Source organism: Mesoplodon bidens, assembly GCF_964165515.1.
Source record: "Mesoplodon bidens genome assembly, contig: HAP1_SCAFFOLD_109, whole genome shotgun sequence".
NCBI lineage: Eukaryota > Metazoa > Chordata > Mammalia > Artiodactyla > Ziphiidae > Mesoplodon > Mesoplodon bidens.
The window spans coordinates 91115-1244547 of NW_027671631.1; the positions used below are offsets into that span (position 1 = coordinate 91115).

The 1153433-nt window shown below is 43.6% G+C and overlaps 1 long non-coding RNA gene across 1 annotated transcript; it reads left to right on the top strand.

Moving 5' to 3' along the window:
- The first annotated feature begins 168848 nt into the window (after positions 1 to 168848).
- LOC308610479 lies at positions 168849 to 777376 on the top strand. The gene is made up of 3 exons (XR_014014559.1): positions 168849 to 168918; positions 524511 to 524584; positions 777312 to 777376. It is a non-coding gene; the product is annotated as an uncharacterized lncRNA (long non-coding RNA).
- Positions 777377 to 1153433: the final 376057 nt, after the last annotated feature.

The window sequence follows — 1153433 nt, forward strand, 5'->3', positions numbered from 1 at the left end:
GACAAGGGCATGGAGCAATGTGATGAGAGCGTTCATGGAACACTGTGATGACAATGACATGGAGCATTGTGATGCCAAGTGTCATGGATCTTTGTGATGACAAAGGTCATGGAGCATTTTGATTACAAGGGCTTTGTGCATTGTGATGAGAAGGGCTGGGAGCATTGTGATTGACAGGTTCATGGAGCAATTTGATGAAAATTGTCCTGAAGCATTTTGATGACAGGGGTTATGGAACATTGTGATGTAAGGGGTCATCAAACATTGTGATGATAAGTGCATGTAGCATTGTGATGACAGGAGTCATGGAACATTGTGATGACATGGGTGAGGGAGCATTGTGACGAATAGTGATGGAACACTGTGATATCATTTGTGAGACAGCATTTTGTTGAGAAGTGCATGGAGCATTTTGATGACAAGTTTTATGGAGCAATGTGATGATAAGATTGTGGAGCACTCTGATGACAAGTGCATGGTGCATTGTGATGACATGTGTCTTGGAGCATTATCCTGACCAGCACAAGGAGCACTGTGATGACAAGAGTAATGAAGCATTGTGCTTAGAAAGGCATAGAGCATTGTGATGACAAGGGTCAAAGAGCATTGTAATGAAAAGTTCATGGAGCATTGTGGTTACAAAGGTCACAGAGTCTGTTGATGACGAGGGCATGGACCATTGTGATGACAAAGGTCCTGAACCATTGTGATGACTGGAGTCACGAAGCATTGTGATGAAAGGGGTCATGGAGCATTGTGATAACAAGGACATGGAGCATTGTGATGACAAGGGCATGGAGCATTGGTCTAATAATTTTCATGGATTATTGCGATGACAGTTGGAATGGCACATTGTGATGACAAGGGCATGGAGCATTGTGATGACTAGGTCATGTAGTATTGTGAAGACAGGTGTCAGGGAGCATTGTAATGACATATGTAATGGCCCATTGTGATGACAGTGGCATGGGGCATTGTGATGCCAAGTGTCATGGAGGATTCTTATGACAAAGGTAATGGAGCACTGTGATGAGAATGGCTTGGAGCATTGTGATGACAAGGGTCAGGGAGCATTGTGCTGACAAGTGCATGGAGAATTGTGATGACAGGTGTTATGGAGCATTCTGATGACAAGCTTGTGGAGTAATTTGATGACAATGGCATGGAGCATTGTGATCAAAACAGCATGGGGCATTGTGATGAAAAAGGCATGGAGCCTTTTCGTGACAGGGTTCAAGGAGCATTCTGACGACAAGTGTCAGGGAGCATTGTGATGACATGTGTATTGAGAATTGTGAAGGCAAAGGTCATGGAGCATTGTGATGAAAAGGGCATGGAGTATTGTGATGACAGGCATCATGGAGCGTTGTGATGACAAGTGTTATGGAACATTGTGATCACAAGGGTTTGGAGCATTGTGATGACAGAGGTCATGGATCATTTTGATTTCAAGGCGCATGGAACATTGTGATGACTAGGACATGAAACAAGGTGATCCCACTGTTCATGGATGATTGTGATGACAATGGTAATGGAGTATTGTGATGACAAGCGCACAGAGCATTGTAATGACAAGGTCATGTAGCATTTTGCTGACAAAGTCTTGGAGCATTGTGATGACAAGCATCACGGAGCATTGTGAATATATGGGTCATGGATCATTGGAATGACAAGGGCATTGATCATTGTGATGACAAGGGTCATGGAGCATAGGGCTGAAAATGTTCATGGATTATTGTGATGAGAGGGGTCTTGGAGCATTGTGATGTCTAGGGAAAGAACATTGTGATGAAAAGAGTCTCGGAACATTGTGTTGTCAGGTGTTTTGGAGATTTGTGATGATAATGCTCATGGAGCATTGTGATGATATTGGTCATGGAGCATTGTGATGAGAATGTCATGGAGCATTGGGCTGAAAATATTCATGGAGTATTGTGAAGACAGTGGTCATGGAGCATTGTGATGAGAAGTACATGGAGACTTGTGATGACAAGTCTCATGGAGCATTCTGATGAAATGGGGCATGGAGCATTGTGATTACAGGGGTCTTGGAGCATTGTGTTAACAAGGGCTTGGAGCATTGTGAGGAAAAGGCCATGGAGCACTCTGCTGACAGGCGTCATGGAGCTTTGTGATGACAAGGACATGGAACATTGTGATTAAAGGGGTCTTGGAGCATTGTGATGAAAAAGGCATGGAGCCTTTCCATGAGAGGGTTCAAGGAGCATATAGACAACAAGTGTCAGGGAACACTGTGACGACTAGTGTATTGAGCATTGTGATGAGAAGACCATGGATAATCGTGATGATGAGCGTCAGGGCTGTTGTGTTGATAAGTGTTATGGAACATTGTGATCACAAGGGTTTTGAGCATTATGATGACAGAGGTCATTGAGCATTTTGATTTCATTGTGATGACAATAGCCTGAAGCATTATCATGATGGGCATGGTGCATTGTGATGACAGGGTTCATGGAGCATTGAGATAAATAGGGGCTGGGAGCATTGTGATTACAGGGGTTTTGGAGCATTGTGATGAAAAGGGCATGGAGCATTGTGATTACCAGGGTCTTGGAGCATTGTGATGGCAAGGGTCATGGAGCCTTGTGATGACAAGGCAGTGGATCATTGTGAAGGCAGGGGTCATGGGGCATTGTTATGACAGAGGTAATGGATCATTGTGATGAGAAGGGTCATGGAGCCTTGTGATGACAAGGCCATGGAACATCGTGATGGCAGAGGTCATGGAGCATTGTCATGACAGGGGTAATGGAGCATTGTGATGGCAAGGGCATGGAGCATTGTGATGAGAAGGGCATCTAGCATTGTGATGACAAGTGTCATGGAGCTTTGTGATGACAAAGGCATGGAGCATTTTGATGACAAGGGTGTGGTGCATTGTGATGAGAAAGGCAGGGAGCATTTTGATGACAGGGTCATGCAACAATTTGATGAAATATCTAATGGAACATTTTGATGACAGGGGTTATAGAACATTGTGATGTCAGGGGTCATGGAGCTTTGGGATAAGAAGGGTCATGGAGCATTTTGATGACAGGAGTTATGGATCATTGTGATGTCAGGTGTAATGGAACATTGTGATGATAACGGCATGTAGCATTGTGATGACAAGGATCATGGAACATTGTGATTAGAGGTGTGAGGGAGTATTGTGATGACTAGTGGTGTAACATTGTGATATCTCTGGTGAGAGAGCATTTGGATGAGAAGTGCATGGAGGAATGTGATTACAAGGTTTATGGAGCTTAGCGATGGCAATGTCATGGACCGTTGTGATGAAAAGTGCATGGCACATTGTGATGACAAGAGTCATGTAGCATTGTTCTGACAAAGGCATGGAGCATTGTGATGACAAGGGTCACGGAGTATTGTGATGAAAAATTCATGGAGCATTGTGGTTACAAAGGTCACAGAGCCTTGTGATGATGCGGGCATGGACCATTGTGATGACAAACGTTATGAAGCATTGTGACGGATGGAGTCACGGAGCATTGTGATGACAGGGGTCCTGGAGCTTTGTGATGACAAGGGCATGGAGCATTGTGATGACAGGGGCATGGAGCATTGGTCTGACAAGTTTCAGAGATTATTGTGATGACAGTGGACAGGCTGCATTGTGATTGCAAGGGCATGGAGCACTGTGATGAGAAGGTCTTGGAGTACTGTAAAGAGAGATGTCAGGGAGCATTCTGATGACATATGTCATGGTCCATTGCGCTGACAATGGCAGGGAGAATTGTGATGCCAAATGTAATGGAGGATTGTAATGACAAATATAATGGAGCATTGTGATGACTAGGGCTTGGAGCATTATGATGACAAGGGCCATTGAGAATTTTCATGACAAGGTCGTGAAGCATTGTGATGACAATGTCCTGGAGCATTGTGATGAGAAAACCATGGAGCCTTGTGATGACAAACCTCATGGAGCATACTGATGAAAAAGGGCATGGGCCACTGTGATTACAGGGGTCTTGGATCATTGTGATGACAAGGGCATGGAGCATTGTGAGGAGAAGGCCAAGGAGCATTCTAATGACATGCGTCCTTGAGCTTTGTGATGACAAGGTCATGGAGCACTGTGATTACAGGGGTCTTGGAGCATTGTAATGAAAACGGCATGGATCATTGTGATGAGAAAGGCATGGAGCCTTGTCATGACAGGGTTCAAGGAGCATTCTGACGACAAGTGTCAGGGCGCATTGTGATGCCATGTGTATTGTGAGTTGTGATGACAAAGTCATGGAGCATTGTGATGAAAAGGGCATGGAGTATTGTGATGACAGGTTCATGGAACAATTTGATGAAAAGGGTCATGGAACATTTTGATGACAGGGGTTATGGAACACTGTGATGTCAGGGGTCATGGAGCATTTTGATGAATGTTCATGGAGCATTTTGATGACAGGGGTTATGGAACATTGTGATGACAGGGGTCATCGAATATTGTGATGATAAGTGCATGTAGAATTGTGATGACAGGAGTCATGGAACATTGTGATGACTGGGGTGAGGGAGTATTATGACGAATAGTGATGTAACATTGTGATATCAGTGGTGAGAGAGCATTTTGATGAGAAGTACATGTAACATTGTGAAGTCAAAGATTATGGAGCATGGTGATGACAAGATTGTGGAGAACAGTGATGACAAGTGCATGGCACATTGTGATGACATGGGTAATGGAGCATTGTTCTGACAAAGGCAAAGAGCATTGTGATGACAAGCGCATGGCACATTGTGATGACATGGGTAATGGAGCATTGTTCTGAGAAAGGCATGGAGCATTGTGATGACAAGGGTCATGGAGCATTGTGATGAAAAGTTCATGGAGTATTGTGGTCACAAATGTCACAGAGCCTTGTGATGATGCGGGCTTGGACCACTGTGATGACTAACGTTATGAAGCATTGTGATGAATGGTGTCACGGAGCATTGTAATGACAGGGGTCATGGAGCATTGTGATGACTAGGGAATCGAGCAATGTGATGACAAGAGTCCCGGATCATTGTGTTGTCACGTGTCATGGAGTGTTGTGATGCCAGTTATCATGGTGCATTGTGATGATATTGGTCATGGATCATTGTGATGAGAATGTCATGGAGCAATGGTCTGATAATATTCATGGAGTATTGTGATGACAGGGGTCATGGAGCATTGTGATGACAGAGGTCATGGAGCATTTTTATTTCATTGTGATGACAATAGCCTGAAGCATTATGATGATGTGCTTGATGCATTGTGATGACAGGGTTCATGGTGCATTGAGATGAACAGGGGCATGGAGCATTGTGATGACAGTGGTCTTGGAGGATTCTGATGACAAGAGCATGGAGCATTTTTATGAGAAGTCCATGGAACATTCTGATGACATGTGTCATGGAGCTTTGTGATGACAAGGGCATGGAGCATTGTGATTACAGGGGTCTTGGAGCACTGTGATGTCAAGTGTCATGGAGCATTGTGATGACAAGGCCATGGAACAGACTGATGGCATGGGACATGGAGCATTCTTATGACAGGTGTAATGGAGCATTGTGATGAGAAGGGCATGGAGCATTGTGATTACAAGTTTTATGAAGCATTGCCATGACAAATTTGTGGACCGTTGTGATGAAAAGTGCGTGGCACATTGTATTGACAAGGGTCATGGAGCATTTTTCTGACAAAGGCATGGTGCATTGTGATGACAAGTGTCACGGAGCATTGTGATGAAAAGTTCATGGAGCATTGTGGTTACAAAGGTCACAGAGCCTTGTGATGATGCGGGCATGGACCACTGTGATGACAAATGTTATGAATCATTGTGATGCCTGGAGTCACGGAACATTGTGATGAAAGGGGTCATGGAGCATTGTGATGACAAGGGCATGGAACATTGTGATGTCAGGGGCATCGATCATTGGTCTGACAAGTTTCAAAGATTATTGTGATGACAGTGGACATGGTGCATTGTGATGACAAGGGCATGGATCATTGTGATGAGTAGGTCATGGATTATTGTGAAGACAGGTGTCAGGGAGCATTGTGATGACATATGTCATGGTCCATTGCGATGACAATGCGAGGGAGCATTGTGATGCGAAATGTAATGGAGGATTGTGATGACTAGGGCTTGGAGCATTATGATGACAAGAGAAATTGAGAATTTTCATGACAAGGTCCTGAAGCATTGTGATGACAAGGTCCTGGATCATTGTGATGAGGAAACCATGGAGCCTTGTGATGACAAGTCTCATGGAGCATACTGATGAAAAGGGGCATGGAGCATTCTGATTACAGGGGTCTTGGAACACTGTGATAACAAGGGCATTGAGCATTTTGATGACAAGGGCATAGAGAATTGCTCTTATAAGTTTAATGGATTATTGCGATGACAGTTGAAATGGCACATTGTAATGACAAGGGCATGGAGCATTTTGATGTCCAGGTCATGCAGTAATGTGAAGACATGTGTCAGGGAGCATTGTGATGACATATGTAATGGCACATTGTGATGACAATGGCATAGGGCATTGTGATGCCAAGTGTCATGGAGGATTCTGATGACAAATGTAATGGAGCATTGTGATGACTATGGCTTGGAGCATTGTGATGACAAGGGTCAGGGAAGATTGTGCTGACAAGTGCATGGAGCATTGTGATGAGAAGGCCATGGAAACTTCTGATGACATGCGTCATGGAGCTATGTTATGACAAGGGCATGGAGCATTTTGATGACAGGTGTCTTGGAGCATTGTGCTGACAAGGGTCATTGTGCCTTGTGATGACAACGTCGTGGAACATCGTGATGTCAGTGGTCATGGAGCATTGTTATGACAGGGTAAAGGAGCATTGTGATGGCAAAGTCATGGAGCATTGTGATGAGAAGACCATGTAACATTCTGATGACATGTGTCATGGAGCTTTGTGATGACAACGTCATGGACCAATGTGATGAGAGAATTCATGGAGCATTGTGATATCAATGACATGGAGCACTGTGATTCCAAGTGTCATGCATTATTGTGATGACAAAGGTCATGGAGCAATTTGATGACAAAGGCCTTGTGCATTGTCATGAGTAGGGCAAAGAGCATTGTGATGACAGGGTCATGGTGCAATTGGATGAAAAGGGTCATGGAACATTTTGATGACAGGGGTTATGGAAAATTTTGATGTCAGGGCTCATGGAGCATAATGATGAAAAGTGTCATGGAGCATTTTGATGACAGGGATTATGAAACATTGTGATGTCTGGGATCATCAAACATTGTGATGATAAGTGAATGTAGCACTGTGATGACAGGAGTCATGGAACATTATGATGACAGGGGTGAGGGAGTATTGTGACGAATAGTGATGTATCATTGTGATATCAGTGGTGAGAGAGCATTTTGATGAGAAGTGCATGGAGCATTGTGATGACAAATTTTATGGAGCATTGTGATGACAAGATTGTGGAGCACTGTGATGGGAAGCTCATGGTGCATTGTGATGACATAAGTCATGGAGCATTGTCCTGACAAGCACATGGAGAATTGTGATGCCAAGGGTCATGGACGATTCTGATGACAAAGGTTATGGAGCATTGTGATGACAATGGCTTGGAGCATTGTGATGACAAGGGTCAGGGAGCATTGTGCAGACAAGTGCATGGGGAATTGTGATGACAAGGGTTATGGAGGATTCTGATGACAAGATTGTGGAGTATTTTAATGACAATGGCATAGAGCATTGTGATGCAAACGGCATGGGGCATTGTGATGAAAATGGCATGGAGCCTTTTCGTGACAGGTTTCAAGGAGCATTCTGACGACAAGTGTCAGGGAGCACTGTGATGACAAGTGTATTGAGAATTGTGATGACAAAGGTCATGGAGCATTGTGATGAAAAGGGCATGGAATAATGTGATGACAGGCATCATGGAGCATTGTGATGACAAGATTTATGGAACATTTTTATCTCAAGGGTTTGGAGCACTGTGATGACAGGGGTCATGGATCATTTTTATTTCTAAGAGCATGGAGCATTGTGATGACAAGGACATGAAGCAATGTGATCCCAAGGTTCATGGAGGATTGTGATGACAATGGTAATGGAGTATTGTGATGATAAGCACATAGAGCATTGTAATGAAAAGGTCATGTAGCATTTTGCTGACAAAGGCATGGAACATTGTGATGATAGGTGTCAAGGAGCACTGTGCTGACAAGGGTCCCGGAGCATTGTGAGTACAGGGTTCATGGAGCATTGGGATGACAAGGGCATGGATGTTTGTGATGACAAGTGTCATGGAGCATTGGGCTGAAAAAGTTCATGGAGTATTGTGATAACATGGGGCATGGAGCATTGTGATGACAGAGGTCATGGAGAATATTGATTTCATTCTGCTGACAATAGCCAGAAGCATTATGATGATGGGCATGATGCATTGTGATGACAGGGTTCATGGAGCATTGGGATGAATAGGGGCATGCAGCATTGTGATTACAGGTGTCTTGGGGCATTGTGATGACAAGGGCATGGAGCATTTTGATGAGAAGGCCATGGAACATTCTGATGACATGTGTCATGGAGCTTTGTGATGACAAGAGCTTGGAGCATTGTGATAACAGTGGTCTTGGAGCATTGTGAGGAGAAGGGCATGGTTCATTGTGATGAAAAAGGCATGGACCCTTTTCATGACAGGTACAAGGAGCATACAGACAACAAGTGTCAGGGAGCATTTTGATGAGAAGTGTATTGAGCATTGTGATGACAAAGGTCATGGAGCATTGTGTTGAGAAGACCATGGATACTTGTGATGATGAGCGTCATGGGGTGTTGTGATGATAAGTGTTATGGAATATTGTGATCACAAGGGTTTGGAGCATTGTTATGAGAGGGGTCATGGAGCATTTTGATTTCATTGTGATGACAGTAGCATGAAGCATTATGATGATGGGCATGGTGCATTGTGATGACAGGGTTCATGGAGCATTGAGATGAAAAGGGGCATGGAGCATTGTGATTACAGGGGTAATCTTGGAGCATTGTGATGACAAGGGCATGGGGCATCGTGAATGAGAAGGCCATGGAGCATTCTGATGATATGCGTCATGAAGCTTTGTGATGACAAGGGCATGTAGCATTGTGATTACAGGGGTAATGGAGCATTGTGATGACAAGGGCATGGAACATTTGTCTGAAATGTTTCATGGATTATTGTGATGAGAGGGGGCAAGGAGCATAGTGATGACAAGGTCACAGAACACAGTGATACATGGGTCGTGGAGGATTGTAATGACAAGGGCATGGAGCACTGTGAGAAGAATGGCATCGAGCATAGTGATGAAAAGCATCATGGTGACTGTAATGACAAGGGCATGTAAAATGTGATGAGAGGGTTCATGGAGCATTATGATAACAATGGCATGGAGCATTGTGATGCAAAGGGTCATGGAGCTTTGTGATGACAAAGGTCAGGGAGCACTTTGATGACAAGGCTGTGGTGCATTCTGTTGTGAAGGGCAGGGAGCATTGTGATGACAGGGTCATGGAGCAATTTGATGAAAAATGTCATGGAACATTTTGATGACAGTGGTTATGGAACATTGTGATTTCAGGGGTCATGGAACATTTTCATGACAGGGGTTATGGACCACTGTGATGAGAGGGGAGTGGGTGTATTGCGATGACTAGAGAGGGAACATATTGATATCAGTGGTGAGAGAGCATTCTGATAATAAGTGCATGGAGCATTGTGATGACAATGTTTATGGAGCATTGTGATGAAAATGTTGTGGAGCATTGTGATGTCAAGCACATGGCACATTGTGATGACATGGGACAGGGAGCATTGCACTGACAAGCACATGGAACATTGTGATGACAAGGGTCATGGCGCATTGAGTTGACAAAGAGACGGAGCATTGTGATGACAAGTGTCACGGAGCATTGTGATGAAAAGTTCATGGAGCATTGTGGTGACAATGTTCACAGAGCCTTGTGATGATGAGGGCATGGATCATTGTGATGACAGAGGTCATGAAGCCTTGTGATGAATGGAGTCACGGAGCATTGTGATGACTGGGGTCATGGAGCATTGTGATGACAAGGGAAAGGAGCATTGTGATGACAAAGTCATGGAGTATTGTGAAGACATGTGTCACGGAGCATTGTGATGATATAATTCATGGTCCATTGTGATGACAATGGCATGGAGCATTGTGATGCCAAGTGTTATGGAGGATTGGGATGACAAAGGTAATGGAGCATTGTGATGACAAGGGTTTGGAGCACTGTGATGATAAGGGTCATGGAGCATTGTGATGACAAGGGCAAGGAGCTTTGTGATGACAATGGCCATTGAGAATTTTGATGAAAAGGTCGTGAAGCATTGTGATGACAAAGGCATGGAGCTTGGTATGACAGGGTTCATGGTGCATTGAAATGACAAGTGCATGGAGAATTGTGATGACAAGAGCATGTAACATTTTGATGTGAACTGTCATGGAGCATTGTGATGACAAGGACGTGAGAATTGTGATGACAATGGACATGAGGATTGTGATTACCAGGGCATGGAACACTGTGATGGCAAGACCGTGGAGCACTGTGATGAGAAGACCATGGATAACTGTGGTGATGAGCATCATGGAGCACTGTAATGACAAGGGACATGAAGAATTTTGATGACAGGTGTCATGGAGCATTGTGATGACAGGGGTCATGGAGCATTTTGAGGACAAGGGCGTGGAGCATTGAGATGAGAAGACCATGCATAATTGTGATGACGAGTGTCATGGAGCACTGTAATGACAAGGGGTATGGAGCATTGTGATGACAGGGGTAATGGAGCATTGTGATGACAAGTGTCATGGAGCATTCTGATGACAAGCTTGTGGAGTATAGTGATTACAATGGCATGGAGCATTGTGATGAAAAGGGCATGGAGCATTGTGATGAAAAAGACATGGAGCCTTTTCATGACAGGTTTAAAGGAGCATTCTGACGACAAGTGTCAGGGAGCAGTGTGATTACAAGTGTATTGAGAACTGTGATGACAAAGTTCATGGAGCATTGTGACGACAAGGACATGAAGTATTGTGATGACAGGCATCATGGAGCGTTTTGATGACAACTGTTATGGAACATTGTGATTACAAGTGTTTGGAGCATTGTGATAACAGAGGTCATGGATCATTTTGATTTAAAGGAGCATGGAGCATTTTGATGACAGGGGTCATGGAGCATTGTGATATCAGGGGTCATGGAGCATTTTGATGAAAAGGGTCATGGAGAATTTTGATGACAGGGGTTATGGGACATTGTGATGTCAGGGGTTATCGAACATTTTGATGATAAGTGCATGTAGCATTGTGATGACAGGAGTCATGGAACATTGGGATGAGAGGGGTGAAGGAATATTGTGATGAATAGTGATGTAACATTGTGATATCAGTGCTGAGAGAGCATTTTCAGGAGAAGTGCATGGAGCATTGTGATGACAAGGTTTATGGAGATTTGTGATGACAAGTAGGTGGAGCACTCTGATGACAAGCACATGGTGCATTGTGATAATATGTGCCATGGACCATTGTGCTGACAAGCACATGGAGCACTGTGATGACAACAGTCATGGAGCATTGTGCTGAGAAAGTCATAGAGCATTGTGATGACAATGGACAAAGAGCACTGTGATGAAAAGTTCATGGAGCATTGTGGTTAAAAAGGTCACAGAGACTGTTGATGATGAGGGTATGAACAATTGTGATGACAAAGGTCATGAAGCATTGTGATGACTGGAGTCATGGAGCATTGTGATGACAGGGGTCATGGAGCATTGTGATAAAAAGGGCATGGAGCATTGTGAAGACAATGGCATGGAGCATTGGACTAATAAGTTTAATGGATTATTGCAGTGACAGTTGGATTGGTGAATTGTGATGAAAAGGGCATGGAGCATTGTGATGACCAGGTCATGCAGTACTGTGAACATAAGTGTCAGGGAGCATTATGATGACATATGTAATGGCCCATTGTGATGACAATGACATGGAGCCTTGTGATGCCAAGTGTCATGGAGGATTCTGATGACAAAGGTAATGGAGCATTGTGATGACAATGGCTTGGAGGATTGTGATGACAAGGGGAAGGGAGCATTGTGCTGGCAAGTGCATGGAGAATTGTGATGACAAGGGTCATGGGACATTGTGATGACAAGCTTGTGGGGTATTTTGATGACAATGGAATGGAGCATTGTGATGAAAACGGAATGGGGCCTTGTGATGAAATAGGCATGGAGTCTTTTCGTGACAGGGTTCAAGGAGCATACTGACTACAAGTGTCAGGGACCATTGTGATGACAAGTGTATTGAGAATTGTGATGACAAAGGTCATGGAGCATTGTGATGAAAAGGGCATGGAGTATTGTGATGACAGGCATCATGGAGCGTTGTGATGACAAGTGTTATGGAACATGGTGATCACAAGGGTTTGGAGCATTGTGATGAGAGAGGTCATGGATCATTTTGATTTCAAGGAGCATGGAGCATTGTGATGACAAGGGCATGAAGCAATGTGATCCCAAGGTTCATGGAGGATTGTTATGACAATGGTAATGGAGTATTGTGTTGACAAGCGCATAGAGCATTGTAATGACAAGGTCATGTAGCATTTTGCTGACAAAGGCATGGAGCATTGTGATGACAGGTGTCAAGGAGCACTGTGATGACAAGCGTCAGAGAGCATTGTGAATACAGAGGTCATGGAGCATTGGGATGACTAGGGCATTGATCATTTTGATGACAATGGTCATGGAGTTTGGGCTGAATATATGCATGGAGTATTGTGATGAGAGGGTTCATGGAGCATTGTGATGACTACGTAATGGGGCATTGTGATGACAAGAGTCCCGGATCATTGTGTTGTCAGGTGTCATGGAGTGTTGTGATGACAGTGGTCATGGAGCATTGTGATGATATTGGTCATGGAGCATTGCGATGAGAAAGTCATGGAGCATTGGGCTGAAAATATTCATGGAGTATTGTGATGACAGGGGTCATGGAGCACTGTGATGACAAGGGCATGGAGCTTTGTGATGACATGGTCATGGATACTTCTGATGACAAGGGTCATGGAGCATTCTGATGACAAGCTTGTGTAGTATTGTGCTGACACAGCATGTAACACTGTGATAAGAAGTGTCATGGAACATAGTGATGCCAAGAACTTGGAGAATTGTGATGACCAGGGCATGGAGCATTGTGATGTCAAGACCGTAGAACATTGTGATGAGAAGACCATGGATAATTGTGATGAAGAGCGTCATGGAGCACTGTAATGACAAGGGTTATGGAGCATTGTGATGTCAGGGGACATTGAGCATTTTAATGAAAAGTGTCATGGAGCATTTTGATGACAGGGCTTATGTAACATTGTGATGTCATAGGTCATCGAACATTGTGATGATAAGTGCATGTAGCATTGTGATGACAGGAGTCATGGAACATTGTGATGACAGGGGTGAGGGAGTATTGTGATGAATAGTGATGTAACATTGTGATATCATTTGTGAGAGCGCATATTGATGAGAAGTGAATGGAGCATTTTGATGACAAGGTTAATGGAGCATTGTGATGACAAGATTGTGGAGCTCTGTGATGACAAGCGCATGGTGCATTGTGATGACATGTGTGATGTAGCATTGTGCTGACAAGCACATGGAACATTGTCATGACAACGGTCACGGAGCATTATGCTGAGAAAGGCATACAGTATTGTGATGACAAGGGTCAAAGAGCATTGTGATGAAAATTTCATGGAGCACTGAGGTTAAAAAGGTCACAGAGACTGTTGATGACGAGGGCATGGGCCACTGTGATGACAAAGGTCATGAATCAGTGAGATGACTGGAGTCACGGAGCATTGTGATGACATGGGTCATGGAGCATTGTGATAACAAGGGCATGGAGCATTGTGATGACAAGTGCACGGAGCATTGGTCTAATAATTTTCATGGATTATTGCAATAACAGATGGAATGGTGCATTTTCTTGACAAGGGCATGGAGCATTGTGAAGACCAGGTCATGCAGTATTGTGAAGACAGGTGTCAGGGAGCAATGTGATGACATATGTAATGGCCCATTGTGATGACAATGGCATTCAGTATTGTGATGCCAAGTGTCATGGAGGATTCTGATTGCAAAGGTAAAGGTGCATTGTGATGACAATGGCTTGGATCATGGTGATGACAACGGTCAGGGAGCATTGTGCTGACAAGTGCATGTAGAATTGTGATGACAAAGGTCATGGAGCATTCTGATGACAAGCTTGTGGAGTATTTTGATGACAATGGCATAGAGCATTGTGATGAAAACGGCATGGGGCATTGTGATGAAAAAGGCATGGAGCCTTTTCGTGACAGGGTTCAAGGAGCATTCTGACGACAAGAGTCAGGGAGCATTGTGATGACAAGTGTATTGAGAATTGTGATGACAAAGTTCATGGAGAATTGTGATGAAAAGGACATGGAGTATTGTGATGACAGGCATCATGGAGCGTTGTGATGACAAGTGCTATGGAACATTGTGATCACAAGGGTTTGGAGCATTTTGATGACAGAGGTCATGGACCATTTTGATTTCAAGGAGCATGGAGGATTGTGATGACAAGGACATGAATCAATGTGATCCCAAGGTTCATGGAGGATTGTGATGACAATGGTAATGGAGTATTGTGATGACAAGTGCACAGAGCATTGTAATGACAAGGTCATGTAGCATTTTGCTGACAAAGGCATGGAGCATTGTGATGACAGGTGTTATGGAGCACTGTGATGACAAGCGTCACGGAGCATTGTGAATAAAGGGGTCATGGAGCATTGGGATGACAAGGGCATGGATCATTGTGATGACATGTGTCATGGAGCATTGGGATGGAAATGTTCATGGAGTATTGATGTGGCAAGGGACATGGAGCGTTGTGATGATAGGGGTCATGGAAAATTGTGATGAGAAGGTCATAGAGCATTGGGCTGAAAATGTTCATGGAGTATTGTGATGACCGGTGTCATGGAGCATTGTGATGACAAGGTACTGGAGCATTGTGATGCCACGGGTCATGGTTCTTTGTGATGACAAAGTCATGGAGCATTTTGATGACAAGGCCGTTGTGCATTGTGATGAGAAGGGCAGGGAGCATTGTGATGACAGTGTCATGGAGCAATTTGATGAAAATGGTATGGAACATTTTGATGACAGTGGTAATGGAACACTGTGATATCAGGGGTCATGGAACATTTTCATGACAGGGGTTATGGACCATTGTGATGACAGGGGAGTGGGTGTATTGTGATGACTAGTGAGGGAACATATTGATATCAGTGGTGAGAGAGCATTTTGATAAGACGTGCAAGGAGCATTGTGATAACAAGGTTTATGGAGCATTGTGATGACATGGGTCATGGAGCACTGCACTGACAAGCATATGGAACACTGTGATGACAAGGGTCATGGAGCATTGAGTTTACAAAGGATGGAGCATTGTGGTAACAAGTGTCACGGAGCATTGTGATGAAAAGTTCATGGAGCATTGTGGTGACAAAGATCACAAAGCCTTGTGATGATGAGGGCATGGATCATTGTGATGACACAGTTCATGAAGCCTTGTGATGACTGGAGTCACGGAGCATTGTGAGAACTGGGGTCATGGAGCATTGTGATGACAAGGTTATGGAGCATTGTTATGACAGGGGCATGGAGCATTGGCGTGACAAGTTTCACGGATAATTGTGTTGACATTTGGCATGGCACATTGTGATGACAAGGTTATGCAGTATTGTGAAGACAGGTGTCAGGGAGCATTGTGATGACATATTTCATGTTCCATTGTTATGACAATGGCATGGAGCATTGTGATGTCAAGTGTTTTGGAGGATTGTGATGACAAAGGTAATGGAGCATTGTGATGAAAGGGCTTGGAGCATTGTGATGACGAGGGTCAAAGAGCATTGTGATGAAAATTTCATGGAGCATTGAGGTTAAAAATGTCACAGAGACTGTTGATGACGAGGGCATGGGCCATTGTGATGACAAAGGTCATGAAGCATTGTGATGACTGGAGTCACGGAGCATTGTGATAACAAGGGCATGGAGCATTGTGAGGACAAGGGCATGGAACATTGGTCTAATAAGTTTCATGGACTATTGCAATGACCGTTGGAATGGCACATTGTGATGACAAGGGCATGGACCATTGTGAAGACCAGGTCATGCAGTATTGTGAAGACTGGTGTCAGGGAGCATTGTGGTGACATATGTAATGGCCCATTGTGATGACAATGGCTTGGAGCATTGTTATGCCAAGTGTCATGGAGGATTCTGATGACAAAGTTAATGGAGCATTGTGATGACAATGGCTTGGAACATTGTTATGACAAGGGCATGGAGCATTGTGATGAAAAGGGCATGGAAAGTGGTCTAATAAGTTTCATGGATTATTGCAAAGCCAGTTGGAATGGCACATTGTGATGACAAGGGCATGGAGCATTGTGAGGACCAGGTCATGCAGTATTCTGAAGACTGGTGTCAGGGAGCATTGTGATGACATATGTAATGGCCCATTGTGATGAAAATGGCATGGAGCATTGTGATGCCAAGTGTCATGGAGGATTCTGATGACAAAGTTAATGGGGCATTGTGATGACAATGGCTTGGAGCATTGTGATGACAAGGGTCAGGGAGCATTGTGCTGGCAAGTGCATGGAGAATTGTGAAGACACGGGTCATGGAGCATTTGGATGACAAGCTTGTGGAGTATTTTGATGACAAAAGCATGGATTATTTTGATGAAAATGGCATGGGGCATTATGATGAAAATGGCATGGAGACTTTTCGTGACAGGGTTCAAGGAGCATTCTGACGAAACGAGTCAGGGAGCATTGTGATGACAAGTGTATTGAGAATTGTGATGACAAAGTTCATGGAATATTGTGATGACAAGGGTCATGGAGCACAGAGTTGACAAAGGGATGGAGCATTGTGGTAACAAGTGTCACGGAGGATTTTGATGAAAGGTTCATGGAGAATTCTGGTGACAATGTTCAGAGAGCCTTGTGATGATGAGGGCATGGATCATTGTGATGACACAGGTCATGAAGCCTTGTGATGATAGGAGTCACGGAGCACTGTGAGAACTGGGGTCATGGAGCATTGTGATGACAGGGGCATGGAGCATTGGTCTGACAAGTTTCATGGATAATTGTGTTGACAGGGGGCATGGCACATTGTGATGACAAGTTCATGCAGTATTGTGAAGACAGGTTTCAGGGAGCATTGTGATGACATATTTCATGTTCCATTGTTATGACAATGGCATGGAGCATTGTGATGTCAAGTGTTATGGAGGATTGTGATGACAAAGGTAAAGGAGCATTGTGATGACAAGGGCTTGGAGCATTGTGATGACAAGGGTCATGGAGCATTGTGATGACAACGGCCATTGAGAATTTTTATGAAATGTTCGTGAAGCATTGTGATGACAAAGGCATGGAGCTTGCTATGACAGTGGTCATGGGGCATTGCGATGACATGTGCATGGAGAATTGTGATGACAAAAGCATGGAACATTGTGATGAGAACTCTTATGGAGCATTGTGATGACAAGGACTTGGAGAATTGTGATGACAAGAGACATGGAGCATTGTGATGACCAGGGCATGGTGCACTGTGATGGCAAGAACGTGGAGCGTTGTGATGAGAAGACCATGGATAATTGTGATGACGAGCGTCATGGAGCACTGTAATGACAAGGGGTATGGAGCATTGTCATGTCAGGGGACATGGAGCATTTTGATGAAAAGTGTCATGGAGGATTTGGATGACAGGGGTTATAGAACATTGTGATGTAATAGGTCATCGAACATTGTGATGATAAGTGCATGTAGCATGGAGATGAGAGGAGTCATGGAACACTGTGATGACAGGGGTGAGGGAGTATTGTAATGAATAGTGATGTAACATTGTGATATCAGTGGTGAGAGAGCATATTGATGAGAAGTGCATGGAGCATTGTGATGACAATGTTAATGGGGCATTGTGATGACAAGATTGTGGAGCACTGTGATGACAAGCGGATGGTGCATTGTGATGACGTGTCATGGAGCATTGTGCTGACAAGCGCATGGAGCATTTTGATGACAACGGTCATGGAGCATTGTGCTGAGAAAGGCAGAGAGTATTGTGATGACAAGGGTCAAAGAGCATTGTGATGAAAATTCCATGGAGCATTGAGGTTAAAAAGGTCACAGAGACTGTTGATGACGAGGGCATGGACCATTGTGATGACAAAGCTCATGAAGCATTGTGATGACTGGACTCACGGAGCATTGTGATGATATGGGTCATGGAGCATTGTGAAAACAAGGGCATGGAACATGGTGCAGACCAGGTCATGCAGTATTGTGACGACTGGTGTCAGGGAGCATTGTGATGACATATGTAATGGCCCATTGTGATGACAATGGCATGGAGCATTTTGCTGACAAAGGCATGGAGCATTGTGATCACAGGTGTCATGGATCTCTGTGATGACAAGTGTCACGGAGCATTGTGAATAAAGGGGTCATCGAGCATTGGGATGACAAAGGCATGGATCATTGTGATGACAAGGGTCATGGAGCATTGGGATGAAAATGTTTATGGAGTATTGTGATGACAAGGGACAAGGAGCGTTGTGATGGCAGGGGTCATGGAGCATTGTAGTGACAGGGGTCATGGAGCATTGTGATGAGAAGGTCATGGAGACCTGGATTGAAAATATTAATGTAGTATTGTGATGACCGGTGTCATGCAGCATTGTGATGACAAGGGCATGGTGCATAGGGATGAGAAAGCCATGGAGCCTTGTCATCACAGGGTTCAAGGAGCATACTGACGACAAGTGTCAGGGAGCATTGTGATGACAAGGGTATTGAGCATTGTGGTGCCAAAAGTCATGGAGCATTGTGATGGGAAGACCATGGATAATTGTGATGACGCGGGTCATGGGGCGTTGTGATGAAAAGTGTTATGGAACATTTTGATCACCAGGATTTGGAGCATGGTGATTACAGAGGTCATGGAGCTTTATGATTTCATTGTGATGACAATAGCATGAAGCATTATGATGGTGGGCATGGTGCATTGTGATGACAGGGTTTATGGAGCATTGAGTTGACAACGGGATGGAGCATTGTGGTAACAAGTGTCACGGAGCAATGTGATGAAAATTTCTTGGTGCATTGTGGTGACAAATTTCACAGATCCTTCTGATGATGAGGGCATGGATCATTGTGATCACACTAGTCATGAAGGCTTGTGATGACGGGAGTCACGGTGCATTGTGAGAACTTGGGTCATGGAGCATTGTGATGACAAGGGCATGGAGCATTGGTCTGACAATTTTCATGGATAATTGTGTTGACAGTGGGCATGGCACATTGTGATGACAAGGTTATGCAGTATTTTGAAGACAGGTGTCAGGGAGCATTGTGATGACATATTTCATGTTCAATTGTGATGACAATGGCATGGAGCATTGTGATGTCAAGTGTTTTGGAGGATTGTGATGACAAAGGTAATGGAGCATTGTGATGACAAGTGCTTGGAGCATTGTGATGACAAGGGTCATGGAGCATTTTGATGACAACAACCATTGAGAATTTTGATGAACAGGTCGGGAAGCATTGTGATGACAAGGGCATTGAGCTTGCAATGACAGGGGTCATGGGGCATTGCGATGACATGTGCATGGAGAATTGTGATGACAAAAGCATGTAACATTGTGATGAGAACTGTCATGGAGCATTGTAATGACAAGGACGTGGAGAATTGTGATGAGAAGGGACATGGAGTGTTGTGATGACCAGGGCATGGAGCCTTTTGATGGCAAGACCGTGGAGCATTGTGATGAGAAGACCATGGATAATTGTGATGACGAGCGTCATGGAGCACTGTAATGAAAAGCGCTATGGAGCATTGTGATGTCAGGGGTCATGGAGCATTTTGATGAAAAGGGTCATGGAGCATTTTGATGACAGGGGTTATGGAACATTGTGATGTCATAGGTCATCGAACATTTTGATGATAAGTGCATGTAGCATGGTGATGACAGGAGTCATGGAACACTGTGATGACAGGGGTGAGGGTGTATTGTAATGAATAGTGATGTAACATTTTGATATCAGTGGTGAGAGAGCATATTGATGAGAAGTGCATGGAGCATTGTGATGACAATGTTAATGGAGCATTGTGATGAGAAGATTGTGGAGCACTGTGATGACAAGTGCATGGTGCATTGTGATGACGTGTCATGGAGCGTTGTGCTGACAAGCGCATGGAACATTGTGATGGCAACGGCCATGGAGCATTGTGCTGAGAAAAGCAGAGAGTATTGTGATGACAAGGGTCAAAGAGCATTGTGATGAAAATTTCATGGGGCATTGAGGTTAAAATGGTCACAGAGACTGTTGATGAAGGGGGCATGGATCATTGTGATGACAAAGGTCATGGAGCATTTTTATGACAAGCTTGTGGAGTATTTTGATGACAATGGCATGGAGCTTTGTGATGAAAATGGCATGCGGCATTGTGATGAAAAAGGCATGGAACCTTTTCGTGACAGGGTTCAAGCAGCATTCTGACGACAAGTGTCAAGGAGCATTTTGATGACAAGTGTATTGAGAATTGTGATGACAAAGGTCATGGAGCATTGTGATGAAAAGTGCATGGAGTATTGTGATGACATGCATCATGGAGCGCTGTGATGACAAGTGTTATGGAACATTGTGATCACAAGTGTTTGGAGCATTGTGATGACAGATGTCATGGATCATTTTGATTTCAAGGAGCATGGAGATCTGTGATGACAAGGGCATGAAACAATGTGATCCCACTGTTCATGGAGGATTGTGATGACAATGGTAAAGGAGTATTGTGATGACAAGTGCATTGAGCCTTGTAATGACAAGGTCATGTAGCATTTTGCTGACAAAGGCATGGAGCATTGTGATGACAGGTGTCATGGAACTCTGTGATGTCAAGCGTCACGGCGCATTGTGAATACAGGGTTCATGGAGCATTGGGATGACAAGGGTCATGGAGCATTGGGATGAAAATATTCATGGAGTATTGTGATGACAAGGGATATGGAGCGTTGTGATGACAGGGGTCATGGAGCATTGTGATGAGAAGGTCATGGAGCATTGGGCTGAAAATATTCATGGAGTATTGTGATGACAGGTGTCATGGAGCATTGAGATGACAATGAACTTGAGCATTGTGATGAGAAGACCATGGAGCCTTGTGATGATATGTCTCATGGAACATTCTGATGAAAAGGGGCATGGAGCACTGTGATTACAGGGGACTTGGAACATTGTTATGACAAGGGCATGGAGCTTTGTGAGGAGGCCATGGAGTATTCTGATGACATGGGTCATGGAACTTTGTGATGACAAGTGCATGGAGCACTGCGATTACAGGGGTCTTGGAGAATTGTGATGAAAAGGGCATGGAACCTTGTCATGATAGGGTTCAAGGAGCATACTGACGACAAGTGTCAAGGAGCATTGTGATGACAAGTGTATAGAGCATTGTGATGACAAGGGTTATGGAGCATAGTGATGAGAAAACCATGGATAATTGTGATGATGAGCGTCATGGGGTGTTGTGACGATAAGTGTTATGGAACATTGTGATCAAAAGAGTTTGGAGCATTGTGATGACAGATGTCATCGATCATTTTGATTTCATTTTGATGACAATAGCCTGAAGCATTATGATGATGGGCATGGTACATTGTGTTGACAGGGTTCATGGAGCATTGAGATGAAAAGGGTCTTGGAGCATTGTGATGAGAAGGGCAAGGAGCGTTGTGATGACAAGTGCATGGAACATTCTGATGGCATGCGTCATGGATCATTGTGATGACAAGGGCATGGATTATTTTGATTACAGGTGTCTTGGAGCACTGAGATGACAAGTGTCATGGACCCTTGTGAATGACAAGGCCGTGGAACACTGTGATGGCAGGAGTCATGGAGCATTGTTATGAGAGGGGTAATGGAGCATTGTGATATGAAGGACATGGAGCATTGTTCTGAAATGTTTCATGGATTATTGTGATGAGAGTGGGCATGGAGCATTGTGATGACAAGGGCACGGAACACTGTGATACATGAGTCAATGAGGTTTGTAATGACAAGTACATGGAGGTTTCTGGTGACAATGACATGGAGCATTGTGATGCCAAGGGTGATCGAGCATTGTGATGACAAAGGTCATGGAGCATTTTGATGACAATGGTGTGGTGCATTGTGATGAGAAGGGCAGGGAGTATTTTGGTGACAATGTTATGCAGGAATTTGATGAAATGTGTAATGGAACATTTTGAAGACAGGGTTTATAGAACATTGTGATTTCAGGGGTCATGGAGCTTTGGGATGAAAAGGATCATGGAGCATTTTGATGACAGGGGTTATGGAACATTGTGATGTCAGGGGTCATGGATCATTGTGATTATAAGGGGATGTAGCATTGTGATGACAGGGGTCATGGATTATTGTGATTACAGGGGTGAGGGAGTATTGTGACGACTAGTGATGTAACACTGTGATATCTCTTGTGAGAGAACATTTTGATGAGAAATGCATGGAGCATTGTGATTACAAGGTTTATGGAGCATTGCAAAGAAATGTTTGTGGACCGTTTTGAGGATAAGCGCGTGGCACATTGTGATGACAAGGGACATGGAATATTTTTCTGCCAAAGGCATGGAGCATTGTGATGACAATGGTCATGGATCATTGTGATGAAAAGTTCATGGAGCATTGTGGTTCCAAATGTCACAGAGCCTTGTGATGATGCGGGCATGGACCATTGTGATGGCAAACATTATGTAGCATTGTGATGACTGGAGTCACGGAGCATTGTGATGACAGGGGTCATGGAGCATTGTGATGACTAGGGCATGGAGCATTGTGATGACAGGGGCATGAAACATTGGTCTAAACAGTTTCATAGATTATTGTGATGACAGTGGGCATGGTGCATTGTGATGACAAGGTCATGGAGCATTGTGATGAGAAGGTCATGGAATATTGTGAAGACAGCTTTCAGGGAGCACTGTGATGACATATGTCATGGTCCATTGCAATGACATTGGCAGTGAGCATTGTGATACCAAATGTAATGGAGGATTGTGATGACAAATATAATGGAGCATTGTGATGACTAGGGCTTGCAGCATTATGATGAGAATGGCCATTGAGAATTTTCATGACAAGGGCATGAAGCATTGTGATGACAAGGTCCTGGAGCATTGTGATGAGAAAATCATGGAGCCTTGTAATGACAAGTCTCATGGAGCATACTGATGTAAAGGGGCATGGAACACTGTGATTACAGGGGTCTTGGAGCATTGTGATGAGAAGGGTCATGGAGCCTTGTTATGACAAGTCCATGGAACATCGTGATGGCAGGGGTCAAGGAGCATAGTAATGACAGGGGAAATGGAGCATTGTGATGGCAAGGGCATGGATCATTGTGATGAGAAGGCCATGGAGCATTCTGATGACATGCGTCATGGAGCTTTGTGATGACAAGGGCATGGAGCAGTGTGATTACACGGGTCTTGGAGCATTGTGATAAAAAGGGAATGGATCATTGTGATGAAAACGGTATGGAGCCTTGTCATGACAGGGTTCAAGGAACATACAGACAACAAGTGTCAGGGAGCATTTTGATGACAAGTGTATTGAGCATTGTGATGACAAAGGTCATGGAGCATTGTGATGAGAAGACCATGGATAATTGTGATGACGAGCGTCATGGGCATTGTGAGGACAAGTTTTATAGAATATTGGGATCACATGGGTTTGGAGCATTGTTATGACAGAGGTCATGGAGCATTTTGATTTCATTGTGATGACAATAGCATGAAGCATTATGATGATGTGCATGGTGCAATTTGATGAGAGGGTTCATGGTTCCTTGGGATGAAAAAGGGCATGGAGCACTGTGATTACAGGGGTCTTGGAGCATTGTTCTGACAAGGGCATGGAGCATTGTGATGAGAAGGGTCATGAAGCCTTGTGATGACAAGTCCATGGAACATCGTGATGTCAGGGGTCATGGAGCATTGTGAGGAGAAGGGATGGAGCATTCTGATGACATGCGTCATGGAGCTTTGTGATGACACGGGCATGGAGCAATGTGATGAGAGCTTTCATGGAGCATTGTGATGACAAAGACATGGAGCATTGTGTTGACAAGGTCATGGAGCATTGGTTTAATTAGTTTCATGGATTATTGCGATGACAGTTGGAATGGCACATTGTGATGAAAACGGCTTGGAGCATTGTGATGACCAGGTCATGCAGTATTGTGAATACAGGTGTCAGGGAGCATTGTGATGACATATGTAATGGACCATTGTGATGACAATGGCATGGGACATTGTGATGCCAAGTGTAATGGAGGATTCTGATGGCAAAGGTAATGGAGCATAGTGATGACAATGGCTTGGGGCACTGTGATGACAAGGGTCAGGGAGCATTGTGCTGGCAAGTGCACGGAGAATTGTGATGAAAAGGGTCATGGAGCATTGTGCTGAGAAAGGCATAGAACATTTTGATGACAAGTGTCAAAGAGCATTGTGATGGAAAGTTCAAGGAGCATTATGGTTAAAAAGGTCACAAAGACTGTTGATGATGAGGGCATGGACAATTTTGATGACAAAGTTCATGAAGCACTGTGATGAGTGGAGTAACGGAGCATTGTGATGACAGGGTTCATGGAGCATTGTGATGACTAGGGAATTGAGCACTGTGGTGACAAGAGTCCCGGATCATTGTGTTTTCAGCTGTCATGGAGTTTTGTGATGACAGATGTAATGGAGCATTGTGATGATATTGGTCATGGAGCATTGTGATGAGAAAGTCATGGAGCATTGTGCTGAAAATATTCATGGAGTATTGTGATGACAGGGGTCAAGGAGCACTCTGATGACAAGGGAACGGAGCATGCTGATGACAAGATCTTGGAGCCTTGTGATGAGAAGACCATGAAGACTTGTGATGAGAAGTCTCATGGAGAATTCTGATGAAAAGGGGCATGGAGCATTGTGATTTCATGGGTCTTGGAGATTAGTGATGACAAGGGCATGGAGCATTGTGATTACAAGGGTCTTGGAGCATTGTGATGAGAAGTGTCATCGAGCCTTCTGTTGACAAGGCCATGGAGCATTTTGATGGCAGGTGTCAAGGAGCATTGTTATTACAGGTGTAATGGAACATTGTGATGAAAAGGGCATGGATCATTGTGATTACAAGGTTTATGGAGCACTGTGATGACAAATTTGTGGACCGTTGTAATGAAAAGCGTGTTGCACATTGTGATGACAAGGGACATGGAGCATTTTTCTGACAAAGGCATGGAGCATTGTGCTGAGAAATGCATAGAGCATTGTGATGACAAGGGTCATAGAGCATTGTGATGAAAAGTTCATGGAGCACTGTGGTTAAAAAGGTCACAGAGACTGTTGATGATGAGGGCATGGTCCATTGTGATGACAAAGGTCATGAAGCATTGTGATGACTGGAGTCATGGAGCATTGTGACGATAGGTGTCATGGAGCATTGTGATAAGAAGGGCATGGAGCATTGTGATGACAAGGGCATGGAGCATTGGTCTAATAAGTTTCATGGATTATAGCGATGACATTTGGAAAGGCGCATTGTGATCACAAGGGCATGAAGCATTGTGATGACCAGGGCATGCATTATTGTGAAGGCAGTTGTCAGGGAGCATTTTGATGACATATGTAATGGCCCGATGACAACAATGGCATGGAGCATTGTGATGCCAAGTGTCACGGAGGATTCTGATGACAATGGTAATGGAGAATTGTGATGACAATGGATTGGAGCATTGTGATGACAAGGGTCAGGGAGCATTGTGCTGACAAGTGCATGGAGAATTGTGATGACAAATCTCATGCAGCATTCTGATGACAAGCTTGTGGAGTATTTTGATGACAATGGCATGTAGCATTGTGATGCCAAGTGTCATGGAGGATTCTGATGACAAGTTAATGGAGCATTGTGATGACAATACCTTGGAGCATTGTGGTGACAATGGTCAGGGAGCATTGTGCCCACAAGTGCATGGAGAATTGTGATGACAAGCGTCATGGAGCATTCTGATGACAAGCTGGTGGAGTATTTTGATGACAATGGCATGGAGCATTGTGATGAAAACGGCATGGGGCATTGTGATGAAAAAGGCATGGAGCCTTTTCGTTACAGGTTTCAAGGAGCATTCTGATGACAAGTGTCAGGGAGCATTGTGATGACAAGTGTATTGAGAATTGTGATGACAATGGTCATGGAGCATTGTGATGAAAAGGGCATGGAGTACTGTGATGACAAGCATCATGGAGCATTGTGATGACAAGTTTTATGGAACACTGTGATCACAAGGCTTTGGAGCATTGTGATGACAGAGGTCATTGATCATTTTGATTTCAAGGAGCATGGAGCATTGTGATGACAAGGGCATGAAGCAATGTGATCCAAAGGTTCATGGAGGATTTTGATGACAATGGAAATGGAGTATTGTAATGACAAGCGCATAGAGCATTGTAATGACAACGTCATGTAGCATTTTGCTGACAAAGGCATGGAGCATTGTGATGACATGTGTCATGGATCACTGTGATGAGAAGCGTCACGGAGCATTGCAAATACAGGGGTCCTGGACCATTGGGTTGACAAGGGCATGGATCAGTGTGATGACAAGTTTCCTGGAGCACTGGGCTGAAAATGTTCATGGAGTGATTTGATGACAGGGGTTATGGAGCATTGTGATGAGTAGGAAATGGAGCATTGTGATGACAAGAGTCCCGGATCATTGTCTTGTCAGGTGTCATGGAGTGTTGTGATGACAGTGGTCATGGAGCATTGTGATGATATTGGCCATGGAGCATTGTGATGAGTAGGTCGTGGAGCATTGGGCTGAAAATGTTCATGGATTATTGTGATGACAGGTATCATGGAGCATTGTGATGACAAGGGAATGGAGCATGGTGATGACAAGTTCCTGGAGCACTGTGATGTGAAGACCATGAAGACTTGTGATGACAAGTCTCATGGAGCATTCTGATGAAAAGGGGCATGGAGCATTGTGATTACAGGGGTCTAGGAACATTGTGATGACTAGGGCATGGAGCATTGTGATGAGAAGGCCATGGAGCATTCTGATGACATGCGTCATGGAGCTTTGTGATGACAAGGGCATGGAGCATTGTGATTACAGGGATCTTGGAGCATTGTGATGAAAAGGGTATGGATCATTGTGATGAAAATGGCATGGAGCCTTGTCATGACAGGGTTCAAGGAGCATACTGATGACAAGTGTCAGGGGGCATTGTGATGACAAGTGTATTGAGCATTGTGATGACAAATATCATGGAGCATTGTGATGAGAAGACCATGGATAATTGTGATGAGGAGCATCATGGGGTGTTGTGATGATAAGTGTTTTGGAACATTGTGATAACAAGGGTTTGGAGCCTTATGATGACAGAGGCCATGGAGAATATTGATTTCATTGTGATGACAATAGCCTGAAGCATTATGATGATGGGCATGGTGCATTGTGATGACAGGGTTCATGGAGCATTGAGATGAAAAGGGGCATAGAGCATTGTGATTACATGGGTCTTGGAGCATTGTGATGACAAGGGCATGGAGCATTGTGAGGAGTATCCCAAGGAGCATTGTAATTACATGTGTCATTGAGCTTTTTAATGACAATGGCATGGAGCATTGTGATGAAAAGGGCATGGAGTATTGTGATGAAAAAGGCATGGAGCCTTTTCGTGACAGGGTTCAAGGAACATTCTGACGACAAGTGTCAGGGAGCATTGTGAAGACAAGTGTATTGAGAATTGTGATGACAAAGTTCATGGAGCATTGTGATGAAAAGGGCATGGAGTATTGTGATGACAGGCATCATGGAGCGTTGTGATGACAAGTGTTATGGAACTCTGTGATCACAAGTCTTTGGAGCATTGTGATGACAGAGGTCATGGATCATTTTGATTTCAAGGAGCATGGAGCATTGTGATGACAAGGGCATGAAGCAATGTGATCCCAAGGCTCACGGAGGATTGTGATGACAATGGAAATGGAGTTTTGTGATGACAAGCGTATAGAGCATTGTAATGACAAGGTCATGTAGCATTTTGTTGACAAAGGCATGGAGCATTGTGATGACATGTGTCATGGAGCACAGTGATGACAAGCGTCACAGAGCATTGTGAATACATGGGTCATGGATCATTGGGATGACAAGGACATGTATCATTGTGATGACAAGTTTCCTGGAGCACTGGGCTGAAAATGTTCATGGAGTGTTGTGATGACTGCGTTCATGGAGCATTGTGATGACTAGGGAATGGAGCATTGTGATGACAAGAGTACCGGATCATTGTGTTTTCAGGTGTCATGGAGTGTTGTGATGACTGTGGTCATGGAGCATTGTGATGATATTGGCCATGGAGCATTGTGATGAGTAGGTCGTGGAGTATTGGGCTGAAAATATTCATGGAGCATTGTGATGACAAGGGAATGGAGCATGGTGATGACAAGTTCCTGGAACATTGTGATATAAAGACCATGGAGACTTGTGATGACAACTCTCATGGAGCATTCTGATGAAAAGGGGCATGGAACATTGTAATTACAGGGGTCTTGGAACATTGTGATGACTAGGGCATGGAGCATTGTGATGAGAAGGCCATGGAGCATTCTGATTACATGCGTCATGGAGCATTGTGATGACAAGGGCATGGAGCATTGTGATTACAATGGCATGGAGCATTGGTCTAATAATTTTCATGGATTATAGCGATGACATTTGGAAAGGCACATTGTGATCACAAGGGCATGGAGCATTGTGATGACAGAGGTCATGGATCATTTTGATTTCAAGGAGCATGGATCACTGTGATGACAAGGGCATGAAGCAATGTGATCCCAAGGTTCATGGAGGATTGTGATGAAAACAGTATTGGAGTATTGTGATGACAAGTGCATAGAGCATTGTAATGACAAGGTCATGTAGCATTATGCTGACAAAGGCATGGAGCATTGTGATGACAGGGTTGAGGGAGTATTTTGACAAATATTGATGTAGCATTGTGATATCAGTTGTGAGAGAGCATTTTGATGAGAAGTGCATGGAGAATTGTGATGACAAGTTTTATGGAGCATTGTGAGGACAAGATTGTGGAGCACTGTGATGACAAGTGAATGGTGCATTGTGATTACATGTGTCATGGAGCACTGTGCTGACAAGCGCCTGGAGCATTGTGATGACAATGGTCTTGGAGCATTGGGTTGAGAAAGGCATAGACCATTTTGATGACAAGGGTCAAAGAGCATTGTGATGAAACGTTCATGGAGCATTGTGGTTAAAATGGTCACAGAGACTGTTGATGACGAGGACATGGATCATTGTGATGACAAATGTCATGAAGCATTGTGATGACTGGAGTCACGGAGCATTGTGATGACAGGGGTCATGGAGCATTGTGATATCAAGGGCATGGAACATTGTCTAGTAAGTTTCATGGATTATTGCGATGACAGTTTGAATGATGCATTGTGATGACAGGGTCCTGGAACATTGTGATGAGAAAATCATGGAGCCTTGTGATGGCAATTCTTATGGAGCATAGTGATGAAAAGGGGCATGGAGCATTGTGATTACAGGGGTCTTGGCACATTGTAAGGACAAGGTCATGCATCATTTTGAGGAGAAAACCAAGGAGCATTCTGATGGCATGCGTCATTGAGCGATGTGATGACAAGGGCATGGAGCATTGTGATTACAGGGGTCTTGTAGCATTGTGATGAAAAAGGCATGGATCATTTTGATGAAAAAGGAATGGATACTTGTCATGACAGGGTTCAAGGAGCATACGGACAACAAGTGTCAGGGTACAATTTGATGACAAGTGTATTGAGCAGTATGATGACAAAGTTCATGGAGCATTGTGATGAGAAGACCATGGATAACTGTTATGACGATCGTCATGGGGCATTGTGATGACAAGTGTTATGGAATATTGTAATCACTAGGGTTTGGAGCATTGTTATGACAGAGATCATGGAGCATTTTGATTTCATTGTGATGACAACAGCATGAAGCATTACGATGATGAGCATGGTGCATTGTGATGACAGGGTTTATGGAGCATTGAGAGGAAAAGGGGCATGGATCATTGTGATTACAAGGGTCTGGGAGCTTTGTGATAACATGGGCATGGAGCATTGTGATGAGAAAGCCATGGAACATTTTGATGACATGCGTCATGGAGCTTTGTGATGACAAGGGCATGGACCATTGTGATTACAGGGGTCTTCAGCACTGTGATGACAAGTGTCATGGAACCTTGTGATGACTAGGCCATGGAACATTGTGATGGCACGGGTCATGGTGCATTGTTATGACAGAGGGAATGGAGCATTGTGATGAGAAGGGCATGGAACATTGGTCTGGAATGTTTCATGGATTTTTGTGATGAGAAGGGCATCGAGCATTGTGATGACAAGTGTCATGGAGCTTTGTGATTACAATGGCATTGAGCAATGTTATGAAAGGATTAATGGAGCTTTGTGATCACAATGACATGGAGCATTGTGATGCCAAGTGTCATAGAGCTTTGTGATGACAAGTCATGGAGCATTTTGATGACAAGGGCACGTTGCATTGTGATGAGAAAGGCAGGGAGCATTTTGATGACCGGGTCATGCAGCAATTTGATAAAAGTGTAATGGAACATTTTGATGGCCGGTGTTATAGATTATTGTGATGTCAGGGGTCATGGAGCTTTGGGATGAAAAGGGTCATGGAGCATTTTGATGACAGGGTTTATGGAACATTGTGATGTCAGTGGTCATGGATCATTGTGAGGATAAGGGGATGTAGCATTGTGATGACAGGTGTCATGGAATATTGTGATTAGAGGGGTGATGGTGTATTGTGATGACTAGTGATGGAACACTGTGATATCTCTGGTGATAGAGCATTTTGATGAGAAGTGCATGGAGCATTGTGATTACAAGGTTTACGGAGAATTTCAATGACAAGATTGTGGATTGTTGTGAAGAAATGTGCGTGGCACATTGTGATGACAATTGTCATGGAGCATTGTTCTGACAAAAACATGGAGCATTGTGATGACAAGGGTCACATAGAATTGTGATGAAATGTTCATGGAGCATTGTGGTTACAAAGGTCACAGAGCATTGTGATGATGCGGGCATGGACCATTGTGATGATAAACGTTATGAAGCATTGTGATGATTGGAGTCACGGAGCATTGTGATGACAGGGTTCATGGAGCATTGTGATGACAGGGGCATGGAGCATTGTGATGACAGGCGCATGGAGCATTGGTCTGAAAAGTTTCGTAGATTATTGTGATGACAGTGGGCATGGTGCATTGTGATGACAAGGGCATGGAGCATTGTGATGAGAAGGTCATGGAGTATTGTGAAGACAGGTGTCAGGGAGCATTGTGATGTCATATGTCATGGTCCATAGCGATAACAATGGCATGGAGAATTGTGATGCCAAATGTAATGGAGGAATATGATGTCAAATATAATGGAGCATTGTGATGACTGGGACTTGGAGCATTATGATGACAAGGGCCATTGAAAATTTTCATGACATCCTCGTGAAACATTGTGATGACAAGATCCTGGAGCACTGTGATGGGTAAACCATGGAGCCTTGTAATGACAAGTCACATGGAGCATACTGATGAAAAGGGGCATAGAGCGTTGTGATTACAGGGGTCTTGGAACATTTTGATAAAAAAGGGCATGGATCATTGTGATGGAAAAGGCATGGGTCCTTGTCATGACAGGGTTCAAGGAGCATACAGACAACAAGTGTCAGGGAGCATTTTAAAGACATGTATATTGAGCATTGTGATGACAAATGTCATGGAGCATTGTGATGAGAAGATCATGGATAATTGTGATGATGAACAACATGGGGCATGGTTATGACAAGTGTTATGGAATATTGTGATCACAAGGGTTTGGAGCATTGTTATGACAGAGGTCATGGATCATTTTGATTTCAAGGAGCATGGAGCATTGTGATGACAAGGGTATGAAGCAATGTGATCCCAAGTTTCATGGAGGATTGTGATGACAATAGTAATGGAGTATTGGGATGACAAGCACATAGAGCATTGTAATGACAATGTCATGTAGCATTTTGTTGACAAAGGCATGGATCATTGTGATAAAAAAGGCCTGGAGCCTTGTAATGACAGGGTTCAATGAGCATACAGACAACAAATGTCAGGGTGCATCTTGATGACAAGTGATTTGAGCATTGTCATGACAAGGTCCTGGAGCATTTTGATGAGAAATCCATGGAGACTTGTGATGAAAAATCTCATGGAGCATACTGATGACAAGGGAATGGATCATTGTGAGGAGATTGCCAAGGAGCATTCTAATGAAATGTGTCATTGAGCTTTGTGATGAGAAGTGCTTGGAGCATTGTGATTACAGGGGTCTTGGAGCATTGTGATGAAAATGGCATGGATCATTGTGATGAAAAAGGCATGGAGCATTGTGATTAGAGGGGTCTTGGAGCATTCTGATGAGAAGGGTCATGGAGCCTTGTGATGACAAGTGCATGGAACATCGTGATGGCATGTGTCATGGAGCACTGTTATGAAAGGGGTAATGGAGCATTGTGATGGCAAGGGCATGGAGCATTGTGATGAGAAGGCCATGGAGCATTCTGATGACATGTGTCATGGAGCTTTGTGATGACAAGGGCATGGAGCCATGTGATGAGTGCGTTCATGGAGCACTGTGATGACAATGACATGGAGCATTGTGATGCCAAGGGTCATGGATCTTTGTGATGACAAAAGTCATGGAGCATTTTGATGACAAGGGTGTTGTGCATTGTGATGAGAAGGGCAGGTAACATTGTGATGACAGGGTCATGGAGCAATTTGATGCAAAGGGTCATGGAACATTTTGATTATAGTGGTTATGGAATATTGTGATGTCTGGGTCATGGAGCATTTTGATGAAAAGAGTCATGGAGCATTTTTATGACAGGGGTTATGGCACACTGTGATGTCAGGGGTCATAGAACATTGTGATGATATGTGCATGTAGCATTAAGATGACAGGAGTCATGGAACATTATGATGACAGGGGTGAGGGAGTATTGTGACGAATAGTGATGTAACATTGTGATATCAGTGGTGAGAGAGCATTTTGATGAGAAGTGCATGGAGCATTGTGATGACAAGTTTTATGGGGCATTGTGATGACAAGATTTTGGAGCACTGTGATGACAAGCACATGGTGCACTGTGATGACATGTGTCATGGAGCAATGTGCTGACAAGCGCATGGAGCATCGTGATGACAAGGGTCATGGAGCATTGTGCAGAGAAAGGCATAGAGCATTGTGATGACAAGGGTCAGATTGCATTGTGATGAAAAGTTCATGGAGCACTGTGGTTAAAAATGTCACAGAGACTGTTGATGACGAGGGCATGGACCATTGTGATGACAAAGGTCATGAAGCATTGTGATGACTGGAATCACGGAGCATTGTGATGACAGGGGCCATGGAGCATTGTGAAAACAAGGGCATGGATCATTGTGATGATAAGGACATGGAACATTGTTCTAATAAGTTTCATGGATTATTGTGATGACCGTTGGAATGGCGCATTGAGATGACAAGGGAATGGAGCAGTGTGATGACCAGGTCATGCAGTATTGTGAAGAGAGGTGTCAGGGAGCATTGTGATGACATATGTAAAGGCCCATTGTGATGACAATGGCATGGATCATTGTGATGCCAAGTGTCATGGAGGATTCTGATGACAAAGGTAATGGAGCATTGTGATGACAATGGCTTGTAGCATTGTGATGACAAGGGTCAGGGGGCATTGTGCTGACAATTGCATGGAAAATTATGATGACAGCGTTCAAGGAGCATTCTGATGACAAGCTTCTGGAGTATTTTGATGACAATGGCATGGAGCATTGTGATGAAAAAGACATTGAGCCATTTTGTGACAGGGTTCAAATAGCATTCAGATGAAATATGTCAGAAAGCATTGTGATAACAAGTGTATTGAGAATTGTGATGACAAATGTCATGGAGCATTGTGATGAAAAGGGCATGGAGTGTTGCGATGACAAGTGTTATGGAACCTTGTGATCACAGGGTTTGGAGCATTGTCATGACAGAGGTCATGGATCATTTTGATTTCAAGGAGCATGGAGCATTGTGATAACAAGGGCATGAAGCAATGTGATCCCAAGGTTCATGGATGATTGTGATGACAATGGTAATGGAGTATTGTGATGACAAGCGCATAGAGCATTGTTATTACAAGGTCATATAGAATTTTGCTGACAAAGTCCTGGAGCATTGTGATGACACGTGTCATGGAGCACTGTGATGACAAGTGTCACGGAGCATTATGAATACATTGGTCATGTAGCATTGGGATGACAAGGGCATGTATCACTGTGATGACAAGTGTCATGGAGCACTGGGCTGAAAATGTTCATGGAGTATTTTAATGACAGGGGACATGGAGCATTGTGAAGACAGAGGTCATGGAGAATTATAATTTCATTGTGCTAACAATAGCCTGAAGCATTATGATGATGGGCATGATGCATTGTGCTGACAGGGTTCATGGAGCATTTAGATGAAAAGGGGCATGAAGCATTGTGATTACAGGGGTCTTCGAGCATTGTGATGACAAGGGCATCGAGCATTTTGATGAGAAGGCCATGGAGCATTCTGATGACATGTGTCATGGAGATTTGTGATAACAAGTGCATGGAGCACTGTGATTAGAGGGTTCTTGCAGCATTGTGATGAGAAGTGTTATCGAGCCTTGTGATGGCAAGGCCAAGGAACATTGTGATGGCAGCTGTCATGGAGCATTGTTATGACAGGGGTCATGGTGCATTTTGATTTCATTGTGATGACAATAGCATGAAGCATTATGATGATGGGCATGGTGCATTGTGATGACAGGGTTCATGGATCATTGAGATGAAAAGGGGCATGAAGCATTGTTTTTACAGGGGTCTTGGAGCATTGTGATGACAGGGGCATAGAGCATTGTGATAAGAAAATCATGGAGCCCTGTAATGACAAGTCTCATGGAGCATACTGATGAAAAGGGGCAAGGAGCATTTTGATTACAGGGGTCTTGGCACATTGTGAGGACAAGGGCATGGATAATTTTGAGTAGAAGGCCAAGTAGCATTCTGAAGATATGAGTCATTGAGCTTTGTGAAGACAAGGGCATGGAGCATTGTGATTACAGGGGTCTTGGTGCATTGTGATGAAAATGGCATGGATCATTGTGATGAAAAAGGCATGGAGCCTTGTCATGACAGTGTTAAAGGAGCATACAGACAACAAGTATTAGGGAACATTTTGATGACAAGTGTATTGACCATTATGATGACAAAGTTCATGGAGCATTGTGATGAGAAGACCAAGGATAACTGTGATGACGAGCGTCATGGGGCATTGTGATGACAAGTGTTATGGAATATTGTGATCACAAGGGTTTGGAGCATTGTTATAACAGGGGTCATGGAGCATTTTGATTTCATTGTGATGACAATACCACGAAGCATTATGATGAAGGGCACGATGCATTGTGATGACAGGTATCATGGAGCATTGAGATGAAAAGTGGCATGGAGCATTGTGATTACAGGGCTCTTGGAGCATTGTGATTAGTAGGTCATGGAGCATTTTGAAGAGAAGGCCATGGAACCTTCTGATGACATGTGTCATGGAGCATTGAGATGAAAAGGGGCATGGAGCATTGTGTTTACAGGAGTCTAGGAACATTGTGATGACAAGGGCATGGAGCATTGTGATGAGAAAGCCATGGAATATTGTGATGAAATGCGTCATGGAGCTTTGTGATGACAAGGACATGGAGCATTGTGATTACAGGCGTCTTCAGCATTGTGATGACAAGTGTCATGGAATCTTGTGATGACTAGGCCGTGGAACATTGTAATGGCAGGGGTCATGGTGCATTGTTATGACAGAGGTAATGGAGCATTGTGATGAGAAGGGCATGGATCATTGGTCTGAAAAGTTTCATGGATTATTGTAATGAGAGGGGGCAAGGAGCATTGTGATGACAAGGGTACGGAACACTATGATACATGGATCATGCAGGATTGTAATGAAAATGGCATGGAGTATTGTGATGAGAAGGGCATCGAGCATTGTGATGACAAATGTCATGGAGCTTTGTGATGACAAGGGCATTGAGCAATGTTATGAAAGCGTTCATGGAGCACTGTGATGACAAAGACATGGAGCATTGCGATGCCAAGGGTCATGGAGCTTTGTGATGACAAGTCATGGAGCATTTTGATGACAAGGGCATGGTGCATTGTGATGAGAATGGCAGAGAGCATTTTGATGTACGGGTCATGCAGCAATTTGATAAAAAGTGTAATGGAACATTTTGATGGCAGTGGTTATAGAACATTGTGATGTCAGGGGTCATGGAGATTTGGGATGAAAAGGGTCATGGAGCATTTTGATGACAGGGGTTATGGAACATTGTGATGTCAAGGGTCATGGAACAATGTGATGATAAGGGATGTAGCATTGTGATGACAGGTGTCATGGAATATTGTGATTAGAGGGGTGATAGAGTATTGTGATGATTAGTGATGGAACACTGTGGTATCTCAGGTGAGAGAGCATTTTGATGAGAAGTGCATGGAGCATTGTGATTACAAGGTTTATGGAGCATTGCAATGAATAGGTTGTGGACTGTTGTGATGATATGCGCGTGGCACATTGTGATGACAATGGTCATGGAGCATTGTTCTGATAAAGACATGGAGCATTGTGATGACAAGGGCATGAATCAATGTGATCCCAATGTTCATGGAGGATTGTTATGACAATAGTAATGGAGTATTGTGATGACAAGCACATAGAGCATTGTAATGACAAGTTCATGTAGCATTTTGCTGACAAAGGCATGGAGCATTGTGATGACAGGTGCCATGGAGCACTGCGATGACAAGCGTCATGGAGCATTGTGAATACAGGGTTCTTGGAGCATTGGGATGACAAGGGCATTGATCATTGTGATGACAAGTGTCATGGAGCATTGGGCTGAAAATGTTCAAGGAGTATTGTGATGACAGAGGTCATGGCGAATTTTTATTTCATTGTGCTGACAATAGCTGGAAGCATTATGATGATGGGCATGATGCATTGTGATGACAGGGTTCATGGAGCATTGAGATGAAAAAGGGAATGGAGCATTGTGATTACAGTGGTCTTGGAGCATTGTGATGACAAGGGCATGGAGCATATTGATGAGAAGGCCATGGAACATTCTGATGACCTGTGTCATGGAGATTTGTGATGACAAGGGCATGGAGCATTGTGATTACAGGTGTCTTGGAGCTTTGTGATGACAAGTGTCATGGAGCCTTGTGATAACAAGGCTGTGGAACATTGTGATGGCAGGTGTCATGGAGCATTTTTTTGACAGGGATAATGGAGCATTGTGATGAGAAGGTCATGGAGCATTGTGATTATATGGTTTTTGGAGCATTGCGATGACAAATTTGTGGTCCATTGTGATGAAAAGCGCGTGGAACATTGTGATTACAAGTGTCATTGAACATTTTTCTGACAAAGGCATGGAGCATTGTGATGACAAGCGTCATGGAGCATTGTGATGAAAAGTTCATGGAGCATTGTGGTTACAAAGGTAAAAAGCCTTGTGATGACGTGGGCATGGACCATTGTGATGACAAATGTTATGAAGCATTGTGATGACTGGAGTCACATAGCATTGTGATGACAGGGGTCATTGAGCATTGTGATGACAAGGTCATGGAGCGTTTTGATGAGAAGGGCATGGAGCAATGTGATGAGAGAGTTCATGGAGCATTTTGATAACAATGACATGAAGCATGGTGTTGCCAAGGGTCATGGTTCTTTGTGATGACAAAGGTCATGGAGCAATTTGATGACAAATGTGTGGTGCATTGTGATGAGAAGTGCAGGGTGCGATTGATGACAGGGTCAGGCAGCAATTTGATGAAAAGTGTAATGGATCATTTTGATGACAGCGGTTATAGAACATTGTGATGCCAGGGGTCATGGAGCTTTGGGATGAAAAGGGTCATGGAGCATTTTGATGACAGGGGTTATGGAACATTGTGATTTCAGGGGTCATGGAACATTGTGATGATAAGCGGATGTAGCATTGTGAGGACAGGGCTCATGGAACATTGTGATTACAGGGGTGAGGTAGTATTGTTATGACAAGTGATGGAACATTATGATATCACTTGTGAGAGAGCATTTAGATGAGAAGTGCATGGAGCATTGTGATTACAAGGTTTTTGGAGCATAGCGATGACAAGGTTGTGGAATGTTGTGATGAAAATCGCGTGGCACATTGTGATGACAAGGGTCATGCAGCATTGTTCTGACAAAGGCATAGAGCATTGTGATGACAAGAGTCACGGAGCATTTTGATGACAAGTTCATGAAGAATTGTGGTTACAAAGGTCACAGAGCCTTGTGATGACGAGGGCAAGGACCACTGTGATGACATACGTTATGAAGCATTGTGATGACTGGAGTCATGGAGCATTGTGATGACAGGGGTCATGGAGCATTGTGATGATAAGGCCATGGAGCACTGTGATGAGAGAGGCATGGAGCACTGGTCTGACAAGTTTCATAGGTTATTGTGATGACAGTGGGCATGGTGCATTGTGATGACCAGGGCATGGAGCATTGTGATGAGAAGGTCATGGAGTATTGTGAAGACCGGTGTCAGGGAGCATTGTGATGACTTATGTAATGGTCCATTGCGATGACAATGGCATGGAAAATTGTGATGAGGAAACCATGGAGCCTTGTGATGACAAGTCTCATGGAGCATACTGATGAAAAGGGGCATGGAGCATTGTGATTACAGGGGCCTTGGAACATTGTGATGAAATGGGCATGGATCATTATGATTACAGGGGTCTTGGAACATTGTGATGAAAAGGGCATGGATCATTGTGATGAAAAAGGCATGGAGCCTTGTCATGACAGGGTTCAAGGAGCATACAGACAACAAGTGTCAGGGAGCATTTTGATGACAAGTGTATTGAGCATTGTGATGACAATGGTCATGGAGCATTGTGATGAGAAGACCATGGATAATTGTGATGACGAGCGTCATGGGGTGTTCTGATGATAAGTGTCATGGAACATTGTGATCACAAGGGCTCCGAGCATTATGATGACAGAGGTCATGGAGCATTTTGATTTCATTGTGATGACAATAGCCTGGAGCATTATGATGATGGGCATGGTGCATTGTGATGACATGTTTCATGGAGCATTGACATGAAAAGGGGCATGGAATATTATGATTACAGGAGTCTTGGAGCATTGTGATGACAAGGACATGGAGCATTGTGATGTGAAGGCCATGGAACATTCTGATGACATGCGTCATTGAGCTTTGTGATGCCAAGGGCATGGAGCATTGTGATTACAGGGGTCTTGAGCATTGTGATGACAAGTGTCATGGAGACTTGTGATGACAAGGCCGTGGAACATTTTGATGGCAGGGTCATGGAGCATTGTTATGACAGGGGTAATGGAGCATTTTGATCAGAAGGGCATGGAGCATTGGTCTGAAATATTTCATGGATTATTGTGATGAGAGTGGGCATGGAGCATTGTGATGACAAGGTCACGGAACACTGTGATACATGGGTCATGGGTCATGGAGCTTTGCAATGACAATTCATGGAGCATTGTGATGACAATGGCATGGAGCATTGTGATGATTGGGGCATGGAGCATTGGTCTGACAAGTTTCATAGATTATTGTGATGACAGTGGACATGGTGCATTGTGATGACAAGGAAATGGAGCACTGTGATTACAGGGTTCTTGGCACATTGTGATGAAAAGGGCATGGATCATTGTGATGAAAATAGCATGGAGCCTTTTATGACAGGGTTCAAGTAGCATACTGATGAGAAGTGTCAGGGAGCATTGTGATGACAAGTCAGTTGAGCATTGTGATGACAAAGGTCATGGAGCATTGTGATGAGAAAACCATGGATAATTGTGATGATGAGCGTCATGTGGTGTTGTGATGATACGTGTTATGGAACACTGTGATCACAAGGGGTAGGAGCATTATGATGACAGAGGTCATGGAGCATTTTGATTTCACTGTGATGACAATAGCCTGAAGCATTATGATGATGGGCATCGTGCATTGTGATGACAGGGTTCATGGAGCATTGAGATAAAATGGGGCACAGTGCATTGTGAATACAGGTGTCATGGAGCACTGGGTTGACAAGGTCATGCATCATTGTGATGAGAAGGGTCATGGAGCATGGGCTGAAAATGTTCATGGAGTATTGTGATGACAGTGGTCATGGAGTATTGTGATGACAAGGGAATGGAGCACTGTGATGACAACGTCCTGGAGCACTGTGATGTGAAGACCATGGAACCTTGTGATGACTAGTCTCATGCAGCATTCTGATGAAAAGTCGTAGGGAACATTGTGATTACAGGGGTCTTGGAGCATTGAGATGACAAGGGCATGGAACATTATGATGAGAAGGCCATGGAGCATTCTGATGAAATGCGTCATGGAGCTTTGTGATGACAATTGCAAGGAGCATTGTGATCACAGGGGTCTTGGAGCATTGTGATGAAAAGAGCATGGATCATTGTGATGAAAAAGGCATGGAGCCTTGTCATGAAAGAGTTCAAGGTGCATACTAATGGCAATAGTCAGGGAGCATTGTGATGACAAGTGTATTGAGCATTGTGATGAAAAAAATCATGGTGCATTGTGATGAGAAGACCATGGATTATTGTGATAACCAGCGTCTTGCGGCATTGTGATGACAAGAGTTATGGAACATTGTGATCACAAGGGTTTTTATCCTTTTGATTACAGAGGTCATGGAGCATTTTGATTTCATTGTGATGACAATAGCATGAAGCATTATGATGATGGGCATGGTGCATTGTGATGACAGCGTTCATGGAGCATTGTGATGAAAAGTGGCATGGAGTATTGTTCTGACAAGTTTCATGGATTATTGTGATAAGAGTGGGCATGGCACATTGTGACGACAAGGGCATGGAGCACTGTGATGACAAGGTCCTGGATTATTGTGAAGAAAGGTGTCAGGGAGCATTGTGATGAAATATATCATGTTCCAGTTTGATGACAATATCATGGAGCATTGTGATGCCAAGTGTCATGGAGGATTGTTGTGACAAAGTAAAGGAGCATTGTGCTGAAAAGGGCATGGAGCATTGTGATATCAAGGGCCATTGATAATTTTAATGTCCAGTTCATGAAACATTGTGATGACAAGGGCATGGAGCTTCCTATGACAGGGGTCATGGAGCATCGCAATGACAATTTCACAGAGTATTGTGATGACAAGAGCATATAACATTGTGATGTGAAGTGTCATGGAGCATTGCAATGAAAAGGACGTGGAGAATTGTGAGGACAAGGGACATTGGGCTTTGAGATGACAAGGCATGGAGCATGGTGATGGCAAAACCGTGGAGCATTGTGATGAGAAGACCTTGGGTAATTGTGATGTCGAGCATCATGGAGCACTGTAAGGACAAGGGGCATGAAGCATTGTGATGAGAGGTGTCAGGGAACATTGTGATGAGAGGGTTCATGGAGCATTGTGATGACAAGGGCATGAAGCTATGTGATGACAAGTGCATGGAGCATTCTGATGACAAGTGCATGGAGCATTGCAATGACAAGTGCATGGAAAATTGTGATGACAAGAGCATTTAACATTGTGATGAGAAATGTCATGTAGCACTGTGATGACAAGGACGTGGAGAATTCTGATGACAAGGGACATGGAGCATTGTGATAACCAGGGCATGGAGCATTGTGATGACAGGGGTCATGGAGCATGATTATGACAAGGGTCATGGGGCATTCTGACAAAAGATATCACTTATGAAGGGAATGTAAACATGGCTACATATAAACTGAATTAGGGAAGAGAACAGATTCTCAGATTTAGAAAACACTCTTATGCTTGCTTAAGGGGAAAGAGAGGGGGGGAGATGCACAAAACAAAAGTTTGATATTAGCACAGGAACCGTTTCATAATCCAAAAACAGAAGAGACAAGCCCTACTCCTTCCTCAGTGAACGGAACTCAACATCCCTATTCCCCACAGAGAAATATATCTGACTAGTAAGAATTTTAAAACCTATGTATTGATATGTCTCCATAAGGGAACCAAGTGTGTCTAGAACAACATAAGCATGGCAGTGAGAATCAGCTGAATCCCACTATACAAATGAATTTCAAAACAAAACATAAAAACAGTAAAATTCTTACACAATTCCTTCAGGGGTTCTGATGAAACCTGGAATGACTCTATCTACCATGACAGCTGGATGTGGCATAAGGCTGCTCACTTGGGGCTGAGAGGACTGGTGAGATTGGGTTTAAAAATGCAGACCCTTTAAAGAAATAATGCCTGCCACCCATTCCATGGTTCCCAACTCTCCAGGTAGAAAGGAATATAACTACATTTATAACATGTATGGGAACGTAGAGAATGGAAACACTCTGATGGTGAAAGGTTTCTAAAACTCTACTATTTTTTCTCTCCTTGTGCTCCAGTTTGACATTCCACCTGCTTTACTATCAATCTCCCAACTTGGAGAGCCAGCCCCTATAACATCCTGATTCGCACAGTGGGCAAATTGCACAGAGGATATAAGGGAAGAGAGAGAACCAATGAGAGAGTAGCTGTAGGCATTTGGACGTCCACATGTCACTCTAATTTCCCGTCACGAAGAGGAATTAACCCAAGTCTCAGCCTGCCACCCCCAGAACAAGTATAGGTCCTGAAGCAAAATTGTGGCTTTGCGGTTGGCTCACAAAAACGCGAGTTAATAAATGGAGCTCAGGGCCACAGCAATTCACTAACCAGCAGACATATAAAGGAATACTCTCTTCCAAAAATCTGTTGAGGTAAAGCCACGAGGCAGAATTGAAAATGAGGCAGAATGGCATGAAACAGAATTCAAGAGGTACATTGGAATCACCTTTAAACACAGGAAAAGCATCACAACTTGGAAAATTATGGAAATGGCCATAAAGAGCATATGGGTTTTCACGTGAATATATTCAGGAGAAGATGCATACACCCTTTATGGCCAAGCAAGCAAGCGAGCAATGCAAATCTGCACTACAAAGAAGTATCACTTCCCACCATTCAAAAGGGACATCCACAAAATGTGTAAAAACCAGAAAGGCAAGACAGGCCCTGGAGAACAGGGAGCCTTGTTATGCTGATGGGTGGGATGTAAATAGCCAACAGCCACTCTGGAGGAGTGCACTGTGTTCCATAAAACAAGTAAATAACAGAGCTACAGAACCATTGGCGCTTTCAGTCTAGGGAATATACCTTGGGAAAAATGAAAAACAATAAGACACAGCCACCCCAAAATTTAGGGCTGCACTGCTTACAAGAACCTCAACTTGTATACACCTTAAATTTCACAGGAAAGATAAAAATCGTTTAAAAATTTGTGGTACTTATGTCCGATGGATTATCCCTCAGCCATGAAATCAATGTCATAAGACCAGTAGCAGCAAAATGAGTGGATTCAGGTACGATGATACTAAGTGAAATAAGTCACAGAGAAAATGAAACTTATCATAATATATCACTTATGAAGATCCTGTAAACATGGCTACACATGAACTGTGTTAGGAAAGAGAACAGAGTCTCATATTTAGAAAACACTCTTATGCCTGCTTAAGGGGGAAGGAGAGGTGGGGTGATGCATAAAACCAGAGTTTGATATTAGTACAGGTACCGTTAAAAAAACCAACTACGGAATAGACAAGACCTACACTTTCCTCAGTGAAAGGGATGCAACATCCCATATTCTGCACAGAGGATTATATCTTACTAGTAAGAATATTAAAACCTATGCATTGATATGTCTCCATAAGCGAATCAAGTGTGTCTTGACTGGCATAAACATGGCAGTGAGAATCAGCTCAAACCCACTATAAAAAGGAATTTCATAAACAAACCCAAAAACAGGGAAATTCTTTAAAATTCCTTCTAGGGCTCTGATGAAACCTGGAATGACACTGTCTAAAACGACAGGTGTATGTGTTGTAAGGCTGGACACTTGGGACTGAGAGGATTGGGGAGATTGGGTGAGCAAATGCAGACCCTTTAAGGCAATAATGCATGGCACCCATCCATGGGTCCCAACTCTCCATGTTGAAGGGAATATTACTAGAGATATAACATGCACAGGAAACCTAGAGAATGCACACACTGTGTATACGAAAGTTTTCAAAACCTCAACTAATAATCCCTTTCCTGGTGCACCGGTATGAGTTTCCAACTGCTTTACTATAAATCTCCAGGCTCGGGGAGAAAGGCCCTTTAACCCCTGGTTCGCACAGGTTGCCAATTTGGCAGAGGATGGAAGGGAAGAGGGAGAGCCAATGAGAGAGTAGCTGTTAGGCATTTGGACGGGCACATGTCACTCTAATTTCCAGGCAGGAAGAAGAATTAACCAAAGTCTCAGCCACCCGCCGGGAACCAGTATAGGTCCTGAATCAAAATTTTGGGCTTGCGTTCAGCTCACAAAAAAGGAGTTGAAAAATGGAGCTCAGGGGCACAGCAATTCACAAACTGGTAGAGTAATAAAGGAGAAAAATCGTCCAAATATCTGTTGAGGGAAGGCAGCGAGGCGAACTCGAAAGCGAGGCATAATACCAGAAAACAGATTTCAAGTGGTACTTTGGAATCGCCTTTAAAGCACAGGAAGAGGGGCAGGATTTCGACAATGATGCACTTGGGAAAAATGGCGTATGCGTTTTCTCCTGAATATATTCAGGAGAAAACGCATATGACCTTTTTTGCCAAGCAAGCAAGCGGGCAACACAAATCTTCACTACAAAGAAGTATCACTTCCTACCGTTCAAAAGGGCATCGACATATTGTGTAAAAACCAGAAAGGCAAGACAGGCCCTGGAGAACAGGGAGCCATGTTATGCTGATGGGAGGGATGTAAATTGCCAACTGCCTCACTGGAGGAGTGCATTGTGTTCCCTAAAACAAGTAAACATCAGAGCTACAGAGCCAAAGGCACTTCCAGTCTAGGGAATATATCTTGGGAAAACTGAAAATCAGTAAGAAAGAGAAACCCATAAAGTGAGAGCTACACTTCTTACAAGAACCTCAACTTGGGTACACATAAAATAAACCAGGAAGTATAAAAATGGTTCAAAAAATTGTGGTACTTACGTACGATGGAATATCCCACAGCCATGAAATCAATGTCATAAGACCAGTAGCAGCAAAATGATTGGATTCAGGTTGATGATTCTAAGAGAATTAAGTCACACAGAAAAAGAAACTTATCAAAAGATATCACTTATGAAGATCCCGTAAACATGGCTACACTTGAACTGAGCTAGGGAAGAGAACAGTGTCTCACATTTAGAAAACACTCTTATACCTGTTTAAGGGGGAAGGAGAGGTGGGGTGATGCATAAAATCAGAGTTTGATATAAGCACAGGTACCATTCCAAAAACCAACTATGGAATAGACAAGACCTACACCTTCCTCAGTGAAAGGGACTCAAAACCCCTTATTTCACGCAGAAGAATATATCTGACTAGTAAGAATCTTAAAACCTATGTGTTGATATGTCTCCGTAAGGGAATCAAGTGTGTCTAGACTGGCAAAAACATGGCAGCGAGAATCAGCTCAAAGCCAATAAAAAAAAGGAATTTCAAGAACAAATCAAAAAAACAGGGTAATTCTTTAGAATTCCTTCATGGTCTCTGATGAAACCTGGAATTACCCTCTCTACAATGACAGCTGGATGTGGCATAAGGCTGGACACTTGGGACTGAGAGGATAGGTGAGATTGGGTGAGCAAATGCAGACTCTTTGAAGCAATAATCCATGGCACCCATTCCATGTGTCCCAACTCTCCAGGTTGAAGGGAATATTACTACAGCTATAACATGTACGGGAAACCTAGAGAATGGACACACTGTGAATACGAAAGGATTCTAAAACTCAACGAAGAGTCCCTCTCCTGGTGCACCGGTTTGACTTTCCAACTGCTTTACTATCAATCTCACAACTTGGAGATACAGCCCCTTTAACCTCCTGTTCGCAGAGGTTGCCAATTTGGCAGAGGGTGAAAGGGAAGAGGGAGAACCAATGAGAGAGTAGCTGTTAGGCATTTGGACGGGCACATGTCACTCTAAATTCCCAGCAGGAAGAAGTATTAAACAAAGTCTCAGCCACCCACCGGGAAACAGTATAGATCCTGAACCAAAATTTTTGACTTGTGTTCAGCTCACAAAAAACGAGTTGAACAATGGAGCTCAGGGGCACAGCAATTCACAAACTGTCAGAGTAATTAAGGACAACTATCGTCCAAAAATCTGTTGAGGGAAGGCAACGAGGTGGACTTGAAAGAGAGGCAGAATAGCAGGAAACAGATTTCATGAGGTACGTTGAATGTGCCTTTAAATCACAGGATGAGGGGCACAACTTCGACAATGATGCACTTGCCCAAAAAGGGCGTATGCATTTTCTCCTGAATATATTCAGGAGAAAACGCATACACCCTTTTTGGCCAAGCATGCAAGCGGACAATTCAAATCTGCACTACAAAGAAGTATCACTTCACCCCACTCAAAAGGGATATCCACAAAATATGTAAAAAACAGAAAGGCAAGACAGGCACTGGAGAACAGGGAGGCTTTTTATGCTGATGGGCGGGATGTAAGTTGCCAACTGCCTCTCTGGAGGAGTGCATTGTGTTCCCTAAAACAAGTAAACAACAGAGCTACAGAGCCCAGGGCGCTTCCAATCTAGGGAATATACCTTGGGAAAACTGAAAATGAATAAGACAGGGACACCCCCAAATTTAGGGCTGGAATGCTTAAAAGAACCTCAACTTGGGTACACCTTAAATATCCCAGGAAATATAAAAATGGTTCAAAAAATTGTGGTACTAACGTACGATGGAATATCCCTCAGCCATGAAATCAATGTCATAAGACCAGTAGCAGCAAAATGAGTGGATTCAGGTACGATGATTCTAAGTGAAATAAGTCACACAGAAAAAGAAACTTATCATAAGATATCACTTATAAAGATCCTGTAAACATGGCTACACATGACCTGAGTTAGGAAAGAGAACAGAGTCTCACATTTAGAAAAAAACTCTTATGCCTGCTTAAGGGGGATGGCGAGGTGGGGTGATGCATAATACCAGAGTTTGATATGAGCTCAGGTACCGTTCCAAAAACCAACTATGGAATAGACAAGACCTACACATTCTTCAGTGAAAGGGACTCAAAACCCATATTTCCCGCAGAGGAATAGATCTGACTAGTAAGAATCTTAAAACCTATGTATTGATATGTCTGTGTAAGGGAATCAAGTGTGTCTAGAGTGGCGTTAACCGGGCAGCGAGAATCAGCTCAAACCAACTATAAAAAGGAATTTCAAAAACAAAACATATATACAGGGAAATTCTTTACAACGTCTTCAGGGTCTCTGATGAATCCTGGAATGACCCTATCTACAATGACAGCTGGATGTGGCATAAGGCTGGACACTTGGGACTGAGAGGATTGGTGAGATTGGGTGAACAAATGCAGACCCTTTAAATCAATAATGCATGGCACCCATTCCATGGGTCCCAACTCTCCAGGTTGAAGAGAATATTACTACAGCTATAACATGTACGGGAAACCTAGAGAATGGACACACTGTGAATATGAAAGGATTCTAAAACTCTACGAATAGTCCCTCTCCTGGTGCTCCAGTTTGACGTTCCAACTGCTTTACTATCAATCTCCCAAATTGGAGAGACAGCTCCTTTAACCTCCTGGTTCCCACAGGTTGCCAATTTGGCAGAGGATGTTAGGGAAGAGGGAGAACCAATGAGAGAGTAGCTGTTAGGCATTTGGATTGGCACATGTCACTCTAATTTCCAGGCAGGAAGAAGAATTAACCAAAGTTTCAGCCATTCACAGGGAACCAGTATAGGTCCGGAAGCAAAACTTTGGACTTGCGTTCAGCTCACAAAAAACGAGTTGAAAAATGGAGCTCAGGGGCACAGGAATTCACCAACTAGCAGAGTAATAAAGGACAACTATCGTCCAAAAATCTGTTGAGGGAAGGCAACGAGGCGGACTTGAAAGCGAGGAAGAATAGCAGGAAACATATTTCAAGAGGTACGTCGGAATCGCCTGTAAAGCACAGGAAGAGGGGCACAACTTCGACAATGATGCACTTGACCAAAAAGGGCGTATGCATTTTCTCCTGAATATATTCAGGAGAAAACGCATATGCCCTTTTTGGCCAAGCAAGCAAGCAGGGAATGCAAATCTGCACCACAAAGAAGTATATTTTCCCACTGGTCAAAAGGGACATCCATAAAATGTGTAAAAACCAGAAAGGCAAGATAGGCCCTGGAGAACAGGGAGCCCTGTTATGCTGATGGGCGGGATGTAAATTGACAGCTGCCTCACTGGTGGAGTGCATTGTGTTCCCTAAAACAAGTAAACAACAGAGCTACCCAGCCAAGGGCACTTCCAGTCTAGAGAATATACCTTGGGAAAATTGTAAATCAATAAGACAGAGCCACCCCCAAATTTAGGGCTGCACTGCTTACAAGAACCTCAACTTGGGTACACCTTAAATATCCCAGGAAATATAAAAATGGTTCAAAAAATTGAGGTACTTATGTACAATGGAATATCCCTCAGCCATGAAATCACTGTCATAAGACCAGTAGCAGCAAAATGAGTGGATTCAGGTACGATGATTCTAAGTGAAATAAGTCACACAGAAAGAGAAACTTATCATAAGATATCATTTAGAAGATCCTGTAAACATGACTACACTTGAACTGAGTTAGGAAAGAGAACAGTGTCTCACATTTAGAAAACACTCTTATGCCTGCTTAAGGGGAAAGGAGAGGTGGGGTGATGCATAAAACCAGAGTTTGGTATAAGCACAGTTATCGTTCCAAAAACCAACTATGGAATAGACAAGACCTACACATACCTTAGAGAAAGGGACTCAAAACCCCATATTTCTCGCCGAGGAATATATCTGACTAGTAAGTATCTTAAAACCTATGTACTGATATGTCTGGGTAAGCAAAATAAGTGTGTCTAGACTGGCATAAACATGGCAGCGTGAATCAGCTCAAACCTACTATAAAATGAATTTCAAAAACAAAACAAAAAAACAGGCACTTTCTTTGCAATTCCTTCAGGGTCTCTGATGAAACCTGGAATGACCCTAAGTACAATGACAGCTGGATTTGGCATAAGGCTGGACACTTGGGACTGAGAGGATTGGTGAGATTGGGTGAGCAAATGCAGACCCTTTAAAGCAATAATGCATGGCACCCATTCCATAGATCCCAACTCTCCAGGTTGAAGGGAATATTAATACAGCTATAACATGTACGGGAAAACTAGAGAATGAACACACTGTGAATACGAAAGGTTTCTAAAACTCAACGAATAGTCCCTCTCCTGGTGCTCCGCGTTGAATTTCCAACTGCTTTACTATCAATCTCCCAACTTGGAGAGACAGCCCCTTTAACCTCCTGGTTCCCATAGGTTGCCAATTTGGCAGAGGATGGAAGGGAAGAGGGAGAACCAATGAGAGAGTCGCTGTTAGGCATGTGGACGGGCCAATGTCACTCTAATTTCCCGGGAGGAAAAAGAATTAACCAAAGTCTCAGCCACCCACCGGTAAAAAGTATAGGTCCTGAAGCAAAATTTTGGACTTGTGTTCAGCTCACAAAAAACGAGTTGAAAAATGGAGCTCAGGGGCACAGCAATTCACAAACTGGCAGAGTAATAAAGGACAACTATTGTCCAAAAATCTATTGAGGGAAGGCAATGATGCGGACTTGAAAGAAGGCAGAGTAGCAGGAAACGGATTTAAAGAGGTACATAGAAATCGCCTGTAAAGAACAGGAAGAGGGGAACAACTTCGACAATGATGCACTTGGCCAAATAAGGCGTATGCGTTTTATCCTGAATATATTCAAGAGAAAACACATACGCCGTTTTTGGCCTAGCAAGCAAGTGGGCAATTCACATCTGCACTAAAAAGAAGTATCTCTTCCCAACAGTTAAAAGGGACATCCAAAAAATGTGTAAAATCCAGAAAGGCAAGACAGGCCCTGGAGAACTGGGAGACTTGTTATGCTGAAGGGTGGGAGGTAAATTGCCAACTGTCCCTCTGGAGGAGTGCATTGTGTTCCCAAAAACAAGTAAACAACAGAGCTACAAAGCAAAGTCACTTCCAGTCTAGGGAATATACCTTGGTAAAACTGAAAATCAATAGGACAGAGCCACCCCCAAATTTAGGGCGGCACTGCTTACAGGAACCTCAACTTGCGTACACCTTAAATATCCCAGGAAATATAAAAATGGTTCAAAAAATTGTGGTACTTACGTATGATGGAATATCCCAAAGGCATGATAACAATGTCATAAGACCAGTGGCAGCAAAGTGAGTGGATTCAGGTACGATGATTTTAAGTGAAATAAGTCACACAGAAAAAAAAATTATCATAAGTTATCACTTTTGAAGTTCCTGTAAACATGGCTACACATGAAATGAGTTAGGAAAGAGAACAGAGTCTCACATTTAGAAAACACTCTTATGCCTGCTTATGGGGGAAGGAGTGCTTGGGGGATGCATAAAACCAGAGTTTGATATAAGCACATGTACCTTTCCAAAAACCAACTATGCATTAGAAAAGACCTACACCTCCCTCAGTGAAAGGGACTCAAAATCCCATATTACCCGCAGAGGAATATATCTGACTTGTAAGAATCCTAAAACCGATGTATTGATATGTCTCCGTAAGGGAATCAAGTGTGTCTAGACTGGGATAAACATGGCAGCGAGAATCAGCTCAAACCCACTAAAAAAAGGAATTTCAAAAACAAAACAAAAAAACAGGGAAATTCTGTTCAATTCCTTCAGGGTCTCTGATGAAACATGCAATGACTCTATCTACAATGACAGCTGGATGTGGCATAAGGCTGGACACTTGGGACTGAGAGGATTGGTGAGATTGGGTGTGCAAATGCAGACCCTTTAAAGCAATAATGCATGGCACCCATTCCATGGGTCCCAAATCTCCAGATTGAAGGGAATATTACTACAGCTATAACATGTACGGAAAACGTAGAGAATGGACACACTGTAAATACGAAAGGTTTCTAAAACTCAACGAATAGTCCCTCTCCTGGTGCTCCACTTTGACATTCCAACTGATTTACTATCAATCAGCCAAATGGAGAGACTGCCCCTTTAACCTCCTGGTACGCACAGGTTGCCAATTTGGCAGAGGATGAAAGGGAAGAGGGAGAACCAATGAGAGATTAGATGTTAGGCCTTTGGACGGGCACATCTCACTCTAATTTCCCGGCAGGAAGAAGAATTAACCAAAGTCTCAGCCACACACCGGGAACCAGTATAGGTCCTGAACCAAAATTTTGGACTTGCGTTCAGCTCACGAAAAACGAGTTAAAACATGGAGCTCAGGGGCACAGCAATTCACAAACTGGCAGAGTGATAAAGGAAAACTATCGTCAAAAAATCTATTGAGGGAAGGCAACGAGGCGGACTTGAAAGCAAGGCAGAATAGCAGGAAAAAGATTTCAAGAGGTACGTTGGAATCGCCTGTAAAGCACAAGAAGAGGGGCACAACTTCGACAATGATGCACTTGGCCAAAACGGGCTTATACGTTTTCTCCTGAATATATTCAGGAGAAAACACATAAGCCCGTTTTGGCTAAGCAAGCATGCGGGCAATGCAAATCTGCACTACAAAGAAGTATCACTTCCCACCGGTCAAAAGGGACATCCACAAAATGGGTAAAATCCCGAAAGGCAAGACAGGCACTGGAGAACAGGGAGCCTTTTTATGCTGATGGGCGGGATGTAAACTGCCAACTGCCTCTCTGGAGGAGTGCATTGTGTTCCCTAAAACAAGTAAACAACACAGGTACAGAGCCAAGAGCACTTCTAGTCTAGGGAATATACCATGGGAAAACTGAAAATCAATAAGATAGAGCCACCCCCATATTTAGGGCTGCACTGCTTACAAGAACCTCAACTTGGGTACACCTTAAATATCCCAGGAAATATAAAAATGGTTTAAAAATTTGTCGTACTGACGTACGATGGAATATCCCTCAGCCATGAAATCAATGTCGTAAGACCAGTAGCAGCAATATGAGTGGATTCAGGTACAATGATTCTAAGTGAAATAAGTCACACAGGAAAAGAAACTTATCATAAGATATCACTTATGAAGATCCTATAAACATGGCTACACATGAACTGAGTTAGGAAAGAGAACAGAGTCTCACATGTAGAAAACACTCTTATACCTGCTTAAGCGGGAAGGAGAGGTGGAGTGTTGCATAAAACCAGAGTTTGATATAAGCAGAGGTACCGGTACAAAAACCAACTATGGAATAGACGAAACCTACACCTTCCTCAGTGAAAGGGACTCAAAACCCCATATTTCCCACAGAGGAATATATCTGACTAGTAAGAATCTTAAAACCTATGTATTGATATGTCTCCGTAAGGGAAACAAGTGTGTCTAGACTGGCAAAAACATGGCAGCGAGAATCAGCTCAAACCCACTATTAAAAGTAATTTCAAAATCAAAACAAAAAAAAACAGGGAAATTCTTTACAATTCCTTCAGGGTCTCTGATGAAACCTGGAAAGACCCTATCTACAATGACAGCTGGATGTGGCATAAGGCTGGACACATGGGACTGAGAGGATTGGTGAGCAAATGCAGACCCATAATGCAATAATGCATGGGCCCCATTCCATGGGTCCCAACTCTCCAGGTTGAAGGGAATATTACTACAGCTATAACATGTATGGGAAACCTAGAGAATGGACCCACTGTGAATACGAAAGGTTTCTAAAACTCAACGAATAGTCCCTCTCCTTGTACTCCAGTTTAACTTTCCAACTGCTTTACTATCAATCTCCCAACATGGAGAGACAGCCCCTTTAACCTCCTGGTTCACACAGGTGGCCAATTTGGCAGAGGATTAAAGGGAAGAGGGAGAAGCAATGAGAGAGTAGCTGTTAGGCATTTGGACGGGCACAAGTCACTCCTATTTCCCGGGAGTAAGAAGAATTAAACAAAGTCTCCGCCTCCACCGGGAACCAGTATAAGTCCTGAAACAAAATTTTGTACTTGCGTTCAGCTCACAAAAAACGAGTTGAAAAATGGAGCTAAGGGGCACAGCAATTCACAAAGTAGCAGAGTAATAAAGGACAACTATCATCCAAAAATCTGTTGAGGGAAGGCAACGAGGCGGACTTGAATGCGAGGCAAAATAGCAGGAAACACATTTCAAGAGGTACATAGGAATCGCCTGTAAAGCACAGGAAGAGGGGCACAACTTCGACAATAATGCACTTGGCCAAAAAGGGCGTATGCATTTTCTGCTGAATATATTCAGGAGAAAACGCATACGCCCTTTTTGGCCAAGCAAGCAAGCGGGCAATGCAAATCTGCCCTACAAAGAAGTATCTCTTCCCACTGGTCAAAAGGGACATACACAAAATGTGTAAAAAACAGAAAGGCAAGACAGGCCCTGGGGAACAGGGGGCCTTGTTATGCTGATGGGCAGGATGTAAATTGCCAACTGCCTCTCTGGAGGAGTGCATTGTGTTCCCTAAAAGAAGTAAACAAAAGAGATACAGAGGCATGAGCACTTCCAGTCTAGGGACTATAACTTGGGAAAACAGAAAATCAATAAGACAGAGCCACCCCAAAATTTCGGGCTGCACTGCTTACAAGAACGTCAACTTGGGCACCCCTTAAATATCCCAGGAAATATAAAAATGGTTCAAAAAATTGTGGTACTTATGTAAAATGGAATATCCCTCAGCCATGAAATCAATGCAATAAGACCAGTAGCTGGAAAATGAGTGGATTCATGTACGATGATTGTAAGTGAAATAAGTCACACAGAAAATGAAACTTATCATAAGATATCACTTAGAAGATCCTGTAAACATGACTACACTTGAACTGAGTTAGGAAAGGGAACAGAGTCTCACATTTAGTAAACAATCTTATGCCTGCCTAAGGGGGAAGGAGAGGTGGGTTGATGCATAGAACCAGAGTTTGATATAAGCACAGGTATCGTTCCAAAAACAAACTATGGAATAGAGAAGACCTACACCTTCCTCAGTGAAAGGGACTCAAAACCCCATATTTCCTCCAGAGGAATATATCTGACTAGTAAGGATCTTAAAACCTATGTACTGATATGTCTTGGTAACGTAATTATGTGTGACTAGACTGGCATAATCATGGCAGTGAAAATCAGCTCAAACCCACTATAAAATGAATTTCACAAACAAAAAAAAACAGGGAAATTCTTTACAATTGCTTCAGGGTCTCTGACGAAATCTGGAATGACCATATCTACAATGACAGCTGGATGTGGCATAAGGCTGGACACTTGGGACTGAGAGGATTGGTGAGATTTGGTGAGAAAATGCAGTCGCTTTAAAGCGGTAATGCCTGGCCCCCATTCCATGGGTCCCAACTTTCCAGGTTGAGGGGAATATTACTACAGATATAACATATACGGGAAACCTAGAGAATGAACACACTCTGAATACGAAAGTTTTCTAAAACACAAGGAATCGTCCCGCTCCTGGTGCTCCACTTTGAATTTCCAACTGCTTTACTATCAATCTCCCAACATGGAGAGACAGCCCCTTTAACATCCTGGTTCCCATACGTTTCCAATTTGGCAGAGGATGGAAGGGAAGAGGGAGAGCCAATGAGAGAGTAGCTGTTAGGCATTTGGACGGGCACATGTGACTCTAATTTCCCGGCAGGAAGAAGAATTAACCAAAGTGTCAGCGATTCACCGGGAACCAGTATAGGACATGAAGCAAAATTTTGTACTTGCGTTCAGCTCACCAAAAACGAGTTGAGAAATGGAGCTCATGGGCAAAGCAATTCACAAACTGGCAGAGTAATAAAGGACAACTATCGTCCCAAAATCTGTTGATGGAAGGCAATGATGCGGACGTGAAAGGGAAGCATAATAGCAGGACACTGATTTTAAGAGGTACGTTGGAATTGCCTTTAAAGCACAGGAAGAGGGTCACAACTTCAGCAATGATGCACTTGGCCAAAAAGGGCGTGTGTGTTTTCTCTTGAATATATTCAGGAGAAAACACATAGCCCTTTTTGGCCAAGCAAGCATGCGGGCAATGCAAATCTGCACTACAAAGAAGTATCACTTCCCACCGATCAAAAGGGAAATCCACAAAATGTGTAAAAACCAGAAAGGCAAGACAGGCCCTGGAGAAAACGGAGCCTTGTTATGCTGAAGGGCGGTATGTAAACTGCCAATGGCCTCACTGGAGGAGTGAACTGTGTTCCCTAAAACAATTAAACAACAGAGCTACAGAGCCAAGGGCACATCCAGTCTAGGGAATATACCTTGGGAAAACTGAAAATCAAGAAGACAGAGCCACCCCCAAATTTAGGGCTGCACTGCTTACAAGAACCTCAACTTGGGTACTCCTTAAATATCCCAGGGATATAAAAATTATTCAAAAAACTGTGGTACTTATGTATGATGAAATATCCTTCAGCCTTGAAGTCAATGTCATAAGACCAGCAGCAGCAAAATGAGTGGATTCAGGTACGATGATTCTAAGTGAAATAAGTCACACAGAAAAAGAAACTTATCATAAGATATCACTTATGAAGATCCTGTAAACATGGCTACACAGGAACTGAGTTAGGAAAGAGAAGAGTGTCTCACATTTAGAAAACACTGTTATGCCTGCTTAAGGGGAAAGGAGAGGTGGGGTGATGCATAAAATCAGAGTTTGATATAAGCACAGGTACCGGTCCAAAAACCAACTATGGAATAGACAAGACCTACACGTTCCTCAGTGAAAGGAACACAAAACCCTATATTTCCCGCAGAGGAATATATCTGACTAGTAAGAATCTTAAAACCTATGTATTGATATGTCTCCGTAAGGGAATCAAGTGTGTCTAGACTGGCATAAACATGGCAGCGAGAATCAGCGCAAACCCACTATAAAAGGGAATTTAACAAACAAAACAAAAAAAAACACGGAAATCCTTTACAATTCCTTCAGGTTCTCTGATGAAACCTGGAATGACCCTATCTACAATGACAGCTGGATATGTCATAAGGCTGGACACATGGGACTGAGAGGAGTGGTGAGATTGGGTGAGCACATGCAATCGCTTTAAAGCAATAATGCATGGCCCCCATTCCATGGGTCCCAACTCTCCAGGTTGAAGGGAATATTACTACAGCTATAACATATACGGGAAACATAGAGAATGGACACAGAGTGAATACGAAAGGTTTCTAAAACACAACACATTGTACCTCTCCTGGTGCTCCTGTTTGACTTTCCAACGACTTTACTATCAATCTCCAAACTTGGAGAGACATCCCCTTTAACCTCCTGGTTCGCAGAGGGTGACAATTTGGCAGAGGATGGAAGGGAAGAGGGAGAACCAATGAGAGAGTTGCTGTTAGGCATTTGGACGGTCATATGTCACTCTAATTTCCCGGCAGGAAGAAGAATTAACCAAAGTCTCAGCCACCCACTGCGAACCAGTAGAGTTCCTGAACCAAAATTTTGGACTTGCGTTCAGCTCACAAAAAACGAGTTGAAAAATGGAGCTCAGGGGCACAGCAATTCACAAACTTGCAGAGTAATAAAGGACAACTATTGTCCAAAAATCTGTTGAGGGAAGGTAACGAGGCGGACTTCAAAGTGAGGCAGAATAACAGGAAACAGATTATAAGAGGTACCTTGGAATCGACCTTAAAGCCAAGGAAGCGGGGCAAAACATCGACAATGATGCGCTTTGCCAAAATGGACGTATGCGTTTTCTCCTGAATATATTCAGCAGAAAACGCATACGCCCTTTTTGGCCAAGCAAGCAAGCGGGCAATGCAAATCTGCACTACAAAGAAGTATCACTTCCCACTGGTCAAAAGGGACATCCACAAAATGTGTAAATACCTGAAAGGCAAGACAGGCCCTGGAGAACAGGGAGCCTCGTTATGCTGTTGGGCGTGATGTAAATTGCCAACTGCCTGTCTGGAGGAGTGCATTGTGTTCCCTAAAACAAGTAAACAAAAGAACTACAGAGCCAAGGGTGCTTCCAGTCTAAGGAATATACCTTTGGAAAACTGAAAATCAATAACACAGAGCCAACCCAAAATTTAGGGCTGCACTGCTTACAAGAACCTCAACTTGGGTACACCTGAAATATCCCAGGAAATATAAAAATGGATCAAAAAATTGTGGTACTTCCGTACGATGGAATATCCCTCAGCCATGAAATCAATGTCATAAGACCAGTAGCAGCAAAGTGAGTGGGTTCAGGTACGATGATTCTAAGTGAAATAAGTCACACAAAAAAAGAAACTTATCATAACATAACACTTATGAAGATGTTGTAAACATGGCTACACTTGATCTAATTTATGAAAGATAACAGAGTCTCACATTTAGAAAGCACTCTTATGCCTGCTTAAGGGGGAAGGAGAGGTGGGGTGATGCATAAAACCAGAGAATGATATAAGCCCTGGTACCGTTCAAAAACCAATTATGGAATAGACAAGACCTACACCTTCTTCAGTGAAAGGGACTCAAAACCGCATATTTCCCGCAGAGGAATATATCTGACTAGTAAGAATCTTAAAACCTATGTATTGATATCTTTCCATAAGCGAATCAAGTGTGTCTAGACTGGCATAAGCATGGCAGCGAGAATCAGCTCAAACCCAGTAAAAAAGGGATTTCAAAAAAAACAAAAAAAACAGGGAAATTCTTTACAATTCCTTCACCGTCTCTGATGAAACCTGGAATGACCCTATCTGTAATGGCAGTGGGATGTGGCATAAGGCTTGACACTTGGGACTGACAGGATTGGTGAGATTGGGTGAGCAAATGCAGACCCTTTAAAGCAATAATGCATGGCACCCATCCATGATTCCCAACTCTCCTGTTTGATGGAAATATTAATACATCTCTAACATGTACGGGAAACATAGAGAATGGACACACTGTGAATATGAAAGCTTTCTAAATCTCAATGAATTGTCCTTCTCCTGGTGCTCCGTTTTAACTTTCCAAATGCTTTAATAAAAATCTCCCAACTTGCAGAGAGAGCCCCTTTAACCTCCTGGTTCGCACATGTTGGCAATTTGGCAGAGAATGAAAGGGAAGAGGGAGAACCAATGAGAGAGTAGCTGTTAGGCATTTGGACGGCCACATGTCACTCTACTTTCCTGTAAGGAAGATGAATTAACCAAAGTCTCAGCCACCCACTGGGAACCAGTATAATTTCTGAACCAAAATTTTGGACTTGAGGTCAGCTCACAAAAAATGAGTTGAAACATGGAGCTCAGGGGGACAGCAATTCACCAACTGGCAGAGTAATAAAAGACAACTATAGTCCAAAAATCTTTTGAGAAAGGGCATCGAGTCAGACTTGAAAGCGAGGCAGAATAGTAGGAAACAGATTTCAAGAGGTACATTGGAATCGCCTTTAAAGGACAGGAAGAGGGGCACAACTTCGACAATAATGCACTTGGCACAAAAGTGCGTATGTGTTTTCTCCTGAATATATTCAGGAGAAAACGCATACGACATTTTTGGCCAAGCAAGCAAGCAGGCAATGCAAATCAGCACTACAAATAAGTATTACTTCCCACTGGTCAAAGGGGACATCCAAAAATGTGTAAAAACCAGGAAGGCACGGCAGGCCCTGGAGAACAGGGTGCCTTTTTATGCTGATGGGCGGGATGTAAATTGCCAACTGCCCCACTGGAGAAGTGCACTGTGTTCCCTAAAACAAGTAAAGAACAGAGCTACATAGACAAGGGCACTTCCAGTCTAGGGAATATACCTTGGGAAAACTGAAAATCAATAAGACAGAGCCACCCCCAAATTTAGGGCTGCACTGCTTACAAGAACCTCAACTTGGGTACACCTTAAATATCCCAGGAAATATAAAAATGGTTCAAGAAATCGTGGTACTTACGTACGATGGAATATCCCTCAGCCATGAAAACAATGTCATAAGACGAGTAGCATCAAAATGAGTGGATTCAGGTACGATGATTCTAAGTGAAATAAGTCACACAGAAAAAGAAACTTATCATAAGATATCACTTATGAAGATCCTGTAAACATGGGTACACATGAACTTAGTTAGGAAAGAGAACAGAGTCTCACATTTAGAAAACACTCCTATGCCTGCTTAAGGGGGAAGGAGAAGTGGGGTGATGCATAAAACCACAGTTTGATATAAGCAAAGAACCGTTCCAAAAACCAGCTATGGAATAGACATGGCCTACACATTCCTCAGTGAAAGGGACTCAAAACCCCATATGTCCCGCAGAGGAATATATCTGATTAGTAAGAATCTTAAAACCTATGTATTGATATGTCTCCATAAGGGAACATGTGTGTCTAGACTGGCATAAACATGGCACCGAGATTCAGCTCAAAACTACTATAAAAAGTATTTCAAAATCAAAACAAAAAAAACAGGGAAATTCCTTACAATTCCTTCAGGGTCTCTGATGAAATCTGGAATGACCCTATCTACAATGACAGCTGGATGTGGAATAAGGCTGGAGACAATGGACTGAGAGGATGGGTGAGATTGGGTAAGCAAATGCAGACCCTTTAAAGCAATAATGCATGCCACCCATTCCATGGGTCCCAACTGTCCACGTTGAAGGGAATATTACTACAGCTATAACATTTACAGGAATCCTATCAAATGGACACACTGTGAATAAGAAAGGTTTCTAAAACTCAACGAAAAGTCCCTCTCCTCGTGCCACTGTTTGACTTTCCAACTGATTTACTATCAATCTCCCAACTTGGAGAGACAGCGCCTTTTACATCCTGGTTCGCACTGGTTGTCAGTTTGGCAGAGGACAAAAGGGAAAAGGGAGAACCAATGAGAGAGTAGCTGTTAGGCATTTGGACGGGCACATGTCACTCTAATTTCCTGGCATGAAGAAGAATTAACGAAAGTCTCAGCTTCCTGCCAGGATCGAGTATAAGTCCTGAACCAAATTTGTGGATTTGCGGTCAGCTCACAAAAAAAGCGAGTTGAAAAACTGAGCTCAGGGTCACAGCAATGCCCAAACTTCCAGAGTAATAAAGGACAACTATCATCCAAAATATGTTGAGGGAAGGCAATAATGTGGACGTGAAAGTGAAGCAGAATAGCAGGAAACAGATTCCAAGAGGTACATTGGAATTGCCTTTAAAACACAGGAAGAGGGGCACTACTTCAACAATGATGCACTTGGCCCAAAGGGCATATGCGTTTTCTCCTGAATATATTCAAGAAAAAATGCATATGCCCTTTTTGGTCAAGCAATCAAGCAAGTGGTTAATGCAAATCTGCACTACAAGAACAACCACATCCCACTTGTCAAAAGGGACATCCGAAAAATGTGTAAAAACCAGAAAGGCATGACAGGCCCTGGAGAACAGGGAGCCTTGTTAGGCTAATGGGCAGGATGTAAATCGCCAACTGCCTCTCTGGAGGAGTGCATTGTGTTTCCTAAAATATTAAACCACAGAGCTACAGAGCCAAGGGCAGTTCCAGTCTAGGGAATATACCTTGGGAAAACTGAAAATCAGTAAGACAGAGCCACCCCCAAATTTAGGGCTGCACTGCTTACAAGAACCTCAACTTGGGTACACCTTAAATGTCCCAGGAAATATAAAAATAATTCAAAAAATTGTGGTACTTACTTACGATAGTATATCCCTTAGCCATGAAATCAATGTCATAAGGCCAGTAACAGAAAAATGAGTGGATTCAGGAACGATGATTCTAAGTGAAATAAGTCACAAAGAAACAGAAACTTATCATAGGATATCACTTATGAAGGTCCTGTAACCATGGCTACACAGGAACTGAGTTAGGAATGATAACAGAGTAACGAATATTATCATAAGATATCACTCATATGGTGAATGTACACATCGCTACACATCAACTGAATTACAAACACAACAGAGTCACACATTTAGAAAACAATCTTCTACCTGCTTAAGGGGAAAGGCGAGGTGGGGTGATGCATAAAACAACAGTTTTAAATTAGCACAGATACCGTTACATAAACCAAGTATGCAATAGAAAACACCTACTCCCGGCACAATGAACTGGACTCAACACCCCCTATTCATTGCAGACGAATATATCTGACTCTAATTATTTTAAAACACTTGTATTCTCATGTCTCCATAAAGGAATCATATGTGTGTATAATGGCATGAACACAGCACTGAAATTCAGCTAAACCCCCTTATAAAAATAAGTTTCAAAAGCAAAATGCAAAAACAGCAAAACAGAGAGAAATCTTAAAAATTACGTTCAGGGCCTGTGATCCCACCTGGATTGAACACATTTTCACCCACAGCTGGATGAGACATAAGACTGGACACTTGGGGCTGACAAGATTCCTGAGGTTGTGTGAGCAAAAGAACACCACTTAGAGCAATACCGTGTGCTACCCATTCTAGTGGTCCCAACTCTCCTGGTTTAAGGGAATCTTCCTACAGTTAAAACATTCATGGGAAATCCAGTGGATGGTACACTGTGTAATTGGGAAAGTTTTCTAAAAGGTACCTCATTTTTCCTTTTGTCGTGCTCGGCTTCGCCATTCCATCTGCATTACTAAAAATCTCCCCACTTGGAGTGTCAGCGCCTTTACGCTCCTGTTATGCACAGTTTGCAAATTGTGCAGAGGATGAACAGGAAGAGGGGAAACAAATGAGAGATTAGCTGTAGGTGTTTGGATGGGCACATATCACCCTAGTTTCCCATCAGGAAGAAGAATTAACCAAAGGCTCAGCCTGAAGCCCTAGAACCAGACTAGGGCCTAAAGCCATCATGCGGTATTTAAGACAGCTCACAAATAGGCGAGTTGAAAAATGGAAATCAGGGGCACAGCAATTCACAAACTTGCAGAGTTATAAAGCACAACTATCATCCAGAAATATATTGAGGTAAGGCCGTGAAGTGGATTTGAATGCAAGGCAGAATTGAAGGAAACAGATTTCAAGAGGTACATTGGAGTCATCTTTAAAGCACATGAAAAGCGACAGAACTTCAACAATGTTGCCCTTGGCCGAAAAGGGAGTATGTGTATTTTCTTGAATATATTCGTGAAAAAATGCATACACCCTTTTTGGCCAAGCAAGCCATCAGGCATTGCAAATCCACACTACATAGAAGTGTACCTTACCTCCAGTCAAAAGGGCCATCCACAAATAGTGTAAAAACCACAAATGCAGGACAGGCCATGGAGAAAAGGGAGCCTGGTTACACCGATGGACAGGATGTAAATTGCCAACAGCCTCTCTGGAGAACTGTATGTTGTTTTCTAAAACAGAGCTACAGAGCATAGCACACTTCAACTCATGGGCGTGTATTTTGGGAAAACTAAAAATCCACAACACACAGCCTGCCCAAAATTTAGGGCTGCTCTGTTTATAAGAACCTCGATTTCAGTACACTTTAAATATCCCAGGAAAGGAAAAAAAATGGATATAGATGTTGTGGTACTTATATACAATGGAATGTCACTCAGACATAAAATCAATGTCATAAGGCCAATAGCAGCATAATGAGTGGCTTTAGGTACAATGATGCTAAGTGAAATGAGCCACAAAGAAAAAGAAACATATTGTAATATATCACTTATAGAGGGAATGTAAACATGGCTACACATGAACTGAATTTCAAAAGAGAACAGAGTTACACGTTTAGAAAACACACTTATGCCTCCTTAAGGGGAAAGGTGACGTGGGGTGATGTGTAAAAGCAGAGTTTGAAATTAGCACAGATCCCATTCCATATAACAAATATGTAATAGACAAGACCTACTCCTGTCTCAATGAACTGGACACCAAACACCCTATTCACTGAAGAGGAATATATCTGACTGATAATAATCTTGAAACCTATGTATTTATATGTCTCCATAATGGAATCAAGTGTATGTAGATTGGCATAAACACAGATCAATGGAACAGGACAGAAAGCCCAGAGATAAACGTACATACCTATGGCTATCTCATCTATGACAAAGGAGCTAAGGATATACAATGGAGAAAAGACAGTCTCTTCAGTAATTGGTGCTGGGAAAACTGGACCCCTACACATAAAAGAATGAAATTAGAACACTCCATAACACCATACACAAAAATAAACTCTAAATGGTTTAGAGATCTAAATATAAGACCAGACACTATAAAATTGTTAGAGGAAACCATAGGCAGAAAACACTATGACAGAAATCACAGCAAGATCCTTTTTGACTCACCTCCTAGAGAAATGGAAATAAAAACAGAAATCAACAAATGGGACCTAATGAAACTTAAAAGCTTTTACACAGTATGGGAAAACATAAACAAGATACAAAAACAACGCTCAGAATGGGAGAAAATATTTTCAAATGAAGCAATTGAGAAAGGATTAATCCCCAAACTTTACAAGCACCTCATGTAGCTCAATATCACAAAAACAAACGACCCAATCCAAAAACGGGCAGAAGACCTAAATAGACATTTCTCCAAAGAAGATATACAGATTACCAAGAAACACATGAAAGGATGCTGAACATCACTAATCATTAGAGAAATGCAAGTCAAAACTACCATGAGGTATCACCACACAGCAGTCAGAGTGGCAATCATCAAAAAAATCTACAAAACAATAAATGCTGGAGAGGGCTTTATTGGAGAAAAGGAAACACACTTGCACTGTGGGTGGGAATATAAATTGATATGGGCACTAGGGAGAACAGTACGGAGGTTCCTTTAAATAACTAACAATAGACGTACCATACGACACAACAATCCAACTACTGGGCATTTGCCTTGCAAAAACCATAATTTTAAAAGAGTTATGTACAAAAATATTCATTGCAGCTCTATTTACAATAGCCAGGACATGGAAGCAACCTAAGTGTCCATCGACAGATGAATGGATAAAGAAGATATGGCACATATATACAATGGGATATTACTCAGCCATAAAAAGAAGCAAAACTGAGTTATTTGTACTGAGGTGGATGGAATTAGAATCTGTCCTACACAGTGAAGTAAGTCAGAAAAGGAAAAACAAATACTCTATGTTAACAGAGATATACGGAACCTAATGAAGAAAAAAAAAAGATTTTGAATAACCTAGTGGCAGGACCGGGTTAAGGACACAGACATAGAGAAAGGACTTGAGGACACCGGAAGGAGGATGGGTAAGCTGGGACGAAGTGAGAGAGTGGCATGGACATAAATACATTACCAAATGTAACACCGATATCTACTGGGAAGCAGCCACATAGAACAGGGAGATCAGCTCGGTGCTTTGTGACCACATAAAGGGGTGGGATATGGGGTGTGGGAGGGAGATACAAGAGGGAGGGGATCTGTTGATATTTGTATATGTATAGCTGATTCACTTTTTTATACAGCAGAAACGAACACTCCATTGTAAAGCAATTATACTCCAATAAACGTGTAAAAGGAAAAAAAAAAGAAAGCACAGGGATAAACCTACACACCTATGGTCAACTAATCTATGACAAAGGAGGCAAGACTATACAATGGAGATAAGACAGTCTCTTCAATCATTGGTGCTGGGAAATATGGACAGCTACATGTAAAAGAATGAAATTAGAACACTCCCCAACACCATGCATAAAAATATATTCAAAATTGATTAGAGACCTTAATGTAAGATGGGGCAGTATAAAACTCTTAGAGGAAAACTTACGAAGGATACTCTGATGTAAATCACAGCAAGATCTTTTTTGCTCCACTTCCTATAGTAATGAAATAAAAAAGAAAACTAAACAGATGGGACCTAATGAAATGTAAAAGCTTTTTCAAAGCAAAGGAAACTACGAACAAGACAAAAAGACAACCCTCAGAATGGCAGAAAATATTTCCAAACGAATAAATGGACAAATGATTAATCTCCAATATATATATAAACAGCTCATGCAGCTCAATATTAATGAAACAAACAACCCAATACAAAAATGGAAGAAGATGTAAATAGACATTTCTTCCAAGAAGACATAAAATGGCCAGTACGCACATGAAAATCTGCTCAACATCACTACTTATTAGAGAAATGGAAATGGAAACTACAATGAGGTATCACGTCACACCTGTTAGAATGGGCATCATCAGAAAATCTACAAACAACAAATGCTGGAGAGGGTGTGGAGTAAAGGAACCTTCTTCCACTATTGTTGGGAATGTAAATCGATATAGTCTCTATGGAGAACAGTATGGATGTTCCTTAAAAAACTAAAAATAGAATTACCATATAATCCAGCAATCCCACTACTGGGCATATACCCAGAGTAAACCATAAATCAAAAAGACACATTCACCACAATGTTCATTGCAGCACTATTTACAATAGCCAGGTAATGAAATCAACCTAAGTGCCCACAGACAAATGAATGGATAAAGATGTGGTACATATATACAATGGAATATTACTCAGCCACACAGAGGAATGAAATTGGGTCATCTGTAGAGACCTTGATGGATCTAGAGACTCTCATACAGAGTGAAGTAAGTCAGAAAGAGAAAAAAACAATATTGTATGTTAATGCATATATGTGGAACCTAGAAAAATGGTACAGATGAACCAGTTTGCAGGGCAGAGATAGAGACACAGATGTAGAGAACAAACATATGGACACCAACGGGGTAATGCCATGTGAGGGTGGTGGTGGGATGAATTGGGAGACTGGATTCATATGTGCACAATTATATGTATAAAATAGATATCCAATAAGAACCTGCTGTATAAAATAAATAAATAAATTGAAAAAATAAAATAAAAATAAATAAATAAAATTTAATAAAATAAACCAAAAAAGTTTTTCCCTTCACATAGACGTCTTTATATTAATGCATTATTTCCACGTTTATATCCCCAAATTAAAAAAAACAGAGGAATAAATAAAATCTACCTTGAACCAAAAAGAAGAAAAAGAAAAAAATAAAAGAGAACCCACCAGTTATACAGAGGAAAATCGTATCAGGGCACTTGCTCCAGTGGTAAAAAATTCTTAAGTTGATCAGAGGTGGGAAATCATCTCCCATGCAGTGAGCAGCGCTCCCCCCCAACAAGGAGCATCCTCATTGCAAAGCTGGGGGACTGTGTCGAGGCATCTGTGACTAAATGTGAGCTGAGCCCCAGTCCTGCTGCAGCTGAACTCTCCACCCTTTCCAGGTAAAACAGCTGAATATGTACAAGCACTTGCAAGTCTAGAGGAAGGGCTGTGGAGCCACACCAGGCGACAGCACGCAGGGTGACTTGGTGCCTGCAGGCCAGCCAGGAGGGTCCTGGCCCCAGATGCTCTTCTGGAAGCTTTCCATTTTCCTGCCTGAGATACCCCTCCTGCCACGGCCCCCACTGCTTTTTTACTTCCTCACCTCTGCCTGGGGAGAAATTCCAGCGGCAGGTATGGGTGACACATCCTCTTCTTTAGCAGGTGGCAGCCTGGCAACTCCTGCAGAAAGTCCAGCAGAGCCCCACTCACACAGGGCCACCCACAAAGCCACGGCCCCTCACTCCCTCCCACCACCCCAGCCCCGACACTGCTGACGGGGCAGAGAATATGGCGTCAGACACAGCTACAGTGGCTCTTGCTGACTGGAGAGGTGTTTATAAAGACCGCAACCCAGGCATGCCTGGGGAGGGCTGGCAGGCAATGTCAGGCTGCCCAAATCAGCCAATCCTCACCCCTCAGGGGCTCACAGTTGCAGAAAATGAACCTTGCTAAACGGGCCTGGCCCAAGGAACAGTTGTGGGCTCTTGAGAGTCAGGATAGAAAGGGGCTGCAGCTGCAGCTTGTTTTCTTATCATTTTATCTGGTCCATGAGTGGAAAACAACTTCAAGAAGACCCTATCCTAATGAGAGGAACCAAGGAGTCAGTGAGTTGAGTGATGGTGGGTGGAGACAGAGGCTTGGTGCCGTGGCTGCAGTGGAAGTGTCTGAAAGACCAGGCAGAGAGAGGCTGCACAGAGTGATAGTCAGGGTCACAGACCAATCAGAGTTGCTGTTTGTTAGTTCAAGTCCTGCTCTGAGGTGTTCTGTGTCAGCTGTGAGTGACAGGTGAGCTGGGGGTTCTCTGCAAGGTGGGCTATGTGCACAGTTTCTGTGTGTCCAGCCCTGCTCGGGTACCTGCCCAGGGGAGCTCTGTATCCTGGGAAGGGCCTGACTATGAGAGCCCCATGGGCTGCTGGGTAGCTGCACAGGTGAGCTCCATACCGTGGGAGGGACTTGACAACAAGAGCTCCGTGGGCTGTGGGGTGGGGGTGCAGCCCAGGTGAGCTCCATATCCTGGGATTGGCCTGACCACAAGAGCCCCATGGGTTGCTGGAAACCTGGTAAAGGATATCAGGACAGTCAGTGAAGCCACCGAGGATATACATCCAGTAGCTCCTATTTCCTACACCCTGCTGGTCATTCTACCATCCACCAGGCCATGGCATTCTGTATTAGACTTCAATGATGCCTTCTTCTGTATTCCATTCATCTCAGAGTCACAAGAATTTTTGGCTTGTGAGTGGCAGGACACAACATGCAACCAAAGCAATAATGCTGGGCCGTCCTGCCCCAATGGTTCAAAAATCCCCACACCATCATTGGGGAAATGTCCTCTAAAGACCTAAAAGTTCTACCTCTGTAAAAGGGAACCCTCCTTCAATATGCAGAGGACATTCTGATCGCCAGGCCTACTAAAGACGCCTCTGAACTACCTAGCCAATAAATGATAGAAGATGTCCAAGAAAAAGGCTCAAATATCCCAGGCTAAGGTGACATGCCTGGGCTTCATTCTCACAGATATTCGGAGAAACGCATCCCAGGATAGGGAAGAAGCCATTTGCAGCCTTACCTCTTCTAAAACTAGAAGACAGCTTAGGGGTTCCTGGGGAGGCCAAGGTTTTCTGCATCTGGATCCCTAACTACAGTCTAATACCTGGGCCTCTACATGAAACACTGACACGAAAAGATGATGATCCTTTTGAATAGAATCCAGAAGCAGCCTCTCAAGAATGGAAAGAGCAGTCAATTCAGACCCTTGCCCAGGAACTCCCTAATTTAGCTAAACTTTTGACCTTTACATACCCGGCCAAAGGTTAATCGCCCTTGGAGCCTTAGTGCAAAATCTGGGACCACTTGAAATGGAGCAACACAAGAATGCCCTTCAGGTATGATAAACTCTGGTCACCAACGGCTTTGCCCACCGACTCATCAGGCCAGGATACTGGGGTATCTAAAAAGCTGGAAATCAGCAGCCCGCAAGGCCAGCTCCCTCCTAAGGGAAAAGGACCCCACGTGGTGATCCTAACCACCCATCATGCCCTGAAGTTGCAGGGGTCGCTCTGTGGACACACTGACCTCGAGTGAGGAGGCCCTCCATCTCCAACCTCCAGAGAGACAAACGGGGTCAACGGGCCCCCAAGATGACTCGTGTGACCATCACTTGACCTGGAGTTTCTCTCAAAAAACAACAAGACTGGGCCTCCCTGGTGGCGCAGTGGTTGAGAGTCCGCCTGCTGATGCAGGGGATACGGGTTCGTGCCCCGGTCTGGGAGGATCCCATATGCCGCGGAGCGGCTGGGCACGTGAGCCATGGCCGCTGGGACTGCGCATCCGGAGCCTGTGCTCCGCAACGAGAGAGGCCACAACAGTGAGAGGCCCGCATACCGCAAAAAAAAAAAAAAAAAAAAAATAGAAAGAAAACAACAAGACTGTGCCCCGAAAGAGCAGACTACTGCTTGCAGGACTTACTGCACCCTGAGGGGAGCTAATAAGCTTGGAGGGGGAAATGTATAACACGCTTTCAACATAGAAAACGCTACAGACACCGTGGTGATTGTAGCCAATATGACCGGCTGGACTGCTGGCTACTTCTAAAGGCCGTTAACTCAGTGGACGTCATGGTCCTGGATCACAACTGACCCTGGACTGTCTGGGAGTTGTGCGGGCAGGGCTCTGACACATGGTGCTGTTTGTACATTAATTCAGGGACCTAATTAAAGAAAGCACAGACTACTGGTCAGAACATCTAGGCTGGCAAAAACCGTCAGCCTAAGATCGCCGAACAAATGTGGGGTGGGGTGAAACCTGCCACTGCAGCATCTCTGTGTATCTCCTTTCTGGAACTTAAAGGTCATTAGAATCTATAACACTTCCAATGCTGGTGCTCAGGCGGACGAGAAGTGAGGCAGGAGGCCTTGGGACAATCAACCTCACGTGGAGGCTGGTGGGGAGACGTTTTGACCCTCCCCCCATGTATCAGGGCTCACACCACAGAATGAAGCAGTTACAAAAGAGGGATCTGGACCCTCAACACCCCAAAAATGAGGAACGGAACAAAAAGCAGAGGAGGTGTTCATCTCCGGCAACGTTCATTAAAAATTCCTGGCAGATAAAAAGAGAATCTGGGCAATAAAATGAAGACTAAGCTGTTTTTCTATTGTGCTTTGTCTAATTTCTCGTACTCCTAGGGCTCCGCATGCAGAGGTCCCACACCCGTCATTTCAGATCCGATTTCCTAGTGCAGAATGGCTGGGTCGACACCTCAGCTAGCGGGGTCCCATGCAGACTCTGTGACATAGAGCCTGAGCTGCAGCCAACCCAGCCCTCGAGAGCTCCATCTCCTCCCTCCCACTGATGCTGCTGGGATCCCTACACAGCAGCCCAGCCCACAGCCCGTGGGGGAGTGCACGCTCTCACCTCTCCATTCTGTTTTCAAAATAATGTTTCCTTTGCTTCTGAACCAAACTCAGTCTTGATCTGTTGGCTCCAATGACACTGGGCAAGGGGAATCCTGTTAGGGTCCACTCTGGAGGATCAGTAACAGAAATTGAGAACATTGTAACTTCAATGAACAGGTGTGTGAGCCAAACTGTAGTTAACATAGAGCAGTGTATAATGCTCGGGTAAAATAAGATGTTTTTAAGACTTACATTTGATATTTCCATCACTTTACTGTAAGCAAGTTCAGTGAAGACGTCTGTCTTATTTGTCAGGTCAACATTAGAGAAATGAAGTGATTTATTTCCATGGATGTACATCGAATACTCTTGGCTGAAGCTTCAATCGTGTTTTGAATGCTTTTCCATTGAAAATGATACCTCTCTTTCAGCTCCCCCATTTCTGAGAAGTATAAAATCTTATAATTTATTATTACCAAAGGGGAAAGGTAGGAGAAGGGATAAATTAACAGTTTGGGATTAACAGATACACACTGCTATGTATAAAATAGATCATCAACAAGGAACTACTGTATAGCACAGGGAACTACACTGAATATTTTGCAATAACCTATAAGGGAAAATAATCTGAAAAAGAATCGATATTTTTATTGACATCATCTAACAATGACAGATAAAATGTAACCTAAGCAAGGCCGATGGTGAGCGCTTCTGACCCTGAAGATTTCAATCATCTAAAGTTTGGGCTATGCCTATTTCCCAAGGCTCCTAATGGACATACGTGTAGCCGTAGCTTAAAAATTCCCCAGTTTGGGGTTCGGGGAGGCACTGATTTGGAAAAATCCCTGGTGTTCTCCTTATATGCACGGGACCCTTCCTACAGCTAAAACATGCCTGTCACACCTAGAGGATGGTACACCGTTTGATCGGAAAGAGTTTGGAAAAGGCACCTCATCTCCTCATCGCCTGGTGCTCGGGTTCACCCCTTCAGCATCTTTCCTAACAATTTCCTCACTTGGGGATATCAGCACCGTCAACATCCTGTTGCACACAGTTTGGAATTTGTCTAGAGGATGAAGCGGAAGGATGAGAAAAATTTAGAGACAAGTCTTAGGTGTTCAGACAGGCACATGCCACTCTAATTTCCAATCCGGAAGACAAATTCATCAAAGGCTAGAATTGCCCACGGAAACAGAATAGGGCTAGAGGAAATCCCGCTGTTTTGTGTCCAGTTTCCAAAAACACAAGTTGAAAAATGGAACTTAGGTCACTAAAATTCATGAAACTGCAGAGTTGAAATTATCTATCTTCGAAAAATGTCTTGAGGTAAGACACAGAAAAAGACTTGTAAGCAAGGGAGAGTGGCAGGAAACATATTTGAAGAGGTAGAAAGGACTCCCCATTAAAGCACAAGAAAAGGGGCTGAACATAGTTGGCCCAAAAGTGTGTATGCATTTTTTCTGAATATATTCAAGTAAAGGCCATACACACTTTTGATCCAACCAAACAGGTGGGCACTGGAAATCAATACTACAAAATATATCACTTCACATCAGTCAGAAGGGCCATCCACATAAAGTGTAAACACCAGAAATGCAGGACAGTGCGAGGAGAAAAGGGAACCCTGTGAGGCTGATAGTGGAAATGTAATTTGCCAACGGCCACTCTGGAGAAGTGTATTGTGTTTGCTAAAACATCTAAAACATGAGCTACAGAGCATAGGGCACTTGCACTCAAGGGCGTATACCCTGGGAAATACAAAAATCGACAGAAAACTGGCACCCCAACGTTTACCACCTCTCTGTTAAAAAGGGCCTCCACTTGGATATAACCTAAATGTCCCTGGAAGGATAAAATGGATAAAAGAGATGGGGTACTTATGTAGAGTGGAATATTACTCATCCAGAAATCAATGAAATAAGGCCAGTTGGAACAACTCTGGAGGAGTTACATACGATCATTCTAAGTGACATATGTCAGAAAAAAAAGACACATATCATAAGATGTCACTTAAAGGTGGAATCAAAAATGGCTACACATGAAATAAACTACAAAACAGAAACATAGTCAAATATGTAGAAAATAGACATAAGGCTGCTAAATGGGAAAGGTGGGGAATGGTGAGGTATTATCCAGGAGGTTGAAATTAGCAAAGTTACCATTCCAAGTATCAAATTGAATAACTGACAAGGCCTACACAGTACCTCAAAGAACTGAACTCAGCTCACTCAAGTAACTGGAAAATAATACATATGTCTGATAAGCATCTGAAAAAGAATTTATTGTTGTCTCACAGTACATGAATCAAGTGGATGTGCAGCAGCAAAAAACAGAGCTTGGAAAATCAGCTGTAACCAATATAAAAATAAATTTAAAAAATATTTATAAAAACAGTGAGACAGACAAAAATTCTTACAACTTTTGTTGAAGGGCTATGATGTAACATGGATTGAACACATGTAGACCCACAGCAGGATGATATATAAGGCTGGAAGCTATGCACGCTAAGAGATGTTAGAGAGGCTGGGTGAGGAAATGCAGACCTTTTAAATACTGCCTTGTACCCATTCCATGGGTCCCAAATCTGCAGGTTCAAGGGAATATTCTGACAGCGAAAACATGCCTGGGAAACCGAGATGAATGAACACCGTGTGCTCAGGAAAGGTGTCTAAAATGCACCTCATTTTTGATCTGGTGCTGGGGTTCGCCATTCCAGCCACATTACTAACAATCTCCCCACTTGGAGAATCAGCACCTTTAACCTCCTGTGTCACACACTTTGCAATTAGTGCAGAGGATAAATGGGAAGATGGGGAACCAATGAGAGATTAGCTGTAGGGGTTTTGACAGGCACATGTCACTCAAATTTCCCATTAGGAAGAAGAATTAAACAAAGGCTCTGCCTGCCTCCTCAGAACCAGAATAGGACCGGAAGCAATCCAATGGTTTGGCGGCCAGCTCACAAAAAAAGCGAGTTGCAAAATAGACCTCAGGAGCAGACAATTCAAAGACCTGCAAAGATACAAATGATAACCAACGTTCAAAAATATATTCAGGTAAGGCAACGAAGAGGACCTGAATGAGAGGCAGAATTGCAGGAAACAGATTTCAAAAGGTAGATTGTACTCACATTTAAAGCATATGAAAAGCAGCAGAATTTCTAAAATGATGCAGTTGGGCAAAAGGGTGTATGTGTTTTTTCGTGAATATCTTCAGGAAAATAAAACACATACAGAGTTTTTGGCCAACCAAGCAAGTGGGAAATGCAAATGTGCACAACAAAGAAGTCTCAATTTCCACTGCTCACAAAGGCCATCCAAAAAATGTGTACAAACCAGAAATGCAGGAGAGGCCATGGAGAACAGGGAGCCTAGTCACACTGATGGGTGGGGTATAAATATCCAAGAGCCACTCTGAAGAAGTGTATGCTGTTTCCTAAAACATCAAAAATACAAAACCTTTGAGCAAAGGTGTTTTCAATTCATGGGCATATAACTTGGGAAGACTAAATATCAACAAGACACAGGCACCCCATAGTTTAGGGCTGCTCTGCATACAAGAACCTCAACTTCAGTACACCTAAATTATCCCAGGAAAAAGAGAAATGCCTAAAGAACTTGTGGTAATTTTGTACAACAGAATATCACTCAGACGTGAAATCAATGTCATACGGCCAGTAGCAGCATAATGAGTGGATTTAGGTATGATGATTCTAAGTGAAATTAGTCACACAGATAAAAGAATCTTATCATAAGATATCTCTTACAAAGGGAATGTCAACATCACAACACATGAAATGAATTCAGAAAGAGAACAGAGACTCACATTTAGAAAACACTCTTATGCCTCCTTAACGGGAAAGGAGAGGTGGGGTGATGCATAAAACCAGAGTTTGATATTAGCACAGGTACCATTCCATAAACCAAATACAGAATAGACAAAACCTACACCTACCTCAGTGAACGGGACTCAAAACGCCTATTCCCCGCAGAGGAATATATCTGACTGGTAAGAATCTTAAAAAACTATGTATTGATATGTCTCTGTAAGGGAATCAAGTGTGTCTAGAACGGCATAAACACGTCAGTGAAAATCAGCTCAAACCCATTATAAAAATGAATTTCAAAAACAAAACAAAAAAACAGCGAAATTCTTACACAATTCCTTCAGGGGTTCTGATGAAACCTGGAATGACCCTATCTGCAAAGACGGCTGGATGAGACATAAGGCTGGACACTTGGGACTGAGAGGACTGGTGAGATTGGGATAGAAAATGCAGACCCTTTAAAGTAGTAATGCATGCCACCATAACATGGGTCCCAAATCTCCAACTAGGAGGGAATATCACTACAGTTATAACATGTATGAGAAACCTAGAGAATGGACACCCTTTGATGGCGAAAGGTTTCTAAAAGTCTACTAATTTTTCCTCTCCTTGTGCTCCAGTTTGGTATTCCAACTGCCTTACTATCAATCTCCCAACTTAGTAGAGTCAGCTCCTATAACCTCCTGGTTTGCACAGTTTGCTAATTGTGCAGAGGATGAAAGGGAAGAGGGAGAACCAATCAGAGAGTAGATGTAGGCATTTGGACGGACACATGCCACTCTAAATTCCCGTCAGGAAGAAGAATTAACCAAAGCCTCAGCCACCCGCGGGGAACAGTATAGCCACCCCTGGAAGCAGTACAGGTCCTGAAGCAAAATTGTGTATTTGCGGTCAGCTCCAAAAAATGGGATTTGAAAATTGGAGCTCAGGGGCACAGCAATTCACAACCCTGAGAGTTTTAAAGGACTACTCTCTTACAAAAATCTGTTGAGGGAAGGCAACAAAGCGGACTTGAAAATGAGGCAGAACTGCACAAAACATATTTCAAGAGCTAAATTGGAATCACATTTAAAGCACAGGAAAAGCATCACAACTTCAACAATGATGCACTTGGCCAAAAACGGCGCATGCCTTTTCTCCTGAATGTATTCAGGAGAAAACACATACGAACTTTTTGGCCAATCAAGCAAGCTTGCAATGCAAATCCACACTACAAACAATTGTCACTTCCCACCAGTCAAAAGGGACATCCGAAAATCTGTAAAAACCAGAAAGGCAAGAGAGAGATGAGAAGGGCATGAAGAAATGTTATCCCAAGGGTCATGTAGGATTGTGATGACAAGCGAATGGAGCATTGTGATGACAAGATTATGTAGCATATTGCTGACAAAGGCATGGAGCATTGTGATGACAAGTTTCATGGAGCACTGTGATGACAAGCATCACGGAGCATTGTGATTACAGGGGTCAAGGAGAATTGGGATGACAAGGGCATGGAGCATTTTGATGACAAAGGTCCCAGATCATTGTGTTGTCAGGGTTCATGGAGCGTTGTGATGACAGTGGTCATGGAGCATTGTGATGACAGTGGTCATGGAGCATTATGATGAGAAGGTCATGGAACATTGGGCTGAAAATGTTCATGGAGCATTGTGATGACAGGGGTCATGGAGCATTGTGATGACAAGCTACTGGAGCATTGTGATGAGAAGACCATGGAGCCTTGTGATGACAAGTCTCATGGAGCATTCTGATGAAAAGTGGCAAGGATCATTGTGATTGCAGGGGACTTGGAGCATTGTGATGAAAAGGGCAAGGAGCATTGGGATGAGAAGACCATCGAGCGTTCTAATGACATGCATCATGGAGCTTTGTGATGACAAGGGCATGGAGCATTGTGGTTAAAAAGGTCACAGAGACTGCTGATGACGAGGTCATGGACCACTGTGATGACAAAGGTCATGAAGCATTGTGATGAGTGTAGTCACGGAGCATTGTGATGACAGGGGTCATGGAGCATTTTGATAACAAGGGCATGGAGCATTGTGATGACAAGGGCATGGAGCATTACTTTAAATTGTTTCATGGATTATTGTGATTCCCCAGTGTCGTGAAGCATTGTGATGACAAGGTCCTGGAGCATTGGGATGAGAAAACCATGAAGCCTTGTGATGCCAAATCTCATGGAGCATACTGATGAAAAGGGTCATGGACCACTGTGATTACAGGGGTCTTGGGACATTTTGATGACAAGGGCATGGAGCATTGTGATGACCTGGTCATGCAGTATTGTGAAGAGAGGTGTCAGGGAGCATTGCGATGACATATGTAATGGCCCATTGTGATGACAATGGCATGAAGCATTGTGATGCCAAGTTTCATGGAGGATTCTGATGACAAAGGTAATGGAGCATTGTGATGACAATGACTTAGAGAATTGTGATGACTAGGGTCAGGGCGCATTGTGCTGACAAGTGCATTGAGAATTGTGATGACAAGTGTCATGGAGCATTCTAATGATAAGCTTGTGGAGAATTTTGATGACAATGCAATGGAGCATTGTGATGAAAATGGCATGGGGCATTGTGATGAAAAAGGAATGGAGACTTTTTGTGACAGGTTTCAAGAAGCATTCTGACGACAAGTGTCAGGGAGCATTGTGATGACAAGTGTATTGAGAATTGTGATGACAGGCATCATGGAGCGTTGTGATGACAAGTGTTATGGAACTTTCTGATCAGAGGGTTTGGAGCATTGTGATGACAAGTGTCAGGGAGCATTGTGATAACCATTGTATTGAGCATTGTGATGACAAAATCATGGAGCATTGTGATGAGAAGACCATGGATAATTGTGATGATGAGCGTCATGGGGTGTTGTAATGATAAGTGTTATGGAATATTGTGATAAAAAGGGTTTGGAGCATTATGATTACAGAGGTCATGGAGAATATTGATTTCATTGTGATGACAATAGCCTGAAGCATTATGATGATGGACATGGTGCACTGTGATGACAGGGTTCATGGAGCATTGAGATGAAAAGGGGCATGGGGCATTGTGATTGCAAGGGTCTTGGAGCATTGTGATGACAAGGACATGGAGCATTTTCATGAGAAGGCCTTGGAACATTCTGATGACAAGTGTCATGGAACCTTGTGATGACTAGGCCGTGGAACACTGTGATGGCAGGGGTCATGGTGCATTGTTATGACAGGCGTAATGGAGCATTATGATGAGAAGGGCATGGAACATTGGTCTGAAATGTTTCATGTATTATTGTGATGAGAGTGGGCATGGAGCATTGTGATGACAAGGGCACGGAACACTGTGATACATGGATCATGCAGGATTGTAATGACAAGGGCATGGAGCGTTGTGATAAGAAGGGCATCGAGCATTGTGATGACAAGTGTCATGGAGCTTTGTGATTACAAGGGCATGAGCAATGTGATGAGAGGGTTCATGGAGCCTTGTGATGACAAGTCATGGAGCATTTTGATGAAAAGGGCATGGTGCATTGTGATGAGAAGGGCAGGGAGCCTTTTGATGACAGGGTCATGCAGCAATTTGATAAAAAGTGTAATGGAACATTTTGATGGCAGGGGTTATAGAACATTGTGCTGTCAGGAGTCTTGGAGCTTTGGGATGAAAAGGGTCATGGACCATTTTGCTAACAGGTGTTATGGAACATTTTGATGTCAGGGGTCATGGAACATTGTGCTGATAAGGGGATGTAGCATTGTGATGACAGGGTCATGGAACATTGTGATTACAGGGGTGAGGGAGTATTGTGATGACTAGTGATGGAACATTGTGATATCTCTGGTGAGAGAGCATTTTGATGAGAAGTGCATGGACCATTGTGATTACAAGGCTTATGGGGCATATCAATGACAACTTTGTGGACCGCTGAGATGAAATGCGTGTGACAGTTGTGATGACAATGGTCATGGAGCATTGTTCTGACAAAGACATGGTGCATTGTGATGACAAGGGTCACAGAAAATTGTGATGAAAAGTTCATGGAGCATTATCGTTACAAAGGTCACAGAGCCTTGTGATGACGCGGCCATGGACCATTGTGATGACAAACGTTAGGAAGCATTGTGATGACTGGAGTCACGGAGCATTGTGATGACAGGGGTCATGGAGCATTGTGATGACAAGGGCAAGGAACATTGTGATGACAGGGGCATGGAGCATTGGTCTAAGAAGTTTCATAGTTTATTGTGATGAGTGTGGGCATGGTGCATTGTGATGACAAGGGCACGGAGCATGGTGATTAGAAGGTCATGGAGTATTGTGAAGACAGGTGTCAGGGAACACTGTGATGACATATGTCATGGTCCATTGCGATGATAATGGCATGGAGCACTGTGATGCCAAATGTAATGGAGGATTGTGATGACAAATATAATGGAACATTGTGAGGACTAGGGCTTGGAGCATTATGATGACAAGGGCCATTGAGAATTTTCATGACAAGGTCATGAATCATTGTGATGACGAGGTCCTGAAGCATTGTGATGAGAAAACCATGGAGCCTTGTGATGACAAGTCTCATGGAGCATACTGATGAAAAGGGGCATGGAGCATTGTGATTACAGGGGTCGTGGAACATTGTGAGGACAAGGGCATCGAGCACTGTGAGGAGAAGGCCAAGGAGCATTCTAATGACATGCATCATTGAGCTTTGTGATGACAAGGATATGGAACATTGAGATTACAGTGGTCTTGGAGCATTGTGATGAAAAGGGCATGGATCACCTTGATGAAAAAGGCATGGAGCCTTGTCATGACAGGGTTCAAGGAGCATACAGACAAGAAGTGTCAGGGAGCATTTTGATGACAAGTGTATTGAGCATTGTGATGACACGGTCCTGGAGCATTGTGATAAGAAAACCATGGAGCCTTGTGATGACAAATCTTATGGAGCATACTGATGAAAAGGCGCATGGACCATAGGGATTACAGGGTTTTGGAACTTTGTGATTACAAGGTCATGGAGCATTGTGATGAAAAGTGCATGGAGTATTGTGATGACATGTGTCATGGAGCGTTGTGATGACAAGTGTTAAGAAACATTGTAATTAAAAGGGTTTGGAGCATTGTGATGATAGAGGTCATGGGTCATTTTGATTTCAAGGAGCATGGAGCATTGTGATGACAAGGGCATGAAGCAATGTGATCCCAAGGCTCACGGAGGATTGTGATGACAATGGAAATGGAGTATTGTGATGACAAACACATAGAGCATTGTAATGAAAAGGTCATGTAGCATTTTGCTGACAAAGGCATGGAGCATTGTGAGGACATGTGTCATGGAGCACTGTGATGACAAGCGTCACGGAGCATTGTGAATACAGGGGTCATCGAGCATTGGGATGACAAGGGCATGGATCATTGTGATGACAAGTTTCCTGGAGCACTGGGCTGAAAATGTTCATGGAGTGTTGTGATGACAGGCGTCATGGAGCCTTCTGATTATATTTGCCATGGAGCATTGTGATGAGTAGGTCGTGGAGCAATGGGCTGAAAATGTTCATGGATTATTGTGATGACAGGGATCATGGAACATTGTGATGACAAGGGAATAGCGCATGGTGATGACAAGGTCCTGGAGCATTGTGATGTGAAGGCCATGGAGACTTATGATGACAAGTCTCATGGAGCATTCTGATGAAAAGGGGCATGGAGCATTGTGATTACAGGGGTCTTGGAGCACTGTGATGACTAGGGCATGGAGCATTGTGATGAAAAGGCCATGGAGCATTCTGATGACATGTGTCATGGAGCTTTGTGATGAAAAGGGCATGGATCATTGTGATGAAAAAGGTATGGAGCCTTGTCATGACAAGGTACTAGGAGCATACTGATGTCAAGTGTCAGGGAGCATTGTGATAACAAGTGTACTGAGCATTGTGATGACAAAGATCATGGAGCATTGTGATGAGAAGACCATGGATAATTGTGATGATGAGCGTCATGTTGTGTTGTGATGATAAGTGTTATGGAACTTTGTGATAACAAGGGTTTGGAGCATTATGATTACAGAGGTCATGGACAATACTGATTTCATTGTGATGAGAATAGCCTGAAGCATTATGATGATGGGCATGGTGCACTGTGATGACAGGGTTCATGGAGCATTGAGATGAAAAGTGGCATGTGGCATTGTGATTACAAGGGTCTTGGGGCATTGTGATGACAAGGGCATGGAGCATTTTGATGAGAAGGCCATGGAACATTCTGATGATAAGTGTCATGGAACCTTGTGATGACTAGGCCGTGGATCATTGTGATGGCAGGGGTCATGGTGCATTGTTATGACAAGCATAATGGAGCATTATGATGAGAAGGGCATGGAACATTGGTCTGAAATGTTTCATGTATTATTGTGATGAGAGTGGGCATGGAGCATTGTGATTACAAGGGCACGGAACACTGTGATACATGGGTCATGCAGGATTGTAATGACAAGGGCATGGAGCATTGTGATGAGAAGGGCATCGAGCATAGTGATGACAAGTGTCATGGAGCTTTGTTATGACAAGGGCATGGAGCAATGTGATGAGAGGGTTCATGGACCATTGTGATCACAGTGGTGAGGGAGTATTGTGATGACTAGTTATGGAACATTGTGATATCTCTGGTGAGAGAGAATTTTGATGAGAAGTGCATGGACCATTGTGAATACAAGGTTTATGGAGCATTTCAATGACAAGGCTGTGGACCGTTGTGATGAAATGCACGTGGCACTTTGTGATGATAATGGTCATGGAGCATTGTTCTGACAAAAACATGGTGCATTGTGATGACAAGTGTCAAAGAGAATTGAGATGAAAAGTTCATGGAGCATTGTGGTTACAAAGGTCACAGAGCCTTGTGATGACACGGGCATGGACCACTGTGATGACAAACTTTATGAAGCATTGTCATGACCGGAGTCATGGAGCATTGTGATGACAGGGGTCATGGAGCATTGTGATGACAAAGGCATGGAGCATTGTGGTGACAGGGGTATGGAGCATTGGTCTGACAAGTTTCATAGATTATTGTGATGACAGTGGACATGGTGCATTGTGATGACATAGGCACGGAACATGGTGATGAGAAAGTCATGGAGTATTGTGAAGAGAGGTTTCAGGGAACACTGTGATGATATATGTCATGGTCCATTGCGATGACAATGGCATGGAGCATTGTGATGCAAAATGTAATGGAGGATTGTGATGACAAATATAATGGAACATTGTGATGACTAGGGCTTGGAGCATTATGATGACAAGGGCCATTGAGAATTTTCATGACAAGGTCATGAAGCATTGTGATGACAAGGTCCTGGAGCATTGTGATGATAAAACCATGGAGCCTTGTGATGACAAGTCTCATGGAGCATACTGATGAAAAGGGGCATGGAGCATTGTGATTACAGGGATCGTGGAATATTGTGAGGACAAGGGCATGGAGCACTGTGAGGAGAAGGCCAAGGAGCATTCTAATGACATGTGTCATTGAGCTTTGTGATGACAAGGGCATGGAGCATTGGTCTAATAATTTTCATGGATTATAGCGATGACATTTGGAAAGGCGCATTGTGATGACAAGGGCATGGAACATTGTTATGACCAGGTCATGCAGTATTGTGAAGACAGGTGTCAGGGAGCATTGTCATGACATATGTAATGGCCCATTGTGATGACAATGGCATGGAGCATTGTGATGCCAATTGTCATGGAGGATTCTGATGACAAAGGTAATTGAGCACTGTGATGACAATGGCTGGGAGCATTGTGATGACAAGAGTCAGGGAGCATTGTGCTGACAAGTGCATGGATAATTGTGATGATAAGGGTCATGGAGCATTCTGATGACAAGCTTGTGGTGTGTTTTGATGACAATGGCATGGAGCATTGTGATGAAAACGGCATGGGGCATTGTGATGAAAAAAGCATGGGGCATTCTGGTGAAAAAGGCATGGAGCCTTTCCGTGACAGGGTTCAAGGAGCATTCTGACGACAAGTGTCAGGGAGCATTGTGATGACAAGTGTATTGAGAATTGTGTTGACAATGGCCATGGAGCATTGTGATGAAAAGGGCATGGAATATTGTGATGACAGGCAGCATGGAGCGTTGCGATGACAAGTGTTATGGAATATTGTGATCACAAGTGTTTGGAGAATTGTGATGACAGAGGACATGGATCATTTTGATTTCAATGAGCATGAAGTATTGTGATGACAAGGGCATGCAGCAATGTGATACCCAGGTCCATGGAGGATTGTGATGAAAATAGTAATGGAGTATTGTGATGACAAGTGAACAGAGCATTGTAATGACAAGGTCATGTAACATTTTGCTGACAAAGACATGGAGCATTGTGATGACAGGTGTCATGGAGCACTGTGATGACAAGCGTCACAGAGCATTGTGAATACTGGCGTCATGGAGCATTGGGATGTCAAGTGCATGGATCATTGTGATGACAAGGGTCGTGGAGCACTGGGCTGAAAATGTTCATGGAGTGTTGTGATGATAGGGGTCATGGAGCATTGTGATGACTAGGGAATGGAGCATTGTGATGACAAGAGCCCCAGATCATTTTGTTGTCAGGTGTCATGGAGTGTTGTGATGACAGTGGCCATGCAGCATTGTGATGATATTGGCCATGGAGCATTGTGATGAGTAGGTGGTGGAACATTGCGCTGAAAATGTTCATGAATTATTGTGATGACAGGGGTCATGGAGCATTGTGATGACAATGGCTTGGAGCATTGTGACGACAAGTGTATTGAGCATTGTGATGACAAAAATCATGGTGCATTGTGATGAGAAGACCATGGATTATTGTGATGACCAGCGTCATGGGGCATTGTGATGACAAGTGTTATGGAACATTGTGATCACAAGTGCTCCGAGCATTATGATGACAGAGGTCATGGAGCATTTTGATTTCATTGTGATGACAATAGCCTGAAGCATTATGATGATGGGCATGGTGCATTGTGATGACAGGGTTCATGGAGCATTGAGATAAAAAGGGACATGGAGTATTGTGATTACAGGGGTCTTGGAGCACTGTGATGACAAGAGCATGGAGCATTGTGATGTGAAGGTCATGGAATATTCGGATGACATGCGTCATTGAGCTTTGTGATGCCAAGGGCATGGAGCATTGTGATTACAGGGGTCTTGTGCATTGTGATGACAAGTGTCATGGAGCTTTGTGATGACAAGGCCGTGGAACATTTTGATGGCATGGTCATGGAGCATTGTTATGACAGGGGTAATGGAGCATTTTGATCAGAAGGGCATGGAGCATTGGTCTGAAATATTTCATGGATTATTGTGATGAGAGTGTGCATGGAGCATTGTGATGACAAGGTCATGGAACACTGTGATACATGGGTCATTGGTCATGGAGCTTTGCGATGACAATTCATGGAGCATTGTGATGACAAGGGCATGGAGCATTGTGATGATAGGGGCATGGAGCATTGGTCTGACAAGTTTCATATATTATTGTGATGACAGTGGACATGGTGCATTGTGAGGACAAGGAAATGGAGCATTGTGATTACAGGGGTCTTGGCACATTGTGATGAAAAGGGCATGGATCACTGTGATGAAAATAGCATGGAGCCTTGTCATGACAGGGTTCAAGTAGCATACTGATGACAAGTTTCAGGGAGCATTGTGATGACAAGTCTACTGAGCATTGTGATGACAAAGGTCATGGAGCATTGTGATGAGAAAACCTTGGATAATTTTGATGATGAGCGTCATGTGGTGTTGTGATGATAAGTGTTATGGAACATTGTGATCACAAGGGTTCGGAGCATTATGATGACAGAGGTCATGGAGCATTTTGATTTCACTGTGATGACATTAGCCTGAAGCATTATGATGATGGGCATCGTGCATTGTGATGACAGGGTTCATGGAGCATTGAGATGTAACGGGGCACGGTGCATTGTGAATAGAGGTGTCACGGAGCATTGGGATGACAAGGGCATGCATCATTTTGATGAGAAGGGTCATGGAGCATGGGCTGAAAATGTTCATGGAGTATTGTGATGACAGGGGTCATGGAGTATTTTGATGACAAGGGAATGGAGCACTATGATGACAACGTCTTGGAGCACTGTGATGTGAAGACCATACAACCTTGTGATGACTAGTCTCATGCAGCATTCTGATGAAAAGGCGTAGGGAACATTGTGATTACAGGGGTCTTGGAGCATTGAGATGACAAGGGCATGGAACATTATGATGAGAAGGCCATGGAGCATTCTGATGACATGCGTCATGGAGCTTTGTGATGACAATTGCAAGGAGCATTGTGATCACAGGGGTCTTGGAGCATTGTGATGAAAAGAGCATGGATCATTGTGATGAAAAAGGCATGGAGCCTTGTCATGAAATAGTTCAAGGTGCATACTAATGGCAATAGTCAGGGAGCATTTTGAGGATAAGTGTATTGAGCATTGTGATGACAAAAATCATGGTGCATTGTGATGAGAAGACCATGGATAACTGTGATGACCAGCGTCATGCGGCATTGTGATGACAAGTGTTATGGAACATTGTGATCACAAGGGTTTTTAGCCTTGTGATGACAGAGGTCATGGAGCATTTATTGATTTCATTGTGATGACAATAGCATGAAGCATTATGATGATGGGCTTGGTGCACTGTGATGGCAGCGTTCATGGAGCATTGTGATGAAAAGTGGCATGGAGCATTGTTCTGACAAGTTTCATGGATTATTGTGATAAGAGTGGGCATGCCACATTGTGACGACAAGGGCATGGAACACTGTGATGACAAGGTCCTGGATTATTGTGAAGAAAGGTGTCAGGGAGCATTGTGATGAAATATATCATGTTCCAGTTTGATGACAATATCATGGAGCATTTTGATGCCAAGTGTCATGGAGGATTGTTGTGACAAAGTAAAGGAGAATTGTGATGACAAGGGCATGGAGCATTGTGATATCAAGGGCCATTGATAATTTTAATGTCCAGGTCGTGAAACATTGTGATGACAAGGGCATGGAGCTTCCTATGACAGAGGTCATGGAGCATCGCGATTACATGTACATGGATTATTGTGATGACAAGAGCATATAACATTGTGATGTGAAGTGCCATGGAGCATTGCAATGACAAGGACGTGGAGAATTGTGAGGACAAGGGACACTGAGCTTTGAGATGACAAGGCATGGAGCATGGTGATGGCAAAACCGTGGAACATTGTGATGAGAAGACCTTGGGTAATTGTGATGTCGAGCATCATAGATCACTGTAAGGACAAGGGACATGAAGCATTGTGATGACAGGTGTCAGGGAGCATTGTGATGAGAGGGGTCATGGAGCATTGTGATGACAAGGGCATGAAGCATTGTGATGACAAGTGCATGGAACATTGTGATGGGAAGTGCATGGAGCATTGCAATGACAAGTGCATGGAGAATTGTGATGACGAGAGCATGTAACATTGTGATGAGATGTGTCATGTAGCATTGTGATGACAAGGACGTGGAGAATTCTGATGACAAGGGATATGGAGCATTGTGATAACCAGGGCATGGAGCATTGTGATGACAGGGGTCATGGAGCATGATTATGACAAGGGTCATGGGGCATTCTGACAAAAGATATCACTTATGAAGGGAATGTAAACATGGCTACATATGAACTGAATTAGGGAAGAGAAGATATTCTCACATTTAGAAAACACTCTTATGCTTGCTTAACGGGAAAGAGAGGTGGGGAGATGCACAAAACAAAAGTTTGATATTAGCACAGGAACCGTTCCATAATCCAAAAACAGAAGAGACAAGCCCTACTCCTTCCTCAGTGAACGGAACTCAACATCCCTATTCCCCGCAGAGAAATATATCTGACTAGTAAGAATTTTAAAACCTATGTATTGATATGTCTCCGTAAGGGAACCAAGTGTGTCTAGAATGACATAAACATGGCACTGAGAATCAGATCAAACCCACTATAAAAATGAATTTCAAAACAAAACACAAAAACAGTAAAATTCTTACACAATTCCTTCAGGGGTTCTGATGAAACCTGGAATGACCCTATGTACAATGACAGCTGGATGTGGCATAAGGCTGGTCACTTGGGACTGAGAGGACTGGTGAGATTGGGTGAAAAAATGCAGACCCTTTAAAGAAATAATGCCTGCCACCCATTCCATGGTTCCCAACTCTCCAGGTAGAAAGGAATATAACTACAGTTATAACATGTATGGGAACGTAGAGAATGGAAACACTCTGATGGTGAAAGGTTTCTAAAACTCTACGATTTTTTCTCTCCTTGTGCTCCACTTTGACATTCCAACTGCTTTACTATCAATCTCCCAACTTAGAGAGCCAGACCCTATAACATCCTGATTCACACAGTGGGCAAATTGTGCAGAGGATATAAGGGAAGAGAGAGAACCAACGAGAGAATAGCTGTAGGCATTTGGACGGCCACATGTCACTCTAATTTCCCATCACGAAGAGGAATTAACCAAAGTCTCAGCCTGCCACCCCCAGAACAAGTATAGGTCCTGAAGCAAAATTGTGGATTTGCGGTCAGCTCACAAAAACACGAGTTGAAAAATGGAGCTCAGGGCCACAGCAATTCACTAACCAGCAGACTTATAAAGGAATACTCTCTTCCAAAAGTCTGTTGAGGGAAAGCCACGAGGCAGAATTGAAAAAGAGGCAGAATGGCATGAAACAGAATTCAAGAGGTACATTGGAATCACCTTTAAACACAGGAAAAGCATCACAACTTCGAAAATTATGGAAATGGCCATAAAGAGCATATGGGTTTTCACGTGAATATATTCAGGAGAAGATGCATACGCCATTTTTGGCCAAGCAAGCAAGCGGGCAATGCAAATCTGCACTACAAAGAAGTATCACTTCCCAACATTCAAAAGGGACATCCACAAAATGTGTAAAAACCAGAAAGGCAAGACAGGCCCTGGAGAACAGGGAGCCTTGTTATGCTGATGGGTGGGATGTAAATTGCCAACTGCCTCTCTGGAGGAGTGCATTGTGTTCCCTAAAACAAGTAAACAACAGAGCTACAGAGCCAAGGGCGCTTGCAGTCTAGGGAATATACCTTGGGAAAACTGAAAAAAAACAATAAGACACAGCCACCCCAAAATTTAGGGCTGCACTGCTTACAAGAACCTCAACTTGTATACACCTTAAATTTCTCAGGAAAGATAAAAATCGTTTAAAAATTTGTGGTACTTATCTCCGATGGATTATCCCTCAACCATGAAATCAATGTCATAAGACCAGTAGCAGCAAAATGAGTGGATTCAGGTAATATGATTCTAAGTGAAGTAATTCACACAGAAAATGAAACTTATCATAATATATCACTTATGAAAATCCTGTAAACATGGCTACACATGAACTGAGTTAGGAAAGAGAACAGAGTCTCATATTTAGAAAACACTCTTATGCCTGCTTAAGGGGGAAGGAGAGGTGGGGTGATGCATAAAACCAGAGTTTGATATTAGTACAGGTACCGTTACAAAAACCAACTATGGAATAGACAAGACCTACACTTTCCTCAATGAAAGGGACGCAACATCCCATATTCTGCGCAGAGTATTATATCTTACTAGTAAGAATATTAAAACCTATGCATTGATATGTCTCCGTAAGCGAATCAAGTGTGTCTTGACTGGCATAAACATGGCAGCGAGAATCAGCTCAAACCCACTATAAAAAGGAATTTCAAAAACAAAACCAAAAACAGGAAAATTCTTTAAAATTCCTTCAGGGTCTCTGATGAAACCTGGAATAACCCTGTCTACAATGACAGCTGGATGTGGCATAAGGCTGGACAGTTGGGACTGAGAGGATTGGTGAGTTTGGGTGAGCAAATGCAGACCCTTTAAAGCAATAATGCATGGCTCCCATTCCATGGGTCCAAACTCTCCAGGTTGAAGGGAATATTACTATACCTGTAACATGTACAGGAAACCTAGAGAATGGAAACACTGTGAATATGAAAGTTTTCTTAAACTCAATGAATAGTCCCTCTCCTGGAGCTCCAGTGTGACTTTCCTACTGCTCTACTATCAATCTCCCAACTTGGAGAGACAGCCCCTTGAACCTCCTGGTTCTCACAGGTTGCCAATTTGGCAGAGCATGAAAGGGAAGAGGGAGAACCAATGAGAGAGTAGCTGTTAGGAATTTGGACGGGCACATGTCACTCTAGTTTTCCGTTAGGAAGAAGAATTAACCAAAGTGTCAGCCACCCACCGGGAACCAGTATAGGTCCTGAACCAAAATTTTGGACTTGTGTTCAGCTCACAGAAAACGAGTTGAATAATGGACCTCAGGGGCACAGCAATTCACAAACTGCCAGAGTAATAAAGGAAAACTATCGTCCAAAAATCTGTTGAGCGAAGTCAAAGACGTGGACTTGAAAGAGAGTCAAAGTAGCAGGAAACAGATTCCATGACGTATGTTGGAACAGCCTTTAAAGCACAGGACGAGGGGCACAACTTCAACAATGATGCACTTGGCCAAAATGGGCGTAAGCGTTTTCTCCTGAATATATTCAGGAGAAAACGCATACGCCCTTTTTCACGAAGGAAGCAAGACGGCAATGCAAATCTGCACTACAAAGTAGTATCACTTCCCCCCAATCAAAAGGGATATCCACAAAATGTGTAAAAACCAGAAAGGCAAACAGGCCCTGGAGAACAGGGAACTTTGTTATGCTGATGGGCGCGATGTAAATTGCCAACTGCCTCTGTGGAGGAGTGCATTGTGTTCCCTAAAATAAGTAAACAACAGAGCTACAGAGCCAAGGGTGCTTCCAGTCTAGGGAATATACCTTGGGTAAAGTGAAAATCAATAAGCCAGAGTCACCCAAAAATTTTGGGCTGCACTGCTTACAATAACATCAACTTGGGTACACCTTAAATATCCCAGGAAATATAAAAATGGTTCAAAATATTGTGGTTGTTATGTACGATGGAATATGCCTCAGCCATGAAATCAATTTCATAAGACCAGTTGCAGCAAAATGACTGGATTCAGGTACGATGATTCTAAGTGAACTAAGTCACACAGAAAAAGAAACTTATCATAAGATATCACTTATGAAGATCCTGTAAACATGGCTACACTTGAACAGAGTGAGGAAAGAGAAAAGAGCCTCACATATAGAAAACACACTTATGCCTGCTTAAGGGGGATGGAGAGGTGGGGTGATGCATAAAAACCAAAGTTTGATATAAGCACAGGTACCTTTCCAAAAACCAAATATGGAATGACAAGACCTACTCCTTCCTCAGTGATAGGGACTCAAAACCCCATATTTCCCACAGAGGAATATATCTGACTAGTAAGAATCTTAAAACTTATGTATTGATATGTCTCCGCAAGGGAAACAAGTGTGTGTAGACTGGCATAAACATGGCAGCGTGAATCAGCTCAACCCACTATAAAAAGAATTTCAAAAACAAAGCAAAAAAACAGGGAAATTCTTTACAATTCCTTCAGGGTCTCTGATGAAACCAGGTATGACCCTGTCTACAATGACAGCTGGATGTGGAATAATGCTGGACACTTGGGACTGAGAGGATTGGTGAGACTGGGTGAGCAAATGAAGACCCTTTAAAGCAATAATGCATGGCACCCATTCCATGCGTCCCAACTCTGCAGGTTAAAGGGAATATTACTACAGCGATAACATGTACGGGAAACATAGAGAATGGACACACTGCGAATACGAAAGGTTTCTAAAACTCAACGAATAGACCTCTCCTGGTGTTACGGTTTGACTTTCCAACTGTTTTACTATCATTCTCCCAACTTGGAGAGACAGACCCTTTAACCTCCTGTTCCAACACGTTGCCAATTATGCAGATGGTGAAAGGAAAGTGGGAGAACCAATGAGAGAGTAGCTGTTAGGCATTTGGACGGGCACATGTCACTCTAATTTCCAGGCAGGCAGAAGAATTAACCAAAATCTCAGCCACCCACCGGGAACCAGGATAGATCCTGAACCAAAATTTTGGACTTGCGTTCAACTCAAAAAAAACGAGTTGAAAAATGGAGCTCAGATGCACCGCAATTCACAAACTGGCAGAGTAATAAAGGACAACTGTTGTCCAAAAATCAGTTGAGGGAAGTCAACGAGGCGGACGTGAAAGCGAGGCAGAATAGCAGGAAACAGATTTCAAGAGGTACGTTGGAATCGCCTGCAAAGCATAGGAAGAGGGGCACAACATCGACACTGATGCACTTGGACAAAAATGGTGTATGCGTTTTCTCCTAAATATATTCAGGAGAAAACACATACGCCCTTTTTGGACAAGCAAGCAAGCGGGCAATGCAAATCTGCACTATAAAGAAGTATCAGTTCACACCAGTCAAAAGGGACATCCACAAAATGGGTTAAAACTAGAAATGCAAGACAGGCCCTGGAGAACAGGGAGCATTGTTTTTCTGATGGGCGGGATGTAAATTGCCAATGGACTCTCAGGAGGAGTGCATTGTGTTCCCTAAAACAAGTAAACAACAGAGCTACAGAGCCAAGGGCGCTTCCACTCTAGGGAATATACCTTGGGATAACTGTATATCAATAAGACAGGCCAACCCCAAAATTTAGGGTTCCAGTGCTTACAAGAACCACAACTTGCTACACCTTAAATATCCCAGGAAATATACAAATGGTTCAAAAAATTGTGGTACTTACATACGATGGAATATCCCTCAGCCATGAAATCAATGTCGTAAGACCAGTAGCACCAAAATGACTGGATACAGGTACTATGTTTCAAAGTGAAATAAGTCACTCAGAAAAATAAACTTATCATAAGATAGCACTTATGAAGATCCTGTAAATATGGCTACACATGAACTGAGTTAGGAAAGAGAACAGAGTCTCACATTTAGAAAACACTCTTATGCCTGCTTAAGGGGGATGGAGAGGTGGGGTGATGCATACAACCAGAATTTGATATAAACACCGGTACCGTTCCAAAAACCAGCTATGGAATAGACAAGACCTACAGCTTCCTCAGTGAAAGGGACTCAAAACCCCATATTTCTGACAGAGGAATATATCTGACTAGTAAGAATCTTAAAACCTATGTATTGATATGTCTGTGTTAGGGATTCAAGTGTGTCTAGAGTGGCATAAACCTGGCAGCAAGAATCAGCTCAAACACACTATAAAAAGCAATATCGAAAGCTATTCAAAAAAACAGGGAAATTCTTTACAATTCCTTCAGTGTCCCTGATGAAACCTGGAATAAACCTATCTACAATGACAGCTGGAAGTGGCATAAGGCTGGACACTTGGGACTGAGAGGATTGGTGAGATTGGGTGAGCAAATGCAGACCCCTTAGCACAATAATTCATGGCACCCATTCCATGGGTCCCAACTCTCCAGCTTGAAGGGAATATTACTACAGCTATAACATGTACCGGAAACCTAGAGAATGGACACACTCTGAATACGAAAGCTTTCTAAAACGCAACAAATAGTCCCTCCCCTGGTGCTCCAGCTTGAAATTCCAACTGCTTTACTATCAACCTCCCAACTTGGAGATACAGCCCATTTAACCTCCTGGTTCCCACAGGTTGCCAATTTGGCAGAGGATGGAAGGGAAGAGGGAGAACTAATGAGAGAGTAGCTGTTAGGCATTTGGACGGGCACATGTGACTCTAAATTCCCGGTCTGAAGAAAAATTAACAAGAGTCTCAGCCACACACCAGGAACCAGTATAGGTCCTGAACGAAAAATTTGGACTTGTGTTCAGCTCACAAAAAACTAGTTGAAAAATGGAGCTCAAGGGCACAGCTATTCACAAACTAACAGATTAATAAAGGACAACTATCGTCCAAAAATCTGTTGAGGGAAGGCAAAGAGGCAGAATTGAAAGCGAGGCAGAATAGCAGAAAACAGATATCAAGAGGTACGTAGGAATCACTTGTAAAGCACAGGAAGCGGGGCACAACTTCGATAATGATGCACTTGGACAAAAAGAGCGTCTGCGTTTTCACCTGAATATATTCAGGAGAAAACGCAGACGCCCTTTTTGGCCAAGCAAGCAAGCAGGCAATTCAAATCTGCACTACAAAGAAGTATCACTTCCCACCAGTCAAATGGGACATCCACAAAATATGTAAAAACCAGAAAGGCAAGACAGGCCCTGGATAACAGGGAGCCTTGTTATGCTGATGGATGGGATGTAAAATGCCAACTGCCTCACTGGACGAGTGCATTGCATTCCCTAAAACAAGTAAACAACAGAGCTACAGAGCCAAGGGCACTTCCAGTCTAGGGAATATACGTTGGGGAAACTGAAAATCAATAAGACAGAGCCGCCCCCATATTTAGGGCTGCACTGCTTACAAGAACCTCAACTTGGGTACACCTTAAATATCCAAGGAAATATAAAAATGGTTCAAAAATTGTGGTACTTACGTACGATGGAATATCCCTCAGCCGTGAAATCAATGTCATAAGACCAGTAGCAGCAAAGTGAGTGCATTCAGGTACGATGATTCTAAGTGAAATAAGTCAAACAGAAAAACAAACTTATCATAAGATATCACTATGAAGATCCTGTAAACATGGCTACACATGAACTGAGTTAGGAAAGAGAACAGAGTCTCACATTTAGAAAACACACTTATGCCTGCTTAAGGGGGAAGGAGAGGTGGGTTGATGCATAAATCCAGAGTTTGATATAAGCACAGGAACCCTTCCAAAAACCAACTATAGAATAGACAAGACTTACACCTTCCTCAGTGAAAGGGACACAAAACCCCATATTTCCGGCAGAAGAATACATCTGACTAGTAAGAATCTTAAAACCTATGTATTGATATATCCCCGTAAGGGAATCAAGTGTGTCTAGACTGGCATAAACATGGCAGCGAGAATCAGCTCAAACCCGCTATAAACAGGAATTTCAAAACCAAAACAAAAAACAGGGAAATTCTTTACATTTCCTTCAGGGTCTCTGAGGAAACCTGGAATGACCCTATGTACAATGACAGCTGGATATGGCATAAGCCTGGACACTTGCGACTGAGAGGATTGGTGAGATTGGGTGAGCAAATGCAGACCCTTTAAAGCAATAATGCATGGAACACATTCCATGGGTCCGAACTCTCCAGGTTGAAGGGAACATTACTACAGTCTTAAAATGTACGGTAATCCTAGAGAATGGACACAATGTGAATACGAAAGGTTTCTAAAACTCAACGAATAGTCCCTCTCCTGGTGCTCCGGTTTGAGTTTCCAACTGCGTTACTATCAATCTCCCAGCTTGGAGAGACAGCCCCTTTAACCTCCTGGTTCCCACAGGTTGCCAATTTGGCAGAGGATGGTATGGAAGAGGGAGAACCAATGAGAGAGTAGTTGTTAGGCATTTGGACGGGCTCATGTCACTCTAATTTCCTGGCAGGAAGAAGAATTAACCAAAGTCTCAGCCACCCACCGGGAACCAGTAGAGGTCCTGAACCAAAATTTTGGACTTGTGTTCAGCTCACAATAAACGAGTTGAACCATGGAGCTCATGGGCACAGCAATTCACAAACTGGCAGATTAATAAAGGACAACTATTGTCCAAAAATCTGTTTAGGCAAGGCAACGAGGCGGACTTGAAAGCGAGGCCGAATAGCAGGAAACTGATTTCAAGAGGTACTTAGGAATCGCCTGTAAAGCACAGGAAGAGGGGAACAACATCGACAGTGATGCACTTGGCCAAAAAGTGCGTATGCATTTCTCCTGAATATATTCAGGAGAAAACGCATACGTCCTTTTTGGCAAGCAAGCAAGCGGGCAATGTAAACCTGCTCTACAAAGAAGTATCTCTTCCCACCAGTCAAAAGGGACATCCACAAAATGTGTAAAAACCAGAAAGGCAAGACAGGCCCTGGAGAACAGGGATCCTTGTTATGTTAATGGGCGGGATTTAAATTGCCAAGTTGCTCCCTGGAGAGGTGCATTGTGTACCCTAAAACAAGTAAATAACAGAGCTCCAGAGCCAAGGGCACTTGCAGTCTAGGGAATATACCTTGGGAAAACTGAAAATCAATAGGACAGAGCCACCCCCAAATTTAGGGTTGCACTGCTTACAAAACCTCAACTTGGGTACACCTTAAATAACCCAGGGAATACAAAAATGGTTAAAAAAATTGTGGTACTTACGTACGATGGAATATTCCTCAGCCATGAAATCAATGTCATAAGACCAGTAGCAGCAAAATGAGTGGATTCAGGTACGATGATTCTAAGTGAAATAAGTCACACAGAAAATGTAACTTATCATAAGATATCACTTATGAAGTTCCTGTAAACATGGCTACACATGAACAAAGTTAGGAAAGAGAACAGTGTCTCACATTTAGAAAACACTCTTATGCCTGCTTAAGAGGGAAGGAAAAGTGGGGTGATGCATAAAACCAGAGTTTGATATAAGTACAGTTACTCTTCCAAAAACCAACTATGGAACAGACAAGACCTACACCTTCCTCAGTGAAAGGGACTCAAAACACCATATTTCCCGCAGAGTTATATATCAGACTAGTAAAGATCTTAAAACATATGTACTGATATGTCTGGGTAAGGGACTTAAGTGTGTCTAGACTGGGATAACCATGGCAGCAAGAATCAGCCCAAACCAACTATAAAAATGAATTTCAAAAACAAAACAAGACACAGGGAAATTATTTACAATTCCTTCAGGGTCTCTGAAGAAACCTGGAATTACCATATCTAAAATGACAGTTGGATGTGGCATAAGGCTGGACACTTGGGAATGAGAGGATTGGTTAGATTAGGGGAGCAAATGCAGACCCTTTAAAGCAATAATGCCTGGCACCCATTCCATGGGTCCCAACTCTCCAGGTTGGAGGGAATACTACTACAGCTATAACATGTATGGGAAACCTAAAGAATGGACACAATGTGAATACGAATGGTTTCTAAACTCAATGATTAGTCCCTCTCCTGGTGCTGTGGTTTGACTTTCCAACTGCTTTACTATAAATCTCCCAACTTGGAGAGACAGGCCCTTTAACCTCCTGGTTCCCACAGGTGGCCAATTTGGCAGAGGATGGAAGGGAAGAGGGAGAACCAATGAGAGAGTAGCTGTTAGACATTTGGACGGGCATATTTCACTCTAATTTCCCGGAAGGAAGAATAATTAAACAAAATCTCAGCCACCCACCGGGAACCAGTATAGGTCCTGAACAAAAATTTTGGACTTGCGTTCAGCTCACAAAAAAACGAGTAGAATAATGGAGCTCAGTGTCACAGCTATTCACAAACTGGCAGAGTAATAAAAGACAACTATCGTCCAAAAATATGTTTAGGTAAGGCAACGAGGCAGACTTGAAAGCGAGGCAGAATAGCAGGAAACAGATATCAAGAGGTACGTAGGAATCACTTGTAAAGCACAGGAAGCGGGGCACAACTTCGACAATTATGCAGTTGCCCAAAAAGTGCATATGCATTTTCTCCTGAGTATATTCTGGAGAAAACGCATACGCACTTTTTGGCCAAGCATGAAATTGGGCAATGCAAATCTGCACTACAAAGAAGTATCTCTTCGCACCGGTGAAAAGGGACATCCACAAAATGTGTAAAAACCAGAAAGGCAAGACACGCCCTGGAGAAGAGGGAGCCCTTTTATGCTGATGGTCGGGATGTAAATTGCTAACTGCCTCACTGGAGTAGTGCATTGCGTTCACTAATACAAATAATCAACAGTGCTACCGAGCCAAGGGCACTTCCAGGCTAGGGGATATAGCTTGGGAAAACTGAAAATCAATAAGACAGAGCCACCCCCAAATTTAGGGTTGCACTGCTTACAAGAACCTCAAATTGGGTACACCTTAAATATCCCAGGTAATATAAAAATGGTTCAAAAAATTGTGGTACTTACGAACGATGGAATATCCCTCAGGAATGAAATCAATGTCATAAGACCAGTAGCAGCAGTGCGAGTGGATTCAGTTACGATGATTCTAAGCGAAATAAGTCCCACAGAAAAAGAAACTTATCGTAAGATGTCACTTATGAAGATCCTGTAAACATGGCTACACATGAACTGAGTTAGGAATGAAAACAGTCTCACATTTAGAAAACCCTCTTATGCCTGCCTAAGGGGGAAGGAGAGGTAGGGTGATGCATAAAACCAGAGTTTGATATAAGCACAGGTACCGTTCCAAAAACCAACTATGCAATAGACAAGACCTACACCTTCCTCAGTGAAAGGGACTCAAAACACCTATTTCCCGCAGAGGAATATATCTGACTAGTAAGAATCTTAAAACCTTTGTAATGATATATATCCGTAAGGGAATCAAGTGTGTCTAGACTGGCATAAACATGGCAGCGAGAATCAGCTCAAACCCACTATAAACAGGAATTTCACAAACAAAACAAAAAAAAACAGGGAAATTCTTTACAATTCCTTCAGGGTCTCTGATGGAACCTGGAATGACCCTATCTACAATGACAGCTGGATGTGGCATAAGGCTGGACAGTTGGGACTGAGAGGATTGGTGAGATAGGGTGAGCAAATACAGTCGCTTTAAAGCAATAATGCATGGCCCCCATTCCATTGGTCCCAAGTCTCTAGGTTGAAGGGAATATTACTACAGCTATAACATGTACGGAAAACCTAGAGAATGGACACACTGTGAATACGAAAGGTTTCTAAAACTCAACGAATAGTCCCTCTTGTGGTGCTCAAGTTTGACATTCCAACTGCTTTACTATCAATCTCCCAACTTGGAGAGAAATCCCCTTTAACCTCTTGGTTCACACAGCTTGCCAACTTGGCAGATGATGGAAGGGAAGAGGGAGAAACAGTGAGAGAGTAGCTGTTAGGCATTTGGACGGGCACAGGTCTCTCTAATTTCCCAGCAGGAAGAAGAATAGACCAAAGTCTCAGCCACCCACCGGGAACCAGTATAGGTCCTGAACCAAATTTTGGACTTGCGTTCAGCTCACAAAAAACGAGTTGAATCATGGAGCTCAGGGGCACAGCAATTCACAAACTGGCAGAGTAATACAGGACAACTATCATCCAAAAATCTGTTGAGGGAAGTCAACGTGGCCGACTTGAAAGCGAGGAAGAATAGCAGGAAACACATTTCAAGAGGTGCGTTGGATTTGCCTGTAAAGCACAGGAAGAGGGGCACAATTTCGACAATGATGCACTTGGCCAAAAAGGGCGTATGCGTTTTCTCCTGAATATATTCAGGAGAAAACGCATACGCCCTTTTTGGCCCAGCAAGCAAGCGGGCAATGCAAATCTGCACTACAAAGTAGTATCACTTCCCAGTGGTAAAAAGGGACATCCACAAAATGTGTAAAAACCAGAAAGGCAAAACAGGCAGTGGAGAAGAGGGAGCCTTGTTATGCTGAGGGGCGGGATGTAAATTGCCAACTGCCTCTCTGGAGGTGTGCATTGCGTTCTCTAATACAAGTAAACAACAGAGCTACAGAGCCAAGGGCACTTCCAGTCTAGGGAATATACCTTGGGAAAACTGAAAATCAATAAGACAGAGCCACCCCCAAATTTAGGGCTGCACTGCTTACAAGATCCTCACCTTGGGTACATCTTAAATATACCAGGAAATATAAAAATGGTTCAAAAATTGTGGTACTTACGTACGATGGAATATCCTTTAGCCATGAAATCAATGTCATAAGAAGAGTAGCAGCAAAGTGAGTGGATTCATGTACGATGATTCTAAGTAAAATAAGCCACAAAGAAAAAGAAACGTATCATAAGATATCACTTATGAAGATCCTGTAAACATGGCTACACATGAACTGAGTTAGGAAAGAGAAAAGACTCTCACATTTACAAAACTCTCTTATGCCTGCTTAAGGGGGAAGGAGAGGTGGGGTGATGCATAAAACCAGAGTTTGATATAAGCACAGGTACCGTTCCATAACCAACTATGCAATAGACAAGACCTACACCTTCCTCAGTGACAGGGACTCCAAACCCCATCTTTTCCGCAGGGGAATATATCTGACTAGTAAGAATCTTAAAACCTATGTATTGATATATCTCCATAAGGGAATCAAGTGTGTCTACACTGGCATAAACATGGCAGCGAGAATCAGCTCAAACCCAATATAAACAGGAATTTCACAAACAAAACAAAAAAACAGGGAAATTCTTTACAATTCCTTCAGGTTCTCTGATGGAACCTGGAATGACCCTATCTACAATGACAGCTGGATGTGGCATAAGGCTGGACACTTGGGACTGAGAGGATTGGTGAGATTGGGTGAGCAATTGCAGTCGCTTTAAAGCAATAATGCATGGCCCCCATTCCATGGGTCCCAAATCTCCAGGTTAAAGTAATATTACTACAGCTATAACATGTACGGGAAACCTAGAGAATGGACACACTGTGAATACGAAAGTTTTCTAAAACTCAACGTATATTCCCACTCGTGGTGCTCCGGTTTGACATTCCAACTACTTTACTATCAATCTCCCAAATTGGAGAGACAGCCCCTTTAACCTCCTCATTCGCACAGGTTGCCAATTTGGCAGAGGATGGAAGGGAAGAGGGAGATCCAATGAGACATTAGCTGTTAGGCATTTGGACGGGCACATGTCTCTCTAATTTCCCAGCAGGAAGAAGAATTAAACAAAGTCTCAGCCACCCACCGGGAACCAGTATAGATCCTGAACCAAATATTTGGACTTGCATTCAGCTCACAAAAAACGAGTTGAAAAATGGATCTCAGGGGCACAGCAATTCACAAACTGGCAGAGTAATAGAGGACAACTATCGTCCAAAAATCTGTTGAGGAAAGTCAACGAGGCCGACTTGAAAGAGAGGCAGAATAGCACTAAACACATTTCAAGAGGTGCGTTGGATTCGCCTGTAAAGCACAGGAAGAGGGGCACACCTTCGACAATGATGCACTTGGCCAAAAAGGGCGTATGTGTTTTCTCCTGAATATATTCAGGAAAAAACGCATACGCCGTTTTTGGCCAAGCAAGCAAGCAGGCAATGCAAATCTGCACTATAAAGAAGTATCACTTCCCACCAGTCAAAAGGGATATCCACAAAATGTGTAAAAACCAGAAATGCAAGACAGGCCCTGGAGAACAGGGAGCCTTGTTATGCTGATGGGCGAGATGTAAACTGGCAACTGCCTCACTGGAGGTGTGCATTGTGTTCCCTAAAACAAGGAAACATCAGAGCTACAGAGCCAAGGGCTCTTCCAGTCTAGGGAATATACCTTGGGGAAACTGAAAATCAATAAGACAGAGCCACCCCCAAATTTAGGGCTGCACTGCTTACAAGAACCTCAACTTGGGTACACCTTAAATATCACAGGACATATATAATATGGTTCAAATATTGTGGTACTTACGTACGATGGAATATCCCTCAGCCATGAAATCAATGTCATAAGACCAGTAGCAGCAAAGTGAGTGGATTCAGGTACGATGATTCTAAGTGAAATAAGTCACACAGGAAAAGAAACTTATCATAATATATCACTTATGAAGATCCTCTAAACATGGCTACACATGAACTGAGTTAGCAAAGGGAACAGAGTCTCACATTCAGAAAACTCTCTTATGCCTGCTTAACGGGGAAGGAGAGGTGGGGTGAGGCATAAAACCAGAGTTTGATATAAGCACAGGTACCGTTCCAAAAACCAACTATGGAATAGACAAGACCTACACCTTCCCCACTGAAAGGGACTCAAAACCCCATATTTCCCACAGAGGAATATATCTGACTAGTAAGAATCTTAAAACCTATGTAATGATATATCTCCTTAAGGGAATCAAGTGTGTCTAGACTGGCATAAACATGGCAGCGAGAATCAGCTCAAACCCACTATAAACAGGAATTTCAAAAACAAAACAAAAAAACAGGGAAATTCTTTACAATTCCTTCAGGGTCTCTGATGGAACCTGGAATGACCCTATCTACAATGACAGCTGGATGTGGCATAAGGCTGGACACTTGGGACTCAGAGGACTGGTGAGATAGGGGGAACAAATACAGTCGCTTTAAAGCAATAATGCATGGCCCCCAATCCATGGGTCCCAAGTCTCCAGGTTGATGGGAATGTTACTACAGCTATAACATGTACGGGAAACCTAGAGAATGGACACACTGTGAATACGAAATGTTTCTAAAACTCAACGAATAGTCCCTCTCGTGGTGCTCCAGTTTGACATTCCAACTGCTTTACTATCAATCTCCCAACTTGGAGAGTCAGACTCTTTAACCTCCTGGTTCGCACGGGTTGCCAACTTGGCAGAGGATGGAAGGGAAGAGGGAGAACCAGTGAGAGAGTAGCTGTTAGACATTTGGACGGGCACATGTCTCTCTAATTTCCCAGCAGGAAGAAGAATTAAACAAAGTCCCAGCCACCCACCGGGAACCAGTATAGGTCCTGAACCAAATTTATGGACTTGCATTCAGCTCATAAAAAACGAGTTGAAACATGGAGCTCAGGGGCACAGCAATTAACAAACTGGCAGAGTAACACAAGACAACTATAGTCCAAAAATCTGTTGAGGGAAGTCATCGAGGCCGACTTGAAAGTTGGGCAGAATAGCAGGAAACACATTTCAAGAGGTGCGTTGGATTCGCCTGTAAAGCACAGGAAGAGGGGCACAACTTCAACAGTGATGCACTTGGCCAAAAAGGGCGTATGTTTTTGCTCCTGAATATATTCAGGAGAAAACGCATATGCTCTTTTTGGCCAAGCAAGCAAGCGGGCAATGCAAATCTGCACTACAAAGTAGTATCACTTCCCACCGGTCAAAAGGGACATCCACAAAATGTGTAAAAACCAGAAAGGCAAAACAGGCCATGAAGAACCGGGAGCATTGTTATGCTGAGGGGCGGGATGTAAATTGCCAACTGCCTCACTGGAGGAGTGCATTGAGTTCCCTAAGAAAAGTAAACAACAGAGCTACAGAGCCAAGGGCACTTCCAGTCTAGGGAATATACCTTGGGAAAACTGAAAATCAATAAGACAGAGCCACCCCCAAATTTAGGGCTGCACTGCTTACAAGATCCTCAACTTGGGTACACCTTAAATATACCAGGAAATATAAAAATGGTTCAAAAATTGTGGTACTTACGTACGATGGAATATCCTTTAGCCATGAAATCAATGTCATAAGAAGAGTAGCAGCAAAGTGAGTGGATTCAGGTACGATGATTCTAAGTAAAATAAGCCACAAAGAAAAAGAAACGTATCATAAGATATCACTTATGAAGATCCTGTAAACATGGCTACACATGAACTGAGTTAGGAAAGAGAAAAGACTCTCACATTTACAAAACTCTCTTATGCCTGCTTAAGGGGGAAGGAGAGGTGGGGTGATGCATAAAACCAGAGTTTGATATAAGCACAGGTACCGTTCCATAACCAACTATGCAATAGACAAGACCTACACCTTCCTCAGTGACAGGGACTCCAAACCCCATCTTTTCCGCAGGGGAATATATCTGACTAGTAAGAATCTTAAAACCTATGTATTGATATATCTCCATAAGGGAATCAAGTGTGTCTACACTGGCATAAACATGGCAGCGAGAATCAGCTCAAACCCAACATAAACAGGAATTTCACAAACAAAAGAAAAAAACAGGGAAATTCTTTACAATTCCTTCAGGTTCTCTGATGGATCCTGGAATGACCCTATCTACAATGACAGCTGGATGTGGCATAAGGCTGGACACTTGGGACTGAGAGGATTGGTGAGATTGGTTGAGCAATTGCAGTCGCTTTAAAGCAATAATGCATGGCCCCCATTCCATGGGTCCCAAATCTCCAGGTTAAAGTAATATTACTACAGCTATAACATGTACGGGAAACCTAGAGAATGGACACACTGTGAATACGAAAGTTTTCTAAAACTCAACGTATATTCCCACTCGTGTTGCTCCGGTTTGACATTCCAACTACTTTACTATCAATCTCCCAACTTGGAGAGACAGCCCCTTTAACCTCCTCATTCGCACAGGTTGCCAATTTGGCAGAGGATGGAAGGGAAGAGGGAGATCCAATGAGACATTAGCTGTTAGGCATTTGGACGGGCACATGTCTCTCTAATTTCCCAGCAGGAAGAAGAATTAAACAAAGTCTCAGCCACCCACTGGGAACCAGTATAGGTCCTGAACCAAATATTTGGACTTGCATTCAGCTCACAAAAAACGAGTTGAAAAATGGATCTCAGGGGCACAGCAATTCACAAACTGGCAGAGTAATAGAGGACAACTATCGTCCAAAAATCTGTTGAGGGAAGTCAACGAGGCCGACTTGAAAGAGAGGCAGAATAGCACTAAACACATTTCAAGAGGTGCGTTGGATTCGCCTGTAAAGCACAGGAAGAGGGGCACAACTTCGACAATGATGCACTTGGCCAAAAAGGGCGTATGTGTTTTCTCCTGAATATATTCAGGAAAAAACGCATACGCCCTTTTTGGCCAAGCAAGCAAGCGGGCAATGCAAATCTGCACTATAAAGAAGTATCACTTCCCACCAGTCAAAAGGGATATCCACAAAATGTGTAAAAACCAGAAATGCAAGACAGGCCCTGGAGAAGAGGGAGCCTTGTTATGCTGATGGGCGAGATGTAAACTGGCAACTGCCTCACTGGAGGTGTGCATTGAGTTCCCTAAAACAAGGAAACATCAGAGCTACAGAGCCAAGGGCTCTTCCAGTCTAGGGAATATACCTTGGGGAAACTGAAAATCAATAAGACAGAGCCACCCCCAAATTTAGGGCTGCACTGCTTACAAGAACCTCAACTTGGGTACACCTTAAACATCACAGGAAATATATAATATGGTTCAAATATTGTGGTACTTACGTACGATGGAATATCCCTCAGCCATGAAATCAATGTCATAAGACCAGTAGCAGCAAAGTGAGTGGATACACGTACGATGATTCTAAGTGAAATAAGTCACACAGGAAAAGAAACTTATCATAATATATCACTTATGAAGATCCTCTAAACATGGCTACACATGAACTGAGTTAGCAAAGGGAACAGAGTCTCACATTCAGAAAACTCTCTTATGCCTGCTTAACGGGGAAGGAGAGGTGGGGTGAGGCATAAAACCAGAGTTTGATATAAGCACAGGTACCGTTCCAAAAACCAACTATGGAATAGACAAGACCTACACCTTCCCCACTGAAAGGGACTCAAAACCCCATATTTCCCGCAGAGGAATATATCTGACTAGTAAGAATCTTAAAACCTATGTAATGATATATCTCCGTAAGGGAATCAAGTGTGTCTAGACTGGCATAAACATGGCAGCGAGAATCATCTCAAACAAACTATAAACAGGAATTTCAAAAACAAAACAAAAAAACAGGGAAATTCTTTACAATTCCTTCACGGTCTCTGATGGAACCTGGAATGACCCTATCTACAATGACAGCTGGATGTGGCATAAGGCTGGACACTTGGGACTCAGAGGATTGGTGAGATAGGGGGAACAAATACATTCGCTTTAAAGCAATAATGCATGGCCCCCAATCCATGGGTCCCAAGTCTCCAGGTTGATGGGAATATTACTACAGCTATAACATGTACGGGAAGCCTAGAGAATGGACACACTGTGAATACGAAATGTTTCTAAAACTCAACGAATAGTCCCTCTCGTGGTGCTCCAGTTTGACATTCCAACTGCTTTACTATCAATCTCCCAACTTGGAGAGTCAGACCCTTTAACCTCCTGGTTCGCACAGGTTGCCAACTTGGCAGAGGATGGAAGGGAAGAGGGAGAACCTGTGACAGAGTAGCTGTTAGACATTTGGACGGGCACATGTCTCTCTAATTTCCCAGCAGGAAAAAGAATTAAACAAAGTTCCAGCCACCCACCGGGAACCAGTATAGGTCCTGAACCAAATTTATGGACTTGCATTCAGCTCATAAAAAACGAGTTGAAACATGGAGCTCAGGGGCACAGCAATTCACAAACTGGCAGAGTAATACAGGACAACTATAGTCCAAAAATCTGTTGAGGGAAGTCATCGAGGCCGACTTGAAAGTTGGGCAGAATAGCAGGAAACACATTTCAAGAGGTGCGTTGGATTCGCCTGTAAAGCACAGGAAGAGGGGCACAACTTCAACAGTGATGCACTTGGCCAAAAAGGGCGTATGTTTTTGCTCCTGAATATATTCAGGAGAAAACGCATATGCTCTTTTTGGCCAAGCAAGCAAGCGGGCAATGCAAATCTGCACTACAAAGTAGTATCACTTCCCACCGGTCAAAAGGGACATCCACAAAATGTGTAAAAACCAGAAAGGCAAAACAGGCCATGAAGAACCGGGAGCATTGTTATGCTGAGGGGCGGGATGTAAATTGCCAACTGCCTCACTGGAGGAGTGCATTGAGTTCCCTAAGAAAAGTAAACAACAGAGCTACAGAGCCAAGGGCACTTCCAGTCTAGGGAATATACCTTGGGAAAACTGAAAATCAATAAGTCAGAGCCACCCCCAAATATAGGGCTGCACTGCTTAGAAGAACCTCAACTTGGGTACAGCTTAAATATCCCAGGAAATATAAAAATGGTTCAAAAATTGTGGTACTTACGTACGATGGAATATCCCTCAGCCATGAAATCAATGTCATAAGACCAGTAGCAGCAAAGTGAGTGGATTCAGGTTTGATGATTCTAAGGGAAATAACTCACACAGAAAAAGAAACTTATCATAAGATATCACTTATGAAGATAATGTAAACATGGCTACACATGAACTGAGTTAGGAAAGAGAACAGAGTCTCACATTTAGAAAACACTCTTATGCCTGCTTAAGGGGGAAGGAGAGGTGGGGTGATGCATAAAACCAGAGTTTGATATAAGCACATGTACCGTCCCAAAAAAAACCATGGAATAGACAAGACCTACACCTTCCTCAGTGAAAGGGACTCAAAAGCCCATATTTCCCGCACAGGAATACATCTGACTAGTAAGAATCTTAATACCTATGTATTGATATGTCTCCATAAGGGAATCAAGTTTGTCTAGACTGGCATAAACATGGCAGCAAGAATCAGCCCAAACCCACTATAAACAGGAATTTCAAAAACAAAACAAAAAACAGGGAAATTCTTTACAATTACTTCAGGGTCTCTGACGAAACCTGGAATGACCCTATCTACATTGACAGCTTGAAGTGGCTTAAGGCTAGACACTTGGGACTGAGAGAATTGGTGAGATTGGATGAGCAAATGCAGACCCTTTAAAGCAATAATGCATGGCACCCATTCCATGGGTCCCACCTCTCCAGGTTGAAGGGAATATTAATACAGCTATAACATGTACGGGAAACCTAAAGAATGGACACACTGTGAATACGAAATGTTTCTAAAACTCAACGAATAGTCCCACTCCTGGTTCTCCGATTTGACTTTCCAACTGCTTTACTATCAATCTCCCAACTTGGAGAGACAGCCCCTTTAACCTCCTGGTTCCCACAGGTTGTCAATTTGGCAGAGGATGGAAGGGAAGAGGGAGAACCAATGAGAGAGTTGTTGTTAGGCATTTGGAAGTGCACATGTCACTCTAATTTCCCGGCAGGAAGAAGAATTAACCAAAGTCTCAGGCACCAACCAGGAAACAGTATAGTTCCTGAACTAAAATTTTGGACTTGCATTCAGCTCACAAATAATGAGTTGAAACATGGAGCGCAGGTGCACAGCAATTCACATACAGGCAGAGTAATAAAGGACAACTATTGTCCAAAAATCTTTTGCGGGAAGGCAACAAGGTGGACTTGAAAGCGAGGCAGAATAGCAGGAAACAGCTTTCAAGAGGTACGTTGGAATTGACTGTAAAGCACAGGAAGAGGGGCACAACTTCAACAGTGATGCACATGGCCAAAAAGGGCGTATATATTTTCTAGTGAATATATTCAGGAGAAAACGCGTACGCCATTTTTGGCCAAGCAAGCAAGCGGGCAATGCAAATCTGCACTACAAGAAGTATCTCTTCCCACTGGTCAAAAGGGACATCCATAAAATTTGTAAAAACCAGAAAGGCAAGACAGGCCCTGGAGAACAGGGTGCCTTGTTATGCTGATGGGTGGGATGTATGTTGCCAACTGCCTAACTGGAGTAGTGCATTTTGTTCCCTAAAACAAGTAAACAACAGAACTACAGAGCAAAGGGCACTTCCAGTCTAGGGAATATACCTTGGGAAAACTGAAAATCAATAAGACAGAGCCACCCCCAAATTTAGGGCTGCAATGCTTACAAAAACCTCAACTTGCATACACCTTAAATATCCCAGGATATATAAAAATGTTCAAAAAATTGTGGTACTTACCTAGGATGGAATATCCCTCGGCCATGAAATCAATGTCATAAGACCAGTAGCAGCAAAGTGAGTCGATTAAGGTACGATGATTCTAAGTGAAATAAGTCACACAGAAAAAGAAACTTATCATAAGATATCACTTATGAAGATCCTGTAAACATGGCTACACATGAACTGAGTTAGGAAAGAGAACAGAGTCTCACATTTAGAAAACACTCTTATGCCTGCTTAAGGGGGAAGGAGAGGTTGGGTGATGCATAAAACCAGAGTTTGATATAAGCACAGGTACCGTTCCAAAAACCAACTATGGAATAGACAAGACCTACACGTTCTTCAGTGAAAGGGACTCAAAATCCCATATTTCCCGCAGAGGAATATATCTGACTAGTAAAAATCTTAAAACCTATGTATTGATATGTCTCCGTAAGGGAATCAAGTGTGTCTAGACTGGCATAATCATGGCAGTGAGAATCAGCTGAAACCCACTATAAAGAGGAATTTCAAAACAAAAGAAAAAAACAGGGAAATCCTTTACAATTCTTTCAGGGTCCCTGATAAAACCTGGAATGACCCTATCTACAATGACAGCTGGATGTGGCATAATGCTGGACACTTGGGACTGAGAGGATTGGTGAGATTGGGTGAGCAAATGCAGTCGCTTTAAAGCAATAATGCATGGCCCCCATTCCATGGGTCCCAACTCTCCAGGTTGAATGGAATATTACTATAGCTATAATATGTACGGGAAACCTAGAGAATGGACACACTGTGAATATGAAATTTTTCTAAAACTCAATGAACAGTCCCTCTCGTGGTGCTCCAGTTTGACATTCCATCTGCTTTACTATCAATCTCCCAACTTGGAGAGACAGCCCCTTTAACCTCCTGGTTCGCACAGGTTGCCAATTTGGCAGAGGATGGAAGGAAAGAGGGAGAACCAATGAGAGAGTAGCTGTTAGGCATTTGGATGGGCACATGTCACTCTAATTTTCCGACAGGAAGAAGAATTAACCAAAGTCTCAGCCACCCAGCGGAAACCAGTATAGGTCCTGAACCAAATTTTTGGGCTTGCGTTCAGCTCACAAAAAACGAGTTGATAAATGGAGCTCAGGGTCACAGTAATTCAGAAACTGGCATAGTAATAAAGGACAACTATCGTCCAAAAATCTGTTGAGGGAAGGCAACGAGGCCGACTTGAAATCGAGGCAGAATAGCAGGAAACAGATTTCAAGAGGTGCGCTTGAATCGAATGTAAAGCACAGGAAGAGGTGCACATCTTCACCAATGATGCACTTGGCCAAAAAGGGCGTATGCGTTTTCTCCTGAATATATTCAGGCGAAAACGCATACGCCCTTTTTGGCCAAGCAATCAAGCGGGCAATGCAAATATGCAATACAAAGAAGTATCACTTCCCACCGGTCAAAAGGGACATCCACAAAATGTGTAAAAACCAGAAATGCAAGACAGGACCTGGAGAACAGGTAGCCTTTTTATGCTGACGGGCAGGATGTAAATTGCCAACTGGCTCACTGGAGGAGTTCATTGTGTTCCCTAAAACAAGTAAACAACAGAATAACAGAGCCAAGGGCACTTCCATTCTAGGGAATATACCTTGGGAAAATTGAAAATGTATAAGACAGAGCCACCCCCATATTTAGGGCTGCACTGCTTCAAGAACCTCAACTTGGGTACACCTTAGATATTCCAGGAAATATAAAAATGGATCAAAAAATTGTGGTACTTACGTAAGATGGAATATCCCTCAGCTATGAAATCAATGTCATAAGACCAGTAGCAGCAAAGTGAGTGGATTCAGGTACGATGATTCTAAGTGAAATAAGTCACACAGGAAAAGAAACTTATCATAAGATAGCAATTATGGAGATCCTGTAAACATGACTACACTTGAACTGAGTTAGGAAAGAGAACAGCGTCTCACATGTAGAAAACCCTCTTATGCCTGCTTAAGGGGGAAGGAGACATGGGGTGACACATAAAAATAGAGTTTGATATAAGCACAGGTTCCGTTCCAAAAACCATCTATGGAATAGACAAGACCTACACCTTCCGCAGTGAAAGGGACTCAAAACCCCGTATTTCCCACAGAGGAATATATCTGACTACAAAGAACCTTAAAACCTATGTATTGATATGTCTGCATAAGGGAATCAAGTGTGTCTTGACTGGCAAAAACATGGCAGCGAGAATCAGCTCAAACCCACTATAAACAGGAATTTCAAAAACAAAACAAAAAAAACAGGTAAATTCTTTAAAATTCCTTCAGGGTCTCTGATGGAACCTGGAATGACCCTATCTACAATGACAGCTGGATGTGGCATAAGGCTGGACCCTTGGGACTGAGAGGATTGTTGAGATTGGGTGAACAAATGCAGTCGCTTTAAAGCAATAAAACATGGCCCCCATGTCATGGGTCTCAACACTCCAGCTTGAAGGGAATATTACTAAAGCTATAACATGTACGGGAAACCTAGAGAATGGACACACTGTGAATACAAAAGGTTTCTAAAACTCAAAGAATAATTCCTCTCGTGGTGCTCCAGTTTGACATTCCAACTGCTTTACTATCAATCTCCCAAGTTGGAGAGATAGCCCCTTTAACATCCTGGTTCGCATATGTTGTCAATTTGGCAGAGTACGAACGGGAAAAGTGAGAACCAATGAGAGAGTAGCTGTAAGGCATTTGGACAGGCACATGTCACTCTTATTTCCCGGCATGAAGAAGAATTAATCAAAGTCTCATCTTCCTCCCAGGAACGAGTATAAGTCCTGAACCAAAATTGTGGATTTGCGGTCCGCTCACAAAGAAGCGAGTTGAAAACCGGATCTCAGGGTCACAGCAATTCCCAAACTGCCAGATTTATAAAGGACAACTATCGTCCAAAAATATGTTGAGGGAAGGCAATGATGCGGACGTGTAAGCGAAGCAGAATAGCAGGAAACAGATTACAAGAGGTACATTGGAATTGCCTTTAAAGCACAGGAAGAGGGGCACTACTTCAACAATGATGCACTTGGCCCAAAGGGCATAGGCGTCTTCTCCTGAATATATTCAAGAAAAAACGCATATGCCCTTTTTGGTCAAGCAAGCAAGCGGGTAATGCAAATCTGCCCTACAAGAACGACCACATCCCACTTGTCAAAAGGGACATCCGAAAAATATGTAAAAACCAGAAAGGCAAGACAGGCCCTGGAGAACAGGGAGCCTTGTTAGGCTAATGGGCAGGATGTAAATTGCCAACTGCCTCTCTGGAGGAGTGCATTGTGTTCCCTAAAAAATATACCACAGAGCTACAGAGCCAAGGGCAGTTCCAGTCTAGGGAATATACCTTGGGAAACTGAAAATCAGTAAGTCAGAGACACCCCAAAATTTAGGGCTGCACTGCTTACAAGAACCTCAACTTGGGTACACCTTAAATATTTCAGCAAATATAAAAATGGTTCAAAAAATTGTGGTACTTACGTACGATTGAATATCCCTTAGACATGAAATCAATATCATAAGGCCAGTAACAGAAAAATGAGTGGATTCAGGTACGATGATTCTAAGTGAAATTAGTCACACAGAAAAAGAAACTTATCATAAGATATCACTTATGAAGTTCCTGAAACCATGGCTACACATGAACTGAGTTAGGAAAGATAACAGAGTAACGAATATTATCATAAGATATCACTCATATGGTAAATGTACACATCGCTACACATGAATAGAATTACAAACACAACAGAGTCACACATTTAGAAAACAAACTTCTGCCTGCTTAAGGGGAAAGGCGAGGTGGGGTGATGCATAAAACCACAGTTTTAAATTAGCACAGATACTGTTACATTAACCAAGTATGCAATAGACAACACCTACTCCCGGCACAATGAACTGGACTCGACACCCCCTATTCATTTCAGAGGAATATATCTGACTCTAAGTATTTTAAAACACATGCATTCTCATGTCACCATAAAGGAATCATATGTGTGTATAATGGCATGAACACAGCACTGAAATTCAGCTAAACCACCTTATAAAAATAAGTTTCAAAAGCAAAATTCAAAAACAGCGAAACAGAGAGAAATCTTAAAATTACGTTCAGGGCCTGTGATCCAACCTGGATTGACCACCTTTACACCCACAGCTGGATGAGACATATGACTGGACACTTGGGGCTGACAAGTTTCCTCAGGTTGTGTGAGCAAAAGAACACCACTTAGAGCAATACCGTGTGCTACCCATTCTAGTGGTCCCAAATCTCCTGGTTTAAGGGAATCTTCCTACAGTTAAAACATGCATGGGAATCCCAGTGGATGGTACACTGTGTAATTGTGAAAGTTTTCTAAAAGGTACCTCATTTTTCCTTTCATCGTGCTCGGCTTCGCCATTCCATCTGCATTACTAAAAATCTCCTCACTTGGAGTGTCAGCGCCTTTACCCTCCTGTTATGCACAGTTTGCAAATTGTGCAGAGGATGAACAGGAAGAGGGGAAACAAATGAGAGATTAGCTGTAGGTGTTTGGATGGGCACATATCACCCTAGTTTCCCATCAGGAAGAAGAATTAACCAAAGGTTCAGCCTGAAGCCCCGGAACCAGACTAGGGCCTAAAGCCATCCTGCGGTATTGCAGCCAGCTCACAAATAGGCGAGTTGAAAAATGGAAATCAGGGGCACAGCAATTCACAAACTTGCAGAGTTATAAAGGACAACTATCATCCAGAAATATATTGAGGTAAGGCCGTGAAGAGGATTTGAATGCAAGGCAGAATTGAAGGAAACAGATTTCAAGAGGTACATTGGAGTCATCTTTAAAGCACATGAAAAGCGACAGAACTTCAACAATGTTGCCCTTGGCCGAAAAGGGAGTATGTGTATTTTCTTGAATATATTCGTGAAAAAATGCATACACCCTTTTTGGCCAAGCAAGCCATCAGGCATTGCAAATCCACACTACATAGAAGTGTACCTTACCTCCAGTCAAAAGGGCCATCCACAAATAGTGTAAAAACCACAAATGCAGGACAGACCATAGAGAAAAGGGAACCTGGTTACACCGTTTGACAGGATGTAAATTGCCAACAGCCTCTCTGAAGAACTGTATGTTGTTTTCTAAAACAGAGCTACATAGCATAGCACACTTCCACTCATGGGCGTGTATTTTGGGAAAACTAAAAATCCACAACACACAGCCAGCCCAAAGTTTAGGGCTGCTCTGTTTACAAGAACCTCGACTTCAGTACACTTTAAATATCCCAGGAAAGGAAAAAAAAATGGATATAGATGTTGTGGTACTTATATAAAATGGAATGTCACTCACATAAAATCAATGTCATAAGGCCAATAACAGCATAATGAGTGGCTTTAGGTACGATGATGCTAAGTGAAATGAGCCACAAAGAAAAATAAACATATTGTAATATATCACTTATAGAGGGAATGTAAACATGGCTACACATGAACTGAATTTCAAAAGAGAACAGAGTTACACATTTAGAAAACACACTTATGCCTCCTTAAGTGGAAAGGTGACGTGGGGTGATGTGTAAAAGCAGAGTTTGAAATTAGCACAGATCCCATTCCATATACCAAATATGTAATAGAAAAGATCTACTCCTTTCTGAATGAACTGGACACCAAACACCCTATTCACTGAAGATGAATATATCTGACTGGTAATAATCTTGAAACCTATGTATTTATATGTTTCCATAATGGAATCAAGTGTATGTAGATTGACATAAACACAGATCAATGGAACAGGACATAAAGCCCAGAGATAAACGTACATACCTATGGCTATCTCATCTATGACAAATGAGCTAAGGATATACAACGGAGGAAAGACAGTCTCTTCAGTAATTGCTGCTGTGAAAAGTGGACGCCTACACATAAAAGAATGAAATTAGAACACTCCATAACACCATACACAAAAATAAACTCTAAATGGATTAGAGATCTAAATATAAGACCAGACACGATAAAACTGTTAGAGGAAACCATAGGCAGAACACTCTATGACATAAATCACAGCAAGATCCTTTTTGACTCACCTCCTAGAGAAATGGAAATAAAAACAGAAATCAACAAATGGGACCTAATGAAACTTAAAAGCTTTTACACAGTATAGGAAAACTTAAACAAGATACAAAAACAACCCTCAGAATTGAAGAAAATATTTTCAAATGAAGCAATTGACAAAGGATTAATCCCCATACTTTACAAGCACCTCATGTAGCTCAATATCACAAAAACAAAGAACCCAATCCAAAAACGGGCAGAAAACCTAAATAGACATTTCTCCAAAGAAGATATACAGATTACAAAGAAACACATGAAAGGATGCTGAACATCACTAATCATTAGAGAAATTCAAATCAGAACTACCGTGAGGTATCACCTCACAGCAGTCAGAGTGGCAATCATCAAAAAAATCTACAAAACAATAAATGCTGGAGAGGGCTTTATTGGAGAAAAGGCAACACACTTGCACTGTGGGTGGGAATGTAAATTGATATGGGCACTAGGGAGAACAGTACAGAGGTTCCTCTAAATAACTAACAATAGAGGTACCATACAACAAAACAATCCAACTACTGGGTATTTGCCTTGTGAAAACCGTAATTCAAAAAGAGTTATGTAGAAAAAATGTTCATTGCATCTCTATTTACAATAGCCAGGACACAGAGACAACCTAAGTGTCCATCGACAGAAAAATGGATAAAGAAGATCTGGCACATATATACAATGAAATATTACTCAGCCATAAAAAGAAGCAAAACTGAGTTATTTGTACTGAGGTGGATGGACTTAGAATCTGTCCTACACAGTGAAGTAAGTCAGAAAGGGAAAAACAAATACTGTATGTTAACAGAGATATATGGAATCTAATGAAGAAATAAAAAAGATTTTGAAGAACCTAGTGGCAGGACAGGATTAAGGACACATACGTAGAGAAAGGACTTGAGGACACCGGAAGGGGGATGGGTAAGCTGGGACGAAGTGAGAGAGTGGCATGGACATAAATACATTACCAAATGTAACACAGATAGCTACTGGGAAGCAGCCACATAGAACAGGGAGATCAGCTCGGTGCTTTGTGACCACATAAAGGGGTGGGATATGGAGTGTGGGAGGGAGATGCACGAGGGAGGGGATCTGGTGATATTTGTATATGTATAGCTGATTCACTTTGTTGTACAGCAGAAACTAACACTCCATTGTAAAACAATTATACTCCAATAAACGTGTAAAAGGAAAAAAAAACAGAATGTCCAGGGATAAACCTACACACCTATGGTCAACTAATCTATGACAAATGAGGCAAGACTATACAATGGAGATAAAACAGTCTCTTCAATCATTGTTGATGGGAAATATGGACAGCTACATGTAAAAGAATGAAATTAGAACACTCCCCAACACCATACATAAAAATATATTCAAAATGGATTAGAGACATTAATGTAAGATGGGACAGTATAAAACTCTGAGAGGAAAACTTACGAAGGATACTCTGACGTAAATCACAGCAAGATCTTTTTTGATCCACCTCCTATAGTAATGAAATAAAAAAGAAAACTAAACAGATGGGACCTAATGAAATGTAAAAGCTTTTTTCAAAGCAAAGGAAACTGCAAAAAAGACAAAAAGACAACCCTCAGAATGGCAGAAAATATTTGCAAACGAATCAATGGACAAATAATTAATCTCCAATATATATATAAACAGCTCATGCAGCTCAATATTAATGAAACAAACAAACCAATACAAAAATGGAAGAAGATCTAAATAGACATTTCTTCCAAGAAGACAAAGAGATGGCCAGTACACACATGAAAATCTGTTCAACATCACTAATTATTAGAGAAATGGAAATGGAATCTACAATGAGGTATCACGTCACACCTGTTAGAATGGGCATAATCAGAAAATCTACAAACAACAAATGCTGGAGAGGGTGTGGAGAAAAGGAACCTTCTTCCACTATTTTTGGGAATGTAAATCGATATAGTCTCTATGGAGAACAGTATGGAGGTTCCTTAAAAAACTAAAAATAGAATTACCATATAATCCAGCAATCCCACTACTGAGCATATACCCAGAGAAAACCATAAATCAAAAAGACACATTCACCACAATGTTCATTGCAGCACTATTTACAATAGCCAGGTAATGAAATCAACCTAACTGCCCACAGACAAATGAATGGATAAAGATGTGGTACATATATACAATGGAATATTACTCAGCCACACATAGGAATGAAATTGGGTCATCTGTAGAGACCTTGATGGATCTAGAGACTCTCATACAGAGTGAAATAAGTCAGAAAGAGAAAAAACCAATATTGTGTGTTAATGCATATATGTGGAACCTAGAAAAATGGTACAGATGAACCAGTTTGCAGGGCAGAGATAGAGACACAGATGTAGAGAACAAACATATGGACACCAAGGTGGTAATGCCATGTGAGGGTGGTGGTGGGATGAATTGGGAGACTGGGATTCATATGTGCACACTTATATGTATAAAATAGATATGCAATAAGAACCGGCTGTATAAAAAAAATAAATAAATTGAAAAAAAATTAAAAATAAATAAATAAAATTTAATAAAATAAACCAAAAATAGTTTTTCCCTTCACATAGACGTCTTTATATTAATGCATTATTTCCATGTTTATATCTCCAAATTAAAAAAAAGAAGAAATAAAATCTACCTTGAACCAGAAAGAAAAAAAAAAAAAAAAAAAAAAAAAAAAAAAAAAAAAAAAACAGAACCCACCAGTTATACAGAGGAAAACCTTATCAGGGCACTTGCTCAAGTGGTAAAAAATTCTTAATTTGGTCAGAGGTGGGAAATCATCTCCCATGCAGTGAGCAGCACTCCCCCCCAACAAGGAGCATCCTCATTGCAAAGCTGGGGGTCTGTGTCGAGGTGTCTGTGAGTAAATGTGAGCTGAGCCCCAGTCCTGCAGCAGCTGAACTCTTCCCACCCTTTCCAGGTAAAACACATGAATATGTACAAGCACTTGCAAGCCTAGAGGAAGGGCTGTGGAGCCACACCAGTGACAGCACGCAGGCTGACTTGGTGCCTGCAGGCCAGCCAGGAAGGTCCTGGCCCCAGATGCTCTTCTGGAAGCTTTCCATTTCCCTGCCTGAGATACCCCTCCTGCCACGGCCCACACTGCTTTTTTACTTCCTCACCTCTGCCTGGGGAGAAATTCCAGCGGCAGGTATGGGTGACACATCCTCTTCTTTAAAAGGTGGCAGCCTGGCAACTCCTGCAGAAAGTCCAGCAGAGCCCCACTCACACTGGGCCACCCACAAAGCCACAGCCCCACACTCCCTCCCACCACCCCAGACCCGACACTGCTGACAGGGCAGAGAATATGGCGTCAGTCACAGCTACAGGGGCTCTTGCTGACTGGAGAGGTGTTTATATTGACCTCAACACAGGCACACCTGGGGAGGGCTGGCAGGCAGTGTCAGGCTGCCCAAATCAGCAAATCCTCACCTCTCAGGGGCTCACAGTTGCAGAAAATGAACCTTGCTAAACGGGCCAGGCCCAAGGAAAAGGTGTGGGCTCTTGAGAGTCAGGATAGACAAGGGGCTGCAGCTGCGGCTTGTTTTCTTATCATTTTATCTGGTCCATGAGTGGAAAACAACTTCAAGAAGACCCTCTCCTAATGAGAGGAACCCAGGAGTCAGGGAGAGGAGTGATGGTGGTTGGAGACAGACGCCTGGTGCCGTTGCTGCAGTGGAAGTGTCTGGAAGACCAGGCAGAGAGAGGCTGCACAGAGAGATAGCCAGGGTCACAGACCTGTCAGAGCTGCTGTTTGTTAGTTCAAGTCCTGCTCTGAGGTGTTCTGTGTCAGCTGTGAGTGACAGGTGAGCTGGGGGTTCTCTGCAAGGTGGGCTATGTGCACAGTTCCTGTGTGTCCAGCCCTGCTCGGGTACCTGCCCAGGGGAGCTCTGTATCCTGGTAAGGGCCTGACTATGAGAGCCCCATGGGCTGCTGGGTAGCTGCACAGGTGAGCTCCATACCCTGGGAGGGACTTGATCATGAGAGCCCCGTGGGCTGTGGGGTGGGGGTGCAGCCCAGGTGAGCTCCATAACCTGGGATTGGCCTGACCACGAGAGCCCCATGGGCTGCTGGAGACCTGGTAAAGCATATCAGGACAGTCAGTGAAGCCACCGAGGATATACATCCAGTAGCTCCTATTTCCTACACACTGCAGGTCATTCTACCATCCACCAGGCCATGGCATTCTGTATTAGACTTCAATGATGCCTTCTTCTGTATTCCATTCATCTCAGAGTCACAAGAATTTTTGGCTTGTGAGTGGCAGGACACAACATGAAACCAATGCAATAATGCTGGGCCGTCCTTCCCCAATGGTTCAAAAATCCCCACACCATCATTGGGGAAATGTCCTCTAAAGACCTAAAAGTTCTACCTCTGTGAAAGGGAACCCTCCTTCAATATGCAGAGGACATTCTGATCACCAGGCCTACTAAAGACACCTCTGAACGACCTAGCCAATAAAGGATAGAAGGTGTCCAAGAAAAAGGCTCAAATATCCCAGGCTAAGGTGACATGCCTGGGCTTCATTCTCACAGATATTCGGAGAAACGCATCCCAGGATAGGGAAGAAGCCATTTGCAGCCTTACCTCTTCTAAAACTAGAAGACAGCTTAGGGGTTCCTGGGGAGGACAAAGTTTTCTGCATCTGGATCCCTAACTACAGTCTAATATCTGGGCCTCTACATGAAACACTGACACGAAATGATGATGATCCTTTTGAATAGAATCCAGAAGCAGCCTCTCAAGAATGGAAAGAGCAGTCAATTAAGACCCTTGCCCAGGAACTCCCTAATTTAGCTAAACCTTTGACCTTTACATACCCGGTCAAAGGTTAATCAACCTTGGAGCCTTAGTGCAAAAACTGGGACCACTTGAAATGGAGCAACACAAGAATGCCCTTCAGGTATGATAAACTATGGTCACCAAGGTCTTTGCCCACCGACTCATCAGGCCAGTATACTGGGGTATCTAAAAAGCTGGAAATCAGCAGCCCGCAAGGCCAGCTCCCTCCTAAGGGAAAAGGACCCCACGTGGTGATCCTAACCACCCATCATGCCCTGAAGTTGCAGGAGTCGCTCTGTGGACACACTCACATCGAGTGAGGAGGCCCTCCAACTCCAACCTCCAGAGAGACAAACGGGGGCAACGGGACCCAAGATGACTTGTGTGACCATCACTTGACCTGGAGTTTCTCTCAGAAAACAACAAGACTGTGCCCCGAAAGAGCAGACTACTGCTTGTAGGACTTACTGCACCCAGAGGGGAGCTAATAAGCTGGGAGGGGAAACATATATCATGCTTTCACCATAGAAAACCCTACAGACACCGTGGTGATTGTAACCAATATGACCGGCTGGACTGCTGGCTACTTCTAAAGGCCGTTGTCTCAGTGGACGTCATGGTCCTGGACCACCACTGACCGTGGACTGTCTGGGAGTTGTGCGGGCAGGGCTCTGACACATGGTGCTGTTTGTACATTAATTCAGGGACCTAATTAAAGAAAGCACAGACTACTGGTCAGAGCATCTAGGCTGACAAAAAACGTCAGCCTAAGATTGCCGAACAAATGTGGGGTGGGGTGAAAGCTGCCACTGCAGCATCTCTGCGCATCTCCTTCCTGGAACTTAAAGGTCATTAGAATCTATAACACTTCCAGGGCTCGTGCTCAGGCAGACGAGAAGTGAGGAAGGAGGCCTTGGGACAATCAACCTCACCTGGAGGCTGGTGGGGAGACGTTCTGACCCTCCCCCCATGTATCAGGGCTCACACCACAGCATGAAGCAGTTACAAAACAGGGGTCTGCACCATCAACACCCCAAAAATGAGGAACATAACAAAAAGCAGAGGAGGTGTTCATCTCCGGCAACGTTCATTAAAAATTCCTGGGAGATATAAAGAGAATCTGGGCAATAAAATAAAGTCTAAGCTGTTTTTCCATTGTGCTTTGTCTAATTTTACGTGCTCCTAGGGCTCCGCATGCAGAGGTCCCACACCCGGCATTTCAGATCCGATTTCCTAGTGCAGAATGGCTGGGTCGACACCTCAGCTAGCGGGGTCCCATGCAGACTCCGTGACATAGAGCCTGAGCTGCAGCCAACCCAGCCTTCGAGAGCTCCATGCCCTCCCTCCCACTGACGCTGCCTTGATCCCTACATAGCAGCCCAGCCCACAGCCCGTGGGGGAGTGCACACTCTCAACTCTCCATTCTGTTTTCAAAATAATGTTTACTTTGCTTCTGAACCAAACTCAGTCTTGATCTTTTGGCTCCAATGACACTGGGCACGGGGACTCCCGTTGGGGTCCACTCTGGAGGATCAGTAACAGAAATTGAGAACATTGTAACTTCAATGAACAGGTGTGAGAGCCAAACTATAGTTAACATAGAGCAGTGTATAATGCTCGGGTAAAATAGATGTTTTTAAGACTTACATTTGATATTTCCATCACTTTACTGTAAGCAAGTTCAGTGAACACGTCTGTCTTATTTGTCAGGTCCTCATTAGAGAAATGAAGTGATTTATTTCCATGGATGTACATCGAATACTCTTGGCTGAAGCTTCAATCGTGTTTTGAATGCTTTTCCATTGAAAATGATACCTCTCTTTCAGTTCCCCCATTTCTGAGAAGTATAAAATCTTATAATTTATTATTACCAAAGCGGGAAGGTAGGAGAAGGGATAAATTAACAGTTTGGGATTAACACATACACACTGCTATGTATAAAATAGATCATCAACAAGGAACTACTGTATAGCACAGGGAACTACACTGAATATTTTGCAATAACCTATAAGGGGAAATAATCTGAAAAAGAATATATATATTTATTGACATCATCTATCAATGACAGATAAAATGTAACCTAAGCAAGGCCGATGGTGAGCGCTTCTGACCCTGAAGATTTCAATCATCTAAAGTTTGGGCTCTGCCTATTTCCCAAGGCCCTTAATGGACATACGTGCAGCCGTAGCTTAAAAATTCCCCAGTTTGGGGTTCGGGGAGGCACTGATTTGGAAAAATCCCTGGTGTTCTCCTTATATGCACGGGACCCTTCCTACAGCTAAAACATGCTTGCCACACCTAGAGGATGGTACACCGTTTGATCGGAAAGAATTTGGAAAAGGCACCTCATCTCCTCATTGCTTGGCGCTCGGGGTCACCCCTCCAGCATCTTTCCTAACAATCTCCTCACTTGGGGATATCAGCACCGTCAACATCCTATTGCACACTGTTTGGAATTTGTCTAGAGGATGAAGCGGAAGGATGAGAAAAATTTAGAGACAAGTCTTAGGTGATCAGACAGGCACATGCCACTCTAATTTCCAATCCAGAAGACAAATTCATCAAAGGCTAGAATTGCCCACGGAAACAGAATAGGGCTAGAGGAAATCCCGCTGTTTTGTGTCCAGTTTCCAAAAACACAAGTTGAAAAATGGAACTCAGGGTCACTAAAATTCATGAAACTGCAGAGTTGAAATTATCTATCGTCGAAAAATGTCTTGAGGTAAGCCACAGAAAAAGACTTGTAAGCAAGGGAGAGTGGCAGGAAACATATTTGAAGAGGTAGAAAGGACTCCCCATTAAAGCACAAGAAAAGGGGCTGAACATCGCCAATGATGCAGTTGGCCCAAAAGGGCGTATGCAATTTTTCTGAATATATTCAAGTAAAGGCCATACACACTTTTGATCCAACCAAACAGGTGGGCACTGGAAATCAATACTACAAAATGTATCACTTCACATCAGTCAGAAGGGCCATCCACATAAAGTGTAAAGACCAGAAATGCAGGACACGGCGAGGAGAAAAGGGAACCCTGTGAGGCTGATAGTGGAAATGGAATTTGCCAACAGCCACTCTGGAGAAGTGTATTGTGTTTGCTAAAACATCTTAAAAATGAGCTACAGAGCATAGGGCACTTGCACTCATGGGCGTATACCTTGGGAAAAACAAAAATCAACAGGAAACAGGCACCCCAACGTTTACCACCTGTCTGTTAAAAAGGGCCTCCACTTGGATATAACCTAAATGTCCCTGGAAGGATAAAATGGATAAAAGACATGGGGTACTTATGTAGAGTGGAATATTACTCATCCAGAAATCAATGAAATAAGGCCAGTTGGAACAACTCTGGAGGAGTTACATACGATCATTCTAAGTGACATATGTCAGAAAAAAAAAAGACACATATCATAAGATGTCACTTAAAGGTGGAATCAAAAATGGCTACACATGAAATAAACTACAAAACAGAAACATAGTCAAATATGTAGAAAATAGACATAAGGCTGCTAAATGGGAAAGGTGGGGAATGGTGAGGTATTATCCAGGAGGTTGAAATTAGCAAAGTTACCATTCCAAGTATCAAATTGAATAACTGAAAAGGCCTACACAGTACCTCAAAGAACTGAACTCAGCTCACTCAAGTAATTGGAAAATAATACATATGACTGGTAAGCATCTGAAAAAAAAATTATTGTTGTCTCACAGTACATGAATCAAGTGGATGTACAGCAGCAAAAAACAGAGCTTTGAAAATCAGCTGTAACCAATATAAAATAAATTTAAAAAATATTTATAAAAACAGTGAGACAGACAAAAATTCTTACAACTTTTGTTGAAGGGCTATGATGTAACATAGATTGAACACATGTAGACCCACAGCAGGATGATATATAAGGCTGGAAGCTATGCACACTAAGAGATGTTAGAGAGGCTGGGTGAGGAAATGCAGACCTTTTAAATACTGCCTGGTCCCCATTCCATGGGTCCCAAATCTGCAGGTTCAAGGGAATATTCTGACAGCGAAAATATGCCTGGGAAACCGAGATGAATGTACACCGTGTGCTCAGGAAAGGTGTCTAAAATGCACCTCATTTTTGATCTCCTGGTGCTGGGGTTCGCCATTCCAGCCACATTACTAACAATCTCCCCACATGGAGAATCAGCACCTTTAACCTCCTGTGTCACACAGTTTGCAATTTGTGCAGAGGATAAATGGGAAGATGGGGAACCAATGAGAGATTAGCTGTAGGGGTTTTGACAGGCACATGTCACTCGAATTTCCCATTAGGAAGAAGAATTAAACAGAGGCTCAGCCTGCCTCCTCAGAACCAGAATAGGACCGGAAGCAATCCAATGGTTTGGCGGCCAGCTCACAAAAAGCGAGTTGCAAAATGGAGCTCAGGAGCAGACAATTCAAAGACCTGCAAAGATATAAATGATAACCAACGTCCAAAAATATATTCAGGTAAGGCAACGAAGAGGATCTGAATGAGAGGCAGAATTGCAGGAAACAGATTTCAAAAGGTAGATTGTACTCACATTTAAAGCATATGAAAAGCAGCAGAATTTCTAAAATGATGCAGTTGGGCAAAAGGGTGTATGTGTTTTTTCGTGAATATCTTCAGGAAAATAAAACACATACAGAGTTTTTGGCCAACCAAGCAAGCGGGAAATGCAAATGTGCACAACAAAGAAGTCTCAATTTCCACTGCTCACAAAGGCCATCCAAAAAATGTGTACAGACCAGAAATGCAGGAGAGGCCATGGAGAACAGGGAGCCTAGTCACACTGATGGGTGGGGTATAAATATCCAAGAGCCACTCTGAAGAAGTGTATGCTGTTTCCTAAAACATCAAAAATACAAGGCCCCCGAGCAAAGGGGTTTTCAATTCATGGGCATATAACTTGGGAAGACTAAATATCAACAAGACACAGGCACCCCATAGTTTAAGGCTGCTCTGCATACAAGAACCTCAACTTCGGTACACCTAAAATATCCCAGGAAAAAGAGAAATGCCTAAAGAACTTGTGGTAATTTTGTACAACATAATATCACTCAGACGTGAAATCAATGTATATAAGGCCAGTAGCAGCATAATGAGTGGATTTAGGTATGATGATTCTAAGTGAAATTAGTCACACAGATAAAAGAATCTTATCATAAGATATCACTTACAAAGGGAATGTCAACATCACAGCACATGAAATGAATTAAGAAAGAGAACAGAGACTCACATTTAGAAAACACTCTTATGCCTCCTTAAGGGGAAAGCAGAGGTGGGGTGATGCATAAAACGAGAGTTTGATATTAGAACAGGTACCATTCCATAAACCAAATACAGAAGAGACAAGATCTACACCTACCTCAGTGAACGGGACTCAAAACGACTATTCCTCGCACAGGAATATATCTGACTAGTAAGAATCTTAAAAACCTATGTATTGATATGTCTCCGTATGGGAATCAAGTGTGTCTACACCGTCATAAACATGTCAGTGAAAATCAGCTCAAACCCATTATAAAACTGAATTTCAAATACAAAACAAAAAAACAGCGAAATTCTTACACAATTCCTTCAGGGGTTCTGATGAAACCTGGAATGACCCTATCTGCAAAGACAGCTGGATGAGACATAAGGCTGGACACTTGGGACTGAGAGGACTGGTGAGATTGGGAGAGAAAATGCAGACCCTTTACAGTACTAATGCATGCCACCATACCATGGGTCCCAAATCTCCAAGTAGAAGGGAATATCACTACAGATATAACATGTATGAGAAACCTAGAGAAAGGACACCCTGTGATGGCAAAAGTTTTCTAAAAGTCTCCAAATTTTTCCTCTCCTTGTGCTCCAGTTTGGCATTCCAACTGCCTTACTATCAATCTCCCAAGTTAGGAGAGTCAGCTCCTATAACCTCCTGGTTCGCACAGTTTGCTAATTGTGCAGAGGAGGAAAGGGAAGAGGGAGAACCAATCAGAGAGTAGATGTAGGCATTTGGACGGACACATGCCACTCTAAATTCCCGTCAGGAAGAAGAATTACCAAAGCCTCAGCCACCCGCAGGGAACAGTATAGCCACCCCTGGAAGCAGTACAGGTCCTGAAGCAAAATTGTGTATTTGCGGTCAGCTCCCAATAATGGGATTTGAAAATTGGTGCTCAGGGGCACAGCAATTCACAACCCTGAGAGTTTTAAAGGACTACTCTCTTCCAAAAATCTGTTGAGGGAAGGCAACGAAGCGGACTTGAAAATGAGGTAGAATTGCACAAAACATATTTCAAGAGGTAAATTGGAATCACCTTTAAAGCCAGGAAAGGCATCACAACTTCGACAATGATGCACTTGGCCAAAAATGGCGTATGCCTTTTCTCCTGAATGTATTCAGGAGAAAACGCATACGACCTTTTTGGCCAATCAAGCAAGCACACAGTGCAAATCCACACTACAAAGAATTGTCACTTCCCACCGGTCAAAAGGGACATCCGATAATCTGTAAAAACCAGAAAGGCAAGAGAGAGATGAGAAGGGCATGAAGAAATGTTATCCCAAGGGTCATGGAGGATTGTGAGGACAAGCGAATGGAGCATTGTGATGACAAGATTATGTAGCATATTGCTGACAAAGGCATGGAGCATTGTGATGACAAGTTTCATGGAGCACTGTGATGACAAGCGTCACGGAGCATTATGATTACAGGGGTCATGGAGAATTGGGATGACAAGGGCATGGAGCATTTTGATGACAAAGGTCCCGGATCATTGTGTTGTCAGAATTCATGGAGCGTTGTGATGACAGTGGTCATGGAGCATTGTGATTACAGGGGTCATGGAGCATTGTGATGAGAAGGTCAAGGAACATTGGGCTGAAAATGTTCATGGAGTATTGTGATGACAGGGGTCATGGAGCACTGTGATGACAAGCTACTGGAGCATTGTGATGAGAAGACCATGGAGCCTTGTGATGACAAGTCTCATGGAGCAATCTGATGAAAAGGGGCATGGAGCTTTGTGATTACAGGGGACTTGGAACATTGTGATGAAAAGGGTAAGGAGCATTGGGATGAGAAGACCATCGAGCGTTCTGATGACATGCATCATGGAGCTTTGTGATGAAAAGGGCATGGAGCATTGTGATTACAGGGGCTTTGGAGCACTGTGAGGAAAATGGCATGGAACATTGTGATGAAAAAGGAATGGAGCCTTGTCATGACAGGGTTCAAGGAGCATAAAGATGACAAGTGTCAGGGAGCATTGTGATGACAAGGGTATTGAGCATTATGATGAAAAATTTCATGGAGCATTGTGATGAGAAGACCATGGATAATTGTGATGATGAGCCTCATGGGGCGTTGTGATGCTAAGTGTTATGGAACATTTTGATCACAAGGATTTGGAGCATTGTGATGACAGAGGTCATGGAGCATTTTGATTTCACTCTGATGAAAATAGCATGAAGCATTATGATGATGGGCAAGGTGCATTGTGATGACAGGGTTCATGGAGCATTGAGATGAAAAGGGGCATGGAGCATTCGGATGACATGCATCATGGAGCTTTGTGATGACAAGGGCATGGAGCATGGTGAATGAGAAGGCCAAGGAGCATTCTGATGACATATTTCATGGAGCTTTGTGATGACAAGGGCATGGAGCATTGTGATTACAGGTGTCGTGGAACATTGTGATGAGAAGGGTCATGGAGACTTGTGATGACAAGGACAAGGAACATCGTGATGGGAGGGGTCATGGAGCATTGTAATGACAGGGGTAATGGAGCATGGTGATGACAAGGGCATGGAGCATTGTGATGACAAGGTCATAGATTATTGTGAAGACATGTGTCATGGAGCATTATGATGACATATTTCATGGTCCACTGTGAAGACAATGGCATGGAGCATTGAGATGACAAATGTTATGGAGGATTGTGATGACAAAGGTAATGGAGCATTGTGATGACAAGGAATTGGAGCACTGTGATGACAAGGGTCAAGGAGCATTGTGATGACAAGTGCATGGATCATTGTGTTGACAATGTCCATTGAGAATTTTGATGAAAAGGTCGTGAAGAATTGTGATGACAAAGGCATGTAGATTGCTATGACAGGGGTCATGGGGCACTGCGATGACAATTGCATGGAGAATTGTGATGACAAGAGCAGGTAACATTGTGATGAGAACTGTCATGGAGCATTGCGATGACAAGGATGTGGAGAATTGTGATGACAAGAGCATGTAACATTGTGATGAGAACTGTCATGGAGCATTGTGATGACAAGGACTTGGAGAATTGTGATGACAAGGGACATGAAAATTGTGATTACCAGGGCATGGAGCATTGTGATGCCAAGACCGTGGAGCACAGAGATGAGAAGACCATGGATAATGGTGGTGACAAGAATCATGGAGCACTGTAATGACAAAGGGCATGGAGCATTGTGATGACAGGTGTCATGGAACATTGTGATGACAGTGGTGATAGATATTTGGGATGACAAAGGTCATGGAGCATTCTGATGACAAGCTTGTGGAGTACTGTGATGACAAAGCATGTAACCCTGTGATGAGAAGTGTCATGGAGCACAGTGATGCCAAGAACGTGGAGAATTTTGATGACAGGGAACATGGAGCATTGTGATGACCAGTGCATGGAGCATTGTGATGGCAAGACCGTGGAGCATTGTGATGAGAAGACCATGGATAATTGTGATGAGGAGCGTCATGGAGCACTGTAATGACAAGTGGTATGGAGCACTGTGATGACAGGGGTCATGGAGAATTGTGATGACAAGGGTCATGGAGCATTCTTATGACAAGTGTGTGGAGTATAGTGATGACAATGGCAAGGAGCATTGTGATGAAAAGGGCATTGAGCATTGTGATGAAAAAGGCATGGAGCCTGTTCATGAAAGGGTTCAAGGAGCATTCTGACGACAAGTGTCAGGGAGCATTGTGATGACAAGTGTATTGAGAACTGTGATGAAAAAGATGATGGAGCATTGTGACGACAAGGGCATGCAGTATTGTGATGACAGGCGTCATGGAGCATTGTGATGACAAGTGTTATGTAAAATTGTGATCACAAGGATTTGGAGCATTGTGATGACAGAGGTCATGGAACTTTTTGATTTCAAGGAGCATGGAGCATTGTGATGACAGGGGTCATGGAGCACTGTGATGTCAGTGGTCATGGAGCATTTTGATGAAAAGGGTCATGGAGCATTTTGATGACAGGTGTTATGGAACATTGTGATGTCAGGGGTCATCGAACATTGTGATGATAAGTGCATGTAGCATTCTGATGACAGGAGTCATGGAACATTGTGATGACAGGGTTGAGGGAGTATTGTGATGAATAGTGATGTAACATTGTGATATCAGTTGTGGGAGAGCATTTTGGTGAGAAGTGCATGGAGCATTGTAAAGACAAGGTTTATGGAGACTTGTGATGACAACATTGTGGAACACTGTGATGAGAAGCGCATGGCACATTGTGATGACAAGGGTCACGGAGCATTGTGATGAAATGTTCATGGAGCATTGTGGTAACAAAGGTAACAGAGCCTTGTGATGATGCGGGCATGGACCATTGTGATGACAAATGTTATGAAGCATTGTGATGACTGGAGTCACGGAGCATTGTGATGACAGGGGTCATGGAGCATTGTGATGACAAGGGCATGGAGCACTGTGCTGAGAATGGCATAGAGCATTGTGATGACAAGTGTCAAAGAGCATTGTGATGAAAAGTTCATGGAGCATTGTGATTAAAAAGGTCACAGAGACTCTCGAGGGCATGGACCATTGTTATGACAAAGGTCATGTAGCATTGTGATGACAGGGTCATGGAATATTGTGATTACAGGGGTGAGGGAGTATTGTGATGACTAGTTATGGAACATTGTGATATCGCTGGTGAGAGAGTATTTTGATGAGAAGTGCATGGAGCATTGAGATTACACGGTTTATGGAGCATTTCAATGACAAGGTTGTGGACCGTTGTGATGAAATGCGTGTGGCACTTTGTGATAACAATGGTCATGGAGCATTGTTCTGACAATGTCATGGTGCATTGTGATGACAAGGGTCCCAGAATATTGTGATGAAAAGTTCATGGAGCATTGTGGTTACAAAGGTCACAGAGCCTTATGATGACGCGGGCATGGACCATTGTGATAACAATCTTTATGAAGCATTGTGATGACTGGAGTCACGGAGCATTGTGATGACAGGGGTCATGGAGCATTGTGATGACAAGGGCATGGAGCATTGTGATGACAGGGGCATGGAGCATTGGTCTGACAAGTTTCATAAATTATTGTGATGAGTGTGGGCATGGTGCATTGTGATGACAAGGGCACGGAGCATGGTGATGAGAAGGTCATGGAGTATTGTGAAGACAGGTGTCAGGGAACACTGTGATGACATATGTCATGGTCCATTGCAATGACAATGGCATGGAGCATTGTGATGCCAAATGTAATGGAGGATTGTGAGGACAAATATAATGGAGCATTGTGATGACTAGGGCTTGGAGCATTATGATGACAAGGGCCATTGAGTATTTTCATGACAAGGTCATGAAGCATTGTGATGACAAAGTCCTGGAGCACTGTGATGAGAAAACCATGGAGCCTTGTGATGACAAGTCTCATGGAGCACACTGATGAAAAGGAGCATGGAGCATTGTGATTACACGGGTCGTGGAACCTTGTGAGGACAAGGGCATGGAGAACTGTGAGGAGAAGGCCAAGGAGCATCCTAATGACTTGCGTCATTGAGCATTGTGATGACAAGGGCTTGGAATATTGTGATTACAGTGGTCTTAGAGCATTGTGATGAAAAGGGCATGGATCACCTTGATGAAAAAGGCATGGAGCCTTGTCATTACAGGGTTCAAGGAGCATACAAACAACAAGTGTCAGGAGGCATTTTGATGACAAGTGTATTGAGCATTGTGATGACAAGGTCCTGGAGCATTGTGATGAGAAAACCATGGAGCCTTGTGATGACAAAACTCATAGAGCATACTGATGAAAGGAGCATGGAAAACTGGGATTACAGGGGTTTGGAACATTGTGATTACAAGGTCATGGAGCATTGTGATGAAAGGTCATGGAGTATTGTGATGACATGCGTCATGGAGCATTGTGATGACAAGTGTTATGGAACATTGTGATTAGAAGGGTTTGGAGCATTGTGATGATAGAGGTCAGGAATCATTTTGATTTCAAGGAGCATGGAGCATTGTGATGACAAGGGCTTGAAGCAATGTGATCCCAAGGCTCACGGAGGATTGTGATGACAATGGAAATGGAGTATTGTGATGACAAGCGCATAGAGCATTGTAATGAAAAGGTCATGTAGCATTTTGCTGACAAAGGCATGGAGCATTGTGAGGACATGTGTCATGAAGCACTGTGATAACAAGCGTCACGGAGCATTGTGAATGCATTGGCCATGGAGCATTGGGATGACAAGGGCATGGATCATTGTGATGACAAGTTTCCTGGAGCACTGGGCTGAAAATGTTCATGGAGTGTTGTGATGACAGGGGTCATGGAGCCTTGTGATGATATTGGCCATGGAGCATTGTGATGAGTAGGTCGTGGAGCAATGGGCTGAAAATGTTCATGGATTATTGTGATGACAGTGATCATGGAACAGTGGGATGACAAGGGAATGGAGCATAGTTATGACAAGGTCTTGGAGCATTGTGATGTGAAGACCACGGAGACTTGTGATGACAAGTTTCATGGAGCATTCTGATGAAAAGGGGCATGGAGCATTGTGATTACAGGGGTCTTGGAGCATTGTGATGACTAGGGCATGGAGCATTGTGATAAGAAGACCATGGAGCATTGTGATGACATGCGTCATGGAGCTTTGTGATGACAAGGGCATGGAGCATTGTGATTACAGGGGTCTTGGAGCATTGTGATGACGAGGGCATGGAGCATTGTGATGAGAAGGCCATGGAGCATTCTGATGCATGCGTCATGGAGGTTTATGATGACAAGGGCATGGAGCATTGTGATTACAGGGATCTTGGAGCATTGTGATGAAAAGGGCATGGATCATTGTGATGAAAAAAGGCATGGAGCCTTGTCATGACAGGGTTCAAGGAGCATACTGATGACAAGTGTCAGGGAGCATTGTGATAACAAGTGTATTGAGCATTGTGATGACAAAGATCATGGAGCATTGTGATGAGAAGACCATGGATAATTGTGATGATGAGCGTCATGGGGTGTTGTGATGATAAGTGTCATGGAACATTGTGATAACAAGGGTTTGGAGCATTATGATTACAGAGGTCATGGAGAATATTGATTTCATTGAGATGACAATAGCCTGAAGCATTATGATGACGGGCATGGTGCACTGTGATGACAGGGTTCATGGAGCATTGAGATGAAAAGTGGCATGGGGCATTGTGATTACAAGGGTCTTGGAGCATTGTGATGCAAGGGCATGGAGCATTTTGATGAGAAGTCCATGGAACTTTCTTATGACAAGGGTCATGGAACCTTGTGATGACTAGGAAGTGGAACATTGTGATGGCAGGGGTCATGGTGCATTGTTATGACAGGCGTAATGAAGCATTATGATGAGAAGGGCATGGAACATTGGTCTGAAATGTTTCATGTATTATTGTGATGAGAGTGGGCATGGAGCACTGTGATGACAAGGGCACGGAACACTGTGATACATGGGTCATGCAGGATTGTAATGACAAGGGCATGGAGCATTGTGATGAGAAGGGCATCGAGCATTGTGATGACGAGTGTCATGGAGCATTGTGATGACAAGGGCATGGAGCAATGTGATGAGAGGGTTCATGGAGCATTGTGATTACAATGACTTGGTGCATTGTGATGCCAAGGGACATGGAGGTTTTTGATGACAAATCATGGAGCATTTTGATGACAAGGGCATGGTGCATTGTGATGAGAAGGGCAGGGAGCCTTTTGATGACCAGGTCATTCAGCAATTTGATAAAAAGTGTAATGGAACATTTTGATGGCAGTGGTTATAGAACATTGTGATGTCAGGAGTCTTGGAGCTTTGGGATGAAAAGGGTCATGGACCATTTTGCTGACAGGTGTTATGGAACATTGTGATGTCAGGGGTCATGGAACATTGTGATGATAAGGGGAGGTAGCATTGTGATGACAGGGCCATGGAACATTGTGATTACAGGGGTGAGGGAGTATTGTGATGACTAGTGATGGAACTTTTTGATATCTCTGGTGAGAGAGCATTTTGATGAGAAGTGTATGGAGCATTGTGATTACAAAGTTTATGGAGCATTTCAATGACAAAGTTGTGGAGCGTTGTGATGAAATGCGCGTAGCACTTTGTGATGACAATGGTCATGGAGCATTGTTCTGACAAAGACATGGTGCATTATGATGACAAGTGTCACAGAGAATTGTGATGAAAAGTTCATGGAGCATTGTGGTTACAAAGGTCACAGAGCCTTGGAATGACGCGGGCATGGACCACTGTGATGACAAACGTTATGAAGCATTGTGATGACTGGAGTCACGGAGCATTGTGATGACAGGGGTCATGGAGCATTGTGATGACAAGGGCATGGAGCATTGTGATGACAGGGGCATGGAGCATTGGTCTGACAAGTTTCATATACTATTTTGATGAGTGTGGGCATGGTGCATTGTGATGACGAGGGCACGGAGCATGGTGATGAGAAGGTCATGGAGTATTGTGAAGACAGGTGTCAGGGAACACTGTGATGACATATGTCATGGTCCATTGCGATGACAATGGCATGGAGCACTGTGATGCCAAATGTAATGGAGGATTGTGATGACAAATATAATGGAGCATTGTGATGACTAGGGCTTGGAGCATTATGATGACAAGGTCCATTGAGAATTTTCATGACAAGGTCATGAAGCATTGTGATGACAAGGTCCTGGAGCATTGTGATGAGAAAACCATGGAGCCTTGTGATGACAAGTCTCATGGAGCATACTGATGAAAAGGGGCATGGATCATTGTGATTACAGGGGTCGTGGAACATTGTGAGGACAAGGGCATGGAGCACTGTGAGGAGAAGGCCAAGGAGCATTCTAATGACATGCATCATTGAGCTTTGTGATGACAAGGATATGGAACATTGTGATTACAGTGGTCTTGGAGCATTGTGATGAAAAGGGCATGGATCACCTTGATGAAAAAGGCATGGAGCGTTGTCATGACAGGTTTCAAGGAGCATACAGACAACAAGTGTCAGGGAGCATTTTGATGACAAGTGTATTGAGCATTGTGATGACAAGGTCCTGGAGCATTGTGATGAGAAAACTATGGAGCCTTGTGATGACATATCTCATGGAGCATACTGATGAAAAGGGACATGGACCATTGGGATTACAGGGGTTTGGAACATTGTGATTACAATGTCTTGGAGCATTGTGATGAAAAGGGCATGGAGTATTGTGATGACATGCGTCATGGAGCATTGTGATGACAAGTGTTACGGAATATTGTGATTACAAGGGTTTGGAGCATTGTGATGACAGAGGTCATGGATCATTTTGATTTCAAGGAGCATGGAGCATTGTGATGACAAGGGCATGAAACAATGTGATCCCAAGGCTCACGGAGGATTGTGATGACAATGGAAATGGCGTATTGTGATGACAAGCGCATAGAGCATTGTAATGAAAAGGTCATGTAGCATTTTGCTGACAAAGGCATGGAGCATTTTGAGGACATGTGTCATGGAGCACTATTATGACAAGCGTCACGGAGCATTGTGAATGCAGGTGTCATGGAGCATTGGGATGACAAGGGCATGGATCATTGTGATGACAAGTTTCCTGGCGCACTGGGCTGAAAATGTTCATGGAGTGTTGTGATGACAGGGGACGTGGAGCCTTTTGATGATATTGGCCATGGAGCATTGTGATGAGTAGGTCGTGGAGCAATGGGCTGAAAATGTTCATGGATTATTGTGATGACAGGGATCATGGAACATTGGGATGACAAGGGAATGGAGCATGGTGATGACAAGGTCCTGGAGCATTGTGATGTGAAGACCATGGAGACTTGTGATGACACGTCTCATGGAGCATTGTGATGAAAAGGGGCATGGAGCATTGTGATTACAGGGGTCTTGGAGCATTGTGATGACAAGGGCATGGAGCATTTTGATGAGAAGGCCATGGAGCATTCTGATGACATGTGTCATGGAGCTTTGTCATGACAAGGGCATGGAGCATTGTGATTACAGGGATCTTGGAGCATTATGATGAATAGGGCATGGATCATTGTGATGACAAAGGCATGGAGCCTTGTCGTGACAGGGTTCAAGGAGCATACTGATGACAAGTGTCAGGGAGCATTGTGATAACAAGTTTATTGAGCATTGTGATGACAAAGATCATGGAGCATTGTGATGAGAAGACCATGGATAATTGTGATGATGAGCGTCATGGGATGTTGTGATGATAAGTGTTATGGAACATTGTGATAACAAGGGTTTGGAGCATTATGATTACAGAGGTCATGGAGAATATTGATTTCATTGTGATGACAATAGCCTGAAGCATTATGATGATGGGCATGGTGCACTGTGATGACAGGGTTTTTGGAGCATTGAGATGAAAAGGGGCATGGGGCATTGTGATTACAAGGGTCTTGGAGCATTGTGATGGCAAGGGCATGGAGCATTTTGATGAGAAGGCCATGGAACATTCTGATGACAAGTGTCATGGAACCTTGTGATGACTAGGCCATGGAACATTGTGATGGTAGGGGTCATGGTGCATTTTTATGACAGGCATAATGGAGCATTATGATGAGAAGGGCATGGAACATTGGTCTGAAATGTTTCATGTATTTTTGTGATGACAGGGGTCATGGAACATTGTGATGACAAGGAAATGTAGCATTGTGATTAGAAGACCATCGAGACTTGTGATGACAAGTCTCATGGAGCATTCTGATGAAAAGGGGCATGGAGCATTGTGATTACAGGTGTCTTGGAACACTGTTATGACAAGGGCTTGGAGCATTGTGAAGAAAAGGCCATGGAGCATTCTGATGACAAGCGTCATGGAGCATTGTGATAAAAAGTGTATGGAGCATTGTGATGAAAAGGGCATGCAGCATTGGTCTAATATGTTTCATGGATTATTGAGATGACAGTTGGAATGGCGCATTGTGATGACAAGAATCCCGGATCACTGTGTTGTCAGGGGTCATGGAGTGTTGTGATGACAGTGTTCCTGGACCATTGTGATGATACTGTTCATGGAGCATTGTGATGAGAAGGTCGTGGAGCATTGGGCTGAAAATATTCATGGAGTATTGTGATGACAGGGGTCATGGAACATTGTGATGACAAGTAAATGTAGCATTGTGATTAGAAGACCATGGATACTTGTGATGAGAAGTCTCATGGAGCATTCTGATGAAAAGTGGCATGGAGCATTGTGATTACAGGTGTCTTGGATCATTGTTATAACAAGGGCTTGGAGCATTGTGAAGAAAAGGCCATGGAGCATTCTGATGACAAGCGTCATGGAGCATTGTGATGACAAGGGCATGGAACATTGGTCTAATAAGTTTCACGGATTATTGCGATGACAGTTGGTTTGGCACATTGTGATGAAAAGGGCATGGAGCATTGTGATCACCAGGCCATGCCATATTGTGAAGACAGGTGTCAGGGAGCACTGTGATGACATATGTAATGACCCATTGTGATGACAATGGCATGGAGAATTGTGATGACAAGGTTTATGCAGCATTGTGATGACAAGATTGTGGAGCACTGTGATGACAAGCACATGGTGCATTGAGATGACATATGTCATGGAGCATTGTGCTGACAAGCGCATGGAGAATTGTGATGACAAGGGTCATGGAGCATTGTGCTGAGAAAGGCATAGAGCATTGTGATGACATGGGTCAAAGAGCATTATGATTTAAAGTTCATGGAGCATTGTGGTTAAAAAGGTTACAGAGACTGTTGATGACGAGGGCCTGTACCATTCTGATGACAAAGGTCATGAACCATTGTGATGACTGGAGTCACGGAGCATTGTGAAGACAGGGGACATGGAGCATTGTTATGACAGAGGTTATGGAGAATTTTGATTTCATCTTACTGACAATAGCCGGAAGCATGATGATGATGGGCATGATGCATTGTGATGACATGGTTCATGGAGCACTGAGATGAAAAGGGACATGTTGCATTGTGATTACAGGGGTCTTGGAGCATTGTTAGGACAAGGGCATTGAGCATTTTGATGAGAAGTCCATGGAATATTCTGAGGACATGTGTCATGGAGCTTTGTGATGACAAGGGCATGGAGCATTGTGATGACAGGAGTCAACGAACATTGTGATGACAGGGGTGAGGGAGCATTGTGACGAATAGTGATGTAACACTGTGATATCAGTGGTGAGACAGCATTTAGTTGAGAAGAGCATGGAGCATTTTCATGACAAGGTTTATGGAGCATTGTGATGACAAGATTGTGGAGCACTGTGATGACAAGAGCATGGTGCATTGTGATGACATGTGTCTTGGAGCATTATCCTGAACAGCACATGGAGCATTGTGATGACAAGCGTAATGGAGCATTGTGCTTAGAAAGGCCTAGAGCATTGTGATGACAAGGGTCAAAAAGCATTGTGATGAAAAGTTCATGGAGCATTGTGCTTAAAATGGTCACAGAGACTGTTGATGATGAGGGCATGGACCATTGTGATGACAAAGGTCATGGAGCATTGTGATTACTGGAGTCACGGAGCATTGTGATGACTGGGGTCATGGAGTATTTTGATAACAATGGCATGGAGCATTGTGATAACAAGGGCATGTAACTTTGGTCTAAAATGTGTCATGGATTATTGCGATGACATTTGGAATGGCGCATTGTGTTTACAAGGGCATGGAGCATTGTGATGAACAGGTCATGCGTTATTGTGAAGACAGGTGTCAGGGAGCATTGTAATGACATATGTAATAACCCATTGTGATGACAATGGCATGGATCACTGTGATGCCAACTCTCATGGAGGATTCTGATGACAAAGGTAATGGAGCATTGTGATGACAATGGCTTGGAGCATTGTGATGACAAGGGTCAGGGAGCATTCTGATGACAAGCTTGTGCAGTATTTTGATGACAATGGCATGGAGCATTGTGATGAAAACGGCATGGGACATTGTGATGAAAAAGGCATGAAGCCTTTTCGTGACATGGTTCAAGGAGCATTCTGACAAGTATCAGGGAGCATTGTGATGACAAGTGTATTGAGAATTGTGATGACAAAGGTCATGGAGCATTGTGATGAAAAGGGCATGGAGTATTGTGATGACAGGCATCATGGATCGTTGTGATGACAAGTGTTATGGAACATTGTGATCACAAGGGTTTGGAGCATTGTGATGACACAGGTCATGGATCATTTTGATTTCAAGGAGACTGGAGCATTGTGATGTCTAGGACATGAAACCATGTGATCCCACGGTTCATGGAGGATTGTGATGACAATGGTAATGGAATATTGTGATGACAAGCGCATAGAGCATTATAATGACAAGGTCATGTAGCATTTTGCTGACAAAGGCATGGAGCATTGTGATGACAGGGGTCATGGAGCACTGTAATGACAAGCATCACGGAGCATTGTGATTACAGGGTTCATGGATCATTGGGATGACAAGGGCATGGATCATTGTGATGACAAGGGTCATGGAATATAGGGCTGAAAATGTTCATGGAGTATTGTGATGAGAGGGGTCATGGAGCATTGTGATGTCTAGGGAAATGAACACTGTGATGACAAGACTCTCGGATCATTGTGTTGTCAGGTGTCATGGAGCATTGTGATGATATTGGTCATGGAGCACTGTGATGAGAAAGTTATGGAACATTGGGATGAAAATGTTCATGGAGTATTGTGAAGACAGGGGTCATGGAGAATTGTGATGACAAGGGAATGGAGCATAGTGATGACAATGTACTGGAGCATTGTGATGAGAAGAACATGGAGACTTGTGATGACAAGTCTCATGGAGCATTCTGATGAAAAGGGGCATGGAGCATTGTGATTACAGGGGTCTTGGAGCATGGTGAAAACAAGGGCTTGGAGCATTGTGAGGAAAAGGCCATGGAGCACTCTGCAGACAGGCGTCATGGAGCTTTGTGATGACAAGGGCATGGAACATTGTGATTAAACGGGTCTTGGAGCTTTGTGCTGAAAAGGGCATGTATCATTGTGATGAAAAAGGCATGGAGCCTTTCCATGAAAGGGTTCAAGGAGCATACAGACAACAAGTGTAGGTAACATAGTGATGGCAAGTGTATTGAGCACTGTGATGAAAAATTTCATGGAGCATTGTGATGAGAAGACCATGGATAATCGTGATGATGAGCGTCAGTGGTGTTGTGATGATAAGTGTTATGGAACATTGTGATCACAAGAGTTTGGAGCATTATGATGGCAGAGGTCATTGAGCATTTTGATTTCATTGTGATGACAACAGCCTGAAGCATTATGATGATCGGCATGGTGCATTGTGATGACAGGGTTCATGGAGCATTGAGATGAAAAGGGGAATGGAGCATTGTGATTACAGAGTTCTTGGAGCATTGTGATGACAAGGGCAAGGAGCATTGTGATGAGAAGGCCATGGAACATTCTGATGACATGCGTCATGGAGCTTTGTGATGACAAGGGCATGGAGCATTTTGATGACAGGGGCTTGGAGCATTGTTCTGACATGTTTCATAGATTATTGTGATGACAGTGGGCATGGTGCATTGTGATGACAAGCGCATGGAGCACTGTGATGAGAAGGTCATGGAGCATTGTGAAGACAGGTGTCAGGGAGCATTGTGATGATATATGTCATGGTCCATTGCGATGACAATGACATGGAGCATTGTGATGCCAAATATAATGGAGGATTGTGATGACAAATATAATGGAGCATTGTAATGACTAGGGCTTGGAGCATTATGATGACAAGGGCCATTGAGAATTTTCATGACAAGGTCGTGAAGCATTGTGATGACAAGGTCCTGGAGCATTGCGATGAGAAAACCATGGAGCCTTGTGATGACAAGTCTCATGGAGCATACTGATGACAAGGGGCATGGAACATTGTGATTACAGGGGTCTTGGAGCATTGTGATGACATGTGTATGGATCATTGTGATGAGAAAGCCACTGAATATTCTGATGACATGTGTCATGGAACTTTGTGATGACTAGGCCGTGGAACACTGTGATGGCAGGGGACATGGTGCATTGTTATGACAGAAGTAATGGAGCATTCTGATGAGAACGGCATGGAACATTGGTCTGAAATGTTTCATGGATTATTGTAATGATAGTGGGCATGGAGCATTGTGATGAAAAGGGTACGGAACACTATGATACATGAGTCATGCAGGATTGTAATGACAAGGGCATGGAGCATTGTGAAGAGAAGGGCATTGAGCATTGTGATGACAAGTTTCATGGAGCTTTTTGATGACAAGGGAATTGAGCAATGTTACGAGAGGGTTCATGGAGCATTTTGATGACAATGACATGGAGCATTGTGATGTCATGGGTCATGGAATTTTGTGATGTAAAGTCATGGAGCATTTTGATGACAAGGGCATGGTGCATTGTGATGAGAAGGGGAGGGAGCATTTTGATGACCGTGTCATGCAGCAATTTGATGAAAAGTGTAATGGAACATTGTGATGTCAGTGGTCTTGGAGCTTTGGGATGATATGTGTCATGGAGTATTTTGATGACCGGGGTTATGGAACATTGTGATGTCAGGGGTCATGGAACATTGTGATGATATGGGGATGTAGCAGTGTGATGACAGGGTCATGGAACATTGTGATTAAAGGGGTGAGGGAGTATTGTGATGACTAGTGATGGACACTGTGATATCTCTCGTGAGAGAGCATTATGATGAGAAGTGCATAGAGCATTGTGATTAAAAAGTTTATGGAGCATTGCAATGACAAGGTTGTGGACGATTGTGTTGAAATGCGCGTGACACATTGTGATGACAATGGTCATGGAGCATTGTTCTGACAAAGACATGGAGCATTGTGATGACAAGGGTCACAGAGCATTGTGATGAAAAGTTCATGGAACATTGTGGTTACAAAGGTCACAGAGCCTTGTGATGACGCAGGCATGGACCATTGTGATGACAAACGTTATGAAGCACTGTGATGACTGGAGTCACGGAGCAATGTGATGATAGGGTTCAAGGAGCATTATGATGACAAGGGGATGGAGCACTGTGATGACAGGGTCATGGAGCATTTGTCTGAGAAGTTTGATAGATTATTGTGATGACAGTGGGCATGGTGCATTGTGATGACAAGGGCATGGAGCATTGTGATGACAAGGGCATCGAATACTGTGAAGACTGGTGTCAGGGAGCATTGTGATGACATATGTCATGGTCCATTGTGATGACAATGGAATGGAGAAATGTGATGCCAAATGTAATGGAGGATTGTGATGACAAATATAATGGAACATTGTGATGACTAGGGCTTGGAGCATTATGATGACAAGGGCCATTGAAAATTTTCATGACAAGGTCGTGAAGCATTGTGATGACAAGGTCCTGGAGCATTGTGATGAGAAAACCATGGAGCCTTGTGATGACAAGTCTCATGGAGCATACTGATGAAAAGGGGCATGGAGCACTGTGATTACAGGGCTCTTGCAACATTGTGATGACAAGGGCATGGAGCATTGTGAGGAGAAGACCAAGGAGCGTACTAATGGCAAGTGTCATTGAGCTTTGTGATGACAAGCGCATGGATCACTGTGATCACATGTGTCTTGGAGCATTGTGATGAAAAGGGCATGGATCATTGTGACGAAAAAGGCATGGAGCCTTGTCAAGAAATGTTTCAAGGAGCATACAGACAAAAAGCGTCAGGGAGCATTTTGATGACAAGTGTATTGAGCATTGTGATGACAAAGGTCATGGAGCATTGTCATGAGAAGACCATGGATAATTGTGATGACGAGCATCATGGGACATTGTGATGACAAGTGTTACACTATATTGTGATCACTAGGGTTTGGAGCATTGTTATGACAGAGGTCAGGGAGCATTTTGATTTCATTGTGATGACAATAGCATGAAGCATTTTGATGAAGGGCATGGTGCATTGTGATGACAGGGTTCATGGCTCATTGAGATGAAAAGGGGCATGGAGCATTGTGATTACCGGGGTCTTGGAGCATTGTGATGAGAAGGGTCATGGAGCCTTGTGATGACAAGGCCATGGACCATCGTGATGGCAGGGTTCATGGAGCATTGTTATGAAAGTGGTAATTGAGCATTGTGATGGCAAGGGCGTGGAACATTGTGATGAGTAGGCCATGGAGCATTCTGATGACATGTGTCATGGAGATTTGTGATGACAAGGGTATGGAGCAATGTGATGAGAGCATTCATGGAGCATCGTGATGACAAAGACATGGAGCATTGTGAATCCAAGTGTCATGGATCTTTTTGATGAAAAATTTCATGGAGCATTTTGATGACAAGGGTGTTGTGCATTGTGCTGAGAAGGGCAGGGAGCATTGTGATGAGAGGGTCATGGAGCAATTTGATGAAAACGGTCATGGAACATTTTGATGGCAGGGGTTATGCAATATTGTGATGTCAGGGGTCATGGAACATTTTGATGAAACGGGTCATGGAGCATTTTGATGACAGGGTTTATGGAACATTGTGATGTCAGGGGTCATCAAACATTGTGATGATAATGCATGTAGCATTGTGATGACAGGAGTCATGACACATTGTGATGACAGGGGTGAGGGAGCATTGTGATGAAAAGGGCATGGATCATTGTGATGATAAAGGCATGGAGCCTTCTCATGACAGGGTACAATGAGCATACAGACAACAAGTGTCAGGGAGCATTTTGATGACAAGTGTATTGAGCATTGTGATGACAAAGATCAAGGAGCATTGTGATGAGAAGACCATGGTTAATTGTCATGACGAGAGTCATGGGACATTGTGATGACAAGTGTTATGGAATATTGTGATCACAAGGGTTTGGAGCATTGTTATGACAGAGGTCATGGAGCATTTTGATTTCATTGTGATGACAATAGCATGAAGCATTATGATGATGGGCATGGTGCATTGTGATGACAGGGTTCATGGATCATTGAGATAAAAAGGGGCATGGAGCATTGTTATTACAGGGATCTTGGAACATTGTGATGAGAAGGGTCATGGAGCTTGTGATGAAAAGGCCATGGAACACCGTGATGGCAGGAGTCATGGAGCATTATTATGAAAGGGGTAATGGAGCATTGTGATGGCAAGGGTGAGGTTCATTGTGAGGAGAAGGCCATGGAGCATTCTGATGACATGTGTCATGGAGCTTTGTGATGACAAGGGCATGGAGCAATGTGATGAGAGCGTTCATGGAGCATCGTGATGACAATGACATGGAGCACTGTGATCCCAAGCGTCATGGATCTTTGTGATGACAAAGGTCATGGAGCATTTTGATGACAAGTGTGTTGTGCATTGTGATGAGAAGGGCAGGGAGCATTTTGATGACAGTGTCATGGAGCAAATTGATGAAAAGGATCATGGAGCATTTTGATGACAGGGGTGATGGAACATTGTGTTGTCAGGGGTCATCGAATATTGTGATGATAATGCATGTAGCATGTTGATGACAGGAGTTATGGAACATTGTGATGCCAGGGGTGAGGGAGTATTGTGACGAATAGTGATGTAACATTGTGATATCAATGGTGAGAGAGCAATTTGATGAGATGTGCATGGAGCATTGTAATGACAAGTTTTATGGAGCATTGTGATGACAAGTTTGTGGAGCACTCTGATTACAAGCGAATGGTGCATTGTGATGACATGTGTCGTGGAGCATTGTTCTGACAAGCGCATGGAGCATTGTGATGACAAGTGGCATGGAGCATTGTGATGAGAAAAGCATAGAGCATTGTGATGACAAGGGTCAAAGAGCATTGTGATGAAAAGTTCATGGAGCATTGTGGTTAAAAAGGTCACAGAGACTGTGGAAGAAGAGGGCATGGACCATTGTGATGACAAAGTTCATGAAGCATTGTGATGACTGGAGTCACGGAGCATTGTGATGACAGTGGTCATGGGGCATTGTGATAACAAGGGCATGGAGCATTGTGATGACAAGGGCATGGAATATTAGTCTAATATGTTTCATGGATTATTGTGATGACAGTTGGAATGGTGCATTGTGATCACAAGGGTATGGAGCATTGTGATGACCAGGTCATGCAGTATTGTGAAGACAGGTGTCATGGAGGATTCTGATGACAAAGGTAATGGAGCACTGTGATGAAAATGGCTTGGAGCATTGTGATGACAAGGGTCAGGGAGAATGGTGCTGACAAGTGCATGCAGAATTGTGATGACAAGTGTCATGACAGGGGTCATGGAGCATTTTTCTTACAAAGGCATGTAGCATTGTGATGACAAGGGTCACGGAGCATTGTGATGAAAAGATCATGGAGCATTGTCGTTACAAAGGTCACAGAGCCTTGTGATGACGCGGGCATCGACCACTGTGATGACAAATGTTATGAAGCATTGTGATGCCTGGAGTCACGGAACATTGGGATGACAGGTGTCATGGAGCATTGTGATGACAAGGGCATGGAGCATTGTGATGAGAAGGTCATGGAGTATTGTGAAGATAGGTGTCAGGGAGCATTGTGATGACATATGTCATGGTCCATTGCGATGACAATGGCAGGGAGTATTGTGATGCCAAATGTAATGGAGGATTGTGATGACAAATATAATGGAGCATTGTGATGACTAGGGCTTGGAGCATTATGATGACAAGGTCCATTGAGAATTTTCATGGCAAGGTCGTGAAGCATTGTGATGACAAGGTCCTGGAGCATTGTGATGAGAAAACCATGGAGCCTTGTGATGACAAATCTCATGGAGCATACTGATGAAATGGGGCATGGAGCATTGTGATTACAGGGGTCTTGGAGCACTGTGATGACAAGGGCATGGAGCATTTTGAAGAGAAGGCCATGGAACATTCTGATGACATGTGTCATGGAGCTTTGTGATGACAAGGGCATGGAGCATTGTGATTAAAGGGGTCTTGGAGCATTGTGATGACAAGTGTCTTGGAGCCTTGTGATGACAAGGTCGTGGAACATTGTGATGGCAGGGGTCATGGATCATTGTTATGATAGGGGTCATGGAGCATTGTGATGAGAAGGGAAAGGAGCATTGTGATTTCAAGGTTTATGGAGCATTGCAATGACAAATTTGTGGACCGTAGTGATGAAAAGTGCGTGGCACACTGTGATGACAAGGGTCATGGAGCATTTTTCTGACAAAGGTATGGAGCATTGTGATGACAAGTGTCACGGAGCATTGTGATAAATAGATCATGGAGCATTGTGGTTACAAAGGTCACAGAGCCTTGGGATGATGCGGGCATGGACCATTGTGATGACAAATGTTATGAAGCATTGTGATGCCTGGAGTCACGGAGCATTGTGATGACATGGGTCATGGAGCACTGTGATGACAAGGGCATGGAGCATTGTGATGACAGGGGCATGGAACATTTTGATGAGAAGTTCATGGAATATTTTGAAGAAAGATGTCAGGGAGCATTGTGATGACATATGTCATGGTCCATTGCGATGACAATGGCCGGGAGTGTTGTGATGCCAAATGTAATGGAGGACTGTGATGACAAATATAATGCAGCATTGTGATGACTAAGGCTTGGAGCATTATGATGACAAGGGCCATTGAGTATTTTCATGACAAGGTCATGAAGCATTGTAATGACAAGGTCCTGGAGCATTGTGATGAGAAAACCATGGAGCCTTGTGATGACAAATCTCATGGAGCATACTGAAGAAAAGGAACATGGACCATTGTGATTATAGGGGTCTTAGAACATTGTGATGACATGGGCATGGAGCATTGTGAGGAGAAGGCCAAGGAGCATTCTAATGAGATGCGTCATTGAGCTTTGTGATGACAAGGGCATGGAGCATTGTGATTACAGTGGTCTTAGAACATTGTGATGACATGGGCATGGAGCATTGTGAGGAGAAGGCCAAGGAGCATTCTAATGACATGCGTCATTGAGCTTTGTGATGACAAGGGCATGGAGCATTGTGATTACAGGGGTCTTGGAGCCTTGTGATGAAAAAGGCATGGATCACTGTGATGATAAAGCATGGAGCCTTCTCATGACAGGGTACAATGAGCATACAGACAACAAGTGTCAGGGAGCATTTTGATGACAAGTGTATTGAGCATTGTGATGACAAAGATCAAGGAGCATTGTGATGAGAAGACCATGGTTAATGTCATGACGAGAGTCATGGGACATTGTGATGACAAGTGTTATGGAATATTGTGATCACAAGGGTTTGGAGCATTGTTATGACAGAGGTCATGGAGCATTTTGATTTCATTGTGATGACAATAGCATGAAGCATTATGATGATGGGCATGGTGCATTGTGATGACAGGGTTCATGGATCATTGAGATGAACAGGGGCATGGAGCATTGTGATTACAGGGGTCTTGGAGCATTGTGATGAGAAGGGTCATGGAGCCTTGTGATGACAAGGCCATGGAACATCGTGATGGCAGTAGTCATGGAGCATTGTCATGACAGGTGTAATGGAGCATTGTGATGGCAAGGCCATGGTGCATTGTGAGGAGAAGGCCATGGAGCATTCTGATGACATGTGTCATGGAGCTTTGTGATGACAAGGGCATGGAGCAATGTGATGAGAGCGTTCATGGAGCATCGTGATGACAATGATATGGAGCACTGTGATCCCAAGCGTCATGGATCTTTGTGATGATAAAGGTCATGGAGCATTTTGATGACAAGTGTGTTGTGCATTGTGATGAGAAGTGCAGGGAGCATTTTGATGAGAGGGTCATGGAGCAATTTAATGAAAAGGGTCAAGGATCATTTGGATGACAGGGGTGATGGAACATTGTGTTGTCAGGGGTTTTCGAATATTGTGATGATAATGCATGTAGCATGTTGATGACAGGAGTTATAGAACATTGTGATGCCAGGGGTGAGGGAGTATTGTGACGAATAGTGATGTAACATTGTGATATCAAGGGTGAGAGAGCATTTTGATGAGAAGTGCGTGGAGCATTGTGATGACAAGGTTTATGGAGCATTGTGATGACAAGATTGTGGAGCACTCTGATGACAAGCGAATGGTGCATTGTGATGACATGTGTCGTGGAGCATTGTTCTGACAAGCGCATGGAGCATTGTGATGACAAATGTCATGGAGCATTGTGCTGAGAAAGGCATAGAGCATTGTGATGACAAGGGTCAAAGAGCATTGTGATGAAAAGTTCATGGAGCATTGTGGTTAAAAAGGTCACAGAGACTGTTGATGACGAGGGCATGGACCATTGTGATGACAAAGGTCATTAAGCATTTTGATGAGTGGAGTCACGGAGCATTGTGATGACAGTGGTCATGGAGCAATGTGATAACAAAGGCATGGAGCATTGTGATGACAAGGGCATGGAACATTGGTCTAATAAGTTTCATGGATTATTGTGATGACAGTTGGAATGGTGCATTGTGATGACAAGGTTATGGAGCATTGTGATGACCAGGTCATGCTGTATTGTGAAGACAGTTGTCATGGAGGATTCTGATGACAAAGGTAATGGAGCATTGTGATGACAATGGCTTGGAGCATTGTGATGACAAGGGTCAGGGAGCATGGTGTTGACAAGTGCATGCAGAATTGTGATGACATGTGTCATGACAGGCGTCATGGAGCATTTTTCTTACAAAGGCATGTAGCATTGTGATGACAAGGGTCACGGAGCATTGTGATGAAAAGATAATGGAGCATTGTCGTTACAGTGGTCACAGAGCCTTGTGATGACACGGGCATCGACAACTGTGATGACAAATGTTATGAAGCATTGTGATGCCTGGAGTCACGGAACATTGGGATGAGAGGTGTCATGGAGCATTGTGATGACAACGGCATGGAGCATTGTGATGAGAAGGTCATGGAGTATTGTGAAGATAGGTGTCAGGGAGCATTGTGATGACATATGTCATGGTCCATTGCGATGACAACGGCTGGGAGCATTGTGATGCCATATGTAATGGAGGATTGTGATGACAAATATAATGGAACATTGTGATGACTAGGGCTTGGAGTATTATGATGACAAGGGCCATTGAGCATTTTCATGGCAAGGTCGTGAAGCATTGTGATGACAAGGTCCTGGAGCATTGTGATGCGTAAACCATGGAGCCTTGTGATGACATATCTCATGGAGCATACTGATGAAATGGGGCATGGAGCATTGTGATTACAGGGGTCTTGGAGCACTGTGATGACAAGGCATGGAGCATTTTGAAGAGAAAGCCATGGAACATTCTGATTACATGTGTCATGGAGCTTTGTGATGACAAGGGCATGGAGCATTGTGATTACAGGGGTCTTGGAGCATTGTGATGACAAGTGTCTTGGAGCCTTTTGATGACAAGGTCGTGGAACATTGTGATGGCAGGGTTCATGGATCATTGTTATGATAGGGGTAATGGAGCACTGTGATGAGAAGGGAAAGGAGCATTGTGATTTCAAGGTTTATGGAGCATTGCGATGACAAATTTGTGGACCGTTGTGATGAAAATCGCGTGGCACATTGTGATGACAAGTGTCATGGAGCATTTTTCTGACAAAGGCATGGAGCATTGTGATGACAAGGGTCACAGAGCATTGTGATGAATAGTTCATGGAGCATTCTGGTTACAATGGCCACAGAGCCTTGGGATGACGTGGGCATGGACCACTGTGATGACAAATGTTATGAAGCATTGTGATGCCTGGAGTCACGGAGCATTGTGATGACAGGGATCAGGGAGCACTGTGATGACAAGGGCATGGAGCATTGTAATGACAGGGTCATGGAGCATTTTGATGAGAAGTTCATGGAGTATTTTGAAGAAAGGTGTCAGGGAGCATTGTGATGACATATGTCATGGTCCATTGCGATGACAATGGCAGGGAGCATTGTGATGCCAAATGTAATGGAGGATTGTGTTGACAAATATAATGGAGCATTGTGATGACTAGGGCTTGGAGCATTATGATGACAAGGGCCATTGAGAATTTTCATGACAAGTCATGAAGCATTGTGATGAAAAGGTCCTGGAGCATTGTGATGAGAAAAACATGGAGCCTTGTGATGACAAATCTCATGGAGCATACTGAAGAAAAGGGGCATGGACCATTGTGATTACAGGAGTCTTAGAACATTGTGATGACATGAGCATGGAGCATTGTGAGGAGAAGGCCAAGGAGCATTCTAATGACATGCGTCATTGAGCTTTGTGATGGCAAGGGCATGGAGCATTGTGATTATAGGGGTCTTGGAGCACTGTGATGAAAAGGGCATGGATCATTGTGATGAAAAAGGCATGGAGCCTTCTCATAACAGGGTACAATGAGCATACAGAGAACAAGTGTCAGGGAGCATTTTGATGACAAGTGTATTGAGCATTGTGATGAGAAGACCATGGATAATTGTGATGATGAGAGTCATGGGACATTGTGATGACAAGTGTTATGGAATATTGTGATCACAAGGGTTTGGAGCATTGTTATGACAGAGGTCATGGAGCATTTTGATTTCATTGTGATGACAATAGCAAGAAGCATTATGGTGATGGGCATGGTGCATTGTGATGACAGGGTTCATGGATCATTGAGATGAAAAGGGGCATGGAGCTTTGTGATTACAGGGGTCTTGGAGCATTGTGATGAGAAGGGTCATGGAGCCTTGTGATGACAAGGCCATGGAACATTGTGATGGCAGGAGTCATGGAGCATTGTTATGACAGGGGTAATGGAGCATTGTGATGGCAAGGGCGTGGTGCATTGTGAGGAGAAGGCCATAGAGCATTCTGAGGACATGTGTCATGGAGCTTTGTGATGACAAGGGCATGGAGTAATGTGATGAGAGCGTTCATGGAGCATCGTGATGACAATGACATGGAGCACTGTGATCCCAAGCGTCATGGATCTTTGTGATGACAAAGGTCATGGAGCATTTTGATGAAAAGTGTGTTGTGCATTGTGATGAGAAGGACAGGGAGCATTTTGATGACAGGGTCACGGAGCAAATTGATGAAAAGGACCATGGAGCATTTTGATGACAGGGGTGATGGAACATTGTGTTGTCAGGGGTCATCGAATATTGTGATGATAATGCATGTAGCATGTTGATGACAGGAGTTATGGAACATTGTGATGCCAGGGGTGAGGGAGTATTGTGACGAATAGGGATGTAACATTGTGATATCAATGGTGAGAGAGCATTTTGATGAGAAGTGCATGGAGCATTGTGATGACAATGTTTATGGAGCTTTGTGATGACAAGATTGTGGAGCACTCTGATGACAAGCGAATGTTGCATTGTGATGACATGTGTCGTGGAGAATTGTTCTGACAAGCGCATGGAGCATTGTGATCACAAGTTTCATGGAGAATTGTGCTGAGAAAGGCATAGAGCATTGTGATGACAAGGGTCAAATAGCATTGTGATGAAATGTTCATGGAGCATTGTGGTTAAAAAGGTCACAGAGACTGTTGATGACGAGGGCATGGACCATTGTGATGACAAAGGTCATGAAGCATTGTGATGACTGGAGTCACGGAGCATTGTGATGACAGTGGTCATGGAGCAATGTGATAACAAAGGCATGGAGCATTGTGATGACAAGGGCATGGAGCATTGGTCTAATATGTTTCATGGATTATTGTGATGACAGTTGGAATGGTGCATTGTGATCACAAGGGTATGGAGCATTGTGATGACCAGGTCATGCAGTATTGTGAAGACAGGTGTCATGGAGGATTCTGATGACAAAGGTAATGGAGCACTGTGATGAAAATGGCTTGGAGCATTGTGATGACAAGGGTCAGGGAGAATGGTGCTGACAAGTGCATGCAGAATTGTGATGACAAGTGTCATGACAGGGGTCATGGAGCATTTTTCTTACAAAGGCATGTAGCATTGTGATGACAAGGGTCACGGAGCATTGTGATGAAAAGATCATGGAGCATTGTCGTTACAAAGGTCACAGAGCCTTGTGATGACGCGGGCATCGACCACTGTGATGACAAATGTTATGAAGCATTGTGATGCCTGGAGTCACGGAACATTGGGATGACAGGTGTCATGGAGCATTGTGATGACAAGGGCATGGAGCATTGTGATGAGAAGGTCATGGAGTATTGTGAAGATAGGTGTCAGGGAGCATTGTGATGACATATGTCATGGTCCATTGCGATGACAATGGCAGGGAGTATTGTGATGCCAAATGTAATGGAGGATTGTGATGACAAATATAATGGAGCATTGTGATGACTAGGGCTTGGAGCATTATGATGACAAGGTCCATTGAGAATTTTCATGGCAAGGTCGTGAAGCATTGTGATGACAAGGTCCTGGAGCATTGTGATGAGAAAACCATGGAGCCTTGTGATGACAAATCTCATGGAGCATACTGATGAAATGGGGCATGGAGCATTGTGATTACAGGGGTCTTGGAGCACTGTGATGACAAGGGCATGGAGCATTTTGAAGAGAAGGCCATGGAACATTCTGATGACATGTGTCATGGAGCTTTGTGATGACAAGGGCATGGAGCATTGTGATTAAAGGGGTCTTGGAGCATTGTGATGACAAGTGTCTTGGAGCCTTGTGATGACAAGGTCGTGGAACATTGTGATGGCAGGGGTCATGGATCATTGTTATGATAGGGGTCATGGAGCATTGTGATGAGAAGGGAAAGGAGCATTGTGATTTCAAGGTTTATGGAGCATTGCAATGACAAATTTGTGGACCGTAGTGATGAAAAGTGCGTGGCACACTGTGATGACAAGGGTCATGGAGCATTTTTCTGACAAAGGTATGGAGCATTGTGATGACAAGTGTCACGGAGCATTGTGATAAATAGATCATGGAGCATTGTGGTTACAAAGGTCACAGAGCCTTGGGATGATGCGGGCATGGACCATTGTGATGACAAATGTTATGAAGCATTGTGATGCCTGGAGTCACGGAGCATTGTGATGACATGGGTCATGGAGCACTGTGATGACAAGGGCATGGAGCATTGTGATGACAGGGGCATGGAACATTTTGATGAGAAGTTCATGGAATATTTTGAAGAAAGATGTCAGGGAGCATTGTGATGACATATGTCATGGTCCATTGCGATGACAATGGCCGGGAGCGTTGTGATGCCAAATGTAATGGAGGACTGTGATGACAAATATAATGCAGCATTGTGATGACTAAGGCTTGGAGCATTATGATGACAAGGGCCATTGAGTATTTTCATGACAAGGTCATGAAGCATTGTAATGACAAGGTCCTGGAGCATTGTGATGAGAAAACCATGGAGCCTTGTGATGACAAATCTCATGGAGCATACTGAAGAAAAGGAACATGGACCATTGTGATTATAGGGGTCTTAGAACATTGTGATGACATGGGCATGGAGCATTGTGAGGAGAAGGCCAAGGAGCATTCTAATGAGATGCGTCATTGAGCTTTGTGATGACAAGGGCATGGAGCATTGTGATTACAGTGGTCTTAGAACATTGTGATGACATGGGCATGGAGCATTGTGAGGAGAAGGCCAAGGAGCATTCTAATGACATGCGTCATTGAGCTTTGTGATGACAAGGGCATGGAGCATTGTGATTACAGGGGTCTTGGAGCCTTGTGATGAAAAAGGCATGGATCACTGTGATGATAAAGCATGGAGCCTTCTCATGACAGGGTACAATGAGCATACAGACAACAAGTGTCAGGGAGCATTTTGATGACAAGTGTATTGAGCATTGTGATGACAAAGATCAAGGAGCATTGTGATGAGAAGACCATGGTTAATGTCATGACGAGAGTCATGGGACATTGTGATGACAAGTGTTATGGAATATTGTGATCACAAGGGTTTGGAGCATTGTTATGACAGAGGTCATGGAGCATTTTGATTTCATTGTGATGACAATAGCATGAAGCATTATGATGATGGGCATGGTGCATTGTGATGACAGGGTTCATGGATCATTGAGATGAACAGGGGCATGGAGCATTGTGATTACAGGGGTCTTGGAGCATTGTGATGAGAAGGGTCATGGAGCCTTGTGATGACAAGGCCATGGAACATCGTGATGGCAGTAGTCATGGAGCATTGTCATGACAGGTGTAATGGAGCATTGTGATGGCAAGGCCATGGTGCATTGTGAGGAGAAGGCCATGGAGCATTCTGATGACATGTGTCATGGAGCTTTGTGATGACAAGGGCATGGAGCAATGTGATGAGAGCGTTCATGGAGCATCGTGATGACAATGATATGGAGCACTGTGATCCCAAGCGTCATGGATCTTTGTGATGATAAAGGTCATGGAGCATTTTGATGACAAGTGTGTTGTGCATTGTGATGAGAAGTGCAGGGAGCATTTTGATGAGAGGGTCATGGAGCAATTTAATGAAAAGGGTCAAGGATCATTTGGATGACAGGGGTGATGGAACATTGTGTTGTCAGGGGTTTTCGAATATTGTGATGATAATGCATGTAGCATGTTGATGACAGGAGTTATAGAACATTGTGATGCCAGGGGTGAGGGAGTATTGTGACGAATAGTGATGTAACATTGTGATATCAAGGGTGAGAGAGCATTTTGATGAGAAGTGCGTGGAGCATTGTGATGACAAGGTTTATGGAGCATTGTGATGACAAGATTGTGGAGCACTCTGATGACAAGCGAATGGTGCATTGTGATGACATGTGTCGTGGAGCATTGTTCTGACAAGCGCATGGAGCATTGTGATGACAAATGTCATGGAGCATTGTGCTGAGAAAGGCATAGAGCATTGTGATGACAAGGGTCAAAGAGCATTGTGATGAAAAGTTCATGGAGCATTGTGGTTAAAAAGGTCACAGAGACTGTTGATGACGAGGGCATGGACCATTGTGATGACAAAGGTCATTAAGCATTTTGATGAGTGGAGTCACGGAGCATTGTGATGACAGTGGTCATGGAGCAATGTGATAACAAAGGCATGGAGCATTGTGATGACAAGGGCATGGAACATTGGTCTAATAAGTTTCATGGATTATTGTGATGACAGTTGGAATGGTGCATTGTGATGACAAGGTTATGGAGCATTGTGATGACCAGGTCATGCTGTATTGTGAAGACAGTTGTCATGGAGGATTCTGATGACAAAGGTAATGGAGCATTGTGATGACAATGGCTTGGAGCATTGTGATGACAAGGGTCAGGGAGCATGGTGTTGACAAGTGCATGCAGAATTGTGATGACATGTGTCATGACAGGCGTCATGGAGCATTTTTCTTACAAAGGCATGTAGCATTGTGATGACAAGGGTCACGGAGCATTGTGATGAAAAGATAATGGAGCATTGTCGTTACAGTGGTCACAGAGCCTTGTGATGACACGGGCATCGACAACTGTGATGACAAATGTTATGAAGCATTGTGATGCCTGGAGTCACGGAACATTGGGATGAGAGGTGTCATGGAGCATTGTGATGACAACGGCATGGAGCATTGTGATGAGAAGGTCATGGAGTATTGTGAAGATAGGTGTCAGGGAGCATTGTGATGACATATGTCATGGTCCATTGCGATGACAACGGCTGGGAGCATTGTGATGCCATATGTAATGGAGGATTGTGATGACAAATATAATGGAACATTGTGATGACTAGGGCTTGGAGTATTATGATGACAAGGGCCATTGAGCATTTTCATGGCAAGGTCGTGAAGCATTGTGATGACAAGGTCCTGGAGCATTGTGATGCGTAAACCATGGAGCCTTGTGATGACATATCTCATGGAGCATACTGATGAAATGGGGCATGGAGCATTGTGATTACAGGGGTCTTGGAGCACTGTGATGACAAGGCATGGAGCATTTTGAAGAGAAAGCCATGGAACATTCTGATTACATGTGTCATGGAGCTTTGTGATGACAAGGGCATGGAGCATTGTGATTACAGGGGTCTTGGAGCATTGTGATGACAAGTGTCTTGGAGCCTTTTGATGACAAGGTCGTGGAACATTGTGATGGCAGGGTTCATGGATCATTGTTATGATAGGGGTAATGGAGCACTGTGATGAGAAGGGAAAGGAGCATTGTGATTTCAAGGTTTATGGAGCATTGCGATGACAAATTTGTGGACCGTTGTGATGAAAATCGCGTGGCACATTGTGATGACAAGTGTCATGGAGCATTGTGCTGAGAAAGGCATAGAGTATTGTGATGACAAGGGTCAAAGAGTATTGTGATGAAAATTTCACGGAGCATTGAGGTTAAAAATGTCACAGAGACTGTTGATGATGAGGGCATGGACCATTGTGATGACAAAGGTCATGAAGCATTGTGATGACTGGACTCACGGAGCATTGTGATGACATGGGTCATGGAGCATTGTGATAACAAGGGCATGGAGCATAGTGATGACAAGGGCATGGAGCATTGGTCTAATAAGTTTCATGGATTATTGCAATGACATTTGGAATGGCGCATTGTGATGACAAGGGCATGGAGCATTGTGAAGACCAGGTCATGCAATATTGTGAAGACTGGTGTCAGGGAGCATTGTGATGACATATGTAATGGCCCATTGTGATGACAATGGCATGGAGCATTGTGATGCCAAGTATCATGGAGGATTCTGATGACAAATGTAATGGAGCATTGTGATGACAATGGCTTGGAGCATTGTGATGACAAGGGTCAGGGAGCATTGTGCTGACAAGTGCATGGAGAATTGTGATGACAAAGGTCATGGAGCATTCTGATGACAAGCTAGTGGAGTATTTTGATGACAATGGCATGGAGCATTGTGATGAAAACGGCATGGGACACTGTGATGAAAAATGCATGGATCCTTTTCGTGACAGGTTGCCAGGAGCATTCTGACGACAAGAGTCAGGGAGCCTTGTGATGACAAGTGTATTGAGAATTGTGATGACAAAGGTCATGGAGCAATGTGATGAAAAGGCCATGGAATATTGTGATGACAGGCATTATGGAGAATTGTGATGACAAGTGTTATGGAACATTTTGACCACAAGTGTTTGGAGCATTGTGATGACAGAGGTGGTGAATCATTTTGATTTCAAGGAGCATGGAGCATTGTGATGACAAGGGCATGAAACAATGTGATCCCAAGGTTCATGGAGGATTGTGATGACAATGGTAATGGAGTATTGTGATGACAAGTGCATAGAGCATTTTAATGACAATGTCATGTAGCATTTTGCTGACAATGGCATGGAGAATTGTGATGACAGGGGTCATGGAGCATTGTAATGACAGGGGTCATTGAGAATGGTGATGAGAAGTTCATGGAGCATTGGGCTGAAAATGTTCATGGAGTATTTTGATGACAGGTGTAATGGAGCATTGTGATGACAAGGTACTGGAGCATTGTGATGAGAAGACCATGGAGCCTTGAGATGATATGTCTCATGGAACATTCTGATGAAAAGGGGCATGGAGCCTTTTGATTACAGGGGTTGTGGAGCACTGTGATGACAAGGGCATGGAGCATTGGGATGAGAAGGCCATGGAGCGTTGTCATCAAAGGGCTCAAGGAGCATACTTAGGACAAGTGTCAGGGAGCTTTGTGATAACAAGGGTATTGAGCATTGTGGTGACAAAAGTCATGGAGCATTGTGATGAGAAGACCATGGATAATTGTGATGAGGAGAGTCATGGGGCGCTGTGATGATAAGTGTTATGGAATATTTAGATCACAAGGATTTGGAGCATTGTGATGAGAGAGGACATGGAGCATTATGATTTCATTGTGATGACAATAGCATGAAGAATTATGATGGTGGCCATGTTGCATTGTGAAGACAGGGCTCATGGAGCATTGAGATGAAAAGGGGCATGGATCATTGTGATTACAGGGGTCTTGGGGCATTGTGATGACAGGTGTAATGGAGCATTGTGATGGCAAGGGCATGGAGCACTGTGATGAGAAGGCCATGGATCATACTGATGACATGCATCATGGAGCTTTGTGACGACAAGGGCTTGGATCAATGTGATGAGAGTGATCATGAAGCACTGTGATGACAATGAAATGGAGCATTGTGATGATAAGGGTCATGGATCTTTATGATGACAAAGTCATGGAGCATTTTGATGACAAGTGCGTTTTGCATTGTGATGAGAAGGGCAGGGAGCATTGTGATGACAGGGTCATGGAGCAATTTGATGAAAAGGGTCATGGAACATTTTGAAGACAGGGTTTATGGAATATTGTGATGTCAGGGGTCATGGAGCTTTTTCATGACAGGTGTTATGGACCAGTGTGATGACAGGGGAGTGGGTATATTGTGATGACTAGTGAGGGAACATTTTGATATCAGTGGTGAGAGAGTATTTTGATAAGACGTGCAAGGAGCATTGTGATGACAAGGTTTATGGAGCATACTGATGACATGGGTCATGGAGCACTGCACTGACAAGCACATGGAACATTGTGATGACAAGGGTCATGGAGCATTGAGTTGACAAAGGGATGGAACATTGTGGTAACAAGTGTCACGGAGCATTGTGATGAAAAGTTCATGGAGCATTGTGGTGACAATGTTCACAGAGCCTTGTGATGATGTGGGCATGGATCATTGTGATGACACAGGTCATGAAGCCTTGTGATGACTGGAGTCACGGAGCATTGTGAGAACTGGTGTCATGGAGCATTGTGATGACAAGGGCATGGAGCATTGTGATGACAGTGGCATGGAGCACTGGTTTGACATGTTTCATGGATAATTGTGTTGACATTGGGCATGGCACATTGTGATGACAATGTCATGGAGTATTGTGAAGACAGGTGTCAGGGAGCATTGTGATGAAATATTTCATGTTCCATTGTGATGACAATGGCATGGAGCATTGTGATGCCAAGTGTTTTGGAGGATTGTGATGACAAAGGTAATTGGGCATTGTGATGACAAGGGCTTGGAGAATTGTGATGACAAGTGTCATGGAGCATTTTGATGACAACGGCCATTGAGAATTTTGATGAAAATGTCATGAAGCATTGTGAAGACAGAGGCATGGAGCTTGCTATGACAGGGGTCATGGGGCATTGCGATGATATGTGCATGGAGAATTTTGATGGCAAAAACATGTAACATTGTGAAGACAACTGTCATGGAGCATTGTGAAGACAATGACGTGAGGAATGTGATGACAAGGGACTTGGAGCATTGTGATGACCAGGGCATGGAGCATTGTGATGACAAGATTGTGGAGCACTGTGATGACAAGCGCATGGTGCATTGTGATGACGTGTCATGGATCTTTGGGCTGACAAGTGCATGGTGCATTGTGATGACAACGGTCATGGAGCATTGTGCTGAGAAAGGCATAGAGCATTGTGATGACAAGTGCCAAAGTGCATTGTGATGAAAATTTCATGGAGCATTGAGGTTAAAAATGTCACAGAGACTGTTGATGATGAGGACATGGAACATTTTGATGACAAAGGTCATGAAGAATTGTGATGACTGGAGTAACGGAGCATTTTGATAACAAGGCCATGAGCATTGTGATTACAAGGGCATGGATCATTGGTCTTATAAGTTTCATGGATTATTGCAATGTAAGTTGGAATGGCGCATTTTGTTGACAAGGGCATGGAGCATTGTGAAGACCACGTCATGCTGTATTGTGAAGACAGGTGTCAGGGAGCATTGTGATGACATATGTAAAGGCCCAATGTGATGACAATGGCATGGAGCATTGTGATGCCAAGTGTCATGGAGGATTCTGATGACAAAGGTAATGAAGCTTTGTGATGACAATGGCTTTGAGCATTGTGATGACAAGGGTCAGGGAGCATTGTGCTGGCAAGTGCAAGGAGAATTGTGATGACATGGGTCATGGAGCATTTCGATGACAAAATTGTGGAGTATTTTGATGACAATGGCATGGAGCATTGTGATGAAAATGGCATGGGGCTTTGTGATGAAAACAGCATGGAGCCTTTTAGTGACAGGGTTCAAGGAGCATTCTGAGGACAAGTGTCAGGGAGCATTGTGATGACAAGTGTTATGGAACATTGTGATCACAAATTTTGGAGCATTGTGATGACAGAGTCATGGATCATTTTGATTTCAAGGAGCATGGAGCATTGTTATGACAATGGCATGAAGCAATATGATTCCAAGGTTCATGGAGGATTGTGATGACAATGGTAATGCAGTTTTGTGATGACAAGCGCATAGAGCATTGTAATGACAATGTCATGTAGCATTTTGCTGACAAAGGCATGGAGCATTGTGATGACAGGTGTCATGGATCACTTTGGTGACATGCGTCACTGAGCATTGTGAATACAGGGGTCATAGAGCATTGGGATGACAAGGGCATTGATCATTGTGATGATAAGCGTCATGGAGCATTGGGCTTAAAATGTTCATGTAGTATAGTGATGACAGGGATCATGGAGCATTGTGATGAGTAGGGAATTGAGCATTGTGATGACAAGAGTCCCGTATCACTGTGTTGTTAGCGGTCATGGTGTGTTGTGCTGACAGTGGTCATGGAGCATTGTGATGATATTTGTCATGGAGCATTGTGATGAGAAGGTCATGGAGCATTGGGCTGAAAATGTTCATGGAGTATTGTGATTACAGGGGTCATGGAACATTGTGATGACAAGGAAATGTAGCATTGTGAATAGAAGTCCATGGAGACTTGTGATGACAAGTCTCATGGAACATTCTGATGAAAAGGGGCATGGGGCATTGTGATTACAGGAGTCTTGGAACATTGTTATGACAAGGGCATGGAGCATTGTGAGGAGGCCATGGAGTATTCTGAGGACATGCGTCATGGAGCTTTGTGATGACAAGTGCATGGAGCACTGCGATTACAGGTGTCTTGGAGAATTGTGATGAAAAGGGCATGGAGCCTTGTCGTGATATGGTTCAAGGAGCATACTGATGACAAGTGTCAGGGAGCATTGTGATGACAAGTGTATAGAGCATTGTGATGACAAGGGTTATGGAGCATAGTGATGAGAAGATCATGGATAATTGTGATGATGGGCGTCATGGGGTGTTGTGATGATAAGGGTTATGGAACATTGTGATCAAAAGAGTTTGGAGCATTGTGATGACAGAGGTCATCGAGCATTTTGATTTCATTGTGATGACAATAGCCTGAAGCATTATGATGATGGGCATGGTGCATTGTGTTGAAAGGGATCATGGAGCATTGAGATGAAAAGGGGCATGGAGCATTGTGATTACAAGGGTCTTGGAGCATTGTGATGAGAAGGGCAAGGAGCATTGTTCTGAAATGTTTCATGGATTATTGTGATGAGAGTGGGCATGGAGCATTGTGATGACAAGGGCACGGAACACTGTGATACATGAGTCAATGAGGTTTGTAATGACAAGGACATGGAGCATTGTGATGAGAAGGGCATCGAGCATTGTGATGACAAGTGTCATGGAGCTTTGTGATGACAATGACATGGAGCATTGTGATGCCAAGGGTCATGGAGTTTTGTGATGACAAAGGTCATGGAGCATTTTGATGACAAGTGTGTGGTGCATTGTGATGAGAAAGGCAGGGAGTATTTTTGTGACAAGGTTATTCAGGAATTTGATGAAAAGTGTAATGGAATATTTTGAAGACAGGGGTTATAGAACATTGTGATGTCAGGGTTCTTGGAGCTTTGGGATGAAAAGGATCATGGAGCATTTTGATGACAGGGGTCATGGAATATTGTGATTACAGGGTGAGGGAGTATTGTGACGACTAGTGATGTAACACTGTGATATCTCTTGTGAGAGAGCATTTTGATGAGAAATGCATGGAGCATTGTGATTACAAGGTTTATGGAGCATTGCAATGAAAATTTGTGGACCGTTGTGAGGAAAAGCGCGCGGCACATTGTGATGACAAGGGACATTGAATATTTTTCTGCCAAAGGCATGGAGCATTGTGATGACAATAGTCATGGAGCATTGTGATGAAAAGTTCATGGAGCATTGTGGTTCCAAATGTCACAGAGCCTCGTGATGATGCGGGCATGGACCATTGTGACGGCAAACGTTATGCAGCATTTTGATGACTGGAGTCACGGAGCATAGTGATGACAGGGGTCATGGAGCACTGTGATGACTAGGGCATGGAGCATTGTGATGACAGGGGCATGAAACATTGGTCTGACCAGTTTCATAGAGTATTGTGATGAGAGTGTGCATGGTGCATTGTGATGACAAGGGCATGGTGCATTGTGATGAGAAGGTCATGGAGTATTGTGAAGACAGCTGTCAGGGAGCACTGTGATGACATATGTCATGGTCCATTGTGATGACATTGGCAGGGAGCATTGTGATGCCAAATGTAATGGAGGATTGTGATGACAAATAAAATGGAGCATTGTGATGACTAGGGCTTGCAGCATTATGATGAGAATGGCCACTGAGAATTTTTATGACAAGGGCATGAAGCATTGTGATGACAAGCTCCTGGAGCATTGTGATGAGAAAATCATGGAGCCTCGTAATGACAAGTCTCATGGAGCATACTGATGAAAAGGGGCATGGAGCACTGTGATTACAGGGGTCTTGGAGCATTGTGATGAGAAGTGTCATGGAGCCTTGTTATGACAAGTCCATGGAACATCGTGATGGCAGGGGTTAAGGAGCTTTGTAATGACAGGGGTAATGGAGCATTGTGATGGCAAGGTCATGGATCATTGTGATGAGAAGGCCATGGAGCATTCTGATGACATGTGTCATGGAGCTTTGTGATGACAAGGGCATGGAGCAGTGTGATTACAGGGGTCTTGGAGCATTGTGATGAAAAGGGAATGGATCATTGTGATGAAAAAGGTATGGAGCCTTGTCATGACAGGGTTCAAGGAGCATACAGACAACAAGTGTCAGGGAGCATTTTGATGACAAGTGTATTGAGCATTGTGATGACAAAGGTCATGGAGCATTGTGATGAGAAGACCATGGATAATTGTGATGACGAGCGTCATGGGCATTGTGAGGACAAGTTTTATGGAATATTGGGATCACATGGGTTTGGAGCATTGTTATGACAGCGGTCATGGAGCATTTTGATTTCATTTTGATGACAATAGCATGAAGCATTACGATGATGGGCATGGTGCAATTTGATGAGAGGGTTCATGGATCCTTGGGATGAAAAGGGGCATGGAACACTGTGATTACAGGGGTCTTGGAGCATTGTAATGACAAGGGCATGGAGCATTGTGATGAGAAGGCCATGGAGCATTCTGATGACATGAGTCATGGAGCTTTCTGATAACAAGGGCATGGAGCATTTTGATTACAGGGGTATTGGAGCATTATCATGCAAACGACATGGATCATTGTGATGAAAAAGTCATGGAGACTTGTCATGACAGGGTTCAAAGAGCATACTGACGACAAGTGTCAGGGAGCATTTTGATGACAAGTGTATTGAGCATTGTGATGACAAAAGTCATGGAGCATTGTGATGAGAAGGGTCATTGAGCCTTGTGATGACAAGTCCATGGAACATCGTAATGGCAGGGGTCATGGAGCATTGTGAGGAGAAGGGATGGAGCATTCTGATGACATGCGTCATGGAGCTTTGTGATGACACGGGCATGGAGCAATGTGATGAGAGCTTTCATGGAGCATTGTGAAGACAAAGACATGGAGCATTGTGATGCCAAGGGTCATGGAACTTTGTGTTGAAAAGGACATGGAGCATTTTGATAACAATGGCGATGTGCATTCTGATGAGAAGGGCAGGGAGCATTGTGATGACAGTGTCATGGAGCAATTTGATGCAAAGGGTCATGGAAAATTTTGATGACAGGGGTTATGGAACATTGTGATGTCAGGGGTCACGGATCAATTTGATGAAAATGGTCATGGAGCATTTTGATGACAGGGGTTATGGAACATTGTGATGTCAGGGGTCATCGAACATTGTGATAATAATTGCAAGTAGCATTGTAATGACAGGAGTCATGGAACATTGTGATGACAGGGGTGAGGGAGTATTGTGATGAATAGTGATGTAACATTGTGATATCAGTGGTGAGAGAGCATTTTGATGAGAAGTACATGGAGCCTTGTGATGACAAGGTTTATGGAGCATTGTGATGACAAGTTTGTGGAGCGCTGTGAAAACACGCGCATGGCGCATGGTGATGACATGTGTCATGGAGCATTGTGATGAGAAGACCATGGACAATTTTAGATGGCGGGCGTCATGGGGCACTGTGATGACAAGTGTTATGGAATATTGTGATCACAAGGGTTTGGATCATGGTTATGTCAGAGGTCATGGAGCATTTTGATGTCATTGTGATGACAATAGCATGAAGCATTATGATGATGGGTATGGTACATTGTGATGAGAGGGTTCATGGTTTATTGAGATGAAAAGGGACATGGAGTATTGTGATTTTAGAGGTCTTGGAGCATTGTGATGAGAAGGGTCATGGAGCCTTGTGATGAAAAGGCCTTGGAACATTGTGATGTCAGGGGTCATGGAGCATTGTGATGACGGTGTAATGGAACATTGTGATGGCAAGGGCAACGAGCATTGTGATGAGAAGGCCATGGAACTTTCTGATGATATGCATCATGGAGCTTTTTGATGACAAGTGCATGGAGCAATGTGATGAGAGCGTTTATGGATCTTTGTGATGACAAAGTCATGGAGCACTTTGATGACAAGGGCGTTGTGCATTTTGATGAGAAGTGCAGGGAGCATTGTGATGACAAGTGCATGAAGCAATGTGGTCCCAAGATTCTTGGAGGATTGTGATGACACTGGAAATTCAGTGTTGTGATGACAAGCACATAGAGCATTGTAATGACAAGGTCATGAGGCATTTTGTTGACGAAGGCATGGATCATTGTGATGATAGGTGTCATGGAGCACTGTGATGACAAGCGTCACGGAGCATTGTGAATACAGGGGTCATGGAGCATTGGGATGACAAGGTCATGGAGCACTGGGCTGAAAATTTTCATGGAGTATTGTGATGACTGGAGTCATGGAGCATTGTGATGACAGAGGTCATGGAGAATTTTGATTTAATTGTGCTGACAATAGCTGGAAGCATTATGATGATGGGCATGATGCATTTTGATGACAGGGTTCATGGAGCATTGAGATTTAAGGGGCATGGAGCATTGTGATTACAGGGGTCTTGGAGCATTGTGATGACAAGGGCATGGAGCCTTTTGATGAGAAGGCCATGGGACAATCTGGTGACATGTGTCATGCAGCTTTTTGATGACAAGGGCATGGAGCATTGTGATTACCAGGGTCTTGGATCATTGTGATGGCAAGGGTCATGGAGTCTTGTGATGACAAGGCCGTGAAACATTGTGATGGCAGGGGTCATGGAGCATTGTTATGACAGAGTTAATGGAGCATTGTGATGAGAAGGGTCATGGAGCCTTGTGATGACAAGGCCATGGAACATCGTGATGGCAGGGATCATGGAGCATTGTCATGACAGGGGTAATGGAGCAATGTGATGGCAAGGGCATGGAGCATTGTGATGAGAAGGGCATCGAGCATTGTGATGACAAGTGTCATGGAGCTTTGTGATGAAAAAGGCATGGAGAAATGTGATGAGAGAGTTCATGGAGAATTGTGATGACAGGAGTCATGGAGCAATGTGATGACAGAGGTCATGGAGAATTTTGATTTAATTGTGCTGACAATAGCTGGAAGCATTATGAAGATGGGCATGATGCATTTTGATGACAGGGTTCATGGAGCATTGAGATTAAAAGGGGCATGGAGCATTGTGATTACAGGGGTCTTGGAACATTGCGATGACATGTGTCATGGAGCCTTGTGATGACAAGGCCGTGGAACATTGTGATGGCAGGGGGCATGGAGCATTGTTATGACAGGGATAATGGAGCATTTTGATGAGAAGGGTATGGAGCATTGTGATTCCAAAATTTATTGAGCATTGCGATGACAAATTTGTGGACCGTTGTGTCGAAAACTGCGTGACACACTGTGATGACAAGGGTCATGGAGCATTTTTCTGGGAAAGGCATGGAGCATTGTGATGACAAGGGTCACGGAGCATTGTGATGAAAAGTTCATGGAGCATTGTGGTTACAAAGGTCACAGAGCCTTGTGATGATGCGGGCATGGACCATTGGGATGACAAATGTTATGAAGCTTTGTGATAACTGGAGTCACGGAGCATTGTGATGACAGGGGTCATGTAGCATTGTGATGAAAAGGGCGTGGAGCACTGTGATGAGAGCGGCATGGAGCATTAGTCTGACAAATTTCATAGATTATTGTGATGACAGTGGACATGGTGCATTGTGATGACAAGGGCATGGAGCGTTGTTATGAGAAGGTCATGGAGTATTGTGAAGACAGGTGTCAGGGAGCATTGTGATGACATATGTCATGATCCATTGCGATGACAATGGCAGGGAGCATTGTGATGCAAATGTAATGGAGGATTTTGATGATAAATATAATGGAGCATTGGGATGACAATGGCTTGGAGCATTGTGATGCCAAGGGTCAGGGAGCATTGTGCTGACAAGGGCATGGAGAATTGTGATGACAAGGGTCATGGAGCTTTCTGATGGCAAGCTTGTGGAGTATTTTGATAACAATAGCATGCAGCATTGTGATGAAAACGGCATGGCACATTGTGATGAAAAACCCATGGAGCCTTTTCGTGACAGGTTTCAAGGAGCATTCTGACGACAATTGTCAGGGAGCATTTTGATGACAAGTGTATGGAGAATTGTGATGACAAAGGTCATGGAGCATTGTGATGAAAAGGGCATGCAGTATTGTGATGACAGGCATCATGGAGTTTTGTGATGACAAGTGTAATGGAACATTGTGATCACAAGGGTTTAGAGCATTGCGATGACAGAAGTCATGGATCATTTTGATTTCAAGGAGCATGGAGCATTGTGATGACAAGGGCATGAAGCAATGTGATCCCAAGGTTCATGGAGGATTGTGATGACAATGGTAATGGAGTATTGTGATGACAAGCGCATAGAGCATTGCAATGACAATATCATGTAGCATTTTGCTGACAAAGGCATGGAGCATTGTGACGACAGGTGTCATGGAGCACTGTGATGACAAGCGTCACAGAGCATTGTGAATACAGGTGTCATGGAGCATTGGGATGACAAGGGCATGGATCATTGTAATGACAAATGTCATGGAGCATTGGGCTGAAAATGTTCATGGAGTTTTTTGATGACAGGGGTCATGGAGCACTGTGATGACAGAGGTCATGGAGAATTTTGATTTCATTGTGCTGACAATAGCCGGAAGGATTATTATGATGGGCATGATGCATTGTGATGACATGGTCCATGGAGCATAGAGATGAAAAGGGGCATGGAGCATTGTGATTACAGGGGTCTTGGAGCATTGTGATGACAAGGGCATGGAGCATTGTGATGAGAAGGCCATGGAGCATTCTGATGACATTAGTCTGGGAGCTTTGTGATGACAAGGGCATCGAGCATTTTGATTACAGGGGTCTTGGAGCATTATCATGCAAACGGCCTGGATCATTGTGATGAAAAAGGCATGGAGCCTTGTCATGACAGTGTTCAAGGAGCACACTGACGACAAGTGTCAGGGAGCATTGTGATGACAAGTGTATTGAGCATTGTGATGACAAATGTGATGGAGCATTGTGATGAGAAGACCATGGATAATTGTGATGATGAGCGTCATGGGGTGTTGTGATGATAAGTGTTATGGAACATTGTGATCACAAGGTTTTGGAGCACTGTGATGACAGAGGTCATGGAGCATTTTGATGTTATTGTGATGACAATAGCCTGAAGCATTATGATGATGGGCATAGTGCACTGTGATGACAGGGCTCATGGAGCATTGAGATGAAATGGGGCATGGAGCATTATGATTACAAGGGTCTTGGAGCATTGTGATGACAAGGGCATGGAGCATTGTGATGAGAAGGCCATGGAACATTCTGATTACATGCATCATGGAGCTTTGTGATGACAAGTGCATGGATCATGGTGATTAAAGGGGTCTTGGAGCATTGTGATGACAATTGTCATGGAGCCTTGTGATGACAAGGCCGTGGAACATTGTGAAGGCAGGGTTCATGGAGCATTGTTACGACAGGTGTAATGGAGCAATGTGATGAGAAGGGCATGGAGCACTGGTCTGAAATATTTCATGGATTATTGTGATGAGAGTGGGCATGGAGCATTGTGATGACAAGGGCACTGAACACTGTGATACATGGGTCATGGAGGATTGTAATGACAAGGGCATGGAGCATTGTGATTAGAAGGACATCGAGCATTGTGATGAAAAGTGTCATGGAGCTTTGTGATGACAAGGGCATGGAGCAATGTGGTGAGAGGGTTCATGGAGCATTGTGATGACAATGACATGGATCATTGTGATGCAAAGTGTCATGGAGCTTTGTGATGACAAAGGTCATGGAGCATTTTGATGACAAGGGTGTGGTGCATTGTGATGAGTAGTGCAGGGAGCATTTTGATGACAGGGTCATGCAGCAATTTGATGAAAAGTGTAATGGAATATTGTGATGACTGTGGTTATAGAACATTGTGATGTCAGGGGTCATGGAGCTTTGGGATGAATATGGTCATCGAGCATTTTGATGACAGGGGTTATGGAATATTTTGATGTCAATGGTCATGGAACATTGTGATGATAAAGGGATGTAGCACTGTGATGACAGGAGTCATGGAATATTGTGTTTACAGGCGTGAGGGAGTATTCTGTTGACTATTGATGGAACACTGTGATATCTCTGGTGAGAGAGCATTTTGATGAGAAGTGCATGGAGCATTGTGATTACAGGGTTTATGGAGCATTGCAATGACAAGGTTGTGGAATGTTGTGATGAAAATCGTTTGGCACATTGTGATGACAAGGGTCATGGGGCATTGTTCTGACAAAGACAAGGAGCATTGTGATGACAAGGGTCACGGAGCATTGTGATGAAAAGTTCATGGAGCATTGTGGTTACAAAGGTCACAGAGCCTTGCGATGACGCGGGTATGGACCATTTTGATGACAAACGTTATGAATCATTGTGATGACTGGAGTCACGGAGCATTGTGATGACAGGGGTCATGGAGCATTCTGATGACAAGGGCATGGAGCATTGTGATGACAGGAGCATGGAGCAATTGTCTGACAAGTTTCATAGATTATTGTGATGACATTGGACATGGTACATTGTGGTGACAAGCATATGGAGCATTGTGATGAGAAGGTCATGGAGTATTGTGAAGACAGGTGTCAGGGAGCATTGTGATGATATATGTCATGCTCCATTATGATGACAATGGCAGGGAGCATTGTGATGCCAAATGTAATGGAGGATTGTGATGACAAATATAATGGAGCATTGTGATGACTAGGGCATGATGAATTGTGATGACATGGTCCATGGAGCACTGAGATGAAAAGGGGCATGGAGCATTGTGATTACAGGGTACTTGGAGCATTGTGATGACAAGGGCATGGAGCATTTTGGTAAGAATTCTATGGAATATTCTGATGACATGTGTCATGGAGCTTTGTGATGACTAGTGCTTGGAGCATTATGATGACAAGGGCCATTGAGAATTTTCATGACAAGGTCGTGAAGCATTGGGATGACAAGGTCCTGGAGCATTGTGATGACAAAACCATGGAGCCTTGTGATGACAAGTCTCATGGAGCATACTGATGAAAAGGGGCATGGAGCATTGTGATTACAGGGGTATGGGAACATTGTGGTCACAAGGGCAAGGAGCATTGTGAGGAGAAGACCAAGGAGCATTCTCATGACATGCGTCATTGAGCTTTGTGATGACAAGGGCATGGAGCATTGTGACTACAGGGGTCTTGGAGAACTGTGATGACAAGCGTCATGGAGTATTGTGAATACAGGGGTCATGGATCATTGAGATGACAAGGGCATGGATCATTGTGATGACAAGGGTCATGGAGCATTGGCCTGAAAATGTTCAAGGATTATTGTGATGAGAGGGGTCATGGAGAATTGTGATGACTAGGGAATGGAGCATTGTGATGACAAGAGTCTCGGATCATTGTGTTGTCAGGTGTCATGGAGTTTTCTGATGACAGTGGTCATGGAGCATTGTGATGATATTGGTCATTGAGCATTGTGATGAGAAGGTCATGGAGCATTGGGCTGAAAATATTCATGGAGTATTGTGAAGGCAGGGGTCATGGAGCATTGGGATAAGAAGGGTCATGGAGCATTTTGATGACAGGGGTTATGGATCATTGTGATGCCAGGTGTAATGGAACATTGTGATAATAAGGGCATGTAGCATTGTGATGACAAGGATCATGGAACATTGTGATTAGAGGGGTGAGGGAGTATTGTGATGACTAGTGATGGAACATTGTGATATCTGTGGTGAGAGAGCATTTGGATGAGAAGTGCATGGAGCATTGTGATTACAAGGTTTACGGAGCATAGCGATGACAAGGTTTTGGACCGTTTTGATGAAAAGTGCGTGGCACTTTGTGATGACAAGGGTCATGGAGCATTGTTCTGGCAAAGGCATGGAGCATTGTGATGACAAGGGTCATGGAGCATTGTGATGAAAAGTTCATGTAGCATTGTGGTTACAAAGGTCACAGAGCCTTGTTATGATGCAGGCATGGACCATTGTGATGAGCAATGTTATGAAGCACTGTGATGACTGGAGTCAAGGAGCACTGTGATGACAGGGGTCATGGAGCATTGTGATGACAAGGGCTTTGGGCACTGTGATGAGAGGGGCATGGAGCATAGGTCTGACAAGTTTCATAGATTATTGTGATGACAGTGGACATGGTGCATTGTGATGACAAGGGCATGGAGCGCTGTGATGAGAAGCTCATGGATTATTGTGAAGACAGGTGTCAGGGAGCATTGTGATGACATATGTCATGATCCATTGCGGTGACAATGGCAGGGAGCATTGTGACGCCAAATGTAATGAAGCATTGTGATGACTAGGGCTTGGAGCATTATCATGACTAGGGCCATTGAGAATTTTCAGGACAAGGTCGTTAAGCATTGTGATGACAATATCCTGGAGCATTGTGATGATAAAACCATGGAGCCTTGTGATGACAAGTCTCATGGAGCATACTGATGAAAAGGGGCATGAAGCATTGTGATGACAGGTGTTATGGAACATTGTGATGTCATAGGTCATCGAATATTGTGATGATAAGTACATGTAGCATTGTGATGACAGGAGTCATGTAACATTGTGATGACAGGGGTGAGGGAGCATTGTGACGAATAGTGATGTAACATTGTGATATCAATGGTGAGAGAGCATTTTGTTGAGAAGTGCATGGAGCATTGTGATGACAAGGTTAATGGAGCATTGTGATGACAAGATTGTGGAGCAATGTGATGACAAGCGCATGGTGCATTTTGATGACATTTGTCTTGGACCATTGTCCTAACTAGCACATGGAGGATTGTGATGACAAGGGTCTTGGAGCATTGTGCTTAGAAAGGCACAGAGCATAGTGATGACAAGGGTGAAAGAGCATTGTGATGAAAAGTTCATGGAGCATTGTGGTTAAAAAGGTCACAGAGACTGTTGATGACGAGGGCATAGAACATTGTGATGACAAACGTCCTGAACCATTGTGATGACTGGAGTCACGGAGCATTGTGATGATAGGGTTCATGGAGCATTGTGATGACAAGGGCATGGAGCATTGGTCTAATAAGTTTCATGAATTATTGCGATGACAGTTTGAATGGCACATTGTGATGACAAGGGCATGGAGCATTGTCATGAACAGGTCATGCATTATTGTGAAGACAGGTGTCAGTGAGCACTGTGATGACATATGTAATGGCCCATTGTGATGACAATGGCATGGAGCATTGTGATGCCTATGTCATGGAGGATTCTGATGACAAAGGTAATGGAACATTGTGATGACAATGGCTTGGAGCATTGTGATGACAAGTGTCTGGAAGCATTGTGCTGGCAAGTGCATGGATAATTGTGAAGACACGGGTCATGAAGCCTTTGGATGACAATCTTGTGGAGTATTTTGATGACAAAGGCATGGATTATTGTGATGAAAATGGCATGGGGCATTATGATGAAAACGGCATGGAGCCTTTTCGTGACAGGGTTCAAGGAACATTCTGACGATGAGTGTCAGGAATCATTGTGATGACAAGTGTATTGAGAATTGTGATGACAAAGGTCATGGAGCATTGTGATGAAAAGGGCATGGAGTACTGTGGTGACAGGCATCATGGAGCGTTGTGATGACAAGTGTTATGGAACATTGTGATCAAAAGTGTTTGGAGCAATGTGATGACAGAGGTCAGGGATCATTTTTATTTCAGGGGCATGGATCACTGTGATGACTAGGACATGACTCAATGTGATCCCAAGGTTCATGGAGGATTGTGATGACAATGGTAATGGAGTATTGTGATGACAAGAGAATAGAGCATTGTAATGACAAGTTCATGTAGCATTTGCTGACAAAGCCATGGAGCATTGTGATGACAGGTGTCATGGAGCACTGTGATGACAAGCGTCACGGATCATTGTGAATACAGGGGTCATGGAACATTGAGATGACAAGGGCATGGATCATTGTGATGAAATGGGTCATGGAGCCTTGGGCTGAAAATGTTCAAGGAATATTGTGATGAGAGGGGTCATGGAGCATTGTGATGACTAGGGAATGGAGCATTGTGATGACAAGAGTCTCGGATCATTGTGTTGTCATGTGTCATGGAGTTTTGTGATGACAGTGCTCATGGAGCATTGTGATGATATTGGTCATTGAGCATTGTGATGAGAAGGTCATGGAGCATTGGGCTGAAAATGTCCATGGAGTATTGTGAAGGCAGGGGTCATGGAGCATTGTGATGAAAAGGGAATGGAACATAGTGATGACAAGGTCCTGGAGCATTGTGATGAGAAGAACATGGAGACTTGTGATGACAAGTCTCATGGAGCATTCTGATGAAAAGGGGCATGGAGCATTGTGATTACAGGGCTCTTGGAGCATTGTGATAACAAGGGATTGGAGCATTGTGAGGAAAATGCCATGGAGCACACTGCTGATATTCTTCATGGAGATTTGTGATGACAAGCTCATGGAGCATTTTGATTAAAGGGGTCATGGAGCATTGTGATGAAAAAGGCATGGAGCCTTGTCATGACAGGGTTCAAGGAGCATACAGACAACAAGTGTCAGGGAGCATTGTGTGACAAGTGTAATGAGCCTTTTGATGACAAATTTTATGGAGCATTGTGATGAGAAGACCATGGATATTTGTGATGATGAGCGCCAGGGGGTGATGTGATGATAAGTGTTATGGAAGATTGTGATCACAAGGGTTTGGAGCATTATGATGACAGAGGTCATGGAGCATTTTGATTTCATTGTGATGACAATAGTATGAAGCATTATGATGATGGGCATGGTGCATTGTGATGACAGGGTTCATGGAACATTGAGATGAAAAGGGGCATGGAGCATTGTAATTACAGGGGTCTTGGAGCATTGTGATGACAAGGGCATGGAGCATTGTGATGAAAAGTCCATGGAACATTCTGATGACATCCGTCATGGAGCTTTGTGATGCCAATGGCATGGAGCATTGTGATTACCAGGGACTTGGATCATTGTGATGGCAAGGGTCATGGAGTCTTGTGATGACAAGGCCGTGAAATATTGTGATGGCAGGGGTCATGGAGCATTGTTATGACAGAGGTAATGGAGCATTGTGATGAGGAGGGTCATGGAGCCTTGTGATGACAAGGCCATGGAACATCGTGATGGCAGGGGTCATGAGGCACTGTCATGAGTGGGGTAATGGAGCATTGTGATGGCAAGGGCATGGGGCATTTTGATGAGAAGTGCATCAAGCATTGTGATGACAACTGTCCTGGAGCATTGTGATGACAAAGGCATGGAGAAATGTGATGAGAGGGTTCATGGAGAATTGTGATGACAATGACATGGAGCATTGTGCTGCAAAGTATCATGGAGCTTTTTGATGAGAAAGGTCATTGAACATTTTTATGACAAGGGCGTTGTGCATTGTGATGAGAAAGGCAGGGAGCATTTTGATGACAGGGTCATGCAGCAATTTGATGAAAAGTGTAATGGAACATGTTGATGACAGGGGTTATAGAACATTGTGATGTCAATGATCATGGAGCTTTGGGATGAAATGGGTCATGGAGCATTTTGATGACAGGGGTTATGGAACATGGTGATGTCAGGGGTCATGGAACATTGTGATGATAAGGGCATGTAGCATTGTGATGACAGGGGTCATGGAATATTGTGATTAGAGGGGTGAGGGAGTATTGTGATGACTAGTGAAGGAACATTGTGATATCTCTGGTGAGAGAGCATTTGGATGAGAAGTGCATGGAGCATTGTGATGACAAGGTTTATGGAGCATTGTGATGACAAGATTGTGGAGCACTGTGATGACAATCGCATGGTGCATATTGATGACATGTGTCGCGGAGCATTGTGCTGACCAGCACATGGAGCATTGTGATGTAAAGGGTCATGGAGCATTGTGCTGAGAAAGTCATAGAGCATTGTGATGACAAGGGTCAAAGAGCATTATGATGAAAATTTCATGGAGCATTGTTGTTTAAAAGGTCACAGAGGGCTTCCCTGGTGGCGCAGTGGTTTAGAGTCCGCCTGCCGATGCAGGGGACACGGGTTCGTGCCCCGGTCTGGGAAGATCCCACATGCCGCGGAGCGGCTGGGCCCGTGAGCCATGGCCGTTGGGCCTGCGCGACCGGAGCCTATGCTCCGCAACGGGAAAGGCCACAACAGTGAGAGGCCCACATACCGCAAAAAAAAAAAAAAAAGGTCACATAGACTGTTGATGATGAGGGCATGGACCATTGTGATGAGAAAATTCATGAAGCATTGTGATGACTGGATTCACGGAGCACTGTGATGACAGGGTTCATGGAGCATTGTGATAACTACGCATGTAGCATTGTGATGACAAGGGCATGGAGTATTCTAATAAGTTTCATGGATTATTGCGAAGACAGTTGGAATGGCGCATTGTGATCACAAGGGCATGGAGCTTTGTGATGACCAGGTCATGCAGTATTTTGAAGACAGGTGTCAGGGAGCATTGTGATGACATTTGTAATGGCCCATTGTGATGACAATGGCATGGAGCATTATGATGCCAAGTTGCATGGAGGATTCTGATGACAAAGGTAATGGAGCATTGTGATGACAATGGCTTGGGGCATTGTGATGACAAGGGTCAGGGAGCATTGTGCTGACAAGTGCATGGAGAATTGTGATGACAAGGGTCATGGAGCATTCTGATGACATGCTTGTGAATTATAGTGATGACAATGGCATGGAGCATTGTGATGAAAACGGCATGGGACATTGTGAAGAAAAAGGCATGGAGCCTTTTCATGACAGGGTTCAAGGAGCATTCTGACAAAAAGTGTCAGGGAGCATTGTGATGACAAGGGCATGGAGTATTGTGATGACAGGCATCATAGAGCGTTGTGATGACAAGTGTTGTGGAACATTGTAATCACAAGTGTTTGGAGCATTGTGATGACAGAGGTCATGGATCATTTTGATTTCAAGGAGCATGGAGCATTGTGATGACAAGGACATGAAGCAATGAGAACCCAATGTTCATGGAGGATTGTGATGACAATGGTAATGGAGTATTGTGATGACAAGCGCAAAGAGCATAGTAATGACCATGTCATGTAGCATTTTGCTGACAAAGGCATGGAGCATTGTGATGACAGGTGTCTTTGAGCATCGTGATGACAAGTGTCATGGAGCCTTGTGATGACAAGGCCGTGGAACATTGTGATGGCAGGGGTCATGGAGCAGTTTTAAGAGAGGGGTAATGGAGCATTTCGATGAGAAAGGCATGGATAATTTTGATGACGAGCATAATGGGGAACTGTGATGACATGTGTAATGGAATATATTGATCACAACGGTTTTGAGCATTGTTATTACAGAGGTCATGGAGCATTTTGATTTCATTGTGATGACAATATTATGAATCATTATGATGATGTGCATGCTGCATTGTGATGACAGGTTTCATGGGTCATTGAGATGAAAATGGACATGGACCATGGTGATTACAAGGTTATTGGAGCATTGTGAGGAGAAGGGTAATGGAGCCTTGTGATGACAAGTCCATGGAACAACGTGATGGCAGGGATCATGGAACATTGTTATGACAGGTGTCATGGAGATTTGTGATGACAAGGGCATGGAGCAATGTGATGAGAGCGTTCATGGAGCATTGTGATGACAATGACATGGAGCACTGTGATGCCAAGGGTCATGGAGCATCTTGATGACAAGGGCATTGTGCAATGTGATGAGAAGGGCAGGGAACATTGTGATGACAGGGTCATGGAGCAATTTGATGAAAAGTGTCATGGAGCATCTTGATGATAGGGTTTATGAAACATTGTGATGTCAGGGGTCATCGAACATTGTGATGATAAGTGCATGTAGCATTGTGATGACAGGAGTCATGGAACATTGTGATGATGAGTGCGGGAGTATTGTGACGAATAGTGATGTAACATTGTGATATCAGTTGTGAGAGAGCATTTTGATGAGAAGTCATGGAACATTGTGATGACAATGTATACGGAGCATTGTGATGACATGTGTCACGGAGCACTGTCCTGACAAGCACATGGAGCACTGTGATGACAAGGGTCATGGAGCATTGTTCTGAGAAAGGCATAGAACATTGTGATGACAAAGGTCAAAGAGCATTGTGATGAAAAGTTTATAGAGCATTGTGGTTAAATATTCACAGAGACTGTTGATGACGAGGGCATGGACCATTGTGATGAAAAAGGTCATTAAACATTGTGATGATTGGAGTCACGGAGCATTGTGATGACAGGGGTCATAGAGCATTGTGATAACAAGGGGATGAAGCATTGTGATGACAAGGGCATGAAGCAATGTGATCCCACGATTCATGGAGTATTGTGATGAGAAGGGCATAGAGCATTGTAATGACAAAGTCATGTAGCATTTTGCTAACAAAGCCATGGAGCATTGTGATGACAGGTGTCATGGAGCACTGTAATGACAATCGTCACAGAGCATTGTGAATACAGGTGCCATGGAGCATTGGGATGACAAGCTCATGGATCTTTGTGATGACAAGGGTTATGGAGCATTGGGCTGAATACGTTCATGGAATATTGTGATGATAAAGGTCATGGAGCATTGTGTAGAGAGAGGTCATGGAGAATTTTGATTTCATTGGGCTCACAATACCCTGAAGCATTATGATGATGGGCATGATGCATTGTGATGACAGGGTTCATGGAGCCTTGAGATGAAAAGGGGCATGGAACATTGTGATCACAAGTTTTTGGAGCATTATGATGACAGAGGTCATGGATCATGTTGATTTCAAGGAGCATGGAGCATTGTGATGACAAGGGCATGAAGCAATGTGATCCCAAGGTTCATGGAGTTTTGTGATGACAATGGTAATGGAGTATTGTGATGACAAGCACATAGAGCACTGTAATGACAAGGTCAATGTGATCCCAAGGTTCATGGAGTTTTGTGATGAAAAGGGTCATGGAGTCTTGTGATGACAAGGCCATGGAACATCGTGATGACAGTGGTCATGTAGCATTTTTATGACGGGGTCATGGAGCATTGTGATGGCAAGGGCATGTAGCATTGTGATGAGAAGGCCATGGAGCATTCTGATGACATGTGTCATGGAGATTTGTGATGACAAGGTCATGGAGCAATGTGATGAGAGCGTTCATGGAGCATCATGATGACAATGACATGGAGGTTTGTGATGCCAAGCGTCATGGATGTTTGTGATGACAAAGGTCATGGAGCATTTTGATGACAAGGTCGTTGTGCATTGTGATGAGAAGGGCAGGGAGCATTGTGATGACAGGGTCATGGAGCAATTTGATGAAAATGGTCATGGAACATTTTGATGACTGGGTTTGTGGAACTTTGTCATGTCAGGGGTCATGGAGCATGTTTTGATGAAAAGGGTCATGGAATAGTTTGATGACAGGAGTCATGGAACATTGTGATGACAGGGATGAGGGTGTATTGTGACGAATAGTGATGTAACACTGTGATATCAGTGGTGAGAGAGCATTTTGATATGAAGTGCATGGAGCATTGTGATGACAAGGTTCATGGAGCATTGTGATGACAAGATTGTGGAGCACTGTGATGATAAGCGAATGGTGCATTGTGATGACATGTGTCGTGGAGCATTGTGCTGACAAGCCCATGGAGCATTGTTATGACAAGGGTCATGGAGCATTGTGCTGAGAAAGGCATAGAGCATTGTGATGACAGGGGTCAAAGAGCATTGTGATGAAAAGTTCATGGAGCATTGTGGTTAAAAACGACACAGAGACTGTTGATGATGAGGGCATGGACCATTGTGATGACAAAGGTCATGAAGCATTGTGATGACTGCAGTCACGGAGCATTGTGATGACAGGGGTCATGAAGCATTGTGATAACAAGTGTATGGAGCATTGTGATGACAAGGGCATGGAGCATTGGTCTAATAAGTTTCATGGATTATTGCGATGACAGTTGGAATGGCGCATTGTGATGACAACGGCATGGAGCATTGTGATGACCAGATCAGTCAGTATTGTAAAGACAGCTGTCCTGGAGCATTGTGATGACATATGTAATGGCCCATTGTCATGACAATGGCATCTAGCATTGTGATGCCAAGTGTCATGGAGGATTCTGATGATAAATGTAATGGAGCATTGTGATGACAATGGCTTGGGGCATTGTGATGACAAGGGTCAGGGAGCATTGTGCTGGCAAGTGCATGGAGAATTGTGATGACAAGGGTCATGGAGCATTCTGATGACAAGCTTGTGGTGTATTTTGATGACAATGGCATGGAGCATTTTGATGAAAGCGGCATGGGGCATTGTGATGTAAAAGGCATGTAGCCTTTTCGTGACAGGGTTCAAGGAGCATTCTGACGACAAGAGTCAGTGAGCACTGTGATGACAAGTGTATTGAGAATTGTGATGACAAATGTCATGGAGCATTGCGATGAAAAGGGCATTGAGCTTTGTGATGACATGTGTTATGGAACATTGTGATCACAAGGGTTTGGAGCATTGTGATGACAGAGGTCATGGATCATTTTGATTTCATGGAGCATGGAGCATTGTGATGACAAGGGCATGAAGCAATGTGATCCCACGATTCATGGAGTATTGTGATGACAAGGGCATTGAGCATTGTAATGACAAAGTCATGTAGCATTTTGCTAACTAAGCCATGGAGCATTGTGAATACAGGTGCCATGGAGCATTGGGATGACAAGCTCATGGATCTTTGTGATGACAAGGGTTATGGAGCATTGGGCTGAATATGTTCATGGAATATTGTGATGATAAAGGTCATGGAGCATTGTGTAGAGAGAGGTCATGGAGAATTTTGATTTCATTGTGCTCACAATACCCTGAAGCATTATGATGATGGGCATGATGCATTGTGATGACAGGGTTCATGGAGCCTTGAGATGAAAAGTGGCATGGAGCATTGTGATTACAGGGGTCTTGGAGCATTGTGAGGATAAGGGCATGGAACATTTTGATGAGAAAGCCATGGAACATTCTGATGACATGTGTCATGGAGCTTTGTGATGACAAGGGCAGCGAGCAATGTGATTAGAGTGGTCTTGAGCATAGTTGTGACAAGTGTCATGGAGCCTTGTGGTGACAAGACAGTGTAACATTGGGATGGCAGGTTTCATGGAGCATTGTTATGACAGGTGTAATGGAGCACTGTGATAACAAGTGTCACAGAGCATTGTGAATACAGAGGTCATGGAGCATTGGGATGACTAGGGCACGGATCATTTTGATGACAAGGGTCATGGAGTTTGGGCTGAATATATTCATGGAGTATTGTGATGACGGGGGTCATGGAGCATTGTGATGACTCGGTAATGGGGCATTGTGATGACAAGTGTCCCGGATCATTGTGTTGTCAGGTGTCATGGAGTGTTGTGATGACAGTGGTCATGGAGCATTGTGATGATATTGGTCATGGAGCATTGCAATGAGAATGTCATGGAGCATTGGGCTGATAATATTCATGCAGTATTGTGATGACAGGGGTCATGGAGCATTGTGATGACAAGGGCATGGAGCTTTGTGATGACAGGGGCATGGATAATTGTGATGACAAGGGTCATGGAGCATTTTTTTTTTTTTTTTTTTTGGTACGCGGGCCTCTCACTGTTGTGGCCTCTCCCCTTGCAGAGCACAGGCTCCGGATGCGCAGGCTCAGTGGCCATGGCTCACGGGCCCAGCTGCTCCACGGCATATGGGATCCTCCCGGACCGGGGCACGAACCCGCATCCCCTGCATCGGCAGGCGGACTCCCAACCACTGCGCCACCAGGGAGGCCCTAAAGAGAAGGCTTTTTTTTGTTTGTTTTTTGGGGGTTTTTTTGGTCGCCTCACAGCATGCAGGATCCTACTTCCCCGACCAGGGATCGAACCCAGGCCCCCTGCAGTGGAAGCGCAGAGCCCTAACCACTGGACCACCAGGGAATTCCCCATGGAGCATTTTGATGACAAGTTTGTGGAGTATTGTGCTGACAAAGCATGTAACACTGTGATGAGAAGTGTCATGGAACATAGTGATGCCAAGAACTTGGAGAATTGTGATGACCAGGGCATGGAGCATTGTGATGGCAAGACCGTGGAGCATTGTGATGAGAAGGCCATGTATAATTGTGATGAAGAGTGTCATGGAGCACTGTAATGACAAGGGGTATGGAGCCTTGTGATGTCAGGGGACATGGAGCATTTTGATGAAAAGTGTCATGGAGCATTTTGATGACAGGGCTTATGGAACATTGTGATGTCATAGGTCATCGAACATTGTGATGATAAGTGCATGTAGCATTGTGATGACAGGGGTCATGTAATATTGCAATGACAGGGTTGAGGGAGTATTGTGACAAATATTGATGTAGCATGGTGATATCAGTGGTGACAGTGCATTTTGATGAGAAGTTCATGGAGAATTGTGATGACAAGTTTTATGGAGCATTGTGATGACAAGATTGTGGAACACTGTGATGACAAGCGCATGGTGCTTTGTGATTACATGTGTCATGGAGCACTGTGCTGACAAGAGCCTGGAGAATTGTGATGACAAGGGTCTTGGAGCATAGGGCTGAGAAAGGCATAGAGCATTTTGATGACAAGTGTCAAAGAGCATTGTGATGAAAAGTTCATGGAGCATTGTGGTTAAAAAGGTCACAGAGACTGTTGATGACGAGGACATGGACCATTGTGATGACAAAGGTTATGAAGCATTGTGATGACTAGAGTCACGGAGCATTGTGATGACAGGGGTCATGGAGCATTGTATTAACAAGGGCATGGAACATTGTCTAATAAGTTTCATGGATTATTGCGATGACAGTTTGAATGACGCATTGTGATGACAAGGGCCTGGAGCATTGTGATGACCAGATCATGCAATATTGTGAAGAGAGTTGTCAGGGAGCAATGTGATGACATATGTAATGGCCCATTTTGATGACAACAGCATGAATCATTATGATGATGGGCATGGTGCATTGTGATGACAGGGTTCATGGGTCATTGAGATGAAAATGGGCATGTAGCATTGTGACTACAGGGGCCTTAGAGCTTGTGATGAGAAGGGTCATGGAGCCTTGTGATGACAAGGCCATAGAACAACATGATGGCAGGTATCAAGAAACATTGTTATGACAGGTGTAATGGAGCATTCTGATGGCAAGGGCATGGAACATTGTGATGATATGGCCATGTAGCATTCTGATGACATGTGTCATGGAGCTTTGTGATGACAAGGGCATGGAGGAATGTGATGAGAGGTTTCATGGAGCATTGTGATGACAATGACATAGAGCATTGTGATGCCAAGGGTCATGGAGCTGTGTGATGACAACTCATGGATCATTTTGATGACAAGGGCATGGTGCATTGTGATGAGAAGGGCAGGGAGCATTTTGATGACCGAGTCATGCAGCAATTTGATATAAACTGTAATGGAACATTTTGATGGCATGGGTTATAGAATATTGTGACGTCAGGGGTCATGGAGCTTTGGGATGAAAAGGGTCATGGAGCATTTTGATGACAGTGGTTATGGAATAGAGTGATGTCAGGGGTCATGGAACATTGTGATGTTAAGGGGATGTAGCATTGTGATGACAGGGTCATGGAACATTGTGATTACAGGGGTGAGGGAGTATTGTGATGACTAGTGATGGAACATTGTGATATCTCTGTTAAGAGAGCATTTTGATGAGAAGTGCATGGACCATTGTGATTACAATGTATATGGAGCACTGCAATAACAAGGTTGTGGACCGTTGTGATGAAATATGCGTGGCACATTTTGATGACAATGGTCATGGAGCATTGTTCTGACAAAGACATGGAACATTGTGATGAGAAGGGTCACAGAGAATTGTGATGAAATGTTCATGGAGCATTGTGGTTACAAAGGTCACAGAGCCTTGTGATGATGCGGGCATGGACCATTGTGATGACAAACGTTATGAAGCATTGTGATGATTGGAGTCACGGAGCATTGTGATGACAGGGTTCATGGATCATTCTGATGACAAGGGCATGGAGCATTGTGATGACAGGTGCATGGAGCATTGGTCTGACAAGTTTCATAGATTACTGTGATGACAGTGTGCATGGTGCATTGTGATGTTAATGGCATGGAGCATTGTGATGAGAAGGTCATGGAGTATTGTGAAGACAGGTGTCAGGGAGCATTGTGATGACATATGGCATGGTCCATTGCGATGACAATGGCATGGATAATTTGATTCCAAATGTAATGGAGGATTGTGATGACTGGGGCTTGGAGCATTATGATGACAAGGGCCATTGAAAATTTTCATGACATGGTCGTGAAGCATTGTGATGAAAAGGTCCTGCAGCCCTGTGATGACAAAACCATGGAGCCTAGTGAAGACAAGTCTCATGGAGCATACTGATGAAAAGGGGCATGGAGCATTGAGAATACAGTGGTCTTGCAACATTGTGATGACAAGGGCATGGATCATTGTGAGGAGAAGACCAAGGAGCATTCTGATGGCATGCATCATTGAGCTTTGTGATGACAAGGGCATGGAGCATTGTGATGACAAGGGTCATGGAGCATTGTGATGACAACGGCCATTGAGAATTTTGGATGAAAATGTTGTGAAGCATTGTGATGACAAAGGCATGGAGCTTGCTATGTTATTGGTCATGTGGCATTGCGATGACATGTGCATGGAGAATTGTGATGACAAAAGCATGTAACATTGTGATGAGAACTGTCATGGAGCGTTGTGATGACAAGCACATGGAGAATTGTGATGACAAGGGGCATGGAGCATTCTGATGACAAGCTTGTGGAGTATTGTGCTGACAAAGCATGTAACACTGTGATGAGAAGTGTCATGGAACATAGTGATGCCAAGGACGTGGAGAATTGTGATGACAGGGAACATGGAGCATTGTGATGACCAGGGCATGGAGCATTGTGATGGCAACACCGTGGAGCCTTGTGATGAGAAGATCATGGATAATTGTGAAGACGAGCGTCATGGAGCACTGTAATGACAAGGGGTATGGAGCATTGTGATGTCAGGGGACATGGAGCCTTTTGATGAAAAGGGTCATGGAGCATTTTGATGACATGGCTTATGGAACATTGTGATGTCATAGGTCATCGAACATTGTGATGATAAGTGCATATAGCACTGTGATGACAGGAGTCATGGAACATTGTGATGACAGGGGTGACGGAGCATTGTGACGAATAGTGATGTAACATTGTGATATCAGTGGTGAGAGAGCATTTTGTTGAGAAGTGCATGGAACATTGTGATGACAAGGTTTATGGAGCATTGTGATGACAAATTGTGGAGCACTGTGATGACAATTGCATGGTGTATTGTGATGACATATGTCTTGGAGTACTGTCCTGACCAGCACATGGAGCATTGTGATGACATGGGTCGTGGAGCTTCCTGCTTCGAAAGGCATAGAGCATTGAGATGACAAGGGTCAAAGAGAATTGTGATGAAATGTTCATGGAGCATTGTGGTTAAAAAGGTCACAGAGACTGTGGATGACGAGAACATGGACCATTGTGATGACAAAGGTCCTGAACCATTGTGATGACTGGAGTCATGGAGCATTGTGAATACAGGGGTCAAGGAGCATTGGGATGACAAGGGCATGGATGATTGTGATGACAAGTGTCATGGAGCATTTGGCTGAAAATGTTCATGGAGTATTGTGATGACAGGGGTCATTGAGAATTGTGATGAGAGAGGTCATGGAAAATTTTGATTTCATTTTGCTGACAATAGCCGGAAGCATTATGATGATGGGCATGATGCATTGAGATGACAGGGTTCATGGAGCATTGACATGAAAAAGGGCATGGAGCACTGTGATTACAGGAGTCTTGGAGCATTGTGATGAAAAGGGCATGGAGCATTTTGATGGGAAGGCCATGGAACATTCTGATGACATGTGTCATGGAGCTTTGTGATGACAAGGGCATGGAGCAGTGTGATTACAGGGGTCTTGGAGCATTGTGATGACAAGTGTCATAGAGCCTTGTGATAACAAGGAAGTGAAACATTGTGATGGCAACGTTCACGGAGCATTGTTATGACAGGGGTAATGGAGCATTGCGATGAGAAGGACATGGAGCATTGTGATTACAAGGTTTATGGAGCATTGCCATGACAAATTTGTGGACTGTTGTGATGAAAAGCGGTGGCACATTGTGATGACAAGTGTCATGGAGCATTTTTCTGACAAAGGCATGGAGCATTGTGATAACAAGTGTCACGGAGCATTGTGAAGGAAATTTCATGGAGCTTTGTGGTTACAATGGTCACAGAGCCTTGTGATGATGCGGGCATGGATCATTGTGATGAGAAATGTTATGAAGCATTGTGATGCCTGGAGTCACGGAGCATTGTGATGACATGGGTCATGGAGCACTGTGATGCCAAGGGCATGGAGCATTGTGATGTCGGGGGCATGGAGCATTCGTCTGAATACCTTCAGAGATTATTGTGATGACAGTGGACATGGTGCATTGTGCTGACAAGGGCATGGATCATTGTGATGTGAATGTCATGGATTATTGTGAAGACAGGTGTCAGGGAGCATTGTGATGTCATATGTCATGGTCCATTGCGATGACAATGGCATGGAGCATTGTGATGACAAATGAAATGGAGGATTCTGATGACAAATATAATGGAGCATTGTGATGACTAGGGCTTGGAGCATTATGATGACAAGGGTTATTGAGAATTGTCATGACAAGGTACAGAAGCATTGTGATGACAAGGTCCTGTAGCATTGTGATGAAAAAACCATGGAGCCTTGGGATGAAAAATCTCATGGAGCATACCGATGAAAAGGGGCATGGAGCATTGTGATTACAGGGGTCTTAGAGCACTGTGATGAAAAGGGCATGGAGCATTTGGATGAGAATGCCATGTAACATTCTGATGACATGTGTCATGGAGCTTTGTGATGACAAGGGCATGGAGCATTGTGATTACAGGAATCTTGGAGCATTGTGATGACAAGTGTCATGGAGTATTGTGATGACAAGGCCGTGGAAAACTGTGATGGCAGGGGTCATGGAGCATTGTTATGAGAGGGGTAATGGAGCATTGTGATGGGAAGGGTCATGGAGCATTTTCATGACGGCGTTATGGAACATTGTGATGTAAGGTGTCATCGAACATTGTGATGATAAGTGCATGTACCATTGTGATGACAGTAGTCATGGACCATTATGATGACAGGGGTGAGGGAGTATTGTGACAAATAGTGATGTAACACTGTGATATCAGTGGTGAGAGAGCATTTTGATGAGAAGTGCATGAAGCATTGTGATGACAAGGTTTATGGAGCATTGTGATGACAAGATTGTGGAGCACTGTGATGACAAGTGCATGGTGCATTCTGATGACATGTGTCATGGAGGACTGTGCTGACAAGCGCATGGAGCATTGTGATAACAGGGGTCATGGAGCATTGTGATAACAAGGGTATGGAGCATTGTGATGAAAAGAGCATGGAGCATTGGTCTAATAAGTTTCATGGATTATTGCTAAGACAGTTGGAATGGTGCATTGTGATGACAAGGGCATGGATGATTATGATAACCAGGTCATGCAGTATTGTGAAGACAGGTGTCAGGGAGCATTGTGATGACATATGTAATGGCCCATTGTGATGACAATGGCATGGAGCATTGTGATGCCAAGTGATATGGAGGATTCTGATGACAAAGGTAATGGAGCATAGTGATGACAAAGGCATGCAGCATTTTGATGAGAAGACCATGGAACATTCTGATGACATGTGTCATGGAGCTTTGTGATGACAAGGGCGTGGAGCATTGTGATTAAAAGGGTCTTGGAGCATTGTGATGACAAGTGTCATGGAGTCTTGTGATGACAAAGCCGTGGAAAATTGTGATGGCAGGGGTCATGTAGCATTGTTATGAGAGGGTTAATGAAGCATTGTGATGAGAAGGGCAAGTAGCATTGTGATGAAAAGTTTTCTGGAGCATTGTGATGACATATTTGTAGACAGTTGAGATGAAAAGATCGTGGCACATTGTGATGACAAGGGTCATGGAGCATTTTTCTGACAATGGCATGGAGCATTGTGATGACAAGGGTCACGGAGCATTGTGAGGATAAGTTCTTGGAGCATTGTGGTTACAAAGGTCACAGAGCCTTGTGATGATGCGGGAAGGTAACATTGTGATGACAAATATTATAAAGCACTGTGATGACTGGAGTCACGGAGCATTGTGATGACAGGGGTCATGGAGCATTGTGATGACAAGAGCATGGAGCACTGGGATGACAAGGGCATGGGGCATTGTGATGAGAAGTTCATGGAGTATTTTGAAGAAAGGTGTCAGGGAGCATTGTAAAGACATATGTCATGGTCCTTTGCGATGAAAATGGCAGGGAGTATTGTGATGCAACATGTAATGGAGGATTGTGATGACTAGGGCTTGGAACATTATGATGACAAGGGCCATTGAGAATTTTCATGACAGTGTCGTGAAGCATTGTGATGACAAGTTCCTGGAGCATTGTGATAAGAAAACCATGGAGTTTTGTGATGACAAATCTCATGGAGCATAATGATGAAAAGGGGCATGGACCACTGTGATTACCGGGGTCTTGGAACATTGTGATAACAAGGGCATGGAGCAATGTGAGAAGAAGGCCAATGTACATTCTAATGACATGCGTCATTGAGCTTTGTAATGAAAAGGGCATGGAGCATTGTGATTACAGAGGTCTTGGAGCATTTTGATGAAAGGGCATGGATCATTGTGATGAGAAAGTCATGGAGCCTTGTCATGACAGTGTTCAAGGAGCATAAAGACAACAAGTGTGAGGGAGCATTTTGATGTCAAGTGTATTGAGCATTGTGATGACAAAGGTCATGGAGCATTGTGATGAGAAAACCATGGATAATTGTGATGACGAGTGTCAAGGGGCATTGTCCTGACCACTGTTATGGAATATTGTGATCACAAGGGTTTGCAGCATTTTTATGACAGAGTTCATGGAGAATTTTGATTTCATTGTGATGACAACAGCATGAAGCACTATGATGATGGTCATGGTGTATTGTGATGACAGGGTTCATGGATCATTGAGATGAAAAGGGGCATGGAGAACTGTGATTACAGGGGTCTTGGAAAATTGTGATGAGAAGTGTCATGGAGCCTTGTGATGACAAGGCGAAGGAACATCGTGATGGCAGGGGTCATTGAGCATTGTTATGACAGGTGTAATGGAGCATTTTGATGGCAATGGCATGGAGCATTGTCATGAGAAAGCCATGGAGCATTCTGATGACATGTGTCATGGAGCTTTGTGATGACAAGGGCATGAAGCAATGTGATGGGAGTGTTCATGGATCACTGTGATGACAATGACAAGGAGCATTGTGATGCCAAAGGTCATGGATATTTGTGATGACAAAAGTCATGGAGCATTTTCATGACAAGGGCGTTGTTCATTGTGATGAGAAGGGAAGGGAGCATTGTGATGACAGTATCATGGAGCAATTTGAAAAAAAGAGTCATGGAATATTTTGATGACGGGGTTATGGAACATTGTGATGTCAGGGGTCATCGAACATTGTGATGATAATTGCATGGACCAATGTGATGACAGGAGTCATGGAACATGATGATGACAGGGGTGAGGGAGTACTGTGACGAATAGTGATGTTACATTTTGATATCAGTGGTGAGAGAACATTTTGATGAGAAGTGCATGGAGCATTGAGATGACAAGGTTTATGGAGCATTGTGATGACAAGATTGTGGAGCACTGGGATGACAAGCGCATGGTGCACTGTGATGACATGTGTCATGGAGCATGGTGCAGAGAAAGGCATAGAGCATTGTGATGACAAAGGTCAAAGAGCCTTGTGATGAAAAGTTCATGGAGCATTGTGGTCAAAATTGTCAGAGAGACTGTTGATGACGAGGGCATGGACAATTGTGATGACGAAGTTCATGAAGCATTGTGATGACTGGAGTCATGGAGAATTGTGATGACAGGGGTCATGGAGCATTGTGATAACAAGGGCATGGAGCACTGTGATGACAAGGGCATGGAGCATTGGTCTAATAAGTTTCATGGATTATTGCGATGACAGTTGGAACGGCACATTGTGATGAAAAGGGCATGGAACATTGGTCTCAAAAGTTTCATGGATTATTGCGATGACAGTTGGAATGGCGCATTGTGATGACAAGTGCATGGAGCATTGTGATAACGAGGTCATGCAGTAGTGTGAAGACAGGTGTCAGGGAGCACTGTGATGACATATGTCATGGTCCATTGCGATGACAATGTCAGGGATCATGGTGATGCCAAATGTAATGGAGGATTGTGATGACAAATATAATGGAGCATTGTGATGACTAGGGCTTTGAGCATTATGATGACAAGGGCCATTGAGAATTTTCATGACAAGATCGTGAAGCATTGTGATGAAAAAATATGGAGCATTGTGATGAGAAAACCATGGAGCCTTGTGATGACAGATCTCATGGAGCAAACTGATGAAAAGGGGCATGGAGCATTGTCATTACAGGGGTGTTGGAGCACAGTGAAGACAAGGGCATGGAGCATTTTGATGAGAAGGCCCAGGAACATTCTGATGACATGTGTCATGGAGCTTTGTGATGACAAGGGCATGGAGCATTGCGATTACAGGGGTCTTGGAGAATTGTGATGACAAGTGTAATGGAGTCTTGTAATGACGAGGCCGTGGAACTTTGTGATGGCCAGGGTGATGGTGCTTTGTGATGACCAGGTCATGCAGTATTGTGAAGACAGTTGTCAGGTGTCATTGTGATGACATATGTAATGGTCCATTGTGATGAGAATGGCAAGGAGCATTGGGATGCCAAGTGTCATGGAGAAATCTGATGACAAAGGTAATGGAGCATTTTGATGACCATGGCTCTGGGCATTGTGATGACAAGGGTCATGGAGCATTCTGATGACAAGCTTGTGGTGTATTTTGATGACAACGGCATGGAGCATTGTGATGGAAACGGCATGGGGCATTGTGATGAAAAAGGCATGGAGACTTTTCGTGACAGGTTTCAAGGAGCATTGTGACGACAAGTGTCAGGGAGCATTGTGATGACAAGTGTATTGAGGATTGTGATGACAAAGGTCATGGAGCATTCTGATGAAAATGACATGGAGTATTGTGATGACAGGCATCTTGGAGCGTTGTGATGACAAGTGTTATGGAACTTTGTGATCACAAGGGTTTGGGGCATTGTGATGACAGAGGTCATGGATCATTTTGATTTCAAGAAGCATGGAGCATTGCGAAGACAAGGGCATGAAGCAATGTGATCCCAAGGTTCATGGAGGATAGTGATGACAATGGTAATTGAGTATTGTGATGACAAGCGCATAGAGCATTGTAATGTCAAGGTCATGTAGCATTTTGCTGACAAAGGCATGGAGCATTGTCATGACAGGTGTCATGGAGCACTGTGCTGACAAGCGTCCTGGAGCATTGTGAATACAGGGGTCATGGAGCATTGGGATGACAAGGGCATGTATGATTGTGATGACAAGTGTCATGGAGCATTGGGCTGAAAAAGTTCATGGAGTATTGTGATAACAGGGGTCTTGGAGCATTGTGATGACAGAGGTCATGGAGAATTTTGATTTCATTGTGCTGACAATAGCCAGAAGCATTATGATGATGGGCATGATGCATTGTGATGACAGGGTTCATGGAGCATTGAGATGAATAAGGGCATGGAGCATTGTGATTACAGGGGTCTTGGGGCATTGTGATGACAAGGGCATGGAGCATTTTGATGAGAAGGCCATGGAACATACTGATAACATGTGTCATGGAGCTTTGTGATGACAAGGGCATGGAGCATTGTGATTACAGGGGTCTTGGTACATTGTGATGACAAGTGTCATGGAGCCTTGTGATGACAAGGCCGTGGAACATTGTGATGGCAAAGGTCATGTAGCATTGTTATGACAGGTGTAATGGAGTTTTGTGATGACATGGGCATGGAGCATTGTGATTACAAGGGTCTTGGAGCACTGTGATGAAAAGGGCATGGATCATTGTGATGAAAAAAGCATGGAGCCTTGTCATGACAGGTTTCAAGAAGCATACAGACAACAAGTGTCAGGGAGCATTTTGCCGACAAGTGTATTGAGCATTGTGATGACAAAGGTCATGGAGCATTGTGATGAGAAGACCATGGATAATTGTGATGACGAGTGTCATGGGGCATTGTGATGACAAGTGTTATGGAATATTTTGTTCACAAGGGTTTGGAGAATTGTTATGACAGAGGTCATAGAGCATTGTGAATTCATTGTGATGACAATAGCATGAAGCATTATGATGATGGGCATGGTGCATTTTGATGACAGGGTTCATGGATCATTGAGATGAAAAGGGGCATGGAGCATTGTGATTAGAGGGGTCTTGGAGCATTGTGATGAGAAGGGTCATGGATCCTTGTGATGACAAGACCATGGAACATCGTGATGGCTGTGGTCATGGAGCATTGTTTTGACAGGGGTAATGGAGCATTGTGATGGCAAGGACATGGAGAATTGTGATGAGAAGGCCATGGAGCTTTCTGATGACATTTGTCATGGAGCGTTGTGATGACAATGGCATGGAGCTTTCTGATGCCAAGCGTCATTGATCTTTTTGATGGCAATGGTCATGGAGCATTTTGATGGCAAGTGCGTTGTGCACTGTGATGTGAAGGGAAGGAAGCATTTTGATGACAGGGTCATGGAGCAATTTGATGAAAAGTGTCATGGAACACTTTGATGACAGGGGTTGGGGAACATTGTGATGTCAGTGGTCATAGAATATTGTGATGATAATGCATGAAGCATTGTGATGACAGGAGTCATGGTACATTGTGATGACAGGGGTGAGGGAGTATTGTGACGAATAGTGATGTAACATTGTGATATCAGTTGTGAGAGAGCATTTTGAAGAGAAGTGCAGGGAGCTTTGTGATGACAAGTTTTATGGGGCATTGTGATGAAAAGACTTTGGAGCACTGTGATGACAAGCTCTTGGTGCATTGTGATGACATGTGTCGTGGAGCATTGTGCTGACAAGCACATGGAGCATTGTGATGACAAGGGTCATGGAGCATTGTGCTGAGAAAGGCATAGAGCATTGTGATGACAAGGGTCCAAGAGAATTGTGATGAAAAGTTCATGGAGCATTGTGGTTAAAATGTCACAGAGACTGTTGATGATGAGAGCATGGACCATTGTGATGACAAAGGTCATGAAGCATTGTGATAACTGGAGTCACGGAGCATTGTCATGACAGGTGTCATGGAGCATTGTGATAACAAGGGCATGGAGCATTGTGATGACAAGGGCATGGAGCATTGTGATGACCAGGTCATGCAGTATTGTGAAGAGAGGTGTCAGGGAGCATTGTAATGACATACGTAATGGCCCATTGTGATGACAATGGCATGGAGCATTGTGATGCCAAGTGTCATGGAGAATTCTGATGACAAAGGTAATGGAGCATTCTGATGATAATGGCTTGGTGCATTGTGATGACAATGGTCAGGGAGCATTGTGCTGACAAGTGCATGGAGAATTGTGATGACAACGGTCATGGAGCATTCTGATGACAAGCTTTTGGAGTATTTTGATGACAATGGCATGGAGCATTGTGATGAAAATGGCATGGGACATTGTGATGAAAAAGGAATGGAGCATTTTCGTGACAGTGTTCAAGGAGCATTCTGACGACAAGTGTCAGGGAGCATTGTGATAACAAGTGTATTGATAATTGTGATGACAAATTTCATGGAGCATTGTGATGAAAAGGGCATGGAGTATTGTGATGATAGGCATCATGGAGCGATTTAATGACAAGAGTTTTGGAACTTTGTGATCACATGGGTTTGGAGCATTGTGATGACAGATGTCATGGATCATTTTGATTTCAAGGAGCATGGAACATTGTGATGAAAAGGGCATGAAGCAATGTGATCCCACGGTTCATGGAGGATTGTGATGACAATTGTAATGGAGTATTGTGATGACAAGGACATAGAGCCTTGTAATGACAAGTTCATGTAGCATTTTGCTGACAAAGCCATGGAGCATTGTGATGACATGTGTCATGGAGCACTGTGATGACAAGCGTCACGGAGCATTGTGAATACAGGGATCATGGAGCATTGCGATGACAAGGTCATGGATGATTGTGATGACAAGTGTCATGGAGCATTGGGCTGAAAATATTCATGGAGTATTGTGATGATAGGGGTCATGGAGCATTGTGATGAGAGAGGTCATGGAGAATTTTGATTTCATTGTGCTTACAATAGCCTGAAGCATTATGATCATGAGCATGATGCATTTTGATGACAGGGTTCATGGAGCATTGAGATGAAGAGGGGCATGGAGCACTGTGATTACAGTGGTCTTGGTTCATAGTGATGAAAAGTGTCATGGAGCCTTGTGATGACAAGCCTGTGGAACATTGTGATGGCAGGTGTCATGGAGCATTGATATGACAGGGCTAATGGAGCATTGTGATGAGCAGGGCATGGAGCATGTGACTACAAGGTTTATGGAGCATTTTTCTGACAAAATCATGGAGCATTGTGATGACAAGAGTCACGGAGCATTGTGATGGAAATTTCATGGAGCACTGTGGTTACAAAGGTCACAGAGCCTTGTCATGACGCGGACATGGACCATTGTGATGACAACACTTATGAACCATTGTGATGCCTGGAGTCACGGTGAATTGTGATGACAGGGGTCATGGAGCATTGTGATGACAAGGGCATGGATCATTGTGATGTCAGGGGATGGAACATTGGTATGTCAAGTTTCATAGATTATTGTGATGACAGTTGGCTTGGTGCATTGTGATGACAAGGGCATGGATCATTGTGATGATAAGGTCATGGAGTATTGTGAAGACAGGTGTCAGGGAGCATTGTGATAAAATATGTCATGGTCCATTGCGATGACAATGTCAGGGAGCACGGTTATGCCAAATGTAATGGAGGATTGTGATGACAAATATAATGGAGCATTGTGATGACTAGGGCTTGGAGCATTATGATGACAAGGGCCATTGAGAATTTTCATGACAAGGTCGTGAAGCATTGTGATGACAAAATGCTTCAGCATTGTGATGAGAAACCCATGTAGCCTTGTGATGAACAATCTCATGCAGCATACTGATGAAAAGGTGCTTGGAGCATTTTCATTACAGTGGTGTTGGAGCACGGTGATGACAAGGGCATGGAGCATTTTGATGAGAAGGCCATGGAACATTCTGATGACATGTGTCATGGAGCTTTGTGATGACAAGTTCATGAAGCATTGTGAATACTGGGGTCTTGGAGCATTGTGATTAAAAGTGTCATGGAGTCTTGTGATGACAAGACCGTGGAACATTGTGATGGCAGGGGTTATGGAGCATTGTGATGACAAGGTCATGCAGTATTGTGAAGACAGGTGTCAGGGAGCATTGCGATGACATATGTAATGGCCCATTGTGATGACAATTGCAAGGAGCATTATGATGCCAAGAGTCATGGAGGATTCTGATGACAAAGGAAATGGAGCATTGTGTTGACAGGGGTCAGGGAGCATTGTGCTGACAAGTGCATGGAGAATAGTGATGACAAGGGTCATGGAGCATTCTGATGACAAGCTTGTAGAGTATTTTGATGACAATGGCATTGAGCATTGTGATGAAAACGGAATGGGACATTGTGATGAAAAAGGCATGGGGCATTGTGATGATAAACGCATGGAGCCTTTTCGTGACAGGGTTCAATGAGCATTCTGACGACAAGTGTCAGGGAGCATTGTGAGGACAAGTGTATTGAGAATTGTGATGAAAAAGGTCATGGAGCATTGTGATGAAAATGGCATGGAGTATTGTGCTGACTTTCAGCATGTAGCGTTGTGATGACAAGTGTTTTGCAACATTGTGATCACAAGTGTTTGGAGAATTGTGATGACAGAGATCATGGATCACTTTGATTTCAAGGAGCATGGAGCATTCTGATGACAAGAGCATGAAGCAATGTGATCCCAAGGTTCATGGAGGATTGTGATGAGATTTGTAATGGAGTATTGTGATGAAAATCACATAGATCACTGTAATAAGAAAGTCATGTAGCATTTTGCTGACAAAGCCATGGAGCATTGTGATGACAGGTATCATGGAGCACTGTGATGACAAGCGTCACGGAGCATTGTGTATACATGGGTCATGGAGCATTGAGATGACAAGGGCATGGATCATTGTAATGGCAAAGGTCATGCAGCATTGGGCTGAAAATATTCGTGGAGTATTGTGATGACAGGGGTCATGGAGCATTGTGATGAGAGAGGTCATGGAGAATTTTGATTTCATTGCGCTGACAGTAGCCGGAATCATTATAATGATGGGCATGATGCATTGTGATGACAGGGTTCATGGAGCATTGAGATGAAAAGTGGCATGGAGCATTGTGATTACAGGGGTCTTGGAGCATTTTGATGAGAAGGGTCATGGAGCCTGGTGATGACAAGACCATGGGACATTGTGATGCCAGGGGTCATGGAGCATTGTTATGACAGGGTTCACGGAGCATTGTGATGGACATTTCACGGAGCATTGTGGTTACTAAGTCACAGAGCCTTGTGATGACGCTGGCTTAGACAATTGTGTTGACAAATGTTATGAAGCATTGTGATGCCTGGAGTCACGGAGCATTGTGATGACAGTGGTCATGGAGCATTGTGAGAAGAACGGCATGGAGCATTGTGATGACAAGGGCATGGAGCATTGTGATTACAGGGGTCTTCGAGCATTGTGATGACAAGTGTCATGGAGTCTTGTGATGACAAGTCCGTCGAACATTGTGATGGCAGGTGTCATGGAGCATTGTTATGACAGGGTTATGGAGCATTGTTATGAGAAGTGCAGGGAGCATTGTGATTACAATGTTTATGGAATATTGCGATGACAAATTTGTGGACCTTAGTGATGAAAAGTATGTGGCACATTGTGAAGACAAGGGACATGGAGCATTTTTCTGACAAAGGCATGTAGCATTGTGATGACAAGGGTCACGGAGCATTGTGATGAAAAGTTCATGGAGCATTGTGGTTACAAAGGTCACAGAGCCTGGTGATGACACGGGCATGTACCACTGTGATGACAAATGTTATGAAGCATTGTGATGAATGGAGTCACGGAGCATTGTGATGACAGTGGTCATGGAGCATTGTGATGACAAGGACATGGAGCATTGGGATGACAAGGGCATGGAGCATTGTGATGAGAAGTTCATGGAGTATTTTGAAGAAAGGTGTCAGGGAGCATTGTGATGACATATGTAATAGTCCATTGCGATGACAATGGCTGGGAGTATTGTGATGCCAAATGTAATGGAGGATTGTGATGACAAATATAATGGAGAATTGTGATAACTACGGCTTGGAGCATTATGATGACAAGGGCCATTGAGAATTTTCATGACAATGTCGTGAAGCATTTTGATGACAAGTTCCTGGAGCATTGTGATACAAAACCATGGAGCCTTGTGATGACAAATCTCATGGAGCATACTGATGAAAAGGGGCATGGTCAACTGTGATTACCGGGGTCTGGGAACATTGTGATGACGAGGGCATGGATCAATGTCAGGAGAAGGCCAAGGAGCATTCTAATGACATGCGTCATTGAGATTTGTGATGACAAGGACATGGAGCATTGTGATTACACGGGTCTTGGAGCATTGTGATGAATAGGGCATGGATCATTGTGATGAGAAAGGCATGGAGCCTTGTCATGACAGGGTTCAAGGAGCATACAGACAACAAGGGTGAGGGAGCATTTTGATGACAAGTGTATTGAGCACTGTGATGACAAATGTCATAGAGCATTTTGATGAAAAGACCATGGATAATTGTCATGACGAGTGTCAATGGACATTGTGATGACAAGTGTTATGGAATATTGTGATCACATGGGTTTGCAGCATTTTTATGACAGAGTTCATGGAGCATTTTGATTTCATTGTGATGACAATAGCATGAAGCACTATGATGATGGGCATGGTGCATTTTGATGACAGGGTTCATGGAACATTGAGATGAAAAGGGGCATGGAGCACTGTGATTACAGGGGTCTTGGAGCATTGTGATGAGAAGTGTCATGGAGCCTTGTGATGACAAGCCCCAGGAACATCGTGATGGCAGGGTTCATGGAGCATTGTTATGAGAGTGGTAATGGAGCACTGTGATGAATAGTGCAAGGACCATTGTGATTACAAAGTTTATGGAGCATTGCAATGACAAATTTTTGGACCGTTTTGATGAAAAGTGTGTGGCACATTGTGATGACAAGGGTCATGGAGCATTCTTATCACAAAGGCATGGAGCATTGTGATGACAAGTGTCACGGAACACTGTGATGAAAAGTTCATGGAACATTGTGGTTACAAAGGTCACAGAGCCTTGTGATGACGCGGGCATGGAACATTGTGATGACAAATTTGTGAAGCATTGTGATGACTGGAGTCACGGAGCATTGTGATGACAGGGGTCATGGAGAATTGTAATGATAACGACATGGAGCATTGTGATGACAGGGGCATGGAGCATTGTGATGAGAATTTCATAGATTATTTTGAAGAAACGTGCCATGGAGCATTGTGATGACATATGTCATAGGCCATTGCGATGACAATGGCAGGGAGCATTGTGATGCCAAATGTAATGGAGGATTGTGATGAAAAATATAATGGAGCATTGTGATGACTAGGGCCTGGAGCATTATGATGAGAAGGGCCATTGAGAATTTCAATGAAAAAGTCATGCAGCATTGTGATGACAAGGTCGTGGATCATTGTGATAAGAAAACCATAGAGCCTTTTGATGACAAATCTCATGGAGCATACTGATGAACAGGGGCATGGACCACTGTGATTACAGGGGTCTTGGAACATTGTGATAACAAGGGCATGGAAAACTGTGAGTAGAAGTTTAAGGAACATTCTAATGATATGCGTCATAGAGCTTTGTGATGACAAGGTCATGGAGCATTGTGATTACAGGGGTCTTGGAGCATTGTGAAGAAAAGGACATGGATCATTGTGATGAAAAAGGCATGGAGCCTTGTCATGAGAGGTTTCAAGGAGCATACAGACAACAAGTGACATGGGGCATTTTGGTGACATGTGTATTGACATTGTGATGACAATGATCATGGAGCATACTGATGAAAATGGGCATGGAGCATTGTGATTACAGGCGTCTTGGAGCACTGTGATGACAAGGCATGGAGCATTTAGATGAGAAGGCCATGGAACATTCTGATGACATGTGTCATGGAACTTTGTGATGACAAGGGCATGGAGCATTGTGATTACAGGGGTCTTGGAGCATTGTGATGACAAGTGTCTTGGAACCTTGTGATGACAATGCCGTGGAACATTGTGATGGCAGGGGTCATGGATCATTGTTATGATGGGTTAATGGAGCATTGTGATGAGAAGGGAAAGGAGCATTGTGTTTTCAATGTTTATGGACCATTGCGATGACAAATTTGTGGACCATTGTGATAAAAAGCGTGTGGCACATTTTGATGACAAGGGTCATGGAGCATTTTTCTGACAAAGGCATGGAGCATTGTGATGACAGGGTCAAGGAGCATTGTGATGAAAAGTTCATGGAGCATTGTGGTTACAATAGTCACAGATTTTTGTGATGATGCGGGCATGGACCATTGTGATGACAAATGTTATGAAACATTGTGATGACTTGGGTCACGGAGCAATGTGATGGCAGTGGTCATGGAGCATTCTGATAACAAGGGCATGGAGCATTGTGATGATAGGGGCATGGAGCATTGTGATGAGAAGTTCATGGAGTATTCTGAAAAAAGGGGTCAGGGAACATTGTGATGACATATGTCATGGTCCATTGCGATGACAATGGCAGGGAGCATTGTGATGCCAAATGTAACTGAGCGTTGTGAAGACAAATATAATGGAGCATTGTTATGACTAGGGCTTGGAGCATTATGATGACAAGGGCCATTGAGAATTTTCATAACAAAGTCATAAAGCATTGTGATGAAAGGGTCCTGAGCATTGTGATAAGAAAACCATGGAGCCTTGTGATGACAAATCTCATGGAGCATAGTGATGAAAAGGGGTAGGGACGACTGTGATTACAGGCGTCTTGGAACATTGTGATGACAAGGTCATGGAGCATTGTGAGGAGAAGGCCAAGGAGCATTCTAATGATATGTGTCATAGAACATTGTGATTACAAGGGCATGGAGCATTGTGATTACAGTGGTCTTGGAGCATTGTGATAAAAAAGGCATGGATCATTGTGATGAAAAAGGCATGGAGCCTTGTCATGACAGGGTTCAAGGAACATACAGACAACACCTGACAGGGAGCACTTTGATGACAAGTGTATTGAGCATTGTGATGGCAAAGGTCATGGAGCATTGTGATGAGCAGACCATGGATAATTGTGATGACGAGTGTCATGGGGCATTGTGATGACAAGTGTTATGGAATATTGTGATCACAAGGGTTTGGAACATTTTTATGACAGAGTTCATGGAGCATTTTGATTTCTTTGTGATGACAATAGCATGAAGCATTATGATGACGGGAATGTTGCATTGTGATGACAGGGTCATGGATCATTTAGATGAAAAGGGGCATGGAGCAATGTGATTACAGTTGTCTTGGAGAATGTGATGAGAAGGGTCATGGAGCCTTGTGATGAAAAGGCCAAGGAACATCGTGATGGCAGTGGTCATGGAGCATAGTTATGACAGGGGTAATGGAGCATTGTGATGTCAAGGGCATGGAGCATTGTGATGAGAAGGCCACGGAGCATTCTGATGACATGTGTCATGGAGGTTTGTGATGACAAGGGAATGGAACAATATGAGGAGAGCGTTCATGGAGCATTGTGATGAAAATGACATGGAGCATTGTGATGCCAAGGGTCATGGATCTTTGAGATGACAAAGGTCATGGAGCATTTTTATGACAGGGCATTGTGCATTGTGATGAGAATGGCAGGGAGCATTGTGATGACAGGGTTATGGAGCAATTTGATAAAAAGTGTCATGGAACATTTTGATGAGAGGTGTTAGGGTACATTGAGATATCAGCGGTCATGGAGTATTTTGATGAAAAGGGTCATGGAGCATTTTGATGACAGGTGTTAAGGAACATTGTGATGTCAGGGGTCATCGAACATTGTGATGATATGTGCATGTACCATTGTGATGACAGGAGTCATGGAACATTATGATGATAGGGGTGAGCGAGTATTGTGACGAATAGTGATTTAACAATGTGATATCAGTGGAGAGAGAGCATTTTGATGAGAAGTGCATGGTGCTGACAAAGGCATAGAGCATTGTGATGACAGGTGTCATGGAGCACTGTGATGACAAGCATCACGGAGCATTGTGAATACAGGGGTCATGGAGCATTGGGATGACAAGGGCATGGATCATTGTGATGACAAGGGTCATGGAGCATTGGGCTGAAAATGTTCATGGAGTATTGTGATGACAGGGGTCATGGAGCATTGGGATGACAGAGGTCATGGAGCATTGTGTTGAGAAGACCATGGATAATTGTGATAATGAGAGTCATGGGGCATTGTGATGACAAGAGTTATGGAATATTGTGATCACAAGGGTTTGGAGCATTGTTATGACAGAGGTCATGGAGCATTTTGATTTCATTTTGATGATAGTAGCATGAAGCATTAAGATGATGTGCATGGTGCATTGTGATGACAGGGTTCATGGTTCATTGAGATGAAAAGGGGCATGGAGCATTGTGATTACAGGGGTCTTGGAGCACTGTGATGAGATCGGTCATGGAGCCTTGTGATGAGAAGACCATGGAACATTGTGATGACGGGTGTCATGGAGCATTGTTATGAGAGGTGTAATGGAGCATTGTGATGAGAAGGCCATGGAACATTGTGATTACAAGGTTTAGGGAGCATTGTGTTGAATAATTTGTGGACCGTTGGGATGACAAGTGTCATGAAAGGGTCATAGAGAATTTTTCTTACAAATGCATGGAGCATTGTGATGACAAGGGTCACGGAGCATTGTGATGAAATGTTCATGGAGCATTGTGGTTACAAAGGTCCCAGAGCCTTATGATGACGCGGGCATTGACCATTGTGATTACAAATGTTATGAAGCATTGTGATGCCTGGAGTCACAGAACATTGTGATGACATGGGCATGGAGCATTGTGATGAGAAGGTCGTGGAATATTGTGAAGACATGTGTCAGGAAGTATTGTGATGACATATGTCATGGTCCATTGTGATGACAATGGCAGGGAGCATTGTGATGACAAATGTAATGTAGGATTGTGATGACAAATATAAAGAAGCATAGTGATGACTAGGACTTGGAGCATTATGATGACAGGGGCCATTGAGTATTTTTATGACAAGTAATGTAGCATTGTGATGACAAGTTCCTGGAGCATTGTGATGAGAATACCATGGAGCCTTGTGATGACAAATCTCATGGAGCATACTGAAGAAAAGGGACATGGACCATTGTGATTACAGGGGTCTTGGAACTTTGTGATGACATGGGCATGGAGCATTGTGAGGTGAGGGCCAAGGAGCATTCTAATGACATATGTCATTGAGCTTTGGGATGACAAGGGCATGGAGCATTGTGATTACAGGGGTCTTGGAACATGGTGATGAAAAGGACATGGATCATTGTGATGAAAATGGCATGGAGTCTTGTAATGACAGGTTTCAAGGATCATACAGACAATAAGTGTCAGGGAGAATTTTGATGACAAGTGTATAGAGCAATGTGATGACAAAGGTCATGGAGCATTGTGATGAGAAGACCATGGATAATTGTGATAATGAGAGTCATGGGGCATTGTGATGACAAGAGTTATGGAATATTGTGATCACAAGGGTTTGGAGCTTTGTTATGACAGAGGTCATGGAGAATTTTGATTTCATTTTGATGACAATAGCATGAAGCATTATGATGATGGGCATGGTGCATTGTGATGACAGGGTTCATGGTTCATTGATATGAAAAGGGGCATGGAGCATTGTGATTACAGGGGTCTTGGAGCATTGTGATGAGAACGGTCATGGAGCCTTGTGATGAGAAGACCATGGAATTTCGTGATGGCAGGTGTCATGGAGCACTGTGATGGCAAGGGCGTGGTGCATTGTGATGAGAAGGCCATGGAGCATTCTGATGACATGTGTCATGGAGCTTTGTAATGACAAGGGCATGGAGCAATGTGATGAGAGCGTTCATGGAGCATCGTGATGACAATGACATGGAGCATTGTGATGCCAAGTGTCATGGATTTTTGTGATGACAAATGTCATGGAGCATTTTGATGACAAGGGTGTTGTGCATTGTGATGAGAAGGGCAGGGAACATTTTGATGACAGGGTCATGGAGCAATTTGATGAAAAGCGTCATGGAGCATTTTGATGACAGGGGTCATGGAACATTGTGATGTCAGGGGTCATCGAATATTGTGATGAAAATGCATGTAGCATGGTGAAGATAGGAGTCATGGAACATTGCGAGGCCAGGGGAGAGGGTGTATTGTGACGAACTGTGATGTAATATTGTGATATCAGTTTTGAGAGAGCATTTTGATGATAATTGCATGGAGCATTTTGATGACAAGTTTTATGGAGCATTGTGATGACAAGATTTTGGAGCACTGTGATGACAAGCTAATGGTGCATTGTGATGACATGAGTCATGGAGCATTGTGCTGAAAAGCGCATGGAGCATTGTGATGACAAGGGTCAAAGAGCATTGTGATGAAACGTTCATGGAGCATTGTGGTTAAAAAGGTCACAGAGACTGTTGATGACGAGCGCATGGACCATTGTGATGACAAAGTTCATGAAGCATTGTGATGAGTGGAGTCACGTGGCATTGTGATGACTGTGGTCATGGAGCATTGTGATAACAAGGGCATGGAGCATTGTGATGACAAGGGCATGGAGCATTGGTCTAATAAGTTTCATGGATTATTGCGATGACATTTGGAATGGCGCATTGTGATGACAAGGGCATGGAGCTTTGTGATGAGAAGACCATGGATAATTGTGATAACGAGAGTTATGGGGCATTGTGATGACAATAGTTATGGAATATTGTGATCACAAGGGTTTGGAGCATTGTTATGACAGAGGTCATGGAGCATTTGGTTTTCATTTTGATGACAATAGCATGAAGCATTATGATGATGGGCATGGTGCAATGTGATGACAGGGTTCATGGATCATTGAGATGAAAAGGGGCATGGAGCATTGTGATTACAGGGGTCCTCAGCATTGTGATGAGAACGGTCATGGAGCCTTTTGATGACAAGACCATGGAACATCGTGATGGCAGGTGTCATGGGGTATTTTTATGACAGGTGTAATGGAGCATTGTGATGGCAAGGGCGTGGTGCATTGTGCTGACAAGGCTATGGAGCATTCTGATGACGTGCAATGGAGCTTTGTAATCACAAGGGCATGGAGCAATGTGATGAGAGCATTCATGGAGCATCGTGATGACAATGACATGGAGCATTGTGATGCCAAGTGTCATGGATCATTGTGATGACAAATGTCATGGAGCATTTTGATGACAAGGGTGTTGTGCATTGTGATGAGAAGTGCAGGGAGCATTTTGATGACAGGTTCATGGAGCAATTTTATGAAAAGCGTCATGGAGCATTTTGATGACAGTGGTCATGGAACATTGTGATGTCAGGGGTCATCGAACATTGTGATGAAAATGCATGTAGCATGGTGAAGACAGGAGTCATGGAACATTGTGATGCCAGGTGTGAGGGAGTATTGTGACGAATTGTGATGTAACATTGTGATATCAGTGTTGAGAGAGCATTTTGATGATAATTGCATGGAGCACTGTGATGACAAGGTTTATGGAGCATTGTGATGACAAGCTAATGGTGCATTGTGATGACATGTGTCATGGAGCATTGTGCTGAAAAGCGCATGGAGCATTGTGATGACAAGGGTCAAAGAGCATTGTGCTGAATAGTTCATGGAGCATTGTGGTTAAAAAGGTCACAGAGACTGTTGATGACGAAGGCATGGACCATTGTGATGACAAGGGCATGGAGCATTGATCTAATAAGTTTCATGGATTATTGCGATGACATTTGGAATGGCGCATTGTGATGACAAGCGCCTGGTGCATCTTGATGATATTTGTCATGGAGCATTGTGCTGACAAGCGCATGGAGCATTGTGAGGACAAGGATCAAAGGGCATTGTGCTGAAAAGTTCATGGAGCATTGTGGTTAAAAAGATCACAGAGACTGTTGATGACGAGGGCATGGACCATTGTGATGACAAAGGTCATGAAGAATTGTGATGACTGGAGTCACGTAGCATTGTGATGACAGGGTTCATAGAGCATTGTGATGAAAGGGCATGAAGCATTGGTCTAATAAGTTTCATGGATTATTGCGATGACAGTTGGAATGGCGCATTGTGATGGCAATGGCATGGAGCATTGTGATGACCAGGTCATGCAGTATTGTGAAGACAGGTGTCAGGGAGCATTGTGATGACATATGTAATGGCCCATTGTGATGACAATGGCATGGAGCATTGTGATGCCAAGTGTCATGGAGGATTCTGATGACAAAGGTAATGGAGCATTGTGATGACTATGGCTTGGAGCATTGTGATGACAAGCGTCAGGGAGCATTGTGCTGACAAGTGCATGGAGAATTGTGATGACACGGGTCATGGAGCATTTGGATGACAAACTTGTGGAGTATTTTGATGACAATGGCATGGAGCATTGTGATGAAAATGGCATGGGACATTGTGATTAAATAGGCATGGAGCATTTCCTGACAGTGTTCAAGGAGCATTCTGACGACAAGTGTCAGGGAGCATTGTAATGACAAGTGTATGGAGAATTGTGATGACAAATTTCAAGGAGCATTTTGATGAAAAGGGCATGGAGTATTGTGATGACAGGCATCATGGAGCGTTCTGATGACAAAGGATATTGAACTTTGTGATCACAAGTGTTTGGAGCATTGTGATGACAGAGGTCATGGATCATTTTGATTTCAGGAGCATGGAACATTATGATGACAAGAGCATGAAGCAATCTGATCCCAAGGTTCATGGAGGATTGTGATGACAAGAGTAAGGGAGTATTGTGATGAAATGCGCATAGAGCATTGTAATGACAAGGTCATATAGCATTTTGCTGACAAAGGCATGGAGCATTGTGATGACAGGTGTCATGGAGCACTGTGATGACAAGCATCACGGAGCATTGTGAATACAGGGGTCATGGAGCATTGGATGACAAGGGCATGGATCATTGTGATGACAAGGGTAATGGAGCATTGGGCTGAAAATGTTCATGGAGTATTGTGATGACAAGGGCATGGAGCATTGTGATGAGAAGGTCATGGAATATTGTGAAGACATGTGTCAGGGAGCATTGTGATGACATATGTCATGGTCCATTGTGATTACAATGGCAGGGAGCATTGTGATGAGAAATGTAATGGAGAATTGTGATGACAAATATAATGGAGCATTGTGATGACTAGGGATTGGAGCATTATGATGACAAGGGTCATTGAGAATTTTCATGACAAGGTCGTGAAGCATTGTGATGACAAGGTCCTGGAGCATTGTGATGAGAAAACCATGGAGCCTTGTGATGACAAATCTCATGGAGCATACTGATGAAAATGGGCATGGAGCATTGTGATTACAGGGGTCTTGGAGCACTGTGATGACAAGGCATAGATCATTTTGATGAGAAGGCCATGGGACATTTTGATGACATGTGTCATGGAGCTTTGTGATGACAATGGCATGGAGCATTGTGATTACAGGGGTCTTGGAGCATTGTGATGACAAGTGTCTTGGAGCCTTGTGATGACAATGCCATGGAACATTGTGATGGCAGAGGTCATGGATCATTGTTATGATGGGTTAATGGAGCATTGTGATTAGAAGGGAAAGGAGCATTGTGTTTTCAATGTTTATGGAGCATTGTGATGACAAAATTGTGGACCGTTTTGATAAAAAGCGTGTGGCACATTGTGCTGACAAGGGTCATGGAGCATTTTTCTGACAAAGGCATGGAGCATTGTGATGACAAGGGTCACGGAGCATTGTGATGAAAGTTCATGGAACACTGTGGTTACAAAGGTCGTCACAGATTCTTGTGATGATGCGGGCATGGACCATTGTGATGACAAATGTTATGAAGCATTGAGATGACTGGCGTCACGGAGCATTGTGATGACAGGGGTCATGGAGCATTGTGATGACAAGGGCATGGAGCATTGTGATGATAGGGGCATGGAGCATTGTGATGAGAAGTTCATGGAGTATTTTGAAGAAAGGTCTCAGGGAGCATTGTGATGACATACGTCATGGCCCATTGCGATGACAAAGACAGGGAGCATTGTGATGCCAAATGTAATGTAGGATTGTGATGACAAACATAATGAAGCATTGTGATGACTAGGGCTTGGAGCATTATGATGAAAAGGGCCATTGAGAATTTTTATGACAAGTCATGTAGCATTGTGATGACAAGTTCCTGGAGCATTGTGATGAGAATACCATGAAGCCTTGTGATGGCAAATCTCATGGAGCATACTGAAGAAAAGGGACATGGACCATTGTGATTACAGGGGTCTTGGAACTTTGTGATGACATGGGCATGGAGCATTGTGAGGTGAAGGCCAAGGAGCCTTCTAATGACATACGTCATTGAGCTTTGTGACGACAAGGGCATGGAGCATTGTGATTACAGGGGTCTTGGAACATTGTGATGAAATGGACATGGATCATTGTGATGAAAATGGCATGGAGCCTTGTAATGACAGGTTTCAAGGAACATACAGACAATAATTTTCAGGGAGCATTTTGATGACAAGCGTATTGAGCATTATGATGACAAAGGTCATAGAGCATTTTGATGAGAAGACCATTTATAATTGTGATAACGAGAGTCATGGGGCATTGTGATGACAAGAGTTATGAAATATTGTGATCACAAGGGTTTGGAGCATTGTTATGACAGAGGTCACGCAGCATTTTGATTTCATTGTAATGACAATAGCATGAAGCATTATGATGATGGGCATGGTGCATTGTGATGACAGGGTTCATGGATCATTGAGATGAAAAGGGGCATGGAGCATTGTGATTACAGGGGTCTTGGAGCATTGTGATGAGAACGGTCATGGAGCCTTGTGATGAGAAGACCATGGAACATCGTGATGGCAGGTGTCATGGAGCATTTTTTTGACAGGTGTAATGGAGCATTGTGATGGCAAGGGCGTGGTGCATTGTGATGACAAGGCCATGGAGCATTCTGATGACGTGCAATGGAGCTTTGTATTGACAAGGGCATGGAGCAATGTGATGGGAGCGTTCATGGTGCATCGTGATGACAATGACATGGAGCATTGCGATGCAATGTGTCATGGATCTTTGTGATGACAAATGTCATGGAGCATTTTGATGACAAGGGTGTTGTGCATTGTGATGACAAGGACCTGGAGCATGTTGATTACAGGGTCATGGAGCAATATGATGAAAAGTGTCATGGAGCATTTTGATGACAGGGGTGATGGAACATTGTGATGTCAGGGGTCATCGAACATTGTGACGAAAATGCATGTAGCATGGTGAAGACAGGAGTCATGGAATATTGCGATGCCAGGGGTGAGTGAGTATTGTGACGAACTGTGATGTAACATGGTGATATCAGTGTTGAGAGAGCCTTTTGATGATAATTGCATGGAGCATTGTGATGACAAGGTTTATGGAGCATTGTGATGACAAGATTTTGGAGCACTATGATGACAAGCTAATGGTGCATTGTGATGACATGTGTCATGGAGCATTGTGCCGAAAAGCGCATGGAGAATTGTGAGGAAAAGGGTCAAAGAGCATTGTGATGAAAAGTTCATGGAGCATTGTGGTTAAAAAGGTCACAGAGACCGTTGATGACGAGGGCATGGACCATTGTGATGACAAAGTTCATGAAGAATTGTGATGCCTGGAGTCAAGGAGCATTGTGATGACAGTGTTCATGGAGCATTGTGATAACAAGGGCATGGAGCATTGTGATGACAAGGGCATGGAGCATTGGTCTAATAAGTTTCATGGATTATTGCAATGACATTTGGAATGGCGCATTGTGATGACAAGGGCATGGAGCATTGTGATGAGAAGACCATGGATAATTGTGATAACGAGAGTCATGGGGCATTGTGATGACAAGAGTTATGGAATATTGTGATCACAAGGGTTTGGAGCATTGTTATGACAGAGGTCATGGAGAATTTTGATTTCATTTTGATGACAATAGCATGAAGCATTATGATGATGGGCATGGTGCAATGTGATGACAGGGTTCATGGATCATTGAGATGAAAAGGGGCATGGAGCATTGTGATTACAGGGGTCTTGGAGCATTATGATGAGAACGGTCATGGAGCCTTGTGATGACAAGACCATGGAAAATCGTGATGGCAGGTGTCATGCGGCATTTTTATGACAGGTGTAATGGAGCATTGTGATGGCAAGGGCGTGGTGCATTGTGAGTAGAAGGTCATGGAGCATTCTGATGACATGTGTCATGGAGCTTTGTAATGACAAGGGCATGGAGCAATGTGATGAGAGTGTTCATGGAGCATCGTGATGACAATGACATGGAGCATTGTGATGCCAAGTGTCATGGATCTTTGTGATGACAAATGTCATGGAGCATTTTGATGACAAGGGTGTTGTGCATTGTGATGAGAAGGGCAGGGAGCATTTTGATGACAGGGTCATGGAGCAATTTGATGAAAAGCGTCATGGAGCATTTTGATGACAGGGGTGATGGAACATTGTGATGTCAGGGGTCATCGAACATTGTGATGAAGATGCATGTAGCATGGTGAAGACAGGAGACATGGAACATTGTGATGCCAGGTGTGAGGGAGTATTGTGACGAATTGTGATGTAACATTGTGATATCAGTGTTTAGAGAGCATTTTGATGATAATTGCATGGAGCACTCTGATGATAAGTTTTATGGAGCATTGTGATGACAAGATTTTGGAGCACTGTGATGACAAGCTAATGGTGCATTGTGATGACATGTGTCATGGAGCATTGTGCTGAAAAGCGCATGGAGCATTGTGATGACAAGGTTCAATGAGCATTGTGATGAAAATTTCATGGAGCATTGTGGTTAAAAAGGTCACAGTGACTGTTGATGACGAGGGCATGGACCATTGTGATGACAAAGTTCATGAAGCATTGTGATGACTGGAGTCACGGAGCATTGTGATGACAGTGGTCATGGAGCATTGTGATAACAAGGGCATGGAGCATTGTGATTACAAGGGCATGGAGCATTGGTCTAATAAGTTTCATGGATTATTGCGATGACATTTGGAATGGCTCATTGTGATGACAAGCGCATGGTGCATCTTGATGACATGTGTCATGGAGCATTGTGCTGACAAGCACATGGAGCATTCTGATGACAAGGGTCATGGAGCATTGTGCTGAGAAAGGCATAGAACATTGTGATGACAAGGGTCAAAGGGCATTGTGCTGAAAAGTTCATGGAGCATTGTGGTTAAAAAGATCACAGAGACTGTTGATGACGAGGGCATGGACCATTGTGATGACAAAGGTCATGAAGAATTGTGATGACTGGAGTCACGTAGCATTGTGATGACAGGGTTCATAGAGCATTGTGATGAAAGGGCATGAAGCATTGGTCTAATAAGTTTCACGGATTATTGCGATGACACTTGGAATGGCGCATTGTGATGGCAATGGCATGGAGCATTGTGATGACCAGGTCATGCAGTATTGTGAAGACAGGTGTCAGGGAGCATTGTGATGACATATGTAATGGCCCATTGTGATGACAATGGCATGGAGCATTGTGATGCCAAGTGTCATGGAGGATTCTGATGACAAAGGTAATGGAGCATTGCGATGACAATGGCTTGGAGCATTGTGATGACAAGGGTCAGGGAGCATTGTGCTGACAAGTGCATGGAGAATTCTGATGACAACGGTCATGGACCATTCTGAGGACAAGCTTGTGGAGTGTTTTGATGACAATTGCATGGAGCATTGTGATGAAAATGGCATGGGACATTGTGATGAAAATGTCATGGAGCCTTTTTGTGACAGTGTTCAAGGAGCATTCTGACGACAAGTGTCAGGGAGCATTGTAATGACAAGTGTATTGAGAATTGTGATGACAAAGTTCAAGGAGCATTTTGATGAAAAGGGCATGGAGTATTGTGATGACAAGAGCATGAAGCAATCTGATCCCAAGGATCATGGAGGATTCTGATGACAATAGTAATGGAGTATTGTGATGAAAAGCTCATAGAGCATTGTAATGACAAAGTCTTGTAGCATTTTGCTGACAAAGGCATGGAGCATTGTGATGACTGGTGTCATGGAGCACTGTGATGACAAGCATCACGGAGCATTGTGAATACAGCGATCATGGAGCATTGGGATGACAAGGGCATGGATCATTTTGATGACAAGGCTCATGGAGCATTGGGCTGAAAATGTTCATGGAGTATTGTGATGACAGGGGTCATGGAGCATTGTGATGACAGAGGTCATGGAGAATTTTGATTTCACTGTGGTGACAATAGCCGGAAGCATTATGATGATGGGCATGATGCATTGTGATGACAGGGTTCATGGAGCATTGAGATGAAAAGTGTCATGGAGCATTGTGATTACAGGGGTCTTGGAGCATTGTGATGACAAGAGTCATGGAGACTTGTGATGATAAGGCCGTGGAACATTGTGATGGCGGGTGTCATGGAGCATTGTTATGAGAGGGGTAATGGAGCATTGTGATGAGAAGGGCATGGAACATTGTGATTACAAGGTTTATGGAGCATTGTGATGAATAATTTGTGGACCGTTGTGATGACAAGTGTCATGCAAGGGTCATAGAGAATTTTTCTTACAAAAGCATGGAGCATTGTGATGACAAGGGTCACGGAGCATTGTGATGAAATGTTCATGGAGCATTGTGGTTACAAAGGTCACAGAGCCTTATGATGACACGGGCATCGACCACTGTGATGACAAATGTTATGAAGCATTTTGATGCCTGGATTCACGGAACACTGTGATGACAGGGGTCATGGAGCATTGTGATGACAAGGGCATGGAGCATTGTTATGAGAAGGTCGTGTAATATTGTGAAGACATGTGTCAGGGAGCATTGTGATGACATATGTCATGGTCCATTGTGATGACAATGGCAGGGAACATTGTGATGACAAATGTAATGGAGGATTGTGATGACAAATATAATGGAGCATTGTGATGACTAGGGATTGGAGCATTATGATGACAAGGGCCATTGAGAATTTTCATGACAAGGTCGTGAAGCATTGTGATGACAAGGTCCTGGCGCATTGTGATGAGAAAACCATGGAGCCTTGTGATGACAAACCTCATGGAGCATACTGATGAAAAGGGGCATGGAGCATTGTGATTACAGGGGTCTTGGAGCACTGTGATGACAAGGCATGGATCATTTTGATGAGAAGGACATGGAACATTCTGATGACATATGTCATGGAGCTTTGTGATGACAAGGGCATGGAGCATTGTGATTACAGGGGTCTTGGAGCATTGTGATGACAAGTGTCTTGGAGCCTTGTGATGACAATGCCGTGGAACACTGTGATGGCAGAGGTCATGGATCATTGTTATGATGGGTTAATGGAGCATTGTGATGAGAAGGGTATGGAGCATTGTGATGACAAGTTTTATGGAGCATTGTGATGACAAGATTTTGGAGCACTGTGATGACAAGCTAATGGTGCATTGTGATGATATGTGTCATGGTGCATTGTGCTGAAAAGCGCATGGAGAATTGTGATGACAAGGTTCAAAGAGCATTGTGATGAAAAGTTCATGGAGCATTGTGTTTAAAAAGGTCACAGAGACCGTTGATGAAGAGGGCATGGACCATTGTGATGACAAAGTTCATGAAGCAATGTGATGCCTGGAGTCACGGAGCATTGTGATGATAGTGGTCATGGGGCATTGTGATAACAAGGTCATGGAGCATTGTGATGACATGGGCATGGAGCATTGAGATGAAAAGCGTCATGGAGCATTTTGATGACAGGGGTCATGGAACATTGTGATGTCGGGGGTCATCGAACATTGTGATGACAATGCATGTAGCATGGTGAAGACAGGAGTCATGGAACATTGTGATGCCAGGTGTGAGGGAGTATTGTGACGAATTGTGATGTAACATTGTGATATCAGTTTTGAGAGAGCATTTTGATGATAATTGCATGGAGCACTGTGATGACAAGGTTTATGGAGCATTGTGATGACAAGATTATGGAGCACTGTGATGACAAGCTAATGGTGCATTGTGATGACATGTGTCATGGAGCATTGTGCTGAAAAGCGCATGGAGCATTGTAATGTCAAGGGTCAAAGAGCATTGTGATGAAAAGTTCATGGAGCATTGTGGTTAAAAAGGTCACAGAGACTGTTGATGACGAGGGCATGGACCATTGTGATGACAAAGTTCATGAAGCATTGTGATGACTGGAGTCAGGGAGCATTGTGATGACAGTGGTCATGGAGCATTGTGATAACAAGGGCATGGAGCATGTGATGAAAAGGGCATGGAGCATTGGTCTAATAAGTTTCATGGATTATTGCGATGACATTTGGAATGGTGCATTGTGATGACAAGGGCATGGAGCATTGTGATGAGAAGACCATGGATAATTGTGATAACGAGAGTCATGGGGCATTGTGATGACAAGATTTTATGGAATATTGTGATCACAAGGGTTTGGAGCATTGTTATGACAGAGGTCATGGAGCATTTTGATTTCATTTTGATGACAATAGCATGAAACATTATGATGATGGGCATGGTGAAATGTGATGACAGGGTACATGGATCATTGAGATGAAAAGGGGCATGGAGCATTGTGATTACAGGGGTCTTGGAGCATTGTGATGAGAACGGTCATGGAGCCTTGTGATGACAAGACCATGGAACATCGTGATGGCAGGTGTCATGGGGCATTTTCATGACAAGTGTAATGGAGCATTGTGATGGCAAGGGCGTGGTGCATTGTGATGACAAGGCCATGGAGCATTCTGATGACATGTGTCATGGAGCTTTGTAATGACAAGGGCATGGAGCAATGTGATGAGGGTGTTCATGGAGCATCATGATGACAATGACATGGAGCATTGTGATGCCAAGTCTCATGGATCTTTGTGATGACAAATGTCATGGAGCATTTTGATGACAAGGGTGTTGTGCATTGTGATGAGAAGGGCAGGGAGCATTTTGATGACAGGGTCATGGAGCAATTTGATGAAAAGCGTCATGGAGCATTTTGATGACAGGGGTGATGGAACATTGTGATGTCAGGGGTCATCGAACATTGTGATGAAAATGCATGTAGCATGGTGAAGACAGGAGTCATGGAACATTGTGATGCCATGTGTGAGGGAGTATTGGGACGAATTGTGATGTAACATTGTGATATCAGTGTTGAGAGAGCATTTTGATGATAATTGCATGGAGCACTGTGATGACAAGGTTTATGGAGCATTGTGATGACAAGATTTTGGAGCACTGTGATGACAAGCTAATGGTGCAATGTGATGACATGTGTCATGGAGCATTGTGCTGAAAAGCGCATGGAGCATTGTGATGACAAGGGTCAAAGAGCATTGTGATGAAATGTTCATGGAGCATTGTGGTTAAAAATGTAACAGAGACTGTTGATGATGAGAGCATGGAGCATTGTGATGACTGGTGTCATGGAGCACTGTGATGACAAGCATCACGGATCATTGTGAATACATGGGTCATGGAGCATTGGGATGACAAGGGCATGGATCATTATGATGACAAGGGTCATGGAGCATTGGGCTGAAAATGTTCTTGGAGTATTGTGATGACAGGCGTCATGGAGCATTGTGATGACAGAGGTCATGGAGAATTTTGATTTCATTGTGGTGACAAAAGCCGAAAGCATCATGATGATGGGTATGATGCATTGTGATGACAGGGTTCATGGAGCATTGAGATGAAAAGGGGCATGGAGCATTGTGATTACAGGGGTCTTTGAGCATTGTGATGACAAGTGTCATGGAGACTTATGATGATAAGGCTGTGGAACATTGTGATGGCGGGTGTCATGGAGCATTGTTATGAGTGGGGTAATGTAGCATTGTGATGAGAAGGGCATGGAACATTGTGATTACAAGGTTTATGGAGCATTGCGATAAATAATTTGTGGACCATTGGGATGACAAGGGTCTTGCAAGGGTCATAGATAATTTTTCTTACAAAGTCATGGAGCATTGTGATGACAAGGGTCACGGTGCATTGTGATGAAATGTTCATGGAGCATTGTGGTTACAAAGGTCACAGAGCCTTATGATGACACGGGCATCGACCACTGTGATGACAAATGTTATGAAGCATTGTGATGCCTGGAGTCACGGAACATTGTGATGACAGGGGTCATGGAGCATTGTGATGACAAGGGCATGGAGCATTGTGATGAGAATGTCATGGAATATTATGAAGACGTGTCAGGGAGCATTGTGATGACATATGTCATGGTCCATTGTGATGACAATGGCAGGGAGCATTGTGATGAGAAATGTAATGGAGAATTGTGATGACAAATATAATGGAGCATTGTGATGACTAGGGATTGGAGCACTATGATGACAAGGGCCATTGAGAATTTTCATGACAAGGTCGTGAAGCATTGTGATGACAAAGTCCTGGAGAATTGTGATGAGAAAACCATGGAACCTTTTGATAACAAACCTCATGGAGCATACTGATGAAAAGGGGCATGGAGCATTTTGATTACAGGGGTCTTGGAGCACTGTGATGACAAGGCATGGATCATTTTGATTAGAAGGCCATGGAACATTCTGATGACATGTGTCATGGAGCTTTCTGATGACAAGGGCATGGAGCATTGTGATTACAGGGGTCTTGGAGCATTGTGATGACAAGTGTCCTGGAGCCTTGTGATGACAATGCCGTGGAACATTGTGATGGCAGAGGTCATGGATCATTGTTATGATGGGTTAATGGATCATTGTGATGAGAAGGTAAAGGAGCATTGTGTTTTCAATGTTTATGGAGCATTGTGATGACAAATTTGTGGACCGTTGTGATAAAAAGTGCGTGGCACATTGTGATGACAAGGGTCATGGAGCATTTTTCTGACAAAGGCATGGAGCATTGTGATGACAAGGGTCACGGAGCATTGTGATGAAAAGTTCATGGAGCACTGTGGTTACAACGGGCGTCACAGATTCTTGTGATGATGCGGGCATGGACCATTGTGATGACAAATGTTATGAAGTATTGTGATGACTGGAGTCACGGAGCAATGTGATGACAGGGGTCATGGAGCATTGTGATGACAAGGGCATGGAGCATTGTGATGATAGGGGCATGGAGCATTGTGATGAGAAGTTCATGGAGTATTTTGAAGAAAGTTGTCAAGGAGCATTGTGATGACATATGCCATGGTCCATTGCGATGACAATGACAGGGAGTATTGTGATGCCAAATGTAATGTAGCATTGTGATGACAAACATAATGAAGCATTGTGATGACTAGGGCTTGGAGCATTATGATGAAAAGGGCCATTGAGAATTTTTATGACAAGTCATGTAGCATTGTGATGACAAGTTCCTGGAGCATTGTGATGAGAATACCATGGAGCCTTGTGATGACAAATCTCATGGAGCATACTGAAGAAAAGGGACATGGACCATTGTGATTACAGGGGTCTTGGAACTTTGTGATGATATGGGCATAGAGCATTGTGCAGTGAAGGCCAAGGAGCATTCTAATGACATAGGTCATTGAGCTTTGTGATGACAAGGGAATGGAGCATTGTGATTACAGGGGTCTTGGAACATTGTGATGAAAAGGACATGGATCATTGTGATGAAAATGGCATGGAGACTTGTAATGACAGGTTTCAAGGATCATACAGACAATAAGTGTCAGGGAGCATTTTGATGACAAGTGTATTGAGCATTGTGATGACAAAGTTCATGGAGCATTGTGATGAGAAGACCATGGATAATTGTGATAACGAGAGTCATGGGGCATTGTGATGACAAGAGTTATGAAATATTGTGATCACAAGGATTTGGAGCATTGTTATGACAGAGGTCATGGAGCATTTTGATTTCATTTTGATGACAATAGCATGAAGCATTATGATGATGGGCATGGTGCATTGTGATGACAGGGTTCATGGATCATTGAGATGAAAAGGGGCATGGAGCATTGTGATTACAGGGGTCTTGGAGCATTGTGATGAGAATGGTCACGGAGCCTTGTGATGAGAAGACCTTGGAACATCGTGATGGCGGGTGTCATGGAGCATTTTTTTTGACAGGTGTAATGGAGCATTGTGAAGGCAAGGGCGTGGTGCATTGTGATGAGAAGGCCATGGAGCATTCTGATGACATGTGTCATGGAGCTTTGTAATGACAAGGGCATGGAGCAATGTGATGAGAGCGTTCATGGAGCATCGTGATGACAATGACATGGAGCATTCTGATGCCAAGTGTCATGGATCTTTGTGATGACAAATGTCATGGAGCATTTTGATGACAAGGGTGTTGTGCATTGTGATGACAAGGGCCTGGAGCATTTTGATGTGAGGGTCATGGAGCAATTTGATGAAAAGTGTCATGGAGCATTTTGATGACAGGGGTCATGGAACATTGTGATGTCAGGGGTCATCGAACATTGTGATGAAAATGCATGTAGCATGGTGAAGACAGGAGTCATGGAACATTGCGATGCCAGGTGTGAGGGAGTATTGTGACGAACTGTGACGTAACATTGTGATATCAGTGTTGAGAGAGCATTTTGATGATAATTGCATGGAGCACTGTGATGACAAGGTTTATGGAGCATTGTGATGACAAGATTTTGGAGCACTGTGATGACAAGCTAATGGTGCAATGTGATGACATGTGTCATGGAGCATTGTGCTGAGAAAGCATAGAGCACTGTGATGACAAGGGTCAAAGAGCATTGTGCTGAAAAGTTCATGGAGCATTGTGGTTAAAAAGGTCACAGAGACTGTTGATGACAAGGGCATGGACCATTGTGATGACAAAGTTCATGAAGCATTGTGATGACTGGAATCACGGAGGATTGTGATGACAGTGGTCATGGAGCATTGTGATAACAAGGGCATGGAGCATTGTGATGACAAGGGCATGGACCATAGTCTAAAAAGTTTCATGGATTATTGTGATGACATTTGGAATGGCGCATTGTGATGACAAGCACATGGTGCATCTTGATGACATGTGTCATTTTGCTGACAAGTGAATGGAGCATTGTGATGACAAGGGTCATGGAGCATTGTGCTGAGAAAGGCATAGAGCATTGTGATGACAAGGGTCAAAGGGCATTGTGCTGAAAAGTTCATGGAGCATTGTGGTTAAAATGATCACAGAGACTGTTGATGACGAGGGCATGGACCATTGTGATGACAAAGGTCATGAAGAATTGTGATGACTGGAGACACGTAGCATTGTGATGACAGGGTTCATAGAGCATTGTGATGAATGGGCATGAAGCATTGGTCTAATAAGTTCCATGAATTATTGCGATGATAGTTGGAATGGCGCATTGTGATGGCAATGGCATGGAGCATTGTGATGACCTGGTCATGCAGTATTGTGAAGACAGGTGTCAGGGAGCATTGTGATGACATATGTAATGGCCCATTGTGATGATAATGGCATGGAGCATTGTGATGCCAAGTGTCATGGAGGATTCTGATGACAAAGGTAATGGAGAATTGCGATGGCAATGGCTTGGAGCATTGTGATGACAAGGGTCAGGGAGCATTGTGCTGACAAGTGCATGGAGAATTGTGATGACAACGGTCATGGAGCATTCTGATGACAAGCTTGTGGAGTATTTTGATGACAATGGCATGGAGCATTGTGATGAAAATGGCATGGGGCATTGTGATGAAAAAGGCATGGAGCCTTTTTGTGACAGTGTTCAAGGAGCATTCAGACGACAAGTGTCAGGGAGCATTGTAATGACAAGTGTATTCAGAATTGTGATGACAAAGTTCAAGGAGCATTTTGATGAAAAGGGCATGGAGTATTGTGATGAAAGGCATCATGGAGCGTTGGGATGACAAAGGTTATTGAACTTTGTGATCACAAGGGTTTGGAGCATTGTGATGAGAGAGGTCATGGATCATTTTGATTTCAGGAGCATGGAGCATTGTGATGACAAGAGCATGAAGCAATCTGATCCCAAGGTTCATGGAGGATTGTGATGACAATAGTAATGGAGTATTGTGAGGAAAAGCACATAGAGCATTGTAATGACAAGGTCATGTAGCATTTTGCTGACAAAGGCATGGAGCATTGTGATGACTGGTGTCATGGAGCACTGTGATGACAAGCATCACGGAGCATTGTGAATACATGGGTCATGGAGCATAGGGATGACAAGGGCATGGATCATTGTGATGACAAGGGTCATGGAGCATTGGGATGAAAAGGGGCATGTAGCATTGTGATTACAGGGGTCTTGGAGCATTGTGATGACAAGTGTCATGGAGACTTGTGATGATAAGGCCGTGGAACATTGTGATGGTGGGTGTCATGGAGCATTGTTATGAGAGGGGTAATGGAGCATTGTGATGAGAAGGGCATGGAACATTGTGATTACAAGGTTTATGTAGCATTGCGATGAATAATTTGTGGACCGTTGGGATGACAAGGGTCATGCAAGGGTCATAGAGAATTTTTCTTACAAAGGCATGGAGCATTGTGATGACAAGGGTCACGGAGCATTGTGATGAAATGTTCATGGAGCATTGTGGTTACAAAGGTCACAGAGCCTTATGATGACGCGGGCATCGACCACTGTGATGACAAATGTTATGAAGCATTGTGATGCCTGGAGTCACGGAACATTGTGATGACAGGGGTCATGGAGCATTGTGATGACAAGGGCATGGAGCATTGTGATGAGAAGGTCATGGAATATTGTGAAGACATGTGTCAGGGAGCATTGTGATGACATATGTCATGGTCCTTTGAGATGCCAATGGCAGGGAGCATTGTGATGACAAATGTAATGGAGGATTGTGATGACAAATATAATGGAGCATTGTGATGACTAGGGATTGGAGCATTATGATGACAAGGGCCATTGAGAATTTTCATGACAAGGTCATGAAGCATTGTGATGAAAAGGTCCTGGAGCATTGTGATGAGAAAACCATGGAGCCTTGTGATGACAAACCTCATGGAGCATACTGATGAAAAGGGGCATGGAGCATTGTGATTACAGGGGTCTTGGAGCACTGTGATGACAAGGCATGGATCATTTTGATGAGAAGGACATGGAACATTCTGATGACATGTGTCATGGAGTTTTGTGATAACAAGGGCATGGAGCATTGTGATTACAGGGGTCTTGGAGCATTGTGATGACAAGTGTCTTGGAGACTTGTGATGACAATGCCGTGGAACATTGTGATGGCAGAGGTCATGGATCATTGTTATGATGGGTTAATGGAGCATTGTGATGAGAAAGGAAAGGAGCATTGTGTTTTCAATGTTTATGGAGCATTGTGATGGCAAATTTGTGGACCTTTGTGATAAAAAGCGCGTGGCACATTGTGATGACAAGGGTCATGGAGCATTTTTCTGACAAAGGCATGGAGCATTGTGATGACAAGGGTCACGGAGCATTGTGATGAAAAGTTCATGGAGCACTGTGGTTACAACGGTCGTCACAGATTCTTGTGATGATGCCGGCATGGACCATTGTGATGACAAATGTTATGAAGCATTGTGATGACTGGAGTCACGGAGCAATGTGATGACAGGGGTCATGGAACATTGTGATGACAAGGGCATGCAGCATTGTGATGATAGGGGCATGGAGCATTGTGATGAGAAGTTCATGGAGTATTTTGAAGAAAGGTGTCAGGGAGCATTGTGATGACATATGTCATGGTCCATTGCGATGACAATGACAGGGAGCATTGTGATGCCAAATGTAATGTAGGATTGTGATGCCAAACATAATGAAGCATTGTGATGACTAGGGCTTGGAACATTATGATGAAAAGGGCCATTGAGAATTTTTATGACAAGTCATGTAGCATTGTGATGACAAGTTCCTGTAGCATTGTGATGAGAATACCATGGAGCCTTGTGATGACAAATCTCATGGAGCATACTGAAGAAAAGGGACATGGACCATTGTTATTACAGGGGTCTTGGAACTTTGTGATGACATGGGCATGGAGCATTGTGAGGTGAAGGCCAAGGAGCATTCTAATGACATACGTCATTGAGCTTTATGATGACAAGGGCATGGAGCATTGTGATGACAATGGTCATGGAGCATTGGGCTGAAAATGTTCTTGGAGTATTGTGATGACAGGGGTCATGGAGCATTGTGATGACAGAGGTCATGGAGAATTTTGATTTCATTTTGGTGACAATAGCCGGAAGCATTATGATGATGGGCATGATGCATTGTGATGACAGGGTTCATGGAGCATTGAGATGAAAAGGGGCATGGAGCACTGTGATTACAGGGGTCTTGGAGCATTGTGATGACAAGTGTCTTGGAGCCTTGTGATGACAATGCCGTGGTACATTGTGATGGCAGAGATCATGGATCATTGTTATGATGGTTTAATGGAGCATTGTGATGAGAAGGGAAAGGATCATTGTGTTTTCAATGTTTATGGAGCATTGTGATGGCAAATTTGTGGACCTTTGTGATAAAAAGCGCGTGGCACATTGTGATGACAAGGGTCATGGAGCATTTTTCTGACAAAGGCATGGAGCATTGTGATGACAAGGGTCACGGAGCATTGTGATGAAAACTTCATGGAGCACTGTGGTTACAACGGTCGTCACAGATTCTTGTGATGATGCGGGCATGGACCATTGTGATGACAAATGTTATGAAGCATTGTGATGACTGGAGTCACGGAGCAATGTGATGACAGGGGTCATGGAACATTGTGATGACAAGGGCATGCAGCATTGTGATGATAGGGGCATGGAGCATTGTGATGAGAAGTTCATGGATTATTTTGAAGAAAGGTGTCAGGGAGCATTGTGATGACATATGTCATGGTCCATTGCGATGACAATGACAGGGAGCATTGTGATGCCAAATGTAATGTAGGATTGTGATGCCAAACATAATGAAGCATTGTGATGACTAGGGCTTGGAGCATTATGATGAAAAGGGCCATTGAGAATTTTTATGACAACTCATGTAGCATTGTGATGACAAGTTCCTGTAGCATTGTGATGAGAATACCATGGAGCCTTGTGATGACAAATCTCATGGAGCATACTGAAGAAAAGGGACATGGACCATTGTTATTACAGGGCTCTTGGAACTTTGTGATGACATGGGCATGGAGCATTGTGAGGTGAAGGCCAAGGAGCATTCTAATGACATACGTCATTGAGCTTTATGATGACAAGGGCATGGAGCATTGTGATGACAATGGTCATGGAGCATTGGGCTGAAAATGTTCATGGAGTATTGTGATGACAGGGGTCATGGAGCATTGTGATGACAGAGGTCATGGAGAATTTTGATTTCATTTTGGTGACAATAGCCGGAAGCATTATGATGATGGGCATGATGCATTGTGATGACAGGGTTCATGGAGCATTGAGATGAAAAGGGGCATGGAGCACTGTGATTACAGGGGTATTGGAGCATTGTGATGACAAGTGTCTTGGAGCCTTGTGATGACAATGCCGTGGTACATTGTGATGGCAGAGGTCATGGATCATTGTTATGATGGGTTAATGGAGCATTGTGATGAGAAGGGAAAGGATCATTGTGTTTTCAATGTTTATGGAGCATTGTGATGGCAAATTTGTGGACCGTTGTGATAAAAAGCGCGTGGCACATTGTGATGGCAAGTGTAATGGAGCATTTTTCTGACAAAGGCATGGAGCATTGTGATGACAAGGGTCACAGAGCATTGTGATGAAAAGTTCATGGAGCACTGTGGTTACAACGGTCGTCACAGATTCTTGTGATGATGCGGGCATGGACCATTGTGATGACAAATGTTATGAAGCATTGTGATGACTGGAGTCACGGAGCAATGTGATGACAGGGGTCATGGAGCATTGTGATGACAAGGGCATAGAGCATTGTGATGATAGGGGCATGAAGCATTGTGATGAGAAGTTCATGGAGTATTTTGAAGAAAGGTGTCAGGGAGCATTGTGATGACATATGTCATGGTCCATTGCGATGACAATGACAGGGAGCATTGTGATGCCAAATGTAATGTAGGATTGTGATGACAAACATAATGAAGCATTTTGATGACTAGGGCTTGGAGCATTATGATGAAAAGGGCCATTGAGAATTTTTATGACAAGTCATGTAGCATTGTGATGACAAGTTCCTGGAGCATTGTGCTGAGAATACCATGGAGCCTTGTGATGACAAATCTCATGGAGAATACTGAAGAAAACGGACATGGATCATTGTGATTACAAGGGTCTTGGAACTTTGTGATGACATGGGCATGGAGCATTGTGAGGTGAAGGCCAAGGAGCATTCTAATGACATACGTCATTGAGCTTTGTGATGCCAAGGGAATGGAGCATTGTGATTACAGGGGTCTTTGAACATTGTGATGAAAAGGACATGGATCATTGTGATGAAAATGGCATGGAGCCTTGTAATGACAGTTTTCAAGGATCATACAGACAATAAGTGTCACGGAGCATTTTGATGACAAGTGTATTGAGCCTTGTGATGACAAAGTTCATAGAGCATTGTGATGAGACGACCATGGATAATTGTGATAACGAGAGTCATGGGGCATTGTGATGACAAGAGTTATGAAATATTGTGATCAAAAGGGTTTGTAGCATTGTTATGACAGAGGTCATGGAGCATTTTGATTTCATTTTGTTGACAATAGCATGAAGCATTATGATGATGGGCATGGTGCATTGTGATGTTAGGGTTCATGGATCATAGAGATGAAAAGGGGCATGGAGTATTGTGATTACAGGGGTCTTGGAACATTGTGATGAGAACGGTCATGGAGCCTTGTGATGAGAAGACCATAGATCATCGTGATGGCAGTTGTCATGGAGCATTTTTTTGACAGGTGTAATGGAGCACTGTGATGGCAAGGGCGTGGTGCATTGTGATGAGAAGGCCATGGAGCATTCTGATGACATGTGTCATGGAGTTTTGTAATGACAAGGACATGGAGCAATGTGATGAGAGCGTTCATGGAGCATCGTGATGACAATGACATGGAGCATTGTGATGCCAAGTGTCATGGATCTTTGTGATGACAAATGTCATGGAGCATTTTGATGACAAGGGTTTTTTGCATTGTGATGACAAGGGCCTAGAGCATTTTGATGACAGGGTCATGGAGCAATTTGATGAAAAGCGTCATGGAGCATTTTGATGACAGGGGTCATGGAACATTGTGATGTCAGGGGTCATCGAATATTGTGATGAAAATGCACGTAGCATGGTGAAGACAGGAGTCATGGAACATTGCGATGCCAGGTGTGAGGGAGTATTGTGACGAATTGTGATGTAACATTGTGATATCAGAGTTGAGAGAGCATTTTGATGATAATTGCATGGAGCACTGTGATGACAAGGTTTATGGAGCATTGTGATGACAAGATTTTGGAGCACTGTGATGACAAGCTTATGGTGCACTGTGATGACATAAGTCATGGAGCATTGTGCTGAAAAGCGCATGGAGCATTGTGATGACAAGGGTCAAAGGGCATTGTGATGACAAGTTCATGGAGCATTGTGGTTAAAAAGGTCACAGAGACTGTTGATGACGAGGGCATGGACCATTGTGATGACAAAGTTCATGAAGCATTGTGATGACTGGAGTCACGGAGCATTGTGATGACAGTGGTCATGGAGCATTGTGATAACAAGGGCATGGAGCATTGTGATGACAAGGGCATGGAGCATTGGTCTAATAAGTTTCATGGATTATTGCGATGACATTTGGAATGGCGCTTTGTGATGACAAGCAAATGGTGCATCTTGATGACATGTGTCATGGAGCATTTTGCTGACAAGCACATGGAGCATTCTGATGACAAGGGTTATGGAGAACTGTGCTGAGGAAGGCATAGAGCATTGTGATGACAAGGGTCAAAGGGCATTGTGCTGACAAGTTCATGGAGCATTCTGGTTAAAAAGATCACAGAGACTGTTGATGACGAGGGCATGGACCATTGTGATGACAAAGGTCATGAAGAATTGTGATGACTCTAGTCACGTAGCATTGTGATGACAGGGTTCATAGAGCATTGTGAAGAAAGGGCATGAAGCATTTGTCTAATAAGTTTCATGGATTATTGCGATGACACTTGGAATGGCGCATTGTGATGGCAATGGCATGGAGCATTGTGATGACCAGTTCATGCAGTATTGTGAAGGCAGGTGTCAGGGAGCATTGTGATGACATATGTAATGGCCCATTGTGATGACAATGGCATGGAGCATTGTGATGCCAAGTGTCATGGAGGAATCTAATGACGAAGGTAATGGAGCATTGTGATGACAATGGCTTGGAGCATTGTGATGACAAGGGTCAGGGAGCATTGTGCTGACAAGTGCATGGAGAATTCTGATGAAAACGGTCATGGTGCATTCTGATGACAATCTTGTGGAGTATTTTGATGACAATGGCATGGAGCATTGTGATGAAAATGGCATGGGACTTTGTGATGAAAAAGTCATGGAGCCTTTTCGTGACAGTGTTCAAGGAGCATTCTGACGACAAGTGTCAGGGAGCATTGTAATGACAAGTGTATTGAGAATTGTGATGACAAAGTTCAAGGAGCATTTTGATGAAAAGGGCATGGAGTATTGTGATGACAGGCATCATGGAGCGTTGTGATGACAAAGGTTATTGAACTTTGTGATCACAAGGGTTTGGAGAATTGTGATGACAGAGGTCATGGATCATTTTGATTTCAGGAGCATGGAGCATTGTGATGACAAGAGCATGAAGCAATCTGATCCCTAGGTTCATGAAGGATTGTGATGACAATAGTAATGGAGTGTTGTGAAGAAAAGCGCATAGAGCATTGTAATGACAAGGTCATGTAGCATTTTGCTGACAAAGGCATGGAGCATTGTGATGACTGGTGTCATGGAGCACTGTGATGACAAGCATCACGAAGCATTGTGAATACATGGGTCATGGAGCATTGGGATGACAAGGGCATGGATCATTGTGATGACAAGGGTCATGGAGCATTGGGATGAAAAGGGTCATGGAGCATTGTGATTACAGGGGTCTTGGAGCATTGTGATGACAAGTGTCATGGAGACTTGTGATGATAAGGCCGTGGAACATTGTGATGGCGGGTGTCATGGAGCATTGTTATGAGAGGGGTAATGGAGCATTGTGTTGAGAAGGGCATGGAACATTGTGATTACAAGGTTTATGGAGCATTGCGATGAATAATTTGTGGACCGTTGGGATGACAAGGGTCATGCAAGGGTCATAGAGAATTTTTCTTACAAAGGCATGGAGCATTGTGATGACAAGGGTCACGGAGCATTGTGATGAAATGTTCATGGAGCATTGTGGTTACAAAGGTCACAGAGCCTTATGATGACGCGGGCATCGACCACTGTGATGACAAATGTTATGAAGCATTGTGATGCCTGGAGTCACGGAACATTGTGATGACAGGGGTCATGGAGCATTGTGATGACAAGGGCATGGAGCATTGTGATGAGAAGGTCATGGAATATTGTGAAGACATGTGTCAGGGAGCATTGTGATGACATATGTCATGGTCCTTTGTGATGACAATGGCAGGGAGCATTGTGATGACAAATGTAATGGAGGATTGTGATGACAAATATAATGGAGCATTGTGATGACTAGGGATTGGAGCATTATGATGACAAGGGCCATTGAGAATTTTCATGACAAGGTCGTGAAGCATTATGATGACAAGGTCCTGGAGCATTGTGATGAGAAAACCATGGAGCCTTGTGATGAAAAACCTCATGGAGCATACTGATGTAAAGGGGCATGGAGCATTGTGATTACAGGGGTCTTGGAGCACTGTGATGACAAGGCATGGATCATTTTGATGAGAAGGACATGGAACATTCTGATGACATGTGTCATGGAGTTTTGTGATAACAAGGGCATGGAGCATTGTGATTACATGGGTCTTGGAGCATTGTGATGACAAGTGTCTTGGAGACTTGTGATGACAATGCCGTGGAACATTGTGATGGCAGAGAACATGGATCATTGTTATGATGGGTTAATGGAGCATTGTGATGAGAAAGGAAAGGATCATTGTGTTTTCAATGTTTATGGAGCATTGTGATGACAAATTTGTGGACCGTTGTGATAAAAAGCGTGTGGCACATTGTGATGACAAGGGTCATGGAGCATTTTTCTGACAAAGGCATGGAGCATTGTGATGACAAGGGTCACGGAGCATTGTGATGAAAATTTCATGGAGCTCTGTGGTTACAACGGTCGTCACAGATTCTTGTGATGATGCGGGCATGGACCATTGTGATGACAAATGTTATGAAGCATTGTGATGACTGGAGTCACGGAGCAATGTGATGACAGGGGTCATGGAACATTGTGATGACAAGGGCATGCAGCATTGTGATGATAGGGGCATGGAGCATTGTGATGAGAAGTTCATGGAGTATTTTGAAGAAAGGTGTCAGGGAGCATTGTGATGACATATATCATGGTCCATTGCGATGACAATGACAGGGAGCATTGTGATGCCAAATGTAATGTAGCATTGTGATGACAAACATAATGAAGCATTGTGATTACTAGGGATTGGAGCATTATGATGAAAAGGGCCATTGAGAATTTTTATGACAAGTCATGTAGCATTGTGATGACAAGTTCCTGTAGCATTGTGATGAGAATACCATGGAGCCTTGTGATGACAAATCTCATGGAGCATACTGAAGAAAAGGGACATGGACCATTGTGATTACAGGGGTCTTGGAACTTTGTGATGACATGGGCATGGAGCATTGTGAGGTGAATGCCAAGGAGCATTCTAATGACATACGTCATTGAGCTTTATGATGACAAGGGCATGGAGCATTGTGATGACAATGGTCATGGAGCATTGGGCTGAAAATGTTCATGGAGTATTGTGATGACAGGGGTCATGGAGCATTGTGATGACAGAGGTCATGGAGAATTTTGATTTCATTTTGGTGACAATAGCCGGAAGCATTATGATGATGGGCATGATGCATTGTGATGACAGGGTTCATGGAGCATTGAGATGAATAGGGGCATGGAGCACTGTGATTACAGGGGTCTTGGAGCATTGTGATGACAAGTGTCTTGGAGCCTTGTGATGACAATGCCGTGGTACATTGTGATGGCAGAGGTCATGGATCATTGTTATGATGGGTTAATGGAGCATTGTGATGAGAAGGGAAAGGATCATTGTGTTTTCAATGTTTATGGAGCATTGTGATGGCAAATTTGTGGACCGTTGTGATAAAAAGCGCATGGCACATTGTGATGACAAGGGTCATGGAGCATTTTTCTGACAAAGGCATGGAGCATTGTGATGACAAGGGTCACGGTGCATTGTGATGAAAAGTTCATGGAGCACTGTGGTTACAACGGTCGTCACAGATTCTTGTGATGATGCGGGCATGGACCATTGTGATGACAAATGTTATGAAGCATTGTGATGACTGGAGTCACGGAGCAATGTGATGACAGGGGTCATGGAGCATTGTGATGACAAGGGCATGCAGCATTGTGATGATAGGGGCATGGAGCATTGTGATGAGAAGTTCATGGAGTATTTTGAAGAAAGGTGTCAGGGAGCATTGTGATGACATATGTCATGGTCCATTGCGATGACAATGACAGGGAGCATTGTGATGCCAAATGTAATGTAGGATTGTGATGCCAAACATAATGAAGCATTGTGATGACTAGGGCTTGGAGCATTATGATGAAAAGGGCCATTGAGAATTTTTATGACAAGTCATGTAGCATTGTGATGACAAGTTCCTGTAGCATTGTGATGAGAATACCATGGAGCCTTGTGATGACAAATCTCATGGAGCATACTGAAGAAAAGGGACATGGACCATTGTTATTACAGGGCTCTTGGAACTTTGTGATGACATGGGCATGGAGCATTGTGAGGTGAAGGCCAAGGAGCATTCTAATGACATACGTCATTGAGCTTTATGATGACAAGGGCATGGAGCATTGTGATGACAATGGTCATGGAGCATTGGGCTGAAAATGTTCATGGAGTATTGTGATGACAGGGGTCATGGAGCATTGTGATGACAGAGGTCATGGAGAATTTTGATTTCATTTTGGTGACAATAGCCGGAAGCATTATGATGATGGGCATGATGCATTGTGATGACAGGGTTCATGGAGCATTGAGATGAAAAGGGGCATGGAGCACTGTGATTACAGGGGTCTTGGAGCATTGTGATGACAAGTGTCTTGGAGCCTTGTGATGACAATGCCGTGGTTCATTTTGATGGCAGAGGTCATGGATCATTGTTATGGTGGGTTAATGGAGCATTGTGATGAGAAGGGAAAGGATCATTGTGTTTTCAATGTTTATGGAGCATTGTGATGGCAAATTTGTGTACCGTTGTGATAAAAAGCGCGTGGCACATTGTGATGGCAAGTGTAATGGAGCATTTTTCTGACAAAGGCATGGAGCATTGTGATGACAAGTGTCACAGAGCATTGTGATGAAAAGTTCATGGAGCACTGTGGTTACAACGGTCGTCACAGATTCTTGTGATGATGCGGGCATGGACCATTGTGATGACAAATGTTATGAAGCATTGTGATGACTGGAGTCACGGAGCAATGTGATGACAGTCGTCATGGAGCATTGTGATGACAAGGGCATGGAGCATTGTGATGATAGGGGCATGGAGCATTGTGATGAGAAGTTCATGGAGTATTTTGAAGAAAGGTGTCAGGGAGCATTGTGATGACATATGTCATGGTCCATTGCGATGACAATGACAGGGAGCATTGTGATGCCAAATGTAATGTAGGATTGTGATGACAAACATAATGAAGCACTGTGATGACTAGGGCTTGGAGCATTATGATGAAAAGGGCCATTGAGAATTTTTATGACAAGTCATATAGCATTGTGATGACAAGTTCCTGGAGCATTGTGCTGAGAATACCATGGAGCCTTGTGATGACAAATCTCATGGAGCATACTGAAGAAAACGGACATGGATCATTGTGATTACAAGGGTCTTGGAACTTTGTGATGACTTGGGCATGGAATATTGTGAGGTGAAGGCCAAGGAGCATTCTAATGACATACGTCATTGAGCTTTGTGATGACAAGGGAATGGAGCATTTTGATTACAGGGGTCTTGGAACATTGTGATGAAAAGGACATGGATCATTGTGATGAAAATGGCATGGAGCCTTGTAATGACAGGTTTCAAGGATCATACAGACAATAAGTGTCACGGAGCATTTTGATGACAAGTGTATTGAGCATTGTGATGACAAAGCTCATAGAGCATTGTGATGAGACGACCATGGATAATTGTGATAACGAGAGTCATGGGGCATTGTGATGACAAGAGTTATGAAATATTGTGATCAGAAGGGTTTGTAGCATTGTTATGACAGAGGTCATGGAGCATTTTGATTTCATTTTGTTGACAATAGCATGAAGCATTATGATGATGGGCATGGTGCATTGTGATGATAGGGTTCATGGATCATAGAGATGAAAAGGGGCATGGAGTATTGTGATTACAGGGGTCTTGGAACATTGTGATGAGAACGGTCATGGAGCCTTGTGATGAGAAGACCATGGATCATCGTGATGGCAGTTGTCATGGAGCATTTTTTTGACAGGTGTAATGGAGCATTGTGATGGCAAGGGCGTTGTGCATTGTGATGAGAAGGCCATGGAGCATTCTGATGACATGTGTCATGGAGTTTTGTAATGACAAGGACATGGAGCAATGTGATGAGAGCGTTCATGGAGCATCGTGATGACAATGACATGGAGCATTGTGATGCAAAGTGTCATGGATCTTTGTGATGACAAATGTCATGGAGCATTTTGATGACAAGTGTGTTGTGCATTGTGATGACAAGGGCCTAGAGAATTTTGATGACAGGGTCATGGAGCAATTTGATGAAAAGCGTCATGGAGCATTTTGATGACAGTGGTCATGGAACATTGTGATGTCAGGGGTCATCGAACATTGTGATGAAAATGCACGTAGCATGGTGAAGACAGGAGTCATAGAACATTGCGATGCCAGGTGTGAGGGAGTATTGTGACGAATTGTGATGTAACATTGTGATATCAGTGTTGAGAGAGCATTTTGATGATAATTGCATGGAGCACTGTGATGACAAGGTTTATGGAGCATTGTGATGACAAGATTTTGGAGCACTGTGATGACAAGCTAATGGTGCATTGTGATGACATAAGTCATGGAGCATTGTGCTGAAAAGCGCATGGAGCATTGTGATGACAAGGGTCAAAGAGCATTGTGATGACAAGTTCATGGAGCATTGTGGTTAAAAAGGTCACAGAGACTGTTGATGACGAGGGCATGGACCATTGTGATGACAAAGTTCATGAAGCATTGTGATGACTGGAGTCACGGAGCATTGTGATGACAGTGGTCATGGAGCATTGTGATAACAAGGGCATGGAGCATTGTGATGACAAGGGCATGGAGCATTGGTCTAATAAGTTTCATGGATTATTGCGATGACATTTGGAATGGCGCTTTGTGATGACCAGCAAATGGTGCATCTTGATGACATGTGTCATGGAGCATTTTGCTGACAAGCACATGGAGCATTCTGATGACAAGGGTCAAAGGGCATTGTGCTGACAAGTTCATGGAGCATTGTGGTTAAAAAGATCACAGAGACTGTTGATGACGAGGGCATGGACCATTGTGATGACAAAGGTCATGAAGAATTGTGATGACTCTAGTCACGTAGCATTGTGATGACAGGGTTCATAGAGCATTGTGAAGAAAGGGCATGAAGCATTTGTCTAATAAGTTTCATGGTTTATTGCGATGACACTTGGAATGGCGCATTGTGATGGCAATGGCATGGAGCATTGTGATGACCAGGTCATGCAGTATTGTGAAGGCAGGTGTCAGGGAGCCTTGTGATGACATATGTAATGGCCCATTGTGATGACAATGGCATGGAGCATTGTGATGCCAACTGTCATGGAGGATTCTAATGACGAAGGTAATGGAGCATTGTGATGACAATGGCTTGGAGCATTGTGATAACAAGGGTCAGGGAGCATTGTGCTGACAAGTGCATGGAGAATTGTGATGACAACGGTCATGGAGCATTCTGATGACAATCTTGTGGAGTATTTTGATGACAATGGCATGGAGCATTGTGATGAAAATGGCATGGGACTTTGTGATGAAAAAGTCATGGAGCCTTTTCGTGACAGTGTTCAAGGAGCATTCTGACGACAAGTGTCAGGGAGCATTGTAATGACAAGTGTATTGAGAATTGTGATGACAAAGTTCAAGGAGCATTTTGATGAAAAGGGCATGGAGTATTGTGATGACAGGCATCATGGAGCGTTGTGATGACAAATGTTATTGAACTTTGTGATCACAAGGGTTTGGAGCATTGTGATGACAGAGGTCATGGATCATTTTGATTTCAGGAGCATGGAGCATTGTGATGACAAGAGCATGAAGCAATCTGATCCCAAGGTTCATGGAGGATTGTGATGACAATAGTAATGGAGTGTTGTGATGAAAAGCGCATAGAGCATTGTAATGAAAAGGTCATGTAGCATTTTGCTGACAAAGGCATGGAGCATTGTGATGACTGGTGTCATGGAGCACTGTGATGACAAGCATCACGGAGTATTGTGAATACATGGGTCATGGAGCATTGGGATGACAAGGGCATGGATCATTGTGATGACAAGGGTCATGGAGCATTGGGATGAAAAGGGGCATGGAGCATTGTGATTACAGGGGTCTTGGAGCATTGTGATGACAAGTGTCATGGAGACTTGTGATGATAAGGCCGTGGAACATTGTGATGGCGGGTGTCATGGAGCATTGTTATGAGAGGTGTAATGGAGCATTGTGATGAGAAGGGCATGGAACATTGTGATTACAAGGTTTATGGAGCATTGCGATGAATAATTTGTGGACCGTTGGGATGACAAGGGTCATGCAAGGGTCATAGAGAATTTTTCTTACAAAGGCATGGAGCATTGTGATGACAAGGGTCACGGAGCATTGTGATGAAATGTTCATGGAGCATTGTGGTTACAAAGGTCACAGAGCCTTATGATGACGCGGGCATCGACCACTGTGATGACAAATGTTATGAAGCATTGTGATGCCTGGAGTCACGGAACATTGTGATGACAGGGGTCATGGAGCATTGTGATGACAAGGGCATGGAGCATTGTGATGAGAAGGTCATGGCATATTGTGAAGACATGTGTCAGGGAGCATTGTGATGACATATGTCATGGTCCTTTGTGATGACAATGGCAGGGAGCATTGTGATGACAAATGTAATGGAGGATTGTGATGACAAATATAATGGAGCATTGTGATGACTAGGGATTGAAGCATTATGATGACAAGGGCCATTGAGAATTTTCATGACAAGGTCGTGAAGCATTGTGATGACAAGGTCCTGGAGCATTGTGATGAGAAAACCATGGAGCCTTGTGATGAAAAACCTCATGGAGCATACTGATGTAAAGGGGCATGGAGCATTGTGATTACAGGGGTCTTGGAGCACTGTGATGACAAGGCATGGATCATTTTGATGAGAAGGACATGGAACATTCTGATGACATGTGTCATGGAGTTTTGTGATAACAAGGGCATGGAGCATTGTGATTACAGGGGTCTTGGAGCATTGTGATGACAAGTGTCTTGGAGACTTGTGATGACAATGCCGTGGAACATTGTGATGGCAGAGGTCATGGATCATTGTTATGATGGGTTAATGGAGCATTGTGATGAGAAAGGAAAGGAGCATTGCGTTTTCAATGTTTATGGAGCATTGTGATGACAAATTTGTGTACCGTTGTGATAAAAAGCGCGTGGCACATTGTGATGACAAGGGTCATGGAGCATTTTTCTGACAAAGGCATGGAGCATTGTGATGACAAGGGTCACGGAGCATTGTGATGAAAAGTTCATGGAGCACTGTGGTTACAACGGTCGTCACAGATTCTTGTGATGATGCGGGCATGGACCATTGTGATGACAAATGTTATGAAGCATTGTGATGACTGGAGTCACGGAGCAATGTGATGACAGGGGTCATGGAGCATTGTGATGACAAGGGCATGCAGCATTGTGATGATAGGGGCATGGAGGATTGTGATGAGAAGTTCATGGAGTATTTTGAAGAAAGGTGTCAGGGAGCATTGTGATGACATATGTCATGGTCCATTGCGATGACAATGACAGGGAGCATTGTGATGCCAAATGTAATGTAGGATTGTGATGCCAAACATAATGAAGCATTGTGATGACTAGGGCTTGGAGCATTATGATGAAAAGGGCCATTGAGAATTTTTATGACAAGTCATGTAGCATTGTGATGACAAGTTCCTGTAGCATTGTGATGAGAATACCATGGAGCCTTGTGATGACAAATCTCATGGAGCATACTGAAGAAAAGGGACATGGACCATTGTTATTACAGGGGTCTTGGAACTTTGTGATGACATGGGCATGGAGCATTGTGAGGTGAAGGCCAAGGAGCATTCTAATGACATACGTCATTGAGCTTTATGATGACAAGGGCATGGAGCATTGTGATGACAATGGTGATGGAGCATTGGGCTGAAAATGTTCATGGAGAATTGTGATGACAGGGGTCATGGAGCATTGTGATGACAGAGGTCATGGAGAATTTTGATTTCATTTTGGTGACAATAGCCGGAAGCATTATGATGATGGGCATGATGCATTGTGATGACAGGGTTCATGGAGCATTGAGATGAAAAGGGGCATGGAGCATTGTGATTACAGGGGTCTTGGAGCATTGTGATGACAAGTGTCTTGGAGCCTTGTGATGACAATGCCGTGGTACATTGTGATGGCAGAGGTCATGGATCATTGTTATGATGGGTTAATGGAGCATTGTGATGAGAAGGGAAAGGATCATTGTGTTTTCAATGTTTATGGAGCATTGTGATGGCAAATTTGTGGACCTTTGTGATAAAAAGCGCGTGGCACATTGTGATGAAAAGGGTCATGGAGCATTTTTCTGACAAAGGCATGGAGCATTGTGATGACAAGGGTCACAGAGCATTGTGATGAAAAGTTCATGGAGCACTGTGGTTACAACGGTCGTCACAGATTCTTGTGATGATGCGGGCATGGACCATTGTGATGACAAATGTTATGAAGCATTGTTATGACTGGAGTCACGGAGCAATGTGATGACAGGGGTCATGGAGCATTGTGATGACAAGGGCATGGAGCATTGTGATGATAGGGGCATGGAGCATTGTGATGAGAAGTTCATGGAGTATTTTGAAGAAAGGTGTCAGGGAGCATTGTGATGACATATGTCATGGTCCATTGCGATGACAATGACAGGGAGCATTGTGATGCCAAATGTAATGTAGGATTGTGATGACAAACATAATGAAGCATTGTGATGACTAGGGCTTGGAGCATTATGATGAAAAGGGCCATTGAGAATTTTTATGACAAGTCATGTAGCATTGTGATGACAAGTTCCTGGAGCATTGTGCTGAGAATACCATGGAGCCTTGTGATGACAAATCTCATGGAGCATACTGAAGAAAACGGACATGGACCGTTGTGATTACAAGGGTCTTGGAACTTTGTGATGACATGGGCATGGAGCATTGTGAGGTGAAGGCCAAGGAGCATTCTAATGACATACATCATTGAGCTTTGTGATGACAAGGGAATGGAGCATTGTGATTACAGGGGTCTTGGAACATTGTGATGAAAAGGACATGGATCATTGTGATGAAAATGGCATGGAGCCTTGTAATGACAGGTTTCAAGGATCATACAGACAATAAGTGTCACGGAGCATTTTGATGACAAGTGTATTGAGCATTGTGATGACAAAGTTCATAGAGCATTTTGATGAGACGACCATGGATAATTGTGATAACGAGAGTCATGGGGCATTGTGATTACAAGAGTTATGAAATATTGTGATCACAAGGGTTTGTAGCATTGTTATGACAGAGGTCATGGAGCATTTTGATTTCATTTTGTTGACAATAGCATGAAGCATTATGATGATGGGCATGGTGCATTGTGATGATAGGGTTCATGGATCATAGAGATGAAAAGGGGCATGGATTATTGTGATTACAGGGGTCTTGGAGCATTGTGATGAGAACGGTCATGGAGCCTTGTGATGAGAAGACCATGGATCATCGTGATGGCAGTTGTCATGGAGCATTTTTTTGACAGGTGTAATGGAGCATTGTGATGGCAAGGGCGTGGTGCATTGTGATGAGAAGGCCATGGAGCATTCTGATGACATGTGTCATGGAGTTTTGTAATGACAAGGACATGGAGCAATGTGATGAGAGCATTCATGGAGCATCGTGATGACAATGACATGGAGCATTGTGATGCCAAGTGTCATGGATCTTTGTCATGACAAATGTCATGGAGCATTTTGATGACAAGGGTGTTGTGCATTGTGATGACAAGGGCCTAGAGCATTTTGATGACAGGGTCATGGAGCAATTTGATGAAAAGCGTCATGGAGCATTTTGATGACAGGGGTCATGGAACATTGTGATGTCAGGGGTCATCGAACATTGTGATGAAAATGCACGTAGCATGGTGAAGACAGGAGTCATGGAACATTGCGATGCCAGGTGTGAGGGAGTATTGTGACGAATTGTGATGTAACATTGTGATATCAGTGTTGAGAGAGCATTTTGATGATAATTGCATGGAGCACTGTGATGACAAGGTTTATGGAGCATTGTGATGACAAGATTTTGGAGCACTGTGATGACAAGCTAATGGTGCATTGTGATGACATAAGTCATGGAGCATTGTGCTGAAAAGCGCATGGAGCATTGTGATGACAAGGGTCAAAGAGCATTGTGATGACAAGTTCATGGAGCATTGTGGTTAAAAAGGTCACAGAGACTGTTGATGACGAGGGCATGGAGCATTGTGATGACAAAGTTCATGAAGCATTGTGATGACTGGAGTCACGGAGCATTGTGATGACAGTGGTCATGGAGCATTGTGAAAACAAGGGCATGGAGCATTGTGATGACAAGGGCATGGAGCATTGGTCTAATAAGTTTCATGGATTATTGCGATGACATTTGGAATGGCGCTTTGTGATGACCAGCAAATGGTGCATCTTGATGACATGTGTCATGGAGCATTTTGCTGACAAGCACATGGAGCATTCTGATGACAAGGGTCATGGAGCATTGTGCTGAGAAAGGCATAGAGCATTGTGATGACAAGGGTCAAAGGGCATTGTGCTGAAAAGTTCATGGAGCATTGTGGTTAAAAAGTTCACAGAGACTGTTGATGACGAGGGCATGGACCATTGTGATGACAAAGGTCATGAAGAATTGTGATGACTCTAGTCACGTAGCATTGTGATTACAGAGTTCATAGAGCATTGTGAAGAAAGGGCATGAAGCATTTGTCTAATAAGTTTCATGGATAATTGCGATGACACTTGGAATGGCGCATTGTGATGGCAATGGCATGGAGCATTGTGATGACCAGGTCATGCAGTATTGTGAAGGCAGGTGTCAGGGAGCATTGTGATGACATATGTAATGGCCCATTGTGATGACAATGGCATGGAGCATTGTGATGCCAAATGTCATGGAGGATTCTAATGACGAAGGTAATGGAGCATTGTGATGACAATGGCTTGGAGCATTGTGATGACAAGGGTCAGGGAGCATTGTGCTGACAAGTGCATGGAGAATTGTGATGACAACGGTCATGGAGCATTCTGATGACAATCTTGTGGCGTATTTTGATGACAATGGCATGGAGCATTGTGATGAAAATGGCATGGGACTTTGTGATGAAAAAGTCATGGAGCCTTTTCGTGACAGTGTTCAAGGAGCATTCTGACGACAAGTGTCAGGGAGCATTGTAATGACAAGTGTTATGAGAAATGTGATGACAAAGTTCAAGGAGCATTTTGATGAAAAGGGCATGGAGTATTGTGATGACAGGCATCATGGAGCGTTGTGATGACAAAGGTTATTGAACTTTGTGATCACAAGTGTTTGGAGCATTGTGATGACAGAGGTCATGGATCATTTTGATTTCAGGAGCATGGAGCATTGTGATGAAAAGAGCATGAAGCAATCTGATCCCAAGGTTCATGGAGGATTGTGATGACAATAGTAATGGAGTGTTGTGATGAAAAGCGCATAGAGCATTGTAATGACAAGGTCATGTAGCATTTTGCTGACAAAGGCATGGAGCATTGTGATGACTGGTTTTATGGAGCACTGTGATGACAAGCATCACGGAGCATTGTGAATACATGGGTCATGGAGCATTGGGATGACAAGGGCATGGATCATTGTGATGACAAGGGTCATGGAGCATTGGGATGAAAAGGGGCATGGAGCATTGTGATTACAGGGGTCTTGGAGCATTGTGATGACAAGTGTCATGGAGACTTGTGATGATAAGGCCGTGGAACATTGTGATGGCGGGTGTCATGGAACATTGTTATGAGAGGGGTAATGGAGCATTGTGATGAGAAGGGCATGGAACATTGTGATTACAAGGTTTATGGAGCATTGCGATGAATAATTTGTGGACCGTTGGGATGACAAGGGTCATGCAAGGGTCATAGAGAATTTTTCTTACAAAGGCATGGAGCATTGTGATGACAAAGGTCACGGAGCATTGTGATGTAATGTTCATGGAGCATTGTGATTACAAAGGTCACAGAGCCTTATGATGACGCGGGCATCGACCACTGTGATTACCAATGTTATGAAGCATTGTGATGCCTGGAGTCACAGAACATTGTGATTACAGAGGTCATGGAGAATTTTGATTTCATTGTGGTGACAATCGCCGGAAGCATTATGATGATTGGCAAGATGCATTGTGATGACAGGGTTCATGGAGAATTGAGATGAAAAGGGGCATGGAGCATTGTGATTACAGGGGTCCTGGAGCATTGTGATGACAAGTGTCATGGAGACTTGTGATGATAAGGCCGTGGAACATTGTGATGGTGGGTGTCATGGAGCATTGTTATGAGAGGGGCAATGGAGCATTTTGATGAAAAGGGCATGAAACATTGTGATTACAAGGTTTATGGAGCATTGCTATGAATAATTTGTGGACCGTTGGGATGACAATGGTCATGCAAGGGTCATAGAGAATTTTTCTTACAAAGGCATGGAGCATTGTGATGACAAGGGCATGGAGCATTGTGATGAGAAGGTCATGGAATATTGTGAAGACATGTGTCAGGGAGCATTGTGATGACATATGTCATGGTCCATTGTGATGACAATGGCAGGGAGCATTGTGATGACAAATGTAATGGAGGATTGTGATGACAAATATAAAGGAGCACTGTGATGACTAGGGATTGGAGCATTATGATGACAAGGGCCATTGAGAATCTTCATGACAAGGTCGTGAAGCATTGTGATGACAAGGTCCTGGAGCATTGTGATGAGAAAACCATGGAGCCTTGTGACGAAAAACCTCCTGGAGCATACTGATGAAAAGGGGCGTGGTGCATTATGATTACAGGGGTCTTGGAGCACTGTGATGACAAGGCATGGATCATTTTGATGAGAAGGACATGGAACATTCTGATGACATGTGTCATGGAGTTTTGTGACGACAAGGGCATGGAGCATTTTGATTACAGGGGTCTTGGAGCATTGTGATGACAAGTGTCTTGGAGCCTTGTGATGACAATGCCATGGAACATTGTGATGGCAGAGGTCATGGATCATTGTTATGATGGGTTAATGGAGCATTGTGATGAGAACGGTAAGGAGCATTGTGATTTTAATGTTTATGGAGCATTGTGATGACAAATTTGTGGACCGTTGTGATAAAAAACGCGTGGCACATTGTGATGACAAGGGTCATGGAGCATTTTTCTGACAAAGGCATGGAGCATTGTGATGACAAGGGTCACGGAGCATTGTGATGAAAATGGCATGGAATATTGTGATGACAGGCATTATGGAGAATTGTGATGACAAGTGTTATGGAACATTGTGACCACAAGTGTTTGGAGCATTGTGATGACAGAGGTGATGGATCATTTTGATTTCAAGGATCATGGAGCATTGTGATGACATGGGCATGAAACAATGTGATTCCAAGGTTCATGGAGGATTGTGATGACAATGGTAATGGAGTATTGTGATGACAAGTGCATAGAGCATTGTAATGACAATGTCATGTAGCATTTTGCTGACAATGGCATGGAGCATTGTGATTACAGGTGTCATGGAGCCCTGTGATGACATGCGTCACGGAGCATTATGAATACAGGGGTCATGGAGCATTGGGATGACAAGGGCATGGATCATTGTGATGACAAGGGTCATGTAGCATTGGGATGAAAATGTTCATGGAATATTGTGATGACAAGGGACATGGAGTGTTGGGATGACAGGTGTCATGGAGCATTGTAATGACAGGGGTCATGGAGCATGGTGATGAGAAGTTCATGGAACATTGGGCTGAAAATGTTCATGGAGTATTGTGATGACTGGTGTAATGGAGCATTGTGATGACAAGGTACGGGAGCATTGTGATGAGAAGACCATGGAGCTTTGTGATGATATGTCTCATGGAGCATTCTGATTAAAAGGGGCATGGAGCACTGTGATGACAAGGGCATGGAGCATTGGGATGAGAAGGCCATGGAGCCTTGTCATCCCAGGGCTCAAGGAGCATACTTAGGACACGTGTCAGGGAGCTTTGTGATAACAAGGGTATTGAGCATTGTGGTGACAAAAGTCATGGAGCATTGTGATGAGAAGACCATGCATAATTGTGATGACGAGCGTCATGGGGCGTTGTGATGATAAGTGTTATGGAACATTTAGATCACAAGGATTTGGAGCATTGTGATGAGAGAGGACATGGAGCATTATGATTTCATTGTGATGACAATAGCATGAAGCATTATGATGGTGGGCATGGTGCATTGTGAAGACAGGGCTCATGGAGCATTGAGATGAAAAGGGGCATGGATCATTGTGTTTACAGGGGTCTTGGGGCATTGTGATGACAGGTGTAATGGAGCATTGTGATGGCAAGGGCATGGAGCACTGTGATGAGAAGGCCAAGGATCATTCTGATTACATGCGTCATGGAGCTTTGTCACGACAAGGGCATGCATCAATGTGATGAGAGTGATCATGGAGCACTGTGATGACAATGACATGGAGCATTGTGATGACAAGGGTCATGGATCTTTCGGATGACAATGTCATGGAGCATTTTTATGACAAGGGTGTTGTGCATTGTGATGAGAAGGGCAGGGAGCATTGTGATGACAGGGTCATGGAGCAATTTGATGAAAAGGGTCATGGAACATTTTGATGACAGGGTTTATGGAATATCGTGATGTCAGGGGTCATGGAACTTTTTCATGACAGGTGTTATGGACCATTGTGATGACAGGGGAGAGGGTGTATTGTGATGACTAGTGAGGGAACATTTTGATATCAGTGGTGAGAGAGCATTTTGATAAGACGTGCAAGGAGCATTGTGATGACAAGGTTTCTGGAGCATTGTGATGACATGGGTCACGTAGCACTGCACTGACAAGCACATGGAACATTGTGATGACAAAGGTCATGGAGCATTGAGTTGACAAAGGGATGGAGCATTGTGGTAACAACTGTCACGGAGCATTGTGATAAAAAGTTCATGGAGCATTGTGGTGACAATGTTCACAGAGCCTTGCGATTATGAGGGCATGGATCACTGTGATGACACAGGTCATGAAGCCTTGTGATGACTGGAGTCACGGAGCATTGTGAGAACTGGTGTCATGGAGCATTGTGATGACAAGGGCATGGAGCATTGTGATGACAGTGGCATGGAGCATTGGTTTGACAAGTTTCATGGATACTTGTGTTGACATTGGGCATGGCACATTGTGATGAAAATGTCATGGAGTATTGTGAAGACAGGTGTCAGGGAGCATTGTGATGACATATTTCATGTTCCATTGTGATGACAATGGCATGGAGCATTGTGATGCCAAGTGTTTTGGAGGATTGTGATGACAAAGGTAATTGGGCATTGTGATGACAAGGGCTTGGAAAATTGTGATGACAAGTGTCATGGAGCATTTTGATGACAACGGCCATTGAGAATTTTGATGAAAAGGTCGTGAAGCATTGTGATGACAGAGGCATGGAGCTTGCTATGACAGGGGTCATGGGGCATTGCGATGATATGTGCATGGAGAATTTTGATGGCAAAACATGTAACATTGTGAAGAGAACTGTCATGGAGCATTGTGAAGACAAGGACGTGAGAAATGTGATGACAAGGGAGATGGAGCATTGTGATGACCAGGGCATGGAGCATTGTGATGGCAAGACCGTGGAGCCTTGTGATGAGAAGACCATGGATAATTGAGATGACGAGCGTCATGGAGCACTGTAATGACAAGGGCTATGGAGCACTGTGATGTCAGGGGACATGGAGCATTTTGATGAAAAGCGTCATGGATCATTTTGATGACGGGTTATGGAACATTGTGATGTCATATGTCATCAAACACTGTGATGATAAGTGCATGTAGCATTGTGATGACAGGAGTCATGGAACATTGTGATGACAGAGGTGAGGGAGTATTGAGATGAACAGTGATGTAACATTGTGATATCAGTGGTGAGAGAGCATATTGATGAGAAGTGCATGGAGCATTGTGATGACAAGATTGTGGAGCACTGTGATGACAAGCGCATGGTGCATTGTGATGACGTGTCATGGATCATTGGGCTGACAAGTGCATGGAGCATTGTGATGACAACGGTCATGGAGCATTGTGCTGAGAAAGGCATAGAGCATTGTGATGACAAGGGCCAAAGTGCATTGTGATGAAAATTTCATGGAGAATTGAGGTTAAAAATGTCACAGAGACTGTTGATGATGAGGGCATTCAACATTTTGATGACAAAGTTCATGAAGAATTGTGATGACTGGAGTAACGGAGCATTTTGATAACAAGGCCATGAGCATTGTGATTACAAGGGCATGGATCATTGGTCTTATAAGTTTCATGGATTATTGCAATGTAAGTTGGAATGGCGCATTTTGATGACAAGGCATGGAGCATTGTGAAGACCATGTCATGCTGTATTGTGAAGACAGGTGTCAGGGAGCATTGTGATGACATATGTAATGGCCCATTGTGATGACAATGGCATGGAACATTGTGATGCCAAGTGTCATGGAGGATTTTGATGACACAGGTAATGAAGCTTTGTGATGGCAATGGCTTGGAGCATTGTGATGACAAGGGTCAGGGAGCATTGTGCTGGCAAGTGCATGGAGAATTGTGATGACACGGGTCATGGAGCATTTTGATGACAAAATTGTGGAGTATTTTGATGACAATGGCATGGAGCATTGTGATGAAAATGGCATGGGGCTTTGTGATGAAAAATGCATGGAGCCTTTTAGTGACAGGGTTCAAGGAGCATTCTGAGGACAAGAGTCAGGGAGCATTGTGATGACAAGTGTTATGGAACATTGTGATCACAAATTTTGGAGCATTGTGATGACAGAGTCATGGATCATTTTGATTTCAAGGAGCATGGAGCATTGTGATGACAATGGCATGAAGCAATATGATTCCAAGGTTCATGGAGGATAGTGATGACAATGGTAATGCAGTTTTGTGATGACAAGCGCATAGAACATTGTAATGACAAGGTCATGTAGCATTTTGCTGACAAAGGCATGGAGCATTGTGATGACAGGTGTCATGGATCACTTTGGTGACATGCGTCACTGAGCATTGTAAATACAGGTTTCATGGAGCATTGGGATGACAAGGGCATTGATCATGGTGATGATAAGCGTCATGGAGCATTGGGCTTAAAATGTTCATGTAGAATAGTGATGACAGGGATCATGGAGCATTGTGATGAGTAGGGAATTGAGCATTGTGATGACAAGAGTCCTGTATCACTGTGTTGTCAGCCGTCATGGTGTGTTGTGATGACAATGGTCATGGAGCATTGTGATGATATTGGTCATGGAGCATTGTGATGAGAAGGTCATGGAGCATTGGGCTGAAAATATTCATGGAGTATTGTGATTACAGGGGTCATGGAACATTGTGATGACAAGGAAATGTAGCATTGTGAATAGAAGACCATGGAGACTTGTGATGACAAGTCTCATGGAGCATTCTGATGAAAAGGGGCATGGGGCATTGTGATTACAGGAGTCTTGGAACATTGTTATGACAAGGGCATGGAGCATTGTGAGGAGGCCATGGAGTATTCTGATGACAAGCGTCATGGAGCTTTGTGATGACAAGTGCATGGAGCACTGCGATTACAGGTGTCTTGGAGAATTGTGATGAAAAGGGCATGGTGCCTTGTCATGATAGGGTTCAAGGAGCATACTGACGACAAGTGTCAGGGAGCATTGTATGACAAGTGTATAGAGCATTGTGATGACAAGGGTTATGGAGCATAGTGATGAGAAGATCATGGATAATTGTGATGATGGGCGTCATGGGGTGTTGTGATGATAAGGGTTATGGAACATTGTGATCAAAAGTGTTTGGAGCATTGTGATGACAGAGGTCATCGAGCATTTTGATTTCATTGTGATGACAATAGCCTGAAGCATTATGATGATGGGCATGGTGCATTGTGTTGAAAGGGTTCATGGAGCATTGAGATGAAAAGGGGCATGGAGCATTGTGATTACAAGGGACTTGGAGCATTGTGATGAGAAGGGCAAGGAGCATTGGTCTGAAATGTGTCATGGATTATTGTGATGAGAGTGTGCATGGAGCATTGTGATGACAAGGGCACAGAACACTGTGATACATGAGTCAATGAGGTTTGTAATGACAAGGACATGGAGCATTGTGATGAGAAGGGCATCGAGCATTGTGATGACAAGTGTCATGGAGCTTTGTGATGACAATGACATGGAGCATTGTGATGCCAAGGGTCATGGAGCTTTGTGATGACAAAGGTCATGGAGCATTTTGATGACAATGGTGTGGTGCATTGGGATGAGAAGGGCAGGGAGTATTTTGGTGACAAGGTTATGCAGGAATTTGATGAAAAGTGTAATGGAACATTTTGCAGACAGGGGTTATAGATCATTGTGATGTCAGGGGTCATGGAGCTTTGGGATGAAAATGATCATGGAGCATTTTGATGACAGGGGTTATGGAGCATTGTGATGTCAGGGGTCATGGAACATTGTGATTATAAGGGGATGTAGAATTGTGATGACTGGGGTCATGGAATATTGTGATTACAGGGTGAGGGAATATTGTGACGACTAGTGATGTAACACTGTGATATCTCTTGTGAGAGAGCATTTTGATGAGAAATGCATGGAGCATTGTGATTACAAGGTTTATGGAGCATTGCAATGAAAATTTGTGGACCGTTGTGAGGAAAAGTGCGCGGCACATTTTGATGACAAGGGACATTGAATATTTTTCTGCCAAAGGCATGGAGCATTGTGATGACAATGCTCATGGAGCATTGTGATGAAAAGTTCATGGAGCATTGTGGTTCCAAATGTCACAGAGCCTTGTGATGATGCGGGCATGGACCATTGTGATGGCAAACGTTATGCAGCATTGTGATGACTGGAGTCACGGAGCATTGTGATGACAGGGGTCATGGAGCATTGTGATGACTAGGGCATGGAGCATTGTGATGACAGGGGCATGAAACATTGGTCTGACCAGTTTCATAGAGTATTGTGATGAGAGTGGGCATGGTGCATTGTGATGACAAGGGGATGGAGCATTGTGATGAGAAGGTCATGGAGTATTGTGAAGACAGGTGTCAGGGAGCACTGTGATGACATATGTCATGGTTCATTGTGATGACATTGGCAGGGAGCATCGTGATGCCAAATGTAATGGAGGATTGTGATGACAAATATAATGGAGCATTGTGATGACTAGGGCTTGCAGGATTATGATGAGAATGGCCATTGAGAATTTTTATGACAAGGGCTTGAAGCATTGTGATGACAAGCTCCTGGAGCATTGTGATGAGAAAATCTTGGAGCCTCGTAATGACAATCTCATGGAGCATACTGATGAAAAGGGGCATGGAGCACTGTGATTACAGGGGTTTTGGAGCATTGTGATAAGAAGTGTCATGGAGCCTTGTTATGACAAGTCCATGGAACATCGTGATGGCAGGGGTTAAGGAGCACTGTAGTGACAGGGGTAATTGAGCATTGTGATGGCAAGGTCATGGATCATTGTGATGAGAAGGCCATGGAGCATTCTGATGACATGCGTCATGGAGCTTTGTGATGACAAGGGCATGGAGCAGTGTGATTACAGGGGTCTTGGAGCATTGTGATGAAAAGGGAATGGAACATTGTGATGAAAACGGTATGGAGCCTTGTCATGACAGGGTTCAAGGAGCATACAGACAACAAGTGTCAGGGAGCATTTTGATGACAAGTGTATTGAGCATTGTGATGACAAATGTCATGGAGCATTGTGATGAGAAGACCATGGATAATTGTGATGACGAGCGTCATGGGCATTGTGAGGACAAGTTTTATGGAATATTGGGATCACATGGGTTTGGAGCATTGTTATGACAGCGGACATGGAGCATTTTGATTTCACTGTGATGACAATAGCATGAAGCATTATGATGATGGGCATGCTGCAATTTGATGAGAGGGTTCATGGTTCCTTGGGATGAAAGAGGCATGGAACACTGTGATTACAGGGGTCTTGGAGCATTGTGATGTCAAGGGCATGGAGCATTGTGATGAGAAGGCCATGGAGCATTCTGATGATATGAGTCATGGAGCTTTGTGATAACAAGGGCATGGAGCATTTTGATTACAGGGGTACTGGAGCATTATCATGCAAACGACATGGATCATTGTGATGAAAAAGTCATGGAGACTTGTCATGACAGGGTTCAAAGAGCATACTGACGACAAGTGTCACGAGCATTTTGATGACATGTGTATTGAGCATTGTGATGACAAAAGTCATGGAGCATTGTGATGAGAAGTGTCATGGAGCCTTGTGATGACAAGTCCATGGAACATCGTAATGGCAGGGGTCATGGAGCATTGTGAGGAGAAGGGGTGGAGCATTCTGATGACATGCGTCATGGAGCTTTGTGATGACACGGGCATGGAGCAATGTGATGAGAGCTTTCATGGAGCATTGTGATGACAAAGACATGGAGAATTGTTATGCCAAGTGTCATGAATCTTTGTGTTGAAAAGGACATGGAGCATTTTGATAACAAGGGTGATGTGCATTCTGATGAGAAGGGCAGGGAGCATTGTGATGACAGGGTCATGGAGCAATTTGATGCACATGGTAATGGAACATTTTGATGACAGGGGTAATGGAACATTGTGATCTCAGGGGTCATGGATCAATTTGATGAAAATGGTCATGGAGCATTTTGATGACAGGGGTTATGGAACATTGTGATGTCAGGGGTCATCGAACATTGTGATAATAATTGCAAGTAGCATTGTGATGACAGGAGTCATGGAACATTGTTATGACAGGGGTGAGGGAGTATTGTGATGAATAGTGATGTAACATTGTGATATCAGTGGTGAGAGAGCATTTTGATGAGAAGTGCATGGAGCTTTGTGATGACAAGGTTTATGGAGCATTGTGATGACAAGTTTGTGGAGCGCTGTGAAGACACGCGCATGGCGCATGGTGATGACATATGTCATGGAGCATTGTGATGAGAAGACCATGGATAATTGTGATGACGGGCGTCATGGTGCATTGTGATGACAAGTGTTATGGAATATTGTGATCACAAGGGTTTGGATCATGGTTATGACAGAGGTCATGGAGCATTTTGATGTCATTGTGATGACAATAGCATGAAGCATTATGATGATGGGTATGGTACGTTGTGATGAGAGGGTTCATGGTTTATTGAGATGAAAAGGGACATGAAGTATTGTGATTTTAGAGGTCTTGGAGCATTGTGATGAGAAGGGTCATGGAGCATTGTGATGAAAAGGCTTTGGAACATCGTGATGTCAGGGGTCATGGAGCATTGTGATGACGGGGTTAATGGAACATTGTGATGGCATGGGCAAGGAGCATTGTGATGAGAAGGCCATGGAACTTTCTGATGATATGTCTCATGGAGCTTTTTGATGACAAGGGCATGGAGCAATGTGATGAGAGCGTTTATGGATCTTTGTGATGACAAAGTCATGGAGAACTTTGATGACAAGGGCGTTGTGCATTTTGATGAGAAGAGCAGGGAGCATTGTGATGACAAGTGCATGAAGCAATGTGATCCCAAGATTCTTGGAGGATTGTGATGACAATGGAAATGCAGTGTTGTGATGACAAGCACATAGAGCATTGTAATGACAAGGTCATGAGGCATTTTGTTGACAAAGGCATGGAGCATTGTGATGATAGGTGTCATGGAGCACTGTGATGACAAGCGTCACGGAGCATTGTGAATACAGGGGTCATGGAGCATTGGGATGATATGTTCATGGATCATTGTGATGACAAGCGTCATGGAGAACTGGGCTGAAAATTTTCATGGAGTATTGTGATGACAGGAGTCATGGACAATTGTGATGACAGAGGTCATGGAGAATTTTGATTTAATTGTGCTGACAATAGCTGGAAGCATTATGATGATGGGCATGATGCATTTTGATGACAGGGTTCATGGAGCATTGAGATTAAAAGGGGCATGGAGCATTGTGATTACAGGGGTCTTGGAGCATTGTGATGACAAGGGAAAGGAGCCTTTTGATGAGAAGGCCATGGGACATTCTGGTGACATGTGTCATGGAGCTTTGTGATGACAAGGGCATGGAGCATTGTGATTACAGCGGTCTTGGAGAATTGTGATGACAAGTGTCATGGAGCCTTATGATGACAAGGCCGTGGAACATTGTGATGGCAGGGGTCATGGAGCATTGTTATGACAGGGATAATGGAGCATTTTGATGAGAATGGTATGGAGCATTTTGATTCCAAAGTTTATTGAGCATTGCGATGACAAATTTGTGGACCGTTGTGACGAAAATTGCGTGACACACTGTGATGACAAGGGTCATGGAGCATTTTTCTGGCAAAGGCATGGAGCATTGTGATGACAAGGGTCACGGAGCATTGTGATGAAAAGTTCATGGAGCATTGTGGTTACAAAGGTCACAGAGTCTTGTGATGATGCGGGCATGGAACATTGTGATGACAAATGTTATGAAGCATTGTGATAACTGGAGTCACGGAGCATTGTGATGACAGGGGTAATGTAGCATTGTGATGAAAAGGGCTTGGAGAACTGTGATGAGAGTGGCATGGAGAATTGGTCTGACAAATTTCATAGATTATTGTGATGACAGTGGTCATGGTGCATTGTGATGACAAGGGCATGGAGCGTTGTGATGAGAAGGTCATGGAGTATTGTGAAGACAGGTGTCACGGAGCATTGTGATGACATATGTCATGGTCCATTGCGATGACAATGGCAGGGAGCATTGTGATGCCAAATGTAATGGAGGATTGTGATGATAAATATAATGGAGCATTGTGATGACAATGGCTTGGAGCATTATGATGACAAGGGTCAGGGAGCATTGTGCTGACAAGTGCATGGAGAATTGTGATGACAATGGTCACGGAGCTTTCTGATGACAAGCTTGTGGAGTATTTTGATAACAATAGCATGCAACATTCTGATGAAAACGGCATGGGGCATTGTGATGAAAAACCCATGGAGCCTTTTAGTGACAGGATTCAAGGAGCGTTCTGACGACAATTGTCAGGGAGCATTTTGATGACAAGTGTTTTGAGAATTGTGATGACAAAGGTCATGAAGCATTGTGATGAAAATGGAATGGAGCAATGTGATGACAGGCATCATGGAGTGTTGTGATGACAAGTGTTATGGAACATTGTGATCACAAGGGTTTAGAGCATTGCGATGACAGAAGTCATGGATCATTTTGATTTCAAGGAGCATGGAGCATTGTGATGACAAGGGCATGAAACAATGTGATCCCAAGGTTCATGGAGGATTGTGATGACAATGGTAATGGAGTATTGTGATGACAAGCGCATAGAGCATTGCAATGACAATATCATGTAGCATTTTGCTGACAAAGGCATGGAGCATTGTGACAACAGGTGTCCTGGAACACTGTGATGACAAGCGTCACAGAGCATTATGAATACAGGTGCCATGGAGCATTGGGATGACAAGGGCATGGATCATTTTAATGACAAATGTCATGGAGCATTGGGCTGAAAATGTTCATGGAGTTTTGTGATGACAGGGGTCTTGGAGCACTGTGATGACAGAGGTCATGGAGAATTTTGATTTCATTGTGCTGACAATAGCCGGAAGGTTTATTATGATGGGCATGATGCATTGTGATGACATGGTCCATGGAGCATAGAGATGAAAAGGGGCATGGGGCATTGTGATTACAGGGGTCTTGGAGCATTGTGATGACAAGTGTCATGGAGACTTGTGATGATAAGACCGTGGAACATTGTGATGGCGGGTGTCATGGAGCATTGTTATGAGAGGGGTAATGCAGCACTGTGATGAGAAGGGCATGGAACATTGTGATTACAATGTTTATGGAGCATTGCGATGAATAATTTGTGGACCGTTGGGATGACAAGGGTCATGCAAGGGTCAGAGAATTTTTCTTACAAAGGCATGGAGCATTGTGATGAAAAGGGTCATGGAGCATTGTGATGAAATGTTCATGGAGCATTGTGGTTACAAATGTCACAGAGCCTTATGATGACGCGGGCATCAACCACTGTGATGACAAATGTTATGAATCATTGTAATGCCTGGAGTCACGGAACATTGTGATGACAGTGGTCATGGAGCATTGTGATAACAAGGGCATGTAGCATTGTGATGAGAAGGTCATGGAATATTGTGAAGACGTGTCAGGGAGGATTGTGATGACATATGTCATGGTCCATTGTGATGACAATGGCAGGGAGCATTGCGATGACAAATGTAATGGAGGATTGTGATGACAAATATAATGGAGCATTGTGATGACTAGGGATTGGAGCATTATGATGACAAGGGCCATTGAGAATTTTCATGACAAGGTCGTGAAGCATTGTGAGGACAAGGTCCTGGAGCATTGTAATGAGAAAACCATGGAGCCTTTTGATGACATATCTCATGGAGCATACTGATGAAAATGGGCATGGAGCATAGTGAATACAGGGGCCTTGGAGCACTGTGATGACAAGGCATGGAGAATTTTGATGAGAAGGCCATGGAACATTTTGATGACATGTGTCATGGAGCTTTGTGATGACAAGGGCATGGAGCATTGTGATTACAGGGGTCTTGGAGCATTGTGATGACAAGTGTCTTGGAGCCTTGTGATGACAATGCCGTGGAACATTGTGATGGCAGGGGTCATGGATCATTGTTATGATGGGTTAATGGAGCATTGTGATGAGAAGGGAAAGGAGCATTGTGTTTTCAATGTTTATGGAGCATTGTGATGAGAAATTTGTGGACCGTTGTGATAAAAAGCGTGTGGCACATTTTGATGACAAGTGTCTTGGAGCATTTTTCTGACAAAGGCATGGAGCATTGTGATGACAAGGGTCACGGAGCATTGTGATGAAAAGTTCATGGAGCATTGTGGTTACAAAGGTCACAGAGCCTTGTGATGACGCGGGCATGTACCACTGTGATGACAAATGTTAGGAAGCATTGTGATGAATGGAGTCACGGAGCATTGTGATGACAGGGGTCATGGAGCATTGTGATGACAAGGGCATGGAGCATTGTGATGAGATGTTCATGGAGTATTTTGAAGAAAGGTGTCAGGGAGCATTGTGATGACATATGTCATAGTCAATTGTGATGACAATGGCAGGGAGTATTGTGATGCCCAATGTAATGGAGGATTGTGATGACAAATATAATGGAGCATTGTGATAACTAGGGCTTGGACCATTGTGATGAAAAGAGCCATTGAGAATTTTCATGACAATGTCGTGAAGCATTGTGATGACAAGTTCCTGGAGCATTGTGATAAGAAAACCATGGAGCCTTGTGATGACAAATCTCATGGAGCATACCGAAGAAAAGGGGCATGGACCACTGTGATTACCGAGGTCTGGGAACCTTGTGAAGACAAGGGCATGGATCAATGTCAGGAGAAGGCCAAGAACATTCTAATGACATGCGTCATTGAGCTTTGTGATGACAAGGACATGGAGCATTGTGATTACAGGTGTCTTGTAGCATTGTGATGAAAAGGGCATGGATCATTGTGATGAGAAAGGCATGGAGACTTGTCATGACAGGGTTCAAGGAGCATACAGACAACAAGGGTGAGGGAGCATTTTGATGACAAGTGTATTGAGCACTGTGATGACAAACGTCATGGAGCATTTTGATGAGAAGACCATGGATAATTGTCATGACGCTTGTCAATGGGCATTGTGATGACAAGTGCTATGGAATATTGTGATCACTAGGGTTTGCAGCATTGTTATGACAGAGTTCATGGAGCATTTTGATTTCATTGTGATGACAATAGCATGAAGCACTATGATGATGGGCATGGTGCATTGTGATGACAGGGTTCATGGAACTTTGAGATGAAAAGGGGCATGGAGCATTGTGATTACAGTGTTCTTGGAGCATTGTGATGAGAAGTGTCATGGTGCCCTGTGATGAAAAGCCCCAGAAACATCGTGATGGCATGGTTAATGGAGCATTGTTATAAGAGTGGTAATGGAGCATTGTGATGAGATGTGCAAGGAGCATTGTGATTACAAGTTTTATGGAGCATTGCAATGACAAATTTGCGGACCGTTTTGATGAAAAGTGTGTGGCACATTGTGATGACAAGGGTCATGAAGCATTCTTATGACAAACGCATGGAGCATTGTGATGACAAGTGTCACGGAACACTGTGATGAAAAGTTCATGGAGCATTGTGGTTACAAAGGTCACAAAGCCTTGTGATGACGCGTGCATGGAACATTGTGATGACAAATTTAGTGAAGCATTGTGATGACTGGAGTCACGGAGCATTGTGATGACAGGGGTCATGGAGAATTGTGATGACAACGGCATGGAGCATTGTGATGACAGGGGCATGGAGCATTGTGATGAGAAGTTCATGGAGTATTTTGAAGAAAGGTGTCAGGGAGCATTGTGATGACATATGTCATGGTCCATTGCGATGACAATGGCAGGGAGCATTGTGATGCCAAATGTAATGGAGGATTGTGAGGACAAATATAATGGAGCATTGTGATGACTAGGGCTTGGAGCATTATGATGTGAAGGGCCATTGAAAATTTTCATAACAAGGTCATGAATCATTGTGATGACAATGTCCTGGAGCATTGTGATAAGAAAACCATGGAGCCTTGTGATGACAAATCTCATGGAGCATACTGATGAAAAGGGGAAGAGACCACTGTGGTTACAGGGGTCTTGGAACATTGTGATGACAAGGTCATGGAGCATTGTGAGGAGAAGTCCAAGGAGCATTCTAATGATATGCGTCATAGAACATTGTGATGACAAGGGCATGGAGCATTGTGATTACAGTGATATTGGAGCATTGTGATGAAAAAGGCATGGATCATTGTGATGAAAAATGCATGGAACCTTGTCATGACAGGGTTCAAGGAGCATACAGACAACAAGTGACAGGGAGCATTTTGATGACAAGTGTATTGAGCATTGTGATGGCAAAGGTCATGGAGCATTGTGATGAGCAGACCATGGATAATTGTGATGACGAGTGTCAAGGGGCATTGTGATGACAAGTGTTATGGAATATTGTGATCACAAGGGTTTGGAACATTGTTATGACAGAGTTCATGGAGCATTTTGATTTCTTTGTGATGACAAGAGCATGAAGCATTATGATGACGGGAATGTTGCATTGTGATGACAGGGTTCATGGATCATTGAGATGAAAAGGGGCACGGAGCATTGTGATTACAGTTGTCTTGGAGCATGTGATGAGAAGGGTCATGGAGCCTTGTGATGAAAAGGCCAAGGAACATCGTGATGGCAGTGGTCATGGAGCATTATTATGACATGGGTAATGGAGCATTGTGATGTCAAGGGCATGGAGCATTGTGATGAGAAGGCCATGGAGCATTGTGATGCCAAGGGTCATGGATATTTGTGATGACAAGGTCATGGAGCATTTTGATGACAAGGGCGTTGTGAATTGTGATGAGAAGGGCAGGGAGCATTGTGATGACAGGGTCATGGAGCAATTTGATGAGAAGTGTCATGGAACATTTTGATGAGAGGTGTTATGGAACATTGTGATATCAGGTGTCATGTAGCATTTTGATGAAAAGTGTCATGGAGCATTTTGATGACAGTTGTTATGGAACATTGTGATGTCTGGGGTCATCGAACATTGTGATGATAAGTGCATGTACCATTGTGATGACAGGAGTCATGGAACATTATGATGACAGGGGTGAGGGATTATTGTGACGAACAGTGATGTAACACTGTGATATCAGTGGTGAGAGAGCATTTTGATGAGAAATGCATGGAGCATTGTGATGACAATGTTTATGGAGCATTGTGATGACAAGATTGTGGAGCACTGTAATGACAAGCGCATGGTGCATCTTGATGACATGTGTCATAGAGCATTGTGCTGACAAGCGCATGGAGCATTGTGATGACAAGGGTCATGGAGCATTGTGCTGAGAAAGGCATAGAGCATTGTGATGAAAAGGGTAAAAGGGCATTGTGCTGAAAAGTTCATGGAGCATTGTGGTTAAAAAGTTCACAGAGACTGTTGATGACGAGCGCATGGACCATAGTGATGACAAAGGTCATGAAGATTTGTGATGACTGGAGTCACGTAGCATTGTGAGGATAGGGATCTTAGAGCATTGTGATGAAAGGGCATGAAGCATTGTTCTAATAATTTTCGTGGATTATTGCGATGACAGTTGGAATGGCGCATTGTGATGGCAATGGCATGGAGCATTGTGATGACCAGGTCATGTAGTATTGTGAAGACAGGTGTCAGGGAGCATTGTTATGACATATGTAATGGCCCATTGTGATGACAATGGCATGGAACATTGTGATGCCAAGTGTCATGGAGGATTCTGATGACAAAGGTAATGGAGCATTGCGATGACAATGGCTTGGAGCATTGTGATGCCAAGTGTCATGGAGGATTCTGAGGACAAAGGTAATGGAGCATTGTGATGACAATGGCATGGAGCATTGTGATGAAAATGGCATGGGGCATTGTGATGAAAAACCCATGGAGCCTTTTCCTGACAGTGTTCAAGGAGCATTCAGACGACAAGTGTCAGGGAGCATTGTAATGACAAGTGTATTGAGAATTGTGATGACAAAGTTCATGGAGCATTTTCATGAAAAGGGCATGGAGTATTGTGATGACAGGCATCATGGAGCGTTGTGATGAGAAAGGTTATTGAACTTTGTGATCACAAGAGTTTGGAGCATTGTGATGACATAGGTCATGGATCATTTTGATTTCAGGAGCATGGAGCATTGTGATGACAAGAGCATGAAGCAATGTGATCCCAAAGTTCATGCAGGATTGTGATGACAATAGTAATGGAGCATTGTGATGAAAAGCGCATAGAGCATTTTAATGACAAGGTCATGTAGCATTTTGCTGACAAAGGCATGGGACATTGTGATGACAGGTGTCATGGAGCACTGTGATGACAAGCATCACGGAGCATTGTGAATACATGGGTCATGGAGCATTGGGATGACAAGGGCATGGATCACTGTGATGACAAGGGTCATGGAGCATTGGGATGAAAATGTTCATGGAGTATTGTGAAGACAGGGGTCATGGAGCATTGTGATGACAGAGGTCATGGAGAATTTTGATTTCATTGTGGTGAAAATAGCCGGAAGCATTATGATGATGGGCATGATGCATTGTCATGACAGGGTTCATGGAGCATTGAGATGAAAAGGGGCATGGAGCATTGTGATTACAGGGGTCTTGGAGCATTGTGATGACAAGTGTCATGGAGAATTGTGATGATAAGGCCGTGGAACACTGTGAAGACGGGTGTCATGGAGCATTGTTATGAGAGGTGTAATGGAGCACTGTGATGAGAAGGGCATGGAACATTGTTATTAGAAAGTTTATGGAGCATTGAAATGAATAATTTGTGGACCGTTGGGATGACAAGGGTCATGCAAGAGTCAGAGAATTTTTCTTAAAAGGCATGGAGCATTGTGATGACAAGGGTCACGGAGCATTGTGATGAAATATTCATGGAGCATTGTGGTTACAAAGGTCACAGAGCCTTATGATGACGTGGGCATCGACCACAGTGATGACAAATGTTATGAATCATTGTGATGCCTGGAGTCACGGAACATTGTGATGACAGGGGTCATGGAGCATTGTGATGACAAGGGCATGGCACATTGTAATGAGAAGGTCATGGAATATTGTGAAGACATGTCAGGGAGCATTGTGATGACATATGTCATGGTCCATTGTGATGACAATGGCAGGGAGCATTGTGATGACAAATGTAATGGAGGATTGTGATGACAAATATAATGGAGCATTGTGATGACTAGGGATTGGAGCATTATGATGACAAGGGCCATTGAGAATTTTCATGACAAGGTCATGAAGCATTGTGAGGACAATGTCCTGGAGTATTGTGATGAGAAAACGATGGAGCCTTGTGATGACAAATCTCATGGAGCATACTGATGAAAATGGGCATGGAGCATTGTGATTACAGGGGTCTTGGAGCACTGTGATGACAAGGCATGGAGCATTTTGATTAGAAGGCCATGGAACATTCTGATGACATGTGTCATGGAGCCTTGTGATGACAAGGGCATGGAGCATTGTGATTACAGGGGTCTTGGAACATTGTGATGACAAGTGTCTTGGAGCCTTGTGATGACAATGCCGTGGAACATTGTGATGGCAGGGGTCATGGATCATTGTTATGATGGGTTAATGGAGCATTGTGATGAGAAGGGAAAGGAGCATTGTGTTTTCAATGTTTTTTTTTTTTTTTGATCTTCATTGCTTTATTGAGTACCTAAAAATTACAGATATTAGTTATAGGCCATTAAATAAATAGGTACTTTGTATGATATATTTGTTTGAATATAGTTGGGATACATATTTTCTTTTTTTTTTTCTTTTTAATTTTTTTAATTAGTTTCTGCTTTATAACAAAGTGAATCAGTCATACATATACATCTGTTCCCACTTCCCTTCCCTCATGCATCTCCCTCCCTCCCACCCTCCCCATCCCACCCCTCCAGGCGGTCACAGAGCATCGAGCTGATCTCCCTGTGCTCTGTGGCTGCTTCCCACTATCTATCTACCTTACGTTTGGTAGTGTATATATGTCCATGCCTCTCTTTCGCTTTGTCAAAGCTTACCCTTCCCCCTCCCCATATCCTCAAGTCCATTCTCAAGTAGGTCTGTGTCTTTATTCCCCTTTTGCCCCTAGGTCCTTCATGACTTTTTTTTTTTTTTTAAATTCCGTATATATGTGTTAGCATACGGTATTTGTCTTTCTCTTTCTGACTTACTTCACTCTGTATGACAGACTCTAGGTCTATCCACCTCATTACAAATAGCTCAGTTTCGTTTCTTTTTATGGCTGAGTAATATTCCATTGGATATATGTGCCACATCTTCTTTATCCATTCATCCGATGATGGACACTTAGGTTGTTTCCAGCTCCGGGCTATTGTGAATAGAGCTGCAATGAACATTTTGGTACATGTCTCTTTTGGAATTATGGTTTTCTCAGGGTATATGCCTAGTAGTGGGATTGCTGGGTCATATGGTAGTTCTATATTTAGTTTTTTAAGTTTAAGTTTAAGGAGCATTGTGATGACAAATTTGTGGACCGTTGTGATAAAAAGCGTGTGGCACATTTTGATGACAAGTGTCTTGGAGCATTTTTCTGACAAAGGCATGTAGCATTGTGATGACAAGGGTCACGGAGCATTGTGATGAAAAGTTCATGGAGCATTGTGGTTACAAAGGTCACAGAGCCTTGTGATGACGCGGGCATGTACCACTGTGATGACAAATGTTAGGAAGCATTGTGATGAATGGAGTCACGGAGCATTGTGATGACAGGGGTCATGGAGCATTGTGATGACAAGGGCATGGAGCATTGTGATGACAAGGGCATGGAGCATTGTGATGAGATGTTCATGGAGTATTTTGAAGAAATATGTCAGGGAGCATTGTGATGACATATGTCATGTTCCATTGCGATGACAATGGCAGGGAGTATTGTGATGCCCAATGTAATGGAGGATTGTGATGACAAATATAATGGAGCATTGTGATAACTAGGGCTTGGACCATTATGATGAAAAGAGCCATTGAGAAGTTTCATGACAATGTCGTGAAGCATTGTGATGACAAGTTCCTGGAGCATTGTGATAAGAAAACCATGGAGCCTTGTGATGACAAATCTCATGGAGCATACTGAAGAAAAGGGGCATGGACCACTCTGATTACCGGGGTCTGGGAACATTGTGATGACAAGGGCATGGATCAATGTCAGGAGAAGGCCAAGGAACATTCTAATGACATGCGTCATTGAGCTTTGTGATGACAAGGACATGGAGCTTTGTGATTAAGGGGTCTTGGAGCATTGTGATGAAAAGGGCATGGATCATTGTGATGAGAAAGGCATGGAGACTTGTCATGACAGGGTTCAAGGAGCATACAGACAACAAGGGTGAGGGAGCATTTTGATGACAAGTGTATTGAGCACTGTGATGACAAAGGTCATGGAGCATTTTGATGAGAAGATCATGGATAATTGTCATGACGAGTGTCAATGGGCATTGTGATGACAAGTGTTATGGAATATTGTGATCACAAGGGTTTGCAGCATTGTTATGACAGAGTTCATGGAGCATTTTGATTTCATTGTGATGACAATAGCATGAAGCACTATGATGATGGGCATGGTGCATTGTGATGACAGGGTTAATGGTACATTGAGATGAAAAGGGGCATGGAGCATTGTGATTACAGGGTTCTTGGAGCATTGTGATGAGAAGTGTCATGGAGCCTTGTGATGACAAGCCCCAGAAACATCGTGATGGCATGGTTAATGGAGCATTTTTATGAGAGTGGTAATGGAGCATTGTGATGAGAAGTGCAAGGAGCATTGTGATTACATGGTTTATGGAGCATTGCAATGACAAATTTGCGGACCGTACTGATGAAAAATGTGTGGCACATTGTGATGACAAGGGTCATGGAGCATTCTTATGACAAAGGCATGGAGCATTGTGACGACAAGTGTCACAGAACACTGTGATAAAAAGTTCATGGAGCATTGTGGTTACAAAGGTCACAGAGCCTTGTGATGACGCAGGCATGGAACATTGTGATGACAAATTTAGTGAAGCATTGTGATGACTGGAGTCATGGAGCATTGTGATGACAGGGGTCATGGAGAATTGTGATGACAACGGCATGGAGCATTGTGATGACAGGGGCATGGAGCATTGTGATGAGAAGTTCATGGAGTATTTTGAAGAAAGGTGTCATGGAGCATTGTGATGACATATGTCATAGTTCATTGTGATGACAATGGCAGGGAGCATTGTGATGCCAAATGTAATGGAGGATTGTGATGAAAAATATAATGGAGCATTGTGATGACTAGGGCTTGGAGCATTATGATGAGCAGGGCCATTGAGAATTTTCATGACAAAGTCATGCAGCATTGTGATGACAAGGTCGTGGAGCATTGTGATAAGAAAACCATGGAGCCTTGTGATGACAAATCTCATGGAGCATACTGATGAAAAGGGGCATGGACCACTGTGATTACAGGGGTCTTGGAACATTGTGATAACAAGGGCATGGAACACTGTGAGTAGAAGTTTAAGGAACAATCTAATGATATGCGTCATAGAGCTTTGTGATGACAAGGTCATGGAGCATTGTGATTACAGGGGTCTTGGAGCATTGTGAAGAAAAGGACATGGATCATTGTGATGAAAAAAGCATGGAGCCTTGTCATGAGAGGTTTCAAGGAGCATACAGACAACAAGTGTCATGGGGCATTTTGATGACATGTGTATTGTTCATTGTGATGACAAAGTTCATGGAGCATTTTGATGAGACGACCATGGATAATTTTGATGACGTGTGTCATGTGGCATTGTGATGACAAGTGTTATGGAATATTGTGATCACAAGGGTTTGGAGCATTGTTATGACAGAGTTCATGGAGCATTTTGATTTCATTGTGATGACAATAGCATGAAGCATTATGATGATGGGCATGGTGCATTGTGATGACAGGGTTCATGGATCATTGAGATGCAAAGGGGCATGGAGCATTGTGATTACAGGGGCATGCAGCATTGGTCTGACAAGTTTCATGGATTATTGTGATGACAGTGGACCTGGTGCATTGTGATAACAAGGGCATGGATCAGTGGGATGTGAAGGTCATGGAGTATTGTGAAGACAGGTGTCAGGGAGCATTTTGATGACATATATCATGGTCCCTTGCAAGGACAAGGGCATGGAGCTTTGAGATGACAAATGAAATGGAGGATTGTGATGACAAATATAATGGAGCATTCTGATCACTAGGGCTTGGTGCATTATGATGACAAGGGCCATTGAGAATTTTCATGACAAGGTCGTGAAGCACTGTGATGACAAGGGCATGGAGCATTGTGATGAGAAGGCCATGGAACATTCTGGTGACATGTGTCATGGAGCTTTGTGATGACAACGGCATGGAGTATTGTGATTACAGTGGTATTTGAGCATTGTGATGACAAGAGTCATGGAGTCTTGTTATGACAAGGCCGTGGAACATTGTGATGGCAGGTGTCATGGAGCATTGTTAAGAGAGGGGTAATGGAGCATTGTGATGAGAAGGGCAAGGATCATTGTGATTAAAAGGTTTATGGAGCATTGCGATGACAAATTTGTGGACAGTTGTGATGAAAAGTGTGTGGCACTTTGTGATGAATAGGGTCATGGAGCATTTTTCTGACAAAGGCATGGAACATTGTGATGAAAAGGGTCACGGAGCATTGTGATGAGAGCTTCGTGGAGTATTGTGGTTACAAAGGTCACGGAGCCTTGTGATGACACGGGCATGGACCATTGTGATGACAAACGTTATGAAGCATTGTGATGACCGGAGTCAAGGAACATTGTGCTGACAGGGTCATGGAGCATTGTGATGACAAGGGCATGGAACATTGTGATGACAAGGGCATGGAGCATTTTGATGAGAAGTTCATGGAGTATTTTGAAGAAAGGTGTCAGGGAGCATTGTGATGACATATGTCATGGTCCTTTGCGATGACAATGGCAGGGAGCATTGTGATGCCAAATGTAATGGAGGATTGTGAGGACAAATATAATGGAGCATTGTGATGACTAGGGCTTGGAGCATTATGATGTGAAGGGCCATTGAAAATTTTCATAACAATGTCATGAATCATTGTGATGACAATGTCCTGGAGCATTGTGATAAGAAAACCATGGAGCCTTGTGATGACAAATCTCATGGAGCATACTGATGAAAAGGGGAAGGGACCCCTGTGGTTACAGGGGTCTTGGAACATTGTGATGACAAGGTCATGGAGCATTGTGAGGAGAAGTCCAAGGAGCATTCTAATGATATGCGTCATAGAACATTGTGATGACAAGGGCATGGAGCATTGTGATTACAGTGATATTGGAGCATTATGATGAAAAAGGCATGGATCATTGTGATGAAAAAAGCATGGAGCCTTGTCATGACAGGGTTCAAGGAGCATACAGACAACAAGTGACAGGGAGCATTTTGATGACAAGTGTATTGAGCATTGTGATGGCAAAGGTCATGGAGCATTGTGATGAGCAGACCATGGATAATTGTGATGACGAGTGTCAAGGGGCATTGTGATGACAAGTGTTATGGAATATTGTGATCACAAGGGCTTGGAACATTGGTATGACAGAGTTCATGGAGCATTTTGATTTCTTTGTGATGACAAGAGCATGAAGCATTATGATGATGGTAATGTTGCATTGTGATGACAGGGTTCATGGATCATTGAGATGAAAAGGGGCACGGAGCATTGTGATTACAGTTGTCTTGGAGCATGTGATGAGAAGGGTCATGGAGCCTTGTGATGAAAAGGCCAAGGAACATCGTGATGGCAGTGGTCATGGAGCATTATTATGACATGGGTAATGGAGCATTGTGATGTCAAGGGCATGGAGCATTGTGATGAGAAGGCCATGGAGCACTGTGATGCCAAGGCTCATGGATCATTGTGATGACAAGGTCATGGAGCATTTTGATGACAAGGGCGTTGTGCATTGTGATGAGAAGGGCAGGGAGCATTGTGATGACAGGGTCATGGAGCAATTCGATGAGAAGTGTCATGGAACATTTTGATGAGAGGTGTTATGGAACATTGTGATATCAGGTGTCATGTAGCATTTTGATGAAAAGTGTCATGGAGCATTTTGATGACAGTTGTTATGGAACATTGTGATGTCAGGGGTCATCGAACATTGTGATGATAAGTGCATGTACCATTGTGATTACAGGAGTCATGGAACATTATGATGACAGGGGTGAGGGATTATTGTGATGAACAGTGATGTAACACTGTGATATCAGTGGTGAGAGAGCATTTTGTTGAGAAATTCATGGAGCATTGTGATGACAAGGTTTATGGAGCATTGTGATGACAAGATTGTGGAGCACTGTAATGACAAGCGCATGGTGCATCTTGATGACATGTGTCATAGAGCATTGCGCTGACAAGCGCATGGAGCATTGTGATGACAAGGGTCATGGAGCATTGTGCTGAGAAAGGCATAGAGCATTGTGATGAAAAGGGTAAAAGGGCATTGTGCTGAAAAGTTCATGGAGCATTGTGGTTAAAAAGTTCACAGAGACTGTTGATGACGAGCGCATGGACCATAGTGATGACAAAGGTCATGAAGATTTGTGATGACTGGAGTCACGTAGCATTGTGAGGATAGGGATCTTAGAGCATTGTGATGAAAGGGCATGAAGCATTGTTCTAATAATTTTCGTGGATTATTGCGATGACAGTTGGAATGGCGCATTGTGATGGCAATGGCATGGAGCATTGTGATGACCAGGTCATGCAGTATTGTGAAGACAGGTGTCAGGGAGCATTGTGATGACATATGTAATGGCCCATTGTGATGACAATGGCATGGAGCATTGTGATGCCAAGTGTCATGGAGGATTCTGATGACAAAGGTAATGGAGCATTGTGATGACAATGGCATGGAACATTGTGATGAAAATGGCATGGGGCATTGTGATGAAAAAGGCATGGAGCCTTTTCGTGACAGTGTTCAAGGAGCATTCAGACAGCAAGTGTCAGGGAGCATTGTAATGACAAGTGTATTGAGAATTGTGATGACAAAGTTCATGGAGCATTTTCATGAAAAGGGCATGGAGTATTGTGATGACAGGCATCATGGAGCGTTGTGATGAGAAAGGTTATTGAACTTTGTGATCACAAGAGTTTGGAGCATTGTGATGACATAGGTCATGGATCATTTTGATTTCAGGAGCATGGAGCATTGTGATGACAAGAGCATGAAGCAATGTGATCCCAAAGTTCATGCAGGATTGTGATGACAATAGTAATGGAGCATTGTGATGAAAAGCGCATAGAGCATTGTAATGACAAGGTCATGTAGCATTTTGGTGACAAAGGCATGGGACATTGTGATGACAGGTGTCATGGATCTCTGTGATGACAAGCCTCACGGAGCATTGTGAATACATGGGTCATGGAGCATTGGGATGACAAGGGCATGGATCACTGTGATGACATGGGTCATGGAGCATTGGGATGAAAATGTTCATGGAGTATTGTGAAGACAGGGGTCATGGAGCATTGTGATGACAGAGGTCATGGAGAATTTTGATTTCATTGTGGTGAAAATAGCCGGAAGCATTATGATGATGGGCATGATGCATTGTCATGACAGGGTTCATGGAGCATTGAGATGAAAAGGGGCATGGAACATTGTGATTACCGGGGTCTTGGTGCAATGTGATGACAAGTGTCATGGAGAATTGTGATGATAAGGCCGTGGAACATTGTGAAGGCGGGTGTCATGGAGCATTGTTATGAGAGGTGTAATGGAGCACTGTGATGAGAAGGGCATGGAACATTGTTATTACAATGTTTATGGAGCATTGCGAAAAATAATTTATGGACCGTTGGGATGACAAGGGTGATGCAAGGGTCAGAGAATTTTTCTTAAAAGGCATGGAGCTTTGTGATGACAAGGGTCACGGAGCATTGTGATGAAATATTCATGGAGCATTGTGGTTACAAAGGTCACAGAGCCTTATGATGACGTGGGCATCTACCACAGTGATGACAAATGTTATGAATCATTGTTATGCATGGAGTCACGGAACATTGTGATGACAGGCGTCATGGAGCATTGTGATGACAAGGGCTTGGCGCATTGTAATGAGAAGGTCATGGAATATTGTGAAGACATGTCTGGGAGCATTGTGATAACATATGTCATGGTCCATTGTGATGACAATGGCAGGGAGCATTGCGATGACAAATGTAATGGAGGATTGTGATGACAAATATAATGGAGCATTGTGATGACTAGGGATTGGAGCATTATGATGACAAGGGCCATTGAGAACTTTCATGACAAGGTCGTGAAGCATTGTGAGGACAATGTCCTGGAGCATTGTGATGAGAAAACATTGGAGCCTTGTGATGACAAATCTCATGGAGCATACTGATGAAAATGGGCATGGAGCATTGTGATTACAGGCGTCTTGGAGCACTGTGATGACAAGGCATGGATCATTTTGATGAGAAGGCCATGGAACATTCTGATGACATGTGTCATGGAGCTTTGTGATGACAATGCCGTGGAACATTGTGATGGCAGGGGTCATGGATCATTGTTATGATGGGTTAATGGAGCATTGTGATGAGAAGGGAAAGGAGCATTTTGTTTTCAATGTTTATGGAGCATTGTGATGACAAATTTGTGGACCGTTGTGATAAAAAGCGTGTGGCACATTTTGATGACAAGGGTCATGGAGCATTTTTCTGACAAAGGCATGGAGCATTGTGATGACAGGGTCACGGAGCATTGTGATGAAAAGTTCATGGAGCATTGTGGTTACAATGGTTACAGATTTTTGTGATGATGCGGGCATGGACCATTGTGATGACAAATGTTATGAAACATTGTGATGACTTGGGTAAAGGAGCAATGTGATGACAGTGGTCATGGAGCATTGTGATAACAAGGGCATGGAGCATTGTGATGATAGGGGCATGGAGCATTGTGATGACAGGTGTCATGGAGCACTGTGATGACAACCATCACGGAGCATTGTGAATACAGGGGTCATGGAGCATTGGGATGACAAGGGCATGGATCATTGTGATGACAAGGGTCATGGAGCATTGGGCTGAAAATGTTCAAGGAGTATTGTGATGACAGGGGTCATGGAGCATTGGGATGACAGAGGTCATGGAGAATTTTGATTTCATTGTGGTGACAATAGCCGGAAGCATTATGATGATGGGCATGATGCATTGTGATAACAGGGTTCATGGATCATTGATATAAAAAGTGGCATGGAGCATTGTGATTACAGGGGTCATGGTGCATTGGTATGACAGAGGTCATGGAGAATTTTGATTTCATTGTGGGGACAATAGCCGGAAGCATTATGATGATGGGCATGATGCATTGTGATGACAGGGTTCATGGAACATTGAGATGATAAGGGGCATGGAGCATTGTGATTACAGGGGTCTTGGAGCATTGTGATGACAAGTGTCATGGAGACTTGTGATGATAAGGCCGTGGAACATTGTGATGGCGGGTCATGGAGCATTGTTATGAGAGTGGTAATGGAGCATTGTGAATAAAAGGGCATGAAACATTGTGATTACAAGGTTTATTGAGCATTGCGATGAATAATTTGTGGACCGTTGGGATGACAAGGGTCATGCAAGGGTCATAGAGAATTTTTCTTACAAAGGCATGGAGCATTGTGATGACAAGGGTCACGGAGCATTGTGATGAAATGCTCATGGAGCATTGTGGTTACAAAGGTCACAGAGCCTTATGATGACGCGGGCATCGACCACTGTGATGAAAAATGTTATGAAGCATTGTGATGCCTGGAGTCACGGAACATTGTGATGACAGGGGTCATGGAGCATTTTGATGACAAGGGCATGGAGCATTGTGATGAAAAGGTCATGGAATATTGTGAAGACATGTGTCAGGGAGCATTGTGATGACATATGTCATGGTCCATTGTGATGACAATGGCAGGGAGCATTGTGATGACAAATGTAATGGAGGATTATGATGACAAATATAATGGAGCATTGTGATGACTAGGGATTGGAGCATTATGATGACAAGGGCCATTGAGAATTTTCATGACAAGGTCGTGAGACATTGTGATGAAAATGTCCTGAAGCATTGTGATGAAAAAACCTTGGAGCCTTGTGATGACAAACCTCTTGGAGCATACTGATGAAAAGGGGCATGGAGCATTTGGATTACAGGGGTCTTGGAGCACTGTGAAGACAAGGCATGGATCATTTTGATGAGAAGGCCATGGAACATTCTGATGACATGTGTCATGGAGCTTTGTGATGACAAGGGCTTGGAGCATTGTGATTACAGGGGTCTTGGAGCATTGTGATGACAAGTGTCTTAGAGCCTTGTGATGACAATGCCGTGGAACATGGTGATGGCAGAGGTCATGGATCACTGTTATGATGGGTTAATGGAGCATTGTGATGAGAAGGGAAAGGAGTATTGTGATTTCAATGTTTATGGAGCATTGTGATGACAAATTTGTGGACCGTTGTGATAAAAAGCACGTGGCACATTGTGATGACAAGGGTCATGGAGCATTTTTCTGACAAAGGCATGGAGCATTGTGATGACAGGGGTCACGGAGCATTGTGATGAAAAGTTCATGGAGCACTGTGGTTACAACGGTCGTCACAGATTCTTGTGATGATGCGGGCATGGACCATTGTGATGACAAATGTTATGAAGCATTGAGATGACTGGAGTCACGGAGCAATGTGATGACAGCGGTCATGGAGCATTGTGATGACAAGGGCATGGAGCATTGTGATGATAGGGGCATGGAGCATTGTGATGAGAAGTTCATGGAGTATTTTGAAGAAAGGTGTCAGGGAGCATTGTGATGACATATGTCATGGTCCATTGCGATGACAATGACAGGGAGCATTGTGATGCCAAATGTAATGTAGGATTGTGATGACAAACATAATGAAGCATTGTGATGACTAGGGCTTGGAGCATTATGATGAAAAGGGCCATTGAGAATTTTTATGAGAAGTCATGTAGCATTGTGATGACAAGTTCCTGGAGCATTGTCATGAGAATAACATGGAGCCCTGTGATGACAAATCTCATGGAGCATACTGAAGAAAAGGGACATGGACCATTGTGATTACAGGGTTCTTGGAAATTTGTGATGACATGGGCATGGAGCATTGTGAGGTGAAGGCCAAAGAGCGTTCTAATGACATACGTCATTGAGCTTTGTGATGACAAGTGCATGGAGCATTGTGATTACAGGGGTCTTGGAACATTGTGATGAAAAGGACATGGAACATTGTGATGAAAATGGCATGGAGCCTTGTAATGACAGTTTTCAAAGATCATACAGACAATAAGTGTCAGGGAGCAGTTTGATAACAAGTGTATTGAGCATTGTGATGACAAAGGTCATGGAGCATTGTGATGAGAAAGCCATGGTTAATTGTGATAACGAGAGTCATGGGGCATTGTGATGACAAGAGTTATGAAATATTGTGATCACAAGGGTTTGGAGCACTGTTATGACAGAGGTCATGGAGCATTTTGATTTCATTTTGATGACAATAGCATGAAGCATTATGTTGATGGGCATGGTGCAATGTGATGACAGGGTTCATGGATCATTGAGATGAAAAGGGGCATGGAGCATTGTGATTACATTGGTCTTGGAGCATTGTGATGAGAACGGTCATGGAGCCTTGAGATGAGAAGACCATTGAACATCGTGATGGCAGGTGTCATGGAGCATTTTTATGACAGGTGTAATGGAGCATTGTGATGGCAAGGGCGTGGTGCATTGTGATGAGAAAGCCATTGAGCATTCTGATGACATGTGTCATGGAACTTTGTAATGACAAGGGCATGGAGCAATGTGATGAGAGTGTTCATGGAGCATCGTAATGACAATGACTTGGAGCATTTTGATGCCAAGTGTCATGGATCTTTGTGATGCCAAATATCATGGAGCATTTTGAAGACAAGGGTGATGTGCATTGTGATGACAAAGGCCTGGAGCATTTTGATGACAGGGTCATGGAGCAATTTGATGAAAAGCGTCATGGAGCATTTTGATGACAGTGGTGATGGAACATTGTGATGTCAGGGGTCATCGAACATTGTGATGAAAATGCATGTAGCATGTTGAAGACAGGAGTCATGGAACATTGCGATGACAGGTGTGAGGGAGTATTGTGACGAATTGTGATGTAACATACTGATATCAGTGTTGAGAGAGCATTTTGATGATAATTGCATGTAGCGCTGTGATGACAAGGTTTATGGAGCATTGTGATGACAGGATTTTGGAGCAATGTGATGACAAGCTAATGGTGCATTGTGATAACATGTGTCGTTGAGCATTGTGCTGAAAAGCGCATGGAGCATTGTGATGACAAGGGTGAAAGAGCATTGTGATGAAAAATTCATGGAGAATTGTGGTTAAAAAGGTCACAGAGACAGTTGATGACAAGGGCATGGACCATTGTGATGACAAAGTTCATGAAGCATTGTGATGACTGGAGTCACGGAGCATTGTGATGACAGTGGTCATGGAGCATTGTGATAACAAGGGCATGGATTATTGTGATGACAAGTGTCATGGAGCATTGGGCTGCATATGTTCATGGAGTATTGTGATGACAGGGGTCATGGAGCATTGTGATGGCAGAGGTCATGGAGAATTTTGATTTCATTGTAGTGACAGTAGCCGGAAGCATTATGATGATGGGCATGATGCATTGTGATAACAGGGTTCATGGAGCATTGATATGAAAAGGGGCATGGAGCATTGTGATTACAGGGGTCTTGGAGCATTGTGATGACAAGTGTCATGGAGACTTGTGATGATAACTCCGTGGAACATTGTGATGGCGGGTGTCATGGAGCATTGTTATGAGAGGGGTAATGGAGCATTGTGATGACAAGGGCATGGAGCATTGTGATGATAGGGGCATGGAGCATTGTGATGAGAAGTTCATGGAGTATTTTGAAGAAAGGTGTCAGGGAGCATTGTGATGACATATGTCATGGTCCATTGCGATGACAATGACAGGGAGCATTGATATGCCAAATGTAATGTAGGATTGTGATGACAAACATAATGAAGCATTGTGATGACTAGGGCTTGGAGCATTATGATGAAAAGGGCCATTGAGAATTTTTATGACAAGTCATGTAGCATTGTGATGACAAGTTCCTGGAGCATTGTGATGAGAATACCATGGAGCCTTGTGATGACAAATCTCATGGAGCATACTGAAGAAAAGGGACATGGACCATTGTGATTACAGGGGTCTTGGAACTATGTGATGACATGGGCATGGAGCATTGTGAGGTGAAGGCCAAGGAGCATTCTAATGACATACATCATTGAGCTTTGTGATGACAAGGGAATGGAGCATTGTGATTACAGGGGTCTTGGAACATTGTGATGAAAAGGACATGGATCATTGTTATGAACATGGCATGTAGCCTTGTAATGACAGGTTTCAAGGATCATACAGACAATAAGTGTCAGGGAGCATTTTGATAACAAGTGTATTGAGCATTGTGATGACAAAGGTCATGGAGCATTGTGATGAGAAGACCATGGATAATTGTGATAACGAGAGTCATGGGGAATTGTGATGACAAGAGTTATGAAATATTGTGACCACAAGGATTTGGAGCATTGTTATGACAGAGGTCATGGAGCATTTTGATTTCATATTGATGACAATAGCATGAAGCATTATGATGATGGGCATGGTGCATTGTGATGACAGGTTCATGGATCATAGAGAAGAAAAGGGGTATGGAGCATTGTGATTACAGTGGTCTTGAAGCATTGTGATGAGAACGGTCATGGAGCCTTGTGATAAGAAGACCATGGAACATCGTGATGGCAGGTGTCATGGAGCATTTTTTTGACACGTGTAATGGAGCATTGTGATGGCAAGGGCGTGGTGCATTGTGATGAGAAGGCCATGGAGCATTCTGATGACATGTGTCATGGAGCTTTGTAATGACAAGGGCAAGGAGCAATGTGATGAGAGTGTTCATGGAGCATCATGAAGACAATGACATGGAGCATTGTGATGCCGAGTGTCATGGATCTTTGTGATGACAAATGTCATGGAGCATTTTGATGACAAGGGTGTTGTGCATTGTGATGACAAGGGCCTAGAGCATTTTGATGACAGGGTCATGGAGCAGTTTGATGAAAATTGTCATGGAGCATTTTGATGACAGGGGTAATGGAACATTGTGATGTCAGGGGTCATCGAACATTGTGAAGAAAATGCATGTAGCATGGTTAAGACAGGAGTCATGGAACATTGCGATGCCAGGTTTGAGGGAGTATTGTGACGAATTGTGATGTAAGATTGTGATATCAGTGTTGAGAGAGCATTTTGATGATAATTGCATGGAGCATTGTGATGACAAGGTTTATGGAGCATTGTGATGACAAGATTTTGGAGCACTGTGATGACAAGCTAATGGTGCATTGTGATGACATGTGTCATGGAGCACTGTGCTGAAAAGCGCATGGAGCATTGTGATGACAAGGGTCAAAGAGCATTGTGATGAAAAGTTCATGGAGCATTGTCGTTAAAAAGGTCACAGAGACCGTTGAAGACGAGGGCATGGACCATTGTGATGACAAATTTCATGAAGAATTGTGATGCCTGGAGTCACGGAGCATTGTGATGACAGTGGTCATGGGGCACTGTGATAACACGGGCATGGAGCATTGTGATGACAAGGGCATGGAGCATTGGTCTAATAATTTTCATGGATTATTGCAATGACATTTGGAATGGTGCATTGTGATGACAAGGGCATGGAGCATTGTGATGAGAAGACCATGGATAATTGTGATAACGAGAGTCATTGGGCACTGTGATGACAAGAGTTATGGAATATTGTGATCACAAGGGTTTGGAGCATTGTTATGACAGAGGTCATGGAGTATTTTGATTTCATTTTGATGACAATAGCATGAAGCATTATGATGATGGGCATGGTGCAATGTGATGACAGGGTTCATGGATAATTGAGATGAAAAGGGGCATGGAGCATTGTGATTACAGGGGTCTGGGAGCATTGTGTTGAGAACGGTCATGGAGCCTTGTGATGACAAGACCATGGAACATCGTGATGGCAGGTGTCATGGGGCATTATTATGACAGGTGTAATGGAGCCTTGTGATGGCAAGAGCGTGGTGCATTGTGAGGAGTAGGCCATGGAGCATTCTGATGACATGTGTCATGGAGCTTTGTAGTGACAAGGGCATGGAGCAATGTGATGAGAGTGTTCATGGAGCATCGTGATGACAATGACATGGAGCATTGTGATGCCAAGTGTCATGGATCTTTGTGATGACAAATGTCATGGAGCATTTTGATGACAAGTTTGTTGTGCATTGTGATGAGAAGGGACGGGAGCATTTTGATGACAGGGTCATGGAGAAATTTGATGAAAAGCGTCATGGAGCACTTTGATGACAGGGGTTATGGAACATTGTGATGTCAGGGGTCATCGAACATTGTGATGAAAATGCATGTAGAATGGTGAAGACAGGAGTCATGGAACATTGCGATGCCAGGTGTGTGGGAGTATTGTGACGAATTGTGCTGTAACATTGTGATATCAGTGTTGAGAGAGCATTTTGATGATAACTGGATGGAGCACTGTGATGACAAGTTTTATGGAGCATTGTGAAGACAAGATTTTGGAGCACTGTGATGACAAGCTAATGGTGCATTGTGATGACATGTGTCATGGAGCATTGTTCTGAAAAGCGCATTGAGCATTGTGATGACAAGGAGCAAAGAGCATTGTGATGAAAACTTCATGGAGCATTGTGGTTAAAAAGGTCACAGAGACTGTTGATGACGAGGGCATGGACCATTGTGATGACAAAGTTCATGAAGCATTGTGATGACTGGAGTCACGGAGCATTGTGATGACAGTGGTCATGGAGCATTGTGATAACAAGGACATGGATCATTGTGATGACAAGGGTCATGGAGCACTGGGCTGAATATGTTCATGGAGTATTGTGATGACAGGGGTTATGGAGCATTGTGATGACAGAGGTCATGGAGAATTTTGATTTCATTGTGGTACAGTAGCCGGAAGCATTATGATGATGGGCATGATGCATTGTGATGTCAAGGTTCATGGAGCATTGAGATGAAAAGGGGCATGGAGCATTGTGATTACAGAGGTCTTGGAGCATTGTGATGACAAGTGTCATGGAGACTTGTGATGATAAGTCCGTGGAACATTGTGATAGCGGGTGTCATGGAGCATTGTTGTAGAGGGGTAATGGAGCATTTTGATGAGAAGGGCATGAAACATTGTGATTACAAGGTTTATGGAGCATTGTGATGAATAATTTGTGGACCGTTGGGATGACATGGGTCATGCAAGGGTCATAGAGAATTTTTCTTACAAAGTCATGGAGCATTTTGATGACAAGGGTCACGGAGCATTGTGATGAAAAGTTCATGGAGCACTGTGGTTACAACGGTCGTCACAGATTCTTGAGATGATGCGGGCATGGACCATTGTGATGACAAATGTTAGGAAGCATTGTGATGACTGGAGTCAGAGAGCAATTTGATGACAGGGGTCATGGAGCATTGTGATGACAAGGGCATGGAGCATTGTGATGATAGCGGCATGGAGCATTGTGATGAGAAGTTCATGGAGTATTTTGAAGAAAGGTGTCAGGGAGCATTGTGATGACATATGTCATGGTCCATTGCGATGAGAATGACAGGGAGCATTGTGACGCCAAATGTAATGTAGGATTGTGATGACAAACATAATGAAGCATTGTGATGACTAGGGCTTTGAGCATTATGATGAAAAGGGCCATTGAGAATTTTAATGACAAGTCATGTAGCATTGTGATGACAAGTTCCTGGAGCATTGTGATGAGAATACCATGGAGCCTTGGGATGACAAATCTCATGGAGCATACTGAAGAAAAGGGACATGGACAATTGTGATTGCAGGGGTCTTGGAACTTTGTGATGACATGGGCATGGAGCATTGTGAGGTGAAGGCCAAGGAGCATTCTAATGGCATACGTCATTGAGCTTTGTGATGACAAGGGCATGGAGCATTGTGATTACAGGGTTCTTGGAGCATTGTGATGAAAAGGACCTGGATCATTGTGATGAAAATGGCATGGAGCCTTGTAATGACAGGTTTCAAGGATCATACAGACAATAAGTGTCAGGGAGCATTTTGATGACAAGTGTAGTGAGCATTGTGATGACAAAGGTCATGGAGCATTGTGATGAGAAGACCATGGATAATTGTGATAACGAGAGTCATGGGGCATTGTGATGACAAGAGTTATGAAATATTGTGATCACAAGGGTTTGGAGCATTGTTATGACAGAGGTCATGGAGCATTTTGATTTCATTTTGATGACAATAGCATGTAGCATTATGATGATGGGCATGGTGCATTGTGATGACAAGGTTCATGGATCATTGAGATGAAAAGGGGAATGGAGCATAGTGATTACAGGGGTCTTGGAGCATTGTGATGAGAACGGTCATGGAGCCTTGTGATGAGAAGACCATGGAACATCGTGATGGCAGGTGTCATGGAGCATTTTTATGACAGGTGTAATGGAGCATTGTGATGGCAAGGGCGTGGTGAATTGTGATGAGAAGGCCATGGAGCATTCGGATGACATGTGTCATTGGGCTTTGTAATGACAAGGGCATGGAGCAATGTGATGAGAGCGTTCGTGGAGCATCGTGATGACAATGACATGGAGCATTGTGATGCCAAGTGTCATGGATCTTTGTGATGACAAATGTTATGGAGCATTTTGATGACAAGGGTGTTGTGAATTGTGATGACAAGGGCCTGGAGCATTTTGATGACAGGTTCATGGAGCAATTTGATGAAAAGCGTCATGGAGCATTTTGATGACAGGGGTGATGGAACATTGTGATGTCAGGGGTCATCGAACATTGTGATGAAAATGCACGTAGCATGGTGAAGACAGGAGTCATGGAAAATTGCGATGCCAGGGGTGAGGGAGTATTGTGACGAATTGTGATGTTACATTGTGATATCAGTGTTGAGAGAGCATTTTGATAATAATTGCATGGAGCATTTTGATGACAAGGTTTATGGAGCATTGTGATGACAAGATTTTGGAGCACTGTGATGACAAGCTAATGGTGCAATGTGATGACATGTGTCATGGAGCATTGTGCTGAAAAGCGCATGGAGCATTGTGATGACAAGTGTCAAAGAGCATTGTGATGAAAAGTTCATGGAGCATTGTGGTTAAAAAGGTCACAGAGAGCGTTGATGACGAGGGCATGGACCACTGTGATGACAAAGTTCATGAAGCATTGTGATGCCTGGAGTCATGGGGCATTGTGATGACAGTGGTCATGCGGCATTGTGATAACAAGGGCATGGAGCATTGTGATTACAAGGGCATGGAGCATTAGTCTAATATTTTTCATGGATTATTGCAATGACATTAGGAATGGCACATTGTGATGAGAAGCCCGTTGATAATTGTGATAACGAGAGTCATGGGCATTGTGATGACAAGAGTTATGGAATATTGTGATCACAAGGGTTTGGAGCATTGTTATGACAGAGGTCATGGAGCATTTTGATTTCATTTTGATGACAATAGCATGAAGCATTATGATGATGGCATGGTGCAATATGATGACAGGTTTCATGGATCATTGAGATCAAAAGGGGCATGGAGCATTGTGATTACAGGGTTCTTGGAGCATTGTGATGAGAACGGTCATGGAGCCTTGTGATGACAAGACCATGGAACATCTTGATGGCAGGTGTCATGGAGCATTTGTATGACAGGTGGAATGGAGCATTGTGATGGCAAGGGCGTGGTGCATTGTTTTGAGAAGGCCATGGAGCATTCTGATGACATGTGTCAAGGTGCTTTGTAATGACAAGGGCATGGAGCAATATGATGAGTGTGTGCATGGAGCATCATGATGACATTGACATGGAGCATTGTGATGCCAAGTGTCATGGATCTTTGTGATGAGAAATGTCATGGAGCACTTTGACGACAAGGGTGTTGTGCATTGTGATGACAAAGGCCTGGAGCGTTTTGATGACAGGGTCATGGAGCGATTTGATGAAAAGCGTCATGGAGCATTTTGATGACAGGGGTGATGGAACATTGTGATGTCATCGGTCATCGAACATTGTGATGAAAATGCATGTAGCATGGAGAAGACAGGAGTCATGGATCATTGAGATGCCAGGGGTGAGGGAGTATTGTGACGAATTTTGATGTAACATTGTGATATCAGTGTTGAGAGAGCTTTTTGATGATAATTGCATGGAGCATTTTGATGACAAGGTTTATGGAGCATTGTGATGACAAGAATTTGGAGCACTGTGATGACAAGCTAATGGTGCATTGTGATGACATGTGTCATGGAGCATTGTGCTGAAAAGCGCATGGAGCATTGTGATGACAAGGGTCAAAGAGCATTGTGATGAAAACTTCATGGAGCATTGTGGTTAAAATGGTCACAGAGACCGTTGATGACAAGGGCATGGACCATTGTGATGACAAAGTTCATGAAGCATTTTGATGCCTGGAGTCATGGAGCATTGTGATGACAGTGGTCATGTGGCATTCTGATAACAAGGGCATGGAGCATTGTGATGACAAGGGCATGTAGCATTGGTCTAATAAGTTTCAAGGATTATTGAGATGACATTTTGAATGGCGCATTGTGATGACAAGGGCATGGAGCATTGTGATGAGGAGACCATGGATAATTGTGATAACGAGAGTCATGGGGCATTGTGATGACAAGAGTTATGGAATATTGTGATCACAAGGGTTTGGAGCATTGTTATGACAGAGGTCATGGAGCATTTTGATTTCATTTTGATGACAATAGCATGAACCATTATGATGATGGGCATGGTGCAATGTGATGACAGTGTTCATGGATCATTGAGATGAAATGGGGCATGGAGTATTGTGATTACAGTGGTCATGGAGCATTGTGATGAGAACGGTCATGGAGCCTTGTGATGACAAGACCATGGAACATCGTGATGGAAGATGTCATGGGGCATTATTATGACAGGTGTAATGCAGCATTGTGATGGCAAGGGCGTGGTGCATTGTGAGTAGAAGGCCAGGGAGCATTCTGATGACATGTGTCATGGAGCTTTGTAATGACAAGGGCATGGAGCAATGTGATGAGAGCGTTCATGGAGCATCGTGATGACAATGACATGGAGCACTGTGATGCCAAGTGTCATGGATCTTTGTGATGAAAAATGTCATGGAGCATTTTGATGACAAGTGTGTTGTGCATTGTGATGAGAAGGGCAGACAGCATTTTGATGACAGGGGTCATGGAACATTGTGATGTCAGGGGTCATCGAACATTGTGATGAAAATGCATGTAGCATGGTGAAGACAGGAGTCATGGAACATCGCGATGCCAGGTGTGAGGGAGTATTGTGACGAATTGTGATGGAACATTGTGATATCAGTGTTGAGAGAGCATTTTGATGATAATTGCATGGAGCACTGTGATGACAAGGTTTATGGAGCATTGTGATGACAAGATTTTGCAGCACTGTGATGACAAGATAATGGTGCATTGTGATGACATGTGTCATGGAGCATTGTTCTGAAAAGCGCATGGAGCATTGTGATGACAAGGGTCAAAGAGCATTGTGATGAAAAGTTCATGGAGCATTGTGCTTAAAAATGTCACAGAGACTGTTGATGACGAGGGCATGGACCATTGTGATGACAAAGTTCATGAAGCAATGTGATGACTGGAGTCACGGAGCATTGTGATGACAGTGGTCATGGAGCATTGTGATAACAAGGGCATGGATCATTGTGATGACAAGGGTCAGGGAGCATTGGGCTGAATATGTAAATGGAGTATTGTGATGACAGGGGTCATGGAGCATTGTGATGACAGAAGTCATGGAGAATTTTGATTTCATTGTGGTGACAGTAGCCGGAAGCATTATGATGATTGGCATGATGCATTGTGATGACAGGGTTCATGGAGCATTGAGATGTAACGGGGCATGGAGCATTATGATTACAGGGGTCTTGGAGCATTGTGATGACAAGTGTCAGGGAGACTTGTGATGATAAGTCCGTGGAACATTGTGATGGCGGGTGTCATGGAGCATTGTTATGAGAGGGGTAATGGAGCATTGTGATTAGAAGGGCATGAAACATTGTGATTACAAGGTTTATGGAGCATTGCGATGAATAATTTGTGGACCGTTGGGATGACAAGGGTCATACAAGGGTCATAGAGAATTTTTCTTACAAAGGCATGGAGCATTGTGATGACAAGGGTCCCGGAGCATTGTGATGAAATGTTCATGGAGCATTGTGGTTACAAAGGTCACAGAGCCTTATGATGACACGGCATCGACCACTGTGATGACAAATGTTATGAAGCATTGTGATGCCTGGAGTCACGGAACATTGTGATGACAGGGGTCATGGAGCATTGTGATGACAAGGGCATGGAGCATTGTGATGAGAAGGTCATGGAATATTGTGAAGACATGTGTCAGGGAGCATTGTGATGACATATGTCATGGTCCATTGTGATGACAATGGCAGGGAGCATTGTGATGACTAATGTAATGGAGGATTGTGAAGACAAATATAATGGAGCATTGTGATGACTAGGGATTGGAGCATTATGATGACAAGGCCCATTGAGAGTTTTCAGGACAATGTCGTGAAGCATTGTGATGACAAGGTGCTGGAGCATTGTGATGACAAACCTCATGGAGCATACTGATGAAAAGGGGCATGGAGCATTGGGATTACAGGGGTCTTGGAGCAATGTGATGACAAGGCATGGATCATTTTGATGAGAAGAACATGGAACATTCCGATGACATGTGTCATGGAGCTTTGTGATGACAAGGGCATGGAGCATTGTGATTACAGGGGTCTTGGAGCATTGTGATGACAAGTGTCTTGGAGCCTTGTGATGACAATGCCGTGGAACATTGTGATGGCAGGGGTCATGCATCATTGTTATGATGGGTTAATGGAGCATTGTGATGAGAAGGAAAAGGAGCATTGTGATTTTAATGTTTATGGAGCATTGTGATGACAAATTTGTGGACCGTTGTGATAAAAAGCGTGTGGCACATTGTGATGACAAAGGTCATGGAGCATTTTTCTGACAAAGGCATGGAGCATTGTGATGACAAGGGTCATGGAGCATTGTGATGAAAAGTTCATGGAGCACTGTGGTAACAACCGTCGTCACAGATTCTTGTGATGATGCGGGCATGGACCATTGTGATGACAAATGTTATGAAGCATTGTGATGACTGGAGTCACGGAGCAATGTGATGACAGGGTCATGGAGCATTGTGATGACAAGGTCATGGAGCATTGTGATGATAGGGGCATGGAGCATTGTGATGAGAAGTTCATGGAGTATTTTGAAGAAAGGTGTCAGGGAGCATTGTGATGACATACGTCACGGTCCAGTGCGATGACAATGACAGGGAGCATTGTGATGCCAAATGTAATGTAGGATTGTGATGACAAATATAATGAAGCATTGTGATGACTAGGGCTTGGAGCATTATGGTGAAAAGGGCCATTGCGTATTTTTATGACAAGTCATGTAGCATTGTGATGACAAGTTCCTGGAGCATTGTGCTGAGAATACCATGGAGCCTTGTGATGACAAATCTCATGGAGCATACTGAAGAAAAGGTACATGGACCATTGTGATTACAGGGGTCTTGGAACTTTGTGATGACATGGGCATGGAGCATTGTGAGGTGAAGGCCAAGGAGCATTCTAATGACATATGTCATTGATCTTTGTGATGACAAGGGCATGGAGCATTGTGATTACAGGGGTCTTGGAACATTGTGAAGAAAATGACCTGGATCATTGTGATGAAAATGGCATGGAGCCTTGTAATGACAGGTTTCACGATCATACAGACAATAAGTGTCAGGGAGCATTTTGATGACAAGTGTATTGAGCATTGTGATGACAAATGTCATGGAGAATTGTCATGAGAAGACCATGGAAAATTGTGATAACGAGAGTCATGGGGCATTGTGATGACAAGAGTTATGAAATATTGTGATCACAAGGGTTTGGAGCATTGTTATGACAGAGGTCATGGAGCATTTTGATTTCATTTTGATGACAATAGCATGAAGCATTATGATGATGGGCATGGTGCATTGTGATGACAGCGTTCATGGATCATTGAGATGAAAAGGAGCATGGAGCATAGTGATTACAGGGGTCTTGGAGCATTGTGATGAGAACGGTCATGGAGCCTTGTGATGAGAAGACCATGGAACATCGTGATGGCAGGTGTCATGGAGCATTTTTATGACAGGTGTAATGGAGCATTGTGATGGCAAGGGCGTGGTGCATTGTGATGAGAAGGCCATGGAGCATGCTGATGACATGTGTCATGGAGCTTTGAAATGACAAGGGCATGGAGCAATGGGATGAGAGCGTTCATGGAGCAACGTGATGACAATGACATGGAGCATTGTGATGCCAAGTGTCATGGATCTTTGTGATGACAAATGTCATGGAGCATTTTGATGACAAGTGTGTTGTGCATTGTGATGACAAGGGCCTGGAGCATTTTGATGACAGGGTCATGGAGCATTTTGATGAAAAGCGTCATGGAGCATTTTGATGACAGGGGTCATGGAACATTGTGATGTCAGGGGTCATCGAACATTGTGATGAAAATGCATGTAGCATGGTGAAGACAGGAGTCATGGAACATTGCGATGCCAGGGGTGAGGGAGTATTGTGACGAATTGTGATGTAACATTGTGATATCAGTGTTGAGAGAGTATTTTGATGATAATTGCATGGAGCATTGTGATGAAAAGGTTTATGGAGCATTGTGATGACAAGATTTTGGAGCTCTGTGATGACAAGCTAATGGTGCATTGTGATGACATGAGTCATGGACCATTGTGCTGAAAAGCGCATGGAGCGTTGTGATGACAAGGGTCAAAGAGCACTGTGATGAAAAGTTCATGGAGCATTGTGGTTAAAAAGGTCACAGGGACCGTTGATGACGAGGGCATGGACCATTGTGATGACAAAGTTCATGAAGCATTGTGATGCCTGGAGTCACGGAGAATTGTGATGACAGTGGTCATGGGGCATTGTGATAACAAGGACATGGAGCATTGTGATGACAAGGGCATGGAGCATTGGTCTAATAAGTTTCATGGATTATTGCGATGACATTTGGAATGGCGCATTGTGATGACAAGCACATGGTGCATCTTGATGACATGTGTCATGGAGCATTGTGATGACAAGGGTCACGGAGCATTGTGCTGAGAAAGGCATAGAGCACTGTGATGACAAGGGTCAAAGGGCATTGTGCTGAAAAGTTCATGGAGCATTGTGGTTAAAAAGATCACAGAGACTGTTGATGACGAGGGCATGGACCATTGTGATGACAAAGGTCATGAAGGATTGTGATGACTGGAGTCACATAGCATTGTGATGACAGGGTTCATAGAGAATTGTGATGAAAGGGCATGAAGCATTGGTCTAATAAGTTTCATGGATTATTGTGATGACAGTTGGAATGGCGCATTGTGATGACAATGGCATGGAGCATTGTGATGACCAGGTCATGCAGTATTGTGAAGACAGGTGTCAGGGAGCACTGTGATGACATATGTAATGGCCCATTGTGATGACAATAGCATGGAGCATTGTGATGCCAAGTGTCATGGAGGATTCTGATGACAAAGGTAATGGAGCATTGCGATGACAATGGCTTGGAGCATTGTGATGACAAGGGTCAGGGAGCATTTTGCTGACAAAGGCATGGAGCATTGTGTTGACTGGTGTCATGGAGCACTGTGATGACAAGCATCACGGAGCATTGTGAATACAGGGGTCATTGAGCATTGGGATGACAAGGGCATGCGTCATTGTGATGACAAGGGTCATGGAGCATTGGGCTGAAAATGTTCATGAAGTATTGTGATGACAGGGGTCATCGAGCTTTGTGATGACAGAGGTCATGGAGAATTTTGATTTCATTCTGGTGACAATAGCCGGAAGCATTATGATGATGGGCATGATGCATTGTGTTGACAGGGTTCATGGAGCATTGAGATGAAAACGGGCATGGAGCATTGTGATTACAGGGGTCTTGGGGCATTGTGATGACCAGTGTCATGGAGACTTGTGATGATAAGGCCGTGGAACATTGTGATGGCGGGTGTCATGGAGCATTGTTATGATAGGGGTAATGGAGCATTGTGATGAGAAGGGCATGGAACATTGTGATTACAAGGTTTATGGAGCATTGCGATGAATAAATTGTGGACCGTTGGGATGACAAGGGTCATGCAAGGGTCATAGAGAATTTTTCTTACAAAGGCATGGAGCATTGTGATGACAAGTGTCACGGAACATTGTGATGAAATGTTCATGGAGCATTGTGGTTACAAAGGTCACAGAGCCTTATGATGACGCGGGCATCGACCACTGTGATGACAAATGTTATGAAGCATTGTGATGCCTGCAGTCACGGAACATTGTAATGACAGGGGTCATGGAGCACTGTGATGACAAGGGCATTGAGCATTGTGATGAGAAGGTCATGGAATATTGTGAAGACATGTGTCAGGGAGAATTGTGATGACATATGTCATGATCCATTGTGATGACAATGACAGGGAGCATTGTGATGACAAATGTAATGGAGGTTTGTGATGACAAATATAATGGAGCATTGTGATGACTAGGGATTGGAGCATTATGATGACAAGGGCCATTTTGAATTTTCATGACACGGTCGTGAAGCATTGTGATGACAAGGTCCTGGAGCATTGTGATGAGAAAACCATGGAGCCTTGTGATGACAAACCTCATGGAGCATACTGATGAAAAGAGGCATGGAACATTGTGATTACACGGGTCTTGGGGCACTGTGATGACAAGGCATGGATCATTTTGATGAGAAGGACATGGAACATTCTGATGACATGTGTCATGGAGCTTTGTGATGAAAATGGCATGGAGCATTGTGATTACAGGTGTCTTGGAGCATTGTGTTGCCAAGTGTCTTGGAGCCTTTTGATGAAAATGCCATGGAATATTGTGATGGCAGGGGTCATGGATCATTGTTATGATGGGCTAATGGAGCATTGTGATGAGAAGGGAAAGAAGCATTGTGATTTCAATGTTTATGGAGCATTGTGATGACAAATTTGTGGACCGTTGTGATAAAAAGTGCATGGCACATTGTGATGACAAGTGTCATGGAGCATTTTTCTGACAAAGGCATTGAGCATTGTGATCACAACGGTCACGGAGCATTGTGATGATAAGTTCATGGAGCACTGTGGTTACAACGGTCGTCACAGTCTTTTGATGATGCGGGCATGGACCATTGTGATGACAAATGTTATGAAGCATTGTGATGACTCGAGTCACGGAGCAATGTGATGACAGGGGTCATGGAGCATTGTGATGACAAGGACATGGAGCATTGTGATTATAGGTGCATGGAGCATTGTGATGAGAAGTTCATGGAGTATTTTGAAGAAAGTTGTCAGGGAGCATTGTGATTTCATATGTCATGGTCCATTGCGATGACAATGGCAGGGAGCATTGTGATGCCAAATGTAATGTAGGATTGTTATGACAAATATAATGAAGCATTGTGATGACTAGGGCTTGGAGCATTATGATGAAAAGGGCCATTGAGAATTTTTATGACATGTCATGTAGAATTGTGATGACAAGTTCCTATAGCATTGTGATGAGAATACCATGGAGCCTTGTGATGACAATTCTCATGGAGCATACTGAAGAAAAGGGACATGGACCATTGTTATTACAGGGGTCTTGGAACTTTTTGATGACATGGGCATGGAGCATTGTGAGGTGAAGGCCAAGGAGCATTCTAATGACATACGTCACTGAGCTTTGTGATGACAAGGGAATTGAGCATTGTGATTACAGGGGTCTTGGAACATTTTGATGAAAAGGACCTGGATCATTGTGATGAAAATGGCATGGAGCCTTGTAATGACAGGTTTCAAGGATCATACAAACAATAAGTGTCAGGGAGCATTTTGATGACAAGTGTATTGAGCATTGTGATGACAAAGGTCATGGAGCATTGCGATGAGAAGACCATGGATAATTGTGATAACGAGAGTCATGGGGAATTTTGATGACAAGAGTTATGGAATATTGTGATCACAAGGGTTTGGAGCATTGTTATGACAGAGGTCATGGAGCATTTTGATTTCATTGTGATGACAATAGCCTGAAGCATTATGATGATTGGCATTGTGCATTGTGATGACAGGGTTCATGGATCATTGATATGAAAGGGGCATGGAGCATTGTGATTACAGGGGTCTTGGAGCCTTGTGATGAGAACGGTCATGGAGCCTTGTGATGACAATACCATGGAACATGGTGATGGCAGGTGTCATGGAGCATTTTTATGACAGGTGTAATGGATCATTGTGATGGCAAGGGTGTGGTGCATTGTGATGAGGTGGCCATGGAGCATTCTGATGACATGTGTCATGGAGCTTTGTAATGACCAGGACATGAAGCAATGTGATGAGAGTGTTCATGGAGCATCGTGATGACAATGACATGGAGCATTGTGATGCCAAGTGTCATGGATCTTTGTGATGACAAATGTCATGGAGCATTTTGATGACAAGGGTGTTGTGCATTGTGTTGAGCAGGGCCTGGAGCATTTTGATGACAGGGTCATGGAGCAGTTTGATGAAAAGCGTCATGGAGCATTTTGATGACAGCGGTGATGGAACATTGTGATGCCAGGGGTCATCGAACATTGTGATGAAAATGCATGTAGCATGGTGAAGACAGGAGTCATGGAACATTGCGATGCCAGGAGTGAGGGAGTATTGTGACAAATTGTGATGTAATATTGTGATATCAGTGTTGAGAGAGCATTTTGATGATAACTGCATGGAGGATTGTGATGACAAGTTTTATGGAGCATTGTGATGACAACGTTTTGGAGGACTGTGATGACAAGCTAATGGTGCATTGTGATGACATGTGTCATGGAGCATTGTGCTGAAAAGCACATGGAGCATTGTGATGACAAGTGTCAAAGAGCATTGTGATGACAAGTATCTTGGAGAATTGTGATGACAATGCCATGGAACATTGTGATGGCAGGGGTCATGGAATCATTGTTATGATGGGGTAATGGAGCATTGTGATGAGAAGGGAAAGGAGCATTGTGATTTCAATGTTTATGGAGCATTGTGATGACAAATTTTTGGACCGTTGTGATTAAAAGCGCATGGCACATTGTGATGACAAGGGTCATGGACCATTTTTCTGACAAAGGCATGGAGCATTGCGATGACTAGTGTCACGGAGCATTGTGATGAAAATTTCATGGAGCATTGTGGTTACAACGGTCACAGATCCTTGTGATGATGTGGGCATGGACCATTGTGATGACAAATGTTATGAAGCATTGTGATGACTGGAGTCACGGAGCAATGTGATGACACGGGTCATGGAGCATTGTGATGACAAGGGCATGGAGCATTGTGATGAAAATTTCATGGAGTATTTTGAAGAAAGGTGTCAGGGAGCATTGTGATGACATATGTCATGGTCCATTGCGATGACAATGGCAGGGAGCATTGAGATGCCAAATGTAATGTAGGATTGTGATGACCAATATAATGAAGCATTGTGATGACTAGGGCTTGGAGCATTATGATGAAAAGGGCCATTGAGAATTTTTATGACAGGTCATGAAGCATTGTGTTGACAAGTTCCTGGAGCATTGTGATGAGAAAACCATGGAGCCTTGTGATGACAAATCTCATGGAGCATACTGAAGCAAAGGGACATGGACCATTGTGATTACAGTGGTCTTGGAACTTTGAGATGACATGGGCATGGAGCATTGTGAGGAGAATGCCAAGGAACATTCTAATGACATACGTCATTGAGCTTCGTGATGACAAGGGCATGGAGCATTGTGATTACAGGTGTCTTGGAGCATTGTGATGATAAGTGCATGGTTCATTGTGATGAAAAAGACATGGAGCCTTGTCATGACAGGTTTCAAGGATCATACAGACAACAAGTGTCAAGGAGCATTTTGATGACAAGTGTATTGAGCATTGTGATGACAAAGGTCATGGAGCATTGTGATGAGAAGCCCATGGATAACTGTGATGACGAGAGTCATGGGGCATTGTGATGACAAGAGTTATGGAATATTGTGATCACAATGGTTTAGAGCAGTGTTATGACAGAGGTCATGGAACATTTTGATTTCATTGTGAAGACAATAGCATGAAGCATTATGATGATGGGCATGGTGCATTTTGATGACAGGTTTCATGGAGCATTGAGATGAAAAGGGGCATGGAGCATTGTGATTACAATGGTCTTGGAGCATTTTGATGACAAGGGCATGGAGCATCTTGAATGAGAAGGCCATGGAGCATTCTGATGACATGCGTCATGGAGCTTTGTGATGACAAGGGCATGGAACATTGTGCTTACAGGGGTCTTTGAGCATTGTGATGACAAGGGTCATAGATCCTTGTGATGACAAAGCTTTGGAACATTGTGATGGCAGGATTCATGGAGCATTTTTATGACAGGGGTAATGGAGCATTGTGATGACAAGGGCATGGAGCATTGGTGTGAAATATTTCATGGATTATTGTGATGAGAGGGGGCAAGGAGCATTTTGATGACAAGGGCACGGAACACTGTGATACTTGGGTCGTGGAGGATTGAAATGAGAAGCCCATGGAGCACTGTGAGAAGAATGGCATCGAACATAGTGATGAAAAGCATCATGGAGCCTGTAATGACAAGGGCATGTAACAATGTGATGAGAGGGTTCATGGAACATTATGATGACAATGGCATAGGGCATTGTGATTCAAAGTGTCATGGAGCTTTTTGATGACAAATGTCAGGGAGCATTTTGATGACAAGTCTGTGGTGCATTCTCTTGTGAAGTGAAGGGAGCATTGTGATGACAGGGTCATGGAGAAATTTGATGAGAAATGTAATGGAACTTTACGATGACAGGTGTTAGGGAACATTGTGATATCAGGGGTCATGGAACATTTTCATGACAGGGTTTCTGGAACACTGTGATGATAGGGGTGTGGGTATATTGTGATGAGTAGTGAGGGAACATTTTGATATCAGTGGTGAGAGAGCATTTTGATAAGAAGTGCATGAAGCATTGTGATGACAAGGTTTGTGGAACATTGTGATGACAATGTTGTGGAGCATTGTGATGTCAAGCACATGGCGCATTGTGATGGCATGGTTCAGGGAGCACTGCGCTGACAAGCACATGGAACATTGTGATGACAACGGTCATGGAGCATTGTGCTGAGAAAGGCATAGAGCATTGTGATGACAATGATCAAAGAGCATTTTGATGAAATATCATGGAGCATTGTGGTTAAAAAGGTCACAGAGATTGTTGATGACGAGGGCATGGACAATTGTGATGACAAATGTCATGAAGCATTGTGATAACTGGAGTCACGGAGCATTGTGATGACAGGGGTAATGGAGCATTCTGATAAAAAGGGCATGGAGCATTGTGAATACAAAGGCATGGAGCATTGGTCTAATAAGTTTAATGTATTATTGCAATGACAGTTGGATTGGTGCATTGTGATGAAAAGGCATGGAGCATTGTGATGACCAGTTCATGCAGTATTGTGAAGACAGGTGTCAGGGAGCATTGTGATGACATATGTAATGGCCCATTGTGATGACAATGGCATGGAGCATTGTGATGCCAAGTGTCATGGAGGATTGTGATGACAAAGGTAATGGAGCATTGTGATGACAATGCCTTGGAGGATTATGGTGACAAGGGTAAGGGAGCATTGTGCTGGCAAGTGCATGGAGCATTGTGATGACAATCTTGTGGAGTATTTTGATGACAAGTGCATAGAGAATTGTAATGAGAACGTCATGTAGCATTTTGCTGACAAACGCATGGAGCATTGTGATGACAGTTGTCACCGAGCACTGTGAAGACAAGCGTCACGGAGCATTGTGATACAGGTGTCATGGAGCATTGGGATGACACGTGCATGTATCATTGTGATGACAAGGGTCATGGAGCATTGGGATGAAAATGTTCATGGAGTATTGTGATGACAAGGGACATGGAGCGCTGTGATGACAGGGTCATGGAGCATTGTAATGACAGGGGTCATGGAGCATTGTGATGAGAAGCTCATGGAGCATTTGGCTGAAAATGTTCATGGAGTATTGTGATAACTGGTGTCATGGAGCATTGTGATGACAAGGTACTGGAGCATTGTGATGAGAAGACCATGGAGCCTTTTGATGATATGTCTCATGGAACATTCTGATGAAAAGGGGCCTGGAGCATTGTGATTACAGGGGTTGTGGAGCACTGTGTTGACAAGTGCATAGATCATTGGGATGAGAGGCATCATGAAGCCTTGTGATGACTGGAGTCACGGAGCATGGTGAGAACTATGGTCATGGATCATTGTGATGACAAGGGCATGGAGCATTGTAATGACAGGTGCATGGAGTATTTTGAAGTCAGGTGTCAGGGAGCATTGTGATGACATATTTCATGTTTCATTGTGATGACAATGGCATGGAGCATTGTGATGCCAAGTGTTTTGGAGGATTGTGATAACAAAGGTAATGGAGCATTGTGATGACAAGGGCTTGGAGCATTGTGATGACAAGGTTCAAGGAGCATTTTGATGACAACGGCCATTGAGAATTTTGATGAAAAGGTCGTGAAGCATTGTGATGACACAGGCATGGAGCTTGCTATGACAGGGGTCATGGGACACTGCGATGAATTGTGCATGGAGAATTGTGATGACAAAAGCAGGTAACATTGTGATGAGGACTGTAATGGAGCACTGTGATGACAAGGACCTGGAGAATTGTGATGACAAGGGACATGGAGCATTGTGATGACCAGGGCATGGAGCATTGTGATGGCAAGACCGTGGAGCATTGTGATGAGAAGACCATGGATAATTGTGATGATGAGCGTCATGGAGCACTGTAATGACAAGGGCTAAGCAGCACTGTGATGTCAGGGGACATGGAGAATTTTGATGAAAAGGATCATGGAGCATTTTGATGACAGGTGTTATGGAACATTGTGATGTCATAGGTCATCGAACATTGTGATGATAAGTGCATGTAGCATTGTGAAGACAGGAGTCATGGAACATTTTGATGACAGGGGTGAGGGAGTATTGTAATGAATAGTGATGTAACATTGTGATATCAGTGGTGAGAGAGCATATTGATGAGAAGTGCATGCAGCATTGTGATGACAAGGTTAATGGAGCATTGTGATGACAAGATTGTGGAGCACTGTGATGACAAGCGCATGGTGCATTGTGATGACAACGGTCATGGAGCATTGTGCTGAGAAAGGCATAGAGTATTTTGATGGCAAGGGTCAAAGAGCATTGTGATGAAAATTTCATGGAGCATTGATGTTAAAAAGATCACAGAGACTGTTGATGATTAGGGCATGGACCATTGTGATGACAAAGGTCATGAAGCATTGTGATGAGTGGACTCACGGAGCATTGTTATGACATGGGTCATGGAGCATTGTGATGACAAGGGCATGGAACATTGGTCTAATAAGTTTCATGGATTATTGAAATGACAGTTGGAATGGCGCATTGTGATGACAAGTTCATGGAGCATTGTGAAGACCAGGTCATGCAGTATTGTGAAAACAGGTGTCAGGGAGCATTGTGATGACATATATAATGGCCCATTATGATGACAATGGAATGGAGCATTGTGATGCCAAGTGTCATGGAGGATTCTGATGACAAAGGTAATGGAGCATTGTGATGACAATGGCTTGGAGCATTGTGATGACAAGTGTCAGGGAGCATTGTGATGGCAAGTGAATGGAGAATTGTGATGAAAAGGACCATGGAGCATTCTGACGACAAGCTTGTGGAGTATTTTGATGACAATGGCATGGATTATTGTGATGAAAATGGCATTGGGCATTGTGATGGAAATGGCATGGAGCCTTTTCGTGACAGGGTTCAAGGAGCATTCTGACGACAAGAGTGAGGGAGCATTGTGATGACAAGTGTGTTGAGAATTGTGATGACAAAGGTCATGGAACATTGTGATGAAAAGGGCATGGAGTATAGTAATGACAGGCATCATGGAGCGTTGTGATGACAAGTGTTATGGAACAATGTGATCACAAGGTTTTGGAGCATTGCGATGACAGAGGTCATGGATCATTTTGATTTCTGGGAGCAAGGAGCATTGTGATGACAAAGGAATGAAGCAATGTGATCCCAAGGTTCATGGAGGATTGTGATGACAATGGTAATGGAGTATTGTGATGAGAAGGTCATAAAGCATTGCAATGACCAGGTCATGTAGCATTTGGCTGACAAAGACATGGAGCATTGTGATGACAGGTGTCATGGAGCACTGTCATGACAAGTTTCACCGAGCATTGTGAATACAGAGTTTATGGAGCATTGGGATGACTAGGGCATGGATCATTTTGATGACAAGGTTCATGGAGTTTGGGCTGAATATATTCATGGAGTATTGTGATGAAAGTGGTCATGGAGCATTGTGATGACTAGGTAGTGGGGCATTGTGATGACAAGAGTCCCGGATCATTGTGTTGTCAGGTGTCATGGAGTGTTGTGATGACAGTGGTCATGGAGCATTGTGATCATATTGGTCATGGAGCATTGCGATGAGAAAGTCATGGAGCATTGGGCTGAAAATGTTCATGGAGTACTGTGATGACACGGGTCATGGAATATTGTGATGACAAGGAAATGTAGCACTGTGAATAGAAGACCACGGAGACTTGTGATGACATGTCTCCTGTAGCATTCTGATGAAAAGGGGCATGGAGCATTGTGATTACAGGAGTCTTGGAGCATTGTGATGACAAGGGCATGGAGCTTTGTGATGACAGGGGCATGGGTAATTGTGATGACAAGGGTCATGGAGCATTCTGATGACAAGTTTGTGGAGTATTTTGCTGACAAATCATGTAACACTGTGATGAGAAGTGTTATGGAACATAGTGATGCCAAGAACTTGGAGAACTGTGATGACCAGGGAATGGAGCATTGTGATGGCAAGACCGTGGAGCATTGTGATGAGAAGGCCATGGATAATTGTGATGAAGAGCGTCATGGAGCACTGTAATGACAAGGGCTATGGAGCATTGTAATGTCAGGGGACATGGAGCATTTTGATGACAAGGGTCATAGAGCATTGTGATGAGAAGTTCATGGAGCATTGGGCTGAAAATGTTCATGGAGTATTGTGATGACAGGGGTCATGGAACCTTGTGATGACAAGGAAATGTAGCACTGTGAATAGAAGACCACGGAGACTTGTGATGACAAGTCTCCTGTAGCATTCTGATGAAAAGGGGCATGGAGCATTGTGATTACAGGAGTGTTGGAGCATTGCTATGACAAGGGCATGGATCATTGTGAGGAGAAGGCCATGGAGCATTCTGATGACATGGGTCATGGAGCTTTATGATGACAAGTGCATGGAGCACTGTGATTACAGGGATCTTGAAGAATTGTGATGAAAAGGGCATGGAGCCTTGTCATGACAGGTTTCAAGGAGTATACTGATGACAAGTGTCAGGGAGCATTGTGATGATAAGTGTATTGAGCATTGTGATGACAAGGGTTATGGAGCATATTGATAAGAAGACGATGGATAATTGTGATGATGAGCGTCACGGGGTGTTGTGATGATAAGTGTTATAGATCATTGTGATGACAGAGGTCATGGAGCATTTTGACTTCATTGTGATGACAATAGCCTGAAGCATTATGATGTTGGGCATGGTGAATTGTGGTGACAGGTTACATGGAGCATTGAGATGAAAAGGGGCATGGAGGATTGTGATTACAAGGGTCTTGGAGCATTGTGATGACAAGGGCAAGGAGCATTGTGATGACAAGGGCATGGAACATTCTGATGACATGCGTCATGGAACTTTGTGATTAAAAGGGCATGGAGAATTTTGATTACATGGGTCTTGGAGCATTGTGATGACAAGTGTCATGGAGCCTTGTGAATGACAAAGCCTTGGAACACTGTGATGGCAGGGGTCATGGAGCATTTTTATGACAGGGGTAATGGAGCATTGTGATGAGAAGGACATGGAGCATTGTTCTGAAATATTTCATGGATTATTGTGATGAGAGTGGGCATGGAGCATTGTGATGACAAGGGCACGGAACACTGTGATACATGAGTCAAGGAGGATTCTAATGACAATGTCATGGAGCACTGTGATGAGAAGGGCATCGAGCATTGTGATGACAAGTGTCATAGAGCTTTGTGATGACAATGACATGGAACATTTTATGCCAAGGGTCATGGAGCTCTGTGATGACAAATGTCATGGAGCATTTTGATGACAAGGGTGTGGTGCATTGTGATGAGAAGGCCAGGGAGTATTTTGGTGACAAGGTTATGCAGGAATTTGATGAAAATTGTAATTGAACATTTAGATGACACGGGTTATAGAACTTTGTGATGTCAGGTGTCATGGAGCTTTGGGAAGAAAAGGATCATGCAGCATTTTGATGACAGGTGTTATGGAACATTGTGACATCAGGGGTCATGGAACATTGTGATTATAAGGGGATGTAGAATTGTGATGACAGGGGTCATGGAATATTGTGATTACAGGGGTGAGGGAGTATTGTGACGACTAGTGATGGAACATTTTGATATCTCTGGTGAGAGAGCATGTTGATGAGAAATACATGGAGCATTGTGATTACAAGGTTTATGGAGCATTGCAATGAAAAGTTTGTGGACCGTTGTGAGGAAAAGTGTGTGGCACTTTGTGATGACAAGTGTCATGGAATATTTTTCTGCCAAAGGCATGGAGCACTGAGATGACAATGGTCATGGGGCATTGTGATGAAAAGTTCATGGAGCATGGTGGTTACAAAGGTCAGAGAGCCTTGTGATGACGCGGGCATGGACCACTGTGATGACAAACGTTATGTAGCATTGTGATGACTGGAGTCACGGAGCTTTGTGATGACAGTGGGCATGGTGCATTGTGATGACAAGGGCATGGAGCATTGTGATGAGAAGGTCATGGAGTATTGTGAAGACAGGTGTCATTGAGCACTGTGATGACATATGTCATGGTCCATTGCAATGACAAAGGCAGGGAGCATTGTGATGCCAAATGTAATGGAGGATTCTAATTACAAATATAATGGAGCATTGTGATGACTAGGACTTTGAGCATTATGATGAGAATGGCCATTGAGAATTTTCATGACAAGGGCAAGATGCATTGTGATGACAAGGTCCTGGAGCATTGTGATGAGAAAATCATGGAGCCTTGTGATGACAAGTCTCATGGAGCATACTGATGAAGAGGGGCATGGAGCACTGTGATTACAGGGGTCTTGGAGCATTGTGATGAGAAGGGTCATGGAGCCTTGTTATGACAAGGCCATGGAACATCGTGAAGGCAGGGTTCATGGAGCATTGTAATGACAGGTGTAATGGAGCATTGTAATGGCATGGGCATGGATCATTGTGATGAGAAGGCCATGGAGCATTCTGATGACATGCGTCATGGAGTTTGTGATGACAAGGGCATGGAGCATTGTGATTACAGGGTCTTGGAGCACTGTGATGAAAAAGGAATGGATCATTTTGATGAAAACGGTATGGAGCCTTGTCATGACTGGGTTCATGGAGCATACAGACAACAAGTGTCAAGGAGCATTTTGATGACAAGTGTATTGAGCATTGTGATGACAAAGGTCATGGAGCATTGTGATGAGAAGTCATTGGATAATTGTGATGACGAGCGTCATGGGGCATTGTGAGGACAAGATTTATGGAATATTGGGATCACAAGGGTTTGGAGCATTGTTATGACAGAGGTCATGAGGCATTTTGATTTCATTGTGATGACAATATCATGAAGCATTATGATGATGGGCATGGTGCAATTTGATGAGTGTGTTCATGGATCCTTGGGATGAAAAGGAGCACGGAGCATTGTAATAACAGGGGTCTTGGAGCACTGTGATGAGAAGGGTCATGGAGCCTTGTTATGACAAGTCCATGGAAAATCGTGAAGGCAGGGTTCATGGAGCATTGTGAGGAGAAGTGATGGAGCATTCTGATGACATGCGTCATTGAGCTTTCTGATGACACGGGCATGGAGCAATGTGATGAGAGCTTTCATGGAGCATTGTGATGACAATGACATGGAGCATTGTGATGCCAAGAGTCATGGATCTTTGTGTTGACAAACGTCATGGAGCATTTTGATGACAAGGGCTTTGTGCAATGTGATGAGAAGGGCAGGGAGCATTGTGATGACAGGGTCATGGAGCAATTTGATGAAAAGGGTCACGGAACATTTTGATGACAGTGGTTATGGAACATTGTGATGTCAGGGGTCATGGATCAATTTGATGAAAAGGGTCATGGAGCATTTTGATGACAGGGGTTATGGAACATTGTGATGTCAGGTGTCATCGAACATTGTGATAATAATTGCATGTAGCATTGTGATGACAGGAGTCATGGAACATTGTGTTGAGGGGTGAGGGAGTAATGTGATGAACAGTGATGTAACATTGTGATATCAGTGTTGAGAGAGCATTTATATGAGACGTGCATGGAACTTTGTGATGACAAGTTTTATGGAGCATTGTGATGACAAGATTGTTGAGCACTGTGTTGACAAGCAGATGGCACATTGTGATGACTTGTGTCATGGAGCATTGTGCTGACCAGCGCATGGAGCATTGTGATGAAAAGGGTCATGGAACACTGTACTGAGAAACGCATAGAGCATTGTGATGACAAGGGTCAAAGAGCATTGTGATGAAAAGTTCATGGAGCATTGTGGTTAAAAAGTCAGAGACTGTTGATGACAAGGGCATGGGCCATTGTGATGACAAAGGACATGAAGCATTGTGATGACTGGAGTCAAGGAGCATTGTGACGACAGGGTTCATGAAGCATTGTGATGACAAGGGCATGGAGCATTGTGATGACCAGGTCATGCAGTATTGTGAAGACAGGTGTTAGAGTGCATTGTGATGACATATGTAATGGCCCATTGTGATGACAATGGCATGGAGCATTGTGATGCCAAGTGTCATGGAGGATTCTGATGACAAAGGTAATGGAGCATTGTGATGACAATGGCTTGGAGCATTGTGATGACAAGGGTCAGGGAGCATTGTGCTGACAAGTGCATCGAGAATTGTGATGAAAAGGACCATGGAGCATTCTGACGACAAGCTTGTGGAGTATTTTGATGACAATGGCATGGAGCACTGTGATGAAAATGGCATGTGGCATTGTGATGAAAAAGGCATTGAAACTTTACATGACAGGCTTCATGGAGCATTCTTACAACAATTTTCAGGGAGCATTGTGATGACAATTGTATTGAGAATTGTGATGAAAAATGTCATGGAGCATTGTGATGAAAAGGGCATGGAGTATTGTGATGAGAGGCATCATGGAGCGTTGTGATGACAAGTGTTAGGGAACATTGTGATCACAAGGTTTTGGAGCATTGTGATGACAGAGGTCATGGATCATTTTGATTTCAAGGAGCATGGAGCATTGTGATGACAAGGGCATGAAGCAATGTGATCCCAAGTTTCATGGAGGATTGTGATGACAATGGTAATGGAGCATTGTGATGACAAGCGAATAGAGCATTGTAATGACAAGGTCATGTAGCATTTTTTTGACAAAGGCATGGAGCATCGTGATGACAGGTGTCATGGAGCACTGTGATAACAAGCGTCACAGAGCATTGTGAATACTGAGGTCATGGAGTATTGGGATGACAAGGGCATGGATCATTGTGATGTTAAGTGTCATGGAGCATTGGGCTGAAAATGTTCATGGAGTATTGTGATGACAGGCGTCATGAAGCATTGTGATGACACGGTTCATGGAGCATTGAGATGAAAATGGCAATGGAGAATTGTGATTACAGGGGTCTGGGAGCATTGTGATAACAAGGGCATGGAGCATTCTGATGAGAAGTCCATGGAACATTCTGATGACATATGTCATGGAGTTTGTGATGATAAGGGCATGGAGCATTGTGATTACAGGGGTCTTGGAGCATTGTGATGACAAGTGTCTTGGAGCCTTGTGATGACAAGGCCGCGGAACATTGTGATGGCAGGGGTCACTGAACATTGTTATGACAGGTGTAATGGAGCATTGTGATGAGAAGGGCCTGGAGCATTGTGATTACAAGTTTTATGGAGCATTGCAATGACCAATTTGTGGACCGTTGTGATGAAAAGCGCGTGGCACCTTGTGATTACAAGGATCATGGATCATTTTTCTGACAAAGGCATGGAGCATTGTGATGACAAGGGTCACGGAGCATTGTGATGAAAAATTCATAGAACATTGTGGTTACAAAGGTAAAAGAGCCTTTTGATGACGTGGCCATGGACCATTGTGATGACAAACGTTATGAAGCATTTTGATGACTGGAGTCACGGAGCATTGTGATGACAGGGGACATGGAGCATTGTGATGACAAGGAAATGGAGCATGGTGATGACAAGGTACTGGAGAATTGTGATGAGAAGACCTTGGAGACTTGAAATGACCAGTCTCATGGAGAATTCTGATGAAAAGGGGAATGGAGCATTGTGATTACAGGTGTCTTGGAGCATTGTGATGACAAGGGCATGGAGCATTGTGAGAAGAAGGCCATAGAGCATTCTGATGTCATGTATCTTGGAGCTTTGTGATGAAAAGGCATGGAGCATTTGGATTACAGGGGTCTTGGAGCATTGTGATGAAAAGGGCATGAATCATTGTGATGAAAAATGCATGGAGCCTTGTCATAACAGGGTTCAAGGAGCACACAGACAACAAGCGTCAAGGAGCATTTTGATGACAAGTGTATTGAGCATTGTGATGACAAAGGTCATGAAGCATTGTGATGAGAAGACCATGGATAATTGTGATGACGAGCGTCATGGGGCATTTTGAGGACAAGTGTTATGGAATACTGAGATCACAAGGGTTTGGAGCATTGTTATGACAGAGGTCAGGGAGCATTTTGATTTCATTGTGATGAAAAAAGCATGACGCATTATGATGATGGGCATGGTGCATTGTGATGACAGGGTTCATGGATCGTTGAGATGAAAAGGCGCATGGAGCATTGTGATTACAGAGGTCTTGGAACATTGTGATGAGAAGGGTCATGGAGCCTTGTGATGAAAAATCCATGGAACATCGTGATGGCAGGTGTCATGGAGCATTGTGATGAGAAGGCCATGGGGCATTCTGATGACATGTGTCATGGAGCGTTTTGATGACAAGGGCATGGAGCAATGTGATGAGAGCGTTCATGGAGCATTGTGATGACAACGACATGGATCACTGTGATGCCAAGCGTCATGGATCTTTCTGATGACAAATGTCATGGAACATTTTGATGACACGGCCGTTGTGCATTGTGATGAGAAGGGCAGGGAGCATTGTGATGAGAGGGTCATGGAGCAATTTGATGAAAAGTGTCATGGAACATTTTGATGACAGGTGTTATGGAACATTGTGATGTCAGGGGTCACGAACATTTTGATGATAATTGCATGTAGCATTGTGATGACAGGAGTCATGGAACATTGTGATGACATGGGTGAGGGAGTATTGTGATGAATATTGATGTAACATTGTGATATCAGTGGTGAGAGAGCATTTTGATGAGAAGTGCATGGAGCATTGTGATGACAAGGTTTATGGAGCATTGTGATTACAAGTTTGTGGGGCACTGTGAAGACAAGCACATGGCGCATTGTGATGACATGTGTCATGGAGCATTGTGATGAGAAGACCATAGATAATTGTGATGACGGGCGTCATGGGGCATTGTGATGACACGTGTTATGGAATATTGTGATCACAAGGGTTTGGATCATGGTTATGCCCGAGGTCATGGAGCATTTTGGTTTCATTGTGATGACAATAGCATGAAGCATTATGATGATGGGCATGGTGCACTGTGATGAGAGGGTTCATGGATTATTGAGAAGAAAAGGGACATGGAGTATTGTGATTATAGAGGTCTTGGAGCATTGTGATGAGAAGGGTCATGGAGCCTTGTGATGACAAGACCATGGAACATTGTGATGTCAGTGGTCATGAAGCATTGTGATGACAGGGATAATGAAGCATTTTGATGACAAGGGTCAAAGAGCATTGTGATGAAAATTTCATGGAGCTTTGATGTTAAAACGGTCACAGAGACTGTTGAAGATGAGGGCATGGACCATTTTGATGACAAAGGTCATGAAGCATTGTGATGACTGGACTCACGGAGCTTTGTGATGACATGGGTCATGGAGCATTGTGATAACAAGGGCATGGAGCATTGTGATGACAGAGATCATGGATCATTTTGATTTCAAGGAGCATGGAGCATTGTGATGACAAGGGCATGAAACAATGTGATTCCAAGATTCATGGAGGATTGTGATGACAATGGCAATGGAGTATTGTGATGACAAGTGCATAGAGCATTGTAATGACAACGTCATGTAGCATTTTGCTGACAAAGGCATGGAGCATTGTGATGACAGGTGTCATGGAGCACTGTGAAGACAAGCGTCACGGAGCATTGTGAATACAGGGGTCTTGGAGCATTGGGATGACAAGGGCATGGATCATTGTGATGACAAGTGTCATGGAGCATTGGGATGAAAATGTTAATGGAGTATTGTAATGACCAGGGACATGGAGCGTTGTGATGACAGGGGTCATGGAGCATTGTAATGACAGGGTTCATGGAGCATTGTGATGAGAATTTCAGGGAGCATTGGGCTGAAAATGTTCATGGAATATTGTGATGACTGGTGTCATGGAGCATTGTGATGACAAGGTACTGGAGCATTGTGATGAGAAGACCATGGATCCTTGTGATGATATGTATTATGGAACATTCTGATGAAAAGGGGCATGGAGCATTGTGATTACAGGGGTCGTTCAGCACTGTGATGACAAGGGCATAAAGCATTTGGATGAGAAGGCCATGGAACTTTGTCATCACAGGGTTCAAGGAGCATACTGACGACAAGTGTCAGGGAGCATTGTGATGACAAGGGTATTGAGCATTGTGGTGACAAAAGTCATGGAGCATTGTGATGAGAAGACCATGGATAATTGTGATGACGAGCGTAATGAGGCGTTGTGATGATAAGTGTTATGGAACATTGTGATCCCAAGGATTTGGAGCACTGTGATGAGAGAGATCATGGAGCATTATGATTTCATTGTGATGACAAGAGCATGAAGCATTATGATGGTGGGCATGGTGCATTGTGATGACAGGGTTCATGGAACATTGTCATGACAGGTGTAATAGAGCATTGTGATGGCTAGGGTAGAGAGCACTGTGATGAGAAGCCATGGAGCATTCTGATAACATGCGTCATGGAGCTTTTTGACGACAAGGTCATGGAGCAATGTCATGAGAGTGATCATGGAGCATTGTGATTAAAATGACATGGAGCATTGTGATGCCAAGAGTGATGGATAATTGTGATGACAAAGGTCATGGAGCATTTTGATGACAAGGGCGTTGTGCATTGTGATGAGAAAGGCAGGGATCATTGTGATGACAGGGTCATGGAGGAATTTGATGAAAAGTGTCATGGAACATTTTGATGAGAGGGGTTATGGAACATTGTGATGTCAGGGGTCATGGAGCATATTGATGAAAAGTGTCATGGAGAATTTTGATGACAGGGGTTATGGAACATTGTGATGTCAGGGGTCATCGAACATTGTGATAATAAGTGCTTGTAGCATTGTGATGACAGGAGTCATGGAACATTGAGGTGACAGGGGTGAGGGAGTATTTTGATGAAAAGTGATGTAACGTTGTGATATCAGTGGTGATAGAGCCTTTTGATGAGAAGTGCATGGAGCATTGTGAAGACAGTGTTTATGGGACATTGTGATGACAAGATTGTGCAGGACAGTGATGACAAGCGCATGGCTAATTGTGATGACATGTCTCATGGAGCATTGTGCTGACATGCTATTGGAGCCTTGTGATGACAAGGGTCAGGGAACAATGTGTTGAGAAGCGCATAGAGCATTGTGATGACAAGGGTCAAAGAGTATTGTTATGAAAAGTTCATGAGCATTGTGGATAAAAAGGTCACAGAGAGTGTTGATGACGAGGGCATGGACCATTGTGATGACAAAAGTCATGAAGCATTGTGATGACTGGACACACGGAGCATTGTGATGACAGGGGTCATGGAGCACTGTGATAACAAGGGCATGGAGCACTGTGATGAGAAGGGCATGGAACATTGGTCTAATAGGTTTCATATGGAGCATTCTAATGCCAAGCTTGTGGAGTATTGAGCTGACAAAACATGTAACACTGTGATGAGAAGTGTCATGTAACATAGTGATGCTAAGGAAGTAGAGAATTGTGATGACAGGGAACATGGAGCATTGTGATGACAAGGGGATGGAGCATTCTGATGACAAGCTTGTGGAGTATTTTGATGACAATGGCATGGAGCATTGTGATGAAAACGGCATGGGGCATTGTGATGGAAAAGCCATGGAGCCTTTTCGTGACAGGATTCAAGGAGCATACTGACGACAATTGTCAGGGAGCATTGTGATGACAAGTGTATTGAGAATTGTGATGACAAAGGTCATGGAGCATTGTGATGAAAATGACATGGAGTATTGTGATGACAGGCATCATGGAGCGTTGTGATGACAAGTGATATGGAACATTGTGATCACAAGTGTTTAGAGCATTGTGATGACAGAGGTCATGGATCATTTTGATTTCAAGGAACATGGAGCATTATGATGACAAGGGCATTAAGCAATGTGATGGCAGGGACATGGAAGATTGGTCTGCCAAATTTCAGAGATTACTGTGATGAAAGTGGATATGGTGCATTGTGATGACAAGGGCACGGATCATTGTGAAGAGAATGTCATGGATTATGGAGAAACAGGTGTCAGGGAGCATTGTGATGACATATGTCATGGTCCATTGTGATGACAATGGCAAGGAGTACTGTGATGCCAAATTTAACGGAGGATTGTGATGACAAATATAATGGAGCATTGTGATGACTAGGGCTTGGAGCATTATGATGACAAGGGCCATTGAGAATTTTCATGACAAGGTCGTGAAGCATTGTGATGAAAAGGTCCTGGAACATTGTGATGAGAAAATCATGGAGCCTTGTGATGACAGTTCTCATGGAGCATAGTGATGAAAAGGGGCATGGAGCATTGTGATTACAGGGGTCTTGGCACATTGTGAGGACAAGGGCATGGATCATTGTGAGGAGAAGGACAAGAAGCATTCTGATGACATGGGTCATTTAGCTTTGTGATGACAAGGGCATGGAGCATTGTGATGAGAAGACCATGGATAATGGTGATGACGAGCATCATGGGGCATTGTGATGGCAAGTGTTATGGAATATTGTGATCACAAGGGTTTGGAGCATTGTTATGACAGAGGTCATGGAGCATTTTGATTTCATTGTGATGACAATAGCATGAAGCATTATGATGATGGGCATGGTGCATTGTGATGACAGGGTTCATGGAGCATTGAGATGAAAAGTGGCATGGAGCATTGTGTTTACAGGGGCCTTGGAGCATTCTGATGACAAGCGCATGCAGCATTGTGATGAGAAAGCCATGGAACATTCTGATGACATGCCTCATGGAGCTTTGTGATGACAAGGGCATGGAGCATTGTGATTACAGGGGTCTTGGAGCATTGTGATGGAAAGTGCATGGATCATTTTGATGAAAAAGGAATGGAGACTTGTCATGACAGGGTTCAAGGAGCATACAGACAACAAGTGTCAGGGAACATTTTGATGACAAATGTATTGAGCATTATGATGACAAAGTTCATGGTGCATTGTGATGAGAAGACCATGGATAACAGTGATGACGACCGTCATGGGGCATTGTGATGGCAAGTGTTATGGAATATTGTGATCACAAGGGTTTGGAGCATTGTTATGACAGAAGTCATGGAGCATTTTGATTTCATTGTGATGACAATAGCATGAAGCATTATGATGATGGGCATGGTGCATTGTAATGACAGGATTCATGGAGCATTGAGATGAAAAGGGGCATGGGGCATTGTGTTTACAGGGGTCTTGGAGCATTCTGATGACAAAGGCATGGAGCATTGTGATGAGAAAGCCATGGAACATTCTGATGACATGCCTCATGGAGCTTTGTGATGACAAGGGCATGGAGCATTGTGATTACAGGTGTCTTCAGCATTGTGATGACAAGTGTCATGCAACCTTGTGATGACTAGGCCGTGGAAAATTGTGATGGCAGGGGTCATGGTGCCTTGTTATGACAGAGGTAATGGAGCATTGTGATGAGAAGGGCATGGAATATTGGTCTGAAATGTTTCATGGATTATTGTGATGAGAGTGGGCATGGAGCATTGTCATGACAAGGGTACGGAACACTATGATACATGGGTCATGCAGGATTGTAATGAAAATGGCATGGAGCATTGTGATGAGATGGGCATCGAGCATTGTGATGACAAGTGTCATGGAGCTTTGTGATGACAAGGGCATGGAGCAATGTGATGAGAGGGTTCATGGAGCATTGTGACGACAATGACATGGAGCATTGGGGTGACAAGGGTCATGGAGCTTTGTGATGACAACTCATGGAGCATTTTGATGACAAGGGCATGGTGCATTGTGATGAGAAGGGCATGGAGCATTTTGATGAGAAAGTCATGGAATATTGTGAAGACAGGTGTCAGGGAGCGTTTTGATGACAAGAGTCCCGGATCATTTTGATGTCAGGGTTCATGGAGCATTGTTATGACAGTGGTCATGGAGCATAGTGATGACAGGGGTCATGGAGCATTGTGATGAGAAGGTCATGGAGCATTGGGCTGAAAACATTCATGAAGTATTGTGATGTCAGGGGTCATGGAGCATTGTGATGACAAGGTACTGGAGCATTGTGATGTGAAGACGATGGAGCCTTTTGATGACAAGTCTCATGGAGCATTCTTATGAAAAGGGGCATGGAACATTGTGATTACAGGGGTCTGGGAGCACTGTGATGACAAGGTCATGGAGCATTGTGATTACAGGTGTCTTGGAGCACTGTGATGAACAGGGCATGGATCATTGTGATGAAAAAGTCATGGAGCCTTGTCATGACAGGGTTCAAGGAGCATACTGATGACAAGTGTCAGGGAGCATTGTGATGACAAGGGTATTGAGCATGGTGATGACAATGGTCATGGAGCATTGTGATGAGAAGTCCATGGCTAATTGTGATAACCAGCGTCATGGGGCGTTGTGCTGACAAGTGTTATGGAACATTGTGATCACAAGGGTTTGGAGCATTGTTATGATAGAGGTCATGGAGAATTTTGATTTCATTGTGATGACAATAGCATGAAGCATTATGATGATGGGCATGGGGCATTGTGATGACAGGGTTCATGGAGCATTGAGATGAAAAGGGGCATGGAGCATTTGATTACAGGGGTCGTGGAGCCTTGTGATGACAAGGCCGTGGAACATTGTGATGGCAGGGATCATGGAGCATTGTTATGACAGGGGTAATGGAGCATTGTGATGACAAGGGCACGGAACACAGTAATACATGTGTCAAGGAGGAATGAAATGACACGGTCATGGAGCATTGGTCTGAAAAGTTTCATGGATTATTGTGACGAGAGTAGGCATGGAACATTGTTATGACTAGGGCACGGAACACAGTGATACATGTGTCATGGAGGACTGCAATGACAATGGCATGGAGCATTGTGATTAGAAGGGCATCGAGCATTGTGATGACAAGCGTCATGGAGTTCTGTGATGACAATGGCATGGAGCAATGTGATTCCAAGGGTCATGGAGCTTTGAGATGACATAGGCCATGGAGCATTTTAATGGCAAGGGCGTGGTGCATTGTGATGAGAAGGGCAGGGAGCATTGTGATGACAGGGTCATGGAGCAATTGGATGAAAAGCGTCATGTAACATTTTGATGACAGTGTTTATGGAACATTGTGATATCAGGGGTCATGGAGCATTGTGATAAAAGGGTCATGGATCATTTTGATGACAGGGCTTATGGAACATTGTGATGTCATAGGTCATCGAACATTGTGATGATAAGTGCATGTAGCATGGTGATGACAGGAGTCATGGAACATTGTGATGACAGGGGTGAGGGAGTAATGTAATGAATAGTGATGTAACATTGTGATATCAGTGGTGAGAGAGCATATTAATGAGAAGTGCATGGAGCATTGTGATGACAATGTTAATGGAGCATTGTGATGAGAAGATTGTGGAGCACTGTGATGACAAGCACATGGTGCATTGTGATGACGTGTCATGGATCATTGTGCTGACAAGCGCATGGAGCATTGTGATGACAACGGTCTGGAGCATTGTGCTGAGAATGGCATAGAACATTGTGATGAAAAGGGCATGGAGCATTGGTCTAATAAGTTTCATGGATTATTGCAATGACAGTTGGAATGGCGCATTGTGATGACAAGGGCATGGAGCATTGTGAAGGCAAGGTCTTGCAGTATTGTGAAGACTGGTGTCAGGGAGCATTGTGATGACATATGTAATGGCTCATTGTGATGACAATGGCATGGAGCATTGTGATGCCAAGTGTCATGGATGATTCTGATGACAAAGGTAATGGAGCATTGTGATGACAAGGGTCAGGGAGCATTGTGCTGGCAAGTGCATGGAGAATTGTGATGCACACGTCATGGAGCATTTGGATGACAAGCTTGTGGAGTATTTTGATGACAATGGCTTGGATTATTGTGAGGAAATGGCATGGGACATTGTGATGAAAACAGCATGGAGCCTTTCCTTGACAGGCTTCAATGATCATTCTGACGACAAGAGCCAGGGAGCATTGTGATGACAAGTGTATTGAGAATTGTGATGACAAAGTTCATGGAACATTGTGATGAAAAGGACATACAGTATTGTGATGACAGGCATCATGGAGCGTTGTGATGACAAGTGTTATGGAACATTGTGATCACAAGGGTTTGGAGCATTGCGATGACAGAGGTCATGGATCATTTTGATTTCAAGGAGCATGGAGCATTGTGATGACAAGGGCATGAAGCAATGTGATCCCAAGGTTCATGGAGGATTGTGATGATAATGGTAATGGAGTATTGTGATGACAAGCACATAGAGCATTGTAATGACAAGGTCATGTAGCATTTTGCTGACAAAGGTATGGAGCATTGTGATGACAGGTGTCATGGCGCACTGTGATGACAAGTGTCACAGATCATTGTGAATACAGAGGTCATGGAGCATTGGGATGACTAGGGCACGGATCATTTTGATGACAAGGATCATGGAGTTTGGGCTGAATAGATTCATGGAGTATTGTGATGACATGGGTCATGGAGCATTGTGATGACTAGGTAATGGGGCATTGTGATGACAAGGGTCCCGGATCATTGTGTTGTCAGGTGTCATGGAGTGTTGTGATGACAGTGGTCATGGAGCATGGTGATGATATTGGTCATGGAGCATTGCGATGAGAAAGTCATGGAGCATTGGGCTGAAAATGTTCATGGAGTATTGTGCTGACACGTGTCATGGAGCATTCAGATGACAAGTTTGTGGAGTACTGTGCTGACAAAGCATGTAACACTGTGGTGAGAAGTGTCATGGAACATAGTGATGCCAAGAACTTGGAGTATTGTGATGACCAGGGCATGGAGCATTGTGATGGCAAGACCGTGGAGCATTGTGATGAGAAGGCCATGGATAATTGTGATGAAGAGTGTCATGGAGCACTGTAATGACATGGGTTATGGAGCATTGTGATGTCAGGGGACATGGAGCATTTTGATGAAAAGGGTCATGGAGCATTTTGTTGACAGGTCTTATGGAACATTGTGATGTCATAGGTCATCGAACATTGTGATGATAAGTGCATGTAGCATTGTGATGACAGGAGTCATGGAACATTGTGATGACAGGGGTGGGGGAGTATTGTGATAAATAGTGATGTAACTTTGTGATATCAGAGGTGAGAGAGCATATTGATGAGAAGTGCATGGAGCCCTGTGATGACAAGGTTAATGGAGCATTGTGATGACCAGATTGTGGAGCACTGTGATGACAAGCGCATGGTGCACTGTGATGACATGTGTCATGGAGCATTGTGCTGACAAGCGCATGGAGCATTGTGATGACAACGGTCATGGAGCATTGTGCTGAGAAAGGCATAGAGTATTGTGATGACAAGGGTCAAAGAGTATTGTGATGAAAATTTCATGGAGCATTGAGGTTAAAAAGGTCACAGAGACTGTTGATGATGAGGGCATGGACCATTGTGATGACAAAGGTCATGAAGCATTGTGATGACTGGACTCACGGAGCATTGTGATGACATGGGTCATGGAGCATTGTGATAACAAGGGCATGGAGCATAGTGATGACAAGGGCATGGAGCATTGGTCTAATAAGTTTCATGGATTATTGCAATGACATTTGGAATGGCGCATTGTGATGACAAGGGCATGGAGCATTGTGAAGACCAGGTCATGCAATATTGTGAAGACTGGTGTCAGGGAGCATTGTGATGACATATGTAATGGCCCATTGTGATGACAATGGCATGGAGCATTGTGATGCCAAGTATCATGGAGGATTCTGATGACAAATGTAATGGAGCACTGTGATGGCAATGGCTTGGAGCATTGTGATGACATGCGTCATGGAGCTTTGTGACGACAAGGGCATGAAGCAATGTGATGAGAGCGATCATGGATCATTGTGATGACAGTGACATGGAGCATTGTGATGCCAAGGGTCATGGTTCTTCGTGATGACAAAATCATGGAGCATTTTGATGACAAGGGCGTTGTGCATTGTGATGAGAAGGGCAGGGAGCATTGTGATGACAGGATCATGGAGCAATTTGATGAAAATGGTCAAGGAACATTTTGATGACAGGGGTTATGGAACATTTTGATGTCAGGGGTCATGGAACATTTTCATGACAGTGGTTATGGACCATTGTGATGACAGGGGACTGGGGGTATTGTGGTGACTAGAGAGGGAACATTTTGATATCAGTGCTGAGAGAGCATTTTGATAAGACGTGCAGGAGCATTGTGATGACAAGTTTTATGGAGCATTGTGATGACATGGGTCATGGAGCACTGTGCTGACAAGCGCATGGAACATTGTGATGACAAGGGTCATGGAGCATTGAGTTGACAAAGGGACGGAGCATTGTGATAACAAGTGTCACGGAGCATTGTGATGAATAGATCATGGAGCAATGTGGTGACCAAATTCACAGAGCCTTGTGATGATGAGGGCATGCATCATTGTGATGACACAAGTCATGAAGCCTTGTGATGACTTGAGTCACGGAGCATTGTGAGAACTGGTGTCATGGAGCATTGTGATGACAAGGGCATGCAGCATTGTGATGACAGGGGCATGGAGCATTGGTCTCACAAGTTTCATGGATAATTGTGTTGACTGTGGGCATGGCACATTGTGATGACAAGGGCATGGATTATTGTGAAGACAGGTGTCAGGGAGCATTGTGATGACATATTTCATGTACCATTGTGATGACAATGGTATGGAGCATTGTGATGTCAAGTGATTTGGAGGATTGTGATGACAAAGGTAATGGAGCATTGTGATGACAAGGGCTTGGAGCATTGTGATTACAAGGTTCATGGAGCATTGTGATGACAACGGCCATTGAGAATTTTGATGAAAAGATCGTGAAGCATTGTGGTGACACAGGAATGGAGCTTGCTATGACAGGGTTCATGGGGTATTGCGATGACATGTGCATGGAGAATTGTGATGACAAAAGACATGGAGCACGGTGATGAGAACTGTCATGGAGCATTGTGATGACAAGGACGTGGAGAATAGTGATGACAACGGACATGGAGCACTGTGATGACCAAAGCATGGAGCATTGTGATGGCAAGACCGTGGAGCATTGTGATGAGAAGACCATGGAAAATTGTGATGACGAGCGTCATGGAGCACTGTAATGACAAGGGCTATGGAGCATTGTGATGTCATGGGACATGGAGCATTTTGATGAAAAGGGTAATGGAGCATTTTGATGACATGGCTTATGGAACATTGTGATGTCATAGGTCATCGAACATTGTGATGATAAGTGCATGTAGCATTGTGATGACAGGAGTCATTGAACATTGTGATGATAGGGGTGAGGGACTATTGTGATGAATAGTGATGTAACAATGTGATATCAGTGGTGAGAGAGCATATTGATGAGAAGTGCATGGAGCATTGTGATGACAAGGTAAATGGAGCATTGTGATGACAAGATTGTGGAGCACTGTGATGACAAGCACATGGTGCATTGTGATGACATGTGTCATGGAGCATTGTGCTGACAAGCGCATGGAGCATTGTGATGACAACCGTCAAGGAACATTGTGCTGAGAAAGGCATAGAGTATTGTGATGACAAGGGTCAAAGAGCATTGTGATGAAAATTTCATGGAGCATTGAGGTTAAAAATGTCACAGAGACTGTTGATGACGAGGGCATGGACCATTGTGATGACAAAGGTCATGAAGAATTGTGATGACTGGAGTCACGGAGCATTGTGATAACAAGGGCATGGAGCATTGTGTTGACAAGGGCAGGGAACACTGGTCTAATAAGTTTCATGGATTATTGCAATGACAGTTGGAATAGCGCATTGTGATGACAAGTGCATGGAGCATTGTGAAGACCAGGTCATGCAGTATTGTGAAGACTGGAGTCAGGGAGCATTGTGATGACATATATAATGGCCCATTGTGATGACAATGGCATGGAGCATTGTGATGCCAAGTGTCATGGAGGATTCTGATGACAAAGGTAATGGAGCATTGTGATGACAATGGCTTGGAGCATTGTGATGACAAGGGTCAGGGAGCATTGTGCTGGCAAGTGCATGGAGAATTGTGATGACACGGGTCATGGAGCATTTGGATGACAGGCTTGTGGAGTATTTTGATGACAATGGCATGGAGCATTGTGATGAAAATGGCATGGGGCACAGTGATGATAAAGGCATGGAGCCTTTTTGTGTCAGGGTTCAAGGAGCATTCTGACGACAAGAGTCAGAGAGCCTTGTGATGACAAGTGTATTGACAATTGTGATGACAAGGGTCATGGGACATTTTGATGAAAAGGGCATGGAGTACTGTGATGACAGGCATCATGGAGCGTTGTGATGACAAGTGTTATGAAACATTGTGACCACAACGATTTGGAGCACTGTGATGACAGAGGTCATGGATCATTTTGATTTCAAGGAGCATGGAGCATTTTGATGACAAGGGCATGAAACAATGTGATCCCAAGGTTCATGGAGGATTGTGATGACAGTGGTAATGGAGTATTGTGATGACAAGTTGTTTGAGCATTGTAATGAGAAGGCCATGTAGCATTTTGCTGACAAAGGCATGGAACATTGTGGTGACAGGTGTCATGGAGCATTCGGATGACAAGGGCATGGATCATTGTGATGACAAGGGTCATGGAGCATTGGGATGAAAATGTTCATGGAGTATCGTGATGACAAGGGACATGGAGCATTGAGTTGAAAAAGGGACGGAGCATTGTGATAAAAAGTGTCACGGAGCATTGTGATGAAAATTTCATGGAGCATTGTGGTGACAAAGTTCACAGAGCCTTGTGATGATGAGGGCATGGATAATTGTGATGACACAGGTCATGACGCCTTGTGATGACTGGAGTCACGGAGCATTGTGAGAACTGGGGTCATGGAGCATTGTGATGACAAGGGTCATGGAGCATTGAGTTGACAAAGGGACGGAGCATTGTGATAACAAGTGTCACGGAGCATTGTGATGAAAAGTTCATGGAGCATTGTGGTGACAAAGTTCACAGAGCCTTGTGATGATGAGGGCATGGATAATTGTGATGACACAGGTCATGACGCCTTGTGATGACTGGAGTCACAGAGCATTGTGCGAACTGGGGTATTGGAGCATTGTGATAACAAGGGCATGGAGCATTGTGATGACAGGGTCATGGAGCATTGGTCTGACAAGTTTCATGGATAATTGTGTTGACAGTGGGCATGGCACATTGTGATGACAAGGTCATGGAGTATTGTGAAGACAGGTGTCAGGGAGCATTGTGATGACATATTTCATGTTACATTGTGATGACAATGGCATGGAGCATTGTGATGCCAAGTGTTTTGGAGGATTGTGATGACAAAGTTAATGGAGCATTGTGATGACAAGGGCTTGGATCATTGTGATGACAAGGGTCATGGAGCATTTTGATGACAACGGCCATTGAGAATTTTGACGAAAAGTCATGAAGCATTGTGATGACAGAGGCATGGAGCTTGCTATGACAGGGGTCATGGGGCATTGCGATGACATGTGCATGGAGAATCGTGATGACAAAAGCATGTAAAATTGTGATGAGAACTGTCATTGAGCATTGTGATGACATGGACGTGGAGAATTCTGATGACAAGGGACATGGAGCATTGTGATGACCAGGGCATGGAGCATTGTGATGGCAAGACCGTGGAGCATTGTGATGAGAAGGCCATGGATAATTGTGATGACGAGCGTCAAGGAGCACAGTAATGACAAGGGCTATGGAGCATTGTGATGTCAGGGGACATGGAGCATTTTGATGAAAAGTGTCATGGAGCATTTTGATGACAGGGCTTATGGAACATTGTGATGTCATAGGTCATCGAACATTGTGATGATAAGTGCATGTAGCATTGTGATGACAGGAGTCATGGAACATTGTGATGACAGGGGTGAGGGAGTAATGTAATGAATAGTGATGTAACATTGTGATATCAGTGGTGAGAGAGCATATTGATGAGAAGTGCATGGAGCATTGTGATGACAGTGTTAATGGAGCATTGTGATGAGAAGATTGTGGAGCACTGTGATGACAAGCGCATGGTGCATTGTGATGACGTGTCATGGATCATTGTGCTGACAAGCGCATGGAGAATTGTGATGACAACGGTCTGGAAAATTGTGCTGAGAATGGCATAGAACATTGTGATGAAAAGGGCATGGAGCATTGGTCTAATAAGTTTCATGGATTATTGCAATGACAGTTGGAATGGCGCATTGTGATGACAAGGGCATGGAGCATTGTGAAGACCAGGTCATGCAATATTGTGAAGACTGGTGTCAGGGAGCATTGTGATGACATATATAATGGCCCATTGTGATGACAATGGCATGGAGCATTGTGATGCCAAGTGTCATGGAGGATTCTGATTACAAAGGTAATGGAGCATTGTGATGACAATGGCTTGGAGCATTGTGATGACAAGGGTCAGGGAGCATTGTTCTGGCAAGTGCATGGAGAATTGTGATGCACACGTCATGGAGCATTTGGATGACAAGCTTGTGGAGTATTTTGATGACAATGGCATGGATTATTGTGAGGAAATGGCATGGGGCATTGTGATGAAAACAGCATGGAGCCTTTCCTTGACAGGGTTCAATGATCATTCTGACGACAAGAGCCAGGGAGCATTGTGATGACAAGTGTATTGAGAATTGTGATGACAAAGTTCATGGAACATTGTGATGAAAAGGACATACAGTATTGTGATGACAGGCATCATGGAGCGTTGTGATGACAAGTGTTATGGAACATTGTGATCAAAAGGATTTGGAGCATTGCGATGACAGAGGTCATGGATCATTTTGATTTCAAGGAGCATGGAGCCATGTGATGACAAGGGCATGAAGCAATGTGATCCCAAGGTTCATGGAGGATTGTGATGATAATGGTAATGGAGTATTGTGATGACAAGCGCATAGAGCATTGTAATGACAAGGTCATGTAGCATTTTGCTGACAAATGTATGGAGCATTGTGATGACAGGTGTCATGGTGCACTGTGATGACAAGTGTCACAGAGCATTGTGAATACAGCGGTCATGGAGCATTGGGATGACTAGGGCACGGAACATTTTGATGACAAGGATCATGGAGTTTGGGCTGAATATATTCATGGAGTATTGTGATGACATGGGTCATGGAGCATTGTGATGGCTAGGTAATGGGGCATTTTGATGACAAGAGTCCCGGATCATTGTGTTGTCAGGTGTCATGGAGTGTTGTGATGACAGTGGTCATGGAGCATTGTGATGATATTGGTCATGGAGCATTGCGATGAGAAAGTCATGGAGCATTGGGCCGAAAATGTTCATGGAGTATTGTGATGACACGTGTCACGTAGCATTCAGATGACAACTTTGTGGAGTACTGTGCTGACAAAGCATGTAACACTGTGATGAGAAGTTTCATGGAACATAGTGATGCCAAGAACTTGGAGTATTGTGATGACCAGGGCATGGAACATTGTGATGGCAAGACCGTGGAGCATTGTGATGAGAAGGCCATGGATAATTGTGATGAAGAGTGTCATGGAGCACTGTAATGACAAGGGTTATGGAGCATTGTGATGTCAGGGGACATGGAGCATTTTGATGAAAAGGGTCATGGAGCAATTTGTTGACAGGTCTTATGGAACATTGTGATGTCATAGGTCATCGAACATTGTGATGATAAGTGCATGTAGCATTGTGATGACAGGAGTCATGGAACATTGTGATGACAGGGGTGGGGGAGTATTGTGATAAATAGTGATGTAACTTTGTGATATCAGTGGTGAGAGAGCATATTGATGAGAAGTGCATGGAACCCTGTGATGACAAGGTTAATGGAGCATTGTGATGACCAGATTGTGGAGCACTGTGATGACAAGCGCATGGTGCACTGTGATGACATGTGTCATGGAGCATTGTGCTGACAAGCGCATGGAGCATTGTGATGACAACGGTCATGGAGCATTGTGCTGAGAAAGGCATAGAGTATTGTGATGACAAGGGTCAAAGAGTATTGTGATGAAAATTTCATGGAGCATTGAGGTTAAAAAGGTCACAGAGACTGTTGATGATGAGGGCATGGACCATTGTGATGACAAAGGTCATGAAGCATTGTGATGACTGGACTCACGGAGCATTGTGATGACATGGGTCATGGAGCATTGTGATAACAAGGGCATGGAGCATAGTGATGACAAGGGCATGGAGCATTGGTCTAATAAGTTTCATGGATTATTGCAATGACATTTGGAATGGTGCATTGTGATGACAAGGGCATGGAGCATTGTGAAGACCAGGTCATGCAATATTGTGAAGACTGGTGTCAGGGAGCATTGTGATGACATATGTAATGGCCCATTGTGATGACAATGGCATGGAGCATTGTGATGCCAAGTATCATGGAGGATTCTGATGACAAATGTAATGGAGCATTGTGATGGCAATGGCTTGGAGCATTGTGATGACATGCGTCATGGAGCTTTGTGACGACAAGGGCATGAAGCAATGTGATGAGAGCGATCATGGATCATTGTGATGACAATGACATGGAGCATTGTGATGCCAAGGGTCATGGTTGTTCGTGATGACAAAATCATGGAGCATTTTGATGACAAGGGCGTTGTGCATTGTGATGAGAAGGGCAGGGAGCATTGTGATGACAGGGTCATGGAGCAATTTGATGAAAATGGTCAAGGAACATTTTGATGACAGGGGTTATGGAACATTTTGATGTCAGGGGTCATGGAACATTTTCATGACAGGGGTTATGGACCATTGTGATGACAGGGGAGTGGGGGTATTGTGGTGACTAGAGAGGGAACATTTTGATATCAGTGCTGAGAGAGCATTTTGATAAGACGTGCAAGGAGCATTGTGATGACAAGTTTTATGGAGCATTGTGATGACATGGGTCATGGAGCACTGTGCTGACAAGCGCATGGAACATTGTGATGACAAGGGTCATGGAGCATTGAGTTGACAAAGGGACGGAGCATTGTGATAACAAGTGTCACGGAGCATTGTGATGAATAGTTCATGGAGAAATGTGGTGACAAAATTCACAGAGCCTTGTGATGATGAGGGCATGCATCATTGTGATGACACAGGTCATGAAGCCTTGTGATGACTTGAGTCACGGAGCATTGTGAGAACTGGTGTCATGGAGCGTTGTGATGACAAGGGCATGCAGCATTGTGATGACAGGGGCATGGAGCATTGGTCTCACAAGTTTCATGGATAATTGTGTTGACTGTGGGCATGGCACATTGTGATGACTAGGGCATGGAATATTGTGAAGACAGGTGTCAGGGAGCATTGTGATGACATATTTCATGTACCATTGTGATGACAATGGTATGGAGCATTGTGATGTCAAGTGATTTGGAAGATTGTGATGACAAAGGTAATGGAGCATTGTGATGACAGGGCTTGGAACATTCTGATTACAAGGTTCATGGAGCATTGTGATGACAACGGCCATTGAGAATTTTGATGAAAAGATCGTGAAGCATTGTGGTGACACAGGAAAGGAGCTTGCTATGACAGGGGTCATGGGGTATTGCGATGACATGTGCATGGAGAATTGTGATGACAAAAGACATGGAACACTGTGATGAGAACTGTCATGGAGCATTGTGATGACAAGGACGTGGAGAATAGTGATGACAACGGACATGGAGCACTGTGATGACCAAAGCATGGAGCATTGTGATGGCAAGACTGTGGAGCATTGTGATGAGAAGACCATGGAAAATTTTGATGACGAGCGTCATGGAGCACTGTAATGACAAGGGCTATGGAGCATTGTGATGTCATGGGACATGGAGCATTTTGGTGAAAAGGGTAATGGAGCATTTTGATGACATGGCTTATGGAACATTGTGATGTCATAGGTCATCGAACATTGTGATGATAAGTGCATGTAGCATTGTGATGACAGGAGTCATTGAACATTGTGATGATAGGGGTGAGGGACTATTGTGATGAATAGTGATGTAACAATGTGATATCAGTGGTGAGAGAGCATACTGATGAGAAGTGCATGGAGCATTGTGATGACAAGATAAATGGAGCATTGTGATGACAAGATTGTGGAGCACTGTGATGACAAACACATGGTGCATTGTGATGACATGTGTCATGGAGCATTGTGCTGACAAGCGCATGGAGCATTGTGATGACAACCGTCAAGGAACATTGTTCTGAGAAAGGCATAGAGTATTGTGATGACAAGGGTCAAAGAGCATTGTGATGAAAATTTCATGGAGCATTGAGGTTAAAAATGTCACAGAGACTGTTGATGACGAGGGCATGGACCATTGTGATGACAAAGGTCATGAAGAATTGTGATGACTGGAGTCACGGAGCATTGTGATAACAAGGGCATGGAGCATTGTGATGACAAGGGCAGGGAACACTGGTCTAATAAGTTTCATGGATTATTGCAATGACAGTTGGAATAGCGCATTGTGATGACAAGTGCATGGAGCATTGTGAAGACCAGGTCATGCAGTATTGTGAAGACTGGAGTCAGGGAGCATTGTGATGACATATATAATGGCCCATTGTGATGACAATGGCATGGAGCATTGTGATGCCAAGTGTCATGGAGGATTCTGATGACAAAGGTAATGGAGCATTGTGATGACAATGGCTTGGAGCATTGTGATGACAAGGGTCAGGGAGCATTGTGCTGGCAAGTGCATGGAGAATTGTGATGACACGGGTCATGGAGCATTTGGATGACAGGCTTGTGGAGTATTTTGATGACAATGGCATGGAGCATTGTGATGAAAATGGCATGGGGCACAGTGATGATAAAGGCATGGAGCCTTTTTGTGTCAGGGTTCAAGGAGCATTTTGACGACAAGAGTCAGGGAGCATTGTGATGACAAGTGTATTGACAATTGTGATGACAAAGGTCATGGGACATTTTGATGAAAAGGGCATGGAGTACTGTGATGACAGGCATCATGGAGCGTTGTGATGACAAGTGTTATGAAACATTGTGACCACAACGATTTGGAGCAGTGTGATGACAGAGGTCATGGATCATTTTGATTTCAAGGAGCATGGAGCATTTTGATGACAAGGGCATGAAACAATGTGATCCCAAGGTTCATGGAGGATTGTGATGACAGTGGTAATGGAGTACTGTGATGACAAGTACTTTGAGCATTGTAATGAGAAGGCCATGTAGCATTTTGCTGACAAAGTCATGGAACATTGTGGTGACAGGTGTCATGGAGCATTCGGATGACAAGGGCATGGATAATTGTGATGACAAGGGTCATGGAGCATTGGGATGAAAATGTTCATGGAGAATCGTGATGACAAGGGACATGGAGCATTGAGTTGACAAAGGGACGGAGAATTGTGATAACAAGTGTCCCGGAGCATTGTGATGAAAATTTCATGGAGCATTGTGGTGACAAAGTTCACAGAGCCTTGTGATGATGAGGGCATGGACAATTGTGATGACACAGGTCATGACACCTTGTGATGACTGGAGTCACGGAGCATTGTGAGAACTGGGGTCATGGAGCATTGTGATGACAAGGGTCATGGAGCATTGAGTTGACAAAGGGACGGAGCATTGCGATAACAAGTGTCACGGAGCATTGTGATGAAAAGTTCATGGAGCATTGTGGTGACAAAGTTCACAGAGTCTTGTGATGATGAGGGCATGGATAATTGTGATGACACAGGTCATGACGCCTTGTGATGACTGGAGTTACGGAGCATTGTGAGAACTGGGGTCATGGATCATTGTGATGACAAGGGTCATGGAGCATTGAGTTGACAATGTTACGGAGCATTGTGATAACAAGTGTCACGGAGCATTGTGATGAAAAGTTCATGGAGCATTGTGGAGACAAAGTTCACAGAGCCTTGTGATGATGAGGGCATGGATAATTGTGATGACACTGGTCATGACGCCTTGTGATGACTGGAGTCACGGAGCATTGTGCGAACTGGGGTATTGGACCATTGTGATGACAAGGGCATGGAGCATTGTGATGACAGGGTCATGGAGCATTGGTCTGACAAGTTTCATGGATAATTGTGTTGACAGTGGGCATGGCACATTGTGATGACAAGGTAATGGAGTATTGTGAAGACAAGTGTCAGGGAGCATTGTGATGACATATTTCATGTTCCATTGTGATGTCAATGGCATGGAGCATTGTGATGCCAAGTGTTTTGGAGGATTGTGATGACAAAGGTAATGGAGCATTGTGATGACAAGGGCTTGGATCATTGTGATGACAAGGGTCATGGAGCATTTTGATGACAACGGGCATTGAGAATTTTGACGAAAATGTCATGAAGCATTGTGATGACAGAGGCATGGAGCTTGCTATGACAGGGGTCATGGGGCATTGCGATGACATGTGCATGGAGAATCGTGATGACAAAAGCATGTAAAATTGTGATGAGAACTGTCATTGAGCATTGTGATGACATGGACGTGGAGAATTCTGATGACAAGGGACATGGAGCATTGTGATGACCAGGGCATGGAGCATTGTGATGCCAAGACCGTGGAGCATTGTGATGAGAAGGCCATGGATAATTGTGATGACGAGCGTCAAGGAGCACAGTAATGACAAGGGATATGGAGCATTGTGATGTCAGGGGACATGGAGCATTTTGATGAAAAGTGTCATGGAGCATTTTGATGACAGGGCTTATGGAACATTGTGATGTCATAGGTCATCGAACATTGTGATGATAAGTGCATGTAGCATGGTGATGACAGGAGTCATGGAACATTGTGATGACAGGGGTGAGGGAGTAATGTAATGAATAGTGATGTAACATTGTGATATCAGTGGTGAGAGAGCATATTGATGAGAAGTGCATGGAGCATTGTGATGACAGTGTTAATGGAGCATTGTGATGAGAAGATTGTGGAGCACTGTGATAACAAGCGCATGGTGCATTGTGAAGACGTGTCATGGATCATTGTGCTGACAAGCGCATGGAGCATTGTGATGACAACGGTCTGGAGCATTGTGCTGAGAATGGCATAGAACATTGTGATGAAAAGGGCATGGAGCATTGGTCTAATAAGTTTCATGGATTATTGCAATGACAGTTGGAATGGCGCATTGTGATGACAAGGGCATGGAGCATTGTGAAGGCAAGGTCTTGCAGTATTGTGAAGACTGGTGTCAGGGAGCATTGTGATGACATATGTAATGGCTCATTGTGATGACAATGGCATGGAGCATTGTGATGCCAAGTGTCATGGAGGATTCTGATGACAAAGGTAATGGAGCATTGTGATGACAATGGCTTGGAGCATTGTGATGACAAGGGTCAGGGAGCATTGTGCTGGCAAGTGCATGGAGAATTGTGATGCACACGTCATGGAGCATTTGGATGACAAGCTTGTGGAGTATTTTGATGACAATGGCATGGATTATTGTGAGGAAATGGCATGGGGCATTGTGATGAAAACAGCATGGAGCCTTTCCTTGACAGGCTTCAATGATCATTCTGACGACAAGAGCCAGGGAGCATTGTGATGACAAGTGTATTGAGAATTGTGATGACAAAGTTCATGGAACATTGTGATGAAAAGGACATACAGAATTGTGATGACAGGCATCATGGAGCGTTGTGATGACAAGTGTTATGGAACATTGTGATCACAAGGGTTTGGAGCATTGCGATGACAGAGGTCATGGATCATTTTGATTTCAAGGAGCATGGAGCATTGTGATGACAAGGGCATGAAGCAATTTGATCCCAAGTTTCAAGGAGGATTGTGGTGATAATGGTAATGGAGTATTGTGATGACAAGCGCATAGAGCATTGTAATGACAAGGTCATGTAGCATTTTGCTGACAAATGTATGGAGCATTGTGATGACAGGTGTCATGGCGCACTGTGATGACAAGTGTCACAGAGCATTGTGAATACAGAGGTCATGGAGCATTGGGATGACTAGGGCACGGATCATTTTGATGACAAGGATCATGGAGTTTGGGCTGAATAGATTCATGGAGTATTGTGATGACATGGGTCATGGAGCATTGTGATGACTAGGTAATGGGGCATTGTGATGACAAGAGTCCCGGATCATTGTGTTGTCAGGTGTCATGGAGTGTTGTGATGACAGTGGTCATGGAGCATTGTGATGATATTGGTCATGGAGCATTGCAATGAGAAAGTCATGGAGCATTGGGCTGAAAATGATCATGGAGTATTGTGATGACACGTGTCATGGAGGATTCAGATGACAAGTTTGTGGAGTACTGTGCTGACAAAGCATGTAACACTGTGATGAGAAGTGTCATGGAACATAGTGATGCCAAGGACTTGGAGTATTGTGATGACCAGGGCATCGAGCATTGTGATGGAAGACCGTGGAGCATTGTGATGAGAAGGCCATGGATAATTGTGATGAAGAGTGTCATGGAGCACTGTAATGACAAGGGTTATGGAGCATTGTGATGTCAGGGGACATGGAGCATTTTGATGAAAAGTGTCATGGAGCATTTTGTTGACAGGTGTTATGGAACATTGTGATGTCATAGGTCATCGAACATTGTGATGATAAGTGCATGTAGCATTGTGATGACAGGAGTCATGGAACATTGTGATGACAGGGGTGGGGGAGTATTGTGATAAATAGTGATGTAACTTTGTGATGTCAGTGGTGAGAGAGCATATTGATGAGAAGTGCATGGAGCCCTGTGATGACAAGGTTATTGGAGCATTGTGATGACCAGATTGTGGAGCACTGTGATGACAATTGCATGGTGCACTGTGATGACATGTGTCATGGAGCATTGTGCTGACAAGCGCATGGAGCATTGTGATGACAACGGTCATGGAGCATTGTGCTGAGAAAGGCATAGAGTATTGTGATGACAAGGGTCAAAGGGTATTATGATGAAAATTTCATGGAGAATTGAGGTTAAAAAGGTCACAGAGACTGTTGATGATGAGGATATGGACCATTGTGATGACAAAGGTCATGAAGCATTGTGATGACTGGACTCACGGAGCATTGTGATGACGTGGGTCATGGAGCATTGTGATAACAAGGGCATGGAGCATAGTGATGACAAGGGCATGGAGCATTGGTCTAATAAGTTTCATGGATTATGGCAATGACATTTGGAATGGCGCATTGTGATGACAAGGGCATGGAGCATTGTGAAGACCAGGTCATGCAATATTGTGAAGACTGGTGTCAGGGAACATGGTGATGACATATGTAATGGCCCATTGTGATGACAATGGCATGGAGCATTGTGATGCCAAGTATCATGGAGGATTCTGATGACAAATGTAATGGAGCACTGTGATGGCAATGGCTTGGAGCATTGTGATGACATGCGTCATGGAGCTTTGTGACGACAAGGGCATGAAGCAATGTGATGAGAGCGATCATGGATCATTGTGATGACAATGACATGGAGCATTGTGATGCCAAGGGTCATGGTTCTTCGTGATGACAAAATCATGGAGCATTTTGATGACAAGGGCGTTGTGCATTGTGATGAGAAGGGCAGGGAGCATTGTGATGACAGGGTCATGGAGCAATTTGATGAAAATTGTCAAGGAACATTTTGATGACAGGGGTTATGGAACATTTTGATATCAGGGGTCATGGAACATTTTCATGACAGGGGTTATGGACCATTGTGATGACAGGGGAGTGGGGGTATTGTGGTGACTAGAGAGGGAACATTATGATATCAGTGCTGAGAGAGCATTTTGATAAGACGTGCAAAGAGCATTGTGATGACAAGTTTTATGGAGCATTGTGATGACATGGATCATGGAGCACTGTGCTGAGAAGCGCATGGCACATTGTGATGACAAGGGTCATGGAGCATTGAGTTGACAAAGGGACGCAGCATTGTGTTAAGAAGTGTCACGGAGCATTGTGATGAAAAGTTCATGGAGCATTGTGGTGACAAAGTTCACAGAGCCTTGTGATGATGAGGGCATGGATAATTGTGATGACACAGGTCATGACGCCTTGTGATGACTGGAGTCACGGAGCATTGTGCGAACTGGGGTATTGGAGCATTGTGATGACAAGGGCATGGAGCATTGTGATGACAGGGTCATGGAGCATTGGTCTGACAAGTTTCATGGATAATTGTGTTGACAGTGGGCATGGCACATTGTGATGACAAAGTCATGGAATATTGTGAAGACAGGTGTCAGGGAGCATTGTGATGACATATTTCATGTACCATTGTGATGACAATGGTATGGAGCATTGTGATGTCAGGTGATTTGGAGGATTGTGATGACAAAGGTAATGGAGCATTGTGATGACAAGGGCTTGGAGCATTGTGATTACAAGGTTCATGGAGCATTGTGATGACAACGGCCATTGAGAATTTTGATGAAAAGATCGTGAAGCATTGTGGTGACACAGGAATGGAGCTTGCTATGACAGGGGTCATGGGGTATTGCGATGACATGTGCATGGAGAATTGTGATGACAAAAGACATGGAGCACTGTGATGAGAACTGTCATGGAGCATTGTGATGACAAGGACGTGGAGAATAGTGATGACAACGGACATGGAGCACTGTGATGACCAAAGCATGGAGCATTGTGATGGCAAGACCGTGGAGCATTGTGTTGAGAAGACCATGGATAATTGTGATGACGAGCGTCATGGAACACTGTAATGACAAGGGCTATGGAGCATTGTGATTTCATGGGACATGGAGCATTTTGATGAAAAGGGTAATGGAGCATTTTGATGACATGGCTTATGGAACATTGTGATGTCATAGGTCATCGAACATTGTGATGATAAGTGCATATAGCATTGTGATGACAGGAGTCATTGAACATTGTGATGATCGGGGTGAGGGTGTATTGTGATGAATAGTGATGTAACATTGTGATATCAGTGGTGAGAGAGCATATTGATGAGAAGTGCATGGAGCATTGTGATGACAAGGTAAATGGAGCATTGTGATGACAAGATTGTGGAGCACTGTGATGACAAGCACATGGTGCATTGTGATGACATGTGTCATGGAGCATTGTGCTGACAAGCGCATGGAGCCTTGTGATGACAACGGTCAAGGAACATTGTGCTGAGAAAGGCATAGAGTATTGTGATGACAAGGGTCAAAGAGCATTGTGATGAAAATTTCATGGAGCATTGAGGTTAAAAATGTCACAGAGACTGTTGATGACAAGGGCTTGGACCATTGTGATGACAAAGGTCATGAAGAATTGTGATGACTGGAGTCACGGAGCATTGTGATAACAAGGGCATGGAGCATTGTGAAGACAAGGGCAGGGAACATTGGTCTAATAAGTTTCATGGATTATTGCAATGACAGTTGGAATAGCACATTGTGATGACAAGTGCATGGAGCATTGTGAAGACCAGGTCATGCAGTATTGTGAAGACTGGTGTCAGGGAGCATTGTGATGACATATATAATGGCCCATTGTGATGACAATGGCATGGAGCATTGTGATGCCAAGTGTTATGGAGGATTCTGATGACAAAGGTAATGGAGCATTGTGATGACAATGGCTTGGAGCATTGTGATGACAAGGGTCAGGGAGCATTGTGCTGGCAAGTGCATGGAGAATTGTGATGACACGGGTCATGGAGCATTTGGATGACAAGCTTGTGGAGTATTTTGATGACCATGGCATGGAGCATTGTGATGAAAATGGCATGGGACATTGTGATGATAAAGGCATGGAGCCTTTTTGTGCCAGGGTTCAAGTAGCATTCTGACGACAAGAGTCAGGGAGCATTGTGATGACAAGTGTATTGACAATTGTGATGACAAAGGTCATGGAACATTTTGATGAAAAGGGCATGGAGTACTTTGATGACAGGCATCATGGAGCGTTGTGATGACAAGTGTTATGAAACATTGTGACCACAACGATTTGGAGCACTGTGATGACAGAGGTCATGGATCATTTTGATTTCAAGGAGCATGGAGCATTGTGATGACAAGGGCATGAAACAATGTGATCCCAAGGTTCATGGAGGATTGTGATGACAGTGGTAATGGAGTATTGTGATGACAAGTTCTTTGAGCATTGTAATGAGAAGGCCATGTAGCATTTTGCTGACAAAGGCATGGAACATTGTGGTGACAGGTGTCATGGAGCATTCGGATGACAAGGGCATGGATCATTGTGATGACAAGGGTCATGGAGCATTGGGATGAAAATGTTCATGGAGTATCGTGATGACAAGGGACATGGAGCATTGAGTTGACAAAGGGACGGAGCATTGTGATAACAAGTGTCACGGAGCATTGTGACGAAAATTTCATGGAGCATTGTGGTGACAAAGTTCACAGAGCCTTGTGATGATGAGGGCATGGATAATTGTGATGACACAGGTCATGACGCCTTGTGATGACTGGAGTCACGGAGCATTGTGAGAACTGGGGTCATGGAGCATTGTGATGACAAGGGCATGCAGCATTGTGATGACAGGGGCATGGAGCATTGGTCTCACAAGTTTCATGGATAATTGTGTTGAATGTGGGCATGGCACATTGTGATGACAAGGGCATGGAATATTGTGAAGACAGGTGTCAGGGAGCATTGTGATGACATATTTCATGTGCCATTGTGATGACAATGGTATGGAGCATTGTGATGTCAAGTGATTTGGAGGATTGTGATGACAAAGGTAATGGAGCATTGTGATGACAAGGGCTTGGAGCATTGTGATTACAAGGTTCATGGAGCATTGTGATGACAACGGCCATTGAGAATTTTGATGAAAAGATCGTGAAGCATTGTGGTGACACAGGAATGGAGCTTGATATGACAGGGGTCATGGGGTAATGCGATGACATGTGCATGGAGAATTGTGATGACAAAAGACATGGAGCACGGTGATGAGAACTGTCATGGAGCATTGTGATGAAAAGGACGTGGAGAATAGTGATGACAACGGACATGGAGCACTGTGATGACGAAAGCATGGAGCATTGTGATGGCAAGACCGTGGAGCATTGTGATGAGAAGACCATGGATAATTGTGATGACGAGCATCATGGAGCACTGTAATGACAAGGGCTATGGAGCATTGTGATGTCATGGGACATGGAGCATTTTGATGAAAAGGGTAATGGAGCATTTTGATGACATGGCTTATGGAACATTGTGATGTCATAGGTCATCGAACATTGTGATGATAAGTGCATGTAGCATTGTGATGACAGGAGTCATTGAACATTGTGATGATAGGGGTGAGGGAGTATTGTGATGAATAGTGATGTAACATTGTGATATCAGTGGTGAGAGAGCATATTGATGAGAAGTGCATGGAGCATTGTGATGACAAGGTAAATGGAGCATTGTGATGACAAGATTGTGGAGCACTGTGATGACAAGCACATGGTGCATGGTGATGACATGTGTCATGGAGCATTGTGCTGACAAGCGCATGGAGCATTGTGATGACAACGGTCAAGGAACATTGTGCTGAGAAAGGCATAGAGTATTGTGATGACAAGGGTCAAAGAGCATTGTGATGAAAATTTCATGGAGCATTGAGGTTAAAAATGTCACAGAGACTGTTGATGACGAGGGCATGGACCATTGTGATGACAAAGGTCATAGAGAATTGTGATGACTGGAGTCACGGAGCATTGTGATAACAAGGGCATGGAACATTGTGATGACAAGGGCAGGGAACATTGGTCTAATAAGTTTCATGGATTATTGCAATGACAGTTGGAATAGCGCATTGTGATGACAAGTGCATGGAGCATTGTGAAGACAGGTGTCAGGGAGCATTGTGATGACATATTTCATGTTCCATTGTGATGACAATGGCATGGAGCATTGTGATGCCAAGTGTTTTGGAGGATTGTGATGACAAAGGTAATGGAGCATTGTGATGACAAGGGCTTGGATCATTGTGATGACACGGGTCATGGAGCATTTTGATGACAACGGCCATTGAGAATTTTGACGAAAATGTCATGAAGCATTGTGATGACAGAGACATGGAGCTTGCTATGACAGGGGTCATGGGGCATTGCGATGACATGTGCATGGAGAATCGTGATGACAAAAGCATGTAAAATTGTGATGAGAACTGTCATTGAGCATTGTGATGACATGGACGTGGAGAATTCTGATGACAAGGGACATGGAGCATTGTGATGACCAGGGCATGGAGCATTGTGATGGCAAGACCGTGGAGCATTGTGATGAGAAGGCCATGGATAATTGTGATGACGAGCGTCAAGGAGCACAGTAATGACAAGGGCTATGGAGCATTGTGATGTTAGGGGACATGGAGCATTTTGATGAAAAGTGTCATGGAGCATTTTGATGACAGGGCTTATGGAACATTGTGATGTCATAGGTCATCGAACATTGTGATGATAAGTGCATGTAGCATGGTGATGACAGGAGTCATGGAACATTGTGATGACAGGGGTGAGGGAGTAATGTAATGAATAGTGATGTAACATTGTGATATCAGTGGTGAGAGAGCATATTGATGAGAAGTGCATGGAGCATTGTGATGACAGTGTTAATGGAGCATTGTGATGAGAAGATTGTGGAGCACTGTGATGACAAGCGCATGGTGCATTGTGATGACGTGTCATGGATCATTGTGCTGACAAGCGCATGGAGCATTGTGATGACAACGGTCTGGAGCATTGTGCTGAGAATGGCATAGAACATTGTGATGAAAAGGGCATGGAGCATTGGTCTAATAAGTTTCATGGATTATTGCAATGACAGTTGGAATGGCGCATTGTGATGACAAGGGCATGGAGCATTGTGAAGGCAAGGTCTTGCAGTATTGTGAAGACTGGTGTCAGGGAGCATTGTGATGACATATGTAATGGCTCATTGTGATGACAATGGCATGGAGCATTGTGATGCCAAGTGTCATGGAGGATTCTGATGACAAAGTAATGGAGCATTGTGATGACAATGGCTTGGAGCATTGTGATGACAAGGGTCAGAGAGCATTGTGCTGGCAAGTGCATGGAGAATTGTGATGCACACGTCATGGAGCATTTGGATGACAAGCTTGTGGAGTATTTTGATGACAATGGCATGGATTATTGTGAGGAAATGGCATGGGGCATTGTGATGAAAACAGCATGGAGCCTTTCCTTGACAGGGTTCAATGATCATTCTGACGACAAGAGCCAGGGAGCATTGTGATGACAAGTGTATTGAGAATTGTGATGACAAAGTTCATGGAACATTGTGATGAAAAGGACATACAGTATTGTGATGACAGGCATCATGGAGCGTTGTGATGACAAGTGTTATGGAACATTGTGATCACAAGGGTTTGGAGCATTGCGATGACAGAGGTCATGGATCATTTTGATTTCAAGGAGTATGGAGCATTGTGAGGACAAGGGCATGAAGCAATGTGATCCCAAGGTTCATGGAGGATTGTGATGATAATGGTAATGGAGTATTGTGATGACAAGTGCATAGAGCATTGTAATGACAAGGGCATGTAGCATTTTGCTGACAAAGGTATGGAGCATTGTGATGACAGGTGTCATGGCGCACTGTGATGACAAGTGTCACAGAGCATTGTGAATACAGAGGTCATGGAGCATTGGGATGACTAGGGCACGGATCATTTTGATGACAAGGATCATGGAGTTTTGGCTGAATAGATTCATGGAGTATTGTGATGACATGGGTCATGGAGCATTGTGATGACTAGGTAATGGGGCATTGTGATGACAAGAGTCCCGGATCATTGTGTTGTCAGGTGTCATGGAGTGTTGTGATGACAGGGGTCATGGAGCATTGTGATGATATTGGTCATGGAGCATTGCGATGAGAAAGTCATGGAGCATTGGGCTGAAAATGTTCATGGGGTATTGTGATGACACATGTCATGGAGCATTCAGATGACAAGTTTGTGGAGTACTGTGCTGACAAAGCATGTAACACTGTGATGAGAAGTGTCATGGAACATAGTGATGCCAAGAACTTGGAGTATTGTGATGACCAGGGCATGGAGCATTGTGATGGCAAGACCGTGGAGCATTGTGATGAGAAGGCCATGGATAATTGTGATGAAGAGTGTCATGGAGCACTGTAATGACAAGGATTATGGAGCATTGTGATGTCAGGGGACATGGAGCATTTTGATGAAAAGGGTCATGGAGCATTTTGTTGACAGGTCTTATGGAACATTGTGATGTCATAGGTCATCGAACATTGTGATGATAAGTGCATGTAGCATTGTGATGACAGGAGTCATGGAACATTGTGATGACAGGGGTGGGGGAGTATTGTGATAAATAGTGATGTAACTTTGTGATATCAGTGGTGAGAGAGCATATTGATGAGAAGTGCATGGAGCCCTGTGATGACAAGGTTAATGGAGCATTGTGATGACCAGATTGTGGAGCACTGTGATGACAAGCGCATGGTGCACTGTGATGACATGTGTCATGGAGCATTGTGCTGACAAGCGCATGGAGCATTGTGATGACAACGGTCATGGAGCATTGTGCTGAGAAAGGCATAGAGTATTGTGATGACAAGGGTCAAAGAGTATTGTGATGAAAATTTCATGGAGCATTGAGGTTAAAAAGGTCACAGAGACTGTTGATGATGAGGGCATGGACCATTGTGATGACAAAGGTCATGAAGCATTGTGATGACTGGACTCACGGAGCATTGTGATGACATGGGTCATGGAGCATTGTGATAACAAGGGCATGGAGCATAGTGATGACAAGGGCATGGAGCAATGGTCTAATAAGTTTCATGGATTATTGCAATGACATTTGGAATGGCGCATTGTGATGACAAGGGCATGGAGCATTGTGAAGACCAGGTCATGCAATATTGTGAAGACTGGTGTCAGGGAGCATTGTGATGACATATGTAATGGCCCATTGTGATGACAATGGCATGGAGCATTGTGATGCCAAGTATCATGGAGGATTCTGATGACAAATGTAATGGAGCATTGTGATGGCAATGGCTTGGAGCATTGTGATGACATGCGTCATGGAGCTTTGTGACGACAAGGGCATGAAGCAATGTGATGAGAGCGATCATGGATCATTGTGATGACAATGACATGGAGCATTGTGATGCCAAGGGTCATGGTTCTTCGTGATGACAAAATCATGGAGCATTTTGATGACAAGGGCGTTGTGCATTGTGATGAGAAGGGCAGGGAGAATTGTGATGACAGGGTCATGGAGCAATTTGATAAAAATGGTCAAGGAACATTTTGATGACAGGGGTTATGGAACATTTTGATGAAAAGGGCATGGAGTACTGTGATGACAGGCATCATGGAGGGTTGTGATGACAAGTGTTATGAAACATTGTGACCACAACGATTTGGAGCACTGTGATGACAGAGGTCATGGATCATTTTGATTTCAAGGAGCATGGAGCATTGTGATGACAAGGGCATGAAACAATGTGATCCCAAGGTTCATGGAGGATTGTGATGATAATGGTAATGGAGTATTGTGATGACAAGTTCTTTGAGCATTGTAATGAGAAGGCCATGTAGCATTTTGCTGACAAAGGCATGGAACATTGTGGTGACAGGTGTCATGGAGCATTGGGATGACAAGGGCATGGATCATTGTGATGACAAGGGTCATGGAGCATTGGGATGAAAATGTTCATGGAGTATCGTGATGACAAGGGACATGGAGCATTGAGTTGACAATGGGACGGAGCATTGTGATAACAAGTGTCACGGAGCATTGTGATGAAAATTTCATGGAGCATTGTGGTGACAAAGTTCACAGAGCCTTGTGATGATGAGGGCATGGGTAATTGTGATGACACAGGTCATGACGCCTTGTGATGACTGGAGTCACGGAGCATTGTGAGAACTGGGGTCATGGAGCATTGTGATGACAAGGGTCATGGAGCATTGAGTTGACAAAGGGACGGAGCATTGTGATAACAAGTGTCACGGAGCATTGTGATGAAAAGTTCATGGAGCATTGTGGTGACAAAGTTCACAGAGCCTTGTGATGATGAGGGCATGGATAATTGTGATGACACAGGTCATGACGCCTTGTGATGACTGGAGTCACGGAGCATTGTGAGAACTGGGGTATTGGAGCATTGTGATGACAAGGGTCATGGAGCATTGAGTTGACAAAGGGACGGAGCATTGTGATAACAAGTGTCACGGAGCATTGTGATGAAAAGTTCATGGAGCATTGTGGTGACAAAGTTCACAGAGCCTTGTGATGATGAGGGCATGGATAATTGTGATGACACAGGTCATGACGCCTTGTGATGACTGGAGTCACGGAGCATTGTGCGAACTGGGGTATTGGAGCATTGTGATGACAAGGGCATGGAGCATTGTGATGACAGGGTCATGGAGCATTGGTCTGACAAGTTTCATGGATAATTGTGTTGACAGTGGGCATGGCACATTGTGATGACAAAGTCATGGCTTATTGTGAAGACAGGTGTCAGGGAGCATTGTGATGACATATTTCATGTTCCATTGTGATGACAATGGCGTGATGCATTGTGATGCCAAGTGTTTTGGAGGATTGTGATGACAAAGGTAATGGAGCACTGTGATGACAAGGGCTTGGATCATTGTGATGACAAGGGTCATGGAGCATTTTGATGAATAAGGCCATTGAGAATTTTGACGAAAAGGTCATGAAGCATTGTGATGACAGAGGCATGGAGCTTGCTATGACAGGGGTCATGGGGCATTGCGATGACATGTGCATGGAGAATCGTGATGACAAAAGCATGTAAAATTGTGATGAGAACTGTCATTGAGCATTGTGATGACATGGACGTGGAGATTTCTGATGACAAGGGACATGGAGCATTGTGATGACCAGGGCATGGAGCATTGTGATGGCAAGACCGTGGAGCATTGTGATGAGAAGGCCATGGATAATTGTGATGACGAGCGTCAAGGAGCACAGTAATGACAAGGGCTATGGAGCATTTTGATGAAAAGTGTCATGGAGCATTTTGATGACAGGGCTTATGGAACATTGTGATGTCATAGGTCATCGAACATTGTGATGATAAGTGCATGTAACATGGTGATGACAGGAGTCATGGAACATTGTGATGACAGGGGTGAGGGAGTAATGTAATGAATAGTGATGTAACATTGTGATATCAGTGGTGAGAGAGCATATTAATGAGAAGTGCATGGAGCATTGTGATGACAGTGTTAATGGAGCATTGTGATGAGAAGATTGTGGAGCACTGTGATGACAAGCGCATGGTGCATTGTGATGACGTGTCATGGATCATTGTGCTGACAAGCGCATGGAGCATTGTGATGACAACGGTCTGGAACATTGTGCTGAGAATGGCATAGAACATTGTGATGAAAAGGGCATGGAGCATTGGTCTAATAAGTTTCATGGATTATTGCAATGACAGTTGGAATGGTGCATTGTGATGACAAGGGCATGGAGCATTGTGAAGGCAAGGTCTTGCAGTATTGTGAAGACTGGTGTCAGGGAGCATTGTGATGACATATGTAATGGCTCATTGTGATGACAATGGCATGGAGCATTGTGATGCCAAGTGTCATGGAGGATTCTGATGACAAAGGTAATGGAGCATTGTGATGACAATGGCTTGGAGCATTGTGATGACAAGGGTCAGAGAGCATTGTGCTGGCAAGTGCATGGAGAATTGTGATGCACACGTCATGGAGCATTTGGATGACAAGCTTGTGGAGTATTTTGATGACAATGGCATGGATTATTGTGAGGAAATGGCATGGGGCATTGTGATGAAAACAGCATGGAGCCTTTCCTTGACAGGGTTCAATGATCATTCTGACGACAAGAGCCAGGGAGCATTGTGATGACAAGTGTATTGAGAATTGTGATGACAAAGTTCATGGAACATTGTGATGAAAAGGACATACAGTATTGTGATGACAGGCATCATGGAGCGTTGTGATGACAAGTGTTATGGAACATTGTGATCACAAGGGTTTGGAGCATTGCGATGACAGAGGTCATGGATCATTTTGATTTCAAGGAGCATGGAGCATTTTGATGACAAGGGCATGAAGCAATGTGATCCCAAGGTTCATGGAGGATTGTGATGATAATGGTAATGGAGTATTGTGATGACAAGCGCATAGAGCATTGTAATGACAAGGTCATGTAGCATTTTGCTGACAAAGGTATGGAGCATTGTGATGACAGGTGTCATGGCGCACTGTGATGACAAGTGTCACAGAGCATTGTGAATACAGAGGTCATGGAGCATTGGGATTACTAGGGCACGGATCATTTTGATGACAAGGATCATGGAGTTTGGGCTGAATAGATTCATGGAGTATTGTGATGACATGGGTCATGGAGCATTGTGATGACTAGGTAATTGGGCATTGTGATGACAAGAGTCCCGGATCATTGTGTTGTCAGGTGTCATGGAATGTTGTGATGACAGGGGTCATGGAGCATTGTGATGATATTGGTCATGGAGCATTGCGATGAGAAAGTCATGGAGCATTGGGCTGAAAATGTTCATGGGGTATTGTGATGACACGTGTCATGGAGCATACAGATGACAAGTTTGTGGAGTACTGTGCTGACAAAGCATGTAACACTGTGATGAGAAGTGTCATGGAACATAGTGATGCCAAGAACTTGGAGTATTGTGATGACCAGGGCATGGAGCATTGTGATGGCAAGACCGTGGAGCATTGTGATGAGAAGGCCATGGATAATTGTGATGAAGAGTGTCATGGAGCACTGTAATGACAAGGGTTATGGAGCATTGTGATGTCAGGGGACATGGAGCATTTTGATGAAAAGGGTCATGGAGCATTTTGTTGACAGGTCTTATGGAACATTGTGATGTCATAGGTTATCGAACATTGTGATGATAAGTGCTTGTAGCATTGTGATGACAGGAGTCATGGAACATTGTGATGACAGGGGTGGGGGAGTATTGTGATAAATAGTGATGTAACTTTGTGATATCAGTGGTGAGAGAGCATATTGATGAGAAGTGCATGGAGCCCTGTGATGACAAGGTTAATGGAGCATTGTGATGACCAGATTGTGGAGCACTGTGATGACAAGCGCATGGTGCACTGTGATGACATGTGTCATGGAGCATTGTGCTGACAAGCGCATGGAGCATTGTGATGACAACGGTCATGGAGCATTGTGCTGAGAAAGGCATAGAGTATTGTGATGACAAGGGTCAAAGAGTATTGTGATGAAAATTTCATGGAGCATTGAGGTTAAAAAGGTCACAGAGACTGTTGATGATGAGGGCATGGACCATTGTGATGACAAAGGTCATGAAGCATTGTGATGACTGGACTCACGGAGCATTGTGATGACATGGGTCATGGAGCATTGTGATAACAAGGGCATGGAGCATAGTGATGACAACGGCATGGAGCATTGGTCTAATAAGTTTCATGGATTATTGCAATGACATTTGGAATGGCGCATTGTGATGACAAGGGCATGGAGCATTGTGAAGACCAGGTCATGCAATATTGTGAAGACTGGTGTCAGGGAGCATTGTGATGACATATGTAATGGCCCATTGTGATGACAATGGCATGGAGCATTGTGATGCCAAGTATCATGGAGGATTCTGATGACAAATGTAAGGGGGCATTGTGATGGCAATGGCTTGGAGCATTGTGATGACATGCGTCATGGAGCTTTGTGACGACAAGGGCATGAAGCAATGTGATGAGAGCGATCATGGATCATTGTGATGACAATGACATGGAGCATTGTGATGCCAAGGGTCATGGTTCTTCGTGATGACAAAATCATGGAGCATTTTGATGACAAGGGCGTTGTGCATTGTGATGAGAAGGGCAGGGAGCATTGTGATGACAGGGTCATGGAGCAATTTGATGAAAATGGTCAAGGAACATTTTGATGACAGGGGTTATGGAACATTTTGATGAAAAGGGCATGGAGAACTGTGATGACAGGCATCATGGAGCGTTGCGATGACAAGTGTTATGAAACATTGTGACCACAACGATTTGGAGCACTGTGATGACAGAGGTCATGGATCATTTTGATTTCAAGGAGCATGGAGCATTGTGATGACAAGGGCATGAAACAATGTGATCCCAAGGTTCATGGAGGATTGTGATGACAGTGGTAATGGAGTATTGTGATGACAAGTTCTTTGAGCATTGTAATGAGAAGGCCATGTAGCATTTTGCTGACAAAGGCATGGAACATTGTGGTGACAGGTGTCATGGAGCATTCGGATGACAAGGGCATGGATCATTGTGATGACAAGGGTCATGGAGCATTGGGATGAAAATGTTCATGGAGTATCGTGATGACAAGGGACATGGAGCATTGAGTTGACAAAGGGACGGAGCATTGTGATAACAAGTGTCACGGAGCATTGTGATGAAAATTTCATGGAGCATTGTGGTGACAATGTTCACAGAGCCTTGTGATGATGAGGGCATGGATAATTGTGATGACACAGGTCATGACGCCTTGTGATGACTGGAGTCACGGAGCATTGTGAGAACTGGGGTCATGGAGCATTGTGATGACAAGGGTCATGGAACATTGAGTTGACAAAGGGATGGAGCATTGTGATAACAAGTGTCACGGAGCATTGTGATGAAAAGTTCATGGAGCATTGTGGTGACAAAGTTCACAGAGCCTTGTGATGATGAGGGCATGGATAATTGTGATGACACAGGTCATGACGCCTTGTGATGACTGGAGTCACGGAGCATTGTGAGAACTGGGGTCATGGAGCATTGTGATGACAAGGGTCATGGAGCATTGAGTTGACAAAGGGACGGAGCATTGTGATAACAAGTGTCACGGAGCATTGTGATGAAAAGTTCATGGAGCATTGTGGTGACAAAGTTCACAGAGCCTTGTGATGATGAGGGCATGGATAATTGTGATGACACAGGTCATGACGCCTTGTGATGACTGGAGTCACGGAGCATTGTGCGAACTGGGGTATTGGAGCATTGTGATGACAAGGGCATGGAGCATTGTGATGACAGGGTCATGGAGCATTGGTCTGACAAGTTTCATGGATAATTGTGTTGACAGTGGGCATGGCACATTGTGATGACAAAGTCATGGAGTATTGTGAAGACAGGTGTCAGGGAGCATTGTGATGACATATTTCATGTTCCATTGTGATGACAATGGCATGGAGCATTGTGATGCCAAGTGTTTTGGAGGATTGTGATGACAAAGGTAATGGAGCATTGTGATGACAAGGGCTTGGATCATTGTGATGACAAGGGTCATGGAGCTTTTTGATGACAACGGCCATTGAGAATTTTGACGAAAAGGTCATGAAGCATTGTGATGACAGTGGCATGGAGCTTGCTATGACAGGGGTCATGGGGCATTGCGATGACATGTGCATGGAGAATCGTGATGACAAAAGCATGTAAAATTGTGATGAGAACTGTCATTGAGCATTGTGATGACATGGACGTGGAGAATTCTGATGACAAGGGACATGGAGCATTGTGATGACCAGGGCATGGAGCATTGTGATGGCAAGACCGTGGAGCATTGTGATGAGAAGGCCATGGATAATTGTGATGACGAGCGTCAAGGAGCACAGTAATGACAAGGGCTATGGAGCATTTTGATGAAAAGTGTCATGGAGCATTTTGATGACAGGGCTTATGGAACATTGTGATGTCATAGGTCATCGAACATTGTGATGATAAGTGCATGTAGCATGGTGATGACAGGAGTCATGGAACATTGTGATGACAGGGGTGAGGGAGTAATGTAATGAATAGTGATGTAACATTGTGATATCAGTGGTGAGAGAGCATATTGATGAGAAGTGCATGGAGCATTGTGATGACAGTGTTAATGGAGCATTGTGATGAGAAGATTGTGGAGCACTGTGATGACAAGCGCATGGTGCATTGTGATGACGTGTCATGGATCATTGTGCTGACAGCGCATGGAGCATTGTGATGACAACGGTCTGGAGCATTGTGCTGAGAATGGCATAGAACATTGTGATGAAAAGGGCATGGAGCATTGGTCTAATAAGTTTCATGGATTATTGCAATGACAGTTGGAATGGTGCATTTTGATGACAAGGGCATGGAGCATTGTGAAGGCAAGGTCTTGCAGTATTGTGAAGACTGGTGTCAGGGAGCATTGTGATGACATATGTAATGGCTCATTGTGATGACAATGGCATGGAGCATTGTGATGCCAAGTGTCATGGAGGATTCTGATGACAAAGGTAATGGAGCATTGTGATGACAATGGCTTGGAGCATTGTGATGACAAGGGTCAGAGAGCATTGTGCTGGCAAGTGCATGGAGAATTGTGATGCACACGTCATGGAGCATTTGGATGACAAGCTTGTGGAGTATTTTGATGACAATGGCATGGATTATTGTGAGGAAATGGCATGGGGCATTGTGATGAAAACAGCATGGAGCCTTTCCTTGACAGGGTTCAATGATCATTCTGACGACAAGAGCCAGGGAGCATTGTGATGACAAGTGTATTGAGAATTGTGATGACAAAGTTCATGGAACATTGTGATGAAAAGGACATACAGTATTGTGATGACAGGCATCATGGAGCGTTGTGATGACAAGTGTTATGGAACATTGTGATCACAAGGGTTTGGAGCATTGCGATGACAGAGGTCATGGATCATTTTGATTTCAAGGAGCATGGAGCATTGTGATGACAAGGGCATGAAGCAATGTGATCCCAAGGTTCATGGAGGATTGTGATGATAATGGTAATGGAGTATTGTGATGACAAGCGCATAGAGCATTGTAATGACAAGGTCATGTAGCATTTTGCTGACAAAGGTATGGAGCATTGTGATGACAGGTGTCATGGCGCACTGTGATGACAAGTGTCACAGAGCATTGTGAATACAGAGGTCATGGAGCATTGGGATGACTAGGGCACGGATCATTTTGATGACAAGGATCATGGAGTTTGGGCTGAATAGATTCATGGAGTATTGTGATGACATGGGTCATGGAGCATTTTGATGACTAGGTAATGGGGCATTGTGATGACAAGAGTCCCGGATCATTGTGTTGTCAGGTGTCATGGAGTGTTGTGATGACAGGGGTCATGGAGCATTGTGATGATATTGGTCATGGAGCATTGCGATGAGAAAGTCATGGAGCATTGGGCTGAAAATGTTCATGGGGTATTGTGATGACACGTGTCATGGAGCATTCAGATGACAAGTTTGTGGAGTACTCTGCTGACAAAGCATGTAACACTGTAATGAGAAGTGTCATGGAACATAGTGATGCCAAGAACTTGGAGTATTGTGATGACCAGGGCATGGAGCATTGTGATGGCAAGACCGTGGAGCATTGTGATGAGAAGGCCATGGATAATTGTGATGAAGAGTGTCATGGAGCACTGTAATGACAAGGGTTATGGAGCATTGTGATGTCAGGGGACATGGAGCATTTTGATGAAAAGGGTCATGGAGCATTTTGTTGACAGGTCTTATGGAACATTGTGATGTCATAGGTTATCGAACATTGTGATGATAAGTGCTTGTAGCATTGTGATGACAGGAGTCATGGAACATTGTGATGACAGGGGTGGGGGAGTATTGTGATAAATAGTGATGTAACTTTGTGATATCAGTGGTGAGAGAGCATATTGATGAGAAGTGCATGGAGCCCTGTGATGACAAGGTTAATGGAGCATTGTGATGACCAGATTGTGGAGCACTGTGATGACAAGCGCATGGTGCACTGTGATGACATGTGTCATGGAGCATTGTGCTGACAAGCGCATGGAGCATTGTGATGACAACGGTCATGGAGCATTGTGCTGAGAAAGGCATAGAGTATTGTGATGACAAGGGTCAAAGAGTATTGTGATGAAAATTTCATGGAGCATTGAGGTTAAAAAGGTCACAGAGACTGTTGATGATGAGGGCATGGACCATTGTGATGACAAAGGTCATGAAGCATTGTGATGACTGGACTCACGGAGCATTGTGATGACATGGGTCATGGAGCATTGTGATAACAAGGGCATGGAGCATAGTGATGACAACGGCATGGAGCATTGGTCTAATAAGTTTCATGGATTATTGCAATGACATTTGGAATGGCGCATTGTGATGACAAGGGCATGGAGCATTGTGAAGACCAGGTCATGCAATATTGTGAAGACTGGTGTCAGGGAGCATTGTGATGACATATGTAATGGCCCATTGTGATGACAATGGCATGGAGCATTGTGATGCCAAGTATCATGGAGGATTCTGATGACAAATGTAAGGGGGCATTGTGATGGCAATGGCTTGGAGCATTGTGATGACATGCGTCATGGAGCTTAGTGACGACAAGGGCATGAAGCAATGTGATGAGAGCGATCATGGATCATTGTGATGACAATGACATGGAGCATTGTGATGCCAAGGGTCATGGTTCTTCGTGATGACAAAATCATGGAGCATTTTGATGACAAGGGCGTTGTGCATTGTGATGAGAAGGGCAGGGAGCATTGTGATGACAGGGTCATGGAGCAATTTGATGAAAATGGTCAAGGAACATTTTGATGACAGGGGTTATGGAACATTTTGATGAAAAGGGCATGGAGAACTGTGATGACAGGCATCATGGAGCGTTGCGATGACAAGTGTTATGAAACATTGTGACCACAACGATTTGGAGCACTGTGATGACAGAGGTCATGGATCATTTTGATTTCAAGGAGCATGGAGCATTGTGATGACAAGGGCATGAAACAACGTGATCCCAAGGTTCATGGAGGATTGTGATGACAGTGGTAATGGAGTATTGTGATGACAAGTTCTTTGAGCATTGTAATGAGAAGGCCATGTAGCATTTTGCTGACAAATGCATGGAACATTGTGGTGACAGGTGTCATGGAGCATTCGGATGACAAGGGCATGGATCATTGTGATGACAAGGGTCATGGAGCATTGGGATGAAAATGATCATGGAGTATCGTGATGACAAGGGACATGGAGCATTGAGTTGACAAAGGGACGGAGCATTGTGATAACAAGTGTCACGGAGCATTGTGATGAAAATTTCATGGAGCATTGTGGTGACAAAGTTCACAGAGCCTTGTGATGATGAGGGCATGGATAATTGTGATGACACAGGTCATGACGCCTTGTGATGACTGGAGTCACGGAGCATTGTGAGAACTGGGGTCATGGAGCATTGTGATGACAAGGGTCATGGAGCATTGAGTTGACAAAGGGACGGAACATTGTGATAACAAGTGTCACGGAGCATTGTGATGAAAAGATCATGGAGCATTGTGGTGACAAAGTTCACAGAGCCTTGTGATGATGAGGGCATGGATAATTGTGATGACACAGGTCATGACGCCTTGTGATGACTGGAGTCACGGAGCATTGTGAGAACTGGTGTCATGGAGCATTGTGATGACAAGGGTCATGGAGCATTGAGTTGACAAAGGGACGGAGCATTGTGATAACAAGTGTCACGGAGCATTGTGATGAAAAGTTCATGGAGCATTGTGGTGACAAAGTTCACAGAGCCTTGTGATGATGAGGGCATGGATAATTGTGATGACACAGGTCATGACGCCTTGTGATGACTGGAGTCACGGAGCATTGTGCGAACTGGGGTATTGGAGCATTGTGATGACAAGGGCATGGAGCATTGTGATGACAGGGTCATGGAGCATTGGTCTGACAAGATTCATGGATAATTGTGTTGACAGTGGGCATGGCACATTGTAATGACAAAGTCATGGAGTATTGTGAAGACAGGTGTCAGGGAGCATTGTGATGACATATTTCATGTTCCATTGTGATGACAATGGCATGGAGCATTGTGATGCCAAGTGTTTTGGAGGATTGTGATGACAAAGGTAATGGAGCATTGTGATGACAAGGGCTTGGATCATTGTGATGACAAGGGTCATGGAGCTTTTTGATGACAACGGCCATTGAGAATTTTGACGAAAATGTCATGAAGCATTGTGATGACAGAGGCATGGAGCTTGCTATGACAGGGGACATGGGGCATTGCGATGACATGTGCATGGAGAATCGTGATGACAAAAGCATGTAAAATTGTGATGAGAACTGTCATTGAGCATTGTGATGACATGGACGTGGAGAATTCTGATGACAAGGGACATGGAGCATTGTGATGACCAGGGCATGGAGCATTGTGATGGCAAGACCGTGGAGCATTGTGATGAGAAGGCCATGGATAATTGTGATGACGAGCGTCAAGGAGCACAGTAATGACAAGGGCTATGGAGCATTTTGATGAAAAGTGTCATGGAGCATTTTGATGACAGGGCTTATGGAACATTGTGATGTCATAGGTCATCGAACATTGTGATGATAAGTGCATGTAGCATGGTGATGACAGGAGTCATGGAACATTGTGATGACAGGGTTGAGGGAGTAATGTAATGAATAGTGATGTAACATTGTGATATCAGTGGTGAGAGAGCATATTGATGAGAAGTGCATGGAGCATTGTGATGACAGTGTTAATGGAGCATTGTGATGAGAAGATTGTGGAGCACTGTGATGACAAGCGCATGGTGCATTGTGATGACGTGTCATGGATCATTGTGCTGACAAGCGCATGGAGCATTGTGATGACAACGGTCTGGAGCATTGTGCTGAGAATGGCATAGAACATTGTGATGAAAAGGGCATGGAGCATTGGTCTAATAAGTTTCATGGATTATTGCAATGACAGTTGGAATGGCGCATTGTGATGACAAGGGCATGGAGCATTGTGAAGGCAAGGTCTTGCAGTATTGTGAAGACTGGTGTCAGGGAGCATTGTGATGACATCTGTAATGGCTCATTGTGATGACAATGGCATGGAGCATTGTGATGCCAAGTGTCATGGAGGATTCTGATGACAAAGGTAATGGAGCATTGTGATGACAATGGCTTGGAGCATTGTGATGACAAGGGTCAGAGAGCATTGTGCTGGCAAGTGCATGGAGAATTGTGATGCACACGTCATGGAGCATTTGGATGACAAGCTTGTGGAGTATTTTGATGACAATGGCATGGATTATTGTGAGGAAATGGCATGGAGCATTGTGATGAAAACAGCATGGAGCCTTTCCTTGACAGGGTTCAATGATCATTCTGACGACAAGAGCCAGGGAGCATTGTGATGACAAGTGTATTGAGAATTGTGATGACAAAGTTCATGGAACATTGTGATGAAAAGGACATACAGTATTGTGATGACAGGCATCATGGAGCGTTGTGATGACAAGTGTTATGGAACATTGTGATCACAAGGGTTTGGAGCATTGCGATAACAGAGGTCATGGATCATTTTGATTTCAAGGAGCATGGAGCATTGTGATGACAAGGGCATGAAGCAATGTGATCCCAAGGTTCATGGAGGATTGTGATGATAATGGTAATGGAGTATTGTGATGACAAGCGCATAGAGCATTGTAATGACAAGGTCATGTAGCATTTTGCTGACAATGGTATGGAGCATTGTGATGACAGGTGTCATGGCGCACTGTGATGACAAGTGTCACAGAGCATTGTGAATACAGAGGTCATGGAGCATTGGGATGACTAGGGCACAGATCATTTTGATGACAAGGATCATGGAGTTTGGGCTGAATAGATTCATGGAGTATTGTGATGACATGGGTCATGGAGCATTGTGATGACTAGGTAATGGGGCATTGTGATGACAAGAGTCCCGGATCATTGTGTTGTCAGGTGTCATGGAGTGTTGTGATGACAGTGGTCATGGAGCATTGTGATGATATTGGTCATGGAGCATTGCGATGAGAAAATCATGGAGCATTGGGCTGAAAATGTTCATGGAGTATTGTGATGACACGTGTCATGGAGCATTCAGATGACAAGTTTGTGGAGTACTGTGCTGACAAAGCATGTAACACTGTGATGAGAAGTGTCATGGAACATAGTGATGCCAAGAACTTGGAGTATTGTGATGACCAGGGCATGGAGCATTGTGATGGCAAGACCGTTGAGCATTGTGATGAGAAGGCCATGGATAATTGTGATGAAGAGTGTCATGGAGCACTGTAATGACAAGGTTTATGGAGCATTGTGATGTCAGGGGACATGGAGCATTTTGATGAAAAGGGTCATGGAGCATTTTGTTGACAGGTCTTATGGAACATTGTGATGTCATAGGTCATCGAACATTGTGATGATAAGTGCATGTAGCATTGTGATGACAGGAGTCATGGAACATTGTGATGACAGGGGTGGGGGAGTATTGTGATAAATAGTGATGTAACTTTGTGATATCAGTGGTGAGAGAGCATATTGATGAGAAGTGCATGGAGCCCTGTGATGACAAGGTTAATGGAGCATTGTGTTGACCAGATTGTGGAGCACTGTGATGACAATCGCATGGTGCACTGTGATGACATGTGTCATGGAGCATTGTGCTGACAAGCGCATGAAGCATTGTGATGACAACGGTCATGGAGCATTGTGCTGAGAAACGCATAGAGTATTGTGATGACAAGGGTCAAAGTGTATTGTGATGAAAATTTCATGGAGCATTGAGGTTAAAAAGGTCACAGAGACTGTTGATGATGAGGGCATGGACCATTGTGATGACAAAGGTCATGAAGCATTGTGATGACTGGACTCACGGAGCATTGTGATGACATGGGTCATGGAGCATTGTGATAACAAGGGCATGGAGCATAGTGATGACAAGGGCATGGAGCATTGGTCTAATAAGTTTCATGGATTATTGCAATGACATTTGGAATGGCGCATTGTGATGACAAGGGCATGGAGCATTGTGAAGACCAGGTCATGCAATATTGTGAAGACTGGTGTCAGGGAACATTGTGATGACATATGTAATGGCCCATTGTGATGACAATGGCATGGAGCATTGTGATGCCAAGTATCATGGAGGATTCTGATGACAGATGTAATGGAGCACTGTGATGGCAATGGCTTGGAGCATTGTGATGACATGCGTCATGTAGCTTTGTGACGACAAGGGCATGAAGCAATGTGATGAGAGCGATCATGGATCATTGTGATGACAATGACATGGAGCATTGTGATGCCAAGGGTCATGGTTCTTCGTGATGACAAAATCATGGAGGATTTTGATGACAAGGGTGTTGTGCATTGTGATGAGAAGGGCAGGGAGCATTGTGATGAGAGGGTCATGGAGCAATTTGATGAAAATGGTCAAGGAACATTTTGATGACAGGGGTTATGGAACATTTTGATGTCAGGGCTCATGGAACATTTTCATGACAGGGGTTATGGACCATTGTGATGACAGGGGAGTGGGGGTATTGTGGTGACTAGAGAGGGAACATTTTGATATCAGTGCTGAGAGAGCATTTTGATAAGACGTGCAAGGAGCATTGTGATGACAAGTTTTATGGAGCATTGTGATGACATGGGTCATGGAGCACTGTGCTGACAAGCGCATGGAACATTGTGATGACAAGGGTCATGGAGCATTGAGTTGACAAAGGGACGGAGCATTGTGATAACAAGTGTCACGGAGCATTGTGATGAATAGTTCATGGAGCAATGTGGTGATAAAAATTCACAGAGCCTTGTGATGATGAGGGCATGCATCACTGTGATGACACAGGTCATGAAGCCTTGTGATGACTTGAGTCACGGAGCATTGTGAGAACTGGTGTCATGGAGCATTGTGATGACAAGGGCATGCAGCATTGTGATGACAGGGGCATGGAGCATTGGTCTCACAAGTTTCATGGATAACTGTGTTGACTGTGGGCATGGCACATTGTGATGACAAGGGCATGGAATATTGTGAAGACAGGTGTCAGGGAGCATTGTGATGACATATTTCATGTACCATTGTGATGACAATGGTATGGAGCATTGTGATGTCAAGTGATTTAGAGGATTGTGATGACAAAGGTAATGGAGCATTGTGATGACAAGGGCTTGGAGCATTGTGATTACAAGGTTCATGGAGCATTGTGATGACAACGGCCATTGAGAATTTTGATGAAAAGATCGTGAAGCATTGTGGTGACACAGGAATGGAGCTTGCTATGACAGGGGTCATGGGGTATTGCGATGACATGTGCATGGAGAATTGTGATGACAAAAGACATGGAGCACTGTGATGAGAACTGTCATGGAGCATTGTGAAGAAAAGGACGTGGAGAATAGTGATGAAAACGGACATGGAGCACTGTGATGACCAAAGCATGGAGCACTGTGATGGCAAGACCGTGGAGCATTGTGATGAGAAGACCATGGATAATTGTGATGACGAGCGTCATGAAGCACTGTAATGACAAGGGCTATGGAGCATTGCGATGTCATGGGACATGGAGCATTTTGATGAAAAGGGTAATGGAGCATTTTGATGACATGGCTTATGGAACATTGTGATGTCATAGGTCATCGAACATTTTGATGATAAGTGCATGTAGCATTGTGATGACAGGAGTCATTGAACATTGTGATGATAGGGGTGAGGGAGTATTGTGATGAATAGTGATGTAACATTGTGATATCAGTGGTGAGAGAGCATATTGATGAGAAGTTCATGGAGCATTGTGATGACAAGGTAAATGGAGCATTGTGATGACAAGATTGTGGAGCACTGTGATGACAAGCACATGGTGCATTGTGATGACATGTGTCATGGAGCATTGTGCTGACAAGCGCATGGAGCATTGTGATGACAACGGTCAAGGAACATTGTGCTGAGAAAGGCATAGAGTATTGTGATGACAAGGGTCAAAGAGCATTGTGATGAAAATTTCATGGAGCATTGAGGTTAAAAATGTCACAGAGACTGTTGATGACGAGGGCATGGACCATTGTGATGACAAAGGTCATAAAGAATTGTGATGACTGGAGTCACGGAGCATTGTGATAACAAGGGCATGGAGCATTGTGATGACAAGGGCAGGGAACATTGATCTAATAAGTTTCATGGATTATTGCAATGACAGTTGGAATAGCGCATTGTGATGACAAGTGCATGGAGCATTGTGAAGACCAGGTCATGCAGTATTGTGAAGACTGGTGTCAGGGAGCATTGTGATGACATATATAATGGCCCATTGTGATGACAATGGCATGGAGCATTGTGATGCCAAGTGTCATGGAGGATTCTGATGACAAAGGTAATGGAGCATTGTGATGACAATGGCTTGGAGAATTGTGATGACAAGGGTCAGGGAGCATTGTGCTGGCAAGTGCATGGAGAAATGTGATGACACGGGTCATGGAGCATTTGGATGACAAGCTTGTGGAGTATTTTGATGACAATGGCATGGAGCATTGTGATGAAAATGGCATGGGGCATTGTGATGATAAAGGCATGGAGCCTTTTTGTGCCAGGGTTCAAGGAGCATTCTGACGACAAGAGTCAGGGAGCATTGTGATGACAAGTGTATTGACAATTGTGATGACAAAGGTCATGGAACATTTTGATGAAAAGGGCATGGAGTACTGTGATGACAGGCATCATGGAGCATTGTGATGACAAGTGTTATGAAACATTGTGACCACAAGGATTTGGAGCACTGTGATGACAGAGGTCATGGATCATTTTGATTTCAAGGAGCATGGAGCATTGTGATGACAAGGGCATGAAACAATGTGATCCCAAGGTTCATGGAGGATTGTGATGACAGTGGTAATGGAGTATCGTGATGACAAGGGACATGGAGCATTGAGTTGACAAAGGGACGGAGCATTGTGATAAGAAGTGTCACGGAGCATTGTGATGAAAATTTCATGGAGCATTGTGGTTCCAAAGTTCACAGAGCCTTGTGATGATGAGGGCATGGATAATTGTGATGACACAGGTCATGACGCCTTGTGATGACTGGAGTCACGGAGCATTGTGAGAACTGGGGTCATGGAGCATTGTGATGACAAGGGACATGGAGCATTGAGTTGACAAAGGGACGGAGCATTGTGATAACAAGTGTCACGGAGCATTGTGATGAAAAGTTCATGGAGCATTGTGGTGACAAAGTTCACAGAGCCTTGTGATGATGAGGGCATGGATAATTGTGATGACACAGGTCATGACGCCTTGTGATGACTGGAGTCACAGAGCATTGTGCGAACTGGGGTATTGGAGCATTGTGATGACAAGGGCATGGAGCATTGTGATGACAGGGTCATGGAGCATTGGTCTGACAAGTTTCATGGATAATTGTGTTGACAGTGGGCATGGCACATTGTGATGACAAGGTCATGGAGTATTGTGAAGACAGGTGTCAAGGAGCATTGTGATGACATATTTCATGTTCCATTGTGATGTCAATGGCATGGAGCATTGTGATGCCAAGTGTTTTGGAGGATTGTGATGACAAAGGTAATGGAGCATTGTGATGACAAGGGCTTGGATCATTGTGATGACAAGGGTCATGGAGCATTTTGATGACAACGGCCATTGAGAATTTTGACGATAATATCATGAAGCATTGTGATGACAGAGGCATGGAGCTTGCTATGACAGGGGTCATGGGGCATTGCGATGACATGTGCATGGAGAATCGTGATGACAAAAGCATGTAAAATTGTGATGAGAACTGTCATTGAGCATTGTGATGACATGGACGTGGAGAATTCTGATGACAAGGGACATGGAGCATTGTGATGACCAGGGCATGGAGCATTGTGATGGCAAGACCATGGAGCATTGTGATGAGAAGGCCATGGATAAATGTGATGACGAGCGTCAAGGAGCACAGTAATGACAAGGGCTATGGAGCATTGTGATGTCAGGGGACATGGAGCATTTTGATGAAAAGTGTCATGGAGCATTTTGATGACAGGGCTTATGGAACATTGTGATGTCATAGGTCATCGAACATTTTGATGATAAGTGCATGTAGCATGGTGATGACAGGAGTCATGGAACATTGTGATGACAGGGGTGAGGGAGTAATGTAATGAATAGTGATGTAATATTGTGATACCAGTGGTGAGAGAGCATATTGATGAGAAGTGCATGGAGCATTGTGATGACAGTGCTAATGGAGCATTGTGATGAGAAGATTGTGGAGTACTGTGATGACAAGCGCATGGTGCATTGTGATGACGTGTCATGGATCATTGTGCTGACAAGCGCATGGAGCATTGTGATGACAACGGTCTGGAGCATTGTGCTGAGAATGGCATAGAACATTGTGATGAAAAGGGCATGGAGCATTGGTCTAATAAGTTTCATGGATTATTGCAATGACAGTTGGAATGGCGCATTGTGATGACAAGGGCATGGAGCATTGTGAAGGCAAGGTCTTGCAGTATTGTGAAGACTGGTGTCAGGGAGCATTGTGATGACATATGTAATGGCTCATTGTGATGACAATGACATGGAGCATTGTGATGCCAAGTGTCATGGAGGATTCTGATGACAAAGGTAATGGAGCATTGTGATGAAAATGGCTTGGAGCATTGTGATGACAAGGGTCAGGGAGCATTGTGCTGGCAAGTGCATGGAGAATTGTGATGCACACGTCATGGAGCATTTGGGTGACAAGCTTGTGGAGTATTTTGATGACAATGGCATGGATTTTTGTGAGGAAATGGCATGGGGCATTGTGATGAAAACAGCATTGAGCCTTTCGTTGACAGGGTTCAATGATCATTCTGACGACATGAGCCAGGGAGCATTGTGATGACAAGTGTATTGAGAATTGTGATGACAAAGTTCATGGAACATTGTGATGAAAAGGACATACAATATTGTGATGACAGGCATCATGGAGCGTTGTGATGACAAGTGTTATGGAACATTGTGATCAAAGGGTTTGGAGCATTGCGATGACAGAGGTCATGGATCATTTTGATTTCAAGGAGCATGGAGCATTGTGATGACAAGGGCATGAAGCAATGTGATCCCAAGGTTCATGGAGGATTGTGATGATAATGGTAATGGAGTATTGTGATGACAAGCGCATAGAGCATTGTAATGACAAGGTCATGTAGCATTTTGCTGACAAAGGTATGGAGCATTGTGATGACAGGTGTCATGGCGCACTGTGATGACAAGTGTCACAGAGCATTGTGAATACAGAGGTCATGGAGCATTGGGATGACTAGGGCACAGATCATTTTGATGACATGGATCATGGAGTTTGGGCTGAATATATTCATGGAGTATTGTGATGACATGGGTCATGGAGCATTGTGATGACTAGGTAATGGGGCATTGTGATGACAAGAGTCCCGGATCATTGTGTTGTCAGGTTTCATGGAGTGTTGTGATGACAGTGGTCATGGAGCATTGTGATGATATTGGTCATGGAGCATTGCGATGAGAATGTCATGGAGAATTGTGCTGTAAATGTTCATGGTGTATTGTGATGACACGTGTCATGGAGCATTCAGATGACAAGTTTGTGGAGTACTGTGCTGACAAAGCATGTAACACTGTGATGAGAAGTGTCATGGAACATAGTGATGCCAAGAACTTGGAGTATTGTGATGACCAGGGCATGGAGCATTGTGATGGCAAGACCGTGGAGCATTGTGATGAGAAGGCCATGGATAATTGTGATGAAGAGTGTCATGGAGCACTGTAATGACAAGGGTTATGGAGCATTGTGATGTCAGGGGACATGGAGCATTTTGATGAAAAGGGTCATGGAGCATTTTGTTGACAGGTCTTATGGAACATTGTGATGTCATAGGTCATCGAACATTGTGATGATAAGTGCATGTAGCATTGTGATGACAGGAGTCATGGAACATTGTGATGACAGGGGTGGGGGAGTATTGTGATAAATAGTGATGTAACTTTGTGATATCAGTGGTGAGAGAGCATATTGATGAGAAGTGCATGGAGCCCTGTGATGACAAGGTTAATGGAGCATTGTGATGACCAGATTGTGGAGCACTGTGATGACAAGCGCATGGTGCACTGTGATGACATGTGTCATGGAGCATTGTGCTGACAAGCGCATGGAGCATTGTGATGACAACGGTCATGGAGCATTGTGCTGAGAAAGGCATAGAGTATTGTGATGACAAGGGTCAAAGTGTATTGTGATGAAAATTTCATGGAGCATTGAGCTTAAAAAGGTCACAGAGACTGTTGATGATGAGGGCATGGACCATTGTGATGACAAAGGTCATGAAGCATTGTGATGACTGGACTCACGGAGCATTGTGATGACATGGGTCATGGAGCATTGTGATAACAAGGGCATGGAGCATAGTGATGACAAGGGCATGGAGCATCGGTCTAATAAGTTTCATGTATTATTGAAATGACATTTGGAATGGCGCATTGTGATGACAAGGGCATGGAGCATTGTGAAGACCAGGTCATGCAATATTGTGAAGACTGGTGTCAGGGAACGTTGTGATGACATATGTAATGTCCCATTCTGATGACAATGGCATGGAGCATTGTAATGCCAAGTATCATGGAGGATTCTGATGACAAATGTAATGGAGCATTGTGATGGCAATGGCTTGGAGCATTGTGATGACATGCGTCATGGAGGTTTGTGACGACAAGGGCATGAAGCAATGTGATGAGAGCGATCATGGATCATTGTGATGACAATGACATGGAGCATTGTGATGCCAAGGGTCATGGTTCTTCGTGATGACAAAATCATGGAGCATTTTGATGACAAGGGCGTTGTGCATTGTGATGAGAAGGGCAGGGAGCATTGTGATGACAGGGTCATGGAACAATTTGATGAAAATGGTCAAGGAACATTTTGATGACAGGGGTTATGGAACATTTTGATGTCAGGGGTCATGGAACATTTTCATGACAGGGGTTATGGACCATTGTGATCACAGGGGAGTGGGAGTATTGTGGTGATGAGAGATCGAACATTTTGATATCAGTGCTGAGAGAGCATTTTGATAAGACGTGCAAGGAGCATTGTGATGACAAGTTTTATGGAGCATTGTGATGACATGGGTCATGGAGCACTGTGCTGACAAGCGCATGGAACTTTGTGATGACAAGGGTCATGGAGCATTGAGTTGACAAAGGGACGGAGCATTGTGATAACAAGTGTCACGGAGCATTGTGATGAATAGTTCATGGAGCAATGTGGTGACAGAATTCACAGAGCCTTGTGATGATGAGGGCATGCATCACTGTGATGACACAGGTCATGAAGCCTTGTGATGACTTGAGTCACGGAGCATTGTGAGAACTGGTGTCATGGAGCATTGTGATGACAAGGGCATGCAGCATTGTGATGACAGGGGCATGGAGCATTGGTCTCACAAGTTTCATGGATAACTGTGTTGACTGTGGGCATGGCACATTGTGATGACAAGGGCATGGAATATTGTGAAGACAGGTGTCAGGGAGCATTGTGATGACATATTTCATGTACCATTGTGATGACAATGGTATGGAGCATTGTGATGTCAAGTGATTTGGAGGATTGTGATGACAAAGGTAATGGAGCATTGTGATGACAAGGGCTTGGAGCATTGTGATTACAAGGTTCATGGAGCATTGTGATGACAACGGCCATTGAGAATTTTGATGAAAAGATCGTGAAGCATTGTGGTGACACAGGAATGGAGCTTGCTATGACAGGGGTCATGGGGTATTGCGATGACTTGTGCATGGAGAATTGTGATGACAAAAGACATGGAGCACTGTGATGAGAACTGTCATGGAGCATTGTGATGACAAGGACGTGGAGAATAGTGATGACAGTGGACATGCAGCACTGTGATGACCAAAGCATGGAGCACTGTGATGGCAAGACCGTGGAGCATTGTGATGAGAAGACCATGGATAATTGTGATGACGAGCGTCATGGAGCACTGTAATGACAAGGGCTATGGAGCATTGTGATGTCATGGGACATGGAGCATTTTGATGAAAAGGGTAATGGAGCATTTTGATGACATGGCTTATGGAACATGGTGATGTCATAAGTTATCGAACATTGTGATGATAAGTGCATGTAGCATTGCGATGACAGGAGTCATTGAACATTGTGATGATGGGGGTGAGTGTGTATTGTGATGAATAGTGATGTAACATTGTGATATCAGTGGTGAGAGAGCATATTGATGAGAAGTGCATGGAACATTGTGATGACAAGGTAAATGGAGCATTGTGATGACAAGATTGTGGAGCACTGTGATGACAAGCACATGGTGCATTGTGTTGACATGTGTCATGGAGCATTGTGCTGACAAGCGCATGGAGCAATGTGATGACAACGGTCAAGGAACATTGTGCTGAGAAAGGCATAGAGTATTGTGATGACAAGGGTCAAAGAGCATTGTGATGAAAATTTCATGGAGCATTGAGGTTAAAAATGTCACAGAGACTGTTGATGACGAGGGCATGGACCACTGTGATGACAAAGGTCATGAAGAATTGTGATGACTGGAGTCACGGAGCATTGTGATAACAAGGGCATGGAGCATTGTGATGACAAGGGCAGGGAACATTGGTCTAATAAGTTTAATGGATTCTTGCAATGACAGTTGGAATAGCGCATTGTGATGACAAGGGCATGGAGCATTGTGAAGACCAGGTCATGCAGTATTGTGAAGACTGGTGTCAGGGAGAATTGTGATGACATATATAATGGCCCATTGTGATGACAATGGCATGGAGCATTGTGATGCCAAGTGTCATGGAGGATTCTGATGACAAAGGTAATGGAGCATTGTGATGACAATGGTTTGGAGCATTGTGATGACAAGGGTCAGGGAGCATTGTGCTGGCAAGTGCATGGAGAATTGTGATGACACGGGTCATGGAGCATTTGGATGACAAGCTTGTGGAGTATTTTGATGACAATGGCATGGAGCATTGTGATGAAAATGGCATGGGGCACTGTGATGATAAAGGCATGGAGCCTTTTTGTGCCAGGGTTCAAGGAGCATTCTGACGACAAGAGTCAGGGAGCATTGTGATGACAAGTGTATTGACAATTGTGATGACAAAGGTCATGGAACATTTTGATGAAAAGGGCATGGAGTACTGTGATGACAGGCATCATGGAGCGTTGTGATGACAAGTGTTATGAAACATTGTGACCTCAACGATTTGGAGCACTGTGATGACAGATGTCATGGATCATTTTGATTTCAAGGAGCATGGAGCATTGTGATGACAAGGGCATGAAACAATGTGATCCCAAGGTTCATGGAGGATTGTGATGACAGTGGTAATGGGGTATTTTGATGACAAGTTCTTTGAGCCTTGTAATGAGAAGGCCATGTAGCATTTTGCTGACAAAGGCATGGAACATTGTGGTGACAGGTGTCATGGAGCATTCGGATGACAAGGGCATGGATCATTGTGATGACAAGGGTCATGGAGCATTGGGATGAAAATGTTCATGGAGTATCGTGATGACAAGGGACATGGAGCATTGAGTTGACAAAGGGACGGAGCATTGTGATAACAAGTGTCACGGAGCATTGTGATGAAAATTTCATGGAGCATTGTGGTGACAAAGTTCACAGAGCCTTGTGATGATGAGGGCATGGATAATTGTGATGACACAGGTCATGACGCCTTGTGATGACTGGAGTCAAGGAGCATTGTGAGAACTGGGGTCATGGAGCATTGTGATGACAAGGGTCATGGAGCATTGAGTTGACAAAGGGACGGAGCATTGTGATAACAAGTGTCACGGAGCATTGTGATGAAAAGTTCATGGAGCATTGTGGTGACAAAGTTCACAGAGCCTTGTGATGATGAGGGCATGGATAATTGTGATGACACATGTCATGACGCCCTGTGATGACCGGAGTCACGGAGCATTGTGCGAACTGGGGTATTGGAGCATTGTGATGACAAGGGCATGGAGCATTGTGATGACAGGGTCATGGAGCATTGGTCTGACAAGTTTCATGGATAATTGTGTTGACAGTGGGCATGGCACATTGTGATGACAAAGTCATGGAGTATTGTGAAGACAGGTGTCAGGGAGCATTGTGATGACATATTTCATGTTCCATTGTGATGACAATGGCATGGAGCATTGTGATGCCAAGTGTTTTGGAGGATTGTGATGACAAAGGTAATGGAGCATTGTGATGACAAGGGCTTGGATCATTGTGATGACAAGGGTCAAGGAGCATTTTGATGACAACGGCCATTGAGAATTTTGACGAAAAGGTCATGAAGCATTGTGATGACAGAGGCATGGAGCTTGCTATGACAGGGGTCATGGGGCATTGCGATGACATGTGCATGGAGAATCGTGATGACAAAAGCATGTAAAATTGTGATGAGAATTGTCATTGAGCATTGTGATGACATGGACGTGGAGAATTCTGATGACAAAGGACATGGAGCATTGTGATGACCAGGGCACGGAGCATTGTGATGGCAAGACCGTGGTGCATTGTGATGAGAAGGCCATGGGTGATTGTGATGACGAGCGTCAAGGAGCACAGTAATGACAAAGGCTATGGAGCATTGTGATGTCATGGGACATGGAGAATTTTGATGAAAAGTGTCATGGAGCATTTTGATGACAGGGCTTATGGAACATTGTGATGTCATAGATCATCGAACATTGTGATGATAATTGCATGTAGCATGGTGATGACAGGAGTCATGGCACATTGTGATGACAGGGGTGAGGGAGTAATGTAATGAATAGTGATGTAACATTGTGATATCAGTGGTGAGAGAGCATATTGATGAGAAGTGCATGGAGCATTGTGATGACAATGTTAATGGAGAATTGTGATGAGAAGATTGTGGAGCACTGTGATGACAAGCGCATGGTGCATTGTGATGACGTTTCATGGATCATTGTGCTGACAATGGCATGGAGCATTGTGATGCAAAGTGTCATGGAGGATTCTGATGACAAAGGTAATGGAGCATTGTGATGACAATGGCTTGGAGCATTGTGATGACAAGGGTCAGGGAGCATTGTGCTGGCAAGTGCATGGAAAATTGTGATGCACACGTCATGGAGCATTTGGATAACAAGCTTGTGGAGTATTTTGATGACAATGGCATGGATTATTGTGAGGAAATGGCAGGGGGCATTGTGATGAAAACAGCATGGAGCCTTTTCTTGACAGGGTTCAATGATCATTCTGACGACAAGAGCCAGGGAGCATTGTGATGACAAGTGTATTGAGAATTGTGATGACAAAGTTCATGGAACATTGTGATGACAAGGACATACAGTATTGTGATGACAGGCATCATGGAGCGTTGTGATGACAAGTGTTATGGAACATTGTGATCACAAGGGTTTGGAGCATTGCGATGACAGAGGTCATGGATCATTTTGATTTCAAGGAGCATGGAGCATTGTGATGACAAGGGCATGAAGCAATGTGATCCCAAGGTTCATGGAGGATTGTGATGATAATGGTAATGGAGTATTGTGATGACAAGCGCATAGAGCATTGTAATGACAAAGTCATGTAGCATTTTGCTGACAAAGGTATGGAGCATTGTGATGACAGGTGTCATGGCGCACTGTGATGACAAGTGTCACAGAGCATTGTGAATACAGAGGTCATGGAGCATTGGGATGACTAGGGCACAGATCATTTTGATGGCAAGGATCATGGAGTTTGGGCTGAATATATTCATGGAGTATTGTGATGACATGGGTCATGGAGCACTGTGATGACTAGGTAATGGGGCATTGTGATGACAAGAGTCCCGGATCATTGTGTTGTCAGGTGTCATGGAGTGTTGTGATGACAGTGGTCATGGAGCATTGTGATGATATTGGTCATGGAGCATTGCGATGAGAAAGTCATGGAGCATTGGGCTGAAAATGTTCATGGAGTATTGTGATGACACGTGTCATGGAGCATTCAGATGACAAGTTTGTGGAGTATTGTGCTGACAAAGCATGTAACACTGTGATGAGAAGTGTCATGGAACATAGTGATGCCAAGAACTTGGAGTATTGTGATGACCAGGGCATGGAGCATTGTGATGGCAAGACCGTGGAGCATTGTGATGAGAAGGCCATGGATAATTGTGATGAAGAGTGTCATGGAGCACTGTAATGACAAGGGTTATGGAGCATTGTGATGTCAGGGGACATGGAGCATTTTGATGAAAAGGGTCATGGAGCATTTTGTTGACAGGTGTTATGGAACATTGTGATGTCATAGGTCATCGAACATTGTGATGATAAGTGCATGTAGCATTGTGATGACAGGAGTCATGGAACATTGTGATGACAGGGGTGGGGGAGTATTGTGATAAATAGTGATGTAACTTTGTGATATCAGTGGTGAGAGAGCATATTGATGAGAAGTGCATGGAGCCCTGTGATGACAAGGTTAATGGAGCATTGTGATGACCAGATTGTGGAGCACTGTGATGACAAGCGCATGGTGCATTGTGATGACGTTTCATGGATCATTGTGCTGACAATGGCATGGAGCATTGTGATGCAAAGTGTCATGGAGGATTCTGATGACAAAGGTAATGGAGCATTGTGATGACAATGGCTTGGAGCATTGTGATGACAAGGGTCAGGGAGCATTGTGCTGGCAAGTGCATGGAAAATTGTGATGCACACGTCATGGAGCATTTGGATAACAAGCTTGTGGAGTATTTTGATGACAATGGCATGGATTATTGTGAGGAAATGGCAGGGGGCATTGTGATGAAAACAGCATGGAGCCTTTTCTTGACAGGGTTCAATGATCATTCTGACGACAAGAGCCAGGGAGCATTGTGATGACAAGTGTATTGAGAATTGTGATGACAAAGTTCATGGAACATTGTGATGACAAGGACATACAGTATTGTGATGACAGGCATCATGGAGCGTTGTGATGACAAGTGTTATGGAACATTGTGATCACAAGGGTTTGGAGCATTGCGATGACAGAGGTCATGGATCATTTTGATTTCAAGGAGCATGGAGCATTGTGATGACAAGGGCATGAAGCAATGTGATCCCAAGGTTCATGGAGGATTGTGATGATAATGGTAATGGAGTATTGTGATGACAAGCGCATAGAGCATTGTAATGACAAGGTCATGTAGCATTTTGCTGACAAAGGTATGGAGCATTGTGATGACAGGTGTCATGGCGCACTGTGATGACAAGTGTCACAGAGCATTGTGAATACAGAGGTCATGGAGCATTGGGATGACTAGGGCACAGATCATTTTGATGGCAAGGATCATGGAGTTTGGGCTGAATATATTCATGGAGTATTGTGATGACATGGGTCATGGAGCACTGTGATGACTAGGTAATGGGGCATTGTGATGACAAGAGTCCCGGATCATTGTGTTGTCAGGTGTCATGGAGTGTTGTGATGACAGGGGTCATGGAGCATTGTGATGATATTGGTCATGGAGCATTGCGATGAGAAAGTCATGGAGCATTGGGCTGAAAATGTTCATGGAGTATTGTGATGACACGTGTCATGGAGCATTCAGATGACAAGTTTGTGGTGTATTGTGCTGACAAAGCATGTAACACTGTGATGAGAAGTGTCATGGAACATAGTGATGCCAAGAACTTGGAGTATTGTGATGACCAGGGCATGGAGCATTGTGATGGCAAGACCGTGGAGCATTGTGATGAGAAGGCCATGGATAATTGTGATGAAGAGTGTCATGGAGCACTGTAATGACAAGGGTTATGGAGCATTGTGATGTCAGGGGACATGGAGCATTTTGATGAAAAGGGTCATGGAGCATTTTGTTGACAGGTGTTATGGAACATTGTGATGTCATAGGTCATCGAACATTGTGATGATAAGTGCATGTAGCATTGTGATGACAGGAGTCATGGAACATTGTGATGACAGGGGTGGGGGAGTATTGTGATAAATAGTGATGTAACTTTGTGATATCAGTGGTGAGAGAGCATATTGATGAGAAGTGCATGGAGCCCTGTGATGACAAGGTTAATGGAGCATTGTGATGACCAGATATTGGAGCACTGTGATGACAAGCGCATGGTGCACTGTGATGACATGTGTCATGGAGCATTGTGCTGGCAAGCGCATGGAGCGTTGTGATGACAACGGTTATGGAGCATTGTGCTGAGAAAGGCATAGAGTATTGTGATGACAAGGGTCAAAGAGTACTGTGATGAAAATTTCATGGAGCATTGAGGTTAAAAAGGTCACAGAGACTGTTGATGATGAGGGCATGGACCACTGTGATGACAAAGGTCATGAAGCATTGTGATGACTGGACTCACGGAGCATTGTGATGACATGGGTCATGGAGCATTGTGATAACAAGGGCATGGAGCATAGTGATGACAAGGGCATGGATCATTGGTCTAATAAGTTTCATGGATTATTGCAATGACATTTGGAATGGCGCATTGTGATGACAAGGGCATGGAGCATTGTGAAGCCCAGGTCATGCAATATTGTGAAGACTGGTGTCAGGGAGCATTGTGATGACATATGTAATGGCCCATTGTGATGACAATGGCATGGAGCATTGAGATGCCAAGTATCATGGAGGATTCTGATGACAAAGGTAATGGAGCATTGTGATGACAATGGCTTGGAGCATTGTGATGACAAGGGTCAGGGAGCATTGTGCTGACAAGTGCATGGAGAATTGTGATGACAAAGGTCATGGAGCATTCTGATGACATGCTAATGGAGTATTTTGATGACGATGGCATGGAGCATTGTGATGAAAACTGCATGGGGCATTGTGATGAAAAATGCATGGAGCCTTTTTGTGACAGGGTTCAAGGAGCATTCTGACGACAAGAGTCAGGGAGCATTGTGATGACAAGTGTATTGAGAATTGTGATGACAAAGGTCATGGAGCATTGTGATGAAAATGGCATGGAATATTGTGATGACAGGCATTATGGAGAATTGTGATGACAAGTGCATAGAGCATTTTAATGGCAATGTCATGTAGCATTTTGCTGACAATGGCATGGAGCATTGTGATGACAGGGTTCATGGAGCATTGTAATGACAGGGTTCATGGAGCATGGTGATGAGAAGTTCATGGAGCATTGGGCTGAAAATGTTCATGGAGTATTGTGATGACAGGTGTAATGGAGCATTGTGATGACAAGGTACTGGAGCCTTGTGATGAGAAGACCATGGAGCCTTGTGATGATATGTCTCATGGAACATTCTGATGAAAAGGGTCATGGAGCCTTGTGATTACAGGGGTTGTGGAGCACTGTGATGACAAGGGCATGGAGCATTGGAATGAGAAGGCCATGGAGCCTTGTCATCAAAGGGCTCAGGGAGCATACTTAGGACAAGTGTCAGGGATAACAAGTGTATTGAGCATTGTGGTGACAAAAGTCATGGAGCATTGTGATGAGAAGACCATGGATAATTGTGATGAGGAGCGTCATGAGGCGTTGTGATGATAAGTGTTATGGAACATTTAGATCACAAGGATTTGGAGCATTGTGATGAGAGAGGACATGGAGCATTATGATTTCATTGTGATGACAATAGCATGAAGCATTATGATGGTGTGCATGGTGCATTGTGAAGACAGGGCTCATGGAGCATTGAGATGAAAAGGGGCATGGATCATTGTGATTACAGGGGTCTTGGGGCATTGTGATGACAGGTGTAATGGAGCATTGTGATAGCAAGGGCATGGAGCACTGTGATGAGAAGGCCATGGATCATACTGATGACATGCATCATGGAGCTTTGTGACGACAACGGCATGGATCAATGTGATGAGAGTGATCATGGAGCACTGTGATGACAATGAAATGGAACATTGTGATGACAAGGGTCATGGATTTTTGTGATGACAAATTCATGGAGCATTTTGATGACAAGGGCGTTGTACATTGTGATGAGAAGGCCAGGGAGCATTGTGATGACAGGGTCATGGAGCAATTTGATGAAAAGTGTTATGGAACATTTTGATGACAGGGCTTATGGAATATTGTGATGTCAGGGGTCATGGAGCTTTTTAATGACAGGTGTTATGGAACATTGTGATGACAGGGGAGTGGGTATATTGTGATGACTAGTGAGGGAACATTTTGATATCAGTGGTGAGAGAGCATTTGGATAAGACGTGCAAGGAGCATTGTGATGACAAGGTTTATGGAGCATTGTGATGACATGGGTCATGGAGCACTGCACTGACAAGCGCATGGAACATTGTGATGACAAGGGTCATGGAGCATTGAGTTGACAAATGGATGGAGCGTTGTGGTAACAAGTGTCACGGAGCATTGTGATGAAAAGTTCATGGAGCATTTTGGTGACAATGTTCACAGAGCCTTGTGATGATGAGGGCATGGATCATTGTGATGACACAGGTCATGAATCTTTGTGATGACTGGAGTCACGGAGCATTGTGAGAACTGGTTTCATGGAGCATTGTGATGAGAAGGGCATGGAGCATTGTGATGACAGTGGCATGGAGAACTGGTTTGACAAGTTTCATGGATAATTGTGTTGACATTGGGCATGGCACATTGTGATGACAATGTCATGGAGTATTGTGAAGACAGTTGTCAGGGAGCATTGTGATGACATATTTCATGTTCCATTGTGATGACAATGGCATGGAGCATTGTGATGCCAAGTGTTTTGGAGGATTGTGATGACAATGGTAATTGGGCATTGTGATGACAAGGGCTTGGAGCATTGTGATGACAAGTGTCATGGAGCATTTTGATGACAACGGCCATTGAGAATTTTGATGAAAAGGTCGTGAAGCATTGTGATGACAGAGGCATGGAGCTTGCTATGACAGGGTTCATGGGGCATTGCGATGATATGTGCATGGAGTATTTTGATGGCAAATACATGTAACATTGTGAAGACAACTGTCATGGAGCATTGTGAAGAAAAGGACGTGAGAAATGTGATCACAAGGGACATGGAGCATTGTGATGACCAGGGCATGGAGCATTGTGATGGCAAGACCGTGGAGCATTGTGATGAGAAGACCATGGATAATTGAGATGACGAGCGTCATGGAGCACTGTAATGACAAGGGCTATGGAGCATTGTGATGTCAGGGGACATGGAGCATTTTGATGAAAAGGGTCATGGATCATTTTGATGACAGGGGTTATGGAACATTGTGATGTCATAGGCCATCGAACACTGTGATGATAAGTGCATGTAGCATTGTGATGACAGGAGTCATGAAACATTGTGATGACAGGGGTGAGGGAGTTTTGAGATGAACAGTGATGTAACATTGTGATATCAGTGGTGAGAGAGCATATTGATGAGAAGTGCATGGAGCATTGTGATGACAAGATTGTGGAGCACTGTGATGACAAGCGCATGGTGCATGTGATGACGTGTCATGGATCTTTGGGCTGACAAGTGCATGGTGCATTGTGATGACAACGGTCATGGAGCATTGTGCTGAGAAAGGCATAGAGCATTGTGATGACAAGTGCCAAAGAGCATTGTGATGAAAATTTCATGGAGCATTGAGGTTAAAAATGTCACAGAGACTGTTGATGATGAGGACATGGAACATTTTGATGACAAAGGTCATGAAGAATTGTGATGACTGGAGTAACGGAACATTTTGATAACAAGGCCATGAGCATTGTGATTACAAGGGCATGGATCATTGGTCTTATAATTTTCATGGATTATTGCAATGTAAGTTGGAATGGCGCATTTTGATGACAAGGGCATGGAGCATTGTGAAGACCACGTCATGCTGTATTGTGAAGACAGGTGTCAGGGAGCATTGTGATGACATATGTAATGGCCCATTGTGATGACAATGGCATGGAGCATTGTGATGCCAAGTGTCATGGAGGATTCTGATGACAAAGGTAATGAAGCTTTGTGATGACAATGGCTTGGAGCATTGTGATGACAAGGGTCAGGGAGCATTGTGCTGGCAAGTGCATGGAGAATTGTGATGACATGGGTCATGGAGCATTTTGATGACAAAATTGTGGAGTATTTTGATGACAATGGCATGGAGCATTGTGATGAAAATGGCATGGGGCTTTGTGATGAAAAATGCATGGAGCCTTTTAGTGACAGGGTTCAAGGAGCATTCTGAGGACAAGTGTCAGGGAGCATTGTGATGACATGTGTTATGGAACATTGTGATCACAAATTTTGGAGCATTGTGATGACAGAGTCATGGATCATTTTGATTTCAAGGAGCATGGAGCATTGTGATGACAATGGCATGAAGCAATATGATTCCAAGGTTCATGGAGGATTGTGATGACAATGGTAATGCAGTTTTGTGATGACAAGCGCATAGAGCATTGTAATGACAAGGTCATGTAGCATTTTGCTGACAAAGGCATGGAGCATTGTGATGACAGGTGTCATGGATCACTTTGGTGACATGCATCACTGAGCATTGTGAATACAGGGGTCATGGAGCATTGGGATGACAAGGGCATTGATCATTGTGATGATAAGCGTCATGGAGCATTGGGCTTAAAATGTTCATGTAGTATAGTGATGATAGGGATCATGGAGCATTGTGATGAGTAGGGAATTGAGCATTGTTATGACAAGAGTCGCGTATCACTGTGTTGTCAGCGGTCATGGTGTGTTGTGATGACAGTGGTCATGGAGCATTGTGATGATATTGGTCATGGAGCATTGTGATGAGAAGGTCATGGAGCATTGGGCTGAAAATGTTCATGGAGTATTGTGATTACAGGGGTCATGGAACATTGTGATGACAAGGAAATGTAGCATTGTGAATAGAAGACCATGGAGAATTGTGATGACATGTCTCATGGAGCATTCAGATGAAAAGGGGCATGGGGCATTGTGATTACAGGAGTCTTGGAACATTGTTATGACAAGGGCATGGAGCATTGTGAGGAGGCCATGGAGTATTCTGATGACATGCGTCATGGAGCTCTGTGATGACAAGTGCATGGAGCACTGCGATTACAGGTGTCTTGGAGAATTGTGATGAAAAGGGCATGGAGCCTTGTCATGATAGGTTTCAAGGAGCATACTGATGACAAGTGTCAGGGAGCATTGTGATGACAAGTGTATAGAGCATTGTGATGACAAGGGTTATGGAGCATAGTGATGAGAAGATCATGGATAATTGTGATGATGGGCGTCATGGGGTGTTGTGATGATAAGGGTTATGGAACTTTGTGATCAAAAGAGTTTGGAGCATTGTGATGACAGAGGTCATCGAGCATTTTGATTTCATTGTGATGACAATAGCCTGAAGCATTATGATGATGGGCATGGTGCATTGTGTTGAAAGGGTTCATGGAGCATTGAGATGAAAAGGGGCATGGAGCATTGTGATTACAAGGGTCTTGGTGCATTGTGATGAGAAGGGCAAGGAGTATTGTTCTGAAATGTTTCATGGATTATTGTGATGAGAGTGGGCATGGAGCATTGTGATGAGAAGGGCACGGAACACTGTGATACATGAGTCAATGAGGTTTGTAATGACAAGGACATGGAGCATTGTGATGAGAAGGGCATCAAGCATTGTGATGACAAGTGTCATGGAGCTTTGTGATGACAATGACATGGAGCATTGTGATGCCAATGGTCATGGAGTTTTGTGATGACAAAGGTCATGGAGCATTTTGATGACAAGGGTGTGGTGCATTGTGATGAGAAGGGCAGGGAGTATTTTTGTGACAAGGTTATGCAGGAATTTGATGAAAAGTGTAATGGGACATTTTGAAGACAGGGGTTATAGAACATTGTGATGTCAGGGGTCATGGAGCTTTGGGATGAAAAGCATCATGGAGCATTTTGATGACAGGGGTCATGGAACATTGTGAATATAAGGGGATGTAGAATTGTGATGACAGGGTTCATGGTATATTGTGATTACAGGGGTGAGGGAGTATTGTGACGACTAGTGATGTAACACTGTGATATCTCTTGTGAGAGAGCATTTTGATGAGAAATGCATGGAGCATTGTGATTACAAGGTTTATGGAGCATTGCAATGAAAATATGTGGACCGTTGTGAGGAAAAGCGTGCGGCACATTGTGATGACAAGGGACACTGAATATTTTTCTGCCAAAGGCATGGAGCATTGTGATGACAATGGTCATGGAGCATTGTGATGAAAAGTTCATGGAGCATTGTGGTTCCAAATGTCACAGAGCCTTGTGATGATGCGGGCATGGACCATTGTGATGGCAAACGTTATGCAGCATTTTGATGACTGGATTCACGGAGCATTGTGATGACAGGGGTCATGGAGCACTGTGATGACTAGGGCATGGAGCATTGTGATGACAGGGGCATGAAACATTGGTCTGACCAGTTTCATAGAGTATTGTGATGAGAGTGGGCATGGTGCATTGTGATGACAAGGGCATGGAGCATTGTGATGAGAAGGTCATGGAGTATTGTGAAGACAGCTGTCAGGGAGCACTGTGATGACATATGTCATGGTCCATTGTGATGACATTGGCAGGGAGCATTGTGATGCCAAATATAATGGAGCATTGTGATGACTAGGGCTTGCAGCATTATGATGAGAATGGCCATTGAGAATTTTTATGACAAGGGCATGAAGCAATGTGATGACAAGCTCCTGGAGCATTGTGATGAGAAAATCATGGAGCCTCGTAATGACAAGTCTCATGGAGCATACTGATGAAAAGGGGCATGGAGCACTGTGATTACAGGGGTCTTGGAGCATTGTGATGAGAAGTGTCATGGAGCCTTGTTATGACAAGTCCATGGAACATCATGATGGCAGGGGTTAAGGAGCTTTGTAATGACAGGGGTAATGGAGCATTGTGATGGCAAGGTCATGGATCATTGTGATGAGAATGCCATGGAGCATTCTGATGACATGCGTCATGGAGCTTTGGATGACAAGGGCATGGAGCAGTGTGATTACAGGGGTCTTGGAGCATTGTGATGAAAAGGGAGTGGATCATTGTGATGAAAACGGTATGGAGCCTTGTCATGACAGGGTTTAAGGAGCATACAGACAACAAGTGTCTGGGAGCATTTTGATGAAAAGTGTATTGAGCATTGTGATGACAAAGGTCATGGAGCATTGTGATGAGAAGACCATGGATAATTGTGATGACGAGCGTCATGGGCATTGTGAGGACAAGTTTTATGGAATATTGGGATCACCTGGGTTTGGAGCAATGTTATGACAGCGGTCATGGAGCATTTTGATTTCATTGTGATGACAATAGCATGAAGCATTATGATGATGGGCATGGTGCAATTTGATGAGAGGGTTCATGGATCCGTGGGATGAAAAGGGGCATGGAACACTGTGATTACAGGGGTCTTGGAGCATTGTGATGACAAGGGCATGGAGCATTGTGATGAGAAGGCCATGGAGCATTCTGATGACATGAGTCATGGAGCTTTCTGATAACAAGGGCATGGAGCATTTTGATTACAGGGGTATTGGAGCATTATCATGCAAACGACATGGATCATTGTGATGAAAAACTCATGGAGACTTGTCATGACAGGGTTCAAAGAGCATACTGACGACAAGTGTCAGGGAGCATTTTGATGACAACTGTATTGAGCATTGTGATGACAAAAGTCATGGAGCATTGTGATGAGAAGTGTCATTGAGCATTGTGATGACAAGTCCATGGAACATCGTAATGGCAGGGGTCATGGAGCATTGTGAGGAGAAGGGATGGAGCATTCTGATGACATGCGTTATGGAGCTTTGTGATGACACGGGCATGGAGCAATGTGATGAGAGCTTTCATGGAGCATTGTGATGACAATGACATGGAGCATTGTGATGCCAAGGGTCATGGAACTTTGTGTTGAAATGGACATGGGGCATTTTGATAACAAGGGCGATGTGCATTCTGATGAGAAGGGCAGGGAGCATTGTGATGACAGTGTCATGGAGCAATTTGATGCAAAGGGTCATGGAACATTTTGATGACAGGGGTTATGGAACACTGTGATGTCAGGGGTCACGGATCAATTTGATGAAAATTGTCATGGAGCATTTTGATGACAGGGGTTATGGAACATTGTGATGTCAGGGGTCATCGAACATTGTGATAATAATTGCAAGTAGCATTGTGATGACAGGAGTCATGGAACATTGTGATGACAGGGGTGAGGGAGTATTGTGATGAATAGTGATGTAACATTGTGATATCAGTGGTGAGAGAGCATTTTGATGAGAAGTGCATGGAGCCTTGTGATGACAAGGTTTATGGAGCATTGTGATGACAAATTTGTGGAGCGCTGTGAAAACACGCGCATGGCGCATGGTGATGACTTGTGTCATGGAGCATTGTGATGAGAAGACCATGGATAATTGTGATGACGGGCGTCATGGGGCATTGTGATGACAAGTGTTATGGAATATTGTGATCACAAGGGTTTGGATCATGGTTATGACAGAGGTCATGGAGCATTTTGATGTCATTGTGATGACAATAGCATGAAGCATTATGATGATGGGTATGGTACATTGTGATGAGTGGGTTCATGGTTTATTTAGATGAAAAGGGACATGGAGTATTGTGATTTTAGAGGTCTTGGAGCATTGTGATGAGAAGGGTCATGGAGCCTTGTGATGAAAAGGCCTTGGAACATCCTGATGTCAGGGGTCATGGAGCATTGTGATGACGGGGTAATGGAACATTGTGATGGCAAGGGCAAGGAGCATTGTGATGAGAAGGCCATGGAACTTTCTGATGATATGCATCATGGAGCTTTGTGATGACAAGTGCATGGAGCAATGTGATGAGAGCGTTTATGGATCTTTGTGATGACAAAGTCATGGAGCACTTTGATGACAAGGGCGTTGTGCATTTTGATGAGAAGAGGAGGGAGCATTGTGATGACAAGTGCATGAAGCAATGTGATCCCAAGATTCTTGGAGGATTGTGATGACAAGCACATAGAGCATTGTAATGACATGGTCATGAGGCATTTTGTTGACAAAGGCATGGAGCATTGTGATGATAGGTGTCATGGAGCACTGTGATGACAAGCGTCACGGAGCATTGTGAATAAAGGGGTCATGGAGCATTGGGATGATATGGTCATGGATCATTGTGATGACAAGCGTCATGGAGCACTGGGCTGAAAATTTTCATGGAGTATTGTGATGACAGGAGTCATGGAGCATTGTGATTACAGAGGTCATGGAGAATTTTGATTTAATTGTGCTGACAATAGCTGGAAGCATTATGATGATGGGCATGATGCATTTTGATGACAGGGTTCATGGAGCATTGAGATTAAAGGGGCATGGAGCATTGTGATTACAGGGGTCTTGGAGCATTGTGAGGACAAGGGCATGGAGCCTTTTGATGAGAAGGCCATGGGACATTCTGGTGACATGTGTCATGCAGCTTTGTGATGACAAGGGCATGGAGTATTGTGATGAAAAGGGCATGGAACATTCTGATGACATGCGTCAAGGAGCTTTGTGATGCCAAGGGCATGGAGCATTGTAATTACAAGGGTCTTGGATCATTGTGATGGCACAGGTCATGGAGTCTTGTGATGACAAGGCCTTGAAACATTGTGATGGCAGGGGTCATGGAGCATTGTTATGACAGAGTTAATGGAGCATTGTGATGAGAAGGGTCATGGAGCCTTGTGATTACAAGGCCATGGAACATCGTGATGGCAGGGGTCATGGAGCATTGTCATGACAGGGGTAATGGAGCATTGTGATGGCAAGGGCATGGAGCATTGTGATGAGAAGGGCATCGAGCATTGTGATGACAAGTGTCATGGAGCTTTGTGATGACAAAGGCATGGAGAAATGTGATGAGAGAGTTCATGGAGAATTGTGAGGACAGGTGACATGGAGCACTGTGATGACAAGCCTCACAGAGCATTGTGAATACAGGTGTCATGGAGCATTGGGATGACAAGGGCATGGATCATTGTAATGACAAATGTCATGGAGCATTGGGCTGAAAATGTTCATGGAGTTTTGTGATGACAGGGGTCATGGAGCACTGGGATGACAGAGGTCATGGAGAATTTTGATTTAATTGTGCTGACAATAGCTGGAAGCATTATGATGATGGGCATGATGCATTTTGATGACAGGGTTCATGGAGCATTGAGATTAAAAGGGGCATGGAGCATTGTGATTACAGGGGTCTTGGAGCATTGTGATGACAAGTGTCATGGAGCCTTGTGATGACAAGGCCGTGGAACATTGTAATGGCAGGGGGCATGGAGCATTGTTATGACAGGGATAATGGAGCATTTTGATGAGAAGGGTATGGAGCATTGTGATTCCAAAGTTTATTGAGCATTGCGATGACAAATTTGTGGACCGTTGTGACGAAAAGTGCGTGACACACTGTGATGACAAGGGTCATGGAGCATTTTTCTGGCAACGGCATGGAGCATTGTGATGACAAGGGTCACGGAGCATTGTGATGAAAAGTTCATGGAGCATTGTGGTTACAAATGTCACAGAGCCTTGTGATGATGCGGGCATGGACCACTGGGATGACAAATGTTATCAAGCATTGTGATAAATGGAGTCACGGAGCATTGTGATGACAGGGGTCATGTAGCATTGTGATGAAAAGGGCTTGGAGCACTGTGATGAGAGCGGCATCGAGCATTGGTCTGACAAATTTCATAGATTATTGTGATTACAGTGGACATGGTGCATTGTGATGACAAGGGCATGGAGCGTTGTTATGAGAAGGTCATGGATTATTGTGAAGACAGGTGTCAGGGAGCATTGTGATGACATATGTCATGATCCATTGCGATGACAATGGCAGGGAGCATTGTGATGCCAAATGTAATGGAGGATTTTGATGATAAATATAATGGAGCATTGTGCTGACAAGGGCATGGAGAATTGTGATGACAAGGGTCATGGAGCTTTCTGATGGCAAGCTTGTGGAGTATTTTGATAACAATAGCATGCAGCATTGTGATGAAAACGGCATGGGGCATTGTGATGAAAACCCATGTAGCCTTTTCGTGACAGGTTTCAAGGAGCATTCTGACGACAATTGTCCGGGAGCATTTTGATGACAAGTGTATGGAGAATTGTGATGACAAAGGTCATGGAGCATTGTGATGAAAAGGGCATGGAGTATTGTGATGACAGGCATCATGGAGTGTTGTGATGACAAGTGTTATGGAACATTGTGATCACAAGGGTTTAGAGCATTGCGATGACAGAGGTCATGGATCATTTTGATTTCAAGGAGCATGGAGCATTGTGATGACAAGGGCATGAAGCAATGTGATCCCAATGTTCATGGAGGATTGTGATGACAATGGTAATGGAGTATTGTGATGACAAGCGCATAGAGCATTGCAATGACAATATCATGTAGCATTTTGCTGACAAAGGTATGGAGCATTGTGACGACAGGTGTCATGGAGCACTGGGATGACAAGCGTCACAGAGCATTGTGAATACAGGTGTCATGGAGCATTGGGATGACAAGGGCATGGATCATTGTTATGACAAATGTCATGGAGCAATGGGCTGAAAATGTTCATGGAGTTTTGTGATGACAGGGGTCATGGAGCACTGTGATGACAGAGGTCATGGAGAATTTTGATTTCATTCTGCTGACAATAGCCGGAAGGATTATTATGATGGGCATGATGCATTGTGATGACATGGTCCATGGAGCATAGAGATGAAAATGGCTATGGAGCATTGTGATTACAGGGGTCTTGGAGCATTGTGATGACAAGGGCATGGAGCATTGTGATGAGAAGGCCATGGAGCATTCTGATGACATTAGTCTGGGAGCTTTGTGATGACAAGGGCATCGAGCATTTTGATTACAGGGGTCTTGGAGCATTATCATGCAAACGGCCTGGATCATTGTGATGAAAAAGGCATGGAGCCTTGTCATGACAGGGTTCAAGGAGCACACTGACGACAAGTGTCAGGGAGCATTGTGATGACAAGTGTATTGAGCATTGTGATGACAAATGTGATGGAGCTTTGTGAAGAGAAGACCATGGATAATTGTGATGATGAGCGTCATGGGGTGTTGTGATGATAAGTGTTATGGAACATTGTGATCACATGGTTTTGGAGCACTGTGATGACAGAGGTCATGGAGCATTTTGATGTTATTGTGATGACAATAGCCTGAAGCATTATGATGATGGGCATAGTGCACTGTGATGACAGGGTTCATGGAGCATTGAGATGAAATGGGGCATGGAGCATTATGATTACAAGGGTCTTGGATCATTGTGATGACAAGGGCATGGAGCATTGTGATGAGAAGGCCATGGAACATTCTGATTTCATGCATCATGGAGCTTTGTGATGACAAGCGCATGGATCATGGTGATTAAAGGGGTCTTGGAGCATTGTGATGACAATTGTCATGGAGCCTTGTGATGACAAGGCTGTGGAACATTGTGAAGGCAGGGTTCATGGAGCATTGTTACGACAGGTGTAATGGAGCAATGTGATGAGAAGGGCATGGAGCACTGGTCTGAAATATTTCATGGATTATTGTGATGAGAGTGGGCATGGAGCATTGTGATGACAAGGGCACTGAACACTGTGATACATGGGTCATGGAGGATTGTAATGACAAGGGCATGGAGCATTGTGATGACAATGACATGGATCATTGTGATGCAAAGTGTCATGGAGCTTTGTGATGACAAAGGTCATGGAGCATTTTGATGACAAGTGTGTGGTGCATTGTGATGAGTAGGGCAGGGAGCATTTTGATGACAGGGTCATGCAGCAATTTGATGAAAAGTGTAATGGAATATTGTGATGACTGTGGTTATAGAACATTGTGATGTCAGGGGTCATGGAGCTTTGGGATGAATATGGTCATGGAGCATTTTGATGACAGGGGTTATGGAATATTTTGATGTCAATGGTCATGGAACATTGTGATGATAAAGGGATGTAGCACTGTGATGACAGGAGTCATGGATTATTGTGTTTACAGGCGTGAGGGAGTATTCTGATGACTATTGATGGAACACTGTGATATCTCTGGTGAGAGAGCATTTTGATGAGAAGTGCATGGAGCATTGTGATTACAGGGTTTATGGAGCATTGCAATGACAAGGTTGTGGAATGTTGTGATGAAAATCGTTTGGCACATTGTGATGACAAGGGTCATGGGGCATTGTTCTGACAAAGACATGGAGCATTGTGATGACAAGGGTCACGGAGCATTGTGATGAAAAGTTCATGGAGCATTGTGGTTACAAAGGTCACAGAGCCTTGCGATGACGCGGGTATGGACCATTTTGATGACAAACGTTATGAATCATTGTGATGACTGGAGTCACGGAGCATTGTGATGACAGGGGTCATGGAGCATTGTGATGACAAGGGCATGGAGCATTGTGATGACAGGAGCATGGAGCATTGGTCTGACAAGTTTCATAGATTATTGTGATGACAGTGGACATGGTACATTGTGGTGACAAGCACATGGAGCATTGTGATGAGAAGGTCATGGAGTATTGTGAAGACAGGTGTCAGGGAGCATTGTGATGATATATGTCATGGTCCATTACGATGACAATGGCAGGGAGCATTGTGATGCCAAATGTAATGGAGGATTGTGATGACAAATATAATGGAGCATTGTGATGACTAGGGCATGATGAATTGTGATGACATGGTCCATGGAGCACTGAGATGAAAAGGGGCATGGAGCATTGTGATTACAGGGTACTTGGAGCATTGTGATGACAAGGGCATGGATCATTTTGATAAGAATTCCATGGAATATTCTGATGACATGTGTCATGGAGCTTTGTGATGACTAGGGCTTGGAGCATTATGATGGCAAGGGCCATTGAGAATTTTCATGACAAGGTCGTGAAGCATTGGGATGACAAGGTCCTGGAGCATTGTGATGACAAAACCATGGAGCCTTGTGATGAGAAGTCTCATGGAGCATACTGATGAAAAGGGGCATGGAGCATTGTGATTACAAGGGTCTAGGAATACTGTGATGACAAGGGCAAGGAGCATTGTGAGGAGAAGACCAAGGAGCATTCTCATGACATGCGTCATTGAGCTTTGTGATGACAAGGGCATGGAGCATTGTGACTACAGGGGTCTTGGAGAACTGTGATGACAAGCGTCACGGATTATTGTGAATACAGGGGTCATGGATCATTGAGATGACAAGGGCATGGATCATTGTGATGACAAGGGTCATGGAGCATTGGCCTGAAAATGTTCAAGGATTATTGTGATGAGAGGGGTCATGGAGAATTGTGATGACTAGGGAATGGAGCATTGTGATGACAAGAGTCTCGGATCATTGTGTTGTCAGGTGTCATGGAGTTTTCTGATGACAGTGGTCATGGAGCATTGTGATGATATTGGTCATTGAGCATTGTGATGAGAAGGTCATGGAGCATTGGGCTGAAAATGTTCATGGAGTATTGTGAAGGCAGGGGTCATGGAGCATTGTGATGACAAGGGAATGGAGCATAGTGATGACAAGATTCTGGAGCATTGTGATGAGAAGAACATGGAGATTTGTGATGACAAGTCTCATGGAGCATTCTGATGAAAAGGTGCATGGAGCATTGTGATTACAGGGCTCTTGGAGCATTGTGATAACAAGGGCTTGCAGCATTGTGAGGAAAATGCCCTGGAGCACTCTGCTGACATGCGTCATGGAGCTTTGTGATGACAAGGGCATGGAGCATTTTGATTAAAGGGGTCTTGGAGCATTGTGATGAAAAAGGCATGTATCATTGTGATGAAAAAGGCATGGAGCCTTTTCATGACAGGGTTCAAGCAGCATACAGACAACAAGTGTCAGGGAGCATTGTGATGACAAGTGTATTGAGCATTGTGATGACAAATTTCATGGAGCATTGTGATGAGAAGACCATGGATATTTGTGATGATGAGCGTCAGGGTGTGATGTGATGATAAGTGTTATGGAAGATTGTGATCACAAGGGTTTGGAGCATTATGATGACAGAGGTCATGGAGCATTTTTATTTCATTGTGAAGACAATAGCATGAAGCATTAAGATGATGGCAAGGTGCATTGAGATGACAGGGTTCATGGAGCATTGAGATGAAAAGGGGCATGGAGCATTGTAATTACAGGGGTCTTGGAGCATTGTAATGACAAGGGCATGGAGCATTGTGATGAAAAGGGCATGGAACATTCTGATGACATGCGTCAAGGAGCTTTGTGATGCCAAGGGCATGGAGCATTGTGATTGCCAGGGTCTTGGATCATTGTGATGGCAAGGGTCATGGAGTCTTGTGATGACAAGGCCGTGAAACATTGTGATGGCAGGGGTCATGGAGCATTGTTATGACAGAGTTAATGGAGCATTGTGATGAGAAGGGTCATGGAGCCTTGTGATCACAAGGCCATGGATCATCGTGATGGCAGGGGTCATGGAGCATTGTCATGACAGGGGTAATGGAGCATTGTGATGGCAAGGGCATGGAGCATTGTGATGAGAAGGGCATCGAGCATTGTGATGACAAGTGTCATGGAGCTTTGTGATGACAAAGGCATGGAGAAATGTGATGAGAGAGTTCATGGAGAATTGTGATGACAGGAGTCATGGAGCATTGTGATGACAGAGGTCATGGAGAATTTTGATTTAATTGTGCTGACAATAGCTGGAAGTAATATGATGATGGGCATGATGCATTTAGATGACATGGTTCATGGAGCATTGAGATTAAAAGGGGCATGGAGCATTGTGATTACAGGGGTCTTGGAGCATTGTGATGACAAGTGTCATGGAGCCTTGTGATGACAAGGCCGTGGAACATTGTGATGGCAGGGGGCATGGAGCATTGTTATGACAGGGATAATGGAGCATTTTGATGAGAAGGTTATGGAGCATTGTGATTCCAAAGTTTATTGAGCATTGCGGTGACAAATTTGTCGACCATTGTGACGAAAAGTGCGTGACACACTGTGATGACAAGGGTCATGGAGCATTTTTCTGGCAAAGGCATGGAGCATTGTGATGACAAGGGTCACGGAGCATTGTGATGAAAAGTTCATGGAGCATTGTGGTTACAAAGGTCACAGAGCCTTGAGATGATGCGGGCATGGACCACTGTGATGACAAATGTTATGAAGCATTGTGATAAAGGGAGTCACGGAGCATTGTGATGACAGGGGTCATGTAGCATTGTGATGAAAAGGGCTTGGAGCACTGTGATGAGAGTGGCATGGAGCATTGGTCTGACAAATTTCATAGATTATTGTGATGACAGTGGACATGGTGCATTGTGATGACAAGGGCATGGAGCGTTGTTATGAGAAGGTCATGGAGTATTGTGAAAACAGGTGTCAGGGAGCACTGTGATGACATATGTCATGATCCATTGCGATGACAATGGCAGGGAGCATTGTGATGCCAAATGTAATGGAGGATTTTGATGATAAATATAATGGAGCATTCTGATGACAATGGCTTGGAGCATTCTGATGACAAGGGTCAGGGAGCATTGTGCTGACAAGTGCATGGAGAATTGTGATGACAAGGGTCATGGAGCTTTCTGATGACAAGCTTGTGGAGTATTTTGATAACAATAGCATGCAGCATTGTGATGAAAACGGCAAGGGGCATTGTGATGAAAAACCCATGGAGCCTTTTCGTGACAGGTTTCAAGGAGCATTCTGACGACAATTGTCAGGGAGCATTTTGATGACAAGTGTACGGAGAATTGTGATGACAAAGGTCATGGAGCTTTGTGATGAAAAGGCATGGAGTATTGTGATGACAGGCATCATGGAGTGTTGTGATGACAAGTGTTATGGAACATTGTGATCACAAGGGTTTAGAGCATTGCGATGACTGAGGTCATGGATCATTTTGATTTCAAGGAGCATGGAGCATTGTGATGACAAGGGAATGAAGCAATGTGATCCCAATGTTCATGGAGGATTTTGATGACAATGGCAAAGGAGTATTGTGATGACAAGCGCATAGAGCATTGCAATGACAATATCATGTAGCATTTTGCTGACAAAGGCATGGAGCATTGTGACGACAGGTGTCATGGAGCACTGTGATGACAAGCGTCACAGAGCATTGTGAATACAGGTGTCATGGAGCATTGGGATGACAAGGGCATGGATCATTGTAATGACAAATGTCATGGAGCAATGGGCTGAAAATGTTCATGGAGTTTTGTGATGACAGGGGTCATGGAGCACTGTGATGACAGAGGTCATGGAGAATTTTGATTTCATTGTGCTGACAATAGCCGGAAGGATTATTATGATGGGCATGATGCATTGGGATGACATGGTCCATGGAGCATAGAGATGAAAATGGGCATGGAGCATTGTGATTACAGGGGTCTTGGAGCATTGTGATGACAAGGGCATGGAGCATTGTGATGAGAAGGCCATGGAGCATTCTGATGACATTAGTCTGGGAGCTTTGTGATGACAAGGGCATCGAGCATTTTGATTACAGGGATCTTGGAGCATTATCATGCAAACGGCCTGGATCATTGTGATGAAAAAGGCATGGAGCCTTGTCATGACAGGGTTCAAGGAGCACACTGACGACAAGTGTCAGGGAGCATTGTGATGACAAGTGTATTGAGCATTGTGATGACAAATGTGATGGAGCATTGTGATGAGAAGACCATGGATAATTGTGATGATGAGCGTCATGGGGTGTTGTGATGATAAGTGTTATGGAACATTGTGATCACAAGGTTTTGGAGCACTGTGATGACAGAAGTCATGGAGCATTTTGATGTTATTGTGATGACAATAGCCTGAAGCATTATGATGATGGGCATAGTGCACTGTGATGACAGGGTTCATGGAGCATTGAGATGAAATGGGGCATGGAGCATTATGATTACAAGGGTCTTGGAGCATTGTGATGACAAGGGCATGGAGCATTGTGATGAGAAGGCCATGGAACATTCTGATTACATGCATCATGGAGCTTTGTGATGACAAGCGCATGGATCATGGTGATTAAAGGGGTCTTGGAGCATTGTGATGACAATTGTCATGGATCCTTGTGATGACAAGGCCGTGGAACATTGTGAAGGCAGGGTTCATGGAGCATTGTTACGACAGGTGTAATGGAGCAATGTGATGAGAAGGGCATGGAGCACTGGTCTGAAATATTTCATGGATTATTGTGATGAGAGTGGGCATGGAACATTGTGATGACAAGGGCACTGAACACTGTGATACATGGGTCATGGAGGATTGTAATGACAAGGGCATGGAGCATTGTGATTAGAAGGACATCTAGCATTGTGATGAAAAGTGTCATGGAGCTTTGTGATGACAAGGGCATGGAGCAATGTGATGAGAGGGTTCATGGAGCATTGTGATGACAATGACATGGATCATTGTGATGAAATGTGTCATGGAGCTTTGTGATGACAAAGGTCATGGAGCATTTTGATGACAAGGGTGTGGTGCATTGTGATGAGTAGGGCAGGGAGCATTTTGATGACAGGGTCATGCAGCAATTTGATGTAAAGTGTAATGGAGTATTGTGATGACTGTGGTTATAGAACATTGTGATGTCAGGGGTCATGGAGCTTTGGGATGAATATGGTCATGGAGCATTTTGATGACAGGGGTTATGGAATATTTTGATGTCAATGGTCATGGAACATTGTGATGATAAAGGGATGTAGCACTGTGATGACAGGAGTCATGGAATATTGTGTTTACAGGCGTGAGGGAGTATTTTGATGAATAGTGATGGAACACTGTGATATCTCTGGTGAGAGAGAATTTTGATGAGAAGTGCGTGGAGCACTGTGATTACAGGGTTTATGGAGCATTGCAATGACAAGGTTGTGGAATGTTTTGATGAAAATCGTTTGGCACATTGTGATGACAAGGGTCATGGGGCATTGTTCTGACAAAGACATGGAGCATTGTGATGAAAAGGGTCACGGAACATTGTGATGAAAAGTTCATGGAGCTCTGTGGTTACAAAGGTCACAGAGCCTTGCGATGACGCGGGTATGGACCATTTTGATGACAAACGTTATGAATCATTGTGATGACTGGAGTCACGGAGCATTGTTATGACAGGGGTCATGGAGCATTGTGATGACAGGAGCATGGAGCATTGGTCTGACAAGTTACACAGATTATTGTGATGACAGAGGACATGGTACATTGTGGTGACAAGCACATGGAGCATTGTGATGAGGAGGTCATGGAGTATTGTGAAGACAGGTGTCAGGGAGCATTGTGATGATATATGTCATGGTCCATTACGATGACAATGGCAGGGAGCATTGTGATGCCAAATGTAATGGAGGATTGTGATGACAAATATAATGGAGCATTGTGATGACTAGGGCATGATGAATTGTGATGACATGGTCCATGGAGCACTGAGATGAAAAGGGGCATGGAGCATTGTGATTACAGGGTACTTGGAGCATTGTGATGACAAGGGCGTGGAGCATTTTGATAAGAAATCCATGGAATATTCTGATGACATGTGTCATGGAGCTTTGTGATGACTAGGGCTTGAAGCATTATGATGACAAGGGCCATTGAGAATTTTCATGACAAGGTCGTGAAGCATTGGGATGACAAGGTCCTGGAGCATTGTGATGACAAAACCATGGAGCCTTGTGATGAGAAGTCTCATGGAGCATACTGATGAAAAGGGGCATGGAGCATTGTGATTACAGGGGTCTTGGAACATTGTGATGACAAAGGCAAGGAGCATTGTGAGGAGAAGACCAAGGAGCATTCTCATGACATGCGTCATTGAGCTTTGTGATGACAAGGGCATGGAGCATTGTGACTACAGGGGTCTTGGAGAACTGTGATGACAAGCGTCACGGAGCATTGGGAATACAGGGTTCATGGATCATTGAGATGACAAGGGCATGGATCATTGTGATGACAAGGGTCATGGAGCATTGGCCTGAAAATGTTCAAGGATTATTGTGATGGGAGGGGTAATGGAGCATTGTGATGGCAAGGGCATGGAGCATTGTGATGAGAAGGGCATCGAGCATTGTGATGACAAGTGTCATGGAGCTTTGTGATGACAAAGGCATGGAGAAATGTGATGAGAGGGTTCATGGAGAATTGTGATGGCAATGACATGGAGCATTGTGATGCCAAGTATCATGTAGCTTTGTGATGACAAAGGTCATGGAACATTGTTATGAAAAGGGCGTGGTGCATTGTGATGAGAAAAGCAGGGAGCATTTTGATGACAGGGTCATGCAGCAATTTGATGAAAAGTGTAATGGAATATTTTGATGACAGTGGTTATAGAACATTGTGATGTCAGGGGTCATGGAGCTTTGGGATGAAAAGTGTCATGGAGCATTTTGATGACAGGGATTATGGAACATTGTGATGTCAGGGGTCATGGAACATTGTGATGATAAGGGCATGTAGCATTGTGATGACAGGGTTCATGGAACATTGTGATTAGAGGGGTGAGGGAGTATTGTGATGACTAGTGATGGAACATTGTGATATCTCTGGTGAGAGAGCATTTGGATGAGAAGTGCATGGAGCATTGTGATTACAAGGTTTACGGAGCATAGCGATGACAATGTTTTGGACCGTAGTGATGAAAAGTGCGTGGCACTTTGTGATGACAAGGGTCATGGAGCACTGTGATGACAGAGGTCATGGAGAATTTTGATTTCATTGTGCTGACAATAGCCGGAAGGATTATTATGATGGGCATGATGCATTGTGATGACATGGTCCATGGAGCATAGAGATGAAAATGGGTATGGAGCATTGTGATTACAGGGGTCTTGGAGCATTGTGATGACAAGGGCATGGAGCATTGTGATGAGAAGGCCATGGAGCATTCTGATGACATTAGTCTGGGAGCTTTGTGATGACAAGGACATCGAGCATTTTGATTACAGGGGTCTTGGAGCATTATCATGCAAACGGCCTGGATCATTGTGATGAAAAAGGCATGGAGCCTTGTCATGACAGGGTTCAAGGAGCACACTGACGACAAGTGTCAGGGAGCATTGTGATGACAAGTGTATTGAGCATTGTGATGACAAATGTGATGGAGCATTGTGATGAGAAGACCATGGATAATTGTGATGATGAGCGTCATGGGGTGTTGTGATGATAAGTGTTATGGAACATTGTGATCACAAGGTTTTGGAGCACTGTGATGACAGAGGTCATGGAGCATTTTGATGTTATTGTGATGACAATAGCCTGAAGCATTATGATGATGGGCATAGTGCACTGTGATGACAGGGTTCATGGAGCATTGAGATGAAATGGGGCATGGAGCATTATGATTACAAGGGTCTTGGATCATTGTGATGACAAGGGCATGGAGCATTGTGATGAGAAGGCCATGGAACATTCTGATTACATGCATCATGGAGCTTTGTGATGACAAGTGCATGGATCATGGTGATTACAGGGGTCTTGGAGCATTGTGATGACAATTGTCATGGAGCCTTGTGATGACAAGGCCGTGGAACATTGTGAAGGCAGGGTTCATGGAGCATTGTTACGACAGGTGTAATGGAGCAATGTGATGAGAAGGGCATGGAGCACTGGTCTGAAATATTTCATGGATTATTGTGATGAGAGTGGGCATGGAGCATTGTGATGACAAGGGCACTGAACACTGTGATACATGGGTCATGGAGGATTGTAATGACAAGGGCATGGAGCATTGTGATTAGAAGGACATCGAGCATTGTGATGAAAAGTGTCATGGAGCTTTGTGATGACAAGGGCATGGCGCAATGTGATGAGAGGGTTCATGGAGCATTGTGATGACAATGACATGGATCATTGTGATGCAAAGTGTCATGGAGCTTTGTGATGACAAAGGTCATGGAGCATTTTGATGACAAGTGTGTGGTGCATTGTGATGAGTAGGGCAGGGAGCATTTTGATGACAGGGTCATGCAGCAATTTGATGAAAAGTGTAATGGAATATTGTGATGACTGTGGTTATAGAACATTGTGATGTCAGGGGTCATGGAGCTTTGGGATGAATATGGTCATGGAGCATTTTGATGACAGGGGTTATGGAATATTTTGATGTCAATGGTCATGGAACATTGTGATGATAAAGGGATGTAGCACTGTGATGACAGGAGTCATGGAATATTGTGTTTACAGGCGTGAGGGAGTATTCTGATGACTATTGATGGAACACTGTGATATCTCTGGTGAGAGAGCATTTTGATGAGAAGTGCATGGAGCATTGTGATTACAGGGTTTATGGAGCATTGCAATGACAAGGTTGTGGAATGTTGTGATGAAAATCGTTTGGCACATTGTGATGACAAGGGTCATGGGGCATTGTTCTGACAAAGACATGGAGCATTGTGATGACAAGGGTCACGGAGCATTGTGATGAAAAGTTCATGGAGCACTGTGGTTACAAAGGTCACAGAGCCTTGCGATGACGCGGGTATGGACCATTTTGATGACAAACGTTATGAATCATTGTGATGACTGGAGTCACGGAGCATTGTGATGACAGGGGTCATGGAGCATTGTGATGACAAGGGCATGGAGCATTGTGATGACAGGAGCATGGAGCATTGGTCTGACAAGTTTCATAGATTATTGTGATGACAGTGGACATGGTACATTGTGGTGACAAGCACATGGAGCATTGTGATGAGAAGGTCATGGAGTATTGTGAAGACAGGTGTCAGGGAGCATTGTGATGATATATGTCATGGTCCATTACGATGACAATGGCAGGGAGCATTGTGATGCCAAATGTAATGGAGGATTGTGATGACAAATATAATGGAGCATTGTGATGACTAGGGCATGATGAATTGTGATGACATGGTCCATGGAGCACTGAGATGAAAAGGGGCATGGAGCATTGTGATTACAGGGTACTTGGAGCATTGTGATGACAAGGGCATGGAGCATTTTGATAAGAAATCCATGGAATATTCTGATGACATGTGTCATGGAGCTTTGTGATGACTAGGGCTTGGAGCATTATGATGACAAGGGCCATTGAGAATTTTCATGACAAGGTCGTGAAGCATTGGGATGACAAGGTCCTGGAGCATTGCGATGGCAAAACCATGGAGCCTTGTGATGAGAAGTCTCATGGAGCATACTGATGAAAAGGGGCATGGAGCACTGTGATTACAGGGGTCTTGGAACATTGTGATGACAAAGGCAAGGAACATTGGAAGGAGAAGACCAAGGAGCATTCTCATGACATGCGTCATTGAGCTTTGTGATGACAAGGGCATGGAGCATTGTGACTACAGGGGTCTTGGAGAACTGTGATGACAAGCGTCACGGAGCATTGTGAATACAGGGTTCATGGATCATTGAGATGACAAGGGCATGGGTCATTGTGATGACAAGGGTCATGGAGCATTGGCCTGAAAATGTTCAAGGATTATTGTGATGAGAGGGGTAATGGAGCATTGTGATGGCAAGGGCATGGAGCATTTTGATGAGAAGGGCATCGAGCATTGTGATGACAAGTGTCATGGAGCTTTGTGATGACAAAGGCATGGAGAAATGTGATGAGAGGGTTCATGGAGAATTGTGATGGCAATGACATGGAGCATTGTGATGCCAAGTATCATGTAGCTTTGTGATGACAAAGGTCATGGAACATTGTTATGACAAGGGCGTGGTGCATTGTGATGAGAAAGGCAGGGAGCATTTTGATGACAGGGTCATGCAGCAATTTGATGAAAAGTGTAATGGAATATTTTGATGACAGGGGTTATAGAACATTGTGATGTCAGGGGTCATGGAGCTTTGGGATGAAAAGGGTCATGGAGCATTTTGATGACAGGGATTATGGAACATTGTGATGTCAGGGGTCATGGAACATTGTGATGATAAGGGCATGTAGCATTGTGATGACAGGGTTCAAGGAACATTGTGATTAGAGGGGTGAGGGAGTATTGTGATGACTAGTGATGGAACATTGTGATATCTCTGGTGAGAGAGCATTTGGATGAGAAGTGCATGGAGCATTGTGATTACAAGGTTTACGGAGCATAGCGATGACAATGTTTTGGACCGTAGTGATGAAAAGTGCGTGGCACTTTGTGATGACAAGGGTCATGGAGCACTGTGATGACAGAGGTCATGGAGAATTTTGATTTCATTGTGCTGACAATAGCCGGAAGGATTATTATGATGGGCATGATGCATTGTGATGACATGGTCCATGGAGCATAGAGATGAAAATGGGTATGGAGCATTGTGATTACAGGGGTCTTGGAGCATTGTGATGACAAGGGCATGGAGCATTGTGATGAGAAGGCCATGGAGCATTCTGATGACATTAGTCTGGGAGCTTTGTGATGACATGGGCATCGAGCATTTTGATTACAGGGGTCTTGGAGCATTATCATGCAAACGGCCTGGATCATTGTGATGAAAAAGGCATGGAGCCTTGTCATGACAGGGTTCAAGGAGCACACTGACGACAAGTGTCAGGGAGCATTGTGATGACAAGTGTATTGAGCATTGTGATGACAAATGTGATGGAGCATTGTGATGAGAAGACCATGTATAATTGTGATGATGAGCGTCATGGGGTGTTGTGATGATAAGTGTTATGGAACATTGTGATCACAAGGTTTTGGAGCACTGTGATGACAGAGGTCATGGAGCATTTTGATGTTATTGTGATGACAATAGCCTGAAGCATTATGATGATGGGCATAGTGCACTGTGATGACAGGGTTCATGGAGCATTGAGATGAAATGGGGCATGGAGCATTATGATTACAAGGGTCTTGGATCATTGTGCTGACAAGGGCATGGAGCATTGTGATGAGAAGGCCATGGAACATTCTGATTACATGCATCATGGAGCTTTGTGATGACAAGTGCATGGATCATGGTGATTAAAGGGGTCTTGGAGCATTGTGATGACAATTGTCATGGAGCCTTGTGATGACAAGGCCGTGGAACATTGTGAAGGCAGGGTTCATGGAGCATTGTTACGACAGGTGTAATGGAGCAATGTGATGAGAAGGGCATGGAGCACTGGTCTGAAATATTTCATGGATTATTGTGATGAGAGTGGGCATGGAGCATTGTGATGACAAGGGCACTGAACACTGTGATACATGGGTCATGGAGGATTGTAATGACAAGGGCATGGAGCATTGTGATTAGAAGGACATCGAGCATTGTGATGAAAAGTGTCATGGAGCTTTGTGATGACAAGGGCATGGCGCAATGTGATGAGAGGGTTCATGGAGCATTGTGATGACAATGACATGGATCATTGTGATGCAAAGTGTCATGGAGCTTTGTGATGACAAAGGTCATGGAGCATTTTGATGACAAGTGTGTGGTGCATTGTGATGAGTAGGGCAGGGAGCATTTTGATGACAGGGTCATGCAGCAATTTGATGAAAAGTGTAATGGAATATTGTGATGACTGTGGTTATAGAACATTGTGATGTCAGGGGTCATGGAGCTTTGGGATGAATATGGTCATGGAGCATTTTGATGACAGGGGTTATGGAATATTTTGATGTCAATGGTCATGGAACATTGTGATGATAAAGGGATGTAGCACTGTGATGACAGGAGTCATGGAATATTGTGTTTACAGGCGTGAGGGAGTATTCTGATGACTATTGATGGAACACTGTGATATCTCTGGTGAGAGAGCATTTTGATGAGAAGTGCATGGAGCATTGTGATTACAGGGTTTATGGAGCATTGCAATGACAAGGTTGTGGAATGTTGTGATGAAAATCGTTTGGCACATTGTGATGACAAGGGTCATGGGGCATTGTTCTGACAAAGACATGGAGCATTGTGATGACAAGGGTCACGGAGCATTGTGATGAAAAGTTCATGGAGCATTGTGGTTACAAAGGTCACAGAGCCTTGCGATGACGCAGGTATGGACCATTTTGATGACAAACGTTATGAATCATTGTGATGACTGGAGTCACGGAGCATTGTGATGACAGGGGTCATGGAGCATTGTGAAGACAAGGGCATGGAGCATTGTGATGACAGGAGCATGGAGCATTGGTCTGACAAGTTTCATAGATTATTGTGATGACAGTGGACATGGTACATTGTGGTGACAAGCACATGGAGCATTGTGATGAGAAGGTCATGGAGTATTGTGAAGACAGGTGTCAGGGAGCATTGTGATGATATATGTCATGGTCCATTACGATGACAATGGCAGGGAGCATTGTGATGCCAAATGTAATGGAGGATTGTGATGACAAATATAATGGAGCATTGTGATGACTAGGGCATGATGAATTGTGATGACATGGTCCATGGAGCACTGAGATGAAAAGGGGCATGGAGCATTGTGATTACAGGGTACTTGGAGCATTGTGATGACAAGGGCATGGAGCATTTTGATAAGAAATCCATGGAATATTCTGATGACATGTGTCATGGAGCTTTGTGATGACTAGGGCTTGGAGCATTATGATGACAAGGGCCATTGAGAATTTTCATGACAAGGTCGTGAAGCATTGGGATGACAAGGTCCTGGAGCATTGTGATGACAAAACCATGGAGCCTTGTGATGAGAAGTCTCATGGAGCATACTGATGAAAAGGGGCATGGAGCACTGTGATTACAGGGGTCTTGGAACATTGTGATGACAAAGGCAAGGAGCATTGTGAGGAGAAGACCAAGGAGCATTCTCATGACATGCGTCATTGAGCTTTGTGATGACAAGGGCATGGAGCATTGTGACTACAGGGGTCTTGGAGAACTGTGATGACAAGCGTCACGGAGCATTGTGAATACAGGGTTCATGGATCATTGAGATGACAAGGGCATGGATCATTGTGATGACAAGGGTCATGGAGCATTGGCCTGAAAATGTTCAAGGATTATTGTGATGAGAGGGGTAATGGAGCATTGTGATGGCAAGGGCATGGAGCATTGTGATGAGAAGGGCATCGAGCATTGTGATGACAAGTGTCATGGAGCTTTGTGATGACAAAGGCATGGAGAAATGTGATGAGAGGGTTCATGGAGAATTGTGATGGCAATGACATGGAGCATTGTGATGCCAAGTATCATGTAGCTTTGTGATGACAAAGGTCATGGAACATTGTTATGACAAGGGCGTGGTGCATTGTGATGAGAAAAGCAGGGAGCATTTTGATGACAGGGTCATGCAGCAATTTGATGAAAAGTGTAATGGAATATTTTGATGACAGGGGTTATAGAACATTGTGATGTCAGGGGTCATGGAGCTTTGGGATGAAAAGGGTCATGGAGCATTTTGATGACAGGGATTATGGAACATTGTGATGTCAGGGGTCATGGAACATTGTGATGATAAGGGCATGTAGCATTGTGATGACAGGGTTCATGGAACATTGTGATTAGAGGGGTGAGGGAGTATTGTGATGACTAGTGATGGAACATTGTGATATCTCTGGTGAGAGAGCATTTGGATGAGAAGTGCATGGAGCATTGTGATTACAAGGTTTACGGAGCATAGCGATGACAATGTTTTGGACCGTAGTGATGAAAAGTGCGTGGCACTTTGTGATGACAAGGGTCATGGAGCACTGTGATGACAGAGGTCATGGAGAATTTTGATTTCATTGTGCTGACAATAGCCGGAAGGATTATTATGATGGGCATGATGCATTGTGATGACATGGTCCATGGAGAATAGAGATGAAAATGGGTATGGAGCATTGTGATTACAGGGGTCTTGGAGCATTGTGATGACAAGGGCATGGAGCATTGTGATGAGAAGGCCATGGAGCATTCTGATGACATTAGTCTGGGAGCTTTGTGATGACATGGGCATCGAGCATTTTGATTACAGGGGTCTTGGAGCATTATCATGCAAACGGCCTGGATCATTGTGATGAAAAAGGCATGGAGCCTTGTCATGACAGGGTTCAAGGAGCACACTGACGACAAGTGTCAGGGAGCATTGTGATGACAAGTGTATTGAGCATTGTGATGACAAATGTGATGGAGCATTGTGATGAGAAGACCATGGATAATTGTGATGATGAGCGTCATGGGGTGTTGTGATGATAAGTGTTATGGAACATTGTGATCACAAGGTTTTGGAGCACTGTGATGACAGAGGTCATGGAGCATTTTGATGTTATTGTGATGACAATAGCCTGAAGCATTATGATGATGGGCATAGTGCACTGTGATGACAGGGTTCATGGAGCATTGAGATGAAATGGGGCATGGAGCATTATGATTACAAGGGTCTTGGATCATTGTGATGACAAGGGCATGGAGCATTGTGATGAGAAGGCCATGGAACATTCTGATTACATGCATCATGGAGCTTTGTGATGACAAGTGCATGGATCATGGTGATTAAAGGGGTCTTGGAGCATTGTGATGACAATTGTCATGGAGCCTTGTGATGACAAGGCCGTGGAACATTGTGAAGGCAGTGTTCATGGAGCATTGTTACGACAGGTGTAATGGAGCAATGTGATGAGAAGGGCATGGAGCACTGGTCTGAAATATTTCATGGATTATTGTGATGAGAGTGGGCATGGAGCATTGTGATGACAAGGGCACTGAACACTGTGATACATGGGTCATGGAGGATTGTAATGACAAGGGCATGGAGCATTGTGATTAGAAGGACATCGAGCATTGTGATGAAAAGTGTCATGGAGCTTTGTGATGACAAGGGCATGGCGCATTGTGATGACAGGAGCATGGAGCATTGGTCTGACAAGTTTCATAGATTATTGTGATGACAGTGGACATGGTACATTGTGGTGACAAGCACATGGAGCATTGTGATGAGAAGGTCATGGAGTATTGTGAAGACAGGTGTCAGGGAGCATTGTGATGATATATGTCATGGTCCATTACGATGACAATGGCAGGGAGCATTGTGATGCCAAATGTAATGGAGGATTGTGATGACAAATATAATGGAGCATTGTGATGACTAGGGCATGATGAATTGTGATGACATGGTCCATGGAGCACTGAGATGAAAAGGGGCATGGAGCATTGTGATTACAGGGTACTTGGAGCATTGTGATGACAAGGGCATGGAGCATTTTGATAAGAAATCCATGGAATATTCTGATGACATGTGTCATGGAGCTTTGTGATGACTAGGGCTTGGAGCATTATGATGACAAGGGCCATTGAGAATTTTCATGACAAGGTCGTGAAGCATTGGGATGACAAGGTCCTGGAGCATTGTGATGGCAAAACCATGGAGCCTTGTGATGAGAAGTCTCATGGAGCATACTGATGAAAAGGGGCATGGAGCACTGTGATTACAGGGGTCTTGGAACATTGTGATGACAAAGGCAAGGAGCATTGTGAGGAGAAGACCAAGGAGCATTCTCATGACATGCGTCATTGAGCTTTGTGATGACAAGGGCATGGAGCATTGTGACTACAGGGGTCTTGGAGAACTGTGATGACAAGCGTCACGGAGCATTGTGAATACAGGGTTCATGGATCATTGAGATGACAAGGGCATGGATCATTGTGATGACAAGGGTCATGGAGCATTGGCCTGAAAATGTTCAAGGATTATTGTGATGAGAGGGGTAATGGAGCATTGTGATGGCAAGGGCATGGAGCATTGTGATGAGAAGGGCTTCGAGCATTGTGATGACAAGTGTCATGGAGCTTTGTGATGACAAAGGCATGGAGAAATGTGATGAGAGGGTTCATGGAGAATTGTGATGGCAATGACATGGAGCATTGTGATGCCAAGTATCATGTAGCTTTGTGATGACAAAGGTCATGGAACATTGTTATGACAAGGGCGTGGTGCATTGTGATGAGAAAGGCAGGGAGCATTTTGATGACAGGGTCATGCAGCAATTTGATGAAAAGTGTAATGGAATATTTTGATGACAGGGGTTATAGAACATTGTGATGTCAGGGGTCATGGAGCTTTGGGATGAAAAGTGTCATGGAGCATTTTGATGACAGGGATTATGGAACATTGTGATGTCAGGGGTCATGGAACATTGTGATGATAAGGGCATGTAGCATTGTGATGACAGGGTTCATGGAACATTGTGATTAGAGGGGTGAGGGAGTATTGTGATGACTAGTAATGGAACATTGTGATATCTCTGGTGAGAGAGCATTTGGATGAGAAGTGCATGGAGCATTGTGATTACAAGGTTTACGGAGCATAGCGATGACAATGTTTTGGACCGTTGTGATGAAAAGTGCGTGGCACTTTGTGATGACAAGGGTCATGGAGCACTGTGATGACAGAGGTCATGGAGAATTTTGATTTCATTGTGCTGACAATAGCCGGAAGGATTATTATGATGGGCATGATGCATTGTGATGACATGGTCCATGGAGCATAGAGATGAAAATGGGTATGGAGCATTGTGATTACAGGGGTCTTGGAGCATTGTGATGACAAGGGCATGGAGCATTGTGATGAGAAGGCCATGGAGCATTCTGATGACATTAGTCTGGGAGCTTTGTGATGACAAGGGCATCGAGCATTTTGATTACAGGGGTCTTGGAGCATTATCATGCAAACGGCCTGGATCATTGTGATGAAAAAGGCATGGAGCCTTGTCATGACAGGGTTCAAGGAGCACACTGACGACAAGTGTCAGGGAGCATTGTGATGACAAGTGTATTGAGCATTGTGATGACAAATGTGATGGAGCATTGTGATGAGAAGACCATGGATAATTGTGATGATGAGCGTCATGGGGTGTTGTGATGATAAGTGTTATGGAACATTGTGATCACAAGGTTTTGGAGCACTGTGATGACAGAGGTCATGGAGCATTTTGATGTTATTGTGATGACAATAGCCTGAAGCATTATGATGATGGGCATAGTGCACTGTGATGACAGGGTTCATGGAGCATTGAGATGAAATGGGGCATGGAGCATTATGATTACAAGGGTCTTGGAGCATTGTGATGACAAGGGCATGGAGCATTGTGATGAGAAGGCCATGGAACATTCTGATTACATGCATCATGGAGCTTTGTGATGACAAGTGCATGGATCATGGTGATTAAAGGGGTCTTGGAGCATTGTGATGACAATTGTCATGGAGCCTTGTGATGACAAGGCCGTGGAACATTGTGAAGGCAGGGTTCATGGAGCATTGTTACGACAGGTGTAATGGAGCAATGTGATGAGAAGGGCATGGAGCACTGGTCTGAAATATTTCATGGATTATTGTGATGAGAGTGGGCATGGAGCATTGTGATGACAAGGGCACTGAACACTGTGATACATGGGTCATGGAGGATTGTAATGACAAGGGCATGGAGCATTGTGATTAGAAGGACATCGAGCATTGTGATGAAAAGTGTCATGGAGCTTTGTGATGACAAGGGCATGGCGCAATGTGATGAGAGGGTTCATGGAGCATTGTGATGACAATGACATGGATCATTGTGATGCAAAGTGTCATGGAGCTTTGTGATGACAAAGGTCATGGAGCATTTTGATGACAAGTGTGTGGTGCATTGTGATGAGTAGGGCAGGGAGCATTTTGATGACAGGGTCATGCAGCAATTTGATGAAAAGTGTAATGGAATATTGTGATGACTGTGGTTATAGAACATTGTGATGTCAGGGGTCATGGAGCTTTGGGATGAATATGGTCATGGAGCATTTTGATGACAGGGGTTATGGAATATTTTGATGTCAATGGTCATGGAACATTGTGATGATAAAGGGATGTAGCACTGTGATGACAGGAGTCATGGAATATTGTGTTTACAGGCGTGAGGGAGTATTCTGATGACTATTGATGGAACACTGTGATATCTCTGGTGAGAGAGCATTTTGATGAGAAGTGCATGGAGCATTGTGATTACAGGGTTTATGGAGCATTGCAATGACAAGGTTGTGGAATGTTGTGATGAAAATCGTTTGGCACATTGTGATGACAAGGGTCATGGGGCATTGTTCTGACAAAGACATGGAGCATTGTGATGACAAGGGTCACGGAGCATTGTGATGAAAAGTTCATGGAGCATTGTGGTTACAAAGGTCACAGAGCCTTGCGATGACGCGGGTATGGACCATTTTGATGACAAACGTTATGAATCATTGTGATGACTGGAGTCACGGAGCATTGTGATGACAGGGGTCATGGAGCATTGTGATGACAAGGGCATGGAGCATTGTGATGACAGGAGCATGGAGCATTGGTCTGACAAGTTTCATAGATTATTGTGATGACAGTGGACATGGTACATTGTGGTGACAAGCACATGGAGCATTGTGATGAGAAGGTCATGGAGTATTGTGAAGACAGGTGTCAGGGAGCATTGTGATGATATATGTCATGGTCCATTACGATGACAATGGCAGGGAGCATTGTGATGCCAAATGTAATGGAGGATTGTGATGACAAATATAATGGAGCATTGTGATGACTAGGGCATGATGAATTGTGATGACATGGTCCATGGAGCACTGAGATGAAAAGGGGCATGGAGCATTGTGATTACAGGGTACTTGGAGCATTGTGATGACAAGGGCATGGAGCATTTTGATAAGAAATCCATGGAATATTCTGATGACATGTGTCATGGAGCTTTGTGATGACTAGGGCTTGGAGCATTATGATGACAAGGGCCATTGAGAATTTTCATGACAAGGTCGTGAAGCATTGGGATGACAAGGTCCTGGAGCATTGTGATGACAAAACCATGGAGCCTTGTGATGAGAAGTCTCATGGAGCATACTGATGAAAAGGGGCATGGAGCATTGTGATTACAGGGGTCTTGGAACATTGTGATGACAAAGGCAAGGAGCATTGTGAGGAGAAGACCAAGGAGCATTCTCATGACATGCGTCATTGAGCTTTGTGATGACAAGGGCATGGAGCATTGTGACTACAGGGGTCTTGGAGAACTGTGATGACAAGCGTCACGGAGCATTGTGAATACAGGGTTCATGGATCATTGAGATGACAAGGGCATGGATCATTGTGATGACAAGGGTCATGGAGCATTGGCCTGAAAATGTTCAAGGATTATTGTGATGAGAGGGGTAATGGAGCACTGTGATGGCAAGGGCATGGAGCATTGTGATGAGAAGGGCATCGAGCATTGTGATGACAAGTGTCATGGAGCTTTGTGATGACAAAGGCATGGAGAAACGTGATGAGAGTGTTCATGGAGAATTGTGATGGCAATGACATGGAGCATTGTGATGCCAAGTATCATGGAGCTTTGTGATGACAAAGGTCATCGAACATTTTTATGACAAGGGCGTGGTGCATTGTGATGAGAAAGGCAGGGAGCATTTTGATGACAGGGTCATGCAGCAATTTGATGAAAAGTGTAATGGAATATTTTGATGACAGGGGTTATAGAACATTGTGATGTCAGGGGTCATGGAGCTTTGGGATGAAAAGGGTCATGGAGCATTTTGATGACAGGGATTATGGAACATTGTGATGTCAGGGGTCATGGAACATTGTGATGATAAGGGCATGTAGCATTGTGATGACAGGGTGCATGGAACATTGTGATTAGAGGGGTGAGGGAGTATTGTGATGACTAGTGATGGAACATTGTGATATCTCTGGTGAGAGAGCATTTGGATGAGAAGTGCATGGAGCATTGTGATTACAGGGTTTACGGAGCATAGCGATGACAATGTTTTGGAACGTTGTGATGAAAAGTGCGTGGCACTTTGTGATGACAAGGGTCATGGAGCACTGTGATGACAGAGGTCATGGAGAATTTTGATTTCATTGTGCTGACAATAGCCGGAAGGATTATTATGATGGGCATGATGCATTGTGATGACATGGTCCATGGAGCATAGAGATGAAAATGGGTATGGAGCATTGTGATTACAGGGGTCTTGGAGCATTGTGATGACAAGGGCATGGAGCATTGTGATGAGAAGGCCATGGAGCATTCTGATGACATTAGTCTGGGAGCTTTGTGATGACAAGGGCATCGAGCATTTTGATTACAGGGGTCTTGGAGCATTATCATGCAAACGGCCTGGATCATTGTGATGAAAAAGGCATGGAGCCTTGTCATGACAGGGTTCAAGGAGCACACTGACGACAAGTGTCAGGGAGCATTGTGATGACAAGTGTATTGAGCACTGTGATGACAAATGTGATGGAGCATTGTGATGAGAAGACCATGGATAATTGTGATGATGAGCGTCATGGGGTGTTGTGATGATAAGTGTTATGGAACATTGTGATCACAAGGTTTTGGAGCACTGTGATGACAGAGGTCATGGAGCATTTTGATGTTATTGTGATGACAATAGCCTGAAGCATTATGATGATGGGCATAGTGCACTGTGATGACAGGGTTCATGGAGCATTGAGATGAAATGGGGCATGGAGCATTATGATTACAAGGGTCTTGGAGCATTGTGATGACAAGGGCATGGAGCATTGTGATGAGAAGGCCATGGAACATTCTGATTACATGCATCATGGAGCTTTGTGATGACAAGTGCATGGATCATGGTGATTAAAGGGGTCTTGGAGCATTGTGATGACAATTGTCATGGAGCCTTGTGATGACAAGGCCGTGGAACATTGTGAAGGCAGGGTTCATGGAGCATTGTTACGACAGGTGTAATGGAGCAATGTGATGAGAAGGGCATGGAGCACTGGTCTGAAATATTTCATGGATTATTGTGATGAGAGTGGGCATGGAGCATTGTGATGACAAGGGCACTGAACACTGTGATACATGGGTCATGGAGGATTGTAATGACAAGGGCATGGAGCATTGTGATTAGAAGGACATCGAGCATTGTGATGAAAAGTGTCATGGAGCTTTGTGATGACAAGGGCATGGCGCAATGTGATGAGAGGGTTCATGGAGCATTGTGATGACAATGACATGGATCATTGTGATGCAAAGTGTCATGGAGCTTTGTGATGACAAAGGTCATGGAGCATTTTGATGACAAGTGTGTGGTGCATTGTGATGAGTAGGGCAGGGAGCATTTTGATGACAGGGTCATGCAGCAATTTGATGAAAAGTGTAATGGAATATTGTGATGACTGTGGTTATAGAACATTGTGATGTCAGGGGTCATGGAGCTTTGGGATGAATATGGTCATGGAGCATTTTGATGACAGGGGTTATGGAATATTTTGATGTCAATGGTCATGGAACATTGTGATGATAAAGGGATGTAGCACTGTGATGACAGGAGTCATGGAATATTGTGTTTACAGGCGTGAGGGAGTATTCTGATGACTATTGATGGAACACTGTGATATCTCTGGTGAGAGAGCATTTTGATGAGAAGTGCATGGAGCATTGTGATTACAGGGTTTATGGAGCATTGCAATGACAAGGTTGTGGAATGTTGTGATGAAAATCGTTTGGCACATTGTGATGACAAGGGTCATGGGGCATTGTTCTGACAAAGACATGGAGCATTGTGATGACAAGGGTCACGGAGCATTGTGATGAAAAGTTCATGGAGCATTGTGGTTACAAAGGTCACAGAGCCTTGCGATGACGCGGGTATGGACCATTTTGATGACAAACGTTATGAATCATTGTGATGACTGGAGTCACGGAGCATTGTGATGACAGGGGTCATGGAGCATTGTGATGACAAGGGCATGGAGCATTGTGATGACAGGAGCATGGAGCATTGGTCTGACAAGTTTCATAGATTATTGTGATGACAGTGGACATGGTACATTGTGGTGACAAGCACATGGAGCATTGTGATGAGAAGGTCATGGAGTATTGTGAAGACAGGTGTCAGGGAGCATTGTGATGATATATGTCATGGTCCATTACGATGACAATGGCAGGGAGCATTGTGATGCCAAATGTAATGGAGGATTGTGATGACAAATATAATGGAGCATTGTGATGACTAGGGCATGATGAATTGTGATGACATGGTCCATGGAGCACTGAGATGAAAAGGGGCATGGAGCATTGTGATTACAGGGTACTTGGAGCATTGTGATGACAAGGGCATGGAGCATTTTGATAAGAAATCCATGGAATATTCTGATGACATGTGTCATGGAGCTTTGTGATGACTAGGGCTTGGAGCATTATGATGACAAGGGCCATTGAGAATTTTCATGACAAGGTCGTGAAGCATTGGGATGACAAGGTCCTGGAGCATTGTGATGACAAAACCATGGAGCCTTGTGATGAGAAGTCTCATGGAGCATACTGATGAAAAGGGGCATGGAGCATTGTGATTACAGGGGTCTTGGAACATTGTGATGACAAAGGCAAGGAGCATTGTGAGGAGAAGACCAAGGAGCATTCTCATGACATGCGTCATTGAGCTTTGTGATGACAAGGGCATGGAGCATTGTGACTACAGGGGTCTTGGAGAACTGTGATGACAAGCGTCACGGAGCATTGTGAATACAGGGTTCATGGATCATTGAGATGACAAGGGCATGGATCATTGTGATGACAAGGGTCATGGAGCATTGGCCTGAAAATGTTCAAGGATTATTGTGATGAGAGGGGTAATGGAGCACTGTGATGGCAAGGGCATGGAGCATTGTGATGAGAAGGGCATCGAGCATTGTGATGACAAGTGTCATGGAGCTTTGTGATGACAAAGGCATGGAGAAACGTGATGAGAGTGTTCATGGAGAATTGTGATGGCAATGACATGGAGCATTGTGATGCCAAGTATCATGGAGCTTTGTGATGACAAAGGTCATCGAACATTTTTATGACAAGGGCGTGGTGCATTGTGATGAGAAAGGCAGGGAGCATTTTGATGACAGGGTCATGCAGCAATTTGATGAAAAGTGTAATGGAATATTTTGATGACAGGGGTTATAGAACATTGTGATGTCAGGGGTCATGGAGCTTTGGGATGAAAAGGGTCATGGAGCATTTTGATGACAGGGATTATGGAACATTGTGATGTCAGGGGTCATGGAACATTGTGATGATAAGGGCATGTAGCATTGTGATGACAGGGTGCATGGAACATTGTGATTAGAGGGGTGAGGGAGTATTGTGATGACTAGTGATGGAACATTGTGATATCTCTGGTGAGAGAGCATTTGGATGAGAAGTGCATGGAGCATTGTGATTACAGGGTTTACGGAGCATAGCGATGACAATGTTTTGGAACGTTGTGATGAAAAGTGCGTGGCACTTTGTGATGACAAGGGTCATGGAGCACTGTGATGACAGAGGTCATGGAGAATTTTGATTTCATTGTGCTGACAATAGCCGGAAGGATTATTATGATGGGCATGATGCATTGTGATGACATGGTCCATGGAGCATAGAGATGAAAATGGGTATGGAGCATTGTGATTACAGGGGTCTTGGAGCATTGTGATGACAAGGGCATGGAGCATTGTGATGAGAAGGCCATGGAGCATTCTGATGACATTAGTCTGGGAGCTTTGTGATGACAAGGGCATCGAGCATTTTGATTACAGGGGTCTTGGAGCATTATCATGCAAACGGCCTGGATCATTGTGATGAAAAAGGCATGGAGCCTTGTCATGACAGGGTTCAAGGAGCACACTGACGACAAGTGTCAGGGAGCATTGTGATGACAAGTGTATTGAGCACTGTGATGACAAATGTGATGGAGCATTGTGATGAGAAGACCATGGATAATTGTGATGATGAGCGTCATGGGGTGTTGTGATGATAAGTGTTATGGAACATTGTGATCACAAGGTTTTGGAGCACTGTGATGACAGAGGTCATGGAGCATTTTGATGTTATTGTGATGACAATAGCCTGAAGCATTATGATGATGGGCATAGTGCACTGTGATGACAGGGTTCATGGAGCATTGAGATGAAATGGGGCATGGAGCATTATGATTACAAGGGTCTTGGAGCATTGTGATGACAAGGGCATGGAGCATTGTGATGAGAAGGCCATGGAACATTCTGATTACATGCATCATGGAGCTTTGTGATGACAAGTGCATGGATCATGGTGATTAAAGGGGTCTTGGAGCATTGTGATGACAATTGTCATGGAGCCTTGTGATGACAAGGCCGTGGAACATTGTGAAGGCAGGGTTCATGGAGCATTGTTACGACAGGTGTAATGGAGCAATGTGATGAGAAGGGCATGGAGCACTGGTCTGAAATATTTCATGGATTATTGTGATGAGAGTGGGCATGGAGCATTGTGATGACAAGGGCACTGAACACTGTGATACATGGGTCATGGAGGATTGTAATGACAAGGGCATGGAGCATTGTGATTAGAAGGACATCGAGCATTGTGATGAAAAGTGTCATGGAGCTTTGTGATGACAAGGGCATGGCGCAATGTGATGAGAGGGTTCATGGAGCATTGTGATGACAATGACATGGATCATTGTGATGCAAAGTGTCATGGAGCTTTGTGATGACAAAGGTCATGGAGCATTTTGATGACAAGTGTGTGGTGCATTGTGATGAGTAGGGCAGGGAGCATTTTGATGACAGGGTCATGCAGCAATTTGATGAAAAGTGTAATGGAATATTGTGATGACTGTGGTTATAGAACATTGTGATGTCAGGGGTCATGGAGCTTTGGGATGAATATGGTCATGGAGCATTTTGATGACAGGGGTTATGGAATATTTTGATGTCAATGGTCATGGAACATTGTGATGATAAAGGGATGTAGCACTGTGATGACAGGAGTCATGGAATATTGTGTTTACAGGCGTGAGGGAGTATTCTGATGACTATTGATGGAACACTGTGATATCTCTGGTGAGAGAGCATTTTGATGAGAAGTGCATGGAGCATTGTGATTACAGGGTTTATGGAGCATTGCAATGACAAGGTTGTGGAATGTTGTGATGAAAATCGTTTGGCACATTGTGATGACAAGGGTCATGGGGCATTGTTCTGACAAAGACATGGAGCATTGTGATGACAAGGGTCACGGAGCATTGTGATGAAAAGTTCATGGAGCATTGTGGTTACAAAGGTCACAGAGCCTTGCGATGACGCGGGTATGGACCATTTTGATGACAAACGTTATGAATCATTGTGATGACTGGAGTCACGGAGCATTGTGATGACAGGGGTCATGGAGCATTGTGATGACAAGGGCATGGAGCATTGTGATGACAGGAGCATGGAGCATTGGTCTGACAAGTTTCATAGATTATTGTGATGACAGTGGACATGGTACATTGTGGTGACAAGCACATGGAGCATTGTGATGAGAAGGTCATGGAGTATTGTGAAGACAGGTGTCAGGGAGCATTGTGATGATATATGTCATGGTCCATTACGATGACAATGGCAGGGAGCATTGTGATGCCAAATGTAATGGAGGATTGTGATGACAAATATAATGGAGCATTGTGATGACTAGGGCATGATGAATTGTGATGACATGGTCCATGGAGCACTGAGATGAAAAGGGGCATGGAGCATTGTGATTACAGGGTACTTGGAGCATTGTGATGACAAGGGCATGGAGCATTTTGATAAGAAATCCATGGAATATTCTGATGACATGTGTCATGGAGCTTTGTGATGACTAGGGCTTGGAGCATTATGATGGCAAGGGCCATTGAGAATTTTCATGACAAGGTCGTGAAGCATTGGGATGACAAGGTCCTGGAGCATTGTGATGACAAAACCATGGAGCCTTGTGATGAGAAGTCTCATGGAGCATACTGATGAAAAGGGGCATGGAGCATTGTGATTACAGGGGTCTTGGAACATTGTGATGACAAAGGCAAGGAGCATTGTGAGGAGAAGACCAAGGAGCATTCTCATGACATGCGTCATTGAGCTTTGTGATGACAAGGGCATGGAGCATTGTGACTACAGGGGTCTTGGAGAACTGTGATGACAAGCGTCACGGAGCATTGTGAATACAGGGTTCATGGATCATTGAGATGACAAGGGCATGGATCATTGTGATGACAAGGGTCATGGAGCATTGGCCTGAAAATGTTCAAGGATTATTGTGATGAGAGGGGTAATGGAGCACTGTGATGGCAAGGGCATGGAGCATTGTGATGAGAAGGGCATCGAGCATTGTGATGACAAGTGTCATGGAGCTTTGTGATGACAAAGGCATGGAGAAACGTGATGAGAGTGTTCATGGAGAATTGTGATGGCAATGACATGGAGCATTGTGATGCCAAGTATCATGGAGCTTTGTGATGACAAAGGTCATCGAACATTTTTATGACAAGGGCGTGGTGCATTGTGATGAGAAAGGCAGGGAGCATTTTGATGACAGGGTCATGCAGCAATTTGATGAAAAGTGTAATGGAATATTTTGATGACAGGGGTTATAGAACATTGTGATGTCAGGGGTCATGGAGCTTTGGGATGAAAAGGGTCATGGAGCATTTTGATGACAGGGATTATGGAACATTGTGATGTCAGGGGTCATGGAACATTGTGATGATAAGGGCATGTAGCATTGTGATGACAGGGTGCATGGAACATTGTGATTAGAGGGGTGAGGGAGTATTGTGATGACTAGTGATGGAACATTGTGATATCTCTGGTGAGAGAGCATTTGGATGAGAAGTGCATGGAGCATTGTGATTACAGGGTTTACGGAGCATAGCGATGACAATGTTTTGGAACGTTGTGATGAAAAGTGCGTGGCACTTTGTGATGACAAGGGTCATGGAGCACTGTGATGACAGAGGTCATGGAGAATTTTGATTTCATTGTGCTGACAATAGCCGGAAGGATTATTATGATGGGCATGATGCATTGTGATGACATGGTCCATGGAGCATAGAGATGAAAATGGGTATGGAGCATTGTGATTACAGGGGTCTTGGAGCATTGTGATGACAAGGGCATGGAGCATTGTGATGAGAAGGCCATGGAGCATTCTGATGACATTAGTCTGGGAGCTTTGTGATGACAAGGGCATCGAGCATTTTGATTACAGGGGTCTTGGAGCATTATCATGCAAACGGCCTGGATCATTGTGATGAAAAAGGCATGGAGCCTTGTCATGACAGGGTTCAAGGAGCACACTGACGACAAGTGTCAGGGAGCATTGTGATGACAAGTGTATTGAGCACTGTGATGACAAATGTGATGGAGCATTGTGATGAGAAGACCATGGATAATTGTGATGATGAGCGTCATGGGGTGTTGTGATGATAAGTGTTATGGAACATTGTGATCACAAGGTTTTGGAGCACTGTGATGACAGAGGTCATGGAGCATTTTGATGTTATTGTGATGACAATAGCCTGAAGCATTATGATGATGGGCATAGTGCACTGTGATGACAGGGTTCATGGAGCATTGAGATGAAATGGGGCATGGAGCATTATGATTACAAGGGTCTTGGAGCATTGTGATTACAAGGGCATGGAGCATTGTGATGAGAAGGCCATGGAACATTCTGATTACATGCATCATGGAGCTTTGTGATGACAAGTGCATGGATCATGGTGATTAAAGGGGTCTTGGAGCATTGTGATGACAATTGTCATGGAGCCTTGTGATGACAAGGCCGTGGAACATTGTGAAGGCAGGGTTCATGGAGCATTGTTACGACAGGTGTAATGGAGCAATGTGATGAGAAGGGCATGGAGCACTGGTCTGAAATATTTCATGGATTATTGTGATGAGAGTGGGCATGGAGCATTGTGATGACAAGGGCACTGAACACTGTGATACATGGGTCATGGAGGATTGTAATGACAAGGGCATGGAGCATTGTGATTAGAAGGACATCGAGCATTGTGATGAAAAGTGTCATGGAGCTTTGTGATGACAAGGGCATGGCGCAATGTGATGAGAGGGTTCATGGAGCATTGTGATGACAATGACATGGATCATTGTGATGCAAAGTGTCATGGAGCTTTGTGATGACAAAGGTCATGGAGCATTTTGATGACAAGTGTGTGGTGCATTGTGATGAGTAGGGCAGGGAGCATTTTGATGACAGGGTCATGCAGCAATTTGATGAAAAGTGTAATGGAATATTGTGATGACTGTGGTTATAGAACATTGTGATGTCAGGGGTCATGGAGCTTTGGGATGAATATGGTCATGGAGCATTTTGATGACAGGGGTTATGGAATATTTTGATGTCAATGGTCATGGAACATTGTGATGATAAAGGGATGTAGCACTGTGATGACAGGAGTCATGGAATATTGTGTTTACAGGCGTGAGGGAGTATTCTGATGACTATTGATGGAACACTGTGATATCTCTGGTGAGAGAGCATTTTGATGAGAAGTGCATGGAGCATTGTGATTACAGGGTTTATGGAGCATTGCAATGACAAGGTTGTGGAATGTTGTGATGAAAATCGTTTGGCACATTGTGATGACAAGGGTCATGGGGCATTGTTCTGACAAAGACATGGAGCATTGTGATGACAAGGGTCACGGAGCATTGTGATGAAAAGTTCATGGAGCATTGTGGTTACAAAGGTCACAGAGCCTTGCGATGACGCGGGTATGGACCATTTTGATGACAAACGTTATGAATCATTGTGATGACTGGAGTCACGGAGCATTGTGATGACAGGGGTCATGGAGCATTGTGATGACAAGGGCATGGAGCATTGTGATGACAGGAGCATGGAGCATTGGTCTGACAAGTTTCATAGATTATTGTGATGACAGTGGACATGGTACATTGTGGTGACAAGCACATGGAGCATTGTGATGAGAAGGTCATGGAGTATTGTGAAGACAGGTGTCAGGGAGCATTGTGATGATATATGTCATGGTCCATTACGATGACAATGGCAGGGAGCATTGTGATGCCAAATGTAATGGAGGATTGTGATGACAAATATAATGGAGCATTGTGATGACTAGGGCATGATGAATTGTGATGACATGGTCCATGGAGCACTGAGATGAAAAGGGGCATGGAGCATTGTGATTACAGGGTACTTGGAGCATTGTGATGACAAGGGCATGGAGCATTTTGATAAGAAATCCATGGAATATTCTGATGACATGTGTCATGGAGCTTTGTGATGACTAGGGCTTGGAGCATTATGATGGCAAGGGCCATTGAGAATTTTCATGACAAGGTCGTGAAGCATTGGGATGACAAGGTCCTGGAGCATTGTGATGACAAAACCATGGAGCCTTGTGATGAGAAGTCTCATGGAGCATACTGATGAAAAGGGGCATGGAGCACTGTGATTACAGGGGTCTTGGAACATTGTGATGACAAAGGCAAGGAGCATTGTGAGGAGAAGACCAAGGAGCATTCTCATGACATGCGTCATTGAGCTTTGTGATGACAAGGGCATGGAGCATTGTGACTACAGGGGTCTTGGAGAACTGTGATGACAAGCGTCACGGAGCATTGTGAATACAGGGTTCATGGATCATTGAGATGACAAGGGCATGGATCATTGTGATGACAAGGGTCATGGAGCATTGGCCTGAAAATGTTCAAGGATTATTGTGATGAGAGGGGTAATGGAGCATTGTGATGGCAAGGGCATGGAGCATTGTGATGAGAAGGGCATCGAGCATTGTGATGACAAGTGTCATGGAGCTTTGTGATGACAAAGGCATGGAGAAATGTGATGAGAGGGTTCATGGAGAATTGTGATGGCAATGACATGGAGCATTGTGATGCCAAGTATCATGTAGCTTTGTGATGACAAAGGTCATGGAACATTGTTATGACAAGGGCGTGATGCATTGTGATGAGAAAGGCAGGGAGCATTTTGATGACAGGGTCATGCAGCAATTTGATGAAAAGTGTAATGGAATATTTTGATGACAGGGGTTATAGAACATTGTGATGTCAGGGGTCATGGAGCTTTGGGATGAAAAGGGTCATGGAGCATTTTGATGACAGGGATTATGGAACATTGTGATGTCAGGGGTCATGGAACATTGTGATGATAAGGGCATGTAGCATTGTGATGACAGGGTTCATGGAACATTGTGATTAGAGGGGTGAGGGAGTATTGTGATGACTAGTGATGGAACATTGTGATATCTCTGGTGAGAGAGCATTTGGATGAGAAGTGCATGGAGCATTGTGATTACAAGGTTTACGGAGCATAGCGATGACAATGTTTTGGACCGTTGTGATGAAAAGTGCGTGGCACTTTGTGATGACAAGGGTCATGGAGCACTGTGATGACAGAGGTCATGGAGAATTTTGATTTCATTGTGCTGAAAATAGCCGGAAGGATTATTATGATGGGCATGATGCATTGTGATGACATGGTCCATGGAGCATAGAGATGAAAATGGGTATGGAGCATTGTGATTACAGGGGTCTTGGAGCATTGTGATGACAAGGGCATGGAGCATTGTGATGAGAAGGCCATGGAACATTCTGATTACATGCATCATGGAGCTTTGTGATGACAAGTGCATGGATCATGGTGATTAAAGGGGTCTTGGAGCATTGTGATGACAATTGTCATGGAGCCTTGTGATGACAAGGCCGTGGAACATTGTGAAGGCAGGGTTCATGGAGCATTGTTACGACAGGTGTAATGGAGCAATGTGATGAGAAGGGCATGGAGCACTGGTCTGAAATATTTCATGGATTATTGTGATGAGATTGGGCATGGAGCATTGTGATGACAAGGGCACTGAACACTGTGATACATGGGTCATGGAGGATTGTAATGACAAGGGCATGGAGCATTGTGATTAGAAGGACATCGAGCATTGTGATGAAAAGTGTCATGGAGCTTTGTGATGACAAGGGCATGGCGCAATGTGATGAGAGGGTTCATGGAGCATTGTGATGACAATGACATGGATCATTGTGATGCAAAGTGTCATGGAGCTTTGTGATGACAAAGGTCATGGAGCATTTTGATGACAAGTGTGTGGTGCATTGTGATGAGTAGGGCAGGGAGCATTTTGATGACAGGGTCATGCAGCAATTTGATGAAAAGTGTAATGGAATATTGTGATGACTGTGGTTATAGAACATTGTGATGTCAGGGGTCATGGAGCTTTGGGATGAATATGGTCATGGAGCATTTTGATGACAGGGGTTATGGAATATTTTGATGTCAATGGTCATGGAACATTGTGATGATAAAGGGATGTAGCACTGTGATGACAGGAGTCATGGAATATTGTGTTTACAGGCGTGAGGGAGTATTCTGATGACTATTGATGGAACACTGTGATATCTCTGGTGAGAGAGCATTTTGATGAGAAGTGCATGGAGCATTGTGATTACAGGGTTTATGGAGCATTGCAATGACAAGGTTGTGGAATGTTGTGATGAAAATCGTTTGGCACATTGTGATGACAAGGGTCATGGGGCATTGTTCTGACAAAGACATGGAGCATTGTGATGACAAGGGTCACGGAGCATTGTGATGAAAAGTTCATGGAGCATTGTGGTTACAAAGGTCACAGAGCCTTGCGATGACGCGGGTATGGACCATTTTGATGACAAACGTTATGAATCATTGTGATGACTGGAGTCACGGAGCATTGTGATGACAGGGGTCATGGAGCATTGTGATGACAAGGGCATGGAGCATTGTGATGACAGGAGCATGGAGCATTGGTCTGACAAGTTTCATAGACTATTGTAATGACAGTGGACATGGTACATTGTGGTGACAAGCACATGGAGCATTGTGATGAGAAGGTCATGGAGTATTGTGAAGACAGGTGTCAGGGAGCATTGTGATGATATATGTCATGGTCCATTACGATGACAATGGCAGGGAGCATTGTGATGCCAAATGTAATGGAGGATTGTGATGACAAATATAATGGAGCATTGTGATGACTAGGGCATGATGAATTGTGATGACATGGTCCATGGAGCACTGAGATGAAAAGGGGCATGGAGCATTGTGATTACAGGGTACTTGGAGCATTGTGATGACAAGGGCATGGAGCATTTTGATAAGAAATCCATGGAATATTCTGATGACATGTGTCATGGAGCTTTGTGATGACTAGGGCTTGGAGCATTATGATGACAAGGGCCATTGAGAATTTTCATGACAAGGTCGTGAAGCATTGGGATGACAAGGTCCTGGAGCATTGTGATGGCAAAACCATGGAGCCTTGTGATGAGAAGTCTCATGGAGCATACTGATGAAAAGGGGCATGGAGCACTGTGATTACAGGGGTCTTGGAACATTGTGATGACAAAGGCAAGGAGCATTGTGAGGAGAAGACCAAGGAGCATTCTCATGACATGCGTCATTGAGCTTTGTGATGACAAGGGCATGGAGCATTGTGACTACAGGGGTCTTGGAGAACTGTGATGACAAGCGTCACGGAGCATTGTGAATACAGGGTTCATGGATCATTGAGATGACAAGGGCATGGATCATTGTGATGACAAGGGTCATGGAGCATTGGCCTGAAAATGTTCAAGGATTATTGTGATGAGAGGGGTAATGGAGCATTGTGATGGCAAGGGCATGGAGCATTGTGATGAGAAGGGCTTCGAGCATTGTGATGACAAGTGTCATGGAGCTTTGTGATGACAAAGGCATGGAGAAATGTGATGAGAGGGTTCATGGAGAATTGTGATGGCAATGACATGGAGCATTGTGATGCCAAGTATCATGTAGCTTTGTGATGACAAAGGTCATGGAACATTGTTATGACAAGGGCGTGGTGCATTGTGATGAGAAAGGCAGGGAGCATTTTGATGACAGGGTCATGCAGCAATTTGATGAAAAGTGTAATGGAATATTTTGATGACAGGGGTTATAGAACATTGTGATGTCAGGGGTCATGGAGCTTTGGGATGAAAAGTGTCATGGAGCATTTTGATGACAGGGATTATGGAACATTGTGATGTCAGGGGTCATGGAACATTGTGATGATAAGGGCATGTAGCATTGTGATGACAGGGTTCATGGAACATTGTGATTAGAGGGGTGAGGGAGTATTGTGATGACTAGTAATGGAACATTGTGATATCTCTGGTGAGAGAGCATTTGGATGAGAAGTGCATGGAGCATTGTGATTACAAGGTTTACGGAGCATAGCGATGACAATGTTTTGGACCGTTGTGATGAAAAGTGCGTGGCACTTTGTGATGACAAGGGTCATGGAGCACTGTGATGACAGAGGTCATGGAGAATTTTGATTTCATTGTGCTGACAATAGCCGGAAGGATTATTATGATGGGCATGATGCATTGTGATGACATGGTCCATGGAGCATAGAGATGAAAATGGGTATGGAGCATTGTGATTACAGGGGTCTTGGAGCATTGTGATGACAAGGGCATGGAGCATTGTGATGAGAAGGCCATGGAGCATTCTGATGACATTAGTCTGGGAGCTTTGTGATGACAAGGGCATCGAGCATTTTGATTACAGGGGTCTTGGAGCATTATCATGCAAACGGCCTGGATCATTGTGATGAAAAAGGCATGGAGCCTTGTCATGACAGGGTTCAAGGAGCACACTGACGACAAGTGTCAGGGAGCATTGTGATGACAAGTGTATTGAGCATTGTGATGACAAATGTGATGGAGCATTGTGATGAGAAGACCATGGATAATTGTGATGATGAGCGTCATGGGGTGTTGTGATGATAAGTGTTATGGAACATTGTGATCACAAGGTTTTGGAGCACTGTGATGACAGAGGTCATGGAGCATTTTGATGTTATTGTGATGACAATAGCCTGAAGCATTATGATGATGGGCATAGTGCACTGTGATGACAGGGTTCATGGAGCATTGATATGAAATGGGGCATGGAGCATTATGATTACAAGGGTCTTGGAGCATTGTGATGACAAGGGCATGGAGCATTGTGATGAGAAGGCCATGGAACATTCTGATTACATGCTTCATGGAGCTTTGTGATGACAAGTGCATGGATCATGGTGATTAAAGGGGTCTTGGAGCATTGTGATGACAATTGTCATGGAGCCTTGTGATGACAAGGCCGTGGAACATTGTGAAGGCAGGGTTCATGGAGCATTGTTACGACAGGTGTAATGGAGCAATGTGATGAGAAGGGCATGGAGCACTGGTCTGAAATATTTCATGGATTATTGTGATGAGAGTGGGCATGGAGCATTGTGATGACAAGGGCACTGAACACTGTGATACATGGGTCATGGAGGATTGTAATGACAAGGGCATGGAGCATTGTGATTAGAAGGACATCGAGCATTGTGATGAAAAGTGTCATGGAGCTTTGTGATGACAAGGGCATGGCGCAATGTGATGAGAGGGTTCATGGAGCATTGTGATGACAATGACATGGATCATTGTGATGCAAAGTGTCATGGAGCTTTGTGATGACAAAGGTCATGGAGCATTTTGATGACAAGTGTGTGGTGCATTGTGATGAGTAGGGCAGGGAGCATTTTGATGACAGGGTCCTGCAGCAATTTGATGAAAAGTGTAATGGAATATTGTGATGACTGTGGTTATAGAACATTGTGATGTCAGGGGTCATGGAGCTTTGGGATGAATATGGTCATGGAGCATTTTGATGACAGGGGTTATGGAATATTTTGATGTCAATGGTCATGGAACATTGTGATGATAAAGGGATGTAGCACTGTGATGACAGGAGTCATGGATTATTGTGTTTACAGGCGTGAGGGAGTATTCTGATGACTATTGATGGAACACTGTGATATCTCTGGTGAGAGAGCATTTTGATGAGAAGTGCATGGAGCATTGTGATTACAGGGTTTATGGAGCATTGCAATGACAAGGTTGTGGAATGTTGTGATGAAAATCGTTTGGCACATTGTGATGACAAGGGTCATGGGGCATTGTTCTGACAAAGACATGGAGCATTGTGATGACAAGGGTCACGGAGCATTGTGATGAAAAGTTCATGGAGCATTGTGGTTACAAAGGTCACAGAGCCTTGCGATGACGCGGGTATGGACCATTTTGATGACAAACGTTATGAATCATTGTGATGACTGGAGTCACGGAGCATTGTGATGACAGGGGTCATGGAGCATTGTGATGACAAGGGCATGGAGCATTGTGATGACAGGAGCATGGAGCATTGGTCTGACAAGTTTCATAGACTATTGTGATGACAGTGGACATGGTACATTGTGGTGACAAGCACATGGAGCATTGTGATGAGAAGGTCATGGAGTATTGTGAAGACAGGTGTCAGGGAGCATTGTGATGATATATGTCATGGTCCATTACGATGACAATGGCAGGGAGCATTGTGATGCCAAATGTAATGGAGGATTGTGATGACAAATATAATGGAGCATTGTGATGACTAGGGCATGATGAATTGTGATGACATGGTCCATGGAGCACTGAGATGAAAAGGGGCATGGAGCATTGTGATTACAGGGTACTTGGAGCATTGTGATGACAAGGGCATGGAGCATTTTGATAAGAAATCCATGGAATATTCTGATGACATGTGTCATGGAGCTTTGTGATGACTAGGGCTTGGAGCATTATGATGACAAGGGCCATTGAGAATTTTCATGACAAGGTCGTGAAGCATTGGGATGACAAGGTCCTGGAGCATTGTGATGGCAAAACCATGGAGCCTTGTGATGAGAAGTCTCATGGAGCATACTGATGAAAAGGGGCATGGAGCACTGTGATTACAGGGGTCTTGGAACATTGTGATGACAAAGGCAAGGAGCATTGTGAGGAGAAGACCAAGGAGCATTCTCATGACATGCGTCATTGAGCTTTGTGATGACAAGGGCATGGAGCATTGTGACTACAGGGGTCTTGGAGAACTGTGATGACAAGCGTCACGGAGCATTGTGAATACAGGGTTCATGGATCATTGAGATGACAAGGGCATGGATCATTGTGATGACAAGGGTCATGGAGCATTGGCCTGAAAATGTTCAAGGATTATTGTGATGAGAGGGGTAATGGAGCATTGTGATGGCAAGGGCATGGAGCATTGTGATGAGAAGGGCTTCGAGCATTGTGATGACAAGTGTCATGGAGCTTTGTGATGACAAAGGCATGGAGAAATGTGATGAGAGGGTTCATGGAGAATTGTGATGGCAATGACATGGAGCATTGTGATGCCAAGTATCATGTAGCTTTGTGATGACAAAGGTCATGGAACATTGTTATGACAAGGGCGTGGTGCATTGTGATGAGAAAGGCAGGGAGCATTTTGATGACAGGGTCATGCAGCAATTTGATGAAAAGTGTAATGGAATATTTTGATGACAGGGGTTATAGAACATTGTGATGTCAGGGGTCATGGAGCTTTGGGATGAAAAGTGTCATGGAGCATTTTGATGACAGGGATTATGGAACATTGTGATGTCAGGGGTCATGGAACATTGTGATGATAAGGGCATGTAGCATTGTGATGACAGGGTTCATGGAACATTGTGATTAGAGGGGTGAGGGAGTATTGTGATGACTAGTAATGGAACATTGTGATATCTCTGGTGAGAGAGCATTTGGATGAGAAGTGCATGGAGCATTGTGATTACAAGGTTTACGGAGCATAGCGATGACAATGTTTTGGACCGTTGTGATGAAAAGTGCGTGGCACTTTGTGATGACAAGGGTCATGGAGCACTGTGATGACAGAGGTCATGGAGAATTTTGATTTCATTGTGCTGACAATAGCCGGAAGGATTATTATGATGGGCATGATGCATTGTGATGACATGGTCCATGGAGCATAGAGATGAAAATGGGTATGGAGCATTGTGATTACAGGGGTCTTGGAGCATTGTGATGACAAGGGCATGGAGCATTGTGATGAGAAGGCCATGGAGCATTCTGATGACATTAGTCTGGCAGCTTTGTGATGACAAGGGCATCGAGCATTTTGATTACAGGGGTCTTGGAGCATTATCATGCAAACGGCCTGGATCATTGTGATGAAAAAGGCATGGAGCCTTGTCATGACAGGGTTCAAGGAGCACACTGACGACAAGTGTCAGGGAGCATTGTGATGACAAGTGTATTGAGCATTGTGATGACAAATGTGATGGAGCATTGTGATGAGAAGACCATGGATAATTGTGATGATGAGCGTCATGGGGTGTTGTGATGATAAGTGTTATGGAACATTGTGATCACAAGGTTTTGGAGCACTGTGATGACAGAGGTCATGGAGCATTTTGATGTTATTGTGATGACAATAGCCTGAAGCATTATGATGATGGGCATAGTGAACTGTGATGACAGGGTTCATGGAGCATTGAGATGAAATGGGGCATGGAGCATTATGATTACAAGGGTCTTGGAGCATTGTGATGACAAGGGCATGGAGCATTGTGATGAGAAGGCCATGGAACATTCTGATTACATGCTTCATGGAGCTTTGTGATGACAAGTGCATGGATCATGGTGATTAAAGGGGTCTTGGAGCATTGTGATGACAATTGTCATGGAGCCTTGTGATGACAAGGCCGTGGAACATTGTGAAGGCAGGGTTCATGGAGCATTGTTACGACAGGTGTAATGGAGCAATGTGATGAGAAGGGCATGGAGCACTGGTCTGAAATATTTCATGGATTATTGTGATGAGAGTGGGCATGGAGCATTGTGATGACAAGGGCACTGAACACTGTGATACATGGGTCATGGAGGATTGTAATGACAAGGGCATGGAGCATTGTGATTAGAAGGACATCGAGCATTGTGATGAAAAGTGTCATGGAGCTTTGTGATGACAAGGGCATGGCGCAATGTGATGAGAGGGTTCATGGAGCATTGTGATGACAATGACATGGATCATTGTGATGCAAAGTGTCATGGAGCTTTGTGATGACAAAGGTCATGGAGCATTTTGATGACAAGTGTGTGGTGCATTGTGATGAGTAGGGCAGGGAGCATTTTGATGACAGGGTCATGCAGCAATTTGATGAAAAGTGTAATGGAATATTGTGATGACTGTGGTTATAGAACATTGTGATGTCAGGGGTCATGGAGCTTTGGGATGAATATGGTCATGGAGCATTTTGATGACAGGGGTTATGGAATATTTTGATGTCAATGGTCATGGAACATTGTGATGATAAAGGGATGTAGCACTGTGATGACAGGAGTCATGGATTATTGTGTTTACAGGCGTGAGGGAGTATTCTGATGACTATTGATGGAACACTGTGATATCTCTGGTGAGAGAGCATTTTGATGAGAAGTGCATGGAGCATTGTGATTACAGGGTTTATGGAGCATTGCAATGACAAGGTTGTGGAATGTTGTGATGAAAATCGTTTGGCACATTGTGATGACAAGGGTCATGGGGCATTGTTCTGACAAAGACATGGAGCATTGTGATGACAAGGGTCACGGAGCATTGTGATGAAAAGTTCATGGAGCATTGTGGTTACAAAGGTCACAGAGCCTTGCGATGACGCGGGTATGGACCATTTTGATGACAAACGTTATGAATCATTGTGATGACTGGAGTCACGGAGCATTGTGATGACAGGGGTCATGGAGCATTGTGATGACAAGGGCATGGAGCATTGTGATGACAGGAGCATGGAGCATTGGTCTGACAAGTTTCATAGACTATTGTGATGACAGTGGACATGGTACATTGTGGTGACAAGCACATGGAGCATTGTGATGAGAAGGTCATGGAGTATTGTGAAGACAGGTGTCAGGGAGCATTGTGATGATATATGTCATGGTCCATTACGATGACAATGGCAGGGAGCATTGTGATGCCAAATGTAATGGAGGATTGTGATGACAAATATAATGGAGCATTGTGATGACTAGGGCATGATGAATTGTGATGACATGGTCCATGGAGCACTGAGATGAAAAGGGGCATGGAGCATTGTGATTACAGGGTACTTGGAGCATTGTGATGACAAGGGCATGGAGCATTTTGATAAGAAATCCATGGAATATTCTGATGACATGTGTCATGGAGCTTTGTGATGACTAGGGCTTGGAGCATTATGATGACAAGGGCCATTGAGAATTTTCATGACAAGGTCGTGAAGCATTGGGATGACAAGGTCCTGGAGCATTGTGATGACAAAACCATGGAGCCTTGTGATGAGAAGTCTCATGGAGCATACTGATGAAAAGGGGCATGGAGCACTGTGATTACAGGGGTCTTGGAACATTGTGATGACAAAGGCAAGGAGCATTGTGAGGAGAAGACCAAGGAGCATTCTCATGACATGCGTCATTGAGCTTTGTGATGACAAGGGCATGGAGCATTGTGACTACAGGGGTCTTGGAGAACTGTGATGACAAGCGTCACGGAGCATTGTGAATACAGGGTTCATGGATCATTGAGATGACAAGGGCATGGATCATTGTGATGACAAGGGTCATGGAGCATTGGCCTGAAAATGTTCAAGGATTATTGTGATGAGAGGGGTAATGGAGCATTGTGATGGCAAGGGCATGGAGCATTGTGATGAGAAGGGCATCGAGCATTGTGATGACAAGTGTCATGGAGCTTTGTGATGACAAAGGCATGGAGAAATGTGATGAGAGGGTTCATGGAGAATTGTGATGGCAATGACATGGAGCATTGTGATGCCAAGTATCATGTAGCTTTGTGATGACAAAGGTCATGGAACATTGTTATGACAAGGGCGTGGTGCATTGTGATGAGAAAGGCAGGGAGCATTTTGATGACAGGGTCATGCAGCAATTTGATAAAAAGTGTAATGGAATATTTTGATGACAGGGGTTATAGAACATTGTGATGTCAGGGGTCATGGAGCTTTGGGATGAAAAGTGTCATGGAGCATTTTGATGACAGGGATTATGGAACATTGTGATGTCAGGGGTCATGGAACATTGTGATGATAAGGGCATGTAGCATTGTGATGACAGGGTTCATGGAACATTGTGATTAGAGGGGTGAGGGAGTATTGTGATGACTAGTGATGGAACATTGTGATATCTCTGGTGAGAGAGCATTTGGATGAGAAGTGCATGGAGCATTGTGATTACAAGGTTTACGGAGCATAGCGATGACAATGTTTTGGACCGTTGTGATGAAAAGTGCGTGGCACTTTGTGATGACAAGGGTCATGGAGCACTGTGATGACAGAGGTCATGGAGAATTTTGATTTCATTGTGCTGACAATAGCCGGAAGGATTATTATGATGGGCATGATGCATTGTGATGACATGGTCCATGGAGCATAGAGATGAAAATGGGTATGGAGCATTGTGATTACAGGGGTCTTGGAGCATTGTGATGACAAGGGCATGGAGCATTGTGATGAGAAGGCCATGGAGCATTCTGATGACATTAGTCTGGGAGCTTTGTGATGACAAGGGCATCGAGCATTTTGATTACAGGGGTCTTGGAGCATTATCATGCAAACGGCCTGGATCATTGTGATGAAAAAGGCATGGAGCCTTGTCATGACAGGGTTCAAGGAGCACACTGACGACAAGTGTCAGGGAGCATTGTGATGACAAGTGTATTGAGCACTGTGATGACAAATGTGATGGAGCATTGTGATGAGAAGACCATGGATAATTGTGATGATGAGCGTCATGGGGTGTTGTGATGATAAGTGTTATGGAACATTGTGATCACAAGGTTTTGGAGCACTGTGATGACAGAGGTCATGGAGCATTTTGATGTTATTGTGATGACAATAGCCTGAAGCATTATGATGATGGGCATAGTGCACTGTGATGACAGGGTTCATGGAGCATTGAGATGAAATGGGGCATGGAGCATTATGATTACAAGGGTCTTGGAGCATTGTGATGACAAGGGCATGGAGCATTGTGATGAGAAGGCCATGGAACATTCTGATTACATGCATCATGGAGCTTTGTGATGACAAGTGCATGGATCATGGTGATTAAAGGGGTCTTGGAGCATTGTGATGACAATTGTCATGGAGCCTTGTGATGACAAGGCCGTGGAACATTGTGAAGGCAGGGTTCATGGAGCATTGTTACGACAGGTGTAATGGAGCAATGTGATGAGAAGGGCATGGAGCACTGGTCTGAAATATTTCATGGATTATTGTGATGAGAGTGGGCATGGAGCATTGTGATGACAAGGGCACTGAACACTGTGATACATGGGTCATGGAGGATTGTAATGACAAGGGCATGGAGCATTGTGATTAGAAGGACATCGAGCATTGTGATGAAAAGTGTCATGGAGCTTTGTGATGACAAGGGCATGGCGCAATGTGATGAGAGGGTTCATGGAGCATTGTGATGACAATGACATGGATCATTGTGATGCAAAGTGTCATGGAGCTATGTGATGACAAAGGTCATGGAGCATTTTGATGACAAGTGTGTGGTGCATTGTGATGAGTAGGGCAGGGAGCATTTTGATGACAGGGTCATGCAGCAATTTGATGAAAAGTGTAATGGAATATTGTGATGACTGTGGTTATAGAACATTGTGATGTCAGGGGTCATGGAGCTTTGGGATGAATATGGTCATGGAGCATTTTGATGACAGGGGTTATGGAATATTTTGATGTCAATGGTCATGGAACATTGTGATGATAAAGGGATGTAGCACTGTGATGACAGGAGTCATGGAATATTGTGTTTACAGGCGTGAGGGAGTATTCTGATGACTATTGATGGAACACTGTGATATCTCTGGTGAGAGAGCATTTTGATGAGAAGTGCATGGAGCATTGTGATTACAGGGTTTATGGAGCATTGCAATGACAAGGTTGTGGAATGTTGTGATGAAAATCGTTTGGCACATTGTGATGACAAGGGTCATGGGGCATTGTTCTGACAAAGACATGGAGCATTGTGATGACAAGGGTCACGGAGCATTGTGATGAAAAGTTCATGGAGCATTGTGGTTACAAAGGTCACAGAGCCTTGTGATGACGCGGGTATGGACCATTTTGATGACAAACGTTATGAATCATTGTGATGACTGGAGTCACGGAGCATTGTGATGACAGGGGTCATGGAGCATTGTGATGACAAGGGCATGGAGCATTGTGATGACAGGAGCATGGAGCATTGGTCTGACAAGTTTCATAGATTATTGTGATGACAGTGGACATGGTACATTGTGGTGACAAGCACATGGAGCATTGTGATGAGAAGGTCATGGAGTATTGTGAAGACAGGTGTCAGGGAGCATTGTGATGATATATGTCATGGTCCATTACGATGACAATGGCAGGGAGCATTGTGATGCCAAATGTAATGGAGGATTGTGATGACAAATATAATGGAGCATTGTGATGACTAGGGCATGATGAATTGTGATGACATGGTCCATGGAGCACTGAGATGAAAAGGGGCATGGAGCATTGTGATTACAGGGTACTTGGAGCATTGTGATGACAAGGGCATGGAGCATTTTGATAAGAAATCCATGGAATATTCTGATGACATGTGTCATGGAGCTTTGTGATGACTAGGGCTTGGAGCATTATGATGACAAGGGCCATTGAGAATTTTCATGACAAGGTCGTGAAGCATTGGGATGACAAGGTCCTGGAGCATTGTGATGACAAAACCATGGAGCCTTGTGATGAGAAGTCTCATGGAGCATACTGATGAAAAGGGGCATGGAGCACTGTGATTACAGGGGTTTTGGAACATTGTGATGACAAAGGCAAGGAGCATTGTGAGGAGAAGACCAAGGAGCATTCTCATGACATGCGTCATTGAGCTTTGTGATGACAAGGGCATGGAGCATTGTGACTACAGGGGTCTTGGAGAACTGTGATGACAAGCGTCACGGAGCATTGTGAATACAGGGTTCATGGATCATTGAGATGACAAGGGCCTGGATCATTGTGATGACAAGGGTCATGGAGCATTGGCCTGAAAATGTTCAAGGATTATTGTGATGAGAGGGGTAATGGAGCATTGTGATGGCAAGGGCATGGAGCATTGTGATGAGAAGGGCATCGAGCATTGTGATGACAAGTGTCATGGAGCTTTGTGATGACAAAGGCATGGAGAAATGTGATGAGAGGGTTCATGGAGAATTGTGATGGCAATGACATGGAGCATTGTGATGCCAAGTATCATGTAGCTTTGTGATGACAAAGGTCATGGAACATTGTTATGACAAGGACGTGATGCATTGTGATGAGAAAGGCAGGGAGCATTTTGATGACAGGGTCATGCAGCAATTTGATGAAAAGTGTAATGGAATATTTTGATGACAGGGGTTATAGAACATTGTGATGTCAGGGGTCATGGAGCTTTGGGATGAAAAGGGTCATGGAGCATTTTGATGACAGGGATTATGGAACATTGTGATGTCAGGGGTCATGGAACATTGTGATTAGAGGGGTGAGGGAGTATTGTGATGACTAGTGATGGAACATTGTGATATCTCTGGTGAGAGAGCATTTGGATGAGAAGTGCATGGAGCATTGTGATTACAAGGTTTACGGAGCATAGCGATGACAATGTTTTGGACCGTTGTGATGAAAAGTGCGTGGCACTTTGTGATGACAAGGGTCATGGAGCACTGTGATGACAGAGGTCATGGAGAATTTTGATTTCATTGTGCTGACAATAGCCGGAAGGATTATTATGATGGGCATGATGCATTGTGATGACATGGTCCATGGAGCATAGAGATGAAAATGGGTATGGAGCATTGTGATTACAGGGGTCTTGGAGGATTGTGATGACAAGGGCATGGAGCATTGTGATGAGAAGGCCATGGAGCATTCTGATGACATTAGTCTTGCAGCTTTGTGATGACAAGGGCATCGAGCATTTTGATTACAGGGGTCTTGGAGCATTATCATGCAAACGGCCTGGATCATTGTGATGAAAAAGGCATGGAGCCTTGTCATGACAGGGTTCAAGGAGCACACTGACGACAAGTGTCAGGGAGCATTGTGATGACAAGTGTATTGAGCATTGTGATGACAAATGTGATGGAGCATTGTGATGAGAAGACCATGGATAATTGTGATGATGAGCGTCATGGGGTGTTGTGATGATAAGTGTTATGGAACATTGTGATCACAAGGTTTTGGAGCACTGTGATGACAGAGGTCATGGAGCATTTTGATGTTATTGTGATGACAATAGCCTGAAGCATTATGATGATGGGCATAGTGCACTGTGATGACAGGGTTCATGGAGCATTGAGATGAAATGGGGCATGGAGCATTATGATTACAAGGGTCTTGGAGCATTGTGATGACAAGGGCATGGAGCATTGTGATGAGAAGGCCATGGAACATTCTGATTACATGCATCATGGAGCTTTGTGATGACAAGTGCATGGATCATGGTGATTAAAGGGGTCTTGGAGCATTGTGATGACAATTGTCATGGAGCCTTGTGATGACAAGGCCGTGGAACATTGTGAAGGCAGGGTTCATGGAGCATTGTTACGACAGGTGTAATGGAGCAATGTGATGAGAAGGGCATGGAGCACTGGTCTGAAATATTTCATGGATTATTGTGATGAGAGTGGGCATGGAGCATTGTGATGACAAGGGCACTGAACACTGTGATACATGGGTCATGGAGGATTGTAATGACAAGGGCATGGAGCATTGTGATTAGAAGGACATCGAGCATTGTGATGAAAAGTGTCATGGAGCTTTGTGATGACAAGGGCATGGCGCAATGTGATGAGAGGGTTCATGGAGCATTGTGATGACAATGACATGGATCATTGTGATGCAAAGTGTCATGGAGCTTTGTGATGACAAAGGTCATGGAGCATTTTGATGACAAGTGTGTGGTGCATTGTGATGAGTAGGGCAGGGAGCATTTTGATGACAGGGTCATGCAGCAATTTGATGAAAAGTGTAATGGAATATTGTGATGACTGTGGTTATAGAACATTGTGATGTCAGGGGTCATGGAGCTTTGGGATGAATATGGTCATGGAGCATTTTGATGACAGGGGTTATGGAATATTTTGATGTCAATGGTCATGGAACATTGTGATGATAAAGGGATGTAGCACTGTGATGACAGGAGTCATGGAATATTGTGTTTACAGGCGTGAGGGAGTATTCTGATGACTATTGATGGAACACTGTGATATCTCTGGTGAGAGAGCATTTTGATGAGAAGTGCATGGAGCATTGTGATTACAGGGTTTATGGAGCATTGCAATGACAAGGTTGTGGAATGTTGTGATGAAAATCGTTTGGCACATTGTGATGACAAGGGTCATGGGGCATTGTTCTGACAAAGACATGGAGCATTGTGATGACAAGGGTCACGGAGCATTGTGATGAAAAGTTCATGGAGCATTGTGGTTACAAAGGTCACAGAGCCTTGTGATGACGCGGGTATGGACCATTTTGATGACAAACGTTATGAATCATTGTGATGACTGGAGTCACGGAGCATTGTGATGACAGGGGTCATGGAGCATTGTGATGACAAGGGCATGGAGCATTGTGATGACAGGAGCATGGAGCATTGGTCTGACAAGTTTCATAGATTATTGTGATGACAGTGGACATGGTACATTGTGGTGACAAGCACATGGAGCATTGTGATGAGAAGGTCATGGAGTATTGTGAAGACAGGTGTCAGGGAGCATTGTGATGATATATGTCATGGTCCATTACGATGACAATGGCAGGGAGCATTGTGATGCCAAATGTAATGGAGGATTGTGATGACAAATATAATGGAGCATTGTGATGACTAGGGCATGATGAATTGTGATGACATGGTCCATGGAGCACTGAGATGAAAAGGGGCATGGAGCATTGTGATTACAGGGTACTTGGAGCATTGTGATGACAAGGGCATGGAGCATTTTGATAAGAAATCCATGGAATATTCTGATGACATGTGTCATGGAGCTTTGTGATGACTAGGGCTTGGAGCATTATGATGACAAGGGCCATTGAGAATTTTCATGACAAGGTCGTGAAGCATTGGGACGACAAGGTCCTGGAGCATTGTGATGACAAAACCATGGAGCCTTGTGATGAGAAGTCTCATGGAGCATACTGATGAAAAGGGGCATGGAGCATTGTGATTACAGGGGTCTTGGAACATTGTGATGACAAAGGCAAGGAGCATTGTGAGGAGAAGACCAAGGAGCATTCTCATGACATGCGTCATTGAGCTTTGTGATGACAAGGGCATGGAGCATTGTGACTACAGGGGTCTTGGAGAACTGTGATGACAAGCGTCACGGAGCATTGTGAATACAGGGTTCATGGATCATTGAGATGACAAGGGCATGGATCATTGTGATGACAAGGGTCATGGAGCATTGGCCTGAAAATGTTCAAGGATTATTGTGATGAGAGGGGTAATGGAGCATTGTGATGGCAAGGGCATGGAGCATTGTGATGAGAAGGGCATCGAGCATTGTGATGACAAGTGTCATGGAGCTTTGTGATGACAAAGGCATGGAGAAATGTGATGAGAGGGTTCATGGAGAATTGTGATGGCAATGACATGGAGCATTGTGATGCCAAGTATCATGTAGCTTTGTGATGACAAAGGTCATGGAACATTTTTATGACAAGCGCGTGGTGCATTGTGATGAGAAAGGCAGGGAGCATTTTGATGACAGGGTCATGCAGCAATTTGATGAAAGTGTAATGGAATATTTTGATGACAGGGGTTATAGAACATTGTGATGTCAGGGGTCATGGAGCTTTGGGATGAAAAGGGTCATGGAGCATTTTGATGACAGGGATTATGGAACATTGTGATGTCAGGGGTCATGGAACATTGTGATGATAAGGGCATGTAGCATTGTGATGACAGGGTTCATGGAACATTGTGATTAGAGGGTTGAGGGAGTATTGTGATGACTAGTGATGGAACATTGTGATATCTCTGGTGAGAGAGCATTTGGATGAGAAGTGCAAGGAGCATTGTGATTACAAGGTTTACGGAGCATAGCGATGACAATGTTTTGGACCGTTGTGATGAAAAGCGCGTGGCACTTTGTGATGACAAGGGTCATGGAGCATTGTTCTGACAAAGCCATGGAGCATTGTGATGACAAGGGTCACGGAGCATTGTGATGAAAAGTTCATGGATCATTGTGGTTACAAATGTCACAGAGCATTTTGATGATGTGGGCATGGACCATTGTGATGACAAATATTATGAAGCATTGTGACGACTTGAGTCACGGAGCATTGTGATGACAGGGTTCCTGGAGCTTTGTGATGACAAGGGCATGGAGCATTGTGATGACAAGGGCTTGGAGCATTGCTCTGACAAGTTTCATAGATTATTGTGATGACACTGGTCATGCAGCATTGTGATGACAAGGGCATGGAACATTGTGATGAGAAGGTCATGGAGTATTGTAAAGACAGGTGTCAGGGAGCCTTGCGATGACATATGTCATGCTCCACTGAGATGACAATGGCAGGGAGCATTGTGATGCCAAATGTAATGGAGGATTGTGACGACAAATATAATGGAGCTTTGTGATGACTAGGGCTTGGAGCATTATGATGACAAGGGCCACTGAGAATTTTCATGACAAGTCTTGAAGCATTGTGATGACATATCTCATGGAACATACTGATGAAAAGGGGCATGGACAATTGTGATTACAGGGGTCTTGGAACATTGTGATGACAAGTGCATGGAGCATTGTGAGGAGAAGCCCAAGGGGCATTCTAATGACATGATTCATTGAGCTTTGTGGTGACAGTGGCATGGAGCATTGTGATTACAGGGGTCTTGGAGCATTGTGATGAAAAGGGCATGGATCATTTTGATGAAAAAGGCATGGAGCCTTGTCATGACAGGGTTCAAGGAGCATACAGATAACAAGTGTCTGGGAGCATTTTGATGACAAGTGTATTGAGCATTGTGATGACAAAGGTCATGGAGCATTGTGATGAGAAGACAATGGATAATGGTGATGATGAGCATCATGGGGCATTGTGATGACAAGTGTAATGGAATATTGTGATCACAAGTGTTTGGAACATTGTTATGACAGAGTTCATGTTGCATTTTGATTTCATTGTGTTGACAATAGCATGAAGCATTATGATGATGGGCATGGTGCATTGTGATGACAGGGTTCATGGAACATTGAGATGAAAAGGGGCATGGAGCATTGTGATTACAGGGGTCTTGGAGCATTGTGATGAGAAGGGTCATGGAGCCTTGGGAAGACAAGGACATGGAGCATTCTGATGACATGTGTCATGGAGCACTGTGATGACAAGAGCATGGAGTTATGTGACGAGAGCTTTCATGCAGCATCGTGATGACAATGACATGGAGCACTGTGATGCCAAGGGTCATGGATCTTTGTGATGACAAATTTAATGGAGCATTTTGATGACAAGGGCGTTGTGCAATGTGATGAGAAGGGCAGGGATCATTTTGATGACAGGTTTATGGGGCAATTTGATGAAAAGGGTCATGGAACATTTTGATGACAGGTGTTATAGAACATTGTGATGTCATGGGTCATGGAGCATTTTGATGAAATGGGTCATGGAGCATTTTGATGACGGGTTATGGAACATTTTGATGCCAGGTGTCATCGAACATTGTGATGATAATGCATGTAGCATTGTGATGACAGGAGTCATGGAACATTGTGATGACAGATGTGAGGGAGTATTGTGACGAACAGTGATGTAACATTGTGATATCTGTGCTGAGAGAGCATTTTGATGAGAAGTGCATGGAACTTTGTGATCACAAGTTTTATAGAGCATTGTGATGACAAGATTGTGGAGCACTGTGATGACAATCTCATGGTGCATTGTGATGACATGTGTCACGGAGCATTGTGCTGACAAGCACATGGAGCATTGTGATGAAAAGGGTCATGGAGCACTGTGCTGAGAAAGGCATAGAGCATTGTGATGACAAGGGTTAAAGAGCATTATGATGAAAATTTCATGGAGCATTGTTGTTAAAAGTTCACAGAGACAGTTGATGATGAGGGCATGGATCATTTTGATGACAAAAGTCATGAAGCATTGTGATGACTGGAGTCACGGAGCATTGTGATGACAGGGGTCATGGATCATTGTGATAATTAGGGCATGTAGCATTCTGATGACAAGGGCATGAAGCATTCTAATAAGTTTCATGGATTATTGTGATGACAGTTGGAAAGGCGCATTGTGATCACAAGGGCATGGAGCATTGTGATGACCAGGTCATGCAGTATTGTGAAGACAGGTGTCAGGGAGCATTGTGATGACATTTGTAATGGCCCATTGTGATGACAATGGCATGGAGCATTGTGATGCCAAGTGTCATGGAGGATTCTGATGACAAAGGTAATGGAGCATTGTGATGACAATGGCTTGGGGCACTGTGGCGACAATGGTCAGGGAGCATTTTGCTGAAAAGTGCATGGAGAATTGTGATGACAAGGGTCAAGGAGCATTCTGATGACAAGCTTGTGGAGTATTTTGATGACAATGGCGTGGAGCATTGTGATGAAAACAGCATGGGGCATTGTGATGAAAAAGGCATGGAGCATTTTCGTGACAGGGTTTAAGGAGCATTCTGATGACAAGTGTCAGGGAGCATTGCAATGACAAGTGTATTGATAATTGTGATGACAAAGGTCATGGAGCATTGTGATGAAAAGAACATGGAGTATTGTGATGACAGGCATCATGGATCGTTGTGATGACAAGTGTTATGGAACACTGTGATCACAAGGGTTTGGAGCATTGTGATGACAGAGGTCATGGATCATTTTGATTTCAAGGAGCATGAAGCATTGTGATGACAAGGGCATGACACAATGTGATCCCAAGATTCATGGAGGATTGTGATGACAATGGTAATGGAGTATTGTGATGACAAGTGCAAAGAACATAGTAATGATAAGGTCATGTAGCATTTTGCTGACAAAGGCATGGAACATTGTGATGACAGGTGTCTTGCAACACTGTGAGGACAAGTGTCAGGGAGCCTTGTGATGACAAGGCCGTGGAACAATGTGATGGCAGGGGTCATGGAGCATTGTGATGACAGGGGTAATGGAGCATTGTGATGAGAAGGGCATGGAATATTCTGATGACATGTGTCATGCAGCTTTGTGAAGACAAGGGCATGGAGCATTTTGATTACTGTTGTCTTGGAGCATTGTGATGACAAGTGTCATGGAGCCTTGTGATGACAAGGCCCTGGAACATTGTGATGGCAGGGGTCATGGAGCATTGTTATGACAGGGGTAATGGAGCATTGTGATGAGAAGGGTATGGAGCATTGTGATTCCAATGTTTATGGAGCATTGCGATGACAAATTTGTGGACCGTTGTGATGAAAAGTGCGTGGCACATTGTGATGACAAGGGTCATGGAGCATTTTTCTGGCAAAGGCATGGAGCATTGTGATGACAAGGGTCACGGAGCATTGTGATGAAAAGTTCATGGAGCATTGTGGTTACAAAGGTCACAGAGCCTTGTTATGATGCAGGCATGGTCCATTGTGATGACAAATGTTATGAAGCACTGTGATGACTGGAGTCACGGAGCACTGTGATGACAGGGGTCATGGAGCATTGTGATGACAAGGGCTTGGAGCACTGTGATGAGAGGGGCATGGAGCATTTGTCTGACAAGTTTCATAGATTATTGTGATGACAGTGGACATGGTGCATTGTGATGACAAGGGCATGGAGCGTTGTGATGAGAATGTCATGGATTATTGTGAAGACAGGTGTCAGGGAGCATTGTGATGACATATGTCATGATCCATTGCGGTGACAATGGCAGGGAGCATTGTGATGCCAAATGTAATGAAGCATTGTGATGACTAGGGCTTGGAGCATTATCATGACTAGGGCCATTGAGAATTTTCAGGACAAGGTCGTGAAGCATTGTGATGACAATTTCCTGGAGCATTTGATGATAAAACCATGGAGCCTTGTGATGACAAGTCTCATGGAGCATACTGATGAAAAGGGGCATGGAGCATTGTGATGACAGGTGTTATGGAACATTGTGGTGTCATAGGTCATAGAACATTGTGATGATAAGTGCATGTAGCATTGTGATGACTGGAGTCATGGGACATTGTGATGACAGGGGTGAGGGAGCATTGTGACGAATAGTGATGTAACATTGTGATATCAGTGGTGAGAGAGCATTTTGTTGAGAAGTGCATGGAGCATTGTGATGACAAGGTTAATGGAGCATTGTGATGACAAGATTGTGGAGCAATGTGATGACAAGCGCATGGTGCATTTTGATGACATTTGTCTTGGACCATTGTCCTAACTAGCACATGGAGGATTGTGATGACAATGGTCTTGGAGCATTGTGCTTAGAAAGGCACAGAGCATTGTGATGACAAGGGTGAAAGAGCATTGTGATGAAAAGTTCATGGAGCATTGTGGTTAAAAAGGTCACAGAGACTGTTGATGACGAGGGCATAGAACATTGTGATGACAAACGTCCTGAACCATTGTGATGACTGGAGTCACGGGGCATTGTGATGATAGGGTTCATGGAGCATTGTGATGACAAGGGCATGGAGCATTGGTCTAATAAGTTTCATGGATTATTACGATGACAGTTTGAATGGCACATTGTGATGACAAGGGCATGGAGCATTGTGATGACCAGGTCATGCATTATTGTGAAGACAGATGTCAGTGAGCACTGTGATGACATATGTAATGGCCCTTTGTGATGACAATGGCATGGAGCATTGTAATGCCTAGTGTCATGGAGGATTCTGATGACAAAGGTAATGGAACATTGTGATGACAATGGCTTGGAGCATTGTGATGACAAGGGTCAGGGAGCATTGTGCTGGTAAGTGCATGGATAATTGTGAAGACACGGGTCATGAAGCATTTGGATGACAAGCTTGTGGAGTATTTTGATGACAAAGGCATGGATTATTGTGATGATAATGGCATGGGGCATTATGAAAACGGCATGGAGCCTATTTGTGACAGGGTTCAAGGAGCATTCTGACGATGAGTGTCAGGAATCATTGTGATGACAAGTGTATTGAGAATTGTGATGACAAAGGTCATGGAGCATTGTGATGAAAAGGGCATGGAGTACTGTGGTGACAGGCATCATGGAGCGTTGTGATGACAAGTGTTATGGAACATTGTGATCACAAGTGTTTGGAGCATTGTGATGACAGAGGTCATGGATCATTTTTATTTCAAGGGGCATGGAGAATTGTGATGACTAGGACATGCCTCAATGTGATCCCAAGGTTCATGGAGGATTGTGATGACAATGGTAATGGAGTATTTTGATGACAAGCGCATAGAGCATTGTAATGACATGGTCATGTAGCATTTGCTGACAAAACCATGGAGCATTGTGATGACAGGTGTCATGGAGCACTGTGATGACAAGCATCACGGATCATTGTGAATACAGGGGTCATGGATCATTGAGATGACAAGGGCATGGATCATTGTGATGAAATGGGTCATGGAGCCTTGGGCTGAAAATGTTCAAGGAATATTGTGATGAGAGGGGTCATGGAGCATTGTGATGACTAGGGAATGGAGCATTGTGATGACAAGTGTCTCGGATCATTGTGTTGTCAGGTGTCATGGAGTTTTGTGATGACAGTGGTCATGGAGCATTGTGATGATATTGGTCATTGAGCATTGTGATGAGAAGGTCATGGAGCATTGGGCTGAAAATGTTCATGGAGTATTGTGAAGGCAGGGGTCATGGAGCATTGTGATGAAAACGGAATGGAGCATAGTGATGACAAGGTCCTGGAGCATTGTGATGAGAAGAACATGGAGACTTGTGATGACAAGTCTCATGGAGCATTCTGATGAAAAGGGGCATGGAGCATTGTTAGTACAGGGCTCTTGGAGCATTGTGATAACAAGGGCTTGGAGCATTGTGAGGAAAATGCCATGGAGCACACTGCTGATATTCTTCATGGAGTTTTGTGATGACAAGCTCATGGAGCATTTTGATTAAAGGGGTCATGGAGCATTGTGATGAAAAAGGCATGGAGCCTTGTCATGACAGGGTTCAAGGAGCATACAGACAACAAGTGTCAGGGAGCATTGTGTGACAAGTGTATTGAGCCTTGTGATGACAAATTTCATGGAACATTGTGATGAGAAGACCATGGATATTTGTGATGATGAGCGTCAGGGGGTGATGTGATGATAAGTGTTATGGAAGATTGTGATCACAAGGGTTTGGAGCATTATGATGACAGAGGTCATGGAGCATTTTGATTTCATTGTGATGACAATAGCATTAAGCATTATGATGATGGGCATGCTGCATTGTGATGACAGGGTTCATGGAACATTGAGATGAAAAGGGGCATGGAGCATTGTAATTACAGGGGTCTTGGAGCATTGTGATGACAAGGGCATGGAGCATTGTGATGAAAAGGCCATGGAACATACTGATGACATGCGTCATGGAGCTTTGTGATGCCAATGGCATGGAGCATTGTGATTACCAGGGACTTGGATCATTGTGATGGCAAGGGTCATGGAGTCTTGTGATGACAAGGCCGTGAAATATTGTGATGGCAGGGGTCATGGAGCATTGTTATGACAGAGGTAATGGAGCATTGTGATGAGGAGGGTCATGGAGCCTTGTGATGACAAGGCCATGGAACATCGTGATGGCAGGGTTCATGGAGCATTGTCATGACAGGGGTAATGGAGCATTGTGATGGCAAGGGCATGGGGCATTTTGATGAGAAGGGCATCGAGCATTGTGATGACTACTGTCCTGGAGCATTGTGATGACAAAGGCTTGGAGAAATGTGATGAGAGGGTTCATGGAGAATTGTGATGACAATGACATGGAGCATTGTGCTGCAAAGTATCATGGAGCTTTTTGATGACAAATGTCATGGAACATTTTTAGGACAAGGGCGTTGTGCATTGTGATGAGAAAGGCAGGGAGCATTTTGATGACAGGGTCATGCAGCAATTTGATGAAAAGTGTAATGGAACATGTTGATGACAGGGGTTATAGAACATTGTGATGTCAATGATCATGGAGTTTTGGGATGAAATGGGTCATGGAGCATTTTGATGACAGGGGTTATGGAACATGGTGATGTCAGGGGTCATGGAACATTGTGATGATAAGGGCATGTAGCATTGTGATGACAGGGGTCATGGAATATTGTGATTAGAGGGGTGAGGGAGTATTGTGATGACTAGTGAAGGAACATTGTGATATCTCTGGTGAGAGAGCATTTGGATGAGAAGTGCATGGAGCATTGTGATGACAAGGTTTATGGAGCATTGTGATGACAAGATTGTGGAGCACTGTGATGACAATCACATTGTGCATATTGATGACATGTGTGGCGGAGCATTGTGCTGACAAGCGCATGGAGCATTGTGATGAAAAGGGTCATGGAGCACTGTGCTGAGAAAGGCATAGAGCATTGTGATGACAAGGGTCAAAGAGCATTATGATGAAAATTTCATGGAGCATTGTTGTTAAAAAGGTCACAGAGACTGTTGATGATGAGGGCATGGACCATTGTGATGAGAAAAGTCATGAAGCATTGTGATGACTGGAGTCACGGAGCACTGTGATGACATGGGTCATGGAGCATTGTGATAACTATGGCATGTAGCATTGTGATGACAATTGTATGGAGTATTCTAATAAGTTTCATGGATTATTGCGATGACAGTTGGAATGGCGCATTGTGATCACAAGGGCATGGAGCATTGAGATGACCAGGTCATGCAGTATTTTGAAGACAGGTGTCAGGGAGCATTGTGATGACATTTGTAATGGCCCATTGTGATGACAATGGCATGGAGCATTGTGATGCCAAGTTGCATGGAGGATTCTGATGACAAAGGTAATGGAGCATTGTGATGACAATGGCTTGGGGCATTGTGATGACAAGGGTCAGGGAGCATTGTGCTGACAAGTGCATGGAGAATTGTGATGACAAGGGTCATGGAGCATTCTGATGACAAGCTTGTGAATTATAGTGATGACAATGGCATGGAGCATTGTGATGAAAACGGCATGGGACATTGTGAAGAAAAGGGCATGGAGCCTTTTCGTGACAGGGTTCAAGGAGCATTCTGACAACAAGTGTCAGGGAGCATTGTGATGACAAGGGCATGGAGTATTGTGATGACAGGCATCATGGAGCGTTGTGATGACAAGTGTTTGGAACATTGTAATCACAAGGGTTTGGAGCATTGTGATGACAGAGGTCATGGATCATTTTGATTTCAAGGAGCATGGAGCATTGTGATGACAAGGACATGAAGCAATGAGAACCCAATGTTCATGGAGGATTGTGATGACAATGGTAAAGGAGTATTGTGATGACAAGCGCAAAGAGCATAGTAATGACAATGTCATGTAGCATTTTGCTGACAAAGGCATGGAGCATTGTGATGACAGGTGTCTTTGAGCATCGTGATGACAAGTGTCATGGAGCCTTGTGATCACAAGGCCGTGGAACATTGTGATGGAAGGGGTCATGGAGCATTTTTAAGAGAGGGGTAATGGAACATTTCGATGAGAAAGGCATGGATAATTTTGATGACGAGCGTAATGGGGCACTGCGATGACAAGTGTAATGGAATATTTTGATCACAACAGTTTTGAGCATTGTTATTACAGAGGTCATGGAGCATTTTGATTTCATTGTGATGACAATATTATGAATCATTATGATGATGTGCATGCTGCATTGTGATGACAGGTTTCATGGGTCATTGAGATGAAAATGGGCATGGAGCATTGTGATTAAAGGTTATTGGAGCATTGTGAGGAGAAGGGTAATGGAGCCTTGTGATGACAAGTCCATGGAACAACGTGATGGCAGGGATCATGGAACATTGTTATGACAGGTGTCATGGAGCTTTGTGATGACAAGGGCATGGAGCAATGTGATGAGAGCGTTCATGGAGCATTGTGATGACAATGACATGGAGCACTGTGATGCCAAGGGTCATGGAGCATCTTGATGACAAGGGCATTGTGCAATGTGATGAGAAGGGCAGGGAACATTGTGATGACAGGGTCATGGAGCAATTTGATGAAAAGTGTCATAGAGCATCTTGATGATAGGTTTTATGGAACATTGTGATGTCAGGGGTCATCGAACATTGTGATGATAAGTGCATGTAGCATTGTGATGACAGGAGTCATGGAACATTGTGATGATGAGTGCGGGAGTATTGTGATGAATAGTCATGTAACATTGTGATATCAGTGGTGAGAGAGCATTTTGATGAGAAGTCATGGAACATTGTGATGACAATGTTTATGGAGCATTGTGATGACATGTGTCACGGAGCACTGTCCTGACAAGCACATGGAGCACTGTGATGACAAGGGTCATGGAGCATTGTTCTGAGAAAGGCATAGAGCATTGTGATGACAAAGGTCAAAGAGCATTGTGATGAAAAGTTTATAGAGCATTGTGGTCAAATATTCACAGAGACTGTTGATGACGAGGGCATGGACCATTGTGATGAAAAAGGTCATTAAACATTGTGATGATTGGAGTCACGGAGCATTGTGATGACAGGGGTCATAGAGCATTGTGATAACAAGGGCATGAAGCATTGTGATGACAAGGGCATGGACCATTGGTCTAATAAGTTTCATGGATTATTGTGATGACCTTTGGAATGGCGCATTGTGATGACAAGGTCATGGAGCATAGTGATGACCAGGTCATGCAGTATTGTGAAGACAGTTGTCAGGGAGCATTGAAATGACTTATGTAATGGCCCATTGTGATGACAATGGCATGGTGCATTGTGATGCCAAGTGTCATGGAGGATTCTGATAACAAATGTAATGGAGCATTGTGATGACAATAGCTTGGAGCTTTGTGATGACAAGGATCATGGAGCATTGTGCTGACAAGTGCATGGAGAATTGTGATAACAAGGGTCAGGGAGGATTGTGATGACAATATTGTAGAGTATTTTGATGACAATGGCATAGAGCATTGTGATGAAAAATGCATGGGACATTGTGATGAAAAAGGCATGGAGCCTTTTCGTGACAGTGTTCAAGGAGCATTCTGACGACAAGTGTCAGGGAGCATTGTGATGACATGTGTATTGAGAATTGTGATGACAAAAGTCATGGAGCATAGTGATGGAAAGGGCATGGAGTACTGTGATGACAGGCATCAGGGATCATTGTGATGACAAGTGTTATGGAACATTGTTATCACAAGTGTTTGGAGCATTCTGATGAGAGAGGTCATGGATCATTTTGATTTGAAAGAGCATGGAGCATTGTGTTGACAAGGACATGAAGCAATGTGATTCCCAAGTTCATGGAGGATTGTGATGACAATGGTAATGGAGTATTGTGATGACAAGCTCATAGAGCATTGTAATGACAAGGTCATGTAGCATTTTGCTGACAAAGGCATGGAGCATTGTGATGACAGGTGTCATGGAGTACTGTGATGACAAGCGTCATGGAGCATTGTGAATACAGGGGTCATGGAGCATTGGGATGACAAGTGCATGGATGATTGTGATAACAAGGGTCATGGAGCATTGGGCTGAAAATGTTCATGGAGTATTGTGATAACAGGGGTCATGGAGCATTGTGATGACAGAGGTCTTTGAGAATTTTGATTTCATTGTGCTGAGAATAGCCTGAAGCATTATGATAGTGGGCATGATGCATTGTATTGACAGGGTTCATGGAACATTGAGATGAATAGGGGCATGAAGCATTGTGATAGCAGGGGTCTTGGAGCATTGTGATGACAAGGGCATGGAGCATTTTGATGAGAAGGCCATGGAACATACTGATGACATTTGTCATGGAGTTTTATGATGACAGGAGCATGGAGCATTGTGATTAGAGTGGTCTTGGAGCATTGTGATGAAACGGGCATGGCTCATTGTGATGAAAAAGGCTTGGAGGCTTGTCATGCCGGGGTTCAAGGAGCATACAGACAGCAAGTGTTAGGGGGTATTTTGATGACAAGTGTATTGAGCATTGTGATGACAAAAGTATGGAGCATTGTGATGAGAAGACCAAGGATAATTGTGTTGACGAGCGTCATGGGGCACTGTGATGAAAAGTGTTATGGAATATTGTGATAGCAAGGGTTTGGAGCATTGTTATGACAGAGGTCATGGAGCATTTTGATTTCATTCTGATGACAATAGCATGAAGCATTATGATGATGGGCATGGTGCATTGTGATGACAGGTTTCATGGATCAGTGAGATGAAATGGGACATGGAGCTCTGTGATTACAGGGGTCTTGGAGCATTGTGATGAGAAGGGTCATGGATCCTTGTGATGAAAAGGCCATGGAACATCGTGATGGCTGTGGTCATGGAGCATTGTTATGACAGGGGTAATGGAGCATTGTGATGGCAAGGGCATGGAGCATTGTGATTAGAAGGCCATGGAGCATTCTGATGACATGTGTGATGGAGCTTTGTGATGACAATGGCATGGAGCTTTCTGATGCCAAGCGTCATTGATCTTTGTGATGGCAATGTTCATGGAGCATTTGATGCAAGGGCGTTGTGCACTGTGATGAGAAGGGAAGGAAGCATTTTGATGACAGGGTCAAGGAGCAATTTGATGAAAAGGGTCATGGAACATTTTGATGACAGGGGTTGGGGGACATTGTGATGTCAGGGGTCATCGAACATTGTGATGAAAATGCATGTAGCATGGTGATGAAAGGAGTCATGGAACATTGCGATGCCAGGTGTGAGGGAGTACTGTGACGAATTGTGATGTAACATTGTGATATCAGTGTTGAGAGAGCATTTTGATGATAATTGCATGGAGCATTGTGATGACAAGGTTTTGGAGCACTGTGATGACAAGCTAATGGTGCATTGTGATGACATGTGTCATGGAGCATTGTGCTGAAAAGCGCATGGAGCATTGTAATGAGAAGGGTCAAAGAGCATTGTGATGAAAAGTTCATGGAGCATTGTGGTTAAAGAGGTCACAGAGACTGTTGATGACGAGGGCATGGACCATTGTGATGACAAAGTTCATGAAGCATTGTGATGACTGGAGTCACGGAGCATTGTGATGACAGTGGTCATGGAGCATTAAGATAACAAGGGCATGGAGCATTGTGATGACAAGGGCATGGAGCATTGGTCTAATAAGTTTCATGGATTATTGCGATGACATTTGGAATGGCGCATTGTGATGACAAGCGCATGGTGCATCTTGATGACATGTGTCATGGAGCATTGTGCTGACAAGCACATGGAGCATTCTGATGACAAGGGTCATGGAGCATTGTGCTGAGAAAGGCATAGAGCATTGTGATGACAATGGTCAAAGGGCATTGTGCTGAAAAGTTCATGGAGCATTGTGGTTAAAAAGATCACAGAGACTGTTGATGACGAGGGCATGGACCATTGGAATGACAAAGGTCATGAAGAATTGTGATGACTGGAGTCACGTAGCACTGTGATGACAGGGTTCATAGAGCATTGTGATGAAAGGGCATGAAGCATTGGTCTAATAAATTTCATGGATTATTGCGATGACACTTGGAATGGCACATTGTGATGACAAGGGCATGGAGCATTGTGATGAGGAAAACATGGAGCCTTGTGATGGCAAATCTCATGGACCATACTGATGAAAAGAGGCATGGAGCATTTTCATTAGAGGGGTCTTGGAGCACTGTGATGACAAGGGCATGGAGCATTTTGATGAGAAGGCCATGGAACATTCTGATAACATGTGTCATGGAGCTTTGTCATGACAAAGACATCGAGCATTGTGATTACAGGGGTCTTGGAGCATTGTGATGACAAGTGTCATGGAGCCTTGTGATGATAAGGCCGTGGAACATTGTGATGGCAGGTGTCATGGAGCATTGTTATGAGAGGGTAATGGAGCATTGTGATGAGAAGGGCAAGGTGCATTGTGATTAGAAGTTTTATGGAGCACTGCGATGACAAATTTGTGGACCGTTGTGATGAAATGCACATGGCATATTGTGATGACAAGGGTCATGGTGCATTTTTCTGACAAAGGCATGGAGCATTGTGATGACAAGACTCACGGAGCATTGTGATGACAAGTTCATGAAGCATTGTGGTTACAAATGTCACAGAGCCTTGTGATGACGCGGGCATGGAACACTGTGATGAAAAATGTTATGAAGCATTTTGATGACAGGTGTCATGGAGCATTGTGATGACAGAGGCATGGGACATTGTCATTAGAAGTTCATGGTGTATTTTGAAGAAAGTTGTCATGGAGCATTGTGATGACATATGTCATGGTCCATTGCGATGACAATGGCAGGGAGCATTGTGATGCCAAATGTAATGGAGAATTGTGATGACAAATATAATGGAGCATTGTGATGACTAGGGCTTGGAGCATTATGATGAGAAGGGCCATTGAGAATTTTCATGACAAGGTCATGAAGCATTGTGATGACAATTTCCTGGAGCATTGTGATGAGAAAACCATGGAGCCTTGTGATGAAAATTTCTTATGGAGCATACTAATGAAAAGGGGCATGGACCATTGTGATTACAGGGGTCTTGGAACATTGTGATGACAAGGGCAAGGAGCATTGTGAGGAGAAGTTTAAGGAGCATTCTAATGACATGCGTCATTGAATTTTGTGATTACAAGGGCAAGGAGCATTGTGAGGAGAAGGCTAAGGAGCATTCTAATGACATGCATCATTGAGCTTTGTGATGACAATGGCGTGGAGCATTGTGATTGCAGGGGTCTTGGAGCATTGTGATGACAAAGTCATGGAACATTTTGATGAGAAAGCCATGGAACATTCTGATTACATGTGTCATGGAGCCTTGTGATGACAAGGTCAGCATGCATTTTGATTACAGTGGTCTTGGAGCATGGAGATGACAAATGTCATGGAGCCTTGTGATGACAAGACTGTGGAACATTGTAATGGCAGGGGTCATGGAGCATAGTTATGACAGGGGTAATGGAGCATTGTGATGAGAAAGGCATGGAGCATTGTGATTAAAATGTTTATGGAACATAGCCATGATAAATTTATGGACCGTTTTGATGAAAACACGTGCCACATTGTGATTACAAGGGTCATGGAGTATTTTTCTGACAAAGGCATGGAGCATTGTGATGACAAGGGTCACGGAGCATTGTGATTGAAATTACATGGAGCATTGTGGTTACAAATGTAACAGAGCCTTCTGATGATGCGGGCATGGACCACTGTGATGACAACTGTTATGAAGCATTGTGATGCCTGGATTCACGGAGCATTGTGATGACAGGGGTCATGGAGCATTGTGATGACAAGGGCATGGATCATTGTGATGTCAGGGGCATGGAATATTGGTATGTCAAGTTTCATAGATTATTGTGATGACATTTGGCATGGTACATTGTGATGACAAGGGCATGGATCATTGTGATGATAAGGTCATGGAGTATTGTGAAGACAGTTGTCAGGGAGCATTGTGATGACATATGTCTTGGTCCACTGTGATGAAAATGTCAGGGAGCACGGTAATGCCAAATGTAATGGAGGATTGTGATGACAAATATAATGGAGCATTGTGATAACTAGGGCTTGGAGCATTATGATGACAAGGGACATTGAGAATTTTCATGACAAGGTCGTGAAGCATTGTGATGACAATATCCTGGAGCATTGTGATGAGAGACCCATGGAGACTTGTGATGACAAATCTCATGGAGCATACTGATGAAAAGGGGCATGGAGCATTTTCATTACAGGGGTGTTGGAGCACTGTGATGACAAGGGCATGGAGCATTTTGATGAGAATGCTATGGAATATTCTGATGACATGTGTCATGGAGCTTTGTGATGACAAGGGCATGGAGCATTTTGAATACTGTGGTCTTGGAGCATTGTGATTACAAGTGTCATGGAGTCTTGTGATGACAAGGCCGTGGAACATTGTGATGGCAGGGGTCATGGAGCATTGTGATGACAAGGGCATGCAGTATTGTGAAGACAGGTGTCAGGGAGCATTGTGGTGACTTATGTAATGGCCCATTGTGATGACAATGGCATGGAGCATTGTGATATCAAGTGTCATGGAGGATTCTTATGACAAAGGTCATGGAGCATTTTGATGACAATGGCTTGAGGCATTGTGATGACAAGGGTCAAGGAGCTTTGTGCTGACAAGTGCATGGAGAATTGTGATGAAAAGGGTCATGGAGCATTCTGATGACAAGCTTGTGGAGTACTTTGATGACGTTTGCATGGAGAATTGTGATGAAAATGGCAAGGGGCATTGTGATGAAAAAGGCATGGAGCCTTTTCGTGACAGGGTTCAAGGAGCATTCTGACGACAAGTGTCAGGGAGCATTCTTATGACAAGTGTATTGAGAATTGTGATGACAAAGATCAGGAGCCTTCTGTTGAAAAGTGCATGGAGTATTGTGATGATAGGAATCATGGAGCGATTTGATGACAAGAGTTATGGAACATTGTGATCACAAGGTTTTGGAGCTTTGTGATGACAGAGGTCATGGATCATTTTAATTTCAAGGAGCATGGTACATTGTGATGAAAAGGGCATGAAGCAATGTGATCCCACGGTTCATGAAGGATTGTGATGACAATGGTAATGGAGTATTGTGATGACAAGGGCATAGAGCATTGTAATGACAAGGTCATGTAGCATTTTGCTGACAAAGCCATGGAGCAATGTGATGACAGGTGTCATGGAGCACTGTGATGACAAGCGTCACGGAGCATTGTGAATACAAGGGTCATGGAGCATTGTGATGACAAGGGTCATGGAGCATTGGGCTGAAAATATTCATAGGGTATAGTGATGATAGGTGTCATGGAGCATTGTGATGAGAGAGGTCATGGAGTATTTTGATTTCATTGTGCTGGCAATAGCCTGAAGCATTAGCATGATTGGCATAATGCATTGTGATGACAGGGTTCATGGAGCATAGAGATGAAAAGGGTTATTGAGCATTGTGATTACAGGAGTCTTGGAGCATTTTGATGAAAAGGGCATGGAATATTTTGATGAGAAAGCGATGGAACATTCTGATGACATGTGTCATGGTGCTTTGTGATGACAAGGGCAAGGAGAAATGTGATGAGAGTGTTCATGTAACATCGTGAAGAAAATGACATGGAGCTTTGTGATGCCAAGAGTCATGGATCTTTGTGATGACGAAGGTCATGGAGCATTTTGATGAGAAGTGTGTTATTCATTGTGATGAGAAGGGCCGGGCGCATTGTGATGACATGGTCATGGAGCAATTTGATTAAAAGGGTCATTGAACATTTTGATGACTGGGGTTATGGAACATTGTGATGTCAGGGGTCATGGAGAATTTTGATGAAAACGGTCATGGAGCATTTTGATGACAGTGGTTTTGGAACATTGTGATGTCAGGGGTCATCAAACATTGTGATGATAATGCATGTAGCATTGTGAGAACAGGAGTCATGGAACATTGTGACGACAGGGGTGAGGGAGTATTGTGACGATTAGAGATGTAACATTGTTATATCAGTGGTGAGAGAGCCTTTTGATGAGAAGTGCATGGAGCATTGTTATGACAAGGTTTATGGAGCATTTTGATGACAAGATTGTGGAGCACTCTGATGACAAGCACATGGTGCATTGTGATGACATGTGTCATGGAGCATTGTGCTGACAAGCGCATGGAGCATTGTGATGACAAGGGTCATGGAGCATTGTGCTGAAAAAGGCATAGAGCATTGTGGTGCCAAGGGTCAAAGAGCATTATGATGAAAAGTTCATGGAGCATTGTGGTTAAAAAGGTCACAGAGACTGTTGATGATGAGGCTATGGACCACTGTGATGACAAAGGTCATGAAGCATTGTGATGACTGGAGTCACGGAGCATTGTGATGACAGAGGTCATGGAGCACTGTGATAACAAGAGCATGGAGCATTGTGATGTCAAGGGCATGGAGCATTGGTCTAAAAAGTTTCATGGATTATTGCGATGACAGTTGGAATGGCGCATTGTGATGACAAGGGCATGGAGCATTGTGATGACCAGGTTATGCAGTATTGTGAAGACAGTTGTCAGGGAGCATTGTGATGACATATGTAATGGCCCATTTTGATGACAATGGCATGGAGCATTGTGATGCCAAGTGTCATGGAGGATTCTGATGACAAAGGAAATGGAGCATTTTGATGTCAGAGGTCAGGGAGCATTGTGCTGACAAGTGCATGGAGAATTGTGATGACAAGGGTCATGGAGCATTCTGATGATAAGCTTGTAGAGTATTTTGATGACAATGGCATTGAGCATTGTGATGAAAACGGCATGAGACATTGTGATGAAAAATGCATGGGGCATTGTGATGAAAAATGCATGGAGCCTTTTCGTGACAGTGTTCAAGGAGCATTCTGACGACAAGTGTCAGGGAGCATTGGGATGACAAGTGTATTGAGAATTTTGATGACAAAGGTCATGGAGCATTGGAATGAAAAGGGCATGGAGTATTGTGCTGACATGCAGCATGGAGCGTTGTGATGACAATGTTTTGGATCATTGTGATCACAAGTGTTTGGAGAATTGTGATGACAGGGGTCATGGATCATTTTGATTTCAAGGAGCATGGAACATTCTGATGACAAGAGCATGAAGAAATGTGATCCCAAGATTCATGGAGGATTGTGATGAGAATGGTAATGGAGTATTGTGAAGAATAGCGCATAGAGCACTGTAATGAGAAGGTCATGTAGCTTTTTGCTGACAAATTCATGGAGCATTGTGATGACAAGCATCACGGAGCATTGTAAATACAGGGGTCATGGAGCATTTGGATGACAAAGGCATGGATCTTTGTGATGACAAAGGTCATGGAGCATTGGGCTGAAAATATTCATGGAGTATTGTGATGAGAGAGGTCAGGGAGAATTTTGATTTCATTGCACTGACAATAGACGAAGCATTATAACGATGGGCATGATGCATTGTGATGACAGGGTTCATGGAGCATTGAGATGAAAAGGGGCATGGAGCACTGTGATTACAAGGGTCTGGGAGCACTCTGATGACAAGGGCATGGAGCATTTTCATGAGAAGTCCAGGGAACATTCTGATGACATGTGTCATGGAGATTTGTGATAACAAGGGCATGGAGCATTTTGATTACAGGAGTCTTGGAACATTGTGATGACAAGGGTCATGGAGCCTTGGGATGACAAGACCGTGGAACATTGTGATTGAAGGGTCATGGAGCATTGTTATGACAGGGGTAATGGAGCATTGTGATAAGAAGGGCATGGAGCATTGTGATGAAAAATCCATGGAGACTTGTGATGACAAATCTCATGGAGCATACTGATGAAATTGGTCAAGGACCACTGTGATTACAGTTGTCTTGGGACATTGTGATGACAAAGCCATGGAGCCTTGTGAGGAGAATGCCAAGGAGCATTCTAAAACATGCATCATTGAGCTTTGTGATAACAAGGGCATGGAGCACTGTGATTACAAAGGTCTTGGAGCAGTGTGATGAAAAGGGCATGGATCATTGTGAAGAAAAAGGCATGGAACCTTGTCATGACAGGGTTCAAGGAGCATACAGACAACAAGTGTCAGGGAGCATTTTGATGACAAGTGTATTGAACATTGGGATGACAAAGGTCATGCAGCATTGTGATGAGAAGTCCATGGATAATTGTGATGACGAGTATCATGGGGCATTGTGATGAGTAGTGTTATGGAATACTGTGATCACAAGGGCTTGGAGCATTATTATGAGAGAGGTCATGGAGCATTTTGATTTCATTGTGATGACAATAGCATGAAGCATTATGTTGATGGGCAGGTTCATTGTGATGACAGGGTTCATGGATAATTGAGATGAAAAGGGGCATGGAGCATTGTGATTACAGGGGACTTGGAGCACTGTGATGAGAAGGGTCATGGAGCCTTGTGATGACAAGGGCATGGAACATCGTGATGTCAGGGTTCATGGAACATTGTTATGAAAGGGGTAATGGAGCATTGTGATGGCAAGGGCAAGGAGCATTGTGATGAGAAGGCCATGGAGCATTCTGATGACATGTGTCATGGAGCTTTGTGATGACAAGGGCATGGAGCAATGTGATGAGAGCGTTCATGGAGCATTTTGATGACAATGACATGCAGCATTGTGATGCCAAGGGTCATGGATCTTTGTGATGACAAAGGTCATGGAGCATTTTAATGACAAGGGCGTTGTGCATTGTGATGGGAAGGGCAAGGAGCATTGTGATGACAGGGTCATGGAACAATTGGATGAAAAGTGTCATGGAACACTTTGATGACAGGTGTTATGGAACATTGTGATGTCAGGGTTCATGGAGCATTTTGATGAAAAGGGTCATGCAGCACATTGATGACAGGGGTTATGGAACATTGTGATGTCAGGGGTCATCAAACATTGTGATAATATGTGCATGTAGCATTGTGATGACAGGAGTCATGGAACATTGTGATGACAGGGTTGAGGGAAAATTGTGACAAATAGTGATGTAGCATTGTGATATCAGTCGTGAGAGAGCATTTTGATGAGTAGTGCATGGAGAATTGTGATGACAAGTTCTATGGAGCATTGTGATGACAAGATTGTGGAGCACGGTGATGACAAGCGCATGGTGCATTGTGATGACAAGGGTCTTGGAGCATTGGGCTGAGAAAGGCATAGAGTATTTTGATGACAAGGGTCAAAGAGCATTGTGATGAAAAGTTCATGGAGCATTGTGGTTAAAAAGGTCACAGAGACTGTTGATGACGAGGACATGGACCATTGTGATGACAAAGGTCATGAAGCATTGTTATGACTGGAGTCACGAAGCATTGTGATGACAGGGGTCATGGAGCATTGTGATAACAAGGGCATGGAACATTGTCTAATAAGTTTCATGGATTTTTGCGATGACAGTTTGAATGACGCATTGTGATGACAAGGACATGGAGCATTTTGATGACCAGGTCATGCAGTATTGTGAAGAGAGTTGTCAGGGAGCATTGTGATGACATATGTAATGGCCCATTGTGATGACAATAGCATGGTCCATTGTGATGCCAAGTGTCATGGAGGATTCTGATGACAAAGTTAATGTAGCATTGTCATGACAATGGCTAGGAGCTTTGTGATGACAAGGGTCAGGGTGCATTGTGCTGATATGTGCATGGAGATTTGTGATGACAAGGGTCTTGGAAACTTCTGATGAAAAGCTTGTGGAGTATTTTGATGGCAATGGCATGGAGCATTGTTATGAAAACGGCATGGGGCATTGTGATGAAAAAGGCATGGAGCCTTTTTGTGACAAGTTTCAAGGAGCATTCTGACGACAAGTGTCAGGGAGCATTGTGATGACAAGTGTATTGAGAATTGTGATGACAAAGTCATGGAGCATTGCGATGAAAAGGGCATGGAGTATTGTGATGACAGGCATCATGAGGCGTTGTGATGACAAGTGTTATGGAACACTGTGATCACAAGGGATTGGAGCATTGTGATGACAGAGGTCATGGATCATTTTGATTTCAAGGAGCATGGAGCATTGTGATGACAAGGGCATGAATCACTGTGATCCCAAAGTTCATGGAGGATTGTGATGACAATTGTAATGGAGTATTTTGATGACAAGCACATAGAGCATTGTAATGACAACGTCATATAGCATTTTGCTGACAAAGGCATTGAATATTGTGATGACAGGTGTCACGGAGCACTGTGATGACAAGCGTCATGGAGCATTGTGAATATAGGGGTCATGGAGCATAGGGATGAGAAGGGCATGGAGCAATGTGATTACAGGTGTCTTAAGCATTGTGTAGACAAGTGTCATGTAGCCTTGTGATGACAAGGCCGTTGAACATTGTGATGGCAGGGGTCATGGAGCATTGGGCTGAAAATGTTCATGGAGTATTGTGAAGACAGGGGTCATGGAGCATTGAGATGTCAAGGGAATGGAGATTTGGGATGACAAGAGTCCCTGATCATTGTGTTGTCAGGTGTCATGGACTGTTGTGATGACTGTGGTCATGGAGAATAGTGATGATATTGGTCATGGAGCATTGTGATGATAAGGTCATGGAGCATTTGGCTGAAAATATTCATGGAGTATTGAGATGACAGTGGTCATGGAGCATTGCTATGACAAGGGAATGAAACATGGTGATGACAAGGTCCTGGAGCATTGTGATGAGAAGACCATGGAGACTTTTGATGAGAAATCTCATGGAGAATTTGGTTGAAAAGGGGCATGGAGCATTGTGATTGCAGCGGTTTTGGAGCATTCTGATGTCAAGGGCATGGATCATGGTGATGAGAAGGCCATGGAGCATTCTGATGACATGCGTCATGCAGCTTTGTGATGACAAGGGCATGGAGCATTGAGATTACAGGGGTCTTGATCATTGTGATGACAAGTGTCATGGAGCCTTTTGATGACAAGGCCGTGTAACATTGTGATGGCAGGGGTCATGGAGCATTGTTATGACAGGGTTAATGGAGCATTTTGATGAGAAGGGCATTGAGCATTGCTCTGAAATATTTCATGGAGTATTGTGATGAGAGTGGGCATTGAGCATTGTGACAATGAGGGCACAGAACAGTGTGATACATGGGTCATGGGTCATGGAGCTTTGTGATGACAAGTCATGGAGCATTGTCATGATAGGGGCATGGATCATTGTGAAGAGAAGGTCATGGAATATGGAGAAGACAGGTGTCAGGGTGCATTGTGATGACATATGTCATGGTCCATTGCGATGACAATGGCAGGGAGTATTGTGATGCCAAATTTAATGGAGGATTGTGATGACAAATATATTGGAGCATTGTGATGACTAGGGCTTGTAGCATTATGATGACAAGGGCCATTGAGAATTTTCATGACAAGGTCGTGAAGCATTTTGCTGAAAAGGTCCTGGAACATTGTGATGAGAAAGTCATGGAGCCTTGTTATGACAATTCTCATGGAGCATAGTGATGAAAAGGGGCATGGAGCATTGTGATTACAGGGGTCTTGGCACATTGTGAGGACAAGGGCATGGATCATTGTGAGGAGAAGGCCAAGGAGCATTCTGATGACATGCGTCATTGAGTTTTGTGATGACAAGAGCATGGAGCATTGTGATTACAGGGGTCTTGGAGCATTGTGATGAAAAGGGCATGGATCATTGTGATGAAAAAGGAATGGAGACTTGTCATGACAGGGTTCAAGGAGCATACAGACAACAAGTGTCAGGGAACATTTTGATGACAAATGTATTGAGCATTATGATGACAAAGTTCATGGAGCATTGTGATGAGAAGACCATGGATAACGGTGATGACGACCGTCATGGGGCATTGTGATGGCAAGTGTTATGGAATATTGTGATAACAAGGGTTTGGAGCATTGTTATGAGAGAGGACATGGAGCATTTTGATTTCATTTTGATGATAATAGCATGAAGCATTATGATGATGGGCATGGTGCATTGTGATGACAGGGTTCATGGAGCAGTGAGATGAAAAGGGACATGAAGCATTGCGTTTACAGGGGTCTTGGAGCATTCTGATGACAAGAGCATGGAGCATTGTGATGAGAAAGCCATGGAACATTCTGATGACATACGTCATGTAGCTTTGTGATGACAAGGGCATGGAGCATTGTGATTACAGGGGTCTTCAGCATTGTGATGACAAGTGTCATGGAAACTTGTGATGACTAGGCCGTGGAAAATTGTGATGGCAGGGGTCATGGTGCATTGTTATGACAGAGGTAACGGAGCATTGTGATGAGAAGGGCGTGGAACTTTGGTCTGAAATGTTTCCTGGATTATTGTTATGAGAGTGGGCATGGAGCATTATGATGACAAGGGTACGGAACAGTATGATACATGGGTCATGCAGCATTGTAATGAAAAGGGCATGGAGCATTGTGATGAGAAGGGCATCGAGCATTGTGATGACAAGTGTCATGGAGCTTTGTGATGACAAGGGCATGGAGCAATATGATTAGAGGGTTCATGGAGCATTGTGATGACAATGACATGGAGCATTGTGATGCCAAGGGTCATGGAGCTTTGTGATGACAACTCATGGAGCATTTTGATGACAAGGGCATGGTGCATTGTGATGAGAAGGGCAGGGAGCATTTTGATGACCGAGTCATGCAGAAATTTGATAAAAACTGTAATGGAACCTTTTGATGGCAGGGGTTATAGAACATTTTGACGTCAGGGTTCATGGAGCTTTGGGATGAAAAAGGTCATGGAGCATTTTGATGACAGGGCTTATGGAATAGAGTGATGTCAGGGGTCATGGAACATTGTGATGATAAGGGGATGTAGCATTGTGATGACAGGGTCATGGAACATTGTGATTACAGGGGTGAGGGTGTATTGTGATGACTAGTGATGGAACATTGTGATATCTCTGTTAAGTGAGCATTTTGAAGAGAAGTGCATGGACCATTGTGATTACAAGGTTTATGAAGCACTGCAATGACACGGTTGTTGCCGGTTGTGATGAAATGTGCATGGTACACTGTGTTGACAATGGTCATGGAACATTGTTTTGACAAAGACATGGAGCATTGTGATGACAAGTGTCACAGAGAATTGTGATGAAATGTTCATGGAGCATTGTGGTTACAAAGGTCACAGAGCCTTGTGATGATGCGGGCATGGACCATTGTGATGACAAACGTTATGAAGCATTGTGATCATTGGAGTCACGGAGCATTGTGATGACAGGGTTCATGGAGCATTATGATGACAAGGGCATGGAGCATTGTGATGACAGGGGCATGGTGCATGGGTCTGACAAGTTTCATAGATTACTGTGATAACAGTGTGCATGCTGCATTGTGATGACAACGGTATGAAGCATTTTGAGGAGAAGGTCATGGAGTATTGTGAAGACAGGTGTCAGGGAACATTGTGATGACATATGTCATGGTCCACTGCCATGGCAATGGCATGGATAATTGTGATTCCAAATGTAATGGAGGATTGTGATGACAAATATAATGGAGCATTGTGATGACTTGGGCTTGGAACATTATGATGACAAGGGCCATTGAAAATTTTCATGACATGGTCGTGAAGCATTGTGATGACAAGGTCCTGGAGCATTGTGATGAGGAAACCATGGAGCCTTGTGATGACAAGTCTCATGGAGCATACTGATGAAAAGGGACATGGAAGATTGTGAATACAGGGGTCTTGGAACACTGTGATGACAAGGCATGGATAATTGTGGGGAGAAGACCAAGGAGCATTCTGATGGCATGCGTCATTGAGCTCTGTGATGACAAGGGCATGGAGCATTGTGATGGCAAGAGTCATGGAGCATTGTGATGACAACGGCAATTGAGAATTTTGATGGAAAGGTCGTGAAGCATTGTGATGACAAAGGCATGGAGCTTGCTATGACAGGGGTCATGGGGCATTGCGATGACATGTGCATGGAGAATTGTGATGACAAAAGCATGTAACATTGTGATGAGAACTGTCATGGAGCACTGTAATGACAAGCACGTGGAGAATTGTGATGACAAGGGGCATGGAGCATGCTGATTACAAGCTAGTGGAGTATTGTGCTGAAAAAGCATGTAACACTGTGATGAGAAGTGTCATGGAACATAGTGATGCCAAGGACGTGGAGAATTGTGATGACACGGAACATGGAGCATTGTGATGACAAGGGAATTGAGCATTGTGATGGCAACACCGTGGAGCATTGTGATGATAAGACCATGGCTAACTGTGATGACGAGCGTCATGGAGCACTGTAATGACAAGGGCTATGGAGCATTGTGATGTCAGGGGACATGGAGCCTTTTGATGAAAAGGGTCATGGAGCATTTTAATGACATGGCTTATGGAACATTGTGTTGTCATAGGTCACGGAACATTGTGATGATAAGTGCATGTAGCACTGTGATGACAGGAGTCATGGAACATTGTGATAAGAGGGATGAAGGATTATTGTGATGAATAGTGATGGAACATTGTGATATCAATGGTGAGAGAGCATATTGATGAGAAGTTCATGGAGCATTGCGATGACAAGGTTAATGGAGCATTGTGAGGACAATATTGTGGAGCACTGTGATGACAAACGCATGGTGCATTGTGATGAAATGTGTCATGGTGCATTGTGCTGACAAGCACATGGAGCATTATGATGACAACGGTCATGGAGCATTGTGCTGACAAAGGCATAGAGCATTGTGATGACAAGTGTCAAAGAGCATTGTGATGAAAATTTCATGGAGCACTGAGGTTAAAACTGTCACAGAGACTGTTGATGACGAGGGCATGGATCACTGTGTTGACAAAGGTCATGAAGCATTGTGATGACTGGAGTCAATGAGCATTGTGATGACATGGGTCATGGAGCATTGTGATAACAAGGGCATGGAGCATTGTGATGACAAGGGCATGGAACATTGGTCTAATAAGTTTCATGGATTATTTCAATGAAAGTTGGAATGGCGCATTGTGATGACAAGGGCATGGAGCATCTTGATGACCAGGTCATGCAGTATTGTGAAGAAAGGTGTCAGGGAGCATTGTCATGACATATGTAATGGCCAATTGTGAAGACAATGGCATGGAGCATTGTGATGCCAAGTGTCATGGAGGATTATGATGACAAAGGTAATGGAGCATTGTGATGACAATGGCTTGGAGCATTGTGGTGAGAAGGGTCAGGGAACATTGTGCTGGCAATTGCATGGAGAATTGTGATGACAAGGGTCATGGATCATTTTGATGACAAGCTGGTGGAGTATTTTGATGACAATGGCATGGAGCATTGTGATGAAAACGGTATGGGGCATTGTGATGAAAATTGCATGTAGCCTTTTTGTGATAGGGTTCAAGGAGCATTCTGACGACAAGAGACAGGAGCATTGTGATGGCAAGTGTCATGGAGCATTGGGCTGAAAATGTTCATGGAGTATTTTGATGATAGGGGTCATGGAGCATTGTGATAACTTGGGAATGTTTCATTGTGATGACAAGAATCCCGCATCACTGTGTTGTCAGGAGTCATGGTGTGTTGTGATGACAGGGGTCCTGGACCATTGTGATGATACTGTTCATGGAACATTGTGATGAGAAGGTCATGGAGCACTGGGCTGAAAATATTCATGGAGTATTTTGATGACAGGGGTCATGGAACATTGTGATGACAAGGAAATGTATCATTGTGATTAGAAGACCATGGAGACTTGTGATGACAAGTCTCATGGAGCATTCTGATGAAAAGGGGCATGGAGCATTGTGATTACAGGTGTCTTGGAGCATTGTTACGACAAGGGCTTGGAGCTTTGTGAAGAGAAGGCCATGGAGCATTCTGATGACATGCATCATGGAGCATTGTGATGACAAGGTCTTGGAGCATTGGTCTAATAAGTTTCACGTATTATTGCAATGACAGTTGGAATGGCACATTGTGATGAAAAGGGCATGCAGCATTGGTCTAATATGTTTCATGGATTATTGTGATGACAGTTGGAATGGTGCATTGTGATGACAAGGGCATGGAGCATTGTGATGACCAGGTCATGCCATATTGTGAAGACAAGTGTCAGGGAGCATTGTGATGACATATTTAATGGCCCATTGTGCTGACAATGGCATGGAGCATTGTGATGACAAGGTTTATGGAGCACTGTGATGACAAGATTGTGGAGCATTGTGCTGACAAGCGCATGGAGAATTATGATGACAAGGGTCATGGAGCATTGTGTTGAGAAAGGCATAGAGCATTGTGATGACATGAGTCAAAGAGCCTTATGATGAAAAGTTCATGGAGCATTGTGGTTAAAAAGGTTACAGAGACTGTTAATGACGAGGGCCTGGACCATAGTGATGACAAAGGTCATGAACCATTGTGATGACTGGAGTCACGGAGCATTGTCATGACAGGGGTCATGGAGCATTGTGATGACAGGGGTCATGGAGCATTGTGATGACAAGGACATGAAGTACTGGTCTAATAACTTTCTTGGATTATTGCAACGACAGTTGGAATGCCGCATTGTGATGAAAAGGGCATCGAGCATTGTGATAACCAGGTCATGCAGTATTGTGATGACAAGTGTCAGGGAACATTGTGATTACATATGTAATGGCCCATTGTGATGACAATGGCATGGAGCATACTGATGAAAAGGGGCATGGAGCATTGTCATTACAGGGGTGTTGGAGCACGGTGATGACAAGGGCATGGAGCATTTTGATGAGAAGGCCATGGAACATTCTGATGGCATGTGTCATGGAGCTTTGTGATGACAAGTGCATGGAGCATTGTGAATACTTGGGTCTTGGAGCATTGTGATTACAAGTGTCATTGAGTCTTGTGATGACAAGGCCGTGGAACATTGTGATGGCAGGGGTCATGGAGCATTGTGATGAGAAGGTCATGCAGTATTGTGAAGACAAGTGTCAGGGAACACTGTGATGACATATGTAGTGGCCCATTGTGATGACAATGGCATGGAGCATTGTGATATCAACTGTCATGGAGGATTCTGATGACAAAGGTAATGGAGCATTGTGATGACAATGGCTTGGGGCATTGTAATGACAAAGGTCAGTGAGCTTTGTGGTGACAAGTGCATGGAGCATTGTGATGACAAGAGTCATGGAGCAATGGGCTGAAAATGTTCATAGAGTATTGTGATGACAGGGTCATGGAACATTGTGATTACAGGGTTGAAGGAGTATTGGGATGACTAGTGATGGAACATTGTGATATCTCTGGTGATAGAGCATTTTGATGAGAAGTGCATGGAGCATTGTGATTACAGGGTTTATGGAGCATAGTGAAGACAAGGTTGTTGATCATTGTGATGAAAAACACGTGGCACATTGTGATGACAAGGGTCATGGAGCATTGTTCTGACACAGGCATGGAGCATTGTGGTTACAAAGGTCTCAGAGCCTTGTGATGACGTGGACATGGACCGTTCTGATGACAAACGTTATGAAGCATTGTGATGACTGGAGTCATGGTGCATTGTGATGACAGGGGTCATGGAGCATTGTGATAACAAGGGCATGGAGCATTGGTCTGACAATTTTCATAGATTATTGTGATGACAGTGGACATGGTGCATTTTGATGACAAGGGCATGGATCATTGTGATGAGAAAGTCATGGAGTATTGTGAAGACAGGTGTCAGGGAGCATTGTGATGACAGATGTCATGGTCCATTGCGATGACAATGGCAAGGACCATTGTGATGCCAAATGTTATGGAGGATTGTGATGAGAAATATAATGGAGCATTGTGATTACTAGGGCTTGGAGCATTATGATGACAAGAGAAATTGAGAATTTTCATGACAAGGTCGGGAAGCAATGTGATGGCAAGTTCCTGGAGCATTGTGATGAGAAAACCATGGGCCCTTGTGATGACAAGTCTCATGGAGCATACTGATGAAAAGGGGCTTGGAGCATTCTGATAGCAGGGGTCTTGGAACATTGTGATAAGAAGGGCATGGAGCATTGTGATGACAAGTGCAGGGAGCATTGGTCTAATAAGTATCATGGATTATTGTGACGACAGTTGGAATGGCACACTGTAATGACAAGGGCATGGAGCATTGTGATGTACAGGTCATGCAGTATTGTGAAGACAGCTGTCAGGGATCATTGTGATGACATATGTAATGGCCCATTGTGATGTCACTGGCATGTAGCATTGTGATGCCAAATGTCATGGAGGATTCTGATGACAAAGGTAATGGAGCATTGTGATGACAATGTCTTGGAGCATTGTGATGACAAGGGTCAGGGAGCATTGTGCTGACAAGTGTTTGGAGAATTGTGAGTACCAAGTTCATGGAGCATTCGGATGACAAGCCTGTGGAGTATTTTGATGACAATGGCATGGAACATTGTGATGAAAATGACATGGGGCATTGTGATGAAAAATGCATGGAGCCATTTCGTGACAGGTTTCAAGGAGCATTCTGAAGACAAGTGTCAGGGAGCATTGTGATAACAAGTGTATTGAGAATTCTGTTGACAAAGGTCATGGAACATTGTGATGAAAAGGGCATGGAGTATTGTGATGACAGGCATCATGGAACGTTGTTATGACAAGTGTTATGGAACATTGTGATCACAAGGTTTTGGAGCATTTTGATGACAGAGGTCATGGATCATTTTGATTTCAAGGAGCATGGAATATTGTGATGACAAGGGCATGAAGCAATGTGATCCCAAGGTTCATGGAGGATTGTGATGAAAATGGTAATAGAGTATTTTGATGACAATCACACAGAGCTTTGTAATGAAAAGGTCATATAGCATTTTGCTGACAAAGGCATGGAGCTTTGTGATCACAGCTGTCATGGAGCTCTGTGATGACAAGCGACAAGGAGCAATGTGAATACAGGGGTCATGGATCATTGGGATGACAAGGACATGGACCATTGTGATGACAAGTGTCATGGAGAATTGGGCTGAAAATGTTCATGGAGTATTGTGATGACAGGGGTCATGGAGCATTGTGATGCCTAGGGAATGGAGCATTGTGATGACAAGAGTCCTGGATCATTGTGTTGTCAGGTGTCATGGAGTGTTGTGATGACAGAGGTCATGGAGCATTGTGATGATATTGGTCATGGAGCATTGTGATGAGAATGTCATGAGCATTCGGCTGAAACTGTTCATGGATTATTGTGATGACAGGTGTCATGGAGCACTGTGATGACAAGGGAATAGAGCATGGTGATGACAAGGTCCTGGAGCATTGTGATGAGATGATCATGGAGAATTGTGATGACAAGTCTCATGGAGCATTCTGATGAAATGGGGCATGGAGCATTGTGATTACAGGGGTCTTGGAGCATTGTGATGAAAAGGGTCATGGAGCCTTGTTATGACAAGGCCATGGAGCATTCTGATGACATGCGTCATGGAGCTTTGTGATGACAAGGGCATGGAGCATTGTGATTACAGGGTTCTTGGAGCATTGTGATGAAAAGGACATGGATCATTGTGATGAAAAAGGCATGGAGCCTTGTCATGACAGGGTTCAAGGAGCATACTGAGGACAAGTGTCAGCGAGCATTGTTTTGACAAGTTTATTGAGCATTGTGATGACAAAGATCATGGAGCATTGTGATGAGAAGACCATGGATAATTGTGATGATGAGCGTCATGGGGTGTTGTGATGATAAGAGTTATGGAATATTGTGATCACAAGGTTTTGGAGCATTATGATGACAGAGGTCATGGAGAATTTTGATTTCATTTTAATGATAATAGCCTGAAGAATTATGATGATGTGCATGGTGCATTGTGATGACAGGTTTCATGGAGCATTGAGATGAAAAAGGACAAGGACCATTGTGATTACAAGGGTCTTGGAGAATTTTGATGACAAGGGCATGGAGCATTGTGATGAGAAGTCCATGGAACCTTCTGATGGCATGTGTCATGGAGCTTTGTTATGACAAAGTCAATGAGCTTTTTGATGACAGGTGTCTTGGAGCATTGTTCTGACAAGGGACATTGATCATTGTGATGACAAGGCCGTGGAATATTGTGATGGCAGGGGTCATGGAGCTTTGTTATGACAGAGGTAATGGAGCATTGTGATGAGAAGTTCATTGAGCATTGGTCTGAAATATTTCATGGAATATTGTGATGAGAGTGGGCATGGAGCATTGTGATGAAAAGGGCACGGAACACTGTGATCCATGTGTAATGGAGGATTGTAATGACAAGGGCATGGAGCAATGTGATGAGAGGTTTCATTGAGCATTGTGATGAGAATGACATGGAGCATTGTGAGGAGAAGGCCATGGAGCATTCTGATGACATGCATCATGGAGCTTTGTGATGACAAGGGCATGGAGCATTGTGGTTACAGGGGTCTTGAAGCATTGTGATGAAAAGGGCATGGATCATTGTGATGAAAAAGGCATGGAGCCTTGTCATGACAGTGCTCAAGGAGCATACTGACGACAAGAGTCAGGGAGCATTGTGATGACAAGTGTATTGAGCATTGTGATGACAAAGATCATGGAGCATGGTGATGAGAGGACCATGGATAATTGTGATGATGATCGTCATGGGGTGTTGTGATGATAAGTGTTATGGAACATTGTGATCACAAGGTTTTGGTGGATTATGAAGACAGAGGTCATGGAGAATTTTGATTTCACTGTAATGACGATAGCCTGAAGCATTATGATGATGGGCATGGTGCATTGTGATGACTGGGTTCATGGAGCATTGAGATGGAAAAGGGCATGGAGCATTGTGATTACAGGGGTCTTGGAGTATTGTGATGACAAGCACATAGAGCATTGTAATTAGAAGGTCATGTAGAATTTTGCTGACAAAGGGCTGGAGAATTGTGAAGACAGGTGTCATGGAGCTCTGTGATGACAAGTGTCATGGAGCATTGTGAATACAGGTGTCATGAAGCATTGTGATGACAAGGGCATGAATCATTGTGATGACAATGGTCATGGAGTATTGGACTGAAAATGTTCATGGAGTATTGTGATGACAAGTGCATGGACCATTGTGATTACAAAGTTTATGGAGCATTGCAATGACAAGGTTGTGTACCATTGTGCTAAAATGTGCGTGGCATATTGTGATGACAATGGTCATGGAGCATTGTTCTGACAAAGACATGGATCATTGTGATGACAAGGGTCACAGAGAATTGTGATGAAAATTTCATGGAGCATTGTGGTTACAAAGGTCACAGAGCCTTGTGATGACGCGGGCATGGACCATTGTGATAACAAACGTTATGAAGCATTGTGAGGCCTGGAGTCATTGAGCATTGTGATGACAGGGGTCATGGAGCATTGTGATGACAAGGGCATGGATCATTGTGATGACAGGGGTATGGAGCATTGGTCTGACAAGTTTCATAGATTATTGTGATGAGAGTGGGCATGGTGCATTGTGATGACAAGGGCATGGAGCATTGTGAAGAGAAGGTCATGGAGTATTGTGAAGACAGGTGTCAGGGAGCATTGTGATGAAATATTTCATGGTCCATTGCGATGACAATGGCATGGATCATTGTGATGCCAAATGTAATGGAGGATTGTGATGACAAATAAATGGAGCATTGTGATGATTAGGGCTTGGAGCATTATGATGACAAGGGCCACTGACAATTGTGTGGACCGTTGTGATGAAAAGCGTGATGCACATTGTGATGACAATGATCATGGAGCATTGTTTTGACAAAGACATGGAGCACTGTGATGACAAGTGTCATGGAGCCTTGTGATGACAAGGCCGTGGAACATTGTGATGGCAGAGGTCATGGAGCTTTGTTATGACAGGCTTAATGGAGCATTGTGATGAGAAGAGAATGGAGCATTGTGATTACAAGGTTTATGGAGCATTGCGATGACAAATTTATGGACCGTTGTGATGAATTGCACATAGCACATTGTGACGAAAAGGGTCATGGAGCATTTTTGTGACAAAGGCATGGATCATTATGATGACAAGGGTCAAAGAACATTGTGATGAAAATTTCATGGAGCATTGTGGTTACAAGGGTCTCAGTGCCTTGTGATGACGCGGGCATGGACCAGTGTGATGACAAACCTTATGAAGCATTGTGAAGACTGGAGTCACAGAGCATTGTGATGACAGGGGTCATGGAGCCTTGTGATGACAATGGCATGTAGAATTGTGATGACAGGGGCATGGAGCATTGGTCTCACAAGTTTCATAGATTATTGTGATGACAGTGGACATGGTGCATTGTGAAGACAAGGGCATGGACCATTGTGAAGAGAAGGGCATGGATTATTGTGAAGACAGGTGTCAAGGAGCATTGTGATGACATATGTCATTGTCCATTGAAATGACAATGGCAGGGAGCACTGTGATGCCAAAAGTAATGGAGGATTGTGATGACAAATATGATGGAGCATTGTGATGACTAGGGCTTGGACCATTATGATGACAAGGGTCATTGAGAATGTTCATGACAAGGTCGTGAAGCATTGTGATGACAATGTCTTCGAGCATTGTGATGAAAAAACCATGGAGCCTTGTGATGACAAGTCTCATGGAGCATTATGATGAAAAGGGGCATGGAGCATTGTGATAACAGGATTCTTGGTACATTGTGATATCAAGGGCATGGAGCATTGTGAGGATAAGGCTAGGGAGCATTCTGATGACATGCGTCATTGAGCTTTGTGATGACAAGGGCATGGAGCATTGTGATTACAATGGTCTTGGAGCACTGTGATGAAAAGGGCATGGATCATTGTGATGAAAAAGGCATGGAGCCTTGTCATGACAGGTTTCAAGGAGCATACAGACTACAAGTGTCAGGGAACATTTTGATGACTAGTGTATTGAACTTTGTGATGACAAAGGTCATGGAGCATTGTGATGAGAAGACCATGGATAACTGTGATGAGGAGCGTCATGGGGCATTATGATGACAAGTGTTATGGAATATTGTGATCACAAGGTTTTGGAACATTGTTATGACAGAGGTCATGGCGCATTTTGATTTCATTGTAATGACAATAGCATGAAGCATTATGATGATGGGCATGTTGCATTGTGATGACACGGTTCATTGATCATTGAGATGAAAAGGGGCCTGGACTATTGTGATCAGAGGGGTCTAGGAGCATTGTGATGAGAAGGGTAATGGAGCCTTGTGATGACAAGGCCATGGAACATCGTGATCGCAGGTGTCATGGAGCATTGTTATGAAAGGGGTAATGGAGCATTGTGATGGCAAGGATATGGAGCACTGTGATGAGAAGGCCATGGAGCATTCTGTTGACATGTGTCATGGAGCTTTGTGATGACAAGAGCATGGAGCAATGTGATGAGAGCGTTCAAGGAGCAGTGTGATGACAATGATATGGAGCATTTGATGCCAAGGGTCATGGACCTTTGTGATTGCAAATGTCATGGAGCATTTTGATGGGAAGGTTGTGGTGCATTGTGATGAGAAGGGCAGAGAGCATTGTCATGACAGGGTCACGGAGCAATTTGATGTAAAAAGTCATGGAAAATTTTGATGACAGGTGTTATGGAATATTGTGATGTCATGGGTCATGGAGCATTTTGATGATAAGGGTCATGGAGCATTTTGATGACAGGGGTTATGGAACATTGTAATGTCAGGGGTCATCGAACATTGTGATGATAAGTGCGTGTACCATTGTGATGACAGGAGTCATGGAACATTGTGATGACAGGGGTGTGGGAGTATTGTGATGAATAGTGATGTAACATTGTGATATGAGTGGTGAGAGAGCATCTTGATGAGAAGTGCATGGAGCATTGTGATGACAAGTTTTATGGAGCATTGTGATGACAAGATTGTGGAGCACTGTGATGACAAGCGCATGGAGCATTGTGATGACAAGTGTTATGGAGCATTGTGCTGAGAAAGCCATAGAGCATTGTGATGACAAGGGTCAAAGAGCATTGTGATGAAAATTTCATGGAGCATTGTGGTTAAATAGGTAACAGAGGCTGTTGATGACGAGGGAATGGACCATTGTGATGACAAAGGTCATGAAGCATTGTAATGACTGGAGTCACTGAGCATTGTGATGACAGGGTTCATGGAGCATTGTGATAACAAGGGCATGGAACATTGTTATGACAAGGGCATGGAGCATTTGTGTAATAAGTTTCATGGATTTTTGTGATGACAGTTGGAATGGCGCAATGTGATAACAAGGGCATGGAGCATTGTGATGACAGGGTTTTTGGAGCATTGTGATGAAAAGGGCATGGATCATTGTGATGAAAAAGGCATGGAGCCTTGTCATGACAGGGTTCAAGTTGCATACTGACGACAAGTGTCAGGGAGCATTGTGATGACAAGTGTCTTGAGCATTGTGATGACAAATCATGGAGCACTATGATGAGAAGATCATGGATAATTGTGATGGTGATCGTCATGGGGCATTGTGATGACAAGTGTTATGGAATATTCTGATCACAAGGGTTTGGAGCATTGTTATGACAGAGGTCATGGAGCATTTTTATTTCATTGTGATGACAATGGCATGAAGCATTATGATGATGGGCATGGTGCATTGTGATGACAGTGTTCATGGATCATTGAGATGAAAAGGGGCATGGAGCATTGTGATTACAGGGGTCTTGGAGCATTGTGATGAGAAGGGTCATGGAGCCTTGTGATGACAAGTCCATGGAACATCGTGATGGCAGGGATCATGGAGCATTGTTATGACATGGGTAATGGATCATTGTGATGGCAAGGGCATGGAACATTGTAATGAGAAGGCCATAGAGCACTCTGATGACATGTGTCATGTTGCTTTGTGATGACAAGGGCATGGAGCAATGTGATGAGAGTGTTCATGGAGCATTGCGATGACAATGACATGGAGCATTGTTATGCCAAGTGTCATGTATCTTTGTGATGACAAAGGTCATGGAGCATTTTTATGTCAAAGGCGTTGTGCATTGTGATCACAAGGGCAGGGAGTATTATGATGACAGTGTCATGGAGCAATTTGATGAAAACCGTCATGGAACATTTTGATGACAGGGGTTATCGAATATTGTGATGTCCGGTGTCATGGAGCATTTTCATGAAAAGGGTCCTGGAGCATTTTGATGACAAGTGTCATGGAGCTTTGTGATGAAAAGTGCAAGGAGCAATGTGATGAGAGCGTTCATGGAGCATTGTGATGACAATGACATGGAGCACTGTGATGCCAAGGGTCATGGTACTTTGTGATGACAAAGGTTATGGAGCATTTTGATGACAAGTGCGTTGTGTATTGTGATGAAAAGGGCAGGGAGCATTTTGATGACCGGGTCATGCAGCAATTTGATGAAAATTGTAATGGAACATTTTGATGACAGGGGTTATAGAACATTGTGATGTCAGGGGTCATGGAGACTTGGGATGAAATGGGTCATGGAGCATTTTGATTACAGGGGTTATGGAATATTGTGATGTCAGGGGTCATGGAACATTGTGATGATAATGGGATGTAGCATTGAGATGACAGGGCTCATGGAACATTGTGATTACAGGGGTGAGGGAGTATTCTGAAGACTAGTGACGGAACATTATGATATCTCTTGTGAGAGAGCATTTAGATGAGAAGTGCATGGAGCACTGTGATTACAAGGTTTTTGGAGCATAGCAATGACAAGGTTGTGGAACGTTGTGATGAAAATCGCGTGGCACATTGTGATGACATTGGACATGGAGCATTGTTCTGACAAAGGCCTGGAGCATTGTGATGACAAGGGTCACGGAGCATTGTGATGAAATGTTCATGGATTATTGTGGTTACAAAGGTCGCAAAGCCTTGTGATGATGCGGGCATGGACCATTGTGATGACAAACGTTATGAAGCATTGTGATGACTGGACTCACGGAGCTTTGTGATGACTGGGGTCATGGAGCATTTTGATTACAAGGGCATGGAGCATTGTGATGACAGGGGCATGGAACATTGGTCTGACAAGTTTCATAGATTATTGTGATGACATAGGGCATGGTGCATTGTGATGAAAAGGGCATGGAGTATGGTGATGAGAATGTCATACAGTATTGTGAAGACTGGTGTCAGGGAACATTGTGTTGACATATGTCATGGTCCATTGCGATTACAATGGTATAGAGCATTGTGATGCCAAATGTAATGGATGATTGAGATGGCAAATATAATGGAGCATTATGATTACTAGGGCTTGGAGCATTATGATGACAATGGCCGTTGAGAATTTTTATGACAAGGTCGTGAAGCATTGTGATGACAAGGTCCTAGAGCATTGTTATAAGAAAACCATGGATCCTTGTGATGTCATGTCTCATGGAGCATACTGATGAAAAGGGGCATGGAGTATTGTGATTACAGGGGTCTTGGAACATTGTGATGACAAGGGCATGGAGCATTGTGAGGAGAAGACCAAGGAGCATTCTGTTGGCATGCATCATTGAGCTTTGTGATGACAAGTGCATGGAGTATTGTGATTAAATGGGTCTTGGAGCATTGTGATGAAAAGGGCATGGATCATTGTGATGAAAAAGGCATGGAGCCTTGTCATGACAGGGTTCAAGTTGCATACTGACGACAAGTGTCAGGGAGCATTGTGATGACAAGTGTCTTGAGCATTGTGATGACAAATCATGGAGCACTATGATGAGAAGATCATGGATAATTGTGATGGTGATCGTCATGGGGCATTGTGATGACAAGTGTTATGAAATATTTTTATCACAAGGGTTTGGAGCATTGTTGTGACAGAGGTCATGGAGCATTTTGATTTAATTGTGATGACAATAGCCTGAAGCATTATGATGATGGGCATGGTGCATTGTGATGACAGGGTTCATGGATCATTTAGATGAAAAGGGGCATGGAGCATTGTGATAACATATGTCTTGGAGAATTGTGATGAGAAGGGTCATGGAGCCTTGTGATGACAAGGCCATGGAACATCGTGATGGCAGGGGTCATGGAGCTTTCTTATGACAGGTGTAATGGAGCACTGTGATGAGAAGGCCATGGAGCATTCTGATGACATGTGTCATGGAGCATTGTGATGACAATTGTCATGGAGCACTGTGCTGAGAAAGGCATACAGTATTGTGAAGAAAAGTGTCAAAGAGCATTGTGATGAAAATTTCATGGAGTATTGTGCTTAAAAATGTCACAGCGACAGTTGATGACTACGGCATGGACCATTGTGATGACAAAGTTCATGAAGCATTTTGATGACTGGAGTCAAGGAGCATTGTGATTACAGGTGTCATGGAGCACTGTTATGACAAGGGTCACGGAGCATTGTGAATACAGGAGTCATGGAGCATTGGGATGAGAAGGGCATGGATCATTGTGATGACAATTCTCCTGGAGCACTGGGCTGAAAATGTTCATGGAGTATTGTGATAACAGGGGTCAAGGAGCATTGAGCTGACTATTGAATGGAACTGTGATGACAAGAGTCCCGGATCATTGTTTTGTCAGTTGTCATGGAGTGTTGTGATGACAGTAGTCATGGAGCATTGTGATGATGTTGGCCATGGAACATGGTGATGAGTAGTTCGTGGAGCACTGGACTGAAAATGTTCATGGATTATTGTGATGACAGTGGTCATGGAGCACTGTGATGACAAGGGAATGGAGCATGGTGATGACAAGGACCTGGAGCACTGTGATGTGAAGACCATGGAAACTTGTGATGACAATCTCATGGAGCATTCTGATGAAAAGGGGCATGGAGCATTGTGATTACAGGGGTCTTGGATCATTGTGATGACTATGGCATGGAGAATTGTGATGAGAAGGCCATGGAGCATTCTGATAACATGTGTCATGGAGTTTTGTGATGACAAGCGTATGGAGCATTGTGATTACAGGGATCCTGGAGAATTGTGATGAAAAGGGCATGGATCATTGTCATGAAAAAGGCATGGAGCCTTGTCATGACAGGGTTCAAGAAGCATAATGACGACAAGTGTCAGGGAGCACTGTGATGACAAGTGTACTGAGCATTGTGATGACAAAGATCATGGAACATTGTGATGAGAAGACCATGGATAATTGTGATGATGAGCGTCATGGGGTGTCATGATGATAAGTGTTATGGAACATTGTGATAACAAGGTTTTGGAGCATTATGATGACAGAGGTCATGGAGAATATTGATTTAATTGTGATGACAAGAGCGTGAAGCATTATGATGATGTGCATGGTGCATTGTGATGACAGGGTTCATGGAGCATGCAGATGAAAAGGTGCATGGAGCACTGTGATTACAAGGGTCTTGGAGCATTGTGAGGACAAGGGCATGGAGAATTGTGATGTGAAGGCCATGGAACATTCTGATGACATGCGTCATGGAGCTTTGTGATGACAAGGGCATGAAGCAGTGAGATTACAGGGGTCTTGAGCATGGTGATGACAAGTGTCATGGAGCCTTGTGATAACAAGGCCGTGTAATATTGTGATGGCAGGGGTGATGGAGCATTGTTATGACAGGGGTAATGGAGCATTTTGATGAAAAGGGCATGGAGCATTGGTCTGAAATATGTCATGGATTATTGTGATGAGAGTGGGCATGGAGCATTGTGATGACGAGGGCACGGAACACTGTGATACATGGGTCATGGGACATGGAGCTTTGTGATGACAAGTCATGGAGCATTGTGATGACAAGGGCATAGATCATTGTGAAAAGAAGGTCATGGAGTATTGAGAAGACAGGTGTCAGGGAGCATTCTGATGACATATGTCACGGTCCATTGTGATGACAATGGCAGGGAGTATTGTGATGCCTAATTTAATGGAGGATTGTGATGACAAATATAATGGAGCATTGTGATGACTAGGGCTTGGAGCATTATGATGACAAGGGCCACTGAGAATTTTCATGACAAGGTCGTGAAGCATTATGATGAAAATTTCCTGGAGCATTGTGATGAGAAAATCAAGGAGCCTTGTGATGACAAGTCTCATGGAGCACACTGAAGAAAAGGGGCATAGAGCATTGTGATTATAGGGGTCTTGACACATTGTGAGGACAAGAGCATGGATCACTGTGAGGAGAAGGCCAAGGAGCATCCTGATGACATGTGTCATTGAGCTTTGTGATGACAAGGGCATGGAGCATTGTGATTACAAGGGTCTTGGAGCATTGTGATGAAAAGGGCATGGAGCCTTGTGATGAAAAGGGCATGGAGCCTTGTCATAACAGGATTCAAGGAGCATACAGACAACAAGTGTCAGGGAACATTTTGGTGACAAGTGTATTGAGCATTATGATGACAAAGTTCATGGAGCATTGTGATGAGAAGACCATGGATAACTCTGATGACGAGCGTCATGGGGCATTGTGATGACAAGTGTTATCGAATACTGTGATCACAAGGGTTTGGAGCATTGTTATGACAGAGGTCATGGAGCATTTTGATTTCATTGTGATGACAATAGCATGAAGCATTATGATGATGGGTATAGTGCATTGTGATGACAGGGTTCATGGAGCATTGAGATGAAAAGGAGCATGGAGCACTGTGTTTACAGTGGTCTTGGAGCATTGTGATGACAAGGGCATGGAGCATTGTGATGAGAAAGGCATGTAACATTCTGATGACATGCGTCATGGAGCTTTGTGATGACAAGAGCATGGAGCATTGTGATTACAGGGGTCTTCAGCATTGTGATGAAAAGTGTCATGGAACCTTGTGATGACTAGGCCGTGGAACATTGTGATGGCAGGGGTCATGGTGCATTGTTATGACAGAGGTAATGGAGCATTGTGATGAGAAGGGCATGGAACATTGGTCTGAAATGTTTCATGGATTATTGTGATGAGAGTGGGCATGGAGCATTGTGATGACAAGGGTACGGAACACTATGATACATGGGTCATGCAGGATTGTAATGGAAATGGCATGGAGCATTGTGATGAGAAGGGCATCGAGCATTGTGCTGAGAAGTGTCTTGGAGCTTTGTGATGACAAGGGCATGAAGCAATGTGATGACAGGTTTCATGGAGCACTGTGGTGACAATGACATGGAGCATTGTGATGCCAAGGGTCATGGTGCATTGTGATGAGTAGGGCAGGGAGCATTTTGATGACCGTGTCATGCAGCAATTTGATTAAAAGTGTAATGGAACATTTTGATGGCAGGCGTTATAGAACATTGTGATGTCAGGGGTCATGGAGCTTTGGGATGAAATGGGTCATGGAGCATTTTGATGACAGGGGTTATGGAACATTGTGAGGTCAGGGGTCATGGAACATTTTGATGATAAAGGGTTGTAGCACTGTGATGACAGGGTCATGGAACATTGTGATTACAGGGGTGAGGGGGTATTGTGATGACTAGTGATGGAACATTGTGATATCTCTGTTGAGAGAGCATTTTGATGAGAAGTGCAAGGACCAGTGTGATTACAAGGTTTATGGAGCACTGCAATGACAAGGTTGTGGATCTTTGTGATGAAATGCACGTGGCACATGGTGATGACAATGGTCATGGAGCATTGTTTTGACAAAGACATGGAGCATTCTGATGACAAGGGTCACAGAGAATTGTCATGAAAAGTTAATGGAGCATTGTAGTTATAAAGGTCACACAGCCTTGTGATGATGTGGGCATGGACCATTGTGATGACAAACGTTATGAAGCATTGTGATGAGTGGAGTCACGGAGCATTGTGATGACAGGGTTCATGGAGTATTGTGATGACAAGGGCATGGAGCATTGTGATGACAGGGGCATGGAGCATTGGTCTGACAAGTTTCATAGATTATTCTGATGACATTGGGCATGGTGCATTGTGATAACAAGGGCCTTGAGAATTGTGATGAGAAGGTCATGGATTATTGTGAACACAGGTGTCAGGGAGCATTGTGATGACATATGTCATGGTCCATTGCGATGACAATGGCAGGGATAACTGTGATGCCAAATGTAATGGAGGATTGTGAGGACAAATATAATGGAGCATTGTGATGACTGGGGTTTGGAGCATTATGATGACAAGGGCCACTGAAAATTTTCATGACATGGTCGGGAAGCATTGTGATGACAAGTTCCTGGATCATTGTGATAAGGAAACCATGGAACCTTGTGTTGACAATCTCATGGAGAATACTGATGAAAAGGGGCATGGAACATTGTGATTACATGGGTCTTGGAACACTGTGATGACAAGGGCATGGATCATAGTGAGGAGAATACCAAGGAGCATTCTGATGGCATGTGTCATTGAGATTTGTGAAGACAAGTGCATGGAGTATTGTGATTACATGTTTCTTGGAGCATTGTGATGAAAAAGGCATGGATCATTGTGATGAGAAGACCATGGATAATTGTGATGACGAGCGTCATGGGGCATTGTGATGACAAGTGTTATGGAATATTGTGATCACAAGTGTTTGGAGCATTGTTATGACAGAGGTCATGGATCATTATGATTTCAAGGAGCATGGAGCATTGTGATGACAAGGGCATGAAGCAATGTGATCCCAAAGTTCATGGAGGATTGTGATGACAATAGTAATGGAGTATTGTGATGACAATCACATAGAGCACTCTAATGAAAAGGTCATGCAGCATTTTGCTGACAAAGGCATGGAGCATTGTGATGACAGGTGTCATGGAGCACTGTGATGACAAGTGTCACAGAGAATTGTGAATACAGGGGTCATGGAGCATTGGGATGACAAGGGCATGACTCATTGTGATGACAAAGGTCATGGAGCATTGGGCTGAAAATGTTCATGGACTATTGTGATGACAGGGGTCATGGACAATTGTGATGTCTAGGGAATGGAGCATTGTAATGACAAGAGTCCCGGTTCATTGTGTTGTCAGGTTTCAGGAAGTGTTGTGATGACAGTGGTCATGGAGAATATTGATTTCATTGTGATGATAATAGCGTGAAGCATTATGATGATGGGCATGGTGCATTGTGTTGACAGGGTTCATGGAGCATTGAAATGAAAAGTGCAATGGAGCATTGTGATTACAAGGATAAAGGAGCATAGCAATGACAAACCTGTGGTCCGTTGTGATGAAAAGCACGCGGCACATTGTGATGACAAGGGTCCTGGAGCATTTTTATGACAAAGGCATGGAGCATTGTGATGAGAAGGGTCACGGAGCATTGTGATGAAAATTTCATGGAGCTTTGTGGTTACAAAGGTCAGAGAACTTTGTGATGACGCGGGCATGGAACACTGTGATGACAAACTTTATGAAGAAATTGTGATGACTGGAGTCACGGAGCTTTGTGATGATAGCGGTCATGGAGCACTGTGAAGACAAGGGCATGGTGCATTGTGATGACAGGGGCATGGAGCATTGTTCTGACAAGTTTCATAGATTATTGTGATGACAGTGGGCATGGTTCATAGTGATGACAAGGGCATGGAGCATTGTGATGAGAAGGTCATGGAGTGTTGTTTAGACAGGTGTCAGGGAGCACTGTTATGACATATGTCATGATCCATTGCGATGACAATGGAATGGAGCATTGTGATGCCAAATGTAATGGAGGATTGTGATGACAAATATAATGGAGCATTGAGATGACTAGGGCTTGGAGCATTATGATGACAAAGGCAATTGAGAATTTTCATGACAAGTTCGTGCAGCATTGTGATGTCAGTGTCCTGGAGCATTGTGATGAGAAAACCATGGAGTCTTGTGATGACAAGTCTCATGGAGCATACTGATGAAAAGGTGCATGGAGCATTTTCATTATAGGGGTCTTGGAACATTGTGATGACAAGGGCATGGGACATTGTGAGGAGAAGGCCAAGGAGCATACTGATGGCATGCGTCATTGAGTTTGTGATGACAAGGGTATGGAGCATGGTGATTACAGGAGTCTTGGATCACTGTGATGAAAAGGGCATGGATCATTGTGATGAAAAAGGCATGGAGCCTTGTCATGACATGGTTCTAGCAGCATACAGACAACATGTGTCAGGGAGCATTTTGATGACAAGTGTACTGAGCATTGTGATGACAAAGGTCATGGAGCATTGTGATGAGAAGACCATGGATAATTGTGATGAGGAGCGTCATGGGCATTGTGATGACAAGTGTTATGGAATATTGTGATCGCAAGGGTTTGGAGCATTGTTATAACAGAGGTCATGGAGCATTTTGCTTTCATAGTGATGACAATAGCATGAAGCATTATGATGATGGGCATGGTGCATTGTGATGACAGGGTTCATGGATCATTGAGATGAAAAGTTGCATGGAGCATTGTGATTACAGGGGTCTTGGAGCATTGTGATGTTAAGCATCATGGAGCCTTGTGATGAAAGGGCCATGGAACATCGTGATGGCAGGGGTCTTGGAGCATAGTTATGACAGGGGTAATGGAGCATTGTAATAGCAAGGGCATGGAGCATTGTGATGAGAAAGCCATGGATCATTCTGATGACATGTGTCATGGAGCTTTGTGATGACAAGGACAAAGCAATGTGATGAGAGCTGTCATGGAGCTTTGTGATGCCAAGGGTCATGGATCTTTGTGATGACAAAGGTCATGGAGAATTTTGATGACAAGGGCGTTGTGCACTGTGATGAGAAGGGCAGGGAGTATTGTGATGACAGGGTCATGGAGCAATTAGATGAAAAGGGTCTTGGAACATTTTGATGACAGTGATTATAGAACATTTTGATGTCAGGGGTCATGGATCATTTTGATGAAAATGGTCATGGAGCATTTTAATGACAGGGTTTATGGAATATTGTGTTGTCAAGGCTCATTGAACATTGTGATGATAAGTGCATGTAGCATTGTGATGAGAGGTGTCATGGAACATTGTGATGACAGGGGTGAGGGTGTATTGTGATGAATAGTGATGTAACACTGTGATATCAGTGGTGAGAGAGCATTTTAATGAGAAGTGCATGGAGCATTGTTATGACAAGTTTTATGGGGCATTGTGATGACAAGATTGTGGAGCACTGTGATGACAAGTGCATGGTGCATTGTGATGACATGTGTAATGGAGCATTGTGCTGACAAAGGCATGGAGCATTGTGATGACAAGGGTCAAAGAGCAATGTGATGAAAGTTTCATGGAGCATAGTGGTTAAAATGTCGCAGAGACTGTTGATGAAGAAGGCATGGTCCATTGTGATGACAAATGTCATGAAGCATTGTGATGACTGGAGTCACGGAGCATTGTGATGACAGCGGTCATGGAGTATTGTGATGACAAGGGCTTTGAGATTTGTGATGACAGGGGCATGGAGCTTCGGTGTGACAAGTTTCATAGATTATTGTGATGACAGTGGACATGTTGCATTGTGATGTCAACGGCATGAAGCATAGTGATAAGAGGGTCATAGATTACTGTGAAGACAGTTGTCAGGGAGCATTGTGATGACATTTGTCATGGTCCATTGCGATGACAATGGCATGGAGCACTGTGATGCCAAATGTAATGGAGGATTGTGATGACCAATATAATGGAGCACTGTGATGACTAGGGCTTGGAGCATTATGATGAAAAGGGCCATTTTGAATTTTAATGACAAGGTCGTGAAGCATTTTGATGACAAGCTCCTGGAGCACTGTGATGAGAAATCCATGGAGCCTTATAATGACAAGGCTCATGGAGCATACTGATGAAAAGGGGTATGAAGCATTGTGATTACAGGGGTCTTGGATCATTGTGATGAAAAGGGTATGGCACATTGTGAGGAGAAGGCCAAGGAGCATTCTGATGACATGTGTCATTGACCTGTGTGATGACAAGGGCATGGAGCATTGTAATTAGGGTGGTCTTGGAGCATTGTGATGACAAGGGCATGGAGCATTGTGATGAGAATGCCATGGAGCATTCTAATGACATGCGTTATGGAGCTTTGTGATGGCAAGAGCAAGGAGCATTGTGATTACAGTGGTCCTGGAGCATTGTGATGAATAGGGCCTGGATCATTGTGATGAAAAACGCATGGATAATTGTCATGAAAGTGTTCAAGGAGCATATTGATGGCAATAGTCAGGGAGCATTGTGATCTCAAGTGTATTGAGAATTGTGGTGACAAATGTCATGTGGCATTGTGATGAGAAGACCTTGGGTTATTGTGATGACGAGCATCATGGAGCACTGTAATGACAAGGGGCGTGAAGTATTGTGATGACAAGGGTCAGGGAGCATTGTGATGACAGGGGTCATGGAGCATTGTGATGAGAAGGGCATGGAGAATTGTGATGACAAGTGTAATGAGCATTGTGATAACAAGGCCATTTAGAATTTTGATGACAACGCCGTGTAGCATTGTGATGACAAACACTTGGATCTTGCTATGACCGGGGTCATGGAGCATTGCAATGACAAGTGCATGGAGAATTGTGATGACAACTGCATGTACCACTGTGATGAGAAGTGTCATGTAGCATTGTGATGACAAGGACTTGGTGAATTGTGATGACAAGGGACATGGAGCATTGTGATAACTAGGGCGTGGAGCATTGTGATGACAGGTGTCATGGAGCATTATTATGACAAGGGCCATGGTGCATTCTGACATAAGATATCACTTATGATGGGAATGAATACATGGCTACATATGAACTGAATTAGGAAAGAGAATAGGGTCTCAGATTTAGAAAAAATAAACTCTTATGCTTCCTTAAGGGGAAATGAGAGGTGGGGAGATGAACAAAACCAGAGTTTGATATTAGCTCAGGTACCGTCCATAATCCAAATACAGAAGAGACAAGCCATACTCCTTAGTCAGTGAACGGAACTAAAACCCATATTCCCCACAGAGAAATATATCAGACTAGTAAGAATTTTAAAACCTATGTATTGATATGTCTTGGTAAGGGAAAGATGTGTGTCTAGAACGACATATTCACGGCAGTGAGAATCAGCTCAAACCCACTATAAAAATGAATTTCAAAACAAAACAAAATAACAGGGAAATTCTTACACAATACCTTCAGGGTTTCTGATGAAACCAGGAATGACCCTATCTACAACGACAGCTGGATGTGGCATAAGGCTGGTCACTTGGGACTGAGAGTATGGGTGAGATTGGGTGAGAAAATGCAGACCCTTTAAAACAATAATGCCTGCCATCCATTCCATGGTTTCCAACTTTACAGGTAGAAGGGAATATCACTAGAGTTATAACCTGTATGGGGAACCTAGAGAATGGACACCCTCTGATGGTGAAAGGTTTCTAAAACTCTACAAATTCTTTGGCTCCTTGTGCTCCAGTTTGACATTCCAACTGCTTTACTATCAATCTCCCAAGTTGGAGAGTCAGCCCCTATAACCTCCTGTTTTGCACAGTTGGCAAATTGCACAGAGGATATAAGAGAAGAGGGAGAAACAATGGGAGAGGAGCTGTAGGCATTTCGATGGACACATGGCACTCAAATTTCCCGTCATGAAGAATAATTAACCAACCTCTCAGCCTGTCACACCCCGGAAACAGTATAGGTCCTGAAGCAAAACTGTGGATTTGAGGTCAGCTCACAAAAATGCGAGTTGTAAAATAGAGCTCACGGGCACAACAATTCACTAACTTGCAGAGTTATAAAGGACTACTGACTTCCAAAAATCTGTTGAGAGAAAGCCACGAGGAGGCACTGAAAACGAGGCAGAATTGCATGAAACAGATTTCAAGAAGTACAATGGAATCGACTTTAAACACAGGAAAAGCATCACTACTTCGACAATTGTGGAATTGGCCATAAAGGGCGTATGTGTTTTCTCCTGAATATATTCAGGAGAAAACGCATACACCCTTTTTGGCCAAGCAAGCAAGCGGGCAATGCATATCTGCACTACAAACAAGTATCACTTCCCATCAGTCAAAAGGGACATCACCAAAATGGGTAAAAACCAGAAAGGCAAGACAGGCCCTGGAGAACTGGGAGCCTTTTTATGCTGATGGGCGGGATGTAAATTGACAACTGCCTCTCTGGAGGAGTGCATTGTGTTCCCTAAAACAAGTAAACAACAGAGCTACAGAGTCAAGGACACTTCCAGTCTAGGGAATATACCTTGGGAAAACTTAAAATCAATAAGACAAAGCAACCCCAAAATTTAGGACTGCACTGCTAACAAGAACCTCAACTTGGGTACACATTGAATATCCCAGGAAAGACAAAAATGTTTCAGGAAACATTGGTACTTACGTAAGATGGAATATCACTCAGCCATGAAATCAATGTCATGAGGCCAGTAGCAGAAAAATGAGTGGATTCAGGTACGATGATTCTAAGTTAAATAAGTCACACAGAAAAAGAAACTTATCATAACATATCACTTATGAAGGTCCTGTCAGCAAAGGTAAACATGAACTGAGTTACGAAAGATAACAGAGTAACAATCTTATCATAAGATATAACTCATAGTGGGAATGTACACTGGCTACACATGAACTGAATTACAAACACAACAGAGTCACACATTTAGAAAACAAGCTTCTGCCTGCTTAAGGGGAAGGGCGAGGTCTGGTGATGCATCAAACCACAGTTTTAAATTAGCACAGATACCTTTACATAAACTATGTATGTATTAGACAACACCTACTCCCAGCACAATGAACTGGACTCAACACCCCCTATTCATTGCTGAGGAATATGTCTGACTCTAAGTATCTTAAAACATATGTATTCTCATGTCTATATAAAGGAATTATGTGTGTGTATAATGTCATGAACACAGCACTGAAATTCAGTTAAACCCACTTATAAAAATAAATTTCAAAAGCAAAATGCAAAAACAGAGAGAAAGTCTTAAAACTTACATTCAGGGCCTGTGATAAAACCTAGATTCACCACCTTTACACCCACAGTTGGATGAGACATAAGACTGGACACTTGGGGCTGACAAGATTGCTGAGGTTGTGTGAGCAAAAGAACACCACTTAGAGCAATACTGTGTGCTACCCATTCTAGTGGTCCCAACTCTCCAGGTTTAAGGGAATCTTCCTACAGTTAAAACATGCATGGGAAACCCAGTGGATAGTACACAGTGTAATCGGGAAAGTTTTCTAAAAGGTACCTCATTTTTCCTTTCGTCGTGCTCAGCTTCACCATTCCATCTGCATTATTAAAAATCTCCCCACTTGGAGTGTCAGCGCCTTTACCCTCCTGTTATGCACAGTTTGTAAATTGTGCAGAGGATGAACAGGAAGAAGGGAAATAAATGAGAGATTAGCTGCAGGTGTTTGGATGGGCACATGTCACTCTAGTTTCCCATCAGGAAGAAGAATTAACCAAAGGCTCAGCCTGAAGGCCTGGAACCAGACTAAGGCCTAAAGCCATCCAGCGGTATTGCAAGCAGCTCACAAATAGGCGAGTTGAAAAATGGAAATCAGGGGCACAGCAATTCACAAACTTGCAGAGTTATAAAGGACAACTATCATCCAGAAATATATTGAGGTAAGGCAGTGAAGAGGATTTGAATGCAATGCAGAATTGAAGGAAGCAGATTTCAAGAAGTAGAATGGAGTCGTCTTTAAAGCACATGAAAAGCGACAGAACTACAACAATGTTGCCCTTGGCCGAAAAGGGAGTATGTGTATTTTCTTGATTATATTCGGGAAAAAATGCATACGCCCTTTTTGGCCAAGCAAGGCATCAGGCATTGCAAATCCACACTACATAGAAGTGTCCCTTAAGTTCCGTCAAAAGGGCCATCCGAAAATAGTGTAAAAACCACAAATGCAGGACAGTCCATGGAGAAAAGGGAGCCTGGTTACACTGATGTACAGGATGAAAACTGCCAACAGCCTCTCTGGAGAACTGTATGTTGTTTTCTAAAACAGAGCTACAGAGCATAGCACACTTCCACTCATGGGCGTGTATTTTGGGAAAACTAATAATCCACAACACACAGCCAGCCCAAAGTTTAGGGCTGCCCTGTTTACAAGAACCTCAACTTCGGTTCACTTTATATATCCCAGGAAAGGAAAAAAAAATGGATATAGTTGTTGTGGTACTTATATACAATGGAATGTCACTCAGACATAAAATCAATGTCATAAGGCCAATAGCAGCATAATGAGTGGCTTTAGGTACGATGATGCTAAGTGAAATGAGCCACAAAGAAAAAGAGACTTATTGTAATATATCAATTATAGAGGGAATGTAAACATGGCTACACATGAACTGAATTTCAAAAGAGAACAGAGTTACACGTTCAGAAAACACACTTATGCCTCCTTAAGGGGAAAGGTGACATGGGGTGATGTGTAAAATCAGAGTTTGAAATTAGCACAGATCCCATTCCATATACCAAATATGTAATAGACAAGACCTACTCCTTTCTCAATGAACTGGACACAAAACACCCTATTCACTGAAGAGGAATATATCTGACAGGTAATAACCTTGAAACCTATGTATTTATATGGCTCCATAATGGAATCAAGTGTATGTAGATTGGCATAAACACAGATCAATGGAACAGGACAGAAAGCCCAGAGATAAACGTACATACCTATGGCTATCTCATCTATGACAAAGGAGCTAAGGGTATACAATGGAGAAAAGACAGTCTCTTCAGTAATTGGTGCTGGGAAAACTGGACCCCTACACATAAAAGAATGAAATTAGAACACTCCATAACACCATACACAAAAATAAACTCTAAGTTGATTAGAGATCTAAATATAAGACCAGACACTATAAAACACTTAGAGGAAACCATAGGTAGAACACTCTATGATATAAATCAAAGCAAGATCCTTTTTGACCCACCTCCTAGAGAAATGGAAATAAAAACAGAAATCAACAAATGGGACCTAATGAAACTTAAAAGCTTTTACACAGTACAAGAAAACATAATCAAGATGCAAAAACAACCCTCAGAAAGGGAGAAAATATTTTCAAATAAAGCAATTGACAAAGGATTAATCTCCAAATTTTACAAGCACCTCATGTAGCTCAATATCACAAAAACAAACAACCCAATCCAAAAACGGGCAGAAGACCTAATAGACATTTCTCCAAAGAAGATATACAGATTACCAAGAAACACATGAAAGGATGCTGAACATCACTTATCATTAGAGAAATGCAAATCAAAACTACCGTGAGGTATCACCTCACAGCAGTCAGAGTGGCAATTATCAAAATAATCTACAAAACAATAAATGCTGGAGAGGCCTTTATTGGAGAAAAGGGAACACACTTGCACTGTGGGTGGGAATATAAATTGATATGGGCACTAGGGAGAACAGTACAAAGGTTCCTTTAAATAACTAACAATAGAAGTACCATACGACACAACAATCCAAGTACTGGGCATTTGCCTTGCGAAAACCATAATTCAAAAAGAGTTATGTACAAAAATATTCATTGCAGCTCTATTTGCAATAGCCAGGACATGGAAGCAACCTAAGTGTCGATTGACAGATGAATGGATAAAGAAGATCTGGCACATATATACAATGAGATATTACTCAGCCATAAAAAGAAGCAAAACTGAGTTATTTGTACTGAGGTGGATGGACTTAGAATCTGTCCTACACAGTGAAGTAAGTCAGAAAGGGAAAAAAAATACTGTATGTTAACAGAGATATATGGAATCTAAAGAAGAAAAAAAAAAGATTCTGAAGAACCTAGTGGCAGGACAGTATTAAGGACACAGATATAGAGAAAGGACTTGAGAACACCAGAAGCGGGATGGGTAAGCTGGGACGAAGCGAGAGAGTGGCACGGACATAAATACATTACCAAACGTAACACTGATAGCTACTGGGAAGCAGCCACATAGAACAGGGAGATTAGCTCGGTGCTTTGTGACCACATAAAGGGGTGGGATATGGAGTGTGGGAGGGAGATGCAAGAGGGAGGGGATCTGTTGATATTTGAATATGTATAGCTGATTCACTTTTTTATACAGCAGAAACGAACACTCCATTGTAAAGCAATTATACTCCAATAAACGTGTAAAAGGAAAAAAAAAGAAAGCACAAGGATAAAAACACACACCTATGGTCAACTAATCTATGACAAAGGAGGCAACACTATACAATGGAGATAAGACAGTCTCTTCAATCATTGGCACTGGGAAATATGGACAGCTATATGTAAAATAATGAAATTAGAACACTCCCCAACACCATACATAAAAATATATTCAAAATGGATTAGAGACCTGAATGTAAGACCGGACAGTATAAAACTCTGAGAGGAAAACTTACGAAGGATACTCTGACGTAAATCACAGCAAGATCTTTTCTGATCCACCTCCTATAGTAATGAAATAAAAAAGAAAACTAAACAGATGGGACCTAATGAAACTTAAAAGCTTTTGCAAAGCAAAGGAAACTACAAACAAGATGAAAAGACAACCCTCAGAATGGCAGAAAATATTTGCAAATGAATCAATGGACAAATGATTAATCTCCAATATATATAAACAGCTCATGCAGCTCAATATTAATAAAACAAACAACACAATACAAATATGGAATATCTAAATAGACATTTCTTCCAAGAAGACATAGAGATCGCCAGTACGCACATGAAAATCTGCTCAACATCACTAATTATTAGAGAAATGGAAATCGAAACAACAATGAGGTATCACGTCACACCTGTTAGAATGGGCATCATCAGAAAATCTACAAACAACAAATGCTGGAGAGGGTGTGGAGAAAAGGAACATACTTCCACTATTGTTGGGAATGTAATTTGATACAGTCTCTATGGAGAACAGTATGGAGGTTCCTTAAAAAACTAAAAATAGAATTACCATATAATCCAGCAATCCCACTACTGGGCATATACCCAGAGAAAACCTTAAATCAAAAAGACACATTCACCACAATGTTCATTGCAGCACTATTTACAATAGACAGGTAATGAAAGCAACCTAAGTGCCCACAGACAGACGAATGGATAAAGATGTGGTACATATATACAACGGAATAATACTCAGCCATACATAGGAATGAAATTGGGTCATTTGTAGAGACCTTGATGGATCTAGAGACTGTCATACAGAGTGAAGTAAGTCAGAAAGAGAAAAACAAATATTGTATATTAATGCATATATGTGGAACCTAGAAAAATGGTACAGATGAACTGGTTTGCAGGGCAGAGATAGAGACACAGATGTAGAGAACAAACATATGGACACCAAGGGGGGAACGCCAGGTGAGGGTGGTGTTGGGATGAATTGGGAGACTGGGATTCACATGTGCACACTTATATGTATAAAATAGATATCCAATAAGATCCTGCTGTATAAAAGAAATAAATTAAAAAAATAAATAAATAAATAAAATTTAGTAAAATAAAACAGAAAAAATGTTTTTCCCTTCACATAGACGTCTTTATATTAATGCTTTATTTCCATGTTTATATCTCCAAATTAAAAAAAAAAAGAGAAATAAATAAAATCTACCTTGAACCAAAAAGAAATAATAAAAAAAAAAAAAAACAGAACCCACCAGTTATAAAGAGGAAAATCATATCAGGGCACTTGCTCCAGTGGTAAAAAATTCTTAAGTTGGTCAGAGGTGGGAAATCATCTTCCATGCAGTCAGCAGCGCTCCCCCCCCCCACAAGGAGCATCCTCATTGCAAAGCTGGGGGACTGTGTCGAGGCGTCTGTGAGTAAATGTGAGCTGAGCCCCAGTCCTGCTACAGCTGAACTCTTCCCACCCTTTCCAGGTAAAAAACCTGAATATGTACAAGCACTTGCCAGCCTAGAGGAAGGGCTGTGGAGCCACACCAGCGACAGCACGCAGGCTGACTTGGTGCCTGCAGGCCACCCAAGAGGGTCCTGGCCCCAGATGCTCTTCTGGAAGTTTTCCATTTCCCTGCCTGAGATACCCATCCTGCCACGGCCCCTACTGCTTTTTTACTTCCTCACCTCTGCCTCGGGAGAAATTTCAGCGGCAGGTATGGGTGACACATCCTCTTCTTTAGCAGGTGGCAGCCTGGCAACTCCTGCAGAAAGTCCAGCAGAGCCCCACTCACACTGGGCCACCCACAAAGCCACGGCACCTCACTCCCTCCCACCACCCCATCCCCGACACTGCTGACGGGGCAGAGAATATGGCGTCAGGCACAGCTACAGGGGCTCTTGCTGACTGGAGAGGTGTTTATATTGACCTCAACCCAGGCACACCTGGGGGGGAGCTGGCAGGCAGTGTCAGGCTGCCCAAATCAGCCAATCCTCACCCCTCAGGGCCTCACATTTGCAAAAAATGAAACTTCCTAAACGGACCAGGCCTAAGGAACAGGTGTGGGCTCTTGAGAGTCAGGCTAGAAAAGGGGCTGCAGCTGCGGCTTGTTTTCTTATCATTTTATCTTGTCCATGAGTGGGAGACAACTTCAAGAAGACCCTATCCTAATGAGAGGAACCCAGGAGTCAGGGAGAGGAGTGATGGTGGGTGGAGACAGAGGCCTGGTGCCCTGGCTGCAGTGGAAGTGTCTGGAAGACCAGGCAGAGAGAGGCTGCACAGAGTGATAGCCAGGGTAACAGACCTGTCAGAGCTGATGTTTGTTAGTTCCATTCCTGCTCTGAGGTGTTCTGTGTCAGCTGTGAGCGACAGGTGAGGTGGGTGTTCTCTTCAAGTTGGGCTATGTGCACCGTTCCTGTGTGTCAAGCCCTGCTGGGGTACCTGGCCAGGGGAGTTCTGTATCCTGTGAAGGGCCTGACTATGAGAGCCCCATGGGCTGCTGGGTAGCTGCACAGGTGAGCTCCATACCCTGGGAGGGACTTGACCACGAGAGCCCCGTGGGCTGTGGGGTGGGGGGTGCAGCCCAGGTGAGCTCCATATCATGGGATTGGCCTAACCATGAGAGCCCCATGGGCTGCTGGAGAACTGGTAAAATATATCAGGAGAGTCAGTGAAGCCACCGAGGATATACATCGAGTAGCTCCTATTTCCCAAACCCTGCTGCTCATTCAACCATCCGCCAGGCCATGGCATTCAGTATTAGACTTCAATGATGCCTTCTTCTGTATTCCATTCATCTCAGAGTCACAAGAATTTTTGGCTTGTGAGTGGCAGGACACAACATGAAACAAAATCAATAATGCTGGGCCGTCCTGCCCCAATGGTTCAAAAATCCCCACACCATCATTGGGGAAATGTCCTCTAAAGACCTAAAAGTTCTACCTCTGTAAAAGGGAACCCTCCTTCAATATGCAGATGACATTCTGATCACCAGGCCTACTAAAGACGCCTCTGAACTACCTAGCCAAGAAAGGATAGAAGGTGTCCAAGAAAAAGGCTCAAATATCCCAGGCTAAGGTGACATGCCTGGGCTTCATTCTCACAGATATTCGGAGAAACGCATCCCAGGATAGCGAAGAAGCCATTTGCAGCCTTACCTCTTCTAAAATTAGAAGACAGCTTAGGGGTTCCTGGGGAGGCCAAAGTTTTCTGCATCTGGATCCCTAACTACAGTCTAATACCTGGGCCTCTACATGAAACACTGACACGAAAAGATGATGATCCTTTTGAATAGAATCCAGAAGCAGCCTTTCAAGAATGGAAAGAGCAGTAAATTCAGATCCTTGCCCAGGAACTCGCTAATTTAGCGAAAACCTTTGACCTTTACATACCCGGCCAAAGGGTAATCGCCCTTGGAGCCTTAGTGCAAAAACTGGGACCACTTGAAATGGAGTAACACAAGAATGCCCTTCATGTATGATAAACTATAGTCACCAAGGGCTTTGCCCACAGACTCATCAGGCCAGGATACTGGGGTATCTAAAAAGCTGGAAATCAGCAGCACGCAAGGCCAGCTCCCTCCTAAGGGAAAAGGAGCCCACGTGGTGATCCTAACCACCCATCATGCCCTGAAGTTTCAGGGGTCGCTCTGTGGACACACTCACTTCGAGTGAGGAGGCCCTCCAACTCCAATCTCCAGAGAGACAAACGGGGGCAACGGGCCCCCAAGATGACTCATGTGACCATCACTTGACCTGGAGTTTCTCTCAGAAAACAACAAGACTGTGCCCCGAAAGAGCAGACTACTGCTTGCAGGACTTACTGCACCCACAGGGGAGCTAATAAGCTTAGCGGGGAAAACTTATATCACGCTTTCACCATAGAAAACCCTACGGACACCGCAGTGATGGTGCCAATATGACTGGCTGGACTGCTGGCTACTTCTACAGGCCGTTGACTCAGTGGACGTCATGGTCCTGGATCACCACTGACCCTGGACTGTCTGGGAGTTGCGCGGGCAGGGCTCTGACACATGGTGCTGTTTGTAGATTAATTCAGGTACCTAATTAAAGAAAGCACAGACTACTGGTCAGAGCATCTAGGCTGGCAAAAACCGTCAGCCTACGGTCACCGAACAAATGTGGGGTGGGGTGAAACCTGCCACCTCAGCATCTCTGCACATCTCTTTCCTGGACCCTTAAAGGTCATTAGAATCTATAACACTTCCAATGCTGGTGCTCAGGTGGACGAGAAGTGAGGCAGGAGGCCTTGGGACAATCAACCTCACCTGGAGGCTGGTGGGGAGACGTTTTGCCCCTCCCCCCAGGTATCAGGGCTCCCACCACAGCATGAAGCAGTTACAAAAGAGGGGTCTGCACCCTCAACACCCCAAGAATGAGGAACGGAAGAAAAAGCAGAAGAGGTGTTCGTCTCTGGCAAAGTTCATTAAAAATTCCTGGGAGATAAAAAGAGAATCTGGGCAATAAAATAAAGTCTAACCTGTTTTTCCTTTGTGCTTTGTCTAATTTCTCGTGCTCCTAGGGTTCCGCATGCAGAGGTCCCACACCCGGCACTTCAGACCTGATTTCCTAGTGCAGAATGGCTGGGACGATACCTCAGCTAGCGGGGTCCCATGCAGACTCCGCGGCATAGAGCCTGAGCTGCAGCCAACCCAACCCTCGAGAGCTCCATCCCCTCCCTCCCACTGACGCTGCCAAGATCCCTACACAGCAGCCCAGCCCACAGCCTGTGGGGGAGTGCTCGCTCACACCTCTCCATTCTGTTTTCAAAATAATGTTTCCTTTGCTTCTGAAACAAACTCAGTCTTGATCTGTTGGCTCTAATGATACTGTGCATGGGGACTCTGGTTGGGGTCCACTCTGGAGGATCAGTAACAGAAATTGAGAACATTGTAACTTCAATGAACAGATGTGTGAGCCAAACTGTAGTTAACATAGAGCAGTGTATAATTCTCTGGTAAAAGAAGATGTTTCTAAGTCTTATATTTGATATTTCCATCACTTTCCTATAAGCAAGTTCAGTGAAGATGTCTCTCTTATTTGTCAGGTCAACATTAGAGAAATGAAGTGATTTATTTCCATGGATGTACACCGAATACTCTTGGCTGAAGCTTCAATCTTGTTTTGAATGTTTTTCCATTGAAAATGATACCACTCTTTCAGCTCCCCCATTTCTGAGAAGTATAAAATCTTATAATTTATTATTACCAAAGGGGAAAGGTAGGAGAAGGGATAAATTAACAGTTTGGGATTAACACATACACACTGATATGTATAAAATAGATCATCAACAAGGAACTACTGTATAGCACAGGGAACTACACTGAATATTTTGCAATAACCTATAAGGGGAAATAATCTGAAAAAGAATCGATATTTTTATTGACATCATCTATCAATGACAGATAAAATGTAACCTAAGCAAGGCCGATGGTGAACACTTCTGACCCTGAAGATTTCAATCATCTAAAGTTTGGGCTGTGCCTATTTCACACAGCCCTTAACGGACATACGTGTAGCCATAGCTTAAAAATTCCCCAGTTTGCGGTTCGGGGAGGCACTGATTTGGAATAATCCCTGGTGTTCTCCTTACATGCACGAGACCCTTCCTACAGCTAAAACATGCCTGTCACACCTAGAGGATGGTACACCATTTGATCGGAAAGAGTTTGTAAAAGGCACCTCATCTCCTCATCGCCTGGTGCTCGGGTTCACCCCTCCAGCATCTTTCTTAACAATCTCCTCACTTGGGGATATCAGCACCGTCAACATCATGTTGCACACAGTTTGGAATTTGTCCAGAGAATGAAGCGGAAGGATGAGAAAAATTTAGAGACAAGTCTTAGGTGTTCGGACAGGCACATGCCACTCTCATTTCCAATCCGGAAGACAAATTCATCAAAGACTAGAATTGCCCACGGAAACAGAATAGGGCTAGAGGAAATCCCGCTGTTTTGTGTCCAGTTTCCAAAAACACAAGTTGAAAAATGGAACTCAGGGTCACTGAAATTCATGAAACTGCAGAGATGAAAATATCTATTGTCGAAAAACGACTTGATGTAAGTCAAAGAAAAGGACTTGTAAGCAAGGGAGAGAGGCAGGAAACAGATCTGAAGAGGTAGAATGGACTCCCCATTAAAGCACAAGAAAAGGGGCTGAACATCGCCAATTATGCAGTTGGCCCAAAAGGGCGTATGCATTTTTTCTGAATATATTCAAGTAAAGGCCATACACACTTTTGATCCAACCAAACAGGTGGGCACTGGAAATCAATACTACAAAATGTATCACTTCACATCTGTCAGAAGGGCCATCCACATAAAGTGTAAACACCAGAAATGCAGGACAGGGCGAGGAGAAAAGGGAGCCCTGTGAGGCTGATAGTGGAAATGTAATTTGCCAACGGCCACTCTGGAGAAGTGTATTGTGTTTGCTAAAACATCTAAAATATGAGCTACAGAGCATAGGGCACTTGCACTTATGGGCGTATACCTTGGGAAAAACAAAAATGGACAGAAAACAGGCACCCATCTTTTACCACCTCTGTGTTAAAATGGGCCTCCACTTGGATATAACCTAAATGTCCCTGGAAGGATAAAATGGATAAAAGAGATAGGGTACTTATGTAGAGTGGACTATTACTCATCCAGAAATCAATGAAGTAAGGCCAGTTGTAACAACTCTGCAGGAGTTACATACGATCATTCTACGTGACATATGTCAGAAAGAAAAAAACACATATCATAAGATGTCACTTAAAGGTGGAATCACAAATGGCTACACATGAAATAAACTACAAAACAGAAACATAGTCAAATATGTAGAAAATAGACATAAGGCTGCTAAATGGGAAAGGTGGGGAATGGTGAGGTATTATCCAGGATGTTGAAATTAGCAAAGATACCATTCCAAGTACCAAATTGAATAACTGACAAGGCCTACACGGTACCTCAAAGAACTGCACTCAGCCCACTCAAGTCACTAGACAATAATACATATGACTCATAAGCATCTGAAAAAGAATTTATTGTTGTCTCACAGTACATGAATCAAGTGGATGTACAGCATCAAAAAACAGAGCTTTGAAAATCAGCTGTAACCAATATAAAAATAAATTTAAAAATATTTATAAAAAAAGTGAGACAGACAAAAATTCTTACAACTTTTGTTGAAGGGGTACGATGTAACATGGATTGAACACATGTAGACAAACAGCAGGATAATATATAAGGCTGGAAGCTATGCATGCTAAGAGATGTTAGAGAGGCTAGTTGAGGAAATGCAGACCTTTTAAAGTAGTACTGCCTTGTACCCATTCCATGGGTCCCAAATCTGCAGGTTCAAGGGAATCTTCTGACAGCGAAAACATGCCTGGGAAACCGAGATGAATATACACCGTGTGCTCAGGAAAGATGTCTAAAATGCACCTCATTTTTGATCTCCTGGTGCTGGGGTTTGCCATTCCAGCCACATTACTAACAATCTTCCCACTTGGAGAATCAGCACTTTTAACCTCCTGTTTCACACAGTTTGCAATTTGTGCAGAGGATAAATGAGAAGAGGAGGAACCAATGAGAGATTAGCTGTAGGAGTTTTGACAGGCACATGTAACTCTAATTTCCCATTAGGAAGAAGAATTAACCAAAGGCTCAGCCTGCCTTCCCAGAATCAGAATAGGGCCGGAAGCAATCCAATGGTTTGGCGGCCAGCTCACAAAAAATGTGAGTTGCAAAATGGAGCTCAGGAGCAGACAATTCAAAGACCTGCAAAGATATAAATGATAACCAACGTCCAAAAATATATTCAGGTAAGGCAACGAAGAGGATCTGAATGAGAGGCAGAATTGCAGGAAACAGATTTCAAAAGGTAGATTGTACTCACATTTAAAGCATATGAAAAGCAGCAGAATTTCTAAAATGACGCAGTAGAGCAAAAGAGTGTATGCGTTTTTATCGTGAATATCTTCAGGAAAAAAACACATACAGAGTTTTTGGTCAACCAAGCAAGAGAGAAATGCAAATCTGCACAACAAAGAAGTCTCAATTTCCACTGCTCAGAAAGGCCATCCAAAAAATGTGTACAAACCAGAAATGCAGCAGAGGCCATGGAAAACAGGGAGACTAGTCACACTGATGGGTGGGGTATAAATACCCAGGAGCCACTCTGAAGAAGTGTATGCTGTTTCCTAAAACATCTAAAATACAAAGACCCTGAGCAAAGGGGACTTCAACTCATGGGCATATAACTTGGGAAGACTAAATATCAACAAGACACAGGCAACCCCAAAGTTTCGGGCTGCTCTGCATAAAACAACCTCAACTTAGGTACACTTAAAATATCCCAGGAAAAAGAGAAATGCATAAAGAACTTGTGGTAATTTGTACAACGGAATATCACTCAAACAGGAAATCAATGTCATAAGGCCAGTAGCAGCATAATGAGTGGATTTAGGTATGATGATTCTAAGGGAAATTAGTCACACAGAAAAAGAATCTTATCATAAGATATCACTTACAGAGGGAATGTCAACATCACAACACATGAACTGAATTAGGAAAGTGAGCAGCGTCTCACATTTAGAAAACACTCTTATGCCTGCTTAATGGGAAAGGAGAGGTGGGGTGATGCATAAAACCAGAGTTTGATATTAGCACAGGTACCATTCCATAAACCAAATACAGAATAAAGAAGACCTACGCCTTCCTCAGTGAACGGGGCTCAAAACCCCTATTCCCCACAGAGGAATATATCTGATTAGTAAGAATCTTAAAACCTTTGTATTGATATGCCTCTGTAAGGGAATCAAGTGTGTCTAGACCGGCATAAACACGTCAGTGAAAATCAGCTCAACCCCATTATAAAAATGAATTTCAAAAAAAACCAAAAAAAACAGCGAAATTCTTACACAATTCCTTCAGGGGTTCTGATGAAACCTGGAATGACCCTACCTGCAAATACATCTGGATGAGACATAAGGTTGGACACTTGGGACTGAGAGGACTGGTGAGATTGGGAGAGAAAATTCAGACCCTTTAAAGTAGTAATGCATGCCACCATTCCATTGGTCCTAAATCTCCAGGTAGATCACTACTGTTATAACATGTATGGGAAACCTAGAGAATGGACACCCTGTGATGGCGAAAGTTTTCTGAAAGTCTCCTAATTTTTCCTCTCCTTGTGCTGCAGTTTGGCATTCCAACTGCTTTACTATCAATCTCCCAACTTAGAAGAGTCAGCCCCTAAAACCTCCTGGTTCGCACAGTTTGCTAATTGTGCAGAGGATGAAAGGGGATAGGGAGAACCAAGGAGAGGGTAGTTGTTAGGCATTTGGACAGGCACATATCACTCTAATTTCTCGTCAGGAAGAAGAATTAACCAAAGCTTCAGCCACCCACAGGGAACCAGAATAGCCACCCCTGGAACCAGTATAGGTCCTGAAGCAAAATTGTGGATTTGTGGTCAGCTCCCAAAAATGGGATTTGAAAATTGGAGCTCAGGGGCAAAGCAATTCACAAACCTGCAGAGTTATAAAGGACTACTCTCTTCCAAAAATCTGTTGAGGGAAGGCAACGAAGCAGACTTGAAAATGAGGCAGATTTGCACAAAACGTATTTCAAGAGGTAAATTGGAATCGCCTTTAAAGCACAAGAAAAGCATCACAACTTCGACAATGATGCACTTGGCCAAAAACAGTGTATGCCTTTTCTCCTGAGGAGAAAAGGCATAGGCCCTTTTTGGCCAATCAAGCAACCGTGCAATGCAAATCCACTCTACAAAGAATTGTCACTTCCGACCCGTCAAAAAGGACATCCGAATATCTGTAAAAACCAGAAAGGCAAGAGAGATATGACAAGGGCTTGAAGCAATGTGATCCCATGGGTCATGGAGGATTGTGATGACAAGCGCATTGAGCATTGTGATGACAAGATTATGTAGCATATTGTTGACAAAGGCATGAAGCATTGTGATGACAAGGTTCATGGACCACTGTGATGACAAGCGTCATGGAGCATTGTGATTACAGGGTTCATGGAGCATTGGGATGACAAGAGCATGGAGCACTTTGATGGCAAGAGTCCCGGATCACTGTGTTGTCAGGGTTCATGGAGCATTGTGATGACAGTGGTCATGGAGCATTTTCATGAGAACGTCATGGAGCATTGGGCTGAAAATGTTCATGGAGTATTGTGATGACAGGGGTCATGGAGCATTGTGACGAAAAGGTACTGGAGCATTGTGATGAGAAGACCATGGAGCCTTGTGATGACAAGTCTCATGGAGCATTCTGATGAAAAGGGGCATAGAGCATTGTGATGACAAGGGCATGGAGCATTGTGATGAAAAGGGTCATTGAGAATTTTGAGGACAAGTTCATGAAGCATTGTGATGACAAGCACATGGAGCTTGCTATGACCGGGGTCATGGAGCATTGCGATGACAAGTGCATAGAGAATTGTGATGACAAAGCATTGAACACGGTGATGAGAAGTGTCATGGTGCATAGTGATGCCAAGGACGTGGAGAATTGTGATGACAAGGGTCATGGAGCATTGTGATGACCAGTGCATGGAGCATTGTGATGGCAAGACCGTGGAGCATTGTGGTGAGAAGACCATGGATAATTGTGATGACAAGCGTCATGGAGCACTGTAATGACAAGGGGAATGGAGCATTGTGATGACAGTGGCCATGGAGCATTGTGATGACAAGGGTCATAGAGAATTTTGATGACAGGGGCGTGGAGCATTTTGATGAGAAGACCATGGATAATTGTGATGACGAGCATCATGGAGCACAGTAATCAAAAGGGGTATGGAGCATTGTGATGACAATGGCTTGGAGCATTGTGATCACAAGGGTCAGGGAGCATTGTGCTGAAAAGTGCATGGAGAATTGTGATGAAACGGGTCATGGAGCATTCTGATGACAAGCTTGTGGTGTACTGTGATGACAATGACATGGAGCATTGTGATGAAAAGGGCATGGAGCATTGTGATGAAAAAGGCATGGAGCCTTTTCATGACAGGATTCAAGGAGCATTCTGACAAGTGTCAGGGAGCATTGTGATGACAAGTGTATTGAGAATTGTGATGACAAATATCATGGAGCATTTTGATGAGAAGGGCATGGAGTATTGTGATGACAGGCATCATGGAGCGTTGTGATGACAAGTGTTATGGAACAATGTGATCACAAGTGTTTGGAGCATTGTGATGACAGAAGTCATGGATTATTTTTTTTTTTCAAGGAGCATGGAGCATTGTGATGACAAGGACATGAAGCAATGTGATCCCAAGTTTCATGGAGGATTGTTATGACAATGGTAAGGTAGTATTGTGATGACAAGCAAATGGAGAATTGTGATGAAAAGGTCATGAAGCATTTTGCTGACAGAGGCATGGAGCATTGTGATGATAAGGGTCATGGAGCACTGTGATGACAAGCGTCACGGATCATTGTGATTAGAGGGGTCAAGGAGCATTGGGATGACAAGGGCATGGATCATTGTGATGACAAGTATCATGGAACATTGGGCTGAAAATGTTCATAGAGCATTGTGATGACAAGGGAATGGAGCACTGTGATGACAACTGTCCCGGATCATTGTGTTGTCAGGGGTCATGGACCATTGTGATGACAGTGCTAATGGAGCATTGTGATGATATGGATCATGAAGCATTGTGCTGAGAAGTTCCTGGAGAATTGGGCTGAAATTGTTCCGGAAGTATTGTGTGGACAGGGTTCATGGAGCATTGAGATGACAAGGGAATGGAGCACTGTGACGAAAAGGTCTTCGAGCATTGTGATGAGAAGACCATGGAGCCTTGTAATGACAAGTCTCATGGAGCATTCTGATGAAAAGGGGCAAGGATTATTGTGATTACAGGGGTCTTGGAGCATTGTGATCACAAGGGCATGGAGCATTGTGATTACAGGGGTCTTGGAGCATTGTGATGAAATTGGCATGGATCATTGTTATGAAAATGGGATGGAGCCTTGTCATGACAGGTTTCAAGGAGCATACTGATGACAAGTGTCAGGGAGCATTGTGATGACAAGTGTATAGAGCATTGTGATGACAAACGTCATGGAGCATTGTGATGAGAAGAACATGGATAATTGTGATGATGAGCGTCATGGGGCGTTGGGATGATAAGTGTTATGGAACATTTTGATCACAAGGATTTGGAGCATTGTGATGAGAGAGATCATCGAATATTTTGATTTCATTGTGATGACAATAGCCTGAAGGATTATGATGATGGGCATGGTGCATTTTGATGACAGGGTTCATGGAGCATTGAGATGAAAAGGGGCATGTAGCATTGTGATTACAGGGGTCCTGAAGCATTGTGATGACAATGGCATGGAGCATTGTGATGAGAATTCCATGGAAACTTCTGATGACATGCTTCATGGAGCTTTGTGATGACAAGGAGATGGAGCATTGTGATTATATGGGTCTTGAAGCATTGTGATGACAAGGGTCATGGAGCCTTGTGATGACAAGGCCGTGGAACACTGTGATGGCAGGGGTCATGGAGCATTTTTATGACAGGTGTAATGAAGCATTGTGATGAGAAGGGAATGGAGCATTGGTCTGAAATGTTTCATGGATTATTGTGATGAGAGTGAGCGTGGAGCATTGTGATGACAAGAACCCGGAACACTGTGATACATGGGTCATGGAGGATTGTAATGACAAGTGCATGGAGCATTTTTATTAGTATGGGATCGAGCATTGTGATGACAAGCGTCATGGAGTTTTGTGATGAGAAGGGCATGGAACAATGTGATGAGAGGGTCCATGGAGCTTTGTGATGACAATGGCATGGAGAATTGAGATGCCAAGTGTCATGGAGCTTTGTGATGACAAAGGACATGGAGCATTTTGATGACAAGGGCATGGTGCATTGTGATGAGAAGGGAAGGGAGCATTGTGATGACAGGGTCATGGAGCAATTTGATGAAAAGGGTCATGGAATATTTTGATGACAGGGTTATGGAACATTGTGATGTCAGGGGTCATGGAGTTTTGTGATGACAAGGGCATGGAGCTTTGTGATGAGAAGGGCATGGAGCAATGTCATGAGAGGTTTCACGGAGCATTGTAATGACAATGACATTGAGCACTGTGATGCCAAGGGTCATGGAGATATGTGATGACAAGGGTCAAGGAGCATTTTGAAGACAAGTGCGTGGTGCTTTGTGATGATAAGTGCAGGGAGCATTTTGATGCCAGGGTCACGGAGCAATATGATGAAATGTGTAATGGAATATTTTGCTGACAGGTGTTATAGATCATTGAGATGTCAGGGGTCCTGGAGCTTTGGGATGAAAACGGTCATGGAGCATTTTGATGACAGGGGTCAAGGAACTTTGTGATGATAAGGGTATGTAGCATTGTGAAGACAGGGGTCATGGAACATTGTGATTACAGGGGTGAGGGAGTATTGTGATGACTAGTGATGGAACATTGTGATATCAGTGGTGAGAGAGCATTCTGATGAGAAGTGCATGGAGCATTGTGATTACAAGGTTTATGGAGCATTGTGATGACAATGTTGTGGACCTTTGTGATGAAAACCGTGTGGCACATTGTGATGACAAGGGTCATGGAGCATTGTTTTGACAAAGGCATGGAGTATTGTGCTGACAAGGGTCACGGAGCATTGTGATGCAAAGTTCATGGAGCATTGTGGTTACAAAGTCACAGAGCCTTGTGATGACACAGGCATGGAACATTGTGATGACAAATGTTATGAAGCATTCTGATGACTGGAGTCATGGAGCATTGTGATGACAAGGGTCATGGAGCATTGTGATGACAAGGTCATGGAGCATTGTGCTGACAAGCACATGGAGCATTGTGATGACAAGGGTCATGGAGCACTGTGCTGAGAAAGGCATAGAGCATTCTGATGACAAGGGTCAAAGAGCATTGTGATGAAAAGTTCACGGAGCATTGTGGTTAAAAACGTAACAGAGACTGTTGATGATGACGGCATGGACCATTGTGATGACAAAGGTCATGAAACACTGTGGTGATTGGAGTCACGGTGCATTGTGATGACAGGGGTCATGGAGCATTGTGATAACAAGGGCATGGATCATTGTGATGACAAGTGTATGAAGCATTGGGCTGAAAATATTAATGGAATATTGTGATGACAGAGTTCATGGAGCATTGTGATGACAAGGGAATGGATAATTGTGATGACAAGGTCCTGGAGCATTGTGATGAGAAGTCCATGGAGCCTTGTGATGACAAGTCTCATGGAGAATTCTGATGAAAAGGGACATGGTGCATTGGGATTACAGGGGTCTTGAAACATTCTAATGACAAGGGCATGGAGCATTGTGAGGAGAAGCCAAAGGAGCATTCTGATGACATGTGTCATTGAGCTTAGTGATGTGAAGGGCATGGAGCATTGTGATTACAGGGGTCTTGGAGAATTGTGATGAAAGGGGCATATATCATTGTGATGAAAATGGCAAGGAGCCTTGTCATGTCAGGGATCAAGGAGCATACAGACAACAAGTGTCAGGGAGCATTTTGATGACAAGTGTATTGAGCATTGTGATGAAAATGGTCATCGAGCATTGTGATGAGAAGACGATGGGTAATTGTGATGACGAGCCTCATGGGGCTTTGTGAGGACAAGTGTTATGGAATATTGTGATCACAAGGGTTTGGAGCATTGTTATGACAGAGGTCATGGAGAAATTTGATTTCATTGTGATGACAATAGCATGAAGCATTATGATGATGGGCATGGTGCATTGTGATGACAGGTTCATGGATCATTGAGATGAAAAGGGGCATGGAGCATTGTGATTACAGGGGTCTTGGAGCATTGTGATGAGAAGGGTCATGGAGCCTTGTGATGGAAGGGCCATGGAACATCGTGATGGCCGGGGTCATGGAGCATTTTTATGACAGGTGAAATGGAGCATTGTGATGGCAAGGGCATGGAGCATTGTGATGAGAAGGCCATGGATAACTGTCATGACAAGCGTCATGGGGCGTTGTGATGATAAGTGTTATGGAACATTTTGATCACAAGGATTTGGAGCATTGTGATGACAGAGGTCATGGAGCATTTTGATTTCATTGTGATGATAGTAGCATGAAGCATTCTGATGATGGGCATGGTGCATTTTGATGACAGGGTTCATGGAACATTGAGATGAAAAGGGGCATGGAGCAGTGTGATTACAAGAGTCTTGGAGCATTGTGATGCCAAGGGCATGGAGCATCGTGAATGAGAATGCCATGGAGCATTCTGATGAGAAAGGTAATGGAGCATTGTGATGACAATGGCTTGGGGCATTGTGATGAGAAGGGTGAGTGAGCATTGTGCTGACAACTGCATGGAGAATTTTGATGACAAGGTTCATGGAGCACTCTGATGACAAGCTTGTGGAGTATTTTGATGACAAAGGCATGGAGCATTGTGATGAAAATGGCATGGGGCATTGTGTTGAAAAAGGCATGGAGCCTGTTCGTGACAGGGTTCAAGGAGCATTTTGACGACAAGTGTCAGGGAGCATTTTGATGACAAGTGTATTGAGAATTGTGATGACAAAGGTCATGGAGCATTGTGATGACAAGGGCATAGAACATTGTAATCACAAGGTCATGTAGCATTTGGCTGACAAAGGCATGGAGCATTGTGATGACAGGTGTCATGGAGCACAGTGATGACAAGCGTCATGGAGCACTGTGAATACAGCGGTCATGGAGCTTTGGGATGACAAGGGCATGGAGCATTGTGAGGAGAAGACCAAGGAGCATTCTAATGATATGCGTCATTGAGTTTTGTGATGACAAGGGCATGGATAATTATGATTACAGGGGTCTTAGAGCATTGTGATGAAAAAGGCATGGAACATTGTAATGAAAAAGGCATGGAACCTTGTCATGACAGGGTTCAAGGAGCATACAGACAACAAGAGTCAGGGAGCATTTTGATGACAAGTGTATTGAGCATTGTGATGACAAAGGTCATGGAGCATTGTGATGAGAAGACCATGGATAATTGTGATGACGAGCATCATGGGGAATTGTGATGACAAGAGTTATGGAATATTGTGATTACAAGGGTTTGGAACATTATGATGACAGGGTTCATGGATCATTTAGATGAAAAGGGGCATGGAGCATTGTGATAACATGGGTTTTGGAGCATTGTGATCAGAAGGGACATGGGGCCTTGTGATGACAAGACCATGGAACATCGTAATGGCAGGGGTCATGGAGCATTCTTATGACAGGTGTAATGGGGCACTGTGTTGAGAAGGCCATGGAGCATTCTGATGACATGTGTCATGGAGCTTTGTGATGAGAAGTGCATGGAGCAATGTGATGAGAGCATTCATGGAGCACTGTGATGACAATGACATGGAGCCTTGTGATGCCAAGGGTCATGGTTCTTTGTGATGACAAATGTCATGGAGCATTTTGATGACAAAGGCGTTGTGCATTGTGATGAGAAGGGCAGGGAGCATTGTGATGACTAGGTCATGGAGCAATTTGTTGAAAAGTGTCATGGAACATTTTGATGACAGTGGTTATGGATCATTGTGATGTCTGGGGTCATGGAGCATTTTGATGAAAATGGTTTTGGAGCATTTTGATGACAGTGGTTATGGAACATTGTGATGTCATGGGTCATCGAACATTGTGATGATAAGTGCATGTACCATTGTGATGACAAGAGTCACGGAACATTGTGACGACAGTGGTAAGGGAGTATTGTGATGAATAGTGATGTAACATTGTGATATGAGTGGTGAGAGATCATTTTGATGAGAAGTGCACTGAGAATTGTGATGACAATGTGTATGGAGCATTGTGATGACAAGATATTGGAGCACTGTGATGACAAGCTCATGGCACATTATGATGACATGTGTTATGGAGCATTGTGCTGACAAACGCAGGGACCATTGTGATGACATGGGTCATGGATCATTGTGTTGAGAAAGGCATAGAGCATTGTGATGACAAGGGTGAAGCAGCATTGTGATGAAAAGTTCATGGAGCATTGTGGTTAAAATCGTCACAGAGACTGTTGATGACGAAGGCATGGACGACTGTGATGACAAAGGTCATGAAGCATTGTGATGACAGGAGTCACGGAGCATTGTGGTGACAGGGTTCATGGAGCATTGTGATAACAAAGGCATGGAGCATTCTGATGACAAGGTCATGGAGCATTGTGATGACAAGTGCATGGAGCATTGTGATGAGAAAGTCATGGAGTATTTTATTGTGAAGAGAGGTGTCAGGGAGCATTGTGATGACAAATGTAATGGAGGATTGTCATGAGAAATATAATGGAGCATTTTGATGACTAGGGCTTGAAGCATTATGATGACAAAGGCCATTGAGTATTTTCATGACAAGGTCGTGAAGCATTTTGATGACAAGGTCCTGGAGCATTGTGATGAGAAAACCATGGAGCATTGTGATGGCAGGTGTCATGGAGCACTGTGATGACAAGCGTCACGGAGCATTGTGATTAAAGGGGTCTTGGAACATTGTGATGACAAGGGCATGGAGCATTTTGAGGAGAAGGCCAAGCAGCATTCTAATGATATGTGTCATTGAGCTTTGTGATGACAAGGGCATGGAGAATTATGATTACAGGGGTCTTAGAGCATTGTGATGAAAATGGCATGGATCATTGTGATGAAAAAGGCATGGAGCCTTGTCATGACAGGGTTCAAGGAGCATACAGACAGCAAGTGTCAGGGAGCATTTTGATGACAAGTGTATTGAGCACTGTGATGAAAAAGGTCATGATCATTGTGATGAGAAGACCATGGATAACTGTGATGACAATCATCATGTGGTATTTTGATGACAAGAGTTATGGAATATTGTGATCACAAGGTTTTGGAACTTTGTGATGACTGGGTTCATGGATCATTTAGATGAAAAGGGGCATGGAGCATTGTGATAGCATGGGTCTTGGAGCACTGTGATGAGAAGGGTCATGGGGCCTTGTGATGACAAGGCCATGGAACATCGTGATGACAAGGGTCATGGAGCATTCTTATGACAGGTGTAATGGAGCACTGTGATGAGAAGGCCATGGAGCATTCTGATGACATGTGTCATGGATCTTTGTGATGACAAGTGCATGGAGCATTGTGATGACTGGAGTCACGGAGCATTGTGATGACAGGGGTCATGGAGCATTGTGATAACAAGGGCATGGAGCATTGTGATGATAAGGGCATGGAACACTGTCTAATAAGTTTCATGGATTATTGCGATGACAGTATGAATGACGCATTGTGATGACAAGGGCATGGAGCATTGTGATGAACAGGTCATGCAGTATTGTGAAGAGAGATGTCAGGGAGGATTGTGATGACATATGTAATGGCCCATTGTGATGACAGTGGCATGGAGCATTGTGATGCCAAGTGTCATGGAGAATTCTGATGGCAAATGTAATGTAGCATTATCATGACAATTTCTTTGAGCATTGTGATGACAAGGGTCAGGGGGCATTGTGCTGACATGTGCATGGAGATTTGTGATAACAAGGGTCATGGACATTCTGACGAAAAACTTGTGGAGTATTTTGATGACAATGGCATGGAGCATTTTGATGAAAACGGCATGGGGCATTGTGATGAAAAAGGCATGGAGTCTTTTTGTGACAGGGTTCAAGGAGCATTCTGACGACAAGTGTCAGGGAGCACTGTGATGACAAGTGTATTGAGAACTGTGATGACAATGGTCATGGAGCATTGTGATGAAAAGGGCATGGTGTATTGTGATGACAGGCATCATGGAGCGTTGTGATGACAATTGTAATGGAGTATTTTGATGACAAGATCATAGAGCATTGTAATTAGAAGGTCATATAGCATTTTACTGACAAAGGCATGGAACCTTGTGATGACAGGTGTCACGGAGCACTGTGATGACAAGCGTCTTGGAGCATTGTGAATACAGGGGTCATGGAGCATTGGGATGACAAGGGCATGGAGCATTGCAATTACAGGTGTCTTAAGCATTGTGATGACAAGTGTCATGTAAACTTCTGATGACAAGGCCGTTGAACTCTGTGATGGCAGGGCTCATGGAGTATTGGGCTGAAAATGATCATGGAGTATTGTGAAGACAGGGGTCATGGAGCATTGTGATGTCAAGGGAATGAAGCTTTGGGACGACAAGTGTCCCTGATCATTGTGTTGTCATGTGTCATGGACTGTTGTGATGACTGAGGTCATGGAGAATAGTGATGATATTGGTCATGGAGCATTGTGATGATAAGGTCATGGAGCATTTGGCTGCAAATATTCATGGAGTATTGTGATGACAGTGGTCATGGAGCATTGCGATGACAAGGGAATGAAGCATGGTGATGACAAGGTCCTGGAGCATTGTGATGAGAATACCATGGAGACTTTCGATGAGAAATCTCATGGAGCATTCAGTTGAAAAGGGGCATGGAGCATTGTGATTACAGCGGTTTTGGAGCATTGTGATTACAAGGGCATGGATCATGGTGATGAGAAGGCCATGGAGCATTCTGATGACATGCGTCATGCAGCTTTGTGATGACAAGGGCATGGAGCATTGCGATTACAGGGGTCTTGGAGCATTGTGATGAAAAGAGCATGGATCATTGTGATGAAAAAGGCATGGAGCCTTGTCATGACAGGGTTCAAGGAGCATACTGACGAGTAGTGTCAGGGAGCATTGTGATGACAAGTGTATTGAGCATTGTGATGACAAAGGTCATGGAGCATTGTGATGAGAAAACCATGGATAATGGTGATGATGAGCATCATGGGGTGTTGTGATGATAAGTGTTATGGAACATTGTGATCACAAGTGTTCGGAGCATTATGATGACAGAGGTCATGGAGCATTTTGATTTCATTGTGATGACAATAGCATGAAGCATTATGATATTGGGCATGATACATTGTGATGACAGTGTTCATGGAGCATTGAGATGAAAAGGGGCAAGGAGTATTGTGATTACAGGGGTCTTGGAGCATTGTGATGACAAGGGCATTGAGCATTGTTATGTGAAGTCTATGGAACATTCTGATGACATGCGTCATTGAGGTTTGTGATGACAAGGGCATGGAGCATTGAGATTACAGGGGTGTTGATCATTGAGATGACAAGTGTCATGGAGCCTTGTGATGACAAGGCCGTGTAACATTGTGATGGCAGGGGTCATGGAGCATTGTTATGACAGGGGTAATGGAGCATTTTGATGAGAAGGGCATGGAGCATTGCTCTGAAATATTTTATGAATTATTGTGATGAGAGTGGGCATGGAACATTGTGATGATGAGGGCACAGAACAGTGAGTTACATGGGTCATTGGTCATGGAGCTTTGTGATGACAAGTCATGGAGCATTGTCATGACAAGGGCATGGATCATTGTGAAGAGAACGTCATGGTGTATGGAGAAGACAGTTGTCAGGGAGCATTGTGATGACATATGTCATGGTCCATTGCGATGACAATGGCAGGGAGTATTGTGATGCCAAATTTAATGGAGGATTGTGATGATAAATATAATGGAGCATTGTGATGACTACGGTTTGGAGCATTATGATGACAAGGGCCATTGAGAATTTTCATGACAATGTCGTGAAGTATTGTGATGACATGGTCCTGGAATATTGTGATGAGAAAATCATGGAGCCTTGTGCTGACAAGTCTCATGGAGCATAGTGATGAAAAGGGGCAAGGAGCATTGTGATTACAGGGGTCTTGGCACATTGTGAGGACAAGGGCATGGATCATTGTGAGGAGAAGGCCAAGGAGCATTCTGATGACATGCGTCATTGAGCTTTGTGATGACAAGGGCATGGAGCATTGTGATTACAGGGGTCTTGGAGCATTGTGATGAAAAGGGCATGGATCATTGTGATGAAAAATGATTGGAGACTTGTCATGACAGGGTTCAAGGAGCATACAGACAGCAAGTGTCAGGGAACATTTTGATGACAAATGTATTGAGCATAATGATGACAAAGTTCATTGAGCAATATGATGAGAAGTCCATGGATAACGGTGATGACGAGCATCATGGGGCATTGTGATGGCAAGTGTTATGGAATATTGTTATCACAAGGGTTTGGAGCATTGTTATGACAGAGGTCATGGAGCATTTTGATTTCATTGTGATGACAATCGCATGAAGCATTATGATGATCTGCATGGTGCATTGTGATGACAAGGGCATGAAGCAATGCGATCCCAAGGTTCATGGAGGATTGTGATGACAATGGTAATGGAGTATTTTGATGACAAGCACAAAGAGAATAGTAATGACAAGGTCATGTAGCATTTTGCTGACAAAGGCATGGAGCATTGTGATGACAGGTGTCTTGGAGTATTGTGATGACAAGTGTCATGGAGCCTTGTGATGACACGGCCGTGGGACATTGTGATGGCGGGGTAATTGAGCATTGTGATCAGAAGGGCATGGATAAATGTGATGATGAGCGTCATGGGGCACTGTGATGACAAGTGTTTTGGAATATTGTTATCACAACGATTTGGAGCATTGTTATGACAGAGGTCATGGAGCATTTTGATTTCATTGTGATGACAATAGCATGAAGCATTATGATGATCTGCATGGTGCATTGTGATGACAGGGTTCATGTGTCATTGAGATGAAATGGGCATGGAGCATTGTGATTACAGGGGTCTTGGAGCATTGTGATGAGAAGTGTCATGGAGCCTTGTGATGACAAGACCATGGAACAACGTGATGGCAGGGATCATGGAACATTGTTATTACAGGTGTAATGGAGCATTGTGATGGCAAGGGTCATGGAGCATTGTGCTGAGAAAGGCATAGAGCATAGTGATGACAAAGGCCAAAGAGCATTGTGATGAAAAGTTCATGGAGCATTTTGGTTAAAAAGTCACAGAGACTGTTGATGATGAGAGCATGGAAGATTGTGATGACAAAGGTCATTAAACATTGTGATGATTGCAGTCAGGGAGCACTGTGATGACAGGGGTCATGGAGCATTGTGATAACAAGGGCATGGAGCATTGTTATGACAAGGTCATGGAGCATTGGTCTAAAAATTTCATGGATTATTGTGATGACAGTTGGAATGGCGCATTGTGATGACAAGGACATGGAGAATTGTGAAGACCAGGTCATGCAGTATTGTGAAGACAGGTGTCAGGGAGCATTGTGATGACATATGTAATGGCCCATTTTGATGACAATGGCATGGAGCATTGTGATGCCAAGTGTCATGGAGGATTCTGATGACAAAGGTAATGGAGCATTGTGATGACAATGGCTTGGATCATTGTGATGACAAGGGTCAGGGAGCATTGTGCTGACGAGTGCATAGAGAATTGTGATGACTAGGATCATGGAGGATTCTGATGACAAGTTTGTGAAGTATTTTGATGACAATGGCATAGAGCATTGTGATGAAAACGGCATGGGGCATTGTGATGAAAAAGGCATGGAGCCTTTTCGTGACAGGGTTCACGCAGCATTGTGACAAGTGTCAGGGAGCATTGTGATGACAAGTGTATTGAGAATTGTGATGACAAATGTGATGGAGCATTGTGATGAAAAGGGCATCGAGTATTGTGATGACAAGGGTAAAACAGCATTGAGATGAAAAGTTCATGGAGCATTGTGGTTAAAAAGATCACAGAGACTGTTGATGACGAGGGCATGGACCATTGTGATGACAAAGGTTATGAAGCATTGTGATGACTGGAGTCACGGAGCATTGTGATGACAGGGGTCATGGATCATTGTGACGACAAGTGCATAGAGCATTGTGATGTCCAGGTCATGCAGTATTGTGAAGACAGGTGTCAGGGAGCATTGTGATGACATATGTAATGCCCCATTGTGATGACAATGGCATGGAGCATTGTGATGCCAAGTGTCATGGAGGATTCTGATGACAAAGGTAATGGAGCATAGTGATGACAATGGCTTGGGGCATTGTGATGACAAGGGTCTGGGAGCATATTGCTGAGAAGTGCATGGAGAATTGTGATGACAAAGGTCATGGAGCATTCTGATGACAAGCTTGTGGAGTATTTTGATGAAAATGGCATGGAGCATTGTGATGAAAACGGCATGCGGTGTTGTGAGGAAATAGGCATGGAGCCTTTTCGTGACAGGGTTCAAGGAGCATTCTGACGACAAGTGTCAGGGAACATTGTGATGACAAGTGTATTGAGAACTGTGATGACAAAGTTCATGGAGCATTGTGATGAAAAGGGCATGGAGTATAGTGATGACAGACATCATGGAGCATTGTAATGACAAGTGTTATGGAACAATGTAATCACAATGGTGTGGAGCACTGTGATGACAGAGGTCATGGATCATTTTGATTTCAAGGAGCATGGAGCATTGTGATGACAAGGGCATGAAGCAATGTTATTCCAATGTCCATGGAGGAGTGTGATGACAATGGTAATGGAGTATTTTGATGACAAGCACAAAGAGAATAGTAATGACAAGGTCATGTAGCATTTTGCTGACAAAGGCATGGAGCACTGTGATGTCAGGTGTCTTGGAGCATTGTGATGACAAGTGTCATGGAGCCTTGTGATGACACGGCCGTGGGACATTGTGATGGCAGGGGTAATTGAGCATTGTGATCAGAAGGGCATGGATAAATGTGATGATGAGCGTCATGGGGCACTGTGATGACAAGTGTTTTGGAATATTGTTATCACAACGATTTGGAGCATTGTTATGACAGAGGTCATGGAGCATTTTGATTTCATTGTGATGACAATAGCATGAAGCATTATGATGATCTGCATGGTGCATTGTGATGACAGGGTTCATGTGTCATTGAGATGAAATGGGCATGGAGCATTGTGATTACAGGGGTCTTGGAGCATTGTGATGAGAAGTGTCATGGAGCATTGTGATGACAAGACCATGGAACAACGTGATGGCAGGGATCATGGAACATTGCTATTACAGGTGTAATGGAGCATTGTGATGGCAAGGGCATGGAACATTGTGATGAGAAGGCCATGGAGCATTCTGATGACATGTGTCATGGAGCTTTGTGATGACAAGGGCATGGAGCAATGTGATGAGAGCGTTCTTGGAGCATTGTGATGACAATGGCATGGAGCTCTGTGATGCCAAGGGTCACGGGTCTTTGTGATGACAAAGGTCATGGAGCATTTTGATGACAAGTGTGTTGTTCATTGTGATGATAAGGACAGGGAGCATTGTGATGACAGAGTCATGGAGCAATTGGATGAAAAGGGTCATGGAGCAACTTGATGACAGGGGTATGGAACACTGTGATGTCAGGGGTCATCGAACATTGTATTGATAAGTGCATGTAGCATTGTGATGACAGGAGTCATGGAAAATTGTGATGACTGGTGAGGGAGTATTGTGACGAATAGTGATGTAACATTGTGATATCAGTGGTGAGAGAGCCTTTTGATGAGAAATGCATGGAGCATTGTGATGACAAGGTTTATGGAGCATTGTGATGACAAGATTGTGGAGCACTGTGATGACAAGCGCCCGGTGCATTGTGATGACATGTGTAATGGAGCATTGTGATGACAAGGGTCATGGAGCATTGTGCTGAGAAAGGCATAGAGCATTGTGATGACAAAGGCCAAAGAGCATTTTGATGAAAAGTTCATGGAGCATTTTGGTTAAAAAGTCACAGAGACTGTTGATGACGAGGGCATGGAAGATTGTGATTACAATGGTCATTAAACATTGTGATGATTGCAGTCAGGGAGCACTGTGATGACAGGGGTCATGGAGCTTTGTGATAACAAGGGCATGGAGCATTGTGATGACAAGGTCATGGAGCATTGGTCTAAAAAGTTTCATGGATTATTGTGATGACAGTTGGAATGGCGCATTGTGATGACAAGGACATGGAGAATTGTGATGACCAGGTCATGCAGTATTGTGAAGACAGGTGTCAGGGAGCATTGTGATGACATATGTAATGGCCCATTTTGATGACAATGGCATGGAGCATTGTGATGCCAAGTGTCATGGAGGATTCTGATGACAAAGGTAATGGAGCTTTGTGATGACAATGGCTTGGATCATTGTGATGACAAGGGTCAGGGAGCATTGTGCTGACAAGTGCATAGAGAATTGTGATGACTAGGGTCATGGAGGATTCTGATGACAAGTTTGTGGAGTATTTTGATGACAATGGCATAGAGCATTTTGATGAAAACGGCATGGGGCATTGTGATGAAAAAGGCATGGAGCCTTTTTTTGACAGGGTTCAAGGAGCATTCTGACGACAAGTGTCAGGGAACATTTTGATGACAAGTGTATTGAGAATTGTGATGACAAAGTTCATGGAGCATTGTGATGAAAAGGGCATGGAGTATTGTGATAACAGGCATCATGGAGCGTTGTGATGACAAGTGTTATTGAACATTGTGATCACAAGCATTTGGAGCATTGTGATGACAGAGGTCATGGATCATTCTGATTTCAAGGAGCATGGAGCATTGTGATGACAAGGGAATGAAGCAATGTGATCCCAAGGTTCATGGAGGATTGTGATGACAATGGTAATGGAGTATTGTGATGACAAGCGCATAGAAAATTGTAATGACAACGTCATGTAGCATTTTGCTGACAAAGGCATGGAGCATTGTGATGACAGGTGTCATGGAGCACTGTGAGGACAAGCGTCACGGAGCATTGTGAATACAGGTGTCATGGAGCATTGGGATGACAAGGGCATGGATGATTGTGATGACAAGTGTCATGGAACATAGGGCTGAGAATGTTCATGGATTATTGTGATAACAGGGGTCATGGAGAATTGTGATGACAGAGGTCATGGAGCATTGTGATTTCATTGTGATGACAATAGCATGAAGCATTATGATGATGGGCATGGTGCATTGTGATGACAGGGTTCATGGATCAGTGAGATGAAAAGGGGCATGGAGCATTGTCATTACAAAGGTCTTGGAGCATTCTGATGACATGTGTCATGGAGCTTTGTGATGACAAGGGCATGGAGCAATGTATTGAGATCGTTCATGGACCACTGTGATGACAATGACATGGAGCATTGTGATGTCAAGGGTCATGGATCTTTGTGATGACAAATGTCAAGGAGCATTTTGATGACAAGTGCATTGTGCATTGTGATGAGTAGGGCAGGGACCACTGTGAAGGTAGGGGTCAGGGAGCATTTTTATGACAGGGGTAATGGAACATTGTGATGACAAGGGCATGGAGCATTTTGATGAGAAGGCCATGGAACATTCTGATCACATGTGTCATGGAGCTTTGTGATGACAAGGGCATGGAGCATTGTGATTACAGGGGTCTTGGAACATTGTGATGACAAGCGACATGGAGCCTTGTGATGACAAGGCCGTGGAACATTGTGATGGCAAGGGTCATGGAGCAATGTTATGACAGGTGTAATGGAGCAATACGATGAGAAGGGCATGGAGCATTGTGATTACAAGGTTTATGGAGCATTGCCCTGACAAATTTGTGGACCATTGTGATGAAAAGCGCGTGGCACATTGTGATGACAATGGTCATGGAGCATTTTTCTGACAAAGGCATGGAGCATTGTGATGACAAGAATCAAGGAGCATTGTGATGAAAAGTTCATGGAGCATTGTGGTTACAAAGGTCACAGAGACTGTTGATGACGAGGGCATGGACCAATGTGATGACAAAGGTTATGAAGCATTGTGATGACTGGAGTCATGGAGCATTGTGACGACAAGTGCTTAGAGCATTGTGATGACCAGGTCATGCAGTATAGTGAAGACAGGTGTCAGGGAGCATTGTGATGACATATGTAATGGCCCATTGTGATGAAAATGGCATTGAGCATTGTGATGCCATGTGTCATGGAGGATTCTGATGACAAAGGTAATGGAGCATTGTGATGGCAATGGCTTGGAGCATGTGATGACAAGGGTCAGGGAGCATTGTGCTGACCAGTGCATGGAGAATTGTGATGACAGTGGTCATGGAACATTCTGATGACAAGCTTGTGGAGTATTTTGATGACAATGGCATGGAGCATTGTGATGAAAATGGCATGGGACATTGTGATGAAAAAGGCATGGAGCATTTTTGTGACAGGTTTCAAGGAGCATTCTGACGACAAGTGTCAGGGAGCATTGTGATGACAAGTGTATTGAGAATTGTGATGACAAATATCATGGAGCATTGTGATGAAAAGGGCATGGAGTATTGAGATGACAGGCATCATGGAACGTTGTTATGACAAGTGTTATGGAACTTTGTGATTACAAGCATTGGGAGCATTGTGATGACAGAGGTCATGGATCATTTTGATTTCAAGGAGCATGGAGCATTTTGATGACAAGGGGATGAAGTAATGTGATAACAACGTTCATGGAGGATTGTGATGACAATGGTAATGGAGTATTGTGATGACAAGCACATAGAGCATTGCAATGACAAGGTCATGTAGCATTTTGCTGACAAAGGCATTTGGCATTGTGATGACAGGTGTCATGGAGCACTGTGATGACAAGCGTCATGGAGCATTGTGAATAGAGAGGTCCTGGAGCATTGTGATGACAAGTGCATGGAGCATTGTGATGACAGGCGCACGGATCATTGGTCTGAAAAGTTTCATAGATTATTGGGATGTCAGTGGACATGCTGCATTGTGATGACAAGGGCATAGAGGATTGTGATGAGAAGGTCATGGAGTATTGAGAAGACCGGTGTCAGGGAGCATTGTGATGCCATATGTCATGGTCCATTGCGATGACAATGGCAGGGATCTTTGTGATGCCAAATGTAATGGAGGATTGTGATGCCAAATATAATGGAGCATTGTGATGACAAGGGCCATTGAGAATTTTCATGACAAGGTCATGAAGCATTGTGATGACAAGGTTCTGGAGCTTTGTGATGAGAAAACCATGGAGCCTTGTGATGACAAATCTCATGGAGCATACTGATGAAATGGGGCATGGAGCATTGTGATTACAGGGGTCTTGGAGCACGGTGATCACAAGGGCATGGAGCATTTTGATGAGAAGGCCATGGAACATTCTGATGACATGTGTCATGGAGCTTTGTGATGACAAGTGCATGGAGCATTGTGATTACAGGGGTCTTGGAGCCTAGTGATGACAAGTGTCATGGAGCCTTGTGATGACAAGACCGTGTAAAATTGTGATGGCAGGGTTTATTGAGCATTGTTATGACAGGGGTAATGGAGCATTGTGATGAGAAGGGCATGGAGCATTGTGATTAAAAGGTTTATGGAGCATTGCCATGACAAATTTGTGGACCGTTGTGAATGAAAACACGTGGCACATTGTGATGACAAAGGTCATGGAGCATTTTTCTGAAAAAGGCATGGAGTGTTGTGATGACAAGGGTCACGGAGCATCGTAATGGAAATTTCATCGAGCATTGTGGTTACAAAGGTCACAGAGCCTTGTGATGACGCAGGCATGGACCATTGTTATTACAAATGTTATGAAGCATTGTGATGCCTAGAGTCACGGAGCATTGTGATGGCAGGGACCATGGAGCATTGTGATGACAAGGGCATGGAGCATTGTGATGTCAGGGGCATGGAGCATTGGTTTGACAAGTTTCATAGATTATTGTGATGACAGTGGACATGGTGCATTTTGATGACAAGGGCATGGATCATTGTGATGAGATGGTCATGCAGTATTGTGAAGACAGTTGTCAGGGAGCATTGTGATGATATATGTCAGGGTCCATTGCAAAGACAATGGCAGGGAGCACGGTGATGCCAAATGTAATGGAGGATTGTTATGACAAATATAATGGAGCATTGTGATGACTAGGGCTTGGAGCATTATGATGACAAGGGCCATTGAGAATTTTCGTGACAAGGTCGTGAAGCATTGTGATGAAAAAATTATGGAGCATTGTGATGAGAAATCCATGGAGCTTTGTGATGACAAATCTCATGGAGCATACTGATGAAAAGGGGCATGGAGCATTGTCATTACAGGGGTGTTGGAGCACGGTGATGACAAGGGCATGGAGCATTTTGATGAGAAGGCCCTGGAACATTCTGATGACATGTGTCATGGAGCTTTGTGATGAAAAGGGCATGGAGCATTGTGATTACAGGGGTCTTGGAGCATTGTGATGACAAGTGTCATGGAGTCTTGTGATGACGAGGCCGTGCAACATTGTGATGGCCGGGGTCATGGAGCACTGTGATGACCAAGTCATGCAATATTGTGAAGACAGGTGTCAGGGAGCATTGCGATGACATATGTAATGGCCCATTGTGATGAGAATGGCATGGAGCATTGTGATGCCAAGTGTCATGGAGGATTCTGATGACAAAGGTAATGGAGCATTGTGATGACAATGGCTTGGAGCATTGTGATGACAAGTGTCAGGGAGCATTGTGCTGACAAGTGCATTGAGAACTGTGATGACAAGGGTTATGGAGCATTCTGATGACAAGCTTGTGGAGTATTTTGATGATAATGGCATGGAGCATTGTGATGAAAACGGCATGGGACATTGTGATGAATAACGCATGGAGCCTTTTCGTGACAGGGTTCAAGGAGCATTGTGACAAGTGTCAGGGAGCATTGTGATGACAAGTGTATTGAGAATTGTGATGACAAAGGTCATGTAGCATTGTGATGAAAAGGGCATGGAGGATTGTGATGACAGGCATCATGGAGCGTTGTGATGACAAATGTTATGGAACATTGTGATCACAAGGTTTCGGAGCATTGTGATGACAGAGGTCATGGATCATTTTGATTTGGAGGAGCATGGAGCATTGTGATGACTAGGACATGAAACAATGTGATCCCACGGTTCATGGATGATTGTGATGACAATGGTATTGGAGTATTGTGATGACAAGGTCATGTAGCATTTTGCTGACAAAGGCATGGAGCATTGTGATGACAGTTGTCATGGAGCACTGTGATGACAAGCGTCACGGAGCATTGTGAATACAGGGGTCATGGAACATTGGGATGACAAGGGCATGGATCATTGTGTTGACCAGGGTCATGGAGCATAGGGCTGAAAATGTTCATGGAGTATTGTGATGAGTGGGGTCAAGGAGCATTGTGATGTCTAGGGAAAGGAACATTGTGATGACAAGAGTCTCGGATCATTGTGTTGTCAGGTGTCATGGAGTTTTGTGATGACAGTGGTCATGGAGCATTGTGATGACAAGGGAATGGAGCATAGTGATGACAAGTCTCATGGAGCATTCTGAAGAAAAGGGGCATGGAGCATTGTGATTACAGGCGTCTTGGAGCATTGTGATAACAAGGGCTTGGAGCATTGTGAGGAAAAGGCCATGGAGCACTCTGGTGACAGGCGTCATGGAGCTTTGTAATGACAAGGGCATGGAGCATTGTGATTAAACGGGTCTTGGAGCATTGTGATGAGAAAGGCATGGAGCCTTTCCATGACAGGGTTCAAGGAGCATACAGACAACAAGTGTCAGGGAACATTGTGATGACAAGTGTATTGAGCATTGTGATGACAAATTTCATGGAGCATTGTGATGAGAAGACCATGGAAAATTGTGATGATGAGCGTCAGGGCTGTTGTGATGATAAGTGTTATGTAAAATTGTGATCACCCGGTTTGGGAGCATTATGATGACAGAGGTCATTGAGCATTTTGATTTCACTGTGATGACAACAGCCTGAAGCATTACCATGATGGGCATGGTGCATTGTGATGACAGGGTTCATGGAACATTGAGATGAATAGGGGCATGGAGCATTGTGATTACAGGGGTTTTGGAGCATTGTAATGAGAAGGCCATGGAACCTTCTGATGACATGCGTCATGGAGCTTTGTGATGAAAAGGGCATGGAGCATTGTGATTACCAATGTCTTGGAGCATTGTGATGACAAGGGTCTTGGAACATAGTGATGGCAGGGGTCATGGAGCATTGTCATGACAGGGTAATGGAGCATTGTGATGGCAAGGGCATGGAGCATTGTGATGACAAGTGTCATGGAGCTTTGTGATGACAAAGGCATGGAGCATTGTGATGACAAGGGTCACGGAGCATTGTGATGAAAAGTTCATGGATCATTGTGGTTACAAAGGACACAGAGCCTTGTGATGATGCGGGCATGGACCATTGTGATGACAAACGTTATGAAGTATTGTGATGACTGGAGTCACGGAGCATTGTGATGACAAGGTTCCTGGAGCATTGTGATGACAAGGGCATGGGGCATTGTGATGACAGTGGCATGGAGCATTGGTCTGACAAGTTTCATAAATTATTTTGATGACAGTGGACATGCTGCATTGTGATGGCAAGGGCATGGAGCATTGTGATGAGAAGTTCATGGAGTATTGTAAAGACAGGTGTCAGGGAGCATTGTGATGACATATCGCATGGTCCGTTGTGCTGACAATGGCAGGGAGCATTGTGATGCCAAATGTAATGGGGGATTGTAATGACAAATATAATTCAGCATTTTGATGACTAGGGCTTGGAGCATTATGATGACAAGGGCCATTGAGAATTTTCATGACAAGGTCGTGAAGCATTGTGATGACAAGTCCTTGAGCATTGAGATGAGAAAACCATGGAGCCTTGTGATGACAAACCTCATGGAGCATACTGATGAAAAGTGACATGGGCCGCTGTGATTACAGGGGTCTTGGATCATTGTGATGACAAGGGCATGGAGCATTGTGAGGAGAAGGCCAAGGAGCATTCTAATGACTTGCGTCATTGAGCTTTGTGATGACAAGGGCATGGAGCACTGTGATTACAGGGGTCTTGGAGCATTGTAATGAAAACGGCATGGATCATTGTGATGAGAAAGGCATGGAGCCTTGTCATGACAGTGTTCAAGAGCATTCTGACGACAAGTGTCAGGGAGCATTGTGATGCCATGTGTATTGTGAGTTGTGATGACAAATGTCATGGAGCATTGTGATGAAAAGGGCATGGAGTATTGTGATGACAGGTTCATGGTGCAATTTGATGAAAAGGGTCATGGAACATTTTGATGACAGGGGTTATGGAACATTGCAATGTCAGGGGTCATCGAACATTGTGATGATAAGTGCATGTAGAATTGTGATGACAGGAGTCATGGAACATTGTGATGAATGGGGTGAGGGAGTATTGTGACGAATAGTGATGTAACATTGTGATATCAGTGGTGAGAGAGCGTTTTGATGAGAAGTACATGTAACATTGTGAAGACAAAGTTTATGGAGCATTGTGATGACAAGATTGTGGAGCACTGTGATGACAAGCGCATGGAACATTGTAATAACATGGGTAATGGAGCATTTTTCTGACAAAGGCATGGAGCATTGTGATGACAAGGGTCATGGAACATCGTGATGAAAATTTCATGGAGCATTGTGGTCACAAATGTCACAGAGCCTTGTGATGATGCGGGCTTGGACCACTGTGATGACTAACGTTACGAAGCATTGTGATGAATGGTGTCATGGAGCATTGTAATGACTAGGGAATGCAGCAATGTGATGACTAGAGTCCCGGATCATTGTGTTGTCACGTGTCATGGAGTGTTGTGATCCCAGTTATCATAGTGCATTGTGATGATAGTGGTCATGGAGCACTGCGATGAGAATGTCATGGAGCATTGTTCTGATAATATTCATGGAGTATTGTGATGACAGGGGTCATGGAGCATTGTGAAGACAGAGGCCATGGAGCATTTTTATTTCATTGTGATGACAATAGCCTGAAGCATTATGATGATGTGCATGATGCATTGAGATGACAGGGTTCATGGTGCATTGAGATGAACAGGGGCATGGAGCAATTTGATGACAGGGGTCTTGGAGCATTTTGATGACAAGGGAATGGAGCATTTTGATGAGAAGGCCATGGAACATTCTGATGACATGTGTCATGGAGCTTTGTGATGACAAGGGCATGGAGCATTGTGATTACAGGGGTCTTGGAACATTGTGCTGTCAAGTGTCATGGAGACTTGTGATGACAAGGCCGTGGAACATTGTGATGGCAGGGTTCATGGAGCATTCTTATGACAGGTGTAATGGAGCTCTGTGATGAGAAGGGCATGCAGCATTGTGATTACAAGATTTATGGAGCATTGCCATGACAAATTTGTGGACCTTTGTGATGAAAAGCGCGTGGCACATTGTAATGACAAGGGTCATGGAGCATTTTTCTGACAAAGGCATGGAGCATTGTGATGACAAGTGTCACGGAGCATTGTGATGAAAAGTTCATGGAGCATTGTGGTTACAAAGGTCACAGAGCCTTGTGATGATGCGGGTATGGACCACTGTGATGACAAATGTTATGAATCATTGTGATGCCTGGAGTCACGGAGCACTGTGATGAAAGGGGTCATGGAGAATTGTGATGACAAGGGCATGGAACTTTGTGATGTCAGGGGCATCGAACATTGGTCTAGACAAGTTTCAAAGATTATTGTGATGACCGTGGACATGGTGCATTGTGATGACAAGGGCATGGATCATTGTGATGAGAAGGTCATGGATTATTGTGAAGACAAGTGTCAGGGAGCATTGTGATGACATATGTCATGGTCCATTGTGATGACAATGGCAGGGAGAATTGTGATGCTAAACGTAATGGAGGATTGTGATGACAAATATAATGGAGCATTGTGATGACTAGGGCTTGGAGCATTATGATGACAATGGCCATTGAGTATTTTCATGACAAGGTCATGAAGCATTGTGATGACAAGGTCCTGGAGTATTGTGATGAGAAAACCATGGAGCCTTGTGATGACAAATCTCATGGAGCATACTGATGAAAAGAGGCATGGAGCATTGTGATTACAGGGGTCTTGGGGCACTCTGATGACAAGGGCATGGAGCATTTTGATGAGAAGACCATGGAACATTCTGATGTCATGTGTCATGTAGGTTTGTGATGACAAGGACATGGAGCATTGTGATTACAGGGGTCTTGGAGCATTGTGATGACAAGTGTCATGGAGCCTTGTGATGATAAGGCCGTGGAGCATTCTGATGGCAGGTGTCATGGATCATTGTTATGAGAGGGGTAATGGAGCATTGTGATGATAAGGGCAAGGAGCATTGTGATTACAAGTTTTATGGAGCATTGCGATGACAAATTTGTGGACCGTTGTGATGAGATGTGCATGGCACATTGTGATGACAAGTGTTATGGAGCATTTTTCTGACAAAGGCATGGAGCATTGTGATGACAAATGTCACAGAGCCTTGTGATGACGCGGGCATGGAACATTGTGATGAAAAATATTATGAAGCCTTGTGATGACAGGAGTCAAGGAGCATTGCGATGACAGGTGTCATGGAGCATTGTGATGACAGGGGCATGTAGCATTGTGATTAGAAGTTCATGGTGTATTTTGAAGAAAGGTGTCAGGGAGCATTGTGATGACATATGTCATGGTCCATTGCGATGACAATGGCAGGGAGCACTGTGATGCCAAATGTAATGGAGGATTGTGATGACTAGGGCTTGGAGCATTATGATGAGAAGGGCCATTGAGTATTTTCATGACAAGGTCATGAAGCATTGTGCTGACAAGTTCCTGGAGCATTGTGATGAGAAAACCAAGGAGCCTTGTGATGAAAATTTCTCATGGAGCATACTGATGAAAAGGGACATTGGCCATTGTGATTACAGGGGTCTTAGAACATTGTGATGACAAGGGCAAGGAACATTGTGAGGAGAAGGCTAAGGAGCATTCTAATGACATGCGTCATTGAGTTTTGTGATGACAAGAGCAAGGAGCATTGTGAGGAGAAGGCTAAGGTTCATTATAATGACATGCGTCATTGAGTTTTGTGATGACAAGGGCATGGAGCATTGTGATTACAGGGGGCTTGCAACATTGTGATGAAAAGGGCATGGATCATTGTGATGAAAAAGGCATGGTACATTATCATGACAGGGTTCAAGGTGACTAAAGACAACAAATGTCAGGGAGCATTTTGATGACAATTGTATTGAGCATTGTGATAACAAAGTTCATGGAGCATTGTTATGACAGGTGTAATGGAGCATTGTGATGAGAAGGACATGGAGCATTGTGATGACCAGGTCATGCAGTATTGTGAAGACAGGTGTCTTGGAGGATTCTGATGACAAATGTAATGGAGCATTGTGATGAAAAAGGTCAGGGAGCATGGGGCTGACAGTGCATGAAGAATTATGATGACAAGGGTCATGACAGGGGTCTTGGAGAATTTTTCTTACAAAGGCATGTAGCATTGTGATGACAAGGGTCATGGAGCATTGTGATGAGAAGATCATGGAGCATTGTCGTTACAAAGGTCATAGAGCCTTGTGATGACTTGGCATCGACCACTGTGATGACAAATGTTATGATGCTTTGTGATGCCTGGAGTCACGGAACATTGGGATGACAGGTGTCATGGAGCATTGTGATGACAAGGGCATGGAACATTGTGATGGCAGGAGTCATGGTTCATTGTTATGATGGTGGAATGGAGCATTGTGATGAGTAGGGAAAGGAGCATTGTGATTTCAATGATTATGGAGCATTGTGATGATAAATTTGTGGACCGTTGTTATTAAAAGCACGTGGCACATTGTGATGACAAGGGTCATGGAGCATTTTTCTGACAAAGGCATGGAGCATTGTGATGACAAGGGTCACGGAGCATTGTGATGAGAAGTTCATGGAGCACTGTGGTTACAACGGTCGTCACAGATTCTTGTGATGATGCGGGCATGGACCACTGTGATGACAAATGTTATGAAGCATTGGGATGCCTGGAGTCATGGAGCAATGTGATGACACGGGTCATGGAGCATTTTGATGAGAAGGGCATGGAGCATTGTGATGAAAATGGCATCGTGCATTGTGATGAAAAAGGCATGGAGCCTTTTCGTGACAGGGTTCAAGGGGCATTCTGAAGACAAGTGTCAGGGAGCATTGTGATGACAAGTGTATTTAGAATTGTGATGACAAAGATCATGGAGCATTGTGATGAAAAGGGAATGGAGTATTGTGATGACAAGCACATAGAGCATTGCCATGAAAAGGTCATATTGCATTTTGCTGTCAAAGGCATGGAGAATTGTGATGACAGGTGTCATGGATCACTGTGATGACAAGCGTCACGGAGCATTGTGTATACAGGGGTCATGGAGCATTGGGATGACAAAGGCACGGATCATTGTGATGACAAGGGCCATGGAGCATTGGGCTGAAAATGTTCATGGAGTATTGAGATGACAGGGGTCATGGAGCATTGTGATGGCAGAGGTCATGGAGAATTTTGATTTCATTGTGCTGACAATAGCCTGAAGCATTATGATGATGGGCACGATTCATTGTGATGACAGGTATCATGGATCATTGAGATGAAAAGGGGCAGGGAACATTGTGATTACTGGGGTCTTGGAGCATTTTGATGACAAGGGGACGGAGCATTTTTATGAGAAGGTCCTGGAACATTCTGATGACATGTGTCATGGAGCTTTGTGATGACAAGGGCATGGAGCATTGTGATTACAGGGGTCTTGGAGCATTGTGATGACAAGTGTCATGGAGCCTTGTGATGACAAGGTCGTGGAACATTGTGATGGCAGGGGTCATGGAGCATTGTTATCACAGTGGTAATGGAGCATTGTGATGAGAAGGGCATGGAGCATTGTGATTACAAGGTATATGGAGCATTGTGATGAAAAATTTCTGGACCGTTGTGATGAAAAGCACTTGGCACATTGTAATGACAAGGGTCATGGAGTATTTTTCTGACAAAGGCTTGGAGCACTGTGATGACAATGGTCACGGAGCATTTTGATGAAACGTTCATGGAGCATTCTTCTTACAAAGGTCACATAGCCTTGTGATGACGCGGGCATGGATCACTGTGATGACAAATGTTATGAAGCATTGTGATGCCTGGAGTGACGAAGCATTGTCATGACAGGGGTCATGGAGCATTGTGATGACAAGGACATGCAGAATTGTGAAGAGAATTTCATGGAGTATTTTGAAGAACGTTGTCAGGGAGCATTGTGATGACATATGTCATGGTCCAATGCAATGACAATGGCTGGGAGCATTGTGATGCCAAATGTAATGGAGGATATTGATGACAAATATAATGGTCTATTGTGATGACTAGGGCTTGGAGCATTATGATGACAAGGGCCATTGAGAATTTTCATGACAATGTCATGAAGCACTGTGATGACAATGTCCTGGAACATTGTGATGAGAAAACGATGGATCCTTGTGATGACAAATCTCAAGGAGCATACTGATGAGAAGGGACATGGACCATTGTGATTACAGGGTTCTTGGAACATTGTGATGACATGGGCATGGAGCATTGTGAGGAGAAGGCCAAGGAGCATTCTAATGACATGTGTCATTGAGCTTTGTGATGACAAGGGCCTGGAGCATTGTGATTACAGGGGACTTGGAGCATTGTGATGAAAAGAGCATGGATCATTGTGATGAAAAAGGCATGGAGCCTTGTCATGACAGTTTTGAATGAGCATACAGACAACAAGTGTCAGGGAGCATTGTGATGAGAAGACCATGGATAACTGTGATGACGAGTGCCAAGGGGCATTGTGATGACAAGTGTTATGGAATACTGTGATCACAAGGGTTTGGAGCATTGTTATGACAGAGGTCATGGAGCATTTTGATTTCATTGTGATGACAATAGCATGAAGCATTATGATGATGGGCATGGTGCATTGTGATGACAGGTTTCATGGATCATTGAGATCAAAAGGGGCATGGAACATTGTGATTACCGGGGTCTTGGATCATTGTGATGAGAAGGGTCATGGAGCCTTGTGATGACAAGGCCATGGAACATCGTGATGTCAGGGGTATGGAGCATTGTTATGACAGGGGTAATGGAGCATTGTCATGGCAAAGGCGTGAATTATTGTGATGAGAAGGCCATGGAGCATTCTGATGACATGTGTCATGGAGCTTTGTGATGACAAGAACATGGAGCAATGTGATGAGAGCCTTCATGTAGCATTGTGATGACAATGACATGGAGCATTGTGATTCAAAGGGTCATGGATCTTTGTGATAACAATGGTCATGGAGCATTTTGATGAGAAGGGTGTGGTGCATTTTGATGAGAAGGGCAGGGAGAATTGTGATGACAGGTGTCATGGAGCACTGTGATGACAAGCGTCATGGATCATTGTGAATATAGGTGTCATGGAGCAATGGGAAGACAAGGGCATGGAGCATTGTGATTACAGGTGTCTTGAGCATTGTGATGACAAGTGTCATGGAGCTTTGTGATGACAAGGCCGTTGAACATTTTGATGGCAGGGCTCATGAGGCATTGGGCTGAAAATATTCATGGAGTATTGTGATGACAGTGGTCATGGAGCATTGTGATGACTAGGGAATGGAGCATTGTGATTACAAGGGTCCCGGATCATTGTGTTGTCAGGTCTCATGGAGTGTTGTGATGTACAGTGGTCATGGAGCATTGTGATGACAAGGGAATGGAGCATGGTGATGACAAGTTCCTGGAGCATTGTGATGAGAAGACCATGGAGACTTTTGATGAGAAATCTCTCGGGGCATTCTGTTGAATATGGGCATGGGGCATTGTGATTACAGGGGTCTTGGAGCATTGTGATGACAAGGGCATGGATCATGGTGATGAGAAGGCCATGGAGCATTCTGATGACATGTGTCATGCAGCTTTGTGATGACGTGGGCATGGAGCATTGTGAACACAGGGGTCTTGAGCATTGTGATGACAAGTGTCATGGAGCCTTGTGATGACAAGGCCGTGTAACATTGTAATGGAAGGGGTCATGGAGCATTGTTATGACAGGGGTAATGGAGCATTTTGATGAGAAGGGCATGGAGGATTGGTCTGAAATATTTCATGGATTATTGTGATGAGTGTGGGCATGGAGCATTGTGATGAGGAGGGCACGGAACACTGTGATACATGGGTCATGGGTCATGGAGCTTTGTGATGAAAAGGGCATGGATTATTGTGATGACACGCATCATGGAGCATTGTGATGACAAGTGTTATGGAACATTGTGATCACAAGGGATTGGAGCATTGTGATGACAGACGTCTTGGCTCATTTTGATTTCAAGGAGCATGGAGCATTTTGATGACAAGGGCATGAAGCAATGTGATCCCAAGTTTCATGGAGGATTGTGATGGCAATGGTAATGGAGTATTGTGATGACAATGATAATGGAGTAAGGTGATAACAAGCGCATAGAGCATTGTAATGATAAGGTCATGTAGCATTTTGCTGACAAACGCATGGAGTATTTTGATGACAGGTATCTTGAAGCAATGTGATGACAAGCGTCATGGAGCATTGTGAATACAGGTGTCATGGAGCATTGGGATGACATGGGCATGGATCATTGTGATGAGAAGGGTCATGGACCACTGGGGTGAAAATGTTCATGGAGTATTTTGATGACAGGGGTCATGGAGAATTGTGATGACAAGGGAATGCAGCACTGTGATGAAAACGTCCTGGAGCACTGTGATGTGAAGACCATGGAACATTGTGATGACTAATCTCATGGAGCATTCAGATGAAAAGGAGCAGGGAACATTGTGATTACAGGTGTCTTGGAGCTTTGTGATGACAAGGGCATGGAGCATTCTGATGACATGCGTCATGGAGATTTGTGATGACAAGTGCAAGGAGCATTTTGATCACAGGGTTCTTGGAGCATTGTGATGAAAAGGGCATGAATCATTGTTATATAAAAGGCATGGAGCTTTGTCATGAAAGATTTCAAGGTGCATACTGATGGCAATAGTCAGGGAGCATTCTTCCGACAAGTGTAATGAGCATTGTGATGACAAAAATCATGGTGCATTGTGATGAGAAGACCGTGGATAATAGTGATGCCCAGCGTCATGGGGCATTGTGATGACAAGTGTTATTGAACATTGTGATCACAAGGGTGTGGAGCATTGTGATGACAGAGGTCATGGAGCATTTTGATTTCATTGTAATGACAATAGCATGAAGCATTATGATGATGGGCATGGTGCATTGTGATGACAGCGTTCATTGGGCATTGTGATGAAAATTGTCATGGAGCATTGTTCTGACAAGTTTCATGGATTATTGTGATAAGAGTTGGCATGGCACATTGTGACCACAAGGGCATGGGGTACTGTGATGACAAGGTCATAGATTATTGTGAAGAAAGTTGTCAGGGAGCATTGTGATGAAATATGTCATGTTCCAGTTTGATGACAATATCATTGAGCATTGTGATGCCAAGTGTCATGGAGGATTGTTGTGACAAAGTAAAGGAGCATTGTGATGACAAGGGCATGGAGCATTGTGATATCAAGGGCCGTTGATAATTTTAATGTCCAGGTCGTGAAACATTGTGATGACAAGCGCATGGAGCTTCCTATGACAGGGGTCATGGAGCATCGCGATGACAAGTGCATGGAGTATTGTGATGACAAGAGCATATGACATAGTGATGTGAAGTGCCAAGAAGCATTGTAATGACAAGGACGTGGGCAATTGTGAGGACAAGGTTCATTGAGCTTTGAGATGACAAGGCATGGAGCAAGGTTATGGCAAAACGTGGAGCACTGTGATGAGAAGACCTTGGGTAATTGTGATGTCGAGCATCATGGAGCACTGTAAAGACAAGTGGCATGAAGCATTGTGATGACAGGTGTCAGGGAGCATTGTGATGAGAGGGGTCATGGAGCATTGTGATGACAAGAGCATGAAGCATTGTGATGACAAGTGCATGGAGCATTGTGATGACAAGTGCATGGAGCATTGCAATGACATGTGCATGGAGAATTGTGATGACAAGAGTATGTAATATTTTGATGAGAAGTGTCATGTAGCATTGTGATGACAAGGACGTGGAGAATTGTTATGACAAGGGACATGGAGCATTGTGATAACCAGGGCATGGAGCATTGTGATGACAAGGGTCATGGAGCATTATTATGACAAGGGCCATGGTGCATTCTGACAAATGATATCACTTATGAAGGGAATGAAAACATGGCTACATATGAACTGAATTAGGGAAGAGAACAGATTCTCAGATTTAGAAAACACTCTTATGCTTACTTAAGGGGAAAGAGAGGTGGGGAGATGCACAAAACAAAAGTTTGATATTAGCACAGAAACCGTTCCATAATCCAAAAAGAGAAGAGACAAGCCCTACTCCCTCCTAAGTGAATGGAACTCAACATCCCTATTCCCCGGAGAGAAATATATCTGACTAGTAAGAATTTTAAAACCTCTGTATTGATATGTCTCCATAAGGGAACCAAGTGTGTCTAGAACGACATAAACATGGCAGTGAGAATCAGCTCAAACCCACTATAAAATTGAATTTTAAAACAAAATATAAAAACAGTAAAATTCTCACACAATTCCTTCAGGTGTTCTGATGAAACCTGGAATGACACTATCTACAATGACAGCTGGATGTGGCATAAGGCTGGTCACTTGGGGCTGAGAGGACAGGTGAGATTGGGTGAAAAAATGCAGACCCTTTAAAGAAATAATGCCTGTCACCCATTCCATGGTTCCCAACTCTCCAGGTAGAAAGGAATATCACTACAGTTATAACATGTATGGGAACGTAGAGAATGGAAACACTCTGATGGTGAAAGGTTTCTAAAGCTCTACTACTTTTTTCTCTCCTTGTGCTCCAGTTTGACATTCCAACTGCTTTACTATCAATCTCCCAACTTGGAGAGTCAGCCCCTAAAACCTCCTGATTCACACAGTGGGCAAATTGTGCAGAAGATATAAGGGAAGAGAGAGAACCAATGAGAGAGTAGCTGTAGGCATTTGGAGAGTCACGTCACACTAATTTCCAGTCACGAAGAGGAATTAACCAAAGTCTCATCCTGCCCCCCCACAACAAGTATAAGTCCTGAAGCAAAATTGTGGATTTGTGATCGGCTCACAAAAACGCGAATTGAAAAATGGAGCTCAGGGGCACAGCAATTCACAAACTGGCAGAGTAATAAAGGACAACTATCGTCCAAAAATCTGTTGAGGGAAGGCAACCAGGTGGACTTGAAAGAGAGGCAGAATAGCAGGAAACAGATTTCATGAGGTATGCTGGAAATGCACTTAAAGCACAGGAAGAGGGGCACAACTTCGACAATGATGCACTTGGCCAAAATTTGTGTATGCGTTTTCTCCTGAATATATTCAGGAGAAAACGCATACGACCTTCTTGGCCAAGGAAGCAAGCGGGCAATGAAAATCTGCATTACAAAGAAGTATCCCTTCCCACCAGTCAAAAGGGACATCCACAAAACGGGTAAAAACCAGAGAGGCAAGACAGGCCCTGTTGAACAGGGAGGCTTGTTATGCTGATGGGTGGGATGTAAATTGCCAACTGCCTCTCTGGAGGAGTGCATTGTGTTCCGGAAAACAAGTAAATACAGAGCTACACAGACAAGAGTGCTTCCAGTCTAGGGAATATACCTTGGGAAAACTGAAAATCAATAAGACAGAGCCACCTCAAAAATTAGGGCTGCACTGCTTACAAGATCCTCAACTTGGGTACACCTTAAATATCCCAGGAAATATAAAAATGGTTCAAAAAATTGTGGTACTTACATACGATGGAATATGCCTCAGCCATGAAATCTATGTCATAAGACCAGTAGCAGCAAAATGAGTGGATTCAGGTACGATGATTCTAAGTGAAATAAGTCACACAGAAAAAGAAACTTATCATTAGATATCACTTATGAAGATCCTGTAAACATGGCTACACTTGAACTGACTGAGGAAAGAGAAAAGAGCCTCACATTTAGAAAACAATCTTATGCCTGCTTAAGGGGGAAGGAGAGGTGGGGTGATGCATAAAAACCACAGTTTGATAGAAGCACAGGTACCGTTCCTAAAACCAACTATGGAATAGACAAGAACTACACCTTCCTCAGGGAAAGGTACTCAAAATCCCTTATTTCCCGCAGAGGAATATATCTGACTATTGAGAATCTTAAAAACTATGTATTGATATGTCTGTGTAAGGGAATCAAGTGTGTCTAGACTGGCATAAACGTGGCAGCGAGAATCAGTTCAAACACACTAGAAAAAGTAATTTCATAAATAAAACAAAAAAACAGGGAAATGCTTTACAATTCCTTCAGGTTCTCTGATGAAACCTGGAATGACCCTGAGTACAATGACAGCTGGATATGGCATAAGGCTGGACACTTGGGACTGAGAGGATTGGTGAGTTCGGGTGAGCAAATGCAGACCCTTTAAAGCAATAATGTGTGGCACCCATTCCATGGGTCCCAAATCTGTAGGTTGAAGGGAATATTACTACAGCTATTACATGTACGGGAAACCTAGAGGATGGACACACTGTGAATATGAATGGTTTCTTAAACTCAATGAATCGTGCCTCTCCTGGTGCTCTGGTTTGACTTTCCAACTGCTTTTCTATGAATCTCCCAACTTGGAGAGACAACCCCTTTAAACTCCTGGTTCACACAGGTTGCCAATTTGGCAGACGATGAAAGGGAAGAGGGAGAACCAATGAGATAGTAGCTGTTAGGCATTTGGACGGGCACACGTCACTCTAATTTCCTGGCAGGAAGAAGAATTAATCAAAGACTCAGTCACCCACCGGGAACCAGTATAGTTCCTGAACCAAAATTTTGAACTTGAGTTCAGATCACAAAAACGAGTTGAAAAATGGAACTCAGGGGCACAGCAATTCACAAACCGGCAGAGTAATAAAGGACAACTATTGTCCAAAAATATGTTGAGGGAAGGCAACGAGGCACACATGAAAGCGAGGCAGAATAGCAGGAAACAGATTTGAAAAGGTACATTGGAATCGCTTTTAAAGCACAGGAAGAGGGGCAGAAGTTCGACAATGATGCACTTTGCCAAAAAGGGCGTATGTGTTTTCTCCTGAATATATTCAGGAGAAAACGTATACGCCCTTTCTGGCCAAGCAAGCAAGCTGACAATGCAAATCTGCACAACAATGAAGTATCACTTCCCACCTGTCAAAAGGGACATCCACAAAATGGGTAAAAACCAGAAAGGCAAGACAGGACCTGGAGAACACGGAGCCTTGTTATGATGATGGGTGGGATGTAAATTGCCAACTACCTCACTAGAGGAGTGCATTGTGTTCCCTAAAACAGGTAAACAACAGAGCTACAGAGCCAAAGGCACTTTCAGTCTAGGGAATATACCTTGGGAAAACTGAATATCAATAAGACAAAGCCACCCCGAAAGTCAGGGCTACACTGCTTACAAGAACCTCAACTTGAGTACAGGTTAAATATCCCAGGAAATATTAAAATGGTTCAAAAAATTTTGGTACTTACATACGATGGAATATCCCTGAGCCATGAAATCAATGTCCTAAGACCAGTAGCAGCAAAACGAGTAGATTCATATACGATGATTCTAAGTGAAATAAGTCACACAGAAAAAGAAACTTATCATTAGATATCACTTATGAAGATCCTGTAAACATGGCTACACATGAACTGAGTTAGGAAAGAGAACAGAGTCTCACATTTAGAAAACACTCTTTTGCCTGCTTAAGGGGGAAGGAGAGGTGGGGTGATGCATAAAACCAGAGTTTGATATTAATCCAGGTAAAGTTCCAAACATCAAATACAGAATAGACAAGACCTACATCTTCCTCAGTGAAACGAACTCCACACCCCATATTCCCCGCAAAGGAATATATCTGACTAGTAAGAATATTAAAACCTATGTAATGATATGTCTCCGTAAGGGAATAAAGTCTGTCTAGACTGGCATAAACATGGCAGTGAGAATCAGCTCAAACCCACTATAAAAAGTAATTTCAAAAACAAAACAAAAAACTGGGAAATTCTTTACAATTCCTTCAGGGCCTCTGAAGAAACCTGAAATGACCCTATTTACAATGACAGCTGGATGTTGCATAAGGCTGGACACTTGCGACTGAGAGGATTGGTGAGATTGGGTGAGCAAATGCACACCCTTTAAAGCAATAATGCATGGCACCCATTCCATGGGTCCCAACTCTCCATGTTGAAGGGAATTTTACTACAGCTATAACATGTACGGGAAACCTAGAGAATGGACACACTCTGAATACGAAATGTTTCTAAAACACAACGAATAGTCCCTCTCCTGGTGCTCCGGTTGAACTTTCCAACTGCTTTACTATCAATCTCCCAACTTGGAGAGACAGCACCTTTAAACTCCTGGTTCGCACAGGTTGCCGATTTGGCAGAGGATGAAAGGGAAGAGGGAGAACCAATGAGAGAATAGGTGTTAGACATTTGGACTCGTACAAGTCACTCTAATTTCCCGGCAGAAGAATTATTAACCAAAGTCTCAGTCACATGCCGGGAACCAGTATAGGTCCTGAACCAAAATTTTGAACTTGTGGTCAGCTGCCAAAAAACGAGTTAAAATATGGAGCTCAGGGGCACAGCAATTCACAAACTGGCAGAGTAATACAGGACAACTATCATCCAAAAACTGTTGAGGGAAGGGAATACGGCGGACTTGAAATCGAGGCATCACAGCAGGAAACTGATTTCAAGAGGTAAGTTCGAATTGTGTTTAAAGCACAGGAAGAGTGGCACAACTTCGACAATGATACACTTGGCTAAGAAGGGTGTATACGTTTTCTCCTGAATTTATTCAGGAGATAGCTCATACACCCTTTTTGGCCAAGCAAGCAAGTGTGCAATGCAAATCTGCACTACAAAGAAGAAAAACTTCCCACTGGTCAAAGGGATATCTGCAAACTGCGTGAAAACCTGAAAGGCAAGACAGGCCCTGGAGAACAGGGAGCATTGTTATGCAGATGGGCGGGATGTGAATTGCCAACTGCCTCTCTGGAGGAGTTAATTGTGTTCCCTAAAACAAGTAAACAACAGAGCAAAAGAGCCAAGAGCACTTCCAGTCTAGGGAAAATACCTTGGGAATACTGAAAATCAATAAGACACAACCACCACAAAATTTAGGGCTGCACTGCTTACAAGAACCTCAACTTCAGTTCACCTTAAATATCCCAGGAAAGACAAAAATGGTTCAAGAAATTGTGGTACTTACGTACGATGGAATATCCCTCAGCCATGAAATCAATATCATAAGGGCAGTAGCAGCAAAATGAGTGGATTCAGGTACGATTATTCTAAGTGAAATAAGTCACGCAGAAAAAGAAACTTATCATAAGATATCACTTATGAAGATCCTGTAAAGATGGCTACACATGAACTGAGTTAGGAAAGAGAACAGTGTCTCACATGTAGAAAACACTCTTTTGCCTGCTTAAGGGGGAAGGAGAGGTGGGGTGATGCATAAAACCAGAGTTTGATATAAGCACAGGTACCGTTCCAAAAACCAACTATGGAACAGAGAAGACCTACACCTTCCTCAGTGAAAGGGACTCAAAACCGCATATTTCCAGCAGAGGAATAAAACTGACTAGTAAGGATCTTAAAACCTATGTCTTGATATTTCTCCATAAGGGAATCAAGTGTGTAGACTGGCATAAACATGGAAGCGAGAATCAGCTCAAACCCACTATAAAAATGAATTTCAAAAACAAAACAAAAAAACAAGGAAATTCTTTACAATTCCTTCAGAGTTTCTGATGAAACCTGGAATGACCCTATCTACAACGACAGCTGGATATGGCATAAGGCTGGACCCTTGGGACAGAGAGGATTGGTGAGATTGGGTGAGCAAGTGCAGACCCTTTAAAGCAATAATGCGTGGCACCCATTCCATGGGTCCCAACTCTCCAGGTTGAAGGTAATATTACTACAGCTATAACATGTATGGGAAACCAAGAACACTGACACACTGTGAATACGAAAGGTTTCTAAAACTCAAGTAATAGTCCCTCTCCTTGTACTCGGTTTGACTTTCCAACTGCTTTACTATCAATCTGCCAACTTGGAGAGACAGGCCCTTTAAACTCCTGGTTCGCACAGGTTGCCATTTGGCAGACTATGAAAGGGAAGAGGGAGAACCAATGAGAGAGTAGCTGTTAGGCATTTGGACGGGAACATGTCACTCTAATTGCCTGGAAGGAAGAAGAATTAACCAAAGTCTCAGCCACCTGCCGGGAACCAGTATAGGTCCCGAACCAAAATTTTGAACTTGCATTCATCTCACAAAAACGAGTTGAAAAATGGAGCTCAGGGGCACTGCAATTCACAAACTGGCAGAGTAATAAAGGACAACTATCATCCAAAAATCTGTTGAGGGAAGGCATCGAGGCAGACTTGAAGGAGAGGCAGAATAGCAGGAAACAGATTTCAAGGGGTACTTTGGAATCACCTTTAAAGCATAGGAAGAGGGGCACAACGTCGACAATGATGCACTTGGCCAAATAGGGTGTATACTTTTTCTCCTGAATATATTCAGGAGAAAACGCATATGCCCTTTTTGGCCAAGCAATCAAGTGGGCAATGCAAATCTGCACTACACAGAAGTATCAATTCCCACAGATCAAAAGGGACATCCGCAAAATATGTAAAATCCAGAAAGACAAGACAGGCCCTGGAGAACAGGGAGCATTGTTATGCTGATGGGCGGGATGTAAATTGCCAACTCCCTCTTGGGACCAGTGCATTGTGTTCCCTAAAACAAGTAAACAACAGAGCTACAGAGCCAAGGGCACATCCTATCTAGGGAATATATCTTGGGAAAACTGAAAATCAATAAGACAGAGCCACCCCAAAATTTAGGGCTGCACTCCTTACAAGAACCTCAACTTGGGTACACCATAAATATCCCAGGAAAGACAAAAATGGTTCAAGAAATTGTGGTACTTACGTACAATGGATTATCCCTCAGCCATGAAATCAATGTCATAAGACTAGTAGCAGCAAAATGAGTGGATTCAGGTACGATGATTCTAAGTGAAATAAGTTACACAGAAAAATAAACTTATCATAAGATATCACTTATGAAGGTCCTGTAAATATGGCTACACATGAACTGAGTTAGGAAAGATAACAGAGTAACGAATCTTATCATAAGATATCACTCATAGTGGGAATGTAAACATGGCTATGAATGAACAGAATTACAAACACAACAGAGTCACACATTTAGCAAACAATATTCTGCCTGCTTCAGGTGAAAGGTGAGGTGGGGTGATGCATAAAACCACAGTTTTAAATTAGCACAGATAACGTTACATAAACCAAGTATGTAATAGACATCACCTACTCCCGACACATTGAACTGGACTCAACACCCCAGATTCATTACGGAGGATTATATCTGACTCCAAGAATTTTAAAACATATGTATTCTCATGTCTCCATAAAGGAATCATGTGTGTGTATAACAGCATGAACACAGCACTGAAATTCACCTAACACCCTTATAAAAATAAATTTCAAAAGCAAAATGCAAAAACAGCGAAACAGAGAGAAAGTCTTAAGAATTACGTTCAGGGCCTGTGATGCAACCCGGATTGTCCGCCTTTACACCCACAGCTGGATGAGACATAAGACTGGACACTTGGGGCTGACAAGATTCCTGAGGTTGTGTGAGCAAAAGAACACCACTTAGAGCAATACTGTGTGCTACCCATTCTAGTGGTCCCAACTCTCCAGGTTTAAGGGAATCTTCCTACATTTATTGCATGCATGGGAAACCCAGTGGGTGTTACACTGTGTAATTGGGAAAGTTTTCTAAAAGGTACCTCATTTTTCCTTTCATCGTTCTCGGCTTCACCATTCCATCTGCATTACTAAATATCTCCCCATTTGGAGTATCAGCGCCTTTACCCTCCTGTTATGCACAGTTTTCAAATTGTGCAGAGGATGAACAGGAAGAGGGGAAACAAATGAGAGATTAGCTGTAGGTGTTTGGATGGGCACATGTCACTCTAGTTTCCCATCAGGAAGAAGAATTAACCAAAGGCTCAGCCTGAAGCCCCGGAACCAGACTAGGGCCTACAACCATCCTACGTTATTGCAGCCAGCTCACAAATAGGCGAGTTGAAAAATGGAAATCAGGGGCACAGCAATTCACAAACTTTCACAGTTATAAAGGACACTATCCTCCAGAAATATATTGAGGTAAGACAGTGAAGAGGATTTGAATGCAAGGCAGAATTGAAGGAAACAGATTTCAAGAGGTAGAATGGAGTCGTCTTTAAAGCACATGAAAAGCGACAGAACTTCGACAATGTTACCCTTGGCCGAAAAGGGAGTATGTGTATTTTCTTGAATATATTCGGGAAAAAATGCACACGCCCTTTTTAGCCAAGCAAGCCATCAGGCATTGCAAATCCACACTACATAGAAGTGTCCCTTACCTCCAGTCAAAAGGGCCATCCGCAAATAGTGTAAAAACCACAAATGCAGGACAGGCCATGGAGAAAAAGGAGCCTGATTACGCCGATGGACAGGTTGAAAATTGCCAACAGCCTCTCTGGAGAACTGTATGTTGTTTTCTAAAACAGAGCTACAGAGCATAGCACACTTCCACTCATGGGCGTGTATTTTGGGAAAAGTAAAATTCCACAACACACAGCCAGCCCAAAGTTTAGGGCTGCTCTGTTTACAAGAACCTCGACTTCAGTACACTTTAAATATCCCAAGAAATGAAAAAAAAAATGGATATAGATGTTGTGGTACTTATATACAATGGAATGTCACTCAGACATAAAATCAATGTCATAAGGTCAATAGCAGCATAATGAGTGGCTTTAGGTACGATGATGCTAAGTGAAATGAGCCACAAAGAAAAAAGAAACTTATTATAATATATCACTTATAGAGGGAATGTAAACATCGCTACCCATGAACTGAATTTCAAAAGCGAACAGAGTTACACATTTAGAAAACACACTTATGCCTCCTTAAGGGGAAAGGTGACGTGGGGTGATGTGTAAAAGCAGAGTTTGAAATTAGCACAGATACCATTCCATATACCAAATATGTAATAGACAAGACCTACTCCTTTCTCAATGAACTGGACACAAAACACCCTATTCACTGAAGAGGAGTATATCTGACTGGTAATAATCTTGAAACCTATGTATTTATATGGTTCCATAATGGAATCAAGTGTATGTAGATTGGCATAAACACAGATCAATGGAACAGGACAGAAAGCCCAGAGATAAACCTACATACCTATGGCTATCTCATCTATGACAAAGGAGCTAAGGATATACAATGGAGAAAAGACAGTCTCTTCAGTAATTGGTGCTGGGAAAACTGGACCCCTACACATAAAAGAATAAAATTAGAACACTACATAACACCATACACAAAAATAAACACTAAATGCATTAGAGATCTAAATATAAAACCAGACACTATAAAACACTTAGAGGAAACCATAGGCAGCACACTCTATGACATAAATCACAGCAAGATCCTTTTTGACCCACCTCCTAGAGAAATGGAAATAAAAACAGAAATCAACAAATGGGACCTAATGAAACTTAAAAGCTTTTACACAGTACAGGAAAACATAAACAAGATGCAAAAACAACCCTCAGAATGGGAGAAAATATTTTCAAATGAAGCAATTGACAAAGGATTAATCTCCAAATTTTACAAGCACCTCATGTAGCTCAATATCACAAAAACAAACAACCCAATCCAAAAACGGGCAGAAGACCTAAATAGACATTTCTCCAAAGAAGATATACAGATTACCAAGAAACACATGAAAGGATGCTGAACATCAGTAATCATTAGAGAAATGCAAATCAAATCTACCGTGAGGTATCACCTCACAGCAGTCAGAGTGGCAATCATCAAAATAATCTACAAAACGATAAATGCTAGAGAGGCCTTTATTGGAGAAAAGGGAACACACTTGCTCTGTGGGTAGGAATATAAATTGATATGGGCACTAGGGAGAACAGTACAGAGGTTCCTTTAAATAACTAACAATAGAAGTACCATACGACACAACAATCCAACTACTGGGCATTTGCCATGCAAAAACCATAATTCTAAAAGAGTTATGTACAAAAATGTTCATTGCAGCTCTATTTACAATAGCCAGGACATGGAAGCATCCTAAGTGTCCATCGACAGATGAATGGATAAAGAAGATCTGACACATATATACAATGGGATATTACTCAGCCATAAAAAGAAGCAAAACTGAGTTATTTGTACTGAGGTGGATGGACTTAGAATCTGTCCTACACAGTGAAGTAAGTCAGAAAGGGAAAAACAAATACTGTATGTTAACAGAGATATACGGAACCAAATGAAGAAAAAAAAAGATTTTAAAGAACCTTGTGGCAGGACCGGATTAAGGACACAGACATAGAGAAAGGACTTGAGGACACCGGAAGGGGGATGGGTAAGCTGGGACGAAGTGAGAGAGTGGAATGGACATAAATACATTACCAAATGTAACACTGATAGCTACTGGGAAGCAGCCACATAGAACAGGGAGATCAGCTCGGTGCTTTATGACCAAATAAAGGGGTGGGATATGGGGTGTGGGAGGGAGATGCAAGAGGGAGTGGATGTGGTGATATTTGTATATGTATAGCTGATTCACTTTTTTATACAGTAGAAACGAACACTCCATTGTAAAGCATTTATACTCCAATAAACGTGTAAAAGGAAAAAAAAAAGAAAGCACATGGATAAACCTACACAGCTATGGTCAACTAATCTATGACAAAGAAGGCAAGACTATACAATGGAGATAAGACAGTCTCTTCAATCATTGGTGCTGGGAAATATGGAGAGCTACATGTAAAAGAATGAAATTAGAACACTACCCAACACCATACATAAAAATATATTCAAAATGAATTAGAGACCTTAATGTAAGACCGGATAGTATAAAACTCTGAGAGGAAAACTTACGAAGGATACTCTGACGTAAATCACAGCAAGATCTTTTTTGATCCACCTCCTATAGTAATGAAATAAAAAAGAAAACTAAACAGATGGGACCTAATGAAACGGAAAAGCTTTTACAAAGCAAAGGAAACTACAAACAAGATAAAAAGAAAACCCTCAGAATGGCAGAAAATATTTGCAAACGAATCAATGGACAAATGATTAATCTCCAATATATATAAACAGCTCATGCAGCTTAATATTAATAAAACAAACAACCCAATACAAAAATGGAAGGAGATCTAAATAGACATTTCTTCCAAGAAGACATAGAGATGGCCAGTACGCACATGAAAATCTGCTCAACATCTCTAATTATTACAGAAATGGAAATGGAAATGACAATGAGGTATCACGTCACACCTGTTAGAATGGGCATCATCAGAAAATCTACAAACAACAAATGTTGGAGTGGGTGTGAAGAAAAGGAACTTTCTTCCACTATTGTTGGGAATGTAAATTGATACTGTCTCTATGGGGAACAGTATGAAGGTTCCTTAAAAAACTAAAAATAGAATTACCATATAATCCAGCAATCCCACTACTGGGCATATACCTAGAGAAAACCATAAATCAAAAAGACACATTCACCACAATTTTCATTGCAGCACTATTTACAATAGCCAGGTAATTAAAGCAACCTAAGTGCCCACAGACAGACAAATGGATAAAGATGTGGTACATATATACAATGGAATATTACTCAGCCATACAAAGGAATGAAATTGGGTCATTTGTAGAGACCTTGAAGGATCGAGAGACTGTCATACAGAGTGAAGTAAGTCAGAAAGAGAAAAACCAATATTGTATATTAATGCATATATGTGGAACCGAGAAAAATGGTACAGATTAACCAGTTTGCAGGGCAGAGATAGAGACACAGATGTAGAGAACAAACATATGGACACCAAGGGGTGAACACCATGTGAGGGTGGTGGTGGGATGAATTGGGAGACTGGGATTCACATGTGCACACTTATATGTATAAAATAGATATCCAATAAGAACCTACTGTATAAAAGAAATACATAAATTTTAAAAAAATAAAAATAAATAAATAACATTTAATAAAATAAAAGAGAAAAAAAGTTTTTCCCTTCACATAGACGTCTTTATATTAATGCATTATTTCCATGTTTATATCACCAAATTAAAGAAAAATAGGAATAAATAAAATCTACCTTGAACCAAAAAGAAAAAAGGAAAAAAAAAATACAGAACCCACCATTTATACAGAGGAAAATCGTATTAGGGCACTTGCTCCAGTGGTAAAATATTCTTAAGTTGGTCAGAGGTGGGAAATCGTCTCCCATGCAGTCAGCAGCGCTCCCCCCCACAAGGAGCATCCTCATTGCAAAGCTGGGACACTGTGTCGAGGCATCTGTGAGTAAATGTGAGCTGAGCCCCAGTCCTGCTGCAGCTGAACTCTTCCCACCCTTTCCGGGTAAAACACCTGAATATGTACAAGCACTTGCAAGCCCAGAAGAAGGGCTGTGGAGCCACACCAGCGACAGCACGCAGGCTGACTTGGTGCCTGCAGGCCAGCCAGGATGGTCCTGGCCCCAGATGCTCTTCTGGAAGCTTTCCATTTCCCTGCCTGAGATACCCCTCCTGCCACGGCCCCCTTTGCTTTTTTACATCCTCACCTCTGCCAGGGAGAAATTCCAGCGGCAGCTATGTGTGACAAATCTCTTCTTTAGCAGGTGGCAGCCTGGCAACTCCTGCAGAAAGTCCAGCAGAGCCCCACTCACACTGGGCCACCCACAAAGCCACGGCCCCTCACTCCCTCCCACCACCCCAGCCCCGACACTGCTGACGGGGCAGAGAATATGGTGTCAGGCACAGCTACAGGGGCTCTTGCTGACTGGAGAGGTGTTTATATTGACCTCAACCCAGGCACACCTGGGGAAGGCTGGCAGGCAGTGTCAGGCTGCCCAAATCAGCCAATCCTCATCCCTCAGGGGCTCACAGTTGCAGAAAATGAACCTTGCTAAACGGACCACGCCTAAGGAACAGGTGTGGGCTCTTGAGAGTTAGGATAGACAAGGGGCTGCAGCTGCGGCTTGTTTTCTTACGATTTTATCTGTTCCATGAGTGGAAAACAACTTCAAGAAGACCCTATCCTAAAGAGAAGAACCCAGGAGTCAGGGAGAGGAGTGATGGTGGGTGGTGACAGAGGCCTGGTGCCCTGGCTGCAGTGGAAGTGTCTGGAAGACCAGGCAGAGAGAGGCTGCACAGAGTGATAGCCAGGGTCACAGACCTGTCAGAGCTGCTGTTTGTTAGTTCAAGTCCTGCTCTGAGGTGTTCTGTGTCAGCTGTGAGTGACAGGTGAGCTGGGGGTTCTCTGCAAGGTGGGCTATGTGCACAGTTCCTGTGTGTCCAGCCCTGCTGGGGTACCTACCCAGGGTAGTTCCGTATCCTGGGAAGGGCCTGACTATGAGAACCCCATGGGCTACTGTGTAGCTGCACAGGTGAGCTCCATACCGTGGGAGGGACTTGACAACGAGAGCCCCGTGGGCTGTGGGGTGGGGGGTGCATCCCAGGTGAGCTCCATATCGTGGGATTGGCCTGACCACGAGAGACCCATGGGCTGCTGGAGACCTGGTAAAGGATATCAGGACAGTCAGTGAAGCCACCGAGGATATATATCCAGTAGCTCCTATTTCCCACACCCTGCTGGTCATTCTACCATCCACCAGGACATGGCATTCTGTATTAGACTTCAATGATGCCTTCTTCTGTATTCCATTCATCTCAGAGTCACAAGAGTTTTTGGCTTGTGAGTGGCAGGACACAACATGCAACAAAAGCAATAATGCTGGGCCGTCCTGCCCCAATGGTTCAAAAATCCCCACACCATCATTGGGGAAATGTCCTCTAAAGACCTAAAAGTTCTACCTCTGTAAAAGGGAACCCTCCTTCAATATGAAGATGACATTCTGATCGCCAGGCCTACTAAAGACGCCTCTGACCTACCTAGCCAAGAAAGGATAGAAGGTGTCCAAGAAAAAGGCTCAAATATCCCAGGCTCAGGTGACATGCCTGGGCTTCATTCTCACAGATATTCGGAGAAACGCATCCCAGGATAGGGAAGAAGCCATTTGCAGCCTTACCTCTTCTAAATCTAGAAGACAGCTTAGGGGTCCCTTGGGAGGCCAAGGTTTTCTGCATCTGGATCCCTAACTACAGTCTAATAGCTGGGCCTCTACATGAAACACTGACACGAAAAGATGATGATCCTTTTGAATAGAATCCAGAAGCAGCCTCTCAAGAATGGAAAGAGCAGTCAATTCAGACCCTTGCCCAGGAACTCCCTAATTTAGCTAAACCCTTTGTCCTTTACATACCCGGTCAAAGGTTAATCGCCCTTGGAGCCTTAGTGCAAAAACTGGGACCACTTGAAATGGAGCAACACAAGAATGCCCTTCAGGTATGATAAACTATAGTCACCAAGGGCTTTGCCACCGACTCATCAGGACAGGATACTGGGGTATCTAAAAAGCTGGAAATCAGCAGCCCAAAAGGCCAGCTCCCTCCTAAGGGAAAAGGACCCCACGTGGTGATCCTAACCACCCATCATGCCTTGAAGTTGCAGGGGTCTCTCTGTGGACACACTGACCTCAAGTGAGGAGGTCCTCCAACTCCAACCTCCAGAGAGACAAACGGGAGCAACGGGCCCCCATGATGACTTGTGTGACCATCACTTGACCTGGAGTTTCTCTCAGAAAACAACAAGACTGTGCCCCGAAAGAGCAGACTACTGCTTTCAGGATTTACTGCACACACAGGGGAGCTAATAAGCTTGGAGGGGGAAACGTATATCACGCTTTCACCATAGAAAACCCTACAGACAACACGGTGATGGTGGCCAATATGACTGGATGGACTGCTGGCTACTTCTAAAGCCCATTGACTCAGTGGGCGTCATGGTCCCGGATCACCACTGACCCTGGACTGTCTGGGAGTTTCACGGGCAAGGCTCTGACACATGGTGCTATTTGTACATTAATTCAGATACCTAATTAAAGAAAGCACAGACTACTGGTCAGAGCATCTAGGCTGGCAAAAACCATCTTCCTAAGGTCACCGAACAAATGTGGTGTGGGGTGAAACCTGCCACCTCAGCATCTCTGCACATCTCTTTTCTGGACCCTTAAAGGTCATTAGAATCTATAACACTTCCAATGCTGGTGCTCAGGCGGACGAGAAGTGAGGCAGGAGGCCTTGGGACAATCAACCTCACCTGGAGGCTGGTGGGGAGACGTTTTGCCCCTCCCCCCAGGTATCAGGGCTCCCACCATAGCATGAAGCAGTTACAAAAGAGGGGTCTGCACCCTCAACACCCCAAGAATGTGGAACAGAACAAAAAGCAGAGGAGGTGTTTGTCTCCGGCAACGTTCATTAAAATTCCTGGGAGATAAAAAAGAGAATCTGGGCAATAAAATAAAGTCTAACCTGTTTTTCCTTTGTGCTTTGTCTAATTTCACGTGCTCCTAGGGTTCCGCATGCAGAGGTCCCACACCTGGCACTTCAGACCCGATTTCCTAGAACAGAATGGCTGGGTCGACACCTCAGCTAGCGGGGTCCCATGCTGACTCCGTGGCATAGAGCCTGAACTGCAGCCAACCCAGCCCTCGAGAGCTCCATCCGCTCCCTCCCACTGACACTAACGGGATCCCTACACAGCAGCCCAGCCCACAGCCCGTGGGGGAGTGCACGCTCTCACCTCTCCATTCTGTTTTCAAAATAATGTTTCTTTTGCTTCTGAACCAAACTCAGTCTTGATCTGTCGGCTCCAATGACACTGGGCATGGGGACTCCTGTTGGGGTCCACTGTGGAGGATCAGTAACAGAAATTGAGAACATTGTAACTTCAATGAACAGATGTGTGAGCCAAACTGTAGTTAACATAGAGCAGTGTATAATGCTCGGGTAAAATAAGATGTTTCTAAGACTTACATTTGATATTTCCATCACTTTACTATAAGCAAGTTCAGTGAAGACGTCTGTCTTATTTGTCAGGTCACCATTAGAGAAATGAAGTGATTTATTTCCATGGATGTACCTTGAATACTCTTGTCTGAAGCTTCAATCTTGTTTTGAATGCTTTTCCATTGAAAATGATACCTCTCTTTCAGTTCCCCCATTTCAGAGAAGTATAAAATCTTACAATTTATTATTACCAAAGAGGAAAGGTAGGAGAAGGGATAAATTAACAGTTTGGGATTAACACATAAACACTGCTATGTATAAAATAGATCATCATCAAGGAACTACTGTATAGCACAGGGAACTACACTGAATATTTTGCAATAACTTATAAGGGGAAATAATCTGAAAAAGAATCGATATATTTATTGACATCATCTACCAATGACAGATAAAATGTAACCTAAGCAAGACCGATGGTGAGCGCTTCTGACCCTGAAGATTTCAATCATCTAAAGTTTGGGCTCTGCCTATTTCCCAAGTCCCTTAATGGACATACGTGTAGCCGTAGCTTAAAAATTCCCCAGTTTGGGGTACAGGGAGGCACTGATTTGGAAAAATCCCTGGTGTTCTCCTTACATGCACGGGACCCTTCCTACAGCTAAAAGATGCCTGCCACACCTAGAGGATGGTACACCGTTTGATCGGAAAGAGTTTGGAAAAGGCACCTCATCTCCTCATCGCCTGGTGCTCGGGTTCAACCCTCCAGCAACTTTCCTAACAATCTCCTCACTTGGGGATATCAGCACCGTCAAAATCCTCTGGCACACAGTTTGGAAATTCTCCAGAGGAAGAAGCGGAAGGATAAGAAAAATTTAGAGACAAGTCTTAGGTGTTCGGACAGGAACATGCCACTCTAATTTCCCATTAGGAACAAGAATTAACCAAAGGCTCAGCCTGCCTCCTCAGAACCAGAATACGGCCTGAAGCAATCCAATGGTTTGGCGGCCAGCTCACAAAAAAAGCGAGTTGCAAAATGGAGCTCAGGAGCAGACAATTCAAAGACCTGCAAAGATGTAAATGATAACCAACGTCCAAAAATATATTCAGGTAAGGCAACGATGAGGATCTGAATGAGAGGCAGAATTGCAGGAAACAGATTTCAAAAGGTAGATTGTACTCACATTTAAAGCATATGAAAAGCAGCAGAATTTCTAAAATGATGCAGTTGGGCAAAAGGGTGTATATGTTTTTTTCGTGAAATCTTCAGGAAAATAAAACACATACAGAGTTTTTGGCCAACCAAGCAAGCGGGAAATGCAAATCCGCACAACAAAGAAGTCTCAATATACACTGCTTAGAAAGGCCATCCAAAAAATGTGTACAAACCAGAAATGCAGGAGAGGCCATGGAGAACAGGGAGCCTAGTCACGCTGATGGGTGGGGTATAAATATCCAAGAGCCACTCTGAAGAAGTGTATGCTGTTTCCTAAAACATCTAAAATACAAAGCCCCCGAGCAAAGGGGACTTCAACTCATGGGCATATAACTTGGGAAGACTAAATATCGACAAGACACAGGCACCCCAAAATTTAGGGCTGCTCTGCATACAAGAACCTCAACTTCGGTACACCTAAATTATCCCAGGAAAAAGAGAAATGCATAAAGAACTTGTCGTAATTTTGTACAACCGAATATCACTCAGACGTGAAATCAATGTCATAAGGCCAGTAGCAGCATAATGAGTGGATTTAGGTATGATGATTCTATGTGAAATCAGTCACACCGAAAAAAAAATCTTATCATAAGATATCACTTACAGAGGGAATGTCAACATCACAACACATGTACTGAATTAAGAAAGAGAACAGAGTCTCACATTTAGAAAACACTCTTATGCCTGCTTAAAGGGAAAGGAGAGGTGGGGTGATGAATAAAACCAGAGTTTGATATTTGCACAGGTAACATTCCATAAACCAAATACAGAAGAGACAAGACCTACACCTTCCTCAGTGAACGTGACTCAAAACCCCTATTCCCCGCAGAGGAATATATCTGACTATTAAGAATCTTAAAACCTATGTATTGATATGTCTCCGTAAGGGAATCAAGTGTGTCTAGACCGGCATAAACACGTCAGTGAAAATTAGCTCAACCCCATTATAAAAATGAATTTCAAAAACCAAACACAAAAACAGCGAAATTCTTACACAATTCCTTCAGGGGTTCTGATGAAAACTGGTATGACCCTATCTGCAAAGACAACTGGATGAGGCATAAGGCTGGACACATCGGACTGAGAGGACTGGTGAGATTGGGAGAGAAAATGCAGATCCTTTAAAGTAGTAATGCATGACACCATTCCATGAGTCCCAAATCTCCAGGTAGAAGAGAATATCAATACAGTTATAACACGTATGGGAAACCTAGAGAATGGACACACTGTGATGGCGAAAGGTTTCTAAAAGTCTCCTAATTTTTCCTCTTCTTGTGCTCCAGGTTGGCATTCCAACTGCCTTACTATCAATCTCCCAACTTAGGAGAGTTAACCCCTATAACCTCCTGCTTCGCACAGTTTGCTAATTGTGCAGAGGATGAAAGGGAAGAGGGAGAACCAATCAGAGAGTAGATGTTGGCATTTGGATGGGCACATGTCACTCTAAATTCCCGTCAGGAAGAGGAATTTACCAAAGCCTCAGCCACCCGTAGGGAACAGTATAGCCACCCCTGGAACCAGTATAGGTCCTGAAGCAAAATGGTGGATTTGCGGTCAGCTCCCAAAAATGGGATTTGAAAATTGGAGCTCAGGGGCACAGCAATTCACAAACCTGCAGAGTTATAAAGGACTACTCTCTTCCAAAAATCTGTTGGGAGAAGAGACCGAAGCGGACTTTAAAATGAGGCAGAATTGCACAAAACATATTTCATGAGGTAAATTGGAATCACTTTAAAGCACAGGAAAAGCATCACAACTTCGACAGTGATGCACTTGGCCAAAAACGGCGTATGGCTTTTCTCCTGAATATATTCAGGAGAAAACGCATACACCCTTTTTGGCAAATCAAGCAAGCGTGCAATGCAAATCCACACTACAAAGTATTGTCACTACCCAGCGGTCAAATGGGACATCCGAAAATCTGTAAAAACCAGAAAGGCAAGAGAGATATGACAAGGACATGAAGCAATGTGATCCCAAGGGTCATGGAGGATTGTGATGACCAGCTCATGGAGCATTGTGATGACAAGATTATGTAGCATTTTGCTGACAAAGGCATGGAGCATTGTGATGACAATGCTCATGGAACACTGTGATGACAAGCGTCAAGGAGCACTGTGATTAAAGCTGTCATGGAGCAGTGGGATGACAAGCGCATGGAGCATTTTGATGAGAAGAGTCCCGGATCATTGTGTTGTCAGGGTTCATGGAGCATTGTGATGACAGTGGTCATGGAGCATTGTGATGAGAAGGTCATGGAGCATTGGGCTGAAAATGTTCATGGAGTATGGTGATGACAGGTGTCATTTAGCATTGTGATGACAAGGTACTGGAGCATTGTGATGAGAAGACCATGGGGCTTTGTGATAACAAGTCTCATGGAGCATTCTGATGAAAAGGGGCATGGAGCATGGTGATTACACGGGTCGTGGAGCATTGTGATGACAAGGGCATGGAGCATGGGATGAGAAGGCCAGGGCGTGTTCTGATGACATGCATCACGGAGTTCAGTGATGACAAGGGCATGGAGCATTGTGATTACAGGGGGCTTGGAGCACTGTGAGGAAAAGGGCATGGAACATTGTGATGAAAATGGCATGGAGCCTTGTCATGACAGGGTTCATGGAGGATACTGACGACAAGTGTCTGGGAGCATTTTGAGGACAAGTGTATTGAGCATTGTGATGACAAAGGTCATGGAGCATTGTGATGAGAAGACCATGGATAACTGTGATGACGAGCGTCATGTGGCATTGTGATGACAAGTCTTATGGAATATTGTGATCACAAGGGTTTGGAGCATTGTTGTAACAGGGGTCATGGAGCATTTTGATTTCATTCTGATGACAGTAGCATGAAGCATTATGATGATAGGCATGGTGCATTGTGATGACAGGGTTCATGGAGCACTGAGATGAAAAGGGGCATGGAGCATTGTGATTACAAGGGTCTTGGAGCATTGTGACGACAAGGGCATGGGGCATCGTGAATGAGAAGGCCATGGAGCATTCTGATGGCATGTGTCATGAAGCTTTGTGATGACAAGGGCATGTAGCATTGTGATTACAGGGGTAATGGAGCATTGTGATGACAAGGGCATGGAGCATTGGTCTGAAATGTTTCATGGATTATTGTGATGAGAGGGGGCAAGGAGCATAGTGATGACAAGGGCAAAGAACACAGTGATACATGGGTCGTGGAGGATTGTAATGACAAGGGCATGGAACATTGTGAGAAGAATGGCATCGAGCATAGTGATGAAAAGCATCATGGAGACTGTAATGACAAGGGCATTTAAAAATGTGATGAGAGGGTTCATGGAGCATTATGATAACAATGGCATGGAGCATTGTGATGCAAAGGGTCATGGAGCTTTGTGATGACAAAGGTCAGGGAGCACTTTGATGACAAGGCTGTGGTGCATTCTGTTGTGAAGGGCAGGGAGCATTGTGATGACAGGGTCATGGAGCAATTTGATGAAAAATGTCATGGAATATTTTGATGACAGGGTTTATGGTACATTGTGATTTCAGGGGTCATGGAACATTTTCATGACAGGGGTTATGGACCACTGTGATGAGAGGGGAGTGGGTGTATTGCGATGACTTGTGAGGGAACATATTGATATCAGTGGTGAGAGAGCATTTTGATAAGAAGTGCATGGAGCATTGTGATGACAAGGTTTATGGAGCATTGTGATGAAAATGTTGTGGAGCATTGTGATGTCAAACACATGGCGCATTGTGATGACATGGGACAGGGAGCATTGCGCTGACAAGCACATGGAACATTGTGATGACAAGGGTCATGGCGCATTGAGTTGACAAAGAGACGGAGCATTGTGATGACAAGTGTCACGGAGCATTGTGATGAAAAGTTCATGGAGCATTGTGGTGACAAAGTTCACAGAGCCTTGTGATGATGAGGGCATGGATCATTGTGATGACAGAGGTCATGAAGCCTTGTGATGACTGGAGTCACGGAGCATTGTGATGACTGTGGTCATGGAGCATTGTGATGACAAGGGCATGGAGCATTGTGATGACAAAGTCATGGAGTATTGTGAAGACATGTGTCACGGAGCATTGTGATGACATAATTCATGGTCCATTGTGATGACAATGGCATGGAGCATTGTGATGCCAAGTGTTATCGAGGATTGTGATGACAAAGGTAATGGAGCATTGTGATGACAAGGGTTTGGAGCATTGTGATGATAAGGGTCATGGAGCATTGTGATGACAAGGGCAAGGAGCATTGTGATGACAAGGTCAAGGAGCATTGTGATGACAATGGCCATTGAGAATTTTGATGAAAAGGTCATGAAGCATTGTGATGACAAAGGCATGGAGCTTGGTATGACAGGGTTCATGGGGCATTGCAATGACAAGTGCATGGAGAATTGTGATGACCAGATCATGTAACATTGTGATGTGAACTGTCATGTAGCATTGTGATGACAAGGACGTGAGAATTGTGATGACAATGGACATGAGGATTGTGATTACCAGGGCATGGAGCACTGTGATGGCAAGACCGTGGAGCACTGTGATGAGAAGACCATGGATAATTGTGGTGACGAGCATCATGGAGCACTGTAATGACAAGGGACATGGAGAATTTTGATGACAGGTGTCATGGAGCATTGTGATGACAGGGGCCATGGAGCATTTTGATGACAAGGGCGTGGAGCATTGTGATGAGAAGACCATGGATAATTGTGATGACGAGTGTCATGGAGCACTGTAATGCCAAGCGGTATGGAGCATTGTGATGACAGGGGTAATGGAGCATTCTGATGACAAGTGTCATTGAGCATTCTGATGACAAGCTTGTGGAGTATTGTGATTACAATGGCATGGAGCATTGTGATGAAAAGGGCATGGAGCATTGTGATGAAAAGGGCATGGAGCCTTTTCATGACAGGTTTAAAGGAGCATTCTGACGACAAGTGTCAGGGAGCAGTGTGATTACAAGTGAATTGAGAACTGTGATGACAAAGTTCATGGAGCATTGTGACGACAAGGACATGAAGTATTGTGATGACTGGCATCATGGAGCATTTTGATGACACCTGTTATGGAACATTGTGATTACAAGTGTTTGGAGCATTGTGATAACAGAGGTCATGGATCATTTTGATTTCAAGGAGCATGGAGCATTTTGATGACAGGGGTCATGGAGCATTGTGATATCAGGGGTCATGGAGCATTTTGATGAAAAGGGTCATGGAGAATTTTGATGAGAGGGGTTATGGAACATTGTGATGTCAGGGGTTATCGAACATTTTGATGATAAGTGCATGTAGCATTGTGATGACAGGAGTCATGGAACATTGGGATGAGAGGGGTGAAGGAATATTGTGATGAATAGTGATGTAACATTGTGATATCAGTGCTGAGAGAGCATTTTGAGGAGAAGTGCATGGAGCACTGTGATGACAAGGTTTATGGAGCTTTGTGATGACAACTATGTGGAGCACTCTGATGACAAGCGCATGGTGCATTGTGATGATATGTGTCATGGACCATTGTGCTGACAAGCACATGGAGCACTGTGATGACAACAGTCATGGAGCATTGTGCTGAGAAAGGCATAGAGCATTGTGATGACAATGGTCAAAGAGCATTGTGATGAAAAGTTCATGGAGCATTGCGGTTAAAAAGGTCACAGAGACTGTTGATGATGAAGGTATGAACAATTGTGATGACCAAGGTCATGAAGCATTGTGATGACTGGAGTCACGGAGCATTGTGATGACAGGGGTCATGGAGCATTGTGATAAAAAGAGCATGGAGGATTGTGAAGACAAAGGCATGGAGCATTGGACTAATAAGTTTAATGGATTATTGCAGTGACAGTTGGATTGGTGAATTGTGATGAAAAGGGCATGGAGCATTGTGATGACCAGGTCATGCAGTACTGTGAAGACAGGTGTCAGGGAGCACTATGATGACATATGTAATGGCCCACTGTGATGACAATGGCATGGAGCATTGTGATGCCAAGTGTCATGGAGGATTCTGATGACAAAGGTAATGGAGCATTGTGATGACAATGGCTTGGAGGATTGTGATGACAAGGGGAAGGGAGCATTGTGCTGGCAAGTGCATGGAGAATTGTGATGACAAGGGTCATGGGACATTGTGATGACAAGCTAGTGGGGTATTTTGATGACAATGGAATGGAGCATCGTGAAGAAAACGGAATGGGGCATTGTGATGAAATAGGCATGGAGACTTTTCGTGACAGGTTTCTAGGAGCATTCTGACGACAATTGTCAGGGACCATTGGGATGACAAGTGTATTGTGTATTGTGATGACAAAGGTCATGGAGCATTGTGATGAAAAGGGCATGGAGTATTGTGATGACAGGCATCATGGAGCGTTGTGATGACAAGTGTTATGGAACATGGTGATCACAAGGGTTTGGAGCATTGTGATGACAGACGTCATGGATCATAATGATTTCAAGGAGCATGGAGCATTGTGATGACAAGGGCATGAAGCAATGTGATCCCAAGGTTCATGGAGGATTGTGATGACAATGGTAATGGAGTAATGTGTTCACAAGCACATAGAACATTTTAATGACAAGGTCATGTAGCATTTTGCTGACAAAGGCATGGAGCATTGTGATGACAGGTGTCAAGGAGCACTGTGATGGCAAGCGTCACAGAGCATTGTGAATACCGAGGTCATGGAGCATTGGGATGACTAGGGCATTGATCATTTTGTTGACAATGGTCATGGAGTTTGGGTTGAATATATGCATGGAGTATTGTGATGACAGGGTTCATGAAGCATTGTGATGACTAGGTAATGGGGCATTGTGATGACAAGAGTCCCGATCATTGTGTTGTCAGGTGTCATGGAGTGTTGTGATGACAGTGGTCATGGAGCATTGTGATGATATTGGTCATGGAGAATTGCGATGAGAAAGTCATGGAGCATTGGGCTGAAAATGTTCATGGAGTATTGTGATGACAGGGGTCATGGAGCATTGTGATGACAAAGGCATGGAGCTTTGTGATGACATGGTCATGGATACTTCTGATGGCAAGGGTCATGGAGCATTCTGATGACAAGCTTGTGTAGTATTGTGCTGACACAGCATGTAACACTGTGATAAGAAGTGTCATGGAACATAGTGATGCCAAGAAGTTGGAGAATTGTGATGACCAGGGCAGGGAGCATTGTGATGTCAAGACCGTAGAGCATTGTGATGAGAAGACCATGGATAATTGAGATGAAGAGTGTCATGGAGCACTGTAATGACAAGGGGTATGGAGCATTGTGATGTCTGGGGACACTGAGCATTTTGATGAAATGTGTCATGGAGCATTTTGATGACAGGGCTTATGGAACATTGTGATGTCATAGGTCATCGAACATTGTGATGATAAGTGCATGTAGCATTGTGATGACGGGAGTCATGGAACATTGTGATGACAGGGGTGAGGGAGTATTGTGATGAATAGTGATGTAACATTGTGATATCATTGGTGAGAGCTCATATTGATGAGAAGTGCATGGAGCATTGTGATGACAAGGTTAATGGAGCATTGTGATGACAAGATTGTGGAGTACTGTGATGACAAGCGCATGGTGCATTGTGATGACATGTGTCATGTAGCATTGTGCTGACAAGCGCATGGAACATTGTCATGACAATGGTCACGGAGCATTGTGCTGAGAAAGGCATACAGTATTGTGATTACTAGGGTCAAAGAGCATTGTGATGAAAATTTCATGGAGCACTGAGGTTAAAAAGGTCACAAAGACTGTTGATGACGAGGGCGTGGACCACTGTGATGACAAAGGTCATGAATCAGTGAGATGACTGGAGTCACGGAGCATTGTGATGACATGGGTCATGGAGCATTGTGATAAAAAGGGCATGGAGCATTGTGATGACAAGTGCACGGAGCATTGGTCTAATAAGTTTCATGGATTATTGCAATAACAGATGGAATGGTGCATTGTGATGACAAGGGCATGGAGCATTGTGAAGACCAGGTCATGCAGTATTGTGAAGACAGGTGTCAGGGAGCAATGTGATGACATATGTAATGGCCCATTGTGATGACAATGGCATTCAGTATTGTGATGCCAAGTGTCATGGAGGATTCTGATTGCAAAGGTAATGGAGCATTGTGATGACAATGGCTTGGAGCATTGTGATGACAAGGGCTTGGAGCAGTGTGATGACAAGTATCATGGAGCATTGTGATGACAACGGCCATTGAGAATTTCGATGAAAAAGTCGTGAAGCATTGTGATGACAAAGGCATGGAGCTTGCTATGACAGGGGTCATGGGGCATTGCGATGACATGTGCATGGAGAATTGTGATGACAAAAGCATGTAACATTGTGATGAGAACTGTCATGGAGCATTGTGATGACAAGGACGTGGAGAATTGTGATGACAAGGGACATGGAGCATTGTGATGGCAAGACCGTGGAGCATTGTGATGAGAAGACCATGGATAATTGTGATGATGAGCGTCATGGAGCACTGTAATGACAAGGGCTATGGAGCATCGTGATGTCAGGGGACATGGAGCATTTTGATGAAAAGTGTCATGGTGCAGTTTGATGACAGGGGTTATGGAATATTGTGATGTCATAGGTCATCGAACATTGTGATGATAAGTGCATGTAGCATTGTGATGACAGGAGTCATGGAACATTGTGATGACACGGGTGAGGGAGTATTGTAATGAATAGTGATGTAACATTGTGATATCAGTTGTGAGAGAGCATATTGATGAGAAGTGCATGGAGCATTGTGATGACAAGGTTAATGGAGCATTGTGATGACAAGATTGTGGAGCACTGTGATGACAAACGCATGGTGCATTGTGATGACATGTCATGGAGCATTGTGCTGACAAGGGCGTGGAGCATTGTGATGTAAACAGTCATGGAGCATTGTGCTGAGAAAGGCATAGAGTATTGTGATGACAAGGGTCAAAGAGCATTGTGATGAAAATTTCATGGAGCATTGAGGTTAAAAAGGTCACAGGGACTGTTGATGACGAGGGCATGGACCATTGTGATGACAAAGGTCATGAAGCATTGTGATGACTGGAGTCATGGAGCATTGTGATAACAAGGGCATGGAGCATTGTGATGACAAGGGCATGGAACATTGGTCTAATAAGTTTCATGGACTATTGCAATGACCGTTGGAATGGCACCTTGTGATGACAAGGGCATGGAGCATTGTGAAGACCAGGTCATGCAGTATTGTGAAGACAGGTATCAGGGAGCATTGTGATGATATATGTAATGGCCCATTGTGACGACAATGGCACGGAACACTGTGATGCCAACTGCCATGGAGGATTCTGATGACAAAGGTAATGGAGCATTGTGGTGACAATGGCTTGGAGCACGGTGATGACAAGGGTCAGGGAGCATTGTGCTGGCAAGTGCATGGAGAATTGTGATGACACTGGTCATGGAGCATTTGGATGACAAGCTTGTGGAGTATTTTGATGACAATGGCATGGATTATTGTGATGAAAATGGCATGGGGCATTGTGATGAAAACTTCATGGAGCCTTTTCATGACAGGTTTCAAGGAGCATTCTTACGAAAAGAGTCAGGGAGCATTGTGATGACAAGTGTATTGAGAATTGTGATGACAACGGTCACGGAGCATTGTGCTGAGAAAGGCATAGAGTATTGTGATGACAAGGGTCAAAGAGCATTGTGATGAAAATTTCATTGAGCATTGAGGTTAAAAAGGTCACAGAGACTGTTGATGACGAGGGCATTGTCCATTGTGATGACAAAGGTCATGAATCATTGAGATGACTGGAGTCACGGAGCACTGTGATGACATGGGTCATGGAGCATTGTGATAAGAAGGACATGGAGCATTGTGATGACTAGTGCACGGAGCATTGGTCGAATAAGTTTCTTGGATTATTGCAATGACAGTTGGAATGGTGCATTGTGATGACAAGGGCATGGAGCATTGTGAAGAGCAGGTCATGCAGTATTGTGAAGACTGGTGTCAGGGAGCATTGTGATGACATATGTAATGGCCCATTGTGATGACAATGGCATGGAGCATTGTGATGCCAAATGTCATGGAGGATTCTGATGACAAAGTTAATGGAGCATTTTGATGACAATGGCTTGGAGCATTGTGATGACAAGTGCATGGAGAAGTGTGAGGATAAATGTAATGGAGCATTCTGTTGACAATCTTGTGGAGTATTTTGATGACAATGGCATGGATCATTGTGATTAAAACGGGATGGGGCATTGTGATGAAAAAGGCATGGATCCATTTCGTGACAGGGTTCAAGTTGAATTCTGACGACAAGTGTCAGGGAGCATTGTGATGACAAGTGTATTGAGAATTGTGATTATAAAGGTCATGGAGCATTGTGATGAAAAGGGCATGGAGTATTGTTATGACAAGCATCATGAAGTTTTGTGATGACAGTTGTTATGGAACATTTTGATCACAAAGATTTGGAGCATTGTGATGAGAGAGGTCATGGAGCATTATGATTTCATTGTGATGACAATAGCATGAAGCATTATGATGGTGGACATGGTGCATTGTGATGACAGGGTTCATGGAGCATTGAGATGAAAAGGGGCATGGAACATTGTGATTACAGTGGTCTTGGAGAATTTTGATGTCAGGTGTAATGGAGCATTGTGATGGCAAGGGCATGGAGCACTGTGATGAGAAGGCCATGGAGCATTCTGATGACATGCGTCATGGAGCTTTGTGATGACATGGGCATGGAGCAATGGGATGAGTGCGATCATGGAGCATTGTGATGACAATGACATGGAGCATTGTGATGCCAAGGGTCATGGTTCTTTGTGATGACAAAGTCATGGAACATTTTGATGACAAGGGTGTGGTGCATTTTGACGAGAAAGGCAGGGAGCATTGTGATGACAGAGTCATGGAGCAATTTGATGAAAAGTGTCATGGAACATTTTGATGACAGGGTTTATGGAACATTGTGATGTCAGGGGTCATGGAACATTTTCATGACAGGGGTTATGGACCATTGTGATGACAGGGGAGTGGGTGTATTGTGATGACTAGTGAGGGAACATTTTGGTATCAGTGGTGAGAGAGCATTTTGATAAGACGTGCAAGGAGCATTGTGATGACAAGGTTTATGGAGCATTGTGAAGACATGGGTCGTGGAGCACTGCGTTGACAAGAGCATGGAACATTGTGATGACAAGTGTCATGGAGCACTGAGTTGACAAAGGGATGGAGCATTCTGGTAACAAGTGTCATGGAGCATTTTGATGAAAAGTTCATGGAGCATTGTGGTGACAATGTTCACAGAGCCTTGTGATGATGAGGGCATGGATCTTTGTGATGACACAGGTCATGAAGCCTTGTGCTGACTGGAGTCACAGAGCATTGCGAGAACTGGGGTAATGGAGCATTGTGATGACAAGGGCATGGAGCATTGTGATGACAGGGGCATGGAACATTTGTCTGACAAGTTTCATGGATAATTGTGTTGACAGTGGGCATGGCACACTGAGATGACAAGGTCATGGAGTATTTGGAAGACAGGTGTCAGGGAGCATTGTGATGACATATTTCATGTTCCATTGTGATGACAATGGCATGGAGCATTGTGATGTCAAGTGTTTTGGAGGTTTGTGATGACAAAGGTAATGGAGCATTGTGATGACAAGGGCTTGGAGCATTGTGATGACAAGGGTCATGGAGTATTGTGATGACAACGTACATTGAGAATTTTGATGAACATGTAGTGAAGCATTGTTATGACAAAGGCATGGAGCTTGCTACGACAGGGGTCGTGGGGCATTGCGATGACATGTGCATGGAGAATTGTGATGACAAAAGCATGTAACATTGTGATGAGAACTGTCATGGAGCACTCTGATGACAAGGACGTGGAGAATTGTGATGACAAGGGACATGGAGCATTGTGATGACCAGGGCATGGAGGATTGTGATGGCAAGACCGTGGAGCATTGTGATGAGAAGACCATGGATAATTGTGATGACGAGCGTCATGGAGCACTGTAATGACAAGGGCTATGGAGCATTGTGATGTCAGGGGACATGGAGCATTTTGATGACAGGGGTTATGGAATATTGTGATGTCAAAGGTCATCGAACATTGTGATGATAAGTGCATGTAGCATGGTGATGACAGGAGTCATCGAATATTTTGATGACTGGTGTGAGGGAGTATTGTAATGAAGAGTGATGTAACATTGTGATGTCAGTGGGGAAAGAGCATATTGATGAGAAGTGCATGGAGGATTGTGATGACAAGGTTAATGGAGCATTGTGATGACAAGATTGTGGAGCACTGTGATGACAAGCGCATGGTGCATTGTAATGACGTGTCATGGAGCATTGTGCTGACAAGGGCATGGAGCATTGTGATGATAACAGTCATGGAGCATTGTGCTGAGAAAAGCATAGAGTATTGTGATGACAAGGGTCAAAGAGCTTTGTGATGAAAATTTCATGTAGCATTGAGGTTAAAAATGTCACAGAGACTGTTGATGACGAGGGCATGGACCATTGGGATGACAAGGGTCATGAAGCATTGTGATGACAGGAGTCACGGAGCATTGTGTTAACAAGGGCATGGAGCATTGTTATGACAAGGGCATGGAACATTGGTCTAATAAGTTTCATGGACTATTGCAATGACAGTTGGAATGGCACATTGTGATGACAAGGGCATGGACCATTGTGAAGACCTGGTCATGCATTATTGTGAAGACAGGTATCAGGGAGCATTGTGATGATATATGTAATGGCCCATTGTGATGACAATGGCATGGAACACTGTGATGCCAACTGTCATGGAGGATTCTGATGACAAAGGTAATGGAGCATTATGATGACAATGGCTTGGAGCATTGTGATGACAAGGGTCAGGGAGCATTGTGCTGGCAAGTGCATGGAGAATTATGATGACACAGGTCATGGAGCATTTGGATGACAAGCTTGTGGAGTATTTTGATGACAATGGCATGGATTATTGTGATGAAAATGGCATGGGGCATTGTGATGAAAACATCATGGAGCCTTTTCGTGACAGGTTTCAAGGAGCATCCTTACGAAAAGAGTCAGGGAGCATTGTGATGACAAGTGTATTGAGAATTGTGATGAAAAAGGTCATGGAACATTGTGCTGACAAGAGCATGGAGCATTGTGATGACAACGGTCACGGAGCATTGTGCTGAGAAAGGCATAGAGTATTGTGATGAGAAGGGTCAAAGAGCATTGTGATGAAAATTTCATGGAGCATCGAGGTTAAAAAGGTCACAGAGACTGTTGATGACGAGGGCATTGTCCACTGTGATGATAATGTCATGAATCATTGAGATGACTGGAGTCACGGAGCACTGTGATTACATGGGTCATGGAGCATTGTGATAACAAGGGCATAGAGCATTGTGATAAGAAGTGCACAGAGCATTGGTCGAATAAGTTTCATGGATTATTGCAATGACAGATGGAATGGTGCATTGTGATGACAAGGGCATGGAGCATTGTGAAGGGCAGGTCATGCAGTATTGTGAAGACTGGTGTCACTGAGCATTGTGATGACATATGTAATGGCCCATTGTGATGACAATGGCATGGAGCATTGTGATGCCAAGTGTCATGGAGGATTCTGATGACAAAGGTAATGGAGCATTTTGATGACAATGGCTTGGAGCATTGTGATGACAAGTGCATGGAGACGTGTGATGACAAATGTCATGGAGCATTCTGATGACAAGCTTGTGGAGTATTTTGATGACAACGGCATGGATCATAGTGATTAAAACGGCATGGGGCATTGTGATGAAAAAGGCATGGATCCATTTCGTGACAGGGTTCAAGGTGAATTCTGACAACAAATGTCAGGGAGCATTCTGATGACAAGTGTATTGAGAATTGTGATTACAAAGGTCATGGAGCATTGTGATGAAAAGTGCATGGAGTATTGTGATGTCAGGCATCATGGAGCGTGGTGATGACAATTGTTATGGAACATTTTGATCACAAGGATTTGGAGCATTGTGATGAGAGAGGTCATGGAGCATTTTGATTTCATTGTGATGACAATAGCATGAAGCATTATGATGGTGGGCATGGTGCATTGTGATGACAGGGTTCATGGAGCATTGAGATGAAAAGGGGCATGGAGCATTGTGATTACAGGGGTCTTGGAGCATATTGATGTCAGGTGTAATGGAGCATTGTGATGGCAAGTGCATGGAGCACTGTGATGAGAAGGCCACGGAGCATTCTGATGACATGCGTCATGGAGATCTGTGATAACATGGGCATGGAGCAATGTGATGAGAGCGATCATGGAGCATTGTGATGACAATGACATGGAGCATTGTGATGCCAAGGGTCATGGTTCTTTGTGATGACAACGTCATGGAGCATTTTGATGAGAAGTGCGTTGTGCATTGTAACGAGAAAGGCAGGGAGCATTGTGATGACATGGTCTTGGAGCAATTTGATGAAAAGTGTCATGGAACATTTTGATGACAGAGTTTATGGAACATTGTGATGTCAGGGGTCATGGAACATTTTCATGACAGGTGTTATGGACCATTGTGATGACAGGGGAGTTGGTGTATTGTGATGACTAGTGAGGGAACATTTTGATATCAGTGGTGAGAGAGCATTTTGATAAGATGTGCAAGGAGCATTGTGATGACAAGGTTTATGGAACATTGTGATGACATGGGTCGTGGAGCACTGCACTGACAAGAGCATGGAACATTGTGATGACAAGGGTCATGGAGCATTGAGTTGACAAAGGGATGGAGCATTCTGGTAACAAGTGTCATGGAGCATTTTGATGAAAAGTTCATGGAGCATTGTGGTGACAAAGTTCACAGAGACTTGTGATGATGAGGACATGGATCATTGTGATGACACAGGTCATGAAGCCTTGTGCTGACTGGGGTCACAGAGCATTGTGAGAACTGTGGTCATGGAGCATTGTGATGACAAGGGCATGGAGCATTGTGATGACAGGGGCATGGAGCATTTGTCTGACAAGTTTCATGGATAATTGTGTTGACAGTGGGCATGGCACATTGAGATGACAATGTCATGGAGTATTTTGAAGACAGGTGTCAGGGAGCATTGTGATGACATATTTCATGTTCCATTGTGATGACAATGGCATGGAGCATTGTGATGTCAAGTGTTTTGGAGGATTGTTATGACAAAGGTAATGGAGCATTGTGATGACAAGGGCTTGGAGCATTGTGATGACAAGGGTCACGGGGCATTTTGATGACAACGGACATTGAGAATTTTGATGAACATGTCGTGAAGCATTGTTATGACAAAGGCATGGAGCTTTCTATGACAGGGGTCATGGGGCATTGCGATGACCTGTTCATGGAGAATTGTGATGACAGAAGCATGTAACATTGTGATGAGAAATGTCAAGGAGCATTGTGATGACAAGGACGTGGAGAATTGTGATGACAAGGGACATGGAGCATTGTGATGACCAGGGCATGGAGGATTGTGATGGCAAGACCTTGGAGCATTGTGATGAGAAGACCATGGATAATTGTTATGACGAGCGTCATGGAACACTGTAATGACAAGGGCTATGGAGCACTGTGATGTCAGGGGACATGGAGCATTTTGTAGAAAAGGGTCATGGACCATTTTGATAACAGGGGTTATGGAATATTGTGATGTCATAGGTCATCAAACATTGTGATGATAAGTGCATGTAGCATGGTGATGACAGGAGTCATGGAACATTGTGATGACAGGGGTGAGGGAGTATTTTAATGAATAGTGATGTAACATTGTGATGTCAGTGGTGAAAGAGCATATTGATGAGAAGTGCATGGAGCATTGTGATGACAAGGTTAATGGTGCATTGTGATGACAAGATTGTGGAGCACTGTGATGACAAGCGCATGGTGCATTGTAATGACGTGTCATGGAGCATTGTGCTGACAAGGGCATGAAGCATTGTGATGACTACAGTCATGGAGCATTGTGCTGTGTAAGGCATAGAGTATTGTGATGACAAGGGTCAAAGAGCTTTGTGATGGAAATTTCATGGAGCATTGAGGTTAAAAAGGTCACAGAGACTGTTGATGACGAGGGCATGGTCCATTGTGATGACAAAGGTCATGAAGCATTGTGATGACTGGAGTCATGGAGCATTGTGTTAACAAGGGCATGGAGCATTGTTATGACAAGGGCATGGAACCTTGTGAAGACTAGGTCATTCAGTATTGTGAAGACAGGTATCAGGGAGCATTGTGATGATATATGTAATGGCCCATTGTGATGACAATGGCATGGATCACTGTGATGCCAATGGTCATGGAGGTTTCTGATGACAAAGGTAATGGAGCATTGTGATGACAATGGCTTGGAGCATTGTGATGACAAGGTTCAGGGAGCATTGTGCTGGCAAGTGCAAGGAGTATTGTGATGACACAGGTCATCGAGCATTTGGATGACAAGATTGTGGAGTATTTTGATGACAATGGCATGGATTATTGTGATGAAAATGGCACGGGGCATTGTGATGAGAAAGGCATGGAGCCTTTTCGAGACAGGTTTCAATGAGCATTCTTACGAAAAGAGTCAGGGAGCATTGTGATGACAAGTGTTTTGAGAATTGGGATGAAAAAGTTCATGGAGCATTGTGCTGACAAGCACATGGAGCTTTGTGATGACGACGTACACGGAGCATTGTGCTGAGAAAGGCATAGAGTATTGTGATGACAAGGGTCGTAGAGCATTGTGATGAAAATTTCATGGAGCATTGAGGTTAAAAAGGTCACAGAGACTGTTGATGACGAGGGCCTGGACCATTGTGATGACAAAGGTCAAGAATCATTGAGATGACTGGAGTCACGGAGCACTGTGATGACATGGGTCATGGAGCATTGTGATAACAAGGACATGGAGCATTGTGATGACAAGTGCACGGAGCATTGGTGTAATAAATTTCATGGATTATTGCAATGACAGTTGGAATGGTGCATTGGGATGACAAGGGCATGGAGCATTGTGAAGAGCAGGTCATGCAGTATTGTGAATACTGGTGTCAGGGAGCATTGTGATGACATATGCAATGGCCCATTGTGATGACAATGGCATGGAGCATTGTGATGCCAAATGTCATGGAGGATTCTGATGACAAAGTTAATGGAGCATTGTGATGACAATGGCTTGGAGCATTGGGATGACAAGGGTCAGGGAGCAATGTGCTGACAAGTGCATGGAGAATTGTGATGACAAATGTCATGGAGCATTCAGATGACAAGCTTGTGGAGTATTCTGATGACAATGGCATGGATCATTGTGATGAAAACGGCCTGGGGCATTGTGATGAAAAAGGCATGGATCCATTTCGTGACAGGATTCAATGTGCATTGTGACGACAAGTGTCAGGAAGCACTGTGATGACAAGTGCATTGAGAATTGTGATTACAATGGTCATGGAGCCTTGTGATGAAAAGGGCATGGAGTACTGAGATGACAGGCATCATGGAGCGTGGTGATGACAATTGTTATGCAACATTTTGATCACAAGGATTTGGAGCATTGTGATGAGAGAGGTCATGGAGCTTTATGATTTCATTGTGATGACAATAGCATGAAACATTATGATGGTGGGCATGGTGCACTGTGATGACAGGTTTCATGGAACATTGAGATGAAAAGGGGCATGGAGCATTGTGATTACAGGGGTCTTAGAGCATTGTGATGACAGGTGTAATGGAGCATTGTGATGGCAAGGGCATGGAGCACTGTGCTGAGAAGGCCACGGAGCATTCTGATGACATGTGTCATGGAGCTTTGTGATGACAAGGGCATGGATCAATGTGATGAGAGCGATCATGGAGCATGGTGATGACAATGACATGGAGCATTTTGATGCCAAGGGTCATGGTTCTTTGTGATGACAAAGTCATGGAGCATTTTGATGACAAGGGCGTTGTGCATTGTGACGAGAAAGGCTGGGAGCATTGTTATGACAGTGTCATGGAGCAATTTGATGAAAAGGGTCATGGAACATTTTGATGACAGGGTTTATGGAACATTGTGATGTCAGGAGTCATGGAACGTTTTCATGACAAGGGTTATGGACCATTGTGATGACAGGGGAGTGGGTGTACTATGATGACTAGTGAGGGAACATTTTGATATCAGTGGTGATAGAGCATTTTGATAAGACGTGCAAGGAGCATTGTGATGACAAGTATTATGGAGCATTGTGATGACATGGGTCGTGGAGCACTGCGCTGACAAGCACATGGAACACTGTGATGACAAGGGTCATGGAGCACTGAGTTGACAAATGATGGAGCATTGTGGTAACAAGTGTCATGGAGCATTTTGATGAAAAGTTCATGGAACATTGTGGTGACAAAGTTCACAGAGCCTTGTCATGATGGCATGGATCATTGTGATGACACAGGTCATGAAGCCTTGTGCTGACTGCAGTCAGAGAGCATTGTGAGAACTGGGGTAATGGAGCATTGTGATGACAAGGGCATGGAGCATTGTGATGACACGGGCATGGAGCATTGGTCAGACAAGTTTCATGGAAAATTGTGTTGACAGTGGGCATGGCACATTGTGATGAAAAGGTCATGGAGTATTTTCAAGACAGGTGTCAGGGTGCATTGTGATGACATATTTAATGTTCCATTGTGATGACAATGGCATGGAGCATTGCGATGCCAAGTGTTTTGGAGGATTGTGATGATAAAGGTAATGGAGCATTGTGATGACAAGGTCATGGAGCATTGTGATGACAAGGGTCATGGAGCATTTTGATGACAATGGCCTTTGAGAATTTTGATGAAATGTCATGAAGCATTGTGATGACAGAGGCATGGAGCTTGCTATGACAGTCGTCATGGAGCATTGTGCTGAAAAGCGCATGGAGCATTGTGATGACAACGGTCATGGAGCATTGTGCTGAGAAAGGCATAGAGTATTGTGATGACAAGTGTCAAAGAGCATTTTGATGAAAATTTCATGGAGCATTGAGTTTAAAAAGGACACAGAGACTGTTGAAGACGAGGGCATGGACCATTGTGATGACAAAGGTCATGAAGCATTGTGATGACTGGACTCACGGAGCATTGTGATGACATGGGTCATTGAGCATTGTGATAACAAGGGCATGGAACATTGTGAAGACCAGGTCATGCAGTATTGTGAAGACTGGTGTCAGGGAGCATTGTGATGACATATGTAATGGCCCATTGTGATGACAATGGCTTGGAGCATTGTGATGCCAAGTGTCATGGAGGATTCTGATGACAAAGTTAATGGAGCATTGTGATGACAGTGGCTTGGAGCATTGTGATGACAAGGGCATGGAGCATTGTGATGACAAGGGCATGGAAAATTGGTCTAATAAGTTTCATGGATTATTGCAATGACAGTTGGAATGGCACATTGTGATGACAAGGGCATGGAGCATTGTGATTTCAAGTGTTTTGGAGGATTGTGATGACAAAGATAATGGAGCATTGTGATGACAAGGGCTTGGAGCATTGTGATGACAAGTGTCATGGAGCATTGTGATGACAACGGCCATTGATTATTTTGATGAAAAGGTCGTGAAGCATTGTGTTGACAAAGTCTTGGAGCTTGCTATGACAGGGGTCATGGGGCATAGCGATGACATGTGCATGTAGAATTGTGATGACAAAAGCATGTAACATTGTGATGAGAACTCTCATGGAACATTGTGATGACAAGGACGTGGAGAATAGTTATGAAAAGGGACATGGAGCATTGTGATGAACAGGGCATGGTGCATTGTTATGGCAAGAACGTGGAGCACTGTGATGAGAAGACCATGGATAATTGTGATGACGAGCGTCATGGAGCACTGTAATGACAAGGGGTATGGAGCATTGTCATGTCAGGGGACATGGAGCATTTTGATGAAAAGGGTCATGGAGCATTTTGATGACAGGGGTTATGGAACATTGTGATGTCATAGGTCATCGAACATTGTGATGATAAGTGCATGTAGCATGGAGATGACAGGAGTCATGGAACACGGTGATGACATGGGTGAGGGAGTATTGTATGAATAGTGATGTAACATTGTGATATCAGCGGTGAGAGAGCATATTGTTGAGAAGTTCATGGAGCATTGTGATGACAATGTTAATGCAGCATTGTGATGACAAGATTGTGGAACACTGTGATGACAAGCGCATGGTGCATTGTGATGACATGTCATGGATCATTGTGCAGACAAGCGCATGGAGCATTGTGATGGCAACGGTCATGGAGCATTGTGCTGAGAAAAGCAGAGAATATTGTGATGACAAGGATCAAAGAGCATTGTGATGAAAATTTCATGGAGCATTGAGGTTGAAAATGTCACAGAGACTGTTGATGAAGAGTGCATTAACCATTGTGATGACAAAGGTCATGAAGCATTGTGATAACTGTACTCACAGAGCATTGTGATAACAAGTGTCACAGAGCATTGTGATGAAAAGTTAATGGAGCATTGTGGTGACAAAGTTCACAGAGCCTTGTGATGATGAGGGCATGGATCATTGTGATGACACAGGTCATGAAGCCTTGTGATGACTGGAGTCACGGAGCATTGTGAGAACTGGGGTCATGGAGCATTGTGATGACAAGGGCATGGAACATTGTGAAGACAGGGGCATGGAGAATTGGTCTGACAAGTTTCATGGATAATTGTGTTGACAGTGGGCATGGCGCATTGTGATGACATGGTCATGGAGTATTGTGAAGACAGGTGTCAGGGAGCATTGTGATGACATATTTCATGTTCCATTGGGATGACAATGACATGGAGCATTGTAATGCCAAGTGTTTTGGAGGATTGTGATGACAAAGGTAATGGAGCATTGTGATGACAAGGGCTTGGACCATTGTGATGACAAGGGTCATGGAGCATTTTGATGACAACGGCCATTGAGAATTTTGATGAAAAGGACGTGAAGCATTGTGATGACAGAGGCATGGAGCTTGCTATGACAGGGGTCATCGGGCATTGCGATGACATGTGCATGGAGAATTGTGATGACAAAAGCATGTAACATTGTGATGAGAAATGTCATGGAGCATTGTGATGACAAGGACGTGGAGAATTGTGATGACAAGGATATGGAGCATTGTGATGACCAGGGCATGGAGCATTGTGATGGCAAGACCGTGTATCATTGTGATGAGAAGACCATGGATAACTGTGATGACGAGCGTCATGGAGCACTCTAATAAAAAGGGCTATGTAGCACTGTGATGACAGGGGATATGGAGCATTTTGATGAAATCGGTCATGGAGCATTTTGATGACAGGGGTTATGGAACATGGTGATGTCATAGGTCTTCGAACATTATGATGATAAGTGCATGTAGCATGGTGATGACAGGAGTCATGGAACATTGTGATTACAGGGGTGAGGGAGTATTGTAATGAATAGTGATGTAACATTGTGATATCAGTGGTGAGAGAGCATATTGATGAGAAGTGCATGGAGCATTGTGATGACAATGTTAATGGAGCATTGTGATGACAAGATTGTGGAGCACTGTGATGACAAGCACATGGAGCATTGTGATGACAACGGTCATGGAGCATTGTGAAGACCAAGTCATGCAGTATTGTGAAGACTGGTGTCAGGGAGCATTGTGATGACAGGGTCATGGAGCATTGTGATAACAAGGGCATGGAGCATTGTGATGAAAAGGGCATGGAACATTGATCTAATAAGTTTCATGGATTATTGCAATGACAGTTGGAATGGTGCATTGTGATGACAAGGGCATGGAGCATTGTGAAGACCAGGTCATGCAGTACTGTGAAGACTGGTGTCAGGGAGCATTGTGATGACATATGTAATGGCCCATTGTGATGACATTGGCATGGAGCATTGTGATGCCAAGTGTCATGGAGGATTCTGATGACAAGGGTAATGGAGCACTGTGATGACAATGGCTTGGAGCATTGTGATGACAAGGGTCAGGGAGCATTGTGCTGGCAAGTGCATGGAGAATTGTGATGACACGGGTCATGGAGCATTTGGATGACAAGCTTGTGGAGTATTTTGATAACAATGGCATGGCTTATTGTGAGGAAAATGGCATGGGTCATTGTGATGAAAACAGCATGGAGCCTTTTCTTGAGAGGGTTCAAGGATCATTCTGACGACAAGAGTCAGGGAGCATTGTGATGACAAGTGTATTGAGAATTGTGATGACAAAGGTCATGGAACATTGTGATGAAAAGGGCATGGAGTATAGTGATGACAGGGATCATGGAGTGTTGTGATAACAAGTGTTATGGAACATTGTAATCACAAGGGTTTGGAGAATTGCGATGATAGAGGTCATGGATCATTTTGATTTCAAGGAGCATGGAGCATTGTGATGACAAGGGCATGAAGCAATGTGAGCCCAAGGTTCATGGAGGATTGTGATGACAATGGTAATGGTGTGTTTTGATGACAAGCTCATAGAGCATTGCAATGACAAGGTCATGTAGCATTTTGTTGACAAAGGCATGGAGCATTGTGATGACAGGTGTCATGGAGCACTGTGATGACAAATGTCAGAGAGCATTGTGAATACAGAGGTCATGGAGCATTGGGATGACTAGGGCACCAATCATTTTGATGACAAGGGTCATGGAGTTTGGGCTGAATATATTCATCGAGTATTGTGATGACAGGGTTCATGGAGCATTGTGATGACTAGGTAATGGGGCACTGTGATGACAAGAGTCCCGGATCATTGTGATTTCAGGTGTCATGGAATGTTGTGATGACAGTGGTCATGGAGCCTTGTGATGATATTGGTTAAGGAGCATTGCGATGAGAAAATCATGGAGCACTGGGCTGAAAATATTCATGGAGTATTGTGATGACAGGGGTCATGGAGCATTGTGATGACAAGGGTATGGAGCTTTGTGATGACAGGGGCATGGATAATTGTGATGACAAGGGTCATGGAGCATTCTGATGACAAGTTTGTGGAGTATTGTGCTGACAAAGCATGTAACACTGTGATGAGAAGTGTCATGGAACATAGTGATGCCAAGAACATGGAGAATTGTGATGACCAGGGCATGGAGCATAGTGATGGCAAGACCGTGGAGCATTGTGATGAGAAGGCCATGGATAATTGTGAGGAAGAGCATCATGGAGCACTGTAATGACAAGGGGTATGGAGCATTGTGATGTCAGGGGACATGGAGCATTTTGATGAAAAGGGTCATGGAGCATTTTGATGACAGCGCTTATGGAACATTGTGATGTCATACTTCATCGAACTTTGTGATGATAAATGCATATAGCACTGTGGTGACAGGAGTCATGGAACATTGTGATGACAGGGGTGAGGGAGTATTGTGATAAATAGTGATGTAACATTGTGATATCAGTGGTGAGAGAGCATATTGATGAGAAGTGCATGGAGCATTGTGATGACAAGGTTAATGGAGCATTGTGATGACAAGATTTTGGAGCAGTGTGATGACAAGTGCATGGTGCATTGTGATGACATGTGTCATGGAGCATTGTGCTGACAAGCGCTTGGAGCATTGTGATGACAACGGTCATGGAGCATTGTGCTGAGAAAGGCAGAGAGTATTGTGATGACAAGGATCAAAGAGCATTGTGATGAAAATTTCATGAAGCATTGAGGTTAAAATGGTCACAGAGACTGTTGATGACGAGGGCATGGACCATTGTGATGACAAAGGTCATGAAGCATTGTGATGAGTGGACTCACGGAACATTGTGATGATATGGGTCATGGAGCATTGTGATAACAAGGGCATGGAACATTGTGACAACCAGGTCATGCAGTATTGTGATGACTGGTGTCAGGGAGCACTGTGATGACATATGTAATGGCCCATTGTGATGACAATGGCATGGAGCATTTTGATGCCAAGTGTCATGGAGGATTCTGATGACAAAGGTAATGGACGATTGTGATGACAATGGCTTGGAGCACTGTGATGACAAGGGTCAGGGAGCATTGTGCTGACAAGTGCATGCAGAATTGTGATGAGAAAGATCATGGAGCATTCTGATGACAAGCTTGTGGAGTATTTGATGATAATGGCATGGAGCACTGTGATGAAAATGGCATGGGGCATTGTGATGAAAAATGCATGGAGCCATTTCGTGAAAGGGTTCAAGGAGCATTCTGATGAAAAGTGTCAGGAATCACTGTGATGACAAGTGAATTGAGAATTGTGATGACAATGGTCATGGAGCATTGTGATGAAAAGGGCATGGAGTATTGTGATGACAGGCATCATGGAGCGTTGTGATGACAAGTGTTATGGAACATTGTGATCACAAGTATTTGGAGCATTGTGATGACAGAGGTCATGGATCATTTTGATTTCAAGGAGCATGTAGCACTGTGATGACAAGGGCATGAAACAATGTAATCCCAAGGTTCATGGCAGATTGTGATGATAATGGTAATGAAGTATTGTGATGACCAGTGCATAGAGCAATGTAATGACAAGGTCATGTAGCATTTTGCTGACAAAGGCATGGAGCATTGTGATGACAGGTGTCATGGAGCTCTGTGATGACAAGCGTCACGGATCATTTTGAATAAAGGGGTCATGGAGAGTTGGGATGACAAGGGCATGGATCATTGTGATGACAAGGGTCATGGAGCATTGGGATGAAAATGTTTATGGAGTATTGTGAGGACAAGGGACATGGAGCGTTGTGATGGCAGGGGTCATGGAGCATTGTAATGACATGGGTCATGGATCATTGTGATGAGAATGTCATGGAGAACTGGATTGAAAATATTAATGGAGTATTGTGATGACAGGTGTCATGGAGCATTGTGATGACAAGGTACTGGAGCATTGTGATGAAAAGACTATGGAGCCTTGTGATGATATGTCTCATGGAACATTCTGATGAAAAGGGGCATGGAGCCTTGTGATTACACGGGTCATGCAGCACTGTGATGACAAGGGCATGGAGCTTTGGGATGAGAAGGCCATGGAGCCTTGTCATCACAGGGTTCAAGGAGCATATTGACAACAAGTGTCAGGGAGCATTGTGATGACAAGGGTATTGAGCATTGTGGTGACAAAAGTCATGGAGCATTGTGATGAGAAGACCATGGATAATTGTGATGACGCGCGTCATGGGGCGTTGTGATGAAAAGTGTTATGAACATTTTGATCACCAGGATTTGGAGCATTGTGATTACAGAGGTCATGGAGCATTATGATTTCATTGTGATGACAATAGCATGAAGCATTATGATGGGGGGCATGGTGCATTGTGATGACAGGGTTTATGGAGCATTGAGTTGACAACGGGATGGAGCATTTTGGTAACAAGTGTCACGGAGCAATGTGATGGAAATTTCTTAGTGCATTGTGGTGACAAAGTTCACAGATCCGTGTGATGATGAGGGTGTGGATCATTGTGATGACTCTGGTCATGAAGCCTTATGATGACGGGAGTCACGGAGCATTGTGAGAACTGGGGTCATGGAGAATTGTGATGACAAGGGCATGGAGCATTGTGATGACAGGGGCATGGAGCATTGGTCTGACAAGTTTCATGGATAATTGTGTTGACAGTGGGCATGGCACATTGTGATGACAAGATTATGCAGTATTGTGAAGACAGGTGTCAGGGAGCATTGTGATGACATATTTCATGTTCCATTGTGATGACAATGGCATGGAGCATTGTGATGTCAAGTGTTTTGGAGGATTGTGATGACAAAGGTAATGGAGCATTGTGATGACAAGGGCTTGGAGCATTGTGATGCCAAGGGTCATGGAGCATTGTGATGACAACGACCATTGAGAATTTTGATGAACAGGTCGGGAAGCATTGTGATGACAAGGGCATGGAGCTTGCTATGAGAGGGTTCATGGGGCATTGCGATGACATGTGCATGGAGAATTGTGATGACAAAAGCATGTAACATTGTGATGAGAACTGTCATGGAGCATTGTGATGACAAGGACGTGGAGAATTGTGATGAGAAGGGACATGGAGTATTGTGATGACCAGGGCATAGACCCTTGTGATGGCAAGACCGTGGAGCATTGTGATGAGAAGACCATGGATAATTGTGATGACGAGCGTCATGGAGCACTGTAATGAAAAGGGATATGGAGCATTGTGATGTCAGGGGACATGGAGCATTTTGATGAAAAGGGTCTTGGAGCATTTTGATGACAGGGGTTATGGAACATTGTGATGTCATAGGTCATCGAACATTGTGATGATAAGTGCATGTAGCATGGTGATGACAGGAGTCATGGAACACTGTGATGACAGGGGTGAGGGTGTATTGTAATGAATAGTGATGTAACATTGTGATATCAGTGGTGAGAGAGCATATTGATGAGAAGTGCATGGAGCATTGTGATGACAATGTTAATAGAGCATTGTGATGACAAGATTGTGGAGCACTGTGATGACAAGTGCATGGTGCATTGTGATGACGTGTCATGGAGCATTGTGCTGACCAGCGCATGGAGCATTGTGATGGCAATGGTCATGGAACATTGTGCTGAGAAAAGCAGTGAGTATTGTGATGACAAGGGTCAAAGAGCATTGTGATGAAAATTTCATGGGGCATTGAGGTAAAAATGGTCACAGAGACTGTTGATGAAGAGGGCATGGATCATTGTGATGACAAAGGTCATGGAGCATTTTTATGACAAGCTTGTGGAGTATTTTGATGACAATGGCATGGAGCATTGTGATGAATACTGCTTTGGGCATTGTGATGAAAAACGCATGGAGCCTTTTCGTGACAGGGTTCAAGGAGCATTCTGATGACAAGTGTCAGAGAGCATTGTGATGTTAAGTGTATTTAGAATTGTGATGACAAAGATCATGGAGCATTGTGATGAAAAGGGCATTCAGTATTGTGATGACAGGCATCAATGAGCGTTGTGATGACAAGTGTTATGGAACATTGTGATAAAAAGAGTTTGGAGCATTGTGATGACAGAGGTCATGGATAATTTTGATTTCAAGGAGCATGGAGCTCTGTGATGACAAGGGCATGAAACAATGTGATCCCAGGGTTCATGGAGGATTGTGATGACAATGGTAATCGAGTATTGTGATGACAAGTGCATTGAGCATTGTAATGAAAAGGTCATGTAGCATTTTGCTGACATAGGCATGGATCATTGTGATGACAGGTGTCATGGAACTCTGTGATGTCAAGCGTCACGGAGCATTGTGAATACAGGGGTCATGTAGCATTGGGATGACAAGGGTCATGGAGCATTCGGATGAAAATATTCATGGAGTATTGTGATGACAAGGGACATGGAGCGTTGTGATGACAGGGGTTATGGAGCATTGTGATGAGAAGGTCATGGAGCATTGGGCTGAAAATGTTCATGGATTATTGTGATGACAGGTGTCATGGAGCATTGAGATGACAAGGTACTTGAGCATTGTGATGAGAAGACCATGGAGCCTTGTGATGATATGTCTCATGGAACATACTGATGAAAATGGGCATGGAGCATTGTGAGTACAGGGGTTGTGGAACACTGTGATGACAAGGCCATGGAGCATTGGAATGAGAAGGCCATGGAGTCTTGTCATCACTGGGTTCAAGGAGCATACTGACGACAAGTGTCAGGGAGAATTGTGATGACAAGGGTATTGAGCATTGTGGTGAAAAAAGTCATGGAGCATTGTGATGAGAAGACCATAGATAATTGTGATGATGCACGTCATGGGGCGTTGTGATGATAAGTGTTATGAAACATTTTGATCACAAGGATTTGCAGCATTGTGATGAGAGAGCTCATTGATCATTATGATTTCATTGTGATGACAATAGCATGAAGCATTATGATGGTGAGCATGGTGAACTGTGATGACAGGGCTCATGGAGCATTGAGATGAAAAGGGGCATGGAGCATTGTGATTACAGGGGTCTTGGAGCTTTGTGATGACAGGTGTAATGGTGCATTGTGATGGCAAGGGCATCGAGCACTGTGATGAGAATGCCAGGGAGCATTCTGATGACATGCGTCATGGAGCATTGTGACGACAAGGGCATGGAGCAATGTGATGAGAGCGATCATGGAGCATTGTGATGACAATGAAATGGAGCATTGTGATGCCAAGGGTCATGGTTCTTTGTGATGACAAATTCATGGAGCATTTTGATGACAAGGGCGTTGTGCATTGTGATGAGAAGGGCAGGCAGCCTTGTGATGACAGGGCCATGGAGCAATTTGATGAAAAGGGTCAAGGAACATTTTGATGACATGGGTTATGGAACATTTTGATGTCAGGGTCATGGTACATTTTCATGACAGGGGTTATGGACCATTATGATGACAGGGGAGTGGGTGTATTGTGATGACTAGTGAGGGAACATTTTGATATCAGTGGTGAGAGAGCATTTTGATAAGACGTGCAAGGAGCATTGTGATGACAACTTTTATGGAGAATTGTGATGACATGGGTCATGGAGCACTGCGCTGACAAGCGCATGGAACACTGTGATGACAAGTGTCATGGAGCATTGAGTTGACAAAGGGACGGAGCATTGTGATAACAAGTGTCACTGAGCATTGTGATGAAATGTTCATGGAGCATTGTTGTGACAAAGTTCACAGAGCCTTGTGATGATGAGGGCATGGATCATTGTGATGACACAGGTCATGAAGCCTTGTGATGACTGGAGTCACGGAGCATTGTGAGAACTGGGGTCATGGAGCATTGTGATGACAAAGGCATGCAGCATTGTGATGACAGGGGCATGGAGCATTGGTCTGACATGTTTCATGTATAATTGTGTTGACTCTGGGCATGGCACATTGTGATGTCTAAGGCATGGAGTATTGTGAAAACAGGTGTCAGGGAGCATTGTGATGACATATTTCATGTTCCATTGTGATGACAATCGTATGGAGCACTGTGATGTCAAGTGATTTGGAGGTTTGTGATGACAAAGGTAATGGAGTATTGTGATGACCAGGGCTTGGATCATTGTGATGACAAGGGTCAAGGAGCATTGTGATGACAATCGTATGGAGCATTGTGATGTCAAGTGATTTGGAGGATTGTGAAGACAAAGGTAATGGAGCATTGTGATGACAAGTCCTTGGATCATTGTGATGACAAGGGTCAAGGAGCATTGTGATGACAACGGCCATTGAGAATATTGATGAAAATGTCGTGAAGCATTTTGTTGACACATGAATGGAGCTTGCAATGACTGGGGTCATGGGGCATTGCGATGATATGTGCATGGAGAATTGTGATGACAAGGGACATGGAGCTCTGTGATGAGAACTGTCATGGAGCATTGTGATGACAAGGACGTGGAGAATTGTGATGACAAGGGACATGGATCACTGTGATGAGCAAAGCATGGAGCATTGTGATGGCAAGACCGTGGAGCATTGTGATGAGAAGACCATGGATAATTGTGATGACGAGCGTCATGGAGCACTGTAATGACAAGGGCTATGGAGATTGTGATGTCAGGGGACATGGAACATTTTCATGAAAAGGGTCATGGAGTATTTTGATGACAGGGGTTATGGAACATGGTGATGTCATAGGTCATCGAACATTGTGATGATAAGTGCATGTAGCATGGTGATGACAGGAGTCATGGAACACTGTGATGACAAGGGTGAGGGAGTACTGTAATGAATAATGATGTAACATTGTGATATCAGTGGTGAGAGAGCATATTGATGAGAAGTGCATGGAGCATTGTGATGACAATGTTATTGGAGCATTGTGATGACAAGATTGTGGAGCACTGTGATGACAAGCGCATGGAGCATTGTGATGACAACGGTCATGGAGCATTGTGCTGAGAAAGGCAGAGAGTATTGTGATGACAAGGATCAAAGAGCATTGTGATGAAAATTTCATGAAGCATTGAGGTTAAAATGGTCACAGAGACTGTTGATGACGAGGGCATGGACCATTGTGATGACAAAGGTCATGAAGCATTGTGATGAGTGGACTCACGGAACATTGTGATGATATGGGTCATGGAGCATTGTGATAACAAGGGCATGGAACATTGTGACAACCAGGTCATGCAGTATTGTGATGACTGGTGTCAGGGAGCACTGTGATGACATATGTAATGGCCCATTGTGATGACAATGGCATGGAGCATTTTGATGCCAAGTGTCATGGAGGATTCTGATGACAAAGGTAATGGACGATTGTGATGACAATGGCTTGGAGCACTGTGATGACAAGGGTCAGGGAGCATTGTGCTGACAAGTGCATGCAGAATTGTGATGAGAAAGATCATGGAGCATTCTGATGACAAGCTTGTGGAGTATTTGATGATAATGGCATGGAGCACTGTGATGAAAATGGCATGGGGCATTGTGATGAAAAATGCATGGAGCCATTTCGTGAAAGGGTTCAAGGAGCATTCTGATGAAAAGTGTCAGGAATCACTGTGATGACAAGTGAATTGAGAATTGTGATGACAATGGTCATGGAGCATTGTGATGAAAAGGGCATGGAGTATTGTGATGACAGGCATCATGGAGCGTTGTGATGACAAGTGTTATGGAACATTGTGATCACAAGTATTTGGAGCATTGTGATGACAGAGGTCATGGATCATTTTGATTTCAAGGAGCATGTAGCACTGTGATGACAAGGGCATGAAACAATGTAATCCCAAGGTTCATGGCAGATTGTGATGATAATGGTAATGAAGTATTGTGATGACCAGTGCATAGAGCAATGTAATGACAAGGTCATGTAGCATTTTGCTGACAAAGGCATGGAGCATTGTGATGACAGGTGTCATGGAGCTCTGTGATGACAAGCGTCACGGATCATTTTGAATAAAGGGGTCATGGAGAGTTGGGATGACAAGGGCATGGATCATTGTGATGACAAGGGTCATGGAGCATTGGGATGAAAATGTTTATGGAGTATTGTGAGGACAAGGGACATGGAGCGTTGTGATGGCAGGGGTCATGGAGCATTGTAATGACATGGGTCATGGATCATTGTGATGAGAAGGTCATGGAGAACTGGATTGAAAATATTAATGGAGTATTGTGATGACAGGTGTCATGGAGCATTGTGATGACAAGGTACTGGAGCATTGTGATGAAAAGACTATGGAGCCTTGTGATGATATGTCTCATGGAACATTCTGATGAAAAGGGGCATGGAGCCTTGTGATTACACGGGTCATGCAGCACTGTGATGACAAGGGCATGGAGCTTTGGGATGAGAAGGCCATGGAGCCTTGTCATCACAGGGTTCAAGGAGCATATTGACAACAAGTGTCAGGGAGCATTGTGATGACAAGGGTATTGAGCATTGTGGTGACAAAAGTCATGGAGCATTGTGATGAGAAGACCATGGATAATTGTGATGACGCGCGTCATGGGGCGTTGTGATGAAAAGTGTTATGAACATTTTGATCACCAGGATTTGGAGCATTGTGATTACAGAGGTCATGGAGCATTATGATTTCATTGTGATGACAATAGCATGAAGCATTATGATGGGGGGCATGGTGCATTGTGATGACAGGGTTTATGGAGCATTGAGTTGACAACGGGATGGAGCATTTTGGTAACAAGTGTCACGGAGCAATGTGATGGAAATTTCTTAGTGCATTGTGGTGACAAAGTTCACAGATCCGTGTGATGATGAGGGTGTGGATCATTGTGATGACTCTGGTCATGAAGCCTTATGATGACGGGAGTCACGGAGCATTGTGAGAACTGGGGTCATGGAGAATTGTGATGACAAGGGCATGGAGCATTGTGATGACAGGGGCATGGAGCATTGGTCTGACAAGTTTCATGGATAATTGTGTTGACAGTGGGCATGGCACATTGTGATGACAAGATTATGCAGTATTGTGAAGACAGGTGTCAGGGAGCATTGTGATGACATATTTCATGTTCCATTGTGATGACAATGGCATGGAGCATTGTGATGTCAAGTGTTTTGGAGGATTGTGATGACAAAGGTAATGGAGCATTGTGATGACAAGGGCTTGGAGCATTGTGATGCCAAGGGTCATGGAGCATTGTGATGACAACGACCATTGAGAATTTTGATGAACAGGTCGGGAAGCATTGTGATGACAAGGGCATGGAGCTTGCTATGAGAGGGTTCATGGGGCATTGCGATGACATGTGCATGGAGAATTGTGATGACAAAAGCATGTAACATTGTGATGAGAACTGTCATGGAGCATTGTGATGACAAGGACGTGGAGAATTGTGATGAGAAGGGACATGGAGTATTGTGATGACCAGGGCATAGACCCTTGTGATGGCAAGACCGTGGAGCATTGTGATGAGAAGACCATGGATAATTGTGATGACGAGCGTCATGGAGCACTGTAATGAAAAGGGATATGGAGCATTGTGATGTCAGGGGACATGGAGCATTTTGATGAAAAGGGTCTTGGAGCATTTTGATGACAGGGGTTATGGAACACTGTGATGTCATAGGTCATCGAACATTGTGATGATAAGTGCATGTAGCATGGTGATGACAGGAGTCATGGAACACTGTGATGACAGGGGTGAGGGTGTATTGTAATGAATAGTGATGTAACATTGTGATATCAGTGGTGAGAGAGCATATTGATGAGAAGTGCATGGAGCATTGTGATGACAATGTTAATAGAGCATTGTGATGACAAGATTGTGGAGCACTGTGATGACAAGTGCATGGTGCATTGTGATGACGTGTCATGGAGCATTGTGCTGACCAGCGCATGGAGCATTGTGATGGCAATGGTCATGGAACATTGTGCTGAGAAAAGCAGTGAGTATTGTGATGACAAGGGTCAAAGAGCATTGTGATGAAAATTTCATGGGGCATTGAGGTAAAAATGGTCACAGAGACTGTTGATGAAGAGGGCATGGATCATTGTGATGACAAAGGTCATGGAGCATTTTTATGACAAGCTTGTGGAGTATTTTGATGACAATGGCATGGAGCATTGTGATGAATACTGCTTTGGGCATTGTGATGAAAAACGCATGGAGCCTTTTCGTGACAGGGTTCAAGGAGCATTCTGATGACAAGTGTCAGAGAGCATTGTGATGTTAAGTGTATTTAGAATTGTGATGACAAAGATCATGGAGCATTGTGATGAAAAGGGCATTCAGTATTGTGATGACAGGCATCAATGAGCGTTGTGATGACAAGTGTTATGGAACATTGTGATAAAAAGAGTTTGGAGCATTGTGATGACAGAGGTCATGGATAATTTTGATTTCAAGGAGCATGGAGCTCTGTGATGACAAGGGCATGAAACAATGTGATCCCAGGGTTCATGGAGGATTGTGATGACAATGGTAATCGAGTATTGTGATGACAAGTGCATTGAGCATTGTAATGAAAAGGTCATGTAGCATTTTGCTGACATAGGCATGGATCATTGTGATGACAGGTGTCATGGAACTCTGTGATGTCAAGCGTCACGGAGCATTGTGAATACAGGGGTCATGTAGCATTGGGATGACAAGGGTCATGGAGCATTCGGATGAAAATATTCATGGAGTATTGTGATGACAAGGGACATGGAGCGTTGTGATGACAGGGGTTATGGAGCATTGTGATGAGAAGGTCATGGAGCATTGGGCTGAAAATGTTCATGGATTATTGTGATGACAGGTGTCATGGAGCATTGAGATGACAAGGTACTTGAGCATTGTGATGAGAAGACCATGGAGCCTTGTGATGATATGTCTCATGGAACATACTGATGAAAATGGGCATGGAGCATTGTGAGTACAGGGGTTGTGGAACACTGTGATGACAAGGCCATGGAGCATTGGAATGAGAAGGCCATGGAGTCTTGTCATCACTGGGTTCAAGGAGCATACTGACGACAAGTGTCAGGGAGAATTGTGATGACAAGGGTATTGAGCATTGTGGTGAAAAAAGTCATGGAGCATTGTGATGAGAAGACCATAGATAATTGTGATGATGCACGTCATGGGGCGTTGTGATGATAAGTGTTATGAAACATTTTGATCACAAGGATTTGCAGCATTGTGATGAGAGAGCTCATTGATCATTATGATTTCATTGTGATGACAATAGCATGAAGCATTATGATGGTGAGCATGGTGAACTGTGATGACAGGGCTCATGGAGCATTGAGATGAAAAGGGGCATGGAGCATTGTGATTACAGGGGTCTTGGAGCTTTGTGATGACAGGTGTAATGGTGCATTGTGATGGCAAGGGCATCGAGCACTGTGATGAGAATGCCAGGGAGCATTCTGATGACATGCGTCATGGAGCATTGTGACGACAAGGGCATGGAGCAATGTGATGAGAGCGATCATGGAGCATTGTGATGACAATGAAATGGAGCATTGTGATGCCAAGGGTCATGGTTCTTTGTGATGACAAATTCATGGAGCATTTTGATGACAAGGGCGTTGTGCATTGTGATGAGAAGGGCAGGCAGCCTTGTGATGACAGGGCCATGGAGCAATTTGATGAAAAGGGTCAAGGAACATTTTGATGACATGGGTTATGGAACATTTTGATGTCAGGGTCATGGTACATTTTCATGACAGGGGTTATGGACCATTATGATGACAGGGGAGTGGGTGTATTGTGATGACTAGTGAGGGAACATTTTGATATCAGTGGTGAGAGAGCATTTTGATAAGACGTGCAAGGAGCATTGTGATGACAACTTTTATGGAGAATTGTGATGACATGGGTCATGGAGCACTGCGCTGACAAGCGCATGGAACACTGTGATGACAAGTGTCATGGAGCATTGAGTTGACAAAGGGACGGAGCATTGTGATAACAAGTGTCACTGAGCATTGTGATGAAATGTTCATGGAGCATTGTTGTGACAAAGTTCACAGAGCCTTGTGATGATGAGGGCATGGATCATTGTGATGACACAGGTCATGAAGCCTTGTGATGACTGGAGTCACGGAGCATTGTGAGAACTGGGGTCATGGAGCATTGTGATGACAAAGGCATGCAGCATTGTGATGACAGGGGCATGGAGCATTGGTCTGACATGTTTCATGTATAATTGTGTTGACTCTGGGCATGGCACATTGTGATGTCTAAGGCATGGAGTATTGTGAAAACAGGTGTCAGGGAGCATTGTGATGACATATTTCATGTTCCATTGTGATGACAATCGTATGGAGCACTGTGATGTCAAGTGATTTGGAGGTTTGTGATGACAAAGGTAATGGAGTATTGTGATGACAAGGGCTTGGATCATTGTGATGACAAGGGTCAAGGAGCATTGTGATGACAATCGTATGGAGCATTGTGATGTCAAGTGATTTGGAGGATTGTGAAGACAAAGGTAATGGAGCATTGTGATGACAAGTGCTTGGATCATTGTGATGACAAGGGTCAAGGAGCATTGTGATGACAACGGCCATTGAGAATATTGATGAAAATGTCGTGAAGCATTTTGTTGACACATGAATGGAGCTTGCAATGACTGGGGTCATGGGGCATTGCGATGATATGTGCATGGAGAATTGTGATGACAAGGGACATGGAGCTCTGTGATGAGAACTGTCATGGAGCATTGTGATGACAAGGACGTGGAGAATTGTGATGACAAGGGACATGGATCACTGTGATGAGCAAAGCATGGAGCATTGTGATGGCAAGACCGTGGAGCATTGTGATGAGAAGACCATGGATAATTGTGATGACGAGCGTCATGGAGCACTGTAATGACAAGGGCTATGGAGATTGTGATGTCAGGGGACATGGAACATTTTCATGAAAAGGGTCATGGAGTATTTTGATGACAGGGGTTATGGAACATGGTGATGTCATAGGTCATCGAACATTGTGATGATAAGTGCATGTAGCATGGTGATGACAGGAGTCATGGAACACTGTGATGACAAGGGTGAGGGAGTACTGTAATGAATAATGATGTAACATTGTGATATCAGTGGTGAGAGAGCATATTGATGAGAAGTGCATGGAGCATTGTGATGACAATGTTATTGGAGCATTGTGATGACAAGATTGTGGAGCACTGTGATGACAAGCGCATGGAGCATTGTGATGACAACGGTCATGGAGCATTGTGCTGACAAGCGCATGGAGCATTGTGATGACAACGGTCATGGAGCATTGTGCTGAGAAAGGCATAGAGTATTGTGATGACAATGGTCAAAGAGCATTGTGATGAAAATTTCATGGAGCATTGACTTTAAAAATGTCACAGAGACTGTTGATGACGAGGGCATGGACCACTGTGATGACAAAGTTCATGAAGCATTGTGATGACTGGAGTCACGGAGCATTGTGATAACAAGGGCATGGAGCATTGTGATGACAAGGGCATGGAACATTGGTCTAATAAGTTTCATGGATTATTGCAATGACAGTTGGAATGGCACATTGTGATGACAACGGCATGGAACATTGTGAAGACCAGGTCATGCAGTATTGTAAAGACTGGTGTCAGGGAGCATTGTGATGACATATGTATGGCCCATTGTGATGACAATGGCATGGAGCATTGTGATGCCAAGTGTCATGGAGGATTCTGATGACAAAGGTAATGGAGCAATGTGATGACAATGGCTTAGAGCATTGTGATGACAAGGGTCAGGGAGCATTGTGCTGGCAAGTGTATGGAGAATTGTGATGACACGGGTCATGGAGCATTTGGATGACAAGCTTGTGGAGTATCTTGATGACAATGGCATGGAGCATTGTGATGAACATGGCATGGGGCATTGTGATGATAAAGGCATGGAGCCTCTTTGTGCCAGGGTTCAAGGAGCATTCTGACGACAAGAGTCAGGGAGCATTGTGATGACAAGTGTATTGAGAATTGTGATGACAAAAGTCATGGAGCATTCTGAGGAAAACGGCATGGAGTATTGTGATGACAGGCATCATGGAGCGTTGTGATGACAAGTGTTATGGAACATTGTGACCACAAGTGTTTGGAGCATTGTGATGACAGAGGTCATGGATCATTTTGATTTCAAGGAGCATGGAGCATTGTGATGACAAGGGCATGAAACAATGTGATCCCATGGTTCATGGAGGTTTGTTATGACAATGGTAATGGAGTATTGTGTTGACAAGAGCATTGAGCATTGTAATGACAAGGTCATGTATCATTTTGCTGACAAAGGCATGGAATATTGTGGTGACAGGTGTCATGGAGTACTGTGATGACAAGCGTCACAGAGCTCTGTGAATACAGGGGTCATGGAGCACTGGGATGACAAGGGCATGGATCATTGTGATGACAAGTGTAATGGATCATTGGGATGAAAATGTTCATGGAGTATTGTGATGACCAGGGAAATGGAGCGTTTTGATGACAGGTGTCATGGAGCATTGTAATGACAGGGGTCATGGAGCATTGTGATGACAAGGTACTGGAGCATTGGGCTGAAAATATTCATGGAGTATTGTTATGAGAGTTGTCATGGAGCATTGTGATGGCAAGAGCATGGAGCACTGTGATGACAAGGGCATGGAGCATTGGGATGAGAAGGCCCTGGAGCCTTGTCATCAAAGATTTCAAGGAGCATACTGACGACAAGTGTCAGGGACCATTGTGATGACAAGGGTATTGAGCATTGTGGTGACAAAAATCATGGAGCATTGTGATGAGAAGACCATGGATAATTGTGATGACGAGCGTCATGGGGAGTTGTGATGATAAGTGTTATGGAACATTTTGATCACAAGGATTTGGAGCATTGTGATGAGAGAGGTCATGGAGCATTATGATTTCATTGTGATGACAATAGCATGAAGCATTATGATGGTGGGCATGGAGCATTGTGATGACAGGTGTAATGGAGCATTGTGATGGCAAGGGCATGGAGCACTGTGATGAGAAGGCCATGGAGCATTCTGATGACATGCATCATGGAGCTTTGTGACGACAAGGGCATGAAGCAATGTGATGAGAGCGATCATGGAGCATTGTGATGACAATGTCATGGAGCATTGTGATGCCAAGGGTCATGGATCTTTCTGATGAAAAAGCCATGGAGCATTTTGATGACAAGGGTGTTGTACATTGTGATGAGAAGGGCAGGGAGCATTGTGATGACAGTGTCATGGAGAAATTTGATGAAAAGGGTCATGGAACATTTTGATGAAAGGGGTTATGGAACATTGTGATGTCAGGGGTCATGGAATATTTTCATGACAGGGGAGTGTGTGTATAGTGATGACTAGTGAGATAACGTTTTGATATCAGTGGTGAGAGAGCATTTTGATAAGACGTGCAAGGAGCATTGTGATGACAAGGTTTATGGAGCATTGTGATGACATGGGTATTGGAGCACTGCTCTGACAAGCACATGGAACATTGTGATGACAAGTGTCATGGAGCATTGAGTTGACAAAGGGACGGAGCATTGTGATAACAAGTGTCACGCAGCATTGTGATGAAAAGTTCATGCAACATTGTGGTGACAAAGTTCACAGAGCCTTGTGATGATGAGGGCATGGATCATTGTGATGACACAGGTCATGAATCCTTGTGATGACTAGAGTCATGGAGCATTGTGAGAACTGGGGTCATGGAGCATTGTGATGACAAGGGCATGGAGCATTGTGATATCAGTGTCACGGAGCATTGGTCTGACAAGTTTCATGGATAATTGTGTTGAGAGTGGGCATGGCACATTGTGATAACAAGGTAATGGAGTATTGTGAAGACAGGTATCAGGGAGCATTGTGATGACATATTTCATGTTCCATTGTGATGACAATGGCATGGAGCATTTTGAAAACAAGTGTTTTGGAGGATTGTAATGACAAAGGTTATGGAGCATTTTGATGACAAGGGCTTGGAGCATTGTGATGACAAGGGTCATGGAGCATTTTGATGACAACGGCCATTGAGAATACTGACGAAAATGTCGTGAAGCATTGTGATGACAGAGGCATGGAGCTTGCTATGACAGGGGTCATGGGGCATTGCGATGACATGTGCATGGAGAATTGTGATGACAAAATCATGTAACATTGTGATGAGAACTGTCATAGAGCATTGTGATGACAACGACGTGGAGAATTGTGATGACAAGGGACATGGAGCATTGTGATGACCAGGGCATGGAGCATTGTGATGGCAAGACGGTGGAGCATTGTGATGAGAAGACCATGGATAATTATGATGACGATCATCATGGAGCACTGTAATGACAAGGGCAATGGAGCATTGTGATGTCAGGTGACATGGAGCATTTTGATGAAAAATGTCATGGAGCATTTTAATGACAGGGTTTATGGAACATTGTGATGTCATAGATCATCGAACATTGTGATGATAAGTGAATGTAGCATGGTGATGACAAGAGTCATGGAACATTGTGATGACAGGGGTGAGGGAGTATTGCAATGAATAGTGAGGTAACATTGTGATATCAGTGGTGAGAGAGCAGATTGATGAGAAGTGAATGGAGCATAGTGATGACAATGTTAATGGAGCATTGTGATGAGAAGATTGTGGAGCACTGTGATGACAAGCGCATGGTGCATTGTGATGACGTGTAGTGGATCATTGTGCTGACAAGCGCATGGAGCATTGTGATGACAACGGTCATAGAGCATTGTGCTGAAAAAGGCATAGAATATTGTGATGACAAGGGTCAAAGAGCATTGTGATGAAAATTTCATGGAGCATTGAGGTTAAAAAGGTCACAGAGACTGTTGATGACGAGGGCAATGACCATTGTGATGACAAAGGTCATGAAGCATTGTGATGACTGGAGTCACTGAGCATTGTGATAACAAGGGCATGGAGCATTGTGATGACAAGGGCATGGAACATTGGTCTAATAAGTTTCATGGATTATTGCAATGACAGTTGGAATGGCACATTGTGATGAAAAGGGCATGGAGCATTGTGAAGCCCAGGTCATGCAATATTGTGAAGAGTGGTGTCAGGGAGCATTGTGATGACATATGTAATGGCCCATTGTGATGACAATGGCATGGAGCATTGTGATGCCAAGTGTCATGGAGGATTATGATGACAAAGTTAATGGAGCATTGTGATGACAATGGCTTGGAGCATTGTGATGACAAGGGTCAAGGAGTATTTGGATGACAAGCTTGTGGAGTATTTGGTGACAATGGCATGGATTATTGTGAGGAAAATGGCATGGGGCATTGTGATGAAAACAGCATGGAGCCTTTTCTTGACAGGGTTCAAGGATCATTTTGACGACAAGAGTCAGGGAGCATTGTGATGAGAAGTGTATTGAGAATTGTGATGACAAAGGTCATTGAACATTGTGATGAAAAGGGCATGGAGTATTGTGATGACAGGCATCATGGAGCGTTGTGATGACAAGTGTTATGGAACATTGTGATCACAAGTGTTTGGAGCATTGTAATGACAGAGGTCATGGATCATTTTGATTTCAAGGTGCTTGGAGCATTGTGATGACAAGGGCATGAAGCAATGTGATCCCAAGGTTCATGGAGGATTGTGAGGACAATGGTAATGGAGTATTGTGATGACAAGCGCATAGAGCATTGTAATGACAAAGCCATGTAGCATTTTGATGACAAAGGCATGGAGCATTGTGATGAGAGGTGTCATGGAGCACTGTGATGACAAGTGTCAGAGAGAATTGTGAATACAGAGGTCATGGAGCATTGGGATGACTAGGGCATGTGTGATTTTTATGACAATGGTCATGCAGTTTGTGCTGAATATATTCATGGAGTATTGTGATGACAGGGGTCATGGAGCATTGTGATGACAGGGGTGGGGGAGTATTGTGATGAATAGTGATGTAACATTGTGATATCAGTGGTGAGAGAGCATATTGATGAGAAGTGCATGGAGCATTGTGATGACAAGACTGTGGAGCACTGTGATGACAAGTGCATGGTGCATTGTCATGACGTGTCATGGAGCATTGTGCTGACAAGTGCATGGAGCATTGTGATGACAACAGTCATGGAGCATTGAGCTGAGAAAGGCAGAGAGTATTGTGATGCCAAGGGTCAATGAGCATTGTGATGAAAATTTCATGGAGCATTGTGGTTAAAAAGGTCACAGAGACTGCTGATTATGAGGGAATGGACCATTTTGATGACAAAGGTCATGAAGCATTGTGATGACTGGAGTCACGGAGCATTTTGATAACAAGGCCATGGAGCATTGTGATGACAAAGGCATGGAACATTGGTCTAATAAGTTTCATGGATTATTGCAATGTCAGTTGGAATGGCGCATTGTGATGACAAGGGCATGGAGCATTGTGAAGACCACGTCATGCTGTACTGGGAAGACAGGTGTCAGGGAGCATTGTGATGACATATGTAATGGCCCTTTGTGATGACAATGGCATGAAGCATTGTGATGTCAAGTGTCATGGAGGATTCTGATGACAAATGTAATGAAGCTTTTTGATGACAATGGCTTGGAGCATTGTGATGACAAGTGTCAAGGAGCATTGTGCTGGGAAGTGCATGGAGAATTGTGATGACACGGGTCATGGAGCATTTTGATGACAAATTTGTGGAGTATTTTGATGACAATGGCATGGAGCATTGTGATGAAAATGGCATGGGGCATTGTGATGAAAAAGGCATGGAGCCTTTTAGTGACAGGTTTCAAGCAGCATTCTGATGACAAGAGTCAGGGAGCATTGTGATGACAAGTGTTATGCAACATTGTGATCACAATGTTTTGGAGCATTGTGATGACAGAGTCATGGATCATTTTGATTTCAAGGAGCATGGAGCATTGTAATGAGAAGGGCATGAAGCAATGTGATCCCAAGGTTCATGTAGGATTGTGATGACAATGGCAATGCAGTTTTGTGATGACAAGCGCATAGAGCATTGTAATGACAAGGTCATGTAGCATTTTGCTGACAAAGCCATGGAGCATTGTGATGACAGGTGTCATGGAGCACTTTGGTGGCATGCGTCACTGAGCATTGTGAATACAAGGGTCATGGAGCATTGGGATGACAAGGGCATGGATCCTTGTGATGATAAGCGTCATGGAGCATCGGGCTGAAAATGTTCATGGAGTGTTGTGATGACATTGGTCATGGAGCTTTGTGATGACATTGGTCATGGAGCTTTGTGATGAGAAGGTCATGGAGCATTGGGCTGAACATATTCATGGAGTATTGTGATTACAGGGGTCATGGAACATTGTGATGAGAAGGAAATGTAGCATTGTGAATAGAAGACCATGGAGACTTGTAATGACAAATCTCATGGAGCATTCTGATGAAAAGTGGCATGGAGCATTGTGATTACAGGAGTGTTGAACTTTGAGATGACAAGTGTCATGGACCCTTGTGAATGACAAGGCCGTGGAACATTGTGATGGCAGGAGTCATGGAGCATTGTTATGACAGTGGTAATGGAGCATTGTGATGAGAAGGACATGGAGCATTGGTCTGAAATATTTCATGGATTATTGTGATGAGAGTGGGCATGGAGCATTGTGATGACAAGGGCACAGAACACTCTGATACAAGAGTCAATGAGGTTTGTAATGACAAGGACATGGAGCATTGTGATGAGAAGGGCATCGAGCATTGTGATGACAAGTGTCATGGAGCTTTGTGATGACAATGATATGGAGCATTGTGATGCCAAGGGTCATGGAGCTTTGTGATGACAAATGTCATGGAGCATTTTGATGACAAGGGTGTGGTGCACTGTGATGAGAAGTGCAGGGAATATTTTTGTGACAAGGTTATGCAGGAATTTGATGAAAAGTGTAATGGAACATTTTGAAGACAGGGGTTATAGAACATTGTGATGTCAGGGGTCATGGAGCTTTGGGATGAAAAGGATCATGAAGCATTTTGATGACAGGGGTTATGGAACATTGCGATGTCAGAGATCATGGAACATTGTGATTATAAGGGGATGTAGCATTGTGATGACAGGGGTCATGGAATATTGTGATTACAGGGGTGAGGGAGTATTGTGACGACTAGTGATGTAGCACTGTCATAACTCTTGTGAGAGAGCATTTTGATGAGAAATGCATGGAGCATTGTGATTACAAGGTTTATGTAGCATTGCAATGAAAAGTTTCTGGACCGTTGTGAGGAAAAGCACATGGCACATTGTGATGACAAGGGACATGGAATATTTTTCTGCCAAAGTCATGGAGCATTGTGATGACAATGGTCATGGTGCATTGTGATGAAAAGTTCATGGAACATTGTGGTTACAAATGTCACAGAGCCTTGTGATGACACGGGCATGGACCATTGTGGTGGCAAACGTTATGCAGCACTGTGATGAATGGAGTCACGGAGCATTGTGATGACAGTGGTCATGGAGCATTGTGATGACTAGGGCATGGAGCATTGTGATGACAGGGGCATGAAACATTGGTCTGACCAGTTTCATAGATTATTGTGATGACAGTGGGCATGGTGCATTGTGATGACAAGGGCATGGAGCATTGTGATGAGAAGGTCATGGAGTATTGTGAAGACAGCTTTCAGGGAGCACTGTGATGACATATGTCATTGTCCATTGCGATGACATTGGCAGGGAGCATTGTGATGCCAAATGTAATGGAGGACTGTGATGACAAATATAATGGAGCATTGTGATGACTAGGGCTGGCAGCATTATGATGAGAATGGCCATTGAGAATTTTCATGAAAAGGGCATGAAGCATTGTGATGACAAGGTCCTGGAGCACTGTGATGAGAAAATCATGGAGCCTTGTAATGACAAGTCTCATGGAGCATACTGATGAAAAGGGGCATGGAGCAATATGATTACAGGGGTCTTGGAGCATTGTGATGAGAAGGGTCATGGAGCCTTGTTATGACAAGGCCATGGAACATCGTGATGGCAGGGGTCAAAGAGCATAGTAATGACAGGGGTAATGGAGCATTGTGATGGCAAGGGCATGGATCATTGTTATGAGAAGGCCATGGAGCATTCTGATGACATGTGTCATGGAGCTTTGTGATGACAAGGGCATGGAGCAGTGTGATTACAGGGGTCTTGGAGCATTGTGATAAAAAGGGAATGGATCATTGTGATGAAAACGGTATGGAGCCTTGTCATGACAGGGTTCAAGGAGCATACAGACAAAAAGTGTCAGGGAGCATTTTGGTGACAAGTGTATTGAGCATTGTGATGACAAAGGTCATGGAGCATTGTGATGAGAAGCCCATGGATAATTGTGATGACGAGCGTCATGGGCATTGTGAGGACAAGTTTTATAGAATATTGGGATCACATGGGTTTGGAGCATTGTTATGACAGAGGTCATGGAGCATTTTGATTTCACTGTGATGACAATAGCTTGAAGCATTATGATGATGGGCATGGTGAAATTTGATGAGAGTGTTCATGGATCCTTGTGATGAAAAAGGGCATGGAGCACTGTGATTACAGGGGCCTTGGTGCATTGTTCTGACAAGGGCATGGAGCATTGTGATGAGAAGGGTCATGGAGCCTTGTGATGACAAATCCATGGAACATCGTGATGTCAGGGGTGTTGGAGCATTGTGAGGAGAAGGGATGGAGCATTCTGATGACATGTGTCATGGAGCTTTGTGATGACACGGGCATGGAGCAATGTGATGAGAGCTTTCATGGAGCATTGTGATGACAAAGACATGGAGCATTGTGATGCCAAGCGTCATGGATCTTTGTGTTGAAAAGGTCATGGAGCATTTTGATATCAAGGGCGTTGTGCATTCTGATGAGAAGGGCAGGGAGCATTGTGATGAAAGGGTCATGGAGCAATTTGATGCAAAGTGTCATGGAACATTTTGATGACAGGGGTTAGGGAACATTGTGATGTCAGGGGTCATGTATCAATTTGATGAAAATGATCATGGCGCATTTTGATGACAGTGGTTATGGAACATTTTGATGTCAGGGGTCATCAAACATTGTGATAATAATTGCATGTAGCATTGTGATGACAGGAGTCATGGAACATTGTGATGAAAGGGGTGAGGGATTATTGTGATGAATAGTGATGTAATATTGTGATATCAGTGTTGAGAGAGCATTTTGATGAGAAGTGCATGGAGCTTTGTGATGGCAAGGTTTATGGAGCATTGTGATGACAAGTTTGTGGAGCGCTGTGAAGACAAGCGCATGGCACATTGTGATGACATGTGTCATGGAGCATTGTGATGAGAAGACCATGGATAATTGTGATGATGGGCGTCATGGGGCATTGTGATGAGAAGAACATGGAGATTTATGATGACAAGTCTCATGGAGAATTCTGATGAAAAGGGTCATGGAGCATTGTGATTACAGGGCTGTTGGAGCATTGTGATAACAAGGGCTTGGAGCATTGTGAGGAAAATGCCATGGAGCACTCTGCTGACATGCGTCATGGAGTTTTGTGATGACAAGGGCATGGAGCATTTTGATTTAAGGGGTCTTTGAGCATTGTGATGAAAAGGGCATGTATCATAGTGATGAAAATGCATGGAGCCTTTTCATGACAGGGTTCAAGGAGCATACAGATAACTAGTGTCAGGGAGCATTGTGATGACAACTGTATTGAGCATTGTGATGACAAATTTCATGGAGCATTGTGATGAGAAGACCATGGATTTTTGTGGTGATGAGCTTCAGGGGGTGATGTGATGATAAGTGTTATGGAACATTGTGATCACAATGGTTTGGAGCATTATGATGACAGAGGTTCTGGAGCATATTGATTTCATTGTGATGACAATAGCATGAAGCATTAAGATGATGGGCATGGTGCAATGTGATGACAGGGTTCATGGAGCATTGAGATGAAAAGGGACATGGAGCCTTGTAATTACAGGTGTCTTGGACCATTGTGATGACAAGGGCATGGAGCATTGTGATGAAAAGTCCATGGAACCTTCTGATGACATGCGTCATGGAGCTTTGTGATGCCAAGGACTTGGAGCATTGTGATTACCAGGGTCTTGGTTCATTGTAATGGCTAGGGTCATGGAGTCTTGTGATGACAAGGCCATGGAACATCGTGATGGCAGGGGTCATGGAGCATTGTCATGACAGGGGTATTGGAGCATTGTGATGGCAAGGGCATGGAGCATTTTGATGAGAAGGGCATCGCGCATTGTGATGACAAGTGTCATGGAGCTTTGTGATGACAAAGGGATGGAGAAATGTGATGACAGGGATCATGGAGAATTGTGATGGCAATGACATGGAGCATTGTCATGCCAAGTATCATGGAGCTTTGTGATCACAAAGGTCGTGGAACATTTTTATGACAAGGGCGTGATGCATTGTGATGAGAACGGCAGGGAGCATTTTGATGACAGGGTTCATGGATCATTGAGATGAAAAGGGGCATGGAGCATTGTGATTACAGGGGTCTTGAAGCATTGTGATGAGAAGGGTCATGGAGCCTTGTGAAGAGAAGGCCATGGAGCATTCTGATGACATGTGTCATGGAGCTATGTGATAACAAGGGCATGGAGTAATGTGATGAGAGCTTTCATGGAGCATCGTGATGACAATGACATGGAGCATTGTGATGCCAAGGGTCATGGAGCTTTGTGATGACAAAAGTAATGGAGCATTTTGATGACAAGGGTGTTGTGCATTGTGATGAGAAGGGCAGGGATCATTTTGATTACAGGTCTATGGAGCAATTTTATGAAAAGGGTAATGTAACATTTTAATGACAGGTGTTATAGAACATTGTGATGTCAGGGGTCATGGAGCATTTTGATGAAACGGGTCATGGAAAATTTGATGACGGGTTATGGAACATTGTAATGTCAGGTGTCATCGAACATTGTGATGATAAGTGCATGTACCATTGTGATGACAGGAGTCATAGAACATTCTGATGACAGGGGTGAGGGAGTATTGTGACGAATAGTGATGTAACATTGTGTTATCAGTAGTGAGAGAGCATTTTTATGAGAAGTGCATGGAGCATTGTGATGAGAAGGTTTATGGAGCATTGTGAAGACAAGATTGTGGAGCACTGTGATGCAAGTGCATGGTGCATTGCGATGACATGTGTCATGGAGCACTGTGTTGACAAGCGCATGGAGCACTGTGATGACAAGGGTCATGGAGCATTTTGCTGAGAAAGGCATAGAGCATTGTGATGACAAGGGTAAAAGAGCATTGTGATTAAAAGTTCATGGAGCATTGTTGTCAATAAGGTCACAGAGACTCTTGATGACGAGGGCATGGACCATGGTGATGACAAAGTTCATGAAGCACTGTGATGACTGGAGTCCCAGAGCATTGTGATGACAGGGGTCATGGAGCACTGTGATAGCAAGGGCATGGAGCATTGTGTTGACAAGGGCATGGAACATTGGTTTAATTAGTTTCATGGATTATTGCGATGACAGTTGGAATGGCACATTGTGATGAAAAGGGCATGGAGCAATGGTCTAATAAGTTTCATGGATTATTGCGATGACAGTTGGAATGGCGCATTGTGATGACAAGGGCATGGAGCATTGTGAAAAGCAGGTCATGCAGTATTGTGAAGAGAGGTGTCAGGGAGCATTGTGATGACATATGTAATGGCCCATTGTGATGACAATGGCATGGAACATTGTGATGCCAAGTGTCATGGAGGATTCTGATGACAAAGGTAATGGAGCATAGTGATGACAATGGCTTGGCACACTGTGATGACAAGGGTCAGGGAGCATTGTGCTGACAAGTGCATGGAGAATTGTGATGAAAAGGGTCATGGAGCTTTCTGATGACAAGCTTGTGGAGTATTTTGATAGCAAAGAAATGTAGCATTATGATGAAAAGGGCATGGGACATTGTGATGAAAAAGGAATGGAGCCTTTTCGTGACAGGGTTCAAGGAGCATTCTGACGACAAGTGTCAGGGAGCATTGTGATGACAATTGTATTGAGAACTGTGATGACAAATGTCATGGAGCATTGTGATGAAAAGGGCATGGAGTATTGTGATGACAGGCATCATGGAGCATTGTGATGACAAGCGTTATGGAACTTTGTGATCACAAGTGTTTGGAGCACTGTGATGACAGAGGTCATGGATCACTTTGATTTCAAGGGGCATGGAGCATTGTGATGACAAGGGCATGAAGCAATGTGATTCCAAGGATCATGGAGGATTGTGATGACAATGGTAATGGAGTATTGTGATGACAAGCGCATAGAGCATTGTAATATCAAGGTCATGTAGCAATTTGCTGACAAAGGCATGGAGCATTGTGATGACAGGTGTCATGGAGCACTGTGATGACAAGCGTCATGGAGCATTGTGAATACTGGGTTCATGGAGCATTGGGATGACAAGGGCATGATTCATTGTGATGACAAGGTTCATGGAGCATTGGGCTGAAAATGTTCATGGAGTATTGTGATGACAGGGGTCATGGAGCATTGTGATGAGAGAGTTCATGGATAATTTTGATTTAATTGTGCTGACAATAGCCGGAAGCATTATGATGATGGGCATGATGCATTGTGATGACATGGTTCATGGAGCATGGAGAAGAAAACGAGCATGGAGCATTGTGATTACAGGGGTCTTGGAGCATTGTGATGACAAGGGCATGGAGCATTTTGATGAGAAGGACATGGAACATTCTGATGACATGTGTCATGGAGCTTTGTGATGACAAGGGCATGGAGCAGTGTGATTACAGGATTCTTGGAGCATTGTGATGACAAGTGTCATGAAGCCTGGTGATGACAAGGCCGTGGAACATTGTGATGGCAAGGGTCATGGAGCATTGTTATGACAGGGGTAATGGAGTATTGTGATGAGAAGGGCATGGAGCATTGTGATTACAAGTTTATGGAGCATTGCCATGAAAAATTTGTGGACTGTTGTGATGAAAAGCGCGTGGCACATTGTGATGTCAAGGGTCATGGAGAATTTTTCTGACAAAGTCATGGAGCATTGTGATGACAAGGGACACGGAGCATTGTGATGGAAATTTCATGGAGCATTGTGGTTACAAAGGTCACAGAGCCTTGTGATGATGCGTGCATGGACCACTGTGATGACAAATGTTATGAAGCATTGTGATGCCTTGAGTCACGGAGCACTGTGATGACAGGGGTCATGGAGCTTTGTGATGACAAGGGCATGGAGCATTGGGATGACAAGGGCATGGAGCACTGTGATGAGAAGTTCATGGAGTATTTTGAAGAAAGTTATCAGGGAGCATTTTGAGGACATATGTCATGGTCCATTGCGATGACAATGGCAGGGAGTATTTTGATGTCAAATGTAATGGAGGATTGTGATGACAAATATAATGGGGCATTGTGATGACTAGGACTTGGAGAATTATAATGACGAGGGCCATTGAGAATTTTCATGACAATGTCGTGAAGCACTGTGATGACAAGTTCCTGGATCATTGTGATAAGAAAACCATGGAGCCTTGTGATGATAAATCTCATGGAGCATACTGATGAAAAGGGGCATGGACCACTGTGATTACCGGGGTCTTGGAACATTGTGATGACAAGGGCATGGAGCATTGTGAGGAGAAGACCAAGGAGCATTCTGATGACATGCGTCATTGAGCTCTGTGACGAGAAGGGCAAGGGGCATTGTGAGTACAGGGTTCTTGGAGCATTGTGATGAAATGGGCATGGATCATTGTGATGAAAATGGCATGGAGCCTTGTCATGACATGGTTCAAGGAGCATACAGACAACAAGTGTCAGGGAACATTTTGATGACAAGTGTATTGAGCATTGTGATGACAAAGGTCATGGAGCATTGTGATGAGAAGACCATGGAAAACTGTAATCACTAGCATCATGGGGCATTGTGATGACAAGTGTCATGGAATATTGTGATCACAAGTGTTTGGAGTATTGTTATGACAAAGGTCATGGAGCATTTTGATTTCATTGTGATGACAATAGCATGAAGAATTATGATGATGGGCATGGTGCATTATGATGACAGGGTTCATGGATCTTTGAGGTGAAAATGGGCATGGAGCACTGTGATTACAGGAGTCTTGGAGCATTGTGATATGAAGGGTCATGGAGCCATGTGTTGACAAGTCCATGGAACATCGTGATGGCAGGGGTCATGGAGCATTGTTATGACAGGAATAATGGAACATTGTGATGGCAAGGGCATGGAACATTGTGATAAGAAGGCCATGGAGCATTCTGATGACATGTGTCATGGAGCTTTGTGATGACAAGATAATGGAGCAATGTGATGAGAGCGTTCATGGAGCCTTGTGATGACAATGACATGGAGAACTGTGATGCCAAGGGTCATGGATCTTTTTGATGACAAATTTCATGGAGCATTTTGAAGTCAAGGGCATTGTGCATTGTGATGAGAAGGGCAGGGAGAATTGTGATGACAGGGTCATGGAGAAATTTGATGAAAAGGATCATGGAACCTCTTGATGACAGGGGTTATGGAAAATTGTAATGACAGGTGTCATGGAGCAATTTGATGAAAAGGGTCATGGAGCATTTTGATGACAGGGGTTATGGAACACTGTGATGTCTGGGGTCATCGAACATTGTGATGATAAGTGCATGTAGCACTGTGATGACAGGTGTCATAGAACATTGTGATGACAGAGGTGAGGGAGTATTGTGAGGAATAGTGATGTAACATTGGGATATCAGTGGCGAGAGAGCATTTTGATGAGAAGTGCATGGAGCATTGTGATGACAAGGTTTATGGAGCATTTTGATGACAAGATTGTGGAGCACTGTGATGACAAGCGCATGGCACATTGTGATGGCTGTGTTATGGATCACTGTGCTGACAAGCGCATGGAGCATTGTGATGACAAGGGTCATGGAGCATTGTGCTGAGAAAGGCATAGAGCATTTTGATGACAAGTGTCAAAGAGCATTGTGATGAAAAGTTCAAGGAGCATTATGGTTAAAAAGGTCACAAAGACTGTTGATGATGAGGGCATGGACAAATTTGTTGACAAAGTTCATGAAGCACTGTGATGAATGGAGTCACGGAGCATTGTGAAGACAGGGGTCATGGAGCATTTTGATAACATGGGCATGGAGCATTGTGATGACAAGGGCATGGAACATTAGTCTAATAAGTTTCATGGATTTTTGCAATGACAGTTGGAATGGCGCATTGTGATGACTAGGGCATGGAGCATTGTGATTACCAGTTCATGCATTATTGTGAACACAGGTGTCAGGGACCATTGTGATGACATATGTAATGGCCCATTGTGATGACAATGGCATGGAGCATTGTGATGCCAAGTGTCATGGATGATTCTGATGACAAAGGGAATGGAGCATTGTGATGACAATGGCTTGGAGCATTGTGATGACAAGGGTCAAGGAGCATTGTGTTGACAAGTGCATGGGGAATGGTGATGACAAGGGTCATAGAGCATTCTGATGACAAGCTTATTGAGTATGTTGTTGACAATGGCATGGAGCATTGTGATGAAAATGGCATGGGGAATTGTGATGAAAAAGGCATGGAGCCTTTTCGTGACAGGGTTCAAGAAGCATTCTGACGACAAGTGTCAGGGAGCACTGCGATGAAAAGTGTATTGAGAATTGTGATGACAATGTTCATGGAGCACTGTGATGTAAAGGGCATGGAGTATTGTGATGACAGGCATCATGGAGCGTTGTGATGACAAGTGTTATGGAACATTGTGATCACAAGGGATTGGAGCATTGTGATGACAGAGGTCTTGGCTCATTTTGATTTCAAGGATCATGGAGAATTTTGATGAGAGGGGCATGAAGCAATGTGATCCCAAGTTTCATGGAGGATTGTGGTGGCAATGGTAATGGAGTATGGTGATGACAAGCGCATAGAGCATTGTAATCATAAGGTCATGTGGCATTTTGCTGAGAAAGGCATGGAGTATTTTGATGACAGGTATCATGGAGCAATGTGGGGACAAGCGTCACGGAGCTTTGTGAATACAGGTGTCATGGAGCATTGGGATGACATGGGCAGGCATCATTGTGATGAGAAGTGTCATGGAGCATTGGGCTGAAAATGTTCATGGAGTATTTTGATGACAGGAGTCATGGAGCATTGTGATGACAAGGAAATGGAGCACTGTGATGACAAGGGCATGGAGCACTGTGATGTGAAGACCATGGAACCTTGTAATGACTAGTCTCATGGACCATTCTGATGAAAAGGCGCAGGGAAAATTGTGATTACTGGTGTCTTGGAGTATTGTGATGACAAGGGCATGGAACATTATGATGAGAAGGCCATGGAGCATTCTGATGACATGCGTCATGGAGCTTTGTGATGACAAGTGCAAGGAGCATTGTGATCACAGGGGTCTTGGAGCATTGTGATGAAAAGGGCATGGATCATTGTGATGAAAAAGGCATGGAGCCTTGTCATGAAAGAGTTCAAGGTGCATACTGATGGCAATAGTCAGGGAGCATTGTGCTGACAAGTGTATTGAGCATTGTGATGACAAAAATCATCGTGCATTGTGATGAGAACACCATGGATAATTGTGATGAGCAGCATCATGGGGCATTGTGATGACAAGTGTTATGGAACATTGTGATCACAAGGGTTTGGAGCATTGTGATGACAGAGGTCATGGAGCATTTTGATTTCATTGTGATGACAATAGCATGAAGCATTATGATGTTGGGCATGGTGCATTGTGATGACAGCGTTCATGGAGCATTGTGATGAAAAGTGGCATGGAGCATTGTTCTGACAATTTTCATGGATTATTGTGATAAGATTGGGCATGGCACATTGTGATGACAAGGGCATGGAGCACTGTGATGACAAAGTCATGGATTATTGTGAAGAAAGGTGTCAGGGAGCATTGTGATGAAATATGTCATGTTCCAGTTTGATGACAATATCTTTGAGCATTTGATGCCAAGTGTCCTGGAGGATTGTTGTGACAAAGTAAAGGAGAATTGTGATGACAAGGGCATGGTGCATTGTGATATCAAGGGCCATTGATAATTTTAATGTCCAGGTTGTGAAACATTGTGATGAAAAGCGCATGGAGCTTCCTATGACATGGGTCATGGAGCATCGCGATGACAATTGCAAGGAGTATTGTGATGACAAGAGCATATAACATTGTGATGTGAAGTGCCATGGAGCATTGTAATGACAAGGACGTGGAGAATTGTGTGGACAAGGGACATTGACCTTTGAGATGACAAGGCATGGAGCATGGTGACGGCAAAACCGTGGAGCATTGTGATGAGAAGACCTTGGGGAATTGTGATGTCGAGCATCATGGAGCACTGTAAGGACAAGTGGCATGAAGCATTGTGATGACAGGTGTCAGGGAGCATTGTGATGAGAGGGGTCATAGAGCATTGTGATGACAAGGGCATGAAGCATTGTGATGAAAAGTGCATGGAGCATTGTGATGACAAATGCATGGAACATTGCAATGACAAGTGCATGGAGAACTGTGATGACAAGAGCATGTAACATTGTGATGGGAATTGTCATGTAGCATTGTGATGACAAGGACCTGGAGAATTGTGATGACAAGGGACATGGAGCATTGTCATAACCAAGGGATGGAGCACTGTGATGACAAGGGTCATGGAGCATTATTATGAAAAGGGCCATGGTGCATTCTGACAAAAGATATCACTTATGAAGGGAATGTAAACATGGCTACATATGAACTGAATTAGGGAAGATAACAGATTCTCAGATTTAGAAAACTCACTTATGCTTGCTTAAGGGGAAAGAGAGGTGGGGAGATGCACAAAACAAAAGTTTGATATTAGCACAGGAACTGTTCAATAATCCTAAAACAGAAGAGAGAAGCCCTACTCCTTCCTCAGTGTACGGAACTCAACATCGCTATTGCCCGGAGAGAAATATATCTGACTAGTAAGAATTTTAAAACCTATGTATTGAAATGTCTCCATAAGGGAAACAAGTGTGTCTAGAACGACATAAACATGGCAGTGAGAATCAGCTCAAACCCACTATAAAAATGAATTTCAAAACAAAACATAAAAACAATAAAATTATTACACAATTCCTTTAGGGGTACTGATGAAACCTGGAATGACCCTATCTACAATGATAGCTGGATGTGGCATAAGGCTGGTCACTTGGGACTGAGAGGACTGGTGAGATTGGGTGAAAAAATGCAGACCGTTTAAAGAAATAATGCCTGCAACCCATTCCATGGTTCCCAACTCTCCAGGTAGAAAGGAATATCACTACAGTTATAACATGTATGGGAACGTCGAGAATGGAAACACTCTGATGGTGAAAGGTTTCTAAAACTCTACTACTTTTTTCTCTCCTTGTGCTCCAGTTTGACATTCCAACTGCTTTACTATAAATCTCCCAACTTGGAGAGACAGCCCCTATAACCTGATTCGCACAGTGGGCAAATTGTGCAAAGGATATAAGGGAAGAGAGAGAACCAATGAGATAGTAGCTGTAGGCATTTGGACAGCCACATGTCACTCTAATTTTCCGTCATGAAGAGGAATTAACAAAAGTCTCATCCTGCCCCCCCAGAACAAGTATAGGTCCAGCAGCAAAACTGTGGAATTGCGGTCGGCTCACAAACACGCGAGTTGAAAAATGGAGCTCAGGGCCACAGCAATTAACTAACCTGCAGAGTTAAAAAGGACTACTCTCTTCCAAAAATCTACTGAGGGAAAGCCATGAGGCAGAATTGAAAATGAGGCAGAATGGCATGAAACAGATTTCAAGAGGTACATTGGAATCACCTTTATACACAGGAAAAGGACACCAACTTCGAAAATTATGGAAATGGCCATAAAGAGTGTATGGGTTGTCACGTGAATATATTCAGGAGAAGATGCATATGCCCTTTTTGGCCAAGCAAGCAAGTAGGCAAAGTAAATCTGCACTACAAAGAAGTATCACTTCCCACCATTCAAAACGGATATCCACAAATGTGTAAAACCAGAAACGCAAGACATGCCCTGGAGAACAGGGAGCCTTGTTATGCTGATGGGCGGGATGTAAATTGCCAACTGCCTCACTGGAGGAGTGCATTGTGTTCCCTAAAACAAGTAAAAAACACAGCTACAGAGCCAAAAGCACTTCCAGTCTATGGAATATACCTTGGGAATAGTGATAATCAATAAGACAAAGCCATCCCCAAAGTCAGAGCTGCACAGCTTACAAGAACCTCAACTTGGGTACACGTTAAATATCCCAGGAAATATAAAAATGGTTCAAAAAATTGCGGTACTAACGTACGATGGAATATCCCTCAGCCATGAAATCAATGTCATAAGACAAGTAGCAGCAAAATGAGTGGATTCAGGCACAATGATTCTAAGTGAAATAAGTCACATACAAAAAGAAACTTATCATAAGATGTCACATATGAAGATCCTGTATACATGGATACACATGAACTGAGTTAGGAAAGAGAACAGAGTCTCACATTTAGAAAACACTCTTATGCCTGCTTAAATGGTAAGGAGAGGTGGGGTGATGCACAAAACCAGAGTTTGATATAAGCAGAGGTACCGTTCCAAACACCAACTATGGAATAGAAAAGACCTACACCTTCCTCAGTGAAAGGTACTCAAAACCCCATATTTCCCCCAGAGGAATATATCTGACTAGTAAGAATCTTAACACCTATGTATTGATATGTCTCCTTAAGTGAATAACATGTGTCTAGACTGGCATAAACATGGCAGCGAGAATCAGACCAAACCCACTATAAAAAGGAATTTCAAAAACAAAACCAAAAAACAGGGAAATTCTTTACATTTCCTTCAGGGTCTCTGACAAACATGGAATGACCCTATCTACAATGACAGCTGGATGTGGCATAAGGCTGGACACTTGGGACTGAGAGGATTGGTGAGACTGGGTGAGCAAAGGCAGACCATTTAAAGCAATAATGCATGGCCCCCATTCCATAGGTCCCAACTCTCCAGGTTGAAGGGAATATTACTACAGCTATAACATGTACGGGAAACCTAGAGAATGAACACACTGTGAATACAAAATGTTCCTAAATCTCAACGAATAATCCCTCTCCTGGTGCTCCGGTTTGACTTTCCAACTGCTTTACTATCAATCTCCCATCTTGGAGAGACAGCCCCTTTAAGCTCCTGGTTCACACAGGTTGCCAATTTGGCAGAGGAAATAAGGGAAGAGGGAGAACCAATGAGAGAGTAGTTTTTAGGTATTTGTATGGGCACATGTCACTCTAATTTCCCAGAAGGAAGAAGAATTAACCAAAGTCTCAGCCATCCCCGCGAAACAGTATAGGTCCTGAACTAAAATTTTGGACTTGCGTTCAGCTCACATCAAACGAGTGGAAACATGCAGCTCAGGGGCACAACAATTCACAACTGGCAGATTAATAATGGACCAATATCGTCCAAAAATCTGTTGAGGGAAGGCAACGAGGTGGATTGAAAGCGAGCAGATTAAAGGGAAACAGATTTCAATAAGTACGTTGACATTGCCTGTAAAGCACAGGAAGAAGGGCACATCTTCGACAATGGTGCACTTGGCCAAAAAGGGCGTATGCATTTTCTCCTGAATATATTCAGGAGAAAACGCATACGCCCTTTTTGGCCAATCAAGCAAGCGGGCAATGCAAATCTGCACTAAAAAGAAGTATCTCTTCACAATGGTCAAAATGGACATCCACAAAATGTGTAAAACCCAGAAAGGCAAGACAGGCCCTGGAGAACAGGGAGCCTTGTTATGCTGATGGGCGGGAAGTAAATTGCTAACTGCCTCACAGGAGGAGTGCAACGTGTTCCCTAAAACAAGTAAACAACAGAGCTACAGAGCCAAGGGCACTTCCAGTCTAGGGAATATACCTTGGGAAACTTGAGAATCAATAAGACAGAGCCACCCACAAATTTAGGCCTGCAGTGCTTACAAGAACCTCAACTTGTGTATACCTTAAATATCCCAGGAAATATAAAAACGGTACAAAACATTGTGGTACTTATGTACGATGGAATATCCCTCAGCCATGAAATCAATGTCATAAGACCAGTAGCCGCAAAATGAGAGGATTCAGGTACGATGATTCTATGTGAAATAAGTCACACAGAAAAAGAAACTTATCATAAGATATCACTTATGAAGATTCTTTAAACATAGCTACACATGAACTGCGTTAGGAAAGAGAACAGAGTCTCACATTTACTACACACTCTTATGCCTACTTATGGGGGAAGGAGAGGTGGGGTGATGCATAAAACCACAGTTTGATATAAGCACAGGTACCGTTCTAAAAACCAACTATGAAATTGACAAGACCTACACCTTGTTCTGTGAAAGGGACTCAAAATCACATATTTCCCACGGAGGAATATATCTGACTACTAAGTATCTTAAAACTTATGTACTGATATGTCTCCGTAAGGGAATCAAGAGTGTCTAGATTGGCATAAACATGTCAGCGAGAATCAGCCCAAACCCACTATAAAAAGGAATTTCAAAAACAAAACAAAAAACCGAGAAATTCTTTACAATTCCTTCAGGGTCTCTGAGAAAACCTGGAATGACCCTATCTACAATGACAGCTGGATGTGCCATAAGCCTGGATAGTTGAGACGAAGAGAATTGTTGAGATTGGGTGAGCAAATGCAGACCATTTAAAGCAATAATGCATGGCACCCATTCTATGGGTCCCAACTCTCCAGGTTGAAGGGAATATTACTACAGCTATAACATGTACGGGAAACCTAGGGAATGGACACACTGTGAATACGAAAGGTTTCTAAAACTCAACGAATAGTCCCTCTCCTGGTGTTCCGGTTTGACATTCCAACTGCTTTACTATCAATCTCCGAACTTGGAGAGACAGCCCCTTTAACCTCCTGGTTCGCACAGGTTGCCAATTTGGCAGAGGATGGAAGGGAAGATGGAGAACCAATGAGAGATTAGCTGTTAGGAATTTGGACGGGTACATGTCACTCTAATTTCCAGGCAGGAAGAAGAATTAATCAAAGTCTCAGCCACCCACAGGGAACCAGTATAAGTCCTGAACCAAAATTTTGGACTTGCGTTCAGCTCACAAATAACGAGTTGAAAAATGGAGCTCAGGGGCACAGCAATTCACAACCTGGCAGAGTAATAAAGGACAACTATCGTCCAAAAATCTGTTCAGGGAAGGCAAGGAGGCGGACTTGAAAGCGAGGCAGAATAGCAGGAAACAGATTTCAAGAGGTACATTGGAATCACCTGTAAAGCACAGGAAGAGGGGCAAAACCTCGACAATGAGGCAGTAGGCCAAAAGTGCGTAAGCGTTTTCTCCTGAATATATTCACTTGAAAACGCATAGGCCCTTTTTGGCCAAGAAGCAAGCGGTCAATGCTAATCTGCATTACATTGAAGTATCTCTTACCACCTGTCAAAAGGGACATCCACAAAATGTGTAAAAACCAGAAAGGCAAGACAGGCTCTGGAGTACAGGGAGCCTTGTTATGCTGATGGGCGGGATGTAAATTGCCAACTGCTTCACTGGAGGAGTTCATTGTGTTCCGTAAAACAAGTAAACCACAGAGCTACAGAGCCAAGGGCACTTCCAGTGTAGGGAATATACCTTGGGATAACTGAAAATCAATAAGTCAGAGCCACCCCCAAATTTAGGGCTGCACTGCTTAGAAGAACCTCAACTTGGGTACACCTTAAATATCCCAGGAAATATAAAAATGGTTCAAAAAATTGTGGTACTTACGTATGATGGAATATCCCTCCCCCATGAAATCAGTGTCATAAGACCAGTAGCAGCAAAGTGAGTGGATTCAGGTACGATGATTCTTAGTGAAATAAGTCACACAGAAAAAGAAACTTATCATAAGATATCACTTATGAAGATCCTGTAAACATGGCTACACATGAACTGAGTTAGGAAAGAGAACAGAGTCTCACATTTAGAAAACACTCTTATGCCTGATTAAGGGGGAAGGAGAAGTGGGGTGATGCATAAAACCAGAGTTTGATATAAGCACATGTACCGTTTCTAAAACAAACTTTGGAATAGACAAGCCCTAACCCTTCCCCAGTGAAAGGGACTCAAAACCCCATATTTCCCACAGAGGAATAGATCTGACTAGTAAGAATCTTAAAACCTATGTATTGATATGTCTCCGTAAGGGAATCAAGTGTGTCTAGACTGGCATAAACATGGCAGCGAGAATCAGCTGAAACCAACTATAAAAAGGAATTTCAAAAACAAAACAAAAAAACAGGGAAATTCTTTGCAATTCCTTCAGGGTCTCTGAAGAAACCTGGAATGACCCTATCTACAATGACAGCTGGATGTGGCATAAGGCTGGACACTTGGGCCTGAGAGGATTGGTGAGATTGGGTGAGCAAATGCACACCTTTTAAAGCAATAATGCATGGCCCCCATTCCATGGGTCCCAGCCCTCCAGGTTGAAGGGAATATTACTACAGCTATACCATGTACGGGAAACCTAGAAAATGGACACACTGTGAATATGAAAGGTTTCTAAAACTCAACGAATAGTCCCTCTCCTGTTGCTCCGGTTTGACTTTCCAATTGTTTTACTATCAATCCCCCAACTTGGAGAGACAGCCCATTTAACCTCCTGGTTCGCACAGGTTGCCAGTTTGGCAGAGGATGGAAGGGAAGAGGGAGAACCAATGAGAGACTAGCTATTTGGCATTTGGACTTGCACATGTCACTCTAAATTCCCGGCAGGAAAACAATTAACCAAAATTTCAGCCACCCACCTGGAACCAGTATATGTCCGGAATCAAAATTTTGGACTTGCTTTCAGCTCACACAAAACGAGTTGAAAAATGGAGCTCAGGGGCACAGCAATTCACAAACTGGCAGAGTAATAAACAACAACTATCGTCCAAATATCTTTTGAGGGAAGGCAACGAGGCGGACTTGGAAGCGAGGCCGAATAGCAGGAAACAGATTTCAAGAGGTACGTTGGAATCGCCTTTAAAGCACAGGAAGAGGGGCACAACTTCGACAATGATGCACTTGGCCAAAAGGGGCGTATGCGTTTTCTCCTACAAACAGGATAAAAAGACAACCCTCAGAATGGCAGAAAATATTTGCAAACGAATCAATGGACAAATGATTAATCTCCAGTATATATAAACAGCTCATGCAGCTCAATATTAATAAAACAAACAACCCAATACAAAAATGGAAGAAGATCTAAATAGACATTTCTTCCAAGAAGACATAGAGATGGCCAGTACGCACATGAAAATCTGCTCAACATTTCTCATTATTAGAGAAATGGAAATGGAAACTACAATGAGTTATCACGTCACACCTGTTAGAATGGGCATCATCAGAAAATCTACAAACAACAAATGCTGGAGCGGGTGTGAAGAAAAGGAACTTTCTTCCACTATTGTTGGGAATGTAAATTGATACAGTCTCTATGGGGAACAGTATGGAGGTTCCTTAAAAAACTAAAAATACAATTACCCTATAATCCAGCAATCCCACTACTGGGCATATACCCAGAGAAAACCATAAATCAAAAAGACACATTCACCACAATGTTCATTGCAGCACTATTTACAATAGCCAGGTAATGAATGCAACCTAAGTGCCCACAGACAGACGCATGGATAAAGATGTGGTACATATATACAATGGAATATTACTCAGCCATACAAAGGAATGAAATTGGGTCATTTGTAGAGACCTTGAAGGATCGAGAGACTGTCATACAGAGTGAAGTAAGTCAGAAAGAGAAAAACCAATATTGTATATTAATGCATATATGTGGAACCTAGAAAAATGGTACAGATGAACCAGTTTGCAGGGCAGAGATAGAGACTCAGATGTAGAGAACAAACATATGGACACCAAGGGGGGAACGCCATGTGAGGGTGGTGGTGGGATGAATTGGGAGACTGGGATTCACATGTGCACACTTATATGTATAAAATAGATATCCAATAAGAACCTGCTGTATAAAAGAAATACATAAATTTTAAAAAAATTAAAAATAAATAAATAACATTTAATAAAATAAAACAGAAAAAAAATATTTCCCTTCACATAGACGTCTTTATATTAATGCATTATTTCCATGTTTATATCACCAAATTAAAACAAAAGAGGAATAAATAAAATCTACCTTGAACCAAAAAGAAAAAAAAAAACAAACAGAAACCACCATTTATACAGAGGAAAATCGTATTAGGGCACTTGCTCCAGTGGTAAAAAATTCTTAAGTTGGTCAGAGGTGGGAAATCGTCTCCCATGCAGTCAGCAGCGCTCCCCCCCACAAGGAACATCCTCATTGCAAAGCTGGGGGACTGGGTCGAGGCATCTGTGAGTAAATGTGAGCTGAGCCCCAGTCCTGCTGCAGCTGAACTCTTCCCACCCTTTCCAGGTAAAACACCTGAATATGTACAAGCAATTGCAAGCCTAGAAGAAGGGCTGTGGAGCCACACCAGCGACAGCACACAGGCTGACTTGGTGCCTGCAGGCCAGCCAGGATGGTCCTGGCCCCAGATGCTCTTCTGGAATCTTTCCATTTCCCTGCCTGAGATACCCCTCCTGCCACGGCCCCCACTGCTTTTTTACTTCCTCACCTCTGCCTGGGGAGAAATTCCAGCGGCAGGTATGGGTGACACATCCTCTTCTTTAGCAGGTGGCAGCCTGGCAACTCCTGCAGAAAGTCCAGCAGGGCCCCACTCACACTGGGCCACCCACAAAGCCACGGCCCCTCACTCCCTCCCACCACCCCAGCCCCGACACTGCTGACGGGGCAGAGAATATGGCGTCAGACACAGCTACAGGGGCTCTTGCTGACTGGAGAGGTGTTTATATTGACCTCAACCCAGGCACACCTGGGGAGGGCTGGCAGGAAGTGTCAGGCTGCCCAAATCAGCCAATCCTCATCCCTCAGGGGCTCACAGTTGCAGAAAATGAACCTTGCTAAACGGGCCAGGCCCAAGGAACAGGTGGGGGCTCTTGAGAGTTAGGATAGACAAGGGGCTGCAGCTGAGGCTGGTTTTCTTACGATTTTATCTGTTCCATGAGTGGAAAACAACTTCAAGAAGACCCTATCCTAATGAGAAGAACCCAGGAGTCAGGGAGAGGAGTGATGGTGGGTGGAGACAGAGGCCTGGTGCCCTGGCTGCAGTGGAAGTGTCTGGAAGACCAGGCAGAGAGAGGCTGCACAGAGTGATAGCCAGGGTCACAGACCTGTCAGAGCTGCTGTTTGTTAGTTCAAGTCCTGCTCTGAGGTGTTCTGTGTCAGCTGTGAGTGACAGGTGAGCTGGGGGTTCTCTGCATGGTGGGCTATGTGCACAGTTCCTATGTGTCCAGCCCTGCTGGGGTACCTGCCCAGGGGGTTCCGTATCCTGGGAAGGGCCTGACTATGAGAGCCCCATGGGCTGCTGGGTAACTGCACAGGTGAGCTCCATACCATGGGAGGGACTTGACCACGAGAGCCCCGTGGGCTGTGTGGTGGGGGGTTCAGCCCAGGTGAGCTCCATTTTGTGGGATTGGCCTGACCACGAGAGCCCCATTGGCTGCTGGAGACCTGGTAAAGGATATCAGGACAGTCAGTTAAGCCACCGAGGATATATATCCAGTAGCTCCTATTACCTACACCCTGCTGGTCATTCTACCATCCACCAGGCCATGGCATTCTGTATTAGACTTCAATGATGCCTTCTTCTGTATTCCATTCATCTCAGAGTCACAAGAATTTTTGGCTTGTGAGTGGCAGGACACAACATGCAACAAAAGCAATAATGCTGGGCCGTCCTGCCCCAATGGTTCAAAAATCCCCACACCATCATTGGGGAAATGTCCTCTAAAGACCTAAAAGTTCTACCTCTGTAAAAAGGAACCCTCCTTCAATATGAAGATGACATTCTGATTGCCAGGCCTACTAAAGACACCTCTGAGCTACCTAGCCAAGAAAGGATAGAAGGTGTCCAAGAAAAAGGCTCAAATATCCCAGGCTCAGGTGACATGCCTGGGCTTCATTCTCACAGATATTCAGAGAAACGCATCCCAGGATAGGGAAGAAGCCATTTGCAGCCTTACCTCTTCTAAAACTAGAAGACAGCTTAGGGGTTTCATGGGAGGCCAAGGTTTTCTGCATCTGGATCCCTAACTACAGTCTAATAGCTGGGCCTCTACATGAAACACTGACACGAAAAGATGATGATCCTTTTGAATAGAATCCAGACGAAGCCTCTCAAGAATGGAAAGAGCAGTCAATTCAGACCCTTTCCCCTGAACTTCCTAATTTAGCTAAACCCATTGACCTTTACATAACCGGTCAAAGGTTAATAGCCCTTGGAGCCTTAGTGCAAAAACTGGGACCACTTGAAATGGAGCAACACAAGAATTCCCTTCAGGTATGATAAACTATAGTCACCAAGGGCTTTGCCACCGACTCATCAGGCCAGGATACTGGGGTATCTAAAAAGCTGGAAATCAGCAGCCCACAAGGCCAGCTCCCTCCTAAGGGAAAAGGAACCCACGTGGTGATCCTAACCAGCCATCATGCCCTGAAGTTGCAGGGTTCTCTCTGTGGGCACACTGACCTCGAGTGAGGAGGTCCTCCAGCTCCAACCTCCAGAGAGACAAATGGGAGCAACGGTCCCCCAAGATGACTTGTGTGACCATCACTTGACCTGGAGTTTCTCTCAGAAAACAACAAGACTGTGCCCCGAAAGAGCAGACTACTGCTTGCAGGACTTACTGCACCCACAGGGGAGCTAATAAGCTTGGAGGGGGAAATGTATATCACACTCTCACCATAGAAAACCCTACAGACAACACGGTGATGGTGGCCAATATGACCGGCTGGACTGCTGGCTACTTCTAAAGGCCGTTGACTCAGTGGACATCATGGTCCTGGATCAACACTGACCCTGGACTGTCTGGGAGTTGCGCGGGCAAGGCTCTGACACATGGTGCTGTTTGTACATTAATTCAGGTACCTAATTAAAGAAAGCACAGACTACTGGTCAGAGCATCTAGGCTGGCAAAAACCATCTTCCTACGGTCGCCGAACAAATGTGGTGTGGGGTGAAACCTGCCACCTCAGCATCTCTGCACATTTCTTTCCTGGACCCTTAAAGGTCATTAGAATCTATAACACTTCCAATGCTGGTGCTCAGGCGGACGAGAAGTGAGGCAGGAGGCCTTGGGACAATCAACCTCACCTGGAGGCTGGTAGGGAGAAGTTTTGCCCCTCCCCCCAGGTATCAGGGCTCCCACCATAGCATGAAGCAGTTACAAAAGAGGGGTCTGCACCCTCAACACCCCAAGAATGTGGAACAGAACAAAAAGCAGAGGAGGTGTTTGTCTCCGGCAACGTTCATTAAAAATTCCTGGGATATAAAAAGAGAATCTGGGCAATAAAATAAAGTCTAACCTGTTTTTCCTTTGTGCTTTGTCTAATTTCACGTGCTCCTAGGGTTCTGCATGCAGAGGTCCCACACCTGGAACTTCAGACCCGATTTCCTAGAACAGAATGGCTGGGTCAACACCTCTGCTAGCGGGGTCCCATGTAGACTCCGTGGCATAGAGCCTGAGCTGCAGCCAACCCAGCCCTCGAGAGCTCCATCCGCTCCCTCCCACTGACGCTACCGGGATCCCTACACAGCAGCCCAGCCCACAGCCCGTGGGGGAGTGCACGCTCTCACCTCTCCATTCTGTTTTCAAAATAATGTTTCCTTTGCTTCTGAACCAAACTCAGTCTTGATCTGTTGGCTCCAATGACACTGGGCACGGGGACTCCTTTTGGGCTCCACTCTGGAGGATCAGTAACAGAAATTGAGAACATCGTAACTTCAATGAACAGATGTGTGAGCCAAACTGTAGTTAACATAGAGCAGTGTATAATGCTCGGGTAAAATAAGATGTTTCTAAGACTTACATTTGATATTTCCATCACTTTACTATCAGCAAGTTCAGTGAACATGTCTGTCTTAATTGTCATGTCAACATTAGAGAAATGAAGTGATTTATTTCCATGGATGTACATTGAATACTCTTGGCTGAAGCTTCAATCTTGTTTTGAATGCTTTTCCATTGAAAATGATACCTCTCTTTCAGTTCCCCCATTTCTGAGAAGTATAAAATCTTACAATTTATTATTACCAATGAGGAAAGGTAGGAGAAGGGATAAATTAACAGTTTGGGATTAACACATACACACTGCTATGTATAAAATAGATCATCAACAAGGAACTACTGTATAGCACAGGGAACTACACTGAATATTCTGCAATAACCTATAAGGGGAAATAATCTGAAAAAGAATCGATATTTTTATTGACATCATCTATCAATGACAGATAAAATGTAACCTAAGCAAGGCCGATGGTGAGCGCTTCTGACCCTGAAGATTTCAATCATCTAAAGTTTGGGCTCTGCCTATTTCCCAAGGCCCTTAATGGACATACGTGTAGCCGTAGCTTAAATATTCCCCAGTTTGGGGTTCAGGGAGGCACTGATTTGGAAAAATCCCTGGTGTTCTCCTTTCATGCACGGGACCCTTCCTACAGCTAAAACATGCCTGCCACACCTAGAGGATGGTACACCGTATGATCGGAAAGAGTTTGGAAAAGGCACCTCATCTCCTCATCGCCTGGTGCTCAGGTTCAAACCTCCAGCATCTTTCCTAACAATCTCCTCACTTGGGGATATCAGCACCGTGAACATCCTCTTGCACACAGTTTGGAATTTGTCCAGAGGAAGAAGCGGAAGGATGAGAAAAATTTAGAGACAAGTCTTAGGTGTTCGGACAGGAACATGCCACTCTAATTTCCCATTAGGAACAAGAATTAACCAAAGGCTCAGCCTGCCTCCTCAGAACCAGAATAGGGCCTGAAGCAATCCAATGGTTTGGCGGCCAGCTCACAAAAAATGTGAGTTGCAAAATGGAGCTCAGGAGCAGAAAATTCAAAGAACTGCAAAGATATAAATGATAACCAACGTCCAAAAATATATTCAGGTAAGGCAACGAAGAGGATCTGAATGAGAGGCAGAATTGCAGGAAACAGATTTCAAAAGGTAGAATGTACTCACATTTAAAACATATGAAAAGCAGCAGAATTTCTAAAATGATGCAGTTGGGCAAAAGGGTGTATGTGTTTTTTTTTTTTTTTTTTTTTTTTTTTTTGTGAAATCTTCAGGAAAATAAAACACATACAGATTTTTTGGCCAACCAAGCAAGCGGGAAATGCAAATCCGCACAACAAAGAAGTCTCAATATACACTGCTTAGAAAGGCCATCCAAAAAATGTGTACAAACCAGAAATGCAGGAGAGGCCAGGGAGAACAGGGAGCCTAGTCACGCTGATGGGTGGGGTATAAATATCCAGGAGCCACTCTGAAGAAGTGTATGCTGGTTCCTAAAACATTTAAAATACAAAGCCCACGAGCAAAGGAGACTTCAACTCATGGGCATATAACTTGGGAAGACTAAATATCGACAAGACACAGGCACCCCAAAGTTTAGGGCTGCTCTGCATACAAGAACCTCTACTTCGGTACACCTAAATTATCCCAGGAAAAAGAGAAATGCATAAAGAACTTGTGGTAATTTTGTACAACAGAATATCACTCAAACGTGTAATCAATGTCATAAGGCCAGTAGCAGCATAATGAGTGGATTTAGATATGATGATTCTAAGTGAAATTAGTCACACAGAAAAAAAGAAACTTATCATAAGATAGCACTTACAGGGGGAATGTCAACATCACAACACATGAACTGAATTAAGAAAGAGAACAGAGTCTCACATTTAGAAAACACTCTTATGCCTGCTTAAACGGAAAGGAGAGGTGGGGTGATGCATAAAACCAGAGTTTGATATTAGCACAGGTAAAATTCCATAAACCTAATACAGAAGAGTCAAGACCTACACTTTCCTCAGTGAACAGGACTCAAAACCCCTATTCCCCGCAGAGGAATATATCTGACTATTAAGAATCTTAAAACCTATGTATTGATATGTCTCCGTAAGGGAATCCAGTGTGTCTAGACCAGCATAAACACATCAGTGAAAATCAGCTCAACCCCTTTATAAAAATGAATTTCAAAACCAAACAAAAAACAGCGAAATTCTTACACAATTACTTCAGGGGTTCTGATGAAACCTGGAATCACCCTATCTGCAAAGACAACTGGATGAGACATAAGGCTGGAGACTTGGGACTGAGAGGAGTGGTGAGATTGGGAGAGAAAATGCAGATCGTTTAAAGTAGTAATGCATGACACCATTCCATGAGTCCCAAATCTCCAGGTAGAAGGGAATATCAATACAATTATAACACGTATGGGAAACCTAGAGAATGGACACACTGTGATGGCGAAAAGTTTCTAAAAGTCTCCTAATTTTTCCTCTCCTTGTGCTCCAGGTTGGCATTCCAACTGCCTTACTATCAGTCGCCCAACTTAGGAGAGTTAATCCCTATAACCTCCTGGTTCGCACAGTTTGCTAATTGTGCAGAGGATGAAAGGGAAGAAGGAGAACCAATCAGAGAGTAGATGTAGGCATTTGGACAGGCACATGTCACTCTAAATTCCCGTCAGGAAGAAGAATTAACCAAAGCCTCAGCCACCCGTAGGGAACAGTATAGCCACCCCTGGAACCAGTATAGGTCCTGAAGCAAAATTGTGGATTTGCGGTCAGCTCCCAAAAATGGGATTTGAAAATTGGAGCTCAGGGGCACAGCAATTCACAAACCTGCAGAGTTATAAAGGACTACTCTCTTCCAAAAATCTGTTGGGAGAAGGGAACGAACCGGACTTTAAAATGAGGCAGAATTGCACAAAACATATTTCATGAGGTAAATTGGAATCACTTTTAAAGCACAGGAAAAGCATCACAACTTCGACAGTGATGCACTTGGCCAAAAACGGCGTATGGCTTTTCTCCTGAATATATTCAGGAGAAAATGCATACACGCTTTTTGGCCAATCAAGCAAGCATGCAATGCAAATCCACACTACAAAGTATTGTCACTACCCAGCGGTCAAATGGGACATCCGAAAATCTGTAAAAACCAGAAAGGCAAGAGATATATGACAAGGACATGAAGCAATGTGATCCCAAGGGTCAAGGAGGATTGTGATGACCAGCTCATGGAGCATTGTGATGACAAGATTATGTAGCATTTTGCTGACAAAGGCATGGAGCATTTTGATGACAACGCTCATGGAACACTCTGATGACAAGCGTCACGAACATTGTGATTAAAGTTGTCATGGAGCAGTGGGATGACAAGCGCATGGAGCATTTTGATGACAAGAGTCCCGGATCATTGTGTTGTCAGGGTTCATGGAGCGTTGTGATGACAGTGGTCATGGAGCATTGTGATGAGAAGGTCATGGAGCATTGGGCTGAAAATGTTCATGGAGTATTGTGATGACAGCTGTCATTTATCATTGTGATGACCAGTTACTGGAGCATTGTGATGAGAAGACCATGGAGCGTTGTGATGACAAGTCTCATGGAGCATTCTGATGAAAAGGGGCATGGAGCATTGTGATTACAGGGGTCGTGGAGCATTGTGATGACAAGGGCATGGCGCATGGGATGAGAAGGCCAGGGAGCGTTCTGATGACATTCATCACGGAGTTCTGTGATGACAAGGGCATGGAGCATTGTGATTACAGGGGGCTTGGAGCACTGTGAGGAAAAGGGCATGGAACATGGTGATAAAAATGGCATGGAGCCTTGTCATGACAGGGTTCATGGAGGATACTGACGACATGTGTCAGGGAGCATTGTGTTGACAGGGGTATTGAGCATTGTGATGACAAAGATCATGGATCATTGTGATGAGAAGACCATGGATAATTGTGATGATGAGCGTCATGGGGCGTTGTGAAAATAAGTGTTATGGAACATTTTGATCACAAGGATTCGGAGCATTGTGATGACAGAGGTCATGGAGCATTTTGATTTCATTCTGATGACAGTAGCATGAAGCATTATGATGATGGGCATGGTGCATCATGATGACAGGGTTCATGGAACATTGAGATGAAAAGGGGCATGGAGCATTGTGATTACAAGAGTCTTGGAGCATTGTGATGACAAGGGCATGGAGCATCGTGAATGAGAAGGCCATGGAGCATTCTGATGACATGCGTCATGAAGCTTTGTGATGAAAAGTGCATGGAGCATTGTGATTACAGGGGTCTTGGAGCATTGTGATAACAAGGGTCATGGAGCCTTGTGATGACATGGCTGTGGAATATTGTGATGGCAGGCATCATGGAGCATTGTTATGACAGGTGTATAGGAGCATTGTGATGACAAGGGCATGGAGCATTGGTCTGAAATATTTCATGGATTATTGTGATGAGAGGGGGCAAGGATCATTGTGATGACAAGGGCACAGAACACTGTGATACATGGGTCGTGGAGGATTGTAATGACAAGCGCATGGAGCATTGTGAGAAGAATGGCATCGAGCATAGTGATGAAAAGCATCATGGAGCATGTAATGACAAGGGCATGTAACAATGTGATGAGAGGGTTCATGGAGCAATATGATGACAAGGGCATGGAGCATTGTGATGCCAAGGGTCATGGAGCTTTGTGATGACAAATGTCAGGGAGCATTTTGATGACAAGGCTGTGGTGCATTCTGTTGTGAAGGGCAGGGAGCATTGTGATGACAGGGTCATGGTGCAATTTGATGAAAAATGCCTTGGAACATTTTGATGACAGGGGTTATGGAACATTGTGATATCAGGGGTCATGGAACATTTTCATGAAAGGGGTTATGGACCACTGGGATGACAGGGGAGTGGGTGTATTGTGATGACTAGTGAGGGAACATATTGATATCAGTGGTGAGAGAGCATATTGATAAGAAGCGCATGGAGCATTGTGATGAAAAGGCCATGGTGCATTCTGATGACATGTGTCATGGAGTTCTGTGATGACAATGGCATGGAGCAATGTGATGAGAGTGTTCAAGGAGCATCATGATGACAATGACATGGAGCTTTGTGATGCCAAGCGTCATGGATCTTTGTGATGGCAAAGGTCATGGAGCATTTTGATGACAAGTGCGTTGTGCATTCTGATGAGAAGGGCAGGCAGCATTGTGATGACAGGGTCATGGAGCAATTTGATGAAAAGTGTCATGGAACATTTTGATGACAGGGGTTGTGGAACATTGTGATGTCAGGGGTCATGGAGCTTTTTTTTGATGAAAAGAGTCATGGAATATTTTGATGACAGGGGTTATGGAACATTGTGATGTCAGTGGTCATCGAACATTGTGATGATAATGCATGTAGCATTGTGATGACTGGAGTCATGGAACATTGTGATGACAGGGGTGAGGGACCATTGTGACGAATAGTGATGTAACATTGTGATATCAGTGGTGAGATAGCATTTTGATGAGAAGTGCATGGAGCATTGTGATGATAAGATTTTGGAGCACTGTGATGACAAGCGCATGGTGCATTGTGATGACATGTGTCGTGGAGCATTCTGCTGACAAGCATATGGAACATTGTGATGACAAGCGTAATGGAGCATTGTGCTGAAAAAGTCACAGAGCATTGTGATGACAAGGGTCCAAGAGCATTGTGATGAAAAGTTCTTGGAGCATTGTGGTTAAAAAAGTAACAGAGACTGTTGATGAAGAGGGCATGGACCATTGTGATGAAAAAACTCATGAAGCATTGTGATGACTGGAGTCACGGAGCATTGTGATAACAGGTGTCATGGAGCATTGTGATAAAGAGTGCATGGAACATTGTTAGGACAAGGGCATGGAGCATTGGTCTAATAAGTTTCATGGATTATTGCGATGACAGTTGGAATGGTGCATTAGTGATAACAAGGGCATGGAGCATTGTGATGACCAGGTCATGCAGTATTGTGAACACAGGTTTCCTGGAGCATTGTGATGACATATGAAATGGCCCATTGTGATGATAATGGCATGGAGCATTGTGATGCCTAGTGTCATGGAGGATTCTGATGACAAAGGTAATGGAGCATTGTGATGGCAATGGCTGGGATCATTGTGATGGCAAGTGTCAGGGAGCATTGTGCTGACAAGTGCAAGGAGAATTGTGATGACAAGGGTCATGGAGCATTCTGATGACAAGCTCTTGTAGTATTTTGAAGACAATGGCATGGAGCATTGTGAAGAAAATGGCATGGGACATTGTGATGAAAAAGGCATGGAGCCTTTTCCTGACAGGTTTCAAGGAGCATTCTGACGACAAGTGTCAGGGAGCATTGTGATGAGAAGTGTATTGAGAATTGTGATGACAAATGTCATGGAGCATTGTGATGAAAAGAGGCATAGAGCATTGTGATTACATGGGTCTTGGAGCATTGTGATGAGAAGGGCATGGAGCATTGTGAGGAGTAGCCCAAGGAGCATTGTAATTACATGTGTCATTGAGCTTTGTGATGACAAGGGCATGGAGCATTGTGATGAAAATGGCATGGAGTATTGTGATGGCAGGCGTCACAGAGTGTTGTGATGACAACTGTTATGGAATATTGTGATTACAAGGGTTTGGAGAATTGTGATGATACAGGTTATGGATCATTAGGATTTCAAGGAGCATGGAGCATTGTGAAGACAAGGGCATGAAGCAATGTGATCCCAAGGCTCACGGAGGATTGTGATGACAATGGAAATGGAGTTTTTTGATGACAAGCGTATAGAGCATTGTAATGACAAGGTCATGTAGCATTTTGTTGACAAAGGCATGGAGCATTGTGATGACATGTGTCATGTAGCACGGTGATGACAAGCGTCACAGAGCATTGTGAATACAGGGGTCATGGAGGATAGGGATGACAAGGGCATGGATCATTGTGATGACAAGTTTCCTGGAGCACTGGGCTGAAAATGTTCATGGAGTGTTGTGATGACAGCGTTCATGGAGCATTGTGATGACAAGTTTCCTGGAACACTGGGCTGAAAATGTTCATGGAGTGTTGTGATGACAGCGTTCATGGAGCATTGTGATGACAAGGGAATGGAGCATTGTGATGACAAGAGTCCCGGATCATTGTGTTTTCAGGTGTCATGGAGTGTTGTGATGACTGTGGTCATGGAGCATTGTGATGATATTGGCCATGGAGCATTGTGATGAGTAGGTCGTGGAGCATTGGGCTGAAAATATTCATGGATTATTGTGATGACAGGGATCATGGAGCATTGTGATTACAAGGGAATGGTCCATGTTTATGAAAAGGTCCTGGAACATTGTGATGTGAAGACCATGGAGACTTGTGATGAAAAGTCTCATGGAGCATTCTGATGAAAAGGCGCATGGAGCATTGTGATTACAGGGGTCTTGGAGCATTGTGATGACTAGGGCATGGAGCATTTTGATGAGAAGGCCATGGAGCATTCTGATGACATGAGTCATGGAGCACTGTGCTGAGAAAAGCATAGAGCACTGTGATGACAAGGGTCAAAGAGCATTGTGATGAAAAGTTCCTGGAGCATTGTGGTTAAAAAGGTCACAGAGTCTGTTGATGACGAGGGAATGGACCATTGTGATGTCAAAGGTCATGAAGCATTGTAAAGACTGGAGTCACGGAGCATTGTGATGACAGGGTCAATGGAGCAATGTGATAACAAGGTCATGGAACATTGGTCTAATAAGTTTCATGGATTATTGCAATGACAGTTGGATTTGCGCATTGTAATGACAACGGCATGGAGCATTGTGATGACCAGGTCATGCAGTATTGTGAAGACAGGTGTCAGGGATCATTGTCATGACATATGTAATGGCGCACTGTGATGACAATGGCATGGAGCATTGTGATGCCAAGTGTCATGGAGGATTTTGATGACAAATGTAATGGAGCATTTTGATGATAATGGCTTGGAGCATTGTGATGACAAGGGTCAGGGAGCATTGTGCTGGCAAGTGCATGGAGAATTTTGATGACAATGGTCATGGAGCATTCTGATGACAAGCTTGTGGAGTATTTTGATGACAATGGCAAGGAGCATTGTGATGAAAACGGCATGGGGCATTGTGATGAAAAAGGCATGGAGCTTTTTCCTGACAGAGTTTAAGGAGCATTCTGACGACAAGTGTCAGGGAGCATTGTGATGACAAGTGTATTGAGAATTGTGATGACAAAGGTCTTGGAGCATTGAGATGAAAAGGGCATGGAGTATTGTGATGACAGGCATCATGGAACGTTGTGATGACAAGTGTTATGGAACTTTGTGATCACAAGGGTTTGGAGCATTGTGATGACAGAGGTCATGGATCATTTTGATTTCAAGGAGCTTGGAGCATTGTGATGACAAGGGCATGAAGCAATGTGATCCCAAGGTTCATGGAGAATTGTGATGCAATGGTAATGGAGTATTGTGAGAACAAGCGCATAGAGCATTATAATGAAAAGGTCATGTGGCAATTTGCTGACAAAGGCATGGAGCATTGTGATGACAGGTGTCATGGAGCACTGTGATCACAAGCCTCACGGAGCACTGTGAATACAGGGGTCATGGAGCATTGGGATGACAAGGGCATGGATCATTGTGATGACAAGTGTCATGGAGCATTGGGCTGAAAATGTTCATGTAGTATTTTGATGACAGTGGTCATGGAGCATTGTGATGACAGAGGTCATAGAGAATTTTAATTTCATTGCGCTGACAATAGCCAGAAGCATTATGATGATACACATGATGCATTGTGATGACAGGGTTCGTGTAGCGTTGACATGAAAAGGGGCATAGAGCATTGTGATTACAGGTGTCTTGGAGCATTGTGATGACAAGGGCATGGAGCATTTTCATGAGAAGGCCATGGAACTTTGTGATGACATGTGTCATGGACATTGTGATGACAAGGGCATGGATCGTAGTGATTACAGGGGTCTTGGAGCATTGTGATGACAAGTGTCATGGAGCCTTGTGATGACAAGGCCGTGGAACATTGTGATTGCAAGGGTCATGGATCATTGTTATGACAGGGGTAATGGAGCATTGTGATGAGAAGGGCATGGAGCATTTTGATTACTAGGTTTATGGAGCATTCCTATGACAAAACTGTGGACCGTTGTGATGAAAAGAGTGTGGCATATTGTGATGACAAAGGTCATGGAGCATTTTTCTGACAAAGGCATGGAGCATTTTGATGACAATGGTGACGGAGCATTGTGATGGAAATTTCATGGAGCATTGTGGTTACAAAGGTCACAGAGCCTTGTGATGACGCGGGCATGGAACATTGTGATGACAAATGTTATGAAGCATTGTGATGCCTGGAGTCACTGAGCATTGTGATGACAGGGGTCATGGAGCATTTCGATGACAACGGCATGGAGCATTGTGATGTCAAGGGCATGGAGCATTGGTCTGACCAGTTTCATAGATTATTGTGATGACAGTGGACATGGTGCATTGTGCTGACAAGGGCATGGATCACAGTGATGAGAAGGTCATGGAGTATTGTAAAGACAGTTGTCAGGGAGCATTGTGATGACATATGTCATGGTCCATTGCGATGACAATGGCAGGGAACATTGTGATGCCAAATGTAATGGAGGATTGTGATGAAAAGTATAATGGAGCATTGTGATGACTAGGGCTTGGAGCATTATGATGAGAAGGGCCATTGAGAATGTTCAGGACAACGTCATGAAACATTCTGATGACTAGGTCCTGGAGCATTGTGATAAGAAAACCATGGAGACTTGTGTTGACAAATCTCATGGAGCATACTGATGAAAAGGGGCATGGACCACTGTGATTACAGGGGTCTTGGAACATTGTGATAACAAGGTCATGGAGCACTGTAAGAGGAAGTTTAAGGAGCATTCTAATGATATCCTTCATAGAGCTTTGTGATGACAAGGGCATGGAGCATTGTGATAACAGTGGTCTTAGAGCATTGTGATGGAAACGGCATGGATCATTGTGATGAAAAAGGCATGGAGCCTTGTCATTACAGGGTTCAAGGAGCATACAGACAACAAGTGTCAGGGAGCATTTTGATGACATGTGTATTGTGCATTGTGACGATAACAGTCATGGAGCATTGTGATGAGAAGAAAATGGATAATTATGCTGACGTGTGTCATGGGGCATTGTGATGACAAGTGTTATGGAATATTGTGATCACAAGGGTTTGGAGCATTGTTATGACAGAGTTCATGGAGCATTGTGATTTTTTATGATGACAATAGCATGAAGCATTATGATGATGGGCATGGTGCAATGTGATGACAGTGTTCATGAATCACTGAGATGAAAAGGGGCATGGAGCATTGTGATTACAGGGGTCTTGGAGCATTGTGATGAGAAGAGTCATGGAGCCTTGTAATGACAAGGCCAAGGATCATCGTGAAGGCATGGGTCATGGAGCATTGTTATGACAGGTGTAATGGAGCATTGTGATGGCAAGGGCATGGAGCATTGTGATGAGAAGGCCATGGAGCATTCTGATGACATGTGTCATGGAGCTTTGTGATGACAAGGGCATGGAGCAATGTGATGAGATCATTCATGGAGCACTGTGATGACAATGACATGGAGCATTGTGATGACAAGGGTCATGGATCTTTGTGATGAAAAAGGTCATGGAGCATTTTGATGACAAGGGCGTTGTGCATTGTGAAGAGAAGGGCAGGGAACATTGTGATGACAGGGTCATGGAGCAATTTGATGAAAAAGGTCATGTAACATTTTGATGACAGGGGATATTGATCATTGTGATGTCATGGGTCATGGAGCATTTTGATGAAAAGGGTCATGGAGCATTTTGATGACAGGGGTTATGGAATATTGTGATGTCCGGAGTCATCAAACATTGTGATGATAATTGCATGTACCATTGTGATGACCGGAGTCATGGAACATTATGATGACAGGGGTGAGGGAGTATTGCCATGAATAGAGATGTAACATTGTGATATCAGTGGTGAGAGAGCATATTGATGAGAAGTGCATGGAGCATTGTGATGACAAGGTTTATGGAGCACTGTGATGACAAGATTGTGGAGCACTGTGATGACAAGTGCATCGTGCATTGTGATGACATGTGTCATGGAGCATTGTGCGGACAAGCGCATGGATCATTGTGATGACAGGGGTCATGGAGCATTGTGTTGAGAAAGGAATAGAACATTTTGGTGACAATGGTCAAAGAGCATTGTGATGAAAAGTTCATGGAGCATTGTGGTTAAAAAGGTCACAAAGACTGTTGCTGACGAGGGCATGGACCATTGTGATGAGAAAGGTCATGAAGCATTGTGATGACTGGAGTCACGGAGCATTGTGATGACAGGGGTCATGGAGCATTGTGATAACAAGGGCATGGAGCATTGTGATGACAAGTGCATGGAGCATTGGTCTAATAAGTTTCATGGATTATTGTGATGACAGTTGGAATGGCGCATTGTGATGACAATGGCATGGAGCATTGTGATAACCAGATCATGCATTATTGTGAAGACAGGTGTCAGGGAGCATTGTGATGACATATGTAATGGCCCATTGTGATGACAATGGCATGGAGCATTGTGATGCCAAGTGTCATGGAGGATGCTGATGACAAAAGTAACGGAGCATTGTGATGACAATGGATTGGGGCATTGAGAAGACAATGGTCAGGGAGGATTGTGCTGACAAGTACATGGAGAATTGTGATGACAAGCGTCATGGAGCATTCTGATGACAAGCTTGTGCAGTATTTTGATGACAATGGCAAGGAGCATTGTGATGAAAACGGCATGGGGCATTGTGATGAAAAAGGCATGGAGCCTTTTCCTGACAGAGTTTAAGGAGCATTCTGACGACAAGAGTCAGGGAGCATTGTGATGACAAGTGTATTGAGAATTGTGATGACAAAGGTCATGGAGCATTGAGATGAAAAGGTCATGGACTATTGTGACGACAGGCATCATGGAGCGTTGTGATGAGAAGTGTTATGGAACTTTGTGTTGACAAGGGTTTGGAGAATTGTGATGACAGTGGTCATGGATCATTTTGATTTCAAGGAGCATGGAGCATTGTGATGACAAGGACATGAAGCAATGTGATCCCAAGGTTCATGGAGGATTGTGATGACAATGGTAATATAGTATTGTGAGGACAAGCGCACAGAGCATTATAATGAAAAGGTCATGTAGCAATTTGCTGACAAAGCATGGAGCATTTTGATGACAGGTGTCATGGAGCACTGTGATGACAAGCCTCACGGAGCATAGTGAATACAGGGGTCATGGGGCATTGGGATGACAAGTGCATGGATCTTTGTGATGACAAATGTCATGGAGCATTGGGCTGAAAATGTTCATGTAGTATTTGGATGACAGTGGTCATGGAGTATTGTGATGACAGAGGTCATATAGAATTTTGATGTCATTGCGCTGACAATAGCCAGAAGCATTATGATGATGCGCATGATGCATTGTGATGACAGATTTCATGGAACATTGACATGAAAAGGGGCATGGAGCATTGGGATTACAGGTGTCTTGGAGCATTGTGATGACAAGGGCATGGAGCATTTTCATGAGAAGGCCATGGAACTTTGTGATGACATGTGTCATGGACATTGTGATGACAAGGGCCTGGAGCATAGTGATTACAGGGGTCTTGGAGCATAGTGATGACAAGTGTCATGGAGCCTTGTGATGACAAGGCCGTGGAACATTGTGATTGCAAGGGTCATGGATCATTTTTATGACAGGGGTAATGGAGCATTGTGATGAGAAGGGCATGGAGCATTTTGATTACAAAGTTTATGGAGCATTGCCATGACACAATTGTGGAGCGTTGTGATGAAAGGAGCGTGGTGTATTGTGATGACAAGAGTCATGGAACGTTTTTCTGACAAATGCATGGAGCATTGTGATGACAAGGGTCATGGAGCATTGTGATGGAAATTTCATGGAGCATTGTCGTTACAAAGGTCACAGAGCCTTGTGATGACACGGGCATGGACCATTGTGATGATAAATGTTATGAAGCATTGAGATGCCTGGAGTCACGAAGCACTGTGATGACAACGGTCATGGAGCATTTTGATGACAACGGCATTGAGCATTGTGATATCAGGCGCATGGAGTATTGGTCTGACAAGTTTCATAGATTATTGTAATGACAGTGGACATGGTGCATTGTGCTGACAAGGGCATGGATCACTGTGATGAAAAAGTCATGGAGTATTGTGAGGACTGGTGTCAGGGAGCATTGTGATGACATATGTCATGGTCCACTGCAATGACAATGGCAGGGAGCATTGTAATGCCAAATGAAATGGAGGATTGTGATGACAAATATAATGGAGCATTGTGATGATTAGCGCTTGGAGCATTATGATGAGAAAGACCATTGAGAATTTTCATGACAAGGTCGTGAAGAATTGTGATGACAAGCTCCTGGAGCATTCTGATGAAAAAAAACATGGAGCATTGTGATGACAAATTTCATGAAGCATACTGATGAAAAGGGGCATGGAGCATTGTGATTACAGGGGTCTTGGAGCACTGTGATGAGAAGGGCATGGAGCATTATGATGAAAATGCCATGGAACATTCTGATGACATGTGTCATGGATCTTTGTGATGACAAGGGCATGGAGCATTGTGATTACAGGCGTTTTGGAGCATTGTGGTGACAAGGGTCATGGAGTCTTGTGATGAAAAGGCCGTGGATCACTGTGATGGCAGGGATCATGGATCATTGTTATGAGAGGGGTAATGGAGCATTGTGATGAGAAGGGCAAGGAGCATTGTGATTACAAGTTTTATGGAGCATTGCGATGACAAATTTGTGGACCGTTGTGATGAAAAGCGTGTGGCACATTGTGATGACAAGGGTCAGGGAGCATTTTTCTGACAAAGGCATGGAGCTTTGTGATGACTAGTGTCACGGAGCATTGTGATGAAATGTTCATTGATCATTGTGGTTACAAAGGTCACAGAGCCTTGTGATGACGTGTGCATGGACCATTGTGATGACTGGAGTCACGGAGCATTGTGATGACAGGGGCATGGAGCATTGTGATGAGAAGTTCATGGAGTATTTTGAAGAAAGGTGTCAGGGAGCATTGTGATGACATATGTCATGGTCCATTGTGATGACAATGGCAGGGAACATTGTGATGCCAAATGTAATGGAGGATTGTGATGAAAAATATAATGGAGCATTGTGATGACTAGGGCTTGGAGCATTATGATGAGAAGAGCCATTGAGAATTTTCATGACAAGGTCATGAAGCATTGTGATGACAAGGTCCTGGATCATTGTGATAAGAAAACCACGGAGGCTTGGGATGACAAATCTCATGGAGCATACTGATGAAAAGGGGCATGGACCACTGTGAGTACACCGGTCTTGGAACATTGTGATAACAAGGGAATGGAGCATTGTGAGGAGAATTCCAAGGAGCATTCTAATGATATGCAACATAGAGCTTTGTGATGACAAGGGCATGGAGCATTGTGATTACTGGGGTCTTGGAGCATTGTGATGAAATGGGCATGGATCATTGTTATGAAAATGGCATGGAGCCTTGTCATGACAGGTTTCAAGGAGCATACAGACAATAAGTGTCAGGGAGCATTTTGATGACAAGTGTATTGAGCATTGTGATGACAAAAGTCATGGAGCATTGTGATGAGAAGACCATGGATAATTGTGATGACGAGTGTCATGGGGCATTGTGATGACAAGTGTTATGGAATATTGTGATCAAAAGGGTTTGGAGCATTGTTATGACAGGATTAATGGAGCATTTTAATTTCTTTGTGATGGCAATACCATGAAACATTATGATGATGGGCATGGTGCATTGTGATGACAAGGTTCATGGATCATTGAGATGAAGAGAGGCATGGAGCATTGTGATTACAGGGGTCTTAGAGCCTTGTGATAAGAAGGGTCATGGAGCATTGTGATGACAAGGCCAAGGAACATCGTGATGGCAGGGTTCATGGAGCATTGTTATGAGAGGTGTAATGGAGCAATGTGATGGCAAGGGCATGGAACATTGTGATGAGAAGGCCATGGAGCATTCTGATGACATGTGTAATCTAGCTTTGTGATGACAAGGGCATGGAGCAAGGTGATGAGAGCGTTCATGGAGCATTGTGATGACAATGACATGGAGCATTGTGATGCCAAGGGTCATGGATCTTTGTGATGACAATGGTCATGGAGCATTTTGATGACAAGGGGGTTGTGCATTGTGATGAGAAGGGCAGAGAGCATTGTGATGACAGGGTCATGGAGCAATTTGATGAAAAGGATCAGGGAACATTTTGATGACAGGGGATATGGAACATTGTGATGTCAGTGGTCATGGAGCATGTTGATGAAACGGGTCATGGAGCATTTTGATGACAGCGGTTATGGAACATTGTGATGTCAGGGGTCATCGAACATTGTGATGATAAGTGCATATACCATTGTAATGACAGGAATCATGGAACATTATGATGACAGGGGAGAGGGAGTATTGTGACGAATAGTGATGTAACATTGTGATATCAGTGGTGAGAGAGCATTTTGATGAGACGTGCATGGAGCATTGTGATGACAAGCTTTATGGAGCATTGTGATGACAAGATTTTGGAGCACTGTGAAGACAAGCGCATGGTGCATTGTGATGACATGTGTCATAGAGCACTGTGCTGACAAGCGCATGGAGCATTGTGATGACAAGGGTCATGGAGCATTGTGCTGAGAAAGGCATAGAGCAGTGTGATGAGAAGGGTCAAAGAGCATTGTGATGAAAAGTTCATGGAGCATTGAGGTTAAAAAGGTCACAGAGACTGTTGATGACGAGAGCATGGACCATTGTGATGACAAAGTTCATGAAGCATTGTGGTGACTGGAGTCATGGAGCATTGTGATGACAGGGCTCATGGACCATTGTGATAACAAGGGCATGGAGCATTGTGATGACAAGGGCATGGAGCATTGGTCTAATAAGTTTCATGGATTATTGCGATGACAATTGGAATGGCACATTGTGATGAAAAGGGCATGGAGCATTGGTCTAATAAGTTTCATGGATTATTGTGATGACAGGTGGAATGGCGCATTGTGATGACAAGGACATGGAGCATTGTGATGCCAAGTGTCATGAAGGATTCTGAAGACAAATGTAATGGAGCATTTTGATTACAATGTCTGGGGCCATTGTGATGACAAGGGTCAGGGAGCATTGTGCTGAAAAGTGCATGGAGAATTGTGATGACAAGGGTCATGGAGCATTCTGATGACAAGCTTGTGGTGTATTTTGATGACGATGGCATGAAGCATTGTGATGAAAACGGAATGGGGCATTGTGATGAAAAAGGCATGGAGCCTTTTCCTGACAGTGTTCAAGGAGCATTCTGACGACAAGTGTCAGGGAGCATTGTTATGACAAGTGTATTGAGAATTGTGATGACAATATTCATGGAGCATTGTGATGAAAAGGGCATGGAGTATTGTTATGACAGGCATCATGGAGCATTGTGATGACAAGTGCTATGGGACATTGTGATCACAAGGTTTTGGAGCATTGCGATGATAGAGGTCATGGATCATTTGATATCAAGGAGCATGGAGCGTTGTGATGACAAGGGCATGAAGCAGTATGATCCCAAGGTTCATGGAGGATTGTGATGACAATGGTAATGGAGTATTGTGATGACAAGCGCATAGAGCATTGTAATGACAATGTCATGTAGCATTTTGCTGACAAAGGCATGGAGCATGGTGATGACAGGTGTCATGGAGCACTGTGATGAAAATCGTCACGGAGCATTGTGAATACAGGGGTCATGGAGCTTTTGGATGACAAGGGCATGGATCATTGTAATGAAAAGGGTCATGGAGCATTGGGCTGAAAATGTTCATGGAGTATTGTGATGACAGGGGACAAGAGCATTGTGATGACAGAGGTCATGGAGCATTATGATTCCATTGTGATGACAATTGCATGAAGCATTATGATGGTGGGCATGGTGCATTGTGATGACAGTGTTCATGGAGCATTGAGATGACAAGGGGCATGGAGCATTGTGATTATAGGGTTCTGGGAGAATTGTGATGAATAGGTCATGGAGCATTTTGGTGAGAAGGCCATGGAATATTATCATGGCATGTGTCATGGAGCTTTGTGACGACAAGGACATGGAACATTGTGATTACAGGGGTCTTGGAGCATTGTGATGACATGTGTCATGGAGCCTTGTGATGACAAGGCCTTGGAATTTTGTGATGGCAGGGGTCATGGAGCATTGTTATGACAGGGGTAATGGAGCATTGTGATGAGAAGGGCATGGAGCATTGTGATTACAAAGTTTATGGAGCATTGCAATGACAAATTTGTGGACCGTTGTCATGAAAAGCTCGTGGCACATTGTGATGACAAGGGTCATGTAGCATTTTTCTGACAAAGGCTTGCAGCATTGTGATGACAAGGGTCACGGAGCATTGTGATGAAAATTTCATGGAGCATTGTGGTTACAAAGGTCACAGCGCCTTGTGATGACGCAGGCATGGACCATTGTGATGACAAATGTTATGAAGCATTGTGATGGCTGGAGTCACGGAGCATTGTGATGACATGGGTAATGGAGCATTGTGATGACAAGGGCATGGAGCATTGTGGTGTCAGGGGCATGGAGCATTGGTCTGACAATTTTCATAGATTGTTGTGATGACAGTGGACCTGGTGCATTGTGATAACAAGTGCATGTATCATTGTGATGAGAATGTCATGGATTATTGTGAAGACAGGTGTCAGGGAGCATTGTGATGACATATGTCATGGTCCATTGCGATGACAATGGCAGGGAGCATTGTGATGCCAAATGAAATGCAGGATTGTGATGACAAATATAATGGACCATTGTGATGAATAGGGCTTGGAGCATTATGGTGACAAGGGACATTCAGAATTTTCATGACAAGGTCGTGAAGCATTGTGATGACAATGTCCTAGAGCATTGTGATGAGAAAACCATGGAGCCTTGTGATGACAAATCTCATGGAGCATACTGATGAAAAGGGTCTTGGAGCATTGTGATTACGGGGGACTTGGAGCACTGTGATGACAAGGGCATGGAGCATTTTGATGACAAGACCATGGAACATTCTGATGACATGTGTCATGGAGCTTTGTGATGAGAAGGGCATGGAGCATTGTGATTACAGGGGTCTTGGAGCATTGTGATTACAAGTGTCAGGGAGTCTTGTAATGAAAAGACCGTGGAACATTGTGATTGCATGGCTCATCGAGCATTGTTATGAGAGGGGTAATGGAGCATTGTGATTAGAAGGGCAAGGAGCATTGTGATTACAAGGCTTATGGAGCATTGCGATGACAAATTTGTGGACCGTTGTGATGAAATTTGCGATGCACATTGTGGTGACAAGGGTCATGGAGTATTTTTCTGACAAAGGCTTGGAGCATTGTGATGACATGGGTCACGGAGCATTGTGATGAAAAGTTCATGGAGCACTGTGGTTACAAAGGTCACAGAGCCTTGTGATGACTGGAGAATGGATCATTGTTATGACTAATGCTATGAAACATTGTGATGATTGGAGTCATGGAGCATTGTGATGCCTGGTGTCATGGAGCATTGTGATGACAAGGGCATGGAGCATTGTGATGACAGGAGCATGGAGCATTGTGATGAGAACTTCATGGAGTATTTTGAAGAAAGGTGTCATTGAGCATTGTGATGACATATGTCATGGTCCATTGCGATGACAATGGCAGGGAGTATTGTGATGCCAAATTTAATTGAGGATTGTGATGCCAAATATACTGGTGCATTTTGATGACTATGGCTTGGAGCATTATGATGACAAGGGCCACTGAGAATTTTCATGACAAGGATGTGAAGCCTTGTGATGACAAGCTCCTGGAACATTGTGATAAGAAAATCATGGAGTCTTGTGATGACAAGTCCCATGGAGCAAACTGATTAAAAGGGGCATGGAGCATTGTGATTACAGGGGTCTTGGAGCATTGTGATGAAAAGGGCATGGAACATTGTGATGAAAAAGGCATTGAGCCTTGTCATGACACGTTTCAAGGAGCATACAGAGAACAAGTGTCAGGATACATTTTGATGACAAGTGTATTGAGCATTATGATGACAAAGTTCACGGAGCACTGCGATGAGAAGACCATGGATAACTGTGATGAGGAGCGTCATGCGGCATTGTGATGACAAGTGTTATGGAATATTATAATCACAACGGTTTGGAGCATTGTTATGACAGAGGTTATGGAGCATTTTGATTTCATTGTGATGACAATCGAATGAAGCATTATGATGATGGTCATGGTGCATTGTGATGCCAGGTTTCATGGAGCATTGAGAGGAAAAGGGTCATGGAGCATTGTGATTAGAAGGGTCTGGGAGCATTGTGATGACAATGACATGGAGCATTGTGATGCCAAGTGTCATGGAGCTTTGTGATGACAAGTCTTGGAGTTTTTTGATGACAATGGAATGTTGCAATGTGATGAGAAAGGCAGGGAGCATTTTGATGACCGGGTCATGCAGCAATTTGATTAAAAGTGTTATGGAATATTTTGATGGCAGGGGTTATAGAACATTGTGATGTCAGGGGTCATGGAGCTTTGGGATGATAAGGGTCATGGAGCATTTTGATGACAGGGTTTATGGAACATTGTGGTGTCAGAGGTCATGGAACATTGTGATGATAAGGGGATGTAGCATTGTGATGACAAGTGTCATGGGATATTGTGATTAGAGGCGTGATGGGGTATTGTGATGACTAGTGATGGAACACTGTGATATGTCTGGTGAGAGAGCATTTTGATGAGAAGTGCATGGAGCATTGTGATTACAAGGTTTATGGAGCATTTCAATGACAAGGTTGTGGGCCGTTGTGATGAAATGCGTTTGGCACATTGTGATGACAATGGTCATGGAGCATTGTTCTGACAAAGACATGGAGCATTGTGATGACAAGGATCACAGAGAATTGTGATGAAATATTCATGGAGCATTGTGGTTACAAAATTCTCAGAGCCTTGTGATGATGCGGGAATGGACCATTGTGATGAAAAACTTTATGAAGCATTGTGATGACTGGAGTCACGGTGCATTTTGATGACAGGGGACATGGAACATTGTGATGACACGGTCATGGAGCATTGTGATGGCAAGGGCATGGAGCATTGTGATGAGAAAGTCATGGAGTATTGTGAAGACAGGTGTCAGGGAGCATTGTGATGACATATGTCATGGTCCGTTGCGATGACAATGGCAGGGAGTATTTTGATGCCAAATTTAATTGAGGATTGTGATGCCAAATATACTGGTGCATTGTGATGACTATGGCTTGGAGCATTATGATGACAAGGGCCACTGAGAATTTTCATGACAAGGACGTGAAGACTTGTGATGACAAGGTCCTGGAACATTGTGATAAGAAAATCATGGAGTCTTGTGATGACAAGTCCCATGGAGCAAACTGATGAAAAGGGGCATGGAGCACTGTGATTACAGGGGTCTTGGAGCATTGTGATGAAAAGGGCATGGATCATTGTGATGAAAAAGGCATTGAGCCTTGTCATGACAGGGTTCAAGGAGCATACAGAGAACAAGTGTCAGGGTACATTTTGATAACAAGTGTATTGAGCATTATGATGACAAAGTTCACGGAGCACTGCGATGAGAAGACCATGGATAACTGTGATGAGGAGCATCATGGGGCATTGTGATGACAAGTGTTATGGAATATTATAATCACAACGGTTTGGAGCATTGTTATGACAGAGGTTATGGAGCATTTTGATTTCATTGTGATGACAATCGAATGAAGCATTATGATGATGGTCATGGTGCATTGTGATGCCAGGTTTCATGGAGCATTGAGAGGAAAAGGGTCATGGAGCATTGTGATTAGAAGGGTTTGGGAGCATTGTGATGACAATGACATGGAGCATTGTGATGCCAAGGGTCATGGAGCTTTGTGATGACAAGTCTTAGAGCTTTTTGATGCCAAGGGAATGTTGCAATGTGATGAGAAAGGCAGGGAGCATTTTGATGACCGGGTCATGCAGCAATTTGATAAAAAGTGTTATGGAATATTTTGATGGCAGGGGATAGAGAACATTGTGATGTCAGGGGTCATGGAGCTTTGGGATGATAAGGGTCATGGAGCATTTTGATGACAGGGTTTATGGAAAATTGGGATGTCAGAGGTCATGGAACATTGTGATGATAAGGGGATGTAGCATTGTGATGACAAGTGTCATGGGATATTGTGATTAGAGGCGTGATGGGGTATTGTGATGACTAGTGATGGAACACTGTGATATCTCTGGTGAGAGAGCATTTTGATGAGAAGTGCATGGAGCATTGTGATTACAAGGTTTATGGAGCATTTCAATAACAAGGTTGTGGGCCGTTGTGATGAAATGCGTTTGGCACATTGTGATGACAATGGTCATGGAGCATTGTTCTGACAAAGACATGGAGCATTGTGATGACAAGGATCACAGAGAATTGTGATGAAATGTTCATGGAGCATTTTGGTTACAAAGGTCACAGAGCCTTGTGATGATGCCGGCATGGACCATTGTGATGATAAACGTTATGAATCATTGTGATGATTGGAGTCACGGAGCATTGTGATGAGAAAACCATGGAGCCTTGTGATGACAAGTCTCATGGAGCATACTGATGAAAAGTGGCATGGAGCATTGTGATTACAGGGGTCTTGGAACATTGTGATGACAAGGTCATGGAGCATTGTGAGGAGAAGACCAAGGAGAATTCTGATGACATGCGTCGTTGAGCTCTGTGACGAGAAGGGCATGGGGCATTGTGAGTACAGGGTTCTTGGAGCATTGTGATGAAATGGGCATGGATCATTGTGATGAAAATGGCATGGAGCCTTGTCATGACAGGGTTCAAGTAGCATACAGACAACAAGAGTCAGGGAACATTTTGATGACAAGTGTATTGAGCATTGTGATGACAAAGGTCATGGAGCATTGTGATGAGAAGACCATGGAAAACTGTAATCACAAGCGTCATGGGGCATTGTGATGACAAGTGTCATGGAATATTGTGATCACAAGTGTTGGGAGTATTGTTATGACAAAGGTCATGGAGCATTTTGATTTCATTGTGATGACAATAGCATGAAGAATTATGATGATGGGCATGGTGCATTATGATGACAGGGTTCATGGATCTTTGAGGTGAAAATGGGCATGGAGCACTGTGATTACAGGAGTCTTGGAGCATTGTAATATGAAGGGTCATGGAGCCATGTGTTGACAAGTCCATGGAACATCGTGATGGCAGGGGTCATGGAGCATTGTTATGACAGGAGTAATGGAACATTGTGATGACAAGGGCATGGAACATTGTGATGAGAAGGCCATGGAGCATTCTGATGACATGTGTCATGGAGCTTTGTGATGACAAGATAATGGAGCAATGTGATGAGAGCGTTCATGGAGCCTTGTGATGACAATGACATGGAGCATTGTGATGCCAAGGGTCATGTATATTTTTGATGACAAAGTTCATGGAGCATTTTGAAGTCAAGGGCATTGTGCATTGTGATGAGAAGGGCAGGGAGCATTGTGATGACAGGGTCATGGAGAAATTTGATGAAAAGGATCATGGAACTTCTTGATGACAGGGGTTATGGAAAATTGTAATGACAGGGGTCATGGAGCAATTTGATGAAAAGGGTCATGGAGCATTTTGATGACAGGGCTTATGGAACACTGTGATGTGTGGGGTCATAGAACATTGTGATGATAAGTGCATGTAGCACTGTGAAGACAGGTGTCATAGAACATTGTGATGACAGAGGTGAGGGAGTATTGTGAGGAATAGTGATGTAACATTGGGATATCAGTGGCGAGAGAGCATTTTGATGAGAAGTGCATGGAGCATTGTGATGACAAGGTTTATGGAGCATTGTGATGACAAGATTGTGGAGCACTGTGATGACAAGCGCATGGCACATTGTGATGGCATGTATCATGGAGCACTGTGCTGACAAGCGCATGGAGCATTGTGATGACAAGGGTCATGGAGCATTGTGCTGAGAAAGGCATAGAGCATTTTGATGACAAGTGTCAAAGAGCATTGTGATGAAAAGTTCAAGGAGCATTATGGTTAAAAAGGTCACAAAGACTGTTGATGATGAGGGCATGGACAATTTTGTTGACAAAGTTCATGAAGCACTGTGATGAGTGGAGTCACGGAGCATGGTGATGACAGGGGTAATGGAGCATTTTGATAACATGGGCATGGAGCATTGTGATGACAAGGGCATGGAACATTAGTCTAATAAGTTTCATGGATTATTGCAATGACAGTTGGAATGGCATATTGTGATGACTAGGGCATGGAGCATTGTGATTAACAGTTCATGCATTATTGTGAACACAGGTGTCAGGGAGCATTGTGATGACATATGTAATGGCCCATTGTGATGACAATGGCATAGAGCCTTGTGATGCCAAGTGTCATGGATGATTCTGATGACAAAGGGAATGGAGCATTGTGATGACAATGGCTTGGAGCATTGTGATGACAAGGGTCAAGGAGCATTGTGTTGACAAGTGCATGGGGTATGGTGATGACAAGGGTCATAGAGCATTCTGATGACAAGCTTATTGAGTATGTTGTTGACAATGGCATGGAGCATTGTGATGAAAACGGCATGGGGAATTGTGATGAAAAAGGCATGGAGCCTTTTCGTGACAGGGTTCAAGGAGCATTCTGACGATAAGTGTCTGGGAGCACTGTGATGACAAGTGGATTGAGAATTGTGATGACAAAGTCATCGAGCACTGTGATGAAAAGGGCATGGAGTATTGTGATGACAGGCATCATGGAGCGTTGTGATGACAAGTGTTATGGAACATTTTGATCACAAGGGATTGGAGCATTGTGATGACAGAGGTCTTGGCTCATTTTGATTTCAAAGATCATGGAGCATTTTGATGAGAGGGGCAGGAAGCAATGTGATCCCAAGTTACATGGAGGATTGTGGTGGCAATGGTAATGGAGTATGGTGATGACAAGCGCATAGAGCATTGTAATGATAAGGTCATGTGGCATTTTGCTGAGAAAGGCATGGAGTATTTTGATGACAGGTATCATGGAGCAATGTGAGGACAAGCGTCTCGGAGCAATGTGAATACAGGTGTCATGGAGCATTGGGATGACATGGGCAGGCATCATTGTGATGAGAAGGGTCATGGAGCATTGGGCTGAAAATGTTCATGGAGTATTTTGATGACAGGGGTCATGGAGCATTGTGATGACAAGGGAATGGAGCACTGTGATGACAAGTGCATGGAGCACTGTGATGTGAAGACCATGGAACCTTGTAATGACTAGTCTCATGGACCATTCTGATGAAAAGGCACAGGGAAAATTGTGATTACAGGTGTCTTGGAGTATTGTGATGACAAGGGCATGGAACATTATGATGAGAAGGCCATGGAGCATTCTGATGACATGCGTCATGGAGCTTTGTGACGACAAGTGCAAGGAGCATTGTGATCACAGTGGTCTTGGAGCATTGTGATGAAAAGAGCATGGATCATTGTGATGAAAAAGGCATGGAGCCTTGTCATGAAAGAGTTCAAGGTGCATACTGATGGCAATAGTCAGGGAGCATTGTGCTGACAAGTGTATTGATCATTGTGATGACAAAAATCATCGTGCATTGTGATGAGAAGACCATGGATATTTGTGATGAGCAGCATCATGGGGCATTGTGATGACAAGTATTATGGAACATTGTGATCACAAGGGTTTGGAGCATTGTGATGACAGAGGTCATGGAGCATTTTCATTTCATTGTGATGACAATAGCATGAAGCATTACGATGATGGGCATGGTGCATTGTGATGACAGCGTTCATGGAGCATTGTGATGAAAAGTGGCATGGAGCATTGTTCTGACAAGTTTCATGGATTATTGTGATAAGAGTGGGCATGGCACATTGTGATGACAAGGGCATGGAGCACTGTGATGACAATGTCATGGATTATTGTGAAGAAAGGTGTCAGGGAGCATTGTGATGAAATATGTCATGTTCCAGTTTGATGACAATATCTTTGAGCATTGTGATGCCAAGTGTCCTGGAGGATTGTTGTGACAAAGTAAAGGAGAATTGTGATGACAAGGGCATGGTGCATTGTGATATCAAGGGCCATTCATAATTTTAATGTCCAGGTTGTGAAACATTGTGATGACAAGCGCATGGAGCTTCCTATGATATGGGTCATGGAGCATCGCAATGACAAGTGCAAGGAGTATTGTGATGACAAGAGCATATAACAATGTGATGTGAAGTGCCATGGAGCACTGTAATGACAAGGACGTGGAGAATTGTGAGGACAAGGGACATTGACCTTTGAGATGACAAAGCATGGAGCATGGTGACGGCAAAACCGTGGAGCATTGTGATGAGAAGACCTTGGGGAATTGTGATGTCGAGCATCATGGAGCACTGTAAGGACAAGTGGCATGAAGCATTGTGATGACAGGTGTCAGGGAGCATTGTGATGAGAGGGGTCATAGAACATTGTGATGACAAGTGCATGAAGCATTGTGATGACAAGTGCATGGAGCATTGTGATGACAAATGCATGGAACATTGCAGTGACAAGTGCATGGAGAACTGTGATGACAAGAGCATGTAACATTGTGATGAGAAGTGTCATGTAGCATTGTGATGACAAGAACCTGGAGAATTGTGATGACAAGGGACATGGAGCATTGTCATAACCAGGGGATGGAGCATTGTGATGACAGGGGTCATGGAGCATTATTATTACAAGGGCCATGGTGCATTCTGACAAAAGATATCACTTATGAAAGGAATGTAAACATGGCTACATATGAACTGAATTAGGGAAGATAACAGATTCTCAGATTTAGAAAACTCACTTATGCTTGCTTAAGGGGAAAGAGAGGTGGGGAGATGCACAAAACAAAAGTTTGATATTAGCACAGGAAACGTTCAATAATCCTAAAACTGAAGAGAGAAGCCCTACTCCTTCCTCAGTGAACGGAACTCAACATCGCTATTGCCCGGAGAGAAATATATTTGACTAGTAAGAATTTTAAAACCTATGTATTGATATGTCTCCATAAGGGAAACAAGTGTGTCTAGAACGACATAAACATGGCAGTGAGAATCAGCTCAAACCCACTATAAAAATGAATTTCAAAACAAAACATAAAAACAATAAAATTATTACACAATTCCTTTAGGGGTACTGATGAAACCTGGAATGACCCTATCTACAGTGACAGCTGGATGTGGCATAAGGCTGGTCACTTGGGACTGAGAGGACTGGTGAGATTGGGTGAAAAAACGCAGACCGTTTAAAGAAATAATGCTTGCAACCCATTCAATGGTTCCCAACTCTCCAGGTAGAGGGGAATATCACTAGAGTTATAACATGTATGGGAACGTAGAGAATGGGAACACTCTGAGGGTGAAAGGTTTCTAAAACTCCACTACTTTTTTCTCTCCTTGTGCTCCAGTTTGACATTCCAACTGCTTTACTATCAATCTCCCAACTTGGAGAGACAGCCCCTAAAACCTCCTGATTCGCACAGTGGGCAAATTGTGCAAAGGATATAAGGGAAGAGAGAGAACCAATGAGATAGTAGCTGTAGGCATTTGGACAGCCACATGTCACTCTAATTTCCCGTCATGAAGAGGAATTAACAAAAGTCCCATCCTGCCCCCCCAGAACAAGTATAGGTCCTGAAGCAAAATGGTGGATTTGTGGTCGGCTCACAAACACGCGAGTTGAAAAATGGAGCTCAGGGCCACAGCAATTAACTAACCTGCAGAGTTAAAAAGGACTACTCTCTTCCAAAAATCTGTTGAGGGAAAGCCACGAGGCAGAATTGAAAATGAGGCAGAATGGCATGAAACAGATTTCAAGAGGTACATTGGAATCACCTTTATACACAGGAAAAGGACACCAACTTCGAAAATTATGGAAAGGGCCATAATGAGCGTATGGGTTTTCACGTGAATATATTCAGGATAAGATGCATATGCACTTTTTGGCCAAGCAAGCAAGTAGGCAATGTAAATCTGCACTACAAAGAAGTATCACTTCCCACCATTCAATACGGATATCCACAAATGTGTAAAAACCAGAAACGCAAGACATGCCCTGGAGAACAGGGAGCCTTGTTATGCTGATGGGCTGGATGTAAATTGCCAACTGCCTCTCTGGAGGAGTGCATTGTGTTCCCTAAAACAAGTAAATAACACAGCTACAGAGCCAAAAGCACATCCAGTCTAGGGAATATACCTTGGGAATTCTGATAATCAATAAGACAAAGCCATCCCCAAAGTCAGAGCTGCACTGCTTACAAGAACCTCAACTTGGGTACACGTTAAATGTCCCAGGAAATATAAAAATGCTTCAAAAAATTGCGGTACTAACGTACGATGGAATATCCCTCAGCCATGAAATCAATGTCATAAGACAAGTAGCAGCAAAATGAGTGGATTCAGGCACAATGACTCTAAGTGAAATAAGTCACACAGAAAAAGAAACTTATCATAAGATGTCACATATGAAGATCCTGTAAACACGGCTACACATGAACTGAGTTAGGAAAGAGAACAGAGTCTCACATTTAGAAAACACTCTTATGCCTGCTTAAAGGGGAAGGAGAGATGGGGTGATGCATAAAACCAGAGTTTGATACAAGCACAGCTACCGTTCCAAAAACCAACTATGGAATAGACAAGACCTACACCTTCCTAAGTGAAAGGGACTCAAAACCCCATATTTCCCACAGAGGAATATATCTGAGTAGTAAGAATCTTAAAACCTATGTATTGATGGGTCTCCGTAAGGGAATCAAGTGTGTCTAGACTGGCATAAACACGGCAGCGAGAATCAGCTCAAACCCACTATGAAAAGGAATTTCAAAAACAAAATAATAAAAAAAAAACAGGAAAATTCTTTACAATTCCTTCAGGGTTTCTGACAAACATTGAATGACCCTATCTACAATGACAGCTGGATGTGGCATAAGGCTGGACACTTGGGACTGAGAGGATTGGTGAGACTGGGTGAGCAAATGCAGACCCTTTAAAGCAATAATGCATGGCACCCATTCCATGGGTCCCAACTCTCCAGGTTGAAGGGAATATTACTACAGCTATAACATGTACGGGAGACCTAGAGAATGGACACACTGTGAATACAAAATGTTTCTAAATCTCAACGAATAATCCCTCTCCTGCTGCTCTGGTTTGACTTTCCAACTGCTTTACTATCAATCTCCCACCTTGGAGAGACAGCCCCTTTAAGCTCCTGGTTCACACAGGTTGCCAATTAGGCAGAGGAAAGAAGGGAAGAGGGAGAACCAATGAGAGAGTTTTTTTTAGGAATTTGGATGGGCACATGTCACTCTAATTTCCCGGAAGGAAGAAGAATTAACCAAAGTCTCAGACATCCCCGTGAACCCGTATAGGTCCTGAACCAAAATTTTGGACTTGCGTTCAGCTCACATAAAACGAGTGGAAACATGGAGCTCAGGGGCACAACAATTCACAAACTGGCAGAGTAATAATGGACCAATATCGTCCAAAAATCTGTTGAGGGAAGGCAACGAGGTGGATTGAAAGCGAGCAGATTAACGGGAAACAGATTTCAATAGGTACGCTGACATCGCCTGTAAAGCACAGGAAGAGGGGCACAACTTCGACAATGATGCACTTGGCCAAAAAGGGCGTATGCGTTTTCTCCTGAATATATTCAGGAGAAAACGCATACGCCCTTTTTGGCCAAGCAAGCAAGCGGGCAATGCAAATCTGCACTAAAAATAAGTATCTCTTCACTATGGTCAAAATGGACATCCACAAAATGTGTAAAAACCAGAATAGCAAGACAGGCCCTGGAGAACAGGGAGCCTTGTTATGCTGATGGGCGGGAAGTAAATTGCCAACTGCCTCACAGGAGGAGTGCAAAGTGTTCCCTAAAACAAGTAAACAACAGAGCTACAGAGCCAAGGGCACTTCCAGTCTAGGGAATATACCTTGGGAAAACTGAGAATCAATAAGACAGAGCCACTCCCAAATTTAGGACTGCAGTGCTTACAAGAACCTCAACTTGGGTATACCTTAAATATCCCAGGAAATATAAAAATGGTACAAAACATTGTGGTACTTATGTACGATTGAATATCCCTCAGCCATGAAATCAATGTCATAAGACCAGTAGCCGCAAAATGAGTGGATTCAGGTACGATGATTCTAAGTGAAATAAGTCACGCAGAAAAAGAAACTTATCATAAGATATCACTTATGAATGTCCTGTAAACATGGCTACACATGAACTGAGTTAGGAAAGAGAACAGTGTCTAACATTTAGAAAAAACTCTTATGCCTGCTTAAGGGTGAAGGAGAGGTGGGGTGATGCATAAAACAAGATTTTGATATAAGCACAAGTACCGTTCTAAAAACGAACTAAGGAATAGACAAGATCTAAACCTTCCTCAGTGAAAGGGAGTCAAATCCCCATATTTCCCGCAGAGGAATATATCTGACTAGTAAGAATCTTAAAACCTATGTATTGATATGTCTCCGTAAGGGAATGAAGTGTGTCTAGACTGGCAGAAACATGGCAGCGAGAATCAGCCTAAACCCACTATAAAAATGAATTTCAAAAACAAAACAAAAAACAGGGAAATTCTTTACAATTCCTTCAGGGTCTCTGACGAAACCTGGAATGACCCTATCTACAATGACAGCTGGATGTGGCAAAAGGCTGGACACTTGGGACTGAGAGGATTGGTGAGATTGGGTGAGCAAATGCAGACCATTTAAAGCAATAATTCATGGCACCCATTCCATGGGTCCCAAATCTCCAGGTTGAAGGGAATATTACTACAGGTATAACATGTACGGGAAACCTAGAGAATGGACACATTGTGAATACGAAAGGTTTTTTAAAACTCAACGAATAATCTCTCTCCTGGTGCGCCGGTTTGACTTTCCAACTGCTTTACTATCAATCTACCAACTTGGAGAGACAGCCTCTTTAACCTCCTGGTTCGCACGCGTTGCCAATTTGGCAGAGGATTGTAGGGAAGAGGGAGAACCAATGAGAAGGTACTTTTCAGGCATTTGGACGGGCACATGTCACCATAATGTCCCAGCAGGAAGAAGAATTGACCAAAGTCTCAGGCACCCTCCAGGAACCAGTATAGGTCCTGAACCAAAATTTTGGACTTGCGTTCAGCTCACAAATAAAACGAGTTGAAACATGGAGCTCAGCGGCACAGCAATTCACAAACTGGAAGAGTAATAAAGGACAACTATTGTCCAAATATCTGTTGAGGGAAGGCAACGAGGAGGACTTGAAAGCGAGGCAGAATAGCAGGAAACAGAATTTAAGAGGTATGTTGTAATCGCATGTAAAGCACAGGAAGAGGGGCACAACTTCGTCAATGAAGCACTTGTCAAAAAGGGCGTATGCATTTTCTCCTGTATATATTCAGGAGAAAACACATACGCCCTTTTTGGCCAAGCAAGAAAGAGGGCAATGCAAATCTGCATTACAAAGGAGTTTCACTTCCAACCTGTCAAAAGGGACATCCACAAAATGTGTAAAATCCAGAAAGGAAAGACAGGCTCTGGAGAACAGGGAGCCTTGTTATGCTGATGGGCGGAATTTAAATTGCCAATTCCCTCACAGGAGGAGTGCAATGTATTCCCTAAAACAAGTAAACAACAGAGCTACAGAGCCAAGGGCACTTCCAGTCTAGGGAATGTACCTTGGGAAAACTAAAAATCAATAAGACAGAGCCACCCCCAAATTTAGGCCTGCACTGCTTACAAGAACCTCAACTTGGGTACACCTTAAATATCCCAGGAAATATTAAAATGGTTCAAAAAATTGTGGTACTTACGTATGATGGAATATCCCTCAGCCATGAAATGAATGTCGTAAGTCCAGTAGCAGCAAAATGAGTGGATTCAGGTACGATGATTCTAAGTGAAATAAGTCACACAGAAAAAGAAACTTATCATAAGATATCACTTATGAAAATCCTGTAAATATGGCTACACATGAACTGAGTTAGGAAAGAGAACAGAATCTAACATTTAGAACACACTTATGCCTGCTTAAGGGGGAAGGAGAGGTGGGGTGATGCATAAAACCAGAGTTTGATATAAGCAGAGGTACCGTTCCAAACATCAACTATGGAATAGACAAGACCTACACCTTCCTCAGTGAAAGGGACTCAAAACCACATATTTCCCGCAGAGGAATATATCTGACTAGTAAGAATCTTAACACCTATGTATTGATATATCTCCTTAAGTGAATAACATGTGTCTAGACTGGCATAAACATGGCAGCGAGAATCAGCTAAAACCCTCAATAAAAAGGAATTTCAAAAACAAAAGAAAAAACCAGGGCAATTCTTTACAATTCCTTGAGGGTCTCTGATGAAACCTGGAATGACCCTATCTACAATGACAGCTGGATGTGGCATAAGGCTGGACACTTGGGACTGAGAGGATTGGTGAGATTGGGTGAGCAAATGCAGACCCTTTAAAGCAATAATGCATGGCCCCCATTCCATGGGTCCCAACTCTCCAGGTTGAAGGGAATATTACTACAGCTATAACATGTACTGGAAACCTAGAGAATGGACGCACTGTGAATACAAAAGGTTTCTAAAACTCAACGAATAGTCCCTCTCCTGGTGCTCCGGTTTGACTTTCCAACTGCTTTACTATCAATCTCCCAACTTGGAGAGACAGTCCCTTTAACCTCCTGGTTCGCACAGGTTGCCAATTAGGCAGAGGATGGAACGGAAGAGGGAAAACCAATGAGAGAGCAGCTGATAGGCATTTGGACGTGCACATGTCACTCTAATTTCCCGGCAGGAAGAACAATTAACCAAAGTCTCAGCCACCCACCGGGAACCAGTATAGGTCCTGATCCAAAATTTTGGACTTGTGTTCAGCTCACAAAAAACGAGTTGAAAAATGGAGCTCAGGGGCACAGCAATTCACAAACTGGCAGAGTAATAAAGGACTACTATCGTCCAAAAATCTGTTGAGGGAAGGCAACTAGGCAGACTTGAAAGCGAGGCCGAATAGCAGGAAACAGATTTCAAGAGGTACGTTTGAATCGCCTTTAAAGCACAGGAAGAGGGGCTCAACTTCGACAATGATGCACAGGAGAAAACGCATACGCACATTTTGGCCAAGCAAGCAATCGGGCAATGCAAATCTGCGCTACAAAGAAGTATCACTTCCCACGGGTCAAAAGGGACATCCACAAAATGTGTAAAAACCAGAAGGCAAGACAAGCCCTGGAGAACAGGGAGCCTTGTTATGCTGATGGGCAGGATGTAAATAGCAAACTGCCTCACTGGAGGAGTGCATTGTGTTCCCTAAAACAAGTAAACAACAGAGCTACAGAGCCAAGGGCACTTCCAGTCTAGGGAATATACCTTGTGGAAACTGAAAATCAATAATACAGAGCCACACCCAAATTTAGGGCTGCACTGCTTACAAGAACCTCAACTTGGGTACACCTTAAATATCCCAGGAAATATAAAAATGGTTAAAAAAATTGTGGTACTTACGTACGATGGAATATCCCTCATCCAGGAAATCAATATCATAAGACCTGTAGCAGCAAAGTGAGTGGATTCAGGTACGATGATTCTAAGTGAAATAAGTCACACAGAAAAATACACTTATCATAAGATATCACTTATGAAGATCCTGTAAACATGGCTACACATGAACTGAGTTAGGAAAGAGAACAGAGTCTCACATTTAGAAAACACTCTTATGCCTGCATAAGGGAGAAGGAGAGGTGGGGTGATGCATAAAACCAGAGATTGATATAAGCACGTGTACCGTTTCTAAAACCAACTTTGGAATAGACAAGACATACACCTTACTCAGTGAAAGGGACTCAAAACCCCATATTTCCCACAAAGGAATAGATCTGAATATTAAGTATCTTAAAACCTATGTATTGATATGTCTCCGTAAGGGAATCAAGTGTGTCTAGACTGGCATGAAAATGGCAGCGAGAATCAGCTAAAACCCACTATAAAAAAGGAATTTCAAAAACAAAAGAAAAAACCAGGGAAATTCTTTACAATTCCTTGAGGGTCTCTGATGAAACCTGGAATGACCCTATCTACAATAACAACTGGATGAGGCAGAAGGCTGGACACTTGGGACTGAAACGATTGGTGAGATTGGGTGAGCAAAGGCAGACCATTTAAAGCAATAATGCATGGCCCCAACTCCATGGGTCCCAAATCTCCAGGTTGAAGGGAATATTACTACAGCTATAACATGTATGGGAAACGTAGAGAATGGACACACTGTGAATACAAAAGGTGTCTAAAACTCAATGAATAGTCCCTCTCCTGGTGCTCCGGTTTGACTTTCCAACTGCTTTACTATCAATCTCCCAACTTGGAGAGACAGCCCATTAAGCTCCTGGTTCGCACAGGTTGCCAATTTGGCAGAGGATGGAAGGGAAGAGGGAGAACCAATGAGAGAGTAGCTGATAGGCATTTGGACGGGCACATGTCACTCTAATTACCCGGCAGAAAGAAGAATTAACCAAAGTCTCAGCCACCCACCGTGAACGAGTATAGGTCCTGAACCAAAATTTTGGACTTGTGTTCAGCTCACAAAAAACGAGTTGAAAAATGGTGCTCAAGGGCAAAGCAATTCACAAACAGGCAGAGTAATAAAGGACAACTATCGTCCAAAAATCTGTTGAGGGAAGGCTTCGAGGCAGACTTGAAAGCGAGGCCGAATAGCAGGAAACAGATTTCAAGAGGTACGTTGGAATCGCCTTTAAAGTACAGGAAGAAGGGCACAACTTCGACAATGACGCACTTGGCCAAAAAGAGTGTATGCGTTTTCTCCTGAATATATTCAGGAGAAAATGCATACGCCCTTTTTGGCCAAGCAAGCAAGCAGGCAATGCAAATCTGCAATTCAAAGAAGTATCACTTCCCACCGGTCAAAAGGTACATCCACAAAATGTGTAAAAACCAGAAAGGCAAGACAGGCCCTGGAGAACAGGGAGCCTTGTTATGCTGATGGGCGGAATGTAAATTGCCAACTGACTCACTGGAGGAGTGCATTGCATTCCCTAAAGAAAGTAAACAACAGAGCTACAGAGCCAAGGTCACTCCCAGTCTAGGGAATATACCTTGGGAAAACTGAAAATCAATAAGACAGAGCCACCCCCAAATTTAGGGCTGCACTGCTTACAAGAACCTCAACTTGGGTACACCTTAAATATCCCAGGAAATATAAAAATGTTTCAAAAAACTGTGGTATTTATGTACGATGGAATATCCCTCAGCCATGAAATCAATGTCATAAGACCAGGAGTAGCAAAGTGAGTGGATTCAGGTACTATGATTCTAAGTGAAATAAGTCACACAGAAAAAGAAACTTATCATACGATATCACTTATGAAGATCCTGTTAACATGGCTACACATGAACTGAGTTAGGAAAGAGAACAGAGTCTCACATTTAGAAAACACTCTTATGCGTGCTTAAGGGGAAATGAGAGGTGGGGTGATGCATAAAACCAGAGTTTGTTATAAGTACATGTACAACTTCAAAAACCAACTGTGGAATAGACAAGACCTACACCTTCCTCAGTGAAAGGGACTCAAAACCCCATATTTCCCGCAGAGGAATATATCTGACTAGTAAGAATCTTAAAACCTATGTATTGATATGTCTCTGTAAGGGAATCAAGTGTGTCTAGACCTGCATAAACATGGCAGCGAGAATCAGCTCAAACCCACTATAAAAAGGAATTTCAAAAACAAAACCAAAAAACAGGGAAATTCTTTACATTTCCTTCAGGGTCTCTGATGAAACCTGGAATGACACTGTCTACAATGACAGCTGGATGTGGCATAAGGCTGGACACTTGGGACTGAGAGGATTTGTGAGATTGCGTGAGCAAATGCAGACCCTTTAAAGCAAAAATGCATGGCCACCATTCCATGGGACCCAACTCTCCATGTTGAAGGGAATATTACTACAGCTATAACATGTACGGGAAACCTAGAGAATGGACACACTGTGAGTACAAAAGGTTTCTAAAACTCAACGAGTAGTCCCTCTCCTGGTGCTCCGGTTTGACTTTCCAACTGCTTTACTATCAATCTCCCAACTTGGAGAGACAACCCCTTTAACCTCCTGGTTCGCACAGGTTGCCAATTTGGCAGAGGATGGAAGGGAAGAGGGAGAACCAATGACAGAGTAGCTGTTAGGCATTTGGACGGGCACATGTCACTCTAATTTCCCGGAAGGAAGAATAATTAACCAGAGTTTCAGCCACCCACCGGGAACCAGTATAGGTCCTGAACCAAAATTTTGGACTTGTGTACAGCTCACAAAAAACGAGTTGAAAAATGGAGCTCAGGGGCACAGCAACTCACAAACTGGCAGAGTAATAAAGGACAACTATCGTCCAAAAATCTGTCGAGGGAAGGCAACGAGGCGGACTTGAAAGCGAGGCAGAATAGCAGGAAACAGATTTCAAGAGGTACGTTGGAATCGCCTTTAAAGCACAGGAAGAGGGGCACAACTTCGACAATGATGCACTTGGCAAAAAGGGCGTATGCGTTTTCTCCGGAATATATTCAGGAGAAAATGCATACGCCCTTTTTGGCCAAGCAAGCAAGCGGGCAATGCAAATCTGCACTACAAAGAAGTATCACTTCCCACCGTTCAAAAGGGACATCCAGAAAATGTGTAAAAACTAGAAAGGCAAGACCGGCCCTGTGGAACAGGGAGCCTTGTTATGCTGATGGGCGGGATGTAAATTGCCAACTGCCTCACTGGAGGAGTGCATTGCGTTCTCTAAAACTAGTAAACAACAGAGCTACAGAGCCAAGGGCACTTCCAGTCTAGGCAATATACCTTGGGAAAACTGAAAATCAATAAGACAGAGCCACCCCCAAATTTAGGGCTGCACTGCTTACAAGAACCTCAACTTGAGTACTCCTTAAATATCCCAGGAAATATAAAAATGGTTCAAAAAACTGTGGTATTTATGTACGATGGAATATCCCTCAGCCATGAAATCAATGTCATAAGACCAGGAGAAGCAAAGTGAGCGGATTCAGGTACGATGATTCTAAGTGAAATAAGGCACACAGAAAAAGAAACTTATCATAAGATATCACTTATGAAGATCCTGTAAACATGGCTACACATGAACTGAGTTAGGAAAGAGAACAGAGTCTCACATTTAGAAAACACTCTTGTGCCTGCTTAAGGGGAAAGGAGAGGTGGGGTGATGGATAAAACCAGGGTTTGATATAAGTACAGGTACCATTTCTAAAACCAACTGTGGAATAGACAAGACCTACACCTTCCTCAGTGAAAGGGACTCAAAACCCCATATTTCCCGCAGAGGAATAGATCTGACTAGTAAGAATCTTAAAACCTATGTATTGATATGTCTCTGTAAGGGAATCAAGTGTGTCTAGACTGGCATAAACATGGCAGCGAGAATCAGCTCAAACCCACTATAAAAAGGAATTTCAAAAACAAAACCAAAAAACAGGGAAATTTTTTATATTTCCTTCAGGGTCTCTGATGAAACCTGGAATGACCCTATCTACAATGACAGCTGGATGTGGCATAAGGCTTGACACTTGGGACTGAGAGGATTGGTGAGATAGGGTGAGCAAATGCAGACCCTTTAAAGCAAAAATGCATGGCCCCCATTCCATGTGTCCCAACTCTCTATGTTGTAGTGAATATTACTACAGCTATAACATGTACGGGAAACCTAGAGAATGGACACACTGTTAATACAAAACGTTTCTAAAACTCAACGAGTAGTCCCTCTCCTGGTGCTCCGGTTTGACTTTCCAACTGCTTTACTATCAATCTCCCAACTTGGAGAGACAACCCCTTTAACCTCCTGGTTCGCACAGCTTGCCAATTTGGCAGAGGATGGAAGGGAAGGGGGAGAACCAATGAGAGAGTAGCTGTTAGGCATTTGGACGGGCACATGTCACTCTAATTTCCTGTCAGGAAGAAGAATTAACCAGAGTCTCAGCCACCCATCGGGAACCAGTATAGATACTGAACCAAAATTTTGGACTTGCGTACAGCTCACAAAAAACGAGTTGAAAAATGGAGCTCAGGGGCACAGCAATTCACAAACTGGCAGAGTAATAAAGGACAACTATCGTCCAAAAATCTGTTGAGGGAAGGCAGCGAGGTGGACTTGAAAGCGAGGCAGAATAGCAGGAAACAGATTTCAAGAGGTACATTGGAATCGCCTTTAAAGCACAGGAAGAGGGGCACAACTTCGACAATGATGCACTTGGCCAAAAAGGGCGTATGTGTTTTCTCCTGAATATATTCAGGAGAAAACACATAAGCGTTTTTGGCAAGCAAGCAAGCGGGCAATGCAAATCTGCACTACAAAGAAGTATCACTTCCCACTGGTCAAAGGGACATCCACAAATGTGTAAAAACCAGAAAGGCAAGACAGGCCCTGGAGAACAGGGAGCCTTGTTATTCTGATGGGCGGGATGTAAATTGCCACCTGCCTCACTGGAGGAGTGCATTGCGTTCCCTAAAACAAGTAAACAACAGAGCTACAGAGCCAAGCGCACTTCCAGTCTAGGGAATATACCTTGGGAAAACTGAAAATCAATAAGACAGAGCCACCCCCAAATTTAGGGCTGCACTGCTTACAAGAACCTCAACTTGGGTACACTTTAATATCCTAGGAAATATAAAAATGGTTCAAAAAACTGTGGTATTTATGTACGATGGAATATCCCTCAGCCATGAAATCAATGTCATAAGACCAGGAGCCGCAGAGTGAGTGGATTCAGGTACGATGATTCTAAGTGAAATAAGTCACACAGAAAAAGAAACTTATCATAAGATATCACTTATGAAGATCCTGTAAACATGGCTACACATGAACTGTTTTATGAAAGAGAACAGAGTCTCACATTTAGAAAACACTCTTATGCCTGCTTAAGGGGAAATGAGAGGTGGGGTGATGCATAAATCCAGAGCTTGATATAAGCACAGGTACCATTTCTAAAACCAACTTTGGAATAGACAAGACCTACACCTTTCTCAGTGGAAGGGACTCAAAATCCCATATTTCCCACAGAGGAATAGATGTGACTAGTAAGAATCTTAAAACCTATGTATTGATATGTCTCCGTAAAGGAATCAAGTGTGTCTAGACTGGCATAAACATGGCTTCGAGAATCAGCTCAAACCCACTATAAAAAGGAATTTCAAAAACAAAACCAAAAAACAGGGAAATTCTTAACATTTCCTTCAGGGTCTCTGATGAAACCTGGAATGACCCTATCTACAATGACAGCTGGATGTGGCATAAGGCTGGACACTTGGGACTGAGAGGATTGGTGAGATTGGGTGAGCAAATGCAGACCCTTTAAAGCAAAAATGCATGTCCCCCATTCCATGGGTCCCAACTCTCCAGGTTGAAGGGAATATTGCTACAGCTATAACATGTACCAGAAACCTACAGAATGCACACACTGTGAATACAAATGGTTTCTAAAACTCAACGAGTAGTCCCACTCCTGGTGCTCCGGTTTGACTTTCCAACTGCTTTACTATCAATCTCCCAACTTGGAGAGACAACCCCTTTAACCTCCTGTTTCGCACAGGTTGCCAATTTGCCAGAGGATGGAAGGGAAGAGGGAGAACCAATGAGAGAGTAGCTGTTAGGCATTTGGACGGGCACATGTCACTCTAATTTCCCGGCAGGAAGAAGAATTAACCAGTGTCTCAGCCACCCACCGGGAACCAGTATAGGTCCGGAACCAAAATTTGGACTTGCGTACAGCTCACAAAAAACGAGTTGACAAATGGAGCTCAGGGGCACAGCAATTCACAAACTGGCAGAGTAATAAAGGTCAACTATCGTCCAAAAATCTGTTGAGGGAAGGCTTCGAGGCAGACTTGAAAGCGAGGCCGAATAGCAGGAAACAGATTTCAAGAGGTACGTTGGAATCGCCTTTAAAGTACAGGAAGAAGGGCACAACTTCGACAATGACGCACTTGGCCAAAAAGAGTGTATGCGTTTTCTCCTGAATATATTCAGGAGAAAATGCATACGCCCTTTTTGGCCAAGCAAGCAAGCAGGCAATGCAAATCTGCAATTCAAAGAAGTATCACTTCCCACCGGTCAAAAGGTACATCCACAAAATGTGTAAAAACCAGAAAGGCAAGACAGGCCCTGGAGAACAGGGAGCCTTGTTATGCTGATGGGCGGAATGTAAATTGCCAACTGACTCACTGGAGGAGGGCATTGCATTCCCTAAAGAAAGTAAACAACAGAGCTACAGAGCCAAGGTCACTCCCAGTCTAGGGAATATACCTTGGGAAAACTGAAAATCAATAAGACAGAGCCACACCCAAATTTAGGGCTGCACTGCTTACAAGAACCTCAACTTGGGTACACCTTAAATATCCCAGGAAATATAAAAATGTTTCAAAAAACTGTGGTATTTATGTACGATGGAATATCCCTCAGCCATGAAATCAATGTCATAAGACCAGGAGTAGCAAAGTGAGTGGATTCAGGTACTATGATTCTAAGTGAAATAAGTCACACAGAAAAAGAAACTTATCATACGATATCACTTATGAAGATCCTGTTAACATGGCTACACATGAACTGAGTTAGGAAAGAGAACAGAGTCTCACATTTAGAAAACACTCTTATGCGTGCTTAAGGGGAAATGAGAGGTGGGGTGATGCATAAAACCAGAGTTTGTTATAAGTACATGTACAACTTCAAAAACCAACTGTGGAATAGACAAGACCTACACCTTCCTCAGTGAAAGGGACTCAAAACCCCATATTTCCCGCAGAGGAATATATCTGACTAGTAAGAATCTTAAAACCTATGTATTGATATGTCTCTGTAAGGGAATCAAGTGTGTCTAGACCTGCATAAACATGGCAGCGAGAATCAGCTCAAACCCACTATAAAAAGGAATTTCAAAAACAAAACCAAAAAACAGGGAAATTCTTTACATTTCCTTCAGGGTCTCTGATGAAACCTGGAATGACACTGTCTACAATGACAGCTGGATGTGGCATAAGGCTGGACACTTGGGACTGAGAGGATTTGTGAGATTGCGTGAGCAAATGCAGACCCTTTAAAGCAAAAATGCATGGCCACCATTCCATGGGACCCAACTCTCCATGTTGAAGGGAATATTACTACAGCTATAACATGTACGGGAAACCTAGAGAATGGACACACTGTGAGTACAAAAGGTTTCTAAAACTCAACGAGTAGTCCCTCTCCTGGTGCTCCGGTTTGACTTTCCAACTGCTTTACTATCAATCTCCCAACTTGGAGAGACAACCCCTTTAACCTCCTGGTTCGCACAGGTTGCCAATTTGGCAGAGGATGGAAGGGAAGAGGGAGAACCAATGACAGAGTAGCTGTTAGGCATTTGGACGGGCACATGTCACTCTAATTTCCCGGAAGGAAGAATAATTAACCAGAGTTTCAGCCACCCACCGGGAACCAGTATAGGTCCTGAACCAAAATTTTGGACTTGTGTACAGCTCACAAAAAACGAGTTGAAAAATGGAGCTCAGGGGCACAGCAACTCACAAACTGGCAGAGTAATAAAGGACCACTATCGTCCAAAAATCTGTCGAGGGAAGGCAACGAGGCGGACTTGAAAGCGAGGCAGAATAGCAGGAAACAGATTTCAAGAGGTACGTTGGAATCGCCTTTAAAGCACAGGAAGAGGGGCACAACTTCGACAATGATGCACTTGGCAAAAAGGGCGTATGCGTTTTCTCCGGAATATATTCAGGAGAAAATGCATACGCCCTTTTTGGCCAAGCAAGCAAGCGGGCAATGCAAATCTGCACTACAAAGAAGTATCACTTCCCACCGTTCAAAAGGGACATCCAGAAAATGTGTAAAAACTAGAAAGGCAAGACCGGCCCTGTGGAACAGGGAGCCTTGTTATGCTGATGGGCGGGATGTAAATTGCCAACTGCCTCACTGGAGGAGTGCATTGCGTTCTCTAAAACTAGTAAACAACAGAGCTACAGAGCCAAGGGCACTTCCAGTCTAGGCAATATACCTTGGGAAAACTGAAAATCAATAAGACAGAGCCACCCCCAAATTTAGGGCTGCACTGCTTACAAGAACCTCAACTTGAGTACTCCTTAAATATCCCAGGAAATATAAAAATGGTTCAAAAAACTGTGGTATTTATGTACGATGGAATATCCCTCAGCCATGAAATCAATGTCATAAGACCAGGAGAAGCAAAGTGAGCGGATTCAGGTACGATGATTCTAAGTGAAATAAGGCACACAGAAAAAGAAACTTATCATAAGATATCACTTATGAAGATCCTGTAAACATGGCTACACATGAACTGAGTTAGGAAAGAGAACAGAGTCTCACATTTAGAAAACACTCTTGTGCCTGCTTAAGGGGAAAGGAGAGGTGGGGTGATGGATAAAACCAGGGTTTGATATAAGTACAGGTACCATTTCTAAAACCAACTGTGGAATAGACAAGACCTACACCTTCCTCAGTGAAAGGGACTCAAAACCCCATATTTCCCGCAGAGGAATAGATCTGACTAGTAAGAATCTTAAAACCTATGTATTGATATGTCTCTGTAAGGGAATCAAGTGTGTCTAGACTGGCATAAACATGGCAGCGAGAATCAGCTCAAACCCACTATAAAAAGGAATTTCAAAAACAAAACCAAAAAACAGGGAAATTTTTTATATTTCCTTCAGGGTCTCTGATGAAACCTGGAATGACCCTATCTACAATGACAGCTGGATGTGGCATAAGGCTTGACACTTGGGACTGAGAGGATTGGTGAGATAGGGTGAGCAAATGCAGACCCTTTAAAGCAAAAATGCATGGCCCCCATTCCATGTGTCCCAACTCTCTATGTTGTAGTGAATATTACTACAGCTATAACATGTACGGGAAACCTAGAGAATGGACACACTGTTAATACAAAACGTTTCTAAAACTCAACGAGTAGTCCCTCTCCTGGTGCTCCGGTTTGACTTTCCAACTGCTTTACTATCAATCTCCCAACTTGGAGAGACAACCCCTTTAACCTCCTGGTTCGCACAGCTTGCCAATTTGGCAGAGGATGGAAGGGAAGGGGGAGAACCAATGAGAGAGTAGCTGTTAGGCATTTGGACGGGCACATGTCACTCTAATTTCCTGTCAGGAAGAAGAATTAACCAGAGTCTCAGCCACCCATCGGGAACCAGTATAGATACTGAACCAAAATTTTGGACTTGCGTACAGCTCACAAAAAACGAGTTGAAAAATGGAGCTCAGGGGCACAGCAATTCACAAACTGGCAGAGTAATAAAGGACAACTATCGTCCAAAAATCTGTTGAGGGAAGGCAACGAGGTGGACTTGAAAGCGAGGCAGAATAGCAGGAAACAGATTTCAAGAGGTACATTGGAATCGCCTTTAAAGCACAGGAAGAGGGGCACAACTTCGACAATGATGCACTTGGCCAAAAAGGGCGTATGTGTTTTCTCCTGAATATATTCAGGAGAAAACACATAAGCGTTTTTGGCCAAGCAAGCAAGCGGGCAATGCAAATCTGCACTACAAAGAAGTATCACTTCCCACTGGTCAAAGGGACATCCACAAATGTGTAAAAACCAGAAAGGCAAGACAGGCCCTGGAGAACAGGGAGCCTTGTTATTCTGATGGGCGGGATGTAAATTGCCACCTGCCTCACTGGAGGAGTGCATTGTGTTCCCTAAAACAAGTAAACAACAGAGCTACAGAGCCAAGCGCACTTCCAGTCTAGGGAATATACCTTGGGAAAACTGAAAATCAATAAGACAGAGCCACCCCCAAATTTAGGGCTGCACTGCTTACAAGAACCTCAACTTGGGTACACTTTAATATCCTAGGAAATATAAAAATGGTTCAAAAAACTGTGGTATTTATGTACGATGGAATATCCCTCAGCCATGAAATCAATGTCATAAGACCAGGAGCCGCAGAGTGAGTGGATTCAGGTACGATGATTCTAAGTGAAATAAGTCACACAGAAAAAGAAACTTATCATAAGATATCACTTATGAAGATCCTGTAAACATGGCTACACATGAACTGTTTTATGAAAGAGAACAGAGTCTCACATTTAGAAAACACTCTTATGCCTGCTTAAGGGGAAATGAGAGGTGGGGTGATGCATAAATCCAGAGCTTGATATAAGCACAGGTACCATTTCTAAAACCAACTTTGGAATAGACAAGACCTACACCTTTCTCAGTGGAAGGGACTCAAAATCCCATATTTCCCACAGAGGAATAGATGTGACTAGTAAGAATCTTAAAACCTATGTATTGATATGTCTCCGTAAAGGAATCAAGTGTGTCTAGACTGGCATAAACATGGCTTCGAGAATCAGCTCAAACCCACTATAAAAAGGAATTTCAAAAACAAAACCAAAAAACAGGGAAATTCTTAACATTTCCTTCAGGGTCTCTGATGAAACCTGGAATGACCCTATCTACAATGACAGCTGGATGTGGCATAAGGCTGGACACTTGGGACTGAGAGGATTGGTGAGATTGGGTGAGCAAATGCAGACCCTTTAAAGCAAAAATGCAGGTCCCCCATTCCATGGGTCCCAACTCTCCAGGTTGAAGGGAATATTGCTACAGCTATAACATGTACCAGAAACCTACAGAATGCACACACTGTGAATACAAATGGTTTCTAAAACTCAACGAGTAGTCCCACTCCTGGTGCTCCGGTTTGACTTTCCAACTGCTTTACTATCAATCTCCCAACTTGGAGAGACAACCCCTTTAACCTCCTGTTTCGCACAGGTTGCCAATTTGCCAGAGGATGGAAGGGAAGAGGGAGAACCAATGAGAGAGTAGCTGTTAGGCATTTGGACGGGCACATGTCACTCTAATTTCCCGGCAGGAAGAAGAATTAACCAGTGTCTCAGCCACCCACCGGGAACCAGTATAGGTCCTGAACCAAAATTTGGACTTGCGTACAGCTCACAAAAAACGAGTTGAAAAATGGAGCTCAGGGGCACAGCAATTCACAAACTGGCAGAGTAATAAAGGACAACTATCGTCCAAAAATCTGTTGAGGGAAGGCAACGAGTCCGACTTGAAAGCGAGGCAGAATAGCAGGAAACAGATTTTAAGAGGTACGTTGGAATCGCCTTTAAAGCAGAGGAAGAGGGGCACAACTTCGAAAATGAAGCACTTGGCCAAAAAGGGCGTATGCGTTTTCCCCTGAATATATTCAGGAGAAAACACATACGCCCCTTTTGGCCAAGCAAGCAAGCTGGCAATGCAAATCTGCACTACAAAGAAGTATCACTTCCCACCAGTCAAAAGGGACATCCACAAAATGTGTAAAAACCAGAAAGGCAAGACAGGCCCTGTAGAACAGGGAGCCTTTTTATGCTGATGGGCGGGATGTAAATTGCCCACTACCTCACTGGAGGAGTGCATTGCGTTCCCTAAAACAAGTAAACAACAGAGCTACAGAGCCAAGGTCACTTCCAGTCTAGGGAATATACCTTGGGAAAACTGAAAATCAATAAGACAGAGCCACCCCCAAATTTAGGGCTGCACTGCTTACAAGAACCTCAACTTGGGTACACCTTAAATATCCCAGGAAATATAAAAATGTTTCAAAAAACTGTGGTATTTATGTACGATGGAATATCCCTCAGCCATGAAATCAATGTCATAAGACCAGGAGCAACAAAGTGAGCGGATTCAGGTACGATGATTCTAAGTGAAAAAAGGCACACAGAAAAAGAAACTTATCATAAGATATCACTTATGAAGATCCTGTAAACATGGCTACACATGAACTGAGTTAGGAAAGAGAACAGAGTCTCACATTTAGAAAACACTCTTGTGCCTGCTTAAGGGGAAAGGAGAGGTGGGGTGATGGATAAAACCAGGGTTTGATATAAGTACAATTACCATTTCTAAAACCAACTGTGGAATAGACAAGACCTACACCTTCCTCAGTGAAAGGGACTCAAAACCCCATATTTCCCGCAGAGGAATAGATCTGACTAGTAAGAATCTTAAAACCTATGTATTGATATGTCTCTGTAAGGGAATCAAGTGTGTCTAGACTGGCATAAACATGGCAGCGAGAATCAGCTCAAACCCACTATAAAAAGGAATTTCAAAAACAAAACCAAAAAACAGGGAAATTTTTTATATTTCCTTCAGGGTCTCTGATGAAACCTGGAATGACCCTATCTACAATGACAGCTGGATGTGGCATAAGGCTTGACACTTGGGACTGAGAGGATTGGTGAGATAGGGTGAGCAAATGCAGACCCTTTAAAGCAAAAATGCATGGCCCCCATTCCATGTGTCCCAACTCTCTATGTTGTAGTGAATATTACTACAGCTATAACATGTACGGGAAACCTAGAGAATGGACACACTGTTAATACAAAACGTTTCTAAAACTCAACGAGTAGTCCCTCTCCTGGTGCTCCGGTTTGACTTTCCAACTGCTTTACTATCAATCTCCCAACTTGGAGAGACAACCCCTTTAACCTCCTGGTTCGCACAGCTTGCCAATTTGGCAGAGGATGGAAGGGAAGGGGGAGAACCAATGAGAGAGTAGCTGTTAGGCATTTGGACGGGCACATGTCACTCTAATTTCCTGTCAGGAAGAAGAATTAACCAGAGTCTCAGCCACCCATCGGGAACCAGTATAGATACTGAACCAAAATTTTGGACTTGCGTACAGCTCACAAAAAACGAGTTGAAAAATGGAGCTCAGGGGCACAGCAATTCACAAACTGGCAGAGTAATAAAGGACAACTATCGTCCAAAAATCTGTTGAGGGAAGGCAGCGAGGTGGACTTGAAAGCGAGGCAGAATAGCAGGAAACAGATTTCAATAGGTACATTGGAATCGCCTTTAAAGCACAGGAAGAGGGGCACAACTTCGACAATGATGCACTTGGCCAAAAAGGGCGTATGTGTTTTCTCCTGAATATATTCAGGAGAAAACACATAAGCGTTTTTGGCAAGCAAGCAAGCGGGCAATGCAAATCTGCACTACAAAGAAGTATCACTTCCCACTGGTCAAAGGGACATCCACAAATGTGTAAAAACCAGAAAGGCAAGACAGGCCCTGGAGAACAGGGAGCCTTGTTATTCTGATGGGCGGGATGTAAATTGCCACCTGCCTCACTGGAGGAGTGCATTGCGTTCCCTAAAACAAGTAAACAACAGAGCTACAGAGCCAAGCGCACTTCCAGTCTAGGGAATATACCTTGGGAAAACTGAAAATCAATAAGACAGAGCCACCCCCAAATTTAGGGCTGCACTGCTTACAAGAACCTCAACTTGGGTACACTTTAATATCCTAGGAAATATAAAAATGGTTCAAAAAACTGTGGTATTTATGTACGATGGAATATCCCTCAGCCATGAAATCAATGTCATAAGACCAGGAGCCGCAGAGTGAGTGGATTCAGGTACGATGATTCTAAGTGAAATAAGTCACACAGAAAAAGAAACTTATCATAAGATATCACTTATGAAGATCCTGTAAACATGGCTACACATGAACTGTTTTATGAAAGAGAACAGAGTCTCACATTTAGAAAACACTCTTATGCCTGCTTAAGGGGAAATGAGAGGTGGGGTGATGCATAAATCCAGAGCTTGATATAAGCACAGGTACCATTTCTAAAACCAACTTTGGAATAGACAAGACCTACACCTTTCTCAGTGGAAGGGACTCAAAATCCCATATTTCCCACAGAGGAATAGATGTGACTAGTAAGAATCTTAAAACCTATGTATTGATATGTCTCCGTAAAGGAATCAAGTGTGTCTAGACTGGCATAAACATGGCTTCGAGAATCAGCTCAAACCCACTATAAAAAGGAATTTCAAAAACAAAACCAAAAAACAGGGAAATTCTTAACATTTCCTTCAGGGTCTCTGATGAAACCTGGAATGACCCTATCTACAATGACAGCTGGATGTGGCATAAGGCTGGACACTTGGGACTGAGAGGATTGGTGAGATTGGGTGAGCAAATGCAGACCCTTTAAAGCAAAAATGCATGTCCCCCATTCCATGGGTCCCAACTCTCCAGGTTGAAGGGAATATTGCTACAGCTATAACATGTACCAGAAACCTACAGAATGCACACACTGTGAATACAAATGGTTTCTAAAACTCAACGAGTAGTCCCACTCCTGGTGCTCCGGTTTGACTTTCCAACTGCTTTACTATCAATCTCCCAACTTGGAGAGACAACCCCTTTAACCTCCTGTTTCGCACAGGTTGCCAATTTGCCAGAGGATGGAAGGGAAGAGGGAGAACCAATGAGAGAGTAGCTGTTAGGCATTTGGACGGGCACATGTCACTCTAATTTCCCGGCAGGAAGAAGAATTAACCAGTGTCTCAGCCACCCACCGGGAACCAGTATAGGTCCGGAACCAAAATTTGGACTTGCGTACAGCTCACAAAAAACGAGTTGACAAATGGAGCTCAGGGGCACAGCAATTCACAAACTGGCAGAGTAATAAAGGTCAACTATCGTCCAAAAATCTGTTGAGGGAAGGCTTCGAGGCAGACTTGAAAGCGAGGCCGAATAGCAGGAAACAGATTTCAAGAGGTACGTTGGAATCGCCTTTAAAGTACAGGAAGAAGGGCACAACTTCGACAATGACGCACTTGGCCAAAAAGAGTGTATGCGTTTTCTCCTGAATATATTCAGGAGAAAATGCATACGCCCTTTTTGGCCAAGCAAGCAAGCAGGCAATGCAAATCTGCAATTCAAAGAAGTATCACTTCCCACCGGTCAAAAGGTACATCCACAAAATGTGTAAAAACCAGAAAGGCAAGACAGGCCCTGGAGAACAGGGAGCCTTGTTATGCTGATGGGCGGAATGTAAATTGCCAACTGACTCACTGGAGGAGGGCATTGCATTCCCTAAAGAAAGTAAACAACAGAGCTACAGAGCCAAGGTCACTCCCAGTCTAGGGAATATACCTTGGGAAAACTGAAAATCAATAAGACAGAGCCACACCCAAATTTAGGGCTGCACTGCTTACAAGAACCTCAACTTGGGTACACCTTAAATATCCCAGGAAATATAAAAATGTTTCAAAAAACTGTGGTATTTATGTACGATGGAATATCCCTCAGCCATGAAATCAATGTCATAAGACCAGGAGTAGCAAAGTGAGTGGATTCAGGTACTATGATTCTAAGTGAAATAAGTCACACAGAAAAAGAAACTTATCATACGATATCACTTATGAAGATCCTGTTAACATGGCTACACATGAACTGAGTTAGGAAAGAGAACAGAGTCTCACATTTAGAAAACACTCTTATGCGTGCTTAAGGGGAAATGAGAGGTGGGGTGATGCATAAAACCAGAGTTTGTTATAAGTACATGTACAACTTCAAAAACCAACTGTGGAATAGACAAGACCTACACCTTCCTCAGTGAAAGGGACTCAAAACCCCATATTTCCCGCAGAGGAATATATCTGACTAGTAAGAATCTTAAAACCTATGTATTGATATGTCTCTGTAAGGGAATCAAGTGTGTCTAGACCTGCATAAACATGGCAGCGAGAATCAGCTCAAACCCACTATAAAAAGGAATTTCAAAAACAAAACCAAAAAACAGGGAAATTCTTTACATTTCCTTCAGGGTCTCTGATGAAACCTGGAATGACACTGTCTACAATGACAGCTGGATGTGGCATAAGGCTGGACACTTGGGACTGAGAGGATTTGTGAGATTGCGTGAGCAAATGCAGACCCTTTAAAGCAAAAATGCATGGCCACCATTCCATGGGACCCAACTCTCCATGTTGAAGGGAATATTACTACAGCTATAACATGTACGGGAAACCTAGAGAATGGACACACTGTGAGTACAAAAGGTTTCTAAAACTCAACGAGTAGTCCCTCTCCTGGTGCTCCGGTTTGACTTTCCAACTGCTTTACTATCAATCTCCCAACTTGGAGAGACAACCCCTTTAACCTCCTGGTTCGCACAGGTTGCCAATTTGGCAGAGGATGGAAGGGAAGAGGGAGAACCAATGACAGAGTAGCTGTTAGGCATTTGGACGGGCACATGTCACTCTAATTTCCCGGAAGGAAGAATAATTAACCAGAGTTTCAGCCACCCACCGGGAACCAGTATAGGTCCTGAACCAAAATTTTGGACTTGTGTACAGCTCACAAAAAACGAGTTGAAAAATGGAGCTCAGGGGCACAGCAACTCACAAACTGGCAGAGTAATAAAGGACAACTATCGTCCAAAAATCTGTCGAGGGAAGGCAACGAGGCGGACTTGAAAGCGAGGCAGAATAGCAGGAAACAGATTTCAAGAGGTACGTTGGAATCGCCTTTAAAGCACAGGAAGAGGGGCACAACTTCGACAATGATGCACTTGGCAAAAAGGGCGTATGCGTTTTCTCCGGAATATATTCAGGAGAAAATGCATACGCCCTTTTTGGCCAAGCAAGCAAGCGGGCAATGCAAATCTGCACTACAAAGAAGTATCACTTCCCACCGTTCAAAAGGGACATCCAGAAAATGTGTAAAAACTAGAAAGGCAAGACCGGCCCTGTGGAACAGGGAGCCTTGTTATGCTGATGGGCGGGATGTAAATTGCCAACTGCCTCACTGGAGGAGTGCATTGCGTTCTCTAAAACTAGTAAACAACAGAGCTACAGAGCCAAGGGCACTTCCAGTCTAGGCAATATACCTTGGGAAAACTGAAAATCAATAAGACAGAGCCACCCCCAAATTTAGGGCTGCACTGCTTACAAGAACCTCAACTTGAGTACTCCTTAAATATCCCAGGAAATATAAAAATGGTTCAAAAAACTGTGGTATTTATGTACGATGGAATATCCCTCAGCCATGAAATCAATGTCATAAGACCAGGAGAAGCAAAGAGAGCGGATTCAGGTACGATGATTCTAAGTGAAATAAGGCACACAGAAAAAGAAACTTATCATAAGATATCACTTATGAAGATCCTGTAAACATGGCTACACATGAACTGAGTTAGGAAAGAGAACAGAGTCTCACATTTAGAAAACACTCTTGTGCCTGCTTAAGGGGAAAGGAGAGGTGGGGTGATGGATAAAACCAGGGTTTGATATAAGTACAGGTACCATTTCTAAAACCAACTGTGGAATAGACAAGACCTACACCTTCCTCAGTGAAAGGGACTCAAAACCCCATATTTCCCGCAGAGGAATAGATCTGACTAGTAAGAATCTTAAAACCTATGTATTGATATGTCTCTGTAAGGGAATCAAGTGTGTCTAGACTGGCATAAACATGGCAGCGAGAATCAGCTCAAACCCACTATAAAAAGGAATTTCAAAAACAAAACCAAAAAACAGGGAAATTTTTTATATTTCCTTCAGGGTCTCTGATGAAACCTGGAATGACCCTATCTACAATGACAGCTGGATGTGGCATAAGGCTTGACACTTGGGACTGAGAGGATTGGTGAGATAGGGTGAGCAAATGCAGACCCTTTAAAGCAAAAATGCATGGCCCCCATTCCATGTGTCCCAACTCTCTATGTTGTAGTGAATATTACTACAGCTATAACATGTACGGGAAACCTAGAGAATGGACACACTGTTAATACAAAACGTTTCTAAAACTCAACGAGTAGTCCCTCTCCTGGTGCTCCGGTTTGACTTTCCAACTGCTTTACTATCAATCTCCCAACTTGGAGAGACAACCCCTTTAACCTCCTGGTTCGCACAGCTTGCCAATTTGGCAGAGGATGGAAGGGAAGGGGGAGAACCAATGAGAGAGTAGCTGTTAGGCATTTGGACGGGCACATGTCACTCTAATTTCCTGTCAGGAAGAAGAATTAACCAGAGTCTCAGCCACCCATCGGGAACCAGTATAGATACTGAACCAAAATTTTGGACTTGCGTACAGCTCACAAAAAATGAGTTGAAAAATGGAGCTCAGGGGCACAGCAATTCACAAACTGGCAGAGTAATAAAGGACAACTATCGTCCAAAAATCTGTTGAGGGAAGGCAACGAGGTGGACTTGAAAGCGAGGCAGAATAGCAGGAAACAGATTTCAAGAGGTACATTGGAATCGCCTTTAAAGCACAGGAAGAGGGGCACAACTTCGACAATGATGCACTTGGCCAAAAAGGGCGTATGTGTTTTCTCCTGAATATATTCAGGAGAAAACACATAAGCGTTTTTGGCCAAGCAAGCAAGCGGGCAATGCAAATCTGCACTACAAAGAAGTATCACTTCCCACTGGTCAAAGGGACATCCACAAATGTGTAAAAACCAGAAAGGCAAGACAGGCCCTGGAGAACAGGGAGCCTTGTTATTCTGATGGGCGGGATGTAAATTGCCACCTGCCTCACTGGAGGAGTGCATTGTGTTCCCTAAAACAAGTAAACAACAGAGCTACAGAGCCAAGCGCACTTCCAGTCTAGGGAATATACCTTGGGAAAACTGAAAATCAATAAGACAGAGCCACCCCCAAATTTAGGGCTGCACTGCTTACAAGAACCTCAACTTGGGTACACTTTAATATCCTAGGAAATATAAAAATGGTTCAAAAAACTGTGGTATTTATGTACGATGGAATATCCCTCAGCCATGAAATCAATGTCATAAGACCAGGAGCCGCAGAGTGAGTGGATTCAGGTACGATGATTCTAAGTGAAATAAGTCACACAGAAAAAGAAACTTATCATAAGATATCACTTATGAAGATCCTGTAAACATGGCTACACATGAACTGTTTTATGAAAGAGAACAGAGTCTCACATTTAGAAAACACTCTTATGCCTGCTTAAGGGGAAATGAGAGGTGGGGTGATGCATAAATCCAGAGCTTGATATAAGCACAGGTACCATTTCTAAAACCAACTTTGGAATAGACAAGACCTACACCTTTCTCAGTGGAAGGGACTCAAAATCCCATATTTCCCACAGAGGAATAGATGTGACTAGTAAGAATCTTAAAACCTATGTATTGATATGTCTCCGTAAAGGAATCAAGTGTGTCTAGACTGGCATAAACATGGCTTCGAGAATCAGCTCAAACCCACTATAAAAAGGAATTTCAAAAACAAAACCAAAAAACAGGGAAATTCTTAACATTTCCTTCAGGGTCTCTGATGAAACCTGGAATGACCCTATCTACAATGACAGCTGGATGTGGCATAAGGCTGGACACTTGGGACTGAGAGGATTGGTGAGATTGGGTGAGCAAATGCAGACCCTTTAAAGCAAAAATGCAGGTCCCCCATTCCATGGGTCCCAACTCTCCAGGTTGAAGGGAATATTGCTACAGCTATAACATGTACCAGAAACCTACAGAATGCACACACTGTGAATACAAATGGTTTCTAAAACTCAACGAGTAGTCCCACTCCTGGTGCTCCGGTTTGACTTTCCAACTGCTTTACTATCAATCTCCCAACTTGGAGAGACAACCCCTTTAACCTCCTGTTTCGCACAGGTTGCCAATTTGCCAGAGGATGGAAGGGAAGAGGGAGAACCAATGAGAGAGTAGCTGTTAGGCATTTGGACGGGCACATGTCACTCTAATTTCCCGGCAGGAAGAAGAATTAACCAGTGTCTCAGCCACCCACCGGGAACCAGTATAGGTCCTGAACCAAAATTTGGACTTGCGTACAGCTCACAAAAAACGAGTTGAAAAATGGAGCTCAGGGGCACAGCAATTCACAAACTGGCAGAGTAATAAAGGACAACTATCGTCCAAAAATCTGTTGAGGGAAGGCAACGAGTCCGACTTGAAAGCGAGGCAGAATAGCAGGAAACAGATTTTAAGAGGTACGTTGGAATCGCCTTTAAAGCAGAGGAAGAGGGGCACAACTTCGAAAATGAAGCACTTGGCCAAAAAGGGCGTATGCGTTTTCCCCTGAATATATTCAGGAGAAAACACATACGCCCCTTTTGGCCAAGCAAGCAAGCTGGCAATGCAAATCTGCACTACAAAGAAGTATCACTTCCCACCAGTCAAAAGGGACATCCACAAAATGTGTAAAAACCAGAAAGGCAAGACAGGCCCTGTAGAACAGGGAGCCTTTTTATGCTGATGGGCGGGATGTAAATTGCCCACTACCTCACTGGAGGAGTGCATTGCGTTCCCTAAAACAAGTAAACAACAGAGCTACAGAGCCAAGGTCACTTCCAGTCTAGGGAATATACCTTGGGAAAACTGAAAATCAATAAGACAGAGCCACCCCCAAATTTAGGGCTGCACTGCTTACAAGAACCTCAACTTGGGTACACCTTAAATATGCCAGGAAATATAAAAAAGGTTCAAAAAACTGTGGTATTTATGTACGATGGAATATCCCTCAGCCATGAAATCAATGTCATAAGACCAGGAGCAACAAAGTGAGTAGATTCAGGTACGGTGATTCTAAGTGATATATGTCACACAGAAAAAGAAACTTATCATAAGATATCACTTATGAAGATCCTGTAAACATGGCTACACATGAACTGAGTTAGGAAAGAGAACAGAGTCTCACATTTAGAAAACACTCTTATGCCTGCTTAAGGGGAAAGGAGAGGTGGGGTGATGCATAAAACCAGAGTTTGATATAAGTACAGGTACCATTTCTAAAACCAACTGTGGAATAGACAAGACCTACACCTTCCTCAGTGAAAGGGTCTCAAAACCCCATATTTCCCGCAGAGGAATAGATCTTACTAGTAAGAATCTTAAAACCTATTTATTGATATGTCTCTGTAAGGGAATCAAGTGTGTCTAGACTGGCATAAACATGGCAGCGAGAATGAGCTCAAACCCACTATAAAAAGGAATTTCAAAAACAAAACCAAAAAACAGGGAAATTCTTTACATTTCCTTCAGGGTCTCTGATGAAACCTGGAATGACCCTATCTACAATGACAGCTGGATGTGGCATAAGGCTGGACACTTGGAACTGAGAGGACTGGTGAGATTGGGTGAGCAAATGCAGACCCTTTAAAGCAAAAATGCATGGTCCCCATTCCATGGGTCCCAACTCTCCAGGTTGAAGGGAATATTACTACAGCTATAACATGTACGGGAAACCTAGAGAATGGACACACTGTGAATACAAAAAGTTTCCAAAACTCAACGAGTAGTCCCTCTCCTGGTGCTACGGTTTGACTTTCCAACTGCTTTACTATCAATCTCCCAACTTGGAGAGACAACCCCTTTAACCTCCTGGTTCGCACAGGTTGCCAATTTGCCAGAGGATGGAAGGGAAGAGGGAGAACCAATGAGAGAGTAGCTGTTAGGCATTTGGACGGGCACATGTCACTCTAATTTCCCGGCAGGAAGAAGAATTAACCAGTGTCTCAGCCACCCACTGGGAACCAGTAAAGGTCCTGAACCAAAATTTGGACTTGCGTACAGCTCACAAGAAACGAGTTGAAAAATGGAGCTCAGGGGCACAGCAATTCACAAACTGGCAGAGTAATAAAGGACAATTATCGTCCAAAAATTTGTTGAGGGAAGGCAACGAGTCAGACTTGAAAGCGAGGCAGAATAGCAGGAAACAAATTTTAAGAGGTACGTTGGAATCACCTTTAAAGCACAGGAAGAGGGGCACAACTTCGACAATGAGGCACTTGGCCAAAAAGGGCGTATGCGTTTTCCCCTGAATATATTCAGGAGAAAACACATACGCCCCTTTTGGCCAAGCAAGCAAGCGGGCAATGCAAATCTGCACTACATAGAAGTATCACTTCCCACCAGTCAAAAGGGACATCCACAAAATATGTAAAAACCAGAAAGGCAAGACAGGCCCTGTAGAACAGGGAGCCTTTTTATGCTGATGGGCGGGATGTAAATTGCCAACTACCTCACTGGAGGAGTGCATTGCGTTCCCTAAAACAAGTAAACAACAGAGCTACAGAGCCAAGGGCACTTCCAGTCTAGGGAATATACCTTGGGAAAACTGAAAATCAATAAGACAGAGCCACCCCCAAATTTAGGGCTGCTCTGCTTACAAGAACCTCAACTTGGGTACACCTTAAATATCCCAGGAAATATAAAAATGGTTCAAAAAACTGTGGTATTTATGTACGATGGAATATCCCTCAGCCATGAAATCAATGTCATAAGACCAGGAGCAGCAAAGTGAGTGGATTCAGGTACGATGATTCTAAGTGAAATAAGTCACACAGAAAAAGAAACTTATCATAAGATATCACTTATGAAGATCCTGTAAACATGGCTACACATGAACTGAGTTAGGAAAGAGAACAGAGTCTCACATTTAGAAAACACTCTTATGCCTGCTTAAGGGGAAATGAGAGCTGGGGTGATGCATAAAACCAGAGTTTGATATAAGTACAGGTACCATTTCTAAAACCAACTGTGTAATAGACAAGACCTACACCTTCCTCAGTGAAAGGGTCTGAAAACCCCATATTTCCCGCAGAGGAATAGATCTTACTAGTAAGAATCTTAAAACCTATTTATTGGTATGTCTCTGTAAGGGAATCAAGTGTGTCTAGACTGGCATAAACATGGCAGCGAGAATCAGCTCAAACCCACTATAAAAAGGAGTTTCAAAAACAAAACCAAAAAACAGGGAAATTCTTTACATTTCCTTCAGGGTCTCTGATGAAACCTGGAATGACCCTATCTACAATGACAGCTGGATGTGGCATAAGGCTGGACACTTGGAACTGAGAGGACTGGTGAGATTGGGTGAGCAAATGCAGACCCTTTAGAGCAAAAATGCATGGTCCCCATTCCATGGGTCCCAACTCTCCAGGTTGAAGGGAATATTACTACAGCTATAACATGTACCAGAAACCTACAGAATGGACACACTGTGAATACAAAAAGTTTCTAAAACACAACGAGTAGTCCCTCTCCAGGTGCTACGGTTTGACTTTCCAACTGCTTTACTATCAATCTCCCAACTTGGAGAGACAACCCCTTTAACCTCCTGTTTCGCACAGGTTGCCAATTTGCCAGAGGATGGAAGGGATGAGGGAGAACCAATGAGAGAGTAGCTGTTAGGCATTTGGACGGGCACATGTCACTCTAATTTCCCGGCAGGAAGAAGAATTAACCAGTGTCTCAGCCACCCACCGGGAACCAGTATAGGTCCTGAACCAAAATTTGGACTTGCGTACAGCTCACAAAAAACGAGTTGAAAAATGGAGCTCAGGGGCACAGCAATTCACAAACTGGCAGAGTAATAAAGGACAACTATCGTCCAGAAATCTGTTGAGGGAAGGCAACGAGTCAGACTTGAAAGCGAGGCAGAATAGCAGGAAACAGATTTTAAGAGGTACGTTGGAATCGCCTTTAAAGCACAGGAAGAGGGGCACAACTTCGACAATGATGCACTTGGCCAAAAAGGGCGTATGCGTTTTCCCCTGAATATATTCAGGGGAAAACACATACGCCCATTTTGGCCAAGCAAGCAAGCGGGCAATGCAAATCTGCACTACAAAGAAGTATCACTTCCCACCAGTCAAAAGGGACATCCACAAAATATGTAAAAACCAGAAAGGCAAGACAGGCCCTGTAGAACAGGGAGCCTTTTTATGCTGATGGGCGGGATGTAAATTGCCCACTACCTCACTGGAGGAGTGCATTGCATTCCCTAAAACAAGTAAACAACAGAGCTACAGAGCCAAGGGCACTTCCAGTCTAGGGAATATACCTTGGGAAAACTGAAAATCAATAAGACAGAGCCACCCCCAAATTTAGGGCTGCTCTGCTTACAAGAACCTCAACTTGGGTACACCTTAAATATCCCAGGAAATATAAAAATGGTTCAAAAAACTGTGGTATTTATGTACGATGGAATATCCCTCAGCCATGAAATCAATGTCATAAGACCAGGAGCAGCAAAGTGAGTGGATTCAGGTACGATGATTCTAAGTGAAATAAGTCACACAGAAAAAGAAACTTATCATAAGATATCACTTATGAAGATCCTGTAAACATGGCTACACATGAAATGAGTTAGGAAAGAGAACAGATTCTCACATTTAGAAAACACTCTTATGACTGCTTAAGGGGAAAGGAGAGGTGGGGTGATGCATAAAACCAGAGTTTGATATAAGTACAGGTACCATTTCTAAAACCAACTGTGGAATAGACAAGACCTACACCTTCCTCAGTGAAAGGGACTCAAAACCCCATATTTCCCGCAGAGGAAAAGATCTTACTAGTAAGAATCTTAAAACCTATTTATTGATATGTCTCTGTAAGGGAATCAAGTGTGTCTAGACTGGCATAAACATGGCAGCGAGAATCAGCTCAAACCCACTATAAAAAGGAATTTCAAAAACAAAACCAAAAAACAGGGAAATTCTTTACATTTCCTTCAGGGTCTCTGATGAAACCTGGAATGACCCTATCTACAATGACAGCTGGATGTGGCATAAGGCTGGACACTTGGAACTGAGAGGACTGGTGAGATTGGGTGAGCAAATGCAGACCCTTTAGAGCAAAAATGCATGGTCCCCATTCCATGGGTCCCAACTCTCCAGGTTGAAGTGAATATTACTACAGCTATAACATGTACGGGAAACCTAGAGAATGGACACACAGTGAATACAAAAAGTTTCTAAAACTCAACGAGTAGTCCCTCTCCTGGTGCTACGGTTTGACTTTCCAACTGCTTTACTATCAATCTCCCAACTTGGAGAGACAACCCCTTTAACCTCCTGGTTCGCACAGGTTGCCAATTTGCCAGAGGATGGAAGGGAAGAGGGAGAACCAATGAGAGAGTAGCTGTTAGGCATTTGGATGGGCACATGTCACTCTAATTTCCCGGCAGGAAGAAGAATTAACCAGAGTCTCAGCCACCCACCGGGAACCAGTATAGTTCCTAAACCAAAATTTTGGACTTGCGTACAGCTCACAAAAAACGAGTTGAAAAATGGAGCTCAGAGGCACAGCAATTCACAAACTGGCAGAGTAATAAAGGACAACTATCGTCCAAAAATCTGTTGAGGGAAGGCAACGAGGCGGACTTGAAAGCCAGGCAGAATGGCAGGAAACAGATTTCAAGAGGTACGTTGGAATCGCCTTTAAAGCACAGGAAGAGGGGCACAACTTCGACAATGACACACTTGGCCAAATAGGGCGTATGCGTTTTCTCCTGAATATATTCAGGAGAAAACGCATACTCCCTTTTTGGACAAGCAAGCAAGCGAGCAATGCAAATCTGCACTACAAAGAAGTATCACTTCCCACCGGTCAAAAGGGACATCCACAAAATGTGTAAAAAACAGAAAGGCAAGACAGGCCCTGGAGAACAGGAAGCCTTGTTATGGTGATGGACAGGATGTAAATTGCTAACTGCCTCACTGGTGGAGTGCATTGTGTTCCCTAAAACAAGTAAACACCCGAGCTACAGAGACAAGGACACTTCCAGTCTAGGGAATATACCTTGGGAAAACTGAAAATCAATAAGACAGAACCACCCCCAAATTTAGGGCTGCACTGCTTACAAGAACCTCAACTTGGGTACACCTTAAATATCCCAGGAAATATAAAAATGGTTCAAAAAACTGTGGTATTTATGTACGATATAATATCCCTCAGCCATGAAATCAATGTCATAACACCAGGAGCATCAAATTGAGTGGATTCCGGTACGATGATTCTGAGTGAAATAAGTCACACAGAAAAAGCAACTTATCATAAGATATCACGTATGAAGATCCTGTAAACATGGCTACACATGAACTGAGTTAGGAAAGAGAACAGAGTCTCACATTTAGAAAACACTCTTATGCCTGCTTAAGGGGAAAGGAGAGGTAGGGTGATGCATAAATCCAGAGGTTTATATAAGCACAGGTACCATTTCTATAACCAACTGTGGAATAGACAAGACCTACACCTTCCTCAGTGAAAGGGACTCAAAACCCCATATTTCCCGCAGAGGAATACATCTGACTAGTAAGAATCTTAAAACCTATGTATTGATATGTCTCTGTAAGGGAATCAAGTGTGTCAAGACTGGCATAAACATGGCAGCGAGAATCAGCTCAAACCCACTATAAAAAGGAATTTCAAAAACAAAACCAAAAAACAAGGAAATTCTTTACATTTCCTTCAGGGTCTCTGATGAAACCTGGAATGACCCTATTTACAATGACAGCTGGATGTGGCATAAGGCTGGACACTTGGGACTGAGAGGATTGGTGAGATTGGGTGAGCAAATGCAGACCCTTTAAAGCAAAAATGCATGGCCCCCATTCCATGGGTCCCAACTCTCCATTTTGAAGGGAATATTACTACAGCTATAACATGTACGGGAAACCTAGAGAATGGACACACTGTGAATACAAACGGTTTCTAAAACTCAACGAGTAGTCCCTCTCCTGGTGCTCCGGTTTGACTTTCCAACTGCTTTACTATCAATCTCCCAACTTGGAGAGACAACCCCTTTAACCTCCTGATTCGCACAGGTTGCCAATTTGGCGGAGGATGGAAGGGAAGAGGGAGAACCAATGAGAGAGTAGCTGTTAGGCATTTGGACGGGCACATGTCACTCTAATTTCCAGGCAGGAAGAAGTATTAACCAGAGTCTCAGTCACCCACCGGGAACCAGTATATGTCCTGAACCAAAATTTTGGACTTGCGTATAGCTCAAAAAAACGATTAGAAAAACGGACCTCAGGGGCACAGCAATTCACAAACTGGCAGAGTAATAAAGGAAAACTATCGTCCAAAAATCTGTTGAGGGAAGGCAACGAGGCGGACTTGAATGCGGGCAGAATAGCAGGAAACAGATTTCAAGAGGTACGTTGGAATCGCCTTTTCAGCACAGGAAGAGGGGCACAACTTCGACAATGACGCACTTGGCCAAAAAGGGCGTATTCGTTTTCTCCTGAATATATTCAGGAGGAAACGCATACGCCCTTTTTGGCCAAGCAAGACAGCGAGCAATGCAAATCTGCACTACAAAGAAGTATCACTTCCCACCGGTCAAAAGGGACATCCACAAAATGTGTAAAAACCAGAAAGGCAAGACAGGCCCTGGAGAACAGGGAGCCTTGTTATGCTGATGGGCGGGATGTAAATTGCCAACTGCCTCACTGGAGGACTGCATTGCGTTCCCTAAAACAAGTAAACAACAGAGCTACAGAGCCAAGGGCACTTCCAGTCTAGGGAATATACCTTGGGAAAACTGAAAATCAATAAGACAGAACCACCCCCAAATTTAGGGCTGCACTGCTTACAAGAACCTCAACTTGGGTACACCTTAAATATCCCAGGAAATATAAAAATGGTTCTAAAAACTGTGGTATATATGTACGATGGAATATCCCTCAGCCATGAAATGAATGTCATAAGACCAGGAGCAGCAAAGTGAGTGGATTCAGGTACGATGATTCTAAGTGAAATAAGTCACACAGAAAAAGAAACTTATCATAAGATATCACTTATGAAGATTCTGTAAACATGGCTACACATGAACTGAGTTAGGAAAGAGAACAGAGTCTCACATTTAGAAAACACTCTTATGCCTGCTTAAGGGGAAAGGAGAGGTGGGGTGATGCATAAAACCAGAGTTTGATATAAGCACAGGTACCATTTCTAAAACCAACTGTGGAATAGACAAGTCCTACACCTTTCTCAGTGAAAGGCACTCAAATCCCCATATTTCCCGCAGAGGAATTGATCTGACCAGTAAGAATCTTACAACCTATGTATTGATATGTATCTGTAAGGGAATGAAGTGTGTCTAGACTGGCATAAACATGGCAGCGAGAATCAGCTCAAACGCACTATAAAAAGGAATTTCAAAAACAAAACCAAAAAACAGGGAAATTCTTTACATTTCGTTCAGGGTCTCTGATGAAACCTGGAATGACCCTATCTACAATGACAGCTGGATGTGGCATAAGTTTGGACACTTGGGACTGAGAGGATTGGTGAGATTGGGTGAGCAAATGCAGACCATTTAAAGCAAAAATGCATTGCCCCCATTCCATGGGTCCCAACTCTCCAGGTTGAAGGGAATATTACTACAGCTATAACATGTACAGCAAACCTAGAGAATGGACACACTGTGAATAAAAAAGGTTTCTAAAACTCAACGAGTAGTCCCTCTCCTGGTGCTCCGGTTTGACTTTCCAAGTGCTTTACTATCAATCTCCCAACTTGGAGAGACAACCCCTTTAACCTCCTGATTCGCACAGGTTGCCAATTTGGCAGAGGATGGAAGGGAAGAGGGAGAACCAATGATAGAGTAGCTGTTAGGCATTTGGACGGGCACATGTCACTCTAATTTCCCGGCAGGAAGAAGAATTAACCAGAGTCTCAGTCACCCACTGGGAACCAGTATAGGTCCTGAACCAAAATTTTGGACTTGCGTACAGCTCACAAAAAACGAGTAGAAAAATGGGGCTCAGGGGCACAGCAATTCACAATCTGGCAGAGTAATAAAGGACAACTATCGTCCAAAAATCTGTTGAGGGAAGGCAACGAGGCGGACTTGAATGCGAGGCAGAATAGCAGGAAACAGATTTCAAGAGGTACATTGGAATCGCCTTTAAAGCACAGGAAGAGGGGCACAACTTCGACAATGACGCACTTGGCCAAAAAGGGCGTATGCGTTTTCTCCTGAATATATTCAGCAGAAAACGCTTACGCCCTTTTTGGCCAAGCAAGCAAGCAAGCAATGCAAATCTGCACTACAAAGAAGTATCACTTCCCACCGGTCAAAAGGGACATCCACAAAATGTGTAAAAACCAGAAAGGCAAGACAGGCCCTGGAGAAGACGGAGCCTTGTTATGCTGATGGGCGGGATGTAAATTGCCAACTGCCTCACTGGAGGAGTGCATTGCGTTCCCTAAAACAAGTAAACAACAGAGCTACAGAGCCAAGGGCACTTCCAGTCTAAGGAATATACCTTGGGAAAACTGAAAATCAATAAGACAGAGCCACCCCCAAATTTAGGGCTGCACTGCTTACAAGAACCTCAACTTGGGTACACCTTAAATATTCCTGGAAATATAAAAATGGTTCTAAAAACTGTGGTATTTATGTACGATGGAATATCCCTAAGCCATGAAATGAATGTCATAAGACCAGGAGAAGCAAAGTGAGTGGATTCAGGTACGATGATTCTAAGTGAAATAAGTCACACAGAAAAAGAAACTTATCATAAGATATCAGTTATGAAGATCCTGTAAACATGGCTACACATGAACTGAGTTACGAAAGAGAACAGAGTCTCACATTTAGAAAACACTCTTATGCCTGCTTAAGGGGAAAGGAGAGGTGGGGTGATGCATAAAACCAGAGTTTGATATAAGCACAGGTACCATTTCTAAAACCAACTGTGGAATAGACAAGTCCTACACCTTTCTCAGTGAAAGGCACTCAAAACCCCATATTTCCCGCAGAGGAATAGATCTGACCAGTAAGAATCTTAAAACCTATGTATTGATATGTCTCTGTAAGGGAATCAAGTGTGTCTAGACTGGCATAAACATGGCAGCGAGAATCAGCTCAAACCCACTATAAAAAGGAATTTCAAAAACAAAACCAAAAAACAGGGAAATTCTTTACATTTCCTTCAGGGTCTCTGATGAAACCTGGAATGACCCTATCTACAATGACAGCTGGATGTGGCATAAGGTTGGACACTTTGGACTGAGAGGATTGGTGAGATTGGGTGAGCAAATGCAGACCCTTTAAAGCAAAAATGCATGGCCCCCATTCCATGGGTCCCAACTCTCCAGGTTGAAGGGAATATTACTACAGCTATAACATGTACGGGAAACCTAGAGAATGGACACACTGTGAATACAAACTGTTTCTAAAACTCAACGAGTAGTCCCTCTCCTGGTGCTCCGGTTTGACTTTCCAACTGCTTTACTATCAATCTCCCAATTTGGAGAAACAACCCCTTTAACCTCCTGGTTCGCACAGGTTGCCAATTTGGCAGAGGTGGAAGGGAAGAGGGAGAACCAATGAGAGAGTAGCTGTTAGGCATCTGGACGGGCACATGTCACTCTAATTTCCCGGCAGGAAGAAGAATTAACCAGAGTCTCAGTCACCCACCGGGAACCAGTATAGGTCCTGAACCAAAATTTTGGACTTGCGTAGAGCTCACAAAAAACGAGTTGAAAAATGGAGCTCAGGGGCACAGCAATTCACAAACTGGCAGAGTAATAAAGCACAACTATCGTCCAAAAATCTGTTGAGGGAAGGCAATGAGGCGGACTTGAAAGCGAGGCTGAATAGCAGGAAACAGATTTCAAGAGGTACGTTGGAATCGCCTTTAAAGCACAGGAAGAGGGGCACAACTTCGACAATGATGCACTTGGCCAAAAAGGGCGTATGCGTGTTCTCCTGAATATATTCAGGAGAACACGCATACGCCCTTTTTGGCCAAGCAAGCATACGGGCAATGCAAATCTGCACTACAAAGAAGTATCACTTCCCACCGGTCAAAAGGGACATCCACAAAATGTGTAAAAACCAGAAAGGCAAGACAGGCCCTGGAGAAGAGGGAGCCTTGTTATGCTGATTGGCGGGATGTAAATTGCCAACTGCCTCACTGGAGGAGTGCATTGCGTTCCCTAAAACAAGTAAACAACAGAGCTACAGAGCCTAGGGCACATCCAGTCTAGGGAATATACCTTGGGAAAACTGAAAATCAAAAAGACTGAGCCACCCCCAAATTTAGGGCGGCACTGCTTACAAGAACCTCATTTTGGGTACAACTTAAATATCCTAGGAAATATAAAAATGGTTCAAAAAACTGTGGTATTTATGTACGATTGAATATCCCTCAGCCATGAAATGAATGTCATAAGACCAGGAGCAGCAAAGTGAGTGGATTCAGGTACGATGATTCTAAGTGAAATAAGTCACACAGAAAAAGAAACTTACCATAAGATATCACTTATGAAGATCCTGTAAACATGGCTACACATGAACTGATTTAGGAAAGAGAACAGAGTCTCACATTTAGAAAACACTCTTATGCCTGCTTAATGGGAAAGGAGAGGTGGGGTGATACATAAAACCAGAGTTTGATATAAGCACAGGTACCATTTCTATAACCAACTGTGGAATAGACAAGACCTACACCTTCCTCAGTGAAAGGGACTCAAAACCCCATATTTCCCTCAAAGGAATAGATCTGATTAGTAAGAATCTTAAAACCTATGTATTGATATGTCTCTGTAAGGGAATCAAGTGTGTCTAGACTGGCATAAACATGGCAGCGAGAATCAGCTCAAACCCACTATAAAAAAGAATTTCAAAAACAAAACCAAAAAACAGGGAAATTCTTTGCATTTCCTTCAGGGTCTCTGATGAGACCTGGAATGACCCTATCTACAATGACAGCTGGATGTGGCATAAGGCTGGACTCTTGGGACTGAGAGGATTGGTGAGATTGGTTGAGCAAATACAGACCCTTTAAAGCAAAAATGCATGGCCCCCATTCCATGGGTCCCAACTCTCCATGTTGAAGGGAATATTACTACAGCTATAACATGTACGGGAAACCTAGAGAATGGAAACACTGTGAATACAAATGGTTTCTAAAACTCAATGAGTAGTCCCTCTCCAGGTGCTCCGCTTTGACTTTCCAACTGCTTTACTATCAATCTCCCAACTTGGAGAGACAACCCCTTTAACCTCCTGGTTCGCACAGGTTGCCAATTTGGCAGAGGATGGAAGGGAAGAGGGAGAACCAATGAGAGAGTAGCTGTTAGACATTTGGACGGGCATATATCACTCTAATTTCCCGGCAGGAAGAAGAATTAACCAGAGGCTCAGCCACCCGCCGGGAACCAGTATAGGTCCTGAACCAAAATTTTGGACTTGCGTACAGCTCACAAAAAACGAGTTGAAAAATGGAGCTGAGGGGCACAGCAGTTCACAAACTGGCAGAGTAATAAAGGACAACTATCGTCCAAAAATCTGTTGAGGGAAGGCAACGAGGCGGACTTGAAAGCGAGGCAGAATAGCAGGAAACAGATTTCAAGAGGTACATTGGAATCGCCTTTAAAGCACAGGAAGAGGGACACAACTTCGACAATGACACAGTTGGCCAAAAAGGGCGTATGCGTTTTCTCCTGAATATATTCAGGAGAAAATGCATACGCCCTTTCTGGCCAAACAAGCAAGCGGGCAATGCAAATCTGAACTACACAGAAGTATCACTTCCCACCGGTCAAAAGGGACATCCACAAAATGTGTAAAAACCAGAAAGGCAAGACAGTCCCTGGAGAACCGGGAGCCTTGTTATGCTGATGGGCGGGATGTAAATTGCCAACTGCCTCACTGGAGGAGTGCACTGTGTTCCCTAAAACAAGAAAACAACAGAGCTACAGAGCCAAGGGCACTTCCAGTCTAGGGAATATACCTTGGGAAAACTGAAAATCAATAAGACAGAGCCACCCCCAAATTTATGGCTGCACTGCTTACAAGAAGCTAAACTTTGGTACACCTTAAATATCCCAGGAAATATAAAAATGGTTCAAAAAACTGTGGTATTTATGTACGATGGAATATCCCTCAGCCATGAAATCAATGTCATAAGACCAGGAGCAGCAAAGTGAGTGCATTCAGGTACGATGATTCTAAGTGAAATAAGTCACACAGAAAAAGAAACTTATCATAAGATATCACTTATGAAGATCCTGTAAACATGGCTACACATGAACTGAGTTAGGAAAGAGAACAGAGTCTCACATTTAGAAAACACTCTTATGCCTGCTTAAGGGGAAATGAGAGGTGGGGTGATGCATTAAACCAGAGTTTGATGTAAGTACAAGTACAATTTCTAAAACCAAATATGGAATAGACAAGACCTACACCTTCCTCAGTGAAAGGGACTCAAAACCCCATATTTCCCACAGAGGAATAGATCTGACTTGTAAGAACCTTAAAACCTATGCATTGATATGTCTCTGTAAGGGAATCAAGCGTGTCTAGACTGGCATAAACATGGCAGCGATAATCAGCTCAAACCCACAATAAAAAGGAATTTCAAAAACAAAAACAAAAAACAGGGAAATTCTTTACATTTCCTTCAGGGTCTCTGATGAAACCTGGAATGACCCTATCTACAATGACAGCTAGATGTGGCATAAGGCTGGACACTTGGGACTGAGAGGATTGGTGAGATTGGGCGAGCAAATGCAGACCCTTTAAAGCAAAAATGCATGGCCCCCATTCCATGGGTCCCAACTCTACATGTTGAAGGGAATATTACTACACCTATAACATGTACGGTAAACCTACAGAATGGACACACTGTGAATACAAAAGGTTTCTAAAACTCAACGAGTAGTCCCTCTCCTGGTGCTCCGGTTTGACTTTCCAACTGCTTTACTATCAATCTCCCAACTTAGGAGAGACAACCCCTTTAACCTCCTGGTTCGCACAGGTTGCCAATTTGGCAGAGGATGGAAGGGAAGAGGGAGAACCAATGAGAGAGTAGCTGTTAGGCAATTGGACGGGCACATGTCACTCTAATTTCCCTGAAGTAAGAAGAATTAACCAGAGTTTCAGCCACCCACCGGGAACCAGTATAGGTCCTGAACCAAAATTTTGGACTTGCGTATAGATCACAAAAAACGAGTTGAAAAACGGAGCTCAGGGGCACAGCAATTCACAAACTGGCAGAGTAATAAAGGACAACTATCGTCCAAAAATCTGTTGAGGGAAGGCAACGAGGCGGACTTGAAAGCGAGGCAGAATAGCAGGAAACAGATTTCAAGAGGTACGTTGGAATCACCTTTAAAGCACAGGAAGAGGGGCACAACTTCGACAATGATGCACTTGGCAAAAAGGGCGTATGGGTTTTCTCCTGAATATATTCAGGAGAAAACGCATACGCCCTTTTTGGCCAAGCAAGCAAGCGGGCAATGCAAATCTGCACTACAAAGAAGTATCACTTCCCACCGGTCAAAAGGGACATCCAGAAAATGTGTAAAAACCAGAAAGGCAAGACAGGCCCTGGGGAAGAGGGAGCCTTGTTATGCTGATGGGCGGGATGTAAATTGCCAACTGCCTCACTGGAGGAGTGCATTGCGTTCCCTAAAACAAGTAAACAACAGAGCTACAGAGCCAAGGGCATTTCCAGTCAAGGGAATATACCTTGGGAAAACTGAAAATCAATAAGGCAGAGCCACCCCCAAATTTAGGGCTGCACTGCTTACAAGAACCTTAACTTGGGTACACCTTAAATATCCCAGGAAATATAAAAATGGTTCAAAAAACTGTGGTATTTATGTACGATGGAATATCCCTCAGCCATGAAATCAATGTCATAAGACCAGGAGCAGCAAAGTGAGTGGATTCAGGTACGATGATTCTAAGTGAAATAAGTCACACAGAAAAACAAACTTATCATAAGATAGCACTTATGAAGATCCTGTAAACATGGCTACACATGAACTGAGTTAGGAAAGAGAACAGAGTCTCACATTTAGAAAACACTCTTATGCCTGCTTAAGGGGAAAGGAGAGGTGGTGTGATGCATAAAACCAGAGTTTGATATAAGCACAGGTACCATTTCTATAACCAACTGTGTTATAGACAAGACCTACACCTTCCTCAGTGAAAGGGACACAAAACCCCATATTTTCCGTAGAGGAATAGATCTGAGTAGTAAGAATTTTAAAACCTATGTATTGATATGTCTCTGTAAGGGAATCAAGTGTGTCTAAACTGGCATAAGCATGGCAGCGAGAATCAGCTCAAACCCACTATAAAAAGGAATTTCAAAAACAAAACCAAAAAACAGGGAAATTTTTTACATTTCCTTCAGGGTCTCTGATGAAACCTGGAATGACCCTATCTACAATGACAGCTGGATGTGGCATAAGCCTGGACACTTTGGACTGAGAGGATTGGTGAAATTGGGTGAGCAAATGCAGACCCTTTAAAGCAAAAATGCATGGCCCCCATTCCATGGGTCCCAACTCTCCAGGTTGAAGGTAATATTACTACAGCTATAACATGTACGGGAAACCTAGAGAATGGACACACTGTGAATACAAAAGGTTTCTAAATCTCAACGATTAGTCCCTCTCCTGGTGCTACGGTTTGACATTCCAACTGCTTTACTATCAATCTCCCAACTTGGAGAGACAACCCCTTTAACCTCCTGGTTCACACAGGTTGCCAATTTGGCAGAGGATGGAAGGGAAGAGGGAGAACCAATGAGAGAGTAGCTGTTAGGCATTTGGATGGGCACATGTCACTCTAATTTCCCGGCAGCAAGAAGAATTAACAAGAGTCTCAGCCACCCACCGGGAGCCAGTATAGGTCCTGAACCAAAATTTTGGAAATGCGTACAGCTCACAAAAAAGGAGTTGAAAAATGGAGCTCAGAGGCAAAGCAATTCACAAACTGGCAGAGTAATAAAGGACAACTATCGTCCAAAAATCTGTTGAGGGAAGGCAACGAGGAGGACTTGAAAGCCAGGCAGAATGGCAGGAAACAGATTTCAAGAGGTACGTTGGAATCGCCTTTAAAGCACAGGAAGAGGGGCACAACTTCGACAATGACACACTTGGCCAAATAGGGCGTATGCGTTTTCTCCTGAATATTTTCCGGAGAAAACGCATATGCCCTTTTTGGCCAAGGAAGCCAGCGGGCAATGCAAATCTGCACTACAAAGAAGTATCACTTCCCACCGGTCAAAAGGGACATCCACAAAATGTGTAAAAACCAGAAAGGCAAGACAGGCCCTGGAGAACAGGGAGCCTTGTTTTGCTGATGGGCGGGATATAAATTGCCAACAGCCTCACTGGAGGAGTGTATTGCGTTCCCTAAAACAAGTAAACAACAGAGCTACAGAGCCAAGGGCATTTCCAGTCTAGGGAATATTCCTTGGGAAAACTGAAAATCAATAAGACAGAGCCACCCCCAAATTTAGGGCTGCACTGCTTACAAGAACCTCAACTTGGGTACACCTTAAATATCCCAGGAAATATAAAAATGGTTCAAAAAACTGTGGTATTTATGTACGATGGAATATCCCTCAGCCATGAAATCAATGTCATAAGACCAGGAGCAGCAAAGTGAGTGGATTCAGGTACGATGATTCTAAGTGAAATAAGTCACACAGAAAAAGAAACTTATCAAAAGATATCACTTATGAAGATCCTGTAAACATGGCTACACATGAACTGAGTTAGGAAAGAGAACAGAGTCTCACATTTAGAAAACACTCTTATGCCTGCTTAAGGGGAAAGGAGAGGTGGGGTGATGCATAAAACCAGAGTTTGATATAAGCACAGGTACCATTTCTATAACCAACTGTGGTATAGACAAGACCTACACCTTCCTCAGTGAAAGGGACACAAAACCCCATATTTTCCGCAGAGGAATAGATCTGACTAGTAAGAATTTTAAAACCTATGTATTGATATGTCTCTGTAAGGGAATCAAGTGTGTCTAGACTGGCATAAGCATGGCAGCGAGAATCAGCTCAAACCCACTATAAAAAGGAATTTCAAAAACAAAACCAAAAAACAGGGAAATTTTTTACATTTCCTTCAGGGTCTCTGATGAAACCTGGAATGACCCTATCTACAATGACAGCTGGATGTGGCATAAGCCTGGACACTTTGGACTGAGAGGATTGGTGAAATTGGGTGAGCAAATGCAGACCCTTTAAAGCAAAAATGCATGGCCCCCATTCCATGGGTCCCAACTCTCCATGTTGAAGGGAATATTACTACAGCTATAACGTGTACGGTAAACCTACAGAATGGACACACTGTGAATACAAAAGGTTTCTAAAACTCAATTAGTAGTCCCTCTCCTGGTGCTCCGCTTTGACTTTCCAACTGCTTTACTATCAATCTCCCAACTTGGATAGACAACCCCTTTAACCTCCTGGTTCGCACAGGTTGCCAATTTGGCAGAGGATGGAAGGGAAGAGGGAGAACCAATGAGAGAGTAGCTGTTAGGCATTTGGACGGGCACATATCACTCTAATTTCCCGGCAGGAAGAAGAATTAAAGAGAGGCTCAGCCACCCACCGGGAACGAGTATAGTTCCTGAACCAAAGTTTTGGACTTGCGTACATCTCACAAAAAACGAGTTCAAAAATGGAGCTCAGGGGCACAGCAGTTCACAAACTGGCAGAGTAATAAAGGACAACTATCGTCCAAAAATCTGTTGAGGGAAGGCAACGAGGCGGACTTGAAAGCGAGGCAGAATAGCAGGAAACAGATTTCAAGAGGTACGTTGGAATCGCCTTTAAAGCACAGTAAGAGGGGCACAACTTCGACAATGATGCACTTGGCCAAAAAGGGCGTATGCATTTTCTCCTGAATATATTCAGGAGAAAACGAATACGCCCTTTTTGGCAAAGCAAGCAAGCGGGCAAAGCAAATCTGCACTACACAGAAGTATCACTTCCCACCGGTCAAAAGGGACATCCACAAAATGTGTAAAAACCAGAAAGGCAAGACAGGCCCTGGAGAACAGGGAGCCTTGTTATGCTGATGGGCGTGATGTAAATTGCCAACTGCCTCACTGGAGGAGTGCATTGCGTTCCCTAAAACAAGTAAACAACAGAGCTACAGAGCCAAGGTCACTTCCAGTCTAGGGAATATACCTTGGGAAAACTGAAAATCAATAAGACAGAGCCACCCCCAAATTTAGGGCTGCACTGCTTACAAGAACCTCAACTTGGGTACACCTTAAATATCCCAGGAAATATAAAAATGGTTCAAAAAACTGTGGTATTTATGTACGATGGAATATCCCTCAGCCATGAAATCAATGTCATAAGACCAGGAGCAGCAAAGTGAGTGGATTCAGGTACGATGATTCTAAGTGAAATAAGTCACACAGAAAAAGAAACTTATCATAAGATATCACTTATGAAGATCCTGTAAACATGGCAACACATGAACTGAGTTAGGAAAGAGAACAGAGTCTCACATTTAGAAAAAACTCTTATGCCTGCTTAAGGGGAAAGGAGAGGTGGGGTGATGCATAAAACCAGAGTTTGATATAAGCACAGGTACCATTTCTAAAACCAACTGTGGAATAGACAAGACCTACACCTTCCTCAGTGAAAGGGACTCAAACCCCATATTTCCCACAGAGGAATAGATCTGACTAGTAAGAATCTTGATACGTCTCTGTAAGGGAATCAAGTATGCCTAGACTGGCATAAACATGGCAGCGAGAATCAGCTCAAACCCACTATAAAAAGGAATTTCAAAAACAAAACCAAAAAACAGGAAAATTCTTTACATTTCCTTCAGGGTCTCTGATGAAACCTGGAATGACCCTATCTACAATGACAGCTGGATGTGGCATAAGGCTGGACACTTGGGACAGATAGGATTGGTGAGATTGGGTGAGCAAATGCAGACCCCTTAAAGCAAAAATGCATGTCCCCCATTCCATGGGTCCCAACTCTCCATGTTGAAGGGAATATTACTACAGCTATAACATGTACGGGAAACCTAGAGAATGGACACACTGTGAATACAAAAGGTTACTAAAACTCAACGAGTAGTCCCTCTCCTGGTGCTTCGCTTTGACTTTCCAACTGCTTTACTATCAATCTCGCAACTTGGAGAGACAACCCCTTTAACCTCCGGGTTCGCACAGGTTGCCAATTTGGCAGAGGATGGAAGGGAAGAGGGAGAACCAATGAGAGAGTAGCTGTTAGGCATTTGGACAGGCACATGTCACTCTAATTTCCCGGCAGGAAGAACAATTAACCAGAGTCTCAGTCACCCACCGGGAACCAGTATAGGTCCTGAACCAAAATTTTGGACGTGCGTACCGCTCATAAAAAAATGAGTTGAAAAATGGAGCTCTGGGGCACAGCAATTCACAAATTGGCAAAGTAATAAAGGACAACTATCGTCCAAAAATCAGTTGAGGGAAGGCAACGAGGAGGACTTGAACGCGAGGCAGAATAGCAGGAAACAGATTTCAAGAGGTACGTTGGAATCGCCTTTAAAGCACAGGAAGAGGGGTACAACTTCGACAATGACGCACTTGGCAAAAACGGGCGTATGCGTTTTCTCCTGAATATATTCAGGAGAAAACGAATACGCCCTTTTTGGCCAAGCAAGCAAGGGGGCAATGCAAATCTGCACTACAAAGAAGTATGACTTCCCACTGGTCAAAAGGGACATCCACAAAATGTGTAAAAACCAGAAAGGCAAGACAGGCCCTGGAGAACCGGGAGCCTTGTTATGCTGATGGGCGGGATGTAAATTGCCACCTGCCTCACTGGAGTAGTGCATAGCGTTCCCTAAAACAAGTAAACAACAGAGGTACAGAGCCAAGGGCACTTCCAGTCCTGGGAATATACCTTGGGAAAACTGAAAATCAATAAGACAGAGCCACCCCCAAATTTAGGGCTGCACTGCTTACAAGAACCTCAACTTGGGTACACCTTAAGTATCCCAGGAAATACAAAAATGGTTCTAAAAACTGTGGTATTTATGTACGATGGTATATCCCTCAGCCATGAAATCAATGTCATAAGACCAGGAGCAGCAAAGTGAGTGGATTCGGGTACGATGATTCTAAGTGAAATAAGTCACACAGAAAAAGAAACTTATCATAAGATATCACTTATGAAGATCCTGTAAACATGGCTACACATGAACTGAGTTAGGAAAGAGAACAGAGTCTCACATTTAGAAAACACTCTTATGCCTGCTTAAGGGGAAAGGAGAGGTGGGGTGATGCATAAAACCAGAGTTTGATATAAGTACAGGTACCATTTCTCAAACCAACTGTGGAATAGACAAGACCTACACCTTTCTCAGTGAAAGGGACTCAAAACCCCATATTTCCCGCAGAGGAATTGATCTGACTAGTAAGTATCTTAAAACCTATGTATTGATATGTCTCTGTAAGGGAATCAAGTGTGTCTAGACTGGCATAAACATGACAGGGAGAATCAGCTCAAACCCACTATAAAAAGGAATTTCAAAAACAAAACCAAAAAACAGGGAAATTCTTTACATTTCCTTCAGGGTCTCTGATGAAACCTGGAATGACCCTATCTACAATGACAGCTGGATGTGGCATAAGCCTGGACACTTGGAACTGAGAGGATTGGTGAGATTGGGTGAGCAAATGCAGACCCTTTAAAGCAAAAATGCATGGCCCCCATTCCATGGGTCCCAACAATCCTTGTTGAAGGGAATATTACTACAGCTATAACATGTACGGGAAACCTAGAGAATGGACACACTGTGAATACAAAAGGTTTCTAAAACTCAACGAGTAGTCCCTCTCCTGGTGCTCCGCTTTGACTTTCCAACTGCTTTACTATCAATCTCCCAACTTGGAGAGACAACCCCTTTAACCTCCTGGTTCGCACATGTTGCCAATTTGGCAGAGGATGGAAGGGAAGAGGGAGAACCAATGAGAAAGTAGCTGTTAGGCATTTGGACGGGCACATGTCACTCTAATTTCCCGGCAGGAAGAAGAATTGACCAGAGTCTCAGCCACCTACCGGGAACCAGTATAGGTCCTGAACCAAAATTTTGAACTTGCGTACAGCTCACAAAAAACGAGTTGAAAAATGGAGCTCAGGGGCACAGCAATTCACAAACTGGCAGAGTAATAAAGGACAACTATCGTCCAAAAATCTGTTGAGGGAAGGCAGCGAGGCGGACTTGAAATCGAGACAGAATAGCAGGAAACAGATTTCAAGAGGTACGTTGGAATCGCCTTTAAAGCACAGGAAGAGGGGCACAACTTCGACAATGACGCACTTGGCCAAAAAGGGCGTATGCGTTTTCTCCAGAATATATTCAGGAGAAAACGCATACGCCCTTTTTGGCCAAGCAAGCAAGCGGGCAATGCAAATCTGCACTACACAGAAGTATCACTTCCCACCGGTCAAAACGGACATCCACAAAATGTGTAAAAACCAGAAAGGCAAGACAGGCCCTGGAGAAGAGGGAGCCTTGTTATGCTGATGGGCGGGATGTAAATTGCCAACAGCCTCACTGGAGGAGTGCATTGCGTTCCCTAAAACAAGTAAACAACAGAGCTACAGAGCCAAGGGCACAACCCGTGTAGGGAATATACCTTGGGAAAACTGAAAATCAATAAGACAGAGCCACCCCCAAATTTAGGGCTGCACTGCTTACAAGAACCTCAACTTTGGTACACTTTAAATATCCCAGGAAATATAAAAATGGTTCCAAAAACTATGGTATTTATGTAGGATGGAATATCCCTCAGCAATGAAATCAATGTCATAAGACCAGGAGCCGCAAAGTGAGTGGATTCAGGTACGATGATTCTAAGTGAAATAAGTCACACAGAAAAAGAAACTTATCATAAGATATCACTTATGAAGATCCTGTAAACATGGCTACACATGAACTGAGTTAGGAAAGAGAACAGAGTCTCACATTTAGAAAACACTCTTATGCCTGCTTAAGGGGAAAGGAGAGGTGGGGTGATGCATAAAACCAGATTTTGATATAAACACAGGTACCATTTCTAAAACCAACTGTGGAATAGACAAGACCTACACCTTCCTCAGTAAAAGGGACTCAAAACCCCATATTTCCCACAGAGGAATTGATCTGACTAGTAAGTATCTTAAAACCTATGTATTGACATGTCTCCGTAAGGGAATCAAGTGTGTCTAGACTGGCATAAACATGGCAGCGAGAATCAGCTCAAACCCACTATAAAAAGGAATTTCAAAAACAAAACCAAAAAACAGGGAAATTCTTTACATTTCCTTCAGGGTCTCTGATGAAACCTGGAATGACCCTATCTACAATGACAGCTGGATGTGGCATAAGGCTGGACACTTGGGACTGAGAGGATTGGTGAGATTCGGTGAGCAAATGCAGACCCTTTATAGCAAAAATGCATGGCCCCCATTCCATGGGTCCCAACAATCCATGTTGAAGGGAATATTACTACAGCTATAACATGTACGGGAAATCTAGAGAATGGACACACTGTGAATACAAAATGTTTCTAAAACTCAATGAGTACTCCCTCTCCTGGTGCTCCGCTTTGACTTTCCAACTGCTTTACTATCAATCTCCCAACTTGGAGAGACAACCCCTTTAACCTCCTGGTTCGCACAGTTTGCCAATTTAGCAGAGGATGGAAGGGAAGAGGGAGAACCAATGAGAGAGTAGCTGTTAGGCATTTGGACGGGCACATATCACTCTAATTTCCCAGCAGGAAGAAGAATTAACCAGAGTCTCAGCCACCCAACGGGAACCAGTATAGGTCATGAACCAAAATTTTGGACTTGCGTACAGCTCACAAAAAACGAGTTGAAAAAAGGAGCTCAGGGGCACAGCAGTTCACAAACTGGCAGAGTAATAAAGGACAACTATCGTCCGAAAATCTGTTGACGGAAGGCAACTAGGCGGACTTGAATGCGAGGCAGAATAGCAGGAAACAGATTTCAAGAGGTACGTTGGAATCGCCTTTAAAGCACAGGAAGAGGGGCACAACTTCGACAATGACGCACTTGGCCAAAAAGGGCGGATGCATTTTCTCCTGAATATATTCAGGAGAAAACGCATACACCCTTTTTGGCCAAGCAAGCAAGCGGGCAATGCAAATCTGCACTACAAAGAAATATCACTTCCCACCGGTCAAAAGGGACATCCACAAAATGAGTAAAAACCAGAAAGGCAAGACAGGCCCTGGGGAAGAGGGAGCCTTGTTATGCTGATGGGCGGGATGTAAATTGCCAAATGCCTCACTGGAGGAGTGCATTGCGTTCCCTAAAAGAAGTAAACAACAGAGCTACAGAGCCAAGGGCACTTCCAGTCTAGGGAATATACCTTGGGAAAACTGAAAATCAATAAGACAGAGCCACCCCCAAATTTAGGGCTGCACTGCTTACAAGAACCTCAATTTTGGTACACTTTAAATATCCCAGGAAATATAAAAATGGTTCCAAAAACTGTGGTATTTATGTAGGATGGAATATCCCTCAGCCATGAAATCAATGTCATAAGACCAGGAGCCGCAAAGTGAGTGGATTCAGGTACGATGATTGTAAGTGAAATAAGTCACACAGAAAAAGAAACTTATCATAAGATATCACTTATGAGGATCCTGTAAACATGGCTACACATGAACTGAGTTAGGAAAGAGAACAGAGTCTCACATTTAGAAAACACTCTTATGCCTGCTTAAGGGGAAAGGAGAGGTGGGGTGATGCATAAAACCAGAGTTTGATATAAGTACAGGTACCATTTCTCAAACCAACTGTGGAATAGTCAAGACCTACACCTTCCTCAGTGAAAGGGACTCAAAACCCCATATTTCCGGCAGAGGAATAGATCTGACTAGTAAGAATCTTAAAACCTATGTATTGATAGGTCTCTGTAAGGGAATCATGTGTGTCTAGACTGGCATAAACATGGCAGCGAGAATCAGCAAAAACCCACTATAAAAAGGAACTTCAAAAACAAAACAAAAAAACAGTGAAATTCTTTACATTTCCTTCAGGGTCTCTGATGACAGCTGGAATGACCCTATCTACAATGACAGCTGGATGTGACATAAGGCTGGACACTTGGGACCGAGAGGATTGGTGAGATTGGGTGAGCAAATGCAGACCCTTTAAAGCAAAAATGCATGGCCCCCATTCCATGGGTCCCAACAATCCTTGTTGAAGGGAATATTACTACAGCTATAACATGTACGGGAGACCTAGAGAATGGACACACTGTGAATACGAAATGTTTCTAAAACTCAACGAGTAGTCCCTCTCCTGGTGTTCCGCTTTGACTTTCCAACTGCTTTACTATCAATCTCCCAACTTGGAGAGACAACCCCTTTAACCTCCTGGTTCGCACAGGTTGCCAATTTCGCAGAGGATGGAAGGGAAGAGGGAGAACCAATGAAAGAGTAGCTGTTAGGCATTTGGACGGGCACATGTCACTCTAATTTCCCGGCAGGAAGAAGAATTGACCAGCGTCTCAGCCACCTACCGGGAACCTGTATAGGTCCTGAACCAAAATTTTGGACTTGCGTACAGCTCACAAAAAACGAGTTGAAAAATGGAGCTCAGGGGCACAGCAATTCACACACTGGCAGAGTAATAAAGGACAACTATCGTCCAAAAATCTGTTGAGGGAAGGCAGCGAGGCGGACTTGAAATCGAGACAGAATAGCAGGAAACAGATTTCAAGAGGTACGTTGGAATCGCCTTTAAAGCACAGGAAGACGGGCACAACTTCGACAATGACGCACTTGGCCAAAAAGGGCGTATGCGTTTTCTCCTGAATATATTCAGGAGAAAACGCATACGCCCTTTTTGGCCAAGCAAGCAAGCGGGCAATGCAAATCTGCACTACACAGAAGTATCACTTCCCACCGGTCAAAAGGGACATCCACAAAATGTGTAAAAACAAGAAAGGCAAAACAGGCCCTGGAGAACAGGGAGCCTTGTTATGCTGATGGGCGGGATGTAAATTGCCAACTGCCTCACTGGAGGAGTGCATTGCGTTTCCTAAAACAAGTAAACAACAGAGCTACAGAGCCAAGGTCACTTCCAGTCTAGGGAATATACCTTGGGAATACTGAAAATCAATAAGACAGAGCCACCCCAAAATTTAGGGCTGCACTGCTTACAAGAACCTCAACTTTGGTACACCTTAAATATCCCAGGAAATATAAAAATGGTTCCAAAAACTGTGGTATTTATGTACGATGGAATATCCCTCAGCCATGAAATCAATGTCATAAGACCAGGAGCTGCAAAGTGAGTGGATTCAGGTACGATGATTCTAAGTGAAATAAGTCACACAGAAAAACAAACTTATCATAAGATATCACTTATGAAGATCCTGTAAACCTGGCTACACATCAACTGAGTTAGGAAAGAGAACAGAGTCTCACATTTAGAAAACACTCTTATGCCTGCTTAAGGGGAAAGGGGCGGTGGAGTGATGCATAAAACCAGAGTTTGATATAAACACAGGTACCATTTCTAAAACCAACTGTGGAATAGACAAGACCTACACCTTCCTCAGTAAAAGGGACTCAAAACCCCATATTTCCCGCAGAGGAATTGATCTGACTAGTAAGAATCTTAAAACCTATGTATTGATATGTCTCTGTAAGGGAATCAAGGGTGTCTAGACTGGCATAAACATGGCAGCGAGAATCAGCTCAAACCCACTATAAAAAGGAATTTCAAAAACAAAACCAAAAAACCGGGAAATTCTTTACATTTCCTTCAGGGTCTCTGATGAAACCTAGAATGACCCTATCTACAATGACAGCTGGATGTGGCATAAGGCTGGACACTTGGGACTGAGAGGATTGGTGAGATTGGGTGAGTAAATGCAGACCCTTTAAAGCAAAAATGCATGGCCCCATTCCATGTGTCCCAACAATCCATGTTGAAGGGAATATTACTACAGCTATAAAATGTACGGGAAATCTAGAGAATGGACACACTGTGAATACAAAAGGTTTCTAAAACTCAATGAGTAGTCCCTCTCCTGGTGCTCCGCTGTGACTTTCCAACTGCTTTACTATCAATCTCCCAACTTGGAGAGACAACCCCTTTAACCTCCTTGTTCGCACAGGTGGCCAATTTGGCAGAGGATGGAAGGGAAGAGGGAGAACCAATGAGAGAGTAGCTGTTAGGCATTTGGACGGGCACATAGCACTCTAATTTCCCAGCAGGAAGAAGAATTAACCAGAGTCTCAGCGACCCAACGGGAACCAGTATAGCTTCTGAACCAAAATTTTGGACTTGCGTACAGCTCACAAAAAACGAGTTGAAAAATGGAGCTCAGGGGCACAGCAGTTCACAAACTGGCAGAGTAATAAAGGACAACTATCGTCGGAAAATCTGTTGAGGGAAGGCAACTAGGCAGACTTGAAAGCGAGGCAGAATAGCAGGAAACAGATTTCAAGAGGTACGTTGGAATCGCCTTTAAAGCACAGGAAGAGGGGCACAACTCCGACAATGACGCACTTGGCCAAAAAGGGCGTATGCGTTTTCTCCTGAATATATTCAGGAGAAAACGCATACGCCCTTTTTGGCCAAGAAAGCAAGCGGGCAATGCAAATGTGCACTACAAAGAAGTATCACTTCCCACCGGTCAAAAGGGACATCCACAAAATATGTAAAAACCAGAAAGGCAAGACAGGCCCTGGAGAACAGGGAGCATTGTTATGCTGATGGGCGGGATGTAAATTGCCAACTGCCTCACTGGAGGAGTGCATTGTGTTCCCTAAAACAAGTAAACAACAGAGCTACAGAGCCAAGGGCACTTCCAGTCTAGGGAATATACCTTGGGAAAACTGAAAATCAATAAGACAGTGCCACCCCCAAATTTAGGGCTGCACTGTTTACAAGAACCAGAACTTGGGTACACCTTAAATATCCCAGGAAATATAAAAATGGTTCAAAAAACTGTGGTATTTATGTACGATGGAATATCCCTCAGCCATGAAATCAATGTCATAAGACAAGGAGCAGCAAAGTGAGTGGATTCAGGTACGATGATTCTAAGTGAAATAAGTGTCACAGAAAAAGAAACTTATATTAAGATATCACTTATGAAGATCCTGTAAACATGGCTACACATGAACTGAGTTAGGAAAGAGAACAGAGTCTCACATTTAGAAAACACTCTTATGCCTGCTTAAGGGGAAAGGAGAGGTGGGGTGATGCATAAAACCAGAGTTTGATATAATACAGGTACCATTTCTAAAACCAACTGTGGAATAGACAAGACCTACACCTTTCTCAGTTAAAGGGACTCAAAACCCCATATTTCCCGCAGAGGAATTGATCTGACTAGTAAGTATCTTAAAACCTATGTATTGATATGTCTCTGTAAGGCAATCAAGTGTGTCTAGACTGGCATAAACATGACAGCGAGAATCAGCTCAAACCCACTATAAAAAGGAATTTCAAAAACAAAACCAAAAAACAGGGAAACTCTTTACATTTCCTTCAGGGTCTCTGATGAAACCTGGAATGACCCTATCTACAATGACAGCTGGATGTGGCATAAGGCTGGACACTTGGGACTGAGAGGATTGGTGAGATTGGGTGAGCTAATGCAGACCCTTTAAAGCAAAAATGCATGGCCCGCATTCCATGGGTCCCAACAATCCTTGTTGAAGGGAATATTACTACAGCTATAACATGTACGGGAAACCTAGAGAATGGACACACTGTGAATACAAGAGGTTTCTAAAACTCAACGAGTAGTCCCTCTCCTGGTGCTCCGCTTTGACTTTCCAACTGCTTTACTATCAATCTCCCAACTTGGAGAGACAACCCCTTTAACCTCCTGGTTCGCACAGGTTGCCAATTTCGCAGAGGATGGAAGGGAAGAGGAAGCACCAATGACAGAGTAGCTGTTAGGCATTTGGACGGGCACATGTCACTCTAATTTCCCGGCAGGAAGAAGAATTGAACAGAGTCTCAGCCACCTACCGGGAACCAGTATAGGTCCTGAACCAAAATTTTGGACTTGCGTACAGCTCACAAAAAACGAGTTGAAAAATGGAGCTCAGGGGCACAGCAATTCACACACTGGCAGAGTAATAAAGGACAACTATCGTCCAAAAATCTGTTGAGGGAAGGCAGCGAGGCGGACTTGAAATCGAGACAGAATAGCAGGAAACAGATTTCAAGAGGTACGTTGGAATCGCCTTTAAAGCACAGGAAGAGGGGCACAACTTCGACAATGACGCACTTGGCCAAAAAGGGCGTATGCGTTTTCTCCTGAATATATTCAGGAGAAAATGCATACGCCCTTTTTGGCCAAGCAAGCAAGCGGGCAATGCAAATCTGCACTACACAGAAGTATCACTTCCCACCGGTCAAAAGGGACATCCACAAAATGTGTAAAAACCAGAAAGGCAAGACAGGCCCTGGAGAAGAGGGAGCCTTGTTATGCTGATGGGCGGGATGTAAATTGCCAACTGCCTCACTGGAGGAGTGCATTGCGTTCCCTAAAACAAGTAAACAACAGAGCTACAGAGCCAAGGGCACTTCCAGTCTAGGGAATATACCTTGGGAAAACTGAAAATCAATAAGACAGAGCCACCCCCAAATTTAGGGCTGCACTGCTTACAAGAACCTCAACTTTGGTACACTTTAAATATCCCAGGAAATATAAAAATGGTTCCAAAAACTGTGGTATTTATGTAGGATGGAATATCCCTCAGCCATGAAATCAATGTCATAAGACCAGGAGCCGCAAAGTGAGTGGATTCAGGTACGATGATTCTAAGTGAAATAAGTCACACAGAAAAAGAAACTTATCATAAGATATCACTTATGAAGATCCTGTAAACATGACTACACATGAACTGAGTTAGGAAAGAGAACAGAGTCTCACATTTAGAAAACACTCTTATGCCTGCTTAAGGGGAAAGGAGAGGTGGGGTGATGCATAAAACCAGATTTTGATATAAACACAGGTACCATTTCTAAAACCAACTGTGGAATAGACAAGACCTACACCTTCCTCAGTAAAAGGGACTCAAAACCCCATATTTCCCGCAGAGGAATTGATCTGACTAGTAAGTATCTTAAAACCTATGTATTGATATGTCTCCGTAAGGGAATCAAGTGTGTCTAGACTGGCATAATCATGGCAGCGAGAATCAGCTCAAACCCACTATAAAAAGGAATTTCAAAAACAAAACCAAAAAACAGGGAAATTCTTTACATTTCCTTCAGGGTCTCTGATGAACCCTGGAATGACCCTATCTACAATGACAGCTGGATGTGGCATAAGGCTGGACACTTGGGACTGAGAGGATTGGTGAGATTGGGTGAGCAAATGCAGACCCTTTAAAGCAAAAATGCATGGCCCTATTCCATGGGTCCCAACAATCCATGTTGAAGGGAATATTACTACAGCTATAACATGTACGGGAAATCTAGAGAATGGACACACTGTGAATACAAAAGGTTTCTAAAACTCAATGAGTATTCCCTCTCCTGGTGCTCCGCTTTGACTTTCCAACTGCTTTAGTATCAATCTCCCAACTTGGAGAGACAACCCCTTTAACCTCCTGGTTCGCACAGGTTGCCAATTTGGCAGAGGATGGAAGGGAAGAGGGAGAACCAATGAGAGAGTAGCTGTTAGGCATTTGGACGGGCACATATCACTCTAATTTCCCAGCAGGAAGAAGAATTAACCAGAGTCTCAGCCACCCAACGGGAACCAGTATAGGTCATGAACCAAAATTTTGGACTTGCGTACAGCTCACAAAAAACGAGTTGAAAAAAGGAGCTCAGGGGCACAGCAGTTCACAAACTGGCAGAGTAACAAAGGACAACTATCGTCCGAAAATCTGTTGAGGGAAGGCAACTAGGCGGACTTGAAAGCGAGGCAGAATAGCAGGAAACAGATTTCAAGAGGTACGTTGGAATCGCCTTTAAAGCACAGGAAGAGGGGCACAGCTTCGACAATGACGCACTTGGCCAAAAAGGGCGTATGCATTTCTCCTGAATATATTCAGGAGAAAACGCATACGCCCTTTTTGGCCAAGCAAGCAAGCGGGCAATGCAAATCTGCGCTACAAATTAGTATCACTTCCCACCGGTCAAAAGGGACATCCACAAAATGAGTAAAAACCAGAAAGGCATGACAGGCCCTGGAGAAAAGGGAGCCTTGTTATGCTGATGGCCGGGATGTAAATTGCCAACTGCCTCACTGGAGTAGTGCATTGCGTTCCCTAAAACAACTAAACAACAGAGCTACAGAGCCAAGGGCACTTCCAGGCTAGGGAATATACCGTGGGAAAACTGAAAATCAATAAGACAGAGACACCCCCAAATTTAGGGCTGCACTGCTTACATGAATCTCAACTTGGGTACACCTTAAATATCCCAGGAAATATAAAAATGGTTCCAAAAACAGTGGTATTTATGTACGATGGAATATCCCTCAGCCATAAAATCAATGTCATAAGACAAGGAGCAGCAAAGTGAGTGGATTCAGGTACGATGATTCTAAGTGAAATAAGTCACACAGAAAAAGAAACTTATCATAAGATATCACTTATGAAGATCCTGTAAACATGGCTACACATGAACTGATTTAGGAAAGAGAACAGAGTCTCACATTTAGAAAACACTCTTATGCCTGCTTAAGTGTAAGGAGAGGTGGGGTGATGCATAAAACCAGAGTTTGATATAAACACAGGTACCATTTCTAAAACCAACTGTGGAATAGACAAGACCTACACCTTCCTCAGTGAAAGGGACTCAAAACCCCATATGTCCCGCAGAGGAATTGATCTGACTAGTAAGTATCTTAAAACCTATGTATTGATATGTCTCTGTAAGGGAATCAAGTGTGTCTAGACTGGCATAAACATGGCAGCGAGAATCAGCTCAAACCCACTATAAAAAGGAATTTCAAAACCAAAACCAAAAAACAGGGAAATTCTTTACATTTCCTTCAGCGTCTCTGATGAAACCTGGAAAGACCCTATCTACAATGACAGCTGGATGTGGCATAAGGCTGGACACTTGGGACTGAGAGGATTGGTGAGATTGGGTGAGCAAATGCAGAACCTTTAAAGCAAAAATGCATGGCCCCCATTCCATGCGTCCCAACTCTCCATGTTGAAGGGAATATTACTACAGCTATAACATGTACGGGAAACCTAGAGAATGGACACACTGTGAATACAAAAGGTTTCTAAAACTCAACGAGTAGTCCCTCTCCTGGTGCTCCGCTTTGACTTTCCAACTGGTTTACTATCAATCTCCCAACTTGGAGAGACAACCCCTTTAACCTCCTGGTTCGCACAGGTTGCCAATTTCGCAGAGGATGGAAGGAAAGAGGGAGAACCAATGAGAGAGTAGCTGTTAGGCATTTGGACGGGCACATGTCACTCTAATTTCCCGGCAGGAATAAGAATTGACCAGAGTCTCAGCCAACCACCGGGAACCAGAATAGTTCCTGAACCAAAATTTTGGACTTGCGTACAGCTCACAAAAAACGAGTTGAAAAATGGAGCTCAGGGGCACAGCAATTCACAAACTGGCAGAGTAATAAAGGACAACTATCGTCCAAAAATCTGTTGAGGGAAGGCAGCGAGGCGGACTTGAAAGCGAGACAGAATAGCAGGAAACAGATTTCAAGAGGTACTTTGGAATCGCCTTTAAAGCACAGGAAGAGGGGAACAACTTCGACAATGACGCACTTGGCCAAAAAGGGCGTATCCGTTTTCTCCTGAATATATTCAGGAGAAAACGGATACGCCCTTTTTGGCCAAGCAAGCAAGTGGGCAATGCAAATCTGCACTACACAGAAGTATCACTTGCCACCGGTCAAAAGGGACATCCACAAAATGTGTAAAAACCAGAAAGGCAAGACAGGCCCTGGAGAACAGGGAGCCTTGTTATGCTGATGGGCGGGATGTAAATTACCAACTACCTCACTGGAGGAGTGCATTGCGTTCCCTAAAACAACTAAACAACAGAGCTACAGAGCCAAGGGCACTTCCAGTCTAGGGAATATACCTTGGGAAAACTGAAAATCAATAAGACAGAGCCACCCCCAAATTTAGGGCTGCACTGCTTACAAAACCTCATCTTGGGTACACCTTAAATATCCCAGGAAATATAAAACTGGTTCAAAAAACTGTGGTATTTATGTACGATGGAATATCCCTCAGCCATGAAATCAATGTCATAAGACCAGGAGCAGCAAAGAGAGTGGATTCAGGTACGATGATTCTAATGAAATAAGTCACACAGAAAAAGAAACTTATCATAAGATATCACTTATGAAGATCCTGTAAACATGGCTACACATGAACTGAGTTAGGAAAGAGAACAGAGTCTCACATTTAGAAAACACTCTTATGCCTGCTTAAGGGGAAAGGAGAGGTGGGGTGATGCATAAAACCAGAGTTTGGTATAAGCACAGGTACCATTTATATAACCAACTGTGGAATAGACAAGACATACACCTTCCTCAGTGAAAGGGACTCAAAACCCCATATTTCCCGCAGAGGAATAGATCTGACTAGCAAGAATCTTAAAACCTATATACTGATATGTCTCCGTAAGGGAATCATGTATGTCTAGACTGGCGTAAACATGGCAGCGAGAATCAGCTCAAACCCACTATAAAAAGGAATTTCAAAAACAAAACAAAAATAACAGGGAAATTCTTTACAATTCCTTCAGGTTGTCTGATGAAATCTGGAATGACCCTATCTGCAAAGACAGCTGGATGTGGCATAAGGCTGGACACTTGGAACTGAGAGGATTGGTGAGATTGGGTGAGGAAATGCAGACCCTTTAAAGCAATAATGCATGGTCCCAATTCCATGCGTCACATCTCTACAGGTTGAAGGGAATATTACTACAACTGTATCATGTACGGGAATCCTAGTGGATGAACACACTGTGAATACGAAACGTTTCTAAAACTCAACGAATAGTCCCTCTCCTGGTGCTCTGTATTGACTTTCCAACTGCTTTACTATCAATGTCCCATCTTGGAGACACAGCCCCTTTAACCTCCTGGTTCCCACAGGTTGCCAAATTGGCAGAGGATGGAAGGGATGAGGGAGAACCAATGAGAGAGTAGCTGTTAGGCATTTGGACGGGCATATGTCACTCTAATTTCCCGGCAGGAAGATGAATTAACCAAAGTCTCAGCCAGCCACCCGGAACCAGTATAGGTCCTGAACCAAAATTTTGGACTTGTGTTCAGCTCACAAATTACGAGTTGATAAATGGAGCTCAGGGGCTCAGCAGTTCACAAACTGGCAGAGTAATAAAGCACAACTATCGTCCAAAAATCTGTTGAAGGAAGGCTAGGAGGCGGACTTGAAAGCGAGGCAGAATAGCAGGAAACTGATTTCAAGAGGTACGTTGGAGTCTCCTGTAAAGCACAGGAAGAGGGGAACAACTTCGACAATGATGCACTTGGCCAATAAGGGCGTATGCGTTTTCTCCTGAATATATTCAGGAGGAAATGCATACGCCCTTTTTGGCCAAGCAAGCAAGAGGACAATGCAAATCTGCACTACACAGAAGTATCACTTCCCACCGGTCAAAAGGGACATCCACAAAATGTGTAAAAACCAGAAAGGCAAGACAGGCCCTGGAGAAGAGGGAGCCATGTTATGCTGATGGGCGGGATGTAAATTGCCAACTGCCTCACTGGAGGAGTGCATTGCGTTCCCTAAAACAAGTAAACAACAGAGCTACAGAGCCAAGGGCACTTCCAGTCTAGGGAATATACCTTGGGAAAACTGAAAATCAATAAGACAGAGCCACCCCCAAATTTAGGGCTGCACTGCTTACAAGAACCTCAAATTTGGTACACTTTAAATATCCCAGGAAATATAAAAATGGTTCCAAAAACTGTGGTATTTATGTAGGATGGAATATCCCTCAGCCATGAAATCAATGTCATAAGACCAGGAGCCGCAAAGTGAGTGGATTCAGGTACGATGATTCTAAGTGAAATAAGTCACACAGAAAAAGAAACTTATCATAAGATATCACTTATGAAGATCCTGTAAACATGGCTACACATGAACTGAGTTAGGAAAGAGAACAGAGTCTCACATTTAGAAAACACTCTTATGCCTGCTTAAGGGGAAAGGTGAGGTGGGGTGATGCATAAAACCAGATTTTGATATAAACACAGGTACCATTTCTAAAACCAACTGTGGAATAGACAAGACCTACACCTTCCTCAGTAAAAGGGACTCAAAACCCCATATTTCCCGCAGAGGAATTGATCTGACTAGTAAGTATCTTAAAACCTATGTATTGATATGTCTCCGTAAGGGAATCAAGTGTGTCTAGACTGGCATAATCATGGCAGCGAGAATCAGCTCAAACCCACTATAAAAAGGAATTTCAAAAACAAAACCAAAAAACAGGGAAATTCTTTACATTTCCTTCAGGGTCTCTGATGAAACCTGGAATGACCCTATCTACAATGACAGCTGGATGTGGCATAAGGCTGGACACTTGGGACTGAGAGGATTGGTGAGATTGGGTGAGCAAATGCAGACCCTTTAAAGCAAAAATGCATGGCCCTATTCCATGGGTCCCAACAATCCATGTTGAAGGGAATATTACTACAGCTATAACATGTACGGGAAATCTAGAGAATGGACACACTGTGAATACAAAAGGTTTGTAAAACTCAATGAGTATTCCCTCTCCTGGTGCTCCGCTTTGACTTTCCAACTGCTTTAGTATCAATCTCCCAACTTGGAGAGACAACCCCTTTAACCTCCTGGTTCGCACAGGTTGCCAATTTGGCAGAGGATGGAAGGGAAGAGGGAGAACCAATGAGAGAGTAGCTGTTAGGCATTTGGACGGGCACATATCACTCTAATTTCCCAGCAGGAAGAAGAATTAACCAGAGTCTCAGCCACCCAACGGGAACCAGTATAGGTCATGAACCAAAATTTTGGACTTGCGTACAGCTCACAAAAAACGAGTTGAAAAAAGGAGCTCAGGGGCACAGCAGTTCACAAACTGGCAGAGTAATAAAGGACAACTATCGTCCGAAAATCTGTTGAGGGAAGGCAACTAGGCGGACTTGAAAGCGAGGCAGAATAGCAGGAAACAGATTTCAAGAGGTACGTTGGAATCGCCTTTAAAGCACAGGAAGAGGGGCACAACTTCGACAATGACGCACTTGGCCAAAAAGGGCGTATGCATTTCTCCTGAATATATTCAGGAGAAAACGCATACGCCCTTTTTGGCCAAGCAAGCAAGCGGGCAATGCAAATCTGCGCTACAAAGTAGTATCACTTCCCACCGGTCAAAAGGGACATCCACAAAATGAGTAAAAACCAGAAAGGCATGACAGGCCCTGGAGAAAAGGGAGCCTTGTTATGCTGATGGCCGGGATGTAAATTGCCAACTGCCTCACTGGAGTAGTGCATTGCGTTCCCTAAAACAACTAAACAACAGAGCTACAGAGCCAAGGGCACTTCCAGGCTAGGGAATATACCGTGGGAAAACTGAAAATCAATAAGACAGAGCCACCCCCAAATTTAGGGCTGCACTGCTTACATGAATCTCAACTTGGGTACACCTTAAATATCCCAGGAAATATAAAAATGGTTCCAAAAACAGTGGTATTTATGTACGATGGAATATCCCTCAGCCATAAAATCAATGTCATAAGACAAGGAGCAGCAAAGTGAGTGGATTCAGGTACGATGATTCTAAGTGAAATAAGTCTCACAGAACAAGAAACTTATCATAAGATATCACTTATGAAGATCCTGTAAACATGGCTACACATGAACTGATTTAGGAAAGAGAACAGAGTCTCACATTTAGAAAACACTCTTATGCCTGCTTAAGTGTAAGGAGAGGTGGGGTGATGCATAAAACCAGAGTTTGATATAAACACAGGTACCATTTCTAAAACCAACTGTGGAATAGACAAGACCTACACCTTCCTCAGTGAAAGGGACTCAAAACCACATATGTCCCGCAGAGGAATTGATCTGACTAGTAAGTATCTTAAAACCTATGTATTGATATGTCTCTGTAAGGGAATCAAGTGTGTCTAGACTGGCATAAACATGGCAGCGAGAATCAGCTCAAACCCACTATAAAAAGGAATTTCAAAACCAAAACCAAAAAACAGGGAAATTCTTTACATTTCCTTCAGCGTCTCTGATGAAACCTGGAAAGACCCTATCTACAATGACAGCTGGATGTGGCATAAGGCTGGACACTTGGGACTGAGAGGATTGGTGAGATTGGGTGAGCAAATGCAGACCCTTTAAAGCAAAAATGCATGGCCCCCATTCCATGCGTCCCAACTCTCCATGTTGAAGGGAATATTACTACAGCTATAACATGTACGGGAAACCTAGAGAATGGACACACTGTGAATACAAAAGGTTTCTAAAACTCAACGAGTAGTCCCTCTCCTGGTGCTCCGCTTTGACTTTCCAACTGGTTTACTATCAATCTCCCAACTTGGAGAGACAACCCCTTTAACCTCCTGGTTCGCACAGGTTGCCAATTTCGCAGAGGATGGAAGGAAAGAGGGAGAACCAATGAGAGAGTAGCTGTTAGGCATTTGGACGGGCACATGTCACTCTAATTTCCCGGCAGGAATAAGAATTGACCAGAGTCTCAGCCAACCACCGGGAACCAGAATAGTTCCTGAACCAAAATTTTGGACTTGCGTACAGCTCACAAAAAACGAGTTGAAAAATGGAGCTCAGGGGCACAGCAATTCACAAACTGGCAGAGTAATAAAGGACAACTATCGTCCAAAAATCTGTTGAGGGAAGGCAGCGAGGCGGACTTGAAAGCGAGACAGAATAGCAGGAAACAGATTTCAAGAGGTACTTTGGAATCGCCTTTAAAGCACAGGAAGAGGGGAACAACTTCGACAATGACGCACTTGGCCAAAAAGGGCGTATCCGTTTTCTCCTGAATATATTCAGGAGAAAACGGATACGCCCTTTTTGGCCAAGCAAGCAAGTGGGCAATGCAAATCTGCACTACACAGAAGTATCACTTGCCACCGGTCAAAAGGGACATCCACAAAATGTGTAAAAACCAGAAAGGCAAGACAGGCCCTGGAGAACAGGGAGCCTTGTTATGCTGATGGGCGGGATGTAAATTACCAACTACCTCACTGGAGGAGTGCATTGCGTTCCCTAAAACAACTAAACAACAGAGCTACAGAGCCAAGGGCACTTCCAGTCTAGGGAATATACCTTGGGAAAACTGAAAATCAATAAGACAGAGCCACCCCCAAATTTAGGGCTGCACTGCTTACAAAACCTCATCTTGGGTACACCTTAAATATCCCAGGAAATATAAAACTGGTTCAAAAAACTGTGGTATTTATGTACGATGGAATATCCCTCAGCCATGAAATCAATGTCATAAGACCAGGAGCAGCAAAGAGAGTGGATTCAGGTACGATGATTCTAATGAAATAAGTCACACAGAAAAAGAAACTTATCATAAGATATCACTTATGAAGATCCTGTAAACATGGCTACACATGAACTGAGTTAGGAAAGAGAACAGAGTCTCACATTTAGAAAACACTCTTATGCCTGCTTAAGGGGAAAGGAGAGGTGGGGTGATGCATAAAACCAGAGTTTGGTATAAGCACAGGTACCATTTATATAACCAACTGTGGAATAGACAAGACATACACCTTCCTCAGTGAAAGGGACTCAAAACCCCATATTTCCCGCAGAGGAATAGATCTGACTAGCAAGAATCTTAAAACCTATATACTGATATGTCTCCGTAAGGGAATCATGTATGTCTAGACTGGCGTAAACATGGCAGCGAGAATCAGCTCAAACCCACTATAAAAAGGAATTTCAAAAACAAAACAAAAATAACAGGGAAATTCTTTACAATTCCTTCAGGTTGTCTGATGAAATCTGGAATGACCCTATCTGCAAAGACAGCTGGATGTGGCATAAGGCTGGACACTTGGAACTGAGAGGATTGGTGAGATTGGGTGAGGAAATGCAGACCCTTTAAAGCAATAATGCATGGTCCCAATTCCATGGGTCACATCTCTACAGGTTGAAGGGAATATTACTACAACTGTATCATGTACGGGAATCCTAGTGGATGAACACACTGTGAATACGAAACGTTTCTAAAACTCAACGAATAGTCCCTCTCCTGGTGCTCTGTATTGACTTTCCAACTGCTTTACTATCAATGTCCCATCTTGGAGACACAGCCCCTTTAACCTCCTGGTTCCCACAGGTTGCCAAATTGGCAGAGGATGGAAGGGATGAGGGAGAACCAATGAGAGAGTAGCTGTTAGGCATTTGGACGGGCATATGTCACTCTAATTTCCCGGCAGGAAGATGAATTAACCAAAGTCTCAGCCAGCCACCCGGAACCAGTATAGGTCATGAACCAAAATTTTGGACTTGTGTTCAGCTCACAAATTACGAGTTGATAAATGGAGCTCAGGGGCTCAGCAGTTCACAAACTGGCAGAGTAATAAAGCACAACTATCGTCCAAAAATCTGTTGAAGGAAGGCAAGGAGGCGGACTTGAAAGCGAGGCAGAATAGCAGGAAACTGATTTCAAGAGGTACGTTGGAGTCTCCTGTAAAGCACAGGAAGAGGGGAACAACTTCGACAATGATGCACTTGGCCAATAAGGGCGTATGCGTTTTCTCCTGAATATATTCAGGAGGAAATGCATACGCCCTTTTTGGCCAAGCAAGCAAGAGGACAATGCAAATCTGCACTACACAGAAGTATCACTTCCCACCGGTCAAAAGGGACATCCACAAAATGTGTAAAAACCAGAAAGGCAAGACAGGCCCTGGAGAAGAGGGAGCCTTGTTATGCTGATGGGCGGGATGTAAATTGCCAACTGCCTCACTGGAGGAGTGCATTGCGTTCCCTAAAACAAGTAAACAACAGAGCTACAGAGCCAAGGGCACTTCCAGTCTAGGGAATATACCCTGGGAAAACTGAAAATCAATAAGACAGAGACACCCCCAAATTTAGGGCTGCACTGCTTACAAGAACCTCAACTTTGGTACACTTTAAATATCCCAGGAAATATAAAAATGGTTCAAAAATTGTGGTACTTACGTACGATGGAATATCCCTCAGCCATGAAATCAATGTCATAAGACCAGTAGCATCAAAGTGAGTGGATTCTTGTACGATGATTCTAAGTGAAATAAGTCACACAGAAAAACAAACTTATCGTAAGATATCACTTATGAAGATCCTGTAAACATGGCTACACATGAACTGAGTTAGGAAAGATAACAGAGTATCGAATCTTATCATAACATATCACTCATAGGGTGAATGAACACATGGCTACATATGAACTGAATTACAAACACAACAGAGTCACACATTTAGAAAACAATCTTCTGCCTGCTTAAGGGGAAAGGCGAGGTGGGTTAATGCATAAAACCACTGTTTTAAATTAACACAGATACCGTTACATAAACTAAGTATGTAATAGACAACACCTACTCCCCGCACAATGAACTGGACTCAACACCCCCTATTCATTGCAGAGGAATATATCTGACTCTGAGAATTTTAAATCATATGTATTCTCATGTCTCCATAAAGGAATCATATGTGTGTATAATGGCATGAACACAGCACTGAAATTCAGCTAAATCCCCTTAAAAAATAAGTTTCAAAAGCAAAATGCAAAAACAGCGAAACAGAAAGAAATCTTAAAAATTACGTTCAGGGCCTGTGATCCAACCTGGATTGACCACCTTTACACCCACAGCTGGATGAGACATAAGACTGGACACTTGGGGCTGACAAGATTGCTGAGGTTGTGTGAGCAAATGAACACCACTTAGAGCAATACTGTGTGCTACGCATTCTAGTGGTCCCAACTCTCCAGGTTTAAGGGAATCTTCCTACATTTAAAACATGCATGGGAAACCCAGTGGATGGTACACTGTGTAATTGTGAAAGTTTTCTAAATGTACCAAATTTTTCCTTTCGTCGTGCTCGGCTTCACCATTCCATCTGCATTACTAAAAATCTCCCCACTTGGAGTGTCAGCGCCTTTACCCTCCTGTTATGCACAGTTTGCAAATTGTGCAGAGGATGAACAGGAAGAGAGAAAACAAATGAGAGATTAGCTGTAGGTGTTTGGATGGGCACATATCACTCTACTTTCCCATCAGGAAGAAGCAATAACCAAAGGCTCAGCCTGAAGCCCCGGAACCGGACTAGGGCCTAAATCCATCCTGCGGTATTGCAGCCAGCTCACAAATAGGCGATTTGAAAAATGGAAATCAGGGGCACAGCAATTCACAAACTTGCAGTGTTATAAAGGACAACTATCATCCAGAAATATATTGAGGTAAGGCCATGAAGAAGATATGACTGCAAGGCAGATTTGAAGGAAACAGATTTCAAGAGGTACATTGGAGTCATCTTTAAAGCACATGAAAAGCGACAGAACTTCGACAATGTTGCCCTTAGCTGAAAAGGGTGTATGTGTATTTTCTTGAATATATTTGGGAAAAAATGCATACGCCCTTTTTGGCCAAGCAAGCCATCAGGCATTGCAAATCCACACTACATAGAAGTGTCCCTTACCTCCAGTCAAAAGGGCCATCCACAAATAGTGTGAAAACCACAAATGCAGGATAGGCCATGGAGAAAATGGAGCCTGGTTACACCGATGGACAGGATGTAAATTGCCAACAGCCTCTCTGCTGAACTGTATGTTGTTTTCTAAAACAGAGCTACAGAGCATAGCACACTTCCACTCATGGGCGTGTATTTTGGGAAAACTAAAAATCCGCTACACACAGCCAGCACAAAGTTTAGGGCTGCTCTGTTTACAAGAACCTCGACTTCGGTACACTTTAAATATCCCAGGAAAGGAAAAAAATGGATATAGATGTTGTGGTACTTATATACAATGGAATGTCACTCAGACATAAAATCAATGTCATAAGGCCAATAGCAGCATAATGAGTGGCTTTAGGTACGATGATGCTAAGTGAAATGAGCCACAAAGAAACAGAAACTTATTGTAATATATCACTTATAGAGGGAATGTAAACATGGCTCCACATGAACTGAATTTCAAAAGAGAACAGAGTTACACATTTAGAAAACACACTTATGCCTCCTTAAGGGGAAAGGTGACGTGGGGTGATGTGTAAAAGCAGAGTTTGAAATTAGCACAGATACCATTCCATATACCAAATATGTAATAGACAAGACCTACTCCTTTCTCAATGAACTGGACACAAAACACCCTATTCACTGAAGAGGAATTTATCTGACTGGTAACAATCTTGAAACCTATGTATTTATATGTCTCCATAATGGAATCAAGTGTATGTAGATTGGCATAAACACAGATCAATGGAACAGGACAGAAAGCCCAGAGATAAACCTACATACCTATGGCTATCTCATCTATGACAAAGGAGCTAAGGATATACAATGGAGAAAAGACAGTCTCTTCAGTAATTGGTGCTGAGAAAACTGGAACCCTACACATAAAAGAATGAAATTAGAACACTCCATAACACCATACACAAAAATAAACTCTAAGTTGATTAGAGATCTAAATATAAGAACAGACACTATAAAACACTTAGAGGAAACCATAGGCAGAACACTCTATGACATAAATCACAGCAAGATCCTTTTTGACTCACCTCCCAGAGAAATGGAAATAAAAACAGAAATCAACAAATGGGACCTAAAGAAACTTAAAAGCTTTTACACAGTACAGGAAAACATAAACAAGATGCAAAAACAACCCTCAGAATGGGAGAAAATATTTTCCAATGGAGCAATTGACAAAGGATTAATCTCCAAACTTTACAAGCACTTCATGTAGCTCAATCTCACAAAAACAAACAACCCAATCCAAAAACGGCCAGAAGACCTAAATAGACATTTCTCCAAAGAAGATATACAGATTACCAAGAAACACATGAAAGAATGCTGAACATCACTAATCATTAGAGAAATGCAAATCAAACTACCTTGAGATATCACCACACAGCAGTCAGAGTGGCAATCATCAAAAAAATCTACAAACAATAAATGCTGGAGAGGCCTTTATTGGAGAAAAGGGAACACACGTGCACTGTGGGTGGGAATGTAAATTGATATGGGAACTAGGGAGAACAGTACGGAGATTCCTCTAAATAACTAGCAATAGAGGTACCATACGACACAACAATCCAACTACTGGACATTTGCCTTGCGAAAACCATAATTCAAAAAGAGTTATGTACAAAAAAGTTCATTGCAGCTCTATTTACAATAGCCAGGACATGGAAGCAACCTAAGTGTCCATCGACAGATGAATGGATAAAGAAGATCTGACACATATATACAATGGAATATTACTCAGCCATAAAAAGAAGCAAAACTGAGTTATTTGTACTGAGTTGGATGGACTTAGAATCTGTCCTACACAGTGAAGTAAGTCAGAAAGGGAAAAACAAATACTGTATGTTAACAGAGATATACGGAATCTAATGAAGGAAAAAAAAAGATTTTGAAGAACCTAGTGGCAGGACAAGGATTAAGGACACTTACGTAGAGAAAGGACTTGAGGACACTGGACGGGGGATGGGTAAGCTGGGACGAAGTGAGAGAGTGGCATGGACATAAATACATTACCAAATGTAACACCGATAGCTACTGAGAATCAGCCACATAGAACAGGGAGATCAGCTCGGTGCTTTGTGACCACATAAAGGGGTGGGATATGGAATGTGGGAGGGAGATGCAAGAGGGAGGGGATCTGGTGATATTTGTATACGTATAGATGATTCACTTTGTTATACAGCAGAAACTAACACTCCATTGTAAAACAATTATACTCCAATAAACGTGTAAAAGGAAAAAAAAAGGAAAAAGAAAGCCCAGGGATAAACCTACACACCTATGGTCAACTAATCTATGACAAAGGAGGCAAGACTATACAATGGAGATAAGACAGTCTCTTCAATCATTGGTGCTGGGAAATATGGACAGCTACATGTAAAAGAATGAAATTAGAACACTCCCCAACACCATACATAAAAATATATTCAAAATGGATTAGAGACCTTAATGTAAGACCGGACAGTATAAAACTCTGAAAGGAAAACTTACGAAGGATACTCTGACGTAAATCATAGCAAGATCTTTTTTGATCCACCTCCTATAGTAATGAAATAAAAAAGTAAACTAAACAGATGGGACCTAATGATATGTAAAAGCTTTTGCAAAGCAAAGGAAACTACAAACAAGACGAAAAACAACCCTCAGAATGGCAGAACATATTTGCCAATGAATCAATGGACAAATGATTAATCTCCAATATATATAAACAGCTCATGCAGCTCAATATTAATAAAACAAACAACCCAATACAAAAATGGAAGAAGATCTAAATAGACATTTCTTCCAAGAAGACATAGAGATGGCCAGTACGCACATGAAAATCTGCTCAACATCACTAATTATTAGAGAAATGGAAATCGAAACTACAATGAGGTATCACGTCACACCTGTTAGAATGGGCATCATCAGAAAATCTACAAACAACAAATGCTGGAGAGGGTGTGGAGAAAAGGAACCTTCTTTCACTATTGCTGGGAATGTAAATTGATATAGTCTCTATGGAGAACAGTATGGAGGTTCCTTAAAAAACTAAAAATAGAATTACCATATAATCCAGCAATCCCACTACTGGGCATATACCCAGAGAAAACCATAAATCAAAAAGACACATTCACCACAATGTTCATTGCAGTGCTATTTACAATAGCCAGGTAATGAAAGCAACCTAAGTGCCCACAGACAGATGAATGGATAAAGATGTGGTACATATATACAATGGAATATTACTCAGCCATACATAGGAATGAAATTGGGTCATTTGTAGAGACCTTGATGGATCTAGAGACTGTCATACAGAGTGAAGTAAGTCAGAAAGAGAAAAACAAATATTGTATGTTAATGCATATATGTGGAACCTAGAAAAATGGTACAGATGAACCGGTTTGCAGGGCAGAGATAGAGACACAGATGTAGAGAACAAACATATGGAAACCAAGGGGGGAATGCCATGTGAGGGTGGTGGTGGGATGAATTGGGAGACTGGGATTCACATGTGCACACATATGTATAAAATAGATATCCAGTAAGAACCTGCTGTATAAAAGAAATAAATAAATTAAAAAAAAATAAAAATAAATAAATAACATTTAATAAAATAAACGAAAAAACGTTTTTCCCTTCACATAGACGTCTTTATATTAATGTATTATTTCCATGTTTATATCTCCAAATTAAAAAAAAGAGGAATAAATAAAATCTACCTTGAACCAAAAAGAATAAAAGAAAAAAAAAAAAAAAAAACAGAACCCACCAGTTATACAGAGGAAAATCGTATCAGGGCACTTGCTCCAGTTGTAAAAAATTCTTAAGTTGGTCAGAGATGGGAAATCGTCTCCCATGCAGTGAGCAGCGCTCCCCCCCACAAGGAACATCCTCATTTGAAAGCTGGGGGACTGTGTCGAGGCGTCTGTGAGTAAATGTGAGCTGAGCCCCAGTCCTGCTGCAGCTGAACTCTTCCCACCCTTTCCATGTAAAAGAGCTGAATTTGTACAAGAACTTGCAAGCCTAGAGGAAGGGCTGTGTTGCCACACCAGCGACAGCACACAGGCCGACTTGATGCCTGCTGGCCAGACAGGATGGTCCTGGCCCCAGATGCTCTTCTGGAAGCTTTCCATTTCCCTACCTGAGATACCCCTCCTGCCACGGCCCCCACTGCTTTTTACTTCCTCACCTCTGCCTGGGGAGAAATTCCAGCAGCAGGTATGGGTGACACATCCTCTTCTTTAGCAGGTGGCAGCCTGGCAACTCCTGCAGAAAGTCCAGCAGAGCCCCACTCACACTGGGCCACCCACAAAGCCATGGCCCCTCACTCCCTCCCACCACCCCAGCCCCGACACTGCTGACGGGGCAGAGAATATGGCGTCAGGCACAGATACAGGGGCTCTTGCTGACTGGAGAGGTGTTTATATTGACCTCAACCAAGGCACACCTGGGGAGGGCTGGCAGGCAGTGTCAGGCTGCCCATATCAGCCAATCCTCACCCCTCAGGGGATCACAGTTGCAGAAAATGAACCTTGATAAACGGGCCGCGGCCAAGGAACAGGTGTGGGCTCTTGAGAGTCAGGATAGACAAGGGGCTGCAGCTGCGGCTTTTTTCTCATCATTTTATCTGGTCCATGAGTGGAAAACAACTTCAAGAACACCCTATACTAATGAGAGGAACCCAGGAGTCAGGGAGAGGAGTGATGGTGGTTGGAGACAGAGGCCTGGTGCCCTGGCTGCAGTGGAAGTGTCTGGAACACCAGGCCGAGAGAGGCTGCACAGAGTGATAGCCAGGGTCACAGACATGACAGGGCTGCTCTTTGTTAGTTCAAGTCCTGCTCTGAGGCGTTTTGTGTCAGCTGTGATCGACAGGTGAGCTGGGGGTTCTCTGCAATGTGGGCTATGTGCACAGTTCCTGTGTGTCCAGCCGTGCTCAGGTACCTGCCCAGGGGAGCTCCGTATCCTGGGAACGGCCTGACTATGAGAGCCCCATGGGTTGCTGGGTAACTGCACATGTGAGCTCCATACCCTGGGAGGGACTTGACCACAAGAGCCCCGTGGGCGGTTCGGTGGGGCGTGCTGCCAAGGTGAGCTCCATATCCTGGGATTGGCCTGACCACGAGAGTCCCATTGGCTGCTGGGGACCTGGTAAAGGATATAAGGACAGTCAGTGAAGCCACCGAGGATATACATCCAGTAGCTCCTATTTCCTACACCCTGCAGGTCATTCTACCATCCACCAGGCCATGGCATTCTGTATTAGATTCAATGATGCCTTCTTCTGTGTTCCATTCATCTCAGAGTCACAATAATTTTTGGCTTGTGAGTGGCAGGACACAACATGCAACCAAAGCAATAATGCTGGGCCATCCTTTCCCAATGGTTCAAAAATCCCCACACCATCATTGGGGAAATGTCCTTTAAAGGCCTAAAAGTTCTACCTCTGTAAAAGGGAACCCTCCTTCAATATGCAGAGGACATTCTGATCGCCAGGCCTACTAAAGACGCCTCTGAACTACCTAGACAAGAAAGGATAGAAGGTGTCCAAGAAAAAGGCTCAAATATCCCAGGCTAAGGTGACATGCCTGGGCTTCATTCTCACAGATATTCGGAGAAACGCATCCCAGGATAGGGAAGAAGCCATTTGCAGCCTTACCTCTTCTAAAACTAGAAGACAGCTTATGGGTTCCTGGGGAGTCCAAGGTTTTCTGCATCTGGATCCCTAACTACAGTCTAATAGCTGGGCCTCTACATGAAACACTGACACGAAAAGATGATGATCCTTTTGAATAGAATCCAGAAGCAGCCTTTCAAGAATGGAAAGAGCAGTCAATTCAGACCCTTGCCCAGGAACTCCCTAATTTAGCTAAACCCTTTGACCTTTACATACCCGGTCATAGGTTAATCGCCCTTGGAGCCTTAGTGCAAAAACTGGGACCACTTGAAATGGAGCAACACAAGAATGCCCTTCAGGTATGATAAACTATGGTCACCAAGGGCTTTGCCCACCGACTAATCAGGCCAGGATACTGGGGTATCTAAAAAGCTGGAAATCAGCAGCCCCCAAGGCCAGGTCCCTCCTAAGGGAAAAGGACCCCATGTGGTGATCCTAACCACCCATCATGCCCTGAAGTTGCAGGGGTCGCTCTGTGGACACACTGACCTTGAGTGAGGAGGCCCTCCAACTCCAACCTCCAGAGAGACAAACGTGGGCAGCAGGCCCCCAAAATGACTCGTGTGACCATCACTTGACCTGGAGTTTCTCTCAGAAAACAACAAGACTGTGCCCCGAAAGAGCAGACTACTGCTTGCAGGATTTACTGCACCCAGAGGGGAGCTAATAAGCTTGGCGGGGGAAACGTATATCATGCTTTCACCATAGAAAGCCCTACAGACACCGTGGTGATGTTGGTCAATATGACCGGCTGGACTGCTGGTTACTTCTAAAGGCCGTTGACTCAGTGGACGTCATGGTCCTGGATCACCACTGACCCTTGACTGTCTGGGAGTTGTGCGGGCAGGGCTCTGACACATGGTGCTGTTTGTACATTAATTCAGGGACCTAATTAAAGAAAGCACAGACTACTGGTCAGAGCATCTAGGCTGGCAAAAGCCGTCAGCCTAAGGTCGCCGAACAAATGTTGGGTGGGGTGAAACCTGCCACCGCAGCATCTCTGCACATCTGTTTCCTGGACCCTTAAAGGTCATTAGAATCTATAACACTTCCAATGCTGGTGCTCAGGCAGACGAGAAGTGAGGCAGGAGGCCTTGGGACAATCGACCTCACCTGGAGGCTGTTGGGGAGAAGTTTTCCCCTCCCCCCATGTATCAGGGCTCCCACCACAGCATGAAGCAGTTACAAAAGTGGGGTCTGCACCCTCAACACCCCAAGAATGAGGAACAGAACAAAAAGCAGAGGAGGTTTTCATCTCCGGCAACGTTCATTAAAAACTCCTGGGAGATAAAAAGAGAATCTGGGCAATAAAATAAAGTCTAACCTGTTTTTCCTTTGTGCTTTGTCTAATTTCACGTGCTCCTAGGGTTCAGCATGCAGAGGTCCCACACCCGGCACTTCAGACCCAATTTCCTAGTGCAGTATGGCTGGGTCGACACCTCAGCTAGCGGCGTCCCATGCAGACTCTGCGGCATAGAGCCTGAGCTGCAGCCAACCCAGCCCTCGAGATCTCCATCCCCTCCCTCCCACTGATGCTGCCGGGATCCCTACACAGCAGCCCAGCCCACAGCCCGTGGGGGAGTGCACGCTCTCACCTCTCCTTTCTGTTTTCAAAATAATGTTTCCTTTGCTTCTGAACTAAACTCAGTCTTGATCTGTTGGCTCCAATGACACTGGGCATGGGGACTCCTGTTGGGGTCCACTCTGGAGGATCAGTAACAGAAATTGAGAACATTGTAACTTCAATGAACAGATGTGTGAGCCAAACTGTAGTTAACATAGAGCAGTGTATAACGCTCGGGTAAAATAAGATGTTTCTAAGCCTTACATTTGATATTTCCATCACTTTCCTATAAGCAAGTTCAGTGAAGACGTTTGTCTTATTTGTCAGGTCAACATTAGAGAAATGAAGTGATTTATTTCCATGGATGTACATCGAATACTCTTGGCTGAAGCTTCAATCGTGTTTTCAATGCTTTTCCATTGAAAATGATACCTCTCTTCAGCTCCCCCATTTCTGAGAAGTATAAAATCTTATAATTTATTATTACCAAAGGGGAAAGGTAGGAGAAGGGATAAATTAACAGTTTGGGTTTAACGCATACACACTGCTGTATATAAAATAGATCATCAACAAGGAACTACTGTATAGCACAGGGAACTACACTGAATATTTTGCAATAACCTATAAGGGGAAATAATCTGAAAAAGAATAGTTATTTTTATTGACATCATCTATCAATGACAGATAAAATGTAACCTAAGCAAAGCCGATGGTGAGCACTTCTGACCCTGAAGATTTCAATCATCTAAAGTTTGGGCTCTGCCTATTTCCCAAGGCCCTTAATGGACATGCGTGTAGCCGTAGCTTAAAAATTCCCCAGTTTGGGGTTTGGGGAGGCACTGATGTGGAAAAATCCCTGGTGTCCTCCTTACATGCACGGGACCCTTCCTACAGCTAAAACATGCCTGTCACACCTAGAGGATGGTACACCATTTGATCGGAAAGAGTTTGGAAAAGGCACCTCATCTCCTCATTGCCTGGTGCTTGGGTTCACCCCTCCAACATCTTTCCTAACAACCTCCTCACTTGGTGATATCAACACCGTCAACATCCTGTTGCACACAGTTTGGAATTTGTCCAGAGGATGAAGCGGAAGGATGAGAAAAATTTAGAGACATGTCTTAGGTTTTCGGACAGGCACATGCCACTCTAATTTCCAATCCGGAAGACAAATTCATCAAAGGCTAGAATTGCCCACGCAAACAGAATAGGGCTAGAGGAAATCCCGCTGTTTTGTGTCCAGTTTCCAAAAACACAAGTTGAATAATGGAACTCAGGGGCACTAAAATTCATGAAACTGCAGAGTTGAAAATATCTATCGTCGAAAAATGTCTTGACGTAAGTCACAGAAAAGGACTTGTAAGCAAGGGAGAGTGGCAGGAAACATATTTGAACAGGTAGAAAGGACTCCCCGTAAAAGCACAAGAAAAGGGTCTGAACATCGTCAATGACACAGTTGGCCAAACAGGGCGTATGCATTTTTTCTGAATATATTCAAGGCCATACACACTTTTTATCCAACCAAACAGGTGGACACTGGAAATCAATACTACAAAATGTATCACTTCACATCAGTCAGAAGGGCCATCCACATAAAGTGTAAACACCAGAAATGCAAGACAGGGCGAGGAGAAAAGGGAGCCCTGTGAGGCTGATTGTGGAAATGTAATTTGCCAACGGCCACTCTAGAGAAGTGTATTGTGTTTGCTAAAACATCTATAAAATGAGCTACAGAGCATAGGGCACTTGCACTCATGGGCGTATACCTTGGGAAAAACAAAAATCGACAGAAAACAGGCACCCCAACGTTTACCACCTCTCTGTTAAAAAGGGCCTCAACTTGGATATAACCTAAATGTCCCTGGAAGGATAAAATGGATAAAAGAGATGGGGTACTTATGTAGAGTGGAATATGACTCATCCAGAAATCAATGAAATAAGGCCAGTTGGAACAACTCTGGAGGAGTTACATACGATCATTCTAAGTGACATATGTCAGAAAGAAAAAGACACATATCATAAGATGTCACTTAAAGCTGGAATCAAAAATGGCTACACATGAAATAAATTACAATACAGAAACATAGTCAAATATGTAGAAAATAGACATAAGGCTGCTAAATGGGAAAGGTGGGGAATGGTGAGGTATTATCCAGGAGGTTGAAATTAGCAAAGATACCATTCCAAGTACCAAATTGAATAACTGACAAGGCCTACACGGTACCTCAAAGAACTGCACTCAGCCCACTCAAGTCACTGGAAAATAATACATATGACTGGTAAGCATCTGAAAAAGAATTTATTGTTGTCTCACAGTACGTGAATCAAGTGGATGTACAGCAGCCAAAAACAGAGCTTTGAAAATCAGCTGTAACCAATATAAAAATAAATTTAAAAATATTTATAAAAACAGTGAGACAGACAAAAATTCTTACAACTTTTGCTGAAGGGCTACGATGTAACATGGATTGAACACATGTAGACCCACAGCAGGATTATATATAAGGCTGGAATCTATGCACGCTAAGAGATGTTAGAGAGGCTTGGTGAGAAAATGCAGACCTTTTAAAGTAATACTGCCTGGTACCCATTCCATGGGTCCCAAATCTGCAGGTTCAAGGGAATCTTCTGACAGCGAAAACATGCCTGGGAAACCGAGATGAATGTACACCGTGTGCTCAGGAAAGGTGTCTAAAATGCACCTCATTTTTGATCTCCTGGTGCTGGGTTTCGCCATTCCAGCCACATTACTAACAATCTCCCCACTTGGAGAATCAGCACCTTTAACCTCCTGTTTTACACAGTTTTCAATTTGTGCAGAGGAAAAATGGGAAGAGGGGGAACCAAGGAGAGATTAGCTGTAGGAGTTTTGACAGGAACATGTCACTCTAATTTCCTATTAGAAGAAGAATTAACCAAAGGCTCAGCCTGCCTCCCCAGAACCAGAATTGGGCCGGAAGCAATCCAATGGTTTGGCATACAGCACACAAAAAAAAGCGAGTTGCAAAATGCAGCTCAGGAGCAGACAATTCAAAGACCTGCAAAGATATAAACGATAACCAATGTCCAAAAATATATTCAGGTAAGGCAATGAAGAGGATCTGAATGAGAGGCAGAATTGCAGGAAACAGATTTCAAAAGGTAGATTCTACTCACATTTAAAGCATATGAAAAGCAGCAGAATTTATAAAGTGATGCAGTTGGGCAAAAGGGTGTATGCGTTTTTTTCGTGAATATCTTCAGAAAAAAAAAAAAAAAACACAGAGTTTTTGGCCAACCAAGCAAGAGGGAAATGCATATCTGCACAACAAAGAAGTCTCAATTTCCACTGCTCAGTAAGGCCATCCAAAAAATGTGTACAAACCAGAAATGCAGGAGAGGCCATGGAAAACAGGGAGCCAAGTCACGCTGATGGGTGGGGTATAAATATCCAAGAGCCACTCTGAAGAAGTGTATGCTGTTAACTAAAACATCTAAAATACAAAGCCCCCGAGCAAAGGGGACTTCAATTCATGGGCATATAACTTGGGAAGACTAAATATCAATAAGACACAGGCACCCCAAAGTTTAGGGCTGCTCTGCATACAAGAACCTCAACTTTGGTACACCTAAAATATCCCAGGAAAAACAGAAATGCATAAAGAACTTGTGGTAATTTTGTAAAACGGAATATCACTCAGACATGAAATCAATGTATATAAGGCCAGTAGCAGCATAATGAGTGGATTTAAGTATGATGATTCTAAGGGAAATTAGTCACACAGAAAAAAAATCTTATCATAAGATATCACTTATAGAGGGAATGTCTATATCACAACACATGAACTGAATTAGAAAAGAGAACAGAGTCTCACATTTAGAAAAAAAAATCTTAGGCCTGCTTCAGGAGAAAGGAGAGGTTGGGTGATGCATAAATCCAGAGTTTGATATTAACACAGGTACCATTCCATAAACCAAATACAGAATAGACAAGACCTACACCTTCCTCAGTGAACGGGACTCAACACCCTGATTTCCCACATAGGTATATATCTGACTAGTAAGTATCTTAAAACCTATGTATTGATATGTCTCCGTAAGGGAATCAATTGTGTCTAGACCAGCATAAACAAGTCAGTGATAATCAGCTCAACCCATTATAAACATGAATTTCAAAAACAAAACCAAAAAACAGCGAAATTCTTACACAATTCCTTCAAAGGTTCTGATGAAACCTGGAATGACTCTATCAGCAAAGACAGCTGGATGAGACATAAAGCTCGACACTTGGGGCTGAGAGGACTGGTGAGATTGGGATAGAAAATGCAGACCCTTAAGGTAGTAATGCATGCAACCATTCCATGGGTCCCAAATCTCCAGGTAGAAGGGAATATCACTACAGTTATAACATGTATGGGAAACCTAGAGAATGGACAACATGTGATGGCAAAAGGTTTCTAAAACTCTCCTAATTTTTCTTCTCCTTCTGCTCCAGTTTGGTATTCCAACTGCTTTACTATCAATCTACCAACTTAGGAGAGTCAGCCCCTATAACCTCCTGGTACACACAGTTTGCTAATTGTGCAGAGGATGAAAGGGAAGAGGGAGAACCTATCAGAGATTAGATGTAGACATTTGGACGGACACATGTCACTCTAATTTCCCGGCAGGAAGAAGAATTAACCAAAGCCTCAGCCACCCACAGGGAACCAATATAGCCACCGCTGGAACCAGTATAGGTCCTGAAGCAAAACTGTGGATTTGTGGCCAGCTCACAAAAATGGGATTTGAAAATTGGGGCTCAGTGGCACAGCAATTCAAAAACCTGCAGAGTTATAAAGGACTACTCTCTTCCAAAAATCTGTTGAGGGAAGGCAAAGAAGGGGACTGGAAAATGAGGCAGAATTGCACAAAACATATTTCAAGAGGTAAATTGGAATCACCTTTAAAGCACAGGAGAAGCATCACAACTTGGACAGTGATGCCCTTGGCCAAAAAGGGCGTATGCCTTTTCTCCTGAATATATTCAGGAGAAAACGCATACGCCCTTTCTGGCCAATCAAGCAAGCGCACAATGCAAATCCACACTACAAAGAATTGTCACTTCCCACCGGTCAAAAGGGACATCCGAATATCTGTAAAAACCAGAGAGGCAAGAGAGAGATGACAAGGGCATGAAGCAATATGATGCCAAAGACATGGAGGAATGTGATGACAAGCGCATGGAGCATTGTGATGACAAGATTATGTAGCATTTTGCTGACAAAGGCAAGGAGCATTGTGATGACAAGGTTCATGGAACACTGTGATGACAAACGTCACGGAGCACTGTGATTACAGGGATCATGGAGCATTGGGATGACAAGGGCATGGATCACTGTGATGACAAGGGTCATGGAGCATTTTGATGACAAGTGTCCCAGATCATTGTGTTGTCAGGGTTCATGGAGCGTTCTGATGACAGTGGTCATGGAGCATTGTGATGACAGGGTTCATGGAGCACTGTGATGACAAGGTACTGGAGCACTGTGATAAGAAGACCATGGAGCCTTGTGATTACAAGTCTCATGGAACATTCTGATGAAAAGGGGCAGTGAGCATTGTGATTACAGCGGTCTTGGAGCATTGTGATGACAAGGGCATGAAGCATTGGGATGAGAAGGCCATGGAGCGTTCTGATGACATGCATCATGGAGCTTTGTGAGGACAAGGGCATGGGGCATTGTGATTACAGGGGTCTTGGAACACTGTGATGAAAAGGGCATGGATCATTGTCATGAAAAAGGCATGGAGCCTTGTCATGACAGTGTTCAAGGAGCATAATGAAAACAAGTGTCAGGGAGCATTGTGATGACAAGGGTATTGAGAATTGTGATGACAAAGGTCATGGAGCATTGTGATGAGAAGACCATGGATAATTGTTATGACAAGTGTCATGGGGCGTTGTGAGGATAAGTGTTATGGAACATTGTGATCACAAGGATTTGGAGCATTGTGATGACAGAGGTCATGGAGCATTTTTATTTCATTGTGATGACAATAGCCTGAACCATTATGATGATGGGCATGGTGCACTGTGATAACAGGGTTCATGGAGCATTGAGATGAAAAGGGGCATGGTGCATTGTGATAACAGTGTTCATGGTGCATTGAGATGAAAAGGGGCATGGAGCATTGTGATTACAGGAGTCTTGGAGCATTGTGATGACATGGGCATAGAGCATCATGAATGAGAAGGCCATGGAACATTCTGATGACATGCGTCTTGGAGCTTTGTGATGACAAGGGCATGGAGCATTGTGATTACAGGGTTCTTGGAGCATTGTGATGACAAGGGTCATTGAGAATTTTGATGACAAGGCTGTGGAACATTGTGATGGCAGGTGTCATGGAGCATTGTTATGACAGGGGTAATGGAGCATTGTGATGAGAAGGGCATGGAGCATTGGTCTGAAAAGTTTCGTGGATTATTGTGATGAGAGTGGGCATGGAGCATTGTGATGACAAGGGCACTGAACACTGTGATACATGGGCCATGATGGATTGTAATGACAAGGGCATGGAGCATTGTGGTGAAAAGAGCATCGGGTACTGTGATGACAAGCATCATGGGGCTTTGTGATGACAAGGGAATGGAACAATGTGATGAGAGGGTTCATGGAGCATTGTGATGAAAATGACATGGAGCATTTTGATGACAGGTGCATGGAGCATTGGTCTGATAAGTTTAATGGATAAATGTGTTGAGAGTGGGCATGGCACATTTGGATGACAAGGGCATGGAATATTGTGAAGAAAGGTGTCTGGGAGCATTGTGATGACATATTTCATGGCCCATTGTGATGACAATGGCATGGAGCATTGTGATGCACAAGTGTTATGGCGGATTGTGATGACAAAGGTAATGGAGCATTGTGATGACAAGGGCTTGGAGCATTGTGATGACAAAGCATGGAACTTGCTATGACAGGGGTCATGGGGCATTGCGATGACAAGTGCATGGAGAATTGTGATGACAATAGCATGTATCATTGTGATGAGAACTGTCATGGAGCATTGTGATGACAAGGACATGGAGAATTGTGATAACAAGGTACATGGAGTATTGTGATGATCAGGGCATGGAGCATTGTGATGGCAAGACCGTGGAGCACTGTGATGAGAAGACCATGGATAATTGTGATGACGAGCATCATGGAGAACTGTAATGACAAGGGGCATGGAGCATTGTGTTGACAGGTGTCATGGAGCATTGTGATGACAAGGGTCACGGAGCATTCTGATGACAAGCTTGTGGAGTATTGTGATGACAATGGCATGGAGCATTGTGATGACAATGGCATGGATCATTGTGATGAAAAAGGCATGGAGACTTGTCATGACAGGGTACAAGGAGCATACTGACGACAAGTGTCAGGGAGCATTGTGATGACAAGTGTACTGAGAATTGTGATGACAAAGGTCATGGAGCATTGTGATGAGAAGTCCATGGATAATTGTGATGACCAGCGTCATGGGGCGTTGTGATGGCAAGTGTTATGGAACATTGTGATCACAAGTGTTTGGAGCATTGTGATGACAGAGGTCATGGAGAATTTTGATTTCATTGTGATGACAATAGCATGAAGAATTATCATAATGGGCATGGTGCATTGTGATGACAGGGTTCATGGAGCAATGAGATGAAAAGGGGCATGGAGCATGGTGATTACAAGGGTATTGGAGGATTGTGATGACAAGAGTCATGGAGCCTTGTGATGACAAGGCCGTGGAACATGGTGATGGATGGGGTCATGGAGCATTGTTATGACAGGGGTAATGGAACATTGTGATGACAAGGCCATGGAGCATTGGGCTGAAAATATTCATGGAGTATTGTGATGACAGGGGTCATGGAGCATTGTGATGACAACGAAATTGAGCACTGTGATGACAAGTTCCTGGAGCATTGTGATGAGAAGACCATGGAGCCTTGTAATGAAAAGTCTCATGGAGCATTCTGATGAAAAGGGGCATGGAACATTGTGATTACAGTGGTCTTGGAGCATTGTGATGACAAGGGCATGGAGCATTGTGATGAGAAGCAAATGGAGCATTCTGAAATACGTCATGGAGCTTTGTGATGACAAGGGCATGGAACATTGTGATTACAGGGGTCTTGAAGCATTGTGATGAAAAGGGCATGGATCATTGTTATGAAAAAGACATGGAGCCTTTTCAGGACAGGGTTCAAGGAGCATACTGATGACAAGTGTCAGGGAGCATTGTGATGACAAGTGTATTGAGCATTGTGATGACAAAGGTCAGGGAGCACTGTGATGAGAAGACCAAGGATAATTGTGATGATGAGCGTCATGGGGTGTTGTGATGATAAGTGTTATTGAACACTGTGATCACAAGGGTTTGGAGCATTGTGATGACGAAGTCATGGAGAATTTTGATTTCATTGTGATGGCAATAGCATGAAGCATTATGATTATCGGCATGGTGCATTGTGATGACAGGGTTCATGGAGCATTGAGATGAAGAGGGGCATGGAGCTTTGTGATTACAGGTGTCTTGGAACACTGTGATGACAAGGGTCATGGAGCCTTGTGATGACAAGGCCGTGGAACATGGTGATGGCACGGGTCATGGATCATTTTTATGACAGGAGTAATGGAGCATTGTGATGACAAGGGCATGGAACATTGGTCTGAAAAGTTTCATGGATTATTGTGATGAGAGTGGGCATCGAGCATTGTGATGACAAGGGCACGGAACACAGTGATACATGTGTCATGGAGGATTGCAATGACAAGGGCATGGAGCATTGTGATGACAAGCGTCATGGAGCTTTGTGAATGACAATGTCATGGATCAATGTGATGAGAAGTTTCACTGAGCTTTGTGATGACAATGGCATGCAGCATTGTGATGCCAAGGGTTATGGAGCTTTGCGATGACATAGGCCATGGAGCATTTTGATGACAAGGGCGTGGTGCATTGTGATGAGAAGGGCAGGGATCATTGTGATGACAGGGTCATGGAGCAATTGGATGAAAAGGGTCATGGAACATTTTGATGACAGGGGTTAGGGAACATTGTGTTATCAGGGGTCATGCAGCATTGTGATGAAAAGTGTCATATAGCATTGTGATGACAGGGGTTGTAGAACATTGTGATGTCAGGGGCATGGAGCATTGTGATGATAAGTGCATGTAGCATTGTAGTGACAAGGGTTATGGAACACTGTGATGACAGGCGTGAGGGAGTATTGAGATGATTAGCGATGGAACATTGTGATATCATTGGTGAGAGAGCATTTTGATGAGAAGTGCATGGAGCATTGTGATAACAAGGTTGTGGAGCACTGTGATGACAAACGCATGGCACATTGTGATGATATGGGTCATGGAGCATTGTGTTGACAAACGCATGGAGCATTGTGATGACAAGGTTTATGGAGCATTGTGATGACAACGATGTGGAGCATTGTGATGACAAGCGCATGGCGCATTGTGATGCCATGGGTCATGGAGTATAGTGCTGACAAAGGCATGGAGCATTGTGATGACTAGGGTCACGGAGCATTGTGATGAAATGTTCATGGAGCATTGTGGTGACAATGGTCATGAAGCATTGTGATGACTGGAGTCACGGAGCATTGTGATGACAGGGGTCATAGAGCATTGTGATGAAAGTGCATGCAGCATTGTGATGACAGGGGCATGTTGCATTGGTCTGACAAATTTCCTGGACTATTGTGATGAGAGTGGGCATGGCACATTGTGATGACAAGGGCATGGAGCATTGTGATGAGAAGGTCATGGAGTATTGTGAAGACAGGTGTCAGGGAGCATTGTGATGAGATATGTCATGGTCATTGCGATGACAATGGAATGAAGCATTGTGATGCCAAGTGTCATGGAGGATTGTGATGACAAAGGAAATGGAGCATTTTGATGACAAGGGCATGGAACATTGTGATGACAAGGGCCATTGAGAATTTTGATGACCAGTTCATGAAGCATTGTGATGACAAGCACATGGAGCTTGCTATGACAGGGATCATGGAGCATTGTGATGACAAGTGCAAAAAGAATTGTGATGACAAAGCATGTAACACTGTGATGAGAAGTGTCAGGGAGCATAGTGATGCCAAGAACGTGGAGAATTGTGATGACACGGGGCATGGAGCATTGTGATGACCAGGGCATGGAGCACTGTGATGGCAAGACCGTGGAGCACTGTGATGAGAAGGCCACGGGTAACTGTGATGACGAGCGTCATGGAGCACTGTAATGACAAGGGCTATGGAACATTGTGATAACAGGGGTCAAGAAGCATTGTGATGACAAGGGTCAGGGAGCACTCTGATGACAAGCTTGTGGAGTATTTTGATGACAATGGCATGGAGCATTGTGAAGAAAACGGCATGGGGCATTGTGATGAAAAAGGCATGGAGCCTTTTCATGACAGGTTTCAAGGAGCATTCTGACAACAAGTGTCAGGGAGCCATGTGATGACAAAGGTAATGGAGCATTGTGACGACAAGCACATGGAGTATTGTGATGACAAGCACATGGTGCTTGCTATGACAGGGGTCATGGAGCATTGTGATGACAAGGGCATAGGGAATTGTGATGACAATGTATGTAACACTTTGATGAGAAGTGTCATGGAGCATAGTGATGCCAAGAACGGGGAGAATTGTGATGACAGTGACATGGAGCAGTGTGATGACCAGGGCATGGAGCATTGTGATGGCAAGACCGTGGAGCATTGTGATGAGAAGACCATGGATAATTGTGATGACAAGCGTCATGGAGCACTGTAATGACAAGGGGTGTGGAGCATTGTGATGACAGAGGTCATGGAGCATTGTGATGACAGTGGTCATGGAGCATTGTGATGACAAGTGTCATGGAGCATGTTGATGACAAGGGCGTGGAGCATTGTGATGAGAAGAACATGGATAATTGTGATTACAAGCGTCATGGAGCACTGTAATGAAAAGGGGTATGGAGTATTGTGATGACAGGGTTCATGGAGCATTGTGATGACTGGGGACATGGAGCATTGTGATAACCATGTCATGGAGCATTGTGATGGCAAGACAGTGGAGCACTGTGATGAGATGACCATGGATAATTGTGATGATGAGCATCATGGAGCACTGTAATGACAAGGGGCATGGAGCATTGTGATGACAGGTGTCATGGAACATTTTGATGACAGGGTTCATGGATCAATGTGATGACAAGTGTCACGGAGCATTCTGATGACAAGCTTGTGGAGTATTGTGATGACAATGGCATGGAGCATTGTGATGAAAAGGGCATGGATCATTGTGATGAAAAGGGCATGGAGACTTGTCATGAGAGTTTTCAATGAGCATACTGATGACAAGTTCCAGGGAGCATTGTGATGACAAGTGTATTGAGAATTGTGATGACAAAGTTCATGGAGCATTGTGATGAGAAGTCCATGGATTATTGTGGTAACCAGCATCATGGGGCGTTGTGATGACAAGTTTTATGGAACATTGTGATCACAGGGGTTTGGAGCATTGTGATGACAGAGGTCATGGAGAATTTTGATTTCATTGTGATGACAATAGCATGAAGCATTATGATGATGGTCATGGTGCATTGTGATGACAGGGTTCATGGAGCATTGAGATGAAAAGTGGCATTGTGTATTGTTATTACAGAGGTCTGGGAGTATTGTGATGAAAAGGGCATGGAGCATTGTGATGAGAAGGCCATGGAGCATTCTGATGACATGTGTCAGGGAGCTTTGTGATGACCTGGGCATGGATCATTGTGATTACAGGGGTCTTGGAGCATTGTGATGACAAGGGTCATGGAGTCTTGCAATGACAAAGCCGTAGAAAATTGTGATGGCAGGGGTCATGGAGCATTGTTATGACAGGGGTAATGGAGCATTGGGATGAGAAGGGTATGGAGCATTGGTCTGAAAAGTTTCATGGATTATTGTGATGAGAGTGGGCATGGAGCATTGTGATGACAAGGGCACGGAACACAGTGATACATGTTTCTTGGAGGATTGCAATGACAAAGGCATGGTGCATTCTGATGAGAAGTGCATGGAGCATTGTGATGAGAAGGCCATGGAGCATTCTGATGACATGCGTCAGGGAGCTTTGTGATGACATGGGCATGGAGCATTGTGATTACAGGGGTCTTGGAGCATTGTGATGACAAGGGTCATGGAGTCTTGCGATAACAAAGCCGTGGAACATTGTGATGGCATGGGTCATGGAGCATTGTTATGACAGTGGTATTGGAGCATTTTGATGACAAGTGCATGGAGCATTGGTCTGAAAACTTTCATGGATTATTGTGATGAGAGTGGGCATGGAGCATTGTGATGACAAGTGCACGGAAGACAGTGATACATGTGTCTTCGAGGATTGCTATGAGAAAGGCATGGTACATTGTGATGAGAAGGACATTGAGCATTGTGATGACAAGCGTCATGAAGCTTTGTGATGAAAATATCATGGAGCAATGTGATGAGAGGTTTCATGGAGCTTTGTGATGACAATGGCATGGAGCATTGTGATGCCAAGGGTCATGGAGCTTTGTGGTGACATAGGCCAAGGAGCATTTTGATGACAAGGGTGTGGTGCATTGAGATCAGAAGGGCAGGGAGCATTGTAATGATAGGGTCATGGAGCAATTGGATGAAATGGTCATGGAACATTTTGATGACAGTGTTTATGGAACATTGTGATGTCAGGGGTCATGGAGCATTGTGATGAAAAGGGTCATGGAGCATTGTGATGACAGGGGTTATGGAACATTGTGATGTCAGGGGCATGGAGCATTGTGATGATAAGTGCATGTAGCATTGTTTTGACAAGGGTTATGGAACATTGTGATGACAGGCGTGAGGGAGTATTGAGATGATTAGTGATGGAACATTGTGATATCATTGATGAGAGAGCATTTTGATGAGACGTGCATGGGGCATTGTGACAACAAGGTTGTGGAGCACTGTGATGACAAACGCATGGCACCTTGTGATGATATGGGACATGGAGCATTGTGCTGACAAATGCATGGACATTGTGATGACAAGATTTATGGGGCACTGTGATGACAACGATGTGGAGCATTGTGATGACAAGTGCATGGCACATTGTGATGCCATGGGTCATGGAGTATTGCGCTGACAAAGGCATGGAGCACTGTGATGACTAGTGTCACGGAGCATTGTGATGAAATGTTCATGGAGCATTGTGGTGACAATGGTCATGAAGCATTGTGATGACTGGAGTCACGGAGCATTGTGATGACAGGGGTCATAGAGCATTGTGATGAAAGTGCATGGAGCATTGTGATGACAGGGGCATGTTGCATTGGTCTGACAAATTTCATGGACTATTGTTATGAGAGTGGGCATGGCGCATTGTGATGACAAGGGCATGGAGAATTGTGATGAGAAGGTCATGGAGTATTGTGAAAACAGGTGTCAGGGAGCGTTGTGATGACATATGTCATGGTCATTGCGATGACAATGGAATGGAGCATTGTGATGCCAAGTGTCATGGAGGATTGTGATGACAAAGGTAATGGAGCATTTTGATGACAAGGGCTTTGAGCATTGTGATGACAAGGGTCATGGAGCTTTGTGATGACAAGGGCATGGAGCATTGTGATGACAAGGGCCATTGAGAATTTTGATGACCAGTTCATTGAGCATTGTGATGACAAGCACATGGAGCTTGCTATGACAGGGATCATGGAGCATTGCGATGACAAGTGCATAGAGAATTGTGATGACAAAGCATGTAACACTGTGATGAGAAGTGTCATGGAGCATAGTGATGCCATGAACGTGGAGAATTGTGATGACACGGGACATGGAGCATTGTGATGACCAGGGCATGGAGCATTGTGATGGCAAGACCGTGGAGCACTGTGATGAGAAGACCACGGGTAACTGTGATGACGAGTGTCATGGAGCACTGTAATGAGAAAGGGTATGCAGCATTGTGATAACAGGGGTCATGGAGTGATGACAAGGGTCAGGGAGCACTCTGATGACAAGGTTGTGGAGTATTTTGATGACAATGGCATGGAGCATTGTGAAGAAAACGGCATGGGGCATTGTGATGAAAAAGGCATAGAGCCTTTTCATGACAGGTTTCAAGGAGAATTCTGAGAACAAGTGTCAGGGAGCCTTGTGATGACAAAGGTCATGGAGCATTGTGACGACAAGCACATGGAGTATTGTGATGACAAGCACATGGAGCTTGCTATGATAGGTGTCATGGAGCATTGCGATGACAAGGGCATAGAGAATTGTGATGACAAAGCATGTAACACTTTGATGAGAAGTTTCATGGAGCATTCTGATGCCAAGAACGTGGAGAATTGTGATGTCAGGGACATGAAGCAGTGTGATGACCAGGGCATGGAGCACTGTGATGGCAAGACCGTGGAGCATTGTGATGAGAAGACCATTGAAAATTGTGATGACAAGCGTCATGGAGCACTGTAATGACAAGGGGTTTGGAGCATTGTGATGATAGGGGTCATGGAGCATTGTGATGACAGTGGTCATGGAGCATTGTGATGACAAGTGTCATGGAGCATTTTGATGACAAGGGCGTGGAGCATTGTGATGAGAAGAGCATGGATAATTGTGATTACGAGCGTCATGGAGCACTGTAATGAAAAGGGGTATGGAGTATTGTGATGACAGGGGTCATGGAGCATTGTGATGACTGGGGACATGGAGCATTGTGATAACCAGGTCATGGAGCATAGTGATGGCAAGACAGTGGAGCACTGTGATGAGAAGACCATTGATAATTGTGATGACGATCATCATGGAGCACTGTAATGACAAAGGGCATGGAGCATTGTGATGACAGGTGTCATGGAACATTTTGATGACAGGGTTCATGGATCATTGTGATGACAAGTGTCACGGAGCATTGTGATGACAAGCTTGTGGAGTATTTTGATGACAATGGCATGGAGCATTGTGATGAAAAGGGCATGGATCATTGTGATGAAAAGGGCATGGAGACTTGTCATGACAGTTTTCAATGAGCATACGGATGACAAGTTCCAGGGAGCACTGTGATGAGAAGTCCATGGGTAATTGTGGTAACCATCATCATGGGGCGTTGTGATGACAAGATTTATGGAAAATTGTGATCACAGGGGTTTGGAGCATTGTGATGACAGAGGTCATGGAGAATTTTGATTTCATTGTGATGACAATAGCATGAAGCATTATGTTGATGGGCATGGTGCATTGTGATGACAGGGTTCATGGAGCACTGAGATGAAAAGTGGCATGGAGTATTGTTATTACAGGGGTCTTGGAGCATTGTGATGAAAAGGGCATGGAGCATTGTGATGAGTAGGTCATGGAGCATTCTGATGACATGCGTCAGGGAGCTTTGTGATGACATGGGCATGGATCATTGTGATTACAGGGGTCTTGGAGCATTGTGATGACAAGGGCATGGAGCATTGGTCTGAAAAGTTTCATGGATTATTGTGATGAGAGTGGGCATGGAGCATTGTGATGACAAGGGCACGGAACACAGTGATACATGTGTCTTGGAGGATTGCAATGACAAAGGCATGGTGCATTCTGATGAGAAGGGCATGGAGCATTGTGATGAGAAGGCCATGGAGCATTCTGATGACATGCATCAGGGAGCTTTGTGATGACATGGGCATGGAGCATTGTGATTACAGGGGTCTTGGAGCATTGTGATGACAAGGGTCATGGAGTCTTGCGATGACAAAGCCGTGGAACATTGTGATGGCAGGGGTCATGGAGCATTGTTATGACAGGGTTAAAGGAGCATTGTGATGACAAGGGCATGGATCATTGGTCTGAAAAGTTTCATGGATTATTGTGATGAGAGTGGTCATGGAGCATTGGGATGATAAGGGCACAGAACACAGTGATACATGTGTCTTGGAGGATTGCAATGACAAAGGCATGGTGCATTCTGATGAGAAAGGCATGGAGCATTGTGATGAGAAGGCCATGGAGCATTCTGATGACATGCGTCAGGGAGCTTTGTGATGACATGGGCATGGAGCATTGTGATTACAGGGGTCTTGTAGCATTGTGATGACAAGGGTCATGGAGTCTTGCGATGACAAAGCCGTGGAACATTGTGATGGCAGGGGTCATGGAGCATTGTTATGACAGTTATAATGGAGCATTGTGATGACAAGGGCATGGAGCATTGGTCTGAAAAATTTCATGGATTATTGTGATGAGAGTGTGCATGGAGCATTGTGATGACAAGTGCACGGAACACAGTGATACATGTGTCTTGGAGGATTGCAATGACAAAGGCATGGTGCATTGTGATGAGAAGGGCATGGAGCATTGTGATGACAAGTGTCATGGAGCTTTGTGATGACAATGGCATGCATCATTGTGATGCCAAGGGTCATGGAGCTTTGTGATGACATAGGCCATGGAGCATTTTGATGACAAGGGTGTGGTGCATTGTGATGAGAAGGGCAGGGAGCATTGTGATGACAGGGTCATGGAGCAATTGGATGAAATGGTCATGGAACACTTTGATGACAGTGTTTATGGAACATTGTGATGTCAGGGGTCATGGAGCATTGTGATGAAAAGGGACATGGAGCATTGTGATGACAGGGGTTATGGAACATTGTGATGTCAGGGGCATGGAGCATTGTGATGATAAGTGCATGTAGCATTGTTGTGACAAGGTTTATGGAACATTGTGATGACAGGTGTGAGGGAGTATTGAGATGATTAGTTAAGGAACATTGTGATATCATTGGTGAGAGAGCATTTTGATGAGAAGTGCATGGAGCATTGTGATAACAAGGTTGTGGAGCACTGTGATGAGAAACGCATGACACATTGTGATGATATGGGTCATGGAGCATTGTGCTGACAAACGCATGGAGCATTGTGATGAGAAGGTTTATGGAGCATTGTGATGACAACGATGTGGAGCATTGTGATGACAAGCGCATGGCGCATTGTGATGACATGGGTCATGGAGTATTGTGCTGACAAAGGCATGGAGCATTGTGATGACTAGGGTCACGGAGCATTGTGATGATATGTTCATGGAGCATTGTGGTGACAATGGTCATGAAGCATTGTGATGACTGGAGTCACGGAGCATTGTGATGACAGGGGTCATAGAGCATTGTGATGAAAGTGCATGGAGCATTGTGATGACAGGGGCATGTTGCATTGGTCTGACAAATTTCCTGGACTATTGTGATGAGAGTGGGCATGGCGCATTGTGATGACAAGGGCATGGAGCATTGTGATGAGAAGGTCATGGAGTATTGTGAAGACAGGTGTCAGGGAGCATTGTGATGAGATATGTCATGGTCATTGCGATGACAATGGAATGGAGCATTGTGATGCCAAGTGTCATGGAGGATTGTGATGACAAATGTAATGGAGCATTTTGATGACAAGGTCTTGGAGCATTGTGATGACAAGTGTCATGGAGCTTTGTGATGACAAGGGCATGGTGCATTGTGATGACAAGGGCCATTGAGAATTTTGATGACCAGTTCATGAAGCATTGTGATGACAAGCACATGGAGCTTGCTATGACAGGGATCATGGAGCATTGCGATGAAAAGTGCATAGAAAATTGTGATGACAAAGCATGTAACACTGTGATGAGAAGTGTCGTGGAGCATAGTGATGCCAAGAACGTGGAGAATTGTGATGACACGGGACATGGAGCATTGTGATGACCAATGCTTGGAGCATTGTGATGGCAAGACCGTGGAGCATTGTGATGAGAAGACCACAGGTAACTGTGATGACGAGCGTCATGGAGCACTCTAATGACAAGGGGTATGGAGCATTGTGATAACAGCGGTCATGGAGCATTGTGATGACAAGGGTCAGGGAGCATTCTGATGACAAGCTTGTGGAGTATTTTGATGACAATGGCATGGAGCATTGTGAAGAAAACGACATGGGGCATTGTGATGAAAAAGGCATGGAGCCTTTTCATGACAGGTTTCAAGGAGCATTCTGAGAACAAGTGTCAGGGAGCCTTGTGATGACAAAGGTCATGGAGCATTGTGACGACAAGCACATGGAGTACTGTGATGATAAGCACATGGAGCTTGCTATGTCAGGGGTCATGGAGCATTGCGATGACAAGTGCATTGAGAATTGTGATGACAAAGCATGTAACACTTTGATGAGAAGTGTCATGGAGCATTCTGATGCCAAGAACGTGGAGAATTGTGATGACAGGGACATGGAGCAGTGTGATGACCAGGGCATGGAGCATTGTGATGGCAAGAACGTGGAGCATTGTGATGAGAAGACCATGGATAATTGTGATGACAAGCGTCATGGAGCACTGTAATGACAAGGGGTTTGGAGCATTGTGATGACAGGGGTCATGGAGCATTGTGATGACTGTGGTCATGGAGCATTGTGATGACAAGTGTCATGGAGCATTTTGATGACAAGGGCGTGGAGCATTGTGATGAGAAGAGCATGGATAATTGTGATTACGAGCGTCTTGGAGCACTGTAATGAAAAGGGGTATGGAGTATGGTGATGAAAGGGGTCATGGAGCATTGTGATGACTGGGGACATGGAGCATTGTGATAACCAGGTCATGGAACATTGTGATGGCAAGACAGTGAAGCACTGTGATGAGAAGAGCATGGATAATTGTGATGACGAGCATCATGGAGCACTGTAATGACAAGGGGCATGGAGCATTGTGATGACAGGTGTCATGGAACATTTTGATGACAGGGTTCATGGATCATTGTGATGACAAGTGTCACGGAGCATTCTGATGACAAGCTTGTGGTGTATTGTGATGACAATGGCATGGAGCATTGTGATGAAAAGTGCATGGATCATTGTGATGAAAAGGGCATGGAGACTTGTCTTGACAGTTTTCAATGAGCATACTGATGACAAGTTCCAGGGAGCATTGTGATGACAAGTGTATTGAGAATTGTGATGACAAAGGTCATGGAGCATTGTGATGAGAAGTCCATGGATAATTGTGGTAACCAGCATCATGGGGCGTTGTGATGACAAGTTTTATGGAACATTGTGATCACAGGGATTTGGAGCACTGTGATGACAGAGGTCATGGAGAATTTTGAATTCATTGTGATGACAATAGCATGAAGCATTATGATGATGGGCATGGTGCATTGTGATGACTGGGTTCATGGAGCACTGAGATGAAAAGTGGCATGGAGTATTGTTATTACAGGGTTCTTGGAGCATTGTGATGAAAAGGGCATGGATCATTGTGATGAAAAAGGCATGGAGGCTTGTCATGACAGGGTTCAATGAGCATACTGACGACAAGTGTCCGGGACCATTGTGAGGACAAGTGTATTGAGAATTGTGATGACAAAAGTCATGGAACATTGTGATGAGAAGTCCATGGATAATTGTGATGACCAGTGTCATGGGGCCTTGTGATGACAAGTGTTATGGAACATTGTGATCACAATGGTTTGGAGCATTGTGATGACAGAGTTCATGGAGAAGTTTGATTTCATTGTGATGGCAATAGCATGAAGCATTATGATGATCGGCATTGTGCACTGTGATGACAGGGTTCATGGAGCATTGAGATGAAAAGGGGCATGGAACATTGTGATTATAGGGGTCTTGGAGCATTGTGATGACAAGGGTCATGGTGCCTTGTGATGACAAGGCCGTGGAACATGGTGATGGCGTGGGCCATGGATCATTTTTATGACAGGGGTAATGGAGCATTGTGATGACCTGGTCATGCAGCAACTGGATGAAAAGTGTCATGGAACATTTTGATGACAGTGGTTAGGGAACATTGTGATGTCAGTGGTCATGGAGCATTTTGATGAAAAGTGCGTGGAGGATTGTGATGAGAAGACCATGGGAAATTGTGATGATGAGTGTCATGGAGCACTTTAATGACAAGGGGTATGGAGCATTGTGATGACAGGGGTCATGGAGCATTGTGATGACTGGGGACATGGAGCTTTGGGATGACCAAGGCATGGAGCATTGTGATGGCAAGACCGTGTAGCATTTTGATGGGAAGACCATGGATAATTGTGATGACGAGCATCATGGAGCACTGTAATGTCTAAGGATATGGAGCTTTGTGATGACAGGGGCCATGGAGCATTCTGATGACAAGCTTGTGGAGTATTGTGATGACAATGACATGGAGCGTTGTGATGAAAAGGGCATGGAGCATTCTGATGAAAAAGGCATGGAGCCTTTTTATGAGAGTGTTCAAGGAGCATTCTGACGACAAGTGTCAGGGAACATTGTGAAGAGAAGTGTATTGAGCATTGTGATGACAAAGGTCATGGAGCATTGTGACAATAAGGACTTGGAGTATTGTCATGACAGGCATCATGGAGCATTGTGATGACAAGTTTTTTAGAACATTGTGATCACAAGGGTTTGGAACATTGTGATGACAAGGGCATGAAGCAATATGATCCCAAGTTTCAGGGAAGATTGTGATGACAATGATAATGGAGTATTGTGATGACAAGTGCATGGAGCATTGTGATGACAAGGTGATGTATCATTTTGCTGACACAGGCATGGATAATTGTGATGACTAGGGAATGGAGCATTGTGAGGACAAGAGTCCCAGATCATTGTGTTGTCAGGTGTCATGGACGTTGTGATGACAGTGGTCATGGAGCATTGTGATGATATGTGGCATGGAGCATTATGGTGAGAAGGTCATTGAGTATTGGGCTGAAAATGTACATGGAGTATTGTGATGACAGGGGTCATGGAGCATTGTGATGATAAGGGAATGGAGCATTTTGATGACAATGTCCTGGAGTATTTTGATGAGAAGACCATGGATCCTTGTGATGACAAGTCTCATGGAGCATTCTGATAAAAAGAGGAATGGAGCATTGTGATTACAGGTGTCTTGGAGCATTGTGATGACAATGGCATGGAGCATTGTGATGAGAAGGCCATGGAGCATTCTCATGACATTTGTCATGGAGCTTTGTGATGACAAGGGCAAGGAGCATTGTTATTGCAGGGGCCTTGGAGCATCGTTATGAAAAGGGCATGGATCATTGTGATGAAAAAGGCATGGAGCCTTGTCATGAAAGGGTTCAAGGAGCATTCTGACGACAAGTGTCAGGGAGCATTGTGATGACAAGGGTATTGAGCATTGTGATGACAAATGTCATTGAGCATTGTGATGAGAAGGCCATGGATAATTGTGATGACGAGCGTCATGGGGCATTGCGGTCACAAGTGTTATGGAACATTGTGATCACAAGGGTTTGGAGCATTGTGATGATAGAGGTGATGGAGCATTTTGTTTTCATTGTGATGACAATAGCATGAAGCATTATGATGATGGGCATGGTGCATTGTGATGACAGGGTTCATGGAGCATTGTGATGAAAAGGGGCATGGAGCATTGGTCTGAGATGTTTCATGGATTATTGTGATGACATTGGGCATGGCACATTGTGATGACAAGGGCATGGAGCATTGTGATGACAAGTTCATGGAGTATTGTGAAGACAGGTGTCAGGGAGCATTGTGATGACATATTTCATGTTCCATTGTTGTGACAATAGCACGGAGCATTGTGATGCCAAGTGTCATGGAGGATTGTTGTGACAAAGGTAAAGGAGCATTGTGATGACAAGGGCATGGAGCATTGTGATGACAAGGGCCACTGATAATTTTAATTTCCAGGTCGTGAAACATTGTGATGACAATCACATGGAGCTTCCTATGACAGGGGTCATGGAGCATTGCGATGACAAGTGCATGGAGTATTGTGATGCCAAGGGCATATAACATTGTGATGAGAAGTGCCATGGAGCATTGTGATGACAAGGACGAGGAGAATTGTGAGGACAAGGGACATTGAGCTGTGAGAAGACCAGGGCATGGAGCATTGTGATGGCAAAACCGTGGAGCATTGTGATGAGAAGACCTTGGGTAATTGTGATGACGAGCATCATGGAGCACTGTAATGACAAGGGGCATGAAGCATTGTGATGACAGGTGTCAGGGAGCATTGTGATGACAGGGGTCATGGAGAATTGTAATGACAAGAGCATGTAATGTTGTGATGAGAAGTGTCATGTAGCATCGTGATGACAAGGACGAGGAGAATTGTGATGACAAGGGAAATGGAGCATTGTGATAACTAGGCATGGTGCAATGTGATGACAGGGGTCATGGAGCATTATTATGACAAGGGCCATGGTGCATTCTGACATAAGATATCACTTAGGAAGGGAATGTAAACATGGCTACATATGAACTGTATTAGGAAATAGAACAGTGTCTCAGATTTAGAAAACACTCTTATGCATGCTTAAGGGGAAAGGAGAGGTGGGGAGATGCACAAAACCAGAGTTCGATATTAGCACAGGTACCGTTCCATAATCCAAATATAGAATAGACAAGAACTACTTCTTCCGTAGTGAACGGGAGTCAAAATCCCTATTTCCAGGAGAGGAATATATCTGAATAGTAAGAATCTTAAAACCAATGTATTTATATGTCTCTGTAAGGGAATCAAGTTTGTCTAGACCGGCAAAAACAAGTAAGGGAAAATCAGCTCAACCCCATTATAAAACTGAATTTCAAAAAAAAAAAAAAATTAAAAAAACAGCGATATTCTTACACAATTCCTTCAAGGGCTCTGATGCAACCTGGAATGACACAATCTACAACGACAGCTGGAAGAGACATAAGGCTGGACACATGGGACTGAGGGGATTGGTGAGATTGGCGGAGAAAATGAAGGCCCATTAAAGCCATAATGCATGCCACCAATTCGATGGGTCCCAACTCTCCTGGTTGAAGGTAATATTACTAAAGCTATAACATGGACGGGAATCCAAGAGAGTGGATACCCTTTGAATACAAAAGGTTTCTAAAACACAACGAACAGTCCCTCTCCTGGTGCTCCGTTTTGACTTTCCAACTGCTTTACTATAAATCTCCCAACGTGAAGAGACAGCCCCTTTAACCTCCTGGTTCCCACTGGTTGCCAATTTGGCTAAGGATGAAAGGGAAAAGGGAGAACCAAAGAGAGAGTAGCTGTTAGGCATTTGGACAGGCATATGACACTCTAATTTGCCGGCATGAAGAAGAATTAACCAAACTCTCAGCCACCCACCAGGAACCAGTATAGGTCGTGAAGCAAAATTTTGGAATTGCGTTCAGCTCACAAAAACGAGTTGAAAAATGGAGAACAGGGGCAAAGCAATTCACAAAGTGGCAGAGTAATAAAGGACAACAATCGTCCAAAAATCTGTTGAGTGAAGGAAACGAGGCGGACATGAATGCGAGGAAGAATAGCAGGAAACAGATTTCAAGAGGTATGTTGGAATCGCCTGCAAAGCACAGGAAGAGGGACACAACTTCGACAATGATGCACTTGGCAAAAATGGGCGTATGCGATTTCCCCTGAATATATTCTGGAGAAAATGCATACGCCCTTTTTGGCCAAGCAAGCATGCGTGCAACACAAATCTGCACTACAAAGAAGTGTCACTTCCCACCTGTCAAAACGGACATCCACAAAATGTGTAAACACCAGGAAGGCAAGACAGTCCCTGGAGAACAGGGCGCCTTGTTCTGCTGATGGGCTGGATGTAAATTGCCAACAGCCTCACTGGTGGAGTGCAATGTGTTCCATAAAACAAGTAAACAACAGAGCTACAGAGCCAAGGGCACATCCAGTCTAGGGAATATACATTGGAAAAACTGAAAATCAATAAGACAGAGCCACCCCCATATTAAGGGCTGCACTGCTTACAAGAACCTCAACTTGGGTACACCTTAAATATCCCAGGAAATATAAAAATGGTTTAAAAAATTGTGGTACTTACGTATGATGGAATATTCCTCAGCCGTGAAATCAATGTCATAAGACCAGTAGCAGCAAAGTGAGTGGATTCAGGTACGATGATTCTAAGTGAAATAAGTCACACAGAAAAAGAAACTTATCATAAGATATCACTTATGAAGTTCTTGTAAACAAGGCTACACAAGAACTGAGTTAGGAAAGAGAACAGAGTTTCACATTTAGAAAACATTCTTATGCCTGCTTAAGGTTGAAGGAGAGGTGGCGTGGTGCATAAAACCAGAGTTTGATATAAGCACAGGTACCGTTCCAAAAAACAACTTTGGAATAGACCAGACCTACACCTTCCTCAGTGAAAGGGAATCAAAACCCCATATTTCCCGCAGAGTAATAGATCTGACTAGTAAGAATCTTAAAGCCTATGTATTGATATGTCTCCGTTAGGGAATCAAGTGTGTCTAGACATGCATAAACATGGCAGCGAGAATCAGCTCAAACCCACTATAAAAAGGAATTTCAAAAACAAAACCAAAAAACCGGAAAATTCTTTACAATTCCTTCAGGGTCTCTGATGAAACCTGGAATGACCCTATCTACAATGACAGCTGGATGTGGCATAAGGCTGGACACTTGGGACTGAGAGGATTGGTGAGATTGGGTGAGCAAATGCAGACCCTTTAAAGCAATAATGCATGGCCCCCATTCCATGGGTCCCAACTCTCCAGGTCGAAGGGAATATTACTACAGTTATAACATATACGGGAATCCTAGAGAATGGACACACTGTGAATACAAAAGGTTTCTAAAATTCAACGAATTGTCCCTCTCCTGGTGCTCCGGTTTGACTTTCCAAGTGCTTTACTATCTATCTCCCAACTTGGAGACACAGCCCCTTTAAGCTCCTGGTTCGCACAGGTTGCCAATTCCGCAGAGGATGGAAGGGAAGAGGGAGAACCAATGAGAGACTAGCTGTTAGGCATTTGGACGGGCACATGTCACTCTAATTTCCCGGCAGGAAGAACAATTAACCAAAGTCTCAGCCACCCACCGGGAACCATTATAGGTCCTGAACCAAAATTTTGGACTTGCGTACAGCTCACAAAAAACGAGTTGAAAAATAGAGCTCAGGGGCACAGCAATTCACAAACTGGCAGAGTAATAAAGGACAACTATCGTCCAAAAATCTGTTGAGGGAAAGCAACGAGAGGGACTTGAAAGCGAGGCAGAATAGCAGGAAACAGATTTCAAGAGGTACGTTGGAATCACCTTTAAAGCACAGGAAGAGGGGCACAACTTCGACAGTGATGCACTTGGCCAAAAAGGGCATATGAGTTTTCTCCTGATTACATTCAGGAGAAAACACATACGTCCTTTTTGGCCAAGCAAGGAAGCGGGCAATGCAAATCTGCACTACAAAGAAGTATCACTTCCCATCGATCAAAAAGGACATCCACAAAATGTGTAAAAACCAGAAAGGCAAGACAGGCCCTGGAGAAGAGGGAGCCTTGTTATGCTGATGGGCGGGATGTAAATTGCCAACAGCCTCACTGGAGGAGTGCATTGTGATCCCTAAAACAAGTAAACAACAGAGCTACAGAGCCAAGGGCACTTCCAGTCTACGGAATATACCTTGGGAAAACTGAAAATCAATAAGACAGAGCCACCCCCAAATTTAGGGCTGCACTGCTTATAAGAACCTAAACTTGTGTACACATTAAATATCCCAGGAAATATAAAAATGCTTCAAAAATTTGTTGTACTTAGGTACATTTGAATATCCCTCAGCCATGAAATAAATGTCATAAGACCAGGAGCAGCAAAGTGAGTGGATTCAGGTACGATGATACTAAGTGAAATAATTTACACAGAAAAAGAAACTTATCGTAAGATATCCCTTAGGAAGATCCTGTACATATGGCTACACATGAACTGAGTTAGGAAAGAGAACAGAGTCTCACATTTAGAAAACACTCTTATGCCTGTTTAATGGGGAAGGAGATGTGGGGAGATGCATAAAACCAGAGTTTTATATAAGCAGAGGTACCGTTTCTAAAACCAACTGTGGAATAGAAAAGACCTACACCTTCCTCAGTGAAAGGGACTCAAAACCCCATATTTCCCGCAGAGGAATAGATCTGACTAGTAAGAATCTTAAAACCTATGTATTGATAGGTCTCCGTTAGGGAATCATGTGTGTCTAGACTGGCATAAACATGGCAGCGAGAATCAGCTCAAACCCACTATAAAAAGGAATTTCAAAAACAAAACCAAAAACCGGGAAATTCTTTAGAATTCCTTCAGGGTCTCTGATGAAACATGGAATGACCCTATCTACAATGACAGCTGGATGTGGCATAAGGCTGGACACTTGGGACTGAGAGGATTGGTGAGATTGTGTGAGCAAATGCAGACCATGTAAATCAATAATGCATGGCCCCCATTCCATGGGTCCCAACTCTCCAGGTTGTAGGGAATATTACTACAGCTATAACATGTACGGGAAACCTAGAGAATGGACACACTGTGAATACAAAAGGTTTCTAAAATTCAACGAATAGTCCCTCTCCTGGTGCTCCGGTTTGACTTTCCAACTGCTTTACTATCAATCTCCCAACTTGGAGACACAGCCACTTTAAGCTCCTGGTTCTCACAGGATGCCAATTTGGCAGAGGATGGAAGGGAAGAGGGAGAACCAATGAGAGACTAGCTGTTAGGCATTTGGACGGGCACATGTCACTCTAATTTCCCGGCAGGAAGAAGAATTAACCAAAGTCTCAGCCACCCAAAGGGAACCATTATAGGTCTTGAAACAAAATTTTGGACTTGCGTTCAGCTCACAAGAAACGAGTTGAAAAATGGAGCTCAGGGGCTCAGCAATTCACAAACTGGCAGAGTAATAAAGGACAACTATCGTCCAAAAATCTGTTGAGGGAAGGCAACGAGGCGGAATTGAAAGCGAGGCAGAATAGCAGGAAACAGATTTCAAGAGGTACGTTGGAATCGCCTTTAAAGCACAGGAAGAGGGGCACAACTTCGACAATGACGCACTTGGCCAAAAAGGGCGTATGCATTTTCTCCTGAATATATTCAGGAGAAAACGCATACGCCCTTTTTGGCCAAGCAAGCAAGCGGGCAAAGCAAATCTGCACTACAAAGAAGTATCACTTCCCACCGGTCAAAAGGGTCATCCACAAAATGTGTAAAAACCAGAAAGGCAAGACAGGCCCTGGAGAACAGGGAGCCTTGTTATGCTGATGGGCGGGATGTAAATTGCCAACTGCCTCACTGGAGGAGTGCATTGCGTTCCCTAAAAGAAGTAAACAACAGAGCTACAGAGCCAAGGGCACTAACAGTCTAGGGAATATACCTTGCTAAAACTGAAAATCAATAAGATAGAGCCACCCCCAAATTTAGGGCTGCACTGCTTACAAGAACCATAACTTGGGTACAACTTCAATATCCCAGGAAGTATAAAAATGGTTCAAAAAACTGTGGTACTTACGTACGATGGAATATCCCTCAGCCATGAAATCAATGTCATAAGACCAGGAGCAGCAAAGTGAGTGGATTCAGGTAAGATGATTCTAAGTGAAATAAGTCACACAGAAAAAGAAACTTATCAGAAGATATCACTTATGAAGATCCTGTAAACATGGCTACACATGAACTGAGTTATGAAAGAGAACAGAGTCTCACATTTAGAAAACACTGTTATGCCTGCTTAAGGGGAAAGGAGAGGTGGGGTGATGCATAAAACCAGAGTTTGATGTAAGCACAGGTACCATTTCTAAAACCAACTGTGGAATAGACAAGACCTACACCTTCCTCAGTGAAAGGGACTCAAAACCCCATATTTCCCGCAGAGGAATAGATCTGACAAGTAAGAATCTTAAAACCTATGTATTGATATGTGTCTGTAAGGGAATCAAGTGTGTCTAGACTGGCATAAACATGGCAGCGAGAATCAGCTCAAACCCACTATAAAAATGAATTTCAAAAACAAAACCAAAAAACAGGGAAATTCTTTACATTTCCTTCAGGGTCTCTGATGAAACCTGGAATGACCCTATAAACAATAACAGCTGGATGTGGCATAAGGCTAGACACTTGGGACTGAGAGGATTGGTGAGATTGGGTGAGCAACTGCAGACACTTTAAAGCAAAAATGCATGGCCCCCACTCTATGGGTCCCAACTGTCCATGTTGAAGGGAATATTACTACATCTATAACATGTACGGGAAACCTGGAGAATGGACACACTGTGAATACAAAAGGTTTCTAAAAATCAACGAGTAGTCCCACTCCTGGTGCTCCGGTTTGACTTTCCAACTGCTTTACTATCAATCTCCCAACTTGGAGAGACAACCCCTTTAACCTCCTGGTAAGCACAGGTTGCCAATTTGGCAGAGGATGGAAGGCAAGAGTGAGAACCAATGAGAGCGTAGCTGTTAGGCATTTGGACGGGCCCATGTCACTCTTATTTCCCGGCAGGAAGAAAAATTGACCATAGTCTCAGCCACACACCGGGAACCAGTATCGGTCCTGAACCAAAATTTTGGACTTGCGTACAGCTCACAAAAAACGAGTTGAAAAATGGAGCTCAGGGGCACAGCAATTCACAAACTGGCAGAGTAATAAAGGACAACTATCGTCCAAAAATCTGTTGAGGGAAGGCAACGAGGCGGACTTGAACGCGAGGCAGAATAGCAGGAAACAGATTTCAAGAGGTACGTTGGAATCGCCTTTAAAGCACAGGAAGAGGGGCACAACTTCGACAATGACACACTTGGCCAAAAAGGGCGTATGCGTTTTCTCCTGAATATATTCAGGATAAATCGCATACGCCCTTTTTGGCCAAGCAAGCAAGCAGGCAATGCAAATCTGCACTACAAAGAAGTATCACTTCCCACCAGTCAAAAGGGACATCCACAAATGTGTAAAAACCAGAAAGGCAAGACAGGCCCTGGAGAACAGGGAGCCTTGTTATGCTGATGGGCGGGATGTAAATTGCCAACTGCCTCACTGGAGGAGTGCATTGTGTTCCCTAAAACAAGTAAACAACAGAGCTACAGAGCCAAGGGCACTTCCAGTCTAGGGAATATTCCTTGGGAAAACTGAAAATCAATAAGACAGATCCACCCCCAAATTTAGGGCTGCACTGCTTACAAGAACCTCAACTTGGGTACACCTTAAATATCCCAGGAAATATAAAAATGGTTCAAAAAACTGTGGTATTTATGTACGATGGAATATCCCTCAGCCATGAAATCAATGTCATAAGACCAGGAGCAACAAAGTGAGTGGATTCAGGTACGATGATTCTAAGTGAAATAAGTCACAGAGAGAAAGAAACTTATCATAAGATATCACTTATGAAGATCCTGTAAACATGGCTACACATGAACTGAGTTAAGAAAGAGAACAGAGTCTCACATTTAGAAAACACTGTAATGCCTGCTTAAGGGTGGAGGAGAGGTGGGGTGATGCATAAAACCAGAGTTTGATATAAGCACATGTACCATTTCTATAACCAACTGTGGAATAGACAAGACCTACACCTTCCTCAGTGAAAGGGACTCAAAACACCATATTTCCCGCAGAGGAATAGATCTGACTAGAAACAATCCTAAAACCTATGTATTGATATGTCTCCGTAAGGGAATGAAGTGTGTAGAATGGCATAAACATGGCAGCGAGAATCTGTTCAAACCCACTATAAAATCAATTTCAAAAAAAAAACCAAAAAACGGGGAAATTCTTTACATTTTCTTCAGGGTCTCTGATGAAACCTGGAATGACCCTATCTACAATGATAGCTGGATGTGGCATAAGGCTGGACAGTTGGGACTGAGAGGTTTTGTGAGATTGGGTGAGCAAATGCAGACCATTTAAAGCAAAAATGTATGGCCCCCATTCCATGGGTCCCTTCACTCCAGGTTGAAGGGAATATTACTACAGCTATAACATGTACGGGAAACCTAGAGAATGGACACACTGTGAATACAAAGGTTTCTAAAACTCAACGAGTAGTCCCTCTCCTGGTGCTCCGGTTTGACTTTCCAACTGCTTTACTATCAATCTCCCAACTTGGAGAGACAACACCTTTAACCTCCTGGTTCGCACATGTTGCCAATTTGGCAGAGGATGGAAGGGAAGAGGGAGAACCAATGAGAGAGTAGCTGTTAGGCATTTGGACGGGCACATGTCACTCTAATTTCACGAAAGGAAGAAGAATTAACCACAGTCTCAGCCACCCACCGGGAACCAGTATAGGTGCTGAACCAAAATTTTGGACTTGCGTACAGCTCACAAAAAACGAGTTGAAAAATGGAGCTCAGCGGCACAGCAATTCACAAACTGGCAGAGTAATAAAGGACAAGTATCGTCCAAAAATCTGTTGAGGGATGGCAACGAGGAGGACTTGAAAGTGAGGCAGAATAGCAGGAAACAGATTTCAAGAGGTACGTTGGAATCACCTTTAAAGCACAGGAAGAGGGGCACAACTTCGACAATGACGCACTTGGCCAAAAAGGGCGTATGCGTTTTCTCCTGAATATATTCAGGAGAAGACGCATACGCCCTTTTTGGCCAAGCAAGCAAGCGGGCAATGCAAATCTGCACTACAAAGAAGTATCACTTCCCACCGGTCAAAAGGGACATCCACAAAATGTGTAAAAACCAGAAAGGCAAGACAGGCCCTGGAGAAGAGGGAGCCTTGTTATGCTGATGGGCGGGATGTAAATTGCCAACTGCCTCACTGGAGGAGTGCACTGCATTCCCTAAAACAATAAACAACAGAGCTACAGAGCCAAGGGCACTTCTAGTCTAGGGAATACACCTTGGGAAAACTGAAAATCAATAAGACAGAGCCACCCCCAAATTTAGGGCTGCACTGCTTACAAGAACCTCAACTTGGGTACACCTTAAATATCCCAGGAAATATAAAAATGGATCAAAAAACTGTGGTATTTATGTACGGTGGAATATCCCTCAGCCATGAAATCAATGTCATAAGACCAGGATCAGCAAAGTAAGTGGATTCAGGTACGATGATTCTAAGTGAAATAAGTCTCACAGAAAAAGAAACTTATCATAAGATATCACTTATGAAGATCCTGTAACATGGCTACACATGAACTGAGTTAGGAAAGAGAACAGAGTCTCACATTTAGAAAACACTCTTATGCCTGCTTAAGGGGAAAGGAGAGGTGGGGTGATGCATAAAACCACAGTTTGATATAAGCACAGGTACCATTTGTAAAACCAACTGTGGAATAGACAAGACCTACACCTTCCTCAGTGAAAGGGACTCAAAACCACATATTTCCCAAAGAGGAATAGATCTGACTAGTAAGAATCTTAAAACATATGTAATGATATGTCTCTGAAAGGGAATCAAGTGTGTCTAGACTGGCATAAACATGGCAGCGAGAATCAGCTCAAACCCACTATAAAAAGGAGTTTCAAAAACAAACCCAAAAAACAGGGAAATTCTTTACATTTCCTTCAGGGTCTCTGATGAAACCTGGAATGACCCTATCTACAATGACAGCTGGATGTGGCATAAGGCTGGACACTTGGGACTGAGAGGATTGGTGAGATTGGGTGAGCAAATGTAGACCATTTAAAGCAAAAATGCATGGCCCACATTCCTTGGGTCCCAAGTCTCCATGCTGATGGGAATATTACTACAGCTATAACATGTACGGGAAACCTAGAGAATGGACACACTGTGAATACAAAAGGTTTCTAAAACTCAACGAGTAGTCCCACTCCTGGTGCTCCGGTTTGACTTTCCAACTGCTTAACTATCAATCTCCCAATTTGGAGAGGCAACCCCTTTAACCTCCTGGTTCGCACAGGTTGCCAATTTGGCAGAGGATGGAAGGGAATAGGGAGAACCAATGAGAGAGTAGCTGTTAGGCATTTGGACGGGCACATGTCACTCTTATTTCCTGGCAGGAAGAATAATTAACCGGAGTCTCAGCCACCCACCGGGAACCAGTATAGATCCTGAACCAAAATTTTTGACTTGCGTACAGCTCAGAAAAAACGAGATGAAAAATGGAGCTCAACGGCACAGCAATTCACAAACTGGCAGAGTAATAAAGGACAACTATCGTCCAAAAATCTGTTGAGGGAAGGCAACAAGGCGGACTTGAAAGCGAGGCAGAATAGCAGGAAACAGATTTCAAGAGGTACGTTGGAATCGCCTTTAAAGCACAGGAAGAGGGGCACAACTTCGACAATGACGCACTTGGCCAAAAAGGGCGTATGCGTTTTCTCCTGAATATATTCAGGATAAATCGCATACGCCCTTATTGGCCAAGCAAGCAAGCAGGCAATGCAAATCTGCACTACAAAGAAGTATCACTGCCCACCAGTCAAAAGGGTCATCCACAAATGTGTGAAAACCAGAAAGGCAAGACAGGCCCTGGGGAACAGGGAGCCTTGTTATGCTGATGGGCGGGATGTAAATTGCCAACTGCCTCACTGGAGGAGTGCATTGCGTTCCCTAAAACAAGTAAACAACAGAGCTACAGAGCCAAGGGCACTTCCAGTCTAGGGAATATTCCTTGGGAAAACTGAAAATCAATAAGACAGAGCCACCCCCAAATTTAGGGCTGCACTGCTTACAAGAACCTCAACTTGGGTACACCTTAAATATCCCAGGAAATATAAAAATGGTTCCAAAAACTGTGGTATTTATGTTCGATGGAATATCCCTCAGCCATGAAATCAATGTCATAAGACCAGGAGCAGCAAAGTGAGTGGATTCAGGTACGATGATTCTAAGTGAAATAAGTCACACAGAACAAGAAACTTATCATAAGATATCACATATGAAGATCCTGTAAGCATGGCTACACATGAACTGAGTTAGGAAAGAGAACAGAGTCTCACATTTAGAAAACACTGTTATGCCTGCTTAAGGGGAAAGGAGAGGTGGGGTGATGCATAAAACCAGAGTTTGATATAAGTACAGGTACCATTTCTAAAACCAACTGTGGAATAGACAAGACCTACAGATTCCTCAGTGAAAGGGACTCTAAACCCCATATTTTGCGCAGAGGAATAGATCTGACTAGTAAGAATCTTAAAACCTATGTATTGATATGTCTCTGTAAGGGAATCAAGTGTGTCTAGACTGGCATAAACATGGCAGCGAGAATCAGCTCAAACCCACTATTAAAAGGAATTTCAAATACAAAACCAAAAAACAGGGAAATTCTTTACATTTCCTTTAGGCTCTCTAATGAAACCTGGAATGACCCTAACTACAATGACAGCTGGATGTGGTATAAGGCTGGACACTTGGGACTGAGAGGATTGGTGAGATTGGGTGAGCAAAGGCAGACCCTTTAAAGCAAAAATGCATGGCCCCCAATCCATGGGTCCCAACTCTCCAGGTTGAAGGGAATATTACTACAGCTATAACATGTACGCGAAACCTAGAGAATGGACACACTGTGAATACAAATGGTTTCTAAAACTCAACGAGTAGTCCCTCTCCTGGTGATCCGGTTTGACTTTCCAGCTGCTTTACTATCAATCTCCCAACTTGCAGAGACAACCCCTTTAACCTCCTGGTTCGCACAGGTTGCCAATTTGGCAGAGGATGGAAGGGAAGAGGGAGAACCAATGAGAGAGTAGCTGCTAGGCATTTGGACGGGCACATGTCACTCTAATTTCCCGGCAGGAAGAAGGATTAACCAGAGTCTCAGCCACCCACCGGGAACCAGTATAGGTCCTGAACCAAAATTTTAGACCTGCGTACAGCTCACAAAAAACGAGTTGAAAAATGGAGCTCAGGGGCACAGCAATTCACAAACTGGCAGAGTAATAAAGGACAACTATCGTCCAAAAATCTATTGAGGGAAGGCAAAGAGGCGGACTTGAAAGCGAGGCAGAATAGCAGGAAACAGATTCCAAGAGGTACGTTTGAATCGCCTTTAAAGCACATGAAGAGGGGTACAACATCGACAATGATGCACTTGGCCAAAAAGGGCGTATGCGTTTTCTCCTGAATATATTCAGGAGAAAACGCATACGCCCTGTTTGGCCAAGCAAGCAAGCTGGCAATGCAAATCTGCACTACAAAGAAGTATCCCTTCCCACCGGTCAAAAGGGACATCCACAAATGTGTAAAAACCAGAAAGGCAAGACTGGCCCTGGAGAACAGGGAGCTTTGTTATGCTGATGGGCGGGATGTAAATTGCCAACTGCCTCCCTGGAGGAGTGCATTGTGTTCCCTAAAAGAAGTAAACAACAGAGCTACTGAGCCAAGTGCACTTCCAGTCTTGGAATATACTTTGGGAAAACCGATAATCAATAAGACAGAGCCACCCCCATATTTAGGGCTGCACTGCTTACAAGAACCTCAACTTTGGTACACCATAAATATCCCAGGAAATACAAAAATGGTTCAAAATACTGTGGTATTTATGTACGATGGAATATCCCTCAGCCATGAAATCAATGTCATAAGACCAGGAGCAGCAAAGTGAGTGGATTCAGGTACGATGATTCTAAGTGAAATAAGTCACACAGAAAAAGAAACTTATCATAAGATATCACTTATGATGTTCCTGTAAACATGCTACACATGAACTGAGTTAGGAAAGAGAACAGAGTCTCACATTTAGAAAACACTCTTATGTCTGCTGAAGGGGGAAGCAGAGGTGGGGTGATGCATAAAACCAGAGTTTGACATAAGCACAGGTACCATTTCTAAAACCAACTTTGGAATAGACAAGACCTACAGATTCCTCAGTGAAAGGGACTCAAAACCCCATATTTCCCGGAGAGGAATATATCTGACTAGTAAGAATCTTAAAACCTATGTATTGATATGTCTCTCTAAGGGAATCAAGTGTGTCTAGACTGGCATAAACATGGCATCGAGAATAAGCTCAAACCCACTATAGAAAAGAATTTCAACAACAAATCCAAAAAACAGGGAAATTCTTTACAATTCCTTCAGGGTCTCTAATGAAACCTGGAATGACCCAATCTACAATGACAGCTAGATGTGGTATAAGGCTGGACACTTGGGACTCAGAGGATTGGTGAGATTGGGTGAGCAAATGCCGACCCTTTAAAGCAAAAATGCATGGCCCCCATTCCTTGGGTCCCAACTCTCCAGGTTGAAGGGAATATTACTACAGCTATAACATGTATGGGAAAACTAGAGAATGGACACACTGTGAATACAAAAGGTCTCTAAAACTCAACGAGTAGTCCCTCTCCTGGTGATCCGGTTTGACTTTCCAACTGCTTTACTATCAATCTCCCAACTTGGAGAGACCATCCCTTTAACCTCCTGGTTCGCACAGGTTGCCAATTTTGCAGAGGATGGAAGGGAAGAGGGAGAACCAATGAGAGAGTAGCTGCTAGGCATTTGGAAGGGCACATGTCACTCTAAATTCCCGGCAGGAAGAAGAATTAACCAGAGTCTCAGCCACCCACCGGGAACCAGTATATGTCCTGAAACAAAATTTTGGACTTGCGTACAGCTCACAAAAAACGAGTTGAAAAATGGAGCTCAGGGGCACAGCAATTCACAAACTGGGAGAGTAATAAAGAACAACTATCGTCCAAAAATCTGTGGACGGAAGGCAACGAGGCGGACATGAAAGCGAGGCAGAATAGCAGGAAACAGATGTCAAGAGGTACGTTAGAATCACATTTAAAGCACAGGAAGAGGGTTACAACATCGACAGTGACGCACTTGGCCAAAAAGGTTGTATGCGTTTTCTCCTGAATATATTCAGGATAAAACGCATACGCCCTTTTTGGCCAAGCAAGCAAGCGGGCAAAGCAAATCTGCACTACAAAGAAGTATCACTTCCCACCGGTCAAAAGGGACATCCACAAATGTGTAAAAACCAGAAAGGCAAGACAGGCCCTGGAGAACAGGGTGCCTTGTTATGCTGATTGGCGGGATGTAAATTGCCAACTGCCTCACTGGAGGAGTGCATTGTGTTCCCTGAAACAAGTAAACAACAGAGTTACAGAGCCAAGGGCACTTCCAGTCTAGGGAATATACCTTGGGAAAACTGAAAATCAATAAGACAGAGCAACCCCCAAATTTAGGGCTGCACTGCTTACAAGAACCTCAACTTGGGTACACCTTAAATATCCCAGGAAATATAAAAATGGTTCCAAAAACTGTGGTATTTATGTACGATGGAATATCCCTCAGCCATGAAATCAATGTCGTAAGACCAGGAGCAGCAAAGTGAGTGGATTCATGTACGATGATTCTAAGTGAAATAAGTCACACAGAAAAAGAAACTTATCATAAGATATCACTTATGAAGATCCTGTAAACATGGCTACACATGAACTGAGTTAGGAAAGAGAACAGAGTCTCACATTTAGAAAACACTCTTATGCCTGCTTAAGGAGAAAGGAGAGGTGGGGTGATGCATAAAACCAGAGTTTGATATAAGTACATGTACCATTTCTAAAACCAACTGTGGAATAGACAAGACCTACACCTTTCTCAGTGAAAGGGACTCAAAACCCCATATTTCCCGCAGAGGAATAGATCTGACTAGTAACAATCTTAAAACCTATGTATTGATATGTCTCTCTAAGGGAATCAAGTGTGTCTAGACTGGCATAAACATGACAGCAAGAATCAGCTCAAACCCACAATAAAAAGGAATTTCAAAAACAAAACCAAAAAACAGGGAAATTCTTTACAATTCCTAGAGGGTCTCTGATGAAACCTGGAATGACCCTGTCTACAATGACAGCTGGATGTGGTATAAGGCTGGACACTTGGGACTGAGAGGATTGGTGAGATTGAGTGAGCAAATGGAGACCCTTTAAAGCAAAAATGCATGGCCCCCATTCCATGGGTCCCAACTCTCCAGGTTGAAGGGAATATTACTACAGCTAAAACATGTATGGGAAACCTAGAGAATGGACACACTGTGAATACAAAAGGTTTCTAAAACTCAGCGAATAGTCCCTCTCCTGGTGCTCTGGTTTGACTTTCCAACTGCTTTACTATCAATCTCTCAAATTGGAGAGACAGCCCCTTTAAGCTCCTGGTTCGCACAGGTTGCCAATTTTGCAGAGGATGGAAGGGAAGAGGGAGAACCAATGAGAGAGTAGCTGTTAGGCATTTGGATGGGCATATGTGACTCTAATTTCCCGGCAGGAAGAAGAATTAACCAGAGTCTCAGCCACCCACCGGGAACCAGTAAAAGTCCTGAACCAAAAGTTTGGACTTGGGTTAAGCTCACTAAAAACGAGTTGAACTATGGAGCTCAGGGGCACAGCAATTCACAAACTGACAGAGTAATAAAGGACAACTATCGTCCAAAAATCTATTGACGAAAGGCAACGAGGAGGATTTCAATGCGAGGCAGAATAGCAGGAAACAGATTTCAAGAGGTACGTTGGAATCACCTGTAAAGCACAGGAAGAGGGGCACAACTTAGACAATGATGCACTTGGCCAAAAATGGCATATTCATTTTCTCCTGAATATATTCAGGATAAAACGCATTTGCCCTTTTTGGGCAAGCAAGCAAGTTGGCCATACAAATCTGGACTACACAGAAGTATCACATCCCACCGGTCAAAAGGGATATCCACAAAATGTGTAAATACCAGAAATGCAAGACATGCCCTGGAGAACAGGGAGCCTTGTTATGCTAAGGGGTGGGATGCAAATTGCCAACTGCCTCACTGGAGGTGTGCATTGTGTTCCCTAAAACAAGGAAACATCAGAGCTACAGAGCCAAGGGCACTTCCAGTCTAGGGAATATACCTTGGGGAAACTGAAAATCAATAAGACAGTGCCACCCCCAAATTAAGGGCTGCACTGCTTACAAGAACCTCAACTTGGGTACACCTTAAATATCGCAGGAAATATAAAAATGGTTCAAAAATTGTGGTACTTACGTACGATGGAATATCCTTCAGCCATGAAATGAATGTCATAAGACCAGTAGCAGCAAAGTGAGTGGATTCAGGTACGATGATTCTAAGTGAAATAAGTCACACAGAAAAAGAAACTTATCATAAGATATCACTTATGAAGATCCTGTAAACATGGCTACATATGAACTGAGTTAGGAAAGAGAACAGAGTCTCACATTTAGAAAAAACTCTTATGCCTGCTTAAAGGGGCAGGAGAGGTGGGGAGATGCATAAAACCAGAGTTTGATATAAACACAGGTATCGTTCCAAAAGCCAACTATGGAATAGAAAAGACCTACACCTTCCTCAGTGAAAGGGCCTCAGAACGCCGTATTTCCCGCAGAGGAATATATCTGACTAGTAACGATCTTAAAACCTATGTACTGATATGTCTGGGTAAGTAAGTTAAGTGTGTCTAGACTGGCATAAACATGGCAGTGAGAAATATCTCAAACCTACTATAAAATGAATTGCAAAAACAAAACAAAAAACAGGGAAATTCTTTACAATTCCTTCAGGGTCTCTGATGGAACCTGGAATGACCCTATCTACAATGACAGCTAGATGTGGCATAAGGCTGGACACTTGGGACTGAGAGGATTGGTGAGATTGGGTGAGCAAATGCAGTCGCTTTAAAGTAATAAAGCATGGCCCCCATTCCATGGGTCCCAAATCTCCAGGTTGAAGGGAATATTACTGCAGCTATAACATGTACGGGAAACCTAGAGAATGGACACACTGTGAATACGAAAGGTCTCTAAAACTCAAGGAATAGTCCCACTCGTGGTGCTCCGGTTTGACATTCCAACTGCTTTACTATCAATCTCCCAACTTGGAGAGACAGCCCCTTTAACCTCCTGGTTCACAAATATTGCCAATTTGGCAGAGGATGGAAAGGAAGAGGGAGAACCAATGAGAGATTAGATGTTAGGCATTTGGACGGGCACATGTCTCTCTAATTTCCTAGCAGGAAGATGAATTAAACAAAGTCTCAGCCACCCACCGGGAACCAGTATAGGTCCTGAACCAAATTTTTGGACTTGCATTTTTCTCACAAAAAAACGAGTTGGAAAATGGAGCTCAGGGGCACAGCAATTCACAAACTAGCAGAGTAATACAGGACAACTATCGTCCAAAAATCTGTTAAGGGAAGTCAACGAGGCCGACATAAAAGAGAGGCAAAATAGCAGGAAACACATTTCAAGAGGTGCATTGGATTCGGCTGTAAAGCACAGGAAGAGGGGCACAACTTCGACAATGATGCACTTGGCCAAAAAGGGCGTATGCATTTTCTCCTGAATATATTCAGGAGAAAATGCCCACAACCTTTTTGGCCAAGCAAGCAAGCGGGCAAAGCAAATCTGCACTTTAAAGAAGTATCTCTTCCCACCTCTCAAAAGGGACATCCACAAAATGTGTAAAAACCAAAAAGGCAAGACAGGCCCTGGAGAACAGGGAGCCTTTTTATGCTGATGGGCAGGATGTAAACTGCCAACTTCCTCACTGGAGGAGTGCATTGTGTTCCCTAAAACAAGTAAACAACAGAGCTACAGAGCCAAGGGCACTTCCAGTCTAGGGAATATACATTGGGAAAACGGAAAATCAATAACACAGAGCCACCAACAAATTTATTGCTGCACTGCTTACAAGAACCTCAACATGGGTACACCTTAAATATCCCAGGAAATATAAAAATGGTTTAAAAAATTGTGGTACTTACGTATGATGGAATATTCCTCAGCCGTGAAATCAATGTCATAAGACCAGTAGCAGCAAAGTGACTGGATTCAGGTACGATGATTCTAAGTGAAATAAGTGACAAAGAAAAAGAATCTTATCATAAGATATCACTTATGAAGATCCTGTAAACATGGCTGCACATGAACTGAGTTAGGAAACAGAACAGAGTCTCACATTTAGAAAACAATCTTATGCCTGCTTAAGGGGGAAGGAGAGGTGGGGTGATGCATTAAACCACAGTTTGAAATAAGCACAGGTACTGGTCCAAAAAACAACTATGGAATAGACAAGACCTACACCTTCCTCAGTGAAAGGGACTCAAAACCCCATATGTCCCGCAGAGGAATATATCTGACTAGTAAGAATCTTAAAACCTATGTATTGATATGTCTCCGTAAGGGAAACAAGTGTGTCTAGACTGGCATAAACAAGGCAGCGAGAATCAGCTCAAATCCACTATAAAAAGGAAATTCAAAAACAAAACAAAAGAACAGTGAAATTCTTTACAATTCCTTCAGGGTCTCTGATGAAACCTGGAATGACCCTATCTACAATGACAGCTGGATGTGGCATAAGGCTGGACACTTGGGACTGAGAGGATTGGTGAGATTGGGTGAGCATATGCAGTCGCTTTAAAGCAATAATGCATGGCCCCATTCCTTGTATCCCAACTTTCCAGGTTGAAGGGAATATTACTACAGCTATAACATGTATGAGAAAGCAACAGAATGGATACAGTGTGCATACGAAATATTTCTAAAACTCAACGAATAGTCCCTCTCTTGGTGCTCTAGTTTGACATTCCAACTGCTTTACTATCAATCTGCCAAATTGGACAGACAACCCCTTTAACCTCCTGGTTCGCACATGTTGCCAATTTGGCAGAGGATGGAAGCGAAAGGGAGAACCAATGAGAGAGTAGCTGTTAAGCATTTGGACGGGCACATATCTCTCTAATTTCCCGGCAGGAATAAGAATTAACCAAAATCTCAGCAATCAACAGGGAACCAGTAGAGGTCCTGAAACAAATTTTTGGACTTGTGTTCAGCTCACAAAATCGAGTTGATAAATGGAGCTCAGGGGCATAGCAATACACAAACTGGCAGAGAAATACAGGACAACTATCGTCCAAAAATCTGTTGAGGGAAGTCAACGAGGCCGACTTGAAAGAGAGGCTGAATAGCAGGAAACACATTTCAAGAGGTGCGTTCGATTCGCCTGTAAAGCACAGGAAGAGGGGCACAAATTCGACAATGATGCACTTGGCCACAAAGGGCGTATGCATTTTCTCTTGAATATATTCAGGACAGAACGCATACGCCCTTTTTGGCCAAGCAGGCAAGCGGGCAATGTAAACCTGTACTACAAAGAAGTATCTCTTCCCACAAGTCCAGAGGGACATCCACAAAATGTGTAAAAACCAGAAAGGCAAGATAGGACCTGGAGAACAGGGAGCCTTGTTATGATGATGGGCAGGATGTAAATTGCCAACAGCCTCACTGGAGTAGTGCATTGCGTTCCCTAAAACAAGTAAACAACAGAGCTACGGAGCCATCAGCACTTCCCGTCTAGAGAATATACCTTGTGAAAAGTGATAATCAATAAGACAGATCCACCCCCAAATTTAGGGTTGAACTGCTTACAAGAACCTCAACTTGGGTACACCTTAAATATCCCAGGAAATATAAAAATGGTTCAAAAAATTGTGGCTCTTACGTATGATGCACTAACCCTCAGCCATGAAATCAATGTCATAAGACCAGTAGCAGCAATGTTAGTGGATTCAAGTACGATGAATCTAAGTGAAATAAGTCACACAGAAAAAGAAATTTATCATAAGATATCACTTATGAAGATCCTGAAAACATGGCTACACATGAACTGAGTTAGGAAAGAGAACAGTCTCACATTTAGAAAACACTCTTATCCATGCTTAAGGGAGAAGGAGAGGTGGGGTGATGCATAAAACCAGAGTTTGATATAAGCACAGGTACCGTTTAAAAAACCGAGTATGGAATAGGCAAGACCTACACCTTCCTCAGTGAAAGGGACTCAAAACCCCATAATTCCCGCAGAGGAATATATCTGACTAGTAAGAATCTTAAAACCTATGTATTGATATGTCTCTGTAAGGGAATCTTGTGTGTCTAGACTGGCATAAACATGGCAGCGAGAATCAGCTCAAACGCAGTATGAAAAGGAATTTCAAAAACAAAACAAAAAAAAAGGGAAATTCTTTAGAATTCCTTCAGGGTCTCTGACGAAAGCTGGAATGACCCTATCTACAATGACAGCTGGATGTGGCATAAGGCTGGACACTTGGGACTGAGAGGATTGGTGAGATTGGTTGTGCAAATGCAGACCCTTTAAAGCAATAATGCATGGCCCCCATTCGATGTATCCCAACTTTTCAGGTTGAAGGGAATTTTACTACAATTATAACATGTACGGGAAACCTAGGGAATGGACACACTGTGAAAACGAATGTTTTCTAAAACTCAACGAATAGTCCATCTCTTGGTGCTCCGGTTTGACTTTCCAACTGCTTTACTATCAATGTCCAAACTTGGAGAGACGGCCCCTTTAACCTCTTGGTTCGCACAGGTTGCCAATTTGGCAGATGATGAAAGTGAAGAGGGAGAACCAATGAGAGAGTAGCTGTTAGGCATTTGGACGGGCACATGTGACTCTAATTTCCCAGCGGGAAGAAGAATTAACCAAAGTCTCAGCCACCCACCGGGGACCAGTATAGGTCGTGAACCAAAATTTTGGACTTGCGTTCAGCTCACAAAATCGAGTTGAAACATGGAGCTCTGGGGCACAGCAATTCACAAACTGGCAGAGTAATACAGGACAACTATCGTGCAAAAATCTGTCGAGGGAAGGCATTGAGGCGGACTTGAAAGTGAGGCTGAATAGCAGGAAAGAGATTTCAAGCGGTACGCAGGAGTTGCCTGTAAAGGACAGGAAGAAGGGCACAACTTCGAAATATTGCACTTGGCCAAAAAGGGCGTATGTATTTTATACTGAATATATTCGGGAGAAAACACATATGCCCTTTTTGGCCAAGCAAGAAGTCAGGCAATGCAAATCTGCACTACAAAGAAGTATCACTTCCAACCTGTCAAAAGGGACATCCACAACATGTGGAAAAACCAGAAAGGCAAGACAGGCCCTGCAGAACAGGGAACCTTGTTATGCTGATGGGCGGGATGTAAGTTGCCTACTGCCTCACTGGAAGTGTGCACTGTGTTCCCTAAAACAAGTAAACAACAGAGCTACAGAGCCAAGGGCACTTCCAGTCTAGAGAATATTCCTATGGAAAATTGAAAATCAATAAGACCGATCCACCCCTAAATTTAGGGCTGCACTGCTTACAAGAACCACAACTTGGGTACACCTTAAATATCCCAGGAAATATAAAAATGGTTCAAAAAATTGTGGTACTTACGCATGATGGAATATCCCTCAGCCATGAAATCAATGTGATAAGACCAGTAGCAGCAAAATGCGTGGATTCAGGTACGATTATTCTATGTGAAATATGTCACACAGAAAAAGAAACTTATCATAAGATATCACTTAGGAAGATACTGTGAACATGGCTACACATGAACTGAGTTAGGAAAGGAACAGTCTCACATTTAGAAAACACTCTTATGCATGCTTAAGGGGAAGGAGAGTTGGGGTGATGCATAAAACCAGAGTTTGATATAAGCACAGGCACCGTTTCAAAATCCAAGTATGGAATAGGCAAGACCTACACCTTCCTCAGTGAAAGGGACTCAAAACCCCATATTTCCCGCAGGGGAATATATCAGACTGCTAAGAATCTTAAAACCTATGTATTGATATGTCTCCGTAATGGAAACAAGTGTGTGTAGACTGCCATAAACATGGCAGCGAGAATCAGGTCAAACCCACTATGAAAAGGAATTTCAAAAACAAAACAAAAAAACAGGGAAATTCTTTAGAATTCCTTCAGGGTCTCTGACGAAACCTGGAAAGACCCTATCTACAATGACAGCTGGATGTGGCATAAGGCTGGACACTTGGGACTGAGAGGATTGGTGAGATTGGGTGAGCAAATGCAGACCCTTTAAAGCAATAATGCCTGGCCCCAATTCCTTGGGTCCCAACTCTCCAGGTTGAAGGGAATATTATTACAATTATAACATGTACGGTAAACCTATGGAATGAACACAATGTGAATACGAATGGTTTCTAAAACTCAACGAATAGTCCCTCTCTAGGTGCTCCGGTTTGACTTACCAACTGCTTTACTATCAATGTCCCAACATGGAGAGACGGCCCCTTTAACCTCTTGGTTCGCACAGGTTGCCAATTTGGCAGATGATGGATGTGAAGAGGGAGAACCAATGAGAGAGAAGCTGTTAGGCATTTGGACGGGCACATGTGACTCTAATTTCCCGGCGGGAAGAAGAATTAACCAAAGTCTCAGCCACCCAATGGGGACCAGTATAGGTCCTGAACCAAAACTTTGGACTTGCGTTCAGCTCACAAAAACGAGGTGAATAATGGAGCTCAGGGGCAGAGCAATTCACAAACTGACAGAGTAATAAAGGACCACTATCATCCAAAAATCTTTTGACGAAAGGCAACGAGGAGGACTTCAAAGCGAGGCAGAATAGCAGGAAACAGATTTCAAGAGGTACGTTGGAATCACCTGTAAAGCAGAGGAAGAGGGGCACAATTTTGACAATGATGCACATGACCAAAAATGGCGTATTCATTTTCTCCTGAATATATACAGGATAAAACGCATTCGCCCTTTTTGGCCAATCAAGCAAGCGTGCAATGCAAATCTGCACTACAAAGAAGTATCACTTCCCACCGGTCAAAGGGGACATCCACAAAATGTGTAAATACCAGAAATGCAAGACAGTCCCTGGAGAACAGGGAGCGTTGTTATACTAATGGGTGGGATGTAAATTGCCAACTGCCTCACTGGAGGTGTGCATTGTGTTCCCTAAATCAAGTAAACATCAGAGCTACAGAGCCATGGGCACTTCCAGTCTAGGAAATATACCTTGGGGAAACTGAAAATCAATAAGACACAGCCACCCCCAAATTAAGGGCTGCACTGCTTACAAGAACCTCAACTTGGGAACACCTTAAATATCCCAGGAAATATAAAAATGGTTCAAAATTGTGGTACTTATGTACGATGGAATATCCCTCAACCATGAAATCAATGTCATAAGACCAGTAGCAGCAAAGTGAGTGGATTCAGGTACGATGATTCTAAGTGAAATAAGTCACACAGAAAAAGAAACTTATCATAAGATATCACTTATGAAGATCCTGTAAACATGGCTACCCATGAACTGAGTTAGGAAAGAGAACAGAGTCTCACATTTAGAAAACACTCTTATGCCTGCTTAAGGGGGAAGGAGAGTTGGGGTGATGCATAAAACCAGAGTTTGATATAAGCACAGGTACCGTTCCAAAAAGCAACTATGGAATAGACAAGACCTGCACCTTCCTCTGTGAAAGGGACTCAAAACCCCATATTTCCCGCAGAGGAATATATCTGCCTAGTAAGAATCTTAAAACCTATGTATTGATATATCTCTGTAAAGGAATCAAGTGTGTCTAGACTGGCATAAACTTGGCAGCGAGAATCAGCCCAAACCCACTATAAAAATGAATTTCACAAACAAAACAAAAAAACAGGGAAATTCTTTACAATTCCTTCAGGTTCTCTGATGGAACCTGAAATGACCCTATCTACAATGACAGCTGGATGTGGCATATGGCTGCACACTTAGGACTGAGAGGATTGGTGAGATTGGGTGAGCAAATGCAGTCACTTTAAAGCGATAATGCATGGCCCCCTTTCCATGGGTCCCAACTTTCCAGGTTGAGGAGAATATTACTACAGCTATAACATGTATGGGAAACCTACAGAATGGACACACTGTGCATACGAAAGATTTCTAAAACTCAACGAATTGTCCCTCTCGTGGTGCTGCAGTTTGACATTCCAAATGATTTACTATCAGTCTCCCAACTTGGAGAGACAGCTTCTTTAACCGCCTGGTTCGCACAGGTTGCCAATTTGGCAGAGGATGGAAGGGAAGAAGGAGAACCAATGAGAGATTAGCTGTTAGGCGTTTGGACGGGCACATGTCTCTGTAATTTCCCGGTAGGAAGAAGAATTAACCAAAGTCTCAGCCACACACTGCGAACCAGTATAGGTCCTGAACCAAATTTTTGGACTTGCATTCAGCTCACAAAAACGAGCTGAATATGGAGCTCAGGGGCACAGCAATTCACAAACTGGCAGAGTAGTACAGGACAACTATCGTCCAAAAATCTGTTTAGGGAAGGCAATGAGGGCGAAAAGAAAGAGAGGCAGAATAGCAGGAAACACATTTCAAGAGGTGCATTGGATTCGCCTGTAAAGCACAGGAAGAGGGGCACAACTTCGAAAATGATGCACTTGGCCAAAAAGGGCATATGCGTTTTCTCCTGAATATATTCAGGAGAAAACGCATAAGCCCTTTTTGGCCAAGCAAGACAGCGTGCAATGCAAATTTGCTCTACAATGTAGTATCAATTCCCACCGGTCAAAAGGGACATCCACAAAATGTGTAAAAACCAGAAAGGCAAAACAGGCCCTGGAGAACAGGGAGCCTTCTTATGCTAAGGGGCGGAATGAAAATTGCCAACTGCCTCACTGGTGGTGTGCATTGTGTTCCCTAAAACAAGTAATCAACAGAGCTAAAGAGCCAAGGCCACTTACAGTCTTGGAAATATACCTCGGGAAAACTGAAAATCAATAAGACCGAGCCACCCCCAAATTCATGGCTGCACTGCTTACCAGAACCTCAACTTGGGTACACCTTAAATATCCCAGGAAATATTAAAATGGTTCAAAAATTGTGGTACTTACGTACGATGGAATATCCCTCAGGCATGAAATCAAAGTCCTAAGACCCATAGAAGCAAAGTGAGTGGATTCAGGTATGATGATTCTAAGTGAAATAAGTCACACAGAGAAAAGAAACTTATCATAAGATATCACTTATGAAGATCCTGTAAACATGGCTACACATGAACTGAGTTAGGAAAGAGAACAGAGTCTCACATTTAGAAAACTCTCTTATGCCTGCTTAAGGGGGAAGGAGAGGTGGGGTGATGCATAAAACCAGAGTTTGATATAAGCACAGGTACCATTCAAAAACCAACTATGGAATAGACAAGACGTACACCTTCCTCAGTGAAAGGGACCCCAAACCCCATATTTCCCGCAGAGGAATATATGTGACTAGTAAGAATCTTAAAACCTATGTATTGATATATCTCCGTAAGGGAATCAAGTGTGTCTAGACTGGCATAAACATGGCAGCGAGAATCAGCTCAAACCCACTATAAACAGGAATTTCACAAACAAAACAAAAAAACAGGGAAATTCTTTACAATTCCTTCAGGTTCTCTGATGGAACATGGAATGACCCTATCTACAATGATAGTTGGATGTGGCATAAGGCTGGACACTTGGGACTGAGAGGATTGGTGAGATTGGGTGAGCAAATGCAGTCGCTTTAAAGCAATAATGCATGGCCCCCATTCCATGTGTCCCAACTCTCCAGGTTGAAAGGAATATTACTACAGCTATAACATGTACGGGAAACCTAGAGAGTGGACACACTGTGAATACGAAAGGTTTCTAAGACTCAAGGAATAGTCCCACTCGTAGTGCTCCGGTTTGACATTCCAACTGCTTTACTATCAATCTCCCAACTTGGTGAGACAGCCTCTTTAACATCCTGGTTCACACAGGTTGCCAATTTGGCAGCGTATGGAAGGGATGAGGGAGAACCAATGAGAGAGTAGCTCTTAGGCATTTGGAAGGGCACATGTCTCTCTAATTTCCCGGCCGGAAGAAGAATTAACCAAAGTCTAAGCTACCCACCGGGAACCAGTATAGGTCCTAAACAAAAATTTTGGACTTGCCTTCAGCTCACTAAAAACGAGTTGAAGTATGGAACTCAGGGTCACAGCAATTCACAAACTGACAGAGTAATAAAGGACAACTATCGTCCAAAAATCTGTTGACGAAAGGCAACGAGGATTACTTCAAAGCGAGGCAGAATAGCAGGAAACAGATTTCAAGAGGTACATTGGAATCACCTGTAACGCACAGGAAGAGGGTCACAAATTCGCCAAAGATGCACTTGGCCAAAAAGGGCGTATTCATTTTCTCATGAATATATTCAGGATAAAACACATTCGCCCTTTTTGGCCAAGCAAGCAAGCGGGCAATGTTAATCTGCACTAAAAAAGTATCAATTCCAACCGGTCAAAAGGGATATCCACAAAATATGTAAATACCTGAAATGCAAGACAGGCCCTGGAGAACTGGAAGCCTTGTTATGCTGATGGGTGGGATGTAAACTGCCAACTGCCTCACTGGAGGTGTGCATTGTGTTCCCTAAAACAAGTAAACATCAGAGCTACAGAGCCAAGGGCACTTCCAGTCTAGGGAATATACCTTGGGGAAACAGAAAATCAATAATACAGAGCCACCCCCAAATTTAGGGCTGCACTGCTTACAAGAACCTCAACTTGGGTACACCTTAAATATCCCAGGAAGTATAAAAAATGGTTCAAAATTTGTGGTACTTACGTATGATGGAATATCCCTGAGCCATGAAATCAATGTCATAAGAACAGTAGCAGCAAAGTGAGTGGATTCAGGTACGATGATTCTAAGTGAAATAAGTCACACAGAAAAAGAAACTTATGATAATATATAACTTATGAAGATCCTGTAAACATGGCTACACATGAACTGAGTTAGGAAACAGAACAGAGTCTCACATTTAGGCAACTCTCTTATGCCTGCTTAAGGGGGAAGGAGAGGTGGGGTGATGCATAAAACCAGAGTTTGATACAAGCACAGGTACCGTTCCAAAAACCAACTATGGAATAGACAAGACCTACACCTTCTTCACTGAAAGGGACTCAAAACCCCATATTTCCCGCAGAGGAATATATCTGACTAGTAAGAATCTTAAAACCTATGTAATGATATATCTCCGTAAGGGAATCAAGTGTGTCTAGACTGGCATAAACATGGCAGCGAGAATCAGCTCAAACCCACTATAAACAGGAATTTCACAAACAAAACAAAAAAAACAGGGAAATTCTTTACAATTCCTTCAGGTTCTCTGAAGGAACCTGGAATGTCCCTATCTACAATGACAGCTGGATGTGGCATAAGGCTGGACACATGGGACTGAGAGGATTGGTGAGATTGGGTGAGCAAATGCAGACCCTTTAAAACAATAATGCATGGCCCGAATTCCATGAGTCCCAACTTTCCAGGTTGAGGGGAATATTACTACAGCTATAACATGTACGGGAAACCTAGATAATGGACACAGTGTGCATACGAAAGGTTTCTAAAACTCAACGAATAGTCCCTCTCGTGGTGCTCCAGTTTGACATTCCAACTGCTTTACTATCAATCTCCCAACTTGGAAAGACAGCCCCTTTCACCTCCTGGTTCGCACAAGTTGCCAAATTGGCAGAGGATTGAAGGGAAGAGGGAGAACCAATGAGAGATTAGCTGTTAGGCATTTGGATGGGTACATGTCTCTCTAATTTCCCAGCAGGAAGAAGAATTAACCAAAGTCTCAGCCACCCACCGGGAACCAGTATAGGTCCTGAACCAAATTTTTGGACTTGCGTTCAGCTCACAAAAATCGAGTTGAAAAATGGAGCTCAGGGGCAAAGCATTTCACAAACTGGCAGAGTAATACAGGACAACTATCGTCCAAAAATCTGTTGAGGGAAGTCTACGAGGCCGACTTGAAAGTGAGGCAGAATAGCAGGAAACACATTTCAAGAGGTGCGTTGGATTTGCCTGTAAAGCACAGGAAGAGGGGCACAACTTCGACAACGATGCACTTGGCCAAAAAGGGCGTATGAATTTTCTCCTAAATATATTCAGGAGAAAACGCATACGCCCTGTTTGGCCAAGCAAGCAAGCCGGCAATGCAAATCTGAACTATAAAGAAGTATCACTTCCCACCGGTCAAAACTGACATCCACAATATGTGTAAAAACCAGAAATGCTAGACAGGCCCTGGAGAACCGGGAGCATTGTTATGCAGATGGGCGAGATGTAAATTGCCAACTGCCTCACTGGAGGTGTGCATTGTGTTCCCTAAAACAAGTAAACATCAGAGCTACAGAGCCAAGGGCACTTACAGTCTAGGGAATATACCTTGGGGAAACTGAAAATCAATATGGCAGAGCCACTCCCAAATTTAGGGCTGCACTGCTTACAAGAACCTCAACTTGGGTACACCTTATATATCCCAGGAAATATAAATATGGTTCAAAAATTGTGGTACTTACGTACGATGGAATATCCCTCAGCCATGAAATCAATGTCATAAGACCAGTAGCAACAAAGTGAGTGGATTCAGGTACGATGATTCTAAGTGAAATAAGTCACACAGTAAAAGCAACTTATCATAAGATATCACTTATGAAGGTCCTGTAAACATGGCTACACATGAACTGAGTTAGGAAAGAGAACAGAGTCTCACATTTAGAAAACACTCTTTTGCCTGCTTAAGGGGGAAGGAGAGGTGGGGTGATGCATAAAACCAGAGTTTGATATAAGCACAGGTACCTTTCCAAAAACCAACTATGGAATAGACAAGACCTACACCTTCCTCAGTGAAAGGGACTCAAAACCCCATATTTTGCGCAGAGGAATATATCTGACAAGTAAGAATCTTAAAACCTATGTATTGATATATCCCCGTAAGGGAATCATGTGTGTCTAGACTGGCATAAACATGGCAGCGAGAATCAGCTCAAACCCACTATAAACAGGAATTTCAAAAACAAAACAAAACAAACAGGGAAACTCATTACAATTCCTTCAGGTTCTCTGATGGAACCTGGAATGACCCTATCTACAATGACAGCTGGATGTGGCATAAGGCTGGACACTTGGGACTGAGTGTATTGGTGAGATTGGGAGAACAAATGCAGTCGCTTTAAAGCAATAATGCATGGACACCATTCCATGGGTCCCAACTCTCCAAGTTGAAGGGAATATTACTACCGCTATAACATGTATAGGAAACCTAGAGAATGGACACACTGTGAATACAAATGGTTTCTAAAACTCAAGAAATAGTCCCTCTCGTGGTGCTCCAGTTTGACATTCCAACTGCTTTACTATCAATCTCCAAATTTGGAGAGACAGCGAATTTAACCTCCTGTTTCGCAGAACTTTCCAATTTGGCAGAGGATGGAAGGGAAGAGGGAGAACCAATGAGAGAGTAGCTGTTAGGCTTCTAGACGGGCACATGCCTCTCTAATTTCCCACCAGAAAGAAGAATTAACCAAAGTCTCAGCCACCCACCGGGAACCAGTATAGGTCCTGAACCAAATTTTTGGACTTGCGTTCAGCTCACAAAAAACGAGTTGCAAAATGGAGCTCAGGGTCACAGCAATTCACAAACTGGCAGAGAAATACAGGACAACTATCGTCCAAAAATCTGTTGAGGGAAGGCCACGAGGCGGAATTGAATGCGAGGCAGAATAGCAGGAAACAGATTTGAAGAGGCAGGTTGGAATCGCCTGTAAAGCACAGGAAGAGGGGCACAGCTTCGACCATGATGCACTTGCCAAAAAGGGCGTATGCGTTTTCTCGTGAATATGTTCAGCAGAAAATGCATACACCCTTTTTGGCCAAGCAAGCAAGCGGGCAATGCAAATCGGCACTACCGAGAAGTATCTCTTACCACCTGTCAAAAGGGACATCCACAAAATGTGTAAAAACCAGAAAGGCAAGACAGGCCATGGAGAACATGTAGCATTGATATGCTGTTGGGTGGGATGTAAATTGCCAACTGCCTCATTGGAGGAGTGCACTGTGTTCCTTAAAAGAAGTAAACAACAGAGCTACAGATCCAAGGACACTTCCAGTCTAGGGAATATACCTTGGGAAAACTGAATATCAATAAGACACTGCCACCCCCAAATTTAGGGCTGCACTGTTTACAAGAACCTCAATTTGGGAACAGGTTAAATATCCCAGGAAATATAAAAATGGTTCAAAAAATTGTGGTACTTACGTACGATGGAATATCCTTCAGCCATAAAATCAATGTCATAAGACCAATAGCAGAAAAGTGAGTGGATTCACATACGATGATTCTAAGTGAATTAAGTCAACCGAAAAAGAAACTTATCATAAGATATCACTTCTGAAGTCCTGTAAACATGGCTACACATGAACTGAGTTAGGAAAGAGAACAGAGTCTCACATTTAGAAAACACTCTTATGCCTGCTTAAGGGGGAAGGACAGGTGGGGTGATGCATAAAACAAGAGTTTGATATAAGCACAGGTACCGCTCCATAAACCAACTATGGAATAGACAAGACCTACACCTTCCTCAGTGAAAGGGACTCAAAACCCATATATCCCGCAGAAGAATATATCTGACTTGGAAAAATCTTAAAATCTATGTATTGATATGTCTCCGTAAGGTAATCAAGTGTTTCTAGACTGGCATAAACATGGCAGCGAGAATCAGCCAAAACCCTCTATAAGAAGGAATTTCAAAAACAAAACAAAAAACAGGTAAATTCTTTACAATTCCTTCAGGGTCTCTGACGAAACCTGAAATGACCCTATCTCCAATGACAGCTGGATGAAGCATAAGGCTGGACACTTGGGACTGAGAGGATTGGTGAGATTGGGTGAGCAAATGCAGACCCCTTAAAGCAATAATGCATGGCACCCATTCCATGTGTCCCAACTCTCCAGGTTGAAGGGAATATTACTACAGAAATAACATGTATGGGAAACCTAGAGAATGGACACACGGTGAATACGAAAGTTTTCTAAAACTCAACGAATAGTCCTTCTATTGGTGCTCCGGTTTGACTTTCCAACTGCTTTACTATCAATCTCCCAACTTGGAGAGATAGCCCCTTTAACCTCCTGGTTCCCACAGGTTGCAAATTTGGCAGAGGATTGTAGGGAAGAGAGGGAACCAATGAGAGAGAAGTTGTTAGGCATTTGGACGGGCACATGTAACTCTAATTTCTCGGCAGGAAGAAGAATTAACCAAAGTCTCAGGCACCCACCGGGAACCAGTATAGGTCCTGAGCCAAAATTTTGGACTTGCGTTCAGCTCACAAAAAAACGCGTTGAAACATGGAGCTCAGGGGCACAGCAATTCACAAACTGGCGGAGTAATTAAGGACAACTATTTGCCAAAAATCTGTTGAGGGAAGGCAACGAGTTGGACATGAAAGCGAGCCAGAATAGCAGGAACAGATTTCAAGTGATACGTTGGAATCGCCTGTAAAGCACAGGAAGCGGGCACAACTTCGACAGTGATGCAATAGGCCAAAAAGTGCCTATGTGTTTTCTCCTGAATATAATTAGGAGAAAACGCATATGCCATTTTTGGCCAAGCAAGCATGCGGGCAATGCAAATCTGCACAACAAAGAAGTATCACTTCCTACCGGTCAAAATGGACATCCACAAAATGTGTAAAAACCAGAAATGCAAGACAGGCACTGGAGAACAGGGAGGCTTGTTATGCTGATGGGTGGGATGTAAATTGACAACTGCCTAACTGGAGGAGTGCACTGTGTGACATAAAACAATAAAACAACAGAGCTACAGAGCCAAGGGCACTTCCAGTCTAGGGAATATACCTTGGGAAAACTGAAAATCAATAAGACAGAGCCACCCCCAAATTTATGTCTGCACTGCTTACAAGAACCTCAACTTGGGTACAACTTAAATATCCCAGGAAATATGAAAATGGTTCAAAAAATTGAGGTACTTACGTAAGATGGAATATCCCTCAGCCACGAAATCAATGTCATAACACCAGTTGCAGCAAAATGAGTGGATTCAGGTACGATGATTGTAAGTGAATAAGTCACACAGAAAAAGAAACTTATCATAAGATATCACTTATGAAGATCCTGTAAACATGGCTAGACATGAACTGAGTTAGGAAAGAGAACAGAGTCTCACATTTAGAAAACACTCTTATGCCTGCTTAAGGGGGAAGGAGAGGTGGGGTGATGCATAAAACCAGACTTTGATATAAGCACAGGTACCGTTCCAAAAACCAACTATGGAATAGACAAGACCTACACCTTCCTCACTGAAAGGGACTCAAAACCCCATATTTCCCGCAGAGGAATATATATGACTAGTAAGAATCTTAAAACCTATGTAATGATATATCTCCGTAAGGGAATCAAGTGTGTCTAGACTGGCATAAACATGGCAGCGAGATTCAGCTCAAACACACTATAAACAGGAATTTCAAAAACAAAACAAAAAAACAGGGAAATTCTTTACAATTCCTTCAGGGTCTCTGATGGAACCAGGAATGACCCTATCTACAATGACAGCTGGATGTGGCATAAGGCTGGACACTTGGGACTCAGAGGATTGGTGACATAGGGGGAGCAAATACAGTCGCTTTAAAGCAATTATGCATGGCCCCCATTCCATGGGTCCCAAGTCTCCAGGTTGAAGGGAATATTACTACAGCTATAATATGTACGTGAAACCTAGAGAATGGACACACTGTGAATACGAAAGGTTTCTAAAACTCAAAGAATAGTCCCTCTCGAGGTGCTCAAGTTTCACATTCCAACTGCTTTACTATCAATCTCCCAACTTGGAGAGACAGCCCATTTAACCTCCTGGTTCGCACAGGTTGCCAACTTGGCAGAAGATTGAAGAGAAGAGGGAGAACCAGTGAGAGAGTAGCTGTTAGCATTTGGACGGGCACATGTCTCTCTAATTTCCCACCAGGAAGAATAATTAACCAAAGTCTCAGCCACCCACCGGGAACCAGTATAGGTCCTAAACCAAATTTTTGGACTTGCGTTCAGCTCACAAAAAACGAGTTGAAAAATGGAGCTCAGGGTCACAGCAATTCACAAACTGGCAGAGAAATACAGGACAACTATCGTCCAAAAATCTGTTGAGGGAAGGCCACGAGGCGGACATGAAAGCAAGGCAGAATAGCAGGAAACACATTTCTAGAGGTACGGTGGAATCGCCTGTAAAGCATAGGAAGAGGGGCACAACTTCGACAATGATGAACTTGGCCAAAAAGAGTGTATGCGTTTTCTCCTGAATATATTTAGGAGAAAACGCATACGCCCTTTTTGGCCAAGCAAGCAAGTGGGAAATGCAAATCTGCACTACAAAGATATATCACTTCCCACCGGTCAAAAGGGACATCCACAAAATGTGTAAAAACCAGAAAGGTAAGACTGGCCCTGGAGAACAGGGAGCCTTGTTATGCTGATGGGCGGGATGTAAATTGCCAACTGTCTCACTGGAGGAGTGCACTGTTTTCCCTAAAACAAGTAAACAACAGAGCTACAGAGCCAAGGGCACTTCCAGTCAAAGGAATACACCTTGGGAAAACTGAAAATCAATAAGACAGAGCCACCCCCAAATTTAGGGCTGCACTGTATACAAGAACATCAAATTGGGTACAACTTAAATATCCCAGGAAATATAAAAATGGTTCAAAAAATTGTGGTACTTACGTACAATGGACTATCCCTCAGCCATGAAATCAATGTCAGAAGACGAGTAGCAGCAAAGTGAGTGGATTCACGTACTCTGATTCTAAGTGAAATAAGTCACACAGAAAAAGAAACTTATCATAAAATATCAGGTATGAAGATCTTTTAAACATGGCTACACATGAACTCTGTTAGGAAAGAGAACAGAGTCTCACATTTAGAAAACACTCTTATGCCTGCTTAAGGAGGAAGGAGAGATGGGGTGATGCATAAAACCAGAGTTTGATATAAGTACAGGTACCATTCCAAAAACCAACTATGGAATAGACAAGACCTACACCTTCCTCAGTGAAAGAGACTCAAAACCCCATATTTCCCGCAGAGGAATATATCTGACTATTAAGGATCTTAAAACCTATGCACTGATAAGTTTGGTTAAGGGATTTAAGTGTGTCTAGACTGGCATAAACATGGCAGCGAGAAACAGCTCAAACCCACTATAAAAAGAAATTTCAAAAACAAAACAAAAAAACAGGGAAATTCTTTACAATTCCTTCAGGGTCTCTTATGAAAGCTGGAATGACACTATCTACAATGACAGCTGGCTGTGTCATAAGTCTCAACACTTGGGACTGAGAGATTTGGTGAGACTGGGTGAGCAAATGCAGACCCTTTAAAGCAATAATGCATGGCACCCATTCCATGGGTCCCATCTCTCCAGATTAAAGGGAATATTACTACAGCTATAACATATATGGGAAACCTAGAGAATGGACACTATATGAATTCAAAATGTTTCTAAAACTCAATGAATAGTCCCTCTTCTGGTGCTCCGCTTTGACTTTCAAACTGCTTGACTATCTATCTCCCCACTTGGAGAGACAGCCCCTTTAACCTCCTGGTATGCACAGGCTGCCAATTAGGCAGATGATGGAAGGGAAGAGGGAGAACCAATGAGAGAGTAGATGTTAGACATTTGGACGGGCACATGTCACTCTAATTTCCTGGCAGGAAGAAGAATTAAACAAAGTCTCAGGCACCCACCACTAACCAGTATAGGTCCTGAACCAAATTTTTGGACTTGCGTTCAGCTCACAAAAAACGAGTTGAAAAATGGAGCTCAGGGACACAGCAATTCACAAAACGGCAGGGTAATAAATGACAACTATTGTCCAAAAATCTGTTGAGGGAAGGCAACGAGGCAGAATTGAATGCGAGGAAGAATAGCAGGAAACAGATTTCTTGAGGTACATTGGAATCGCCTGTAAAGCACAGGAAGAGGGGCACAACTTCGACAATGATGCACTTGGCCAAAAAGGGTGTATGCGTTTTCTCCTGAATATATTCAGGGGAAAACACATACGCCCTTTTTGGGCAAGCAAGCATGTGGGCAATGCAAATCTGCACTAGAAAGAAGTATCACATCCCTCCGGTCAAAATGGACATCCACAAAATGTGAAAAGTCCAGAAAGGCAAGACAGGCCCTGCAGAACAGGGAGCCTTGTTATGCTGAAGGGTGGGATGTAAATTACCAACTGCCTCAATGGAGGAGTGAACTGTGTTCCCTAAAACAAGTAAACAACAGAGCTACAGAGCCAAGGGCACTTCTAGTCTAGGGAATATACCTTGGAAAAATTGAAAATCAATAAGACAGTGCCACCACAAATATAGGGCTGCAGTGCTTACAAGAAACTCAACTTGGGTACACGTTAAATATCCCAGGAAATATAAATATGGTTCAAAAAATTGTGGTACTTACGTACGATGGAATATCCCTCAGCCATGAAACCAATGTCATAAGATCAGTGGCAGCAAAGTGAGTGGATTTAAGTACGATGATTCCACGTGAAATAAGTCACACAGAAAAAGAAACTTATCATATGATATCACTTATGAAGATCCTGTAATCATGGCTGCACATGAACTGAGTTAGGAAAGAGAACAGAGTCTCACATTTAGAAAGCACTCTTATGCCTGCTTAAGGGGGAAGGAGAGGTGGGGAGATGCATAAAACCAAAGTTTGATATAAGCACAGTTACCGTTCCAAAAAACAACCATGGAATAGACAAGACCTACACCTTCCTCAATGAAAGGGACTCAAAAGCCCATATTTCCCGCAGAGGAATATATCTGACTAGTAAGAATCTTAATACCTAGGTATTGATATGTCTCCATAAGGGAATCAAGTTTGTCTAGACTGGCATAAACATGGCAGCAAGAATCAGCCCAAACCCACAATAAAAAGGAATTTCAAAAACAATACAAAAAACAGGGAAATTTTTTACAATTCCTTCAGGGTCTCTGACGAAACCTGGAATGACCCTATCTACAATGACAGCTGGATGTGGCATAAGGCTGGACACTTGGGACTGAGAGAATTGGTGAGATTGGATGAGCAAATGCAGACCCTTTAAAGCAATAATGCATGGCACCCATTCCATGGGTCCCACCTCTCCAGGTTGAAGGGAATATTAATACAGCTATAACATGTACGGGAAACCTAGAGAATGGACAAACTGTGAATACGAAAGGTTTCTAAAACTCAACAAATAGTCCCTCTCCTGGTACTCCGGTTTGACTTTCTAACTGCTTTACTATAAATCTCCCAACTTGGAGAGACAGCCCCTTTAACCTCCTGGTTCCCACAGGTTGTCAATTTGGCAGAGGATGGAAGGGAAGAGGGAGAACCAATGAAAGAGTAGCTGTTAGGTAATTGGACGGGCACATGTCACTCTAATTTCCCGGCAGGAAGAAGAATTAACCAAAGTCTCAGGCACCAACCAGGAACCAGTATACGTCCTGAACCAAAATTTTGGACTTGAATTGATCTCACAAATAATGAGTTGAAACATGGAGCGCAGGGGCACAGCAATTCACAAACTGGCAGAGTAATAAAGGACAACTATTGTCCAAAAATCTGTTGAGGGAAGGCAACGAGGTGGACTTGAAAGCGAGGCAGAATAGCAGGAAACAGCTTTCAACACGTACGTTGGAATTGACTGTAACGCACAGGAAGTGGGGCAAAACTTCAACAGTGATGCACTTGGCCAAGAATGGCGTATATATTTTCTAGTGAATATATTCAGGAGAAAACGCGTACTCCCTTTTTGGCCAAGCAAGCAACCGGGCAATGCAAATCTGCACTACAAAGAAGTGTCTTTTCCCACTGGTCAAAAGGGACATCCGTAAAATTTGTAAAAACTAGAAAGGCAAGACAGGCCCTGTAGAACAGGGTGCCTTGTTATGCTGATGGGCGGGATGTAAGTTGCCAACTGCCTAAATGGAGTAGTGCATTTTGTTCCCTAAAACAAGTAAACAACAGAGCTACAGAGCCAAGGGCACTTCCAGTCTAGGGAATATACCTTGGGAAAACTGAAAATCAATAAGACAGAGCCACCCCAAAATTTAGGGCTGCACTGCTTACAAGAACCTCTACTTGCATACACCATAAATATCCCAGGAAATAAAAAAGTGGTTCAAAAAATTGTGGTACTTACCTACGATGGAATATCCCTCGGCCATGAAATCAATGTCATAAGACCAGTATCAGCAAAGTGAGTAGATTCAGGTACGATGATTCTAAGTGAAATGAGTCACACAGAAAAAGAAACTTATCATAAGATATCACTTATGAAGATCCTGTAAACATGGCTACACATGAACTGAGTTAGGAAAGAGAACAGAGTGTCACATTTAGAAAACACTCTTATTCCTGCTTAAGGGGGAAAGAGAGGTGGGGTGATGCATAAAACAAGAGTTTGATATAAGCACAGATATCGTTCCAAAAACCAAATATGGAATAGACAAGACCGACTCCTTCCTCAGTGAAAGGGAATCAAAATCCCATATTTCCTGCAGAGGAATATATCTGACTAGTAAGGATCTTAAAACCTATGTATTGATATATCTCCCAAAGGGAATCAAGTGTGTCTAGACTGGCATAAACATGCCAGCGAGAATCAGCTCAAACCCACTATAAACAGGAATTTCAAAAAGAAAACAAAAAAACATGGAAATTCTTTACAGTTCCTTCAGGGTCTCTGATGGAACATGGAATGACACTATCTACAATGACAGCTAGATGTGGCATAAGGCTGGACACTTGGGACTGAGAGGATTGGTGTGATTGGTTGAGCAAATGCAGTCGCTTTAAAGCAATAAAACATGGCCCCCATTCCATGGGTCCCAACTCTCCAGGTTTAAGGGAATATTATTACAGCTATAATATGTACGAGAATCCTAGAGAATGGACACACTGTGAATACGAAAGGTTTCTAAATCTCAACGAATAATCCCTCTCGTGGTGCTCCAGTTTGACATTCCAACTGCTTTACTATATATCTCCCAACTTGGAGAGCCAGCCCCTTTAACCTCCTGGTTTGCACAGGATGCCAATTTGGCAGAGGATGGAAGGGAAGAGGGAGAACCAATGAGAGAGTAGCTGTTAGGCATTTGGATGGGCACATGTCTCTCTAATTTCCCGGCAGGAAGTAGAATTAACCAAAGTCTCAGCCACCCACCGGGAACCAGTATAGATCCTGAACCAAATATTTGGACTTGCGTTCAGCTCACAAAAAACGAGTTGAAAAATGGAGCTCAGGGGCACAGCAGTTCACAAACTGGCAGAGTAATAAAGACAACTATCCTTCAAAAATCTGTTGAGGGAAGTCAACGAGGCAGACTTGAAAGAGAGGCAGAATAGCAGGAAACACATTTCAAGAGGTGCGTTGGATTCGCCTGTAAAGCACAGGAAGAGGGGCACAACTTCGTCAATGATGCACTTGGCCAAAAAGGGCGTATGTGTTTTCTCCTGAATATATTCAGGAGAAAACGCATAGGCCCTGTTTGGCCAAGCAAGCAAGCCGGCAAAGCAAATCTGAACTATAAAGATGTATCACTTCCCACCGGTGAAAACGGACATCCACAAAATGTGTAAAAATCTGAAATGCAAGACAGGCCCTGGAGAACAGGGAGCCTTGTTATGCTGATGGTCGAGATGTAAATTGCCAACTGCCTCACTGGAGGTGTGCATTGTGTTCCCTAAAACAAGTAAACATCAGAGCTACAGAGCCAAGGGCTCTTCCAGTCTAGGCAATATACCTTGGGGAAACTGAAAATCAATAAGACAGAGCCACCCCCAAATATACGTCTGCACTGCTTACAAGAACCTCAACTTGGGTACACCTTAAATATCCCAGGAAATATATAATATGGTTCAAAAATTGTGGTACTTACGTACGATGGAATATCCCTCAGCCATGAAATCAATGTCATAAGACCAGTAGCAGCAAAGTGAGTGGATTCAGGTACGATGATTCTAAGTGAAATAAGTCACACAGAAAAAGAAACTTATCATAAGATATCACTTATGAAGATCCTGTAAACATGGCTACACATGAACTGAGTTAGGAAAGAGAACAGAGTCTCGCATTTAGAAAACTCTCTTATGCCTGCTTAACGGGGAAGGAGAGGTGGGTTGATGCATAAAACCAGAGTTTGATATAAGCACAGGTACCGTTCCAAAAACCAACTATGGAATAGACAAGACCTACACCTTCCTCACTGAAAAGGACTCAAAACCCCATATTTCCCGTAGAGGAATATATATGACTAGTAAGAATCGTAAACCTATGTAATGATATATCTCCGTAAGGGAGTCAAGTGTGTCTAGACTGGCATAAACATGGCAGCGTGATTCAGCTCAAACCCACTATAAACAGGAATTTCAAAAACAAAACAAAAAAACAGGGAAATTCGTTACTATTCCTTCAGGGTCTCTGATGGAACCTGGAATTACCCTATCTACAATGACAGCTGGATGTGGCATAAGGCTGGACACTTGGGACTCAGAGGATTGGTGACATAGGGTGAGCAAATACAGTCGCTTTAAAGCAATAATGCATGGCCCCCATTCCATGGGTCCCAAGTCTCCAGGATGAAGGGAATATTACTACAGCTATAATATGTACGGAAACCTAGAGAATGGGCACACTGTGAATACGAAAGGTTTCTAAAACTCAACGAATAGTCCCTCTCGAGGTGCTCCAGTTTCACATTCCAACTGCTTTACTATTAATCTCCCAACTTGGAGAGACAGCCCATTTAACATCCTGGTTCGCACAGGTTGCCAACTTGGCAGAGGATTGAAGGGAAGAGGGAGAACCAGTGAGAGAGTAGCAGGTAGGCATTTGGACGGACACATGTCTAATTTCCCAGCAGGAAGAAGAATTAACCAAAGTCTCAAACCCCCACCGGGAACCAGTATAGGTCCTGAACCAAATTTTTGGACTTGCGTTCAGCTCACAAAAAACGAGTGGAATCATGGAGCTCAGGGGCACAGCAATTCACAAACTGGTAGAGTAATACAGGACAACTATAGTCCAAAAATCTGTTGAGGTAAGTCAGCGAGGCCGACTTGAAAGCGAGGCAGTATAGCAGGAAACACATTTCAAGAGGTGCGTTGGATTCGCCTGTAAAGCACAGGAAGAGGGGCACAACTTCGACAATGATGTACTTGGCCAAAAAGGGCGTATGCGTTTTCTCCTGAATATATTCAGGAGAAAACGCATACGCCCTTTTTGGCCCAGCAAGCAAGCGGGCAATGCAAATCTGCACTACAAAGTAGTATCACTTCCCACTGGTCAAAAGGGATATCCACAAAATGTGTAAAAACCAGAAAGGCAAAACAGGCCCTGGAGAACTGGGAGCCTTGTTATGCTGATGGGCGCGATGTAAATTGCCAACTGCCTCACTGGAGGAGTGCATTGTGTTCCCTAAAACAAGTAATCAACAGAGCTAAAGAGCCAAGGGCATTTCCAGTCTAGGGAATATACCTTGGGAAAACTGAAAATCAATAAGACAGAGCCACCCCCAAATTTATGGCTGCACTGCTTACAAGAACCTCAACTTGGTAACACCTTAAATATCCCAGGAAATATAAAAATGGTTTAAATATTGTGGTACTTACGTACGATGGAATATCCTTTAGCCATGAAATCAATGTCAAAAGAACAGAAGCAACAAAGTGAGTGGATTCAGGTACGATGATTCTAAGTGAAATAAGCCACAAACAAAAAGAAACTTATCATAAGATATCACTTATGAAGATCCTGTAAACATGGCTACACATGAACTGAGTTAGGAAAGAGAACAGAGTCTCACATTTAGGAAACTCTCTTATGCATGCTTAAGGGGGAAGGAGAGGTGGGGTGATGCATAAAACCAGAGTTTGATATAAGCACAGGTTCCTTTCCAAAAACCAACTATGCAATAGACAAGACCTACACCTTCCTCAGTGAAAGGGACTCCAAACCCCATATTTCCCGCAGAGGAATATATCTGACTAGTAAGAATCTTAAAACTTATGTATTGATATATCTCCGTAAGGGAATCAAGTGTGTCTAGATTGGCATAGACATGGCAGCGAGAATCAGCTCAAACCCACTATAAACAGGAATTTCACAAACAAAACAAAAAAACAGGGAAATTCTTTACAATTCCTTCAGGTTCTCTGATGAAACCTGGAATGACCCTATCTACAATGACAGCTGGATGTGGCATTATGCTGGACACTTGGGACTGATAGGATTGGTGAGATTGGGTGAGCAAATGCAGTCGCTTTAAAGCAATAATGCATGGCACCCATTCCATATGTCCCAAATCTCCAGGTTGAAGGGAATATTACTACAGCTATAACATGTACGGGAAACCTAGAGAATGGACACACTGTGAATACGAAAGGTTTCTAAAACTCAACAAATAGTCCCTCTCGTGGTGCTCCAGTTTGACATTCAAACTGCTTTACTATCAATCTCCCACCTTGGAGAGACAGCCCCTTTAACCTCCTGGTTCACAAATGTTGACAATTTGGCAGAGGATGGAAGGGAAGAGGGAGAACCAATGAGAGATTAGCTATTAGACGGGCACATGTCTCTCTAATTTCCCGGCAGGAAAAAGTATTAACCAAAGTCTCAGCCACACACCGGGAACCAGTATAGGTCCTAAACAAAAATTTTGGACTTGCGTTCAGCTCACTAAAAACGAGTTGAAGTATGGAGCTCAGGGGCACAGCAATTCACAAACTGACAGAGTAATAAAGGACAACTATCTTCCAAAAATCTGTTGACGAAAGGCAACGAGGAGGACTTCAAAGCGAGGCAGAATAGCAGGAAACAGATTTCAAGAGGTAAATTTGAATCACCTGTAAAGCAGAGAAAGAGGGGCACAACTTCGCCAATGATGCACTTGGCCAAAAAGGGCATATTCATTTTCTCATGAATATATTCAGGATAAAACACATTCGCCCGTTTTGGCCAAGCAAGCAAGCTGGCAATGCACATCTGCACTACAAAGAAGTATCACTTCCCACCAGTGAAAAGGGACATCCACAAAATATGTAAATACCAGAAATGCAAGACAGGCCCTGGAGAACTGGGAGCCTTGTTATGCTGATGGGTAGGATGTAAACTGCCAACTGCCTCACTGGAGGTGTGCATTGTGTTCCCTAAAACAAGTAAACATCAGAGCTACAGAGCCAAGGGCACTTCCAGTCTAGGGAACATACCTTGGGGAAACTGAAAATCAATAAGTGGGAGCCACCCCCAAATTTAGGGCTGCACTGCTTACAAGAACCTCAACTTGGGTACACCTTAAATATCACAGGAAATATAAAAAATGGTGCAAAATTTGTGGTACTTACGTAAGATGGAATATCCCTCAGCCATGAAATCAATGTCATAAGAACAGTAGCAGCAAAGTGAGTGGATTCAGGTACGATGATTCTAAGTGAAATAAGTCACACAGAAAAAGAAACTTATCATAAGATATCACTTATGAAGATCCTGTAAACATGGCTAGACATGAACTGAGTTAGGAAACAGAACCGAGTCTCACATTTAGGAAACTCTCTTATGCGTGCTTAAGGGGGAAGGAGAGGTGGGGTGATGCATAAAACCAGAGTTTAATATAAGCACAGGTTCCGTTCCAAAAACCAACTATGGAATAGACAAGACCTACACCTTCTTCACTGAAAGGGACTCAAAACCCCATATTTCCCTCAGAGGAATATATCTGTCTAGTAAGAATCTTAAAACCTATGTAATGATATATCTCCGTAAGGGAAACAAGTGCGTCTAGACTGGCATAAACATGGCAGCCAGAATCAGCTCAAACCCACTATAAACAGGAATTTCACAAACAAAAAAAAAAAAACAGGGAAATTCTTTACAATTCCTTCATGGTCTCTGAAGGAACCTGGAATGACCCTATCTACAATGACAGCTGGATGTGGCGTAAGGCTGGACACATGGGACTGAGAGGATTGGTGAGATTGGGTGAGCAAATGAAGTCGCTTTAAAGCAATAATGCATGGCCCGAATTCCATGACTCCCAACTTTCCAGGTTGAGGGGAATATTACTACAGCTATAACATGTACGGGAACCCTAGAGAATGGACACAGTGTGCATACGAAAGGTTTCTAAAACTCAACGAATAGTCCCTCTCGTGGTGCTCCAGTTTCACATTCCAACTGCTTTACTATCAATCTCCCAACATGGAAAGACAGCCCCTTTCACCTCCTGGTTCGCACAGGTTGCCAGTTTGACAGAGGATGGAAGGGAAGAGGGAGAACCAATGAGAGATTAGCTGTTAGGCATTTGGACGGGTACATGTCTCTCTAATTTCCCAGCAGGAAGAAGAATTAACCAAAGTCTCAGCCACCCACAGGGAACCAGTATAGGTCCTGAACCAAATTTTTGGACTTGTGTTCAGCTCACAAAAATCGAGTTGAAAAATGGAGCTCAGGGGCACACCATTTCACAAACTGGCAGAGTAATACAGGACAACTATCGTCCAAAAATCTGTTGAGGGAAGTCAACGAGGCCGACTTGAAAGAGAGGCAGAATAGCAGGAAACACATTTCAAGTGGTGCGTTGGATTCGCCTGTAAAGCACAGGAAGAGGGGAACAACTTCGACAATGATGCACTTGGCCAAAAAGGACGTATGCGTTTTCTCCTAAATATATTCATGAGAAAACGCATACACCATGTTTGGCCAAGCAAGAAAGCGGCAATGCAAATCTGAACTATAAAGAAGTACCACTTCCCACCGGTCAAAACAGATATCCACAAAATGTGTAAAAAACAGAAATGCTAGACAGGCCCTGGAGAACAGGGAGCATTGTTATGCTGATGGGCGAGATGTAAATTGCCAACTGCCTCACTGGAGGTGTGCACTGTGTTCCCTAAAACAAGTAAACATCAGAGCTACAGAGCCAAGGGCACTTCCAGTCTAGGGAATATACCATGGGGAAACTGAAAATCAATATGGCAGAGGCACCCCCAAATTTAGGGCTGCACTGCTTACAAGAACCTCAACTTGGGTACACCTTAAATATCCCAGGAAATATAAATGTGGTTCAAAAACTGTGGTACTTACGTATGATGGAATATCCCTCAGCCATGAAATCAATGTCATAAGACCAGTAGCAGCAAAGTGAGTGGATTCAGGTACGATGATTCTAAGTGAAATAAGTCACACAGTAAAAGAAACTTATCATAAGATATCACTTATGAAGGTCCTGTAAACATGGCTACACATGAACTGAGTTAGGAAAGAGAACAGAGTCTCACATTTAGAAAACACTCTTATGCCTGCTTAAGGGGGAAGGAGAGGTGGGGTGATGCATAAAACCAGAGTTTGATATAAGCACAGGTACCGTTCCAAAAACCAACTATGGAATAGACAAGACATACACCTTCCTCAGTGAAAGGGACTCAAAACCCCATATTTCCTGCAGAGGAATATATCTGACTAGTAAGAATCTTAAAACCTATGTATTGATATATCCCCATAAGGGAATCAAGTGTGTCTAGACTGGCATAAACATGGCAGCGAGAATCAGCTCAAACCCACTATAAACAGGAATTTCAAAAAAAAACAAAAAAAAGGGAAATTCATTACAATTCCTTCAGGTACTCTGATGGAACCTGGAATGACCTTCTCTACAATGACATCTGGATGTGGAATAAGGCTGGACACAATGGACTGAGAGGATGGGTGAGTTTTGGTGAGCAAATGCACACCCTTTAAAGCAATAATGCCTGGCACACATTCCATGGGTCCCAACTGTCCAGTTTGAACGGAATATTACTACAGTTATAACATTTACGGGAATCCTAGCTAATGGACACACTGTGAATACGAAAGGTTTCTAAAACTCAATGAATAGTCCCTCTCCTGGTGTCCCGGTTTGACTTTCCAACTTATTTACTATCAATCTCCCAATTTGGAGAGACAGCCCCTTTAACATCCTGGGTCGCATATGTTGTCAATTTGGAAGAGGACGAATGGGAAAAGGGAGAACCAATGAGAGAGTAGCTGTAAAGCAGTTGGACGGGCACATGTCACTCTTATTTCCTGGCATGAAGAAGAATTAACCAAAGTCTCATCTTCCTGCCAGGAACGAGTATAAGTCCTGAACCAAAATTGTGGATTTGCTGTCAGCTTACAAAGAAGCGAGTTGAAAAACGGATCTCAGGGTCACAGCAATTCCCAAACTGCCAGATTTATAAAGGACAACTATCGTCCAAAAATATGTTCAGGGAAGGCAATGATGCGGACGTGAAAGCGAAGCAGAATAGCAGGAAACAGATTACAAGAGGTACATTGGAATTGCCTTTAAAGCACAGGAAGAGGGGCACTACTTCAACAATGATGCACTTGGCCCAAAGGGCATAGGCGTCTTCTCCTGAATATATTCAAGAAAAAATGCATATGCCCTTTTTGGTCAAGCAAGCAAGCGGGTAATGCAAATCTGCACTACAAGAACGACCACATCCCACTTGTCAAAAGGGACATCCGAAAAATATGTAAAAACCAGAAAGGCAAGACAGACCCTGGAGAACAGGGAGCATTGTTAGGCTAATGGGCAGGATGTAAATTGCCAACTGCCTCTCTGGAGGAGTGCATTGTGTTCCCTAGAAAATATACCACAGAGCTACAGAGCCAAGGGCAGTTCCAGTCTAGGGAATATACCCTGGGAAAACTGAAATTCAGTAAGTCAGAGCCACCCCAAAATTTAGGGCTTCACTGCTTACAAGAACCTCAACTTGGGTACACCTTAAATGTCCCAGCAAATATAAAAATGGTTCAAAAAATTGTGGTACTTACGTACGATTGAATATCCCTTAGCCATGAAATCAATGTCATAAGGCCAGTAACAGAAAAATGAGTGGATTCAGGTACGATGATTCTAAGTGAAATAAGTCACACAGAGAAAGAAACTTATCTTAAGATATCACTTATGAAGGTCCTGAAACCATGGCTACACATGAACTGAGTTAGGAAAGATAACAGAGTAACGAATATTATCATAAGATATCACTCATATGGTGAATGTACACATCGCTACACATGAATTGAATTACAAACACAACAGAGTCACACATTTAGAAAACAAACTTCTGCCTGCTTAAGGGGAAAGGCGAGGTGGGGTGATGCATAAAACCACAGTTTTAAATTAGCACAGATACTGTTACATTAACCAAGTATGCAATAGACAACACCAACTCCCGGCACAATGAACTGGACTCAACACCCCCTATTCATTGCAGAGGAATATATCTGACTCTAAGTATTTTAAAACACATGTATTCTCATGTCTCCATAAAGGAATCATATGTGTGTATAATGGCATGAACACAGCACTGAAATTCAGCTAAACCACCTTATAAAAATAAGTTTCAAAAGCAAAATGCAAAAACAGCGAAACAGAGAGAAATCTTAAAAATTACGTTCAGGGCCTGTGATGCAACCTAGATTGACCACCTTTACACCCACAGCTGGATGAGACATATGACTGGACACTTGGGGCTGACAAGTTTCCTGAGGTTGTGTGAGCAAAAGAACACCAGTTAGAGCAATACCGTGTGCTACCCATTCTAGTGGTCCCAAATCTCGTGGTTTAAGGGAATCTTCCTACAGTTAAAACATGCATGGGAGCCCCAGTGGATGGTACACTGTGTAATTGTGAAAGTTTTCTAAAAGGTACCTCGTTTTTCCTTTCGTCGTGCTCGGCTTCGCCATTCCATCTGCATTACTAAAAATCTCCCCACTTGGAGTGTCAGCGCCTTTACCCTCCTGTTATGCACAGTTTGCAAATTGTGCAGAGGATGAACAGGAAGAGGGGAAACAAATGAGAGATTAGCTGTAGGTGTTTGGATGGGCACATATCACCCTAGTTTCCCATCAGGAAGAAGAATTAACCAAAGGCTCAGCCTGAAACACCGGAACCAGACTAGGGCCTAAAGCCATCCTGCGGTATTGCAGCCAGCTCACAAATAGGCGAGTTGAAAAATGGAAATCGGGGGCACAGCAATTCACAAACTTGCAGAGTTATAAAGGACAACTATCATCCAGAAATATATTGAGGTAAGGCAGTGAAGAGGATTTGAATGCAAGGCAGAATTGAAGGAAACAGATTTCAAGAGGTACATTGGAGTCATCTTTAAAGCACATGAAAAGCGACAGAACTTCAACAATGTTGCCCTTGGCCGAAAAGGGAGTATGTGTATTTTCTTGAATATATTCGGGAAAAAATGCATACACCCTTTTTGGCCAAGCAAGCCATCAGGCATTGCAAATCCACACTACATAGAAGTGTCCATTACATCCAGTCAAAAGGGCCATCCACAAATAGTGTAAAAACCACAAATGCAGGACAGGCCATGGAGAAAAGGGAACCTGTTTACACCGATTGACAGGATGTAAATTGCCAACAGCCTCTCTGGAGAACTGTATGTTGTTTTCTAAAACAGAGCTACAAAGCATAGCACACTTCCACTCATGGGCGTGTATTTTGGGAAAACTAAAAATCCACAACACACAGCCAGCCCAAAGTTTAGGGCTGCTTTGTTTACAAGAACCTCGACTTTGTTACACTTTAAATATCCCAGGAAAGGAAAAAATATATATATAGATGTTGTGGTACTTATATACAATGGAATGTCACTCACATAAAATCAATGTCATAAGGCCAATAACAGCATAATGAGTGGATTTAGGTACGATGATGCTAAGTGAAATGAGCCACAAAGAAAAATAAACTTATTGTAATATATCACTTATAGAGGGAATATAAACATGGCTACACATGAACTGAATTTCAAAAGAGAACAGAGTTACACATTTAGAAAACACACTTATGCCTCCTTAAGGGGAAAGGTGACGTGGGGTGATGTGTAAAAGCAGAGTTTGAAATTAGCACAGATCCCATTCCATATACCAAATATGTAATAGACAAGACCTACTCCTTTCTCAATGAACTGGACACCAAACACCCTATTCACTGAAGAGGAATATATCTGACTGGTATTAATCTTGAAACCTATGTATTTATATGTCTCCATAATGGAATCAAGTGTATGTAGATTGGCATAAACACAGATCAATGGAACAGGACAGAAAGCCCAGAGATAAACGTACATACCTATGGCTATCTCATCTATGACAAAGGAGCTAAGGATATACAATGGAGAAAAGACAGTCTCTTCAGTAATTGGTGCTGGGAAAACTGGACCCCTACACATAAAAGAATGAAATTAGAACACTCCATAACACCATACACAAAAATAAACTCTAAATGGATTAGAGATCTAAATATAAGACCAGACACGATAAAACTGTTAGAGGAAACAATAGGCAGAACACTCTATGACATAAATCACAGCAAGATCCTTTTTGACTCACCTCCTAGAGAAATGGAAATAAAAACAGAAATCAACAAATGGGACCTAATGAAACTTAAAAGCTTTTACACAGTATAGGAAAACTTAAACAAGATACAAAACAACCCTCAGAATTGGAGAAAATATTTTCAAATGAAGCAATTGACAAAGGATTAATCCCCAAACTTTACAAGCACCTCATGTAGCTCAATATCACAAAAACAAAGAACCCAATCCAAAAACGGACAGAAGACGTAAATAGACATTTCTCCAAAGAAGATATACAGATTACCAAGAAACACATGAAAGGATGCTGAACATCACTAATCATTAGAGAAATGCAAATCAAAACTACCGTGAGGTATCACCTCACAGCAGTCAGAGTGGCAATCATCAAAAAAATCTACAAAACAATAAATGCTGGAGAGGGCTTTATTGGAGAAAAGGGAACACACTTGCACTGTGGGTGGGAATTTAAATTGATATGGGCACTAGGGAGAACAGTACAGAGGTACCTTTAAATAACTAACAATAGAAGTACCATACGAGACAACAATCCAACTACTGGGCATTTGCCTTGTGAAAACCATAATTCAAAAAGAGTTATGTACAAAAATGTTCATTGCAGCTCTATTTACAATAGCCAGGACATGGAAGCAACCTAAGTGTCCATCGACAGATGAATGGATAAAGAAGATCTGGCACATATATACAATGGGATATTACTCAGCCATAAAAAAGAAGCAAAACTGAGTTATTTGTACTGAGGTGGATGGATTAGAATCTGTCCTACACAGTGAAGTAAGTCAGAAAGGGAAAAACAAATACTGTATGTTAACAGAGATATATGGAATCTAATGAAGAAATAAAAAAGATTTTGAAGAACCTAGTGGCAGGACAGGATTAAGGACACTTACGTAGAGAAAGGACTTGAGGACACTGGACGGGGGATGGGTAAGCTGAGACGAAGTGACAGAGTGGCATGGACATAAATACATTACCAAATGTAACACCGATAGCTACTGGGAAGCAGCCACATAGAACAGGGAGATCAGCTCGGTGCTTTGTGACCACATAAAGGGGTGGGATATGGAGTGTGGGAGGGAGATGCAAGAGGGAGGGGATCTGATGATATTTGTATATGTATAGCTGATTTACTTTTTTATACAGCAGAAACTAACACTCCATTGTAAAGCAATTATACTCCAATAAACGTGTAAAGGGAAAAAAAAAAGAATTTCCAGGGATAAAACTACACACCTATGGTCAACTAATCTATGACAAAGGAGGCAAGACTATCCAATGGAGATAAGACAGTCTCTTCAATCATTGGTGCTGGGAAATATGGACAGCTACATGTAAAAGAATGAAATTAGAACACTCCCCAACACCATACATAAAAATATATTCAAAATGGATTAGAGACATTAATTTAAGATGGGACAGTATAAAACTCTGAGAGGAAAACTTACGAAGGATATTCTGACGTAAATCACAGCAAGATCTTTTTTGATCCACCTCCTCTAGTAATGAAATAAAAAAGAAAACTAAACAGATGGGACCTAATGAAATGTAAAAGCTTTTTTCAAAGCAAACGAAACTACAAACAAGACAAAAAGACAACCCTCAGAATGGCAGAAAATATTTCCAAATGAATCAATGGACAAATGATTAATCTCCAATATATATATAAACAGCTCATGCAGCTCAATATTAATGATACAAACAACCCAATACAAAAATGGAAGAAGATCCAAATAGACATTTCTTCCAAAAAGACATAGAGATGGCCAGTACGCACATGAAAATCTGCTCAACATCACTAATTATTAGAGAAATGGAAATGGAAACTACAATGAGGTATCACGTCACACCTGTTAGAATGGGCATCATCAGAAAATCTACAAACAAAAAATGCTGGAGAGGGTGTGGAGAAAAGGAACCTTCTTCCACTATTGTTGGGAATGTAAATCGATATAGTCTCTATGGAGAACAGTATGGAGGTTCCTTAAAAAACTAAAAATAGAATTACCATATAATCCAGCAATCCCACTACTGGGCATATACCCAGAGAAAACCATAAATCAAAAAGACACATTCACCACAATGTTCATTGCAGCACTATTTACAATAGCCAGGTAATGAAATCAACCTATGTGCCCACAGACAAATGAATGGATAAAGATGTGGTACATATATACAATGGAATATTACTCAGCCACACATAGGAATGAAATTGGTTCATCTGTAGAGACCTTGATGGATCTAGAGACTCTCATACAGAGTGAAGTAAGTCAGAAAGAGAAAAAAACAAATATTGTATGTTAATGCATATATGTGGAACATAGAAAAATGGTACAGATGAACCAGTTTGCAGGGCAGAGATAGAGACACAGATGTAGAGAACAAACATATGGACACCAAGGTGGTAATGCCATGTGAGGGTGGTGGTGGGATGAATTGGGAGACTGGGATTCATATGTGCACACTTATATGTATAAAATAGATATCCAATAAGAACCGGCTGTATAAAAGAAATAAATAAATTGAAAAGAAATTAAAAATAAATAAATAAAATTTAATAAAATAAACCAAAAAATGTTTTTCCCTTCATATAGACGTCTTTATATTAATGCATTATTTCCATGTTTATATCTCCAAATTAAAAAAAAAAGAAGAAGAAATAAAATCTACCTTGAACCAAAAAGAAAAAAAAAAGAAAAAGAAAAAAAATACAGAACCCACCAGTTATACAGAGGAAAATCTTATCAGGGCAGTTTCTCAAGTGGTAAAAAAATTCTTAATTTGGACAGAGGTGGGAAATCATCTCCCATGCAGTGAGCAGCACTCCCCCTCAACAAGGATCATCCTCATTGCAAAGCTGGGGGAGTGTGTCGGGGCATCTGTGAGTAAATGTGAGCTGAGCCCCAGTCCTGCAGCAGCTGAACTCTTCCCACCCTTTCCAGGTAAAACACATGAATATGTACAAGCACTTGCAAGCCTAGAGGAAGGGCTGTGGAGCCACACCAGCGACAGCACGCAGGCTGACTTGGTGCCTGCAGGCCAGCCAGGAAGGTCCTGGCCCCAGATGCTCTTCTGGAAGCTTTCCATTTCCCTGCCTGAGATACCCCTCCTGCCACGGCACACACTGCTTTTTTACTTCCTCACCTCTGCCTGGGGAGAAATTCCAGCAGCAGGTATGGGTGACACATCCTCTTCTTTAGCAGGTGGCAGCCTGGCAACTCCTGCAGAAAGTCCAGCAGAGCCCCACTCACACTGGGCCACCCACAAAGCCACAGCCCCTCACTCCCTCCCACCAACCTAGCCCCGACACTGCTGACAGGGCAGAGAATATGGCGTCAGGCACAGCTACAGGGGCTCTTGCTGACTGGAGAGGTGTTTATATTGACCTCAACCCAGGCACACCTGGGGAGGGCTGGCAGGCAGTGTCAGGCTGCCCAAATCAGCCAATCCTCATCCCTCAGGGGCTCACAGTTGTAGAAAATGAACCTTGCTAAACGGGCCAGGCCCAAGGATCTGGTGTGGGCTCTTGAGAGTCAGGATAGACAAGGGGCTGCAGCTGCGGCTTGTTTTCTTATTATTTTATCTGGTCCATGAGTGGAAAACAACTTCAAGAAGACCCTATCCAAATGAGAGGAACCCAGGAGTCAGGGAGAGGAGTGATGGTGGGTGGAGACGGAGGCCTGGTGCCCTGGCTGCAGTGGAAGTGTCTGGAAGACCAGGCAGAGAGAGGCTGAACAGAGTGATAGTCAGGGTCACAGACCTGTCATAGCTGCTGTTTGTTAGTTCAAGTCCTGCTCTGAGGTGTTCTCTGTCAGCTGTGAGTGACAGGTGAGCTGGGGGTTCTCTGCAAGGTGGCTATGTGCACACTTCCTGTGTGTCCAGCCCTGCTCGGGTACCTGCCCAGGGGAGCTCTGTATCCTGGTAAGGGGCTGACTATGAGAGCCCCATGGGCTGCTGGGTAGCTGCACAGGTGAGATCCATACCCTTGGAGGGACTTGACCACGAGAGCCCCGTGGGCTGTGGGGTGGGGGTGCAGCCCAGGTGAGCTCCATATCCTGGGATTGGCCTGACCACGAGAGCCCCATGGGCTGCTGGAGACCTGGTAAAGCATATCAGGACAGTCAGTGAAGCCACCGAGGATATACATACAGTAGCTCCTATTTCCTACACACTGCTGGTCATTCTACCATCCACCAGGCCATGGCATTCTGTATTAGACTTCAATGATGCCTTCTTCTGTATTCCATTCATCTCAGAGTCACAAGAATTTTTGGCTTGTGAGAGGCAGGACACAACATGCAACCAAAGCAATAATGCTGAGCCGTCCTGCACCAATGGTTCAAAAATCCCCACACCATCATTGGGGAAATGTCCTCTAAAGACCTAAAAGTTCTACCTCTGTGAAAGGGAACCCTCCTTCAATATGCAGAGGACATTCTGATCACCAGGCCTACTAAAGACACCTCTGAACTACCTAGCCAATAAAGGATAGAAGGTGTCCAAGAAAAAGGCTCAAATATCCCAGGCTAAGGTGACATGCCTGGGCTTCATTCTCACAGATATTCGGAGAAACGCATCCCAGGATAGGGAAGAAGCCATTTGCAGCCTTACCTCTTCTAAAACTAGAAGACAGCTTAGGGGTTCCTGGGGAGGCCAAGGTTTTCTGCATCTGGATCCCTAACTACAGTCTAATAGCTGGGCCTCTACATGAAACACTGACACGAAAAGATGATGATCCTTTTGAATAGAATCCAGAAGCAGCCTTTCAAGAATGGAAAGAGCAGTCAATTAAGACTGTTGCCCAGGAACTCCCTAATTTAGCTAAACCTTTGACCTTTACATACCCGGTCAAAGGTTAATCAACCTTGGAGACTTAGTGCAAAAACTGGGACCACTTGAAATGGAGCAACACAAGAATGCCCTTCAGGTATGATAAACTATGGTCACCAAGGGCTTTTCCCACCGACTCATCAGGCCAGGATACTGGGGTATCTAAAAAGCTGGAAATCAGCAGCCCGCAAGGCCAGCTCCCTCTTAAGGGAAAAGGACACCACGTGGTGATCCTAACCAGCCATCATGCCCTGAAGTTGCAGGGGTCGCTCTGTGGACACACTGACCTCGAGTGAGGAGGCCCTCCAACTCCAACCTCCAGAGAGACAAACGGGGGCAACGGGCCCCCAAGGTGACTTGTGTGACCATCACTTGACCTGGAGTTTCTGTCAGAAAACAACAAGACTGTGCCCCGAAAGAGCAGACTACTGCTTGTAGGACTTACTGCACCCAGAGGGGAGCTAATAAGCTTGGAGGGGGAAACGTATATCATGCTTTCACCATAGAAAACCCTACAGACACCGTGGTGATTGTAACCAATATGACCGGGTGGACTGCTGGCTACTTCTAAAGGCTGTTGTCTCAGTGGACGTCATGGTCCTGGACCACCACTGACCGTGGACTGTCTGGGAGTTGTGCGGGCAGGGCTCTGACACATGGTGCTGTTTGTACATTAATTCAGGGACCTAATTAAAGAAAGCACAGACTACTGGTCAGAGCATCTAGGCTGACAAAAACCGTCAGCCTAAGATTGCCGAACAAATGTGGGGTGGGGTGAAACCTGCCACTGCAGCATCTCTGCGCATCTCCTTCCTGGACCTTAAAGGTCATTAGAATCTATAACACTTCCAGTGCTGGTGCTCAGGCAGACGAGAAGGGAGGCAGGACGCCTTGGGACAATCAACCTCACCTGGAGGCTGGTGGGGAGACGTTTTGACCCTCCCCCCATGTATCAGGGCTCACACCACAGCATGAAGCAGTTACAAAACAGGGGTCTGCACCCTCAACACCCCAAAAATGAGGAAAGGAACAAAAAGCAGAGGAGGTGTTCATCTCCGGCAACGTTCATTAAAAATTCCTGGGAGATATAAAGAGAATCTGGGCAAAAAAATAAAGTCTAAGCTGTTTTTCCATTGTGCTTTGTCTAATTTCACGTGCTCCTAGGGCTCCGCATGCAGAGGTCCCACACCCGGCATTTCAGATCCGATTTCCTAGTGCCGAATGGCTGGGGCGACACCTCAGCTAGCGGGGTCCAATGAAGACTCCGTGACATAGAGCCTGAGCTGCAGCCAACCCAGCCCTCGAGAGCTCCATGCCCTCCCTCCCACTGACGCTGCCTTGATCCCTACATAGCAGCCCAGCCCACAGCCCGTGGGGGAGTGCACGCTCTCAACTCTCCATTCTGTTTTCATAATAATGTTTCCTTTGCTTCTGAACCAAACTCAGTCTTGATCTGTTGGCTCCAATGACACTGGGCACGGGGACTCCTGTTGGGGTCCACTCTGGAGGATCAGTAACAGAAATTGAGAACATTGTAACTTCAATGAACATGTGTGTGAGCCAAACAATAGTTAACATAGAGCAGTGTATAATGCTCGGGTAAAATAATAAGTTTTTAAGACTTACATTTGATATTTCCATCACTTTACTGTAAGCAAGTTCAGTGAACACGTCTGTCTTATTTGTCAGGTCAACATTAGAGAAATGAAGTGATTTATTTCCATGGATGTACATCGAATACTCTTGGCTGAAGCTTCAATCGTGTTTTGAATGTTTTTCCATTGAAAATGATACCTCTCTTTCAGTTCCCCCATTTCTGAGAAGTATAAAATCTTATAATTTATTATTACCAAAGGGGAAAGGTAGGAGAAGGGATAAATTAACAGTTTGGGATTAACAGATACACACTGCTATGTATAAAATAGATCATCAACAAGGAACTACTGTATAGCACAGGGAACTACACTGAATATTTTGCAATAACCTATAAGGGGAAATAATCTGAAAAAGAATCGATATTTTTATTGACATCATCTATCAATGACAGATAAAATGTAACCTAAGCAAGGCCGATGGTGAGCGCTTCTGACCCTGAAGATTTCAATCATCTAAAGTTTGGGCTCTGCCTATTTCCCAAGGCCCTTAATGGACATACGTGTAGCCGTAGCTTAAAAATTCCCCAGTTTGGGGTTCGGGGAGGCACTGATTTGTAAAAATCCCTGGTGTTCTCCTTACATGCACGGGACCCTTCCTACAGCTAAAACATGCCTGCCACACCTAGAGGATGGTACACCGTTTGATCGGAAAGAGTTTGGAAAAGGCACCTCATCTCCTCATTGCCTGGTGCTCGGGTTCACCCCTCCAGCATCTTTCCTAACAATCTCCTCACTTGGGGATATCAGCACCGTCAACATCCTGTTGCACACTGTTTGGAATTTGTCTAGAGGATGAAGCGGAAGGATGAGAAAAATTTAGAGACAAGTCTTAGGTGATCAGACAGGCACATGCCACTCTAATTTCCAATCCGGAAGACAAATTCATCAAAGGCTAGAATTGCCCACGGAAACAGAATAGGGCTAGAGGAAATCCCGCTCTTTTGTGTCCAGTTTCCAAAAACACAAGTTGAAAAATGGAACTCAGGGTCACTAAAATTCATAAAACTTCAGAGTTGAAATTATCTATCGTCGAAAAATGTCTTGAGGTAAGCCACAGAAAAAGACTTGTAAGCAAGGGAGAGTGGCAGGAAACATATTTGAAGAGGTAGAAAGGACTCCCCATTAAAGCACAAGAAAAGGGGCTGAACATCGCCAATGATGCAGTTGGCCCAAAAGGGCGTATGCCTTTTTTCTGAATATATTCAAGTAAAGGCCATACACACTTTGGATCCAACCAAACAGGTGGGCACTGGAAATCAATACTACAAAATGTATCACTTCACATCAGTCAGAAGGGCCATCCACATAAAGTGTAAAGACCAGAAATGCAGGACAGGGCGAGGAGAAAAGGGAACCCTGTGAGGCTGATAGTGGAAATGGAATTTGCCAACGGCCACTCTGGAGAAGTGTATTGTGTTTGCTAAAACATCTAATAAATGAGCTACAGAGCATAGGGCACTTGCACTCATGGGTGTATACCTTGGGAAAAACAAAAATCAACAGAAAACAGGCACCCCAACGTTTACCACCTCTCTGTTAAAAAGGGCCTCCACTTGGATATAACCTAAATGTCCCTGGAAGGATAAAATGGATAAAAGAGATGGGCTACTTATGTAGAGTGGAATATGACTCATCCAGAAATCAATGAAATAAGGCCAGTTGGAACAACTCTGGAGGAGTTACATACAATCATTCTAAGTGACATATGTCAGAAAGAAAAAGACACATATCATAAGATGTCACTTAAAGGTGGAATCAAAAATGGCTACACATGAAATAAACTACAACACAGAAACATAGTCAAATATGTAGAAAATAGACATAAGGCTGCTAAATGGGAAAGGTGGGGAATGGTGAGGTATTATCCAGGAGGTTGAAATTAGCAAAGTTACCATTCCAAGTATCAAATTGAATAACTGAAAAGGCCTACACAGTACCACAAAGAACTGAACTCAGCTCACTCAAGTAACTGGAAAATAATACATATGACTGGTAAGCATCTGAAAAATAATTTTTTGTTGTCTCACAGTACATGAATCAAGTGGATGTACAGCAGCAAAAAACAGAGCTTTGAAAATCAGCTATCACCAATATAAAAATAAATTTAAAAAATATTTATAAAAACAGTGAGCCAGACAAAAATTCTTACAACTTTTGTTGAAGGGCTATGATGTAACATAGATTGAACACATGTAGACCCACAGCAGGATGATATATAAGGCTGGAAGCTATGCACGCTAAGAGATGTTAGAGAGGCTGGGTGAGGAAATGCACACCTTTTAAATACTGCCTGGTACCCATTCCATGGGTCCCAAATCTGCAGGTTCATGGGAATATTCTGACAGCGAAAACATGCCTGGGAAACCGAGATGAATGTACACCGTGTGCTCAGGAAAGGTGTCTAAAATGCACCTCATTTTTGATCTCCTGGTGCTGGGGTTCGCCATTCCAGCCACATTACTAACAATCTCCCCACATGGAGAATCAGCACCTTTAACCTCCTGTGTCACACAGTTTGCAATTTGTGCAGAGGATAAATGGGAAGAGGGGGAACCAATGAGATATTAGCTGTAGGGGTTTTGACAGGCACATGTCACTCGAACTTCCCATTAGGAAGAAGAATTAAACAAAGGCTCAGCCTGCCTCCTCAGAACCAGAATAGGACCGGAAGCAATCCAATGGTTTGGCGGCCAGCTCACAAAAAGCGAGTTTCAAAATGGAGCTCAGGAGCAGACAATTCAAAGACCTGCAAAGATATAAATGATAACCAACGTCCAAAAATATATTCAGGTAAGGCAACGAAGAGGATCTGAATGAGAGGCAGAATTGCAGGAAACAGATTTCAAAAGGTAGATTATACTCACATTTAAAGCATATGAAAAGCAGCAGAATTTCTAAAATGATGCAGTTGGGCAAAAGGGTGTATGTGTTTTTTCGTGAATATCTTCAGGAAAATAAAACACATACAGAGTTTTTGGCCAAACAAGCAAGTGGGAAATGCAAATCTGCACAACAAAGAAGTCTCAATTTCCACTGCTCACAAAGGCCATCCAAAAAATGTGTACAAACCAGAAATACAGGAGAGGCCATGGAGAACAGGGAGCCTAGTCACACTGATGGGTGGGGTATAAATATCCAAGAGCCACTCTGAAGAAGTGTATGCTGTTTCCTAAAACATCAAAAATACAAGGCCCCCGAGCAAAGGGGTTTTCAACTCATGGGCATATAACTTGTGAAGACTAAATATCAACAAGACACAGGCACCCCATAGTTTAGGGCTGCTCTGTATACAAGAACCTCAACTTCGGTACACCTAAAATATCCCAGGAAAAAGAGAAATGCCTAAAGAACTTGTGGTAATTTTGTACAACAGAATATCACTCAGACGTGAAACCAATATATATAAGGCCAGTAGCAGCATAATGAGTGGATTTAGGTATGATGATTCTAAGTGAAATTAGTCACACAGATAAAAGAATCTTATCATAAGATATCACTTACAAAGGGAATGTCAACATCACAGCACATGAAATGAATTAAGAAAGAGAACAGAGACTCACATTTAGAAAACACTCTTATGACTCCTTAAGGGGAAAGCAGAGGTGGGATGATGCATAAAACGAGAGTTTGATATTAGAACAGGTTCCATTCCATAAACCAAATACAGAAGAGACAAGATCTTCACCTACCTCAGTGAACGGGACTCAAAACGCCTATTCCCCGCAGAGGAATATATCTGACTAGTAAGAATCTTAAAAACCTATGTATTGATATGTCTCCGTATGGGAATCAAGGGTGTCTAAACCGTCATAAACATGTCAGTGAAAATCAGCTCAAACCCATTATAAAAATGAATTTCAAAAACAAAACAAAAAAACAGCGAAATTCCTACACAATTCCTTCAGGGGTTCTGATGAAACCTGGAATGACCCTATCTGCAAAGACAGCTGGATGAGACATAAGGCTGGACACTTGGGACTGAGAGGACTGGTGAGATTGGGAGAGAAAATGCAGACCATTTACAGTAGTAATGCATGCCACCATACCATGGGTCCCAAATCTCCAAGTAGAAGGGAATATCACTACAGATATAACATGTATGAGAAATCTAGAGAATGGACACCCTGTGATGGCGAAAGTTTTCTAAAAGTCTCCAAATTTTTCCTCTGCTTGTGCTCCAGTTAGGCATTCCAACTGCCTTACTATCAATCTCCCAACTTAGGAGAGTCAGCTCCTATAACCTCCTGGTTTGCACAGTTTGCTAATTGTGCAGAGGATGAAAGGGAAGAGGGAGAACCAATCAGAGAGTAGATGTAGGCATTTGGACGGACACATGCTACTCTAAATTCCCGTCAGGAAGAAGAATTACCAAAGCCTCAGCCACCCGCAGGGAACAGTATAGCCACCCCTGGAAGCAGTACAGGTCCTGAAGCAAAATTGTGTATTTGCTGTCAGCTCCCAATAATGGGATTTGAAAATTGGTGCTCAGGGGCACAGCAATTCACAACCCTGAGAATTTTAAAGGACTACTCTCTTCCAAAAATCTGTTGAGGGAAGGCAACGAAGCGGACTTGAAAATGAGGTAGAATTGCTCAAAACATATTTCAACAGGTAAATTGGAATCACCTTTAAAGCCAGGAAAAGCATCACAACTTTGACAATGATGCACTTGGTCAAAAATGGCATATGCCTTTTCTCCTGAATGTATTCAGGAGAAAACGCATACGACCTTTTTGGCCAATCAAGCAATCACACAATGCAAATCCACACTACAAAGAATTGTCACTTCCCACCGGTCAAAAGGGACATCCGAAAATCTGTAAAAACCAGAAAGGCAAGAGAGAGATGAGAAGGGCATGAAGAAATGTTATCCCAAGGGTCATGGAGGATTGTGATGACAAGTGAATGGAGCATTGTGATGACAAGATTATGTAGCATATTGCTGACAAAGGTATGGAGCATTGTGATGACAAGTTTCATGGAACACTGTGATGACAAGCGTCACGGAGCATTGTGATTACAGGGGTCATGGAGAATTGGGATGACAAGGGCATGGAGCATTTTGATGACAACGGTCCCAAATCATTGTGTGTCAGGGTTCATGGAGTGTTGTGATGACAGTGGTCATGGAGCATTGCGATGACAGGGGTCATGGAGCATTGTGATGAGAAGGTCAAGGAACATTGGGCTGAAAATGTTCATGGAGTATTGTGATGACAGGGGTCATGGAGCATTGTGATGACAAGCTACTGGAGCATTGTGATGAGAAGACCATGGAGCCTTGTGATGACAACTCTCATGGAGCATACTGATGAAAAGGGGCATGGAGCTTTGTGATTACAGGGGACTTGGAGCATTGTGATGGAAAGGGCAAGGAGCATTGGGATGAGAAGACCATCGAGCGATCTGATGACATGCATCATGGAGCTTTGTGATGAAAAGGGCATGGAACATTGTGATTACAGGGGCCTTGGAGCACTGTGAGGAAAATGGCATGGAACATTGTGATGAAAAAGGCATGGAGTCTTGTCATGACAGGGTTCAAGGAGCATACAGATGACAAGTGTCAGAGAGCATTGTGATGACAAGGGTATTAAGCATTATGATGAAAAAGTTCATGGAGCATTGTGATGAGAAGACCATGAATAATTGTGATGATGAGCCTCATGGGGCGTTGTGATGCTAAGTGTTATGGAACATTTTGATCACAAGGATTTGGAGCATTGTGATGACAGAGGTCATGGAGCATTTTGATTTCACTCTGATGACAATAGCATGAAGCATTATGATGATGGGCATGGTGCACTGTGATGACAGGGTTCATGGAGCATTGAGATGAAAAGGGGCATGGAGCATTCGGATGACATGCATCATGGAGCTTTGTGATGACAAGGGCATGGAGCATGGTGAATGAGAAGGCCAAGGAGCATTCTGATGACATATTTCATTGAGCTTTGTGATGACAAGGGCATGGAGCATTGTGATTACAGGTGTCTTGGAGCATTGTGATGAGAAGGGTCATGGAGCCTTGTGATGACAAGGCCAAGGAACATCGTGATGGCAGGGGTCATGGAGCATTGTTATTACAGGGGTAATGGAGCATGGTGATGACAAGGGCATGGAGCATTGTGATGACAAGGTCATAGATTATTGTGAAGACATGTGTCATGGAGCATTATGATGACATATTTCATGGTCCACTGTGAAGACAATGGCATGGAGCATTGAGATGACAAATGTTATGGAGGATTGTGATGACAAAGGTAATGGAGCATTGTGATGACAAGGACTTGGAGCACTGTGATGACAAGGGTCAAGGAGCATTGTGATGACAAGGGCATCAATCATTGTGATGACAATGTCCATTGAGAATTTTGATGAAAAGGTCGTGAAGCATTGTGATGACATAGGCATGTAGCTTGCTATGACAGGGGTCATGGGGCACTGCGATGACAATTGCATGGAGAATTTTGATGACAAGAGCTTGTAACATTGTGATGAGAACTGTCATGGAGCATTGTGATGACAAGGATGTGGAGAATTGTGATGACAAGAGCATGTAACATTGTGATGAGAACTGTCATGGAGCATTGTGATGACAATGACGTGGAGAATTGTGATGACAAGGGATATGAAAATTGTGATTACCAGGGCATGGAGCATTGTGATGCCAAGACCGTGGAGCACTGAGATGAGAAGACCATGGATAATTGTGGTGACGAGAATCATGGAGCACTGTAATGACAAAGGGCATGGAGCATTGTGATGACAGGTGTCATGGAGCATTGTGATGACAGTGGTCATGGATATTTGTGATGACAAAGGTCATGGAGCATTCTGATGACAAGCTTGTGGAGTACTTTGATGACAAAGCATGTAACCCTGTGATGAGAAGTGTCATGGAGCACAGTGATGCCAAGAATGTGGAGAATTTTGATGACAGGGAACATGGAGCATTGTGATTACCAGGGCATGGAGCATTGTGATGGCAAGACCGTGGAGCATTGTGATGAGAAGACCATGGATAATTGTGATGAGGAACGTCATGAAGCACTGTAATGACAAGTGGTATGGAGCACTGTGATGACAGGGGTCATGGAGAATTGTGATGACAAGGGTCATGGAGCATTCTGATGACAAGTGTGTGGAGTATAGTGATGACAATGGCAAGGAGAATTTTGATGAAAAGGGCATTGAGCATTGTGATGAAAAAGGCATGGAGCCTTTTCATGAAAGTGTTCAAGGAGCATTCTGACGACAAGTGTAAGGGAGCATTGTGAGGACAAGTGTATTGAGAATTGTGATGAAAAAGATGATGGAGCATTGTGACGACAAGGGCATGCATTATTGTGATGACAGGCGTCATGGAGCATTGTGATGACAAGTGTTATGTAAAATTGTGATCACAAGGATTTGGAGCATTGTGATGACAGAGGTCATGGATCTTTTTGATTTCAAGGAGCATGGAGCATTGTGATGACAGGGGTCATGGAGCACTGTGATGTCAGTGGTCATGGAGCATTTTGATGAAAAGGGTCATGGAGCATTTTGATGACAGGTGTTATGGAACATTGTGATGTCAGGGGTCATCGAACATTGTGATGATAAGTGCATGTAGCATGGTGATGACAGGAGTCATGGAACATTGTGATGACTGGGTTGAGGGAGTATTGTGATGAATAGTGATGTAACATTGTGATATCAGTTGTGGGAGAGCATTTTGGTGAGAAGTGCATGGAGCATTGTGAAGACAAGGTTTATGGAGCCTTGTGATGACAACATTGTGGAAAACTGTGATGAGAAGCGCATGGCACATTGTGATGACAAGGGTCACGGAGCATTGTGATGAAAAGTTCATGGAGCATTGTGGTAACAAAGGTAACAGAGCCTTGTGATGATGCGGGCATGGACCATTGTGATGACAAATGTTATGAAGCATCGTGATGACTGGAGTCACGGAGCATTGTGATGACAGGGGTCATGGAGCATTGTGATGACAAGGGCATGGAGCACTGTGCTGAGAATGGCATAGAGCATTGTGATGACAAGTGTCAAAGAGCATTGTGATGAAAAGTTCATGGAACATTGTGATTAAAAAGGTCACAGAGACTGTCGAGGGCATGGACCATTGTTATGAAAAACGTCATGTAGCATTGTGATGACAGGGTCATGGAACATTGTGATTACAGGGGTGAGGGAGTATTGTGATGACTAGTGATGGTACATTGTGATATCGCTGGTGAGAGAGTATTTTGATGAGAAGTGCATGGAGCATTGAGATTACACGGTTTATGGAGCATTTCAATGACAAGGTTGTGGACCGTTGTGATGAAATGCGTGTGGCACTTTGTGATAACAATGGTCATGGAGCATTGTTCTGACAAAGACATGGTGCATTGTGATGACAAGGGTCCCAGAGAATTGTGATGAAAAGTTCATGGAGCATTGTGGTTACAAAGGTCACAGAGCCTTGTGATGACGCGGGCATGGACCACTGTGATGACAAATGTTATGAAGCATTGTGATGACTGGAGTCACGGAGCATTGTGATGACAGGGGTCATGGAGCATTGTGATGACAAGGGCATGGAGCATTGGTCTGACAAGTTTCATAAATTATTGTGATGAGTGTGGGCATGGTGCATTGTGATGATAAGGGCACGGAGCATGGTGATGAGAAGGTCATGGAGTCTCGTGAAGACACGTGTCAGGGAACACTGTGATGACATATGTCATGGTCCATTGCAATGACAATGGCATGGAGCACTGTGATGCCAAATGTAATGGAGGATTGTGATGACAAATATAATGGAGCATTGTGATGACTAGGGCTTGGAGCATTATGATGACAAGGGCCATTGAGTATTTTCATGACAAGGTCATGAAGCATTGTGATGACAAGGTCCTGGAGCACTGTGATGAGAAAACCATGGAGCCTTATGATGACAAGTCTCATGGAGCATACTGATGAAAAGGGGCATGGAGCATTGTGATTACAGGGGTCGTGGAACCTTGTGAGGACAAGGACATGGAGCACTGTGAGGAGAAGGCCAAGGAGCATTCTAATGACATGTGTCATTGAGCTTTGTGATGACAAGGGCATGGAACATTGTGATTACAGTGGTCTTAGGGCATTGTGATGAAAAGGGCATGGATCACCTTGATGAAAAAGGCATGGAGCCTTGTCATGACAGGGTTCAAGGAGCATACAAACAACAAGTGTCAGGAGGCATTTCGATGACAAGTGTATTGAGCATTGTGATGACAAGGTCCTGGAGCATTGTGATGAGAAAACCATGGAGCCTTGTGATGACAAATCTCATACAGCATACTGATGAAAGGAGCATGGAAAACTGGGATTACAGGGGTTTGGAATATTGTGATTACAAGGACATGGAGCATTGTGATGAAAACAGCATGGAGTATTGTGATGACATGCGTCATGGAGCGTTGTGATGACAAGTGTTATGGAACATTGTGATCACAAGGGTTTGGAGCATTGTGATGATAGAGGTCATGGATCATTTTGATTTCAAGGAGCATGGAGCATTGTGATGACAAGGGCATGAAGCAATGTGATCCCAAGGCTCACGGAGGATTGTGATGACAATGGAAATAGAGTATTGTGATGACAAGCGCATAGAGCATTGTAATGAAAAGGTCATGTAGCATTTTGCTGACAAAGGCATGGAACATTGTGATGACATGTTTCATGGAGCACTGTGATGACAAGCATCACGGAGGATTGTGAATGCATTGGCCATGGAGCATTGGGATGACAAGGGCATTGATCATTGTGATGACAATTTTCCTGGAGCACTGGGCTGAAAATGTGCATGGAGTGTTGCGATGACAGGGATCATGTAGCCTTGTGATGATATTGGCCATGGAGCATTGTGATGAGTAGGTCGTGGAGCAATGGGCTGAAAATGTTCATGGATTATTGTGATGACAGGGATCATGGAACATTGGGATGACAAGGGAATGGAGCACAGTGATGACAAGGTCTTGGAGCATTGTGATGTGAAGACCATGGAGACTTGTGATGACAAGTCTTATGGAGCATTCTGATGAAAAGGGGCATGGAGCATTGTGATTACATGGGTCTTGGAGCATTGTGATGACTAGGGCATGGAGCATTGTGATGAGAAGACCATGGAGCATTGTGATGATATGCGTCATGGAGCTTTCTGATGACAAGGGCATGGAGCATTGTGATTACAGGGGTCTTGGAGCATTGTGATGACGAGGGCATGGAGCACTGTGATGAGAAGGCCATGGAGCATTCTGATGCATGAGTTTTGGAGCTTTTTGATGACAAGGGCATGGAGCATTGTGATTACAGGGATCTTGGAGCATTGTGATGAAAAGGGCATGGATCATTGTGATGAAAAAAGGCATATAGCCTTGTCATGACAGGGTTCAAGGAGCATACTGATGACAAGTGTCAGGGAGCATTGTGATAACAAGTGTATTGAGCATTGTGATGACAAAGATCATGGAGCATTGTGATGAGAAGACCATGGATAATTGTGATGATGAGCGTCATGGGGTGTTGTTATGATAAGTGTCATGGAACATTGTGATAACAAGGGTTTGGAGCATTATGATTACAGAGGTCATGGAGAATATTGATTTCATTGTGATGACAATAGCCTGAAGCATTATGATGATGGGCATGGTGCACTGTGATGACAGGGTTCATGGAGCATTGAGATGAAAACGGGCATGGGGCATTGTGATTACAAGGGTCTTGGAGCATTGTGATGGCAAGGGCACGGAACATTTTGATGAGAAGGCCATAGAACATTGTGATGACATGTGTCATGGAACCTTGTGATGACTAGGCCGTGGAACATTGTGATGGCAGGGGTCATGGTGCATTGTTATGACAGGCGTAATGGAGCATTATGATGAGAAGGGCATGGAACATTGGTCTGAAATGTTTCATGTATTATTGTGATGAGATTGGGCATGGAGCATTGTGATGACAAGGGCATGGAACACTGTGATACATGGGTCATGCCGGATTGTAATGACAAGGGCATGGAGCATTGTGATGAGAAGGGCATCGAGCATTGTGATGACGAGTGTCATGGAGCTTTGTGATGACAAGGGCATGGAGCAATGTGATGAGAGGGTTCATGGAGCATTGTGATGACAATGACTTGGAGCCTTGTGATGCCAAGGGTCATGGAGCTTTGTGATGACAAGTCATGGAGCATTTTGATGACAAGGGCATGGTGCATTGTGATGAGAAGGGCAGGGAGACTTTTGATGACCGGGACATGCAGCAATTTGATAAAAAGTGTAATGGAACATTTTGATGGCAGGGTTTATAGAACATTGTGATGTCAGGAGTCTTGGAGCTCTGGGATGAAAAGAGTCATGGAACATTTTGCTGACAGGTGTTATAGAACATTGTGATGTCAAAGGTCATAGAACATTGTGATGATAAGGGGATGTAGCACTGTGATGACAGGGTCATGGAACATTGTGATTACAGGGGTGAGGGTGTATTGTGATGACTAGTGATGGAACATTGTGATATCTCTGCTGAGAGACCATTTTGATGAGAAGTGCATGGAGCATTGTGATTACAAAGTTTATGGAGCATTTCAATGACAAGGTTTTGGACCGTTGTGAAGAAATGTGCGTGGCACTTTGTGATGACAATGGTCATGGAGCATTGTTCTGACAAAGACATGGTGCATTATGATGACAAGTGTCACAGAGAATTGTGATGAAAAGTTCATGGAGCATTGTGGTTACAAAGGTCACAGAGCCTTGTGATGACACGGGCATGGACCATTGTGATGACAAACGTTATGAAGCATTGTGATGACTGGAGTCACGGAGCATTGTGATGACAGGGATCATGGAGCATTGTGATGACAGGGGCATGGAGCATTTTGATGACAGGGGCATGGAGCATTGGTCTGACAAGTTTCATAGACTATTGTGATGCGTGTGGGCATGGGGCATTGCGATGACAAGGGCACGGAGCATTGTGATGAGAAGGTCATGGAGTATTGTGAAGACAGGTGTCAGGGAACACTGTGATGACATATGTCATGGTCCATTGCGATGACAATGGCATGGAGCATTGTGATGCCAAATGTAATGGAGGATTGTGATGACAAATATAATGGAGCATTGTGATGACTAGGGCTTGGAGCATTATGATGCCAAGGTCCATTGAGAATTTTCATGACAAGGTCATGAAGCATTGTGATGACAAGGTCCTGGAGCATTGTGATGAGAAAACCATGGAGCCTTGTGATGACAAGTCTCATGGAGCATACTGATGAAAAGGGGCATGGATCATTGTGATTACAGGGGTGTGGAACGTTGTGAGGACAAGGGCATGGAGCACTGTGAGGAGAAGGCCAAGGAGCATTCTAATGACATGCATCATTGAGCTTTGTGATGACAAGGGCATGGAACATTGTGATTACAGTGGTCTTGGAGCATTGTGATGAAAAGGGCATGGATCACCTTGATGAAAAAGGCATGGAGCCTTGTCATGACAGGATTCAAGGAACATACAGACAACAAGTGTCAGGGAGCATTTTGATGACAAGTATATTGAGCATTGTGATGACAAGGTCCTAGAGCATTGTGATGAGAAATCTATGGAGCCTTGGGATGACAAATCTCATGGAGCATACTGATGATAAGGGGCATGGACCATTGGGATTACAGGGGTTTGTAACATTGTGATTACAAGGTCATGGAGCATTGTGATGAAAAGGGCATGGAGTATTGTGATGACATGTGTCATGGAGCGTTGTGATGACAAGTGTTATGGAACATTGTGATTACAAGGGTTTGGAGCATTGTGATGATAGAGGTCATGGATCATTTTGATTTCAAGGAGCATGGAGCATTGTGATGACAAGGGCATGAAACAATGTGATCCCAAGGCTCACGGAGGATTGTGATGACAATGGAAATGGCGTATTGTGATGACAAGCGCATAGAGCATTGTAATGAAAAGGTCATGTAGCATTTTGCTGACAAAGGCATGGAGCATTGTGAGGACATGTGTCACGGAGCACTATTATGACAAGTGTCACGGAGCATTGTGAAGGCAGGGGTCATGGAGCATTGGGATGACAAGGGCATGGATCATTGTGATGACAAGTTTCCTGGAGCACTGGGCTGAAAATGTTCACGGAGTGTTGTGATGACAGGGGACGTGGAGCCTTGTGATGATATTGGCCATGGAGCATTGTGATGAGTTGGTTGTGGACCAATGGGCTGAAAATGTTCATGGATTATGGTGATGACAGGGATCATGGAACATTTGGATGACAAGGGAATGGAGCATGGTGATGACAAGGTCCTGGAGCATTGTGATGTGAAGACCATGGAGACATGTGATGACAAGTCTCATGGAGCATTCTGATGAAAAGGGGCATGGAGCATTGTGATTACAGGGGTCTTGGAGCATTGTAATGACTAGGGCATGGAGCATTTTGTTGAGAAGGCCATGGAGCATTCTGATGACATGTGTCATGGAGCTTTGTGATGACAAGGGCATGGAGCATTGTGATTACAGGGATCTTGTAGCAGTGTGATGAAAAGGGCATGGATCATTGTGATGAAAAAGGCATGGAGCCTTGTCGTGACAGGGTTCAAGGAGCATACTGATGACAAGTGTCAGGGAGCATTGTGATAACAAGTTTATTGAGCATTGTGATGACAAAGATCATGGAGCATTGTGATGAGAAGACCATGGATAATTGTGATGATGAGCGTCATGGGGTGTTGTGATGATAAGTGTCATGGAACATTGTGATAACAAGGGTTTGGAACATTATGATTACAGAGGTCATGGAGAATATTGATCTCATTGTGATGACAATAGCCTGAAGCATTATGATGATGGGCATGGTGCACTGTGATAACAGGGTTCATGGAGCATTGAGATGAAAAGGGGCATGGGGCATTGTGATTACAAGGGTCTTGGAGCATTGTGATGGCAAGGGCATGGAGCATTTTGATGAGAAGGCCAAGGAACATTGTGATGACAAGTGTCATGGAACCTTGTGATGACTAGGCCGTGGATCATTGTGATGGCAGGGGTCATGGTGCATTGTTATGACAGGCGTAATGGAGCATTATGATGAGAAGGACATGGAACATTGGTCTGAAATGTTTCATGTATTTTTGTGATGAGAGTGGGCATGGGGCATTGTGATGACAAGGGCACGGAACACTGTGATACATGGGTCATGCAGGATCGTAATGACAAGGGCATGGAGCATTGTGATGAGAAGGGCATCGAGCATTGTGATGACAAGTGTCATGGAGTTTTGTGATGACAAGAGCATGGAGCAATGTGATGAGAGGGTTCATGGAGCATTGTGATGACAATGACTTGGAGCCTTGTGATGCCAAGGGTCATGGAGATTTGTGATGACAAGTCATGGAGCATTTTGATGACATGGGCATGGTGCATTGTGATGAGAAGGGCAGGGAGCCTTTTGATGACCGGGTCATGTAGCAATTTGATAAAAAGTGTAATAGAACATTTTGATGGCAGGGGTTATAGAACATTGTGATGTCAGGAGTCTTGGAGCTTTGGGATAAAATGGGTCATGGAGCATTTTGATGACAGGTGTTATGGAACATTGTGATGTCAGGGGTCATGGAACATTGTGATGATAAGGGGATGTAGCATTGTGATGACAGGGTCATGGAACATTGTGATTACAGGGATGAGGGAGTATTGTGATGACTAGTGATGGAACATTGTGATATCTCTGGTGAGAGAGCATTTGGATTAGAAGTGCATGGAACATTGTGATTACAAGGTTTATGCAGCATTTCAAAGACAAGGTTGTGGACCGTTGTGATGAAATGAGCGTGGCACTTTGTGATGACAATGGTCATGGAGCATGGTTCTGCCAAAGACATGGTGCATTGTGATGACAAGGGTCACCGAGAATTGTGATGAAAAGTTCATGGAGCATTGTGGTTACAAAGGTCACAGAGCCTTGTGATGACGCGGGCATGGACCATTGTGATGACAAACGTTATGAAGCATTGTGATGACTGGAGTCATGGAGCATTGTGATGACAGGGATCATGGAGCATTTTGATGACAAGGGCATGGAGCATTGTGATGACAGGGGCATGGAGTATTGGTCTGACAAGTATAATAGATTATTGTGACGAGAGTGGGCCTGGTGCATTGTGATGACAAGGGCACAGAGCATGGTGATGAGAACGTCATGGAGTATTGTGAAGACAGGTGTCAGGGAACACTGTGATGACATATGTCATGGTCCACTGCGATGACAATGGCATGGAGCATTGTGATGCCAAATGTAATGGAGGATTGTGATGACAAATATAATGGAGCATTGTGATGACTAGGGTTTGGAGCATTATGATGACAAGGGCCATTGAGGATTTTCATGACAAGGTCATGAAGCATTGTGATGACAAGGTCCTGGAGCATTGTGATGAGAAAACCATGGAGCCTTGTGATGACAAGTCTCATGGAGCATACTGATGAAAAGGGGCATGGAGCATTGTGATTACAGGGGTCGTGGAACATTGTGAGGACAAGGGCATGGAGCACTGTGAGGAGAAGGCCAAGGAGCATTCTAATGACATGCGTCATTGAGCTTTGTGAAGACAAGGGCATGGAACATTGTGATTACAGTGGTCTTGGAACATTGTGATGAAAAGGGCATGGATCACCTTGATGAAAAAGGCATGGAGCCTTGTCATGACTGGGTTTTAGGAGCATACAGACAACTAGTGTCAGGGAGCATTTTGATGACAAGTGTATTGAGCATTGTGATGACAAGGTCCTGGAGCATTGTGATGAGAAAACCATGGAGCCTTGTGATGACAAATCTCATGGAGCATACTGATGAAAAGGGGCATGGACCATTGGGATTACAGGGGTTTGGAACATTGTGATATCAAGGTCATGGAGCATTGTGATGAAAAGGGCATGGAGTATTGTGATGACATGCGTCATGGAGTGTTGTGATGACAAGTGTTATGGAACATTGTGATTACAAGGGTTTGGAGCATTGTGATGATAGAGGTCATGGATCATTTTGATTTCAAGGAGCATGGAGCATTGTGATGACAAGGGCATGAAACAATGTGATCCCAAGGCTCACGGAGGATTGTGATGACAATGGAAATGGAGTATTGTGATGACAAGCTCATAGAGCATTGTTATGAAAAGGTCATGTAGCATTTTGCTGACAAAGGCATGGAGCATTGTGATGACATGTGTCATGGAGCACTATTATGACAAGCGTCACGGAGCATTGTGAATGCAGGGTTCATGGATCATTGTGATGAAAAGGGCATGGATCATTGTGATGACAAGTTTCCTGGAGCACTGGGCTGAAAATGTTCATGGAGTGTTGTGATGACATGGATCATGGAGCCTTGTGATGATATTGGCCATGGAGCATTGTGATGAGTAGGTCGTGGAGCAATGTGCTGAAAATGTTCATGGATTATTGTGATGACAGGGATCATGGGACTTTGGGATGATAAGGGAATGGAGCATGGTGATGACAAGGTCCTGGAGCATTGTGATGTGAAGACCATGGAGACTTGTGATGACAAGTCTCATGGAGCACTCTGAAGAAAATGGGCATGGAGCATTGTGATTACAGGGGTCTTGGAGCATTGTGATGACTAGGGCATGGAGCATTGTGATGAGAAGGCCATGGAGCATTCTGATGACATGTGTCATGGAGCTTTGTGATGACCAGGGCATGGAGCATTGTGATTACAGGGACCTTGGAACATTGTGATGAAAAGGGCATGGATCATTCTGATGAAAAAGGCATGGAGCCTTGTCATGACAGGGTTCCAGGAGCATACTGATGACAAGTGTCAGGGAGCATTGTGATAACAAGTGTATTGAGCATTGTGATGACAAAGATCATGGAGCATTGTGATGAGAAGACCATGGATAATTGTGATGATGAGAGTCATGGGGTGTTGTGATGATAAGTGTTATGGAATATTGTGATAACAATGGTTTGGAGGATTATGATTACAGAGGTCATGAAGAATATTGATTTCATTGTGATGACAATAGCCTGAAGCATTATGATGATGGGCATGGTGCACTGTGATGACAGGGTTCATGGAGCATTGAGATAAAAAGGGGCATGGGGCATTGTGATTACAAGGGTCTTGGAGCATTGTGATGACAAGGGCATGGAGCATTTTGATGAGAAGTCCATGGAACATTCTGATGACAAGTGTCATGGAAGCTTGTGATGACTACGCCGTGGAACATTGTGATGGCAGTGGTCATGGTGCATTGTTATGGCAGGCGTAATGGAGCATTATGATGAGAAGGGCATGGAACATTGGTCTGAAATGTTTCATGTATTATTGTGATGAGAGTGGGCATGGAGCATTGTGATGACAAAGGCAGGGAACACTGTGATACATGGGTCATGCAGGATTGTAATGACAAGGGCATGGAGCATTGTGATGAGAAGAGCATCGAGCATTGTGATGACAAGTGTCATGGAGCTTTGTGATTACAAGAGCATGGAGCAGTGTGATGAGAGGGTTCATGGAGCATTGTGATGACAATGACTTGGAGCATTGTGATACCAAGGGTCATGGAGGTTTGTGATGACAAGTCATGGAGCATTTTGATGACAAGGGCATGGTGCATTGTGATGAGAAGGGCAGGGAGCCTTTTGATGACCGGGTCATGAAGCAATTTGATAAAATGTGTAATGGAACATTTTGATGGTAGGGGTTATAGAATATTGTGATGTCAGGAGTCTTGGAGCTTTGGGATGAAAAGGGTCATGGAGCATTTTGATGGCAGGTGTTATGGAACATTGTGATGTCAGGGGTCATGGAACATTGTGATGATAAGGGGATGTAGCATTGTGATGACAGGGTCATGGAACATTGTGATTACAGGGGTGAGGGAGTATTGTGATGACTAGTGATGGAACATTGTGATATCTCTGGTGAGAGAGCATTTTGATGAGAAGTGCATGGAGCATTGTGATTACAAGGTTTATGGAGCATTTCAATGACAAGGTTGTGGACCGTTGTGATGAAATGCGCTTGGCACTTTGTGATGACAAGGGTCAAGGAGCATTGTGCTGACAAAGACATGGTGCATTGTGATGACAAGGGTCACAGAGAATTGTGATGAAAAGTTCATGGAGCATTGTGGTTACAAAGGTCACAGAACCTTGTGATGACACGGGTATGGACCATTGTGATGACAAACATTATTAATCATTGTGATGAGGGGAATCATGGAGCATTGTGATGACAAGGGCATGGAGCATTGTGATGACAGGGGCATGGAGCATTGGTTTGACAAGTTTCATAGAATATTGTGATGAGAGTGGGCATGGTGCATTGTGATGACAAGGGCACGGATCATTGTGATGAGAAGGTCATGTAGTATTGTGAAGAATGGTGTCAGGGAACACTGTGATGACATATGTCATGATCCATTGCGATGACAATGGCATGGAGCATTGTGATGCCATATGTAATGGAGGATTGTGATGACAAATATAATGGAGCATTGTGATGAGTAGGGCTTGGAGCATTATGATGACAAGGGCCTTTGAGAATTTTCATGACAAGGTCATGAATTATTGTGATGACAATGTCCTGGAGCACTGTGATGAGAAAACCATGGAGCCTTGTGATGAGAAGTCTCATGGAGCATACTGATGAAAAGGGGCATGGAGCACTGTGATTACAGGGGTCTTGGAACATTGTGATGACAAAGGCAAGGAGCATTGTGAGGAGAAGACCAAGGATCATTCTGATGGCATGCGTCATTGAGCTTTGTGATGACAAGGGCATGGAGCATTGTGACTACAGGGGTCTTGGAGCATTGTGATGAAAATGGCCATTGAGAATTTTGATGAAAAGGTTGTGAAGCATTGTGATGACAAAGGCATGGAGCTCGCTATCACAAGGGTCATGGGGCATTGCGATGACCTGTTAATGGAGAATTGTGATGACAAAAGCATGTAACATTGTGATGAGAACTGTCATGGAGCATTGTGATGACAAGCACGTGGAGAATTGTGATGACAAGGGGCATGGAGCATTGTAATGACAGGTGTCATGGAGCATTGTGATGACAGGGGAGATGGATAATTATGATGACAAGGGGCATGGAGCATTCTGATGACAAGCTTGTGGAGTATTGTGCTGACAAAGCCTGTAACAGTGTGATGAGAAGTGTCATGGAACATAGTGATGCCAAGGACGTGGATAATTTTGATGACATGGAACATGGAGCATTGTGATGACTAGGACATGGAGCATTGTGATGGCAAGACCGTGGAGCATTGTGATGAGAAGACCATTGATAATTGTGATGACGAGCGTCATGGAGCACTGTAATGACAAGAGGTATGGAGCATTGTGATGTCAGGGGACATGGAGCCTTTTGATGAAAAGGGTCATGGAGCATTTTGATGGCATGGCTTATAGAACATTGTGATGTCATAGCTCATCGAACATTGTGATGATAAGTGCATGTAGCACTGTGATGACAAGAGTCATGGCACATTGTGTTTACAGAGATGAAGGAGTATTTTGATGAATAGTGATGTAACATTGTGATATCAGTGGTGAGAGAGCATATTGATGAGAAGTTCATGGAGCATTGTGATGACAAGGTTAATGGAGCATTGTGATGACAAGATTGTGGAGCACTGTGATGACAAGCGCATGTTGCATTGTGATGAAATGTGTGATGGAGCATTGTGCTGACAAGCACATGGAGCACTGTGATGACAACGGTCATGGAGCATTGTGCTGAGAAAGGCATAGAGCATTGTGATGACACGGATGAAAGAGCATTGTGATGAAAATTTCATGGAGCACTAAGGTTAAAAATGTCCCAGAGACCGTTGATGACGAGGGCATGGACCATTGTGTTGACAAAGGTCATGAAGAAATGTGATGACTGGAGTCAATGAGCATTGTGATGACATGGGTCATGGAGCATTGTGATAAAAAGGGCATGGAGCATTGTGATGACAAGGGCATGGAGCACTGGTCTAATAAGTTTCATGGATTATTGCAATGACAGTTGGAATGGCACATTGTGATGACAAGGGCATGGAGCATTGTGATGACCAGATCATGCAGTATTGTGAAGACAGGTGTCAGGGAGCATTGTGATGACATATGTAATGGCCCATTGTGATGACAATGGCATGGATCATTGTGATGCCAAGTGTCATGGAGGATTCTGATGACAAATGTAATGGAGCATTGTGATGACAATGGCTTGGAGCATTCTGATGACAAGGGTCAGGGAGCATTGTGCTGGCAAGTGTCATGGAGCATTGGGCTGAAAATGTTCATGGAGTATTTTGATGATTGGTGTCATGGAGCATTGTGATGACTAGGGAATGGAGCATTGTGATGACAAGAATCCCGGATCACTGTGTTGTCAGGGGTCATGGAGTGTTGTGATGACATTGTTCCTGGAACATTGTTATGATACTGTTCATGGAGCATTGTGATGAGAAGGTCATGGAGCATTGGGCTGAAAATATCAATGGAGTATTGTGATGACAGGGGTCATGGAACATTGTGATGACAAGGAAATGTAGCATTGTGATTAGAAGACCATGGAGACTTGTGATGACAAGTCTCATGGAGCATTCTGATGAAAAGGGGCATGGAGCATTGTGATTACAGGTGTCTTGGAACATTGTTATGACAAGGGCTTGGAGCATTGTGAAGAAAAGGCCATGGAGCATTCTGATGACAAGCGTCATGGAGCATTGTGATGACAAGGGCATGGAGCATTGGTCTAAAAATTTCACGGATTATTGCGATGACAGTTGGATTGGCACATTGTGATGAAAAGGGCATGCAGCATTGGTCTAATATGTTTCATGGATTATTGCGATGACAGTTGGATTGGCACATTGTGATGACAAGGCCATGGAGCATTGTGATCACCATGCCATGCCATATTGTGAAGACAGGTGTCAGGGAGCACTGTGATGACATATGTAATGACTCATTGTGATGACAATGGCATGGAGAATTGTGATGACAAGGTTTATGCAGCATTGTGATGACAAGATTGTGGAGCACTGTGATGACAAGCACATGGTGCATTGAGATGACATATGTCATGGAGCATTGTGCTGACAAGCACATGGAGAATTGTGATGACAAGGGTCATGGAGCACTGTGCTGAGAAAGGCATAGCGCATTGTGATGACATGGGTCAAAGAGCATTATGATGAAAAGTTCATGGAGCATTGTGGTTAAAAAGGTTACCGAGACTGTTGATGATGAGGGCCTGTACCATTGTGATGACAAAGGTCATGAACCATTGTGATGACTGGAGTCACGGAGCATTGTGAAGACACGGGACATGGAGCATTGTTATGACTGAGGTTATGGAGAATTTTGATTTCATTGTGCTGACAATACCCTGAAGCATTATGATGATGGTCATGATGCATTGTGATGACAGGGTTCATGGAGCACTGAGATGAAAAGGGCCATGTAGCATTGTGATTACAGGGGTCTTGGAGCATTGTTATGACAAGGGCATTGAGCATTTTGATGAGAAGTCCATGGAACATTCTGATAACATGTGTCATGGAGCTTTGTGATGAAAAGGGCATGGAGCATTGTGATTACAGGGGTCTTGGAGCCTTGTGATGACACGTGTCCTGGAGCCTTGTGATGACAAGGCCGTGGAACATTGTGATGGCAGGGGTCATGGAGCATTGTTATGACAGGGGTAATGGAGCATTGTTATGAGAAGGGCATGGAGCATTTTGATTACAAGTGTTATGGAGCATTGTGATGACAAATATGTGGACCGTTGTGATAAAAAGTGCGTGGCACATAGTGATGACAAGGGTCATGGAGCATTGTTCTGACAAAGGCATGGAGCTATTGTGATGACAAAGGTCAAGGAGCATTGTGATGAAAAGTTCATGGAGCATTGTGGTTACAAATGTCAAAGAGCCTTCTGATGACGCGGGAATGGACCACTGTGATGACAAATGTTATGAAGCATTGTGATGACTGGAGTCACGGAGCATTGTGATGACAGGGGACATGGAGCATTGTGATGACAACGGCATGGAGCACTGTGATGTCAGGGGCATGGAGCATTGGTCTGCCAAGTTTCATAGATTACTGTGATGACAGTGGACATGGTGCATTGTGATGACAAGGGCACGGATCATTGTGATGAGAAGGTCATGAAGTATTGTGAAGACAGGTGTCAGGGAGCATTGTGATGACATATGTCATGGTCCATTGCGAAAACAATGGCAGGGAGCATTTTGATGCCAAATGTAATGGAGGATTGTGATGACAAATATAAAGGAGAGTTGTGATGACTAGGGCTTGGAACATTATGATGACAAGGGCCATTGAGAATTTTCATGACAAGGTCGTGAAGCATTTTGATGACAAGGTCCTGGAGCACTGTGATGAGAAAACCATGGAGTCTTGTGATGATATATCTCATGGAGCATACTGATGAAATGGGGCATGGAGCATTGTGATTACAGGGGTCTCTGAACATTGAGATGAAAAGGGCATGGAGCATTGTGAGGAGAAGGCCAAGGAGCATTCTAATGACATGCGTCATTGAGGTTTGTGATGACAAGGACATGGATCATTGTGATTACATGGGACTTTGAGCACTGTGATGAAAAGGGCATGGATCATTGTGAGGAAAAAGTCATAGAGCCTTGTCATGACAGGGTTCAAGGAGCATACAGACAACAAGTGTCATGGAGCATTTTGATGACAAGTGTAAAGAGCATTGTGATGACAAAAGTCATGGAGCATTGTGATGAGAAGACCATGGATAATTGTGATGACGAGCTTTATGGGGCATTGTGTTGAGAAGTGTTAAGGAATATTGTGATCACAAGGGTTTGGAGCATTGTTTTGACAGAGGTCATGGAGCATTTTGATTTCATTGTGATGACAATAGCATGAAGCATTATGATGATGGGCATGGTTCATTGTGATGACAGGGTTCACGGATCATTGAGATGTAATGAGGCATGGAGCATTGTGATTACAGGGGTATTGGAGCATTGTGATGAGAAGGGTCATGGAGCCTTGTGATGACAATACCATAGAACATCGTGATGGCAGGGCTCCTGGAGCATTGTTATGACAGGTGTAATGTAGCATTGTGATGGCAAGGTCATGGAACATGGTTATGAGAAAGCCATGGAGCATTCTGATGACATGTGTCATGGAGCTTTGTGATGACAAGGGCATGGAGCAATGTGATGAGAGCGTTCATGGAACATTGTGATGACAATGACATGGAGCATTGTGATGCCAAGGGTCATGGATCTTTGTGATGACAAAGGTCATGGTGCATTCTGATGACAACGGCGTTGTGCACTGTGATGAGAAGGGCAGGGAGCATTGTGATGACAGGGTCATGGAGCAATTTGATGAAAACTGTCATGAATCATTTTAATGACAGGGGTTATGGAACATTGTGATGTAAGGGGTCATCAAACATTGTGATGATAAGTGCATGTAGCATTGTGATGACAGGAATCATGGAATATTGTGATGACATGGTGAGGGAGCATTGTGACGAATAGTGATGTAACATTGTGATATCAGTGGTGAGAGAGCATTTTGTTGAGAAGTTCATGGAGCATTGTGATGCCAATGTTTATGGAGCATTTTGATGACAAGATTGTGGAGCACTGTGATGACCATTGCATGGTGCATTGTGATGACATGTTTCTTGGAGTATTGTTCTGACCAGCAAATGGAGCATTGTGATGACAAGGCTCAGGGAGCATTGTGCTAACAAGTGCATGGAGAATTGTGATGACAACGGTCATGGAGCATTCTGCTGACAAGCTTGTGGAGTATTTTGATGAAAATTGCATGGAGCACTGTGATGAAAATGGCATGGTACATTGTGATGAAAAGGGCATGGAGCCTTTTCGTGACAGTGTTCAAGGAGCATTCTGACGACAAGTGTCAGGGAGCATTGTGGTGACAAGTGTATTGAGAATTGTGATGACAAAGTTCATGGAGCATTTTGATGAAAAGGGCATGGAGTATTGTGATGACAGGCATCATGGAGCGTTGTGATGACAAAGGTTATTGAACTTTGTGATCACAAGGGTTTGGAGCATTGTGATGACAGAGGTCATGGATCATTTTGATTTCAAGGAGCATAGAGCATTGTGATGACAAGGGCATGAAGCAATGTGATCCCAAGGTTCATGGAGGATTGTGATGACAATAGTAATGGAGTATTGTGAGGAAAGTGCATAGAGCATTGTAATGACAAATAATGTAGCAATTTGCTGACAAAGGCATGGAGCATTGTGATGACAAATGTCATGGAGCACTGTGATGACAAGCATCACGAAGCATTGTGAATACAGGGGTCATGGAGCATTGGGATGACAAGGGCATGTATGATTGTGATGACAAGGATCATGGAGCTTTGGGCTGAAAATGTTCATGGAGTGTTGTGATGACTGGGGTCATGGAGCATTGTGATGGCAGAAGTCATGGAGAATTTTGATTTTATTGTGCTTACAATAGCCTGATGCATTATGATGATGGGCATGATGCTTTGAGATGAAAGGTATCATGAAGCATTGAGATGAAAAATGGCATGGAGCATTGTGATTACAGGGGTATGGGAGCTTTGTGATGACAAGGGCATGGAGCATTGTGATGCCAAATGTAATGGATGATTGTGATGACAAATATAATGGAGCATTGTGATGACTAGGGCGTGGAGCATTATGTTGACAAGGGCCATTGAGAATTTTCATGGCAAGGTCGTGAAGCATTGTGATGACAAGTTCCTGGAACATTGTGATGAGAAAACCATGGAGCCTTGTGATGACAAATCTCATGGAGCATACTGATGAAAAGGGGCATGGAGCATTATTATTACAAGGGTCTTGGAGCACTGTGATGATAAGGGCATGGAGCATTTTGATGAGAAGGCCATGGAACATTCTGATGACATGTGTCATGGAGCTTTGTGGTGACAAGTGCATGGAGCATTGTGATTACAGGGATCTTGGAGCATTGTGATGACAAGTGTCATGGAGCCTTGTGATGACAAGGCCGTGGAACATTGTGATGGCAGGGATCATCGATGATTGTTATGATAGGGGTAACGGAGCATTGTGATGAGTAGGGCAAGGAGCATTGTGATTACAAGGTTTATGGAGCATTGGGATGACAAATTTGTGGACCGTTGTGATGAAAAGTGCGTGGCACATTGTGATGACAAGGGTCACGGAGCATTGTGATGAAAAGTTCATGGAGCATTGTGGTTACAAAGGTCACAGATGCTTATGATGATGCGGGCATGGACCATTGCGATGACAAATGTTATGAAGCATTGTGATGACTGGAGTCACGGACCATTGTGATTACATGGGTCTTGGAGCACTGTGATCACAAGGCATGGAACTTTTTGATGAGAAGGACATGGAACATTCTGATGCCATGTGTCATGGAGCTTTGTGATGACAAGGGCATGGAGCATTGTGATTACAGGGGTCTTGGAGCATTGTGATGACGAGTGTCTTGGAGCCTTGTGATGACAATGTCATGGAACATTGTGATGGCAGAGGTCATGGATCATTGTTATGATGGGGTAATGGAGCATTGTGATGAGAAGGGAAAGGAGCATTGTGATTTCAATGTTTATGGAGCATTGCGATGAGAAATGTGCGGACCGTTGTGATTAAAAGTGCGTGGCACATTATGATGACAAGGGTCATGGAGCATTTTCTGACAAAGGCATGGAGCATTGTGATGACAAGGGTCACGGAGCATTGTGGTTACAATGGTCACAGATCCTTGTGATGATGCAGGCATGGAACATTGTGATGACAAAAGTTATGAAGCATTGTGATGACTGGAGTCACGGAGCAACGTGATGACGGGTCATGGAGCATTGTGATGACAAGGGCATGGAGCATTGTGATGACAAGGGCATGGAGTATTTTGAAGAAAGGTGTCAGGGAGCATTGTGATGACATATGTCATGGTCCATTGCGATGACAATGGAAGGGAGCATTGTGATGCCAAATGAAATGTAGGATTGTGGTGACAAATATAATGAAGCATTGTGATGACTAGGACTTGGAGCATTATGATGAAATGGGCCACTGAGAATTTTTATGACAAGTCATGAAGCATTGTGATGACAAGTTCCTGGAGCATTGTGATGAGAAAACCGTGGAGCCTTGTGATGACAAATCTCATGGAGCGTACTGAAGAAAAGGGACATGGACCATTGTGATTACAGGGGTCTTGGAACTTTGTGTTGACATGGGCATGGAGCATTGTGAGGAGAAGGCCAAGGAGCATTCAAATGACATACGTCTTTGAGATCTGTGATGACAAGGGCATGGAGCATTCTGATGCCAAATGTAATGGAGGATTATGATGACAAATATAATAGAGCATTGTGATGACTAGGGCTTGGAGCATTACGTTGACAAGGGCCATTGGGAATTTTCATTGCAAGGACGTGAAGCATTTTGATGACAAGGTCTTGGAGCACTGTGATGAGAAAACCATGGAACCTTGTGATGACAAATCTCATGGAGCATACTGATGAAAAGGGGCATAGAGCATTGTGATTACAGGTGTCTTGTAGCACTGTGATGAAAAGGGCATGGAGCATTTTGATGAAAAGGCCATGGAACATTCTGATGACATGTGTCATGGAGCTTTGTGGTGACAAGTGCATGGAGCATTGTGATTACAGGGATCTTGGAGCATTGCAATGACAAGTGTCATGGAGCATTGTGATGACAAGGCCGTTGAACATTGTGATGGCAGGGATCATGGATCATTGTTACGATAGGGGTAATGGAGCATTGTGTAGAGTATGGCAAGGGGCATTGTGATTACAAGTTTTATGGAGCATTGCGATGACAAATTTGTGGACCATTGTGATGAAAAGTGCGTGGCACTTTGTGATGACAAGGGTCATGGAGCATTTTTTTGACAATGGCATGGAGCATTGTGATGACAAGTGTCACAGAGCATTGTGATGAAAAGTTCATGGAGCATTGTGGTTACAAAGGTCACAGATCCTTGTGATGATGCGGGCATGGACCACTGTGATGACAAATGTTATGAAGCACGGTGATGACTGGAGTCACGGAGCATTGGGGTTACAGGGGTCTTGGAGCATTGTGATGAGAAGTGTCATGGAGCCTTGTGATGACAAGGCCATGTACCATCGTGATGGCAGGTGTCATGGAGCATTGTTATGAGAGGTGTAATGGAGCATTGTGATGGCACGGGCGTGGAGCATTGTGATGAGAATGCCATGGAGCATTCTGATGACATGTGTCATGGAGCTTTGTGATGACAAGGGCATGGAGCAATGTGATGAGAGCGTTCATGGAGCATCGTGATGACAATGACATGGAGCATTGTGATGCCAAGTGTCATGGATATATGTGATGACAAAGGTCATGAAGCATTTTGATGACAAGGGTGTTGTGCATTGTGATGAGAAGGGCAGGGAGCATTGTGATGACAGGGTCATGGAGCAATTTGATGTAACGGGTCATGGAATATTATGAGGGCAGGGGTTATGGAACATTGTGATATCAGGGGTCATGGAGCATTTTGATGAAACGGGTCATGGAGCATTTTGATGACAGGGGTTATGGAACATTGTGATGTCAGGGGTCATCGAACATTGTGTTGATAATGCATGTAGCATTGTGATGACAGGAGTCATGGAACATTGTGATGACAGGGATGAGGGTGTATTGTAACGAACAGTGATGTAATATTTTGATATCAGTGGTGAGAGAGCATTTTGATGAGAAGTGCATGGAGCATTGTGATGACAAAGTTTATGGAGCATTGTGAAGACAAGATTGTGGAGCACTTTGATGACAAGCGAATGGTGCACTGTGATGACATGTGTCGTGGAACATTGTGCTGACAAGCGCATGGAGCATTGTGATGACAAGGGTCATGGAGCATTGTGCTGAGAAAGGCATAGTGCATTGTGATGACAAGGGTCAAAGTGCATTGTGATGAAAAGTTCATGGAGCATTGTGGTTAAAAAGGTCACAGAGACTGTTGATGACGAGGGCATGGACCATTGTGATGACAAAGGTCATGAAGCATTGTGATGACTGGAGTCACGGAGCATTGTGATGACAGGGGTCATGGAGCATTGTGATAACAAGGGCATGGAGCATTGTGATGACAAGGGCATGGAACATTGGTCTAATAAGTTTTATGGATTATTGCGATGACAATTGGAAGGGCTCATTGTGATGACAAGGGCATTGAGCATTGTGATGACCTGGTCATGCAGTATTGTGAAGACAGGTGTCAGGGAGCATTGTGATGACATATGTAATGGCCCATTGTGATGACAATGGCATGGATCATTGTGATGCCAAGTGTCATGGAGGATTCTGATGACAAAGGTAATGCAGCATTGTGATGAAAATGGCTTGGAGCATTGTGATGACAAGGGTCAGGGAGCATTGTGCTGACAAGTGCATGGAGAATTATGATGACAAGGGTCATGGAGCATTCTGAAGGCAAGCTAGTGGAGTATTTTGATGACAATTGCATGGAGCATTGTGATGAAATGGCATGCGGCATTGTGATGAAAAAGGCATGGAGCCTTTTCGTGACAGGGTTCAAGGAGCATTCTGACGACAAGTGTCAGGGAGCATTGTGATGACCATTGTACTGAGAATTGTGATGACAAAGGTCATGGAACATTGTGATGAAAAGGACATGGAGTATTGTGATGACAGGCATCATGGAGTGTTGTGATGACAAGTGTTATGGAACTTTGTGATCACAAGGGTTTGGAGCATGGTGATGACAGAGGTCATGGATCATTTTGATTTCAAGGAGCATGGAGCATTGTGATGACAAGAGCATGAAGCAATGTGATCCCAAGTTTCATGGAGGATTGTGATGACAATGTTAATGGAGTATTGTGATGACAAGCACATAGAGCATTGTAATGACAAGGTCACGTAGCATTTTGCTGACAAATGCATGGAGAATTGTGATGACAGGTGTCATGGAGCACTGTGATGACAAGCGTCACGGAGCATTGTGAATACAGGGGTCATGGAGCATTGGGATGACAAGGGCATGGATGATTTTGATGACAAGTGTCATGGAGCATTGGGCTGAAAATGTTCATGGAGTATTGTGATGACAGGGGTCATGGAGCATTGTGATGGCAGAGGTCATGGAGAATTTTGATTTCATTGTGCTGATAATAGCCTGAAGCATTATGATGATGGGCACGACACATTGTGATGACAGGTATCACGGAGCTTTGTGAAGAATAAGGGCATGGAGCATTGTGATTACAGGGGTCTTGGAGTATTGTGATGACTAGGGCAAGGAGCACTTTGATGAGAAGTTCATGGAACATTCTGATGACCTGTGTCATGGAGCCTTGTAATGAAAAGGCCGTGGAATATTGTGATGTCAGGGGTCATGGAGCATTGATAAGACAGGCGTAATGGAGAATTGTGATGAGAAGGGCATGGAGGATTGTGACAGCAAGGAATATTGAACATTGCAAAGACAAATTTCTGGACTGTTGTGATGAAAAGCGCTTGGCACATTGTAATGTCAAGGGTCATTGAGCAGTTTTCTGACAAAGGCTTGGAGCAGTGTGATGACAATGGTCACGGAGCATTTTGATGAAAATTTCATGGAGCATTGTGGTTACAAACGTCACACAGCCTTGTGATGACACGGGCATGGATCACTGTGATGACAAATGTTATGAAGCATTGTGATGCATGGAGTCACGGAGCATTGTGATGACAGTGGTCCTGGAGCATTGTGATGACAAGGGTATGGAGCATTGTGATGTCAGGGGCATGAAGCATTGGTCTGACAAGTTTCATAGATTATTGTGATGACAGTGGACATGGTTCATTGTGATGAGAAGGGCATGGAGCATTGTGATGAGAAGGTCATGGATTATTTTGAAGAAAGCTGTCAGGGAGCACTGTGATGACATATGTCATGGTCCAATGCGATGACAATGGCAGGGAGCATTGTGATGCCAAATGTAATGGAGGATTGTGATGACAAATATAATGGACCATTGTGATGACTAGGGCTTGGAGCATTATGATGACAAGGGTCAGGGAGCATTGTGCTGACAAGTGCATGGAGAATTGTGATGACAGGGGACATGGAGCATTGTGATAACAAGTGCATGTAGCATTGTTATGAAAAGGGCATGGAGCATTGGTCTAAAAAGTTTCATGGATTATTGCAATGACAGTTGAAAGGGAGCATTGTGATGACAAGGGCATGGAGCATTGTCATGACCAGGTCATGCAGTATTGTGAAGACAGGTGTCAGGGAGCATTGTGATGACATATGTAATGGCCCATTGTGATGACAATGGCATGGAGCATTGTGATGCCAAGTGTCATGGAGTATTCTGATGACAAAGGTAATGGAGCATTGTGATGACAATGGCTTGGAGCATTGTGATGACAAGGGTCAGGGAGCATTGTGCTGACAAGTGCATGGAGAATTGTGATGACAAGGGTCATGGAGCATTCTGATGACAAGCTTGTGGAGTATTTTGATGACAATGGCATGGAGCATTGTGATGAAAATGGCATGGGTCATTGTGATGAAAATGGCATGGAGCCTTTTCGTGACAGGGTTCAAGGAGCATTCTGAGGACAAGTGTCATGGAGCATTGTGATGACAAGTGTATTGAGAATTGGGATGACAATGATCATGGAGCATTGTGATGAAAAGGGCATGGAGTATTGTGATGACAGGCATCATGGAGCATTGTGATGACAAGTTTTATGGAACTATGTGATCACAAGGGTTTGGAGCATTGTGATGACAGAGGTCATGGATCATTTTGATTTCAAGGTGCATGGAGCATTGTGATGACAAGAGCATGAAGCATCGTGATCCCAAGTTCATGGAGGATTGTGATGACAATGATAATGGAGTATTGTGGTGACAAGCGCATAGAGCATTGTAATGACAAGGTCATGTAGCATTTTGTTGACAAAAGCATGGAGCATTGTGAAGAAATGTGTCATGGAGCACTGTGATGACAAGGGTCACGGAGCATTGTGAATACAGGGGTCATGGAGCATTGGCATGACAAGGGCATGGATCATTGTGATGACAAGTGTCATGGAGCATTGGGCTGAAAATGTTCATGGAGCATTGTGATGACAGGGGTCATGGAGCATTGTGATGGCAGAAGTCATGGATAATTTTGATTTCATTGTCCTGACAATAGCCTGAAGTATTATGATGTTGGGCATGATGCAATGTGATGACAGCGATCATGGAACACTGAGATGAAAAGGAGCATGGAGCATTGTGATTACAGGGATCTTGGAGCACTGTGATGACAAGGGCATGGGGCATACTGATGAGAAGCACATGGAACATTCTGATGACATGTGCCATGGAGCTTTGTGATGACAATGGCATGGAGCATTGTGATTACAGGGATCTTGGATCATTGTGATGACAAGTGTCATGGAGCCTTGTGATGACAAGGCCGTGGCACATTGTGATGACAGCGGTCATGGAGCATTGTTATGACAGTGGTAATGGAGCATTTTGATGAGAAGGGAAAGAAGCATTTTGATTAAACGGTTTATGGAGCATTGTGATGACAAATTTGTGGACCGTTTTGATGAAAATTGCGTGGCACATTGTGATGACAAGGGTCATGGAGAATTTTTCTTACAAAGGCTTGGAACATTGTGATGACAAGGTTCAGGGAGCATTGTGATGAAAAGTTCATGGAGCATTGTGCTTATAAATGTCACAGAGAGTTTTGATGATGCGGGCATGGACCATTGTGATGACAAATGTTATGAAGCATTGTGATGACTGGAGACACGGAGCATTGTGATGACAGGGATCACAGAGCATTGTGATGACAAGTGCATGGAGCATTTTGATGACAGGGTCATGGAGCATTGTGATGAAAATTTAATGTAGTATTTTGAAGAAAGTTGTCAGGGAGCATTGTGATGACATATGTCATAGTCCATTGCGATGACAATGGCAGGGAACATTGTGATGGCAAATGTAATGGAGGATTGTGATGACAAATATAATGGAGCATTGTGATGACTAGGGCTTGGAGCATTATGATGACAAGGGCCATTGAGAATTTTCATGACAAGGTCATGAAGCATTGTGATGACAATGTCCTGGAGCATTGTGATGAGAAAACAATGGAGCCTTGTGATTACAAATCTCATGGAGCATACTGTTGAAAAGGTGCATGGAGCATTCTGATTACAGGGGTCTTGGAACATTGTGATGACAAGGGCATGGATCATTGTGGGGAGAAGGCCAAGGAGCATTCTGATGACAAGCGTCATGGAGCTTTGTGATGACAAGGTCATGGAGAATTGTGATCACAGGTGTCTTGGAGCATTGTGATGAAAAGGGCATGGATCATTGTGATGAAAAAGGCATGAAGCCTTCTCATGGCAGGGTTCAAGGAGCACACTGACGACAAGTATCAGGGAGCATTGTGCTGACAAGTGTATTGAGCATTGTGATGAAAAAGTTCATGGAGCATTGTGATGAGAAGACCATGGATAATTGTGATGATGAGCATCATGGGCTTTTGTGATGATAAGTTTTATGGAACATTGTGATCACAAGGGTTTGGAGCATTATGATGACAGAGGTCATGGAGCATTTTGATTTCCTTGTGATGAAAATAGCCTGAAGCATTATGATGATGGGCATGGTGCATTGTGATGACAGGGTTCATGGATCATTGAGATGAGTAGAGGCATGGAGCATTGATATTACAGTGGTCCTGGAGCATTGTGATGACAAGGGCAAGGAGCATTGTGATGAGAGGGACATGGAACATTCTGATGACATGAGTCATGGAGCCTTATGATTAAAAGGGCATGGAGCATTGTTATTAGAGTGGTCTTGGGACATTGTGATGACAAGGCCGTGGAACATTGTGATGGCAGGGGTCATTGAACATTGTTATGACAGTAGTAATGGAGCATTGTGATGAGAAGGGCATCAAGCATTGGTCTGAAATGTTTCATGGTTCATTGTGATGAGAGTGGGCATGGAGCATTGTGATGACAAGGACACAGAACACTGTGGTACAGGGGTCATGGAGGATTTTAATGACAAGGGCATGGAGCATTGTGATGAGAAGGGTATCGAGCATTGTGATGACAAGTGTCATGGAGCTTTGTGATGACAAGGGCATGGAGCAATGTGATGAGAGGTTTCATGGAGCATTGTGATGACAATGATATGGAACATTGTGATGCCAAGGGTCATGGAGCTTTGTGATGACAAATGTCATGGAGCATTTTGATGACAACGGTGTGGTGCATTGTGATGAGAAGGCCAGGGAGCATTTTGATGACAGGTTCATGCAGCAATTTGATGAAAATTGTAATGGAACATTTTGATGACAGGGGTTATAGAACATTGTGATGCCAGCGGTCATGGAGCTTTGGGATGAAAAGGGTCATTGAGCATTTTGATGACAGTGGTTATGGAACATTAGGATGTCAGTGGTCATGGAACATTGTGCTGATATGGGGATGTAGCATTGTGATGACAGGGGTCATGGAACATTGTGATTACAGGGTTATGGGAGGATTGTGATGACTAGTGATGGAACATTGTGATATCTCAGGTGAGAGAGCATTTGGATGAGAAGTGCATGGAGCATTGTGTTTACAATGTTTATGGAGCATAGCGATGACAAGGTTGTCGATCATTGTGATGAAAAGCACGTGGCACATTGTGATGAGAAGGCTCATGGAGCATTGTTCTGACAACGGCACGTAGCATTGTGATGAAAAGTTCATGGATCATTGTGGTTACAAAGGTCACCGAGTCTTGTGATGACGCGGGCATGGAATGTTGTGATGACAAACGTTATGAAGCATTGTGATGACTGGAGTCACGGAGCATTGTGATGACAGGGGTCATGGAGCATTGTGAAGACAAGGGCAAGGAACATTGTGATGACAGGGGCATGGAGCATTGTGATGACAAGGGCAAGGAGCATTGTGATGAGAAGATCATGGAGTATTGTGAAGACAGGTGTCAGGGAGCATTGTGATGACATATGTCATGGTCCATTGCGATGACAATGACCGGGAGCATTGTGATGCCAAATGTAATGGAGGACTGTGATGATAAATATAATGGATTATTGTGATGACTAGGGCTTGGATCATTATGATGTCAAGAGAAATTGAGATTTTTCATGACACGGTTGTGAAGCATTGTGATGACAAGTTCCTGGAGTATTGTGATGAGAAAACCATGTAGCCTTGTGATGACAAATCTCATGGAGCATACTGATGAAAAGGGGCATGGAGCATTCTGACTACAGGGGTCTTGGAACACTGTGATAAAAAGGGCATGGAGCATTGGTCTAATAATTTTCATGGATTATTGCGATGACAGTTGGAATGGCACATTGTAATGACAAGGGCATGGAGCATTTTGATGTCCAGGTCACGCAGTATTGTGAAGACATGTGTCAGGGAGCATTGTGATGACATAAGTAATGGCACATTTTGATGACAATGTCATGAATCATTGTGATGCCAAGTGTCATGCAGGATTCTGAAGACAAAGGTAATGGAGCATTGTGATGACAAAAGTAATGGCACATTTTGTTGACAATGTCATGAATCATTGTGATGCCAAGTGTCATGGAGGATTCTGAAGACAAAGGTAATGGAGCATTGTGATGACAACGGTCAGGGAGCATTGTGCTGACAAGTGCATGGAACATTGTGATGAGAAGGCCAAGGAACCTTCTGATGGCATGCGTCATGGAGCTTTGTTATGACAAGGGCATGGAGCATTTTGATGACAGGTGTCTTGGAGCATTGTGCTGACAAGGGTCACTGAGCCTTGTGATGACAAGGTCGTGGAACATCGTGATTGCAGGTGTCATGGAACATTGTTATGACAAGGGTAATGGAGCATTTTGATGGCAAGGGTATGGAGCATTGTGATGAGAAGGCCATGGAAAATTCTGATGACATGTCTCATGGAGCTTTGTGATGACAAGGGCATGGAGCAATGTGATGAGAGCATTCATGGAGCATTGTGATAACAATGACATGGAGCACAGTGATGCCAAGTGTCATGGATCTTTGTGATGACAAAGGTCATTCAGCATTTTGATGACAAAAGTGTTGTGCATTGTGATGAGTAGGGCAGGGAGCATTGTGATGACAGGATCATTTAGCAACTGGATGAAAAGTTTCATGGAACATTGTGATGTCAGTGGTTTTGGAACATTGTGATGTCAGGGCTCATGGAGCATATTGATGAAAAGGGTCATGGAGCATTTTGATGACAGGGGTTATGGATCATTGTGATGTCTGGGGTCATCGAATACTGTGATGATAAGTGCACTTAGCATTGTGATGACAGGAGTCATGGAACATTATGATGACAGGGGTGAGGGAGTATTTTGACGAATAGTGATGTAACATTGTGATATCAGTGGTGAGAGAGCATTTTGATGAGAAGTGCATGGAGCATTGAGATGACAAGTTTTATGGAGCACTGTGAAGAGAAGATTGTGGAGCACTGTGATGACAAGCGCATGGTGCATTTTGACGACATGTGTCATGGAGCATTTTCCTGACAAGCACATGGAGCATTGTGATGACAAGGGTCATGGAGCACTGTGCTGAGAAAGGCATAGAGCATTGTGATGACAAGGGTCAAAGAGCATTGTGATGAAAAGTTCATGGAGCATTGTGGTTAAAATTGTCACAGAGACTGTTGATGACAAGGGCATTGACCATTGTGATGGCAAAGGTCATGAAGCATTGTGATGAGTGGAGTCACGGAGCATTGTGATGACAGGTGTCATGGAGCATTGTGATAACAAGGGCATGGAGCATTGTGATGACAGGCATCATGGAGCGTTGTGATGACAAGTGTTATGGAACTATGTGATCACAAGTGTTTGGAGCATTGTGATGAAAGAGGTCATGGATCATTTTGATTTCAAGGAGCATGGAGCATTGTGATGACAAGGGCATGAAGCGATGTTATCCCAAGGTTCATGGAGGTTTGTGATGACAATGGTAATGGAGTATTGTGATGATAAACGCATAGAGCATTGTAATGACAACGTCATGTAGCATTTTGCTCACAAAGGCATGGAGCATTGTGATGACAGGTGTCATGGAGCACTGTGATGACAAGCGTCACGGAGCATTGTGAATAGAGGGGACATGGAGCATTGGGATGACAAGGGCATGGATCATTGTGATGACAAGGGTCATGGAGCATTGGGCTGAAAATGTTCATGGATTATTGTGAAGACAGGGGTCATGGAGCATTGTGATGAATACAGAATGGAGCATTGTTCTGCCAAGTGTTCTGGATCATTGTGTTGTCAGATGTCATGGAGTGTTGTGATGACAGTGGTCATGAGCATTGTGATGATATTGGGCATGGAACATTGTGATGAGAAGGTCATGGAGCATTGGGCTGAAAATGTTCATAGAGTATTGTGTTGACAGGGGTCATGGACCATTGTGATGACAAGGGAATGGAGCATGGTGATGACAAGGTCCTGGAGCATTTTGATTGATGACCTTGGAGACTTGTGATGACAAGTCTCATGGAGCATTCTGATGAAAAGGGGCATGGAGCATTGTGATTACTGGGTTTTTGGAACATTGTGATGACAAGGGGATGTAGCATTGTGATGACAGTTGTCATGGAACATTTAGATTACAGGGATGAGCGAGTATTATGATGACAAGTGATGGAACATTGTGATATCTCTGGTGAGAGTGCATTTCAAGGAGATGTGCATGGAGCACTGTGATTACAAGGTTTATGGAGCGTAACGATGAAAAGGTTGTGGACTGATGTGATGAAAAGCGTGTGGTACATTGTGTTGACAAGGGTCATGGAGCATTGTTCTCACAAAGGCATGGAGCATTGTGATGACAAGTGTCACGGAGCATTGTGATGAAAAGTTCATGGAGCATTGTGGTTACAAAGGTCTCAGAGCCCTGTGATGATGCGGGCATGGACCACTGTGATGAAAAACGTTATGAAGCATTGTGATGACTGGAGTCACGGAGCATTGTGATGAGAGGGGACATGGAACATTGTGATGACAAGGGCATGGAGCATTGTGATGACAGACCATGGAGCATTGGTTTGAAAAATTTCATAGATTATTGTGATGACAGTTGGCATGGTGCATTGTGATGACAAGGTCATGGAGCATTGTGATGACAAGCGCATGGAGCATTTGGATGAGTAGGTCATGGAGTATTGTGAAGACAGGTGTCAGGGAGCATTGTGATGATATATGTCATGGTCCATTGCGATGACAATGGCAGGGAGCATTGTGATGCCAAATGTAAAGGAGGATTGTCATGACAAATATAATGGAGCATTGTGATGACTAGGGCTTGGAGCATTATGATGACAAGGGCCATTGAGAATGTTCATGAAAAGGTCGTGAAGCATTGTGATGACAAGGTCCTGGAGCATTTTGATGAGAAAACCATAGAGCCTTGTGATGACAAATCTCATGGAGCATACTGATGAAAAGGGGCATGGAGCATTGTGATAACAGTGTTCTTGGTACATTGCGATGGCAAGGGCATGGAGCATTTTGATGAGAAGTCCATGGAACATTCTGATGACATGCGTCATTGAGCTTTGTGATGACAAGGGCATGGAGCATTGTGATTTCAGCGGTCTTGGAGAATGGGATGAAAAGGGCATGGATCATTGTGATGAAAAAGGCACGGAGCCTTGTCATGACAGGGTTCAAGGAGCATACAGACTACAAGTGTCAGGGAATATTTTGATGACAAGTATATTGAGCATTGTGATGACAAAGGTCATGGAGCATTGAGATGAGAAGACCTTGGATAATAGTGATGAGGAGCGTCATGGGGCATTATGATGACAGGTTTTATGGAATATTGTGATCAGAAGGGTTTGGAGCATTGTTATGACAGAGGTCATGGAGCATTTTGATTTCATTGTGATGACAATAGCATGAAGCATTATGATGTTGGGCATGGTGCATTGTGATGACAGGTTTCATGGATCATTGAGATGAAAAGGGGTATTGAGTATTGTGATTACAGGCGTCTTGTAGCATTGTGATGAGAAGGTTCATGGAGCCTTGTGATGACAAGGCCATGGAACATCGTGATGGCAGGGGTATGGAGCATTGTTATGACAGGTGTAATGGAGCATTGTGATGGCAAGGACATGGTGCATTGTGATGAGAAGGCCATGGAGCATTCTGATGACATGTGTCCTGGAGCTTTGTGATGACAAGAGCATGGAACAATGTGATGTGAGCGTTCATGGAGCATTGTGATGACAATGACATGGAGCATTGTGATGCCAAGGGTCATGGATCTTTGTGATGACAAAGGTCATGGAGCATTTTGATGAGAAGCGTGTGGTGCATTTTGATGAGAAGGGCACGGAGCATTGTGATGACAGGTGTCATGGACCCCTGTGATGACAAGCGTCATGGAGCATTGTGAATAGAGGTGTCATGGGGCAATGGGATGACAAGGGCATGGAGCATTGTGATTACAGGTGTCTTGAGCATTGTGATGACAAGTTTCATGGAGCTTTGTGATGACAAGGCCGTTGAACATTGTGATGGCAGTGGTCATGAGGCATTGGGCTGAAAATATTCATGGAGTATTGTGATGACAGGGGTCATGGAGCATTGTGATGTCTAGGGAATGGAGCATTTTGATTACAAGGGTCCCGGATCATTGTGTTGTCTTGTGTCATGGAGTGTTGTGATGACAGTGGTCATGGAGAATAGGGATGATATTGGTCATGGAGCACTGTGATGATTAGGACATGGAGCATTTGGCTGAATATGTTCATGGAGTACTTTGATGACAGTGGTCATGGAGCATTGTGATGACAAGGGAATGGAGCATGGTGATGACAAGTTCCTGGAGCATTGTGATGAGAAGACCATGGAGACTTTTGATGAGAAATCTCATGGAGCATTCTGTTGAAAATGGGCATGGGGCATTGTGATTACAGGGGTCTTGGAGCTTTGTGATGACAAGGGCATGGATCATGGTGATAAGAAGGCCATGGAGCATTCTGATGACATGCGTCATGCAGCTTTGTGACGATGAGGGCATGGAGCATTGTGATTACAGGGGTCTTGAGCATTGTGATGACAAGTGTCATGGAGCCTTGTGATGACAAGGCCGTGTAACATTGTGATGGAAGGGGTCATGGAACATTTTTATGACATGGGTAATGGAGCATTTTGATGAGAATGGCATGGAGCATTGGTCTGAAATATTTCATGGATTATTGTGATGAGTGTGGGCATGGTGCATTGTGATGACGAGGTCACGGAACACTGTGATACATGGGTCATGGGTCATGGAGCTTTGTGATGACAGGTCATGGAGCATTGTGATGACAAGGGCATGGAGTATTGTGATGACAGGGGCATGGATCATTGGTCTGACAACTTTCGTAGATTATTGTGATGACAGTGGACATGGTGCATTGTGATAACAAGGCCATGGATCATTGTGAAGAGAAGGTCATGGTTTATTGTGAAGACAGGTGTCAGGGAGCATTGTGATGACATATGTCATGGTCCATTGCGATGACAATGCTAGGTAGTATTATGATTCCAAATTTAATGGAGTATTGTGATGACAAAGGTCATGGAGCTCGGGTATTGGCTTTCAGTCGGAGCGCAGGGAGAGGACTGGGGCTGGCGGCAGGAAGAGAGCCTGAAGGGGTTAGTGCACCACGGCTACCCCGGAGGGAGTCCGGGGAAGGTGTCTGGAGCTGCTGAAGAGGCAAGATACTTTTTTCCCTTTTGTTTCCTGGTGCGCGAGGAGAGGGCATTAAGAGGGCTGCTTGGGGAAGCGCGGGAGACAGGCACGAGCCGTGGGTAAGGCACGGACCTCGGAGATGGGCGTGGGCTGCCGCCGCTGCCGCTGACCGCCGCCCGCCGCCGCCCGCCTCCGCCGCCGCGGCCCGCCACCGCCGCCGCTGCCGCCACTGCCTCGGGGCCTGTGTGCGAGCACGGGTCACCGTCCGCCCCACCTTCCGGGGGGCCTGTGCACCCCGCCACTGCCGGGGTCACCGAGACCCGGGGACGGCTTTCCCAGGAAAGCGCACGGAGCGCCACGGGCTGCTGCAACGTCACGCCGGCCTCTGCCGCCACAGGCCCGCCCCACACTGCGCGCCCCTCCCTCCCCTCTGCCTGAGTGAGCCAGAGCCCCCGAATCAGCGGCTCCTTTAAACCCGTCCTGTCTGAGCAAAGAATGGACGCCCTCGGGCGACCTACGTGCAGAGGCGGGGCCAGGTCCAAGGCTGAGACCCGGGAGCTGTGAGAGCAGAGGCAGGGAAATCTCTCTGTGCAGCCTCGGAGGCAGCGGATTAAAGCTCCACAGTCCATTTGATGTGCCCTGCGTCTGTGGAGTGCATGAATGGACAGCGAATCATCCCAAATTGAGGAAGTGGACTTTGAGGACAAGATTTAAGACTTTCCCCCCTTTTCCTCTTTTTACAACGAATTATTCCAAATAAAGGTGGTGGAGTTAGAGAGCAAGATTTCAGACTTCTCGCCCTTTTCCTCTTTTTACAACGAATTAACCCAAATTGAGGAGGTGGACTTGGAGAGCAAGATTTTTGATTATTCCCCCTGCTCTCTTTTTGTGAATGTGTATGTGTAATCTTCTGTGTAAGATTCTCTCTGTATAACTTTGCTTCCACCATATGTCCCAGGGTTCTATCGGTCCGTTTTTTTTTTTTTTTTCAATAATTACTTTCTAATTTTAATAATGCTACTATATTTCATACTTTATTCTATTTTACTTTACCTGCTCTTTCTTTTTTTCCTACTCTCCCTTCCTCCCTCCTTCCCTCCGCTCCTCCTTTCCTCCTTTCTTTTTCTTTCCTCCCTCCCAACCTTCTTCTTTCCACTTTCTTTTTCTTTCCTTCCTCCCTCCCTCCTGTCTTTCTTCCTTTCCTTCCTCCCTCCCTCCCTCCTTTCTTTCCTTCTTTCTTGCCATCCTTCATACCTCCCTCCCTCCTTTCTTTCTTCCTTCCTTCCTTTCTTCCCTTCTTCCTTTCTTTCCCTCTTTCTTTCTTCTACTAATTCTTTCTTTCTACTTTTTCTCCCTGTTATTCTGAGCCGGGTGGATGAAAGGCTCTTGGTGCTGCAGCCAGGAGCCACTGCTGTGCCTCTGAAGTGGGATAGCCAACTTCAGGACACGGGTCCACAAGAGACCTCCCAGCTCCACATAATATCAAGCAGCGAAAATCTCCCAGAGATCTCCATCCCAACACCAGCACCCAGCTTCAGTCAACGACCAGCAAGCTACAGTGCGGGTCACCCTATGCCAAGCAACTAGCAAGGGAGGAACACAACCCCACCCATTAGCAGAGACGCTACCTAAAAACAAAATAAGTCCATAGGCACCCCAAAACACACCACCAGACGTGGACCTGTCCACCAGAAAGACAAGATCGAGCCTCAACCACCAGAGCACAGGAATTAGTGCCCCCCACCAGGAAGCCTACACAACCTACTGAAACAACCTTAGCCACTGGGGTCAGACACCAAAAACAACGGGAACTACGAATCTGCAGCCGGCAAAAAGGAGACCCCAAACACAGTAACATAAGCAAAATGAGAACGCAGAAAAACACACAGCAGGTGAAGGAGCAAGATAAACACCTACCAGACCTAACAAATGAAGAGGTAATAGGCAGTCTACCTGAAAAAGAATTCAGAATAATGATAGTAAAGCTGATCCAAGATTCTATTTCCAAGATCCATAATCTTGGAAATAGAGTAGACAACATGCAAGAAACAGTTAACAAGGACCTAGAAGAACTAAAGATGAATCAAGCATCGATTAAAAACACAATAAATGAAATGAAAAATACTCTAGATGGGATCAATAGCAGAATAACTGAGGCAGAAGAACGGATAAGTGAGGTGGAAGATAAAATAGTGGAAATAACTGAGGCAGAGCACAATAAAGAAAAAAGAATCAAAAGAACAGAAGACAGTCTCAGAGACCTCTGGGACAACATTAAACGCACCAACATTCGAATTATAGGGGTTCCAGAAGAAGAAGAGAAAAAGAAAGGGACTGAGAAAATATTTGAAGAGATTATAGTTGAAAACTTCCCCAATATGGGAAAGGAAATAGTTAATCAAGTCCAGGATGCACAGAGAGTCCCATACAGAATAAATCCAAGGAGAAATACACCAAGACACATATTAATCAAACTGTCAAAAATTAAACACAAAGAAATCATATTAAAAGCAGCAAGGCAAAAACAACAAATAACACACAAGGTAATCCCCATCAGGTTAACAGCTGATCTCTCAGCAGAAACCCTACAAGCCAGAAGGGAGTGGCAGGACATAATTAAAGTGATGAAGGAGAGAAACCTGCAACCTAGATTACTCTACCCAGCAATGATCTCACTCAGATTTGATGGAGAAATTAAAACCTTTACAGACAAGCAAAAGCTGAGAGAGTTCAGCACCACCAAACCAGCTTTACAACAAATGCTAAAGGAACTTCTCTAGGCAAGAAACACAACAGAAGGAATATACCTACAATAACGAACCCAAAGCAATTAAGGAAATGGGAATAGGAACATACATATCAATAATTACCTTAAATGTAAATGGACTAAATGCTCCCACCAAAAGACACAGATTGGCTGAATGGATACAAAAACAAGACCCATATATATGCTGTCTACAAGAGACCCACTTCAGACCTAGAGACACATACAGATTGAAAGTAAAGGGATGGAAAAAGATATTCCATGCAAATGGAAATCAAAAGAAAGCTGGAGTAGCAATTCTTATATCAGACAAAATAGACTTTAAAATAAAGACTATTAGAAGAGACAAGGAAGGACACTACATAACGATAAAGGGATCGATCCAAGAAGAAGATATAACAATTGTAAATATTTATGCACCCAACATAGGAGCACCTCAATACATAAGGCAAATACTAACAGTCATAAAAGGGGAAATCGACAGTAACACAATCATAGTAGGGGACTTTAACACACCACTTTCACCAATGGACAGATCATCCAAAATGAAAATAAATAAGGAAACACAAGCTTTAAATGATACATTAAACGAGATGGACTTTGTTGATATTTATAGGACATTCCATCCAAAAACAACAGAATACACATTTTTCTCAAGTGCTCATGGAACATTCTCCAGGATAGATCATATCTTGGGTCACAAATCAAGCCTCGGTAATTTTAAGAAAATTGAAATTGTATCAAGTATCTTCTCCGACCACAATGCTATGAGACTAGACATCAATTACAGGAAAAGATGTGTAAAAAATACAAACACATGGAGGCTAAACAATACACTACTCAATAACGAAGTGATCACTGAAGAAATCAAAGAGGAAATTAAAAAATACCTAGAAACAAATGACAATGGAGACACGACCACCCAAAACCTATGGGACGCAGCAAAAGCAGTTCTAAGGGGGAAGTTTATAGCAATACAATCCCACATTAAGAAACAGGAAGCATTTCGAGTAAACAACCTGACCCTGCACCTAAAGCAATTAGAGAAAGAAGAACAAAAATACCCCAAAGCTAGCAGAAGGAAAGAAATCATAAAGATCAGATCAGAAATAAATGAAAAAGAAATAAAGGAAACGATAGCAAAGATGAACCAAACTAAAAGCTGGTTCTTTGAGAAGATAAACAAAATTGACAAACCATTAGCCAGACTCATCAAGAAAAAAAGGGAGAAGACTCAAATCAATAGAATTAGAAATGAAAAAGGAGAAGTAACAACCGACACTGCATAAATACAAAAGATTATGAGAGATTACTATAAGCAACTCTATTCCAATAAAATGGACAACCTGGAAGAAATGGACACATTCTTAGAAATGCACAACCTGCCAAGACTGACTCAGGAAGAAATAGAAAATATGAATAGACCAATCACAAGCACTGAAATTGAAACTGTGATTAAAAATCTTCCATCAAACAAAAGCCCAGGACCAGATGGCTTCACAGGTGAATTCTATCAAACATTTAGAGAAGAGCTAACACCTATCCTTCTCAAACTCTTCCAAAATATAGCAGAGGGAGGAACACTCCCAAACTCATTCTACGAGGCCGACATCACCTTAATACCAAAACCAGGCAAGGATGTCACAAAGAAAGAAAACTACAGGCCAATATCACTGATGAACATAGATGCAAAAATCCTCAACAAAATACTAGCAAACAAAATCCAACAGCACATTAAAAGGATCATACACCATGATCAAGTGGGGTTTATCCTAGGAATGCAAGGATGCTTCAATATACGCAAATCAATCAATGTAATACACCATATTAACAAGTTGAAGGAGAAAAACCATATGATCATCTCAATAGATGCAGAGAAAGCGTTCGACAAAATTCAACACCCATTTATGATAAAAACCCTGCAGAAAGTAGGTATAGAGGGATCTTTCCTCAACATAATAAAGGCCATATATGACAAACCCACAGCCAACATTGTCCTCAATGGTGAAAAACTGAAACCATTTCCACTAAGATCAGGAACAAGACAAGGCTGCCCACTCTCACCACTCTTATTCAACATAGTTTTGGAAGTTTTAGCCACAGCAATCAGAGAAGAAAAGGAAATAAAAGGAATCCAAATTGGAAAAGAAGAAGTAAAGCTATCACTGTTTGCAGATGACATGATACTATACATAGAGAATCCTAAAGATGCTACCGAAAAACTACTAGAGCTAATCAATGAATTTGGTAAAGTAGCAGGATATAAAATTAATGTACAGAAATCTCTGGCATTCCTGTACACTAATGATGAAAAATCTGAAAATGAAATCAAGAAAACACTCCCATTTACCATCACAACAAAAAGAATAAAATATCTAGGAATAAACCTACCTAAGGAGACAAAAGACCTGTATGCAGAAAACTATAAGACACTGATGAAAGAAATTAAAGATGATACAAATAGATGGAGAGATATACCATGTTCCTGGATTGGAAGAATCAATATTGTGAAAATTACTCTACTACCCAAAGCAATCTATGGATTCAATGCAATCCCTATCAAACTACCAATGGCATTTTTCACAGAACTAGAACAAAAATTTCAAAATTTGTTTGGAAAAACAAAAGGCCCCAAATAGCTAAAGCAATCTTGAGAACGAAAAACGGAGCTGGAGGAATCAGGCTCCCTGACTTCAGACTATACTACAAAGCTACAGTAATTAAGACAGTCTGGTACTGGCATAAAAACAGAAAGATAGATCAGTGGATCAGGATAGAAAGCCCAGAGATAAACCCACGCACATATGGCCAACTTATCTTTGATAAAGGAGCCAGGAATGTACAGTGGAGAAAGGACAGCCTCTTCAATAAGTGGTGCTGGGAAAACTGGACAGGGACATGTAAAAGTTTGAGATTAGATCATTCCCTAGCACCATACATAAAAATAAGCTCAAAATGGATTAAAGACTTAAATGTAAGGCCAGAAACTATCAAACTCTTAGAGGAAAACATAGGTAGAACACTCTATGACATAAATCACAGCAAGGTCCTTTTGGACCCACCTCCTAGAGAAATGGAAATAAAAACACAGATAAACAAATGGGACCTAATGAAACTTCAAAGCTTTTGCACAGCAAAGGAAACCATAAAGAAGACCAAAAGACAACCCTCAGAATGGGAGAAAATATTTGCAAATGAAGCAACTGACAAAGGATTAATCTCCAAAATTTATAAACAGCTCATGCAGCTCAATAGCAAAGAAACAGACAACCCAATACAAAAATGGGCAGAAGACTTAAATAGGCATTTCTCCAAAGAAGATATACAGACTGCCAACAAACACATGAAAGAATGCTCAACATCATTAATCATTAGAGAAATGCAAATCAAAACTACAGTGAGATATCATCTCACACCAGTCAGAATGGCCATCATCAAGAAATCTAGAAACAATAAATGCTGGAGAGGGTGTGGAGAAAAGGGAACACTCTTGCACTGCTGGTGGGAATGTGAATTGGTACAGCCACTATGGAGAACGGTATGGAGGTTCCTTAAAAAACTACAAATAGAACTACCATATGACCCAGCAATCCCACTACTGGGCATATACCCTGAGAAAACCATAATTCAAAAAGAGACATGTACCAAAATGTTCATTGCAGCTCTATTCACAATAGCCCAGAGCTGGAAACAACCTAAGTGTCCATCATCAGATGAATGGATAAAGAAGATGTGGCACATATATACAATGGAATATTACTCAGCCATAAAAAGAAACAAAACTGAGCTATTTGTAATGAGGTGGAGAGACCTAGAGTCTGTCATACAGAGTGAAGTTAGTCAGAAAGAGAAAGACAAATACCGTATGCTAACACATATATACGGTATTTAAAAAAAAAAATGTCATGAAGAACCTAGGGGCAAAACGGGAATAAAGACACAGACCTACTTGAGAATGGACTTGAGGATATGGGGAGGGGGAAGGGTAAGCTGTGACAAAGCGAAAGAGAGGCATGGACATATATACACTACCAAACGTAAGGTAGATAGATAGTGGGAAGCAGCCACAGAGCACAGGGAGATCAGCTCGGTGCTTTGTGACCGCCTGGAGGGGTGGGATGGGGAGGGTGGGAGGGAGGGAGATGCATGAGGGAAGGGATGTGGGAACAGATGTATATGTATGACTGATTCACTTTGTTATAAAGCAGAAACTAATTAAAAAAATAAAAATAAAAAAAATGTCATGGAGCATTGTGATGAAAAGGGCATGGAGTATTGTGATGACACGCATCATGGAGCATTGTGATGACAAGTGTTATGGAACATTGTGATCACAAGGGATTTGAGCATTGTGATGACAGAGGTCTTGGCTCATTTTGATTTCAAGGAGCATGGAGCATTTTGATGACAAGGGCATGAAGCAATGTGATCCCAAGTTTCATGGAGGATTGTGATGGCAATGGTAATGGAGTATGGTGATGACAAGCGCATAGAGCATTGTAATGATAAGATCATGTAGCATTTTGCTGACAAAGGCATGGAGTATTTTGATGACAGGTATCATGGAGCAATGTGATGACAAGCGTCACGGAGCATTGTGAATAAGGGTGTCATGGAGCATTGGGATGACATGGGCATGCATCATTGTGATGAAAAGGGTCATGGAGCATTGGGGAGAAAATGTTCATGGAGTATTTTGATGACAGGGGTCATGGAGTATTGTGATGAGAAGGGAATGGAGCATTGTGATGACAACGTCCTGGAGCACTGTGATGTGAAGACCATGGAACCTTGTGATGACTAGTCTCATGGAGCATTCTGAAGAAAAGGAGCAGGGATCATTGTGATTCCAGGTGTCTTGGAGCATTGTGATGACAAGGGCATGGAACATTATGATGAGAAGGCCATGGAGCATTCTGATGACATGTGTCATGGAGCTTTGTGATGACAAGTGCAAGGAGCATTGTGATCACAGGGGTCTTGGAGCATTGTGATGAAAAGGGCATGGGTCATTGTGATGAAAACGGCATGGAGCTTTGTCATGAAAGAGTTCAAGGTGCATACTGATGACAGTAGTCAGGGAGCATTGTGCCGACAAGTGTAATGAGCATTGTGATGACAAAAATCATGGTGCATTGTGATGAGAAGACCATGGATAATTGTGATGACCAGCGACATGGGGCATTGTGATGACAAGTGTTATTGAACATTGTGATCACAATGGCTTGGAACATTGTGATGACAGAGGTCATAGAGCATTTTGATTTCACTGTGATGACAATAGCATGAAGCATTATGATGATGGGCATGGTGCATTGTGATGACACCGTTCATGGTGCATTGTGATGAAAATTGGCATGGAGCATTGTTTTGACAAGTTTCATGGATTATTGTGATAAGAGTGGGCATGGTACATTGTGACGACAAGGGCATGGGGCACTGTGATGACAAAGTCATGGATTATTGTGAAGAAATTTGTCAGGGAGCATTGTGATGAAATATGTCATGTTACAGTTTGATGACAATATCATTGAGCATTGTGATGCCAAGTGTCATGGAGGATTGTTGTGACAAAGTAAAGGAGCATTGTGATGACAAGGGCATGGAGCACTGTGATATCAAGGGCCATTGATAATTTTAATGTCCAGGTCGTGAAACATTGTGATGACAAGCGCATGGAGCTTCCTGACAGGGGTCATGGAACATCGCGATGACAAGTGCATGGAGTATTGTGATGACAAGAGCATATAACATTGTGATGTGAAGTGCGATGGAGCATTGTAACAACAAGTACGTGGAGAATTGTGAGGACAAGGGACATTGAGCTTTGAGATTACAAGGCATGGAGCATGGTGATGACAAAACCGTGAAGCATTGTAATTGGGAGACCTTGGGTAATTGTGATGTCGAGCATCATGGAGCACTGTAAGGACAAATGGCATGAAGCATTGTGATGACAGGTGTCAGGGAGCATTGTGATGAGAGGTGTCATGGAGCATTGTGATGACAAGGGCATGAAGCATTGTGATGACAAGTGCATGGAGCACTACGATGACAAGTGCATGGAGCATTGCAATGACAAGTGCATGGAGAATTGTGATGACAAGAGCATGTAACATCATGATGAGAAATGTCATGTAGCATTGTGATGACAAGGCCGTGGAGAATTGTGATGACAAGGGACATGGAGCATTGTGATAACCAGAGCATGGAGCATTGTGATGACAGGGGTCATGGAGCATTATTATGACAAGGGCCATCGTGCATTCTGACGAAAGTTATCACTTATGAAGGGAATGTAAACATGGCTACATATGAACTGAATTAGGGAAGAGAACAGATTCTCAGATTTAGAAAACACTTTTATGCTAGCTTAAGGGGAAAGAGAGGTGGGGAGATGCACAAAACAAAAGATTGATATTAGCACAGGAGCCATTCCATAATCCAAAAACAGAAGAGACAAGCCCTACTCCTTCCTCAGTGAACGGAACTCAACATCCCTATTCCCTGGAGAGAAATATATCTGACTAGTAAGAATTTTGAAACCTATGTATTGATATGTCTCAATAAGGGAACCAAGTGAGTCTACAACGACATAAACATGGCAGTGAAAGTCACCTCAAACACACTATAAAAAGGAATTTCAAAACAAAACATAAGAACTGTTAAATTCTTACACAATTCCTTCAGGGGTTCTGATGCAACCTGGAATGACCCTATCTACAATGATAGCTGGATGTGGCATAAGGCTGGTCACTTGGGGCTGAGAGGACTGGTGAGATTGGGTGAAAGAATGCAGATCCTTTAAAGAAATAATGCCTGCCACCCATTCCATGGTTCCCAACTCTCCAGGTAGAAAGGAATAACACTACAATTATAACATGTATAGGAACGTAGAGAATGGAAACACTCTGATGGTGAAAGTTTTCTAAAACTCTACTACTTTTTTCTCGCCTTGTGCTCCAGTTTGACATTCCAACTGCTTTACAATAAATCTCCCAACTTGGAGAGTCAGCCCCTATAATCTCCTGATTCACACAGTGGGCAAATTGTGCAGAGGATATAAGGGAAGAGAGAGAACCAATGAGAGAGTAGCTGTAGGTATTTGGACAGCCACATGTCACTCTATTTTCCCGTCATGAAGAGGAATTAACCAAAGTCTCATCCTGCACCCCCAGAACAAGTATAGGTCCTGAAGCAAATTTGTGGATTTGCGGTCAGCTCACAAAAACGCGAGTTGAAAAATGGAGCGCAGGGCCACAGAAATTCAATAACGTGCAGAGTTAAAAAGGACTACTCTCTTCCAAAAATCTGTTGAGGGAAAGCCACGAGGCGGAATTGAAAATGAGGCAGAATGGCATGAAACAGATTTCAAGAGGTACACTGGAATCACCTTTAAACACAGGAAAAGCATCAGACCTTCGAAAATTATGGAAACGGCCATAAAGAGCATATGGATTTTCACATGAATATATTCAGGAGAAGATGCATACGACCTTTTTGGCCAAGCAATAAAGTGGGCAATGCAAATCTGCACTGCAAAGAAATATCACTTCCCACCGGTCAAAAGGGACATCCACAAAATGTGTAAAAACCAGAAAGGCAAGACAGGCCCTGGAGAAGGGGAGCCTTGGTATGCTGAAGGGCGGGATGTAAATTGCCAACTGCCTCTCTGGAGGAGTGAATTGTGTTCCCCAAAACAAGTAAACAACAGAGCTACAGAGCCAAGGGCCCTAGCAGTCTAGGGAATATACCTTGGGAAAACTGAAAATCAATAAGACAGAGCCACCCCCAAATTTAGGGCTGAACTGCTTACAAGAACCTCAACTTGGGTACACCTTAAATATCCCAGGAAATATAAAAGTGGTTCAAAAAATTGAGGTACTTACTTACGATGGAATATCCCTCTGCCATGAAATCAATGTCATAAGACCAGTAGCAGCAAAGTGAGTGGGTTCAGGTAAGATGATACTAAGTGAAATAAGTCACACAGAAAAAAAGAAACTTATCATAAGATATCACTTATGAAGATCTTGTAAACATGGCTACACTTGAACTGAGTTAGGAAATAGAACAGAGTCTCACATTTAGAAAACACACTTATGACTGCTTAAGGGGAATGGAGAGATGGGGTGATGCATAAAAATAGAGTTTGTTATAAGCACAGGTACCGTTCCAAAAACCAACTATGGAATAGACAAGACCTACACCTTCCTCAGTGAAAGGGACTCAAAACCCCATATTTCCGGCCAAGGAATATATCTGACTACTTAGAATCTTATAACCTATGTATTGATTTGTCAGTGTAAGGTAATTAAGTCTGCCTAGACTGGCATAAACATGGCAGCGAGAATCAGTTCAAACCCACTATAAAAAGGAATTTCAAAAACAAAACAAAAAAACAGGGAAATTCTTTACAATTCCTTCAGTGTCTCTGATGGAACCTGGAATGACCCTATCTACAATGACAGCTGGATGTGGCATAAGGCTGGACAGTTGGGACTGAGAGGATTGGTGAGATAGGGTGAACAAATGCAGTCGCTTTAAAGCAATAAAACATGGCCCCCATGTCATGGGTCCCAACACTCAAGGCTGATGGGAATATTACTACAGCTATTACATGTATGGGAAACCTAGAGAATGGACACACTGTGAATACGAAATATTTCTACCACTAAAAGAATAGTCCCTCTCCTGGTGCTCCGGTTTGACTTTCCAACTGCTTTACTATCAATCTCCCAACTTGGAGACAGACCCTTTAACCTCCTGGTTCGCACAGGTTGCCAATTTGGCAGAGGGTGAAAGGGAAGAGGGAGAACCAATGAGAGAGTAGTTGTTAGGCATTTGGATGGGCATATGTCACACTAATTTCCCGGCAGGAAGAAGAATTAACCAAAGTCTCAGCCACACACCGGGAACCAGTATAGGTCCTGAACCAAAATTTTGGATTTGCGTTCAGCTCACAAAAAACGAGTTGAAACATGGAGATCAGGGGCACAGCAATTCACAAACTGGCAGAGTAATAATGGACAACTCTCGTCCAAAAATCTGCTGAGGGAAGGCAATGAGGCCGACTTGAAAACGAGGCAGAATACCAGGAATCAGATTTCAAGAGGTACGTAGGAATCGCCTGTAAAGCACAGGAAGAGGGGCACAACTTCGCCCATGATGCACTAGGCCAAAAAGGGCGTATGCGTTTTCTCCTGAATATATTCAGGAGAAAACGCATACGCCCTTTTTGGCCAAGCATGCAAGCGGGCAATGCAAATCTGCACTACAAAGAAGTATCACTTCCCACAGGACAAAAGGGACATCCACAAAATATGTAAAAACCAGAAAGGCAAGACAGGCCCTGGAGAACAGGAGCCTTGTTATGCTGATGGGTGGCATGTAAATTGCCAACTGCCTCCCTGGAGTGGTGCATTGTGTTCCCTAACACAAGTAAACAACAGAGCTACTGATCCATGGGCAATTCAAGTCTAGGGAATATACCCTGGGAAAACTGAAAATCAATAAGACAGAGCCATCCCCAAATTTAGGGCTCCACTGCTTACAAGAACCTCAACTAGGGTACACCTTCAATATCCCAGGAAATATAAAAATAGTTCAAATATTGTGGTCCTTACGTACGATGGAATATCCTTCAGCCATGAAATCAATGTCATAAGACCTGTAACAGCAAAGTGAGTGGATTCAGCTATGGTGATTCTAAGTGAAATATGTCACACAGAAAAAGAAACTTATCATAAGATATCACTTATGAAGATCCTGTAAACATGGCTACACATGAACTGAGTTAGGAAAGAGAACAGAGTCTCACATTTAGAAAACACTCTTATGCCTGCTTAAGTGGGATGGAGAGGTGGGGTGATGCATAAAACCAGAGTTTGATATAAGCACAGGTACCGTTCCAGAAACCAACTATGCAATAGACAAGACCTACACCTTCCTCAGTGAAAGGGACTCAAAATCCCATATTTCCCGCAGAGGAATATATCTGAGTAGTAAGAATCATAAAACCTATGTATTGATATGTCTCTGTAAGGGAATCAAGTGTGTCTAGACTGGCATAAACATGGCAGCGAGAATCAGCTCAAACCCACTATATAAAGGAATGTCAAAAACAAAACAAAAAAACAGGGAAATCCTTTCCAATTATTTCAGGGTCTCTTAGGAAACCTGGAATGACCCTATCTACCATGACAGCTGGATGTGGCATAAGGCTGGACACTTGGTACTGAGAGGATTGGTGAGATTGGGTGAGCAAATGCAGACCATTTAAAGCAATAATGCATGGCACCCATTATATGGGTCCCAACTCTCCAGGTTGAAGGGAATATTACTACATCGATAACATGTACGGGAAACCTAGAGAATGGACACACCGTGAATACGAAAGGTTTGTAAAACTCAACGAATAGTCCCTCTCCTGGTGTTCCTGTTTGACATTCCAACTGCTTTACTATCAATCTCCCAACTTGGAGAGATAACCCCTTTAAGCTCCTGGTTCGCACAGGTTGCCAATTTGGCAGAGGATGGAAGGGAAGAGGGAGAACCAATGAGAGAGTAGCTGTTAGGCATTCGCACGGGCACATGTCACTCTAATTTCCGGGCAGGAAGAAGAATTTACCAAAGTCTCAGCCACCCACCGGGAACCAGTGTAGGTTCTGAACCAAAATTTTGGACTTGCGTTCAGCTCACAAAAAAACGAGTTGAAAACTGGAGCTCAGGGGCAAAGCAATTCACAAACTGGCAGAGTAATAAAGGACAACTATCGTCCAAAAATCTGCTGAGGGAAGGCACCGAGGCCGACTTGAAAGCAAGGCAGAATAGCAGGAGTCAGATTTCAAGAGGTACGTAGGAATCGCCTGTAAAGCACAGGAAGAGGGGCACAACCTCGCCAAAGATGCACTTGGCCAGAAAGGGCGTATGTGTTTTCTCCAGAATATATTCACGAGAAAACGCATACGCCCTTTTTGGCCAAGCAAGCAAGCGGGCAATGCAAATCTGCACTACAAAGAAGTATCACTTCCCACCGGTCAAAAGGGACATCCACAAAATATGTAAAAAACCAGAAAGGCAAGACAGGCCATGGAGAACAGGAGCCTTGTTATGCCGATGGGTGGGATGTAAATTGCCAACTGCCTCACTGGAGTGGTGCATTGTGTTCCCTAAAACAAGTAAACAACAGGGCTACAGAGCCATGGGCACTTCAAGTCTAGGGAATATACCTTGGGAAAACTGAAAATCAATAAGACAGAGCCACCCCCAAATTTAGGGCTCCACTGCTTAGAAGAACCTCAACTAGGGTACACCTTCAATATCCCAGGAAATATAAAAATAGTTCAAAAATAGTGGTACGTACGTACGATGGAATATCCTTCAGCCATGAAATCAATATAATAAGACCAGTAACAGCAAAGTGAGTGGATTCAGGTATGGTGATTCTAAGTGAAATAAGTCACACAGAAAAATAAACTTATCATAAGGTATCACTTATGAAGATCCTGTAAACATGGCTACACATGAACTGAGTTAGGAAAGAGAACAGAGTCTTACATTTGGAAAACACTCTTATGCCTGCTTAAGTGGGAAGGAGAGGTGGGGTGATGCATAAAACGAGAGTTTGATATAAGCACAGGTACCGTTCCAAAAACCAAGTATGCAATAGACAAGACCTACACCTTCCTCAGTGAAAGGGACTCAAAACCCCATATTTCCCGCAGAGGAATATATCTGACTAGTAAGAATCATAAAACCTATGTATTGATATGTCTCCATAAGGGAATCAAATGTGTCTAGACTGGCATAAATATGGCACCGAGAATCAGCTCAAACCCACTATAAATGAAATGTCAAAAAGAAAAACAAAAAAACAGGGAAAGCCTTTACAATTATTTCAGGGTCTCATAGGAAACCTGGAAGGACCCTATCTACAATGACAGCTGGATGCAGCATAAGGCTGGACACTTGGGACTGAGAGGATTGGTGAGATTGGGTGAGAAAATTCAGACCCTTTATAGCAATAATGCATGGCACCCATTATATGGGTCCCAACTCTCCAGGTTGAAGGGAATATTACTACATCGATAACATGTACGGGAAACCTAGAGAATGGACACACCATGAATACGAAAGGTTTCTAAAACTTAACGAATAGTCCCTCTCTTGGTGTTCCTGTTTGAGTTTCCAACTGCTTTACTATCAATCTCGCAACTTGGGGAGACACCCCCTTTAAGTTCCTGGTTCGCACAGGTTGCCAATTTGGCAGAGGTTGGAAGGGAAGAGGGAGAACCAAAGAGAGAGTAGCTGTTTGGCATTTGGATGGGCACATGCCACTCTAATTTCCTGGCAGGAAGAAGAATTAAACAAAGTCTCAGCCAACCACCGGGAACCAGTATAGGTCCTGAACCAAAATTTTGGACTTGCGTTCAGCTCAAAAAAAACGAGTTGAAAAATGGATCTCAGGGGCACAGCAATTCACAAACTGGCAGAGTAATAAAGGACAACTATCATCCAAAAATCTGCTGAGGGAAGGAACCGAGGCCGACTTGAAAGCGAGGCAAAATAGCAGTAATCAGATTTCAAGATGTATGGAGGAATCGCCTGTAAAACACAGGAAGAGTGGCACAACTTCGACAATGATGCACTTGGCCAAAAAGGGCGTATGCGATTTCCCCTGAATATATTCACGAGAAAACGCATATGCCCTTTTTGGCCAAGCAAGCAAGCGGACAATGCAAATCTGCACTACAAAGAAGTATCACTTCCCATAGGTCAAAAGGGACATCCACAAAATATGTAAAAACCAGAAAGGCAAGACAGGCCCTGGAGAACAGGAGCCTTGTTATGCTGATGGGCGGGATGTAAATTGCCAAATGCCTCACTGGAGTGGTGCATTGTGTTCCCTAAAACAAGTAAACAACAGAGCTACAGAGCCATGGGCAATTCAAGTCTAGGGAATATACCTTTGGAAAACTGAAAATCAATAAGACAGAGCCACCCCCAAATTTAGGGCTCCACTGCTTACAAGAACCTCAACTAGGGTACACCTTCAATATCCCAGGAAATATAAAAATAGTTCAAAAATAGTGGTACTTACGTACGATGGAATATCCTTCAGCCATGAAATCAATGTCATAAGTCCAGTAACAGCAAAGTGAGTGGATTCAGGTACGGTGATTCTAAGTGAAATAAGTCACACAGAAAAAGAAACTTTTCATAAGATATCACTTATGAAGATCCTGTAAACATGGCTACACATGAACTGCGTTAGGTAAGAGAACAGAGTCTCACATTTAGAAAACACTCTTATGCCTGCTTAAGGGTGAAGGAGAGGTGGGGTGATGCATAAAACCAGAGTTTGATATAAGCACAGGTACCGTTCCAAAAACCAACTATGGAATAGACAAGACCTACACCTTCCTCAATGAAAGGGACTCAAACGCCCATATTTCCCGTAGAGGAATATATGTGACTAGGAAGAATCATAAAACCTATGTATTTATATGTCTCCGTAAGGGAATCAAGTGTGTGTAGACTGGCAAAAACATGGCAGCGAGAATCAGCTCAAACCCACTATAATAAGAAATGTCAAAAACAAAACAAAAAAACAGGGAAATCCTTTACAAATATTTCAGGGTCTCTTAGGACACCTGGAATGACCCTATCTACAATGACAGCTGGATGTGGCGTAAGGCTGGACACTTAGGACAGAGAGGATTGGTGCGATTGGGTGAGAAAATTCAGACCCTTTAAAGCAATAATGCATGGCACCCATTATATGGGTCCCAACTCTCCAGATTGAAGGGAATATTACTACATCGATAACATGTACGGGAAACCTAGAGAATGGACACACCGTGAATACGAAAGGTTTCTAAAACTCAACGAATATTCCTTCTCCTGGTGTTCCTATTTGACTTTCCAACAGCTTTAATATCAATCTCCCAACTTGGAGAGATAACCCCTTTAAGCTCCTGGTTCGCACAGGTTGCCAATTTGGCAGAGGATGGAAGGGAAGAGGGAGAACCAATGAGAGAGTAGCTGTTAGGCATTTGCACGGGCACATGTCACTCTAATTTCCAGCAGGAAGAAGAATTTACCAAAGTCTCAGCCACCAACCGGGAACCAGTATAGGTTCTGAACCAAAATTTTGGACTTGCGTTCAGCTCACAAAAAACGAGTTGAAAAATGGAGCTCAGGGGCACAGCAGTTCACAAACGGGCAGAGTAATAAAGGACAACTGTCATCCAAAAATCTGCTGAGGGAAGGCAACGAGGCCATCTTGAAAGCGAGGCAGAATAGCAGGAATCAGATTTCAAGAGGTACGTAGGAATCGCCTGTAAAGCAGAGGAAGAAGGGCACAACTTCGCCAGTGATGCACTTGGCCAAAAAGGGCGTATGCGTTTTCTCCTGAATATATTCAGGAGAAAACGCATACGCCCTTTTTGGCCAAGCAAGCAAGCGGGCAATGCAAATCTGCACTAACAAAGAAGTATCACATCCCACCGGTCAAAATGGACATCCACAAAATAGGTAAAAACCAGAAAGGCAAGACAGGCCCTGGAGAACAGGAGCTTTGTTATGATGATGGGTGGGATGTAAATTGCCAACTGCCTCACTGGAGGAGTGCATTGCGTTCCCTAAAACAAGTAAACAACAGAGCTACAGAGCCAAGGGCACTTCCAGTCTAGGGAATATACCTTGGGAAAACTGGAAATCAATAAGACAGATCCACCCCCAAATTTAGGGCTCCACTGCTTACAAGAACCTCAACTAGGGTACATCTTCAATATCCCAGGAAATATAAAAATAGTTCAAAAATAGTGGTACTTACGTACGAAGGAATATCGCTCAGCCATGAAATCAATGTCATAAGACCAGTAACAGCAAAGTGAGTGGATTCAGGTACGGTGATTCTAAGTGAAATAAGTCACACAGAAAAAGAAACTTATCATAAGATATCACTTATGAAGATCCTATAAACATGGCTACACATGAACTGAGTTAGGAAAGAGAACAGAGTCTCACATTTAGAAAACATTCTTATTTTGCTTAAGTGGGAAGGAGAGGTGGGGTGATGCATAAAAAAAGAGTTTGATATAAGCACAGGTACCGTTCCATAACCAACTATGCCATAGAAAAGACCTACACCTTCCTCAGTGAAAGGGACTCAAAATCCCATATTTCCAGCAGAGGAATATATCTGACTAGTAAGAATCATAAAACCTATGTGTTGATATGTCTCCGTAAGGGAATCAAGTGTGTCTAGACTGGCATAAACATGGCAGCGAGAATCAGCTCAAACCCACTATAAAATGAAATGTCAAAAACAAAACAAAAAAACAGGGAAAGCCTTTACAATTATTTCAGGGTCTCTTAGGAAACCTGGAAGGACCCTATCTACAATGACAGCTGGATGTAGCATAAGGCTGGACACTTGGGACTGAGAGGTTTGGTGAGATTGGGTGAGCAAATGCAGACCATTTAAAGCAATAATGCATGGCACCCATTATATAGGTCCCAACTCTCCAGCTTGAAGGGAATATTAGTACATCGATAACATGTACGGGAAACCTAGAGAATGGACACACCGTGAATACGAAAGGTTTCTATAACTCAACGAATAGTCCCTCTCCTGGTGTTCCTGTTTGACTTTCCAACTGCTTTACTATCAATCTCGCCACTTGGAGAGACATGCGCTTTAAGCTCCTGGTTCGCACAGGTTGCCAAATTGGCAGAGGATGGAAGGGAAGAGGGAGAACCAAAGAGAGAGTAGCTGTTAGGCCTTTGGATGGGTACATGTCACTAATTTCCCGGCAGGAAGCAGAATTAAACAAAGTCTCAGCCAACCACTGGGAACCAGTATAGGTCCTGAACCAAAATTTTGGACTTGCGTTCAGCTCACAAATAAGGAGTTGAAAAATGGAGATCCGGGGCACAGCTATTCACAAACTGGCAGAGTAATAAAGGAAAACTATCGTCCAAAAATCTGCTGAGGGAAGGCAACGAGGCCGACTTGAAAGTGAGGCAGAATAGCAGGAATGACATTTCAAAAGGTACGGAGGAATCGCCTGTAAAACTCAGGAAGAGGGGCACAACTTCGACAATGATGCACTTAGCCAAACAGGGCGTATGCGTTTTCTCCTGAATATATTCAGGAGAAAACGCATACGCCCTTTTTGGCCAAGCAAGCAAGCGGGCAATGCAAATCTGCACTACAAAGAAGTATCACTTCCCACCGGTCAACATGGACATCAACAAAATGTGTAAAAACCAGAAAGGCAAGACAGGCCCTGGATAACAGGGAGCCTTTTTATGCTGACGGGCGGGATGTAAATTGCCAACTGTCTCACTGGAAGAGTGCACTGTGTTCCCTAAAACAAGTAAACAACAGAGCTACAGAGCCAAGGGCCCTACAAGTCTAGGGAATATACCTTGGGAAAATTGAAAATCAATATAACAGAGCCACCCTCAAATTTAGGTCTGCAATGCTTACAAGAAACTCAACTTGGGTAGAACTTAAATATCCCAGGAAATATAAAAATGGTTCAAAAAATTGTTGTACTTACGTATGATGGAATATCCCTCAGCCATGAAATCAATGTCATAAGATCAGTAGCAGCAAAATGAGTGGATTCAGGTACGATGATTCTAAGTGAAATAAGTCACACAGAAAAAGAAACTTATCATAAGATATCACTTATGAAGATCCTGTAAACATGGATACACATGAACTAAGTTAGGAAAGAGAACAAAATCTCACATTTAGAAAACACTCTTATGCCTGCTTAAGGGGGAAGGAGAGATGGGGAGATGCATAAAGCCACAGTTTGATATAAGCACAGGTACTGGTCCAAAAAACAACTATGGAATAGACAAGACATCCACCTTCCTCAGTGAAACGGACTCAAAACCCCATATTTCCCGCAGAGTAATATATCTGACTAGTAAGAATCTTAAAACCTATGTATTGATATGTCTCCATAAGGGAATCAAGTGTGTTTAGGCAGGCATAAAAATGGCAGCAGAATCAGCTCAAACACACTATAAAAAGAATTTCAAAAGCAAAACAAAAAGAGGGAAATTCTTTACAATTCCTTCAGGGTCTCTGACGAAACCTGGAAAGACCCTATCTACAACGACAGATGGATGTGGCATAAGGCCAGACACATGGGATTGAGAGGATTGGTGAGATTTCATGAGCAAATGCAGACCCTTTAAAAAAATAATGCATGGCACCCATTCCATGGGTCCCAACTCTCCAGGATGAAGGGAATATTACTACATCTATAACATGTACGGGAAGCCTAGAGATTGGACACACTGTGAATACGAAAGGTTTCTAAAACTCAACGAGTATTCCCTATCCTGGTGCGCCGGTTTGACTTTCCATCTGCTTTACTATCAATCTCCCAACTTGGAGAGGCAGCCCCTTTAACCTCCTCGTTCCCACAGGTTGCCAATTTGGCAGAGGATGGAAGGGAAGAGGGAGAACCAATGAGAGAGTAGTTGTTAAGCATCTGGATGGGGACACTTTTTGGCCAAGGAAGCAAGCGGGCAATGCAAATCTGCAGTACAAAGAAGTATCACTTTACACCACTCAAATGGGTCATCCACAATATGTGTAAAAACCAGAAAGGCAAGACAGGCCCTGGAGAACAGAGAACATTGTTATGCTGATGGGCGGGATGTAAATTGCCAACTGCCTCACTTGAGGAGTGCATTGTGTTCCCTAAATCAAGAAAACAACAGAGCTACAGAACCTAGGGCACTTCTAGTCTAGGGAATATACCTAGGGAAAACTGAAAATCAATAAGACAGAGCCACCCCCAAATTCAGAGCGGCACTGCTTACAAGAACCTTAACTTGGGTACACTTTAAATATCCCAGGAAATATACAAATGTTTCCAAAAATTGTGGTACTTACGTACGATGGAATATCCCTCAGTCATGAAATCAATGTCATAAGACCAGTAGCAGCAAAATGAGTGGATTCAGGTACGATGATTCTAAGTGAAATAAGTCACCCAGAAAAAGAAACTTATCATAAGATATCACTTATGAAGATCCTGTAAACATGGCTACACATGAACAGAGTTAGGAAAGAGAACAGAGTCTCACATTTAGAAAACACTCTTATGCCTGCTTAAGGGGGAAGGAGAGGTGGGGTGATGCATAAAACCAGAGTTTGATATAAGCACAGGTACCGTTCCAAAAACCAACTATGGATTAGAAAAGACCTACACCTTCCTCAGGGAAAGGGACTCAAAACCCCATATTTCCCGCAGAGGAAAATATCTGAGTAGTAATGATCTTAAACCTATGTACTGATATGTCTGGGTAAGGGAATTAAGTGTGTCTAGACTGGCATAAACATTGGAATGAGAAACAGCTCAAACCCAGTATAAAAAGGAATTTCAAATACAAACAAACAAAAAAAACAGAAAAATTCCTTAGAATTCCTTCAGGGTCTCTGACGAAACCTGGAATGACCTTATCTACATTGACAGCTGGATGTGGCAAAGGCTGGACACTTGGGACTGAGAGTATTGGTGAGATTTTGCGAGGAAATGCAGACCCTTTAAAGCAAAATGCATGGCACCCATTCCATGGGTCCCAACTCTCCATGTTGAAGGGAATATTACTACAGGTATAACATGTACTGGAAACCTGGAGAATGGACACACTGTGAATACGAATGGTTTCTAAAACTCAACGAATAGTCCCACTCCTCGTGCTCCAGTTTGAGTTTCCGACTCCTTTACTATCAATCTCCCAACTAGGAGAGACAGCCCCTTTAACCTAATGGTTCCCACATATTGCCAATTTGGCAGAGGCTGGAAGGGAAGAGGGAGAACCAATGAGAGAGTAGTTGTTACGCATTTGGACGGAGATATGTCATTCTAATTTCCCGGCAGGAAGAAGAATTAGACAAAGTCTCAGCCACTCACCGGGAACCAGTATAGGCCCTGAACCAAAATTTTGAACTTGCGTTCAGCTCACAAAATACGCATTGAAATATGGAGCTCAGGAGCACAGCAATTCACAAACTGGCAGAGTAATAAAGGACAAGTATCATCCAAAAATCTGCTGAGGGAAGGCAACGAGGCGGACTTGAAAGCGAGGTGGAATAGCAGGAAACAGATTTCAAGAGGTACGTTGGAATCGCCTGTAAAGCACAGGAAGAGGGGCACAACTTCCACAATGTTGCACTTGGCCAAAAAGGGCATATGCGTTTTCTCGTGAATATATTCAGGTGAAAACTCATACGCCCTTTTTGGCCACGGAAGCAAGGGGGCAATGCAAATCTGCACTACAAAGAAGTATCTCTTACCACCTGTCAAAAGGGACATCCACAAAATGTGTAAAAACAAGAAAGGCAAGACAGGCCCTGGAGAACAGGGAGCCTTGTTATGCTGATGGGTGGGTTGTAAATTGCCAACTACCTCACTGGAGGAGTGCATTGTGTTCCCAAAACAGGTAAACAACAGAGCTACAGAGCGAAGGGCACAACCCGTCTAGGGAATATACTTTGGGAAAACTATAAATCAATAAGACAGAGCCACCCCAAATTTAGGGCTGCACTGCTAAGAAGAACCTCAACTTGGGTTCACCTTAAATATCCCAGGAAATATAAAAATGGTGCAAAAAATTGTGGTAATTACGTACGATGGAATATCCATCAGCCATGAAATCAATGTCATAAGACCAGTAGCAGCAAAATGAATGGATTCAGATACGATGATACTAAGTGAAATAAGTCACACAGAAAAAGAAACTTATCATAAGATATGACTTATGAAGATCCTGTAAACATGGCTACACATGAACTGAGTTAGGAAATAGAACAGTGTCTCACATGTAGAAAACACTCTTTTGCCTGCTTAAGAGGGAAGGAGTGCTGGAGTGATGCATAAAACCAGAGTTTGATATAAGCACAGGTACCATTCCAAAAACCAACTATGCAATAGACAAGACCTACACCTTCCTCAGTGAAAGGGACTCAAAACCCCATATTTCACGCAGCGGAATATATCTGACTAGTAAGAATCTTAAAACCTAAGTATTGATATATCTCCGTATGGGAATCAAGTGTGTGTAGACTGGCATAAAAATGGCGGCGACAATCAGCTCAAACACACTATAAAAATAATTTCAAAAGCAAAACAAAAAGAGGGAAATTCATTACAATTCCTTCAGCGTCTCTGACGAAACCTGGAAAGACCATATCTACAACGACAGCTGGATGTGGCATAAGGACGGACACAAGGGACTGAGAGGATTGGTGAGATTGGGTGAGCAAATGCAGACCCTTTATAACAATAATGCATGGCACCCATTCCATGGGTCCCAACTCTCCAGGTACGAGGGGATATTACTACAGCTATAACATGTACGGGAAACCTAGATAATGGAAAAACTGTGAATACGAAAGTTTTCTAAAACTCAACGAACAGTCCCTCTCCTGGTGCGACGGTTAGACTTTCCAACTGCTTTACTATCAATCTCCCAACTTGGAGAGACAACCCATTTAAACTTCGGGTTCACACATGTTACCAATTTGGCAGAGAATGGAAGGGAAGAGGGAGAACCAATGAGAGAGTAGCTGTTAGGCATTTGGACGGGCACATATCACTCTCATTTCCCGGCAGGAAGAAGAATTAACCAAATTATCAGCCACCCACCGGGAATCAGTATAGGTCCTGATCCAAAATTTTGTAGTTGTGTTCAGCTCACAAAAAACGAGTTGATAAATGGAGCTCAGGGGCACAACAATTCACAAACTAGCAGAGTAATAAAGGACAACTATCGACCAAAAATCTGTTGAGGAAAGGCAACGAGGCGGACTTGAAAGCGAAGCAGAATTGCAGGAAACATATTTCAAGAGGTACGTTGGAATCGCCTCTAAAGCACAGGAAGATGGGCAAAACTTTGACAATGATGCACTTGGCCAAAAAGGGAATATGCGTTTTCTCCTGAATATATTCAGGTGAAAACGCATACGCCCTTTTTGGCCAAGGAAGCAAGCGGGCAATGCCAATCTGCACTACAAAGAAATATCTCTTCCCACCTGTCAAAAGGGATATAAACAAAATGTGTAAAAACCAGAAAGGCAAGACAGGCCCTGGAGAACAGGGAGCCTTGTTATGCTGATGGGCGGGATTTAAATTGCCAACTGCCTCACTGGAGGAGTGCATTGTGTTCCCTAAAGCAAGTAAACAACAGAGCTACAGAGCCAAGGGCACTTCCAGCCTAGGGAATATACATTGGGAAAATTGAAAATCAATTAGACAGAGCCACCACCAAATTTAGGGCTGCACTGCTTACAAGAACCTCAACTTGGGTACACCTTAAATAACCCAGGAAATATAAAAATGGTTCAAAAAATTGAGGTAATTATGTACGAAGGAATATCCCTCAGCAATGAAATCAATGTCATAAGACCACTAGAAGCAAAATGAGAGGATTCAGGTACGATGATTCTAAGTGAAATAAGTCACACAGAAAAAGAAACTTATCATAAGATATCACTTATGATGATCCTGTAAACATGGCTACACATGAACTGAGTTAGGGAAGAGAACAGAGTCTCACATTTAGAAAACACTCTTATGCCTGCTTAATGGGGAAGGAGAGGTGGGGTGATGCATAAAACCAGAGTTTGACATAAGCACAGGTACCGTTCCGAAAACCAACTATGGATTAGAAAAGACCTAAACCTTCCTCAGGGAAAGGGACTCAAAACCCCATATTTCCCACAGAGGAAAATATCTGAGTAGAAATGATCTTAAACCTTTGTACTGATATGTTTGGGTAAGGGAATTAAGTGTTTCTAGACTGGCATGAACATGGGAGCGAGAATCAGCTCAAATTCAGTATAAAAAGAATTTCAAAAACAAACAAAAAAAAACAGAAAAATTCCTGAGAATTCCTTCAGGGTCTCTGACGAAACCTGGAATGACCCTATCTACAATGACAGCTGGATGTGGCAAAGGCTGGACACTTGGGACTGAGAGGATTGGTGAGATTGGGTAAGCAAATGCAGACCCTTTAAAGGAATAGTGCATGGCACCCATTCCATGGGTCCCAACTCTCCAGGTTGAAGAGAATATTACTGCAGCTATAACATGTACGGGATACCTAGAGAATGGACACACTGTGAATACGAATGGTTTGTAAAACTCAACGAATAGTCCTTCTCTTGGTGCTCCAGTTTGACATTCCAACTGCTTTACTATCAATCTCCCAACTTGGAGAGACAGCCCCTTTAACCTCCTGGATCCCACAGGTTGCCAATTTGGCAGAGCATGGTAGGGAAGAATGAGAACCAATGAGAGAGTAGTTGTTAGGCTGCTGGATGGGCAAATGCCACTCTAATTTCCCAGCAGGAAGAATAATTAACCAAAGTCTCAGGCACCCACAGGGAACCATTATTGGTCCTGAACCAAAATTTTGGACTTCGTTCAGCTCACAAAAAACGAGTTGAAACATGGAGCTCAGGGGCACAGCAATTCCCAAACTGCCAGAGTAATAAAGGACAACTATCGTCCAAAAATCTTTTGAGGGAAGGCACCGAAGTGGACTTGAAAGCCAGGCAGAATAGCAGGAAACAGATTTCAAGTGGTACATAGGATAAGACTTTAAAGCACAGGAAGAGGGGCACTACTTCAACATAGATGCACTTGGCCAAAAGGGCGTATGCATTTTCTCCTGAATATATTCAAGAAAGAATTCATAAGCCCTTTTTGGCCAAGCAAGCAAGCAGGCAATGCAAATCTGCACTACAAGAACGATCACTTCCCACTGGTTAAAAGGGACATCCGAAAAATGTGTAAAAACCAGAAAGGCACGACAGGCCTTAGAGAGCAGGGAGCCTTGTTATGCTGATGGGCAGGATGTAAATTGCCAACTGCCTCACTGGAGGAGTGCCTTGTGTTCCCTAAAACAAGTAAACAACTGAGCTACAGAGCCAAGGGCACTTCCAGTCTAGGGAATATACATTGGGAAAACTGAAAATCAGTAAGACAGAGCCACACCAATATTTAGGGCTGCACTGCTTACAAGAACCTCAACTTGGGTACACCTTAAATGTCCCAGGAAAGAAAAAAAATGGTTCAAGAAATTGTGGTACATACGTACGATGGAATATCCCTTAGCCATGAAATCAATGTCTTAAGGCCAGTAGCAGCAAAATGAGTGGCTTCAGGTACGATGATTCTAAGTGAAATAAGTCACACAGAAAAAGAAACTTATCATAAGATAACAGTTTTGAAGTTCCTGTAACCATGGCTACACATGAACTGTGTTAGGAAAGATAACAGAGTAACGAATCTTATCATAAGATATCACTTATAGGGTGAATGTACACATGGCAACTCTTGAACTGAATTACAAACACAACAGAGTCACACATTTAGAAAACAATCTTCTGCCTGCTTAAGGGGAAAGGCGAGGTGGGGTGATGCATAAAACCACAGTTATAAATTAGCACAGATACCGTTACATAAACTAAGTATGTAATAGACAACACCTACTCCTGGCACAATCAACTGGACTCAACACCCCCTATTCATTGCAGAGGAATATATCTGACTCTAATCATTTTAAATCATATGTATTCTCATGTCTCCATAAAGGAATCATATGTGTGTATAATGGCATGAACACAGCACTGAAATTCAGCTAAACCCCCTTGTAAAAATAAGTTTCAAAAGCAAAATGCAAAAACAGCAAAACAGAGAGAAATCTTAAAAATTACGTTCAGGGCCTGTGATGCAACCTAGATTGACCACCTTTACACCCACAGATGGATGAGACATAAGACTGGACACTTGGGGCTGACAAGATTGCTGAGGTAGTGTGAGCAAAAGAACACCACTTAGAGCAATACTGTGTGCTACCCATTCTAGTGGTCCCAACTCTCCAGGTTTAAGGGAATCTTCCTACAGTTAAAACATGCATGGAAAACCCAGTGGATGGTACACTGTGTAATTGGCAAAGTTTTCTAAAAGGTACCTTATATTTCCTTTCATCGTGCTCAGCTTCCCCATTCCATCTGCATTACTAAAAATCTCCCCACTTGGAGTGTCAGCGCCTTTACCCTCCTGTTATGCACAGTTTGCAAATTGTGCAGAGGATGAACAGGAAGAGGGGAAACAAATGAGAGATTAGCTGTAGGTGTTTGGATGGGCACATATCACTCTAGTTTCCCATCAGGAAGCAGAATTAGCCAAAGGCTCAGCCTGAAGCCCCGGAACCAGACTAAGGCCTAAAGCCATCCTGTGGTTTTGCAGCCAGCTCACAGATAGGCGATTTGAAAAATGGAAATCAGGGGAACCGCAATTCACAAACTTGTAGAGTTATAAAGGACAACTATCATCCATAAATATATTGAGGTAAGGCAGTGAAGAGGATTTGAATGCAAGGCAGAATTGAAGGAAACAGATTTCAAGAGGTATATTGGAGTCATCTTTAAAGCACATGAAAAGCAACAGAACTTCAACAATGTTGCCCTTGGCTGAAAAGGGACTATGTGTATTTTCTTGATTATATTCGGGAAAAAATGCTTACGCCCTTTTTGGCCAAGCAAGTCATCAGGCATTGAAAATCCACACTAAATAGAAGTGTCCCTTACATCCAGTCAAAAGGGCCATCCAAAAATAGTGTAAAAACCACAAAAGCAGGACAGGCCATGGAGAAAAGGGAGCCTGGTTACACCGGTGGACAGGATGTAAATTGCAAACAGCCTTTCTGGAGAACTGTATGTTGTTTTTTAAAACAGCTACAGGGCATAGCACACTTCACTCATGGGCGTGTATTTTGGGAAAACTAAAAATCAACAACACACAGCCAGCCCAAAGTTTAGGGCTGCTCTGTTTACAAGAACCTCGACTTCGGTACACTTTAAATATCCCAGGAAAGCAAAAAAAATGGATATAGATGTTGTGGTACTTCTATACAATGGAATGTCACTCAGACATAAAATCAATGTCATAAGGCCAATAGCAGCATAATGAGTGGCTTTAGGTACGATGATGCTAAGTGAAATGAGCCACAAAGAAAAAAGAAACTTATTGTAATATATCACTTATAGAGGGAATGTAAACATGGCTACACATGAACTGAATTTCAAAAGAGAACAGAGTTACACGTTCAGAAAACACACTTATGCCTCCTTAAGGGGAAAGGTGACGTGGGGTGATGTGTAAAAGCAGAGTTTGATATTAGCACAGATACATTCCATATACAAAATATGTAATAGACAAGACCTACTCCTTTCTCAATGAACTGGACACAAAACATCCTATTCACTGAAGAGGAATATATCTGACTGGTATTAATCTTGAAACCTATGTATTTATATGTATCCATAATGGAATCAAGTGTATGTAGATTGGCATAAACACAGATCAATGGAACAGGACAGAAAGCCCAGAGATAAACCTACATACCTATGGCTATCTCATCTATGAAAAAGGAGCTAAGGATATACAATGAAGAAAAGACAGTCTCTTCAGTAATTGGTGCTGGGAAAACTGGACCCCTACACATAAAAGAATGAAATTAGAACACTCCATAACACCATACACTAAATAAACTCTAAATGGATTAGAGATCTAAATATAAGACCAGACACTATAAAACACTTAGAGGAAACCATAGGCAGAACACTCTATGACATAAATCACAGCAAGATCCTTTTTGACTCACCTCCTAGAGAAATGGAAATAAAAACAGAAATCAACAAATGGGACCTAATGAAACTTAAAAGCTTTTACACAGTACAGGAAAACATAAACAAGATGCAAAAACAACCCTCAGAATGGGAGAAAATATTTTCAAATGAAGCAATTGACAAAGGATTAATCTCCAAACTTTACAAGCACCTCATGTAGCTCAATATCACAAAAACAAACAACCCAATCCAAAAACGGGCAGAAGACCTAAATAGACATTTCTCCAAAGAAGATATACAGATTACCAAGAAACACAGGAAAGGATGCTGAACATCACTAATCATTAGAGAAATGCAAATCAAAACTACCGTGAGGTATCACCACACAGCAGTCAGAGTGGCAATCATCAAAAAAATCTACAAAACAATAAATGCTGGAGAGGCCTTTATTTGAGAAAAGGGAACACACTTGCACTGTGGGTGAGAATGTAAATTGATATGGGCACTAGGGAGAACAGTACAGATGTTCCATTAAATAACAAACAATAGAAGTACCATACGACACAACAATCCAACTACTGGGCATTTGCCTTGCAAAAACCATAATTCTAAAAGAGTTATGTACAAAAATGTTCATTGCACCTCTAATTACAATAGCCAGGATATGGAAGCAACCTAAGTGTCCATCGACAGATGAATGGATAAAGAAGATCTGGCACATATATACAATGGGATATTACTCAGCCATAAAAAGAAGCAAAACTGAGTTATTTGTACTGAGGTGGATGGACATAGAATCTGTCCTACACAGTGAAGTAAGTCAGAAAGGGAAAAACAAATACTGTATGTTAACAGAGATATACGGAACCTAATGAAGAAAAAAAAAAAAGATTTTGAAGAACCTAGTGGCAGGACCGGATTAAGGACACAAACATAGAGAAAGGACTTGAGGACACCGGAAGAGGGATGGGTAAGCTGGGACGAAGTGAGAGAGTGGCATGGACATAAATACATTACCAAATGTAACACCGATAGCTACTAGGAAGCAGCCACATAGAACAGGGAGATCAGCCCGGTGCTTTGTGACCACATAAAGGGGTGGGATATGGGGTGTGGGAGGGAGATGCAAGAGGGAGTGGATCTGGTGATATTTGTATATGTATAGCTGATTCACTTTTTTATACAGCAGAAACGAACAATCCATTGTAAAGCATTTATACTCCAATAAACGTGTAAAAGGAAAAAAAAAAGAAAGCACATGGATAAACCTACATACCTATGGTCAACTAATCTATGACAAAGGAGGCAAGACTATACAATGGAGATAAGACAGTCTCTTCAATCATTGGTGCTGGGAAATATGGACAGCTACATGTAAAAGAATGAAATTAGAACACTCCCTAACACCATACATAAAAATATATTCAAAATGGATTAGAGACCTTAATGTAAGACCGGATAGTATAAAACTCTGAGAGGAAAACTTATGAAGGATACTCTGACGTAAATCACAGCAAGATCTTTTTTGATCCACCTCCTATAGTAATGAAATAAAAAAGAAAACTAAACAGATGGGACCTAATGAAACGTAAAAGCTTTTGCAAAGCAAAGGAAACTACAAACAACATAAAAAGACAACCCTCAGAATGGCAGAAAATATTTGCAAACGAATCAATGGACAAATGATTAATCTCCAATATATATAAACAGATCATGCAACTCAATATTAATGAAACAAACAACCCAATACAAAAATCGAAGAAGATCTAAATAGACATTTCTTCCAAGAAGACATAGAGATGGCCAGTACGCACATGAAAATCTGCTCAACATCTCTAATTATTAGAGAAATGGAAATGGAAACTACAATGAGGTATCACATCACACCTGTTAGAATGGGCATCATCAGAAAATCTACAAACAACAAATGCTGGAGCGGGTGTGAAGAAAAGGAACTTTCTTCCACTATTGTTGGGAATGTAAATTGATACAGTCTCTATGGGGAACAGTATGGAGGCTCCTTAAAAAACTAAAAATAGAATTACCATATAATCCAGCAATCCCACTACTGGGCATATACCCAGAGAAAACCATAAATCAAAAAGACACATTCACCAAAATATTCATTGCAGCACTATTTACAAGAGCCAGGTAATGAAAGCAACCTAAGTGCCAACAGACAGACGAATGGATAAAGATGTGGTACATATATACAATGGAATATTACTCAGCCATACAAAGGAATGAAATTGGGTCATTTGTAGAGACCTTGAAGGATCGAGAGACTGTCATACAGAGTGAAGTAAGTCAGAAAGAGAAAAAACAATATTGTATATTAATGCATCTATGTGGAACCTAGATAAATGGTACAGATGAACCAGTTTGCAGGGCAGAGATAGAGACACAGATGTAGAGAACAAACATATGGACACCAAGGGGGGAACGCCATGTGAGGATGGTGGTGGGATGAATTGGGAGACTGGGATTCACATGTGCACACTTATATGTATAAAAGAGATATCCAATAAGAACCTGGTGTATAAAAGAAATACATAAATTTTAAAAAAATAAAGATAAATAAATAACATTTAATAAAATAGAAAAAAAAGGTTTTCCCTTCAAATAGACGTCTTTATATTAATGCATTATTTCCATGTTTATATCACCAAATTAAAACAAAATAGGAATAAATAAAATCTACCTTGAACCAAAAAGAAAAAAGGAAAAAAAAAATAACAGAAACCACCATTTATACAGAGGAAAATCGTATCAGGGCACTTACTCCAGTGGTAAAAAATTCTTAAGTTGGTCAGAGGTGGGAAATCGTCTCCCATGCAGTCAGCAGCACACCCCCCACAAGGAGCATCCTCATTGCAAAGCTGGGGGACTGTGTCGAGGCGTCTGTGAGTAAATGTGAGCTGAGCCCCAGTCCTGCTGCAGCTGAACTCTTCCCACCCTTTCCAGGTAAAACACCTGAATATGTACAAGCAATTGCAAGCCTAGAAGAAGGGCTGTGGAGCCACACCAGCGACAGCATGCAGGCTGACTTGGTGCCTGCAGGCCAGCCAGGATGGTCCTGGCCGCAGATGCTCTTCTGGAAGCTTTCCATATACCTGCCTGAGATACCTCTCCTGCCATGGCCCCCACTGATTTTTAATTCCACACCTCTGCCTGGGGAGAAATTCCAGCGGCAGGTATGGGTGACACATCCTCTTCTTTAGCAGGTGGCAGCCTGGCAACTCCTGCAGAAAGTCCAGCAGAGCCCCACTCACTCTGGGCCACCCACAAAGCCACGGCCCCTCACTCCCTCCCACCACCCCAGCCCCGACACTGCTGACGGGGCAGAGAATATGGCGTCAGACACAGCTACAGGGGCTCTTGCTGACTGGAGAGGTGTTTATATTGACCTCAACACAGGCACACATGGGGAGGGCTGGCAGGCAGTGTCAGGCTGCTCAAATCAGCCAATCCTCATCCCTCAGGGGCTCACAGTTGCAGAAAATGAACCTTGCTAAACGGGCCACGCCTAAGGAACAGGTGTGGGCTCTTGAGAGTTAGGATAGACAAGGGGCTGCAGCTGCGGCTTGTTTTCTTACCATTTTATCTGTTCCATGAGTGGAAAACAACTTCAAGAAGACCCTATCCTAATGAGAAAAACCCAGGAGTCAGGGAGAGGAGTGATCGTGGGTGGAGACAGAGGCCTGGTGCCCTGGCTGCAGTGGAAGTGTCTGGAAGACCAGGCAGAGGGAGGCTGCACAGAGTGATAGCCAGGGTCACAGACCTGTCAAAGCTGCTGTTTGTTAGTTCAAGTCCTGCTCTGAAGTGTTCTGTGTCAGCTGCGAGTGACAGGTGAGCTGGGGGTTCTCTGCAAGGTGGGCTATGTGCACAGTTCCTGTGTGTCCAGCCCTGCTGGGGTACCTGCCCAGGGGAGTTCCGTATCCTGGGAAGGGTCTGACTATGTGAGCCCCATGGGCTGCTGGGTAGCTGCACAGGTGAGCTCCATACCGCGGGAGGGACTTGACCACGAGAGCTCCGTGGGCTGTGGGGTGGAGGGTGCAGCCCAGGTGAGATCCATATCCTGGGATTGGCCTAACCACGAGAGCCCCATTGGCTGCTGGAGACCTGGTAAAGCATATCAGGACAGTCAGTGAAGCCACCGAGGTTATATATCCAGTAGCTCCTATTTCCTACAACCTGCTGGTCATTCTACCATCCACCAGGCCATGACATTCTGTATTAGACTTCAATGATGCCTTCTTCTGTATTCCATTCATCTCAGAGTCACAAGAATTTTTGGCTTGTGAGTGGCAGGACACAACCTGAAACAAAAGCAATAATGCTGGGCCGTCCTGCCCCAATGGTTCAAAAATCCCCACACCATCATTGGGGAAATGTCCTCTAAAGACCTAAAAGTTCTACCTCTGTAAAAGGGAACCCTCCTTCAATATGAAGATGACATTCTGATCGCCAGGCCTACTAAAGACGCCTCTGAATTACCTAGCCAAGAAAGGATAGAAGTTGTCCAAGAAAAAGGCTCAAATATCCCAGGCTAAGGTGACATGCCTGGGCTTCATTCTCACAGATATTTAGAGAAACGCATCCCAGGATAGGGAAGAAGCCATTTGCAGCCTTACCTCTTCTAAAACTAGAAGACAGCTTAGGGGTTCCTGGGGAGGCCAAGGTTTTCTGCATCTGGATCCCTAACTACAGTCTAATACCTGGGCCTCTATATGAAACACTGACATGAAAAGATGATGATCCTTTTGAATAGAATCCAGAAGCAGCCTCTCAAGAATGGAAAGAGCAGTCAATTCAGACCCTTGCCCAGGAACTCCCTAATTTAGCTAAACCTTTGACTTTTACATACCCGGTCAAAGGTTAATAGCCCTTGGAGCCTTAGTGCTAAAACTGGGACCACTTGAAATGGAGCAACACAAGAATGCCCTTCAGGTATGATAAACTATAGTCACCAAGGGCTTTGCCACAGACTCATCAGGCCAGGATACTGGGGTATCTAAAAAGCTGGAAATCAGCAGCCCACAAGGCCAGCTCCCTCCTAAGGGAAAAGGAACCCATGTGGTGATCCTAACAACCCATCATGCCCTGAAGTTGCAGGGGGCGCTCTGTGGACACACTCACCTTGAGTGAGGAGGTCGTCCAACACCAACCTCCAGAGATACAAATGGGTGCAACGGGCCCCCAAGATGACTTGTGTGACCATCATTTGACCTGGAGTTTCTCTCAGAAAACAAGACTGTGCCCCGAAAGAGCAGTCTACTGCTTGCAGGACTTACTGCACCCACAGGGGAGCTAATAAGCTTGGAGGGTGAAATATATATCACGCTTTCACCATAGAAAACCCTACAGACAACACGGTGATGGTGGCCAATATGACCGGCTGGACTGCTGGCTACATCTAAATGCCGTTGTCTCAGTGGACGTCATGGTCCTGGATCACCACTGTCCCTGGACTGTCTGGGAGTGGCGCGGGCAAGGCTCTGACACATGGTGCTGTTTGTACATTAATTCAGGTACCTAATTAAAGAAAGCACAGACTACTGGTCAGAGCATCTAGGCTGACAAAAACCATCTTCCTACGGTCGCCGAACAAATGTGGTGTGGGGTGAAACCTGCCACCTAAGCATCTCTGCACATCTCTTTCCTGGACACTTAAAGGTCATTAGAATCTATAACACTTCAATGCTGGTGCTCAGGCGGACGAAAAGTGAGGCAGGAGGCCTTGGGACAATCAACCTCACCTGGAGGCTGGTGGGGAGACGTTTTGCCCCTCCCCCCAGGTATCAGGGCTCCCACCATAGCATGAAGCAGTTACAAAAGAGGGGTCAGCACCCTCAACACCCCAAGAATGTGGAACAGAACAAAAACAGATGAGGTGTTTGTCTCCGGCAACGTTCATTAAAAATTCCTGGGAGATAAAAAGAGAATCTGGGCAATAAAATAAAGTCTAACCTGTTTTTCCTTTGTGCTTTGTCTAATTTCACGTGCTCCTAGGGTTCCACATGCAGAGGTCCCACACCTGACATTTCAGACCCGATTTCCTAGAACAAAATGGCTGGGTCGACACCTCAGCTAGTGGGGTCCCATGCAGACTCCGCGGCATAGAGCCTGAGCTGCAGCCAACCCAGCCCTCGAGAGCTCCATCCCCTCCCTCCCACTGATGCTGGCGGTATCCCTACACAGCAGCCCAGCCCACAGCCCGTGGGGGAGTGCACGCTCTCACCTCTCCATTCTGTTTTCAAAATAATGTTCCTTTGCTTCTGAACCAAACTCAGTCTTGATCTGTTGGCTCCAATGACACTGGGCACGGGGACTCCTGTTGGGGTCCACTCTGGAGGATCAGTAACAGAAATTGAGAATATTGTAACTTCAATGAACAGATGTGTGAGCCAAACTGTAGTTAACATAGAGCAGTGTATAATGCTCGGGTAAAATAAGCTGTTTCTAAGACTTACATTTGATATTTCCATCACTTTACTATAAGCAAGTTCAGTGAAGATGTCTGTCTTATTTGTCAGGTCAACATTAGAGAAATGAAGTGATTTATTTCCATGTATGTACATTGAATACTCTTGGCTGAAGCTTCAATCTTGTTTTTAATGCTTTTCCATTGAAAATGATACCTCTCTTTCAGTTCCCCCATTTCTGAGAAGTATAAAATCTTATACTTTATTATTACCAAAGGGGAAAGGTAGGAGAAGGGATAAATTAACAGTTTGGGATTAACACATACACACTGATATGTATAAAATAGATCATCAACAAGGAACTACTGTATAGCACAGGGAACTACACTGAATATTTTGCAATAACCTAAAAGGGGAAGTAATCTGAAAAGGAATCGATATTTTTATTGACATCATCTATCAATGACAGATAAAATGTAACCTAAGCAAGGCTGATGGTGAGCGCTTCTGACCCTGAAGATTTCAATCATCTAAAGTTTGGGCTCTGCCTATTTCCCAAGGCCCTTAATGGACATACGTGTAGCCGTAGCTTAAAAATTCCCCAGTTTGGGGTTCAGGGAGGCACTGATTTTGAAAAATCCCTGGTGTTCTCCTTACATGCACGGGACCATTCCTACAGCTAAAACATGCCTGCCACACCTAGAGGATGTTACCCCGTTTGATCGGAAAGAGTTTGGAAAAGGCACCTCATCTCCTCACCGCCTGGTGCTCGGGTTCAACCCGCCAGCATCTTTCCTAACAATCTCCTCACTTGGGGATATCAGCACCGTCAACATCCTCTTGCACACAGTTTGGAATTTGTCCAGAGGAAGAAGCGGAAGGATGAGAAAAATTTAGAGACAAGTCTTAGGTGTTCGGACAGGAACATGCCACTCTAATTTCCCATTAGGAACAAGAATTAACCAAAGGCTCAACCTGCCTCCTCAGAACCAGAATAGGGCCTGAAGCAATCCAATGGTTTGGCGGCCAGCTCACAAAAAAAGCGAGTTGCAAAATAGAGCTCAGGAGCAGACAATTCAAAGACCTGCAAAGATATAAATGATAACCAACGTCCAAAAATATATTAAGGTAAGGCAACGAAGAGGATCTGAATGAGAGGCAGAATTGCAGGAAACAGATTTCAAAAGGTAGATTGTACTCACATTTAAAGCATATGAAAAGCAGCAGAATTTCTAAAATGATGCAGTTGGGCAAAAGGGTGTATGTGTTTTTTTCGTGAAATCTTCAGGAAAATAAAACACATACAGAGTTTTCGGCCAAACAAGCAAGCGGGAAATGCAAATCCGCACAACAAAGAAGTCTCAATATACACTGCTTAGAAAGGCCATCCAAAAAATGTGTACAAACCAGAAATGCAGGAGAGGCCATGGAGAACAGGGAGCCTAGTCACGCGGATGGCTGGGGTATAAATATCCAAGAGCCACTCTGAAGAAGTGCATGCTGTTTCCTAAAACATCTAAAATACAAAGCCCCCGAGCAAAGGGGACTTCAACTCATGGGCATATAACTTGGGAAGACTAAATATCGACAAGACACAGGCACCCCAAAGCTTAGGGCTGCTCTGCATACAAGAACCTCAACTTCGGTACACCTAAATTATCCCAATAAAAAGAGAAATGCATAAAGAACTTGTGGTAATTCTGTACAACGGAATATCACTCAAACGTGAAATCAATGTCATAAGGCCAAGAGCAGCATAATGAGTGGATTTAGGTATGATGATTCTAAATGAAATTAGTCACACAGAAAAAAGAATCTTATCATAAGATATCACTTACAGAGGGAATGTCAACATCACAACACATGAACTGAATTAAGAAAGAGAACAGAGTCTCACATTCAGAAAACACTCTTATGCCTGCTGAAAGGGAAAGGAGAGGTGGGGTGACGCATAAAACCAGAGTTTGATATTAGCACAGGTAACATTCCATAAACCAAATACAGAAGAGACAAGACCCACACCTTCCTCAGTGAACGGGACTCAAAACCCCTATTCCCCGCAGAGGAATATATCTGACTAGTAAGAATCTTAAAACCTATGTTTTGATATGTCTCCGTAAGGGAATCAAGTGAGTCTAGACCGGCATAAACACGTCAGTGAAAATCAGCTCAACCCCATTATAAAAATGAATTTCAAAAACCAAACAGAAAAAAGCGAAATTCTTACACAATTCCTTCAGGGGTTCTGATGAAACCTGGAATGACCCTATCTGCAAAGACAACTGGATGAGACATAAGGCTGGACACTTGGAACTGAGAGGACTGGTGAGATTGGGAGAGAAAATGCAGATCCTGTAAAGTAGTAATGCATGACACCATTCCATGGGTCCCAAATCTCCAGGTAGAGGGGAATATCAATACAGTTATAACACGTATGGGAAACCTAGAGAATGGACACACTGTGATGGCGAAAGGTTTCTAAAAGTCTCCTAATTTTTCCTCTCCTTGTGCTCCAGGTTGGCATTCCAACTGCCTTACTATCAAACTCCCAACTTAGGAGAGTTAACCCCTATAACATCCTGGTTCGCACAGTTTGCTAATTGTGCAAAGGATGAAAGGGAAGAGGGAGAACCAATCAGAGAGTAGATGTAGGCATTTGGACGGCACATGTCACTCTAAATTCCCGTCAGGAAGAAGAATTTACCAAAGCCTCAGCCACCCGTAGGGAACAGTATAGCCACCCCTGGAACCAGTATAGGTCCTGAAGCAAAATTGTAGATTTGCGGTCAGCTCCCAAAAATGGGATTTGAAAATTGGAGCTCAGGGGCACAGCAATTCACAAACCTGCAGAGTTATAAAGGACTACTCTCTTCCAAAAATCTGTTGGGAGAAGGGAACAAAGCGGACTTTAAAATGAGGCAGAATTGCACAAAACATATTTCATGAGGTAAATTGGAATCGCCTTTAAAGCACAGGAAAAGCATCACGACTTCGACAGTGATGCCCTTGGCCAAAAACGGCATATGTCTTTTCTCCTGAATATATTCAGGAAAAAATGCATACACCCTTTTTGGCCAATCAAGCAAGCGTGCAATGCAAATCCACACTACAAAGTATTGTCACTACCCAGCGGTCAAATGGGACATCCGAAAATCTGTAAAAACCAGAAAGGCAAGAGAGATATGACAAGGACATGAAGCAATGTGATCCCAAGGGTCATGGAAGATTGTGATGAACAACTCATGGAGCGTTGTGATGACAAGATTATGTAGCATTTTGCTGACAAAGGCATGGAGCATTGTGATGACAATGCTCATGGAACACTGTGATGACAAGCGTCACGGAACATTGTGATTAAAGCTGTCATGGAGCAGTGGGATGGCAAGCGCATGGAGCATTTTGATGACAAGAGTCCCGGATCATTGTGTTGTCAGGGTTCATGGAGCGTTGTGATGACAGTGGTCATGGAGCTTTGTGATGAGAAGGTCATGGAGCATTGGGCTGAAAATGTTCATGGAGTATTGTGATGACAGGTGTCATTTATCATTGTGATGACAAGGTACTGGAGCATTGTGATGAGAAGACCATGGAGCCTTATGATGACAAGTCTCATGGAGCATTCTGATGAAAAGTGGCATGGAGCATTGTGATTACAGGGGTTGAGGAGCATTGTGATGACAAGGGCATGTAGCATGGGATGAGAAGGCCAGGGAGAGTTCTGATGACATGCATCACGGAGTTCTGTGATGACAAGGGCATGGAGCATTGTGATTACAGGGGGCTTGGAGCACTGTGAGGAAAAGGGCATGGAACATTGTGATGAAAATGGCATGGAGCCTTGTCATGACAGGGTTCATGGATGATACTGAGGACAAGTGTCAGGGAGCATTGTGATGACAGGGGTATTGAGCATTGTAATGACAATGTTCATGGAGCATTGTGATGAGAAGACCATGGATAATTGTTGTGACAAGCGTCATGGGGCGTTGTGATGACAAGTGTTATGGAACATGGTGATCACAAGGGTTTGGAGCATTGTGATGACAGAGGTCATGGATCATTCTGATTTCAAGGAGCATGGAGCATTGTGATGAAAAGGGCATGAAGCAATGTGATCCCAAGGTTCATGGAGGATTGTGATGACAATGGTAATGGAATATTCTGTTGACAAGCGCATAGAGCATTGTAATTACAAGGTCATGTAGCATTTTGCTGACAAAGGCATGGAGCATTGTGACGACAGGTGTCATGGAGCACTGTGATGAAAAGCGTCACAGAGCATTGTGAATACAGATGTCATGGAGCATTGGGATGACCAGGGCATTGATCATTTTGATGACATGGGTCATGAAGTTTGGGCTGAATATATTCATGGAGTATTGTGATGATAGGGTTCATGGAGCATTGTGATGCCTAGGTAATGGTGCATTGTGATGACAAGAGTCCCGGATCATTGTGTTGTCAGGTGTCATGGAGTGTTGTGATGACAGTGGTCATGGAGCATTATGACGATATTGGTCATGGAGCATTGCGATGAGAATGTCATGGAGCATTAGGCTGAAAATGTTCATGGAGTATTGTGATGACAGGGGTCATGGAGCATTCTGATGACAAGATTGTGTAGTATTGTGCTGACATAGCATGTAACACTGTGATAAGAAGTGTCATAGAACATATTGATGCCAAGAACTTGGTGAACTGTGATGACCAGGGCATGGAGCACTGTGATGGCAAGACCGTAGAGCATTGTGATGAGAAGACCATGGATAATTGTGATGAAGAGCAACATGGAGCACTGTAATGACAAGGGGTATGGAGCATTGTGATGTCAGGAGACATGGAGCGTTTTGATGAAAAGGTTCATGGAGCATTTTGATGACAGGGCTTATGGAAAATTGTGATGTCATAGGTCATCGAACTTTGTGATGATAAGTGCATGTAGCATTGTGATGACAGGGGTGAGGGAGTATTGTGATGAATAGTGATGTAACATTGTGATATCATTGGTGAGAGAGCATATTGGTGAGAAGTGCGTGGAGCATTGTGATGACAAGGTTAATGGAGCACTGTGATAACAAGATTGTGGAGCACTGTGATGACAAGCGCATGGTGCATTGTGATGACATGTGTCATGGAGCATTGTGCTGACAAGCGCATGGAACATTGTGATGACAACAGTCATGGAGCATTGTGCTGAGAAAGGCATACAGTATTGTGATGACAAGGGTCAAAGAGCATTGTGATGAAAATTTCATTGAGCATTGAGGTTAAAAAGGTCACAGAGACTGTTGATGACGAGGGCATGGACCACTGTGATGACAAAGGTCATGAATCAGTGAGATGAGAGGAGTCACGGAGCATTGTGATGACATGGGTCATGGAGCATTGTGATAACAAGGGCATGGAGCATTGTGATGACAAGTGCACGGAGCATTTGTCTAATAAGTTTCATGGATTATTGCAATGACAGTTGGAATGGTGCATTGTGATGACAAGGGCATGGAGCATTGTGAAGACCAGGTCATGCAGTATTGTGAAGACAGGTGTCAGGGAGCAATGTGATGACATATGTAATGGCCCATTGTGATGACAATGGCATTCAGTATTGTGATGCCAAGTGTCATGGAGGATTCTGATGACAAAGGTAATGGAGCATTGTGATGACAATGGCTTGGAGCATTGTGATGACAACGGTCAGGGAGCATTGTGCTGACAGGTGCATGGAGAATTGTGATGACAAAGGTCATGGAGCATTCTGATGACAAGCTTGTGGAGTATTTTGATGACAATGGCATGGAGCATTGTGATGAAAACGGCATGGGACATTGTGATGAAAAAGGCATGGAGCCTTTTCATGACAGGATTCAAGGAGCATTGTGACGACAAGTGTCAGGGAGCATTGAAATGACAAGTGTATTGAGAATTCTGATGACAAAGGTCATGGAGCATTGTGATGAAAAGGACATGGAGTATTGTGATGACAGACATCATGGAGCGCTGTGATAACAAGTGTTATGGAACATTGTGATCACAAGGGTTTGGAGCATTGTGATGACAGAGGTCATGGATCATTTTGATTACAAGGAGCATGGAGCATTGTGATGACAAGGGCATGAATCAATGTGATCCCAAGGTTCATGGAGGATTGTGATGACAATGGTAATGGAGTACTGTGATGACAAGTGCACAGAGAATTGTAATGACAAGGTCATGTAGCATTTTGCTGACAAAGGCAGGGAGCATTGTCATGACAGGTGTCATGGAGCACTGTGATGACAAGCGTCACGGAGCATTTTGAATAAAGGGGTCATGGAGCACTGGGATGAGTAGAGCATGGATCATTGTGATGACAAGTGTCATGGAGCATTGGGAGGGAAATGTTCATGGAGTATTTTGATGACAAGGGACATGGAGCGATGTGATGACAGGGGTCATGGAGCATTGTAATGACAGGGGTCATGGAGCATTGTGATGAGAAGGTCATGGAGCACTTGGCTGAAAATATTCATGGAGTATTGTGATGACCGGTGTCTTGGAGCATTGTGATGACAAGGTACTGGAGCATTGTGATGCCAAGGGTCATGTTTCTTTGTGATGACAAATTCGTGGAGCATTTTGATGACAAGGGCTTTGTGCATTGTGATGAGAAGGGCAGGGAGCATTGTGATGACAGGGTCATGGAGCAATTTGATGAAAATGGTGATGGAACATTTTGATGACAGAGGTTATGGAACATTGTGATATCAGGGGTCATGGAACATTTTCATGACAGGGGTTATGGACCATTGTAATGACAGGGGATTGGGTGTATTGTGATGACTAGTGAGGGAACATTTTGATATCAGTGGTGAGAGAGCATTTTGATAAGTCGTGCAAGGAGCATTGTGATGACAAGGTTTATGGAGCATTGTGATGACAATGGTCATGGAGCACTGCACTGACAAGCACAAGGAACATTGTGATGACAAGGTTCATGGTGCATTGAGTTTACAAAGGGATGGAGCATTGTGGTAAAAAGTGTCACGGAGCATTGTGATGAAAAGTTCATGGAGCATTGTGGTGACAAAGTTCACAGAGCCTTGTGATGATGAGGGCATGGATCATTGTGATAACACATTTCATATAGCCTTGTGATGACTGGAGTCAAGGAGCATTGTGATAACTGGTGTCATGGAGCATTGTGATGACAAGGGTATGGAGCATTGTGATGACAGGGTCATGGAGCATTGGTCTGACAAGTTTCATGGATAATTTTGTTGACATTTGTCATGGTACAATGTGATGACAAGGTTATGCATTATTGTGAAGACAGGTGTCAGGGAGCATTGTGATGACATATTTCATGTTCCATTGTGATGACAATGGCATGGAGCATTGTGATGACAAGGGCTTGGAGCATTGTGATGACAAGTTTCATGGAGCATTGTGATAACAACGGCCACTGAGAAATTTGATGAACATATCGTGAAGCACTGTGATGACAAAGGCATGGAGCTTGCTATGAGAGGGGTCATGGGGCATTGTGATGACATGTGCATGGAGAATTGTGATGACAAAAGCATGTAACATTGTGATGAGAACTGTCATGGAGCTTTGTAATGACAAGGGCTTGGAGAATTGTGATGACAAGGGACATGGAGCATTGTGATGACCAGGGCATGGAGCATTGTGATGGCAAGACCGTGGATAATTGTGATGAGAAGACCATGGATAATTGTAATGACGAGCGTCATGGAGCACTGTAATGACAAGGGTTATGGAGCATTGTGATGTCCGGGGACATGGAGAATTTTGATGAAAAAGGTCATGGAGCATTTTGATGACAGGGGTTATGGAATATTGTGATGTCATACGTCATCGAACATTGTGATGATAAGTGCATGTAGCATTGTGATGACAGGAGTCATGGAACATTGTGATGACAGGGGTGAGGGAGTATTGTAATGAATAGTGATGTAACATTGTGATATCAGTGGTGAGAGAGCATATTGATGAGAAGTGCATGGAGCATTGTGATGACAAGGTTAATGGAGCATTGTGATGACAAGATTGTGGAGCACTGTGATGACAAGCGCATGGTGCTTTGTGATGACGTGTCATAGATCATTGTGCTGACACGGGCATGGAGCATTGTGATGACAACAGTCATGGAGCATTGGGCTGAGAAAGGCATAGAGTATTGTGATGACAAGTGTCAAAGAGCATTGTGATGAAGATTTCATGGAGCATTGAGGTTAAAAAGGTCACAGAGAATGTTGATGACGAGGGCATGGACTACTGTGATGAAAAATGTCATGAAGCATTGTGATGACTGTAGTCACGGAGCATTGTGATAACAAGGGCATGGAGCATTGTGATGACAAGGGCATGGAACATTGGTCTAATAAGTTTCATGGATTATTGCAATGACATTTGGAATGGCGCATTGGGATGACAAAGGCATGGACCATTGTGAAGACCAGGTCATGCAGTATTATGAAGACAGGTATCAGGGAGCATTGTGATGATATATGTAATGGCCCATTGTGATGACAATGGCATGGAACATTGTGATGCCAACTGTCATGGAGGATACTGATGACAAAGGTAATGGAGCATTGTGATGACAATGGCTTGGAGCATTGTGATGACAAGGGTCAGAGAGCATTGTGCTGGCAAGTGCATGGAGAATTGTGATGACTCGGTTCATGGAGCATTTGGATGACAAGCTTGTGGAGTATTTTGATGACAATGGCATGGATTATTGTGATGAAAATGGCATGGGGCATTGTCGTGAAAACATCATGGAGGCTTTTCGTGACAGGGTTCAAGGGGCATTCTGACGAAAAGAGTCAGGGAGCATTGTGGTGACACGTGTATTGAGAATTGTGATGAAAAAGGTCATGGAGCATTGTGCTGACAAGCGCATGGAGCATTGTGATGACAACGGTCACGGAGAATTGTGCTGAGAAAGGCATAGAGTATTGTGATGACAAGGGTCAAAGAGCATTGTGATGAAAATTTCATGGAGCACTGAGGTTAAAAATGTCACAGAAACTGTTGATGACGAGGGCATGGAAAATTGTGATGACAAAGTTCATGAATCATTGAGATGACTGGAGTCACGGAGCACTGTGATGACATGGGTCATGGAGCATTGTGATAACAAGTGCATGGAGCATTGTGATGACAAGTGCACGGAGCATTGGTCTAATAAGTTTCATGGATTATTGCAGTGACAGTTGGAATGGTGCATTTTGATGACAAGGGCATGGAGCATTGTGAAGAGCAGGTCATGCAGTATTGTGAAGATTGGTGTCAGGGAGCATTGTGATGACATATGTAATGGCCCATTGTGATGACAATGGCATGGAGCATTGTGATGCCAAGTGTCATGGAGGATTCTGATGACAAAGTTAATGGAGCATTGTGATGACAATGGCTTGGAGCATTGTGATGACAAGGGTCAGGGAGCAATGTGCTGACAAGTGCATGGAGAATTGTGATGACAAATATCATGGAGCATTCTGATGACATGCTTGTGGAGTATTTTGATGAAAATGGCATGGATCATTGTGATGAAAACGGCATGGGGCATTGTGATGAAAATGGCATGGATCCATTTTGTGACAGGGTTCAAGGTGCATTCTGAAGACAAGTGTCAGGGAGCATTGTGATGACAAGTGTATTGAGAATTGTGATTACATAAGTCATGCAGCATTGTGATGAAAAGGGAATGGAGTATTGTGATGACAGGCATCATGGAGCGTTGTGATGACAAGTTTTATGGAACATTTTGATCACAAGGATTTGGAGCATTGTGATTAGAGAGGTCATGGAGCATTATGATTTCATTGTGATGACAATTGCATGAAGCATTATGATGGAGGGCATGGTGCATTGTGATGACAGGGTTCATGGAGCATTGAGATGAATAGGGGCATGGAGCATTGTGATTACAGGAGTCTTGGAGCATTGTGATGACAGGTGTAATGGAGCATTGTGATGGCAAGTGCATGGAGCACTCTGATGAGGAGGCCATGGAGCATTCTGATGACATGCATCATGGAGCTTTGTGATGACAAGGGCATGGATCAATGTGATGAGAGCGATCATGGAGCATTGTGATGACAATGACATGGAGCATTGTGATGCCAAGGGTCATGGTTCTTTGTGATGACAAAATCATGGAGAATTTTGATGACAAGGGCGTGGTGCATTGTGACGAGAAAGGAAGGGAGCATTGTGATGACAGGATCATGGAGCAATTTGATGAGAAGTGTCATGGAAAATTTTGATGACAGGTTTTATGGAACATTGTGATGTCAGGGGTCATGGAACATTTTCATGACAGGGGTTATGGACCATTGTGATGACACTGGAGTGGTTGTATTGTTATGACTAGTGAAGGAACATTATGATATCAGTGGTGAGAGAGCATTTTGATAAGACGTGCAAGGAGCATTGTGATGACAAGGTTTATGGAGCATTGTGATGACATGGGTCGTGGAGCACAGCGCTGACAAGTGCATGGAACATTGTGATGACAAGGGTCATGGAGCATTTTGATGACAACGGCCATTGAGAATTTTGATGAAATGGACGTGAAGCATTGTGATGACAGAGGCACGGAGCTTGCTAAGACAGGGGTCATGGAGCATTGTGCTCACAAGCGCATGTAGCATTGTGATGACAACGGTCATGGAGCATTGTGCTGAGAAAGGCATAGAGTATTGTGATGACAAGGGTCAAAGAGCATTGTGATGAAAAGTTCATAGAGCACTGAGGTTAAAAAGGTCACAGAAACTGTTGCTGACGAGGTCATGGACCATTGTGATGACAAAGGTCATGAAGCACTGTGATGACTGGACACACGGAGCATTGTGATGACATGGGTCATGGAGTATTGTGATAACAAGGGCATGGAACATTGTGAAGACGAGTTCATGCAGTATTGTGAAGTCTGGTGTCAGGGAGCATTGTGATGACATATGAAATGGCCCATTGTGATGACAATGGCATGGAGCATTGTGATGCCAAGTATTATGGATGATTCTGATGACAAAGGTAATGGAGCATTGTGATGACAATGGCTTGGAGCATTGTGATGACAAGGGCATGGAGCATTGTGATGACAGGGGCATGGAAAATTGTTCTAATACATTTCATGGATTATTGCAATGACAGTTGGAATGGCGCATTGTGATGACAAGGGCATGGAGCATGGTGAAGACCAGGTCATGCAGTATTGTGAAGACTGGTGTCAGGGAGCATTATTATGATATATGTAATGGCCGATTGTGAAGACAATGGCATGGAGCATTGAGATGCCTAGTGTCATGGAGGATTCTGATGACAAAGTTAATGGAGCATTGTGATGACAATGGCTTGGAGCATTGTGATGACAAGTGTCACGAAGCATTGTGCTGGCAATTGCATGGAGAATTGTGAAGACACGGGTCATGGAGCATTTGGATGACAAGCTTGTGGAGTATTTTGATTACAAAGGCATGGATTATTGTGATGAAAATGGCATGGGGCATTGTGATGAAAACGGCATGGAGCCTTTTCGTGACAGGGTTCAAGGAGCATTCTGACCACAAGAGTCAGGGAGCATTGTGATGACAAGTGTATTGAGAATTGTGATGACAAAGGTCATGGAACATTGTGATGCCAAGGGTCATGGAGCATTGAGTTGACAAAGGGATGGAGCATTGTGGTAACAAGTGTCACAGAGCATTGTGATGAAAAGTTCATGGAGCATTGTGGTGACAATGTTCACAGAGCCTTGTGATGATGAGGGCATGGATCATTGTGATGACACAGGTCATGAAGCCTTGTGATGACTGAAGTCAAGGAGCACTGTGAGAACTGCGGTCATGGAGCATTGTGATGACAAGGGCATGGAGCATTGTGATGACAGGGGCATGGAGCATTGGCCTGACAAGTTTCAAGGATAATTTTTTGACAGTGGGCATGGCACATTGTGATGACAAGGTCAGGCAGTATTGTGAAGACAGGTGTCAGGGAGCATTGTGATGACATATTTCATGTTCCATTGTGATGACAATGGCATGGAGCATTGTGATGTCAAGTGTTTTGGAGGATTGTGATGACAAATGTAATGGAGCATTGTTATCACAAGGGCTTGGAGCATTGTGATGACAAGGGTCATGGAGCATTTTGATGACAACGGCCACTGAGAATTTTGATGAAAACGTCGTGAAGCATTGTGATGACAAAGGCATGGAGCTTGTTATGACAGGGGTCATGGGGCACTGCGATGACATGTGCATGGAGAATTGTAATGACAAAAGCATGTAACATTGTGATGAGAACTGTCATGGAGCATTGTGATGACAAGGACGTGGAGAATTGTGATGACAAGGGACATGGAGCAGTGTGATGACCAGGGCATGGTTTATTGTGATGGCAAGACCGTGGAGCATTGTGATGAAAAGACCATGGATAATTGTGATGACGAGCGTCATGTAGCACTGTAATGACAAGGGCTTTGGAGCACTGTGATGTCAGGGGACATGGAGCATTTTGATGAAAAGGGTCATGGAGCATTTTCATGACAGGGGTTATGGAACATTGTGATGTCATAGGTCATCGAACATTTTGATGATAAGTGCATGTAGCATGGTGATGACAGGAGTCATGGAACATTGTGATGACAGGGGTGAGGGAGTATTGTAATGAATAGTGATGTAACATTGTGATATGATTGGTGAGAGAGCATATTGATGAGATGTGCATGTATCATTGTGATGACAAGATTGTGGAGCACTGTGATGACAAGCGCATGGTGCATTGTGATGACGTGTCATGGAGCATTGTTCTGACAAGCGCATGGAGCATTGTGATGACAATTCTCATGGAGCATTGTGCTGAGAAAGGCATAGAATATTGTGATGACAAGGGTCAAAGAGCATTGTGATGAAAATTTCATGGAGCATTGAGGTTAAAAATCACAGATACTGTTGATGCCGAGGGCATGGACTATTGTGATGACAAAGGTCATGAAGCATTGTGATGACTGTAGTTACGGAGCATTGTGATAACAAGGGCATGGAGCATTTTGATGACAATGGCATGGAACATTGGTCTAAATAGTTTCATGGATTATTGCAGAGACAGTTGGAATGGTGCATTGTGATGACAAGGGCATGGAGCATTGTGAACACCAGGTCATGCAGTATTGTGAAGACTGTTGTCAGGGAGCATTGTGATGACATATGTAATGGCCCATTGTGATGACAATGCCATGGAGCATTGTAATGCCAATTGTCATGGTGGATTCTGATGACAAAGGTAATGGAGCATTGTGATGACAGTGGCTTGGAGCATTGTGATGGCAAGGGTCTGGGACCATTGTGCTGGCAAGAGCATGGAGAATTGTGATGACAAGGGTCATGGAGCATCTGGATGACAAGCTTGTGGAGTATTTTGATGACAATGGAATGGATTATTGTGAGGAAAATGGCATGGGGCATTGTGATGAAAACAGCATGGAGCATTTTCTTGACAGGGTTCAATGATCATTCTGACGACAAGGGTCAGGGAGCATTGTGATGACAAGTGTATTGAGAATTGTGATGACAAAGGTCATGGAACATTGTGATGATAAGGGCATGGAGTATTGTGATGACAGGCATCATGGAGCGTTGTTATGACAAGTGTTATGGAACATTGTAATCACAAGGGTTTGGAGCATTGCGATGACAGAGGTCATGGATCATTTTGATTTCAAGGAGCATGGAGCATTGTGGTGACAAGGGCATGAAGCAATGTGATCCCAAGGTTCATGGAGGATTGTGATGACAAAGGTAATGGAGTATTGTGATGACAAGCGCATAGAGCATTGTAATGACAAGGTCATGAAGCATTTTGCTGAAAAGGCATGGAGCATTGTGTTGACAGGTGTCATGGCGCACTGTGATGACACCTGTCACAGAGCATTGTGAATACAGAGGTCATGGAGCATTGGGATGACTAGGGCACGGATCATTTTGATGACAAGGGTCATGGAGTTTGGGCTGAATATATTCATGGAGTATTGTGATGACAAGTGTCATGGATCATTTTGATGACTAGGTAATGGGGCATTGTGATGACAAGAGTCCCGGATCATTGTGTTGTCAGGTGTCATGGAGTGTTGTGATGACTGTGGTCATGGAGCATTGTAATGATATTGGTCATGGAGCATTTTGATGACAAGGAAATGGAGCTTTGTGATAACAGAGGTCATGGATCATTTTTATTTCAAGGAGCATGGAGCACTGTGATGACAAGGTCATGAAACAATGTGATCCCAGTGTTCATGGACGATTGTGATGACAATGGTAATGGAGTATTGTGATGACAAGTGCATAGAGCATTGTAATGACAAGGTCATGTAGCATTTTGCTGACAAAGGCATGGAGCTTTGTGATGACAGGTGCCATGGAACTCTGTGATGACAAGTGTCACGGAGCATTGTGAATACAGGGGTCTAGGAGCATTGGGGTGACAAGGGCATGGATAATTGTGATGACAAGGGTCTTGGAGCATTGGGATGAAATATTCATGGAGTATTGTGATGACAAGGGATATGGAACGTTCGGATGACAGGGGTCATGTAGCATTGTGATGAGAAGTTCATGGAGCATTGGGCTGAAAATGTTCATGGAGTATTTTGATGACAGGTGTAATGGAGCATTGTGATGACAAGGTACTAAAGCACTGTGATGAGAAGACCATGGAGCCTTGTGATGATATGTCTCATGGAACATTCTGATAAAAAGGGGCATGGAGCATTGTGATTACAGGGGTTGTGGAGTACTGTGATGACAAGGGCTTGGAGCATTGGGATGAGAAGGCCATGGAGCCTTGTCATCACAGGGTTCAAGGAGCATACTGACGACAAGTGTCAGGGAGCATTGTGATGACAAGGGTATTGAGCATTGTGGTGACAAAAGTCATGGAGCATTGTGATGAGAAGAGCATGGATAATTGTGATGACGAGCGTCATGGGGCGTTGTGATGATAGGTGTTATGGAACATTTTGATCAAAAGGACTTGGAGCATTGTGATGAGAGAGGTCATGGAGCATTATGATTTCATTGTGATGACAATAGCATGAAGCATTATGATGGTGGGCATGGTGCATTTTGATGACAGGGTTCATGGAGCATTGAGATGAAAAGGGGCATGGAGCATTGTGATTACAGGGGTCATGGAGCTTTGTGATGACAGGTGTAACGGAGCATTGTGATGGCAAGGGCATGGAGCACTATGATGAGAAGGCCATGGAGCATTGTGATGACATGTGTCATGGAGCTTTGTGACGACAAGGGCATGGAGCAATGTGATGAGAGCGATCATGGAGCATTGTGATGACAATGACATGGAGCACTGTGATGCCAAGGGTCATGGTTCTATGTGATGACAAAGTCATGGAGCATTTTGATGACAAGGGCGTTGTGCATTGTGATGAGAAGGACAGGGAGCATTGTGATGACAGGGTCATGGAGCAATTTGATGAAAATGGTCAAGGAACATTTTGATGACAGGGGTTAATGAACATTTTGATGTCAGGGGTCATGGAACATTTTCATGACAGGGTTTATGGAACATTGTGATGACAGGGGAGTGGGTGTATTGTGATGACTAGTGAGGGAACATTTTGATATCAGTGGTGAGAGAGCATTTTGATAAGACGTGCAAGGAGCATTGTGATGACAAGTTTTATGGAGCATTGTGATGACATGGGTCATGGAGCACTGTGCTGACAAGCACGTGGAACATTGTGATGAAAAGGGTCATAGAGCATTGAGTTGACAAAGGGACGGAGCATTGTGATAACAAGTGTCACGGTGCATTGTGATGAAAAGTTCATGGTGCATTGTGTTGACAAAGTTCACAGAGCCTTGTGATGATGAGGGCATGGATCATTGTGATGACACAGGTCATGAAGCCTTGTGATGACTTGAGTCACGGAGCATTGTGAGAACTGGTGTCATGGAGCATTGTGATGACAAGGGCATGCAGCATTGTGATGACAGGGGCATGGAGCATTTGTCTGACATGTTTCATGGATAATTCTGTTGACTGTGGGCATGGCATATTGTGATGACAAGGGCATGGAATATTGTGAAGACAGGTGTCAGGGAGCATTTTGATGACATATTTCATGTTCCATTGTGATGACAATGGCATGGAGCATTGTGATGTCAAGTGATTTGGAGGATTGTTATGACAAAGGTAATGGAGCATTGTGATGACAAGGGCTTGGAGCATTGTGATGACAATGGTCTTGGTGCATTGTGATGACAACGGCCATTGAGAATTTTGATGAAAAGGTCATGAAGCATTGTGGTGACCCAGGAATGGAGCTTGCTATGACAGGGGTCATGGGGCATTGCGATGACATGTGCATGGAGAATTGTAATGACAAGGGACATGGAGCACTGTGATGAGAACTGTCATGGAGCATTGTGATGACAAGGACGTGGAGAATTGTGATGACAACGGACATGGAGCACTGTGATGACCAAAGCATGGAGCATTGTGATGGCAAGACCCGTGGAGCATTGTGATGAGAAGACCATGGATAATTGTGATGACGAGCATCATGGAGCACTGTAATGACATGGGCTATGGAGCACTGTGATGTCAGGGGACATGGAGCATTTTGATGAAAAGGGTAATGGAGCATTGTGATGACATGGCTTATAGAACATTGTGATGTCATACGTCATCGAACATTGTGATGATAAGTGCATGTGTCATTGTGATGAAAGGAGTCATTGAACATTTTGATGACAGGGGTGAGGGAGTATTGTAATGAATAGTGATGTAACATTGTGATATCAGTGGTGAGATAGCATATTGATGAGAATTGCATGGAGCATTGTGATGACAAGGTAAATGGAGCATCGTGATGACAACATTGTGGAGCACTGTGATGACAAGCACATGGTGCATTGTGATGACATGTGTCATGGAGCATTGTGCTGACTACGCATGGAGCATTGTGATGACAACGGTCATGCAGCATTGTGCTGAGAAAGGCCTAGAGTAGTGTGATGACAAGGGTCAAAGAGCATTGTGATGAAAATTTCATGGTGCATTGTGGTGACAAAGTTCACAGAGCCTTGTGATGATGACGGCATGGATCATTGTGATGACACAGGTCATGAATCCTTGTGATGACTTGAGTCACGGAGCATTGTGAGAACTGGTGTCATGGAGCATTGTGATGACAAGGGCATGCAGCATTGTGATGACAGGGGCATGGAGCATTGGTCTGACATGTTTCATGGATAATTGTGTTGACTGTGGGCATGGCACATTATGATGACTAGGGCATGGAATATTGTGAAGACAGGTGTCAGGGAGCATTGTGATGACATATTTCATGTTCCATTGTGATGACAATGGCATGGAGCATTGTGATGTCAAGTGATTTGGAGGATTGTTATGACAAAGGTAATGGAGCATTGTGATGACAAGGGCTTGGAGCATTGTGATGACAAGGGTCATGGAGCACTGTGATGACAACGGCCATTGTGAATTTTGATGAAAACGTCGTGAAGCATTGTGGTGACACAGGAATGGAGCTTGCTATGACAGGGGTCATGGGGCATTGCGATGACATGTGCATGGAGAATTGTGATGACAAGGGACATGGAGCACTGTGATGAGAAGGCCATGGAGCATTCTGATGACATGCGTCATGGAGCTTTGTGAAGACAAGGGCATGAAGCAATGTGATGAGAGCGAACATGGAGCATTGTGATGACAATGACATGAGGCATTGTGATGCGAAGGATCATGGATCTTTGTGATGACAAATTCATGGAGCATTTTGATGACAAGGGTGTTGTGCTTTGTGATGAGAAGGGCAGGGAGCATTGTGATGACAGGGTCATGGAACAATTTGATGAAAAGTGTTATGGAACATTTTGATGACAGGGCTTATGGAACATTGTGATGTCAGGGGTTATGGAACATTTTCATGACAGGGGTTATGGACCATTGTGATGACAGGGGAGTGGGTGTATTGTGATGACTAGTGAGGGAACATTTTGATATCAGTGGTGAAAGAGCATTTTGAAAAGACGTGCAAGGACATTGTGATGACATGCGTCATGGAGCACTGTGTTGACAATCCCATGGAACATTGTGATGACAAGGGTCAGGGAGCATTGAGTTGACAAAGGGACGGAGCATTGTGATAACAAGTGTCACGGAGCATTGTGATGAAAAGTTCATGGAACATTGTGGTGACAAAGTTCACAGAGCCTTGTGATGATGAGGGCATGGGTCATTGTGATGACACAGGTCATGACGCCTTGTGATGACTGGAGTCACGGAGCATTGTGAGAACTGGGGTCATGGAGCATTGTGATGACAATGGCATGGAGCATTGTGATGACAGTGGCATGGAGCATTGGTCTGACAAGTTTCATGGATAATTGTTTTGACAGTGGGCATGACACATTGTGATGACAGGGTCATGGAGTATTGTGAATACAGGTGTCAGGGAGCATTGTGATGACATATTTCATGTTCCATTGTGATGACAATGGTATGGAGCATTGTGATGCCAAGTGTTATTGAGGATTGTGATGACAAAGGTAATGGAGCATTCTGATGACAAGGGCTTGGAGCATTGTGATGACAAGGGTCATGGAGCATTTGGATGACAACGGCCATTGAGAATTTTGATGAAAAGTTCGTGAAGCATTGTGATGACAGAGGCATGGAGCTTGCTATGACAGGGGTCATGGGACATTCCGATGACATGTGAATGGAGAATTGTGATGACAAAAACATGTAACATTGTGATGAGAACTGTCATGGAGCATTGTGATGACAAGGACGTGGAGAATTGTGATGACAAGGGACATGGAGCATTGTGATGACCAGGGCATGGAGCATTGTGATGGCAAGACCGTGGAGCATTGTGATGAGAAGACCATGGATAATTGTGATGACGTGCGTCATGGAGCACTGTAATGACATGGGCTATGGAGCATTGTGATGTCAGGGGACATGGAGCATTTTGATGAAAAGGGTCATGGAGCATTTTGATGACAGGGCTTATGGAACATTGTGATGTCATAGGTCATCGAACATTGTGATGATAAGTGCATGTAGCATTGTGATGAAAGGAGTCATGGAACATTGTGATGACAGGGGTGGGGGAGTATTGCGATGAATAGAGATGTAGCATTGTGATATCAGTGGTGAGAGAGCATATTGATGAGAAGTGCATGGAGCATTGTGATGACAAGGTTAATGGAGCATTGTGATGACAAGATTGTGGATCGCTGTGATGGCAAGCGCATGGTGCACTGTGATGACATGTGTCATGGAGCATTGTGCTGAGAAGCGCATGGAGCATTGTGATGACAAATGTTATGAAGCATTGTGATGACTGGAGTCACGGAGCAATGTGATGACAGGGGTCATGGAGCATTGTGATGACAAGGGCAAGGAGCATTGTGATGATAGGGGCATGGAGCATTGTGATGAGAAGGCCATGGAGCATTCTGATGACATGTGTCATGGAGCTTTGTGATGACAAGGGCATGGATAAATGTGATGACAGTGATCATGGAGCATTGTGATGACAATGACATGGAGCATTGTGATGCCAAGGGTCATGGTTCTTCGTGATGACAAAATCATGGAGCATTTTGATGACAAGGGCGTTGTGCATTGTGATGAGAAGGGCAGGGAGCATTGTGATGACAGGGTCATGGAACAATTTGATGAAAATGGTCAAGGAACATTTTGATGACAGGGGTTATGGAACATTGTGATGTCAGGGGTCATGGAACTTTTTCATGACAGGGGTTATGGACCATTGTGATGACAGGGGAGTGGGTGTATTGTGATGACTAGTGAGGGAACATTTTGATATCAGTGGTGAGAGAGCATTTTGATAAGACGTGCATGGAGCATTGTGATGACAAGAGTCATGGAGCATTGAGTTGACAAAGGGATGGAGCATTGTGGTAACAAGTGTAACGGAGCATTGTGATGAAAAGTTCATGGAGCATTGTGGTGACAAAGTTCAGAGAGCCTTCTGATGATGAGGGCATGGATCATTGTGATGACACAGGTCATGAAGCCTTGTGATGACAGGAGTCACGGAGCATTGTGAGAACTGGGGTCATGGAGCATTGTGATGACAAGGGCATGGAACATTGTGATGACAGGGCCATGGAGCATTGGTTTGACAAGTTTCATGGATAAATGTGTTGACATTGGGCATGACACATTGTGATGACAACGTCATGGAGTATTGTGAAGACAGGTGTCAGGGAGCATTGTGATGACATATTTCATGTTCCATTGTGAATACAATGGCATGGAGCATTGTGATGCCAAGTGTTTTGGAGGATTGTGATGACAAAGGTAATTGGGCATTGTGATGACAAGGGCTTGGTGCATTGTGATGACAAGGGTCATGGAGCATTTTGATGACAACGGCCATTGAGAATTTTGATGAAAAGGTCGTGAAGCATTGTGATGACAGAGGCATGCAGCTTGCTATGACAGGGGTCATGGGGCATTGCGATGACATGTGCATGGAGAATTTTGATGACAAATACATGTAAGATTGTGATGAGAACTGTCATGGAGCATTGTGATGACAAGAACGTGGAGAAATGTGATGACGAGCGTCATGGAGCACTCTAATGACAAGGGCTATAGAGCATTGTGATGTCAGGGGACATGGAGCATTTTGATGTAAAGTGTCATGGAGCATTTTTATGACAGGGATTATGGAACATTGTGATGTCATACGTCATCGAACACTGTGATGATAAGTGCATGTAGCATTGTGATGACAGGAGTCATGGAAGATTGTGATGACAGGGGTGAGGGAGTATTGTGATGAATAGTGATGTAACATTGTGATATCAGTGGTGAGAGAGCATATTGATGAGAAGTGCGTGGAGCATTGTGACGACAAGATTGTGGAGCACAGTGATGACAACCGCATGGTGCATTGTGATGACGTGTCATGGATCATTGTGCTGACAAGTGCATGGAGCCTTGTGATGACAACGGTCATGGTGCATTGTGCTGAGAAAGGCATAGAGTATTGTGATGACAAGGGCCAAAGAGCATTGTGATGAAAATTTCATGGAGCATTGAGGTTAAAAATGTCACAGAGACTGTTGATGATGAGGGCAAGGAACATTTTGATGACAAAGGTCATGAAGCATTGTGATGACTGGAGTCACGGAGCATTTTGATAACAAGGCCATGGAGCATTGTGATGACAAGGTCATGGAATATTGGTCTAATAAGTTTAATGGATTATTGCAATGATATTTGGAATGGCGCATTGTGATGACAAGGGCATAGAGCATTGAGAAGACCACGTCATGCTGTATTGTGAAGACAGGTGTCAGGGAGCATTGTGATGACATATGTAATGGCCCATTGTGATGACAATGGCATGGAACATTGTGATGCCAAGTGTCATGGAGGATTCTGATGACAAAGGTAATGAAGCTTTGTGATGACAATGGCTTGGAGCATTGTGATGACAAGGGTCAGGGAGCATTGTGCTGGCAAGTGCATGGAGAATTGTGATGACACGGGTCATGGAGAATTTTGATGACAAAATTGTGGAGTATTTTGATGACAATGGCATGGAGCATTGTGATGAAAATGGCATGGGGCTTTGTGATGATAAATGCATGGAGCCTTTTAGTGACAGGGATCAAGGAGCATTTTGACGACAAGAGTCAGGGAGCATTGTGATGACAAGTGTTATGGAACATTGTGATCACAAGGTTTTGGAGCACTGTGATGACAGTGTCATGGGTCATTTTAATTTCCAGGAGCATGGAGCATTGTGATGACAAGGGCATGAAGCAATATGATTCCAAGGTTCATGGAGGATTGTGATGACAATGGTAATGCAGTTTTGTGATGACAAGCGCATAGAGCATTGTAATGACAAGGTCATGTAGCATTTTGCTGACAAAGGCATGGAGCATTGTGATGACAAGTGTCATGGAGCACTTTGGTGACATGCGTCACTGAGCATTGTGAATACAGGCGTCATGGAGCATTGGGATGACAAGGGCATGGATCATTGTGATGATAAGCGTCATGGAGCATTGGGCTTAAAATGTTCATGGAGTATAGTGATGACAGGGATCATGGAGCATTGTGATTAGTAGGGAATTGAGCATTGTGATGACAAGAGACCCGTATCACTCTGTTGTCAGCGGTCATGGTGTGTTGTGATGACAGTGGTCATGGAGCATTGTGATGATATTGGTCATGGAGCATTGTGATGAGAAGGTCATGGAGCATTGGGCTGAAAATGTTCATGGAGTATTGTGATTACAGGGGTCATGGAACATTGTGATGACAAGGAAATGTAGCATTGTGAATAGAAGACCATGGAGACTTGTGATGACAAGTCACATGGAGCATTCTGATGAAAAGGGGCATGGAGCATTGTGATTACCGGAGTCTTGGAACATTGTTATGACAAGGGCATGGAGCATTGTGAGGAGGCCATGGTGTATTCTGATGACATGCGTCATGGAGCTTTGTGATGACAAGTGCATGGAGCACTGCGATTACAGGTGTCTTGGAGAATCGTGATGAAAAGGGCATGGAGCCTTGTCATGATAGGGTTCAAGGAGCATACTGACGACAAGTGTCAGGGAGCATTTTGATAACAAGTGTATAGAGCATTGTGATGACAAGGGTTATGGAGCATAGTGATGAGAAGATCATGGATAATTGTGATGATGGGCGTCATGGGGTGTTGTGATGATGAGAGTTATGGAACATTGTGATCAAAAGAGTTTGGAGCATTGTGATGAAGGACGTCATCGAGCATTTTGATTTCATTGTGATGACAATAGCCTGAAGCATTATGATGATAGGCATGGTGCATTGTGTTGACAGGGTTCATGGAGCATTGAGATGAAAAGGGGCATGGAGTATTGTGATTACAAGGGTCTTGGAGCATTGTGATGAGAAGGGCAAGGAGCGTTGTGATGACAAGGGCATGGAACATTCTGATGTCATGTGTCATGGATCTTTGTGATGACAAGGGCATGGAGAATTTTGATTACAGGGGTCTTGGAGCATTGAGATGACATGTGTCATTGTCCCTTGTGAATGACAAGGTCGTGGAACATTTTGATGGCAGGAGTCATGGAGTATTGTTATGACAGGGGTAATGGAGTATTGTGATGAGAAGGACATGGAGCATTGGTCTGAAATGTTTCATGGATTATTGTGATGAGAGTGGGCAAGGAGCATTGTGATGACAAGGTCACGGAACACTGTGATACATGAGTCAATGAGGTTTGTAATGACAAGGATATGGAGCATTGTGATGAGAAGGGCATCGAGCATTGTGATGACAAGTGTCATGGAGCTTTGTGATGACAATGACATGGAGCATTGTGATGCCCAGGGTCATGGAGCTTTGTGATGACAAAGGTCATGGAGCATTTTGATGACAAGGGTGTGGTGCATTGTGATGAGAAGGGCAGGGAGTATTTTGGTGACAATGTTATGCAGGAATTTGATGAAAAGTGTAATGGAACATTTTGAAGACAGGGGTTATAGAACATTGTGATGTCAGGGGTCATGGAGCTTTGGGATGAAGGGGATCATGGAGCATTTTGATGACAGGGGTTATGGAGCATTGTGATGTCAGGGGTCATGGAACATTGTGATTATATGGGGATGTAGCATTGTGATGACAGGGGTCATGGAATATTGTGATTACAGGGGTGAGGGAGTATTGTGACGAATAGTGATGTAACACTGTGATATGCCTTGTGAGAGAGCATTTTGATGAGAAATGCATGGAATATTTTGATTACAAGGTTTATGGAGCATTGCAATGAAAAGTTTGTGGACCGTTGTGAGGAAAAGCGCGAGGCACATTGTGATGACAAGGGACATTGAATATTTTTCTGCCAAAGGCATGGAGCATTGTGATGACAATGGTCATGGAGCATTGTGATGAAAAGTTCATGGAGCATTGTGGTTCCAAATGTCACACAGCCTTGTGATGACGCGGGCATGGACCATTGTGATGGCAAACGTTATGCAGCATTGTGATGACTGGAGTCAAGGTGCCTTGTGATGACAGGGGTAATGGAGAATTGTGATGACTAGGGCATGGAGCATTGTGATGACAGGGGCATGAAACATTGGTCTGACAAGTGTCATAGTGTATTGTGATGACAGTGGGCATGGTGCATTGTGATGAAAAGGGCATGGAGCATTGTGATGAGAAGGGCATGGAGTGTTGTGAAGACAGCTGTCAGGGAGCACTGTGATGATATATGTCATGGTCCATTGCGATGACATTGGCAGGGAGCATTGTGATGCCAAATGTAATGGAGGATTGTGATGACAAATATAATGGAGCATTGTGATGACTAGGGCTTGCAGCATTATGATAGAATGGTCACTGAGAATTTTTATGACAAGGGCATGAAGCATTGTGATGACAAGGTCCTGGAGCATTGTGATGAGAAAATTATAGAGCCTCGTAATGACAAGTCTCATGGAGCATACTGATGAAAAGTGCATGGAGCACTGTGATTACAGGGGTCTTGGAGCATTGTGATGAGAAGGGTCATGGAGCCTTGTTATGACAAGTCCATGGAACATCGTGATGGCAGGGGTCAAGGAGCATTGTAATGACAGGGGTAATGGAGCATTGTGATGGCAAGGACATGGATCATTGTGATGAGAAGGCCATGAAGCATTCTGATGACATGCGTCATGGAGCGTTGTGATGACAATGGCATGGAGCAGTGTGATTACAGTGGTCTTGGAGCATTGTGATGAAAAGGGAATGGATATTTGTGATGAAAACGGTATGGAGCCTTGTCATGACAGGGTTCAAGGAGCATACAGACAACAAGTGTCAGGGAGCATTTTGATGACAAGTGTATTGAGCATTGTGATGCCAAAGTCATGGAGCATTGTGATGAGAAGACCATGGATAATTGTGATGACGAGCGTCATGGGCATTGTGAGGACAAGTTTTATGGAATATTGGGATCACATGGGTTTGGAGCATTGTTATGACAAAGGTCATAGAGCATTTTGATTTCATTGTGATGACAATAGCATGAAGCATTATGATGATGGGCATGGTGCAATTTGATGAGAGGGTTCATGGAACCTTGGGATGAAATGGGGCATGGAGCACTGTGATTACAGGGGTCTTGGAGCATTGTGATGACAAGGGCATGGAGCATTGTGATGAGAAGGCCATGGAGCATTCTGATGACATGAGTCATGGAGGTTTGTGATAACAAGGGCATGGAGCATTTTGAGTATAGGGGTATTGGAGCATTATCATGCAAACGGCATGGATCATTGTGATGAAAAAGGCATGGAGCCTTGTCATGACAGGGTTCAAGGAGCATACAGACAACAATTGTCAGGGAGCATTTTGATGAGAAGTGTATTGAGCATTGTGATGACAAATGTCATGGAGAATTGTGATGAGAAGGGTCATGGAGCCTTGTGATGACAAGTCCATGGAACATCGTGATGGCAGGGGTCATGGAGCATTGTGAGGAGAAGGGATGGAGCATTCTGATGACATGTGTCATGGAGCTTTGTGATGACACGGGCATGGAGCAATGTGATGAGAGCTTTCATGGAGCATTGTGATGAAAAAGACATGGAGCATTGTGATGCCAAGGGTCATGGATCTTTGTGTTGAAAAGGACATGGAGCATTTTGATAAAAACGGCGATGTGCATTCTGATGAGAAGGGCAGGGAGCATTGTGATGACAGGGTCATGGAGCAATTTGATGCAAAGGGTCATGGAACATTTTGTTGACAGGGGTTATGGAACATTTTGATGTCAGGGATCATGGATCAATTTGATGAAAATGGTCATGGAGCATTTTGATGACAGGGGTTATGGAACATTGTGATGTCAGGGGTCATCGAACATTGTGATAATAATTGCAAGTAGCATTGTGATGACAGGAGTCATGGAACATTGTGATGACAGGGGTGAGGGAGTATTGTGATGAATAGTGATGTATCATTGTGATATCAGTGGTGAGAGAGCATTTTGATGAGAAGTGCAAGGAGCTTTGTGACGACAAGGTTTATGGAGCATTGTGATGACAATTTTGAGTTGCGCTGTGAAGACAAGCGCATGGCGCATGGTGATGACATGTGTCATGGAGCATTGTGATGAGAAGACCATGGATAATTGTGATGACGGGCGTCATGGGGCATTGTGATGACAATTGTTATGGAATATTGTGATCACAATGGTTTGGATCATGGTTCTGACAGAGCTCATGGAGCATTTTGGTGTCATTGTGATGACAATAGCATGAAGCATTATGATGATGGGTATGGTACATTGTGATGAGAGGGTTCATGGATTATTGAGATGAAAAGGGGCATGGAGTATTGTGATTTTAGAGGTCTTGGAGCATTGTGATGAGAAGGGTCATGGAGCCTTGTGATGAAAAGTCCATGGAACATCGTGATGTCAGGGGTCATGGAGCATTGTGATGACAGGTGTAATGGAATATTGTGATGGCAAGGGCAAAGAGCATTGTGATGAGAAGGCCATGGAACTTTCTGATGATACGTCATGGAGCTTTTTGATGACAAGGGCATGGAGCAATGTGATGAGAGCGTTTATGGATCTTTGTGATGAAAAAGTCATGGAGCATTTTGATGAGAAGGGCGTTGTGCATTGTGATGAGAAGGGCAGGGAGCATTGTGATGACAAGTGCATGAAGCAATGTGATCCCAAGATTCTTGGAGGATTGTGATGACAATGGAAATGCAGTGTTGTGATGACAAGCACATAGAGCATTGTAATGACAAGGTCATGAGGCATTTTGTGGACAAAGGCATGGAGCATTGTGATGATAGGTGTCATGGAGCACTGTGATCACAAGCGTCACGGAGCATTGTGAATACAGGTGTCATGGAGCATTGGGATGATAAGGTCATATATCATTGTGATGACAAGCGTCATGGAGCACTTGGCTGAAAATTTTCATGGAGTATTGTGATGACAGGAGTCATGGAGCATTGTGATGACAGAGGTCATGGAGAATTTTGATTTAATTGTGCTGACAATAGCCGGAAGCATTATGATGATGGGCATGATGCATTGTGATGACAGGGTTCATGTAGCATTGAGATTAAAAGGGGCATGGAGCATTGTGATTACAGGGGTCTTGGTGCATTGTGATGACATGGGCATGGATCCTTTTGATGAGAAGGCCATGGAACATTCTGGTGACATGTGTAATGGAGCTTTTGATGACAAGGGCATGGAGCATTGTGATTACAGGGGTCTTGGAGCATTGTGATGACAAGTGTCATGGAGCCTTGTGATGACAAGGCCGTGGAACATTGTGATGGCAGGGGTCATTGAGCATTGTTATGACAGGGATAATGGAGCATTTTGATGAGAAGGGTATGGAGCATTGTGATTTCAAGTTTTATTGAGCATTGCGATGACAAATTTGTGGACCGTTGTGATGAAAAGTGCATGACACATTGTGATGACAAGGGTCATGGAGCATTTTTCTGGCCACAGCATGGAGCATTGTGATGACAAGTTTCACGGAGAATTGTGATGAAAAGTTCATGGAGCATTGTGGTTACAAAGGTCACAGAGCCTTGTGATGATGCGGGCATGGACCATTGTGATGAGAAATGTTATGAAGCATTGTGATGACTGGAGTCAGGGAGCATTGTGATGACAGGGTTCATGTAGCATTGTGATGACAAGGGCTTGGAGCACTGTGATGAGACGGGCATGGAGCATTGGTCTGACAAATTTCATAGATTATTGTGATGAAAGTGGACATGGTGCATTGTGATGACAAGGGCAATGAGCGTTGTGATGACAAGGTCATGGAGCGTTGTGATGAGAAGGTCATGGAGTATTGTGAAGGCAGGTGTCAGGGAGCATTGTGAGGACATATGTCATGGTCCATTGCGATGACAATGGCAGGGAGCACGGTGATGCCAAATGTAATGGAGGATTGTGATGACAAATATAATGGAGCATAGTGATGACTAGGTCTTGGAGCATTGTGATGACAAGGGCCATTGAGAATTTTCATGACAAGGTCGTGAAGCACTGAGATGACAAAATCCTGGATCATTGTGATGAGAAAACCATGGAGCCTTGTGATGACAAATCTCATGGAGCATACTGATGAAAAGGGGCATGGAGCATTGTCATTACAGCGGTGTTGGAGCACGGTGATGAGAAGGGCATGGAGCATTTTGATGTGAAGGCCATGGAACATTCTGATGACATGTGTCATGGAGCTTTGTGATGACAAGGGCATGGAGCATTGTGATTACTGGGGTCTTGGAGCATTGTGATGACAAGTGTCATGGAGTCTTGTGATGACAAGGTCGTGGAACATTGTGATGGCTGGGGTCATGGAGCATTTTGATGACCAGGTCATGCAGTATTGTGAAGACAGGTGTCAGGGAGCATTGTGATGACATATGTAATGGCCCATTGTGATAAGAATGGCATGGAGCATTGTGATTCCAAATGTCATGGAGGATTCTGATGATAAATATAATGGAGCATTTTGATGACAATGGCTTTGGGCATTGTGATGACAAGGGTCAGGGAGCATTGTGCTGACAAGTGCATGAAAAATTGTGATGTCAAGGTTCATGGAGCATTATGATGACAATCTTGTGGTGTATTTTGATGACAATTGCATGGCGCATTGTGATGGAAACGGCATGGGGCATTTTGATGAAAAAGGCATGGAGCCTTTTCCTGACAGGGTTCAAGGAGCATTCTGACGACAATTGTCAGGGAGCATTGTGGTGACAAGTGTATTGATATTGTGATGACAAAGGTCATGGAGCATTGTGATGAAAAGGGAATGGAATATTGTGATGACAGGCATCATGGAGCGTTGTGATGACAAGTGTTAGGGAACATTGTGATCACAAGCGTTTGGAGCATTGTGATGACAGAGGTCATGGATCATTTTGATTTCAAGGAGCATGGAGCATTGTGATGTCTAGGACATGAAACAATGTGATCCCACGGTTCATGGATGATTGTGATGACAATGGTAATGGAATATTTTGATGACAAGCGCATAGAGCATTGTAATGACAAGGTCATGTAGCATTTTGCGGACAAAGGCATGGAGCATTGTGATGACAGGTGTCATGGAGCACCGTGATGACAAGCGTCAAGGAGCATTGTGAATACAGGGTTCATGGATCATTGGGATGACAAGGGCATGGATCATTGTGATGACAAGGGTCATGGAGCATAGGGATGAAAATGTTCATGGAGTATTGTGATGACAGGTGTCATGGGGCATTGTGATGTCTAGGGAAAGGAACATTGTGATGACTAGAGTCTCGGAATTTTGTGTTGTCAGGTGTCATGTAGTTTTGTGATGACTGTGGTCATGGAGCATTGTGATGATATTGGTCATGGAGCATTGTGATGAGAAGGTCATGGAGCACTGGGCTGAAAATGTTCTTGGAGTATTGTGAACACAGGGGTCATGGAGCATTGTGACGACAATGGAATGGAGCATAGTGATGACAAAGTCCTGGAGCATTGTGATGAGAAGAACATGGAGACTTTTGATGACAAGTCTCATGGAGCATTCTGATGAAAAGGGGCATGGAGCATTGTGATTACAGAGGTCTTGGAGCATTGTGAAAACAAGGGCTTGGAGCATTGTGAAGAAAAGGCCATGGAGCACTCTGCTGACAGGCGTCATGGAGCTTTGTGCTGACAACGGCATGGAGCATTGTGAGTAATGGGGTCTTGGAGCATTGTGATGAAAAGGGCATGGATCATTGAGATGAAAAAGGCATGGAGCCTTTCCATGACACGGTTCAAGGAGCATACAGACAACAAGTGTCAGGGAACATTGTGATGACAAGTGTATTGAGCATTGTGATGACAAATTTCATGGAGCATTGTGATGAGAAGACCATGGATAATCTTGATGATGAGCGTCAGGGGTGTTGTGATGATAAGTGTTATGGAACATTGTTATCACAAGGGTTTGGAGCTTTATGATGAGAGAGGTCATTGAGCATTTTGATTTCATTGTGATGACAACAGCCTGAAACATTATGATGTTGGGCATGGAGCATTGTGATGACAGGGTTCATGGAGCATTGAGATGAAAAGGGGCATGGAGCATTGTGATGACAGGGATCTTGGAGCATTGTGATGACAAGGACATGGAGCATAGTGATGAGAAGGCCATGGAACATTCTGATGACATGCGTCCTGGAGCTTTGTGATGACAAGGGCATGGAGCATTGTGATGACAGGGGTATGGAGCATTGTTCTTACAAGTTTCATAGATTATTGTGATGCCAGTGGGCATGGTGCATTGTGATGACAAGCACATGGAGCATTGTGATGAGAAGGTCATGGATTATTGGGAAGACAGGTGTCAGGGAGCATTGTGATGACATATGTCATGATCCATTGCGATGACAATGGCAGGGAGCATTGTGAGGCCAAATGTAATGGAGGATTGTGATGACAAATATAATGGAGCATTGTGATGACAATGGCTTGGAGCATTGTGATGCCAAGGGTCAGGGAGCATTGTGCTGAGAAGTGCATGGAGAATTGTGATGACATGGTTCATGGAGCTTTCTGATGACAAGCTTGTGGAGTATTTTGATAACAATAGCATGCAGCATTGTGATGAAAACGGAATGGGGCATTGTGATGAAAATCCCATGGAGCCTTTTCGTGACAGGGTTCAAGGAGCATACTGACGACAATTGTCAGGGAGCATTTTGATGACAAGTGTATTGAGAATTGTGATGACAAAGATCATGGTGCATTGTGATAAAAAGGGCATGGGGTATTGTGATGACAGGCATCATGGAGCGTTGTGATGACAAGTGTTATGGAACATTATGATCACAAGGGTTTAGAGCATTGCGATGACAGAGGTCATGGATCATTTTGATTTCAAGAGCATGGAGCATTGTGATGACAAGGACATGAAGCAATGTCATCCCAAGGTTCATGGAGGATTGTGATGACAATGGTAATGGAGTATTGTGATGAAAAGCACATAGAGCATTGCAATGACAATATCATGTAGCATTTTGCTGACAAAGGCATGGAGCATTGCAATGACAGGTGTCATGGAGCACGGTGATGACAAGCGTCACAGAGCATTGTGAATACAGGTGTCATGGAGCATTGGGATGACAAGGGCATGGATCATTGTAATGACAAATGTCATGGAGCATTGGGCTGAAAATGTTCATGGAGTTTCGTGATGACAGGGGTCATGGAGCACTGTGATGACAGAGGTAATGGAGAATTTTGATTTCATTGTGCTGACAATAGCCGGAAGGATTATTATGATGGGCATGATGCATTGTGATGACATGGTCCATGGAGCATTGAGATGAAAAGGGGCATGGAACATTGTGATTACAGGGGTCTTGGAGCATTGTGATGACAAGGGCATGGAGCATTGTGATGAGAAGGCCATGGAGCATTCTGATGACATGAGTCATGGAGCTTTGTGATGACAAGGGCATCGAGCATTTTGATTACAGGGGTCTTGGAGCATTATCATGCAAACGGCCTGGATCATTGTGATGAAAATGGCATGGAGCCTTGTCATGACAGGGTTCAAGGAGCACACTGACGACAAGTGTCAGGGAGCATTGTGATGACAAGTGTATTGAGCATTGTGATGACAAATGTCATGGAGCATTGTGATGAGAAGGCCATGGATAATTGTGATGATGAGCGTCATGGGGTTTTGTGATGATAAGTGTTATGGAACATTGTGATCAAACGTTTTGGAGCACTGTGATGACAGAGGTCATGGAGCATTTTGATGTCATTGTGAGGACAATACCCTGAAGCATTATGATGATGGGCATAGTGCACTGTGATGACAGGGTTCATGGAGCATTGAGATGAAATGGGGCATGCAGCATTATGATTACAAGGGTCTTGGAGCATTGTGATGACAAGGGCATGGAGCATTGTGATGAGAAGGCCATGGATCATTCTGATTACATGCGTCATGGAGCTCTGTGATGACAAGCACATGGAGCATGGTGATTAAAGGGGTCTTGGAGCATTGTGATAACAATTGTCATGGAGCCTTGTGATGACAAGGCCGTAGAACATTGTGAAGGCACGGTTCATGGAGCATTGTTACGACAGGGGTAATGGAGCAATGTGATGAGAAGGGCATGGAGCATTGGTCTAAAATATTTCATGGATTATTGTGATGAGAGTGGGCATGGAGCATTGTGATGACAAGGGCACTGAACACTGTGATACATGGGTCATGTAGGATTGTAATGAAAATGGCATGGAGCATTTTGAAAAGAATTCCATGGAACACTTTGATGACATATGTCATGGAGCTTTGTGATGACTAGGGCTTGGATCATTATGATGACAATGGCCATTGAGAATCTTCATGGCAAGGTCGTGAAGCTTTGGGATGACAAGGTCCTGGAGCATTGTGTCGACAAAACCATGGAGCCTTGTGATGACAAGTCTCATGGATCATACTGAAGAAAAGGGGCATGGAGCATTGTGATGACAGGTGTCATGGAGCAATGTGATGACATGTGTCACGGAGCATTGTGAATACAGGGGTCATGGACCATTGGGATGACAAGGTCATGGATCATTGTGATGACAAGGGTCGTGGAGCTTTGGGATGAAAATGTTCATGGAGTATTGTGATGAAAAGGGACATGGAGCGTTGCAGACAGGGTTCATGGAGCATTGTAATGACAGGGGTCATGGAGCATTGTGATGAGAAGTTCATGGAGCATTGGGCTGAAAATGTTCATGGAGTATTGTGATGGCAGGTGTCATGGAGCTTTGTGATGACAAGGTACTGGAGCATTGTGATGAGAAGACCATGGAGACTTGTGATGATATCTCTCATAGAACATTCTGATGAAATGGGGCAATGAGCCTTGTGATTACAGCGGTCGTGGAGCTCTGTGATGACAAGGGCATGGAGCATTGGGATGAGAAGACCATGGAGCCTTGTCATCACAGGGTTCAAGGAGCATACTTAGGACAAGTGTCAGGGAGCATTGTGATGACAAGGGTATTGAGCATTGTGGTGACAAAAGTCATGGAGCATTGTGAAGAGAAGACCATGGATAATTGTGATGATGAGCGTCATGGGGCGTTGTGATGATAAGTGTTATGGAACATTTAGATCACAAGGATTTGGAGCATGTGATGAGAGAGGTCATGGAGCATTATGATTTCATTGTGATGACAATAGCATGAAACATTATGATGGTGGGCATGGTGCATTGTGAAGACAGGGCTCATGGAGCATTGAGATGAAAAGGGGCATGGAGCATTGTGACTACAGGGGTCTTGGGGCATTGTGATGACAGGTGTAATGGAGCATTGTGATGGCAAGGGCATGGATCAATGTGATGAGAGTGATCATGGAGCACTGTGATGACAATGACATGGAGCATTGTGATGACAAGGGTCATGGATCTTTGTGATGACAAGTCATGGAGCATTTTGATGACAAGGGCGTTGTGCATTGTGATGAGAAGGGCAGGGAGCATTGTGATGACAGGGTCATGGAGCAATTTGATGAAAAGGGTCATGGAACATTTTGATGACAGGGTTTATGGAACATTGTGATGTCAGGGGTCATGGAACTTTTTCATGACAGGGGTTATGGTCCATTGTGATGACAGGGGAGTGGGTGTATTGTGATGACTTTGAGGGAACATTTTGATATCAGTGGTGAGAGAGCATTTTGATAAGACGTGCAAGGAGCATTGTGATGACAAGGGTCATGTAGCACTGCGCTGACTAGCGCATGGAACATTGTGATGAAAAGGGTCATGGAGCATTGAGTTGACAAAGGGATGGAGCATGGTGGTAACAAGTGTAACGGAGCATGGTGATGAAAAGTTCATGGAGCATTGTGGTGACAAAGTTCACAGAGCCTTGTGATGATGAGGGCATGGATCATTGTGATGACACAGGTCATGAAGCCTTGTGATGACTGGAGTCACGGAGCATTGTGAGAACTGGGGTCATGGAGCATTGTGATGACAAGGGCATGGAACATTGTGATGACAGGGCCATGGAGCATTGGTTTGACAAGTTTCATGGATAAATGTGTTGACATTGGGCATGACACATTGTGATGACAATGTCATGGAGTATTGTGAAGACAGGTGTCAGGGAGCATTGTGATGACATATTTCATGTTCCATTGTGTATACAATGGCATGGAGCATTGTGATGCCAAGTGTTTTGGAGGATTGTGATGACAAAGGTAATTGGGCATTGTGATGACCAGGGTTTGCAGAATTGTGATGACAAGTGTCATGGAGCATTTTGATGACAACGGCCATTGAGAATTTTGATGAAAAGGTCGTGAAGCATTGTGATGACAGAGGCATGGAGCTTGCTATGACAGGGGTCATGGGGCATTGCGATGACATGTGTATGGAGAATTTTGATGACAAATACATGTAACATTGTGATGAGAACTGTCATGGAGCATTGTGATGACAAGAACGTGGAGAAATGTGATGACAAGGGACATGGAGCATTGTGATGACCAGGGCATGGAGCATTGTGATGGCAAGACCGTGGAGCATTGTGATGAGAAGACCATGGATAATTGAGATGACGAGCGTCATGGAGCACTGTAATGACAAGGGCTATAGAGCATTGTGATGTCAGGGGACATGGAGCATTTTGATGTAAAGTGTCATGGAGCATTTTGATGACAGGTGTTATGGAACATTGTGATGTCATACGTCATCGAACACTGTGATGACAAGTGCATGTAGCATTGTGATGACAGGAGTCATGGAACATTGTGATGACAGGGGTGAGGGAGTATTGTGATGAATAGTGATGTAACATTGTGATATCAGTGGTGAGAGAGCATATTGACGAGAAGTGCATGGAGCATTGTGACGACAAGATTGTGGAGCACTGTGATGACAACCGCATGGTGCATTGTGATGACGTGTCATGGAGCATTGTGCTGACAAGTGCATGGAGCCTTGTGATGACAACGGTCATGGAGCATTGTGCTGAGAAAGGCATAGAGTATTGTGATGACAAGGGCCAAAGAGCATTGTGATGAAAATTTCATGGAGCATTGAGGTTAAAAATGTCACAGAGACTGTTGATGATGAGAGCATGGAACATTTTGATGACAAAGGTCATGAAGCATTGTGATGACTGGAGTCATGGAGCATTTTGATAACAAGGCCATGGAGCATTGTGATGACAAGGTCATGGAATATTGGTCTAATAAGTTTCATGGATTATTGCAATGTTAGTTGGAATGGCGCATTGTGATGACAAGGGCATGGAGCATTGAGAAGACCACGTCATGCTGTATTGTGAAGACAGGTGTCAGGGAGCATTGTGATGACATATGTAATGGCCCATTGTGATGACAATGACATGGAACATTGTGATGCCAAGTGTCATGGAGGATTCTGATGACAAAGGTAATGAAGCTTTGTGATGACAATGGCTTGGAGCATTGTGATGACAAGGGTCAGGGAGCATTGTGCTGGCAAGTGCATGGAGAATTGTGATGACACGGGTCATGGAGCATTTTGATGACAAAATTGTGGAGTATTTTGATGACAATGGCATGGAGCATTGTGATGAAAATGGCATTGGGCTTTGTGATGAAAAAGGAATGGAGCCTTTTAGTGACAGGGATCAAGGAGCATTTTGACGACAAGAGTCAGGGAGCATTGTGATGACAAGTGTTATGGAACATTGTGATCACAAGGTTTTGGAGCACTGTGATGACAGAGTCATGGATCATTTTGATTTCCAGAAGCATGGAGCATTGTGATGACAAGGGCATGAAGCAATATGATTCCAAGGTTCATGGAGGATTGTGATGACAATGGTAATGCAGTTTTGTGATGACAAGCGCATAGAGCATTGTAATGAAAAGGTCATGTAGCATTTTGCTGACAAAGGCATGGAGCATTGTTATGACAAGTGTCATGGAGCACTTTGGTGACATGCGTCACTGAGCATTGTGAATACAAGGGTCATGGAGCATTGGGATGACAAGGGCATGGATCATTGTGATGATAAGCGTCATGGAGCATTGGGCTTAAAATGTTCATGGAGTATAGTGATGACAGGGATCATGGAGCATTGTGATAAGTAGGGAATTGAGCATTGTGATGACAAGAGACCCGTATCACTCTGTTGTCAGCGGTCATGGTGTGTTGTGATGACAGTGGTCATGGAGCATTGTGATGATATTGGTCATGGAGCATTGTGATGAGAATGTCATGGAGCATTGGGCTGAAAATGTTCATGGAGTATTGTGATTACAGGGGTCCTGGAACATTGTGATGACAAGGAAATGTAGCATTGTGAATAGAAGACCATGGAGACTTGTGATGAATATCTCATGGAGCATTCTGATGAAAAGGGGCATGGAGCATTGTGATTACCGGAGTCTTGGAACATTGTTATGACAAGGGCATGGAGCATTGTGAGGAGGCCATGGAGTATTCTGATGACATGCGTCATGGAGCTTTGTGATGACAAGTGCATGGAGCACTGCGATTACAGGTGTCTTGGAGAATTGTGATGAAAAGTGCATGGAACCTTTTCATGATAGGGTTCAAGGAGCATACTGACGACAAGTGTCAGGGAGCATTGTGATGACAAGTGTATAGAGCATTGTGATGACAAGGGTTATGGAGCATAGTGATGAGAAGATCATGGATAATTGTGATGATGGGCGTCATGGGGTGTTGTGATGATGAGTGTTATGGAACATTGTGATCAAAAGAGTTTGGAGCATTGTGATGACAGAGGTCATCCAGCATTTTGATTTCATTGTGATGACAATAGCCTGAAGCATTATGATGATAGGCATGGTGCATTGTGTTGACAGGGTTCATGGAGCATTGAGATGAAAAGGGGCATGGAGCATTGTGATTACAAGGGTCTTGGAGCATTGTGATGAGAAGGGCAAGGAGCGTTGTGATGACAAGGGCATGGAACATTCTGATGTCATGTGTCATGGATCTTTGTGATGACAAGGGCATGGAGAATTTTGATTACAGGGGTCTTGGAGCATTGAGATGACATGTGTCATGGACCCTTGTGAATGACAAGGTCGTGGAACATTGTGATGGCAGGAGTCATGGAGCATTGTTATGACAGGGGTAATGGAGCATTGTGATGAGAAGGACATGGAGCATTGGTCTGAAATGTTTCATGGATTATTGTGATGAGAGTGGGCATGGAGCATTGTGATGACAAGGTCACGGAACACTGTGATACATGAGTCAATGAGGTTTGTAATGACAAGGACATGGAGCATTGTGATGAGAAGGGCATCGAGCATTGTGATGACATGTTTCATGGAGCTTTTTGATGACAATGACATGGAGCATTGTGATGCCAATGGTCATGGAGCTTTGTGATGACAAAGGTCATGGAGCATTTTGATGACAAGGGTGTGGTGCATTGTGATGAGAAGGGCAGGGAGTATTTTGGTGACAATGTTATGCAGGAATTTGATGAAAAGTGTAATGGAACATTTTGAAGACAGGGGTTATAGAACATTGTGATGTCAGGGGTCATGGAGCTTTGGGATGAAAAGGATCATGGAGCATTTTGATGACAGGGGTTATGGAGCATTGTGATGTCAGGGGTCATGGAACATTGTGATTATATGGGGATGTAGCATTGTGATGACAAGGGTCATGGAATATTGTGATTACAGGGGTGAGGGAGTATTGTGACGACTAGTGATGTAACACTGTGATATCTCTTGTGAGAGAGCATTTTGATGAGAAATGCATGGAGCATTGTGATTACAAGGTTTATGGAGCATTGCAATGAAAAGTTTGTGGACCGTTGTGAGGAAAAGCACGTGGCACATTGTGATGACAAGGGACATTGAATATTTTTCTGCCAAAGGCATGGAGCATTGTGATGACAATGGTCATGGAGAATTGTGATGAAAAGTTCATGGAGCATTGTGGTTCCAAATGTCACAGAGCCTTGTGATGACGCGGGCATGGACCATTGTGATGGCAAACGTTATGTAGCATTGTGATGACTGGAGTCACGGTGCATTGTGATGACAGGGGTCATGGAGCATTGTGATGACTAGGGCATGGAGCATTGTGATGAGAAGGTCATGGAGTGTTGTGAAGACAGCTGTCAGGGAGCACTGTGATGATATATGTCATGGTCCATTGTGATGACATTGGCAGGGAGCATTGTGATGCCAAATGTAATGGAGGATTGTGATGACAAATATAATGGAGCATTGTGATGACTAGGGCTGGCAGCATTATGATGAGAATGGCCACTGAGAATTTTTATGACAAGGGCATGAAGCATTGTGATGACAAGGTCCTGGAGCATTGTGATGAGAAAATTATAGAGCCTCATAATGACAAGTCTCATGGAGCATACTGATGAAAAGGGGCATGGAGCACTGTGATTACAGGGGTCTTGGAGCATTGTGATGAGAAGGGTCATGGAGCCTTGTTATGACAAGTCCATGCAACATCGTGATGGCAGGGGTCAAGGAGCATTGTAATGACAGGGGTAATGGAGCATTGTGATGGCAAGGGCATGGATCATTGTGATGAGAAGGCCATGGAGCATTCTGATGACATGCGTCATGGAGCGTTGTGATGACAAGGGCATGGAGCAGTGTGATTACAGTGGTCTTGGAGCATTGTGATGAAAAGGGAATGGATCATTGTGATGAAAATGGTATGGAGCCTTGTCATGACAGGGTTCAAGGAGCATACAGACAACAAGTGTCAGGGAGCATTTTGATGACAAGTGTATTGAGCATTGTGATGACAAAGGTCACGGAGCATTGTGATGAGAAGACCATGGATAATTGTGATGACGAGCGTCATGGGCATTGTGAGGACAAGTTTTATGGAATATTGGGATCACATGGGTTTGGAGCATTGTTATGACAAAGGTCATAGAGCATTTTGATTTCATTGTGATGACAATAGCATGAAGCATTATGATGATGGGCATGGTGCAATTTGATGAGAGGGTTCATGGAACCTTGGGATGAAATGGGGCATGGAGCACTGTGATTACAGGGGTCTTGGAGCAATGTGATGGCAAGGGCATGGAGCATTGTGATGAGAAGGCCATGGAGCATTCTGATGACATGAGTCATGGAGGTTTGTGATAACAAGGGCATGGAGCATTTTGAGTACAGGGGTATTGGAGCATTATCATGCAAACGGCATGGATCATTGTGATGAAAAAGGCATGGAGCCTTGTCATGACAGGGTTCAAAGAGCATACTGACGACAAATGTCAGGGAGCATTGTGATGACAAGTGTATTGAGCATTGTGATGTCAAAAGTCATGGAGAATTGTGATGAGAAGGGTCATGGAGCCTTGTGATGACAAGTCCATGGAACATCGTGATGGCAGGGGTCATGGAGCATTGTGAGGAGAAGGGATGGAGCATTCTGATGACATGCGTCATGGAGCTTTGTGATGACACGGGCATGGAGCAATGTGATGAGAGCTTTCATGGAGCATTGTGATGAAAAAGACATGGAGCATTGTGATGCCAAGGGTCATGGATCTTTGTGTTGAAAAGGACATGGAGCATTTTGATATAAAGGGCGATGTGCATTCTGATGAGAAGGGCAGGGAGCATTGTGATGACAGGGTCATGGAGCAATTTGATGCAAAGGGTCATGGAACATTTTGTTGACAGGGGTTATGGAACATTGTGATGTCAGGGATCATGGATCAATTTGATGAAAATGGTCATGGAGCATTTTGATGACAGGGGTTATGGAACATTGTGATGTCAGGGGTCATCGAACATTGTGATAATAATTGCAAGTAGCATTGTGATGACAGGAGTCATGGAACATTGTGATGACAGGGGTGAGGGAGTATTGTGATGAATAGTGATGTATCATTGTGATATCAGTGGTGAGAGAGCATTTTGATGAGAAGTGCAAGGAGCTTTGTGACGACAAGGTTTATGGAGCATTGTGATGACAAGTTTGAGTTGCTCTGTGAACACAAGCGCATGGCGCATGGTGATGACATGTGTCATGGAGCATTGTGATGAGAAGACCATGGATAATTTTGATGATGGGCGTCATGGGGCATTGTGATGACAAGTGTTATGGAATATTGTGATCACAAGGGTTTGGATCATGGTTCTGACAGAGCTCATGGAGCATTTTGATGTCATTGTGATGACAATAGCATGAAGCATTATGATGATGGGTATGGTACATTGTGATGAGAGGGTTCATGGATTATTGAGATGAAAAGGGGCATGGAGTATTGTGATTTTAGAGGTCTTGGAGCATTGTGATGAGAAGGGTCATGGAGCCTTGTGATGAAAAGGCCATGGAACATCGTGATGTCAGGGGTCATGGAGCATTGTGATGACAGGGGTAATGGAACATTGTGATGGCAAGGGCAAAGAGCATTGTGATGAGAAGGACATGGAGCTTTCTGATGATATGCGTCATGGAGGTTTTGATGACAAGGGCATGGAGCAATGTGATGAGAGCGTTTATGGATCTTTGTGATGACAAAGTCATGGAGCATTTTGATGAGAAGGGTGTTGTGCATTGTGATGAGAAGGGCAGGGAGCACTGTGATGACAGGTGCATGAAGCAATGTGATCCCAAGATTCTTGGAGGATTGTGATGACAATGGAAATGCAGTGTTGTGATGACAAGCACATAGAGCATTGCAATGACAAGGTCATGAGGCATTTTGTTGACAAAGGCATGGAGCATTGTGATGATAGGTGTCATGGAGCACTGTGATGACAAGCGTCACGGCACATTGTGAATACAGGTGTCATGGAGCATTGGGATGATAAGGTCATGGATCATTGTGATGACAAGCGTCATGGAGCACTTGGCTGAAAATTTTCATGGAGTATTGTGATGACAGGGGTCATGGAGCATTGTGATGACAGAGGTCATGGAGAATTTTGATTTAATTGTGCTGACAATAGCCGGAAGCATTATGATGATGGGCATGATGCATTGTGATGACAGGGTTCATGGAACATTGAGATTAAAAGGGGCATGGAGCATTGTGATTACAGGGGTCTTGGTGCATTGTGATGACATGGGCATGGATCCTTTTGATGAGAAGGCCATGGAACATTCTGGTGACATGTGTCATGGAGCTTTGTGATGACAAGGGCATGGAGCATTGTGATTACAGGGGTCTTGGAGCATTGTGATGATAAGTGTCATGGAGCCTTGTGATGACAAGGCCGTGGAACACTGTGATGGCAGGGGTCATGGAGCATTGTTATGACAGGGATAATGGAGCATTTTGATGAGAAGGGTATGGAGCATTGTGATTTCAAGTTTTATTGATCATTGCGATGACAAATTTGTGGACCGTTGTGATGAAAATTGCATGACACACTGTGATGACAAGGGTCATGGAGCATTTTTCTGGCAAAGGCATGGAGCATTGTGATGACAAGTTTCACGGAGAATTGTGATGAAAATTTCATGGAGCATTGTGGTTACAAAGGTCACAGAGCCTTGTGATGATGCGGGCATGGACCATTGTGATGAGAAATGTTATGAAGCATTGTGATGACTGGAGTCAGGGAGCATTGTGATGACAGGGTTCATGTAGCATTGTGATGACAAGGGCTTGGAGAACTGTGATGAGAGGGGCATGGAGCATTGGTCTGACAAATTTCATAGATTATTGTGATGACAGTGGACATGGTGCATTGTGATGACAAGGGCATGGAGCGTTGTGATGACAAGGTCATGGAGCGTTATGATGAGAAGGTCATGGAGTATTGTGAAGACAGGTGTCAGGGAGCATTGTGAGGACATATGTCATGGTCCATTGCGATGACAATGGCAGGGAGCACGGTGATGCCAAATGTAATGGAGGATTGTGATGACAAATATAATGGAGTATAGTGATGACTAGGGCTTGGAGCATTGTGATGACAAGGGCCATTGAGAATTTTCATGACAAGGTCGTGAAGCACTGAGATGACAAAATCCTGGATCATTGTGATGAGAAAACCATGGAGCCTTGTGATGACAAATCTCATGGAGCATACTGATGAAAAGGGGCATGGAGCATTGTCATTACAGCGGTGTTGGAGCACGGTGATGAGAAGGGCATGGAGCATTTTGATGAGAAGGCCATGGAACATTCTGATGACATGTGTCATGGAGCTTTGTGATGACAAGGGCATGGAGCATTGTGATTACTGGGGTCTTGGAGCATTGTGATGACAAGTGTCATGGAGTCTTGTGATGACAAGGTCGTGGAACATTGTGATGGCCGGGGTCATGGAGCATTGTGATGACCATGTCATGCAGTATTGTGAAGACAGGTGTCAGGGAGCATTGTGATGACATATGTAATGGCCCATTGTGATAAGAATGGCATGGAGCATTGTGATTCCAAATGTCATGGAGGATTCTGATGATAAATATAATGGAGCATTTTGATGACAATGGCTTTGGGCATTGTGATGACAAGGGTCAGGGAGCATTGTGCTGACAAGTGCATGGAAAATTGGGATGTCAAGGTTCATGGAGCATTATGATGACAATCTTGTGGTGTATTTTGATGACAATTGCATGGCGCATTGTGATGGAAACGGCATGGGGCATTTTGATGTAAAAGGCATGGAGCCTTTTCGTGACAGGGTTCAAGGAGCATTCTGACGACAAGTGTCAGGGAGCATTGTGGTGACAAGTGTATTGAGTATTGTGATGACAAAGCTCATGGAGCATTGTGATGAAAAGGGAATGGAATATTGTGATGATAGGCATCATGGAGCGTTGTGATGACATGTGTTAGGGAACATTGTGATCACAAGGGTTTGGAGCATTGTGAGGACAGAGGTCATGGATCATTTTGATTTCAATGAGAATGGAGCATTGTGATGTCTAGGACATGAAACAATGTGATCCCACGGTTCATGGAGGATTGTGATGACAATGGTAATGGAATATTGTGATGACAAGCGCATAGAGCATTTTAATGACAAGGTCATGTAGCATTTTGCGGACAAAGGCATGGAGCATTGTGATGACAGGTGTCATGGAGCACTGTGATGCCAAGCGTCAAGGAGCATTGTGAATACAGGGTTCATGGATCATTGGGATGACAAGGGCATGGATCATTGTGATGACAAGGGTCATGGAGCATAGGGCTGATAATGTTCATGGAGTATTGTGATGAGAGGTATCATGGAGCATTGTGATGTCTAGGGAAAGGAACATTGTGATGACTAGAGTCTCGAATCATTTTGTTGTCAGGTGTCATGTAGTTTTGTGAAGACAGTGGTCATGGAGCATTGTGATGATATTGGTCATGGAGCATTGTGATGAAAAGGTCATGGAACATTGGGCTGAAAATGTTCTTGGAGTATTGTGAAGACAGGGGTTATGGAGCATTGTGATGACAATGGAATGGAGCATAGTGATGACAAGGTCCTGGAGCATTGTGATGAGAAGAACATGGAGTCTTGTGATTACATGTCTCATGGAGCATTCTGATAAAAAGGGGCATGGAGCATTGTGATTACAGGGGTCTTGGAGCATTGTGAAAACAAGGGCTTCGAGCATTGTGAGGAAAAGGCCATGGAGCACTCTGCTGACAGGCGTCATGGAGCTTTGTGATGACAACGGCATGGAGCATTGTGAGTAACGGGGTCTTGGAGCATTGTGATGAAAAGGGCATGGATCATTGTGGTGAGAAAGGCATGGAGCCTTTCCATGACCGGGTTCAAGGAGCATACAGACAACAAGTGTCAGGGAACACTGTGATGACAAATTTCATGGAGCATTGTGATGAGAAGACCATGGATAATCGTGATGATGAGCGTCAGGGGTGTTGTGATGATAAGTGTTATGGAACATTGTTATCACAAGGGTTTGGAGCATTATGATGAGAGAGGTCATTGAGCATTTTGATTTCATTGTGATGACAACAGCCTGAAACATTATGATGTTGGGCATGGTGCATTGTGATGACAGGGTTCATGGAGCATTGAGATGAAAAGGGGCATGGAGCATTGTGATGACAGGGGTCTTGGAGCATTGTGATGACAAGGGCATGGAGCATTGTGATGAGAAGGCCATGGAACAATCTGATGACATGCGTCATGGAGCTTTGTGATGACAAGGGCATGGAGCATTGTGATGACAGGGGTATGGAGCATTGTTCTTACAAGTTTCATAGATTATTGTGATGACAGTGGGCATGGTGCATTGTGATGACAAGCGCATGGAGCATTGTGATGACAAGGGTCATGGAGCTTTCTGATGACAAGCTTGTGGAGTATTTTGATAAAAATAGCATGCAGCATTGTGATGAAAACGGAATGGGGCATTGTGATGAAAAACCCATGGAGCCTTTTCGTGACAGGGTTCAAGGAGCATTCTGACGACAATTGTCAGGAAGCATTTTGATGACAAGTGTATTGAGAATTGTGATGACAAAGGTCATGGAGCATTGTGATAAAAAGGGCATGGAGTATTGTGATGACAGGCATCATGGAGCGTTGTGATGACAAGTGTTATGGAACATTATGATCACAAGGGTTTAGAGCATTGCGATGACAGAGGTCATGGATCATTTTGATTTCATGGAGCATGGAGCATTCTGATGACAAGGGCATGAAGCAGTGTGATCCCAAGGTTCATGGAGGATTGTGATGACAATGGTAATTGAGTATTGTGATGAAAAGCACATAGAGCATTGCAATGACAATATCATGTAGCATTTTGCTGACAAAGGCATGGAGCATTGCGATGACAGGTGTCATGGAGCACGGTGATGACAAGCGTCACAGAGCATTGTGAATACAGGTGTCATGGAGCATTGGGATGACAAGGGCATGGATCATTGTAATGACAAATGTCATGGAGCATTGGGCTGAAAATGTTCATGGAGTTTTGTGATGTCAGGGGTCATGGAGCACTGTGATGACAGAGGTCATGGAGAATTTTGATTTCATTGTGCTGACAATAGCCGGAAGGATTATTATGATGGGCATGATGCATTGTGATGACATGGTCCATGGAGCATTGAGAAGAAAAGGGGCATGGAACATTGTGATTACAGGGGTCTTGGAGCATTGTGATGACAAGGGCATGGAGCATTGTGATGAGAAGGCCATGGAGCATTCTGATGACATGAGTCATGGAGCTTTGTGATGACAAGGGCATCGAGCATTTTGATTACAGGGGTCTTGGAGCATTATCATGCAAACGGCCTGGATCATTGTGATGAAAAAGGCATGGAGCCTTGTCATGACAGGGTTCAAGGAGCACACTGACGACAAGTGTCAGGGAGCATTGTGATGACAAGTGTATTGAGCATTGTGATGACAAATGTCATGGAGCATTGTGATGAGAAGACCATGGATAATTGTGATGATGAACGTCATGGAGTGTTGTGATGATAAGTGTTATGGAACATTGTGATCAAAACGTTTTGGAGCACTGTGATGACAGAGGTCATGGAGCATTTTGATGTCATTGTGATGACAATACCCTGAAGCATTATGATGATGGGCATAGTGCACTGTGATGACAGGGTTCATGGAGCATTGAGATGAAATGGGGCATGCAGCATTATGATTACAAGGGTCTTGGAGCATTGTGATGACAAGGGCATGGAGCATTGTGATGAGAAGGCCATGGATCATTCTGATTACATGCGTCATGGAGCTCTGTGATGACAAGCACATGGAGCATGGTGATTAAAGGGGTCTTGGAGCATTGTGATAACAATTGTCATGGAGCCTTGTGATGACAAGGCCGTAGAACATTGTGAAGGCACGGTTCATGGAGCATTGTTACGACAGGGGTAAAGGAGCAATGTGATGAGAAGGGCATGGAGCATTGGTCTAAAATATTTCATGGATTATTGTGATGAGTGTGGGCATGGAGCATTGTGATGACAAGGGCATTGAACACTGTGATACATGGGTCATGTAGGATTGTAATGACAAGGGCATGGAGCATTTTGAAAAGAATTCCATGGAACATTCTGATGACAAATGTCATGGAGCTTTGTGATGACTAGGGCTTGGATCATTATGATGACAATGGCCATTGAGAATCTTCATGGCAAGGTCGTGAAGCATTGGAATGACAAGGTCCTGGAGCATTGTGACGACAAAACCATGGAGCCTTGTGATGACAAGTCTCATGGAGCATACTGAAGAAAAGGGACATGGAACATTGTGATTACAGGTGTCTTGGAACATTGTGATGACAAGGGCAAGGAGCATTGTGAGGAGAAGACCAAGGAGCATTCTCATGACATGCGTCATTGAGCTTTGTGATGACAAGTGCATGGAGCATTGTGATTACAGGGGTCTTGGAGAACTGTGATGACAAACGTCACGGAGCATTGTGTATACAGGGGTCATGGATCATTGAGATGACAAGGGCATGGATCATTGTGATGACAAGGTTCATGGAGCATTGGGCTGTAAATGTTCAATGATTATTGTGATGAGAGGGGTCATGGAGCATTGTGATGACTAGGGAATGGAGCATTGTGATGACAAGAGTCTCGGATCATTGTGTTGTCTGGTGTCATGGAGTTTTGTGATGACAGGGGTCATGGAGCATTGTGATGATATTGGTCATTGAGCATTGCGATGAGAAGGTCATGGAGCATTGGGCTGAAAATATTCATGGAGTATTGTAAAGGCAGTGGTCATGGAGCATTGTGATGACAAGGGAAAGGAGCATACTGATGACAATGTCCTGGAGCATTGTGATGAGAAGAACATGGAGATTTGTGATGACAAGTCTCATGGAGCATTCTGATGAAAAGGTGCATGGAGCATTGTGATAACAAGGGCTTGGAGCATTGTGAGGAAAATGCCATGGAGCACTCTGCTGACATGCGTCATGGATCTTTGTGATGACAAGGGCATGGAGCATTTTGATTAAAGGAACATGGAACAATGTTCATGGAACATTGTGATGAGAAAACCATGGAGCCTTGTGATGACAAATCTCATGGAGCATACTGATGAAAAGGGGCATGGAGCATTGTCATTACAGCGGTGTTGGAGCACGGTGATGAGAAGGGCATGGAGCATTTTGATGAGAAGGCCATGGAACATTCTGATGACATGTGTCATGGAGCTTTGTGATGACAAGGGCATGGAGCATTGTGATTACTGGGGTCTTGGAGCATTGTGATGACAAGTGTCATGGAGTCTTGTGATGACAAGGCCGTGGAACATTGTGATGGCTGGGGTCATGGAGCATTTTGATGACCAGGTCATGCAGTATTGTGAAGACAGGTGTCAGGGAGCATTGTGATGACATATGTAATGGCCCATTGTGATAAGAATGGCATGGAGCATTGTGATTCCAAATGTCATGGAGGATTCTGATGATAAATATAATGGAGCATTTTGATGACAATGGCTTTGGGCATTGTGATGACAAGGGTCAGGGAGCATTGTGCTGACAAGTGCATGGAAAATTGTGATGTCAAGGTTCATGGAGCATTATGATGACAATCTTGTGGTGTATTTTGATGACAATTGCATGGCGCATTGTGATGGAAATGGCATGGGGCATTTTGATGAAAAAGGCATGGAGCCTTTTCGTGACAGGGTTCAAGGAGCATTCTGACGACAAGTGTCAGGGAGCATTGTGGTGACAAGTGTATTGATATTGTGATGACAAAGGTCATGGAGCATTGTGATGAAAAGGGAATGGAATATTGTGATGACAGGCATCATGGAGCGTTGTGATGACAAGTGTTAGGGAACATTGTGATCACAAGCGTTTGGAGCATTGTGATGACAGAGGTCATGGATCATTTTGATTTCAAGGAGCATGGAGCATTGTGATGCCTAGGACATGAAACAATGTGATCCCACGGTTCATGGATGATTGTGATGACAATGGTAATGGAATATTTTGATGACAAGCGCATAGAGCATTGTAATGACAAGGTCATGTAGCATTTTGCGGACAAAGGCATGGAGCATTGTGATGACAGGTGTCATGGAGCACCGTGATGACAAGCGTCAAGGAGTATTGTGAATACAGGGTTCATGGATCATTGGGATGACAAGGGCATGGATCATTGTGATGACAAGGGTCATGGAGCATAGGGATGAAAATGTTCATGGAGTATTGTGATGACAGGTGTCATGGAGCATTGTGATGTCTAGGGAAAGGAACATTGTGATGACTAGAGTCTCGGAATTTTGTGTTGTCAGGTGTCATGTAGTTTTGTGATGACTGTGGTCATGGAGCATTGTGGTGATATTGGTCATGGAGCATTGTGATGAGAAGGTCATGGAGCACTGGGCTGAAAATGTTCTTGGAGTATTGTGAAGACAGGGGTCATGGAGCACTGTGACGACAATGGAATGGAGCATAGTGATGACAAAGTCCTGGAGCATTGTGATGAGAAGAACATGGAGACTTGTGATGACAAGTCTCATGGAGCATTCTGATGAAAAGGGGCATGGAGCATTGTGATTACAGAGGTCTTGGAGCATTGAGAAAACAAGGGCTTGGAGCATTGTGAAGAAAAGGCCATGGAGCACTCTGCTGACAGGCGTCATGGAGCTTTGTGCTGACAACGGCATGGAGCATTGTGAGTAACGGGGTCTTGGAGCATTGTGATGAAAAGGGCATGGATCATTGAGATGAAAAAGGCATGGAGCCTTTCCATGACACGGTTCAAGGAGCATACAGACAACAAGTGTCAGGGAACATTGTGATGACAAGTGTATTGAGCATTGTGATGACAAATTTCATGGAGCATTGTGATGAGAAGACCATGGATAATCTTGATGATGAGCGTCAGGGGTGTTGTGATGATAAGTGTTATGGAACATTGTTATCACAAGGGTTTGGAGCTTTATGATGAGAGAGGTCATTGAGCATTTTGATTTCATTGTGATGACAACAGCCTGAAACATTATGATGTTGGGCATGGAGCATTGTGATGACAGGGTTCATGGAGCATTGAGATGAAAAGGGGCATGGAGCATTGTGATTACAGGGGTCTTGGAGCATTGTGATGACAAGGGCATGGAGCATTGTGATGAGAAGGCCATTGAACATTCTGATGACATGCGTCCTGGAGCTTTGTGATGACAAGTGCATGGAGCATTGTGATGACAGGGGCATGGAGCATTGTTCTGACAAGTTTCATAGATTATTGTGATGCCAGTGGGCATGGTGCATTGTGATGACAAGCACATGGAACATTGTGATGAGAAGGTCATGGATTATTGGGAAGACAGGTGTCAGGTAGCATTCTGATGACATATGTCATGATCCATTGCGATTACAATGGCAGGGAGCATTGTGAGGCCAAATGTAATGGAGGATTGTGATGACAAATATAATGGAGCATTGTGATGACAATGGCTTGGAGCATTGTGATGACAAGGGTCAGGGAGCATTGTGCTGACAAGTGCATGGAGAATTGTGATGACATGGGTCATGGAGCTTTCTGATGACAAGCTTGTGGAGTATTTTGATAACAATAGCATGCAGCATTGTGATGAAAACGGAATGGGGCATTGTGATTAAAATCCCATGGAGCCTTTTCGTGACAGGGTTCAAGGAGCATTCTGACGACAAGTGTCAGGGAGCATTTTGATGACAAGTGTATTGAGAATTGTGATGACAAAGATCATGGAGCATTGTGATAAAAAGGGCTTGGGGTATTGTGATGATAGGCATCATGGAGCGTTGTGATGACAAGTGTTATGGAACATTATGATAACAAGGGTTTAGAGCATTGCGATGACAGAGGTCATGGATCATTTTGATTTCAAGGAGCATGGAGCATTGTGATGACAAGGGCATGAAGCAATGTCATCCCAAGGTTCATGGAGGATTGTGATGACAATGGTAATGGAGTATTGTGATGATAAGCACATAGAGCATTGCAATGACAAGGTCATGTAGCATTTTGCTGACAAAGGCATGGAGCATTGCGATGACAGGTGTCATGGAGCACGGTGATGACAAGCGTCACAGAGCATTGTGAATACAGGTGTCATGGAGCATTGGGATGACAAGGGCATGGATCATTGTAATGACAAATGTCATGGAGCATTGGGCTGAAAATGTTCATGGAGTTTCGTGATGACACGGGTCATGGAGCACTGTGATGACAGAGGTAATGGAGAATTTTGATTTCATTGTGCTGACAATAGCCGGAAGGATTATTATGATGGGCATGATGCATTGTGATGACATGGTCCATGGAGCATTGAGATGAAAAGGGGCATGGAACATTGTGATTACAGGGGTCTTGGAGCATTGTGATGACAAGGGCATGGAACATTGTGATGAGAAGGCCATGGAGCATTCTGATGACATGAGTCATGGAGCTTTGTGATGACAAGGGCATCGAGCATTTTGATTACAGGGGTCTTGGAGCATTATCATGCAAACGGCCTGGATCATTGTGATGAAAAAGGCATGTAGCCTTGTCATGACAGGGTTCAAGGAGCACACTGTCGACAAGTGTCAGGGAGCATTGTGATGACAAGTGTATTGAGCATTGTGATGACAAATGTCATGGAGCATTGTGATGAGAAGACCATGGATAATTGTGATGATGAGCGTCATGGGGTGTTGTGATGATAAGTGTTATGGAACATTGTGATCAAAACGTTTTGGAGCACTGTGATGACAGAGGTCATGGAGCATTTTGATGTCATTGTGATGACAATACCCTGAAGCATTATGATGATGGGCATAGTGCACTGTGATGACAGGGTTCATGGAGCATTGAGATGAAATGGGGCATGCAGCATTATGATTACAAGGGTCTTGGAGCATTGTGATGACAAGGGCATGGAGCATTGTGATGAGAAGGCCATGGATCATTCTGATTACATGCGTCATGGAGCTCTGTGATGACAAGCACATGGAGCATGGTGATTAAAGGGGTCTTGGAGCACTGTGATAACAATTGTCATGGAGCCTTGTGATGACAAGGCCGTAGAACATTGTGAAGGCACGGTTCATGGAGCATTGTTACGACAGGGGTAATGGAGCAATGTGATGAGAAGGGCATGGAGCATTGGTCTAAAATATTTCATGGATTATTGTGATGAGAGTGGGCATGGAGCATTGTGATGACAAGAGCACTGAACACTGTGATACATGGGTCATGTAGGATTGTAATGACAATGGCATGGAGCATTTTGAAAAGAATTCCATGGAACACTTTGATGACATATGTCATGGAGCTTTGTGATGACTAGGGCTTGGATCATTATGATGACAATGGCCATTGAGAATCTTCATGGCAAGGTCGTGAAGCTTTGGGATGACAAGGTCCTGGAGCATTGTGACGACAAAACCATGGAGCCTTGTGATGACAAGTCTCATGGAGCATACTGAAGAAAAGGGGCATGGAGCATTGTGATGACAGGTGTCATGGAGCAATGTGATGACATGTGTCACGGAGCATTGTGAATACAGGGGTCATGGACCATTGGGATGACAAGGGCATGGATCATTGTGATGACAAGGGTCGTGGAGCTTTGGGATGAAAATGTTCATGGAGTATTGTGATGAAAAGGGACATGGAGCATTGAAGACAGGGTTCATGGAGCATTGTAATGACAGGGGTTATGGAGCATTGTGATGAGAAGTTCATGGAGCATTGGGCTGAAAATGTTCATGGAGTATTGTGATGGCAGGTGTCATGGAGCTTTGTGATGACAAGGTACTGGAGCATTGTGATGAGAAGACCATGGAGACTTGTGATGATATCTCTCATAGAACATTCTGATGAAATGGGGCAATGAGCCTTGTGATTACAGCGGTCGTGGAGCACTGTGATGACAAGGGCATGGAGCATTGGGATGAGAAGACCATGGAGCCTTGTCATCACAGGGTTCAAGGAGCATACTTAGGACAAGTGTCAGGGAGCATTGTGTTGACAAGGGTATTGAGTATTGTGGTGACAAAAGTCATGGAGCATTGTGAAGAGAAGACCATGGATAATTGTGATGATGAGCGTCATGGGGCGTTGTGATGATAAGTGTTATGGAACATTTAGATCACAAGGATTTGGAGCATGTGATGAGAGAGGTCATGGAGCATTATGATTTCATTGTGATGACAATAGCATGAAACATTATGATGGTGGGCATGTTGCATTGTGAAGACAGGGCTCATGGAGCATTGAGATGAAAAGGGGCATGGAGCATTGTGACTACAGGGGTCTTGGGGCATTGTGATGACAGGTGTAATGGAGCATTGTGATGGCAAGGGCATGGATCAATGTGATGAAAGTGATCATGGAGCACTGTGAGGACAATGACATGGAGCATTGTGATGACAAGGGTCATGGATCTTTGTGATGACAAGTCATGGAGCAATTTGATGACAAGGGCGTTGTGCATTGTGATGAGAAGGGCAGGGAGCATTGTGATGACAGGGTCATGGAGCAATTTGATGAAAAGGGTCATGGAACATTTTGATGACAGGGTTTATGGAACATTGTGATGTCAGGGGTCATGAAACTTTTTCATGACAGGGGTTATGGTCCATTGTGATGACAGGAGAGTGGGTGTATTGTGATGACTAGTGAGGGAACATTTTGATATCAGTGCTGAGAGAGCATTTTGATAAGACGTGCAAGGAGCATTGTGATGACAAGGTTTATGGAGCATTGTGATGACATGGGTCATGTAGCACTGCGCTGATTAGCGCATGGAACAATGTGATGAAAAGGGTCATGGAGCATTGAGTTGACAAAGGGATGGAGCATGGTGGTAACAAGTGTAACGGAGCATGGTGATGAAAAGTTCATGGAGCATTGTGGTGACAAAGTTCACAGAGCCCTGTGATGATGAGGGCATGGATCATTGTGATGACACAGGTCATGAAGCCTTGTGATGACTGGAGTCACGGAGCATTGTGAGAACTGGGGTCATGGAGCATTGTGATGACAAGGGCATGGAACATTGTGATGACAGGGCCATGGAGCATTGGTTTGACAATTTTCATGGATAAATGTGTTGACATTGGGCATGACACATTGTGATGACAATGTCATGGAGTATTGTGAAGACAGGTGTCAGGGAGCATTGTGATGACATATTTCATGTTCCATTGTGTATACAATGGCATGGAGCATTGTGATGCCAAGTGTTTTGGAGGATTGTGATGACAAAGGTAATTGGGCATTGTGATGACCAGGGTTTGCAGAATTGTGATGACAAGGGTTATGGAGCATTTTGATGACAACGGCCATTGAGAATTTTGATGAAAAGGTCGTGAAGCATTGTGATGACAGAGGCATGGAGCTTGCTATGACAGGGGCCATGGGGCATTGCGATGACATATTTATGGAGAATTTTGATGACAAATACATGTAACATTGTGATGAGAACTGTCATGGAGCATTGTGATGACAAGAACGTGGAGAAATGTGATGACAAGGGACATGGAGCATTGTGATGACCAGGGCATGGAGCATTGTGATGGCAAGACCGTGGAGCATTGTGATGAGAAGACCATGGATAATTGAGATGACGAGCGTCATGGAGCACTGTAATGACAAGGGCTATAGAGCATTGTGATGTCAGGGGACATGGAGCATTTTGATGTAAAGTGTCATGGAGCATTTTGATGACAGGTGTTATGGAACATTGTGATGTCATACGTCATCGAACACTGTGATGATAAGTGCATGTAGCATTGTGATGACAGGAGTCATGGAACATTGTGATGACAGGGGTGAGGGAGTATTGTGATGAATAGTGATGTAACATTGTGATATCAGTGGTGAGAGAGCATATTGACGAGAAGTGCATGGAGCATTGTGACGACAAGATTGTGGAGCACTGTGATGACAACCGCATGGTGCATTGTGATGACGTGTCATGGAGCATTGTGCTGACAAGTGCATGGAGCCTTGTGATGACAACGGTCATGGAGCATTTGGCTGAGAAAGGCATAGAGTATTGTGATGACAAGGGCCAAAGAGCATTGTGATGAAAATTTCATGGAGCATTGAGGTTAAAAATGTCACAGAGACTGTTGATGATGAGAGCATGGAACATTTTGATGACAAAGGTCATGAAGCATTGTGATGACTGGAGTCATGGAGCATTTTGATAACAAGGCCATGGAGCATTGTGATGACAAGGTCATGGAATATTGGTCTAATAAGTTTCATGGATTATTGCAATGTTAGTTGGAATGGCGCATTGTGATGACAAGGGCATGGAGCATTGAGAAGACCACGTCATGCTGTATTGTGAAGACAGGTGTCAGGGAGCATTGTGATGACATATGTAATGGCCCATTGTGATGACAATGACATGGAACATTGTGATGCCAAGTGTCATGGAGGATTCTGATGACAAAGGTAATGAAGCTTTGTGATGACAATGGCTTGGAGCATTGTGATGACAAGGGTCAGGGAGCATTGTGCTGGCAAGTGCATGGAGAATTGTGATGACACGGGTCATGGAGCATTTTGATGACAAAATTGTGGAGTATTTTGATGACAATGGCATGGAGCATTGTGATGAAAATGGCATGGGGCTTTGTGATGAAAAAGGCATGGAGCCTTTTAGTGACAGGGATCAAGGAGCATTTTGACGACAAGAGTCAGGGAGCATTGTGATGACAAGTGTTATGGAACATTGTGATCACAAGGTTTTGGAGCACTGTGATGACAGAGTCATGGATCATTTTGATTTCCAGGAGCATGGAGCATTGTGATGACAAGGGCATGAAGCAATATGATTCCAAGGTTCATGGAGGATTGTGATGACAATGGTAATGCAGTTTTGTGATGACAAGCGCATAGAGCATTGTAATGAAAAGGTCATGTAGCATTTTGCTGACAAAGGCATGGAGCATTGTTATGACAAGTGTCATGGAGCACTTTGGTGACATGCGTCACTGAGCATTGTGAATACAAGGATCATGGAGCATTGGGATGACAAGGGCATGGATCATTGTGATGATAAGCGTCATGGAGCATTGGGCTTAAAATGTTCATGGAGTATAGTGATGACAGGGATCATGGAGCATTGTGATAAGTAGGGAATTGAGCATTGTGATGACAAGAGACCCGTATCACTCTGTTGTCAGCGGTCATGGTGTGTTGTGATGACAGTGGTCATGGAGCATTGTGATGATATTGGTCATGGAGCATTGTGATGAGAATGTCATGGAGCATTGGGCTGAAAATGTTCATGGAGTATTGTGATTACAGGGGTCCTGGAACATTGTGATGACAAGGAAATATAGCATTGTGAATAGAAGACCATGGAGACTTGTGATGACAAATCTCATGGAGCATTCTGATGAAAAGGGGCATGGAGCATTGTGATTACCGGAGTCTTGGAACATTGTTATGACAAGGGCATGGAGCATTGTGAGGAGGCCATGGAGTATTCTGATGACATGCGTCATGGAGCTTTGTGATGACAAGTGCATGGAGCACTGCGATTACAGGGGTCTTGGAGAATTGTGATGAAAAGGGCATGGAGCCTTTTCATGATAGGGTTCAAGGAGCATACTGACGACAAGTGTCAGGGAGCATTGTGATGACAAGTGTATAGAGCATTGTGATGACAAGGGTTATGGAGCATAGTGATGAGAAGATCATGGATAATTGTGATGATGGGCGTCATGGGGTGTTGTGATGATGAGTGTTATGGAACATTGTGATCAAAAGAGTTTGGAGCATTGTGATGACAGAGGTCATCCAGCATTTTGATTTCATTGTGATGACAATAGCCTGAAGCATTATGATGATAGGCATGGTGCATTGTGTTGACAGGGTTCATGGAGCATTGAGATGAAAAGGGGCATGGAGCATTGTGATTACAAGGGTCTTGGAGCATTGTGATGAGAAGGGCAAGGAGCGTTGTGATGACAAGGGCATGGAACATTCTGATGTCATGTGTCATGGATCTTTGTGATGACAAGGGCATGGAGAATTTTGATTACAGGGGTCTTGGAGCATTGAGATGACATGTGTCATGGACCCTTGTGAATGACAAGGTCGTGGAACATTGTGATGGCAGGTGTCATGGAGCATTGTTATGACAGGGGTAATGGAGCATTGTGATGAGAAGGACATGGAGCATTGGTCTGAAATGTTTCATGGATTATTGTGATGAGAGTGGGCATGGAGCATTGTGATGACAAGGTCACGGAACACTGTGATACATGAGTCAATGAGGTTTGTAATGACAAGGACATGGAGCATTGTGATGAGAAGGGCATCGAGCATTGTGATGACATGTTTCATGGAGCTTTGTGATGACAATGACATGGAGCATTGTGATGCCAATGGTCATGGAGCTTTGTGATGACAAAGGTCATGGAGCATTTTGATGACAAGGGTGTGGTGCATTGTGATGAGAAGGGCAGGGAGTATTTTGGTGACAATGTTATGCAGGAATTTGATGAAAAGTGTAATGGAACATTTTGAAGACAGGGGTTATAGAACATTGTGATGTCAGGGGTCATGGAGCTTTGGGATGAAAAGGATCATGGAGCATTTTGATGACAGGGGTTATGGAGCATTGTGATGTCAGGGGTCATGGAACATTGTGATTATATGGGGATGTAGCATTGTGATGACAAGGGTCATGGAATATTGTGATTACAGGGGTGAGGGAGTATTGTGACGACTAGTGATGTAACACTGTGATATCTCTAGTGAGAGAGCATTTTGATGAGAAATGCATGGAGCATTGTGATTACAAGGTTTATGGAGCATTGCAATGAAAAGTTTGTGGACCGTTGTGAGGAAAAGCGCGTGGCACATTGTGATGACAAGGGACATTGAATATTTTTCTGCCAAAGGCATGGAGCATTGTGATGACAATGGTCATGGAGCATTGTGATGAAAAGTTCATGGAGCATTGTGGTTCCAAATGTCACAGAGCCTTGTGATGACGCGGGCATGGACCATTGTGATGGCAAACGTTATGTAGCATTGTGATGACTGGAGTCACGGTGCATTGTGATGACAGGGGTCATGGAGCATTGTGATGACTAGGGCATGGAGCATTGTGATGAGAAGGTCATGGAGTGTTGTGAAGACAGCTGTCAGGGAGCACTGTGATGATATATGTCATGGTCCATTGTGATGACATTGGCAGGGAGCATTGTGATGCCAAATGTAATGGAGGATTGTGATGACAAATATAATGGAGCATTGTGATGACTAGGGCTGGCAGCATTATGATGAGAATGGCCACTGAGAATTTTTATGACAAGGGCATGAAGCATTGTGATGACAAGGTCCTGGAGCATTGTGATGAGAAAATTATAGAGCCTCATAATGACAAGTCTCATGGAGCATACTGATGAAAAGGGGCATGGAGCACTGTGATTACAGGGGTCTTGGAGCATTGTGATGAGAAGGGTCATGGAGCCTTGTTATGACAAGTCCATGCAACATCGTGATGGCAGGGGTCAAGGAGCATTGTAATGACAGGGGTAATGGAGCATTGTGATGGCAAGGGCATGGATCATTGTGATGAGAAGGCCATGGAGCATTCTGATGACATGCGTCATGGAGCGTTGTGATGACAAGGGCATGGAGCAGTGTGATTACAGTGGTCTTGGAGCATTGTGATGAAAAGGGAATGGATCATTGTGATGAAAACGGTATGGAGCCTTGTCATGACAGGGTTCAAGGAGCATACAGACAACAAGTGTCAGGGAGCATTTTGATGACAAGTGTATTGAGCATTGTGATGACAAAGGTCATGGAGCATTGTGATGAGAAGTCCATGGATAATTGTGATGACGAGCGTCATGGGCATTGTGAGGACAAGTTTTATGGAATATTGGGATCACATGGGTTTGGAGCATTGTTATGACAAAGGTCATAGAGCATTTTGATTTCATTGTGATGACAATAGCATGAAGCATTATGATGATGGGCATGGTGCAATTTGATGAGAGGGTTCATGGAACCTTGGGATGAAATGGGGCATGGAGCACTGTGATTACAGGGGTCTTGGAGCATTGTGATGGCAAGGGCATGGAGCATTGTGATGAGAAGGCCATGGAGCATTCTGATGACATGAGTCATGGAGGTTTGTGATAACAAGGGCATGGAGCATTTTGAGTACAGGGGTATTGGAGCATTATCATGCAAACGGCATGGATCATTGTGATGAAAAATGCATGGAGCCTTGTCATGACAGGGTTCAAAGAGCATACTGACGACAAGTGACAGGGAGCATTTTGATGACAAGTGTATTGAGCATTGTGATGTCAAAAGTCATGGAGAATTGTGATGAGAAGGGTCATGGAGCCTTGTGATGACAAGTCCATGGAACATCGTGATGGCAGGGGTCATGGAGCATTGTGAGGAGAAGGGATGGAGCATTCTGATGACATGCGTCATGGAGCTTTGTGATGACACGGGCATGGAGCAATGTGATGAGAGCTTTCATGGAGCATTGTGATGAAAAAGACATGGAGCATTGTGATGCCAAGGGTCATGGATCTTTGTGTTGAAAAGGACATGGAGCATTTTGATATAAAGGGCGATGTGCATTCTGATGAGAAGGGCAGGGAGCATTGTGATGACAGGGTCATGGAGCAATTTGATGCAAAGGGTCATGGAACATTTTGTTGACAGGGGTTATGGAACATTGTGATGTCAGGGATCATGGATCAATTTGATGAAAATGGTCATGGAGCATTTTGATGACAGGGGTTATGGAACATTGTGATGTCAGGGGTCATCGAACATTGTGATAATAATTGCAAGTAGCATTGTGATGACAGGAGTCATGGAACATTGTGATGACAGGGGTGAGGGAGTATTGTGATGAATAGTGATGTATCATTGTGATATCAGTGGTGAGAGAGCATTTTGATGAGAAGTGCAAGGAGCTTTGTGACGACAAGGTTTATGGAGCATTGTGATGACAAGTTTGAGTTGCTCTGTGAAGACAAGCGCATGGCGCATGGTGATGACATGTGTCATGGAGCATTGTGATGAGAAGACCATGGATAATTTTGATGATGGGCGTCATGGGGCATTGTGATGACAAGTGTTATGGAATATTGTGATCACAAGGGTTTGGATCATGGTTATGACAGAGCTCATGGAGCATTTTGATGTCATTGTGATGACAATAGCATGAAGCATTATGATGATGGGTATGGTACATTGTGATGAGAGGGTTCATGGATTATTGAGATGAAAAGGGGCATGGAGTATTGTGATTTTAGAGGTCTTGGAGCATTGTGATGAGAAGGGTCATGGAGCCTTGTGATGAAAAGGCCATGGAACATCGTGATGTCAGGGGTCATGGAGCATTGTGATGACAGGGGTAATGGAACATTGTGATGGCAAGGGCAAAGAGCATTGTGATGAGAAGGACATGGAACTTTCTGATGATATGCGTCATGGAGGTTTTGATGACAAGGGCATGGAGCAATGTGATGAGAGCGTTTATGGATCTTTGTGATGACAAAGTCATGGAGCATTTTGATGAGAAGGGTGTTGTGCATTGTGATGAGAAGGGCAGGGAGCACTGTGATGACAAGTGCATGAAGCAATGTGATCCCAAGATTCTTGGAGGATTGTGATGACAATGGAAATGCAGTGTTGTGATGACAAGCACATAGAGCATTGTAATGACAAGGTCATGAGGCATTTTGTTGACAAAGGCATGGAGCATTGTGATGATAGGTGTCATGGAGCACTGTGATGACAAGCGTCACGGCGCATTGTGAATACAGGTGTCATGGAGCATTGGGATGATAAGGTCATGGATCATTGTGATGACAAGCGTCATGGAGCACTTGGCTGAAAATTTTCATGGAGTATTGTGATGACAGGGGTCATGGAGCATTGTGATGACAGAGGTCATGGAGAATTTTGATTTAATTGTGCTGACAATAGCCGGAAGCATTATGATGATGGGCATGATGCATTGTGATGACAGGGTTCATGGAACATTGAGATTAAAAGGGGCATGGAGCATTGTGATTACAGGGGTCTTGGTGCATTGTGATGACATGGGCATGGATCCTTTTGATGAGAAGGCCATGGAACATTCTGGTGACATGTGTCATGGAGCTTTGTGATGACAAGGGCATGGAGCATTGTGATTACATGGGTCTTGGAGCATTGTGATGACAAGTGTCATGGAGCCTTGTGATGACAAGGCCGTGGAACACTGTGATGGCAGGGGTCATGGAGCATTGTTATGACAGGGATAATGGAGCATTGTGATGAGAAGGGTATGGAGCATTGTGATTTCAAGTTTTATTGATCATTGCGATGACAAATTTGTGAACCGTTGTGATGAAAAGTGCATGACACACTGTGATGACAAGGGTCATGGAGCATTTTTCTGGCAAAGGCATGGAGCATTGTGATGACAAGTGTCATGGAGCTTTGTGATGACAAAGGCATGGAGAAATGTGATGAGAAGGTTCATGGAGAATTGTGATGGCAATGACATGGAGCATTGTGATGCCAAGTATCATGGAGCTTTGTGATGACAAAAGTCATGGAACAATTTTATGACAAGGGCGTGGTGCATTGTGATGAGAAAGGCAGGGAGCATTTTGATGACAGGGTCATGCAGCAATTTGATGAAAAGTGTAATGGACTAGTTTGATGACAGGGGTTATAGAACATTGTGATATCAGGGGTCATGGAGCTTTGGGATGAATATGGTCATGGAGCATTTTGATGACAGGGGTTATGGAATATTGTGATGTCAAGGGTCATGGAACATTGTGAGATAAAGGGATGTAGCACTGTGATGACAGGAGTCATGGCACATTGTGTTTACAGGCGTTAGGGAGTATTCTGATGACTAGTGATGGAACACTGTGATATCTCTGGTGAGAGAGCATTTGGATGAGAAGTTCATGGAGCATTGTGATTACAGGGTTTATGGAGCATTACAATGACAAAGTTGTGGAACGTTGTAATGAAAATCGTTTGGCACATTGTGATGACAAGGGTCATGGGGCATTGTTCTGACAAAGACAGGGAGCATTGTGATGACAAGGGTCACGGAGCACTGTGATGAATAGTTCATGGAGCATTGTGGTTATAAATGTCACAGAGCATTGTGATGACACGGGCATGGACCATTGTGATGACAAACGTTATGAAGCATTGTGACGACTTGAGTCACGGAGCATTGTGATGACAGTGTTCCTGGAGCATTGTGATGACAAGGGCATGGAGCATTGTGATGACAAGGGAATGGAGCATTGCTCTAACAAGTTTCATAGATTATTGTGATGACACTGGTCATGAAGCATTGTGATGACATGGGCATGGAACTTTGTGATGAGAAGGTCATGTATTATTGTAAAGACAGGTGTCAGGGAGCATTGTGATGACATAGGTCATGGTCCATTGCAATGACATTGGCAGGGAGCATTGTGATGACAAATGTAATAGAGGATTGTGATGACAAATATAATGGAGCATTGTGATGACTAGGGCTTGGAGCATTATGATGACAAGGGCCATTGAGAATTTTCATGACAAGTCTTGAAGCATTGTGATGACAAGGTCCTGGAGCATTGTGATAAGAAAACCATGGAGCCTTGTGATGACAAATCTCATGGAACATACTGATGAACAGGGGCATGGACCATTGTGATTACAGGGGTCTTGGAACACTGTGATGACAAGGGCATGGATCATTGTGAGGAGAAGGCCAAGGAGCATTCTAATGACATGCGTCATTGAGCTTTGTGATGACAGGGGCATGGAGCATTGTGATTACCGGGGTCTTGGAGCATTGTGATGAAAAGGGCATGGATCATTGTGATGAAAAAGGCATGTAGCCTTGTCATGACAGTGTTCAAGGAGCATACAGATAACAAGTGTCGGGGAGCATTTTGATGACAAGTGTATTGAGCATTGTGATGACAAAGGTCATGGAGCATTGTGATGAGAAGACCATGGATAATTGTGATGACGAGCGTCATGGGGCATTGTGATGACAAGTGTTATGGAATATTGTGATCACAAGTGTTTGGAGCATTGTTATGACAGAGTTCATGATGCATTTTGATTTCATTGTGATGACAATAGCATGAAGCATTATGATGATGGGCATGGTGCATTGTGATGTCAGGGTTCATGGATCATTGAGATGAAAAGGGGCATGGAGCATTGTGATTACAGGGGTCTTGGAGCATTGTGATGAGAAGGGTCTTGGAGCCTTGTGAAGACAAGGCCATGGAGCATTCTAATGACATGTGTCATGGAGCATTGTGATGAACAGGGCATGGAGTAATGTGATGAGAGCTTTCATGGAGCATTGTGATGACAATGACATGGAGCACTGTGATGCCAAGGGTCATAGATCTTTGTGATGACAAAGGTAATGGAGCATTTTGATGACAAGGGCTTTGTGCATTGTGATGAGAAGGGCAGGGATCATTTTGATGACAGGTTTATGGAGCAATTTGATGAAAAGGGTCATGGAACATTTTGATGACAGGTGTTATAGATCACTGTGATGTCAGGGGTCATGGAGCATTTTGATGAAACGGGTCATGGAGCATTTTGATGACGGGTTATGGAACATTTTGACGTCAGGTGTCATCGAACATTGTGATGATAATGCATGTAGCATTGTGATGACAGGAGTCAGGGAACACTGTGATGACAGGGGTGAGGGAGTATTGTTACGAACAGTGATGTAACATTGTGATATCTGTGCTGAGAGAGCATTTTGATGAGAAGAGCATGGAACATTGTGATCACAAATTTTATAGAGTATTCTCATGACAAGATTGTGGAACACTGTGATGACAATCGCATGGGGCATTGTGATGACATGTGTCGCGGAGCATTGTGCTGACAAGCACATGGAGCATTGTGATGAAAAGGGTCATGGAGCACTGTGCTGTGAAAGGCATAGAGCATTGTGATGACAAGGGTCAAAGAGCATTATGATGAAAATTTCATGGTGCATTGTTGTTAAATAGGTCACAGAGACTGTTGATGATTAGGGCATGGACCATTGTGATGACAAACATCATGAAGCATTGTGATGACTGGAGTCACGGAGCATTGTGATTACAGGGGTCATGGTGCATTGTGATAACTAGGGCATGTAGCATTCTGATGACAAGGGCATGGAGCATTCTAATAAGTTTCATGGATTATTGTGATGACAGTTGGAATGGCACATTGTGATCACAAGGGCATGGAGCATTGTGATGACTAGGTCATGCAGTATTGTGAAGACAGGTGTCAGGGAGCATTGCGATGACATTTGTAATGGCCCAATGTGATGACAATGGATTGGAGCATTGTGATGCCAAGTGTCATGGAGGATTCTGATGACAAATCTAATGGAGCATTGTGATGACAATGGCTTGGGATATTGTGGTGACAATGGTCAGGGAGCATTTTGCTGACAAGTTCATGGAGAATTGTGATGACAAGGGTCAAGGAGCATTCTGATGACAAGCTTATGGAATATTTTGATGACAATGGCATGGAGCATTGTGATGAAAACGGCATGGGGCATTGTGATTAAAAAGGCATGGAGCCTTTTCGTGACAGGGTTCAAGGAGCATTCTGACGAAAAGTGTCAGGGAGCATTGCGATGACAAGTGCATTGAGAATTGTGAAGACAAAGGTCATGGAGCATTGTGATGAAAAGGGCATGGAGTATTGTGATGACAGGCATCATGGATCACTGTGATGACAAGTGTTATGGAACACTGTGATCACAAGAGTTTGGAGCATTGTGATGACAGAGGTCATGGATCATTTTGATTTCAAGGAGCATGGAGCATTGTGATGACAAGGGCATGACGCAATGTGATCCCAAGATTCATGGAGGATTGTGATGACAATGGTAATGGAGTATTGTGATGACAAGCGCAAAGAGCATAGTAATGACAAGGTCATGTAGCATTTTGCTGACAAAGGCATGGAGCATTGTGATGACAGGTTTCTTGGAACATTGTGACGACAAGTGTCAGGGAGCCTTGTGATGACAAGGCCATGGAACATTGTGATGGCAGGGGTCATGGAGCATTGTGATGACAGGGGTAATGGAGCATTGTGATGAGAAGGGCATGGAACATTCTGATGACATGTGTCATGGAGCTTTGTGACGACAAGGGCATGGAGCATTGTGATTACAGGGGTCTTGGAGCATTGTGATGACAAGTGTCATGGAGCCTTGTGATGACAAGGCCCTGGAACACTGTGATGGCAGTGTTCATGGAGCATTGTTATGACAGGGGTAATGGAGCATTGTGATGAGAAGGGTATGGAGCATTGTGATTCCAAGGTTTATGGAGCACTGCGATGACAAATTTGTGGACCGTTGTGATGAAAAGTGTGTGGCACATTGTGATGACAAGGGTCATGGAGCGTTTTTCTGGGAAAGGCATGGAGCATTTTTATGACAAGGGTCACGGAGCATTGTGATGAAAATTTCATGGAGCATTGTGGTTACAAAGGTCACAGAGCCTTGTGATGATGCAGGCATGAACCATTGTGATGACAAATATTATGAAGCACTGTGATGACTGGAGTCACGGAGCACTGTGATGACAGGGGCAATGGAGCATTTTGATGACAAGGGTTTGGAGCACTGTGATGAGAGGGGCATGGAGCATTGGTCTGACAAGTTTCATAGATTATTGTGATGACAGTGGACATGGTACATTGTGATGACAAGGGCATGGACTGTTGTGACGAGAAGGTCATGGAGTATTGTGAAGACAGGTGTCAGGGAGCATTGTGATGATATATGTCATGATCCATTGCGATGAAAATGGCAGGGAGCATTGTGATGCCAAATGTAATGGAGGATTGTGATGACAAATATAATGACGCATTGTGATGACTAGGGCTTGGAGCATTATCATGACTAGGGCCATTGAGAATTTTCAGGACAAGGTCGTGAAGCATTGTGATGACAATTTCCTGGAACATTGTGATGAGAAAACCATGGAGCCTTGTGATGACAAATCTCATGGAGCATACTGATGTAAAGGGCATGGAGCATTTTGATGACAGGTGTCATGGAACATTGTGATGACAGGGGTGAGGGAGGATTGTGACGAATGGTGATGTAACATTGTGATATCAGTGGTGAGAGAGGATTTTGTTAAGAAGTGCATGGAGCATTGTGATGACAAGGTTTATGGAGCATTGTGATGACAAGATTGTGGAGCAATTTGATGACAAGCGCATGGAGCATTTTGATGACATTTGTCTTGGAGCATTGTCCTAACTAGCACATGTAGGATTGTTATGACAAGGGTCTTGGAGCATTGTGCTTAGAAAGGCACAGAGCATTGTGATGACAAGGGTCAAAGAGCATTGTGATGAAAAATTCATGGAACATTGTGGTTAAAAATATCACAGAGACTGTTGATGACGAGGGCATAGACCATTGTGATGACAAAGGTCATGAAGCATTGTGATGACTGGAGTCACGGAGCATTGTGATGATAGGGGTTATGGAGCATTGTGATGACAATGGCATGGAGCATTTGTCTAATAAGTTACATGGATTATTGCGATGACAATTTCAATGGCACATTGTGATGACAAGGGCATGGAGCATTGTGATGACCAGGTCATGCATTATTGTGAAGATAGGTGTCAGTGAGCATTGTGATGACATATGTAATGGCCCTTTGTGATGACAATGGCATGGAGCATTGTGATGCCTAGTGTCATGGAGGATTCTGATGACAAAGGTAATGGAACATTGTGATGACAATGGCTTGGAGCATTGTGATGACAAGTGTCTGGGAGCATTGTGCTGGCAAGTGCATGGATAATTGTGAAGACACGGGTCAGGAAGCATTTGGATGACAAGCTTGTGGAGTATTTTGATGACAAAGGCATGGATTATTGTGATGAAAATGGCATGGGGCATTATGATGAAAATGGCATGGAGCCTTTTCGTGACAGGGTTCAAGGAGCATTCTGACGACAAGTGTCAGGAATCATTGTGATGACAAGTGTATTGAGAATTGTGATGACAAAGTTCATGGAGCATTGTGATGAAAAGGGCATGGAGTATTGTGATGACAGGCATCATGGAGCGTTGTGATGACAAGTGTTATGGAACATTGTGATCACAAGTCTTTGGAGCATTGTGATGACAGAGGTCATGGATCATTTTTACTTCAAGGAGCATGGAGCATTCTGATGACAAGGACATGCCACAATGTCATCCCAAGGTTCATGGAGGATTGTGATGACAATGGTAATGGAGTATTGTGATGACAAGCGCATAGAGCATTGTAATGAAAAGGTCATGTAGCATTTTGCTGACAAACCCATGGAGCATTGTGATGACAGGTGTCATGGAGCACTGTGATGACAAGCCTCACGGAACATTGTGAATACAGGGGTCTTGGATCATTGAGATGACAAGGGCATGGATCATTGTGATGACAACTGTCATGGAGCATTGGGCTGAAAATGTTCAAGGAGTATTGTGATGAGAGGGGTCATGAGCATTGTGATGACTAGGGAATGGAGCATTGTGATGACAAGGGTCTCGGATCATTGTGTTGTCAGGTGTCATGGAGTTTTGTGATGACAGTGGTCATGGAGCACTGTGATGATATTTGTCATTGAGCATTGTGATGAGAAGGTCATGGAGCATTGGGCTGAAAATGTTCATGGAGTATTGTGAAGGCAGGGGTCATGGAGCATTGTGATGACAAGGGAATGGAGCATAGTGATGACAAGGTCCTGGAGCATTGTGATGAGAAGAACATGGAGACTTGTGATGACAAGTCTCATGGAGCATTCTGATGAAAAGGGGCATGGAGCATTGTGATTACAGGGCTCTTGGAGCATTGTGATAACAAGGGCTTGGAGCATTGTGAGGAAAATTCCATGGAGCACACTGCTGACATGCATCATGGAGCTTTGTGATGACAAGGACATGGAGCATTTGATTAAACGGGTCATGGAGCATTGTGATGAAAAGGGCATGGATCATTGTGATGAAAAAGGCATGGAGCCTTGTCATGACAGGGTTCAAGGAGCATACAGACAACAAGGGTCAGGGAGCATTGTGATGACAAGTGTATTGAGCATTGTGATGACAAATTTCATGGAGCATTGTGATGAGAAGGCCATGGATATTTTTGATGATGAGCGTCTGGGGTTGATGTGATGATAAGTGTTATGGAAGCCTGTGATCACAAGCGTTTGGATCATTATGATGACAGAGGTCATGGAGCATTTTGATTTCATTGTGATGACAATAGTATGAAGAATTATGATGATGGGCATGGTGCATTGGGATGACAGGGTTCATGGATCATTGAGATGAAAAGGGGCATGGAGCATTGTAATTACAGGGGTCTTGGAGCATTGTGATGACAAGGGCATGGAGCATTGTGATGAAAAGGCCATGGAACATTGTGATGACATGCATCATGGAGCTTTGTGATGCCAATGGCATGGAGCATTGTGATTACCAGGGATTTGGATCATTGTGATGGCAAGGGTCATGGAGTCTTGTGATGACAAGCCCATGGAACATCATGATGGCAGGGTTCATGGAGCATTGTCATGACAGGGGTAATGGAGCATTGTGATGAGAAGGGTCATGGAGCCTTGTGATGAAAAGGCCATGGAACATCGTGATGGCAGGGTTCAAGGAGCATTGTCATGACAGGGGTAATGGAGCATTGTGATGGCAAGGGCATGGAGCATTGTGATGAGAAGGGCATCGAGCATTGTGATGACAAGTGTCATGGAGTTTGTGATGACAAAAGCATGGAGAAATATGATGAGAGGGTTCATGGAGAATTGTCATGACAATGACATGGAGCATTGTGATGCCAAGTATCATGGAGCTTTGTGATGACAAAAGTCATGGAACATTTGTATGACAAGGGCGTGGTGCATTGTGATGAGAAAGGCAGGGAGCATTTTGATGACAGGGTCATGCAGCAATTTGATGAAAACTGTAATGGACTATTTTGATGACAGGATTTATAGAACATTGTGATGTCAGGGGTCATGGAGCTTTGGGATGAAAATGGTCATGGAGCATTTTGATGACAAGGGTTATGGAACATGGTGACGTCAGGGGTCATGGAACATTGTGATGATAAGGGCATGTAGCATTGTGATGACAGGGGTCATGGAATATTGTGATTAGAGGGGTGAGGGAGTATTGTGATGACTAGTGATGGAACATTGTGATATCTCTGGTGAGAGAGCATTTGGATGAGAAGTGCATGGAGCATTGTGTTGACAAGGTTTATGGAGCATTGTGATGACAAGATTGTGGAGCACTGTGATGACAATCGCATGGTGCATTGTGATGACATGTGTCGCGGAGCATTGTGCTGACAAGCGCATGGAGCATTGTGATGAAAAGGGTCATGGAGCACTGTGCTGAGAATGGCATAGGGCATTGTGATGACTAGTGTCAAAGAGCATAATGATGAAAATTTCATGGAGCATTGTTGTTAAAAAGGTCACAGAGACTGTTGATGATGAGGGCATGGACCATTGTGATGAGAAAAGTCATGAAGCATTGTGATGACTGGAGTCACGGAGCATTGTGATGACAGGGTTCATGGAGCATTGTGATAACTACGCATGTAGCATTGTGATGACAAGGGCATGGGGTATTCTAAGAAGTTTCATGGATTATTGCGATGACAGTTGGAATGGCGCATTGTGATCACAAGGGCATGGAGCCTTGTGATGACCAGGTCATGCACTATTGTGAAGACAGGTGTCAGGGAGCATTGTGATGACATTTGTAATGGCCCATTGTGATGACAATGGCATGGAGCATTGTGATGCCAAGTGTAATGGAGGATTCTCATGACAAAGGTAATGGAGCACTGTGATGACAATGGCTTGGGGCATTGCGATGACAAGGGTCAGGGAGCATTTTGCTGACAAGTGCATGGAGAATTGGGATGACAAGTGTCATGGAGCATTTTGATGACAAGCTTGTGAATTATAGTGATGACAATGGCATGGAGCATTGTGATGAAAACGGCATTGGACATTGTGACGAAAAAGGTATAGAGCCTTTTCGTGACAGGTTTCAAGGAGCATTCTGACGACAAGTGTCAGGGACCATTGTGATGACAAGGGCATGGAATATTGTGATGACAGGCATCATGGAGCATTGTGATGACAAGTTTTGTGGAACATTGTAATCACAAGTGTTTGGAGCATTGTGATGACAGAGGTCATGGATCATTTTGATTTCAAGGAGCATGGAACATTGTGATGACAAGGACATGAAGCAATGAGATCCCAATATTCATGGAGGATTGTGATGACAATGGTAATGGAGTATTGTGATGACAAGCGCAAAGAGCATAGTAATGACAATGTCATGTAGCATTTTGCTAACAAAGGCATGGAGCATTGTGATGACAGGTGTCTTTGAGCATCGTGATGACAAGTGTCATGGAGCCTTGTGATGACAAGGCCGTGGAACATTGTGATGGCAGGGGTCATGGAGCATTTTTAAGAGAGGGGTCATGGAGCATTTCGAAGAGAAAGGCATGGATAATTTTGAGGACGAGCGTAATGGGGCACTATGTTCACAAGTGTAATGGAATATTGTGATCACAACGGTTTGGAGCATTGTTATTACAGAGGTCATGGAGCATTTTGATTTCATTGTGATGACAATATTATGAATCATCATGATGATGTGCATGGTGCATTGTGATGACAGGTTTCATGGGTCATTGAGATGAAAATGGGCATGGAGCATTGTGATTACAGGGTTATTGGAGCATTGTGAGGAGAAGGGTAATGGAGCCTTGTGATGACAAGGCCATGGAACAACGTGATGGCAGGGATCATGGAACATTGTTATGACAGGTGTAATGGAGCATTGTGATGGCAAGGGAATGGAACATTGTGATCAGAAAACCATGGTGCATACTGATTACATGTGTCATGTAGCTTTCTGATGACAATGGCATGGAGCAATGTGATGAGAGCGTTCATAGAGCATTGTGATGACAATGACATGGAGCACTGTGATGCCAAGTGTCATGGAGCATCTTGATGACAAGGGTGTTGTGCATTGAGATGAGAAGGGCAGGGAGCATTTTGATGACAGGTTCATGGAGCTATTTGATGAAAAGTGTCATTGAGCATCTTGATGATAGGGTTTATGGAACACTGTGATGTCAGAAGTCATCGAACATTGTGATGATAAGTGCATGTAGCATTGTGATGACAGGGGTCATGGAACATTGTGATGACGGGTGCGGGAGTATTGTGACGAATAGTGATGTAACATTGTGATATCAGTGGTGAGAGAGCATTTTGATGAGAAGTGCATGAAACGTTGTGATGACAATGTTTATGGAGCATTGTGATGACATGTGTCACGGAGCAATGTCCTGACAAGCACATGGAGCATTGTGATGACAAGGGTCATGGAGCATTGTTCTGAGAAAGGCATAGAGCATTGTGATGACAAAGGTCAAAGAGCATTGTGATGAAAAGTTCATAGAGCATTGTGGTTAAACAGTCACAGAGACAGTTGATGATGAGGGCATGGACCATTGTGATGAAAAAGGTCATTAAACATTGTGATGATTGGAATCACGGAGCATTGTGATTACAGGGGTCATAGAGCATTGTGAGAACAAGGGCTTGAAGCATTGTGATGACAAGGGCATGGAGCATTGGTCTAAGAAGTTTCATGGATTATTGTGATGACAATTGGAATGGCGCATTGTGATGACAAGGGCATGGAGCATTGTGATGACCAGGTCATGCAGTATTGTGAAAACAGTTGTCAGGGAGCATTGAAATGAATTATGTAATGGCCCATTGTGATGACAATGGCATGGAGCATTGTGATGCCAAGTGTCATGGAGGATTCTGATGACAAATGTAATGGATCATTGTGATGACAATAGCTTGGAGCATTGTGATGACAAGGATCATGGAGCATTGTGCTGACAAGTGCATGGAGAATTGTGATAACAAGGGTGATGGAGGAGTGGGATTACAAGATTGTGGAGTATTTTGATGACAATGGCATAGAGCATTGTGATGAAAACTGCATGGGATATTGTGATGAAAAAGGCATGGAGCATTTTCGAGACAGTGCTCAAGGAGCATTCTGACGACAAGTGTCAGGGAGCATTGTTATGACATGTGTATTGAGAATTGTGATGACAAAGGTCATGGAGCATTGTGATGAAAAGGGCATGGATTACTGTGATGACAGGAATCATGGAGCGTTGTGATGACAAGTGTTATGGAACACTGTTATCAGAAGGGTTTGGAGCATTGTGATGAGAGAGGTCATGGATCATTTTGATTTCAAAGAGCATGGAGCATTGTGATGACAAGGACATGAAGCAATGAGATCCCAAGGTTCATGGAGGATTGTTATGACAATCGTAATGGAGTATTGTGATGACAAGCACATAGAGCATTGTAATGAAAAGGTCATGTAGCATTTTTCTGAGAAAGGCATGGAGCATTGTGATGACAGGCGTCATGGAGCACTGTGATGACAAGCGTCACGGAGCATTGTGAATACAGGGGTCATGGAGCATTGGGATGACAAGGGCATGGATCATTGTGATGACAAGTGTCATGGAGCATTGGGTTGAAAATGTTCATGGAGTTTTGTGATAACAGGGATCATGGAGCATTGTGATGACAGAGGTATTTGAGAATTTTGATTTTGTTGTGCTGACAATAGCCTGAAGCATTATGATAGTGGGCATGATGCATTGTGATGACAGGGTTCATGGAGCATTGAGATGAATAGGGTCATGGAGCATTGTGATTACAGGGTTCTTGGAGCATTGTGATGACAAGGGCATGGAGCATTTTGATGAGAAGGCCATGGAACATACTGATGACATTTATCATGGAGCTTTGTGATGACAGGAGCATGGAGCATTGTGATTACAGTGGTCTTGGAGCATTGTGAGGAAACAGGCATGGCTCATTGTGATGAAAAAGGCATGGAGGCTTGTCATGACAGGGTACAAGGAGCAAACAGACAGCAAGTGTTAGGGAGCATTTTGATGACAAGTGTATTGAGCATTGTGATGACAAATGTATGGAGCATTGTGATGAGAAGACCAAGGATAATTGTGATGACGAGCGTCATGGGGCACTGTGATGAAAAGTGTTATGGAATATTGTGATAGCAAGGGTTTGGAGCATTGTTATGACAGAGGTCATGGACCATTTTGATTTCATTTTGATGACAATAGCATGAAGCATTATGGTGATGGGCATGGTGCATTGTGAAGACAGGTTTCATGGAGCACTGTGATGACAAGCGTCACGGAGAATTGTGAATAAAGGGGTCATGGAGCATTGGGATGACAAGGTCATGGATCTTTGTGATGACAAGGGTTATGGAGCTTTGGGCTGAATATGTTCACGGAATATTGTGATGATAGGTGTCATGGAGCATTGTGAAGAGAGAGGTCATGGAGAATTTTGATTTCATTGTGCTCACAATAGCCTGAAGCATTATGATGATGGGCATGATGCATTGTGATGACAGGGTTCATGGAACCTTGAGATGAAAAGGGGCATGGAGCATTGTGATTACAGGGGTCTTGGAGCATTGTGAAGTCAAGGGCATGGAACATTTTGATGAGAAAGCCATGGAACATTCTGATGACATGTGTCATGGAGCTTTGTGATGACAAGGGCAGCGAGCAATGTGATTACAGTGGTCTTGGAGCATAGTGATGACAAGTGTCATGGAGCCTTGTGATGACAAGACAGTGTAACATTGGGATGGCAGGGGTCATGGAGCATTGTTATGACAGGTGTCATGGAGCACTGTGATGACAAGTGTCACAGAGCACTGTGAATACAGAGGTCATGGAGCATTGGGATGACTAGGGCACGAATCATTTTGATGACAAGGGTCATGGAGTTTGGGCTGAATATATTCATGGAGTATTGTGATGACAGGGGTCATGGAGCATTGTGATGACTAGGTAATGGGGCATTGTGATGACAAGAGTCCCGGATCATTGTGTTGTCAGGTGTCATGGAGTGTTGTGATGACAGTGGTCATGGAGCATTGTGATGATATTGGTCATGGAGCATTGCGATGAGAAAGTCATGGAGCATTGGGCTGAAAATGTTCATGGAATATTGTGATGACAGGGGTCATGGAGCATTGTGATAACAAGGGCATGGAGCTTTGTGATGACAAGGGCATGGATAATTGTGATGACAAGGGTCATGGAGCATTCTGATAACAAGTTTCTGGAGTATTTTGCTGACAAACATGTAACACTGTGATGAGAAGTGTCATGGAACATAGTGATGCCAAGAACTTGGAGAATTGTGATGACCAGGGCATGGAGCATTGTGATAGCAAGACCGTGGAGCATTGTGATGAGAAGACCATGGATAATTGTGATGAAGAGCGTCATGGAGCACTGTAATGACAAGGGCTATGGAGCATTGTGATGTCAGGGGACATGGAGCATTTTGATGAAAAGGGTCATGGAGCATTTTGATGAGAGGTCTTATGGAACATTGTGATGTCATAGTTAATCGAACATTGTGATGATAAGTGCATGTAGCATTGTGATGACAGGAGTCATGGAACATTGTGATGACAGGGGTGAGGGAGTATTGTGATGAATAGTGATGTAACATTGTGACATCAGTGGTGAGAGAGCATATTGATGAGAAGTGCATGGAGCATTGTGATGACAAGGTTAATGGAGCATTGTGATGACCAGATAGTGGAGCACTGTGATGACAAGCGCATGGTGCATTGTGATGACATGTGTCATGGAGCATTGTGCTGACAAGCGCATGGAGCATTGTGATGACAACGGTCATGGAGCATTGTGCTGTGAAAGGCATAGAGTATTTTGATGACAAGGGTCAAAGAGCATTGTGATGAAAATTTCATGGAGCATTGAGGTTAAAAAGGTCACAGAGACTGTTGATGAAGAGGGCATGGACCATTGTGATGACAAAGGTCATGAAGCATTGTGATGACTGGACTCACGGAGCATTGTGATGGCATGGGTCATGGAGCATTGTGATAACAAGGGCATGGAACATTGTGAAGACCAGGGCATGGGGCACTGTGATGAAATGTTTTATGGAACATTGTGATCACAATTGTTTGGAGCATTGTGATGACAGAGGCCATGGGTCATTTTGATTTCAAGGAGCATGAAGCATTGTGATGACAAGGGCATGAAACAATGTGATCCCAAGGTTCATGGAGGATTGTGATGACAATGGTAATGGAGTATTGTGATGACAAGTGCATAGAGCATTGCAATGACAAGGTCATGTAGCATTTTGCTGACAAAGGCTTGGAGCATTGTGATGAGAAGACCATGGAGACTTGTGATGATATGTCTCATGGAACATTCTGATGAAAAGGGGCATGGAGCACTGTGATGACAGGGGTCGTGGAGCACTGTGATGACAAGGGCATGGGGCTTTGGGATGAGAAGGCCATGGATCCTTGTCATCACAGGGTTCGAGGAGCATACTGATGACAAGTGTCAGGGAGCATTGTGATGACAAGGGTATTGAGCATTGTGGTGACAAAAGTCATGGAGCATTGTGATGAGAAGACCATGGATAATTGTGATGACGAGCGTCATGGGGCGTTGTGTTGATAAGTGTTATGGAACATTTTGATCACAAGGATTCGGAGCATTGTGGTGAGAGAGGTCATGGAGCCTTATGATTTCATTGTGATGACAATAGCCTGAAGCATTATGATGATGGGCAGGGTACATTGTGTTTACGGGGTTCATGGAGCATTGAGATGAAAAGGGGCATTGTGATTACAGGGTTCTTGGAGCATTGTGGTGAGAGGTGTAATGGATCATTGTGATGGCAAGGGCATGGAGCACTGTGATGAGAAGGCCATGGAGCATTCTGATGACATGCGTCATGGAGCTTTGTGACAACATGGGCATGAAGCAATGTAATGAGAGTGATCATGGAACACTGTGATGACAATGACATGGAGCATTGTGATGCCAAGGGTCATGGATCTTTGTGATGACAAAGTCATGGGGCATTTTGATGACAAGGGTGTTGTGCATTGTGATGAGAAGGGCAGGGAGCATTGTGATGACAGGTTCATGGAACAATTTGATGAAAAGGGTTATGGAACATTTTTTGACAGGGTTTATGGAACATTGTGCTGTCAGGGGTCATGGAACATTTTCATGACAGGGGTTATGGACCATTGTGATGACAGGGGAGTGGGTGTATTGTGATGACTAGTGAGGGAACATTTTGATATCAGTGGTGAAAGAGGATTTTGATAAGACCTGCAAGGAGCATTGTGATGACAAGGTTTATGGAGCATTGTGATGACATGGGTCATGGAGCACTGCGCTGACAAGCGCATGGAACATTGTGATGACAAGTGTCATGGAGCATTGAGTTGACAAAGGGATGGAGCATTGTGATAACAAGTGTCACAGAGCATTGTGATGAAAAGTTGATGGAGCATGGTGGTGACAAAGTTCACAGAGCCTTGTGATGATGAGGGCATGGATCATTGTGATGACACAGGTCATGAAGCCTTGTGACGACTGGAGTCATGGAGCATTGTGAGAACTGGGGTCATGGAGCCCTGTGATGACAAGGGCATGGAGCATTGTGATGACAGGGGCATGGAGCATTGGTCTGACAAGTCTCATGGATAATTGTGTTGACAGTGGGCATGGCACATTGTGATGACAAGGTTATGGAATATTGTGAAGACAGGTGTCAGGGAGCATTGTGATGACATATTTCATGTTCCATTGTGATGACAATGGCATGGAGCATTGTGATGCCAAGTGTTTTTGAGGATTGTGATGTCAAAGGTAATGGAGCATTGTGATGACAAGGGATTGGTGCATTGTGATGACAAGGGTAATGGAGCATTTTGATGACAACGGCCATTGAGAATTTTGATGAAAAGATCGTGAAGCATTGTGATGACAGAGGCATGGAGCTTGCTATGACAGGGGTCATGTGGCATTGCGATGACATGTGCATGGAGAATTGTGATGACAAAAATACATAACATTGTGATGAGAACTGTCATGGAGCATTGCAATGACAAGGACATGGAGAAATATGATGACAAGGGACATGGAGCATTGTGATGACCAGGGCATGGAGCATTTTGATGAAAAGGGTCATGGAGCATTTTGATGATAGGGGTTATGGAACATTGTGATGTCATAGGTCTTCGAACTTTGTGATGATAAGTGCATGTAGCAATGTGATGACAGGAGTCATGGAATATTGTGATGACAGGGGTGAGGGAGTATTGTGATGAATAGTGATTTAACATTGTGATATCAGTGGTGAGAGAGCATATTGATGAGAAGTGCTTGGAGCATTGTGATGACAAGACTGTGGAGCACTGTGATGACAAGCGCATGGTGCATTGTGATGACGTGTCATGGAGCATTGTGCTGACAAGTGCATGGAGCATTGTGATGACAACGGTCATGGAGCATTGCGCTGAGAAAGGCATAGAGTATTGTGATGACAAGGGTCAAAGAGCATTGCGATGAAAATTTCATGGAGCATAGAGGTTAAAAAGGTCACAGAGACTGTTGATGACGAGGGCATGGACCATTCTGATGACAAAGGTCATGAAGCATTGTGATGACTGGAGTCACGGAGCATTTTGATAACAAGGCCATGGAGCATTGTGATGACAAGGGCATGGAACATTGTTCTAATAAGTTTTATGGATTATTGCAATGACAGTTGGAATGGCGCATTGTGATGACAAGGGCATGGAGCATTGTGAAGACCACGTAATGCTGTATTGTGAAGACAGGTGTAAGGGAGCATTGTGATGACATATGTAATGGCCCATTGTGATGACAATGGCATGGAGCATTGTGATGCCAAGTGTCATGGAGGATTCTGATGACAAAGGTAATGAAGCTTTGTGATGACAATGGCTTGGAGCATTGTGATGACAAGTGTCATGGAGCATTGTGCTGGAAAGTGCATGGAGAATTGTGATGACACGGGTCATGGAGCATTTTGATGACAAAATTGTGGAGTATTTTGATGACAATGGCATGGAACTTTGTGATGAAAATGACATGGGGCTTTGTGATGAAAATGGCATGGGGCTTTGTGATGGAAAAGGCATGGAGCCTTTTAGTGACAGGTTTCAACGAGCATTCTGACGACAAGTGTCAGCGAGCATTGTGATGACAAGTGTTATGGAACATTGTGATCACAAGGTTTTGGAGCATTGTGATGACAGAGTCATGGATCATTTTGATTTCAAGGAGCATGGAGCATTGTGATGACAAGGGCATGAAGCAATGTGATCCCAAGGTTCATGGAGGATTGTGATAAAAATGGTAATGCAGTTTTGTGATGACAAGCGCATAGAGCATTGTAATGACAAGGTCATGTAGCATTTTGCTGACAAAGGCATGGATCACTGTGATGACAGGTGTCATGGAGCACTTTGGTGACATGCGTCACTGAGCATTGTGTATACAGGGGTCATGGAGCATTGGGATGACAAGCACATGGATCATTGTGATGATAAGCGTCATGGAGCATTGGGCTGAAAATGTTCATGGAGTATAGTGATGACAGGGATCATGGAGCATTGTGATGAGTAGGGAATTGAGCATTGTGATGACAAGAGTCCAGTATCACTGTGTTGTCAGTGGTCATGGAGTGTTGTGATGACAGTGGTCATGGAGCATTGTGATGATATTGGTCATGGAGCATTGTGATGAGAAGGTCATGGAGCATTGGGCTGAAAATATTCATGGAGTATTGTGATTACAGGGGTCATGGAACATTGTGATGGCAAGGAAATGTAGCATTGTGAATAGAAGACCATGGAGACTTGTGATGACAAGTCTCCTGGAGCATTCTGATGAAAAGGGAAATGGAGCATTGTGATTACAGGAGTCTTGGAATATTGTTATGACAAGGGCATGGAGCATTGTGAGGAGGCCATGGAGTATTCTGATGACAAGCGTCATGGAGCTTTGTGATGACAAGTGCATGGAGCACTGCGATTACAGGGGTCTTGGAGAATTGTGATGAAAAGGGCATGGAGCCCTGTCATGATAAGGTTCAAGGAGCATACTGACGACAAGTGTCAGGGAGCATTGTGACGACAAGTGTATAGAGCATTGTGATGACAAGGGTTATGGAGCATAGTGATGAGAAGACCATGGATAATTGTGATGATGAGCGTCATGGGGTGTTGTGACGATAAGTGTTATGGAACATTGTGATCAAAAGAGTTTGGAGCATTGTGATGACAGAGGTCATCCAGCATTTTGATTTCATTTTGATGACAAAAGCCTGAAGCATTATGATGATGGGCATGGTGCATTGTGTTGACAGGGTTCATGGAGCATTGAGATGAAAAGGGGCATGGAGCATTGTGATTAAAAGCGTCTGTGATCATTGTGATGAGAAAGGCAAGGAGCATTGTGATGACAAGTGCATGGAACATTCTGATGGCATGCGTCATGGATCTTTGTGATGACAACGGCATGGAGAATTTTGATTACAGGGGTCTTGGAGCATTGAGATGACAAGTGTCATGGACCCTTGTGAATGACAAGGCCGTGGAACATTGTGATGGCAGGAGTCATGGAGCATTGTTATGACAGGGGTAATGGAGCATTGTGATGAGAAGGATATGGAGCATTGGTCTGAAATGTTTCATGGATTATTGTGATGAGAGTGGGCATGGAGCATTGTGATGACAAGGGCACGGAACACTGTGATACATGAGTCAATGATGTTTGTAATGACAAGGACATGGAGCATTGTGATGAGAAGGGCATCGAGCATTGTGATGACAAGTGTCATGGAGCTTTGTGATGACAATGACATGGAGCATTGTGATGCCAAGTGTCATGGAGCTTTCTGATGACAAAGTCATGGAGCATTTTGATGACAAGGGTGTGGTGCATTGTGATGAGAAGGGCAGGGAGTATTTTGGTGACAAGATTATGCAGGAATTTGATGAAAAGTGTAATGGAACATTTTGAAGACAGGGGTTATAGAACATAGTGTTGTCAGGGGTCATGGAATATTGTGATTACAGCGGTGAGGGAGTATTGTGACGACTAGTGATTTAACACTGTGATATCTCTTGTGAGAGAGCATTTTGATGAGAAATGCATGGAGCATTGTGATTACAAGGTTTATGGAGCATTGCAATGAAAAGTTTGTGGACCTTTGTGAGGAAAAGCGCATGGCACATTGAGATGACAAGGTACATGGAATATTTTTCTGCCAAAGGCATGGAGCATTGTAATGACAATGGTCATGGAGCATTGTGATGAAAAGTTCATGGAGCATTGTGGTTCCAAATGTCACACAGCCTTGTGATGATGCGGGCATGGACCATTGTGATGGCAAACGTTATGTAGCATTCTGATGACTGGAGTCACGGAGCATTGAGATGACAGGGGTCATGGAGCATTGTGATGACTAGGGCATGGAGCATTGTGATGACAGGGGCATGAAACATTGGTCTGACAAGTTTCATAGATTATAGTGGTGACAGTGGGCATGGTGCATTGTGATGACAAGCGCATGGAGCATTGTGATGACTTGTGTATTGAGCACTGTGATGACAAATTTCATGGAGCATTGTGATGAGAAGACCATGGATAATCGTGATGATGAGCGTCAGGTGTGTTGTGATGATAAGTGTTATGGAACATTGTGATCACAAGGGTTTGGAGCATTATGATGACACAGGTCATTAAGCATTTTGATTTCATTGTGATGACAACAGCCTGAAGCATTATGGTGATGGTCATGGTGCAATGTGATGACAGGGTTCATGGAGCATTGAGATGAAAAGGGGCATGGAGCATTGTGATTACAGGGGTCTTGGAGCATTGTGATGACAAGGGCATGGAGCATTGTGATGAGAAGGCCATTGAACATTCTGATGACATGCGTCATGGAGCTTTGTGATGACAAGTGCATGGAGCATTGTGATGACAGGGGCATGGAGCATTGTTCTGACAAGTTTCATAGATTATTGTGATGACAGTGGGCATGGTGCATTGTGATGACAAGCGCATGGAGCATTGTGATGAGAAGGTCATGGAGTATTGTGAAGACAGGTGTCAGGGAGCATTGTGATGATATATGTTATGGTCCATTGCGATGACAATGGCATGGAGCATTGTGATGCCAAATCTAATGGAGGACTGTTTTGACATATATAATTGAGCAACGTAATGACTAGGGCTTGGAGCATTATGATGACAATTGCCATTGAGAATTTTCATGACAAGGTCGTGAAGCATTGTGATGACAATGTCCTGGAGCATTGCGATGAGAAAACCATGGAGCCTTGTGATGACAAGTCTCATGGAGCATACTGATGACAAGGGGCATGGAACATTGTGATTAGAGGGCTCTTGGATCATTGTGATGACAAGGGCATGGAGCATTGTGAGGAGAAGGCAAAGGAACATTCTGATGACATGCGTCATTGAGATTTCTGATGACAAAGGCATGAAGCATTGTGATTACAGGGGTCTTGGAGCATTGTGATTAAAAGGGCATGGATCATTGTGATGAAAAAGGCATGGAGCCTTTTCATGCCAGGGTTCAAGGAGCATACAGACAACAAGAGTCAGGGAGCATTTTGATGACAAGTGTATTGAGCATTGTTATGACAATGGTCATGGAGCATTGTAATGAGAAGACCATGGATAACTGAGATGACGAGTGTCATGGGACGTTGTGTTGATAAGTGTTATGGAACATTTTGATCACAAGGATTCGGAGCATTGTGGTGAGAGAGGTCATGGAGCCTTATGATTTCATTGTGATGACAATAGCCTGAAGCATTATGATGATGGGCAGGGTACATTGTGTTGACGGGGTTCATGGAGCATTGAGATGAAAAGGGGCATTGTGATTACAGGGTTCTTGGAGCATTGTGGTGAGAGGTGTAATGGATCATTGTGATGGCAAGGGCATGGAGCACTGTGATGAGAAGGCCATGGAGCATTCTGATGACATGCGTCATGGAGCTTTGTGACAACATGGGCATGAAGCAATGTAATGAGAGTGATCATGGAACACTGTGATGACAATGACATGGAGCATTGTGATGCCAAGGGTCATGGATCTTTGTGATGACAAAGTCATGGGGCATTTTGATGACAAGGGTGTTGTGCATTGTGATGAGAAGGGCAGGGAGCATTGTGATGACAGGTTCATGGAACAATTTGATGAAAAGGGTTATGGAACATTTTTTGACAGGGTTTATGGAACATTGTGCTGTCAGGGGTCATGGAACATTTTCATGACAGGGGTTATGGACCATTGTGATGACAGGGGAGTGGGTGTATTGTGATGACTAGTGAGGGAACATTTTGATATCAGTGGTGAAAGAGGATTTTGATAAGACCTGCAAGGAGCATTGTGATGACAAGGTTTATGGAGCATTGTGATGACATGGGTCATGGAGCACTGCGCTGACAAGCGCATGGAACATTGTGATGACAAGTGTCATGGAGCATTGAGTTGACAAAGGGATGGAGCATTGTGATAACAAGTGTCACAGAGCATTGTGATGAAAAGTTGATGGAGCATGGTGGTGACAAAGTTCACAGAGCCTTGTGATGATGAGGGCATGGATCATTGTGATGACACAGGTCATGAAGCCTTGTGACGACTGGAGTCATGGAGCATTGTGAGAACTGGGGTCATGGAGCACTGTGATGACAAGGGCATGGAGCATTGTGATGACAGGGGCATGGAGCATTGGTCTGACAAGTCTCATGGATAATTGTGTTGACAGTGGGCATGGCACATTGTGATGACAAGGTTATGGAATATTGTGAAGACAGGTGTCAGGGAGCATTGTGATGACATATTTCATGTTCCATTGTGATGACAATGGCATGGAGCATTGTGATGCCAAGTGTTTTTGAGGATTGTGATGTCAAAGGTAATGGAGCATTGTGATGACAAGGGATTGGTGCATTGTGATGACAAGGGTAATGGAGCATTTTGATGACAACGGCCATTGAGAATTTTGATGAAAAGATCGTGAAGCATTGTGATGACAGAGGCATGGAGCTTGCTATGACAGGGGTCATGTGGCATTGCGATGACATGTGCATGGAGAATTGTGATGACAAAAATACATAACATTGTGATGAGAACTGTCATGGAGCATTGCAATGACAAGGACATGGAGAAATATGATGACAAGGGACATGGAGCATTGTGATGACCAGGGCATGGAGCATTTTGATGAAAAGGGTCATGGAGCATTTTGATGATAGGGGTTATGGAACATTGTGATGTCATAGGTCTTCGAACTTTGTGATGATAAGTGCATGTAGCAATGTGATGACAGGAGTCATGGAATATTGTGATGACAGGGGTGAGGGAGTATTGTGATGAATAGTGATTTAACATTGTGATATCAGTGGTGAGAGAGCATATTGATGAGAAGTGCTTGGAGCATTGTGATGACAAGACTGTGGAGCACTGTGATGACAAGCGCATGGTGCATTGTGATGACGTGTCATGGAGCATTGTGCTGACAAGTGCATGGAGCATTGTGATGACAACGGTCATGGAGCATTGCGCTGAGAAAGGCATAGAGTATTGTGATGACAAGGGTCAAAGAGCATTGCGATGAAAATTTCATGGAGCATAGAGGTTAAAAAGGTCACAGAGACTGTTGATGACGAGGGCATGGACCATTCTGATGACAAAGGTCATGAAGCATTGTGATGACTGGAGTCACGGAGCATTTTGATAACAAGGCCATGGAGCATTGTGATGACAAGGGCATGGAACATTGTTCTAATAAGTTTTATGGATTATTGCAATGACAGTTGGAATGGCGCATTGTGATGACAAGGGCATGGAGCATTGTGAAGACCACGTAATGCTGTATTGTGAAGACAGGTGTAAGGGAGCATTGTGATGACATATGTAATGGCCCATTGTGATGACAATGGCATGGAGCATTGTGATGCCAAGTGTCATGGAGGATTCTGATGACAAAGGTAATGAAGCTTTGTGATGACAATGGCTTGGAGCATTGTGATGACAAGTGTCATGGAGCATTGTGCTGGAAAGTGCATGGAGAATTGTGATGACACGGGTCATGGAGCATTTTGATGACAAAATTGTGGAGTATTTTGATGACAATGGCATGGAACTTTGTGATGAAAATGACATGGGGCTTTGTGATGAAAATGGCATGGGGCTTTGTGATGGAAAAGGCATGGAGCCTTTTAGTGACAGGTTTCAACGAGCATTCTGACGACAAGTGTCAGCGAGCATTGTGATGACAAGTGTTATGGAACATTGTGATCACAAGGTTTTGGAGCATTGTGATGACAGAGTCATGGATCATTTTGATTTCAAGGAGCATGGAGCATTGTGATGACAAGGGCATGAAGCAATGTGATCCCAAGGTTCATGGAGGATTGTGATAAAAATGGTAATGCAGTTTTGTGATGACAAGCGCATAGAGCATTGTAATGACAAGGTCATGTAGCATTTTGCTGACAAAGGCATGGATCACTGTGATGACAGGTGTCATGGAGCACTTTGGTGACATGCGTCACTGAGCATTGTGTATACAGGGGTCATGGAGCATTGGGATGACAAGCACATGGATCATTGTGATGATAAGCGTCATGGAGCATTGGGCTGAAAATGTTCATGGAGTATAGTGATGACAGGGATCATGGAGCATTGTGATGAGTAGGGAATTGAGCATTGTGATGACAAGAGTCCAGTATCACTGTGTTGTCAGTGGTCATGGAGTGTTGTGATGACAGTGGTCATGGAGCATTGTGATGATATTGGTCATGGAGCATTGTGATGAGAAGGTCATGGAGCATTGGGCTGAAAATATTCATGGAGTATTGTGATTACAGGGGTCATGGAACATTGTGATGGCAAGGAAATGTAGCATTGTGAATAGAAGACCATGGAGACTTGTGATGACAAGTCTCCTGGAGCATTCTGATGAAAAGGGAAATGGAGCATTGTGATTACAGGAGTCTTGGAATATTGTTATGACAAGGGCATGGAGCATTGTGAGGAGGCCATGGAGTATTCTGATGACAAGCGTCATGGAGCTTTGTGATGACAAGTGCATGGAGCACTGCGATTACAGGGGTCTTGGAGAATTGTGATGAAAAGGGCATGGAGCCCTGTCATGATAAGGTTCAAGGAGCATACTGACGACAAGTGTCAGGGAGCATTGTGACGACAAGTGTATAGAGCATTGTGATGACAAGGGTTATGGAGCATAGTGATGAGAAGACCATGGATAATTGTGATGATGAGCGTCATGGGGTGTTGTGACGATAAGTGTTATGGAACATTGTGATCAAAAGAGTTTGGAGCATTGTGATGACAGAGGTCATCCAGCATTTTGATTTCATTTTGATGACAAAAGCCTGAAGCATTATGATGATGGGCATGGTGCATTGTGTTGACAGGGTTCATGGAGCATTGAGATGAAAAGGGGCATGGAGCATTGTGATTAAAAGCGTCTGTGATCATTGTGATGAGAAAGGCAAGGAGCATTGTGATGACAAGTGCATGGAACATTCTGATGGCATGCGTCATGGATCTTTGTGATGACAACGGCATGGACAATTTTGATTACAGGGGTCTTGGAGCATTGAGATGACAAGTGTCATGGACCCTTGTGAATGACAAGGCCGTGGAACATTGTGATGGCAGGAGTCATGGAGCATTGTTATGACAGGGGTAATGGAGCATTGTGATGAGAAGGATATGGAGCATTGGTCTGAAATGTTTCATGGATTATTGTGATGAGAGTGGGCATGGAGCATTGTGATGACAAGGGCACGGAACACTGTGATACATGAGTCAATGATGTTTGTAATGACAAGGACATGGAGCATTGTGATGAGAAGGGCATCGAGCATTGTGATGACAAGTGTCATGGAGCTTTGTGATGACAATGACATGGAGCATTGTGATGCCAAGTGTCATGGAGCTTTCTGATGACAAAGTCATGGAGCATTTTGATGACAAGGGTGTGGTGCATTGTGATGAGAAGGGCAGGGAGTATTTTGGTGACAAGATTATGCAGGAATTTGATGAAAAGTGTAATGGAACATTTTGAAGACAGGGGTTATAGAACATAGTGTTGTCAGGGGTCATGGAATATTGTGATTACAGCGGTGAGGGAGTATTGTGACGACTAGTGATTTAACACTGTGATATCTCTTGTGAGAGAGCATTTTGATGAGAAATGCATGGAGCATTGTGATTACAAGGTTTATGGAGCATTGCAATGAAAAGTTTGTGGACCTTTGTGAGGAAAAGCGCATGGCACATTGAGATGACAAGGTACATGGAATATTTTTCTGCCAAAGGCATGGAGCATTGTAATGACAATGGTCATGGAGCATTGTGATGAAAAGTTCATGGAGCATTGTGGTTCCAAATGTCACACAGCCTTGTGATGATGCGGGCATGGACCATTGTGATGGCAAACGTTATGTAGCATTCTGATGACTGGAGTCACGGAGCATTGAGATGACAGGGGTCATGGAGCATTGTGATGACTAGGGCATGGAGCATTGTGATGACAGGGGCATGAAACATTGGTCTGACAAGTTTCATAGATTATAGTGGTGACAGTGGGCATGGTGCATTGTGATGACAAGCGCATGGAGCATTGTGATGACTTGTGTATTGAGCACTGTGATGACAAATTTCATGGAGCATTGTGATGAGAAGACCATGGATAATCGTGATGATGAGCGTCAGGTGTGTTGTGATGATAAGTGTTATGGAACATTGTGATCACAAGGGTTTGGAGCATTATGATGACACAGGTCATTAAGCATTTTGATTTCATTGTGATGACAACAGCCTGAAGCATTATGGTGATGGTCATGGTGCAATGTGATGACAGGGTTCATGGAGCATTGAGATGAAAAGGGGCATGGAGCATTGTGATTACAGGGGTCTTGGAGCATCGTGATGACAAGGGCATGGAGCATTGTGATGAGAAGGCCATTGAACATTCTGATGACATGCGTCATGGAGCTTTGTGATGACAAGTGCATGGAGCATTGTGATGACAGGGGCATGGAGCATTGTTCTGACAAGTTTCATAGATTATTGTGATGACAGTGGGCATGGTGCATTGTGATGACAAGCGCATGGAGCATTGTGATGAGAAGGTCATGGAGTATTGTGAAGACAGGTGTCAGGGAGCATTGTGATGATATATGTTATGGTCCATTGCGATGACAATGGCATGGAGCATTGTGATGCCAAATCTAATGGAGGACTGTTTTGACATATATAATTGAGCAACGTAATGACTAGGGCTTGGAGCATTATGATGACAATTGCCATTGAGAATTTTCATGACAAGGTCGTGAAGCATTGTGATGACAATGTCCTGGAGCATTGCGATGAGAAAACCATGGAGCCTTGTGATGACAAGTCTCATGGAGCATACTGATGACAAGGGGCATGGAACATTGTGATTAGAGGGCTCTTGGATCATTGTGATGACAAGGGCATGGAGCATTGTGAGGAGAAGGCAAAGGAACATTCTGATGACATGCGTCATTGAGATTTCTGATGACAAAGGCATGAAGCATTGTGATTACAGGGGTCTTGGAGCATTGTGATTAAAAGGGCATGGATCATTGTGATGAAAAAGGCATGGAGCCTTTTCATGCCAGGGTTCAAGGAGCATACAGACAACAAGAGTCAGGGAGCATTTTGATGACAAGTGTATTGAGCATTGTTATGACAATGGTCATGGAGCATTGTAATGAGAAGACCATGGATAACTGAGATGACGAGTGTCATGGGGCGTTGTGTTGATAAGTGTTATGGAACATTTTGATCACAAGGATTCGGAGCATTGTGGTGAGAGAGGTCATGGAGCCTTATGATTTCATTGTGATGACAATAGCCTGAAGCATTATGATGATGGGCAGGGTACATTGTGTTGACGGGGTTCATGGAGCATTGAGATGAAAAGGGGCATTGTGATTTCAGGGTTCTTGGAGCATTGTGGTGAGAGGTGTAATGGATCATTGTGATGGCAAGGGCATGGAGCACTGTGATGAGAAGGCCATGGAGCATTCTGATGACATGCGTCATGGAGCTTTGTGACAACATGGGCATGAAGCAATGTAATGAGAGTGATCATGGAACACTGTGATGACAATGACATGGAGCATTGTGATGCCAAGGGTCATGGATCTTTGTGATGACAAAGTCATGGGGCATTTTGATGACAAGGGTGTTGTGCATTGTGATGAGAAGGGCAGGGAGCATTGTGATGACAGGTTCATGGAACAATTTGATGAAAAGGGTTATGGAACATTTTTTGACAGGGTTTATGGAACATTGTGCTGTCAGGGGTCATGGAACATTTTCATGACAGGGGTTATGGACCATTGTGATGACAGGGGAGTGGGTGTATTGTGATGACTAGTGAGGGAACATTTTGATATCAGTGGTGAAAGAGCATTTTGATAAGACCTGCAAGGAGCATTGTGATGACAAGGTTTATGGAGCATTGTGATGACATGGGTCATGGAGCACTGCGCTGACAAGCGCATGGAACATTGTGATGACAAGTGTCATGGAGCATTGAGTTGACAAAGGGATGGAGCATTGTGATAACAAGTGTCACAGAGCATTGTGATGAAAAGTTGATGGAGCATGGTGGTGACAAAGTTCACAGAGCCTTGTGATGATGAGGGCATGGATCATTGTGATGACACAGGTCATGAAGCCTTGTGACGACTGGAGTCATGGAGCATTGTGAGAACTGGGGTCATGGAGCACTGTGATGACAAGGGCATGGAGCATTGTGATGACAGGGGCATGGAGCATTGGTCTGACAAGTCTCATGGATAATTGTGTTGACAGTGGGCATGGCACATTGTGATGACAAGGTTATGGAATATTGTGAAGACAGGTGTCAGGGAGCATTGTGATGACATATTTCATGTTCCATTGTGATGACAATGGCATGGAGCATTGTGATGCCAAGTGTTTTTGAGGATTGTGATGTCAAAGGTAATGGAGCATTGTGATGACAAGGGATTGGTGCATTGTGATGACAAGGGTAATGGAGCATTTTGATGACAACGGCCATTGAGAATTTTGATGAAAAGATCGTGAAGCATTGTGATGACAGAGGCATGGAGCTTGCTATGACAGGGGTCATGTGGCATTGCGATGACATGTGCATGGAGAATTGTGATGACAAAAATACATAACATTGTGATGAGAACTGTCATGGAGCATTGCAATGACAAGGACATGGAGAAATATGATGACAAGGGACATGGAGCATTGTGATGACCAGGGCATGGAGCATTTTGATGAAAAGGGTCATGGAGCATTTTGATGATAGGGGTTATGGAACATTGTGATGTCATAGGTCTTCGAACTTTGTGATGATAAGTGCATGTAGCAATGTGATGACAGGAGTCATGGAATATTGTGATGACAGGGGTGAGGGAGTATTGTGATGAATAGTGATTTAACATTGTGATATCAGTGGTGAGAGAGCATATTGATGAGAAGTGCTTGGAGCATTGTGATGACAAGACTGTGGAGCACTGTGATGACAAGCGCATGGTGCATTGTGATGACGTGTCATGGAGCATTGTGCTGACAAGTGCATGGAGCATTGTGATGACAACGGTCATGGAGCATTGCGCTGAGAAAGGCATAGAGTATTGTGATGACAAGGGTCAAAGAGCATTGCGATGAAAATTTCATGGAGCATAGAGGTTAAAAAGGTCACAGAGACTGTTGATGACGAGGACATGGACCATTCTGATGACAAAGGTCATGAAGCATTGTGATGACTGGAGTCACGGAGCATTTTGATAACAAGGCCATGGAGCATTGTGATGACAAGGGCATGGAACATTGTTCTAATAAGTTTTATGGATTATTGCAATGACAGTTGGAATGGCGCATTGTGATGACAAGGGCATGGAGCATTGTGAAGACCACGTAATGCTGTATTGTGAAGACAGGTGTAAGGGAGCATTGTGATGACATATGTAATGGCCCATTGTGATGACAATGGCATGGAGCATTGTGATGCCAAGTGTCATGGAGGATTCTGATGACAAAGGTAATGAAGCTTTGTGATGACAATGGCTTGGAGCATTGTGATGACAAGTGTCATGGAGCATTGTGCTGGAAAGTGCATGGAGAATTGTGATGACACGGGTCATGGAGCATTTTGATGACAAAATTGTGGAGTATTTTGATGACAATGGCATGGAACTTTGTGATGAAAATGACATGGGGCTTTGTGATGAAAATGGCATGGGGCTTTGTGATGGAAAAGGCATGGAGCCTTTTAGTGACAGGTTTCAACGAGCATTCTGACGACAAGTGTCAGCGAGCATTGTGATGACAAGTGTTATGGAACATTGTGATCACAAGGTTTTGGAGCATTGTGATGACAGAGTCATGGATCATTTTGATTTCAAGGAGCATGGAGCATTGTGATGACAAGGGCATGAAGCAATGTGATCCCAAGGTTCATGGAGGATTGTGATAAAAATGGTAATGCAGTTTTGTGATGACAAGCGCATAGAGCATTGTAATGACAAGGTCATGTAGCATTTTGCTGACAAAGGCATGGATCACTGTGATGACAGGTGTCATGGAGCACTTTGGTGACATGCGTCACTGAGCATTGTGTATACAGGGGTCATGGAGCATTGGGATGACAAGCACATGGATCATTGTGATGATAAGCGTCATGGAGCATTGGGCTGAAAATGTTCATGGAGTATAGTGATGACAGGGATCATGGAGCATTGTGATGAGTAGGGAATTGAGCATTGTGATGACAAGAGTCCAGTATCACTGTGTTGTCAGTGGTCATGGAGTGTTGTGATGACAGTGGTCATGGAGCATTGTGATGATATTGGTCATGGAGCATTGTGATGAGAAGGTCATGGAGCATTGGGCTGAAAATATTCATGGAGTATTGTGATTACAGGGGTCATGGAACATTGTGATGGCAAGGAAATGTAGCATTGTGAATAGAAGACCATGGAGACTTGTGATGACAAGTCTCCTGGAGCATTCTGATGAAAAGGGAAATGGAGCATTGTGATTACAGGAGTCTTGGAATATTGTTATGACAAGGGCATGGAGCATTGTGAGGAGGCCATGGAGTATTCTGATGACAAGCGTCATGGAGCTTTGTGATGACAAGTGCATGGAGCACTGCGATTACAGGGGTCTTGGAGAATTGTGATGAAAAGGGCATGGAGCCCTGTCATGATAAGGTTCAAGGAGCATACTGACGACAAGTGTCAGGGAGCATTGTGACGACAAGTGTATAGAGCATTGTGATGACAAGGGTTATGGAGCATAGTGATGAGAAGACCATGGATAATTGTGATGATGAGCGTCATGGGGTGTTGTGACGATAAGTGTTATGGAACATTGTGATCAAAAGAGTTTGGAGCATTGTGATGACAGAGGTCATCCAGCATTTTGATTTCATTTTGATGACAAAAGCCTGAAGCATTATGATGATGGGCATGGTGCATTGTGTTGACAGGGTTCATGGAGCATTGAGATGAAAAGGGGCATGGAGCATTGTGATTAAAAGCGTCTGTGATCATTGTGATGAGAAAGGCAAGGAGCATTGTGATGACAAGTGCATGGAACATTCTGATGGCATGCGTCATGGATCTTTGTGATGACAACGGCATGGAGAATTTTGATTACAGGGGTCTTGGAGCATTGAGATGACAAGTGTCATGGACCCTTGTGAATGACAAGGCCGTGGAACATTGTGATGGCAGGAGTCATGGAGCATTGTTATGACAGGGGTAATGGAGCATTGTGATGAGAAGGATATGGAGCATTGGTCTGAAATGTTTCATGGATTATTGTGATGAGAGTGGGCATGGAGCATTGTGATGACAAGGGCACGGAACACTGTGATACATGAGTCAATGATGTTTGTAATGACAAGGACATGGAGCATTGTGATGAGAAGGGCATCGAGCATTGTGATGACAAGTGTCATGGAGCTTTGTGATGACAATGACATGGAGCATTGTGATGCCAAGTGTCATGGAGCTTTCTGATGACAAAGTCATGGAGCATTTTGATGACAAGGGTGTGGTGCATTGTGATGAGAAGGGCAGGGAGTATTTTGGTGACAAGATTATGCAGGAATTTGATGAAAAGTGTAATGGAACATTTTGAAGACAGGGGTTATAGAACATAGTGTTGTCAGGGGTCATGGAATATTGTGATTACAGCGGTGAGGGAGTATTGTGACGACTAGTGATTTAACACTGTGATATCTCTTGTGAGAGAGCATTTTGATGAGAAATGCATGGAGCATTGTGATTACAAGGTTTATGGAGCATTGCAATGAAAAGTTTGTGGACCTTTGTGAGGAAAAGCGCATGGCACATTGAGATGACAAGGTACATGGAATATTTTTCTGCCAAAGGCATGGAGCATTGTAATGACAATGGTCATGGAGCATTGTGATGAAAAGTTCATGGAGCATTGTGGTTCCAAATGTCACACAGCCTTGTGATGATGCGGGCATGGACCATTGTGATGGCAAACGTTATGTAGCATTCTGATGACTGGAGTCACGGAGCATTGAGATGACAGGGGTCATGGAGCATTGTGATGACTAGGGCATGGAGCATTGTGATGACAGGGGCATGAAACATTGGTCTGACAAGTTTCATAGATTATAGTGGTGACAGTGGGCATGGTGCATTGTGATGACAAGCGCATGGAGCATTGTGATGACTTGTGTATTGAGCACTGTGATGACAAATTTCATGGAGCATTGTGATGAGAAGACCATGGATAATCGTGATGATGAGCGTCAGGTGTGTTGTGATGATAAGTGTTATGGAACATTGTGATCACAAGGGTTTGGAGCATTATGATGACACAGGTCATTAAGCATTTTGATTTCATTGTGATGACAACAGCCTGAAGCATTATGGTGATGGTCATGGTGCAATGTGATGACAGGGTTCATGGAGCATTGAGATGAAAAGGGGCATGGAGCATTGTGATTACAGGGGTCTTGGAGCATTGTGATGACAAGGGCATGGAGCATTGTGATGAGAAGGCCATTGAACATTCTGATGACATGCGTCATGGAGCTTTGTGATGACAAGTGCATGGAGCATTGTGATGACAGGGGCATGGAGCATTGTTCTGACAAGTTTCATAGATTATTGTGATGACAGTGGGCATGGTGCATTGTGATGACAAGCGCATGGAGCATTGTGATGAGAAGGTCATGGAGTATTGTGAAGACAGGTGTCAGGGAGCATTGTGATGATATATGTTATGGTCCATTGCGATGACAATGGCATGGAGCATTGTGATGCCAAATCTAATGGAGGACTGTTTTGACATATATAATTGAGCAACGTAATGACTAGGGCTTGGAGCATTATGATGACAATTGCCATTGAGAATTTTCATGACAAGGTCGTGAAGCATTGTGATGACAATGTCCTGGAGCATTGCGATGAGAAAACCATGGAGCCTTGTGATGACAAGTCTCATGGAGCATACTGATGACAAGGGGCATGGAACATTGTGATTAGAGGGCTCTTGGATCATTGTGATGACAAGGGCATGGAGCATTGTGAGGAGAAGGCAAAGGAACATTCTGATGACATGCGTCATTGAGATTTCTGATGACAAAGGCATGAAGCATTGTGATTACAGGGGTCTTGGAGCATTGTGATTAAAAGGGCATGGATCATTGTGATGAAAAAGGCATGGAGCCTTTTCATGCCAGGGTTCAAGGAGCATACAGACAACAAGAGTCAGGGAGCATTTTGATGACAAGTGTATTGAGCATTGTTATGACAATGGTCATGGAGCATTGTAATGAGAAGACCATGGATAACTGAGATGACGAGTGTCATGGGGCGTTGTGTTGATAAGTGTTATGGAACATTTTGATCACAAGGATTCGGAGCATTGTGGTGAGAGAGGTCATGGAGCCTTATGATTTCATTGTGATGACAATAGCCTGAAGCATTATGATGATGGGCAGGGTACATTGTGTTGACGGGGTTCATGGAGCATTGAGATGAAAAGGGGCATTGTGATTACAGGGTTCTTGGAGCATTGTGGTGAGAGGTGTAATGGATCATTGTGATGGCAAGGGCATGGAGCACTGTGATGAGAAGGCCATGGAGCATTCTGATGACATGCGTCATGGAGCTTTGTGACAACATGGGCATGAAGCAATGTAATGAGAGTGATCATGGAACACTGTGATGACAATGACATGGAGCATTGTGATGCCAAGGGTCATGGATCTTTGTGATGACAAAGTCATGGGGCATTTTGATGACAAGGGTGTTGTGCATTGTGATGAGAAGGGCAGGGAGCATTGTGATGACAGGTTCATGGAACAATTTGATGAAAAGGGTTATGGAACATTTTTTGACAGGGTTTATGGAACATTGTGCTGTCAGGGGTCATGGAACATTTTCATGACAGGGGTTATGGACCATTGTGATGACAGGGGAGTGGGTGTATTGTGATGACTAGTGAGGGAACATTTTGATATCAGTGGTGAAAGAGCATTTTGATAAGACCTGCAAGGAGCATTGTGATGACAAGGTTTATGGAGCATTGTGATGACATGGGTCATGGAGCACTGCGCTGACAAGCGCAAGGAACATTGTGATGACAAGTGTCATGGAGCATTGAGTTGACAAAGGGATGGAGCATTGTGATAACAAGTGTCACAGAGCATTGTGATGAAAAGTTGATGGAGCATGGTGGTGACAAAGTTCACAGAGCCTTGTGATGATGAGGGCATGGATCATTGTGATGACACAGGTCATGAAGCCTTGTGACGACTGGAGTCATGGAGCATTGTGAGAACTGGGGTCATGGAGCACTGTGATGACAAGGGCATGGAGCATTGTGATGACAGGGGCATGGAGCACTGGTCTGACAAGTCTCATGGATAATTGTGTTGACAGTGGGCATGGCACATTGTGATGACAAGGTTATGGAATATTGTGAAGACAGGTGTCAGGGAGCATTGTGATGACATATTTCATGTTCCATTGTGATGACAATGGCATGGAGCATTGTGATGCCAAGTGTTTTTGAGGATTGTGATGTCAAAGGTAATGGAGCATTGTGATGACAAGGGATTGGTGCATTGTGATGACAAGGGTAATGGAGCATTTTGATGACAACGGCCATTGAGAATTTTGATGAAAAGATCGTGAAGCATTGTGATGACAGAGGCATGGAGCTTGCTATGACAGGGGTCATGTGGCATTGCGATGACATGTGCATGGAGAATTGTGATGACAAAAATACATAACATTGTGATGAGAACTGTCATGGAGCATTGCAATGACAAGGACATGGAGAAATATGATGACAAGGGACATGGAGCATTGTGATGACCAGGGCATGGAGCATTTTGATGAAAAGGGTCATGGAGCATTTTGATGATAGGGGTTATGGAACATTGTGATGTCATAGGTCTTCGAACTTTGTGATGATAAGTGCATGTAGCAATGTGATGACAGGAGTCATGGAATATTGTGATGACAGGGGTGAGGGAGTATTGTGATGAATAGTGATTTAACATTGTGATATCAGTGGTGAGAGAGCATATTGATGAGAAGTGCTTGGAGCATTGTGATGACAAGACTGTGGAGCACTGTGATGACAAGCGCATGGTGCATTGTGATGACGTGTCATGGAGCATTGTGCTGACAAGTGCATGGAGCATTGTGATGACAACGGTCATGGAGCATTGCGCTGAGAAAGGCATAGAGTATTGTGATGACAAGGGTCAAAGAGCATTGCGATGAAAATTTCATGGAGCATAGAGGTTAAAAAGGTCACAGAGACTGTTGATGACGAGGGCATGGACCATTCTGATGACAAAGGTCATGAAGCATTGTGATGACTGGAGTCACGGAGCATTTTGATAACAAGGCCATGGAGCATTGTGATGACAAGGGCATGGAACATTGTTCTAATAAGTTTTATGGATTATTGCAATGACAGTTGGAATGGCGCATTGTGATGACAAGGGCATGGAGCATTGTGAAGACCACGTAATGCTGTATTGTGAAGACAGGTGTAAGGGAGCATTGTGATGACATATGTAATGGCCCATTGTGATGACAATGGCATGGAGCATTGTGATGCCAAGTGTCATGGAGGATTCTGATGACAAAGGTAATGAAGCTTTGTGATGACAATGGCTTGGAGCATTGTGATGACAAGTGTCATGGAGCATTGTGCTGGAAAGTGCATGGAGAATTGTGATGACACGGGTCATGGAGCATTTTGATGACAAAATTGTGGAGTATTTTGATGACAATGGCATGGAACTTTGTGATGAAAATGACATGGGGCTTTGTGATGAAAATGGCATGGGGCTTTGTGATGGAAAAGGCATGGAGCCTTTTAGTGACAGGTTTCAACGAGCATTCTGACGACAAGTGTCAGCGAGCATTGTGATGACAAGTGTTATGGAACATTGTGATCACAAGGTTTTGGAGCATTGTGATGACAGAGTCATGGATCATTTTGATTTCAAGGAGCATGGAGCATTGTGATGACAAGGGCATGAAGCAATGTGATCCCAAGGTTCATGGAGGATTGTGATAAAAATGGTAATGCAGTTTTGTGATGACAAGCGCATAGAGCATTGTAATGACAAGGTCATGTAGCATTTTGCTGACAAAGGCATGGATCACTGTGATGACAGGTGTCATGGAGCACTTTGGTGACATGCGTCACTGAGCATTGTGTATACAGGGGTCATGGAGCATTGGGATGACAAGCACATGGATCATTGTGATGATAAGCGTCATGGAGCATTGGGCTGAAAATGTTCATGGAGTATAGTGATGACAGGGATCATGGAGCATTGTGATGAGTAGGGAATTGAGCATTGTGATGACAAGAGTCCAGTATCACTGTGTTGTCAGTGGTCATGGAGTGTTGTGATGACAGTGGTCATGGAGCATTGTGATGATATTGGTCATGGAGCATTGTGATGAGAAGGTCATGGAGCATTGGGCTGAAAATATTCATGGAGTATTGTGATTACAGGGGTCATGGAACATTGTGATGGCAAGGAAATGTAGCATTGTGAATAGAAGACCATGGAGACTTGTGATGACAAGTCTCCTGGAGCATTCTGATGAAAAGGGAAATGGAGCATTGTGATTACAGGAGTCTTGGAATATTGTTATGACAAGGGCATGGAGCATTGTGAGGAGGCCATGGAGTATTCTGATGACAAGCGTCATGGAGCTTTGTGATGACAAGTGCATGGAGCACTGCGATTACAGGGGTCTTGGAGAATTGTGATGAAAAGGGCATGGAGCCCTGTCATGATAAGGTTCAAGGAGCATACTGACGACAAGTGTCAGGGAGCATTGTGACGACAAGTGTATAGAGCATTGTGATGACAAGGGTTATGGAGCATAGTGATGAGAAGACCATGGATAATTGTGATGATGAGCGTCATGGGGTGTTGTGACGATAAGTGTTATGGAACATTGTGATCAAAAGAGTTTGGAGCATTGTGATGACAGAGGTCATCCAGCATTTTGATTTCATTTTGATGACAAAAGCCTGAAGCATTATGATGATGGGCATGGTGCATTGTGTTGACAGGGTTCATGGAGCATTGAGATGAAAAGGGGCATGGAGCATTGTGATTAAAAGCGTCTGTGATCATTGTGATGAGAAAGGCAAGGAGCATTGTGATGACAAGTGCATGGAACATTCTGATGGCATGCGTCATGGATCTTTGTGATGACAACGGCATGGAGAATTTTGATTACAGGGGTCTTGGAGCATTGAGATGACAAGTGTCATGGACCCTTGTGAATGACAAGGCCGTGGAACATTGTGATGGCAGGAGTCATGGAGCATTGTTATGACAGGGGTAATGGAGCATTGTGATGAGAAGGATATGGAGCATTGGTCTGAAATGTTTCATGGATTATTGTGATGAGAGTGGGCATGGAGCATTGTGATGACAAGGGCACGGAACACTGTGATACATGAGTCAATGATGTTTGTAATGACAAGGACATGGAGCATTGTGATGAGAAGGGCATCGAGCATTGTGATGACAAGTGTCATGGAGCTTTGTGATGACAATGACATGGAGCATTGTGATGCCAAGTGTCATGGAGCTTTCTGATGACAAAGTCATGGAGCATTTTGATGACAAGGGTGTGGTGCATTGTGATGAGAAGGGCAGGGAGTATTTTGGTGACAAGATTATGCAGGAATTTGATGAAAAGTGTAATGGAACATTTTGAAGACAGGGGTTATAGAACATAGTGTTGTCAGGGGTCATGGAATATTGTGATTACAGCGGTGAGGGAGTATTGTGACGACTAGTGATTTAACACTGTGATATCTCTTGTGAGAGAGCATTTTGATGAGAAATGCATGGAGCATTGTGATTACAAGGTTTATGGAGCATTGCAATGAAAAGTTTGTGGACCTTTGTGAGGAAAAGCGCATGGCACATTGAGATGACAAGGTACATGGAATATTTTTCTGCCAAAGGCATGGAGCATTGTAATGACAATGGTCATGGAGCATTGTGATGAAAAGTTCATGGAGCATTGTGGTTCCAAATGTCACACAGCCTTGTGATGATGCGGGCATGGACCATTGTGATGGCAAACATTATGTAGCATTCTGATGACTGGAGTCACGGAGCATTGAGATGACAGGGGTCATGGAGCATTGTGATGACTAGGGCATGGAGCATTGTGATGACAGGGGCATGAAACATTGGTCTGACAAGTTTCATAGATTATAGTGGTGACAGTGGGCATGGTGCATTGTGATGACAAGCGCATGGAGCATTGTGATGACTTGTGTATTGAGCACTGTGATGACAAATTTCATGGAGCATTGTGATGAGAAGACCATGGATAATCGTGATGATGAGCGTCAGGTGTGTTGTGATGATAAGTGTTATGGAACATTGTGATCACAAGGGTTTGGAGCATTATGATGACACAGGTCATTAAGCATTTTGATTTCATTGTGATGACAACAGCCTGAAGCATTATGGTGATGGTCATGGTGCAATGTGATGACAGGGTTCATGGAGCATTGAGATGAAAAGGGGCATGGAGCATTGTGATTACAGGGGTCTTGGAGCATTGTGATGACAAGGGCATGGAGCATTGTGATGAGAAGGCCATTGAACATTCTGATGACATGCGTCATGGAGCTTTGTGATGACAAGTGCATGGAGCATTGTGATGACAGGGGCATGGAGCATTGTTCTGACAAGTTTCATAGATTATTGTGATGACAGTGGGCATGGTGCATTGTGATGACAAGCGCATGGAGCATTGTGATGAGAAGGTCATGGAGTATTGTGAAGACAGGTGTCAGGGAGCATTGTGATGATATATGTTATGGTCCATTGCGATGACAATGGCATGGAGCATTGTGATGCCAAATCTAATGGAGGACTGTTTTGACATATATAATTGAGCAACGTAATGACTAGGGCTTGGAGCATTATGATGACAATTGCCATTGAGAATTTTCATGACAAGGTCGTGAAGCATTGTGATGACAATGTCCTGGAGCATTGCGATGAGAAAACCATGGAGCCTTGTGATGACAAGTCTCATGGAGCATACTGATGACAAGGGGCATGGAACATTGTGATTAGAGGGCTCTTGGATCATTGTGATGACAAGGGCATGGAGCATTGTGAGGAGAAGGCAAAGGAACATTCTGATGACATGCGTCATTGAGATTTCTGATGACAAAGGCATGAAGCATTGTGATTACAGGGGTCTTGGAGCATTGTGATTAAAAGGGCATGGATCATTGTGATGAAAAAGGCATGGAGCCTTTTCATGCCAGGGTTCAAGGAGCATACAGACAACAAGAGTCAGGGAGCATTTTGATGACAAGTGTATTGAGCATTGTTATGACAATGGTCATGGAGCATTGTAATGAGAAGACCATGGATAACTGAGATGACGAGTGTCATGGGGCGTTGTGTTGATAAGTGTTATGGAACATTTTGATCACAAGGATTCGGAGCATTGTGGTGAGAGAGGTCATGGAGCCTTATGATTTCATTGTGATGACAATAGCCTGAAGCATTATGATGATGGGCAGGGTACATTGTGTTGACGGGGTTCATGGAGCATTGAGATGAAAAGGGGCATTGTGATTACAGGGTTCTTGGAGCATTGTGGTGAGAGGTGTAATGGATCATTGTGATGGCAAGGGCATGGAGCACTGTGATGAGAAGGCCATGGAGCATTCTGATGACATGCGTCATGGAGCTTTGTGACAACATGGGCATGAAGCAATGTAATGAGAGTGATCATGGAACACTGTGATGACAATGACATGGAGCATTGTGATGCCAAGGGTCATGGATCTTTGTGATGACAAAGTCATGGGGCATTTTGATGACAAGGGTGTTGTGCATTGTGATGAGAAGGGCAGGGAGCATTGTGATGACAGGTTCATGGAACAATTTGATGAAAAGGGTTATGGAACATTTTTTGACAGGGTTTATGGAACATTGTGCTGTCAGGGGTCATGGAACATTTTCATGACAGGGGTTATGGACCATTGTGATGACAGGGGAGTGGGTGTATTGTGATGACTAGTGAGGGAACATTTTGATATCAGTGGTGAAAGAGCATTTTGATAAGACCTGCAAGGAGCATTGTGATGACAAGGTTTATGGAGCATTGTGATGACATGGGTCATGGAGCACTGCGCTGACAAGCGCATGGAACATTGTGATGACAAGTGTCATGGAGCATTGAGTTGACAAAGGGATGGAGCATTGTGATAACAAGTGTCACAGAGCATTGTGATGAAAAGTTGATGGAGCATGGTGGTGACAAAGTTCACAGAGCCTTGTGATGATGAGGGCATGGATCATTGTGATGACACAGGTCATGAAGCCTTGTGACGACTGGAGTCATGGAGCATTGTGAGAACTGGGGTCATGGAGCCCTGTGATGACAAGGGCATGGAGCATTGTGATGACAGGGGCATGGAGCATTGGTCTGACAAGTCTCATGGATAATTGTGTTGACAGTGGGCATGGCACATTGTGATGACAAGGTTATGGAATATTGTGAAGACAGGTGTCAGGGAGCATTGTGATGACATATTTCATGTTCCATTGTGATGACAATGGCATGGAGCATTGTGATGCCAAGTGTTTTTGAGGATTGTGATGTCAAAGGTAATGGAGCATTGTGATGACAAGGGATTGGTGCATTGTGATGACAAGGGTAATGGAGCATTTTGATGACAACGGCCATTGAGAATTTTGATGAAAAGATCGTGAAGCATTGTGATGACAGAGGCATGGAGCTTGCTATGACAGGGGTCATGTGGCATTGCGATGACATGTGCATGGAGAATTGTGATGACAAAAATACATAACATTGTGATGAGAACTGTCATGGAGCATTGCAATGACAAGGACATGGAGAAATATGATGACAAGGGACATGGAGCATTGTGATGACCAGGGCATGGAGCATTTTGATGAAAAGGGTCATGGAGCATTTTGATGATAGGGGTTATGGAACATTGTGATGTCATAGGTCTTCGAACTTTGTGATGATAAGTGCATGTAGCAATGTGATGACAGGAGTCATGGAATATTGTGATGACAGGGGTGAGGGAGTATTGTGATGAATAGTGATTTAACATTGTGATATCAGTGGTGAGAGAGCATATTGATGAGAAGTGCTTGGAGCATTGTGATGACAAGACTGTGGAGCACTGTGATGACAAGCGCATGGTGCATTGTGATGACGTGTCATGGAGCATTGTGCTGACAAGTGCATGGAGCATTGTGATGACAATGGTCATGGAGCATTGCGCTGAGAAAGGCATAGAGTATTGTGATGACAAGGGTCAAAGAGCATTGCGATGAAAATTTCATGGAGCATAGAGGTTAAAAAGGTCACAGAGACTGTTGATGACGAGGGCATGGACCATTCTGATGACAAAGGTCATGAAGCATTGTGATGACTGGAGTCACGGAGCATTTTGATAACAAGGCCATGGAGCATTGTGATGACAAGGGCATGGAACATTGTTCTAATAAGTTTTATGGATTATTGCAATGACAGTTGGAATGGCGCATTGTGATGACAAGGGCATGGAGCATTGTGAAGACCACGTAATGCTGTATTGTGAAGACAGGTGTAAGGGAGCATTGTGATGACATATGTAATGGCCCATTGTGATGACAATGGCATGGAGCATTGTGATGCCAAGTGTCATGGAGGATTCTGATGACAAAGGTAATGAAGCTTTGTGATGACAATGGCTTGGAGCATTGTGATGACAAGTGTCATGGAGCATTGTGCTGGAAAGTGCATGGAGAATTGTGATGACACGGGTCATGGAGCATTTTGATGACAAAATTGTGGAGTATTTTGATGACAATGGCATGGAACTTTGTGATGAAAATGACATGGGGCTTTGTGATGAAAATGGCATGGGGCTTTGTGATGGAAAAGGCATGGAGCCTTTTAGTGACAGGTTTCAACGAGCATTCTGACGACAAGTGTCAGCGAGCATTGTGATGACAAGTGTTATGGAACATTGTGATCACAAGGTTTTGGAGCATTGTGATGACAGAGTCATGGATCATTTTGATTTCAAGGAGCATGGAGCATTGTGATGACAAGGGCATGAAGCAATGTGATCCCAAGGTTCATGGAGGATTGTGATAAAAATGGTAATGCAGTTTTGTGATGACAAGCGCATAGAGCATTGTAATGACAAGGTCATGTAGCATTTTGCTGACAAAGGCATGGATCACTGTGATGACAGGTGTCATGGAGCACTTTGGTGACATGCGTCACTGAGCATTGTGTATACAGGGGTCATGGAGCATTGGGATGACAAGCACATGGATCATTGTGATGATAAGCGTCATGGAGCATTGGGCTGAAAATGTTCATGGAGTATAGTGATGACAGGGATCATGGAGCATTGTGATGAGTAGGGAATTGAGCATTGTGATGACAAGAGTCCAGTATCACTGTGTTGTCAGTGGTCATGGAGTGTTGTGATGACAGTGGTCATGGAGCATTGTGATGATATTGGTCATGGAGCATTGTGATGAGAAGGTCATGGAGCATTGGGCTGAAAATATTCATGGAGTATTGTGATTACAGGGGTCATGGAACATTGTGATGGCAAGGAAATGTAGCATTGTGAATAGAAGACCATGGAGACTTGTGATGACAAGTCTCCTGGAGCATTCTGATGAAAAGGGAAATGGAGCATTGTGATTACAGGAGTCTTGGAATATTGTTATGACAAGGGCATGGAGCATTGTGAGGAGGCCATGGAGTATTCTGATGACAAGCGTCATGGAGCTTTGTGATGACAAGTGCATGGAGCACTGCGATTACAGGGGTCTTGGAGAATTGTGATGAAAAGGGCATGGAGCCCTGTCATGATAAGGTTCAAGGAGCATACTGACGACAAGTGTCAGGGAGCATTGTGACGACAAGTGTATAGAGCATTGTGATGACAAGGGTTATGGAGCATAGTGATGAGAAGACCATGGATAATTGTGATGATGAGCGTCATGGGGTGTTGTGACGATAAGTGTTATGGAACATTGTGATCAAAAGAGTTTGGAGCATTGTGATGACAGAGGTCATCCAGCATTTTGATTTCATTTTGATGACAAAAGCCTGAAGCATTATGATGATGGGCATGGTGCATTGTGTTGACAGGGTTCATGGAGCATTGAGATGAAAAGGGGCATGGAGCATTGTGATTAAAAGCGTCTGTGATCATTGTGATGAGAAAGGCAAGGAGCATTGTGATGACAAGTGCATGGAACATTCTGATGGCATGCGTCATGGATCTTTGTGATGACAACGGCATGGAGAATTTTGATTACAGGGGTCTTGGAGCATTGAGATGACAAGTGTCATGGACCCTTGTGAATGACAAGGCCGTGGAACATTGTGATGGCAGGAGTCATGGAGCATTGTTATGACAGGGGTAATGGAGCATTGTGATGAGAAGGATATGGAGCATTGGTCTGAAATGTTTCATGGATTATTGTGATGAGAGTGGGCATGGAGCATTGTGATGACAAGGGATTGGTGCATTGTGATGACAAGGGTAATGGAGCATTTTGATGACAACGGCCATTGAGAATTTTGATGAAAAGATCGTGAAGCATTGTGATGACAGAGGCATGGAGCTTGCTATGACAGGGGTCATGTGGCATTGCGATGACATGTGCATGGAGAATTGTGATGACAAAAATACATAACATTGTGATGAGAACTGTCATGGAGCATTGCAATGACAAGGACATGGAGAAATATGATGACAAGGGACATGGAGCATTGTGATGACCAGGGCATGGAGCATTTTGATGAAAAGGGTCATGGAGCATTTTGATGATAGGGGTTATGGAACATTGTGATGTCATAGGTCTTCGAACTTTGTGATGATAAGTGCATGTAGCAATGTGATGACAGGAGTCATGGAATATTGTGATGACAGGGGTGAGGGAGTATTGTGATGAATAGTGATTTAACATTGTGATATCAGTGGTGAGAGAGCATATTGATGAGAAGTGCTTGGAGCATTGTGATGACAAGACTGTGGAGCACTGTGATGACAAGCGCATGGTGCATTGTGATGACGTGTCATGGAGCATTGTGCTGACAAGTACATGGAGCATTGTGATGACAACGGTCATGGAGCATTGCGCTGAGAAAGGCATAGAGTATTGTGATGACAAGGGTCAAAGAGCATTGCGATGAAAATTTCATGGAGCATAGAGGTTAAAAAGGTCACAGAGACTGTTGATGACGAGGGCATGGACCATTCTGATGACAAAGGTCATGAAGCATTGTGATGACTGGAGTCACGGAGCATTTTGATAACAAGGCCATGGAGCATTGTGATGACAAGGGCATGGAACATTGTTCTAATAAGTTTTATGGATTATTGCAATGACAGTTGGAATGGCGCATTGTGATGACAAGGGCATGGAGCATTGTGAAGACCACGTAATGCTGTATTGTGAAGACAGGTGTAAGGGAGCATTGTGATGACATATGTAATGGCCCATTGTGATGACAATGGCATGGAGCATTGTGATGCCAAGTGTCATGGAGGATTCTGATGACAAAGGTAATGAAGCTTTGTGATGACAATGGCTTGGAGCATTGTGATGACAAGTGTCATGGAGCATTGTGCTGGAAAGTGCATGGAGAATTGTGATGACACGGGTCATGGAGCATTTTGATGACAAAATTGTGGAGTATTTTGATGACAATGGCATGGAACTTTGTGATGAAAATGACATGGGGCTTTGTGATGAAAATGGCATGGGGCTTTGTGATGGAAAAGGCATGGAGCCTTTTAGTGACAGGTTTCAACGAGCATTCTGACGACAAGTGTCAGCGAGCATTGTGATGACAAGTGTTATGGAACATTGTGATCACAAGGTTTTGGAGCATTGTGATGACAGAGTCATGGATCATTTTGATTTCAAGGAGCATGGAGCATTGTGATGACAAGGGCATGAAGCAATGTGATCCCAAGGTTCATGGAGGATTGTGATAAAAATGGTAATGCAGTTTTGTGATGACAAGCGCATAGAGCATTGTAATGACAAGGTCATGTAGCATTTTGCTGACAAAGGCATGGATCACTGTGATGACAGGTGTCATGGAGCACTTTGGTGACATGCGTCACTGAGCATTGTGTATACAGGGGTCATGGAGCATTGGGATGACAAGCACATGGATCATTGTGATGATAAGCGTCATGGAGCATTGGGCTGAAAATGTTCATGGAGTATAGTGATGACAGGGATCATGGAGCATTGTGATGAGTAGGGAATTGAGCATTGTGATGACAAGAGTCCAGTATCACTGTGTTGTCAGTGGTCATGGAGTGTTGTGATGACAGTGGTCATGGAGCATTGTGATGATATTGGTCATGGAGCATTGTGATGAGAAGGTCATGGAGCATTGGGCTGAAAATATTCATGGAGTATTGTGATTACAGGGGTCATGGAACATTGTGATGGCAAGGAAATGTAGCATTGTGAATAGAAGACCATGGAGACTTGTGATGACAAGTCTCCTGGAGCATTCTGATGAAAAGGGAAATGGAGCATTGTGATTACAGGAGTCTTGGAATATTGTTATGACAAGGGCATGGAGCATTGTGAGGAGGCCATGGAGTATTCTGATGACAAGCGTCATGGAGCTTTGTGATGACAAGTGCATGGAGCACTGCGATTACAGGGGTCTTGGAGAATTGTGATGAAAAGGGCATGGAGCCCTGTCATGATAAGGTTCAAGGAGCATACTGACGACAAGTGTCAGGGAGCATTGTGACGACAAGTGTATAGAGCATTGTGATGACAAGGGTTATGGAGCATAGTGATGAGAAGACCATGGATAATTGTGATGATGAGCGTCATGGGGTGTTGTGACGATAAGTGTTATGGAACATTGTGATCAAAAGAGTTTGGAGCATTGTGATGACAGAGGTCATCCAGCATTTTGATTTCATTTTGATGACAAAAGCCTGAAGCATTATGATGATGGGCATGGTGCATTGTGTTGACAGGGTTCATGGAGCATTGAGATGAAAAGGGGCATGGAGCATTGTGATTAAAAGCGTCTGTGATCATTGTGATGAGAAAGGCAAGGAGCATTGTGATGACAAGTGCATGGAACATTCTGATGGCATGCGTCATGGATCTTTGTGATGACAACGGCATGGAGAATTTTGATTACAGGGGTCTTGGAGCATTGAGATGACAAGTGTCATGGACCCTTGTGAATGACAAGGCCGTGGAACATTGTGATGGCAGGAGTCATGGAGCATTGTTATGACAGGGGTAATGGAGCATTGTGATGAGAAGGATATGGAGCATTGGTCTGAAATGTTTCATGGATTATTGTGATGAGAGTGGGCATGGAGCATTGTGATGACAAGGGCACGGAACACTGTGATACATGAGTCAATGATGTTTGTAATGACAAGGACATGGAGCATTGTGATGAGAAGGGCATCGAGCATTGTGATGACAAGTGTCATGGAGCTTTGTGATGACAATGACATGGAGCATTGTGATGCCAAGTGTCATGGAGCTTTCTGATGACAAAGTCATGGAGCATTTTGATGACAAGGGTGTGGTGCATTGTGATGAGAAGGGCAGGGAGTATTTTGGTGACAAGATTATGCAGGAATTTGATGAAAAGTGTAATGGAACATTTTGAAGACAGGGGTTATAGAACATAGTGTTGTCAGGGGTCATGGAATATTGTGATTACAGCGGTGAGGGAGTATTGTGACGACTAGTGATTTAACACTGTGATATCTCTTGTGAGAGAGCATTTTGATGAGAAATGCATGGAGCATTGTGATTACAAGGTTTATGGAGCATTGCAATGAAAAGTTTGTGGACCTTTGTGAGGAAAAGCGCATGGCACATTGAGATGACAAGGTACATGGAATATTTTTCTGCCAAAGGCATGGAGCATTGTAATGACAATGGTCATGGAGCATTGTGATGAAAAGTTCATGGAGCATTGTGGTTCCAAATGTCACACAGCCTTGTGATGATGCGGGCATGGACCATTGTGATGGCAAACATTATGTAGCATTCTGATGACTGGAGTCACGGAGCATTGAGATGACAGGGGTCATGGAGCATTGTGATGACTAGGGCATGGAGCATTGTGATGACAGGGGCATGAAACATTGGTCTGACAAGTTTCATAGATTATAGTGGTGACAGTGGGCATGGTGCATTGTGATGACAAGCGCATGGAGCATTGTGATGACTTGTGTATTGAGCACTGTGATGACAAATTTCATGGAGCATTGTGATGAGAAGACCATGGATAATCGTGATGATGAGCGTCAGGTGTGTTGTGATGATAAGTGTTATGGAACATTGTGATCACAAGGGTTTGGAGCATTATGATGACACAGGTCATTAAGCATTTTGATTTCATTGTGATGACAACAGCCTGAAGCATTATGGTGATGGTCATGGTGCAATGTGATGACAGGGTTCATGGAGCATTGAGATGAAAAGGGGCATGGAGCATTGTGATTACAGGGGTCTTGGAGCATTGTGATGACAAGGGCATGGAGCATTGTGATGAGAAGGCCATTGAACATTCTGATGACATGCGTCATGGAGCTTTGTGATGACAAGTGCATGGAGCATTGTGATGACAGGGGCATGGAGCATTGTTCTGACAAGTTTCATAGATTATTGTGATGACAGTGGGCATGGTGCATTGTGATGACAAGCGCATGGAGCATTGTGATGAGAAGGTCATGGAGTATTGTGAAGACAGGTGTCAGGGAGCATTGTGATGATATATGTTATGGTCCATTGCGATGACAATGGCATGGAGCATTGTGATGCCAAATCTAATGGAGGACTGTTTTGACATATATAATTGAGCAACGTAATGACTAGGGCTTGGAGCATTATGATGACAATTGCCATTGAGAATTTTCATGACAAGGTCGTGAAGCATTGTGATGACAATGTCCTGGAGCATTGCGATGAGAAAACCATGGAGCCTTGTGATGACAAGTCTCATGGAGCATACTGATGACAAGGGGCATGGAACATTGTGATTAGAGGGCTCTTGGATCATTGTGATGACAAGGGCATGGAGCATTGTGAGGAGAAGGCAAAGGAACATTCTGATGACATGCGTCATTGAGATTTCTGATGACAAAGGCATGAAGCATTGTGATTACAGGGGTCTTGGAGCATTGTGATTAAAAGGGCATGGATCATTGTGATGAAAAAGGCATGGAGCCTTTTCATGCCAGGGTTCAAGGAGCATACAGACAACAAGAGTCAGGGAGCATTTTGATGACAAGTGTATTGAGCATTGTTATGACAATGGTCATGGAGCATTGTAATGAGAAGACCATGGATAACTGAGATGACGAGTGTCATGGGGCGTTGTGTTGATAAGTGTTATGGAACATTTTGATCACAAGGATTCGGAGCATTGTGGTGAGAGAGGTCATGGAGCCTTATGATTTCATTGTGATGACAATAGCCTGAAGCATTATGATGATGGGCAGGGTACATTGTGTTGACGGGGTTCATGGAGCATTGAGATGAAAAGGGGCATTGTGATTACAGGGTTCTTGGAGCATTGTGGTGAGAGGTGTAATGGATCATTGTGATGGCAAGGGCATGGAGCACTGTGATGAGAAGGCCATGGAGCATTCTGATGACATGCGTCATGGAGCTTTGTGACAACATGGGCATGAAGCAATGTAATGAGAGTGATCATGGAACACTGTGATGACAATGACATGGAGCATTGTGATGCCAAGGGTCATGGATCTTTGTGATGACAAAGTCATGGGGCATTTTGATGACAAGGGTGTTGTGCATTGTGATGAGAAGGGCAGGGAGCATTGTGATGACAGGTTCATGGAACAATTTGATGAAAAGGGTTATGGAACATTTTTTGACAGGGTTTATGGAACATTGTGCTGTCAGGGGTCATGGAACATTTTCATGACAGGGGTTATGGACCATTGTGATGACAGGGGAGTGGGTGTATTGTGATGACTAGTGAGGGAACATTTTGATATCAGTGGTGAAAGAGCATTTTGATAAGACCTGCAAGGAGCATTGTGATGACAAGGTTTATGGAGCATTGTGATGACATGGGTCATGGAGCACTGCGCTGACAAGCGCATGGAACATTGTGATGACAAGTGTCATGGAGCATTGAGTTGACAAAGGGATGGAGCATTGTGATAACAAGTGTCACAGAGCATTGTGATGAAAAGTTGATGGAGCATGGTGGTGACAAAGTTCACAGAGCCTTGTGATGATGAGGGCATGGATCATTGTGATGACACAGGTCATGAAGCCTTGTGACGACTGGAGTCATGGAGCATTGTGAGAACTGGGGTCATGGAGCCCTGTGATGACAAGGGCATGGAGCATTGTGATGACAGGGGCATGGAGCATTGGTCTGACAAGTCTCATGGATAATTGTGTTGACAGTGGGCATGGCACATTGTGATGACAAGGTTATGGAATATTGTGAAGACAGGTGTCAGGGAGCATTGTGATGACATATTTCATGTTCCATTGTGATGACAATGGCATGGAGCATTGTGATGCCAAGTGTTTTTGAGGATTGTGATGTCAAAGGTAATGGAGCATTGTGATGACAAGGGATTGGTGCATTGTGATGACAAGGGTAATGGAGCATTTTGATGACAACGGCCATTGAGAATTTTGATGAAAAGATCGTGAAGCATTGTGATGACAGAGGCATGGAGCTTGCTATGACAGGGGTCATGTGGCATTGCGATGACATGTGCATGGAGAATTGTGATGACAAAAATACATAACATTGTGATGAGAACTGTCATGGAGCATTGCAATGACAAGGACATGGAGAAATATGATGACAAGGGACATGGAGCATTGTGATGACCAGGGCATGGAGCATTTTGATGAAAAGGGTCATGGAGCATTTTGATGATAGGGGTTATGGAACATTGTGATGTCATAGGTCTTCGAACTTTGTGATGATAAGTGCATGTAGCAATGTGATGACAGGAGTCATGGAATATTGTGATGACAGGGGTGAGGGAGTATTGTGATGAATAGTGATTTAACATTGTGATATCAGTGGTGAGAGAGCATATTGATGAGAAGTGCTTGGAGCATTGTGATGACAAGACTGTGGAGCACTGTGATGACAAGCGCATGGTGCATTGTGATGACGTGTCATGGAGCATTGTGCTGACAAGTGCATGGAGCATTGTGATGACAACGGTCATGGAGCATTGCGCTGAGAAAGGCATAGAGTATTGTGATGACAAGGGTCAAAGAGCATTGCGATGAAAATTTCATGGAGCATAGAGGTTAAAAAGGTCACAGAGACTGTTGATGACGAGGGCATGGACCATTCTGATGACAAAGGTCATGAAGCATTGTGATGACTGGAGTCACGGAGCATTTTGATAACAAGGCCATGGAGCATTGTGATGACAAGGGCATGGAACATTGTTCTAATAAGTTTTATGGATTATTGCAATGACAGTTGGAATGGCGCATTGTGATGACAAGGGCATGGAGCATTGTGAAGACCACGTAATGCTGTATTGTGAAGACAGGTGTAAGGGAGCATTGTGATGACATATGTAATGGCCCATTGTGATGACAATGGCATGGAGCATTGTGATGCCAAGTGTCATGGAGGATTCTGATGACAAAGGTAATGAAGCTTTGTGATGACAATGGCTTGGAGCATTGTGATGACAAGTGTCATGGAGCATTGTGCTGGAAAGTGCATGGAGAATTGTGATGACACGGGTCATGGAGCATTTTGATGACAAAATTGTGGAGTATTTTGATGACAATGGCATGGAACTTTGTGATGAAAATGACATGGGGCTTTGTGATGAAAATGGCATGGGGCTTTGTGATGGAAAAGGCATGGAGCCTTTTAGTGACAGGTTTCAACGAGCATTCTGACGACAAGTGTCAGCGAGCATTGTGATGACAAGTGTTATGGAACATTGTGATCACAAGGTTTTGGAGCATTGTGATGACAGAGTCATGGATCATTTTGATTTCAAGGAGCATGGAGCATTGTGATGACAAGGGCATGAAGCAATGTGATCCCAAGGTTCATGGAGGATTGTGATAAAAATGGTAATGCAGTTTTGTGATGACAAGCGCATAGAGCATTGTAATGACAAGGTCATGTAGCATTTTGCTGACAAAGGCATGGATCACTGTGATGACAGGTGTCATGGAGCACTTTGGTGACATGCGTCACTGAGCATTGTGTATACAGGGGTCATGGAGCATTGGGATGACAAGCACATGGATCATTGTGATGATAAGCGTCATGGAGCATTGGGCTGAAAATGTTCATGGAGTATAGTGATGACAGGGATCATGGAGCATTGTGATGAGTAGGGAATTGAGCATTGTGATGACAAGAGTCCAGTATCACTGTGTTGTCAGTGGTCATGGAGTGTTGTGATGACAGTGGTCATGGAGCATTGTGATGATATTGGTCATGGAGCATTGTGATGAGAAGGTCATGGAGCATTGGGCTGAAAATATTCATGGAGTATTGTGATTACAGGGGTCATGGAACATTGTGATGGCAAGGAAATGTAGCATTGTGAATAGAAGACCATGGAGACTTGTGATGACAAGTCTCCTGGAGCATTCTGATGAAAAGGGAAATGGAGCATTGTGATTACAGGAGTCTTGGAATATTGTTATGACAAGGGCATGGAGCATTGTGAGGAGGCCATGGAGTATTCTGATGACAAGCGTCATGGAGCTTTGTGATGACAAGTGCATGGAGCACTGCGATTACAGGGGTCTTGGAGAATTGTGATGAAAAGGGCATGGAGCCCTGTCATGATAAGGTTCAAGGAGCATACTGACGACAAGTGTCAGGGAGCATTGTGACGACAAGTGTATAGAGCATTGTGATGACAAGGGTTATGGAGCATAGTGATGAGAAGACCATGGATAATTGTGATGATGAGCGTCATGGGGTGTTGTGACGATAAGTGTTATGGAACATTGTGATCAAAAGAGTTTGGAGCATTGTGATGACAGAGGTCATCCAGCATTTTGATTTCATTTTGATGACAAAAGCCTGAAGCATTATGATGATGGGCATGGTGCATTGTGTTGACAGGGTTCATGGAGCATTGAGATGAAAAGGGGCATGGAGCATTGTGATTAAAAGCGTCTGTGATCATTGTGATGAGAAAGGCAAGGAGCATTGTGATGACAAGTGCATGGAACATTCTGATGGCATGCGTCATGGATCTTTGTGATGACAACGGCATGGAGAATTTTGATTACAGGGGTCTTGGAGCATTGAGATGACAAGTGTCATGGACCCTTGTGAATGACAAGGCCGTGGAACATTGTGATGGCAGGAGTCATGGAGCATTGTTATGACAGGGGTAATGGAGCATTGTGATGAGAAGGATATGGAGCATTGGTCTGAAATGTTTCATGGATTATTGTGATGAGAGTGGGCATGGAGCATTGTGATGACAAGGGCACGGAACACTGTGATACATGAGTCAATGATGTTTGTAATGACAAGGACATGGAGCATTGTGATGAGAAGGGCATCGAGCATTGTGATGACAAGTGTCATGGAGCTTTGTGATGACAATGACATGGAGCATTGTGATGCCAAGTGTCATGGAGCTTTCTGATGACAAAGTCATGGAGCATTTTGATGACAAGGGTGTGGTGCATTGTGATGAGAAGGGCAGGGAGTATTTTGGTGACAAGATTATGCAGGAATTTGATGAAAAGTGTAATGGAACATTTTGAAGACAGGGGTTATAGAACATAGTGTTGTCAGGGGTCATGGAATATTGTGATTACAGCGGTGAGGGAGTATTGTGACGACTAGTGATTTAACACTGTGATATCTCTTGTGAGAGAGCATTTTGATGAGAAATGCATGGAGCATTGTGATTACAAGGTTTATGGAGCATTGCAATGAAAAGTTTGTGGACCTTTGTGAGGAAAAGCGCATGGCACATTGAGATGACAAGGTACATGGAATATTTTTCTGCCAAAGGCATGGAGCATTGTAATGACAATGGTCATGGAGCATTGTGATGAAAAGTTCATGGAGCATTGTGGTTCCAAATGTCACACAGCCTTGTGATGATGCGGGCATGGACCATTGTGATGGCAAACGTTATGTAGCATTCTGATGACTGGAGTCACGGAGCATTGAGATGACAGGGGTCATGGAGCATTGTGATGACTAGGGCATGGAGCATTGTGATGACAGGGGCATGAAACATTGGTCTGACAAGTTTCATAGATTATAGTGGTGACAGTGGGCATGGTGCATTGTGATGACAAGCGCATGGAGCATTGTGATGACTTGTGTATTGAGCACTGTGATGACAAATTTCATGGAGCATTGTGATGAGAAGACCATGGATAATCGTGATGATGAGCGTCAGGTGTGTTGTGATGATAAGTGTTATGGAACATTGTGATCACAAGGGTTTGGAGCATTATGATGACACAGGTCATTAAGCATTTTGATTTCATTGTGATGACAACAGCCTGAAGCATTATGGTGATGGTCATGGTGCAATGTGATGACAGGGTTCATGGAGCATTGAGATGAAAAGGGGCATGGAGCATTGTGATTACAGGGGTCTTGGAGCATTGTGATGACAAGGGCATGGAGCATTGTGATGAGAAGGCCATTGAACATTCTGATGACATGCGTCATGGAGCTTTGTGATGACAAGTGCATGGAGCATTGTGATGACAGGGGCATGGAGCATTGTTCTGACAAGTTTCATAGATTATTGTGATGACAGTGGGCATGGTGCATTGTGATGACAAGCGCATGGAGCATTGTGATGAGAAGGTCATGGAGTATTGTGAAGACAGGTGTCAGGGAGCATTGTGATGATATATGTTATGGTCCATTGCGATGACAATGGCATGGAGCATTGTGATGCCAAATCTAATGGAGGACTGTTTTGACATATATAATTGAGCAACGTAATGACTAGGGCTTGGAGCATTATGATGACAATTGCCATTGAGAATTTTCATGACAAGGTCGTGAAGCATTGTGATGACAATGTCCTGGAGCATTGCGATGAGAAAACCATGGAGCCTTGTGATGACAAGTCTCATGGAGCATACTGATGACAAGGGGCATGGAACATTGTGATTAGAGGGCTCTTGGATCATTGTGATGACAAGGGCATGGAGCATTGTGAGGAGAAGGCAAAGGAACATTCTGATGACATGCGTCATTGAGATTTCTGATGACAAAGGCATGAAGCATTGTGATTACAGGGGTCTTGGAGCAATGTGATTAAAAGGGCATGGATCATTGTGATGAAAAAGGCATGGAGCCTTTTCATGCCAGGGTTCAAGGAGCATACAGACAACAAGAGTCAGGGAGCATTTTGATGACAAGTGTATTGAGCATTGTTATGACAATGGTCATGGAGCATTGTAATGAGAAGACCATGGATAACTGAGATGACGAGTGTCATGGGGCGTTGTGTTGATAAGTGCTATGGAACATTTTGATCACAAGGATTCGGAGCATTGTGGTGAGAGAGGTCATGGAGCCTTATGATTTCATTGTGATGACAATAGCCTGAAGCATTATGATGATGGGCAGGGTACATTGTGTTGACGGGGTTCATGGAGCATTGAGATGAAAAGGGGCATTGTGATTACAGGGTTCTTGGAGCATTGTGGTGAGAGGTGTAATGGATCATTGTGATGGCAAGGGCATGGAGCACTGTGATGAGAAGGCCATGGAGCATTCTGATGACATGCGTCATGGAGCTTTGTGACAACATGGGCATGAAGCAATGTAATGAGAGTGATCATGGAACACTGTGATGACAATGACATGGAGCATTGTGATGCCAAGGGTCATGGATCTTTGTGATGACAAAGTCATGGGGCATTTTGATGACAAGGGTGTTGTGCATTGTGATGAGAAGGGCAGGGAGCATTGTGATGACAGGTTCATGGAACAATTTGATGAAAAGGGTTATGGAACATTTTTTGACAGGGTTTATGGAACATTGTGCTGTCAGGGGTCATGGAACATTTTCATGACAGGGGTTATGGACCATTGTGATGACAGGGGAGTGGGTGTATTGTGATGACTAGTGAGGGAACATTTTGATATCAGTGGTGAAAGAGCATTTTGATAAGACCTGCAAGGAGCATTGTGATGACAAGGTTTATGGAGCATTGTGATGACATGGGTCATGGAGCACTGCGCTGACAAGCGCATGGAACATTGTGATGACAAGTGTCATGGAGCATTGAGTTGACAAAGGGATGGAGCATTGTGATAACAAGTGTCACAGAGCATTGTGATGAAAAGTTGATGGAGCATGGTGGTGACAAAGTTCACAGAGCCTTGTGATGATGAGGGCATGGATCATTGTGATGACACAGGTCATGAAGCCTTGTGACGACTGGAGTCATGGAGCATTGTGAGAACTGGGGTCATGGAGCCCTGTGATGACAAGGGCATGGAGCATTGTGATGACAGGGGCATGGAGCATTGGTCTGACAAGTCTCATGGATAATTGTGTTGACAGTGGGCATGGCACATTGTGATGACAAGGTTATGGAATATTGTGAAGACAGGTGTCAGGGAGCATTGTGATGACATATTTCATGTTCCATTGTGATGACAATGGCATGGAGCATTGTGATGCCAAGTGTTTTTGAGGATTGTGATGTCAAAGGTAATGGAGCATTGTGATGACAAGGGATTGGTGCATTGTGATGACAAGGGTAATGGAGCATTTTGATGACAACGGCCATTGAGAATTTTGATGAAAAGATCGTGAAGCATTGTGATGACAGAGGCATGGAGCTTGCTATGACAGGGGTCATGTGGCATTGCGATGACATGTGCATGGAGAATTGTGATGACAAAAATACATAACATTGTGATGAGAACTGTCATGGAGCATTGCAATGACAAGGACATGGAGAAATATGATGACAAGGGACATGGAGCATTGTGATGACCAGGGCATGGAGCATTTTGATGAAAAGGGTCATGGAGCATTTTGATGATAGGGGTTATGGAACATTGTGATGTCATAGGTCTTCGAACTTTGTGATGATAAGTGCATGTAGCAATGTGATGACAGGAGTCATGGAATATTGTGATGACAGGGGTGAGGGAGTATTGTGATGAATAGTGATTTAACATTGTGATATCAGTGGTGAGAGAGCATATTGATGAGAAGTGCTTGGAGCATTGTGATGACAAGACTGTGGAGCACTGTGATGACAAGCGCATGGTGCATTGTGATGACGTGTCATGGAGCATTGTGCTGACAAGTGCATGGAGCATTGTGATGACAACGGTCATGGAGCATTGCGCTGAGAAAGGCATAGAGTATTGTGATGACAAGGGTCAAAGAGCATTGCGATGAAAATTTCATGGAGCATAGAGGTTAAAAAGGTCACAGAGACTGTTGATGACGAGGGCATGGACCATTCTGATGACAAAGGTCATGAAGCATTGTGATGACTGGAGTCACGGAGCATTTTGATAACAAGGCCATGGAGCATTGTGATGACAAGGGCATGGAACATTGTTCTAATAAGTTTTATGGATTATTGCAATGACAGTTGGAATGGCGCATTGTGATGACAAGGGCATGGAGCATTGTGAAGACCACGTAATGCTGTATTGTGAAGACAGGTGTAAGGGAGCATTGTGATGACATATGTAATGGCCCATTGTGATGACAATGGCATGGAGCATTGTGATGCCAAGTGTCATGGAGGATTCTGATGACAAAGGTAATGAAGCTTTGTGATGACAATGGCTTGGAGCATTGTGATGACAAGTGTCATGGAGCATTGTGCTGGAAAGTGCATGGAGAATTGTGATGACACGGGTCATGGAGCATTTTGATGACAAAATTGTGGAGTATTTTGATGACAATGGCATGGAACTTTGTGATGAAAATGACATGGGGCTTTGTGATGAAAATGGCATGGGGCTTTGTGATGGAAAAGGCATGGAGCCTTTTAGTGACAGGTTTCAACGAGCATTCTGACGACAAGTGTCAGCGAGCATTGTGATGACAAGTGTTATGGAACATTGTGATCACAAGGTTTTGGAGCATTGTGATGACAGAGTCATGGATCATTTTGATTTCAAGGAGCATGGAGCATTGTGATGACAAGGGCATGAAGCAATGTGATCCCAAGGTTCATGGAGGATTGTGATAAAAATGGTAATGCAGTTTTGTGATGACAAGCGCATAGAGCATTGTAATGACAAGGTCATGTAGCATTTTGCTGACAAAGGCATGGATCACTGTGATGACAGGTGTCATGGAGCACTTTGGTGACATGCGTCACTGAGCATTGTGTATACAGGGGTCATGGAGCATTGGGATGACAAGCACATGGATCATTGTGATGATAAGCGTCATGGAGCATTGGGCTGAAAATGTTCATGGAGTATAGTGATGACAGGGATCATGGAGCATTGTGATGAGTAGGGAATTGAGCATTGTGATGACAAGAGTCCAGTATCACTGTGTTGTCAGTGGTCATGGAGTGTTGTGATGACAGTGGTCATGGAGCATTGTGATGATATTGGTCATGGAGCATTGTGATGAGAAGGTCATGGAGCATTGGGCTGAAAATATTCATGGAGTATTGTGATTACAGGGGTCATGGAACATTGTGATGGCAAGGAAATGTAGCATTGTGAATAGAAGACCATGGAGACTTGTGATGACAAGTCTCCTGGAGCATTCTGATGAAAAGGGAAATGGAGCATTGTGATTACAGGAGTCTTGGAATATTGTTATGACAAGGGCATGGAGCATTGTGAGGAGGCCATGGAGTATTCTGATGACAAGCGTCATGGAGCTTTGTGATGACAAGTGCATGGAGCACTGCGATTACAGGGGTCTTGGAGAATTGTGATGAAAAGGGCATGGAGCCCTGTCATGATAAGGTTCAAGGAGCATACTGACGACAAGTGTCAGGGAGCATTGTGACGACAAGTGTATAGAGCATTGTGATGACAAGGGTTATGGAGCATAGTGATGAGAAGACCATGGATAATTGTGATGATGAGCGTCATGGGGTGTTGTGACGATAAGTGTTATGGAACATTGTGATCAAAAGAGTTTGGAGCATTGTGATGACAGAGGTCATCCAGCATTTTGATTTCATTTTGATGACAAAAGCCTGAAGCATTATGATGATGGGCATGGTGCATTGTGTTGACAGGGTTCATGGAGCATTGAGATGAAAAGGGGCATGGAGCATTGTGATTAAAAGCGTCTGTGATCATTGTGATGAGAAAGGCAAGGAGCATTGTGATGACAAGTGCATGGAACATTCTGATGGCATGCGTCATGGATCTTTGTGATGACAACGGCATGGAGAATTTTGATTACAGGGGTCTTGGAGCATTGAGATGACAAGTGTCATGGACCCTTGTGAATGACAAGGCCGTGGAACATTGTGATGGCAGGAGTCATGGAGCATTGTTATGACAGGGGTAATGGAGCATTGTGATGAGAAGGATATGGAGCATTGGTCTGAAATGTTTCATGGATTATTGTGATGAGAGTGGGCATGGAGCATTGTGATGACAAGGGCACGGAACACTGTGATACATGAGTCAATGATGTTTGTAATGACAAGGACATGGAGCATTGTGATGAGAAGGGCATCGAGCATTGTGATGACAAGTGTCATGGAGCTTTGTGATGACAATGACATGGAGCATTGTGATGCCAAGTGTCATGGAGCTTTCTGATGACAAAGTCATGGAGCATTTTGATGACAAGGGTGTGGTGCATTGTGATGAGAAGGGCAGGGAGTATTTTGGTGACAAGATTATGCAGGAATTTGATGAAAAGTGTAATGGAACATTTTGAAGACAGGGGTTATAGAACATAGTGTTGTCAGGGGTCATGGAATATTGTGATTACAGCGGTGAGGGAGTATTGTGACGACTAGTGATTTAACACTGTGATATCTCTTGTGAGAGAGCATTTTGATGAGAAATGCATGGAGCATTGTGATTACAAGGTTTATGGAGCATTGCAATGAAAAGTTTGTGGACCTTTGTGAGGAAAAGCGCATGGCACATTGAGATGACAAGGTACATGGAATATTTTTCTGCCAAAGGCATGGAGCATTGTAATGACAATGGTCATGGAGCATTGTGATGAAAAGTTCATGGAGCATTGTGGTTCCAAATGTCACACAGCCTTGTGATGATGCGGGCATGGACCATTGTGATGGCAAACGTTATGTAGCATTCTGATGACTGGAGTCACGGAGCATTGAGATGACAGGGGTCATGGAGCATTGTGATGACTAGGGCATGGAGCATTGTGATGACAGGGGCATGAAACATTGGTCTGACAAGTTTCATAGATTATAGTGGTGACAGTGGGCATGGTGCATTGTGATGACAAGCGCATGGAGCATTGTGATGACTTGTGTATTGAGCACTGTGATGACAAATTTCATGGAGCATTGTGATGAGAAGACCATGGATAATCGTGATGATGAGCGTCAGGTGTGTTGTGATGATAAGTGTTATGGAACATTGTGATCACAAGGGTTTGGAGCATTATGATGACACAGGTCATTAAGCATTTTGATTTCATTGTGATGACAACAGCCTGAAGCATTATGGTGATGGTCATGGTGCAATGTGATGACAGGGTTCATGGAGCATTGAGATGAAAAGGGGCATGGAGCATTGTGATTACAGGGGTCTTGGAGCATCGTGATGACAAGGGCATGGAGCATTGTGATGAGAAGGCCATTGAACATTCTGATGACATGCGTCATGGAGCTTTGTGATGACAAGTGCATGGAGCATTGTGATGACAGGGGCATGGAGCATTGTTCTGACAAGTTTCATAGATTATTGTGATGACAGTGGGCATGGTGCATTGTGATGACAAGCGCATGGAGCATTGTGATGAGAAGGTCATGGAGTATTGTGAAGACAGGTGTCAGGGAGCATTGTGATGATATATGTTATGGTCCATTGCGATGACAATGGCATGGAGCATTGTGATGCCAAATCTAATGGAGGACTGTTTTGACATATATAATTGAGCAACGTAATGACTAGGGCTTGGAGCATTATGATGACAATTGCCATTGAGAATTTTCATGACAAGGTCGTGAAGCATTGTGATGACAATGTCCTGGAGCATTGCGATGAGAAAACCATGGAGCCTTGTGATGACAAGTCTCATGGAGCATACTGATGACAAGGGGCATGGAACATTGTGATTAGAGGGCTCTTGGATCATTGTGATGACAAGGGCATGGAGCATTGTGAGGAGAAGGCAAAGGAACATTCTGATGACATGCGTCATTGAGATTTCTGATGACAAAGGCATGAAGCATTGTGATTACAGGGGTCTTGGAGCATTGTGATTAAAAGGGCATGGATCATTGTGATGAAAAAGGCATGGAGCCTTTTCATGCCAGGGTTCAAGGAGCATACAGACAACAAGAGTCAGGGAGCATTTTGATGACAAGTGTATTGAGCATTGTTATGACAATGGTCATGGAGCATTGTAATGAGAAGACCATGGATAACTGAGATGACGAGCGTCATGGGGCGTTGTGTTGATAAGTGTTATGGAACATTTTGATCACAAGGATTCGGAGCATTGTGGTGAGAGAGGTCATGGAGCCTTATGATTTCATTGTGATGACAATAGCCTGAAGCATTATGATGATGGGCAGGGTACATTGTGTTGACGGGGTTCATGGAGCATTGAGATGAAAAGGGGCATTGTGATTACAGGGTTCTTGGAGCATTGTGGTGAGAGGTGTAATGGATCATTGTGATGGCAAGGGCATGGAGCACTGTGATGAGAAGGCCATGGAGCATTCTGATGACATGCGTCATGGAGCTTTGTGACAACATGGGCATGAAGCAATGTAATGAGAGTGATCATGGAACACTGTGATGACAATGACATGGAGCATTGTGATGCCAAGGGTCATGGATCTTTGTGATGACAAAGTCATGGGGCATTTTGATGACAAGGGTGTTGTGCATTGTGATGAGAAGGGCAGGGAGCATTGTGATGACAGGTTCATGGAACAATTTGATGAAAAGGGTTATGGAACATTTTTTGACAGGGTTTATGGAACATTGTGCTGTCAGGGGTCATGGAACATTTTCATGACAGGGGTTATGGACCATTGTGATGACAGGGGAGTGGGTGTATTGTGATGACTAGTGAGGGAACATTTTGATATCAGTGGTGAAAGAGCATTTTGATAAGACCTGCAAGGAGCATTGTGATGACAAGGTTTATGGAGCATTGTGATGACATGGGTCATGGAGCACTGCGCTGACAAGCGCAAGGAACATTGTGATGACAAGTGTCATGGAGCATTGAGTTGACAAAGGGATGGAGCATTGTGATAACAAGTGTCACAGAGCATTGTGATGAAAAGTTGATGGAGCATGGTGGTGACAAAGTTCACAGAGCCTTGTGATGATGAGGGCATGGATCATTGTGATGACACAGGTCATGAAGCCTTGTGACGACTGGAGTCATGGAGCATTGTGAGAACTGGGGTCATGGAGCACTGTGATGACAAGGGCATGGAGCATTGTGATGACAGGGGCATGGAGCACTGGTCTGACAAGTCTCATGGATAATTGTGTTGACAGTGGGCATGGCACATTGTGATGACAAGGTTATGGAATATTGTGAAGACAGGTGTCAGGGAGCATTGTGATGACATATTTCATGTTCCATTGTGATGACAATGGCATGGAGCATTGTGATGCCAAGTGTTTTTGAGGATTGTGATGTCAAAGGTAATGGAGCATTGTGATGACAAGGGATTGGTGCATTGTGATGACAAGGGTAATGGAGCATTTTGATGACAACGGCCATTGAGAATTTTGATGAAAAGATCGTGAAGCATTGTGATGACAGAGGCATGGAGCTTGCTATGACAGGGGTCATGTGGCATTGCGATGACATGTGCATGGAGAATTGTGATGACAAAAATACATAACATTGTGATGAGAACTGTCATGGAGCATTGCAATGACAAGGACATGGAGAAATATGATGACAAGGGACATGGAGCATTGTGATGACCAGGGCATGGAGCATTTTGATGAAAAGGGTCATGGAGCATTTTGATGATAGGGGTTATGGAACATTGTGATGTCATAGGTCTTCGAACTTTGTGATGATAAGTGCATGTAGCAATGTGATGACAGGAGTCATGGAATATTGTGATGACAGGGGTGAGGGAGTATTGTGATGAATAGTGATTTAACATTGTGATATCAGTGGTGAGAGAGCATATTGATGAGAAGTGCTTGGAGCATTGTGATGACAAGACTGTGGAGCACTGTGATGACAAGCGCATGGTGCATTGTGATGACGTGTCATGGAGCATTGTGCTGACAAGTGCATGGAGCATTGTGATGACAACGGTCATGGAGCATTGCGCTGAGAAAGGCATAGAGTATTGTGATGACAAGGGTCAAAGAGCATTGCGATGAAAATTTCATGGAGCATAGAGGTTAAAAAGGTCACAGAGACTGTTGATGACGAGGGCATGGACCATTCTGATGACAAAGGTCATGAAGCATTGTGATGACTGGAGTCACGGAGCATTTTGATAACAAGGCCATGGAGCATTGTGATGACAAGGGCATGGAACATTGTTCTAATAAGTTTTATGGATTATTGCAATGACAGTTGGAATGGCGCATTGTGATGACAAGGGCATGGAGCATTGTGAAGACCACGTAATGCTGTATTGTGAAGACAGGTGTAAGGGAGCATTGTGATGACATATGTAATGGCCCATTGTGATGACAATGGCATGGAGCATTGTGATGCCAAGTGTCATGGAGGATTCTGATGACAAAGGTAATGAAGCTTTGTGATGACAATGGCTTGGAGCATTGTGATGACAAGTGTCATGGAGCATTGTGCTGGAAAGTGCATGGAGAATTGTGATGACACGGGTCATGGAGCATTTTGATGACAAAATTGTGGAGTATTTTGATGACAATGGCATGGAACTTTGTGATGAAAATGACATGGGGCTTTGTGATGAAAATGGCATGGGGCTTTGTGATGGAAAAGGCATGGAGCCTTTTAGTGACAGGTTTCAACGAGCATTCTGACGACAAGTGTCAGCGAGCATTGTGATGACAAGTGTTATGGAACATTGTGATCACAAGGTTTTGGAGCATTGTGATGACAGAGTCATGGATCATTTTGATTTCAAGGAGCATGGAGCATTGTGATGACAAGGGCATGAAGCAATGTGATCCCAAGGTTCATGGAGGATTGTGATAAAAATGGTAATGCAGTTTTGTGATGACAAGCGCATAGAGCATTGTAATGACAAGGTCATGTAGCATTTTGCTGACAAAGGCATGGATCACTGTGATGACAGGTGTCATGGAGCACTTTGGTGACATGCGTCACTGAGCATTGTGTATACAGGGGTCATGGAGCATTGGGATGACAAGCACATGGATCATTGTGATGATAAGCGTCATGGAGCATTGGGCTGAAAATGTTCATGGAGTATAGTGATGACAGGGATCATGGAGCATTGTGATGAGTAGGGAATTGAGCATTGTGATGACAAGAGTCCAGTATCACTGTGTTGTCAGTGGTCATGGAGTGTTGTGATGACAGTGGTCATGGAGCATTGTGATGATATTGGTCATGGAGCATTGTGATGAGAAGGTCATGGAGCATTGGGCTGAAAATATTCATGGAGTATTGTGATTACAGGGGTCATGGAACATTGTGATGGCAAGGAAATGTAGCATTGTGAATAGAAGACCATGGAGACTTGTGATGACAAGTCTCCTGGAGCATTCTGATGAAAAGGGAAATGGAGCATTGTGATTACAGGAGTCTTGGAATATTGTTATGACAAGGGCATGGAGCATTGTGAGGAGGCCATGGAGTATTCTGATGACAAGCGTCATGGAGCTTTGTGATGACAAGTGCATGGAGCACTGCGATTACAGGGGTCTTGGAGAATTGTGATGAAAAGGGCATGGAGCCCTGTCATGATAAGGTTCAAGGAGCATACTGACGACAAGTGTCAGGGAGCATTGTGACGACAAGTGTATAGAGCATTGTGATGACAAGGGTTATGGAGCATAGTGATGAGAAGACCATGGATAATTGTGATGATGAGCGTCATGGGGTGTTGTGACGATAAGTGTTATGGAACATTGTGATCAAAAGAGTTTGGAGCATTGTGATGACAGAGGTCATCCAGCATTTTGATTTCATTTTGATGACAAAAGCCTGAAGCATTATGATGATGGGCATGGTGCATTGTGTTGACAGGGTTCATGGAGCATTGAGATGAAAAGGGGCATGGAGCATTGTGATTAAAAGCGTCTGTGATCATTGTGATGAGAAAGGCAAGGAGCATTGTGATGACAAGTGCATGGAACATTCTGATGGCATGCGTCATGGATCTTTGTGATGACAACGGCATGGAGAATTTTGATTACAGGGGTCTTGGAGCATTGAGATGACAAGTGTCATGGACCCTTGTGAATGACAAGGCCGTGGAACATTGTGATGGCAGGAGTCATGGAGCATTGTTATGACAGGGGTAATGGAGCATTGTGATGAGAAGGATATGGAGCATTGGTCTGAAATGTTTCATGGATTATTGTGATGAGAGTGGGCATGGAGCATTGTGATGACAAGGGCACGGAACACTGTGATACATGAGTCAATGATGTTTGTAATGACAAGGACATGGAGCATTGTGATGAGAAGGGCATCGAGCATTGTGATGACAAGTGTCATGGAGCTTTGTGATGACAATGACATGGAGCATTGTGATGCCAAGTGTCATGGAGCTTTCTGATGACAAAGTCATGGAGCATTTTGATGACAAGGGTGTGGTGCATTGTGATGAGAAGGGCAGGGAGTATTTTGGTGACAAGATTATGCAGGAATTTGATGAAAAGTGTAATGGAACATTTTGAAGACAGGGGTTATAGAACATAGTGTTGTCAGGGGTCATGGAATATTGTGATTACAGCGGTGAGGGAGTATTGTGACGACTAGTGATTTAACACTGTGATATCTCTTGTGAGAGAGCATTTTGATGAGAAATGCATGGAGCATTGTGATTACAAGGTTTATGGAGCATTGCAATGAAAAGTTTGTGGACCTTTGTGAGGAAAAGCGCATGGCACATTGAGATGACAAGGTACATGGAATATTTTTCTGCCAAAGGCATGGAGCATTGTAATGACAATGGTCATGGAGCATTGTGATGAAAAGTTCATGGAGCATTGTGGTTCCAAATGTCACACAGCCTTGTGATGATGCGGGCATGGACCATTGTGATGGCAAACGTTATGTAGCATTCTGATGACTGGAGTCACGGAGCATTGAGATGACAGGGGTCATGGAGCATTGTGATGACAGGGGCATGAAACATTGGTCTGACAAGTTTCATAGATTATAGTGGTGACAGTGGGCATGGTGCATTGTGATGACAAGCGCATGGAGCATTGTGATGACTTGTGTATTGAGCACTGTGATGACAAATTTCATGGAGCATTGTGATGAGAAGACCATGGATAATCGTGATGATGAGCGTCAGGTGTGTTGTGATGATAAGTGTTATGGAACATTGTGATCACAAGGGTTTGGAGCATTATGATGACACAGGTCATTAAGCATTTTGATTTCATTGTGATGACAACAGCCTGAAGCATTATGGTGATGGTCATGGTGCAATGTGATGACAGGGTTCATGGAGCATTGAGATGAAAAGGGGCATGGAGCATTGTGATTACAGGGGTCTTGGAGCATTGTGATGACAAGGGCATGGAGCATTGTGATGAGAAGGGCATTGAACATTCTGATGACATGCGTCATGGAGCTTTGTAATGACAAGTGCATGGAGCATTGTGATGACAGGGGCATGGAGCATTGTTCTGACAAGTTTCATAGATTATTGTGATGACAGTGGGCATGGTGCATTGTGATGACAAGCGCATGGAGCATTGTGATGAGAAGGTCATGGAGTATTGTGAAGACAGGTGTCAGGGAACATTGTGATGATATATGTTATGGTCCATTGCGATGACAATGGCATGGAGCATTGTGATGCCAAATCTAATGGAGGACTGTTTTGACATATATAATTGAGCAACGTAATGACTAGGGCTTGGAGCATTATGATGACAATTGCCATTGAGAATTTTCATGACAAGGTCGTGAAGCATTGTGATGACAATGTCCTGGAGCATTGCGATGAGAAAACCATGGAGCCTTGTGATGACAAGTCTCATGGAGCATACTGATGACAAGGGGCATGGAACATTGTGATTAGAGGGCTCTTGGATCATTGTGATGACAAGGGCATGGAGCATTGTGAGGAGAAGGCAAAGGAACATTCTGATGACATGCGTCATTGAGATTTCTGATGACAAAGGCATGAAGCATTGTGATTACAGGGGTCTTGGAGCATTGTGATTAAAAGGGCATGGATCATTGTGATGAAAAAGGCATGGAGCCTTTTCATGCCAGGGTTCAAGGAGCATACAGACAACAAGAGTCAGGGAGCATTTTGATGACAAGTGTATTGAGCATTGTTATGACAATGGTCATGGAGCATTGTAATGAGAAGACCATGGATAACTGAGATGACGAGTGTCATGGGGCGTTGTGTTGATAAGTGTTATGGAACATTTTGATCACAAGGATTCGGAGCATTGTGGTGAGAGAGGTCATGGAGCCTTATGATTTCATTGTGATGACAATAGCCTGAAGCATTATGATGATGGGCAGGGTACATTGTGTTGACGGGGTTCATGGAGCATTGAGATGAAAAGGGGCATTGTGATTACAGGGTTCTTGGAGCATTGTGGTGAGAGGTGTAATGGATCATTGTGATGGCAAGGGCATGGAGCACTGTGATGAGAAGGCCATGGAGCATTCTGATGACATGCGTCATGGAGCTTTGTGACAACATGGGCATGAAGCAATGTAATGAGAGTGATCATGGAACACTGTGATGACAATGACATGGAGCATTGTGATGCCAAGGGTCATGGATCTTTGTGATGACAAAGTCATGGGGCATTTTGATGACAAGGGTGTTGTGCATTGTGATGAGAAGGGCAGGGAGCATTGTGATGACAGGTTCATGGAACAATTTGATGAAAAGGGTTATGGAACATTTTTTGACAGGGTTTATGGAACATTGTGCTGTCAGGGGTCATGGAACATTTTCATGACAGGGGTTATGGACCATTGTGATGACAGGGGAGTGGGTGTATTGTGATGACTAGTGAGGGAACATTTTGATATCAGTGGTGAAAGAGCATTTTGATAAGACCTGCAAGGAGCATTGTGATGACAAGGTTTATGGAGCATTGTGATGACATGGGTCATGGAGCACTGCGCTGACAAGCGCAAGGAACATTGTGATGACAAGTGTCATGGAGCATTGAGTTGACAAAGGGATGGAGCATTGTGATAACAAGTGTCACAGAGCATTGTGATGAAAAGTTGATGGAGCATGGTGGTGACAAAGTTCACAGAGCCTTGTGATGATGAGGGCATGGATCATTGTGATGACACAGGTCATGAAGCCTTGTGACGACTGGAGTCATGGAGCATTGTGAGAACTGGGGTCATGGAGCACTGTGATGACAAGGGCATGGAGCATTGTGATGACAGGGGCATGGAGCATTGGTCTGACAAGTCTCATGGATAATTGTGTTGACAGTGGGCATGGCACATTGTGATGACAAGGTTATGGAATATTGTGAAGACAGGTGTCAGGGAGCATTGTGATGACATATTTCATGTTCCATTGTGATGACAATGGCATGGAGCATTGTGATGCCAAGTGTTTTTGAGGATTGTGATGTCAAAGGTAATGGAGCATTGTGATGACAAGGGATTGGTGCATTGTGATGACAAGGGTAATGGAGCATTTTGATGACAACGGCCATTGAGAATTTTGATGAAAAGATCGTGAAGCATTGTGATGACAGAGGCATGGAGCTTGCTATGACAGGGGTCATGTGGCATTGCGATGACATGTGCATGGAGAATTGTGATGACAAAAATACATAACATTGTGATGAGAACTGTCATGGAGCATTGCAATGACAAGGACATGGAGAAATATGATGACAAGGGACATGGAGCATTGTGATGACCAGGGCATGGAGCATTTTGATGAAAAGGGTCATGGAGCATTTTGATGATAGGGGTTATGGAACATTGTGATGTCATAGGTCTTCGAACTTTGTGATGATAAGTGCATGTAGCAATGTGATGACAGGAGTCATGGAATATTGTGATGACAGGGGTGAGGGAGTATTGTGATGAATAGTGATTTAACATTGTGATATCAGTGGTGAGAGAGCATATTGATGAGAAGTGCTTGGAGCATTGTGATGACAAGACTGTGGAGCACTGTGATGACAAGCGCATGGTGCATTGTGATGACGTGTCATGGAGCATTGTGCTGACAAGTGCATGGAGCATTGTGATGACAACGGTCATGGAGCATTGCGCTGAGAAAGGCATAGAGTATTGTGATGACAAGGGTCAAAGAGCATTGCGATGAAAATTTCATGGAGCATAGAGGTTAAAAAGGTCACAGAGACTGTTGATGACGAGGACATGGACCATTCTGATGACAAAGGTCATGAAGCATTGTGATGACTGGAGTCACGGAGCATTTTGATAACAAGGCCATGGAGCATTGTGATGACAAGGGCATGGAACATTGTTCTAATAAGTTTTATGGATTATTGCAATGACAGTTGGAATGGCGCATTGTGATGACAAGGGCATGGAGCATTGTGAAGACCACGTAATGCTGTATTGTGAAGACAGGTGTAAGGGAGCATTGTGATGACATATGTAATGGCCCATTGTGATGACAATGGCATGGAGCATTGTGATGCCAAGTGTCATGGAGGATTCTGATGACAAAGGTAATGAAGCTTTGTGATGACAATGGCTTGGAGCATTGTGATGACAAGTGTCATGGAGCATTGTGCTGGAAAGTGCATGGAGAATTGTGATGACACGGGTCATGGAGCATTTTGATGACAAAATTGTGGAGTATTTTGATGACAATGGCATGGAACTTTGTGATGAAAATGACATGGGGCTTTGTGATGAAAATGGCATGGGGCTTTGTGATGGAAAAGGCATGGAGCCTTTTAGTGACAGGTTTCAACGAGCATTCTGACGACAAGTGTCAGCGAGCATTGTGATGACAAGTGTTATGGAACATTGTGATCACAAGGTTTTGGAGCATTGTGATGACAGAGTCATGGATCATTTTGATTTCAAGGAGCATGGAGCATTGTGATGACAAGGGCATGAAGCAATGTGATCCCAAGGTTCATGGAGGATTGTGATAAAAATGGTAATGCAGTTTTGTGATGACAAGCGCATAGAGCATTGTAATGACAAGGTCATGTAGCATTTTGCTGACAAAGGCATGGATCACTGTGATGACAGGTGTCATGGAGCACTTTGGTGACATGCGTCACTGAGCATTGTGTATACAGGGGTCATGGAGCATTGGGATGACAAGCACATGGATCATTGTGATGATAAGCGTCATGGAGCATTGGGCTGAAAATGTTCATGGAGTATAGTGATGACAGGGATCATGGAGCATTGTGATGAGTAGGGAATTGAGCATTGTGATGACAAGAGTCCAGTATCACTGTGTTGTCAGTGGTCATGGAGTGTTGTGATGACAGTGGTCATGGAGCATTGTGATGATATTGGTCATGGAGCATTGTGATGAGAAGGTCATGGAGCATTGGGCTGAAAATATTCATGGAGTATTGTGATTACAGGGGTCATGGAACATTGTGATGGCAAGGAAATGTAGCATTGTGAATAGAAGACCATGGAGACTTGTGATGACAAGTCTCCTGGAGCATTCTGATGAAAAGGGAAATGGAGCATTGTGATTACAGGAGTCTTGGAATATTGTTATGACAAGGGCATGGAGCATTGTGAGGAGGCCATGGAGTATTCTGATGACAAGCGTCATGGAGCTTTGTGATGACAAGTGCATGGAGCACTGCGATTACAGGGGTCTTGGAGAATTGTGATGAAAAGGGCATGGAGCCCTGTCATGATAAGGTTCAAGGAGCATACTGACGACAAGTGTCAGGGAGCATTGTGACGACAAGTGTATAGAGCATTGTGATGACAAGGGTTATGGAGCATAGTGATGAGAAGACCATGGATAATTGTGATGATGAGCGTCATGGGGTGTTGTGACGATAAGTGTTATGGAACATTGTGATCAAAAGAGTTTGGAGCATTGTGATGACAGAGGTCATCCAGCATTTTGATTTCATTTTGATGACAAAAGCCTGAAGCATTATGATGATGGGCATGGTGCATTGTGTTGACAGGGTTCATGGAGCATTGAGATGAAAAGGGGCATGGAGCATTGTGATTAAAAGCGTCTGTGATCATTGTGATGAGAAAGGCAAGGAGCATTGTGATGACAAGTGCATGGAACATTCTGATGGCATGCGTCATGGATCTTTGTGATGACAACGGCATGGAGAATTTTGATTACAGGGGTCTTGGAGCATTGAGATGACAAGTGTCATGGACCCTTGTGAATGACAAGGCCGTGGAACATTGTGATGGCAGGAGTCATGGAGCATTGTTATGACAGGGGTAATGGAGCATTGTGATGAGAAGGATATGGAGCATTGGTCTGAAATGTTTCATGGATTATTGTGATGAGAGTGGGCATGGAGCATTGTGATGACAAGGGCACGGAACACTGTGATACATGAGTCAATGATGTTTGTAATGACAAGGACATGGAGCATTGTGATGAGAAGGGCATCGAGCATTGTGATGACAAGTGTCATGGAGCTTTGTGATGACAATGACATGGAGCATTGTGATGCCAAGTGTCATGGAGCTTTCTGATGACAAAGTCATGGAGCATTTTGATGACAAGGGTGTGGTGCATTGTGATGAGAAGGGCAGGGAGTATTTTGGTGACAAGATTATGCAGGAATTTGATGAAAAGTGTAATGGAACATTTTGAAGACAGGGGTTATAGAACATAGTGTTGTCAGGGGTCATGGAATATTGTGATTACAGCGGTGAGGGAGTATTGTGACGACTAGTGATTTAACACTGTGATATCTCTTGTGAGAGAGCATTTTGATGAGAAATGCATGGAGCATTGTGATTACAAGGTTTATGGAGCATTGCAATGAAAAGTTTGTGGACCTTTGTGAGGAAAAGCGCATGGCACATTGAGATGACAAGGTACATGGAATATTTTTCTGCCAAAGGCATGGAGCATTGTAATGACAATGGTCATGGAGCATTGTGATGAAAAGTTCATGGAGCATTGTGGTTCCAAATGTCACACAGCCTTGTGATGATGCGGGCATGGACCATTGTGATGGCAAACGTTATGTAGCATTCTGATGACTGGAGTCACGGAGCATTGAGATGACAGGGGTCATGGAGCATTGTGATGACTAGGGCATGGAGCATTGTGATGACAGGGGCATGAAACATTGGTCTGACAAGTTTCATAGATTATAGTGGTGACAGTGGGCATGGTGCATTGTGATGACAAGCGCATGGAGCATTGTGATGACTTGTGTATTGAGCACTGTGATGACAAATTTCATGGAGCATTGTGATGAGAAGACCATGGATAATCGTGATGATGAGCGTCAGGTGTGTTGTGATGATAAGTGTTATGGAACATTGTGATCACAAGGGTTTGGAGCATTATGATGACACAGGTCATTAAGCATTTTGATTTCATTGTGATGACAACAGCCTGAAGCATTATGGTGATGGTCATGGTGCAATGTGATGACAGGGTTCATGGAGCATTGAGATGAAAAGGGGCATGGAGCATTGTGATTACAGGGGTCTTGGAGCATTGTGATGACAAGGGCATGGAGCATTGTGATGAGAAGGCCATTGAACATTCTGATGACATGCGTCATGGAGCTTTGTGATGACAAGTGCATGGAGCATTGTGATGACAGGGGCATGGAGCATTGTTCTGACAAGTTTCATAGATTATTGTGATGACAGTGGGCATGGTGCATTGTGATGACAAGCGCATGGAGCATTGTGATGAGAAGGTCATGGAGTATTGTGAAGACAGGTGTCAGGGAGCATTGTGATGATATATGTTATGGTCCATTGCGATGACAATGGCATGGAGCATTGTGATGCCAAATCTAATGGAGGACTGTTTTGACATATATAATTGAGCAACGTAATGACTAGGGCTTGGAGCATTATGATGACAATTGCCATTGAGAATTTTCATGACAAGGTCGTGAAGCATTGTGATGACAATGTCCTGGAGCATTGCGATGAGAAAACCATGGAGCCTTGTGATGACAAGTCTCATGGAGCATACTGATGACAAGGGGCATGGAACATTGTGATTAGAGGGCTCTTGGATCATTGTGATGACAAGGGCATGGAGCATTGTGAGGAGAAGGCAAAGGAACATTCTGATGACATGCGTCATTGAGATTTCTGATGACAAAGGCATGAAGCATTGTGATTACAGGGGTCTTGGAGCAATGTGATTAAAAGGGCATGGATCATTGTGATGAAAAAGGCATGGAGCCTTTTCATGCCAGGGTTCAAGGAGCATACAGACAACAAGAGTCAGGGAGCATTTTGATGACAAGTGTATTGAGCATTGTTATGACAATGGTCATGGAGCATTGTAATGAGAAGACCATGGATAACTGAGATGACGAGTGTCATGGGGCGTTGTGTTGATAAGTGTTATGGAACATTTTGATCACAAGGATTCGGAGCATTGTGGTGAGAGAGGTCATGGAGCCTTATGATTTCATTGTGATGACAATAGCCTGAAGCATTATGATGATGGGCAGGGTACATTGTGTTGACGGGGTTCATGGAGCATTGAGATGAAAAGGGGCATTGTGATTACAGGGTTCTTGGAGCATTGTGGTGAGAGGTGTAATGGATCATTGTGATGGCAAGGGCATGGAGCACTGTGATGAGAAGGCCATGGAGCATTCTGATGACATGCGTCATGGAGCTTTGTGACAACATGGGCATGAAGCAATGTAATGAGAGTGATCATGGAACACTGTGATGACAATGACATGGAGCATTGTGATGCCAAGGGTCATGGATCTTTGTGATGACAAAGTCATGGGGCATTTTGATGACAAGGGTGTTGTGCATTGTGATGAGAAGGGCAGGGAGCATTGTGATGACAGGTTCATGGAACAATTTGATGAAAAGGGTTATGGAACATTTTTTGACAGGGTTTATGGAACATTGTGCTGTCAGGGGTCATGGAACATTTTCATGACAGGGGTTATGGACCATTGTGATGACAGGGGAGTGGGTGTATTGTGATGACTAGTGAGGGAACATTTTGATATCAGTGGTGAAAGAGCATTTTGATAAGACCTGCAAGGAGCATTGTGATGACAAGGTTTATGGAGCATTGTGATGACATGGGTCATGGAGCACTGCGCTGACAAGCGCATGGAACATTGTGATGACAAGTGTCATGGAGCATTGAGTTGACAAAGGGATGGAGCATTGTGATAACAAGTGTCACAGAGCATTGTGATGAAAAGTTGATGGAGCATGGTGGTGACAAAGTTCACAGAGCCTTGTGATGATGAGGGCATGGATCATTGTGATGACACAGGTCATGAAGCCTTGTGACGACTGGAGTCATGGAGCATTGTGAGAACTGGGGTCATGGAGCCCTGTGATGACAAGGGCATGGAGCATTGTGATGACAGGGGCATGGAGCATTGGTCTGACAAGTCTCATGGATAATTGTGTTGACAGTGGGCATGGCACATTGTGATGACAAGGTTATGGAATATTGTGAAGACAGGTGTCAGGGAGCATTGTGATGACATATTTCATGTTCCATTGTGATGACAATGGCATGGAGCATTGTGATGCCAAGTGTTTTTGAGGATTGTGATGTCAAAGGTAATGGAGCATTGTGATGACAAGGGATTGGTGCATTGTGATGACAAGGGTAATGGAGCATTTTGATGACAACGGCCATTGAGAATTTTGATGAAAAGATCGTGAAGCATTGTGATGACAGAGGCATGGAGCTTGCTATGACAGGGGTCATGTGGCATTGCGATGACATGTGCATGGAGAATTGTGATGACAAAAATACATAACATTGTGATGAGAACTGTCATGGAGCATTGCAATGACAAGGACATGGAGAAATATGATGACAAGGGACATGGAGCATTGTGATGACCAGGGCATGGAGCATTTTGATGAAAAGGGTCATGGAGCATTTTGATGATAGGGGTTATGGAACATTGTGATGTCATAGGTCTTCGAACTTTGTGATGATAAGTGCATGTAGCAATGTGATGACAGGAGTCATGGAATATTGTGATGACAGGGGTGAGGGAGTATTGTGATGAATAGTGATTTAACATTGTGATATCAGTGGTGAGAGAGCATATTGATGAGAAGTGCTTGGAGCATTGTGATGACAAGACTGTGGAGCACTGTGATGACAAGCGCATGGTGCATTGTGATGACGTGTCATGGAGCATTGTGCTGACAAGTGCATGGAGCATTGTGATGACAACGGTCATGGAGCATTGCGCTGAGAAAGGCATAGAGTATTGTGATGACAAGGGTCAAAGAGCATTGCGATGAAAATTTCATGGAGCATAGAGGTTAAAAAGGTCACAGAGACTGTTGATGACGAGGGCATGGACCATTCTGATGACAAAGGTCATGAAGCATTGTGATGACTGGAGTCACGGAGCATTTTGATAACAAGGCCATGGAGCATTGTGATGACAAGGGCATGGAACATTGTTCTAATAAGTTTTATGGATTATTGCAATGACAGTTGGAATGGCGCATTGTGATGACAAGGGCATGGAGCATTGTGAAGACCACGTAATGCTGTATTGTGAAGACAGGTGTAAGGGAGCATTGTGATGACATATGTAATGGCCCATTGTGATGACAATGGCATGGAGCATTGTGATGCCAAGTGTCATGGAGGATTCTGATGACAAAGGTAATGAAGCTTTGTGATGACAATGGCTTGGAGCATTGTGATGACAAGTGTCATGGAGCATTGTGCTGGAAAGTGCATGGAGAATTGTGATGACACGGGTCATGGAGCATTTTGATGACAAAATTGTGGAGTATTTTGATGACAATGGCATGGAACTTTGTGATGAAAATGACATGGGGCTTTGTGATGAAAATGGCATGGGGCTTTGTGATGGAAAAGGCATGGAGCCTTTTAGTGACAGGTTTCAACGAGCATTCTGACGACAAGTGTCAGCGAGCATTGTGATGACAAGTGTTATGGAACATTGTGATCACAAGGTTTTGGAGCATTGTGATGACAGAGTCATGGATCATTTTGATTTCAAGGAGCATGGAGCATTGTGATGACAAGGGCATGAAGCAATGTGATCCCAAGGTTCATGGAGGATTGTGATAAAAATGGTAATGCAGTTTTGTGATGACAAGCGCATAGAGCATTGTAATGACAAGGTCATGTAGCATTTTGCTGACAAAGGCATGGATCACTGTGATGACAGGTGTCATGGAGCACTTTGGTGACATGCGTCACTGAGCATTGTGTATACAGGGGTCATGGAGCATTGGGATGACAAGCACATGGATCATTGTGATGATAAGCGTCATGGAGCATTGGGCTGAAAATGTTCATGGAGTATAGTGATGACAGGGATCATGGAGCATTGTGATGAGTAGGGAATTGAGCATTGTGATGACAAGAGTCCAGTATCACTGTGTTGTCAGTGGTCATGGAGTGTTGTGATGACAGTGGTCATGGAGCATTGTGATGATATTGGTCATGGAGCATTGTGATGAGAAGGTCATGGAGCATTGGGCTGAAAATATTCATGGAGTATTGTGATTACAGGGGTCATGGAACATTGTGATGGCAAGGAAATGTAGCATTGTGAATAGAAGACCATGGAGACTTGTGATGACAAGTCTCCTGGAGCATTCTGATGAAAAGGGAAATGGAGCATTGTGATTACAGGAGTCTTGGAATATTGTTATGACAAGGGCATGGAGCATTGTGAGGAGGCCATGGAGTATTCTGATGACAAGCGTCATGGAGCTTTGTGATGACAAGTGCATGGAGCACTGCGATTACAGGGGTCTTGGAGAATTGTGATGAAAAGGGCATGGAGCCCTGTCATGATAAGGTTCAAGGAGCATACTGACGACAAGTGTCAGGGAGCATTGTGACGACAAGTGTATAGAGCATTGTGATGACAAGGGTTATGGAGCATAGTGATGAGAAGACCATGGATAATTGTGATGATGAGCGTCATGGGGTGTTGTGACGATAAGTGTTATGGAACATTGTGATCAAAAGAGTTTGGAGCATTGTGATGACAGAGGTCATCCAGCATTTTGATTTCATTTTGATGACAAAAGCCTGAAGCATTATGATGATGGGCATGGTGCATTGTGTTGACAGGGTTCATGGAGCATTGAGATGAAAAGGGGCATGGAGCATTGTGATTAAAAGCGTCTGTGATCATTGTGATGAGAAAGGCAAGGAGCATTGTGATGACAAGTGCATGGAACATTCTGATGGCATGCGTCATGGATCTTTGTGATGACAACGGCATGGAGAATTTTGATTACAGGGGTCTTGGAGCATTGAGATGACAAGTGTCATGGACCCTTGTGAATGACAAGGCCGTGGAACATTGTGATGGCAGGAGTCATGGAGCATTGTTATGACAGGGGTAATGGAGCATTGTGATGAGAAGGATATGGAGCATTGGTCTGAAATGTTTCATGGATTATTGTGATGAGAGTGGGCATGGAGCATTGTGATGACAAGGGCACGGAACACTGTGATACATGAGTCAATGATGTTTGTAATGACAAGGACATGGAGCATTGTGATGAGAAGGGCATCGAGCATTGTGATGACAAGTGTCATGGAGCTTTGTGATGACAATGACATGGAGCATTGTGATGCCAAGTGTCATGGAGCTTTCTGATGACAAAGTCATGGAGCATTTTGATGACAAGGGTGTGGTGCATTGTGATGAGAAGGGCAGGGAGTATTTTGGTGACAAGATTATGCAGGAATTTGATGAAAAGTGTAATGGAACATTTTGAAGACAGGGGTTATAGAACATAGTGTTGTCAGGGGTCATGGAATATTGTGATTACAGCGGTGAGGGAGTATTGTGACGACTAGTGATTTAACACTGTGATATCTCTTGTGAGAGAGCATTTTGATGAGAAATGCATGGAGCATTGTGATTACAAGGTTTATGGAGCATTGCAATGAAAAGTTTGTGGACCTTTGTGAGGAAAAGCGCATGGCACATTGAGATGACAAGGTACATGGAATATTTTTCTGCCAAAGGCATGGAGCATTGTAATGACAATGGTCATGGAGCATTGTGATGAAAAGTTCATGGAGCATTGTGGTTCCAAATGTCACACAGCCTTGTGATGATGCGGGCATGGACCATTGTGATGGCAAACGTTATGTAGCATTCTGATGACTGGAGTCACGGAGCATTGAGATGACAGGGGTCATGGAGCATTGTGATGACTAGGGCATGGAGCATTGTGATGACAGGGGCATGAAACATTGGTCTGACAAGTTTCATAGATTATAGTGGTGACAGTGGGCATGGTGCATTGTGATGACAAGCGCATGGAGCATTGTGATGACTTGTGTATTGAGCACTGTGATGACAAATTTCATGGAGCATTGTGATGAGAAGACCATGGATAATCGTGATGATGAGCGTCAGGTGTGTTGTGATGATAAGTGTTATGGAACATTGTGATCACAAGGGTTTGGAGCATTATGATGACACAGGTCATTAAGCATTTTGATTTCATTGTGATGACAACAGCCTGAAGCATTATGGTGATGGTCATGGTGCAATGTGATGACAGGGTTCATGGAGCATTGAGATGAAAAGGGGCATGGAGCATTGTGATTACAGGGGTCTTGGAGCATTGTGATGACAAGGGCATGGAGCATTGTGATGAGAAGGCCATTGAACATTCTGATGACATGCGTCATGGAGCTTTGTGATGACAAGTGCATGGAGCATTGTGATGACAGGGGCATGGAGCATTGTTCTGACAAGTTTCATAGATTATTGTGATGACAGTGGGCATGGTGCATTGTGATGACAAGCGCATGGAGCATTGTGATGAGAAGGTCATGGAGTATTGTGAAGACAGGTGTCAGGGAGCATTGTGATGATATATGTTATGGTCCATTGCGATGACAATGGCATGGAGCATTGTGATGCCAAATCTAATGGAGGACTGTTTTGACATATATAATTGAGCAACGTAATGACTAGGGCTTGGAGCATTATGATGACAATTGCCATTGAGAATTTTCATGACAAGGTCGTGAAGCATTGTGATGACAATGTCCTGGAGCATTGCGATGAGAAAACCATGGAGCCTTGTGATGACAAGTCTCATGGAGCATACTGATGACAAGGGGCATGGAACATTGTGATTAGAGGGCTCTTGGATCATTGTGATGACAAGGGCATGGAGCATTGTGAGGAGAAGGCAAAGGAACATTCTGATGACATGCGTCATTGAGATTTCTGATGACAAAGGCATGAAGCATTGTGATTACAGGGGTCTTGGAGCATTGTGATTAAAAGGGCATGGATCATTGTGATGAAAAAGGCATGGAGCCTTTTCATGCCAGGGTTCAAGGAGCATACAGACAACAAGAGTCAGGGAGCATTTTGATGACAAGTGTATTGAGCATTGTTATGACAATGGTCATGGAGCATTGTAATGAGAAGACCATGGATAACTGAGATGACGAGTGTCATGGGACGTTGTGTTGATAAGTGTTATGGAACATTTTGATCACAAGGATTCGGAGCATTGTGGTGAGAGAGGTCATGGAGCCTTATGATTTCATTGTGATGACAATAGCCTGAAGCATTATGATGATGGGCAGGGTACATTGTGTTGACGGGGTTCATGGAGCATTGAGATGAAAAGGGGCATTGTGATTACAGGGTTCTTGGAGCATTGTGGTGAGAGGTGTAATGGATCATTGTGATGGCAAGGGCATGGAGCACTGTGATGAGAAGGCCATGGAGCATTCTGATGACATGCGTCATGGAGCTTTGTGACAACATGGGCATGAAGCAATGTAATGAGAGTGATCATGGAACACTGTGATGACAATGACATGGAGCATTGTGATGCCAAGGGTCATGGATCTTTGTGATGACAAAGTCATGGGGCATTTTGATGACAAGGGTGTTGTGCATTGTGATGAGAAGGGCAGGGAGCATTGTGATGACAGGTTCATGGAACAATTTGATGAAAAGGGTTATGGAACATTTTTTGACAGGGTTTATGGAACATTGTGCTGTCAGGGGTCATGGAACATTTTCATGACAGGGGTTATGGACCATTGTGATGACAGGGGAGTGGGTGTATTGTGATGACTAGTGAGGGAACATTTTGATATCAGTGGTGAAAGAGGATTTTGATAAGACCTGCAAGGAGCATTGTGATGACAAGGTTTATGGAGCATTGTGATGACATGGGTCATGGAGCACTGCGCTGACAAGCGCATGGAACATTGTGATGACAAGTGTCATGGAGCATTGAGTTGACAAAGGGATGGAGCATTGTGATAACAAGTGTCACAGAGCATTGTGATGAAAAGTTGATGGAGCATGGTGGTGACAAAGTTCACAGAGCCTTGTGATGATGAGGGCATGGATCATTGTGATGACACAGGTCATGAAGCCTTGTGACGACTGGAGTCATGGAGCATTGTGAGAACTGGGGTCATGGAGCACTGTGATGACAAGGGCATGGAGCATTGTGATGACAGGGGCATGGAGCATTGGTCTGACAAGTCTCATGGATAATTGTGTTGACAGTGGGCATGGCACATTGTGATGACAAGGTTATGGAATATTGTGAAGACAGGTGTCAGGGAGCATTGTGATGACATATTTCATGTTCCATTGTGATGACAATGGCATGGAGCATTGTGATGCCAAGTGTTTTTGAGGATTGTGATGTCAAAGGTAATGGAGCATTGTGATGACAAGGGATTGGTGCATTGTGATGACAAGGGTAATGGAGCATTTTGATGACAACGGCCATTGAGAATTTTGATGAAAAGATCGTGAAGCATTGTGATGACAGAGGCATGGAGCTTGCTATGACAGGGGTCATGTGGCATTGCGATGACATGTGCATGGAGAATTGTGATGACAAAAATACATAACATTGTGATGAGAACTGTCATGGAGCATTGCAATGACAAGGACATGGAGAAATATGATGACAAGGGACATGGAGCATTGTGATGACCAGGGCATGGAGCATTTTGATGAAAAGGGTCATGGAGCATTTTGATGATAGGGGTTATGGAACATTGTGATGTCATAGGTCTTCGAACTTTGTGATGATAAGTGCATGTAGCAATGTGATGACAGGAGTCATGGAATATTGTGATGACAGGGGTGAGGGAGTATTGTGATGAATAGTGATTTAACATTGTGATATCAGTGGTGAGAGAGCATATTGATGAGAAGTGCTTGGAGCATTGTGATGACAAGACTGTGGAGCACTGTGATGACAAGCGCATGGTGCATTGTGATGACGTGTCATGGAGCATTGTGCTGACAAGTGCATGGAGCATTGTGATGACAACGGTCATGGAGCATTGCGCTGAGAAAGGCATAGAGTATTGTGATGACAAGGGTCAAAGAGCATTGCGATGAAAATTTCATGGAGCATAGAGGTTAAAAAGGTCACAGAGACTGTTGATGACGAGGGCATGGACCATTCTGATGACAAAGGTCATGAAGCATTGTGATGACTGGAGTCACGGAGCATTTTGATAACAAGGCCATGGAGCATTGTGATGACAAGGGCATGGAACATTGTTCTAATAAGTTTTATGGATTATTGCAATGACAGTTGGAATGGCGCATTGTGATGACAAGGGCATGGAGCATTGTGAAGACCACGTAATGCTGTATTGTGAAGACAGGTGTAAGGGAGCATTGTGATGACATATGTAATGGCCCATTGTGATGACAATGGCATGGAGCATTGTGATGCCAAGTGTCATGGAGGATTCTGATGACAAAGGTAATGAAGCTTTGTGATGACAATGGCTTGGAGCATTGTGATGACAAGTGTCATGGAGCATTGTGCTGGAAAGTGCATGGAGAATTGTGATGACACGGGTCATGGAGCATTTTGATGACAAAATTGTGGAGTATTTTGATGACAATGGCATGGAACTTTGTGATGAAAATGACATGGGGCTTTGTGATGAAAATGGCATGGGGCTTTGTGATGGAAAAGGCATGGAGCCTTTTAGTGACAGGTTTCAACGAGCATTCTGACGACAAGTGTCAGCGAGCATTGTGATGACAAGTGTTATGGAACATTGTGATCACAAGGTTTTGGAGCATTGTGATGACAGAGTCATGGATCATTTTGATTTCAAGGAGCATGGAGCATTGTGATGACAAGGGCATGAAGCAATGTGATCCCAAGGTTCATGGAGGATTGTGATAAAAATGGTAATGCAGTTTTGTGATGACAAGCGCATAGAGCATTGTAATGACAAGGTCATGTAGCATTTTGCTGACAAAGGCATGGATCACTGTGATGACAGGTGTCATGGAGCACTTTGGTGACATGCGTCACTGAGCATTGTGTATACAGGGGTCATGGAGCATTGGGATGACAAGCACATGGATCATTGTGATGATAAGCGTCATGGAGCATTGGGCTGAAAATGTTCATGGAGTATAGTGATGACAGGGATCATGGAGCATTGTGATGAGTAGGGAATTGAGCATTGTGATGACAAGAGTCCAGTATCACTGTGTTGTCAGTGGTCATGGAGTGTTGTGATGACAGTGGTCATGGAGCATTGTGATGATATTGGTCATGGAGCATTGTGATGAGAAGGTCATGGAGCATTGGGCTGAAAATATTCATGGAGTATTGTGATTACAGGGGTCATGGAACATTGTGATGGCAAGGAAATGTAGCATTGTGAATAGAAGACCATGGAGACTTGTGATGACAAGTCTCCTGGAGCATTCTGATGAAAAGGGAAATGGAGCATTGTGATTACAGGAGTCTTGGAATATTGTTATGACAAGGGCATGGAGCATTGTGAGGAGGCCATGGAGTATTCTGATGACAAGCGTCATGGAGCTTTGTGATGACAAGTGCATGGAGCACTGCGATTACAGGGGTCTTGGAGAATTGTGATGAAAAGGGCATGGAGCCCTGTCATGATAAGGTTCAAGGAGCATACTGACGACAAGTGTCAGGGAGCATTGTGACGACAAGTGTATAGAGCATTGTGATGACAAGGGTTATGGAGCATAGTGATGAGAAGACCATGGATAATTGTGATGATGAGCGTCATGGGGTGTTGTGACGATAAGTGTTATGGAACATTGTGATCAAAAGAGTTTGGAGCATTGTGATGACAGAGGTCATCCAGCATTTTGATTTCATTTTGATGACAAAAGCCTGAAGCATTATGATGATGGGCATGGTGCATTGTGTTGACAGGGTTCATGGAGCATTGAGATGAAAAGGGGCATGGAGCATTGTGATTAAAAGCGTCTGTGATCATTGTGATGAGAAAGGCAAGGAGCATTGTGATGACAAGTGCATGGAACATTCTGATGGCATGCGTCATGGATCTTTGTGATGACAACGGCATGGACAATTTTGATTACAGGGGTCTTGGAGCATTGAGATGACAAGTGTCATGGACCCTTGTGAATGACAAGGCCGTGGAACATTGTGATGGCAGGAGTCATGGAGCATTGTTATGACAGGGGTAATGGAGCATTGTGATGAGAAGGATATGGAGCATTGGTCTGAAATGTTTCATGGATTATTGTGATGAGAGTGGGCATGGAGCATTGTGATGACAAGGGCACGGAACACTGTGATACATGAGTCAATGATGTTTGTAATGACAAGGACATGGAGCATTGTGATGAGAAGGGCATCGAGCATTGTGATGACAAGTGTCATGGAGCTTTGTGATGACAATGACATGGAGCATTGTGATGCCAAGTGTCATGGAGCTTTCTGATGACAAAGTCATGGAGCATTTTGATGACAAGGGTGTGGTGCATTGTGATGAGAAGGGCAGGGAGTATTTTGGTGACAAGATTATGCAGGAATTTGATGAAAAGTGTAATGGAACATTTTGAAGACAGGGGTTATAGAACATAGTGTTGTCAGGGGTCATGGAATATTGTGATTACAGCGGTGAGGGAGTATTGTGACGACTAGTGATTTAACACTGTGATATCTCTTGTGAGAGAGCATTTTGATGAGAAATGCATGGAGCATTGTGATTACAAGGTTTATGGAGCATTGCAATGAAAAGTTTGTGGACCTTTGTGAGGAAAAGCGCATGGCACATTGAGATGACAAGGTACATGGAATATTTTTCTGCCAAAGGCATGGAGCATTGTAATGACAATGGTCATGGAGCATTGTGATGAAAAGTTCATGGAGCATTGTGGTTCCAAATGTCACACAGCCTTGTGATGATGCGGGCATGGACCATTGTGATGGCAAACGTTATGTAGCATTCTGATGACTGGAGTCACGGAGCATTGAGATGACAGGGGTCATGGAGCATTGTGATGACTAGGGCATGGAGCATTGTGATGACAGGGGCATGAAACATTGGTCTGACAAGTTTCATAGATTATAGTGGTGACAGTGGGCATGGTGCATTGTGATGACAAGCGCATGGAGCATTGTGATGACTTGTGTATTGAGCACTGTGATGACAAATTTCATGGAGCATTGTGATGAGAAGACCATGGATAATCGTGATGATGAGCGTCAGGTGTGTTGTGATGATAAGTGTTATGGAACATTGTGATCACAAGGGTTTGGAGCATTATGATGACACAGGTCATTAAGCATTTTGATTTCATTGTGATGACAACAGCCTGAAGCATTATGGTGATGGTCATGGTGCAATGTGATGACAGGGTTCATGGAGCATTGAGATGAAAAGGGGCATGGAGCATTGTGATTACAGGGGTCTTGGAGCATCGTGATGACAAGGGCATGGAGCATTGTGATGAGAAGGCCATTGAACATTCTGATGACATGCGTCATGGAGCTTTGTGATGACAAGTGCATGGAGCATTGTGATGACAGGGGCATGGAGCATTGTTCTGACAAGTTTCATAGATTATTGTGATGACAGTGGGCATGGTGCATTGTGATGACAAGCGCATGGAGCATTGTGATGAGAAGGTCATGGAGTATTGTGAAGACAGGTGTCAGGGAGCATTGTGATGATATATGTTATGGTCCATTGCGATGACAATGGCATGGAGCATTGTGATGCCAAATCTAATGGAGGACTGTTTTGACATATATAATTGAGCAACGTAATGACTAGGGCTTGGAGCATTATGATGACAATTGCCATTGAGAATTTTCATGACAAGGTCGTGAAGCATTGTGATGACAATGTCCTGGAGCATTGCGATGAGAAAACCATGGAGCCTTGTGATGACAAGTCTCATGGAGCATACTGATGACAAGGGGCATGGAACATTGTGATTAGAGGGCTCTTGGATCATTGTGATGACAAGGGCATGGAGCATTGTGAGGAGAAGGCAAAGGAACATTCTGATGACATGCGTCATTGAGATTTCTGATGACAAAGGCATGAAGCATTGTGATTACAGGGGTCTTGGAGCATTGTGATTAAAAGGGCATGGATCATTGTGATGAAAAAGGCATGGAGCCTTTTCATGCCAGGGTTCAAGGAGCATACAGACAACAAGAGTCAGGGAGCATTTTGATGACAAGTGTATTGAGCATTGTTATGACAATGGTCATGGAGCATTGTAATGAGAAGACCATGGATAACTGAGATGACGAGTGTCATGGGGCGTTGTGTTGATAAGTGTTATGGAACATTTTGATCACAAGGATTCGGAGCATTGTGGTGAGAGAGGTCATGGAGCCTTATGATTTCATTGTGATGACAATAGCCTGAAGCATTATGATGATGGGCAGGGTACATTGTGTTGACGGGGTTCATGGAGCATTGAGATGAAAAGGGGCATTGTGATTTCAGGGTTCTTGGAGCATTGTGGTGAGAGGTGTAATGGATCATTGTGATGGCAAGGGCATGGAGCACTGTGATGAGAAGGCCATGGAGCATTCTGATGACATGCGTCATGGAGCTTTGTGACAACATGGGCATGAAGCAATGTAATGAGAGTGATCATGGAACACTGTGATGACAATGACATGGAGCATTGTGATGCCAAGGGTCATGGATCTTTGTGATGACAAAGTCATGGGGCATTTTGATGACAAGGGTGTTGTGCATTGTGATGAGAAGGGCAGGGAGCATTGTGATGACAGGTTCATGGAACAATTTGATGAAAAGGGTTATGGAACATTTTTTGACAGGGTTTATGGAACATTGTGCTGTCAGGGGTCATGGAACATTTTCATGACAGGGGTTATGGACCATTGTGATGACAGGGGAGTGGGTGTATTGTGATGACTAGTGAGGGAACATTTTGATATCAGTGGTGAAAGAGCATTTTGATAAGACCTGCAAGGAGCATTGTGATGACAAGGTTTATGGAGCATTGTGATGACATGGGTCATGGAGCACTGCGCTGAGAAGCGCATGGAACATTGTGATGACAAGTGTCATGGAGCATTGAGTTGACAAAGGGATGGAGCATTGTGATAACAAGTGTCACAGAGCATTGTGATGAAAAGTTGATGGAGCATGGTGGTGACAAAGTTCACAGAGCCTTGTGATGATGAGGGCATGGATCATTGTGATGACACAGGTCATGAAGCCTTGTGACGACTGGAGTCATGGAGCATTGTGAGAACTGGGGTCATGGAGCACTGTGATGACAAGGGCATGGAGCATTGTGATGACAGGGGCATGGAGCATTGGTCTGACAAGTCTCATGGATAATTGTGTTGACAGTGGGCATGGCACATTGTGATGACAAGGTTATGGAATATTGTGAAGACAGGTGTCAGGGAGCATTGTGATGACATATTTCATGTTCCATTGTGATGACAATGGCATGGAGCATTGTGATGCCAAGTGTTTTTGAGGATTGTGATGTCAAAGGTAATGGAGCATTGTGATGACAAGGGATTGGTGCATTGTGATGACAAGGGTAATGGAGCATTTTGATGACAACGGCCATTGAGAATTTTGATGAAAAGATCGTGAAGCATTGTGATGACAGAGGCATGGAGCTTGCTATGACAGGGGTCATGTGGCATTGCGATGACATGTGCATGGAGAATTGTGATGACAAAAATACATAACATTGTGATGAGAACTGTCATGGAGCATTGCAATGACAAGGACATGGAGAAATATGATGACAAGGGACATGGAGCATTGTGATGACCAGGGCATGGAGCATTTTGATGAAAAGGGTCATGGAGCATTTTGATGATAGGGGTTATGGAACATTGTGATGTCATAGGTCTTCGAACTTTGTGATGATAAGTGCATGTAGCAATGTGATGACAGGAGTCATGGAATATTGTGATGACAGGGGTGAGGGAGTATTGTGATGAATAGTGATTTAACATTGTGATATCAGTGGTGAGAGAGCATATTGATGAGAAGTGCTTGGAGCATTGTGATGACAAGACTGTGGAGCACTGTGATGACAAGCGCATGGTGCATTGTGATGACGTGTCATGGAGCATTGTGCTGACAAGTGCATGGAGCATTGTGATGACAACGGTCATGGAGCATTGCGCTGAGAAAGGCATAGAGTATTGTGATGACAAGGGTCAAAGAGCATTGCGATGAAAATTTCATGGAGCATAGAGGTTAAAAAGGTCACAGAGACTGTTGATGACGAGGACATGGACCATTCTGATGACAAAGGTCATGAAGCATTGTGATGACTGGAGTCACGGAGCATTTTGATAACAAGGCCATGGAGCATTGTGATGACAAGGGCATGGAACATTGTTCTAATAAGTTTTATGGATTATTGCAATGACAGTTGGAATGGCGCATTGTGATGACAAGGGCATGGAGCATTGTGAAGACCACGTAATGCTGTATTGTGAAGACAGGTGTAAGGGAGCATTGTGATGACATATGTAATGGCCCATTGTGATGACAATGGCATGGAGCATTGTGATGCCAAGTGTCATGGAGGATTCTGATGACAAAGGTAATGAAGCTTTGTGATGACAATGGCTTGGAGCATTGTGATGACAAGTGTCATGGAGCATTGTGCTGGAAAGTGCATGGAGAATTGTGATGACACGGGTCATGGAGCATTTTGATGACAAAATTGTGGAGTATTTTGATGACAATGGCATGGAACTTTGTGATGAAAATGACATGGGGCTTTGTGATGAAAATGGCATGGGGCTTTGTGATGGAAAAGGCATGGAGCCTTTTAGTGACAGGTTTCAACGAGCATTCTGACGACAAGTGTCAGCGAGCATTGTGATGACAAGTGTTATGGAACATTGTGATCACAAGGTTTTGGAGCATTGTGATGACAGAGTCATGGATCATTTTGATTTCAAGGAGCATGGAGCATTGTGATGACAAGGGCATGAAGCAATGTGATCCCAAGGTTCATGGAGGATTGTGATAAAAATGGTAATGCAGTTTTGTGATGACAAGCGCATAGAGCATTGTAATGACAAGGTCATGTAGCATTTTGCTGACAAAGGCATGGATCACTGTGATGACAGGTGTCATGGAGCACTTTGGTGACATGCGTCACTGAGCATTGTGTATACAGGGGTCATGGAGCATTGGGATGACAAGCACATGGATCATTGTGATGATAAGCGTCATGGAGCATTGGGCTGAAAATGTTCATGGAGTATAGTGATGACAGGGATCATGGAGCATTGTGATGAGTAGGGAATTGAGCATTGTGATGACAAGAGTCCAGTATCACTGTGTTGTCAGTGGTCATGGAGTGTTGTGATGACAGTGGTCATGGAGCATTGTGATGATATTGGTCATGGAGCATTGTGATGAGAAGGTCATGGAGCATTGGGCTGAAAATATTCATGGAGTATTGTGATTACAGGGGTCATGGAACATTGTGATGGCAAGGAAATGTAGCATTGTGAATAGAAGACCATGGAGACTTGTGATGACAAGTCTCCTGGAGCATTCTGATGAAAAGGGAAATGGAGCATTGTGATTACAGGAGTCTTGGAATATTGTTATGACAAGGGCATGGAGCATTGTGAGGAGGCCATGGAGTATTCTGATGACAAGCGTCATGGAGCTTTGTGATGACAAGTGCATGGAGCACTGCGATTACAGGGGTCTTGGAGAATTGTGATGAAAAGGGCATGGAGCCCTGTCATGATAAGGTTCAAGGAGCATACTGACGACAAGTGTCAGGGAGCATTGTGACGACAAGTGTATAGAGCATTGTGATGACAAGGGTTATGGAGCATAGTGATGAGAAGACCATGGATAATTGTGATGATGAGCGTCATGGGGTGTTGTGACGATAAGTGTTATGGAACATTGTGATCAAAAGAGTTTGGAGCATTGTGATGACAGAGGTCATCCAGCATTTTGATTTCATTTTGATGACAAAAGCCTGAAGCATTATGATGATGGGCATGGTGCATTGTGTTGACAGGGTTCATGGAGCATTGAGATGAAAAGGGGCATGGAGCATTGTGATTAAAAGCGTCTGTGATCATTGTGATGAGAAAGGCAAGGAGCATTGTGATGACAAGTGCATGGAACATTCTGATGGCATGCGTCATGGATCTTTGTGATGACAACGGCATGGAGAATTTTGATTACAGGGGTCTTGGAGCATTGAGATGACAAGTGTCATGGACCCTTGTGAATGACAAGGCCGTGGAACATTGTGATGGCAGGAGTCATGGAGCATTGTTATGACAGGGGTAATGGAGCATTGTGATGAGAAGGATATGGAGCATTGGTCTGAAATGTTTCATGGATTATTGTGATGAGAGTGGGCATGGAGCATTGTGATGACAAGGGCACGGAACACTGTGATACATGAGTCAATGATGTTTGTAATGACAAGGACATGGAGCATTGTGATGAGAAGGGCATCGAGCATTGTGATGACAAGTGTCATGGAGCTTTGTGATGACAATGACATGGAGCATTGTGATGCCAAGTGTCATGGAGCTTTCTGATGACAAAGTCATGGAGCATTTTGATGACAAGGGTGTGGTGCATTGTGATGAGAAGGGCAGGGAGTATTTTGGTGACAAGATTATGCAGGAATTTGATGAAAAGTGTAATGGAACATTTTGAAGACAGGGGTTATAGAACATAGTGTTGTCAGGGGTCATGGAATATTGTGATTACAGCGGTGAGGGAGTATTGTGACGACTAGTGATTTAACACTGTGATATCTCTTGTGAGAGAGCATTTTGATGAGAAATGCATGGAGCATTGTGATTACAAGGTTTATGGAGCATTGCAATGAAAAGTTTGTGGACCTTTGTGAGGAAAAGCGCATGGCACATTGAGATGACAAGGTACATGGAATATTTTTCTGCCAAAGGCATGGAGCATTGTAATGACAATGGTCATGGAGCATTGTGATGAAAAGTTCATGGAGCATTGTGGTTCCAAATGTCACACAGCCTTGTGATGATGCGGGCATGGACCATTGTGATGGCAAACGTTATGTAGCATTCTGATGACTGGAGTCACGGAGCATTGAGATGACAGGGGTCATGGAGCATTGTGATGACTAGGGCATGGAGCATTGTGATGACAGGGGCATGAAACATTGGTCTGACAAGTTTCATAGATTATAGTGGTGACAGTGGGCATGGTGCATTGTGATGACAAGCGCATGGAGCATTGTGATGACTTGTGTATTGAGCACTGTGATGACAAATTTCATGGAGCATTGTGATGAGAAGACCATGGATAATCGTGATGATGAGCGTCAGGTGTGTTGTGATGATAAGTGTTATGGAACATTGTGATCACAAGGGTTTGGAGCATTATGATGACACAGGTCATTAAGCATTTTGATTTCATTGTGATGACAACAGCCTGAAGCATTATGGTGATGGTCATGGTGCAATGTGATGACAGGGTTCATGGAGCATTGAGATGAAAAGGGGCATGGAGCATTGTGATTACAGGGGTCTTGGAGCATTGTGATGACAAGGGCATGGAGCATTGTGATGAGAAGGCCATTGAACATTCTGATGACATGCGTCATGGAGCTTTGTGATGACAAGTGCATGGAGCATTGTGATGACAGGGGCATGGAGCATTGTTCTGACAAGTTTCATAGATTATTGTGATGACAGTGGGCATGGTGCATTGTGATGACAAGCGCATGGAGCATTGTGATGAGAAGGTCATGGAGTATTGTGAAGACAGGTGTCAGGGAGCATTGTGATGATATATGTTATGGTCCATTGCGATGACAATGGCATGGAGCATTGTGATGCCAAATCTAATGGAGGACTGTTTTGACATATATAATTGAGCAACGTAATGACTAGGGCTTGGAGCATTATGATGACAATTGCCATTGAGAATTTTCATGACAAGGTCGTGAAGCATTGTGATGACAATGTCCTGGAGCATTGCGATGAGAAAACCATGGAGCCTTGTGATGACAAGTCTCATGGAGCATACTGATGACAAGGGGCATGGAACATTGTGATTAGAGGGCTCTTGGATCATTGTGATGACAAGGGCATGGAGCATTGTGAGGAGAAGGCAAAGGAACATTCTGATGACATGCGTCATTGAGATTTCTGATGACAAAGGCATGAAGCATTGTGATTACAGGGGTCTTGGAGCAATGTGATTAAAAGGGCATGGATCATTGTGATGAAAAAGGCATGGAGCCTTTTCATGCCAGGGTTCAAGGAGCATACAGACAACAAGAGTCAGGGAGCATTTTGATGACAAGTGTATTGAGCATTGTTATGACAATGGTCATGGAGCATTGTAATGAGAAGACCATGGATAACTGAGATGACGAGTGTCATGGGGCGTTGTGTTGATAAGTGTTATGGAACATTTTGATCACAAGGATTCGGAGCATTGTGGTGAGAGAGGTCATGGAGCCTTATGATTTCATTGTGATGACAATAGCCTGAAGCATTATGATGATGGGCAGGGTACATTGTGTTGACGGGGTTCATGGAGCATTGAGATGAAAAGGGGCATTGTGATTACAGGGTTCTTGGAGCATTGTGGTGAGAGGTGTAATGGATCATTGTGATGGCAAGGGCATGGAGCACTGTGATGAGAAGGCCATGGAGCATTCTGATGACATGCGTCATGGAGCTTTGTGACAACATGGGCATGAAGCAATGTAATGAGAGTGATCATGGAACACTGTGATGACAATGACATGGAGCATTGTGATGCCAAGGGTCATGGATCTTTGTGATGACAAAGTCATGGGGCATTTTGATGACAAGGGTGTTGTGCATTGTGATGAGAAGGGCAGGGAGCATTGTGATGACAGGTTCATGGAACAATTTGATGAAAAGGGTTATGGAACATTTTTTGACAGGGTTTATGGAACATTGTGCTGTCAGGGGTCATGGAACATTTTCATGACAGGGGTTATGGACCATTGTGATGACAGGGGAGTGGGTGTATTGTGATGACTAGTGAGGGAACATTTTGATATCAGTGGTGAAAGAGCATTTTGATAAGACCTGCAAGGAGCATTGTGATGACAAGGTTTATGGAGCATTGTGATGACATGGGTCATGGAGCACTGCGCTGACAAGCGCATGGAACATTGTGATGACAAGTGTCATGGAGCATTGAGTTGACAAAGGGATGGAGCATTGTGATAACAAGTGTCACAGAGCATTGTGATGAAAAGTTGATGGAGCATGGTGGTGACAAAGTTCACAGAGCCTTGTGATGATGAGGGCATGGATCATTGTGATGACACAGGTCATGAAGCCTTGTGACGACTGGAGTCATGGAGCATTGTGAGAACTGGGGTCATGGAGCCCTGTGATGACAAGGGCATGGAGCATTGTGATGACAGGGGCATGGAGCATTGGTCTGACAAGTCTCATGGATAATTGTGTTGACAGTGGGCATGGCACATTGTGATGACAAGGTTATGGAATATTGTGAAGACAGGTGTCAGGGAGCATTGTGATGACATATTTCATGTTCCATTGTGATGACAATGGCATGGAGCATTGTGATGCCAAGTGTTTTTGAGGATTGTGATGTCAAAGGTAATGGAGCATTGTGATGACAAGGGATTGGTGCATTGTGATGACAAGGGTAATGGAGCATTTTGATGACAACGGCCATTGAGAATTTTGATGAAAAGATCGTGAAGCATTGTGATGACAGAGGCATGGAGCTTGCTATGACAGGGGTCATGTGGCATTGCGATGACATGTGCATGGAGAATTGTGATGACAAAAATACATAACATTGTGATGAGAACTGTCATGGAGCATTGCAATGACAAGGACATGGAGAAATATGATGACAAGGGACATGGAGCATTGTGATGACCAGGGCATGGAGCATTTTGATGAAAAGGGTCATGGAGCATTTTGATGATAGGGGTTATGGAACATTGTGATGTCATAGGTCTTCGAACTTTGTGATGATAAGTGCATGTAGCAATGTGATGACAGGAGTCATGGAATATTGTGATGACAGGGGTGAGGGAGTATTGTGATGAATAGTGATTTAACATTGTGATATCAGTGGTGAGAGAGCATATTGATGAGAAGTGCTTGGAGCATTGTGATGACAAGACTGTGGAGCACTGTGATGACAAGCGCATGGTGCATTGTGATGACGTGTCATGGAGCATTGTGCTGACAAGTGCATGGAGCATTGTGATGACAACGGTCATGGAGCATTGCGCTGAGAAAGGCATAGAGTATTGTGATGACAAGGGTCAAAGAGCATTGCGATGAAAATTTCATGGAGCATAGAGGTTAAAAAGGTCACAGAGACTGTTGATGACGAGGGCATGGACCATTCTGATGACAAAGGTCATGAAGCATTGTGATGACTGGAGTCACGGAGCATTTTGATAACAAGGCCATGGAGCATTGTGATGACAAGGGCATGGAACATTGTTCTAATAAGTTTTATGGATTATTGCAATGACAGTTGGAATGGCGCATTGTGATGACAAGGGCATGGAGCATTGTGAAGACCACGTAATGCTGTATTGTGAAGACAGGTGTAAGGGAGCATTGTGATGACATATGTAATGGCCCATTGTGATGACAATGGCATGGAGCATTGTGATGCCAAGTGTCATGGAGGATTCTGATGACAAAGGTAATGAAGCTTTGTGATGACAATGGCTTGGAGCATTGTGATGACAAGTGTCATGGAGCATTGTGCTGGAAAGTGCATGGAGAATTGTGATGACACGGGTCATGGAGCATTTTGATGACAAAATTGTGGAGTATTTTGATGACAATGGCATGGAACTTTGTGATGAAAATGACATGGGGCTTTGTGATGAAAATGGCATGGGGCTTTGTGATGGAAAAGGCATGGAGCCTTTTAGTGACAGGTTTCAACGAGCATTCTGACGACAAGTGTCAGCGAGCATTGTGATGACAAGTGTTATGGAACATTGTGATCACAAGGTTTTGGAGCATTGTGATGACAGAGTCATGGATCATTTTGATTTCAAGGAGCATGGAGCATTGTGATGACAAGGGCATGAAGCAATGTGATCCCAAGGTTCATGGAGGATTGTGATAAAAATGGTAATGCAGTTTTGTGATGACAAGCGCATAGAGCATTGTAATGACAAGGTCATGTAGCATTTTGCTGACAAAGGCATGGATCACTGTGATGACAGGTGTCATGGAGCACTTTGGTGACATGCGTCACTGAGCATTGTGTATACAGGGGTCATGGAGCATTGGGATGACAAGCACATGGATCATTGTGATGATAAGCGTCATGGAGCATTGGGCTGAAAATGTTCATGGAGTATAGTGATGACAGGGATCATGGAGCATTGTGATGAGTAGGGAATTGAGCATTGTGATGACAAGAGTCCAGTATCACTGTGTTGTCAGTGGTCATGGAGTGTTGTGATGACAGTGGTCATGGAGCATTGTGATGATATTGGTCATGGAGCATTGTGATGAGAAGGTCATGGAGCATTGGGCTGAAAATATTCATGGAGTATTGTGATTACAGGGGTCATGGAACATTGTGATGGCAAGGAAATGTAGCATTGTGAATAGAAGACCATGGAGACTTGTGATGACAAGTCTCCTGGAGCATTCTGATGAAAAGGGAAATGGAGCATTGTGATTACAGGAGTCTTGGAATATTGTTATGACAAGGGCATGGAGCATTGTGAGGAGGCCATGGAGTATTCTGATGACAAGCGTCATGGAGCTTTGTGATGACAAGTGCATGGAGCACTGCGATTACAGGGGTCTTGGAGAATTGTGATGAAAAGGGCATGGAGCCCTGTCATGATAAGGTTCAAGGAGCATACTGACGACAAGTGTCAGGGAGCATTGTGACGACAAGTGTATAGAGCATTGTGATGACAAGGGTTATGGAGCATAGTGATGAGAAGACCATGGATAATTGTGATGATGAGCGTCATGGGGTGTTGTGACGATAAGTGTTATGGAACATTGTGATCAAAAGAGTTTGGAGCATTGTGATGACAGAGGTCATCCAGCATTTTGATTTCATTTTGATGACAAAAGCCTGAAGCATTATGATGATGGGCATGGTGCATTGTGTTGACAGGGTTCATGGAGCATTGAGATGAAAAGGGGCATGGAGCATTGTGATTAAAAGCGTCTGTGATCATTGTGATGAGAAAGGCAAGGAGCATTGTGATGACAAGTGCATGGAACATTCTGATGGCATGCGTCATGGATCTTTGTGATGACAACGGCATGGAGAATTTTGATTACAGGGGTCTTGGAGCATTGAGATGACAAGTGTCATGGACCCTTGTGAATGACAAGGCCGTGGAACATTGTGATGGCAGGAGTCATGGAGCATTGTTATGACAGGGGTAATGGAGCATTGTGATGAGAAGGATATGGAGCATTGGTCTGAAATGTTTCATGGATTATTGTGATGAGAGTGGGCATGGAGCATTGTGATGACAAGGGCACGGAACACTGTGATACATGAGTCAATGATGTTTGTAATGACAAGGACATGGAGCATTGTGATGAGAAGGGCATCGAGCATTGTGATGACAAGTGTCATGGAGCTTTGTGATGACAATGACATGGAGCATTGTGATGCCAAGTGTCATGGAGCTTTCTGATGACAAAGTCATGGAGCATTTTGATGACAAGGGTGTGGTGCATTGTGATGAGAAGGGCAGGGAGTATTTTGGTGACAAGATTATGCAGGAATTTGATGAAAAGTGTAATGGAACATTTTGAAGACAGGGGTTATAGAACATAGTGTTGTCAGGGGTCATGGAATATTGTGATTACAGCGGTGAGGGAGTATTGTGACGACTAGTGATTTAACACTGTGATATCTCTTGTGAGAGAGCATTTTGATGAGAAATGCATGGAGCATTGTGATTACAAGGTTTATGGAGCATTGCAATGAAAAGTTTGTGGACCTTTGTGAGGAAAAGCGCATGGCACATTGAGATGACAAGGTACATGGAATATTTTTCTGCCAAAGGCATGGAGCATTGTAATGACAATGGTCATGGAGCATTGTGATGAAAAGTTCATGGAGCATTGTGGTTCCAAATGTCACACAGCCTTGTGATGATGCGGGCATGGACCATTGTGATGGCAAACGTTATGTAGCATTCTGATGACTGGAGTCACGGAGCATTGAGATGACAGGGGTCATGGAGCATTGTGATGACTAGGGCATGGAGCATTGTGATGACAGGGGCATGAAACATTGGTCTGACAAGTTTCATAGATTATAGTGGTGACAGTGGGCATGGTGCATTGTGATGACAAGCGCATGGAGCATTGTGATGACTTGTGTATTGAGCACTGTGATGACAAATTTCATGGAGCATTGTGATGAGAAGACCATGGATAATCGTGATGATGAGCGTCAGGTGTGTTGTGATGATAAGTGTTATGGAACATTGTGATCACAAGGGTTTGGAGCATTATGATGACACAGGTCATTAAGCATTTTGATTTCATTGTGATGACAACAGCCTGAAGCATTATGGTGATGGTCATGGTGCAATGTGATGACAGGGTTCATGGAGCATTGAGATGAAAAGGGGCATGGAGCATTGTGATTACAGGGGTCTTGGAGCATCGTGATGACAAGGGCATGGAGCATTGTGATGAGAAGGCCATTGAACATTCTGATGACATGCGTCATGGAGCTTTGTGATGACAAGTGCATGGAGCATTGTGATGACAGGGGCATGGAGCATTGTTCTGACAAGTTTCATAGATTATTGTGATGACAGTGGGCATGGTGCATTGTGATGACAAGCGCATGGAGCATTGTGATGAGAAGGTCATGGAGTATTGTGAAGACAGGTGTCAGGGAGCATTGTGATGATATATGTTATGGTCCATTGCGATGACAATGGCATGGAGCATTGTGATGCCAAATCTAATGGAGGACTGTTTTGACATATATAATTGAGCAACGTAATGACTAGGGCTTGGAGCATTATGATGACAATTGCCATTGAGAATTTTCATGACAAGGTCGTGAAGCATTGTGATGACAATGTCCTGGAGCATTGCGATGAGAAAACCATGGAGCCTTGTGATGACAAGTCTCATGGAGCATACTGATGACAAGGGGCATGGAACATTGTGATTAGAGGGCTCTTGGATCATTGTGATGACAAGGGCATGGAGCATTGTGAGGAGAAGGCAAAGGAACATTCTGATGACATGCGTCATTGAGATTTCTGATGACAAAGGCATGAAGCATTGTGATTACAGGGGTCTTGGAGCATTGTGATTAAAAGGGCATGGATCATTGTGATGAAAAAGGCATGGAGCCTTTTCATGCCAGGGTTCAAGGAGCATACAGACAACAAGAGTCAGGGAGCATTTTGATGACAAGTGTATTGAGCATTGTTATGACAATGGTCATGGAGCATTGTAATGAGAAGACCATGGATAACTGAGATGACGAGCGTCATGGGGCGTTGTGTTGATAAGTGTTATGGAACATTTTGATCACAAGGATTCGGAGCATTGTGGTGAGAGAGGTCATGGAGCCTTATGATTTCATTGTGATGACAATAGCCTGAAGCATTATGATGATGGGCAGGGTACATTGTGTTGACGGGGTTCATGGAGCATTGAGATGAAAAGGGGCATTGTGATTACAGGGTTCTTGGAGCATTGTGGTGAGAGGTGTAATGGATCATTGTGATGGCAAGGGCATGGAGCACTGTGATGAGAAGGCCATGGAGCATTCTGATGACATGCGTCATGGAGCTTTGTGACAACATGGGCATGAAGCAATGTAATGAGAGTGATCATGGAACACTGTGATGACAATGACATGGAGCATTGTGATGCCAAGGGTCATGGATCTTTGTGATGACAAAGTCATGGGGCATTTTGATGACAAGGGTGTTGTGCATTGTGATGAGAAGGGCAGGGAGCATTGTGATGACAGGTTCATGGAACAATTTGATGAAAAGGGTTATGGAACATTTTTTGACAGGGTTTATGGAACATTGTGCTGTCAGGGGTCATGGAACATTTTCATGACAGGGGTTATGGACCATTGTGATGACAGGGGAGTGGGTGTATTGTGATGACTAGTGAGGGAACATTTTGATATCAGTGGTGAAAGAGCATTTTGATAAGACCTGCAAGGAGCATTGTGATGACAAGGTTTATGGAGCATTGTGATGACATGGGTCATGGAGCACTGCGCTGACAAGCGCAAGGAACATTGTGATGACAAGTGTCATGGAGCATTGAGTTGACAAAGGGATGGAGCATTGTGATAACAAGTGTCACAGAGCATTGTGATGAAAAGTTGATGGAGCATGGTGGTGACAAAGTTCACAGAGCCTTGTGATGATGAGGGCATGGATCATTGTGATGACACAGGTCATGAAGCCTTGTGACGACTGGAGTCATGGAGCATTGTGAGAACTGGGGTCATGGAGCACTGTGATGACAAGGGCATGGAGCATTGTGATGACAGGGGCATGGAGCACTGGTCTGACAAGTCTCATGGATAATTGTGTTGACAGTGGGCATGGCACATTGTGATGACAAGGTTATGGAATATTGTGAAGACAGGTGTCAGGGAGCATTGTGATGACATATTTCATGTTCCATTGTGATGACAATGGCATGGAGCATTGTGATGCCAAGTGTTTTTGAGGATTGTGATGTCAAAGGTAATGGAGCATTGTGATGACAAGGGATTGGTGCATTGTGATGACAAGGGTAATGGAGCATTTTGATGACAACGGCCATTGAGAATTTTGATGAAAAGATCGTGAAGCATTGTGATGACAGAGGCATGGAGCTTGCTATGACAGGGGTCATGTGGCATTGCGATGACATGTGCATGGAGAATTGTGATGACAAAAATACATAACATTGTGATGAGAACTGTCATGGAGCATTGCAATGACAAGGACATGGAGAAATATGATGACAAGGGACATGGAGCATTGTGATGACCAGGGCATGGAGCATTTTGATGAAAAGGGTCATGGAGCATTTTGATGATAGGGGTTATGGAACATTGTGATGTCATAGGTCTTCGAACTTTGTGATGATAAGTGCATGTAGCAATGTGATGACAGGAGTCATGGAATATTGTGATGACAGGGGTGAGGGAGTATTGTGATGAATAGTGATTTAACATTGTGATATCAGTGGTGAGAGAGCATATTGATGAGAAGTGCTTGGAGCATTGTGATGACAAGACTGTGGAGCACTGTGATGACAAGCGCATGGTGCATTGTGATGACGTGTCATGGAGCATTGTGCTGACAAGTGCATGGAGCATTGTGATGACAACGGTCATGGAGCATTGCGCTGAGAAAGGCATAGAGTATTGTGATGACAAGGGTCAAAGAGCATTGCGATGAAAATTTCATGGAGCATAGAGGTTAAAAAGGTCACAGAGACTGTTGATGACGAGGGCATGGACCATTCTGATGACAAAGGTCATGAAGCATTGTGATGACTGGAGTCACGGAGCATTTTGATAACAAGGCCATGGAGCATTGTGATGACAAGGGCATGGAACATTGTTCTAATAAGTTTTATGGATTATTGCAATGACAGTTGGAATGGCGCATTGTGATGACAAGGGCATGGAGCATTGTGAAGACCACGTAATGCTGTATTGTGAAGACAGGTGTAAGGGAGCATTGTGATGACATATGTAATGGCCCATTGTGATGACAATGGCATGGAGCATTGTGATGCCAAGTGTCATGGAGGATTCTGATGACAAAGGTAATGAAGCTTTGTGATGACAATGGCTTGGAGCATTGTGATGACAAGTGTCATGGAGCATTGTGCTGGAAAGTGCATGGAGAATTGTGATGACACGGGTCATGGAGCATTTTGATGACAAAATTGTGGAGTATTTTGATGACAATGGCATGGAACTTTGTGATGAAAATGACATGGGGCTTTGTGATGAAAATGGCATGGGGCTTTGTGATGGAAAAGGCATGGAGCCTTTTAGTGACAGGTTTCAACGAGCATTCTGACGACAAGTGTCAGCGAGCATTGTGATGACAAGTGTTATGGAACATTGTGATCACAAGGTTTTGGAGCATTGTGATGACAGAGTCATGGATCATTTTGATTTCAAGGAGCATGGAGCATTGTGATGACAAGGGCATGAAGCAATGTGATCCCAAGGTTCATGGAGGATTGTGATAAAAATGGTAATGCAGTTTTGTGATGACAAGCGCATAGAGCATTGTAATGACAAGGTCATGTAGCATTTTGCTGACAAAGGCATGGATCACTGTGATGACAGGTGTCATGGAGCACTTTGGTGACATGCGTCACTGAGCATTGTGTATACAGGGGTCATGGAGCATTGGGATGACAAGCACATGGATCATTGTGATGATAAGCGTCATGGAGCATTGGGCTGAAAATGTTCATGGAGTATAGTGATGACAGGGATCATGGAGCATTGTGATGAGTAGGGAATTGAGCATTGTGATGACAAGAGTCCAGTATCACTGTGTTGTCAGTGGTCATGGAGTGTTGTGATGACAGTGGTCATGGAGCATTGTGATGATATTGGTCATGGAGCATTGTGATGAGAAGGTCATGGAGCATTGGGCTGAAAATATTCATGGAGTATTGTGATTACAGGGGTCATGGAACATTGTGATGGCAAGGAAATGTAGCATTGTGAATAGAAGACCATGGAGACTTGTGATGACAAGTCTCCTGGAGCATTCTGATGAAAAGGGAAATGGAGCATTGTGATTACAGGAGTCTTGGAATATTGTTATGACAAGGGCATGGAGCATTGTGAGGAGGCCATGGAGTATTCTGATGACAAGCGTCATGGAGCTTTGTGATGACAAGTGCATGGAGCACTGCGATTACAGGGGTCTTGGAGAATTGTGATGAAAAGGGCATGGAGCCCTGTCATGATAAGGTTCAAGGAGCATACTGACGACAAGTGTCAGGGAGCATTGTGACGACAAGTGTATAGAGCATTGTGATGACAAGGGTTATGGAGCATAGTGATGAGAAGACCATGGATAATTGTGATGATGAGCGTCATGGGGTGTTGTGACGATAAGTGTTATGGAACATTGTGATCAAAAGAGTTTGGAGCATTGTGATGACAGAGGTCATCCAGCATTTTGATTTCATTTTGATGACAAAAGCCTGAAGCATTATGATGATGGGCATGGTGCATTGTGTTGACAGGGTTCATGGAGCATTGAGATGAAAAGGGGCATGGAGCATTGTGATTAAAAGCGTCTGTGATCATTGTGATGAGAAAGGCAAGGAGCATTGTGATGACAAGTGCATGGAACATTCTGATGGCATGCGTCATGGATCTTTGTGATGACAACGGCATGGAGAATTTTGATTACAGGGGTCTTGGAGCATTGAGATGACAAGTGTCATGGACCCTTGTGAATGACAAGGCCGTGGAACATTGTGATGGCAGGAGTCATGGAGCATTGTTATGACAGGGGTAATGGAGCATTGTGATGAGAAGGATATGGAGCATTGGTCTGAAATGTTTCATGGATTATTGTGATGAGAGTGGGCATGGAGCATTGTGATGACAAGGGCACGGAACACTGTGATACATGAGTCAATGATGTTTGTAATGACAAGGACATGGAGCATTGTGATGAGAAGGGCATCGAGCATTGTGATGACAAGTGTCATGGAGCTTTGTGATGACAATGACATGGAGCATTGTGATGCCAAGTGTCATGGAGCTTTCTGATGACAAAGTCATGGAGCATTTTGATGACAAGGGTGTGGTGCATTGTGATGAGAAGGGCAGGGAGTATTTTGGTGACAAGATTATGCAGGAATTTGATGAAAAGTGTAATGGAACATTTTGAAGACAGGGGTTATAGAACATAGTGTTGTCAGGGGTCATGGAATATTGTGATTACAGCGGTGAGGGAGTATTGTGACGACTAGTGATTTAACACTGTGATATCTCTTGTGAGAGAGCATTTTGATGAGAAATGCATGGAGCATTGTGATTACAAGGTTTATGGAGCATTGCAATGAAAAGTTTGTGGACCTTTGTGAGGAAAAGCGCATGGCACATTGAGATGACAAGGTACATGGAATATTTTTCTGCCAAAGGCATGGAGCATTGTAATGACAATGGTCATGGAGCATTGTGATGAAAAGTTCATGGAGCATTGTGGTTCCAAATGTCACACAGCCTTGTGATGATGCGGGCATGGACCATTGTGATGGCAAACGTTATGTAGCATTCTGATGACTGGAGTCACGGAGCATTGAGATGACAGGGGTCATGGAGCATTGTGATGACTAGGGCATGGAGCATTGTGATGACAGGGGCATGAAACATTGGTCTGACAAGTTTCATAGATTATAGTGGTGACAGTGGGCATGGTGCATTGTGATGACAAGCGCATGGAGCATTGTGATGACTTGTGTATTGAGCACTGTGATGACAAATTTCATGGAGCATTGTGATGAGAAGACCATGGATAATCGTGATGATGAGCGTCAGGTGTGTTGTGATGATAAGTGTTATGGAACATTGTGATCACAAGGGTTTGGAGCATTATGATGACACAGGTCATTAAGCATTTTGATTTCATTGTGATGACAACAGCCTGAAGCATTATGGTGATGGTCATGGTGCAATGTGATGACAGGGTTCATGGAGCATTGAGATGAAAAGGGGCATGGAGCATTGTGATTACAGGGGTCTTGGAGCATTGTGATGACAAGGGCATGGAGCATTGTGATGAGAAGGCCATTGAACATTCTGATGACATGCGTCATGGAGCTTTGTGATGACAAGTGCATGGAGCATTGTGATGACAGGGGCATGGAGCATTGTTCTGACAAGTTTCATAGATTATTGTGATGACAGTGGGCATGGTGCATTGTGATGACAAGCGCATGGAGCATTGTGATGAGAAGGTCATGGAGTATTGTGAAGACAGGTGTCAGGGAGCATTGTGATGATATATGTTATGGTCCATTGCGATGACAATGGCATGGAGCATTGTGATGCCAAATCTAATGGAGGACTGTTTTGACATATATAATTGAGCAACGTAATGACTAGGGCTTGGAGCATTATGATGACAATTGCCATTGAGAATTTTCATGACAAGGTCGTGAAGCATTGTGATGACAATGTCCTGGAGCATTGCGATGAGAAAACCATGGAGCCTTGTGATGACAAGTCTCATGGAGCATACTGATGACAAGGGGCATGGAACATTGTGATTAGAGGGCTCTTGGATCATTGTGATGACAAGGGCATGGAGCATTGTGAGGAGAAGGCAAAGGAACATTCTGATGACATGCGTCATTGAGATTTCTGATGACAAAGGCATGAAGCATTGTGATTACAGGGGTCTTGGAGCAATGTGATTAAAAGGGCATGGATCATTGTGATGAAAAAGGCATGGAGCCTTTTCATGCCAGGGTTCAAGGAGCATACAGACAACAAGAGTCAGGGAGCATTTTGATGACAAGTGTATTGAGCATTGTTATGACAATGGTCATGGAGCATTGTAATGAGAAGACCATGGATAACTGAGATGACGAGTGTCATGGGGCGTTGTGTTGATAAGTGCTATGGAACATTTTGATCACAAGGATTCGGAGCATTGTGGTGAGAGAGGTCATGGAGCCTTATGATTTCATTGTGATGACAATAGCCTGAAGCATTATGATGATGGGCAGGGTACATTGTGTTGACGGGGTTCATGGAGCATTGAGATGAAAAGGGGCATTGTGATTACAGGGTTCTTGGAGCATTGTGGTGAGAGGTGTAATGGATCATTGTGATGGCAAGGGCATGGAGCACTGTGATGAGAAGGCCATGGAGCATTCTGATGACATGCGTCATGGAGCTTTGTGACAACATGGGCATGAAGCAATGTAATGAGAGTGATCATGGAACACTGTGATGACAATGACATGGAGCATTGTGATGCCAAGGGTCATGGATCTTTGTGATGACAAAGTCATGGGGCATTTTGATGACAAGGGTGTTGTGCATTGTGATGAGAAGGGCAGGGAGCATTGTGATGACAGGTTCATGGAACAATTTGATGAAAAGGGTTATGGAACATTTTTTGACAGGGTTTATGGAACATTGTGCTGTCAGGGGTCATGGAACATTTTCATGACAGGGGTTATGGACCATTGTGATGACAGGGGAGTGGGTGTATTGTGATGACTAGTGAGGGAACATTTTGATATCAGTGGTGAAAGAGCATTTTGATAAGACCTGCAAGGAGCATTGTGATGACAAGGTTTATGGAGCATTGTGATGACATGGGTCATGGAGCACTGCGCTGACAAGCGCATGGAACATTGTGATGACAAGTGTCATGGAGCATTGAGTTGACAAAGGGATGGAGCATTGTGATAACAAGTGTCACAGAGCATTGTGATGAAAAGTTGATGGAGCATGGTGGTGACAAAGTTCACAGAGCCTTGTGATGATGAGGGCATGGATCATTGTGATGACACAGGTCATGAAGCCTTGTGACGACTGGAGTCATGGAGCATTGTGAGAACTGGGGTCATGGAGCCCTGTGATGACAAGGGCATGGAGCATTGTGATGACAGGGGCATGGAGCATTGGTCTGACAAGTCTCATGGATAATTGTGTTGACAGTGGGCATGGCACATTGTGATGACAAGGTTATGGAATATTGTGAAGACAGGTGTCAGGGAGCATTGTGATGACATATTTCATGTTCCATTGTGATGACAATGGCATGGAGCATTGTGATGCCAAGTGTTTTTGAGGATTGTGATGTCAAAGGTAATGGAGCATTGTGATGACAAGGGATTGGTGCATTGTGATGACAAGGGTAATGGAGCATTTTGATGACAACGGCCATTGAGAATTTTGATGAAAAGATCGTGAAGCATTGTGATGACAGAGGCATGGAGCTTGCTATGACAGGGGTCATGTGGCATTGCGATGACATGTGCATGGAGAATTGTGATGACAAAAATACATAACATTGTGATGAGAACTGTCATGGAGCATTGCAATGACAAGGACATGGAGAAATATGATGACAAGGGACATGGAGCATTGTGATGACCAGGGCATGGAGCATTTTGATGAAAAGGGTCATGGAGCATTTTGATGATAGGGGTTATGGAACATTGTGATGTCATAGGTCTTCGAACTTTGTGATGATAAGTGCATGTAGCAATGTGATGACAGGAGTCATGGAATATTGTGATGACAGGGGTGAGGGAGTATTGTGATGAATAGTGATTTAACATTGTGATATCAGTGGTGAGAGAGCATATTGATGAGAAGTGCTTGGAGCATTGTGATGACAAGACTGTGGAGCACTGTGATGACAAGCGCATGGTGCATTGTGATGACGTGTCATGGAGCATTGTGCTGACAAGTGCATGGAGCATTGTGATGACAACGGTCATGGAGCATTGCGCTGAGAAAGGCATAGAGTATTGTGATGACAAGGGTCAAAGAGCATTGCGATGAAAATTTCATGGAGCATAGAGGTTAAAAAGGTCACAGAGACTGTTGATGACGAGGGCATGGACCATTCTGATGACAAAGGTCATGAAGCATTGTGATGACTGGAGTCACGGAGCATTTTGATAACAAGGCCATGGAGCATTGTGATGACAAGGGCATGGAACATTGTTCTAATAAGTTTTATGGATTATTGCAATGACAGTTGGAATGGCGCATTGTGATGACAAGGGCATGGAGCATTGTGAAGACCACGTAATGCTGTATTGTGAAGACAGGTGTAAGGGAGCATTGTGATGACATATGTAATGGCCCATTGTGATGACAATGGCATGGAGCATTGTGATGCCAAGTGTCATGGAGGATTCTGATGACAAAGGTAATGAAGCTTTGTGATGACAATGGCTTGGAGCATTGTGATGACAAGTGTCATGGAGCATTGTGCTGGAAAGTGCATGGAGAATTGTGATGACACGGGTCATGGAGCATTTTGATGACAAAATTGTGGAGTATTTTGATGACAATGGCATGGAACTTTGTGATGAAAATGACATGGGGCTTTGTGATGAAAATGGCATGGGGCTTTGTGATGGAAAAGGCATGGAGCCTTTTAGTGACAGGTTTCAACGAGCATTCTGACGACAAGTGTCAGCGAGCATTGTGATGACAAGTGTTATGGAACATTGTGATCACAAGGTTTTGGAGCATTGTGATGACAGAGTCATGGATCATTTTGATTTCAAGGAGCATGGAGCATTGTGATGACAAGGGCATGAAGCAATGTGATCCCAAGGTTCATGGAGGATTGTGATAAAAATGGTAATGCAGTTTTGTGATGACAAGCGCATAGAGCATTGTAATGACAAGGTCATGTAGCATTTTGCTGACAAAGGCATGGATCACTGTGATGACAGGTGTCATGGAGCACTTTGGTGACATGCGTCACTGAGCATTGTGTATACAGGGGTCATGGAGCATTGGGATGACAAGCACATGGATCATTGTGATGATAAGCGTCATGGAGCATTGGGCTGAAAATGTTCATGGAGTATAGTGATGACAGGGATCATGGAGCATTGTGATGAGTAGGGAATTGAGCATTGTGATGACAAGAGTCCAGTATCACTGTGTTGTCAGTGGTCATGGAGTGTTGTGATGACAGTGGTCATGGAGCATTGTGATGATATTGGTCATGGAGCATTGTGATGAGAAGGTCATGGAGCATTGGGCTGAAAATATTCATGGAGTATTGTGATTACAGGGGTCATGGAACATTGTGATGGCAAGGAAATGTAGCATTGTGAATAGAAGACCATGGAGACTTGTGATGACAAGTCTCCTGGAGCATTCTGATGAAAAGGGAAATGGAGCATTGTGATTACAGGAGTCTTGGAATATTGTTATGACAAGGGCATGGAGCATTGTGAGGAGGCCATGGAGTATTCTGATGACAAGCGTCATGGAGCTTTGTGATGACAAGTGCATGGAGCACTGCGATTACAGGGGTCTTGGAGAATTGTGATGAAAAGGGCATGGAGCCCTGTCATGATAAGGTTCAAGGAGCATACTGACGACAAGTGTCAGGGAGCATTGTGACGACAAGTGTATAGAGCATTGTGATGACAAGGGTTATGGAGCATAGTGATGAGAAGACCATGGATAATTGTGATGATGAGCGTCATGGGGTGTTGTGACGATAAGTGTTATGGAACATTGTGATCAAAAGAGTTTGGAGCATTGTGATGACAGAGGTCATCCAGCATTTTGATTTCATTTTGATGACAAAAGCCTGAAGCATTATGATGATGGGCATGGTGCATTGTGTTGACAGGGTTCATGGAGCATTGAGATGAAAAGGGGCATGGAGCATTGTGATTAAAAGCGTCTGTGATCATTGTGATGAGAAAGGCAAGGAGCATTGTGATGACAAGTGCATGGAACATTCTGATGGCATGCGTCATGGATCTTTGTGATGACAACGGCATGGAGAATTTTGATTACAGGGGTCTTGGAGCATTGAGATGACAAGTGTCATGGACCCTTGTGAATGACAAGGCCGTGGAACATTGTGATGGCAGGAGTCATGGAGCATTGTTATGACAGGGGTAATGGAGCATTGTGATGAGAAGGATATGGAGCATTGGTCTGAAATGTTTCATGGATTATTGTGATGAGAGTGGGCATGGAGCATTGTGATGACAAGGGCACGGAACACTGTGATACATGAGTCAATGATGTTTGTAATGACAAGGACATGGAGCATTGTGATGAGAAGGGCATCGAGCATTGTGATGACAAGTGTCATGGAGCTTTGTGATGACAATGACATGGAGCATTGTGATGCCAAGTGTCATGGAGCTTTCTGATGACAAAGTCATGGAGCATTTTGATGACAAGGGTGTGGTGCATTGTGATGAGAAGGGCAGGGAGTATTTTGGTGACAAGATTATGCAGGAATTTGATGAAAAGTGTAATGGAACATTTTGAAGACAGGGGTTATAGAACATAGTGTTGTCAGGGGTCATGGAATATTGTGATTACAGCGGTGAGGGAGTATTGTGACGACTAGTGATTTAACACTGTGATATCTCTTGTGAGAGAGCATTTTGATGAGAAATGCATGGAGCATTGTGATTACAAGGTTTATGGAGCATTGCAATGAAAAGTTTGTGGACCTTTGTGAGGAAAAGCGCATGGCACATTGAGATGACAAGGTACATGGAATATTTTTCTGCCAAAGGCATGGAGCATTGTAATGACAATGGTCATGGAGCATTGTGATGAAAAGTTCATGGAGCATTGTGGTTCCAAATGTCACACAGCCTTGTGATGATGCGGGCATGGACCATTGTGATGGCAAACGTTATGTAGCATTCTGATGACTGGAGTCACGGAGCATTGAGATGACAGGGGTCATGGAGCATTGTGATGACTAGGGCATGGAGCATTGTGATGACAGGGGCATGAAACATTGGTCTGACAAGTTTCATAGATTATAGTGGTGACAGTGGGCATGGTGCATTGTGATGACAAGCGCATGGAGCATTGTGATGACTTGTGTATTGAGCACTGTGATGACAAATTTCATGGAGCATTGTGATGAGAAGACCATGGATAATCGTGATGATGAGCGTCAGGTGTGTTGTGATGATAAGTGTTATGGAACATTGTGATCACAAGGGTTTGGAGCATTATGATGACACAGGTCATTAAGCATTTTGATTTCATTGTGATGACAACAGCCTGAAGCATTATGGTGATGGTCATGGTGCAATGTGATGACAGGGTTCATGGAGCATTGAGATGAAAAGGGGCATGGAGCATTGTGATTACAGGGGTCTTGGAGCATCGTGATGACAAGGGCATGGAGCATTGTGATGAGAAGGCCATTGAACATTCTGATGACATGCGTCATGGAGCTTTGTGATGACAAGTGCATGGAGCATTGTGATGACAGGGGCATGGAGCATTGTTCTGACAAGTTTCATAGATTATTGTGATGACAGTGGGCATGGTGCATTGTGATGACAAGCGCATGGAGCATTGTGATGAGAAGGTCATGGAGTATTGTGAAGACAGGTGTCAGGGAGCATTGTGATGATATATGTTATGGTCCATTGCGATGACAATGGCATGGAGCATTGTGATGCCAAATCTAATGGAGGACTGTTTTGACATATATAATTGAGCAACGTAATGACTAGGGCTTGGAGCATTATGATGACAATTGCCATTGAGAATTTTCATGACAAGGTCGTGAAGCATTGTGATGACAATGTCCTGGAGCATTGCGATGAGAAAACCATGGAGCCTTGTGATGACAAGTCTCATGGAGCATACTGATGACAAGGGGCATGGAACATTGTGATTAGAGGGCTCTTGGATCATTGTGATGACAAGGGCATGGAGCATTGTGAGGAGAAGGCAAAGGAACATTCTGATGACATGCGTCATTGAGATTTCTGATGACAAAGGCATGAAGCATTGTGATTACAGGGGTCTTGGAGCATTGTGATTAAAAGGGCATGGATCATTGTGATGAAAAAGGCATGGAGCCTTTTCATGCCAGGGTTCAAGGAGCATACAGACAACAAGAGTCAGGGAGCATTTTGATGACAAGTGTATTGAGCATTGTTATGACAATGGTCATGGAGCATTGTAATGAGAAGACCATGGATAACTGAGATGACGAGCGTCATGGGGCGTTGTGTTGATAAGTGTTATGGAACATTTTGATCACAAGGATTCGGAGCATTGTGGTGAGAGAGGTCATGGAGCCTTATGATTTCATTGTGATGACAATAGCCTGAAGCATTATGATGATGGGCAGGGTACATTGTGTTGACGGGGTTCATGGAGCATTGAGATGAAAAGGGGCATTGTGATTACAGGGTTCTTGGAGCATTGTGGTGAGAGGTGTAATGGATCATTGTGATGGCAAGGGCATGGAGCACTGTGATGAGAAGGCCATGGAGCATTCTGATGACATGCGTCATGGAGCTTTGTGACAACATGGGCATGAAGCAATGTAATGAGAGTGATCATGGAACACTGTGATGACAATGGCATGGAGCATTGTGATGCCAAGGGTCATGGATCTTTGTGATGACAAAGTCATGGGGCATTTTGATGACAAGGGTGTTGTGCATTGTGATGAGAAGGGCAGGGAGCATTGTGATGACAGGTTCATGGAACAATTTGATGAAAAGGGTTATGGAACATTTTTTGACAGGGTTTATGGAACATTGTGCTGTCAGGGGTCATGGAACATTTTCATGACAGGGGTTATGGACCATTGTGATGACAGGGGAGTGGGTGTATTGTGATGACTAGTGAGGGAACATTTTGATATCAGTGGTGAAAGAGCATTTTGATAAGACCTGCAAGGAGCATTGTGATGACAAGGTTTATGGAGCATTGTGATGACATGGGTCATGGAGCACTGCGCTGACAAGCGCATGGAACATTGTGATGACAAGTGTCATGGAGCATTGAGTTGACAAAGGGATGGAGCATTGTGATAACAAGTGTCACAGAGCATTGTGATGAAAAGTTGATGGAGCATGGTGGTGACAAAGTTCACAGAGCCTTGTGATGATGAGGGCATGGATCATTGTGATGACACAGGTCATGAAGCCTTGTGACGACTGGAGTCATGGAGCATTGTGAGAACTGGGGTCATGGAGCACTGTGATGACAAGGGCATGGAGCATTGTGATGACAGGGGCATGGAGCACTGGTCTGACAAGTCTCATGGATAATTGTGTTGACAGTGGGCATGGCACATTGTGATGACAAGGTTATGGAATATTGTGAAGACAGGTGTCAGGGAGCATTGTGATGACATATTTCATGTTCCATTGTGATGACAATGGCATGGAGCATTGTGATGCCAAGTGTTTTTGAGGATTGTGATGTCAAAGGTAATGGAGCATTGTGATGACAAGGGATTGGTGCATTGTGATGACAAGGGTAATGGAGCATTTTGATGACAACGGCCATTGAGAATTTTGATGAAAAGATCGTGAAGCATTGTGATGACAGAGGCATGGAGCTTGCTATGACAGGGGTCATGTGGCATTGCGATGACATGTGCATGGAGAATTGTGATGACAAAAATACATAACATTGTGATGAGAACTGTCATGGAGCATTGCAATGACAAGGACATGGAGAAATATGATGACAAGGGACATGGAGCATTGTGATGACCAGGGCATGGAGCATTTTGATGAAAAGGGTCATGGAGCATTTTGATGATAGGGGTTATGGAACATTGTGATGTCATAGGTCTTCGAACTTTGTGATGATAAGTGCATGTAGCAATGTGATGACAGGAGTCATGGAATATTGTGATGACAGGGGTGAGGGAGTATTGTGATGAATAGTGATTTAACATTGTGATATCAGTGGTGAGAGAGCATATTGATGAGAAGTGCTTGGAGCATTGTGATGACAAGACTGTGGAGCACTGTGATGACAAGCGCATGGTGCATTGTGATGACGTGTCATGGAGCATTGTGCTGACAAGTGCATGGAGCATTGTGATGACAACGGTCATGGAGCATTGCGCTGAGAAAGGCATAGAGTATTGTGATGACAAGGGTCAAAGAGCATTGCGATGAAAATTTCATGGAGCATAGAGGTTAAAAAGGTCACAGAGACTGTTGATGACGAGGGCATGGACCATTCTGATGACAAAGGTCATGAAGCATTGTGATGACTGGAGTCACGGAGCATTTTGATAACAAGGCCATGGAGCATTGTGATGACAAGGGCATGGAACATTGTTCTAATAAGTTTTATGGATTATTGCAATGACAGTTGGAATGGCGCATTGTGATGACAAGGGCATGGAGCATTGTGAAGACCACGTAATGCTGTATTGTGAAGACAGGTGTAAGGGAGCATTGTGATGACATATGTAATGGCCCATTGTGATGACAATGGCATGGAGCATTGTGATGCCAAGTGTCATGGAGGATTCTGATGACAAAGGTAATGAAGCTTTGTGATGACAATGGCTTGGAGCATTGTGATGACAAGTGTCATGGAGCATTGTGATGAGAAGACCATGGATAATTGTGATGACGAGCGTCATGGGCATTGTGAGGACAAGTATTATGGAATATTGGGATCACATGGGTTTGGAGCATTGTTATGACAGCGGTCATGAAGCATTTTGATTTCATTGTGATGACAATAGCCTGAAGCATTATGATGATGGGCAGGGTACATTGTGTTGACGGGGTTCATGGAGCATTGAGATGAAAAGGGTCATGGAGCATTGTGATTACAGGGGTCTTGGAGCATTGTCATGACAAGGCCATGGAACATCGTGTTGGCAGTGTTCATGGAGCATTTTTATGACAGGGATAATGTAGCATTGTAAAGACAACTGCATGGAGCACTGTGATGAGAAGGCCATGGAGTATTCTGATGACATGCGTCATGGAGCTTTGTGATGACAAGGGCATGGAGCAATGTGATGAGAGCGTTCTTGGAGAATTCTGATAACATTGACATGGAGCATTGTGTTTCCAAGCATCATGAATCTTTGTGATGACAAAGGTCATGGAGCATTTTGATGACAAGTGTGTTGGCAATGTGATGAGAAGGGCTGGGAGCATTGTGATGACAGTGTCCTGGAGCAATTTGATGAAAAGTGTTATGGAATATTTTGATGACAAGGGTTATGGAACACTGTGATTTCAGCGGTCATGGAGCATTCTGATGAAAAGGGTCATGGAGCATTTTAATGACAGGGGTTAAGGAACATTGTGATGTCAGGGGTCATCGAACTTTGTGATGATAAGTGCATGTAGCATTGTGATGACAGGAGTCATGGAGCATTTTGAAGACAGTGGGGAGGGAGTATTGTGATGAATAGTGATGTAACATTGTGATATCAGTGGTGAGAGAGCATTTTTTTTTTTTTTTTTTTTTTTTTTTTTTTTTTTTTGCGGTGCGCGGGCCTCTCACCACCGCGGCCCTTCCCGTTGCGGAGCACAGGCTCCAGACGTGCAGGCTCAGCGGGCCCGGCTCACGGGCCCAGCCGCTCCGCGGCATGTGGGATCTTCCCAGACCAGGGCACGAACCCATGTCCCCTGCATCGGCAGGCAGACTCCCAACCACTGCGCCACCAGGGAAGCCCGTGAGAGAGCATTTTGATGAGAAATGCATGGAGCATTGTGAAGACAATGGTTATGGAGCATTGTGATGACAAGGTTGTGGAGCACTGTGATGACAAGCGTATGGCGCATTGTGATGACATGTGTCACGGAGCATTGTGCTGACAACCTCATGGAGCATTGTGATGACAAGGGTAATGGAGCACTGGGCAGAGAAAGGCATAGAGCATTGGGATGACAAGGGTCAAAGAGCATTGTGATGAAAAGTTCATGGAGCATTGTGGTTAAAATGGTCACAGAGACTGTTGATGACGAGGGCATGGACCACTGTGATAACAATGGTCATGAAGCATCATGATGACTGGTGTCACGGAGTATTGTGATGACAGGGGTCATGGAGCATTGTGATAAAAAGGGCATGGAGCATTGTGATGACAAGGGAATGGACCATTGGTCTAATAAGTTTCATGGATTATTGCGATGACAGTTGGAATAGTGCATTGTGATGACAAGGGCATGGAGCATTGTGATGAACAGGTCATGCAGTATTGTGAAGACAGGTGTCAGGGAGCATTGTGATGACATATGTAAAGGCCCATTGTGATGACAATGGCATGGAGCATTGTGCTGCCAAGTGTCATGGAGGATTCTGATAACAAAGGTAATGGAGCATTGTGATGACAATGGCTTGGAGCATTGTGATGACAATGGTTAGGGAGCATTGTGCCGACAAGTGCATGGAGAATTGTGATGACAAATGTCATGGAGCATTCTGATGACAAGCTTGTGGAGTATTTTGATGACAATGGCATGGAGCATTGTGATGAAAACGGCATGGGGCATTGTGATGGAAAAGGCATGGAGCATTTTCGTGACAGGGTTCAAGGAACATTCTGACGACAAGTGTCAGGGAGCATTGTGATGACAAGTGTATTGAGAATTGTGATAACAAAGGTAATGGAGCATTGTGAAGAAAACGGCATGGAGTATTGTGATGACTAACATCATGGAGCGTTGTGATGACAAGTGTTATGGAACATTGTGATCACAAGGGTTTGGAGCATTGTGATGACAGAGGTCATGGATCATTTTGATTTCAAGGAGCATGGAGCATTGTGATGTCTAGGACATGAAACAATGTGATCCCACGGTTCATGGAAGATTGTGATGACAATGGTAATGGAATATAGTCATGAAAAGTGCATAGAGCATTGTAATGACAAGGTCAGGTAGCATTTTGCTGACAAAGGCATGGAGCATTGTGATGACAGGTGTCATGGAGCACAGTGATGACAAGCGTCACGGAGCATTGTGGATACAGGGTTCATGGATCATTGGGATGACAAGGGCATGGATCATTGTGATGACAAGGGTCATGGAGCATAGGGCTGAAAATATTCATGGAGTATTGTGATGAGAGGGGTCATGGAGCATTGTGATGTCTAGGGAAAGGAACATTGTGATGACAAGAGTCTCGGATCATTTTGTTGTCTGGTGACATGGAGTTTTGTGATGACAGTAGTCATGGAACATTGTTATGATATTGGTCATGGAACATTGTGATGAGAAGGTCATGGAGCATTGGGCTGAAAATGTTCATGGAGTATTGTGAAGACAGGGGTCATGGAGCATTGTGATGACCATGGAATGGAGCATAGTGATGACAAGGTCCTGGAACTTTGTGATGAGTACATGGAGACTTGTGATGCCAAGTCTCATGGAGCATTCTTATGAAAAGGGGCATGGTGCATTGTGATTACAGGGGTCTTGGAGCATTGTGAAATCCAGGGCTTGGAGCATTGTGAGGAAAAGGCCATGGAGCACTCTGCTGACAGGCGTCATGGAGCTTTGTGATGACAAGGGCATGGAGCATTGTGATTAAAGGGGTCTTGGAGTATTGTGATGAAAAGGGCATGGATCATTGTGATGAAAAACGCATGGAGCCTTTCCATGACAGATTTCAAGGAGCATACAGACAACAAGTGTCAGGAAACATTGTGATGACAAGTGTATTGAGCATTGTGATGACAAATTTCATGGAACATTGTGATGAGAAGACCATGGATAATCGTGATGATGAACGTCAGGGGTGTTGTGATGATAAGTGTTTTGGGACATTGTGATCACAAGGGTTTGGAGCATTATGATGACAGAAGACATTGAGCATTTTGATTTCATTGTGATGACAACAGCCTGAAGCATTATGATGATGGGCATGGTGCATTGTGATGACAGGGTTCATGGAGCATTGAGATGAAAAGGGGCATGGAGCATTGTGATTACAGGGGTCTTGGAGCATTGTGATGACAAGGGCATGGAGCATTGTGATGAAAAGGCCATGGAACATTGTGATGACATGCATCATGGAGCTTTGTGATGACAAGGGCATGGAGCATTGTGATGACAGGGGCATGGAGCATTGTTCTGACAAGTTTCATAGATTATTGTGATGACAGTGGGCATGGTGCATTGTGATGACAAGCGCATGGAGCATTGTGATGAGAAGGTCATGGAGTATTGTGAAGACAGTTGTTAGGGAGCATTGTGATGATATATGTCATGGTCCATTGTGATGATAATTCCATGGAGCATTGTGATGCCAAATATAATGGAGGATTGTGATGACAAATATAATGGAGCATTGTAATGACAAGGGCTTGGAGCATTATGATGACAATTGCCATTGAGAATTTTCATGACAATGTCGTGAAGCATTGTGATGACAAGGTCCTTGAGCCTTGTGATGAGAAAACCATGGAGCCTTGTGATGACAAGTCTCATGGAGCATACTGATGACAAGGTGCATGGAACATTGTGATTACAGGGGTCTTGGAACATTGCGATGATAAGGGCATGGAGCATTGTGAGGAGAAGGCAAAGGAGCATTCTGATGACATGCGTCATTGAGCTTTCTGATGACAAAGGCATGAAGCATTGTGATTACAGGGGTCTTGGAGCATTGTGATGAAAAGGGCATGGACCATTGTGATGAAAAAGGCATGGAGCCTTTTCATGACAGAGTTCAAGGAGCATACAGACAACAAGAGTCAGGGAACATTTTGATGACAAGTGTATTGAGCATTGTGATGACAATGTTCATGGAGCATTGTGATGAGAAGACCATGGATAATTGTGATGACGAGTGTCATGGGGCATTGTGATGACAAGTGTTATGGAATATTGTGATCACAAGGGTTTGGAGCATTGTTATGACAGAGGTCATGGAGCATTTTGATTTCATTGTGATGACAATAGCATGAAGCATTATGATGATGGGCATGGTGCATTGTGATGACAGGGTTCATGGATCATTGAGATGAAAAAGGACATGGAGCATTGTGGTTACAGGGGTCTTGGAGCATTGTGATGACAAGGCCATGGAACATCGTGATGGCAGGGTTCATGGAGCATTTTTATGACAGGGATGATGGAGCATTGTAATGGCAACTGCATGGAGCACTGTGATGAGAAGGCCATGGAGTATTCTGATGACATGAGTCATGGAGCTTTGTGATGACATGGGCATGGAGCAATGTGATGAGATTGTTCATGGAGCATTGTGATAACATTGACATAGAGCATTGTGATGTCAAGCATCATGGATCTTTCTGATGACAAAGGTCATGGAGCATTTTGATGACAAGTGTGTTGGCAATGTGATGAGAAGGGCTGGGAGCATTGTGATGAGAGCGTCATGGAGCAATTTGATGAAAAGTGTTATGGAATATTTTGATGACAAGGGGTTTGGAACACTGTGATGTCAGCATTAATGGAGCATTTTGATTTCAAGGTGCATGGAGCATTGTGATGACAGGGGTCATGGAGCATTGTGATATCAGGGATCACGGAGAATTTTGATGCAAAGGGTCATGGAGCATTTTGATGTCAGTGGTTATGGAACATTGTGATGTCAGGGGTATCGAACATTGTGATGATAATTGCATGTAGCATAGTGATGACAGGAGTCATGGAAATCTGGGATGAGATGGGTGAGGGAATATTGTGATGAATAGTGATGTAACATTGAGATATCAGTGGTGAGAGAGCATTATGATGAGAAGTGCATGGAGCATTGTGATGACAAGGTTTATGGAGCATTGTGATGACAAGATTGTGGAGCACTCTGATGACAAGCGCATGGTGAACTGTGAAGACATGTGTCATGGAGCATTGTGCTGACAAGCGCATGGAGCATTGTGATGACAAGGGTCATGGAGCATTGCGCTGAGAAAGGCATTGGGTATTGTGATGGCAAGGTTCAAAGAGCATTGTGATGAAAAGTTCATGGAGCATTGTGGTTAAAATGGTCACAGAGAATGTTGATGACGAGGGCATGGACCATTGTTATGACAATGGTTATGAAGCATTGTGATGACTGGAGTCACGGAGCATTGTGATGACAGGGGTATGGAGCATTGTGATAACAAGGGCATTGAGCATTGTGAAGACAAAGGCATGGAACATTGGTCTAATACGTTTCATGGATTATTGCAATGACAGTTGGAATGGCGCATTGTGATGACAAGGTCATGGAGCATTGTGATGACCAGGTCATGAAGTATTGTGAAGACATGTGTCAGGGAGCATTGTTATGACATATGTAATGGCCCATTGTGATGACAATGGCATGGAGGTTTGTGATGCCAAGTGTCAAGGAGGATTCTGATGACAAAGGTAATGGAGCATTGTGATGACAATGGCTTGGAGCATTGTGATGACAAGGGTCAGGGAGCATTGTGCTGGCAAGTGCATGGAGAATTGTGATGACAAGTTTCATGGAGCATTCTGAAGACAAGCTTGTGGTGTATTTTGATGACAATGGCATGGAGCATTGTGATGAAAACGGCATGGGGTATTGTGATGAAAACGCCATGGAGCCTTTTCCTGACAGGGGTCAAGGAGCATTCTGATGACAAGTGTCAGGGAGCATTGTGATGACAAGTGTATTGAGAATTGTGATGACAATGATCATGGAGCATTGTGATGAAAAGGGCATGGAGTACTTTGATGACAGGCATCATGGAGCATTGTGATGACAAGTGTTATGGAACACTGTGATCACAAGTGTTTGGAGCATTGTGATGAGAAGTGTCATCGAGTCATGTGTTGACAAGGCCATGGAGCATTTTGATGGCAGGGGTCATGGAGCATTGTTATTACAAGTGTTATGGAGCATTGTGATGAAAAGGCCATGGATCATTGTGATTACAATGTTTATGGAGCAGTGTGATGACAAATTTGTGGACCGTTGTAATGAAAAGCGTGTTGCACACTGTGATGACAAGGGTCATGGAACATTTTTCTGACAAAGGCATGGAGCATTGTGCTGAGAAATTCATGGAGCATTGAGATGACAAGGGTCAAAGAGCATTGTGATGAAAAGTTCATGGAGCACTGTGGTTAAAAAGGACACAGAGACTGTTGATGACGAGGGCATGGACGATTGTGATGACAAATTTCATGAAGCATTGGGATGACTGCAGTCACGGAGCATTGTGATGACAGGGGTCATGAAGCATTGTGATAACAAGGGCATGGAACATTGAGATGAAAAGTGCATGGAGCATTGGTCTAATAATTTCATGGATTATAGCGATGACATTTGGAAAGGTGCATTGTGATCACAAGGGGATGGATCATTGTGATGACCAGGTCATGCATTATTGTGAAGGCAGTTGTCAGGGAGCATTGTGATGACATATGGAATGGCCCGATGACAACAATGGCATGGAGCATTGTGATGCCAAGTGTAATGGAGGATTCTGATGAAAATGGTAATGGAGCATTGTGATGACAATGGATTGGAGCATTGTGATGACAAGGGTCAGGGAGCATTGTGCTGACAAGTGCATGGGGAATTTTGATGACAAGGGTCATGGAGCATTCTGATGACAAGCTTGTGGTGTGTTCTGATGACAATGGCATGAGGCATTGTGATGAAAATGGCATGGGGCATTGTGATGAAAAAGGCATGGGGCATTGTGTTGAAAAAGGCATGGAGCCTTTTCGTGACAGGGTTCAAAGAGCATTTTGACGACAAGTGTCAGGGAGCATTGTGATGACATATGTAATGGCCCGATGACAACAATGCCATGGAGCATTGTGATGCCAAATGTCATGGAGGATTCTGATGACAATGGAAATAGAGCATTGTGATGACAATATTTTGGAGCATTGTGATGACAAAGGTCATGGAGCATTGTGATGACAAGAGCATGGAGTATTGTGATGACAGGCAGCATGGAGCGTTGTGATGACAAGTGTTATGGAATACTGTGATCACAAGAGTTTGGAGAATTGTGATGACAGATGTCATTGATCATTTTGATTTCAAGGAGCATGGAGCATTCTGATGACAAGGGCATGAAGCAATGTGATCCCATGGTTCATGGAGGATTGTGATGAAAATAGTATTGGAGTATTGTGATGACAAGCGCATAGAGCATTGTAATGACAAGGTCATGTAGCATTTTGCTGAAAAAGGCATGGAGCATTGTGATGACAGGTGTCATGGAGCACTGTGATGACAAGCGTCACAGAGAATTGTGAATACAGGGGTCATGGAGCATTGGGATGACAAGGGCATGGAGCACTCTGAGGTGAAGACCAAGGAGCATTCTAATCATATGTGTCCTTGGGATTTGTGATGACAAGGGCATGGCGAATTATGATTACAGTGGTCTTAGAGCATTGTGATGAAAAAGGCATGGATCATTGTGATGAAAAAGGAATGGATCCTTGTCATGACAGGGTTCAAGGAGCATACAGACAACAAGTGTCAGGGAGCATTTTGATGACAAGTGTATTGAGCATTGTGATGACAAAGGTCATGGAGCATTGTGATGTGAAGACCATGGATAATTGTGATGATGATCGTCATGGGGCATTGTGATGACAAGAGTTATGGAATATTGTGATCACAAGGGTTTGCAACATTGTGATGACAGGTTTCATGGATCCTTTAGATGAAAAGGGGCATGGAACATTTTGATAACATGGGTTTTGGAGCATTGTGATGAGAAGGGTCATGCGGCCTTGTGATCACAAGTCCATGGAACATCGTAATGGCAGGGGTCATGGAGCCTTCTTATGACAGGTGTAATGGAACACTGTGTTGAGAAGGCCATGGAGCACTCTGATGACATGTGTCATGGAGCTTTGTGATGACAAGGGCATTGAGCAATGTGATGAGAGCATTCATGGAGCATTGTGATGACAATGACATGGAGCATTGTGATGCCAAGGGTCAAGGGTCTTTGTGATGACAAAGTCATGGAGCATTTTGATGACAAAGGCGTTGTGCATTGTCATGAGAAGGGCAGGGAGCATTGTGATGACAAGGTCATGGAGCAATTTGATGAAAAGTGTCATGGAACATTTTGATGACAGGGGTTATGGAACATTGTGATGTCAGGGGTCATGGAGCATTTTGATGAAAAGGGTTTTGGAGCATTTTGATGACAGTGGTTATGGAACATTGTGATGTCAGGTGTCATCGAACATTGTGATGATAAGTGCATGTACCATTGTGATGACAGGAGTCACGGAACATTGTGACGAGAGTGATGAGGGAGTATTGTGATGAATAGTGATGTAACATTGTGATATGAGTGGTGAGAGAGCATTTTGATGAGAAGTGCATTGAGCATTGTGATGACAAGGTGTATGGAGCATTGTGATGATAAGATTGTGGAGCACTGTGATGACAAGCACATGGCGCATTGTGATGACGTGTCAAGGAGCATTGTGCTGACAAGCGCATGGAGCATTGTGATGACAAGGGTCATGGAGCATTGTGCTGAGAAAGGCATAGAGCATTGTGATGACAAGCGTCAAAGAGCATTGTGATGAAAATTTCATGGAGCATTGTGGTTAAAAACGTCACAGAGACTGTTGATGACTAGGGCTTGGACCACTGTGATGACAAATTTCATGAAGCATTGTGATGACTGGAGTCACGGATCATTGTGATGACAGGGGTCATCGAGCATTGTGATAACAAGGGCATGGAGCATTGTGAGGACAAGGTCATGGAGCATTGTGATGACAAGGGCATGGAGCATTATGATGAGAAAGTCATGGAGTATTTGAAGAAAGGTGTCAGGGAGCATTGTGATGACATATGTCAGGGTCCATTGCGATGACAATGACATGGAACATTGTGATGCCAAATATAATGGAGGATTGTCATGACAAATATAATGGAGCATTGTGATGACTAGGGCTTGAAGCATTATGATGACAAGGGCCATTGATAATTTTCATGACAAGGTCGTGAAGCATTGTGATAACAAGGTCCTGGAGCATTGTCATGAGAAAACCATGGAGCCTTGTGATGACAAATCTCACAGGGCATACTGATGAGAAGGGGCACGGAGCATTGTGATTACAGGGGTCTTGGAACATTGTGATGACAAGGGCATGGAGCATTGTGAGGAGAAGTCCAAGCAGCTTTCTAATGATATGCTTCATTGAGCTTTGTGATGACAAGGGCATGGAGAATTATGATTACAGGGGTCTTAGAGCATTGTGATGAAAAAGGCATGGATCATTGTGATGAAAAAGGCATGGAGCCTTGTCATTACAGGGTTCAAGGAGCATACATACAACAAGTGTCCGGGAGCATTTTGATGACAAGTGTATTGAGCACTGTGATGACAAAGATCATGGAGCATTGTGATGAGAAGACCATGGATAACTGTGATGACGATCATCATGCGGCATTTTGATGACAAGTGTTATGGAATATTGTGATCATAAGGGTTTGGAACATTGTGATGACTGGGTTCATGGATCATTTAGATGAAAAGGGGAATGGAGCATTGTGATAACATGGGTCTTGGGGCATTGTGATGAGAAGGATCATGGGGCCTTGTGATGACAAGGCCATGGAACATTGTGATGACAGGGGTCATTGAGCATTCTTATGACAGGTGTAATGGAGCACTGTGATGGGAAGGCCATGGAGCATTCTGATGACATGTGTCATGGAGCTTTGTGATGACAAAGGCATGGAGCAATGTGATGAGAGTGTTCATGGAGCATTGTGATGACAATGATATGGACCATTGTGATGACAAGGGTCATGGATCTTTGTGATGACAAAGGTCATGGAGCATTTTGATGGCCAGGTCGTTGAGCATTGTGATGAGAAGGGCAGGGAGCATTGTGATGATAGTGTCATGGAGCAATTTGATGAAAAGTGTCATGGAACAATTTGATGACAGTTGTTATGGCTCATTGTGATGTCAGGGGTCATGGAGCTTTTTGATGAAAACGGTCATGGAGCATTTTGATGGCAGGTGTTATGGAACATTGTGATGTCAGTGGTCATCGAACTTTGTGATGATATGTGCATGTAGCATTGTGATGACAGGGGTCATGGAATATTGTGATGACAGTGTTGAGGGAGTATTGTGACAAATATTGATGTAGCATTGTGATATCAGTGGTGACAGAGCATTTTGATGAAAAGTGCATGGAGAATTGGGATGACAAGTTTTATGGAGCATTGTGATTACAAGATTGTGGAACACTGTGATGACAAGCGCATGGTGCATTGTGATTACATGTGTCATGGAGCATTGTGCTGACAAGCGCTTGGAGCATTGTGATGACAAGGGTCTTGGATTATTGGGCTGAGAAAGGCATAGAGCATTGGGATGACAAGGGTCAAAGAGCATTGTGATGAAAAGTTCATGGAGCATTGTGGTTAAAAAGGTCACAGAGACTGTTGATGATGAGGACATGGACCATTGTGAGGACAAAGGTCATGAAGCATTGTGATGACTGGAGTCACGTAGCACTGTGATGACAGGGTCATGGAGCATTGTGATGACAAGGGCATGGATCATTGTGATGACAGGTGTCACGGAGCACTGTGATGACAAGTTCATGGAGCATTGTGAATACAGGGGTCATGGAGCATTGGGTTGACAAGTGCATGGGGCAATGTGATTACAGGTGTCTTAAGCATTGTGATGACAAGTGTCATGTAGCCTTGTGATGACAAGGCCGTTGAACATTGTAATGACAGGTGTCATGGAGCATTGTGATGACAAGGTCCTGAAGCATTGTGATGAGAAGACCATGGAGACTATTGATGAGAAATCTCATGGAGAATTTGGTTGAAAAGGAGCATGGAGCATTGTGATTACAGCGGTTTTGGAGCATTGTGATGTCAAGGGCATGGATCATTGTGATGAAAAAGGCATGGAGCCTTGTCATGACAGGGTTCAAGGAGCATACTGACGACTAGTGTCAGGGAGCATTGTGATGACAAGTGTATTGAGCATTGTGATGACAAAGGTCATGGAGCATTGTGATGAGAAGACCATGGATAATGGTGATGATGAGCATCATGGGGTGTTGTGATGATAAGTGTTATGGAACATTGTGATCACAAGGTTTCGGAGCATTATGATGACAGAGGTCATGGAGCATTTTGATTTCATTGTGATGACAATAGCATGAAGCATTATGATATTGGGCATGATGCATTGTGATGACAGGGTTCATGGAGCATTGAGATGATAAGGGGCATGGCGTATTGTGATTACAGGGGTCTTGGAGCATTGTGATGACAAGGGCATGGAGCATTGTGATGTGAAGGCCATGGAACATTCTGATGACATGCGTCATGGAGGTTTGTGATGACAAGTGCATGGAGCATTGAGATTACAGTGGTCTTGATCATTGTGATGACATGAGTCATGGAGCCTTGTGATGACAAGTCATGGAGCATTGTCATGACAAGCGCATGGATCATTGTGAAGAGAAGGTCATGGAGTATGGAGAAGACAGGTGTAAGGGAGCACTGTGATGACATATGTCATGGTCCATTGCAATGACCATGGCAGCGAGTATTGTGATGCCAAATTTAATGGAGGATTGTGATGACAAATATAATGGAGCATTGTGATGACTAGGGCTTTTAGCATTATGATGACAATGGCCATTGAGAATTTTCATGACAAGGTCGTGAAGCATTGTGATGACAAGGTCCTGGAACCTTGTGATGAGAAAATCATGGAGCCTTGTGATGACAATTATCATGGAGCATAGTGATGAAAAGGGGCATGGAGCTTTGTGATTACAGGGGTCTTGGCACATTGTGAGGACAAGGGCATACATCATTGTGAGGAAAATGCCAAGGAGCATTCTGATGACATGCGTCACTGAGCTTTGTGATGACAAGGGCATGGAGCATTGTAATTACAGGGGTCTTGGAGCATTGTGATGAGAAGGGCATGGATCATTTTGATGAAAAAAAAATGGAGACTTGTCATGACAGGGTTCAAGGAGCATACAGACAACAAGTTTCAGGGAGCATTTCGATGACAAATTTATTGAGCATTATGATGAAAAGTTCATGGAGCATTGTGATGAGAAGACCATGGATAATGGTGATGATGACCGTCATGGGACATTATTATGGCAAGTGTTATGGAATATTGTGATCACAAGGGTTTGGAGCATTGTTATGACAGAGGTCATGGAGCATTTTGATTTCATTGTGATGACAATAGCATGAAGCATTATGATGATGGGCATGCTGCATTGTGATGACAGGGTTCATGGAGCATTGAGATGAAAAGGGGCATGCAGCATTGTGTTTACAGTGGTCTTGGAGCATTCTTATGACAAGGGCATGGAGCATTGTGATGAGAAAACCATGGAACATTCTGATGACATGCGTCATGGAGCTTTGTGATGACAAGGGCATGGAGCACTGTGATTACAGGGGTCTTCAGCATTGTGATGACAAGTGTCATGGAACCTTGTGATGACTAGGCCGTGGAAAATTGTGATGGCAGGGGTCATGGTGCATTGTTATGACAGAGGTAATGGAGCATTGTGATGAGAATGACGTGGAACATTGGTCTGAAATGTTTCATGGATTATTGTGATGAGAGTGGGCAAGGAGCATTGTGATGACAAGGTACAGAACACTATGATACATTGGTCATGCAGGATTGTAATGAAAAGGGCATGGAGCATTGTGATGAGAAGGGCATCGAGCATTGTGATGACAAGTGTTATGGAGCTTTGTGATGACAAGGGCATGGAGCAATGTGATGAGAGGATTCATGGAGCATTGTGATGACAATGACATGGAGCATTGTGATGCCAAGTGTCATGGAGCTTTGTGATGACAACTCATGGAGCATTTTGATGACAATGTCATGGTGCATTGTGATGAGAAGGGCAGGGAACATTTTGATGACCGAGTCATGCTGCAATTTGATAAAAACTGTAATGGAAACTTTTGATGGCAGGGGTTATAGAACATTGTGACGTCAGGGGTCATGGAGCTTTGAGATGAAAAGGGTCATGGAGCATTTTGATGACAGGGGTCATGTAATAGAGTGATGTCAGGGGTCATGGAACATTGTGATGATAAGGGGATGTAGCATTGTGATGACAGGGTCATGGAACATTGTGATTACAGGGGTGAGGGAGTATTGTAATGACTAGTGATGGAACATTGAGATATCTCTGATAAGAGAGTATTTTGATGAGGAGTGCATGGACCATTGTGATTACAAGGTTTATGGAGCACTGCAATGACAAGGTTGTGGACCGTTGTGATGAACTGCGTGTGGCACATTGTGATGAAAATGGTCATGGAGCATTGTTCTGACAAAGACATGGAGAATTGTGATTACAAGTGTCACAGATAATTTTGATTAAATGTTCATAGAGCATTGTGGTTACAATGGTCACAGAGCCTTGTGATGATGCGGACATGGACTATTGTGATGACAAACGTTATGAAGCATTGTGATGATTGGAGTCACAGAGCATTGTGATGAAGGGTTCATGGAGCATTGTGATGGCAAGGGCATGGAGCATTGTGATGACAGGGCCATGGAGCATTGGTCTGACAAATTTCATAGATTATTGTGATGACAGTGTGCATGGTGTATTGTGATGACAACGGCATGGAGCATTGTGATGAGAAGGTCATGGAGGATTGTGAAGACAGGTGTCAGGGAGCATTGTGATGATATATGTCATGGTCCATTGTGATGACAATGGCATGGATAATTTTGATTCCAAATGTAATGGAGGATTGTGATGACAAATATAATGGAACATTGTGATGACTAGGGCTTGGAGCATTATGATGACAAGGGCCATTGAAAATTTTCATGACATGGCCGTGAAGCATTGTGATGACAAAATCCTGGAGCATTGTGATCACAAATCCATGGAGCCTTGTGATGACAAGTCTCATGGAGCATACAGATGAAAAGGGGCAGGGAGCATTGAGAATACAGGGGTCTTGGAACATTGTGATGACAAGGGCATGGATCATTGTGAGGAGAAGACCAAGTAGCATTCTGATTGCATGCGTCATTGAGCTTTGTGATTACAAGGGCATGGAGCATTGTGATGACAAGGGTAATGGAGCATTGTGATGACAATGGCCATTGAGAATTTTGATGAAAAGGTCGTGAAGCATTGTGATGACAAATGCATGGAGCTTGCTATGACAGGGGACATGGGGCATTGCGATGATATGTGCATGGAGAATTGTGATGACAAAAGCATGTAACATTGTGATAAGAACTGTCAAGGAGCACTGTGATGACAAGCACGTGTAGAATTGTGATGACAAGGGGCATGGAGCATGCTGATGACAAGCTTGTGGAGTATTGTGCTGACAAAGCATGTAACACTCTGATGAGAAGTGTCATGGAACATAGTGATGCCAAGGACGTGGAGAATTGTGATGACAGGGAACATGGAGAATTGTGATGACCTGGGCATGGAGCATTGTGATGGCAACACCGTGGAGCATTGTGATGAGAAGACCATGGATAATTGTGATGACGAGCGTCATGGAGCACTGTAATGATAAGGGGTATGGAGCATTGTGATGTCAGGGGACATGGAGCCTTTTGATGAAAATGGTCATGGAGCATTTTGATGACATGGCTTATGGAACATTGTGATGTCATAGGTCATCGAACATTGTGATGATAGGTGCATGTAGCACTGTGATGACAGGAGTCATGGAATATTGTGATTACAGGGATGAAGGATTATTGTGACCAATAGTGATGGAACATTGTGATATCAGTGGTGAGAGAGCATATTGATGAGAAGTGCATGGAGCATTGTGATGACAAGGTTTATGGAGCATTGTGATGACAAGATTGTGGAGCACTGTGATGACATGCACATGGTGCATTGTGATGACATGTGTCGTGGAGCTTTGTTTTGACAAGCGCATGGAGCATTGTGATAACAAGTGTCATGGAGCATTGTGCTGAGAAAGGCATAGAGCACTGTGATGAAAAGGATCAAAGAGCATTGTGATGGAAAGTTCATGGAGCATTGTGGATAAAAAGGTCACAGAGAATATTGATGACGAGGGCATGCACCATTGTGATGACAAAGGTCATGAAGCATTGAGATGACTGGAGTCACGGAGCATTGTGATGACAGGGCTCATGGAGCATTGTGATAACAAGGACATGGAGCATAGTGATGACAAGGGCATGGAGCATTGGTCTAATAAGTTTCATGGATTATTGTGATGACAGTTGGAATGGCACATTGTGATGAAAAGGGCATGGAGCATTGGTCTAATAAGTTTCATGGATTATTGCGATGGCAGTTGGAATGGCCCATTGTGGTGACAAGTGCATGGAGCATTGTGATGCCAAGTGTCATGGAGGATTCTGATGACAAAGGTAATGGAGCATTGTGAATACAATGGCTTGGGCCATTGTGATGAAAAGGGTCAGGGAGCATTGTGCTGAAAAGTGCATGGAGAATTGTGATGATAAGGGTCACGGAGCATTCTGATGACAAGCTTGTGGTGTATTTTGATGACAATGGCATGGAGCATTGTGATGAAAACGGCATGGGGCATTGTGAGGAAAAAGGCTTGGAGCCTTTTCGTGACAGGGTTCAAGGAGCATTCGGAAGACAAGTGTCAGGGAGCATTGTGATGACAAGTGTATACAGAATTGTGATGAGAAACTTCATGGAGCATTGTGATGAAAAGGGCATGGAGTATTGTGATGACAGGCATCATGGAGCATTGTGATGACAAGTGATATGGAACTTTGTGATTACAAGGGTTTGGAGCATTGTGATGACAGAAGTCATGGATCATTTTGATTTCAAGGAATATGGAGCACTGTGATGACAAGGGCATGAAACAATGTGATCCCAAGGTTCATGTAGGATTGTGATGACAATGGCAATGGAATATTGTGATGACAGAGGTCATGAAGCATTGTGATGACAGAGGTCATGGAGAATTTTGATTTCATTGTGGTGACAGTAGCCAGAAGCATTATGATGATGGGCATGATGCATTGTGATGACAGGTTTAAGGAGCATTGGGCTGAAAATGTTCATGGAGTATTGTGATGACAGGGTTCATGAAGCATTGTGATGACAGAGGTCATGGAGAATTTTGATTTCATTGTGGTGACAGTAGCCGGAAGCATTATGATGATGGGTATGATGCATTGTGATGACTGGGTTCATGGAGCATTGAGATGAAAAGGGGCATGGAGCATTGTGATTACAGTGGTCTGGGAGCATTGTGATGACAAGGGCATGGAGCATATTGATGAGAAGGCCATGGAACATTATGATGACATGTGTCATGGAGCTTTGTGATGACAAGGGCATGGAGCATTGTGATTACAGGGGTATTGGAGCATTGTGATGACATGTGTCATGGAGCCTTGTGATGACAAGGCCATGGAACAATGTGAAGGCAGGGGTCATGGAGCATTCTTATGACAAGTGTAATGGAGCATTGTGATGAGAAGGGCAAGGAGCATTGTGATTACAAGCTTTATGGAGCATTGCCATGACAAATTTGTGGACCGTTGTGATGAAAAGCGCGTGGCACTTTGTGATGACAAGGGTCATGGAGGATTTTTCTGAGAAAGGAGTGGAGCATTGTGATGACAATGGTCACGGAGCATTGTGATCGAAATTTCATAGAGCATTGTGGTTACAAAGGTCACAGAGCCTTGTGATGGCGCAGGCATGGACCACTGTGATGACAAGTGTAATGAAGCATTGTGATGACTGGAGTCACAGAGCATTGTGATGACAGGTGTCACGGAGCAATGTGATGAGAGTGTTCATGGAGAATCGTGATGACAATGACATGGAGCACTGTGATCCCAAGCGTCATGGATCTTTGTGATGACAAAGGTCATGGAGCATTTTGATGACAAGTGTGCTGTGCATTGTGATGAGAAGGGCAGGGAGCATTTTGATGACAGGATCATGGAGCAATTTGATGAAAAGGATCATTAAGCATTTTGATGACAGTGGTGATGGCACATTGTGTGGTCAGGGGTCATCGAATATTGTGATGATAATGCATGTAGCATGTTGATGACAGGAGTTATGGAACATTGTGATGCCAGGGGTGAGGGAGTATTGTGACGAATAGTGATGTAACATTGTGATATCAATGGTGAGAGAGCATTTTGATGAGAAGTGCATGGAGCATTGTGATGACAAGCTTTATGGAGCATTGTGATGACAAGATTGTGGAGCACTCTGATGACAAGTGAATGGTGCATTGTGAGGACATGTGTCGTGGAGCACTGTTCTGACAAGCGCATGGAGCATTGTGATGACAAGTGTCATGGAGCATTGTGCTGAGAAAGGCATAGAGCATTGTGATGACAAGTGTCAAAGAGCATTGTGATGAAAAGTTCATGGAGCATTGTGGTTAAAAAGGTCACAGAGACTGTTGATGACGAGGGCATGGACCATTGTGATGACAAAGGTCATGAAGCATTGTGATGACTGGAGTCACGGAGCATTGTGATGACAGTGGTCATGGAGCATTGTGATAACAAGGGCATGGAGCATTGTGATGACAAGGGCATGGAGCATTGGTCTAATAAGTTTCATGGATTATTGTGATGACAGTTGGAATGGTGCATTGTGATGACAAGGGTATGGAGCATTGTGATGACCAGGTCATGCAGTATTGTGAAGACAGGTGTCATGGAGGATTCTGATGACAAAAGTAATGGAGCATTGTGATGACAATGGCTTGGAGCATTGTGATGACAAGGGTCAGGGAGCATGGTGCTGACAAGTGCATGCAGAATTGTGATGACAAGTGTCATGACAGGGGTCATGGAGCATTTTTCTTACAAAGGCATGTAGCATTGTGATGACAAGGGTCACGGAGCATTGTGATGAAAAGATCATGGAGCATTGTCGTTACAAAGGTCACAGAGCCTTGTGATGACGCGGGCATCGACCACTGTGATGACAAATGTTATGAAACATTGTGATGCCTGGAGTCACGGAACATTGGGATGACAGGTGTCATGGAGCATTGTGATGACAAGGGCATGGAGAATTGTGATGAGAAGGTCATGGAGTATAGTGAAGATAGGTGTCAGGGAGCATTGTGATGACATATGTCATGGTCCATTGTGATGACAATGTCAGGGAGCATTGTGATGCCAAATGTAATGGAGGATTGTGATGACAAATATAATGGAGCATTGTGATGACTAGGGCTTGGAGCATTATGATAACAAGGGCCATTGAGAATTTTCATGGCAAGGTCGTGAAGCATTGTGATGACAATGTCCTGGAGCATTGTGATGAGAAAACCATGGAGCATTGTGATGAGAAATCTCATGGAGCATACTCATGAAATGGGGCATGGAGCATTGTGATTACAGGGGTCTTGGAGCATTGTGATGACAAGGGCATGGAGCATTTTGAAGAGAAGGCCATGGAACATTCTGATGACATGTGTCATGGAGCTTTGTGATGACAAGGGCATGGAACATTGTGATTACAGGTGTCTTGGAGCATTGTGATGACAAGTATCTTGGAGCCTTGTGATGACAAGTTCGTGTAACATTGTGATATCAGGGGTCATGGATCATTGTTATGATAGGCGTAATGGAACATTGTGTTGAGAAGGGAAAGGAGCATTGTGATTTCAAGGTTTATGGAGCATTGTGATGACAAATTTGTGTACCGTAGTGATGAAAAGTGCATGACACATTGTGATGACAAGGGTCATGGAGCATTTTTCTGACAAAGGCATGGAGCATTGTGATGACAAGTGTCACGGAGCATTGTGATGAATAGATCATGGAGCATTGTGGTTACAAAGGTCACAGAGCCATGGGATGATGCGGGCATGGACCACTGTGATGACAAATATTATGAAGCATTGTGATGCCTGGAGTCACAGAGCATTGTGATGACAGGGGTCATGGAGCACTGTGATGACAAGGGCATGGAGCATTGTGATGACAGGGGCATGGAAGATTTTGATGAGAAGTTCATGGAGTATTTTGAAGAAAGGTGTCAGGGAGCATTGTGATGACATATGTCATGGTCCATTGCGATGACAATGGCAGGGAGCATTGTGATGCCAAATGTAATGGAGGATGGTGATGACAAATATAATGGAGCATTGTGATGACTAGGGCTTGGGGCATTATGATGACAAGGGCCATTGAGAATTTTCATGACCAGGCCATGAAGCATTGTGATGACAATGTCCTGGAGCATTGTGATGAGAAAACCATGGAGCCTTGTGATGACAAATCTCATGGAGCATACTGAAGAAAAGGGACATGGACCATGGTGATTACGGGGGTCTTAGAACATTGTGATGACATGGGCATGGAGCATTGTGAGGAGAAGGCCAAGGAGCATTCTAATAACATGCGTCATTGAGCTTTGTGATGACAAGGGCATGGAGCATTGTGATTACAGGGGTCTTGGAGCATTGTGATGAAAAGGGCATGGATCATTGTGATGAAAAAGGCATGGAGCCTTGTCATGACGGGGTACAATGAGCATACAGACAACAAGAGTCAGGGAGCATTTTGATGACAAGTGTATTGAGCATTGTGATGAGAAAGTTCAAGGAGCATTGTGATGAGAAGACCATGGATAATTGTGATGACGAGAGTCATGGGACATTGTGATGACAAGTGTTATGGAATATTGTGATCACAAGGGTTTGGAGCATTGTTATGACAGAGGTCATGGAGCATTTTGATTTCATTGTGATGACAATAGCATGAAGCATTATGATGATGGGCATGGTGCATTGTGATGACAGGGTTCATGGATCATTGAGATGAAAAGGGGCATGGAGCATTGTGATTACATGGGTCTTAGAGCATTGTGATGAGAAGGGTCATGGAGCTTGTGATGACAAGGCCATGGAACATCGTGATGGCAGGAATCATGGCGCATTGTTATGACAGGGGTAATGAAGCATTGTGATGGCAAGGGTGAGGTGCATTGTGAGGAGAAGGCCATGGAGCATTCTGCTGACATGTGTCATGGAGCTTTTTGATGACAAGCGCATGGAGCAATGTGATGAGAGCGTTCATGGAGCATCGTGATGACAATGACATGGAGCACTGTGATCCCAAGCGTCATGGATCTTTGTGATGACAAAGGTCATGGAGCATTTTGATGACAAGTGTGTTGTGCATTGTGATGAGAAGGGCAGGGAGCATTTTGATGACAGGATCATGGAGCAATTTGATGAAAAGGATCATTAAGCATTTTGATGGCAGTGGTGATGGAACATTGTGTGGTCAGGGGTCATCGAATATTGTGATGATAATGCATGTAGCATGTTGATGACAGGAGTTATGGAACATTGTGATGCCAGGGGTGAGGGAGTATTGTGACGAATAGTGATGTAACATTGTGATATCAATGGTGAGAGAGCATTTTGATGAGAAGTGCATGGAGCATTGTGATGACAATCTTTATGGAGCATTGTGATGACAAGATTGTGGAGCACTCTGATGACAAGCGAATGGTGCATTGTGATGACATGTGTCGTGGAGCACTGTTCTGACAAGCGCATGGAGCATTGTGATGACAAGTGTCATGGAGCATTGTGCTGAGAAAGGCATAGAGCATTGTGATGACAAGGGTCAAAGAGCATTGTGATGAAAAGTTCATGGAGCATTGTGGTTAAAAAGGTCACAGAGACTGTTGATGACGAGGGCATGGACCATTGTGATGACAAAGGTCATGAAGCATTGTGATGACTGGAGTCACGGAGCATTGTGATGACAGTGGTCATGGAGCATTGTGATAACAAGGTCATGGAGCATTGTGATGAAAAGGGCATGGAGCATTGGTCTAATAAGTTTCATGGATTATTGTGATGACAGTTGGAATGGTGCATTGTGATGACAAGGGTATGGAGCATTGTGATGACCAGGTCATGCAGTATTGTGAAGACAGGTGTCATGGAGGATTCTGATGACAAAGGAAATGTAGCATTGTGATGACAATGGCTTGGAGCATTGTGATGACAAGGGTCAGGGAGCATGGTGCTGGCAAGTGCATGCAGAATTGTGATGACAAGTGTCATGACTGGGGTCATGGAGCATTTTTCTTACAAAGGCATGTAGCATTGTGATGACAAGGGTCACGGAGCATTGTGATGAAAAGATCATGGAGCATTGTCGTTACAAAGGTCACAGAGCCTTGTGATGACACGGGCATCGACCACTGTGATGACAAATGTTATGAAACATTGTGATGCCTGGAGTCACGGAACATTGGGATGACAGGTGTCATGGAGCATTGTGATGACAAGGGCATGGAGCATTGTGATGAGAAGGTCATGGAGTATTGTGAAGATAGGTGTCAGGGAGCATTGTGATGAAATATGTCATGGTCCATTGTGATGACAATGTCAGGGAGCATTGTGATGCCAAATGTAATGGAGGATTGTGATGACAAATATAATGGAGCATTGTGATGACTAGGGCTTGGAGCATTATGATGACAAGTGCCATTGAGAATTTTCATGACCAGGTCATGAAGCATTGTGATGACAATGTCCTGGATCATTGTGATGAGAAAACCATGGAGCCTTGTGATGACAAATCTCATGGAGCATACTGAAGAAAAGGGACATGGACCATTGTGATTACAGGGGTCTTAGAACATTGTGATGACATGGGCATGGAGCATTGTGAGGAGAAGGCCAAGGAGCATTCTAATGACATGCGTCATTGAGCTTTGTGATGACAAGGGCATGGAGATTTGTGATTACAGGGGTCTTGGAGCATTTTGATGAAAACGGCATGGATCATTGTGATGAAAAAGAAATGGAGCCTTGTCATGACAGGGTACAATGAGCATACAGACAACAAGAGTCAGGGAGCATTTTGATGACAAGTGTATTGAGCATTGTGATGAGAACGATCAAGGAGCATTGAGATGAGAAGACCATGGATAATTGTTATGACGAGAGTCATGGGACATTGTGATGACAAGTGTTATGGAATATTTTGATCACAAGTGTTTGGAGCATTGTTATGACAGAGGTCATGGAGCATTTTGATTTCATTGTGATGACAATAGCATGAAGCATTATGATGATGGGCATGGTGCATTGTGGTGACAGGGTTCATGGATCATTGAGATGAAAAGGGGCATGGAGCATTGTGATTACAGGGGTCTTGGAGCATTGTGATGACAAGTGTCATGGAGACTTGTGATGATAAGGCCGTGGAACATTGTGATGGCGGGGGTCATGGAGCATTGTTATGAGAGGTGTAATGGAGCATTGTGATGAGAAGGGCATGGAACATTGTGATTACAAAGTTTATGGAGCATTGCGATGAATAATTTGTGGACCGTTGGGATGACAAGGGTCATACAATGGTCATAGAGAATTTTTTTTACAAAGGCATGGAGCATTGTGATGACAAGTGTCACGGAACATTGTGATGAAATTTTCATGGATCATTGTGGTTACAAAGATCACAGAGCCTTATGAAGACGTGGGCATCGACCACTGTGATGACAAATATTATGAAGTATTGTGATGCCTGGAGTCACGGTACATTGTGATGACAGGGGTCATGGAGCATTGTGATGACAAGGGCGTGGAGCATTGGGATGAGAAGGTCATGGAATTTTGTGAAGACGTGTCAGGGAGCATTGTGATGACATATGTCATGGTCCATTGTGATGACAATGGCAGGGAGCATTGTGATGACAAATGTAATGGAGCATTGTGATAACAACGGTAATGGAGCATTGTGCTGAGAAAGGCATAGAATATTGTGATGACAAGGGTTAAAGAGCATTGTGATGAAAATTTCATGGAGCATTGAGGTTAAAAAGGTCACAGAGACTGTTTATGACGAGGGCATGGACCATTGGGATGACAAAGGTCATGAAGCATTGTGATGACTGGAGTCACGGAGCATTGTGATAACAAGGGCATGGAGCATTGTGATGACAAGGGCATGGAATATTGGTCTAATAAGTTTCATGGATTACTGCAATGACAGGTGGAATGGCGCATTGTGATGACAAGGGCATGGAGCATTGTGAAGACCAGGTCATGCAGTATTGTGAAGACTGGTGTCAGGGAGCATTGTTATGACATATGAATGGCCCATTGTGATGACAATGCCATGGAGCTTGGTGATGCCAAGTGTCATGGAGGATTCTGATGACAAAGGTAATGGAGCATTGTGATGACAATGGCTTGGAGCATTGTGATGACAAGGGTCAGGGAGCATTGTGCTGGCAATTGCATGGAGAATTGTGATGACACGGGTCATGGAGCATTTGGATGACAAGCTTGTGGAGTATTTTGATGACAATGGCATGGAGCATTGTGATGAAAACGGCATGGGGCATTGTGATGAAACAGGCATGGAGACTTTTCGTGACAGGGTTCAAGGAGCATTCTGACGACAAGTGTCAGGGAGCATTGTGATGACAAGTGTATTGAGAATTGTGATGACAAAGGTCATGGAGCATTGTCATGAAAAGGGCATGGAGTATTGTGATGACAGGCATCATGGGGCGTTGTGATGACAAGTGTTATGGAACATTGTGATCACAAGTGTTTGGAGCATTGTGATGACAGAGTTCATGGATCATTTTGATTTCAACAAGCATGGAGCATTGTGATGACAAGGGCATGAAACAGTGTGATTCCAAGGTTCATGGAGGATTGGGATGACAATGGTAATGGAGTATTGTGATGACAAGCACATAGAGAATTGTAATGACAACGTCATGTAGCATTTTCCTGACAAAGGCATGGAACACTGTGATGACAGGTGTCATGGAGCACGGTAGAGACGAGCGTCACAGAGCATTGTGAATACAGGGGTCATGGAGCATTGGGATTACAAGTGCATGGATCATTGTGATGACAAGTGTCATGGAGCATTGGGATGAAAATGTTCATGGAGTATTGTGATGACAAAGGACATGGAGCGTTGTGATGACAGGTGTCATGGAGCATTGTAATGACAGGGGTCATGGAGCATTGTGATGAGAAGGTCAGGGAGCATTGGGCTGAAAATATTCATGGAGTATTGTGATGACAGGTGTCATGGAGCATTGTGATGACAAGGTACTGGAACATTGTGATGAGAAGACAATGGAGCCTTGTGAGGATATGTCTCATGGAACATTCTGATGAAAAGGGGCATGGAGCATTGTGATTACAGGGGTCGTGCAGCACTGTGATGACAAGGGCATGGAGACGGATGAGAAGGCCATGGAACCTTGTCATTACTGGATTCAAGGAGCATTCTGACGACCAGTGTCAGGGAGCATTGTGATGACAAGGGTATTGAGCATTGAGGTGACAAAAGTCATGGAGCGTTGTGATGAGAAGACCGTGGTTAATTGTGATGACGAGCATCAAGATGCGTTGTGATGATAAGTGTTATGGAACATTTTGATCACAAGGATTTCGAGCATTGTGATGAGAGAGGTCATGGAGCATTATGATTTCATTGTGATGACAATAGCATGAAGCATTATGATAGTGGGCATGGTGCATTTTGATGAGAGGGTTCATGGAGCATTGAGATGAAAAGGGGCATGGAGCATTGTGATTACAGTGGTCTTGGAGCATTGTGATGACAGGTGTAATGTAGCATTGTGATGGCAAGGGCATGGAGCACTGTGATGAGAACGCCATGGGGCATTCTGATGACATGCGTCATGCAGCTTTGTGACGACAAGAGCATGAAATAATGTGATGAGACCGAACAAGGAGCACTGTGATGACAATGACATGGAGCATTGAGATGCCAAGGGTCATGGATCTTTATGATGACAAAGTCATGGAGCATTTTATGACAAGGGCTTTTTGCACTGTGATGAGAAGGGCAGGGAGCATTGTGATGACAGGGTCATGGAGCAATTTGATGAAAAGTGTCATGGAACATTTTGATGACAGGGGTTATGGAACATTTTGATGTCAGGGGTCATGGAACATTTTCATGACAGGGGTTATGGACCATTGTGATGAACAGGGGAGTGGGTGTATTGTGATGACTTGTGAGGGAACATTTTGATATCAGTGGTGAGAGAGCATATTGATAAGACGTGCAAGGAGCATTGTGATGACAAGTTTTATGGAGCATTGTGATGACATGGGTCATGGAGCACTGCGCTGAGAAGCGCATGGAACATTGTGATGACAAGGGTCATGGAGCATTGTGTTGACAAAGGACGGAGCATTGTGATAACAAGTGTCACGGAGCATTGTGATGAAAAGTTCATGGAGCATTGTGGTGACAATGTTCACTGAGCCTTGTGATGATGAGGGCATGGATCATTGTGATGACACAGGTCATGAAGACTTATGATGACTGGAGTCACGGAGCATTGTGAGAACTGGGGTCATGGAGCATTGTGATGACAAGGGCATTGAGCATTGTGATGACCGGGGCATGGAGCATTGGTCTCACAAGTTTCATGGATAATTGTGTTGACACTGGGCATGGCACATTGTGAGGACAAGGTGATGGAGTATTGTGAAGACAGGTGTCAGGGAGCATTGTGATGACATATTTCATGTTCCATTGTGATGACAATGGCATGGAGCATTGTGATGCCAAGTGTTTTGGAGGATTGTGATGACAAAGTTAATGGAGGATTGTGATGACATGGGCTTGGAGCATTGTGATGACAAGGGTCATGGAGCATTTTGATGACAATGGCCATTGAGAATTTTGATGAAAATATCGTGAAGCATTGTGATGACAGAGGCATGGATCTTGCTATGACTGGGGTCATGAGGCATTGCGATGACATGTGCATGGAGAATTGTGATTAAAATAACATGTAACATTGTGATAAGAACTGTCATGGAGCATTGTGATGACAAGGACGTGGAGAATTGTGATGACATGGGACATGGAGCATTGTGATGACCAGGGCTTGGAGCATTGTGATGGCAAGATCGTGGAGCATTGTGATGAGATGACCATGGATAATTGTGATGACGAGCATCATGGAGCACTATAATGACAAGGGCTATGGAGCATTGTGATGTCAGGGGACATGGAGCATTTTGATAAAAAGGTCATGGAGCATTTTGATGACAGGGGTTATGGAACATTGTGATGTCATAGGTCATCGAACATTGTGATGATCAGTGCATGTAGCATGGTGATGACAGGAGTCATGGAACACTGTGATGACAGGGGTGAGGGAGTATTGTGATGAATAGTGATGTAACATTGTGATATCAGTGGTGAGAGAGCATTTTGATGAGAAGTGCATGGAGCATTGTGAAGACACGGTAAATGGAGCATTGTCATGACAAGATTGTGGAGCACTGTGATGACAAGCGCATGGTGCATTGTGCTGAGAAATGCATAGAGTATTGTGATGACAAGGGTCAAAGAGCATTGTGATGAAAATTTCATGGAGCATTGAGGTTAAAAAAGTCACAGAGACTGTTTATGACGAGGGCATGGACCATTGTGATGACAAACGTCATGAAGCATTGTGATGACTGGAGTCACGGAACATTGTGATAACAAGGGCATGGAGCATTGTGATGACAAGGGCTTGGAACATTGGTCTAATATGTTTCATGGATTATTTCAATGACAGTTGGAATGGCACATTGTGATGACAAGGGCATGGAGCATTGTGAAGACCAGGTCATGCAGTATTGTGAAGACTGGTGTCAGGGAGCATTGTGATGACATATGTAATGGCCCATTGTGATGACAATGGCATGGAACATTGTGATGCCAAGTGTCATGGAGGATTCTGATGAAAAGAAGAATGGAGCATTGTGATGACAGGGGTCATGGAGCATTGTGATGAGAAGGCCGTGGAGCATTCTGATGATATTTGTCATGGAGCTCTGTGATGACAAGGGCAAGGAGAATTGTGATTGCACGGGTCTTGGTGCACTGTGATGAAAAGGACATGGATCATTGTGATGAAATAGGCATGGAGTCTTGTCATTAAAGGGTTCAAAGATCGTACTGATGGCAAGAATCAGGAAGCATTTTGATGACAAGTGTATTGAGCATTGTGATGACAAATGACATGGGGAATTGAGATGAGAACATGGATAATTGTGATGAACAGCGTCATGGGGCGTTGTGATGACAAGTGTTATGGAACATTGTGATCACAAGGGTTTGGAGCATTGAGATGACAAAAGTCATGGAGCGTTTTGATTTCATTTTGATGACAATAGCATGAAGCTTTATGATGATGGGCATGCTGCATTGTGATGACAGGGTTCATGGATCATTGTGATGACAAGAGCATTTGATGTTGTTATGAGAAGTGTCATGTAGCATTGTGATGAGAAGGATGAGGAGAATTGTGATGACAAGGGACAGGGTGTATTGTGATAACTAGGGAATGGTGCAATGTGATGACGGGGTCATGGAGCATTATTATGACAAGGGCCATGTTGCATTCTGACATAAGATATCACTTACGAAGGGAATGTAAAAATGGCTACATATGAACTGAATTAGTAAATAGAACAGAGTCTCAGATTTAGAAAATACTCTTATGCTTGCTTAAGGGGAAAGGAGAGGTGGGGAGATGCACAAAACCAGAGTTTGATATTAGCACAGATACCATTCCATAATCCAAACACAGAATAGACAAGAACTACTCCTTCCTCAGTGAAAGGGACTCAAAAGCCCTATTTCCTTCAGAGGAATATATCTGACTAGTAAGAATCTTAAAACCAATGTACTGATATTTCTCTGTAAGGGAATCAAGTTTGTCTAGACCAGCATAAACAAGTCAGAGAAAATGAGCTCAAACTCATTATAAAACTGAATTTTAAAAACAAAGCAAACAAAAAAAAAAACCGCGATATACTTACACAATTCCTTCAAGGGCTCTGGTGCAACCTGGAATGACAATATCTATGACAGCTGGAAGAGACATAAGGCTGCAAACATGGGACTGAGTGGATTGGTGAGATTGACGGAGAAAATGCAGTCCCTATAAAGCCATAATGCGTGACACCATTCGATAGGTCCCAACTCTCCAGCTTGAAGGGAATATTACTACATCTATAACATGTACGGGAACCTAGAGAATGGACACACAGTGAATACGAAAGGTTTCTAAAAATCAACGAATAGTCCCACTCATGGTGCTCTGGTTTGACTTTCCAACTGCTTTTCTATCAACCTCCCAACTTGGAGAGACAGCCCCTTTAACCTCCTGGTTCCCACTGGTTGCCAATTTGGCAGAGGATGAAAGGGAAGAAGGAGAACCAATGAGAGAGTAGCTGTGAGGCATTTGGACAGGAACAAGTCACTCTTATTTCCCGGGAGGAAGAAAAATTAACCAAAGTCTCAGCCACACATCGGGAACAAGTATAGGTCCTGAACCAAAATTTTGGACTTGCGTTCAGCTCACAAATAACGAGTTGAAAAATGGAGCTCATGGGCACAGCAATTCACAAACTGGGAGATGAATAAAGGACAACTATCATCCAAAAATCTGTTGAGGGTAGGAAACGCGGCCGACTTGAATGCGAGGCAGAATAGCAGGAAACAGATTTCAAGAAGTACATTGGAATCGCCTGTAAAGCATAGGAAGAGGGGCACAACATCGACCTTGATGCACTTGGCCAAAAAGGGCATATGCGTTTTCTCCTGAATATTTTCAGGAAAATACGCATACGCCCGTTTTGTCCAAGCAAGGAAGCAGGCAACGCAAATCTGCACTACAAAGAAGTGTCACTTCCCACCCTTCAAAAGGGACATCCAAAAAATGTGTAAAAAGCAGAATGGCAAGATAAGCCCTGGAGAAGGGTGAGCCTTGTTATGCTGATGGGCGGGATGTAAATTGCCAACTGCCTCACTGGAGGAGTGAATTGTGTTCCCTAAAAGATGTAAACAACTGAGCTACAGAGCCATGGCCACTTCCAGGCGAGGGAATATACCTTGGGAAAACTGAAAATCAATAAGACAGAGCCACACCCAAATTTAGGGCTGCACTGTTTACAAGATCCTCAACTTGGGTACACCTTAAATATAACAGGAAGTATAAAAATGGTTCAAAAAATTGGGGTACTTTCATACGATGGAACATCCCTCAGCCATGAAATCAATGTCATAAGACCATTAGCAGCAAAATGAGTGGAATCAGGTACGATGATTTTAAGTGAAATAAGTCACACAGAAAAAGAAACTTATCATAAAATATCACTTATGAAGATCCTGTAAACATGGCTACACATGAACTGAGTTAGGAAAGAGAACAGAGCCTCACATTTATAAAACACTCTTATGCCTGCTAAAGGGGGAAGGAGAGGTGGGGAGATGCATAAAAACAGAGTTTGATATAAGCATAGGTACCATTCCGAAAACCAACTATGGAATAGACAAGACCTACACCTTCCTCAGTGAAAGGGACTCAAAACCCCATATTTCCTGCGGTGGAATATATCTGACTAGTAAAAATCTTAAAACCTATGTATTGATATGTCTCCGTAAGGGAATCAAGTGTGTCTAGACTGGCATAAACATGGCAGTGAGAATCAGCTCAAAACCACTTTAAAAAGGAATTTCAAAAAGAAAACAAAAAAGCAGGGAAATTCTTTACTTTTCCTTCAGGGTCTCTGATGAAACATGGAATGACCCTGTCTACAATGACAGCTGGATGTGGCATAAGGCTGGACTCTTGGGACTGAGAGGATTGGTGAGATAGGGTGAGCAAATGCACACACTTTAAAGCAATAATGCATGGCACCCATTCCATGGGTCCCTACTCACCAGGTGGAAGAGAATATTACTACAGCTATAACATGTGCTGGAAACCTAGAGAATGGACACACTGTGAATACGAAAGGTTTCTAAAACTCAACGAATACTCCGTCTCCTGGTTGCTCCGGTTTGACTTTCCAACTGCTTTACTATGATTTTCCCAACATTGAGGGACCGCCCCTTTATCCTCCTGTTCGCACAAGTTGCCAATTTGGCAGAGGATGAAAATGAAAAGGGAGAACCAATGAGAGAGTAGCTGTTAGGCATATGGACGGGCACATGTCAGTCTAATTTCCAGGCAGAAAGAAGTATTAACCACAGTCGCCACCATCAACCGGGAACCAGTATAGGTACTGAACCAAAACTTTGGACTTGCTTTCATCTAACATAAAAACGAGTTGGAAAATGGAGCTCAGGGGCTCAGCAATTCACAGACTGCCAGAGTAATAGATGACAACTATCGTCCAGAAATCTGTTTAGGGAAGGCAATGAGGCGGACTTGAAAGCAAGGCAAAATAGCAGGAAACAGATTTCAAGAGGTACGTTGGAATCGCCTTTAAAGCACAGGAAGAGGGGCACAACTTCAACAATGATGCACTTGGCCATAAAGGGCGTATGCGTTTTCACCTGAATATATTCTGGAGAAAACGCATATGCCGTTTTTGGCCAAGCAAGCAAGCGGGCAATGCAAATCTGCACTACAAAGAAGTGTCACTTCCCACCCGTCAAAAGGGACTTCCACAAAATGTGTAAAAACCAGAAAGGGAAAAAAGGCACAGGAGAACAGGGTGCCTTGTTATGCTGATGGGCAGGATGTAAATTGCCAACTGCCTCACTGGAGGAGTGCATTGTGTTCCCTAAAACAAGTAAACAACAGAGCTAGAGAGCCAAGGGCACTTCAAGTCTCTGAAAAATACCTTGGGAAAACTGAAAATCAATAAGACAGATCCACCCCAAAATTTAGGGATGCAATGCTTACAAGAACCTCCACATGGGTACACCTTAAATATCCCATGAAAGACAAAAATGGTTCAACAAATTGTAGTACTTACGTACGATGGATTATCCCTCAGCCATGAAATCAATGTCACAAGGCCAGTAGCAGCAAAATGAGTGGATTCAGATACGATGATTCTAAGTGAAATAAGTCACGGAGAAAAAGAAACTTATGATAACATATCACTTATTATAGTCCTGTAAACATGGCTACAGATGAAATGATTTAGGAAAGAGAGCAGAGTCTCATATTTATAAAACACTCTTATGCCTGCTTAAGGGGGAAGGAGAGGTGGGGTGATGCATAAAACTAGAGTTTGATAAAAGCACAGATACCATTCCAAATACCAACTATGGAATAGACAAGACCTACCCCTTCCTCAGTGAAATGGACTCAATACCCCTAATTTCCCGCAGAGGAATATATCTAACTAGTAAGAATCTTAAACCCTACGTATTCATATGTCCCCATAAGGGAATCAAGTGTTTCTAGACTGGCATAAACATTGCAGCGAGAAACAGCTCAAATCCACTATAAAAAGGAATTTTAAAAAGAAAACAAAAAAGCAGGGAAATTCTTTACAAATTCTTCAGGGTTTCTGATGAAACCTGGAATGACCCGATCTACAATGACAGCTAGATGTGGCATAATGCTGGACACTTGGGACTGAGAGGATTGGTGAGATTGGGTGAGCAAATGCAGACCCATTAAAGCAATAATGCACGGCACCCATTCCATGTGTCCCAGCTCTCCAGGTTGAAGGGAATATTACTACAGCTATAACATGTACGGAACACCAAGAGAATGGACACAATGTGAATACGAAAGGTTTCTAAAACTCAACGAATACCCTCTCTCCTGGTTGCTCCGGTTTGACTTTCCAACTGCTTTACTATCTATCTCCCAGCTTGGAGAGACAGCCACTTTAACCTCCTGGTTCGCACAAGTTGCCAAATTGGCAGAGGATGATAGGGAAGAGGGAGAATCAATGACAGAGAAGCTGTTAGGCATTTAGACGGGCACATGTCACTTTAATTTCCAGGCAGGAAGAAGAATTAACCACAGTCTCAGCCACCCACCGGGAACAAGGATAGGTCCTGAAGCAAAATTTTGGACTTGCGTTCATCTCACAAAAAAAAACGAGTTGAAAAATGGAGCTCAGGGACTCAGCAATTCACAGACTGGCAGAGAAATAAGGGCCAACTATCGTCCAAAAATCTGCTGAGGGAAGGCAAGTAGGTGGACTTGAAAGGGAGGCAGAATAGCAGGAAACAGAGTTCAAGAGGTACGTTAGAATCGCTTTTAAAGCACAGGAAGAGGGGCACAGCTTCAAAATTGATGCACTTTTAAAAAAATGGCGTATGTGTTTTCTCCTGAATATATTCAGGAGAAAACGCATATGCCCTTTTTGGCCAAGCAAGCAAGTGGGCAATGCAAATCTGCACTACAAAGAAGTATCACTTCCCACCAGTCAAAAGGGAAAATACACAAAATGTGTAAAACCCAGAAATGCAAAACAGGACCTGGAGAACAGGGTGCCTTGTTGTGCTGAAGGGCGGGATGTAAATTGCCAAATGCCTCTCTGGAGGTGTGCATTGTGTTCCCTAAAACAAGTAAACAACAGAGCTACAGAGCCAAGGGCACTTCCAGTCTACGGAATATACCTTGGGAAAACTGAATATCAATAAGGCACAGCCACCCCAGTATTTAAGGCTGCACTGCTTAAAGAAACTCAACTTGGGTACACATGAAATATCCCAGGAAATATAAAAATGGTTCAGAAAATTCTGGTACTTAAGTACGATAGAATATCCCTCAGCCATGAAATCAATGTCATAAGACCAGTAACAGCAAAATGAGTGGATTCAGGTATGATGATTTTAAGTGAAATAAGTCACACAGAGAAAGAAACATCATAAGATATCACTTATGAAGATCCTGGAAACATGGCTACACTTGAACTGATTTAGGAAAGAGAACAGTGTCTCACATTTAGAAAACATTCTTACGCCTGCCTTAGGTGGAAGGAGATGTGGGGTGATGCATAAAACAAGAGTTTGATACAAGCACATCTACCGTTCCAAAAACCAACTATGGAATATACAAGACCTAAACCTTCCTCAGTGAAAGGGACTCAAAACCCCATATTTCCCGCAGAGGAATATATCTGACTAGTAAGGATCTTAATACCTATGTATAGATATGTCTGCATAAAGGAATCAAGTGTGTATAGACTGGCATAAACATGGCAGCGAGAATCAGCACAAACACACTATAAAAAGGAATTTCAAAAACAAAACAAAAAAACAAAGAAATCATTTACAATTACTTCAGGGTCTCTTATGAAACCTGGAAAGACCCTATCTACAATGACAGGTGGATGTGTCATAAGGCTGGACACTAGGGACTGAGAGAATTTGTGAGATTGGGTGAGCAAATGCAGACCCTTTAAAGCAATAATGCATGGCACCCATTCCATGCGTCCCAACTCTCCAGGTTAAATGGAATACTAATACAGCTATGACATGTACGGGAAACCTAGAGAATGGACACACTGTGAATAGGAATTGTTTCTAAAACTCAACGAATATTCCCTCTCCTAGTGCTCCGGTTTGACTTTCCACCTGCTTTACTGTCAATCTACCAACTTGGAGAGACAGCCCCTTTAACCTCCTGGTTCCCACTGGTGGCCAATTTGGCAGAGAAAGAAAGGGAAGAGGGAGAACCAATGAAAGAGTAGCTGTTAGGCAATTGGACGGGCACATGTCACTCTAATTTCCCAGCAAGAAGAAGAATTAACTAAAGTCTCAGCCACCCACCGGGAACCAGTATAGTTCCTGAACCAAAATTTTGGACTTGCATTTAGCTCACAAGAAACGAGTTGATTAATGGAGCTCAGGGGCAAACCAATTCGGAAACTAGCAGATAAATAAAGGACAACTATCGTCCAAAATTCTGTTGAGGAAAGGAAACGAGGCAGACTTGAAAGCAAGGCAGAATAGCAGGAAACAGATTTCAAGAGGTACTTCGGAATCGCCTGTAAAGCACAGGAAGAGGGGCACAACTTCGACAATGATGCACTTGGCCAAAAAGGACGTATGCATTTTCTCCTGTATATTTTCAGGAGAAAACGCTTATGCCCTTTTTGGTCAAGCAAGCAAGCGGGCAACGCAAATCTGCACTACAAGGAAGTGTCACTTCCCTCTGGTCAAAGGGATATCCACAAAATTTGTAAAAATCACAAAGGCAAGACAGGCCCTGGAGAACAGGGAGCCTTGTTATGCTGATCGGCGGGATGTAAATTGCCAACTTCCTCTCTGGAGGAGTGCATTGTGTTCCATAAAAGATGTAAGCAACAGAGCTACAGAGCCAAGGGCACTTCCTGTCTCGGGAATATACCTTGGGAAATCTGAAAATCAATAAGACAGAGCCACCTCAAAATGTAGGGCTGCACTGCTTACAGGAACCTCAAATCCTGTACACCATAAATATCCCAGGATATATAAAAATGGTTCAAAAAATTGTGGTACGTACATATGATGGAATATCCCTTAGCCATGAACTCAATGTCATAAGACCAGTAGCAGCAAAATGAGTGGATTCAGGTACGATGATTATAAGAGAAATAAGACACGCAGAAAAAGAAACTTATCATAAGATATCACTTATGAAGATCCTGTAAACATGGCTACACATGAACTGAGTTAGGAAAGAGAACAGAGTCTCACATTTAGAAAACACTCTTATGCCTGCTTAAGGGGGAAGGAGAAGTGGGGTGATGCATAAAACCAGAGTTTGATATAAGCACAGGTACTGTTCCGAAAACCATCTATGGAATAGACAGGACCTACACATTCCTCAGTGAAAGGGACTCAAAACCCCATATTTCCCACAGAGAATTATATCTGACTAGTAAGAATCTTAATACCTATGTATTGATATGTCTCAATAAGGGCATCAAGTGTGTCCACACTGGCAAAAACATGGCAGTGAGAATCAGCTCAAACCTACTATATAAAGGAATTTGAAAAAGCAAACAAAAAGGAGGGAAATACTTTACAAATCCTTCAGGGTCTCTGATGAAACCTGGAATGACATTGTCCACAATGACAGCTGGATGTGGCATAAGGCTGGATACTTGGGACTGAGAGGATTGGTGAGATTGGGTGAGCAAATGTAGACGCTTTAAAGCAATAATGCATGGCACCCATTCCATGGGTCTCAACTCTACAGGTTAAAGGGAATATTACTATAGCTATAACATGTACGTGAAACCTATAGAATGGTCACAATATGAATACAAAACGTTTCTAAAACTCAACGAATAGTCCCTCCCCTGGTGATCTGGTTTGACAATCCAACTGCTTTACTGTCAATCTCCCAACTTGGAGAGACAGCCCTTTTAACCTCCTGGTTAGCACAGGTTGCCAATTTGTCACAGGATGAAAGGGAAGAGGGAGAACCAATGAGAGAGTAGCTGTTAGGCATTTGGAAGGGCATATGTCACTCTAATGTCCCGGTAGGAGGAAGAATTAACCAAAGTCTCAGACACCAACTGGAATTCAGAATAGGTCCTGAACCAAAATTTTGGACTACCGTTCAGCTCACAAAAAACGAGTTGAAACATGGAGCTCAGGGGCAAAGCAATTCACAAACTGGCAGAGTAATAAAGGACAACTATCGTCCAAAATTCTGTTGAGGGAAGGAAATGAGGTGGACTTGAATGTGAGGCAGAATAGCAGGAAATATATTTCAAGAGGTACTTCGGAATCGCCTGTAAAGCACAGGAAGAGGGGCACAACTTCGACGATGATGCACTTGGCCAAAAAGGGCGTATGCGTTTTCCCCTGAATATTTTCAGGAGAAAACCCATACGCCCTTTTTGCACAAGCAAGCAGGCGGGCAACGTAAATCTGCACTACAAGGAAGTGTCACTTCCCAACCATCAAAAGGGACATTCACAAAATGTGTAAAAATCAGAAAGGCAAGACAGGCCCTGGAGAACAAGGAGCCTTGTTATGCTGATGGGCGGGATGTATATTTCCAACTGCCTGTCTGGAGGAGTGCATTGTGTTCCCTAAAGGAAGTAAACAACAGAACCACAGAGCCAAGGGCACTTCCAGTCTAGAGAATATACTTTGGGAAAACTGAAAATCAATAAGACAGAGCAACCCCAAAATTTAGGGCTGCACTGCTTACAAGAACCTCAACTTCTGTACACCTTAAATATCCCAGGAAATATAAAAATGTTTCAAAAAATTGTGGTACTTACATACGATGGAATATCCCTCAGCCATGAACACAATATCATAAGACCAGTAGAAGCAAAATGATTGGATTCAGGTACAATGATTCTAAGTGAAATAAGACATGCAGGAAAAGAAACTTATCATAACATATCACTTTTGAAGATCCTGTAAACAGGGCTACACATGAACTGAGTTAGGAAAGAGAACAGAGTCTCACATTTAGAAAACACTCTTATGCCTGCTTAAGGGGGAAGGAGAGGTGGGGTGACGCATAAAACGAGAGTTTGATATAAGCAGAGGTACCGTTCTGAAAACCAATTATGGAATATACAAGACCTACCCTTTCCTCAGTGAAAGGGACTCAAAACCCCATATTTCCCGCAGAGGAATATATCTGACTAGTAAGGATCTTAAAACATATGTATTGATATGTCTCCCTAAGGGAATCAAGTGTGTCGAGACTGGCATAAACATGGCAGCGAGAATCAGCTTAAACCACTATAAAAATGAATTTCAAAAACAAAACAAAAGACAGGGAAATTCTTTACAATTCCTTCAGGGTCTCTGATGAAACCTGGAATGACCCTATGTAAAATGACACCGGGATGTGGCATAAGGCTGGACACATGGGACTGAGAGGATTGGTGAGAACGGGTGAGCAAATGCAGACCCTTTAAACCAATAACGCATGGCACCAATTCCATGGGCCCCAACTCTCCAGGTTGAAGTGAATATTACTACAGCTATAATATGTACGGGAAACTTAGAGAATGGACACACTGTGAATACGAAAGGTTTCTAAAACTCAACGAATATTCCCTCTCCTGGTGCTCTGGTTTGCCTTTCCAACTGGTTTACTATCAATCGCCCAACCTGGAGAGACAGCACCTTTAAACTCCTGTTTCGCACAGGTTTCCAATATGGCAGAGGATGAAAGGGAAGAGGGAGAACCAATGAGAGAGTCGCTGTTAGGAATTTGGACGGGCACATGACACTCTAATTTCCCGGCATAAGAAGAATTAACCAAAGTCTCAGCCACCAACTGGAAACCAGTATAGGTTCTGAACCAAAATTTTGGACTTGCGGTTAGCTCACAAAAAACGAGTTGATAAATGGAGCTCAGGGGCACAGCAATACACAAACTGGCAGAGTAAGAAAGGACAACTATCGTCCAAAAATCTGTTGAGGGATGGTAACGAGTCAGACTTGAAACCGAGGCAGAATAGCAGGAAACAGGTTTTAAGAGGTACGTTGGAATCGTCTTTAAAGCACAGGAAGTGGGGCACAACTTCAACCATGATGCGCTTGGCCAAAAATTGCGTATGGGTTTTATACTGAATATATTCAGGAGAAAACGCATACGCCCTTTTTGGCCAAGCAAGCAAGCGGGCAATGCAAATCTGCACTACAAAGAAGTATCACTTCCCACCGTTCAAAAGGGACATCCACAAAATGTGTAAAAACCAGAAAGGCAAGACAGGCCCTGGAGAACACGAGCCTTTTTATGCTGATGGGCAGGATGTAAATTGCCAACTGCCTCTCTGGAGGAGTGCATTGTGTTCTTTAAATCAAGTAAACAACAGAGCTACAGAGCCAAGGGCACTTCCAGTCTGGGGAACATACCTTGGTAAAACTGAATATCAATAAGACACAGCCACCCCAAAATTTAGGGCTACACTGCTTACAAGAACCTCAACTTCGGTACACCTGCATTATCCCAGGAAATAAAAAAATGGTTCAAAAAATTGTGGTACTTATGTACGATGGAATATCCCTCAGCCATGAAATCAATGTCATAAGACGAGTAGCAGCAAAATGAGTGGATTCAGGTACGATGATTCTAAGTGAAATAAGTCACACAAAAAAAGAAACTTCTCATAACATAACAGAAATGAAGATGATGTAAACACGGCTACACTTAAACTGAGTTAGGAAAGAGAACAGTGTCTCACATTTAGAAAACACTCTTATGCTTGCTTAAGGGGGAAGGAGAGGTGCGGTGATGCATAAAACCAGCGTTTGATATAAGCACATGTAGCCTTCCAAAAACCGACTATGGGAGAGACAAGACCTACACCTTCCTCAGTGGAAGGGAATCAAAACCCCATATTTCCCGCAGAGGTATATATCTGATTAATAAGGATCTTAAACCTATGTATTGATATGTCTGCGTAAGGGAATCAAGTGTGTATAGACTGGCATAAACATGGCAGTGAGAATTAGCTCAAACCCACTATAAAAAGGAATTTCAAAAAGCAAACAAAAAGGAGGGAAATTCTTTACAAATACTTCAGGGTCTCTGATGAAACCTGGAATGACATTGTCCACAATGACAGCTGGATGTGGCATAAGGATGGACACTTGGGACTGAGAGGATTGGTGAGATTGGGTGAGCAAATGTAGACACTTTAAAGCAATAATGCATGGCACTCATTCCATGGGTCTCACCTCTACAGGTTAAAGGGAATATTACTACAGCTATAACATGTACGGGAAGCCTAGAGAATGGACACACTGTGAATACAAAATGTTACTAAAACTCAACGAATAGTCCCTCTCCTGGTGCTCTGGTTTGACAATCCAACGGCTTTACTGTCAATCTCCCAACTTGGAGAGACAGCCCCTTTAACCTCCTGGTTAGCACAGGTTTCCAATTTGTCACAGGATGAAAGGGAAGAGGGAGAACCAATGAGAGAGTAGCTGTTAGGCATTTGGAAGGGCACATATCACTCTAATGTCCCCGTAGGAAGAAGAATTAACCAATGTCTCAGCCACCAACCTGAAATCAGAATAGGTCCTGAACCAAAATTTTGGACTTCCGTTCAGCTCACAAAAAAACGAGTTGAAACATGGAGCTCAGGGCAATACAATTCACAAACTGGCAGAGTAATAAAGGACAACTATCGTCCAAAATTCTGTTGAGGGAAGGAAACGAGGTGGACTTGAATGCGAGGCAGAATAGCAGGAAACAGATTTCAAGAGGTACTTTGGAATCACCTGTAAAGCACAGGAAGAGGGGCACAACTTCAACGATGATGCACTTGACCAAAAAGGGCGTATGCGTTTTCTCCTGTATATTTTCAGGAGAAAACCCATACGCCCTTTTTGGCCAAGCAAGCAAGCGGGCAACGCAAATCTGCACTACAAGGAAGTGTCAATTTCCACCCGTCAAAGGGATATCCACAAAATGTGTAAAAATCAGAAAGGCAAGACATGCCCTGGAGAACAGGGAGCCTTGTTATCCTGAGGGGCGGGATGTATATTGCCAACTGCCTCTCTGGAGGAGTGCACTGTGTTCCTAAAGAATTAAACAACAGAGCTACAGAGCCAAGGGCACTTCCAGTCTAGGGAATATACTTTGGGAAAACTGAAAATCAATAAGACAAAGCCACCCCAAACTTTAGGGCTGAACTGCTTACAAGAACCTCAACTTCTCTACAACTTAAATATCGCAGGAACTATAAAAATGGTTCAAAAAATTGTGGTACTTACATACGATGGAATATCCTCCAGCCATGAACACAATGTCATAAGACCAGTAGCACCAAATTAGTGGATTCATGTACGATGATTCTAAGTGAAATAAGAAACACAGAAACAGAAACTGATCATAAGATATCCCTTTTGAAGATCCTGTAAACATGGCTACACATGAACTGAGTTAGGAAAGAGAACAGAGTCTCACGTTTAGAAAACACTCTTATAACTGCTTAAGGGGGAAGGAGAGGTGGTGTGACAAATAAAACCAGAGTTTGATATAAGCACAGGAACCGTTCCGAAAACCAACTATGGAATAGACAAGACCTACCCCTTCCTCAGTGAAAGGGACTGAAAACCCCATATTTCCCGCTGAGGATTATATCTGACAAGTAAGAATCTTAAAACCTATGTATTGATATGTCTCCGTAAGGGAATCAAGTGTGTCCAGACTGGCATAAACATGGCAGGGAGAATCAGCTCAAACCCACTATAAAAAGGAATTTCAAAAAGAAAACAAAAAAGCAGGGAAATTCTTTACAATTCCTTCAGGGTCTCTGATGAAACCTGGAATGACCCTGTCTATAATGACAGCTGGATGTGGCATAAGGCTGGACACTTGGGACTGAGAGGATTGGTGAGATTGGGTGATCAAATGCAGACGCTTTAAAGCAATAATGCATGGCACCCATTCTCTGGGTCCCAACTCTCCAGGTTGAAGGGAATATTACTAAAGCTATGACATGTACGCGAAACTTAGAGAATGGACACACTGTGAATATGAAAGTTTTCTAAAGCTCAGCGAATACTCGCTGCACTGTTTGCTCCAGTTTAACGTTCCAACTGCTTTACTATCAATCTCCCCATTTGGAGAGACAGCCCCTTTAACTTCCTGGTTCGCACAATTTGCCAATTTGGCAGAGGATGAAAGGGAAGCGGGAGAACCAATGAGAGAGTAGCATTTGGACAGGCACATATTACTCTAATTTCCAGACAGGAAGAAGAATTAACCACAGTCTCAGCCACCCACCGGGACCCAGTATAGGTCCTGAACCAAAATTTTGTACTTCCATTCATCTCTCAAAATAACGAGTTGAAAAATGGACCTCAGAGACTCAGCATTTCAGACTGGCTGAGTAATAAAGAGAACTATCGTCCAAAAATCTGTTGAGGGAAGGCAACGAGGCGGACTTGAAAGCGAGGCAGAATAGCAGGAAACAGATTTCAAGAGGTACGTTGGAGTTGCCATTAAAGCACAGGAAGAGGGGCACAACTTCAACATTGATGCACTTTTCCAAAAAGGGTGTATGCGTTTTCTGCTGAATATATTCAGGAGAAAATGCTTATGCCCTTTTTGGCCAAGCAAGCAAGCGGGCAATGCAAATCGTCACTACAAAGAAGTATCACTTCCCACCGGTCAAAAGGGACAACCACACAATGTGTAAAAAGCAGAATGGCAGGACAGGCCTTGGAGAACAGCGAGCCATTTTTTTTTTTTTTTTTTTCTTTTTGCGGTATGCGGGCCTCTCACTGTTGTGGCCTCTCCCGTTGCGGAGCACAGGCTCCGGACGCGCAGGCCCAGAGGCCATGGCTCACGGGCCCAGCCGCTCCGCGGCATATGGGTCCCTCCCAGACCGGGGCACGAACCCGTATCCCCTGCATCGGCAGGCGGACTCTCAACCACTGCGCCACCAGGGAGGCCCAACAGCGAGCCTTTTTATGCTGATGGGCGGGATGTATATTGCCAACTGCCTCTCTGGAGGAGTGCATTGTGTTCTCTAAATCAAGTAAACAACAGAGATACAGAGCCATGGGCACTTCCAGTCTAGGGAACATACCTTGGGAAAACTGAATATCAATAAGACAGAGCCACCCCAAAATTTAGGGCTACACTGCTTACAAGAACCTCAACTTCGGTACACCTGAATTATCCCAGGAAATATGAAAATGGTTCAAATAATTGTGTTACTTATGTACGATGGAATATCCCTCAGCCATGAAATCAAAGTCATAAGACGAGTAGCAGCAAAATGAGTGGATTCAGGTATGATGATTCTAAGTGAAATAAGCCACACAGAAAAAGAAACTTATAATAAGATATCCCTTTAGAAGAACTTGTAAACATGGCTACACATGAACTGAGTTAGGAAAGAGTACAGAGTCTCACGTTTAGAAAACACTCTTATGCCTGCTTAAGGGGGAAGGAGAGGTGGGGTGACACATAAAACCAGAGTTTGTTATAAGCACAGGTACCGTACAGAAAACCAACTATGGAATAGACAAGACCTACCCCTTCCTCAGTGAAAGGGACTCAAAACACCATATTTCCCGCAGAGGATTATATCTGAGTAGTAAGAATCTTAAAACCTATGGATTGATATGTCTCCATAAGGGATTCAAGTGTGTCCAGACTGGCATAAACATGGCAGTGAGAATCAGCTCAAAACCACTATAAAAAGGAATTTCAAAAAGAAAACAAAAAAGCAGGGAAATTCTTTTCAAATCCTTCAGGGTCTCTGATGAAACCTGGAATGACCCTGTCTACAATGACAGCTGGATGTGGCATAAGGCTGGACACTTGGGACTGAGAGGATTGGTGAGATTGGGTGAGCAAATGCAGACGCTTAATAGCAATAATGCATGGCACCCATTCCATGGGTCCCAACTCTCCAGGTTGGAGGGAATATTACTACAGCTATAACATGGACGCGAAACCTAGAGAATGGACACACTGTGAATATGAAAGGTTTCTAAAACTCAGCGAATACTCCCTGCCCTGCCTGCTCCGGTTTGACTTTCCAACTGCTTTACTATCAATCTCCCAACTTGGAGAGACAACCCATTTAACCTCCTGGTTCTCACAGGTTGCCAATTTGGCTGGGGATGGAAGGGAACAGGGAGAACCAATGAGAGAGTAGCTGTTAGGCATTTGGACGAGCACATGTCACTCTAATTTCCCGGCAGGAAGAAGAATTAACCAGAGTCTCAGCCACCCACCGGGAACCAGTATAGGTACTCAACCAAAATTTTGGACTTGCGTACTGCTCACAAAAAACGATTTGAAAAATGGAGCTCATGGGCACAGCAATTCACAAACTGGCAGAGTAATAAAGGACAACTATCGTCCAAAAATCTGTTGAGGGAAGACAACGAGGCTGACTTGAAAGGGGGCAGAATAGCAAGAAACAGATTTCAAGAGGTATGTTGGAATCGCCTTTTAAGCACAGGAAGAGGGGCACAACTTCGACAATGACACACTTGGCCAAAAAGGGCGTATGAGTTTTTTCCTAAATATATTCAGGAGAAAACACATACACCCTTTTTGGCCAAGGAAGCAGTAGGGCAATGCAAATCTGCACTACAAAGAAGTATCACTTCCCACCGGTCAAAAGGGTTATCCACAATATGTGTGAAAAACCGAAAGGCAAGACAAGCTCTGGAGAACAGGGAGCCTTGTTATGCTGATGGGCAGGATGTAAATTGCCAACTGCCTCACAGTAGAAGTGCATTGTGTTCCCTAAAACAAGTAAACAACAGAGCTACAGAGCCAAGGGCGCTTCCAGTCTAGGGAATATACCTTGGGAAAACTGAAAATCAATAAGACAGAGCCACACCCAAATTTAGGGCTGCACTGCTTACAAGAACCTGAACTTGGGTACACCTTAAATATCCCAGGAAATATAAAAATGGTTCAAAATACAGTGGTATTTATGTACGATGGAATATCCCTCAGCCATGAAATCAATGTCATAAGACCAGGAGCAGCAAAAGTGATTGGATTCATATACGATTATTCTAAGTGAAATAAGTCACACAGAAAAAGAAACTTATCATAAGATATCACTTATGAAGATCCTGTAAACATGGCTACACATGAACTGATTTAGGAAAGAGAACAGAGTCTCACATTTAGAAAACACTCTTATGCCTGCTTAAGGGGGAAGGAGAGGTGGCGTGACACATAAAACCAGAGTTTGATATAAGCACAGGTACCGTTCCAAAAACCAACCATGGAATAGACAAGACCTACACCTTCCTCAGTGAAAGGGACTCAAAACCCCATATTTCCCACAGAGGATTATATCTGACTAGTAATAATCTTAAAACCTATGTATTGATATGTCTCCATAAGGGAATCATGTGTGTCCAGACTTGCATAATCATGGCAGCGAGAATCAGCTTAAACCACTATAAAAATGAATTTCAAAAACAAAACAAAAGACAGGGAAATTCTTTACAATTCCTTTAGGGTCTCTGAGGAAACCTGGAATGACCCTTTGTAAAATGACACCGGGATGTGGCATAAGGCTGGACACATGGGACTGAGAGGATTGGTGAGAACGGGTGAGCAAATGCAGACCATTTAAACCAATAACTCATGGCACCCATTCCATGGGTGCCAACTCTCCAGGTTGAAGGGAATATTACTACAGCTATAATATGTACGGGAAACTTAGAGAATGGACACACTCTGAATACGAAAGGTTTCTAAAACTCAACGAATATTCCCTCTCCAGGTGCTCCGGTTTGCTTTTCCAACTGGTTTACTATCAATCTCCCAACCTGCAGAGACAGCACCTTTAAACTCCTGTTTTGCACACGTTTCCAATATGGCAGAGGATGAAAGGGAAGAGGGAGAACCAATGAGAGAGTAGCTGTTAGGCCTTTGGACGTGCACATGTCACTCTAATTTCCCGGCAAGAAGAAGAATTTACCGAAGTCTCAGCCACCCACCGGAAACCAGTATAGGTCCTGAACCAAAATTTTGGACTTGCGGTTAGCTCACAAAAAACGAGTTGATAAATGGAGCTCAGGGGCACAGCAATACACAAACTGGCAGAGTAATAAAGGACAACTATCGTCCAAAAATCTGTTGAGGGATTGTAACCAGGCAGACTTGAAAGCGAGGCAGAATAGCAGGAAACAGATTTCAAGAGGTACGTTGGAATCGTCTTTAAAGCACAGGAAGAGGGGCACAACTTCGACAGTGATGCGCTTGGCCAAAAAGTGCGTATGGGTTTTATACTGAATATATTCAGGAGAAAACGCATACGCACTTTTTGGCCAAGAAAGCAAGCGTGCAACGCAATTCTGCACTACAAAGAAGTATCACTTCCCACCGTTCAATAGGGACATCCACAAAATGTGTAAAAACCAGAAAGGCAAGACAGGCCATGGAGAACACGAGCCTTTTTTATGCTGCTGGGCAGGATGTAAATTGCCAACTGCCTCTCTGGAGGAGTACATTGTGTTCTCAAAATCAAGTAAACAAAAGAGCTACAGAGCCAAGGGCACTTCCAGTCTAGGGAATATACTTTGGGAAAACTGAAAATCAATAAGACAGAGCCACCACAAAATTTAGGGCTGAACTGCTTACAAGAACCTCAACTTCTGTACAACTTAAATATACCAGGAACTATAAAAATGGTTCAAAAAATTGAGGTACTTACATACGATGGAATATCCCTCAGCCATGAACACAATGTCATAAGACCAGTAGCAGCAAAATGAGGGGATTCAGGTACGATGATTCTAAGTGAAATAAGACACACAGAAAAAGAAACTTATAATAATATATCCCTTTAGAAGAACTTGTAAACATGGCTACACATGAAATGAGTTAGTAAAGAGAACAGAGTCTCACGTTTAGAAAACACTCTTATGCCTGCTTAAGGGGGAAGGAGAGGTGGGGTGACACATAAAACCAGAGTTTGTTATAAGCACAGGTACCGTACAGAAAACCAACTATGGAATAGACAAGACCTACCCCTTCCTCAGTGAAAGGGACTCAAAACCCCATATTTCCCGCAGAGGATTATATCTGACTAGTAAGAATCTTAAAACCTATGGATTGATATGTCTCCATAAGGGAATCAAGTGTGTCCAGACTGGCAAAAACATGGCAGTGAGAATCAGCTCAAAACCACGATAAAAAGGAATTTCAAAAAGAAAACAAAAAAGCAGGGAAATTCATTTCAAATCCTTCAGGGTCTCTGATGAAACCTGGAATGACCCTGTCTACAATGACAGCTGGATGTGGCATAAGGCTGGACACTTGGGACTGAGAGGATTGGTGAGATTGGGTGAGCAAATGCAGACGCTTAATAGCAATAATGCATGGCACCCATTCCATGGGTCCCAACTCTCCAGGTTGGAGGGAATATTACTACAGCTATAATATGGACGCGAAACCTAGAGAATGGACACACTGTGAATATGAAAGGTTTCTAAAACTCAGCGAATACTCCCTGCCCTGCCTGCTCCGGTTTGACTTTCCAACTGCTTTACTATCAATCTCCCAACTTGGAGAGACAACCCATTTAACCTCCTGGTTCTCACAGGTTGCCAATTTGGCTGGGGATGGAAGGGAACAGGGAGAACCAATGAGAGAGTAGCTGTTAGGCATTTGGACGAGCACATGTCACTCTAATTTCCCGGCAGGAAGAAGAATTAACCAGAGTCTCAGCCACCCACCGGGAACCAGTATAGGTACTCAACCAAAATTTTGGACTTGCGTACTGCTCACAAAAAACGATTTGAAAAATGGAGCTCATGGGCACAGCAATTCACAAACTGGCAGAGTAATAAAGGACAACTATCGTCCAAAAATCTGTTGAGGGAAGACAACGAGGCTGACTTGAAAGGGGGCAGAATAGCAAGAAACAGATTTCAAGAGGTATGTTGGAATCGCCTTTTAAGCACAGGAAGAGGGGCACAACTTCGACAATGACACACTTGGCCAAAAAGGGCGTATGAGTTTTTTCCTAAATATATTCAGGAGAAAACGCATACACCCTTTTTGGCCAAGGAAGCAGTAGGGCAATGCAAATCTGCACTACAAAGAAGTATCACTTCCCACCGGTCAAAAGGGTTATCCACAATATGTGTGAAAAACCGAAAGGCAAGACAAGCTCTGGAGAACAGGGAGCCTTGTTATGCTGATGGGCAGGATGTAAATTGCCAACTGCCTCACAGTAGAAGTGCATTGTGTTCCCTAAAACAAGTAAACAACAGAGCTACAGAGCCAAGGGCGCTTCCAGTCTAGGGAATATACCTTGGGAAAACTGAAAATCAATAAGACAGAGCCACCCCCAAATTTAGGGCTGCACTGCTTACAAGAACCTGAACTTGGGTACACCTTAAATATCCCAGGAAATATAAAAATGGTTCAAAATACAGTGGTATTTATGTACGATGGAATATCCCTCAGCCATGAAATCAATGTCATAAGACCAGGAGCAGCAAAAGTGATTGGATTCATATACGATTATTCTAAGTGAAATAAGTCACACAGAAAAAGAAACTTATCATAAGATATCACTTATGAAGATCCTGTAAACATGGCTACACATGAACTGATTTAGGAAAGAGAACAGAGTCTCACATTTAGAAAACACTCTTATGCCTGCTTAAGGGGGAAGGAGAGGTGGCGTGACACATAAAACCAGAGTTTGATATAAGCACAGGTACCGTTCCAAAAACCAACCATGGAATAGACAAGACCTACACCTTCCTCAGTGAAAGGGACTCAAAACCCCATATTTCCCACAGAGGATTATATCTGACTAGTAATAATCTTAAAACCTATGTATTGATATGTCTCCATAAGGGAATCATGTGTGTCCAGACTTGCATAATCATGGCAGCGAGAATCAGCTTAAACCACTATAAAAATGAATTTCAAAAACAAAACAAAAGACAGGGAAATTCTTTACAATTCCTTTAGGGTCTCTGAGGAAACCTGGAATGACCCTTTGTAAAATGACACCGGGATGTGGCATAAGGCTGGACACATGGGACTGAGAGGATTGGTGAGAACGGGTGAGCAAATGCAGACCATTTAAACCAATAACTCATGGCACCCATTCCATGGGTGCCAACTCTCCAGGTTGAAGGGAATATTACTACAGCTATAATATGTACGGGAAACTTAGAGAATGGACACACTCTGAATACGAAAGGTTTCTAAAACTCAACGAATATTCCCTCTCCAGGTGCTCCGGTTTGCTTTTCCAACTGGTTTACTATCAATCTCCCAACCTGCAGAGACAGCACCTTTAAACTCCTGTTTTGCACACGTTTCCAATATGGCAGAGGATGAAAGGGAAGAGGGAGAACCAATGAGAGAGTAGCTGTTAGGCCTTTGGACGTGCACATGTCACTCTAATTTCCCGGCAAGAAGAAGAATTTACCGAAGTCTCAGCCACCCACCGGAAACCAGTATAGGTCCTGAACCAAAATTTTGGACTTGCGGTTAGCTCACAAAAAACGAGTTGATAAATGGAGCTCAGGGGCACAGCAATACACAAACTGGCAGAGTAATAAAGGACAACTATCGTCCAAAAATCTGTTGAGGGATTGTAACCAGGCAGACTTGAAAGCGAGGCAGAATAGCAGGAAACAGATTTCAAGAGGTACGTTGGAATCGTCTTTAAAGCACAGGAAGAGGGGCACAACTTCGACAGTGATGCGCTTGGCCAAAAAGTGCGTATGGGTTTTATACTGAATATATTCAGGAGAAAACGCATACGCACTTTTTGGCCAAGAAAGCAAGCGTGCAACGCAATTCTGCACTACAAAGAAGTATCACTTCCCACCGTTCAATAGGGACATCCACAAAATGTGTAAAAACCAGAAAGGCAAGACAGGCCATGGAGAACACGAGCCTTTTTTATGCTGCTGGGCAGGATGTAAATTGCCAACTGCCTCTCTGGAGGAGTACATTGTGTTCTCAAAATCAAGTAAACAAAAGAGCTACAGAGCCAAGGGCACTTCCAGTCTAGGGAATATACTTTGGGAAAACTGAAAATCAATAAGACAGAGCCACCACAAAATTTAGGGCTGAACTGCTTACAAGAACCTCAACTTCTGTACAACTTAAATATACCAGGAACTATAAAAATGGTTCAAAAAATTGAGGTACTTACATACGATGGAATATCCCTCAGCCATGAACACAATGTCATAAGACCAGTAGCAGCAAAATGAGGGGATTCAGGTACGATGATTCTAAGTGAAATAAGACACACAGAAAAAGAAACTTATAATAATATATCCCTTTAGAAGAACTTGTAAACATGGCTACACATGAAATGAGTTAGTAAAGAGAACAGAGTCTCACGTTTAGAAAACACTCTTATGCCTGCTTAAGGGGGAAGGAGAGGTGGGGTGACACATAAAACCAGAGTTTGTTATAAGCACAGGTACCGTACAGAAAACCAACTATGGAATAGACAAGACCTACCCCTTCCTCAGTGAAAGGGACTCAAAACCCCATATTTCCCGCAGAGGATTATATCTGACTAGTAAGAATCTTAAAACCTATGGATTGATATGTCTCCATAAGGGAATCAAGTGTGTCCAGACTGGCAAAAACATGGCAGTGAGAATCAGCTCAAAACCACGATAAAAAGGAATTTCAAAAAGAAAACAAAAAAGCAGGGAAATTCATTTCAAATCCTTCAGGGTCTCTGATGAAACCTGGAATGACCCTGTCTACAATGACAGCTGGATGTGGCATAAGGCTGGACACTTGGGACTGAGAGGATTGGTGAGATTGGGTGAGCAAATGCAGACGCTTAATAGCAATAATGCATGGCACCCATTCCATGGGTCCCAACTCTCCAGGTTGGAGGGAATATTACTACAGCTATAATATGGACGCGAAACCTAGAGAATGGACACACTGTGAATATGAAAGGTTTCTAAAACTCAGCGAATACTCCCTGCCCTGCCTGCTCCGGTTTGACTTTCCAACTGCTTTACTATCAATCTCCCAACTTGGAGAGACAACCCATTTAACCTCCTGGTTCTCACAGGTTGCCAATTTGGCTGGGGATGGAAGGGAACAGGGAGAACCAATGAGAGAGTAGCTGTTAGGCATTTGGACGAGCACATGTCACTCTAATTTCCCGGCAGGAAGAAGAATTAACCAGAGTCTCAGCCACCCACCGGGAACCAGTATAGGTCCTAAACCAAAATTTTGGACTTGCGTACTGCTCACAAAAAACGAGTTGAATAATGGAGCTCAGGGGCACAGCAATTCACAAACTGGCAGAGTAATAAAGGACAACTATCGTCCAAAAATCTGTTGAGGGAAGGCAACGAGGCTGACTTGAAAGGGGGCAGAATAGCAAGAAACAGATTTCAAGAGGTATGTTGGAATCGCCTTTTAAGCACAGGAAGAGGGGCACAACTTCGACAATGACACACTTGGCCAAAAAGGGCGTATGCGTTTTTTCCTGAATATATTCAGGAGAAAACGCATACGCCCTTTTTGGCCAAGGAAGCAGGAGGGCAATGCAAATCGGCACTACAAAGAAGTATCACTTCCCAACGGTCAAAAGGGACATCCACAATATGTGTGAAAAACCGAAAGGCAAGACAAGCTCTGGAGAACAGGGAGCCTTGTTATGCTGATGGGCGGGATGTAAATTGCCAACTGCCTAACTGTAGGAGTGCATTGTGTTCTCTAAAACAAGTAAACAACAGAGCTACAGAGCCAAGGGTGCTTCCAGTCTAGGGAATATACCTTGGGAAAACTGAAAATCAATAAGACAGAGCCACCCCCAAATTTATGTCTGCAGTGCTTACAAGAACCTGAACTTGGGTACACCTTAAATATCCCAGGAAATATAAAAATGGTTCAAAATACAGTGCTATTTATGTACGATGGAATATCCCTCAGCCATGAAATCAATGTCATAAGACCAGGAGCAGCAAAAGTGAGTGGATTCATATACGATTATTCTAAGTGAAATAAGTCACACAGAAAAAGAAACTTATCATAAGATATCACTTATGAAGATCCTGTAAACATGGCTACACATGAACTGATTTAGGAAAGAGAACAGAGACTCACATTTAGAAAACACTCTTATGCCTGCTTAAGGGGGAAGGAGAGGTGGCGTGACACATAAAACCAGAGTTTGATATAAGCACAGGTACCGTTCCAAAAACCAACCATGGAATAGACAAGACCTACACCTTCCTCAGTGAAAGGGACTCAAAACCCCATATTTCCCACAGAGGATTATATCTGACTAGTAATAATCTTAAAACCTATGTAATGATATGTCTCCATAAGGGAATCAAGTGTGTCCAGACTGGCATAATCATGGCAGCGAGAATCAGCTTAAACCACTATAAAAATGAATTTCAAAAACAAAACAAAAACATGGAAATTCTTTACAATTCCTTTAGGGTCTCTGAGGAAACCTGGAATGACCCTATGTAAAATGACACCGGGATGTGGCATAAGGCTGGACACATGGGACTGAGAGGATTGGTGAGAACGGGTGAGCAAATGCAGACCATTTAAACCAATAACTCATGGCACCCTTTCCATGGGTCCCAACTCTCCAGGTTGAAGGGAATATTACTACAGCTATAATATGTACGGGAAACTTAGAGAATGGACACACTCTGAATACGAAAGGTTTCTAAAACTCAACGAATATTCCCTCTCCTGGTGCTCCGGTTTGCCTTTCCAACTGGTTTACTATCAATCTCCTAACCTGCAGAGACAGCACCTTTAAACTCCTCTTTTGCACACGTTTCCAATATGGCAGAGGATGAAAGGGAAGAGGGAGAACCAATGAGAGAGTAGCTGTTAGGCATTTGGACGGGCACATGTCACTCTATTTTCCCGGCAAGAAGACGAATTTACCAAAGTCTCAGCCACCCACCGGAAACCAGTATAGGTCCTGAACCAAAATTTTGGGCTTGCGTACAGCTCACAAAAAACGAGTTGAAAAATGGAGCTCAGGGTCACAACAATTCACCAAATTGCAGAGTAATAAAGGACAACTATCGTCCAAAAATCTGTTGAGGGAAGGCAACGAGGCGGACTTGAAAGCGGGCAGAATAGCAAGAAACAGATTTCAAGAGGTACGTTGGAATCGCCTTTAAAGCACAGGAAGATGGGCACAACTTCGACAATGACACACTTGGCCAAAAAGGGCGTATGCGTTTTCTCCTGAATATATTCAGGAGAAAACGCATACGCCCTTTTTGGCCAAGCAAGCAAGCAGGCAATGCAAATCTGCACTACAAAGAAGTATCACATCCCACTGGTCAAAAGGGACATCCACAAAATGTGTAAAAACCTGAAAGGCAAGACAGGCCCTGGAGAAGAGGGAGCCTTGTTATACTGATGGGCGGAATGTAAATTGCCAACTGCCTCACTGGAGGAGTGCATTGCGTTCCCTAAAACAAGTAAACAACAGAGCTACAGAAGCAAGCACACTTCCAGTCTAGGGAATATACCTTGGGACAACTGAAAATCAATAAGACAGAGCCACACCCAAATTTAGGGCTGCACTGCTTACAAGAACCTCAACTTGGGTACACCTTAAATATCCAAGGAAATATAAAAATGGTTCAAAAAACTGTGGAATTTATGTACGATGGAATATCCCACAGCCATGAAATCAATGTCATAAGACCAGGAGCAGCAAAGTGAGTGGATTCAGGTACGATGATTCTAAGTGAAATAAGTCACACAGAAAAAGAAACTTATCATAAGATATCACTTATGAAGATCCTGTAAACATGGCAACACATGAACTGAGTTAGGAAAGAGAACAGAGTCTCACATTTAGAAAACACTCTTATGCCTGCTTAAGGGGGAAGGAGAGGTGGGGTGATGCATAAAACCAGAGTTTGATATAAGTACAGGTACCATTTCTAAAACCAACTGTGGAATAGAAAAGACCTACACCTTCCTCAGTGAAATGGACTCAAAACCCCCTATTTCCCGAGGAGGAATAGATCTGACTAGTAAGAATCTTAAATCCTATGTATTGATATGTCTCTGTAAGGGAATCAAGTGTGTCTAGAATGACATAAACATGGCAGTGAGAATCAGCTCAAACCCACTATAAAAAGGAATTTCAAAAACAAAACCAAAAAACAGGTAAATTCTTTACATTTCCTTCAGGGTCTCTGATGAAACCTGGAATGACCCTATCTACAATGACACCTGGATGTGGCATAAGGCTGGACACTTGGGACTGAGAGGATTGGTGACATTGGGTGAGCAAATGCAGACCCTTTAAAGCAATAATGCATGGCCCCCCTTCCATGGGTCCCAACTCTCCATGTTGAAGGGAATATTGCTACAGCTATAACATGTACGGGAAACCTAGAGAATGGACACACTGTGAATACAAAAGGTTTCTAAAACTCAACGAGTAGTCCCTCTCCTGGTGCTCCGGTTTGACTTTCCAACTGCTTTACTATCAATCTCCCGACTTGGAGAGACAACCCCTTTAAAATCCTGTGCGCACAGGTTGCCAATTTGGCAGAGGATGGAAGGGAAGAGGGAGAACCAATGAGACAGTAGATGTTAGGCATTTGGACGAGCACATGTCACTCTAATTTCCCGGCAGGAAGAAGAATTAACCAGAGTCTCAGCCTCCCACTGGGAACCAGTATAGGTCCTGAACGAAAATTTTGGACTTGCGTACAGCTCACAAAAAACGAGTTGAAAAATGGAGCTCAGGGGCACAGCAATTCACAAACTGGCAGAGTAATAAAGGACAACTATCGTCCAAAAATCTGTCGAGGGAAGGCAACGAGGCGGACGTGAATGCGGGCAGAATAGCAGGAAAGAAATTTTAAGAGGTACGTTGGAATCGCCTGTAATGCACAGGAAGAGGGGCACAACTTCGACAATGACACACTTGGCTTAAAAGGGCGTATGCGTTTTCTCCTGAATATATTCAGGAGAAAACGCATACGCCCTTTTTGGCCAAGCCAGCAAGCGGGCAATGCAAATCTGCACTACAAAGAAGTATCACTTCCCACCGGTCAAAAGTGACATCCACAAAATGTGTGAAAAACAGAAAGGCAAGACAAACCCTGGAGAACAGGGAGCCTTGTTATGCTGATGGGCGGGATGTAAATTGCCAACTGCCTCACTGGAGGAGTGCATTGTGTTCCCTAAAACAAGTAAACAACAGAGCTACAGAGTCAAGGGCACTTTCAGTCTAGTGAATATACCTTGGGAAAACTGGAAATCAATAAGACAGAGCCACCCCCAACTTTAGGGCTGCACTGCTTACAAGAACCTCAACTTGGGTACACCTTAAATATCCCAGGAAATATAAAAATGGTTCAAAAAACTGTGGTATTTATGTACGATGGAATATCCTTCAGCCATTAAATCAATGTCATAAGACCAGGAGCAACAAAGTGAGTGGATTCAGGTACGATGATTCTAAGTGAAATAAGTCACACAAAAAAAGAAACTTATCATAAGTTATCACTTATGAAGATCCTGTAAACATGGCTACACATGAACTGAGTTAGGAAAGGAAACAGAGTCTCACATTTAGAAAACACGCTTATGCTTGCTTAAGGGGAAAGGAGAGCTGGGGTGATGCATAAAACCAGAGTTTGATATAAGTACAGGTACCATTTCTAAAACCAACTGTGGAAAAGACAAGACCTACACCTTCCTCAGTGAAAGGGACTCAAAACCCCATATTTCCCGCAGAGGAAATGATCTGACTAGTAAGAATCTTAAAACCTATGTATTGATATGTCTCTGTAAGGGAATCAAGTGTGTCTAGACTGGCATAAACATGGCAGCGAGAATCAGCTCAAACCGACTATAAAAAGGAATTTCAAAAACAAAACCAAAAAACAGGGAAATTCTTTACATTTCCTTCAGGGTCGCTGATGAAACCTGGAATGACCCTATCTACAATGACACCTGGATGTGGCATAAGTCTGGACCCTTGGGACTGAGAGGATTGGTGAGATTGAGTGAGCAAATGCACCCTTTAAAGCAAAAATGCATGGCCCCCATTCCATGGGTCCCAACTCTCCATGTTGAAGGGAATATTACTACAGCTATAACATGTACGGGAAACCTAGAGAATGGACACACTGTGAAAACAAAATGCTGCTATAACTCAAGGAGTAGTCCCTCTCCTGGTGCTGCGGTTTGACTTTCCAACTGCTTTACTATCAATCTCCCAACTTGGAGAGACAACCACTTTAACCTCCTTGTTCGCACAGGTTGCCAATTTGGCAGAGGATGGAAGGGAAGAAGGAGAACCAATGAGAGAGTAGCTGTTAGGCATTTGGACGGGCACATGTCACTCTAATTTCCCGGCAGGAAGAAGAATTAACCAGAGTCTCAGCCACACACCGGGAACCAGTATAGGTCCTGAACCAAAATTTTGGACTTTCGTACTGCTCACAAAAAACGAGTTGAAAAATGGAGCTCAGGGGCACAGCAATTCACAAACTGGCAGAGTAATAAAGGACAACTATCGTCCAAAAATCTGTTGAGGGAAGGCAATGAGGTGGACTTGAAAGCGAGGCAGAACAGCAGGAAACAGATTTCAACAGGTACCTTGGAATCGCCTTTAAAGCACAGGAAGAGGGGCACGACTTCGACAATGACACACTTGGCAAAAAAGGGTGTATGCGTTTTCTCCTGAATATATTCAGGAGAAAACGCATACGCCCTTTTTGGCCAAGCAAGCAAACGGGCAATGCAAATCTACACTACAAAGAAGTATCACTTCCCACCGGTCAAAAGGGACATCCACAAAATGTGTAAAAACCAGAAAGGCAAGACAGGCCCTGGAGAACAGGGAGCCTTGTTATGCTGATGGGGGGGGATGTTAATTGCCAACTGCCTCACTGGAGGAGTGCATTGCGTTCCCTAAAACAAGTAAACAACAGAGCTACAGAGCCAAGGGCACTTCCAGTCTAGGGAATATACCTTGGGAAAACTGTAAATCAATAAGACAGAGCCACACCCAAATTTAGGGCTGCACTGCTTACAAGAACCTCAACTTGGGTACACCTTAAATATCCCAGGAAATATATAAATGGTTCCAAAAACTGTGGTATTTATGTACGATGGAATATCCTTCAGCCAGGAAATCAATGTCATAAGACCAGGAGCAGCAAAGTGAGTGGATTCAGGTACGATGATTCTAAGTGAAATAAGTCACACAGAAAAAGAAACTTATCATAAGATATCACTTATGAAGATCCTGTAAACATGGCTACACATGAACTGAGTTAGGAAAGAGAACAGAGACTCACATTTAGAAAAAACTCTTATGCCTGCTTAAGGGGAAATGAGATGTGGGGTGATGCATAAAACCAGAGTTTGATATAAGTACAGGTACCATTTCTAAAACCAACTGTGGAATAGACAAGACCTACACCTTCCTCAGTGAAAGGGACTCAAAATCCCATATTTCCCGCAGAGGAATAGATCTGACTATTAAGAATCTTAAAAACTATGTATTGATATGTCTCTGTAAGGGAATCAAGTGTGTCTAGACTGGCATAAACATGGCAGCGAGAATCAGCTCAAACCCACTATAAAAAGGAATTTCAAAAACAAAACCAAAAAACAGGGAAATTCTTTACATTTCCTTCAGGGTCTCTGATGAAACCTGGAATGACCCTATCTACAATGACAGCTGGATGTGGCATAAGGCTGGACACTTGGGACTGAGAGGATTGTTGAGATTGGGTGAGCAAATGCTGACCCTTTAAAGCAAAAATGCATGGACACCATTCCATGGGTCCCAACTCTCCATGTTGAAGGGAATATTACTACAGCTATAACATGTACGGGAAACCTAGAGAATGGACACACTGTGAATACAAAAGGTTTCTAAAACTCAACGAGTAGTCCCTATCCTGGTGCTCCGGTTTGAGTTTCCAACTGCTTTCCTATCAATCTCCCAACTTGGAGAGACAACCCCTTTAACCTCCTGGTTCGCACAGGTTGCCAATTTGGCAGAGGATGGAAGGGAAGAGGGAGAACCAATGAGAGAGTAGCTGTTAGGCATTTGGACGGGCACATGTCACTCTAAATTCCAGGCAGGAAGAAGAATTAACCAGAGTCTCAGCCACCCACCGGGAACAAGTATAGGTCCTGAACGAAAATTTTGGACTTGCGTACAGCACACAAAAAAAGAGTTGAAAAATGGAGCTCAGGGACACAGCAATTCACAAACTGGCAGAGTAATAAAGGACAACTATCGTCCAAAAGTCTGTTGAGGGAAGGCAACGAGGCGGACTTGAAAGCGAGGCAGAATAGCAGGAAACAGATTTCAAGAGGTACGTTGGAATCAACTTTAAAGCACAGGAAGAGGGGCACAACTTGGACAATGATGCACTTGGCCAAAATGGGCGTATGCGTTTTCTCCTGAATATATTCAGGAGAAAACGCATACGCTCTTTTTGGCCAAGCAAGCAAGCGGGCAATGCAAATCTGCACTCCCAATAGTATCACTTCCCACCGGTCAAAAGGGACATCCACAAAATGTGTAAAAACCAGAAAGGCAAGACAGGCCCTGGAGAACAGGGAGCATTGTTATGCTGATGGGCGGGATGTAAATTGCCAACTGCCTCACTGGAGGAGTGCATTGCATTCCCTAAAACAAGTAAACAACAGAGCTACAGAGCCAAGGGCACTTCCAGTCTAGGGAATATACCTTGGGAAAACTGAAAATCAATAAGACACAGCCACCCCCAAATTTAGGGCTGCACTGCTTACAAGTACCTCAACTAGGGTACACCTTAAATATCCCAGGAAATATAAAAATGGTTTAAAAAACTGTAGCATTTATGTACGATGGAATATCCCTCAGCCATGAAATCAATGTCATAAGACCAGGAGCAGCAAAAGTCAGTGGATTCATGTACGATGATTCTAAGTGAAATAAGTCACACAGAAAAAGAAACTTATCATAAGATATCACTTATGAAGATCCTGTAAACATGGCTACACATGAACTGAGTTAAGAAAGAGAACAGAGTCTCACATTAAGAAAACACTCTTATGCCTGCTTAAGGGGAAAGGAGAGGTGGGGTGATGCATACAACCAGAGTTTGATATAAGTACAGGTACCATTTCTAAAACCAACTGTGGAATAGACAAGACCTACACCTTCCTCAGTGAAAGGGACTCAAAACCCCATATTTCCCGCAGAGGAATAGATCTGACTAGTAAGAATCTTAAAACCTATGTATTGATATGTCTCTGTAAGGGAATCAAGTGTGTCTAGACTGGCATAAACATGGCAGCGAGAATCAGCTCAAACCCACTATAAAAAGGAATTTCAAAAACACAACCAAAAAACAGGGAAATTCTTTACATTTCCTTCAGGGTCTCTGATGAAACCTGGAATGACCATATCTACAATGACAGCTGGATGTGGCATAAGGCTGGACACTTGGGACTGAGAGGATTGGTGAGATTGGGTGAGCAAATGCAGACCCTTTAAAGCAAAAATGCATGGCCGCCATTCCATGGGTCCCAACTCTCCATGTTGAAGGGAATATTGCTACAGCTATAACATGTACGGGAAACCTAGAGAATGGACACACGGTGAATACAAAAGGTTTCTAAAACTCAACGAGTAGTCCCTCTCCTGGTGCTCCGGTTTGACTTTCCAACTGCTTTACTATCAATCTCCCAACTTGGAGAGACAACCCCTTTAACCTCCTGGTTCGCACAGGGTGCCAATTTGGCAGAGGATGGAAGGGAAGAGGGAGAACCAATGAGAGAGTAGCTGTTAGGCAATTGGACGAGCACTTGTCACTCTAATTTCCCGGCAGGAAGAAGAATTAACCAGAGTCTCAGCCACCCACCGGGAACCAGTATAGGTCCTGAACGAAAATTTTGGACTTGCGTACAGCACACAAAAAACGAGTTGAAAAATGGAGCTCAGGGACACAGCAATTCACAAACTGGCAGAGTAATAAAGGACAACTATCGTCCAAAAGTCTGTTGAGGGAAGGCAACGAGGCGGACTTGAAAGCGAGGCAGAATAGCAGGAAACAGATTTCAAGAGGTACGTTGGAATCACCTTTAAAGCACAGGAAGAGGGGCACAACTTGGACAATGATGCACTTGGCCAAAATGGGCGTATGCGTTTTCTCCTGAATATATTCAGGAGAAAACGCATACGCTCTTTTTGGCCAAGCAAGCAAGCGGGCAATGCAAATCTGCACTCCCAATAGTATCACTTCCCACCGGTCAAAAGGGACATCCACAAAATGTGTAAAAACCAGAAAGGCAAGACAGGCCCTGGAGAACAGGGAGCATTGTTATGCTGATGGGCTGGATGTAAATTGCCAACTGCCTCACTGGAGGAGTGCATTGCGTTCCATAAAACAAGTAAACAACAGAGCTACAGAGCCAAGGGCACTTCCAGTCTAGGGAATATACCTTGGGAAAACTGAAAATCAATAAGACACAGCCACCCCAAAATTTAGGGCTGCACTGCTTACAAGTACCTCAACTAGGGTACACCTTAAATATCCCAGGAAATATAAAAATGGTTTAAAAAACTGTAGCATTTATGTACGATGGAATATCCCTCAGCCATGAAATCAATGTCATAAGACCAGGAGCAGCAAAAGTCAGTGGATTCATGTACGATGATTCTAAGTGAAATAAGTCACACAGAAAAAGAAACTTATCATAAGATATCACTTATGAAGATCCTGTAAACATGGCTACACATGAACTGAGTTAGGAAAGAGAACAGAGTCTCACATTTAGAAAACACTCTTATGCCTGCTTAAGGGGAAAGGAGAGGTGGGGTGATGCATACAACCAGAGTTTGATATAAGTACAGGTACCATTTCTAAAACCAACTGTGGAATAGACAAGACCTACACCTTCCTCAGTGAAAGGGACTCAAAACCCCATATTTCCCGCAGAGGAATAGATCTGACTAGTAAGAATCTTAAAACCTATGTATTGATATGTCTCTGTAAGGGAATCAAGTGTGTCTAGACTGGCATAAACATGGCAGCGAGAATCAGCTCAAACCCACTATAAAAAGGAATTTCAAAAACACAACCAAAAAACAGGGAAATTCATTACATTTCCTTCAGGGTCTCTGATGAAACCTGGAATGACCCTATCTACAATGACAGCTGGATGTGGCATAAGGCTGGACACTTGGGACTGAGAGGATTGGTGAGATTGGGTGAGCAAATGCAGACCCTTTAAAGCAAAAATGCATGGCCGCCATTCCATGGGTCCCAACTCTCCATGTTGAAGGGAATATTGCTACAGCTATAACATGTACGGGAAACCTAGAGAATGGACACACGGTGAATACAAAAGGTTTCTAAAACTCAACGAGTAGTCCCTCTCCTGGTGCTCCGGTTTGACTTTCCAACTGCTTTACTATCAATCTCCCAACTTGGAGAGACAACCCCTTTAACCTCCTGGTTCGCACAGGGTGCCAATTTGGCAGAGGATGGAAGGGAAGAGGGAGAACCAATGAGAGAGTAGCTGTTAGGCAATTGGACGAGCACTTGTCACTCTAATTTCCCGGCAGGAAGAAGAATTAACCAGAGTCTCAGCCACCCACCGGGAACCAGTATAGGTCCTGAACGAAAATTTTGGACTTGCGTACTGCTCACAAAAAAAAAGTTGAAAAATGGAGCTCAGGGGCACAGCAATTCACAAACTGGCAGAGTAATAAAGGACAACTATCGTGCAAAAATCTGTTGAGGGAAGGCAACGAGGCAGACTTGAAAGCGAGGCAGAATAGCAGGAAACAGATTTCAAGAGGTACGTTGGAATCGCCTTTAAAGCACAGGAAGAGGGGCACAGCTGCGACAATGACACACTTGGCCAAAAAGGGCGTATGCATTTTCTCCTGAATATATTCAGGAGAAAACGCATACGCCCTTTTTGGCCAAGCAAGCAAGGGTGCAATTCAAGTCTGCACTACAAATAAGTATCACTTCCCACCGGTCAAAAGGGACTTCCACAAAATGTGTGAAAAACAGAAGGCAAGACAAGCCCTGGAGAACAGGGAGCCTTGTTATGCTGATCGGCGGGATGTAAATTGCAAACTGCCTCACTGGAGGAGTGCATTGTGTTCCCTAAAACAAGTAAACAACAGAGCTACAGAGCCAAGGGCACTTCCAGTCTAGGGAATATACGTTGGGAAAACTGTAAATCAATAAGACACAGCCACCCCCAAATTTAGGGCTGCACTGCTTACAAGAACCTCAACTTGGGTACACCTTAAATATACCAGGAAATATAAAAATGGTTCGAAAACTGTGGTATTTATATACGATGGAATATCCCTCAGCCATGAAATCAATGTCATAAGACCAGGAGCAGCAAAAGTCAGTGGATTCATGTACGATGATTCTAAGTGAAATAAGTCACACAGAAAAAGAAACTTATCATAAGATATCACTTATGAAGATCCTGTAAACATGGCTACACATGAACTGAGTTAGGAAAGAGAACAGAGTCTCACATTTAGAAAACACTCTTATGCCTGCTTAAGGGGAAAGGAGAGGTGGGGTGATGGATAAAACCAGAGTTTGATATAAGCACAGGTAAGATTTCTATAACCAACTGTGGAATAGACAAGACCTACACCTTCCTCAGTGAAAGGACTCAAAACCCCATATTTCCCGCAGAGGAATAGATCTGACTAGTAAGAATCTTAAAACCTATGTATTGATATGTCTCTGTAAGGGAATCAAGTGTGTCTAGACTGGCATAAATATGGCAGCGAGAATCAGCTCAAACCCACTATAAAAAGGAATTTCAAAAACAAAACCAAAAAACAGGGAAATTCTTTACATTTCCTTTAGGGTATCTGATGAAACCTGGAATGACCCTATCTACAATGACAGCTGGATGTGGCATAAGGCTGGACACTTGGGACTGATAGGATTGGTGAGATTGGGTGAGCAAATGCTGACCCTTTAAAGCAAAAATGCATGGCCCCCATTCCATGGGTCCCAACTCTCCAGGTTGAAGGGAATATTACTACAACTATAACATGTACGGGAAACCTAGAGAATGGACACACTGTGAATACAAAAGGTTTCTAAAACTCAACGAGTAGTCCCTATCCTGGTGCTCCGGTTTGACTTTCCAACTGCTTTCCTATCAATCTCCCAACTTGGAGAGACAACCCCTTTAACTTCCTGGTTCGCACAGGTTGCCAATTTGGCAGAGGATGGAAGGGAAGAGGGAGAACCAATGAGAGAGTAGCTGTTAGGCATTTGGACGGGCACATGTCACTCTAATTTCCCGGCAGGAAGAAGAATTAACCAGAGTCTCAGCCACCCACCGGGAACCAGTATCGGTCCTGAACGAAAATTTTGGACTTGCGTACAGCTCACAAAAAACGAGTTGACAAATGGAGCTCAGGGGCACAGCAATTCACAAACTGGCAGAGTAATAAAGGACAACTATCGTCCAAAAATCTGTTGAGGGAAGGCAACGAGGCGGACTTGAAAGCGAGGAAGAATAGCAGGAAACCGATTTCAAGAGGTACGTTGGAATCGCCTTTAAAGCACAGGAAGAGGAGCACAGATGCGACAATGACACACTTGGCCAAAAAGTGCATATGCATTTTCTCCTGAATATATTCAGGAGAAAACGCATACGCCCTTTTTGGCCAAGCAAGCAAGGGGGCAATGCAAATCTGCACTACAAAGAAGTATCACTTCCCACCGGTCAAAATGGACTTCCACAAAATGTGTGAAAAACAGAAAGGCAAGACAAACCCTGGAGAACATGGAGCCTTGTTATGCTGATGGGCGGGATGTAAATTGCCAACTGCCTCACTGGAGGAGTGCATTGTGTTCCCTAAAACAAGTAAAAAACAGAGCTACAGAGCCAAGGGCACTTCCAGTCTAGGGAATATACCTTGGGAAAACTGAAAATCAATAAGACAGAGCCACCCCCAAATTTAGGGCTGCACTGCTTACAAGAACCTCAACTTGGGTACACCTTAAATATCCCAGGAAATGTAAAAATGGTTCGAAAAACTGTGTTATTTATGTACGATGGAATATCCCTCAGCCATGAAATCAATGTCATAAGACCAGGAGCAGCAAAAGTCAGTGGATTCATGTACGATGATTCTAAGTGAAATAAGTCACACAGAAAAAGAAACTTATCATAAGATATCACTTATGAAGATCCTGTCAACATGGCTACACATGAACAGAGTTAGGAAAGAGAACAGAGTCTCACATTTAGAAAACACTCTTATGCCTGCTTAAGGGGAAATGAGAGGAGGGGTGATGCATAAAACCAGAGTTTGATATAAGTACAGGTACCATTTCTAAAACCAACTGTGGAATAGACAAGACCTACACCTTCCTCAGTGAAAGGGACTCAAAACCCCATATTTCCCGCAGAGGAATAGATCTGACTAGTAAGAATCTTAAAACCTATGTATTGATATGTCTCTGTAAGGGAATCAAGTGTGTCTAGACTGGCATAAACATGGCAGCGAGAATCAGCTCAAACCCACTATAAAAAGGAATTTCAAAAACACAACCAAAAAACAGGGAAATTCTTTACATTTCCTTCAGGGTTTCTGATGAAACCTGGAATGACCCTATCTACAATGACAGCTGGATGTGGCATAAGGCTGGACACTTGGGACTGAGAGGATTGGTGAGATTGGGTGAGCAAATGCAGACCCTTTAAAGCAAAAATGCATGGCCCCCATTCCATGGGTCCCAACTATCCAGGTTGAAGGGAATATTACTACAACTATAACATGTACGGGAAACCTAGAGAATGGACACACTGTGAATACAAAAGGTTTCTAAAACTCAACGAGTAGTCCCTATCCTGGTGCTCCGGTTTGACTTTCCAACTGCTTTCCTATCAATCTCCCAACTTGGAGAGACAACCCCTTTAACTTCCTGGTTCGCACAGGTTACCAATTTGGCAGAGGATGGAAGGGAAGAGGGAGAACCAATGAGAGAGTAGCTGTTAGGCATTTGGACGGGCACATGTCACTCTAATTTCCCGGCAGGAAGAAGAATTAACCAGAGTCTCAGCCACCCACCGGGAACCAGTATAGGTCCTGAACGAAAATTTTGGACTTGCGTACAGCTCACAAAAAACGAGTTGAAAAATGGAGCTCAGGGGCACAGCAATTCACAAACTGGCAGAGTAATAAACGACAACTATCGTCCAAAAATCTGTTGAGGGAAGGCAATGAGGCGGACTTGAAAGCGAGGCAGAATAGCAGGAAACAGATTTCAAGAGGTACGTTGGAATCGCCTTTAAAGCACAGGAAGAGGGGCACAACTTGGACAATGATGCACTTGGCCAAAAAGGGCGTATGCGTTTTCTCCTGAATATATTCAGGAGAAAACGCATACGCCCTTTTTGGCCCAGCAAGCAAGCGGGCAATGCAAATCTGCACTACACAGAAGTATCTCTTCCCACCGGTCAAAAGGGACATCCACAAAATGTGTAAAAACCAGAAACGCAAGACAGGCACTGGGGAACAGGGAGCCGTGTTATGCTGATGGGCGGGATGTAAATTGCCAACTGCCTCACTGGAGCAGTGCATTGCGTTCCCTAAAACAAGTAAACAACAGAGCTACAGAGCAAAGGGCACTGGCAGTCTAGGGAATATACCTATGGAAAACTGAAAATCAATAAGACAGAGCCACCCCCAAATTTAGGGCTGCACTGCTTACAAGAACCTCAACTTGGGTACACCTTAAATATCCCAGGAAATATAAAAATGGTTTAAAAAACTGTGGTATTTATGTACGATGGAATATCCCTCAGCCATGAAATTAATGTCATAAGACCAGGAGCAGCAAAGTGAGTGGTTTCAGGTACGATGATTCTAAGTGAAATAAGTCACACAGAAAAAGAAACTTATCATAAGATATCACTTATGAAGATCCTGTAAACATGGCTACACATGAACTGAGTTAGGAAAGAGAACAGAGTCTCACATTTAGAAAACACTCTTATGCCTGCTTAAGGGGAAAGGAGAGGTGGGGTGATGCATAAAACCAGAGTTTGATATAAGCACAGGTACCATTTCTAAAACCAACTGTGGAATAGACAAGACCTACACCTTCCTCAGTGAAAGGGACTCAAAACCCCATATTTCCCGCAGAGGAATAGATCTGACTAGTAAGAATATTAAAACCTATGTATTGATATGTCTCTGTAAGGGAATCAAGTGTGTCTACACTGGCATAAACATGGCAGCGAGAATCAGCTCAAACCCACTATAAAAAGGAATTTCAAAAACAAAACCAAAAAACAGGGAAATTCTTTACATTTCCTTCAGGGTCTCTGATGAAACCTGGAATGACCCTATCTACAATGACAGCTGGATGTGGCATAAGGCTGGACACTTGGGACTGAGAGGATTGGTGAGATTGGGTGAGCAAATGCAGACCCTTTAAAGCAAAAATGCATGGCCCCCATTCCATGGGTCCCAACTCTCCAGGTTGAAGGGAATATTACTACAGCTATAACATGTACGGGAAACCTAGAGAATGGACACTCTGTGAATACAAAAGGTTTCTAAAACTCAACGAGTAGTCCCTCTCCTGGTGCTCCGGTTTGACTTTAAAACTGCTTTACTATCTATCTCCCAACTTGGAGAGACAACCCCTTTAACCTCCTGGTTCGCACAGGTTGCCAATTTGGCAGAGGATGGTAGGGAAGAGGGAGAACCAATGAGAGAGTAGCTGTTAGGCATTTGGACGGGCACATGTCACTCTAATTTCCCGGCAGGAAGAAGAATTAACCAGAGTCTCAGCCACCCACCGGGAACCAGTATAGGTCCTGAACGAAAATTTTGGACTTGCGTACAGCTCACAAAAAACGAGTTGAGGGCCTCCCTGGTGGCGCAGTGGTTGAGAGTCCGCCTGCGGATGCAGGGGATACGGGTTCGTGCCCCAGTCTGGGAGGATCCCATATGCCGCGGAGCGGCTGGGCCCGTGAGCCATGGCCACTGGGCCTGCGCGTCCGGAGCCTGTGCTCCGCAACGGGAGAGGCCACGACAGTGAGAGGCCCGCATACCGCAAAAAGAAAAAAAAAAAAAAAAAAAAAAAAAAAAAAAAAAAAAAAAAAAAAAACGAGTTGAAAAATGGAGCTCAGGAGCACAGCAATTCACAAACTGGCAGAGTAATAAAGGACAACTATCGTCCAAAAATCTGTTGAGGGAAGGCAACGAGTCGGACTTGAATGCGAGGCAGAATAGCAGGAAACAGATTTCAAGAGGTACGTTGGAATCACCTTTAAAGCACAGGAAGAGGGGCACAAGTTGGACAATGATGCACTTGGCCAAAAAGGGCGTATGCGTTTTCCCCTGAATATATTCAGGAGAAAACGCATACGCCCTTTTTGGCCAAGCAAGCAAGCGGGCAATGCAAATCTGCACTACAATGAAGTATCTCTTCCCACCGGTCAAAAGGGACATCCACAAAATGTGTAAAAACCAGAAACGCAAGACAGGCCCTGGGGAACAGGGAGCCGTGTTATGCTGATAGGCGGGATGTAAATTGCCAACTGCCTCACTGGAGGAGTGCATTGCGTTCCCTAAAAGAAGTAAACAACTGAGCTACAGAGCAAAGGTCACTGCCAGTCTAGGGAATATACCTTGGGAAAACTGAAAATCAATAAGACAGAGCCACCCCCAAATTTAGGGCTGCACTGCTTACAAGAACCTCAACTTGGGTACACCTTAAATATCCCAGGAAATATAAAAATGGTTCAAAAAACTGTGGTATTTATGTGCGATGGAATATCCCTCAGCCATGAAATTAATGTCATAAGACCAGGAGCAGCAAAGTGAGTGGTTTCAGGTACGATGATTCTAAGTGAAATAAGTCACACAGAAAAAGAAACTTATCATAAGATATCACTTATGAAGATCCTGTAAACATGGCTACACATGAACTGAGTTAGGAAAGAGAACAGAGTCTCACATTTAGAAAACACTCTTATGCCTGCTTAAGGGGAAAGGAGAGGTGGGGTGATGCATAAAACCAGAGTTTGATATAAGCACAGGTACCATTTCTAAAACCAACTGTGGAATAGACAAGACCTACACCTTCCTCAGTGAAAGGGACTCAAAACCCCATATTTCCCGCAGAGGAATAGATCTGACTAGTAAGAATCTTAAAACCTATGTATTGATATGTCTCTGTAAGGGAATCAAGTGTGTCTAGACTGGCATAAACATGGCAGTGAGAATCAGCTCAAACCCACTATAAAAAGGAATTTCAAAAACAAAACCAAAAAACAGGGAAAATATTTACATTTCCTTCAGGGTCTCTGATGAAACCTGGATGACCCTATATACAATGACAGCTGGATGTGGCATAAGGCTGGACACTTGGGACTGAGAGGATTGGTGAGATTGGGTGAGCAAAAGCAGACCCTTTAAAGCAAAAATGCATGGCCCCCATTCCATGGGTCCCAACTCTCCATGTTGAAGGGAATATAGCTACAGCTATAACATGTACGGGAAACCTAGATAATGGACACACTGTGAATACAAAAGGTTTCTAAAACTCATGGAGTAGTCCCTCTCCTGGTGCTCCGGTTTGACTTTCCAACTGCTTTACTATCAATCTCCCAACATGGAGAGACAACCCCTTTAACCTCCTGGTTCGCACACGTTGCCAATTTGGCAGAGGATGGTAGGGAAGAGGGAGAACCAATGAGAGAGTAGCTGTTAGGCATTTGGACGAGCACATGTCACTCTAATTTCCCGGCAAGAAGAAGAATTAACCAGAGTCTCAGCCACCCACCGGGAACCAGTATAGGTCCTGAACGAAAATTTTGGACTTGCGTACAGCTCACAAAAAACGAGTTGAAAAATGGAGCTCAGGAGCACAGCAATTCAGAAACTGGCAGAGTAATAAAGGACAACTATCGTCCAAAAATCTGTTGAGGGAAGGCAATGAGGCGGACTTGAAAGCGAGGCAGAATAGCAGGAAACAGATTTCAAGAGGTACGTTGGAATCGCCTTTAAAGCACAGGAAGAGGGGCACAACTTGGACAATGATGCACTTGGCCAAAAAGGGCGTATGCGTTTTCTCCTGAATATATTCAGGAGAAAACGCATACGCCCTTTTTGGACAAGCAAGCAAGCGGGCAATGCAAATCTGCACTACAAAGAAGTATCTCTTCCCACCGGTCAAAAGGGACATCCACAAAATGTGTAAAAACCAGAAACGCAAGACAGGCACTGGGGAACAGGGAGCCGTGTTATGCTGATAGGCGGGATGTAAATTGCCAACTGCCTCACTGGAGGAGTGCATTGCGTTCCCTAAAACAAGTAAACAACAGAGCTACAGAGCCAAGGGCACTGCCAGTCTAGGGAATATACCTTGGGAAAACTGAAAATCAATAAGACAGAGCCACCCCCAAATTTAGGGCTGCACTGCTTACAAGAACCTCAACTTAGGTACACCTTAAATATCCCAGGAAATATAAAAATGGTTCAAAAAACTGTGGTATTTATGTACGATGGAATATCCCTCAGCCATGAAATTAATGTCATAAGACCAGGAGCAGCAAAGTGAGTGGTTTCAGGTACGATGATTCTAAGTGAAATAAGTCACACAGAAAAAGAAACTTATCATAAGATATCACTTATGAAGATCCTGTAATCATGGCTACACATGAACAGAGTTAGGAAAGAGAACAGAGTCTCACATTTAGAAAACACTCTTATGCCTGCTTAAGGGGAAAGGAGAGGTGGTGTGATGCATAAAACCAGAGTTTGATATAAGCACAAGTACCATTTCTAAAACCAACTGTGGAATAGACAAGACCTACACCTTCCTCAGTGAAAGGGACTCAAAACCCCATATTTCCCGCAGAGGGATAGATCTGACTAGTAAGAATCTTAAAACCTATGTATTGATATGTCTCTGTAAGGGAATCAAGTGTGTCTAGACTGGCATAAACATGGCAGCGAGAATCAGCTCAAACCCACTATAAAAAGGAATTTCAAAAACAAAACCAAAAAACAGGGAAATACTTTACATTTCCTTCAGGGTCTCTGATGAATCCTGGAATGACCCCATCTACAATGACAGCTGGATGTGGCATAAGGCTGGACACTTGGGACTGAGAGGATTGGTGAGATTGGGTGAGCAAATGCAGACCCTTTAAAGCAAAAATGCATGGCCCCCATTCCATGGGTCCCAACTCTCCATGTTGAAGGGAATATTGCTACAGCTATAACATGTACGGGAAACCTAGAGAATGGACACACTGTGAATACAAAATGTTTCTAAAACTCAACGAGTAGACCCTCTCCTGGTGCTCCGGTTTGACTTTCCAACTGCTTTACTATCAATCTCGCAACTTGGAGAGACAACCCCTTTAACCTCCTGGTTCGCACAGGTTGCCAATTTGGCAGAGGATGGTAGGGAAGAGGGAGAACCAATGAGAGAGTAGCTGTTAGGAATTTGGACGAGCACATGTCACTCTAATTTCCCGGCAGAAGAAGAATTAACCAGAGTCTCAGCCACGCACCGGGAACCAGTATAGGTCCTGAATGAAAATTTTGGACTTGCGTACAGCTCACAAAAAACGAGTTAAAAAATGGAGCTCAGGAGCACAGCAATTCACAAACTGGCAGAGTAATAAAGGACAACTATCATCCAAAAATCTGTTGAGGGAAGGCAACGAGGCGGACTTGAATGCGAGGCAGAATAGCAGGAAACAGATTTCAAGAGGTACGTTGGAATCGCCTTTAAAGTACAGGAAGAGGGGCACAACTTCGACAATGACAAACTTGGCCAAAAAGGGCATATGCATTTTCTCCTCAATATATTCAGGAGAAAACGCATACGCCCTCTTTGGCCAAGCAAGCAAGCGGGCAATGCAAATCTGCACTACAAAGAAGTATCACTTCCCCCCGGTCAAAAGGGACATCCATAATATGTGTGAAAAACAGAAAGGCAAGACAAGCCCTGGAGAACTGGGAGCCTTGTTATGCTGATGGGCGGGATGTAAATTGCCAACTGCCTCACTGGAGGAGTGCATTGTGTTCCCTAAAGCAAGTAAACAACAGAGCTACAGAGCCAAGTGCACTTCCAGTCTAGGGAATATACCTTGGGAAAACTGTAAATCAATAAGATAGAGCCACCCCCAAATTTCGGGCTGCACTGCTTACAAGAAACTCAACTTGGGTACACCTTAAATATCCCAGGAAATATAAAAATGGTTCGAAAAACTGTGGTATTTATGTAGGATGGAATATCCCTCAGCCATGAAATCAATGTCATAAGACCAGGAGAAGCAAAAGTCAGTGGATTAAGGTACGATGATTCTAAGTGAAATAAGTCACACAGAAAAAGAAACTTATCATAAGATATCACTTATGAAGATCCTGTAAACATGGCTACACATGAACTGAGTTAGGAAAGAGAACAGAGTCTCACATTTAGAAAACACTCTTATGCCTGCTTAAGGGGAAAGGAGAGGTGGGGTGATGCATAAAACCAGAGTTTGATATAAGTACAGGTACCATTTCTAAAACCAACTGTGGAATAGACAAGACCTACACCTTCCTCAGTGAAAGGGACTCAAAACCCCATATTTCCCACAGAGGAATAGATCTGACTAGTAAGAATCTTAAAACCTATGTATTGATATGTCTCTGTAAGGGAATCAAGTGTGTCTAGACTGGCATAAACATGGCAGCGAGAATCAGCTCAAACCCACCATAAAAAGGAATTTCAAAAACAAAACCAAAAAACAGGGAAATTCTTTACATTTCCTTCACGGTCTCTGATGAAACCTGGAATGACCTTATCTACAATGACAGCTGGATGTGGCATAAGGCTGGACACTTGGGACTGAGAGGATTGGTGAGATTGGGTGAGCAAATGCAGACCATTTAAAGCAAAAATGCATGGCCCCCATTCCATGGGTCCCAACTCTCCACGTTGAAGGGAATATTACTACAGCTATAACATGTACGGGAAACCTAGAGAATGGACACACTGTGAATACAAAAGGTTTCTAAAACTCAACGAGTAGTCCCTATCCTGGTGCTCCGGTTTGACTTTCCAACTTCTTTCCTATCAATCTCCCAACTTGGAGAGACAACCCCTTTAACCTCCTGGTTCGCACAGGTTGCCAATTTGGCAGAGGATTGAAGGGAAGAGGGAGAACCAATGAGAGAGTAGCTGTTAGGCATTTGGACGGGCACATGTCACTCTAATTTCCCGGCAGGAAGAAGAATTAACCAGAGTCTCAGCCACCCACCGGGAACCAGTATAGGTCCTGAACGAAAATTTTGGACTTGCGTACAGCTCACAAAAAACGAGTTGAAAAATGGAGCTCAGGGGCACAGCAATTCACAAACTGGCAGAGTAATAAAGGACAACTATCGTCCAAAAATCTGTTGAGGGAAGGCAACGAGGCGGACTTGAAAGCGAGGCAGAATAGCAGGAAACAGATTTCAAGAGGTACGTTGGAATCGCCTTTAAAGCACAGGAAGAGGGGCACAACTTGGACAATGATGCACTTGGCCAAAAAAGGCATATGCCTTTTCTCCTGAATATATTCAGGAGAAAACGCATATGCCCTTTTTGGCCAAGCAAGCAAGCGGGCAATGCAAATCTGCACTACAAAGAAGTATCACTTCCCACCGGTCAAAAGGGACATCCACAAAATGTGTAAAAACCAGAAAGGCAAGACAGGCCCTGGAGAACAGGGAGCCTTGTTATGCTGATGGGCGGGATGTAAATTGCCAACTGCCTCACTGGAGGAGTGCATTGTGTTCCCTAAAACAAGTAAACAACAGAGCTACAGAGCCAAGGGCACTTCCAGTCTAGGGAACATACCTTGGGAAAACTGAAAATCAATAAGACAGAGCCACCCCCAAATTTAGGGCTGCACTGCTTACAAGAACCTCAACTTGGGTACACCTTAAATATCCCAGGAAATATAAAAATGGTTCAAAAAACTGTGGTATTTATGTACGATGGAATATCCCTCAGCCATGAAATCAATGTCATAAGACCAGGAGCAGCAAAGTGAGTGGATTCAGGTACGATGATTCTAAGTGAAATAAGTCACACAGAAAAAGAAACTTATCATAAGATATCACTTATGAAGATCCTGTAAACATGGCTACACATGAACTGAGTTAGGAAAGAGAACAGAGTCTCACATTTAGAAAACACTCTTATGCCTGCTTAAGGGGAAAGGAGAGGTGGGGTGATGCATAAAACCAGAGTTTGATATAAGCACAGGTACCATTTCTAAAACCAACTGTGGAATAGACAAGACCTACACCTTCCTCAGTGAAAGGGACTCAAAACCCCATATTTCCCGCAGAGGAATAGATCTGACTAGTAAGAATATTAAAACCTATGTATTGATATGTCTCTGTAAGGGAATCAAGTGTGTCTACACTGGCATAAACATGGCAGCGAGAATCAGCTCAAACCCACTATAAAAAGGAATTTCAAAAACAAAACCAAAAAACAGGGAAATTCTTTACATTTCCTTCAGGGTCTCTGATGAAACCTGGAATGACCCTATCTACAATGACAGCTGGATGTGGCATAAGGCTGGACACTTGGGACTGAGAGGATTGGTGAGATTGGGTGAGCAAATGCAGACCCTTTAAAGCAAAAATGCATGGCCCCCATTCCATGGGTCCCAACTCTCCAGGTTGAAGGGAATATTACTACAGCTATAACATGTACGGGAAACCTAGAGAATGGACACTCTGTGAATACAAAAGGTTTCTAAAACTCAACGAGTAGTCCCTCTCCTGGTGCTCCGGTTTGACTTTAAAACTGCTTTACTATCTATCTCCCAACTTGGAGAGACAACCCCTTTAACCTCCTGGTTCGCACAGGTTGCCAATTTGGCAGAGGATGGTAGGGAAGAGGGAGAACCAATGAGAGAGTAGCTGTTAGGCATTTGGACGGGCACATGTCACTCTAATTTCCCGGCAGGAAGAAGAATTAACCAGAGTCTCAGCCACCCACCGGGAACCAGTATAGGTCCTGAACGAAAATTTTGGACTTGCGTACAGCTCACAAAAAACGAGTTGAAAAATGGAGCTCAGGAGCACAGCAATTCACAAACTGGCAGAGTAATAAAGGACAACTATCGTCCAAAAATCTGTTGAGGGAAGGCAACGAGTCGGACTTGAATGCGAGGCAGAATAGCAGGAAACAGATTTCAAGAGGTACGTTGGAATCACCTTTAAAGCACAGGAAGAGGGGCACAAGTTGGACAATGATGCACTTGGCCAAAAAGGGCGTATGCGTTTTCCCCTGAATATATTCAGGAGAAAACGCATACGCCCTTTTTGGCCAAGCAAGCAAGCGGGCAATGCAAATCTGCACTACAATGAAGTATCTCTTCCCACCGGTCAAAAGGGACATCCACAAAATGTGTAAAAACCAGAAACGCAAGACAGGCCCTGGGGAACAGGGAGCCGTGTTATGCTGATAGGCGGGATGTAAATTGCCAACTGCCTCACTGGAGGAGTGCATTGCGTTCCCTAAAACAAGTAAACAACTGAGCTACAGAGCAAAGGTCACTGCCAGTCTAGGGAATATACCTTGGGAAAACTGAAAATCAATAAGACAGAGCCACCCCCAAATTTAGGGCTGCACTGCTTACAAGAACCTCAACTTGGGTACACCTTAAATATCCCAGGAAATATAAAAATGGTTCAAAAAACTGTGGTATTTATGTGCGATGGAATATCCCTCAGCCATGAAATTAATGTCATAAGACCAGGAGCAGCAAAGTGAGTGGTTTCAGGTACGATGATTCTAAGTGAAATAAGTCACACAGAAAAAGAAACTTATCATAAGATATCACTTATGAAGATCCTGTAAACATGGCTACACATGAACTGAGTTAGGAAAGAGAACAGAGTCTCACATTTAGAAAACACTCTTATGCCTGCTTAAGGGGAAAGGAGAGGTGGGGTGATGCATAAAACCAGAGTTTGATATAAGCACAGGTACCATTTCTAAAACCAACTGTGGAATAGACAAGACCTACACCTTCCTCAGTGAAAGGGACTCAAAACCCCATATTTCCCGCAGAGGAATAGATCTGACTAGTAAGAATCTTAAAACCTATGTATTGATATGTCTCTGTAAGGGAATCAAGTGTGTCTAGACTGGCATAAACATGGCAGTGAGAATCAGCTCAAACCCACTATAAAAAGGAATTTCAAAAACAAAACCAAAAAACAGGGAAAATATTTACATTTCCTTCAGGGTCTCTGATGAAACCTGGATGACCCTATCTACAATGACAGCTGGATGTGGCATAAGGCTGGACACTTGGGACTGAGAGGATTGGTGAGATTGGGTGAGCAAAAGCAGACCCTTTAAAGCAAAAATGCATGGCCCCCATTCCATGGGTCCCAACTCTCCATGTTGAAGGGAATATAGCTACAGCTATAACATGTACGGGAAACCTAGATAATGGACACGCTGTGAATACAAAAGGTTTCTAAAACTCATGGAGTAGTCCCTCTCCTGGTGCTCCGGTTTGACTTTCCAACTGCTTTACTATCAATCTCCCAACATGGAGAGACAACCCCTTTAACCTCCTGGTTCGCACACGTTGCCAATTTGGCAGAGGATGGTAGGGAAGAGGGAGAACCAATGAGAGAGTAGCTGTTAGGCATTTGGACGAGCACATGTCACTCTAATTTCCCGGCAAGAAGAAGAATTAACCAGAGTCTCAGCCACCCACCGGGAACCAGTATAGGTCCTGAACGAAAATTTTGGACTTGCGTACAGCTCACAAAAAACGAGTTGAAAAATGGAGCTCAGGAGCACAGCAATTCAGAAACTGGCAGAGTAATAAAGGACAACTATCGTCCAAAAATCTGTTGAGGGAAGGCAATGAGGCGGACTTGAAAGCGAGGCAGAATAGCAGGAAACAGATTTCAAGAGGTACGTTGGAATCGCCTTTAAAGCACAGGAAGAGGGGCACAACTTGGACAATGATGCACTTGGCCAAAAAGGGCGTATGCGTTTTCTCCTGAATATATTCAGGAGAAAACGCATACGCCCTTTTTGGACAAGCAAGCAAGCGGGCAATGCAAATCTGCACTACAAAGAAGTATCTCTTCCCACCGGTCAAAAGGGACATCCACAAAATGTGTAAAAACCAGAAACGCAAGACAGGCACTGGGGAACAGGGAGCCGTGTTATGCTGATAGGCGGGATGTAAATTGCCAACTGCCTCACTGGAGGAGTGCATTGCGTTCCCTAAAACAAGTAAACAACAGAGCTACAGAGCCAAGGGCACTGCCAGTCTAGGGAATATACCTTGGGAAAACTGAAAATCAATAAGACAGAGCCACCCCCAAATTTAGGGCTGCACTGCTTACAAGAACCTCAACTTAGGTACACCTTAAATATCCCAGGAAATATAAAAATGGTTCAAAAAACTGTGGTATTTATGTACGATGGAATATCCCTCAGCCATGAAATTAATGTCATAAGACCAGGAGCAGCAAAGTGAGTGGTTTCAGGTACGATGATTCTAAGTGAAATAAGTCACACAGAAAAAGAAACTTATCATAAGATATCACTTATGAAGATCCTGTAATCATGGCTACACATGAACAGAGTTAGGAAAGAGAACAGAGTCTCACATTTAGAAAACACTCTTATGCCTGCTTAAGGGGAAAGGAGAGGTGGTGTGATGCATAAAACCAGAGTTTGATATAAGCACAAGTACCATTTCTAAAACCAACTGTGGAATAGACAAGACCTACACCTTCCTCAGTGAAAGGGACTCAAAACCCCATATTTCCCGCAGAGGGATAGATCTGACTAGTAAGAATCTTAAAACCTATGTATTGATATGTCTCTGTAAGGGAATCAAGTGTGTCTAGACTGGCATAAACATGGCAGCGAGAATCAGCTCAAACCCACTATAAAAAGGAATTTCAAAAACAAAACCAAAAAACAGGGAAATACTTTACATTTCCTTCAGGGTCTCTGATGAATCCTGGAATGACCCCATCTACAATGACAGCTGGATGTGGCATAAGGCTGGACACTTGGGACTGAGAGGATTGGTGAGATTGGGTGAGCAAATGCAGACCCTTTAAAGCAAAAATGCATGGCCCCCATTCCATGGGTCCCAACTCTCCATGTTGAAGGGAATATTGCTACAGCTATAACATGTACGGGAAACCTAGAGAATGGACACACTGTGAATACAAAATCTTTCTAAAACTCAACGAGTAGACCCTCTCCTGGTGCTCCTGTTTGACTTTCCAACTGCTTTACTATCAATCTCGCAACTTGGAGAGACAACCCCTTTAACCTCCTGGATCGCACAGGTTGCCAATTTGGCAGAGGATGGTAGGGAAGAGGGAGAACCAATGAGAGAGTAGCTGTTAGGCATTTGGACGAGCACATGTCACTCTAATTTCCCGGCAGAAGAAGAATTAACCAGAGTCTCAGCCACGCACCGGGAACCAGTATAGGTCCTGAATGAAAATTTTGGACTTGCGTACAGCTCACAAAAAACGAGTTAAAAAATGGAGCTCAGGAGCACAGCAATTCACAAACTGGCAGAGTAATAAAGGACAACTATCATCCAAAAATCTGTTGAGGGAAGGCAACGAGGCGGACTTGAATGCGAGGCAGAATAGCAGGAAACAGATTTCAAGAGGTACGTTGGAATCGCCTTTAAAGTACAGGAAGAGGGGCACAACTTCGACAATGACAAACTTGGCCAAAAAGGGCATATGCATTTTCTCCTCAATATATTCAGGAGAAAACGCATACGCCCTCTTTGGCCAAGCAAGCAAGCGGGCAATGCAAATCTGCACTACAAAGAAGTATCACTTCCCCCCGGTCAAAAGGGACATCCATAATATGTGTGAAAAACAGAAAGGCAAGACAAGCCCTGGAGAACTGGGAGCCTTGTTATGCTGATGGGCGGGATGTAAATTGCCAACTGCCTCACTGGAGGAGTGCATTGTGTTCCCTAAAGCAAGTAAACAACAGAGCTACAGAGCCAAGTGCACTTCCAGTCTAGGGAATATACCTTGGGAAAACTGTAAATCAATAAGATAGAGCCACCCCCAAATTTCGGGCTGCACTGCTTACAAGAAACTCAACTTGGGTACACCTTAAATATCCCAGGAAATATAAAAATGGTTCGAAAAACTGTGGTATTTATGTAGGATGGAATATCCCTCAGCCATGAAATCAATGTCATAAGACCAGGAGAAGCAAAAGTCAGTGGATTAAGGTACGATGATTCTAAGTGAAATAAGTCACACAGAAAAAGAAACTTATCATAAGATATCACTTATGAAGATCCTGTAAACATGGCTACACATGAACTGAGTTAGGAAAGAGAACAGAGTCTCACATTTAGAAAACACTCTTATGCCTGCTTAAGGGGAAAGGAGAGGTGGGGTGATGCATAAAACCAGAGTTTGATATAAGTACAGGTACCATTTCTAAAACCAACTGTGGAATAGACAAGACCTACACCTTCCTCAGTGAAAGGGACTCAAAACCCCATATTTCCCACAGAGGAATAGATCTGACTAGTAAGAATCTTAAAACCTATGTATTGATATGTCTCTGTAAGGGAATCAAGTGTGTCTAGACTGGCATAAACATGGCAGCGAGAATCAGCTCAAACCCACCATAAAAAGGAATTTCAAAAACAAAACCAAAAAACAGGGAAATTCTTTACATTTCCTTCACGGTCTCTGATGAAACCTGGAATGACCTTATCTACAATGACAGCTGGATGTGGCATAAGGCTGGACACTTGGGACTGAGAGGATTGGTGAGATTGGGTGAGCAAATGCAGACCATTTAAAGCAAAAATGCATGGCCCCCATTCCATGGGTCCCAACTCTCCACGTTGAAGGGAATATTACTACAGCTATAACATGTACGGGAAACCTAGAGAATGGACACACTGTGAATACAAAAGGTTTCTAAAACTCAACGAGTAGTCCCTATCCTGGTGCTCCGGTTTGACTTTCCAACTTCTTTCCTATCAATCTCCCAACTTGGAGAGACAACCCCTTTAACCTCCTGGTTCGCACAGGTTGCCAATTTGGCAGAGGATTGAAGGGAAGAGGGAGAACCAATGAGAGAGTAGCTGTTAGGCATTTGGACGGGCACATGTCACTCTAATTTCCCGGCAGGAAGAAGAATTAACCAGAGTCTCAGCCACCCACCGGGAACCAGTATAGGTCCTGAACGAAAATTTTGGACTTGCGTACAGCTCACAAAAAACGAGTTGAAAAATGGAGCTCAGGGGCACAGCAATTCACAAACTGGCAGAGTAATAAAGGACAACTATCGTCCAAAAATCTGTTGAGGGAAGGCAACGAGGCGGACTTGAAAGCGAGGCAGAATAGCAGGAAACAGATTTCAAGAGGTACGTTGGAATCGCCTTTAAAGCACAGGAAGAGGGGCACAACTTGGACAATGATGCACTTGGCCAAAAATGGCATATGCCTTTTCTCCTGAATATATTCAGGAGAAAACGCATATGCCCTTTTTGGCCAAGCAAGCAAGCGGGCAATGCAAATCTGCACTACAAAGAAGTATCACTTCCCACCGGTCAAAAGGGACATCCACAAAATGTGTAAAAACCAGAAAGGCAAGACAGGCCCTGGAGAACAGGGAGCCTTGTTATGCTGATGGGCGGGATGTAAATTGCCAACTGCCTCACTGGAGGAGTGCATTGTGTTCCCTAAAACAAGTAAACAACAGAGCTACAGAGCCAAGGGCACTTCCAGTCTAGGGAACATACCTTGGGAAAACTGAAAATCAATAAGACAGAGCCACCCCCAAATTTAGGGCTGCACTGCTTACAAGAACCTCAACTTGGGTACACCTTAAATATCCCAGGAAATATAAAAATGGTTCAAAAAACTGTGGTATTTATGTACGATGGAATATCCCTCAGCCATGAAATCAATGTCATAAGACCAGGAGCAGCAAAGTGAGTGGATTCAGGTACGATGATTCTAAGTGAAATAAGTCACACAGAAAAAGAAACTTATCATAAGATATCACTTATGAAGATCCTGTAAACATGGCTACACATGAACTGAGTTGGGAAAGAGAACAGAGTCTCACATTTAGAAAACACTCTTATGCCTGCTTAAGGGGAAAGGAGAGGTGGGGTGATGCATAAAACCAGAGCTTGATATAAGCAAAAGTACCATTTCTAAAACCAACTGTGGAATAGACAAGACCTACAACTTCCTCAGTGAAAGGGACTCAAAACCCCATATGTCCCGCAGAGGAAATGATCTGACTAGTAAGAATCTTAAAACCTATGTATTGATATGTCTCTGTAAGGGAATCAAGTGTGTCTAGACTGGCATAAACATGGCAGCGAGAATCAGCTCAAACCCACTATATAAAGGAATTTCAAAACAAAACCAAAAAACAGGGAAATTCTTTACATTACCTTCAGGGTCTCTGATGAAACCTGGAATGACCCTATCTACAATGACAGCTGGATGTGGCATAAGGCTGGACACTTGGGACTGAGAGGATTGGTGAGATTGGGTGAGCAAATGCAGACCCTTTAAAGCAAAAATGCATGGCCCCCATTCCATGGGTCCCAACTCTCCATGTTGTAGGGAATATTGCTACAGCTATAACATGTACGGGAAACCTAGAGAATGGACACACTGTGAATACAAAAGGTTTCTAAAACTCAACGAGTAGACCCTCTCCTGGTGCTCCGGTTTGACTTTCCAACTGCTTTACTATCAATCTCCCAACTTGGAGAGACAACCCCTTTAACCTCCTGGTTCGCACAGGTTGCCAATTTGGCAGAGGATGGTAGGGAAGAGGGAGAGCCAATGAGAGAGTAGCTGTTAGGCATTTGGACGAGCACATGTCACTAAATTTCCCGGCAGGAAGAAGAATTAACCAGAGTCTCAGCCACCCACCGGGAACCAGTATAGGTCCTGAACGAAAATTTTGGACTTGCGTACAGCTCACAAAAAACGAGTTGAAAAAAGGAGCTCAGGGGCACAGCAATTCACAAACTGGCAGAGTAATAAAGGACAACTATCGTCCAAAAATCTGTTGAGCGAAGGCAACGAAGCGGACTTGAATGCGAGGCAGAATAGCAGGAAACAGATTTCAAGAGGTACGTTGGAATTGCCTTTAAAGCACAGGAAGAGGGGCACAACTTGGACAATGATGCACTTGGACAAAAAGGGCGTATGCTTTTTCTCCTGAATATATTCAGGAGAAAACGCATACGCCATTTTGGCCAAGCAAGCAAGCGGGCAATGCAAATCTGCACTACAAAGAAGTATCACTTCCCAACGGTCAAAAGGGACATCCACAAAATGTGTGAAAAACAGAAAGGCAAGACAAGCCCTGGAGAACAGGGAGCCTTGTTATGCTGATGGGCGGGATGTAAATTGCCAACTGCCTCATTGGAGGAGTGCATTACGTTCCCTAAAACAAGTAAACAACAGAGCTACAGAGCCAAGGGCACTTCCAGTCTAGGGAATATACCTTGGCAAAACTGAAAATCAATAAGACAGAGCCACCCCCAAATTTAGGGCTGCACTGCTTATAAGAACCTCAACTTGGGTACACCTTAAATATCCCAGGAAATATAAAAATGGTTCAAAAAACTGTGGTATTTATGTACGATGGAATAACCCTCAGCCATGAAATCAATGTCATAAGACCAGGAGCAGCAAAAGTCAGTGGATTCATGTACGATGATTCTAAGTGAAATAAGTCACACAGAAAAAGAATCTTATCATAAGATATCACTTATGTAGATCCTGTAAACATGGCTACACATGAACTGAGTTAGGAAAGAGAACAGAGTCTCACATTTAGAAAATACTCTTATGCCTGCTTAAGGGGAAAGGAGAGGTGGGGTGATGCATAAAACCAGAGTTTGATATAAGCACAGGTACCATTTCTAAAACCAACTGTAGAATAGACATGACCTACACCTTCCTCAGTGAAAGGGACTCAAAACCCCATATTTCCCGCAGAGGAATAGATCTGACTAGTAAGCATCTTAAAACCTATGCATTGATATGTCTCTGTAAAGGAATCAAGTGTGTCTAGACAGGCATAAACATGGCAGCGAGAATCAGCTCAAAACCACTATATAAAGGAATTTCAAAACAAAACCAAAAAACAGGGAAATTCTTTACATTTCCTTCAGGGTCTCTGATGAAACCTGGAATGACCATATCTACAATGACAGCTGGATGTGGCATAAGGCTGGACACTTGGGACTGAGAGGATTGGTGAGATTGGGTGAGCAAATGCAGACCCTTTAAAGCAAAAATGCATGGCCCCCGTTCCATGGGTCCCAACTCTCCATGTTGAAGGGAATATTACTACAGCTATAACATGTACGGGAAACCTAGAGAATGGACACACTGTGAATACAAAAGGTTTCTAAAACTCAACGAGTAGTCCCTCTCCTGGTGCTCCGGTTTGACTTTCCAACTGCTTTACTATCAATCTCCCAACTTGGAGAGACAACCCCTTTAACCTCCTTGTTCGCACAGGTTGCCAATTTGGCAGAGGATGGTAGGGAATAGGGAGAACCAATGAGAGAGTAGCTGTTAGGCATTTGGACGAGCACATGTCACTCTAATTTCCAGGCAGGAAGAAGAATTAACCAGAGTCTCAGCCACCCACCGGGAACCAGTATAGGTCCTGAACGAAAATTTTGGACTTGCGTACAGCTCACTAAAAACGAGTTGAAAAATGGAGCTCAGGGGCACAGCAATTCACAAACTGGCAGAGTAATAAAGGACAACTATCGTCCAAAAATCTGTTGAGGGAAGGCAACGAGGCGGACTTGAAAGCGAGGCAGAATAGCAGGAAACAGATTTCAAGAGGTACGTTGGAATCGCCTTTAAAGCACAGGAAGAGGGGCACAACTTGGACAATGATGCACTTGGCCAAAAAGGGCATATGCCTTTTCTCCTGAATATATTCAGGAGAAAACGCATATGCCCTTTTTGGCCAAGCAAGCAAGCGGGCAATGCAAATCTGCACTACAAAGAAGTATCACTTCCCACCGGTCAAAAGGGACATCCACAAAATGTGTAAAAACCAGAAAGGCAAGACAGGCCCTGGAGAAGAGGGAGCCTTGTTATGCTGATGGGCGGGATGTAAATTGCCAACTGCCTCACTGGAGGAGTGCATTGTGTTCCCTAAAACAAGTAAACAACAGAGCTACAGAGCCAAGGGCACTTCCAGTCTAGGGAACATACCTTGGGAAAACTGAAAATCAATAAGACAGAGCCACCCCCAAATTTAGGGCTGCACTGCTTACAAGAACCTCAACTTGGGTACACCTTAAATATCCCAGGAAATATAAAAATGGTTCAAAAAACTGTGGTATTTATGTACGATGGAATATCCCTCAGCCATGAAATCAATGTCATAAGACCAGGAGCAGCAAAGTGAGTGGATTCATGTACGATGATTCTAAGTGAAATAAGTAACAAAGAAAAAGAGACTTATCATAAGATATCACTTATGAAGATCCTGTAAACATGGCTACACATGAACTGAGTTAGGAAAGAGAACAGAGTCTCACATTTAGAAAACACTCTTATGCCTGCTTAAGGGGAAAGGAGAGGTGGGATGATGCATAAAACCAGAGTTTGACATAAGCACAGGTACCATTTCTAAAACCAACTGTGGAATAGACATGACCTACACCTTCCTCAGTGAAAGGGACTCAAAACCCCATATGTCCCGCAGAGGAATAGATCTGACTAGTAAGAAGCTTAAAACCTATGTATTGATATGTCTCTGTAAGGGAATCAAGTGTGTCTAGACTGGCATAAACATGGCAGCGAGAATCAGCTCAAACCCACTATATAAAGGAATTTCAAAACAAAACCAAAAAACAGGGAAATTCTTTACATTTCCTTCAGGGTCTCTGATGAAACCTGGAATGACCCTATCTACAATGACAGCTGGATGTGGCATAAGGCTGGACACTTGGGACTGAGAGGATTGGTGAGATTGGGTGAGCAAATGCAGACCATTTAAAGCAAAAATGCATGGCCCCCATTCCATGGGTCCCAACTCTCCATGTTGTAGGGAATATTGCTACAGCTATAACATGTACGGGAAACCTAGAGAATGGACACACTGTGAATACAAAAGGTTTCTAAAACTCAACGAGTAGACCCTCTCCTGGTGCTCCGGTTTGACATTCCAACTGCTTTACTATCAATCTCCCAACTTGGAGAGACAACCCCTTTAACCTCCTGGTTCGCACAGGTTGCCAATTTGGCAGAGGATGGTAGGGAAGAGGGAGAGCCAATGAGAGAGTTGCTGTTAGGCATTTGGACGAGCACATGTCACTCTAATTTCCAGGCAGGAAGAAGAATTAACCAGAGTCTCAGCCACCCACCGGGAACCAGTATAGGTCCTGAACGAAAATTTTGGACTTGCGTACTGCTCACAAAAATCGGGTTGAAAAATGGAGCTCAGGGGCACAGCAATTCACAAACTGGCAGAGTAATAAAGGAGAAGTATCGTCCAAAAATCTGTTGAGGGAAGGCAATGAGGCGGACGTGAAAGCGGGCAGAATAGCAGGAAACAGATTTCAAGAGGTACGTTGGAATCACCGTTAAAGCACAGGAAGAGGGGCACAACTTCAACAATGACACACTTGGCTAAAAAGCGCGTATGCGTTTTCTCCTGAATATATTCAGGAGAAAACGCATACGCCCTTTTTGGCCAAGCAAGCAAGCGGGCAATGCAAATCTGCACTACAGAGAAGTATCACTTCCCACCGGTCAAAAGGGACATCCACAAAATGTGTAAAAACCTGAAAGGCAAGACAGGCCCTGGAGAACAGGGAGCCTTGTTATGCTGATGGGCGGAATGTAAATTGCCAACTGCCTCACTGGAGGAGTGAATTGCCTTCCCTAAAACAAGTAAACAACAGAGCTACAGAGCCAAGGGCACTTCCAGTCTAGGGAATATACCTTGGGAAAACTGAAAATCAATAAGACAGAGCCACACCCAAATTTAGGGCTGCACTGCTTACAAGAAACTCAACTTGGGTACACCTTAAATATCCCAGGATATATAAAAATGGTTCAAAAAACTGTGGTATATATGTACGATGGAATATCCCTCAGCCATGAAATCAATGTCATAAGACCAGGAGCAGCAAAGTGAGTGGATTCAGGTACGATGATTCTATGTGAAATAAGTCACACAGAAAAAGAAACTTATCATAAGATATCACTTATGAAGATCCTGTAAACATGGCTAAACATGAACTGACTTAGGAAAGAGAACAGAGTCTCACATTTAGAAAACACTCTTATGCCTGCTTAAGGGGAAAGGAGAGGTGGGGTGATGCATAAAACCAGAGTTTGATATAAGCACAGGTACCATTTCTAAAACCAACTGTGGAATAGACAAGACCTACACCTTCCTCAGTGAAAGGGACTCAAAACCCATATGTCCCGCAGAGGAATAGATCTGACTAGTAAGAATCTTAAAACCTATGTATTGATATGTCTCTGTAAGGGAATCAAGTGTCTCTAGACTGGCATAAACATGGCAGCGAGAATCAGCTCAAAACCACTATAAAAAGGAATTTCAAAAACAAAACCAAAAAACAGGGAAAATATTTACATTTCCTTCAGGGTCTCTGATGAAACCTGGAATGACCCTATCTACAATGACAGCTGGATGTGGCATAAGGCTGGACACTTGGGACTGAGAGGATTGGTGAGATTGGGTGAGCAAATGCAGACCCTTTAAAGCAAAAATGCATGGCCCCCATTCCATGGGTCCCAACTCTCCATGTTGAAGGGAATATTACTACAGCTATAACATGTACGGGAAACCTAGAGAATGGACACACTGTGAATACAAAATGTTTCTAAAACTCAACGAGTAGTCCCTCTCCTGGTGCTCCGGTTTGACTTTCCAACAACTTTACTATCTATCTCCCAACTTGGAGAGACAACCCCTTTAACATCCTGGTTCGCACATGTTGCCAGTTTGGCAGAGGATGGAAGGGAATAGGGAGAACCAATGGGAGAGTAGCTCTTACGCATTTGGACGAGCACATGTCACTCTAATTTCCCGGCAGTAAGAAGAATTAACCAGAGTCTCAGCCACCCACCGGGAACCAGTATAGGTCCTGAACGAAAATTTTGGACTTGCGTACTGCTCACAAAAAACGAGTTGAAAAATGGTGCTCAGGGGCACAGCAAATCACAAACTGGCAGAGTAATAAAGGACAACTATCGTCCAAAAATCTGTTGAGGGAAGGCAACGTGGCGGACGTGAAGGCGGGCAGAATAGCAGGAAACAGATTTCAAGAGGTACGTTGGAATCGCCTTTAAAGTACAGGAAGAGGGGCACAACTTCGACAATGACTCACTTGGCTAAAAGGGCTTATGCGTTTTCTCCTGAATATATTCAGGAGAAAACGCATAAGCCCTCTTTGGCCAAGCAAGCAAGCGGGCAATGCAAATCTGCACTACAAAGAAGTATCACTTCCCACCAGTCAAAAGGGACATCCATAATATGTGTGAAAAACAGAAAGGCAAGACAAGCCCTGGAGAACAGGGAGCTTTGTTATGCTGATGGTCGGGATGTAAATTGCCAACTGCCTCACTGGAGGAGTGCACTGTGTTCCCTAAAGCAAGTAAACAACAGAGCTACAGAGCCAAGGGCACTTCCAGTCTAGGGAATATACCTTGGGAAAACTGTAAATCAATAAGATAGAGCCACCCCCAAATTTAGGGCTGCACTGCTTACAAGAACCTCAACTTGGGTACACCTTAAATATCCCAGGAAATATAAAAATGGTTCGAAAAACTGTGGTATTTATGTACGATGGAATAACCCTCAGCCATGAAATCAATGTCATAAGACCAGGAGCAGCAAAAGTCAGTGGATTCATGTACGATGATTCTAAGTGAAATAAGTCACACAGAAAAAGAATCTTATCATAAGATATCACTTATGTAGATCCTGTAAACATGGCTACACATGAACTGAGTTAGGAAAGAGAACAGAGTCTCACATTTAGAAAACACTCTTATGCCTGCTTAAGGGGAAAGGAGAGGTGGGGTGATGCATAAAACCAGAGTTTGATATAAGCACAGGTACCATTTCTAAAACCAACTGTAGAATAGACATGACCTACACCTTCCTCAGTGAAAGGGACTCAAAACCCCATATTTCCCGCAGAGGAATAGATCTGACTAGTAAGCATCTTAAAACCTATGCATTGATATGTCTCTGTAAAGGATTCAAGTGTGTCTAGACAGGCATAAACATGGCAGCGAGAATCAGCTCAAAACCACTATATAAAGGAATTTCAAAACAAAACCAAAAAACAGGGAAAATATTTACATTTCCTTCAGGGTCTCTGATGAAACCTGGAATGACCCTATCTACAATGACAGCTGGATGTGGCATAAGGCTGGACACTTGGGACTGAGAGGATTGGTGAGATTGGGTGAGCAAATGCAGACCCTTTAAAGCAAAAATGCATGGCCCCCATTCCATGGGTCCCAACTCTCCATGTTGAAGGGAATATTACTACAGCTATAACATGTACGGGAAACCTAGAGAATGGACACACTGTGAATACAAAATGTTTCTAAAACTCAACGAGTAGTCCCTCTCCTGGTGCTCCGGTTTGACTTTCCAACATCTTTACTATCTATCTCCCAACTTGGAGAGACAACCCCTTTAACATCCTGGTTCGCACATGTTGCCAGTTTGGCAGAGGATGGAAGGGAATAGGGAGAACCAATGGGAGAGTAGCTCTTACGCATTTGGACGAGCACATGTCACTCTAATTTCCCGGCAGTAAGAAGAATTAACCAGAGTCTCAGCCACCCACCGGGAACCAGTATAGGTCCTGAACGAAAATTTTGGACTTGCGTACTGCTCACAAAAAACGAGTTGAAAAATGGAGCTCAGGGGCACAGCAAATCACAAACTGGCAGAGTAATAAAGGACAACTATCGTCCAAAAATCTGTTGAGGGAAGGCAACGTGGCGGACGTGAAGGCGGGCAGAATAGAAGGAAACAGATTTCAAGAGGTACGTTGGAATCGCCTTTAAAGTACAGGAAGAGGGACACAACGTCGACAATGACTCACTTGGCTAAAAGGGCTTATGCGTTTTCTCCTGAATATATTCAGGAGAAAACGCATAAGCCCTCTTTGGCCAAGCAAGCAAGCAGGCAATGCAAATCTGCACTACAAAGAAGTATCACTTCCCACCGGTCAAAAGGGACATCCATAATATGTGTGAAAAACAGAAAGGCAAGACAAGCCCTGGAGAACAGGGAGCTTTGTTATGCTGATGGTCGGGATGTAAATTGCCAACTGCCTCACTGGAGGAGTGCACTGTGTTCCCTAAAGCAAGTAAACAACAGAGCTACAGAGCAAAGGGCACTTCCAGTCTAGGGAATATACCTTGGGAAAACTGTAAATCAATAAGATAGAGCCACCCCCAAATTTAGGGCTGCACTGCTTACAAGAACCTCAACTTGGGTACACCTTAAATATCCTAGGAAATATAAAAATGGTTCGAAAAACTGTGGTATTTATGTACGATGGAATAACCCTCAGCCATGAAATCAATGTCATAAGACCAGGAGCAGCAAAAGTCAGTGGATTCATGTACGATGATTCTAAGTGAAATATGTCACACAGAAAAAGAATCTTATCATAAGATATCACTTATGTAGATCCTGTAAACATGGCTACACATGAACTGAGTTAGGAAAGAGAACAGAGTCTCACATTTAGAAAACACTCTTATGCCTGCTTAAGGGGTAAGGAGAGGTGGGGTGATGCATAAAACCAGAGTTTGATATAAGCACAGGTACCATTTCTAAAACCAACTGTAGAATAGACATGACCTACACCTTCCTCAGTGAAAGGGACTCAAAACCCCATATTTCCCGCAGAGGAATAGATCTGACTAGTAAGCATCTTAAAACCTATGCATTGATATGTCTCTGTAAAGGAATCAAGTGTGTCTAGACAGGCATAAACATGGCAGCGAGAATCAGCTCAAAACTACTATATAAAGGAATTTCAAAACAAAACCAAAAAACAGGGAAATTCTTTACATTTCCTTCAGGGTCTCTGATGAAACCTGGAATGACCATATCTACAATGACAGCTGGATGTGGCATAAGGCTGGAGACTTGGGACTGAGAGGATTGGTGAGATTGGGTGAGCAAATGCAGACCCTTTAAAGCAAAAATGCATGGCCCCCATTCCATGGGTCCCAACTCTCCATGTTGTAGGGAATATTGCTACAGCTATAACATGTACGGGAAACCTAGAGAATGGACACACTGTGAATACAAAAGGTTTCTAAAACTCAACGAGTAGACCCTCTCCTGGTTCTCCGGTTTGACTTTCCAACTGCTTTACTATCAATCTCCCAACTTGGAGAGACAACCCCTTTAACCTCCTTGTTCGCACAGGTTGCCAATTTGGCAGAGGATGGTAGGGAAGAGGGAGAGCCAATGAGAGAGTAGCTGTTAGGCATTTGGATGAGCACATGTCACTCTAATTTCCCGGCAGGAAGAAGAATTAACCAGAGTCTCAGCCACCCACCGGGAACCAGTATAGGTCCTGAACGAAAATTTTGGACTTGCGTACTGCTCACAAAAATAGGGTTGAAAAATGGAGCTCAGGGGCACAGCAATTCACAAACTGGCAGAGTAATAAAGGACAACTATCGTCCAAAAATCTGTTGAGGGAAGGCAATGAGGCGGACGTGAAAGCGGGCAGAATAGCAGGAAACAGATTTCAAGAGGTACGTTGGAATCACCTTTAAAGCACAGGAAGAGGGGCACAACTTCAACAATGACACACTTGGCTAAAAAGTGCGTATGCGTTTTCTCCTGAATATATTCAGGAGAAAACGCATACGCCCTTTTTGGCCAAGCAAGCAAGCGGGCAATGCAAATCTGCACTACAAAGAAGTATCACTTCCCACCGGTCAAAAGGGACATCCACAAAATGTGTAAAAACCAGAAAGGCAAGACAGGCCCTGGAGAACAGGGAGCCTTGTTATGCTGATGGGCGGAATGTAAATTGCCAACTGCCTCACTGGAGGAGTGAATTGCCTTCCCTAAAACAAGTAAACAACAGAGCTACAGAGCCAAGGGCACTTCCAGTCTAGGGAATATACCTTGGGAAAACTGAAAATCAATAAGACAGAGCCACACCCAAATTTAGGGCTGCACTGCTTACAAGAAACTCAACTTGGGTACACCTTAAATATCCCAGGATATATAAAAATGGTTCAAAAAACTGTGGTATATATGTACGATGGAATATCCCTCAGCCATTATATCAATGTCATAAGACCAGGAGCAGCAAAGTGAGTGGATTCAGGTACGATGATTCTAAGTGAAATAAGTCACACAGAAAAAGAAACTTATCATAAGATATCACTTATGAAGATCCTGTAAACATGGCTAAACATGAACTGACTTAGGAAAGAGAACAGAGTCTCACATTTAGAAAACACTCTTATGCCTGCTTAAGGGGAAAGGAGAGGTGGGGTGATGCATAAAACCAGAGTTTGATATAAGCACAGGTACCATTTCTAAAACCAACTGTGGAATAGACAAGACCTACACCTTCCTCAGTGAAAGGGACTCAAAACCCCATATGTCCCGCAGAGGAATAGATCTGACTAGTAAGAATCTTAAAACCTATGTATTGATATGTCTCTGTAAGGGAATCAAGTGTGTCTAGACTGGCATAAACATGGCAGCGAGAATCAGCTCAAAACCACTATAAAAAGGAATTTCAAAAACAAAACCAAAAAACAGGGAAAATATTTACATATCCTTCAGGGTCTCTGATGAAACCTGGAATGACCCTATCTACAATGACAGCTGCATGTGGCATAAGGCTGGACACTTGGGACTGAGAGGATTGGTGAGATTGGGTGAGCAAATGCAGACCCTTTAAAGCAAAAATGCATGGCCCCCATTCCATGGGTCCCAACTCTCCATGTTGAAGGGAACATTACTACAGCTATAACATGTACGGGAAACCTAGAGAATGGACACACTGTGAATACAAAATGTTTCTAAAACTCAACGAGTAGTCCCTCTCCTGGTGCTCCGGTTTGACTTTCCAACTGCTTTACTATCTATCTCCCAACTTGGAGAGACAACCCCTTTAAAATCCTGGTTCGCACATGTTGCCAGTTTGGCAGAGGATGGAAGGGAATAGGGAGAACCAATGGGAGAGTAGCTCTTAGGCATTTGGACGAGCATATGTCACTCTAATTTCCCGGCAGTAAGAAGAATTAACCAGAGTCTCAGCCACCCACCGGGAACCAGTATAGGTCCTGAACGAAAATTTTGGACTTGCGTACTGCTCACAAAAAACGAGTTGAAAAATGGAGCTCAGGGGCACAGCAATTCACAAACTGGCAGAGTAATAAAGGACAACTATCGTCCAAAAATCTGTTGAGGGAAGGAAACGTGGCGGACGTGAAGGCGGGCAGAATAGCAGGAAACTGATTTCAAGAGGTACGTTGGAATCGCCTTTAAAGTACAGGAAGAGGGGCACAACTTCGACAATGACTCACTTGGCTAAAAGGGCTTATGCGTTTTCTCCTGAATATATTCAGGAGAAAACGCATAAGCCCTCTTTGGCCAAGCAAGCAAGCGGGCAATGCAAATCTGCACTACAAAGAAGTATCACTTCCCACCGGTCAAAAGGGACATCCATAATATGTGTGAAAATCAGAAAGGCAAGACAAGCCCTGGAGAACAGGGAGCTTTGTTATGCTGATGGTCGGGATGTAAATTGCCAACTGCCTCACTGGAGGAGTGCACTGTGTTCCCTAAAGCAAGTAAACAACAGAGCTACAGAGCCAAGGGCACTTCCAGTCTAGGGAATATACCTTGGGAAAACTGTAAATCAATAAGATAGAGCCACCCCCAAATTTAGGGCTGCACTGCTTACAAGAACCTCAACTTGGGTACACCTTAAATATCCCAGGAAATATAAAAATGGTTCGAAAAACTGTGGTATTTATGTACGATGGAAAAACCCTCAGCCATGAAATCAATGTCATAAGACCAGGAGCAGCAAAAGTCAGTGGATTCATGTACGATGATTCTAAGTGAAATAAGTCACACAGAAAAAGAATCTTATCATAAGATATCACTTATGAAGATCCTGTAAACATGGCTACACATGAACTGAGTTAGGAAAGAGAACAGAGTCTCACATTTAGAAAACACTCTTATGCCTGCTTAAGGGGAAAGGAGAGGTGGTGTGATGCATAAAACCAGAGTTTGATATAAGCACAGGTACCATTTCTAAAACCAACTGTAGAAGAGACATGACCTACACCTTCCTCAGTGAAAGGGACTCAAAACCCCATATTTCCCGCAGAGGAATAGATTTGACTAGTAAGCATCTTAAAACCTATGCATTGATATGTCTCTCTAAGGGAATCAAGTGTGTCTAGACAGGCATAAACATGGTAGCGAGAATCAGCTCAAAACCACTATATAAAGGAATTTCAAAACAAAACCAAAAAACAGGGAAATTCTTTACATTTCCTTCAGGGTCTCTGATGAAACCTGGAATGACCATATCTACAATGACAGCTGGATGTGGCATAAGGCTGGACACTTGGGACTGAGAGGATTGGTGAGATTGGGTGAGCAAATGCAGACCCTTTAAAGCAAAAATGCAAGGCCCCCGTTCCATGGGTCCCAACTCTCCATGTTGAAGGGAATATTGCTACAGATATAACATGTACGGGAAACCTAGAGAATGGACACACTGTGAATACAAAAGGTTTCTAAAACTCAACGAGTAGTCCCTATCCTGGTGCTCTGGTTTTACTTTCCAACTGCTTTACTATCAATCTCCCAACTTGGAGAGACAACCCCTTTAACCTCCTCGTTCGCACAGGTTGCCAATTTGGCAGAGGATGGAAGGGAAGAGGGAGAACCAATGAGAGAGTAGCTGTTAGGCATTTGCACGGGCACATGTCACTCTAATTTCCCGGCAGTAAGAAGAATTAACCAGAGTCTCAGCCACCCACCGGGAAACAGTATAGGTCCTGAACCAAAATTTTGGACTTGCGTACAGCTCACAAATAACGAGTTGAAAAATGGAGCTCAGGGGCACAGCAATTCACAAACTGGCAGAGAAATAAAGGACAACTATCGTCCAAAAATCTGTTGAGGGAAGGCAACGAGGCGGACTTGAAAGCGAGGCAGAATAGCAGGAAACAGATTTCAAGAGGTACGTTGGAATCGCCTTTAAAGCACAGGAAGAGGGGCACAACTTGGACAATGATGCACTTGACCAAAAAGGGCGTATGCCTTTTCTCCTGAATATATTCAGGAGAAAACGCATACGCACTTTTTGGCCAAGCAAGCAAGCGGGCAATGCAAATCTGCACTACAAAGAAGTATCACTTCCCACCGGTCATAAGGGACATCCACAAAATGTGTAAAAACCAGAAAGGCAAGACAGGCCCTGGAGAACAGGGAGCCTTTTTATGCTGATGGGTGGGATGTAAATTGCCAACCTCCTCACTGGAGGAGTGCATTGCGTTCCCTAAAACAAGTAAACAACAGAGCTACAGAGCCAAGGGCACTTCCAGTCTAGGGAATATACCTTGGGAAAACTGAAAATCAATAAGACAGAGCCACCCCCAAATTTAGGGCTGCACTGCTTACAAGAACCTCAACTTGGGTACACCTTAAATATCCCAGGAAATATAAAAATGATTTAAAAAACTGTGGTATTTATGTACGATGGAATATCCCTCAGCCATGAAATCAATGTCATAAGACCAGGAGCAGCAAATTGAGTGGATTCAAGTACGATCATTCTAAGTGAAATAAGTCACACAGAAAAAGAATCTTATCATAAGATATCACTTATGAAGATCCTGTAAACATGGCTACACATGAACTGAGTTAGGAAAGAGAACAGAGTCTCACATTTAGAAAACACTCTTATGCCTGCTTAAGGGGAAAGGAGAGGTGGGGTGATGCATAAAACCAGAGTTTGATATAAGCACAGTTACCATTTCTAAAACCAACTGTGGAATAGACATGACCTACACCTTCCTCAGTGAAAGGGACTCAAAACCCCATATTTCCCGCAGAGGAATAGATCTGACTAGTAAGAATCTTAAAACCTATGTATTGATATGTCTCTGTAAGGGAATCAAGTGTGTCTAGACTGGCATAAACATGGCAGCGAGAATCAGCTCAAACCCACTATATAAAGGAATTTCAAAACAAAACCAAAAAACAGGGAAATTCTTTACATTTCCTTCAGGGTCTCTGATGAAACCTGGAATGACCCTATCTACAATGACAGCTGGATGTGGCATAAGGCTGGACACTTGGGCCTGAGAGGATGGGTGAGATTGCGTGAGCAAATGCAGACCCTTTAAAGCAAAAATGCATGGCCCCCATTCCATGGGTCCCAACTCTCCATGTTGAAGGGAATATTGCTACAGCTATAACATGTACGGGAAACCTAGAGAATGGACACACTGTGAATACAAAAGGTTTCTAAAACTCAACGAGTAGTCCCTCTCCTGGTGCTCCGGTTTGACTTTCCAACTGCTTTACTGTCTATCTCCCAACTTGGAGAGACAACCCCTTTAACCTCCTGGTTCGCACAGGTTGCCAATTTGGCAGAGGATGGAAGGGAAGAGGGAGAACCAATGGGAGAGTAGCTCCTAGGCATTTGGACGAGCACATGTCACTCTAATTTCCCGGAAGTAAGAAGAATTAACCAGAGTCTCAGCCACCCAACGGGAACCAGTATACGTCCTGAACCAAAATTTTGGACTTGGGAACAGCTCACAAAAAACGAGTTGAAAAATGGAGCTCAGGGGCACAGCAATTCACAAACTGGCAGAGTAATAAAGGACAACTATCGTCCAAAAATCTGTTGAGGGAAGGCAACGAGGCCGACGTGAAAGCGGGCAGAATAGCAGGAAACAGATTTCAAGAGGTACGTTGGAATCGCCTTTAAAGCACAGGAAGAGGGGCACAACTTCAACAATGACACACTTGGCTAAAAAGGGCGTATGCGTTTTCTCCTGAATATATTCAGGAGAAAACGCATACGCCCTTTTTGGCCAAGCAAGCAAGCGGGCAATGCAAATCTGCACTACAAAGAAGTATCACTTCCCACCGGTCAAAAGGGACATCCACAAAATGTGTAAAAACCAGAAAGGCAAGACAGGCCCTGGAGAACAGGGAGCCTTGTTATGCTGATGGGCGGGATGTAAATTGCCAACTGCCTCTCTGGAGGAGTGCACTGCGTTCCCTAAAACAAGTAAACAACAGAGCTACAGAGCCAAGGGCACTTCCAGTCTAGGGAATATACATTGGGAAAACTGAAAATCAATAAGACAGAGCCACACCCAAATTTAGGGCTGCACTGCTTACAAGAAACTCAACTTGGGTACACCTTAAATATCCCAGGATATGTAAAAATGGTTCAAAAAACTGTGGTATATATGTACGATGGAATATCCCTCAGCCATGATATCAATGTCATAAGACCAGGAGCAGCAAAGTGAGTGGATTCAGGTACGATGATTCTAAGTGAAATAAGTCACACAGAAAAAGAAACTTATCATAAGATATCACTTATGAAGATCCTGTAAACATGGCTAAACATGAACTGACTTAGGAAAGAGAACAGAGTCTCACATTTAGAAAACACTCTTATGCCTGCTTAAGGGGAAAGGAGAGGTGGGGTGATGCATAAAACCAGAGTTTGATATAAGCACAGGTACCATTTCTAAAACCAACTGTGGAATAGACAAGACCTACACCTTCCTCAGTGAAAGGGACTCAAAACCCCATATGTCCCGAAGAGGAATAGATCTGACTAGTAAGAATCTTAAAACCTATGTATTGATATGTCTCTGTAAGGGAATCAAGTGTGTCTAGACTGGCATAAATATGGCAGCGAGAATCAGCTCAAACCCACTATAAAAAGGAATTTCAAAAACAAAACCAAAAAACGGAAAATATTTACATTTCCTTCAGGGTCTCTGATGAAACCTGGAATGACCCTATCTACAATGACAGCTGGATGTGGCATAAGGCTGGACACTTGGGACTGAGAGGATTGGTGAGATTGGGTGAGCAAATGCAGACCGTTTAAAGCAAAAATGCATGGCCCCCGTTCCATGGGTCCCAACTCTCCATGTTGAAGCGAATATTACTACAGCTATAACATGTACGGGAAACCTAGAGAATGGACACACTGTGAATACAAATTGTTTCTAAAACTCAAGGAGTAGTCCCTCTCCTGGTGCTCAGGTTTGACTTTCCAACTGCTTTACTATCTATCTCCCAACATGGAGAGACAACCCCTTTAACCTAATGGTTAGCACAGGTTGCCAATTTGGCAGAGGATGGGAGGGAAGTGGGAGAACCAATGAGAGAGTAGCTGTTAGGTATTTGGACGGGCACATGTCACTCTAATTTCCCGGCAGGAAGAAGAATTAACCAGAGTCTCAGCCACCCACCGGGAACCAGTATAGGTCCTGAACCGACATTTTGGACTTCGGTACAGCTCACAAAAAACGAGTTGAAAAATGGAGCTCAGGGGCACAGCAATTCACAAACTGGCAGAGTAATAAACGACAACTATCGTCCCAAAATCTGTTGAGGGAAGGCAACGAGGCGGACGTGAAAGCGGGCAGAATAGCAGGAAACAGATTTCAAGAGGTAGGTTGGAATCGCCTTTAAAGCAAAGGAAGAGGGGCACAACTTCGACAATGACACACTTGGCTAAAAAGGGTGTATGCGTTTTCTCCTGAATATATTCAGGAGAAAACGCATATGCCCTTTTTGGCCAAGCAAGCAAGCAACGAGGCGGACTTGAAAGCGAGACAGAATAGCAGGAAACAGATTTCAAGAGGTACGTTGGAATCGCCTTTAAAGCACAGGAAGAGGGGCACAACTTCGACAATGACACACTTGGCCAAAAAGGGCGTATGCGTTTTCTCCTGAATATATTCAGGAGAAAACGCATACGCCCTTTTTGGCCAAGCAAGCAAGCGGGCAATGCAAATCTGCACTACAAAGAAGTATCACTTCCCACCGGTCAAAAGGGACATCCACAAAATGTGTAAAAAGCTGAAAGGCAAGACAGGCCCTGGAGAAAAGGGAGCCATGTTATGCTGATGGGCGGGATGTAAATTGCCAACTGCCTCACTGGAGGAGTGCATTGCGTTCCCTAAAACAAGTAAACAACAGAGCTACAGAGCCAAGGGCTCTTCCAGTCTAGGGAATATACCTTGGGAAAACTGAAAATCAATAAGACAGAGCCACCCCCAAATTTAGGGCTGCACTGCTTACAAGAACCTCAAATTGGGTACACCTTAAATATCCCAGGAAATATAAAAATGGTTCAAAAAACTGTGGTATTTATGTACGATGGAATATCCCTCAGCCATGAAATCAATGTCATAAGACCAGGAGCAGCAAAGTGAGTGGATTCAGGTACGATGATTCTAAGTGAAATAAGTCACACAGAAAAAGAAACTTATCATAAGATATCACTTATGAAGATCCTGTAAACATGGCTACACATGAACTGAGTTAGGACAGAGAACAGAGTCTCACATTTAGAAAACACTCTTATGCCTGCTTAAGGGGAAAGAAGAGGTGGTGTGATGCATAAAACCAGAGTCTGATATAACCACAGGTACCATTTCTAAAACCAACTGTGGAATAGACAAGACCTACACCTTCCTCAGTGAAAGGGACTCAAAACCCCATATTTCCCAGAGGAATAGATCTGACTAGTAAGAATCTTAAAACCTATGTATTGATATGTCTCTGTAAGGGAATCAAGTGTGTCTAGACTGTCATAAACATGGCAGCGAGAATCAGCTTAAACCCACTATATAAAGGAATTTCAAAACAAAACCAAAAAACAGGGAAATTCTTTACATTTCCTTCAGGGTCTCTGATGAAACCTGGAATGACCCTATCTACAATGACAGCTGGATGTGGCATAAGGCTGGACACTTGGGACTGAGAGGATTGGTGAGATTGGGTGAGCAAATGCAGACCCTTTAAGGCAAAAATGCATGGCCCCCATTCCATGGTTCCCAACTCTCCATGTTGAAGGGAATATTGCTACAGCTATAACATGTACGGGAAACCTAGAGAATGGACACACTGTGAATACAAAAGGTTTCTAAAACTCAACGAGTAGTCCCTATACTGGTGCTCCGGTTTGACTTTCCAACTGCTTTACTATCAATCTCCCAACTTGGAGAGACAACCCCTTTAACCTCCTGGTTTGCACAGGTTGCCAATTTGGCAGAGGAGGGTAGGGAAGAGGGAGAACCAATGAGAGAGTAGCTGTTAGGCATTTGAACGAGCACATGTCACTCTAATTTTCTGGCAGGAAGAAGAATTAACCAGAGTCTCAGCCACCCACCGGGAACCAGTATAGGTCCTGAACGAAAATTTTGGACTTGCGTACAGCTCACAAAAAACGAGTTGAAAAATGGAGCTCAGGGGCACAGCAATTCACAAACTGGCAGAGTAATAAAGGACAACTATCGTCCAAAAATCTGTTGAGGGAAGGCAACGAGGCGGACTTGAAAGCGAGACAGAATAGCAGGAAACAGATTTCAAGAGGTACGTTGGAATCGCCTTTAAAGCACAGGAAGAGGGGCACAACTTCGACAATGACACACTTGGCCAAAAAGGGCGTATGCGTTTTCTCCTGAATATATTCAGGAGAAAACGCATACGCCCTTTTTGGCCAAGCAAGCAAGTGGGCAATGCAAATCTGCACTACAAAGAAGTATCACTTCCCACCGGTCAAAAGGGACATCCACAAAATGTGTAAAAACCAGAAAGGCAAGACAGGCCCTGGAGAACAGGGAGCCTTGTTATGCTGATGGGCGGGATGTAAATTGCCAATTGCCTCACTGGAGGAGTGCACTGCGTTCCCTAAAATAAGTAAACAACAGAGCTACAGAGCCAAGGGCACTTCCAGTCTAGGGAATATACCTTGGGAAAACTGAAAATCAATAAGACAGAGCCACCCCCAAATTTAGGGCTGCACTGCTTACAAGAACCTCAACTTGGGTACACCTTAAATATCCCAGGAAATATAAAAATGGTTCAAAAAACTGTGGTATTTATGTACGATGGAATATCCCTCAGCCATGAAATCAATGTCATAAGACCAGGAGCAGCAAAGTGAGTGGATTCAGGTACGATGATTCTAAGTGAAATAAGTCACACAGAAAAAGAAACTTATCATAAGATATCACTTATGAAGATCCTGTAAACATGGCTACACATGAACTGAGTTAGGAAAGAGAACAGAGTCTCACATTTAGAAAACACTCTTATGCCTGCTTAAGGGGAAAGGAGAGGTGGGATGATGCATAAAACCAGAGTTTGATATAAGCACAGGTACCATTTCTAAAACCAACTGTGGAATAGACAAGACCTACACCTTCCTCAGTGAAAGGGACTCAAAACCCATTTTGCCCGCAGAGGAATAGATCTGACTAGTAAGAATCTTAAAACCTATGTATTGATATGTCTCTGTAAGGGAATCAAGTGTGTCTAGACTGGCATAAACATGGCAGCAAGAATCAGCTCAAACCCACTATAAAAAGGAATTTCAAAAACAAAACCAAAAAACAGGGAAAATATTTACATTTCCTTCAGGGTCTCTGATGAAACCTGGAATGACCCTATCTACAATGACAGCTGGATGTGGCATAAGGCTGGACACTTGGGACTGAGAGGATTGGTGAGATTGGGTGAGCAAATGCAGACCCTTTAAAGCAAAAATGCATGGCCCCCATTCCATGGGTCCCAACTCTCCTTGTTGAAGGGAATATTACTACAGCTATAACATGTACGGGAAACCTAGAGAATGGACACACTGTGAATACAAAAGGTTTCTAAAACTCAACGAGTAGTCCCTCTTCTGGTGCTCCGGTTTGACTTTCCAACTGCTTTACTATCTATCTCCCAACTTGGAGAGACAACCCCTTTAACCTCCTGGTTCGCACAGGTTGCCAATTTGGCAGAGGATGGAAGGGAAGAGGGAGAACCAATTTGAGACTAGCTCTTAGGCATTTGGACGAGCACATGTCACTCTAATTTCCCGGCAGTAAGAAGTATTAACCAGAGTCTCAGCCACCCACCGGGAACCAGTATAGGTCCTGAACGAAAATTTTGGACTTGGGTACAGCTCACAAAAAACGAGTTGAAAAATGGAGCTCAGGGGCACAGCAATTCACAAACTGGCAGAGTAATAAAGGACAACTATCATCCAAAAATCTGTTGAGGGAAGGCAACGAGGCGGACGTGAAAACGGGCAGAATAGCAGGAAACAGATTTCAAGAGGTACGTTGGAATCGTCTTTAAAGCACAGGAAGAGGGGCACAACTTCGACAATGACACACTTGGCTAAAAGGGCGTATGTATTCAGGAGAAAACGCATACGCCCTCTTTGGCCAAGCAAGCAAGCGGGCAATGCAAATCTGCACTACAAAGAAGTATCACTTCCCACCGGTCAAAAGGGACATCCATAATATGTGTGAAAAACAGAAGGCAAGACGAGCCCTGTAGAAAAGGGAGCCATGTTATGCTGATGGGCGGGATGTAAATTGCCAACTGCCTCACTGGAGGAGTGCATTGTGTTCCCTAAAGCAAGTAAACAACAGAGGTACAGAGCCAAGGGCACTTCCAGTCTAGGGAATATACCTTGGGAAAACTGTAAATCAATAAGATAGAGCCACCCCCAAATTTAGGGCTGCACTGCTTACAAGAACCTCAACTTGGGTACACCTTAAATATCCCAGGAAATATAAAAATGGTTCGAAAAACTGTGGTATTTATGTACGATGGAATATCCCTCAGCCATGAAATCAATGTCATAAGACCAGGAGCAGCAAAAGTCAGTGGATACATGTACGATGATTCTAAGTGAAATAAGTCACACAGAAAAAGAATCTTATCATAAGATATCACTTATGAAGATCCTGTAAACATGGCTACACATGAACTGAGTTAGGAAAGAGAACAGAGTCTCACATTTAGAAAACACTCTTATGCCTGCTTAAGGGGAAAGGAGAGGTGGGGTTATGCATAAAACCAGAGTTTGATATAAGTACAGGTACCATTTCTAAAACCAACTGTGGAATAGACAAGACCTACACCTTCCTCAGTGAAAGGGACTCAAAACCCCATATTTCCAGCAGAGGAAAAGATCTGACTAGTAAGAATCTTAAAACCTATGTATTGATATGTCTCTGTAAGGGAATCAAGTGTGTCTAGACTGGCATAAACATGGCAGCGAGAATCAGCTCAAACCCACTATAAAAAGGAATTTCAAAAACAAAACCAAAAAACAGGGAAATTCTTTACATTTCCTTCAGGGTCTCTGATGAAACCTGGAATGACCCTATCTACAATGACAGCTGGATGTGGCATAAGGCTGGACACTTGGGACTGAGAGGATTGGTGAGATTGGGTGAGCAAATGCAGACCCTTTAAAGCAAAAATGCATGGCCCCCATTCCATGGGTCCCAACTCTCCAGGTTGAAGGGAATATAACTACAGCTATAACATGTACGGGAAACCTAGAGAAGGGACACACTGTGAATACAAAATGTTTCTAAAACTCAACGAGTAGTCCCTCTCCTGGTGCTCCGGTTTGACTTTCCAACTGCTTTACTATCAATCTCCCAACTTGGAGAGACAACCCCTTTAACCTCCTGGTTCGCACAGGTTGCCAATTTGGCAGAGGATGGTAGGGAAGAGGGAGAACCAATGAGAGAGTAGATGTTAGGCATTTGGACGAGCACATGTCACTCTAATTTCCCGGCAGGAAGAAGAATTAACCAGAGTCTCAGCCACCCACCGGTTGCCAATTTGGCAGAGGATGGTAGGGAAGAGGGAGAACCAATGAGAGAGTAGCTGTTAGGCATTTGGACGAGCACATGTCACTCTAATTTCCCGGCAGGAAGAAGAATTAACCAGAGTCTCAGCCACCCACCGGGAACCAGTATAGGTCCTGAACGAAAATTTTGGACTTGCGTACAGCTCACAGAAAACGAGTTGAAAAATGGAGCTCAGGGGCACAGAAATACAAAAACTGGCAGAGTAATAAAGGACAACTATCGTCCAAAAATCTGTCGAGAGAAGGCAACGAGGCGGACTTGAAAGCGAGGCAGAATAGCAGGAAACAGATTTCAAGAGGTACGTTGGAATCGCCTTTAAAGCACAGGAAGAGGGGCACAACTTGGACAATGATGCACTTGGCCAAAAATGGCATATGCCTTTTCTCCTGAATATATTCAGGAGAAAACGCATATGCCCTTTTTGGCCAAGCAAGCAAGCGGGCAATGCAAATCTGCACTACAAAGAAGTATCACTTCCCACCGGTCAAAAGGGACATCCACAAAATGTGTAAAAACCAGAAAGGCAAGACAGGCCCTGGAGAACAGGGAGCCTTGTTATGCTGATGGGCGGGATGTAAATTGCCAACTGCCTCACTGGAGGAGTGCATTGCGTTCCCTAAAACAAGTAAACAACAGAGCTACAGATCCAAGGGCACTTCCAGTCTAGGGAATATACCTTGGGAAAACTGAAAATCAATAAGACACAGCCACCCCCAAATTTAGGGCTGCACTGCTTACAAGAACCTGAACTTGGGTACACCTTAAATATCCCAGGATATATAAAAATGGTTCAAAAAACTGTGGTATTTATGTACGATGGAATATCCCTCAGCCATGAAATCAATGTCATAAGACCAGGAGCAGCAAAGTGAGTGGATTCAGGTACGATGATTCTAAGTGAAATAAGTCACACAGAAAAAGAAACTTATCATAAGATATCACTTATGAAGATCCTGTAAACATGGCTACACATGAACTGAGTTAGGAAAGAGAACAGAGTCTCACATTTAGAAAACACTCTTATGCCTGCTTAAGGGGAAAGGAGAGGTGGGGTGATGCATAAAACCAGAGTTTGATATAAGCACAGGTACCATTTCTAAAACCAACTGTGGAATAGACAAGACCTACACCTTCCTTAGTGAAAGGGACTCAAAACCCATATGTCCCGCAGAGGAATAGATCTTTCTAGTAAGAATCTTAAAACCTATGTATTGATATGTCTCTGTAAGGGAATCAAGTGTGTCTAGACTGGCATAAACATGGCAGCGAGAATCAGCTCAAACCCACTATAAAAAGGAATTTCAAAAACAAAACCATAAAACAGGGAAATTCTTTACATTTCCTTCAGGGTCTCTGATGAAACCTGGAATGACCCTATCTACAATGACAGCTGGATGTGGCATAAGGCTGGACACTTGGGACTGAGAGGATTGGTGAGATTGGGTGAGCAAATGCAGACCCTTTAAAGCAAAAATGCATGGCCCCCATTCCATGGGTCCCAACTCTCCAGGTTGAAGGGAATATAACTACAGCTATAACATGTACGGGAAACCTAGAGAAGGGACACATTGTGAATACAAAAGGTTTCTAAAACTCAACGAGTAGTCCCTCTCCTGGTGCTCCGGTTTGACTTTCCAACTGCTTTACTATCAATCTCCCAACTTGGAGAGACAACCCAATTAACCTCCTGGTTCGCACAGGTTGCCAATTTGGCAGAGGATGGTAGGGAAGAGGGAGAACCAATGAGAGAGTAGATGTTAGGCATTTGGACGAGCACATGTCACTCTAATTTCCCGGCAGGAAGAAGAATTAACCAGAGTCTCAGCCACCCACCGGTTGCCATTTTGGCAGAGGATGGTAGGGAAGAGGGAGAACCAATGAGAGAGTAGCTGTTAGGCATTTGGACGAGCACATGTCACTCTAATTTCCCGGCAGGAAGAAGAATTAACCAGAGTCTCAGCCACCCAACGGGAACCAGTATAGGTCATGAACCAAAATTTTGGACTTGCGTACAGCTCACAGAAAACGAGTTGAAAAATGGAGCTCAGGGGCACAGCAATACAAAAACTGACAGAGTAATAAAGGACAACTATCGTCCAAAAATCTGTCGAGAGAAGGCAACGAGGCGGACTTGAAAGCGAGGCAGAATAGCAGGAAACAGATTTCAAGAGGTACGTTGGAATCGCCTTTAAAGCACAGGAAGAGGGGCACAACTTCGACAATGACACAGTTGGCTAAAATCGGCGTATGGGTTTTCTCCTGAATATATTCAGGAGAAAACGCATACGCCCTTTTTGGCCAAGCAAGCAAGCGGGCAATGCAAATCTGCACTACAAAGAAGTATCACTTCCCACCGGTCAAAAGGGACATCCACAAAATGTGTAAAAACCAGAAAGGCAAGACAGGCCCTGGAGAACAGGGAGCCTTGTTATGCTGATGGGCGGGATGTAAATTGCCAACTGCCTCACTGGAGGAGTGCATTGCGTTCCCTAAAACAAGTAAACAACAGAGCTACAGAGCCAAGGGCACTTCCAGTCTAGGGAATATACCTTGGGAAAACTGAAAAACAATAAGACAGAGCCACCCCCAAATTTAGGGCTGCACTGCTTACAAGAACCTCAACTTGGGTACACCTTAAATATCCCAGGAAATATAAAAATGGTTCAAAAAACTGTGGTATTTATGTACGATGGAATATCCCTCAGCCATGAAATCAATGTCATAAGACCAGGAGCAGCAAAGAGAGTGGATTCAGGTACGATGATTCTAAGTGAAATAAGTCACACAGAAAAAGAAACTTATCATAAGATATCACTTATGAAGATCCTGTAAACATGGCTACACATGAACTGAGTTAGGAAAGAGAGCAGAGTCTCACATTTAGAAAACACTCTTATGCCTGCTTAAGGGGAAAGGCGTGGTGAGGTGATGCATAAAACCAGAGTTTGATATAAGCACAGGTACCATTTCTAAAACCAACTGTGGAATAGACAAGACCTACACCTTCCTCAGTGAAAGGGACTCAAAACCCCATATGTCCCGCAGAGGAATAGATCTGACTAGTAAGAATCTTAAAACCTATGTATTGATATGTCTCTGTAAGGGAATCAAGTGTGTCTAGACTGGCATAAACATGGCAGCGAGAATCAGCTCAAAACCACTATAAAAAGTAATTTCAAAAACAAAACCAAAAAACAGGGAAAATATTTACATTTCCTTCAGGGTCTCTGATGAAACCTGGAATGACCCTATCTACAATGACAGCTGGATGTAGCATAAGGCTGGACACTTGGGACTGAGAGGATTGGTGAGATTGGGTGAGCAAATGCAGACCCTTTAAAGCAAAAATGCATGGCCCCCATTCCATGGGTCCCAACTCTCCATGTTGAAGGGAATATTGCTACAGCTATAACATGTACGGGAAAGCTAGAGAATGGACACACTGTGAATACAAAATGTTTCTAAATTCAAGGAGTAGTCCCTCTCCTGGTGCTCCAGTTTGACTTTCCAACTGCTTTACTATCAATCGCCCAACTTGGGGAGACAACCCCTTTAACCTAATGGTTCGCACAGGTTGCCAATTTGTGAGAGGATGGAAGGGAAGAGGGAGAACCAATGAGAGAGTAGCTGTTAGGTATTTGGACGGGCACAGGTCACTCTAATTTCCCGGCAGGAAGAAGAATTAACCAGAGTCTCAGCCACCCACCGGGAACCAGTATAGGTCCTGAACCAACATTTTGGACTTGGGTATAGCTCACAAAAAAACGAGTTGAAAAATGGGGCTCAGGGGCACAGCAATTCACAAACTGGCAGAGTAATAAAGGACAACTATCGTCCAAAAATCTGTTGAGGGAAGGCAACGAGGCAGACTTGAAAGCAGGCAGAATAGCAGGAAACAGATTTCAAGAGGTACATTGGAATCGCCTTTAAAGCACAGGAAGAGGGGCACAACTTCGACAATGACACAGTTGGCTAAAATCGGCGTATGGGTTTTCTCCTGAATATATTCAGGAGAAAACGCATACGCCCTTTTTGGCCAAGCAAGCAAGCGGGCAATGCAAATCTGCACTACAAAGAAGTATCACTTCCCACCGGTCAAAAGGGACATCCACAATATGTGTGAAAAACAGAAAGGCAAGACAAGCCCTGGAGAACAGGGAGCCTTGTTATGCTGATGGGCGGGATGTAAATTGCCAACTGCCTCACTGGAGGAGTGCTTTGCGTTCCCTAAAACAAGTAAACAACAGAGCAACAGAGCCAAGGGCACTTCCAGTCTAGGGAATATACCTTGGGAAAACTGAAAATCAATAAGACACAGCCACCCCCAAATTTAGGGCTGCACTGCTTACAAGAACCTGAACTTGGGTACACCTTAAATATCCCAGGATATATAAAAATGGTTCAAAAAACTGTGGTATTTATGTACGATGGAATATCCCTCAGCCATGAAATCAATGTCATAAGACCAGGAGCAGCAAAGTGAGTGGATTCAGGTACGATGATTCTAAGTGAAATAAGTCACACAGAAAAGGAAACTTATCATAAGATATCACTTATGAAGATCCTGTAAACATGGCTACACATGAACTGAGTTAGGAAAGAGAACAGAGTCTCACATTTAGAAAACACTCTTATGCCTGCTTAAGGGGAAAGGAGAGGTGGGGTGATGCATAAAACCAGAGTTTGATATAAGCACAGGTACCATTTCTAAAACCAACTGTGGAATAGACAAGACCTACACCTTCCTTAGTGAAAGGGACTCAAAACCCCATATGTCCCGCAGAGGAATAGATCTTTCTAGTAAGAATCTTAAAACCTATGTATTGATATGTCTCTGTAAGGGAATCAAGTGTGTCTAGACTGGCATAAACATGGCAGCGAGAATCAGCTCAAACCCACTATAAAAAGGAATTTCAAAAACAAAACCAAAAAACAGGGAAATTCTTTACATTTCCTTCAGGGTCTCTGATGAAACCTGGAATGACCCTATCTACAATGACAGCTGGATGTGGCATAAGGCTGGACACTTGGGACTGAGAGGATTGGTGAGATTGGGTGAGCAAATGCAGACCCTTTAAAGCAAAAATGCATGGCCCCCATTCCATGGGTCCCAACTCTCCAGGTTGAAGGGAATATAACTACAGCTATAACATGTACGGGAAACCTAGAGAAGGGACACATTGTGAATACAAAAGGTTTCTAAAACTCAACGAGTAGTCCCTCTCCTGGTGCTCCGGTTTGACTTTCCAACTGCTTTACTATCAATCTCCCAACTTGGAGAGACAACCCAATTAACCTCCTGGTTCGCACAGGTTGTCAATTTGGCAGAGGATGGTAGGGAAGAGGGAGAACCAATGAGAGAGTAGATGTTAGGCATTTGGACGAGCACATGTCACTCTAATTTCCCGGCAGGAAGAAGAATTAACCAGAGTCTCAGCCACCCACCGGTTGCCATTTTGGCAGAGGATGGTAGGGAAGAGGGAGAACCAATGAGAGAGTAGCTGTTAGGCATTTGGACGAGCACATGTCACTCTAATTTCCCGGCAGGAAGAAGAATTAACCAGAGTCTCAGCCACCCAACGGGAACCAGTATAGGTCATGAACCAAAATTTTGGACTTGCGTACAGCTCACAGAAAACGAGTTGAAAAATGGAGCTCAGGGGCACAGCAATACAAAAACTGACAGAGTAATAAAGGACAACTATCGTCCAAAAATCTGTCGAGAGAAGGCAACGAGGCGGACTTGAAAGCGAGGCAGAATAGCAGGAAACAGATTTCAAGAGGTACGTAGGAATCGCCTTTAAAGCACAGGAAGAGGGGCACAACTTCGACAATGACACAGTTGGCTAAAATCGGCGTATGGGTTTTCTCCTGAATATATTCAGGAGAAAACGCATACGCCCTTTTTGGCCAAGCAAGCAAGCGGGCAATGCAAATCTGCACTACAAAGAAGTATCACTTCCCACCGGTCAAAAGGGACATCCACAAAATGTGTAAAAACCAGAAAGGCAAGACAGGCCCTGGAGAACAGGGAGCCTTGTTATGCTGATGGGCGGGATGTAAATTGCCAACTGCCTCACTGGAGGAGTGCATTGCGTTCCCTAAAACAAGTAAACAACAGAGCTACAGAGCCAAGGGCACTTCCAGTCTAGGGAATATACCTTGGGAAAACTGAAAAACAATAAGACAGAGCCACCCCCAAATTTAGGGCTGCACTGCTTACAAGAACCTCAACTTGGGTACACCTTAAATATCCCAGGAAATATAAAAATGGTTCAAAAAACTGTGGTATTTATGTACGATGGAATATCCCTCAGCCATGAAATCAATGTCATAAGACCAGGAGCAGCAAAGAGAGTGGATTCAGGTACGATGATTCTAAGTGAAATAAGTCACACAGAAAAAGAAACTTATCATAAGATATCACTTATGAAGATCCTGTAAACATGGCTACACATGAACTGAGTTAGGAAAGAGAGCAGAGTCTCACATTTAGAAAACACTCTTATGCCTGCTTAAGGGGAAAGGCGTGGTGAGGTGATGCATAAAACCAGAGTTTGATATAAGCACAGGTACCATTTCTAAAACCAACTGTGGAATAGACAAGACCTACACCTTCCTCAGTGAAAGGGACTCAAAACCCCATATGTCCCGCAGAGGAATAGATCTGACTAGTAAGAATCTTAAAACCTATGTATTGATATGTCTCTGTAAGGGAATCAAGTGTGTCTAGACTGGCATAAACATGGCAGCGAGAATCAGCTCAAAACCACTATAAAAAGGAATTTCAAAAACAAAACCAAAAAACAGGGAAAATATTTACATTTCCTTCAGGGTCTCTGATGAAACCTGGAATGACCCTATCTACAATGACAGCTGGATGTAGCATAAGGCTGGACACTTGGGACTGAGAGGATTGGTGAGATTGGGTGAGCAAATGCAGACCCTTTAAAGCAAAAATGCATGGCCCCCATTCCATGGGTCCCAACTCTCCATGTTGAAGGGAATATTGCTACAGCTATAACATGTACGGGAAACCTAGAGAATGGACACACTGTGAATACAAAATGTTTCTAAATTCAAGGAGTAGTCCCTCTCCTGGTGCTCCAGTTTGACTTTCCAACTGCTTTACTATCAATCGCCCAACTTGGGGAGACAACCCCTTTAACCTAATGGTTCGCACAGGTTGCCAATTTGTGAGAGGATGGAAGGGAAGAGGGAGAACCAATGAGAGAGTAGCTGTTAGGTATTTGGACGGGCACATGTCACTCTAATTTCCCGGCAGGAAGAAGAATTAACCAGAGTCTCAGCCACCCACCGGGAACCAGTATAGGTCCTGAACCAACATTTTGGACTTGGGTATAGCTCACAAAAAAACGAGTTGAAAAATGGGGCTCAGGGGCACAGCAATTCACAAACTAGCAGAGTAATAAAGGACAACTATCGTCCAAAAATCTGTTGAGGGAAGGCAACGAGGCAGACTTGAAAGCAGGCAGAATAGCAGGAAACAGATTTCAAGAGGTACATTGGAATCGCCTTTAAAGCACAGGAAGAGGGGCACAACTTCGACAATGACACAGTTGGCTAAAATCGGCGTATGGGTTTTCTCCTGAATATATTCAGGAGAAAACGCATACGCCCTTTTTGGCCAAGCAAGCAAGCGGGCAATGCAAATCTGCACTACAAAGAAGTATCACTTCCCACCGGTCAAAAGGGACATCCACAATATGTGTGAAAAACAGAAAGGCAAGACAAGCCCTGGAGAACAGGGAGCCTTGTTATGCTGATGGGCGGGATGTAAATTGCCAACTGCCTCACTGGAGGAGTGCTTTGCGTTCCCTAAAACAAGTAAACAACAGAGCAACAGAGCCAAGGGCACTTCCAGTCTAGGGAATATACCTTGGGAAAACTGAAAGTCAATAAGACAGAGCCACCCCCAAATTTAGGGCTGCACTGCTTACAAGAACCTCAACTTGGGTACACCTTAAATATCCCAGGAAATATAAAAATGGTTCAAAAAACTGTGGTATTTATGTACGATGGAATATCCCTCAGCCATGAAATCAATGTCATAAGACCAGGAGCAGCAAAGTGAGTGGATTCAGGTACATTGATTCTAAGTGAAATAAGTCACACAGAAAAATAAACTTATCATAAGATATCACATCTGAAGATCCTGTAAACATCGCTACAAATGAACTGAGGTAGGGAAGATAACAGAGTCTCACATTTAGAAAACACTCTTATGCCTGCTTAAGGGGAAGGAGAGGTGGGGTGATGAATAAACCAGAGTTTTATATAAGCACAGGTACCGTTTCTAAAACCAAATTTGGAATAGACAAGACCTACACCTTCCTCAGTGAAAGGCACTCAAAACCCCATATTTCCCGCAGAGGAATAGATCTTACTAGTAAGAATCTTAAAACCTATGTATTGATATGTCTCTGTAAGGGAATCAAGTGTGTCTAGACTGGCATAAACATGGCAGCGTGAATCAGCTCAAACCCACTATAAAAAGGAATTTCAGAAACAAGACCAAAAATCAGGGAAATTCTTTACAATTCCTTCAGGGTCTCTGATGAAACCTGGAATGACCCTATCTACAATGACAGCTGGATGTGGCATAATACTGGACACTTGGGACTGAGAGGATTGGTGAGATTGGGTGTGCAAACGCAGACCCCTTAAAGCAATAATGCATGGCCCCCATTCCATGGGTCCCAACTCTCCAGGTTGTAGGGAATATTACTACAGCTATAACATGTACGGGAAACCTAGAGAATGGACACACTGTGAATACAAAACGTTTCTAAAACTCAATGAATATTCCCTCTCCTGGTGCTCCGGTTTGACTTTCCAACTGCTTTACTATCAATCTCCCAACTTGTAGAGACAGCCCCTTTAAGCTCCTGGTTCATACAGGTTGCCAATTTGGCAGAGGATGGAAGGGAAGAGGCAGAACCAATGAGAGCTAGCTGTTAGGCATTTGGACGGGCACATGTCACTCTAATTTCCCGGCAGGAAGAAGAATTAACCAAAGTCTCAGCCACCAACCAGGAACCAGTATAGGTCCTGAACCAAAATATTGGACTTGCGTTCAGCTCAGAAAACACGAGTTGAAAAATGGAGATCAGGGGTACAGCAATTCACAAACTGGCAGAGTAATAAAGGACAACTATCGTCCAAAAATCTGTTGAGGGAAGGCAACGAGGCGGACTTGAAAGCAAGGCAGAATAGCAGCAAACAGATTTCAAGAGGTACGTTGGAATCGCCTTTAAAGCACAGGAAGAGGGGCAAAACTTCGACAATGATGCACTTGTCCAAAAAGGGCGTATGCGTTTTCTCCTGAATATATTCAGGAGAAAACGCATACGCCCTTTTTGGCCAAGCAAGCAAGCGGGCAATGCAAATCTGCACTACAAAGAAGTGTCACTTCCCACCGGTCAAACGGGACATCCACAAAATGTGTAAAAACCAGAAAGGCAAGACAGGCACTGGAGAACAGGGAGCCTTCTTATCCTGATGTGTGGGATGTAAATTGCCAACTGCCTCACTGGAGGAGTGCATTGTGTTCCCTAAAACAAGTAAACAACTGAGCTACAGAGCCAAGGGCACTTCCAGTCTAGGGAATATACCTTGGGAAAACTGAAAATCAATAAGACAGAGCCACCCCGAAATTTAGGGCTGCACTGCTTACAAGAACCTCAACTTGGGTACACCTTAAATATCCCAAAATATAAAAATGGTTCAAAAAACTGTGGTATGTATGTACGATGGAATATCCCTCAGCCATGAAATCAATGTCATAAGACCAGGAGAAGCAAAGTGAGTGGATTCAGGTACGATGATTCTAAGTGAAATAAGTCACACAGAAAAAAGAAACTTATCATAAGATATCACTTATGAAGATCCTGTAAATATGGCTACACATGAACTGAGTTAGGAAAGAGAACAGAGTCTCACATTTAGAAAACACTCTTAAGCCTGCTTAATGGGGAATGAGAGGTGGGATGATGCATAAAACCAGAGTTTGATATAAGCACGGGTACCGTTTCTAAAACCAACTGTGGAATAGACAAGACCTACACCTTCCTCAGTGAAAGGGACTCAAAACCCCATATTTCCCGCAGAGGAATAGATCTGACTAGTTAGAATCTTAAAACCTATGTATTGCTATGTCTCCATAAGGGAATCAAGTGGGTCTAGATTGGCATAAACATGGCAGCGAGAATCAGCTCCAACCCCCCATACAAATGAATTTCAAAACAAAACCATAAAACAGGGAAATTCTTTACAATTCTTTCAGGGTCTCTGATGAAACCTGGAATGACCCTATCTACAATGACAGCTGGATATGGCATAAGGCTGTACACTTGGGACTGAGAGGATTGGTGAGATTGGATGAGCAAATGCAGACCCTTTAAAGCAAAAATGCATGGCCCCCATTCCATGGGTCCCAACTCTCCATGTTGAAGGTAATATTACTACAGCTATAACATGTACGGGAAACCTAGAGAATGGACACACTGTGAATACAGAAGATTTCTAAAACTCAACGAATAGTCCCTCTCCTGGTGCTCCGGTTTGACTTTCCAACTGCTTTACTATCAATCTTCCAGCTTTTAGAGATACCCCCTTTAAGCTCCTGGTTTGCACATGTTGCCAATTTGGCAGAGGATGGAAGGGAAGAGGGAGAACCAATGAGAGAGTAGCTTTTAGGCATTTGGACGGGCACATGTCACTCTAATTTCCCGGAAGGAAGAAGAATTAACCAGAGTTTCAGCCAACCACCTTGAACCAGTATAGGTCTTGAACCCAAATTTTGGACTTGCGTACAGCTCACAAAAAACGAGTTGAAAAATGGAGCTCAGGGGCACAGCAATTCACAAACTGGCAGAGTAATAAAGGACAACTATCGTCCGAAAATCTGTTGAGGGAAGGCAAAGAGGTGGACTTGAAAGCGAGGCAGAATAGCAGGAAACAGATTTCAAGAGGTACGTTGGAATCGCCTTTAAAGCACAGGAAGAGGGGCACAACTTCGACAATGACGCACTTGGCCAAAAAGTGCGTATGCGTTTTCTCCTGAATATATTCAGGAGAAAACGCATACGCCCTTTTTGGCCAAGCAAGCAAGCGGGCAATGCAAATCTGCACTACAAAGAAGTATCACTTCCCACCGGTCCAAAGGGACATCCACAATATGTGTGAAAAACAGAAAGGCAAGACAAGCCCTGGAGAACAGGGAGCCTTGTTATGCTGATGGGCGGGATGTAAATTGCCAACTGCCTCCCTGGAGGAGTGCTTTGCGTTCCCTAAAACAAGTAAACAACAGAGCTACAGAGCCAAGGTCACTTCCAGTCTAGGGAATATACCTTGGGAAAACTGAAAGTCAATAAGACAGAGCCACCCCCAAATTTAGGGCTGCACTGCTTACAAGAACCTCAACTTGGGTACACCTTAAATATCCCAGGAAATATAAAAATGGTTCAAAAAACTGTGGTATTTATGTACGATGGAATATCCCTCAGCCATGAAATCAATGTCATAAGACCAGGAGCAGCAAAGTGAGTGGATTCAGGTACATTGATTCTAAGTGAAATAAGTCACACAGAAAAATCAACTTATCATAAGATATCACATCTGAAGATCCTGTAAACATCGCTACAAATGAACTGAGGTAGGGAAGAGAACAGAGTCTCACATTTAGAAAACACTCTTATGCCTGCTTAAGGGGAAGGAGAGGCGGGGTGATGAATAAACCAGAGTTTTATATAAGCACAGGTACCGTTTCTAAAACCAAATTTGGAATAGACAAGACCTACACCTTCCTCAGTGAAAGGCACTCAAAACCCCATATTTCCCGCAGAGGAATAGATCTGACTAGTAATAATCTTAAAACCTATGTATTGATATGTCTCTGTAAGGGAATCAAGTGTGTCTAGACTGGCATAAACATGGCAGCGAGAATCAGCTCAAACCCACTATAAAAAGGAATTTCAGAAACAAGACCAAAAATCAGGGAAATTCTTTACAATTCCTTCAGGGTCTCTGATGAAACCTGGTATGACCCTATCTACAATGACAGCTGGATGTGGCATAATACTGGACACTTGGGACTGAGAGGATTGGTGAGATTGGGTGTGCAAACGCAGACCCTTTAAAGCAATAATGCATGGCCCCCGTTCCATGGGTCCCAACTCTCCAGGTTGTAGGGAATATTACTACAGCTATAACATGTACGGAAAACCTAGAGAATGGACACACTGTGAATACAAAACGTTTCTAAAACTCAATGTATATTCCCTCTCCTGGTGCTCCGGTTTGACTTTCCAACTGCTTTACTATCAATCTCCCAACTTGGAGAGGCAGCCCCTTTAAGCTCCTGGTTCGCACAAGTTGCCAATTTGGCAGAGGATGGAAGGGAAGAGGCAGAACCAATGAGAGCTAGCTGTTAGGCATTTGGACCGGCACATGTCACTCTACTTTCCCGGCAGGAAGAAGAATTAACCAAAGTCTCAGCCACCCACCAGGAACCAGTATAGGTCCTGAACCAAAATATTGGACTTGCGTTCAGCTCAGAAAACACGAGTTGAAAAATGGAGATCAGGGATACAGCAATTCAGAAACTGGCAGAGTAATAAAGGACAACTATCGTCCAAAAATCTGTTGAGGGAAGGCAACGAGGCGGACTTGAAAGCGAGGAGAATAGCAGGAAACAGATTTCAAGAGGTACGTTGGAATCGCCTTTTAAGCACAGGAAGAGGGGCACAACTTCGACAATGACACACTTGGCCAAAAAGGGCGTATGCATTTTCTCCTGAATATATTCAGGAGAAAACGCATACGCCCTTTTTGGCCAAGCAAGCAAGCGGGCAATGCAAATCTGCACTTCCAAGAAGTATCACTTCCCACCGGTCAAAAGGGACATCCACAAAATGTGTGAAAAACAGAAAGGAAAGACAAGCCCTGGAGAACAGGGAGCCTTGTTATGCTGATGGGCGTGATGTAAACTGACAACTGCATCACTGGAGGAGTGCATTGTGTTCCCTAAAACAAGTAAACAACAGAGCTACAGAGCCAAGGGCACTTCCAGTCTAGGGAATATACCTTGGGAAAACTGAAAATCAATAAGACAGAGCCACCCCCAAATTTAGGGCTGCACTGCGTACAAGAACCTCAACTTGGGTACACCGTAACTATCCCCGGAAATATAAAAATGGTTCAAAAACCTGTGGTATTTATGTACGATGGAATATCCCTCAGCCATGAAATCAATGTCATAAGACCAGGAGCAGCAAAGTGAGTGGATTCAGGTACGATGATTCTAAGTGAAATAAGTCACACAGAAAAAGAAACTTATCAAAAGATATCACTTATGAAGATCCTGTAAACATGGCTACACATGAACTGAGTTAGGAAAGAGAACAGAGTCTCACATTTAGAAAACACTCTTATGCCTGCTTAAGGGGAAAGGAGAGGTGGGGTGATGCATAAAACCAGAGCTTGATATAAGCAAAAGTACCATTTCTAAAACCAACTGTGGAATAGACAAGACCTACAACTTCCTCAGTGAAAGGGACTCAAAACCCCATATTTCCCGCAGAGTAATAGATCTGACTAGTAAGAATCTTAAAACCTATGTATTGATATGTCTCTGTAAGGGAATCAAGTGTGTCTAGACTAGCATAAACATGGCAGCGAGAATCAGCTCAAACCGTCTATAAAAAGGAATGTCAAAAACAAAACCAAAAAACAGGGAAATTCTTTACATTTCCTTCAGGGTCTCTGATGAAACCTGGAATGACCCTATCTACAATGACAGCTGGAAGTGGCATAAGGCTGGACACTTGGGACTGAGAGGATTGGTGAGATTGGGTGAGCAAATGCAGACCCTTTAAAGCAAATATGCATGGCCCCCATTCCATGAGTCCCAACTCTCCATGTTGAAGGGAATATTACCTCAGCTATAACATGTACGGGAAACCTAGAGAATGGACACACTGTGAATACAAAAGGTTTCTAAAACTCAACGATTAGTCCCTCTCCTGGTGCTCCGGTTTGAGTTTCCAACTGCTTTACTATCAATCTCCCAACTTGGAGAGAGAGCCCCTTTAACCTCCTGTTTCGCACAAGTTGCCAATTTGGCAGAGGATGGAAGGGAAGAGGGAGACCCAATGAGAGTGTAGCTGTTAGCCATTTGGACGGGCACATGTCACTCTAATTTCCCGGCAGGAAGAAGAATTAACCAGAGTCTCAGCCACCCACCGGGAACCAGTATAGGTCCTGAACCAAAATTTTGCACTTCCGTTCAGCTCACAAAAAACGAGTTGAAAAATGGAGCTCAGGGGCACAGCAATTCACAAACTGGCAGAGTAATAAAGGACAACTATCGTCCAAAAATCTGTTGAGGGAATGCTACGAGGCGGACTTGAATGCGAGGCAGAATAGCAGGAAACAGATTGCAAGAGGTACGTTGGAATTGCCTCTATAGCACAGGAAGAGGGGCACAACTTCGACAATGACGCACTTGGCCAAAAAGGGCGTATTTGTTTTCTCCTGAATATATTCAGGAGAAAACCCATACGACAATTTTGGCCAAGCAAGCAAGTGGGCAATGCAAATCTGCACTACAAAGAAGTATCACTTCCCACCGGTCAAAAGGGACCTACACAAAAGTGTAAGAACCAGAAAGGCAAGACAGGCCCTGGAGAACAGGGAGCCTTGATATTCTGATGGGCGGGATGTAAACTGCCAACTGCCTCACTGGAGGAGTGCATTGCGTTCCCTAAAACAAGTAAACAACAGAGCTACAGAGCCAAGGGCACTTCCAGTCTAGGGAATATACCATGGGAAAACTGAAAATCAATAATACAGAGCCCCCCCAAATTTAGGGCTGCACTGCTTACCAGAACCTCAACTTGGGTACACCTTAAATATCCCAGGAAATATAAAAATGGTTCAAAAAACAGTGGTATTTATGTACGATGGAATATCCCTCAGCCATGAAATCAATGTCATAAGACCAGGAGCAGCAAAAGTCGGTGGATTCAGGTACGATGATTCTAAGTGATATAAGTCACACAGATAAAGAAACTTATCATAAGATATCACTTATGAAGATCCTGTAAACATGGCTACACATGAATTGAGTTAGGAAAGACAACAGAGTCTCACATTTAGAAAACACTCTTATGCCTGCTTAATGGGAAAGGAGAGGTGGGGTGATGCATAAAACCAGAGTTTGATATAAGCACAGGTACCATTTCTATAACCAACTGTGGCATAGACAAGACCTACACCTTCCTCAGTGAAAGGGACTCAAAACCCCATATTTCCCGCAGAGGAATAGATCTGACTAGTAAGAATCTTAAAACCTATGTATTGATATCTCTCTGTAAGGGAATCAAGTGTATCTAGACTGGCATAAACATGGCAGCGAGAATCAGCTCAAACCCATTATAAAAAGGAATTTCAAAAACAAAACCAAAAAACAGGGAAATTCTTTACATTTCCTTCAGGGTCTCTGATGAAACCTGGAATGACCCTATCTACAATGACAGCTGGATGTGGCATAAGGCTGGACACTTGGGACTGAGAGGATTGGTGAGATTGGGTGAGCAAATGCAGACCCTTTACAGCAATAATGCATGGCCCCCATTCCATGGGTCCCAACTCTCCATGTTGAAGGGAATATTAGTACAGCTATAACATGTACGGGAAACCTAGAGAATGGACACACTGTGAATACAAAAGGATTCTAAAACTCAACGTGTAGTCCCTCTCCTGGTGATCTGGTTTGACTTTCCAACTGCTTAACTATCATCCTCCCAACTTGGAGAGACAACCCCTTTAACCTCCTGGTTCGCACAGGTTGCTAATTTGGCAGAGGATTGAAGGGAAGAGGGAGCACCAATGAGAGAGTAGCTGTTAGGCATTTGGACGGGCACATGTCACTCTAATTTCCCGGCAGGAAGAAGAATTAACCAGAGTCTCAGCCACCCACCGGGAACCAGTATAGTTCCTGAACCAAAATTTTGGACTTGCGTACAGCTCACAAAAAACGAGTTGAATAATGGAGCTCAGGTGCACAGCAATTCACAATCTGGCAGAGTAATAAATGACAACTATCGTCCAAAAATCTGTTGAGGGATGACAACGAGGCGGACTTGAAAGCGAGGCAGAATAGCAGGAAACAGATTTCAAGAGGTACGTTGGAATCGCCTTTAAAGCACAGGAAGAGGGGCACAACTTCGACAATGACGCACTTGGCCATAAAGGGTGTATGCGTTTTCTCCTTAATATATTCAGGAGAAAACGCATACGCCCTTTTTGGCCAAGCAAGCAAGCGGGCAATGCAAATCTGCACTACAAAGAAGTATCACTTCCCACCGGTCAAAAGGGACACCCACAAAAGTGTAAAAAGCAGAAAGGCAAGACAGGCCCTGGAGAACAGGGAGCCTTGATATGCTGATGGGCGTGATGTAAATTGCCAACTGCCTCACTGGAGGAGTGCATTGCATTCCATAAAACAAGTAATCAAAAGAGCTACAGAGCCAAGGGCATTTCCAGTCTAGGGAATATACCTTGGGAAAACTGAAAATCAATAAGACACAGCCACCCCCAAATTTAGGGCTGCACTGATTACAAGAACCTCAACTTGGGTACGCCTTAAATATCGCAGGAAATATAAAAATAGTTCCAAATACTGTGGTATTTATGTACGATGGAATATCCCTCAGCCATGAAATCAATGTCATAAGACCAGGAGCAGCAAAGTGAGTGGATTCAGGTACGATGATTCTTAGTGAAATAAGTCACACAGAAAAAGAAACTTATCATAAGATATCACTTATGAAGATCCTGTAAACATGGCTACACATGAACTGAGTTAGGAAAGAGAACAGAGTCTCACATTTAGAAAACTCTCTTATGCCTGCTTAAGGGGAAAGGAGAGGTGGGGTGATGCATAAAACCAGAGTTTGATATAAGCACAGGTACCATTTCTATAACCAACAGTGGAATAGACAAGACCTACACCTTCCTCAGTGAAAGGGACTCAAAACCCCATATTTCCCGCAGAGGAATAGATCTGACTAGTAAGAATCTTAAAACCTATGTATTGATATATCTCTGTAAGGGAATCAAGTGTGTGTAGACTGTCATAAACATGGCAGGGAGAATCAGCTCAAACCCACTATAAAAAGAATTTCAAAAACAAAACCAAAAAACAGGGAAATTCTTTACATTTCCTTCAGGGTCTCTGATGAAACCTGGAATGACCCTATCTACAATGACAGCTGGGTGTGGCATAAGGCTGGACACTTGGGACGGAGAGGATTGCTGAGATTGGGAGAGCAAATGCAGACCTTTAAAGCAATAATGCATGGCCCCCATTCCATGAGTCCCCACTCTCCATGTTGAAGGGAATATTACTACAGCTATAACATGTACGGGAAACCTAGAGAATGGACACAGTGTGAATACAAACGTTTTCTAAAACTCAAGGAGTAGTCCCTCTCCTGGTGCTCCGGTTTGACTTTCCAACTGCTTTACTATCAATCTCCCAACTTGCAGAGACAACCCCTTTAACCTCCTGGTTCACACAGGTTGCCAATTTGGCAGAGGATGGAAGGGAAGAGGGAGAACCAATGAGAGAGTAGCTTTTAGGCATTTGGACGGGCATATGTCACTCTAATTTCCTGGCAGATAGAAGAATTATCCAGAGTCACAGCCACCCACCGGGAACCAGTATAGGTCCTGGACCAAAATTTTTGACTTGCGTAAAGCTCACAAAAAACGAGTTGAAAAATGGAGCTCAGGGGCACAGCAATTCACAAACTGACAGAGTAATAAAGGACAACTCTCGTCCAAAAATCTGTTGAGGGAAGGCAACGAGGCGGACTTGAAAGCGAGGCAGAATAGCAGGAAACCGATTTCAAGAGGTACGTTGGAATCGCCTTTAAAGCACAGGAAGAGGGGCACAACTTCGACAATGACGCACTTGGTCATAAAGGGCGTATGCGTTTTCTCCTGAATATATTTAGGAGAAAACGCATACGCCCTTTTTGGCCAAGCAAGCAAGCGGGCAATGCAAATCTGCACTACAAAGAAGTATCACTTCCCACCAGTCAAAAGGGACATCCACAAAATGTGTAAAAACCAGAAAGGCAAGACAGGCCCTGGAGAACAGGGAGCCTTGTTATGCTGATGGTCGGGATGTAAATTGCCAACTGCCTCACTGGAGGAGTGCATTGCGTTCCCTAAAACAAGTAAACAACAGAGCTACAGAGCCAAGGGAAATTCCAGCTTAGGGAATATACCTTGGGAAAACTGAAAATCAATAAGACAGAGCCACCCCCAAATTTAGGGCTGCACTGCTTACAAGATCCTCAACTTGGGTACACCTTAAATATCGCAGGAAATATAAAAATGGTTCAAAAAACTGTGTTATTTATGTACGATGGAATATCCCTCAGCCATGAAATCAATGTCATAAGTCCAGGAGCAGCAAAGTGCGTGGATACCAGTACGTTGATTCTAAGTGAAATAAGTCACACAGAAAAAGAAACTTATCATAAGATATCACTTATGAAGATCCTGTAAACATGGCTACACATGAACTGAGTTAGGAAAGAGAACAGAGTCTCACATTTAGAAAACACTCTTATGCCTGCTTAAGGGGAAAGGAGAGGTGGGGTGATGCATAAAACCAGAGTTTGATATAAGCACAGGTACTATTTCTATAACCAAGTGTGGAATAGACAAGTCCTACACCTTCCTCAGTGAAAGGGACTCAAAACCCCATATTTCCCGCAGAGGAATAGATCTGACTAGTAAGAATCTTAAAACCTATGTATTGATAAGTGTCTGTAAGGGAATCAAGTGTGTCTAGACTGGCATAAACATGGTAGTGAGAATCAGCTCAAACCCACTATAAAAAGGAATTTCAAAAACAAAACCAAAAAACAGGGAAATTCTTTACATTTGCTTCAGGGTCTCTGATGAAACCTGGAATGACCCTATCTACAATGACAGCTGGATGTGGCATAAGGCTGGACACTTGGGACTGAGAGGATAGGTGAGATTAGGTGAGCAAATGCTGACCCTTAAAAGCAAAAATTCATGGCCCCCATTCCATGGGTCCCAACTCTCCATGTTGAAGGGAATATTACTACAGCTATAACATGTACTGGAGACCTAGAGAATGGACACACTGTGAATACAAAAGGTTTCTAAAACTCAACGAGTTGTCCCTCTCCTGGTGCTCCGGTTTGACTTTCCAACTTCTTTAACATCAATCTCCCAACTTGGAGAGACAACCCATTTAACCTCCTGGTTCACACAGGTTGCCAATTTGGCTGGGGATGGAAGGGAAGAGGGAGAACCAATGAGAGAGTAGTTGTTAGGCATTTGGACGGGCATATGTCACTCTAATTTCCCGGGAGGAAGAAGAATTAACCAGAGTGTCAGCCACCCACCGGGAACCACTATAGGTCCAGAACCAAAATTTTGGACTTGCTTACAGCTCACAAAATACGAGTTGAAAATGGAGCTCAGGGGCAAAGCAATTCACAAACTGGCAGAGTAATAAAGGACAACTATCGTCCAAAGATCTGTTGAGGGAAGGCAACGAGGTGGACTTGAAAGCGAGCCAGAATAGCAGGAAACAGATTTCAAGAGGTACGTTGGAATCACCTTTAAAGCACAGGAAGAGTGGCACAACTTCGACAATGACGCACTTGGCCAAAAAGGCGTATGCGTTTTCTCCTGAATATATTCAGGAGAAAACGCATACACCCTATTTGGCCAAGCAAGCAAGCGGGCAATGCAAATCTGCACTACAAAGAAGTATCACTTCCCACCGGTCAAAAGGGACATCCTCAAATGTGTAAAAACCAGAAAGGCCAGACAGGCCCTGGAGAACTGGGGGCCTTGTTATGCTGATGGGCGGGATGTAAACTGCCACCTGCCTCAAAGGAGGAGTGCATTGTGTTCCCTAAAACAAGTAAACCACAGAGCTACAGAGCCATGGGCACTTCCAGTCTAGGGAATATACCTTGGGAATACTGAAAATCAATAAGACAGAGCCACCCCCAAATTTAGGGCTGCACTGCTTACAAGAACCTCAACTTGGGTACACCTTAAATATCCAAGGAAATATAAAAATGGTTCAAAAAACTGTGTTATTTATGTACGATGGAATATCCCTCAGCCATGAAATCAATGTCATAAGACCAGGAGCAGCAAAGTGAGTTGATTCTGGTATGATGATTCTAAGTGAAATAAGTCACACAGATAAAGAAACTTATCATAAGATATCACTTAAGAGGATCCTGTAAACATGGATACACATGAACTGAGTTAGGAAAGAGAACAGAGTCTCACATTTAGAAAACACACTTATGCCTGCATAAGGGGAAAGGAGAGGTGGGGTGATGCATAAAACCAGTGTTTGATATAAGCACAGGTACCATTTCTAAAACCAACTGTGGAATAGACAAGACCTACAACTTCCTCAGTGAAAGGGACTCAAAACCCCATATTTCCCGCAGAGGAATAGATCTGACTAGTAAGAATCTTAAAACCTATGTATTGACATGTCTCTGTAAGGGAATCAAGTGTGTCTAGACTGGCAAAAACATGGCAGGGAGAATCAGCTCAAAGCCACTATAAAAGGGAATTTCAAAAACAAAACCAAAAAACAGGGAAATTCTTAACATTTCCTTCAGGGTCTCTGAAGAAACCTGGAATGACCCTATCTACAATGACAGCTGGATGTGGCATAAGGCTGGACACTTGGGACTGAGAGGATTGGTGAGATTGGGTGAGCAAATGCAGACCCTTTAAAGCAAAAATGCATGGCCCCCATTCCATAGGTCCCAACTCTCCATGTAGAAGGGAATATTACTACAGCTATAACATGTACTGGAAACCTAGAGAATGGACACACGGTGAATACAAAAGGTTTCTAAAACTCAACGAGTAGTCCCTCTCCTGGTACTCCGGTTTGACTTTCCAACTTCTTTAACATCAATCTCCCAACTTGGAGAGACAACCCCTTTAACCTCCTGGTTCGCACAGGTTGCCAATTTGGCAGAGGATGGGAGGGAAGAGGGAGAACCAATGAGAGAGTAGCTGTTAGGCATTTGGACGAGCACATGTCAGTCTAATTTACCGGCAGGAAAAAGAATTAACCAGAGTCTCAGCCACCCACCGGGAACCAGTATAGGTCCTGAACCAAAATTTTGGACTTGCGTACATCTCACAAAATACGAGTTGAAAAATGGAGCTCAGGGGCACAGCAATTCACAAACTGGCAGAGTAATAAAGGACAACTATCGTCCAAAAATCTGTTGAGGGAAGGCAACGAGGCGGACTTGAAAGCGAGGCAGAATAGCAGGAAACAGATTTCAAGAGGTACATTGGAATCGCCTTTAAAGCACAGGAAGAGGGGAAAAACTTCGACAATGATGCAATTGGCCAAAAAGTGCGTACACGTTTTCTCCTGAATATATTCAGGAGAAAACTCATATGCCCATTTTGGCCAAGCAAGCAAGCGGGCAATGCAAATCTGCACTACAAAGAAGTATCACTTCCCACCGGTCAAAAGGGACATCCACAAAATGTGTTAAAACCAGAAAGGCAAGACAGGCCCTGGAGAACAGGGAGCCTTGTTATGCTGATGGGCGGGTTGTAAATTGCCAACTGCCTCACTGGAGGAGTGCATTGCGTTCCCTAAAACAAGTAAACAATAGAGCTACAGAGCCAAGGGCACTTCCAGTCTAGGGAATATACCTTGGGAAAACTGAAAATAAATAAGACAGAGGCATCCCCAAATTTAGGGCTGCACTGCTTACAAGAACCTCAACTTGGGTACACCTTAAATATCCCAGGAAATATAAAAGTGGTTCAAAGAACTGTGGTATTTATGTGCGATGGAGTATCCCTCAGCCATGAAATCAATGTCATAAGACCAGGAGCAGCAAAGTGAGTGGATTCAGGTACGATGATTCTAAGTGATATAAGTCACACAGATAAAGAAACTTATCATAAGTTATCACTTATGAAGATCCTGTAAACATGGCTACACATGAATTGAGTTAGGAAAGACAACAGAGTCTCACATTTAGAAAGCACTCTTATGCCTGCTTAAGGGGAAAGGATAGGTGGGGTGATGCATAAAACCAGAGTTTGATATAAGCACAGGTACCATTTCTATAACCAACTGTGGCATAGACAAGACCTACACCTTCCTCAGTGAAAGGGACTCAAAACCCCATATTTCCCGCAGAGGAATAGATCTGACTAGTAAGAATCTTAAAACCTATGTATTGATAAGTCTCAGTAAGGGAATCAAGTGTGTCTAGACTGGTATAAACATGGCAGAGAGAATCAGCTCAAAACCACTATAAAAAGGAATTTCAAAAACAAAACCAAAACACAGGGAAATTCTTTACATTTCCTTCAGGGTCTCTGATGAAACCTGGAATGACCCTATCTACAATGACAGCTGGATGTGGCATAAGGCTGGACACTTGGGACTGAGAGGATTGGTGAGATTGGGAGAGCAAATGCAGACCCTTTAAAGCAAAAATGCATGGCATCCATTCCATGGGTCCCAACTCTCCATGTTGAAGGAAATATTACTACAGCTATAACATGTACGGGAAACCTAGAGAATGGACACACTGTGAATACAAAATGTTTCTAAAACTCAATGAGTAGTCCCTCTCCTGGTGCTCCGGTTTGACTTTCCAACTGCTTTACTATCAATTTCCCAACTTGGAGAGACAACCCATTTAACCCCCTGGTTCGCACAGGTTGCCAACTTGGCAGCAGATGCAAGGAAGAGGGAGAACCAATGAGAGAGTAGCTGTTAGGCATTTGGACGGGCACATGTCACTCTAATTTCCTGGGAGGAAGAAGAATTAACCAGAGTCTCAGCCACCCACCGCGAACCGGTATAGGTCCTGAATCAAAATTTTGGACTTGCGTACAGAACAAAAAAAACGAGTTGAAAAACGGAGCTCAGGGGCACAGCAATTCACAAACTGGCAGAGTAATAAAGGACAACTATCGTCCAAAAATCTGTTGAGGGAAGCCAACGAGGCGGACTTGAAAGCGAGGCAGAATAGCAGGAAACACATTTCAAGAGGTACGTTGGAATCGCCTTTAAAGCACAGGAAGAGGGGCACAACATCGACAATGACGCACTTGGCCAAAGAGGGCGTATGCATTTTCTCCTGAAAATATTCAGGACAAAACACATACGCCATTTTTGCCAAGCAAGCAAGCGGGCAATGCAAATCTGCACTACAAAGTAGTATCACTTCCCACCGGTCAAAAGGGACATCCACAAAATGTGTAAAAACCAGGAAGGAAAGACAGGCCCTGGATAACAGGGAGCCTTGTTATGCTGATGGGCGGGATGTAAATTGCCAACTGCCTCACTGGAGGAGTGTATTGCGTTCCCTAAGACAATTAAACAACAGAGCTACAGAGCCAAGGGCACTTCCTGTCTAGGGAATATACCTTGGGAAAACTGAAAATCAATAAGACAGAGCCACCCCCAAATTTAGGGCTGCACTGCTTACAATAACCTCAACTTGGGTACACCTTAAATATCCCAGGAAATATAAAAATGGTTCAAAAAACTGTGGTATTTATGTACGATGAAATATCCCTCAGCCATGAAATCAATGTCATAAGACCAGGAGCAGCAAAGTGAGTGGATTCAGGTACGATGATTCTAAGTGAAATAAGTCACACAGAAAAAGAAACTTATCATAAGATATCACTTATGAAGATCCTGTAAACATGGCTACACATGAACTGAGTTAGGAAAGAGAACAGAGTCTCACATTTAGAAAACACTCTTATGCCTGCTTAAGGGGAAAGGAGATGTGGGGTGATGCATAAAACCAGAGTTTGATATAAGCACCGGTACCATTTCTATAACCAACTGTGGAATAGACAAGACCTACACCTTACTCAGTGAAAGGGACTCAAAACCCCATATTTCCCGCAGAGGAATAGATCTGACTAGTAAGAATCTTGAAACCTATGTATTGATATGTCTCTGTAAGGGAATCAAATGTGTCTAGACTGGCATAAACACGGCAGCGAGAATCAGCTCAAACCCACTATAAAAAGGAATTTCAAAAACAAAACCAAAACACAGGGAAATTCTTTACATTTCCTTCAGGGTCTCTGATGAAACCTCGAATGACCCTATCTACAATGACAGCTGGATGTGGCATAAGGCTGGACACTTGGGACTGAGAGGATTGGTGAGATTGGGTGAGCAAATGCAGACCCTTTAAAGCAAAAATGCATGGCCCCCATTCGATGGGTCCCAACTCTCCATGTGGAAGGGAATATTACTACAGCTATAACATGTACGGGAAACCTAGAGAATGGACACACTGTGAATACAAAAGGTTTCTAAAACTCAACGAGTAGTCCCTCTCCTGGTGCACCGGTTTGACTTTCCAACTGCTTTACTATCAATCTCCCAACTTGGAGAGACAACCCCTTTAACCTCCTGGCTCGCACAGGTTGCCAATTTGGCAGACGATGAAAGGGAAGAAGGAGAACCAATGAGAGAGTAGCTGTTAGGCATTTGGACGGGCACATGTCACTCTAATTTCCCGGCAGGAAGAAGAATTAACCAGAGTCTCAGACACCCACCGGGAACCAGTATAGGTCCTGAATCAAAATTTTGGACTTGCGTACAGCGCACAAAAACGAGTTGAAAAATGGAGCTCAGGGGCCCAGCAATTCACAAAATGGCAGAGTAATAAAGGACAACTATCATCCAAAAATCTGTTGAGGGAAGGCAACGAGGCGGACTTGAAAGCGAGGAGGAATAGCAGGAAACACATTTCAAGAGATTCGTTGGAATCGCCTGTAAAGCACAGGAAGCGGGGCAAAACTTCGACAATGATGCACTTGGCCAAAAAGGGCGTATGCGTTTTCTCCTGAATATATTCAGGAGAAAACGCATACGCCCTTTTTGGCCAAGCACGCAAGCGGGCAATGCAAATCTGCACTACAAAGAAGTATCACTTCCCACCGGTCAAAAGGGACATCCACAATGTGTAAAAACCAGAAAGGCAAGACAGGCACTGGAGAACAGGGAGCATTGTTATGCTGATGGGCGGGATGTAAATTGCCAACTGCCTCACTGGAGGAGTGCATTGCGTTCCCTAAAACAAGTAAACAACAGAGCTACAGAGCCAAGGGCACTTCCAGTCTAGGGAATATACCTTGGGAAAACTGAAAATCAATAAGACAGAGCCACCCCCAAATTTAGGGCTGCACAGCTTACAAGAACCTCAACTTGGGTACACCTTAAATATCCCAGGAAATATAAAAATGTTTCAAAGAACTGTGGTAATTATGTACGATGGAATATCCCTCAGCCATGAAATCAATGTCATAAGACCAGGAGCAGCAAAGTGAGTGGATTCAGGTACGATGATTCTAAGTGAAATAAGTCACACAGAAAAAGAAACTTATCATAAGATATCACTTAAGAAGATCCTGTAAACATGGCTACACATGAACTGAGTTAGGAAAGAGAACAGAGTCTCACCTTTAGAAAACACTCTTATGCCTTCTTAAGGGGAAAGGAGAGGTGGGGTGATACATAAAACCAGAGTTTGATATAAGTACAGATACAATTTCTAAAACCAACTGTGGAATAGACAAGACCTACACCTTCCTCAGTGTAAGGGACTCAAAATCCCATATTTCCCGCAGAGGAATAGATCTGACTAGTAAGAATCTTAAAACCTATGTATTGATATGTCTCTGTAAGGGAATCAAGTGTGTCTAGACTGGCATAAACATGGCAGCGAGAATCAGCTCAAACCCACTATAAAAAGGAATTTCAAAAACAAAACCAAAACACAGGGAAATTCTTTACATTTCCTTCAGGGTCTCTGATGAAACCTGGAATGACCCTATCTACAATGACAGCTGGATGTGGCATAAGGCTGGACACTTGGGACTGAGAGGATTGGTGAGATTGGTGAGAAAATGCAGACCATTTAAAGCAAAAATGCATGGCCCCCATTCCATGCGTCCCAACTCTCCATGTTGAAGGGAATATTACTACAGCTATAACATGTACTGGAAACCTAGAGAATGGACACACTGTGAATACAAAAGGTTTTTAAAACTCAACGAGTAGTCCCTATCCTGGTGCTCCGGTTTGACTTTCCAACTGTTTTACTATCAATCTCCCAAATTGGAGAGACAACCCCTATAACCTCCTGGTTCGCACAGGTTTCCAATTTCGCAGAGGACGGAAGGGAATAGGGAGAACCAATGAGAGAGTAGCTGTTAAGCATTTGGACGGGCACATGTCACTCTAATTTCCCAGCAGGAAGAAGAATTAACCAGAGTCTAAGCCACCCACCGGGAACCAGTATAGGTCCTGAAACAAAATTTTGGACTTGCGTTCAGCTCACAAAAAACCAGTTGAAAAATGGAGCTCAGGGGCACAGCAATTCAGAAACTGGCAGAGTAATAAAGGACAACTATCGTCCAAAAATCTGTTGAGGGAAGGCAGCGAGGCGGACTTGAAAGCGAGACAGAATAGCAGGAAACAGATTTCAAGAGGTACATTGGAATTGCCTTTAAAGCACAGGAAGAGGGGCACAACTTCGACAATGACGCACTTGGCCAAAAAGGGCGTATGCGTTTTCTCCTGAATATATTTAGGAGAAAACGCATACGCCCTTTTTGGCCAAGCAAGCAAGCGGGCAATGCAAATCTGCACTACAAAGAAGTATCTCTTCCCATCGGTCAAAAGTGACATCCACAAAATGTCTAAAAACAAGAAAGTCAAGACAGGCCCTGGAGAACAGGGAGCCTTGTTATGCTGAAGGGCGGGATGTAAATTGCCAACTGCCTCACTGGAGGAGTGCATTGCGTTCCCTAAAACAAGTAAACAACAGAGCTAGAGAGCAAAGGGCACATCCAGTGTAGGGAATATACCTTGGGAAAACTGAAAATCAAAAAGACAGAGCCACCCCCAAATTTAGGGCTGCACTGCTTACAAGAACCTCAGCTTGGGTACACCTTAAATATCCCAGGTAATATAAAAATGGTTCAAAAAACAGTGGTATTTATGTACGATGGAATATCCCTCAGCCATGAAATAAATGTCATAAGACCAGGAGCAGCAAACTGAGTGGATTCAGGTACGATGATTCTAAGTGAAATAAGTCACACAGAAAAAGAAACTTATCATAAGATATCACTTATGAAGATCCTGTAAACATGGCTACACATGAACTGAGTTAGGAAAGAGAACAGAGTGTCACATTTAGAAAACACTCTTATTACTGCTTAAGTGTAAAGTAGAGGTGGGGTGATGCATAAAACCAGAGTTTGATATAAGCACAGGTACCATTTCTATAACCAACTGTGGAATAGACAAGACCTACAACTTCCTCAGTGAAAGGGACACAAAACCCCATATTTCCCGCAGAGGAATTGATCTGACTAGTAAGAATCTTAAAACCTATGTATTGATAAGTCTCTGTAAGGGAATCAGGTGTGTCTAGACTGGTAAAAACATGGCAGCGAGAATCAGCTCTAACCCACTATAAAAAGGAATTTCAAAAACAAAAGCAAAAAACAGGGAAATTCTTTACATTTCCTTCAGGGTCTCTGATGAAACCTGGGATGACCCTATCTACAATGACAGCTGGATGTGGCATAAGGCTGGACATTTGGGACTGAGAGGATTGGTGAGATTGGGTGAGCAAATGCAGACCCTTTAAAGCAAAAATGAATGGCCCCCATTCCATGGGTCCCAACTCACCATGTTGAAGGGAATATTACTACAGCTATAACATGTTCGGAAAACCTAGAGAATGGACACACTGTGAATACAAAAGGTTTCTAAAACTCAACGAGTAGTCCCTCTCCTGGTGCTCCGGTGTGACATTCCATCTGCTTTACTATCAATCTCCCAACTTGGAGAGACAACCCATTTAACCTCCTGGTTCGCACAGGTTGCCAACTTGGCAGAGGATGCAAGGGAAGAGGGAGAACCAATGAGAGAGTAGCTGTTAGGCATTTGGAAGGAAACATGTCACTCTAATTTCCTGGCAGGAAGAAGAATTAACCGGAGTCTCAGCCACCCACCGGGAACCAGGATAGGTCCTGAATCAAAATTTTGTACTTGCGTACAGATCACAAAAAACGAGTTGAAAAACGGAGATCAGGGGCACAGCAATTCAGAAACTGGCAGAGTAATAAAGGACAACTATCGTCCAAAAATCTGTTGAGGGAAGGCAACGAGGCGGACTTGAAAGCGAGGCAGAATAGCAGGAAACAGGTTTCAAGAGGTACGTTGGAATCGCCTTTAAAGCACAGGAAGAGGGTCACAACTTCGACAATGACGCACTTGGCCAAAAAGTGCGTATGCATTTTCTCCTGAAAATATTCAGGAGAAAATGCATATGCCGTTTTTGGCCAAGCAAGCAAGCGGGCAATGCAAATCTGCACTACAAAGAAGTATCACTTCCCACCGGTCAAAAGGGACATCCACAAAATGTGTAAAAACCAGAAAGGCAAGACAGGCCCTGGAGAACAGGGAGCCTTGTTATGCTGATGGGCGGGATGTAAATTGCCAACTGCCTCACTGGAGGAGTGCATTGCGTTCCCTAAAACAAGTAAACAACAGAGCTACAGAGCCAAGGGCACTTCCAGTCTAGGGAATATACCTTGGGAAAACTGAAAATCAATAAGACAGAGCCACCCCCAAATTTAGGGCTGCACTGCTTACAAGAACCTCAACTTGGGTACACCTTAAATATCCCAAAATATAAAAATGGTTCAAAAAACTGTGGTATTTATGTACGATGGAATATCCCTCAGCCATGAAATCAATGTCATAAGACCAGGAGCAGCAAAGTGAGTGGATTCAGGTACGATGATTCTAAGTGAAATAAGTCACACAGAAAAAGAAACTTATCATAAGATATCACTTAAGAAGATCCTGTAAACATGGCTACACATGAACTGAGTTAGGAAAGAGAACAGAGTCTCACCTTTAGAAAACACTCTTATGCCTTCTTAAGGGGAAAGGAGAGGTGGGGTGATACATAAAACCAGAGTTTGATATAAGTACAGATACAATTTCTAAAACCAACTGTGGAATAGACAAGACCTACACCTTCCTCAGTGTAAGGGACTCAAAATTCCATATTTCCCACAGAGGAATAGATCTGACTAGTAAGAATCTTAAAACCTATGTATTGATATGTCTCTGTAAGGGAATCAAGTGTGTCTAGACTGGCATAAACATGGCAGCGAGAATCAGCTCAAACCCACTATAAAAAGGAATTTCAAAAACAAAACCAAAACACAGGGAAATTCTTTACATTTCCTTCAGGGTCTCTGATGAAACCTGGAATGACCCTATCTACAATGACAGCTGGATGTGGCATAAGGCTGGACACTTGGGACTGAGAGGATTGGTGAGATTGGTGAGAAAATGCAGACCATTTAAAGCAAAAATGCATGGCCCCCATTCCATGCGTCCCAACTCTCCATGTTGAAGGGAATATTACTACAGCTATAACATGTACTGGAAACCTAGAGAATGGACACACTGTGAATACAAAAGGTTTTTAAAACTCAACGAGTAGTCCCTATCCTGGTGCTCCGGTTTGACTTTCCAACTGTTTTACTATCAATCTCCCAAATTGGAGAGACAACCCCTATAACCTCCTGGTTCGCACAGGTTTCCAATTTCGCAGAGGACGGAAGGGAATAGGGAGAACCAATGAGAGAGTAGCTGTTAAGCATTTGGACGGGCACATGTCACTCTAATTTCCCGGCAGGAAGAAGAATTAACCAGAGTCTCAGCCACCCACCGGGAACCAGTATAGGTCCTGAAACAAAATTTTGGACTTGCGTTCAGCTCACAAAAAACCAGTTGAAAAATGGAGCTCAGGGGCACAGCAATTCAGAAACTGGCAGAGTAATAAAGGACAACTATCGTCCAAAAATCTGTTGAGGGAAGGCAGCGAGGCGGACTTGAAAGCGAGACAGAATAGCAGGAAACAGATTTCAAGAGGTACATTGGAATTGCCTTTAAAGCACAGGAAGAGGGGCACAACTTCGACAATGACGCACTTGGCCAAAAAGGGCGTATGCATTTTCTCCTGAAAATATTCAGGAGAAAATGCATATGCCGTTTTTGGCCAAGCAAGCAAGCGGGCAATGCAAATCTGCACTACAAAGAAGTATCACTTCCCACCGGTCAAAAGGGACATCCACAAAATGTGTAAAAACCAGAAAGGCAAGACAGGCCCTGGAGAACAGGGAGCCTTGTTATGCTGATGGGCGGGATGTAAATTGCCAACTGCCTCACTGGAGGAGTGCATTGCGTTCCCTAAAACAAGTAAACAACAGAGCTACAGAGCCAAGGGCACTTCCAGTCTAGGGAATATACCTTGGGAAAACTGAAAATCAATAAGACAGAGCCACCCCCAAATTTAGGGCTGCACTGCTTACAAGAACCTCAACTTGGGTACACCTTAAATATCCCAAAATATAAAAATGGTTCAAAAAACTGTGGTATTTATGTACGATGGAATATCCCTCAGCCATGAAATCAATGTCATAAGACCAGGAGCAGCAAAGTGAGTGGATTCAGGTACGATGATTCTAAGTGAAATAAGTCACACAGAAAAAGAAACTTATCATAAGATATCACTTAAGAAGATCCTGTAAACATGGCTACACATGAACTGAGATAGGAAAGAGAACAGAGTCTCACCTTTAGAAAACACTCTTATGCCTTCTTAAGGGGAAAGGAGAGGTGGGGTGATACATAAAACCAGAGTTTGATATAAGTACAGATACAATTTCTAAAACCAACTGTGGAATAGACAAGACCTACACCTTCCTCAGTGTAAGGGACTCAAAATCCCATATTTCCCGCAGAGGAATAGATCTGACTAGTAAGAATCTTAAAACCTATGTATTGATATGTCTCTGTAAGGGAATCAAGTGTGTCTAGACTGGCATAAACATGACAGCGAGAATCAGCTCAAACCCACTATAAAAAGGAATTTCAAAAACAAAACCAAAACACAGGGAAATTCTTTACATTTCCTTCAGGGTCTCTGATGAAACCTGGAATGACCCTATCTACAATGACAGCTGGATGTGGCATAAGGCTGGACACTTGGGACTGAGAGGATTGGTGAGATTGGTGAGAAAATGCAGACCATTTAAAGCAAAAATGCATGGCCCCCATTCCATGCGTCCCAACTCTCCATGTTGAAGGGAATATTACTACAGCTATAACATGTACTGGAAACCTAGAGAATGGACACACTGTGAATACAAAAGGTTTTTAAAACTCAACGAGTAGTCCCTATCCTGGTGCTCCGGTTTGACTTTCCAACTGTTTTACTATCAATCTCCCAAATTGGAGAGACAACCCCTATAACCTCCTGGTTCGCACAGGTTTCCAATTTCGCAGAGGACGGAAGGGAATAGGGAGAACCAATGAGAGAGTAGCTGTTAAGCATTTGGACGGGCACATGACACTCTAATTTCCCGGCAGGAAGAAGAATTAACCAGAGTCTCAGCCACCCACCGGGAACCAGTATAGGTCCTGAAACAAAATTTTGGACTTGCGTTCAGCTCACAAAAAACCAGTTGAAAAATGGAGCTCAGGGGCACAGCAATTCAGAAACTGGCAGAGTAATAAAGGACAACTATCGTCCAAAAATCTGTTGAGGGAAGGCAGCGAGGCGGACTTGAAAGCGAGACAGAATAGCAGGAAACAGATTTCAAGAGGTACATTGGAATTGCCTTTAAAGCACAGGAAGAGGGGCACAACTTCGACAATGACGCACTTGGCCAAAAAGGGCGTATGCGTTTTCTCCTGAATATATTTAGGAGAAAACGCATACGCCCTTTTTGGCCAAGCAAGCAAGCGGGCAATGCAAATCTGCACTACAAAGAAGTATCTCTTCCCATCGGTCAAAAGTGACATCCACAAAATGTCTAAAAACAAGAAAGTCAAGACAGGCCCTGGAGAACAGGGAGCCTTGTTATGCTGAAGGGCGGGATGTAAATTGCCAACTGCCTCACTGGAGGAGTGCATTGCGTTCCCTAAAACAAGTAAACAACAGAGCTAGAGAGCAAAGGGCACATCCAGTGTAGGGAATATACCTTGGGAAAACTGAAAATCAAAAAGACAGAGCCACCCCCAAATTTAGGGCTGCACTGCTTACAAGAACCTCAGCTTGGGTACACCTTAAATATCCCAGGTAATATAAAAATGGTTCAAAAAACAGTGGTATTTATGTACGATGGAATATCCCTCAGCCATGAAATAAATGTCATAAGACCAGGAGCAGCAAACTGAGTGGATTCAGGTACGATGATTCTAAGTGAAATAAGTCACACAGAAAAAGAAACTTATCATAAGATATCACTTATGAAGATCCTGTAAACATGGCTACACATGAACTGAGTTAGGAAAGAGAACAGAGTGTCACATTTAGAAAACACTCTTATTACTGCTTAAGTGTAAAGTAGAGGTGGGGTGATGCATAAAACCAGAGTTTGATATAAGCACAGGTACCATTTCTATAACCAACTGTGGAATAGACAAGACCTACAACTTCCTCAGTGAAAGGGACACAAAACCCCATATTTCCCGCAGAGGAATTGATCTGACTAGTAAGAATCTTAAAACCTATGTATTGATAAGTCTCTGTAAGGGAATCAAGTGTGTCTAGACTGGTAAAAACATGGCAGCGAGAATCAGCTCAAACCCACTATAAAAAGGAATTTCAAAAACAAAAGCAAAAAACAGGGAAATTCTTTACATTTCCTTCAGGGTCTCTGATGAAACCTGGGATGACCCTATCTACAATGACAGCTGGATGTGGCATAAGGCTGGACATTTGGGACTGAGAGGATTGGTGAGATTGGGTGAGCAAATGCAGACCCTTTAAAGCAAAAATGAAAGGCCCCCATTCCATGGGTCCCAACTCACCATGTTGAAGGGAATATTACTACAGCTATAACATGTTCAGAAAACCTAGAGAATGGACACACTGTGAATACAAAAGGTTTCTAAAACTCAACGAGTAGTCCCTCTCCTGGTGCTCCGGTGTGACATTCCATCTGCTTTACTATCAATCTCCCAACTTGGAGAGACAACCCATTTAACCTCCTGGTTCGCACAGGTTGCCAACTTGGCAGAGGATGCAAGGGAAGAGGGAGAACCAATGAGAGAGTAGCTGTTAGGCATTTGGAAGGAAACATGTCACTCTAATTTCCTGGCAGGAAGAAGAATTAACCGGAGTCTCAGCCACCCACCGGGAACCAGGATAGGTCCTGAATCAAAATTTTGTACTTGCGTACAGATCACAAAAAACGAGTTGAAAAACGGAGATCAGGGGCACAGCAATTCAGAAACTGGCAGAGTAATAAAGGACAACTATCGTCCAAAAATCTGTTGAGGGAAGGCAACGAGGCGGACTTGAAAGCGAGGCAGAATAGCAGGAAACAGGTTTCAAGAGGTACGTTGGAATCGCCTTTAAAGCACAGGAAGAGGGTCACAACTTCGACAATGACGCACTTGGCCAAAAAGTGCGTATGCATTTTCTCCTGAAAATATTCAGGAGAAAATGCATATGCCGTTTTTGGCCAAGCAAGCAAGCGGGCAATGCAAATCTGCACTACAAAGAAGTATCACTTCCCACCGGTCAAAAGGGACATCCACAAAATGTGTAAAAACCAGAAAGGCAAGACAGGCCCTGGAGAACAGGGAGCCTTGTTATGCTGATGGGCGGGATGTAAATTGCCAACTGCCTCACTGGAGGAGTGCATTGCGTTCCCTAAAACAAGTAAACAACAGAGCTACAGAGCCAAGGGCACTTCCAGTCTAGGGAATATACCTTGGGAAAACTGAAAATCAATAAGACAGAGCCACCCCCAAATTTAGGGCTGCACTGCTTACAAGAACCTCAACTTGGGTACACCTTAAATATCCCAAAATATAAAAATGGTTCAAAAAACTGTGGTATTTATGTACGATGGAATATCCCTCAGCCATGAAATCAATGTCATAAGACCAGGAGCAGCAAAGTGAGTGGATTCAGGTACGATGATTCTAAGTGAAATAAGTCACACAGAAAAAGAAACTTATCATAAGATATCACTTATGAAGATCCTGTAAACATGGCTACACATGAACTGAGTTAGGAAAGAGAACAGAGTCTCACATTTAGAAAACACTCTTATGCCTGCTTAAGGGGAAAGGAGAGGTGGGATTGATGCATAAAACCAGAGTTTGATATAAGCACAGGTACCATTTCTATAACCAACTGTGGAATAGACAAGACCTACACCTTCCTCAGTGAAAGGGACTCAAAACCCCATATTTCCCGCAGAGGAATAGATCTGACTAGTAAGAATCTTAAAATCTATGTATTGATATGTCTCTGTAAGGGAATCAAGTGTGTCTAGATTGGCATAAACAGGGCAGCGAGAATCAGCTCAAACCCACTATAAAAAGGAATTTCAAAAACAAAACCAAAACACAGGGAAATTCTTTACATTTCCTTCAGGGTCTCTGATGAAACCTGGAATGACCCTATCTACAATGACAGCTGGATGTGGCATAAGGCTGGACACTTGGGACTGAGAGGATTGGTGAGATTGGGAGAGCAAATGCAGACCCTTTAAAGCAAAAATGCATGGCATCCATTCCATGGGTCCCAACTCTCCATGTTGAAGGGAATATTACTACAGCTATAACATGTACGGGAAACCTAGAGAATGGACACACTGTGAATACAAAAGGTTTCTAAAACTCAACGAGTAGTCCCTCTCCTGGTGCTCCGGTTTGACTTTCCAACTGCTTTACTATCAATCTCCCAACTTGGAGAGACAACCCATTTAACCTCCTGGTTCGCACAGGTTGCCAACTTGGCAGCAGAAGCAAGGAAGAGGGAGAACAAATGAGAGAGTAGCTGTTAGGCATTTAGACGGGCACATGTCACTCTAATTTCCTGGGAGGAAGAAGAATTAACCAGAGTCTCAGCCACCCACCGGGAACCGGTATAGGTCCTGAATCAAAATTTTGGACTTGCGTACAGCGCACAAAAACGAGTTGAAAAATGGAGCTCAGGTGCCCAGCAATTCACAAACTGGCAGAGTAATAAAGGACAACTATCATCCAAAAATCTGTTGAGGGAAGGCAACGAGGCGGACTTGAAAGCGAGGCAGAATAGCAGGAAACACATTTCAAGAGATACGTTGGAATCGCCTTTAAAGCACAGGAAGAGGGGCACAACTTCGACAATGATGCACTTGGCCAAAAAGGGCGTATGCGTTTTCTCCTGAATATATTCAGGAGAAAACGCATACGCCCTTTTTGGCCAAGCAAGCAAGCGGGCAATGCAAATCTGCACTACAAAGAAGTATCACTTCCCACCGGTCCAAAGGGACATCCACAATGTGTAAAAACCAGAAAGGCAAGACAGGCCCTGGAGAACAGGGAGCCTTGTTATGCTGATGGGCGGGATGTAAATTGCCAACTGCCTCACTGGAGGAGTGCATTGCGTTCCCTAAAACAAGTAAACAACAGAGCTACAGAGCCAAGGGCACTTCCAGTCTAGGGAATATACCTTGGGAAAACTGAAAATCAATAAGACAGAGCCACCCCCAAATTTAGGGCTGCACTGCTTACAAGAACCTCAACTTGGGTACACCTTAAGTATCCCAAAATATAAAAATGGTTCAAAAAACTGTGGTATTTATGTACGATGGAATATCCCTCAGCCATGAAATCAATGTCATAAGACCAGGAGCAGCAAAGTGAGTGGATTCAGGTACGATGATTCTAAGTGAAATAAGTCACACAGAAAAAGAAACTTATCATAAGATATCACTTATGAAGATCCTGTAAACATGGCTACACATGAACTGAGTTAGGAAAGAGAACAGAGTCTCACATTTAGAAAACACTCTTATGCCTGCTTAAGGGGAAAGGAGAGGTGGGGTGATGCATAAAACCAGAGTTTGATATAAGCACAGGTACCATTTCTATAACCAACTGTGGAATACACAAGACCTACACCTTACTCAGTGAAAGGGACTCAAAACCCCATATTTCCCGCAGAGGAATAGATCTGACTATTAAGAATGTTAAAATCTATGTATTGATATGTCTCTGTAAGGGAATCAAGTGTGTCTAGATTGGCATAAACATGGCAGCGAGAATCAGCTCAAACCCACTATAAAAAGGAATTTCAAAATCAAAACCAAAACACACGGAAATTCTTTACATTTTCTTCAGGGTCTCTGATGAAACCTGGAATGACCCTATCTACAATGACAGCTGGATGTGGCATAAGGCTGGACACTTGGGACTGAGAGGATTGGTGAGATTGGGAGAGCAAATGCAGACCCTTTAAAGCAAAAATGCATGGCATCCATTCCATGGGTCCCAACTCTCCATGTGGAAGGGAATATTACTACAGCTATAACATGTACGGGAAACCTAGAGAATGGACACACTGTGAATACAAAATGTTTCTAAAACTCAACGAGTAGTCCCTCTCCTGGTGCTCCGGTTTGACTTTCCAACTGCTTTACTATCAATCTCCCAACTTGGAGAGACAACCCATTTAACCTCCTGTTTCGCACAGGTTGCCAACTTGGCAGCAGAAGCAAGGAAGAGGGAGAACAAATGAGAGAGTAGCTGTTAGGCATTTAGACGGGCACATGTCACTCTAATTTCCTGGGAGGAAGAAGAATTAACCAGAGTCTCAGCCACCCACCGGGAACCGGTATAGGTCCTGAATCAAAATTTTGGACTTGCGTACAGCGCACAAAAACGAGTTGAAAAATGGAGCTCAGGTGCCCAGCAATTCACAAACTGGCAGAGTAATAAAGGACAACTATCATCCAAAAATCTGTTGAGGGAAGGCAACGAGGCGGACTTGAAAGCGAGGCAGAATAGCAGGAAACACATTTCAAGAGATACGTTGGAATCGCCTTTAAAGCACAGGAAGAGGGGCACAACTTCGACAATGATGCACTTGGCCAAAAAGGGCGTATGCGTTTTCTCGTGAATATATTCAGGAGAAAACGCATACGCCCTTTTTGGCCAAGCAAGCAAGCGGGCAATGCAAATCTGCACTACAAAGAAGTATCACTTCCCACCGGTCCAAAGGGACATCCACAATGTGTAAAAACCAGAAAGGCAAGACAGGCCCTGGAGAACAGGGAGCATTGTTATGCTGATGGGCGGGATGTAAATTGCCAACAGCCTCACTGGAGGAGTGCATTGCGTTCCCTAAAACAAGTAAACAACAGAGCTACAGAGCCAAGGGCACTTCCAGTCTAGGGAATATACCTTGGGCAAACGGAAAATCAATAAGACAGAGCCACCCCCAAATTTAGGGCTGCACAGCTTACAAGAACCTCAACTTGGGTACACCTTAAATATCCCAGGAAATATAAAAATGGTTCAAAGAACTGTGGTATTTATGTACGATGGAATATCCCTCAGCCATGAAATCAATGTCATAAGACCAGGAGCAGAAAAGTGAGTGGATTCAGGTACGATGATTCTAAGTGAAATAAGTCACACAGAAATAGAAACTTATCATAAGATATCACTTAAGAAGATCCTGTAAACATGGCTACACATGAACTGAGTTAGGAAAGAGAACAGAGTCTCACCTTTAGAAAACACTCTTATGCCTTCTTAAGGGGAAAGGAGAGGTGGGGTGATGCAAAAAACCAGAGTTTGATATAAGCACAGGTACCATTTCTAAAACCAACTGTGGAATAGACAAGACCTACACCTTCCTCAGTGTAAGGGACTCAAAATCCCATATTTCCCGCAGAGGAATAGATCTGACTAGTAAGAATCTTAAAACCTATGTATTGATATGTCTCTGTAAGGGAATCAAGTGTGTCTAGACTGGCATAAACATGGCAGCGAGAATCAGCTCAAACCCACTATAAAAAGGAATTTCAAAAACAAAACCAAAAAACAGGGAAATTCTCTACATTTCCTTCAGGGTCTCTGATGAAACCTGGAATGACCTTATCTACAATGACAGCTGGATGTGGCATAAGGCTGGACACTTGGGACTGAGAGGATTGGTGAGATTGGGTGAGCAAATGCAGACCCTTTAAAGCCAAAATGCATGGCCCCCATTCCATGGGTCCCAACTCTCCATGTTGAAGGGAATATTACTACAGCTATAATATGTACTGGAAACCTAGAGAATGGACACACTGTGAATACAAAAGGTTTCTAAAACTCAACGAGTAGTCCCTCTCCTGGTGCTCCGGTTTGACTTTCCAACTGCTTTACTATCAAACTCCCAACTTGGAGAGACAACCCCTTTAACCTCCTGGTTCGCACAGGATTCCAATTTGGCAGAGGACGGAAGGGAAGAGGGAGAACCAATGAGAGAGTAGCTGTTAAGCTTTTGGACGGGCACATGTCACTCTAATTTCCCGGCAGGAAGAAGAATTAACCAGAGTCTCAGCCACCAACCGGGAACCAGTATAGGTTCTGAACCAAAATTTTGGACTTGCGTTCAGCTCACAAAAAACGAGTTGAAAAATGGAGCTCAGGGGCACAGCAATTCACAAACTGGCAGAGTAATAAAGGACAACTATCGTCCAAAAATCTGTTGAGGGAAGGCAGTGAGGAGGAATTGAAAGCGAGACAGAATAGCAAGAAACAGATTTCAAGAGGTACGTTTGAATTGCCTTTAAAGCACAGGAAGAGGGGCACAACTTCGACAATGACGCACTTGGCCAAAAAGGGCGTATGCTTTTTCTCCTGAATATATTCAGGCGAAAACGCATACGCCCCTTTTGGCCAAGCAAGCAAGCGGGCAATGCAAATCTGCACTACAAAGAAGTATCACTTCCCACCGGTCAAAAGGGACATCCACAAAATGTGTAAAAACCAGAAAGGCAAGACAGGCCCTGGAGAACAGGGAGCCTTGTTATGCTGATGGGCGGGATGTAAATTGCCAACTGCCTCACTGGAGGAGTGTATTGCATTCCCTAAAACAAGTAAACAACAGAGCTACAGAGCCAAGGGCACTTCCTGTCTAGGGAATATACCTTGGGAAAACTGAAAATCAATAAGACAGAGCCACCCCCAAATTAAGGGCTGCACTGCTTACAAGAACCTCAACTTGGGTACACCTTAAATATCCCAGGAAATATAAAAATGGTTCAAAAAACTGTGGTATTTATGTACGATGGAATATCCCTCAGCCATGAAATCAATGTCATAAGACCAGGATCAGCAAAGTGAGTGGATTCAGGTACGATGATTCTAAGTGAAATAAATCACACAGAAAAAGAAACTTCTCATAAGATATCTCTTATGAAGATCCTGTAAAGAAGGCTACACATGAACTGAGTTAGGAAAGAGAACAGAGTCTCCCATTTAGAAAACACTCTTATGCCTGCTTAAGGGGAATGGAGAGGTGGGGTGATGCATAAAACCAGAGTTTGATATAAGTACAAGTACAATTTCTAAAACCAACTGTGGAATAGACAAGACCTACACCTTCCTCAGTGAAAGGGACTCAAAACCCCATATTTCTCGCAGAGGAATAGATCTCACTAGTAAGAATCTTAAAACCTATGTATGATATGTCTCTGTAAGGGAATCAAGTGTGTCTAGACTGGCATAAACATGGCAGCGAGAATCAGCTCAAACCCACTATAAAAAGGAATTTCAAAAACAAAACCAAAAAACAGGGAAATTCTTTACATTTCCTTCAGGGTCTCTGATGAAACCTGGAATGACCCTATCTACAATGACAGCTGGATGTGGCATAAGGCTGGACACTTGGGACTGAGAGGATTGGTGAGATTGGTGAGCAAATGCAGACCATTTAAAGCAAAAATGCATGGCCCCCATTCCATGGGTCCCAACTCTCCATGTTGAAGGGAATATTACTACAGCTATAACATGTACGGAAAACCTAGAGAATGGACACACTGTGAATACAAAAGGTTTCTAAAACTCAACGAGTAGTCCCTCTCCTGGTGCTCCGGTTTGACTTTCCAACTGCTTTACTATCAATCTCCCAACTTGGAGAGACAACCCAATTAACCTCCTGGTACGCACAGGTTGCCAACTTGGCAGAGGATGCAAGGGAAGAGGGAGAACGAATGAGAGAGTAGCTGTTAGGCATTTGGACGGGCAAATGTCACTCTAATTTCCTGGCAGGAAGAAGAATTAACCAGAGTCTCAGCCACCCACCGGGAACCAGTATAGGTACTGAATCAAAATTTTGGACTTGCGTACAGCTCACAAATAACGAGTTGAAAAACGGAGATCAGGGGCACAGCAATTCACAAACAGGCGGATTAATAAAGGAAAACTATCGTCCAAAAATCTGTTGAGGGAAGGCAACGAGGCGGACTTGAAAGCGAGGCAGAATAGCAGGAAACAGACTTCAAGAGGTACGTTGGAATCGCCTTTAAAGCACAGGAAGAGGGGCACAACTTCGACAATGACGCACTTGGCCAAAAAGGGTGTATGTGTTTTCCCCTGAATATATTCAGGAGAAAACGCATACACCCTTTTTGGCTAAGCAAGCAAGCGGGCACTGCAAATCTGCATTACAAAGAAGTATCACTTCCCACCGGTCAAAAGGGACATCCACAAAATGTGTAAAAACCAGAAAGGCAAGACAGGCCCTGGAGAACAGGGAGCCTTGTTATGCTGATGGGCGGGATGTAAATTGCCAACTGCCTCACTGGAGGAGTGCATTGCGTTCCCTAAAACAAGTAAACAACAGAGCTACACATCCAAGGGCACTTCCAGTCTAGGGAATATACCTTGGGAAAACTGAAAATCAATAAGACACAGCCACCCCCAAATTTAGGGTTGCACTGCTTACAAGAACCTCAACTTCGGTACACCTTAAATAATCCAGGAAACAAAAAAATGGTTCAAAAAATTGTGGTACTTATGTACGATGGAATATCCCTCAGCCATGAAATCAATGTCATAAGACCAGGAGCAGCAAAGTGAGTGGATTCAGGTACTATGATTCTAAGTGAAATAAGTCACACAGAAAAAGAAATTTATCATAAGATATCACTTATGAAGATCCTATAAACATGGCTACACATGAACTTAGTTAGGAAAGAGAACCGAGTCTCACATTTAGAAATCACTCTTATGCCTGCTTAAGGGGTAAGGAGAGGTGGGGTGATGCATAAAAGCAGAGTTTGATATAAGCACAGGTACCGTTTCTAAAACGAACTGTGGAATAGACAAGACCTACACCTTCCTCAGTGAAAGGGACTCAAAACCCCATATTTCCCGCAGAGGAATAGATCTGACTAGTAAGAATCTTAAAACCTATGTATTGATATGTCTCCGTAAGGGAATCAAGTGTGTCTAGACTGGCATAAACATGGAAGCAAGAAACAGCTCAAACACACTATAAAAAGAAATTTCAAAAACAAAACAAAAAACAGGGAACTTCTTTACAATTCCTTCAGGGTCTCTGATGAAACCTGGAATGACCCTATATACAATGACAGCTGGATGTGGCATAAGGCTGGACAGTTGGGGCTGAGAGGATAAGTGAGATTGGGTGAGCAAATGCAGACCCTTTAAAGCAATAATGCATGGCCCCCATTCCATGGGTCCCAAATCTCCAGGTTAAAGGGAATATTACTACAGCTATAATATATACGGGAAACCAAGAGAATAGACACTCTGTGAATACAAAATGTTTCTAAAACTCAACGAATAGTCCCTCTCCTGGTGCTCCGCTTTGACTTTCCAACTGCTTTACTATCTATCTTCCAACATGGAGAGACAGCCCCTTTAAGGTCCTGGTTCACCCAGGTTGCCAATTTGGCAGAGGATGTAAGGGAAGAGGGAGAACCAATGAGAGAGTAGCTGTTAGGCATTTGGACGGGCGCATGTCACTCTAATTTCCTGGCAGGAAGAAGAATTATCCAGAGTCTCAGCCACACACCGGGAACCAGTATAGGTCCTGAACCAAAATTTTGTACTTGCGTACAGCTCACAGAAAACGAGTTGAAAAATGGAGCTCAGGGGCACAGCAATTCACAAACTGGCAGAGTAATAAAGGACAACTATCGTCAAAAATCTGTTGAGAGAAGGCAATGAGGCGGGCTTGAAAGCGAGGCAGAATAGCAGGAAACAGATTTCAAGAGGTACGTTGGAATCGCCTTTAAAGCACAGGAAGAGGGGCACAACTTCGACAATGACGCACTTGGCCAAAATGGGCGTATGCGTTTTCTCCTGAATATATTCAGGAGAAAATGCATGCGTCCTTTATGGCCAAGCAAGCAAGCGGGCAATGCAAATCTGCACTAAATAGAAGTATCACTTCCCACCGGTCAAAAGGGACATCCACAAAATGTGTAAAACCAGAAAGGCAAGACAGGCCGTGGAGAACAAGGAGCATTTTTATGCTGATGGGCGGGATGCAAATTTCCAACTGCCTCACTGGAGGAGTGCATTGCGTTCCCTTAAACAAGTAAACAACAGAGCTACAGAGCCAAGCGCACTTCCAGTCTAGGGAATATACCTTGGGAAAACTGAAAATCAATAAGACACAGCCACCCCCAAATTTAGGGCTGCACTGCTTACATGAACCTCAACTTGGGTACACCTTAAATATCCCAGGAAATAAAAAATGTTTCAAAAAATTGAGGTAGTTATGTACGATGGAATATCCCTCAGCCATGAAATCAATGTCTTAAGACCAGGAGCAGCAAAGTGAGTGGATTCAGGTACGATGATTCTAAGTGAAGTCACACAGAAAAAGAAACTTATCATAAGATATCACTTATGAAGATCCTGTAAACATGGCTACACATGAACTGAGTTAAGAAAGAGAACAGAGTCTCACATTTAGAAAACACAGTTATTCCAGC